The sequence below is a fragment of the Eleutherodactylus coqui genome, chromosome 3, assembly GCF_035609145.1.
Source record: "Eleutherodactylus coqui strain aEleCoq1 chromosome 3, aEleCoq1.hap1, whole genome shotgun sequence".
Classification (NCBI taxonomy): domain Eukaryota; kingdom Metazoa; phylum Chordata; class Amphibia; order Anura; family Eleutherodactylidae; genus Eleutherodactylus; species Eleutherodactylus coqui.
Genome location: NC_089839.1, coordinates 183073231 through 184004008, shown reverse-complemented (window position 1 = coordinate 184004008; position 930778 = coordinate 183073231). Strand labels below are relative to the sequence as shown.

Here is a 930778-nt window from a genome sequence, read left to right as displayed (position 1 = left end):
TTTTGAAGGACTCAGTTTCCACAACCCTATACGGCAGCATCTCAAGGCTGATGAATTTTGCTATGGTTAACGTTTGAGCGTGCGGGTGCGTGGCGGCGTACTTGCGCTTGCGCTCAAACACTTGCGCAAGCGACGGCTGAACGGTGCGCTGAACTACACTGCTGGATGGGGCCGAGGACAGCGGAGATGAGGGTGTGGGTGCAGGCCATGAGGCGGTAGTGCCTGTGTCCTGAGAGGGGGGTTGCATCTCAGTGGCAGGTTGGGGCACAGGGGGAGAGGCAGGGGTGCAAACCGGAGGCGGTGAACGGCCTTCGTCCCACCTTGTGGGGTGCTTGGCCATCATATGTCAGCGCATGGTGGTGGTGGTGAGGCTGTTGGTGTTGGCTCCCCGGCTGAGCTTTGCGCAACAAAGGTTGCACACCACTGTTCGTCGGTCGTCAGGCGTCTCTGTGAAAAACTGCCAGACCTTAGAGCACCTCGGCCTCTGCAGGGTGGCATGGCGCGAGGGGGTGCTTTGGGAAACACTTGGTGGATTATTCGGTCTGGCCCTGCCTCTACCCCTGGCCACCGCACTGCCTCTTGCAACCTGCCCTGCTGATGCCCTTGACTCCCCCTCTGAAGACCTGTCCTCCTGAGTAAGCGTTGCACACCAGGTGGGGTCAGTCACCTCATCGTCCTGCTGCTCTTCCTCCGAATCCTCTGTGCGCTGCTCCCTCGGACTTACTGCCCTTACTACTACCTCACTGCAAGACAACTGTGTCTGATCGTCATCGTCCTCCTCACCCACAGAAAGTTGTTGAGACAGTTGGCGGAAGTCCCCAGCCTCTTCCCCCGGACCCCGGGAACTTTCGAATGGTTGGGCATCAGTGACGATAAACTCCTCTGGTGGGAGAGGAACCGCTGCTGCCCAATCTAAGCAGGGGCCCGAGAACAGTTCCTGGGAGTGTTCCCGCTCCTGAGCAGGTGTTATTGTAGTGGAGTGAGGAGGCTGGGAGGAAGGAGGAGCAGCAGACAGAGGATTCGGATTGGCAGCAGTGGACGGCGCAGAACTGCGGGTAGACGATAGGTTGCTCGAAGCACTTTCTGCCATCCAGGACAGGACCTGCTCACACTGCTCATTTTCTAATAACCGTCTCCCGCGTGGACCCATTAATTGGGCGATGAATGTGGGGACGCCAGAAACGTGCCTCTCTCCTAATCGCGCAGCAGTCGGCTGCGACACACCAGGATCAGGAGCTCGGGCTGTGCCCACACCCTGACTTGGCCCTCCGCGTCCTCGGCGGCGTCCACGTACTCTAGGCCTACTCCTACCCCTCAGCATGCTGTATTACCAGTGATTTGATTTCACAGGCAGGAAATAAATTGGCGCAAGACTGCAGGCCAAATATAATTTTTGCCCTTTTTGGAAAACGAAAGGCCCCACTGCCTCTAGTGAATGAATTATCTAAGTTTAATAACTGTGCTGTGTCCCTGCTAATGTGTCACAGAACGTGAGGGTAGCAGAGTTATTAACTCTGGCAGAGCAGGTATTTTTTTCCCAATTAAGGAAAGCAAATGGCGAAGCCAGCAGTAAAGCGTAGCTGGGTGCGTCTGATTTAGCAATGTTGTTCACGCAGCTCACACGTGTCCACCGCCCTTAGGACGGACAGAGGCTGGACAAATAGATTTGTTTTCAGTTTTTTTCCACCAAAAGGCAGCACTGCGTATATTCAATGAACATGAGAAGTTTAATAACTGTGCTGTGTCCCTGCTTATGTGTCACAGAACGTGAGGGTAGCAGAGTTATTAACTCTGGCAGAGCAGGTATTTTTTTCCCAATTAAGGAAAGAAAATGGCGAAGCCAGCAGTAAAGCGTAGCTGGGTGCGTCTGATTTAGCAATGTTGTTCACGCAGCTCACACGTGTCCACCGCCCTTAGGACGGACAGAGGCTGGACAAATAGATTTGTTTTCAGTTTTTTTCCACCAAAAGGCAGCACTGCGTATATTCAATGAACATGAGAAGTTTAATAACTGTGCTGTGTCCCTGCTTATGTGTCACAGAACGTGAGGGTAGCAGAGTTATTATAACTCTTGGAGAGCAGGTATTTTTTTCCCAATTAAGGAAAGCAAATGGCGAAGCCAGCAGTAAAGCGTAGCTGGGTGCGTCTGATTTAGCAATGTTGTTCACGCAGCTCACACGTCTCCACCGCCCTTAGGACGGACAGAGGCTGGACAAATAGATTTGTTTTCAGTTTTTTGGCACCAAAAGGCAGCACTGCGTATATTCAATGAATAACAACTGTGTTGTCGCCCTGCCTATACAATTCTTTCCCTGCAGTATCAATGGAGGGTGCAATGGTCTGCAGAGGCGATTTTGAGAAGCAAAAAAAAATGCAGCACAGCTAACACCAGCCTGGACAGTACTGCACACGGATAAATATGGCCCTAGAAAGGACCGTTGAGGTTCTTGAAGGCTACACTCACTCCTAACACTCTCCCTGCCTATGCAGCACTTCTGTCCCTAATGCCAGGTGCAACGGTCTGCAGAGGCGATTTTGAGAAAAAAAAATTTGCCACTGCTAACAGCAGCCAACACACAGCTATCAGTGGCCCTAATAAGGACCTTTGGGGGGTCTTGAAGCCTACACTAACTACCAATTCTTTCCCTACAGCAGCTCCGGTACAAACAGCACTGTCCCTCATCTAACTCACACCGCATCTGAGGCAAACCGCGGGAGGGGCCGACTTTTATGTTCGGGTGACACCTGATCTTCCCAGCCACTCACAGCAGGGGGGTGGTATAGGGCTTGAACGTCACAGGGGGAAGTTGTAATGCCTTCCTTGTCTTTCAATTGGCCAGAAAAGCGCGCTAACGTCTCAGGGAAGGAAGTGAAAGTAACCAGAACACCGCATGGTGTTCGTTACGAATAACGAACATCCCGAACACCCTAATATTCGCACGAATATCAAGCTCGGAAGAACACGTTCGCTCATCTCTAGTGTTCAGTTCTTTCCTGGAATGGATGCTTAGATTCGAAATGGGCATCGCATTGGTTTTACACTACCTTGATGATTTCCTGTTCGTCGGGCCCCCAAACTCGGAAGTATGCAGGTTTTTATTAGCATCTTTTCAGAGGCTGATGAAAAAAGCAGGCGTTCCGCTATCGGCAGAAAAAACGGTCGGCCCGGCGCCATGCCTTGTGTTCTTAGGCATCGAGATCGATGCCGAAAACATGGTTTTTCATTTACCAGAAGATAAAACCGCGCGTTTGCGGCAAACGTAAGAGACAGTTAGTAGTTCGCGTAAAGTTACTCTGCATCAAATGCAGGTGCTGCTGGGACTGCTGAATTTCACATGTCGGGTCATCCCGATGGGACGTACGTTTTCGAGATGTTTGTCCTTGGCAGCAAAAGGGGCAAGGGAGCCGCATCATTTTGTCAGGGTGACAAAAGAAATGCGGGCGGACCTGCACATCTGGAAGGTTTTTCTCGAAACTTTCAATGGGCAGGTCATTTGCCAGCAGGAAGAAGTCGGCAATGAAGAGCTTTGCTTGTTTTCGGACGTGTCCGGATCGTGGGGTTTTGGCGTAATTTTCGGGGACAATTGGTGCAGCGCCCCATGGCCAGAGGCCTGGGTCGAGAAGGGATGGACAAAACACATTGCATTGCTCAAAATTTTTCCTATCATGGTCGCCATAGAGCTATGGGGCCCGGTCTTGGCTGACAGAAGCATCTGTTTTTGGTCTGATAACCAGACGGTGGTGAGAGCGGTCAATAGGCAGTCATCCTCCTCTGTGTTGGTGCTGGCGGCACTACGCCATTTGGTGTTACGTTGTCTGCAACATAATATTAAGTTTAAAGCGAGCCATGTCCCAGGATATTTGAATAACACAGCTGACGCTCTTTCTCGATTCCAGATGAAGAATTTCAGGGAGCTTCACTCAACTGCGGACGTCGAGGGGGTATGTTGCCCTGCTTTCTTGTGGGAGATAATAGAAAGGAGCTCCTAGTTTTGGTTCGGAAGTCGGTAACGGAATCTACCTGGAAGCGGTATAATGTCATTTGGAAGGGATGGCTCGCGGCCGTGGGGGGTGTTTTTTCGGAAGCAGAACGGGCCAGAGTAGTAACGCTAGATACTTTAGCGGCCCTGCGCGAAAAAGGAGCGTCGGCGGATGCAGCCAAAAAACACGTATCGGCTATTGCTTTTTTGTTACGCCCACACGGTAACCGTGACGTCACTAAGGATTTTGTTTTTGGACAAATTTTAAAAAGTTGGAAGAAAGAGAAGTTATCTCAGGACAGTAGACGCCCGATCACTTTCGAGCTGCTCTGCGCAATGCTGAATGTTATGGGGTCAGTTGGCGTAGATGAGGCGGAGACGGCGCTTTTTAGAGCAGCCTTTTTCACTGGCCTTTTTCGCAGCCTTGTGACTTGGGGAATTGGTTTCGGCAAGCAAAAATAGACCAGGAGGTCTCCAATTTTCGGACGTTATAGTCGGGAACGACGGCATTAAGATCTGCATTCGCAAGTCAAAAACTGACGTGTACGGCGCGGGCGAATGGCTCCGGATCGGAGCACTGGGGACAGCTTGGTGCCCAGTAGTTTTGATAAAAAGTTTTATGGTGCAACACAGCGGAGTGGGCCCGTTGTTGTTACACGCGTCGGGCTCTCCGTTGACCAGGTACCAGTTTTCGACGGTAACGCGTGAGTGTTTAAAAAAGTTGGGTTTCGCGCCAAGCGAATTTGGCTCTCATTCTTTTAGAATCGGAGCTGCCACGTTGGCCTTCGTTTGTGGTTTGCGGAGTGAAGAAGTCAAGAGGGTGGGCCGATGGAAGTCCGAGGCATACTGGTCATATGTAAGGCCGGATTTGAGGGTGCTGTAAAGCAGTGTTCCTCAACTCCAGTCCTCAGGGACCGCCAACAGGTCATGTTTTCAGGATTTCCTTAGTGTTGCACAGGTGATGTAATTATTCTGTCCTCAGACATTGCCACAGGTGTTCTTATCATTGGATATCCTGAAAACATGACCTGTTGGTGGTCCCTGAGGACTGGAGTTGGGGACCCCTGCTGTAAAGTAATAGTTTAAGATTGGTTGATGTTCGGGGTCGTTTTTCTTTTCCCCCTTTTTGGTTTTTGTTTAACAGGTTCAAATTGGACAGTGTGGGTGGTTGGCCATTCATACATCTTTTGGGCAGAGAAGAGGGCCAGGTCCAGGCCGATGGGCACACATTTGGGCCTAAAGGATGTAAGCGTACAATGGCACGGCATAAGAGGCATGCAATGGACCAGGCTGCTCCATGAAGTGTTGCAAATCAGCAGATGGTCTTCGGATAACGTGATATTGGTGATCCACACAGGTGGAAACGATCTGGGCAAAGTAAAAGTCGGAGAGTTGATAGCAGTAATGAAAGAAGACTTATGTCGTTTTAAGAAGTTTTTTAGCAGGGTTATTTTAGTCTGGTCAGACATTGTGGCCAGGTGGTTTTGGAGAGAAGCGAGAGACACGGAAGCGATAGAGAGAGTGAGAAGGAGCGTAAATCTTAAAATGTCAAAGTTTGTCCAGTCGATAGGGGGTGTAGCAATCAGGCACTGGGAGTTGGAGAAGAGAGAGAAAGGGATGTTTAGAAGTGACGGTGTACATCTTAGTGACATAGGCACCGACACGTTCTTGTCAGGATTGCAGGACGGGGTGGAGGAGGCGTTGTTGCTGGCATGTGAAGGGCGGAGTGCAGCATAGGGATATGCTGCATCCTTCGTGGCGGTATTCTGGGCTTTCCAGCGATGGATGGAAGGGCTTTTCAGGCCCATCATGGGGCTTTCTTACGCCTTGTTTTTCGTTGTGGTTATACATTTTCAGCAAAGCCGTTTTAAGTGGCATGGAAAGGGATAAGTGGACATTTTACAATTTTGTTAAAAGAAATATTTAAATAAAGCTGTGGCCTACCCACATATTAAAAGCCAGCAATTTGTTCGGTATTCTCATTTATATTGGGGAGCAGGGTTTAGCAGAGGTGCGAGTCCCCCCAGTCCAAGTTAGAAAAACTGGTCATATGACTAAGCAGAAGGACTGCCTTATTTGCTGAGTGAAGGGCCTTCACCTATTGTAGTGACCCAGAAGTACTACATACTAATATTTTGGACATTTCTGGGAATAAGAAAGTTGTGTGAAAAATGTGTGTATAAGTATCTCTAATTGTGTTACATACTGTGTTCTTATTCAGACTTGAAGCTTAGGTTTGAGTAGAGTTTAGTTTAGAAGGGGAGATAACAGCCCAGTATCTCAGCTTTTTCTAGCCTCCCAACTCTCAGCCAATCAGCTGTAAACCGATGGGAGGAGCCAAAGTTCTATAAATTCACATAATGTTCCAGAAGTTTAAGAAGAGAGGAGAATATAAAGTAGTGTAGTATAGAGTAATCTACTGAGCGGGTTGGAGGGCACAATTCCTGAACAGCCATTTTCTGGATCTGATGCCTTGTGGCTAAAAGGTGCAAAGTACAGACTGAAGATATTCCAGGGTCCTGGTAAAAAACTCAAGTCAGTATTATGGAACAGATAAAGCAGCACTTCTAGCCACCACCTTCAAGACTGGATTTGAGAGACTAGATTGTAACAGACTTTAATCTTTCATCACCTGAATGCTAAATAAACGTCAATTAACTGTTACCCCGTCTGTTTCCTTCTACTGGGGGGTATCACTCTATACTGCATCACCATCACATCAGGGAGCAGAGGCCCACACAATCAACCCCAACAGTTCACTGTAGTGTAGCCAGATGGGAAAAGACCAGCTACTATGAGCCTAATCTGCCACTCTATATGATGTGAGCAACCGAGTCCAAATGCATACAAGGGAGGCACATAGTAAGCTCATTTGGCCATGTGATATTGTGTTTAATGATGTTCGGTAGATGTGGGGCTTTTGACAAAAAATTTAGATTGTGAGTTAACCCCTTTAAGAAAATCAGTTGAAAATGTGCTGTCTGCACACGGACAGAATTTTATCATTTAGCTGAATAGTTGTTAAAAGGGAAACGTCAGCTCTGTATCAGGAATCAGAGACCTAACCCAATGAATTTTAGACATATTAAGTTTTAATTAATCTACGACTATAGTTTTCTGCCCTAGACCACCACTAAGCCTATCACCATCCTAACCCACGCAAGACCTCTAGTAATATCCAAAATTAGCTGACAACCACACAAGAGTACTCTTTCATCACCCAACAATACTAGTGATACTTAGTATTGACTTCTAAATCTCTCTCAAACCACCAGGAAAAGTAGAGGAATCAGAAATGGGTTTAAGCTGGGCTCAGATAAATGGTTTCATAGATTGTGCCATCCTTAGGAGCGCTGACCGCAAATGCCATCTAGCACATAAATCATGGAAGAAAATGCAGAACTTCAATATAGTGAACAAAAAGATAAGATGTCCACTATTGACTCATGCAGTGACATTTTCAGCTTGATCTCGAAGACAATTTTCAAGCTGCAGGCTGTACCATGGCAGTGTGCATGTGCCTCTTTAAACATCCACAGCTTCCTACGGATGTTTCATTTCCTTCTTGTATTGATAAGTTCACTTTAAAAACTTCTAATACTTTGAGAATTTTCTGAAAGGTGTCTCAAAAGTGTGGAAACACCCATATAGAATGAAAACGGTTTGTCAGACAGTGATCCAGTTTTGTATACAAGCTGCAGGGAAAACCTGTTAGGTCATGTCTCCAAAATGACAGCCATTTTGAATGCCATCATCTTTGCTTCAACTTGGCTTTAATTTTTCCAATGGCAAGCTAGGGGTGTGATAGATCAAACTATCAGAGAATTTCACCAGAAAAGCAATAGCGTGCTTCATTCTAACATAACGTTATTTGTTCTCATGTTAACACAGTCATTTTTCTTCATTACAGGCAATGTGAAACTATGGCGTTATATCGAGCAGAGCATGTTGAGATCTTCCTTACATCAGGTGAATGAAGTACATGTGTCATCACAGCAGATTTCAATCACCACCACCCAACCGGACCTCCCATTACCCACAGTGTATTTGTTCATCTTTTTTCCAAATTTAGAGCAACAGGTCCTGTCACTGATAAACCAAAATCTGGATGACCAAAAACTATTCCTGAACTGCTGTCCTGGCCTCATTCAACAAGAGCCTACAATGTAGCAATCGTCATCTGTCTCACTAATGTGGAGACAAAAATTTTTGTCTAGGCATAAAAGGCATCCTTACAAATTGCAGATTGCTGCATCACCTGATGGAGGACGATCTCAACACGTTCTGCTTGAGAGAACGCTATCATTCACATTGCCGGTAATGTAGAGAAATCGCTGTGTTAACATGAAAACAAATACAATTCTACTAAAATGAAGCATAGCATTGTTTTTCTGGTGAAATTCTCTGCCAGTTTCATATATCATACACCTACCTTCCCATTGAAAATATTAACGTTGAATTCAAGATTCAAAATGGCCGTCATTCTGGTGACATGGCCTAACAGGTTTATCCCTTCTCCTGCAGCTTTTCTTCAAAATTGAATCACCATCTGCCAAACAGTCTTCACTCTATATGGGGTGTTCCCACATTTTTGAGACACCCTGTATTTGCCATTATGCTATTGTTTCTGTAGAATTATTAAAGATTCCAAAAAAATAGATTTACATCAAAAACCATACTTTATTTATGTATCGCAATACAATTTACATATTAAATAACACTAGAATATGATTTCATATTGTTTTAGAGTGAATAAAAAGGCAAAACGATTCAAGTTACAAAAAAGTATAGAAAATAAAATTTTAAAATGATGGACGCCACAATGAGAGAAATGTAGTCGGCGACCAATGGTCCATTCCTATTGCACCTAAAGGTAACAGAATAAATTGAATAGAAAATCCAACTTTGACAAACACTGGCCCTCAATAAAAGTATACCATTTTTTGAATCCTTTAAGGTGATTTCAGTGTTACCGTACATATCTAATACACATAAAATGTACATGTTCACTACAATAAGAGGAAAATGTGGGAAAGAAAGAAAACTAGAAAAAAATTAGCTTCATATGAAAATATAAAATCCTATGATTTGTATACCATAGATACAAAGTTTCCAGAAGTAAGCCAGAAAATTATTTACACTTGAAATGTATTTTTTCCATGTCGTAAATATGAAGGTAAAAGAATGAAAATGTGAAAGCAAAGCGCTCTATATTAAGAAATAATGGCTGCATACTATATTTAAATAAAAGTGTCACTACCCCAAATGTTGGGGAGATGTGACAATTTATAAAATTTGATATCTCCTTATTTGGAGATTTTTTTGTAATTTTAAAACACAATTTTTTTTATATTTTTTTGTTTTACATTTTTATATAATCAATTTTTTCATTAATTACACTTGGTAGAAAATGTGTCCCCCTTTGTAAATAAGTAACAAACCCATGAGACAAAGTCATCTTCCACATGAGTGACATTTTGGGAAAAAAAAAATTGGTCTAGAGACAAAGCAACATTTTACCACAGTGGATAACGGCGGAAAAAGGTGGTAAAAAAAAAAAAAAAACACAAAAAAATAAATCCTGGAATTAAAAACTGTTTGGAAAGCGAAATAAAAACAGGAGGTTGTGTGTTGTCCCTTCATAGAAAAACACCACTCTTTGTAAGGAAATTGTAAAACTGCATGACGCAAAAAGAAAAAGAATAGAAAACTCAAAAACGCATCATCTCTTTGGTAACCGGGGTAGTTGTTGATTTTCTACAGAGGGATGAATTTCTAACATCGACAACTTGACATATTATAAGCAATATGGGCTTTCCAAAATGGATATACTTCAATTGTATGCACGTATTACAAAATACAGACGGTCATGTAACCCATTTGTTCACAAGAAGTAGTCTATTGCCCAACAATTAAGTTGGTTCCACAAGCTCTCAAAGACATTATCTCATCAGACAGTACCAGATTTTTATTTTTTTTTAACCAAATTTAGGTCTCTACCGGATCAGGTTCTACAACCCATAATAGAACTCCCACAGACATCCTCGGCTTCATATGGAGGCATATGAAGGTTATTCTACATAGATTGCATTAATTTTATGCCATATTACAGAGGTATAATCCCTTAAAATCGTTCTTCTAGAGGAGAATATGCTGTGGCAGCACAGTGCGTGCCTATGATTCCATAATTATGGTACCAAAGGAACCCCTAGGCTGCTGTATGGGCTCCATACACACAGTTTGGATGTGGTATCAACCCTTAAGGTACCCAATAGACTTTACATTACCAGTCAATGTTACCAGAATACAGAAACCTCATTTGTAAAGGCACCATCTGAGGAACCTCAACCATTTGGAAACAACTATTGGCCATTTTTGTAAGCAGATATTTTTTGTTGGGGTTCCACTTTTTGTAAATATGAACATGAGCACTCTAATTAACCAATGGTGCTTGGTTATGGTAAGATCATTTAGTAGCATCATAATCTACTATGTGTGTCTAGCTATACTAACACTTTATCAACTTCTCAGAAAGTTTATCTTAAGGCAGAACATGCATCATTCTAGTTAGACATCAACTAGGCTTTACTTATATATGCATCGAAGGTCCATATTTTGTTCTGCACTGACTTTAGATTCTACTGTGACCTTTTCCTGTATTTTTCAACACACACATATGTGGAACATTAATATAGGCATGCCTTATAGATATCTTTCCTGAGACACGGTATGCCAATATTTTCACTATCTAAGGGCTCCTGCACACAGCCGGATTTGATTTGCGTAGTCTGGGATCGGTGGCTGCCCCAGGATTCTGCAGCAAATATTGCTCAAAGCCTCCAATGGCGAACTGCTGCTTCCTGCACATGAGTGAAAGTCAACTGTGGCAGGAAAAACGCAGCATGCTCCATTGCTGTGCAGTTTTCCACCTGGATGGCTTCCATTGAAGTCAATTATAGCCGTCCATTCTGCGGCCCTTCCGCAATCATCATTGTGGAAAGGCCGCGGAATCCGGCTCATCGCCTAGTGGTGGCGCCGCTTGTTCTTTATTGGGCCAGCGCTCCCATAGTACAGATAAAGAAGAATTCGGACAGGTAAGTGAGGTCACTGGCCAGGCACAGAGTCGGATCCCACATGCAGGATCCGACCCGGTCGTGTGCAGGAGGCCTTAAGCGCCATCAAAACCGATCTATAAATTCCACGTTTGTCAGGATATTGGCCTTATTTGTTCACTCAGAACCATGATTGAAGTGAAGACAGTTAAACTATAATGGATTTGGTGGTGAAAAGTGGTATTGCAGTTTGCTAGAAAACATCTAATTTAAAAGGGGATGTCCAATGAAGACAAGTCCTTTCCAAATGAAAGTCAAAGTCTCTAACCCTGTAAAACAATGGCTATCACTTGGAAAAAGCTCCATGTGGCCAGTCATCTCCACTGGATAAAAACCCTATGGCCACTGCAGTGGAAATATAGCATTGCATATATTTGCTGTGTAGTACTCCTATAAAGCTGCTCTTCATTTTGGTTCAGAGTCCTGCATGGCATATGGGCAGGAACTGTAGACAACCACTTTTAACATTAGAAGAGATGTTAATATTTGAAGGGTCCATCCCTTGAAGTACTATGAAATTGTTCTCAGCAATAGAAACCAAGTGATCTTGTAGATATACCTTTTAATGGCTAACAAAAATACATGATGTTATAGCGAGCTTTCAAACCTACCTAGGGTTATTCTTCAGACTCTTCATATCTACAAGATTACTTGGTTTCTTTTGCGGAGAACAATCACGTTTGCTCTACTGGTTGAAACTGTCCCAAACTTTTTTCTTTTGAAGTACTGTAAAAGGTATCAATCTGTATTGAGTTTTTTTGCTATAGGATGTACAACCTCTCTGAAGGACCACCCCTTAAGATGATTACCCCTAATCCAGACTACCTTTCTCAAAACAGGTTTATAAGTCACTTATAGCGTATCTATACTTGCCGCCTTCTTTGAGACCACCGCTGTAAACCATTCTTTATTTCAAATTTGGGTGGTCGCCTCAAAGAGGTTTCCCTGTATCACGATTTCAAGACCCCAAACTTCTGAACTTAGACATGTATAGAATTTATAGAATGAAACTTTTCATGTTTACTTCGTAGAAAAAATAAATTAATTGACTGTACATAGGGGTGTCAAAAATGACACCTTCAAAACATAGAGTGACAAGTACTGTACGTTAACACAAAAAGTCCTTGCCGTGGTAATTTACTAATATTAAAGGGGCTATCCAGTTGTTAACTACTGATTTCCTATTTTCAGGATAGGCTATCAATAGTAGATCAGAAGAGGTCCGGCACATGGAACCCTTGCCAATCAGCTGTTCTCTTTGCTGGTGTGCACTGAGCTAATTTCTGCAGGAAGCAGACAGCTTCATCTTCACTGCAGTGGCCAGCCTTGGTATTACAAAGTTCACATTAAAATGAATGGTAACTTTGCCTGTAATACCAAGCTGGGCCACTGTAGTGGGGATGAAGCTGTCTGCTTCCTGCAAAAATCAGCTCATGGCACAAATGCGCAGGGCCAGTGAACAGCTGATTGGAGGGAGTCCCAGGTGGCACCCCTGGCCAATCTGCTATTTATGGCATATCCTGAGAATAGGCCATCAGTAATTTATAACTGGACAATCTTTTTAATTATCATTAGGGCTCATTCACACATACATATTACAGAGCAGCATACAGTATCCCACCGTATGGCATTGCATTATAGATCTTATGTCCGCTAGATGGATGATTTTTTTCTGTTGGGTTTATACATATGAAGTTGGAGGTACAGAATGGCACCATAAGAGTCTATGAGTGCCATGTTGCGCCTCTGTACAACTGGTTTTCAGAGTCATAATACATATGTGTATGTGCCATTGTAATTGATGTATTGGTAAAAAAAGAAAAAAAGAGATGAGTGAGCATACTCGATAAGGCAAACTACTCAAGCGAGTAGTGCCTTATTCGAGTACCTGCCCGATCGCCTCTAAAGATTCGGATGCCGGCAGGGGGCGGGGAGCGCGGGGAGGAACGGAGAGGAGATCTCTCTTTCCCTCTCTCCCTCTCCCCCCCCCCCCCCCCCCGCCACCGCAACTCACCTGTCACCCGCAGCGGAAGTTGAATCTTTAGAGACGAGTGGGCAGGTACTCTAATAAGGCACTACTCGCTCGAGTAGTTTGCCTTATCGAGTATGCTCGCTCATCTCTTCTGTCTCTATTATAGGTCGGTGATGTATATATTATAAACTGTAAGGGAACGCCCCAATACAAAGTAAGACTTTGTATTTTTTTTCTTCAAAGTAAAGTTAGATACTAGACTCCCATGACCATGTTGACATGTAGAGGGGAAGAAGCTTGGAAATCACCAGAGGTCATTATAGATTTAGAATATAAAACCGAATGTTACGGAGTTCTTTTAACAAGCCACATGGTATTAAAATTCCGAGCTACTGAGTTATATCTGGGATTCCATTCCTATTCTACGAGACACCACTAACGTTTTAATAATAAAAGTCCAGCTGTAGCCCTAGGGCCATCTTAGATTCCTGTAGCAAACATTAACAATTCACCAGCACTAATACATGGAATTTGGGGACTCTGTAGTACCACTAAAAGGAAGGATTTGTCTGCAGGTTGATAATTTTGTGGGGTTTTTTGCATATATCGTACTGTGCCCAATTAGTAATACAGAGCATGCAATCACATTACAGTCGAAGTACCGGGAGACAATGCTCATTGAGCCTGGCATAAAAATGTTTAAAAGAGAACTCCATAATTTGGTATATTAAAGTCAAATGGACTGTGGCAGCTCAGCAACATTCACCTACTGGAGATGTATGAAGAGTATCTCTCTCTGGAGGACCAAGCATGTCTAAGCATTACATGGTCAACCCCTTTATTTAAATGAGCATCATGTAATGTTTCAGCTCTGCTGTGGGGGTGCTGTAGTGGAACTGAGCACTGACTGCTGAGTCTTCCCACAGATTAGAGTCAATAACCATGGGTCCCAGAAGCAGGACATTATAGGTTTGGCTTATATTTTTGGAAAACCGTATAAACAAATGGGGATTGTGAAAAGAAGACAACTCTTTCAAAGAAGACTAAGCTGCAGTAGCAGACACAGCCCATAGACAACAGTTGCACTGTTTGGGGAACATGATCAGACCATTTTTTTTTGGTAATCTCATACAAGTACTCAGGATTTTCAACATGATTCTCCAGAATGAAGTGAGAAATTAAAGGGGTTGTATGTGCTGCTCTTGGCCTGGTCTACAAACCACCACATAGTTGGCTGTAGAGAGCATTGTGTGGATCAAAATGGCAATCCAAATCCTGCTGTCACAACTGCCGCATAGGGCTGGATCATAATTAGGATTCTTACAATGCCCACCCATGATTATACAGTATGATACTGACCTGTAGAGGCACAGAACAATAGCACGATCCTCACACAACCCAAGTAGGCTAGTCTGCAACCCATGAATGTTGCAAATAACCCTCTTCATACTTTCTTCAAATAATGTGATTTGCCAAATCAAGTAACCCGTCATCGTTATCTGAGTATTGTGCATCATATGCACTATGGTGAAACTTTCATGCAATTCTTATGACATTAATTTTTTTCTCTTAATGGCATACAATAGTCCTTGATCTCTATTGACTTCTATGGAGTGCTTCTGTTCCCACAATAGGATATCATGGTTAACGACTGCAAAATTTAATCAAGGACTCTAGAGATCCACACATTGAGGGATATGCATCTAATCTAGTGCAAGGGAAAATTGGAGCATTTGCCCAATATCAGTGTCTCCTGCTTTTTCCAAATGACCTTTGAACTTAAATTTGGTTGATTCAAAAGGGCAACTCTGGCACTTATTTGTACTAGTTTGATAAACTCGCAAACTGTCTAAATGTGCCTAGCTTTCAGTTTTCTGCCGAACGATGGATTTCAGTTCAGCTTGCAATCCGTCCTTCAGCAGAACAGCTGATAAGCAGGACCACACGCTGTGCTCTGCCCGGGGACCACTGATAACAGCTGATTGCATTGTCTCAGCTGTTCTCAGCCGTCAGCCCTGCCGGCACAACAAAGAATTTATTCAGCAGGCTGTTCTCTGAATAAATGCAGCTCCCAGCGGTTCACACGCTGCTAATTGGTACTAATAGGCATTAGTGCCAATTAGTAGATTATGCAAAATGATTGCTTAAAAGCCATCTTTTGAGCGATCTTTGTGTCTAAACACACCTGTACCCTCCTAACAGATTAGTCTTCAGGTCACAATGTTGTGCAATGACCTCATCTTTGTACCAATAGATGACACAATTTATTCTCTAGATGAAGCGTAGCTTTGGATCAATAATGGCACAGACACATGCATCTTAAATAATTGGCGGGGGTTAGGTGACTAAATCACAAAGTTTGTGTTCATGGATTAATAATGCAGAACAGTGGTTTCTAAGCTGTGGCTTTCCAAATGTTAGAAAACTACAATTTTCAACATTGGAGTTGTAGATTAGAGAGCCACAGACTGGAGATCGCTGGTATAGATTACAAATGGTCTCAAACCCATCAGCTGTTAGTAAACTAAAACTCCCAGCATGCAATAAAGCTGTAAGCCTGTGGGATAGGTGGATCTTGAGAACTTCTTGCTAACCATGGTTAATGGGAATGTTGGGGCACAAAGGAATTGCTTAAATTCAAGAAACCATTTTGCAAGCTGAAACAAGAACTTGTGACTAACTGCTTGATTTCCAAATGCCCCCCCCCCCCCCCATTGAACATGGGCAGCAGATAAACCTTAGAATAAGAGACACAGGACACTGACAAGCATTTCCAAATAGTATGGTATATAAAATCAGATTATCACCATTACACCTTGACATGGTATCCAATAAGCAATAGCAATAGTTGTGTTGGGTACAATCATAATGTATAGAACATGAACATGGTATATATCAGAAGTAACATTGAAACAAACTCTTACACATTCAAAGGCTTCTCCCTAAAACCGAGGTCAGTGGCTAATAGTGGTTTATATGAAAGACTGCTTCCCCTGAGTTACCGGTGAATTCATTTAATGAAACTGGCATCAATCAGTTCTTAAAGTGAACCTCAATCTTAGAACTACTTTAAAATATATTGAAGAACTTATACATTTAATATTCTCATTTTCACTCCCTTTAACAGGGACAACACACAAACCATTGCCATTAGAGCCAAAATTTGCTTTGATGGCGTTTAGCCAATGGGCACGTTTCCTATGGGCAGCTTTACATGGGACAACTATTGGCCAAGAAAAAAAAAAATGCTGAAACAAGCGATTTTGAGCAATAATTTTCCCATGTAAACCTGAGACTCTATAGGGTACTGAGCAAGAAATCACTCAGTCATTAGTCGCTTAGTAGCAGCTCACTGGAAACGAGGCATCTAGTGAGCAACTCTTGTTCAGTGTAAACAGGCAGTTCACCTTTTAAAAACTGCCTGTTCACAGTAAATGGAGATGGGTTGCTGGAAGAGATTCCTGGTGCGCTCTGCATCCATTTACTCAATGGGAAAGCACAGGAGCAATAAGTCCCAAAACGAGCATTGGGCGCTTCTGCATCCGATATGGTAAGTTTACACGGGCTGGCTATTACAGAGCAATAGTTGACATGTTCACGACGACAAAGACTGAAATTGGAGTTTCACCCTCTAGTGTCTTAAAAGGATTTCTAGGTTCAGGTAAGTAGGTCTATTTTTTCCCCCCAGAATTCGCACAAGACACTTGTCCATGGGCTGTAGCTGGTATTGCAGCTTACCTCCCATCAATTACAGAGGTTGCGCAGGAGTTTTACAAACTTTTATTATTGATGACCTATCCTCAGGAAAGGTCCTCAATAGTTGATTGGTAGCAATCCATATCAATCGCTGGGTCAGATGCCCAAGCAGACAGCGCTGTCTGTATTGTAAAAGCACTGTTTGGTACTGCAGGCATAGCTCCCATTGAATTCAATGGGAATTGTGTCTGCAGTACCAAACCAGGCTACTGCAATGTTGACAGCACTATCTGCTTCCTGTGCTGTCTGCATTGACAGCAACATTGCAATTAACGGGAATCTCAAATGACGGATCCCTGCCACGGGATATTTTGAGGATAGGTCATCAATAGTAAATGTCCTGGACAACCCCTTTAAAACTGGGCTGAGTTGCAGTACCAAACCCAGCCCATGGACAAAAATGGCACTGTTCCTAGTAACAAAAAAATACAGACCCATTTTCCTAACTCCAGACAGTCCCTTTAGATGAAGGAAGTATGGCTGTATAATTGTGAATATTCTAAGGCTCTGTACACTGAGGCGGATTTACTAATTCTGTCTAAGATTAGTGCAAACTTGGACTACAGTGCCTTAAAATACACTTGATTTATTACAGTGGCTCATGTCGGATGATAAGTCTACCATATCTTTAGGCAGTCTAGTCTGTATTTATACCATCTATTGGTGGGCATAGTTTTTGCCACTTTTGCGCAATGTCAAACAGAAAAAATACGTATACCATCACGATGCTTATGGAAAGCGCAGTCTGCAGTAGAAAAAAAAAAAAGGTATGCTGACTCATTCTAATCTGATGGAGGCCAAAATAAGGCTCTCCCAATCATAATCCACCAGGCTATAGGAAAATTCAATTTTTATTTGCTGCCTTGGATGTTTATGGTAGCCTGTAGGCCGCTTGCACATCAACGGATTTTTGCTGCAGAATCTGCAATTGGAGTCTGCACCACGGATCCGCAGCAAATACCGTCCCCATAGCATGCTATGGGAAATCGATTTGCACGAGCGGAAGAAAAATCAAAGCATGCTCTATTTTTGTGCGGATTCCGGACGGATGGCTTTTATTTAAGTCAATGGAAGCTGTCAGACCCACAGCATGTCCGCAATTAACATTACGGACAGGCCGCGGATTCCGGGTCATCGCCTAGTGATTTAGTGGGAAAACTAAACATTTGAAAAAAAATCTGTGCTGCACATATACAATGGCGACTCGGCGCGACCATCTGCAGTACAGATGAAGAGGAAAAGAGACAGGTACGCATGGATGCCGGCTGCTGTCAGGGTTGTATTCCGCGTGCAGGCGGCCTTAGAGTCAATAGATTTCAGACTACAAGGTGGATGTAAGAAAATCACCTGTCTATGGATGATAATTATGGGAGTTCAACAGATTATTATTGGAGGACTTCGATAATGTGGGGTCAATATGGAATATCAATTTATGACTGAGGAATCGAGGGAGTACTCCTCTTCTCTTCGGTACCCAATACATTTCTTTGTAAATATACATACAAATGATAAAATAAACCTAAGTAGGTAGTTTTCAATTACATAGCACCAATGTAGTACCACTAGTATGGGGCTAAACCATTCAGCATAAAATAATAGGAGAGAAGGAGAAAAGTTTTAAAATAAATAAATTCTGCTATGTCATGTCTGGGAACAAAGTTATTGAAATTGGGAAAAAGGGCTTTATAATCTTCGAGAAGTCAGGAAATGCTGAAAGTTTTTTTTGTCAGCTCAAGATTCTCTACTCAAGTATAAAAAGGTGTCATAATGGTCAATGGAGTGGTACAGACAAGCTGTGAAACTAATTAGTAATACTAGAAAGACAGTGCCACTCTTGTCCATTGGTTGGGTTTGGTATAGCAGTTCCATCCCATTCTAGTGAAAGTAAATAAGCAGTAATACCAGACCTTGGAATAGATGGTAGTGGCGCCAATTCAAGACTTCTTTCTAGTCTCAAATGTCTTTAACATAATCATTTTCATTGTTCAAGACTACCCGAAATATTCTGAAACAGAGCACTAGTCTAGTTCATGGCCTTCTAGTAATCAGCCTGGACACAATGGATGATGCAGACATTTGTAGCAGAGTCTGTTATAAACACTATGACTTCACACAGTAATTATGCCATATTTTGAAGACTTGCTATACAAGTGGTGTTCCAAATGCCTCATGAACTTGCCACCACTGCTATGGTTTAACTGGTATAATTATCCAAGGTTGTGTTCACACTAGTTTTAAAATGTCCTGGCATTCAGGGCTCTTGGGGCATACTGGTTCTCATTGAAGAGACCAATCTGGTATGGAGGCTTGCAGGCAGAAAGGCAACTAAAATGTCAATTCCCGAAACAGAAAAGCCTTGACATATGGCTAAGGATTTTAGCCATGCAATAGCTACCACCCAAAGATGGCACTAGAGACATTTTTCTTCCTTGTGGAAGAGAGCTCATTTGCATACTTTTTCCCATAGAGCTGTGCCTGTAATACTCCATACCAGCTGAGTCTCATCAATAGTAACCATGCAGCTCTTTTATTCTCTACCAAATACCGAAACCTAGAGTTAACAAGAGCTTCAGGCAGGACATAAGGGTGAACTCACACAGCGGAATAGGTGCAGAATGCAAGCCAAAATTCCATAGTACTATACAGTAGAATGTAAGTGAATGGGGTTTTAACAAACCCCACTCACTTAAAGCAGAAAAATCTGCAGCTGAAGATAGTCATACTGTGGATTTTTAAAGCCACAGCATGCTCCATTTGTTGCCGAAATTATGTGGATTTTCACTGTGGAATTAATTCATGGCAATGCAGTGACTGAATTCCACTGTGAAAATCCACTGCTTTACTTCACCATGTGTGACCATAACTTTACCATATTTTTTCAAGTCCAGTCTTGTCCAGGAGAGGTCTCTAGTATTTTGGCTAAGGTCCATTTATTTCAGTGTGAATGAGCCACAATACCAGACACAACCCATGGAGTGATGCGGCTTCTAGAGGAGGGGGGAAAAAAAAACCTTCCTTCTCATACTGGACTACATTTTAAAGGGGTTATCCAGTTGTAAACTATTGATGGCATATCTGTAAGCATAGGCCATCAATAGCAGATTAGTGAAAGTCTGCTACTCCTGACCCCTCACCAACAAGCTGTTCTCTGGGCTTATTTGCTTGTGCACTGAGCTGATTTCTGCAGTAAGCAGATAACTTCATTCTCACTGCAGTGGCCAGGGTTGGTATTACGGTAAAGTTGTCACTGAAGTGATTCAGAATTTTGCTTGTAATACCAAGCCGAACCACTGCAGTGGGGATGAAGCTGTCTGCTTCTTGCAGAAATCAATTTGCTGGACCAGTCTAGAGAAATGATCAGAGGAAGTCCTGGGTTGGTGGACCCTTGCTGCTCTATTAAGGGGGTTTTGGTATTTAACAACAAAAAAAAAATTGCCTATTCCTACTCAGGCATCTTCTCGCTGATCATCTTCAGTCCCCCTGGGCACCTCACCTCCAGCCAGCCAGATCCTCCTCTTCTTGTTATGATGAGTCTATTCTCTGCATTCTTCTTCCGGCAGGTCAGTGTAGGTTACGTCACTAGTGACGTAACTTTCACTGTCTAGGAAGGAACGCCGTTCTGTTGCCAAGACTGCGCTTGGGCACAGTCTCAGCCATAGCTCAGGCACTCCCTGCTAGGCTATGAACGCTATGTCACTAGTGACGTAGTGAACATTGACGTACAGGAAGAAGACTGCAGAGAATGGTAGCTTCATTACCGGAAGTCGAAGAATGGTCCGGCTGGATGTAAGGTGACCTGGGGGGACTGCAGGAGCCAGGAGAAGATAGGTGAGTAAAAGATGCGGTAAGAATACTCACAGGGGAGGAATAGGTAAGTACAGATTTTTTGTTTTCTAATGACAGAACTCCTTTAATGATCTGTCCTAAGCATCGTCCATCAATGATTTACAACTGGACAACCCTTTAAGTTATAAAACACAGCAAATCACTATTGTGAAGCCTAAAGTCATTGTTCAGTAGCTAAGAAATTAACCCTATTTTTGAGAGATCTTGTAGATTCATGTAATGGATCACAACTGTGCATGCCTCGCCAGCTCTCTAGTGCAAATGGGACTGGGAACAGCTCTTAGGAGTGGTGGAGTCCTATCGAACAAGTCATAAAGCTGGACATATACATTAGTTCAAAGTTGCACAAACTTCCTGATTTTGGTGGGACTGGCTGACCACCAAACGTGCATGAGTCCCTTGATGGCAGATGTTGATGGAAAGAAGCAATGAGCATATTGAATTCCAACATATCCACTGTTTTTTTACAGGTGAAGATAGAAAAGAACACACATGCTTGACCATGTTTGTGGGGGGAAATGAAAACCAAAGTTTTTCTTCTTTTTTGTAAAACCCCAATAATGGATAATCATATTTCACAAAGGTTTCTCAGCATGGAAAAAAAATTAAGGGTGGATTAAGGGTAGTTGCAGACTACGTTAATTGTATACGCTGGATTGTAAATCCACCAGTGCCGCAAGACTCCAATAGCACGCATCAATTTAAGTACAACAGACGGGCCCATTCCTTACCCTTTCTCCTATTTCAAGATATCCCATGATAAGTGGTAAGACAAGACTAGCTTTGAAAAAAAAAAAAATTAAATCTTGGGTTACAAATTTTTTGAATGCTTACCAACTCGCGCCACTTATTTTGAGATATCTCGAAAATGTCGAAAAGGTAAAGAAGGACACCAATTAATCATTACAGAGATATGTAATTAAATTCATAAATCAATCCACCTTGGTCCTACAGCAGTATCATAGTGTGGAAAAAAATGTTGGTGGCAAGAAGCTAGAGTAGTAACGGATATACAGTAGGATGGTCTACTGCCGACTGCACATTGGATCTAGACATGCCAGATTACAAATGAGTTACCATATATATCTCATATACCATATCCTCATTACATCCCTCTAAGCCACTTAATTTTACCCTGCAGCAAACATTTAGTAAAACCAAAGCCGAAATTTGATAAAAATAAGTTTATCATATTGTATAATGAATTAAACAGAGTTGTTGCTATAAATGAAAAATCAATGGAATTGCTCATTTGGGTTCACAAAAGTAGTAAATACAAATTACATAGTAAAATAAAAAAAATCTACCCAAATAGCAGATTATAAACAAAATCTTGTGTATGAATAAGACCAGAGTGAAACGAAATCTTACAAATGACATTGTGATCAATATGTAAATGGAATGTGTGGTGCTGTGTCCTGGAGCGGAGGTCTACACGACGTAGTAATGCGCTAAGGTGAATCAACTTAAATAAGATTGTGTGCAAAGAAAGGAAGTGGTCACCCCATTTTCATAATGGCAGTTACATAAGGGATGAGATTTGAGAAGACACAAAATGGGGTTAAGTTTAAAAACTTTCTTTTTTTTACGAATTATGTATATAAAAAAAAAATTCATGAGTCAAGATAAAAGATCAAAAGTTGGATCTAGGGAATGTTGTCTTGCTGGGCTTTGCCATGTTCTAGAGCGGTATAGGCAGTAACACTGATCATATAGTGCAAACTAGATAAAATTGAGTTTTCACTGTGTGAAATGAACAGAGGTGCAAATGCTCAGTAGGATACCATTAAGACATAAAATGGCAAAAATAAATATCAAAACTTTTATCAGTGTAAAAAAGTAATTGGGTTATTGTATAACCTATAGTCTGGCAAATAAAAGGCCTCAATAAGTCCACTTTGTCTTTAGAAGGTCAGAAGTTTTTTTTTTTTCTTTTAACAAATGTAGTGCCTTTCTCTGGGATCGCCTTAAACAAGAGACTCCAAGCTCTGTGAAGGGTCCGATTCATCGCTGACCAAAATAGCTCCATTTTTGTCCAATGCCATGGGGCCGCTGCCATTTTCCTTTGTACTGACCAGGCTCAGCATTGCCTTGTAGAGGAACTGGTACTGCTCCTGTGTACAAAATGCAAGATGAAATGGTGTAAACGAAAATGTACAGATATTTGTTTATAGTAACACATAAGAGGATTATGTATTAAAGGGGTTTTCCAGCACTAAACTATGAATGGCCTACCTCAGGATAGGTCATCAATAGCTGATCGGTGGGGGTCTGTTACTCAGGATCTCAGCTGATTGAAGAGTGAGTGCTGTGGCCTCTTCTCAGACATGTGGCTTCACGCTCATCGGTCACATGACCTGAGAGCAGCTCAGCTGCAATACTAGGCACAGCTGCTATACAATGTATGGCGTTATGCTTATTATGGGCTGAAGTGACAGCAGTGCTCAACTGAGCGTCCCTGTCAGTTCAATCAACTGATCGTAGGGATCCACAGCGATCAGCTATTGATAACCTAGCCTGAAGAAAGGTCATCAATAGCTTAGTGATAGAAGACCCCTTTAATGGTGCAGCATTGAAAAAAATTGTACCAATCTTTCCACAGTTCCCCTCCAGAAGCAGAAGCATAAATTATTTGGAGTACTTTCCCAATATCTACTAAAGATCTGATGTATTTTCTTTAATACGGTACATAATCAATTTTTCTAACACATTTAATTCTTGCCTGTTTACTACTACTAGGGGGCGCTAATCTGTATAGAACTCCTATTATAAATCAGAATCACATAGTGATCACTAAAGGCCCATTTAGACAACGATTATTGCTCAAAATTTGCTCAAAAGCCGTCTTTTGAGTGATAATCATTGTGTCAGTTTTCTGCTGAACGACTGTTTTTAGTTCTGCTTAAAAATCATCGTTCAGCAGAACAGCTGATAAGACACTCGTTGTGCTCTGACCGGAGAGAGCCGATTACAGCTGATAACATTGTTACTACTTGGTACTACCGCGTTTCCTTGAAAATAAGCCCTACCCTGATTTTGGGAGAGAATTGAAATATAAGCCCTCCCCTGAAAATAAGCCCTAGCTAAACTACATATGGGGGGGGGGGAATGAAAACATAAATACTCACCTAGTCCACAGCATCCGAGTCTCTCATGCTGGTTTCCGGCACTGCCGCAGGCTGCAGTGTCCTCTGCGCTGATATATCACTTTCTTTCTGCTGACGGGGCTTTGAATATTCCTGACATCACTGATTGGCTGTGATTCATTCATCGAGCGCCAGTTCTGATTGGCTGGCGCTCAATCCAAATACAGCACTCGCTTTGCTGGAGGCGGGGTATTCAAAGACCCGTCACCAGAAAGAAAGCGATACGTCAGTGCAGAGGACACGGCAGCCTGCTGCAGCGCCGAAGACCAGCGCGAGGGGCTCAGACACTGTGGACTAGGTGAGTATAAGCCCCCTCCCCACCCCCCATGAAAATTAAGACACTGCCTCTTTTGGGGCAAACATTAATATAAAACCGTGTCTTATTTTCAGGGAAACACGGTAATAAGATTAGTACCAAGTAGTAGTTTATGCAAAGTTATCGCTGAAAAGCCATCTTTTGAGCGATTATCTTTGCAGTGTAAATGCACCCTAACATAGTGGTACCAATTGGTGTTATTTGTTTGGGTGAGCAGTGGAAGGGGTCTGGGGCACAGCTACAGAGGATGTGGAGGTAGCAGTTGTACTGCAATAGTAGAGACAGCCCATGGACAAGACTGGTGCTGCTTGGGTAAGAGGGGAGAAAGATTCTTTTTTTTTTTCTAATCTTAGGGCACCCATGGATATGTTTAGTAAAAAAAATAAAATAAAATTGTTCACTCTTTACATTAAATATATTATGAAACCCAAAAGGCACTTACAATATCTGTGAATACACCAGGTCTCATTAGGTTTATCATCTTGGCCACCTGGTAAACATCGACTGCATTTTCATTCTCTAACTGTTGGGACAAAGTGGCGAGTGCGCAGAGTGTTCCAGCTGAAACGGCGCCAAACCTGCAAAAACAATGACCACTTTAATGTACGAAGTGTGGCTGGTTGCATACAAGTTGACTGCCATCGGGAGATCTCCTAGAAGAGCGGATTGGGTATGCCGAAATACAACATAGTTTTGTCACCAAAACCTATGGCCATATTTAGATTGGCTTATATACACTTAACAACATACAATGAAAATCTACAGTCAGTATATATTATAGAGAATGGTCCATTACTGTTATTGTATCAACCTTCAAGTCATACAGATATATATTACTGTAGCCATAGACTCCATAAAGTCTACTGCTCTGATGTCCCACCAATCTCATACAGGATCAAATGCAGCATGGAACAGAATCCAACAGAAAAATCAGATCAGATGCCGTATTATAAACTATTCTGCCTCGTAGCATTGCTTCGATTAGGGTATTGCTCTGTGGTAGGGTGTCCTATGAACATTGTTAGAAGCCCCATTGGGGGGGGGGGGGTATATGAAAGGTCTGATGCTCTAGAGTTGAGAACTTATGAATTAAAGTGCTTCAAATGGTTCCTGATCAGATGAAATAACACAAAAAGAAAATCGTTGGCAATTCCTGATGCATTGACAAGTATTTTATCACTATGGGAATCCCAACATCATGAACTGTTGGGGGTACTTGAGGATTCGAGTTGAGAAACACTGAATTTTGGCAGCTGGAAAACTTGCACCTACGAAAAAGCCAACTGAACAGAGAATTATAGAGAAAGCAGCTTCCCTGATATAACACTTTGTTTCCGAGACCATGTAGCTTGTGCAATTATACCTTCTATATCTATGTAAAACACCTTTAGGCTGGGATCAAAAGAGCGGATTACAATTGTATAATCCGCGGCAAAATGCGGACATTGCATGGCATGTACTTTCACTTTTCTGTCCCATTCGTGGATACGAATTGCATATTGTGTGTGGAGGAAAAAAAAATCACAACATGCTCTATTTTGCTGCAGAAACCGCGTAGACAGTCTCCATTGAAGTCAATGGAGGCTGTCCAACCCGTAGCCCATACTCAATTAACACTGCACATGGGCTGCGGGTACCCGGCTCATTGCTAAGTGAAGTTTCGGGAAAAAAACATTGAAAGAAAAAAAAACTAAACTGTACTGCGTATGACCAACGGCATAACTCCTGTGTGAGCCCGGCTTTAAAGGGATTATCCCACCAGAGGAAGCTGCATCTAGCTAAACATTTCAGCTACTACAGAGGAAACGTACAATTAAATGGTGACCATTTAATTTAACTGCCTCCATGTAATAATGCATGGATAAGCTGGGTTCAATAGAGGGGGTTCCATGTGGGAGCATCACCCATCTATGAAGGCCATCTGCCTTAAGAGGGCACACTGACAGGAACAATATTCATGAGCTAGTCTCTTTAATATGCTTTAACTCTCATACTGAAATTCTTCCAACATATTCAAAGTCTCCCGTCAGTAGCAAATATTCAGCTTAATTAAACATAAGAGAGTTGAATATTGGAGCTGCAGCCTGAACATCTTATTCTGTCACCAGAGTCTGATTATCCAATTAGTTCAGTCCTATAGGAACGTCCATGTCTCATTATTGACCCTGACTTGGTTATGCTATCTGTGTTCTTTTCTTGCATTTCATTTGTATCTGTTGTCACGTTTCATATGGAGAAATCCGCTAATGAAAAGTAACATGTGGTTAATGAGATCAAGGATGCTTTAAACGTGGCTTTGTCCAGGCTGTTAACAAATGGTTCTCCAAAAGAGACTCCGAGACATCATTGCAAGGGGACTACGACGAATGAGTTCGTCTGCCAGGATACAGGAAGAGGTCATAACCACTCCACAGCGAATTTTGTGTCAGACCTAAAAGGAACTATCCAAAAATTCAAGTTCTATTTTCTTAAAATGACCACAAGAAAAATGAAAGCGGCCATACACACTGCATGTATACTAGACGAACATAAAGACTTTGGCAAGTCCAGCCAATCATGTAATGTGTATGGGAGCCTCCCAACTCTCCCTCAATATCAAATGTTGGGAGCCATAAGGATTACAGTGTTGGATTTCAACTGACCAATCCTTTTGTTCTCGTGGAGATAAGCCACTGTCAGATTTGTCTGGGAGAAGCAGTCTCCCCCTCTACGTGCATTCATGCATGCTCAGCTGACACATGGCGAGCAGGGCTAAATAGTTGTTGGCAAGAACAAGTATTCGGCCACCAGCCATCTACTGTGTGAGATAAGCCTTAGGCCTCATTCTGATGGCCATAAAGCAGCAGCAAGTCCTCAAACCCACGCGGCTTGAGATAATTGAACTTCGATCACTTGATAACCCTACAATGATGGGGAGGTCCAGGTCTTGTGGCCACAATACTATCAGAAGAAAGAAGAGTAAAGGCCCATTTATACAGAGCAATGATTGCTCATAAATCGCTAAAAGGCGATCATTTGAGTGATAATCGTTGCGTCTAAACACTCGGCCATCGTGCACTGCTAGCCGATTGTTAAATTGAGGTCAACCTAAAAATCGTTGTGCGGTCTTATCAGGACCGCACGCTGACTTCTCCACGGGTAGTACTGATAGCATTGTTCACCATCAAAGAACAAAGGAGCTGAAAGCAGATAAGAGCCCTCCAGCTATTACCTGCATTCAGCTAAAGGCTTCATTTGCACGCTCATAAGCTATTAAGTAGCTGAGTAGATCCTTAATAGTTTATGCAAAATGATCACTCAAAGCTGTCACTCCAACTGTAGTTTGAGCGATCATCGCTCCGTGTAAATGGGCCTTTAGTTACAGTATATTAAAAAATCCAACTGTTGCTAAATAATTGACAATCATCTACAGTTCCACAGTAGCTGGAGACTAGCAAGATAAATTGTTGAGGACTGTGAGTGCAAGAGTTTTATTTGCTAGCAGTGCCAGATTATAGCATTGGCGAAGTCACCTCAAATTAAAGGGGTTGTCCCGTGAAATCAAGTGGGGTTAAGCACTTCTGTATGGCCATATTAATGCACTTTGTAATATACATCGTGCATTAAATATTGGCCTTACAGACGTTATACACTTACCCCCTCCGGTGCTGGTGTCCCCGTCTCCATGGCGCCGACCAAAGCCGCCCTCTCCCTGGATTAGACGCGCTTGCGCTGTGCGGCCCGAGCAAGCCAGAGCGGCCCCTTCAGCGCAAGTGTGTCTAATCCAGGGAGAAGGCGGCTTCGGTCGGCGCCATGGAGACGGGGACACCAGCACCGGAGGGGGTAAGTGTATAACTTCTGTATGGCCAATATTTAATGCACGATGTATATTACAAAGTGCATTAATATGGCCATACAGAAGTGCTTAACCCCACTTGCTATCGCGGGACAACCCCTTTAAGGGCTCATGTCCATGGGCGTTTATTCACCACATATTATGCGAGCACGGCACGGGCGCCTCATGCACGGCGGATGGAGTCAATTATCTTTCATTGATCCATGCACATGTGCATGTAGACACTGAGTGTGGATCTACATGAGAAATAGAACGCAGCATGCTCTATTCCTCTACGTTACCACACAGCGTGAGCCCTATACTTCTATATAGGCAGCATATGCAAATGCTGTTCATACACAATACATTGCATATAGGCGACAAGTTCATACGCAAAACCGCTCTGAAATAGAGCAGGGAATAAGAAGAAAAAAAAAGTAACACTGCGCTTGACCGCGCGTGTGATATGCGGGGTTGCACAGTACACTCGTAGCCACATGCAGTCTCTACCGGCAGACCTGGCATTTACAAACACTGCAGGGACAACCGCAGCGTTTTACGGCTATAGCCGTAGACCTTAGGCCATAGAATACAGTAGCACCACGGCTATAGAAACATAAACTAATGACAGTATTACATGGGTGCAACACATCTTCAATCCCAGTTTACAGGACTAGCAATGCATTTTATTTTCAATTAAAAATACTAAAGTTTGTAACTTTTAGTTGGAAAAAGTTTAACCGCAGTTAATGACTTTAATACACTGAAGACGACTTCTCCTTAGAAAACGGATGAGTCCTGCTCAGGCTACACAAGATTCACATTTGTCCAAGTTACAAACATGACATTTGCATGGAAATGGCCCAAATAATTTTTAAGTATGAGATGCCTGCAATCTGGCAACATATGGTGGAAGGCTAATGACTTGCAAATTTTTTCCAAGAAGAATCTGATAACCTCAAACTACAAACAAATTAAGGCACAAATCATCAAATTAATACAGCTGCTTCTTGGCATTTCAGGATTCATATTTCTGAAAGTAATTTGTGGATGTAATTATTCCCGGGTTTTTAAATTGTAAATTTATAGCAATTTTTACTTCAAAAAGAAGGGAGGTAAAAAAAAAACCTCATTTTCAGCTACATTTCCTTTAGTGATAATTAGAAAAAGGACTGTGCTTAATGGCCATCGTGGACGAAAGACAGTTGCAATTGATGATAAATATGCCAAGAAGGCCATTTTCTGATAAGTTACACAATTAATATGGATGATGATAAAAAAAATGGAAAATAATATGTATAAAAATGAGCTCTTGGTAAAATTAAATTAACTTTTTTTTTTAAACACATTGTAAGTTCCTGATTAACATTAAGACACAACTTTAATTAAAATTAAATAAAGTATAATGTGTATTTCAGAATTAGGATATTGTTCCTAATTACCCTTTTTCCATCTGGTACCAATATATATATATATGTTCTCCTTGCGAATAAATATCTATTAGCTACAGTAGAGTAACGAGGAGGACAAGAAGCTCACTTTGTAGGCTTCAATCAGCCTTCCAAATGATGTAAAGACTAGGCGTTTTTAATCAACCTATCCCTTCAACGGAAGGCTCTGACACATACCGCTGTAGAGGTATACGGTAGTGTGCCGCCCTATTGTAAAACGCTAATTATGGAAAAGTGCAGTTGACTACACTATCCTATGCAATTAAACAAAAATGCAGATAGATAAGGCCCACTCTTCTGGCATCCAATAGGGCCCAATGGATATCTTCAATGACTGCTCCAGTAGCTATGTCACACCATGTGTCAAATGTACAATGCACCATAAAATACAAACACCGAGTTAGGCAAAAAAGTCCCAGATTGTATCCCTATAAAATATAATGTAAATATAACAAGATACACCCAGGGATCAAAAGCTAAAGACACATAATGTTGCCTACACATGGCAGTGTTGGGAATGTCTCACGTTCTGTGGCTGGTAGTCACCCCTACATTAGAACGACAGCCATCAAAAGAATCACTAAGTGTAGTCCCATTACACTAAGGTTTCAAAGTGCATGTTCCTGCTGCAGACACGTAACCTTGCTGGTAAATGCAACCACAACAAACGGCACTTTTAAACACTACATGTATAGCCCCCGCCATGTGTCACCAGTGAACTGGCACTTAGCCCTTTGACGTTGGGGTGAATACCAACCACAGAAGGTGAGGCATTCTGGTGGGTCTATCTTGTTATATTTTATAGGGCTTCAATCAGGTATTTTTTTGTCTAGTTGGGCATGTCGCTTCTCGTTCATATGACCCCGGGTTTCCGAGGGTCTTTTCTGTCTTTTTGTTTGTTAAATGTACAATGTAGACACAGAGCAGACATAGCCTTCCTGTGTCCTGTCAGCCACATCCAAACCAAGACGACTAAGGGCCCTCTTTCATGGAAAGATTATCATTCAAAAAATCGTTGGATCGTGTGGATTTGAACAATAATCAGTGTAAACATGGCCAATGATTGAAGAATGAAAGAAGTCAACCCTAAAGGAATTTTACCTGTACAATATTTGCACCATCAAATGGTTAGGAACAGGGTTGGCCTTTGGGGAGGGGGTGGGGGTGTGACCTAGGCAACTGCACACAGCGCATCAGTGGACTGGAAGGAAGGCAGTGCCACCAGGTTCGGATTAGCAATTCACAGATTCCCAAAGGTCCACGCTGCTATCTGAGCTCTGTGGGCCACCAGCTGAATTTGCAGTTAATTTGGTCTGCGTCTTAAAGGTGCAGATACAATTAACAATAGCAGCGCCAGTGCAGAAAGGCCAGGGACCCCCTGCACCACTGCCTGGCGTCTTCTATGTGATGTATATGATATAATTGCATTATCTACATTATTCCACAGGATGCCGACTGGAAGAAGACAAGCTGAGGACAGAATGTGCCATGGGATCATGGGGCAAGGTAGTACGTTTTTTATTTTAACATAAGGGGACATTATGGCCATTTATTATTACAGGGGAGAGTATGGCTTTTACTAAAGGGGACAGTATGGCTATTACTATAGGAGCAGCATGGCAATTTTATTACTACAGGAGGACAATATGGCTATTTATTACTACAGGAGGACAATATGGCTATTTATTACTACAGGAGGACATTAGGGCCATTTCTACAGGGGAACAGTACGGCTTCTTATTTGCAACAAGAGCACAGTGTGTATCATTATTACAGGGGAACAGTGTGGCTTGCTGTTCATTACTCGGGGGGGGGGGGGGGCAGTGAGTTGCATGGTTATACAGTATTTAGGGGAAGCCATATGTAGCACCATTAAGAGTTTATCCTAATAGGGATTAAGGATTTGAGAAAGCAAAGAGCCAAATATATCTGTGTGGCAATCTCTGAAGAGACAAGTTGTGTCCAAGAGAAGCTATAATGTTGGTCTGGGTTGAATGAAGAAGAAAAGGACAACACTAAATACAGATGATGTCACGTGTGAGTCACATGTCAGAATGTCAGTGTTTACGAGTCTTCCACTGGCTTCCTTTGATTAGTTCTGTAGTCACTGTACAGTCTGTGGACATACAAACTTAACTAGCAGGGTCAACTTGACTTTACAGTTTATCCCTTTTTTTATCTGGTGCTGCATTTATGTACTGAGCTTGGTTCTGGGGCTGTACTTATGTTATCTTCTTCATATGGCTTGTGCTGTGAATGCTGCAGATTTCCCCAACAGAATCGGCTGTGAGAATTCCGCTGCATTGACACTGTGTGAAGCGGCTATAAGAGCCTATTCACACAGGCATATGGAAGTTGCTTCCGGGATTCTTGAGTACAACTTGCATCGGACAGCACACAGACACGTCAGTGGGCTGCCTGAATTAGCACAGACAGAGAACAATGCACGTCTAATTCTAGTCTTTGATTTTTTTTTTTGATTTTTTTTTTTACACAGGCCATTGGTTCGTGTAAATAAATGCCAATCTGAACAGAGTAATTGGCTATAATGCGCCCTTGTGCTAGCCATAAAATACATGGACAGAGATAGTAAATATACATGTGTGAATGGCCCTAAGAGTGTGTTTACACGTAGTGGATTTTCCACAGCAGAAAAATCTGCAGTAAATCCCCACTAAGAATTTGTTTTAAAATGTGCACCTTTTGGTGAAACAGATTTCACCTTGTCATTTGTGGATCCACACCAAAATGTGTGTCAAAGTCTACACAATACGGTGCAGATTTTGCTACAGATTCGCTGTGGATTTTCCCCTCTACAGAAAACCAACCATGAGTGAACATGTGTGAACATACCCTAAGACCTCCTTCACGCGGGCGACAGTCACGCGATTTTCTTGTGATATGACAATGCTACAAATCGCATGTATGTGAAGCCCATGATTTCCAATGGGTTCCTTCACATTTGCAACATTTTGTAGCATGCTACATAGCGAGTCAAAAACCTTGTACGTTTCGCAATATTCATGCGACGTGCGAGGTTTTGTAGCCCATGTTTTCCTATGGAGCCTTCGTCTTTGTTGCATTGCACAAAAACACTATTTTCATGTGGTGTGATGCAACTTTAACAGTAGGAAATTCTACTGTCAAAGCCCTAAACTAAGCCCTAGCTGCAGGAAAAAATAAAAAAACACATACATCACCTAAGAGGCGCTGTCCACTCCGCCACGTCTTCTTTCCGGTTCCTGGCAGCTGTCTTCAGCATCTACTTTGGCCGGGGATTAGAAAATCCCTGCCTCCAGGAAGCGCTGTGTCTGATTGGCTGAGGGCCAATGAATGGCTGTGATTGGTTCATCGAGAGCTGGCTCTGATTGGCTGAGCATCACAGCACTCAGCCAAAGGCACTTCCTGAAGGTGGGGATTTGCCAATCCCCGGCCAGAAGAGATGCTGAAGACTAGTGGCGGGGATCGGGAAGAAGATGCAACAGAGCTGACAGCGCTTCTTAGGTGATGTATTCAAATTTTTTTTTCTGCAGGTAGGGCTTATTCTCGGGGTAGACCTTGCATTTCAAGCCCCCCTCCCCTGAAAATCTTTGCACGTGGTGCTATGTAATCACGCAAATTTGTAGCACCACAAAATCGCGGTATTGCCACAAGAAAGCGCAGCGATATCACGTGTGAAGGAAGCCCAAAGGTGGCCTATTGCTCGTGGGCCAAAGTTTTGCGCTGTTCTCCATGCTAAAATTTGCCAGCCAGTCCCTGTGCAGCGCTGGGCTTGACTGGTAGAGCTGCAACTCACGTCTGTTGTCTAAAGTGACATCCCGACGCTGTTTCACCTAGCGTGTCTTACTATAATGAGTAAAGGTAGAGGAGGAAAAGTTAAAAAAAAATTTTTGCACAGGGCGCCATCTAACCTAAAGCCTGTCCTGGTTAGGAATACCCCAAGAATACATAAGTAGCAACTGCAAGCCCCAAGGTTGATACTTACTCATCGTGCACAATGGTAGGTCCATCTCGTGTTAGAGCTTCTTCTTTTATCACATTGATAAGTTCGAAAGCACTGCTTATTGGAGCATCTGGGTTTGGCCATTTTGGGCACTGAAAATGACGAACCTCCAAAACATAATCATCCTGGAAGAAAATAAAGGCACTGAAGCACTGAATACCATTCCTTATCTTACATATTTCCATAAACCAGGAGCACCAGAAATACTTCTTTAATATACCGGGAGCATGTGATGGTCCATACCACTTTTTAATTTTCCCCTCATGGTTACCCCATAAAATTGGAGCTAATATGAGCCCATAGTAGACTATGGGCACTCTGTTATGGTTCCCCATAGTCTGATATGGGCCTATATTGGACCGATGCAGGTTGAATTTTATGGACCTTATCTCTTTTTTTCAACTAGGTCATATGAATGTATACAACTTTGATCTGTAATACAGCCAAGTGATTGAGGAATTAGAAGGAGAGAGTAACCAGTGATCCTTTTCTAGGCTGTTCTTTGTGGTTAACTACATCAATGCCACAATTCATAAACGGAGATTTCTCTAGTTCTTAAGAAATGTATCCTGACATAATGCAACTATTTGTTTACCTGTGTGGCTTCAAGGATAAAATCGTGGATGATAATTTGCTCCTCATTAGAGAGACAGAGCCGGTCTTTGCTAATCAGGGTCACAGTAAAGGCCTCACAGTTCATAGATTCTTCGCGACTTGGCCAATAGACAAACTCATCCTCCGTCTGAAAAGAAAAAGTAGAAAATAACCAAACTGAATGTATAAGTTGCACAGCTGGCGCCTAAGCTACACTTTCATACAAATCTGAAGTAATAGCCACAACATTATAATGTCTGGAGTGAGCAGAGAAGCAAAGATTCACTTAACATCTGAAATGTCCCGGTCTTGGCAATTACAAATTTTTTCTCTTTTCTCCTAGAAAAGGAAAAAAAACTTATTTTCTTGCTACGGCAAACTCCCCTCCTTCAAATTAGCTGCTGAGTATCAGAAACGAGCTGCATTATTCATTAGGCGTGGAAAACAAGATCACACTCCTTGACCGATGACATTAAAAAGTACATCTGACAGATGTTCTATTTCCAAGCAATTTAGTGTTCATTAAATACATTTAAGAAACACAAGACAGAGTTAACCCATCACACTGAGGGGATGGGAGCAGAGAAATCTCTTTAATTTACTAAGGGAAAGGAAAAAAAACATGCAGACTGTTTTCATGGTTTAAAAAATAAAAATATAGAATTACATGGTGTTCCTCGGAGATTCCTGGACGAAAATATCAGGGTTCAACACAGTGAATGCCTATTACCATTCCTAACCATAAAAACAGTAGTCAACTCGAGAAAGTCTTTAAAGTAATGCATAAACCCGAGCAGCTCAGAAGGGGTAGCGTTTTGTTTTTTTTTTGGAAATAGGTTGTGGACCATTTAATAGAAACAATGGGGGTCTTGGTCAACTGGTTGAAGGTCCAATGTCTTTCATACATGGCTTTGTGCCACACCACTTCTGGAACAGGATTCTAAGGCATGTGTTTAAGTAGTAGTTACTTCCATCCTCATAGCCAAAGTCCACCACTTCAATAACAACTTCTGCTCTGTTACATCGGTATCTAACTCTTTGGACTTACATAGTTTGTGCAGAATTGTAATAGTGTAGGATTACATGCACTCAAGGGCATAGCTAAAAAGGTATGCAGAGCTAGCAGTCACAACTGGGACTTAAGGGGTTCCAAAGACCCCTCTGCCACATAAAAAGACATGAATATAATAAAGTAGTAGGAGGGACCCAGTTATGGATCTTGATTATGGATTTGGGGTCCAGCAGCTTTAACACAACCATCAGCTTTGGGACAAAATTCTGTCCTTGGACCAGGGGGGCATATTACTTGTTGTAGTTCTTCTCTACTAGCCCTCTGATCCACCAGTTGGTTCCTGTTTTCAACTGTCCAAGATGGCTGGTGCAATTTTTTAGACTACCTAATCCGCACAATGCATTGCTGGTGTTAAACTACCAATGCACTATATCTGCTCTCTAATTAGCAATATTTCCGATATAATTGGGGACACGGTACAAAACAAATCTTGGATGTCTATAGAAAGCATGACGACAGACTAATTCCAGTATAAATGTGCCATCTTTGTTATGGATTCATTAAAGGAACGAATAAGTGTTTCAAATCATGCCTATCTCGAAATGCATTAGATTTAAAAAGGAACCATCAAGAAGAGATTGCCTTTAAACTGGGATTACGGTAATTACCTCTTCACCTACAGGACCAAGCGGCTGGAGGTGATCAGCCCTTTAAGCTTGAGGATTATACTGTGCTATATAGTATGTCTTGTTACTTTGTGAATGTTATCACTTTATTAGTGAGAACAAACATTTAGACAGAATAAGTATTCTGTGCCACAAATGAACCTTTTGTGAAAATGGGGTTTATTTGGTCTTCAAGGATTACACATAAACCTACAGCAGAGTTCTGGTCCCAGGTGCTCAGAAGAGGGCTTTTTGTATTTCACAACCTGGGAGTATTTAATCAGCATCAGTGATTTTTACCTCCTTCACGGGATTATCCGGCCGCTGTAAGAGCAGGAATTGCTGTGTTGAGTTAATCTAGAACAATCGTCCAAGTGATTTCACATTAATGTCGGTAATGTTGTCTCCCCATATTCCTATTAAAAGGTCATCTGCTCGTACTTTAAGCAAGACTCCATTGAACACCTATTACACGCACTTAATTGCGGTTCATGACTAGAAGACACTTGTAATGCTCACTGTGGGGCACTAAGAACATTTTATGCAGGGTTTAATTTCGGTTAAATAGACCTACACGAGGAAAGTGCCTTTGTGATATTTTGCAGTTTACGCATCTCCAGCTAACACCTGGAATTCACTCGAAGAGTTTTTTAAGGAATTAAAAAATAATTCAATAAAAGTTTAAGGAATGCTGTATGATGCTGCCATCGGGGGCTGTGTGCTCTATTTAAAGGGATCCTATATTATACAACCCTGAGTAAACCTTAAAGGGGTTGTCTCGCACCGAAACGTTTTTTTTTTTTTCAATAGGCCCCCCCGTTCGGCGCGAGACAAACCCAAGGGATGGGTTAAAAAAACCCATATATATTACTTACCCGAATCCCCGCTCTGCGACGACTTCTTTCTTCCTTCTCCAAGATGGCCGCAGGGATCTTCACCCACGATGCACCGCGGGTCTTTTCCCATGGTGCACCGTGGGCTCTGTGCGGTCCATTGCCGATTCCAGCCTCCTGATTGGCTGGAATCGGCACACGTGACGGGGCGGAGCTACGATGACGACGCGGGACCAGCTCTCCGGCACGAGCGGCCCCATTCACCAGGCAGAAGACCGGACTGCGCAAGCGCGTCTAAAAACGCCAGAAGACAGCGAATTTAGACGGATCCATGGCGACGGGGACGCTAGCAACGGAGCAGGTAAGTGAATAACTTCTGTATGGCTCATAATTAATGCACGATGTATATTACAAAGTGCATTAATATGGCTATACAGAAGTGTATGACCCCACTTGCTGCCGCGAGACAACCCCTTTAAGTGGCATTCCACACCAGCGTTTTTGCTTTCCGCATAGCTGTTCCATCGTAGGAGCAGCTAAATGGAAAGAAAATGTTTAGTTTATCTGCCATAAAAGTGCATTAAAGCCTATGACCTTCTGTTTCAATCCGTTTGTCAATTTTCCATCTCCATTCCATTTTTTTACACTGGAACAAAAGTACAGACTGCTAGGCTTTTGTCTCCAGTTAAAAAAAACTGAACAGAAGCTGATCTTTTTTTTACGTTGTAGTCCATGAATGACGAAAACGAAAAAAAAAAAATCCATTTTCATCCATTTTTCTTTCCGCACAGGACAGAAGACAATGAAGATTACCAAGCCCAAAACAGATTTGTTTCATGGATCTGCCAAAGAACAGGAAAAAACGCTTTCTGCTCTTTTCCATTTTGCTTCCATTTTGAATATTTTCGTTTTTTGTAAGGCAGGATCTGCCAAAAAAGACGCTACTGTGAACTTGGCCTTGACCTTCCAATATGTTCTAAATAGCAGTCGCCCATAGGTATCTCTCCCAACTCCCTCAAACACATGCATCATCAGCTCGCCCAGAGCATGCATGTCCATGGCCAGGACAATTCAGGCCAGGCAAAGCCAACCAAGATAGCAACTGCAGTCCAGACCTCAAGGTATCTATAGTCCACAGCTCAAGGTCTAAAATCTTACTTCTAAAGCAGAAGGTATGAAGAACCCAACGAGAATGGATGGAGACATCACCAACCACCTCAAAAACGTCTAAAAAGTCTAAAAAGAAACGTCTAAAAAGAAAAATCCAATACAGGACAAAATCAAGTATATTGGAGCTCTGATTATGGCCCTGTGGACTGACCGTGTCCAGGTGAATATCCACCTGGATTCTTTACACAAGAGGAACAGGAACGAGTGCTCTGCGCAAGCGCATGTATTGTCAATCGATTTCATGGTTACAAGGCTAGCTCAATCCTTGGGCTGATGGTTGACATGTTTCTCAGCCAAGCTGTGTATGTGGAGCCAGAGATCTGCAATTGACATGTCTCTTGACCTATTAGTACATGTTAGTGTAGGGATTTGTGATTGACATGTCTCCCGGCCTATGGGTGTATGTTGGGGGATTACTGATACACTGCATCTACTCCCTGTTGGCCATTTTGGGTGGTATAAACACAGCGGGCACTGCTTTTCAAGTAATTAAGTTACATTATCAGGACCAGTTATTCGTTAAGTCACCCGAGGAAGCCACATTTCAGGTGGGTGAAACGTGTGGGAGCCTTTCTCCAGGACTTTTGGTGTGTGATTTGAAGCTGCTTTTGTCTGATGCCACTGTGTGGACTTGACAGCCTGCCTTCAGACAGGTCATGACTATTTATTCAGGCAGAAATGGTAAAACCTGCAGCTTATGCTGTGCTCATGCATCATGGAATTGATGTAAAAGTGAAACCAAAACGTTTCACCATCAAGATGGTAGCAGATAGGCATCAGACAGAGGGCTGCACTGCATGAAAGCAGCTGCAATACACATTGGGGCCTCCAGAGTGTGACAGGCAATCAGGTGAGGGGGCAGGGGTAGAAAAATGTGTTTATGCTGAAGTGGCCCTTTAATATATTTCTGTATTAATAAATATTTTACATGCTCAACTCAAAAGGAAAAAACTTGCCCAGATATGGGGCTTCACTTTAAATCAACTGCTGTGATAGATTTTTCAGAAAGTTTTGGACACTTACGTAGTCATGCTGGAGTCAAGCTGGACATAGCCTGCTGGCTCCACCTTAAGTCATGTCAAAGGTTGTAGTACATAATTAACCTGCATATACAGTACAACTGCAGGGAGCAGAACACTATGTCAAATTAAAGCCCTTCTTTCAGGCTCATCCAAATAGATCTACTTTTATTAGGTGTCAATTAAAGCGGATGGTAATAACTGCAACTATAACAATGCAGTCTGCAAGTGGGATCCTATGAACAGAACCAGTTACTTGACCAACTTCGCCCATGAAAAAGTACTTCTCAAGACAAAAAAAAAGGAGGAAAGGGTGCAAAAGACCAAAAATAGGCCCAACCCCTATGCTGGAAAATGCCACCTAACCCCACAACTTCTCTCCAACCTAGCATCCAGAGTGCACTGTGCTTCTACAGTAAGGCGCAGATGAACAAATTCATACATAAGTCACCGTATTGTGAAGCGTTTAGATTCTGAACACGAGGCTTCTACGTATGTCCATCACTATTATTCATTTTCTTTGTTCTAGAGAAACATTTGGTTTCTGAGGTTTTTGCTGCCTGTGGTAAAATGAGATTTTATTGCTTTAAAATTGTGCTTAAATTCTTTATCCAAGAAAAATGATTTTACCTTCTTCCTGCGGAGGAACGACAAGTGTTCTCCTCCGGTCATAAAAAATACACCTTGAAATGTGCATGTTTTCAAGCTTTCACAACAGGAGACCATATGGATAAATTAAAGCTCTGAATCCGGAAAATTGTCATGTTCTGCCGATTAAGCCTCCTGTGTGGAGATATTCCGAGGAAGAAGCTTCTGAGATGATCAGTCTTTAGAACTATTGTCTTGGGCCTTTGTATTGTACAATGTGGCTGGTGTCAGAAATTCTGAACGAGGTGTTGAAGTCACACCACTTCGGCTCAAGCTTTCCGTTTGGTGGGCCAACTGCCATTTTTAACCTTGGCTTAATAGTAATCGTATAAGCGCCTCACCTGCCCATGGGTTGAGCTTGGCTGCATTAAAGCAAATTAGGCTGAGCCACAATACCATGTAGTACCATGCTGAGGCCACTGATTGGCTGCAGGATGTACCGGACATCACCGTTGCAGGAAAGGCGGAAGATTTAACTGGTGTTTATGTACTTTGTTAAAAATCACAAAATTCTACTTTAATCAGATTTTTCTAAAATTAATGGCACAGTTGTGAAAGAGTGGTAAAAGTTTTTGATCATCGATTTACTGAAAACGCTGTTTGTGGAATTTCCAGTCTCAAGTTCTCAATGGAAATGTTTTATTTTATTAAAAAGAAACCCTTCGTTTAATTTTAGGTTTGAATAGGAGTATATATATTTTTTTAAAGATGTCAGCAAACATGTAATTTAACCCCTTGTGGTTTATGGACATTAAAAACATAATTACTATGCAATGCCAGCCCCATTTAGAAATGTTTTTGTCTCTTGCTTGCCATTACACATGGAACTTGGCCATCAGTGGAAGCCTGGGGCTCTGGTGAATGAGCCAGGATCCATTAGGATGTTGGCTCACTTTGTCCTGGGTATAGCTAATGCACACATGATACTAGTATGCAAGTCACAGAGGTAACTCCTGTGACATCAGTGCACACAGGGGGGTAAATATAGGCTTTAATATTTTTTCCATTTCTCAATTGCAATAGAATTTAGCAAAGTGTTAGGAATTATCTGTTTAGGCATGGAATGATCCAATATACCATGAAGGGTAAGGATCAACTGGATGACCACTCAGTCTTCAGGTCATGGCTTTGTTATATGGACAATGGAAGACTCCTGCAAACATCCAGTACGGTGTAAAGTTTTAGGCAGGTGTAGAAAAACTGCTGCAAAGTCAAAATCTTTTTCAAAAATTTGAAGGTGTCTGGCTCCAAATTTATTCTGCAACAGGACAACGACTGCCATTTGTTTTCCGCGTGCAAATGCACGTGGACCAATCGCGTCCGTCTGCATAGGATTGCGTATTGTAATGCAATCTTATGCAGGCGGGCAGGGGCGGAAATTCTGCGGGAAATCCCGTCCCTGAATTTCCGCCCATGTGCAGGGGGCCATAGACAACTAAGACACGTGGCCCCTCATGTCATGCGCTAGCAACACCACTGGTTGAAACAATATTGCTGCTTTCAATAACATTTTCTCCTAAAACAAAAAAACACAGCGAGTACAGCTTCAAGATGTCCCCTGGTTAAATACCGTAATTGGCCATCACATATTGTGTGTGACAATCAAAGCTGTCACAGCTATGACAGGTGTCACATAAGCTTTCCCTCGCTGCACACCTAGGTAGATTTGCCTCTCAGGACAGCTGTGTGACAACCACTAATAGCGCTCTAATGATGATCACCCAAGTTTCCTAGAAAGAGATAAACCTATGAAAAACAGATGAATAGAATTTTTACCAATTAAAGTTGGAGTTTTCAAAGAAATTTTCAAAAACAGTCCAGGTCTTCTTTGGCTGCTGCAAGGTTGCAGCGGTCGGCTCCCAGTTTGAGCTCTATCATTCAGTTTTCCATGCAATTTTTCTATTTTTCTGCTGCCCTACTGTTTGCAATCCACTTACAGGTGGGATGGGTGGGGGCCATTCTTAAGCAGCTATTCTGCCAGTACTATACTGGATGGGACTCTCTCCCATGCTGTCTTGCACAAGCCTGCTCAAATCAGCTGCAAGGCAGCATCTGAAGGTCGACCCTTCTGTTGCATTTAGCTGCGCCCCATGTCTCTCTTACTACTGAAGCCAAATGCCTAACAACAGGCAGTGGATTACAAAGGTGTTGGAAGGGAGACCCCTAGTGCCAGCCACTTTATACTTGATTTTCAGTGGTAAAGTAAAAAAATTAATGCAAGTATACTACAAGATTGATGATACACACATAGGCTGTGAGGTGAGCAGAAGTTGTGTGTAAAGTTCGTGTCCATTTAAGACGATACACCAAGTCATCATATTTCCTAGCAATTTCTTGATAGGGAAGGGGGGGGGGGGGAATACTTTTTTATCTTTTATAATTTTAAAGGATTTGTCTCATGACTGGTAACAATATTGTTGGCAAATCACTAGTGTCCAATAGGGGGTATCCAACTGCCGTGACTCCTGCTAGTCACCAGAACAAATTAGTGACTGAATTAGTAAAGCACATTGCCGATTTTTTGTTTTCTCTCCTGTTCCATTTTTTCCCCCAAGGGGACATATGGTCTGCCATTAAATAAAAAAAAGAGCAGAGCAAAGATGACAGGAAGGATAGCGATACTGCAATTCAAAGTGGTCCGACCCTTGGTGATTGCAGAACTAGGTAATCACGGTGCTCTTTTGCTTTTTCCAGGCTTTTTAGTTGGTCATGCAGCCCCTGGAGTGGGAATAAAGAGGCACAACACTTTCCTAATACCGCTGCATTAAGCTCTAAGGCAACCATAGCGGTCCATCAACGGGCGATTGACGGCATATCCCATTGTAAATAAGAATTGGAAAAAAAAACTACCAGTAATCATACCCGAGTCTGTAATGATCTCCTTTGTCCTGGGCTTGGCTTCATTGATAAATGGCAGGACGCAAGCTGCAGAATGTGGATAAGACCAGTCTAAACTGCATCCACCCACACCGCCGATAATGATGTTAGTTATAACAACATTATAGACTCTCGGGACGACTGATGTGTGAATGCAGATTTTTTTTTTTTTAAACGTATTCTGCAGCTGACAGCCAAATTCCCAGCTTGTCCTAATGAGGACAGCCTCTGCCACATAAATTACCTGGAGTCTATTTATTGCAGAGCTAACTTAATGTTGCTGTAATTTACCGTAGTAAATTGTGTCTACCTGACGTATTAGTAAATTTGCATTCAAAGCGAACAAAAGAAATCTCATTTGGAACAATTAAAGATAAATAAGCGGATGCTGCCTGTCCTTATAACCTGCCCAACAACAGCCTCCTGCCAAAGCGGGGATGGCGACTATGTACAGAGAGGTTAATCATTACTGCAATATATAGTCTTCTGCTTGGCCACTTCAAATAAAAGTCATTCTTACTAGATAACAACTGCCAAAGAGATACGGTTAGAGGGACCCAAAAGGGTCGTAATGATGAATAGTTACCGACAATATTTGAATGTTTCAATTATCACGGTCAGGTTAAAGTCTTTGCAGAATGACTGCTAGAAAATGAGCACCGGGGCAGAAAATACCTGGAAAATTCAAAGTGAACCGTGATACAATAGAAAACATACACTGAACGCCCATTTTATTAGAGACAATGACCCTTTCACCATTGGAGCTTCCCTGGATAGAAATTACACCCAACCGGAGTGCAGGATAATATCAAATGACAGATTTCTCATGGATGCGCTCCATAGTGACTCCACATTAGATGGGAAAATCGAGCAATCCGAGTCATGGGTCCAATGAGGCCTGGTCATGGGTGCTAGGCAAGCCAGGGGCAGGATTTCAAAAGCTTCCAACCCTGTTGGATTCTCTTGTGCGACACTATCAAGAGTACACTAGAAATGGTGTGACTGGGGAAAACATCTATTGACGGGGAATCCTATGGGCATGGGTGCTCCAATTAATTTGTCCGAATACAAAACTTGCCATTTTCTAGCACGGATGGGCTATAACAGCAGACGACCTGGTCCAGTGAAATTGCTAAGAGGAACTGAAAGACGAGACTCCAATCACCTAAAAAGTGCAAAGATTTGATCACTGTGCAGTGCAAAAAAATCACCTGGTCAGATGAATCCAGATTTTTTTGTTGCACGGTGCTGATGGGAGGTCAGAATTTGGTGCAAGCAGCATGAATCGCTGAACCCTTCCTGCTGCTCAGAGCATGTCAGTACCTTTGTATAATCTGCAGCAACTACAAGAAGCTTCCTGTCCACACGGGCCAAATATGGATAACACAGCGTTTTTAAAACCTAGTGGAATCTGTGTCATTATGAACTGCTGCAGCTCTGAAGGCCAAAGGAGGTCCAAACGCTAATAAAGACGCCATTAGTATACAGAGTCAGCATTGGGGAGGAGAGTGGCACTGTGGTGAGAATAAGCCAAATGAGTCTTGGCTCCTTTATTCTTATGATTGTTGGGGATTCCCTTGGTCTGATCCCCATCAACCAGCAAGTGATAGCACAGCATAGTGATCAACTGCTACGAGTTGTCAAACATTTTACAATATAGTCAACATGGATCTAGTGGGCCCTCTGTGGTCCAGCTCTTTATTTACCAATGGCACAACATGATCCAACATGTCTGGTAGTAGATGAAAAAATGCATTTCATCTTAAAACATAGCATGAATGTTACTTGTGAACTGCATATGATAAATTAAAACATGTATATAATGACATCAGTAATGTGTCCTTACCAGGCTCTGGCTATCCGGTAACATGACAATGATCTGTGCATTATGATCCCAAATCATCCTCCAGAAGTCTTTAGTTGTATGTGGCATGGGGTGCTGTGTGATGATGAACTCATTGCTTCGTAAGTAACCCTAAAAGTGAATGGAACCATTATTACAGGGTAACTTCACTTTCAGAAAACATTTGACACTTCATACCAATATGACAGAAGTATAATGTGGTATACTATAACAAAGGGGCAGGAGTGTTCACTTGAACTTGTACCACTTTGGCTGAACTTGTCAAGCAGCATACAAACTAATGGACTTTCTATTGAGTCCATACATGGCTCGAAGGCAAATGGAAAATGCACAGTCAGCAAAGCAATTCTGGCCCTTCCTTCATTTTAGTGATCGGTGGGGATCTCAACCATGATTGTGGCAACTGAGGGATCAAAAATGGGTCATGTTCAACAACAAACAAATGCACATGAAAGATAGGAGGGCACTATTGCAGAAAAAAAATATTATAAAACTTGCCTCGTTTGAAAGAAGTATAATTTCTAAAATATGTCTGCTTTGCAAGTTCAACTACCCATCAGTAAATCCTTTGGCTAATAGGATGAGGTCCCATTATCAGAGAGAATGAAAAGTGCTACAAAAAGCGTCTCTCTCTGGAGGATGCGGCATGCCTGAACAGTACATTACATGGCCAGCCAGTTGTTTTAAAGGGGTATCCCGGGTTGTGACAAGTTATCTTCTATCCACTGGACAGGCGATAACTAGCTGATCGATGGGGATCAAATCTCTGGGACCTCCATTGATTCTAAGAATGGGGTTCCATTTCCCCATCCTCCTCAGTGCAGGCTTACTGCAGCCCCAGAAGTGAGGAAGAGAATAAATGGAGCAGCGGGTCATGCAAGCACAGTGCCGTTCCATTCATTCTCAATGTGTCTGCCAGAAAGTGCTCAGCTACTTCTGTCAGCCCCACTGAAATGAATGGAATGGCAGCCACACAAGCATACCCTGTGCTTCAATGAGGAGGAATGGGGAAATGGGTCTTACCCTGTTCTCCGGATTGGTGAGGGCTCCAGCAGTCAGACCCCAATAATCTATTAGTTTTCACCCATCCACTGGACGGGTGAAAGCTTGAAAAAACATGAAGTAACTGGAATACCCCTTTAAATGAGGATCGTGTAATACCCCATTTCCTCTGCGGTAGCACTGCAGGAGAGTTGAACAATTTGGGTCAGGCTGCCACATAAGCTACATCTAAATACTGAGCACCTCAGCATCCTGACACTGTAATCAGCTTATTACCACGAGATCCTTATAATAAAAAAATAACTCTCCAAAGAGAGCAACCCCTTTATATATCACCAGATGACCAGCAAGAAAAACAAAACACATTTCTTACCATGATATAAGAAGCGTTTATATAATCTGTTCCCTTCATTCCAGGCAACGGTGCTAGGCCCACTCTTGCACGTTCAGCTGAAGAGGAAGAAATAAATTAGCATAAGTTAAAGTCTTAGTCTTATGGTAATAGTTTTATTAGATGTGTAATATATGTCTAAGACTGAAAGTGACCGTCTGGTTTCAGGAGAAAATTCTGTCCCAGGATCGGAGCACGAGGGATGTAGATTATCTGCAGTAGTTCTTCTCTGTAGACCCTCTGATCCATCGGTAATTATTCCCATTTTTGGCCATCCGCTTACTCTCTCATTGGCCAGAGTTGCTCATATGATCAGCACTGACCAATCAGAGAGCAGCGCACACACTGCATTAGATAGGTAAACAATTGCTACAGCCATCTTGAACAGCTGAAAATTGGGCTTGTAATCGGCAAAGAACAGCTGCAGTTAATATCCTCCACCGCCTGCGATCCGAGGATAGAATTTTATCCTAAAACTGGAGGGTCGCCTGAAACATATATTGTGTGTAGCGTTATGTTCAATATTTATAGCCTCCTGTAAGAAGATCTTGTTTTATGTATTCTACTGGTAGTAATGGTTGGGTCCTATAAATTGTTCCGATGACATATGTGAGACTACAAATTTTGATTGTCATTCTATACCCAGTGGGCTAACAACATTAAGCAATATGTTAGTAAATGTACATGTAGTATGAAACGTTTGTCAATCTATAAGTAACTAATATTCACTATATATTCTTTAAGTCAACACTTAGAAATTGGAAAAAAGCTAGCTCTCACTTTAATTTCCCCTAAGTCAGGACATTTTGCTTATCTCAATGTTCTTTCAGGAATACTGTCTGGCTTTTGTAATAACATGGTATACATAACTCAATATACTGTACCCAAAAGCAAAGAGATATTTGATTTCATGGAACTGGAGCGGCACAAGTGTTATTTAATATATCCAGTGATACGTGATAACATTGTAAGTCCTTTATAACTTCATACAATGGAGCTAACCAAGAAGTCCCCTATCCCAGGAAAAATACATTATTAATGGGCTATCCAGCACCACTCCTATCTATGGGCTGTGTCTGGTACTGCAGCTAATCTACTATTGAACTGAGGGCTTTCCTGCATTACCTAACATAGCTCATGGACAGGAGGGGTGGCATTTCTGGGGAAAAAAAATCCCACCGTCACGATTCACGCAAACAGATTAAAGGGAACTTGTCACTATGTTTTCAATTATTACACCCCTTATACGGTTTAAACAGTAATGTAATGTAAAGGGAATTTACCTGGTTGCTTTGTTGACCCTCCTGTGCCAACTTGTAAAATCAAGGGTTTCAATTTTTCCATGCCGCATACAAACTATTAGTGATTGGTCTGCTGGGCCTACAGGACCATCCATGTTTGGCTGGCTGGCTCATCCTGAGAGGCCTGAGTAACTCCCCAAACATCTCCCCACTCTGCACATGCATGTCATGGCCGCTGTGGTCTACATCTCGTGCAAATACCACAAGTAACGCGATCAGCGCATGCAGTTGGATTTCATGACTCTGCCCACAGCAAGGATAGATTAACTGTTCATGTGCCAATCATACTGCTTATGGCGCATGCGCAAGATGTAGACCGCAGTGGTGATGACGTGAGAACTTCCTACATTACTAACAAAGAGTAGGGAGGTGTTTAGGGAGGAACATAGGCTTCTCGAGATAGTCTGGCCAGCCTACTGGACCGATCACTGATAATTTGCATGTGGCGTGGTAAATGTAAACCCCTTGATTTTTTTACATATGCTTGGCACAGGATGGTTAACAAAGTAACTATGTAAATGCCCATTACATCACTGTTGGCAAAAGGGGGTTCAATATGTGAAAATATGGTGACAGCTTCTAGTGAAACAAGACTGCAACTTAGCTGTGAAAAGGATTGTGGCTTGTAATACAGTAAACTATAGATAAAATTGTTCTCATTGACAAGCTCAATGGATTCCTAATCATGGAGGATGTGAAAAACACAGCCAGCAAATTACAATGGACTTTGAAGGTCAGTGACATTGTGTTGGATGACACATCATGGCATTGCATCACCTTAGTTTTTGTATAGCCCCATACAATATCATGTGCATCAATATTTAAAGGGTCTATGTAGAGTATCTCTTGTTCTGAAGGACCCAGCATCACCATGCATTATATGGACAGCCCATTGATTTTAATTGGAATTGTGTAATACCTAATTTATCCTGTGGTGGCGCTGCAGGGGAATTAAACACTTTCCCTCAACAGACTATGACTGATTGCTGAGGTTCCAAAAGTGGGATACCATGTCATCAATTTACGGGACCCTTCTAAGAAAAATGGATTGCTCCAAGTGGAGAACCACTTTATTAAAGGGGTTGTCCCACCAAAGAGCTTATCCCCTATCCTTTGAATTGAGGGTAAATATCTGATTGATGAGGGTCCCCAATGAATCATGGGAACAAGGGTCCTGAAAGTCCTCAAACACATGGAGCAGTGGTCGTGCATGCACTACAGCTTCATTTAATTTAATGTGACTACTGAAGATAGCTGAGCACTTGTATTCTATCTCTGGCAATCCCATTATAATATATGGAGCGGTAGCATCTACGTGTGACTACTGCTCCATTCATTCAGGAGCCTTCGGTACTTCAGTTCCCATGATTAGTGTTGTCTTCAGCAGTCAGACACCATTGATTACTTATCCCCAATCCACGGGAAAGGTGATAAGTTCTTTTGGAGTGACAACCCCTTTAAATGACTGTTCAGTGGTAAAGTAGAGAAGAATTTATGGCTACACACACACTTGTATTATACATCATATTAAAAAATGACCCCAAAAGCCCAACAAATCACCACTATATTCCTACATGGCACAACTGATGAGTTTCTGTTCTTCTCTTTGTTACAGTCTTTCTGGGCGCTGAAGCATTCAATGTATTTTGCATTACACTGTGTGACAAGCTGAAAGATAAAACAGATTTAGAGATGAAAAAGAATCTTAGGATTACATTTTGGGAAAAGAATAGAATATAAAAGAAGTCTTAAGGTGGCCATAGTCTTAAGACAGCAGTTGGCCAAACTGCTTTGACTGACAACTAATGTATTGCTCCTGAGTCCCTCATAAACAGATCTCTGCCATCAGGAGGCCCCCTTATATGTTAAATCATATGGTCAGTTTCTAGTTTAGGTTACATCATCTTATGACAAGGCTAAAACAAGCACTCTATAAACCTCTATAGAGAAGTCATGGCACCGTGTCTGGTTCAAGTAAGTTGGGAATTCCAAAACAAAAGACTTTGCAAAGTATGAATAAGTAGGCCATTTAAGACAAAACAGAATGGAGTCTGGCATGTCCTAAATGGGCGAACAATGTTCACGTACGCAACGGACAGGCTGCGCTCCATAGTAAAACTGAAAGACTTAATAAAAGTAAGAAAGGAAAGCTGCGGATGTTGATAAGGGCACCATCTGCAGTGGAAGATGGCTTGGACCGAAAGCCAGCCTCCCATTGCAAGAGCGGGGATGAGTGAGTACACGGATCCCCATTGTTAACCCCTTACATGCCGCGATCAATATTGGTCACGGTATGTATGAAGTTAACGGAGAGCTGGCACTTGTTATGTAATCTGATCGACCCTCAATCATGAAATTGCAGAGGGCTGAAGGCTTGCCATGTCAACCGAATGCCAGTCAATGGTGCTTGGATCTGCCAAGATGTGTCCCATACAGATACAGTGATAATACACCAGTACAAAAGTTCAAAGTTCAAACACCTTACAAGAACATGAAAAATTGCAAAACTAAACAAACAAAAAAAAGTTAAAAAATAGTAATCCACACCTTTTTGCACTTTCCCAGTATTTGTTTTAAAAAAACCAAACTATTGTTACATCCATAATGACTCGCAGAAAACATTGATCACACTTTTTATCGCATATGGCAAATGCTAAACAAAAGCAGCAAAAAAAAAATATAGCCAAGATGCATTTTTTTTTTTTTTTTTTTTTAGACATTTTGCCTCCCAAAAAACACAATAAAAGTGATAGAAAAGTCAAATGTACCCCAAAATGGCACCAATAAAAACTGCAGCTCGTCAGGCAAAAAATAATCCCTCAGAGCTCAATCCATTAAAAAAAAAAAAAGTTATGTCTTTAAATGTTGCCATACAAAACAAAAAAATTCAAAAGAAAAACCGTTCATTGTGAAGAGCAAAATAGCTTAATAAAGATAATTTTGTAATCGATTTAATGGTACCAACTCACAAAAAACAAGTAATGTCATTTATACCACACAGTGAGCTGCGTAACACACACACAAAAAAGTAGAATTGATTCTTTTTCACCCTGCCCTCAAAGAAAAATTACATAATATATTCTATGTACCCCAAAATGGTACCAATAAAAACTATATGTCTCACTATGCAAAATATGAGCCCTCATGTGGCGATCTCAATGATAAAGTAAAAATAAAAAAAAGTTATGACTTTTGAAAAGTGGAGATTAAAATCTCCCAAAATTGTTGTATCCAAAATACACCGTCACTAAGGGGTTAAGGTTTTTGAAACATTTTCTTGAGTAGCTACTTCTGTGATGGATTATTTAGAAGCTCTTATTCAATGTATTTTGGTCCTCTTCTTTGTTAAGACCAACCAACCCTCTAGAAATACCATTTTGACTGCAGTTTTGGGTGCCTGATTACATAAGATTAGCAGAGACTGAAGCTCCAGGCATCCTGTGAACAGAATTTATGTCCAGCCAATAAAAGCTGCTGTTTTTATTCTAGCAGATCCGTACTTGCCAACCTTTGTCAAGGGATTCGGGAAATTCTAAAGCAAAAGGTCCCCTTCGCCCCGTCCACTTACTCATCCAGCCAACAGCATCTCCAACACAGAGCGCACATCACACTATCCCATCCCAAGATGAAGACAGACCCCAGCCCAAACTCTGCAGCTACTCACTTCCCCCAATTCCTGCAGTTTGTAAACCGCTTTACTCCCAGGCCAGCGCCAGGACGTCATCTGCGATCAAGCCGGGAGTGAAGAGGACTGCAGGAACAAGGAGAAGTAAATGGATTTTAAAGAGGATGCAGAGACAGGAAGTGTTGTTATAGGGACACAAGCAGAGGAGCTCTTATCTGCATCTTAGGCCAGCTTTACACCAGCGGATTCGCATTTCGGAATCCGCAATGGACGTCTGAATGGAGGATCCGCAGCAAATTGAAAACACATTGAAAGGCATGTACTTTTGGTTTATGGTTCACATTCATGAATACAAATTTTGTATTCTGTTAACGTAGGAAAAATCGCAGCATGCTTTACTTTGCTGCGGACTGTCTCCATTGAAGTCAGTGGAGGCCATCTGACCTGCAGCCCATATGCAATTAGCATTGCGCATGGGCTGTGGGTACCCGTGTCATTGCTTAGCAATGGCGCAGGGAATACATATATTACAAAAAATATCCGTACTGCGCATGATCGACGGCGAGCCACCACGGTCATCCGCAATACAGAAATCTCAGGTACGCAGGGTCACCGGCCGGCCTCACAGCTGGAATCCGCTGGGGGATCCCACCCTGTCATGTGAAGCCAGCCTTAGGCTAGGTACGCACTAGCTGCGACTTCAAGCTGCGGGAGAGAGACCTGCCGCAACTCACATTGGACAGCACACAGACATGAGTCTGTGTGCTGTTCGATATACATGGGCATTGCACTTTCACATGCATGAGCCTCGTGTGGTGCAGAGTGTAAGCTCTCGCCTACGACCTGGAGGTTGCAAGTTCGATTCCCACATGAATCAGGTAGCCGGCTCAAGGTTGACTCAGCCTTCCATCCTTCCGAGGTCGGTAAAATGAGAACCCAGCTTGGTGGGGGGTAATAATTACCTGAAAGCGCTGCGGAATAAGTTGGCGCTATACAAATACCATGATTTGATTTTTTTTGCATTGGCTATTTTTGTCAGTGAAACAGACAAAGCTTTTCTTTTTCACACGGACCATCGGTCTGTGTGAAAAACCATCCATGTGAATAGCCCCGTAGGCTATAATAGGGCCGTGTGCTGTGCATGGATTTACACGGACAGCGCACGGCCCTGAAACACGTGCGCATGCAGGGGGCCTTCCTATAAAAAAGCGGCTGCATCCTAACAAACAGCATGCAAGAGTTCAGTTTAAGCATAAGAGCCGTAGAGCTGTGACATTTCATCTGCAGGGACATGAGTGTTTTCTCGTCGCATGGCTCAATTTAATATTTGATGAGTACAACAAATCTGTACGCCGAGTGCTGACAGGCCGTCTAAATGCATCTACTCAGATGAAGCCGAGAGGAAATGGAATTGTGCAGGTTAATGCTATCAGTAGTCCGCATCCCGCCTTTAACCTGGTATGGATCAATCATTCCATTCATCAGTCAGTAAATGTTATTTTTTCTCGGCTTGTATGATATCATCATTACCCTGAATTGCTTCTCGAGTCTCATCTTGCCTCCTGCTGTAGGTGTCAGGATGGTGTTCACATAACTGTGCAGCTGGTTAGAACATACTTCCGTCTCTTTTCCCAGAATAGCCTCTAAAAGGGCATCGTGAATAAAGATATATTGTTCCTGGATGGAAAAAACATCACAAGTCAAAGCTTCTTCAAAGCAATTAAACAGCAAATTATAAATTAAAGAGGCTGAACCAGATTACAAAAACATGGCTGCTTTCTTCCTGAAATAGTGCCGTACCTGTTCACGGTTGTGTCTGGTATTGAAACTCCGCTCCATTGAAGTGAATTGGGTTGGACTGCAACACCACATACACTATCCTACCAAAAGTATTTGGACCCCCTGTCAGTAGAACGGATCATGTCTTATTAGCATGTCACATGCCCTAAACCATGCTACATAAGATGAAGACCCTTGGAGATGTCAGCCATGGTTTGTAATGGGAACTGCACGCTATTGGATATACGGGTTATTCCACTGCAAACAAGCCGTCCATCATGAAGTGAAATGCATCAGCCCATGTACAATGCTGCAAGGAGCGTTGTCATTGGACAGTTGACCAATGGAAGAACATTCTATGGAGTAATGAATCCCACTACTCCATCTTCACATCAGATGGAGGTACCTGGGTGTGGAGGATGCTGGGGAACGCCTTTTACCTGAGTGTATTGTGCCAACAGGTAAGTACGGCAGAGGATCTGTTATTGTCTGGGGATGTTTTACGTGGCATGGTCTTGGTCAATTAGTTGTAGTGACAAGAACCATGAACACGGAGGTGTTCCCTGACATTCTAGACAATAATGTGCTGCTGACAACATGACAAAACTCTGGGAATGCTTAGCAATACTTCCAACAAGACAACGTGCCTGGTCACAAAACAAACGCTGTTTTATGTCCCAATCTGAACTTTACTGAGTATCTTTTGTATGAACTGGAATGTTGCGTCAGGAATTATGTAGAACGTCAATCTTCTTTTAAAAAAAACCTCGGCAGACTTTTGCAGGATGAATGGAGGGAAATACCAGCTGAAGTGAATCAGATATTAGTAGAAAGTATGCCACGGAGAGTATCCGATGTAATCAGAGAAAAAGGAGCCTCACTAAGTATTAACCTACGGAAATAAATACTATTTGTGATTCTTGCTCAGGTCTCCAATTACTTTTGGTAGGATAGTGCACAAGCTGTGGACAGAAGGGTCAGTGTTTTTAGAAGGCAGCAGCCATGTTTTCAACTCCTAAACAGCCATTTTACTAACCAACCAGAAGATAAGACAGACTTATAATATATACATAAGTATATACAGTATAACTTTGTTAGTTACGGAGAAGTAAAGGTATTGGCGTTTCCTGGCATTTCATAGAGGATCTCTTTCATGACAGAGATGCATACATAGCGTAGAGCTCAACAGGACCGCACACTACAGATATTGGGTACATGTTCATTAGTTGTATGAACGGCTCTCTGCCATGCAACAGAGCTGCAGGGCAAAACCACGTTAACAAGTTGGCGCCCTCACTACAGACTGCTGACTGGGGAGTGAGGCTGCTAGAGTGACTGTATGAGCCAGAGCCTCTAAGTATCAACGGCTCCCACTTGGCAACGGCAGATCAGGCCATTTATTTGAATGGCCGCTATATAATACTGCATTTCCCTAGCAGTGGCCTAAACTTCCGCAGTGATAGAAACTGATTGGAGGGGGTTTCAGGACTCGGCAATCACCGGAGAACTGGCCCGGCTTCATTAGAAGAAGGGTTCATCATGACAGGGTAAATTCTTTACACAAGTGCCAACTATAGGAATTTCAGTCAGTAAGACAAATTAGTATATAGGGGAAGGTAACAAAAAGATAACTTTGATGGTAAGACCACCCACCTGGCCTATTACACAGCGATTCATGTGGCAGTTATCAAAAAGCATCATTTTTAGACAAGGAATGTACAGCACGAAAAACATAAAGCTGCATATTTTCTTCCCAGAGATGTATACTGCCTCCCACACGACAGCCATGCTTTTATCCCCGGGAGGAAACAACCCACCGCCTTATAGACTAGCGCTGCAAACGCATTACTGTCATCATCAAACAAAAAAAAACAACCATATTTGCTTTTCTTTTCAGCCAGTGCCTCATTTTATGCAATTAAGTGAAGTAAAAAAAACCAAGCATGTTACCTCCGTCTGGACGAGGTAGTTTCGCTGTGTTCTGATGTGTTTCAGAAAGCCCAGAACATTAACGGTGCTCTTGTCTTTTATCTGCTGCAGCATGCTGTCAATCACAATGTATGTTCCCGTCCTGCCGACTCCAGCGCTACAGGGGGTGAAACAAAGGCAAAAACACAAATAGTTTGTCATATGAAGTTAACAAAACCGTTCCCCCCAGGGCCAACTAGAACAGAGTGTCTGTCTAGTCATTAAGGAACATGTTGATTGACACTTAAGATTGTAAATCAATGTTCAAAAGATTTTCTCAGCAAATGAAGATAAACGTAAGGAAAAAGCAACTATGTAAATCACACTGGATATATATTGTGGCAAGGGGCATGCCGAGAAGTCGTAACCGCTTAGGATAACTCAGTTAAGGTTAGGGCTTAGCAACAAGGACTCAATTGTGCCATTGCCACGAGTCGTGGGTAAAAAAAAAAAAAAAAAAAAAGTTAGATTATTTTAGGTCGCTTGCAACTTTTTATTTGCCATAGGAAAACATTGAAATTCCCACGATTTGCAGTAATACATCAATTTTCCCCTAGTTTATAGTGACCCAGTCATACCATGCAGCCCTATCCTAAAACATAAATTCTGGAAAAAACTTAAGAGGTGTCCAGGTACAAGGGTTTTTTTTTCAATTGATCCAGGTCTTTTACGACAAAAAAACAGCAGGTTTACTTACCTGCCCTCTGCCCCGGTGATACAGAGCTGCAGCCCCATGTTCTTCGTTGTAGAACGATTACCACCTGACTTCTGCAGCCCATCAGAAGCCGCAGTGATCATGTGCTGTTTTTGTAGCATCACCACTCTGCACTGGATTGCAGGGGCAGAGGACAGGCAAGTACCACATATTTTATTGTTTTAACAGGCTTGGATCCATTTAAAAAAAAAAAAATTGTCTCATACCTGGGCAACCCCTTTAAATCATTTTAAAAAGTGGGGTCTCCTACATGATTTCATATGGTGTACAGAAGCTCACCTGCAGTGTACTACCACAGGTCCCATGTCTTGTTGTTGAACAGCAGATGATCTCCGCACAAAGGTGAGGACTGGCAGTGCATACTCTGGAACTCCCATATCTGGCCATTGCGTGTAGTGATACTGCATAACCGTTCTTTCATTGTGACGACCTTTAGGGTTCCCCTTCTGACCCTGTCATATCAATAAAAACACAATAAAGCTGAGTATGAGACAACAAGCAACATGTAGAAGGCCCAATTGGGTTATTGGATTCTTCATTGGATCTAAATAGCTAGGACAGGAGTGTAACTATAAGGGGTGTTGCATTAGTAGTAGTTGCACATGGGTCCTTAACGCAATCCTCTGGTTTCAGGAAAAATTGTGCTCTGGGTCCAGAAGGTTAGTGGGTGTATAATGCCTATAACTGCTGTTCTCCCTTTGATCCACCAGTTCCGAATATCATGTTTGGCCATCGAAATGGCCAACAACAATCTGTGCCATCTGCCCTCCAATTGGCCAGAGCTGCTCACATGATCAGCAATCACCAATCAGAGAGAAGTGCACAGTTCACAATATGTAGTTAGAAAATTGCTGCATTCATCTTGGATGGACAAAAACAGGGCTCGGAATTGGAGGATTGGAATGCAGCAAAGAGGAACAACTACAGGTAAGATACCCTCCCCCTCCTGTCCCAGGACAGAATTTTGTCCATTTCTGTTGCTTTAGGCCAGAAAGATCCCAAGGTCCCCCAGCCACATAAGGAGACACCAGTATTATAAATGGTCATAGGTGAGAAAGCGTGTTATAGATTTTGCATTGTGGTCCCAGAGTTCAAGCTATGCCTCTGTGCTAGGAGCATATATTTATAGCCAGCTGGTCTCACCTTTTTCATCTTCACATTCCTGATGGTGAATCTCCGCACTGTGTAACAGGCATACACCTTTGTGCTCTTTAATGTTACCATAATGTTCCCATACTCCTCACTGTTCTCTGTTGGCCAATACTGATCACATTTTCTCTGAAGGAAAGAAGCAGAGTTCAACTTTATTGTAGTTGATTCATTTTATAGGGGATGTTAACTGGTGCAAGTTCTTATCTACCAGGATCAGCGTTCCATTCTAAAGGGATCATAAGCAGTGATGTACATAGAAGAAAGGGGGCTCCACAACACAGATGAAAATACCCTTCACCCATTATGTTGCTGTGTTTTGCCGGTCAGCACACAAAGGTCAGGTGTCCATTTTCCCCTATGTGCCCATATCACGACCACTTGTGCCAACTACATTGTTTGTCAAGAATGTTGTCGCTCTGAAAAGTAGGGCCATGTGGAGGTTCTTGCCAGCCAATAGCAAAGGGGTTTAGGGGTTAGGCTCCCTCTCTCCAAAGGCTCCATAGCATCTACGTGGTATGGCTCGTTTGATCATACATCCTTACACTGACCATAAGGTCTTGTTTACATGGCAGATTGTGGAATTTCTGCTGATTCTACTACAAATCCTTCTCCCATTCATTGGATTCCGAATCTATGACAGTATGGCCTCCTTCCCACGAGCGTGACGGGCTCCGCAGCGTAATATTCCGCTGTGAAGCCCGTCACGGCGCCCCCCAGAGCCCCTATACTTACCTGCGGGAGATAGCGTGAAATCGCTTCCCCGCCCACCACCGCCGCGTCACCGCTCGTCACCGCTCGTCACCGCCCACCGCTCTCGCGTCACCAGCCGTGTCACGTGACGCGGCCGGACCGCGTCATTTGGCGTCATATGACGCTCGGCGGTGGGCGGGAAAGCGTTTTTTCACGCTATCTCCCGCTGGTTACAGCGGGAGATAGCGTGAATGGACGGCTTCCATTGACTGCAATGGAAGCCGTCAGTGCGTACAGCCCGTCCTCACCCGCAGAAAATAGAGCATGCTGCGGGTGAGGACGGGAGAAATCGCGGTGCGTAATTCCGCGGTGGAATTACGCATCGTGAGCATGGAGCTATTAGGTTCAATAGAACCTAATAGCTGCGTGCAACGCAGCGGATTTTCGCCGCGAATTACGCGGCGGAAATCCGTTCGTGGGAAGGAGGCCTATGGCACAAATATTTCTGTGTGTAGATTTGAAATCCCATCATGAAAATAAAAACGTAGTGACTAGAGATGAGCGAGCATACTCGTCCGAGCTTGATGCTCGTTCAAATATTAGGGTGCTCGAGATGCTCATTACTCGAGATGAGCACCACGCGGTACTCGTCTCGATTAAACGAGCACTGACCATTGAATTCAATGGAGCCGGCAATACAGCCGGCTCCATAGAAAGCAATGGGCTGCCGGAGATCGCGGGATGAATTGTCGGGAAGGGCTTAAATATATAAGCCCTTCCCTGCAATTCATCCAGAAATGTGTAAACATAAAAAAAATATATACTCACCTTGTCCCGGCAGAACGATGTTAGCCCATTGAATTCAATGGAGCCGGCAATACAGCCGGCTCCATTGAAAGCAATGGGCTGCCGGCGATTGCAGAATGAATTGTCGGGAAGGGCTTAAATATATAAGCCCTTCCCTGCAATTCATCCAGAAATGTGTAAAAATAAAAAAAATATATATATTCCCCTTGTCCCGGCAGACGGAGTTCAGCTCGGCGGCCTGCAGTGGGTGTGAAGGGGGTGTGAGTCAGACCTGCCCCTGATTGGCTCAGCACTGAGCCAATCAGAGGCAGGTCTCACTCACACCCATTCATGAATTCATGAATGGGTGAGTGAGTGCTGCCTCTGATTGGCTCAGGGGCAGCTCTCAGCTGAATGCCCTATCCGTTTCTGTGTCATTCCAATCAGTTTCTTGAATTTCCCAGGTTTTCACAAATGAAAACCTTAGCGAGCATCGGCGATATACAAAAATGCTCGAGTCGCCCATTGACTTCAATGGGGTTCGTTACTCGAAACGAACTCTCGAGCATCACTGCAAGTTCAACTCGAGTAACGAGCACTCGAGCATTTTGGTGCTCGCTCATCTCTAGTAGCGACATGTCACTTGGCATGGAATCCGTGTTGAGTAATAGACATATGGATTCACGGCAGCTGCTGAATTCAAATCAGTTTTGTTCCATTTTTCCTTTCTATACACGGAGATCAAGAGACATGAAAATAATGGGAGGGAGGGGAAGACACAAGCCAAACACTACAAAAAACGGATCTGCTTAAAATGCTTAAAACAGGAGTGAAATGGAAACTAACTGAAAGCATACTTTCTGCTTTTTGAAGGATCCGATTGATAGGTCTGTCAAAAAAAGCGCAAAAAACTGTAAAGAATGTTTTCCGTTCGTTTCTGTTTCACTTCTGTTTTTTCCAAACAGCAAAAAAATGCTAGTGTGAACTTGGCCTCAGGTGAAATATAAACCACTTACATAATTTGTGTTCTGTAATTAAATATTTTGACCACTAGGTGGCAATTTACATAATTGTATACACATACCTGAATTAACCCTTAAATTTTGGATAGCTGACATGTGTCACTTTAACATGGAATAACTCCGGAAAGGTTTTGCACATGGAAGGGATTCTGACATTGTTTTTTCACCACATATTGTATTTCTTTTAGGTGGTACAAATAGACTGATAGAACTTGTGTATATTTATTAAAAGCATCAAAATTGGGAAAATTTTGAAAAAATTATCATTCTTTCACATTTTCAATTGCAAGCTCTCAACTATGTGCAAACATACTTTACAAATTTTGATAAGATATATTTCCATCTGTTTACTTTATTCTGGACGCACTTTTGTTTTTTAATTAACCATTTAGGGGACATATAAGTTTAACATTGTGATAGATACCCCCGCAAATGACCCATTTTAAAACTACACGCCTTAATGTATTCACTGAGGGGTATAATGAGTATTTTTACCCCACAGTTGTTTTTTTTAAGGAATTATTGCAATTTAGAGAAAAAATAAAATTTCATATTTTTGCAAATACGTCATTTTAGAGGCATTTTTTTCTATAGAGCACATGAAGATGAGGATTTGCACCCCAAAATGGATACCCCTGTTTGTCCTGTGTTCAGAAACATACCCACTGCGGCCCTAATCTTATACCTGTATGCACAGTCGGGCCCAAAATGAAAGCAGCAGCCGGTGGCTTTCAGAAAAGAAATTTAGCTTGAAGGCAATTTAGGCCCCATTGCTCACTTGTAGAGCCCTTGAGGGGCCAAAACGATGGAGAACCCCCCATAAATGACCCCATTTTGAAAACTAGACCCGTTAAAGAATTAATGTAGGGGTCTACTGCTTATTTTGACCCCACAGTTTTTGAATGAATATAAGCAAAACAAATGGAAAAAATTACGATTTTCATTTTTTTTGCAAATTGTGTCATTTTAAAAACAGTTTTATTTTTTGTACAGCACATATATAAATGAAGACTCACACCCCAAAATGGAACCCCGTTTGTCCTGCCCTTCACAGACTAGACTTTTTAAAAAATCTCGTAGATAATTTTTATTGGATAATAGTTAACAGTCATACTAGGGCTACACAACTGTGGCGTGAAGCCTATGGGCACATATATGGGCCCCAACACCCCAGTAACAGACTGGACATAACACAGAACTCAGACCCAGTTACAGGAGAGGAATACTCTCAAGTCAGGTCATAAGAGAATGACCCTGTATATTGGGTTTTGATGGAGTAACCCAATCTACACCATATGTCCGTGAATTGGACAACGAGTATAGTTCTAATAGTATTGACTCAGTTAGTCGGTGATGGATGGGTGTTCATATGTATTATATTCCTCTCTAGTACTGTGCTGACGCAATGCGGCTCTCTTAGCTGTACCTGAATTACAGGTTCGGAGTACTGGCTGAGAAAATAGCTAGAGGAGAGCTTGAAAAGCAAAAGGACTTTTCTATGGCTGCTAGGACGATCCCTATGCTAGCCTATTGATGCTAATAGTGCCTATTGCTGGCTTCAATCCCCACCCTCTTACATCTAGATTAGCCCCTTAGAGATCTTGTCAAAATAAAAAAATGGCAGAGTCCATGGCCTTGATGGTAGGTCAGGGGGGTAAAGGCATTTTAGGCCCCATAGCACACTGGTAGAGGCCTTGAGTGGCCAAAACGATTGAGATAGAGTTTTTTGAATAAATCTAAGCAAAGCATTAAAAAATAATTTCGATTTTCATTTTTTTGGCAATTATGTCAATTTAAAAACAGTTTTTTTGTACATCACACAAATGAATGAAGACTTGCACCCCAAAATGGATCCCCCTGTTTGTTCCGTGTTCAGAAACATACCCATTGTGGCCCAAATCTACTTACTGTAAGTATAAGAAAGGCAGCACACTGGAATAGATCCTCTTACCAGTAGATGTCCATTAAAAGGTTTTTATTCATGATCCACATACAAAAAATTGCGACGTTTCGAACAATTTTTTGTATGTGGATCATGAATAAAAACCTTTTAATGGACATCTACTTGTAAGAGGATCTATTCCAGTGTGCTGCCTTTCTTATACTTATTGCATGCATTCATTTATGGACACTTGGAGTCCAGTGTCCGGATAGGCGTGCACTCATTGGGGTTTTTTTTTTTTTCCCCCATTTTCCCTCAGCTGTTTCTTCAGCTGTCTTGGTAGTGCTGCAGTCTCTCCTCTATTATTGTCAAATCTACTTACTAGACACATGGATAGGCCTATAATGGAGGGAACACCTGTTGGATTTCAGGGCACAACTGAATAAATTCCAGGCCCCATTGCTCACTTGTACGGAATAAAAATTGACTCCCTAAAAATAATCCCCCCGCCCCTCCTCTTTGGCATTCCCTAAATCTTAAGATAAAAGTAATCAAGTAAACTGTGTGGTATGTCTGAAGACAGGGGTAATTGCGGTGGCTTGGTTGGGATGGGCACATGGGGCAATAAAACCGGGTATCCCCCCTCCTCCAATGCTTTTTTTGTGGGGTATTTGTTAACCTCAGTGGCAGGGATGGGGTGTAAAAAGTTACGGTTGCATGTTTTTACGTCCCTGATGACTAAAGCCCACTTAGCTAGGACGTAAAAGCACTATAGGGCCACCACTAAGGGGTTAAAGTTCTTTATGGTTTGTGCTGCACATACACAAACTTCCTTCTTAACAGCACACCATGTGGTTGGATATGGCATTGCATGGAGAAATTATCTATGTCTATAATATAATGAAAAATCTACAGAGGGGAAATTCCAAAAGAGCTATAAAACAAGTTCTACTCCCCATGTTTTAAATCCTTTTTTATGGTTTGCAAACAACATGGTACATCTAATGAAAATTGCATTTATCCAATACCACAAGGAACCCTTAATAATTCATTGTATTACAGTACTTCAGCAGCCTGCGGTCTCACCTTGCTGAACTAGCCCCCATACTCTACTCTTGTACACCTTTCAATAGGGGAGAAGCAAATGTATTTAGAGGAAAAAGAATCTCAGCGTGCACCACCCATCAATTATTCAGAAGTTCTCAATCCCATATCCTCAAGTAAGATTACCGGGGAATTAAACCGCTAATAGCCAATCACTACTTACTCGTCCCTTTTCCACCAAATTTGTGATCATAACAATGATCCCAGTGTTTTGCTCCCAAATCATCCTCCAGAAATCTTCAAAAGTCGACTTTAAAGGTCCCTGGGCAGCGATGTATGCCTTTGCTTTGTTGTAGCCCTTCAAAGACAGGCAAACACAAGATGAAAGCTGCCTCATGGCAAACAAATTAATTATTTAAAGAAAAAAAAAAGAGAAATATATTTTTTGGATTGAAGATGTGATACAAACTGTCCTTTCAAATTTCAAATATGGTAAAGTAAAAAAAATATATATTCAATAAAAAAAATAAAAAAAAGTTAATTATTGCAAACAGTCTTGTTAAATGAAGACGACTTACATCAACATAATTGGCGTTAATGTAGTCACTGTGCTTTGAATCTTTGCCGGGGAAAGGCCTCAGTTTCACCCTACTGTGATCATCTGGAAAAAAAGAAACCATGAAGAAAAATGAGCTCAACGGGGCACAAAACATATCAATATTTTCATAGAAATTATCCTCGCAGCGCATTCGAGCCTAATGTAGTTCACCTCAATGGTCTATGAATTCGGAAAGGCGATTGAGCACTAAACGAATAGAAAGACTTCTGGTAAATTAGAATTATCATGCAGCTTGTATTTTTTAATTTGCAGAAGAATATCTTCAGTATCCTGTTCGTGACGCTACAAGGAAATGTGGCGAGATTAATCAGCAAAGGTTTTCAGAGCTATGAACTAAATGATGTTCAGAGGTGGAGGGACACATTAAAAACTGCATGTGATTATCAAGTTCATCCATAGCTACTATACGTAATCATAATCTATAATGGGTATAGATGAATAATCTTCTAGACTTGGCAGCGGAGAGCAAAACCTTTCACAAGGCCTTGAGTCACATTCGAGTCAACAGGTGGACATAAAATAGCCACAGTAGTATGGTCACAAAGACTTTGCTGCAACTTTACAACATTATGGAATAAAAAGTGAAAGTGCATCTTTCCGACACCATCAAGCCCTCATCAGCAGTTGCCAATGCAGACAGAATCGGATTGGTGTTCTGCAGGCCCACCACAGAAAATTATTCTAAGGACCCATCCAACTAGGTCACTAGTGCAACAATTAACAAGTAGCAAGTGAATAGTTCCAGAATGGGGTCCAAATTAGGCTGTCTTCTGTTAACCCCGAGGACATGACAATTTATCGCTTTTGCATTTTGGTTTTTTTTTGCCGCTTTTAGAAAAAAAACAAAACGAACTTTTCCTTTAATGTAACCATAGGAGGGCTTGTTTTTTGTGGCACAATTTGCATTTTTCAATGGTACTATTTAATGCACTTTATAATATACTGAAAACCTTTCCAAATTCCTATGTGAGGTGAAGTGGAAAAAAAAGCAAAACTTTTTTCTTATTTATTTTTTGGTGGGGGAAGGAAAAATCTCACACAATGTGGCAAAAATGACATGTTAACTTTAGGGCTTACTCACAGAAGCATATATCGGCCACCGTTTTCATGGCCGGCTGATATATGATACTGTCTGAGCTGTCTTCACGCTCCCCTCCAGCTGTTTGCAATGGGAGTGGCGGGGCAGGGTCGGAACGAAGCTCCCCGCCCCTTGTCCACAGCCAGCAATGGGAGGAGCGGAGCGAAGCTCCACCCACTCCTCCATAGCAAACAGCCAGAGGGAAGGAGAGAGGCAGAGAGACGGTGAGGTGGAGGGAAAGGGGAAGACACCTCAGATGGTAGCATATATGGGCCGGCTGTGAAAACGGCGGCCGATATACGCTTGTGTAAATAAGTCATTCTGTGGAAAATTTATATACATTTTTTTTGTTGTACTACTTTTAAAAATAACTCTTTAAATTACTCTATGCTGCCATTTTCTGACCGCTGTAACTTTCCATCAACGCAGCTGTGTGAAGCTTCCGTTTCTGCTGTACAATCTGTAATTTCTATAGGTACTATTTTGGGGTACATAAACTTTTTTTATTGCTTTTCATACTTTTTTTTCTTAGAGACAGGGTAATCAAAATAGTACAAAATAGTCCTGGTGCTGTTTATTTTTTCATATTGCATTCGCCATGCATGAGAAGTAATGCTTTATTTTACCAAATCAGACTTTCACGGATGTGGTCATAACAAATAATGTTTAGTTTTTGTTTTCATTTTTTAATTTCAAAGATGGGAGGTTTTTTTAAGCGTGTAAGAATGATTTTTAGAATAAAAGATACACACACACATACACACACACTGCAATACTTCAGTGTTGCAGTATATTGTATTTTAACAAAGGTTTTACTAAGTCATGTAACAGGCGAGGCTTAATAGGCGAAACAGCCACAACAGGTCTGAAGGCCTTCAGGCTGCCATGAAGTAAGAACGATCTCCTCAGAAGTGAGCCTTTCGGGTGACAGAGGGTGCATTTGTCAGGCCATTTAAATGGTTGACGGCTATAATCTGAGTTACCTTGGATTGCAGCTGCTGAAGCCTGATATCAACTGTTAAAGACAGCTGACACCCAGCAGGCTTGGCTTCGATTTATTTAAAGGGCTTTTGCATGCAAAATACTATTGATGATGTATCCCTAGGATAGGTCATCAATAGTTGATCAGCCAAAGCCTGCCGCTGATCAGCTGAAGGGGTGCCAGGTGTCAGCGCCACTACACACAGACGTCAGAATGGATACCACTGTTATGGCCCTGTGCAGTGGAAGTCGCTTGTAACTGCAGATGCAGCTCTCACTGATATCAATGGGACCTACGCCTGCAGTTACAAGCGCCGGCCATTACACAGTCCGACCCCTGTGTATTGTGGTGCTGAAAGCCATCAATTAATAAGCTCGGGTCCTCAGCAGTGGCCCCAAGCCCATCAACTACTAATGACCTATTCTGAAGAAATCAGCTTTGTGCACGAGCGCACTGGCCTGGAAGCAGTTGATTAGTGGGGGACCCAGCGGTAGACCACCACTGATCTCCTATTGATGGCCTATCCTGCAAGAAGGCCATTAGTAGTATACAACCAGACAACCTCTTTAATATGAGGCCAATTATGATATAACAGCCTGGGCCCACCGGAAGATCCTGTGGTACCCTGATGGGCCATTCCAACTCCTTAGATGAGAAACTCATCCTTGCTCCATTGAACAATGCAGAGCCAAGCAGAATGCAGCACTTGCTAAAACAAGAAGCTACCGCAAAGGTGGGAGATGAAGAATGAAAGACACGTCCATATGACTGAAGACTCAAGGAAAGCTTATGTTTTGTCATTATTCAACAGTATGTAAATGACGATAACGCAACATGATCTTGAATCATAATCTGCTACTTTTCTATGTTCCGCGCAGCCCTGGATGAAAATTATACATTTCTAATTTACTTACAATCAGTGAAAATTGGAGTTGAAATGTGTAGCAGCAGCTAATTAACATTTAATATTGTGTATGGAACAGTGTTGGGAACAAACGTCCACACATTTGGCTCAGGCAGTTGGAGCACAAGCTGATTTTTTTTGCTTCGCTCCTTTAACAATGAAGAATTTCTGGAAAGCGTGCAACCATTTAATATTTCTCTGCGGATGCGTGGAAAAAAGCTATGTTAAAAGAAACTATTTACTGAACTTTAAGAGATAATGGTGGCCAATTAGTCTCCTGTTCATAGAATTTCTCACCTTACATGACTGAAGTAACATTTCTACAGGCCAAAGTGTATTAGAATGAAACCCTAAATGTGGCCATACACATTGGATGTGGATTGGCTAAACCTATGGATTTCAGCAGGACCAGCCGATCTCCTAATATGTTCAGTTGCCTACTGACTCTACCTCAATGTCAGATTCCAGGGGGAAATAGCGATTGATGTTTTTGTTCTGGGGGAGATAAGCTTCCACCAGAGATTCTGCCAGCAGTTTTCTCCTTTCTCTTCAGTTTGAATACATGCATAAAAGAACAAGTGCAGGGCAAGTGGGCGAGATGGCGGTCAGCTAAACTAGCATTCTGCTGGCATCTATCTAATGTATATGACTGGCTTAAGTGGTCCAGCATTATCAAGGCTTCAGAAATAAGAATTGTGAACCATCACCAGAGTATTTGATCCTGGAGATTTTTTCTTGTGTTGGCCATATTTTAGTCAACCTATTGGAAATCGCTTGTCATGTCCCAAACAGGTTGATGAGGAGTTCTATTTCTATCACTTTTTGTCTATAGCTTCCCACTTGATCCCATCATAACATTGTATCAGATCCTTTTACTAACATAATAGGTTAACCCTTTCCAATCCAATTTGCATCCTGGTTTTCCTAGGGGGCTTACTCTTTTTCTGACATTATACAACAGCGCTATATGCTGGCTAAAGCCAGTACTGCATGAGGTGACACATTGGATAGGCTCCAATAGCAGACAGCTGGCCATGTACAGTAAGAGAACCCCGACAGATGTCTTCCAGCATCAGGGCTGTACACTTAAATTATAATGTCTTCAGAGGTCAGACAGTGGATTGGAAAGGGTTAAGCAGACAGGTCACTGTCTCGACAAGATCAGAACACTCCTTTCCTGCTGCTATAAACAGTGATTAGTGAATTTTGGGAAAAAATTTGTTTATGTGTGTCGGTTGAACCTTTGCAAAATGTTTAGTTTGGTCTGAATTCGTTTGAACCGAAAGTTCATTGAAGCCCCTAAAACTGGTGTATAACACTGTCCAAGAGATACCTAAATACCCTATATAAAACTCTCAAAGCGTCATACGTGGCTTTTATGGCTCTTAGACAGTGTTATATAGTAGTGTTCAGGAGTAGTGTTGAGCGAACCAAACCAGTAGAACCCCGTTTTGGGTAGAAAGATAGAAAAGGGGTGGAGCAAACCCGATGTATATGAGAGTCAGGGGCCCGGTGGAATTACCAGAGTCCCGAGGCCTCAAGGAACTGAAGAGCAAAAGATAGGTGTATGCGAAACTAATTTCACTAGGAGGCGCTGCCGACCAGATTGATCCACCGGATGGTGGTCAAATGTGGAGCAAATGAAGAAACACAACTGGTAAATCGGAGCTGCTCTGCAATGCATTCCGACAGACAGTGGGATAGATTTATCCAACTTCTCTTTTGATGCTGCATACAACTTCTCCTGGTGCTCCATAGATAGGTTCACAACTCCATCAGCGGCTTGCTCCCCTCTCCTTCGTCCCACCTTTGTGCTTCTCTCATTTTGAGGTACCACCAGCACTTTTATGTATTCTTATAGCCCCAAGAGATTTATCTTACCCAGCCTGACTGATGAAGGGGCCTACCCCGAAATGCGTATCTTGTGGTTTTATGCCATCAATAAAAAGAGAAGTTGGATAAATCTAACCCATTGTCTGTCTGAATTCACCGATTTACCAATTTTGTTTCTTCATTTGCTGCCTGTTTTGGGTAGAACTTTACTGAAAGCTTGATTCAGGTTTGTGCAAAACCAAACTTTTAGCAAAGGTCAACTAAAACCAGGGTTCTACTGGTTCAGTTCATTTAACACTAGCTGTAAACTTGGGTGTTGTATGTTTGCCAATGTCAAAGTACAGATTCTGCTCATGCAACTGACTATATGAGTATAATCACATAAGTAGACAAGTCACTGTCTCCGACAAGACTACCGCATTCTTCTACTGCCACAGCAAGGCTGGGTTCACATGTTGTGATGTAGTTGCACTGAAGCCCAAACAATGCAGATAAGTAGATTGGCATACTTTCCAAATTGATTGCAGCTAAAAGGAGTTTGTTTCTTAAAGCGGTATTCCTAGAATAAACATCGATCAACTGTCCACAGCAGGGCTGCCAACCTGAATTTTTCTTTTTTTCTGGGCAACTTATTCAAAAATCACAGACAGCCAAATTATTATTATTTTTTTTTTTTTAAAGGAACACCAGAAAACCATAATGAATTATAAAAATAAGTGATACAAAGTTTATAGATCCGATACTGATAGGATCTCGTTACCAGCATTTACTGTGAACTATAAAATGAGAATTGCATAATAAACTGCTCCAATATCAGCAGTCTCAAAAAAATTGTGGACAAATCTTTTTTAATGGGCACTATTTTTATGGAGTGTCCAGGAATTCCAGGACTGTTTGCAACCCTGCCCCACAGTAAAGGTGATAAATGTCTAAATCGGTAGTGGACTCACCAATCACACGAATGGGGATCCCATTAATCCCTTTCCTCCTCAGTGTAAGTAAGTGAAGAGAAGCTTGAACAGAGTGTCATGCATACTACCTCTCTAATCAACTGTCAGAGATAGCCAAGCTCTTATAGCCAGTCATCTCCGGCAGCTTAGACACAGAAGGTGAAGAATGATTACAATAAGATGCCCAGGACACAGTCAATAGCACTTCAAAAAGACTTACATGCAACTATGTTAATATATCTGTTCTTGTGTTTGTTATCGGGGTGATTGGAATGTTCCGCTGTGATGTTCATGTCAGACGTACAGCGCTGAACTTCCTGCAAACAAAAAACAACATGATGGAATTAATACTGTCTCAAATTTAGGAAAGGCTTTCCGATAGGACATGGATCTGACCCCATTCTTGGCTCTAAATATACAGCTCCTGTAAAGCATGGTACACCCATTTTGAGAGACTGAGTTTACATGATCTTTCATTATCATTATTGTATTAATTCTTTAAAAAGTGACACATGGGGCAGATACGTAAGGACTAACAGCTAAATGAGGGAATTGAAGGGTACATGCATCAGGTGCCGAGTACCGGGAGAGCAGAGGCACAAAGGTGAATTCAGACCCCTTCCAACTAGACATACACAATAGCTACCCGTAAGTAGGTATCCAGTCACAAAGGTAGTAGTAATCCTTAAAATTGCTTTTAGTTTATTACTTGCACTGCATTTACAAACTATTATCCAACAACAATTGGATAAATCCTGTTTTCTCCATGTGCAGTGCATAAAAGATGGTATAACAGCAGACTCCTCCAACCAGCTCAGAGAGAACTGAGAATCAGGGATACACAGCCTGTAGAGAGGAAAATGGTGATAAGTGCAGGATACAAGCCATATAATGAGTCTTATACGTCATGTACACACACGGCAGCTTAGTCACCTGAAAGTGCAAGTATGCTTTAAGTCTTACTGGTCAGATTTATTGTGACTATCAGATACAACTTTCCTTTCCTCGTTTTATGTTCTCAGACTCTCACACAGACATAGCCGCACGCGGCACAACTCATCAGTCCACACATGTCCGACACTTACATGCTGAAGTCGGAAAATATGAAGCTGAAAAAGTGGCAGTTCATGTGCCCAGACTTTATTAAAGTACCTCAATTTCTAAAGATTTAATGCTTTTTGTTAAAATTTTGTAAAAAAGAGTCCTGCTAGAGTGTGGTAAGGCAGAATTAGACTTTCCTTGTTTCAGCCATGTTTTTGGTCAACCATTGTAAATAAGAACTGCATGAACTACCTTTCACCGGTATAATTTCATTGGTATATGATCTCATCTTTGTATTAACTAGTAGCTTTTTCAAATCCTTTCCGGGGACCAGAGGTCAACAGGCAATTATCTGATTTCTAATTGTTTAATGTACTTCTGGACAGTATCTGTACGAGCACCAGATGGGCCCCAAGGGGCCAATTTTGTGAAGTGTTGCAGTATATGTCATCGAGTTAGATGTAAATCTCATTTTAACAGACTTACAACTTTCATTAGGGAACTGCTATGGCAGAAATGTAACTCCTTATGGATAACAGATGATTGAAGCCACTGAAAACAGCTATTAATCAAATAGAAGCTTGTTTTGTGTGTAAAGAGGAGTGAGAACTCCTCGAAAATAATCTGTCAGAAGATTAGTGCTGCTTCTTTTTGAAGGAGTCTCAGGTTTGGCCGGTATGGGGCATACTATACTACAAAATGTAATTGGACTCCTGAGTCAAAATCAAAATTAGTATTTATTTACGTATGTTAGTCCTTAGTGGGGCTCTTCAGCGCTAGTGACATTGGATACTCTCTGTGGCAGACTTTCTACTAACATCTGATAGACTTCAGATGGTATTTCCTTCCATTCATCCTGCAAAAGTTGGGGAAGTTCTTTCAAGGAAGAAGGATTCTGTTTATATTTCCTGACCAGACATACCAGTTAGTCCCAAAGATGTTCATTAGAGTTCAGGATGGGACACTGGACAGGCCGGTCCAATAATGCAACAGCCATACCCTCAAACAAAGGTAAAATGACTTGTTGGAAGTATGGCTGACCATTCCCAGAGTATTGCCACATTGTCAGCAGATCATAATTGTCTGGTATGTCAGGGTAAACCTCTATGTTCATGGTTCTTGTCACCACAACCAACTGACTGAAACAATGCCACATAAAGCACACCCACACAGTAAAGGAACCGTTGCCAGTGGCACAACACGCACAGGCAAAAGGCGTTCGCCAGGCATCTGCCACATCCAGGCATGTCCATCTGATCTGAAGATGGAGTAGAGCAAATAGTCACTCCATAGAAGGTTCTTTGATTGCTTAACTGTTCAATGATGACGCTCATTGAACCACTGTACACGGATTGTGCATCTTTTTTGCGAGAACTCACCAGACTTTTGCAGGATGAATGGAGGGAAATACAACTTAAGTGTATCCGACGTTAGTAGGAAGTATGCCACAGAGAGTATCCGCTGTCAGAGGAAATGGGGCCTCACTAAAAATTGACATACAGAAATAAATACAACTTTTGATTTTTGTTCAGGTGTCCAATTACTTTTGATAAGATGTAGTTTTCTACAGTGTAGTTTTCTTCCTATGGGAAGAGAGATGCTTTGCATACTGTTTTCCCCATGGGGCATTATATGAGGCAAATCTCCATACACTGCAGCAACTTTTCAATGACAACCAGTGCCCCCCGAATTTCTAACAAGTGGGCACAAAACAAGTCTTAATTGTGGCACTGAGAGAAGGACAGCCAGGCTCTGTAAACACATGACTTCATCTTGTAGTGGTCCAGCGGGTCCTACAGAACACTCACAGCACACTTGCCCTGTCTCACCTGTCTGTATGCCATCCATGGATACATAAGGTGCCATCTGTGGGAGAGGCCCTGTCTCTTCCCTTCTGCTCTAAGCCTAGAGCTTAACACTGATGTCAGCTGGTCTCTCACTGGCTGAGAATCAGGTTCAATTTCACTGGTGCAGAGCCCAAGGGCAGGGAAGCAGCTTCACAAGTCCCTATGCAGGAGGAGGAGTTCAGAAAGTGCGGGAACTGGGAGAGGTGATAAAAGAGTGCGCCAGTGAGCAGTTAGGCAGACTCAGCCAAGTGTGAGAAAGTAGAGGTTGCAGTTCAGTTGTTGGAGAGGAGGAGTTAGTTACAGCACGTTTGTCACCCAAGTTGGAGTAGGTAAAAACCCACTCCCTTGGCATCACTCAGCAGAGGAAAAAGAAGAACCTTTCTGAAGTCCATCTTCCACAAACAGTGAGTTAAAGCTATCTGGTGAAGTCAAAGCCAGGATTAGCATTAGAGCCACTTATCCCTCTGCTTTATCAATCCTTGACTCAAATCCAAACCAATTATTCAGCTAAATCCACTAGCGGAGAAATGGTCTAGTTAATCAATCGACAGGAAAGGAAGTGAGACAGTGCTGAAGTCAAAGTATCATCAATTCAATACTGCTATACTTTCTTGTTGTATTCAAATTGCTTGTTTTTTGCTGCATTTTGGGTACTTTCTGCAAATACGTTTACAGAGAACTGTGTATCCAAGTTGTCACTGCAGTTTTCAAAGTTAGTAAATCTGCGCATTCAGATTGCTAAACCATTACTGGACTTGACTTTGCTATTTCTGCGGCATATCACCCCGAGGGTCCAGATAGAGTGCTGGCGTCACGTGACAAGGACTAGGCCTCTGGCCATACGTACAGCAAGTTCCTTGGGGCATTACAATTCGACATACCATATTTTGACATCAGTGACCCTAAAGGGACCAGGCAGAGGGGTTTTTAATTGCTGCTACCTTTTTCAGAGTTTAAATGGAACGGTGTGACGATGCAGCAACTGCATAATACCGAAACTTCACCCACCCATAGCAATTAATGGCTGAAAGCGCTTGCTGACATTATTTGTAAGACTGTCCAGCTATTGGCAACCACAGATGGGCAGCACTGCAGCCACACTGGGGTCATCGCATCATTAGATCATACAGCGATACTGATCCATTTACACAGGACGAGCTGTCAGGCAAATGATGCCAGGCACTCATTTCAGTGTTGCTTGCTCCTGTGCTGTTACACAGAAGTGAATATCGCTGGTATCGCTCAAAGCGCTGCCAGCATGGAGGTGGGCCGGCCGGGGAGCATTTTCCCTCCACCCGTCTCCAATCATAGTAAGCAGACTGTCGTTTAGAAGTGACCGACTGCTGTTTACACTGAATGGCTAGTTGTTCAGGTTTCTGCATGAATTTACACAGAACAACTGAACAATTCTCATTGCTGCACGTATTTACACAGGACGATAATCGTTCAAATTTCCGTACTCCCGTGCCATGTAAAAGGGTGTTATTACACAATGCCTTTAACACTAGTGCATTGGAGCTAACTTGGGCTGAAGCCCGGCAATTAAAGGGGTTGTCCCGAGGCAGCAAGTGGGTCTATACACTTCTGTATGGCCAGATTAATGCACTTTGTAATGTACATTGTGCATTAATTATGAGCCATACAGAAGTTATAAAAAGTTTTATACTTACCTGCTCCGTTGCTGGCGTCCTCGTCTCCATGGTGCCGACTAATTTTCGCCCTCCGATGGCCAAATTAGCCGCGCTTGCGCAGTCCGGGTCTTCTTCTTTTCTGAATGGGGCTCCGTGTAGCTCCGCCCCGTCACGTGCCGATTCCAGCCAATCAGGAGGCTGGAATCGGCAATGGACCGCACAGAAGCCCTGCGGTCCATGAAGACAGAGGATCCCGGCGGCCATCTTCAGCAGGTGAGTAGGAAGACGCCGGACCGCCGGGATTCAGGTAAGCGCTGTGCGGGTGGTTTTTTTAACCCCTGCATCGGGGTTGTCTCGCGCCGAACGGGGGGGGGGGGGGGTTTAAAAAAAAAAAAACCCGTTTCGGCGCGGGACAACCCCTTTAACTCTAACACGATAGTGTTAATGCTGTTGTTTAATAGCGTCCTTACATGACTGCCGCTAATACTCAATGTTCAGTACTGATGCTGGGCTTTACCTGAACTGGAAAGTACAACCCAGCAAATATCGAGAAGACACTGGCTCTAACAGCTGCTCCTAGCACTCGTATAATAACGCCCATAAGAAAATATAGTCCAGACTGTCTAAACTGTGCCATAAATTTTCACAAAATATTGTGTGCACTAAAAGTTTCCCTCTTTGCTTCTCACCAAAATTAGAAAGGGATGTGAACAACGGGCGTAATCTTCAAGTTAAATTAAAGAGTCGGAAAATTGTGCAATTTTTGTCACTAATCTACACCTACTCATTTCCCGACGTTTTAAAATGTACCAAATTTAGTAAGAGGAGTGTGCCTCATAGTAGGTTGGGGGGGGGGGGGGGGGGGATAATCACTCCTTAAGGAGAGCACCTAGATGGTGAGTGAGGAGACTTATAAGGTCATCCATGCCCCTGTATGTCCTTAGCAAAAATATCAATAGTAGAGGAGACCTCTCTGCGGCCATTCTTTGCTAACATCTGACCTGAAAGCCACCACGAATTGCTTATCTATGTAGAACTCATTGTATAGAAATCTGTAACCCAACGTATCTATTGTTTTATACCCACAAATGTAAAATCAAGAGGAGAAAATGAGTTTGAGGGAACCTTAATTATGTCATAAGTCTGGAGGTTATTGAGGTCCAATTTAATGAATTCAACTTCTAAAGTGGAATATTGAAAGTGACTGATAAAGGAAATAATTATGAGCGCACAGCTGCTGCACGAGCCGGGGGGAGCGTGTCCGATATATTATTCAAACAGCAGATGTGGCGTTATCCATCTACACACAGCAAAGAGATTATGTACTGCGCACAATGCGGCTGTGTGCACCAAATAAATACAATTACATAGGTGCCTATTAAATCATAAACTATGGATTCAAATTGTAGTGACGGAGCAGCTCGTTCATGAAAATAGGCTTCAGTGGGGAATTCATGGAGACATGTATTACAACAACCAAACAACAAAGTATTCCATACTACTACTAATAGTAATAAAAACTATTACCTATAATATTAAAAAGGTGCAATACCACTTATAACCACTAGATGGACTAAGTGGTCATTTCTAAAACGTATATGCTGAATGGCCACTTTATTAAAAGACCCATCTAGTAGCATGTTGGACCTCTTTTGGCCTTCAGAAATGCAGCATCTATGCGTCATTGTGGCATAGATTCCACTAGGTGATTAAATTGTCCTGCAGGAATATCGGCCCCTGCGGACGGGAAGCTTCTTGTAGTTGATGCAAATTGGGTAGAGGTGCTGATATGTTATGACCAGCTGATAAGAAGGGGTCAATGATTCATGCTGCTTGTGCCAAATTCTGACCTCCCATCAGCACGGTGCAACAGAAATCTGGATCCATCTGATCAGGTGACGTTATTCCACTGCACAGGGATCCAATTTTTGTGCTCTTTTGCCCACTGGAGTTCTGCATTTCTATTTTTCTGATCATCTGCTGTTCTAGTCCATCCATGCAAATGAAGGAGTTGTGTGTTCAGACATGTTAGTTGGAGTTCCAGCATCGTATTTGGCTACTTTATTCTGCACTTACTGTTCATCAAAATGATTCTTGACCACCTCCTCTGACCCCTTTCATCCACAGGATCCCCTTACTCTGGATGTTTTTCCTCAATCACACCATTCTCAGTATACTCTCCACACCGCTGACTAATGGTGCCTTTACACATCGCAACTATCGTTCAGATAGCTGCACAGAAAAGTCACTAGTGTGTACGAACAGCAATAGTTAATCTGTTTTTAAACAGAGCGCTTATTATTCATTAGCGGTTTGCTGGCACATCAGTCATAAGGGGAATCTGCATGCAAATTTGTTCTAACATCATGCAAATACGAATAACTACCAGACTATTTTCAAATCAACCAGGGACTACTTTTTAGGTAAGCGGAAACGAAACAACTATGGACTAGTGAGTGAGTCATCACTCGTCACCCTGTTGATGGCCGTATCTACACTGAATATCTTAGCATTTGCTCTTTCTAGCAATTATTTGGCCAATAGTCCTCTCATATAACAGTACCTTGAGATGACCCTAGGATGTTGGCAGTGTATGAAATCCCGGCCTGGCTAGTCTAGCATCGATGACCAAATATCGTTGGAAGTCCCTCAGATCGCTTGATCTTTCTTTTCTAATATAAATTTGCACAAACTGATCCACGGAAAAAAAGTATCACTTGATTTTATGCTGCACTCCAGTTCATGTGTGTAATTTCCATACAGGGAAGATAAAATCGTGAAAAAGCCGGTGTCCTTAATAAAGTGGTCATTCAGTGCATACCGGATGGGCACAGCAAACCCAGTGGGAAAAGAGCCGAACTGGAATCTCTCCCATTAGCTGCAACAGTGAATTCTGGAAGTCTCAGGCAAAACGGCACTGCCAAGTGTTTGGCCCTTGTTGGAGCACATATGGAGTCCCCTGGGGCCTAGCAGCAACGCCAAGTGAGAATATTGCCAAAACCCAGCATGTGATTGAGTACACCATAATTTCTTTTCTTGGGGACTGAAACTTGCGAGGTGGAAAACAACGGTTCAGTACGGAGAACTCTTGAGTGCCGTATTACGCCTCCATAAGTCTGAATAGAAGACAATCTACAAGCGGTTTTCTTTTCCTCTTTGATATACAGTATATGCCCCCCATTGTGCCATCCCCTAGTTCCATGCCAGTGACTCCCCCCTTCCCCATACATACACAGAGGATTCATATACTTGCTGTAACTACACTCACTTGGTCTGTATGGATTACTTGACACTACGCAAAGTGTGGCCCTAATTAGAGTCCACTCTGGTTCAGAGATGTGCCGTTGATTATTATAAATAATTAAACGGTGTCAAAGGCAGCTGTGAGATACAACGCCGGGGACCGCAGCTCATAAATAATGGAGGGGATGGCGATGCATGTGATCAGCCTGATCACATCCCACTCCCTGGACAATGAGTGTTTGCCTTGAATACTATCATCACAGTTACTGCTGCTCAGCCAGCCAAATTAGCATCGTCCAAACACAACCGGCGCTCAATTAGCAGGACGCAGAATTTGTAGGGGGTGGGGGCTGCTCTGTGCACATTACTCAGTAACAGATAAAACTGCAGAGTCAGAGACTTGTTAGATAGTGGAGTAACAGGGGGTGGGATTCATTAAGCCAGCAGAAAAGAGATCTATGACCATTACAAGGCAGGGGCCAATTTACGTGAAGCTGGAGCTTAGTTGCATAAGGATGTGCATTAGCATTCATTAAGGGTAGTTTCCCAAAAAGTCATATGCACTTATTGTTTTGTACTGCGTTGATTACCATAGTACATATAGGAGATTGTATCCTTAGGAGGAGTAGGATCAGAGGAGTGCAGATTGCAAGGATTGCAGAAGAGTGCAAGGGGCTCAGATGATGTTTCCCTTGGATGATAGAAGAGTGACCTCTACTGGCCATCATACATTACTGTTTTTTGTGTATTTCTCTATGGAGTGTTTTGTATTACTTCCAGTTGGCTGTAGAGATCAGTTGTCTGGAGGACTGGAGATGATAGGGAGGTGTGCACGGGTTGTGTGTATTTGGGTGTGAATTGTAGGGGCCGGTACCCAGGTGAAAGCGGCAAGCTGTGTAGAGTGATCTGAGTGGAGCTCAGCCTTGAGAGAGCTGTCAGGGAAGTGAGGATGCAGCTGAGGGAGCCAGGTGAGATATGTCCTGGAGGTTTTGTGCCTGATAGAGAGGGCCAGTGACACAAGAAAGGAGGGAGCCTGTAAATGAGAAGTGCGGCCTCATGATGCATCAGACCAACATCAATAAGAGAACAAAGCTGCAGGGTCCACAGCTAGAGAGACTGCTACAGAGAGGTAACTGTCTTGGAGCTCTGTGCAGTTGGGCACCCCAAAAGATACTCTTCTCCTACAACATGGTACCAAACACGCTGGTAATACGTAAGTGAGGTGGGCCCTTAGAAAAAAAAAACGACGTGTGCACACGGACAGTAACTAAAGCACAATCCTGCCAGTTAAACTATGCAAGCTCAAGCCAATGCCAGAGAAAAACATTCATCTGCCAGTTGCAGACAAAAATTTGGACAACATTTGCATTACCTCTGGACTGTGTGTGGGCGAACGCCACTGCCGGGTTGGAACGTTCAGTGGTACTACAATGTGTTTTATAACTGAGGTATATTGCTAATCTTTATGATCTGTAAAAGATTGTTATAATATTCTGTGTACATTAGAGTTGTGCATATCCTTAGTTAGGGTTAGCAAGGCTATCCAACGGATCTGTAACAGTATACCACTTATCTATTAAAGGGGTTGTCCCGCGAAACAAAGTGGGGTCATACACTTCTGTATGGCCATATTAATGCACTTTGTAATGTACATCGTGCATTAAATATGAGCCATACAGAAGTTATTCACTTACCTGTTCCGTTGCTGGCGTCCCTGTCTCCATGGTGCCGTCTAATTTTCAGCGTCTAATCGCCCGATTAGACGCGCTTGCGCAGTCCGGTCTTCTCCCTTCTGAATGGGGCCGCTCGTGCTGAAGAGCTGCTCCTCGTAGCTCCGCCCCGTCACGTGTGCCGATTCCAGCCAATCAGGAGGCTGGAATCGGCAATGGACCGCACAGAAGACCTGCGGTCCACCGAGGGTGAAGATCCCGGCGGCCATCTTCGCAAGGTAAGTAAGAAGTCACCGGAGTGCGGGGATTCGGGTAAGTACTATCCGGTTTTTTTTTTCAACACATGCATCGGGTTTGTCTCGCGCCGAACCGGGGGGCTATTGAAAAAAAAAAACCCGTTTCGGCGCGGGACAACCCCTTTAAGGAAAGCTTCTGTTTCCAACCTATTCCTCAGAGGAGTGAATACCGGTAATGTGTTACACCCTAGTCTGGCTAAGTTGTTTGTACAGTATTTCTCCTCTCCATGATAGGCCCACCTTTAAGTACATAGTTATAATGGAAGATGTCCATGTAACCTTTGTCAATATTGTGGCCAGATATGCACATCTGTATGTATCGGAATCTCCATGCTTGTTGATAATGTACTTTATTTCCACTGTGAAAATTAATATAATATCTGTTCAAGTATTTATCCTCTCTATATATTTCTTGGTGACAAAATGATTCAAAGGACCAGATATGCGAAGTAACACTATGTAGAAACTCCGACATGCCACCACCCAACTCCCACCTCCATCTCTCTTGAGCCTATGCTTTGGTTAGAGATCGGTGACACAGGAGCCTCTTGACAAACCTTGGATCGCTAGGTGCCACACGTTCTGTGTTCTGTTTGGCTATGAACTGCTTACTGGTTCTCATTATGGCTTTGCAACCTAGTTATTAAACATATCCCAAATTCTCCAATGCACCCCTTTGTAGCACTGCCCTCTTTCTGACACCTAATGGACCCAGTGTGGCCTGAGCCCGGGTCGGAACTATACTTGGCAGCATTACCTATAATGGAGGAAAGAGACGCGCTAAAGTACGAGCAAGGGGTGCTTGATCTGACAGGTCTAGCGAGCCTGAGAAAATGGAGGCATCTGTTACTGACATGTCTACACATCCGCCTTCCTTCCCTTTCCATATGAATGGAGGGGATCCAAATATCCTATTTTTGTCTTTGTCTTATGTTTATTGTTAGATGTTTTGTTATAATTAAACAGGTGCCTTTAAAGTTCTGGATGGGGTGTGACTAAGGGAAGATACATAAGGGGGAGTGACCATTGACATGTAACGGCCTCTTCTAGGAAGTTCAGGAAACTGTACAAAGACCATGATGACGAAGTAGTAAAGAGCGAGAGATAAGACCCTATCCTTCAGGCTGGTACCAGGACACAGAAAAAAATATATTGATATAAAAATCAGCAGTTATTATAGGGGCTGTAATATATTGATGGCCTATTCTCAGGGCAGGCCATCAATAGTAGATCAGCAGGGGACTGCTGCCTGGGCACCCCCACCCATCAGCTGTTCACTGCACCAATGTACTTTTGTAGTGAGCCGATTTCTGCAGGAAGCAGACAGCTCCGCTCACACTACAGTGGCCAGACTTGGTATTCCAGGCTTCAATGAGAACTGGAACTGCAACACCAAGCCTGGCCACCGCAGTAAGAATGGAGCTGTCTTCTTCCTGCAGAAATCAGCTTGGTGCATGAGTGTACTAACTGAGCAAACAGCTGATTGGCAGACACCAGCCAATCTACTATTGATGACCTGTCCTGAGGATGAGCTACAAACAGTTTACAAGTGGACAACCCACTTGTGGCATTTTGGCTCTCCTGCGACCCACTCCAATGGAGTCCTGAGATTTGAACCTAGGACCCCAGCACTGCAAGGCAGCAGTGCTAACTACTGAGCCACATTCATTGAAGAGGCACCACCACCCTCATTCAGAACGCATTTTTGGGAATCCTATTTTGCAGCAATTTTCACCAAACATCGGATTTGGCTGACCAAATTGGAATCTGCGATCAACCCGATTTTACTTGCATGATGAGCAACCCTATTAATTTTTATCCATATCTATCCGAATTCGTTTCCACCCAGATAGCAGGCAGGTTGGATACGAATTGTTACTTACGAACAATGTAAGTGATAGCAATTTTGTGTACAGCGCTGTGGAATATGTATGCACTATATAAAAGTCAGTAAAAAACTATTTCTTCCTTCTTTGGAAAGCCAAAGTTTAGAAAAAAAAATGAAAGAAGTAAAAAGCTGTAAAGTGTTACATTTTCTTCCTTTGTTATTTTTTTCCTTACGATCCATTTTTGGTGGTTCATTCCTGCTGTGACTGGACAGGCATTTGGCAATGTTCAGAGAAGGAGTATGAAAGGAGCATTTATCAGGCAGCACCATTCTTCAATTGTTAGTCTGAAGAATCTCTTGTGACGCCAGGCCCCAGATTGCCCATGTGTGGGTCACATCTGCATTCAGCTCAAGCCGGTTACAGCATGACAATCTATCTCACTTAACTGCAGCCCAAATGATTGAGGACATAAAGAGAATTTATGGCAGCTCTTTTAATTGTGCGTTCCATAAGGTAAATTGCGCCATAAAAAAGCCGCATATATAATTACAGAGACATAATATTTGCATTTTAATTTTTTAACACATTTGGATTCAGTAATAAACTTTATTTGTATTTAACGCCAAAAAAAAAGTTACCTCAAATTCTTCGGAGAATCCGTGCTGGTTGTTGGAATACAGCTCGCTGATGTGTTTGACGAACTGCTTGACGGGAATAGCTTCCATGTCATCTGTGGAGATGGAAGAAAGGCAGCTTGGATTTAGGATTCATAGACAATCAAGCAAAATTAATTACCTTTGTTACCAACTTAGGGTGTTATTGCAAGCGCAGACGCAACCCGGCAATTAGCGCTATTACACAAGTATTAACGGTGCTCTTGTTAAAGAACCCTTAAAGGGAATGTGTCATAAGAAAATGACCTATTCTATGAATCACATTTGTGTTAAACATTTAAGAATTTTTAGTGATCTTTATTTTTAATTTCCGTTCACAATCTATAAAAATCATAAAATCCTGCATTTTTCACATTGACCACAGAGGCTAATTCTAGTCGGTCTCTTCCTGATCTGTAGAGAAGGCTCTGCAGCCATCATCACACTAACATTACAGGCTGGATTACACAGAACATGGCTAGAACAGTCTCCCATACAAGTCAATGGGTCCCCTCTGACCATTGCATGAATGGCCCATGAGACTGATGTAAAGCATCTCTCTAAATGCTGTTAAATGCAGCTCAGGAAAGCAAAAATCTACAAATCAGAAGAAAAAAAAAAAGATTTGAAAAATGGAAAAAGTTTCATTATCTGGTTTTAATTTATACAAAAAAAAAAAAGGGTGATATGGTCCCGGTTGTGTAAACCATTGATAGCCTATCCTTAGGATAGAGCATGAATAGGAGATCAGTGGTTGTTTGATGCCTGGAACCTGATCAGGTATTCTCTGAGCTGGTGTGTCATGGACTGAGTTGTTTTATGTAGGAAGCAGACAGCTCCATTCCCACTGCAGTGGCCAGTCTTGCCATTTACAAGCATTGAAGTCAATGGGAATGTTAACTGCAATACCAAGTCTAGCCACTACAGTAGTAATGGAGCTGTCTGCTTCCTGCACATATCAGTTCAGTGCATGAGCATACTGGCCTGGTGAGCAGATGATCGGCTGGGCTCCTAGATGGCAGATCACTACTAATGAAGGCTTATCCTAAACATAGGCCCTTAATAATTGATAACTGAACAACCCCTTTAAAGAGATTGCATAAGATTAGAAAAACATGGTCACACCTGGCATTCAACAAACAGTGCCCCACCTATCCATGGGTTATATTTCTGGTATTGCAGTTTAGCTCCACTGAAGTGCATGGCGCTGACCTGCAATACCCACAGCCTGCGATGCTATTTTTGAAATACTGTATAACCTCTTTATACTATAGCAACATAAATTGACCTGGTTCAGTTTCCCACCAGGACAGCCAGCAGGTTCTCTAGTACAGATCACCATTTGTCAGTCCCTTCATACACAATGTGCATTTTCTGCATTTTAGGAGTCAATTTGTATGTAGCTTCTATACTTTTCACAGGAGCAGCATACATCTGTACACAGATCACCCCCCCTAGTGGTGACAACAGGCGGCTGAGACTTTCACGAGAACATTTGCAGGTGGATAGAAGGGGGAAACATGGGGGTGTATTAAGTTACTTGTGCTAGTTTTATGACAAATAAATGTTGTAAGTCATGGTGCCCTCCATATTTGCGCTATAATTTGTGACTGCTCTCCTCTCGCCACATTAGAAAAGTGAAGAGAAAATCGGACGTGGTGTAGCAAAGGTGGGTGGGGTGGGGTTAATGTGCTCCAGAATATCTTCAAAAGAAAAGTGACAATTAGAGATGAGCGAGCATACTCGCTAAGGGCAATTGCTCGATCGAGCATTGCCCTTAGCGAGTACCTGCCCGCTCGGGAGCAAAGATTCAGCTGCCGGCAGCGGGCGGGGAGGAACGGAGGGGAGATCTCTCTCTCTCCCTCTCTCCCCCTGCTCATGGCCGCAACTCACCGTTCACCCGCACAGGCAGCCGAACCTTTTCTTCCGAGCAGGGAGATACTCGCTAAGGACAATGCTCGATCGAGTAATTGTCCTTAGCGAGTATGCTCGCTCATCTCTAGTTACAATCTTTTCAATGCCATCAGTAGGTAAAGGGTATTCTGTCACCAGGTTCATGAGGTTGGACTCAAAGCTTGGCTCTGAGTCATGGACGTGGGGCATGCCAGCATGCAGAGTGACAGCTCCCTCCTTATACACAAAAGGGAACATAGGGGAGAAACCAGCAGGGCCTGCCACTGTGACTCGGAGCTAAGCTCAGAGTTCATTTTAATGAACCTGGTGACAGACTACCTTTAAATATTCACTTGTGCTTTTTTTTTTGTTTTCACAGCTCTGCAATGGGTTCTGTCATTCTGAATAGATGAATGCCAGGCAGGATCTGCACAGTTTTAGCTTCTTCTCTAGTGCACTCCCAGGTCAGTACAGGCAGGAAGGTAGGCAATAAGTAAACATATTTTCAGATAGGATTCCAACACTTTGCAAATAAGTTTAAGGCTGGGTTCACAGGGGGCGGGTTGTCCGCAGCGGGACCACACGGAACTTCTGCAAGATTTCTGCAGCTGAAGTCCCAAGACATTTGGTGTGGGTTTTGAAAGCGGCTTATTCTGCTGTAGCCATCTCTCCCCATAGAGAGGAGAGAGCAGGCAGTGGGAACGATTGACATGCAGCGGCTTTAAATTCCGTGCCGCTTGTCAGTATCAGCGCGGCTTGGTCGTAGCGCGTGGATTTTGGCAAATCTCGTCCACTTTGCTGCTTAGTCTCAGGGTTAAGACTGCACATTAAGATTAGGTCTGCACAGAAATTCCGCCCCGTGCGAACCCAGCCTAAGGCCTCCTGCACGCGGCAGTCACGGATTCTGCAAGCGGATTTCTACTGCGGAATACCAGCATATTGTATTAAATGTATTTGCAGATCTTACGCATTCCATTGCGGTTCAAACTAATTAAGACTGAACCAAACTTTTTGCAAAAGTTTGACAAACCAGCAAAACCAAACTTTTCAAAATTTTGCTCCTCCCTAGTCAAGAGCAATCATTTCAGAACCATAATGACGGGTGGACCACCTTAAACACTGAATGTGTGGACCCATCTAATAAATTATGTATGGTATTTGAACGCAGTGAAAACATTTCATACAGTACACTAAAGAATGATATTAGAATAAGTCGCCACGTCAGGAGAACACTCTCTCTCGCAATCTCACCAGCTAATGAATTGGGCGCCCCTCAGTAGCCGTTAAGTAAAAACCTTTAATGGTGTTTTTAGGCAATTATTACAATTTTCTGAGGTTTTGAATTGCAGTAAAATACACACGTTATCAGCCGTATATTTCAGTGAGTGTTTCATACGGGGTATTGAGACTCTTTAAACCGCTTTTATGATTAGAATCAAAACTAATATCCGTTTGTGCTATTCAGCCTCTTCACAGGTCAATTATGCAGCTGTTGTTCTTTCCCAAATGGAAGCAATGTATTTGAGGTGTACTCGGTAAATGTTCATTTAATGATTTTTTCCCCTTCAATAAGGCAGAGAATGGTTATATTATCTGTATGTTATGATTTTGGTTCCAACAGATTTAAAGTGAAGCACACGCAAACACGCATATTGTGGCTCTGAGTTGTATGGGACCATAGTGTACAACCATAGAAGTCTATGATGCCATACGGCAATAAGGTGGCATATTTAGACATCTAAAAGCTGCTCTCCCATGTTCCTCCTACTGGATCACTTTCCAGCTTCTCTCAGTTGCTTCTTTCCCACCCCCTCTTAAAGTTCAAATAGAAAATGGTAACACTTAACATGTAACAGACTTCACCCCTCACCATTACTCGCTATTATCGCCATTACTTATCAGTTTTTCAGTTTTACGTTTGCTTTACTCCTGCTAATACTTAGGAACTGTCAACCTGCTATTGACTGATCTGTTCTTCTTATTATGGGTCTATGCCAAGACCCTCGCTGATCTCTGAAATGAGGGGGCTGCAGCGCTCACCTGAGCCCCTTTGGATGTCATTGTTGCCCGTTGGCTCCGCTCGGCAGCTGAAGATGGATGCCTAGACTTCTATAGACATCTATGTGTCCATCTACTGCTGCCAAATGGAGCCAACAGGCAATGATGACAGCCAAAGGGGCACAGTGCTCCAATGCCTTCACTTCAGTGATCAGTGGGGATTTCAGTACCTTCGCCTCAACTGATTTAAACTTCTGTCATGTCAAAAGTGTTTTTTAAAGTGCAGTTACTCTTAAACAAGTATTAGACGATTGGGACGTGATGTGATTTCTTGCAGATTTTTGTTGTGGACTTTGCACTAAAAAATCCACTTAATAGTAGACTCCAATGTAAGTGAATGGATCTACGAAATCCGATTCACACCCACCTGCATGCTGGCGTCAGGTATTGTTGTGTGCTTCTAGCACTTCGTTTCCGGCATTGAAGGAAGAGCAGGATTTCATTAGTTGGGTAAATATTTGTCTAGAGGAGACCACCACAATTACTTTTTTCACACCTGCCAATTCGTCAGTAATGTCCAGGAGGCTCCAAGAAAAAGGGAAGACCTTCCAGACTCTTGAAGAGCTGGCACATCTCCTGGGCACCACAAAAGCCTCCCAGAAAGCAGAACTCCATGAATATTTACAGTCTATGGTGCCAGGAGAATGCATCTTCAGACTAATCTAGGTTTCCAAAGGCAAACAGGAGGCTGGTGGAAAAGGATTTGGCTTGTGAAAACAGGTCATGCATATGGCCAAAGTTTTCAAAAAGTTGACAAGTATGGTTTTTCTTATCAGAGAGGTAAATTGTGCACAAATTGAAAAATTGAAGGGCCAAAAACAACTACTTTATTGAACACATTCATTTTCAGCTGGCAACAGGCTGAGGAAGAGGCTTAGAAAAGTGGTCAGGGCTCCACCTTGTCTGCTGCTACAGAAAGCAGAGGGCGGAGGCTCCTGCTGCAGGCAGTTCTTCTATCGGCGGACACCGGACAAAGATCTGGCACATGGAAGATTTCTTTAAGCTTTTATTGCAATGTAGGATTGACACAGAAGAGAAAATTAAAGGGTACCTTCAGAGATATCCTTCACCTGATCTGAAATCCATGCAATACTTGTTGGGAGTCATACGGTTGCCTTGGCAAGTGTATCACCCATTACATAGCTGCGTCTTTCCACACCACATGTCAGATCAGGTCGGAGCATTTTCCTGGAGGTATACTTTATGGGTGGGACATCTAGATTTTCTTTTTATTTGTTTGTGCAACTTAGACATGTAGAATTTAAGCTGTGCCTGCAATTACCAATGCAAACCATGGTATTGTTGTATCTTGTCTCCACCAGAAGAATGGGTGGAGACAAAATGCATGCCCTTTACCAATGCCCACAGCTTAATTAGCTGGGCAGGAGAAAGGGTATCCATCATCTCCTTGGCTGCGACATCCCATCTCCGCTGCTGATGACTCTGTTACTCTCCCTACGCCAGGATGCCATGTGCACTCTCACTGCTGGCAATCCTGTAAGTGACTTTCCTTGCTGCTCTCCCATTATTGCCTAGCCGGCTTCAGGTCTCCTGTGCGCTCTGCCATCTCCCCTCCTACCTCTGGCGCTGTGATTCCCCCCCCCCCCCCCGCCATTCCATTTTCGCCGCTGTAACATCATCTCCCCTCCTGGAAGCTGTGCCCACCGGCTTCGTCGCAGTGCATTCCCCGAGGAGACTCTGCCCGCCAGCCTCCCATCAGTGCTGCAATGTGTCTGTCGCTTACAGACTTCCCATCCCCTCACCTGTCACTGTCCCTGGCACTCTGCCTTCTCCCCTCCCTGCTCCAGCGCAGTCGGTCAGCCACTGTCAGTCTCCTCGCCAACTGGCCTCGCAAAATGGCTGCAATATGTGACGGCAGCGAGGAGACTGACAGCGCAGGAGTCAGGAAGGGGAAAAGGGGGATCGGCGGAGGGGTGAGTGACACAAGAGGGGAGATGATGGGCATCCATTCTCCTGCCCAGCCAATTAAGTTGTGGGTGTTGGTTGCAGGCGTGCATTTTGTCCCCACCCATTCTTCTGGTGGAGACAAGATACACCAGTACCACCAACCACTACACAGGGGTCGTAGCTTTTGGCTTCTGTTCCGTACCCTGTGTTCTGGAGCTGCCAGCAGGCACCTGCTCAGCTGATCGGCCGGGGTCTTAAGCGGCGGACTCCAGCCAATCAACTATTGATGATCTATCCTCAGGACTCTAATATAAAGTGGAAGTATTCATAAGGATAGGTCATCAATGGTATTTGCTTGAAAAACTCCACAAATGTAAATAAGAGCCTAGTTAGTCAATAGACAATCTGATACATTCAAGCAGGAGGTAGCAGTCACAACTTTGCTGTTGTGCATGAGGGGGCCAAAAGTCCCCTTTGCCACAGAAGACACCAGTATTATAAATAGTACATAAGTGGAGAATTTGCTTTGAGGTCATTACGCCTTTGCATTCTATACACCTGGGGGTGAAGTTTCCCCTTAAAAAAAAACCTTCCTCAAACTTCTAATAAAGTTTGTCCTGTGAGCGTAAATACTTTTTGAAGTAGGCGATGGTGTAATTTGACCACAGAATAGCAAATCGAAAATGTTTTGAGAATGTTGCGCGCAGTCTGGAAATAGAAGCACAAGGTGAAGGTCGTGTAAAGAGTCCTTTAACTCAGTGATGGGAAACATATTGGAACCAGAGAAAATTGGATAGGGCTTTATTTTCTGCTTTTCTAATGGCTTCTAGAGTCCGGCTTTCAATCAGCGTTACAATCTGTTCCATTTAACTACGGAAGGAAATACTGGAGTGGGTGCAATAGTGAGGAAGAACGACGGAACATCACATCTGTTAGAACAAATCCTACCCGCAATCCTTTCCAATGTCTGTAAGAAACGTCATGTACGGAAACTATGCAGCATAACAAGTCGGCTGCAGTACATTAATCCAATGTGATGTCACATCACTGGAGATTTAATCCCGGTCCTGTTCAAGGCCTGAAATCTCTTGCGCTGTCACAGATAGACTCCATAGAATGACGGAGAGAACAAAACACATTAATCGTACTCAAGATACAGTATATTAAGACTTACGAACGAGTCATATGGGATGACAAAGCTTCACAGATCTGGACGGTAGAGATAGAATGTTGCCATTGACAGTTTTAACTTGTCTTATGTATCTTGTATAAAGCAAGGCCGATGCATGGTGATGTCTATAGCACAATATACAACATGTACTTGCCAAAATTCCCAATTTTGGGGGATTGTCTCACAATCCAGAAAGCAAAAGTGGGTTTTATAGGGGTTGTCCAGGGTCAGTAAAACATGGCTACTGTCTTTCAAACACATCGCCACCCTTGTCCATAGAGTTGTGTGTGGTATTGCAGCTCAGCTCCATTGGAGTAGAAAAGAACAACGGTGGTGCGGTGTTTGGAGGAAAGCAGCCACGTTTTCCTAACTCTGGACAACACCATTAAGTCAATTATCAAAATTGGAAAATTTCTACTTGATTTTTGGGGCGTTTCCAGACACTATGCGGTGAGGCTTAAGAAGACTCACAATCTATTTGTAAGTATATGAAGAGGTAAAAGACCCAAATCCCTTCCTCATTTAAAGAAATGGGACTGCTGCAGTTCCTATACTGCGCTAATTTGCAAGTGGTACTAATCAAAGGAGAAAGTCATACAAAAACCCCAGCACTTCCAGCAAATAAATTAATGTAAAGGTGCATGTAAGCCATGGCGGTGACAACTATTGTAACAGAAACCGATGCCTGAGCACTCATACACATTTAATATCAGAATAAAACTGCAGAAATGTTGTTTATACTAACCTCATAAAAATTCAAAGATCTTAGCTCATATCATGATCAAAACATGGGGCCCATCTGCCACGTCCAAAGGAACCGTATTGGATAGGCTCCTAACTCTAAAAGATACCCTTCTTTGGGCCAAAAAGCCTCTAATTGAATGGGAAAGCTGGATACTTTCAATGAAGCACCTGGGATAGATGGGCGAATGGACTGAACAAAAGTGTAGACAGCCACTCCCACACTAATGCAATGCATAAAAAAACACTAAGTCAGCACTTCAAGCAAATACATTTAATAATGTGCATGTAAGCCATGACTGTGACAAATACTGTAAAATTAACACATGCCTCAGCACTCATACACACTGCTAATATCTATATCGGATTTACCTGGACATGGTGGATGGGCACTAGGTTTTGACCAAAATACGTGCCAAGAACCTGGCATTTTTTATGTGGTTAGCAGTAACAACAGTTGTGCAATTTTATTCAGATATTCAATATGTGTGTGTGTGTATATATATATGAAGCGTGTGTTTCTGTTACAATAAAAAGGAGAAAAATCTGAATAACCTGATGTATTTTAAAGGGATTGTCCAGGATTGGAAAAACATAGCTGCTTCCATCTACTATCACAGCTCTTCATGGGATGCGTCTAATAATCCAGCCCAGTTCCATTAAAATAAATGGGGCTGAGCTACAATACCACAAATAACGTGTGAGCTGCTGTGGCACAATTTTTTAGAAAAAAGCAGCCATGTTTTTCTAATCTCAGACAACTTCTCTAAGGCTGGATTCACACACATATGCATTTTTACATTCGCCCGCCAGCAACGTAAAAACGCGTGAATGGGCGCACGAATCTAACATTTGTGCGCCCGTTCAGATTGTACACTTACGCCGAGGCTGCAACATTGTTGGGCAGGGGAAGACAGTTTAGCTCTGCAGGGGAAGACAGTTTAGCTCCGCAAGGAAAGAAGGGGGGAAGGGGGGGGGCTGGAGCTAGTGTGCCAAGTCCCCAGCCCCTATCAGCCTCTTGTCGGCAGCCAGCAATGAGAGGGGACAGGATGGGGCGGGAGCTTAGCGACTCGCTCCCGCCTCCCCCAATTGCAAACAACTGGCAAGGGGTGGAGAGGAGGAGGTAATGGGGTGGGAGTGTAGTAGTCATGCTGTTAAACTCCCTCCAACATCCCTTCTCCGCCCGCTATCAAAGGCTCCCATAGGAGTCAATGCAGCTGCCGCTGGGTTAAAAACACTTAGACGAAATACGCTATCTTGGCCGGCCGGGCGCTTTTACGCTGCGGGAATACGCCATGTGAACTGATGCATTGTAAACCAATGCATCAGAGGGGCAGTGTATATAGGCTGGGCGTGAAAGCGTGGCAGATATACGCTCATGTGAAGCCAGCCTAAGGCTGCTGCTCTTCAATTCTCAGAATTGTTGGGGCCTCGGCCCGTTGACATGTCGTCAATTATCAAAAAGCTGGAGACTCTACTTAGTTGTGTCAAACTGGTTGCTAGTGGTCCTTTTACACAGGCAAACCTTCTGAGCCAAATGTAAGAAGCGTTGATCAACATGCACCTCAATCGGGGAATGTTTCATTTTCTTTTACATGGGCCAAGAATCTACTTACGGGTGATGAGTGATCGCTACTACAATCGTATATCCTCATAGCTCGGCTGTACATCTCCCTGTTCACATGTGGAGACAGATCAACAATCGGTTTCATACTTGCCGAAACGGAACAATCAGCCAACGAATAAGCAATCGGTCAATTTTCAGCTGATCGTTGGTCCGTTTCCACGGCCTGATTGGCGGGTGAACAAGTGTTCAAGGAATGTTCACATCAATGGGGCTACTGGAAATAGGTGCATGTACTCCTCTATTTTACTAGAGTGAATGGAGCGGAGGTTCGCATGCGAGTCCAACACTGCGCCACACTTTGGGACACGCTGGGACTGCATTCCAAATAAAGACTTGAATATTTCCTTTATGTGCCTTTTCTACATCATTGTTCCTTTAAAATCCCCTTCGACCATCTGAATCCTCATTGTATATCCCAATTCACAGCTTCACCTGCTGACAACAGGATGTTGCGTGCAAAACTTGAACAATTAATAAATTCCTTTTAAATAAGTCATGGAATGGAAATCAGTTCTCTGATCCTGTGCGGCGACACAGCAGCAATATTTAAACATCATTAAATATTAACTCCCACTAATGAAGTAGCAGCGTAGACTTTATTAAGCCGAAGAATACAAAAGATAGACATCTGAGTCTTAACTTCAAGTCTCGGGCAAAAACGCCCACTTAAAAGACAGCACTTTCTATTGTGGGGGCTTACTTAAGAACATCAAAAGTCCCCGCCGCAGCTCAGATGCCGACTGAAATGACATTGTCTTTACCCCCTTTTAAACTTTTGATTTCCCATACAAACAGGAGCTCCTAAGGTATGATTATATAGACAAAGGCGGAAGGCAAGATGTGAATCAATGCAAGCTGCCGACATTGATTAGTCGATGAGAACAGCGGTGAGAATTTTAATTACGACTGGGAGTCAAAACATTGTCATGGATTCAAACAGCAGCATCTAATTAGCAGATTCCCTTACGTATAATGATATGAATGCAGGGAGGACAACGTATTATCATGCCCGAATTTTCCAGGTGGCTTAAAAAGACCGAAATTGCTTAAAAAAATAAACCGCACAAAACCTTAAATGAGTCAATGAAATAGTAGGCGCAGAATACAATGTAAAGAGGAATTATGGAAGATTAGTGCATGAAAATACCAAATACTCCAAACTTTTATATATTATCAACAAATATTATACTATACGACAAATATTATTGCAACCTTTAAAAGGATTCTGTCACCAGGTTCATGCTGCCAGAAGCACAGACAGCATGAACACGGGACAGGTATGCTGACGAGACAGGTATGCTGAGCTTTGCATGATGCAAGCCCAGCATGGTCCGTCTCCATGACTCAGAGTGACAGCTCCTTCACCTGCCTGTGTATAGGGAGAGAGCTGTCAGTTAACATTCTGTGGGCGGGAAGAGTCCAGCATGGCCTACCTCCAAGACTCAAAGCTCAGCTCAGAGTCCAACGTCAAAGTGTGTTTGTTCTGAAACACTGTAATTTTTCAGAATAAAACATACATGGGGGAAATCTACATACAGATAAGACAAATATTACCTGGATTGCGATAGCATGGCACAAAAGTTATCTCCTCTTAACCCATTAAAAAGTTATATTGGTCTTATCTTAACACAACAAAACACATTGTAATGATGGTCAAGTCATTCAAAGTGTAAATAAACCATCCCGATAAAACCGCTCACTGAGATATCAGGTTAGGAGTTTGATTGGGTAGTCCATCAATTCCTTAAAAAAGGTCCTGTCATGCCCACTCAGGTCAGCCACGTAGCTTTGCAGTCACAGCTCTGCTGACTCCCAATGTCATCTTTTTTATTTACACTCACCTCCGTTCCCTCGTATGGGTTCTTCTTAGATTTTAGCTATCGACGCCATGGATGTGTCAGGTGGGCAGAGCCCAACACATACTGTCAATCAAGTCTGAGGTTACCCATTGACAGTGCTGTGGGGACCACCCATATGACACATTCACAAAGCTCGAAACTCCATTTAGTTGGATTTTGTCATATGATGGTTCAGTTTTGGCCAGGGTGTGCCATTTTCCAGCTCCCATGAAGGAGCAAGACAACAGATCCCAACAGTGGGGATGTGAACGAGCTCTTACATAGTTATATACAGGGCTATTCAAAAAGAAGGGACAGATGTGGGGATTGAGTTACAAAAACTACAAAAGAGAGGGCCACAATCCGCACATCACTGAAAAGAGGAAGGTTCAAAATTTATGACATACCAATAAGCTCTATTTTTTGTCACACCGCAACGCTGTTTCTTGCGGTTTATAGGAAAATGGCGACACAATAAGAGAAATTGTTGTGTGCTTCAGTTTGCCAAGTGTGAATCTAATGTTAAAGTGCAATATGAATTCCGGCGCCCTTGTCACAAGCAAATTTACAAGTGGCACAGAAAATTTGTTAAACAGAACAGCACTGGTTTACCGTGCATGTCTCGTGTGGAGTGCATTACAGGTGCTTTTCGAATGGAGCCCAAGAAAATCTGCATGTCATAAAAAACTTTGAACCATCCTCTTTACAGCGATATGTGGCTTGTGGACCTCTCTTCTGTAATTTATTTGTAATTAAATCCCCAAATCTGCTCCTTCTTTTCGAATAACCCTGTATTTGAATAGGCATCATGTTATATGACGTTACCCCTGCTGTTGCGAAAACCTCTACTTAACCCCCAGTGTCACATTAGTCTGCCATGGTAGAATATAAGGATCCTTTCTTAGTGTTGTCACCCTCTTTACCAGTCAGGCAGAATATGTGCCATTTGGTTGTCAGATGTAAAGGGGAGGTTTGTTTCTTCTTTTTTAAATGCCTACTAAACTGCATTCACATATCTGTATCCAACGTGCATTGGACAACACACGGATGCCAATCTCCCATGAACATTGCAGATCGCATGTCCTATTCTCATCCCTGAAAACACATGTGAATGGAACATGCAATGATTTTTGGTCCATGTGAAAAAAAAAGCTTGAAGATAGCCCTTAATCAGTTATAACGGCACCGTGTGCCATCCACGGAATATACAGATAGTATATTGTATGGCTCAAATATACGGCCGTCCAAAAGGGGCACTAAAGAAAAGAGATTCACACATCAGTTATTTCATACGTACGCACGGATCGCGTGAAAACACAGCATGAACCATTCTGACCCAATTCTCTCATTCAAGTTTAGGAGGATGCAAAAAAAAAAAAATCACATGCCAGCGCACACAGACCGTCTTTGTGCTGTCCGTATTCCAGGGATTCATTGCTAAGAGATGAAGAAAAATTAATCCAGGCTGTTTCAAGTTTTTTTTTTTTTAAGGAAATGTGAAACTAGACTACAAGCGCAAGCAAAAAGGAGACACATGGACTGCGTGGGGATGGCATAAGGAAATGGAAAAAAAAAAAAAACACGGATGAGTTTTTATACGCACATGTGAATTTGGCCTAAAACAAGACATGTGTCAGTTCCAGGATCGTATATTTACTGGATCTGGATCACAGAGGTCTCTTCTCATTTTAGTTCTAGATATGTGCGTGTACTGCAGATACCGGCGTAAGTAGTATACATGAACTCTGCACATGCTCAACTTTCAACGCCATGTTCACGTGGCGTGCACTTATACAGAAAACCTGCAGCATTTGCAGTAGCATCAAAATGAATGAGGTTTTTTAAAATCTCGTCCACACGCTGCGTAAAAAAAATCGGCACATAACGCCTGCGAAAATAGGCAAGCAGTGTTCGTTATAGCACTGGGTATACTGCAGATTTCAGCCAGTAGAGGCCGAAATCCGCGCCAAATCAGCAACAGAAACGGAGGTTTTGTTGCAGAATTTTCACAGCAGATATTCTGCATGGAAAATAAGGAGATAATCCGCAGGAAAATCAGCAACAAATCCACCGCAAATCCCCTCTGTGTGAACGAAGCCTCAGCGTACCTTCACATGGGACGGAATATTATGCCGGATGCTGTAGGATATTCTTTAGTCAAAAGCCACATTAAAATCTACATGTCTAACTTGGGGATTTCGACGCAGAATTGCTGACAGAGTTCTACAATTTTCAATTTTGCATCAAAATCCACAAGTTAGTTGTGCAGATTTTGGCGTAGATATTTCCACACAGCTAAATACTTCCTCCCTGTGCCCTTATGAGGGGTTCTACAAACTGGCACTTATGACTGTAAAGTGCTGGGTGGCCTTTTCATACTACCCACGACGGATCAGCTAACCGGAGCAGCAGAGCAAAAAAGAAATTCCTTTTTCAAGCCTTAGAACTCCAACACTGCAAGGCAACAGTGTTAATCCCTGAGCCACCATGCTTGTTCTTTCATTACCAAATAAACAGAAGGAGGAAGAACAAACACAAAGAGAACATAAAAAGCCAATATAGACATCACCCTCCTCACACTTGAACCTACAATTCCAGCACTGCAAGACAACAGTGCTAATCCCTGAGCCGCCATGCTTGAGAAGAAAGAAAAGAATAGACACAATCTCCATGCAGATGTTGTCCACGGTCAGACATGAACAGAGAACCCTAGTATTACAAGGTGCGGTGGCTCAGTTATTAGCATTGCTGCCTTGCAGTGCAGGAGTTCTAGGTTCAAATCTAACCAAGGGTGATGGCTGAATGGAGTTTGCACAGGTGTTTGCACAGTTGATGTTGAGATCTGAACCCCAGCATTGCAAGGCAGCAGTACTAATTGACTGAGCAACACTCGTTGAAGAGCCCTCACATCCAAACTGCTGAAAAACAGATGCAAGCGGAAAGCTTTATAAATGCTTCCCATTTCACTTCAACTTTCTGATTTCCATCAAAAAACTGCTAGTGTGAACGTAGCCTAAGGGCTTAATCACATCAACGCATTTGGCGCTGTGTATTACGTGTGCAAAATTTTCGCGTAAAATACACAGTGAACAGAAACCGTTGGTTTCAATGGGTTCATTTACATGAGCGTATTTAACGTGAGCATTTCATTTACGCAAAAAAAAAAAAAAAAATACACATCAGGTTTTACTTTTGTGCGTATTGCGCATGAAAATAGCTCCTATTAAGGCTAACTTCACACAGGCGAGCGCAAAATGGGGCAGCGAATTCCCCATGGATGTGAGGCCTTGCATCACTTCGGGGGTATGGCGATCCTCTGCCGAGGCAGTCAGCGGCGGTGGAGGATCGCAGAGTTTCTCCCATTGGTTTCAATAGGAGACCTCACATTGCATGCACCTAGCACGTGGTGTGCTGCTGCCGCCGCCGCCATTCAAAGCAATGGGCACTGTGATGTCAGAACACGCAGAAAGATAGAACATACGACTTGTTTTCCTGTATGTGAAGGCAGCTTTAAACTCATTAAATGTAATTGCCCATTGAAATCAATGGGAACATGCATTTTTTTTCTTTTTGTGTGCGCAAATCTGCAGGGCATGAATACGCAAAAAAATACAGTAAAATGCACACAGACGCACAAAAAAAAAAAATCCATTGTGCAAAAACGTAGCGCAAATGTGTGCGTAAATGCGCTGACGCCTGTGTGAAGCCGGCCTAATTCAGGGGTCTCCTTTCAGGAAATGTATAAGAATAGAATAGCATTTATTTTCATTCTTCTTTCCTTTTTATTCAGATTTAGTCAATTGTGTGAAAACGCGCTTTGCAGTGTAAGGGTTAAACCCGAGCACACTTCTGTCAATACTGGCATCCATACTACACAGGGATTAGCAGGAGTCCTGCCCACAAATGCAGAATGATGCATCATGAAAGGGTTCTGGGAGCGCAATCCCAGCGTAAACGAGGAACTAAAGTATCTTAATTCACCAGCAAAGATCAAGGGGCCAAAATGATGGGATTGCCATGAAGTGATGCGTGCGCCCGGCGACAGACGGAGCTCATCTGGAAAATAGGATTGGGCAGGTGCTGGACTGAAGCCGGGGATTACATGGAGTGGACCGACTCTTTACTGTGCGGCAAATACTACACCGCAGACATCACTTCAAGTGTAACTCCGCCCAGAATAGTTACTAGAAAGCAGGAGCGTTGGATGCGCGCCATTGTTTTAGGATGCATTTACACAGGCCACTTTCCCACACGATATCTGTGCGTCATGAGCTGCACAGAAAAAGAAGCCATTGTATTTAAAGGGCGCATTTACAGGTCCGATTTTTTTTCTCGCAGAAGAGGCAGTGAGAGAAAAATTGCAGCATGTCCTGTTTAGGCAATACAGCCCAAATGAAAGTTTTTAAGTTTTTTTTTTTTTTTGTGACCACATGTACATCCGAGTGCCATGCATTAATTTTTATTCCCATAGGGAATAATGGGCATTTTTCACATGCGAGAAAATCGCAAGCGTTGTGTTCTAGTAAAACGCACCGCACTTACATAAAAATCGCATTTTTGCAAGAGTAATAATGGCCTGATCTTCTAGGACCGATATCGCACTCGCATGAAACTCGCCCATGTGGATGCGCCCTTAAATGCCGGACGCCCTCATTCAGGAGATGTTCACATGGCAGAATCTGACGTGGGATTTCCATGTGCATTCCATCTTTAAAAACGGCGGCAGAAATCCACAGCCGGTTTCCGTGACGGCTATTCAAAATCTATCACCACGGATCTGCATGCATAATTAGAATCTGCGTCTAGAAGTTACGCATCACTTCTCACGGACAAAATCTGCGCAGTGTGCGCTACGGCAGGGATTCCCGCTGGACACAGATTTGATGCAAAAACAGCCGACATTCCACATGGATTCTGCTTTAGATCCGCAGCAAAACCCACGGTGTAAACACGGGCGTATTTGCACCGCATACCATGTGCGCAATTTTCGTGAGCATAACACTCACAATATGTAGCATATCCTATCTTGGTACGTATTACGCACCGTAGTAGAATGTTAAAATCAATAGGTGCGCGTAAATACACGCAAAATATGCAGGAAGCTGGCAAATTCACTGCGTATTTACACAGAAAATCAATGCAACGCTGCGCTTTTTTTTTTCTCGCATGCAGACTCCACAGGTGAATCAGTCATGTTAAAACGCAGCAGCCGAAATGTGCTCACGCCTGTGTGTACGAGCCCCAAGCCTTTTTGGTAACACACTTCTGGTAAAACCCTATGTAAAACCCATCAGTCAAACTTTTTAACTATTTTTTTTCCTTCAAGCAGCGTTTTTTTTTTTTGGTGGCTCGTTATTTATTTTACTTTTTTTTTTAATTCACAAAGGACTTCATTATCAAAAACGGTCTTTGTTACCCATAGCAACCAATCAGGGCTCAGCTTTCATTTATGAAACTGCTCTGGTAAAATGCAAGCTGAGCCCTGATTGGTCGCTATGGGTAACAAAGATATGAAGCCAAAAATGTTTAAATGCCACCAAAAATAAGCTAACACACAGACTGTAGTGCGGTTCCGTATTTCCCTATCCACTAACAGCGCACATCTGGCTGCCGTGGTTTTCACCGGATACACACACCTGCAAATACGCCACTGAAAATGCTGCATTTTTCAGAAAAAAAAATTGTTGAGCGTGAAACCTCCTTTGGGGCCCGTTCACGCGGGCGTATTCACGCAGCGAACAGAACCCATTGATTTCAATTGGCTCGTTTACAGCTACATATTTTTTACTCGTATTTTGGTCACGTGAAAAAATCCGCAGCATCTGTGGTGCGTCTCATACTTTGGCGCATATCATGCAACGAAAAAGAGCACAGAAGGGAATGGGTGCGCGGAAATACGCAGGAAACCTACGTATCTGCTGCCGACTCACACAAGGAATTAATAGGATATGGGTTTGGGGAGTTTTCTGACGCGTAAAACCACTGCACATTTAAGCATGTAAAAAAGTGCAGATAGGCAGAAATACGCACGGAATCCGTGTATTTCGGTCCGTGAACAAGCCCTAGGCAGATTTTTTGTCACTAGGACCGAGATTGGCGATACTGACAGATCTCGCTCGTTAGTGACACATGGAGCTCAATGTGGTTATTCGCATGAGCAATTTTTCTTTCGCAGTAATCCTGTGCGATTACGTCCCATTCTCGGGCGATTGTTTGTAAGGAATCGGTCATTTCCTAGGTGGGCACTAAAAATATACAAAATAATAAAATAAATAAATTCCACTCTCCTCCCATTAAACTCTATTGGAGGTACTTGTGATTTTTTCACGCATGTAGACGTACACGGGTGAGATGGGATGCATTTTAAAGCTAAAACACATTGTGTTCGCATCCAGAATCGCATTTTTACAAGTGCGATATCGGTGTGAGCATCACCTGACCGGCGTCCACAGCACTTAGTAGCCGTTGCGAGCTACTAATTGTGAGTGGGAAGCGGAAATCAGCATCGGCCCGGCATCTAATTTTGTTTCAAACTCCGCACAATGGATTTTGACTCTGTTTTTTATAAGGAAATACTGCACATGTTGCTGCAGCATTTTCGGTAGGTGCGAACGTACTCTAAACGAAAAATGGTCTGTTGCTCATATCAACCAATCACAGCACAGCTTACATTTTACCTCAGCTGTATAAGAAGCAACAACCAATCACAGCGCAGCTTTCATTTTACCTCAGAAGTATAAGCAACAACCAATCACAGCGCAGCTTTCATTTTACCTCAGAAGTGTAAAAAGAAACCATCAATCACAGCGCAGCTTTTATTTTACCTCAGCAGTATAAGAAGCAACAACCGATCACAGCGCAGCTTTCATATTACCTCAGCAGTATAAAAAGCAACAGCCAATCACAGTGCAGCTTTCATTTTACCTCAGCTGTATGGGAAGCAACCATTAATCACAGCATAGTTTTAATTTTACCTCAGCAGTATAAGAAGCAACAACCAATCACAGCGTAGCTTTAATTTTTACCTCAGCAGTATAAGAAGCAACAACCAATCATAGTGCAGCTTTCATTTTACCTCAGCTGTATGGGAAGCAACAACCAATCACAGCGCAGCTTTCATTTTACCTTAGCAGTATGAGGAATGAAAGCTGCACTGTGATTGGTTGCTAAGGGCCACAAAGACAGATTTTGTCTCAATTTCATAAATCTCCATCAATATCTGAACAGTGGGGGACCTAAATGCTGTGACCCTCGACAGCGGCGCTAGAAAGCAGCACCGTATGCCCCTACAGCTGTCCCCAAAGGCCATATAATCGGTCGACGACTACTGTATAACTATATGGCCTCCAAACGAGGCCAGACAAAACGGTCAAGAGCCAAAAGAGTGCCGCCACATTAATTGGACATCCACTGTATATCCTTCCAATATGTCAACGTCTAAAGTAACCCTTTCAATGCTGCACCGCTCGCAAACTCCGTAGAATAATGCAGTAAGCAGCCATAATAGCTGCAGCAATACAGTCCTATGACTAGCTGTACTGTGTGACAAACTCAGCTCTGCTACATCTGAACACATAGCATCATTATTTTTTTAACCCTACCTGGAATGGGGATGATGGGCATGTTGTCATTGGGGACGACTCTTGGCGAGCTGCTGTCATCCACGTAGAAGTGCGCGGTCTGAAAACACTTCCTGTAGAAGAGAAGACATAAATATTAACCATCGCAAAATCGCAAAGTCGCACGCACCAACTCTGGTTTGATGGAACGTTTCATAACATTATGCTGGCGCCCTCGCCGCGGCCACCACGGACTTCTCAAACACATGACTCAACACCAAAAACTTTTGCCCAGTGCGGAAAAAAATAAAAATCACTGATAAAGCGCAATTATTTCATGTGTTTTTATTCGGATTCTGGTGACGTTTTTTCGGTATCGCCATACGCACACACGTCCGTTATTTGCCCTGGGGTGGGCATCAGATGCCCCTCACACAGCTGTTAGAGAACACACAGACCCGGCATTACAACAAGAGAAGTGGTCTGCTCGGGCCTTTTGTGATGGGCTCTGCAAAAAAAGGCCCCAAATGACAAATACACAGCGACACCAAGAAGGGGCTGACAACAAGACGGCGACAAACACACAGCAGCGGGTTACCTGTACTTAAAGCAGAGCAGAGAACACAGGCTGTTCATCATAGACCAGGCACTGAGCAGCCAGGCATTGAGAGCTCCAAGCAGCTTTTGCATGGTGAAGTTGAATGAGGCTTGACTGAGCAGCGTCACCGTTCACTGCTGAGCAGCCAGGGGCCGGAGCTGAATATATAATGAGCCAGCGCTGTGTGAGCCATTGTTGGGGGGGTCTTTTCTTGCCTGACTGCAGCCCATAACAATGGACCTTTTCCTATGCAGAGATCCTCCTTCTCCTGCACTTTAATGAACTGTGTGCAAACCTCTGCCTCATCCACCCTACAGTACCGAATATACAAGACCTTCCCAAAAGATGGACCTCATGTCCAAGCGCTACATTTCACCATGACACAAAAAGTTGCAAACTGTTTAACGAGTTATTAGGCTGCTTTCACATCTACGGTGGGGATTCCCTACTCCGTTCTGGCTGACGAGGTCCATCTTACGACAGAGCCGCCGAACAGCACCGAACGGACACAATTCCGTTTCCGCTCAGCTGCACGACATTTAACCAGAAGAAAAGGTGCTGCCTGCAGCGTTATTTCCTCCAGATCTGCGATGGAGCCTCCGACAAGACATCCCAGCGCATGTGATGGCAGCCTTACTCGTAGTTTTATCAATGCGCCACGTCCCTCCGCCTGCTGTACAGACAATATCGAGACGACTGTTGAATTTGTCTCGAAGGCCTCTCAAAGGGTCTTCATCCACTGAGGTCACCGCTGTCGCCACTCTTTTTCAGAGCTGCAGAGTGCAGGGTCTGGGAGTCTTGTGGGCCAAGAGTGTAGTATCAAGTCTCGGGATTCCGTGTGACCTATCCAACTGTGAGGAAGTGTGTCATTTAGGAAAATGTCGAAATTGCCAGGGCCGATGTGGCGGCGCTCCGTCCGCTGAAAGATGAAATTATCGGAATTTTCATTAAAGGGGTTGTATCAAGATTGTAAGTTATCCACAGGATAGGTGATAACTTGCTGATAAGGGGGGGCTCCCTGATGAGACCCCTGCCGATCTTCAGAACGGGACTCCAGTGCCCTCCACCGACTGCCACTGTGGGGTCACTCCCCCCGCCTTTCTCTTGGTAGTGACATCACTGTAAATGGAGCACTGGTGGAGCATACACAATCAGAGCTCCATTCATTTCAATGGGGCTGACTGACATAACCAAGCGGGTGCCACAGGGGTATCTCGGCAGTTGCATTGACAGTGAATGGAGCGCTAGTGCACTTGCCCCACCAGCTCTCTATTCAGTCTTCTGCTCACTGCATGGGGACAGGGGAAGGGATGCACAGTAACTCCGCAGCAAGGGGGGCGAAGTACACAGGATCCCTGTTCTTAAGTTCAGCGGGAGTCAAAGCAGCAAGAACCCTACTAACCAGCAAGTTATTCCCTATTCTGTGTATAGGGGTAACTTGCAGTTTTGGTCCAACTCCTTTAAGTTCTGCATTTGCCTTGTAACTAGGTTCTCCTTAAAAAATGTAAGGCATAAGCTTAAAACACGTTCACTTTCCAAGAATTACGTTCATGCTCTACAGTTTGGTCTGGATTCTCTAATCCCCAAATGCGATACTGGGAAGATTAACGCTTAGATGAAACGTTGCTTCAATCACTAAAAATCAAATACAGCAAAAAAGCCATCATCCTCCATGTTCTGTAATGTCACATCACTAAATCCAAATAAGGGGGATGGAACACCACCTTTGCAGCGCCACCTATTAGAAGGCAGCATTCCTTCAAGTTAATGTTAGACTCTTTATACAAGCCTTGTAAAAATGCTTAGGAATTGAAAGCCAAGCCAGAATCCATACACAGCTGTTTCAGGTTTTTGCCCCTCATCAGTGTACAGTAGGTTTCTGGCTTGGCTACCGAGAGGCCTGTGACGTGGGTCAGGAACGCCAGCTTTCCTTACTCATTCACCTAGGTGCTATCACCAAATCCTACACGCTTTCCTTTGTCACCAATACAAAGAGATGATACTAGTTGCAGCAAGCATGGCCTCCTGATAAAATCTTGTGCTCCTCCCCTTACATAAACTGACAGTTTCTGCAAATGGTCAGTACCAATGACAAATGCTCTTTGGAGCTGGTGGACCAGTGACAAAATGCTGATGAAAAGCACACTATCTCAATTACGGATTTAATCTTGCGGAATTGCAAAACTCCTTGGCTTGCTGGGTTGCCATACTGCAAATAACTGAGGCTACAGGCTGCTTGTGCGTTGGGAGAGGCGTAATAAGAGTTTCATTCATGGGCGGTCCGTGCTTGCAGAGCTATAGCCATTTCAAATTGGGTCCATCTTTCTGAAACACCCTGTATATATTATATTTCAAGTTATAAAGTTATTCCCTATCCACAGGATATCGGATAACGAAGCTCAGTCGAGGTCTGACCACTGGGATCCCCACTGATCTCAAGAGTAGGATTCAGTCTATCCCCAAGTGATTGGTGCAGAGGTCACACAGATGTGATGTGCCACCACACCATTCATGTCAATCATAGTGCCGGTGGTTACTGAGTTCAAGTGCTTCGGCAATCTCCGGAGCAGAGGTGAGCCTGTCTGATCTCTGCTCCATTCACTTGAGGATCAACCGAACCCCGTTCTTGGGATCAATGGAGGTGCCAGCGATTGGACCCCCATCGATCATAAAGTTATATTCTAGGGGATAACTTTATAACTTGGCACAACCCATTTAAAACTTCTGACTTCTCTCTATGATGTGACAGAAGTTTTAAAGTTTAGTTACCATTTAACTACAATGTAGTACAAGGCTGTCAATCAAGTTATCACAATGCACCAGTCATGTTAGCGACTGCTACATACGGTAGGTGCCCATCTACGTATTGTAGCCAACTACCTACCAACTACCTCTTTATCTACAAACACATACCTTGGAGTGGTGGACTTTTTGATATCTGTTCTAAATTTTTCAATTTTATACCCAACTACACAGATTTAGCAGTTGAATGCGAAATTTCACCACTCTTACACATAAATTGTGGTTTACTTGTAATCTTGCAGACAAGCACATAAAACATTGTGATATCATCATAGGCATAACCTTGAGGCTGCAATGTAAAAATGTGTAACAGGAGGCCCTGAATGTAATATATATATATATATAGTACTGGTCCGCTTGTATGGAAAAGAAACGTTAAGGCCTCATGTCCACGGGGAAAACCAGGCCTGCACGGATTTCTGCAGCGGGCGCACTATAAGGGCTTCTATCCACTAGCGTTATTCTTAACGCTGCGATATCGCTGCATTTTTTTCAATGGGACTTTCTAATGTTAAAATTGCATCGCACAAAAATCGCAAGTTTGTGCTTTTGCGGTTTTTGTGCAATGCAATTTTAACATTAGAAAGTCCCATTGAAAAAAATGCAGCGATATCGCAGCGCTACAAAAAAAACCCCCAAAAAAATGCTAGTGGGTAAAAGCCCTAATTGTCTTTTTTTCATGCTTGAAATCAATTGAGATAGAGCTCCCGCATGAGTGATCTGCATTAAAATGGAGCATGCCGCATTTTTTCCCCCCACGCATGAAATCTGCAAATCACTTAAAATACTATCCGTGGCTATTTAATTAACCACGGATGTCAATTCATTCCTATTGGATGCAGATTTGCATTTTTAATCCCATGCGGATTTCCTAAATATAATTTCCCCGTGGACATGAGCCCTAAGGCTCCTGGGCCCTTGTACAACTGCACCCCCTGCACTTCAGAATGGCCTGTCCCATGTGACAACCTCAGCTCTGCTGCATCTCTACATACATGTACGGAAAGTAGATTGTGCTCTCTGGCAGACTTGCCCGTCCTAACTACGATTGTTTATCCCCGAAACGGCCATCAATAATTGGGCTGTGTGAGAGGCCCTAAACATCCATAATGGGCCTAGATAAATCCAGTTTATATTTACACTCGTAAATAAAACAATCCCCCTAAAAGGAGTTGTCGGAAAAAGTGAAACTTTCTCACACTTTTTCTGTGTGACTGTAACGTTGATATAAGTGATTATGATGTCAGTGCAAAAAACAGAATTTATTGCTGAAAACTGAACACTTGAAAGAGGATCTTGTACCATGTTGTACCGCCTCTAGCTTGGATACAAAATGTGATACAGGCAGGCATAGAGGCTCTAGTACCCTGTTGTACCACCTCTAGCTTGGATACAAGATGTGATACCAGCGGGCATGGAGGCTCTAGTACCCTGTTGGGCCACCTCTAGCTTGTATACAAGATGTGATACAGGGAGTATGGAGGTTATAGTACCTTGTTGTACCGCTTCTAGCTTGGATGCAAGATGTGATACAGGCAGGCATGGAGGCTTTAGTACCCTGTTGGGCCAACTTTAGTTGAATGCAAGATGTGATACGGGGGTATGAAGGCTCTAGTACAGTGTAGTACAGCCTTTAGCTTCGATGCAGGATGTGACATGAGCAGGCATGGAGGCTCTAGTACCCTGTTGGGCCGCCCATAGCATGGATACAAGATGTGATACAAGCAGGTATGGAGGCTCTAATACCTTGTTGTACTGCCTCTAGCTTCGATACAAACCGTTATTTGGGTGGCCATGGAGGCTCTAGTACCCTGTTGTAGCGTCTCTAACTTGGATGCAAGATGTGATATTGGTGCACATTGAGGCTCTAGTAGCCTGTTGAGCCGCCACTAGCTTGGATACAAGATGTGATATATGTGGGCATGGAGGCTCTAGTACCCTGTTGGTCTGCCTCTAGTTGGATGTAACATGTGATACGGGGATATGGAGGCTCTAGTTCCCTGTTGCGCCACCTCTAGCTTGGATGCAAGATGTGATACAGATGGGCATGGAGGTATACAAGTCTCTTATAGTATCCCGAGTCATATCGGTCCACATTTGCTTTAACTGAGCTTCTAGATCGTGCAAACTTATAGGCTGTAAAAGTTGGTGTCCCAGATGGTCCTATGTATGTTGTATTGGCGATAAGTTGACTGGGCAGGCCACGGAAGCGTGACAATGTTGTGGAGGTATTCCTGTGACGTGTGTGCGGCTGAGCAATATCCTGCTGGAAAATGCCTCTTGGAAGCCACCATGAGAGGAACACAAGTGGCTGCAGGATGTCCTGAACATATCGCTGAGCTGTCATTGTCTCTCACACTACTACTAGTGGTGACCAACTGGAGTATGCGATGCCCCCCCCCCCCCCCCCCCCGAGACCATCCCACTAGCAGCGGCGGCAGTGTTCCGTTCCACAGCAAAGGCAGGATTGAGGCGCTCACCCGTAGATCTACAGAAACGGACATGGCTTTTATCAGTGCCCAAAATTAAACCTTGATTTATTGATAAAGGCAACCTGGTTCCACTCTGTAGCAGTCCAGTTTCATCGTTGTCAACACCACAGCAAACTGAGAAGGCGAAGGGTGGGTGTCACAGGCAATACACGTAACTGGCGCCGTGAGATCAAATATCCCTCAGCCTGTAATCATGGTGCCATCTCTCTCTGGATAGCGGAAAACGAAACAGTTGGAACTGCTTGTGCTTGTTGGGCAGTCAGACAATCCTCTCTACTGGTGATCTCTCGAGGGGCATCCTGAGCCCGCTCTCATTGTGTGGGCTCTCACACATCCATGGATCCCAACACCTCCCAACAGTCTGGTCAGGATGACCATCCAGCTTCTTGTAAACCAATAATGCCCCCACTAAAATTCTGTTAACTAGCAAAATCTCTTCTCTGCCTCGTAGAGGTGTCTAGTAGTCAACAAGCTCTACACAAGGGGAAAAAGAAGTCACCACACACAAGGAGCCTCTGAGAGCCTTTTATAGGTCATAGTTGGAACCACTTTGAGGACCTCAGGTGGCAGAAATGTTCATCTAATCACACCGAAACTCTAGTCATTTGCATATCCTTCTGAGATGTAACTACATGCTGAGTTTTACAGCAAAGCGATGACTTCTAGGTGCTTGATTTTTTATTTTTATTTTTGACGAAGTATATCCCAGTGGCAATGGATACATTAGCAAAATATCCATGAATAGAAAGCCGTACTTCAGTCATGCTTCACAAAATGTGGTCACTGACGTCTTTTGCCACCTTACACTGTATTTGTACCTAAAGAAGTGACTTGAATGTATTCCTAGTTCGAATGTTAGAATACATGTGTAAATAAACAAAATCAATGGAAATGCCCGTTTTCATTGGTGAAGTCCATACTTGACAACATCAGACTTGCTTTACATCTTGTTTCTGGTTCATTTTCCCTATGAACCCATAAACAAGTCAAGCTTGACTCGCTGCTTTGGAGGCGCACTGCTGTCAAATGAAACCAATGAATGTAAGACTTGTACTGGAGGCAAAATGAGCCGCCACACTACCGTCCAAAAGATTGGATTTTCCTGGCTGAATCCTAAGCTTTTCCATTTTGAGATGAATGGTACCTAAGGTGTCTGTGCCCATGCCGCCCATTTCTTATGTCACTTGAGTCATTAAAATGTATCTGTCACATGCACAGATCCCTTTAAAATAGGGTCTCTGTAAGAGGCGTCATTATGGCTGCATTAGTACTTTTTATACAACCCTCATATACAGCAACGCTCCGGAAGCAGGGATGATTGATCAGGGGACAGAGGGAGCCCTTTCCCTTCATCAAGCGGTATCTAAATAGTTTAACTGCTAAAATCGGAGTTATGTCCAATCCTGGCTGCCATGGCCAAGTGTCAGCTTTTTTTTGTAACCGGCACTGGCCACATATGAAGCAGATTTGACTCCTGGTCAAGCTCCATACAATGGCACCCAACATCCACTGTACATATATGGCAGATGTTGGGTAGCGGCTGATCACCAGCATGTCAATGCCGTCAGTATTTTGAACCGATTTTGATGGCAGATTTTGATTATTGCAACGTGTTGGGAGTGATCGCACCAAAACTTGCTTGCATCCACGTTGGAAAAACATCTTGAGCATGTGGAATTTCTTATTTCTGGTTGCTGTCAGTGAATGACAACCTACCAGACAACTTGCAACATGTTGCTAGGCTCTCTCCTGATGGCCTGCCCATACTGGCATTGTCACGTTTGTTTCACGAAATGTGAAAAATGTGCATTAAAAAAAAAACATGTACTTTTTGAAATTGTATGCGCAATATACATTTTAACACGATTGATCCGTTTTTACTGTCCTCTTTATTCAAGGTCAATAAGTATTAAAATTCAATACATGCAATGCTGAGAATTTGGGGTCTTTTGTGATAGAATGGGTGTTGACAACTAAGAATGAGTGATTAGAACTAAAAAAAACAACCCCCCCACCCAAAAAAAAAAAACTGTATGCAAATTCAAATCCACACGTTTACATACATTTTCCATTGACTTTTTTTTTTGTGGGACAGAAAAGCTACACTTTTCAATTCCACAAAAAGAAGAAAAAAGGTACAAAAGTAGTCAAATGTATTAACTGTTTGACTACGTTTAAGCCATTGTAGCCTATTGGTCCGTGAAACGTTACTACTTCGTCTGTTTATTGGAGTATAAACGTATGCATTCGCGGAGGACCATATGACAGGGCCGTAAAAGAGGGAGCAAGAGAAAGTATGCTTTGATACACTTATAAGGGATTAGAAAGTCATGGCACTACTCCTGCCCAGCTGAACTGCAATACCAGATACAACCACATTGACAGGTTTGGAGCTGTTTCCTAAAGCTTCCCATACAATCCCTTTAACAAGCTCTGTGTCAGACACATATTTTCCTTCACTGATAATAGTGAGGAATTCAAGCACAATAGTATAATTGGAGGTTTTATAACCTGACAATGTTTTTTCTATAAAGCAACTTCTTTAATCAAACATTTTCATATACTCTATTAAAGAATTTTGAATTAAAAGGGCTTCACAGGAATAAACTATTCATGGCCTATTCTCAAGGTAGCTCAAGTTGATAGGCGATGGTCTGATGCTTGAGATCACTGCCAAACAGCTGATTGAAGAGGCCGCTGTGCTCAGATGAATGCTGTGACCTCTTCTTAGACTTGTGACATCACGTTCATTGGTCACATGGTCAGGAGTGAATGGGATTAAGCTGCAAAACCAGGCACAGCCACTATACAATGTATGGCACTGTGCCTGGTATGGACTGAAGGCTATAATAAACTCCTATGAAACCTGGTGCTGGATTTAGATATACAAAAATTGGTCTAACAGACCTACTGGCTCTCCGAAGTCTCTTGCCACTAAAATGTAACTTATTTCATTTGCTATTAAAATATTCACTCTTCTTAAAATTCCAGCTCTAGCCCACTATAAATGTCATAATTGATTTAACCAATCATCTCATATTTACAAGGGCTTTAACTGCAGATAAATCCATATATGGACACAATGCTTTTGCTGAAATTAAAATAACCTCAAAAATCCTCAACTAGTTTTACAGTGTATATGGGTTCATCAGGGGGTAGCGCTTGTCATTTTGTGCCTCCCATAACTGGCTCACATATATAGCATGCTAATGTGCGTCACATCAATTGAGCCAATCACCATTCCAATGTGGTGCCTGGCACTTCCGAAGAACTCCCCATGGCTCAGGGTAGAAAATGTTCGCAGCGCATGTGCACAGATGGGAGTCATGTTGCCAAGTAACCCATCGGCGAGATTAGAAAGGAGGCTCTTGTATCATGGCAAAGACGATGATTCATATGAGGCAATTACGCTCTAATAATGCAGTCCATGGATTCAACATGGTATCCCCATGGTTACAACACTTGACTTACGTTATTTAATTGATCAAATAAAGAATTAAAAAATTGCTAGTCTGTCATGCTTCTGGGGTAGAGAACCTCTTGGTATCCATTGGCTCATATTGAACAGTTTTATAGTAATCCATACTGACCATGGCAAGTATAGAATTTAATTAGACAGATCAGAGTGATCTCTTCCTATCCTAATTCCAATGGAACATCGCAGGAAATATATACTCCCTTATCATATTCATAATTAAACACTATATAAAATCAATTTTTTTGGGGGGTCATCATATTGTATTTGTGATTCAAACAAAGTTGTTCTTCTCAAATGCCTCATTCCTGACCCCAACAGATCTAATGGAGGATACAATGTAGACAGGAAACAAAGAAGTAGTAACAAGAATAAAAATATCCCAACAAGGATGCAGAATGATTTACAAAAAGACTGAGAAGAAATATCCTTCATTCAATCCTTTTTGGTTTAAGCAGTCCAATTTAAATATCCATTTGACTTCCATTTAAGTAAGGGCTTATTCACATGGGCGAGAATCTCACACGAATACGAACCCCATTCTTTTGAATGGACTGATTCACCTGAGCTATTTTTTCCCTCGCAGCGATGCTACGAGGATTAAATTCACAGCACATTTTATCTTTTGGTCTTCCCTCCGAACACCTTGCACATTGTTTTCAATGAGACCTTGAAAGACGTGATGTGCATGTGAGTGCGATGTGATGTTTCCCATTGAATGCAATGGGAAACACTTGCGATCCTCTGATGCATATGTAACTGCACCTGAGGATCGCAATTTCACAGAAGTAGTGTGAGGCGTTATCCGTATGAAAAGCGCACATTGGAGTTTCTCAGCCCGATATCGCATGTGAATATAGCCCAAGAGTGTATATTGTAATAGCAAATGAAATAAGTTATGTTTTATTGGTGAGGGATTTAGGAGAGCCAGTACCTCTGATGGACCAATTTTTGTGGTATGGACTAAAGTGACAGAAACGCTCACCTGTGCACCAGTGTCACTTCAATCAGCTGATCGATGAGGATCCCAAGCAGCGGATCAACTACTGAGGACTTATTTTGAAGGTAGGTCATCAATAGTTTACTTCCAGAAAACCCCTTTAATAAAGAGCAATCTCTCAATCAGGACTATCATTTTATAGCCAAAGTTGAAAGGGGCTACAGTTCGGATATCTGCAGGACGTGGTTGTAAGTTACATGGAAACCCCATTGATTTCACTGTGTAATACTTCATTTGTCCTGTGGGTGCACTGTTGGAAAATTGAACACTTGCTGTCAGGTTCTCTAGAGATTACAGCTGAGGACACGGACCAATTTAGGCTCCTTTTAGATTAGCCAATTCTCATCTGCACGGGAGGGTGACATTATTACTAGCTCGTTCGCTCTTGTGCAGCCTGTGTAGGCATGCAGACTCATCAACCAGATTCGTTCAGTCATTGGCTCGTGTTTAGACTGACCGTTTGAACAATTTTTTTAAATCAACAATTGTTCCAACTAAAAGCACCTTTACTTTCTAACAAAAAGGAATTCTCAAAAATGGAGAACTCCTTCAAGAGTTACGGTACTTGCATAAAATCCAGAAAGGTCTTGACTTATGACCATGGCTGGATGCAATGAAAATGCTCTTCCCCTTCATGGATCCTAAAGCAGAAGACACTTCTGAATGCCATCACTTGTACTCACACAGTCTTTGCTCGCTTTTCCTTAAATCATAGTCGGGATTACTCACAGGAGTCGCCTTGCTCTGTAAAATCGTCTGAGCATATGAACACTATGAGGCACCCGCTCCCTTTAATAAATCTACCTGAATAGGTTTACAGTCACATCCCGCCTCCTCTCTATTTCCCTTAATGCCGCCTCAACAGAAAATTCCTGCTGTAAATTCACAAAGTAAAATGTCTTCAGTGCAGGGAAAAAAAAAAAAGCTTTGCTGAGAAATCTAGTGAGATACTGTCAGCTAAACAAATATTTCCACTAAATAGCAACAATAATTCACAAGAAAGCAAATGTTTCAATGTTGTGTGAAGGTCACAGCTGAAGAAAAGCGCAGTAACAATGTCTTCTGCGGTGTAACGGTGCCAAGGCAGAAGAAAAGTGACAGAAGCATCCTGAAGTTATGTGCTCACTGATCACAGTCAGCCAAAAAAGGGGATTAAGGCTACGTTCACACTAGCGCTTTTCCAACTGATCCAGTTTTACGAAAAGAGGAAATCAGCAAAACGGAAGTGAAACCAGAAACATGCCTTCCATTTTTTTGGTGGATATATAACACAGGTCCGTCAAAACATTTGACAGAATGCTTTTGGTGTTGGTTCTTCAGTAATTGTGGTTTGGTGGTTAGCACTGTTGTCTTGTAATGTGGGGTCCTAGGTTAAAATCTCACCAAGGACAGCATCAGCATGGGATTTAAAAAACTCCATACAGATGTTGCCCTTGGTGAGAATTGAACCTAAAACTCCAGCACTGCAAGACAATAGTGTTAATGATTGAGCCACCATTCCACACCTTTTTCCTTCTGCTCTGTCTTCCTTTTGGGGAAAGCAGAGAAGGCCGACGAGGAGACGGAGAGGGAGGCCGACGAGGAGAGGGAGGCCAACGAGTAGAAGGAGAGGGAGAAGGAGGCTGACAAGGAGGAGAGGTAAAAGGAGTCTGACGAGGAGAAGGAGAGGGAAAAGGAGGCTGACAAGGAAAAGGAGAGGGGGAAGAAGGCTGATGAAGAGAAGGAGAAGGAGGCTGACAAAGAGAAGGAGGCTGACAAAGAGAAGGAGGCTGATGAAGAGAAGGAGAACATCTCCACTTTCTTCTTCTTCTCTGTAGGAGGAAGCATGGTGACTCAGTCATAAGCACTATGTGCTGCAGTTTTAAGTTCAAATCTAACCAAGCACAACATCTATGTGAAGTTTTTCAAAGTAAATGTAGATGTACTTGGTGGGATTTGAACCTAAGACCCCAGCACTGCAAGCAACAGCACTAACCACTGAGCCACATTCACTGAAAAGCCGCAAACACCACCAGGCAGGTGTCCCGAGGGGAGCACAAAAACCTTTTGTGGTGCTCAGTAATCAAAACGGATGTAAAATGGAAAGCAGTATGTTTTTTCCTTTTAGTTTCAGAGTCCCATTTGCTACAATGCAAGAAAAAAAAATTGATCCATGTTTATACATGGAAACAAAAGCGCAGCAGTCTGCGCTTTCATTCTAGTGTGAAAAAAAAGAAATGGAGATGGGAAATATAGAAATGGGATGAAAATAAAGGTCTTCAATTTCAATACATTTCTATGCGCTACAGAAGTGACACGTTTCTTTACATTTTGCTGCTCCCGTGACGTAAGTGAATTTGCTTGAGTCCTTAGCCAGATGACCAAATATGCAATGCTGCATTCATGTGAAATCTAGTGCTGAGGTGCAGCTTGAAGTTAACGAGACCCAATGCAAGATCTAACTTGGGTCTCCGTGAACCATCACCTAACATTCACAGTACTGCAAGTACCAGGAGCCAAGTGTGATCGCTGGACTTCAACACTGATGAAGGGGGTAGGTGAGGTACCCCAATGTGTGGGATGGAAGGCACCCACTTTCTATTGGGGCTTACATAAGCATGGTAGAACCCTGTGCATGGAGCCTTATATCCCCATGTGTTAGTACCGTATACAAACACCACTGGACTCTATGTAGCACATCTATTAAATGGTTTTTTGCCAATTTATGTACCCAAGTGAGTAACTTATTTTTCCTCGCCATTTTTAAAAAGTTGTGAGAAAAAGTAGAAGTCACTCATTTTGGTGCAAAAAGGTGGAATTTAGCAGAAGAGGGCATGGCCTTCTGCAGCTCTCAGATTTACTATAATTTACACCAGAAATTGGTGTATACTATAGCTGAAATTCATGCTGGATCAAAGTGGACGTAGATTTCAGATTGGGTGCCCGGGCGGGCCTGAAGATGCGCTGAATGTATTAAGAGCTACAAGAATATCCCCTACAACTATGCCCCTAAGCAGAGGGGACAAGGTGTAATAAAAGATCTTCATGCACAGAGCAAACATAAGCCTTCCACTATAGCGTACGGAGGACAATGAGCTTACCTCATCAGATACTTGCTAGACATACCACAGACCACGAATGCATGCTTGTGGTCAATAGAGTTTCTTAAAGGAATTGTCCAGCTTGGAAAAAACATTTTCGTTTACTTTAGGCGATTCGGAGTTCATAGAGGGTGTCCCCTGCTCAGGATCCTCATCTCGACCAGAATGGAGAGCGGTTACAAACCTTAAGACCCCCACTTAAGGCCCTTTTACATAGAGCGATTATTGCTCAAACAAGCGTAAACAAACAATAATCGTTGTTGTAAATGCAGGCAACAATCGGAAAAAAAAGCAATAAATCATTTGCTTTTCATTCATCATTCATTTTCTGCAGGCATAAAAGTCATCGTTGGCTCATTCACTAATTGTACAGCTTACATACCGATCGTTCAGTCGTTCTCAGTCACATAGGTTGCCTTCACACTGGCGAGGAGATGCGATTTTTCAGCGATGCGAGGAAACACAGAATTGTGAACCCCATGATGTTCAATGGCTTCATTCTCATTCATGATATTTCCTCTTATGCGATGTTTCAAGATTTGGAAATCACTGCATACCCTTTCTCCGTTTTGCGATTTTTTTTTTCTCGCCCATGTTTTCCTATGGAGTCTCTGCTTTATCACAACGCAAGAACTTGCGACTTTAACATTAGCAACTCCTATTGTTGTCTATCGCACGAGAAAATTGCAAGTGGCAGCGATGCAAGATTATTTTTAGGAAAAAGCATCGCTGACGCGCAAACATCGCTAGAACACAAATGCGATATTGATGCAATTTTCTCTAAGTCGCAAATTCCGTACGGACTTTGCATATGAAAGTCTTGTAATAAAGATGCTTAGAAATGGTTTGCGAACAGCTGAACAGTCATTCAATGCATATGTTTAACCATGTTTAGTAAGGCATACGTTCACGTGTTTTTTTTGGGGGGGGGGGGGAACTAAAAGCTTAGACTGTAACATTAAAAAAAAAAAAGGTATATAACATAATAGCGTGGCCCTACTATGCTTTTCTTTCCCTCAAAAACCGTATGGAAGCATATACTTTTAGGCCTCATGTCCACGGGCAAATTAAGATTTTAAATCTGCAGCGTTTTTCCTGCACGCGGATCCGCGCCCCATAGGGATGCTTCTGTTGAAGCCTATGGAAGCCGTCCGGATCCGCAGGAGACCCGCGCCTGAATTAAACTCACCTGCTCCGGGCGATGCAGGTCTTTCTACCTTCGCGACAGGAAACTTCTTTCTTCGGCCCGGCGGATGTGCCCGGCACGCAACCGGCGTGCCGAGCACATCCGCCGAGCCGAAGAAAAGATCCGGCCGCGAAGAAGGGAAGACCTGCACGGCCCACAGCAGGTGAGTTTATTCTTATTTTCAGCCCTCATGCCCGCGGGGCAGGAGGCACCCGCTACAGATTCTACATGGAGAATCCGTAACAGGCCTGATTTTCCCCGTGGACATGAGGCCTTATTTTAACCTTTTCAGGACCACCTAATGTAAATTTGGTATCACCATAATTGTATTGACCCACATAACAAAAGTTTGTCATTTTTACTGCACCGTGGATACTGTGGGAATTCATTTCTTCACACTTAGAAATTTCTAAAACTTTTTCCATACATTATACATTACATTACAAAACCGCACTATTAAAAAAATACATCCTGCAGAAAAAACAGGGCCTCATAGAGATATGTCAAACAATGGAAAAATTAAAAAAAGTGACAGCTCTGGAAAGGCGAGGATGAAAAACTTTTTCAGACGCTTAATTATAAATTTGTTGTGATTAATTGCTTTGAAAAAAAAAAGTGTTGAACTTTAAAACTTTAAGAAAAAAAAGGTTTACAGTGAAAAATGTATACATTTATATCGATCAAAGACTATGTAAAATGTACATCACATACATGATTTAAGAAAGTAAACTCATGATAAAAAGGTGTGTTTTAAAACATCTTTTTTTTCATGCACGTTTCTCACATATGTGGAAACCTACGCAAAAGTGCCAGGACGCTTACAAATTTGAAAGCATTGTACATGAAGTTTAAATGTCAAAAAGAGCTCATTATGTACAAATCAATACAATGTCATCACCCTTGGCTGGAAGAGGAAAAAACTGCAATATTGAGCGGGGAATAGCTGTGTATTATTTAACAATATGTCACTTTTCATCATGCTGCCTTTTGTCCCAAATTCCATATACCCTGGGGGGAAAGGATGGGTAATTGCAGGCAGAGAAAGAATGGTAGGAGGATGTCTAATGCATCCCTGGAAACAATCAATGAGCCTGGAGAGACTGTTCTTCCATGGCTTCAGCCATGTACAAAATATGGTATTAGCTATGATTCGGAGAGGCGCCCTTCATAATAAGCGATTTGTGAAATCATCACAGTAGAGGGGGAATACAATATAATTTTTGCCCACTTGTGTTAAAATGTCTTTGAAACACAACAAGCACAAAAATAAACAAACAAGTTACACTAGCAGGATATTTATGGGCGAGGTACATCCACTTACATGCATACATTGTACTGTATCTAAGCCCCTTGTACACGTCATGATTATCATGCAAATCCCTCGTTAGATCAAGACGTTTGCACGATAATTGTGCAGGGTGAATCCATGCAGTGAACGACTGGATCGGATGTTTCATGCAGACCTAAAAGATAATCGTTGCTCTATGACTGCATTGTTTCGTGTAAACCGGCCATTGTTCATCTACAAACTGTGAATGGTGGTGGGTGGGCCGGACTGATCCCCAACCCACTCGGTCTCCGTTTACCGAGCGCTGATCCTCCTGTGTAAAAGTAAAGTGCCTGACAGTCGTCCCGTGTAAAAGGGGCTTTAGGCTGCTCTCACATAGGCATCGGTTAACACACCACGTTTTAAATACCCCCTTTCAAACCATTTTTAAACATTTTTTCTCAAACGCGTTCAACAGCATTTTTTAAATGCACCCCATCATTACAATGGGTGATGAGGTGCGTTAAGAAGTGCTGAAACGCACCTCATCATGGCTATACAAAACGATTTGTGAGAGTGGCCTTATGCTACCCACACAACTTCAATAGCTTTTGGCTGAACACTTGTTCGGCCAACAGCCATTTCTCCGGATACCACCATACACTTGAATGCTCCGTTCAGCTGGGAGTTCCTGCGTTTTCGACTGGGAAAGGAGTAACCCGCTACCGGACAGCTCTGGTGGAGACATCTTCAGGGAGAACAACAGGATTGGAAGTTGGAAGTCAACACATCAGATTATATCCCTGACATAACCGGTTGGTGGGTAGTTGGGTGATCACAGTATGCATGTGATAGTTATAAGTCTCATTGAAATTGGTGGGTCCAGAAAACTTAATCCCTAAGGTCTATTGGGGGCCTTCAATTCAATTGTGAAACAATGGGAGGATCCTATAGAGAATCTTAAGTTATCTCGGAACATATAAGGAGTTGACCATGAACTTGAAGGGGCATTCCCATGTTCTGGTGGTTTAACATAGGCAGATTATCTGCTTACTCATGAGCACCAATTGATGATATAGAACCTCTCTCAGCACTCAGTACTGCCTTTTACAAGCGGCAGATCATTGCTAGGATGGGCACGAATGATTGTTAATATGACTTGTTCCCATACAGTTTGCATTTCTTAGCAGCAGATTCACAGTTTACATGGTGAGATTTGGTGCCGATGAGCCAGGTCCCCCTACCCCCATAACACCGCCCACATAAGTGCAATCATCCAACTAAAAAGCATTTGTGACTGACTGCTGATATATTTATGATGGCCAATATCCGTATAAAGGGCCTTTAAACAGTTATGGCATTAACTATATATGACAAATGTCTGATAGAAACAAGTACCACCTCTGGGACCAGCACCTACCCCATCTCCAGAAGAGGGGGTACCCTGACCCACCTACTTCTCCATAGATGCACGTAACTAAGCTTTCCCCATGGCTAGAGGCGTGTACTGTATGGCTTGGTTGTAGAGTCCAATGATACCCAGGCTGTTTCTTCAGAAAGCATAGACACTTTATTGTACCGTTACATATGTGCTCAGTGGAATCATTTACCATGATTGAACCAACAACAAAAGGCAATATACTCTCTTATACAATCCAGACAAAGAGAAACTGATCGGTTACATTTCATTACAGTATTAGGCCGGTCTCACACCAACAGGTCGGATTCAGCATGCGGAAGACCACAGCGCAATCCGACCCAGTGCCTGGCCGAATTTATCTGTACTGCGGATGGTCTGGACAGCTTGCTGTCAGACATGCGCAGTACAGTTTTTTTTTTCAAATCTTTTTCTTTTCCCATGCAGTCACTAGGCACTGACGCGGAATCTATGACCTTTCCGCAATGTCAATTGCGGAAGGTCTATGGGTTGGACGGCTTCTATAGACTTCAATAGAAGCCGTCCGTGCAGAATCCACGCAAAAAAATAGAATATGCAGCGATTTAATTTCCGCAAGCCGAAATTACAATTGCTGTCTGATGTTGTGAGCGGACATGCAAATGTTCTATTTCCTTGAATGTGTGTGGAGTATCACAGATCGTCAGTGCAGGTAACTATCGCGGATTCTGCAATTCAAACTCGACCGTGTGAGACTTGACTTACACAGGTGTAGTAATTTTTTTAACTTTACAATTGCTGTCTCATCTCTTAAATAGGCATACTTCCGCCCTCCATTTTACAACATCTAGCTTGTGTTAACTAGAGATGAGCGAGCACCAAAATGCTCGGGTGCTCGTTACTCGGAACGAACTTTTCGCGATGCTCGAGGGTTCGTTTCGAATAACGAACCCCATTGAAGTCAATGGGCGACCCGAGCATTTTTGTATATCGCCGATGCTCGCTAAGGTTTTCATGTGTGAAAATCTGGGCAATTCAAGAAAGTGATGGGAACGACACAGCAACGGATAGGGCAGGCGAGGGGCTACATGTTGGGCTGCATCTCAAGTTCACAGGTCCCACTATTAAGCCACAATACCGGTAAGAGTGGGCCCCCCCCCCTCCCAACAACTTTTACTTCTGAAAAGCCCTCATTAGCATCGCATACCTTAGCTAAGCACCACACTACCTACAACAAAGCACAATCACTGCCTGGATGACACTCCACTGCCACTTCTCCTGGGTTACATGCTGCCAAACCCCCCCCCCCCCCCCCCCCCCCCCGCACGACGCAGTGTCCACAGCACACAACAAACTGTCCCTGCGCAGCCTTCAGCTGCCCTCATGCCACACCACCCTCATGTCTATTTAGAAGTGCGTCTGCCATGACGAGGAACCGCAGGCACACACTGCAGAGGGTTGGCACGGCTAGGCAGCGACCCTCTTTAAAAGGGGCGGGGCGATAGCCCACAATGCTGTACAGAAGCAATGAGAAATAGAATCCTGTGCCACCGCCATCAGGAGCTGCACACGTGGGCATAGCAATGGGGAACCTATGTGCCACACACTATTCATTCTGTCAAGGTGTCTCTGCATGCCCCAGTCAGACCGGGCTTTTTAATTCATAGACACAGGCAGGTACAACTCCCTATTGTGAAGTCCCTGTCGACCGACAGCATGGGTGGCTCCCTGGAACCCACCGGCGATACACAAAAATATCCCATTGCATTGCCCAACACAGCTGAGGTAGTAATGTCGTGCTTAATGCAGGTGGGCTTCAGCCCACACTGCATGCCCCAGTCAGACTGGGGTTCTTTACAAGTGGAAACAGATGCATTTATAATTCCCTGTGGACCCACAGCATGGGTGGGTGCCAGGAAGCCACCGGCGGTACATAGAAATATCCCATTGCATTGCCCAACACAGCTAAGGTAGTAATGTTGTGCTTAATGCAGGTGGGCTTCGGCCCACACTGCATGCCCCAGTCTGACTGGGGTTCTTTACAAGTGGACACATGTAGGTTAGACTCCGTGTGCACCTACAGCATGGGTGGCTCCCTGGAACCCACCGGCGGTACACAAAAATATCCCATTGCATTGCCCAACACAGCGGATGTAACGTCAGCTGTAATGCAGGTGGGCTAAAAATTCATTTGATTACACTGTAGGCGAGGGCCCACAAAAATTGCTGAATCAACAGTACTAATGTACATCAAAAAAATTGGCCATGGCCAACCAAGAGGGCAGGTGAAACCCATTAATCGCTTTGGTTAATGTGGCTTAAGTGGTAACTAGGCCTGTAGGCAGCCCAGTTTAACGAAAAATTGGTTCAAGTTAAAGTTTCAACGCTTTTAAGAGCATTGAAACATATAAAAATTGTTTAGAAAAATTATGAGTGAGTCTTGTGGCCCTAAGAAAAATTGGCCGTTCAGCGTGATTACGTGAGATTTCAGGAGGAGGAGCAGGAGGAGGAGGAGGAATATTAGACACAGATTGATGAAGCAGAAATGTCCCCGTTTTGGATGGTGAGAGAGAACGTAGCTTCCATCCGCGGGTGCAGCCTACGTATTGCTTACGTATCGCTGCTGTCCGCTGGTGGAGAAGAGAAGTCTGGGGAAATCCAGGCTTTGTTCATCTTGATGAGTGTAAGCCTGTCGGCACTGTCGGTTGACAGGCGGGTACGCTTATCTGTGATGATTCCCCCAGCCGCACTAAACACCCTCTCCGACAAGACGCTAGCCGGAGGACAAGCAAGCACCTCCAGGGCATACAGCGCTAGTTCAGGCCACGTGTCCAGCTTCGACACCCAGTAGTTGTAGGGGGCAGAGGCGTCACCGAGGATGGTCGTGCGATCGGCTACGTACTCCCTCACCATCCTTTTACAGTGCTCCCGCCGACTCAGCCTTGACTGGGGAGCGGTGACACAGTCTTGCTGGGGAGCCATAAAGCTGGCCAGGCCCTTAAAGACTGTTGCACTGCCTGGGCTGTACATGCTGCTCGATCTCCGCACCTCCCCTGCTACCTGGCCCTCGGAACTGCGCCTTCTGCCACTACCGCTGTCGGATGGGAATTTTACCATCAGCTTGTCCGCCAGGGTCCTGTGGTATAGCAACACTCTCGAACCCCTTTCCTCTTCGGGAATGAGAGTGGGAAGGTTCTCCTTATAGCGTGGGTCGAGCAGTGTGTACACCCAGTAATCCGTAGTGGCCAGAATGCGTTGAATGCGAGGGTCACGAGAAAGGCATCCTAACATGAAGTCAGCCATGTGTGCCAGGGTACCTGTACGCAACACATGGCTGTCCGCACTAGGAAGATCACATTCAGGATCCTCCTCCTCCTCATCCTCCTCCTCAGGCCATACACGCTGAAATGATGACAAACCTTTATGGTTTGCAGGGAACTTCTCAAGATGCATAGCAGAGGAATGGTGACGCTAATGATTGCAGCATCGCCACTCACCACCTGGGTAGACTGCTCAAAGTTTCGAAGGACCTGGCAGATGTCTGCCAACCAGGCCCACTCTTCTGAAAAGAATTGAGGAGGCTGACTCCCACTGCGCCGCCCATGTTGGAGTTGGTATTCCACTATAGGTCTACGCTGCTCATAGAGCCTAGCCAACATGTGGAGCGTAGAGTTCCACCGTGTGGGCACGTCGTACAGCAGTCGGTGCACTGGCAGATTAAAGCGATATTGCAGGGTGCGCAGGGTGGCAGCGTCCGTGTGGGACTTGCGGAAATGTGCGCAGAGCCGGCGCACCTTTCCGAGCAGGTCTGACAAGCGTGGGTAGCTTTTCAGAAAGCGCTGAACCACCAAATTAAAGACGTGGGCCAGGCATGGCACGTGCGTCAGGCTGCCGAGCTGCAGAGCCGCCACCAGGTTACGGCCGTTGTCACACACGACCATGCCCGGTTGGAGGCTCAGCGGCGCAAGCCAACGGTCGGTCTGCTCTGTCAGACCCTGCAGCAGTTCGTGGGCCGTGTGCCTCCTATCTCCTAAGCTGAGTAGTTTCAGCACGGCCTGCTGACGCTTGCCCACCGCTGTGCTGCCACGCCGCGCGACACCGACTGCTGGCGACGTCCTGCTGCTGCTGACACATCTAGATTGCGAGACAGAGGTTGAGGAGGAGGAGGAGGGTGCTTTAGTGAAAGAAGCAAACACCGCCGAACATACCACCACCGAGCTGGGGCCCGCAATTCTGGGGGTGGGTAGGACGTGAGCGGTCCCAGGCTCTGACTCTGTCCCAGCCTCCACTAAATTCACCCAATGTGCCGTCAGGGAGATGTAGTGGCCCTGCCCGCCTGTGCTTGTCCACGTGCCCGTAGTTAAGTGGACCTTGCCACTAACCGCATTGGTGAGGGCGCGTACAATGTTGCGGGAGACGTGGTCGTGCAGGGCTGGGACGGCACATCGGAAGAGTAGTGGCGACTGGGAACTGAGTAGCGCGGGGCCGCCGCCGCCATCATAGCTTTGAAGGACTCCGTTTCCACAACCCTATACGGCAGCATCTCAAGGCTGATAAATTTGGCTATGTGGACGGTTAACGATTGAGCGTGCGGGTGCGTGGCGGCGTACTTGCGCTTGCGCTCCAACAGTTGCGCTAGCGACGGCTGGACGGTGCGGTGCGAGACATTGCTGGATTGGGCCGAGGACAGGGTGTGGGTGCAGGCCATGAGACGGTCGTGCCTGTGTCCTGAGAGGGGGGTTGTAGCTCAGTGGCAGGTTGGGGGCACAGGGGGAGAGGCAGCGGTGCAAACCGGAGGCGGTGAACGGCCTTCGTCCCACCTTGTGGGGTGCTTGGCCATCATATGTCTGCGCATGCTGGTGGTGGTCAGGCTGTTGGTGGGGGCTCCCCGGCTGATCTTGGCGCGACAAAGGTCGCACACCACTGTTCGTCGGTCGTCTCTGTGAAAAACTGCCAGACCTTAGAGCACCTCGGCCTCTGCAGGGTGGCATGGCGCGAGGGGGCGCTTTGGGAAACACTTGGTGGATTATTCGGTCTGGCCCTGCCTCTACCCCTGGCCACCGCACTGCCTCTTGCAACCTGCCCTGCTGCTGTCTGTGCCTCCCCCTCTGAAGACCTGTCCTGTGTAGGCGTTGCACACCAGGTGGGGTCAGTCACCTCATCGTCCTGCTGCTCTTCCTCCGAATCCTCTGTGCGCTGCTCCCTCGGACTTACTGCCCTTACTACTACCTCACTGCAAGACAACTGTGTCTCATAGTCATCGTCCTCCTCACCCACTGAAAAGTCTTGAGACAGTTGCCGGAAGTCCCCAGCCTCATCCCCCGGACCCCGGTAACTTTCCAATGGTTGGGCATCAGTGACGATAAACTCCTCTGGTGGTAGAGGAACCACTGCTGCCCAATCTGAGCAGGGGCCCGAGAAAAGTTCCTGGGAGTGTTCCCGCTCCTGAGCATGTGTCATTGTAGTGGAGTGAGGAGGCTGGGAGGAAGGAGGAGCAGCAGACAGAGGATTCGGATTTGCAGCACTGGACGGCGCAGAACTCTGGGTGGATGATAGCTTGCTCGAAGCACTTTCTGCCATCCAGGACAGGACCTGCTCACACTGCTCATTTTCTAATAAAGCTCCCCCGCGTGGACCCATTAATTGGGCGATGAATGTGGGGACGCCAGAAACGTGCCTCTCTCCTAATCGCGCAGCAGTCGGCTGCGACACACCTGGATCAGGAGCTCGGCCTGTGCCCACACCCTCACTTGGCCCTCCGCGTCCTCGGCCGCGTCCACGTCCTCTAGGCCTACCCCTACCCCTCAGCATGCTGTATTACCAGTGATTTGATTTCCCAGGCAGGAAATAAATTGGCGCAAGCCTGCAGGCCAAATATAATTTTTTCGCTTTTTTGCAAAGGGAAGGCCCCACTGCGGATATTCAATGAACAATACGTTTAATAACTGTGGTGTGGCCCTGAAAAAGTGTCACACAACTTTAGTGTAGCAGAGTTATTAACTCTGGCAGAGCAGGTATTTGCCAGTCAGGAAAGACAATGGCGCAAGCCTGCAGTAAACCGTAGCTGGTTGCGTGTGATTTTTGTACGTTCTCCACGCAGCACACACGTACACGGAGACCTTAGGACTGACACAGGCAGGCCAAATATAATTTTTTCGCTTTTTTGCAAAGGGAAGGCCCCACTGCGGATATTCAATGAACAATACGTTTAATAACTGTGGTGTGGCCCTGAAAAAGTGTCACACAACTTTAGTGTAGCAGAGTTATTAACTCTGGCAGAGCAGGTATTTGCCAGTCAGGAAAGACAATGGCGCAAGCCTGCAGTAAACCGTAGCTGGTTGCGTTTGATTTTTGTACGTTCTCCACGCAGCACACACGTACACGGAGACCTTAGGACTGACACAGGGAGGCCAAATATAATTGTTTCGCTTTTTTGCAAAGGGAAGGCCCCACTGCGTATATTCAATGAACAATAACTGTGTTGTGGCCCTGCCTACACAATTCTGTCCCTGTAGTATCAATGGAGGGTGCAATGCTCTGCACAGACGATTTAAAAAAAAAATAAAAAAATGCAACACTGCTAACAGCAGCCAGCACAGTACTGCACACGGTTAAATTTGGCCCTAGAAAGGACCGTTGAGGTTCTTGAAGGCTACACTCACTCCTAACACTCTCCCTGCCTAAGCACCACTTCTGTCCCTAATACCGGGTGCAATGCTCTGCACTGCCGATTTTGAGAAAAAAAATAAAACATTTTCCACTGCTAACAGCAGCCTGCACACACGTAGATGTGGCCCTAAGAAGGACCGTTGGGGTTCTTGAAGCCTACACTCACTACAAACACTCTCCCTACAGCAACTCCAATAGAACAGCACTTTCCCTCACTAACTCACACGGCATCTGAGCCGAGCCGCGGGAGGGGCCGACTTTTATACTCGGGTGACATCTGATTGCCCCAGCCACTCACAGCAGGGGGGTGGTATAGGGCTTGAACGTCACAGGGGGAAGTTGTAATGCCTTCCCTGTCTTTCAATTGGCCAGAAAAGCGCGCTAACGTCTCAGAGAGGAAACTGAAAGTAACCAGAACACCGCGTGGTACTCGTTACGAGTAACGAGCATCCCGAACACCCTAATATTCGCACGAATATCAAGCTCGGACGAGTACGTTCGCTCATCTCTAGTGTTAACCCTTTCTTATCCAAATCACAGCTACCACAGCTTATCTGAGGAAGAGGCACTACCCTCGAAATGTTTTCAATTAAGAGAAGTCCGATTTTATTCCTCAACTCCATGATCTTCCTAGGCAGAAAGGTTGTGCCAAATCCCACTGCTTTTGCATCAGCCTTGCAGCCGTTTCCTTGACTTCCAGGAGGAGACTCCTGTTCTGCAGATAGGTACAGACCCACATGGCAAAAGGAGCTACACTGCAATACGAGACACTACCCAAGTACAGATATGGGTTCCCTTTCTATAAACCATATTTTCTAATCCTGGACAATCCCTTTAACATCAGCACAAAGAAAAAGAATGGCAAATACAGCATCTACAAGTGGTAGCTGGAGGTCGCTAGCTTCACTGCAATGACATTATATACCGAATTACCGTGACAAGTTGCATTTTAAAGTGAGGGCTTCAACTTTGCAAACAGAAGTCTGAACAGGAACCACCGGGACGTGACATCTCCCGGCCAAGTTTTCCCCAGAACTAATCCAGCATCGTAGTTTAAAATGAATAATCACCCGGCGCTGAAAGTTTCACACATAAGAATATCCAAGTCGCGCGCAGGAATACTAAAAGGTTTCAATGGTCTCTCAATAAGGAATGAACGACAGAAGCGATTACAGAAATGCTTGCACCAATAAATCTTAGCCAGACATTTAATGTGATGTGAAAGGCTTCTGAAGTCTACAAGATACAGTCTTAAAAAAATGCATAATGCATCAAAATGGGAACCTTGGATTAAAAGGCGGCAACATTCAATGCATGGCTCTCCTTACATGTCGCTATTAGCTGACCTTTAGGATTTTTCTTCTTTTGATTTACCATTTTGGGTTTACTCGGCAAAAAAAAAAAAAAATCTTTGTTTTATTATTGGAAGTGCGAAAGATAAAGCCGTACCGTGTAAATAGCCTGGTCCCTCGTAGATAAAGCCAGCAGTCAACCAAGTCAAATTTATAAGAGGTAGCTTTGGGATCAGAGCTTCAATTTAACTTTCACCCGATAGCAATGACGGATTTGTAGCATAGCTTCTCCAAAATAAATAAAGACTGCAGGTTGTGGATAGAGGTGAACAGTGCAGACATCAAATGCCTCCGACACAGTATCTAAACGGATAGAAAAATGCAGAACACAAACCCTTCTGCTCCGCATGTAAATATTTGTAGAGGGAAGTCAGGGCGAGAGGCAACACGGGATTTTTCACACTATGCTTTGTACATAAAATTATATCTTCTGGACTGAGGCGTGCACGGGAAGTGGGAGCCGCTAGAGATGGAAAGTTATACCAATTATGTCGTCTGTATTTGGCCTTGACAACTTTTTTTTTTTTATATTATCCAGAAATATGCCCAGAGCGATTGTCAATTTCCTCCGCTGAATGTATTTGCATTACGTATTATGCGCGTAATGTATACGGTAAATGGCGTCAATGAAAGTACATTGATTTCCATTGTTCCACTCACACCTGCATAAATTTATTGCATATGTTATGCGTATAGAAAAAGTATGCTAAATACAGAATTCAATTTAAACTCGCTACCGTCATCCACAAAGCCCTCCACAGTGCAGCGCCCCCCTATATTGCCTCCCTCATCTCAATCCATCACCCAGCCCGGGCTCTTCGCTCTGCTAACGAAACCAGACTGAGCGCCCCTCTAAAGGGGTTGTCCCGCGGCAGCAAGTGGGTCTATACACTTCTGTATGGCCATATTAATGCACTTTGTAATGTACATTGTGCATTAATTATGAGCCATACAGAAGTTTTAAAAGTTATTCACTTACCTGTTCCGTTGCTGGCGTCCTCGTCTCCATGGTTGCCGTCTAATTTTCGCCGTCTAATGGCCAAATTAGACGCGCTTGCGCAGTCCGGGTCTTCTCCTGTTCTCAATGGGGCTCCGTGTAGCTCCGCCCCGTCACGTGCCGATTCCAGCCAATCAGGAGGCTGGAATCAGCAATGGACCGCACAGAAGCCCTGCGGTCCACCGAGGGAGAAGATGCCGGTGGCCATCTTCAGCAGGTAAGTAAGAAGTCACCAGAGCGCGGGGATTCAGGTAAGCGCTGTCCGGTGTTCTTTTTTAACCCCTGCATCGGGGTTGTCTCGCGCCGAACCGGGGGGTGGGGGGGGTTGAAAAAAAAAAAAAAAACCGTTTCGGCGCGGGACAACCCCTTTAATTCGAACTTCTCATTCCCGCCTCCAAGACTTCTCTAGAGCAGCACTGGTCCTCTGGAACGCACTATCAAAGGATAACCGGGCAATCCAGGACTCACAGGACTTCAGGCGTGCTCAAAAAAGGCACCTCTTCAGGGAGGCTGCATTTCCTAAACAAACCCCTCTGTACTTTTCCTGATAACATGCTCCCTGACCTACTGACTGCAATCCCTGCTAGCCATCATACACCGCTCTTGCAGTTATACCGATTCAGCCATCACATGACCAAATGTCTGACCATTGTCTATGTGTATAGAATCCCTCACTCTCCACCTCGCCATACCGTGCACATCTCCAGCCCCTTTACCTTCTGTATCGACCCATTACTTGTAGTATGTAAGCTCGTTGGAGCAGGACCCTCACCCCCATTGCTTCTATCAATTGATTACTACATGTAACCGTGATTCTGTAATTTTGTAGTTTTTTCTTTCTGTATTCCCCCTATGTAAGCGCTGCGGAATATGTTGGCGCTACAAATAAAGATTATTATTACACAACGTATTCTATTGTACCGCGTATTAAACATGTATGAGCCCTCTTGTTAAAAAAGCAGTGCATATGCAATTATATTGCGTATGTGAAGCTTTTTTTTTACGCATGTTGCTGGAAAACACGGGAAGGGAATAGAAAAAAAAGAAGAAGAAACCAGTGTAGAAGAGCGTGCTTAAAATACGCTGTACGTGCGCAGGCATACGCAAGTAAAAACGTGACAACACGCAGTTCCCTACGCCAGTAAAATGCTACGATTTTCACACAACATATTACCATACGGTCGTGTGAGCTAGCCGTAGTCATATGAAGAGCATTCGTCCGCAGTAGGCGACAGAAAGTAAGGTTTTGTTCACATAGTGTAAGTTTCATACAGTGCAGACTTTCATTGCAGGAAAAAAAATAAGACATTACTAAACCGCTCTCACATGGGCATATTGTTATTGCGCAACATGTGATGCCAATAGCCCATTGATTTGCATTGGGACACGCACACCAGTGTTTTTTTCATACGCGTATTACTTGCATGAAAAAAAAAAAAAAAGCAGCATGTTTTATTTTGACACACCCACACATCAAGATAGTGCATGAGGACTTACGGTATGCAGAAAGTACACGTCATTTCATACTTGATGTGTGTCTGTGCGTGGGAGATTCGTCGTGGCATGCCGGAGCCTGGCCTTATTGATGCAGAATCTGCGTTGACTTTGGCATTTTTTTTTTCAGCATGGATTTGAAACATGCATCGGGAGAAAAAAAAAATGTGGATTTCACATCAAAAATTGAAATGCCACATCTGGTAGCCACATGCAGATCCGCAGCAATATCCAAGGTTCAGAGTCTAATTTCTACTGCTAAAAAAGTCACCATGTAAGCATAACCTTAAAGGGGTTTCTAGGTCATTAATATATGATCAGTGGGTGGCCATCGTTTGGGATCCCTGCCTCATGTGAGCGCCACTGCCACTTCAGTCCATAGTAGGCACAACGCCGTACACCATATAGCGGTTGTGCCTGGTATTGCAGCTCAGCACCATCCACTTGGAAAGGACTGAAGTGCTTTGAGGCCATGTGACTGATGAAGACACAGTGCTTACCCTAAAGCTGCAGCCTAATTAGCGGATTGGTGGGGATCTCGATTAGTAGACCCCTGCTGAATATACTCAGGATAAGTCTTCAATAAGGTATCAATAGTTTAGTCTTGGAAAACCCCTATAAAGGGAAAGTGCTTTTTGGAGGCTCTGCGATCCATCCTGAGTTACTGTCTTGAAGGTGTAGTATCAGGTGGTACAGAGGTAGCAATTGCACTCAGATCCTGGTGCCGGATAAGGTCCAAATATTCCCCTGCCACATATAATACCAGTATAATGACTGGCACATGGTAGGTGGGGGACTTGTTACAGTTCTGCATTGAGACCTAGGAATTTAAATTTACAGTACTGATCTTGAAACCTGAGGCGAACCACTGATGTTGCTGAAGAAGCCACCCATGAAGGCTGTTCAATGCAAAAATGGCCAAAGTCTGGCAGAACGGAAGCCACTTAAACAGAGTAGCTCTCTATTTTGGCTTATATAAGGGGGGTCCTGAGCAGGAGACCCTCCATCTACAACTATTTGCCCTAATAGGGTGTAAGGGACAAAGGTCATCTTCACGAGACAACTTCTGTACATGTAAATGTACAAAGCCCACTATATTTCAAGAGGGATTACACAGAAGTATCCTCATCCAGACTTTTTGATTTGTGTGGTCCTTGTGTGTGCGAACCAACCATGTTTAACTAAAAATGGAAGCTTGTGTTTATAACTAATCTAATGCTCACCTTCCATTATTGTTCAAATAGCATCCAAGTGAGGTAAAATCATCAGCACACACGAGCAAAAAAAGAAATAAAAAAAAAACAAAACATCACTTTAGTGAGTTTGTACAAGCTGTATAGTTAAAGGTACTCTTTAGACAAGACTGATGTGCTAGGTTATGCCAAGTGCAGGATGTGATAAGACAGCGCAAGGCACAAGAACTCTGCTGTTTAACTCTGTGTCATGCTCCACCCCTTTGACCCTGCACTAGGCTATAACACCCTGCAAGTTTCGCCCAGAGTAAGCTATGAATCAACCATGATCAGGTCCGGCACCCAATCCCAAGGTCTGTTCCTTGTTCCTACAAGCTGTATTGGTATTACAAATAGGTTGCAGACACGTTATCATTCTTTCCAGTCACTGGTTCTTTAAAAATGTATATGCAGCGATAAGGAAACTTAAATATTTATACAGTTTACAACTTGGCTGTCCTATCATCTTCAGGGAAGCCAAATTTATTGGGTTAGGAGAACAATGAGAGACGACAAGCTCTGAGTCTGGTAATTGATCACGTTACAGTTACATAATACAGTATTTCAAGTGATCTATACACCTTTACATACATGACTATTAGCTATACAATATCAACACTCTCTAAAATTGGCTACTTAAGAGTTATATGCTCCACTCCAGGGCATCTGTTGTGAACAATGCACAATAACTATTTGCTTTCTTTGCAATGATGCTGCAGCTCCGGCTGGGGCCCAGAGCAGCTCCGGCTGGGGCCCAGAGCAGCTCCGGCTGGGGCAAACATTTTGCTAAAAAATCCTATCGATGCTAAATTAGTTAACACATTGTTCAAACTCCCATTTCCTCTGAAGTGACATGAAGACTCAATCAAAACTGAACACTTCTGGAGTCATTTTATAAAGGCCTCAGTTCCTTTGTATAACTGTAATTTTAAAGTGGTTGTCCAGAAAGGCAAAATTCTTACCCAGACTGGAGGTGTCAGAACTTTACTTTCAGCCTGTTCTCACACTAGGTCAGATGCTATGGCCCTCTCTGTATCCATAACATCAGAGGGGACTGGCTGTTCAGCTCAACTTAACCAGCCCTTTCCAATTACATTATAAGCACAAGGAGGAGCCATACCACATAACCCAGTGTCAGAATCAGGCCAGAAGTGGATGCTCCGACACCACAGATCCTGGTAAGGCCTTCACCTCCCTAGATGATCCCTCCATATAAATAAAATGTTAAAAAAAGCTAATGTAAGTTTCCTACATGTAACCAGTTCCTAAAAAATATCTCCTTCAGTCCCATCCAGGTGAGCTCCCTTCTACCTGAAGGATTTTCTGCTCTCAAAATAGGAAATTACAGCCGGATGGGTATCGTGCATTTATTCTGAGAGTACAATTACGCTTTGCTTGGCATTCTCTACTGCCACATAGACTAGAACTCATAATGTGCGTCTCAGTTGAGTCTTGTAAAATAGCTCAAGATTTTTCTTGGATTTACCTTCAAGAACATCACTACCTTTTGTGATTGATTTCAGATAGCATTTCACACAGCCAGTGAGAACCCTACCCACTAATAAAAGAGTAACAACTGCAAAACAAATATGGGTTCCCCTGGTCTGTCTGACTCAAGGCAAAGTTCTTTAAAAGGGTTCACATTGGAATACAGGGTAGTCACCTATATGTGGTTTTGGAGAAGCAGATTTCTTCCTTATGGAAGAAAAGTTTATTTGTATATTTTTCCCAGGGAGCATTGTTTAAAGATCTCCATGAGGCAAATCAATCTTGGGCAAGACCTTGGTAATAGGTAGGCTTTATGCCTGCTAACAAAGGGAACATCAACAGGCAAAGAAGCCAACACTGTTCATCCATACATAAACACAAGTTGAACCTGTAGTTATGATTCCCCAACAACGAGCTAAGGGAACATTGACTAGGTCTTCCCTTCTCCTACGTAAACTTCACTGACTAAGCAATGTTTTTGTATTATCAACACTTGGTCTTCACCAATAAACCCATTGGTGAACCCATTAAAAAGTTCACCAACATTGATCATCCACTGATGTTAGCTGCAGATATATGCCACATGTTTTGAGTCATTATTTCATGTCTTTATTTCATTCTCTAAGATACTTTTAATCTTTTTAGCTTTAAGTTACCAAAAAGACAGACAATATAAGTAAATATATAGACGAGACCCTGTAGATTAACAGGCAGCAGAACCGCTCTTGGCATTGGAAATTTAACACCGCTGCTATTCAACCTGTAATGAATGATGACGGAGAGCCAAGGTGCATATACAATTTATGTTCCAGAGTCTCAAAAGGGTCAGTGGAGCCAATGCTGCTTTAATAGAGGTCACCAGGGAGCTGGGGAATTTAATTTTACACGTAATGCAGCGTCTCTCAATTCCTGTATGAAATTGGACGTCTGTTTCTGGGTTTGATGTAGATGTTTTACTCCTGAGCAGCTCATCAATTAGCAGCTTCGGGAGATGTTATCAGGTGCTGATAGAGAATTCATTCTGTGCAGGCAGGCGACAAGGTAAAATCAAGGGGTTAAGGCTGACAAATTCATACAGCTCTGTACTGTAGTCCGTAGAATAATTAAAGTTACAAAGTCACTTTGCTAAAGTAAAATATAAAGAACTCAACAGGAAGAAGAAGGGGGCAAGATGGCTGCCATTGGACCCGGAGTTGAGGTAGATATCCAATTTTTTTTGGTTAAGGCTTTGATCAGGTTGAGGATGTACTTTCAGTGGAAACAATGCCATACCCCAAGGGGGTAACTATAGGGGATGCAGAGGATGCATTTAAACTCGGGCCAGGGAGCCTTAGGGAGGGGTCCATAAAGCCTCTCTTCTCCATATAGTGAGCCCAGTACTATGAATAAAGCATTATAGTTGGGGGCCCCATTACCTAGGAGCTTCAACTTACGACTCTGGCCATACCCACAGCATCTGAGAGCCAAATGGTACCGCAAAGGAGACCGATTGGCTGGTACACAGACTACTCAGCTTTCATCGACATCTCAACAGAAAATCTGTATAGTTATCTCCATAAGTCTACGATTTATGACAATACTGGTCGGCATTCAGCTTTTCCAGAATGAAATATACCTGAAAGAGCAAAGTGTTTGGAGAGCTCTTCAGAGATGGAAATTTTCTGGGCTCACCTGGTGTGGACACCTGGGCGCCTTGCCTATGATCCTATGTATAGGTGGTAGTCAGCTGGTTCCTCTGCTGGACGCATCCGCTTAGTCAGGGGAGGGCTGCAGGGATTATGGGGCTTGGGGGAAGGGAGCTCACATAGGGGAAGAATCCCCGGCATATAGAATATGAAAAAACAAAAAAACAATTACAAAGAATCCCGCACTCATAGGACGGCTTTAAGACACCATCTCAGGTTTTCCCAAAGGATTATCACTTGGTAAATAACTGACACTCACTTTGAAGGAGGGGGATATGGTACCACAGAAGCCCCCTCCTAGTGTCAATACTTCATGTAGTAATGGTGATAAGGCCGCGATATTTCGACTAGTGTTGGATGGAAGACAAGGCTACGGCATTATCACCATTACTACATAAAGTGTTGACACTAGGAGAGGTCTTCTGTGGTACCATACCCCCCCTCCTTCAAAGTGTCAGTTATTTCCCAAGTGATAATCCTTTGAGAAAACCTGAGATATTGTCTTAAAGTTGTCCTATGAGCGTGCGATTTTTTGTAATTTTTTTTTTCATATTCTATATACCTGAAAGAGGTATTTCAGTTTCAGACAAAGTTTATTTTTCATATAATGAAAAGTTATACAATGTTCCAATACTTTTTAAAATTAAGATCTCTGCTTTCCGTCATTAAATAGGAATTTTGAAACTTTTTTCCGCTTCCAGAAGATAAACATCTGCCCTGGTCATGTGATTGACAAAACAGGAGAGTGGTTCCTTAAATCTCTGATACTGTACTGTAATGAGCAGTGCACAAGTGTCCCATCAAATGGCCGGAACAGATGCTGATCCCTACAGGTTATGAAAGTAACTGCACTTTCCTAAAAAACTTAGTATGTCATAAGGACAAGTCAAAAGTATTGATCAGTAGGGATCCAGGTGTGGAGAAGTCCATTAATGGCGGAAATTAAGGAGCTGTAGCACTTACCCGAGTGCTGTGCCCCTTTGCCAGTATTCGTTAATTTTCAGTTGTTCCTGGCAGCTTAAGACTGGCTCATAGAAGTTTATACTTGATGTCTATAAACTTCTATCAACCTGTCTCCAGCTGCCAAGAACAGATGAAGTGTAATGAACACAGCCAAATGGGACAGGACTGCAGTGCAGTGCCTTCAGTTCAGCGATCAGTGGGGGTCTCAGTACCCGAACCCCCACTGATCAAAACCTCCAACCATGTGTCAGAAACAGCCTAGAACTTAAGCCCTATGCGGTTTTCAAAGTTCTCACTAAAGTGAATGAGAACAGAAACAGCATAGCACAGCTCGCTACGCCATTTCCATAGTTCCCATTCACTTCAATGGAGGCTACAGAAACAGAGCTGGGCTAAAGCGCCTGACACTTTTCATAGTTGGGAATACTCCTTTATGATTCCTAAGTAATCATAGATCTTGCAAAGCCAAAGGGGAATCATACAGAACATTTACATGTTAAGGAGGAATATTCCACAAAAGGGTTTTTCCAGGACTTCCTTAGGATAGGCCATGACTGTGAGATAGTGGTGGTCCAACTCCATTTATCCTACTGATCAGCATGTTTAGCATGCACAGCACCATGTTTTTTTGTAGTGGTTATGCCTGGTATTGCAGGTTACTGCAGCTGCATCCCATTCAAGTAAAGTCTAATTAGTGAGTCTAATGCTTCCAGCACAGTCAGTGTGAGTTGAGCCCAAGAGACTTAGGTGCAACTCACATCAGACAGCACAGAGACACCAGTCCATCACTGCGCACAGCATCCTAGGTCTATAATGGGGCCATGTACTATTGCGGATTAGCATGGACAGCACACGACCCCAAATACAGTAGCATGTACCTATCCTTAACTGCAATACCAAACAGAGCTGTTCTCAAATAGGCCATAGTACTCATCGGAGTACAGTAGTCCCCTTCAAATCAGCTGATCAATGAGTGTGCCAGGAGTCACTCTTCCATCAATCTGATCTAGGCGGTCTACAAGCCATGAGTATAAAAGTCCTGGAAAAGTCCATTAAGTTCCCTCCAACATGCATTAGAAAAATGTCCCATCTTTAAAATATATGTTACCGTATGAAAGCTCCAATTAGACTTCCAACAAAATTGCGGTGGAGACTATTATGATCGACGCCATGAATGTGCGCGCTCCGTCTGTCTCTGTGTTCCTTCTCGCCTCTAGTAAATCAAGGTGTTTATGCAGCGCTAATGTGTTTACAACCAGAACGGATATTTAGAGAAACACAGCTGCAGCTGTTAAGATAGGGGGACGAGAACATAGTAAGAGTTTCTTTGCCGCACAAACCGTAACAATGAATTCGAGTGATCTGCTACCCCGAGCTCAGAAATCAGAGTCACTTCCACAAATCACTGCTCAGAGCCATTTACTTGCTGTTTGATTTCCCTCCGTGTGAAATATGAACACAGAGATACAGGAATATGGCTGATTTACCTCTTCCACTGAAATTGAACGCCGCTATCAAATCAAGCGCTTAAATGCAAACGACTCCAGGAAGGTAATGAAAAGCGCGCCTGTTTCCGGGTAGTTCTGAGCCACTTTATTACTACTTGTCCTACTTCTAATTTATAAACACTTGCAATTGGTTTTGAGGCTTATTTGGATCCTCGTTGTGACCTTCTAACACCCTCCTGTAATGCACATCTGTCTACAAAGTAAATCTCCATCTATTATTTGTGCTATGATAATACGGCACACACTGACAGTATACAGCCTCCAGCTAGTGGCATATGGCGCAATTTGCATGTTTAACAACACAAATACTTGCAGGTTTAGGTGAAACTGTGAAATATCAACATTTCTAATTACAAATGTAATGCAGAAGAGGAGACGGGAAGTTTAAAGGGTTCTCACGCCGATTCATTTACTTGCTAAGAAAAAAAATGCTACCTTATGTCTAATTTTTACGGACACATTGGCAAAGACTTATCAAAACTGGTGCAAAGAAAACGTGTAGTATAGCTCATGTAGCAGCCAATCAGGTTTTTACTCTACTTTCCTTGAAGGGCACTACTGCACTGTTCCTCTTCACAAATTTTAAACATCTCCCCCAATAAAGAAAGGGAGTCAAGCTAAAATTATTTTTGACAGCTCATATCTACACGATAAGACCCCATGAATGAAGTCTGATCTTGGACCACCTCTGATGGCCAAAAAAATACCTCTATACCCCTGCTCAGAGATTTCTATTACAAGCATGTAAAACTAAGGTTGTATTTACAGAGGTGAATGCGATATCTTGGAGACAGATATAACACTTGTAACCTAGTGTTATCCAGGAAGTGCAATGCATCGCATTGCTGCACGTTATTTTCATACACATTTTTTATGCATGAGAAAATTGAATGTTTCAATAACAGAAGTTAAAAAAAGCTAAAACTTGCAATAACATGTGATGCAATTTTTTTTCCTGCCATATAAACTATTGGGCAATTTCTGAACAGAATCACACAAAAATAAGACATGCTGCAAGTTTTCAATCTTGGTGTGAATGAAGAAAAATCACTGATGTAAATTAACACATAGAAATAAAAGAGTTCTTTTCCGGTGCGAGTTCCGTCTATATCATAATCAAATGGCACTCACATGGGAAAATCAGTAATAAATATGGCCGAACTGCAACAATTTGATAGGTCTTAGACAAATAAAAGCCCCTCACCTATAGGAAGATCAATTATCCCATGACCATTATTGTATCACTCCAAACTATTTTTGTAAAAAGGAAGAGGGAGGGCTGAGAAGAGAGGGAGGGCTGAGAAGAGAGGGAGGGCTGAGAAGAGAGGGAGGGCTGAGAAGAGAGGGAGGGCTGAGAAGAGAGGGAGGGCTGAGAAGAGAGGGAGGGCTGAGAAGAGAGGGAGGGCTGAGAAGAGAGGGAGGGCTGAGAAGAGAGGGAGGGCTGAGAAGAGAGGGAGGGCTGAGAAGAGAGGGAGGGCTGAGAAGAGAGGGAGGGCTGAGAAGAGAGGGAGGGCTGAGAAGAGAGGGAGGGCTGAGAAGAGAGGGAGGGCTGAGAAGAGAGGGAGGGCTGAGAAGAGAGGGAGGGCTGAGAAGAGAGGGAGGGCTGAGAAGAGAGGGAGGGCTGAGAAGAGAGGGAGGGCTGAGAAGAGAGGGAGGGCTGAGAAGAGAGGGAGGGCTGAGAAGAGAGGGAGGGCTGAGAAGAGAGGGAGGGCTGAGAAGAGAGGGAGGGCTGAGAAGAGAGGGAGGGCTGAGAAGAGAGGGAGGGCTGAGAAGAGAGGGAGGGCTGAGAAGAGAGGGAGGGCTGAGAAGAGAGGGAGGGCTGAGAAGAGAGGGAGGGGTGAGAAGAGAGGGAGGGGTGAGAAGAGAGGGAGGGGTGAGAAGAGAGGGAGGGGTGAGAAGAGAGGGAGGGGTGAGAAAAGAGGGCTCTTCTGCGCATGCGCAGACCAGCTCTCCGGCGCGAGCACGCCGGAGCGGCCCCATTCAAGAGAACAGAAGACCGCACAGCGCAAGCGCGTCTAATGGAAGGAGAAGGCAGCTTTAGTCGGCGCCATGGAGACGAGGACGCCAGCACCGGAGGAGGTAAGTGTATAACTTCTGTATGGCTCATATTTAATGCACGATGTATATTACAAAGTGCATTAATATGGCCATACAGAAGTGTATAACCCCACTTGCTGCCGCGGGACAACCCCTTTAATATCTGAAGGTCTGTCACAGTGCAGAGGGATCAGCCCTATTCTCATTTGCACAAGAAAAGACTAGAAGCAATGGGCTGAAACTAAAAGGGAGGAGACACAGATTAGATATTAGACAGTGAGGGGGATCAATGAGTGGAACAGGTTACCACGGGAGGTGGCAAGTTCTCCTTCAATGGAAGTGTTCAAACAGAGGCTGGACAGACATTTGTCTGGGATGATTTAGTAAATCCTGCACTGAGCAGGGGGTTGGACCCGATGACCCTGGAGGTCCCTTCTAACTCTACCATTCTATCATTCAGTGTATGATACTCTTGATGAAAAAAATTGCAGGGTTGGGTTTAACAGCTGGCCCAATTTGGATTCAAATGTTGGTAAGTCTGCTCATATCAATCAGCTGAGATCTTCTACCTATCCAGTACTAGATCTGATAAGAAAAGATTTTTTTTTAAAGTGTCAGCCTGTCCGTTACCTACGTCTCAGCTATAAAGAGGTTTGTGACAACCCCAATTTACTGGATTCCACCACAACTAACTAATCCCATATTATCAGCTATTATTGGCAAGAGAACCCGATGCTGAAAGGTTTTTACTGCGACATTCTGCTCTGGCTAATATTGCATTGTCCTAATTGGGGTGGCTCAGTGATTAGCAATGTTGCCTTCCAGATCCGTGGTCCTCAGTTTGCATCCGAACAAGGGCAACATCTGCTTGTCCTTCACATAGTCTTCCATGTTTGCATGGGTTTCCTCCAGGTTCTCTTGTCAAACTAGCCCCAGTATCAAGTTTCTGAGATAGGAAATCTAGATTGCAAAACCTATTGGAGACAGGGACTGATGTAAGTAATGACAATCTGTGGAAGCTGCAGAATATATTGGCGCCAATTAGCTCAAAAAATGGCCAGCCCTATTACAACAGTGGGAATTTACAAAGAAGGATACAGAAGTCCAGGAGGATCAGCAATGCCTATGTCTGTTCTGAGACAGATCAAAAGCAGAAACATTTGACGTAACTGACACCATATATAGAACACATAATATTTTTACATCTATTATGGACGTGTCATAAAGAAACCACTTCTGAACAAAGACCATGGTCAAACTGGGAGTAAGCAAAATGAGCAGTTTAAAAGGCTGCAAACTTGCTTAATATCCCTGCCTGCTTCAAAAGACACAACAAACTCTAAATGCCAAGCGGGATGCAGAAGAAAATCTCTTACAAAGGCCCCTAATCACGGCTGACTGAGCAGAATGACATGTTAGAATACATCGCCGCTACTCACGCCCAAACCCGAAAAAAAAAGTTGACATTTAAATTAGTTCTGAAAATTTGAATGCTGGAGCGCTTTAGACACACGTTATACTTTAGCCTGGCACAGAGTCAAGAAATATTACATCAAAAGTGAAAATACTATACTTAAATCTGAGGAAATTCTGCCTTCAGGCCTGGAGAAATCTAAAGGAAGGAACTTCAAAGCTAAATCTGCATGATAACCATGCTGTGATCTATGGATAAAGCCCATTGCATGAATAATGTTGATATTAGCCTGATCACCTTCGTTAAACTAAGAATTATCTAGTTTGCCTCTCCTAGAGTGGCATATCTCATATCTCCAGTACCCTCAACAGGTGATGAAAGAGAAAACCCATGGCAATGCCTTTGCAATATTAAAAAAAAATCCTGAAACCATGACTGATATAGGGAGCTCGAGGACCAGACTCAAGAAACAATGCTTTATAGTTGGTTGCAGATAAAGCACAGGGCAAATAAGAATAGTGCTACAAGTGACCACTGGGGGCAGCCAACTGGACCTCAAGTGCCATGGTTAATGAGGCCTACATAAAACCATAAAGAGACACTTAAAGGCGTTGTCCAGCTGTAAACAATTGATGGCCTATTCTTAAGATAAGTCATCAATAATAGATTGGTGGGGGTTTGTTGCTGCTCAGGCTGCATGCTTGTGTACTGAACTGAATTCTTCAGGAAGTAGTCAGCTCTGTTCTTACTGTAGTGGCAAGGCTTGGTATTGCCAACCAAGTTCCTAATGAAATTAATGTGAACTTTGCCTGCAATACCAAGCTTGGCCACTGCAGTAGGTACGAAGCTGTCTGCTTTCCCCAGAAACCGTTTTTTTAACAACATTAAACTGACACAACTGCCATTCTATGCGTGGCATCAGTTCCCCAGTGGTATGCTTACCACTATTTCTACCTCATGAGACCTCAAGGCTCTTAGACCTCTGATTCACCTGGCGAGAAAGCCACCGGCTGTGCTATCTAGTAGAGGATTGATTAGAGAGATTTGTGTAGCATCAAACTTCATCCACAGGGAAAGGCAGCAAGAAAATGGGATCTCTCATTCAGAACACATGAGAAAGTCGGGTTAAAAATAACCTCCCCACTTTTATTAAATAAAAACTGGCATCTTACAGCAGCGACGTTTCGGCCATGGTCACTATGGCCGAAACGTCGCTGCTGTAAGATGCCAGTTTTTATTTAATAAAAGTGGGGAGGTTATTTTTAACCCGACTTTCTCATGTGTTCTGAATGAGAGATCCCATTTTCTTGCTGCCTTTCCCTGTGGATGAAGTTTGTTCTGGATAAGGGATCCTTGGTGTCCGGGTCCGGATCGAGGCTTGCAAGGCAAGTACCTACACTGAAGGGTACCATTTTTTGCGTGGTGCTGCTGTGATTTGCATATTAGATTTGTGTAGCATCGTCAGACCTTGCTTCATCTCCTTATCAAAACTCAAACCTCTCCAGTCAATTCCCTACTAGATGATATGACAACCCATGGTCTCCCAAAGAGGTGAATTGGAGCCAAGGAGACCACCTTTCTTATAATAAGTAAAGACCCCAGAGGTCTGATTTGGGCTATATACGGATATTTATGGTATATACTGTGCCATAAATGTATTTTGTGGGATAGAACCCTTTAACATCTTGAAGATCTGTGCCATTTAGATTTCAAAAACCACATTTTTAGTAAATGTCTTTTAGCGAATATGAAAACGCAATCCAGTACAGAGTGCAAAGCTTAATCTATGGCTTGTAGAAGACATTATAAAGCCCTACCTCCAGTAGACCAGCACAGCGATGAGCAGAATCAAGCAGAAGAAAGTCAAGGCAGAGACGACCATTAAGGGAACAATCCATTCCATCTTGTTGGAGGAAGAACGGCTCTCCACGCTTGAGTTACCTGTTAAGCAAATTTACAACAACAAACTTATAAATAAGGTCAGTCATCGATAGTTCTCATTTGCTTTTGTAGCTTTTCTGTTGAGTAGCTTAGAAGCAGACATATCACATATATACTATACAAAACACACATAGCTAAGTTTACCTGATGTGGTTAAAGTGCAATTAAGTTTCCATCATACTTAATTTTTCCATTCTGGTCATGGTACTAAATTGAACAAAGTAACAATCATGGAAGGTGTTATTGTAACATCCAAGTTTATTTTCTGAGGACATCCCTCATTTTCTTCAGCACCATATACTAATATTGGGCCTGATGATATTTCCTTCTGCAGGGTAGCCATTGATGTTCCTGGCATAGTACGAAATACTCTATTCAATCAGAAGCTGTGGCCACCATGTGCATGTCACCACTCAGCCAAGTATAGGCATTAATACTCACAGGCTTTTCATGGTATCACTGCTGAAGCCAGAGATTGGCTGAGCTGTCATGTATACCATGAATGGTATGGTTCTATGGGGACCGGGACTCCTGCACTGGCCTAAGGGAACCTCTGACCAGTGAGCACTTTTTAGTTTTCCATTCTCAGAAAACCCTTATTAAATTGCACATATACGGCAAACAGAAAAAGTCTGGTATTGTGTTAGCCAGTAAAACAAAATCTTAAGAAACAAAATCTGATAACATTTTATTCACCTTCAAAAGGTAAGCGTGCAAGATTTTGAGGCTTCCTTAGGCCTTTTCATCAGACTGATATGTTACCAGCCTGATGAAAAGACCCAAGTAGAATTGAAAGCTTGCACTGCTATCATTTTATTTAAGGCCTTTTTACATAAAGATCATTAAAATTATCGCTGGATTATGCAAATCTGAATGATAGCTATTCAGTGTAAGGCCTTGTGCCTACGGCCATGATGGACTCTGCCAGCGGAATATCGCAGCAGAGTCCGTCACGGCGCCCACCAAAGACCCCATACTCACCTCTCCAGATCCGCAGTTTGGATGCAGTGTGTCAAACCGACGCGCATGCGCAAAACAGCACGTGACGCAGCGGCAGTGGGGAGTGATACGGCCGGCGGTGAGCAGTGACCCATAATCACGCGATACTTCCGCTGTGCGCAAACAATTGTTTGTCAGTTGAAATTTAACAACGAATGTTGGCTTTAGCCAACCAATGCACCTGGAAAGAGGTCTATCACATTAGAACTTATGTCCAATAGTTGGATGAAAGTTCTTTCTTTGAAAGAGAATTTCCAGAAAGATAGCTCGTCCTTTGTTTGGGGTCATTAAATACGTATGGCCAGTCTACATGACTAAAATGTGTATCGGTGAAATGCTTGTTCACCAGATTATTGAATAGCTGGCCATATACATTAGAAAGAAGTAGGTTGGTGGAGGAACATCCTATGAACAAATATCTTAAGGGCTGTCACAGCGCAAAGGGATCAGTCCTATTCGCATTTGCACAAGGAAAGACTAGAAGCAATGGGATGAAACTGAAAGGGAGGAGAGACAGATTAGATATAAAAAAAACTTTGACAGTGAGGGTGATCAATGAGTGGAACAGGTTACCACAGGAGGTGGTGAGTTCTCCTTCAATGGAAGTCTTCAAACAAAGGCTGGACAGACATCTGTCTGGGATGATTTAGTGAATCCTGCACTGAGCAGGGGGTGGGAGCCAATGACCCTGGAGGTCCCTTCCAACTCTACCAGTCTATGATAATAATATGGTGTCACAGATGTGGTCATACACGTTTTAGCCTGCAATGAGCCAATTAAAGTTGTTCAAACTGGCCATACATGTTAAATGACACGACGATGGGGGGACAATCTTTCTGAGTACATTCTATTAAAAGAAAATCATTTGTTGATAAAAGATTATTTGTGAAAATACAAGACCTTTTATTCGACTACAGGATAAAAAAAAATGAAGTGCGGCCAGCCTCTTTCCAGACACTCTGTTAACCCCTTCATGACGTGGCCCTCCCCCCCCCCCCATTTTCGTTTTTTCCTCCTCCCCTTAAAAAAATCATAACTCCTTTATTTATCCACCGACGTCACTGTATGGGGGCTTGCTTTTTGTGGGACAAGTTGTATTTTTCAATGGTGCTATTTAAAGTACCATATAATGTACTGAAAAACTTGTAAAAAATTCTAAGTGGTGTAAAATGAAAAAAGAAATGACATTCCGCCATCTTTTAGTGTGTCTTGTTTCTACAGTGCACAAACTGCTACAAAAGCGACATAACTTTATTCTATGGGTCGGTACGATTACTACGATACCAAATCTATACAGTTTTTTTTTACTATACTATTTTTTTTTTCAAAGACATTTTTTTCAATTATTTTCTGCGGTCATCTTGTGGGCGCAATAACTTTCTAATTTTTCCATCGACGTAGTTCAGCAATAGCTCATTTTTTGCGGGATGTCCTGTAGTTTTCATTAGTATGGATTCAGAATACATACGACTTTTTGATCGCTTTTTATTGTGTTTTTTCTGGGAGACAGGGTGACTGAAAAAGTGCATTTCTGGCGGTTTTTTTTTTTTCAGACGACGTTCACGGTGCGGGGTAAATAATGCACTACTTTGATAGATCGTACTTTTACGGACGCGGCGATACCAAATATGTATTTTTATTTTATTTAGACTTTTTAATTATAGATATGGCAAAAGGGGGGTGATTTAAACTTTTATTACTTTTTTTTTTTAAACAATTAAAAAAACTATTGCTCTTTTTTTTTTTACTTTACTTTAAAGTCTCCCTGGGGGACTACAATATGCGATAGTTTGATAGCTCCAGCAGTATGACGTAATGCTATAGTATTACGTCATACTGCATTCTGACAGGCAGCCTATCAAGCCACCCCACGGGGATGGCTTGATAGGCAGTCTCTCAAGGTAGCCCTGGGGCCATTAAGAAGGCCCCCGGCAGCCATGACACCTGCACGGCTCCCCTGATCTCACCGCGGGGAGGGCGCGTACGGGACCCCGAACAGCATTCGGCGGCTTTAAATGCCGCTGTCAGAATTGACAACGGCATTTAAAGGGTTAATAGCCATGAACGGCCGTTCGTGGCTATTGCCCGTGGGTGTCAGCTCTAGTAAACAGTTGTTGGTGCCCGCGCTGTATGCAGAGAGGTCGTACATCCCCCAACGCTCCAGGATGTAAATGTACGTCCTGGAGTGGGAAGGGGTTAAAATTGGCCTTAAATTTCAGCTGAACTGTTTTAGTTGAAATCATCCATTTCCATCAACTTTAGGGCTCCTTCACACGGGCGTATTTTTCATCAGTATTTTGTGAGCCAAAACCAGGAGCAGGTCCAAAATACGGAGGAAATGCAAATCTTACCATTTAATTTTCTCTCTGTACGGTCCACTTCTGGTTTTGGCTCACAAAATGCTGATGAAAGACACGTCCTTGCGAAAGAGCCCTTAGCCCAATGTCTATGGGCACCCTTAGTTCCATAAAACTACTTCCAGCTAATATGTATGGCCACCTTATGGTTCCATTATGATCCCAAGGTAGACAGCCTAACTTAGCTTCCTTAACCTACACCCATTGTGTGTGTATATAATTATAATATATATCCATCTATACATACACACATACATACACACCCCAACATACAGTGTATATCCATGTACTCAAATATTCATATGCATATATTAAATGTTGACGTGGCATTGCAAATACACAAAATGCACAAGTCAGCTGTACAAAATATAGAAGCATACGGCAGGAGAGCGGCCTCATTCATAACACTGCTGAGCCAACATTCCCCGGTGTTATAATTCACCTCAATGGCACTTATGAATGGGAAACTCAATTATAGACCCATTATGAATTGCCAAGTGAACTAATTACTGGAAGTTGCCAGGTGTCACACAGCAAGACTGCAGAATCCAAAATAAATACCCAACAGAACCAAAAGAGGTGAAGTAGGAAGACACTGGACTGAAAAGCAGAAAAGGAGAGATAGGGAAGGCAAATATAGCACAGCGGGGGTTTATTCTGTTTGCAAAATCTAGGCCAGTTATCAGCAGCCACAGATCCTGCCCTTTAAAAGACAAGTCTTGCAGGGGGCTAATCAGTCAAATGCATGGGGATGGTGTGAATTTTCTACTGAGGCAAACGCTGACTTTTAGACACATCTAGGAATTAATGAGAATGGAACGAACTAATCTAACATGACGTAGCTCTGTGTGATCATCATCACATGGATATGGCATGGGGTTTCTTAAGAAAATGTGCTATATATACACAACTGAGCTCTAGCTTTTGGTGACTTGTTTTGAGGATTTTCATAAGACAGATTAGAAAAAGGATGGAAAAGAGCTGGGCAATTAACCTAGGCAAAGCAAGCCAATACAAAAATGATAGAGCCAAAGGGTAGTGAGGAACATTGAGGAGATCATCCCAATCGCAATCTCCTTATGAGATATGAAGCCAAAGTCTTTCAATCTTTATGCAGGACAGGAGTTGACCTCTACTGTAGCACCAACCCAAGAATATGAAGAAGCTCCATATCACATAAGAAACAATCTCTCATTGTTTCCATCCTACAAGATGCATCTGAAAATCTAGGAGCCTCTAAAAACAGATCCTGGAGCCTCCTTGGTTCATTGGAAACTCCTTTTCTTGCATGCAAAAAAAGGCAACAAAAAACATGAAACTTGAATGGAACCACGAAATCAAAACGTATCAGATTGTACAACACATTTACAAGGCGAGGCAATTCTGATGGCAACTAAATGATGTAGCTGACAGCACAAACACTATCAAACAGCTAATCCACAATACTACAAGTTAAAGGGGTGGTCTCGCGAAAGCAAGTGGGTCTATACACTTCTGTATGGCCATATTAATGCACTTTGTAATATACATCGTGCATTAAATATGAGCCATACAGAAGTTATTCACTTACCTGCTCCGTTGCTAGCGTCCCCGTCGCCATGGTTCCGTCTAATTTCGGTGTCTTCTTGCCTTTTTAGACGCGCTTGCGCAGATCCGTCTTCTCCCTTCTTCTCCCTTCGGCTCCGCTCGGCAGCATCGGCATTTTGGCTCCGCCCCCTTGTACGCATCATCGCGTAGCTCCGCCCCATGACGTGTGCCGGTTCCAGCCTCCTGATTGGCTGGAATCGGCACATGACGGGGGCGGAGCTACGCGATGACGCGAAAAGGGGGCGGAGCCAAAACGGCGATGCTTCCAAGACCAGCCGAAGGGAGAAGATGCATCTGCGCAAGCGCGTCTAAAAAAGCAAGAAGACACCGAAGTTAGACGGAACCATGGCAACGGGGACGCTAGCAACGGAGCAGGTAAGTGAATAACTTCTGTATGGCTCATATTTAATGCACGATGTATATTACAAAGTGCATTAATATGGCCATACAGAAGTGTATAGACCCACTTGCTTTCGCGAGACCACCCCTTTAAGAGCGCAAAAGACATCATTACCACAGAGTTACGAACAAATTATTAGTAATTGACCCAAACATGAGTTCCAATCACATCCATGATACAGAATGAAATAGATGAAGACATGTTATATATTGTCCATCAACGACACCAATTTGCAAGTAATTTACTGCATCCTCTCCACTTTTACTGTAGTCTCCAAAAAAGGTTTTCACAAAAAACAAAACAAAACAAAAAAAACAGCTAGCATTTTTTTGGTTGGCAACAGGCACAGCTTTGTTAGCATGATTTCAGTAAAAGAGCCATGAATTTGCATACAAGCACGTAAACATTTGCATGGAGCGTCCAAGTTCTCTGAAGGCTTGCGTCAGGGGCGTAACTATAGAGGATGCAGGGGGATCCGGTTGCACCAGGGCCCAGGAGCCTTAGGCCTCCTTCCCACGAACGGATTTCCGCCGCGTAATTCGCGGCGAAAATCCGCTGCGTTGCCCGCAGCTATTAGGTTCTATTGAACCTAATAGCACAATGCTCACGATGCGTAATTCCAGCGCGGAATTACGCACCGCGATTTCTCCCGTCCTCACCCACAGCATGCTCTATTTTCTGCGGGTGTACGCACTGACGGCTTCCATTGCAGTCAATGGAAGCCGTCCTTTCACGCTATCTCCCGCTGTAACCAGCGGGAGATAGCGTGAAAAAACGCTTTCCCGCCCACCGCCGCGCGTCATATGACGCCAAATGACGCGGCCGGCCGCGGCACGTGACACGCTCGGTGACGCGGCGGTGGTGGGCGGTGACGCGGCGGTGGTGGGCGGGGAAGCGATTTCACGCTATCTCCCGCAGGTAAGTATAGGGGCTCTGGGGGGCGCCGTGACGGGCTTCACTGCGTAATATTACGCGGCGGACCCCGTCACGCTCGTGGGAAGGAGGCCTTAGGGGGGCTCATAAGGCCTCTTTTCTCCATATAGGGAGCCCAGTACTATGAATAAAGCATTCTAGTTAGGGTTCCCTGTTACAGGTTTTGCATTGGGGCCCGGGAGCTTCAGGTTACGCCTCTGGCTTGCGTGGTTGCAGAGATGTAACTTGGAGCTCCCCCGCCCCAATGCAAAATCTGCAACAGGGTCCCCACCTGCATGTGCCACTTTAACAGTGGGGTCTTTTGAAGTGGTAGAGAGACCTTTGCCACTCCCTCAGACATCAGGGTAAGGGTGCGGCTAATGGTTTCTGTATCATGTGCAGTTATTCTCAGATTTTTTCCTACACTTCAAAAACACAGCTCTTAAAGGCATAGTCTGGAGAGAAAAAAAAAAGTTAATGAAATTATTCACTGCTGTATTAAAACATACAGAAGAGTCATACACCCCCTCATCTGATCTCCCATGGCTCCTGGTCCAATGATGCCCCAGTCGTCCACTGCACCTTTTTTTCTCTGCTCCATCAAGGACATCCCATCACATGGTCATGTGACTGCTGCAGCCAATTGCTCGCTGATCCAGAGTTACATACAGCTGGTAATTGGCTGCAGCATTCACATCCCATTGTGATGGGACATAATTGCCGCAGCTGGAAGAAGAATGCAGAGAGGGACCAGGCACCATCAGAATGGGAGCTACAGGAGAACTGGGTAGTGAGTTTATGACTTTTTAATGATTTTAGCATTAAGAATATTTCAGTTTAATTTTTGCCCTAGACTACTCCTTTAAGGGATAGTTCATACTAGCACTAAGGGTTCCGTTTTTCTGCCAAATGTAACAGTCATGACTAGAGATGAGCTAGTATACTCGCTAAGGCGCTACTTGCTCGAGTAATGTGCCTTAGCCGAGTATCTCCCCGCTCGTCCCTAAAGATTCGGGGGCCGCCGCAGGGGGCAGGGAGCGGCAGAGGAGAGCGGGGAGGAACGGAGGGGAGATCCCTCTCCCCCCCCCCCCACTCTCCCCTGCTCCCCACCGCAACTCACCTGTCAGCCGCGGCGGCCCCGGATCTTTAGGGACGAGCGGGGAGATACTCGGCTAAGGCACATTACTCGAGCGAGTAGTGCCTTAGCGAGTATACTCGCTCATCTCTAGTCATGAAGTAACCAAATGGTGTCGAAGAGACCCCATTGACTATAATGGAGTCCGATTGGTTTCCAGACATCATTTTCTGGCATTTTTTGCAGAATTCCACAACAGCGGTTTCAAACAGAACCTACAACGCTGATGTGAACAGGCTCTAAGAGGTGGCTGTCATATCTTGTCCCCTAGGCCTCCTTCCCACGAGCGTGACGGGGTCCGCCGCGTAATATTACGCAGTGAAGCCCGTCACGGCGCCCCCCAGAGCCCCTATACTTACCTGCGGGAGATAGCGTGAAATCGCTTCCCCGCCCACCACCGCCGCGTCACCGCCCGTCACCGCCCACCACCGCCGCGTCACCGAGCGTGTCACGTGACGCGGCCGGCCGCGTCATTTGGCGTCAGATGACGCGCGGCGGTGGGCGGGAAAGCGTTTTTTCACGCTATCTCCCGCTGGTGACAGCGGGAGATAGCGTGAACGGACGGCTTCCATTGACTGCAATGGAAGCCGTCAGTGCGTACAGCCCGTCCTCACCCGCAGAAAATAGAGCATGCTGCGGGTGAGGACGGGAGAAATCGCGGTGCGTAATTCCGCGCTGGAATTACGCATCGTGAGCATTGTGCTATTAGGTTCAATAGAACCTAATAGCTGCGGGCAACGCAGCGGATTTTCGCCGCGAATTACGCGGCGGAAATCCGTTCGTGGGAAGGAGGCCTAATGACTAGGACAGGACATGTGTCCTTGAGATATGTGAACTGACTTGCAATCCTCATGGGATATAGACTGATGTGAGTAGATAGCCTAGGTTTCATACACCGCTATAGAATACATTGAGATTATATAAATAATGAGGGGAAAAGAAATAATTTTAATTGCATAATCTTAGATCTACGTGCTGTATCACATATTTTGACTTCTTTCCTGAAGAAATGTAGTATGTTTGAAGAGCAGAAGCCTTAAAAAAAGAAAAAAATGGCTTAATATTGTCAAAATGGCGCCTTGTACTCATTTTTATAACGATCTAATGAAAGTGAGTTTATTAGTGTTAATAAACAAGGCAGTAAACTTTTGACAAGCCATCATTAATTTGTAATGTATATTTAAATCCAACGCTAACAATATTTCCACAAGCAAAATATAAGGCACTAAATATTAGTCTTTGGAGGAGGATGAGCGAGAGGAGAAGAAAAAGTGGCTGCCGTTAAATGCTCGATCATAAAAATGCCAAACGTGTAATCTGCTCTTAAGGATTTACCAAGGCATCAACATTCACACAAGCTGCAGGCTTGTCTTGGGGCGAGGGTGTAACTAGAGCTCAACCCAGAAAGACCTCAACTTAGCCCAGCAAGCTCATAATACGATGATTACTTAAAAGGACAGAATTCAAATTATTCCTAAAGGGGGGTGTGTGTGTGAAGCGGGGGTGGGGCTGTGGTTCAGATATATAGTGGGGGGATGAAATGTATATTAACAAATAAATACCCCTCTGCTGATGAACTGCCACTCCAGTCCCCCAGTGGTTGGTTTACTTGGTCTGCGGTGGTCTTCTGGGTTGCTTAGGAGGCCCGATACGGGACATTCCATGAACAGGCTCGAGCTTCAACATTAGAAGCCCATGTTACAGGTTTATGGGACAACACCAGGCCAGAAAATCCAGTGTTATAACGGATTAGATGCCTGATTGCTGGAGCACAAAAATGGCACCACGGTAAGCCTATGAGGAATGTTTTTCCAAAATGAGTCCATTTTAAAAGATTTCGCAGCTTATGATATAGTATGAATCCCTCTGCTTCTGCTTACATATGTACCAAGTGATACAATACAGTATTAGTAAAATAATACCAATTACAATGATACCTGATATGGTGGTTTTTTTTTTTTAAACTCTTCTTATATTACATTTTCAGTTTTTTAGCTTCTTTCTAAAACAATACCTTGTGACTTAACTCATTTTGCAAAAATGCTCCTCATATACAGTAGATCAATTCTAGTTTAGGGCAAGAGGCATAAAAATGTATAAAAAAATTGGAAATTCACTCCAATTAATAGGCAGGTTTGTTGACTTTGGGTTTAGATAATTGAGATTTGTATGGCCCAAAAATCAGCATCGGGGTTTTTGCAGATATCTGTACCAACAGCGGTACTGATAAACACATGAGGAGATAATCTGAAATGTTAGATACAAATAAGAAAGAGCATTACCAGAAATAAGGAACGTGCATAAATCACATAAAACAGGTATAGGCTACTGAGAAGCCAGAAGACCAAAAAAGAAGACAGGACATACTAGACACTTCAAGTATTCAATCAGCTTTATAGAAAGCAACATTTAAAAAAAAAGTTGTTTCATGAAGATGACTCCAATCCATATGGACATAAAAAGGGTCCCCTGCTCGGGAACCACCTCTATGAGCCATAATGAAGAGCTGTTCTATACAAGCAGTTCCTGTTCTGATAGATGTGTGCCGGTGGTATAGGAACCTAATTTCCAAAGCATGTTCTTCTATGGTGAAAGAAGCTGGATAGGAAAGAAGCCCATGGAGACACAAGGTAAACATGAACTCTTTGCAGATGATGCCATAGTGAAAGTTGAAGCAACTTAAAAAGGGGTATTCCGATTTCACAAACCCTATTCCAATGTCCTGCGAAAAGGAAACTGAATCATTCAACAATGCCATGTCTTCTTCCAAAATGCTTTGTTTTCTTGAAAACCAGTATCTTCTTTAAAATTATTTACTGCTCGTTGCAAGTGGGACTAACCACCTCCACTCTAGAACAGAAATGGCCAGTGCTTGCACACTGCTAACACCATATGGGATACTCTGCTGGGTGGTGGAATCTCTGGAGTGTATGCACACTAGATCCTTGCCTGGTCAGCTCTGCTCTGCTTTTCTTTCCATAGGCCTTCTGGGTAGCACATAGAAGTCCTCATTGTTTGCGCTGCCTAGAAAGCCTTGCATGGTATGAAAAAGCAGAACGCAGCGGTAGATGGTGGCGAAGCCAGGAGCTATTGCTAATGCACTCCAGAGATCCCTACCACCCAGTAGGTTGTTACATTCCGGAGTCAGAAGCGCACAAGTGCTGACCATCCCTGCTCCATAGCGGAGATGGTTGGTTCCCCTAGCAATGAGCAGTAAACAACTTTAAAGAAGATACAGGTTTTCAAGAAAAACAGGGGAATTTTAGAAAAAGACATGGCATTGGTGAGTAATTCAGTTTTCTATTTGCAGCACATTGAAATGGGATTCCTGAGATGGGAATACCCTTGACCAATGGTGGCTGCGTATTGGCACATTTCAGGTGGTACAGTATACTTGGCCCAAGTGTCTAAGTCAACTTAGGCCAATCGTATTCATGTATCTTTATGACCATGAGTTAGTAGAAACCTCTCTATCTTCAAAATTTTGACGTCTGTTGACTTTTTTTACTGTAATTTTGTGATATATCATCGTGTCTTTAAAAATGAAATTGGGAGCTTTTAGCACTGGGCATAGTTCAAGGTAGTACTAGCCAATAGCTAGTGTCTTTCTGACCAACCCTTTTAGGTATAGTTTTTAAAATGGAATTGAAGACCATTTTTGGTTGATCTTGGAAGCAGCTACTGCAACAGTCATGTGGCCTTTAGAGATGAAGAGCCTAGATCAGATGGGCCCCATGGGTGTTAAGGACCTATAAAGGCACGATAGTGTTTTGCAACAAAGGGAATAGGAATAGTGACTTTCTCTACTACAAGAGATAAGAAGGTGGATGGGCAACAAGAACAGGATGGGATGAGGGAGGTAGCATGGACCAGCACTAGGGAAGCCCCATTGTCATTTTTACTATGGGCCCCATTGTCCTTCAGATAGCAGTATGGAAAGTGTGTGCAGTATGAACTCAGCAGGATGAGCCTGAAGGCTAAATAGTGAAAAGATGGGGTGACGCTGCTTGAAATGAACAAGCATTAAGCAGATGAAAGAGTATTAAGACCTTTATTAATTAACCTTAATATGTTACAATACAGAGTTCACTGCATATAGAAATTTCTTACAAGTTCATCATCAGTAGTGATAAAATTCTATGGACCAGTCTTGTTACTACACATTTAGAACAATATATACAGTTTTTACACTTATTTCATTTTTCTCTTTCTTTCTCTCCCAGGCCAAGATTTGTAGTCACAGATGTGTTATGGTATATCTTTGGTCAGTTGGGTGTACAGGACCATCATTTAGCATGGATAAAATATACAATTAATGTATGGGCAACTCATCTGCATTATAATGTATAGAAGATGATTGGATGACTATAATGGTGAATAGCCAGGTCAGGTTCTCCAAGGCCAAGCATGGTCAGGTGACACCTCATGGCTCTTTGTGCCAACATTCTTTTCACCTGTTTTTATTGACTACCAAGAAGAAAATACTGCAGTGCTCCATTTAGAACCAGCATAGATAGCAAACTAAATAGTATCGGCAAGGATACAGAGTGGAAAAAAGAGAAAAGCAAGTACATTGCACACATTTAGAAAATAAATGATACAGTAGAGGAGAAAAAAAAAATTCAAATTTTAAGAAACGGCACAACTTCTGTCCATTTACATAAATAACGCTGAGTTGTAGTACCAGACAACACGTAAAGTGTAGCCGTGCTTTCTAAAAACTTTTGACATGTTATAAGGACATGTCAGATTTTTTGATAGATGGGGCCTGGGTACTGTTCGCCTGTAGGCCTTGTCTGGGGGTGCTGTCACTCCTCGCTAGCTGAATACGGGCCTATGACTTTCTACTGAGCCCATCTTTAACTAGTGAGCTGTAACAGCGTTCAGGTGCGCTCGTTCCAGAGATTGTTGGACAGGTGAAAAGTTTTTAGAAAGCGCATTTATGCTTTAAGACAAAAGTGGCACTATTTCTGGAGAAAATTACCAAAATTTGTTTTTTTTTAAAAATCTTATACAATTGTTTTGAGGAGGAAATATATATATAAAAAAACAAGGTATATAAATTATTTGAAGGGGGAAAAATTTCAAATATTGCCCAATTGTGCATTATGATGAGATTGCACCGATTGGGGAAGGCGAGTCATTGTATTCAAAAGTTAGCAAAGAATTTCCAAGATTAGATTGAAAAAAAAAAAAAAAGTTTTGCCCCAGTGCCACCATTGAATGAGATTACAGCCCCTTCTCATTTAGATGAATAGGGCTGAGTGGCAGGCAATACTGGACACAACCAACAGACATCGTGCTGCCTTTGAGGGGGGAAAAAGCTACCACATAGATAAACAGGATCTTTTCTGCAGTACATACCACAAAATTGCCATTTCAATAATAAGAGTAATGAAAGGGGACCCATAATACATCACGATATATAGTCATTTTATCACAGTAACTAATCATTGGGTTGTTACTACCAAGGCTAGCTTCACATGGATGAGCACAATATGGGGCCATGAATCCCAACCCAATATCGTGCTCCCCACCATGTGAAAGCCCCAGGGATGCAAGGCGTTTTGATAGGATCGCGGAAATCTCCCATTGCTTTCAATAGGGCCGGAACAGCTGCCACCTGCCCCATTGAAAACAATGGGGCTGCGATGCGAGATCACGCAGCCAGATAAAACATGCTGTGATGTGTTTCCCGCATAGCACTGCCCATGTGAAGCCGGCCTAAGAGGCAAAAACTTTCCCTTTTTTTTACTCAACTCCATCAGATAAAATAATTCAGTCCCGACCTACAGCATACAATGAGGACCTCTAAAGCTACCTCCGATCATAGTGGATTTTTGCTGTGGATTTCATATTACATGCTGAACTTGGTGTGGATTTTACACCCTCATTTAAAGAGGTGGAATTCGTGCTGAAAACCTGCAGCATAAATTGACATGCCGCTAATTTAAAACCTGCGCCGCAGGTGAATTTATGCAATAGATTTTTTTTCCGCAGTGTGTGGATGAGATTTTAAGAAATCACATCCATACTGCTAGTAGGGTAAAATGTTGCAGATTTTTAACAGTGGAAAATGCACAGCATATCCACTACATGTGAACTTATCCTTAAGAGCGCTAGCTCTATAGAACAGAACTCTATGTTAAAGAAGCAGTCCAACCAAAACTGGTTCCGAGGCGGCGGTGCATGACACAAGGATTCTCTCTTTGGTGTTCTTTGAATTTTTGTGTAATGCACCACCCCCTCAGGTCAGGCACTATTGGCTTCCAACCTTTGTCACTAAAATACAAGCCCCAACCAAGCAAAGCATGCTGCGAGCTGTGATCTGCAATGGCTGGTTATGGCTTTAACTGTTGGGTTACAAAAAAAAAAAAAATACATCAGATAAACACTCAATCTGCAGTTTTTAATATTATCCTAAATTTGACTCTAGCGTGTAACATGACTCAAACACAGGCCTCATAAATCAAAAACCACCTTGTACATTTTGGGCCTCCCTGTTATTAGGCCAATTTTTCATTGACATATTAAAAGAACCATAATTTTTGTATTTTTCTATCTAGGCAGCGGTACCTCCAGTCGCCATCCCCTGAGCTGGATTATGGAAATGGACTGTATTGAATGTCACCCTGTTTGCCACCTGAAGCTAAAATAAACATATGTTTTGCTGTTAACCTTCCTGGCTTTTGGAACTCCTTTCCACTGGGGGACCTGCACCACGCTACATTGTAAGACCATCTCCAGGAGCAGAGATCAGCACATACCATCAAGTCCCCCATTATTCACCGTAGTGCAGGACTTATTTTTTTTTTTCAAGTAACACTTTGCACTACGTCAGAAATTGCCAGTAGGTAAGACATTAAAGAAAACGTTAGCACAAATCAACATTCACACCAGTGGGATAAAGTTAATTATAAAGCCATACAAATTACTGCACAAAGCCAATGATTAATGGCCATATTTACTACCCACGAACATTAAAGTGCCTTGCTGCACAGCCTTGCTTAATGTTTGGCCTGGAAATGCATTAATGAGCCACTTTGCTGATAAAAGGAGCCAGTAAAAATATGCTGTGGTCAAAATACTTAATATAATGGACACATTAGGTCATTATTAGCAATCTGCAACTGAAAAAGGCTAGAGCCCAACTACAGAGCCAGGTGGTTGTTAAAATGAACTTGGGATCATGAAGTCATGCTTGACACAAAGTTTCTGATCATTTCATCTTGGGAGCGATCATCAGCATTTAATTGGACTTGCCACCCAAAATATTATGTTAAAGGGTGCAGATTGTACAGAGTTTAGTAAAAGAAACTGCAAGAACCTGACGACTAAAATCGAGCAACACATTCTAACAGAACAGCGCCCTTTGTGGACAGATTGGAAATAACCACTTTTTTTGTTAAATTGGGTGATGATTCTTACAGAAACAAGAACTCAACAAAATCTTTCTTGTCTTGATATTGTATTGGAACTGATCATCTCTGTGGGAACCGCTGAAGCGGACAGGGGATCAAAAAAAAATAAATAAAAGTCAGTGGTTTTTTTTCACCTCTTTCTCCCCTTGACATCAACCCCTCTGGGAGGCATTTTTGATGTCCTTAAATGCATGTATTGGGCTACCAACCATTTTTTGCAGCAGTGAGGCTGGACTGACATCTAAATTTCCCTCTGCTCTCTCCTATCCTGCACTTAGAAATAAACTTTGTTTGCTCTCTTTTTTTCTGCATCATCTTATCAGCTAATTCATGACCACAACAATCAGTCCATTCTTAGTGACAGATCTCCCAAGGAGACCTAAGGCCCATTTTCACATTACCAACAAATTTGTTCTAAAATGCACGATAATCATTACATCCAAACGTGAAGCGATTAGTGCACTATTAGTTTGCTTTTTGTTTGCCGCTCAGTTTCAGCTGGCATAAAAATCATCACTGATTCGCTCACTTCTCGTTTTGTCTCAACGCTCCCCACTTGGTGATTCACATAGAATGTGACCGACTGAGCGAGAAGTGAGAGATTCTCAGTAATGATCTGCCTGTCTAAACATTCTGTATGAGCGCGACCAACTAGCGGTGACGTCACTCACTTGTTTAAACGAGAATCGTCCCGTGCAGAAGGGGGATTAGGGTACCGTTACATAGCATGGCCGTCGGGCACAGGAGCGATAGTCGTTCAAATGAATTGAGGCAAAGTGGGTTGGGGATCGTTCTAGCCCTTCCGCCTCCATTTACAGTAAGCAGGGGATTGTGTGACTCCTGTTTACAATGAGTGAGAGGCCGCTCACCAGTCATTCTGTTTCTATGAACTGAAATGGAATGACTAGCGACAACTGAGCGACTTCTTGCTTAGTGCCCTGTCAAAGGCCGTGCATACAAGGGCGACAGTTGCCGAAATCGCTCCTTTGAGCAATTATTTTGGCAAAAATCGGCCAGTGTAAAGATATCTTTAGACTGCAGTGCTTATATAGAATGATATGTAGAAGATGCAGAAGCCAAAAAACGGCACAAAATTTTTCATTAAACCCTACTGCAGAAATGATTGGCAGCCCATTATACATGCATTTATAGGGAACCTGTCATGACCTTTGAGCCCCATAAACTATATTATACAGCTCAAAGGTCAGGGAATGGGGAGGGAAATTTCATACTCACTGGGCGCCCAGTTCCAGTGCTCTGTTCCTGCGCTCACACAGTGCGACTCTCAATCCCGCTCTGTGTGCCCGCTCTCCAATTCATTTCTATGAAAAAGGGGCTGAAAAGAGTCCCACTGTGTGCGTGCCAACTTCACGGGACATACCGCGCTGGAACGAGGTGTCTAGTGATCTTTGAGCCCCAGAATTTAGTTTATGGGGCTCAAAGGTCTTGGGGGGCTCCCTTTAAATGAAAAATTGCCCTCCATAGGTCTCCATAGCATTAATGGTTTATGGATGCCCATAGACAGACTACACTGCATAGAAAGCACCTATTAACCCTACAGTCCCCAACATGAACGTGGGAAGGTGGGCCATGATAGGAGTGCAATGTTTGATTGGCCAGTTATCCCAAGCTCATCCAGGCCCTTAAGAAAGCTTATTATTTGTCAACTGAAGTTTTTGAGCTGAAGAGAAGAATTGATATAAAGCTGGAATTGAAATTAAAAAGTTGAAATAAACTGATTTGTAATAACTTAATTGTGAAACAAAAAAGTGACAAAGGCTTAAATTCCAAAGAAATGATCAACGTCATGAGGTCACAATGCTGCAGCTGAGGAACAAATTGCTACCGCTGATTGTCTACCTTAAAATTCCCAGTTCAGAACAGCACGGAGCTGCCCTCTGCAGGTTACATGGAGAACAATGAGCTTCTGACAGCAGGTATTGATTAAATGAACTATATTCCACTCGGTGCCATTAAATAGACGAGAAGCCTCTAAGTTGCGGCTCTCCAGTTGCTGCAAATCTACAACTCCCAGCATATCCTGACAGCAGCACATTGTCATGGGATGGCTGGCGTTGTAGTTTCACAACACTTGGATAGTCGCAGATTAGCGATCGCTGCAACAGACTATATTAAAACATATCAAGGTACACGGATGATTTTTCCATCCATTTTTCAGACCAAAAAAGTGGTCAGAAATTTAGATGAAAATAGATGCATTTGAGCTTTTTTTTACACTAATAGAGACTCTTTTTCCTAATGAGCCCATAGGTCTCCACAAGTCGGTTCCAAAGTTATGCAAGTGAACAGAAAAGAGTCATCTGACCGACAAGCATAACACCAATTCATGATCTGCCGAGATAACCACACCCCCTTTCTCTGGATGAACATAAATTCCTGTGTAACTGGGGATTCAAAAAGCTGTCCATCAAGAGAAAGAGGCCATTTTTTAACCCAGAAGCTCATGAATTAGCATGACTCTTGTTGACCCATGGACAGGTGTCCCAACTCTTAAGTTTCCAGACAACTCTTATACTGCTTTGCATATGGCACAGGATAACTTTGGAATCTAATTGTGGAGGTACATGGGTTCATTAGGAAAAGAGAGCATTAGAAGTCATTGATTTTTTTAATCCCCTGCCGGACAGTGAAGTCAGTTTTAGGGGTGAGAGGATGACCTCTTCTTTTAATGAATTAGGCTTACAAAAGAAAAGGTTTGGTCCTGATAAGGGTTGTCCAAAATACGACTTGCATGACGGGCCAATAAGAGATTGGTTGAGGCCTCCACAGATCCTGAAAATACACCAGTGTAAGCAAGACCACCCCCGAGGTTTCTCTAACTTACATTCATTTCAATTGCGTGTGCATAGAAAAAAAATTATATTTCTAGGACTCAAATAATCACCAGTGACCAATTTGTCTCCTTAGATTAGTGAACGCTGCTAATTTTGGAAAGCGTGGGATCCATTTACACTGAACAACTCTTAGAGAAAACTACCTACAACTGAGATCTGTAGTTATAAATGGTGGATATCAGCTTACGTCATTAGAAAAGGGGAACACAAGTCGGTGGGATGTATAGATAACCCAACATGCTAACATTTATGAGCATTACATCTATAATTTTGGTGGGCAATGCCCTTTGCAGGGGCAGTACTAGGGCGACTTCTTCATAATTGAAAAAAATGAAAAGTACATGAGACAATTCATAGAAGTAGCGATCAAATAAGTAAAGCTGTAGAGGCTGACATTGTCCATTGGAATTTAATACAAAAATTCTACTCATTTTATGAAAAGTTACTATTTTTATTGATAAGACTTCACTCTATTATTATAATGACTATCTGCTCTTAAAGCTATAAATACCATTGTGTATGTGGATATTTGCGCATATTCCACGCACATAAAAATTAGTCCAGTGAAGGTTTTTATAGAGTAAAGGAGGATGTTTATTAACACTTGTTTCCTTGTGGGGGTATATGCTTTTTAATGGTACAGATTAGAGATGAGCGAACGTACTCGGTAAGGGCGATTTCGCAATCGAGCACCGCGATTTTCGAGTACTTCACTACTCGGGTGAAAAGTACTCAGGTGCGCTGTGGGTGAGCGGGGGGTTGCAGCGGGGAGTGGGGGGGAGAGGGAGAGAGAGAGGGCTCCCCCCTGTTCCGCGCTGCTACCCCCCACTCCCCTCTGCAACCCCCGCCCCACAGCGCACCCGAGTACTTTTCACCCGAGTAGTGAAGTACTCGAAAATCGCGGTGCTCGATTGCGAAATCGCCCTTACCGAGTACGTTCGCTCATCTCTAGTACAGATATTTCCACAACTATCAAAAACTTGTAATAGAATTTATTATAAAAGGAAAAAAGAGCTATAAAAAGCACAAGAAATCTTGCAAACTGGCTCCACCTGCCACCTTAAATGTGATACTTCCACCTTAACAGAACTGCATGTCTGTCTGTACATTAGAAAAAAAAAGCACAAGAAATGTTCCACCGTAGGATCACATACAGCCCTGTATTTAAGCAAAGGAGTTGTGCCCTTAAAGGGAAATGTCCAGTCTCCAGGTTAAAAAAGAAAAAGAAAAAAAAAAAACACACAAAGAAGAAAACAAGAAGTGAAGTAGTGATGTCATTGCGGTTATCAAACTTTCCTTTAGTCCCCTGTGTTGCTGTCTCTTCTTTCAAATATTGCACAGGTTTTCCTATACATTTCAACATGCCATTGCTTGTAAGCAGAGTACAGAAAATACCTCCCTCTGCTGGTTGTCCAAGAAATTGCATGGGTGAGTACCATAATTCCAATATTATATGAGCAACATAGGTCATCAAACTCAGCAAGCTGTCAAAAATTATACACCCATGTACACACTGATCAAAATCTGTTGGTGTCCTATGATTTTACTAGGAGACTGGAGTTTTAACAAGGTTGTGGAGAGTTATAAAAAAAGAGAAAAAAAACATGATGGCTTTTTTACAGAAAAAAAACGACACCTGCCCACAGTTTGTTGCATTCAATAAAACCACTTTCATTTCCATGGAACTGAGTTGCAATAACCAAAAATGACCCATGGACAGGTGTCACAACTCCTTTGAGTTTCCATATCTTTGCAGTCACATTTTCAGTGCTCACAGCAGTTGTCCCACAGAAATATCTTATACCCCCCCTCCCAACGCTGATTATGAGATTGGGGTCCCTAATGCCCTCAAATGAATGGAGCACTGGTTATACATGTGCCCCACTCCATTCATTTCAATGCCAGAGATAGCCAAACACTTCTCAATTTCCAGCAGCCCTGTTGAAATGAATGGAGTGGCAGTACACACTCATGACCAGCCCTCTCTATTCATTCAGAGACACTCGGGACCCCCATTCTTGTCTCGGGTAGATGTCCTAGTGATAGGACCTCCACTGATCAAATACTTATCTGCTATTCACAGAATAAGGAATAAGTTATTTTTGTGAGCCAACCCCATTTATTAAACATCCCACTGCGTAGAGTATCACCATTGTATCGAATTACTCTTCAGTACTCTCCATTGTAATCCCATCAATAGTGCGAAAGAATAAGAAGTACTGTACATGATTCTGAAAGTTAATGAAAACATTGGAAAAAATTCTTCATCTCACATTTGGTAACAAAAAAAAGTAAAGATTGGGAAAATTACTGAACAACAGATTAAAAAAAAAGAAAGGAATGAGTGATGTCAAGACATGGAGCAGTGAGGTTAGTGATATGTACAGGAATCTTGAGCAAAGGTTAGTTCTATGTACAGAAGTTCTGAACAAAGGAAACATTCTTTTAGTAAGAAAAGTCAGTAGTTTTAAGGACAGAGAAGATACTGGTTTAGCCCCGAAGATGATAGATCTAGTCACCAACCTTGGTTAACAGTGGATCTGTTGTCCAAGTCTGTCTCATCTTTTTCTGGACTATATGTACTTTGATCCAAATCATAATCTTCTGTGGATGGCACTGTGGTTTGTAAAGGGACTGTACTTCCAGCAGGTGTATCCCAGTCATTGACGTCTATTAAAGAAGTGTTTTGTTTTTGCTCAGAGTCTATTAAAGTTTCATTAGTGCCAGACTCTTGTTGGCCATCAGCACTTTCTCTAGTCGTGTTGGACTCTGTACGGTTCTGCACATCTGAAGAGTTTGTGGCTACATTGCCTTTCTCCTTCTTCTCACTGTCCTCGCCTTCCTCCTCTTGTTCTCGCTCACCCTCTTCCCCCTCGCCTTTCTCATTTTTCTCCCCCTCCTCAGCCCCTTCGCTGTTTTTAGTGGGAGAAGCATCATTGTCGGAGCCTGTGGATGGTAAAGGTTCAGTAGTAGACACAACAGGCCTGGCAGCCTGTTTACCAGCAGAAGAGGAAGTGGGGAGGCGAGTGGGCCAAACAGTGCTAGGAAAAGAAGGTAGACCGCCACCACTAAAACCAAGACCAGCAAGAAGAGTACTTGTCACCACAGAGGCCACCGTAGCTTGGCTCCCACTTGAAGAAGGGCCCATCCCAGTGGCCATTGAAACAAAAGAAAAGGGGATGCCAGAGGAGGTCCAGGTGGAGGATCCAGAACTGATTGGAGCCATGTCAGCGGAGGAAGCAGGGGAAGCAGTAGGCTTATAGAAGGAAAGATCAGAAAAGAAGAGTCAGTACATTACCTGGCTTAACACTCTTAGAAAGTGCACTGGTAGAAATCTCTCTCTGAACTTTCTTATTCTGTATTTAAGATAAAATAAAACACTATTTTCAATCATAGGACATGCAGGCACTTTTGAGTCTTATTTTGGAGGAGTCAGTATGACCATATTTTGCATGGTAAATTATTGACTTAATTGCGCCCAATACATCTATTGTATGGGTAGATACATAGTTGACAGTTGAGCAGCATCAACCTGTAAAAGCTAATCCCTGTCCTTGTTTACACAGTGCCTTGTCCATATCGCATGGGCTGCTGGGCCTGGTACTCCTGCTTGCCCCATTCAATCGAATCAAAGACAGACATCCATATAGACAAACCGCTGCTTAACCCCATTCCAATCCAATTTTGGATACAGGGTTTCCTAAAAGGCTTTCTCTTTTTGCTGTTATACAATGGTGCCATCTGCTGGCTAAAGCCAGTGTGTGCGCCAGAGAAGCTCCGGCAGAGGAGTGGCTGGCAATAGATGGTAAGAATACCCTGTTGGACGTCTTCTGACATTGGAGCTGTACAAGCTTCAATTTCGAATGTAGGAAGACATCAGACAGTGGATTGGAAAGGGTTAAACAAGGGGTATTGCCCAATTGCAATGCACATGGCTTTCGATGCTGCTGCATCAGAAGCCCTTGGTGACAGCTGGACTGCCGCTGCAATGCATACCTGCCATTTAACTCCCTAGAAGTCAAGGTCATTAAGTACTGTGCCAGCTAAGCAGTTAACAGAGGAAGCACTAATAACTCCCCTTGTTACACGGGGTGCCAATGGGTTATAATTGCAGCTGGAGGGCTTACAACAGCTTCCATGTTTTCCATCTACAGAAGCCTTTTAGCATTGATAGATTTAGCATATAATGTAAAACTGACAAGCATAATAAATTGCAATACAGAAGTATTTCAATGTATTATAGAGGTGATCAGAGGAATGCATGTTCAAGTCTACTACTGGGATGAATAAAAAAAATTAGGAAGAAATGTTCAATAAAGTGTTTTGCTTGATACAAAAAAAATTACATGTAGAAAAAAAAGTGCCAAAAAATTAAATATATATTGAAAAATAGAAAAGTCCCAGCAAGAGGACTGAAATCTCACTTTGGGTGAATAAACAGCATTGCATCTGATCCGGTTGGGAGTCCTGCCTATAGTTTATACATTAACCTGAGATCGAGGTTATGACGCTGGCAACCTATTGTTATATAGACTTTTTTCATAATTCTGCTCTTTTCTTTTGAATTTATATTTATGATCAGGTATTAAAAGAAGTGGTAAATTGATGAATTCTATGGTAATATTTATATCCAATGCACCTGCATCTAGCGGTTTTATGCCGCGGGAATCACGCAGGGAGAATCAAAAAAGTCCCTGCTGGTGTTCGCGGAAAAACTTGCTTTTTACCATGCTTTTCCACGGTTTCCAGGAATACTATATTAATGGAGACCTCCCGCCGCCGAAAAACGCGGTAAAATAGAACATGCTGCAATATGTTTCCTGCGACGTAAATCCACGGCAGAATCCTCTATGTGAGGACTGAACCATTAAGTTTAATAGAACCTAATAGCTGCATTATTCCGTCGTGGATTTACGCCGCGGGGGAACGTGGCATAAATCCGTCCACGGGCATTAGCCCTAATAGTAAGGGTCCTATCTGAAATTTGATCAAAATGTGTGCCAAGGACCTCAAATTTATAAATGTAGCAGTAGTGGATTTCAATATTCCCATATTTGTTTTTGCCATGTTTCTTGGTGTTTGCAGTGTGCTGCTATGCCCTGTCTAGACGTTAACTCTTAGTCGTCCAAAGGTGAAACTATTCCGCTATTTTGGGAACTTGCAAAAAACAGCAAGTCAATACTATACCATGACAAGAATGGGCAGCATTAGAAGGGTGACTCAAAAACGTGCCGATTCACACTTTCTGTGCTAGAAGACTAAAAAGCGCTATAAATAATTACATTTTTTCAATTGTCAAATCATCTTATAACTATATTTATGTTAAGTAAATAATTGTGAAAAACAAATAAAATCAGAAATGTAAGAATTCTAAAACATCACAATATAAGCTTCATAATAACCAAACCAAAGAAGCTCAACTATTCAATAAGTCTTTAAAGTAGAAGGTAATTTCTTTTGTGTTGAGCTTTTAATTACATTTCTGTCCACCGGATGTCACCATTGTGTCATCTACCGTCAGCATATTTCCCGCTTTATTATGCAGTTTAGCGACATAAAAAAAAAAAATTGGCACAGCGTGAAGAATAAGGATTTCCTAACAACATTCAATTCACTTCCTCCGGATGCAGAGTTTAAGGTCCAAAGCAAAACTTGGATATTAAGTGCTACCTGTTATTATTACAGCTGTGGAAGCAGAGTGCTATGTGCATGTGATGGGCAAGAGAAATAAATAGTGCTAAAAGGAGAGAATGGACAGAAGGATAAATGAATAAAGAGGCTATAGAAACAGACACAAGGACAGAGACAGATAGAAGGATAGATGGATTTAAAAGGGTTGTCTGGGATTTTTACTATTGAGGATACATCCTCAGAATATGTCATCAATAGTTGATCAGTGGTGGCCCACGTCTTACTCCCCCTGATCAGCTGATCACCAGGCCCACTGTCAGTGCAAAAAGCAGATATTGCACTGTACATGTGGCAGCAGCCTGGTTTGGTATTACAGGCACTGCTCCAATTGAAATAACTGGAGGCTGTGCCTGTTGTACCACCCCAAGCCACAGTCCGTGATATATCGTTGTGGTAACTGCAATAGGTTGCTTATCACAAAAAATCAAATTTTGGTTTATTGCACACTGGTGGCCAATCTAGTGAATTACACCAACTGCAATATGCCCTATGTCAACAGACCAATGAGTAAACTCAGCCATTATCATATAATTCGAAAAGCAGACAAGATGATGGAGGCAAAATGGGAATGTTTTAAGTCTCTCCTGTAGAGTTTTCTAGATTTGACATACAACCTATTGCAGTTACCACAATGATATGCTTCCAGCACTGTCCGCACTTTTTTCTCCCCTGTCGTCCTGCACACAGGATCTCCGACACATCCAATACATCTTTGGAATCGTGTCACCCCTAGGCATCATGTTGTCCTATCCAGCCGAATTGACAAAGAGGTTCTTCCCCGAAACGCGTATTCCATTGCTGGTTTTTAATTTTTGAAAAAATAATTTTAAAAAAGTGCTTTCACCATCACACATTGGACTTTGATCTACATCTTCTAGTAGCTTAGAGTGTTGCGCCTCCATACCAGTTCTTTTCACATCCTTTTCGCCACACTAACATCAGGCCTGACAAACAGCTGATCAGCAGGGATACCAAGCAGTGGACTACCGTTGATAAACTACTCATAACCCATCCTGAGGATGTGTCATCAATAGTAAAAGTCCCAGACAACCGCTTTAAGCTAGCCATACACATAAGATGTAACTATATCAGCTGAACCCACTAATTTCGGTGGTACCATCTGCCCATCTATTATTATGGGGGTCGCCGAACTCTCCCCCAATAGTAGAGGTCAGGGAAGAAAAGGTTGCAACAGTTGAATTTCAGCTAGCCTGATCTTATGGTTCGTAAAAACACACTCATTGTTAAAACAAAAAAAATCACCCAAGATGAATTGTCAGAATCGAATGAAGCTTTCCATGTGGGATTGTAACACTGATATTAGTAAGTGATTACAATATCAGAGCAAAAGGAGAATTTATTGTGGAAAATGAACCCCTTGAAAGGAGGTTCTAGTACCCTGTTGGGCCGCCTCTAGCTTGGATACAAGATGTGATACGGGCGACCAGGAGGCGTTCAGTTTCTATATATGGTATCCTGTGGCATTTCTGTGCACATTTGCTGTAACTTAACCTCTAGATTGTGGAAACAAGTAGGCTGTCGAAGTTGGTGTCCCAGATGGTCCCATACATGTTCTATTGGTGATAAATCTGGCAACCAGACAGGACATGGAAGTGTGGCAACGTTGTGGTGGCATTCCCGTAACACCCTTGTGTGTGTGGCCAAAAATAATCCTACTTGAAAATGCCTCCATGAAGCCTGCCCATGAGAGGAACACATGTGGCTGCAGGATATCCTGGACATATCACTGAGCTGTCATTGTCCCTCGTACCACTACTAGGGGTGACTGACTATGGTATGCGATGGCCCCCCCAGACCATCACACTAGCAGTGGGGACAGTGTGCCGCTCCACAGCAAAGGCAGGATTGAGGCGCTCACCCCTAGGTCTCCAGACACAAATAGAGCTGTGGTCCGTGCCCAAACTAAATATGGATTTGTTGTTGAAGTCAACCTGGTTCCACTCTGTAGCAGTTCAGTTTCAGCATTCAAGAGACCACTGCAAACAGAGGTGACAGTGGATGGCCATCAAAAGCAGTACACGTAATGGGCGCCATGAGACCAAATGTCCTTTAGGCAAGAACTTGGAAATTATTCCGACACAGGGACCTGTAATGATTGTCACACCTGTCTCTGGATAGTAAACAACGAAACACTTGGAGCTGTTCCTGCTTGTAATTTAAACGGAAAATCCTCTGAACTGGTGGTCTGTCAAGGACATCCTAATCCTGGTCACCTTGTGTGCCCTCACGCATCCACTGGTCCCAAAAATTCCTGACAGTCTGGTCAAAATGTCCGAGGTGGCTAGCAATTTGTCAATACGTCCATCCAACTTCTTGCATTCCAAAAATGCCCCCCTTTCAAACTCCGGTAACTGGGCAAAATCTCTTCTGAGTTGTAGAGGTGTTGAGTGGTCAACAAGCTCCACACAAGCGGAAAAAGAGGTCCACCACACACAAATAGGCCACGGACGGAACCAATTTTACGGCATCAGGTGGCAAGACAATTCATCTAATCACACAAGTGTAATTTGCATATCTGCCTGAGATGTAACTGTATGCCGAGTTTTACAGCAAAAAAACAACTCATTTTAGGTGTTATATTTTTTATTTGACAAAAGGTGTATAAACTGGCACCATCTACACTAGTCCCTCCATTTAGAACACGTGTATGCTTAGCTGTGCCTAGTGGGCAGGTCTCTGGGTGTTTGAGAAGAATAGCTGTCGATTGCTTTCTAATGTGTATGGCCAGCCTTAGAAATCAGAGATAGAAACGTGGAGAGACAGATTTTTAGATTTGAAGTTTGCAGGGTTACATTTATAGTTGGACCTAAAAGGAACATTAAATCATTCGCAGTAAGGGACCTTGTAGACTTTTGAACTCTTCAAGCCCCATTTTATGTTTAATCTTCAGGATAACAATTTTACTATATTATTAGAAGACCGGCCGATGACTAGTTTATAGAAAAGAAGCTTCATCATAAAACGGATAAGCAGAAGTGAGGGAAGGTATTCCTATACTTACCACTCCTGTCTTCACAATCCTGGTCCCTTCAAATATTCGAGTTGTGTTAGCTGTAAAAAAAAAAATAAAAATAAAAAGTTTAGAAGCAACCTCAAGATTATATTATTAAAACATTTCCAACAATGTATTTTTTTAAATTTGGAATTTGCTTAGCTGGATGATGAGTAGACTACTAAGGAAGGGATGAAGAGGGCAGCATAAAGCCATGAAATAGACATATACAATATTTATTAAAGCAACCCTTCAGTCCTGGACAAACAAAGATAACTGCACCGCTTCACACAAATAGCATTGGCCAATCAAAGCAGCGTTCTAATACACAGTCTGTATCAGGTAACATTAACATCTGCATCAGAGAAGAAGCGTGACCACCTTTGTTTGTCCAGCATTGGAGGGTCAGTTTAAAGCGTTAAAGCCAAACTTGACTCGAAACCCTAGAAATGTAGATATGACTGAATTTAATTCTAGTATTTCTCTTCTAGAGAGATAAGTGGAGATATTTCATAGGGTCTTCACAATGAAGTACAAGTGACTAGAGATGAGCGAGCATACTCGCTAAGGCACATTACTCGAGCGAGTAGTGCATTAGCCGAGTATCTTCCCGCTCGTCTCTAAAGATTCGGAGGCCGGCGCTGGTGACAGGTGAGTTGCGGCGGGGAGCGGGGGAGAGAGAGGGAGAGAGAGATCTCCCCTCCATTCCTCCTCACCTTCTGCCGGCCCCCGAATCTTTAGAGACGAGCGGGGAGATACTCGGCTAAGGCACTACTCGCTCGAGTTATGTGCCTTAGCGAGTATACTCGCTCATCTCTACAAGTGACCCTACTCAGGACAAATGTTTAAAAATGGTTATAAAACTTCACATACACTCTTTAGAGTTTCTTAGAGACTTTTACTATCGAGGACCTATCCTCAGGATAGATCATCAATAGCTGGTTTGGTACTACAGGCACAGCTCCCATTTAAATAATTGGAAGATGTGTCTGTAGTGATAAACCAAGCTTCTGTAATGTTAACTGCACTGTTGCACTGACAGCAGACCCGACAATCAGCTGATTGTCAGGGATACCGAGCTGCTGACCCCTGCCAATCAACTAATAATGACCTATCCTATGGCAATAGAATAGGTCATTATTAGCAAAAGTCCCAAAGAACCTCTTTAAATTTTGAAAAGTGATTAGGATGAAAAACATGCTCTTCTAACACTACCCCATATCACCCAGCTTCCTAGGTTTTTGAAACGGATCAATGGAGACCGCATGGTGACCCCCAAATTTTCCCCCCTCCTGTATATACTGTATCTGAAACTGGTATAAATGTCTAAAATGAGAAAACCTTCTTAAAGGGGTATTCCAGAGATTGGGCAAATTTTTTATAATTTCCTTAACCTTTCTACTTATTGCCATTATTCCAAATGTCCATCTAAATCACCAACTCCAGTGTCTTTTTTTGCCACCTGCACCACCGCTGCTTTTCAGATTCAGATTTCCACACTGTTATTTAAAATAGCCACAAGGGAGTGCAAAAAGTACATCTCTCACAATGCCCCATTACCACTGGGCATGCCTGACCAGTAAAGAAGCGGAGCATACAGCTTGTAAACAAATGGATAGCAATGGAGAACTAAGCAGGGGAACCACAAGCAAAGTAATATCTCCACAGCTTTGTAAAATGTTATAAGATTATGTTGCAAAATTACACGTTTTCGCCTTACGAAGAATATAACTAACTTTGATTCACCGGAATAACCCTTTAAGTTTTCCCCTTAAAGACATCTAATCAGCATTACTAAACTCCAACTCCTCAAGGTCCCCCAAACAGGTCAAGATTTTAGGATATCGTATAGACAGAATACTTTATGAGGCCCTGACAAGGACTTCTGTAGAATACTAAGGAACATGACCTGCTGGGGGAAATTGAGCATTGGATATCTGGTGCCTTAAACTTAACCCATTCAGTAGGCTACACCTTAAAGGGCTAGCCCAAGAGTGGAAAAATGGGGTCTGCTTTTTTTTCCTCCCAGAAAAGTCTCCCCTTTTATCCAAGGACTTGTCAGGTTTCGCTTTTCAGTCCAATTCATTTAAATAGGGCTAATACGCAATATTTGGGTAGATAAAACACTGTTACTTGAAACAAAGAAAAAAAACAAAAACCTGATCCTTTCTTTCTATTCCTGCACACCCCCTTTAAATGTCACATAATTTACATCAGGGTACAATAAACAGTATTCCTATGTAGATGTGCTCTTTCCCCCAGGACTACCTAAAGGCATACAGGCCTACTGTGCCTGTAGGTAACTCCAGCTCTGTGTATATAGGTGCTTTACATATTATATTAACTGTAATCGAGCGCCTGGATGAGTCTACAAACTTCCTAGACAGCAGCGAGTGTTTGTGGCTGGAGTGAAAGTCACAGAGGAAAGGACGGACAAGGACATTCACTACCAATGACAAACGTGACCGGATAACTGTGGCGAGATCAGCTGTAAATCCCACCGCACGCGGACCGTTAGGGATCATTCACATGTGTAAATACGCAGCATATTACACACGTATTTTCTAAGCACGTAATACCCAGGGATTTCAATGGGTTCATTCAGAGCTGCGCATTTTTCACACGACTTTCGGCTACGTGAAAAAAACAATACAGCATGTCCTATCTTGGTGCATATTACACACCATGATTGCCAATTTTAAATCAATGAACATGCACAAGATTAATTCGATCTTGTGTGCATAAATATGCTGCCTATTTACATGAGGCAGAACACAGGGCAACAGCGGATTTCGACCCGTGAACAGGCTGCGTATTCACGGACTGAATTACACATGCACCCATGTGAATGCACCTTTAGGTCTCATGTCTACGGACGGAGCAGGATACACCTGCGGGAGTACCGCGTTTAAAAACGCGAGTGCCTGCAAGCGATCACGTAAATCCGTTGCGGAAATCCCGAGGCCTCTATTAATACTATATCAATGGAGACCTCCTGCGGCGGAAAAACGCAGTGAATTGGAACATGTCGCGATTTTTTTTCCCATGCCGGAAATCCGCGGCAGAATCACGCATGTGAGCTATTAGGTTCAATAGAACCTAATAGCTGCGTTTTCTGCCGCAGAAAACGCGGCAGAAATCCGTCTGTGGGCATTAGCCCTTACACACAATTGTAAGCATTACTATTTGCATTTATCTTGATGCGGCTTTTGCCTAAACAGTTTTTTTCCTGATTCATATAAATGAGAAAGTAATCATTCTATATTATAAAATTCTGCAACTTTCTCATATACTTTGTGTATCAATTCCTCACGATTTTTAATATTGCTGTTTGCTGTCGGTGAATGGCAACCTTTTTTTTTAATCACCTGTGCGCTTACAGAACACCCCATAATGGAACAAGCAAGGTAAGTACACTTAGCGCTGTTTTTTTTTGTTTTTTTTAAATGACAGAACCCCTTTAAGGCATTCAATGAAACACATGGCTACCATCTTCAAGAAATAATACCCCTGTTGTCCATGGGCTGTTACCAGTATTACAGCTCAATTGCATTCACTTGACTGGAACTAAGAAGATGCAATACCAGACACAGCCTGTTGACAAGGGTTGAAATGTTTCTGGAAGGAAGCAGACATGCATTTTTAACTCTCATACAACCCTTTACACCATTTATACAAACCTACTCACTGGCCTCTTTTTAATGTATCTGGGCCACTTGGCAATGGACAAATAGTGGTAAAATGGTGGTTGCGACAGAACTCTAATTTTCCCTCATAGGGCAAAAGAAAGTTGTCAGTGGATTAGAAATTTTCATTAAATTTCACACAATAGTCAGCCTTTTTGAAACTCATTTCCACACAGCTCCGTACACCCTACAGTGGCCTGACATGGTATTGCAGGTACAGTTCCAATTCCCTTCAACGGGAACTGTATCTACATTACGATGTACAGCCACTGCCATCTGTAGGGAGATATGTCTCTCTAGCTCTAAGTGGCCAGGCGAACAGCTGATCGCCAGAAGTCCTGGGTTGCAGACCCCTCACCGATTAATTTGATGACCTATCCAAAGGATAGGTCAGTCAATCATTTAGAGCTGGACAACCATTTTAATTTGTAATAAGTTTGTGATTTTACCGCAATTTGTACATTATTAAAAATACCTAGTATCTGCTTTTAACCTAGGAGAACATTTCTTTAGAGACTCTAAGTCTTATTTGCATTTTGTTAAAAAATTTCCGAATATCTGAGAGTTTTTCAGTGATTTTTTAAATTCTCCCACTTGATCAGTTTGGACATTAATGGGCATCCTCATGAGCGCGTTATACCCATGTTCTCAACTCTGGTTGGGTCACCGGTAAAGAAAGTTCTAATGCATGGGGTAAGTAACGTTCTATAGCTTTGGGCCTCTCTAGAGCCAACAACAGATGCACTAATTAAGCTTAACAGATTGATTTAGGATCTTATGTGAAGACTTGCAAGTTCAGCAGCTCTCGCTCCATTACTCCTCTGTAGGGGCTGTCAGCAGGCAGTGTCTATCCAGATTAATTTTCAGGTTTACCATCCATGAAAACATCAACTTTTTACACTCTACAAAGTACCCAGTAAATATTTGCTTAATTTCGTATTTCTGAGTAACAATGCCAGACTTGTCATTTACGTTATGGACATCTGGCAATCCAATAGCTTCCGGGAACTTCACGCAAGTTGTCAAAAGAGTTAATTTATTTTGCATATCTTAATTACACAAAGCAACACGCCTATTTGATTTTTGACAGCTCATTTTTAGAATACCGTAAAGCTGTTACCATAAAACTGAAAATTAATTGGCTTGATTTATAGGGATTGTAAAAGATTCAAACCAAACAACTGATTATTCTATTAAAAAAAATACACACGCACACATAGGTTTACAGAAAAATTATAAATTATAACAAGTTTAATACATCCTCATACTCATCCATAAAGCTCTCTACAGTGCTGCACCACCATATATCTCCTCCCTCTATTCAGTCTAACACGCTACCTATGCTCTGTCTTGCTAATGACCTTAGATTAACATTCTTCATAGTCTGAACATTCCACTACCATCTCCAAGATTTCTCCTGAGCTGCCCAGTTCTCTGGAATGCGCTACCCCATAACAATCAAGTTAATCACCAATATACAGTTTTAAGGATGCCCTAAAAACACATCTCTTTAGGGAAGCCCATCACATCCCCAAACTAACTTGCTTCAGTTTACCCCTTTTCTGCATTCTCCCTCAGAACCTGACCCCCTTTCATCCCACTGTATCCCCCACATCCTATACACCGGCCTATAAAACACAATTCATGAATCCTTGAAGTATCACATTTTAAAATTCTATAAAACAGCAGATGCTGCATGACATCTGCTAACTATAGTGCCCAGTAAGGTTTGTCCCTCAGTGGATGCAAGCCAACTGGTATCGCTAGAAAGCTAACTATGGTGCCCAGTAAGGTTTGTCCCCTAGCTTTCTAGTGGTACTAGTTGGCATGCATCCACTAACTATGGTGCCCAGTAAGGTTTATCCCCTAGCTTTCTAGCGATAGCAGTTGGCTTGCATCCACTAACTATGGTTCCCAGTAAGGTTTGTCACCTAGCTTTCTAGCGCTACTAGTTGGTATACATCCAGTAAGTATGGTGCCCAGTAAGGTTTGTTCCCTAGCTTTCTAGTGATACTAGTTGGCATGCATCTACTAACTACAGTGCCCAGTAAGGTTTGTCACCCAGTTTTCTAGTGATACTAGTTAGCATGCATCTACTATGGTGCCCAGTAAGGTTTGTCACCTAGCTTTCTAGTGGTACTAGTTTTCATACATCCACTAGCTACAGTGGCCAATAAGATTTGTCACCCAGCTTTCTAGCAATACTAGTTGGCATACAAATCTGTAATGCTGGTAACCTATTCATGGAACACATGCTGTAACTCCTGTATGATAGATAGAACAAAAAAAATTAAATGGGTTGACCCACTAAATGAAGCTATCCCAATAACTATCAGAGTGGTGGAGGTGCAACCGCTGGGAGCCCCACAATCCCAAAAAAGAAGGGGGCAGCAGTCCAATTAAGCATGTGCACCACCACTTCATTATATCAATGGGGCTTCTAGAAATGGCTGAGCGCTTGAAATTGGCAGTCCATTGAAATTAATGGAGCTGTGGGCACGTGTTCGAATGCTCTTCCATTTATTCGGGCAACCTTGAGGACCAGTTCTTGGAATGAGTGGAGGCCCTGGTAATCGCATAGTAATTCCGTATCCTGTGGATGACGCACAAGTTCATTTGGCGAGATAACCTTTTTAAAAATGTTCAATTAATTGGTAAAAAAAACAGACTATTATTAGTAAACAAACAAATACTTTAGGCTGCTATACAATGGTGTTGGTTTAAAAAATAAAAACATTGTTTTGGATACGAAAAAGGATCTGAATTTTCCTAGAAACTTCTCCATTCTTTTCCATGGGTTGTGTCGGTTACTGCAGCTTAGTGAATGGGATTGAGCTACAATACCATACAAAGGCCATGGACAGGAATGGCGCAGTTTCTACAGGCAAAAGAAAAAAAAAGCAAAACCCTTTTCCCTACTTGGATTCTGAAGAAAGTCTTCTACAGTGGTCATTTTTTGATACCACCATGGTTCAAGTAATAAAAAGCACCTTTGGGACCAATAGGCATGGCTTTTCACTTAAAGAAACCCTCTAGTTTTGGAACAAATTCTGTCCCAGGAACAGATGGGGAGGAGGGTATTTTACCTGCAGTAGTAGTTCTCTTCCGTCTCTCTGATAGGCCAGTTCTGGGCCCGTTTTTTTCAGTTATCTAAGATGTTCGACACAATCCTTAGACTACCTAATCCCCACAATGTCTTGATAGTGTTAGGACTTTCAATGCATTATACCTGCTCTCTAATTGGCCCAGGCTGCTCATGTGATCTGTACTGGCCAATCAGAGAGCAGTACAGTGTGTATTGGCTAGATAGAAAATTGCTACAGCCATGTGAGTCAGCTGAAACCAGGGCCAGAAATTGGCAGATCAGAGGGCAGCAGAGAAGAAACACTGCAGGTATTCTCCCCTGCCTTAGGACATAACTTTGTCCTGAAACCAGAAGGTCGCTTTAATAGCAGAGTGCTAGACTTCGACAATGGTGGTTGTACTGTAGCTTCACTTGCTGGTTGCCCATCGAGATGTAAAATAACACTAAACATGTCGAATAGCCAAAGTGGAAAGAATTCTTACCTTGAATAAGCATGGTCGGGCTGAAGTCACTACGCATGTCATTACGGCATACCGCCTGTACTCTGAACAGGTATAGGATATCGGGAGAGACATGGTTAATGGTGACGTTCTGTATGGTAAAGAAACAGACACATGGTTCGTTAAGGACAAGACTCTACGTTCCTGAACCAAGCCAGACAATAATAGCAGGGAATATTCTACTATACTGTATGATATTTATATATTCACATCACACTCCCTAAAACACTTGCCCAAAAAGCTCTGAGTCCCTAAATACACTACAAGGTATTAATTTAAAACTGTCATGGATGTCATTAAAAAAGCAATTTTAAGAGCTCAATAATGCTCGCCTTCACAAAGAAACGTCGGAAAATATTTATGCGGCCAATAAAATGATAGATCAGTTGGAATCTATGTATTTTTCACTTGTTTGTCTCTCTGGCTTTTATGCCTTTTTTATGGAGCAATAAAACCGATGAAGTGTCTGCGCAACATGCCCAAGCCAAAGGCGATATCATAAGTAGCCCCCGTAAATAATGAGTGCCGAGCACACCCCTCTCTACCTCTACTTTTCAAGCAGAACATTGAAATGTCCTTTGTTACAGGAATGAAAAAGGAAATGCCTGAGTGCAAGACAAAAGAACTATACGTCCCCAGATTCCCCATGTGTTGGGATGTAACGCAGTGTGCTATACACAGACTGGACAGTGTGAAGTTTGTAGACTATCTCCAGAATGTCATGCAAACAAACATATGGAAGTTAAGGTGTACTTAAAAAAAAAAAAACATGCAAAAGTACAATTACTGACCACAGCAGCTAAATGTGTTTATTTTTTTATGTAGAGGTTAGAAGTAAAATGTGGGGACCTGATTGGCTGATATGAGCAATACTCAGGGGCAATTAAAATGCTGCTCTGGAGGTGGGGATGCCAACCTTTCTGCTACTGGTAAAGTAGAAGCTATTGCTGAAGAGGAAAAAAAATCACATAGGCAAAGCCCAAAATCTACAGAGAGTGGAAGAACAACCTAAAGTACTGCTGAATGGCCAACTGTTAAAGCCAGCCATTTTTGTAATTAATCCCCATCTATCCTTAACAGACACATGACCTTTGGCAATGAGTTGCAACAATTGAGGATTAAGAAGATTGTGAAGTAGAGTTAAATAGATGCAAGTGGCACCTGGAAAAAAAATTGCGAAAGGAGTGGTTAATTAGAGTAAAAACAGAAGGGGTCAGGAGCATTATAAAAGGCCCTCATATATATTAGATAACAGTTGTTGGCAGGTCCCAATAAAATTGTCGTTTTCAGACTAGAAATGAGCGAGCACGCTCGTTTAAGGCTGCTACTAAATCGAGTAGCAGTCTTATTGAGTAACTGTGTACTCGCCCGAGCAGCATGCGGGGGGGGGGGGGGGGGGGTGGCAGGGGGAGCGGAAGGGAGTGGGGGGGAGAGTGTGAGAGAGATCTCTCCCCCCACCCTACCCCACCGCTGGCCCCTCACAGATAGACAGAAGTCGCACTGAGGAAAGCTCCTGTCCTTGGACTTCCTACGAGATGACCTTCTGATCATAGTAAAAGCTGTGTCTATAGATTTTGTTGGCACATCTCCTTGTGCAATATCAAACATAGGAAGACATTGTTGTATTATAAGGGCCAATTCCGGCACTAAAACATGCCCCTTAACGGCTTTGATCAGAATTTTTTAGGACATCAACACCCTACTCTATGGCCAGGTTTCCTTGTCAACTTTGTGTGGTTGATCCAAAAGTGAATTAACACAATTGTATTTTATTGGAATACTATGGAGCAATTAAAAATGTATATTGTCCTGATTAAGATGGAGCTTCTGTAAGTCAATGGCTTTGCTTCATTGGTACCTACTGTTAATAAATATATAAGGACGCACACAAGTTTAAGCTTTTATACACAATATTAGACAACTTGGTGCTAGCATTTCATGTTGCCTACAGCTTGGAAGATAAAAACACTTCAGAATTTCAATTAATTTTACATAATTAATATCTGGTTGGCATTCATGAATCAAGAGCGATATGAACTATATTCTCAGGACAGGTTGCTTTTGATACTTCTTGCACTTTATAGCCCCGATCCCCCCCGCACTCCTATTGACATCCCTTATGATAATGTAATTGCTACAAAAAAAAAATAATCCTGGAACATTGCAACCTTGTGCTTCGTTCAATTGATTCCTTCTCTATTCTCTGAACCAAAGTACTTCCCTACGTGACCCAGATAGCAACGTCTAGTGGGGGAACAGAAAATATAAATGGAAATGAAGGAAAGTAATCTTTATCGGAGAGTGTTATTGTATAAGTTACGGAGCAGGCCCAGATGACAGCACATTCAGAAATAAAATAAGGAAAAAAAAAGTCATTAGGAGATGTATTGTAGGCGCTGGCATTTTTCATGTACATACACAATTCCAGATTTCGTTCTGTTAGCAGCCGGTTCAGATTAACATTAAATGAAGCTCTCTGAAACCTGGAAGTGTTACTTTGATTCCCTGCAAGGGCAAAGAAATGTGCGCTGGTTTAAGAGACGAAAATGCTGAACTGGGAAATCCTAAAATAGTGTGGAGCTGAAATAATATTTGCATTTAAAAGCAATTCGGCTAAGTCATTTTTCCTCTGACTGGTCAAATCTTCCTTTAACTCCTAGGCTACTCGGGATTGCCCTCGCCTACATACTAATAATGATTGGTTTCTCATTTGCAGAAGTTAGTTCTTTCCAAAAAGGCAGTTAACCTGAATAATAGTCTTCCAGCAAAAGGTCAGATATTTCCATCATTTAATCCTACTCTTGGGGCAATATATATATATATATATTCCTTTTGCTTTCTGGAAGTATCTAACATATCGTTAGTTTGGATTTAAAGGGGCCATGAAAGATCAGTGCCTCAGAGGCAGTTTTCAGGACAACTACAACTTTGAGTCCAGTAATCAAGTTGGATGTTCAATTTCGGAAACTATGATAGACAATGCCTATGTTGCTTTCCAACACAAACCAGATCTTATTTCTACCTCCCTGTATGGATCATGACACTTACAGGGGTGAGGTTGGTAACAGTGGAACTTCAGAAGCCTATATCTTAGACTTTTCATCTAAGTACCGGTAGTACTGTACTATAGCTCCAGTATTGCGGCTTCGAGCCTTGAAGTTGTCAAAAAGTTATGTTAGCAAGTCAGTGCCATTTTTCAACTCCCAAATATAAACATTGGCAACATATTTATAGCGCCTGATTGATCAGTATTGTTTGGTCTGCTTAAAAAGGATTGTCTATTTTTGGTCTTGTTTCAGGTAAGCTTTTATAGCATGTTTATCTAGGAGATGGACAACCCCTGTAGACATCAAGTAAAGCCCTGGAAGCTTAAAAAGGTCACTCTTTCTGGATCTCCTCGACTATTAAACAGCAGAGATCAGTTACAAAGAAGACCTAAGATGTCCATGGATCAAATGGACAGTTCATTGATTTCAATGGGAATTGTATAAGGTCTTAATAATCCTATGGTGGCACCATAGGCAGATTAAATACTTGCTGTTGAGTTCCCATGCATATTACAGCTGATTCTTGCAGCTTCACACTGTGTGACCAGCTAATCAATGGGGTACTTTATAACCATAAATTGATTGTCGAAAGTGGAAGGTGGTATTTCCTGCCACATCTGTTCATGGGCTAGGACAAGTATTGCAGGTAATCTCCATTAAGGTAAATGGGGAGATGAGCTACGATCCAACATACCACCCATGAATAAACACTGTACAGAAAATAAGGCAAACTCTTTTTTTTTCTGTCCATAAAGTATAAGTCGTGTCTACTACGGCTCCCGGCAGCTAGATCAAGCCACGAGTATTTTAGATTGCGACCAGAAAAGGAAGCTAAATTGTGCAAGCTATACAACTCCATAATAGTAGAAAATTTTAAAAAAATTTTAAAAAAAGGGTCCATGCAACATAATAGGACTGAGAAAAGATAACATTACCAGTTCCTTTTCATTGTCGTTGTCTTTAATATACGTTTTCTCCTTCTCTTCATCATTTTTGGTCCAGCTGTAAGATACCATGTAGTTCATGATTGGAGGATGGTAAACAAAGCCTGGCTTCTTCCAAGAAACAACTAAAGCCGTCTTGTTTACTGGTTGTACTGTCATGCTGACCGGTGGGGAGCTGCAGACTAAAAGACAAAATACATGGTTACTCTGTTACTTAATTACGAGAATGTCAAATCCACATTGGGTGTATATCAATCCGAGCCAGTGTGTTACAAAGTACAACAGAAAGACAAAAGCACTTAAAACCATGACTTTTTTTCTAGCCTGCCTTATAGATCTATACCAAATATATGTAAACCTGTGCCCAAAAATGGTTGGTGCAGCTGCCAATGGGTTAAAATCTTCTAAAAAATAAAAGGACTGATAAGGAAAGTCATGGGAGCATTTTTCGGATAGACCTTTTGGGTTTGAAGTGTGTAACATAAATGTCCTACAAATATCTCGATTTGCATATGAAGTGAGGGAAGATATAGAATATGTTTAAAGGAAACTTGACCAGTATCGCGAAGACATTGTTGTACCCTGTACAGTCTATTTTCTTACACAAGCAACAGATGGAAAAAAAACAAACACATTGGTGTTGTGGTCCGACTGTTGCTACAGAAGCAGCCTCAGGAGGAAACCCAAGTGAGTAAAGTACTACTCCATTAATCTGCCCAACTCTAACTCATTAGAGACCGCAATACGCCTTTTTACTGACCTCATTAATGGGCTTTAACTTGCACATACATCTTTTTGAGGTGGTGGCTTGGCTGAGTACTGACAGCCACTCTCCTGCTGCAACAGCCAGTAAGTAGCGGAGAAACCTCAGATCCTTGCAGTTTAACCATTTACATGCCACTATCAACCCATTGGCACCCCACAATGGTTCTGCCAAAAACAGCAGGTTGAGCTGACCTGAATCACATGTGCAAGGCCACTATTAGAGTTTTTATGTATTCATCTCATCAAGAACTACTGAATTTTCATCTGGAGTTTTCTGTTAAGATCAACCATGGCAGGACAACTTTACATATTAGTTATTCCATTGTGACTTGGGATGCTTCTATGGCAAAGATCTGACCTGATTAGATCTGGACCTCTATTTGCACTGCATACAGACAACTGCCTTCATCTTACACCAATCAGGTAAGATAATAGTCATGGTCTTCAGTGCTCTTCTTATAGTGTAGAACTGAAGAGTCAAAAGATTGTCATTATTGTTGTCACCTACAGATGCAAAAAAACTCTTTGGATCACAGTTTGAACACATATGATGTCAGATATCGACTAAGATGCAAGTATATCTTGTAGCAACTAATATAGTACTTGGGTATTTTGTTTTATATAAACCCCTCTCTGAAAAAAAGTGAAAAAAAGTGAAAGTCATGACTTGGGGAGGGAGTTAAATTTGAGTTTCATGGTAAGCACATTATTAAAAGTCACGTTGAGCCATCTGACATCCTCGGCCGCTTGTAGGAATCTGAAGTTCAGCTTCCCATCATTTGCTCATTCTTCAAATGAACATCTTGTCTTCAAATTTTATTACTCAGATTCATCAATTCTAAAACGACAAGGTGACAAATGGCAAAGAACTACATCTCAATTTGATCCTGACTACAAAAACGAATGAATCAGACTTTGGGACCTTCTCCTTCCCCCTGGCAAGCCCTTTTATATGCTCTGGTAGTCGTTGACAGTTTGAAATGAGATTCAGGCTTATGCATTAAAACCATCACTTTCACAAATGATCAGCTCCTGCAAACATGAGTCAAACCAATCTCACGTCTCGCCATCTATCCCTATGCTTCCATGCCTCCCTCCGTCCCCTGCAACAAAGGGTGGCCAGTAATTCAATATACATTGCATTAAATTCATTTAGGCATATTCTGTATTCATCCTCGTGGCTGTAGCAGTATATATTAACTTTATAGTGTTTTCTATAGTTATGACCAACATAAATTTATTGTCCCATCTCTCTGGCCTAGTCTGATCCTGCTAGATTTCAGGAGCTTCAAACAGAGTGTGTTGTCAGAAAATAACCGATTGTATAATTAAAAAGTTTTATGTTAAACAAGTTTTGTATTTTTTTTTTTAGAAATTTGTGACTTTTATGTCACTATCTATATATAAAAAAATAAATAAATAAAATTCTGCAGTTCTCACATTGATCGCTAAACGTAACATTTCAACACTTCCTGTTTTTCAGAAATCCTTTATTAGCCATCTCATTATCACATGCAACATTACAATAGAAGGTACACATATATGGTGAACAGAAGAACACACATATATGGTCATGGTCACAGCTCACCTCTTCCCCCTCCCTTCTAAATGAGCTCTGCACATGTCACAGAGCATGCCCACGATGCTCTCCCATAGAAGTCAATGGGTCTCCTCCTGGCTATTGTCACCTAAGGTCCATGAGGCTGCTGTAAGTCACCTCTCTATATGCTGTGAACTACAGCATATAGATATTTTTCAGCTTTTAATTGTTTGGACTTTTACAGAAGCAGTAAAATCAGTCGTTTTCATTACTGGTTTAATGTCTGATATCTTTTTTTGTGTAAAAAGTTATATATTTTTTAGGATGCCATTACAAAGCAACATTTCTCCTCTGCGAAACGCAGGCAGAAAAATGCTGCTAAATTCCATAGCCTGGCCTTATCAGTTCAATCTCCATGACAAGTCCAGGTGCTGGCCGCAATCTTCTTTTCACTGCCTGTGTTTTGCAGGAGAGAAACACTGAAGAACTCATCGGCACCCAGTGATTGTATCACGAGTAGGCTGATGGAGTGCTGGAGGCGGCCCTCCCTGTCAGGCTAGCTGCTCAGACACCACGGCCAGCACTGACCATGGCATTCAAGTAGTTAGAGGACCACAATCGTAGCTGACTGATTGCAACTACTGCTGTCAGCTGTATGAAACAGGTGATAGCTGTTGAGTATGAAACAGACTCTGCTCCCGAGCAGGCTCATACTCATCCCATAGACCAATGACTTGCATGTATTTCACTAGTCATTAAGAGGTTAATTTGTAGTAGAAAAAAAATACAGGCGACACGTTCCCTTTAAACTCACCCCATACATTCACAATGGCTTGGGTTCGAAACCCAGTACCACACTTTGCACATTTACTGTGCATCGTCTCAGGTTAAAAACATGTAAGGGGTTGCCACAACTCCTGTTTGCGCTGGAATGTTCTGCTTCATAACCGTTACATATGGATAGGCGGCTATAGAGTGATAGACGCAGCTCCTATGGGGCAAAAGACATGCTCACTTCAATCGAAGGTGTACCACTTTTATCAGTGACCAGGCTCCCTCCCTCAGCAGGAACTGGTGATACAGACGTTGAAGAGGTTGACCCGGTTATCAAGTTTGCGTTCGAGCGTCAGCATGTGGTCTAAACAGTGTTTCTTGTGAAGTACAATACCTAAGAATCCAGTGTTCCGTCCCATGACCACTTTACCACCTTCCAGCATACTGGAGGTATTTAATGGCACCACCCATATCAGTCCATTCTACAGCCGATCCACCGACCCTGGGACATACTTTTAAAACACATGACCCCATGTATTGCATTGTGAAATAATCACCATACAACAATCATCTGAGTTTTGGCAAAAGCCAACAGGGCGTTGTGAAAGTAAAAAGTCACCCTGCCATGGACCTCCACCACTAAAAGAGACTTAAAATAATGTACAGGATTAGAAAAAATGTCTGCTTCCTTAAAGAAACAGCACCACACCTGCCCTGCCCATGGATTGTATCCGGTATTGCACCTCCGCTCCATTGATATGAATGGGTCAAAGCTGTAGTTCCACACACAACCTGTAAACAAGTGTGGTGCTGTTTTGGGGAAAAAAAAATAAGCATCCGCGTTTTTCTAATCCTATAAAACCTCTTCTATTCACTGGATTAAACATCAGAATTAAAATTAAATACTACAACCAACTCTTACAACATAAAAAAAAAAAAAAAAAAGGTCCGTGGCGCCTTTAATTCTCATATAAAGCTGTTGGAAGCCATGAATGAGTGAATAAGTGAAGATCCAGTATCATCATGTTGTCTGATATCCGACTCTTCACCATGGGAAATTCAGTGTTTACGATGAACATTTTTTCTACTTCTCTCTCGGTTTCCAGCTATCGCTAGAGAACGTCTTAGAAGGAAGCTACACAGGATTCAGTAAGACGGGTGGCTTCTGCATTTCCTTGAGGTCTTTCACCTAATCATATTTGAAATTCAACAGTACAAATAAAACTTTATCAAATCAACTCAACGACCATCCATTATTAAAATCTATTGACATTTCAGGTTATTATGGAAGGCTGCGGCTGATTCATAATATATGAGCCTAATGTACACTATTATTTATCTGATGAATAAAGCGCCCCGGCTCGCTCTCTCCCGCACCGAATCCAGATACATTATGCTTTAACCAACGTGACAGTGACATTTCTCTTGACGTTTGGATAACAGGCCGTGTTTAGAGCAGTCGTGCCAGCCTCAATGGCTTGGTAATCACATATTCTGACGCGTCGATGCCGAGCATTTGCAAATTTTAGCATACTGAGCAAGCATTTGATAGAGAGTGTGCCGAGTTCATACATGGTTTGCATAAACACGACGCGGAGACACTAGGAAAACAAGGCATTTGCTTACCAGCTTGGGTCACGATTTACAGCAAACATGCGTACTGATGAGTAATGTAATGCACTGTGCTGCAAGAGCGGGATTATTCTGATTGGCAGATTGGAGTCGGAAAGGAATTTTTTTCCTTAAATGGGAAAAATTGGCTTCTACTTCATTGGGGTTTTTTCTTCCTCTGGATCAACATTGGGGGGGGGGGGGGTAATAGGCTAAACTGGATGGACATAGGTTTTTTTTTTGCCTAATATACTATGTTACGTTTCTATGATGCGAAGATCAATATAATCAGTACAGCTTTATTGTAACCCTACATATAGAGTTAATCTATAAGAAGATATTCACGCCCCCTGGACTGTTCTAGATTTTATTTCACTCTATATATTCACACCCCCCTTCAATCTTATTATGGATGATTTCCTTACATTCTTGAATGTGTTTAATCAGTCTTCCAAAGTTGCACACATACATGCTACAATTTGTCAGACCCCCAATTTGTGTTGTGGCCTATATATCGGTGACTTAAAAAGGTTTAAACCTTGTGTAATAACTATTGAACACTTCTACAATTGACTATTTTGTGCTTAGTTGTAAAGTACTGTACTTAGTAAAGCTTTTTTTCCCCCCAATACTTCAAATTGCTTTACAAGCACTCTGGGCTTGCTGGTTGCTGCTAACCAGAACATGTGACTGCAGCAGCCAATCACTGGTTATAGAAGGTCACTGCTGTGGCCAGTGATTGGCTGCAGTAGTCACATGTCCTGATCGGCAGGAACCAGCAAGTACAGAGGGGCTGTAAAGCAATTTTAAGTTATGCAAAACCCCTTTAAGGATGGTTTAAAGAGGTTGTCCAGGGAGGTGGAATCCTTACCCGGTACTGAAGTGTCCAAACCTCCACTTCTGGTCCAAGTCTGACACCAGGTAATGTGAAATGAACTCTCTCTCAATCCCAGTCATGCAGGCACTCTGTACTTCCTGGTTGCTACTGATCAGGACATGTGACTGCTGCAGCCAAGGATTGCCTTCTTTGAAAAACAGCACCCTAATCATTTCCAGGTTGTCTTTGGTATTGCAGCTCAGCCTCATTCACTTCAGAGTTTAGCTACCACATGCCCCATCATGCCTAGATCAATAGCTTATGTGGCATCTAAATGGTTAGCCAGAGAAAGGGGTTTGGCCTCTATAAAAAAAAAAAAAAAAAAGGCAAAACTTTATTTTCCAGTACACCCCACAAGAAAATGTTTAAGGCCTCATGTCCACGGGTAAAATAAGATTTTAAATCCGCAGCGTGATCCGCGCCCCATAGGGATGCATTGGACACCCGCAGGTAAATACCTGCGGATGTCATTTTACCTTCAGGCGTGGATTGCGTCTGCGGGAAAACACCCGCGGCATGCTCCATTTTAGTGCGGGTCTCCCGCGGGGACGGCTCCCCAGGCTTCTATTGAAGCCTATGGAAGCCATCCGGCTCCGCGGAACACCCGTACCTGAATTTCTGCTCTCCGGCGCGTCAGCGCGGGAGAGCAGGAGTTCAAAAAAAAAATGGAGTGCCCGGCGCATGCGTGCGGCACGCTGCCGGCGTGCCGAGCACATTCGCCGGGCTGAAGAAAGAAGATCCGGACGCTACGGAGGAAAGATCCACAGCCTCCGGACAGGTGAGTTTAATTTTATTTTTAGCCTCATGTCCCTGGGAAAGGAGGGACCCGCTACGGGATTCTGCATGGAGAATCCGCGGCGGGCCTGATTTTCCCCGTGGACATGAGGCCTAAAAAGTCTTTCAAACACATTATAAGGCACTATAAATGATAACACTGGAAAATAGAATTAGTCTCCGACACAAAAAATCCCTGATATGACCGTCAATGGAAAAGTAAAAAGAACTTGGCTCTTGGAAGCTGTGGATAAAATAAAATAAAAAAAAGAAAACTAAAGGCATTGGGAAGGAGTTAATAGGCGGAGTATTGAAGTGGAGCTAAACAAATTCCAGAATGCAGAAGCCGTCCAACACGTCCTCCATGGTGTCGGCATATATAAATGCATCTCTATGAGCAGCAGTTACTAAAACCACCTAATAAAGTCAGAATGAGAATGAGCCGGCTCCTGCCCTGCTGTCCAAATCACTATAGATTGTCTGTTATTTAAAGGGATTAGTTAAATTACCTCGTTCTATGCTAGGATTTATGCTATTAATCCATGGGAAAGTAACACACGTACTAGCCATCTCATGTTGCAGTGTAAGGCACGTACAATAGAACAACAGTCTTTATGAGATTTTTATTTTTTTTGGAGGTGCCTTACCAGGAACCTTATTCAACCTCCATCCACCTAAAACTTTAAGCAGTAAACACTGTCATTTTGTACTGTAGCAAATGAAAAAATTAAAGGGATTGTCTCACTTCTAAAATTGATGACCCGTCTTCAGACTAGGTCATGAATAAGCAGATTGGCCAGGGTCTGCCGCCCAGGACCCCTGCTGACCAACGCTGGCGTACTAATGCACAGAGCTGGTTTCTTGCCAGAAGCAGACTGCTCTGTACATTGTATAGTTACCAGAGTCTTATTGAAGTGATTGAGTCTGCAGTACCATTCCAGACCAATGCACAATGTAAGGAGCTATCTGCTTCCAGCAACAAAGCAGCTCTGCCCAATAGAATACAAGCAAGGTGATCAGTATGTCTTGGGTGGTGAACCCACCCCCGATATCAGCTGCTGATGATATCCTGAGGATAGGCCATCAATCTCAGAAGTTGGACAACCCCTTTAAAGTAGTCAATTGTGAGGATCTACCATGCAAGTTACAAAATCGGTGACGAGTAACAGAGTTGCTAAACTAAAGCTTACTATCTGGGTTATATAAAAAAAAAAAAGAGAAAATATGTTTTCAGAAACTGTTTTAGGAAACTGGGTAGTTGCCCGCTCAGACCTCGGATTCATTCACCACAGAGGAAACAAGAGGTGTCCGTTCTAGAGGACTGGAGATCCGTACATTACATTTATTCTAATGGAAACTGTGTAATACTTCATTTGCCCTGTAGTAGTGTAAGGGGGGTATGGTTTATCGCTGTTTAATGATAGTAGGATATATATTTTTTTAAAGTAAGGTCTCTTTAGGAGGGTCCGGGAACAGAGGAACACTGCTGAATAGGAAGAAGTAAAGAGGTGCTTGGTGCAGGACGGAGGTTGAAGCAGCAGTCTCTCTAGTTGCAGATACAGTCCTAAGGACGATTCCTTCCAGGAGAAAGAGATACAAGCCATTGAACAGCTAGCAGTGTGTGTAGAGAAAACCTAAGCTGTCGACAGAGGAAGATTGAAGTCTCTTACAGTCTGTGTGGTGCAGCAGTCAAACTTCCACGGACAGTGTCCTCTGGGAAGAGAGTACAGGCCACTCAGCTAAAGTCAAGAAACCCAAAAGGCTAAGAGGTGAAGGACATCCCTGTTCTCAGGATAGATGGGAGTCCCAGTGGCCAGAGCTCCACTGATCTGTCAGTCTTCACAAATCCAGTGGACGGGTGAAAACTTGAAAGAAAAAAAAATGTCTCCCGAATACCCCTTTAAAAGGGGATTTCCCTTTAAAATTAAATAAATGTCCGATTATTGGGGATCTGACCCCTGGGATCCCCAGTAATCCCAAAACCTGCACACCACAAACTCTTGATGAGAATAGAACAGTAATGCGCACATGTAAACGAGGCTCCATTCACTTCTGTGGGAAATCAATGTGCGCGGCAATCTATCCCATTCACTAACCCCTGCATCCCATAGAAGTAAATGAAACAATAGTCATGCATACATACCGCCACCCCATTCACATGATTGATTTGGAGTATCAGATCTCAGGGTCAGGCATTTATACCCAATTCAGTAGTTAAAAGGTCATTAGTGGTAAAACCCCTTTAAGTAAAAATATATAGTCAGAAGAAAGATAGTAGTGCCTCTTTATTTATTAAATGGATTTGCTGGACATTTACTACTGATGATCTATCCTCACGATAGGTCAATAGCGGGTCAGCTGCTTTGGAACCCAATGAGTTCATCATCATCAACGCATATGTCTGCCTTGGCTGCATGTACATTGGCAGATCATTTGATCAGTGGGGATTGCAAGCGATAGACCTAAGCTAATCAACTATTAAGGACTTATCCTGAGTAAATTTAAGAAGAACCCTTTTAATTGCAATCGCTTGTTCGCGGTTATCAACCCTTTTAAACTAGGAACAGGACTGACTGTAGTGATCGTCATAGAGTAATATCAACTGAAAGTCCAAAATAACGTCCGCCCCATGATCTCTACTTTCCGTCCCTTACAACGGCTCCAGTTCTGAGGACCTCCAGACATTAGTTACACGTGCGACAGTATCAGCGGTATTTTCTATACGTGAGACGAGGCGGACGTTACGTTTAGGATCCCTTTAAAAAAAACGTAAATTCTGAGATTGATAAAAGAGCAATTTGTGTGCGAAAGCTAAATGTTACTCCTCTTTACTAGAGTCAGATGGGTTAAACGAGAACTTCTCTCTCAATTTCCCAAACCTCCGTTCCCAGATCTTGTGTTTTCCGTGCCCTCTCCGTGAACCGCGTCTGGTATTTATGCGGCTTCTACAAGTAACCGGGGCCTCTGATATATTTCGCTCGGGGAAATTGTAGAAACTGAAGCACGGGATCAACTATCCAAAATGAACTTGACGCAGACATCCGAAGGGACAGAACGTGAAGCCTTATGTCACCGCTTTCGGTGAGACACACGGAACACAACCTTTTGAAGAGGTGATTGATGGCACGGTGGCAATAACTTCACTATGAGATATGGTTTCATTTATGATGTCAGGCTGGGTGAAATAGTGAATGTGAACTAAATTGCCTCTCTTGAATAGCGCTGTACCTTTGACATCAGATCAATAGTTGGAACATTGCCTTTGCTGGGAAACATGGTCGAAAAAAAAAAAAACCTTCATGTCTAGTATAAATGACTTCGAAGGGACCGAGGCAGCTAAATTGACTATTATGTTAGATTAACCTAGTGCACTAAATAGGGGAAACATTAACATCCTGGGTGCGGGCTGGGATATCCCATTTATCGATTGGAAATCAAAATGCTTTAGACTCAAACACGGGGAGATTACATCTGTGCGGTGGCTGTGATCGGCTGCAGAAATCATCACAAATCCAATATTAATAGCTGCAACACAGACGGAGTTGGGGAGGGGGAGCAGTCTGGATCAGGCACATTAGCACATTGCTGTTAAGGCATCCGCCAAATTACAAGCTGCAGTTCAGATTTTCACGTTTTTGAAGAGCAGAGCAAAGTTTGGGGTCACACAGGCCGTACAAATATGCTGCGTATTTCACCCAATGCCACGTGTATTTGTGCGCGCAGATGCATCGCGTTTGTGCACATCAAAAAAAGTATGAAAAATTACATTGATTTTGTGTGTTTACGTGGGATTTCGGCAATGTCATTCGCACTGATGCAAGCCCATTGATTTCAATGGGCTTTTGTGGTGCGCAGAAGATAGGTCATGTTGCTTATTATTTCACGCGGTCGCACAATGCGTGAAAAAATACGCTAATGTGAATGAACCCATTGAAATCAATAGCTTCCATTCACTTTGTACTACGCACACAAAATACGCTCGTGTGAATGAGGCCTTAAAAAGGAAAAATATGGCAGAACGGATTCAGTGTCAGGCCTAGTGCACGGCCGCAGGGGGGGTGTTGCTTGATATAGGATTTCAAAGAACACCTTTGCCATAATCCATCTCCTTGGACTCTGTACTAGATATATTCTGAGATTTAAAGAGGTTGTCCAACAATTTAAAAAATTTTTTTTTCTATTATGGTTGCACACGTATTAAAATAATAAAATCATAGGTACCTACTAGAGATGAGCGAGCACCCAAATGCTTAGGTCCGCGTTATTCGAGCTTTTCGAAAAATTGAGAGCTCTACTCGAGTAACGAACCCCATTGACTACAATGGGAGACTCGAGCATTTTTGTATGTGGGACGCCGGGTGCCGAGCTTTTTTTCCCCCCCCCTAGGTTCGTGCTCTCTCATGCGACGTGGCGGGGAGGGGCCAAAACAGGCACGTCACAGCTGGGAGGAGCTAAAAACTGGTGCGGGGTCGAACACTGCTTAATACTCGTTCGAGTAACGAGCACCATCGAGTACACTAATGCTCAAACGAGCATCAAGCTTGGCAGAGTATGTTCGCTCAACTCTAGTACTTACCCATCCTAAGACCTGGTGATCCAGTGCTGCAGCCCCACAGTCCTCCTGGTCTTTGTTGTGGAACAGCTACCACCTGACCAGATATACCAGGAGAAGGACTGCTGCAGTCTTTGATTGGTTGTAACAGTGAGGTGGTAGTCATTCCCACAACAAAGTCCAGAAAGGCAACAGCGTTAGAGCACCAGATTTGAGAATAAGTAAGCACAGCTGGTTTTGCTATATTAACACATTTGCAACCGTAAGTCAAAAAATAAATAAAAGATTCAACAACTGAACAACCCCTTTAAAAAAAATTACACAGGGCACATAACGGTGTAGAACACAGAAAAAAGCCATACTCCTCTTTTCATTTGACTTCCCCATCCAACACGGGCGCCCCTCCACTCTGATCTTGGAAGAGACTGTAGCAGTAACATGCCCTTCATTACTCATGCGACTGTTCTGCCATCACATGGCGTTCAAGCACAGATACCTGCTGGCCAGTTGTTGGCTGAGCGGTAATGGCACATGACCACTGTAGTGTCTTCTGGGTCAAAACCAGTGATACGGTTTGTCTTTTTTTGCCTATTTTACACCATTCTCGCTTTGTCATTTATTTTGATATCTTGGATAATCCTTTAAATCTTCACTTGAAGTGGACTAACTATCTGAATACATTTGATTGCTTGACTTCATGGATCCCGATTTACACGCTATAGTATAACTATTGTTTATAACTAGAGATGAGCAAGCGTACTCGCTAAAGGCAAATAACCCGAGCGAGTATCGCCATTTTCGAGTACATGCCTGCTTGCCCGAAAGGATGCAGGAGGGGGGGGGGGGGGGGCGTGGGAGAGAGGGGGAGCATGGGGGGGGGGGGGAGAGATCTCTCCCTTCCCCCTCCTTCCCGCTATCCCCTGCTCACTCCCACAACTCACCGCTCATCCCCACCAGCCCTCGAATCCTTTAGGACGAGCAGGCATGTACTCGAAAAAGGCACTACTCGCTCGAGTAATTTGCCTTAGCGAGTACGCTCGCTCATCTCGACTTATAACGCAACAACATATGCCAAATCGCATCACAATTTTGGCACAAAGTAACTTTTCCACTGCCTATATTTTGTCTAGAGGGGGTGCTGATAAGCACTGAAAAAAATTGAGCTGAAATTGCCATACTATTCTACATATTTCGCCAGGATGTCAATGCACTTGGACAGCTCTCCTGCAGCTATTTAAGTCCCTGCAATTAGAATTCTCCCGACTGCGCTTGATAACCGAGGTACAAAAGGTGTTTACCGGTTTTGGTGCAACCCCCCCCTCCCCCCTCTCCCCCAAAAAACAGTTTTTGGTACGGTTTCCAAAATTCTGGCAAATTCTGATTAATTAATCTCTTCCATTGTAGATACAGTAAGCTCTCCAGCACCGAAGAGTCTATAGATGTACACCATTCATCATCCAGCATGAGCCACTGATAAGTTTAGCGCATATTTACACTGCGTCGTCTAAGTTTACACCATCTGACTATTAAGTGGGATTCATAAATTACCCCCATTGTGCCCTGTGCTGAAATGTTTATGCTTTCCTATTATAACTAATAACAGGCCTAGATCACTGAATAAACACTTGAGAATTACTACATTACGTATGCCATCATCAGGTCAAAAAACACTAATATAATAGCAGCAATAGAAATTACAACAGAACAAGGCTAAGCACAGATAGTCAAGTGTCTCCGTACTAAATAACTGCCATAGAAACACAGACCTGCTAAGCAGATCAGGTAAAATGCTTATACACCAAGTAGAAATACTGAGAATTACCCTGCAACCTGAAAGCCTACAGCAAGTATGAGGTTAAAACTGAATATGGAATTGAGCTCAGGATACAGATTTTATGAAGCAGGAAGGTAAAAGGTCAGAAGTACAGTAAATGCTCATAATTGCCAAGGTCTCCAGGCTTTTTTCCCAGCTTCAGGTGGAGTTTACTTGTTTGGCTCAGAGGAGATCTTCCAGAAAAGGTCAGCGAGCGCCTGGTCTTGTAATAGAGCACAAACCCTGCACCAGAACAAACTGGTGGCCTCCAGGCTTCATCCAGAGCCATGTGCAGAAGCAGCATCTACACACTACTTTATCAACTGCTAAATGAGAAAGTGAAAATCTGTAGCAGGGTTTGTGACTGGGAATGCTGAAGTTACACAATATATTAAAGATTTCTTAAAGAGACATTTGCCAAACGTCAAAACATCACTTATAGGCATGAATCCTACATCTATATCCTAAATCATGGTGCATACACAAGCCCCATCCTGTTCTGCCCCCAAAACTACCAGAATAGTCTAATGCAAAATTGGAATAAACAAGCCCCTTTCCAATATAGTCCACGGACAGTTCAGTCAATAACAATTCTGTGAGCAAGCAGGTTGGGCTCTTGGCCATTCTTTAAGCAACAGCTATGGCCGTCATTAAAGCAACCCTCCAGTTTTGGGACAAAATTCTATTCCAGGACTGGACAGGCAAGGGGGTAGATTACCTGCAGTTTTTCTCTGCTATTTACCCATCTGCAAGTTCCGGGTCATGCCTTTGGCCATCCAAGATAGCTGGCAATCTACAGACTACCTAATCCACAGTACATTGGTAATGTTAGATTACTAATAACATAGTATGTTAGGCGGAAAAAAAAACCACATGTCCATCTAGTACAGCCTATTACCTCCCCAATGTTGATCCAGAGGAAGACAAAACAGAAAAACCAATGAAGTAGAAGCCAATTTTCCTCATTTAAGGGAAAAAAGAAACTCCTTCCTGACTAACCTGGCAATCAGGACTCCTGACTCACAGACCCTTCTGATGTAATCAGTGACTAGAACACATAATATAATGCTCAAGAAAGGTGTCCAGGCCCCTCTTGTACTCTTTTAGAGACTTTGCCATCACAACGTCCTCAGGCAGAGAGTTCCATAGTCTCACTGCTCTTACAGTAAAGAACGCCCTTCTATGTCGGTGTAGAAACCATCTTTTCTCTAGACATATAGGTTGCCTCCTTGTTACAATCACAGTCCTGGGTATAAATAGATGATGGAAGAGATTTCTGCATTGTTCCCCGATATATTTATACATAGTTATTAGGTCACCTTTTTAGGTCTTTCTTTTTATAAAGTGAACCACCCCACTGTAGTCCACCCACTCCATTTATGAAATTCAAATTGCCCGCCTTTGAAGCCACTCAAGCTCCGATATCTCCTTCTTGAGACCAATGCCCAAAACTGAATACGAAATTCAATATACTTGCTCTTCGATTGGCCAGAACTGCTCATGTGTCAGCATTGGCCAATCAGAAAGCTGTGCATCAAGTAGCTACAAAATGGCTGTAGTCATCTTGGATGGCTGAATTTAGGACACAGAAGTGAAGGATTGGAGGAGTAGCAAAGAAGAACAACTGCAGGTAATATACCACACTGCTTCTTGGGTCCTAGGACAGAATTTTGTCCCTAAATAATGAAACATGGTTGTCTCTCAGCCTTCCTTTAGACCAAAGTTGTCCAAAAACCCTCAAAGGCTCTAGGTCAGACAACTTCCTCCCGACTCCCCCATACACATTTGTGCTTTGCTCAACTGCGTGCGCATGTGTTTTCAGTGAGGAGGGGAGGGTAAGCCACTGCCAAACACCCATGATAGCAGCTTATCTCTTGTGAGAACAAAAAAAAAGGGCATGTAAAATTTAAGATGCCAAATCCTTCCTTCCCCCAACATCATCTGCCAGGTAGATATAGAAGACCCCCATGTATGAAAGATACTTGGGTGATTTTCGTTAATGTGTATGGAGTCCTCTAAAGAACAAATCTACTTCTAGTTGAGCAAAGATATGGAAACCTGGGAATCATTAAAAGCCATCAGAAGTCAGGGACATCTTAGCAGCAATCCCCGTTGGTACTGTATCGGTGGTTATATATATTGTCACCGAAGTCTTCCTCAAAAATGGATATAACCTAGAAATGGCCGAAAAAATATGTGCTCTTACTAGTAATACTCTGCATCTGCTTGACCCCCAAGATCAAATATGCAGACTATGGTGTTAGCTTAGGTCTACCTTTTTTCCCTGAAAATAAAAGACCTACCCTTAAAATAACCCTACCCTGATTTTTTAGGATTTTTGGGGAGGCTTGAAATATAGATAGGCCCTACCCTAAAAATAAGCCCCAGCTGGATTACAATTTTTTTTAAAAAAGGAATAGGTTACCTAGCAGGCTCGGTCCAGGTCCTCCCCGCTACTCTCCAGTGCTTTGGCGTGCTTCTTGCAGTCCTCAGCCACCCACAGATGATCACTTTCTGGCTATGGGTTTCATAAATCCCGCCTCCAGGAAATGATGGCTGTGATTGGTTCATCAAGAGCTGCATCGATTGGCTAGCAGCACTCAAGAACCAATCACTGCCCTCACATTGGTTCTTCGAGCACTGCACTGAAGTGCGTCGAAGCTTCAGAGAGCAGCGGGAGGTAAGACATCCCCTGAAAATATGATCTAGTGCCTCTTTTGTGGCAAAGATTAATATAAGACTGGATCTTATTTTCGGGGAAATATGGTTGCACAACAATGGACAAGGAATATACTATGTTACTAGAGTGTAGAGGGGAACCCCATAAGTAGGAGGATTACATATAATGTCCATGCAGATTTTACCCCAAAGTGTGACTTAAACCCAGGACCCAAGTATATACTTGCCAATTGTTTTCTACGAAAATGAATGAGCCCCAAATGTACAGCATGTATATAGGTATATGGACGCACAGTGCCAATTACCCACATAACATATGGAGATTAAGGACCTCAATTTAAGTTTCATTAAAAAAAGGCAATTCCCCGTCACAAAACAGGCCGTATTTTTCTTTGAATTCCCATGACCAGGCAGAAACAGTCAATGTGCTGGTGCTTGTAATAATTACAGCTATTGGCACAATGTTATAGAGACGACTGAGGTAACTGGACCAAATTAGCTCTTCTCTATATTGGTTCATGATGCAGAAGCCCTGGCACAGAAGATGCCAAACAATGTCATAAGAACGGAATTGTTGGTTCAGTTCTTGCTACTTTGGCCTGGGAACACCTGAAGGATTCTGGGACTCTGCACAACAGTGCTTTTATCTCCCTTTCAGATGCACAAATGTATTTGTAATGGAATTGGCCAGGACTTCCGAAACATGGACCAAATGCAATGAGCATAGAAATGCAACTCAAGAGTACCATACAAAAGGCTGTTTTAACTCAAATTAGAAACATTCCGCAAATTCTGGAAGGAAAACAGAAGCAAAACCCTTGACTATGTACATATGAAAGCCATTCATACGTGGGCACATCTGCTGGACATTAGGAATATAGTAAGTAGCAGGAAATGAGGTTTAAGAGGACATGATGTGCATCGATTAAAAAAAGAAGAAAAAAAAGACATTTGATGTTACATTGTAGAGGTACAATTGAAGTGGGGAGGAGAGAAATTGTATTTTATATGTTTTCATATATGTACTGCATTACAGAAACGTAATAAGAGCAAGTTATGTGTTTTGCTAAATAAGACGAGTTTTGGAAAAAAAAAAACGCTGTAGACCTCAGAATTTTGTTACCTGGATGTTTGTCCTTCTGGTAATTCTGCCATATTGTGATCAAGTAAACCATGAGAATAGATGGGGTTAATGCCCAATGCACGTAGTTGCATTTCAGATCAGTATGATATGGATCCATAACCAAAATCTACAAACTGCTTTCCCCATCATTCTGCACTTAGCACCCCATAATGACAAAGAAAAAACAGAACATTTGAAATCTTTGTAATTAAAAAAAACCCCGCAAAACAAAAATTTAGCATTGACATAAGCATTCAGACTGTTTGGTATGACACTTGAAATGCAGCACTTTGGGCCTCCCATTTTTCTACACCTTGGAGTCACCTGTGGTCAATTCAGTTGATTGGACATAATTTTAAACAAACATACCTGTCTATATAAGGTCTTACAGCTCACAATATATATATCAGAGTCAAAGCCAAGCCATGAGGAGGAAAGAACTACCTGTAGAGCTCGAAGACAGGATTGTGTGGAGCCACAGATCTGGAGAAGGCTACGGAAAAAAATTGCTGCACTAAAAGTTCCCAATAGCACAGCGACCTCCCTAATTATTGAATGTAAGAAGTTTGGAACAACCAGGACTCTTCCTAGAGCTGCCAACCCACCAAAGTAATCAATAGGGGGAGAAGGGCATTGTTAACAGAGGTGACAAAGAACCCAATGGTCACTATGGCTGAGCTCCGAAGATGTGTGCATATGGGAGGAACTTCCAGAAGGTCAACCCTCACTTCAGCACTCACCAATCTGGGCTTTATGGCAGAGTGGACAAAGAGAAGCCTCTCCTCAGGAAAAGATACATGAAAGCGTGCCTGGAGTTTACCAAAAAGCACCTAAAGGACTTGGGCTGTAAGAAAAAAAAAAAAAAAAGAAGACTCTCTGATCTGATGAAACCAAGACTGAACTGTTTGGCCTCAATTCTAAGAGTTATGTCTGGAATAAATCAGGCACTGCTCCTCCCCTACCCTACCCAATACCATTCCTACAGTAAAGCCAGATGGTGGTGGCATCATGCTGTGGGCTTTTTTCCCCCCTGGCTGGGACAGAGAGACTGCTCAGGATTGATGGAAAGCTGAATAGAGCAAAGTCAGAAATATTCTAAATGAAAACCTTATCCAGAGCGCAAGGGACCTCAGAATGGACAGAAGATTCACCTTCAAACAAGACAATGGCCCTAAGCACACAGCCAAGACAACACAGAAGTGGCTTAGGGACAACTCTGTGAATGCCCTTGAGTGGTCAAGCCAGAGCCCTGATTTGAACCCATTTGAACATCTCTGGAGAAACAAGAAAAATGGCTTTCCACAGATGGACCCTATCCAACATGATACAGCTTGAGAGGATCTGCAGAGAAGAATGGCAGGTGTGCAAAACTTGAGGGATAATACCCAAGCAGACTGAAATCGCTGCCAAAGGTGCTTCGACTACATACAGAATGTGAATACTTATGGCAATGAAAAATGTTAGTTTTTCATTTTAAAAAATGACAGAAGACTTCTAACATTTTGTTTTCACTTTGTCATTATAGGATGCTGAGTACAGTAAGATGGGGAGGAACCTGTTTTTTTTTTTTGCACAATAGGCCACAACATAAGAAGATTAAAAAAAGTGAAAGGGTCTAAAGACTTTGCAAATGCATTGTACGTATTCAATTACAGAGCATTGCTTCCGGGGAAGAACAATATGGAGCCCCAGGAAGGCCCTTTACAGCACCATGCAGATTGCCTTTGGATAAGCACCAACTTATGAAGCCACGAATGCAGTGTTGACGTAGACATTATAGAATCATTACCCTGCAAACAGTTGTAAAAAGTGCTTCTCCCATTTTCCTGGAACCCAAATTATGGTTGCATTCATATATGTCCGGCAATACGGCACAGTTGCACCACCTTAAAAAAACATTGACTGCAGTATTTTTTATTTCAGCTAACAGTTCCGATGTCTAGCACCATTTGAGCTTATTGGGCACAGCAAGGGACGCCAGATACAAGGTCTCAATCGAACATTCTCACTGGGGTGGCTTGGATTTTCTCCAGATGGCCAGACTTATGTGAGCCCAGCCTTTGACACAGATCATGTGAGTGATGCAATAAGTGGGCCAAGGATTGTGATCTCCTAGAAAGGGATCTTTTCACATTCACAAGGAACTCTACAGTAATCCCATATAGGTAGCAAGCATCTTCAAAATATATATAGCATTTACAGCCCTTAAACTTTGATTTCCAGAAGTGGGTACATCAACAACCAGTACTAAAAAAAGTAACAAAAACAGCAATTTGCACATTTTACCCACAAACTCTGGGAGATATTTATTTATTCATCTTCTAGGCTCGGTAGGATAATGTTGATTGAAATAGAAACTGTATACCCGCTGTTGTAAGCTGACTCGTAACTGCATTTTAATTAAACACCTGTCTTTCTGAGTTCATTTCTAACCGAGAAAGAATCTACTACCGGTCTAGAAACGTATGAAGTTACCTTTAGAAGCTTCAGTGCCAAAAAGATTGTCCAAGTCGTCAGACATGTCTTGGCTCCAAGCATCTTTCACAGCAGACTTATACACGACCCTATCATTTAGGGGCTGTTTTGGTCTGAAGTTGTTCCTCAAATAATCCACGGACTTGACATGGTCCTGCTGCTCCGTGGTAAATATGGAATAAAAAGCTTCCAGCTGAAACCACAAATTACATAGAAGAGTTAAAGACCATCCATTTACAATCAACTTTATTTATAGAAGCTCACCATGACATGGATGATGGGAGGATATTGTTGGCTTCCAAAAGCTACATCCAAAACACACCCACCCGCTGAAAGATTCCAGATTGACTGAAGAACCACACAAGCCCACAAGTTCAAAAATATTCACATAGGTAATAAACTTAAGTAAAACTTGGGAGAGTTAAGTAATCTGCTCAAATGGGTAAAGTCGGTAGTCTCAAAACAGAATCTAGCAATACAAATAAAAGAATAAAACGCTGCTTAAAAAAATTATACTGATGCCTAATAGAAATTCCCCAATTTTTATACTTTCCGCCATGTTTTGCCTATGTTTTAGGCATATAGAAAGGTTATAGGTTTAAAAAGTAGTTATTTTCAATTTTTGACCACTAGTGGCATTGCTTATATTGGCATGAGAAAATTAATTATCAATTTACTACACTGCTGAGAAAATTTATTAACACATAGTAAAATAAACTGGGAAGCAAAATAATTTTACCTGAATAATAAAGTTAAATGTCAAATTTAATTTAATAAGTTTTCAAAAATCCTCCTCCTGACCAAGGACAACATCTGCATGGAGTTTGTAAGTTCTCTTTTTGTTTATCTCCCTCTCATCCTCCTCCTCTAGAGAAAGTAAAGGAAGCATGATTGCTCAGAGATTAGCACTGTTGCCTTGCAGCACTGGAGTCATAGGTTCAAATCTGACCGAAGACAACATCTGTATGGAGTTTGTAAGTTCCCTTTTGTGTTTCTTCAGAGCGGTATTCTCTTCAGGAGAGGTAAAAAATTTGTAGTGGCTCCAAGCTTATGCTGTTGCCTTGCAGTGTGAGAGTCCTAGGTTCAAATCTGACTAACAACTTAGAATTATAACCTATGACCCCAGCACTGTTAGGCAACAATGCTAACCACTGAGCCAGATTCATTGAAGAGGCACCACCACTGTCATTTCAGGGCAGTTAGAAAGCGTTCACTAGTCATTTTTTTCCCAAAACTTATGGTTCAGGAGAAACAAACGGTCTGAAGCTTGGGTTTTCACCCATCCGAATTTTTAGCAAAATTTGACCCGAATTAGGGTTCTACAGGTTTGGGTTGCTCATCTAGAACGATGATATAAATGATGAAAGAAGCCCTAGTGAAAGGAGTTGTATGCTTTTCAACTGTTGCGGTAAAGCTGAACTACCTGGACTCAGTATCTTTTAAAGGTATTCCTGCACCTTCATTAGCTGTCAGCTGAAAGTTAGTTTGTCTGAAAGCCATTTCTCCTGACTCCTCCAGATGAAAGAATGTTCAGCTAAAAGGATCAGGTATTGAAATTTAACACACCCAATCCTTCCTTCCCCTGCCATCTGTCAGAAGAAAGCTAGAAGGCCCCAGTACACATCAGAGAGTCGAATGTTTGGGCCAAAATTGATGGGTTTCTTTAAGGAAGGGCTGATGTGGTCACCAACCACATTTTGAACTAAACCAAACCTAACAGTGTACAAACTGGACATACCACAACTATCACTTTCATTTTCTATTGATTGCCATACTTACCAACACTTCAATTCCAAATTTAAAGTTTTAAACCCTGCCCCTATTTTACCAGAAATGACCGAAATTATACAAATACACCCACTATCAGGCAAATTAGAATCCCGCTAAAATCTGGTAAGTGAGAATTGTTGATGGGTACAAATCTACATCTACTGATAATGAGATGATGAACCGAGAGATGACTAATTAGCATAGAAATCATCTTTCATTGCTATTAATTTTTTGATTTCATTAAGCAAATGTATATTTAATATTTTAATGGTTTTGATCTGTAATAAAAATACATTTAAAACTGAACCCATAAAAGGTAATATCACATCCATTGGCCAATCAATTCTGCAGTGGGAACATCTGGCAAATTCACTTTATATATAGAAAAAAAGATCTGCTGTGTCGTTTTTGCACCTTTCTGTTCTCGCATGATTTGCGCCGCGACTCTCATCCTCTCCTGATACAGCAGCGAGCCAAGCAAACAGATGGAGCTGTACAATCATGTAAGAACATGCAGTATTAAAGTCTGGCTGCCTGTAACCAGGTGATGTGGACACTATCTGAAAACCGTAAAGACCATTCTGCCAGTAGGTAGATGAACAGACAAGGTCTCCATTGGGGAAAGGAAAAACTAAACACAGCTATGAAGGAGAAAAGAAAAACAAAGCAAACATGAGATAAAACGGTCAAAGAGATCCACCGGAAAACACGAGTCTTTTACACCTTTCTATTCTCCGCGTCTCGGCTGTTATGTCGGAAATGGTTGAGGTTATCAAAAGGGATGAGAATTTGTTGTGTTGCAACTTACTTGCAAAAGCGAGAGGGATGTTTCTACCACATTAAAGCCTGAGACAGAGCAAACTAATTCCCCTCCGGACCCTTTACCTTTCTCATAATCTAATCTCGGAAGGAGGTAAGGAGAGGGAGATAAAATAGATGCCTCCAGGACAAATATATTGAGTAGATATATCTTTCCACCCTTTAGATTATTTGAAACTAAAACCTGCATCAAAAAGGAGAATAGCAGCACATGGCATGAGAGAACCGCAGTGGATACCACCATCTTGCATATAACAGATCAGGCACTTCTTAAGGCCCTTTTACACGGAACAATTGCCGTTCGAAAAAAAATAATTAGAACGAGCGAAAATTAACAATAAATCATTCAGTGTAAATGCAGGCAACTATCGGACAAACGATAAGTCTGCAGTTTTCTGCAGGCATAAAAATCATTGTTGGCTCGTTCACTTATCGTTCAGTGTAAACAGCACCCGTTCAGTCGTTCCCAGTCATGTATACAGTGAATGTAAACAACTGAATGAGCCAACAATCTACTGTATAAACAGGCTGCCCGAGCAAATTGACATTGTTGGCTCGTTCAAATGAGAAATCGGCATGTCAAAATGGACCTTAAGGTTGTGTTCACATCTGCGCATGCATTTCCATTTTTCTATTGTGTCATAGGAACAGAAAAATTTAAATGACAACCAATAACTATATAGGGGTCTAGATGGTTTCCATTATAGTGTCTGTCATTTTATCAAATAAGGCAAAAAAACAACCTGCTGGAGGACACGCTAATTTTTCTGGCATTTGTGATATGATCTGTGATTCAAATGTGAGCAGAGCTTTTAAAAGGGGTTTTCCAAGAAAAAACTACTCAGGATCTTTAGAATAGGTCATATAGTTAACGCCTGGGGACCCGTCGCATCGGATCCCCGGCAGTCACCTGATCGCTTGGCTGTCAGTGTTGCACACCAAACGTGCATCATAGGAGATAGGACTGGAAGTGGTCTAGCTAGCCTCACTCCCATTACAATCAATGGGAGCTAAAGCAGCTATTACATTTCCGCATCCTCCCCCGGTGTCAGAAGTGGAAGTACCAGAAATGGCTGCTTTAGATCCCATTGATTTCAGGGGGAGTAAAGCCAGATAAGCCACTTACCTCACATCTCCTATGATGCATGTCTGGCCCACTACACTGATAGCTGGGTGATCAGGTAATTGCCGGGTAAGTCCCATGCAGTTAACTATTGATTACCTATTCTGAGGATAGGTCATCAATAGTTTTTGCGTGGAAAACCTCCATCTCCTACTAGCTTTTCCATTACAGGAGTATTCTGACCTCGGCATGTCATCCCCTGCTGGGACCCCTACCAATCACATGCTTTAACTCTGCTATCTCCGACAATCCTGGGAATATCATGGTGGCTGGTATGCACGCCAACCAATGTCACGCTCACCAACTTCAGGGACATGCCGGGGTGATTTCTCTACATCAGTAGGGATCACATCAATTGGAAAGATATCCCCCCCCCTATTCTATGGATAAGAGATAAAAGGAGTATTCCCAAATCAGCAAGTTAAGAGAATGTTCCCACAAGTGGCAAACATTGCAGAATCCCTGCAGTGGAATTAGCTGTAAAAAATGTTAAGCATTTATAGTACAAAAACATTGCACATGGCATTTTAGAAATCCCCATCCCCATGCAATGAACAAGATCCACAGTATAAATTGACCTGCACTGCAGATTTTAAATCCGCACCATGTCAGTTCATTCTGTGCATTTTCAATGCAAATTCTACATCTTCAAATGAGGGATTTAAATCTGCACCAAAATCTGTACTAATTGGTAGAGATTTGGTGTGGATTTTCTACTCTTGAAATTCTGTAGCATATCTGAGCTGTGGGCACAAACCTGTCAGGTTGTGCTCCTAAGACCTGTAGTTCTATGGGTTTCTAGGAGCACACTGCCACTGGGGTGGGATGATTGCGCTGGCTGGGTGTGGAGTTCTCCAGTCAGCCAATCACCACCGGTCTGATACACAAATAACTGCCCCTCTGGCTAGAGGGTGCTGGTTTTCTCATTTCCCTTTCAGTACCCTTGTGTTTGCATTCATGCATGTTATCCTGTAGCTGTGAACAGTGACGTGTTCTGTGTGTCTGTGCAGGTGGCCAGACATATGATGTGAACAGTCCTGTTCCTTGTGGTATGCATTCCCTTGTCTGATGGTGTGACCCTTGTCATAGGCTTGTGGGCTTAAAGGGGTTGTCCTGCGCCGAAATGTTTTTTGTTTTTTTTTTAACCCCCCCCCCCCCCCCCGTTCGGCGCGAGACAACCCCGATGCAGGGGTTAAAAAAACAAACCGGGTAGTACTTACCCGAATCCCGGCGGTCCGGCGTCTTCATACTCACCTGCTGAAGATGGCCGCCGGGATCCTCTCTCTCTGTGGACCGCAGGGCTTCTGTGCGGTCCATTGCCGATTCCAGCCTCCTGATTGGCTGGAATCGGCACGTGACGGGGCGGAGCTACACGGAGCCGGCATTCTGCACGAGCGGCCCCATTGAAGACAGCAGAAGACCCGGACTGCGCAAGCGCGGCTAATTTGGCCATTAGAGGCCGAAAATTAGTCGGCACCATGGAAACGAGGACGCCAGCAACGGAGCAGGTAAGTATAAAACTTTTGATAACTTCTGTATGGCTCATAATTAATGCACAATGTACATTACAAAGTGCATTAATATGGCCATACAGAAGTGTATAGACCCACTTGCTGCCGCGGGACAACCCCTTTAAGTATATTGGCTAAAATACGAACCAACACCTCAATGTAGCAATTCCATTTGTTTATGCATGCAGGTATTTTATGTAAGTGTTTTGGGTGTTCGTTGCAATTACTGTTCACAGTTCACATACGAAAGGGACGTGACAATACTCTAAATGTAGTAAACAACAACAGGATGTCCTCTATGGACAATTCTTTCCATTATTTGTGCCAATTGCAGTTCCCATAGAAAGAGCTTAGACTCTGCTTAGATTTCCCATAATTCACTAAGATCAGATGCTGAACTAACCAGGTCTGGGTACTATTTTCCATCAGGTTGTTAGTGTCTTAGCAGAAACAAAGAAAAGGTTGTACTAGTGTCACAAAGATTTATCCTCATGGATTTTTCTATTGAAGACTACTATTTTGGGGTGGAACATAACGCATTAGTTGACTAGTAACTTACCTGTTGATAAGAGATGGGAACAGGTCTGCTAAAAACGACCCACTCCACAATTTCACTACATGGAGGAGTCGTTAGGGATCCTGTATAGCGGTAAAAACTACCTAAAGATGCCGGCAGTAAATCTCTTAAAATAAACGGATCCAGAAAAGTTTCTTTTTCTGCAAGACAAGAAAAACAAACGTGAGATACTTTGTATTCTAATTATTATTTTGTTTAGTCTATTGCTTATCATTAGATATCATCCTTGTCTTAACCGAGCATTATACAGATGTCACCACGTTTAACAAATGCAAATATGCTGAGAAATTAGTCACTCTCAGCTGAATTATTTATATCCCTATGGTATGCGGCGCATTTATAGGAAAATACAGTTAACCCTGGCAGCATATAGAGAAGCAGCACATATGCAACGGTGTTACACTGTATTATAATTAAAGCAAAAAGTTAACTTTTCTATCCAGGTATCAGAAAGAATAATGTATTCACATTGGTCCTTGTCCCCATTGGGCTCACAATCTAGTTTTGGAATCTCAATCACATTGAAACAAATTGCAACCAACTTAATTGGAACTCAGTTTAGCTATGTATCAGATATTACCACCATATATTTGACTCTCAGTACAATGGACAAGCCATAGATGTGTCCACCAAAGTGTATCCCAATGACTTAACAGGATTACCACACAGCCCTTCCAGAGATCACAAAGAGGCTGTCAAATGACAACTGCAGAAACACCATCTTCCCCACAGGTCGATATAAAAAGAGCAATTTCATCCTTATTCAAAAATCGGTAGATTTTATCAAGGGCGTTGAATAATTCTGAGACTGCAGTTGTCATTAAACATGGCATGTTGTGTGGAGAAAATAAAGCAGGTGGATAGTACGTGATGGCGCAACCTAAAAACAAACAAACATTCTCCACTGTATCACATGATGCTACACAGCCAACCAGAACCCTTTACTGGGTCTTCCCAATGTTCTTTAATAGCTCCACTCACTTCTATTAGCAATTACCTCTGCTTGTGGCCAACTTTGACAGCATAGTCTAACCTAAATCTAGAGCTCCATCCAGAATGCCATAAGTAAAAGGGAGCAGGTCACTACTCACCTCCCTAAGGCCGCCTGCAGATGGCCGGGTCTGATCCCACTGCGAGAACTCTCACAACGGGATGCGGACCCGTGCCCTTGCAAAGGCCTGTGGCTCACCCGCTCCCGGCGTCTTCCATCTCTGCTATGCGCAGAGCAGAGCCGGCCCGTCACAGTTGACGTTTCTGTAAGGGCCTCTGGAAGACTCGCTCAGAAATAAAACATGCCGCGATTCGTTTTCCGCGCGTATTTTCATGCGGACAAATCGCGGCTGTATGCATAGGATTGCATTTTCTAATGCAATCCTATGGCAGCGGGCACAGCCGGAAATCCCAGAGCAGAATTACCGCCTCTATGCAGGGGGCCTTACAAAACCACTTGTCATGTTAGTTATGATGAACTACTTAACTTGTTCTCCCTTCAATGTTTTTTGCAAACAGCCAAATGTTTATAAATTTGGCAAAAAAACCCAGTTTGCAATAGGGAATCGTAGATTTGTTCTTTGGGGCTTTCTGCTGCCTTCAGTGACTTACAATTTGCAATAGGGGTTGCATAATTTTGACTGCAAATTATATATTATGTGCGCTCAGAGATTTGTAGGAAATCAAACAATTCTTTTGGACATCTTCACTGAACAACATTCTGCTCCGTTTTTATCTCTGCAAAGGAAGCTGTAAACTTGTGTGTGAAGGAGTTGAAAGGATAACATTAACTCATAAGCTATTAAGAAGGGGCAAAGTCGACATTCATTGCAGTGTAAGACTACAAGAAATGCAACACAGTGAAAACAAAACCAACCAATAGCAAAATAAAGGGATTGCTTTAATCAAACTCCCCCTGTCCGCATGCCCTATTAAGGCAAATAGATGTTAAAAATTGGACCCCAATTTCTTTTTTATAACTAGGGTGGAGAACTGTATTGAATAATAGTCTATGCTATAAAGGAGGAAAGGGACTTGTTAGGTGCATAGCGCCAACTTATTCTGCATCACTTTCAGGTAATTTATTTATTAAATGAATGAGGTTTTCAACACTCACATGAATTCGACCTTGAACAGGAACCATCAAGTACAAACCAACCAAAGGAAAGATGAGGGTCTGATTAGGGGTAGGGATCTCAACCATTTAGCAACAAAAATAATTTTCATTGTGGTGGATCAGTAACACTTCACTATATCCCAGCACTATATGCTATCAATTTGCGGTAGGACAACAGTGTAAAGCAAAACCCATATCCATGCAAACTCTAAAAAGTGTTTCATATTCTAGATATGGATCCAAAATCACAACAGAAAGGGCCTTAAGGCGCACGTACATAGGCCAATTATTGGGCATGACCATTTACCCATTCAACAGTTGATGCAAGCATAAAAATGCTTGCTGACTGGCTGTACATCTCCTCTGACCAATAACAGCCCTATGGGGACGAGCAATCGTATGAACAACTAATTTCCCAATAAATCCAATTGTTTGCTGCGTGAGAACAGCAGTGAACGAACACCAATTGACATACTATGTTGAATGGTGCTCATTACAGATGGGCAATTATCAGTCCTTGTTAATTAGTCCTTAGCCTTTACATGGGCTGTATGGTTTACAGAACCAGAGGGGAATCCTTCTGTTATAAACTTCATCTCTTGGAGTGGCTGCAATGAGTCTCTTTGTACCTGTTTGGTACCTTTCCTACCCATGCATTACACAGCAAGAACTATGTAATACTCCATATCCCCTTTGGGGGCACTGCAGGAAAAATGGAACACTTGCTGTTTTGGACCCTTTTAAGAAAAAAGGGTTACTCACAGTTGACAGCTACAGTAAATTAACTTCTTTAGGTTTTTTGAGCATTAGAATGATCCATTGTAGAAGAACTTCACCCTCTTAAAGAGGTTATCCTAAGGATAGACCATCAACAGTAAATCAGCAGGGGTCTGTCACCTTGGATCCTCGCTGATCAGCTGTTCTCTGGACCAGTGTGCTCCTGCATGGAGCTCAGTTCTTCTGGAAGCAAGCAGCTCTGTTTTCACTGCAGTGGCCAGCTTTGATATTACAAGCAAAGCTCCCATTGAAGCGAAGGGAACTTGGCTTGCAATACCAAGCCTGACCACTGCAATAAGAACGGAGTCGTTTGCTTCCTGCAAAAGTCAGCCCAGTGCATGAACACAAAGACTGGGTGATCAGTGAGGATCCAAGATGGTGGACTTCCGCTAATCAACTATTGATGACCTATCCTGAGCATAGGTCATCAATAATTCAGTTTCAAACAACTCCTCTAAGCAGCATTTCAAAGATTGTTATAGACTAGTCATTCTAAGAGAAACACACAAATGTAAATGACTTCTATTAGCATAATAAAACATTTGTAAAACATATTTAATACATACTAATCCCCAACAGCGAGTTTCTTCCCTCATTAAAGAGGCATTGTGTAATGTAACCCACAAGCTGCGATACTCTATAGGAGAATTACAAAGCTGATGTACTAGGAGTAATAGAGACAATGTACAGAAATCCTCGCCATATGCCGACAGTATCATTTTTTAATAATTAATTGTTCATCAAAGTGATAGAAGAACAGGAATGCTAAATTCAAAGTTATTCAAATTCAGGCCATGAATAATGGATGATTTTCATATTAAATACACAGTGTACTAAGCAGTCTACACTTCATTTAATTCTGTTCTTTAGTTTAACTATTTGGGAGAGAATAATGAATGATAGACCTGCAAGATCACCACAATGTGGAGCCTGTTTAAAATTCAAGCATCACACTTCTTGCCTGTTTTATGACAATTAGAAGTGCCCAGATACATAAAAAATGATCAGAAACGGGATGAAGTCAATTAATTTTTCTTCACTCATGTAAAAGCAGGTTATATGGTCACTCCTTTATCATAGTTTAATGATACCATGTCATGGAACAAAGGCAGCAGGAATCCAAGCCAGACTGTGCAAGGGTTGAGACAAAGTTCGCAGTAGATTGGCAGAGGTGTATGGGGACTACACTGTTGGGATGTCTGTAAACTGCACAGATAATAGTTATAGCTTTTAAAATTTATAAAGGCTAATGTAGAACTTTATGTTGCAGTGGCATCTAGTGACCAGTTGGTATAACAGCACCCTTGGGAGTGTTTTCCATTGGGCAATTTTCTGATTGGTGAGGTTTAAATCACCTGGTTTACAACTCGCAGTGGTCTACCAGTTTCCGACCAGCATACACATTCATGCTTGGCATAGACAGTCATACAAGTATTCTGAGAAGGGGTAGGGGTAGACTCTATGCCTTCCCCTTCTCAGAATACTTCTATGCCTGGCTATGCCAAGCATGAATGTGTATGCGGGTCGGAAGAAATGTATGTCAACTGAGAGTTTGGCCGACAGCTATCTAAAATGGATAGCCTGGTTAAGTCTCAGTAATGTCAATTTTTAATAGAATCATAGAATAGTCGAGTTGGAAGGGACCTCCAGAGGTCATCAGGTCCAACCTCCTGCTCAATGCAGGATCCCTAAATCATCCCAGACACATGTCTGTGCATCCTTTGTTTAAACACTTCCATTTATAGAATCTTAGAATGGTAGAGTTGGAAGGGACCTAAAAACGTAATTTACTTTTAGTTGACCAAACCCAATTATACAAGAATTCAATGAAATTTTTAGATACATCTTTATTCATTGCTTCTCACCCAGCAACATTAAAATCATGTGTCCTCAACTTTAAGACATCTTCCATTTAATTATAAGTGTATAGAAAGAAAGGTTAAGGAAAGTATGTGCTACAGAATCCTCTGCCGCTAACAGCAGCATTTCCTGACAGGACTTGTGATGCAGTTAGTTTGTTGGTGCAGAAAGAGTGAGCGTGGGTCCTCCAAGCCTACCCTGCTGGGAGAAAGAGGCAGCCAAGTCAGTCGCACCACTGTGTGCAGAAAAGCGACACACTGCTGTACATCTAGAGAAACTGGTCATCAGAAACTTATGGGTCAGTGCTGTGGGAAAGAAAGGAAGGCACTGCACCACACATACCTCTCAGGAAACTGGAAAAGCAGCAGAGGGTGACTCTGGTTGTTGTGCTATGGTTGAACTTAAATAAGTGTAAATACAGACCGGTTTCTAGGACTGGAGTACAGTTTGCACATTTAGGAAATGAACAGTGATATGTCTGCTGTGTGTATCTGTGCAGTAGTTTTGGAGAAACTTGCATTTTATTAGTAGCACCCAGACACATAACTAGTAGAGATGAGCGAGTATACTCGCTAAGGCACATTACTCGAGCGAGTAGTGCCTTAGCCGAGTATCTCCCCGCTCATCTCTAAAGATTCAGGGGCCGGCGGGGGAGAGCGGGGAGGAACGGAGGGGAGATCTCTCTCCCTCTCTCCCACCCGCAACTCACCTGTCACCCGCGCCGGCTCGCGAATCTTTAGAGACAAGCGGGGAGATACTCGGCTAAGGCACTACTCGCTCGAGTAATGTGCCTTAGCGAGTATACTTGCTCATCTCTACTAACTAGTCCTGCATATTCATGATCTGCAGCCTAACCACACCCATCCTGCCCTCCAGCCAATGATTGGCAGCTATCTCTCTATGCACAGTAATGAGCAGACAGCTGTAAATCAGTGTCTGGAGGGCAGGGTGGGTGTGGCTAACTTACAGCTCATGAATATCGAGGACTACTTAAAGTAGTCCTCTATGCATATGCTGCCACTGATAAAAGACAGGTTTCTTCAAAACTACTGCACAGATCTACACGGCAGGCATATCATTGTAATCAGCATGCCCGTCACTGTGCCATACCGCCCTCAATGAGGGGTGCAAAAAGATGGTGACAGAATCTCTAAATACCAAACTCTTCACAGCTTCACTTTATCTCTGTGTTTCGCCTTGGAGAATCAAAATAAAATAGAGACTGAAGTGAAAATGTAAAACGTGTGATAAAATGGGAAGTAATTTATAAGAACACAATCCTTGAGTTAAATGCTGCACTACACTACACATGAATGAATGATGGATAAAAGGTTAAGAATGGCTTTCACCTTATAAATTAAGAAGCAGGTAGGAATTTAGCATTTTATGAAGCGTCTACTGATAGGTCTGAAAAGCAAATTGGCTTAGTTGTAACACATTAAAGCCGTGATCTCCAACCTGTGGCTCTACAGCCATTGCAAAACTACAACTCCCGGCATCGCTGTCAGGTCAGGGATTATAATTTTGCAACAGCTAGACAGCTACAGGTTGCACATCACTGCATCAAAGTAGGAGCATAACAGTAGAATGGTTACCAGTATTACTGTCATGGTGTGCTTCCGATTCGGCTCACCTGCTCCTATAGTCACGGGTGGTTGCTCCGTGCTCCAGCTCTTTCCTTCTCCTGTATTCGCGCTCTGACCTCTACCGTAGGGTGGATGTCTAAGCAATTGGTCTGACCCTTGCCTGACTTTGACTATTCCGTCTTCCATGCTTCCTGACCTCAGTTCTGGACTTCCTTACTGCCTGCCTTGACCTTCAGCTTGGACCTGTGCTGCCAGCCCTGACTACAGCCTGTTTCTATTATGGTCCCGTTCAGACCATCAGGTACTGCACTTCTACTCAGGGCAGCGTCAACAGCCACATTGCTATCTATGCATGTAATGCCACATTGCTATCTATGCATGTAATGGCTTGGAGGCCCCACAACAAAGACCATATCCCACTTGTCATGGGTGGAAGCCTGAGGTACCCCAGATGGTGCCAAAAAAAAATCTAAAAGCCAAAACAGTGTGTGCAACGTTGCTCTACATCTGTCTGCCTGACAATTAAAAATAGAACATAAGTACCTGTTACAGAATGTGTATTGGGATCAAGAGCTTAAAACATCTCTGGTAGAGATGAGCGAACGTGCTCGGCCACGCCCCTTTTTCGCCCGAATACCGCGATTTCCGAGTACTTCACTACTCGGGTGAAAAGTACTCAGGTGCGCCGGGGAACAGGGGGGGAGCTCTCTCTCTCCCTCTCCCCCCCACTCCCCGCTGCAACCCCCCGCGCCGCCACGGCGACCCCCGAATTTTTTTTCGCCCGAGTACGGAAGTACTCGAAAATCGCGGTATTCGGGCATGGCCGAGCACGTTCGCTCATCTCTAATCTCTGTCCATAAATTACGGAACAATAAGACTTTGCTTTAGGTCTTTTTGCATAATCAGCAAGTCCCATCACCCAAACTCTCTGGTTGGCTAGAAAGGAGATTGACTCCAGCAACATATCAGTAGACAGAGCAGTTTTCATACCACAACAACATATACTACTGGCAAGAAGTGTAAAGATTACAGCCATACTGTGTACTTTGGAACACAAGTTGGCCATGTTCCTAAAGTAAAGCCATCCTACACATTAGATCAATATCGGCGAGGACCTGCTGGTTTGTTTTTTTTGGAGTCGGACCATCATCTAATGTTTTTGGGGTACTCAACCTCTTCCCAGGCCGCAGAACAGGATTAGAAAAGGTGGATACAACAGGTTTTATCCTTTTGTTCTTGGAAAGGTAAAGCCACCGTGGGAGGATACTGGCAGTGGTCTACCCCTTCCCCTATTCAGACTACCTGTATGCCTAGCTATGCTAAGCATGAATGTGTACGCGGGTCGGAAGGGACATATAGCAATGTTAGGAGTGTTTGGCCAACGGCTATCTAAAATGCATGGTCAGATCAAGTCTCAGTAATGTCAATTTTTAATAATTGACTCTTAGCTGGCCAAACCCAATTATACAAGAATTCGATGAAATTTTTAGATACCGCTTTACTTTAATCATTGCTTCTCACCCAGCATGTTTAAAAACATTAAAATCATGTGTCCTCAAATCTTTGGTATCTTCCATCTAAGTGTAAGTATACAAAAATAAGGGTTAAGGAAAGTATGTGCCACACAGTCCGATGCCGCTAACAGCATCGCTGCTCCCTAGGAACCCATCCCTGGTAATAGCCAGCGGCTCGGTTCCACAATTGCATCCTCGCTCATTACAATGTATGCTCTATCTACATCTACATGAAAGCACATTATGTGAAATTCAAAAGAATCCAATACAACACTTCAAGTAAGATCACTGCATTATGCTCTAGACTGGTGAATTACAACTGAGACAAAATGTGAAGTCAAGTAGTCCCGCCAGCTCACTCATTGCCATCTTCACGCTCTCAGGTTATATCTTGCAATACAATATCTGTTTACTTTAATAATCTACTCTTGTCTGAGTCATATTCAATCCCTGATGTACTGCGGCAAGCACTAAAAAAAGAGGGAAGGTTTTAACTTCCCCCACAAATGAATTCGAGGAGCACAAAGGAGAGTTCCCCAAACATGCAAACCCTCCAGTCTTATGTCTTGATCCTCTTCATTTTATTTTTTCCATCAATTGCCCAACACAAAAGGAGAACTTCACTCTTCTAGTCTAAACTATTTGTAGTAAGTGCTTTGATCTCCGCTGCACTGCGGGTCATCCCAAGGTGATTCAAACCAAAGGCGCTCCCTTGGAAACTACACAAATATATACGACTAAGAAGAAAATAGATCATAAAGAAAAAGAGGAAATTGAATTAAATCATAAGTCGCCTAACCGGTAGCTTTGTGTTCTTAAACTCAGCAATGACATCCATAGTGGTAATATAAAATTCACTTTCTGCACAACTATTTTATACTGTACTTTAGAGTTCATATCCACGACCGTGTTTTCACCGCGTATCACGTGTGCGCTGCACGCACAACGAAAGGAGGCAATGAAGGTCAATGGACTTGCAGCGTCCATATGCAGGTGTGCATGGAACAATAAATCGATAAGCAAAAGAAATTTGTCTGCGTACCATACCATACAAGGGCTGCGTATGATATGCTGTTGATACGCAATACATTGTGTATGGGCAGCATTTCCATACGTATCTCCACTCTGGACAGAGCAGGGAATTACAGAAATAAAATAATCACACTGCGCATGTCCACGATGTGTGATTTGCGGGCAGTGCCATACACAGAGACTGCCTACACACAGACACCATCAGTCTGTGTGTGGTGAAAAATGGAAGAGAGAAGAGAGATTATTGGATATGCAGCCTATGCTGACAACACCAAGCGCCCACAAGATTAATGTCAGGTATTAAGAGGACGAAGAGCTGCTCGTATGCGAGTGTTCAGAGAGTAAGTGTGAGCCAGCTGGTGTTGAGAGAATTGATGCCAGGAGAGAGACAAGACACAGATAACTGGGACTGTGGACTTTGTGTGTATGCCTGTTAACCTCAACCGCTACTACACTAAATATGCTGTTAGACTGCTATTGGATTTACTACGTTCAGTAAAGCGGACATCGATCGTTCCTGGTGTGTCCAGAAAAGTACTAATTCTGTGTGGACTCTATTCTAGTGAGGAGTCACATCAGAAAAAAGGAACGGTGGCGTCAGCCGTGACAACCTTAGACTTACAGGTAACTTTGCCGGTTACCATTTAATTTCCCGTGCCCTTCCCCTGTGGCAATGTGGACGGTTTCCTTGCTACCCATAACCAGGGAGGGAACAGTGAGCCACCGTGACAAGTGACCATATCTATCCCCGCTGTCTCCTCGGTTGTGGTCCTGCTCTGCAGACGCTGCAGCTGCTTTATTAGACACACCCATTTAGTAGTGTGTTAGACCTCTTTTGGCCTTCGGAGCTGTAGCAATTCATCACAGTGTAGATTCCACAAGGTGATGAAATCGTTCTTTAGGAATATTGGCCCATGGGAATATGCCCATCTGAACTGATGCATTGTAAATCAATGCATCAGGTGGGCAGCGTATATAAGCTGGTCGTAAAAGCGCAGCTGATATACGCTCATGTGAATGAAGCCTTAGATGTAATTATTGCTGTCCATATATTTTAGATAGTTGTCCTCCTGATTCCATCATATACATGCAGCTCAGCAAAGTATGCACATGTTTTCAACAAATAGAGAGTACAAGCCACTGCCAGGTGGCTTATCTCCCTTGAGGGGAAAGGACTGGGCATGCTGAAATTCAACATACCCGATTTCCCTTTTCCCTGGCATCTGTCATTAGGGGAGGGTCAGACACCTCAGACATTAGATGCTTGGCCACTCCAACTGAAAATCGGCAGATTTAGCCATATTTATCTAAAACATATTGCAACCTTTAGACAGGATATAAGCAAGTCAATAGAAGACAGTATGTGTAAACCTTAAGCCTATATGAAAAAGTATATTGTACAGTAAAAAAATGCTGTGCTGCTAGCTTTGCTTTTTGACATGCATTCAGGAGCAAACTGAATGAGAGCTTAGGTTCAGCCACTAAGCTGTTATGTTTTACCATCTAGTCAACAGCAAAGTAACCTTCAGAAGTTGGATGACAACTTCAGCCACTCCGTGCATAGCCATAGGGAGATGGATAAGTAACATTACATGTTTGATTGGCATACAATGTGATACACTGGTATTCCATTAGTAGTTTGCAAAGTCAGTCATCTTTTAGACACAACTGTTGCTATGCCTACATGTACTGGCAGATCTACTCTAACAATGCCATGAAAGGGTAGTCTGATAAATTATGCAGCCCAAGCCCTATCCATATGATGCAAATACCATTCATGCAGCATCTAGGTCATACCCCACTTGCAAGCCAATTCTTAGTAAATCTCTTAACTATACATACTTAATAACTTGGTGCAGACCATTTTTTACTTAAAACCTCCCTTTGGCATCTTTGGATGCCTTCTCTTTTCCCAGCCATCAACAATGTTTCGGGGATCGCATGTCTACACATGTAATGTACAATTCAGGTGGTCAATTATACAGAATCTGACATTTGGAGTATATCCTATACACCCTTTAAGCTTTGCTGGGTTGTTATGAAGTTTATACTTTGGTCTACATGAAGACAGTAGCAGATGTCTGCAATAGTGTTGTGCAGGAAAATGAAATGTTGGGGGCAAGTGGATTGCAAGGACAAAAGTAGAATTTTTAGTTATGGCCAGTATTTAGATTTTGATACAAGAAGTTTATATTTATTGGCCTTTCATATTCAAGCATTCGTAAGAACTGGTCCAAACACTGGTCAATATGGTTGTCTCCAACAATCGTATAAAGCAGGTCAATGAGACAGCAATGATTACATGTCGGACCATGTCCTATATTCTCCAAGTCTCTAGCGTTACAGTCAATTTCCAGAGATTGCAGAATATGACTGCACTGTGCTTATTTTAGACTGAAAACCGGAAAAGTTGGATGAAGACAGGATATGTTGTCAACTCTTTGTTGTTCTATGGAAAGTTGAGGGATGATTTCGTCTACTCCTCTGGGACTCTTACAGTCAATCGAATTCCAAACTGCCTGCCAAAACTTCACTGAATTACCTCTTTAATCTCTCCATGGCACTCCGAACTAAACTGTAAGTGTTTGGACAAGGTCTCGTAGAAGCTGCCAAATCGTTGCATAAACAGAGATACTTTGTAATAAATAGGTCTCCGAAAATTATTACATCAAAATGGAAAGCAGTTGGGCTGGAGTGCGCCAGTTCTTACCCATCCAGTACATTAGAAACATTTTGGAACACCATCTTAAAATTATTTCAAGATGATAAATCCTAACTAAAAATTACTACAAAAAATTAAGTATATTCACATTCATAGCACGTGAATAGATTACTGGTTCAGCAGCCATTCCTCTATTTTATGCCTGGGGCATATTATTGGAACAGAAATTTCTCCAGAAAGATTTGTACACCTATTTTTCACTTTCTACAGATTTATTGCCGTTCACAGCTGCAACATTAAATGACTTAGAAAGTAGGACAATTAATCCTAAACGCGATTTGTTTTAATCCAAAAGTGTCACCCGGTTTTAGATTTTCACTCACAAGACTAGAGAAACCCCTCGTGCCGAAACAACGCTATATAGTTTTAACTTTGATAACAAAAAATGGCACAACCGTTTTGTCGCTAAGAATAAAGAGGTCAACCATATAAACAATACTATTCTGTATCATACGTTTTTAGGCCATGCTATTGGGGATTAACCCGATTGCTCAGGATAGTGCATTTCCAGAGAACTGGTACAGCTCAGGAAAAATTTTGGAGATGGGAGTGGTGCAATTGGATTATGGAGGACTTTAGTGTATGATCATTAGCAGAATGAAGAGCTTGAGTAGGGTGGTAGACAGAGGAGAAGGAACAGTTTCTGGTCGTGGAGGGAAAGGGGGAAAAAAAAAAAGAATCGCAATCAGGCAGACCATTCGTAGTACAGATGAAGAAAAAGAAGATCAGGTCTGCTCAGACGATGCTGCCAGGTCTGGATTAGCATGCGGAATCTGACCCGCCCATGTGGAGGTGGTCTTAGGGTGGTTCATTACCACTGTGAGCTACTTTACAATGGGTTTTGTTGCGTTAGGATATAACAAATATAGATTTTTAAAAGCTTAAAGGGGTTGTCTCGAGGAAGCAGTGAAATTTTTTTTTTGCCCAGTCCCCCTTATTAAGCATACATTACTAATCACCCATGTAAATGACTTTTCTAGCCGGTTTCTACTTACAGTTCCAGCGTTTCAGCAACTTATAAAAAGTTTCCCCAAGATGGCCGCCGGCTCTTTTCCCGTCGCTTGCTGTAGCCCGACGTGCGTGCTCCCGAGACGCTACCAGCTGTGTCTCCCTGACAACCAGACGCCCCGCAGCCGCCAACCGGACCCCGGGATTGAACGCGGCCGACCAGTCACCCACCGCCAGGCAGCAGGTAACCGGCGCTACGCCCCGGCTCCCCCGCGCTACGCCCCGGGGCCCCAGCGGCAGGCCGTCACGCGTCACCCCCGTCAGTCCGTCACCCATCACTTACCTGGGCGGCTGGGCTGGGCGGCTCTGCTGGGTGGCTGGGCGGCTCTGCTGGGCGGCTGGGCGGCTCTGCACCTTCCTCTAAGAGAGGATGGTAGCAGAATGGCCACTCCAGCGCGCTCCCGAGAAGATACAGCTCGTCTGCGCATGCGCAGAAGAGCTGTAGCGGCGAGCACACTGAAGCGGCTCGTGCTCAGAGCAGAAGACCGGACTGCGCAAGCGCGTCTAAAAAAGCAAGCCGCCAACGAATTTAGACGGAACCATGGAGACGAGGACGCTAGCAACGGAGCAGGTAAGTGAATAACTACTGTATGGCTCATATTTAATGCACGATGTATATTACAAAGTGCATTAATATGGCCATACAGAAGTGTATAACCCCACTTGATTTCGCGAGACAACCCCTTTAAGATAACTTTCTGCACAATGCCATCATAATCAAGCTACAATTTGTCACATCTGTTCTCTATAGTGGGCAAGCAACCAGCACAGTGACTGTTACAGAGAGGCATTGGCATAGTAGCTGGACAAAAAGTGAAGCCTGGCTGCTGCATTCAGGATGGTTTAGAGATTGGAAAGTTTGATGTGGGAAAAACTGATTAGTAATGAAAGACAGTATCAAATATAAGAATTTAACCGAGTCACAATAAGGGTTTTCATAGTTTCCACAAAAAAGGGGCAGATTTTGGAGATGTTTTTAGGGTCAGGTGAACATGCAAGTGATGGAATGTTGGGATTGAAGGAAAGATCAAAGTCAAATAGGACGCCAAGATCACTGATCATAGCTGGTGCACTACCTAGATGTGATGGTGGCATCACAGACTGAAGTAGAAATATCAGGTTTAGTTCGGCTAGAAGATGCTGGAAACCACAAGAGGTTCGGCTTTTGAAAGATTCAGTTTCAGGTAGAGCGCCGACATAATATTAGAGACAACAGACAATCACTGGTATTTTGCAGTAGTGGACAGGATATGTCCCAAAAAGATGTTCCAATTAAAACTTTTTTTTGCACTATTCCAGTTAACATTAGAACTATTTTAACTTTTCAGCAATCTGAAGCTACTGTGGAAGTAAGGTCATCGAAAGAATTATCGATTCAGCCAAAACTTAAAAACGGCTCTGGGTTAAGTTTATTTAAAAAGTCTAACGCAGCCCTTTGCATCCCAAACCTAATCGATTAAAAGGTCCGCAAGCTCTACTGAGAAAAATTAATCCAAAGAGCCTTTCACAGTCTGCAAACTATCCAGCAATACACAAATGATATCAAAAATTTATGCATAGGTCCTATATACAGTAAGTTTGATGTGCAACATGAAAGACTCAGTCCGGCTTCGGAGTTTTACTGTAAATTATTAACTGTGCATAATAAATCCACATGGTCCAATCCTATATGTAGTATCTGGCTTCAAATCTAACAGGTTTAGAAGGAGGTAGAAAGAGACAGGAGTCTAGGGAAGACGTCATTTTTTTTAAATTTTTTTTTTAAGAACTGGAGAGGATCAAAATATGCTATACAGAACTCGGAAAATTGCAATGTGACCAGAGTAGAAAAACATGGGTACTTTCTTTCAATGACAGCGCCACATCTGTCTGTGATTTGTGTGTTTTTTGCAGCACAGCATCACTGAAGTGAATGGAGCTGAGATGCAATACCAGAAACAAACTATGGATGGGTTAGGCATGGTTTTTGGAGTAAACCCATCACACAATTCTAACTCTATGAAACCTATTTCATGGTGATTAACAACTGTCCCAGCTGTTCTCATTCACTTATACACCAAATGGGAAAGATTGAATAATTTCTTGTTTGAACGAGCCAATGATGTATCTGCCTGTCGAAACAGGCTGCTCGAGATCAAATGAGCCAACTCAGACCTCATCTGCTCGTTCAAACAATAACTCTGCTGGTCTAAAAGGGCTGTAAGTTACTGAAAGGCTGAAAGACTTCGCACAGGAGCCTGAAAATGTTGAAAGGGTTTTCCAGGACTTAAAGGGGTTGTCCCGCGGCAGCAAGTGGGTCTATACACTTCTGTATGGCCATAATAATGCACTTTGTAATGTACATTGTGCATTAATTATGAGCCATACAGAAGTTATAAAAAGTTTTATACTTACCTGCGCCGTTGCTAGCGTCCTCGTTCCCATGGAGCCGACTAATTTTCGCCCTCCGATGGCCAAATTAGCCGCGCTTGCGCAGTCCAGGTCTTCTCCTGTTCTCTATGGGGCTCCGTGTAGCTCCGCCCCGTCACGTGCCGATTCCAGCCAATCAGGAGGCTGGAATCGGCAATGGACCGCACAGAAGAGCTGCGGTCCACGGAGGAAGAGGATCCCGGCGGCCATCTTCACCGGTAAGTATAGAAGTCACCGGAGCGCGGGGATTAAGGTAAGCGCTCCGGTAAGCTTTCTTTAGGTCCCTGCATCGGGGTTGTCTCGCGCCGAACGGGGGGGGGGGGGGGTTGAAAAAAAAAAAAAAACCCGTTTCGGCGCGGGACAACCCCTTTAATGATGACTTCTCCTAAAGATATGTCAATAATATTTATTAGATCAGTGAGGGTCCAACTCTGATAACATCTGCGGCCTCTTCCTCAGTGTATGACAGCACAATTATTGGTCACACGGTCTTTTTGCAGCTCAGTCTCGTTTAAGTTACCAGGACTGAGATGCAATACCAGGCAACAACACTACAAAAATGTACAGCACTGTGCCAAGTATAGAATAAAAAGGCTAGCATGCTACAGTCTCTTTAAACAGCTAATTAGCAGAGCACAGAGTTAGCCCCCCACCGATCTGAATCTGATATTAATGACCTATCCTAAACTTAGCTCATTAATGTCAAAGTTCTGAAAACCCTCTAAGTCTTAGTTTAGCAATTGAGAATACAAGCAGTAGGAGACAATAGGAGACTTCAAGATTCTTGCGAAGATCAGACATGTGCAGTCACAAAAGGAGTATAAAGGCTAACTTTATTTCAGGTCCTAGTTGCCAAGGAGGAGATTGTAGAAGATGACTCCCAGGAGTAAAACCCCCTTTAAGGCCCATTTTGACCCAACGATTCTCACTCAAAATTTGCTCAAAGCTGTCTTTTGAGTGAGTATCGTTGGGTCTAAATCCACGGACATCATGCCGTTTTCATGCAGGAGTCTTTCTTCGCTCAATTCTAGTTTTCTAAAATTGAGTGGTAAACTCTTATTAGAGGTGCAGGCTGTTCTCACAGTTGGCTGTGCTGATAAGATTCTTTCAGCTTGCGTCCCACTGGTAGTTCATAGTGGGACGCGAGCTGTAATCGCGGAGAACAATGGAGCTGTTTGCTTATGCAGAACAGCTGCATTGTTCGCTGAGTGATAGCAGCGGTATTCCGCTCCACCTACATAGCTCTTAAGTAGCTACTTAGCTACTATAGACTATGCAAAGATGATCACTCAAAATTGTCACTCAAACTATTGTTTGAGCGACTTTTGAGTGATCTGTCAGTGTAAATGGGGTCTTAGATGGAACAATTCTCATTTGCATGAGCCAGTGACCTCACCACTAGCTTGACGACTCTCAAGCTGTTAGGACATGCAGATTCATAGTTGACTTAATCAAAGAGAATCATTCAGTGTTTTCACATTCACTGTATAAGCGAATGTGAAAGACTGAACGATCAGTGTCTAAACCGAATAAATGAATGAGCCAACAATGATTCTTATGCCTGCATAAAATGAATGAGCGAGAAGCGAACAATTATTGTTCAGTCGTTGGCTCACATTTAGATCAAACGATTATTGTTTACCTTTGCTCGTTTTAATGATTTTTTTGTACGATAATCATTCCATCTAAAAGCACCCTAAGAGCTGGATAGTGGATTTCCTGATAGCAAGGAGGAAGGACCAAAAAGGGGACTTTTTGTGTGTTTCCTGAAATGCCAAAAACTCTACAGAATTTTGCACATTTTTGATATGCCCAAAACTCCAGCAGAGTCACAAATCAGTTAAATGATTGAGTATTTGTATGAAGAACAACAAGTCCTTATAGAAAATATTCACCGAGGGCAAGGATCCCAGAAAAAAAAAAAAAAGACCATTAGCAATCCTAAAGCAAAAAGAGATTCGAGTTTGAACCTGAAGAGGTGGTTATGACCATCTTTCGAAGAACACCAAAGAATTGTGTCATGCCCTGTTCCCTCGGCAGGCATAATGCAATATCATCTTTGCCTGGAGTGTTCCTTTAATTAAATGTATTTCCTTGATGGACAGGTTTATTAAGAAGGTATCAAAGTATTACTTCTTAACCTTGAAACAAATAAATGTATCCAGGCAGCACGGAGGATCCTTGTCTGTGCAATCCTAACAAACTGCTTATTTTAATCGAGAGATAGAAATCTACTCAAATAATGTTCTGCAAACTTAAAATGATTTCCACAAATGGACAGCCTTGATTTATGATTATCACCACAACACCAAGACAAATAATTTATGGAGGAACAAAATATTCTAAGAGGAGAATTTTCAGAACATACACAAGATAAATAGCAGGATGGAAACATCAGCACTCTGCGGCGCGGTGCTAATATGGATGATGTATAGTAACTTGTAATGATTTATAACTTATGTATCACAGAGCCGTGACTGAAAAGAAACAAATTGCTTACTGTTAGCACAAATCCATTTTCAGGTAAAATATGGGCTTGATCCTTGCTAATCAAATAATGGCCATCGTGCCTCCGAAGCGTTCATATACAAGTGGAGGGTCATTTTATAAGGGATGAAGTATTTTTGAATGTTACCTAAGTATTAATGTAAACAATGGGGCAGAGTAACTATTCAAAATACAATAATTTTCCTGGCACAGGTTGTGCCAGAAAACGGCCTTACATTCTTTGCGCCGCATTTACTATGTGTTTTTAGACACTTTGCTCCAGTGGGGCCTTTTCATCATCATCTGGTTCGCATATCTCTTTATGCCTTGGTTATGTAATGGAGAGTCTGTAGTTTCTGATTAGTATTTTCTATGATGTGTGGATAGAGGATTCATATTCAATTATTCTTGTAACATCTATTACAAGAATACATTGGCTTTACTGTAGGTGCTGGGGACAGACATCCAAGTCCTAGGAGACAAAGTTAGCACCCAGGAAAGGCGAGTGCTAAAGGAGAAATCAAGTTCTACTGTTCAGTCTTCAGTCAGTGTTTTTACATCTTGTCCATAGGCTGCGTTAGGTATAGTTGTTCATCTCCATGCCAGTGAATGAGGCTCAGCTGAAATACCCCATACACTGAAAAAAGTGGTGACTTTTTTTGGGGCAAATAACCCCCAAAACCTTTCTTCTTAACAAACATGTTATGCAATTACTTATTTGTAGATGTTAATCAAGATGATTTGCATTGACTTCATTTGAAAACCAAATGCGTACTGTTTTGTCAAAAATTTAAATTTTTTGCTTTATTAAGTATTTTCTGTTTTAATAAGTCTGCACGTTGTAATTACACAACCCGTCAGAAACTTTTTAGATAATCGTTTTTATATAACTGGGATATGACGTTAGTCACTGACAATTACAAACACAAGATGCCTGTAATTTACCAAAAAGACGAATAAGGAGCAAAGATAAATTAATGACTCTAAATTGTTTTCTTTTATACTGCAAAATAACAAAACACTTTTGAGCACCCTTCAAAAAATATAATAAAAACTGGAAGAATAAAAAGGCTGAAAGATTTGAGAAAATTCTCTTTCACCAACAAAAGTGCACACAATAAAGGTTTCAAAATATTCAGAAATTTTTAATGGACCTTTTCATCACGATCTGAGACCAGTACCTCCTCTTGCAATGCAGTAAAGTGAACCTTCATATTTAGGCAATGCGTTATGTATCTTTAATATGCATGGAGTCTGATTCCTGCAAGAAGAAGCTGCCATTGGGATACAAATAAATAAGGTTCAAGATGGACCAAAAAATCTTGTGATACAGTATTGCATCGCATGACCCATTTTATTTAAGGTTTATGACGCAATAATAAAATTTAGGCTGTCACCTTTCACTAAAGGGGCCTCTCCTAAGTGTAGCATCATTTTTGGTGTTAAGAATCCCTGTTATGAGGAGATATCAGAGGGACGTGTCCATACTTGGGCTCCCCTCTCGTCAATATTGTAACTTTATCTGGCACTATTTGTCTGGTTTTAAGTCAATAAAGGTTATTTTTTTAATCCTATTCTATGAAGACATTTTTGAGGTAATGAGGATTTTTTATGCTTTCTTTGATTCCGTTGTCTTTAAGAGAGTTCACTGTACTACTATTTCTTTATGTTACACATTAAAGCTCTTTGGTAAACCACTTGATCTTTCTAAAGGTGGAAGGAAGCATTATCACTCTTCCGCATATGAATGGATGCTGTAACTGAACATCTCCAAGCAACAAAGGCAATTCCATGCACACTACAGCTTACCATGATGGACCACACCCTTCAGTCCATGAATAATGGGATCCAGAGCAGGATTGTTTTTCTGTGTGGCCTGCAAAGAAAAAACATTAAATGGTTGGAGGTATAAACATGCAATTGTGTTACAGCTGTATTAGGTCTAACAATGTGCTGCATCTAGTATAGCAAAAACATACACTGGGCCTCATTTGAAAAAACAGCCTTGTGGTCTATAACAGGTCATCAAATATTTCAAAACTGCACTGGAAAGCTCAGATTTTGCCTATATTTAGACCCTTTAAACCCCAAAATATTTAACTTACCTTTAAGCTACCATTAGGGGTATCTTCTAGGCAAAACTTGAATTCAGTTCATTATAAGAGGTTTGACAAGGTTTACTTTTTAAAAAAAAAAATTTAAAAAACTTCTGATGCGATAGTAGCACGTTAGAAGTTTTGATCGGTTGGGCTCCAGGCTTTAAACAAACGGGCAGAAGAGCTCACCTAAGTACTGTGCTTGTATGGCTGTTTTCATCACAACTTCCTGTGGTGAGTGCTTGTATGTTCGTTGGGATCCCAGGACCCAGAGAGGTTAGATGTTTTTAAAAAGTTTAGACATACCTTACGTTCTGCATGGCAAAGAAACTACTCACTTTGTGTGTTATCTAGAAGTGGAAGTTTTAAATTATGCAGACCCCCAACAACTCTTGACAACTCTGTACAAGAGCAATAAACTGAAGGTGGATTTGACTGCAAACTATGAAAGTAGTGGAGAAAATTGAGAACAGATGAACTTTGGGGGAGTGGTGTAAGGGTTCCATACACAGAGGGGCCTAACTCCAAAGAAGAAGTCAATTTCAAGCTACACTTCAGATAGGTTATTGTGTGCTTACATAAAAAAGTGGCCCTAGACCAGTAGACGTGCAACCTATGGTTCTTCAGCTGTTGCCAAACAAACTCAACATTTCCTGATAGTTGTAGGCTTTTAGGAGATTTCAGCTTGATAACAGCTGGGAGGCCTCTTGTTGCCTAAAACGATTTGGCCATGAGCAATAGTAGAACATTCACGACTAACCAACCGGAAACCAAAAAGTTTTACTTCTGGGGAAATGGTTCTGATTCTAATTGCAATCCTTTCAGTAAAACATTTTTATTTGCTCATTGTACATTAAAATTTGCATCCAAATGTTATTACTGTAATGATTGTTCGATGCAAAAATTGTCAGAAAGAAAGGTTAAGTTAAATAAAACAAATAAACAAACCATCTGTTTTCTGGGATATGGGGAAAAAAAATCACAGCACAGAAGAAAATAGATATTGACAAGTCTAAAGTATTAAAAACATGTTTTGTGAAGTTCTGAATTATCCCGAGGCCATTGGAGAAGATGTCAGATTCACTGATGAGGTCAAAAACAGACTTGAATTTCCTTACTTCTATAGAAACTAATGGGTAGGATTTCTCTACAAGACTTTAAAAAATGTTTCTAAACTATTTTAGTCACACGAAAAACTCTCCATGAACCTTGCAGGACTGTCAGAGATTTCACTGCTCACGAACGCTAGTCTTAGACTTGATTTAGAACAGTTATTCAACAAAAACACCATTCGGAGCACAGCAGCCACGTCGACCATTACGTGAAGCAAGGTTGTGAATCGTGACTGGGATTTTTGGCAATCATTAAAAAGCAAGACGTTCTGTTTTTACAATTCTTGGACTTGACAATGCTGCCTCAGCTGCCTTAATAATGTATTAATTTGGGGGGAAAGTGCAGAATTTCAGTTTGAATGTGTTATGTATTATTCTATATATTATGTATAAGAACATCTTGGATATTTTAGGTTGGTTCAGTGGCAAAACACTGAATTCTCACAGATTATCAGACGTTCATAGAGTCAGGTCTATTAGGAAGAGGTCTTTAGTGTTATTGATATGGTTCATTCTTTAGAACCGATCGCTACAAAAATTTGCTAACCTAATTTTTTATATTCATGTTGCTATTTACGATATCCATATTTATATGGCCATGGCATTTTTTATAGCTCTATACAGAAATTTGGATTTTGCCTCAGTGGATCTACAAACTCAAAGAAGAACAGCATTACAACATTGTCTCAAATCATTAACGGATACAGAAAGTATATTTGAAAAATTGTATAAATTTTCATTATAGAAAAATAACCAATATTGTTAGAACCTGGAATACCTCGGTCTCTTTAGGACTGTTGAAGCACTGATTTAAAAGTCTTTAAAATGTAATCTAAGGCAACCCTTTGGTCCTGGAGACAAAATTTGTCCAGGGACCGGGAGGATGAGTTATAATCCCAAATGCTATCCTTTTTCCTGGTTCAGCTGCTAATTTAGTAATTCTTGGCTTTCTCTTTATTCTTTCAACATGACCGTGGTGCCAGTTACTTCTTGATGCACACTGCGCATCGTCAGTCAGACACTGGAAGCTGCTTTGCGATTGGCCAACACTGCTCATGTGAGCAGCACTGGCTAATTAAAGTGGTGTGCAATGTCTTGAACTATAGAGGCACTACACCAAGTGTTCATTGGGTAGTCTAAGAATAGTCATCTTGAAAGCATGAAGATGGGACCTGGAAAGAAACAAGATCAACTGCAAAACCAGGAGAAAGGTGGGCACCAGGTAATATATGCTATCTTTCCCACCCATCTTCAGGTCCCTGGACAAATTTTGTCCAAGATCGAAAGGTCACTTTAAAGGGCTACTCTGGTTACTTTTTCCCCCATTCATTATGCAGCTTCCCTCAGTAAATAAAGTGAGCTACCCTAACCTTGGTTAATTACTCCTGTCTATCTGAAACTCCTGATCACAGATCACCCTGGCTGTATACTCATGACCTGTAGCTTATTTGGGTAAACATAGAAGGATAATTAAACTGTCCCCACAGCAGGCAGCAATGGTATAGCCTCTAGATAATGCTGTGCTGATGCATCATGGAATAGATTTGAAATGTGATTGTTCCCAGCAAGAGAAAACATGTATTCTTGTAGATATGATACATTTTAATGGCTAACAAAAATACATGCTGTTATTGCGAGCTTTCGAACCAACGCAGGGTTCTGCTTCAGGTTTAAAGGCAATAGACCCGAAAAGGCCTGCATATTTATACACACATACTTATGACAAGGCACAGACATGGATGTGAATAAGTTGTGCTTAAGAAGCATTTAGGCCTGTATTGAAAGTGTCAAAAGTGGTTGTAACTTTAAATTCCCAAATTCTTCTATGGCTTTGTGACTTGAAATTGCCTTTCAGTATCATAACTTTCATATCGTCTATGTCGTGTCCGTGACTAGAAAAAGGCTCAGCCACAGGTAGTTCTGCCTGTCTCTGTTTAGTAGTGTAGAGGTGAGATTCTCGCTTTAAGTTTTTGTCCCGTTTCTCCAACATAGAAAGCCCCCAACAGGGCATTTACTTCACAGGATCAGGTACACAACATTGGATGTGGAACATGTGAATGTCCCCGGGATCTTATAGTCCTGCGTTGGGAATTTGTATCCTGTGCATGGTCAGGACATGTGAGCAGGACTTGCAGCTCCTTTCATTACAGGGACAAGTTCCTTTTTGTGTGTCAGAGGAACTCCTGACTATCAACTTCCTCAAATTTGGAGGTTGCTTGTAACACAGAAGGGGAGGGTTCTGGAATATGGTTTTCAGACGGCCATCCTTCTGTAGGGAATGATGGTGTAGATTTAAGAGTGAAAGTAAAAAAAATCTCACTTTCAAGATGGTGACTGATAAGTTTCAGATAGGAGACATCACTGCAGTACACAGAGGAGACCTTCACACTGTGAGATACAATCAGGTGAGGGGGGTAGGGATGGAAAACACGTTTTCACTAGAATGGCCCTTTAAATTATTCTTCCATAGAAAATATACTGACATATAATCTCGCAGCAGTCGTCTAAAAAACGTAAGTGCTAAATTTAACAAGAGAGAATTAAAGAGAGCAAAAACAGCTGGCCACCAGTTGAGTAAAACTGATAAAAAAAAAACCAGAAGTTCAAGATGATTGATGGAATGTGTCATTTGTTGAACAGCAAAGTGGGACATGTGAAATTTTATTTAAAGCACTCTTAGTGCACTGGACCACTTACTCTCCTTTGAGAAAATAATATGATTTCTTTCTGGCAAACGGTGTCTGCTTATTTAAGCAGCAGTGTACAAGATCTTTCAATCCTTACAACCGGTGAGAAAGAGAAATGACCCACCAGGGGGTAACATTTTATCGGAATGAAGTCTATCTTATAAAAACGGCCACTGGTTTTAAATGCTTTTCCTGCAATGAAAGTGATACCTTGGATACATCTACCTTTGTGCAGCTGTGAATGGTCTATTTAATTGGAGACCTTGGTTAAGAGGAAAATACCAGATATTTTCTTTAACTCATGAGAGAGAAAAATAATCTATTGAGGTAGAAAGAGAAACCACGGATAGTGGTTGACAAGAAATTTCTACAGGAAGAAACCAATTCTCTTAGAAGAGTTGCTAAAGGTCCCCAAGGCCTGATGGAAAAATCCATGGAAAGAACAAGGTCGTCCATTTTGGCTGATACTAAAGACCTACAAGGCTTGGAAATCTAACACTAGTAATTTCTGGTTCAGTTACAACACATTCATTGAGATTTAGACTTAAAAGGAATCTGTTACCATGTTTTGCAGTATCATAATGTAGTATCTGCCACACGGATTGCAGTGATATGTTTTCTGTGTAGATCTGTGCAGTAGTTTAGGAGAAACTTGTATTTAATTAGTAGCAACCAGACTGCATATTCTTAAAGGGGTTGTCCCGCGAAACAAAGTGGGGGTATACACTTCTGTATGGCCATATTAATGCACTTTGTAATGTACATTGTGCATTAATTATGAGCCATACAGAAGTTATTCACTTACCTGTTCCGTTGCTGGCGTCCCCGTCTCCATGGTGCCGTCTAATTTTCAGCGTCTAATCGCCGGATTAGACGCGCTTGCGCAGTCCGGTCGTCTTCTTTTCTGAATGGGGCCGCACGTGCCGGAGAGCGGCTCCTCGTAGCTCCGCCCCGTCACGTGCCGATTCCAGCCAATCAGGAGGCTGGAATCGGCAATGGACCGCACAGAAGACCTGCGGTCCACCGAGGGTGAAGATCCCGGCGGCCATCTTCACCAGGTAAGTAAGAAGTCACCGGAGCGCGGGGATTCAGGTAAGCACTATCCGGTTTTCTTTTTTAACCCCTGCATCGGGTTTGTCTCGCGCCGAACGGGGGGGCTATTGAAAAAAAAAAAAAACCCGTTTCGGCGCGGGACAACCCCTTTAAACTTTAGCCTAGCCACACCCACCCCATCCTGCCATCCAATGATTGGCAGCTCTCTCATCATGCAGAGTAATAGGCAGACGGCAGTCAACCAATGATTGGAGGACGAGGTGGGTGTAGGTAGCCTACAGCTCATAATTATGCAGGAGTCCTATAAGTATGCCTCTATGCTTGTGCTGCCACTGATAAAATGCAAGTTTCTCCATAACTACTGAACAGATCCACACATTATGCTGACCTCAAAAGGGGTACAAAAACGTGGTGACAAAGTTTCTTTAAAGGCTATGTGCACCTTTGCACTTTTTAATCATTTTGTTTTTGGAAATGAAGACTTTTTGTAGTTCATTACAAAGTTCTGATTACTTGATTTCTGTGTTTGTATTGTTTTCTAAGGCCCAATGTCCATGAACAGATTTAATTTGTGGCACCTGCGCAGGGGCACCCGTGCAGGAGATCAACAAATCAAGCCACCCATAGGGATGCATTAGCATCTGCAAAATAAATTAGAAGCATGCAGATAACATTTTTTTCCCGATGTGCGAATCACACGCACAGGAAAAAGATTTTTCTGCAGATCCCACACTGATGGCTTCCATTGAATCCACGGATCCATGGGAAAGCAGGAGGCAGAAAAGACTCACACCAGCTCCGGATTGGTAAGAAAATATTTTTTTTTTAGGCCTTATGGCTGCGGGCATGGGTGGAAACCTCTGTAGGATTCCACACTTGGAAACAGTGCATGCCGGTGGACATGAAGCCTAAAGCACTGCAGACTGGATCACTGAAACAGACAGCTCCTCCCCTATTCTTCTTACTCCATGACAGTGGCAGGGGAAGGTGGAGGAGATCTGGACGACAGAGAGAAGAGAAAGGTATTTTTACAAAGGGCTGTCATTCACTTCAGGTGAATTTTCTGGTTGTATCAGCAGTGAAGGGAAATGGACCAGCACCTACTCAGAAACAGGAGGAGAGATGGTGAGATAGCTATATAGTACTGAGTGGGTGTGGTTATGTTAAACTGCCCCTGAAAGAAGCAGTAGGGAAGGGAAATTGAGCTTGTATAGTCCATTGTGAGGGAAGAGCTGAATAGTGCTGGAAAGCCCTGGAGCCAGAAACATGAACGTTGAAGAGCCTGCAAACCAAGTTTAAGGCTTTCTAAATGTATGAGAAGGAAAACTCAATGCGAAAAAACAGGTGCATCATTTTTTTCTGCGGGGACTTAAGATATATGAAAATTGATTTTTCATGCACAAATTTCCATAGGCTTAAAAAATAACGAAAAAGTAGTGAAAATACCAAATTTTACATAATGTGTCACTAGAAACACCAAGTTTATAGTCATATTTTTTAAATGTTTTTACCCTTTAAAAATGTAGCTTGAGTCTAATCTAGAGATGAGCGAACGTACTCGTCCGAGCTTGATACTCGTTCGAGTATTAGCGTGTTCGAGATGCTCGTTACTAGAGGCGAGCACCACGCGATGTTCGAGTTACTTTCACTTTCATCTCTGAGACGTTAGCGCGCTTTTCTGGCCAATAGAAAGACAGGGAAGGCATTACAACTCCCCCCTGCGACGTTCAAGCCCTATACCACCCCCCTGCAGTGAGTGGCTGGCGAGATCAGGTGTCACCCGAGTATATAAATCGGCCCCTCCCGCGGCTCGGCACAGATGCATTCTGACAGAGATCAGGGAAAGTGCTGCTGATGCCGGAGCTGCTATAGGGAGAGTGATAGGATTGATTTTAGGCTTCAAGAACCCCAACGGTCCTTCTTAGGGCCACATCTGACCGTGTGCAGTACTGTTGAGGCTGCTTTTTGCAGTGTTGCACATTTTTTTATTTTTTTTTGTATATCGGCTGTGCAGAGCATTGCGTCCTGCAGTAATTTTACATAGTCCACGGCCAGTAGTGGTGGTGAGGCAGGGACAGTGAAAGACATATCCAGTCTATATAGGCAGTGGGCTTTTCCAAAAAAATTTGGGAAAAAAAAAATCTATTTGGGCTGCCTGTGACCGTCCTGACTGTACTGCGTCTCTGCTGCGGGTAATTGTCCTAATTCATACGCAGCCAGCTAAGTGTTACAGCAGGCTTGCGCAAAATTCTTTCCTGCCTCTGCTGTGCGTTCCGTAAGCGAAGTCAGCCTCCAACCACAGGCCAATAAGCGGCACATTTAATTACAGCGTTCTGTTTCTGCACTACTGGTAATACAGCATGCTGAGGGGTAGGGGGTAGGCCTAGAGGACGTGGACGCGGGCGAGGACGCGGAGGCCCAAGTCAGGGTGTGGGCACAGGCCGAGCTCCTGATCCAGGTGTATCACAGCCAATTGCTGCGGGATTAGGAGAGAGGCACGTTTCTGGCGTCCCCACATTCATCTCACAATTAATGGGTCCACGCGGTAGACCTTTATTAGAAAATGAGCAGTGTGAGCAGGTCCTGTCGTAGATGGCAGAAAGTGCATCCAGCAATCTATCGACCACCCAGAATTCTGCGCCGTTCACTGCTGCAACTCTGAATCCTCTGGCTGCTGCTGCTCCTCCTTCCTCCCAGCCTCCTCACTCCATTACAATGACACATTCTGAGGAGCAGGCAGACTCCCAGGAACTGTTCTCGGGCCCCTGCCCAGAATGGGCAGCAATGGTTCCGAATCCTCTCCCACTGGAGGAGTTTGTCGTGACCGATGCCCAACCTTTGGAAAGTTCCCGGGGTCCGGGGGATGAGGCTGGGGACTTCCGGCAACTGTCTCAAGAGCTTTCAGTGGGTGAGGAGGACGATGACGATGAGACACAGTTGTCTATCCATCAGGTAGTAGTAATTGGAGTAAGTCCGAGGGAGGAGCGCACAGAGGATTTGGAGGAAGAGCAGCAGGACGATGAGGTGACTGACCCCACCTGGTTTGCTACGCCTACTGAGGACAGGTCTTCAGAGGGGGAGGCAAGTGCAGCAGCAGGGCAGGTTGGAAGAGGCAGTGCGGTGGCCAGGGGTAGAGGCAGGGCCAGACCGAATAATCCACCAACTGTTTCCCAAAGCGCCCCCTCGCGCCATGCCACCCTGCAGAGGCCGAGGTGCTCAAAGGTCTGGCAGTTTTTCACTGAGAGTGCAGACGACCGACGAACAGTGGTGTGCAACCTTTGTCGCGCCAAGATCAGCCGGGGAGCCACCACCACCAGCCTCACCACCACCAGCATGCGCAGACATATGATGGCCAAGCACCCCACAAGGTGGGACGAAGGCCGTTCACCGCCTCCGGTTTGCACCGCTGCCTCTCCCCCTGTGCCCCAACCTGCCACTGAGATCCAACCCCCCTCTCAGGACACAGGCACTACCGTCTTCTGGCCTGCACCCACACCCTCAACTCCGCTGACCTCGGCCCCATCCACTAATGTCTCTCAGCGCACCGTCCAGCCGTCGCTAGCGCAAGTGTTGGAGCGCAAGCACGCCGCCACGCACCCGCACGCTCAAGCGTTAAACATGCACATAGACAAATTTATCAGCCTGGAGATGCTGCCGTATAGGGTTGTGGAAACGGAGGCTTTCAAAGGTATGATGGCGGCGGCGGCCCCACGATACTCAGTTCCCAGTCGCCACTACTTTTCCCGATGTGCCGTCCCAGCCCTGCACGACCACGTCTCCCGCAACATTGTACGCGCCCTCACCAACGCGGTTACTGCCAAGGTCCACTTAACAACGGACACGTAGACAAGCACAGACGGGCAGGGCCACTATATCTCCTTGACGGCACATTGGGTGAATTTAGTGGAGGCTGGGACAGAGTCAGAGCCTGGGACCGCTCACGTCCTACCCACCCCCAGAATTGCGGGCCCCAGCTCGGTGGTGGTATCTGCGGCGGTGTATGCTTCCTCCACTAAACCACCCTCCTCCTCCTCCTCCTCCTACGCAACCTCTGTCTCGCAATCAAGATGTGTCAGCAGCAGCACGTCGCCAGCAGTCGGTGTCACGCGGCACGGCAGCACAGCAGTGGGCAAGCATCAGCAGGCCGTGCTGAAACTACTCAGCTTAGGAGAGAAGAGGCACACGGCCCACGAACTGCTGCAGGGTCTGACAGAGCAGACCGACCGCTGGCTTGCGCCGCTGAGCCTCCAACCAGGCATGGTCGTGTGTGACAACGGCCGTAACCTGGTGGCGGCTCTGCAGCTCGGCAGCCTCACGCACGTGCCATGCCTGGCCCATGTCTTTAATTTGGTGGTTTAGCGCTTTCTGAAAAGCTACCCACGCTTGTCAGACCTGCTCGGAAAGGTGCACCGGCTCTGCGCACATTTCCGCAAGTCCAAGACGGACGCTGCCACCCTGCGCACCCTGCAACATCGGTTTCATCTGCCAGTGCACCAACTGCTGTGCGACGTGCCCACACGGTGGAACTCTACGCTCCACATGTTGGCCAGGCTCTATGAGCAGCGTAGAGCTATAGTGGAATACCAACTCCAACATGGGCGGCACAGTGGGAGTCAGCCTCCTCAATTCTTTACAGAAGAGTGGGCCTGGTTGGCAGACATGGTCCTTGGAAACTTTGAGGAGTCTACCCAGATGGTGAGCGGCGATGCTGCAATCATTAGCGTCACCATTCCTCTGCTATGCCTCTTGAGAAGTTCCCTGCAAAGCATGAAGGCAGACGCTTTGCGCTCGGAAACAGAGGCGGGGGAAGACAGTATGTCGCTGGATAGTCAGAGCACCCTCCTGTCTATATCTCAGCGCGTTGAGGAGGAGGAGCAGCATGAGGAGGATGAGGAGGAGGGGGAAGAGACAGCTTGGCCCACTGCTGAGGGTACCCATGCTGCTTGCCTGTCATCCTTTCAGCGTGTATGGCCTGAGGAGGAGGAGGAGGAGGAGGATCCTGAAAGTGATCTTCCTAGTGAGGACAGCCATGTGTTGCGTACAGGTACCCTGGCACACATGGCTGACTTCATGTTAGGATGCCTTTCTCATGACCCTCGCGTTACACGCATTCTGGCCACTACGGATTACTGGGTGTACACACTGCTCGACCCACGGTATAAGGAGAACCTTTCCACTCTCATACCCGAAGAGGAAAGGGGCTCAAGAGTGATGCTATACCACAGGACCCTGGCGGACAAACTGATGGTAAAATTCCCATCCGACAGCCCTAGTGGCCGAAGGCGCAGTTCCGAGGGCCAGGTAGCAGGGGAGGCGCGGAGATCAGGCAGCATGTACAGCACAGGCAGGGGAACACTCTCTTAGGCCTTTGACAGCTTTCTGGCTCCCCAGCAAGACTGTCACCGCTCCCCAGTCAAGGCTGAGTCGGCGGTAGCACTGTAAAAGGATGGTGAGGGAGTACGTAGCCGATCGCACGACCGTCCTCCGTGACGCCTCTGTCCCCTACAACTACTGGGTGTCGAAGCTGGACACGTGGCCTGAACTCGCGCTGTATGCCCTGGAGGTGCTTGCTTGTCCTGCGGCTAGTGTCTTGTCAGAGTGGGTGTTTAGTGCGGCTGGGGGAATCACAGATAAGCGTACCCGCCTGTCAACCGACAGTGCCGACAGGCTTACACTCATCAAGATGAACAAAGCCTGGATTTCCCCAGAATTCTCTTCTCCACCAGCGGACAGCAGCGATACCTAAACAATACGTAGGCTGCACCCGCGGATGGAAGCATTGTTCTCTATCACCAGCAAAAACGTGGACCTTTTAGCTTCATCAATCGGTGTATAATATTCATCCTCCTCCTCCTGCTCCTCCTCCTGAAACCTCATGTAATCACGCCGAACGGGCAATTTTTCCTTAGGCCCACAAGGCTCAGTCATATAATTTTAGTAAACAATTTTTATACGTTTCAATGCTCATTAAAGCGTTGAAACTTGAACCTGAACCAATTTTTATTTTAACTGGGCTGCCTCCAGGCCTAGTTACAAATTAAGCCATATTAATCAAAGCGATTAATGGGTTTCACCTGCCCTCTTGGTTGGGCATGGGCAATTTTTCTGACGTACATTAGTACTGTTGGTACACCAATTTTTTGGGGCCCTCGCCTACAGTGTAATCCAATAAATGTTTTGCCCACCTGCATTAAAGCTGACGTTACATCAGCTGTGCTGGGCACTGCAATGGGATATATTTATGTACCGCCGGTGGCTTCCTGGCACCCACCCATGCTGTCGGTCCACACGGAGTTGTAACTGCATGTGTCCACTTCTAAAGAACCCCAGTCTGACTGGGGCATGCAGTGTGGGCCGAAGCCCACCTGCATTAAACATGACATTACCTCAGCTGTGCTGTTCACTGCAATGGGATATTTATGTACCGTCGGTGGGTTCCAGGGAGCCACCCATGCTGTCGGTCCACAGGGACTTCACAATAGGGAGTTGTACCTGCCTGTGTCTATGAATTAAAAACCCCAGTCAGGTTGGGGCATGCAGTGTGGGCCGAAGCCCACCTGCATTTAATCTGACGTTAGCTCTGCTGTCCAGGGCACCGCAATGGGATACATTTATGTACAGCCGGTGGGTTCCAGGGAGCCACCCATGCTGTGGGTGCACATGGAATTCCCATTGCGGAGTTGTACCTGCCTGTGACTATTTATAAAAAACCGCGGTCTGACTGGGGCATGCAGACACCTTGACAGAATGAATAGTGTGTGGCACATAGGTTCCCCATTGCTATGCCCACGTGTGCAGCTCCTGATGGCGGTGGCACAGGATTATATTTCTCATTGCTTCTGTACAGTATTGTGGGCTATCGCCCCGCCCCTTTTAAAGAGGGTCGCTGCCTAGCCGTGCCAACCCTCTGCAGTGTGTGCCTGCGGTTCCTCCTCATTGCAGACGCACTTATAAATAGACATGAGGGTGGTGTGGCATGAGGGCAGCTGAAGGCTGCGCAGGGACACTTTGGTGTGCGCTGTGGACACTGGGTCGTGCGGGGGGGGGGGGGGGGGTTGGGCAGCATGTAACCCAGGAGAAGTGGCAGCGGAGTGTCATGCAGGCAGTGATTGTGCTTTGTTGGAGGTAGTGTGGTGCTTAGCTAAGGTATGCATTGCTAATGAGGGTTTTTCAGAAGTAAAAATTGTTGGGAGGGGGGGGGGCACTCTTGCCGCTATTGTGGCTTAATAGTGGGACCTGGGAACTTGAGATGCAGCCCAACATGTAGCCCCTCGCCTGCCCTATCCGTTGCTGTGTCGTTCACATCACTTTCTTGAATTGCCCAGATTTTCACAAATGGAAACCTTAGCGAGCATCGGCGATATAAAAAATGCTCGGGTCGCCCATTGACTTCAATGGGGTTCGTTACTCGAAACGAACCCTCGAGCATCGCGATAATTTCGTCCCGAGTAACGAGCACCCGAGCTCTAGTCTAATCTGAAACATTCTGTCCTGCTGTATACTTCATAATATGTGCCACTAGAAACTTCCTAAAACTATTTTTAAAGAAATGTATTCAGTTTCAAATCATTTCTATTGTACCCGTTATTTAAAAATCACAACTTTTATGTTGTTTATTTAGAATCCTTTTTTTAAAGTATATTGGTCATATGTGATGGTAATATATATACATATACATATATATATACATATACATACATACATACATACATACATATATACATACATACATACATATATACATACATACATACATACATATATACATACATACATACATATATACATATATATACACATATATACATATATATACACATACATACATACATATACACATACACACATACACACACACACACACATACACACACACACACACACATATATACATACATACATACATACATACACACACACACACACATACACACACACACACACATATATACATACATACATACATACATACATACACACACACATATACACTAAATGCATCACAAGAAAGTCTACCATCAGCTCACAAGCAATGTAAGCATTGGGGACAAGCAAAAAAAAAAAAAAGTATGGTGATTAAGGAGGACCTCATCCTCATATCACAGCCTTGCAGCCATTGCCATGCTGACTCCAATGAGGTTTGTTTTGTTTATATATCCACCTCTCGCTCCCACACACCAGCTCTTCTTAGATTTGACTCCTAATGCTGTGGCTGTGTCAAGTGGGTGGTTCTTAGGCTGACTGTCAAAGACATCTGACATCGCCCATTGACAGTGAGAAGTGGAGGCTGCATATTTGACACATTCATAGCACCAGGAGTCGAACCTAAGAAAAGGTAGTCTGAGAAGGTAGTAAGGGGAGTGTAAACAAAAATATATCGATGGGAGTCCGTGAGGCAATAGCTGTAAAGATATGCAGCCGACTCCCAGTGACATGAGGGTATGACAAGTGCTCTTTAAAATAAATGAATTAAAAAATTACAAATATTAGGTCCTCACATACTGTAGGTTTTCCATTTTCCGCATTTGTTTTTTTCACCCACCATAACTATTTTTATGTCGTCATGAGGGCTTGTTTTAGTGGGATGAGTTGTATTTTTCTTATGGTACCATTTAAGGTATAGAAAGACGTAAAGTTCATGGTGTGCTAAAAAGGACATGGTAACTTTATTCTGTGAGTCACTACCATTATGACAATACTAGGTTTAGATATTTTGGGGTTTTACATATTCTGAGCTCCATAACCATTTTATTTTACTGTCAATAGAGGGGTGTGAGGGTTTGATTTTTGAGTTGTACGCTTTATCGCCCCGATTTTGCAGTACATACAACTCTGATCACTTTTTATTTTGAGATTGGGAGACCAAAAAACCCACACTGGCATTGTGTTTTGTTTTTTTACACTCTTGACCATATTAGACAAAGAATGCAGTACTTCGATAGTGCAAGCTTATTCGGACATGGAGTTAGCAACTAGGATTTTTAGATTTTTATTCTTTACATTCTTCAGCTCTGATTCCGTCTGTTTCAAAACAGCCGACTTCTGCCAAGTATGAAGAGGGTTCAGCTCCTGAGCCTGCAACATACCCAACCCACACCTCTGTGATCAATATGTATGTCACAGAGAGGGAAAAGGTTAAATGTAGGAAGAAAGCACAAAGTAAGCGCAAGGATTAATTCAAACATTTCCAAGCCTAGGCACTCATGCAGCTTCTTTAGTCCAGCGGCATAGATACGCCACATGTATAGATATATTCTGTGCTAGAAGCAATGCTTCCAAGTGGGAATATCTCCATTTATACAAAGTCTAATGGAGCACATTACAACTTTTTTTTGTCAAATTTGTAAAGAATCAGACAGAATAAAAACCTTTGTATGCCTCTATAGGAAACCAAAGGCATACAAAAAGGTACGTAAAAAGCTCATGAACATCTATGGCAATCCTATTACAGCTTTCTATACAAGAAATCCATAATATTGTGACGTGCATAAAAAGTTCTTCTGCACCACTTGGCGTTCTCTAACTTAAACACTCCTGCATGGAGGAGGGTAAAGGACAATGCCCATAAGCACAGGTGAATATTTTTAGTCTCCCCAACAGGCAACGCCCTGAAGCTCAACTACCCTAAACCTAGGCCTGTGTGGGATATCCATAAATCTAGACCACGAACATTGTTGCTTTACTTACGTAATTCTTATTAAAGGCTTAGCTCCTGTAGAATTCTACAATGCCGCTATAACGCACTTAGACAGGGTGTCTCAAAAGTGTGGAAACACCCATCTAGAATGAAAACAGTTTGACAGAGTGATCCAGTTTTGCATGCAAGCTACAGGGGAAACCCGTTAGGCCATGTCACCAAAATAACGGCCATTTTGAATACCGCCATCTTGGCTTAAACTCTACTTTTTTCAATGGGAAGGTAGATATTTGATATATCAAACAGGCAAAGCCTTTTACCAAAAAAACAATGCTGTTATTCATTTTAACATAACTATTGGTTCACATGTTAACATGGTGATTTATTTTCATTATAGGCAATGTGAATGATTGAGTTATCTCAAAGAACATGTTGAGATCGTCCTTTGTCAGGTAATACAGCATCTGCAAATTTATAAGGATACCATTTATGCCTAGAGAAAACTCTTTGTATGGAGGCATGGCTAATCCCACACTCTTGAGACAGATGATGAATGCTACATATGTGCTCTTGCTAAATGAGGCCAGAACAGCGTTTGCTGATGCTTCATTAGTAACTTTTTTGGTCGTCCAGATTTTAACCCGTTTAGGACCAGCCACTGTAAATTTACGGCGGCTGGTCCTGGGCGAAGAGCACCACCGATCGTAAAATTATGGCGGTGCTTTAAGTCTCCTGCTCTGCAATCAGTCAGAGGCAGGAACGGGTTATCAGCTGTTAGTGACAGCTGATAACCAGGAGCAGAAGGCAGGAGGGGTTTTTAACCCTTCCTGCCCTCTGCTTCCCTGGTATACAGTGCTCAATGAGCACTGTATGGGGAAAGTGAAAGTAACATGTACTTTCACTACGGGAGCCTCGGGGGGTCATGTGACCTCCTGGGATTCCCTGCTACTGCAGAGCCGGAGGGTCAGACTAGACCCTGGCAGCTCTGCAGGTGACTAATGTCACCACAGGGGTTGCTTTCCCCTGTAACTAGGGCTCCTATTGACGCCCCAGCTACAGTGGGAAAGTTTCAAATAGAGAAAAAAAAATATGTGAATGTCCCCCAGAGGTCTTATATGACGTCATGGGGGACATAGATAGTAAAAAACACAATTACATACATCAGTAAGACAAAATAACAGAATAAAACAATACATACATAAGAAAGAGAACAACACAAAGCAGACGCCAACAAAAACAGTCGCCGTATGCGCCCTGTAAACCAAAACCATACATACTATATATCAAAATGTCCGAAACAAATAGAGGAACCTTAGTGTAAATATAAAAATAATTTAAAAAAAAATTATAAATGTTAAAAAAAAAATGATTTTTTTTAGCTTCTTACCCACAATAAAACTAAAAAATGGAGAGAAAAAAAAAGCCAGTGAAAAAGATATAAAAAAAATAGTCCTATATGTCACAGGAAAAAAAAAAAACGCTGCAAAAATAATTTTGGTAGCTAAAGGAAATAAAATAGAGCAGTAAAACCGCCACATGGGTAAAATCCCTAAAAAGTGTGTGGTCCTTAAGGTACAAAACAGCTTGGTCCTTAAGGGGTTAATATATCAGTGACAGAACCTGTTTCTCAAAATTTGGAAAGACGTTTGACAACTCCATTGTGGTTAATGGAAGTTCTGGTTGGGTGGGGTTTATTGAAATCTGCTGTGATGATTTGTGCTTCATTCACCTAATATAAGGATGATCTTAACATGTTCCGCTTGCGATAATGCCATCATTCACATTACCGATAATTAAGAAAAATCACTGTTAACATGAGAACGAATAAAGTTATGTTAAAATGAAGAACACTGTTCTAGTGAAATTCTCTGCCAGTTTGAGAAATCGCACATCTACCTTTCCATTGGAAAAACTAGAGTGGAATCCAAGATGGAGGCATTCAAAATGGTTGTCATTTTGGTGACCTGGCCAAAGTAGGTTTTCCTCTTTCCTCGCAGCTTGTATGCAACATTGGTCACCACCTGCCAAACCGTTTTCATGCTATATGAGCGTTTCCACACATCTAAGGCACCCTATATATTTGTCTATGTTCTCCAGTGAGATCAAAGAAATGGAAGGGATGGAGTTTGACTATTATCTTTTACTAACCTTCCTCGTGGAAGATTCTGCCTCATACCAGCTGATACAATGAGAAATTCTCTTTAAAAAACCCAAAACTTTGTATGAGCCAAGATTTGGTGATGTGATTTGACTGCAGGCATTAGGTGACTGTGAGACTATGGATGACTGCGCAGCGCACTCGAATGTCAACGTGAGTTGACAGGTGTACTGAGCCAAGGACTGCTAATTGTATCACAGAGAGAGTATACTTACAGCACTGCAGTAACTGACGGTAACCAAAGAACAGACATTTAGCTCAGGCTTTCATCTGCATTTACTAATAGTCATCAAGACCCAAAGATAGAAAATGAAGCTTTTAGGAAGAGAACTCCGCTTGGGGGCTTTATTAAACCGTTGCAGTCGATGGTTAGGTCAAATAAAACAATGTTCTGGAAAATGAATCCCGTCTTTATGCAAGATTAGATTATTTTTTACGTAGTCGCAAATGTCCACTTGTTCTGATGTGGATTTGTAAATTCCACTATGACAATCATAGAAGGGAGAGGCGCCATTCCAAAGTAAATACATATGTACAAATGTGTCCATTCTTATCTTGGCTCATATTCAGGACTCCAAAAACTCAAACCAGTTTAATATATTAGTGCCAGCAAAGCCCTCGACAGGCAGCAATGCACCTACCCACTGGGTGGTTACACATAACACATGTAGGATAAACCTCTCGTGATGAAGTATCACAAAATCATCATCTCATGATAACCTTGTTTATCTCAACATCTACTCAGAAGTGTATCTGGAAAGATACACTTACACCGAACCAGTCCATGTCCATCAGTGCTGACACCTCCACTTTAGGGCTGGTTCAAATACCAGGTCATGTGGTATGGACTTTTTGCTGTTGGCGAGGTCATCGCAGGTGGCTGATCAACTAGCACATTACTTTAACTAAGCCAGTCACCTTCTCTAACATGGCGGATGCAGAGACAGAAAAGTGGGCTTAGCTATTGATATAAGCCAGTCAGCCAGCCCCACGTGATGATATCACCAATTTCCTACCACATGACCCCACCAACACTGGTGGACCCAGACTGAATCAGGGCCAGTATCTCTCCAAATAGCCTTTTTAAGGGAATAGTTCAAGTGAGGACACATCTGCTTCATTAAGCCTGAAGAGATGGCACAATCACTGCCAGTAACCAGTTTCAAAACTGTGGATCAGAGTGGTGAAAAAGCATTTTGCCGTATTGCCTGCACCCTCTTAGAATTCTCAAGGGTTCCGTGGTGGTAAGAGGATCAAATAGCCTATGTCTTAAAAAACCCTGATTGCCTAGAGCCAATTTATGGAGAATCACTTGTTTAAATAATTGTTTTTTTTAGATTAATTGGATGCCTATGGACACATCAGATAAACATGGTGCCCAAACTGAATCCATAGGGCAAAAATCGTTGCATGCCATATTATATTATTGCGTTACAGATGTAGAAAAGTTTAACTTGACTGTAATAACTTTGTGACAAGTTATCTTATGTTAAACTGTTGAAAAGCAATTGTAATCCTAACACAACAAAACAAATTAAATACTAAAAAGGACAAAAACAGCACAAAACATTTCCTTAAAGTTTAAGGAGTTAAGTTAAACTTTGCTACACCTGTACCCTCCTACAGTAGTAAAGCGTCAAGCGGAAAACAGTGTCTCTATATGGCACACAGAGTGCCTATAGGACCAAGTGCCAACATATAGGGTCCACATATGTGGTTCTGAGTCTTAAAGATTAGAATTTTGTCCACCATACTATAAGATGCTGGCATTTTTGCTTCACAGCTGGAGTGACAAATGTCTGAAAAGGAAGAGTTCGGTTTGGAGGATTGAGGCAGACTACTTCCAGTCCTGACTGGCACTTCTCTGTGCATTATACATATTTAGGAGATGCATTTATGCAGATTACTTTAAGGATGTTCTACAAGATTAGAGAAAGATTGCTGCTTTCTACCAGAAACAGTGCCACATCTGTGCATAGGTGGTTGCTGGTACTGTAACTCAGCTCCAGTGAAATGAATGGGATTGAGCAGCTTTAACTCACAACCAATGAATAGTTGTAGTGCCATTCCTGGAAGAAAGCTGACATTTTAATTTTTTTAAGATTTTCCAACCTCTTTAACATTTTCTATCTCAATATCCCAAGTCCCTTAACTCACCACACCCAAGCTACATTCATCAGTCAACTGGCCCCAAGCAACAAAAAGCAATTCCTTCACTGTATCAGATGTAATAAATTATCCTCCTCCAAAATATAATCCAATTGAGAAGACATGCACTTTACAAAGGTTTAGCGGCATTTGCATTGTGCATGAGGGATCGGCAATGCTCGGTCTTATAAACAGAACAAGTCTCATGTGTCAAAGTACTTTGTAAGTCAATGTCTCACATCATAATAGGTAAATTCAATTCCTTGTTAGATATAATGAGATTTTAAAAGCAGACAGTGACTCTTATGTTCACAATTCCCCATCCACTTATGGGAACACTAATGTAATAGGAAACATGTGACCGTGATGGCTTCAGAGAGAATATCAGGGACGCCACTTGCCATAAATACAATCCACTGTCTCTCATTCTGAAACTTTGCTTTGCGGTACTAGAAATGTAGAGTAAATTGGAAGAGGCAGACTGAAACCTCTGAAAATGGTATTACTCATGGAATATGGCAGTGGTCTCTAGAATCTGCTCTTCTCTCTATGTAATTGGCTTTGTTACACATCAAGTTTGGAAGTGCAGAAGGCAGGCTGTCTGGACATGCAATAGGGTTCTATCGGCTTGTCTCTCCAATCAGTCTCCTTGGCACGCTGGTTGAACACTCTGCTGTGCAGGTAACTGACACTACAGCCGGGAAGCAACTGATAAGACCTTCCAAACAGAAATGCAACATTTGTGCCGAGATCAGTTTGTCCTTGATCTTAATGTTCATTCGGCAGGCATACTGAAAAATAATAAGGCCGGTAAAGTAGATTTATTTTTACCTGCGCAAATGTACTAATGAGCTTATTAAAAAACTAAAGGCTGAGCATACACAGATGGTGGTTGACCAAGCGCTGACTCTAGTGATCATACATATATCCTGAATAGGGGGTAAGCCTTTGTCAGATACATCTGGCAGTTTATTTCTCGTAAAAGGATCGTGCTTGTTCATTTCAGACAGTTCAATCCTTTTCTTTGACATCTGCCAGTGAGTTTCTGGAGGCCTTCATTACACAAAGGAGGGTTGGCAAGTCCCGCCAAAATTGGTTGGTTGGACCAATATACATCTAAATTTGTATGGTCAGCTTCAGTAATCTGCAGTTACAATCAATATTATTCAATCTCCTTTGCAAATTTAGTTTCTTTGCCAAATTTACAAATTTTCAGCTGTTTGCAAAAAACCAAAATCAAACAAGAACAATTTAGATAGCTCAATACTAGGTTCATCTTCTACACCCCTCCTTTTTTCCCCTCTTTCCTTTCCCTCCTCTCTCTCTCCCTCTTTCTTTCCTTTTTCTACTTCTGTCTCTTCCCCACCTCCCCAGATCTTTTGAGGTTCCCTTCTCTTTTTTCCTCAAATTAGTGGTTTTCAGAATAAGTATAGTTGTCCCACAGAGGGGGAAGTTCTGGTTTGTAGTTACATTAAGGTTTTCTTTTTTGTGTACGTCAATTATAGATAGGAAATAGTGAAGCTGATGGTGGATTCTTTCAACACATAAAGGAATGGGATGGCGGGTTCCAAATGGGAGCTTACGCCATTCAAAAATTAATAAATATTCCACCAACTTGGTTCGGCAGTAGAGAAAGAACCACATGGGCCCACCAGGTTAGCAGTATTATGTAATCCATTAGCAATATGAAACGTGCATTACCAAGTTTGTTTTGATTGGTTCCTACTCTTGCCTAAGCTAACAATGCTAAACTTGAGGTTTTGCAAAGAAAAAAAAAATAAAAAAATCGTATATAAAGAATTTCTAAGAAAAAACCCCAGCTCAATACAACCAAGACAAGTGGTTTCTCCAAATTCAACACAAAATTCTACTTTCAATGACTACTGCCATCTCAGAAAGCCAGAATTATTTAACCCTCTGAATAGAATCCCTCATAGGAGCAAGGAGCACACACGTTCCATCAGGTGTGCTTGAGACAAAACACGTCAGATACCTGGACTGGCTAGGAATTTGTTGATTATGACATTTGATTGCATGTTCAAAATATGTCAAAAAGAGTGGTCCAAAAAGTTAAAAACAGTAGTTTCATTTTGAGTTAACTTTTGACAGGTCATAGACCTGTCAAAACTATTGATCAGTATAGAGTAGTAGAAATAAGTGCTGAAGCAACCCCAATGAAAAATGAAAATATGAAATTGGAAAATATGTCCTTTTTCAAGGGTGGCAAGACCCACAGCAAAGGAATCTCTAAATAGAGAAGGTGCAGCTCAACCCAAGTAACGTTATAAACGTTATACCCAACTGGGTGAACATTTTCACCATATATGCAAGGAGAAAAACATTTTTTGGGGTGTGTGACACAAGCTCCAGTTGTAATATAATTACATGGGATTGTATATGGCCAAACACTATTTATGGATTAAAACCAGCATGTATACACGTTTTGAGGTTGGTGAACCTCTTCCTCAGTACTTTCTGTGTATACACATCTGAATGCTGACAGTGTGTCTTGCAGAGAAGATTCAGATTGCTGTTGAGATCCCCACTGATAGCTAGAATTAGGGGGCTACAGTGCTCAACCATGTGCCATACCAAGTGCCATCGCCAGCTGCCACCAGATTCCTGATGTAGGTGGTCAATAACTCTCGATTTACTGCAAAAGACCTGCAGCAAAATTTGGTGGCCGCAGGCATGGAGGTCTCTGATTGCATAGTAAAGACACATACTAAATGCTGCAAGTCTTCATGCCAGAACACCAAAACATGTACCTCTACTGACCCAAAATACCCCAAAACATTTTAAAGTGCATGAAAATTAGTATGAGGCTTCTATAACACTAGAAAAGAACAGTGTGTGCAAAAACTCCAAATGTGGCAGTTGTATCATCCATGTGAATATCAAAGCAATGCTCCTTTAATTATTAAGAAAAGGCCATCCAGCCAAGTATAGTAATTCAGCTTTCTATAATTAAATGGATTTAATACATTATATGAATTTAAACATTTTCATAAATAAGTAATTGGCCATACTGTACTTATCCTATGCCCTTGCATCATTCAGAGCTTTCAACTTGTAAAGCCATTTCCACCGAAAATCGAAAGCTCACCAATAAATAACACTAAGCTTAACCAATGCAATGATATGAGGGCAGGAGGAGCATCAGCGTGGAAGGAGCAGATTTGCCCTTCTGATGGTTTCATATTGAATTTGCAAGGAAACGGACAAAAAACCCACTTACAACATTGTATGCCAAGTTACGGACATATTGCTCATTCACAGCATTGTTTGCACAGAAGAACACAGTGCCTCATTGGGGCAACATATTGCAGCACTTGATGTGTCTATGACTACGTAATACAGAACCATAGAAACTGTGTGTGCCGCTGCATAGGCTCCAAGCATACGGCTTTGCCATGTTCATTAGATTATGCATCTGCGAAAGCTGAGCAAGTACTATCAGAGAAATGACCGAATGGCAGTTTTATGGACCAACGGGCAACTCAAGGACAAGATCCGGGGTGCAAAAATTAACAATACAAGAGGGATAGTCGTTCACTGCTGATCTATAATCCAGAACATTTTACTCTTCATCTAGGATCATTTTGTGTCCGCAATGGAAAATAATGTGCACGGCTATATTTATATATTCAGTTTTATATTTTTCTTCTATGCATTTGTAACTTTCATCCCCTGATGCTTTATTTTAATAGAACTTCTTATGTTTTCTAATTAGTTCTTTCGGTGAATTAGAGCTTCACAACCTTAGTTACAATAAAAGCCAATTGAACTTAACCAAGGTTCATTTTAAGTCCATCTGGAGGTTGTTAAGACAAGGATCTGGTTTAAAGCGTTCGTTGGTACGCTTTGCATACTCCCTGTAGAGGTAGTTCATTTGAACTGTTCCTTCTCTTCGCGGAGATGTAGAAAGTGGTGTTGAGACTAATTTGAACACACCAATGTTCAGCTGGGGGTTATTGCAATGCAGGGATGATAGTCTTTGAACTTACTGCGCTCTTATTAAATTTGCATGCTGCATAATGTAATTGATTTGGTAAGTGTCTACAAGCGACAGATATTGAATACAAGAGAGGGTAGTGCAAGTCTTAAGTAGCCACATGATTGATCATTGCATAGGAGGACCTCCAAGTTCCATGCACTCTTTGGCATCTTAGGCCCCCTGTTCACGGGCGAGGCAGAATAACGCTAGCACCAGGGAGCAGGGGAGAGAACGGACAGGCTCATCGCAGAGAATAGTGGCAAATTGCAGCATGCCGCGATTCTCCGCTTGTGGACAGGGGGCTGCGCTTTCCATAGTTAAGTCTATGGAAAGCGTGCACTGCGTTACTCGCAGGCAGATTATCGCTGCGAGTTACTCAATGTAATATCGTCCGTGGACAGGAGCCCTTAAGCCCAGATTCACACACCCCGTTTTGCAACAATTTTGCAATGTTTTAATTTCGTTTTTCTCTCCTGTTCTAAAGCTCATTTAAAAAAAAAAAAAAAAAAAACCACACACAGACTGACCAGATGTTATTTTGAAGTCTGAAATCAATTTAAAATCTACAACACACAGCACTTTTGCTTTTGGCGTTTGTGGCAATTTTGGGCTTTTCACAAAATCTGTTGTCTGTGGCTTTTTGTCTGGTGTTTTGTCACATAAGCTGCCACCCAGGATCTACACTGATCAGCCGTTTGTTAGGCTGATGCACTTTGGAAACAGACAACTTCATTCTCACTGCAGAGGGCAAGCTTGGTATTGCAGGCCAAGTTCCTATTCACTTGCTTGCAATACCAAGCCCGGCCACTGCAGTGAGAATGGAGCAGTCTGCTTCCTATAGAAATGAGCTCAGTGAACAAATGAACAGTTAATTGGCAGGAGTTCTGGGGGGTGGCCCTTAGCCAATCTAACAATGATGGATTAGCCTAAAGATTTACAACTGGACAACCCCTTCAAAAAACAAAACAAAACAAAAAAAAGAAACACCATTCCATTTGATTAAAACGAGTTTTTATATACAAAGCGCTTAAAGAGATTCTGTTACCATCTTTCTGCAGCCCTCACAGAGAGCACCACAAGGTGGTCACATATTACTCTGAAATGATGCAGTGTTTTAGAGAAAGCCATTTTAAAACTAAAAAAACTACCCCCGGGGCGGCTTGATTGACCGGACTTTACTTATAGGCAGACCCAACTATTGAGCAGAATATGTCTCAGAAAAACTCTTAATTCTGGTTCTAAAATGCTGACCATACATACAATTCTAATCCATGAGCCAGCAATTTGCTTGATGTCAATCGAGCAAGTAGGGGGAAGAAGGAGGTAAGCTGCCCGGAATCGAAGGTCGAAATGTGAAAGTTACAGATGAGGATTGGAGGAGTTTTATTGCCAGCAAAAATTAAATGTTCTTTGATTAATTTCCCCTAAAATTCTATTTTAGATTCGGGGTGGGTGGGGTGTCCTACTCCTCCTGGGTCAGGACATGCTACATGTACTTTGAGTGGATACACATGCTGTAATTTTCTCCCACATCATGTATTTCTATGGTGGGAAAAAGCATCCCCAATCACAATACATTTCCGCACTGATTTTCTTCTGCAGTGGAAATACTTTTTGCCAAGTTTTCTACATGTGTTTTGGATTTTGGGTGCAGAATTTCTTCGGACTTTAATGCTATGAAACTTCATACCAATCTACTCAACACAAAGCCGCCATACAATTGGTACACGTAATTCTGCTTGCTTTTCCTTGTTGCAGAACGTGTGGATTTTGTGTTGTATTTTTACGATATGTAATCCAAATCCTCCCTGAGAAGATGAAGGTACTGATTTCCAGAATAGTCACTGTGGATGACAGGACCTGTTGTTTGGCATTCGCTATAACTCATTGGATGCTCGGCACTTGCAGATATTCAGCTAGAGTTTGAAGGAAAATCATGAATGAATAAGTATGAAATAAAAGTGCGGGAAAACTCAAAATCAAACTTTTCATTCTTGAAGGAATATACCTCAAGCAAAGCAGAGATCTTGAAATCTACCGCCGCTTTACTGAATCTTTCTATGTAATCACAGGGTGCGCAATAATGACTAGTAACTTGAGAAATAAACTTAAAAGGGCATAGAAAATTAAAATTTACAAAAAAAAATATTTATTCTATGCTCAGCATTGGTCAATGGGTTAATTAATTAATTGTGTAGACACTAGAGATGAGCGAGTATACTCGCTAAAGGCAATTGCTCAAGCGAGCATTGCCTTTGGCGAGTACCTGCCCACTCGAGACCAAAGGTTCGGGTGCCGATGGCGGGCAGGGAGCTGCGGGGGAGAGCGGGGAGGAACGGGGGGAGATCTCTTTCCCTCTCTCCCCCCCGCTGCCTCCTGCTGACTGCTGCTACTCACCGCTCCCCCGCGCCGGCACCCGAACCTTTGTTCTCGAGCGGGCAGGTACTCGCTAAAGGCAATGCTCACTTGAGCAATTGCCTTTAGCGAGTATACTCGCTCATCTCTAGTAGACACGTTTTGTACTGCAGTCCATATACATCTTTTCCTGTCTACCCCACGCAAGTCATTTGGAACTTGTGTAGAAAAAAATGAGGAATTAAGATCTGCCACATTCTGAGAATTTCAGAATAATTTGCTCTCCTCTTTGGATAATTGTAATCAGCAGGTTGTCTCGTCATCAATCTTTCTCATAAACCACAAATGTTGCAAGGTAATCGGAGAGCTGTGATGGACTGCGGGAATTTTAATGTATCAGATATCTAAGCTTGCTTTGCAAATTTCTTTTCATACAAGTCCCAGGAAGCATCTGTTATTGCGTTTGAAAGCTTCGAATGCAGGTCTCCGGATGCAAATAATTTTCCTTTGTCATTAATGTCTCTATTTAATAGGTAGGTATAAATTTCTTTGCTAAGACTTTCCCCAGTGGTGTTCCCAGTAATAATAATGTCCGCTATACAGCCACGGGCTCTGTAACAAAAACTACTACACAGTGGTGTTCTCCGGTTAGTGGCACAGAAGCCATCTGAGGTTCTTAAGTGTCTCTAAACGGCTCCTATAGCCGCAGGAATTTCATAGCATTACTAAAATTTACCAGCAGGGTCAGAAGCAGATAACTGGCTTCTGGCCCATGGATGAGAATCATATGCATGGTCAGCATTTTAGAAGCAGAATTAAAGAGTTTTTCTGAGACTAAACTATTGATGACTTATCCTTATCAATAGTTGATTAGCAGAGGTTCATCGCTCGGGATCCCCACCGTCCAGCTGATTGAAGTGATCGCAGTGCTTGGGCGAGTGCCAGAGCTGCTTCAGTTCATACCAAGAACAGAATATGTATCTGGTATAGCAACTCATTTTCATTCACTCGAATGGAACTGAACTGCTCTCGGGGCATGCGTCTTGATAAATGTGACATCAGATGCCTTAGAAGAAGTCACTGTGATGATCAGCAATGATGCCAAGCAGCAAAACCCCTGCCAATTAACTACAGATGATCAACCCTGAGGATAGGTCATCAAATGTTAAGCCTGGAAACCACTTCAAGGTGGCCATATACATTAGCTGAATCGTTCAAACTCCCCCAAATCAGCAAGTTTGGCTAATTTATCGGATATGAAGGAAGCTTCCTGACTCCCCCAATGGCAGAGCTAATGATTAAGCAGTTGGGAGATAATGATTAAGTAGTTGGATTTCAATCTACCTGATCCTTATGTCACTTACAGAGGTGTCCAGAAACCACTTTCTCCTCTCTACATTTAGGGCAAAATTTAGGCATCAGGTGCAATTTCTGCACCTTTTATAGATACACCCCAGAATGGGATATCTGGTTTAGACGTAGTAACATTTTCAGCTTTTGAGTGAAGCTAAGCTTCAATTATGGTACATTCTTCTCCAGTTTAGGTTCTAGGCAAGAACAGTCTCCCATAAAACCAATAGGATGCATGAACAAGAGCAATCTAAAGAATTGTGGATGATATAAGAGTAGACCAGCACATCAGGAAGAGGTACGAGAGGGAAAGCAATGGGAAAAAAAAGAAGGGAGAGGGTGGGGGGTAGGAAAGACTGCTAATCACAAGAGCTAAGCCATTCCACGAAGGAATACTTTTCCAGTTTAGTTCCTCTTCATTGTAAAACTAAAAATTAAACTTTGACAAAACCTTATTATCTTTTTGTAATCACAGCAACAACAAAAAATAAATTTATTCCTTGTCATCAAGCTATAACAACCTCAGAGTACTTCAGCTCCTCTTTTCTCATTGCATTATCACACAACACATTCACAAATTAGACTCAAATGTATCATCCAGCTGTTTTTAGGCGGAACATGCTCAGTCGAGTTTGGAGAATTCAAAGTGTGCTGAATATTTCATTCTGAAAATGTTCTTCAATGAATCTTTAACTTCACTAATATATTCCTTGTCCCCTTTCCCTTGCCCAGATGTATTAAATTCGAGCAGCATAAGGGACACGCTCTGTCCCGAGGACACGCTCTGTTCCAGCGTCAGTCCTGATGTGGCTGCTCTACGCTCCACTCTACACAGCAGATACGTCTATCTTTTTTTATAGGCGGCCTTTGAGTATCGCAGGAGGAAAAACGTCCAAGTTGTGTCGCACCTGTTCTTGCCTCCCGTCTCTGCCAAGCACACCAAAGGGAAAAGATTAAGACGCTCCATATTTCTCTAATGAATTCCGCCAGGCGCCAAGTTTCTCCGTTGTAAAGAATCATCATCACACTACAAAACGAGAACTCAGTGACTTGAACTTATGATACAACATTCTATGTAGCACTGAAGCAAATGATAATGCGTTACAGAGAAAAATGAGCCCACAACTCTGAAAACTGCTATGGTACAGAATTAGAAAAACATGGCCGCTTTCTTCCGGAAACAGCGTCACATCCGTCTGTGAGTTGTGTCTGGTTTTATAGTTCAGATGCAGTGAGGCGAATAGGGCTGTGCTACAATACTGCACACAATCTGTGGATGGGTGTGGCATGGATTTGGGAAGAAAGCAGCCATTTTTTCTAGTCCTGAACAAAAACCGTGCTTATCCGTAGGATGTTGTTGGGTTTTGAAGCTGAGCCGGAGCCCCAGCCATCCATATGAGTGTAATGAAAAGGATTTGCTTCAGCTTTTCATTCCCAGAAACATCACAGCTCTTGGCCAAAGTCTTGCTTCATATTGTAGCTCAGGTCCATTCAATTAAAGAGTAGTTGGTTATTTTTCATCTTAAAGTGACCTTATGGTTAATTCTGTCCTGGAATCCGAGGAGTGGGGGTATAATGCCTGCAGTAGTTCTTCTCTGCCATCCCCTTAATCTATCAGTTCTGGGACCAGTTTCTAGCAAAGATGGCTAATGCAATCTTTAACCCTTTCCAATCCACTGTCTGACGTCTGAAGACATTCTGATTGAAGGCTGTACAGCTCCGATGTCTGAAGACATCCGGCAGGGTATTCTTGCTGTATATTAGTGGCCGCTCTGGGCCTCTCCAGCATGTCTCACACCGCAGTACTGGCTCTAGCCAGCAGATGGCACCATTATATAATGCCAGAAAGAGAAAGCCCCCTTGGAAACCCTGAATCCAAAATTGGATTGCAAAGGGTTAAACTACCTAATCCCCCACAGTACATTGGTAGTGTTAGACTACTAATGCACCATACCTTCTCTCCGATTGGCCAGACTTACTCACGTGATCAGCGCCGCCCAATCAGAGAGCAGTGAAGTGTGGGCATTAGGCAGTTAGAAAATGGCTTCCGCCATCTTGGACTGCCAAGCATAGGGCCAGGAACGGGCAAATTGAAAGGACAGTAAAAAAGAACAACTGCAGGTAATAAATCCCCCCCCACCCCGAAACCAGAGGGTTGGTTTAATAGTCTGTGTTTTGCATGCTTGCGTTTGATGGAGACCCAGGTGCCACAAATACGTTGTTGCTTGAGCAAACATTTACTTCAATATGCTGTGTTCAGACTTCCGTTCCTCCCAGAGGTTTCATTATAAAAGCTGAAAAAACACAGTGCAACATGCTGGGCTATTTCTTCCAGTAATAAGATGAAAATCTAATGGAACCCATTATTGCCAATGGCTTCTGTCCAGCCACACTGGTTTATTTTGATAGATCCGGTACCCTTGCTTTTCCATACTCCAGATCAAAGATGGAACTGAAGAATGGAAATCTGACTAGAGCTTTGCTCTGCAGCTTTTGCACTGGTGAGAAAATCATGGAGATCTTGCTGGTCCCTGCTTCTACCCAACCCAGCCCCCCCCCCCCCCAAAAAAAAAGACCGTGTAGTGAAAAAAAAAAAAAAAAAGATGCTCATCTAGATAATTGGAAAAGTTAGGAGATGGGAGTTAACCACAACAGCACTTACTTAAAGGAGTTGTCTAGGATTTTTTTGCATTTTCCCAGGGAGCAGATAAATATAAGGCTAGGTTCACGTGGGCATATTTGCACGCGCAATACTCTGTAAATAGATCCTATTGATTTCAATGGGTTTGTTCACAAGCATATTTTTCCTGCACATTTCGGTTGTGCAAAAAAAAAAAAAAAATACACAACATGCTCCACTTTCCTGCGCATTTGTGCAGCAAAAGTCCTCATAGTAGTCAAAGGGGATGTGCAAATGCGCATGCAACACACTAGGAGATGCATGAAACAGTGTGCAATTGTGCAGGAACACACACATCTAGAACTCAGACTAATTAGCCATTTCAACTGGTGCAAGTTTTTTGCCGCACGCAAAATGCATATGCCCTGCACGTGCAAAAAGTACAGCAAAATATGCTGATAGGCTAGCAATAAAAGCAACTTTCATTCAGCAAAAACGCTACACACTCCTATGCATAGGCAAAAATACTTAAACCCATGTGAATCTGGCGTAATGAACAGCGAGGAAAAAGAAAAAAAAAAAAAAAAAAAATCACCTTTCAAACATCCTGCTGTTTTGGCCCAGAAGCTCCCTTTAAATGGTTATGTGCAGTTGATCACTCATATGGAACACGGTGACCTGAGAGGTGTTGCTGAAGGGATGGGACATTCAGTAGGCAACTTTTTTCTTATCACCTCATGCCATAAAAACTTATCTGCTCCCTAGGAAACGTTAAGCTTCTTAAGAGAGTGTTTACTCAACTTATCCAGATTGTTGTCCGTTAAGTCTTGTCTGGTTAGGTAATGCATGGAAATCCAGGAAATCTGGGTGACAATTCCCATGGAAGCATTAAAGAGGTTGTACCAGGATTAAGAGTCATCCATCTCCAGGATACAGAATAATTGAGATCAATGGGTATTCGACTGCTTGGACTTCCAACGATGCGGTCTTCAAGGTCCCTGCATGGATGGAGTGGAGGTCGAGCATGCACATGGCCCCTCCATTCATTTAAATTTAAGTTCAAGTGGCTAGAGGATAAACCTTTAATCCTGGCACAACCTCTTTAATATCAGCCATATTGGTTTCCATGCATCTCTTCCTACATATTTCCATCAGGAATGGCTAAAACCAAATTTTATACCACTGACAAGACATCTGGAACTTCTATTGACTAGTATTCATACGATGAAACTCTTTCTAGGACGAACACATTTTATACTAGAGATTCTATCTATGTGAACGGTCGCGTATAGTAAAGAGGATCGGCAGAGTAAAAGCGAAAGAGGCAGATGCTTAAATATAGCAATCAAGTACCCAGCAAAATAATGAGAATGGGTACATTGTAGAAAGAAAAATGCCTGTTGCTGATGAAAGACTGGCATAGCCGCAGTACATAAACTCTACCTGGTGACTTGTCCCGAGAGAGCTATTGTTACCTCACAGCGTGTATTCCAGCAAAATTTGGAGGAAAGCCCAGGAGCTACAAGCACTTAACGCTCGCAATTGTGATCCCTTCCATTAGTAGGTTTGTGGCTCAAGCAAAGGAAAAACCAAAGTGCAGGGAAAAACGCTGGCATCTAAAGCTTTGCATAAGAACACAGAATTACAAGGGCGGGCTCGCGAAACTCTCTCTTCTTGCCATCCCGTTGAGGAAGATCTTTTATGACTGAATAGTAGGAGCCTTTAAGTTGTTTTGATGCAGAGAATAGAGACCTCCAGCAGCTGATCGCAGCCTTTCAAGTGTAAGTTCAAGAAAAATTACCACATGTCAAGTGCTAAGGAGCCGGATTCCACTTCCCATTTTACTCAAGCAAACAAGCAAGCAATAGTTGTACAGTTCTTTCGCACACACCTTCAGACCTTTTAAGTGAAGTCAGCGGTGTCAAGAGGACAACAAATTTCAAAAAGAATATAATCCTTGATCGGAAATCAAAAACACTTCCACCTGCTATGGGGTAATGGTAAGAAATGCTTGTTCTTGAAAGAGATTTTTACTTAAAAGGGTTGACCCTTGATATTGAAAGGGATTTTCAGGATAACTTTTTGTTAACCCCTTTAGACATGGCCATTTTTTGCTTTATCCATTTTATTTTTCTTCTCCCAACTTTCAAAAAATCTTAACTTTATTCTTTCATCAACTTAGCCATCTACAGGCTTGTTTTTTGCAGGACACTTGAGATCACTGCCAATCTGTTAAATCCCAGGGCTACTGTTACTTCAGTCAGCACAGAAAGCAGATTATGCTGACCATAGCGCAGAGATCCAGTTGGTACTGCAGGTGCAGTTCCCACTGAATTCAATAGGAGCTGTGGGGCAAATCTGTCAGACATCACTAGAAAAAAGTCCCAGAATACCTTTCTCTATATATAGTTTTTTTTTAAACTATTAATAAATACTTTGTTTTTAGTCCCCTAAGGGGACATGAACGTGCAATCATTTGATTGCTTATCTAGTATACTGCAATACTACACTACTGCATTATACTGTATCTTGGACAGGCATTCACAGACATGTCTTAATAAGCAAACATTCATGGCAGCACTTCAAAAGCCCACAGATTCCAATGATACCTGAACAGTCCGCCCTAGTCTCATAGCGGAAGGCCATTCCAGACATGTCAATCCGAAACAGGACATGTAAATCCTATTGTCAGATATGACAGTGCCATTTATATGGTTAATAGCTGTGATTGGAATTATTTCCAATCACGGCCGTTGCAGGCAGATGTTAGCTGTCAGACAGCCAACACCTGCTGTGTATGGAGTGGGCTCAGCTCCCAAGTCGGCTCACTCCAAACAAAACACATATCTGATGTACATATACTTCAGGTGTCAAAGAATTAAAAACAGCTAGCCTTGGGGAAAAAAAAAAAAAGTACAGCTTGTAAACAGAACGCTGGAGGGAAACATGGCAGATGTGGTGCTGGAGCTGTGGGGTTCAGAGACGGGCGAGTATAGGCTCTTAAATTTTCAGCATGGTCAGCTGTTATAACAGAGAACTTTTCTCGGAAAACCCCTTTAAGTCACCCCCCCTATCTTGTGTATAGGTGATAACTAGCTGATCATTAGAGGTGCAACTGCTGAGACCCCGCCAATCTGGAGAATACAGGGTCAGACACCCCAAGTGGAGAGGTGGTCGCACAACTACACCATCACAAAATTCATTTAAATGGGACCACTGAAGATCATCGAGTGCCTCGACGATCTCTTAATCAGTAGAGGTCCCAGCAGTTAGACCCTCGACGATCAGTTAACTTAATTTGTAACTTTTTTTTTAAAGTGAATGTCTTTTATTGAACACCTTTGTTTCTAAATAGGTCAAAAAATTTGAGCGGATTGTTTTCTTAATATATTTTTCTAAAGCAAAATCCTCTGCAGGGACATTAGTGCTCTAAAAAAATATAAAACTGGCTGCATGCTGCCACTACTTGGAGAAGTTTTCTTATTTAGGCTGCCTGTCCACGGGCGTTGCGGTATCCTGCGGCGGATCTCCTGCCCGGGAGCAGGAGCCGGAAGACGGATCTCCGCTGCCAGCCTTATCTAATAGATAGGCTGACCACGGAGAATACCGGCAAAATCGCAGTGAATCCCAAATGGCAATGATTCTCCGCTCGTGGATGGGAAAGGGGGGGGGGGGGCAATTAGCAATTAGCCTATCCAGGGTAATTAGAGCATCGTATCGGAAAGTGGAACTTCAACCACTATTTAACCCCTTAAGGACCAAGGTGCTTCAGTCCAAAAGGACCAGACACTTTCTGGGGTTGTTACCGAACTTATAAAAATTATTTTTGCAGCGGTTTTTTCCATGACAGGAATATTTTTTTATATATTTTTTTAACTGATTCTTTTTTCCATTTTTTAATTTTTACTAGGAGGTAAAATTTTTTTTTTAAAAAACCTGTAAAACTAGTTTCTTTTTAAAATTAGTATATTTATGCTAAAATAAAGTACAGAAATAGATTCCTGTACAGGATTCCCCACTTTGCTTCAGATGTTTTGATATATAATTTGTATAGTCTCAGATTACAGGGTGCATACGGCAACGGCTTTGGTTGGTGTCGGGTCATTTTCTTTGTTACCGTGTTCCCCTGAAAATAGGGGTAGGGGGCTTTTACCTACCTGGTCCGCGGCGTCCCGATGGTGTCGAGCAGCGGCGCGGCGTTCTCTGCTTTGAATACCCCGCTCTAGCAAAGCGAGTGCTGTGATTGGCTAAATCGAGCGCTGGTAGCCAATCACAGCCAGAGCTCGATGTGCAAATCACAGCCATTCAGTGATGTCATTCACTGAATGGCTGTGATTGGCTGCCAGTGCTCGATTAGCCAATCACAGCGTTTGCTTTGCCAGAGGGCGGGGTGTTCAAAGCCCCATTGCCAGCAGAAGGCAGCTGTGAGATGAAGAAGGACGCCGCCGCAGACGCTGCTACAGACGGCGGCGGGACACCGCAGACACCCTCGGGACGCCGCAGAGTATTAATGAGTTAATTTTTATTGGAGGGGGTGGGGGCACCCGAGATAGGTCCTATTTTCGGGGGAGGCCTTATATTTCAAGCCTCCCCCAAAATTTGATAGGCCTTACTATCGGGGTAGGGCCTATTTTCGGGGAAACAGTATATATTTTTTATTATATACTCTATTTTTTTAGCTTACTGTTGTGAGATAATATATAAATATATTTTTTTAATATTACATTATGCTATATAATAGGGGTTATTCCTATTTTTTTTTATTTATAGTTTTCTACTGCAAGTGGTGCATACATAGGAGCAGCATCCATAGGAGTCCTAGTTACAGGGAAGAACATCCCCATGTAGTGACAATAGTCACTAAGAGAGCTGATCTGGGTCTGCTAGGACCCTGCAGCTCTGCTGTAACAAGAGGCACGTGGTGATCACATGATTGCAAAGTTGAATTGTGGAAGTGACTTCTGCTTTCTCTATTCACCACAGAGCACTCATTGAGCGCAATGTAGTCTGCATGAGAGTTTTTAACCACTTCTACCTTCTCCTCTGGGTCCTCAGCTGTGACTAACAGCTGAAGGACCGGACTTGCTCTTGCTATATTGTAGCAGAAGGAGTTTTAATCCAGCACAGTATTTTGAATGGGATTACAGCCCAGGACCAAGCGCCATAAATTTACGGTGCTTGGTTCTTAATTGGTTAAGACATATTAAGAGGACTTCAGACTACCTTGTACTGCATGTAGGCACAGATCAGAACCTGCCTTAATAGGACAGAACCAAAAAAGCAGTCAAAACACAAGCACTACTGAAAATAAAAGAGCAGATAAAAAAAGTTGGTATTACCCATAAGGCTGCTCTACAATAGACAGAATACAGATGGCCCACACACAGGATTTCATTACCAAATTTACCTGAAAGAAGATAGACATGGCTGCAATCAACCTCTTATCCATAATCGCTGCCCCAAAACTGTCAAAGTCATCAGGATTGTAGGAATAAATCTGCATCTGTAAAAAAGCAAAAGAAAAAAAATGTTGCATTTAGACATTGAGATGTTTTGACAATGTCATAGAAATTCCAAGGCCTTTCAAACGAATGGTCGAGACTAAAGCTCAGAATACAAAATGTCATTAATTTAATTATGCATCATTTTACAAGAATCCGCTTCCTCCCCTCTAGAGCTCATTTTCAGCATATATGGGCGATACTTCAACCCCTTCAGTGTTGTCATAAGGAATGTCAAGTATCATCATGTGTCAATGTTTTATTCCACACTGCACTGATCCCTAAAAGGGTGCAACTGTTTTGGCACGCTACACTTCATCTAAATTATCATACCAATCCCCCGGACATTTAAGCCCCACCTACTTTCCACATGTGTGGCGCTAAGTGCTAAGGCAGCAGAAATGCAGTCCTAAACTCTCACTCACAACCTGAAGGTTGCAGGTTGACTCAGCCTTCGATCCTTCAGAGGTTGGTAAAATGAGTCCTCAGCTCGCTGGGGGTAAAAACGACTGGGGAAGACAATGGCAAACCACATCGCAAAAACAGTCTGCTAAGAAAATGATGTGACGTCACCCCTAGTTACCTTGCTTTCCACATATAAATGCACCCAAAAATACCACAAAAGGTTTTTTTTAATAGTGGATGTACCAGGATCTCAAGTTATTATAGGCTAATCAGTGGGAGAAAACTGAATGGAGCACTGGTTTCACTTTCAACAGGGCTGCGGAGGTAGTCAAGCGGCAAGCACTCAGATATTTCCATCATCTTCATTCAAAGGAATGAATGGCCGACTGACCGTGCATGCTCGGCCAATGCTCTATTTATTCTGACATCACTGCGGGAGAAGAAACAAGGCTACAATGACAGACAGAGGGGGATACGGGACCCCTGATCTTGAGATTGGTGGGAGTCCCAGCAGTGAGACTCCCACTGATCAGAAAATTATTATGTATCATGTAGGTAAGAGATAACCTGTAATCCTGGTACAACCCCTTTAAGCTTTATAGATTATTATAAAAACGTCGCCAATTTTGAGAGACGGTCTCACAGAAAATTGGGAAAGTTGGCATGAGCCTATGGAAATCTCAGTCATAGATCTACCAAAAACAATGGGGGAGATGTATCAAAATAGCCTCCTAGAAATATCGGCCTTATTGCCTAAAGTAATAAGAGCTCAGCCTTAATATTTTAAAGGTAAACTGTCACCAAATTCATGCTGCCTGAGCCATGGACATCATGAATGTGGGACAGGTATGTGCACCTTATTTGTTTATAGGGAGAGAGCGGCCCACCAAGATGCTGCCGGTGGCTGTCACACTGCCAGCTCCATGATTTAGAGCATCATTTGGAATGAATCTTTAAAGTATGTTTTCTGAAACACCATGGTGTTTCAAAGTAAGACATACATAGCCTCACTGTATATGCCAATCTTGGTTTCATAGTGCTTGCGGTTTGGATAGCATGAACCTGGTGACAGGTTCCTTTTAAATTGCTTGTGGGGAAAAAAAAAAAAAAAAAAAGATTGGTATTGGCAACAAGTCTTTTTGAGACACATTTTTGACAATTGAGGCCCACTGATTGAGGTTTAAAGGGTCTGGCCTGGGGTCTGTATTTGTTTAGAAGGTCTGTGAATCAGCATTGATTTTGGTGTGTAATGAAAAGGGGTCATAATTAGTGATGACCGAGCATAGTCGCTAAGGACAATTGCTCGAGCGAGCATTGCCCTTAGCGAGTACCTGTCCGCTCGAGAGAAAAGGTTCGGCTCCCGGCGACGGGCAGGGAGCGGCGGGGAGGAACGGAGGGGAGGAACGGAGGGGAGATCTCTCTCTCCCTCCCCCTGCTCACTGCCGCAACTCACCTGTCATCCGTGCCGGCAGCCGAACCTTTTCTCTCGAGCGGGCAGGTACTCGCTAAGGGCAATGCTCGCTTGAGCAATTGCCCTTAGCAAGTATGCTCACTCATCTCTAGTCATAATCACTACTTGATTACAAGATCTTAGGGTGGGGGTGTGCTCTACATAAATGGGCAGAGAATATTGGAAGATAAGTAGCATGGTGCGCAAATTATCTTCTCCAAAGGAGGAACGAAAATATACTCTTAGCAACCAGTCAGGTCAAACATGTCATTTTTGGAGGACTTTTAGAAAATTAAATCTAGAATCCGATTGGTTGCAATTGACGACTCCATTTTTCTCTTAAAGCTATAGTCAGTCTCATGAAGAGATTGCCACAGATAGTGATGACATTGAGTTCATCACCCTGATATTTGTGGCTGGGGATTGGCTACCTGTCCTCCTTTTCAGTCAAAAGAGAAGGTCATGTGACCAATGTTGTCACAGGTGGCCAATCCCCAACCACAAACGGCAGAGTAATACACTCAATGTTCCTGCTATTGGCTGCATTCTCTTAGTGTAACAGTCTATAGTTCTAAATCTCCCTGTTGCATACTTGCCAACAGCCTAATTTTCGAAGGACAAGCCAGTGCCCCACCAAAATGGGCGGGGTTATGCTAATTTACAGTTAAAGGGTCATTTCTAAACATTTTGGGGGGTTGTAAAGTGTCTGTATTTAGAATGTACATGTTGCCAAATGTGCCATTGTGTATTCAAAGTCCCCATCGACCAACATTCTACAACCCATGTGCCAAAGCGTAGAGACTACTTCGTCCTGCCAGCAATACACACATCCAATCACAATGAATTAATAAAACACATTAGCAAATCGCAAATGGCAAAATAAAGTAAATAAAATACACACACAACGCATTTGAATCATAGAAAGTGGCTAATGCATTTTGATTTATCGGTCCCCAACAGCGGAGAGTACAAATCCAAAGGTTCAATATACAACTGCGCATAATTTGTCACAGTTTAAAGACATCATTTATTAACAAAAATGAGGTGTCTGACAGAGCGTGTGGTGCAGCCAACTATTTACTCTGCAGAGGGGACAAAAAAGATATATTATCGCATCTCCGAGATTCCATTTTACTTAATGCAGTCTGTAATGGGGAAGTCTTTTATTTACAACTTTATATAAAGTAATTCATTTTGATAACTCCTTCCAGCCCCGTCGTCATTAGATGATGGAAACGACCTCTAATGCAAGGTCAAAGTATGACACTGTGGTTTCTGATGATGGAGATTAGTCGATAAGGAGCCAGAGTTAATTGCTTCCTAATAGAAGAAATATCCTGCTGTAAATATATTCTGATCTGCTGTACAGGTAAGTAGCAGCACATGTCTACAGAACTCTTAAAGAGCACCTATCTTTTCTTATTACTTTACATTGTTCTGTTCCTGTTGTTATTCCTCCTCGAAAGTAATAAATTGACAACTAGTATTGCGATTCCCATTGGCAGTGCTGCAATTTAAATCTCGAATGAGGAATGGCATAGCAGCCCGACATGTCAATGAGACAGTAGGTGAGTTTCTGACTACTTTTGACAAATGTGGCCAATTTATCTCGGAGACAACCTTCTTCAGACCCTGGCACCCGGAGCCAACAGCTGAGCGTCCCGAGTCTTGTTCCTGGCAGATTGTGAAAGGGAAACCAAGGCCAGCCAGATATTTCCCGAAATGTAGTATCACAGGACGCCATTCAGATGAATGGCTGTCTTGTAATACAAAGAAAAAAATCTTATAAAAAACCACTGCTCTAACTGGCGATTTGACCAATAGTCATGTCATGTAAAAGTAGGACCAAACATGGTACTGAGCAAAAAAAAGATTAATCAGCGACTTATCACTCAGCGTAAACCAGCAAGTTCATCTATGAAGGACTACCTGTTCACAGTGAATGAAGGCGGGCTTCCATAAGAGATCTCCAGTGCGCTCCACCTTCATTCACTGAGCGATTATCGCTCCTACGTGAAAACATAGGAGCATTAGTCGTTGGGACGGCTGTCGGGCACTTAGGTACCTGAATGTCATCTCGTGAAGAAGCACCTGTGGTGATAAACTTTAGCACTCGGGCTCCCTAGCGGTTTTGTTAAAAATATACTATAAAAATATTTTCCTTCTTATGCAAATGCATACAGTATGCCCAAAACTTATTTCCGAGCCACCACATGTGTCCTATTGGTAAACAGCCCACATATAGCATGTCACCTTCATTCAGACCTGCAGGAGGGAGGAATATGAGAACATTATAGAGGTCGAGGCTTGTTTAACAGAGTATTATTACCCTGTTCTGTATCTATTATTGTATGAAAATAGCCGGCTGACCGCTAAGGCTTAGAATATAGAAGCTCAGAAATTGCTTTGTTCTGGGGCTAACAGCCATATGATTTACCATGAAATGAAGTCTGGAAAATCATTTTGGATAAATGGAAGTATAAATTTAATAGAATTTCCAAGACAACACGGATTGCTACACTCCAATATAAACAGCACATTCTAAATCATTCCAAACAAACAGCCTGGCTCTCCGCTGTAATAAACCGCTGGGTGATTATTTCACTCACTCCCGAGTCTATTATTCCCCATTTATTAGTCTTCTATTTAAAGATGGTAAGTCATTTGGAGACTCGTAGAGGAGTATTAAATATATTTCTAAAGAGAACGCATTAAAACTGTACGTTCTTGTACTTGCAAAACCTCGTATCAGGAAAACATCTAAGTTATTTACGCCTTTTGTATAAAAGCCACCTGAAATATACAGTCATCATCAGACTATAAAGACATACCTGGCTTGAAGATGCATTCAGGTTTAGACAATAGAAAAAAAAAGGATAAAAGTATTCAAACTTCCCTGGTGGGATATAAAAGTGGGCCCCTATAGTAATCATGCCCCCTCCCAGTGGCCCCTACAGTAACAGTGCCCCCAGTTGTAAAAGTGGCACCCCTCTGGACAGGCAGTAACCCCACCACAAAGTACTTCAACTCACTCTGTAGCTCCGGTCTGGCCGCTGTTGATTCCACTGCTAGACAGCATTTTTGCATCTAAATAACAAATGGTAGAGGCAGCAGCACTCCTGTGGAATACACCAATAGGTGTGAGGTGTGGGGCTGGTGTGTGCAAAGCTCAGAAAAGTTCAGACTCCTAGGACTATAAAGTTCATCCGAGTAAGATATAAATTGAGCAGCACAGCCAGCATCCAAAAAAATTCCAGCTTTACTAATCCATAAAACAGCAGCAAAAAAACTCAGCAACATTTCAACCCCTTCTGGAGTCTTCGTCAAGCTTGACAAAGACTCTCGGAAGGGGTTGAAACGTTGCTGCTCTGTTTTGCTGCTGTTTTATGGATTAATAAAGCGAGCATTTTTGCATCTGGTGTGCGATATAGCAATTCTTATGGATTTTTAGGTGTAGAATCTGAATTTACCTTTCGAAATGATGTGTCACGTAAGGTTTTTATGTAATGTGGATTGTTTATTTTTTTAAAAAAGGTTTTTGTGCTCATTTTCTGTTGAATTGTTTTTATAAAATTAAATCAGTGACTAAGCTTATTTGAATTTAATACACAGAGGATGAAGTTCTAAAAATGTTCACTGGATGGCAGAACGATGTAGTTGAGCAGGTAGGTTACCGACATGAGCCTATCTGTACTGCTGTTTAGTGTTTGTCGTAATCTGCATGAAGCAGCTCTCTTCATTCTTACCTCAGCATACTGGTATATTTTGAATTTCATTCACAAATACATTATCAGATTGCTATTTTTTTCTTGTATTTAAAACCAGACAATATTTGTCAATACTGTATGTCTATGTAATAGTTCTATGTGCCTCAGAAATGTGACGTGATGGAATCTGATTAATCCACTGAATTCAGCACCCCAAAATTAGTTAAACCAACCTGTTTTCAAACCAGATACAGAAAAAAAAATTTTTGATTTGTTGACCAGTGTTATCAGAGACTCTAACCCGTGACCTCTACCCCCCAGAATCTACGCTTATGTCCATCCTACATGCAGTGCAGAAAGAGTCAGAGGTCCCAGTCCAATCAGCGGTGGACAGTTCAGAGCTACTAAGTGAGGTAAAAAACTTTGCAGTGGGGTTTATGGTCCTAATGATCCGTTTTGAGCACAAAAGTGCTGTGCCTGTTCATTATGGAAGCAGTCAGAGGTCTGGTGCTGCCAAGCCCTCCTGACATCAGACGAAAAGATGTACACGCATTTTAAAATAATTTTTTTCTTGCTAAAAAGTGCATCTTTCAGTCTAGATGTGTAGAATGGGTATTATGCTTTGTACCAAGAGGGATCACTTACCTGTAGCTGGCATCCACCAATTTGAGGTCGAAAGTAATTCTTAAATGTTGAAGGCATTCTCCTAGACTTTTACCATTATTGACTGGTCCTTGGGATAGGTTATCAGTAGTTGATTGGTGGGGAGTCTGTCACTTTGGATATTTACTGCTCAGCTGATCCACCGACCCACTGTCAGTGTTGAGAGTGCTGGAAGCAGATAGTGCTGTCCGTATTACAGCACCCCAGGTTCTTACTGCAGGCGCAGCTCCCATTGAATTTAATATGAACTGGCACTACATTACCAAACTGGGCTGCTGCAATGTTGATGATGCTATCTGCTTCTGATGCACTCTACACTGACAACAGCAAGACTGGCTATTAATTGATTGGTGGGAATTCTGAGCGGCGAGAACAGGACATCAATAGTAAAAGTTCTGGAGAACCCCTTTAATTAATCAAAGTTTTGATTCAGTACTTGAAATGGGGGCCAGAAGAAAGAGCAGAACTCTAAGGTCAAGTTCGTTAAAAAACAGTCTGTTAAGTCCACAAAAAAACTGATTTTTTTTTTTTTATATCTGTGGCCGCAATATTTGGTCTGTATGTCCGTTCGGAAGGCACCATTCCTGCAAGTCAATGTCAGACTTTTTAAACAAGCCTTATAACAATGACTGGGAATTGTGAGCCAAAGCCAGATTAACCATACACAGACAGATGTTTTGGGATGGTTGACCCTCATCAGTGTGAATCAGGCTTCTGGCTTGGCTACCGAGAGGCCTATAGACATGGCTCAGGATTCAGGAAGGGCATAATTTCTCCTTAGGGAAAGCATCTAGAATAAAACAGTTTACTGTAAACAAGATGTCTGTCAGTATTTAATGCCGTGAACATGCTGACAGTTTCCCTTTAAAAAAAGTTGTTGTCTCATGAACCTAACCCCTTTATAAAATGAAGCTGGCTTTCGGGTCCATCTTCTCTCACCCCTTATCCGTTGTCACTAGGAGAATGGAGTTGCTGTCCCGAGATGAACCCATTTTAGATATATTACTGATATATATGAAGGCTCTAAAATTACGCAGATTTCAGAAGTCATCGCATTATAAAGTATTATATCTTTGTGCTACATTTTTATTTAATCAAAGACCAATCTTCAGCAATCAGATGCGTAAAGAAAATAAGAACAAAGTATTCAAAGCTGCTAGCGAAAAAATAAATCATGCAAAAACATCAGCTCCCATTACTGTACATCAGTTATACAGTCATTTCTTGCAATTAAATCTGAGGTTGTCGAGAAAAAAAAAAAATCCCATATATCAAGTATCAGAAGGAAGAGCAACCGGAGAGGACAGGTCTGACTTGTAAGAAGGTACGTGGAAGCCAGGAGACACCGAGCAAAATTTAATTCCATGCACCTTTCACAGCCTTGAATTAAACATGGAGCAGATCTCCTCTCTCCATAAAACCACAGGTGTGAACCAGATGTCATGCTTGTCTTCTCTCGAGATTACAGCTCACAAAACTTTTGCCTTTGGAATATTAACGAAGCTCGGAATCAAGAAGACGGAGATGCATTAAAAAACAAACAGGTTTAGCATAGCAGCTTATCTGACAAGCCATTGATTTCCTTTGCTGCAAGATTGCATTTATAAAGATGATTATATTTCACATTAAGGAAGTGTCTGTTCTGAACACAGATCGCTTGGGCTACAAAAACACCAACATCTCACCGTACCACAGCAAACTTTTTTGATCGATGGCTGTTACTAGTGAAGTGTAAAAACATAAAAGGGGTAGAAAAAACATGGCCGATTTATTTTTTATTATGTAGAAACAGCGCCACACTTGTTTTTAGGTTGACTCTAGTATTGCAAGTCAGCTCTGTCAAAGTGGACAGGGCTGAGCTGTAATTCCGCACACACCCCATGTACAGGTCTAGCACAGTTTCTGGAAATAAGCACCCATGTTTTTCTAATTCTGGAGAACTTCTTTAACGCAATTCTCCGGTCTAGAAACAAAGAGGATTGTACCAACTTCTCTGACCGCCTTATGCACACTAAGACACTACATCAGCTTTGATTCCCCAGTGCTGCACACATAAGCAGTGCTGACCAGTCAGGGCAGCATGTAGTGTCTTGTACAGTGTACATCTGGTAGTCAGAAGCGGTTCGGCCTTCTTTGCTTCTTCAGGACAGGAGTGTCGCTTTAACCTTTTTGCATCATACATGTGGTATAGGTCTTAACTGAACACAGCCCCCATTAGAAGCTCTATAGCTGGTCCCAGCATATGTTGTGTATGGAGAGGGCTCAGGAGCCAAACCTGTCCCATATTGACGTACATTGGCTGTCAACACCTACCTTTAATAGCCGCAATCAGAAATAACTCTGATCGTATCTGTTAATCCCTTAAATGCTGCTGCCAGTTATGACAGTGGCATCTAAATGGCCAAAGCAATAGGGATTTAAATGGCCCGGAGACCCCCTTCTTCCAACGATTCATCCGGGTGTCATGGCAGCCTGAGGACTTCTGAAGGCCCCACCATGATCAATTGCCTATTAGGGATTGCCTATGGCCTGTCTTCAATAGGCAGCCTGTTAAAATACAGTATAATGCAATCCCATAGTATTGCATTATAGAGTATTAGCAAGCAAATTATTGTAAGTTCAAAGTCCCCCATGGGGACTATGGGCTTAGTCAGACGGGCGTTTTTTGCCGCGATTTGCGCATGCGCATGCGTCCGGCGATTTTTTAAAACCATTGCTTCGCAATGGTATCGGACACATGAGCGCTTTTTATGCGCTCGCCCGAAAAATTATAGAACAAAAAAAAAAAAAAAAAAAAATAAAAATCGCAGATCGCACCTATCTGCGATCTGCGATTTCTGTTCGCTTCTGTATATGCGCTCAATGGGGCCGGCGGCAGCAGCGCCGACCCCATTGAGAACATATAGAAGACAAATCATTCTTCTCTGCCACAGCTGTAACAGCTGTGGCAGAGAAGAACGATGTTTGCCCATTGAATTCAATGGAGCGGCAATACAGCCGCTCCATTGAAAGCAATGGGCTGCCGGCGTGCGCGGGGTGAATTGTGGGGAAGGGGTTAAATATATAAACCCTTCCCTGCAATTCATGCTAAAATGTGTTAAAATAAAAAAAAATTGTATACTCACCTTTCCGCTGCAGCCAGAGTCCAGCCGCGGCCGCTGTCAGTTCTCCTGAACTGCTTTTCGGCACTATTCAGCCGGCGGGGCTTTAAAATCCCCGCCAGCTGAATGATCTGCCTCTGATTGGTCACAGCCTGACCAATCAGAGGCCGGTTTTACTCACACACCCATTCATGAATTCATGAATGGGTGAGTGACTGCTGCCTCTCAGCGCTGAGCCAATCAGGGGCAGGTCTGACTCACATCCATTCATGAATTCATGAATGGGTGTGAGTGAGGCATGCCTCTGATTGGCTCAGCGCTGAGCCAATCAGGGGGCAGGTCTGACTCACACCCCCTTCACACCCACTGCAGGACGGCCGCTCGGAGCTGCCGGCAGAAGGTGAGAATGCAATTTTTTTTTATTTTAACACATTTTAGGATGAATTGCAGGTAAGGGCTTATATATTTAAGCCCTTACCGACAATTCATCCCGGGCTCGCCCGCAGCGCATTGCTTTCAATGGAGACGGCTGTATTGCCGTCTCCATTGAATGCAATGCGCTGGACAGCTCCGGCCCGTTTCTAATGAAACGCGGCTAGGAGCAGATTTTCGGGCGATTTGCGGGCGACTTGCGCGCACCGGTCACGCGATTTGCGGATGCGCATCCGTCATGCGATCCGCAAATCGCGGCAAAAAACGCCCGTCTGACTAAGCCCTAAGAATGAAAAGCAAAGATGTTCTTGTAATTATAAAGATAAAATATTTAAATTTAAAAAAAAAAAAAAAAAAAAACTTTTCCCAGTTGCCGCATAAAAAAATAAAAATTGGATAGTATGTGTCTGTGTGAAGTCCACTGCACACACAGAAGAAAATTACACCCCTGTAAATAATTCCAAGTATGTACTTGTATAACACATGGATAATTCTGAACTTTTTACCCCCTTTGAGAGCTCTACATTCTGCTATTCCTCTGTTATTCCAGCAGGAAATGTGTGACTACATTAAAAACTGGGCATTACTATTCCTGTTGTCAATAAGGTGTGACCATAGACACAGCGGCCAACCAGTGCTGCTGATCCTGTCAGATGGTAGAGAAACCCCACCCATTGAATGGTAACACCCAGTTATACATTTCCAGGAGGAACAACAGAAGGGACAACATAATGCAGAGCTCTAAGAAAAGTTACTGAAGATATTGAAATGTTATTTAATAGGAATTTCATTTTTTTAAACTACAAGTCAGGAAAGCCGACTGGTTTCTTTAAGCGTCAGATCTTTTTTCCTCTGTTACACATACTGGGATAGTCTAAGGGACTACTAAAGGAAAGCATATAGAAAACCTCTCCAGTAAAAGGGGAGAATTGTTCTGAATTCACAAAACCCTAAATTCAAGTCTATAGAATACAATTGCCCACTGGCTATATTTGGTATTTTAGCTCATCTCCATTCAAATGACTAGGGCGAGTTGCAATACCAACACAGGCTATAAACAAGGGTGGCACTGTTTCTAGGAAGGGATAACCAACGCCTTATTTCCTAATTCTGATCAATCATTTTAAATCAGATCCAATACTCTCCAGAATATTGTGACCCTTTAGGCTGTAAAGATCTGAGCTTGTAGTTCAGCGATCTACGATTTGATTAGTTTTCCACCTATTCAGATGCTTTGTTTGCCTATCATCAGTTTTGCATTGGACTATGCCTGCTATTCAAGGGCAAATACTACAAATTCAGCTCTGCTACATCTGAAAAACCTGTTGCTCTATAGATCTTTGTAAACTTTTAGCAATATAAAAATAAATAAATAAATTAAAAAAAAACAGGAGTGCAAGACCTGTTTTTAAATGAAACTTAACGAAAGGTGAAGTTATCTTCCGGCTCAGAAAAGATGAGAAACCTTTTCAGCATCTGAGAAAAATGTGGGGTAGATAACACTGGATTCACAGACACCTACTGAACACCGATTATGTGTGACTGCTCAAATATACACCGCATTTGTCTGCACACAAAACCCGTCATTTAGACTAAGGAGCAGGATATTGTTTACAAGATTAAGCGGTTAATGACAAAATAAAGACGATAATTGACGCCTGCCAGGGAGAACTAATATAGTGCCTTTATTATATGACTAGATTACAATATGCAGTGTACTTAGTATATTGTGCAACATCTAGACAGAGGATTTTACACAATGCAGGCAGACCATCTCCCCCTTCTGTTCACCTGGCCAGATAGTCTTCTTCCATGTGGCAGCATTTTGTGGAGCCACAGGAATCCTCCTCCTGACTTAATTTAGGGGTTATGAGCTCTGCCCTGGTACAGTCAATTCATTCACCAAGCTCTGCTCTGGCGCTGTCCATTCATTCACCAAGCTCTGCTCTGGCGCTGTCCATTCATTCACCAAGCTCTGCTCTGGCGCTGTCCATTCATTCACCAAGCTCTGCTCTGGCGCTGTCCATTCATTCACCAAGCTCTGCTCTGGCGCTGTCCATTCATTCACCAAGCTCTGCTCTGGCGCTGTCCATTCATTCACCAAGCTCTGCTCTGGCGCTGTCCATTCATTCACCAAGCTCTGCTCTGGCGCTGTCCATTCATTCACCAAGCTCTGCTCTGGCGCTGTCCATTCATTCACCAAGCTCTGCTCTGGCGCTGTCCATTCATTCACCAAGCTCTGCTCTGGCGCTGTCCATTCATTCACCAAGCTCTGCTCTGGCGCTGTCCATTCATTCACCAAGCTCTGCTCTGGCGCTGTCCATTCATTCACCAAGCTCTGCTCTGGCGCTGTCCATTCATTCACCAAGCTCTGCTCTGGCGCTGTCCATTCATTCACCAAGCTCTGCTCTGGCGCTGTCCATTCATTCACCAAGCTCTGCTCTGGCGCTGTCCATTCATTCACCAAGCTCTGCTCTGGCGCTGTCCATTCATTCACCAAGCTCTGCTCTGGCGCTGTCCATTCATTCACCAAGCTCTGCTCTGGCGCTGTCCATTCATTCACCAAGCTCTGCTCTGGCGCTGTCCATTCATTCACCAAGCTCTGCTCTGGCGCTGTCCATTCATTCACCAAGCTCTGCTCTGGCGCTGTCCATTCATTCACCAAGCTCTGCTCTGGCGCTGTCCATTCATTCACCAAGCTCTGCTCTGGCGCTGTCCATTCATTCACCAAGCTCTGCTCTGGCGCTGTCCATTCATTCACCAAGCTCTGCTCTGGCGCTGTCCATTCATTCACCAAGCTCTGCTCTGGCGCTGTCCATTCATTCACCAAGCTCTGCTCTGGCGCTGTCCATTCATTCACCAAGCTCTGCTCTGGCGCTGTCCATTCATTCACCAAGCTCTGCTCTGGCGCTGTCCATTCATTCACCAAGCTCTGCTCTGGCGCTGTCCATTCATTCACCAAGCTCTGCTCTGGCGCTGTCCATTCATTCACCAAGCTCTGCTCTGGCGCTGTCCATTCATTCACCAAGCTCTGCTCTGGCGCTGTCCATTCATTCACCAAGCTCTGCTCTGGCGCTGTCCATTCATTCACCAAGCTCTGCTCTGGCGCTGTCCATTCATTCACCAAGCTCTGCTCTGGCGCTGTCATTCATTCACCAAGCTCTGCTCTGGCGCTGTCATTCATTCACCAAGCTCAGTTCTGCTGCGGATATGCCACCATCTTACTGCTTTCTGCATAATCAGAACACAGACTGCCTATTCCTGCAATACATACAGTATCCTTTCCTCTCATAATGGCAAAGGGTGGAACACCAAAGAAATTCTGCACAGGGTGCCATCTAACCTAAAGATAATGGCTTTTGACAAGGAGATAAAAAGCTTGTCGAGCTTATCTCACAAAAAGTGAACTCTGCAGCTCCTCCGCAGGGCAAATGAAGCATTACACAGATCTTATTCAATTCACTGGGCTGACCGTATAATATATGAACACTCTACATCCTTCACCATGTTCAGGACTAGGTTTTGCATTATCTAACAGATTTCCTTAATAGGGTATTTAAAAAGAGGTTTTCTAAACCCGACAACCAAATTATAAGCACATCAAACACAGGTTAATTTTTGAGCAGTTATCAATCAAGTATTATCCATTACATTCTAAAGTAAAACTAGACAATTTTAGATGGGATTTGGTTATCCTTGTCAAATCATCTGCATCCTCATGTAAATACGGGGTGAGTGAGAGCGCTGAAAGATTGCTAATGCCTTTCATTTCTAATCAGATCTATGACTAAAGTCTTTAGCTCTCAATGAGTCCTGTTAGGGAGCTTTAGTCCCCTGACAGCCCAGATTAATTCATTTTTAATAAACAGAGCGTATGGGTCCATAGCTGGAAATCAGTGGAAAAATTATGATTTCACATGGGAAGGTGCCAGTTGCGAATGGTAAGACGACAGCTTGCAGTGGTGTACGCCGAGCATTTTGAAAATGAATTGATTTGTTTGGCTTTCCAGTCAAGGCGAGCATAGGCGATATGTCAACGCTCTGAAATAATTGATTTTATGTGTATGGGCTTATGAAGCATTAGCATATCATCAGTCTCCATGAGAGTTTCCTATTTCGCTTGTAAGTAAAACAACGCTGTAATCTGACATAATCCAGAAGAGAACAAAAACTGGTAACTAGGTCTCTATTACTGTCCCCATCAGCCTCAAGTTCCAGATTTCTATAAATATTCATGTACCAACGCAATGTTTAGAGTGAAATGGTTAGTCCGTTACATGATGTACAATAGTCTATTGGTGCTTATGTAGTCCTTGAATTAGATAGAAAAGCAGCTACCAATTCAATGAGCAATGGTTCAAGGGAAGACGAAGTTCTGTTAAGTTAAAGGGGTTTTCATCTCCGGACAATTCCTTTTTGTTAGAAGGGTCCCTTGACAATAGAAAGAACACAGTGTGACTCCGGGCTGGACCTCCATCATCTCTAATTTGCCAGTTCCCCTGCAGCACCTCCACAGGAGAAAGGCCGCATTGCACGGATCCTATTGAACTAGCCATTTAACATATGGACGTGCTGGGTCCTCCAGTGTAAGAGACAGTCTTTGCAGCCACGCTAAGGGTGTTTTTAAATGGAAAGATTATCATTAAAAGCAGAAACGTTCAAAGTGAACAATAATCGTTTGGTCAAAAAGTCCATTTACACGGAGTGATGATCGCTCAAAGGACAGTTTGAGTGACAGGTTTGAGCGATCATTTTGCATAAACTATTAAGTAGCTACTCAGCTACTTAAGAGCAATTAAGTGTGCAAATGAAGCCTTAGCTGAAAGCAGTTAATAGCCTGAGGGCTATTATCTGCTTTCAGTTCTTTTGTTCTCCAGCGGGTAACGATGCCATCAGCACTACCCGCGGAGAACTGCTGATAAGGCTGAATGACGATTTTTAGTTTGGACTGAATTTAACGATCAGCTAGCAGTGCCTGAAAAGTGTTCTATGGCCGCGCCTTTAGACGCAACGATTATCGCTCAAACGATCGCTTTTTAGCGATTTTTGAGCGATCATCGCTCTGTGTAAATGGGCCTTAAGAGCGAGTCAATTAATCGTTCAGTTTTTGCTCATCATTCATTTTCTGCAGGCATAAAAAGCATTGTTGGCTCATTCACTTTGGTTTAAACAGCACTTATACAGCGGATGAACGGCTGAACATTTCTTGTTTGAACAAGCCAACGATGCATCTGCCTGTATAAACATAGTGCACAAATTAATGAGCTAACTATTACATCATTTGGCTCATGCAAAAGGGTCCTAAAAAGTCCTGACTTCTAGATAAGTCTTTAATGATTGACCTTCAGCATTAAAAGGAAGTCTGTCACATTTCCACTCCGAGCCATAGATGCGTGAAACGAAGACCAAACTAACCATACGTTTTCTTTTACTCACAGTACCGCAAAGGCTCTGAAATCTACGCCCTCACGCAATATGCAAATCAGGAGCAAATATGCTGATTAACAGCTTACTTCTTGGGACTAATCCAAGCTCTCTACCCCTCCACTCTGCACCAACTTTGCCCGCTGCTAATTAACATCTGACTCCCTCAAGATGGAGATGCCGTGCGTCCCAGACATGGCAATTGCAGGATAGGTGCATGCACAGGGCCATAACTTTCTGTTGGAAGTGGCCACTCAGACATCACCATGTATCGGTCTTGTCTGGGATGAGTGGAACCAGCTGGAGCTGAAGAGGTCGGTCACTCAGAAAGGGGTGAGGTTTGGAGGAGAGAAGGGAGAGTGGCATGGCCAATCCCAACCAGTGGACGGTTCACAGTTTGTTTGCATGTCGTACATACTGAATAAAAATGGTAGTACTTTGAACAAAAAGTAAGGTACGTATATACCGATCTTCATATTGTCCACCAATAGTTTAGCTTGGTTTGGAGTTTTAAAAACGAATAACACAATTCCTAAATAATAGGAAGATGGCATTTCAAAATTATTTTCCTAAACAACCCCAATAATAGGGAGCACAGCTGAAAAGCATGCTAGAGAAAACAACCCAAAGCTACATCTCCTGGTCCTGGTAGATCTGGTAGATGAACTCCGTTCCTTTCACATCTATGAGTAAAAGGAGATGGGAAGTGACCTCTCCAGAAAATAGAAAATGGCGTCACAAAGTTGCAGTTTGACATACTTCATATTTTTTGCCAAAATCTGTAACTTTTCCTGCCACTCAAGTTTCAAAAGTTGATGGAGGTTAATGGGAGGGGCATGACCAGCAAGTACTCCACAGATTAACAAAGAAAATTGCAGGAATTGTAGTGAAAATCTATGCCTGCTCCCAGTAGAGCAGGAGATTTCATTTTCTGCATTTAGAACAGTTTAAGATGTGCCAAATTTCTTAAGAAGGGTGTAATCTTAAAGGGCCTCTGGCAAAAACACATCTTTAGATCCATGCCCACCCTCTCCCAGTTTCCTGTCATACTCTGGAGGTCTCCCCTGTGAACTGCAGCCACATCCATACAGTGTAACCCCCTGTCTGACGCTTATCAGGCACCATCTTGAGGGTGAGATTTTTTTATTTTACTTTCAAATCAATCCCATAATGCAAAAGAAGAGCATTAGCTAGAGGCTATACCGTTTCTGCTTGCTGAGGGGACAGTTTATCATTACCTTCTATATTCACCTTCTAAATAAATCAGCTAGTCAGAACTGAGATCACATGACCATCTGCGGAGGCAGCGGTCGGGATTTACAGATAAAAAGGAACTAACCAATGTAATACCAGCCAACTTATATACTATTGGAATAGTTAGGCCACCTTCACACTAGCAATAAAATCACACGATTTTTGTGCAATGCGAGAGTGAGTGAAAATGCAGAATTATGAAGCCCATGCTTTTCAACTGTTTCCTTCATATATGCGAGGTTTTCACATGTGATATTGCGAGAAAAAAAATTGCGGCATGTCCTATCTTTCTGCATTTTGCTTTTTTTTTTTAAATCTCCCATGCATTTTTCATGTGATGCAATGCGTTTTTAACATTAGGAAGTCCTATTGACTTTTGGCAGCGATGTTTTTGCAAAACACAACAGTGCTGACAGTCAGTGGGAAGGAGCCGAAAAAAGCGAAAATCACTGTGGTGGCCCTTTAAGAGTGGCATGTTAAACACCAGGGTTCATAAATCTGCCCCACTGCATTTTAATTAAAGTTGCAGTTTCCCCCCCCATACTCGATTGTTAAAGCTGGTGAAGGCAAAACACTTGCTAATAAAATTATAAACCCCCATCGGGAATTGGATCAATTACTGTTTCTAGTAAAAAAAGAATGCCCCCTGCCCCCCATTTATATGAAGAATAACTAAGATTCCCCTAAACAATACAAAATTAAGAGACCTCAATTTTAATTGCAAGTAAGTGAAACCCATTTACAGCCGCTGTGCGTTCCAACTCCATACTACGTACCCGAAATCCCTTATGGCTGCTATACAGCCCTGTGAAGCAGAATTTACAAAGGTGGCGGCACGAGTCACATTGCCAGTTTAAATAATTTCTTTGTGAACAATCTCATTTCATTATTCTTAAATTAACCTACTTCACATGTTCTCCTGAGTACTTTGGCAGTTAAGGGAAAAAAGTGTCCTGTATTTTATTGATTGGTGTGATGGATGAGAAAATTAAGTATTTTATGGGATATGAGAACCCAGGACGAAACGAGGCTGTTTGATTTAGAACAGTTCAGGAATTGATTAGGCTTCGTAACGGAGAGATTAGTTCAGTTGAACGACTTGAAAAGATTTCAACTTCTCTCCACAGTATCTCCACACTCAAAAACTTTTTGCAGAAATACTTCAAGCGGGTGAAGTGCTCGATTACCTTTGTTTTATTATTTTAAAGCAAGAGAACATTACTATCTAGCTCATTAAAACAGCTTTCAATATTTCATTAAACTCCAAACCAATTCTTGCAGTCATCAAGTTTCATTTTATTTTTCATATGAGAAATTGTTGAAAATTGAAGTCTATAAACATAGCGAGAAGATGACGCATCGTTGTACTGAACGCCACTCTTCAAATAAAGCTTTTATACTTAAAGCCAAGTTACTCTCAAAACTTGAAAACTCAGCTCTGACTGTCAGAAGAGCCAAAGACGAAAACATCCATCCATATAGCTTACTTTTGGGCACACAAACAACTGGGGGCTTTTTGGAGTAAACACAGACAAGCTAGAACAAGTTCAGAGAAAAGTTACGAGGATGGTGAGGATGGGGGGAGGGGTGTGTGTGAAAATCAGGTCTTATGAAAATCGGTTAAAGGACTTGGGAATGTTTAGCTTGCAAAGAAGGCAGCTGAGAGGAGACTTAATGACTATCTCCAAATATATGAAGGGCTGTCACACTGCAGAGGGATCAGCCCTATTCTCATTTGTACAAGGAATGACTAGAAGCAATGGGATGAAACTGAAAGGGAGGAGACACAGATTAGATATTAGACAGTGAGGGGGATCAATGAGTAGAACAGGTTGCCATAGGAGGTGGTGAGTTCTCCTTCAATGGAAGTGTTCAAACAGAGGCTGGACAAACATCTCTCTAGGATTTATTTAGTGATCCTGCACTAAGCAGGGGGTTGGACCAGATGGCCCTGGAGGTCCCTTCGAACTCTGCCATTCTAGGATTCCAAGAAGCAGCTTTTCCTAAACCCACCATCTCGAGTAGACGTCATTAATTGTGTAGGTCATATACGGCAGGTGGTATTGAGCTACACATTTATCGTCAAATGTTATGCATTCCATACCATTGAAAATAAATGAATTCAACATCAAGTTAACGCTTTCCAATCCAATTTTGGATTCAAGGATTCCTAAAAGGCTTTCTTTTTTTGCTGTTATACAATGGTGCCATCTGCTGGCTAAAGCCAGTGTGTGTGCACCAGTGAGGCTCCGACAGCGGACTGGCTGGCAATAGACGGTAAGAATACCCTGTCGGACATCTTCTGACATTGGAGCTGTACAAGCTTCAATCAGAATGTAGGAAGATGTCAGACAGTGGACTGTAACATATGCTACATTTTTACACTGAATCTAAAAGCTTTAGTCCTGGCTATGGCTCTTACTCTAGTGATAGGTTTTGGGCCCTGTTACCAAGTTTCTAGTAATACTATGATATCCATAGTCTCCCACCAACCCCCAATAGCATTTAAAGTTGACACTACGTGGGGAGTGACAAAGCTGGATGCAGCGCCCGAGCAACTGGTTGGGGAACACTACTATAGAAAAACCCATTATTTGAGCCAAAATGTTGCAATTTTTTTGCATGCCCAACATTGTGGTTTAAGGGGCAGCCCTAAAATATTAGCTGGTTGCAATGGTAACGGACTGCGAGATGTGAAAATGTGTGCGACAAATTAGTTGCATTCAATAACTGTGCGACAATATGAACGGAGCACGCCCAGGAGGAAATTCACTAAATGGCTGCTGCCTGGCTGATAAAAGGAATTATAACTGTGCCATCACAGTACAGCAGGGACTGTGAGAAAGATGGTGATGCACAGCAGGTAGAGGGGCTGCTGGTGCCTGCAAGAAAGGAGCTGTATACTGGGCATAAAGGTGCTGTGTAGTGAAGAATAGCTGGGTGCAATAGTCTGCAGGGCAACCAGAGGATGGAGGGCTCAGTATTAGGAGTTGCTGGTGAATGCCAAGACTACTCATTGTCCTGCTAGAGACTGCCTAGATCTGCAAAAGGAACACAATACAGAGTGCCACAGCCAGCAAAGGGGTTGCCAACCAAGGGGCGATCTGTGAGAGAGACTGAAGTTGTGCTACGCAGCACACAGATAAAGCTACACAGGAGGACTGCAAGGGTTTTATTAACATTGGGTCGTAAGTGAGGCTAGCCTCATTAAAAAACAAACAGTCACATTTAGTAACTTTTTAGGGAATAGCAGTAATTGTGATATGGCGAAAACAATTTGCAGCAAGCAGCTACTGAGACTTCTAATCAAACTGAGCCTGACAACTTTTGGATGCCAGTATTTGAGTTTTTGCGAATTGCCTCGGAAATCTGCAGAGCTTGTGGAGCAGTGATATCCACAAACTGTGTGTTTAACACTATTAGAAGAATTGTGGTTTATGTTGTACCTTTGTAGTCTGTATCACATTGTGTTTTAACCAAATTTTAACATTTGCCATAACCTGCCTTTTTTCCTTTTAGATAACCTTTTTTTGAGGACTCTGCATTGAGATACTCTTTATTGATGATTGGAGTTGCTCCTGCGCATTTGTTGTAGTCGACCAATAGTCAAAAGGTTTTTATAGGTTTTTCCCCAATGGGATTGGATTCAGTTCTTGACACTAAAACTACACCTTCTGTATAACAGCCATCTGAGTGTGGCTAAAGTATCCTCCTTCCCACATCACACAAGAATGACTCCGGAAGTAGATATACGGTAGTCCTCACTGTCTACAGATAGGTTGTTACCAACAGTTTTCTTTCCTGTCAGCTCTTTTTTTGATCAATTTCTTTCATTTGATTTCATTAATTTAATTTGAGGCATTTATGGGATATCAAATTTATGGGTCATTAACCCTTTCCAATCCACTGGCTGACGTCTGAAGACATTATGATTTAAGACTATACAGCTTTGATGTTGGAAGACGTCCGTCAGGGTTCTCTTACTGTATATTGCCAGCCTCTCTGCTGTCGGGGCCTATCCAATGCGTCACCGCATGCAGTACTGGCTTTAGCCAGCATATAGCGCTGTTGTATAACGACAAAAAAAGAGTAGCCCCCTAGGAAAACCAGGATACATAATTGATTGGAAAGGGTTCATGTCTTATAGGGACAGATTCCACTTCCAAGATTCCCAGCCGTAAGAAAAATGGTGTTTCCTTTTCCTACAATGAGCACTTCAGAAAGAATACATATGGCTCACTCCCTTGAAGATGACTAATATTGTAGAACAGCAGAGCATTTCTCAACTCCCATAAACTAAAATGAAGGGAACCGCATGGCTGGTCACCTCCAACTCATATCCTTTCAAACAGGGGTCAACGAACCTCATCCCCCCGATACATGGAGACTCCAGAGATGGCTACACAGTGCACTATTAGTATATGCTCCTCAGCTGTGTGCTACTCCTTTTCTATGTAACATGAACTTACATATGAGCAGCCCCACAGATAAATGTGGCGGGTAGCCAGATGGTTTGGGACCACAGTGAATTACATCACAGACTACATGTGGTTCGTGACCGAAGGTTAGGCACCTAAGCTTTAGAGTCTCTACACTCCTACGAATGAAGCACATGAAGTTCACTGGCGATGGATTTTCAATAGCAGATTGACTGTCAACTCAATTGATTGTATTCCTTAAAATAACTGACTCGTTTACGCAACGCTCTGATAATTGGAAATAATCTTGTCTGAGCCAATAGAATTTTTTATTAATTCTTATCAAAACACCTGCGGATGGATTATGTTTGTTTTTCTCCCCATTCTGGCTCTCTACTAAGTACAAATTGATAGAACACAACAACTAGTAGAAAAACATGTTATTCGTAAGAGGATAGAAGAGGTGAAAGCTTTTCCGTAAACATGTTTTGAACCAGATATGTTTGATGTTACTCAACTATAGCAACATCCAAATGTTAATTTTTTGCATTTTTTTTTTTTTAAGAAGCCCCTTTAATGCCAGTTAGCTATTAACATGCACTCTAAGCACCTGCAATGTGATAAGTCTGGAGCCAGAAGTACAAGTGAATAAGGTAGATTGTAATGAATAAAACATACCTGAGAATTAATAAGGAAACTGATCTATTAAAATATGCAAAATATTTCTTCTCAAAAAGGTCTAGCAGCTTTTATTTCTATTAGTGAAGCAGAGTTTCTATTTCAAAAGAAACTGGATTTCGAAACTTTAATCAGCAGTTTAACCGTTTCACTGCTGAGCTGATGCAAATAAGGAAGATGGAACAATTTATCTGCAGCGCCACCTATTGGATGGCAGCATTCCTGGAAAATCAATGTCCGACCCCTTATACAGGTCTTTGAAACAATGATTGGAAATTGAAAACCAAGCCAGAATCCATACACAGACAGCTGTTTCGGGGCTTTTGCCCCTCATCAGTGTGCAGTAGGATTCTGGCTTGGCTAGTGAGAGGCATATGACGCGAGTCCTTAAGGAAAGCACCTAGAAGGTGAGGAGACTTATAAGGCCATTCATGCTTTTCTGGAAAATATATGCAAAAAAGGAAGATGGAATCATACCTCTGCAGCGCCACCTATTGGATTTGTTAAAAAGGTTGTCTGTTTTACTACAAACCACTCTATTAAAGAATGTTCAGTAACCAAACAGAACTATGCTCACCCCACCACTGCTATCTAGCTCTGCAGTCCTGCTGTGGTCCTTGCATTGGCTGCAACAGCAGCCGTCACCGATACTCAAGTAACCATTGCAGCCAATCAGAGACTGCAGCGGCAAATTATCGAACTCCCGGCATCATGGCGCTTAGGACATGAGTGTTGATGCTAGGAGAATAAGCAGTAATGCTGCAGCCTTTCATTGCAGCAGTTTTCGGAATTCCAGTGACCTCTGCTGGAACTGCAGTAGTGGCGGAGAGGTAAGTATAGCTCTGTTTATTATTAGGCAGCTCTATTAAAGGGATGTTGTCTGGTAACCAGACAACCCCTTTAAGGGTCTCCACAACAGATATGTAGAATTTTGGGTAGATTAGCCCAGTGTTTCTCCATTTCAGACCTTAAGTACCACCACGAGTCAGGATTTGAGGATATCTTACGGGGAGTATTATCTGTGGCAATTTATAAGGCACTGATAATACATATGCAATACTAAGGAAATACTAAAACCAAGAGATGTTGGGTATACTTGAGGAATAGAGTTGAGAAGCACTGCTACATTACCATTATGGCTGCCATTCTTAAAAGGGGAGGGGATATGAAACCTTTAAAAAACAACCCTTGCCTCAGAGTAAAGAATGACAAAAAATAAAATAGCCATTACTCACCCTTCCATTGTGCCTCCCTTCCAGCACCACCAACACAGTCCCCTGTGGTCCCTATTGAAACCGTAAGCAATGGCAGCATTTTCATCACTCACACAACCACTGCAGCCAATCACTGGCTTCAGTAGTCGTGTGTCCTTCATGTACACATGATCGCCGAGGCCAAGGATTGGCTGTAGCGATCATGTGAGAAATGAACGTGACATTATCACCCTCTGTTTCATTGAGGGCTGGATCAGTAGTGCAGAACAAGAGGCACAGTGAAAGGATGAGTAAAGGCCATTTTATTTTTTTGTGCCATTCTTCATGGGGCAAATCAGAAAACCATTTTAATGGAGGCATAACTGGTATAACGGATCAATTTTTTCAATCAGATCCTCATGGATTCCAATAAGACTTCATGGGGTCTGATAAGTTTCTATTCCATTGTGGTTGTGATGTTTTTATCATAACATTGTAGATCACTGTATTCTTGTCATCAGACACTAAAATCCCAATTAAACGAATTTAATATGAACCCAACCATAAGTGGTACAAGAGGGCAACCGTTACAAATGATAACTTATTAAAACAAAGTCATTGGAAAGCTATTAAGAGCAGGTTTGGACTGGGCCATAGGGGAGCAGGTTAATCCCCCAATGAGCCCTTACCCCTCCAACCCCGCAAAAAACGGAGCATGGCACAGTACACTCACTGCACTATATACAGATGCGCAGCAGATTATTACCGACCGCCTATACGTCCATATAGTAAACTGGCTACTTCATGTATTGATGGACACATAAGTTGGTTGAGAGGATAACTATGAGCACTGGGAGGTTGGACAGTATTCACAAGCTTTCCACAAACCGCCACCATGTTCAGAATGTTAGTGGCCATATGGTTTTTTCAATAACTTTTTTTTTTTACTATTACTAAAATTACTATTTTTGGAATTTTTCTGTAGGGAACTTGAACCTGTGAGGCTTCCGTACTGCAGTGAATTAATGCTTACCCTAATGATCACAGGCCATGACAGGCCTGGACACCATTGGCTGGTATCTTGTTGCCATGGCAACCATTGGCCCTCCACAATTACATGGGGGAGGGCTGATGTTGTCACAGAGGCAATGTCCTCCCTCTGTGGACCCTTTACATGCTCTGATCAACATTGATTGCAGCATATAAGGTGTTAACTGGGATCAGCGTTCTTACCCATCCCCACTGTTGCAGTGGGAGACCGGCTGTCCGTTATAGTGTGGATTGCGTGGGTTCAGCTTCTGAGCTCACACCATTTATACATAGAATGCAAATATATGTTGATTCACAGGAACTGCACCCCATCCAAAACATACATTTACACTCTGGGGCAGTTAGGGGTTAAAAATGTATTTTCAAACTCTTTTCTGATAAAACAGCATGTGGGTGTACTTTTCAGCCATGATGTAGCCATTATGTGTAAGCTTGCCCTTTACAGGAAATGTCACTTCTGGGATCCTCACTTATTAAGTGAATGGAAGTTCACCAACCCCCACATTCTCCAAATACTTGAGTGAAAATGTAAGTGAATGTGGGCAATTTTTGGATGGCAAAAAACAGAATAATTTGTATATAGATGTATAGGGGGCCACCAGAATGGATGAGCCCTAGGCACTCAAGATTATACTGTGGCACAGAAAGTTGTCTTAATGTGTTAAGTCTCAAGTTAAACTTTGCAACATCAGCAACAAAAGATAAGACTATGAACTATTATCGTCCCGCAAGGGCACCCCAACTATCAGCTTAACAAGACCTAAATAGGCATATATACAATCATATAATGTTCAGGAGAACAGATTTTTATAAAAACCGGGTTTATAGATATTGTCCCAGAGATGGATAAGCCCTTAGGGAAGGCAGCCCACAGAACAAAAAGTTGATCATCCCCAGGTCCTGCTCTTGGCACCCCTACTGAATAGCTAACCGTTCCAAAAGGTTGCCAAGAGAAGCAGAAGCCAATGAAAGGTTAATATATTATATGACAGCCACACATACAGTGTGAATGGCTCTTCAGTAGAATGGAAGAAGCAATAAGAGCGATTCACCATTCGGGCACATAGTGGGAAGCTCGAGTGGGGAACTCAACTCAATGACGTTCGTATATGCCAATAGGGTATATGAACAGGGGTTGCCTTCTTGGAACAACCTCCGTAAGTACAAGAGCACAAAATGAATGTGATTCTACCCAAGACCATGTCAGAGTGTTGCGAATCTGAATAATCTTTACCAGTACCCCTATGGCTGCTTTCGGTTATTAATGTTCTGTAGGGTAAGCACATGCAGAATCTGCAATCACTGGCAGCAAACCAAATTGCTCATCACTATAGTCACTGCATAAGAAGCATGGAAGCACTTCTTCTCTCCCTTCGAAAATAATCTACAATGTCACCTGTTCCTTTCAGCAAAGTCACTAGGTAAGAAGGAAAATAAATTGGGAACATGTGAGATGAAGTCACACCGCGGTGCGGTAATTTTGGCCATTAACGAAAATAATTAATATAACAATTCATTGCATTTTAATTATGGACTAAATATATCATTATACATCATTTTGTGCCGTTGTATTAACCTTCATGTTAACCTGAAGATGGATATTACACAAGGTCTCAGAAACCAGTAGAAATAATCAGCAATGAATATATTACCTGCTTACCGAGTAGCTGAAGTCTTGGCAAAGTGAATTATTCTTGTACACTTCCACGATTAGAGTTACGTAATGCATCAGAGCCATTCATTGTCTAGCAATGGTCCGCCTCAATGCAAGCTGTGTGTGAACTACAAGTACTGCTGCAATAGATGTTAGCAAACTAGCACCTTCTCTGACATCACTTCCTGCTCTGCAGCTATTGGCTGAAATTGCACCACACAGACTTCCTGCTCCGCCCACCCATCACCAAGTATCATCAAAACCATAACCAAAATCTGCACGGTTTTGTGGATGCAGCTTTAGATGCATTTTTACCACATCCAAAGCAACCCTGTGTGAATTCAACCTGAAAAGGTTCATTTAGGACTGTTATATTGATAACGTACCCTCAGGATACATTATTAATATCATATTAGTGGGTGTCCAACTCATGCCGTTGGGTGTTTGAAGGTGCTCAAGCAAGTTTTGCAACCTCTTCATTGTATATCTGACATAGCGCCATACATTGCATAGTGGTGATGTCTGTAATTGCATCTCAATCTCAAAGCACTTAATGGGACTGAGCTAAGAAAGGTCACCTGACTGATAAAAATGACTTTGTGGCACTCAGGCAAGCACTGTGGCCTCTATAGCCTGCAAACTCTTCAAACAGCTGATATATGAGGCTACCAGGAACCCGCGCCCGACTGATCTGATGGGCTATTCTAACAATAGGTTACTATTAAGCCCCCGAAAAACACAGGTGCGTTCACATGTGGCGAATTCAGGTGCGGGTATGTTTAGGACTTTCTACACCAAATTCACCATGTGTGAATGCACACTAAGGCCCTGTTCACACGGTGGAGAATTGGATTTGACGCAAACCCATGTTTAATCAGTGCTAAGTCTATTGGTTTTAATGGGAATCCACACTGTTTCCTACATGGCACAGATTTTTTTCCCGCACACAGATCTGAAACATGTAGAAATAAAAGTAGCGGTGCACCACTTCTTAAGGAGGATGATGAGAAATCTGCACTTGGATTTGCCAAAGGAAAAGTGCTAAATCCGCATGCAGATCCGTGGGCATACATTTACATAGCCACTGCAGATTATTGCTGCGATTCTAAGGCCAGCTTCACACATGCGTATTGGCGCATGCAATTCGTGGAGAATAGAATCCATTGATTTCAAAAGGTTTGTTGACATTTCCGTATTTTGTGCGCACATTTTGGTTGCACTAAGAGAATAAATTAGAAATATATCTATCTCACATTCTATTTTTCTGTGCATTTGTGCACCAAAGTCAGTTGGTGGTGTGCAAGTGTGCGCACAATATGTAAAGAGATGCGTGAAAGCTGGCATACTTGCGCTGGGAAAAAAAAAAAACACATCTGGAACCAATTAGCCATTTCAATCGGTGTGTTTGTTTGTTGTGAGCAAATGAACATACACTGCGAAGTCAAAATAAAGTGAGCAAACTACACTGATGCATGCGCAAAAAGGCATCATTCACCCTGCAGTAACATAGCGCTCAGGCGTGTGCAAATGCACTTACCCTCATGTGAAGTCAGCCTTAAAGGGGTTGTCCCGCGCCGAAACGTTTTTTTTTTTTTCCAATAGCCCCCCCGTTCGGCGCGAGACAAACCCGATGCAGGGATAAAAAAAAACAAACCGGGTAGTACTTACCCGAATCCCCGCGCTCCGGTGACTTCTTACTTACCTTGTGAAGATGGCCGCCGGGATCTTCACCCTCGGCGGACCGCAGGTCTTCTGTGCGGTCCATTGCCGATTCCAGCCTCCTGATTGGCTGGAATCGGCACACGTGACAGGGCAGAGCTACGAGGAGCCGCTCTCTGGCACGAGCGGCCCCATTCAGAAGACAGGACTGCGCAAGTGCGTCTAATCGGGCGATTAGACGCTGAAGATTAGACGGCACCATGGAGACGGGGACGCCAGCAAGGGAACAGGTAAGTGAATAACTTCTGTATGGCTCATAATTAATGCACAATGTACATTACAAAGTGCATTAATATGGCCATACAGAAGTGTATACCCCAACTTGCTTTCGCGGGACAACCCCTTTAAAGGCGAATTTGCATGGGGAAAAAAAATGAATTGGATCCTTCTGTGTGAACTTACCCTAACTGCGAAAACATAAGCCTCTTCCTTTCCCACTTCACGAATTCGCACAACGCACGAAAAGCACTCCTTTATTTATATATACATGGCTCCCCTCTTTAGTGTCAATTATCCTAGGATCCGCTACCCCATTTTCCACTTTGCCTGAACAACAAACGCAGATTTACATTCACCCTTCATCGCTTCCTGCGTGTCAGTTGTTACTGCAGTTCTAACATTCTATTCATCAGTTAGTAAGATCAGCATGAACGGAGCTGTAAAGTGTGTGCTTGGAACACAACAGCAGTGAGAGGAATATTCAGAGAACAGATTTGTGATCACCATCAATGTGGGGGAACTCTCAGAATAGCCCTTTAAAGTAAACATACTGAGTATTTGTAAAGAGTAATCGGTCACTCGAAACTAAATTGGCCCCCAAGTCACTGCAAAGAATGAATTGCACAGAACAGGAATTCATTGCACCCACTAAGTTGTGCACCTCTTGGGTGCCAGTTAGTTTGTTCCGTTCCAGTTACATTTATTGTTCATGGAGAAGGCGCACAAAAAAAAAAAAAAAAAAGAAAAAACCCCGTACAAGCACAGAGGAGAGGAAAACCATTTTACGGACTCTGTTTTACCAAGGTGAAAAAGTCAGCGTTCCGAAGAGATCAGCAGCACAAACTTCTTTTCTACGCTCTGAATACCAGCTACGCATTTGCCCAGCAACAATATTTTATGGCTCTTAACATGCACAATTAAATTTCCTTGACAATAACAAGTGGAGGGATCGCCGCTGTGCGTTGCTCAATGTTAGCGATTTCTTTTTCCGCTTTGTTTTTGAATGGCAGATTTAAAACACGTTTCTATTACTGCGGTCACTCGTGCGGATAACTTCGTCCAATTTTCAAGCAACTCAGCTATCGTCTTACTAGTGTCCATGCTGCACTTCATCAATTCTGTGAAGTAATAGAGTGAGATTATTGGTATACTGACATCGCTTAAGGTCTTTATTTCCCAAAAGTGGATGAGCAATTAGTAATTAAAGGAGATACAGTCGACACATCATATATTAGCTGTAACTCATTCACTGAGGATGCCGAGTATGCACAAACCATGTCTGGGCAAATATGGGATGGACAGTCACTAAGCAGAATATTAGTCTTCTTAATATAAAATATCCATAGCCCAGGCTAATCTAGTTGGTTCAAGTCCATATCAACATGCATGGGGAAGTGGAAGGGGAGCTTTCACCATGGATGTAGCTCAGTAGTCAGCGCTTTTACCTTGCAGTGCTGGAGTCTTCGGGTTTGAAAGTGTAGTGGCCTGAAACACCAATTTCTGGCCCCTCCGTAACGTCATGTCTTTAATGTAGATGCCCTGTGCAAAGTGTCTTGTCTGCGGTTATGTGTATTGGACAGCTGCAGCATGTGAGAGGTTAATGTTTGAAAGTGGCTGGGATAGGTCTGGAAAAGTAGCAATATCTGTCACATTAGGTCTGTACCCTATAAATATGAGTGACTGGGGTGTGGTAAAGGGTTCTGTCATGTTCTACGGTTGAGAGTGGAGTGCCAGCCACATGGGGTACCTTCAACCCTCATGTGGTGAAGTGGTGGAAGAGGAGGATGGGTATCCTAAAGTCCTCTATGCCAGGAACCGCCTCTGAAGAGAGAGTGAAGTGAGGAGTCCACCGTGTAGAGAGTTTCTTCAAGTACTGAATGAGTGTCTGTGGAGGGTTCCTATCCATATCCTCCCCGGAGTGTTCTCCTTCCAGGAGTGGTACCTTACAGATAACTTTGCCTGTAGGCCCGGTGTCATCTTGTGTCTGCTCCCTGAACACACATTCTTTGTTTTGCCTGCACTGGTGTGTAAAACTGTAACTCTGCAAAGCTTCAAGTAAAGTTCGACGGTCATTGCCCGTTCCCAACGACCGAGTTATCAAGTTTCAACTGTGTGGACTCTTCATTTATCCACCAGGTACAAGCTACGGTGAGAAGGAACGGTGGTGTCACACGTGACAAATCTAAAGTCTACAACACATATACAGGTAACCACTGTCCCAACATTGCCTGGAAGAGGTTTAGTAGTACTTGGGCCGAGGTTGTGTGCGTCCCTCAGGGGAGGAGTCTGGCAGAGTTACTGTGACAAGTGCCAACTCTACCCGCCAGCTTCTCAGCGTGGGCCTCGTGTCTTGACAGTGTTTAATACTATTTCTAAGATCTTTTTATGAACTTCTGGTTCAGCAGAAATGAACCGCCTGAGGTTTGTGTTCTCAAACTTTTAGTAACGTTTTTCCTCAAATTCAGGTTTTATAAGTTTGGTTTGCGCATCTATATTAATTGGGTGGACTAATACAGCAGTTTAGGTTTATATTGTCATCCATATGGATACCGTATCCAGGTCTATAGACTGATCTATAGGAGGCACTAATATAGGGTTGAAGGTCCATATTCCCATCCATAGCATATTTTATAGTAGTTCAGGTCCATATGCTAATTAACACAATGCACCAGTAGCCTGGTTTCATAGCCCTTAAAGTACTGCTAACACTTGCCAGGCGCTATGCAGACTTCCTTTAAGTCCTTAAGGACCACCCACTGTAAATTTACATTGGGCAGTTGCGGGTGGTGTATGGGGTGGGCTTAGGAGCAGAGCCCACTCCATGCCTGAAGTGTTTCTTTTTTTTGACAGCTGAAACGGGAATGAACGGAATTAGGCCTGATCTCTGCCAAAAAGTATTTAGACAGCACTAAGTTGACAGTGCATCTAAACAGCCAGCCGGAGGAGGAAGGCCACCTTGTGGTGCCTTATCACCCCTGCCCAAGCAACAAAATTGCAGAATGCTGTTGAGTTTACATGGCAGCCTGGAAGCCTAGGAAAGGCTTTTGGCACTGCCATTTATTGTACTCTATTAAGCTCTGCCTGTGGCAGGACTTTATAGACTAAGGATAAAAAAAAAACCTGAAGTATTGCTGTATATTGTATTAATCCAACTATTGCAACTTCAAGTCCTCTAATTGGACTAAGTAAAAAAAGTGGAAAAACATTTTAAAAATGTTAAAAAAAAACTTATCTATTTCTCATAAAATAAACATAATTGGTATTGCCATGTCTGTAAAATTAACTATTAAAATATATACATTTTTTTTATCCTACATGATGAACGGTTGTAGGGGTAAAAAATCCAGTCTAGAGCATTGAACTTCTAATACATCAATATGATACTTTTATAGCAAAAACCTTCAAAAAACAGATTTTCATAGCTTTACTTTGGCCCTTTTTGGGTTTCTGACACCACTGTGTGCATACACACATCTTTATAGGTATCCAATCAGTGGCAGGAAAACAGTAAATCCAAAGTACTGTAGGTTCAATAAAGATAGATGTAAGAAATACAAAAAAATACTCTACGCCACACATTCACCTGTGATAACTGCAGGGTGTTAACAGTGATGGCTGATGATTACTAGGAAGTTAGCCTGCTGGAGTGCAATCACTGTCAGATTTCCAAGGTCATCTAATGGCATTTTCTTTAAGTGGAGTAGACACAGAGCGCTGAGCGATTTCTCTGAACTTACGACCAAGTCTGAGCAGTAGAAAATGCAAACAATCTTAAACTTAAAAAAGCCATTAGTAGAACGACTGCTGAGACAATAAAATGTTAGCAAGATGCACGTTCATAGCAAGGTCTCTCTGATATAATCCACATTTCTATTTCCCAATGATATTTTGTTCGATTCAAACGATGCTTTTCCATGACTTTTGCACAAACATTCTCTTTACGTCTTATATTGAGAAAGGAACACATGAGAAAACCTTGATGTATTGTCTGTTACATAACTGCATAAAGCATTTACAAGGAGGAACGTCTCTGGTAGAACGGCCAAATACAAAGAACGTTTAAAAAAAAAAGAACCATCTTAAAAACATAGTAACATAGTATGTAAGGCCCAAAAAATCCAGTTCAGATTCCTCCCCACTAGAGGTGAGCGAGCATACTCGGTAAGGCGATATACTCGAGAGAGCATCGCCTTTTTCAAGTATCTGCTGGTTTGTCCCTGAAGATTTGGGGGGGGGGGGGGGGGGGGGGGCGCGGGGGTGAGCGAGGGGTTGCAGATGGGATCGGAAGGGGGAGAGAAAAAGAGCGGGATCTCTCTCTCTCCTCCCTGCTCCCCCTCGCTGCCGCCCCCGACCCCCGCGGCCCCCCGCATCTTCTGGGATGAGCCAGCAGGTACTCCAAAAAGGCGATGCTCTCTTGAGTATATCGCCTTACCGAGTATGCTCGCTCATCTCTAATCCCCACCCCTCCCCCGATTTTGATCCAGAGGAAGGCAAAAAAAACCCAAATGAGGTAGAAACCAAATTTTCCCCATTTAGAAAAGATATGATGAAAGGTTGTGAAAGGGATTGAGCATGCAGTACCATTTTAGGCCACTACAGTGTGTACGGAGCTGTACCAGTTCCAGCCAACAGAGGCTCCAGAAAACAGCCCCAACTGATCTGATATGCTTAGGATTTATCAAGACCCCCTTTAAAGTGGGTGGGAACAAACCATCAGTGACATCTCTGATCTAATCAGAACATATCTATGAAAAAGGAGCCGCAGCTCTGAATCACATCTCCTTTGGGCATATTGAAATTATTTGCTCTTTAGACCATAAAACACTAGTAAAAAGTTACCCTCAAAGACCGAAGCAGCATGGACCCTGTACAGCTTCACAGATTCATTATGGTACGGTTATGGGTCAGTAGACCCCATGAGCGCAGCCAATTGATGCCTCCTTGAAAAACTTAGAAGCAAGATGCATCCATAATGCGGCCACACACACGAGGCCCAAAGGGTTTTGTCAAATCACAAAAACCCGATTTATGATTAATATGCACATGTATCTATATATACAAAAATTGTAATATCTTATGATCTTCAGTAAAAGTTGTCGTCTTCAATGACTTGAACTGCAATACTTGAAGCAGCGTCTGAAAAACTGAACATAACGCCTATTCCCTCTCAGCCACTCGGCTATTGACCGGCCTTTCTTTTCTTTCCTTTTTTCCTTCTCTTTCTGTCAAGTACATGAATTGGAAACTGTATGTTCAATAAAAGACTATTTTAGTCAGCATCTTGCATAATTAACAGCTCTTCAGTTTTGACAGATGCGTTTGACTCTAGAACTGCGCTCTCAAGTCGATGAATCAATGAGTTAAAGCTACTTTAAGACCTTGCTAAACTGTTTCCTATATAGTCCACTTAAAAGTTAATGGAGAAAAGTTACAGTGTGTTATTGGTCCCAGCGTCCATGGTCCTTTCTAGAACACTGATTGAAGAGATTAAAGAAAATATCATTTCTACGACACAAGAGAGTTAGAACATTTATCATCCACTTAGACAAAGCCGAATGGGTACAATAATGGGTTCCCTTGGGTGACCGTGATCTGTATCAACAGGCAGCTTAAAGGAAGAACTAAAAATAGTATATATAGGTTTCCATTCTATTTTGCTCCATTTTCTGGATCTACAACAGTCACCTTGACATAAGAAAACTACATCCAAAAAAGGACTCATTGGGGCTGATTTATTAAGACTGGCGTTTGATAGATTTTCACAAAAATTTGCACCATTTTATACATTTAGGCTTAAAGGGGGTTTCTGGTTGTAAACCATTGATGTCCTAGCCTCAGGAAGGCCCTCAATAGCACATCAGCAGGTCCCATTGCCCAGGATCCCTGCATATCAGCTATTTGCAGGTCCGGAGTGCTGGTGCACTGAACAGCTGATCAGTTGTAAACCCAGGCAATGAACCCATGCCAGTCTACTACTGATGACCTTCCTAAGAATAGGCCATCAAAACTTTATAACTGGACAACCCTTTAATCAATCTGACAAAGTTGCTGGTCACACTTATTTATTGAAAATTTGGAGAGTGTCGTGCAAAAAGCAAAAATTTTTATGCAATTTGCAACTTTTTGGGTCTCAATTGATGCCAAACACTGGTATAGAATTAATTAATAAATGTGAGCCATTGACTTCTATCGAAGACTGTAGTGGTTATGCTCTGACTAGTGAGAACTTTTGAAAGGTGGAGTTCAGGCAATTCCCAAAACTTAAAAGTTTAGTTCGGTCTAAATTAGTTGGAGCCGAAAGTTCACCAAAGTCCCTAAAACTGGTGTATAACAACTGTCCGAGAGCCATATAGTCATGTATAATACACTCAGAGTGTTGCGCAGGGCTTTATGGCTCTTAGACAGTGTTATATACCAGTGTTCTAGTCTAATATTGAGTGAACCAAACCAGTTGAACCCTGTTTTGGGTCGAACTTTGCTGAAAGCTTGGTTAGGGTTTGTGCAGAACCAAACTTTTAGCCAGGTTTCGCCCACTGGTTTAGTTCACTTAACACTGTTTATGACATATGCAGAGGTCAATGAGCAGGGAGGGGAGGAGGTGAGCTGTATCTATCACTTATTGCCAAGGCTGGATCCTATATGACCTGCCTCCTGCTTTATAATAGAAGTGTTACCTTTAACCGTAACCCTGCCAGTGATGATAGAGAGATGACTGCTGGGAAGTGATCTTTTAATTAGATGACTGCGGAAAGCTAGAACAGAACAGGCTGTTGCTTTCGCAAGACAAAGGTCTTGTGATTTAGAAAGCAATGTTAAAACGGTCACCCAGGGTAAGAAAAAAAAATGGTCTTAATTTTCAGGAAGAGCACCATTCTTGGGCTGTGTCCGGTATTGCAGGTCAGCCCTGTTAATGTCAAGTTAATGGGAATAAACAGGTTTGAAAAGGAGGTCAGTTGACCCCCAACTGTAAAGCTTTTAGGAGCTCCACCTATTTCTTCTCATAAAACTCAATATGTAACACCGAAAATCTATGTATACTAGATATATAATACTAGTAAAACCGAGCAAAGAACTGTCTCACCACCTACAAGTCAGCAAGAGAGACCACACGGCAACAAAAGATCTCATCTGTAACCCATAACAGCACAGACTGGAATATAAACTCCAGAGAGTTAATCTACCTAATGGACAAGCGGCTATTGATCTTGTCTTCAGATGGTTACACAAGTGGCAGAGTGTTTTCATAAAGCAGAGTGTCCATTGTGACACAGATAAATTCATACATCTCTGATTTACAGTTCTGTTCTTCTTGACCTACAAGATACAAAGTTTCTGCATTTGGAGCAGCCTCTGTCCATTAATTTTATGGCTCCTTCATTACACCAGCATGTGCTGTATATACCGCTAGCTTTTTGCAGGTCCCACTTGACCCATTGACATTGAATGCAACACAACACAAACAAATCGCTAAAGCTAGGACAATGGCGCTTCAATTCTCGCTTATTCGCCACAGTAGACATGTTTTCAGATACATTTAGTTGTATTCTAGCTATTCTTCAGAATTTATTTGCATAAAATTTCTGTGTATCAAATGTTAAAGGGAGTCACAATGGGAGCGCTGCAACCAAAGCTAAGGTACAAGAATTTTAAAAAAATGGTGTAATACCGAAAAGTTTCCATAGGGCTGTATAAACAGGTTAAAAAGGGTTGTCCAGTTGCAAACTATTGGTGGCCTATCCTCAGGAAACGGCAAGAAACGGACTTCTACAACGGACTCTGGTCAAGTCTGTGCATCCTGCTGGTGGGCTACTTCATATTCTCTGTACCTATCCTCAGGAAAGGCCATCAATAGAGGATATGCATGGGTCAGTTGGCCACGACCCCCATGATCAACTGTTGACCCAGCCGATGCACTTGAGTCGATTTGTCCAGTAAGCAGACAGCTCCATTCGGACTGCAGTGGCCCAGTTTTGTATTACAAGCAAAGTTTCCATTTATTTCAATGGAAACTTGCACTTGCAATCACAAGCCAGGCCACTGCAGTGGGAACGGAGGCATCTGTGAGGATCCCCTGTTGATCTACTACTGATGACCTATCCTGAAGACAGTCTGTCAATAGTTCACAAGTGGACAACCTATTTACTAAGGGGTGTACATTGAAGGGATTGCTTATGGACAAAACCTTTTCTAAGTGAGGACTCGCTGAGGATCAGCAGAAACCTATGGTAATAGTGCCTGCTGCAGGAAATATATGGTATTACATGACACCCATTAAAAAGGGTTATCCCACCAAAATCATTTATCTCCTACCAACAGGATAGGTGATAAGTGTGTGATCACTGGAGATTTGACTGATGAGATGCCCAAGAATCACAAGAATAGTGCACTCCAAATTGTCCAAGTGAATGGAGCAGCAGTGTGCATGCCTAACCACTACTCCATTCACTCTTATGGGGCTGACTGAGATAGACAAGCGCTATCCTTGGCTATTTCCATAGACAATGAGCAGAGAAGTGTTCAGGCAAGACCACCACTGGTCCATTCATCTTGCAATCCCAGCAGTCAACCCCCAGTGATCAATCACCTAATGCTTTTGGTAGGATAACCCTTTAAGAGGAATGGGCGTTCATGACGGCAGTTTTACTGAGTCGTCCTAGACAGGATCAGCAGTTCTCCACTCTTGTTAAAGGAGTTGCCCAATTGTAAACTATTCATGGCCTTTTCTTAGGACAGGTCATCGAAAAATTAATGGGGGCTGCCACCCAGGACTCCTACGGATCAGCTGCTCACTGAAATGATTTCTGTAGGAAGCAGACAGTTTCGTTCTCACTGCAGTGGCAAGGCTTGGTATTGCAGGCCCAGTTACCACTGAAGTTAATAGGAACTTTTTCGGCAATACCAAGCCTGGCCACTGTAGTGAAAACACATGGAGATTAGGTAATCAACAGAGATCCCGGGCAGCAGACACCTGCTGATCTACTACTGATGGCCTAACCTAATGATTTGGGACAACCCCTTTAATAGTTAAGAATTCACCATGAGGACACTGTATGGGAGCAAACAGGCATCAAGTTCATTCCAAATGATCATCCAGGAAACAAAATACTTATAATTTAAGGTACCCTCCAGGCAAAACCTTGTCTATGGTTCTGGCCATATTCATGGGTGGTATCCAAGATGCCACAAGCTGTTCTGTTACAAATTCGAGAGATCCGGTACTGCTCCATATAGACTTTTTTTTAATAAGCTTACACATGTAAGTCAGAGATTCCAGCACAACACACCATAAGTGTAGTAAAAGCATTGTTATGAATTACTTTGTTCACTGCGAACGATCCAAAAAGATTTCATCATTCCGTTACATTAAATTCCACTAAGACATGCATTTTAATTAAGAGACAAAGAGGAAACTGGAGGCTCTTTGCTGCAGTTGCGGTAAACAGGAATGCATTTGTGGCTTGCAAGCGCATAGAAAAAAAAATCCTCTACAAAGCTGTGCAAACACTTGGGAACATTTGTCGTGTCTTGTACTCCCACTCAAACCTTCTGATAACGTCCCTGCTTAAACTCACTGACGTTTTCAGGTACTCGATCTAATAAAACATATTTGCCTCAGTTCAATCTTCTCCTTCGCAGCTCAGCACAGACTCCTCAAAGCAAACTTCTATTGGTAAAATATAAAGTTTTTTAGTCTTCCTAGCATACTAAGGCCTCAGGCATACAGAAAAGCATTGTGAAGCAGCACAAAGTAACTATACTTCTGTATTATGGAGCTGTACCGTAGGCACTCTGCTTTATGGTAACTCTCTGTGGCATCTCCTGAATTCGTGATGCAATAGAACATGGTACACAGAGGTACAGTTATTTGCATGAGCTGTAAGTAAAATCATATAGCTAGAATAGTAACACACATACCTGAGCACTTACACCTATTTAATGTCTGAATAAAACTGTACAACGGTTTATATAAACCTGTACAAATGCAAGATTCTTAGCACATATTTTGATCAAAGCATGAGGGCCCATCTGCTACGTCCAAGCGAATCTAACTCCAAAATGACATATCTTTTTGGGCAAAAAGCCTCCAAAAGAATAGGAACGTTTGATACTTGACTATATGCTTCATCAAACCACTTGGGACAGATGGGTGAATGGAGTGCAAGACAAAAAGTGAGAGACAAAAAGTGAGGCCAGCCACTACTTCACCAATGCATACAAAAAAGTCAGCACTTCCAACAAATAAAGTAAACAGAAAAGATAAATCCAAGAGTCAAAAAATCCTGCGCTCATAGGAAGAGCAAATAGCAAGAGTCTAGTCAATGTGGCACCAATGGTCAAAGAATAAAAAACGTACTTGGAAGGAGGGAAATATGATCAACATTGACTAGAGATGAGCGAGCGTACTCGCTAAGGCAAACTACTCGAGCGAGTAGTGCCTTATGCGAGAACCTGCCCGCTTGTCTCTAAAGATACGGGTGCCAGCGGGGAGGAACGTGTGTGTGTGTGTGTGTGTGTGGGGGGGGGGGGGGGGGGGGGGGGGGGGGGGGGGGGGGGGGGGGGGGGGGGGGGGGGGGGGGGGGGGGGGGGGGGGGGGGGGGAGATCTCTCTCACTCTCTTCCCCCCCCCACTCCCCCCCTGCTCACTCCCGCGACTCACTGCTCTCCCCCCCCCCCAGCACACGAATCTTTAGAGACGAGCGGGCAGCTACTCGCTTAAGGCACTACTCGCTCGAGTAGTTTGCCTCAGCGAGTACGCTCGCTCATCTTTAACATTGACTATACTCTGTCATTTGCTCTACCTATGGGTGCAGGATTTTGTTGACTTTTGGATTTATCTTTTCTGTTTTAACGTTCTGGGGACCTTTTTTCCAAGAAAATCCATGAAATCCGCTGCTCTCCTCTTACCAGTGGATGTCATTAGGATAGGAAGAGACTATCCAGGAACTGTCATTGGGACCACAGGTATGGCACCTGGACACCCAGTTTGTGGGGCATAGGTGTACACAGCAGGTGAGTCCAGAATTTTTTTCAAAGAAACTCCAAGGCACTTTCAGGATTTCTCTATTTTTAACAAATAAAGTAAGGGCTCCTGCACATGGATAGATTTGATTCACAGAATCCGGGACCAGCGGCTGCCCCCAGATTCTGTGGCAAATACTGCTCATAACCTCCTATGGAGAACCGCTGCTTCCTGCACATGAGCAGAAATTTCCACTCGTGGCAGAAAAATACCAGCATGCTCTATTCTGTGTGGTTTTCCACACTGACAGCTTCCATTGAAGTCAATGAAAGCCATCCGTCCCGCGGCCCTTTCGCAGTGAGCACTGCAGAACAGCTGCAAGATCCGCATCATCGACTAGCAATGGCGTGGCTTTTTGTGTACTGCGCATGCCGGCGCTCCCCCAGTACAAAAAAAGGAGAATCTGGACAGGTAAGCTGGGTCACTGGCCGGGCACAGGGTCAGACCCTGCTGCAGGATCCCGCATACCAGATTCGACCCGATCGTGTGCAGGCGGCCTAAACGTGAAGGGGCACATAAGCCTTGGCTGCACCTAATACAGTAGCAGAAGCACATGCCTCAGCACTCATATACATGCTTATAATTTGTTGGAAATGCTGACTTTTGTTGTTCTATATATTGCTAAAATTGACCATCATTTCCCAGTGATATGGTCCTTCATTTCCCAGTGATATGGTCCTTCATTTCCCAGTGATATGGTCCTTCATTTCCCAGTGATATGGTCCTTCATTTCCCAGTGATATGGTCCTTCATTTTACCAAACGTTTTACTGTGTAGATTAATATTGCACAATCATGTTAATAACATGGCTGTAGATCGGAAGACTTGACAAAGAGTGGCGCTAGATGTGAAAATGGCAGGACTGGTACTGTTGGTGTCCATTGTGTGATGGATACTGCAGCGTTATGGCTTCCGGTGGGCACACGGATTTAGCTTTAAGTAGCATTTAGAATGGCTTCCGAGATAGGAGGATAAAACAACAAAAGTTATAGGACCGTTAATTCTTTTACCTTTCACAGTGTTTCACAGGTTAAAGCAGCAGTTTGTGCTCCAGAGCTTCTCTTTTTCCTATATGCTGCGACAGAAAATTGTACAATATATATTTTCTTGCCTTTATTCCATGCTATGTGGAGATTAATTCTTTACAGTGATTATTTTTCTTTAGTACCTGAAGTGTATAGTATCTGACCTTACCTACTGAGCGCTGCATGAACGTCATTCTTTTCATAATGGATCTGGGTTCTCTCAGAGCTACTCACATAAAACCAGGGAACATCCAGATATTTAACAGCAAATGATGTAAACATGTTGCATTATTATGCGATCGACCCGAGTAACATTCTACCTATAGATCAATGGAGAAGGTTTCACCGCGTTACACCGCTATTGATTGCAAAGAAGACGAACTCGTGCATTAAAGAGGATTGCTAGATCTCGCAAACCAGAGAAATGATCTGTATAAATATCAGAAAATTGCGTATTGAGAAATCTTAATTAAAACTATTGAATATTCTCCACAAACCAATTATAGAACATCTGAGAACAAAAATAGGGTGACCACAAAAGGTCCGATCCATCACTTAACGATGGGACTATGTAAGTGAAGATATTACGTCTGATAATTATAATTGATGATCTACACTGCAAAGGTTTTCAAACATTTTTCTTCTCATCTTTCAAGAAAAATTTTTTTTTGGGGGGGTGGGGGGGGTGGGGGGGGAGATATTGGATCCCTGTTGCAACTAGTGGTTTGATGGCAAGATATCATTGGAGCGGGCCAGGTATCTCCTTGTTTATGGAAGACATAAAACATTACATTCCAGCTCTCCAAATATAATACATATCCAACATTCTACATCTTGGCCGCCTCGCCGATCCTGAGCCAATAGCGTTAGAATTATTTGGCATCACTATCTACAGGACCATAAAGCAGAGTGTGTATGCATGGTTATCTTCATTTTGAGACCACAAGTTTTAATCTAACCAGATTTACTTATATGAAAGCTTTTAAGCTGTCCACACCTGTTAAATAGCCATTAGCCAAATGCTCATTTGGCAGACAGCTATCCCTCTCGACCCGCCATAGACACTCATGCTTGGCTCGGTCAAGCGTGCATGTGTACTGAATATGTAAAGGGGAATAAGCCCTCTAGCAGAGGCTTATCTCTTCAAGAACAGAAGAACTGAGCATATACAAATACAACACATTCATCCTTCTCTCTCCCTGACATTTACCATTGGGAGAGAGTTGACAATGCACATGAGATAATAGACATGTTCCACTGAAAAATTAGCAGTTTCAGCCAATTTCTCGCTTGTATATGGGGGCCATTAGTTTCTAAAGTCTACTGAACTCAGAGGGAGATAGCATTCTTCTCAACAACAAAAAAAACGCCTCCCTCTTCTCGTTAACCTGAAGTCAAGATGCATCTAAAACCAGATTCAGACCATTTGGACAGAATCTTGTGACTTCAGTCATCCACATCACCCATGGTTATTAATTGGAAACCATGACTAGTTAGAGACCCTACAATTTTATGGCCAAATTCTGTCTCGAGACCGGAGGGGCTGTGGGGTATAGTACCTTCAATTCTTCTCTGCAGTCTGTCTGATCTGTTGGTTCCTGGTCCTGTTGTAGGACGTCCAAGGTGCCTGCTGAAATTTTTTAACTACCTAATTTGCACTGTTCTCTGATTGGCCAGTGCTCATCATGTGAGCAGCAGTGGCCAATCAGAAAGCAGGTATAGTACATTAGTAGTTTAAAGCTACTAATGACAACTGGGAAATTGGGTAGTGTAAAGATTGCAGAGGGCAGAGGGATCAGCCCTATTCTCATTTGCAAAAGGAAAGACTAGAAGCAATGGGATGAAACTAAAAGGGAGGGGACACAAATTAAGTATTAGAAAAAAAAACACTTTCTGACAGTGAGGGTGATCAATGAGTGGAACAGGTTACCACGGGAGTCGGTGAGTTCTCCTTCAATGGAAGTATTCAAACAAAGGCTGGACAGACATTGTCTGGGATGATTTAGTTAATCCTGCACCGTGCAGGGGGTTGGACCTTATGACCCTGGATGTCCCTTCCAACTCTACCATTTCATGATTCTATGATTCAGAGCAAGGCAAAAAACCCAGAGTGAAAAAATTCCTTCCCAACTCCAATCCAGTAATTGGAATAAAGGCCAATTTACATGCAAAGGCCATCTTTCAAATGATTGAAAGATTGCCAATTTTAGCAATCGTTTTGCATAAAGGGTTGATGGACATTAATGTCCATTAACACTGTATCAGCTTCATTTGCATGTAAAAGGGCCTCCAGGAGCTGTTTGCAGAGCTCAGCATGTGGTCTGAGCTACACACACAGTTCCATTGTTCTCGCAAGGGCTGTCAGCAGAATACAATGTAATCTCCAACTCTTGTGCAGAATACAGTGTGCAGTCCCCGTTATCCCTCTCTGCTTAAGCAATAGATTTTAAGCTCACCTTAAAATCATTGTTCAGCAGAAGAGTAAACGATGGCAGCATTTACATCCAACGATTATCGCTCATATGCCATCAGCTGAATGAATTTTGAGCAATCATTGTTGCTTGTAAATGGGCCTTAATCCCCACATCAAAAACCCTTTTGAAGTTAGCAATTGTTATAGTCCTGGACAAGTTTACTACTAATTATTTGCCTTCTTAGAGGTAGAAATACCTCTTTAGGCTTAGGCTAGCCAGAGAACTCGGGTTGTCCGAAAATGTATTATTCCGGTAGAGTTTGAATTTATAGATCCAGATTTTGTTTTACAAATACATTCCAAGTCTTGCAAAGCTCATAAATCATGATCGTAATCATCAGATGTTCCTATGCTGTATTGTTACACAGTGACAGTCACAAATATGGTTATAACTTCTGTCAATCAAGGCAGACAACAATCATGAAATGGGCTCTCATTGTCTTGTAATGATTCTCTCTCCATTCCAGCTGGGTGAGTAAAAGAGTCTTCATATTATTTAGCGCAATCAAGACCTGCTATGCTAGCCCCTTAAACTCAGATTCTGGGCTAAATAACCACATAATTAGTTACATTGTGGCACCATTCTCACCAGGCAGTTTAGAGAGAAACTTATTCAGCAATAATGTGAAAAAACCACTAAATATGATAATATATAACGACATAGTGCTACATGAACAAAGCAGAACTGTGCAGAACGCTTACATTTTCAAAGTGTGAGGGGTAATTTAATCTGGAAAGACAGCGGGTTGGCGAGCAGGTTGCTTGCCCAAATCACTCCGGCTTGTCTGTAAATACAGTGTGTACAAGTTTTAGCTGTTCCAATAACAATAATCATATAGCTGCAAATGCATAAAGCAGCAAAAGTCATTTTTGTTAAAAAAAAGAAAAAAAGAAAAAAAAGTTATGTAAAAAGAGAAAAATTTGAGCAAAATAATACAGCTCTGTAAAGAAAACATGTTCCATTGATTGATTTAAAAGCCCCTTGATTCTAGGTTTATAAAACCATTGAGCGGTGTTAATGATTGTGCATAGAAGTAGTTGACTGTTGCCCAACAAAACCACCCACTGCGCTTGCTGGTCTGGAATGAGCAAGGATTTAAAGGGGTTCTATGGGTCTGAAATACTGATAGCCTGTCCCTTAGCCATCAATGTTAGGATCACTGGGGCTCCGAATCTAGCTGATCAGCAAAATGAAAGGACAGTGTGTGAGAAACCATAATATTTTCTATCCTCCATCTTGTCTGGTAATCTGCTCTTCTCTATTTCTGTCTTTCCTCAGCACGTTCATATATTATGATGGAAACAGTCACAGGAGTGCAAGGCCATTTACTGAGGTCTCATGAGAAACAGCTTCAATTGGCCTCAGAGAAGTCCTGCCATAGTCTAAAGAGATGTCACTGCACTTGAGTTTTTAATGACCAATGATAATAAATGAATTATAATAAATTGTAATCCTAATTTATTCACAAGTGAGGCATGTTCTAGCCTCGTTTCAAATGTCTTTGTACTTTGTCACTGTGGGGACGGTGTGCTGACCACGCATGTGCAGTTGCTGCTCTATTAATTTCAATGGGGCTGACGGAAATAGTCGAGGACAAACACACGATTAACTCTGTCTGCCCCACTTAAATGAATGGAGTAGCACCGCTTATGCATGGCCACAGCTCCATTCAAGTCTCCTCCTTACTGTTGGGGGTGAATCAAGTCCATAGTGCAGACAATAGAGGAAAATGGGACCTACGGATAAACAATACAAGTTTGTCTTGGGACAGCCCCTTAAAAGGGGCCCAGCTTTCGTGATCTCTGCTTGTGGTCATTTAATTCAAATCTTCATTCTTCAATTCCAGTGGACATAAATCTGCCCTGGTAATGTGACGGACACTAAGAAGCATGGTCATTACAAGACAAAATTTCTGAGGACTAGATGCTAAATCCACATAAAATCTGTGTCAAATAAGCATCTTATTCATTTGAAAGGGATTCTGTGCTAAAAAGTCTATATGGCGCTGGATGTTTCCAAGCATGGGATTCAAACCTGTGTGGCAGGAAAAAAAAAAATGTATTTTCTGAATCCACATCAGAATATCCGCAGGCTGAGCTTTCACGTGCAAATTCATGGCAGAAATCAGAAGCTCAGTCTCAGAATCCAACAGCGGACTATGAGGGGGTTCCGCATTATAAGATACCCGTGTGAGCATACCCTACAGTACAAATAACAGCTGTGTACCTGCGTGCCCATCACAATGACCAAACCAGATTGTACCCACTAAAAGTAAACAAAGGTTTGCATTCAATAACAGCAAGCAGAGAACTTGATGATTGGAGTTGTCACAGAAAACTGTCACGGCACTGCTGATGCCGGGTTCTTTGAAGTCTTGGGTTCCATCACGTTTGTTTCAGATAACATGATGCACCTGCTATCGTATTCATACTTCTTTTGGTCCTGGATGGTGAGGGTTAAATCTATCCTTGCTGCTGTTCAGCTAAAGGACTGACCGGGATAACTGGCGGCCCAGTCAGCAACTCTTCTATCACATATAAAACTGCTCCTCCTTGTTGAGGACACCGGTTATACTCCTAGTACTCCAACCCTATCAGAACTCCGCATGCCTGTCAGTTTGTCTTATACATGCCTCTGCGTGCCTGTTGGTTATCATATAGTCTGTTTGTCTTGCGCTCCATACCCAGTCTTTTTGCAGTCCCTGGTCTGATTCACTAGTTTCTCTCTGAAATTCGATCTTGCCATATGCAAGCAGTGGGGCCGCCCTGTTCAGGGCAAGCGTTCTGCCTTAAGGCAGATCCAGTTGAGGAAGTTCTGATCTGTCCGATACTTTGTAGTTCTGCCTCATTACCTGTCTAGCAACCCTTGGTGCCTTGCATACACATCCTACTATATCCAGTGCTCCATAGTTGTCATCTGCATTTGACGGCAGTCCTGGACAAATGTGTCAAAAGCATATTTAAAAAAAATGTACATTTTTTCATCATACAGTAAATAAGCTCTGTAAGCTGCAATGCCCCCCATCTTTTTCTCTGCAGGGGAGGGGGCTACTAATAGACAACGGTTTGAGTTGGACTATAGGATGAGTTACCTGTAATACATTCTGATGGGACCTTCCATGATATCGACAGACGCATGCACATAATTGTAGAAATACTGGACAGATGTCCGGCACTTACAAGCAGCTAGAGACCGGCTAATGTATTACGGGTCTGACATACAAAGTTTTGCTGGGTTTGCATTTACTTTCTGCAGAAACTATTCCACAAGTCTGGGAGGCTGAATAGTGGTGAATCAGCTGCAACGTCCTTTTCTTCCTTTATACCCCCGGGGTTGTGATTTGGAACAAATGGACACTCGCAACCCTGGTACACATCTGGATTCCTAATTAAATTCATGGCACATTTGTTTTTAAGTGGCACGAGGACAGAGCCAACATGTAAGTGAGGAAAGGACAAGGAGAAGGACCCAATTAGGGGGAAAATACACAATGCAAAATGCCAACCACTGCAAACACACGTTATACATATATAATACTGGATTTTTACATTATTAATAAGGCACGGGTCCAGCCGCTATATTAAAACTTGAATCTTTGTGTATTAACCTCTTGGGGACCAGAAACTTTTTAGGGATTTTACCTTTTCTTTACTCACCAAAATTAATTTTGCTGCGCTTTTTTTTTCCTGTGACAGAGCTATTTTTTTTAAAATATATCTTTTCTCACATAAATATTTACTCAGTTTAAGTTTTATTATGGGTAAAAAGCTGAAAAAAAACTGTAAAGAAAAAAAAGTATCAAAATTTTAATTTATAGTTTATTGTAGCGTAAGTACGCTAATTTTGAAAATGAAGTACAGAAAGGGGTTCCTTATTTTTTCCCGGACATTTTGGTATATAATTTGTGTGGTTTCGGATTATAGGGCGCACATGGCCTCTAAGGATCATTCACATTGTATTTTTTCTTCCTAAATTTTACACTTTTCACTGTAGCTGGGGCATCCGTAGGAGCCCCAGTTAGAGGAAAAAACATCCTCCTGTAATGACAGTAGTCACTAACAGAGCTGATCTGAGTATGCTAGGACCCTGCAGCTCTGCTGTGGCAGGAGGTACCTTGCCATGTGACCGCCAAGTCGAATAGCGGAAATAACACTTCCGCTTTTTTTTTTCATTACATAGAGCTATATAGCCTGCAAGACAGAATGCAGAAGCCGTTAAAAACTCACAGAACCTCCTATATAAGAGGGGAGGTGGCTGCTTGGTGTATACTCCTGCACAGTGCAGATACAAAATGTCAGACCAGGAGGTTGTGCGAGTGGCTGTTTCATTGGTGTCCTCCACAGGTGTAATTGGCTCCCTCATTTGGCAGTATGGCAGCCTGCATGCTGAGGTTGGTGCACATGTTTGCTCTCCTGTATCAGTAATTACAGCCGCCTGCAGACCGCCGAGTCGGATCCCGCTGCGAGAATTCTCGCAGTGGGATGCGGACCCGTGCCCCTGCACAGCCCTGCGGCTTACCCGCTCCCGGAGTCTTCACTCTGCGTTATGTGCCGGCTGCCGCCCAGCCAGCATATGCGCAGAGCGGAGCAGTCTCGTCCCTACTGATGTTTCTGTGCAGGAGAACATGCCACAATTTGTTTTGCACGCGGACAAGTCGCGGCTGTGTGCATAGGATTGCATTATGTAATGCAATCCTATGCAAGTGGGCACTGGTGGAAATTCTGCGGGAAATCCCGCCGTGGAATTTCCACCCGTGTGCACGGGGCCTATATGGCAGTTTTCAGGGATTGTTTCTTTTATATTTCGCTTGACTTGATACATTTATATTAGTGTAGGGACTCACAAAACGCAAGGAGCCTTGACGATCGGCTTGTGAGCAAGTATTTTGGCCAAATCCAACTAATATCTTGCATTTATTATGGATTATTCACATGCAGTGCAGCTTTAAACGCTGGGGGAGCCCTGGGTGACAGTACCAATGTGGTTCACTTTTGGAGGTGCAAGGCAACCTGTTGAACTATTATGGCGTCATTAATAGGTTGCTTGTTTGCATGGTGTACTACATGTATCAGGATGGTCTGACACTATCTACTCTGTGCAGGAGTATACACCAAGCAGCCACCCCTCTGTATAGGAGGTTGTGCGAGTGGCTGTCCCAACGGTGTCCTCCAGAGGTGTAATTGGCTCCCTCATTTGGCAGCCTGCATGTTGAGTTGGTACACATATTCGCCCTCCTGAATCAATAAGTATATGGCCGTTTTCAGTGATTGTTTTTATATTTCCCTTTCTGTGATACTTTGAGAGGTGAAGCTTGTTTATCAAAACGGTTTCATAGAAAGGCCATGCTTATTGTGGGTCCATAGGTGCTTGGTTGTCGGTGGCGGCCACTTTCAACATCTTCTGTGACGAGACTGATGTCAACAAGAACCAAAATAGTAGTCAATATTCACTCTTGTGAAATATCATCCCGAACATGAGTATTGCAAAATTACTGGTTTGTACTTTGAGTGAAACACCTTGTATTATGAGGACCTGTAGGAGCCTAGACCATATACCGTAATAAGCTAGATAGGTGTTGTGCTACCAGCATGTGATGCCTAGAAGCAATACGAAATAGCCTACAGTGGAACATGCTATGTATGAAATTTGAGATGTAAATTAGTCGTTGACTGACAGCTCCCCGCCTCCACTGTCACCCTACATAATAGACCGGTGGTGGGAAATAGGACATGAGTCATCCAAAAACACTATACTCTTGAAAACTAGTACAGTTCTACACAAGTTACGAGTTGAAATAAGAGTTGCGCTTCGAGCGAAGCGCCCGGTATAATTCGTAAGCATCCTTGAAGAAGCAGTTCTTTATCAACCGGCTATTGACCCTCACCAATTTGTTTTTAGAAGGAGTTTCTGCAGCAGCTGTGGTGACTATATCAATGCAGAACCTCATATAGAACACCTTCTCGGTTGTGGTGAATGGGAGAGCGTCCTTTATGCATCCAAATATTGACTTGAAACACTTTCCTCCCCCCTCCCTTACTGGAAAGAGATTCTGCAGCAGCTGGGATGTAAATATACACACACAGACGCACTTTTGCATGCTCCATTGCCATGGCACGGCAAGCTTTATTGCCTAAAATGAAGGAACGGCAGCAGCTGCAGAGCTTCTGGGTATCCCGTGCGATCCTTAGAATTCATTACCCGCTTGGTACATTGGAAATAGAAAAATATTTCAGATTTCAAAACTACAAGATTCATTTGAAGCCAAGACGTGCTTTAATAAGAGCTGCTGACAAGGCTTCTCAGTCCCTGTATACTGTGTAAAGTGAGTGACGGGCATTTAGTGATACAATTGTGTGTCTCCGCTCACCTCGACGGGGAATCTTCTGCCGTTGATGCTGTGTTCGGAGCCTGCTGATGCGTTACTTTGACCCCAGTGGAATTCCACTTTCTCTGCCTTAAACCTGCCTGGCAGCCCGGCACCGCTGATGTAATAATCATCTTTCAGGAGAATGGCAACTGCAGAAGAAAAGCGAGAGGAAAACAGAACCTTGTCAGAGGGCGCATGCCACAAAACAACTTTAGCAAATTGATCTGAGGAGGAAGAGAATGAAAATAAGAAACATTATTATAAACACACAGGATCTTATTTGTTAGGACTGCCTTAACGAGCTCATATTCTACTGTCGGTACATTTATGTTCTATTTGCCCTTTATATTAAGAAGGTTTCCGATTCGCCTCTTCTGCATCATTAAGAGGAGCCTTATGCATTTGATCAGGCAAAATGAAGATCTATCAAGTTAATGCCCAACAAGCAATAACAAAAACGCAGCTCAAGCTCCATGTACATATTGAAGCAAGGCACATATTTACAAAATCAGCCTTCTTCACATCTCCGGTCCAGACGTCCATTGTTTGGCTCCATCATAAAAGTCGAACAATGAAAATACCGGAAGTGCTGGATCCAACATATGGGGAAAAAAACGGCGCCCTATGGATCCTATTGCCCATGTTTGGGTCGGTTGTACGGTCTTATATTTTTCTAGACAAAACAGCTCAGCATGCTGTGCTATTTCAGTGGGGATTTTGAGGAAGATTTGCACCAGCACCTGAGACTGCAAAGGTTGTACAAGGGGAGTGTGCAAACAGAACACACAGGTGTTAAATGGCTTGTCCAGTTACCGAACAATATCCTATTAGTAGGGCTGACTGTAGTAAAATATAGAGGCAAGTACTGCTCAGTTTGTCACCGCCAGGATCCAGCGCTGCAGGCCTGCTGTGGTCCCAGTGTTTGTTGCGACCGTTATCAATGGAAGTCAGGTTACTGCTGCAGCCAATCAGAGATTGTGGAGTCGTTCCCACACTCTTGGCATCACAGTGCTAAGGATAGGAGCGCCGATGCCAGGAGAACGAGTGGGGATGCTGCAGTCGTCACCTAACTTCTGGTGATATTAGTTGTTACAACAAACGCTGGGGCTGCAGCGTTGGATCCCAGTGGTGGTAGAGAGGCAAGTACTGCTGAATTTTATTATTTGTATTTTACTACAGTCAGCCCTATTGAAGGGATGTTGTCTGGGAAGTGGACTAGCCTTTTATGATGCTCATACATTTTAGATAGCCATTGACCAAACACTCATTGGCCAACAGCCATTGCTCTTGAGCTCACCCCTATTCACATGAACTCCTGGCTTGGCCGAATGTGCGCATGTGTTCTGAATGCAGAAAAACAAGAAAGCGGCTGCCACATCTAGTAATAGATTATCTCCCCAGATTCAAAGGATCAGGCAGTTTAATTGTTAGAATGCCATTAGAGGATTGGCAGGACCAGCAGAAATGGGTGACTTCAGACAATCTAGAGCTAATGTTTCCAGCAACTCTTACATCAAAATATGGGAGAGTTAAAATAAGGTCTTAATCCCCTTCAAAGCCAATATGGACCCTTCCAATGGCCAACTGATATATCCAAGTTCTTAAGACAAGAGAGTAAGGATCAGATCCAGTTTAGAGTCAATTCAGAAAACGGGCACAATATGGGATAGAATAAAAGGGGCATATATTTATGGAGTCAAGTAAAAGTCAGACTGGCTGATTAATTCCTTTTTCAGAAACCTTGCTCAAGACTCTAAGTGCATTCAGTGATCTTCGGCTGTTCAGCTATATATAACTTAATCTTAAAGGTGTTATACCAAGTTTTTAAACTTAAAAATTTATCGCTTATCCACAGGATATGGGATGTGTCCGGTCGGTGGGGGTCAGACCACTGGGACCTCCACTGACCATAAGAACAGGGGTTTCTAAGCCCCCCATATAAATGGGGCACTAGATAACCATTCACTACTCTAATCCATTCATCTTCATAAGACAGCTGAAGATAAGCCAAGTACAGCACTCGGAAGTATCCAGCAGTCCCACAGAGCTGAAAGGAGTGTCAGTGTGCATGCTTGACTGCCACTCCATTCCTACAGAGGGTAACATTGGAACCCTGTTCTCATGATTAATGGTGGTGAAGAATTCTCCAGTGTCTCCCAGGACATTAGCCATGCCTTTCTCCTTCTTATACTCTGATTGTAAGACAAGTGGCTGCAGCAGGAGCCTCTCCCCTTTGTCCTATCTGTAGTAGGTTAAACAATGTTAGCCCTCAACCCCTTTCCCCAGCCAAAAAATGGAACAGATCAGCAGAAAATTAATCCCCGTGTTCCCCATGGGATTTCTATAACTGTCAGCCTGCAGAATTTTCTATATGCTACTGAAACATTAGGAGCAAGTTTACCTTTAACATTCATTTCTAGATTCAGTGTTCTTTTAAGGAAAATAGATCAACAGATCTGAACAGCAAGTTAGGGTACTTTTACATGGGCCAACAGTCACTCGAGTAATAGCTCTTTTGGGTTTCCACTGTGTTGACTGTTTACAGGCTGTAGTCAGCCTGTGACGTCCTTTAAACCTGCTGCTGCAGCCAATGACGGCGTCAGTGATGATCACTCAGCATTATCATGCTGCAGCAGCATGTTTAGAGACGAGTCAGGCTGACTGTAGCCTGTAAATGAAGATGTGAGCAGGGAGACCGGAGGAGACAAGCAGAGAAAGAAGAGTATGAGCCCTCTCAACAAAAAAAGAAATTTTTTATAATTTCGGACAATCTCTTTAAGGCCTGGCAGTTGCCCCGTGTAAAAGTACCCTTACTTAAAAGGACTTTCCAAGCAAACACTATTGATGGCGTATCCTAAGGAAAGGTCATCAATAGCAGATCTACAGGGGTCTACTGCTCAGGATCCCTGCTGATCAACTGATTCGAATTTCAAAGCTCATGATGCTGTCCATTTAACAGTGGTCTGGTTTGGTATTGCAGCTCTCTCCCATTCACTTCAATTTGCAACTATTACTGCAAAATGTGTGGATGAAGTGCGTTGCAATCAAGACCATTTGGTGGACCTGTAAAAGACCATACAAGTAAAATCACAAGCAGCAAGTGGAGGAGTTGAATAAGTGAAAAACATGGAGGTTTTTTAAGTTCATCTTCCATGATTGATGCTTTTAAAGCCTGTGCTTTGTATGAGTGATGTATTGAAATGCAAAATGAGCTCTAATCCCCCCACGCACTTTTCTTTCCAGCATCAGGTTATAGGAGATAGCGATGTATCGGAGCCATGATAGAATACAGGAGCTAAATAATGTGTGCTGATCAGTGGAGGAGCAAGTCACTACTGGCATCCCGGGACGGACTCCCACCGACATCAGATCAATACTATTCTGATAATTTTGCTTAGAATTGAATCTTGTGATTGCTCTAAATCATCACAGAACTCTGTTCAAACAAAAAAGGTAAAGCTGCAATCTTTGCAAAGCTATTCAATAATTCAGTTTCATGAAACAAAAATGGTTGAACACATCAATACAGGAAATTATCTGGCTAAATAGTTATACACCTCAATACAGTCACAATTGACTCTGGTTAGCACACCCATTGCTGGATAGTAGGCGATGGGGAACATGATGCATTGAATCCAGGTAATGACGTGTGATATCTAAGGAGATGCTGTACTCGGACATAGGAACCAACTTATGTTAGGTGACAAAGTTTGGACATTGATCAAGGTAAGTGCAGGTGAGCATTGCCTTCCAAACGGCAATGCCAAGTATTAAGTGTTGTTGATTGTGAACTAACGCTTTGAAACTAATAAGAGTTTTTAAACTAGTCAAAAGGAACTATGTTATTTGTGTCACCAGTTGTTTTGAAAAAGCTCTCTGTATGATATGTGCAGCGGACAAGGCTGGCCTTTGGTGGGGAGTGATGGGAGGGGGAAGATGGTGGTTAGGTCATGGTAGCTTTACCATCAACTCCCAAATGACCCAAAGTACAATAAGCCAGCCGCCTTTGATAGCAACAGTGCTAAATAAAGTTCATTACCTTAAGCTGTCCTCGTGACGCCAGTAGCCCTTTATGAAGTCCAATTGAAATAGAGTTCACAAGAGTTAAACTTTTAAAACCGGGGGTACACTGTTCTTTACTGTAAGCTTTTCAACGGTTTACACAGTCTCAAAACATTATAGTGCAAATTACTCTGAGGTTAGGATTCTTCCTTCAAGAAGCTTGCATCCAGAAGTTACCCTAATTCTCCGCAGTCTCTTATCTGTCGGGACTTCACAGATGTTCTGTTACTTGTCAGGTACACTCTACAACCACTCACTTTCCTCTATCAAGTCTTTCTCAGTGGCAGTCGGTCCTGACCACATACTCATGCAGGTTCAACAGTATGGTCGGTAAAGGGTAGTTCCAAACACTCCATCTCCTACTCCACCAGTAGAGAACCTGGTCCTCACTTTCATCTGAGGCGAGGTCTCCCGTGGCGGCAAGGCAGGGCCAGAGCTTCAGCTCAGAGAAGTTCCAGATGTACTTCCTTCTTTACATCCAGACTACCGCTCTTACATCCACCTCCTTTCTCGTTCAACTCCAAACTTCAACTCCCTCTCCAACTAAACTCCTCCTAACACACACACACACTAACTACATAACTATCATACATCACATAACATTCTCACTCAGGAACACTACATATGCTTGAGCAAGGAGGTCGATTTGTCAGTAAGACCTCCGAAATGCGTTGCATTTCCTGTACTGTATCTTCTGTCCCAATGTTAATTTAAAAAAAATCGAGGAGTACCTACTTTCCTAATAAGAAATCTAGAAGAAATTTAATTTATGATAATTAAGAGGCTAACCTGGATTCTTGAGGACCGCAAACGTCTCGCTCATGTAAGTTAAATTCGATACACTATTTCTATTGATTTTATATCTACACACTTTTAAGCATGGTATTTTTGCAACCCCTTTTTCCTAAATATCTCCCAGACACAGATGGGGATTTAGTAGTGGAGCGGACGAGCTATTAGAAATGCGAAGCAAGACCAGCGGTGTGGCAGCATGACTATGACAGGCTGTCCATACCAGGCGAGTCTGATATGGTTTCAGTAATATCTTTAATCACCTTCTCATGGCACTGTCCTAGACTAATTGTGGAACAGTTTTCTTGGCCATTGTTAATTGACATTGTAATTGGAGTGCTGGTAGTTCCAAGAGTTAGCAGAAGCTAGTTACAAGTAATTTTACGGTAACCGTACAACTGTTTATTTGCTATTATCTCATTTATCCTCTGACTTTCCTTGTTCTTGAATAAATATTGTGTAATTTATTTTTTTTTAAACTCCTTCGTCTGCATCATTGCGTCTGGTACTGTATCTCAGCCCTATACAACCTTCCCACTAATGATCAGCCCAAGCAGACTTTGCATGCTGAGGTGGTAATATCTGCTGAGTGAATAGTTTATGTCGATGCCAACTGGATGGTCATGGGCTAAGAAATAGAATAATAAACCTTTAACCCCCATGAAAGTTCTACCAAACAGTTTAAGATACCATTTACATCCAGGTCACACTCCTAACCTATAAGATTAGACTTCTACACTCCGGCCTTAATTAGAGCAGATAAATCGGGGACAATAACCCTGCAGTTAGACGCGCTTTAATAGTCCTCCTTTCTTTCTGTATAGAGCAGTTTTCTGCTTAGAATTATCATCTTAAAATGTAAATTTAATTAACAATTTTCCATCACAATCAGCGGCTCCCCTACAATTATAAGAACAGCTATTTTTGGTGTCTTGTTGATGTCAGTAATATACCAGCTCTTGGAATTTTTTTTACATCTGACTTTTGCGTTTTACAATATTAGTAGAATTAAGGTACCCTTATACATGTCAATGAGCAATTTCGGGCAACTATCGCATGTGTACACATGGCCGCAGACAGGGCACTGAGCAAAAAGTCGCTAGTTGTTGTGTTTCAGCTCACTCAAAAGCGCTTCTTATTAAGTGTAAACAGTGAATGAATACCAAAAAAATTGAAATATTGGGTATAAGGCGTGCCCCCGAAGCATATATGCTTGCACAAAGTGGATTTTGCTAAAATTCACTATTTATGAAGCCAGCACATATACGCGTTTTGAGATGAGCAGGAGACCTCTTCCTCAGTAAATGCTGGGGACATAATACATCATGTATACATTTACTGAGGAAGTGGTCTGCAGACCTCGAAATGCGTAGATATGTGCAGACTTCAAAAACAATCAGCGAAGTTTGGCTAAATCCACTTTGTGCAAACATATATACCAAGGTCGCACCTTACACCCATTTTTTCAACCTTTTTGGTATTGTCAGCACATTCACCCAGGAGGGTGTGACAACATTTGATTTAAAATCTTCAACCGATAACTCTCCATAAAGGACATTCTCCTATCTTTTGGTATTTGCTTGGGTTGCCCCACCTTCCTTTTCTATCTTGCTTATAGTGAATCCAGGTGAGTGGACCGGAACGATATCCAGTGCGCTCCGCCTTCAATCACTTGAGCGACTTTCACTTCTGTGTAAAGCAGAGGAGCGATAGTCTCTGGATTGGCTGTCAGGTGCTTACATGCTTAACAGTTGTTGAGTGTTAAGCGGCTTTACCCAGAATACCAGAATACATTATCCCTTACCCACAGGATATGGGATAACTTGTTGGATCAGTGGTGGATCTCACCACTAAGACCCTCGCTGATCTGGAGAAAAAGGGGTCCCATACCCCCCCATCCTCCTCACTGTAGAGTTACTACACCCCTCGCAGTGAGGAGGAGATTGAATGAAGTGCTGGTCATGCACGCATACTATGGCTCCATTTACTTACAAGGGGAGTGCCGAGATAGAAATAGGCGAGCAGGGCCCGCTCAACTATCAGCCAGATTGAAATGAAAGGAGTGCTGACACTGTATGCTTGGCCAGCGCTCCATTCACAGCGACGTCATCGCAGCATGTCCTATTCTGGTCCGTTTTCATTCAAGTGAATAAGAGCACAAAAAATAAAATAAAACCCACATAGATGGCAACAGAGTGCCCTCCCATTCTCACTTATCTTTGGTGAGCAATTCTGGAATTATGCATGTAAAGAGGAAAAGAAAAAAAAAAAAAAAAGTAGGGGGTAGTTGAAGCGCCAGCCAAAAAAAAAACAAAACAAAACCTACAAATACACAGTATACAGATGTCACACGTACTGAAAATTGGTCCCTTTTTACAGATTGAAATTGCCCACACCTTTTTAGGTGAAAAAGCACAGCTGCATTGTTCTGCTGGTGAGTGACATGGTCGGATTCCGTCTGCAAAATATCGCAGCATAACCAGACCCGGCGCCCCCCAGAGAGCCTATACTCCCCTCTCCAGATCCGCCGCGAGTGTCTCACCCAGCAAGCATGCACAGTGCATGACACGTTGATGCTGGGCTGTGACGCGGATTCCCGAGATACTTCTGCAGTGCCTATTGTGTAGAATATCATGGGACGGACGGCTTACATTGACTGATTTTCCACAAAGAATAGAACATGCTGCGATTCTCCCCCCACGCGAGCAGAAAAATCGCAGTTGATTTCCACTCGTTGGCAGGGGAAAATCATTTACCATGGCATGTCCATGGATGGACATTGCTGCGGACTTTGCAGCGGGTGTCTCACCGCGAATTCTCAGCGATAATCCGTGCATGGGCATTCGGCCTAAAGCAAGCCATCCTGTGGTTGACAAGTCCCAGTTCTTGCTTGGATTTGAACCAAGTACCTTAGCACTGCAAGGCAAGACTGCCACAGAGCCACTATGTTTCATGTTAATTGACAACCTTAGTTTTTCTTCATCAGGTTACAGTAAAACATCTGATGGCAAATCTAAATCACCAGAGGAAGCTCTGTGCAACTGTGCTTCCTTTAGTGATTAGGTCTGTGATGAGCTCTGTGCAAATGTGCATTCAAACTAGAATCTGCTTGTCTAAAAGGGCCGAGCGACATCACTGCTAACTCAGTCATGGTCATTCGTGCTCACGCAGCCCATTTAGATCATTTTTAAGAATCATCCAATTCTTGTTTAGTGCTTCATATGTAAAACACTGAACGCAGAGTTTTTAAACAGAACGCCAAGTGAACGAGATGCCTTTCAGAAGGCCCTCGGCTGCCATGACACCTGCGCGGCTCTCCCGATATTACAGTGGGGAGAGGGGCGTACGGGACCTCCGAACATAGTTTGGGGGTTTAAAGGCCGCTGTCAGAATTGACAGTGGCATTTAAAGGGTTAACGGCCTTAATCAGCTGCGTGGCATGTCGGGGCTGTTGCCCGTGGGTGTCAGCTGTAAAACAACTGACACTCGCGATGTATGGAGGGAAATAGCGGCGCCATCTCCCTCCATACACGCTCTGTAACTGCAGGACGTAAAAACACTATAGGGCCATCACTAAGGGGTTAAATGGGTTGACCAGTTGTAAACTATTGATAGTCTATCCTCAGGGCATCGATAGGAGAAGATTGACCACAGGTAACTGGTGCACTTTCACACAAGTAGCAAACCAGGAGAGTCAGTGGCAGTGTGATTCAACACGGTAATGGCGCCTTCATCTGGCTCTTAATGTAGTGGCCAGCCTTGGTATTGCAGGCCAAGTTCTCAATGAAATTAATGGGAACTTGGGCTGCAATACCAAGTCTAGCCACAGCAGTGGCAACAGAGTTGTCTGCTTCCTGTAAAAAAATAAGTAAGCTCAGTACAAGAATACACTGGTCCAGTGAACACTTAAATCGGTGGGGTCACGAATGGCAGACAACTGCCAATCTACTGTTGATGACCTGTTTACAACTGGACAAAAATGTTAACCTCTGGAACCTTTAGGCCTCTTTCACATGGACTACAAAATCACCACTACAAAACGCATGTATAAAGCCCATGGTTTCCAATGGGTTCTTTCAGGCTATGAAACAGCTCTTATGTGAAAGAACCCATTGGAAACCCCGGGCTTGACATACATGCGTTTTGTAGCAAAATTTTGAAGCCCGTGTGAAAGAGGCCTAAAGGGGTTATCCAGTTATAAACTAGTAATGACTTATCCTCAGGACAGTTCATCAGTTGTAGATCGGCAGATGTCCATCACCTGGAACAATCAGCTGTTCACTGGGCCAGTTGGCTCATACACAGAGCTGATTTCTGCAGGAAGCAGTTAGCTCAGTTCCTACTTCAGTGGTCAAGTTTGGTATTGCAGGCCAAGTTCTCATTGAAATGAAAGGGAACTTGGCGTGCATACCAAGTCCGGCCACTGCAGCGGGAACAGAGCAAAAATCAGCTCAGTACAAGAGTACATTGTCCCAGTGAACACTTAAGTCGTCGGAGATGCGGGTGGCAGACACCCGCTGATCTACTATCAATGACTTGCCCTGAGGATAGGCCATTAAAGGGATAGTCCACTCGTAAACTATTAATCTCCTGTACTTATAGAAGGTCTTCACCATCTATTGTGAATCTGATTACAGCACTGGACTGCTCTCTAGGACTAGGTTTATATTCGGATAGGAAGTTCCCATGATACGAGTTATACAAAGAGTAACAATAATGTTGTAGTTTGTAGATGAATAATTTAAAGCATTTAATGCCATTTCTATTTACACAGCGCACAATAAGGAGAGAAGAAGAATTCTTACATGGAGGAAAGGAAAAAAAAAAAATCAACTTTTTCTTTGAAAAGAAAAACAGTCGCCTGACCCCAGAAATAAGGTGAATTGTAATATTTGCATTGAATGTGAACCCACTGTTTCTGGAGAGGCTGCGGGCTGCATTGTATATCTGATAACTTGGAAAGCACAATGGGGATTTAATAGCATTGTATAAATACTTCATTAGCTGTAAGTGATTAATCGTACCCTTGGAGGTCATTTTACTTGTAGGAAGATAAATAATTTAAAGAACCTCTGGAAGGATTTACAGTCTGAAATGTTCTGCTAATAGCCTGGGTTAGAGGATTTGGTTTTCATGCTAAGTGTTCCAGGTATATCTGTCTGCGCTGCTTTATCAAGGAGTAAGTAGGAGCAATGCACACGTAAAACCCAAGCAGCTCAGGACAAATTGCTTCACTTTATGTAAACTTTACATTAAAGTGGTATACCCATCCCAGAAAGTGATCGGTAGGTCTTAACTATCGAACCCTCCATCAATCCTTAAAGGGCTTTTCTCAGACTAAACTACTGATGACCTATCCTCAGGGTAAATCATCAACAGTTAAGCATGAAGGCTGACCACTTGGGATCTTTAACGATCAGTTGATTGAAGAGGCTGCTGCGCTCTAGTGAAGGCTGCAGCCTCCTCTCAGGCCTGTGACATCACATGACCTAACAGCTCAAGTAGATGGGACTGAGCTGCAATACCAAGCACAACCACTATACAATGTGCAGCGCTATGCCTGGTATGGACTGAAGTGACAGTGGCGCTCTCACCTGAGCACTGCTGTTAATTCTATCAGCTGATCCCCAGGGAGCAAAAACATTGCTTAACACTGTGGACAAACATGTGACTGGTTCTTCCATTATGACAACACACCTGTCCACTTCCGCTCCGACCTTTGTGTATTTGCGGCGATGACCTCATGCACCCTCTCAGCTGATCGGTGAGGGTCCCGAGCGACGGACCCTGGCCGATCAACTATTAATGACCTATCCAGAGGATAGGACTGCCTAGTCAAAGTTTGTACTGTTTAACTTTTAGACAGTATTAGTAAATCAACAACAGTGTGTTCTATTTCCATGCAAGTTCAGTCCAATTAAAAATCGGAGTGTGCTCGACTGGAAAAAAAAACAAACACTGGCGTGAATAAACTCTTAAAGGGGCTGTGCCAGAACTGAAAGTAACTTTCAGATGGGTGCGGATCTGATCACTAGGAACCCCAGCAATCACAGATGTTGCAGTGGCTGAGCCTGCACAAAGCCATTCCATTTATGTCAATGAGTCCAAGCACTTGGCCAACTGGCAGAAAGTAGAAAAGAAGAAAATCCACATGACCAAATAATAAAAGCCTTTTCTTATCTGATGGCTCGAGGCCCCATGGTTGCTTGAACACCCCCTTTACTGTATTATAGGTCTAAAGCTTCTAATTTTTGCACACTGACAACTGTTTAGCATACACCTCCCCTTAAAGTCCAATGTATCGAGCAAAGAAGATCTATGAGGCCATATGTCTAGCTGTGACGTCCACCCCATATACCATTATTTAATCAGAGTACAGTCCATCATGACCAAGCAAAGACATCTGAGGCCTTGGAATGATACCACGTCTGGGTGCTAAGCCAAGACGCCAGAATATTAAGCGCAGGATTTGGTGGTTTCAGAGAATTTATAGACCTCGTGGCTCCGATCCAGATCATTTTGTTTAGTTGTATATTAAATAAAAATTCTAGCATTCCATTACTCACAGATAGCCGAGCCGTGATTTATGTGGCAGATGTAAGTGAATAATGGGGTGTATGGACAAAGAATGCAATCTGTGAAAATAAGCAGCAGAGCAGTAAACCTCCCAGTATCATCCACTTTAATCACTCCATAGCTTAAGTTAATGTCTTGTATACGCCGTACAAGATACAAAATTCTATATCATCACTGACATGTTATTTAAAAAGTGCATTATATAATTAACTTGAATTTAGTCTGTAATGTTATGCTGGATCTCTTCACCGTGGTTGTTGGATGGGTTGTAGTACTACATTTTGACCAGCAGAGGTTCCCGGTTTGTATCATGTGTCACAGTTTGCTAAGCACAAGGCAAAATTAACAGGGTTTTCTGGGCAAATACTGTTGATGACCTATCTGTAGGATAAGTTATTAATAGTTAATTGCTGGGGACCTGCCAATTGGGATCCCCACCGTCAGTGCAGCAGGGCCGGACGACATCATTGGGAGTCGGAGACAGAACAGTCATTGAGGACTTTGTTTGTTCCCATTGAAATCAATAAGAGCATTGCCTCCTGTTACATTTCCATGTGTGACTCGGGTGTTGGAGTTGAAAGTGCCAAAAGTGTAATAGGAGGCGTGATCTTCATTGATTTAAAACGGGAGTCAAACCTTCTATGACGCTTCTGCCTCAATTCCGCGGATGTCGTCAGGTCCCCACTGCACTGACAGTGGTCTGGGTGACCATCTGATTGCCAGCGATTCCAAGCGGCGGGAACTTGAAGACCAACTGCTATCTTTAGGATAGGTCATCAATAGGATTTGCCCAGGAAACTCTTTCAAGAACGTTACATAGATTTAAAGAGAACCTGTAATAAATAAAGTTATGGGCTCCTAGGCCTGGGGCTGCAGAGTTCGGGAGCGGCATTCTTATACTCACGTGCCCTCCTGTTTCAGTGCCATCAACCCAGAATCTCATCACTCATCGTACAGAACAGACTCCTTAAGCATGCATGGTCAAGTAATCCCTTCACCTCTCATTCATCTTACACAGGCATAAAAATCACCGTTGGCTCGTTCAGTAATCATTCGGTTTAAGTACCGATCATTCAGTCCCTCTCAGTCACTTATACAGCGAATGTAAATGACTGAATTTCTCGTTTGAACGAGCCAACGATTTATCTGCCTGTATAAACCAGGTGCCTGAGTGAACTCGGACAAGTCTGCAGGTCTAAACAGATCCGAAGATATTGAGGACCTATCCTTAGGCTAACACACAATGACAATATGCCTATGTGAGACCGGTCTTAGAACTTCATTTTTCTGATGCAGATCTCTAAATCCCCTGCAGTGCCTGGAGTCCCCAGTAGAGGGAGTTCAGGGACATACCATTTCCACACTGAACTTTGGAGGTGTTTTCCAGTACTTAAAGGGGTTGTCTCGCGAAAGCAAGTGGGGTTAAGTACTTCTGTATGGCCATATTAATGCACTTTGTAATATACATCGTGCATTAAATATGAGCCATACAGAAGTTATTCACTTACCTGCTCCGTTGCTGGCGTCCCCGTCTCCATGGCTCCGTCTAATTTCGGTGTCTTCTTGCTTTTTTAGACGCGCTTGCGCAGATGGGTCTTCTCCCTTCGGCTCAGCTCGGCAGCAGCGGCGTTTTGGCTCCGCCCCTTGTACGCGTCATCGCGTAGCTCCGCCCCGTCACATGTGCCGATTCCAGCCAATCAGGAGGCTGGAATCGGCACATGTGACGGGGCGGAGCTGAGCCGAAGGGAGAAGACCCATCTGCGCAATCCCTAGGATAGACAATCAATCGCAGATTAGTGCAAGTCAGACTCACTGCATCCCCACTAAATCAGATGATTAAAGGGCTACAGCGCTCGGACCTCATTCTATATTAGGCACAGCTCTATATATGTACAGCAGTGGTGCCTGGTTTTGAAGCTCAATACATTAATGATGGTCATGTGATGTCATGGAACTTACAAAAAAAAAAAAAAAAAAGACAGCAGATCTTGCCCGGGTGTCACAACCCCTTCAAATAGCCGATGGTTAGGGTGCAAGTAGTCAGGCCCCTGACAATCTATTTATGAACTTTCTTAAGAACTGACCATCTATATTAGAGTGCCAGAAAACCATTTAAAGAGCTGTCGGATTACAAATAAAGTTTTTAAAGTTAGAGCCAAATATAATAAAGTAAAATTGTACTCATCCATCCACGCCCCGGCAATCCAGCGCTTCAGAAACACAATTCTCCAGTTATCTGCTGACAGCAGGACTCGGGTGACTACTGCCTGCCAATAGTCTGTTGTCCTGGCATCAGTGCTCACATCCTGGGCGCCATGAGCTAGCAGTTCCAAAAGGTGACAGCGGCCTCTGATTGGCAGGCAGTGATCACTTAAGTCCCACTGTCAGACACCTGGAGAATTATGGGGCTGCAGCGCTGGATCGCCGGGGCTCAGGATATGCAAGTACCGTATATTTCATGGTTTTAACTAGAGATGAGCGAGTATACTCACTAAGGCACATTACTCGAGCGAGTAGTGCCTTAGCCGAGTATCTCCCCGCTCGTCTCTAAAGATTCGGGGGCCGGCGGGGAGATCGCTCCCTCTCTCCCCCCGCAACTCACCTGTCACCGGCGCCAGCCCTAGAATCTTTAGGGACGAGCGGGGAGATACTTGGCTAAGGCACTACTCGCTCGAGTAATGTGCCTTAGTGAGTATACTCGCTCACCATTTGGATTAAATTTTAAAAACTTAACTGCAAACTGTCTTATTAACAGGGTTGTCTTGTTAAAGGGGTTGTCCCGCGGCAGCAAGTGGGTCTATACACTTCTGTATGGCCATATTAATGCACTTTGTAATGTACATTGTGCATTAATTATGAGCCATACAGAAGTTATAAAAAGTTTTATACTTACCTGCTCCGTTGCTGGCGTCCTCGTTCCCATGGAGCCGACTAATTTTCGGCCTCCGATGGCCAAATTAGCTGCGCTTGCGCAGTCCGGGTCTTCTTCTTTTCTCAATGGGGCTCCGTGTAGCTCCGTGTAGCTCCGCCCCGTCACGTGCCGATTCCAGCCAATCAGGAGTCTGGAATCGGCAATGGACCGCACAGAAGCCCTGCGGTCCACGGAGACAGAGGATCCCGGCGGCCATCTTCAGCAGGTAAGTATGAAGACGCCGGACCGCCGGGATTCAGGTAAGCGCTGTGCGGGTTGTTTTTTTAACCCCTGCATCGGGGTTGTCTCGCGCCGAACAGGGGGGGGGGTTAAAAAAAAAAAAAAAAAAACGTTTCGGCGCGGGACAACCCCTTTAAGTCCTCATCTCCCCCTAATGGTGACTGCAGGTAACCAAAATGCTGTCACTTAAAAGGGGCTGTACCAGAATTTCAAGCCATTCCCTCTCCAAAGGATAACTTGTTCATCAGTGTGGGTCTCACTGCCTCTGCAGATTGGGACTCCCATATCCCACTCTGACTGAGGTTATTTTTCACCGCAGTGATGTCACTATGAATGGAGCGCTGCCGGAGCATCTGCAGTCAGTGCCCTGTTAATTTCAAGGGGGTTAACAAATACCCGAGCGAGTGCCACTCTGCTATTTTGGTTGCCCCATTGAAAGTGAATAGAGTGTTAGTGCACTTGCGTGACCAGAGCTCCATTCCGTCTCCTCTGAGCAGCTGATGCAATAAGCCTGCAGGGAGGAGGATGGGGGACACGAGACCCCATTTTCAAGATGAGAGGGGGTCTCAGACCCCCACCCATCATTAATGGATGAGCGATAACTTGAAATTCTGGTACAACCTCTTTAACTTTGCAGGAAATCTGCGTCTCTGTAGGAGATAAATGGAGCTCCAACAGCTACCAAGATATATTACGGTAATATTACATAGTGTCACTTGAGTTGGGTTTCCTACCAGAAAATGTAACGAAATATCTGCAAGTGGAGAAAAATGCAATATCTGCCATCCAGAAGTAGAGTTTCTAATGTGTCTGCTGGTAGCAGGGAACGCCCTACCACTAAGGTTAGACGTTACTTGTGAGCCGCACACATGTACATGGCTTTTCCATGAATTATTCATTGTAAGTTCAGTGAATCAGTCTGAGAAGTGTCACCTGTTTTGCCCGTGTTCTTCATCCACGTCTTGTTAGAAGACTCATTCTCAAATCCGTCCAGTATCAGCTCCTGGAACTCATCCCGTATATTGGCAGTGTAATCAACAATGTCTATGGGGGACTGGTGAAGGCCTTTACAATCCACGCTTGTCATCACCCAATTCTCAGGTCCATATAACCCTGTACAAATAAAGAGAGACATCCATTAAGATCCAACAAGGGCGTGCTGACAATTACATCTCTTCTGAGGCACCAGAAAAATGGTCACATGTTCAAAAGTAAATCTGCCCTATTGTTTTACATAGAATTTAACCCTTTCCAATCCACTGTCTGAGATATAAAGACACTATGATTTAAAGCTGTACAGCTCTGATGTTGGAAGACGTCCGTCGGGGTTCTCTTACTGTATATTGCCAGCCTCTCTGCTGTCGGAGCCTATCCAACGTGTCACCTCATGCAGTACTGGCTTTAGCCAACAGATAGTGCTGTTGATTCACTGCAGAAAAAGAGTAAGCCCCCTAGGAAAACCAGGATACAAATTGGATTGGAAAGGGTTTTCCAGGACCTAAAGAATAACCGCACTTTAAATGTAATTTTCTTCTAAAATGTACAAAAACGGGCAATTATATAGCCTTTTTGCAGTATGTTCCATCAGTGTATCCCAAACATTTTTTTTTTTTTTTGGGGGGGGGGGGGGGGGGGGGGAACCCCTATTTCACTATGCAGCTAAGAGAAGTGGTTGCTGAGAAATCCATCTTCAGCTAACTGCACTGCGGAATATGGATTCCCCATTTGCACTGCGCCTGCACTGTTAGCACTGTGCAGGCACAGTGGTTTACACAACAGAACATAGTAAGCAATGTCTGTTATTGCTCTTATGAGATATATATATATATTATATATATCCAACCCCCCCCCCCCCCCCCAAGGCGCAACTCATATGCCATGTAAATCCAACATTAGACTATAGGGGGCATTTACCAGGCCTAATGTTTCTTCATGCAATGTACGCTGGAGTAAAATGTACCAAGTTTATCAAGCGAAGCACACATCTCCATAAATTTGGCATATCTTTTGATTGTCCGTGCACCAGAAAAGATGAATATATGCCAGCTTTGAACGGATACGGATTTGTGCTATAAATTTACACCAATTTCTGGCATAAACGTTAGTAGATCTGAAGGTCTGCATAGGCCCCACCCCCTTTTAAAAAGTGTTGAGTGGTTGGGGGGGGGGGGAGGAGTTGTACATTTATGTGCAAATATGTGTGCCAAAATGTGGCTTTTTTTTTTACTCTAGAAACAGCACAGGACAACTGCATCTTCTTCGGGGCTTGGAACACTAAGGACGGGCTCCTGAGCTGGGAGAGGGGTGTGACACCTGACAAGTGAGTATGCCTCTCTTTATTTTAGTCCATTACCTGCCCCTAGAATTTTTTTTTTTTACTTTCGTAAAACTACTTAAGGATTTCATGACTAGAGATCCAATAGGGATTGAGCAGGTTCATGAATCGGACACGGAGGTTTCTACTTATCTGGAGCATAGCCAAGGCAAAGAATTGTAACAAATACTTTATTGTTTGCCAACACAATGTAAATATGGAGCTTTATATCCTGCCAGACCGCACTTCAAAGTGTATAACGACAACACAAGAGTACAAGGACTTGTGTCCTCACATCACTTAGGAGGAGAATGAGGGAAGGGGGAATGACAATGGACTAGCAGGAGGCCGAGACAGCAGGTCGCAGCGCTGCGAGACAGTGTTTATAGAAAGAGGACGCTTCAAAGTCCATAAGTGGACAAACTGAACTCACAAAACACTAGATAATTAACTTTAATTAAATGTCCCCAATTAGCACCGGGGATAATACAATTTATAAAAAGACAAATTAAGTGAACATGTATGGCACTTGTCTAGAGATATTTTTCTTTCTAGCTGCGATAACGTCAGTTCACAGCAGGAGGCTCCAGAGTTTTACTTTGAAAATTGCAATATTTAACATATAAATACTTGAGAAATAAAAAGCTGATTGACAACCAATATGGCCACCACTACAGCTCCCATAGCAGCTCGTCTAGTATGCCGAAAAGTAAATATGCCCGAATATATAGCAACTGAACACTGTTGTGTTCATCTACGGCCAAAATGTCTCCGATTACTCAGCTCATAGGACCTAAAAATCTTCGGCTTTCCCTCATATAAGCATTAAAAGGGGCTGTCGCACAATCGTGACTTATCACCCATCCACTGCTCACCAGAGTGGAGGTCCCGAATCATGTGAGCGCGCTACAGCTCCAATCATCTATATGGTACTGATGAACTTGAGACCTTGGTTTTTGCAAACCAGGGGGTCTGAGAGATCAGATTTATCACCAATCCTGTGGAAAGGTCATAAGTTGCTATGGTAACATAACTGATTAAAGGGGTTGTCTGGCTGTTGTACATTTTTTTTTTAAAGTATAGAAGCAAATGTGCTAAAATATTGAAAGCAGCTGTATTTACTCGTCTTTTACCCCAGCGAACCAGCCCCATGGTCCTCCTAGTCTTGGTTTAGGAACCCATAGTGCATTGGAAGTGTTAGACTACCAGGGCACGGATTAGCCAGAGCTGTTCATGTGATCAGTACTGGCCAAATCAGAAAGCAGTGCATAGTGTGCATTAGGTAGTTAGAAAACTCGCAACCATCTTGGATGGCTGAAAACAGGGCTCAAAACAGGTGGATCACAGAGGCGGCAGAGAACAACAACTGCAGGAAATCTATCCCCTTGCTCTTTTATCAGGGTACACAATTTTGTCCCAAAATGATATGGTCACTTTAAATAAAGACCACCAGGACCATAATGCTGGGACCTTGTAGGAGCTGACGGGCAATTACCACTGCTACTATAGTTTTATTATCTTGCAATTAAACAGCCCATTTTAAAATCACTAGGAGGAGCTCACTACATAACAACCTATACAGTCCGCCATTGAACTCAAATGTGTATGCAATATGCTCCCTCTAGTGGTGGCTGCAGGAATCCAGAAATATATTATTTAGATGACTGTATGAAGGGAAGCTAAGAATCTGGAGCTCTAAAAAAGAAAAACCACTGAGCCAATGTGATGTAAACAACTGCATATAAAGCCCAATATATGGAAGAAATGTCCATGGGGTATAGATAAGACAATATTGAACAGAGAAGACACTAGCACTCAGCGTTATAAAGTCAAAGTGCCTCTAGATGGAGATGGAGAACACTATATGAGGATAATGTATTATTTGTAGCTGGAGGTATGGAACAGAATGTAATGGAGGTGGTATACGAGTTCACCAAAGATCAGCGGTTATCTGAAGGCCATCTGTAGAAGAACGTTCTGGAGGATAAAATATGCAGCATTAACTCCAGAGAGAAGCGGCATTATTTCTTCATAAGTGGTTTATTCTACAGAACAAGCCTTTAATCAGCAGGAAAGCAATTTAAAGGGACTTTCTAGGCAGCGCTTGTAACCGAGACCTGCACCTCGACTACACAGGGGTCGGAGTAGCAGCTTCCACTCTGACCCTGTTGTATCCCGGCACTGACAGACACTTCCTGGAAAACCCCTTTAACGGTATGTTCACAGAAAAGGTAACCTACAGATTTAGGTCTACGTTCGGCTTCTATGCTCTTGATTACACATCTATAAATGGTTTCCCAAGGACTAGGGGAAAAAAATAATCTCTTTTTTTTAATAAGCTTAAAATATTCTAGCAAGTTATTAGAGTCCATAGTTAAGATTGTAAGGCTTTAAAGGGGTTGTCCAGTTGCAAAGATATTGATGGCCTATCTGCAGGATAAGCCATGAATATTTCATCAGCAGGTATCTGTTGTATAAGACTCACTCTGCTGTTCACTAGCCAATGTAACCAATTTCTGCAGGAAGCAGACAGGTCCATTCACATTGCAGTGGCAAGGCTTGGTATTACATGCAAAGTTCCTACTGAAGTGAGTAGGTGTAATACCATCCCTGGCCACTGCAGCAAGAACAGATCTGTCTGCTTCCTGTAGATATCAACTCCGTTACAAGCACACTGGCCCAGTGAACTACAGATCGGTGGCAGTCTCATGCGGTAGTTACCTGCTGATCAACTATTTATGGCTTATTCTGTAGATAGGTTATCAGCATGACACAAACATTTATGGAAGCTAATGGGTCCTGAATCACTGAAAAGGTTAAAATAAAAATTAAGGTATTTATAAAGTCATGAATAAGAGTCGTATTGTTCAAGACCACAAGTAGAGGGTTTGGGTCTTTCAAGGTTCTCTGGGTTGGTAACAAACTGGTGAGCAAAGAGCCGACCTGGCTCTGAAGGTAGACAATCAGGACATCAGAGACTCATGACCCGGTTTTGGCCATACCGGTTCGAAGGAGGGCTGGGTCTTGAAGTTAGCTACTGTAGCCCAGAGGCTCGGCGGTAGTTCATATGGTCACAAGGAGTCATCGCTGCTGGATGAACAATGGGTTTAACAAATATGAAACAGGAAACAAATAACGTGTGGCCCTATAATCCAGGATATTTCACCATCAATACAGTTGCAAAAGCCTTGGTTAACCATGCTTCAAGTCTTAGCCCAAATAACTGGGATCAGCTGTAGACCGTCTTTCAGGCTGTGGGCTCAGAGGACCAGGGATTAATTTCTCTCCAGCCTGCTGGTATGGCTTCAGCATCGTCGGAGGGTTGGGAACAGAGGAACCAGTTAGCACTGACTATCATTCAGCATGCCTTTCCCTACTCAGAGGAAAACTGTCTGTAGGACAATTGCTACAGCCCTATAAGACAAACCAAGTGAGGTTCCTTTCTTCCTTCTACAACTTTGTTACCTTCCATACACTGCACTTCTTGTCCCTTCCACTCCGCTCCACCATTCCCGTATCCTCTTAAATAAGCAGTACCATTAAAAGTAAACCTCATACTAACATTAAACAGCATTAAAGTCGTATTCCCCTCCATTACACTTTTAAATAGACCGATTCTTGCCACAATATAACAAGTGCTTGATCAACAAAAAAAAAAAAAACGTTGATTGGCGCTCATTGACATTACTTTTTGCATAGGCCAACAACAACTGGTATGGTGATGAACGAGTACAATTGTTCATCCGACAGAGCAGTCTGTACATCTTTCAGTTCACACTTGGAGACGAACAACTGACCAGCGAGCATTTTTTTTTTCTTTCAAAAAGCCATGCTCGCTAGTTTGTGAGCTGATGGTCATTTCTCTTTACATGGCCCGATGAATGAGTGAAGATTTGTGCCCAATAATGCAACCAAAATTAAATGCTCATACTAAATGCTCTGGTCTCATTTTATCATGCAGTTGTGTGTTTACAAAAAATTACAAGGTTCAGCCCAATTACATCTGTTAAAATGGAACTTTTTTCCCACATGTTAAAAAAGTGTTTGTGTTCACAAAACTCTGAAGTAATGCTTACGTGTTTTGAGCTAAATGCTCTTACTCGTAGCTCTCTCATCATGTACACTATAATTACCAACGTTTGAATCCCAAGTAGAAAACATTCGTCTAGGATTAGAAAACCATGACTACATTTCTTCTGAAGACAGCACCACACCCATTAACCGGTTGTGTGTGGTACTTCAGCTCAACACCATTCACTGCAATGCCAAACCTAATTACATAGTCTGTTAGGCTGAAAAAGTCCATCTATGTCCATCTAGTTCTGAGTATTCCCCTCCAATGTTGATCCAGAGAAAGGCAAAAAACCCCAATGAGGTAGAAGCCAAGTTTCCTCATTTAAGGGGGAAAAAAAATTCCTTCCCGGCTCCAGTCTGTTATTTCCTTGCGTATCGGTGGCCAAAACTGTCCACAATATTCCATGTGTGGTCTGACCAGTGATTTGTAAAGATGAAGAACAATGTTCTCGTCATGTGTCCCTAGACCTCTTGTGATGCACCCCATGATTCTATTAGCCTTGGTAGCAATTGTGGACATGGGTAGTGTAGTGGGGGAGAGTGGGGGGTAGGGAGGATTGAGTTTCCGGGTTAAACTCCTTCTCAAGAAAAGATGATTTGCCCAGATGCACTACTTCGTTGCTAGCGATCTCCAGCATAAGAGGCCTAGAGATGAGTCCCAACAATAAAGGGGGGATACTCACATCATATCTATTGGTCAACGTCTATGGGTCGAGAACAAATCTGCCAGGGTTTCCACATGGCATTGAATTTTCCATGGGTTCTTGAAGCCCAGCTTGATAGTTCTTCAAATCTATGGATTTCATTCACCTTGGCTATCCCATTGGGTGGCAGTGGGTACCCAACAATGTTTTTTAAGCAGACTTAAGTCAGTTTAACAAACCATGAACGAATAGTGAGTGGTTTTTGTGCATTTACAATGATTATGGCTCAAATTCGTTCATTTTAACGAATTGTAAGCGATAAACGTTACGTGTAAATGGGCCAGATGGCGTTAAGGGTCACATGTAGCCTCCAAGCTGCAAGTTGAGCCCCTCCAATCTAGACCATTCTAACCAGATAGAAGATGGGCTGTAGACTTTTCGCCTTTAGCTTTCTTTCGAATGGTAATCTAGTCAGAATTTTATGTCAAATGTTAAATACTTCTCACTAAGATTGCAGTTAACAGTTAAACCAACCAACCACAGGCTCACTAGGTAACTGAAGGGTTTCTTTGAGACTACTTTAAGCTCCCACATATATTATATACGCTGAATAAATGTCCTAAAGAGCCCTATGAAAGACAAGGAAAAGTTAATTAAATAACAGCATGTTAATTCAATCCCAACATTCAGCAGTTCAAGACTATTAACTTAAACTTTCAGAAGAGAAAATTAATTGTATCCAATAAAAAGAAACTTTTATTATGTAAGATGCTACACATTAGGGTTAATTGTTTCGCAATTAATTTTCAGGAAATTGAAATAATTTAGTGTTACAGCTACAGATATTTTAAATATTGAAGATTTGATTTTCATAAATCTGTGAAATTGAAATAAGTTAGTCTGCAGGGGAAGTATGTACTGTAACATAAAAGATGCCCAAGTGGTAGCTATTGAGCGCTGGAGAGGGGGGAGGGGGGGGGGGGGGAGCCTAGTTTGTCTAATCCTATTTGGTACCGAGTGGTGTAGACCTATGCAGGACTTACTTCTTCAAAGGAACTGCACTGTTAGTAAGAAAAGGGGGTGAGAATTGGTCAAAGAGTCATGTAAAACAAAACCCAGCACCATTATGTGATGCCTGATCAGTTATACACCAGCATTCATGTTTAAAGGGGTTATCCAGAGACATGCAGTCCAGGTCAAGCAGTGAGCACTTGGTTTTGACACTAACTCATGTGGTATAAACCTTCTCATTGATGAAATTGCAGGGACTGCCCGATAGGCTCATTTCAATAACTAAAATCAGCCCGCTTCTCTGTTTTTGCAACAGCCGTAGTCAAGTCACCAACAGAGGTCGGTAGGGTCTATACAACATATGGTCAGCACCAGGCCAGAAGCTGAAGTTGTGGCACAGCTGGACCTGAACTGGAATAAAAAGTAAACCTCTTCAGATAATCTTTTCTCGCCCTCTAAAAAATGTTTTACTGTGAAAACTTTGCAAAAAAAAGTTGCAAAAAACAGCACGTGAACTCAGCCTAAGGCTGGATTCACACGAACGTATATCGGCTCGGTTTGCACGCCGAGCCGATATACGTCGTCCTCATCTGCAGAGGGGGGGGGCTGAGGATGGAAGAGCCAGGAGCAGGAACTGAGCTCCCGCCCCCTCTCTGCCTCCTCTCCACCCCCTCTCCGCCCCTCTGCACCTTTTCAATGAAAGGAGGCGGGACGGAGCAGGGCCAAGTTCCCCAAATTAGCTCCGCCTCTCCTCATTGCAAATAGTGCAGAGGGGTGGAGAGGAGGTAGAGAGGGGGCGGGAGCTCAGTTCCTGCTCCTGGCTCTTCCATCCCTCCCCCCCCCCCGCAGATGAGGACGACGTATATCGGCTCGGCGTGAAAACCAAGCTGATATACGTTCGTGTGAATGCACCCTTAAGTTGGCGTACTTATTAGAGATAGGTCAGCTGAACCAGCCAATTTTGATGGGACCAGGTGATAATCTAATGTGCATGGGGGCTACTGGACTGTCCCGGATGGCATATGTCAAGAAAGATTGCTATGAAGCAGTTGGGATTTAAATGTTCTCAGAGAGATAAGCCACTGCTAGAGGTGTCCGACAGCAGCTTAAGATTCCTAAAGTCAGAGCAACTATTGTTCAGATAGTCGCTCAGAAAAGTCGTTGAAGCATACAAACAGTCAATCGTTTGCTTTTACACAAAGCGATGATTGTTCATTAGTGGTTTGCCGAGATATTGTTCATGGAGGTGATCTTTATGCAAATTTGTTCAAAAGTCGTTTAAATATGAACAATCTCCGGTTTGCTCCACCTCCATTCACTGATCGATGCTCATCTCTTCGAAAAGCACAGGAATGTTTATCGCTGGGACATGATGATGTGTATCTGTGCCCAACAGATCATCTTGTGTGGAAGGGCCTTAAAAATTATTCTATTTTTTTTTTTTGCTTTCCCCATTTTAAAAAACCCATTCCTTTCACTTTTCTTTTTCCAAAACCAAAATGTGCCATGTGGAAAAGCTAGACGTAATGCACTTTCACACAATTCCAATACAACCAATTGAACAGTTGACACATATTAGCGGAAAACAAAAAAGCATGCTGCGCTCTCAAGCAGATAATGCAAATGTACATTTATGGAATTCATCTCTATCAAAATAGATATGTGAAGCTAATGCACATGAAAAGTGTGGACAGTACGGAAATTAAAATGTGTCTTCTGGTGTAATAAGGATGAGCTGCTCCCACTGAGGTTAATCATTTCTTTAACAAGTTTATTTTTAACTCATTGGATTGTCAAGCGGAGGGACTCTGAACACAGCAAGAGAGTGAGATACAAGCCCGTCCTCGAGTGAAAACATCATGTTTTAGAGGAACACACCAGGCAAAAATTGATGCATTTTGTTCTCCCTGGTGCCGACTCTGCAGGGGCGGTGACGTCATCACCAGCCAGCCGGTTTAGATCTGCAAATCATCGTTGGGAATGTGAAACACGGAATGATAGGTGAATGAGAATTTCACGATTCCCATGTGAATCTGTTTAAACGTAGCGAGAAGCCAACGAGCCAACGATTATTTTTATGCCGTCTGAAACTGAATGATGAATGAGAAGCGCACAATTCTCATTTGTCGTTCAGTCATTGGCTCGCATTTAAATGCAACAATCATTGTTCACTTTTCATTTAAATGTTTTTTGGAACAATAACCGTTCAATCGAAACACACCTTAAGACTATAAATCACTTCAGCCATGTCTGAGAGTCTCTGTCTCCTCCCCCTTCTAGACTTCTGTGAGCAACATTCCCAACTTCCTGTGTCAGTGTTTGTTGCTAGAGACAGACTTCACATGACAACAGGCAGTGGACAGTAAAATAGACAGCATTATCTCCAGGATGTCATTTTTACTTTTGCTAGTTATCACATTGACTATCATTAAAACAAGTTGCCTGAAACTGCTGTGTCCATTTAAGAAGCTGGAACAACAGATCCAAAATTTGCTTCAATGGTCCCTTTAAATGCACATACAGTAAAAAGACAAAGATCCTGCAGCCTTAGAGCCAACAGGAAACCAGCATTATTATAAGCCACTTTTTTGGCAGACAATACCATGTTTTCATGAACAGAGGGTCAGAAGGGGCAACGTTACTCCTTAGGTAAAGTATGAAGGTGGTGAGTGAGGAGACTTATAAGGCCATGCATGCTCCTCTGGATAATATGTAAATAAGGGAGATGGAACAATACCTCTGCAGCGCCACCTATAAGATGGAGGCATTCCTTTAAATTAATGCTTGACTCTTTATACTGGTCTGTAGAGCAATGATTGAGAATTCAAAACCAAGTCAGAATCCATACACAGACAGCTGTTTTGGGAATTTTGCTCCTCAGTGTGCAGTAGGATCTTGGCTTGATTAGTGAGGCCTCTGACATGGGTCAGGGAGGGTAACATCACTCTTAGGGTGCATGGTACCATATATAACCAAAAGCAAAATCTGTAAACTCGGACTGTAAAATGCTATTCAGAACCCGAGTAATGCTTTAAATCCCACGGCCCCATAGACTTAAGGGGAACCAATTAATAAGTAAGAGACGTTGTACTCCAGCTGTATTTTTCATTTCCCTCCTATAAATGTATATATTAATAATGCATGTAGCACATTAATTAGCATTGTGTGTGTAAATCCTTCAACAGACTCTTTCCGCTTTACCATATAAGTCTGGGCACTGGTCGTATTCTGCCGCCCAGATCCTATAAAAAAGGGCATAAGGTAACATTGATTAAATCCTTAGACCAATCCGAGTGTGACCTTGACACATACAGAGCCGCTGTACATGAAAAGCATTCAGAGAGGTGGAGAAATGAAGATGAAAAGTCAGATTTTGGTGCCTTAGGTCATCTCTGATTGAACATAGCAGGGAGGGAATCTAATTGTGCCGCAGAGCTGGGCTTGAGTCACTCTAGTCTGGTGGCTGCAATGAGCCGCTTGATACAATCACTGATAATTACATCAGTTATGGGAAGCCTGAAGTCTCAGTTAAAAGCAGCACACTATATAAAATCTATACTGATTACATTGTCCACTCCATAAGAAAAGAACATGTACCAGGAGGGACTCGACAGGGTTCAAACAATGCAGGTAGAAGGCACCTCATGGGGCACAAAGCCACAATTTTCATTAAAGTTCTTGTCTACTTTTGACAATGGTTTACAGAAAAATCCCCCTAAAAAAAGCTAATCATTGTGCTTCCCGCTGCTGAGTTCCCAGTGATCAACCTCAAGCTGCAAGAAAAAGCTCTCAACGTGTGTTCAATTGTCCTGCAGCACCTCCACAGGTGAAATGAAGCAATGCACCATTGAAATCATTGGGCTGTCTACATAATGAATGGACATGTTGGATTTGCACATTGAAACACAGTTTTTGCAGTATTAAGTAATACTTCCATAAGAGTGGTTTTACACTTTTTTTTTGGGGGGGGGGGGGGGGGGGTGATGCAGTTTTTGATAGTTTTTTTGAGCCAAAGACAGAAAACATATTGGAAACAAATGACTTCCACATTTCCTTCCTGCTTGATTCACTTCTGAATTAGGCAAAAAACAGCATTAGGGTAGATTTACATCTGTCGGATTTACTGTAGGTTTTTCGCAGCGGAAAAACAGGAGCAAAATTTGAACATTTTGATGAGGATGTGGATCAGCAGACTTTACCCCTTCAATTGAAAAGATGAAATCTGCTGCAAAGTCCACATTAAATGGTGCAGATCCACACCCGAAACTATGTGTAAACACATCTTTAAAAACTGAAATGGCGCTTTTCCAAAAACCACTGTGAAATCACCCAAAAAGGGCATTCCAACACTGACTTTACACAATTAACTACATTAATATTAATTCAGAATCGATAAGGCACTTCATGTAGTACCAATCCAGTGCTCTCCTTGTTGCAAGACTACAGCACTCAGCATGCTGGGACTTTGCAACAGATCCCAGAGAAGCTCCATCTTATCCAGAGGTGCCATATTACAACTTTGCCATTACCTAAAGGAGTCTTTCAGGGACCTTCTGCAGCTACATGCCCACATCCTGAACTGTTCATTAAAAGTGGTGTAAAAGGTGGCAGGAGTGTGCAACTGTTGATCTGTGCTAACTAATGTTTTCAGTAATCTCTATAAATTTTCTTGCACCACTGGGTGTCTGCCTTGATTGATCAACAATACAAAGTGGGACTGGCAGAGTGCAGTGTAGGAGTCACTTAAAGGACAAGTGGTTTAAAAAAAATAGAACAAGGTTCAGGGCGGGGGGCGGTTGAGTATTGAACTCTCACAGATAGGAGCAAAGTGGCTCTGGGTTGAACCGGTTTAAGCTGGGCAATGGTTATAGGCTGCGAGGTCTTAACGTGACTGCTAAGGGTTGAAATCCATTTGGACGAATTCCCGTGGATTCTGGTTGTACTGAATGCATCCTCTGGAGATCAAGAAAAGAGCCTAGGAGAAGATTGAACTAGAGATGAAGGGTTCCTGGATAAAAAAAAACAAAAAAAACTGTTTATTGCATTAATGTGGTCTACAAGTTGTGATATGATGAACTCAGGCCATGGCTTTGTCCTGAGCATCTGACTGACCATTTACTAGACCGTAATCCGCGGTGGTAGTTCCTCGCCCCGCCTTGATAGCTAGCCCCAGTGTCTCTTCAAAATTGGCAAGTTGACTCTTGATTCTGCCTGCGGACCCTCTATATATTATACAACCTCATCACATGAGCAAATTTACTTTTATGTATTCCACTCTCCAACTGGCAAACCTGCACATGAGGCACTAATTAATTCATCAATGCAATTTCATGCCACAAGATAATCAAGCAATCAGATCAAAATTCTCTTTGAAGGGGTTGAAAGAGGGGGAACTGAATAGGACCAAGCTTGCAATGCCAGACACAGATATTGGTCCAAAAAGGCACCAATTTGGGGGCAGAGATGACTTTTTCTAATTTCAGATAACTGCAGTTTGGGTTACAGTATTTTAAGCTAAGTTGTGAAGAACACTGTGCCTTGGGCACCCATAGAGTTGCAACTATGAAATTTGCACATCCAAGTCCATCCGTGCTCTTTATATTGGACCAATAGATCATTCATGATTAGAAGCGGATTACACAAGATGCATCTGATTTTTAATCATGTTGACAGGGTTACACATAGGGGTGTAATGAAAGCGATTTCCCCACTACTTAAAATTGCTTCACAACCACTTTGTACTGCCTGGTTGCTACTGACTAGGACATGTGACTGTTGCAGCCAAACACTGGCTATAGAAAGTCACTGCTGTCGCCAGTGATTGGCTGTAGCAGTCACGTGTCCTGGTCAGCAGCAGAGAGGAAAGACAGAGTGACTGCTACAGCCAATCACTATCCAGAATAAGGACTTTCATAGAACGTGATTGGCTGCATCAGTCACATGTCCTGGTCAGCAATTTTAAGTAGTGGAAAAACTCCTTACAAGCTAGTGGGGCACTAAGGCCTCATATTCATGGGCGGATCGGATTCCACTTATGGACATGATCGGATTACTCTGTGTGCTCAAGATATTAGGGCAAGTAAGGACAATCCACTCATGTTAGCCAGATCATTCACTGCAAATACAGGACTAGGGCAGCAGGCGATAGAAAATCTAGATATTATGATCCTTTATATCCCTACTCTCAGAATTTTCATATATGAATAATTTGTCCCTGCCAACTAGCAGTCTTCACCGTTTACTTTGTTCATTGGAAAATCTCAAGACGGCAATGTGCAACCGCGATGAACTGTTGGCGTACGAAGGCGGCACGTAGAGACACTTCCAATCTGACAGATGGGCAAATATTCAATTTATTATTTTATTTATAACTTTCTGCCAGGCCAGCATTTACTATAAAGCAACCTCATGGCCTAATGATGCACCCGAATGAATTATGTATACAGAATGCAAATAACAAAAACACACGTCTCTTGGCCCAGTCGACAAAAGGTTAAGAGACTGCTTTGTGTTTTTATCAAATCTTCCCCCCTGCGTCCCTGTTGCCACCCCCCCCCCCCCAAGTTGGACAAATAACACCCCGTGTAGCAAATCATCAAGCCGCACTGTATTAAATTAGTCGCTACTGAGCCAAATCATATTGATCCGATTGCGTACGCACAGCCTCCAGAGCTTAATTCATAATTTAATCTCATGAATAGATCTAGTGATGCAGAAAAAAACAAAAATGCTAAATGATTGTATTATGCACAGTGCAATGTGTAGCGTTCATGGTAGGACAGCCAGTTAAATAAACACAGGATTCATCACGCACGAACCGGCCGGCTACGGGTGCTTTACCGTCACACAGTGACTTTCACATTTCCTGCCTTTTTTGTGTGTTTTTCTTGTAGCTCCTCTAAATTAAGTTCTCATAGGCTAAATTCATATCTGTGCTAGGGATTAGAGATGAGCGAGCATACTCGCTAAGGACAATTGCTCGATTGAGCATTGTCCTTAGTGAGTATCTCCCTGCTCGGAAGAAAAGGGGAGAGAGGGAGAGAGAGATCTCCCCTCCGTTCCTCCCCACTCTCCCCTCCGTTCCTCCCCGCTCTCCCCCGCCGGCAGCCGAATCTTTGCTCCCGATCGGGCAGGTACTCGCTAAGGGCAATGCTCAAATCGAGCACTTGCCCTTAGCGAGTATGCTCGCTCATCTCTACTAGGGATCCCTGCTCAGTTGTGGAAGCAGGAAAACGGACCTCCCTGAATTAACGGATTCGGTCTGTAAGAGAACCAAACTGCGTCGAACGGACCCCATTGACTGTAATGGGATCCGATCAGTTCCTGCACCTATTGTACGGAAAAGTTTTGCATACACAACTTTTTCGTCTGGGATTTCACAGTGGATCCGTTCCAGAGGCTCTGAATGAAACCTCTGGCGCAGATGTGAATGGAGCCTTGCACTTTGCTTCATGTCATTGAGTAATAATTGTATCATAACATCCACTGACGAGCACAAGACACAAACCACGTTATTTAGCAGATTCTGAGAACTGTAAGTAAAGATGGTTCAGCAGGAGATTGGATCAGATAGACACTCACAAAATAAGGGGGGAAAAAATAATGTTTTTCTTAGTATTTATTAAACTGAATCACTAAAAACATGATTATGCCTAAAATGTCAGATCTGAAATGATGACTCATAAGGCTGGGTTCACACAGAGCGGATTTGCCGCGGCAATTCTGCCGCGGCGAATCCGCCTGCGGCCGCTAATCTCGGGATAAGCCAGCCATGTGGACGAGATTTCTCAGAAATCTCGTCCACACGGGACGGCCAATCCGCTGCGGCAAGTCAGGCAGGAACCGCGGCTGCGGCGACCGCAGCCGCGGCTTTACAATATGCAGCATGTCTATTTATTTTTTCTTTCCGCTGCAGCCGCGCTCTCTATGGGAGCGTCGGCCGCAAACGAAGAGCGAGCGGCTGGGCCGCTTCAAAGCCACCGCAGGTTTTTCAGCGGCGGTTCTCCCGGCGGAAATCTCGCGGTTTTTGCTGCGGCCAAACCGCGGGATTTATGGCGAGAATCTGCCCAGTGTGAACCCAGCCTAAAAGATAACTCCTTTTAAAATCAGCTGATCATAACAGGTGAGGTCTTTCTAACCCCCAACGATTAGTTGATAATCACCAGTGGGAGACACATCTGGCCAATGTAGTATAATAAAGCTTCGTTCACATCAGCATTTGGAGCTCTGTTCAAACCCTTAGTTACTGGATTCTGTTAAAGTTTCATAATTGTGCAAGTTGCGTTATTTCGTTCTTATTTTCTGAGTTACACCACCCACTCTTTCCATATACAAGAAAGGCAACATCCCGATGCAGATTTTCCATTCAAGAGTTTGGAAAAATTAGGCAGCAATAGCTAAAAAGAACGGAAGCGGCAAACAAAGTGGTTGTTTTTCAAAAAGAAAGGTATGAAAAATATTTTAATCACCGTAAAAGAAAATTATTTATTGGGACACGCCTTTATTCAAGTAAAAAAAACTCATTATTCTGTACAATAACAGAAATAAAAGCCAATCGGTCTATGAAAGATGGAAATAACAGGGTGAAACACGGAAATTTAAATTATATTTTGGAAGAGGTCACAGGTGTTTCAAGATCTGCCTAATTATCTCTCGCATTTTTAATAGGTTTTCAAGAAATGGAAGATGATGTCCTGACCTGAGCCAATTGCTTCAAAAATATATTGCCCAAGACGAAAAAAAAAAAAAAGGGCAATATGTGGTAGAGAATAAGAAAAGAAAAATAAAACCCTCCAAAATACACATATTTTAGAAAATGTAGGAAATTAAGAATGAAGATTATAGTTTGAGGATGGACCCTCAGAATAAATACTTCTAAAACGAATATGAACCTTGGCTGGGTTCACACGGGGCGGATTTCTGTGCGGGCTCTCTGCATGGAATTTCCGCTTGCAATTTTTATCCTGAGATAGGCCCCCTGTCCACGGGCGTTGCGGGAGCCGCCGCCCGGGAGCAGGAGCCGCCGCCGAATCTCCGCCGGTCAGCCCTATCTGATAGACAGGCTGATCGTGCAGAACCGGGGCAGTTCGCAGCATGCTGCGAATTACCTGCCGTGAGCGGAGAATCGCAATGATTCTCCGCTTGTGGACAGTGTACCGGCTCTTTCCATAGCAATGCTATGGAAAGCTTCAGAGGGCGTGATTCACGCCAGTGGACAGGGCACCCATAAAGCAGCAAAGTGGACAAGATTTTCAAAATCCCTCCACCACCACCACCACCCCCATCCATCTCAATGCAGAATTGTTTGTCCATTTCTAGTGATTTCTCACATGTATTTTCTAAGCCACTCTTCCAGAACAGGTATCTTGGGAGAAGAGACAACACTGTGTGGCAATCATTGAAATCCCCATTTATTGGCAGCATATGATCTGTGTGTCACCCCAATAAAAGAAGTAAATAAGTTGGAGAGCTTCTTTTGAGCGAATTTTGGCTATCTTCCTTGTAGTTTTATGGGAGTATTGAAACACTGCCATTTCAGCATCTCGCATGAACTAAAATGGAGAGCGCCAAATGCCTCTAATCTATTGTGTTCTCATGGAAGCAGGCACTAGTATAGAAAAAAAACTTGTGAGAGGTCTGTTCTTTGACTGCAATAGAAAAAACAACATTACTTGAAGAAAGCTGCAGGGATAGACTAAAGGATAGCTTTACTAATACAAAGAATAAAGGGACCAGCTCACCTGAATACTCTAACAAACAGTGCAGACAAGCTAGACAGATTTATCATCCAGCATGAGCCATCATGATAAATCAACACATATTAGGACTAGTCTAATTTTAAACCAGCTATTAGTTGGCTGATTTTTACAACAGATTTTGTGCCAAAATTGTGGTGCATAAGGTCACATTCAAGCCATGCCTCCTTTCCCACCACCCCTTCTCCAAAGAGCCATTCATTTAGGAATTAGCAAAACAAGCATTAAAGACGGGCCGTCCCAAAGACATTGCTTCTACTAGGGGGCAGATCTGTATACAAGTTCTATACAGATTGTAACTTTGTGAATACAGATTGTAAGTTAGTTAGTGTACCTAGCATTAAAACCCTTTACACAAGCACAAAAACAGAAAAATAACCTAAGCCAACAAGGTTAATTCTACTACTCATACATTAATAAATGGAATTCTTCCTCCATTTTACGGCCCTGTCCCTGTAGACTACCAATATCAACCAAAACCACAGTATTGTACAGTGTTGGGAATAATGCAGGAATAGGATTTGACAAAGTTGACCAAGAATGTAATAGTAAAATTGATTAACAGAAAGCTAAAATTATTCTTGCAAATATTGGCCAGACGTGTAATAATTGCTATTTAATCCCCAGGGAAATTAACACAGAAATTGAAAATAAGGTTTCCTGGTAGCACATTGCGCAAATGGTATTTGGAAGTATATTGTTCATTTCAACAAGTGGTTTAATTTGTCTTTGATATGCCATGGGCCGTGAATCATAACCTCATGTTTATGTATACACATGGATATCGTAATACACAAAAATCATAAAAATAGCTCCGCAGTTAGAACAGTTACATTTAGCTTCAAACTCTAAGCGGATTCTGCACCAAAGAGGCAGATCACATGACTGCTACGTAATCCGTAAATAAAGAGGGTCAGACAGGAAACTGCTTTCTATTGGTAATCAAGTTTGCCTCCAGCAATAACTTCCACTGTTCCTCCTCTTCCTCCAGCCTCTGACACTTTTCTCTGTCCACTCTCTGAACCGTTAGTCTAGCACTGGGTTTAGCAAGTTTAGCAACTATAAGCACCATAAACTAAGTTAGTGCTTATAAGTGACATGGAGTCTGGAAAGCAGGGTGTCATACCCACCCAGGTCCCCATTCCTGCGTGTCTCACAGCCAAGTCAGCTCCCAAAGAAATAAATGGAAGAGGTGCGCACAGAAAGTCAAGCTGCTGGAATGCTCTGACTGAGGGGAGACACCACAAGAACGGGGTAACCAGGTGGACATGACACACAGCTGCCCGGACTCCATAAACTAAGTTATGGTGATTTTCAATTTAGGTGATGGAGCTTATAGTTGCCGACAGGTTCCCTTTAAAATCTCTCCACCCAAAACTGCACAAAATTTTACTTGATAGAGTAGCAGTTTGTGCTCCATAACAGTCATTACTTCCGGAAGGCTCAACAGAAAGATCAAATTGGCTCACAATAGTTTCAACTGGCTTTGGTAATCTAATCACCCAGAGATGCTTTCTGCAACCCTCCAAAACACTTTGCCTATATGTTATTTTTGTTACTTTCCAACTTTTTGACTTCTGTGCCGATCTGGATCAGTACCAGTACAACCATGTAGCAGTTTCTACAGGACCCAGCCAACTGGCAGCAGTGGGAAGGGGAGAGAAGGGGACATCTTCTGTTAAAAGGTGCAACGAGTGAGACCGAGGAGGTAGGGAAGAGAAACATTTAAGTCTGCCGTTTCTTACAACAGTCTTCCTTAAAAAGATAATTTGAGGTGCGCCTCAAATAATACTGCGTTACATGTAAATATCGCCGCTAGTGTTCATATAGTAAATGAAGACTCACGGCGAGACACCGTACATGTGCAGTCGCAGCAATAGCCCACGCACTAAAGCTGGCTGCAAGGCAGTGGATGCTACATCACTAGTGATGTAACATACACCGACCTGCAGGAAGTAGAATGCCGGAATGTAAGCTACATCACAGGAAATACTAGAAATCAGCTGGCTTGCGGTGAGATGACCCTGGTAACTGGAAGAGCCAGAAGATCGATGAGGAGAAGATCTGGTAAGAAGACTGCCTGGGGAGGAATAGGCAAGTATAGAATGCTTTTTGTTTTGTTTTTTAATAGAACCCCCTTTAAAGCCCTTTAAAAATAGACCATTAATAGTTTAGGATTTAAGGGGATGCCCACTTAAACACTTTAAAGGGGTTGTCCCGCGCCGAAACAGGGTTTTTTTTTTTTTCAACCCCCCTGTTCGGCGCGAGACAACCCCGATGCAGGGGTTAAAAAAAGAACACCGGACAGCGCTTACCTGAATCCCCGCGCTCCGGTGACTTCTTACTTACCAGTTGAAGATGGCCGCCGGCATCTTCTTCCTCAGTGGACCGCAGGGCTTCTGTGCGGTCCATTGCCGATTCCAGCCTCCTGATTGGCTGGAATCGGCACGTGACAGGGCGGAGCTACACGGAGCCCCATTAAGAAAAGAAGACCCGGACTGCGCAAGCGCGTCTAATTTGGCCATTAGACGCCGAAAATTAGACGGCCTCCATGGAAACGAGGACGCTAGCAACGGAGCAGGTAAGTGAAAAACTTCTTATAACTTCTGTATGGCTCATAATTAATGCACAATGTACATTACAAAGTGCATTAATATGGCCATACAGAAGTGTATAGACCCACTTGCTGCTGCGGGACAACCCCTTTAAGGCTGGGTTCACACAGGGCAGACTTTCTGTGCGGAAATTCCACCTGCGGCTTTTTATCCCAGGATTTGCCAGCAAAATGGACAAGATCTGCGAAATTCTCGTACACACGCTGCGGCCAATCCGTGCTGAAATTGACATGCCCTGCAGAATTCAGAGACGCGGCATGTCAATTCTTTTCCTGTTTCCGCAGTGGCCTCTCTCCTCTCTATGGGGAGAGATATTCACAGCAGAATGCAGGCGGCGAAGCTGCTCCAAAATCCGTGGCGAAAGGCCACTGGTTTTGTAGCTGCATTTCTACCGCGGAAAGCTCGCTGTCATTCAGCGAGATTTCCACGGGATTTCGGTCCTGTATGACCCCAGTCTGTGAATTTAAACTACTGATGAAGCACATTGTGTTGCTGAACTTGTAATGCTGCACTTACCCAAGTGTTGTCCCTCCATTGTGTGTTTGTATCATCCTTGCACCTGGGAGTACATAGCCGATGTAGCATTTCCGACATGTGTAATTAATTAATCTATAGTGATCTGCTACTAGGAGTCACACAGATACCTTTTGATGCAGAATTGTCCACTGTGGAAACAAAGGCCGAGCTGATACAAGGCTGTTTTTTTTTTTTCCTTTAATAAAACAAAACGCTGGTCAAAGTGTTTCATTATCCAGAGAACAATGATCTGCTTTGAAATCTGGCAGGCCTGCAGAGGAAGGTGTACAATGGAAGCGCCCAATGGGACACACCGTCAGCACAATGAAATGCCTTTGAGTGCACATCTAGAAAGAGACCATTTCAAATACACATACTGTTAGGTAGCAAAAGGTTCACTCTGAAAGACCTCATTAACGGCACATGGAAATTCAAATGATTGCTGCAAAGCCCTATAAACCTCTGATGGAGAAACGTTATACAGCACAAATAATTAAGCTCTATTGTAACATAATGCAGCTAGGTCTACTTTTTTTCCCCCAATGTCTACTTTTAAAGGACTTGTTGCCATACTAGGGGCTTACAGATGTCAGGGGGATGATCGCAAACGGTGCATCCCCATCTAGGATAAGCAGCAAGGCTAAACCGTTCGGTCTACTGATGGCCAGTGATGGAAATGGCTTCATGTAATACTACATTTCCTGTGTAAAGGCCGTTCCTGGAGAAGTGAGGAGCCTTGAAATGATCGCGGTTTGCAGCAGAGTGTGAAGCACATGACTGGCCTTAGCAATGTGTAATAGATACAGTCACACAGTTCACCGGTCACCAGCTTGTGGAAGGGGGGCATCTTGTGGATGGGGGTGATAGCGATTCCCTCCCTTAGGTCTGCCCAGCCAGATCTTCCTTCATGCGGCAGCACCCTCCTCCTAGCTCAGTCTCTGCCTTCGCTTAGTTCTGCTACTGTATTTAACCTTTTCCAGTCCAATTTGTATCCTGGTTTTCCTAGGGGGCTTACTCTTTTTCTGCCGTTGTACAACGGCGCTATATGCTGGCTAAAGCCAGTACTGCATGGGGTGACACGTTGGATAGGCTCCAACAGCAGAGAGGCTGGCAATATACAGTAAGAGAACCCCGACAGATGTCTTACAACATCAGATCTGTACATCCTCAAATCATAATGTCTTCAGAGGTCCTTCAGTGGATTGGAAAGGGTTCAGGCGCTGCATCAGCATGTTCTGGTAGTTTTCACTGAGCTGTTATGGTGTGGGTATGCTGCTCTTGCTGCATTCTTTCTGTACAAAATGCAGGCAGACAACTTAAACATGCAATAATATTATATATTTTGTTATTGGGGAGAGAAAAAATAAAATTCCGTACTGGTTTTGATTTAACCAAGGTTGGTGTTGGTGCAGTGGCTCCCATATTTAAAATGAATTTCCACTTTTTAATACCGCCTGACATACATAAGACGACTATGACCCGATCCACATGCATTGTACTCTACAACCTGTACCACAAGTCAGCAATAACCTTTGGTTTATGCTCACCTGATCTAATCTGTGACTGCAGCTTAGTGACACTATTTATTTGTGAACTTTAAGGAAAGGAATTACCTACAGATCAGGGAGAAAATATATCCAGAAAAGTATTGAACCATACAAAGATGTGAATAATAAAGGTGTTAGAACAATGATCTATATGGGGGAGCCTGGAGCCAAAGATATGGAGAAAGAGATAAAACGCACTACGTTAGTATCAGGGAGATAGGCAATCCAATAGCTGGCACAAAAACAACTAAAACATCAAAACCTCTAAAAAGGACAGAACGACTGTAAAGAAAGGGAGGAAGGGGTTAAAAAACAAAAAAGGTACTAATTAATATAACCGTAAGATGGCTTTGATCGAGACTCAGCAAATGCTCTGGTAGGCATCAGAAGACCTGAATATGATCTATAAGGTCCATAGATGGAGTGAACAATCATCAGAATCTGAGTCATAGGCTTTTCTGTCCTCATGACACTGTTCAGTTCCTGAACCAACCCTCTCACGGAAGGGGTCACCATAGACCTTGCAGCAGATCAGGACAAGCTGTGATTTTTTTTTTTACATGAATCATTGATCCATGAAAAGGGAAAAAATGCACAAGTGAATACACTCACTGATTTTAATGGGGCCAGGTTCTGTCAGATTGAAACTAAGTTTAAAATTGTCTACGCGAATAAGTTTTTGAAAGGTACCATAATGACAAGATGATCACAGGATGTCCCTCTGCTGGTTCCTTCAGTGACCACTTATAATCAGTGTCTGAACCTGGCACCAGGTGTTCATTTCCCCTGCAGCACCCCCACAGGGAACAATAAGCATTACACATTGCCTGTTGCAGCCAGAGTCCTCCAGGGCAAGAGTCGTTCTTCGCATTCCATCTGCTCAGCTCAAAATTGTATTTTTTTTTTTTTTTTAGAAGAAAATTTGACCAAGACAAAACAAAGAACGCTAAATGTTCCTCCCGAACCAGCATTATTACACAACTGGCTATCTAACAAAAACAAATTCAGAGCATCGATTCCAGACCGAGCCTAATTGTTAACATTCATTTTCCTTTTGGCAGGGAGGTGATTAACATTGTAGCAAAAGACACAATTAATCAAAACAGACCCCATCACAACTTCCTGAAAGGGTGGAGTTTTCCTTCCAATAAGGCTCCTAACACACCAAATTAATTCTGACCATGCTATCAGCAGAACCCATCAGACACTGTTACCGCCAGATACAAGCGCTGTGAAATCCGGACTGGAAAATAGAAAAAGGAAACGCATTACAAGTTTTGTTCATTACGTGGGAGGTGCATCTCAGCGGTGCTACGCTGCAGTATGGAGTCTGATTAATCAATGAAATTGGCTTTTTTTTAATTATTATTTTCCACAATTGCTTTTATGACACTTTTTTAATTACCTCCATTATTTAGTGCTAACAATAAAAAATAAATCAAGGAATTTAAAAAGTTTACTTCTTGAATTGACAGTAAGTGGCATGGGTAATTGTAATATTGCACCCATAGACTAATATGGACTCCTCATACTACACCTCTGAACCTTTGTGCTGTTGATTGTCAGTATTATAGTATGGCCGCACACTTGGTGCCTCTATATATGACATGGAGTGTGATGAAATATTGCTGCTTTGCAGAAGAGTACAGGGTGCCTATGGAGCCATAACATGAACCTACAGGATTGTTCGCAAACCTGTACAGAGACCTGCACACGCATACCATCCCACTATTTCAGATCTAGAGGGACAGTCCCGATTTTGGGTGGATGACGTGCCGATTTCTACTGTCTAAGTCCTCAGGCTGCAGATACATAGAATATAAACTCCTTGGCTACACCATTCATCTTGTGGCCCCTTGCAATTCAGAGTATAACCCAATCCACAATAACGTCACTACCGGAGCATGATAAACAGAATCCCACCCTCTCCCCTCCTAGCTTAACTCTTAAAAGGGTTGTACTAGAAGTATAAGTTATCGCAAGAACCCCACCGATCCCTACAGTAGGGAGGAGAATTAATAGAGCGCTTGTCACTCAAGCACACTGATGCTCCATTCGCTTTCAATAGAACTGCAGAGATACCCAAGCACTTGTCACTTGGCTATTTCGGGCAACCCCAATGAAATGAATGGAGCGCCCAACCGCGCATGCCTGGCCAACGCTTTATTCATTCTGATGTAAGGGGATCCCCATTCTTGAGATCGGCAGGGGACCCAGCAGTGATCCCGGTACAGGCCCTTTAATACAGCTATCCAAGTTAGCCCCTTATAAATACTTGAGACAGGGAAAATGCATCATTGGAGTCAGAAAAAAAACTACTTAATGTGACATATTTACCAATATAACTAACTAATAAGCATTCTCCATTGAAATGAATGGTGTTCAGAGTCAACTCCATATTGTCAGAGTCCTAAATTTTGATAAATCTCAAAACTTACTCTATCCTCTGTACAGATCTGCTTCTAATGTCTGCAATATGCAAATAATGGGCAATAAATAATAGCAGACAGCAAAAAGAATGGATGAAGTCAGCATGAACTACTAACCCCACCAAGAAATACTCCACCCAACACTGCATTAAAGGCGTTGTCCTAAGTTGCTATGCTGCAGGAAGCAGACTATTTCATACATTGCACAATGGCCTGGGTTGATGGTCCAATTCACTTCATTATGACTCAGCTTGCAGTACCAACCTAGGCCACTGTACAACATATGGAGCTGTCTGCTCCCACTATATGTGGGACAACCCACTGAAAGTAGCAAACTTGTTACTACATCACCTAAACTAGCGGCTGTCGTCATGAGGTGTTCAAACGGGTTGTCATGTCTTAACCATTTGAGGGGTTACATAAAATAAACTGTCCAAGAATATTAATGGGACCTTCAGAGGATTTTTTTAATTTATTTTTTGCCAGACTGACATAGATCTGATCACTCTCCACCCGGGAACAAAAACTGAAGTCCTCCGCTTATACAACTTTGGTCTCCTGCATACAGCCGTACTCTATGGGAATGTATAGCCGAGTGTAATGCAATACCAATGCAATGTGTGAATTTGCATGTTCATTAAATGTCGAGTCATACGGCTACCAATACTGGTAGTTGTTCTTTAAGAGCGCACACCGGCAGACTGCGCACTGTCGTGTGCTGCAATCTCTGGCTCTAAACCTCCATTACAAAAGGAGAGTGGGAGAGCGCCTCAGGTCATCCGCACATATGGTGCTTCATCTGCAGACTGTGGCCTCTCTTACGCCAAGAATACATTAAATAATAATAATAGTAGTAGCCAAAGGGTATATGTTCCAGTTACACTTTTTCATAAATCATCAGCTACATATAAAAGGTCTCTTAATGCAATTTCTGCACTGTGAGTAATCTAAATAGACAATATTGTGTTATTTCGAAAGCTGCTCTTTACGCCGCTTCGCACTGGGCAAGTAACCTTGTAATTGTGAATTCGAGCCAGAAAAACACATTTACGGTTGCATCATCTATACATGTATTATAAAAGCTTACTGAACTCAGGCAACTTGTAAGTTTCATTGTGTTACTAGGAGAAACAATGGATGACATGACAATAGTAAGGTATATTGTGCGGCAAACTCAATGCTGCTAAATATGCAGAAAAGGGAGTTAAAAGTTAGGAACCAGTCGAAATGTATAAAATGCTTATCAATTATATGATATTATGTCAAGCAGCTAGAATATGCCACAACCCATGCAATGGTGGGTGTCCATTAAGGTGCATATAACTTTTTTGAATTTTTTTCTCTATACAGTAGCACTAATGACCCAGGATGCTACAGAAACTGCAACATGGTCCACTGCCCCAGAATGGGCTTATACTGCAGTGACATAGCTATAGGTCCTCTCACCATGCTAATGCTCTACAGCACCAAGGGGACAAATCTCATTGCCTTTACTAAATGTTGCCTGACTCACTGGAGGTAACCGCACTGTAATCACTATCACTGTACAGACTGGTGGTATCTGACTACTCAACAGTGACTGCATCACTTAGAAGCATACAAGAGCTGAGCTATTGCATCTGAGCCACTGTGTTATAAAAGTTAGTATTTCTATAAAATAACTATATTCTATATGTAATTTTTTTTTGTTTTTGAGGTGGAGGGCACAAAACATGTTTTGGAGCTTGTGAGTTTTTATGACCCTAGCAATGCACCTTAATGTTTGTGCTACACTAATAGATCACTTAAACCCAGGTTTTAGCTGTAAGTTGTGGGCAAGGCGCAGTCGGGGGAGGGCGAGGCGCAGTCGGGGGGAGGGCAAGACGAGGGGGTGTCAAGCTGAACTTTTGCATAAGACCCATGAGTCTTTATCTACATCCCTGATTCTGTATACAGCAGTATCCAGGCTCCAGTAAAAAGTATTCGTTGAGGAGTGTAAAGGATATGAATAGAGATGAGCGAACACCAAAATGTTCGGGTGTTCGTTATTCGTAACGAACTTCCCGTGATGCTCGAGGGTTCGTTTCGAACAACGAACCCCATTGAAGTCAATGGGCGACCAGAACATTTTTGTATTTCGCCGATGCTCGCTAAGGTTTTCATGTGTGAAAATCTGGGCAATTCAGGAAAGTGATGGGAATGACACAGTGACGGATAGGGCAGGCGAGGGGCTACATGTTGGGCTGCATCTCAAGTTCACAGGTCCCACTATTAAGCCACAATACCGGCAAGAGTGGGCCCCCCCCCTCCCAACAACTTTTACTTCTGAAAAGCCCTCATTAGCATGGCATACCTTTGCTAAGCACCACACTACCTCCAACAAAGCACAATCACTGCCTGCATGACACTCCACTGACACTTCTCCTGGGTTACATGCTGCCCAACCGCCCCCCCTCCCCCCCACAGCGCACACCAAAGTGTCCCTGCGCAGCCTTCAGCTGCCCTCATGCCACACCACGCTCATGTCTATTTAGAATTGCGTCTGCCATGACGAGGGACCGCAGGCACACACTGCAGAGGTTGGCACGGCTAGGCAGCGACCCTCTTTAAAAGTGGCGGAGCGATAGCCCACAATGCTGTACAGAAGCAATGAGAAATAGAATCCTGTGCCACCGCCATCAGGAGCTGCACACGTGGGCATAGCAATGGGGAACCTATGTGCCACACACTATTCATTCTGTCAAGGTGTCTGCATGCCCCAGTCAGACCGGGCTTTTTAATTCATAGACACAGGCAGGTACAACTCCCTATTGTGAAGTCCCTGTCGACCCACAGCATGGGTGGCTCCCTGGAACCCACCGGCGGTACACAGAAATATCCCATTGCATTGCCCAACACAGCTGAGGTAGTAATGTCGTGCTTAATGCAGGTGGGCTTCGGCCCACACTGCATGCCCCAGTCTGACTGGGGTTCTTTATAAGTGTACAGATGTAGTAAAAACTCCGTGTGCACCTACAGCATGGGTGGGTGCCAGGAAGCCACCGGCGGTACATAGAAATATCCCATTGCATTGCCCAACACAGCTGAGGTAGTAATGTTGTGCTTAACCCTTTCCAATCCAATTTGTATATGGTTTTCCTAGGGGGCTTACTCTTTTTCTGCTGTTATACAACGGCGCTATATGCTGGCTAAAGCCAGTACTGCATGAGCTGACACGTAGGATAGGCTCCGACAGCAGAGAGGCTGGCAATATACAGTAAGAGAACCCCGACGGACGTCTACCAACAACGGAGCTGTACAGCCTTAAACCCTAATGTCTTCACAGGTCACACAGTGGACTGGAAAGGGTTAATGCAGGTGGGTTTCGGCCCACACTGCATGCCCCAGTCAGACTGGGGTTCTTTACAAGTGGACACATGTAGGTTTAACTCCCTGTGGACCCACTGCCTGGGTGGGTGCCAGGAAGCCACCGGCGGTACATAGAAATATCCCATTGCATTGCCCAACACAGCTGAGGTAGTAATGTCGTGCGTAATACAGGTGGGCTTCGGCCCACACTGCATGCCCCAGTCAGACGGGTTCTTTAGAAGTGTACAGATGTATTAAAAACTCAGTGTGCACCTACAGCATGGGTGGCTCCCTGGAACCCACCGGCGGTACACAAAAATATCCCATTGCATTGCCCAACACAGCTGAGGTAGTAATGTCGTGCGTAATACAGGTGGGCTTCGGCCCACACTGCATGCCCCAGTCAGACTGGGGTTCTTTACAAGTGGACACATGTAGGTTTAACTCCCTGTGGACCCACTGCCTGGGTGGGTGCCAGGAAGCCACCGGCGGTACATAGAAATATCCCATTGCATTGCCCAACACAGCTGAGGTAGTAATGTCGTGCGTAATACAGGTGGGCTTCGGCCCACACTGCATGCCCCAGTCAGACGGGTTCTTTAGAAGTGTACAGATGTATTAAAAACTCAGTGTGCACCTACAGCATGGGTGGCTCCCTGGAACCCACCGGCGGTACACAAAAATATCCCATTGCATTGCCCAACACAGCTGAGGTAGTAATGTCGTGCGTAATACAGGTGGGCTTCGGCCCACACTGCATGCCCCAGTCAGACTGGGGTTCTTTACAAGTGGACACATGTAGGTTTAACTCCCTGTGGACCCACTGCCTGGGTGGGTGCCAGGAAGCCACCGGCGGTACATAGAAATATCCCATTGCATTGCCCAACACAGCTGAGGTAACGTCAGCTGTAATGCAGGTGGGCTAAAAATTAATTTGATTACACTGTAGGCGAGGGCCCACAAAAATTGCTGTATCAACAGTACTAATGTACATCCCAAAAATTGGCCATGGCCAGCCAAGAGGGCAGGTGAAACCCATTAATCGCTTTGGTTAATGTGGCTTAAGTGGTAACTAGGCCTGGAGGCAGCCCAGTGTAACGAAAAATTGGTTCAAGTTAAAGTTCCAATGCTTTTAAGCGCATTGAAACTTATAAAAATTGTTCTGAAAAATTATTTGAGTGAGCCTTGTGGCCCTAAGAAAAATTGCCCGTTCAGCGTGATTACGTGAGGTTTCAGGAGGAGGAGCAGGAGGAGGAGGAGGAGGAATATTAGACACAGATTGATGAAGCAGAAATGTCCCAGTTTTGGATGGTGAGAGAGAACGTAGCTTCCATCCGCGGGTGCAGCCTACGTATTGCTTACGTATCGCTGCTGTCCGCTGGTGGAGAACAGAAGTCTGGGGAAATCCAGCCTTTGTTCATCTTGATGAGTGTTAGCCTGTCGGCACTGTCGGTTGACAAGCGGCTACGCTTATCTGTGATGATTCCCCCAGCCGCACTAAACACCCTCTCCGACAACACGCTAGCCGCAGGACAAGCAAGCACCTCAAGGGCATACAGGGCTAGTTCAGGCCACGTGTCCAGCTTCGACACCCAGTAGTTGTAGGGGGCAGAGGCGTCACCAAGGATGGTCGTGCGATCCGCTACGTACTCCCTCACCATCCTTTTGCAGTGCTCCCGCCGACTCAGCCGTGACTGGGGAGCGGTGACACAGTCTTGGTGGGGAGCCATAAAGCTGGCCAGGCCCTTAAAGACTGTTGCACTGCCTGGGATGTACATGCTGCTCGATCTACGCACATCCCCTGCAACATGGCCCTCGGAACTGCGCCTTCTGCCACTAGCGCTGTCGGCTGGGAATTTTACCATCAGCTTGTCCGCAAGGGTCCTGTGGTATAGCAACACTCTCGAACCCCTTTCCTCTTCGGGAATCAGAGTGGGCAGGTTCTCCTTATACCGTGGATCGAGCAGTGTGTACACCCAGTAATCCGTCGTGGCCAGAATGCGTGCAACGCGAGGGTCACGAGAAAGGCATCCTAACATGAAGTCAGCCATGTGTGCCAGGGTACCTGTACGCAACACATGGCTGTCTTCACTAGGAAGATCACTTTCAGGATCCTCCTCCTCCTCCTCCTCCTCCTCAGGCCATACACGCTGAAAGGATGACAGGCAATCAGCCGGTGTACCGTCAGCAGCGGGCCAAGCTGTCTCTTCCCCCTCCTCCTCATCCTCCTCATGCTCCTCCTCCTCCTCCTGTACGCGCTGAGAAATAGACAGGAGGGTGCCCTGACTATCCAGCGGCATACTGTCTTCCCCCGCCCCCGTTTCCGAGCGCAAAGCAGCTGCCTTTATGGTTTGCAGGGAATTTCTCAAGATGCATAGCAGAGGAATGGTGACGCTAATGATTGTAGCATCGCCGCTCACCACCTGGGTAGACTCCTCAAAATTACCAAGGACATGGCAGATGTCTGCCAACCAGGCCCACTCTTCTGAAAGGAATTGAGGAGGCTGACTCCCACTGCGCCGCCCATGTTGGAGTTGGTATTCGACTATAGCTCTCCGTTGTTCATAGAGCCTGGCCAACATGTGGAGCGTAGAGTTCCACCGTGTGGGCACGTCGCACAGCAGTCGGTGCACTGGCAGCTTAAAGTGATGTTGCAGGGTGCGCAGGGTGGCAGCGTCCGTGTGGGACTTGCGGAAATGTGCGCAGAGCCGGCGCGCCTTTACGAGCAGGTCTGACAAGCGTGGGTAGCTTTTCAGAAACCGCTGAACCACCAAATTAAAGACGTGGGCCAGGCATGGCACGTGCGTGAGGCTGCCAAGCTGCAGAGCCGCCACCAGGTTACGGCCGTTGTCACACACGACCATGCCCGGTTGGAGGCTCAGCGGCGCAAGCCAGCGGTCGGTCTGCTGTGTCAGACCCTGCAGCAGTTCGTGGGCCGTGTGCCTCTTATCGCCTAAGCTGAGTAGTTTCAGCACGGCCTGCTGACGCTTGCCCACCGCTGTGCTGCCACACCGCGCGACACCGACTGCTGGCGACATGCTGCTGCTAACACATCTTGATTGTGAGACAGAGGAGGAGGAGGAGGAGGAGGGTGCTTTAGTGGAGGAAGCATACACCTCCGCAGATACCAGCACCGAGCTGGGGCCCGCAATTCTGGGGGTGGGTAGGACGTGAGCGGTCCCAGGCTCTGACTCTGTCCCAGCCTCCACTAAATTCACCCAATGTGCCGTCAGGGAGATGTAGTGGCCCTGCCCGCCTGTGCTTGTCCACGTGTCCGTAGTTAAGTGGACCGTGGCAGTAACCGCGTTGGTGAGGGCGCGCACAATGTTGCGGGAGACGTGGTCGTGCAGGGCTGGGACGGCACGTCGGGAAAAGTAGTGGCGACTGGGAACTGAGTAGCGCGGGGCCGCCGCCTCCATGATACTTTTGAAGGACTCCGTTTCCACAACCCTATACGGCAGCATCTCAAGGCTGATGAATTTTGCGATGCGGACGGTTAACGTTTGAGCGTGCGGGTGCGTGGCGGCGTACTTGCGCTTGCGATCGAACACTTGCGCAAGCGACGGCTGAACGGTGCGCTGAACTACACTGCTGGATGGGGCCGAGGACAGCGGAGATGAGGGTGTGGGTGCAGGCCATGAGGCGGTAGTGCCTGTGTCCTGAGAGGGGGGTTGCATCTCAGTGGCAGGTTGGGGCACAGGGGGAGAGGCAGGGGTGCAAACCGGAGACGGTGAACGGCCTTTGTCCCACCTTGCGGGGTGCTTGGCCATCATATGTCTGCGCATGGTGGTGGTGGTGAGGCTGTTGGTGTTGGCTCCCCGGCTGAGCTTTGCGCGACAAAGGTTGCACACCACTGTTCGTCGGTCGTCAGGCGTCTCTGTGAAAAACTGCCAGACCTTAGAGCACCTCGGCCTACGCAGGGTGGCATGGCGCGAGGGGGCGCTTTGGGAAACACTTGGTGGATTATTCGGTCTGGCCCTGCCTCTACCCCTGGCCACCGCACTGCCTCTTGCAACCTGCCCTGCTGATGCCCTTGACTCCCCCTCTGAAGACCTGTCCTCCTGAGTAAGCGTTGCACACCAGGTGGGGTCAGTCACCTCATCGTCCTGCTGCTCTTCCTCCGAATCCTCTGTGCGCTGCTCCCTGGGACTTACTGCCCTTACTACTACCTCACTGCAAGACAACTGTGTCTGATCGTCATCGTCCTCCTCACCCACAGAAAGTTGTTGAGACAGTTGGCGGAAGTCCCCAGCCTCTTCCCCCGGACCCCGGGAACTTTCGAATGGTTGGGCATCAGTGACGATAAACTCCTCTGGTGGGAGAGGAACCGCTGCTGCCCAATCTAAGCAGGGGCCCGAGAACAGTTCCTGGGAGTGTTCCCGCTCCTGAGCAGGTGTCATTGTAGTGGAGTGAGGAGGCTGGGAGGAAGGAGGAGCAGCAGACAGAGGATTCGGATTGGCAGCAGTGGACGGCGCAGAACTGCGGGTAGACGATAGGTTGCTCGAAGCACTTTCTGCCATCCAGGACAGGACCTGCTCACACTGCTCATTTTCTAATAACCGTCTCCCGCGTGGACCCATTAATTGGGCGATGAATGTGGGGACGCCAGAAACGTGCCTCTCTCCTAATCGCGCAGCAGACAGCTGCGACACACCTGGATCAGGAGCTTGGCCTGTGCCCACACCCTCACTTGGCCCTCCGCGTCCTCTGCCACGTCCACGTCCACGTCCTCTAGGCTTACCCCTACCCCTCAGCATGCTGTATTACCAGTGATTAGATTTCCCAGGCAGGAAATAAATTGGCGCAAGACTGCAGGCCAAATATAATTTTTGCCCTTTTTGGAAAACGAAAGGCCCCACTGCCTCTAGTGAATGAATTATCAAAGTTTAATAACTGTGCTGTGTCCCTGCTTATGTGTCACAGAACGTGAGGGTAGCAGAGTTATTATAACTCTTGGAGAGCAGGTATTTTTTTTCCCAATTAAGGAAAGCAAATGGCGAACACAGCAGTAAAGCGTAGCTGGCTGCGTATGATTTAGCAATGTTTTTCACGCAGCTCACACGTGTCCACCGCCCTTAGGACGGACAGAGGCTGGACAAATAGATTTCTTTTCAGTTTTTTCCCACCAACAGGCAGCACTGCGTATATTCAATGAACCTGCGAAGTTTAATAACTGCGCTGTGTCCCTGCTTATGTGTCACAGAACGTGAGGGTAGCAGAGTTATTATAACTCTTGGAGAGCAGGTATTTTTTTTCCCCAATTAAGGAAAGCAAATGGCGAACCCAGCAGTAAAGCGTAGCTGGCTGCGTATGATTTAGCAATGTTTTTCACGCAGCTCACACGTCTCCACAGGCGTAAGGACGGACACAGGCTGGACAAATAGATTTCTTTTCAGTTTTTTCCCACCAACAGGCAGCACTGCGTATATTCAATGAACCTGCGAAGTTTAATAACTGCGCTGTGTCCCTGCTTATGTGTCACAGAACGTGAGGGTAGCAGAGTTATTATAACTCTTGGAGAGCAGGTATTTTTTTTCCCAATTAAGGAAAGCAAATGGCGAACCCAGCAGTAAAGCGTAGCTGGCTGCGTATGATTTAGCAATGTTTTTCACGCAGCTCACACGTCTCCACAGGCGTAAGGACGGACACAGGCTGGACAAATAGATTTCTTTTCAGTTTTTTCCCACCAACAGGCAGCACTGCGTATATTCAATGAACCTGCGAAGTTTAATAACTGCGCTGTGTCCCTGCTTATGTGTCACAGAACGTGAGGGTAGCAGAGTTATTATAACTCTTGGAGAGCAGGTATTTTTTTTCCCAATTAAGGAAAGCAAATGGCGAACCCAGCAGTAAAGCGTAGCTGGCTGCGTATGATTTAGCAATGTTTTTCACGCAGCTCACACGTCTACACAGGCGTAAGGACGGACACAGGCTGGACAAATAGATTTGTTTTCAGTTTTTTCCCACCAACAGGCAGCACTGCGTATATTCTATGAATAATAACTGTGTTGTGGCCCTGCCTATACAATTCTTTCCCTGCAGTATCAATGGAGGGTGCAATGCTCTGCAGAGGCGATTTTGAGAAGCCCAAAAAAAATGCAGCACAGCCAACAGCAGCCTGGACAGTACTGCACACGGATAAATATGGCCCTAGAAAGGACCGTTGAGGTTCTTGAAGGCTACACTCACTCCTAACACTCTCCCTGCCTATGCAGCACTTCTGTCCCTAATGCCAGGTGCAACGGTCTGCAGAGGCGATTTTGAGAAAAAAAAAAAATCCCACTGCTAACAGCAGCCAACACACAGCTATCAGTGGCCCTAATAAGGACCTTTGGGGGGTCTTGAAGCCTACACTAACTACCAATTCTTTCCCTACAGCAGCTCCGGTATAAACAGCACTGTCCCTCATCTAACTCACACCGCATCTGAGGCGAGCCGCGGGAGGGGCCGACTTTTATATTAGGCGAACACCTGATCTCGCCAGCCACTCACAGCAGGGGGGTGGTATAGGGCTTAAACGTTGCAGGGGGAAGTTGTAATGCCTTCCCTGTCTTTCAATTGGCCAGAAAAGCGCGCTAACGTCTCAGGGAAGGAAGTGAAAGTAACCAGAACACCGCATGGTGTTCGTCACGAATAACGAACATCCCGAACACCCTAATATTCGCACGAATATCAAGCTCGGACGAACGCGTTCGCTCATCTCTAGATATGAATACTAAGGAAAATGCTGATGCACCTTTAATATTAAGCCATACACAAAAAATGAGCAAAACATTTTATGGAAACTTCATAAATCAAAGACCTTCTAAGAATCTAGTGCAATGCAGAAAATGGATTCCCCATTGCTCAACTTCACCAAGGCGTAAAGAATAATGATCTAGTCTGGCTATTCCCCCTACAGCTGCAAGGCACCTCCATTGTAACCTATTAGATGTATCAAGGACATTAGTTGGCTCTGACAAGTTGTCCCTAGAAGGAACGGGCTCCAAGCTGTAAACTGCGCTCACACTAATGACAGTTATTTGTGTGTTAATTCCAGCACCAGCGTCCACACAGCCTTCGCCTGAGCGGTACATTGATTAATACTGGTAAATAAAGGGAATAGAGCAGTTGCAGGTTTAGGAGGATACTTGGATTTACGTACATTTATACGATTGAACATTGAAGCATTTTTTAATCTGGCAGAAGCTGTATTTCTAACAATGGCTATTACAGCTCCTGTAGGGGTTGGGATTACATTGGCATATAAATCTCCACTGGTATGCAAAGAGCAAACTGATGCTGCCCCTCTCATACGGTTCTGCCAGTGCAAGGGTCACAATAGTTCTAGCATTACATTCATGAACTAGGACGATGAAGATCAACAGTTCTACAGGTCACTCCTGGAGAGATTTCCTAGACTTGCTTCTATATAAGAGTATTCCCACTTCCAGATATTTATGGCATATCCTGTAGATATACCATAAAATGTTTAATCGATGTGAGCTTGTCCCACCTTGTCTATCTCAAGAAATTAGGTCCCCCAATACCCCTTCTGTGTCTATGTGGAGAATGAATGGAGAGGCACAGGTGTACATTCTATGGAAATGCCATAAATGTCTAAAGGCGAGAATATTCCTTGAACTCAACCCAACTGTGATCATGACAAAACCTATATGCAAGGAGTGAATCCAAGAGTAATGTCTCCATGTTTGTGACTATTTGAGTGACCGTAAATGGCTATGAGCGATGCTATATAGACGTCCTTACTCTACTGATGTATGCATTTCTATTTCATATTGCGTGATTAGAACCATGGATCGAAGGCTAAAACAAAGAGCAGTCATTGAATTTCTGCTAAAAGATGGGCATGTACCAAAGAAAATCCATAATCGGGTGAAGAATGTTTATGGGGGTGCAGTAATCGACATTGGCAATGAGCAGCGTTGGGTGAAGAAGTTTCAAGACTGAGAAACCAAAATTGCAGATTAGCCTAGGAGTGGCCAATACCAGTCACTGATGAGAACCAACAATTTGCTGATGAACTGATTTGATGCAGCACTATTTGGGATTACCGTTGAGTGAACTTTTGAAAAGCTCTGATAGGCTGGTTCGCCAAACTTAGACAGAAAAAAAAAATTGGTTTGGTCCAAATTAGTGTGAACCGACACTTCACCAATGCCCATAAGATTGGTTTTAACACTGTCTGAGGCGCCATGACACTTCCTCCTTCTCCATATAAAAGGTAATTATTATGAATAAGAAGCTCATGCAAACTCCAAACATATGTTGTCCATGCTCAGGTTTGAGCCTAGGATCCCAGTGCTGCAATGCTAACCACTGAGCCACCATGCTTCTTCCTCCATAATAAATGTATGTGCTATATAAAAGGTGATTACTATTACGAAGAAAAAACAGACACAAACAGGGAAAACCTACAAACTCTATGCAAATATTGCCCTTGGTCAGATTTGAACCTTGGAAGGAGGAGGAAGAAGAGAGAGCAGCATGGTGGTTCAGTGGTTAGTATTGTTGCCTTGCAGCATTGGGGTCCTAGGTTCAAAGCGAACCAAGGACAACATCTGCTTAGAGTTTGTAGGTTTGTGTGGCTTTCTTCTTCATAAGTACCTTCATTTATTCAGTGTATACATTTGCCAATTAGGAGCAGAGGAGGAGGGAGAGAAGGAGAAGAATCATCAGTGGGTTTAGTTGAGATGAACCACCAGAGTTTCCGTCTTGCACTAAACTGAACTTTAAGCAGAGTGCAACCAGAAACATCGGACTTTTTTGGTTAGCTCAACACTATTCAGCATGTTGCTGACACATTACACGTTGTGCTTTTTCGTTTTGGTGGCTCTCCCATAGAGAGGAGCGAGGCCGCAATGGAGAGAAAAAAAAAAAAAGGAATGGACATGCTGTGTCTCAGGAATCCGCGCCGCAGCAATGGTTAATGCTGGTTTTGCCATGGCGGATTGTCCGCCCCGTGTGGATGAGATTTTTGACAAATCTTGTCCACATGACTGGCTAATCCCAGGATTAGCGGTTGCAGGCAGATTTGCCACAGCGAAATTCCGCAGCAAATCCGCCCTGTGTGAACCCAGCCTAAAGGCTTAGTCCAGTTGTACACCATCGATGACCTCTCCTTTGGATGCGTCATCAATAGTAGCTCGATGGGCATCCTTTGTGAGGAACCTCCGCAAATCAGCTGTTCACTGAGCCTGTGTACTAAGCCAATTTCTTCAGGAAGCAGACAGCTCATTTGTCATTGCAGTGGCCAGACTTTGTATTGCAGGCCGAGCAAGTGCCAGAAATGAAGGTGCTACGGTAGTAGCCAGAGCAGATAACAGCTCTCGCCCTGTTAGACCACAGCTATCATGTAGTAACTTATGGATGACCATTCACCTGAATTATCTGCATGTAATACTCCATTTTACCTACAGCAGGTGCTACTAGTAGAATTGACTGGCTAGCTTGAGCTTCTCCTGCTAACTACTGATCTAAAGCAGTTTCTAAAAGCAGACCTAATGAGGACCTCACTGTCATTCTGGCATCAATATAAAAAGGGCTTGTTCTGCAATTACATGCTCAAAATGAAAACGTCACAATTAGTTGAATATTCGAAGTACAACCATTGCTTTCCAGGCAGCGTACACTCCATACATAGCATATAAGAACACATATATATATTTCATGTTTTATGACTCATTGCCTTGAGGACTGTCTGCAGTTCTGTACAATGCAATTATTCTGCACGGAGGCGTTTGAAGTCCCACTGTAATGAAGACAACGATTAGAGACAGATAGCTGTCATCTGCAAATCACACACCTGCATGAAATTTAAGGACAGAACGTATTTCTTAGGAGATCAAAGTGTTCAGGATGGAAATTAGTCACCGTTTCGGTAAACTTTTCTTGCAGTTCTGCAAATCCTTCAAATTTGCTTGTAGATGTACTTATGGCGTCTGCAATATGTGGCTCCCAGCTGTTGCAAAAAACCCGCAATAACTCCTAACATACTTGTGGCCATCAAGGCAAGTCGGAGGTTCAATTCCCCACCACAGTTGGAGAGTCATTGACGCAACTTAATAAAGTGGTCTGTGTAAGGGGAAAAAAAAAAAAGAACACTGGGTGAAATTCACACAACAAAATTCTACAGTGAATTTCACAGTCTCTAAAAAAAGGAGTCAAAATTTAGATCTTTTTGCCACGGATCCACACACAGGATTTAATCCTGCCAAATAGGTAAAATTTGTGTGCGTAATTCCGATAACGTTTCAGCATTAGGAAAGGACTACTTGATGCTAAAACGTTATTTTCCGCTTCCAAATTCCACACGTGGATTTTGTCCATTGACTGGGCTAAATCCACATATAGATCAGCGGGAAATTTTTTTAAAAAATTTTACAGGCAGAATTCACAGGGAATGTTCACACGGTGGAAATCATTGCAGTGTTTTCCCTAAGGGTGGGAAGAGATGAAGTGCAAGGGCTTGAGCGAAGACTTGCAGGAAGTGGGCCATCGAGAGCCGGGTGCAGACGAAAAAGGAGCTGATTATCATCGTCTGTGAGGCACGATATGAGAAACAGTTATCACCCTACAGGAGCAGACTCCTCGGTAGAAGATACAGGAGTACTGAAGAGGATGTTTAAAAGGTCCTCAACTCTCTCATCCATCTTCCCTCTTACCTAAATCTACAGCTTTGGACTACAGACTTTAATAGCCCAGGATCCGGGTAAGAACTGTGTCATACCCAATCTACAGGTCTCAATTTCTTTACCATCTTTATTTGCCAAGTTGAGGACCGAACACCCAGAAACAGGTCTGGACTGGTTTATTGTTAAAAAACTATAAATAAAATTGATTGTTAAGCACTGCATACAACATTTACCCTCTGAGGTTTCTGAGCCAACTTACTTCTGTACTAGACCTGTACCAGACCTGGTTTGGCCTAAGCTGGGGCATGAGGCCTTAATGGTCCCCCTTCCCACTCATGAAGGCAAGGTAAATGTGATGATCCTACGCGAGTTAGGCCTAGCATTTCCAGGACAGAGTTGTGCTCAGACGTCTGCGAGCTCATGGAGTCCATGCTAAAACAGTGAGAAACTTAGGAGATAGCAACTCATTATCCATCACATCAGCAATGTGAAAGTCTAAGGCCTCATGTCCACGGGGAAAATCGGGCCCGCTACGGATTCTACATGTAGAATCTGCAGCGGGTCCCTCCTGCCCCGCGGACATGAGCGCTGAAAATAAGAATAAATGAGAATAAACTCACCTCCCATCCGCTCCGTTTCTTCTCTGCGTCGCGGCCGGATCTTCTTTCTTCGGCCGGCGGATGAATTCGTCACGCCGGCGGCACGTCGTCGACGTGCCGCGCGCATGCGCCGGGCACATCCGCCGAGCCGAAGCAAGGGAGATGCGGCCGTGAGGAAGAGAAGACCTTCCCGGCCCGCTGCGGGTGAGTAAATGCTTTTAAATTCCTATTTTAGGTCTCCCGCGGATCCGGACGGCTTCCATAGGCTTCAATAGAAGCCCGCGGGAGACCCGCATGAAAATGGAGCATGGTCCAGATTTTTTCATGCTCCATTTTTTTTTAAATCACTTTTATTGACGATCCGCGGGTATTTATCTACCCGCGGGTGGTCAATGCATCCCTATGGGGTGCGGATCCGCGCGCGGGAGAAGAGTTAAAATCCGGTGCCGGCTTTTAATTCTTATTTTCCCCGTGGACATGAGGCCTAAGAATTGTCCTCATTTGACTAACAGCACTTACACCAAACTAATGCTAAAAGCAAAAACTTCATCAGTCTGGGTACCATACCATCTACCTACCCCTTCTTACAAGATCTTACCCACTATACACTTGCATCCTGAAGGGCCAATGCAAAGCCTTAGGCTGGCCACTCATTAGATTTCAATTGGTTGAACCAGGACTATTAAAATACCCTAGTGCACAAACATTAAAAACAGCTTCCCCATCCATGTCACCCTGCCCCCTTCTTCTGCAGATTTTTTTTGTCCTATAATCAAGCCAACTTCCCTAACGCAGCAGGCTACACTCTTCTGTGCAGCTTCCCCATGGTTTCCGCTCACTTCTGGGTCCAGTGGTCACATGCCCATCTAAGCACATGACCGTAAAGGTCTCGAGACCAGTGACTGGCTGCAGTGTTCAAGCACTTATAAGGGCACATGACTGTTGGACCCAAAGGTGAACAGAAACTGCGGGATCGGAGTGGCAGGGGCACGGCCAGGGGTGTTATTTTCTAAGCTCCACAATATTTCTCAACAGTTTCTGCATCCTGATGACATGGATACAGTTGAAAATGGTACCACTGCCTAGGGGCTCCATTCAGAAGGACAGTTTTGTTTAAGGTTACAGAGGCCAAGGACTAAACAAACCTTTTAATTTTGGCAGGTCCAACTGCTGATGGAATACGCTGTGCCTCCTAATGAAGGATGCCAGGGGAGATAATCAGGAAGTTGGATTTCAAATGGCAGATATTTTTGTTCTCATGAAAATATATGCTGCTCTTGGCAGAGGCTTTTTGCCCTGCCTGTACTTAGAAAACATGCACGCTCCACCGAGGGTGCATGTGAAGGTGAACATATTGAAGAACATTCAGTGCTGCTACCTATAGATGTGCTAATGAGAATTCTAAAAAAGGCTCCAAAAGTGAACAATTTATTATTGTTTTCAAGGTTTCCATGGGTTTTCATAGGTGAAAGCTCTTGGTTGATCATCAACAGTCTACGTTTCTGAATTACAATGCATCTACTTGATAATAATTTTAAAGAATACAAAAGGAGCATTAGGTAACTAGTAGAATAAAAGATGAGGGAACAGCCAACTAATATGTAAAATGACATAAAATAACGTTGGCATGCAAATTAATTATAAGCCCAGAACAGAGGAAGGAATCTCAGCCCATTCATATCGCTAATTGATTTTCAAAGACTATACAATACTATGAATCCAGATACTTGCTTTAATTCACTGAAGCACATTTAAAATGGGCACTTCATACGTGAAGAACCACTACACTCCATATTGTAGGTTGTCCGGGATAAGTATGTTTCATAAACACTTTTCAGTTGGAATTTAATTAGCTCAAAACTATACATAAATCGAGGGCGCTACAGGCTGACCAGGGGTTAATATTTTCTCCAACATGTACAAATACTATAGGTCTTTGTACTTGTGCCACTGTTGACACCCTTTCCAAAACTCTTCAGCAGTCATACTTTCTAGGCTCATTACACATTTCAAAGTTAATGAGAGACTAGAGTCCTTCTACAGGGAATGATTTGCTTTATTGACCAGCAGTGATCGAGTAAATCGGTATTCGTCTACTTGGCCTTTAAAAAGGCAATTCAAACTATGTGGGATAAATCATTTCTACGATCATTCGTCCCCCACAGAGAATCAATGTGGTTGGTAGTATGTTTACACAGGTAGATGTGCAACGGACAACAATTTTTACTGCCGTACTAAAAATGGCACCAGTGGACAGATGAGTGTTTTCTTACATGAGTGTTCTTGTGAACGTATGTGCCCAATTGTTATCCCGTGTAAAAGGCCTTAAATCTTTAGTGTCTAAATCAATGGTGGGAAGTTTTTACATTAAAATGTGTTACTTGGTCTGGCTAACCACTTATCTTATGCCCTAGTGGTAGGGTTGCCACAATACCAGTAATTATGTTTAAAAGGCTGGTGCCAGGCTTAATTTTTTTTTTTTACCAGTCATATTAACGGTCGGTTAAAAATAATGGTCAGCTGCGAGCCGGCTGGGCAGCAATCCGCTGCTATCAATCATGCATTTAATTCACCTCAGTCTTCAGCTCCAGTCTGGCAGCCGCTGTTATAATCAGGCTGTAGAATGTTACTCCTGTCTCTGGCATCTGCGCTGCATACTGAATGGAGGACACTTACTATTGGGGCCAATACTGGAGGCACCATTATTATAGGGGTCACTGAGGGGGAGCACAATTACTAGTTGGGGGCCACTAGAAGAATGGCATTAAAACATGCATCATAAGTCACATCCCTACCCACATCTCCTTTGATTTTTTTTTTTGTGACAGAGGTGGCAACCCTAGCTATTTGGGCATACTAATAGCCTAAAGGTGGCCATTCACCTTCAAAAGCATGTTTGGCCAATAGTTATTTTCTTGGCTTTCCCATACACACTTTGTTTCACCAAGCGAGCATATGTTCTCACTGAGGATTTTGGAAAAAGCTGCTTGCAGGCACCTCTGGTGGCGTTCATCTCCCGTAAGAACAAAGGACTGGGCATGCTGAAATTCAATCTGTCCATTTTGTCTTCCCCCCTCAACATAAAATCGGTTGAGGAAGAGTCAGCATACCCCCATGCACATAAGATAGTCAGCTGGTCCACTAACAATGGGTTTGGCTGACTTTTACCCTTATGTGTATGATCACCTAAAGAAATAATTTTTCCTTTTGGGAAGAGACGAGTATTTGCATTGAGGCACTCTTGAAGATGCCAAGTGATTCATTGTATGAGATCCTGCTCCTAAGAGCTTCTCCAGATGGTCTCAAGAGGAATCTGAAATTTGAAAACAGGTGGCCTAAACTGACTGCCCCTTTAAGGCTCCACCCTTTAAATGGAATTCCATTTTTTGTTGTGTGGGAAATGGTTGGATCAAGTAGATTTAATATGCCATGAATGTTTGATCTGTAAGGGTTCCCCCATTCTTGGACTTTGTATTAGTCAGACCTCCACTGACCAGACATTTATGACATATCAAATTCATATACCATAAACCTTACAGGTGTTATCCCAAGATCTATAAAGTTATCCCTTATTCAGAGTAATAGAGATAGCTTTATGATCAGTGGGAGTCTCACTACTGAGATCCCCATGATCCTGAGAACAAGGGTCCGGTATCACTCGTCACTGCGAGAGATGCTTCTCCCATTCACAGCAACTTTACATTGAATGGAGCGGTGGCCAAGCACTCACAACTACTGCTCCATTTATTTCAATGGGGCTAACGGAAATATCTGAGTGCTTGTACCTTAGCTATCTCCAGTAGTCCCATTCAAAGTGAACGGAGCGACACCAAGCATGCATAACTGCAGCTCAAGTCAATCTCTTAATCACTATGGTGTGTGCAAGTAAGCCTATAGGGACTCCTATTATCAGGATCAGTGGGGATCTTGACAGCGAAATCCCCACAGATCATAAAGTTATCCCCTATTCTGTGGCTAGAGGATAACTTTAGACATTGGGATAACCCCCTTTAAGCATAGGAAAGCACCTTAATTTTCGGCAATTCTAATCACCATTGAGCGTTCATACAATAAATATCGCTAAAATATCAAAAAGGTCACCATCTTGACTAGCGCTATGGCTACTAATTAGATGAGTCATGCAATAGGGTTAGATCTTCCCATGTAACCTTGGCAAGTTAGGTACCAGACTCCGAGCAAACAAATCCTCCAATCTAAGGATGCCTATTTCCATAAGCTTCAATTCTGAGCAAGTACATTAAATAAAGTCTTAAACAGCATAGGATCAAAGAATTTGGCCCCTGAGAATTGCTTCCATTAAGATCCCATCATCTCTCAACTCATCTGGCAAATAAATGTCATTCGAGATTATACGAACAGAGCCGTTTAACAAAGTGCCTTTGTCTAAGGAAGAAAAAAAAATTTGCACCTGATTTTTCTGAAGCGCGCAGATTTCACAGTAAATTGGTACAATTAATAACCCCCTTGACTGAATAATCTTACGCAGTTTCCTTAAATCATCCCAGCTTTATACACCCGATATAATGTGTAATTTATACTGGCAAACACGGGGCGTTTGAATCTGCATTCGTCATTTAATACTGCCATCATCTTCAATAGATTCACAATTACAATACAAAAAGCTTCTGACGCCTAATCAGAGCTTTCGATACCAATTCCCAGCAAAGAACAAATGTTTAAAGAAAGAATAATCTTATTGTCTAGAATCCAGTGTCTACTAAATATAGATTTGCACTTCAGCTGTGTCTCTTCTTGTCAAAATGCCCAGAAAATGAAAAAATAAATAAGGATTTTTGTGACGCGGCTGAATACTAAGCAAGATGCAAAGCCGTGGATGTCCAACGTAAGCATAATATTGTGAGCGTCCTCTCCATCAGTCATTACAGCTCAATTAAGCCAAGAGTAAGTTAAGTCTGCGGAATATTAATACCTCAGAGGTCACTCGATTTCATCACTCTCATTACCAGAGTCAACAGCATCTAATTACATATAACGGCAAAGACTTAAAGTGACCCAAGCAGTGGTGTCAATCATTTACCAGTATAGCAAACATGCAGTAGTTTGCCATCAGAAGGGTCAACAGGGTTTTCTGTGGAAGCTGGGATTTGGATAAGAGTTAACACAATTAAGAAGGTAGATGCCATAAAGTGGAGGGCAGAAGTATACCTATTTTAGGGCAAGGAGATGACAGCAATTGCAGTGTTAAATAGTATACTGCACCTGTATAAGATTGTAGTGAAATGTAATCAGTTTGTTTTTAAGATAATGAAGGAACGTCTGCGCGTGGATTGTATAAGTGAGTAGGTTGCCCTTTTGTTGTTGGTTCAGTCTTTTGGAAGACTTTCCATTGAACACACACACACACACACACTCTATATCGATACAATTACGGGTCTATGCTTCCTGAACAAACAGCATGGGTATCATTGGACTCTACATCAACTACACAGCTGAATTTGCCAAAACCTTGGACAAAATAATCAAAACCCTGTAGTTTATCTGTAAAACTCCTACCGCATATACTCACCTCTCCCCGCTCCTGCTGTGCCCCGCGCTGGTGCTTGGTCCTCTGCGCCTGTGTTTGTTTACAGGCTGCAGTCCCGCCCAGTATACGGCATGTCATAGGCACTGTAGCCAATAACAGAGCTCAACAGCAATGTTTAACTTGCAAAAAAAAGAAGGCTGAGAGGAGACTTAATAGCTGTCTACAAATATCTGAAGGACTGTCACAGTGCAGAGGGATCAGCCCTATTCTCATCTGCACAAGGAAAGACCAGAAACAATGGGATGAAACTGAAAGGGAGGAGACAGATTAGATATTAGACAGTGAGGGGGATCAATGAGTGGAACAGGTTACCACAGGAGGTGGTGAGTTCTCCTTCAATGGAAGTCTTCAAACAAAGGCTGGACAAATAGCTGTCTGGGATGATTTAGTGAATCCTGCACTGAGAAGATATGCTACAAATTTTGCATTAGGGTCCTCGGGCTTCACATTATGTCTATAAACAGACACAATGTCATATTCTTCCCAATCACAGCCAACAAATAATATCTTACAATAGCAATGGGTGCATTGTCTTGAAGAGTAGAAATATAACCAATGGGGGGAAAATAAAGTCTTCTGTAGAGTTGCAGTTGTGTCGATACTCTTTTATATGGCTTTACTTACCCCTTGTTTAAGCTGTCAGGATTGCAATACTGATTATAAGGAACGTCTGATATATTTTTCTACCTTTTCGAATCCCATGCACAAAAGAACATCTCATTCATGACACTGTCATTCTTCGATTTAATATGCTTGACCTTAGGTCTAAATCGCACATGGAGACAGTACTGGATGTGTCACAGTCGCACCAAGTGCAGAGGGAAATAAAACCTTTACAATGAGGTGCGGAGAGGAGATAGTAAACAGTATTTTCAATGAATAGCACCATCAATACGGACAAGTCTGCCACATTAAAACTTTCCAGTTGGAAGCAATCTTAATTAGTTTCACTAATCCTCTTGACATTTCGGCTGACCTGCTCCATACCGATGGTTTGTTAAGAGTAAATCAGGCTTTACTCCTTAAACTTATTTCAGGCTGGTGCCTTATCTGTACTTCACTGTCCAGTCCTAAGCCAATACCTTTAAGCCAAAGCAGAGCACCTTCCATTAGGTGTACATTTTAATTCTATTTTGAAGAATTACCAAAAATTAGACAAGACAGCAAAAGGCAAGCATGAAAGGTTACGATGTAGTGCATTAAATAAACCAGAAAAGATTAGATCACTGTCAAGGCAATCGCCCCCCAAAAAACTAATTGGACAAGGAACTATGTATTTTGGGCAGCAGGCCAAGCCAATTTGGCTGTAGTCCACCATGATTTTGTCACTGACTCTGTTGTAAAGTGATCTGGATGGGAATCACCCATAAGCCCTTGCTTCTAAGTATAAACAACATTTTCGTTATAACCAAAGCACACTAGCTCCCACCCCCTTCCTTGCCAAGACACGGCGAGGGTGTGGAAAGGACAGCTGAACGAAAAACGCCTACAGTCATGTGAAAGAGCCCTATGGGTGCATTCACACATAGCCAAATTGGTGTGGATTCTCTGCAGTGGAGAGCCAATGTCCGAATTCACATATGGATTTTGATGCAGATCCTCAACAACTGAAAGGAGGAAATCTGCTGAGGATTCGCATCAATCTCCACAATGAAAGATCCGGATTTCGACATAGATTTTGTTGCAATTTAGTACTGCAAATTTAGAGGAGATCCACACCAATAACCAATAGGTCGGACACTTCCAGAGGGTGGTGGGGCACAGCATTTTTCGGAAAGATGCGGCTGCCACTTTTTTTTTTCCAAAGTCATAAGTGGATGCTGCTAAAAGGAGATGGCCTACCTTTATATTTTCCGATCCTTTGGAGTCAATTTATGGCTTTGAATCAAAAAAATAAATATAAATCAATAAAAACATAAAAGGCAACAAAAACTGCAGCATTTTTCCAAAAAAGCCTTGTGTGTGAAACCTTTTCAAATAGACAGCAGCTAACGACAACTATGCTGTACAACCAAGTCTACAAAACAGGGCAATTTTGTATCTACGCACCTTTCCTAATGGCACAGTTTCTGCCAGCTGATATTAATAAAAAGCACATAGATCTGGATTTTTACTGCCCTGTTTATCCCCTCGGGGTGACAATAGAACATATGTTGGAACAGTTTCTTATTAAAATGATATTTACAATGTGATTTCATTCAGAGAATGTTCCGTTTTGATGCTTCAAATTACCAGCCCCCAAATTTATATGTTCGCTAAATAAATATAATCTTATTTATATACACTTGTATGGAGCACGCATTCTTGTTTTTTTTCACGCTGTGAGACTAATTGCTAAAATGTTTTCCTAAAAATAAAAAAATAAAAAAACAAACATCTCAGGGCTTGTTTTATCCCTCGACTGCATTCTTAACAGGGAGAAATTTACCAAGACTCTTGTTTTATAAGTCATCTTAATTGACAGTAAATTGGAGTAAATGCACCAAATGTACATGCTTCTTAATAAATGTGGCGCTTCTTTGCCCATCTGTTGAAATCTATAGCAGCTATGAGCAGTTCTAGATCTGCATTATAAAATTTACACGATTTTAGGATGAAGCTATATTAAAATTGCGGCACCCCTCCAGCCAACCACACCCAATTGTCTGGTTGATTTTTTGGCAAATGCCAAAAATTGTGACTTTAATGCCACAAATGTGGTGCACATTGTTTGATGAAATTTCCCTCACTCCACTCAAGTGTACACAGATAAATGTTAATACCAGTGTGGCCACTGCAGAAGACATACGGCGCTATAGTGTTTACTGTGACTTCGACATTGATAAGCTATTCATGAAATTTAAAGAGTCTGAGTCTGTCCTAATGTCAAGTGCATGGGTGAGCAATATAGGATGCCACCAAGTCCTTTATTGTTTGCAACAGCTCTTCACTCTGGCTCACAGACCATATATGACACCGATGCGCTCAAAAAGGGAATATGGACAGGAGTTGCCCAAACTATAAACTCATTTTATAGTAATAGACCACTGCTGCCAAGGAAAATAGAGCCATGGGGTGCATCAAAAGAGGTCTGGGGGTACATGACGAGAACTGGTCAGACCTCACATGGAATATTGTATACAGTTTTGGACACAGATACTCAAGAAGGACATAGGAGAGCTTGAGTAGGTACAAAGGTGGGCAACTAAAATAAATGGAATGGATGGACATCAATACCCAGAGAGGTTATCAAAGATTGAGGTTATTCATTTTAGAAAAACCATCTGAGGGGTGACCTGATAACTATGTATAAATATATCAGGGGACAATATAGAGATCTCTCCCATCATTTATTTAGGCCTGTTTCACAGGGGCTAGAAAATCTTGCTACAAAACGCATGTATGTGAAGCCCAGGGTTTCCAATGGGTTCTTTCACATGAGATGTTTTGTAGCCTGAAAGAACCCATTGGAAACCATTGGTGTCACATACATGCGGTTTGTAGCGAGATTTTGTAGCCCGTGTGAAAGAGGCCTTAGGGCTCATGTCCACGGGAAAAAGAAGAATTAAAATCCGCAGCGGATTTTAACTCTTCTCCCGCCCGCGGATCCGCACCCCATAGGGATGCATTGACCACCCGCGGGTAGATAAATACCCGCGGATCGTCAATAAAAGTGATTTAAAAAAAAATGGAGCATGAAAAAATCTGGACCATGCTCCATTTTCATGCGGGTCTCCCGCGGGGACGGCTCCCGTGGGCTTCTATTGAAGCCTATGGAAGCCGTCCGGATCCGCGGGACACAAAAATCATATTTTACTCACCCGCTCCGGTTCTTCTCTTCTCCGCGGCGCCATCTTCTCTCAGCCGCGGCCGGATCATTTTGCTTCGGCCCGGCGCATGCGCGGGGCACGTCACCGACGTCATCGTGCACATCCGCCGAGCCGAAGAATGAAGATCCGGCCGCGACGAGAGAAGATGACGCCGCCGCGAAGAGAAGAAACGGAGCGGATCGGAGGTAAGTTTATTCTCATTTATTTGCATTTTCAGCCCTCATGTCCGCGGGGCAGGAGGGACCCGCTGCAGATTCTACATGTAGAATCTGCAGCGGATCTGATTTTCCCCGTGGACATGAGGCCTTATACGCAGGACTATAACAAGAGGGCATTCTCTACATCTAGAGGAAAGGAGGTTTCTACACCAACCTAGAAGGGGGTTCTTTACTGTAAGAGCAGTGAGAGTATGGAACTCTGTCTGAGGACATGGTGATGGCGAACCCACTAAAAGAGTAGAAGATGGGCCTGCATGCCTTTCTTAAGTGTATTATTATGTTAAAGTAACTGACTCCTTAAGAAGGGTCAGTGATCCAGGGATTATTCAGACTGCTAGATTGGAGTTGGGAAGGAATTTATTTCTCTAGAACTAGGAAAATTGGCTTCTACGTCATGGTGTTTTTTACCTTCTTCTGGATCAACATTGGGGGGTAATTGACTGAACTAGATAGACACGTGTCTATTTTCAGCCTTACATACTAGGTTACTATGTAATGACAAGACTAGAAGTGAAAAATAAAAATAAACTTACTTGTAGATAAAATTCTATAGGCAAAGAATTAATTTCAGAAAACCAGTTTCCTTTCGAGGAGTTCAAGGGTGAAATGGCATGTCATGGATATTGATGTTTTGCAACGTAACTATATGCAAAAACAACATCCTGTTAAACAGCTGCGGTCAACCGGGCCAAAGAATTTTAGAAACTTTTAAATTTTAAAATTCATATAAATTTTCTTATTTCCTAATCAGAGACCGAGCAGCCGCAACAATCAGTACTCAACATGAAGCTGCATAATATATACACATGAGCACAACTGATCACAACGTTCTCGGCTGAGAAGCCAAATTAGTAACTAATTAACCTGTAATAAGGCATGAGCCCAACTTGAAATTTGCATTATAATACATAATATTGCTAAGGAGACCATCCAACTGGGATGTGTATAGAAGAAATCATTTCTGGAAACTGTCAACATCTTGGCAGGCATCTAGCAGGCAACTCATTTGTTCTGCAGAACGTCCAAGAACCCAAATGTTTTTTAGGGTAACTTTTCTCAGAGGACGATGCAACTTTCTACTCGGGCAAGAACATTAGGATAAATATGACATATTAATTCTAACAAAGCGCCCGGTGACAGCAACTTTTCCTAATCATGTAATCGCAGATCTTGCTAATTAATCTTGGAGACATCCTTCTTAAACACAGGTTGAATGTTCTCCAGAAGGCAACTGAAGCCAGGAATTCTGAGCAATTCCGTGTCCACAAATAAGATTTGTCACTAAATCTATACTCAAATTGTAATAAATCCCATCTGATGCCTTGAGAAAATCTCTGGCGTCCTATTAATGTATACATAATGTGATGGCAGACACTTGTTACGGTCTGAACATTGTACGACATAATCTCAGCAGAAAATATCGTTTGTAATGTGCAGCATCCATGACCACTTTCTGTCAAAGCCAAAGTGGATAAAGGATGCAAGTAATAAAGTCGGAGACATTGTTACAGACAACACTTATATTAGGTAATGAGATTTTACAGAAAAGTAACAAAAAGTGAGAAAAAAAAACGATTCAGTACAAGAATAATTCGAGACATAACACTAGGCTTAAAGGTATGCAAATGCAAGATGTTACAACGCCTCGGCAATGCCATTAGGCTTAAAAGGAACACTTTGGGCAAAGCTGACAAACTGTTATGCCTGGCATGACACCAGACAATGGAATTCAAAATATTACAATGAAAATTTGTGCGCCATGTGCCATCCCCCTCAGGCTCTGGGTAGACCAACGGTATCAGACCGGAGGGAGCTTGATTTGTGGTACACCTACAGATCAGTTCATTTAAGAAGCCGAATCCCCTTTATTGTTTACTTGAGCTAGTGACTGTCTTTTTTACAGTTGAGAACTGCTCTGGGCTGTCATATGAGGTACAGCCACTAGCAAACGGATAGAGCTGTGCCTGGTAAAGGAGGAAGTGCTGCAAAAGCTGATCAGCTGATCATTCTGGGTGTCATTAGTTGGACCCCCACTGATCGGATATTGATGGCATATCCTAAAGATTCTGTAAGCTTCGGAGAACCCTCTTAAAAAAAGGGTTATCCAGGACGGGAAACATCCACTCTAGTTGGGGTTGAGCGGTGCCGGCAACACTTCCAGTCGGCTTCTGACAACAAGTCACATGGTGTGTAGATTTTCTCCTCCCTCTCGTTTTTGGTGATATCACAGGGGGCTGGCTGTTCAGCTCTTTTCAATAACTAAGCCAGACCCCTCCTCTGTTACAACCATTGCAAAGATGGAGAAGGGGATAGATATGTTTTTGAAAGGAGCTGAATAGCCAACCCTTTGTGAGGTCATTGACAAGGAAAGTGGGCAGGGAGATTCTTTACTATGTGACCCAGTGTCGTAACCAGACTGGAACTTGTATTGTTTTCCAGGCACTGCAGACTGGAGGACTGAAATTTTGCCAATTCTGTTGGTCAGAGTAAACAGACAGCTCCTCCACTAGCCTGTTTACTGACTTTCCACTGAGCTATTGCAGAGGTCTGTATAAAAGTGCTGGGGATGGTGGAGGAGATCAGGAGTACAGGGAGCAGAGAAGGGTACTATTACAGAGGGCATATTCATGAAACCATTTCATTAGTGCTGGGAATACAGCCAAGCCAGAAATTTGAATATAGAAGAGCCTGAAAACCAAGTATGAGGCTTTCAAAATCATCAAAAGGAAAACTATGCGAAAACCTGGTAAGTGCATCATTTTCTTTCTGCATGGTCTTAGTAAGATACTTGTGTATTGATTTTTCATGTAGCCTTAAAAAGGTTTTTCTACAAGCTAAAGACACAGTAATGAGCCATAACAAACCATTTTTTCTTGTATTATGGTCATTAAGGCATGTCTTAAATTTCCTTTTTTTGGCAGGAGGAAGTGTCAAAATTGAAACAGCATACTTTAAAACAAGCATACATATTAACTCTACAGCTATAGGATCTGTTATGAGTGACTAGCAGGTAGGTTGGCTATGGGTTAATATTTTAGGCTTTTGTGATCAAAACGTATCATCATGCCCTTTGATATGGTTTTCTGCGCAAAATCTGCTTTTACGTTTACCAACTAGGCCAACTATTCCACTGCAATGGCAACCAGCATGCTCAAGTGGTATATTCTATCAATAAGATAGGCACACAATGACTTCCGAATAGCTGTTCACGCTCTTACATCCTCCAATTCTGCTGTTCCATGATGCAATACATTGGCTTTACAACAATAAACATAAAACATGTCAGCTACAGTCATTAAGTGTTGATTTGAGATAGTCAGGGGAATTCTACAAAATTCCCATCTCACACTTCTCATTAGCAAAAAGACACACAGGAAGATTTGCTGCGCTTCCTCAAGTCCAGATTAAGCTCATGCTGTTCCTCAATATGAGCATCGCCCAGTTCTATCAAAATAAAACTTCCACGCCAACATCTCAACTTAGAGGCTGCATTAGCATAGAAGAGCTGTATACGAGATAATAAAGTACAGCACAGTGTATGCAATAATAACCTTGCAATTTCCCAAAACATTTCTTCCTTCAACAATGAGCACAAGAGCTGTGAAAATGGGGTTATCCAAAACTAGAAGAAAAAAAAAATATGGCAGTTTTCTTCCAGAAACAGCACCACATCTGTCCATGCCTGGTGAAGCAGCTCAGCTCCTTTAAAGGCCCACAACCGTTTTTTCAATGATTTAATATGCAGATTTCCCCCCAGTATATAGAAGTCAGCTAGTGTTACCTTGGTTTGTTATTATTCTGTCACAAACTCTGGTCACATGTACTGATGATGATCACATAGATCCTGTCACACAGTCACAATAGAGGAGATCACAGCTCATTCTCTTGACTGTATTATGTATGGTCTGCATCTTATTCAGAAGAATATAGAAGGTAATAATAAAACTGCCCACCAGCAGGCAAAAATGGTACAGCCTCTAGCTAATGCTGTGCTGATGCACCATGGGATAAATGTGAAAGTGAATGCAAAAATTTCACCATCAAGATGGTGCCCGATAAGCATCAGACAGGGGGCGGCATTGCATGGAAGTGACTGTCTGTCACACTCTGAAGGTATCTGTGTATTGCAATTGGTTGATGGGGCAGGGAGGAAAAAGGGTTTTCCCCAGAGTGACCTTTTATATGAATGGGGCTGAGCTGCAATACCAGACACAACCTGTGGGTGAGTGTGCCACAGTCTTTGGAGAAAACTAGCCATATTTTTTTTAATCCTGTACTAGTCTCCTATAAAGGCAAGAATATTTGTACGTGTACCTGGCTGTATACTTGGGTAATGCAGTACCCCAATATACAAACCCTACATGCAGTCAAGTATCTTGCTTCCCCCTTGCAGCCTCCTCTTTTTTACTATGATCTGCAGTTTTGCAAGAACAGGAAGAATTATGTACGTTATACAAGACTTGTCCATAAATCTATATGGTTACAGACAATGGAAATTACATCCTGCTAATAAACAGTAATTTAAGTTCGTACTCCGTAATTAAAATGCATGCTTATAAAAGGTTGGCTCCTTTAAATTGTGCACTAGAGGACATTAAAATCAATTTTGATGCTGAAAACGCAAACAAGAGGAGGGGTAGGACCTTTATTATCTAAAAAATACATATTTCACGTTAATAATACACACTACTCGCCCACTAATGAAAGGTTTTCGAAGTCTACAATGAGGAAGGCCAGTAGGAGGTTGATTAAATCGGTCTTAACACAAACATTCCAAACCCCTAACCATACATTGGAGTATAGCTGCTCTCAAAAAACAATAAGGCATTTATAGTATAAAAGGAAACCTTGCCATAGGATGTAAAATAAATGTATTTTAAAGTATTAACCCTCTCCAATCCACTGTCTGACGTCTAAAGACATTCTGATTGAAGGCTGTACAGCTCTGATTTCGGAAAACACTCGGCAGGGTATTCTTACTGTAGATTACTGTCTGCTCTGTTGTCGGGAGGCCTCTCCAGCATGTCCCATACCGCAGTACTGGCTTTAGCCAGCAGATGGCACCATTGTATAATGGCAGAAAGAGAAAGCCCCCTAGGAAACTCTGAGTCCAAAATTGGATTGCAAAGGGTTAAGTGCAAATTAACCCCCCCGACATGCAGAAAATATTCTAGACTATAAAAGGTCTCCATACACATTAGGGAAAAGTCATCAAGACTACCCAATCTCGGCAAAACTAGATGACTATCATAAGTTTTTGCATGCCTCACGACAAAGGAGGATCCACCATGTTAAATTTCATAATCTGCCCCTTTTGTTTCTCATTGAGATAAGCCGCTACGGTGGGTGTCTGGCAGCAGCTTACCTTCCTCTGCCCATTGAAAACACTTGACTACTGGCCTAACCCGAATATTCGTGTGTAAGGGGGCACCGGAAGAAATAGCTGTGGGTCAAACATTCATTTGAAGGTGTATGGGCACACCTTAGAAATCAGTTCTAAATGTGTGTGGTATAGGATAACTAAGCATATTGGATTGTGTAGCAGCGGGTTTTTAAATATTAGTGCATATTAAAAAAAAAATAAAAAAGTCTGCTGCCCACCGTAACCGATGATATTTCAGTTTTTATTTTTCCACTGCAAATTGAACGATTCATCCGATTGGTTGGGCAACACTGACTTTCAGTTTGAACTAATGCTGCATGCTAAGCTTTGGTCTGCCTCATGACCGCAATCAATGAGGTCATTGGATTATAGTAGAAAATGACAGGAAATTCAGCCAGGAAATCTTATTATAAGCACTCTTTGTACTGTGCTGTTGGGATACAATGTACACATTCTTGTATTTCACATCTACCTTATAGTAGTACTTTAATTTTTCTTCTGTGACCAGAGCTGACCTACGGAGAGCTTTTACGGATGGGGCGTCCATCTATTTGGAAACAAGGACTTTCCAAGTATTGGCATTGACTGGATCCAACAATGACTGACTGAATCCAACAAGCTGCATCAACCTTTCCAAAGATCGCCATATCAGCCATACTTGTTTATTTCATAAAGAGGAATGATCATCGAATATGGCCTAAAATCATCCACTTTCGACCTTCCAAAAACTCAATGTACGGCGAGCTTTAGACTGCAAATGCTCCCGTTTCATTTCAAATGTCGTCAATCATTCTCATATCAACGCTAAAGTGAACACCGATAGTATTAAAGTCTAGTAATACAGACAACAACCAGCCACAGAATAATAATTACTGAAATGTCAATCAATAGAATACCGCTGTTATTATAAGTATATAATTAACCCCAAACAAACATGTATAACTGCACTCTCAAAGCTTCAGCACCAAATAATATAATCAAGCCCATTAGTCAAGACTGTATTATTTTATAGTGTGACAAATGTAATAATTGAATGAGGATAATTAGCCCCTCTATGGCAGAACAGCGTGTTTAGATCATGTCTTGTAAGGATTCGGTACAGTATGGCCAATCTTTTTAGCAGGATCACTTTATTATATACCAATTTTCTCGGCTGGTCTATTGCTTGCAGACAAAGAAACAATTTGAGTACCTATAGAAATACTTCACAGGGCTCTAATTAAGAAATAACCGAGCAGAGGTGGAGGTTTAATCTTATTGTATTGATACAATGTATAGGCAGGTGAATGGTGGAGATAATGCTTATTATATCTTTAGAAGACTCAGATGAACGATTAATCCAATTAAGACGTCTACACCTTTCTAGTAGGGCCTCCCAGGGTTATCCACTCTGCACTTTATCAACAGCTGTTGATAATGATGTATCCCCTATCAAGATATCACTCCATGTAATAAAATCTACAATACTGCCATGTTGGCTAAGTGGAGTATCAGCCTAAGACATTGTTTTTGACTTTAATTACTTGTGTATTCTGTTTTGATCAATGGGAGAATATTTTTTATTAGTTTATTAAAATGACCCATTGTCAAGGGGGACTATGTACTATAAATAATAATGGATTTAGATGGCAAGTTTTTTACTGATATTCTGTTGATTTAGAGGAGCACATCATGGCCTCTTGTAGAGTTTTTGGACCCCTTGATGTCACAGTATAAGGATCAGGAACTCATCCTAAGTCTCCTTCACAATTTCCAGTAGGCTCCAGAAACACACTGTATGTTTCTCTGTAGAGCTCCCCATGGTTGCCAAGATGGTTCTTTAGGCACAAAGCTTCTAGAGCTTGAATGGGTTTTCTGGGCAAAAGTAATTGCTAACCCATCCTCGTGATAGGTCATCAATAGTTAATCGCCAGGGACCCACTGGTGATCAGCGGATTGCCCCGCCAGCAGTTAGTGCAGCACAGCCAGACGTCATCGGGGACAGGAGTGGAAGTGCCATAGCCGGCTTCAATTCCTTTGAAATCACTGGGAGCCAATGCTTTCTATATACACTTCTTGCACTTCTGCCTGAGACACTGGGGTTGAACATGGAAGTGTAATAGGAGGCTTCAGCTCCCATTGATTTCAATAGGAATTAAATTTGCTATGGTGCTTTCACTCTCGTTCCTGATGACTATGTCTGGCCCTACTGCACTGACAGCTGACCAGGAGATCAGCTGATCACCAGGAATCCCAAGCAGTGGGTCACTGCTTGGGATTCCTTGGGCAATTAACTAGTCACAACTTATCCTGAGGGGGGGGGGGGGGGGGGGTCCTAGAAAACTCCTTTAAATCATCCAATGCAGCATACTGAAATACTAGAAGAAACAGGTACAATAGGGTCCCATAGAAGTCTAAGGCTCCCCTACTATGGCTCCGTACAATTTTGCAGAATGTACAAAGCTGTAAAACTGGCCAACAACAGGTGGTTTAAAGACAACAAGTCTATAACTCTATAGAGGAAAAAAAAGGCTGCTTATGCATAACTACTCTATTCCCAGTGCAATGACATACACATAGGTTCTATCAAGGATGACCCAATTTCAGGGAAGTCCCCTATACCCTTCTAAGGGTGAGAATAGGGAATGCATCACGGATAATGCATCTTTTTCATATGTCTACTACTCTTGATACACTTTAAACTTTAAAGAGGCCAAGCTAGTCCAGAATATCCATTAGTACATTACTAATAAAAATGAGATTTTAGCAAAAGAGAAAAGAAAATGTCATAGTATGCCGTGAGAGAAAATAATTGGTAAACGAGCTTATTATAGTTGCTGTATCCATCATAGAGATAAGCGAGTCCTATTTTTTCTCCAACACTCCAAGCAGTTGTCATGGTTCAATGAATAAACCCCCCCAAGGCAAAGAAGGCCATTTACAGCAATTATGAACTTCAGAAAGAAAAATGCCCAGCACTTATTGTAGAAATCATAATATTTACTATATACGGTAATACTATGATAGATATAATAAGCACATTATACAGTACAACGTATATATGCAAAGACATCAGCGCACGTCGTCACTAAACTCCATTGCAGTCTATGCAGCTGGGTTGCGCAATCTTCATGCACAACGGCTTGTCAGGTGTATTACCTTTTAATGATTGTTGATTATTTATGACGCGCTATCATGTTCTACAGTACTAAATAATAGACGGCACAAATTACAATACTAAATCTGTTACATGCACTCATTTAGTCATGCTGTAATACCTCAGTTATACAAAAGGGATTGTAAACATGTAAATAGTCCAGGAGGTGGGGGGGCGCAACCCAGCAGACCTGTATGATTATCTGCAGCTAGAAAAATTGTGTCTTTTTGTACCTGTATCATAAGAGTAGATGCGACGACATGCGTGAAGTAGTTAAAGTTTTTTATTCCTCCAAACAATGAAATATACAATGTTTCTACTCCTTTGAGTCTTTTTCAAGTATAACTGTATATCATACAGTAAGGCTCCATAGAAGTCACAAGAACAGTTCAGTGTCCACTCTGTATTAAAAGCTTTTTTTCCCCTCCCTCTCTCACAGCAGGAAGTCTCAGACTAAATGTCCAAATTCCTTCCAAAGCTTCTCTTTACATTCTGATTGCAACGGTCTGTAGCTGGGAACATTTTCAACACCCTCAAAAATGCAGATTATCAAATTGACAGACTAAAGACAAACCATCAGGGAATCCCAATATCCAATCGTTTTGACAATTTGCCATTTACAACCATATAAAAAAGTGCCACAGAGTTGTCTACTAAAAAATACGGACTGGTACCTATGCGACCTTTTGTGAGAAAATGATGGATGTTCGTAATAAAAAAGTTGTTTAAAAGGGGCCAACCACAAAGACAACGTAAAACTTAGCCTAGTGGTTAGTACTATTGCCCTGGAGCAACCCCAAGGAAGAGCAACATCACATCTGTAAGGATTTTGTTGGTTCTTCCGATTTTATTTGTGGGTTTTCTCCAGGTACTCTAGTTTTTTCCCAGTGTTCAAAAAAGATACCGACAGTTCATTGGCTTCCTAAATGTGTGCAAGTTAAAGAAATTACATCGCAAGGGGACTTTTACACAAGCCGATTGATAGTGAGGAAAAAGGTGAAGCAAGCCCATAGTAACAGTTTGTTAGGCTGAACAAGATGGACATTGTCCCTTTTTAGCCTGTTGCCGCCAACAATCAAAAAAAATGAGGCGGAAGCTAATTAGCCCATTGTGGGTAAAGATTGCTTCCTGACTCCATAATGGCAGTCAGAATAATCCTAAGACCCAGATCAACAACCCCAATGGTTATTTAATGTCTATCCTGTAATATCATAGCGCTCATCTGGTCCCCTCTTAAAACTCCTATGGATTTTGCCATCACCACGTCCTCAGGCAGAGAGTTCCACAGTCTCACTGCTCTTACGGTGAAGAACCCTCTTCTGTGTTGGTGATGAAACCCGCTTTCCTCTAGATGTAGAGAGCGCCGTTACCGGTACAGTCCCGGGTATAAACAGATCATGGGAGAGATCCTTGTATTGCCCCCAATGTATTTATACATAGTTATTTAGTTGACCCTTAATAGTCTTATTAATTGGTTGCAATTCCAATTCTTATTAATTGGTTGTATTCCAGTTCTCTCGTTCTGTTATTAATTTTGTTGCCTTTCTTCGAACCCCATCAAGCACTGTATCTCGATGGATAACATGCCCACATAGCACAGCAGAGAAGAAGAGATCAAAATGATGTCTGATGAGCATCAGACAGGAGGCTGCACTGCACGGAAGTGACTGCAATATACCAAGCAGACCTTTAGAGTTACAGGCAATCAGGTGAGTGGTGCAGGGAAGGAAAAATGTGTTTTCACTGGCGTGGCTCCTTGAGGCCGACTGGGGACAAGGACTAAAGTGAGAGGACCACCTCTGTACAGCGCTACAGAATGTGTTGGCACTATATAAGTGATCCATAAATAAAACATTTTCAGATGCCAGTAGTCTACAGTAGACCAGATGTGCAGAATCTGCTACCAAACGCTGATCTGCTTTCTATGAATAGGAACAAATTCACTCTGTTAGATATTTTTAAATCTGAAGCAGAGTTATTCAAACTTTTCATTAAAAAGTGAGTTTCATTTTACAGACACAAGCTGACGAAAATATAAAATATTAAATTCTAATTCAGAAGCGCAGAAAGCTTCTTGTACCATCTTTTGACTATGCATTTTTTATGGAAAGAATATTCTCGTTATCCTGAAAGACAAGGATGTGCATTATTCAGTCATCGGCTCCCATGTGCGGGAGGATTGATTCAGGTAAGTCATATGTAGTTGCCATTGTGTTTAATATGTTACAAAGTAGTCCCCATGCGGCCTTAAAATATGATTTTTTGTTTGAATATGCTGAATCATTTATACAATTGACAGAGAAGCCCGTTTCTTAGCGGCTGTTCACATCACGTTTGAGCCATCCGTCAAGCAAATATGTTGCAACTATGCTGCCTTCCAATAGGTGGTGCTGTATATTTTCATCCGTTTTGTAAAGCAGAACTCGCTGGAAAAACACTAGTACTAACATAGCCTCTCACACCGGCATAATTAGTTGCACGCCGTGTGCGTATCTCTCGCGTACAAGCACGCAGCAAACACACAATGACCTGCATACTTGCTGCATGCCGCCAATCCCCATAGCCTATCTTGGAGTGTAATGCACGCAAGATGCGCCAAGATTGGACATGCCGCGATTCTTTTTGCACATAGATTTCTCGTGCACAGTGAGAGACAAAGTTTATATTGGGGATTGGTGCCATTACGTGTGCAAAAACTTTGTACATACGCAGTGAGCATACGCCCAAGTGAGACAGGCCTAAGACTCCTCCAGTAAAACAGTTCTATAGATATATTATTTCCATACACACATCTACACTCATGAACCTAGTGGTGCTAGAATTCTGGTGTACCAAGTTGGACTTTTAGTGCCAGTGCAAAAATTAAAAAAAGTTTTAAATAAATATATTATTTTACATATTTAGCTTAAGTCTCAATTTTTTGCACTGGCACTAAAAGTCCAACTTGGTACACCAGAATTCCAGCACAACTAGGTTCATGAATGTCCCTCCAAGTCTTTGTATCAGACTCAACCTTATACGGATCGACAGGATTCATTTCACTGGATATCATTTCTACGAAGTAAGTTATTTTGGGGGCGAACAAAAGGTGATAAAAACATTAATTTTAGAATTGAGGGGGCCAAGTTATAGGAAGTATAAAAAGTTATTTGAGAATGTGAAGAATGCAGAAAAACAGTTCTATGTATGTTCCAGTATTCTGATAGATGAAACCGCAATCCTGCAATCAATCAAACAAAAGAACTTGCTTGCTGGGTGGAGGCCGAAAAAAAAAGAAGCTATTTTTGACTTTGTGAAACACATCCTATACAATAGTCACATTTGGAACAACAGAGATCTCAGGAAATACTTCTGTAACTTAATGAGTCTTGGCAGCTGCTCAAATTAAACACTATTGTGCAAGCAGCTAATTATGTGGAGAAGAAGCCGAGAGGAATGATGGTGGTAGAGTCGCTCTATATTCCATCCTTGTAACAGCCCGCAGTGCTTACAAAGTGCAAGTCTAATGCTGCCAGAAAGAAAGTGTACTTTAGGCTTTGAACGTGCCACGTAGTGGTGGGCTTATTGTGGCCTGATCAAATATTCATAGTGATGCAACCCATACAAGTGCTGTAGACCAGGTCTCCGCCAGGAGCCACGACACTGTGGCCTGATCGCCACCGCGCCCCACATAATGTGACGTAGTGGGAGCCGCGTCACTGAGGCCAGCCTGCCGCAGAGCAGAGCACACTATCAGTGTTTAGTGCTGGTCTGCTGCCATGCCGCGGACCAGCAAAAAAAACCAATGGCCCGGTCCTGGTCCACGGACCGGTGGTTGGGGAACCCTGTTCTAGGAGACCTGCATTTAAGGGGTGGTCTAGGATTAGAAGAGTATGGGTGCTTCCTTCCACAACCACCACCCCACAGCCATACATATTAGATTAGCTGGTTCCACTGATATCAATTTTATGTGTATAGTCTCATTTAGTCACAGGTAGAATATGTGAATCTAAAATCACCATCCTAACGATGTCCATGTTAAAGGGCCACACTGGCAAAAACACCCTTCCTTCTCTCCCCATCACATGATTGTCACACTCTGGATGTCTCCCATGTATATTGCAGTCACTTCCATGCAGTGCAGCCTCCTGTCTGGTGCTCATCAGGCATCATCCTAATGCAGAGATTTTGCTTTGCCTTCTTTTTCACTAGTCTGTGCTATTAATACCATGATGCATAAAACACAACGTCACATGAACAGCTAGAGCCTGTACCATTTCTGCCTGCAGGGAGGGCACTGCTATTATCTTCTGTAGTCTTGTATTCCCCTAAATAAGCTACAGTCCATAATTATACAGTCAGGAGGATGAGCTGTAATCACCCATATTATAACTGTGCCACAGGAGCCTCTGAGTAGCAGTAACTGTGATTGGAATGCCTGTGTCTGCCTCTAAGGAGCTTGTGGTGCTAAGTCCGGCTGCACATGAATGTTTTTGCATTGTGGAATCCATGGTCGGCGGCCACACCGCAGATCCGCAGCATATGCAGTTTGTTACATGCTATGTAAAAGTTTTTTTTCTGCACACTTGCAGAATCGAATTGCGAATTCTGCGAGTGGAGGGGGAAAAAAAATTAAAATCGCAACATGCTTTATTTTGTACAGATTTCGTAAGAACAGCTTCCATTGAAGTCAATGAAAGCTGTCCGACCCATCACTCTGCCGCAATAGACATTGCGGAAATTCGACCAGTGGAATCCGACCAGCTTGCATGCTGCCAGCCTATAAGAGTTTAGTCTACGGCAGGAAGTTCTAGTTACAGAGCATTGTGGAAGGGGCTCAAGGAGGGAAACTAAATAAGCAAAAAGTTTTGACATTCAGGAGACAAAAAAAAACAAAACAAAAACAAACACCTCCTTACAGAACAAGTCCCATAAACCTCCAGGAACGTCACACCTGATCGAGCAGAGATTCTGAGGATTGCGAGGCAAGATACTAGCATTCTGCAGTATCAAGTTCTGTCCTGGATTTAATTCCTGGGATCACCGCTTCGCACATCAGGCTTTTCAAGTAGCAAAAAAGCAGTTTGTAGAACTCATCACAAGATGACTCACCCCTACCAGGCCAAACCCGGGGAAAGGTAAAGCCATAATTATCAGATGTGAACAGGTACAATTAGAAGAACCTCTTTAGATATGATCACATAAACCACCACCATAAAACGATGCACTTATGGGAACAAAAGGTAAAAGCTTATCATGCAAGACAAAAACAAAACCGATTATTTTTCCTTTATGCATCATAATAGTCTCCGTACATCCGTTAAATATATGCGCTCTCTTCATCCCAGGAGATACGATTAATATCTATAGATAAGGCCATGACTGATCTTCCTAACAAAAGAAAGCGGAGCGCCTCACAAGAGTCTCTTGCGGGTTCAGAGGAACTTCCAGATATGTTTGTTACTAGATGGTGTTCTAGTCCTCCCATCTTCAACTGGATTTTAACTGTAATAATAAAATCATAAGGGCTGGTGATCCAGAGATTATTCCGATTGCTAGATTGGAGTCAGGAAGGAATTATTTTCCCCTAAATGAGGAAAATTGGCTTCTACCTCATTCGTCCTCCTTCACTTCCTGCTCCTTCCCAAACTTTTTCTCTATTCTCCACCCCACATCCTTCCTCGCCCTGCACGCTTTCCCGGGCTTGTCTATACTTCTCACCCATCTACCATTGAGAAAATTGAATGGCAAACAACCAATAGGAACAGGCTGTTGTGGGCAGATTAGCTTTAGCTTTAATTTAGCTCTCAAAATTAAAAGGGTCTCTCCCCCGTACGGTACCCCCCGGCTCCGCAGGAGCGCATAGCCATGTATTTCAGGACTCATGAGCGTGTGGCTATCCTGTAGTACCCTTCGGGCCACTACAACTGTTCATCTGCAGTTCAGAGTGCCAGCTTCAGTAGGTTCTCTCTGTCACTGGTAAGTTGCAGGTGCTGCAAGCTGTGGGGGGAGCTACATTGCTGGCCTTTCAATGCTGGAAGTTGCAGGTAACAGTCTGTTTTGTGTACTGTGGAAGTGATGTATGTAGACAGCAGCAGATTGGAGCAGTCATGGGGTGAAGAAGAGGATCCAAAGGGACAAAAGAAAAAAGGTATAGTTTGCCACGACTTAGCTGGTAAGTAAGAGTTTCAAAGTTTTTCAGAATTTACATTTTGCACCCTGAAAACCCGTTTAAGGCTTCCTATACACCTTAGAATCCCCCAGAGACTTCCAACAGACATTCACATTGGCTGAGCATACATGTATTCTCAATGGGAAGAGGGGGTGTAGGTCAGCCGCAGATACCTCCGGCTGGAGCTCGTTTGTCGTTAGAGTAAAGGATCAAGCCTATATACATTAGGCACAAGTAATAGAACATATTTTTTTCCTACAACTCTGCCAAAGACAGATGTCAGAGCAGAGAAAAAGCAGCATGTTGGATTTCAACATGCCTAATCTTGTGTCCCCGCAGGATGTAAGACTCCTCTGGAAGCAACTTGTTCCCAGACTGTGCTTAGCTACTGTGTGTTTACAGGGGAGTCAGGAGGTATAGGTGTTGGGCAAACCAAAGTTATGCTGACCGCTATCTAAAGTATTTGGGAAGTTACAAAGGACCTAGGCACATCCACTGACCAGCAGGATAAGCTGCTTACTTTTATAGCCTTGTACGTGCTGATTTCACCAGTGTCTTTAATTTGGTTTGGCCCCCACATTTTGCACTCAGTGGTTACTTTCAAAGTCTTCCACCAGTGCACTGTCAAATGGGCAGTTTCAATGGCTAACTTAGTGTTTGACTGACACTGTGATGGAGACCACCCAATTGACAGTGCATTAGTATCACGCTTCCCAAGAGTAACCAGAGCCATTGCAAGCAAACTGTGTGGGGTGGTGGGAGAGTATGAAGGGCCCTCCTGCTGTTCACAGGAAGTAACAGGTCCGCTTTAGGAGCAAAATCAATGATAATGTTGAGCAGTTTACCAATGCTGAAGTTTACAAAAAGGTTTGAACATAGTTCAATAGTATCATGATTAAGGTTTATATATAAATTTCGAGGCAGAATGGGTCTTAAATGTTTGGAAAGAAGGTAGCTCAACCCCTTTTATCGTCTTATCTCTCCCCCTTATCTGGTCTTCTATAGTTACCCTAAAAATAAAATCCATTTGCTTTCCAGCAGATACTTGGAGTGGAAAATGGTTTATTTTATGTTCAGTCCACAGACAGACTTCCAGTACCTGAGGGGATTGTTCTATTTGATCTAACAGAGAAATACGAGCAGTAATTCAGGTGAATCACTGGCATGAGAATAAGTCCATAATATTTTATGTTTAAGGTAGAAGCTTATTAGTGATTTTCAGTTTAAGTGCTACATAATGGAAGCTAATGTCACTCTGCGGTGAAAACACGTGACGCAGCCTGGAAAGGTCACACTCTAATTGCAAGCTCTATTCATAAATGGCAAAAATATATTTTTCAGAGTATACATAAAAGCTTTCACAATATTGCTGTGCTGGGAACCCAAGTAAAGAAATTCAGAGATTATCTATGATACGTGTTTTGTTGTTCAAACAAGCATCAAGGTTAACCTAGTAGACCTCTATGGACTAATCTGAACTTCAGTAGAAGTGCGCTGCAACTGAAACTGGCCATAAACAGATGACTGATAACTTAGCCAATATTTCAAAGAGCATATCATCTGTATCATCTATTAAAGTCAGCCTTCGGAGCATTACGTGAATCGGTCCTCTCAAAAAATGAGCTTTTTTGTGGAAGTTCCTCTTTGACATCCATCATCAGCGGTCAGGCTCAACAACAGCAGTCATCGAAGGAGGAAAAAATAAACACTGGTCGAACATAGCTTGAATATTGGAACCAACCTGTAAGGAAAAAAATTCAGTGCTTTTGGCCATTGCTGTGTGTACAGACCAAGCATGAGCCCTATATAATGCACTGTACTCTCCTCTAGAAATGTGCTAACGGTACTGCATAGTATGGAGGCACCATACAATGATGGATCCAGATCAGATTTTGGTCATTATATAATAGATTAATGACCCAGCCTTGGACCAGTTGTTGCAATACCTTGAAAATGCCCATTGGGCTTTTCAAGAAGACTTCCGTCATGAAACTAAGATAAAGTTGCTGCCAAGGTAAAGTCAAGCACAATATACAAAAATGGACAATACTAGAGATGAGCGAGAATACTCGTTAAGGCGATTTACTGGAGAGAGCATCGCCTTTTTCGAGCACCTGCTGGCTCGTCCCTGAAGATTTGGGGGGTCTGTGGGGGGCAGTGCGGGGCGGCGGAGGGGAGCGGGGTGGAGAGTGAGAGATCTGTCTCTTCCTCCTGATCCCCTCCGCAACCCCCAGCTCAGCCCCACGGCCCCCTCGAATCTTCAGGGACGAGCCAGCAGGTACTCGAAAAAGGCGATGCTCTCTCGAGTAAATCGCCTTAACGAGTATGCTCACTCATCTCTAGACAATACATTTTGACTCCAGTTTAACCAGTGTAATGGGAGGATACTAAAAAAGACTATTTGCAAATATCATCTGACACTATTAAAGGAGTTGTCCAGTGCAGTGGACCAGATGGTTCTACAGTATGTCACACATTTACTAATCTTTAAAACTTCCATTAATGTACTCCTCAGGAGACATTTCTGGGGCTGTCTGTGAGAGAAACCCTGTTTCTTCCCTTTCCTCACAGACGACGTCCTATTCTGCCCGGCAACGTCTGTCTCCTAATTGGTAGAGGGGATCCAAGCCCGGGAAAACAGAGCAGTGCAAGTTGGGATATGGGGAAGAGTTACACAGTTTTCAGTCAGACAGTTCCAGTCAGAGTCAGTGAGAAAAGTCATCTGAGAGTCGTTCGGCCAGTCACAGTCAGTCAGAGCTGGAGTGTGAAGAGAGTTGCTCCGCGAGTGAAGTCAGTCACAGCAGTCTGAAGAGAAGTACAGCCACAGTCCGAGGAAAATTAGAGTTGTAGTCGAAAGTAAGGAAGCTCACGAAACATCTCAATACCAGTGCAGCATGGCAGAGAATAGGTTGGGATCCCGCTACAAAAACAGTGACTGCTATGAGCCCGTTACGCTGAAAAACCAGAGAAAATACAGCCTCACACTAGCCTCCATGACAAGTACAGTCTCACCCTAGTCTCCATAACAGATGCAGACAGATGGGGATCCTGTTCACAAATAATCCTAAAGATAGAGTGCATTGAAGAAAATCCTATTAAATATCCTTGACTGTGTTGCATTAAACCGCTATAGTGTGTGCAAAGAACAATTCCTGTATTGCCATGGAGTGTATAATTTTGTGCAAATTGTGATAAGATCGTCAGTAAACTGTGTACCTTCGGTTTTGCAACAAAAGAACTGTGGAATCGTCTGTTATTCTCGTGTCATCCACTGGGAATTCATAACTTAAAAGGTACTGGCGTCACCCGTGACAAAAAACACTCTACATTCGTCGGCTTAAGTTCCAAATCCTGTTTAACTACGTGCATTCCCAAGCGAGGCCTCTGTAGCGGCCATTTTGTGGAGAGACCCCCTGCTGAGCCACCCATGACCACCATCTTGTTTATGCCCGTGGCCTCCCCCACAGCTGGCCAGTCCTCTGCCGGGACTTTGCACCAGTTGTAAATTATTGATGACTTATCAGCAGAATAGGCTATCAGTAGTAGACTGGCAGGGGTCTGTCACTAAGGACCCCCACTGATTAGCTGTTTGAAGGACCGTTGCGCTTGTGTACCAAGCAGATTTTTGCAGGAAACAGACCATTCCGTTCCCATTGCAGTGGCCGGGTTTGGTATTACAGGCAAAGTTCTCAATGGGAACTTTGCCTGTAATACCAAGTCTGGTCACTACAATGGGAACAGAGCCATCTGCTTAATGCAGAAATCTGCTATGTGCATTGGCAAACAGCTATTAGAGAGAGTCCTAGGTGGTAGATCCCCACCGATCTAGAACAGGTGGCCTATCCTAAGGATATGCCATTAATAGTTTAGAACTCTACTACACCCCTTTGACCATGTCTTCTCCAGCTCAGGGGCCACCACTATTTTGAGAAGGTCGCGGCTATGCAACGAAACGCGTCGGACATTTTAAGTAAAGAATTCAATATCTTTGAACTTTTTTAAAGCCTTGGATTAATCCAGTAAGGAGGGCTTTTGCTGGGAGCGCTGGATTTTTTAAATATTTTCTTCCTTATACTATTTTGATACAGTACAACAAGCCACAATGCAACAATGTGATCCCATGCCTCTCGTCTTCTATTGTAGACTTTTCTACTGAAATGCAATGCTGTACTCCAAAACAGTCTTACTCCCTGCAATTTGCTGGTCCTCCAAATTCCCAGGATGGTGGTTAATATCATAAATAAACAGAAAAAGCAGGTTTTGCTATAACATGTAACTTGAAGGACAGATTCTGAAGGCTTACGCTGAATAGGTGAAGGATCTGTCAGGTAGTGGAAGAAACTGTCTTCCTTCATCCTGACACTCACGAAGACCTTTAAAACTGACAGAGGAGAAGAACTGGCACAAACGCAAGAACAATGTTGCCGGTGGCAAATGGGGAAAAAGAAGCAGAAGCAGCAGTAAATGGCAGAATTTTCTGCTTTTATGACAGCTCTAAGGCTGAGGGTGCACAAGAGTAACACTCAGTGACAACTACACTTAATGTTCCACGAAGTATCCTTGTGTGTTACCTTATAGCACGCAGATTCCTGAAGTTTAGAGGAGGTAAGAAAAAAAGAGCTGTTACTAAAGGAGGCTTTCAAACATTTATAAGTAAGTGCCCATCCTACACGGATAAGCTCACAAAATTAAAAGTAAAGACATATCAGAACCTGGGAAAGCATTAATAAGCAACTAAGCACTCACGGATATAAAATGGCGATTTACAATATTGAAAAAAAAAAAAAGGTCCAACTTGGAAAAACATTTTCAAATACATTACTATGGCATTTCAAGTTAAAACAGAGGTCTTGTATCCAAGACCTACACTTATTAGCAAACTCCTCTTGCGCTGGAGGACCACTAGTGATGCTGCAAGGGAACTGAACACTTGCCATCAGGCTCTCAGACTGATAACAGTGGGGGTTATGGACCTGTTACATGGGCCAATTACTATATCCAATTGTTCCTTCGAACACTTGCCTGAGAATTGAGCTATATAAAGGGGGAACAAGCAGAGGTGTAACTTGAAGCTCCTGGGCCCCAATGCAAAATCTGGAACGGGGCCCCCAGCTATAATGCTTTATTCATAGTACTGGGCTCCCTATATGGAGAAGAGAGGCCTTATGGGCCCCCCAAGGCTCCTGGGCCCGGGTGCAACCGCATCCCCTGCATCCTCTATAGTTATGCCCCTGGGAACAAAGATCCACTGATGAGCAAGTCAACACTTATTTGTTGGCTGATCGGCTTGTTTGGAAACCACAAACATAAAAAAATAAAATAATGGAAACCAAGCTTAATAATAGACTGGTTAACCACTACCTGAACACCACGTATATGCTATACCATGATTGGTGTACACCCTGTGGGGTAGCGCATGTACTATATTTCATGCCCTTCCCCAATGTATAATACATTGATAAACTTTGTCTGGAATGTTCCTTTTAATATCCATTAGGCTTTACAAGCAACATCACATTAAGATTTTTAGTAAAAGACAGTATTAGATTTATTTCACAGGTCAATGACTTAAACTGTCTTCAAATATTGGTCTGGGCACTAAAAAGACCTTTTCCACTGTGTATACGTGACAGGTGCGCTTTAACTAACTTCCCGTAAAAATACAACCATCGCTCAGCACACTGAATGCATAGCCCAGGGGCATGAGAACATTTGGTTTTCTGTAACAAGAGATATAATGTATAGTCATCTCGATGTACAGTCTCTTTTTTAACGTGTCCCACTTTTTTACACCGCATTATTCCTGGCACCTTCAAAGAGTCGCGTTGCCTCGAAGATTAACCAGTTCTTAACTCCAGTCCAGAAAAATGATGGGACAAATATAGTTTCCTTGTTCTTTCATTGGGAAGAAATCAGAACCTGTAGTCATTATATTCATTATTATACGAGACACCAGTTGGGGAACCGGAGGTTATAACAAGACAATCCTACCGTGAGACACCTATAAAAATTTTAGGAGGCTATTAAGATGTAAGAGTGATAGAGAGAGTGACTGACATCTAAAATTGCATTAAATTAAGCATCGAAAAGCAGTATGCAAAATAGCTTTACATCAAACAAAGCCTGACATCGACACAAGTTTTTTCTGGTACAAAAAAAAAAAAAAGAAAAAAGAAAAAAAGTAACAAAAAAAAATCTAACAGAATAAAAAATGCTGAAATGTACAGTAAAACCAGTTTTACTTATAACAAGAAGCAATTAAAAAAAAAAAAAAAAAAAGTAGCGCTCATTAAGAATGCAAAGCACAAGTCCTCCCTATCTCTGATTAATTAACACTACTCTAGGTCGTCACATCAATCTTGTGAAAACGGCTTGTCTCACATGGAGCTGAAAATTATACTGCCAATAGCAAAACACAATACTTATGGGTATCAACAGCAACAAAGGCACTCCTCTAACTGGCACCATTGTCAAAAACTTTTATGTCACACTCTACTCTCTAGATCGGCTTCAATGCAGAGAAGAAAGCCCTGAAAGAAAACCACGAGATCACAAAGCGAAAGACCTCATTTCAAGCCCTGAAGGATTGCTCAGGTTTCATCTTTAATCATGAACAGCACTGAGGAAGGACGTTTCCTTTGTTAAAAAAAGGTTTAAAAAAAACAGACAAAAAAAAAAAAAAAGGTAGATGTATATTTCCATAGATATTTTATTACTGGTATTTCAAGGATAGAAAAAAAGTCATTGGTCTTGGTTTGATGGATGGCAAGGGCTTAGAAGCTGTTTTTGGAGTGCACTTGCATCCGAGCACCATGGCATATTGGCTCTTGGCTACCAAAACAAAAGCATATCAACACTTGGATCTCAAGTGAAGGCACACTGGCTACTAGATACCAGAAAAGCAGAACACTGACAGGTGGACCCAGAACAATGGATTTTCTTAATCCAGGTGAATAAGCTTTGAAAGTTTTTTTCCTATGGGGAGAGGGCAATGAGCCGATGCCAGTAGCTGTTCAACTTCCTGCGGGAAGCAAATGATCAGGCATATTGAATTCCAGTATGCCCCATCCTTTTTTCCACCCAGCACCTGCTATCAGGAGCCAGTCAGGATCCCCCTTATATGTGCTTGGTGAAGATTTCTCTCCTGGGAATAGCCACTTCTACATCTTCATAATATGCATTCTAGTGGTTATGCTATTGGGCTCTTGTACTAATGCACTGGCTGAGCACTTAGGGGGGAAGCACCAAGTGAAATTTTGTATATAAAATTCACATTTGGTTGCAAGACTTTAAATACACCGAGGCCACAATGCTGTTGCCTCCCCTTGACTCCCCCTCACTGAATCACCTCCTCTCTCCTTCACTCCAGCTGTTTGCAATGGGAGTGGGTGGGACGGGGCAGAGCTAAGCACTTGCCCCTGTCTGTAGCCAATGAGAGCTGGGTCAGAACGTAGCTCTGCCCCCTACCATTATAAACAGCCGGAGAGGAGGGGAGAGGGAGGGAGTTTGGAAGTCACGCTGCTAAACTACCTCCCACCTCCCTTATCCGGCCACTGTCATTGGCTCCCATAGCAGCCCATGCAGGGGCCGACGCATCTCAACTGGAAAGATAGTTCCAGGACTATTTTGGCCTATTTTGGCCCAGCTGGGTGCTTTTATGTTGCGGGAATACGGCCATGTGATCTGATGCATTGGAATCCAATGCATTAGATAGCAACGTATATCAACCGGCCATGAAAATGGCGGCCGATATACGCTTGTGTGAAAGAGCCCTGAGGTTTAGGGTTCATGCATGCTACAAAGCAACATGCAGAGAGGTTGAACAATTGCATATATGGTCTCTACAATCCTGTACCATGGAGGTATAGGAACTATATGTTGCCATACGATGCCTCGGTGTAGTACTGTATTACGGACATATTCTCCCGAAGAAGCAATGCTATATATTTGTGACTATATCTAAAGATGGCACAAGCTTCCAAAAAAGATCCTCGGTATGAGCATGTGAGCATACAATACCAGCTCTACAGATTGCCATGGAAGCCATATTCTAGTCATGCAGTACTTGCATAGATATATTATGGCTGTGAGCCCAAGCCTTTAGTCTCTACTTAACGATTAAATTATTTAATAATTAAACATTTTTGTGCTTTTCAATTACTTGTCTGTCACGTTTATAGGAGGGAAAAAAATGACTAAATGCTATTCTATAATTATTTTTCCAATATTTCATGTCGGGTTTCTTCCACCCCCTCACGTTACTCTGTTGGCAATTATAAATTTATGTGTTTTATTGTTTGATAACTTTTCCTTTTCCCTGGTGACAGCTGAAATTGTCTGAACCAAAAACCTCTTCTTGCAGTTTCATCTTCATGATCTTATTTAGGATGGTGGAATCTAGAATTAGCTAAAATTACAGTCAATGCATGCATGGTGTTCTGATGGCATTTGATAAAAATAACTACATGCAGATGATAGATGTATACATTTCAGGCTTATTCCCATGAGGCCATAAGGCAGCTTGCAAAACATAAACCCAGATCAGTAGTTCCCTTCCTGCACAATATGACAGATTATGAAGTCTGATGCTCGCTCTCCAGGTATGAAGCTCCAGAGCTGCAGTGTCTTCATAGCACAATCTGCACTCCATGATGCGCCTAATAACACAGAAAAATGTGCTAATCTCGATGCAGACAAATGCAAACCTCAGAAACCAAATAAGCTCTAACTGTGCTCTGCAGAATGTTACATTTATCTTAACGGAAAAGGGTCGGGAAGCTGCAAATCTAATACTGTGCAAGGAATTACAGCAGACTCTACTTCTTGCAAGAACTCTCATATACAAGTTAAAAGTAGAAAGCCAGTTTCAGAACGGTGTCAAAATCACTGGTTGGCTTCATTCTTCCGTACAAAAGCTGGGCGGAAAACAAACAGACCCCATTGGTATTCGTGTATCTTGACACCACCGGAAGCTAGGGGTTTGACAGGAGGAACGCCCTTCCCACACCCCCAAAGTCCCCCACAGTGTGAAACCACCCTAAAGTATACGGCATTAAATGTCAAACATATCACTACTACATAAGGGCACACATCTTAGAAGCTTATTTGCGAAAATATCACATTTTGGCAAGAACAGCAAAACTGGCTATTTTTTTATGCTAGGTTGAATTTTAAAAAGTTTGTCAATTTAGGGTGCGTATTAATATATCCCTTAGTTTGTTTGGCAAGGACTCATTCATAGGGTTTATGTTTTCCTGATCCATCATAGCAGCAGGAAAACAGTCATTTCCACCCGAAGATGGAAGCATCCAGCATCAAATGGACCCCATTGACTTTAAGAGGGAAAATAAGGTTTTGGTTATACCCTCTGGCATCTTCCTGGATAAAATACTGCATCATGCTATTTTGTCTTCTAAATCTGCAACTGAGACTTCGAATGGAATCACCGATGCATATGTAAATGAGCCTCGGGTATGAGAGAGATAGGCCCTCCACTATGGTGAATGTAAAAATGGTGGTGGTGGTGGGGGGTGGTTAGGGTAGAAGTTCTACCATATCTAGCATTCCCCTTTTAAAATCGGCAGTGTGAACCTGCAGAACTCCCTCTCTTCATAGGTTGTGCAATATTCTCAAATGATGGTGGTGGTGGGGGGAGTGGAGAAAGGATGCGGTTTTATACTGTCACAAACTAAGATGGTGACTCCCCATTTTGACTTCCATTGTTGGGCCATATATGGCATGAGTCAACCATGGTTTACAAGGGTACCTCATCGATGAATTAACTAGATATACTGGTAATTTACAATCTGCTTATATACTCCACAGTGATTATATGGTACCCTTAGCGCTTGTAGCATGGATAGTGGAAGTCTTCTCTTTAAAGTGACCCTCTGGTCCTGGGACAAAATACGTTGAGGAACCGGAGGGATGGGGGTATTCTATTACCTGAAGCTTTCCTTTATGTGCATAGTGCCGCAATTAGTCCGCTCCGGAGTTTCCTCTGCAGTCTTCCAACACAGCCATTTCACTTCTTGGACCATTTGATGCACTCAGTGCATCAGTAGTCTATGGCGCTCCAATTGGCTGGAGTTGGTCATATGACTAGTGTTTGGTACCGGAGGGTCACTTTAAATGTGGGTTCAATTATTTTTTTAGGATTCTACGTACAGGTTTTTGTTCTGCTGTGGGAAATAATGTGTCATGATGAGGACAGCCATGGGCTGATGCAATGTAGAAACCATATTGCAACTGTAACTTTACAGAGGTTAACGTTAACGGCTGGTATTTGCCATCCTGGGGACTTGAAATACAATGGAGGGAATTTAATAAGGGCCACGTGAGACAATTCTGGTCCTAAAAAGCTATATATCATTGTACAAGTAGTTTTTTTTGTTTTACATAAAGACCATCCTCCCCACATTTCTAAAAAGTGTTCAAGGCTCAACAGAAGGGGCGGGACACTACAGCTCAATAAAATTACTAGAACATAAAGCAGAAACTAGCATAAGTTATAGTGCAAATCTAGACCAGCTCATAGACTTAGGCCCCCTGTCCACGGGCGTTGCGAAGTCCGCGGCAGATCTCCGCCGCCCGGGAGCAGGAGCCGCACACAAATCTCCGCCGGTCAGCCTAATCTGATAGGCATGTGCCTGTCTATGGGTGTGATTTCGCCGGCGGTAATCCGCAATTTACAGAGCCTTAATACAGCATGCATAGAAGTCGTTGGAGCCCTAATGTACTGCTGTATCCATTCATTTCATACATAAGGTCTCACTGCCATATACAAACAATAAAACCTAAACATAATAAAAAAAAATCTAAACTCCATATTTCAACACGTAATGGCTCATGTGTGACAGGTACCATTCCTCATTCAATTAAGCATTGTACCAGGAGGTGCTACTGAGCAATTATTAATGTTGTGGAGGGATAGCTTCCCTGTGTCATGACACTAATAAGACAGAAAAGTGAATTTTTGATATAAAACTCCCAATGCCTATAACAGCACATTAGCAGCAAGACAAATGCATAATGAGACACAAATTAACTACTATAGGAACAATGTATTGTCTTGACATGCAAATAAAGAGCCCACATCATAAATGATCTTCACCATAATGGGTTAACACACGAGACTGAATTCTTCGAATATACTTACAACCAAATATAACTATTAAAAATTGTGACGTACAATAACTATTAAGCGCAAACTGATGCCGATAAGGATGGCACGGTCTTCTAAATTAGATGTATACCGGTATAATTGGCTGACTTCAGTGGATCAAGCTTATCATCAAAAGGTGTATGGGGGCATCCCAACTACCAAACAGCCGGTTTTGGGCACGGGGATTTCAAGTGTGCATGAGTATGAGGAGGGGTGGGTGGGGGTGTGTGACAAAAGTTCTGTCAGTTAACACCTATCTAATGTATATGGGCAGTGTTCATGGACGACAATCACACAAATTGATTTTGCCCACCTCCCATGACCTCCATATGTCCTCAGTGAATACCTTATGAAAAAAAAAGGGGAAGTGTCTTACCAATTCTTTTGGTTCAATGGCGGTACTTACCTGGTTGCACCAACTAAATTCAGATTTGCCAGTCTGTTCCAATAAGAGTCTCCATTCAAGGCCATAACTTGACGCCCAGTGCAAATCTGTAACCCATATGATTACTCCTCTAGATTCCTTGGAAAAATCATAAATTCACATCTCTCCAAATAAGTAGAATTGGGCTGAATTTATTTATTTGTGGCATCCCAGGGGTGGGGGTGGGGGGTCTATGCACCAGTATTTGCCATCCACTGTTCACCTAATTAGCGTTTCCCAGGATGGAAAGAAAATGAGAAAAGGCGTCTTGCACACAATACATAATATGCAAATGTAACGAATGTCAAAACTCCTTGTGAAACGTTGACATGCGAGGCTTTATTTCCATAGGTTCATGTCGCGCTATTTCTCACACAGCATTTATATTTAAAAGGTTAGGAAATAACGGAGGATAATTTTACCGCAGACCTCTAAGACAAACTAAGCTTATTCATTGCTCTCCGAGCCCTGCAGGAATGTTATCTATTTCCATCCTGTGCAAATCTTAGAGAAATTGCGGTTTCCTGTTCCAGGGTGTTGTCCAGAGAATGTTTAATGGAAGTCTGTAAAAATAGTCTTTCCAGTTTTGTTTAAAGTAAAAGGTTTTGGACCGCTTCCCATTTACAGAGGAAGTGGCTGTTCTCTGCCTGGTGTTTGTGTAAGAGGCCGAATAGCACCAGCAGTTAATTTATTCCCATGCAAGATGGACAACATACTCCGTCTTCCCAAGTGCATGTCAATTAAAGTTGTATGTTTTAGGCTTTCCTTGAAAGGTTGCATAATAAAGCAACCATTAAAAAGGAGTCACAGACAACCCTCTTCTGCATCCCATACATCTGTTAATGAAAGAAGTTCTTCATTAGGGACCCTTCATATACAAGTCAGAGGGTCTTTTACATGCAGCGCTCTCATCGTGATAAGCCACCTGGCCATGGTAGCCATTAGAATGAACGGTTGACTATTCATTCAAATAGATACAATGTAATACTACATTTTCCCTGCAGCATACACTGTAGCGGAAACACAAGACTAGTTACTTTTTTTGTCCCATGATAACCGCTGAATCCCACAGGTTTCGAAGACAGGGCCTACATGGATTAGCAGGTATCTAGGCCGGCATCTTCTCCTTTCGAGAAAATGGTATGACTACTTTCTTGACACCACCTAGAGGCCTTCAGCTCCGTTTTCTCCAGCACTTCTCAAACAAACACTCGGCAGCAAGGTATTCTAACTTGAAATGTTTTCGATTATGATAAATATAGCTTGTGCTAAATGTATATCTTAGAAATTCCACCCGAATGCACTTCTAACTCAAAAGCAATCCGGTTGCCAAGTATGCATGCTTATTGTCATAGAAATAGAGACATAAGAAGCTGCCAGTCACTTCTAGCGCTGCTTATTTCCAGGAAGATTAGAAGAAAAAAAGAAGAATCAAGCACACTAAAATCCAAGACTCCCCCGTATACATTATATTGCTGGTGGTTCACGTTGATATCACTGGGATCTTTTGACCATTAGAGTGCAATTTCTGCCCAGAGACCTCCAGTCTACTTGGAAGGATCAGCCTTGCTCAAAAAATGTGCACCTCCATTACGTACAAAAAAAAAACGGTAATAAAATCAAGACAACCATACATTATGGCCAAAACTGAGAAGCTCAGGATATCCATAATCGGGATAGTTTATATTCAAGTAACCTTGAAGTCAAAACTCTAAGTCTATTCACCATTGGCATAATTATATACAGTCCACGTTCAGTGCTGTAATAGGTTTTGACTTCCATTTGTCTGCAAGTGTTACACACCACGGAGTACCATGAATGTATGCATGGTCATCATATCTTAGGAATGTAATTACTGCTGTATCCCATAGTTGGTAGCAGTGTAAGAAAATGAATAGATTATGTTCTATAAGCTTAACAAAAGTATGGGTAGCTGGAATTAAAGGGCATGCTTCATAGTCAAATATGTATGCAATAATAGTTTTTTATGAAACTCTGTTCAACTTCTCATGCAACATTACATTTATACCCAAGCAATGAATTATGAAAGATTAGTTAAATGTTAGTAAACTAGGAGAACGGATGGGCTGCATAAAAATATAGTGACAGCGAGTAAAGTTTGGACTCTGGCAAAATGGCCGCTGCAAGTACTCCATTGGATACAAATGAGACTATAACCAAGTGCATAAAGAAATATGATGGCTGGATAAACTAGCAATATTTCAGAAGTAATGAAGAATAACTTGTTTTAAGGGTAAATTTCTTCCTCTCTAAAAATCTTCAGAGTCAGCAGCATGTGAGAACTAATCCTGTAGATACTGTATATTTGCAGATGTTCTTAGTGCTCGGTGAAAATTTATCATGCAACACTTGTCCCGAGCACTGTGACTGCCTAAGGCAATGGCCTTAACTATGCAATCATTCTGCCCGTCCTGCTGCCAAAGCAATTCTCAGCAGAATGGCCCCATTCATACAACACTCACGTGAGATTACAATTTAACACAAGAAAACCTAAACCTTCCAAAAACAGCAGCTGTCAACTTTAGAAATACGGAAGCCAAGAAAAACTCTGGGACTTCAGGGGATAAAAGGTAGCAAGAAGGTATCAGGGTTTTCACGTTGGTAGTGAACAAAAAAAAAAAAAAATACGAAAAAAAAAACCCACACCTTTACCCAATACATAATCATGTAATTGATTTTATTGGATTGAGTTGCCATGTTTATACATCATCTTAAAAGGGCTTTAAAAAGAGGTGGTCTCACTTCCAGTGGGTTTTGCTGCTGGAAGCAGAAACTCTGTACATTGCGCATTGGTCCGAGTTGGTGTTGCAGGCAGAATTTCATCTACTTCAGTAGGACTCAGCCTGCAGTACCCACCTGGGCCACTACACTACGTACGGAGCTGTCTGCTTCCTGCAGCAAAAGAGCTCTAAGTGGCACAAACCTTTTAAACTATTGATGACTTATCCTCAGGATACTGGAAAAGAGGTTAACAAGCTAGGACTTAGGCTTGACCTATAGTCTATGTAGTAATTTGTATACTTCATAGAGTCCAAGGTAAGCATATATGAAGGCAAATAACAGTTTCGTAGAGTTGAGCCAGTGCTGTAGAATTCACAAAATGTTTTATTACTTAAAAATCATTCTATCCGGTCAGGATAGGCAATCAACAGTAAATCGGCAAGAGTCCACCGCTGAGGACCCCTACAAACCATACCCTGATGCACAGAGTGGATATAGGAAGGTAGCTCATAGCTTCATTCACGCTGCAGTGGCCTGACTTGGTACTGCCGGCCAAGTTCCCATCAAATTGAATGGGACATTTGCCTGCAATTCCAGACCAGGTCACTGCATTAGGATAGCAACAGTTCACTTCCAGAACAAACAGCTTCATTTATAAGTGCACCAACTCTGAACAGCTAATCAGCAGGGGTCCGGGGCAGCAGAACCCCACCGACCTACTACTGATGAGCTCTCCTGTCAAAAAAATACCCAAGCAACTAGGAGTCATCAGAATCAAATTGAACTTCACGGCCATCTGCAGACAGCCGGGTGGGATCCCGCTGCGAGAATTCTCGCAGCAGGATGCAGACCCGTGCCCCTGCAGAGAGCTGCGGCTCACCCGCTCCTGGAGTCTTCCATCTTTGCTATGCGCCGGCCAGCCGGTGCATGCACAGAGTGAAGCGGGCCCTTCACCACTGAAGAGGCTCTACACCCTTTTGGGCCACCTCTAGCTAGGACGTATGATGAGATACTGGTGGGCATGGACGTTTTCTATGGTATCCTGTAGCATATCGCTCTACATTTGTGGAAATTGAGCCTCTAGTTCATGCAAACTCGTAGGCTGTTTAAGTTGGCATCTCAGATGGACTCTTGCATGTTCTAGTGGTGATAATTTGGTGCCCGTGCAGCCCATGGAACTGTGGCAATGTTGTGGAGGCATTCCTTTGACCCCCTTGCTGTGTGTGGCTAAGCATTATCCTGCTAAAAAAATGCCTCTTGGAAGCCGCCATGAGAGAAACACATGTGGCTGCAGGATGTCCCTTGTACCACTACAAGGTGTGACCGATTGTTGCATGCGACTGCCTCCCAGACCATCACACCAACAGTGGGGGCAGGATTGAGGCACTCAACTGTAGGTCTCCAGATGCGAACACATTCGTCGTCAGCACCCAAACTAAACCTGGACTAGTTGTTGAAGATAGCCCAGTTCCACTCCGTAGCAGTCCAGAGTCGTCATTCACTATACCACTGCAAACGGAGGAGGGCGATGGTGGGTGGGTGTCAAAGGCAGTACATGTAATGGGTGTTGTGAGAGCAAATGTCCTCCAGCTAAGTGTCTGAAAATGGTTTTGACAGACACAGGGGCCTGTAATGATGGTGCCACTTGTCTCTGGATGGTGAACAACAAAACAGTTGGACCCGCTTGTGCTTGTTGGACTACCAGACAATCCTCTTCACTTGCGGTCCGTTAAGGGCGTTCTGAAACCAGTTGCGATGTGTGCATGTGCTCATACATCCACTGGTCCCAACACCACCTGCCCAGTCTAGCCAGAACAGCCCAGATGGTGGCCAATTCATTGATATGACCACCCAGCTTCTTACATTCCAGTAATGTGCCCCTCTGAGACTCTGATAACTGGGCAAAATCGCTTCTCTGCGTCATAGAGACATCTAGTGGTCAACAAGCTCTGCACAAGCGAAAAAAAGAGGTCACTTCACAAAAAAAACTGACAGCCTTTTATAGGACAAGGGTGGAACTATTTCTAGGACCTCAGGTCACAAGACAATTAATCTAATCACGCCACAACTCTAATCATTTGCATAGCTGCCCAAGATGTAACTGAATGCCGAGAATGCAGCAAAACGACAACTTCTTCTAAGGGCTCGTTTTTTTTGGTTTTTTTTTTTACAAAATGGGCAAGCACATGCCTGGGAACAATTACTTACAATGCCTGCAATTTTCACAATAACGTAACAGTTAACTCTTTTCCCAATGAGAATAATGGCTGAAAAGAAGAATGCCTTCTTCTTGAGTCCCAATTGGGCCAACAGGGTTAATAAGGAGGTTCAAGATGGGTAACAATTTCCTTGGAAAACAAATACTACATATAAAAGATGCATGTTACTAACAATGAGGGAGGGGAGGGAGTCTCAACAACAGTGTTAAATATTGTTACAAATTTTAATTCAACACCTAATTAAAAGGCAAAGATTTTGATTAAAATACAGGGTTTGAACAGTTGCATTTGGGGAACTGTTGCCAAGGAAACAATTTTACTTTAAACACAATCGACTAAGTGTATCTTAAATTAAGACATTACACTGCATCACTTCCAAATTAGCGCTGAAGACAATATATTCTCTTCCTTGGAAGGACAAAAGAGACATATCCGGTAAATGAAGACGTTGTGTGCAAACACATGCTACATAGTTTAAAATCATACTGGTCCTTCCATTATTTCTTGGGGCCTGTTCAGTGCAAAGAACATACACAAACCACAGGGGATACAAGACATTAAAAGGGGCTGCCTAGTTATCAGACAACTCATTTCGAATAGCACTGCCCGCATTAAAATAAATGGATATATTCTCCCCCTCCTCACCATACAGCCCCCGGGATCCAGCGCTGCAGCTTGCTGCAGTCCCAGTGACTGTTTTTACATGTGATGTCACAGGAAATCACATGACTGCTGCAGAGTCACATGCTTAAACTCCTGGCATCATGGCACTCAGGATCTGTGCATCAATGCCAGGAGAATGAGCAGTGGCACTGCTGCAGTAAGGTGGTTTTCTGTGACATCAAATGTTACAACAATCAAAGGGAGCACAGCAAGCTGCAGCACTGGATCCTGGCGGCTGTGGGGGAGGCAGTAAGTATAAGGGACTTTGTCATTTAAACACGATAAGGACCAAATGCCATAAATTTAAGGCGCTTGGTCTTGCGTGATAATGTAAGTACGGCATGGGATTAAAGCTCCTGCCCCTGCCAAGTAGCAGCAGCACCTGAAGGAGGAGGCAGAGCTGTTAAGACTCAGACCAGCTGTGCCAGTGACTCCTATGGATGCTCCAGTTATGTGGAAAAGTGTGAAATTAATAATAGGAACAGACAATTTGAATGATCCTCAGAGGTCTTATGTGATGTAATGGGGGGGGGGGGGAAGAGAAACAGACACAGATTACAATTTTTTTTTCAACAGAATGAAAAAAATAATATATATTATATATATATATATTAAAAAAATACCCATCACTGACACCAACCAAAAAACTGTCACCATATGCGCAGTGGAATTAGTAGATTCACACTAAAAATACATATGCATCCATATACCAACCTTTAATGAAAATCAGTGAAGAAAAGCTAAAAAAAAATTTGCCCGATGTGTCACGGAAAAATAAGGCAAAAATAATTTTCATAAAACCATCACATGGGTAAAATCCTTAAAACGTGTCTGGAACTAAAAACGCCTTGGTCTTTAAAGGGATTAATGCAGGCAGCGCTATTGAAGAGGAGTGGTCTGGTAATCTGACAACCGCTTTAATATAGTAGGGGCTATGGTTGTTCACAGATCCTATGTTCAACAGCGGCAATACATAGTAGACAAGGACTGTACTCTTTTTGGTGGGCCCAGACAGTCCTATAGATGACCAATTCATAGATGGCCGCAAGCATAAACTGAACGATAAAGCAAACAAATTCTTGTTCATCATTCAGTCGGGGCTGCATTTACACTGATTGACTTTATGGGTAGGAGTCTAAAGGTGCATCAACAAAGTTCAATGGAACTATTTAACGGGTCACATTGAAGGTGGAAATAAAAAAAAAAAAATCTGACAAAGATGAATCATTTCAGATTTAGAATGCCAAAAACTATGACATTTTAACTGGGGTGTGTAGACTTTTTGTTATATCTACTATGCATTTAACACCCATGGAGTTGTAGCCCGGCTATATCAGCTCCAAAACTGACACTGTAGAGATGGCCGTTGGAGAATACAAACGTCTACTTCATACACCAGTATAAATTGCCAGTGTCCTGCCGCAGTCCCTGGTGCACGTTTTATACACCAGCCTGGTCGTTTAATCCATCCCCTTGATACTATTTATGCCATTTTTCTGCTGAACAAGAACTACTTTGTACTATACTTAAATAGAACGTTTTAGTCTAAAGCATTGTTTTCTGGGTAACAAATTGCCGCTGCCTAAATAAATATTCTAAGCTCCTATGAGAGAAAACTCTGAAATAATTAGAGGTTTCACAGAAGGTGTACAGGTTTGTTAGAGAAATGCACAGTGAGAATTACAGCGTTAAAGACTCTGACACTTAAAGACCCAGCAACTCTTTCTGGCACGTACAACACTAATGGAATTGATAGACAGCGATTACATCTCATCCAAGGCTTCAACGACACAAAATATGTGCAATTTTTACAATTTTGCACTTAACTATTCGGTATCTATGAAGCTCATTTACGAACATGGTCTAAAAAGTTGGACAGTACAGACTAGACAGTCTTAAAATGATCACAATAGCTCTGCTGAATGATTAATTTGACAATTTATAAGACTCTCTAGTCTAAGTGTACATCACCTTACAGCTGGCTAAGTGGACACCAAAAGTTGTGCAAAACTTTGTGCAGTTTGGCACAATTTAGGTCATACCCATTTTTTAATGAAGGAAGGTTTCCTCAGCAGATACAGCAACAAACGTGTCACAAAGCAGGTTTGATCATTTTCTGTCCCAATTAGCACCAGAAAACGGTCAAATTTTCAATAGGAAATAAGCCTCTATATGTGTGGATGTGTTTGTAGGGCAAATACAAAGTGACAACTTGAAAGGAGTTGTCCAGGACCAGAAAAACATGGTTGCAATACAATATGCAACTCGAAAGCTGACCATATACATTAGACAGCAGCTATCCATTCCAACCACCAAACAAATACACACTCATGTATTCACTAGTCCGAACACCTAACAGCATGGCCCGAAAAACCCAGGTGGTGGCAATTCATTGATGAGACCATCCAGCTTCTTGTATTCCAATAAAATGCCCCCTCTCAAACCCGGTTTACTGGGCAAAATCTCTTTGATTACATTGTAAAAGCATGTCTAGTGGTCAACAAGTTCTGCTCAAGTGGAAAGAGAGGTCTACTATACAAAAGTAGCCTCTAAAAAGCCTTTTTTGTAGGCCAAAAGTCGAAAATCCACAGCAAGCCTTTTTTTTGCCGCTCCCGAGTAGGGTTTGTTAAAACTCCATTCACTAACACCAAACTGTACATAGTTGAAGTTTTTGTGCATAACTATTCCGTAACTAGTACGAGATGTGTTAAAGCAGCCCAAGAATAAAATTTGCTTCTCTTTACATCAAGAGTGTATGGATCCTTTAAGAGTCTCTTTTCAGTCTCAGAAGGCATCTTAAGAGCACAGAATAACTAATAGGATGATTTTCATCATTAGTTGCTGCTGACGATGATTAGTGTAACTGGTACTAGAGGAAGTATCTCATAACTTCTAAAATGGCCACTTCATAATGAGAAACCAAGAATATTTGGGCCGACTTCAATCAGTGTTCCAAATCCGTGAATACAAATGTTAACATTAGCAATCAACGTCATGTACCTTTGATTTAAAGCAACATTATTTTCAAGGCAGGAAAAGATTTGCAATTTTACATCTTGTAACTACCGGTCTATTTAATGTCTCATTTTTTAATTGATGCAGCTCCTTCGAAAATCTGCAAAACGTAATTTTGCTTTTTGGATTCTTGACATAGAAGATGATTACTACGTACGAGATGAAAGAACCAAAAAAGGTTACGGAATATGATATGAGCTCTAAGGTCAAATATAGAAAATCAGCCTCGATTAATTGTGCTTTCTACTGCATTGGGGCACAATTTGTTGTAGAGCAATTGCTTCCACCCAAGAATCCAAGATCTATGTATTATTCATTGAGAATTTTCTAATCTGTGAAAAACATTGAAGGTCATATTCAATAGAGTATCAAATGTGGGAGTCATCACAAAACTACACAAGGAGAGCTAGAGAAATACAATTATTGAAGATGGGGCTCCAAAACTCTTTTCTTGTGCCAGTACATACCCACTTTTAGCTCTGCCCTTCTCCTACCCAACTAGTGCACAAGATAATGTCAAGGTATTTGGGTATCTACTCACTTACTTGCCTACAATGCAGTTCTTTGGAGAGCGAAAACCATATATGTTTACATTGCCTATAGGGAAGAGTTGAGAGGTCAACTGGAGCTTGGTTGTAAATAGAAGGGAACCCCTCAGGTCCTATGAGCACCATAAACTAACTCATAGGACCTGAAGGGTTTTCTTTAATTTTTCAATGATGCTGGAGTTCTAACTATAGAACATACTTTTTGTTGAATGCCCAAGAGAGGTATACTTGCCATGCAAAGTCCCTGCAGGGGTAGTTTAGTGACAATTTACATTAAAAGTTAGACACTTGAGAAGATGGGGGTAGGGGGTGGGTTACGCAAATGCATTTTGGGCTTACAATAATTTTTGCGATAGGGTTTAATTTAAAATTTTCCATCATCTGTCTTATGCATCTTCTACATATCACTGTATATATAAAAACTGCAGTCTAAGCTGCTTAAGACAAATTGTGCAACATTTTTAAATGAAGTACTGATGCAAAGATGGTTCAACCAAATACATGCATTTAAGTGAAAAAAAAAAAAAAAAGGTGTCCATGGTCTAAGAGAAACAGTCGGCCCCAGTAATAATGAGCTCTGTAATAATCGTTCATTTCCCTAGTAGTAATAGTGGACACCATAGTGGCCCCAATAGTAACAGTGTCCGTATCAGTGGGCCCAATATTAATAGTGGCCTCCATAGTTGCCCCTGTAAAACGGCCAATAAGAAAAGAAATACCTGCTAGGCCAGTGACTTAATGGACAAGTGGCAACCCTAGCACCACCCCTTTGAGGAACTGTAGACTGCTGCCTGAGGCAATAGGCTGGAGTTGCCTTATGGTAGGGGCGCCCCAAGTTGTGGCGCTGTTTTTAAGAACAGCAGCCATGTTTTTTTCTAATTCCATACTTCAAGGTTTCCTAAATTGTCACTTGAAAGAAAGAGCTTAGCTTTATGATCATACAGCACTTTAATCCTTTCTGATAACCATACATGATGTAAATCTTTACCCATACACACTATACAAAGATAGACGATAGAACATGACATCTCCCCGGTTATAAGAGATTGTGGCATAAAATAGCACAGTCCTTTGTGTGGGAATTAATATGCATGCTGCATCTCCTTGGATCTCTAAATATCTATCAATCTAAGCCAGCACAATTTGTTTCGATCTCTCAGTGTTTAGAATTACACTATCTATACTTCCCCGGTCTGGGTATTCTGCCGTTATCTTCAGAGAGACATAAAGACTTAGTTAGCTTGTCATTTTAACTTTGCTACGCTCTGGTGCTCTTTTCAGATCACTGATATATATTGCTGATAATTGAGAGTTCAGTGTGAAGTAAGGGAGCAACGGAGGATAAATATTTTCTCCTGGGGGGCGAGACATCACTGCTGCGTGACAAGCCGCATGGTTATTTTTTTCCCCCATTTACGAATGAGAAAATAAATTAATATGTGACTCACAATATCCGCCTGGCTGGTTAATCCCTTTACTGGATATTAAACTGTGGATGTTCTGAATTTGGAAATGTTCTGCATATGTGATTTTCATGCTGGAAGTGGTTTTAATGATGCGTGGCATAGCTCATCCAACCCAAGTCATGTCTTAAGTTAAAGGGGTTGTACAGGCTTAGAAAAACATGACTGCTTTCTTCCCTTCTTGTCTATGGGTCGTGACTGGTATTGCAATCGAGCTCCATTGAAGTGAATGAGCATTGACGGCAATACCAGACGCAACCTACGTGAAGCCGTTTTGGAACAAAGCAGCCATGTTTTCTGATCCTATAAAACCCCTTTAAGTTTGTCCTGAATTCCTCACTTTTTTAGTGTTCGGAGATTTATATCAACTTATACACTTACAATAACGGGTTTTCATAGCAATTAAGAAAGCTGCTCCCAGAGATCAACTGAACAGCACAGGTCTTGGCGGCTAAAATCTAAATTACAGGAACATGAATGGAAAAAATGGACAGGACTCTGAGGAATATGGCTCTGGTGGTATCAATTAACCATATGCAACAATAATATACACCAACGGTGGTGGTAGGGGACCAGCCCGGGTCACTCAACCCCAACAGAAGATCCAAGGATGAGGCATCACTGTACCAGTATTCCAGATCTTTAATTAAATACTCAATAGTGAAATATGCAAGGTTTTACCTCAAATCATGGCCGCGACTCCGAAATGAAAAATAACTTCCAGCAATAACCCAAGTAGTACTTTCGAAAGATTCAACATAGGAACAAACTTGCTTAATTAATCTCATTATGTGTGTATACCGTTAACATTTCAAAGATGATAATTCTCCCCAGACAGTAATCATATCTGTAGTAAAGATACACGATGCCATCAAGGTCTTGATATTTTCACGGATGTTCATTAAAGTCAGATTAATTAGCACACTCGATAACCCTTTCTCACATACCTCTGATGTCCCTCCCCCCACCAAAGCTTGAGGATTAGTATAAATTATGATAAAACATAGAAATAAGTCTTGATTTAAAAAAAAAAAAAAAAAAAGGAAGGTAGCGTGAGACAATAGTACCAATTTGCAATAAGGCTTCATTTTTCAATAAGTCTGAGCGAGTCTGAGTAAGGCCACTGTCATGCCTTCAGAAAATTTGTACCATGATTTTGAGTGGCATTTTTGAATGTATGTCACAGCATTTGACAGCACTTTTTACATACCCCATCATTGTGATGGGTGATTAGGTGCGTTAAAAAGTGCAAAAACAGAACAGACAGTACTCAGAAATCGCGATATTAGAAACGCTGCATTCGAGCGCATTTCTGCGAGGCTTCATTGAAATCAATGGTGATGATGTACTGCTGTTAGTGCAGCACTCAGGATGCTGCGCTACTCACAGTAAAATGTGGTGCGCGCGAGAGTGGTCTAAAGGTCTGTCGGAAGCTTGTCACTCATGAGCACCTTCGAATGTTCAACTTGTATACGACAATATATATAATATTCTGCTTTGTGATGTTACTCAGATGTTCATAATGGAAGTATAAGAATATACTGACAACCGAGTGTTACCATCATGTTTATCAATAGTGTGTCCTTACAATTCCAAGGGTGGCCTTACAAGGGCTAATAGTTGCCCAATTAATTGCTCAAAGGAGTGAGAATGGTCAACTATCGTGAGTAACAAGAGACCCAACAGGACAAGAGTGTGACAACTGCTTACTAGCCACCTAAAAACGAAGTGACTACTGGCCCAAAGATTCCTATTGTGTTTCTGAAGTGCAAGTCAAAGCGGTTGTACCAGAATCTCAAGGTATTCCCTACTCCCAGCATAGGTGATAAACTTGCCGATAAGTGGGAGTCTTACTCTGCTGATCTCAATAATGGGACTCCCATGTTCTGGCCTCCTGTTACAGCGGTGGTCACTCCTCTCCCTGCAGTGAAATCACTCAGAATGAAGCGTAGGCCATACATGTGCAGTCAGCACTTCATTTTATTGGGGTGGACAGAAATACCCAGGCAGGTGCCACTCGGGTACCTCTGCAGTCCCATTGAATGTGAATGGCATGCTGGTGCTCTTGTGTGACCAGATTTATTCAGTCTCTCCCTCCCTGTGAGGGGTGCAATAACCCCACAGAGAGGACGGGGAAGATGGGATATGGGACTCAGTTCTTGAGATTATTCCTTATCCTGTAGTTACGAGATAACGTGAAATTCTGGTGCAACCCCATTAATTGAACATCGAAACTACTGCTAAAAACCACATACAGCAAGAACACCAGAGTTTTGTGATACAGGTTTTAGCGGTTTACTTAAAAACACATCAAAAACAACATAGTCCCATCCGAGGACACAGACTTCCTCGATCTGGAATGATTAGACAATATCAGATGTATAGGAAGATACACCATGGATTGTATTTCTTTATAAAATTAACAATTTCGGAGTATCTTATCCTAGAACACACTGTTGTACCGTTTCTCTGCTATTCGTTCTGGAGTTATCCTTGTCAAAGGGGTATTTCCCTGCACAATCTGACACTGTCCAATCAGTGCCGACATATCCAGACTCTGTAAGGACCCAACCCCAATGGTAACATCCATCTTTGTTTGTTCTTCCTATTGGAAAAGTATGAATAGAGGTACAGCAGAATGTAGAGTTGTAAGAAAAGATGATGCACCATAGTAGGGTTTTCTTTACGACAGGGAATACAAGTATTTACTAAAACAGACCTGTCAGGAGAGCGTGTCCGGGTCTTTTATCAAGGGGTTATCTGGGACTTTGATGACGAGAAGAGAAACAGCAGCAAACATGGGTTATCAGATCGGACAAGTCATCCTAGGAATATAAAAAAAGTAAGGCCGGCTGCACATGAACAGGTTGGACTCCGCATGCAGGTGCCTGCAGCAAAATCCAACCCTGTGTCCGTCCAGTGTCCATGCATACCTGCCATTAGGTCATCCTCTCTATACTGCGGACAGCCCCAACGGCTTGCCGTCTGACATGCGCAGTACAGATTTATTTTTTTAAACCTCTGCTTTTCCCGCGACATTGCCCATCAATGACATAAAATCTGCGCCCTTTCTGCAATGTAAATTGCGGAAGGGTTGTGGGTCGGACGGCTTCTATTGACCTCAATAGAAGTGGTCTGAGCTGAATCTGCTCAAAAATAGAGCATGCTGCGATTTTTCCTGTGTGAGTGGAGGAAATTCCGCAATGCAAATCCGGTCACGTGCAGCCAGCCTAATAGTTAGCCAATTCAATCACAGTGTCTTAACCCTTTCCAATCCACTGTCTGACGTCTGAAGACATTCTGATTGAAGGCTGTACAGCTCCAATGTCAGAAGACGTCCGGCAGGGTATTCTTACTGTACATTACAAGCCGCGCTGTTGTCGGGGGCCTCTCCAGCAAGTCCCATACTGCAGTACTGGCTCTAACCAGCAGATGGTGCCATTGTATAATGGCAGGAAGAGAAAGCCCCCTAGGAAACCCTGAATCCAAAATTGGATTGCAAAGGGTTAAAACACGCAAGATTTATCAGTGTCTCTCTGCTGGGTGATAGACTAGACAGTCTAAAGATAGGCCATTAATTGGCTTATTTTATGCCGAAATTTGCTTCTAAAATTTTGTGCAAATTTGGAGTCATTTTTTGCTGCCCATTTGTACATTTAAACGACACTCCCTTGTTGGACGAAGCAAAAAAGTTGACAAAATTGTGCAAAACAAATCATGTGCAAAGCAAGCTAGACAGTTTTCTGGCACATTTCGCTCTAGAAAACTGTCCGATTTGCAATAGTAAATTTGCCTGAGTATTTTCTAGCTAGCACAGAGGATGACTTAAGGGCCAAAGCTCCATCAGCCTAGTGAGAAAATAGAAGATCTGCGTTGCAAGTTCCTTTAAGATTTCCTTTTTCTAAAACCTTGTTAACACAATATCTACACAACGAGCTTCCGGGGAATTAAACTACAGACTTTCAAGCCTAGAAAGAAAAAGTTAGGAAAACGAGAATATAGTAAAAAAAAAAAAAAAAGTACATAAATAATTATGGCAGTAAAGACTTGTAAAGTGAGAAAATAGGGCACTCCGGAAAAATCAATTTAAGGAAGAAAATTTCCATTTCAAAATGTCAAGCTATTTTTGAAATGCAAAGGCAAGCTCATGTTTACCTATTTACTTGACAGAACATCTATGAAAACAAGAGAATTGTGCCGCTTGTTAATGGCAAGAAGTAAAAACCTAAGAGCATGTCAGGCGCTATCCATTTTCGAATTTCCAATTTAACCCCTGCTCCACTTGACGTTCATTCAAAGTGGATTCCTTTGAAATGCCATCATTTTACCTACTATTCCCAACAAATGATTGCCCTTTACCGAGTCTCAATGAACAAGACCTCTGCATCTCTGCAATAAATACAAGGACATTTCCCCATCATTATAACTACCAACATTCCATATTTCTCGTGGGTTTGTACAATTTAAAGTGCATGTACACCGAGAAGGCAAATACTATCGTTTCACAACACTTGTAAATCTACAGTCAACATAAAAACCACCAAAGACAACAAAATAAATTCAAGAAGTCAGATTCCTCTAACATAAATGTACTGCTTGGTTCAACTAATACACAGGGTGTCTCAAAAGTGTGGAAACCCCCATATAGAATGAAAATTGTTTGGCAGTAAGTAATGCAATTTTGCATACAAGCTGCTGGGCAAGAGGGAAACCTGTTTGGCCCAGTTGCTAACATGGCAGCCATTTTTAATGCTACCTATTGGATTTAACTCTTAATTTTCCAATGGAAAGATTTTCACCCGAAATACATCTAGACCTCCCATTACACACAGTGCAGTTGGTAAACTTATTTTGAAATTCTGAGAAACCAGTCTTGTCACTGATAAACCAAAATCGGGGGGTACCAAAAACCATTATTGATTAAGCATTAGCAACAGCTGATCTGGTCTCAATGAGCAAGAGCCCACAACATAGCACTCACCATCTGTTTCAAGAATGTGGGGGTAGCCATGCCTCCATAAATGGAATCCTCACAAATTGCAGATGCTGTAACACCTGATGAAGGAGGATCTCAACACGCTCTGCTTAAGATGATGCCATCATTCACATCACCCGTAATGAAAATTTAAAAAAAATCACTGTGTTAACATGAGAACAAAAAGTTATGAAGCACTGGTGAAAATCCCTGCCAGTTTGATATATCACACACCTACCTGGAAAAAGTATGAGTTGAATCCAAGATGGCAGCCTTGAATTTGGCCATCATTTTGGTGACATGGCCTAACAGGTTTCCCCCACAGCTTGCAAAATTGAATTACTGCCTACTAAGCAGTTTTCATTCTATATTGGGGTTTCCACACTTTTTAGATACCCCGTACATCTAATAATAGGACTAAAATATGCAGTTTTTCAAAATTTCTCAGGAAGCAACAGTACACTTCCCATCCTACTATAAAATACACCAGCACTTTGTGTCTTAAATTGACCTTTTTGAAGTAGTAAATAAATAATTTAATACACAAGAAAAAAAAAAAAATAGAAAAAAAATAAAATAAGCAAAGCCTAGTGAAAAACAGCTTAACCAGCATCCTACACACATGCACAAACTTCAATTACCAAAGCAGCACATTTGAAAGGCCTTTCACTCTGTGCTTGACATAAATGCCTCTTAATTAACATCCATTGATCAAGGTATTTTTTACCCTCGGAGGAACATGGAATTTTAACCAACCCATCCAATTTTGTTCAACATGGAATAAATCAAACCAGCCAAGCACAAAATATTATAAAAAGCCATGTATGACCAGGCTCTTACAAAATGTCACTTAATGCTCAGAATAACTCCCTACTGCACAAATCAGTCTATTAATTTCATAAAATACACCGCATGTGGTTTGTACAATGTTTTCTTTTCTCGGCCTAATGGGTTTTTCTCACATCCTGCATGAACCTCACAATAAAAGAGTACAATTAAATCTAAGGAAAATACACTTCCTCCACTTGTGTTAGTGTTGGCTTAGCTTGATACCCCATTAGTCTACTTATAATGCTGACTGTGAGCCAAAGCCTACGTAAAAGAAAAAAACAAACAAAAAAAAACAAAGAATATATAAATATATAAAAACAAAAAGGAAATAGAAGAGACGAAAACGTTAGGAAAAAAAGACTACAATGCATTTATGAAGAATCGTGATGATCCATTGAAATTAAAATGCGGTCTTTTGGGCTAAACCAGGATATCTGCCATTCAGAGTAGGGGGGAAAAAATGTTGCATGCTACACTAGTCTTCCCATAAATATGAAAGTATCTGGACAGGGGCTCCTGATGAAGCCTCAGACGTGTGTGCACAGATTAAGATTTGATGGCCATGATACTATGAAACTAGTATGTCTGTGGGAGCTGTAGCAATAGCAATACAACTTGGAATGCATGTTTTAGGAGTCATGCGCATGAACATATTATGGCTCCCATTTTGTATGGAATCACAATAGGGCTACTATAGATACACAATATGCCTCAGATTTAATATGGAGGCATACAGGGTATTCGTGTATCTTGACGCCACCAGGAAGTCCTGGTGCAGCCAAGATTGACAGGGGGTGACGCCCCCTGATGCTGATTGGCTGCACAGCAGGCTGCCAAATGGGTCCTGGAAGGCCAGAAAAAGTTGGGGGTGAAATACAGGCAGCGGTCAGCGCTGCAAACGGACAGCCACAGCTGCAACGGGCTTCCTTGCAAACGAGGCACAAGGCGGACCGCGGCTCAGTGTTGGAGCACTGAGGGAAAAGCGTCCTGAAGCAGCTTTTCCTGCGCCGCCGCCGGCCACAAGAGGCACCCGACCCACACGATGTACATTTTAGATCCCAGAGACTGCAGGGAGGCGACAGGGCCTGGTAGAGAGCGAGTGGTATGTGGCGGCCGCAGATTGAAGTAGCAGATACCGGCAGACTTCTCCCCGCTGCTGCGACTTTTCCGATGCCGAAGCACACGCACTGACGGCGGAACATGTCACCGGAGGGAGCAGGCGGCATGGGTATGACAGTCCCGTAGCCGGAGCAGCAGGCGTGAGTGCGGCATCTGTCAGCTGGAGAGCGGCATGCAGGAACCTGACAATCCTGCCTGCAGAGCACAACCACTGACAGCGGCAGCTGTGAGCGGGCACCACGGAGCCGAGTGTCCAGCCAGTGGACCACAAGCGGTGAGAGCGGCAGCTGTGAGTGGGGGACCTAAGGGTGAGGGTAGTATTTATTCTTAGTCTTACATTATTGGATATTTATGCTGGCATGTATGTTACAGCTGTAACATGCCAGCATTAAGAGCTAATAATGTAAGCGTACTAGGACCTTGCCGCCTTGGCCCTATCGGGAGCTGGGGGTGTGAGGGGTGTTTCTCCTGTCAAACCTCTAGCTTCCGGTGGCGTCAAGCTACACTAATACTGGCATACAGAAGGTTTTTTACTGTCTGCTTTTGCACAAATCCAATAGAAAGAAGTTGTGGCCTGCTCTGTTGGACTTCACTGTAGAGTCCATTGCTTCTAGAGAAGAAGTATCTATGCATATAGAGTGCAACTCTACATCTGCAGACAATACTATGTGGAACCCTTGTGGAAACAACTTTGGACCATCTAAAAATGCTTAAAAAAATAGCAACATAGTAACAGTGTAAGGCTGAAAAAAAAAAAAAAAAAAAAAAAGGATATGTCCATCAAGTTCAGCATATTACCGCCAATGTTGATCCAGAGGAAGTCAAAATAATTCAAATGAGGTAGAAGCAAGCCTTCTTTATTTCAGGGGAGAGAAAAAAAAAATCCTTCCCCACTCCAATCTGGCAATTGGAACAATCCCCGGATCAACACCCCTTTTGAAGTAACTAGGAATTATAACATATAATCTTATTACACTCAAGAAAGTTGTCCAGGCTCCTCTTCTCAAATTTGCCGTCATCACATCCTCAGGCAGCGAGTTCCATAGTCTCACTGCTCTTACAGTAAAGAACCCCTTCTGTGTTGATGTAGAAACCTTTTCTCTAGACGTAGAGGGTGCCCCCTTGTTACAGTCACAGTCTTGGGTATAAATAGGTGATGGGAGAGATCTCTGTATTGCCCGTTATGGCATATAAACTGTTAAAGGAGATGTCTCGAGGAAGCAGTGAGTTTTTTTTTTTTGCCCAGTCCCCCTTATTCAGCATACAAAACTAAGAACCCGTTTAAATGACTTTTAAAGCCGGTTTCTACTCACTGTTCCAGCGTTTCAGCAACTTTTAAAAACTTTTCCAAAGATGGCCGCCGGTTCTTCTCCCAAAGTGTACAGCCCTTGCTTCAGCCCGACGTGCGCGCTCCCGAGACGCCAGTCACGTGATTCTGTTGATGACGTCATCTCTGGAGGCAGCGAATTCAAATGCTTGTAATCTCCATGGCAACCGGACGCCCCGCAGCCGCCGACCAGACGCCCCGCAGCCGCCGACCAGTCACCCACCGCCAGGCAGCAGGTAACCGGCGCTAGCCCCCGGCTCCCCAGCGCTAGACCCTCAGCCCAGGTGAAGGCCCCGGAGCCCAGCGCTAGGTTCCGGAGCCCAGGTGAAGGCCCCGGAGCCCAGCGCTAGTTCCCCCGGCCTAGCGACAGCCCCCCCATCGCAGCGACAGCCCCCCCGGCCTAGCGCTAGTTCCCCCGGCCTAGCGCTAGTTCCCCCGGCCTAGCGACAGCCCCCCCATCGCAGCGGCAGCCCCCCCGGCGCAGCGGCAGCCCCCTCATCGCAGCGGCAGCCCCCCCGGCCTAGCGACAGCCCCCCCCCCGGCCTAGCGCTAGTTCCCCCGGCCTAGCGACAGCCCCCCCATCGCAGCGGCAGCCCCCCCGGCCCAGCGACAGCCCCCCCATCGCAGCGACAGCCCCCCCGGCCCAGCGACAGCCCCCCCCCCGGCGCAGCGACAGCGACGACAGCCCCCCCAGCGCAGCGGCAGCCCCCCCCCCCCCCCCGGCGCAGCGACGACAGCCCCCCCAGCGCAGCGGCAGCCCCCCCAGCGCAGCGGCAGCCCCCCCGGCCCATCACTTACCTGGACGGCAGGACAGCTGGACGGCAGGACAGCTGGACGGCAGGACAGCTGGACGGCAGGACAGCTGGACGGCAGGACAGCTGGACGGCAGGACAGCTGGACGGCAGGACAGCTGGACGGCAGGACAGCTGGGCAGCTCTGCACCTTCCTCTAACAGAGGATGGTACAGAATGGCCGCTGCAGCGCGCTCCCGAGCAGTGACAGCTCGTCTGCGCATGCGCAGAAGAGCTGTAGCGGGGAGCACACTGAAGCGGCTCGTGCTGAAAGGAGAAGACCGGACTGCGCAAGCGCGTCTAAAAAAGCAAGCTGCCAGCGAATTTAGACGGAACCATGGAGACGAGGACGCTAGCAACGGAGCAGGTAAGTGAATAACTTCTGTATGGCTCATATTTAATGCACGATGTATATTACAAAGTGCATTAATATGGCCATACGGAAGTGTATAACCCCACTTGGTTTCGCGAGACCACCCCTTTAAGTTTCAGAATGCAGTAAGTGTATGTTTCTCATCTTGTATTGGACTATTGACCCTTAAATAGAAGGCTAAAACCTATGCTTTGTAGTGAGGTAACTAGGATTCTAAGATAAGGAGTCAACAGAAAAAGTTAAATAAGGTTGAGCTGTGTTAACTTAGAAGACACACAACACTAGCAAAAATAGTGTATAACGAGATAATACCCTGACTGCAGTTTTTTTGTATAGACGAACCTGAAGAGATTTGCGACTACTTGGTAGAGGTCAATAAACCTTATGATCAATAAGCTTTGTAACCTATGTAACCGTAACCTTTGTATAATAACGCCTTCTTCTTGGTGTATAAGAGTTGGCAATGTTCTTAATTAAGCAGAATTCATTCATCGAGTTCTCACTGGAGAAGTGTCTTGACATAACATGGAGTGATTTCATGCTATTGATAGATAATTGCTAGCAAAATCTTCTCATCACGGGTTTCCATATCTACCAATGTGGCAACTGGCAACAAGGTCATCAGATCGGTACCGATGTGGTCCGATAACCCCCTTTGAACTTCTGGTCAGTATTCATGAAAACAGCATTTATCCGGAATTTCAAAAGGAAATCTAAAAAAGGTGTTTTTTTTTAATTTTATTACATTCTGGAAAAAATATTTACAAAAAAAGTATACGGATTTTAGTGAACTATCCCCATAATCTATTAATTCATGTGAACACGGCCTTGTAGCATCTAGAAGTCTTAGGTGGCCTTAAAGTGCAATCAATTAAATTAAGTTCAGTCCCTTATATTGAACCCTGGGGACAATGACCTCAATTATTTGATTTTTTCGTATAATTTCACACTACAGCAGGAATTACATTTCCCACGGCCCTTTCTTTCCATTTGCAGAAAGGAGGACTATAGGACAAGTTACAGGAAGCAAATACACCCCCTTCTTAATTAACCGCATTGTCTGGTACTGTACAGCTGAGCAAAGATTTACTAAAAATTAGAAAAATGAGCGACCATTGTGTGCCGTAACCTTACAAGGGACTTGCCCACAAGAGGCTCTCTGTCGTAATTAGCAGTTCCCTGGAAACAAAGAGCTCTTTGCCCAAGAAGCACAAAAGGCATTACCTAAATCAATTTGCCCAGGCCAGACCTTTACAAGGCAACACATGCACTGCGCTCATTGCTTTTAGGGGGAGCGCAGTGTAATACATCACTGGGCACTTAGAGAATAAACTCATCAGCCCAGGATGAAGCTGCAAAGTGCACCTCTGACATGAATTCTATTAGAAAGTAAAAGGCAAATAAAAAAAATGGATGCTCGCTTTATGTATATATACATTTATGCGAGATTAACAAAGCAACAAATTGGAAAATGTACTTCTGCTAAAAGGAAGAGAACCTACATGTTTCTAATTATATTCTTGATATACTGGGGCAGGAGGAAGCTTTGCAAGTTAAAAAGGATTTATATACTTTAAAAGCTTTGATCTGGATTAGGGAAAAATAAGGGGACTTTTATTTGGTAGATATTATTGACATTACTGAGCAATGGACACTGCCAATGAAGAGTCACTTGGCTGACATACAGGAAGCGGTTTTGTAGAAATAGGATGTGAATAAAAGGGTATTTTTTATCCTTATGGAGAGCATCTAGGTGTGATGAGACCTAGAAGGCTCCTCTGGGAAATATGCAAATAGGAAGATTGAATACTGCCTCTACAGCACCACCTATTGGAAGGCAGCATTCCTGCAAGTCAATATTAGACTTTATAACAAGCCTTGTAACAATGACTGGGAATTGTGAGCAAAGCTGGAATATTTTCCAGAAGACAACCATGTACAGACAGCTGTTTTAGGGTGATTGCCTCTCAGTGTGCAGCAGGTTTCTGGCTTGCATCTAGGTATGAAGTGACTTAAGAGGCCATCAATGCTCTTCTAGTAAATATGCAAATTGGAAGATTGAAGGTGATCTCACTAAGAAGAAAGGATACCCTTCTTAACCCATGTCACAGGCCAAGACAGAAACCTGCTACACACTGATGAGGGGCAATCACGTTAAAACAGACATCTGCCCATGGTTGTCTTCTTCTGGAAGAGATTCTAGCTTTGGCTCACAATTCCCAGTCACTGTTACAAGTTTTGTTAAAAAGTCCTACATTGACTTACAGGAATTCTGCCTTCCAATAGGTGGCGCTGTAGAGGCATTGTTCCATCTTCCCATTTGTGGAAATAGAACAAGCACTTCATGTGCAAGTCTAGCATATGTGTTTGGGAAGGTGTAGGGTATGTATTGCAGTTACCGATTGAGGTTGTGTATTCTACAAACTTTCAATATACTTGGTAAATGGATTTGTCCAGTCGTGGTCTATGGTGAGTTTCTCCCTTGGTGATGAATTCCTGGCAAATCCTCAAGGAATGGATGTAGGGGAGCACTGTTGGTATTGGCGTTTGCCAGATAAAAAGCTCAGGGTATGGCGAGTATTCGTATTTTTCTTTACACGAGGTAGACAAACTATAGTTTTTAGCCCCAGACAGGAACCTTTGTCAGGTAATGTGTATAATACAAGATCTGTTACCAAGCTCTTCACTATAATCCGTTCATTAACATCTTTATTAGTGTAGTTTATTGGTGCAATAAAAAAAAAAGAGGGAGATGTCAGTGAGCTGGAATATTACAAGGAGCTTGGCAACAAATCTTGTATTATACATTACCTGATGAAGGATTCTCTCCAGGTCAAAAATGCGTAGTTTGTGTACCTGCAATAAAAAGTTGTTGTATCTGCAGTACTTAGAGCTATTGCACGCTAAGCATTTTTTCCCGCATGCGACAATTCCAGCAGTGGTCTCCTTCTACATCCATTTTTTGGGCTAGCCACATAAGGGAAGCTTTGAAGCAGCTATTTGAAATCTAGCCAGATTTCAAAAATAAATAACCATTAAACAGGCCAACAATATGATGGAATATGGCATCTTGAGGATTCCAGTTTCTACAAAGCAGTGGCTTCAAAACGTTATCCTCGACTCCATCAAAAAAAGCCCCGAAGCTTCCAGTTAGGAATCAGATGATGAAATGCTATCAGCCCACACATAATGGTTTGCCACGTTCTCTACATAAATATTGAATGTGTAGAAAGGCTATAGTATATGGGTATTTATAGTGAATACTGCTCCTTCTCGATGTAGGTCATAATCTGGAACCACCTCTGCAGAAGAGCCCATAATATTATATATATATATATATATATATATATATATATATATATATATATATATATATATATATATATATATATATATATATATAGGCATTACAGTACCACAGCCAACTACAATTATTGGGAGGTTATATCATTTAGATGCTGCAGGGCTCAGTTTATCAGATGTGTCATAGAGCAGAGTTTCTTAAGATGGCCATACATCATAGATGTACATCAGATGAACCCACCAATTTCTGCAGTTCTGACCGATTATCTAATGTGTATTGGAGCCTCCAAACTCTCCAGAGAGTTAAGATAAGGCAGCTGGATTGCAAATGCCAAATAACTGTTTTCTTAGGAGATAAGCTACAACCAAAAGGCTCTCTACCATATGCATGTATGCCTCAACTGAGTGTTCATGGGGTTGTTGGGTAAGACCGTTGTCAGCCAAAATGAGCGTTTGTCCAATAGCCATCTAATGTGTATGGGCAGTCTTAAGATACTTTTACATGGGGCAATTATTACCTGAATACATCTCTGGAAACAGCAATAGTCATAATGTGTATACACAGCCACCAGCAGGGGACTGAGAGAGAAATCGCTCAGTAGTCACTAGTTTTTATTTCAGCTCACAACTTTAAAATGCGTGCCTATTAAATGTAATTGAAGATTGAGTGGGCTGGAGGTCTTTTCAGGCTGCCTGCCTCCATTCACCGAATGACAAATCGCTCCTGTGTGAAAGCACATGAACGATAGTAGTTGGGAAGGCTGTTGGGCACTTATGTGCCCAACAGCTGTCCTGTGTAAAGGGACCTTTAGTCAACTTTTCATGATGTGCAAAACTATTGTTAAACCAGGACTTCAGATAATACCAAGTTATCTTAAGGTATCCTGACATATGGATGAAGAAGCTCAAGAGTTAAATGCCAAATTCGGCTTCACGACAATTGTCCAACTATAATCCCAAAATGGAACAACAAATAAACTAACAAGCGATAAGAGTTAGACACATCACAGAAAATGTCTGGCTATTTTGCTATCTTTATTTGTTCATGTATCAAAATTAATCCCCATGGAATCCGTCTTCACTTACTATTTTAGAATTGAGAATTGTGTGTCCTCCAAGATAATGGACATTGCACGGATGAGGACTCCTCCGCCCCTTAGATTTGTATAATTTTCGTTAGTATCAGCAACAAAACATGACAATAAGCTTTAAAAAGCTTCTTTTCTATATTAAAAATATCTTTACGAGGCACCAGAGGCAAATCTGCCCGGCCAGGCAGGCTGACGTGTTTAGTATGTGAATTGGACGTTATCAGTGAATTGCCTTCAGCATCTCATAAAACTATATTCTGTATATTTATCAATAAGAAGGTACTTTCTAAACCTAAACCAAAGCACCTTCATGTCCGGAAACCTTGCATCGCTATTGTGTTGCCCTTAAAGTAAAAATGTTTGTTAGGAAACAGAGACGAAGAACAGTTTATGTTGTGTCTGCTTAGAGAAATTGATATTCTATGCAGAAAGCTCGAGACAAGGTGTTAAAACTGCTACTACCAGACTCTATTGCAACAGAGTGAAAAAAAAAAAATCTGAAAACGAGATGTTTGCGGAGGCTCAGAAATGTTTGATACAAGGTGTCGACAACAGCAAATGGTTGACAATCGGAAGAATTCTCCAGATGTTCTAAAATTAAAATCCAGTGTGAGAACAGAGATTGCTTCTTTTGGTGATCTTATGAGAACATGTGCTCTATATCCAGCTATATTGGTAAAACATATTAATTCAGTCTTTGCTTGGTCTATAATTAGGATTATTTTAAAAAGAGGGAGTTGTCCCACTAGTATGACCCCTTTCTATATCTTATTAGGGGTATATAAAGGTCTTGGGTGGCATATCTATTAGCCAGAGCTAATACAGAAGAGGACAAACTTCACAATTGTGTAAGGAAGAGGCCGACTCAACACGGTCATGTATAAGGAAAATAACCCAATGCATTCGTGTATAAGGAAGCGCAGGACTCAACATGGTCATGTACTAACTACATTGTGTGGTCAGCCAGCTGGTTGTCATTCGAATTACATACGGAAAGAAATAAAAGAGAAAGGTTTATGCTTGAGGAAGGCGCCTACACGCATCGCATACTGATTCCAATTCTGCTTTTGGAGGTTTGTATGTCTGTTGGATTTATGGTCCTATTTATGCAACTTAAAAAAAAAATCTTTAACGGGATAAGGAAGGAGTCTAGTCCCCGTTTACCCCTGGACTACAGCCATATTGGTTGGATTATCCATCATTAATTCCAGTGGACAAGGTTCCTGTGAGGGGTCTCCCATCTTTGAGACTCCTATCTGAGTAAGTGGCTATTTCTATCTTATAGCCACACGACTATCGCATACCCTTGTAACTCTTTGCTCACTCCACGGTTAGCCTTGGCTGAAGAATTCTACATACGGAAAGGGAGTTATTCCATTGAGGCAACCCTATTTGTCCACTCAAGGGTTCTACAAGTGGGCTATGGGGCCTAAAACGCCTTCCAGCAAAATTTCTTTTCTGAAAGCCACTGGCTGCTCCTTACATTTTGCACCCCGTTGCACATACGGACATAGGATTAGGGCCACAATGAGTATGTTTCTGAACATGCGACAAACCATGGTATCCATTTTGGGGTGTAAATCCTCATTATCATGTGCACTACAGAAAAATACCTGCTTTTAAAATGACATATTAACAAAAATATGAAATCTTATTTTTTTTCTCCTCTAAATTGCATTAATTCCTGAGAAAAAAAAATGCGGGGGCCAAAATACTCATGACACCCCTCAGTGTCATGAGGGGTGTAGTTTTTAAAATGGGGTCCTTTGTGGGGGTATCTATCATTTTGACACCTATGAGCCTTTGCAATCTTGGCTTGGTGTAGGAAAACAAAGTGTTCCTCAAAAGGTTAAGTCATGTTAATTTTGTACGTCTCCTAAATGGTTAAAAAACACTGAAGTTTTTCATATGTGCTTCCGGAATAAAGTAAACAGATGGAAATATAGATCTTAAAATTTTGTACCTTATGTTTGCACATATTTGAGATATTACAGTTGAAAATGTGAAAAAAAGGATAATTTTTTCAAAGTGTTCCCAATTTTGGCGCTTAATAAATATTCACAAATTCTAAAATCGGTCTATTTTTACCACTTAAATGATATACAACATGTGGTGCAAAAACAATGTCAGAATCACTTGGATATGCAAAACCTTTACGGAGTCATTCTATGTTAAAGTGACATGTCAGATTTCCAAAATTTGGCTTAGTCACTAAGGCGCAAGTAGGCTTCGTCACTAAGGGGTTAATAGTAATGCAAAAACAAACAGAAAATAAAGGCTATATATATTTTTTAAGTAAATGGGACTAAGCTGCAATACCAGACAGCGCAACAAGAGTGGTGTTCCTGGAAAACTAGGGTACAGTGCCAATGTGATTAGTCTAAACAGAGGTTACAACATTGTATTCAACTGCATGTTGCTCTTTAATTTTGAAGCATCATATTTCATAGGGACTTCAGAAAAACCTGATTTACCAACATCAACCACTGGCATAACTATAGGGGATGCGGTTGCATCCGGGCCCAGGAGGCCTCTTCTCCATATATGGAGCCCAGTGCTATGAATAAAGCATTGTATACAGGGGCCCCGTTACAGGTTTTGCATTGGGGCCCAGGAGCTTTAAGTGATGCCTCTGCGTTAAGGGGTTAAGAGAAGTTGTGGGCCCAAGACAAACTTTTCCACCCGGGCCCGTGAGTCTTTAGCTATGCCTCTGCCATCAACCATACTGTAGCACAGAAGTCAGACATCAATCACAACACATGGCTGTATTCCTAGATTTGCTGTGCAGGACTTCAGGAGAGCTGAGAAGCAATGATTGTAGAAACTAATCATGTGCTTTTGACCAATCTTATGAATAGATCAGAAAAAACACGTATTTGTGAGATTACTGGCTCTTCTGAGCATCTGATCAGCCAGCAGCATTAGAGTTTTTATTCACGGTGTATATCTCTTTAAATGGTCATGCAATATTAATGTTGCTCAATAGATTATCATTACAGCATTAAGTGTGCGTAACATCGGTGCAGTAAACTTTGTCTGCCCCCTGGCCAAGAGAATTTGCAAGCTGTCCTTCCTTAGACAATGTGTGACCTCTTGAAATGACTCAAGTCATCGTCCTCATTAGCACAGCGCTGTACCAGGGACCTGTGCTCCTCACGTACAAAATGTTTAGTTAATGAAGATTGACAGGGGCCGTCTAAGAAATGCACGGTCACTGGTGAATATGACAACCAGCTCAAGGTGAAAACATTCAATTTGTTCATCTTCAGTCAACTCTTCACATTAGCAAAGAAGCGAGCCCGTCTCCTCTAGTGCTGAAGAGGTCAAACGCTTATGTCTAATTGTGACATTACTAGCTGGATTTACTGCAGATCTCTCGCTAGGAAACCTCAGCAGGACGAGTACAAAAACATAAGAGAAAAAATGTATATGGCATCATTAAAATCATGCTTCTGTTTAATTACAGTCATTGCTTTGAAGTGGAGGTACTTGGAAATGGGGCCACTAGAAAATGCCCCCAAATCCCAAAAAGCTTAAGAGGTTCTGCCATTAAGAAGAGGGGAAAAAAAAAAGAAAGAAAAATACTTACCCATTCCCCCTCAAGCAGCCTTCTTACCCCATCTTCTCCTGGCTCCTGCAGTCCCCCGGGTCACATCACTTCCAGCCAGGCAATCCTCTTATTCCTGTGACGTTACATACATTGCCAGCATTCTTCTGTCTGCAGGGCATTGTACACTACCTTACTAGTGACGCAACGTTCACTGCCTAGCAGGAAATGTAGAGCTATTGCAGAGACTGCGCATGCATATATGTACATTCGCAGCGAGACAACTCGCAGTGAGACAGCGCACATGCGCAGTCTCGGCAACAGTTCGGCATTCCCTGCTAGACAGCGAACGCTAGCGTATATTGCACTGTGGGAAGGAGAATGCTGAAAATGGAAGCTACATAACAGAAAGAGGATCTGGCCGACTTGTGGTGAGGTGACCCGGGGGACTGCAGGAGCCAAGAGAAGATCGGAGAGGAGAAGATGCGGTAAGATGTGTCAGTCTGCCTGCGGAGGAATAGGCAAGTATTGTTTTCTATTTTCTAATGAGTGAACCCCTTAAAGGCACATCTGCACTTTTGTCCCAAGCCGATGGTGGCAATAAGTAGCGGATTCCCATTTCTCTTCCACCCCAATAGGTTTGAATACTGAGTTACACGTTTGGCTCAGCACCTCATAAAAGTGAAATACCCCTGGAAGGTTTCAACCTAACATGAAAGATTAAACAGCAGTATCAATAGACATCTGTTTTACCAGATAGCGGCTACTATAGATTTAGCCTACTTAAGCTGCCCATACACCTTAGGTAGTTACTGTGGGTGTTGGTCAACAGCTCATTTGGCTGACAACTATTGCATCTGACTCCCCCATACAGCCCAGGATGCACGAGTTGCGAATGTAGGTAGGGAAGCAAGCCAATTCTGACAGCAGCCTATGTCTTAAGAATAAAAGGGATCAGGTAGTTGAAATCCAACGGTCCAATACTCATCTCTTCCAACATCTGCCATTAGGAGAGTCAGGAGGTCTCCCCATACACTTTAAACATTTGGTCTGTTTTGCCGATACTGGCCAGTCTATATTTAATGTCTATGGCCACCCCAAGTCTACCTGACATTTCACAGTCTGATCTATTATTCCCACTCCAATTGCTACAAAAAACAGCTACACCTGGCAGCCCTAATAAGTTTATATTGCTAGCTGCCAAGACTCATGTGGAGTGCTATTTTGGTGCTTCTTCCTTGAACGGAGTATGCTTTCCTTTTCTTGAGCACTGGGTTGAGGCTAAAGAAGTAATATACCCAATATTGACAACACTTGTAGAAGGAGAGGAGATGGAGAGACCAGAGAAGTGAATGGATACGGTTGTTGGTCTACATTTGCAACCATTGTCAGTCATTTTCTAAACTACTAACAACATTCCAGAGCCACTATGCAAGAAATGAGGCTCCATAGCATGGATCCAAAAACTTCTGGCATTATTGTGCTGGGTTTTCCCATCCCAAACAGCCTTGCTGGCAAACTAAAAAAAAAAACAAACCTATAAATCACATTCCTCTGTCAGGGAAAGTTCTATACAAGCTTAACACCCACAAAAAAAAAAAAAAAGTTAAAAATGGAATTAACCAGGACTGTCCCCCCCCCCACCCCCCCACCCCCCCACTGCCAAAGGCCTCAGTGAAGCTACATGGTCTGACCTGAAGATATGAAGGCTTTTACTTGAGCGATTATGTATTTTTAAAGGCAGCTTAAGATTCTAACAATGCTAATAATGTTAAATAAAAACAAAAAATAAATAAATAATGAGAAACTGAAATAACGTCTGGAGTAGATTTTACATTAGACCGAACACCTGGCATCCATTCATTTTAAAAGAACTGTACAGCTATAATTTCATTTATACTTGTGTTTAACATATTCTTCGTCTATTGTGCGTTTTTATTGTTTACATGCAATAATAACACAATTAAAACTGACAAGTTACATTAAAGAGAGACCCCGCTTCACTGCGGTAATCTGGTGAATAGGCATGCTACCAATTAATTAAACCCACACATATCTTTAGACAACAGGACTTTTCATGTTACCAAATAATCTTTGCATAATCCGTTTGAGATCACTGTACCACGGGAACAAAAACCCTAGCCATTGTTGCTGCAGGATACATTTCATCATTTAAATAAAAAAGGAAAGCCGAAATATCAAAAAAGGTAAATTAAATCTTTCACACTACAAACGCAAGCTAAAAAGAAAAATGACAGCAAATAGATATAAAAAGCGTATAAAAGGTTAAAACCAATTTCATGTTACTCGGAGTAGAAGAACTTGACTAAATACCATAGGCACATTTTATGATACTTCAGGAAGTTCCTAAAATCGGCATCACTGTACAATTTGGAAAATAGCCAAAAGAACTAGTTAAGCTTCTTCTCCAAAACACAGAATACTTCAAGTCCTGAGAAGTCTGCCCTGGATTTTCCTCTTGACAAAAGAAACATATATATGAAAAGGGAACACTTTACCTTTGAACATGTTATTTTCTTATAAGTGCAAATTACAATATTAAAGAACTTGAAGAGGAAAGAGAATAATATAAGAAGCACAGATGGGAAGCAACAAAAGGATACATAAAAAGCAGAAATCAGCAAAAAAAAAAAAAAAAAAAGTCTAAAATATATACACATAAAACGCATCTCTCCATCAGCAAGCATAATTACTATTGAAAGCAATGGACTCACTTGCACTCGACTCACTCCATTCAAGTCAGTGTGAGTTATGTAGAAGGGGAAACTTCTGCTGATATTGGTGCATGCTAGACAAATTGCTCTGGATTCCTTGGATTTAGCAAGTATTCTCCATTTCAGGTACAGAAACAAGTTTGACCCCAACAGGGTCCTTCATCCGGTACAATACATGATGGGGGATCCTATTCAGGTCCAAAATATTCAGTTGTGTACAATAAAGAATATTGCCAAGTCCATGGAATCATGAGCAATTCATCTAACATGTGCCGACACCAGCAGGGGTCTACTTTTCTACGTAGCTTATTAAGTCCACCATGGGTTCATCCCCAAGGAAACCACCAATGGCTTCATTCATCTATAGTAGTCTTTAAAAAAAGTTTTAGTCCAACATCATTAACTTTCTAATTTACTGTTTTTGGTAGAAGTGATATTTCTTCTTTGCGACTCATTTACATTTCAGTGTAATAGAAAACTAAACAAACACAGACCCAACAATTAGGATGCACCTGCCGCTCATTTTGAGTAATTGAATCAATATAAAGAGCAAAATTTCAAAATAATAGCAGTAAGGAGATAAATTGGGGGGGAATAACCAGTATGAGTTTTGGCCCTTATTTAAGGTTAGGAGGCTGGCAAATATTCTACATGTTTGTTGTAGCGCATTTCCTTCTGAAATACTGGTAAAAATAGGTCATTACAGATATTACTTTGATGAAGGATGTACTTTGTTTTTCCCTCTCCAATCAACAGTTTTAATCAGAGAAGTGTGGCAAATTATAGGCTATTCAACTAAAATCATCTCAAATGCCTTGAAGTGGAAACTCAAACCTGAAAGATGCTGAAGGAAGCCAGGAACGACTATCTGAATGAATTGAAGAATAGCCCAAATGGGAAAGACTAAACCGATGATCACCTCCAGAAAGAGCAAAGAAGATCTAAAAACTTTCCAGTGAGCACTGCGACAATCAGAAGATCACTAAGGCCGCCTGCAGACAGGAGGAAATTTTGCGGCGGGATTTCCCACGGAACTTCCGCCCCTGGAAGCTGCCATAGGATTGCGTTAAGAAACGCAATCCTATGCAGACGGTCGTGCAGCAAACAAATCACGGCACAGAAACGTCACTTACTCCGGGGCCGCCGGCCCCGCTCTGCGCATGCACGGGCTGCTCGGCAGCCTGCACATGAAAGAGCCGGGGGCAAGGGAGAGGCAAGTGCCCGCGCTGCTCTCCGCAGACGCTGGAATGCAGTCCATCTTTCTGGACTGAAATACCTGGCCAGAGGTGCTAGAAGTTGAAGACTCCATGCAACACAGATGTCTTCAGAAACAATGGTTATGCCACTTATTAGTTGAGTCAAAGTCAAGTGTTTTTTTCTTTTTCAGGTTTTACTTTACATTTTTGAATCATAGTAAATACTGCACTGCCATTTTATTTTGAAGAGGCAAAAATTTACTTTTCTATATATTCTGTCATGTATTAATACAAACTGGATATATTTTGTTAATATTTTGATTTGAAATTGAATGTGTAGTAGCTTTAGTACATTTGCATTTATGGAAATAAAAGTTATAATGGAATTTACGCTTCACTTTTCTAAATTCACTGCCTTTTTTGAACATACTGTACATCATCTGCGCATTGACTTGTTTAAAACACAACCCCAATCAGCAAATGCAATACTTGGACTAAGTTCACATTAAAATTTCCGTTGCGTCCATCCTTGGCACTGAACATAAAAAAAACCCCGAAATCCCAAACGGTGCACAAATGGATCCCATTGACCATTATGAAGTCCATCTGGTTTCCGGTATGCTGTGACAGTCGGTCTGGGATTTCATGTCAGATCTGTGCTGGAGAATATGAACATAGTCTTACCCTCTACTTTCCTTAAAAAATCCTGGTCCTGCAATGAGATGCTTGTCCCATCTATTGTAATGTGACTTATAGAACGAGCCGAGCAAGTGGAGCTTCGCTCTCTGTACCTCTTCACTGATGCCTATGCAACAAGAAGTTGCTTTGTGTTAAACTACCGGTTGACCACATCTCCAAGGCATACCAGCTCAGACGTGACTGCATTGGTAACCTGGTTTCTTCCATTTTTCCTATTGACTTGTAACATATCCCTTGCAGCATATATCAAAAGCTTGAACCACATTGGGGTCTTTTGTAGCGGTGACATGCAATTAGTGGCATTAAAATTCTGCCATACTTGATAACACTAACAAAAAAAAGTGGTGGTTTCTATTTTTTGGCAGGAAGGATTTCAGGATGCGTTTTATCAGTTGTCTATTAGATCTGCAACTTGTATATCATGGGCTGCTTCATTTTTGGATCGCTTCCCAGGGAAAAGAAAAAGTGCCAACTATCTTTGATAGGATCTTTTACCAAAACAAACACACTATGTATACAAAGGATAAAAATAATCCTAGAGGATCTAGTGTGAAAGGTAGGCTTTACAATCTGCTTAAAATAATTGATTAACAAATATTGTGCTCATTAGCCATTTAGGAGGCCGATTGAACAGCAAAAGTTCAAAGAGGACATTGATGGAAATGAATCTTGGCTCCGGTGACTGTGTGTAATAGAGGGAAAGGAAACTATTAGCTGTATACTCCATTTCCTGCGAGAAGCCATATTTACAGAGAATCAAGGTGATGAGAACAGAGGAGAAGTAGTAATAGTTTATTGAATGTAATTTCCAAGTTGAAACAAAGTTCCATAAAACAGTTGATTACCAACTTTTCTTAAAACAATAATGAGTAATTATCAGTTGTCTACCAAGTAAGATGTGAAGAGTCTCTGGTGAATATACAATATAACATTCATAACTCCAGCGGTGCCTCTTGAAAGGCAGAGATCTACTTAGTATGACGTTTTACATAAATGATCCCTAAAAAGAAGTTCAAAGAAACCCTTTAGCGAGCCATTCAATAAGTCAAGGTCGAACCATTTCAAGAGTTTTGAAATATTACATACTTTAATCCACTAAACAGCAAAACCCCATGTGCTCATAAGTACAGCATTGGGTTCCAATTGGCTGAACATACCACCACTGATCACTCGGACCATGTATAAAAACTTTGAAGCTTCAGTCATTGACTTTGGCAGGTGGTATTAGAGAAAGTCTTCTGACGTCCGGCTAATTTGCTTCACTCATGTAATGTAACAAGACAGACTTGGGGCAGCGAGCATTGCGCTACTTACAAGTTCTTACATGCATCCTAGGAAATCAGAAGTTGCAATATTTAATGAATTTACTGGTCACATCTGTCCCTTTAGGAACCTTAATGGGTGCACCAAGTGCTCACATACAACAGGCTACAGAAGTATCAGTCAAGGAGCCAAATCAAGGGGTTCCTGCTGCAAATATAGGGTGAAAGCTCCAGTGAATGACCCTTTTTTTTTTTATTAAAAGGAATAAGTCACTTAAAGGAGTTGTCCGGCCACACAGGGTAAAAATTTTTATAATGCTGCTGCTTCCCTTTCAGTAAGGATAGTAACAGACAGCATACTAGGGCTCAAACTGGCCGGCAGATCAGCTGCAATGTCAGTTTATTACCTTAGACTGATCTTCTCTGCAGTTTTCAAAGATGGCGCCTCTGTGCTGCCTTCTCACATGCCCTGCGCCCCCCCCCCTCTTCTGTGTGCGCGCTCCCGATGGTAGTAAGACATGAAAAGGCAGGATTTCCCTCAGCTCACGTCCTAGCCCCGCCCACGACACGCCCACCTCTATTGAACTGCTCTACAGTCTCTCCCCGCCCAGGCCCCGCCCCCTGCTAAAGTAAAGTAAAACATTTCCCCACACACACATGCCCTCATAGTGCCCCTCTCACAATGACCCCCCCCCCCCCACTTCTGTCAGCCGGGTCAATGCACATACACATCACTGCACCCCCCCCCCCTTTTCCCCTGCACACATCCATCCATCCATCGATCTCTCCCACTCCACACCCCCCCCCCCCTTCCCCCGGGACTTCTGTCAGCCGGTCCGTGCACACCACACACACACACATCACTGCCCCCCCCCCCCCTTCCCCTGCACACATCCATCCATCTCTCCCACTCCACACACCCCCCCTTCCCCCGGGACTTCTGTCAGCCGGTCCGTGCGCGCGCGCACACACACACCACTGCCCCCCCCCCCCCTGCACACATCCATCCATCGATCTCTCCCACTCCACCCCCCCCCCCTTCCCCCGGGACTTCTGTCAGACACAGACACAGACACACACACCACTGCCCCCCCCTGCACACATCCATCCATCCATCCATCTCTCCAACATTTCTCCCCTTCTCCCCTTTCACATACTTTTAAAGTCCTCACGGTCCCGACAGCGGCAGGCACTCACTCACTCACTCCGCTCTGGTATATGAAACCAGGAAGTGAGTGTACTGCGCATGCGCCGACCGGCGGCGCGCGTCCCCTGCGATGATGAGGTAAAGAGCGCGGTCCCGGCAGAAGAAAAAAGGACTGCGCATGCGCGGAAGGGAAGAGGAGCGTTCCAGCGCCGACGAGAGCTGCTGCCGGCCCGACAAGAAATGCAGAAGATTTCTTGTCGTAACCTGGGACGACCGAGGGTCAACACAGGGGGGGGCACCCCTAAAGGCAAGTCCAAAACTTCTGTTTGCTTCATTTTCCATGCACAATGTATATTACAAAGTGCATGGAAATGGGCAAACAGAAGTAATGAGCTATGATGTTTCTGGCCGGACAACCCCTTTAAGCAAGCCAATGAAAATACTGACACTAGTGTATGTAGCACAACCATCCACAAGATTCCTTCTCTTGTGACTATTTCAGTGTCCTATTTTAGTACATCATTTGTCTTTGTAGCAAAAGCAAACAGAGCAACTAAAATTTGAACTCAAATATCTTAAACAGGCATCCACTGGTGACTTCACCCTATATTTGCAATATGGAGGTAAGCACAAACATTAGCAAGTTCTTTTAAGGTTCTGTTCACACCTGTACTATGGATTCCCATGACACTGGATGCCAGAGTGCTGTTTCTGGTGTACAAAGGTACTAACCGATCCTACTGACTTAAAATTGAGTTTATTGGGGTGTGCAGATTTGAACAGAGTCCAAATGTTTTACATGAGCTTTTCCTCATAAAGCCGATTGGACAAAGGGGCTCACAAGCACGAGGCACTTCGAGGGACAGTCAAGATGCCCCAATTACACAAATTACTCAACTATTACAACTTAACAAAAAAAGTCCTCTATTTTAGAAAATCCTAAACCATGAGAAGAGACAACGTGCCATAGTAACCTATGTGGAAGTTTACAACTTATGACTCATCAGTTTATAAATTCTTTAATATATGAAGAACTAAACTACCCATCAGTAATAAAATATATAGCTTTCTCCCGAGTAAATCACTTATGGGAAGCAGAAGCCGATAATCCACACAGAGCCCATAAACTGTCAAGGCACCCAACATCTAGCTTAGCCAATTACCTCTTCACGTCTTACATAAATGTAGTCCTGCTTAGTACTGCAGCATGGTCCCGTCAAAGACTGAAAAATAAGGAGTAATCAATTGCCATTGCAGTGCGAGAAATCTTTCATCCACCTCCAAAGAGACAATTACCGTGAGTGACGTCTGGTAACCACCACCTGTCACATAGCACAGTACGACGTTCTTGTGTTCTGCAAGTTAAAGGATTGCAAATAATAACCAAGGAAGCCATCAAAACTATCATCTTAAGAGAATCAAGTGGCGTGAAGGAACAATAAGAGCCCGAGGGGTGGGAAATAAAGTGTTTATTTTGCAGTGGTAAGTTTAGAGATCAAATAATGAGATATAAAGATCCATATTTCTGTTGCAACCCGCCCACGGTGCAACATCCACAAACAGGCAGTTAATGTGCAGCATTACCCAGGGATTAACAAGGGCGCCTGCTTTTGTGGTAGTCTCAGGAGCTTTATCAAAACATATGGGCTTGAAGCAAAGTACGGTTATTTCACTTCTAACGTTATATCACCAGATTCAGCATTTTAAGACGTGACCCTTTCAAGAGCATCTGTAGGTGGGAGAAGCTTAAAAGCACCAAGAAGCATTCAAACGACTTTCATCAACATATCGCTATTACAAACAGAATATTCCCAGATCTCGTTTACATAAGGCAAGAAGCAGCTTATACCAACGTCGTAAATGGAACATGCTGAAATAGGTTGGGATGGGGCACTACAAACTCCTCATCAGAATTCGACTTGCACCCTTCAAGACGTAGTGAAGTGTTTGAACACATAGCTTCTCCATGTGCTGTAACACATTAAATGAGATGGATTAGGGTTGATGCGAGATGATGCAATGAGATGAAAGAGGATTGCAGGCAAAAGCTAGAACTTGAGAATCACAACACAAGATAGAGGTAGGGAAATGGCCCATCCTGGTCTATAGCGCCATTGGAGCAGGTGTACAACTATGCATGAGACAACCGTAAAGGAGCAAATGCCTTGAAAACATTGCGAAGCGTTTTGCTAATTGGCATGCCCTCCCAGTTTCATATGGATAAAGGATTTTAATATTCTCATGGTTGCCGTTGTTTATCTCCAGTCCTAACATGGGAGTTGCCTAATTCTTCATTTAATTCCAGCACCCATCATGCACTACTTTTCAGTAACAAAGCAGAACTTCGTATGCAAATGAACTGTTTTGCACAACCTCCACTTGTTAAAAAGCTAAAATCACAAAGTGCTGTTATTGGTTGGAAAACCTGACAGTAAGTGTTCAGTTTTCCTGCAGCTCCCCCATAGGTGGAATAACGTATTACACAGTGTTCATTCATATTAATAGGTTGTCTGTAATGTAGGATAGGGCAGGTCCTCCAGAGCTAGAGATACCCTTTGTAATTGTTCAGGATCTTCCTCTTTTGGTAAGGGTGGAAAGCAGAGATTCCAGACCCATTTATTAACTCAATTTATTAAGGGCTCATGCCCACGAGCGTTGCAGGATACGCCCACAGATTTACGCCGCGGGAGTACCACATTTAAAAACGTGACCGTGCCTGCGAGTGACCACGGATTTCCACAGTCTCCATTACTATGCTATATTAATGAAGACCTTCCGCAGCATTAATCCGTGGCAAATAGAACATGCCACAATTTATTTCCCGCGGCGGAACTCCACAAGTAAGCATTGGTAGGCAGAAAGCTATTCGGTTCAATAGAATCTAATAGCTGCAGAATTCACGCATGTTTTTCCACCGCAAGAAACAGTAGAAACCCGTCCATGGGCATTAGCCCTAATAAATAAGGTATATGGCAAGGATTTTCCTAAAAATACACCAACTCTTTAAATAGTCCCTTTCTGGGACTACACAAATCGATGACCTACCCTCAAGATAGGTTATCAATAGTTGATTGGTGGGGATCTGCTGCTGCGAATTTGCAACTATCAGCTGACTGAAATAATAATCATCCTCGCTTGAGCACAGCTATCATTTCAGTCCATAACCGGTACAACGACATACATCGTATAGTGACTACCTGGTAGTGCAGCTCAGACCCATTCACTTGAATGGGATTGTGCTGCTATAATGTTATGTAATATTCCTGAGAATAGGCAACAGCGGCCACCTGAGCGCCATGGCCTCTTCAAATCAGCTAATTAGCAGTCATTCCAAGTGGCAGTTTCTCGCTGGTCAACTATCAATGACCTATCTTGGAGAGGTCATTAATATTTTAGCCCAAGAGAACACCTTTAAATTTAGGCTGCAGAAGAATTCAGAATGCAAACCTTACAGGAAACAAACGTTCCTTCCATAACATTCTAAGAAGGTATCAAAAGACATTTTCCTACAATATTACATGATGACCATTTACCAGACTATATGCCATCTCTATCTGCTCAGTGGAAGTTCGACCCCTAGAACAAAAGGGGCAACAGAAGTAGCTAGATAGCACAATTGGGAGCAGTGCGATGCACAGAAAAGTGTGACTAGGCTGCAGCATCCAAAACCCAACTGAAGGCAACTAGACTTGGAAGGGTCAGGGCCATACTTGGTTAGTGAATCCCTGCTACAGATCGGGAAGGAGTCCAAAGCAGGGGACCCTCATCTTTGACATTCATATTCCTGACATATGAATGTTCATATGCCTTTAACACTGCATACTGAAACAATTTATCATCAACTATCATTAATAGTCCCAATTACCAACATCATAGATCTGTAAAAGTTAAGACAAACAAGAATCACTTTAAGATAAAGAATAGAGTTTCAGCTTGGTAGAAGTTATAATGTATCTGTCCGAACTGATATTAAAGAAGGAATTTCCTCCGAGAACATCATTTACCATCAGGAATCATTATTCACGTATCCGCCTCCCCCTTTGCCTACAGATTTTTCTCAATTCGGCAGACCTCCTCTGCACATATTGTGACCTGAACATGTATCATTCTGTCAGAAGAATATTTTCTCATACAACTGAAAAATAATGTATAGGAATGATTGAATCCTACTCCCCCCATTAGTATGCAGAGAACATAGCACATGCATATATTTGCATTTTAGAGCCCATGACTGACAAACACATCTCGAACCTCCATAAGAGCCGAATTCTCACATGCCTATCATTACTAACAGACCTCAATGCAACAAAGCCACATTTCCTGATAATAAAGTGGCTCCATTATTAAATAAACATAGAATTCCAGAACTCCTTTCCTCCCTGCAATATTTAGTAGTCTCAGCTGAAAAAGCAACCAGAATATATTTATTGAAGGAGACAGTCATAAAGGGAGATAAATTCAGGAGATCCAATATAGTACGAGATGTCTACTTGTCATTGGAGGGGCTGCTGTCCATATCGATGGATGACTGCAAGATGTAAGAGAATTGACTTGCAAATCGTGGAGATAGAAGAAACATGCGAGTCCGTTGTAATGTAATTCAAAAGAAAGGACTGGGAGGGAAGTAGTCCGACAGCCGCAGGTCATTGTGAGAATGTGATCCGAGCTTTGCTTTCTTTAGATGGCTTCTTAGTTTTATCTTTCAAGTAAAATGTATTCCCCAAGAAGCATATGCAGGTATTAGAGACTGAAACTAGTAATATACATAGCATTTTCTCTTGTACACTTTCAGACAGAGCTTCAGTTACAATTCTGCAGAGTTCATATATCCCAACACCCCCTGCTTGATCAGTGTCTGTACTAGTAATTTATAAACTGGAGCATTTACATTGTATAGCATGCATCATTCTGAAATTGTTATACAAGGAGTCACAGAATGGGACAATGTAGGTACAGCCAAGTATATACATAGTTGCTCACTTATTTAGGTTACTGCTATACACAAAACAGAGACGCTATAGTACATATTAAAAGGGGTTGCTGTACAAAGCTAATGACTTCAGATGGAACCTACCAAAGCAATCAGCTAATCACCACTACTTCGCTTTCTCGAAACTTCAACCAAAGGCCCAAGTAGAAGGTCCATGGAAGGTCCTTCAAGGTCCCATTGAAAACAATGGGTAAGGCGTTCCGAGGGAGTACTTAAAAAAAAAATTAAAAAAAAAGGTAGCACTTGTTGCGATTTTTATCCTCGCAACACTGCTGTCAGGGGAAAAAAAATAGCTCATGTGAATTAAACCATTCAAAAGAATGGAGTTCATACCTGTGTGTCTTGCAACATGCAAGATTCTTGCCTGTAGCCTTGGATCAGTAATTTGAGCCAAAATAACAGCAAACACTATTAGTAAAATCTTCCCCAACATGCAAGATAAATGTCAGACTATTAGGATTAGTTTGGACTATAAACCGCTGGATTAAAGGAACTCTACTGAATATTATACCCAGATGTTCCAGATATCGTGTGCATCAGATTATAAATACTTGTGTTATTCATATATTCCTTCTAGATCGCCCCTAGTCATGGATTTGGCTTTCATCCTTTCTTACGCCTCCTGCAGATAATTTGTTCTAGATCTTTATCCCTGTACGTGCACCGTTGGTTTTACCTCCAAGAGCGCCAAGAACACAGAGGTCTATTGTTAGCACACTTCTCTGGTTATAGGCACCCGGGCTCTGCCCCTGGGTTATACAGAGATGTGTGATTCACTGCCGAGACGATCACGCTCCACAGGACATTAGTATTCTCTGCTAGAGTTACATTACTGGCAATAGACCATTAGTGGAAGCAGCTTAGTTAAAAGATGTTACATATTTTTGGACTTTGCACTTCAGCAGTGTTATTTTACACCCGTAATATCAGAGGTACACCGGTAATGACCAGAGAGTGCTTTGACCAGACCACAGCATACAGTTACAAAACCCATTTGCAATATATTAGGGAATTGCTCAAACAACAATTTCCTAATATGTTAATAGAACGGCTCTCCTCTACTGGAGAAATCTAAAAGTAGTAAAAAAAAATATCCAGAATATGGAAGGAAGGGAGGAATATGAAAGTCCCGTCTGCTGTCCCATGTATCAGTCAGCAAGCCGAAGGCAGCCATTAGCTGCTGTGTGTAATTTGCACCCCATTTTCAGACTATAGACTAGGAGTGATCACGTTAATACTACCGTATTAGGCATTAAAGCAGTTACTTTGAATATTCTGAAAAGTTCTGACATGCCTCTTTTTTTGCAGTTTTTGGGGATGTAGTGGTTTCCCTTGTGGAGAGCACCATCAGGGGAGAGACTGTCTTAAAAAAGGCCATGCAGTGCAAACTGGAAAAGCTATGCAAATGAGTGATTGAAATAATTCTCCACAGTGCCACCTATTGAAATTTAAATACCCTTTGAGTCAATATCTAACCTTTTCACAAACTTTGTAACATGACTAGGGATTAACGCCAAACTAGAACACCCATGTACATACAGCTGTTTCGCGGTTCTTGTCTGGTTGACTGGGTGACACTATGATGGGTAAGACAACTGCTATGCACTAACGAGGGGCAAAAACCCCAAAACAGCTGTAGGCACATGAATATACTAATTTGGCTTACATCTCTAATCATGTTGCAGGGCCTGTCAATGGTCAGGGTTTTTTTTATTTCGTTTTTCCAGAAATTGGTCTACTTCTGTCCATGGATTATGGAAAGATCACTTGATACTAGATTTAACCCATCTTCAAATATCAAACACTGCAGTCAGAAACTCAAATATCTGTTTGTGCTTCCAATGAGCCTGCCCTCCCAAGGCCTTAAGATTTGCTTACCCAGTTTCCTCTTAGGATCGCTTATATGAACTATTAGTGATCGTTGTCCAAAACCGCTCAGTAGTCGCTTCATTTCAGCTCACTGAAACAAAGCAACTAGTGAGCGACTTCATACTCACTATAAAACCAGGCAGTAGTTCATCTTTGAAAGATTGGCCTTCACTGTGAATGGAGGCGGCCAGCTGGAAGAGATCTCCAGTGCACATCGCCTCCATTAGACTACCCTTAGACTAGTAAAGTACTTCCATCCCTGCTAACATTATGTCCGTGAACCATTTTTAACAAGGAAAAACCCAAGTAACCAAAGGTTTGCAGGATATGAAAGTCGGCAACTTTATCAAAAACTGAACTTTGAGTTTTGTCAACTCACTTTCAAGACGTCAAACAAGGCAGACCTTTGTACGAAAAGCTAGTACAGCGGCACATGGCCAATATGGAGAAATGCTTCTAGGAGAGAATAGCTTAAAGGAGATGTCCCGAGGCAGCAAGTGGGTCTATACACTTCTGTATGGCCATAATAATGCACTTTGTAATGTACATTGTGCATTAATTATGAGCCATACAGAAGTTATAAAAAGTTTTATACTTACCTGCTCCGTTGCTGGCGTCCTCGTCTCCATGGTGCCGACTAATTTTCGCCCTCCGATGGCCAAATTAGCCGCGCTTGCGCAGTCCGGGTCTTCTCCTCTTCTCTATGGGGCTCCGTGTAGCTCCGTGTAGCTCCGCCCCGTCACGTGCCGATTCCAGCCAATCAGGAGGCTGGAATCGGCAATGGACCGCACAGAAGCCCTGCGGTCCATGAAGACAGAGGATCCCGGCGGCCATCTTCAGCAGGTGAGTATGAAGACGCCGGACCGCCGGGATTCAGGTAAGCGCTGTGCGGGTGGTTTTTTTAACCCCTGCATCGGGGTTGTCTCGCGCCGAACGGGGGGGGGGTTTAAAAAAAAAAAAAACCCGTTTCGGCGCGGGACATCTCCTTTAAGTATACTAAGAGAAGCCAAACAGGTTCAGTATATCTAATTATTTCAAGACTACTTGCTGAAGCCTCCTGCTGAGCAGAGATACAAAAGTTGTAAAATAATTGACCTCCACACTAACTTTCAGGTCCCATTAAAAATATAGTCAGTGGAACTTGTTGACAACCATTGAGTGATCCAGTGTTATTCCCAAGCCAAAAGACAGTTTTCAAATGTTTCAGTGTCAGTTCATGTATTCTGTCAGGAATCAAGTGCTGAACAAATAATAAATCTAACTTTATGATTTTTTTTCTTCGACTTCCATCTACTGTATTCACAGCAGGGACTGTGGGGAGCACAAGACATTCGTGTGAGTGAGTCCCATTGAAGCCTACTGAAAAATGACTTGACCTGTGGAATGAAAAATGAGCATCTTTTATTATTTCATAGCTTGGAGCTTTTTAGAAAATGCACAGCATGATAGGAGCACAACAAAAATCATCTCTGCAGGGAAACACTCAAACAAAACACCAAGAAGCCCAACTTCGAGATCGGATCTTTATCTGTACCAGAGCAGTGGTGCAAGCTGCTCTTGGGCTTCGTCCGTAACATTTCAAGGCCTTTATATAATGGAATCATGTTCAATGAAAGGGGTGTCCTGTAATACTATCTTCTGCCAGATCAGACAGAAGAGTCTAATTTGGTGGGTTTCGAGAAGCTGGGAATCTAATTTCAATGGAAAGGTATCCATCATACACACATCCATTGGTTCACAATGCTGGACATTGCTGGACGCTCCAGCATCTGGAACCTGACTAATAAGATTCTTCTGACCTAGCTGATTGAGGTGGTCATCATGTACATTGAATAGTCCCCTTGAAAAAGGGTTTGGAGGCATAAACCCTAAATAACAATGCCTAATCAAGTTACAAAATGTAGCTGAAGTATGTGCCATTGCTATGCTATAGTGTGGGATTGGGACTGTAAGCACCAAGTGATGAAACCAAGGGATATTGTCACCTTCAGTAGGGGCAAGCGATGTGCCCTGTGAAACCACTCTAGTTGAACACCCCTAAAGCTGCCCATATACATTAAAACAAGTTGTTGAAAATTGACCATTTTAACAAAAATGACTGTAAAGGTGAAATTTCAAAAATAACTTTCAGGTACCTAATGAGAGACTGCCATAGTCTGGGAAGAAGTCACATCTAAAATTGTTGCCTGTTAGTCAGCCTAAATAGATAAACCCTAAAACTGTTTATATGGATCAATCTGCTCTGAAACACGAGTGCAAGTCAATGTTTATGCAATAGCTTGTCGCCATAGAGCATTAGCATTGACAACACATTCCCCATTTTCATGGAGGAGCGTGTTGCTGACAACTAGTAGTTTTTTTAGTGCCGGATAGAAGAGGTGACCACTCAACAAAATGTACGTTTGATCGTTTGAACATTGAAATAAGCCAATTATTGGGTAATTGAGTGTTTGGAAGAACGCTTATAGCCAATAATTGTGCAGCTGTAAAAGGCCCTTTACAAAAAGATCTTCTTTGTCCATTGCCCGCTGTCATTGAACATGTATGCCCATTTTGTCTGATGACGATGACCAATATTAACAATCAACTTCTATTGAATGCGTATGCCCCTTTAAGACAGGCGCTGCTTGATATTACACAAAAGTTGTTCAAAAAGTTTTTGAATATACAAAACATACAATGTCAAACCTCAAAAATGTGACATCTGAACAGTATTTGTCTCTGTAAGCAATAAGCCATTCTCCCAGGTGGTCAGACCCTACAGACCAGGATGTATAGATGGAGTCTTCTTTCAATTAACAAGGTATAAATGTCTGCCTTACAGTCAAATTATTTTCTCCCAAGTTGTCATCTTGCAACTCCTTTCAAAAACTGCAAATTGTATGCATTAGTATAAAACAGCCCTCTATCTGGCATGTGTTATTAAAATTAATATTCATGGAAGAAATTAAAAGAAGGCCTTTGGGTAGTGTTGTCTGCCCATGTGTAAAATTCTCATTTTCTTAAGACTTAATTTTTAGACTTTGAAATGCGTGTGATTAAAAATTATCAGAATTTTAAGTGTAAAGGTTTGACACGCTATTAAAATAATACAGATGTGAAGGAGAAAACTAGGAGAATGTAGATTTCACTGGCAAGTGAAATCATGAGAGGCGATAGCAGAAGTGCAGCAAAACCAATAATTCCATATTTTATGGCCTCCATCACCGGAGCAGCTGGTTGATTCAGCTGGTTTGCCCATCAACCATTTGTCATTAATCATTAGTTTACGGTCAAGACTACATCATATTAGCAGCAGGAAAATAAAGAGGGCTGCTTGGCATTAAAAAGGGACACCGTGATTAGGTCAGAACTCTCTAGATTATAGCACTTTATACATGGGCTATAAATGCTGCACAAAAGGCAACCCAAAACGCCACTCAAAATGCATATGTGATGGCTCCACCACTTCCATGAGCCCTAATAACCATTTTGCAATGCCAAGATGGCTCAATGACAAGCTTCTTGAAACACGCATAGTGCAAAGTGGCATGGAAGCGTCCGGCTGTCATTCCATAAGCTCTATGTAGTAGAGCAGGGGTCCCCAACTCCAGTCCTCAGGGACCGCCAACAGGTCGTGTTTTCAGGATTTCCTCAGTGTTGCACAGCTGATGTAATTATTGTCAGTGCCTTACATTGACACAGGTGTTCTTACCATAGGATATCCTGAAAACATGACCTGTTGGTGGTCCCTGAGGACTGGAGTTGGGGACCCCTGTAGTAGAGGATAGGCGTTTTGAGGAGCTGGCAGTTTTCTTCCAAGAACAGTGGTCCTTCCTTTCCATAAGCAGTGTTTTGTTCTGCAGCTCATCGCCTAATGAGAAAAACTACATAGTGCTAACACCACATTTGTGCTTTCTATCCGTCCCCATTGTTCAATTATTTCAGTTCAGTATGTGCAGAGATATAAATGCTGAACAGTCCAATGGGTGGTCCTATCAGTGATTGATAGCTACTCCTGCATATACAGTCATGCACAGATAGAGGTCAGTCACTGTAGGCTCCGCCCATTGGACTGTCCATTTAGATCTCTGCTCATTCTGAGCTGAATAAAATGCAAGTTATACTGAATCTTTCCCCATAAAACTATATATCCATCTGCTCAGCTCCTCCTGCTCTATAACATGATCACTGCAGTTTGGACAGCCTGTTCAAGCTGACAGATTCTTTTTAATTGACACAAACTGCACCTTATGAACCACAATGACCATCAGGCTGCCCAGAATTTTACTGGACAAAATAGTACAGCATGCTGCACTACTTTGGCCATGATGATGTACCAAATCTGCGCTATGGGCTCCAAAAAAAAAAAAAAAAAGAGCCTCCAATACAGATATAAAAAGGGTTTGAGCTACTCAATCTTAGAGCAGGAATATTACATTTTAAAAGGAGTTGTACAAAGATTACAAGTTATCCCCATCCACCCCTACCGCTCCCAAGAATAGATGTCATATATATACCCCATCCTCCTCACTGTGGAGTTACTCCACTCCCACACAGCGAGAAGGAGAGAATTTACTTTCAATAGGGCTGCAGAGATATATGAGTGGCAAGTGCGCGAATAGTTTCATCAGCCCCAATGAAATGAATGGAGTGCCAACCATGCATGCATGCATGCTTAGCGCTACATTTATTTTGACATTACTTCAGGGGAGGATCAACTCCAACAGTGACAAGAAGAGAGGGACACTGGAGCCCTGATTGCCAGATCAGGAGTCTCAGCAGTGATACCCCACCAGCCAGTTCTCCCTTATCCTATGGGTAGAAGATACCTTCCAAGGCAGCAATGGATAATGTATATCAATAGTAACCCCTTTATCACACCAGATCACTAGAGATACACTGCCAACATCTGAAATGTCACATTCGGAACATTGACTAAATCCACATTTCACTTGAATTTTTGGAGTGCTGCAGAGGTCAAACGTCTAACCTCCAGTTCAGCAGGAAAAGATGAAGAAAGGGTCTACACTCACATTCTATGAAGCTCTCCGCTACGGTGCGGTTCCATTGCCTTGCACATTCGAGCTGCAATACTAACTGAAGCCTTCCGAAAGAAGGTGGAACAACGGTCTACGATTGTAACCGCAGTCAAACTCAAAAATTAAAGAGTTGCAAAACTTTTATTGTAAAATGATCAAATTCCTTCATGTCGTTATCGAGAGGCATGAGTTTTTCAGATTTTGCTATATTATTGGAGTGATCGCAACAAGTCATTGATGGTCCATTAGACACTATGCCAAAAAGGATTTTACTATATGCTGCTTTAAGATTCAACCCTCAACAGGTTTCTCCCCTTTTTTCTACTATGCCTGGGTTTGGTTTGCTATTGTAATTGTTTATGCAATATACACAGCATTTGGTTGCGTTCACATCTGCATTAGAAGCGCCGACACAGATCTGATTTAAAAGATGGGCAGTTGGGCAAAAAGCGGACAGACCAGACTATAGTCAAGTGGGTCTGTCGGGCACTGTTCGGCCATGGGGATTCCACTATCTTGCTCCCCAACGCAGGTGTCTAACCACCCTTACACCTTTGAATATGCTATGCATTTTAAACCCATATAATACACACATAGTAGAGCCCATCTCATCCATCTTTTTAGATATATTGCTTTTACATAAAGATAGCATTCTGTAGTTCAAGGGGTTTGCATGCAGTCCCATGTAAAATCTAGGTCGTTATATCAAGACAAGCTGTGCTCACAAACTCAGCTTTGCTACATCCATTATGCAGAAAAACTTTCACAGCAAACCACCCCTTAATAACTATACTATAAACACGCAAAACATAGTAATTATCTTTTCATTTCACAGACCACCCATCAACACAATGCGACAAATATTAAAATGATGTAAATCTGCATAACAAGAAAAAACCAAAATCTAAGCATCTCTTACATCATTACAAATGAGACTCAATTTCCAGAACTAATTCACTTCAGGAGTAAAACAATTTGCACACAAGCACCAATGAAGAAAAGTGCTGGATGTGGCAGAATTATGCCAAGGTGCCGGAAAAATGCAGCGTTGACAAATATCATATAGACCTGGCTCTCAGTCTGAACGGAAAGTCTTAACACACCAGCTAAAGATGTACAAATTTAATTAAGAATGCAAAGGAGTTGTAAATCACACAGCAATAACCGTCAAAAAATATTGATATTAGGAGTATTTTAATGCTCATCAAAAGTGACTTTTCCAATAAACGCTGCAGACTTAAAGGGAAAGGTTCACCATGTATCTTCTGATCTTTGGGAGTCGAAACATTGTAACAGTAAGTCAGAGACAATAAATTAAAAGGGTACAGCTGACGCTGTGACTCACAATAAAACCTGGCAAAGTGGACAAGAGTGTGAAGACTAAAGACTTCAAAATGAATTAGACAAAAAATGATTAAATTGTGTGTTAATTCTGTAAAAACGTACAGAGGATTTTCCAGCCTTCAATAAAATCACAATCATATAAAGTACCTAAATTAATTAAATGACCATCTGTCCAATATGAACCTATTCCATTGGCTGGAACATTTACAAGGCCTGTGTGAGTCACTTTAGATAGGATGTCATGGATGAATAGCTACATTCAGCATTGGCATCATTCTTTTTTTTACCCCTTGTGGACTTTGAGACCACAGCTTCCACCCAGTGGCAATATGGGAGAAAGCCATATAGTCTAAGGAACAAAGTATGTAGGGATGGAAAAATAGCCATATGCCCCTCCAGTTCAGACTATTATCCTGCAATGTTGATCCAGAGGGAGGGGAAAAAAAAAAAGAAAAACTAATTCAATGAGGTAAAAGCCAATGTTCCTCATTTTAGGGGGGAAAAAAAAATCCTTCTCTATTCCAATCCGGCAATCAAAATAATCTCTGGATAACGGACCCTTCTGAAGTATTCAGTGACTAACATTTACTATTGTTACACTCAAGAAAGGCATCCAGGCGCCTCTTGTACTCTTTTCGAGTTTACCATAACCACGTCCTCAGGCAGAGAGTTCCATAGTCTCACTGCTCTTACAGTAAAGAATCCCCTTCTATGTCGGTGTAGCAATCTTCCTCTAGACACCCCCTAGTTACAGTCAGAGTCCTGGGTATAAAAAGATGATGGGAGAGATCTCTGCATTGACCCCCCCGATGTATTTATACATTAGGTCACCCCTCAGCCATCCTTTTTCTAAACTAAATAATCCCAATTTTGATAAGCTCTCTGGGTACTGTAGTCCATCTATTCCATTTATTAAGATAGCTGCTCATTTTTGAACTTGCCCAAGCTCTGATGTGTTCTTCTTGTGTACCGGTCCCCAAAACTGTACACAACAGTCGGTGGAGACCATTCACTTGACACATTCAGTGACTAGAGCAGAGTCCAAGAAGCGAAGGTACAGGGAAAGCCAGCACTGAAGTCAAAGCTATCCGGCCAGCCCGACTGACATGAGGACATGACAGATCCTCTTTAACCCTTTCCTGACACACCATACATGTGCAGGGCAGAGGGCCAGTAGTCTCTGCATTGTGCCATACAAAGCTGAGTCCCCTATAAGTGAAGTGGTATCGCGCTGTAACAGACATGGTCCCAACTGCAACCATTGGAATAGACCCTAGCTCCAATTTCAATGATTTAATCCTTTAGATGGCATGGTCAATGCTGGCAGCGGCATCTAGAGGGTTTGGAGAGGGAGATGGCCCCATCCCTTACCCAACCTGTGCTTTCACAATACGATCACTGGGTGTTGATTGCCATAGCAACTGGAAGTCAAATCATGACCCTGAAATGTTACAAGTGAAAATGTCAATGCATCCTGCAAAAATTAAGCCTTCCTACAGCTCCATTGATGGGAAAATTAAAAAAAAAAAAAGTTATAGTACTCTGAATACGGCGGTAATTTTAATATTTTTTACTATGAAACATGCTTTTATTGTCCCTGCCTGCAGAAACCGAACTGATATTTATCGTTCATTTGCTGACAGTGTTTACACTGAACAATCATTCAGATTTTCAAGATGTAGCAAGAATCTGAATAATGATCATCCAGTGTTGATGGGCCCATAGACACCAAGTTTTCAAATGGTGCTTTTTTCGAGCATCCATGCTACAGAAGGTATATTTTAGGTGCTAGGGTACATACATTATGCAGTGTCTGTTGCATGTGTGCGCGAGAAGAGGCATGGTGAATACTTGCACCAGGTGTAGGAAAGCCTGGCTACAGCTCTCCAGAAAGGTAGCAAAGAAAATTTTGTATACTCAATTGAATCCTCCAGTTACGAAAAATGAAATATGAAGATGACCGTTGCCGATATAGAAATAAAATCTATAGGATCATCAATGGATGAATAGTTAAGCTAAAATAAAATATCTAAAAAACACCAAAAGAACTGGCCTGCACTTTTTAGGTTTGAATACCACATACAATTTTGGATACAGTCTTTCGAACCAAAGCCAGGAGAGAACTAAAAAGAGAAAGTATAAAGTAAAAGACTGCCACATCTCCTCCGTTGTCTATTGTGTAGAGAAAAGTGTAAGACGCGTAAAACACAAGGACAAAAGACTTCCATCCAACTTTCTTCTGTGCCAGTTCTTGTCTATTAATATCGGCCACTGCTTTAGCCCCACTTGGGTAGAGGATTTCATTATAAGCATGTCCATCTAAAACATATGGGATGCGCTGGCCTAATTTCTTAATTTTTTTCAGCCTGAAGAAAGTGTACAATGAGGCTAATTTGTTCCGGAGGCAGTGTCTCACCCCGGGACTGATGCGTTTGAAGCCTCTAATGTGATGATGAGATGTAAGAAAGTTAAGAAGTTGCGAGGAAGGGTCGAATGGCAATTTATGGATAAATTCCCAGTCTTAAAGAGCATGCCTCTTCACAATGTAGAATGGATGAGAAAATTAACTTTATTTAATTCCTGTTATTGCTGACCCAAAGTAAGTAATTACGGAGAAATAAAATGACGCGATGACCAGTCAGGTTGATTTCTATCAGTCTTTTCTGGTTCCCACGCACATGGAAAGTGTAGTCTTTGTACCAAGGTCCCTGGCGAAGAACTCAGCCTGGAAAAGGAGCAGCTGGCTGATGTACAACAGGACAAGATAGCAGCGATTCGGATGGCTGGGAGAAAGCAACGCAAGGACTTGGCTAATTAACAGTCAATGGGCATGGGGGCTCTGGAGGAATATAAGGCCTCTATAGCAAAAGGTGGAGTTCTTGCTACTAGGCATGTTTTTCAGAGGTTGCTAGAGACTGGAAATACAGCTTCTTGCATCGTAATGCTTTAACACAAAATCCTACCAGTTTATTTTAGGTCTTAGAATAAAAAGCAGCACAGAAAAGCAGGTGTGCTAAAACCTATAAAGTCCATAAATTGCAGATTATAGGGTATATTCACACATGGCATATTTGTTGCATCAACTTCTGCACCTGAAAATCATTTCTATACATCTGAATGGGGTTGTTTCTGTAGCAATCACATGAATTTCTGAAAACTCCATTCAGATGAACGAGACCGTAGAAGAAATGTATGCAATAAATCTGCCGCATATGAATGTACCAATAAAAGTGATAATGTGTTAACACAAGATGTGCCACCACCACTGAGGTCACTGCTGCAGCGGTCACATCACCAACCTAGATACTAGACAGTCATTGGCTGCAGCGGTCAGATGTCAACACATTACTGGAATAGGAGGAACAGACTAGTGGGAGATCGGGAAGGAATCAGCAAAAAATTAGGGAGGTGTGTATTATGCAATTTTTTTTATTTTGCCCCATTGTAAGATCTTTTTAAACAAATTCATGAGGCTGAATACACATATTAAACTGGGCATGTCCATTAGACATTTGGTGTGGACTGGAACTTAACAGCCTTAGGTTTGATGGTGCAGTGTACAATACGCTCTGTTGGCACCCCTTCAATATGATGTACAAATAACCATACCGTGCCTATGTATAAGTGCTACACAGCATGGTGTCCCTATAACAGTACTAAAAATTGGCTAAATAATGTCAATTGCCTAAATAATTAATGCTACAGATGGTTGCCTCCACCATGTATTGCAAAATATTGCAAGGAGTTAATAGCATGGCATATACAAACATACCAAATAAGGTAATCCAAAACAGTGCTATATAATGCCCAAAGGTGGTTTTCACATCTGATGCAGGGATTCCGCTTTCCCGCTCTATTCAAGGAGAAAGAAAAGGCGATCCCTGCCATCGAAGGGTCCCGTCTCTGGGATGGAACAGACCCCGTCTCTGGGACGGAACTTTCTCCCATTATACAATGGCGCCACCTGCTGGCTAGAGCCAGTACTGTCGTATTAGACATGCCGGAGAAGCCCCCAACAGAGCGGCCAGTAATATACAGTAAGAATACCCTGCCGGACGTCTTCCAACATCAGAAGCTGTACAGCCTTTAATCGGAATGGCTTTAGATGTCAGACAGTGAATTGGAAAGGGTTACTACTGCCAGCAGAGTCCCATTCACTTAAATAGGACTCAGCCTGGAGTACCAATGCGGGCCACTGCACAATGAACAGGGCTGTCTACTTATATCAAAACAACTAGAAGAAGTGGGACAACCTCTTTTCAGATCAGGGACTTCCAGCCAGCAGTTATTGCATGTGTATATGGATACACCCTTCAGCTTTCCCCTTAGATAACAAACATAATGGAAGATTGTGTGGCCATTGTGTGACCACATGCACTAAAAGAGCAGTAACCAATGTGGTCTAAAATATATGTAGGCAACAAATAAAGGAGACTATACGACCATTATCATGATATTCTATAAAATGGGATTCAAAAAACGGTACTGTACAAAAGTAAAGCTGATTTCTTCATACATGAACTGACATACAACAACTAGAATGACATGAAAAGAAGAAAGACGTTAAATTATTAATGCACCTTACAGATGTTTGATGTGTGCGCCGTTGGTGACATGGCAGATGTCAAGTCAGTAGTCCAATTCTGCCCAGACACATCCCAGCCTATGAACTCTGATGCAGCGGAGATACGATCTTCTAGGTCATCTAGTGTCACCGACGGTGCCCACATCCAACACATGTAAGGGGCATTACAAACTTGAACAGTTCTATTTTTTCATGTCATTCTGGTTGTTGAATGCCAATTCATGTATGAAGAAATCAGCTTTACTTCTGCACCGTTCTTTATATCACCCTGTAGTTCACCTCTTTGCTATATTCACCACAAATATTTCATAGTGTTATGAAAATATAAAGCAGTTTTCATGGTCTTCTGCCCTTCCAAGTGATATACTAACAACATCCGCTGACAGCCCTTTACCTAAAGAGCAAAGAAATATATTCAGCACTGTCTGGCATCGTTGCACTGATGTCTGAAGCATATTCAGCAAAATAAAATATATATAATGTATAAAAACATGACCCGGTAGACTCCCCGGAGAACCTCTTACAGCTTGTTCACAGCAGAATTGAGAACTCGCAGCATACGTCAACATTGAAAATGTTGGGAGTCTAGTAAATTCTATCATCTCTGATAAATGACAACCAGACAGTACTGAAGAACTTGGAGAGAAATTATAGGACATGCAGTTATAGACATCCAGACAAGGTAAAGAAAAAATATTACACGCCATCAAAAGGGAGGGCAATATGGTGAAGGGACATGCTATAGTTATGCGTAGTCTGCTTGAGTGCACAACGGGGCTCAGAATTTGAGTATTCAGTGTAGGCTGTATAGAAATAATCTGGTAATTATTACAGCCCCAAAAAACTAGGTTTTCAAAGGGTATGTAGACTTTTGCAATTACAATACAAAAAATTAAGGAATAATTTTGGCAAGCAGCCTTTTAGAAGTTTCCCCACAATCCCTGTGCAGTAATATCCTGCAGCCAACCGTTACTTCCAAAATCGGCTTCCTTCTTAGTATGAAGGCTACAAAGAGGGGAAAAAAAATGGAGTGCCATGCAATAATCACATCTAAAAACACATTGACTGACTCGATTCATTCCATACAATGAGACTAAAAGGTAACCGTACGCATTAGAAGAATATCAGACGAACATGTTGACCAGCTAATGTGTACGGTGGTGCACAGTCTCCCCAATGACAAATAATGTAGGGAAGATCGATAGGTTCTGTTGGATTTCAACATGCCCAATCCTTTGTTCAATCAGGCATCAGCTTATTCCTCTGTTCATATTAAGAACTGGAGGGTCGGAAACCAGTGGTTGGCCAAATGAGCATTTGGCCAACAGCTCTCTAAAGCGTATGGCTATCTTAAGACTCAACAAGTGTTTGCAAGTGACCAATATTTACATGGATCGCTTAACAGTTTAATATCATTTTGTGGTGCAATCAATCAGTTTCGCAATGTACTATTAAAGCATAGTAACTGAAGTAGGAGTTGGTAGTTACACAATTATTACATAAGTGCCTTCAGTTAACTGCATGGATAACCATTATGTAGACTTCTCATGCAAATTATAGAAACAGTTGTGCTACTGGTTTTAGACGTAATAGAACATCTGTATCAGGCTAGGGCTCCTTGCGCTAACTAGAGGTAATGACTTAAGAAATAGTCCTTAGCAATATGTGATTGGCTTCTAAGTCACCACCAAGTGACTAGGCTTTCTACTGGGACTTAGGGCCCATAATAGTCTCAAACCTGAGCCCTTCAGAGGATCCTCTGTTTATTTTGCGAGTCAGCCTGATTCTGTATCCATAAAGGCAGAAATAATGGAGGTTGAAACATCCTTATACTGGATTTTGGATACGAGCCAGTTCCCGATTTGTTCATTGTAATGAAACAAAGCAAACATTTACAAAAACATTCCCAGGTTAATATGTTTTTAACTTTTTAATTCAGGAGGGACAAGAAGATTAATAACATAACGTAATGTGTTTTATACCAATGTTCTGGAGGGGCCAAAATTCTCAAACCTCTTCCCTTAAAAGCAAAATGATTTATCAGTTATTAACGACCACCAAAATGTGATAATTGCTCTTGCACTTTAATTAAGCCCAATGTGAAGCATCTCAGGAAATTAATGCAAAGCTTGGACAAAAATATGAAAATGATGACCTTCAAAGTCGTAGTGTTTGGAGTTTTGACCAATAGCTTACTGAAAATTTCCATGACCCTCAGAACAGAATGTGCCTATTATATAGGTTATCATGAGTGAACATGAAACTTGCATATTGGTGTCGAAATACATAACCCTTGATTTTAAAAAAATAAATAAATAGGGTCATCAGATAGCTCTCCCAGGCTGCAAACCTGTCTATTTATATATAATAAGGGTTAAAGGTTGGTCCTTCATGCGCAAAATCATATTTACTCATCTTGCTCTGTTAGATCTCAGGACTTCTTACAGAGGGCTTCTAGCAGATCATGACCCTAGCATCTTTATGGAGTTTTCATGGTCCATCCTGTCCTACAATAACTCTTCCTGTCGAAAGTTAGGCCTCCTGTCCACGGGCGATTGTTCATTGCGTTATCTGCGGTGATAATTTGCACGCGGGTAACGCATGAACCGCTTTCCATAGGATAACTATGGAAAACGCAGCCCGATGTACACAAGTGGAAATCCATTGCGATTTTCCGCTCATGTAATAAATATCACGGCATGCCGCGATTTGGTGTGAATTTCCGTAGTGAACCTTCCACTTAAAGTTAAGAGTGGAGATAAATCGCAGTGACTATAAATGTTCTCCCACGGCGAAAATTCGGTTGCATTACAACGCAACGCTCGTGGACAGGCGGTCTTAGGCCTTATGACGAGGGTCGGATCGGATTCAGACTGCGAAGTCTCGCAGCGGAATGAGACCTGGTGCCCCAGCAGAGACCCCCTAGAGAGACACTCACATGTCCGGATCTGTCCTGAGTGTCTCGGCCAGCGAACTGGCACGTATGCGCCGTGCAGGGCAGGGCACAATGTGCCCTCGCTGGGCTATGACACAGATTCCCGCAATAGTTCTGCAGTGTTCACTGTGGAAGTGCCGTGGGACAGACGTCTGCCATTGACTGCAATGGAAGCAGTCCGTGCGATTTTCCGCACCAACTAGAGTATGCCCCGATTCTCTCCTGAAGCCGAAAAATCGCAGTTGATTGCTGCTCGTGGGCAGGGAAGAATCTTTTAATATAGCATGTCTATGGACGGACATTGCCGCGGAATTCGCGGGCGGCGTTTGCCCGCGAATTCCGCTGCGAAAATCCGTCCATGGGCATTGGGCCTACAATGGTTGATGGACAAACGAGTCATGCCTGCGACTACCCATAATGCATTGTCCATATTTATATCACAGCAATATATCAGGAAATCCTGAAAAGATGATCTGTTGGAGATGGTGGAGGATAAAATTTGGATGAAACCCACTGCTTTAGCTTAGGATATATCTTTGAGGCAGCATCAATATGTCATGAACCTGAGATACCATTAGTAACATATCACTCTCCCAATCATTACAACTTTAAGAACCCATAGACATTGAATTACCATCCAGCCAATTGTAGTTCCAATTATCCAAGTGACGTTCTGTGCCTGAAACAAAGATGGCCAAACCACTTCACCGACTACCCAATAGCATGCATTGGTAGTCGAAGACACTACACTCCAATTTGACTGACCAGCCATACTCATGTGGGCAGCACGAGTTAGTCAAAGCAGATAAAGTGTCTTAGACCAATGTGTATCAGGCAATCAGAAAAGCAGGTGCAGCCATCTTGGTTTCTGCAGGCCTGGAAGGACAGTTTATTGAAATAAGGGTTTTCCCTATGTTCGCTAGAGGAAGCAGAAGTAACTCATTATGTTCTTAAACTAAAATGAACAGATTTAGGTCCCCCTCACACAGTGGTGTTTAGTCTATTGAACCTGGCGCATTCAGTGGGGTAGATAACCCTTTATTATGTATGTGGGTCACTCAACTTTACCACCATTGGATGATATTAGGAAGAGAGAGGATTGAGAATGTTCAATTTCAAACAATGGCTTCTTCTCAGAGATATAAGACTCAACCTGAGCAGTCTTACCCCCTCAATACATCAATGGTCAGCCTAGCCAAATGTTCACATACATGGGAAGGCCAACTGTTCAGACAACAGCTTTTGAAATTGCATGGGCATCTTTAGGCTTCTTTCACATGAGCTTCACAAGTAATCATTTTAAAGGATCGTTGCAAATACGATGGATCCAGTTTAGAACTCGTGACGGATCCTCGTTGATTTAAAAATGTGCCTTTTAGGATTTTCTGGCCAGTAAATCCAATAGGGCTTGGAGCAGGTAATGATAAAGGCGGCATCATGTTCTATACCATCTATTGCGTCCTATTGGGGTTTTAATAAGGCAATTATGTAATGACTAATGATTAAATAGACTATTCCAGCATTTCCCATCCTAATCCTGACAGTATTATTCCGTTATAGTCTTTGTTTTTCTTTCACGGTTCGTTCTGGGAAATGTCGTCACATTGTAAAAACACAAGGGGATGAAATATCACCAGGAGATCAATAGTATTGGTTTTACGCCTTTTGAGGCAGCCAAAAACTGCACACAAGATGCAAGGAAAAGAATTTTATAAATCCAAGTAAAAATCATTGACTCGCTTTAAATTTCAAGATTAAGATTATGAGTAAACTATGAGAAAGGAAATTTATCAAATTGCATGTATGGTTTACTTCTCAGAACAGCAAATGGCTTCTCACTGCGATAATAACAGTGTGACAACGGTTATATAGAACAATAAGTGGCAGCGCTAAGTAAGAAAATGCATGGGATTAGTTTACAGAGTATGTAAAAAAAAAAAAAAATACAACAATAGGGGACAAGGGCACATATACCATATAGAAAAGGCCATGCAGCTGCTATGGGGCCCTTGGTGAGAGCTATGCACCTGTGCAGGATTCGCCTCATCGGCGAAACTGTGTTATTAGCCAACAAGGCATGGGCCTAAATGAAGAGGGAGGAAAGGGTAAAAACAAACATATGGCCTTCTGTGCTGGGTAGCAAAACTTGGCACTATAGCAGGGGCCCATTTTGATCTTTGCTAATGGACCCCATTATGTAAACACTAGGTGCAGACAATTCTTTGACACTGCTAAATCCCAGAATTTTTGGTGGACAAAATGGCAGAGACCAAAGCTTGCAGCTTTTGAAGTTTTACTGGTAGCAGTCTAGGGTTCCTTTTGGATGCCGTTTTTGGCCATTCAGATGGGACCCTGAAAAGGTTGTGAATGTAGCCTTCGTTGGGCATTTGAACTGCTCTTATTTTGTAGTTCTGTGGTTCGAAAAAGTGCAAAAGCTATCAGATAACTAGCAGGTGGTCTAAAATGACTTTATAGAGATACACGACTCCCTGAACCAGTTATTGAGAAAGTCTAACAATTGTGCAGATCTTCCTAAAATATTAAGTTAGCAAAATTTCATGTGAAAAGGTTATTTGAGGCAGTCTTAATAAAGGTTTGAAACCAGGAAGAGGGTGGGGGGTAATAGTTCTCCTTGTGGAGAGATGAGTCTTTATGGGCTCCCATTGCATGCTCCATGGGAAAAAAAGGCATGGAAAGGAGTGACAATATACTCCTCCACAGCACTATCTATTGGATTGGTAGTCTCCAATTTAACAGGCAAGATCTGTTAAAGGGGTTGCCCTATCTCAGTACTACCTGGTTAAACTAAGAAACCCATGGCTCATTTCCCGACCACCTCGGTCACGGACACAGCAAGCGTAGCAGCCTTACACCATTTCCGTAACTTCCATTGAAAGTGAACTGTAGTTCCATAGTGCCTTTATTCAATCCATGGTCAAACAGAATGCCTCAGCAACATTTAAACCCCAGCGTGGGTTTTTTTTTTAAGCTTCAAACAGAATGCCTCAGCAACGTTTCAACCCCAGCGTGGGTTTTTTTCAAGCTTGAAAAAAACCCACGCTGGGGTTGAAACGTTGCTGAGGCATTCTGTTTGACCATGGATTGAATAAAGGTCGTATCTTTTTTATTCCACTGCTGTAAGAAGTGCTGCCTTCTACCATTGATATTGTGACTGTTATTTGGGGCAACGGGATCCAGTCCCTTGTTAGGCGTGCACAGGCAAGTTTGTGCAACTGCATGAGGAGTGTGGGTGCTGCTGGCAACCTAATATTACTGTAGTTCCATAGTGAACTGTACTACGCTGCTTGCATAACTGCTATTCACTTCAAAACGGACTTGTGGAAACCGCATAAGGCTGGTGCTTCTCATCCGTTCTCGTAACAATGGGTGAGGTGGTTGGGAAACCAGCCATGGATTTCTTATTTTGGCCAGGAAGTGCCGAGTTGGGAATAACCCTTTAAAAGATTGGTTGTTGACTATGACTAGCTACCATTCCAGAAGGTGGTGCCGTGAAGGATTATTCCACAATTTGAAGGCTTGACACAATTCATTTAAATTCATACATTCTTCTATGTATATCCAGTAATAGGCATCCATCAGTTTCATTTCATGGCCAATTAAAAGAATATTTGGCCAAATGAAGAAACCCACGACACACGGACAGACACGCAGTTAATCTTCACTTTTCATGCAAGGAGAAGTAAGTAAATCAAGGCACTGAAATTGGGCCATACTAATATATTACTGAGCACTAACACGAAGCCAGGACATTTTCTGGCCCAAACACGAAGCCAAACGTTTTGGTCAATAGGACGTTTCTCATTGAGTAAAGGCTGCTCCCGTGTGACCTCGGGAGTCAATGCCCAGAGTATGCAAAGAACATTGAGAATTCTCGCAGAGTCTCATCAAAAACAGCGTATATCTAAAAATATATCTAATAAACTACACCAACAATTCAAGCAACATGTAGGTCAGAGGCCCCGCTGTTCACAAGAACTGCAAGATTCATTATATTCCTGACCTTGGATTTGACAATATCATGAACCACAATTTTCCGGATCTGTGGGCTGACACATGCTTTACATTGTTGGTCATGAAAACAGCAAGCATTGGGGGATTAGCAGAAACTCTGATGCCTGCTCTATGAGTAGGGCTAACTAGCTACATCACTCAGCAATAATATTTAGTCTTGCCTCTAAAGGCCCTTTCACACTGCATAATTACTGTACAAACCGCTCCTTGTGTAGCAAGCCAGAACGGAAGCAGCTTGTGACATGGTGACTATTACTCCGACTCCCACCCAGGTGCACTACAGTGAAAAATGTAGTTGGGAAACAAGGTGTTAAGTGCTGGTCTCTCCACTAGAAGGAACATGCATCATGCTCCATCACCCGCCAAGAGTCAGGAAAGGGTTAAACTGCCAAAACTCACTTTTGTATGACAGGATCCTCACCCCTATTGTTTCCATCAACTGATTACTATATGTAACCGTGGTTCTGTTATTTTTGTACTTTTGTCTTTCTGTATTCCCCCTGTCTATGTAAGCGCTGCGGAATATGTTGGCGCTATACAAATAAAGATTATTATTATTAATGATTCTTACATTCTAGGCAAACAATGAGGTGTTCTACATAGCCCATGTCAATAGATCCAAGTACAGAATTCGGTGACCACAGATATCGCTTTCCCTACGAAAATTCCCATACTGCTTGATTGGATTTCTCACTGGGGCTCTGGGAAAATACTTTGAGGAAGAGGAGAAGTGCTAGATACTACACTAGACTCAAGGATGAAGCGGTCCCTTAACCAGCTGTCTGTTCTTCTGGTTACACATATCCTTCACCAATTGCTTGTTAACTTTTACTAAACTTTCTAGAATTAAACATGAGTATTTATTAGAATACTGTGATAGAATTTCAATAGGATATGCCACCACTTTATGATTGATGGGGGAGCCGACCTCTCAAAAAGGAGGAAAAAGGTGAAGGGGTTGCAACACTGAATCAACACCGCAGCCCCTTCATTTGCAAAATCTGTTCCAGAAGTCAGAGCCTCAATCAATCATTAAGTGATGACATTTATTAATTAATTTTGAGCAAACAGAACCCCACTCTGAGTCCAACTTTGCAAAAACTTTGGTCAATCTTGAACACAAAAAAAATAAAATAAAAAAAGAGCTTTTAGGAATGTTCTACCTGAAACAGAGTTTACTAGTTTGGCTTGCTAAACACTAGTCCTGAACACTGATGTATAACATTGTTTGAGAGCCATAAAGGCTCTGTAGAACACTCTGAGCTTACAATTCTCTTATGGCTCGTAGGCCCCCTGCACACGGTAAAGCCGCATGCGGAATCCGGCTCTGGCAGCAGCAGCGTCCGTGTGGACCTGCTCTGTTGCTGTCTTTATTGTACTGCGGATGAACTTCTCCATGCAGCGCCCACATGAAAATGCAGCATGCTGCGATTTCTCCCACGCAAACAGAAATCGCGTTTGATTTCCGCTCATGTGTAGGAAGCAGCGGATCGCCATAGGAAGTAACGGATGGTATTTGCTGCAGATTCGTGTGCGGATGCCAGCCGCTGATTCCTCAGCAAATATCTGTCCGTGTGAGGGAGGCCATAGTGTTCTATACGTGTTTCAGGGATTTTGGTCAACTTCCAGTTTGTTTGAAACTAATTCAGACAGAACCAAACGGTTTTGTAAAAAAAAAAAAAAAAAAAAAAAAAAAAGTTCTATGAACAGGCTGAAGTTTTCAAAAGCTTGCTTGTCACTAATTCTAATGATATACCATCCCTTTATGAGATGGGAACACGCCTTTTAGTGATTGCCTGTTGAAATTCAGTCCTCAAGCATGTAGGACACCAGCTGTATCCAGCAAATGAATGGAAGGACTGCAAGAGAATACAGTACTCAACCGCTACCTGCAGCTTCAATCCACAAAGCGTATAGTGATGAACCAATTTTTAACACATCACAGAGGATGTAAACTTGGCCTCTTCAGAAACTAAAACCCACAACATTATACTTCACAGATTTGTAACCATTATAATTCCTTAGGGGGAAAAAAAAAAAAAAAAAAAAAAAAAAAAAAAAAAAAAAAAAAAAAAAATCGCAAACACATATGTCCCATAGCAAGTCCTTCAAAAACACGTGTTGCCCAATTTGTGCATCAACATCACAATGATAAAAGCCGAAAGTCAACATACCTGAATAGGACCAGTAGGGTTCACCAGCTGCCTTACGTCTCCGTATCTGCACGGAGCTTCCATGTCTGTTCTCATGTAGTGCTCCCACGTTCCCCTCAGTGTATGCTACAAGACAAAAAGGTAAAAAGATGGAGGTTAGCTTTACCAGTACACCTACAAAAACATTGGCAGTCAGTTTTGCACATTAATACATTATACACTGGGTGTCAAATTATGGTTCTGGTCAAGCCATTGTCCAATTGATCTACAGAGCTTTGCTAGGATCATCTGGTACAATTCCTTGTGGCCATAGACATGAAGATAGTTGTTACAAGTTTATGGTTTGTGCGATTTAGAATTTACAGGGCTGTTGGAGATGGATTCTACCTGTTGATATTTTTTTGCATTGATGGTTAAAGGGGTTGTCCCGCGCCGAAACGGGTTTTTTTTTTTTTTCAACCCCCCCCCCCGTTCGGCGCGAGACAACCCCGATGCAGGGACGTACAGAAAGCTCACCGGAGCGCTTACCTTAATCCCCGCACTCCGGTGACTTCTATACTTACCTGTGAAGATGGCCGCCGGGATCCTCTGCCTCCGTGGACCGCAGCTCTTCTGTGCGGTCCACTGCCGATTCCAGCCTCCCGATTGGCTGGAATCGGCACGTGACGGGGCGGAGCTACACGGAGCTACACGGAGCCCCATAGAGAACAGGAGAAGACCTGGACTGCGCAAGCGCGGCTAATTTGGCCATCGGAGGGCGAAAATTAGTCGGCACCATGGAGACGAGGACGCTAGCAACGGAGCAGGTAAGTATAAAACTTTTTATAACTTCTGTATGGCTCATAATTAATGCACAATGTACATTACAAAGTGCATTAATATGGCCATACAGAAGTGTATAGACCCACTTGCTGCCGCGGGACAACCCCTTTAAGGTTTATGGTTGGTTTTTAGTTCTACTTGTTGTACTTGACTGAAAAAGTCAAGAATGTGTCCCTCCCTAAACTCTCCCCCCCTTTCAATTTATCCTGAATACAGCAGCCAGGTTCATCTTTTTGTCCAGGCATTACACAGTTGCCTCCCCCTTGTGCCAGTTACTACTCTGGTTGCTCGCCAATACGGAATACTAATTATACTCATCAGTCTGATCCATAAAGCTCTCCACAGTGCTGCATCCCTTATCGCCGCCTACCACCCCACCCATGCTATCTGCTCTGATAATGACCTTCGATGAAGGATCCTTTTGGACTGGACGAACAACCCAAGGTTCGGGTTCGCAGCGAACCAAACTTTGGGTAAAGTTCAACCAGAAACAGAGTTAAAGAACATTAAAGATTTTATCCTTACACAATTTAAGGAAGTCATCTTCCTAGATTGCAATGAAAAATATGCAGCCATTAAACATTTTTGCACAAAGTCAGTCAAGAGATATTACACAGGACCTTTAAGAATGAACACCATTTTAATGCAGATGAGATAATAGGGTGTGATTGAATAGAAATCAATTTTAAGTAATTTCTCCAATCATGGAATGCAGTATAAAAATGGGAAATCCTGTGGGTATTTCCTCCGAAGACGTCGCACTGTTCACATCTGGTTTTTGTTTATGCACATTTTTTAGAACATGATCTACAGATGCAAATTCTGGTTGCTACAGAGTTACAGACGACTGAACATTACAAACGCTCAAGACAAGAAATCCATCTCCGAGCATGCATGCTATTGAAGAAGCATAAAAGTTGAATGGCAGACTAGAGGGGGGATCAATTGATAGATCGATTTTGAGAGTAAAACTAAGTATTTTTATGTATTACATTGTACAGTGACACTCTTGCACAATCGTTGTTTAAAATCAATGCTTACGTCGAGACTAAGACATCAGTAGTCCCAGGTTTTCAGAATGCAGCCACGCAGGTGAGAACTGCAACTTGGTGATTTTATTTGTATGCAAGAGGCTGTCCTAAGGGGCCAAACTGTTGCCATGATAATGGACTGTGAAATGCGCCAAAGGTTGTTTCAGTATTACTGCGTGCACCATATTTAGCGCTATGGAACAGAGCATGCTCACTGAGAACTTCCTGGAAAAAATGATGTCAGGCGTATAAGGTGGTTTGGGAGCCAAGTCATAGGAGGAGGAGAGACAGATTGTCCGTTTTAGGTTTTTTTCCCCCTCTTCCAAACCAACAGTGCTCAGGGACAACCAACTCCTCAGAATAATGTAAAAGGATAGAAAATGGTGCACTCCTTTTTGGGAAGAAGGCGTAATGGAAAACAAAGGTAACCTTTCACTGAAGTTGTAAACCAGATATGATGCTTCTCTTCAGAGGAAAAGGCCACAGCAAACAGGCACTGCAATGCGTTTCAGAGGTTGTTACAATAGTCATGGGTTCTTTCTAGGTCAAGTTGATCTGTTAAAAAGCAGCAGTATGTAGTTAGATTATCATTTTTCTTGTCTCCATCTCAACATGCCACTAAATGTGGCAGGATGCCACCAGAAGTCCAGAATTGGTGCCCAGGATGCAGTCGGATGTGACATATATGTCTGAAAGTCTGGTTGTGTTTTCTGCTTTGAAACTACAAACCACAATCCATAGTGGCGCACAGTAGCCACCAAGGCAACATGAACATTTGAAGAGGTAGCTCACATACTAGGAAATTACAATCCAAAACCTTTCTAAAATGATAAGAGGGCTTAGAAGGAGAGAGGACAGAGACTGAAGAGCTGAGGTACTTCTGAGTGCTACTGAACATTGTTGTAATAGCCTGCAGAGAGTGGCTACTGGATCTGCCAAGGGGACAGTAACCGGGACTGCCTTTTGCCTGGAGCCAAAAGACAGTCTGTGTTGCATTCCCAAAACTAATGGAACCTCTGGACAGCGATTTATGGAAACCAGTGCAGAGGTTCTCTCCTGACCCTGGACTAGCTTGAGTTGGTCAAAATGAGTACTCTCCCATGCAACAAATTGTAAGTGAGGCTGACCTCAAGCTGATTGTACGGTAGGTGTGCACACCATTTGGGGCCTTGCTAGCTAATTAACAGGCCCTTTTGTATAGGTATATACTAGGCTGATCAGACTTGACTGTTCATAAACTTCCAGTGCCAACAGAGACAAGTATTGCTTATGGAACATAAGCCGTCATAGTAGAGACATTACAAGTGGGTTTTGTGTGTTCTATTTCCCTATAGACCGTGTTAAGTGTTAACCAAGTGCAATGGGACTGGTCTATGTAAATCGTTGAGGCCATTCTTAAAAAGGTATTCCAGTTATTCTGTGTTGTGTACCAAGTAATTTTGTTTCTAGGATTTAGTTAGCCGTAGCTAGAAATAGAATATTCTATGGCAACAGTTTAATTGCTCATTTGTTATCATAGGACTCACTTTTGTTCAAAAATAAGTATTACATATTTTTGTAATTGTCTGCTGCATTGTATCCTGAATCTGTTACTATCCCACCACCCATGACAGACAATAGGACACAAATATATATATAGAAATTAATGGATTCTTTTAGAAAGATAGTTACATTCTTGGATAGGAAAATAAACTAATTAAAACCTCATGAAGCATCTTGCCTTATGCTTACATTCAGGCAGTTTCTATGTGTCTGTTTGTAGAACAGTAGGTTTTCCATATATAGTATTACAAGGCAGCTAAAAATGTTCCTCCATTTAATAGCCAATTAACATGATAAAATAATGAACATTGTTACACAATAAATCGTCATAATTGTTTTTTTTATGGACAACCACAAATATTCCCATATAAAATAGCCAACAGACAGCTGTATATGGTCGTTTATAATCCACTATGTCTTCCTATGGCCTAAAACCCACTTGAGCTTCACAGAGTCTTCGATCAGCTCAACACAATTTGAGGCTGTAAACCAGAACAGCCGTGCATCCTGCTGCTTTAAGACTGGATGGCAAACTCTTAAAATGTTACGGTTAGCACTAAAAAGCACAACCTAAAACAGTTAGCGGTTACAGACATTCTGCTTTATCACATACGCTACCACAGAATTGCCAACACAACATAAACATTTTATAGATTATCAGGCGGAAGATTTGACGGCAGATCAGATGCAAAGTATTGACAAGAACGGAAGAAAAAAAAATAAAAATTACACATACTAATCCCAAGCTCTAAAAAGTTGTATGGATTCATAAAACATCACCCATAGAAGTCTACCAGTCCATCAGACCCATGCCCCGTTAAATAAGGTCAAAAGGTTTCTCTCCAGCAGTTGCAGCAAGATCCCGCCAACCACCTCCGAGCAGTCATAACACAATGTTCTCCAGTTCAATCCCAAGAGTCATAGCAAGGATTCTCTTCCCAGTAAGATTTCCCTCCTACCCATTTCTACTTTTATAGTGTGGGCCACAGAAAAGTAGCCCACGTCTGATCACAGGCTCACACGCTTGTGAAAAGATATGTTATAAAATTGATATCCATTTATGGAAGAGCAAACTGGGGTTACGGCCACCATGTTCCCTGGACGTATCTATATGCGATCATCGTTTTGGGGAAGATTTAAAGCAGAAAGTGTATGCTAATATTCTGCATACCCTGGACGAACTCAGGAAATACATCAAACACTACAAGCAGCATCACTATTGCACAGCTGCAAGTAGTATCATCCAACATGTTGTGACATGCCCAGGAGGTACATAGAAGTGAATGGGGACCACTTCCACCATCTGTTCTAACATGTGGAAAAATCAACATAGCTTTGGAAAAAATAGCAAGCCACTTACCCGCTCTTCGTTTCGCAATATTTTCAGAGTCAGGCTACTTTTCTATGGCCCACCTTCCAGTAGTTTCAGCAAGGGCTTCCCTAGTTTACTCCCTATTGCTTCTAGGGTAGAGTCTCTGTAATAAAATGCCACACAGGAGCACAATAAGTGCCTACAGATCAGTAGTATGGCCCGCCATGTTCACGATGACTTATAACGGATCTCAACTTGTACTGAGAATTTAGGCTCCAAGGTGTTGTGAAACTACATCTGGATAGCCTTTGGCTGTTTGGGCATGCTACAAGTTGTAGTCTTGCAGCAGCTGGGGAGTCGCACTTTAGAACACTGCCTTAGGGTCTTTCGACTTTGCCTCTTCTAAGACAGGCAACCCACATGGGACGGATTGCTGCTGACTTTACTAGTTCTGTAATCTTCCATGGAATTTTTTTTCCTGCAGTAAAGTGGATAAGAATTTGCAAGTGTTATCCCCACGTGAAAAATTTACAACGAGGTGCCAATTTTAAAATCTGTAGCGTATTAAAAGGGTTGCACTAAGATAGACTGTCAGCTATCCAGTGGGAATGTGATAAGTCTAATCTGTGGGGTCTCATTGCTGAGACCCCCACTAATCCTGAGACCTCCTCAATGCTCGAATGCGGCACCCCCTGCAGTGAGAAGGAGATTGAATGTGCAGATCCAATAATTTTTAATGGAACTGCCAGAGATAGTCAAATACAAGCACTCAGCTATTGCCATCAGCCCCACTAAAATGAATGGAGTGGCAGCTGCACATATGCAGCTATTGCTGTATTCAATCTAACGCCATTGCAGGTGGGAGAAGGAAGACAATGGGTCCCCATTCTTGGGATTGGTGGGATTCTCAGTGGGGAGACATCCACCGATCAGGCTTTTATCACCTATGCTATGGACAGGTAATAAAAATCTATCTTGGTAGAACACCTTAAAATTCTGTAGCAGATTTTTACTGCAGGTTTTGCCACTTTGTGTCATGGGGTGAAAGCTGTAGCATGATCAACAGCAAGCCATCCATTTGGTGGGGGCTTGTGACAAGATTCACAATGTCGAATTTCCCTGCCGCCTGGATTTGCTCATAAGATTTACATTCCTATAAGATTTCTACAATAGTGTAAAATGCTATGGGAAAATACGGTCAACTGTACCAGGTGATTCACATCTGCACTGCGAGGGCAACTTCAAATGTTGACTTGTTGCAGGTCTAAGCCACAATGAGATGTTCCAACTGTTAAAATGCTATTTTGAAGTCCTAAAATAAAGCTTGGGTGCCAACTCTGTGGAAGCTGCAATGGCAGCTTTGTTTTTGGAAAAGTGGGGAGACTGTGCAGTGGCCAAGCTTAGCATTTCTTGCACTGAATGGGAACGTGGCCTGCAATACCAAGCCTGGCCACTGCAGTGGGAACAGAGCTGTCTGCGTCCTGCAGAAATCTGATTATTTGAACACACTGAATCAGCAAACAACTGATTGGTTGGTGTCCTGCATGGCAGAGCTATTATTGATGGCCTATTCTGCGGATAGGCTATCAGTCCTTTTTTAATGGTCAACTCCTTTAAGTAATATCCTCTTACTTGGTAATGTGAGATTGCCCATTAGAGTGTGAGAAATACTCAATTTGTAAAATATAAAGCACCGAAGGCAACTATGTCAAGCAATAGGCGAGAATTCAGAGGGAAGGGTCTATGCTTTTTATAAAATCACAAAATTATTAAAACACAGACTATTATGCACAAGATTTCTCAGCAGAGACTGATATTAAATTGCACCCCAAGCAAGCAATTAGCACTTCCCCTTATGGTGTCAGAAGTGTTCAGATTTTTGTTTCAGACTTAAGAAGTTGTTGCTGGTATGTCAGTATGGAAAGTATATGACACACCGTGGGAGAAATTCCACTAGCCATAAAGCAATTACAATAATATAGATTACATATATGCCTATATACAAAAAAGTAGCTTTCAGCTTTATGGGTCTGGACTAAATTAAACCTTTATCCCAAGGACTCATGCACATGACCGTATTGCAACTCCACCGTGCACTTTTTTTTTATGTCCACATGTTATCTTTGTGATAATCACCGAACACCCAAAACAAATCTGTAAAGTCTACTAGATTATTTGTGACTCACAATCAAAAAGAAAGACCTAGTGGCAAGCCAAAACTAGAAAGTTGAGCAGCAGACGGGTAAAAGTAACATCTTCTTTACTGTATTCACATAGTGACAACGTTTCGGCTGTAATACACAGTCAAAGGCTGTGTATTACAGCCGAAATGTTGTCACTATGTGGATACAAGAAGATGATGCTACTTGCACCCGTCTGCTGCTCAACTTTCTAGTTTGGGCTGATCAGTTTGTGGATCCAGGGTCAGGATCGGTTATAGAGTGTGCAGATGTACTGAAGCCTTCCACCTAGGGTGATACATTGTGTGCTGCAGCCCATTTCTTCTTTTTATGGACCTAGTGGCAAGCGACTGGCTCTGAAGTCACGCAGGCCCATAGGAAGAGGTCTGCATAGCCCAGTGGCACTAGAGCTCTACAGACAATCCTTAAGGCTACCTACACACAGGCGAGTTTGATATTGGGCCGTGGAACCCGCAGAAGTTCCAATCCTCTTGCGCAAGTTTTTAAGAGTGATAGAGGATTGGAAGGGTTTCTCATTGATTTCAACGGGAAACATTGCATCGCACTGCATGCAAGAGCCATGCAAGGCAATCAAGTTCCCATTGAAATCAATGGTTGATGCATTCTGAAGAAAGCAATAAGATAGAGCAAAAAAAAAAAAACAAACAAAAAAACTTTGCTTGTGTATATAGGACTCCATTAAAAAAAAAAAAAGGGGGGGGGGTGTTCATATTCACACGAGATTTGTGCATCTCACAATGCACAAAGTCTTGCACGAGTTTCATGGCTGGGCTAAAGCAACTTGGGCAATGTAGTCCCTGTGGATATGACATTAGCAACAGAGGCCGTGCGCTGATTTTTTTTCTTCTTTAATAGGATAGAATTGACAGGTTTGTTCTTCTGCAATTAATAGCAATAACTTTGCATTGTTCTACATCTGAATTACTTCTGCCTCTAATAAGCAGGTATTTACACAGGCAATAACGTGCCAATTCTGTGCTATTGTCTTCATTTACATGAGCAATTTTTCAGTTTTGCACTATGTCCTCTTAGGCAATTCTGAAGCAAAAGTCATCCACTCTTTGCTAGGAGAGCGTGGGAGGAAAAAAAAAAGCTGCATCGCACTCACATGCCAGGCGATTTGCAAGTGATTTTTTTTTTTAAAGCGCTGCAGAATAAGTAGGCACTATACAAATAAAGGTTTTTATTAACTTTGAATATCCCCATGCAGATAAATGTGTTTTGACTTTGTAATAGTTTTTTTTTAGTTTTTTTTAATTGAATGTGCTAGAGCCTATTTTTGTGCAATTTGCTGCCGAAAATCAACTATTGAAATCTATGAGTGCATTAAAAAAAATAAAATAAATAATGCACACGCTCATACCATGTGCAATGTGGTTATTCCATTTTTAACTGATGGAAGCACATGAAATCTTTTCACACAACCAAAAAAAATGCATGGACAGTAATATAATGCGTTTTTAATGCTACAACACATCACAATCGCTTGGTTACAAGTACAATATCTGTCCGATTTTCTCGGTCCACTAGTGCACTCGTCGTGTAAATACAGACTACCAAGGCTTCAAAGTTCCTGTTTCATTGCATCTTTTCTAGTATCTAGCATGCACCTAATGCAAATCACCTGTGCAATTGCTAGTCACATCACGAAGGAGCATTTCAATGGCAGATCTGCATCAAACTCAAATCTTCTGATGTCAACATGAACAGATATGCAAGTTATAATTAGTGTCACCCATAGACTAAGCAAAGCCACTTCGACTTTTAATTTGAGAAACAATTTCAAAGACGTTGATTGGGGAACCAACCGACGACACGCTTGTAATTTCAAGAAGCATTTCGAGTACATGGTGGGTGTAGCTTCCGTAACAAACTAGGACGCCATATGAGTCACTCAATCTGTGTCAACAAATCTGCCGGAAGGATTTATTTGCAGATTGACTCTAAGGACTTTGGAATCGGTTGTTTGTCTAACTGTGAGGCTTTACCTATGTAAACAAGTGCTGGATACTTTCTTATTATACAGACACTTCTGAAAAGTCATCCGGTCTGAAGTCCACAATAAAAAGAATTACAATAAAACTGGTGGATGACAAAAGTGCAAAAAATTGGCGAAGTGGAAAAAAAAAAAACCTAACAGAAAAAAACAAAAACAGGATATAAAAATTCTACAACACCCAAACTATCGAAATCAAACTAACAGAGCACTGATTAACAGATGCGCTTGCATTGGAACTGGGAACTATGCCATGGTAACAGGTCGCAGGAACTACTTGCTCAATCCAGTTACTGGGAAAAGAACTGAGCTGCTGATCTTGTTAGGCACACAAAGAACTGGGAGGTCTATCACAACTTCACACTTAAACAGCCTTGGAAAGAAAAAAAGAAAAAAAGTTCTTAATTAACTGTGTCTGGTTTGTAATTCTTTGGCAAATGTGGGGGGGATGCCATTAACTCATTCAGTAATGTGCAAGTGTCACGAAGACAAAAGGGACATTGATCAATGAGAATTTCTGGTAGCTCAATGGTACAGACAAGTTGGTTAAGAAACCCCGTTCCAGAAAAATGTTCACAAAGTTCAGTCCTCAGATACCGTACCTGCAACCGGTCATAATTTTCAGGATCTCCTATACAGAGTGAACACCTGTAGCAATTTTTTGAGGCGCTGACCATTACAATCCTTGCACAATGCTAAGAAAATCCTAAGAAATAAAAAGAAGACCTGTGGACCAGAGTCGAGAACTACTGCTCAAGAACATATGTGCATTCAACTATTAATTACTGGTCAGAGTCTAAAACTTTGCTACTGAAGTCCAACTTTTTGCTTCGTTTCCTAATTTTTTTTTACTGGTCAACTAAAAAAAAAAAAAGCTTGTTCACACCTGCTGAAAATCATTCTGCTCCATAAAAAATTTCAAGCAGTCCAATATAAAAATGCACAGAAAAAGCTTCTCGATGCTGATCGAACATTAGATACTATAGGAGCACCTACTTCTGTCGTCATAAATTAAAGCCATCAACATGCTCAACACGTCACTACTCAGGTAGGTGCAGTGGTGGAAGGTGGTCCTTCTGCCCTGTGAATCGATAGCACTTTGAACTTGGTTAGGGTTGCCTATTCACAGAAGGATGTACTACCGAACAATAGTCCAACTACTTGAACAAAAACTTGACCAGGAATTATGAAGTTCAATGTGGCAAACTGGCAATAATGGTGTAGAATACTGTATTTTGTTCGACTTCTTTTGAATCAAGAAAGGTTAAAACTCAGTGTATTCATTTCAACAGATTTGTATTAAAATGATATGAAATATACATTATATACAGATATAAGCTGTCAAATACTATACACTCAAACAAAATGCAACAAGAACAGGAGTCAGCCAGATGGAAAATGAACATCTTTTAGCCCGCTTGCTGGAAATCTTAGCTGTTAATTTGCATTTTGTAGTATGTGTGAAAATTACAACTGATATAGGTTACCTACATTCAAGGAACTACACTCAAATAGAACAATGCATACGAGAGAGAGGCAGCAATGTACATGCAAAATAATTTCACGCCCAGCCCTCTCCTCAACCAGTAGGACTGGAGTTGGGACATGAATCGTTGCTAGCGCCCCTAGCTGAATATGCAGACAGGGACACCATTCTGACTTTAAGAGAATTGGGCTGGCCCTCTTGGTCCCAGAGCCTGTATGGCTTACAGACCCCAAGACCACCATACCCGGGCCTCCGGAGAAAGGGGAAGGTGCCGAGCCTGAACCCTTTCCTTCATTCACAGGAGAGATACTTGAATGGCGCTTTACATTTTTTTTTTTTTAGATCATTTGCATTTTTTCAACCCTTTTCAATCCAATATTGGATTCAGGGTTTCCTAAAAGGCTCTCTCTTTTTGCTGTTATATAGTGGTGCTATCTGCTGGCTAAAGCCAGTGTGTGTGCGCCAGAGAGGCTCCAACAACGGAGTGGCAATAGACGGTAAGAATACCCTGTTGGGCGTCTTCTGGAGCTGTACAAGCTTCAATCAGAATGTAGAAAGAGGTCAGTGGTTTGGAAAGTGTTAAACGAAAGTGTTTTTGAAACAGAAAAAATTGTTCAAAAGCATATACATACTTGCCATTTTCCGAAATCAATGTATCTTCAAGATCAGCATTTCTGTGGCATTAAAATCATTTGTGTTTCTCTATTTAGGTCCCGTAAGCCTTTCCCAGGAATTGAAGGTCAAGAAATGCACCAATGGGATATGTAGATTTGAATCTAGTTTTTATTGCAAATGTAATTAACAGCAACATTGTGAAGTACAAAAGAATCTGGGAAACAATCCCTGGCCATCTCTATGGCCAAACTAGAGCTCAACATGTGCCCTTGGACAGCCCCGTTGCCATACCACCTCCCCTTGCTGGAACGACACAGTACATCTATATTCAACCAGGCATCGTTGCTCTGGTCTGTACAGGTTTAATCCTTTGTAGAGACTTCTAGAATGTGGCCCTATACAGGACAAACATTAGTAGAAAAAGGGATTTCACATGTTTTGCTTCTATCTTCTCTATTCAGGTCATAAACATCCATTTTACTGATCGATAAAATTGTGATTTTTGTTTGCAGCTCTACATATGCTCTAATGTACTAAACAATCACCAAATGAACCATGATAAAAAGGGACACAGCTGGCACCCTTTGTCAAGCTAATTTAGCGGAAATACACAAGCCCCAAAGAACGGTCAGCTAGTGAAAGGTCAAATCGGATCATCTATATCCCCATCTATGTAATAAAACAGCTCATAACAGATAAAAGGCAACATCTTGGCAGAATGAAAATGGCCTATAATTTATACAAGTGTCAAGACTTCACAGTAGCTTCTGGAGTCAGACTACAGAGCAACTGTTAAAACAAAGACTTAGGTAGTGTTACAGATTTGTCTAGTTGAGCCCAAAAAGAGCCACAGTGTTAAGATTTGGCACAAGTCGTTCCACTTAGTACAGTCTTTGAGGCTCCTGGTCTTCAGTTCTCCCTCTCTCCTCATGGAGAGTTGGACTTGATATAACCAGAAGGCTCCTTGCAGCCAACAGAACTACTGCTAACTGGATAGACCGAGCGTAAACAGAGAGAAGCTGTGAGGAGAAGGGGGTGGGGGTAGAAGGTGTCAATATCCAAAAATCAGGTGACTAAACCCAGATCAGAACATTCGAAAGGAAAACAAAAAGCACAACAGGTAGTCGAGTTTATCCACAAGAAGGGTTAAAGATCAGCAGGGTCAGGAACCCAAAACACAATCCACATAACTAGCACCAGAGTTGCACTGAGAAGAAATAGCTGGTACATGATCCTGGGTTATAGATGGCTAGAATAAATAAAGAGATTTACCAGGATTACAAGTCATCCCCTAACCACGGAATAGGAGAAAAGTTGACGATTGGCGGGGAATCTCACAGCTGAGACCCCAGCGCTGATCTTGAGAACATGGGTCCCATGCCCTCCAGTCATCCTCACTGCAGGCTTACTGCACCCCCGCAGTGAGGAGACTGAATGCAGTGCTGGTTGTCAATGCATGCTCATTCACTCTCAAATGGGACTGTTGGAGATGGCCAACTGGAAAGCGCTCTGGCATTTGTCAATCCCATTGAAATTAATGGAGTACAGAATCGGTCATTTTCGAGCAACACTCCATTTGTTCTCAAGTCACTGCAGGGAGAGAAGCAACTCCACAGTGACCGGTAGAGAGGACAACAGGACCCCTGTTCAAGATTGGTGTGGGTCTCAGCAGTAGGACCACCAACTAACAAGTCATACCCCATCTTGTGGATAGGAGATAACTTTGTGATCCTGGTAAGACCCCTATAATGACTTCTGAGTCCAGAAGCAGAGAGGAGAGGTAACCCCTACTAGTAGCAGCACTGAATAGGCCACCAGAATCAGATATCTACTTGACCAAACCACTATCGTACACGCCAACCAGATTGGTGGCACCTGCCTTGTTAAGTCTGTGAGAGATATCTGCCTTCCAATGTTGTAGATGTGTTAACCTCACCGAGCCATCTACGGTGATGCAGTACGGTAACCGCACAGTGTAGATTGAGTGGACAGACTTTTGCACTACCCAACCCCTGCCATACAGTAATGCTATAATACCACCTTACACCATGATGAAACGCCACCACTCTGTGCTAAAACAACTGTCCTAGTCCATGCAAAAGTACTTGACTCAAGGACTTTTGAGCCTTCTGCAGCTCAACTGAACCCAACTTTGATTGCTATAGTATTCTAAAAAGGTGATCATAATTTTGTTTAGTTGAAATCCAGGGCTTGCGGGTTGCAGGGTATAGTACAACTATTACATCTTGTTTGTAGAGATAGAGTCTCCAAAAAGAAATGGTTTGGCAAATGTATTGCCCATTCTTTGAAGGCCAACACTAGGTCATAGGTGTTGTCATCAGATTTTAAATAGCGGCTGTTAATAATGAAGCACGGCATAGAAGCAGATCTTGATAAAAGCTTCTCTTACAAGGAGTACATAATAGGGCACGAGTGAATAGGGCTCACACAAACAAAGCAATAAGGCAACACAATATTGGCTTTTAAAATGTCAATGCTCATATTAGTGTAGAAAATACAGCAGCTCGGGTTATGTACGATTCATGCATTATACATTTCCTGTACAAACTAATCCAGGTTGTGCAGTGTATGGACACTATGGAGCGCTGCCTACACCTCAAGCCTGTAATGCACCCAAGACAGATATCATCAAGCGGAAAAAGCTCCCTGCTGTGTAATAACCCTTAAATCACACAGCTGTTCTCGCTGCAGCAAATGATAAAATCTTAATGTTCCATTAGATCATTGCAGGTTATCAATAAGAGGTTAAACGCCACGGAGCATCTCTAGACATCACATGGTTGCCTTCTCATGGGAACAGAAGACCACAGACCTAAGACTGCCAGGAAACAAGGACATCCGACCGCCACACAGAGCGGAGGCACAAACCTATTAACAATTGGGACTGCTGGAAAGTCATTAACATCAAAAGAGGGTGGGGGCCAAAGACTTTTGTTGACCTTGGAGATGTAGTCGCCAAAGTCTCCTTTGTTGTGAGGGGACAGTAGCTAGACCACACAGATTCAATAGACTACTCCTGGCTTGTAAACGCCATCATCAACGACAAGGCAGTGTTTAATGCTGGCATACAATACCAAGTTCTAAAAAGTGAATAAATGGTGCTCCTTGTTTGAGCCACAGTTTACTGAAAAAGAGTTTTTAGGAGTTCACCTTCAAGTTTACTGGTCATGTGTATAGTGGAGTTGGTCATTCAGAGGAGAACTAATTCCTAGTGAGTGATATTCCTAGTTCCTTGTGTGAAAGGCCGTAATCAGAATGGATGCGCTAGTCATTAAGAGCAGCATCTCAAGTACCCCAACAGGTGTGGGATTTTTTTGTAATTTCCTTAAAAAGGGGTAGTCTAAGATTTGAAAAATAAGGCATCTTTCTTCCCAAACAAGAAACTCAACTGCATCCAGCTTATTGGTTCCAAAGACAACACCCAATGCATGGACTTTACCACGGCCTGGTGTGTACAAGCAGTCTAGAAAGGGACAGATCCAGCACTTGAAACGTTCCCAAATACAAGAACTTTATGATCCAAAAGTATAGCTTGTTAAAAACCGGAACCTACTATGAATTAGGACATTTTACATATGTCCAAATCACATGCAGTCCTGGCAGTGACAATTCATTTTATAAGAAGGATTCAAGCTCTAGATACTTCCATTTCTACATAGTTTTCTTCCAAAGACTGTGCCACACCTGTGCATGGGCTGCGTTTGGTACTCGGCCCCATTGAAGTGGATGGGGCTTGGCTGCAAGACCACAAGCGAAAACAGCTGTATTCTGTCCATAGGTTGTGTAAGAAAATTGCCATTTTTTCAAGTATTGGACAACGCCTCTAAGCTAGCAATATACATAAAGATAGTGGTCAGCTCATTTGGCTGACAGCCATCTTGCCAGATGGGAGCACAGTGAAGGGAGAAAGCTGCTGTCAGAACAAAAGGATGGGGCGGGAAATTCAACTGCCCTATTGTTATCTCCAGTGACATCATTTAGGGGGAGTATTGGGAGGCCACCATACACAATAGACCAAAATACACAAAATTTAAATAAAGGATGGTCATGCTTCGTTTTGCACAGGTGATTTAAAAGGGTAAACTATTGATGGTTCATCCTTAAGGATTGGTCATCAATATTAGTTTTGCTGGGGTCTGTCACTGCAGAACCCTGCCAATCAGCTATGCAGTAGTTTGGTATGCTGGTACATACAGTTGATTGCCTGCAGTACCAAGTCTGGCCACTGCAGTAAGAACAGAGATGTCTGGTACCTGCAGAAAAGTTCCCATTCATTTCATTGGAAACTTAGCCTGCAATACCTGATCCCTGCAGTAAGAATGGAGCTGTCCGTTTTCTGCAGAAATCCGCTCATTACACAGGTTCAGCAGCCTGTCGAATACCTGTTCGAAGGGGGTCCTGGGTAACAGATCCAGCCAACCTGCTATTGATGGCAATCAATAGTTTACAGCTGGACAATTCCCTCAGATACTGTCAATGTCTCAGAAATTGCTACAGTTCTCTCTATAGTATAGCCTCCAATAAGAGGCGGAAATTGAAGCTACTGGGCCCCAATGCAAAATCTTTAACAGGGCCCCAACTATAATGCTTTATTCATAGTACCAGGCTCCCTATATGGAGAAGAGTGGCCTAATGAGGCCCCTAAGGCTCCTGGGCCCAGGTGCAACCGTATCCCCTATAGTTACGCCAGTGCCTCAAATCACCAACTGTTGGAAGGACTGGAGTTAGGAAAAACAAATTCAGGGGACACCTGCATATATCACAGCATGTTCCTCATCTTTGGCTACTTCTTTCCACCCAGCAGATGATAAAGTAACTAGACTTTTTTTGCACAGAGATATGCATATGGATTTACCTATGTAGGACATATCTTAGGAAGTGCACCTTTTGCCTTGCAGGAAGAAGTAACTGAAGTAAACTAACTCCTTGAAGCCATACTACAGTTTCAACAGTAAGACATATACTACAGGGCATGTGAAGTTCATCCAGCGGCATCCGAACATTACAATGCTCCAGAGTTCACTTATAAACACAGATGCATTTTCCCTCCCGATATGATGGCAATTGAAGCATATCATGCGGTAATCTCTCCTCCAACAGGCATTTCTCAATAACAAAAAAAGTACTAAGAGAAAAAAATAAAATAAAAAAGCCTGAGTCCCTTAAGCTTTGTAACTAGAAGCTTCTGCAACTGACCCATTCATTTGGACCAGGATTGTAGAAATCCCCCCTTCAGATGAGCGGAGAATTTCCAGACACAGATTTCTGCTGCAAATCTTTAGCATCTAAATAGATACCTGAACTGCGCAGAAGTTTGCAAACACACTGTGTGCCCCACATCACTCAGTCCAGAAAGTTATGGCATGCCCACGTCATAGGGAAGGCGATATGGTCCTTAATTTATTTTTTATACCTTCAGAGGAACATGTTAAAAACAACTCTCAGAACCCGGGAACAGAAGTCTAAAGTTAAACTGAGGGCAGGGAGAGTAGTTTTACCAGGTACCCTCAATTTGTGCCATTCTGCTGCAGATTCACTGTTTTTAGGGGCTGCTCTCAGATGGCAACAGTGTTCCATCGATGGACTACCAATGCATAGTGTGTATTTGATCCACAGAACTGACAGATCCACAGGAGAATGGCATAAATGGAGGGCACCAGGTAATCGTAATGCCCCATAAGCCTACCTTCAAATTTTGTCCGGGGACTGGATGGTTGCTTTAAAGGAGTTATACCAAGATTACAAGTTATCCCTTATCCACAGGATAGGGAATAACTTGGTGATCGGTGGGGATGTCACCACTGAGACCCTCCCCCACCGATCTTGAGAACAGAGGTCCCATGTCCTCAGTCCTCCCCATTGCAGCCTTGAAAGAACATTCCCAGAAAGATTGTTCATCCTTTGCCTAGTCCCATCGTACATGTATGGCCAGGTTGGACAACTACAACGGCTAATATGTACTAAAATGTATCCATTGCATTGGCCAAACAATAGTCTGTGCAATGGTTGTTCAAGCATCACCCTAGTTATCTAACGTGTAACACCTTTGGTCAACTTAAGCTGACTAATTGCACACATCATGATCTGGAAGTTGGCCGAAAAACTCAGATATGGTCAAGAGTCAAATGAAAAATCTTTTCTTCTTAAGCCATTGGTTTCCATAAATTCTCTCTTGCCAGTCTTCTTGTCCAACTAGAATAAGGGGAGAAGCCTAGTTAGAAAGGGGTGCATGCTCTGGTTTGTGTAGATGTTGCAACTAGGCCAAGAGACCTTCTTTCCTTTGCTGCTGGACAGAGAAGTGGAAGCACTCTGGGGCCAAAAACTACGACTTCCTGGAATGAAGGAGCCATGCAGAAATTAAAATAGGGGCAATCTCTGACTGGCCATACTAAACTGGCTATAAGAAAACGCAAGCAAAACAATCACTCAATGAATCATTCAATTATGCAATATCGAGGTAAATAAGATTTTTCGCAGGCCTTTAAGAATTTCACCTCTGTGTATTTACACTTCCGACAATACAGAGATTTATTAAATATGGCTTTGTATGCTTCAGCGACAGAACACATTAATCAATTAAAACTAGAAAACAAAAGCAGGGAACGCCATTCCGGCTTAATGAGTCGCTGCCGATCAATATCTTTGAGGACGCTCATCAAATTTGGACCAAGAAGAGAATCACAGAGAAACGCGAGGCAGTGAGCAGGGTGTTTAGGAGAAATTAAATGAAAAGAATTCACTCCAGCTTTCACAGACCTTGAAGGTCAATGAATTACAGCAGATGTGCCCTGGTTTGAACCACAAAGACTGAACAAATGATAACCGTTATTGTCAGAATATATCAATCGCTGCCATATGTCTACATTGGCACCATTTGGAAGCACTAATCAAATACAATTCAATGCTTTACAGCCCTTCGAATTTTGCAGCAATTTCCTAAAGGCATAAAACATCTACAGAGTATATCTGCTAATTACTCTCCGGTTTCAACACCTTCTAAGTTAGTTTTTTTTCCCTATCAGCTTTAGGGATTTTGGCTATAAACTCAGTAGTGTAACAGAAGACCTGCATGCTTAGATGGCCATAGACAAGAAACTTGGTTGGGCATTGTCTGACTAAAGGTTACCATCTGTCCTGGGCCTTACGTCGCTCATGGCATAAAGTCAAATCTGCGGAAAGATCATTTTCCAAAGCAATTGGTTTTCTAAAGCCTTATGCATATGGCCATAAAAAGCCTCTAGACTATAGGCACATTCGTAATATGGTACCCATAACTTACTATATTACCCATCTGTACCTCCAATTTTACACGGAGGCTAAAAAGGTACCTTTACATGGGACAAATATTGGCAACATAAGTTTTAACACAGAAGAGATAGTGAATGGGGATGGAATGCGCCAGAGATCTTCCCAACACCCATCTCCACGCACATTGACCAGGCAGTCAAAGATTGAATAACTCCCATTTACACTGAGCGAGAAGTCGCCTGCTAGTCAGTGAGCTGGAATTAAGAGACTAAAGACTGAGTTAAAAAAAAAAAAAAATAATAATCTATCTATCTCTACTCTTCTCCTATTACCTTACTGATCAACAATGGAGTAACCTTCTTGAGATAAACAACCCTGCGGCACAGTTGCTGTTCCTTCACTTTTTGCTATTAAACCCTAGAAGCAAGTGCCAACATATATTCAGTCACCAAAACTTTAAGAGCCCAATGCATTTCCCCAATAACGCATGGTTCATTTAGGGCAGTGCTCTCTAACTCTAGTCCTCAGGGACAGGCAACAAGTCAGGTTTTCAGGATTTCCTCAGTGTTGCACAGGTGATTTAATTATGGTTGGTGCCTTAGACATTGCTACAGGTGTTCTTACCATAGGATATCCTGAAAATATGATGTGTTGGTAGTCCCTGAGGACTGGAGTTGGGGACCCCTGATTTAGGGGATCCAACGGTGCTGACTAGCAGTTATGCTCAATGCTTCATTAGTCCTGACACCTTGATGTTATTGGAGGGGAAACACATCAGAAACTTATAGTTTTGGTGACTGAATATGTTGGCACTTAATACAAAGGTTTAATAGTGAAAGACGAAGGGACAACCACCATGCAGTGGGGTTGTCCTTCTCAGGATGGTTACTCCATTGTTAGGCAGCAAGGTATTAGAAGCAGAGTAGGGACAGCTTATAGAAGGATTTCAAGTTCCCTGCTGGCTATTTTTTTGGAGCTGACCTACTATATCAGGTTCTTCTTACTGTGAGGAACACCTTAGGAGAAATATATATTTGGTTTATGGACACCATGTTTATATGGAGAAATAGGTGGAGAGAAGTGGAGCAAACCCACAGTGAAGACAGACTAAAGGCCTGGGAAGATGCCCTAGTCTGAAAGTGCTTAGATTGGATATGGTAGATAACAGGAGGTGCTGCCACCCAGATTAACCCACCGACGGTGGGAGGGTAGAATATGCTAAAAGAAAAAAGTCTGCTGTGTAGGCTGAACTCTGCGGAGGTTCCAATAAAAAGGTACCAGAACAATTGGATGACTATCCAATGTCTCGTTTTATTTAGAATATTGAAATTAAAGTCCAACTAATAAAACGTGTTTTGGGATAAACCCCTAGTGCTGGGATGGCTTCACTCTCAGGGAAGGGAACTCAAACCCCAAATACTGGGTAACAGTCATTAGCTGTAGCACAGTGGATTCCCTGAGAGTGAAGTCATCCCAGCACTACTGATAAAGGGGTCTACCGCAAAACGCGTTTATTAGCTGGATTTTAATTTTAATATTCTAAATAAAACAAAAAGTTGGATATTTACCCAATTATTCTGATACCTTTATTGGAACCTCCGGAGAGTTGCGCCTACACAGCAGATTTTTTTTTAGCACCTTCTTTATATACACACACTAGAATCTGTAGAACAATTTAGGTTCCTGATCTAGTTCTTTTACATCTGATCTACAGATAAATATATAATATTTTTTGTTGATTATATGCACATTTGAATAGTGGCTGATCTAAGTTATAAATATCTGCGTTGGAGGATATATTTTTAATGTATATATCTATTAAAAGTTATGTTTTTATAGGGATTTTTTCTCCTGCAACTATACTATATGGTGGCACACAGGATGTCTATGGGACACTATGCAGAATCTGTGTACAAAAACTATTACCATGTGCACCAGCTCTTTATGTACATGGACACGTTACCAATTTTGCCCTACAGATACTTCGTTCACTTCTATTGGGGCAACAAGAGAGATGAGAGGAAATGCAGGTTTTCTGCACAATGACAGTACAGGCATGAAAAGCTACATGACCATCTTAGCCTAGATCACGCAGAATTTGTGGTTGATTGTAACCTTTATTGGCCACTGCTGGAGAAGCATAGACTAGGTCCCTAGCCAATACAGATCGTTACTTAGTTCTATAAATTTCCGGCACCAAATACCAACAGAAGCCTCCAGGTGGTGCTAGTCAATTCTAATTTTCCAGCATTTCACCCTCAAGGACCAACCAAACCTATAAGAAACTGAACAGGATTACATATGCAAAGATCTGGGAAAAGGTGCAAAAAAAAAAATAAAAAAAAATCATTAAGCAAAAAAGAATCTCCGAAAAGTAATTCCAAGTGAAGTAATATGACATATTAAAGAGACATCATTATGTACTACACCTCGTGCCTTTTGTATGCCTAATGCTGCAGCTAGCAATTTCAATGCAGATCATTTTTTGGTACCATTGTTCCTTCCAGCAGAAAACTGCTACTCCCAGCAGCGGCTCCTATTACAGACGCTGATAATGCGCTCTCCGGGGGGATAGAACAGGTGAACACAGGCTGATGAGAGAGTCTCCAAGCAACTGAGCGATTATGTAGCAAACAGGATTGCAGGCAAATGCGAAAGGATGTTTCAGCAGGTGCAGAGGTGTCAGAGCTGGTTAGTAAACCGACACGACATCAGGGCCCCGCCAAATATGTCAAGTACATCTCGTACAGAACAAGCAACTCATCGAAGACTCACCATTCAATATATGTCAGTCAACAGTGACAGCATGACTAATGCTATCTGACTGACAGTCATACCGCATTAAAGAGGACAATAACTCCACACACTAGAAGACTGGATTAACCTTTCCAGAATAATAGACTCCACAACTTTGGTATACAGGAAATCTATGCAAAAATACTAAAAGTTTACTTACATAGTTCTTCTTTTAGTAAGCGGCAGTGTAATAGACTTATGGTAAAGATCAGTGACATACACACAGATATACATATCCACCATCACATTTCTGCAAATGTTATAAACTCTATTACACAAACTCAATACATTGTCACAAACACACAGTCAAAAAAATAAATAAATCGAGCTCCGAGAAGTTGTCATTTTGCTGTACAACTTGGCATGCCGTTCCATCTCAGGTAGATATGCAAATGATTAGAGTTGTCGTGATTAGATGATCGGTCTTGTCACCTGAGCCCATAAAACTGGTTCCCCCCCCCCCCCCCTCCCTTGGACTATAAAAGGCTCTCGGAGGCTCCTTGTGTGTATGGACCTCCTCTTCCACTTGTGTAGAGCTTGTTGACCACTAGACGCTTCTATGATCAGATTTCACCCCGAGTCTGAGGGGGGCACATTATTTGAATGCGAAAAGCTGAACGATCGTATCGACGTGTTGTCCACCAGAACTTGCTGTCCACCGTTCTGACCAGACTGTTAGAAGGTGTTGGGACCCGTGGATGTCTGAGGGCACATAAGGAAACAGAGCTCACAACCCCCAACAGACCACCAGTAGTGACGATAGTCTGATCGTCCAACAAGCACCAGCAGCTCCAACTGTTTAATTGTCCGCCATCCAGGGACAGGTGCACCATCATTCATGCCCGTCTGTCGGAACCATTTCCAGGCACTTGGCTGAAGGACATTTGGTGAAACGACACCCATTACTTGTACGGCCTTTGAACTAGCCAGTGATGTCTCTGCCTGTCTAGACAGGCTAAACGGGATTGGACACGTCAGCAACTATGTGTCTCACTCGGTAAAATGAAAATCGGTTCGTCTAAACTCAGCTTCTCACGGCTAAACTCTGGTAAATCACTCACGGTACCATTTTCCACATCTTTGTTTCCCTCACAGGCCGATCAGCTGCTCTCAGTGGTTCACGTTTCTTGCTGCATCATCAGCACTAATAGCAGGCTAACCCATTTCCCTTGCAGCCTCCCATTTTCGGACCCCACCTTCTGCCTCCAGAAATATGGAGGCTTCCTTAAACACTGAATAGAACCCATGGGTGAATTCACTTGAGTCTATTTTTTTACATGATGTGCAATTTGCGCAAAAAAAACCCAAAAAACAAAAACACGCAACATGTCCTATCGTAGTGCGGATTTCACACCGTAAAAGTTCGCCTTGCAATTTAGCAGTTTTTTTTGGTTTTTTATACACGTAAACACACTGCCTATTGATGCAAGGAAAAGACAGCTGATAAGCAGCAAAATGAAAAAGCATATTTTGCCCCGTGAATACGCTGTATATTCACGGACCAAAATATGCACCTACACCTGTGTGAATGCACTACTATCGCTTCTTCACGAGCATATGTGTATTGGCGTGCGCCTCAGCACTGCATTTTGGCGTAACGAACGATATTTCAGCATATTTTACTGTACTTTTTCTGCCCGCTGGACATGTTCCTTTGTCTACGGGACACGACGATTGAAATGGCCAATACGTCTAATGAGTTCCAGCGGAATTCTGCAGTATTTGTCGCATCACCTTGCGTAGTGAATGCGCACATTTGGGGACTTCTATGGGGATCTTCGTTGAGCAAATACGCAGAGCAGAATGCATGCACAAAATACAATAAAGTGCATGAACCTATTGATAATCAATGGGTTCCATTCTCTACGTATTGTGCACAAGCCGGCCGTACGTAGGACATTATATCCCACGTCATTCGTTTGATTCTCTTCTTCCAAAATCTACACAATTTGACCTAAAATTTAAAGCGTTCCCGGAGCATCCGGAAATTCTTCTCCTGAGGCGTCAATGGAATTTTTTGGAAAACAAATGTCTCCAAGCCAATACCCACAATGCATCAAACTCCGTAATGAGAGCATGGGGTGAAGTTTAAGCTACCAGTCTGGGCAGTTGCTTAAAATTTACAACTCTTTTATTACAAACTCTGCTGTTCTCAGTCATTCCTCGTGCCTAAATCACACAAAGGTTGGGAATCAATACACCTTTTGTACTAGCAGCGATTAGGATACAGTAAAAGCTCATTTATTCCCCCCCTCCCACCCCCCCAAACTCTCTTCAGGGATTATAAAAGCATTAAAGTGGCTGAATGCCACAGACAAATAATAGGCAGCAGCTAAGCTACATTTTACAAGATATAAGGAGAGACGAATAAGAAGCGACAACTTGAGATGAGAACATTCTATGCGGAAGACATGGCATGGCGAGATGAAAACACGTACGGAGGAGCGGACTGAAGCACAATGCACAAATCGGAGGGGGGGGGGTGACAAGAATAATCTCAGGAGATAATGAGCAAACATTGTGGCAAATCGGGAAAAAAAACAAAACCATTATAGATGGATCAATCCATTAGTTGGCCCTTGTATAGTATATGCCCAACCGAAAACCGCAAGGTTGCTCCATATACCAATGCCTGAATACTCTGCAGAAGAGGTAGCAGAGCTTAAAGGAAGTCATGACAATGCAAATAAATAAATAATAAGACAAAATGAAACAACATTGCATTCCTGCAGAAATGCATAAAATCAAGTGCCAAGTGACATATTCGACTCTGCTACACTCAAACAACGTACCACCGCCTAGAATATGCACGTCATCTCCTAAGCTATTCTTTTTTGCCCTCTCAATATTTTTCAAAGCAATAGGAGATTCCCGTTAAACAATGTCAGCCCCTATGAGCCCTATAAAAGTAAAGTTATGGGCCGATCGGAGCCGCAGCTGTGAGTCCGGGGATAGAACATGAATACATACTGCTGTCAGGGCATCCCGCAGACTACGTAGTGATGGGGCTAGCCCTCTCGTTATGTAGTGCACAGGATGCATGCAGCCGCAGCGGCTTTGACAGCATGCAAGGGTAACGCCTATTCACAAGGGCGTATAAAAGTGGTGACAAAAATTCTCCACTGGGCCCTGCAGGCAGTGGACGTTTCATGGCAGATTCTGGTCCGTGATACGGGCAAGAATAGGATATGCTTGGATTTCTTTCCGTGAAAAAAAAACAAAAAACTGCTGTGTGAGTAGCTTAATTGGCTATAATAGGTCAGTGTGTCCAGTCCATTGAAAAATCAATGCTGTTCGTATGAAATACGGACAGCAAATACATCCCTGTGTATTCGGCCTGAATGGCTCAGACTAAGCGCTTCAAGCTCTGAGGAGTCCATAGCTCATAGATGGCCCCCTCAAAGTTGACCTGTCACCTCTCCAGACACGTTTTTGTTTCTCCTCAAAACAAAAAAAAGGTATATCTGGAGCGTCTTCACGGCACCGTTCCTCTGTTAATTTAATTCCTCCTAGAAAATGATATGAATAAATTGACAACTAGGCGTCACCTTTTAACAATGGTAATGCCCAGTTGTCAACTAAGTAAAAGGGCATTTCCTGCATAAAAATGCTATTGATGACATTTGCAGAATAGGTAATTAATAATGGACTGGCTGGGGTCTGTCGCTCGGGATCCTGGCCACTACATGGTGGTGGTAGGTGAAAGGGGAGGCAGAGCCAGCAGCTTCCGCTCCAACCTGTGTATTGTGACAGACGCACGATCACCCGGGATCCTGAGCAACTACTGATCACGGTTAAACCTATTTAATTCATTGCTAGAAGGAAGTCACAATGTAGAGTTATTAGGAAACCATGCTCCAAAATTGTTACTTTAGGGCCTCTTTCACACGGGCTACAAAATCTCGCTACAAAAACACATGTCTGTGACGCTCATGGTTTCCAATGGGTTCCTTCAGGCTACAAAACATCTCATGTGAAAGAACCCATTGGAAACCATGAGCTTCACATATATGGTTTTGTAGCGATGATCTTGTAGCCCGTGTAAAAGAGGCCTAATTATGGAGAATACAAACATTTACTCAAGCAGACATGGCAGAGGAGCCAGCACATCCTCCCCGCACATCTGAGGACCTAGTCAAGATCCTAACATACACAAGAAAGATCAAAACCGTGCAAGTATATATACAGTCAATGAGATGTACTTGATGAGAAGCTGCAGCACAGCGGGAAATACAGCAAATGATGCTCTATATAGACACACACGCCTTACTAGGCTACTTTCCAACAGGAGAATACAAACACGTAGCAGAGTCGAATTTGTTCTTTCATTCTTTCTACAGTTTCTTGGTTTCCCGGTTTCTTGGGTTACCCAACTCTATCCAGAGACAACGCAAATAGAGACTCCAGCACCAGAAGACCTTCAAGCTTTGTTGGAACCTCACGATAAAATAAGAATGTGAATTCCATAAGACTATGAATTTCAGATTAGTGGAGAAAATTTAAGCAGATTTTTGAGATATATCCATATAACACACATTGTTCTGGGCTTCCTGTGCCAAAAAACGATATAATGGACCGTGGCACCAGGCTGCCGCTTCAGCGGTCCAGCGCCACGATATCTGAAAGGTGACAGCACCAGGGGAGAAGGTCCATAAACCTGTTGTGGGCTTCTACTGTAGAGGCCCCATGGCAGGTTTACAGGAAGTCAACCATGACATCCCTGTACAGCCTCTTATTGGCTCCAGTAATCATGTGGGTTAGAAACCCACATGATCGGTGCTGGCGACGTGAACAGAAAAGTGGAAAGTGGCGAAGGGGGAGCAATGTGTAGTGAGAGGGGAGTTTGGCTTTGCTTTTTTAACTATACTATGTGCCCGCTCCCACTGCCACTAATGTTAGGGGTACTCAGAAAACGCCTTACCTATCCGGAAAAGAAAAGAAGGATCAATAGTCAAACTGTGGACAACCCTCTTTAAATCATGGCGCCAGAGATTGATGAAGGAAACATGGTTACAGTTTTATGCGTTTTTGCCATTGAGAGTCATTACATTTGAGCTCATGTATATAGATTAGTTACAGAACTGCATATCAGAAATCCTAATGCTGAATGAATGTCACTAGCAATCTGCATAAGCAAATCAACGGGTAAAAAAACCCACACGCGTCGCAATCAGACGTTAATATAAAGTGACACAACCCATTCATGGCAAGGTGAGACTTGTTACGGTTCTGCCAACGTTCCGCATCCAGGAATATCATCCCAATAGAATTTAGTGTCTCAGCTGGAGATCGCTTTAATGAAGTTGGAAGGCAATGGCGATGGGTTTAGTGACACAGAAACCCTAAGCCTGGAACGCACACCATGTTATAAACGGGTGCACAAACTAAATACTAATGATGGCGTGCCCAGGAAAAATTAAAACATATGGCGGTGTGAATTTCTAAATCCTATGGAAATGAATTTGTTCTCACACCATAATACTTCTACATTGAGGAATCACCATAGAAGGATCTAAACTGTTTTTTTTTTAAAAGGTAAATATAAAGGGGACATGCTAATGCAGAGGGGCCATTGGAAGATAGTGGAGAAGATTCCCACTGAATAAAATCGCACAAGCGAACATTTATCCTTGCGACTACTGACAAGTGTAAAGCCCCCAGTCCATTCCCAAGATTACCGGTGGCCATCTTGAGGGTCTAAGAATTTTTAGCTGCGCTATCAAAGGAGGAGGAGCAGCACTGCATGCGGCTCAGCTTTAGTGAGTGGGCCTCAACAAAAGTAGTACTGCCGGGTTCACGGCAGTTGAGGCCAGATGACAGAGCAAGTTGCATGGTCCCCAATCTGGACGAGCAGTGCAAGAAAAGGCCCCGACGACTGAGGGTGAAGAGGAAGGCCCAAAAGGCCCTGAGGGCTGGGGGATGAAATTTTAAGTCAGCCAGATAAGAGGATGGACTGGTATTGACAGGTGTTCGAGGGTATGCCTTCCAACAATGTACCCAAGAGAAGCCGGTCTTGGGAAATACAGTATACATACATAAGTGGGACGGATATGGTTTCAGCTTGGATACAAAAATCGAAGAGCTATGATCGAGCCAAGTAATGGGAATCGAGCTTGAGATCATGGGGCAGTAATGTGCGCGAGTTGATGCGGGTCTGCGGGGTACGGAGAGGATTTTCATGGTTTACATACTGTGGGCTAAGGCGCCATGATTACTCCGATAGGATGCGGTAATGGTGCAGCAGGCCACATTGGACTAGATACATTGTATGAGAAAAAAAAAAAAAAGTAGTCGTGACAGGACAGACCCTTGTGCTAAATGTCACAAACTACGATTTACCCATCAGCCATTGGAGACACAGCCCCTACAGGGCAGGAAGTGATCTGGGTTACGTGAAGCAGAAATTGATAGTGGCTAACGAACAATTAAGTATATAGATGACTTACAGCATCCAGAGTTCAAGTACAGCATCTACTGCCATGTGTTGAGAGTGAGGTTACTGAAAGTTATTATGAAACCTTTAAAGTACAGTGACCCGGTACTCCTGGTGGCTCACACGCATTAATAAGCTACTAATTGGCATTAGTACCAATTAGTAGTTTATGCAAAATGATCACTCAAAATCCATCTTTTGAGGGATCGTCTTTGTGTGTAAATAGACACGTTGTAAATTACACTGATTGCCTACAATAGATAAGAACCAGTAACTCTCCGCTCACATAGAATAGTGCCTCCACATGTACACCTGTTCAAGTAGCACATCAAGCCAAGTGCAAGACGCATATAAATAGTTCTAACAACTCACATTCTCCTTCAAGGAGCACAGAGCCTAGCACTTTCATAGAAGAAAAGGTTATTCTATTCCCAAAAAAATAAGAAGGGGTCTTTGGGGATTGGAGTAGAGATCCAACCAGTACTTTCAGAACTGGTCTTTGATCCTGTGCGTGTCTGAACTCCAGAAAGATGTTTCAATGCAATATAGTTTCAATTATGAGACACTACTGATATTTGTAAGCTCGTCTTATACGCTTACATCTTTTATCTCTCAAGGACATATTATTTTACTTTCATCGTGAATATAAAATCAGGACTTAGAAATAGATGTGCTTATTTCAACACAAAAAAATAAAAAAATCCACAAACTGAATAAAGTTGGAGAACAATTAAACACGGACGGACAATAAATTTCTATTTTTGCATTTGGCAAAAATCGAACCACCTTGAAACCATGGCACATGGTGGTGGGCACCAGATAAAAGGAGGTCTGACACACAATGGATCTAGTTCTGGCCCAGTCGTTAAGGCTGCTTTTGCCTTTGTTTATTGCATTGCACAAACCTGTGAGTTTCTCACGATGAGTTTTTAACATTAGAAAGCCCTACTGACCTTCGCGATAAAAAAAGCGCAATTTTAACGCATGATTTTATTGCAAGCAGCCGCAACGCTGGATTATTCTCATGAAAAAAAAGCAGAGATGATCGCTGCAGAAATCGCGGAAACAAAAGACGCCATTTTCTCTTTGGCCAAAAATCACTGCTGCCCATGTGAAAGAGGCCTTAGGGCTACCAGTGACGTGAGGTGATGGCCAGACAAGACATGACCAGCCATTCCACCACACTTATGAAACGGGTCGCGGGTAGGCAGGTATGTGATGGAGCAGTAGTTGACAGATGAGGTCAAGACAGGTTTTTTCAAACTCAAAATAGACTAATAATGACTTTGAACCCCTCCATAGGAGGGCACAAATTTACTTACATGATTTGGATCTTTCTAAAGAGAAATTCATACTTACAGCAGTAATCTTAATACTAGAGCGACAGCATAGTTCACTTGCAACTATCCATACTGTATTTTTGAAAGTCTACAGCATTGCACCAAATCTCATGGCACTATGTACCATCGGTGCCAACGCCGGCACAACATATAGAATGCCACTCCAGTCCATTTGGCTTATTGTAATTTAGGAGCTCTGCGGCAGGATATGACATTGCAGACAACGCACCATAGGAACATCTCCCATAGGTCATTGCCATGTACATTTCCATCGGGGCATCTCAGCATTACTACGAGTGCCTTGTCACCCGGTTACACCAATATCTTTATTGAACATCTCTTCTACGCACAATGTTACTTGAAAACTCACTTAAACAATACATCACTTCTTAATTTACTAAAGGACTGTGAAATTAACCATTAACTCAGTTACGTCCCAATGGTTCCTTCAGAGAGATGCTACCCCAATCCATACAAGTTTGTCATAGTCCCTATAGTGTGCACATATTTACAGGCCATTGGAAGGGTCTGATGTGTCTTACAGCTTGCCCTTTGCCAGATCAAGGCGCCACCATCATCTTTCGAGACCAAGTCGCATGTGGAAACGGAGACTCCCTCTTGTGGCCAAGTTTGAATGTGCAGTCTGTGGCATTCTGGATGAAGCTCTAGATCTAAGTTGCAGAGTGGCCAACAATGGTCGAAGGTGAGAAGGTCAGAAATGCTATCTTTTCTTCTTAGGTAGAGCACCTAAACACTGAGCGAGACTCCAAAGGCTATTTATGCTCCTCTGGATAATATGGAAAATAAGGGTGTCTGGCTTTGCTTTTAATTCCCAGTCATTCTTGCAAGGCTTGTATAAAGAGTCTAAACTTTGGCTTGAAGGAATCCTGCATTCCAATAGGTGACACTGTGGAGGTATTATTCCATCTCCCTTATTTGAATATTACGTAGAGGAGCATGAAGGGCCTTTTGAGTTTCCTCACTCACCGTCTAGGTGCTCTCCCTAAGGAGAAAAGATAGCGTTTCTGACTGGAAACAAGAAACGCTAAAAGACAACCGGCCAGTTTGTACTACAGGTTCCTGGTTCAACTAGGAATTTAATGCTCCCAAACTGACAGGATCATGGGGATGTGTCCTGCGGTCAGCGCACGTCATTAGATCCATGGTCAGACCAGGACTTTCAGCCTTAATAAAAAGGTGCACAAAATGCATCAACATTCCGGTCACATGAAACTAGCCTTACAGTTGGTTTTATAAAAAGCAGGACAAACACCAGGATATGGACAATATTACATAGGTGAATGAGAAAAGCCTCAGAAAAGCATTCTCCATCTAAGGACAAATAAAAGAAGTTCTCTAGATTTATCTGACTGGTCTTTAGCGTCTAAAGACCCTCTTACAGGCAAAGCTCTTTCAAACAAATGAAAGATTTAGCAATCTATTTGCAGAACGCGTTAATGGCGATTAACACCATCATCTTCACTTGCATGTAAGAGGACCTCTAGGAGTTGTTTGCAGAGCCCAGCATGTGTTAAAATACATGCCCAGCTGTGCAAGCAGCTGCAGACACATCCCATTGTTCTCCTCCTAGCTAGTATAAACATGCTGTGGGGAGAAAATCCTGCAGTCTTTGGAAAGATGAGCGAAATACATTCGAATGGAATGTATTTGCTCAGTCTTACAGTGGTTGAACAATGGATTTTAAGTGAACCAAAATCCATAGTTCAAACGAAAAGTGCAAAATGCCTGCGTTTACATTTAGCGATTATTGCTCATTTTCAGGTGTTTGGACGAATTTTGGGCGATCATCGTTGCCTGTAAAGGGGCCTTAAGAGAATTTACCCATCCTCTACTAGCAGTGTTTCTCAACTCCAGTCCTCAAGTCCCCACTCAAAATGTAATGATTTAAATACTGAAAGCCTGACCTGTTGTTGGGGCAGAGTAGTGTTAAATGAACCAAACTAGTAGAATGACATTTCAGATCGAACTCTGCTAGATGTTCAATTCGGTATGTACCTGAACTGAGCTTTTAGCAAAGTTCTACCAGAAATAGGTCTGAGTTTCAGTTTGCGCGACACTAGTCCTGAAAGTCCAAGAGCCATAAAAGCACTCAGTGTTATACAGGACTTCTATGGGTATTCGACGGTGCTCTACACCAGTTTTAGGGGTTTCAGTGAACTTCTAACTTGGTTCAAACTAAATTTGAACTGAAAACAAAAAAATTTTGAAAAAAGTTCGGCAAACCAACTGAACCAAACTTTTTATAAAGTTTGGTCATCAATAAAACTAGAGAAAAACTGATCAATGTATTGTGGTAGAAAGACAAAATGTTTTAGAAGGCAGACACTCCGAGTCAAGAGCCAGTTTACCTTCATTTGAAAAAAGACTTTCATAGACCAACTAAAACATAACCCAAATTTATACACACAGAACAGGCAACATCCAAGTGATTTAAGAATGACAACAGTAAGAGATTGGACAGTCATTTTTTCACTATATTCTACTTTTTGCGTTTTTTTTGGGGTGATAGATTTCTATGGATTTGCAGTCCTGGCCTGCCTCAGTATGATAAGTTACCTGCCATAGCGAGTACTGACCCTCCTATATCTTCACTGAAAATAAATCACACATGGCAAAAGTGTATATAAAAGGAAACAAAAACATCCAGCCACAAAGTAGTTACAGAAAATGTGAAAATGTAACGGACAGCATTTATAAGTGTCATTTCTCCAGGGCAGCAATATTTTAAGTCCCTGCCAGGAAGGACCTTTTCAAACAACAAAAACCGTCTCTGAACTATATAATCAAATACCGTACGTTTCATTTTGTGAAGGTTACGAGTTGTTCTGTAAATAGCTGAGCACTGCACAGAAAGCAAAAATACATATACTATGACCCAAGTCGGCTCACATCTCCACATCCTAAATCATTTCTATGTAACTCAGGGCCCCGGGAAGAACCTTCACATTGAAATTAAAAAAGTATATTTACAGCTGACATTTTGTGGTGGACACATCAGAGCTTCATATCCAAGGCAGGTCCATCAAGAAGTCAGAACACGAAACACAAGATCTTGGTAAAATACAATGAAGATATTGGATGTAACAATCTACAACATGGGTGCACAACCTTTATGGTCCAAGGGTCACATTGCCATACTGAATCATTTCCAAGTGCCACTAGGGTATTCCCATCTAAGACCTTTATGGTATATCTTAGGTGTATGCCATAATAAAACTAAAAGCTCCACTTTTAGGATTACCACCCACTGGGAGCAACCATGGATATTTGTGTGTCCAGATGATTGGAGCAGCACAGAATGGCATTGTGGGACATACGTGCACCCCTGATCTACAACAATCTATTCATATAGTAGTTGCCGTTAGGACAATTTCACATCTGTGTTGCAGAAACCGCAATCCGGTCGAGTGAGTGGACATGTGAATGGTCCATTCTTTCAATGGGCGTGGAATACCACAGATAGCCCGCGTGGGTGATGATCGCGGATTCCGCAATTCAAATCTGGTCGTGTGCAACCAGCCTTAGCCATATGACCATAATTCTTTTATTTTCACTTTAATGAAACTTTTCAAAAAGGGATTGCCTTATTTCTATACATTTTTATCTAGTTTAAGAAAAGCCATTCTCTAGCATTAGGGGAGTAAAACAAAGCAGATGATGGCTCATCCCCAGAAAACACATATGAGCAACCATAGTGACCACAGAGTTACAGCTATGATGCCCCCTCCCCTTTATAGTACACCTTTTACTTACCTGCAGCAAGTAGACTAGTCGATTTCATTACGTCATTAGTGGTTCAATGATGTCAGCCGAAGTCACCATATGACCATGCTGCTTCAAAAGTGGTAAGAAAATATTTGGGGCCCTTTCACTCAGAATCATTCAGTTTCTTGCTGGGTCATGCAAAATTGTAAGATGATCGTTACTGAATGAATGAACAAAATATATTTCATTCACTTATCATTCATCCTTCAGTTTAGGCAGCCATCAAAATCAGACCGAACTGTGTAAACTGGCAATAGTTCATCCTTTAATGACTGCCTGTGTACTGAGAATAGAGGTGGGTGGGCAGAAGCAATCTATGGCGCACTCTGCCTCTATTAACGGAACGATTATCACTCCTAAATCAATGGGATGACAGTTGGGCGCTGAGCGTCCTTCTACATGGGATGCGTGTCTGGCCAATAATATTGGGCCCTTAAGCGCCCAATAGTCGTTACACATGTATGCACAGACAGTGCATACACCATTATGCACGGATCAAGGACAACCACTGGTCTCTAGTGACGTAGTTGGCGACTAATGTCAGTAATCAAAAGTTTTCATTACTTGGAGGCCAGGAAGTCTCCCCTCTCCAGGATTCTAATGAACATTCTGGGAGGGGAGGCAAATGTATGTTAAAATACACTAAATGTGAAGACCACAGTGAGGCCAACGACATCAGGGCGTACGCGAATTTGCATGCAGCATTTCTATGGAATTTTTTTTGCTCACATCTCTGCTTATTCTGCTCTACTTTTCCAACGTGCAAAATATGTGCAATCTGTTCATTTTTTTGCAGCATGCAAATGCAACATCTAACGAGTTCTCAATGAGTTTTTCCCTGTGCAGTTACATAGAGTTTAACGCAATTCCAAGTGTATCTTGCGCACATTCCCATTGAATCCTATGGAGAGTTTTGGAGCGCTAAGAAAGGAAAATTGAGTATGCTGCGGGGTGGGGGGTTTGCACAACCGAAATGAGGAGAAAATGTATGGCCATGTGAATTAACCCATTGAAAGCAATGGGTTCTAGTCTCTGCATATGGTGCTCACAAATATGTCCATGTGACAACATACAAGAAATCTACAATCTAATCTACATGTGTATATTAAGGTTTCCAGCGGTTCTCAGACCTGGAGATATATAAGAAAAAAGGCAGCAGGCATAGAAAGTCCATAGAAATAGTTTTTTTTTTGTTGCTGTAGTACTACTGGAAAAACACTATAGCTAGCCATATTCCCACCCTGGATTGACTAATAACCTGTCATATGACTAGATACAAGACCTCGACATGGAGGGGGGAAAAAAAAAAAAAGTGCAAGTTAGGGAATACTAAACTCATTCAGTTCTTAAAGAAAAGAAAAAAAAACCCAAAAGACATCTGAAGATCTATTCTCCATCTCACAGCTTACTGCATACTCCAACCCCTGGTCACTGGGATCAAAAGACTTAAAAGTACAATTAAATAAAACAAAGTAAAACAGCATGGTCTCGCAGACTTCCCCTTCAACATGTGCTATGAAAAGCGATTTTATTGTTTTACAACATTTCCTGATTAAGTTAATATCCTCTAGCTGTTTTGTCTAGGAAACCGGGTGAAGTATAGAAGAAAAAAAAATAAAATATTCAGAAACCCAAAGTCAACATTTACTTAGGCCAGTCTACTTCTTGGGCTTTGCTCTGTAGTGGCAGGTAGTATAGGCTTGTGCTCCTACAAGTCTCATTCTTGCCCATTTCCATCAATTACATTCTGCAAACAATAGGTATCTGTATCTGAAGTGAGTGACAAGTTTCTATACACTCAGTAACCCGATTCCACCTAATTGTAGGTGACATTAAGCTTCAAAGTAACTTTAATCATGTCCAATACTCCATACATATGAACCAATCTTTAAGATTACTGTAGACTAAGAGTAGCTGCTGGGCCCTTCAAAGACTGTGGTGGGAAGGATGCAAAGTCAAAATGACCCCTACCTTGCTCTAAATCCTCTAACCAAAGCAGTGGACGGTTGACGCTCCTCTCCAGCACCTGGGAGACTTCTCACCAGGTCCGCCCCTTAGCTACACTCAACCTGATGGATGTTCTTCCACCCTTTATCAACTGGTTTTCAGAAGCGGTTTATTCCTTCACATAAAACCTTTCAGAATTTTCTTGACAGCAGGAAATACACTTCACAATCCCTCGTCGAAGCGTGTGTGCCACCACAACACATGCCCCATATCAGAAGATCCTGCCGCTGTAACCAGCGCTTCACCCGCTTTGCATAATGAATTCTAAGAAGGAAAATGCAAATAAACCCTCACCAGACCTGAAATCATGTGTCACTACTTTCCGGTCTTAATTTTTACCTTAGTAACTGCATTAACGCAACAAAAAAAAATCCTCATCAACGAGTACATCAATTAGAAAAACAGGCAAAGCAAAATATTAACAGATGTCAAGAAATATGTCTCAGTTCAACCACATACTTTGCAATTATCTAATCTTGTCTCATTAGAGCAGATTAAGCAATTCTCTTTAATTATATCGTTAGAACACCTTTTAAAGCAAAGAAGAAACTGCAAAGAACACAATACAGAAGACATTTTAACCCAAATGGGGCAAGAGCATGGACGAACAACCAAACAACTACATTGGGGTAATGGTGGACAAAAGGAGAATTTCTTTGAAAAACAGAAGTGGATGCACGTTGGATTATGGACACGGCTGAAAACCTACCACGTCAACTGTATACAGGTCACCCAGAAAGCGCTGTCCGATTGCTCACAGTGCTTAGCCAATCAGAGAGAGATCAGCCATTGAATGACAGCTGAGCGCTGCCTCCGATTGGCTGAGTGCTGTGACCAATCAGAGCAGTGCTTTCTGGAGGTGGGGGTCTTTAAATCCCCAGCCACAAGAATACAGAAGACGACAGACAGGGCGAAGAGCCGGGCAGAGCTCCTAGGGGAGTTAAATTTTATTAATTTCTTTTCCTACAGCTAGGGATGAATTTCAGGGTATGTCTTATATTTCAAGCCACCCCCCAAAAATCATTGCTGCAGTGGCTGCCTTCATCTCATTGCTTTCAATGGTGCAGCAGCACCGGCCCCATTCAAAGCAAAGGGATAGCATCGCAGTCCTCTGCCACAGCTATGGCAGGGGATTCTTTCGTGCCCGCAGGGAGTCCCATCATCACTGAACACTGGCAGCAGTGTCAAAGTGTTTGGTGATGAGGGCACGTTCGTGGCACATTTTTCTTTTTTGTTAAAACAAGAGTGACTTTATGGCCTAGATCATGACACTTTTTTGCCATGGCTCTCAGATGGGGCCCCAAATGGACCTCCCTACCCTTTATGATGATGCATGCCCTAATAGGTCATATAGAAAAGGGATTAACAAATATTCAATAACCCCTTTGAGAACAAGAAACAAAAATATCCAATAAGCTCATTAAACGGCGTATATGGTTATTACGACCTGTATTTCTAATATAAACACAAGGTTATCTGCCAACTACAGACAGGGGATTAAAGAATTCCCTCAGTGTATGCCTCTAAAATTATAACAAAAGAAATAAAAAGCAATACTAAAATAATGAATTAAGAAAATGCAAAAGCGGAGGAATTTTAAGACAGACAGCAAATCAGTGTACACAATTAACCCCTTTGTGAAAAGCCCATTTTGTACCTTTAAAAACAAACAAACAAAAAAAAGGCCCAAGCGATTTTCATAGTCACATGGCAAGAGCCATCACTCATGGACATATGAGGACTTTTGGGGGACAAGTTGTAGATTTTATAAATGGCACGACTTGAGATCCACACTGATCAGCTGATCGTTCAGCTCCGCTGCACTGTCCACATTGCACTGTTCTCAGGGCCAGATGCGCAATGGGAGGCTTCACTCCTACTGAAATCAATTGAAGCGAGGCTATTTATTACACCTTCGACTCTAACCAGACAATGTTTTACTATTGATGACCTATGGCCGCCTGCAGACGGCCGGGTCGGAACCGGCTGCGAGAATTCTCGCAGCGGGACCCGTCCAGTGCCCCTGCAGGGACCAACGCGTGCTCACCTGCTTCCGGATGTTTGAGGTGACGGCTGCCGGCACATGTGCAGACTGGAGCCGGCGGCTGAGGAGTAAGATTTCTGTGCGGCTCACTTCTGAAATAGAGCGTGCTGCGATTTGTTTGCCACGCAAGATTTTGCGTGTACAAATCACGGCCAGCTGCCTAGGATTGCGTTTGCTAACGCAATCATATGGCAGCTTCCACATGCGGAAATTTTGCGGGAAATCCCACCATGGAATTTTCATCCATGTACAGGAGGCCTAAGTGACCAAACCTCTTTAATAATGGCGCAGAAAGCAACCAGCCAATACTGAAGGACCATACCAGGTTCTGAAATTGATACTCTCTCATAGTTGGCCAGTCCTAAATAACTGGTTATTGAGGTAATGAAAAATGGTTACCAAAAATTGGATTTTAAATTTAACAACGTTATATTAGTGCTTGCATGGCACCAACATATTCCGCAACGCTGTACAAAGATTGCCATTACTCACAACAGTCCTTGTCCGAGCCAAGTTGCCCATCTCCGATATATACACTAGGGCAAATACCATAGGAAGCCGTGATGTAACCAGGGTACCAAGCAGTAATCCATGCAAAGATGAGGAGAACATACAATCTCCATGCAGAGGTTGTCCTTGGTCAGAATTCTTCTCAGGACTCCAGTGCCACAAGGCAACAGTGCCAACCACTGCTCTGTGGGGGGGGGGGGGGGGGGGGGTGAAAGAGGAAGTGAGAGATTTTGTATAGGATTTTTTTTTTAAGTTAAAGAAAAGGCGAAAAAGTACCGCAATAATTAAATCTATCACTATATGATTATCTACGAGACATGACCTTGCAGAACATAAAACCGCACAACAGGCTTTAGTAGAATTTATTCAGAGACATTAACGAAGGGCTGAGAAATCTGAAGAAAGTAAGTAGCAATTTACACCATGCACCTGGCAAGGTGTTAAATCTTTCCTGGTTTTACTTTACAGATGTTACATTCTGTTTTCTTGTTTTCAGTGATGGATTATCTACATCAACATAGATCACACTGCAATGAGGGAACATTAAGCCACTTTGCAGAGTTAAAATATGCACGTGCAAAGTTTGCAATTCAAATATAGGTTACATCGGTTTATCTTGGCCTTCCCGGGAAAAGTTTGTGGTCGCTGCTTAGTTATTAAAGGCTTATGATCTGACTCTTGTATAAATATACACAGATGGGCAACATATGGGTGGGGTACAGTCAGCAAACTTCACATGGGTTTTAGAGCGGAAACACCATGCACCTGTTATACTAGGATGCATACTGTGCATTTGACTTAAACGTTGGACAGAATCAAACTACTAACGACCACTTGTCTGTATGTATGTATGTGTGTGAGTGCTTCTCATGCTCCACCCCTGGTAACATCATCACTCCGCTCCCTAGTGATGCCATCAAAAGGTCCTACAACATATAAAACAGAGTCTGACTGACAGAAAAACACCACAGTTAGGGCTCGTGGAAGGGGAGGACAATAACACACTTAGAATACAACTAAGCAGTTATTATTTCAGAAGAGCAACTTACCACCACCACCACAGAGATCCAGTGGGCTAACGGACCTGTGGTGATGTCACTGCTGGGGGAGGAGCCAAGCTCTGTGTGTGATGTGTGGGGTGTAGTAGAGCGGTATGTGCATGTACTATGTAGCAGAGCTGTGTGGCACATTGCACCACCAAAAACACTGGTGCTATAATGTCCTACAAAACTCATCAGTCCTGACAGAACACATTGACCTACCACAGAAATCCAGTGGGCTGAAGGAACTGTAGTGATGCCACTGCTGTGGGAGGAGCCAAGCCAAAAAATAAATATAAATTACTAGAAGGCGGTGTGAAATAAGTTGGCGCCATACAAGTAACAAGTCCCTTCCCCTGTATTAAAAACTTTTGCAACAGTGTAGAGGAGAAATGACACTTACAGGCTCTGCAGCTCGTAGACTTCAGACAGTAAAAAGCTGATGACAAATTCACTTTAAGAGATTACAGCCATGTAAACTTATGGGGACAACCTAATTATTTTGGGCAAATAAGGTGTTCAACAAGTCCAAAAAATATACAAAAATCAATCAAGAAGTCTGAGAAGGGCTCAAGGAGTAGAAAAAAACATGGCTGTTTTTTTTTTTTTTTTTTAAACAGTGCCATCTCTGTCCACAGGTTGTATATGGTACAAGAAGTAGGTCAGGGACGCGCCAGGTGAATAATGCAGTATTATAAAGGGAGTCAATATAAACTCACCTGGTGCCCGACATCAGGCACAAGGTTGTATATGGTAATGCAGATAAGCCCATTTACTTTAATGGAGTAGAGCTGCAATGCAAAAAAAAGCAAGTGATGGACAGGCGTGGAGATATTGCTGAAAGAAAGCAGCCATTTTTTCCTAATCCTTTACCAATATCCTCAGACGCTAGGCATGATTATCTAGTTTATCCCAATCAGATGAATGCAAAAAGCTTTGTTAAGAACTTGAGCAGCACATGGCATAGACCTTTGAAGGCCATCTCCTACAGCACCCACCCTCTCCAAAAAGAGGGGGGAAAAAAGTTACCTTTCACATCCTTCACTCTTCCTAGGCACAAGTTTCTAGAGCTCTAGAGTTTCACGAGTTCCGCCATAACCTACAGCCCAGCGGGAGGAATCTGTACTGTACTGCTGATACGTTGCTGTGTGAGCTATTTCTGGGCAGATTAACGATTATGGAGGCATGCAATTTATCTTTGCTTTTTTCACAAACACCTCTAACATTTCACAAACCAGTTAGATCAGTAGGTGGGACCCATCAGGCGGTAACAAAGTGTTAACAGGCGACAACCAGTTCTGCTGAAAAAAGGTTTCAGAGCAGTTAGAAACCCAATTACTATAAAAGACCTTCAAATCGTCTACAAAATTAGTCATGTTTCCTTCTCAGTAGTAAGGCTACGGTAGATTGTACTGTAAGTGCTTGTAAACACACTAGGAGAAGCGGAAGTGAACTAGATCACATACAGAAAATTCCTTCTAGGTGGCACCAATTCAAACAGCAAGGTGCGCAGAAATCTGAAAACCATGATAGATTTGCAAAGTTTTACTACATAGGGCAACCTATCCAAAAGGCCGAAAAATCTAGCCTTTATTTAAAACTGGGTTTTGTTGCGACTGGGTTTTCCATTCCCTTATATAATTTGGATACTGGTCATCCTCATTAAGACCACCCTCTCAATAGTCCTTGCGCTTTAACTTTGGGTGGTCCTTGTGATCACTCAAATATTCTACACCAAAACTGTGGGATGTGAGATAACCCTCTACTAAAAATGAGCAGTTTTGACATTTGTTTTTAGTTTTTTTTTTCTCCCAGCTGTTTTTTGTTGTAACTTGCCATTTTGATGACTGTCATACATTTCATTTCAGGAGATCAAAACAGGCACGTTCTTTCTACATTTGCACATTTCACTGCATGTTGTTGTAAGGTCACATTCAAAGATGTACCCAACACTCTTGGGCGCAACTGGCATTGAACAGCACACGGACTTCCCTGCCCCTGTGCTGCCCGAGTAGCTCAGACCCCACACATTACATGTGTTCTTAGGACATGCTGCTGTTCACTCGCATGAATAGGCCAATAGCTATTACGGGTCTGTGTGCCGCCCGAGAAATACGCCTTACTATAAACAGACTGGTATATATTCTGGTCTGACCATAAGGATGGCTTTACAAAAGAGATCCAGCATTCGAATGGTCGCTGGACAAGTTGCTAGGGTACTTTTAGATGGGACGTACCCGACAGCCTTCCTATTAACTATCGTTCATTGAAGGGAGATGGAACATGCTGGAGGATCTCTTCCGGTCATCTACCTCCATTCACTGTGAATAGGCAAAGATGAACGACTGCCTGTTTATATTGAGTGAGAAGTCACTCACTTGCCAATTTGTTGGAGCCAGGTGAAACAAAACTACCAATAAGCAATTTCTCACCCAGCTAGTTGTCTTTGGTAAACGCGGGGCTCATTGCTCCCTTGAATGTTTTTTTTTTGGCCAATAGTTAGCCCACATAGAAGAACCCTTAGCGTACAGAAGGACTTGTGTGTCTTTACACAGAGCAATTCTTCGAATTTGCAATAGTTAAAGAGCACGCCTCCAAGCAAAGTTATTGGCTACCCATTGGAAGACAAATGATTGCCCGTTTACACGATGGGCAACCAGTGACTTTGTTGAGACCAGTGAACAATTTATTGCTCGCTATCCTGTTAGTGGCCACGTTTACACGGAACTACTTACTTATTTCAATCAACCATGTAGCCGATAGTCATTCCGTGTAAATGCACCGTAATAAGGTCACTCGCATGTCTGATGCCCCCATCTATAGCAGAACGATGGGACAATTCAGGTGACAGTTAGGTGCCAACATTTTCAGTATTTGCTCAGACTAGTTTATGCAACTTTTAAAAAAAACACCTTTAAAAAAGTCTGCCAAAACCTTCGATTTCTACACATAGTACGATTATAGGTCACGCTCCTAGGACAGAGATGGGATTTTCTGTATAAGCTATTCATACTGTATTCTGCACATACTCTAGATGAAATATGTGATGCCTTTCTGGGAAACGCTGCTCGATATTTCTAGATTAACAAGAGGAGATAAAGTAATTTAGCTAAACACAATGAGTAACAAAAAGTGACACTATCAAATGAAACGTTCCCGGTATTATTAAAGAAAAAATCCCCTCAATATCCCGCTGCTTTAGAGTTTGTATATATGGCCGCCTCGTTAAATTTAATTCATTCATTCTACTTCTTAATACAATTGAAATTTTTAACCACATTTTCTAAAACAGACACATTAAAGTTAAATGAGCAATAATACAGCAAGCTTACGACGGATGCTCATTACAGTAATAACAGAGAGAATAGGGGGATTACTCAGCATGAAGCTGCACCGCTGTCTGGAAGGTTAATAACTGGTTGCTGCATCGGTTAATATAAAGTAACTCGTGGTGATCGATTTTAATCAGCCATTTTACAGCCTCTGAACAATGAAGATTTGAGGAAAGTCTCTAGAGTTGGGGCCGGAGGTCTTGGGTCCGATAGGTGCAAAGTGATGCAACCTGTCAGTTATTAGCGGATGTGCCATACAGATTACAGTTAAGTTGGATTCACATCAGCGTTTTGCTTTTAGATTTTTTTGTTATGTCCTAGGAGTTAAAAAGAAAAAAAAAAATCCAGTAAAGTCCACATTAATTTCAACGGAACGTACTTATGTCCGTCAAAAAGACAGAAGCCGAAAGGACTGCGGCCATGTTCACATTGCCGCAGTCTTTTCTGCACTGTTAGGGGGAGCAAGAGTGTTTTCCTGCTCTGTTAGGGGGAGCAAGACAGAGAAATTCCCTGGTTGAACAGACCCTGTTGACGGTGGGCTCCATTCAATAAAATGCAGGAGGGCCCTGCATGCAGTAATCTTTCATACTGGATTTGTGGCGGGGTCTCCAAATAGCGCCTCTAAAAACCCAACTATGCATTGTGCAGTTGTGAAATAGCGCTACAATTAAACAAAAAACAGATCTGTTTAAACTCATCATAATAGATGTCTGACGCAAACTGAAGCCAACCATCCATCTTCTTCACCAAGCTGTTAGTTTCAGTAATGCATCAGTTAAGGCCAACTTCACTTGGGAGAGCGAGATATCTGGCTGTGATTCACAGCCCCATATAGCGCTCGCCAACATGCGATTTCCCCGTGGGTGCGAGGCATTGTGTCAAAACCACCTTGCATGACTTCGGGGAAGCAGCGATCGTCCACCATGGAGGATCGCCGAGTTTCCCCCATTGTCTTCAATGAGAAACCTCATATCACATTGCATGCACCTAGCATGTGGTATGCTGCCGCTGACCCCATTGAGGACAATGGGAGATGCAAGGACATGCCCAAAGGTTAGGATGTGCGGTGATTGGTTTCTCGCATGGCAATGCAATGCCATGCGGGAAAACTGCTCATGTGTAGGACCACATTCAAAAGAATGGGGTTCATAGTTGTGTGCATCGAAACGCACAAATCTACATGATTTTCCTGTCTATGTGAAGCCGGCCTTTTTTTTTTTTTTGAAACAAAAAACCGACTTGATCCCAGTACGACCGCTGTAGTAAATCTGATCTTTCTGCCCACACCAAATCATTTACTAAGGCCTGTGTGACGTGAATGTATTTGCACAGCATTTTGCATGTGCGCACAATACGCAATGACGTCAATGGATTTGCGTAAAAATAAAATATCCTCTCGCTTCCACCATTGCTGGTTGTCATTTTGTAACAAAACTCCAAAAAAAAAGGGCAAACTCCATTTAATTTAAGCATATTTACAAGCCCATTTTGACAAACCTGAAACTTTATGTTAAGATGTTCAGGCTGAAGGGTGTTTTTGTCTTAAAACTTCCTTTCGAAGTATTAATATGAGCAGTCCGTGCCGTCTTTACTGCTGCAGAGGCACGTTTAATGCGATAGACCTCACAGCAGGAGCAAAACAATGAATGACCATTATAAATCCATTTGGGCTACATCATTATCAGTTCAGACAGTAACCAAATCCCATTTTTCCCTTAGCAAATTCAATTCCCATCAATAATCTGAATACATCACTGGCTGCTCGTGTTCGCAACCTCATTTTTTTACATAAAAAAAACAAAACCAAAAAAAAAAAGAAAAAAAAAAAAAAAAAAGATTACTGCCAACACAGAGCAGCCAAGCTCTGCAATTTTATTCCTAACATGTGCTTCAAGGGATGGAGGGAGGAAAATATACAGTGTACAAAGTATGAAAAATGCAAATGCAGATGGCGTTATCAGGCGAGATTACCCTGGCGACACAATCGAATTTTACATCTCAAGTCACGTTTCTGTAGGATAAATAAGTTTCTTTGTACTCCGCATCTATTAGATTTCATTGTCATTCAGAAACTCCGGGGCAGCAGATTGATTGGATATAGAGCGTTACCTAAAAAGGGACTTGTCATCTGGTTTAAGAGATGGCAATAGGGTGGGATCCAATATTTATAAAGAGCCACATCGTCCTTCGGTCAGCGACTGGCTGCACAGGTTTGTAGCTGTAGCCCTGCCGATTCTAGTGCGGCTTGTCTTGTGTCCACTAACCCCCCCCCCCCCCCCCCACACCACCACCACCACCCGCCCAACTTTCTTTCGTTTTAGCTCCTGACATGGTGAATGTGACAAGGAGCATATAAAACCGCCCACTTGACAACGCGTGACATCACTGGGCAGAGAGAACCCAATGTCAACCATTGACAAAAAAAACCCCACCCATTTGACAATTCGTAATGGCGGGAGAAGAAATAACTGAGGTCTGTGTAGGAGAACAGGGTGAGTGGGCACAAAGACAAGCTTCATGAGTCAGCTGACCTGTAGCGGCAAAGCCCCTCAATCTGTCCAATGCGCCCTCAGCTCTGAGATATCGGTTAACAAACAAACCCATTGCAGGAAGAGCAAGAAAGCCCATTCCCCACAATTTAGACAGGAAATATACGCATGCAAGGTGCAGATAAAAAGTAACCTAGAATAGTTTAAAATAAAAAGAGTATCCAACAAATATTTTAGAAAATGTCAAAAATGACTGACAAGTCATTATTCAGGTAACTCCCTGACCTTACTGCTTCCAAATTTAAACACCTATTAGAGGGCCTGGAGCAAGTTCCCCCTTCTGCCCAGGACTTTATCCAGCCCAGATAAGCTGTAGTCACAGGTTCACCAGCAGCGATTGCATTCAGACTTTCCCTTTTTTTAATATCTGCCCTCGGATCAACATGGAAAAAAACCCCCAAAAAACAAACTTCCATTCATGAAAAAAAAAAATGAAATCTAATAAAGTTGAAACACAAACAGTAGTTTTTCTTCAATAGTCTCACCTTCGCGAAAAATCAGCCCTGCTTCTCTGCATTACACTCACTTGCTCTGCAGTCATTTTTAACTCAAAATATCAAGCACGTTGCTGATTATAAATGGCAGCTTTTTGCACGCGAGTTCCACGAGAGTCATTAACTCAGACTTTATGTACCGTAAATGTGTTTTTTCCCCTTGTATTGTATCACAGGCAATTCTATCCCAAGATAAATGCAGCCCTCTAAACTGCGATTTCTTCCCAGAGCAATCCATTTTTTCGGCTGGGATTGTAGATTCAGAGCAATTGGTTCATTTTCGGCTGAAGTGCCTAATAAAAAAAGGCAGCACATCTTATGGGACTGCGTAGGGCTCCAAAATTCCACATGGGCAAACTGCTAGAGAGCTTTCAGTTTTGCCAAGTTCTAAGCTATTGTTACCTTGTGTACTTGGCCTACACAATAATGTAATGCAATACCACTGCTCCAGAGACCGTATACAAGTACAATGGCAACACAAATTATAGGGTGGTTAAACTAATGAGGGTCAAGTGTGCCCAATATATAGCTATTGAAATGCTCATAACCACGTCCAAAAGATTAAATCGATTAAAGAGGTTTCATCACCAGCAGTATGCCCTGTACATTTGCCCCATAGCACTCCCACACATTACAAAAAAATCCACACATACATTTATAAAGGCTAGCGTTTATTGTATTGCTACAAAAACTCACTTTTAATAGGCCCTGCAGGATATGCTAATTAGCCCACTTTGAATTATGGAAGTAGGCCACCCAAGCACTGCCATCTTTCCCTTCATTACGCCCTTCCAGCATTCCAATGCCTCATATTGCTGCTGTTTCATTATGCCCCTCCAACATTTTGTCAGTGGCAAAGAGAGGTGCAGAAACACTGGACAGGTGTAATTAAAAGTCAGATGATATGACTTGGGTGGCCAGCCTCAATGACTTGAGGTAGGCAAATTTGCATATAAGGGTTATTAAAAGAAAGTTTTTACAAAAGCACGATACATATGAACATATTAGCGGATATTCCCAGCTTCGCCCAAATTCATTTCTTACAGGTGTTTACATGTTCGCATGGAAAATTTTATGAAGTCGTGGTTACTTCAGAGGAACCGAAAAATACAATATGTATTAACATAGAGGAGCGTTAGATTCTCCTCAGGCTGCATGTACTGATGTCCCTCTGCAGAATGTGCCACCCCTCCCACTGTCTTCACTTAGGGCCTAAAGAATGGTCATGCCAAATTTCATGCTTGTAGACATAAGAAAGTTACAGTACATAGGGGTGCACATACTTTTACAATTAGCATTAAATAATAGAGTTGTGACCCCTTTACTCTTCCCATTTAGGACCTAAAGAATACACTTGCCAAATTTCACGTTTTTACGACACCAGGAAATTAGAGAGAGTTAGTGGTCGGTCAGTTAGGGCTTTCACTAGCACACACACACACACATACACACACACACACTTTTCTCATCTTACGCAAAATCTGCAATATATAAAATGCATATCGTGCAATATGGCAAGTGTAAAATGCATGCTGCTGGTGACAATCCTTTTAAGTAAACAGAATAGCATAGAGTCATTTTACTTGATAAATTCAGAGATTAGGCCATACTAGTTCTCAGATTGTATTATGACCCCCATGCAGACAGGGACTAATTCTGGACCTCAGTGGCTGCTCCTACAGGCAGAAATAGACACAAAGTAGAGGGCTTGTGAAAAAACAGAATATATACCCATTGGTCGCCAGTGGCTAACCACAAAGGGCCATCTTTAGGTCTTCAATAGCTAACCATAAAGTGCCTGCTTTGTGTCTCACTAAAGGATTTATTCCCACATGGCAGATTCACTAAAGAAAACAGAAAAATCCATTTCATACTATAAGGGAGGTTGCTTCTGTAGTGCATGCAAGAATTTCTGTACGCCCCATTCAGTTAAATGAGACATTGTAGACATTTAAACAAATTTGCCCCATGTAAATATACCTCAATACTCTACAAGTAAAGGGCATTTGGATGGGCATATGCAAGTTACACCCAAGATTCTCGAATGTAACTCAACAGGAAGGATGGTGGACATTGCATGTCCTACTCTCGCCTGATAGGAGCTAGAATAGGACGTACAATTTTTCTCATGCAAACCCAATTGGCTATAATCGTTCAGGAGTCTGAAACACACAGACCACACATGAACAGGATAAATTGCTGATCGGATCTTTCATGCAGACCTAAAAGATAATGGTTGTTCCTCTGCTGCATCGGTCTTTATGAACAGGCTGTTTACCAATCTCCAGCCCACTCCACCTCCCTTCACCGAGAGATGATCTACCTGTGTAAAAGCACAGGAGCGATCATTGCCAGGATAGCTGCTAGGCACTGAAGCACCCAACAGTTGTCCAGTGTTAGAGGGGCATTTTAAAAAAATATCTATCTATCTATCTATCTATCTATCTATCTCACTCCTTAGCCCCAACAGCACTTTATAGAAGTGGCAAACAAACATTTAATGTTATATATACACACCGTATGAAGAAGAGGGGGAAAAAAGTTAGTTTTCTTGCCAAAAACTGGTGTAAAAATGCCAATGGGTACAAGCATTTCAAGTACACTGCTGTGGTCCATGTAGGTGGTGTAAAGTATAAATTCAGAATGGTTAAGGCCTCCCATTGTTTAGAGCAAAACTTAACATTGAAAGCTTTAGTCAACCCTTTTAGAAGCCATGAGGAAGAGAAAAAAAAAATGGCACACTATGTAGTTTTGTGTAGAGAAGCACATTAAAAGGGGTTAAACTAAAGCTATGGACTTAAAAAGCCTCCATTTTGAAAGATTCCAACACAAAGTTGTCCTGTCAATCAAAACGGTAAGAACCTGCCACAATAACGACATCTCCCGGGAGAAGATATGCGATGAGAGGCCGAGACTTGACGAGGCAAGATGAACTGATACAATGAGTGACACCTGATGTCTCCCAGAGCCTTTTAATAAGGTCACAACACATCCTGCTGTACGGCTAGGGGCCGATATTTGTAGCATCAGCATTCTGTGCACATCACAGGACGTGCCGAAAGTGAGGGAGAGTTCTGCGGCTGTCAATATCCAGCCGTGATCTTTCAAGGCCTCATCTGATGACAATATGTTATTCTGTCATCAAAATAAGTTTGTCAGCTCGGAAACCAGTAATAAAATATGGATGGTATATACTCTTGTGTGTGTACGGTAAAGAGAATAGGAGACGAACTTACATCCTACAAGACAGAAATCCTCCTCGAAGAGGTATCGGATATTAAAAAGACAACTCTCTAGGTCCTCCGACAAGTGGATGGGGTGTATACCTTTACACCCAGATGCTTGGGGACTCCATCATGGCTTTTATTTCTCTTCTAGACCCCATTTGGCTGCAATGGCTCCCGTTATAGAACCCAACACTAGTCTACTGTCAAGTGGGCAGTGTCCATTGCCTAGTGTCGAGTGGCATTTTTGATCGAACAGAGTGAGCAGCCTGTGCGCTTCCAAGGCAAGCCACTGCAGAGTGCAGCTGAGTGAGCATGGAAATGGAGCTAAAAAAACAAAAAAAAAAAACACACACACGCAATGAAAACGATACCCCAAACTGCTGTTGTGAAGTAGTCTACTGCCTCCAGAATTTGCAGCCTCTGCAACGTTTGTTACTAAGTTCTACCATTTTGGTCATTGATAAGAGTTATGCACAAAGTAAAACGTTGTCAAGCTCCGATTCCTAGTCGCCATACTGTCTGCTACCTAGTCAGCCCCATTTATGTGAATTCTACAGGAGGAGGTTCCTGAAGCCGGTGTCCATGAACCCCATCCTGCAAGACCTTCCTGCCAACCCATCCAGTGACCCTGCCCTTAGGGATAGCGTCCTGTATGTCAAGGACCTATGACTTAGTTTCAGACATGGTGCCATGTTTTAAGGTCTCATAGCTGTCATTGTTACCTGTAGTCCCAAGTTAACAATAAAGGCCTTCTTGGCTTTCAAAGAAATTCAGGCCAACCGAGGATGGAGACCAGTCAATATACTACCAGATTGCTCCTGTGTGCGTGACGATACACAGATCTGCTTTTACCATTTCTACATAGAAGGGATTCAGGTGTGAGCACATGACCTACTGTATATATATGCCTGGATGCCACCCAGTATTCCTGTACTGTCCCATATATGCAAAAGCCTCTCTTACTCCAAACCAGGGAGTGCAGAGGTAGCAGTCGCTACCAGGCCCAAAAGCCCCCCCGTTACATGCACTTCATTAGGGAGCGAAGTATTACTCTCCAAGCACAGTGGACACTGCCTAGCATTTCTATATTTGGATTTATATTACAGACCAAAACCTGCATGGGCGACTTCCTTTATATAGATATAGCAAAGTAATCTGTGCAAAAGCTTTCTGCCACAACATATCTTAAAGCATACCCTAGTTTTCAAAAAAATTCTAACACACCTGGTTCTCCTTACGCACTCATTTGCTGTCATTTTCACCCCGTTTCAGATCTGCTAGTTCTGATTTTTAAAGTGGTCTTCCCCATTTTACTGTTGCTCTGCAGTTTGAGATCCACTTCCATGCAGAGGGCATGTAGCAAGTCTAGCAGTCGGACAGTAATTCACTGTCCTGAAATTCCTTGCCCAGATTCCCCCATGCTGTATTGCATGCAGTCTGTTGTCCAAGTAAGCAGAGGAGGGCGGTATTTGAATGCCTGCCACTCTGCTCTTCCAGGATGATGCAGGCATTCTGGTCAAATAGTGAGCAAATCCAATATAATGTGTAACCACACACCCTCATCTGGGAGGCACAGACTGCGGAGATAGTTATCACTAGGTCTGCACATCTGTCAGCCTGCAGCCTCTGAGTGCTCCAGTGATGCTAGCTCCTCCCCCATTGCTAAAAAAACATCCCTGTGTCTTGGTTACTACAGAAGTTCTGTACCCAACAGACAGTGGATTGCAGCAAGGTTAGAAGTGAGACCTAGTGGCAGACATCTCAACCGTAATTTACAGTGGTAAAACATTTTTTTTAATACGAATACAATACAGAAGGGGGACCAATACAAGCTAGTACATGAGCAAAAGTTTTATCTGAGAAGTTACTGCCCCTCTAAGCCATTGATAAGGGAAATGAAATGGTCTGTGCAAAAAAGTTTATTGTATTAAAATTTAAGTTTTGCTACATCTGTAGTATACTGCATCATTGTTCTTGTCTGTATATGATGCAGACACTCTTACCCCTCACTTACTCTACTTCTATTCTTACTATCCGGCGTCAGTTTAGTAAAATACCACTTATATGTTGTAATAGTAGCAGAATGCAACACTCCCATTTTAATGTGGTTACCTACTATTTATATATCTTACGCACATACAGTAGCTATGACAAAGTCAGCTATTTATATGTCTATACCATTGCTATGCATAACAAAAGTCAGTCTGAGACATTTTAGACACCAAAGAAGGGAAGTTCTCAGTTTTTTTTTTTGCACGATTAAGCTGGCCATACACATAAGATTATGATATGTCAAAATACAAGCGATGACTTGCCATCAGGTCGGTCACATTAAGGATACCACCAGCAATTTGCCAAATTAAACTGGTAGATTAGAGCATATAATGTAAACAGTACGATGCGCTTTTGCTAAATCGTGATCCGCCATATTCAGCCAATCATATCAAGCAAACAATGGCAAAAAAAAATAAAAATAAAAAAATTAACTCATGGCAGATCGTGTTTTCAGCATAAAAGGGAATGCCGGTGACCACCAAAAATGAAAAGTTTGAAAACGATCAGTTAAAAATGATCAAAAATCTGTATGGTCAGCAATAAAAACTTATACATGGTCCAATTTTACAGCACAGTAAGAAAATCGCACAAGGACTTAAGTGGCCATACATATTATAAGAGTCATTGGTGGGATTGGCCAGCTATGTAAAGCCCGTGGGGGATCCCACTTATCAGTTAGAGGTAGAATCATTTAAAGGGGTTGTCCAGTTGTAAACCATTGGTGGCCTTTCCTGAAGATAGGTCATCTATAGTAGATTAACTAGTTACTGGTATTCTTTATAGTACCAATATTTTTGGTGGTGCAATGCACCACTTATAATATAGTGAATTACATCACATGTAAAGGTTCATTTAGACAACAATGATCACTCAAAAGTAATCTTTTGAGCGATAATCGTTGTCCATTCATAGTGCAAGGTTATCGCTCAAACGTTGAGCGATCACCTTGCGCTCCGAGCAGAGGATGCAGAAGACCAGTGGGGCCGCTTGTCTTCTGCATCTAGCTGTTCCCCGCTTGGAGCGCCCGACTGTTATACAGCCGAGCGCTCCGAGTGGAGAATGCAGAAGACAAGCAAGGTGGCTCCACTTGTCTTCTGCATCCAGCTGTTATACAGCTGAGCGCTCCAAGCGGGGTATGGAGAACTCAGCTGGACTGCTATGTTCTTCATACCCAGCTGTCATCAGGGAGCTGGATACAGCTGAAACAATAGTATCCGCTGTATCACACTGTGAATTCCTGATAAGGCTGATCAATGTCTTTCAGCATGCTGAAAGACAACAATGAGTGACGACTTAACGAAAACTGCACGATGTCCGTGCAGTTAGACACAACGATTATCATGCAAAAGATGGCTTTTAAACGATAATCATTGTGTCTAAATCGGCCTTAACTCACGGAAGGACCTGTGATGACGGTTGCAGTTGGTCAAAATATTGAAGGACCTGTGATGTCAGTCATATGATCAGGGACGGAGCTCAGAGCTCCAGTGATTCAGCTGCTCACAGAGGCGAAATTGTGGCTGGGATGAAGGACCTGTGATGATGTCAGCGACATGTGATCAGGGGTGGAGCATGTAACTCACTCACAGACAAGTGGTAGTTAGTACTTTGATGGGGGGGGGGGGGGGCTGCTACCAGTTCTCTGAGCATATTTCTACAGGAAGCAGACAGCTCCAATCTTACCGCAGTGGTCGGGCTTTGTTTTGCAGACCAATTCCCCATTGAAGTAAATAGGAGCCATTTCTGTAATACCGTGGCTGGCCATTGGGGGAAGAATAGAGCTGTCTACTTCCTGTAGAAATCATCTCCAAGCATAAGCACACCAACCCAGAGATCAGGTGATCAGCAGGGATCCCAAGTGGCAGACCCCTCCTGATCCTAAATGGACTTGAAAAACATTTTTTGGACCAAATACTGATTCACACATTTAAATGCTACGGTCAGACTTGGTAGCATTTAAAGGGCTATCAGCCTTGATTGTATGAAAGCCAGTTAGGGCTGTTGCAGCTGGCTGTCAGCTGTCAAAGGCAGCTTACACAGGCCATACAAAAAGAGGGCTTCTATTCTGGCTCCATACAAACCCTGTGCACCCCAGACACAAATATACATCCTTGGCCACTAAAGGGTTAAAAAAAAAGGTTAAAAAAATTCTATATATATATATATATATATATATATATATATATATATATATATATATATATATATATATATATATATATATATATATTGGAAAGAAGGTCAGGATCAAGGGCATCCGCAGCCAAACAGAATAAAGTAGCATAGATTAAATACATTGCTGCATATGTCTCTACTTTTGTTGTATAATTTGGTACATAAAACATCTACATGTCACGAGCTATAAAATTATTATGGAAATGAAGGAATGGCAGCACTTACTTGGTGGCAGAAGAGAGCAAAAAATACATTATCTACGTGTAACTTAAAGTGCTTAAAATGGAGGGAAAAAATAAAATTATTGAATCTACATCTGAGTAGCTGTCATTTTCTTACTAGCAAACAGATTTTTTCCCCCTGACCGGTATTCCTAAAATGTATTGCCCCTTCTGAAGGAAACCAATGCATTAACCATAGTTGAGATTGGTACTGTAGTGGACAGGGCCAGTTCTTTGGGCAGAGCAAGATGGAAGTGTAAACTCTTCGTTGGTCACGGGTGGCTCTGCCATCTCCTCCCTCACAACCCCCAAATCACGGATGGCCCAGCAGCCCGCAGAACCCGGTATAACGGTGCTGGATCAGGTTATTACTTGTTTGTCTTTGTGACGCAAGTGCCCCTTTGTAGTGAACGAAGTAATTAACAAAGTCCACAAATCATGGAAATAGTTTTAAACCGGAGGCACACAGTTTTCTTTTACTTGAACAGGCAACTGCAAATTTGCTTCATTACATGGCAATAAACAGTCATTTACGTCCTGCAGCATCGGGGTATGTATGAAGAGAGATCGTGGGCGACCTCTTCATACAGTGTGGGTGTTAGCGATGATTTTTTAAGAGGGCGGGGAAAAAAGGCTACGTTATCAAAGGGTTGTACATAACCATGCAAACACTACTCCTTAATTCCTCCCTCAACAAGTTTGTATCCAGAAGGGACTTTTCCCTTTGAATATCCGTGGTCTTATCTGGGTGCTTTTGCTAATTGTTTAACATGTATCACATACACTCCACTTCTCTGTTCAGACACCCTCATAACTCTAGTTACTCAGTTCCTTTTGGAGTGCTTACTATGGCGGTAGATAAACAGAACCACCATCTGCTCGCCATAGTCGGCTCCAGTAGAACAGGATCTGCTCCTCACACTCTCCGAAGGAATGCATTCCATAGCCGTGGGAGTAAGCCTGGTACTCGGCATGGGTAAGCTTCAGCTCTCCTGTCTCCTCCTCGGATCACATCTCCCCACATGGTCTTGAGCAACCTTTACCCCTTTCTCTCCCGCTCTGATTAGCACTCTACTCTGACTCCTCCCTCAAGAGCTTATCTGGATGTTTCCAAATCAAATTGTTGGAAATTACCCGCATATGAATTCTTTAATAATCATCTCAGGAGTAGATTTCGCGGTTTGTTATACTCCTTGTGGCTCCCCATCTATTTACACCTTCAGATACAATTGCACACTCAAGTCTGTCTCATGAAGAGAATGCTGCCAATAGTGGCTAACCCGGATACACCACTCTACCATTTGTGGTTGGGGGATTGACCACGTGTGACAAACGTCACTGGTACCACTTGTGTGACCATCAGTGGACCAGAGGAAAGGCAAGAAGATAGGTGGCCAATCCCCCAACCAAAAACAGCGAAGTGAATACACTTAGTGCCACCTCTATTGACTGCATTGGCTTTGCGAGAGACTACTGTATCTTTAATCTGATTTATCAGTTTTAGTTTGCCTTATTCCAAACTCTCATCATATTTTTAAGTAGCATTCAACCAAAATAAGAAAAAGAAAAATTAAAAAGTTTCAGGACCTATTAGAAAGGCTTTGTTAGCAATGCCAAATGTTGGACAAGGTAGGAGGAGCCTGGATCTGCCATTTAGGAGCAGTAGTTTTTTGGAACTCACATTAATGACCTATCCTCAGGGGAAGTAATCAGTGGAGGTCCACCACTCAGGATTTCCATCCATGACCTGTGCTTTTAGAAGGAGCATACATTAGTGAATAGAGAGAGAAAAAAAAAGCCCTCTGACAAGACTCTTACCGATCAAAAAGTAAAATTTTCAATCTGGCGCCACATTAAATGACATCATAATCTTGAAACCAAGCCAAAAATAAAGATGGTTATACAATTCCAATTCCTTGCATCACTGTACGCTGCTCTGTGATTTAGAAGCAGATCTTTCACTGTAAAGCAAGGCATAAAAAGGGTTTCTAGAAGTCTAGAAGTTAATGTCACCTCGTAAAGCAGCTGCATGTATCGCACACGCTCCTGTCTTTCCAATTAGCAAAGTGTTCTCAGGCATTTTATGCCACAGTCTAAGACTTCTCATTTAATTGGCAAGGCTGGGCCTTCACTGAGCTACATAAACTTAAACATCAGCGACAAACTCACCACTCGAGTCTTAGAAAAGCTTTTCATTTTTATCTTTTTTCGTATCAATTCAAGTCTAGAAAGCAACATCTGGTCTTTCAATGCTAAGGAAGCCCCATCAGCTGTTAATTGCCTCACCAAGATATATATTAAAAATATGGCAGCTTCGTCTTGAAACTAGTTGGAGCTTGTAAAATCAGTTGGGTGTAGTCACCATGTGTTAAAAAGCTGGTACATTTTCAATAGCTAAAAGGGCTTGTCAGGTTGTGAACTATTGGTGGCCCATCTTCAGGACTGGTCATTGGTTGGACCATAGCCAAATCAGCAGTTTGCTGGGCCTGCGCACCGAGCCAATTTTTTCCAGGAAGCGGACAGCTCCATTCTCCTGCAGTGGCCAGGTTCCTATTTTTAATTTTTTTTCAATGTGAACTTGGCCTGCAATACCAAGCTTGGCCACTATAGTGGGAACGAAGCTGTTTACTCCCTGCAGAAATCAGCTCAGTGGGTGAGTACACCAGCCCAGCAAACAGCTGATTGACAGGGTTCCATCACTTGGGACCCTCAAACTATTATTGATGGCCTAAACGGAGCATAAGCCACCAAAAGTTTACAACTAGGCAACCCCTTTAACCTGCCCCAATATGTGGCATCACCTAAAATAAAAAAGATAATACTTCTGGGCTTAATATTGAACAAATATACTACAATTGAAAGTTGTGGCAAGCAACTTGGAAATCGTAGAAAAAGCATGAATGTGCCAAGTGACTACTGTTACATCAACATATATGTAGGATATGAATGAATGCAGGCGGGAGGGAAGGGGGTGAAAGATCTATTTCAATCTATAGCGAAATTGACCTCTCCCCCTCACTTTCAATCATTTATTCTCCAAGAAGCAACTGAATAGGTCACAGATACATTTGGGAACGTAGATGTTTTTTACAAAGAAAGCCACAGATAACGAGTAGAAAAATCAGATTTATCCTTCAATAATCCTGCATCATTTACCAGGAAACAAAAGAACAGTCACAGGACATCACCGAAGCATTTCCACCGATGTGCCGTAAAGGCTTCCAAATGGGACATTAGTCTCACAATTGTTGACCGTTTTGCTGATCTTTTTCCCTTCTGACAGTTGGGCCTAAAGAGACCCAGGGGGAAGGGGGGTGGTATGTGGACTGATTCATCATATGTCCTGTCTGGAAAGTGAGCTGGTTAATGGCTATTGATTTTCTGCTAGCTCTTCAGTGCTGTGCACACATCAGGTGCTTACAGCGAGATGACAGGACAGAAAGAAAATATTAGCGAGACCTCAAAACCTAAATGCGAGATTTCTTTTTCTGGAAAACTGAGATTTAGGATATGTGCACTGTATCTGTAGTGCATGGAATTAGGAGGGGTTAGAGAGTATTAAAGTCATGTCCATAGAGTAACAACTGGGTTGCCCGAGGACATCACATGCAGGTATGGACAGATCTGGTTAAAAAGACCCTTCCAGCAGAAAGGTGTAGCACTTTCTTTAAAAAGAGAACCTATCATGGAGGTACGTGCTGTCCGAACCACTGACTGTATGAACCAAGGTCAGCCATCTACATGGTGCTAATATATGCCCCATCTGAACTGCTGAGGAGTTTCATAGTAGGACACATACTTTGAATCTTCAAAGTATCTCGAGTGACAGCTTTCTTCCTATACACAAAGCGGGAGAGACCTTTACTCTAGGGCACCCGTGTAAAACGAGTCCCGTGGGTCGTGCATCAAACCTAATGGGAGTTCCACACACCCCGCCCACAGGTCCGAGACGGCGGTGGCAGTGCATGCTGTGACTGTTGACTTCTCCCACCCAGTGTCTGCATGTGTCATCCTGTATGCATCGTAGATGCCAAGGGGAGAGGTCAGTTGTCAGACTCAGTCGCCATTATAGTGGTCACTTAAGGCTCGTTTACATGGGCGTAAACTCATTTCAGTAGTGCAAGGGGGAAGAAGTCAGTGATCACAGTTTGCACTGAGGCCGCTGGACCAGAGTTGCAGATGGGTGGAGTAGAATTCCTCTTAGATTTGATGCCTAGCTAGCGGGCCATATAAAATTGAGGTGGCGGGCCGTATTGAACCATTGTGTTTGACATGTGTGCTCTTCATGAACCAGGCACTCCGCCCCACAACCCAGAACTCCATGTGGAATAAATCTTGAAAGTAAGTTTTATTCATTTATTTTCCCCCGATGTCAAGATGAAGGGTTTGTTGCACAAAAGCTACAAGCCAAAACTAAAACCAGATTACAGAAATCTGAATCTGTTTTACCATCTAAATTTTAGTTAATGTATATTACATCCCTTTTAGGAATAAGCTAGCACTTCCATATCCCCATTATAGACCCCAAGACTTTGGGACATATCTCAGGGATACTTGATTGGTTACTGTGGGCCCATGGTTGAAAAAGTTGCAATAGCACTTATTGGCCCTTCCATAGTTTAAATAACTCGATGGGCATCATAGTGGCCCAAAACCAGCCAGGGCCAATATCAAAGAGTTTGTAGGTTTTTTCCCCCAAACTTCTCCATTTATTCCAAAATTCCATAGTGTGATTGAAATTGGGCATTTATATAATAGGCGTTCCAATGACAACAGGGATTACAGTCATTGTACAGTCCTGCAGAATAGGTTTGTTATATAAGCAAGCGGAAGTGAATCAGTCAGTCAATGGGACCTTCACAAAGGCTGGATGTGATTGCTCAGACTGGAGATGGGCAAATCTGAAGATATACCTCAACTTGCTCCTATGGGGGAAACCTAGTTTAGTAATGCAAATGAGACTGTAAGTCTAGGATTTTGAACTTTTTAATTGTCTGAACTATGGGAAATAGGTTTGCTCATTGAGTCAGAAGTTTTTTATTTTTTTAGTTTTTAAACTTTCCTTAAGCTTAAAACAAAAAACCCACACACCTCTCCACCCCCCCCCCCCCCATGTGTCCCCAGCTGGAATGAGTCACCATTTTTATTTTTTTTTGTAAAGGAGTACAAGGTGAGCAAGTGCTAGGATTTAGCTGCAAGATATTTCCAGCTCTCACCAGAAGGTATGTTCTTTATTAAAAACATAAAATGATTTTTTTAATTAACCTGATTGATAATTAACACTGATATAGCGAAAGATTTTTTTTTCTCCTTTCTCCTGATGGGCTGTTATCAAATTTGTATGCAGCCTGTGTAGAATGATAGCTTTAACTTAATTTACTCGTAAAGATAACAATGAATTAATTCACAGTAAACACAAGGCAGAATGCATAAACAATACACTTTGGAACAATTAAAAATAAAGTCACAGTTTTTGAATCTGCCGAGTCTGAACCCACACATTTAACACGTACCTAAACAGCTAAAATTCTCATCTAGGTGTTCATTCGGAATGCAAACAGTTTGCAGAGAAACCATAAAATGATGCAAAACCCTGGGGCTTAGATGAGAGGCAAAATAAACAACTATATTTAGATCTAGAGTACTCCATTAGTGCATCTCGCCAATTAGGATATGATGCAACTGCTGTCAACAAGCTGAAAATTTCAGTCATATTTAATCTAAAACAAAAGGAAGTCAATAGTTTTGTACAGAAAACTGTCAGCCCGAAGAAATGGTTACATATAACCGGTATACTGTACGCAGAAGAGACGTATGGGATCACTAGGTATAATTATAGGGAAGATAGAAACTGGAATTAAAGAGCATTTTTAGGATCAGTCAGGGGGGGGGGGGGGGGGGGGGAGAGTGCTGGTGTTTAAAGTGGATCAAGTCCAATACAAAACTATGCAGAAGAGATAAGATGGTTAAAGAGATCAGGTAGGGCACCATTAATCTCTTCAGTAAACAAAATTAGGTGCCCTCAGGCAATAGTTTGTCAGAGACTAGATTTTAGAGTAAGTGGAGAAGATAAGTTAATGAAAGACATAAAAAAGGGGGTAGGGCACCATTAAAAAGGAGTTTTCCAGCCAAGGACTATTAATGACTCATCCTTACTAAAGGTAATCGACAGTTATTTTCAGGGACCCACCATATGGGATTCCCAGCGATCACCTGGCCAACAGTGCCACGGGACGGTTGTGTGTCATAGGAGACTGGACCAACAGTAGCTTAGCTGGCTTCACTCCCACTGAAATCAACGGGCGCTGAATTGGCTAATACACTTCCGAGCTGGTCCCCAGTGTCAGAGGCAGAAAAGCCAGAAGTGATTTCCTATGAGTAAAGCCAGCTAGGCTACTTCCAGTCCTGTCTATGTCGCACACCAAGCCCCCTGCACTGACAGCACAGCCAGGTGATCACCAAGGATCCTATGTGACAAATCTCCAGCAAATAACCATTGATGAGTTATTCCGAGGATAGATCATTTGTTTTTGCCCGGAAAAACAGTTTTATCTCTTCACTAAACAAACCTTGGGCAAGTGTTTTACCAGAAACTAGATTGCTAATATAAACTTCAGGAGATTGGTTGGCAGCCAAAAGTGTAAAGGTCCATTTACAGACACAGATCACTCAAAATTTGTCAGAAACTGGCAGTTTTGAGCAATTATTTTGCATTAGCTACTAATGGGCTAATCAGCCCATTAGTAGCTAACTAGAGTCCTTTGTATGTATTTAGAGAACAGCTGGTGGTCTGTTCTCTAAATACATTGCTATTGTTCTCCAGTGGGACATCTGCTGAAAGAATGTTATCAGCGGAGAACTCAGCATGCGGTCCATCTTATCAGGGACAATGGATTTTAAGCTGAGCTTAACTCAGAGATGGACGATAAGTGCATGATGGGCACATATTTACACACACGATTATCGCTCAAAAGATGGCTTTTCCACTAATTTTGAGCAATACCAAGGCTGCCCATCTCCCTTGATAACATAAGGATCAAGCATATTGAAATCTACCATGCCCAGCGCTTTCCCTCTTTCCCAACATCTGCTGTCGTAGGGAATAGGGAGGGGGGGGGGGTGGTGAAGAGATGACAGACAGACACAAAGTGGTTGGACAGGCTGCAGGAAATTTGTGTTTAAGGCCAATATTGACTTACCATTTATAGCAACGTTTATGCTACATCTTAATGGGTGACTACAACTCTACAAATGCTCTTTTTTATATGACAGCAAGTTACGTGGATAAAATAATGCTTTGAGGCTCTTCTAGGAATAGTATAAGTAGTCAGTGTCGCTGCGTGATATCGGGTCATCATGGAGAAGTTCAACACTTAGGTAGACTCATTAAGGCCTTAGTCACATGGGCATATTGAAATATGGTCAGAATGTCAATGAGATCAATTACATTTTGTCCATATTCACCCATTTCCACATGAATCAGAGTGTGCCACCATTGCGACCTCGAATCACCACAATTAATCTATGGAAGCACCTAGAAAAAAAAAAAAAAAAAAAAAGAAGTTCAAATTCCCCCTGCAGCACTACCGCAGGAGTAAACAAGGGTTACATGTTATGCCTTGAGGTCAATGGGTTGTGTATGTAATACACAATGTGGCCCCCAGGGAGGGGCTCTTCGTAGCTCTTTAACCTGACTAAATGGAGTTTACTCTAATAACCCAGAACCTAACTATTTTAAAAAATGACAGTTCTAAAGACTAGGCAACATTTAACTACCATATTATGAACGTCTCCATGTATTGCAAAGCCAATCAAACAAAAATGAGGAAACCATGTAGTCAACTCAGGAGCAAAATGTACTTTGAAAAAAGTTATTACTGTAAAACATTGCCAATAGTGTATCTCCGGTAGGAAAGGCTCAGGACTGTGTGATGGGCGGTTTCAAATCACAATGAAAAATTACAGTACAAAGTCCCATGTTAAGCCTTTTCTGTTGACATATGTTCACTGTAACCTTCTTGACACGTAAAAGTAAATTTCTCAATGCAAGTCATGAGCTTATGCAGACAAAACATCCTTTCAAGTGTTCCTGCCCATTACTGCATGTACAGGACTCTGGTGAAAGGTATCCTTTGCAAATGACTTTCTATTGATTGAGGAACACAATGCCAAAGATCCATCAGGCTTTTAGCTAAAGGTACTGTACATTTACCCAACTCCCCACACATCCCTTTTAGTAACAGATTCCCATTATTTTAATCATAAGATTTCAAACAAGTATATGGAGAAGCTACCCAACAACTATAGACATATGATGGGATGCGAATATCAGAATTACGCAAGATCACACCTTTTCACCAGGGGCGAATTTTGGACAAGAGGCAATTTTCCTCTGTGTTTCATGTTATTTTGGACTGAATTCTGAGCTCTTCTGCATTTAAAAAAGTTATAAGAACCAACAATCCATGGACAGAGAAGGGGTGACCACAAGAACACTAGATTTTTCTTTGAAACTCCAAAAACATGCTTAGATTAGTTGCCTCAACAAGGCAGCACCTGTCCATGTACCCTATTAAAGCATATGGTTGCCATCAAGAGTGGTACCCTGTTTAAAATATACAAATATTAGCCAGAGTAGACAGCTACTGCAGGAAGTGGCCTTCACACCAAAGAGCTTAAGACATCATGAGGAAGCGCAAAGAACCACAGCTCCCACTCCAACAGACTGGCTATGCATTACATGGTCACCCATTTATCTGGGCAGATCTGTAATATTAGCCAGACCGTACCGTATGGCAGCTGTTTTTTTTTTTAGAGCATGAGGTAGTCTTAAAACCCTTCCAATGTCAATCCTATAAACTTGGGCCTAGACTGTGGACCCTGGTGTTGAGTGCTGTAGTCTAGATTGGTGCTAAGCAATTAACAGGAATCAAAAAAAGGACTGTGGCTCTGCTGGATAGTACTCTTTATTGAGGAGCTGTAGTCCTCAGTTCAAATACAAGCAAGGGCAACATCTATATGGAGTTTATATGTGCTGCGTTTACATGGGATTCCTCTGGCATGCAGGTGTCCACACCAACTCTAAAATACAGACCAACAGGTTAAAGGGGTTGGCCAATTCACCATTTTCCTGCAATCTGTCCAAAAAAATGCCTGTATAACATTTACTGTTATTTTCTCTAAGACACGGTTTTGCATTTTCAAGACGACACAACTGCACACAAAACACACTTAGCAAGCCTCGTGGATGGCACAGATGGTACTTCTGTCCTTAGAACACTTGCCTGCAGAGATACGACCAATACACCATCATGTCTTCTCCACTGATGACCTGGAATTCTGGTGCAGATGGCATGCTTTCAAAGCTGTTCTTGATTTTGCGGGCCAGTCCTGGTTTTGGGATGCTGTCCTGCACGACAGGAGGCATGTCCTGCCCCTATCCCACCACCTCAGTGCAATTACCTAGGTACAGTGGATGAAGGACCTGCTGACATCAGTCACATGACCATCGCAGCTCCTTTATCATGCAATTCACTGCCAGTATGCAGTGAAGATAAGAAAAGAGGTCCCTAAACCATCACATATAGGGGAGTGAAGGTGGATAACGGAAGTGGAGGTATGTTTAGGGGTTCAGATGCTGCTGGTGGGAGAGTTCAACTTGCTACAACACCCAGCATGCCATTGGTCTGCAACTGTCAAGACATGCTGGGAGTTGTAGTTGTATCAACAGATGGAGGACCTAAAGTTTGATAGAATTACAACCCCCAGTATGCCCTGACCGTTCCCAGCACAATAAAGGCCCATCTTACACTGCTGTATTTTGGCTTCAGTTTTGTGTTTGTGCATTCTGGACTGACTGCAGGTCTCCTGACCCAAACTCATAGCATTGTGCATTCGCATGATGCTCGGAGTTCGGGTCAGGAGACCTGCAGTCAAGATGGGACACACTTCCATATTACATACGGTAGGAAGTCAACAACTTTAGGGTAACACCGCACTGCCCTAATATTAATAAATCATATTTATATAGCACCAACGTATTCTGCAGCACTTATAAAGCAGGGGAACAAAACCACAGTTACATCTAGTAATCAATTGATAGAGACAGTAGGGGTGAGGGTCCTGCTCAGACGAGCTTACATACTACAAGTAATGGGGTGATACAGAAGGTAAAGGGCTGGAGATGTGTACGGTATGGCAAGGTGGAGAGTGGGATGCTATTCACAGACAATGTTCAGACTTGAGCCATATCGTGTCAATCGGTGTGACCGCATTGGGCGGTTGATTGCGGCTATCAGGAATTGCAATCAGTAGGACAGGGAGCATGTTATCAGGCAGAGTACAGAGGGGTTTGGTTTAGGGGATATGGTATGCCTCCCTGAAGAGGTGCAGTTTTAGAGCACGCCTGAAGTTTAGTGTGTCAGATTGCCCAGATAGTTTTTTTGGTAGCGAGTTCGAGAGGAATAGTGCTGCTCTGGAGAAGTCTTGGAGGCAGGAATGAGAGGTTTGAATTAAAAGGGGCACTCAGTCTGAGTTAATTAGTGGTGCAGAGGGAGTAGACTGGGTGGGGGATGCAGGTTGTCAAGCCATACCCACCGCAGCAGCCAATGGGCACACAATTACGGGCTCAGTCATGTGACCATTGGCTGCTGTGGATGGCTGCAGGACGGGCAGTAGTTTTAATTGTTACCATTTTAAACTGCATGCAGGTTTTGTGATCACTTTTTATTCAGTTTGGCATCTAGATAACTGAAAAGGAGCAATTTTTGCATATTTTTCTCGTCTTCTACAGTACACTGTGCGGTAAAAATTTTATTAACCATTTATTGGGTCAATATGATTATGACAATCCCAAATGTGATACTTTTGCTGAAAGAAAATACTTTAAGAAAAAAAAAAAAAAAAAAAAAAACCATTATAGAGAAATATATAAACACACGCACACAAACCCGCTAAGGGAGGAATTTTCTTTTAATGTACACTTCTCTTGTCCCTTGAATGTGCTCCACAATGCAGCAATTCGATTGCTTGTCTACTTCACTGCACTACCTATGTATATGTCCCAGCCATCCCAGATTTGGCAGGACAGGCCCAGTCTGGATCATTATAACTGTGAGGAAGGGAGGGTCATACACTGGACAGCTGCATCATGGGATACAGAGGGTTGGGTTTAGCCTAAAGAGAATGACCTGTCATTGCTCAAAAGTTACAAGGTATGGGATTCAACTGCACGGTGTTTCACTAGTGACAGCATGATGATGCGCTATTCACATGTTTCCCCATAGGCAGAAGACTTATGAATGGGAATGATGTTCAAGCCATCCATGAGGCCTGCTAATTTGGTATGTGGCAGGAAGGGGTGAAGAGGAGGAGGGAAGGAAAAGGTGCATCTCCAAGCTATAGAATGATGTCCAATGTGCAATATGTGTTATGTAGGCTTCATTTAGACAGATTGCTAGAAAATATCAAGAAACTAGCCAACTCATCATTGTTTGGAATTTAGGTATCTATGCGCCAAATTAAATTACCAAAATTTGCAAATAATAATCTCCCACAAGTTCTAACTCGTCGTTTGCATAGAACTATCATAACATGTCCTCTAAAACTGAACAGGTGAATAGTTTTATTTACAGCAGTGAAAGCCATGGCTTCAGTCCAACTCAGGACAGAGCCAATTTCTCTCTTATTTACACCCTTGTTAAAATACTAGAGTGCGCTCAGTCATACAACGAGCAAGATCTCAAGAGGTTTCCACCCACTATTTGTAACTCAATACATCTGGACCTTTTCCACCAACTACAGCTACATAATAATGTTTTTCTGCAAGTGAAGCAGATTACCCCCACAGCTGAATTAGCCATTTGGCCGGTACCTGCTTTGCTAACAAGTAGCAGATCTAATAAAAGTGTCTAATTAGACATGTGTCAGTGGAGGAGCATTGAGATGCATCATCATAGATACGGAGGGAGATATTGAAGTTTTGAACACCTAAAATAAAAGCTTCAGCTCCACTTTAAAACACTTCAATTCTTTCGGCAACAGACATTCTTTTCGACAGCAAACTCTGTCCATCTCATGGGTGATTGATCCTTCTCCACAGCAACTCTTAGATGTGGTAATACATGGACACAGATCTCCCCACAGCACTATCCTTTCATAAGGAAGAAATGTTGATTTTGTAAGAACAGTTTATAAAAGGGACAAGCAAAAAGAGAAAAAGAAAAAAACTCCGACCTTGAGGTTGATCAAAGCAAATCAGAAAGAATAAGCTGTTTTTATTAGCGAGGAGGAGAATCAATTGTTTGTCAGACAAGCTGCTAGACACCTAATTGCTTTATAATAAAGAACAGATTTCTTGGTGTAGTTTGCATTCCCAGATCTTCTGATAGTCTTCTCTAATCAAGTCGTACTAGACATCTATTAGATTTAGAAGAAAAAAAAAAATGCCCCTGAAACGGTCCCAATGGACAACGTTTTCGGGAATCAGGTTAACCAGGTTAGTTTGGGTAAAGTACAAATTGTTGGCAAGACTGACAGCCATAAGTCATTCCAGTATTCATATGCAGCTTGATGCTCCGTGCAATGCTATGTGACCATTGCTTTCAATAGGCTCTTTTTGTATGCAGGTCTTCATGCGGTTGCTGTTACCGGATACCCAGGCTGTCTGTTGTCCGAAACAGCCCATCATCAGGTGTCTTGGAGGTAGTCTTAACCACCCCCCCCCCCCCCCAACCGAGCAGAGAATCATAGCAATTCTCCACTTGCGGCCAGCAAGTCGCGGCATGCTGCAAATTGCCGCAATTCTTCGCGGTGAGCCTGTTAGATAGATCTCCGCGGTGAGCCTGTCTGCTGGCTCCTGCTCCCAGGTGGCGGAGAACCACCGCAGGATATCGTAACACCTGTGGACAAGCAGATGTGCTTTATCTATTCTGTTTATCGAACAGGGTTGGTGGACCTTTGATAGTCAACATTCATCTGATTGTTATGCTGTCCAACCCCTTCTCCCATACACATGCATTTCAAGGGAGTAAAAAAAAAAAAAAAAAGTCCCTTTTGCGCCCAAATATTGCTCCTATGGATTTACACAGGAGCAATATTCGTGCAAGTGAATGGAGTTGGAGCGGCTGGAGATTGCTCTGGCTGCCCATCTCTATTCACAGTAAAGAGTCACTCAATTATTGAGCGTCTATTCACATGGCCCAACAGTTGCTTAGTTTTTAGTTCTGCTAAAAACCAAGTGATTGACAGGTGAGCGATTTCCCGCTCAGTGCCCTGTCTGCAGCCTTGTGTAGGATGATTATTGCCTGAACCGTCTGTTTCCAATAATAACTGTCGTGTGTAAAAGTACCCTTATTAAGTAGTTGTCAAGCATCTGTAATAGTGGCTCATCTCCACTAATTGCAAAAGAATAGGTCATTGAAAAACTCAAAACATGCCAGATTCTAACTTTCCCTATCCCCGCAGTCTTTCAGGGAGAGTCAGGAATTCCCCGTACACTTAAAGGAAATGTGTAATCAGAAAATGAGCCATTACATAGATCAGTCTGTTAAATATTTAAGAATTTCTTTCAACCGGGATCCTCCTCTCAGGTTCCGCGAGAGCAGAGGGAGGAGGCGTCCGGCAGTACACTGATGTTAGTGTGCACTGGGATCATTGCTAAGTAGCGGTGCTTCCATGAGGAGGAGGGGGTAAGTATGTGGGTATTGGGGGTGGCGCTGTGGGGTGGTCATGCTGTGTGTGTGTGGTTACTAATAGCAGTTGTCACTAAGGACAATACTGAATAAAAAGGAACTGCACGAGATTAGTAAAACATTGCCGCTTTTCTCTAGAATAAGCACCACGTCTGGTTTGAGTAGGCTTTTGAAATTAATGGGACTGAGCTGCAATACCACTTAAAACCTCTGGACAGGAGTGGCGCTGTCCTTCTGAGTGGGGGTGGGGAGAAGAAAAAAAAGCCATGTTTTATAATCCCATACAATCTTCAGGGGGTGGTGCCAAGATGACATCTCCTGTTCATATGTCCCATTAGGGACATATGAACAGGACACTCAGAAAGCACAGCTCCTGTTATGGCAAGTCCTACCTTCCCTATAATGCTAAATTTCCCCTGCAGCTTCCACCAGCAAAATTAGACGTTTGTGGGGCATTGGTGCTGAGTGCTCCTTGCTCCAAGCATTCTAAGAGGGATTGTATATCTTGGCATAACCACTTTGAGAAGAAAACAAAAAATTAAAAATCCAAACAGTATATGAACTCATACGTTCTCTCAGGCGCTTAGAAGTAGTCCTCCTTGCCAGCTTCTGTGGCTTACTCCAAGTTTGATTTGTGGATCAATTTCACGTTTGACATATTTAAAAGGAGTCTGTCTCAAATTCTGTCGAAAAGTCAAATAAGTTTTTCCGTTGCTCTACAGGGACCACATTAATAAGTCAATAGGGAAATAAATAAATCCTCTTATTTGGTGGCATGAAATATTATTGTGAACTGCGGCCAGCTCTTGGCGGCCTGGGCTAGAAACGTAATGGAATTTACCTTAAGGAAAAAGGGTCCGATAATAGTCAATATGTACTTCGAGTCTAGAGCAGGAATGTCAAGTCAACGTATGGATCAATCCTCTCTCCCCGGAGTGTTCTAAACAAACAAATCCTTATCAGTAATACAAACACCAAGAAACCCATTATAATAAGAGCCGGTTCTCCAATTATCGAGTTCACTTCACTTAGTCTTCTGGAGAAAGGACATGCGGCTTTTAGAAATCAGTTGGCCTTAGAAGTATCGAGGGAGAAAAGGAGGAGCCGTTTCTTAGATCGTATTATGTTTCAACCAGCTTAGTAGTGTCAGGGCCAAAAGGACATTTTTTTTTTAACTCTTAAAAAGTGGCCTTCAAGAAAATAGAATTCTCCGTTATAACCTTACTAATGGCAAGGTGTGCAGCGCATGAGTAAATACAAGTTCATGACAGCATTATAAAAGTGACTGGGGATTTATAATCTCTGCCTTAGTTTATATTACTGAATTAGTAAAGAAATGCAGTTGCAATATAGTATAAGCTTTGTATTGATGGGGTTGAGTACATAATTTAAAGAGCAAGTTTGACATATATTATATATTCTTAAAATAACTAAGGGCTAGGGTTGAACCTGTCTTCAAGTGGCAGTACCAGTCTGCCCGATGGGCAAGGACCACTTGTTTGGGGTGGGGGTATGCAAGCCTAAAGGGACTGCCCTCGCCCTCCTCCCTGCAGAGATGTTACTGCCTACAAATCCGCAATTGAATTGCAGATCACTCACTTCCAGTTCATAGATTCCGCCTCCAGAAAGTGATGGCTCTGATTTGCTGAGCAGCACCAGAGAACCAATCAATGCAATGCTTGAGCCATTCAACACGATGGCTAGGAATGGTTCATCCAGTGATCCAGTGCTGCATGGACTGGTTCATCAAGCCCTGATCAGTTAATCACAGCACGCTGTGAAGGCGGGATTTATAAATTGGCTCAGCTGTGGCATTGATTGGTCAATTCATAAATCCTGCCTCCACAAATCAGCCAGTCAATGCAGCGCTGGATAAACTAATCACAGCCATTGCATTGGTTGATTGAGCGCTGATTTGACTGGCTCTCGAGCATTGCTCAGCCAATCAGAGCTGTTTCAGCTGATGGGCCTCTGGAACAGAGAGCTGTTGGCAGTTGTGGCTACAGGGGTGTGAGAATTTAGGAGGTTCACTAGGAAATGGTATAAGAAGGGAGAGGTGGCGACTGTATGAGGGTGCATTCACAGTTTGGTGTGGAGCCGCACTTAAAGCCACAGTACATTTCGTGCTGGGTATTTTGAGGCAGTTCTGCACAAAAAACAATTAAAATAAAAAATCAAATCTCACCCTTTTGATTGACGGAGCGATTCTACTGCAGATCTTCACCAACTGTATGATTTTCCACTGCAGTTTCACAACATGTGGTTGCAGGGTCGCACCAAAATACGCAGCATTTCTGCATTTATCAAAACACATACACAACGAGCACAATTTGTGTGGATTTTGACTCCGATTCAGATGAGGATCCATAGCCAATATCAGCCTCTTAGTTACAACGATTACTTAACAGCAGTAAGTACAGGTGCCGCTCACTGCCTTCACAAAGGGCGCCATTCACTGTCTACACCAAGAACTGCTACTGAGCACACTTCCACATCACTTTCAAGTGAAATGGGTGAAATACCCTGTAGTTACACATCAAACCCACCATCAAAATCTGCACCAATGGCACAGACTAACAGGATTTGGTGCAGGTTATCCACAGTGGACTATCCACATCAAATTCTGGGTCCGTCTGTGCCATCCATGCAGGGTTTGATGTGGAAATACAGGAGATTTTCACCAATAGCACAGATCGACAGAATTTTGTCGACAACCCACCCCGGTTTCCAGTACATATAAACATACCCTAAAAGGGGTTGTACCAAGACCCAAAGTTAAAGGGGTTGTCCCGCGAAAGCAAGTGGGGGTATACACTTCTGTATGGCCATATTAATGCACTTTGTAATATACATCGTGCATTAAATATGAGCCATACAGAAGTTATTCACTTACCTGTTCCGTTGCTAGCGTCCTCGTCTCCATGGTGCCGTCTAATTTCAGCGTCTAATCTCCCGATTAGACGCGCTTGCGCAGTCCGGTCTTCTCCCTTCTGAATGGGGCCGCTCGTGCTGGAGAGCTGCTCCTCGTAGCTCCGCCCTGTCATGTGTGCCGATTCCAGCCAATCAGGAGGCTGGAATCGGCAATGGAACGCACAGAGCCCATGGTGCACCATGGGAGAAGACCTGCGGTCCACCGTGGGTGAAGATCCCGGCGGCCATCTTCGCAAGGTAAGTAAGAAGTCAACGGAGCGCGGGGATTCGGGTAAGCACTATGCAGTTTTTTTTTTTTTAAACCCCTGCATCGGGTTTGTCTCGCGCCGAACGGGGGGAGGGGGGGCTATTGAAAAAAAAAAAAAAACCCGTTTCGGCACGGGACAACCCCTTTAACTCCTAGCCACAGGATGTAGAATAACTTTAAGACTGGTGGGCATTTGACCACTGGGGCTCCAACCAAGAATGGGGGCATAGGAACCTGGTTCTGGAGAAAGCACAGGTCCCAGAGAAGAGTCGATCATCTATCAACCATTGGCATAGTTTGTGCATATGCCATAAATGTCTAAAATATTAAACACCCCTTTAAAGAGTAGCCAACTTTTCAGCTGCCATGTGTATACATGAGGAATAACGCTATATTTGACCATTATATCATTTGTAACCAACATTTATCACGAGTCCCCAGCACCCATTCTCAAATTTTTCAGTCTTGACTAAAGCTCCCAAGTATTGTGTGAATACACGTCCCCGCCCACCGCGTCATTCCACACTGCCGATGCGTCATGTGCTGTACTGCACATGCACACCAGCTCGAGGGACGGGAATATCCCAGCGGATCCGGAGGAGTGTATGTGTTTTTTTGGGGCGTGAAATCTCCACCACAGCCGTGGGCACGAGGCCTTAGGCTGCATAAAATCCTGAACAATCATCGTTCAGTGTAAACAGCAGCCGTTCAGTAGTGAGCGGCCGCTGTGTTAGTGAATGGAGAGGGGCAGGGGAGAGCAAGGAGTGGCATGTCCTCCAGCTCCCCAGCCCCCCATGCTGGCCACTCTGTTAGAGAGCCAGCGACACTCGCTCCCGTGCAGCAGCATGGGAGAGAGTACACACAGGGATGAGTGTTGGGAATAGTTTGCCCAACAGTCGTCCTGTGTAAGTGCAGCTTGAGCTGGTGGGTGGAAGCTAAGTGCTATGCTGGTGTAGTGGCCCATAGGGATATATCCTCCAGAATAGCCACACATTCATTGCCCTGTGAACGTCTATGTGCTCATTCTGGAGACATAGAAGGCGTCTCACGGTGGACAACCTTTGTTTAAAAAAATAAATAAAAAAAGAAATCAAGCTAAACTCACTGCTTGGCAATAGCTGTCTGCTAATTGGTAGAGGGGAGAGTGAGAGAAAAGGTCAGGGCGAGACAGGCTGTTCTGGGGGAGGAGTAGGCAGAGTGGGAGAAGATACAGGAAGAGAAGGGGAGTCGCAGTTAGGAGGAGGAAGAGAGCAAACGTGTTGTCGGAGGCAGATAAGCAGACATACCAGAGGGAGAAAGCATTGTCTGGAGAAGGACGCTAGGATTCAGCCAGCTTCTGACTCAACCCACAGCGTGGAGAAACAAGGACCTTTCCAACTAACAGCAAGTTACACTGAACCCTGCTCAAATATATTCAGGGAAAGTAAGAGGCCCATCTTTACACCAGCTTCAGTTACTACCATAAAGCCTTTAGATCAAACACGCCAAGAGATTACTAGGACTGTGGGAGTATCGTTAGGTAACCTCTAGAAACAAATAGAGCGTTGAACAAAGTGTTAAATGTATTGAACTGGATTTGTGAAGCAACATTAACTGTATGCTGCCATTGTTTAAAAGTCTGGACTTGGGTTATTGCACAACGGTTTCCAGGAAGAAAAAAAAAAAAAAAAAAAAAAAAAAGCTAGTAAACTGCATACCTCCAGTTTTCAAACTAAAGCTAACTATCAGTTATTTCGTCAATAACCTTGAGGGTCCTGCAGAGGTGCTATGGTCACGTGACAAACCACTGTTGAACTGTGTTTTACTATACTGATCCTTCTGCCACCGCGTGCAGCCGAGCCAGGCACTCCCCCACCATTGCTGGAAGAGATTGCAGAGCCACCCGTGACAACCATCCTGATAACTGGTGGTCATCTCTCTCCTCCCCCCCCCCCCCCCCACACATACCAAAGACACAAAAGAGAAGCTCCTACTCTCATCTCTCTGCAGCACACCCTCAGACGTAACAGCATCATGGGGCAATGTAGATCTGATTTCATTAACTGCAAAAGGTAGTAAACACTTAGTTGTAGCAGCATCCATTTGATTTCTTTGCTTCTGTCTCCCTGTAAAAAGGTTAAACCTCCCCCTTCATTGAGTTCTATGGGCAGCAAACAAAGACCCCCTACACACTTTCTGCTGTCTCTCTAATTAGAAAGAAGGGAGATATCTTCCGGACAGTACTTGAAAGGGTATTTTCAGTACAAAAAAAAATGGATTAGGTACATAGTCAAAGTGCAAATTGCTTCTAATAAAATAATTTGTATAGCACTCACTTATTTTGCAGCACTTTCAAGCATGAGAGAACACAGACAATATGACAATTACATGTGAAATACAATCAGTTTGAGACAAATGGGGTGGAAATAGGACACTGGGAGAACACAGGCAGTATGGGAATTACATGTGGAAATCAGTTATTAGGAAGCAAACAGGGTGAGGGCAGAAAGGTGAAGGGGTAGAGGTTGAATGCGATAAGCAGGGTGTGTGGGGAGCTATAGGGAGGGGCATGGAGACTAGGTCAGGAGGTTTAGTATGCCTTCCTTAAGAGGTGAGTTTTTAAGGCGCGTCTGAAATTTCATGCATTGGGAATTGCCTGGATGAAGTCCTGTACCCATCATGCACTGATAGCTGCTCGTTAAATTCAGTCCAACCTAAAAATCGTTGTTCAGCCTTATCAGCAGTTCTCCACGGGTAGTGCAGATAGCATTGTTACCCATAGGAGAACAAAGGAGCTGAATGGAGACAAGAGCCCTCAGGCTATTAACTGCTTTCCGCTAAGGCTTCATTTGCACACTTAATTGCTCTTAAGTAGCAGAGTAGCTACTTAAATAATTTATGCAAAATGATCGCTCAAAGATGTCACTCAAACTGTCATTTGAGCGATCGGGCCGTGTAAATGTGCCTTTAGTTGAAAAGTTCTACACCATTTCAATGCTCATGTTTACAAAAGGCACTGTAGACTGGCAGACTGAAATCTAAGCACATTCTGTCAGAAATAAACTGACAGCTCGTTCCCTAGCCCGCTTCCCCGTTGTACGGGTGCTATTATAGAGGGCCATAAAAACAGTGATGGGAGATGAGATCAGGGGACAGAGCAGCGAAAGCTACTAGACTAACAGCAGCTAGGTGGGGAAGCAGGACCAGCAGGTAATCCAAGAGCTGATTGAGGGCGTTCACAGCACTAAACCAGAAACCTGAGTTCAGTAAACCAAGTATGAGGCTTCCTAAATACTCAAGACAGAAAACTAAACAAAAATAAATGAAAAATGATTATAACACACACACACACACACACACACACACACACACACACACACACAACACACACACCTCTGCAGGAAACAATACTTCGTAAGACGTGTATTGATTTTTCATTCAAGGATTCCATAGCCTTTACATTTCCCAGCAAGCATCTCCCTCCCTACACGACAGATATAGTGACCAAGAATCTGGTTCCCATTTCTTTCTTTGCTCACATTATAATGAAAGTTCCCCCCCACCCTTCCTTGCCTAACCACCCACCCATGTGTGGGAAGCACTATTTTTCAGCTGCAAGCAGTCAAGCATCTGGAGCCTCCAGCCATCACTTTACTGAGACTAGTGTAATGTAGTAAACTGGAAGTCACCTGGGGATGTAGTAGTTGGTGGCCAGGCGGTCAGCCCAGATGTTGTGCAGGATAGTAAGAAAGCTGGAGGATTCGAAAGAAAACCGAGACAATCTGCATCAGAGGAATAACTTACTGGTCTGTTATCAGGAGTAAGGCATTCAAGGAAGACTTACAATTGTGTTCATTATCCTGTAACATTCTGCCCCAAGCAACATAAAGAGCATCTCGTTCCTTGCAAACACCAGAGGACACACCAAGATATTCTTAGCTTCTGAAACGTTCCAAAAACAGCTGCCTGAACAGCACAGAACAACGACTGGTGGCGGAGAGCGACATGTGTAGTCCGGTGCCAATGACAATCTTAAGATTCTAACAGCCTAAAGACTTAAAGGAGCTCTAAAAAGCTGAAAGATTACATGCAGCAGATACATTTCTGGAGTCTGACAGTAATACCATTGATGAACACTGCACAGCCTGGGTGATAACAGGGAACAATAGATTCTATTCAAATGCACAACCAACAGATAGAGAGCAGATCTAAGGATTTGCATCCCTCAAGGAATACGTGTAAAATTCCGGTAAGATAGGAACAGTTTAACAATCATGACGGGTGACAGGCTCTTTATATGAGGTTTAATTTCGTAGGATCAGTTGTCCCTCATGTTATCAGCCCATTACAGAGTTCTGTAGTCAAAAAAAAGTTTTAGAGTTGGATTAAAAATAAAAATGAGAATAAGAATGTCAGATTACTAAATGCAAGTGGATAATGTAATACAAAAAAAAAAAAAGAAAAATTTTTTACAGATTTTCGCATAAGGATTTGAAATTTGCTTAATTAGGATTTAAGGCTGTACAGTTCCGATGTTGGAAGACGTCCATCAGGGTTCTCTTACTGTATTTTCCCAGCCTCTCTGTTATCAGAGCCTATCCAACATGTCACCTCATGCAATATTGGCTTTAGCCAGCAGAGAGCGCCATTGTATAATGGCAGAAAAAGAGTAAGCCCCCTAGGAAATCCAGGATACAAACTGGATTGGAAAGGGTTAAAATTAATGTGTTCATTTTTATATTTTTACATCAGTCAAGCTCCTAATTAAATGCAAAGACAAAGTTAAAGTAACCCTTCTGTCCCAGAGACAAAATATATGTTTGTTTATGGACTTCGGAGCGATGGAGGGGTGCAGTTATATTACCTGGAGCCCAAAACTGTTGCCGTACTGCCAGTTCCTGAGGTCTCTACGCGGTTTTCCCAAGATGGCCACAGCCCTCCTTCCTGTCACTACCAGATGACCACAAACACCAAATATTGCTTTTAGATTGGCCAGTGCTGCTGTGTAAGCAAGGTGTAGTTCTTAGTCTATCGATGCACAACCAATGTAGTTCTTTGAGTAGTCAAAGACATGCCACCTCCATCATTGAAGACTGCAGAAGAGCCCGAGGAGTTGGCAAATCCACGGCAGTAGAGCCACAGAAGATGGCACCAGGTAATATAGCTGCCCCTCCAGTCCAGGGACAAAGTTTTGTCCTGGGACGAGTAGGACATTTTAAAATGCATAACTAACAATTGTATCTGCCTGCAGTCACCACTTGGGAGAGCTCTAGAGCCCAGTGCATACTGTATATACATTGATGTTAAAATTGCACATAAGCTCCATCTAGTGGTAGCTGCCAGCAAAAATTTGAGTTGTGTTTTAAAAAAAGGTTATCCAGTTAGGTCCTTTTTACAAGAAAAGTCATTTGCAGATAATGGAGTACACTTGTGCAGACAGTTTATAAATGTAGAAACGAAAAAAAAAAAAACCCTTTAAATTTTGTATGCCCGATCAGTTGTTCACATTCACTGTACCAATAAACAACTGAATGATTGCCGTTTACTTGTGGACGAGTGATGATTTTTATGCTTGCATAAAATGAATGATTTTTCATTCGCTTCTCAATCGTTAGCCATTTTTACACTGGATGATAATCATTCAAGTTTGCACGAGCCATCAATTTTTTTTTTGAACAACCACTGCTTCATGTAAGAGGATCCTTACTAATTACAGCCAAATGGGTTAAAACAGTAAAACAATAGTACTTACCCTCCTCAGCCCCAACGATTCAGCACTGTAGAACCGCAATTCCCTTAGTCTCTACCGACAGTGGAAGTCAGGTGACCACTGGTTACCAATCACTGCCCCTTCTTCTGGTTTACATCCTGGGGCACCATAATGCCAGGAGTTCCGAGCAGTGATGCTGCGGCCTCTGATAGAAGTCGGGAGACCACTTTCAGCCTGTTGTCAGAGACCAAGGGAATCGCAGTACTGCAATGCTGGATCACCAGGGCAGAGATAGGCGAGTACCCATTTGTTTTATGGTTTTCTCAAATTCTGCTATAAGGCAAAAAGTTAATTTGTAACCGGACAAGTTGTAAAATAGGGAAAAAAAGGAAAGGAAGAGTCACTCCAAATCCAGAGCAACTGCAGCCATTGGTCATGGGCCATATGCACACATACTCGCTTCAGTCAGCGAATGCTCATAGGACCAGTTAGCCAATGAAAGACATGTGCACACACACACACACACACACACACACACACACACACACACACACACACACACACACTTTTGCTTTAACGTCCTTCCATAAGAAAAATACTTGCAGTTGCAGTACAGTCACGGACACAGTACTTAACCAGTTCCAAGGCATTTCATTAGTCATTCTATAATGTAAGTAGATAGATCTTTCTTGCAGCTGTCCCGTGTGAGCATGTGAAGGACCACAACACCCCAATGAATGATTCATACGTGGATAGATTTCAGAATGTGTCAATTATAGTAGTGGGAGAAATAAATATTATAGCCAGGTCATCTAGGCTTCTAACCAAAAAAAGAATTCTACACATGTTGCACTTGTGGTATACTGTTCCCAGTCATCAGACATTTTTAGGAGGACTATAAAGTTCAATGAGACTAAGAAGTTTAAAAAAAGTGAATACAATTTCTGCCCAACAGTAACCGCTTTATCTCCAGATAGATACTTATAAGCTGCAGCAATCACTCACACATCCTATTTTATTGCACTTTTACACTATTTGTAACCTACTTTTAGACCTAAGAACTAAGTTTATTTGCTAAAAGTAGGTGACCTGGGAATGTAAGTGTTTTACTTACGTCTCCTGGGGTGAGCACCAGAAGCCGTGGCTGCAATGCAGTAAGCGGAACCCTTCAGCCATGATGCTGGGGGGGAGGGAAAGTCTAACACATCCCCGGGCTTTACAGGTCACCTACTTTCACGTCACAAGCTTAGCTCATAGGGCTAATAGTAGGTGAGAGATTCCCCTTTAGATTTACCACTTTAAGCTACAGACAGCATGAACCCAAGACAGGGATACCCACAGTCTGCATGGATTTTTTTTTTTAATTGCGAAATGCTGCGCTTCAAAATAAGACACCCTTTGAAGTTTGAATTTAAGCGCACTGTGCCCTCTCCCTTTTGTTTATAGGCAGAAAGCAGTCAGGTCATAGTTTAGGCAGTATGCACCTCATGCAGAATGAATAAGTATTGCAGTGTATTACGTTGGCCTATGAGACCCTGCCCAAGCTGCATAGACCACCGTAGATTGCAGACCCTTATGGCACCTGGAGGCTTGACAGTGGCCCATACACCCATTGGCACCTTGCAATCACATCACAAGGCTTTAAGGGGTGACAGAGGGAGCCCCCTTCCTCTGTCAGCTTTATACATAACATGTCACATTGGGTTCAGAGGATTCTCTACTCCCAGCCATTAGGAATTGGAGCTCAGCTATCAAAAAGCTGAGCCCCTACCCACCTAAATCCGAAGCACTGAAAAAAAAAAAAGCCCCATAGCGAGTGCCATAAAAAGGTTTACTGGCTATCACTAAAGGGTTTTGATGAAAATGTGACTACTTACACCCATTTCCATGACGGAATTATGCTGATCTAGACCCTATGATCTCAAAGTGTGATATGACTATCCCATGGGTACATGCCATGTATGCACATGGCACTCTGTGCAGCACAGTGGGCAGGCATAGTCTTGGTTACTTTGATACAGTTTTAGTATGAGGTACTTGGCTTAGAAACATTAGGCCCTTGAAAAAAGGATTTTGACACCCTGGATATAAAGGTATCCATTTTTGTGTAATATCACACACAACCTCATTAGGAAGTCACTACACAGCAAGGCAGATTTCTATCACTTCATTATGCAGAATCACAGGGCGAATCTACCTGGCTGGCCTAAGTATTAATCTGGGAAGAGAAAGTAATAACGCGTCAGCCCGGGGACGGCTCGAGACCAGAGGCGGCTCTTGTTTTGCAATTTCACACAAGTAGCTGATTTTTTTTGTTTCCATGTCTCCAACAATAATAAGTTACTGCTCTCTCTAAGCCAGCAAATATACACAGCATGCAAAGCGGCTGCAGAAGCGATTACACCCACATAGCTTTTTCACAAAATAGGAATTTTTTAGCATTTTGAAGATATAAAAATGTGTTTTCCCCACCACCAAGGTAATTTTAGTGCTGTATTAAGTAGGTTTTTTTCCCACCCCTTCACATTTCCAATGAAATTAAATGACGTCTTCACCTCCCCCCTCCCCTCTGCAGTCACTTAAGGAGCCTTTGCATTTAAATCACCAAGAAATCACATTACAGCACTGCTACTATTTCTATCAGACTCCTCACTGTGATTTATGAAGCGCGGCAATCTCCAGTGACAGGTTTTCTCCTCAACACATTGGCCCAGCTATAGGTAGAGGTCAGAACCCCATAGTTGCTTCCCAGATAACATGCGGTCTTACCTGCTATTATTGTGACATACTCAGATTTTATATTCTGATGTAATATTTAGTTGGAGATGTACTAAAGAGGGAGATTTTCAAGGGGCAGAGGGGTGGTAATATGGGTGAGGAATGAACTGGAAGTGCCTTTCTGATCCATGAAGAACTACAAATCTCAGAGTACTCATTTTAAAAAGATCACTCAATGGTTATAAGTGCAGCATATTGGTTATGTAATAACAGCGGATATGTAGTATCCGCACTTCACTAAGGGCTCCTGCACACAGGCAGATTTGATTTGTGGATTCCGCGGCAAACACTGCCCATAGCCTCCTATGGAGAACTGCTGCTTCCTGCACATGAGCAGAAATTTCCACTCATGGCAGGAAAATTGCAGCATGCTCCATTCTGCGTGGATTTCCATCTGGATGACTTTCATTGAAGTCAATGGAAGCAGCCTGTCCCACGGCCCTTCTGCAGTGAGCACTGCAGAAGGGTCGCGTCATCGCCTAGTGCCGGTACGGCATAATCTGTGCTGCGCATGTGCACCAGCACAAGGTTGGATCCTGCTGCGGGATCCCGTATACTGGATCTGACCCGGTCGTGTGCAGGAGGTCTGAAGTTAAAATGTGATATTTTAGAATATGCAAGGTCAAAAATAAATAAAAAACAAAAACACGACAAGCACCTAGAAGAAGTTGTCGTTTGGCTGAAAAACTCAGCATGCAGTTACATCTCAGTCAGATATACAAATGATTAGAGTTGTGGTGTGATTAGATGAACGTCTTACCACCTGAGGCACTAAAAGTGGTTTTCTCCCCACCCCACGGCCTAGAAAAAGGCTCTGAGGCTCCTTGTGTACAGTGACCTCTTCCTCCGCTTGTGTAGAGCTTGTTGACCACTCGACGCCTCTCCGATGCAATTCAAGAGATGTCACCAGAGTCTGAGAGGGGCGCATTATGGGAATGCGAGAAGCTGGATGGTAGTATCGATGAGTTGTCACCACCTGGGCCGTTCTGACCAGACTGTTAGGAGGAGTTGGGACCAGTGGATGTGTGAGGGCACACAGGTGACTGGGCTCAGGATCAGAGACAACTGTTTAATTGTCTGTCATCCAGAGGCAGGTGGCGCCAACGTTACACCCCTGTGTCTGTCAGTCGCCCCTAGTAGTGGTACAAGCGACAATGACAGCTGAATGTCATGTTCAGGACATCCTCCAGGGCTTCCAGCAATATAATGCTCGGCCGAACACATAAGGGTTCATAGGAATGCCTCCACAACATTGTCACACTTCTGTGGCTGCCCGGTCACCAGATTTAATCGCCAATACAACATGTATGGGACACCAACTTCGACAGCCTATGGGTTTGCACAATCTAGAGGCTCAATTACAACAAATGTGGACTGCTATACGGTACCTGTATGCCTCCATGCCCACCCATATCACATCTTGCATCTAAGCTGAAGGTGGTACAACAGCGTACTAGAGCCTTCATGCCCACCTGTATCACATCTTTGTATCCAAGCTGGAGGTGGTACAACAAGGTACTAGAACTTCCCTTCCAAAGGGGTCAGTTTTCCCACAATAAATCCTCCTTTTGCACTAATGCTATAATCACTTACATCAACATTACAATCGAACAGAGAAAGTTTCCTGCCATCCCGACAACTTCTAGGGGAGGGATTATTTTTGACAATGAAGAAATAAAAAGTGTGCCTTCTTAAAAGTTATATTTCAAGGAGCAAGAAGGGAAATGGGGGGATGGGTGGGGGGTAAGAAACACACTAGTTGCAATGTTCCATTTTTACTATTGCTACATGCAATTTTCACAGAGGTGAAAAATTGCAAGTGCTGCAATTCTTTTTACCTAATGCAGAATGCATTGTACTTAGGGGGATTCAGGGTGGGGGAGAGAAAGAACGAAAATAAAAAGATTGCAACATGTTAGATGTAGATCAATGGAAAAAACATGAGCCCTAACAGACCTTTACTCACTCTTGCTGCATCATTTATACCATTACGTGTTTTCAAGAACACAGCATGCTGTAGCTTCCCCCCCCCCCCCACAAAACCAAAAGACACACCAGAAAAATATAAACCATGTCTGAAGGAAGCCTTCAAGGAGCTGTGAGATCAGACTAACCACTAAGGACAATCGTGACTACCTTTGGATTCAATGCCGTAGACGACTCATCGCAACGCTGTACAGAAAACCAGAAAATTAGGATTGTGGCCAGTGGACCAAGGTGACGGTCTATAATGGCAAGTATATTTCTAATACATCCCTTCAAACAAATGTGAGCACTATAAAGTGCGTTTGTAGCATTCACTTCAATTTCTGAAAACTCCATTAATATTGAGCATTACAGTACAATTCCGTAGACACCCTCAAGTGTTTGGAAGTAGTATAGCAGGGGTAGACAATACTATAGTAGACACATACCACTCCAGAAACCAAAATTTTTGGTATCAGTAGCCAGATAAGGCTTTCCGTGGACATCAATTTGGGGGAAGTCAAAAAGTGAATCTGATTACTAAACATAATTGTTGCACTTGTCAAGATTTTGTATGCATTTCTCTATATAGGAGAACAAAACACACATACTAGGATTTTCCTACAGAAACGGCTTCCTTTACCCCCAGTAGTCTGCACTGCATGCTATGGAAAGTATTGGAGTCAAATTGTTTTATTACTAAAAAAAGATTGCTCATTAATGTCAGTCAAGCAAAAAGAAAGAAAAAAAATAAAAAAATAAGTGTAATTAGACTACAGATTTGAGGTTGTAGCTGAAATCTTAGTTTTCCATTTTATCTAATATTTACAGCCCATAATAGAAACATACAAATATAAAAGAAATGTAGGTCATAGCTGTGGTGTTGTTTCCAGCCCTGGTCACGATTCCTGTAGCTACTGGTAGTAGCAAAGCAGCCAGATTATACAACCCTACTATACTGGAAATTCTAGGGGCTGAAGTTAACCCCATTAATCTCCAGGACTCACAAAAGTGTTTCGGAGATCTGGAGGAGATTAATGGAATCCTCATACTAGAGAATCTTTACTGCCCAACACAACTAAGGCTGTTGCAGTATGTGAGAATGACAAGAGATTGTATGTATGCATACATTACATACATACACTTTTGGGCACAGTGGTGCCTTCATCGGGGTGGTTAACAAATCAAGCACTGAGAAAAATAGCAAACATTTAAATGATGTTATATCAATATACATAGGAAGATACAGAATTAAGATAAGCCAGAGCAATAGGAAGGTTTGTGTATCGAGGGAAGGGTAAAAGGTGATGACTGAAGAGTTCACAGATCTGGATGGTGGGGTGAAGTGTCCATGTAATCTCACAAATCTAGGTGTTAGATTGAGCCATTCTGTCAGTGACTGGAAAGTTCTTATGTCACATATCTCAGCTTCTAGGAGTGTAAAACCTATAGAAGTAAATGCATTCTGCAATGAAGTCAGATCAACAGCTCTTAAACCCTACAGAATGTCAGGATGTCTTCTACAGAACCCAGTTTCTTTGTACAGGAGGGGACAAAAACTTTCTATTGTTCCAAGTTAAGCAGTTAATCAGTAACATAGGGCTGGTGGCTTAACTAGTTCTACAGCACCAAAAGAAGTTCTACTTAAAATGTGTGTCAAGCAATGACATTCAAGTTAGGAGACATCACACACTACTGGTCTTCAACCTGTAACATCTCCAGGTGTTGCTGAAACCGCAACTTGTAATTGTGTAATAGTTATAGAGAGCTAGAGACTGGCAACCATTGTCAGAGGTCATTCCCAGCAGGACTATAACAAAATATAATGGGTTTGAGAAACCAGCAGAACCTTAAGTTACTGAAGTCAAGCAATGGTCCTGTCAACTACACTGAATAATTAAACAGATCTTTATAGGCAGCGAGAAATACCAAGTACACAATCTCCCTGGAGTCCAAGTCACCGAACAGTTTTAAGATTTTCTTCAATATTTCAAATTCAAGTTAAGTACACCAAGAATATCTCTGGAGCTCATTCAATGACTAATGCTCCCAGTCAAGATCAATAGGAATTACATTATTCACAGCTTTCCGATGATGCAGAGTATTTGGATATGGTACAAATATTTCCGGATATATTTGCACTTAAATAAATCAAGGAAGCAATACTAAACAGATTTTATGAATGAATTTCCAGCACCGCTAATAACAAAACTACAAGTACAGTCAAAGATGTACTTTTTTTTTGCAAGCCATGCAAGATCTAGACCCTAAGGAGTCTAATCAGATGTGTTGTCAAGCCATGGTATATAGGATATTATAGAGCATTCTTACTTAGAGAGGATGTCGGAGCATTTCCTGACTTTAATGCAGTTGGAATAAGTCCTTAAATCATTGCCATGAAGAGACTTCAGAAGGTTCTTGATCTACTAGCCAAGAACCAAAAAAATGGGTCCTTTTTAAAGGGATTGATTACCAATTCATTATCCCCAGTCTTTGGGCTTTGATCAAAATAGGAAAGTAGGTCCTACTAGAAAGGAAAAGTAAACTAGATGCCAGTTACTTCTCATGGACATGTTATCAGATGTCACTTATGACTTCTGCCGAGATTTAGATCACCTTCGGCACACACCTGTTGTCAGGCGCACAACTTTAGGGTTTACCTCAGGTTATCTGCTGGTAGTTATGACATTTCACAATTTGTCCTGCCAAAACCCTTGTAGATTACAGAGAACATTGGTCAATTCTAGACATGACATACCTGCTGGTCATGGAACAGCAACATCTTGTAATGCAGATATGGATAAGAGAGTACTCCTTAGTAGATACAACTATCCCTGAAGTGAAAACATATGACCTTGATGGCACTGGACGCGTGTAAACCTGACAGAATTATGAATTTTCTTTTACCAATCCTTTGTGGAGGTGTGTAAAACATAAAATGCAAAAAAGTCAGGTTTAAATCTGTCCTTTTGAAGATCACATTAAGCCTGCATCTCTCCTTGTTCTCCCTCAAGGGCTCCCGAAGAGACCCTCCTAGATGTAATTACTGTACGATATCAGAGCCACCGAAGAGCATATCACTCAACGGGCTGGAATTGAGAATCAATCAATAGAAAGATAAATGTTTCTGCTCTTAGAGTGACCACCCCGTTTCGATGTACATCATCTCACTCCAGAGAACACTTGAATGACAAGATACAAGTGTTCTGATCTGGCTTTGAAAATCTTTATACAGGCAGACATCCAATATTAACTCTATGGATCGGTCTAAGAGAGGTCAGGGGTAGAACGCATCTCAAGTAGTCAAAGACAGAATACTGTGCAATAGTTGTAAGCAGGTGTGGGAAAAAAAAAAAAAAAGAAAAAAAAATAGAAGGTGCCTGATTGACTCAGACTTTTTTTTTCCTGCAGGACAACCACCCTAAACATCTAGCCAATGTCATTAACCATCTTCAGCGTTGGAAGTGGTGATATAGCCCAGATCTCAACATCACCCAGTCTGTCTGGGATCACATGAAGAGACAGAAGGATTTGAGCAAGGCTATGTCCACAGAAGATCAGTGCTTAGTTCTCCAAGATATTTGGAACAACCTCCCTGAAGAGTGCCATCAAAAAAACTCTATACAAGTCTACCTAGAAGACCTGATGCGGTTTTAAAGGCAAAGGGTAGCCTCACCAAATAGTAGTGCGACTTACATTTTTATTTTGTGGATCGACAAGAACAAGACAGACATTTATTTTTGAGAGAAGTCTTAATTTGCGCCACACCTGTCATACTTTTGCATAGAACTATACTCTGGGAGAACTCATTAGGAACACTATAAATGTCATACAAACAAGACTATACAGAGAACAGAATCTCAGAGTCAACTCACGGACATTTGAATTAAGGAGGACGCTTTGCACTATGGGACTTTACAAGAGCAGGGATCAATACAAGGACAACTCACAGTGACCCTGAATACAAATCCATTCACGGGTCATGAATTTACTATAAAAAGGATTTTCATTTCATCATAAACACAAGCAAAAGGAGGGGAGGAATCAATGGCAATTTTGGGTCAGATGTCAAGACACAACCTATAATAAACACCACACTGATCTAAAAGACTCACCAATATACATGCATGTAAACTACAATGCACAACTATATACACACACACACACAAAACAGCATACAAAAGACATACACCACACTGGGTATTAGTATTAATAGCAATGCTTCTAATATAAGTTTTTTTGTATGTCTTTTACCAGTAGTGTTACAGCATCATAGAGGAAAAAAAAGTGTTTTAACAATCACAGCTATAAAGAATAGCTCAGCAGCGCCCCTCTGGTAGCAAATAGTCATTACACACACAAAAAGTCACCGATGCTTAGTGACCTCCAGTTGCTAAAATATTGCATTCATGGAGCATTTTAAGGTCTCTTATAGGATAGGAACCCTATAGCCTCATTTACCATTAGTAAGTAAAGCAGAAGCATGGCCAGGTCACATCCAGCCACAGTCTATGATGCAGAATTAAAGGATCCACAGCTGGCATCTCTATAGCTTATATATTTGTACTGCTAGATGATGGTTCAATGCCAAGTAGACAATGGCAGGAAGTCTACACCTTATCCAGTCTATAAAACATACCAATGGGGGGCAAATACTTAAGAATGTACGAGTTTTAACTCTTAAGATGTCAGGTGAATAGAAGCAGTCATCAAATTCTTGGGTCTTTGCATTTAGGAACTTTACAGTGAAGGGGGGCAGATAGAAAAGTGTTAATGAGTTTGGTGGGCAGAAGGAATATAAAATACAATTGTGCCTTATAGCATATCATCTGTACTCCCAGACTGTGTGTATCCCACTATGTACTTCTATGGTATTGCTTTGATTAGGAAAGCACTGCACCAAAAAGCAGCCACATAGCGGATTCCTGATTCTTCCATGCAAAAAGGGGGAGGAAGGAGAAAGGGAAGGAGAGAGAGGGAAAGAAGAAGGGGGGGGGGGGGGGGGTAGACAAAAATCCTACAAGGGATCTGTTCAGTATTTCCTGCATAGCAGAGCTGGAGCATGGCTCCTGGAAGTCACCTCTAAGGCACTTTCAGCACAAAGAGAGAGAGAGGAGATTTAGCTGCAACAAATGCACATCTCAGCCACACAATACTGGCACTGTTGTAGGCTGCCAGTTATAGACTGGGCAGACAGTGCAAGCAGCAATAGAAGGGGCATTAAATGGGAACTTTAGTATAATGCGAGAGGATGGAGCTTTTATAAAAGCAAACAAGTCCTATAGAGATGGGAGAGCAATAGATTTACATGAATGTCCCATATTAAAAGGATGCTGGAATGGAGGCATATCAATTGGTACCGGATATCTGACAAATGAGATGCAACCCCAATTGTTAGGAGTGCAATATATTGGAGCTGGGGGATGTTAGTATCACACCAAAGGGGAGATTTCATAGTGTGGAATACAATATATAAATATTTATTTACATCTGTCGTGTTTGGAGTAACAAGAAGATACATTTAGTTACAATGTCACATCAGTGGATACTGTAGCAAAATAAAAGACAGGAACATAAAAAGAGAGGGTTTTGTAGAACTAGGGATAACAGGGGGATTGAAACCAGGAGGGGGAGGAAGAAATATATATGATATAATATATCGGAGTGCAATGGGAAATATAGAGTGGGCACTGCAAAAAAATAAGAAGGCATTAGAATGAGGGCATAGGGGGAGCAAAAGGTGCCAAGGGGGCCCAGGGAAAGGGGTGCAAAGGGCAGCACATACGACTGCATGGCGCCAGAAGTGTACAACCCAGATGCAGGGCTTCCCCTATAGCCATAAGCTGAGCACTTACCGGGGTAACACAGGACATAGTGCAGCACAGACGTGGAGATTTTCAGGAACAAGATCCACCAGCACGGCTGCAGTAGTCTCCGCATGACAACATGCACATTGAGAACAGAGGCAACTTGTTGACTGATTCCCCTCCAACCAAAAAAGTAGTAGGGGGGCAGGGGGCTCTGGATCCGGGTGTCTGATTATTAGGAGGGCTCTGGGAAGTTGGAGAGCCGGGGAGAGCTCTGGATCTCATGCATGCAGCTAATCTCCAGCAAGTCCCAAGCTTTGGGGGTCTCCTCTTAGTGCAGGATCCTGTAGGGGAGGGGGGATCTCTATTATTCCAGGCTCCTGGGGGTCTTTAGTCCAGGCTGGGATCCGCTCCTCCTGGCTGATCACACCGGGTCTGGCTGCTTTCCATTCTCCCATACAGGAAGTAACATGTGAGCTGCTCCAGCCGGAGACTTTAAAGCTCAGAGGGAGAGGGAGTCGGCGGCGCGCACCGGCGCTGGGCGTCTAGCACAAGCGCGCCGCCGACACTCTTAAAGGCGCCGCACCCGACAATAATTTCCTCTTCTCTCAGCAAGGAGCAGAAGAAATCCAATGATGTTTCTTTCTTCATTCTAAAGCTTTTTTTTTTAAACATTTAGCATCTGTCATTCAGCCCCTAGATCTAGGGGTGCAAGAGCAAAAAATGACATATTTCATATATGATGTGATTTTTTTTTTTTAATTGAGATCTTGGCAGAGCATACAGAAGCTGGGATGTACTGTCTACATATGTAATGCATTATAGATGTAGCTGGGTGCCTAGATAAATGTAGCTGCCCATTGCAGGTAAGTGATGCAGAAGAAGATGGGGAGAGGTGTGGGGGGTGCAGGGTTCCTTCACTGGTGGCTGTGTGAATAGATCACTGTCATCCCTCCAGACACAGAGCTCATCTCACACCCTTCTCCATGCAAGATAAGAAGCAGGAGCTAATCAGAGCTCTCACTGTCCCCTGTCACCTGCATCTCCCTCCTCTGCTGCTTCTCCTCATCTGTTTCTGCTATGTGCAATATCTATTGCTTGCTTCTGCCTTCCAGATCCTCTGCTTGTCTTATCTATCTCTGCAATGTTCTGGCTGCTGTTTCTCTCTGTGTCTCCTCATCTCTCATCTATCTCCTCTTATAATCTGCCTCTACCCTGTTCATCTGCTGCTTCATTCATCTATGCCCTGGTCCTGATAGGTGTTATATCCACCACATTCACTATTTGTATATTCTCTGCACCTCCTGCATTTGCTCTATATTTTAGAGCTTCCTCTATTCTCTCCCCTTTCCATCCACATTTTATGCCTGGATCTATACAGATGTAGCAGAGTTGGATTTGTCATATAACCCTTTAAGATTGTAATATGTCTGCATTCTAATAACCATGTGAGCTCAATAGAATCATGTGCATTTGCCTGCAGTTATATGTATAACCATAGATAACATACAACACTGTGCAAAAGTTTTAGGCAGGTATGGAAAAAATACTGCAAAGTAAGAATGCTTCAAAATTAGAAGTGTTTATAGTTTTTTTTATTAATTCATAAAATGTAAAACAAATGCACAATAGTGAAATGTGAATCAAATCAATATTTGGTGTGACCACCGCCCTTTGCCTTCAAAACAGGTGCACTTGCACACAGTTTTTGAAGGAACTTGGCAGGAAGGTTCTTTCAAACATCTTGGAGAACTAAGCACAGATCTTCTGTGGATATTGGCTTCCTCAGATCCTTCTGTCTCTGCATGTAATCCCAGACAGACTTGATGGTGTTGAGATCAGGGCTATGTTTGCGGCATAGCATCACTTCCAGGACTCTCTGTTCTTTACGCTGAACATAGTTCTTAATGACACTGGATGTATGTTTGGGGTCGTTGTCCTGCTGTCAAATAAATCTGGAACCAAGAGGATGCCTTTTATTTTTGTAAATAAATTCTTATTTTGCAGCCTTTTTCCCCACATCTGCCAAAAACGTTTGCACAATACTGTAGTTAATATGATGAGTTATGCTACACAAAAAACTCAGCTCTGCTACATTTGAGAAGCCCTGCTCCAACTGGTAGTCTATGGCTTTTCCATTCAATCATTTCCTCTGTCCTGTATTTTCTGTCTTATGCACCCTTACTACAATGACTTTTACACAAGCTTCTTGTTATATGCTTTCGTCCCCCTGGTTCATCCTCATTCACTTCATCCTTCTCTTCTCCACTCTGATCTTGGATTCTTCCTTCTCACTACTATACAGTATTTGTCCCGATACTTACTCCTATTTTATTGTTACGATTTATCCATTCTCTACCTCTGGCATATCACATCTTTTTTTACAACCCCCCCCCCCCCCCCCATGAATTTCTCATTCTCATCATCATCCTTACCCATTATTTTTCAGTCTCCACAAAGACGGACAGTTATGATGAATGCTCTTCTCCATCTAAAAGCAATCTTCTATCATCCACTACACCTCCACAACAATACTCCTTACTATAAGCACATACAATGGATGGTCCTATTATATTCTTTTAGGTTGGTCGCAACTTATACATTACATTTCAATGCTATTTAATGCTATTGATATTTAATGATATTTAGACATATGTCTCATATCTCTCTCTCTCTATCTATCTATCTATCTATTTATCTATCTATCTATCTCATGCTCTTGACTATCTCTATCAAAGCTCTTTCACATGGGCACTGTGATTTTCGTGCGTCCGCGTCACGGCTGCATCTCCCGTTTTAACGCCCGTCTAGATGGCTGGGCCTGTGGTATATATACACTGTAGCCCCGGATACTGTCAGGTGGGGTGAAAGAGTTTAGCTCTGCTAAAATCTCTCCCCCTCCCCTCCCCCTCCCTGCCCCTTGCCTACTGCAGGTAAAGGGAGAGGGTGAGACAGGGCGGGGCTAGTGTGCTAATTTCTGGCTCCACCCACTCCCTTTGATTGGGGAAGGTCCGCCACTCTGGATCCCTGCCGATCAGCTGATTGTCAGGCCCTCTGTCGGTGTAGGGTCGGTAGTGTAATAGATGGCTTCACTCCCATTCAAATCAGTGGGAGTGATTACTCTTTTTGCTCTGAACTACATGGTAAACATCATCAGAAAATTATGTGAAATGCCAGAATTGTGCTTTTTTGGCCCCCCTATATCCAAAAACAATTGAATAAAAAGCAATCAAAAAGTAATTTGCACTCCAAAATGATAACTGTCACATACAGGCGAGGGGAAGTCTTGGATTTTGGAGTGACTGGTACCCAACTTTTTAAGACTCTACCGTCATCCAGACAAGTGACCATTACCTTCTGCCACAACTCTACAGCAATACGCCTGGTCCTGCACTGCAAACCAATTTGTCCTATACTGGACAGGAGGAGAGAGGAGAAGGGACGATACCTCTATATACCACCTCTGTCCTCGATCACTCTGCAGTATTGCAAGCTTGAAGTCGTTAGAATACAGGCTGATTTGTACCCAGCTTTCTCAGGCTCCTGCACGCATGCGAAGTGAAAGCTCAAATCATCCACCTGATCCATTCTAACCCACTCCAGAACTGTAACAATACTCCTACAAAAAATGTTGCCACTACCAGTTTCTTAACGGTAAACTGGAACCCGATTTATGAATATAATCTTCGGAGAATATGGTTTCATGTTAACACTTATGAGGCTCACTAATTAATTTAAAGTTTAATTCTCAGAAAGGAGCAGTGCTTATTTACAGACAAATACCAAAATAATGTTACAAGATAATCGGCAAGAGACTTACATATGATATTACAGACAGTAAAATAACAGGGATTAAAATAAGAGTGTTTCCATTCTTATGTGTGGAGTCTTGGGGGGTACTATGGGGCAGTCCTCACGTATGTGACCTCCAAGTTACTGACCACGACCACACGTCCGTGTGTGAATTTTAAACTCTCAGTGAGGTAACTCCCATTTAGCTCCTTCCAGCCCCCATGGGGGTCTGGCTTACCTTAGAGCACATAATCCCTGGAATCCATATTTTCTTCATAACTCTGTGTGGGTGGAACCCACCACAAAAACATGACAATGACATTTCCTCTCATGATTTTACATGCATTTTGAGCCCCAAAACCACTATCTTGAGATATATATTTTCTAAGTTAAGTGGTCTGGAGTCTCTGGGCATCACACAATCTTCATCTTATTCATGGTGATGCAAGATTTCGCAAACTATCTTTCTCAGTGGGCTGCTACATACAGAACAGCCAGAAGAGAAAGTGACTGGGATGTGAAGCCTGCACCTCTCCTTATCTCCTAATGTAGACATTCCATAGCTCTGGTTTAGCAAGGCATATAGGACATCAGAAACCCCCTGGGGGAGTATAACAGTTTCCCCGAAGCCTGTTGCTTCCAAGCTTCCGACAGCACTCAGCTTTCCTGGATGTTGAAAAATATTTAACTCTTCCACCCACAAACTACACTGCAGTGTTTCAAAACCATGTGGGACTAAGGTAGTCACATCATACTGCATGGGCTTACATAACAATAGATGCTGAGACACACACAGAATGTCTGACAGGCTACAGCCTCCACATCACAATATATATATATATATATATATATATATATATATATATCAATCTCATATATATACAAATTTTTTATTTTTTGAGCAGTACAATTTAAGAGACTATGTAAATTCTGTCTCAACATAATCGTACTACCCCACAGAATAAAGGCAACGTCATTTTTATTATACTGTGCATGTCCCCCAAAAGTGGCACAATTGCATAGGTACAAGTACGAAATAAGTTTATGTTCCTGAAGCAGGGTCTCCCTTGTCGGGGTGAGTGCTTTGCTTTATAGATAGCGCCTGGTCTTATGTTTGTTGCTACCTTTCTCAGCTTCTTGTCCCAGATGTCTAGCTATCTGGTTTCCACCTGTGTCATACACGTCTTTCAGCCTGTCCCTGTCCCGTTTCTATATTTGTTTATTTTTTAGGCCAACAGGACTGAACAGACATGGCAGCACTTAGCAGGCAAGTTAGTAAAAGCATGACCAGTCGACCAGTGGAAACACGCTGGTCAAGTAGACGGTACAATAAAGAGGCACTGGGGAGAGTGGAGTGGTAGAGCACACAGCATAGTTGCTCGCCCAATTGCCCTCTCCCACTCTTCTGTGCAGTTGCCATGCACTCTTTCTAGGTAAACAGACAGGTAAGTGTACAGGATCGTGCATAGGTGAGTGTAATAGCAATAGAAGGAGGAAATGTTTCTTACTGGGCCCAGTTCACTAGTTAATTGACGAATGTTAACAAAAGCACAAAAATGTGAGGTAAAGTCAAGTACTGATCCCATAAACTGGACACAGGGAACTGAGTCCAGATACTCGACCAATGCAAACCAGGCCTAATAGCAGCAAAAAGTAGTACAACAAAGTATTGACTTTCAGGGCATGAATACTTATACACATTAACCCTTTAGTTACCACCCCATAGACTTCTTAAATCCTGCTTTGCTGGGCTTTAATCCCCAGGGTCGTAAAAACATGCTGGCTCTGAGGATTAAAGCCCTGCAGGCTGTGGACATAACAGCTCCCTGCTGTCAGTTACCGGAGGTATACAACAACCTGGAGCTGTCATAGGGAAGCAGCAAACTCGGGTTAAAGTTCTGTTATTTTCTTTTGTTTTTAATAATTGTTTGTGTCACAGTCAAAGAAATTATGTACCTTCCAAGTGGTTAGCATGTTCTCTAAATAAAATGGTCCTCTCCCCAATAAACCCAAACATTTTAATTCCAGGTTGTAATGCAACAAAGCAGGGACAACACAAAAGGTGGGAAGGGGGTGGGGGAAATACTTTTGTAAGGCACTGTATCTGTATGTTTCTGAGATGGAGAAATTAGATTTTGAGCTCTATTGGGAACATGGACTAATGAGAGTGATTGTCATCTCTGTGCAGCACTATGAAATAAGAGAAAATAAGGGCTGACTAGTTGGACTATGTGGTCTGCTTCTACCATCAATTTTCTAATACATAATTGGCTGTCTTACAATGATAAACTTTTTCGATACTATGGAATAAGTAAATTATAGAGGGGCTCTCCAGCTGGGTATCTACCTCGATGGGCCAGATTAGACAGCTGCTCTGTAAGACTAGCTCCCGCTTTGGCGGAAAGTGTCCATTCCTTACATGGAAAATACATAGCCAGTAGGAAATTCACCTTGTTATTACAGTTGATCAGAGGGAGTCAGAGAAGCTGATCCCGCTGGGTAGATTTTAAAATGGGATTGTTTTGATGAGACGACATTTTTTAGATGTTCCTTCAGTAGAACTAAAGGGCCAAGGCAAAACTATGAAAGCGGCTCCAGACATTTTTCTTCAACGGACTTTACAGTTGGCAAGGCACATCATGTCTTCTCTTTATCTGAAACTGAATCTTTCAAAAACTGAACTTAACGACCTAAACCTGATATTTCCATTTCAGTGTGAGGTACACCATAACTTGTAGGCAGCATGCCTGCTTTCTTGGGGTCATATTTAACTCTGATCTTTCCTTCTTTTCCTACATTCAATCACTTGCATGCTCATGTCACCTGCACCTCAAAAACATCTCCAGAGCCTGCCCTTTTCTTACTTTGAAGACATCAAAAAATGTATTGTTGCCCTGATTAATTCTCGTTTCAGCTACTGTAATTTGCTACTAATCAGTTTCCCCCTCAGTAAACTCTCCTCTCTCCACCCTATCCTAAATGCAGCAGCCATACTCATCTTTTCTCCAATCTCTGCACCGATGCCTCCTGTGCCGGTCACAGTACTGGTTGTCCATTCACTATAAAATTGAGCTTAAACGCATCACTCTCATCCAAAAAGCTCTCCACAGTGCTGCACCATCCTGTATTTCCTCCCTCATCTCTGTCTACTGCCCTATCCATGTTCATAGAATCATAGAACGATAGAGTTGGAGGGAACTTCCAGGGTTATCGGATCACTAAATCATCCCAAACAGATATTTGTCCAGCCTTTGTTTGAAGACTTCCATTGAAGGAGAACTCCCTACCTCCCATGGTAACCTGTTCCACTCATTGATCACCCTCACTGTCAGAAAGTTTTTTTCTAATATCTAATCTGTGTCTCCTCCCTTTCAGTTTCCTCCCATTCCTCCTAGTCTTTCCTTGTGCAAATAAGAATAGGGCTGAGCCCTCTGCACTGTGACAGCTCCTCAGATATTTGTAGACAGCTATTAAGTGTCCTCTCAGCCTTCTTCTTTGCAAGCTAAACATTGTCAGATCCTTTAACCGTTCCTCGTAGGACATGATTTGCAGACTGCTCACCATCCTGGTAGCTCTTCTCTGAACTTGGTCCACTTTTTCAATGTCTTTTTAAATTGGGATGCCCAGAACTGGATGAGATTTGACTAAGGAAGAGTAGAGGGGGATAATTACCTCACGTGATCTAGACTCTATACATCTCTTCGTTCTGCTATTAATTGTAGACTAGATGTACCTTTATATTGAGCAACTATCGTCAAATTAGATGCCCAGAAAAGTCATTGAAGCGTGTGCATGATAGTTGGTGGAAAGCTTTTACATTAAGTGAGTAATATTTTATTATTAATTCTGATGAGAGGTAAATGAGAGAGATGATTCTCCAGGCAGATTTGTTCCCAAGTTCTTCAGATATAAAAACTTTGCCCTTACAGCAGGCAACTTTTCATCAACCAACAACCATTTTTAAGTGAGATGAAATTAAAGGGGTTGTCCCGCGAAAGCAAGTGGGGTTATACACTTCTGTATGGCCATATTAATGCACTTTGTAAAGTACATTGTGAATTAATTATGAGCCATACAGAAGTTATCAGAAGTTATTCACTTACCAGTTCGGTTGCTAGCGTCCTCGTCTCCATGGTGCCGTCTAATTTTCAGCGTCTAATCGCCGGATTAGACGAGCTTGCGCAGTCCGGTCTTCTTCTTTTCTGAATGGGGCTGCTCGCGCCGGAGAGCGGCTCCTGGTAGCTCCGCCCCGTCACGTGCCGATTCCAGCCAATCAGGAGGCTGGAATCGGCAATGGACCGCACAGAAGCCCTGCGGTCCACCGAGGGAGAAGATCCCGGTGGCCATCTTCACCAGGTAAGTAAGAAGTCACCGGAGCGCGGGGATTCAGGTAAGCACTGTCCGGTTTTCTTTTTTAACCCCTGCATCGGGTTTGTCTCGCGCCGAACGGGGGGGCTGTTGAAAAAAAAAAAACCCGTTTCGGCGCGGGACAACCCCTTTAAATGATAAGCAAATTTATGCTTGCCACACGATTGGGGACCATGTTTACTCCGGACGACTATCATTTGCCAGTCATAGTTGTCCCGTGTAAAGGAACCTTAAAGGGTTTGTCTGTAATTTAAAAAAGTAGTTTCCAATGGGGTCCTCAAGTGTGTAAACATAATAAAGAACTCATAGAGCTCATCTTCGCCTGCTTGTGCCCCACTGGTGGCTTGGGTTTCCATTGTGTTGTTTATTTACAGGCTGCCCGTGACATCCAGCGCCAACTGCTAAGCTCTGTCATTGGCTGCAGCGGTAGGTTTATGGGATGTCACAGGCTGACTGCAACCTGCTAAGATGACATCAGCAGGGAGACTGGAACCACCAGTGGTCGGCGAGCGGAGAGAGGTGAGTATGTTTTTTTTAATATGTTTACACACTGGGGAACCCCTTTGGAAAATACATTTTATTTCAGACAACCCAATTAAGTAACTCAATACTCTGAATCTCCCAGTATCTCTTCTGAGCTGGACCAGTTCTTTAGAATGCGCTACATCTGACGATCAGGTTAATCACTATTATTCACAGTTTTAAGCATGCCCTAAAAACACATCTCTTTAGGGAGGCCTATCACATCTAACTCTTCTACATTCCCACACAGAACTTGACCCCCCTCATCCCATTGTATCCCCCACACCCCATACACCATAATACATTTCATATCTGTATATACAGAGATACCGGCTGATGATTAGCTCATACAGCTTTATGTATAGTACCCTACTTATATAAAACCCATTGCACAGAACAAGCACTTATACCTCTTGTTCAGTCCACTTTTTCATAGATTGTAAGCTCCTGTGAGCAGGACCCTCGCTCCTAGTGTTCACATTGTTTATTAGTCTAGTACTGGATGTAATGTCTGACTTTGTCTGTACATGCTGATTTGTAATTGCTGCAGAATATGACGGCGCTATAAAAATAAAGATTATTATTATTATTTGGGCAAGGAGCATTCAGCTGGAATCTGCCGAGTCAAAATTTATAACTCTACTAACGTGTTATATCATGTTCATTGCTCCAGAGAATTAGTTCCATTGCTCTAGAGTCTAATTAATGCTTTCCACTACTCCAGCCCGAGCTTGACATCGCACATGCTGATCTCAGGCTTGTGTGCATTCCTGCCATGGACACTCAATCCACGAAACTCCAGACAAACACTTCTTCTGATCCTTACTCAGCCAGTTTAGTACATCTTGAGCTCACGACAGATATGCCATACATGTTAGGCCTCTTTCACGCAAACGTAAATATGCAGCATATTACGCTTATATTTTGTACATGCATTATACTCAGTGAACAGAGCACATTGATTTCACATGACTTTCACATTAGACCACATCTGTAGTCATTTATATATCTGCTTGAAAAACAAGAGCATGCCAAATCTTGCAGCAGTCTATCTATCTATCTATCTATCTATCTATCTATCTATCTCATATCTATCTATCTATCTATCTATCTATCTATCTATCTATCTATCTATCTATCTATCTATCTAATATCTTTCTATCTATCTGTCCAATATCTATCTGTCTAATATCTATCTATCTATCTTGTATCTATCTATCTGTCCATCATCTATTTATCCGTCTATCTCATATCTATCTATCTATCTATCTATCTATCTATCTATCTATCTATCTATCTATCTATCTATCTATCCATCTATATCATATTTCTCTGTCTATCTATCATATCTTTTGACTCCTGCTTGCCTGAGAGCTTTCCAGCCAAATTTGTGTTTACTTCACCTCTTGCCATGTTCTGGATGGTTTTGGGATACAGCTGGTAACAGCTGCTGAGTAGCTAAAAAAACCCTGACCAATGGAGCCTTGTTGCTCGGGCAGATATTCACTGCTGCCTGGTACCATCTGTGTCAGATTACCTCCACTTAAGTCACATGGGATTATAAATTATATTTCAATAAAACATGTAGAGATCGATTTTAAGGCATGCAGTTTGTACGGCCTTTCCATATTTTTGTCCATCCCCTGTATATATGTCCATATATACATAAAAAAAGCTTTTGGTTGATTGTTCAGTCAACAACTATTATCTCCTAATTCCCACAAATTTAGAAATTTGTCTGAAGTGAGTGGTGGGATAAGCAGCTGCCATGTAACAATGTCACTCCTCATCTTTCAAGAAAACACATGCTAAAGTAAATTAAAAAATTGCCCAAATACACTGAATGACCACTTATTACACACTTATCTGGTAGCATGTTGGATCCCCTTTGGCCTTCAGAACCACGGCAATTCATCATGATGTCCATTTGCAGGCATCGCAGCAAGATTCTGCACACCAGTGCTCCTCCTCCAGCAGCCTAAACTGTTGACACCAGACAGGAAGGATTCAGCAATTACTGTTGTATCTTGTCTCTACCACAACTAGGAGGTGGAGACATGGGTTGGGCTGGATCACTGTCAGGGAGTGAGGACGTAACGCCCCCAGATGTGGATTGCCTCTGACACCCCATCTGACAAGCTAGCTGGCCCGAGTAGCACTGGATGGAGCGTGCGGCAGTACCAAATGGCGCTCCTCTGGACCCCATGCTCAGGTAGGGAATGCCGAGCGCCTTGTACTATTTTGCTGCTGCTGAGTTCACTGGAAAGCCACTTCTGCTGACCCCGCTCAGCAGGGGACCACCACCGCTGATGCCTTGCTGCACTGTGCCGCCGCCTCCACCTCTTTCTCCTCTTGAAAGCCGCTTCACCTAGGGACCTCACTCTGCTGTGGGCGCCTTGCGTGGCTGCATCCTACAGCCCCGCTCAGCTGTGGAGTGCCGGCGCCTTGTATGCAAGGCGTTGCTCCGGTCCCATGCCCTTCACGGTGCTGATGATGGGGTTCCTGCAGAACACAGCACCATCAGCAGCAGCCAATCGATATCTGGGGGCGTGCCTGTCACAGATCATGCCCAACCCATGTCTCCACCACCTAGTTGTGGTGGAGACAAGATACAACAGTACCAGTTCATCGATTCATGTTCTGAACTAAGGAATGATGAGTTGTGCATTTGGACACATTAGTTGGAGCATTAGTCTTGTATTTGGCTGCTATTTGCTTGATGATGCAGCGCCTGTTCATCAGAATGATTCTTAATAACTTCCTGTGACCCGTTCGTCAACAAGCTGTTTACATCCACAGGATCCCCTTTCACTGGATATTTTCAGCCATTCTCTGTATATTCTCCACACCGCTGCACTAGATAACCCCACAGGGTTGGCAGTGAAATCCTGGCCCCGGCTAGTCTAGCACCGATGACCAGACCTAGTTGGAAGTCCCTCTGATCGCTGGATTTTCCAATCTAATGTTGATTAACACTGAAACTGATCCACTGAAAGTGTCACATGATTTTATGCTGCACTCCAGGGCCACGGGTCTAATTTCCATACAGGAAAGCTCCAACTGTGAAAGGGCCAGTTTCTTTATTAAAGTAGCCATTCAGTATAGCTGGCCATGTGCATCAGGCTTTATTCACATGGGCGTTTAATCACAGTGATTTTGCCATGATAAAACGTCAGTTGAAAATCGCGACCATCTGATGTGTTTAATTCCAATGCATTTGTTCAGATGGGCGATTTTTGGGGGTGTAAAATCGGCTGGACAGAAAAGATAGTGCAGACAGTGCGCATTCCGGAGGGCCAATTTTACGCCGGCTGGAAAAGATAGGTCTAGACCTATCTTTTGGCCAGAATACGTTGGCCGGTCCCATAGACTCCTATGTGAGTTTCCGGCAAAGGGAGGGGGCGGGAGATTAGCACACTAGCTCCTGCCACGCCTTCCTCCCCTTGCCAGCAGCAGGCAAGGGGCAGAGAGGGGGCGAGAGTTTAACATACTAGCTCCCGCCCCGTCCCCCCTTCTTTTTTTGCCAGCAGACGGCAAGGGGCAGAGAGGGGAAGGGAGTTTAGTAGAGCTAAACTCTCTCCCTTCACCCAACGGTATTCGGGGCTGCGGCATATATATACGCTGTACCTGGCCCATCTGAACGGGCATTTAAACGGGAGTTGCAGTTGCATCTGCCTCCCGTTCATGCAATTTTCAGCATATTGGTCACATATCAGTTTATACATTTCACTGATCTGCATTTCCTTCCATGGTTTTTACAACATCAGTATAAGGGCTTAAACACATGAACGTGTTTTAGCCCCGTTATGCGGTCGTGATAATTACGGACACATAACAGGACCAAACCATACCATTGATTTCAGTGGTTTCATTTTTACTATCAGAATTTTCACCTGTATTATCTACATGTGGGAAAGATAGGGCAGGACCTGTCTTCCCACCATTTTTTATCAAACTTCTGCGCTATGGCGCAGAGCTTGAACGGCCAGCAAAAACACCCAAAATCTCATTCATGCGCAACTTCTCTTCGTACTGGCAAGTGTAGTTGTGCATATGACTGTCTGAAACTGCCCTAAGGGCTTATTCACATATGAAATCCCTTCTTTTGAATGGATTCACATCAGCGATGCTGCGAGAAAAAAAATTGCAGCCTGTTCCATTTTAGGGCGTTTCGTTGGAATACCTTGCACATTGTTTTCAATGGGACCTTGAAAAAAATTGCATGGCACTTGCATGTCCCACAATGTGCATGCAAGCGTGATGTGTTGAAGTGAATAGCAAACACTTGCAATCCTTTCACGTGCATGAAACAGGTGCCTGAGGATCGCAATACCACAGAAGTGATGCTATGCGTTTTTAAAATTAAAAACGCTTTGCATCGCCGTGAAAAACACATGTTGGCAAGCATGATATCAAGCTGAGTTTCTTTGCCCCATATCATGCTCTCCCGTGTAAATGTAGCCTAATTAATAGTTGAATAAAGCTGCATATACAAGGTGTAGTCTAAAACACCGCTTCAGTGCTAAATCTCAGTACTGGTGTCCTATATTGAAATAACAATTGTGTACTTGAATAGGAAGGCAGAGATGTGCTACATGATGGTATAGTGCATGGTCTTCTGGGGGCCCCTGGAGAATTTCAATTTTGTATTGTGGCCCCTGTAAGAGATAGAGAGTAAAACCCAATAGCAAAGTTGAAGAGTCGCATGTGAGAAGCAGAAATCCACTTTCCACATCTCTCCCATTTAGACACAACGATTATCGCTCAAAATTCATTCAAAAGCCATCTTTTGAGCTATAATCCTTGTGTGTAAATGTGCCCATCTTTCAGTTTTTCTGCTGAACAATGGATTTCAGTTCGGCATGCTGTGTTCTGTCCGGGGAGCACTGATTACAGCTGATTACATTGTCTCAGCTGTAATCAGCTTGGCAGAACAAAGGGGATGTATTCAGTAAACAGTGGGTGGTCTGTTCCCTGAATACAGCTTCCGGCGTCTCACATGCTACTAATTGGTACTAATAGGCATTAGTACCGAGTAGTAGTTTTATGCAAAATGATCGCTCAAAAGCCATCTTTTGAGCAATCATCTTTGTGTCTAAATGGGCCTTTAGTCCCGTGGAATGGCTGCTATGACTGAAGTAAGGTAAGTGTACTGGAAGTGGCCTCCTACGTGCATAGAGCCACGTTGGACCTGTGTTCATTCCAGGGACTCAACGCAGATCAGTACTTGAATCTCCCGCGAGCAGCGGTGGACGACTTCCTGGATGATCTGCCCTATCATAGCAGAAGGAGGCTACTTCCAGTATGCTTTACTTACTTCAGTTGTGTCCTGCCTCACCATTGAAGTGATCAATGTGGTATAGACATCACTAGTGACCCTCCTACTTCATTATTATCTCCAGAGCGGTCTGTGTCTTGTGTGCGGCTAATAGACCAGAAGAAGACTTCAGCCCTAAATATATTTGTTAGCGCTGTGTTTAAATAATACGGTAATCTTGGAAATGTGCTGTGCTGGAAGTGGCAGCCAGGCTTATCTGTAATGAGTTTTCCCTTACTTCAGTCTGACAGATTTTATCTACCATTAGTTATAAACATTGCCTTTTGCTTTTTCTTAGCATCCGAACAAATGGCTAAAGGGGAGAATTTTTTGATGAAGTATGTACGCCAACTAAGATCATTTACTTTTGGTAGTGTACAGTTTCAAAGCTTTATCTAAATCTTATCCGCTCCTATTGTGACATAATCATATATTTGCTATGTATCATTAAACAAAGTATGTATTGTTACAGTTCCGTACTTACCTGCCAAGTATTTTAGCCGTTTCTGTCCAAGCCGCGCATTCCAAGAGTTAACCCCATGACTGGATTGGACCAGCCACAGGATTACATCAGGAAGTTGTATTGGCAACAGTAGCAACAATAGAAAAAACTATAACTGTAAGAGGAGTCATTTGTTTCTAGAATCTACATACACTGAATTGCTACTTTATTAGAGACTCTCATCTAGTAGCGCGTTAGACCTCTTTTGGTCTTAAAAAACCTAAGTAATTGTTCATGGCATTCATCAACAGGTATTACAAGACCCAGGGTGTGCCAAGTAAACATTTTCTTCACCATTATTTTATCTTCACCAACCTGAACTGTTGTCATCTGACAGGAAGGGTTCACCAATTCCTGCTGCTTGGGCCAAATTTTGACCTTCCATCAGCATGGTGCAACAGAAATCTGAATTCATCTGACCAGGTGATATTTTTCCACTGCTCAGTGATCACATTTTTGCACTTTGTGCCAACTGGCATTTAGCCTTTTAGTTTCTCTCAGGCAGCAGTGGTGCTGGAACTGGTCATCTGCTCTTATAGCTCCACCATGCTAAAGAATGGCAAGTTGTGCATTTGTACACATTAATTATGTACTGACCCAGTACTTCATCCTGGTCCCCTCCATAAATGACATACATGTATGTTTTATGTTGATGCACTGTGCAAAGCTGTCTTGTCATTTCCAGTGTGAATGTTGCACAGCTGCAGCACTTGAGAGGTTAATGTCTGTAAAATCCAAAGCCTGGTTGTACATGTATCAAATTATGTCATGTCATGTGGTGTGATAGAGGTTATAAAAGAGAGTGACTGAGAGCAGGAAAGAGAGTCCATGTCTTCAGGATTGTTGCTGTTCAGGAGGTTCAGGTACATGGGGACACCTTCAGTTCCCATGTGCTGAAGCATGAGAGAGGAGGAGAGATTTCTCGTGGTATGAGTAATGGGATATTAATGGAGTGAACATCAAGAGAGAATGAGAGAGAGTATTTGTAAGTAACAACTTTTAGTCAAGGCCCAGTGCAGAGGTACTAAGTTTCTAATTTTCCTATGGTGGTGTCTGAAATCAGGATCACCACGTAGAGGTACACCCTTTAATTGTCACACCCATGCATCTCCAAGACTGGGTGGAGGTACTGCAAGTAAATAATCTCTGTTCACACGTGTGTCTTTGAGCTTATGAGAGCCGTGTGGAGGTACTACGTGCTGAAGTCTAGTCAATTGCCTGCACTGTGAAGTTTGCAATTGAACTGCCTTGTATTATCTGCTTTCAAGTTTTCAATTAAAGTTTATGCCGGGCTCTAACCATTCCTAGAGACCCGTGGTACTAAGAACTGTCTGTGGCTGAATTTCCTATCCGCCGAGCGTCATACCAGTGTGTGTAGAAAGGGTGGCGTCACCCATGACCATTAACTCCTGTTTAGTGGGCATTCCCTATCCTAGGGGTGTCCCAGATAGACTGCAGTGCTATTCTGGCCTTGGCTGCGTGTGTCCCTCCGGAAAGGAGCCTGGTAAGTGCCGCCATGACAAGCCAACGCTTTACCCTCCCAGCTCCCACCTATGTCAGGAATCCGGGGTATCCTTATGGAATGCTGCAATTAGAGCACCAGCATTATATAAAAAGTGAAAACGTTGCTGCTCACATTCCCTTCATCCCATGGTATCTGAATGTACCCAGCAGAAGTCTCACGGATCCTTTGCTTTACCACCCAGTCCCGGTGGCATTACATACAGGAATACACAGGAGAAGAAGCTGTCACATGAAAAATTCACCTGCCACAGCTGTCACAGCGGTCGCAGAGGACCATGATGCTATCCCATTGCTTTCAATGGGGCCGACGCTGCTGCCTCATTGAAGGCAATAGGATGAAGGCAGCCACTGCAGTCATGATTTTCCGGGGGTGGGGTGGGGGGGGGGGGAGGTGGGGAGAGTGGGTTGGGGGGTGAGGGGGCTTGAAATATAATATAATTGAAAATAACCCCTAGTTGCAGGAAAAAAGAAAAAATAATACATCATCTATTGCCTCTGATTGACTGAGCCAATCATTAAATGACAGCTGAGTGCTACCTCTGATTTGTCACAGCGCTCACCTTTTCTTCTCCAGACAATCATTCTTCCAGTTATCCCCAACAGTCTGAAGGGGGCTTCATTGGAGAAAACAACTGAACCCGAGTAGTCTTCAGTCCAATCCCTGGAATTCCTGCAGAATATTAGTCTATCCTTGATGTTTTTCTTGGAAAGACATGGCTTCTTTGTTGCCCTTCTTGACACCAGGCCAGCCTCCAAAAGCCTTTGTCTCAGTATGAGTGCAGACGCACCGACACCTGCCTCCTGCCATTCCCAAGCAAGCTCTCCACTGGTGTTGAACTGATCTCATAGCTGAATCCCCTTTTGAAGACGGTCCTGGCACTTGCTACACCTTCTTGGGCGCTTTAAAGCCTTCTTCGAAGCAACTGAACCTCTCTCCTGTTCTGGATGAACTGATAAATGGTTGATTTTGACTTTGCAATTAATTGCAATTCATCTGATCACTCTTCATAACAATGTAGAGTTAACTAGAGATGAGCGAGTATACTCGCTAAGGCACATTACTCGAGTTAGTAGTGCCTTACCCGAGTATCTCCCCGTTCGTCTCTAAATATTCGGGGCCGGCGACAGATGAGTTGCGCCAGGGAGCGGGGGGGGGGGGGGGGAGAAAGGGAGAGAGAGAGCTCCCCTCCGTTCCTCCCTACTCTCCCCCGCCACCCACCGCTGCCCCCCGAATCTTTAGAGACGAGCTGGGAGATACTCGGCTAAGGCACTACTCGCTCGAGTAATGTGCCTAAGGCCTCAGTCACACGGGCGCATCGGCACCGGTACACCGGCGCCGATGCACCCGTGTGACTGACACCAGCAGATGGACGTACCTGCAGACAGCCGTCTCTCTGCAGCGCTGGAGGAAAGAACATGTGACCGGCGCCGTCTCCTTCCTGCAGTCACACCGGCGCATTGGCGCCGGTGTACGGGTGCCTATGCGCCCGTGTGACTGAGGCCTTAGCGAGTACACTCGCTCATCTCTACTGATGACCTATCCTCAGGATAAAGCATCAACAGTTGAGCATGAAGGCTGACCACTCGCTCATCTCTAGAGTTAACGCAAACTACAAAAAGTTGAGCAGCAAACTTTGCGAAGACCAAAATTTGTATCAGTCTCCAAACTTTTGGCCACAACTATAGATGCCAACAAACTGCATGGGAAAAACGGAGCAATATTTTAAGTATAAAGACCAATTACACGTAGGATTTTTAACCCATGATACGCGTATTTCGATGAAAAAAACATCTATTGCAATAAATGTGTTTCCAGAATGAAGATATTTTTTCTGACATCTACCGCTTCACACGAGAGTGGACATCTCCGTCCTTCCTTTCTTGAGCAGTCTGGTCTAAGGAGAATTATATTTAACAGCATTTAATTTGCAATCAGCGTTTATTGTGTTATTAATGTCAGGAGATGATAAAATCAACTTGAAGAAGCCGTGTCAGGGCCGTCATCTTGTAATTTCTAGTGCACGATACAGGATAACAAAGCCGCGTAGGTGATACAGTACTGTCGTTTCTTTTAATTATTAGCTTAGCGATGCCATTAGTGGATGCAAATATATTCATGCCATGCACAGATGCATGCGATCCAATATTGTGAATTCATTAAATGGCCATTACCGCTAACAATAAAATCTTTCACATAAATGTAAATAATATTTATTCTTTGTGCACAATTACAAGACTTATGGCTGGCTGACGTGTTTAGAAGTACATGGTTTGTCGGGCTCGCCTGTCTGGATGTCTTTATTTGTTTGGAAGCTTGTACAGTAATCTAGATCCCGGAGAAGATAATTAGTCAATTGGGAGCATTTTCATAAAACTAATGCAAACAATGACGTTGTCCATAGCAACCAATGAGAAGGTGGATATTATCTAGAGATGTGGTTATGACAACGCTATTAGTTTTGTTGCAGTTGGACTTTCCAATGACTCCAGAAGTTCGAGCAGATCTTTCATCACACTATGTGAGGGTAACAGCATAGAGGCATACCTGCTTTTATATTGTGTCCTTTTACTAATAGGAGCCATCTATGAATACAGTAGACTCATTGGTAAAGGGATTGTATTAAAGGGCTTGTACAGGAACATGAAGCAGTTTTTGAAAAGACTTGATATAAGTTCAGTTAAACAATCAAGACTTTCTTAAAGGAGATGTCCCGCGCCGAAACGGGTTTTTTTTCTTTTTAAACCCCCCCCCCCCCGTTCGGCGCGAGACAACCCCGATGCAGGGGTTAAAAAAACCACCCGCACAGCGCTTACCTGAATCCCGGCGGTCCGGCGTCTTCATACTCACCTGCTGAAGATGGCCGCCGGGATCCTCTGTCTTCATGGACCGCAGGGCTTCTGTGCGGTCCATTGCCGATTCCAGCCTCCTGATTGGCTGGAATCGGCACGTGACGGGGCGGAGCTACACGGAGCTACACGGAGCCCCATAGAGAAGAGGAGAAGACCCGGACTGCGCAAGCGCGGCTAATTTGGCCATCGGAGGGCGAAAATTAGTCGGCACCATGGAGACGAGGACGCCAGCAACGGAGCAGGTAAGTATAAAACTTTTTATAACTTCTGTATGGCTCATAATTAATGCACAATGTACATTACAAAGTGCATTATTATGGCCATACAGAAGTGTATAGACCCACTTGCTGCCTCGGGACATCTCCTTTAAGGGCGGCCTCCCATGGATGTATTTGCGTGTGCAAAAATTGGTGCACAGAACGCAGAGAGTAGAACCCATTGTTTGCAACGAGTTCATTATAACGTCCATTCTGCGTGCTTGAAACAAAAAGGCGACAAGCGCTACGTTGGTGCACATTTTCACACCAAAGCCCCCATAGGAGTCTATAGGGGGTGCGCTAATGTGCACCCAAACCCACATAATTGTGCATTAAACAATTTCACGGAAAAAGTATGCATCTGGAACTAATTATGCTATATAGCTGGGTATTATACAAAGTGACTCCATGTGTATAGACATATTTAACCCTTAAGGGTGGATTCAGATGACCGTATATCGGCTTGGTTTTCATGCCGAGCCGATATACGGTGTCCTCATCTGCAGGGGGGGGGGGGATGGAAGAGCCAGGAGCAGGAACTGAGCTCCAGCCCCCTCTCTGCCTCCTCTCCACCCCCTCTCTACCCCTGTGCACTATTTGCAATGAGAGGGGGTGGGACGGGGGCGGGGCTAAGTTCTGAGAATTAGCCCCGCCTCTCCCCATTGAAAATAGTGCAGAGGGGCGGAGAGGAGGCAGAGAGGGGGTGGGAGCTAAGAGCACTGCTCCTGGCTCTTCCAGGCTCCCCCCCTGCAGAGAGAGACGAAGTATATCGGCTGGGCGTGAAAACCCAGCCATCATACGTTCGTCTGAATTCAGCCTAAGGTCTCAGTCACACGAGCGATATTCCGCACGATTGGCGCATGCGCATGCGATCGCCGTTTTTATAGAACCATTGCTTTGCAATGGTATCGGACACATGAGTGCTTTTTATGCGCTTGTCTGATTAATTATAAAACAGAAATCGCAGATCGCGCCTATCTGCGATCTGCGATTCCTGGTCTTCTCTATATGCGCTCAATGGGGCCGGCGGCAGCAGCGCCGACCCCATTGAGAACATATACAACACAAATCATTCTCCTCTGCCACAGCTGTAACAGCTGTGCCAGAGAAGAATGATGTTTGCCCATTGAATTCAATGGAGCCGGCAATACAGCCGACTCCATTGAAGGCAATGGGCTGCCGACTGTCATTCAATAGCTGAGAGCTGCCCCTGATTGGTCCCTGCGCTGAGCCAATCAGAGGCAGCACTCACTCACCCATTCATGAATTCATGAATGGGTAAGTGAGAGCTGCCTCTGATTGGTGAGGGCTGTGACCAATCAGAGGCAGCCCATTCACCAGGCGGGGATTTTAAATCCCCGGCTGCTGAATACTACTCAGAGCAGTTAAGGAGAACTGCCGGCCAGCCGTGGCTGAACTCCGTCTGCGGGGACAAGGTGAGTATATATTTTTTTTTACTTTTTACACATTTTTGGATGATTTTCAGGGAAGGGCTTATATTTTTAAGCCCTTCCCGAAAATTCATCCTGAGATTGCCCAAAGCCCATTGCTTTCAATGGAGCCGGTTGTATTGCCGGCTCCATTGAATTCAATGGGCTGGACACCGCTCCACTGCTCGGGCCCGTTTCAAAGGAAACGCGGCTAGGAGCAGATTTTTCGGGCGATTTTTCGGCCCCGGTCACGCGATTTGCGGATGCGCATCCGTCATGAGATCCGCAAATCGTGGCAAAAAACGCCCGTGTAACCGAGGTCTTAAGCTGCATTAATTTTATTTTTGTTTTTTCTTCCCTACTTTCAAAAAATCATAACCCTTATATTTATCCATCAGCGTAGCTGCTTGAGGGCTGGTTGTTTGCAGAATTGTATATCTCAACGGTAATATTTAATGTACCATATAATGTACTGAAAAATGTGTTAAAAATCCTAAGCAAAGTGAAATGGAAAAAAAAATGCAATTCCGCCATCTTTTGCAGGATCTTGTTCCTACGGTGTAAACACTGCAGTAAATATAACATGCTACTAGAGATGAGTGAACGTACTCGTCCGAGCTTGATACTCGTTCGAGTATTAGTGTGTTCGAGATGCTCGTTACTAGAGGCGAGCACCACGCGATGTTCGAGTTACTTTCACTTTCATCTCTGAGATGTTAGCGCGCTTTTCTAGCCAATAGAAAGACAGGGAAGGCATTACAACTTCCCCCTGCGACGTTCAAGCCCTATACCACCCCCCTGCAGTGAGTGGCTGGCGAGATCAGGTGTCACCCTAGTATATAAATCGGCCCCTCCCGCGGCTCGCCACAGATGCATTCTGACAGAGATCAGGGAAAGTGCTGCTGATGCCGGAGCTGCTATAGGGAGAGTGTTAGGATTGATTTTAGGCTTCAAGAACCCCAACGGTCCTTCTTAGGGCCACATCTGACCGTGTGCAGTACTGTTGAGGCTGCTTTTTGCAGTGTTGCACATTTTTTTTTTTTGTATATCGGCCGTGCATTGCGTCCTGCAGTAATTTTACATACTCCACGGCCAGTAGTGGTGGTGAGGCAGGGACAGTGAAAGACATATCCAGTCTATATAGGCAGTGGGCTTTTCCAAAAAAATTTGGGAAAAAAAATCTATTTGGGCTGCCTGTGACCGTCCTGACTGTACTGCGTCTCTGCTGGGGGTAGTTGTCCTAATTCATACGCAGCCAGCTAAGTGTTACAGCAGGCTTGCGCAAAATTCTTTCCTGCCTCTGCTGTGCGTTCCGTAAGCGAAGTCAGCCTCCAACCACAGGCCAATAAGCGGCACATTTAATTACGGTGTTCTGTTTCTGCACTACTGGTAATACAGCATGCTGAGGGGTAGGGGTAGGCCTAGAGGACGTGGACGCGGGCGAGAACGCGAAGGCCCAAGTCAGGGTGTGGGCACAGGCCGAGCTCCTGATCCAGGTGTATCGCAGCCGACTGCTGCGGGATTAGGAGAGAGGCACGTTTCTGGCATCCCCACATTCATCTCACAATTAATGGGTCCACGCGGTAGACCTTTATTAGAAAATGAGCAGTGTGAGCAGGTCCTGTCGTGCATGGCAGAAAGTGCATCCAGCAATCTATCGACCACCCAGAATTCTGCGCCGTCCACTGCTGCAACTCTGAATCCTCTGGCTGCTGCTCCTCCTTCCTCCCAGCCTCCTCACTCCATTACAATGACACATTCTGAGGAGCAGGTAGACTCCCAGGAACTGTTCTCGGGCCCCTGCCCAGAATGGGCAGCAATGGTTCCGAATCCTCTCCCACTGAAGGAGTTTGTCGTGACCGATGCCCAACCTTTGGAAAGTTCCCGGGGTCCGGGGGATGAGGCTGGGGACTTCCGGCAACTGTCTCAAGAGCTTTCAGTGGGTGAGGAGGACGATGACGATGAGACACAGTTGTCTATCACTCAGGTAGTAGTAATTGGAGTAAGTCCGAGGGAGGAGCGCACAGAGGATTCGGAGGAAGAGCAGCAGGACGATGAGGTGACTGACCCCAACTGGTTTGCTACGCCTACTGAGGACAGGTCTTCAGAGGGGGAGGCAAGTGCAGCAGCAGGGCAGGTTGGAAGAGGCAGTGCAGTGGCCGGGGGTAGAGGCAGGGCCAGATCCAATAATCCACCAACTGTTTCCCAAAGCGCCCCCTCGCGCCATGCCACCCTGCAGAGGCCGAGGTGCTCAAAGGTCTGGCAGTTTTTCACTGACAGTGCAGACGACCGACGAACAGTGGTGTGCAACCTTTGTCGCGCCAAGATCAGCCGGGGACCCACCACCACCAGCCTCACCACCACCAGCATGCGCAGACATATGATGGCCAAGCACCCCACAAGGTGGGACGAAGGCCGTTCACCGCCTACGGTTTGCACCGCTGCCTCTCCCCCTGTGCCCCAACCTGCCACTGAGATCCAACCCCCCTCTCAGGACACAGGCACTACCGTCTCCTGGCCTGCACCCACACCCTCAACTCCGCTGACCTCGGCCCCATCCACCAATGTCTCTCAGCGCACCGTCCAGCCGTCGCTAGCGCAAGTGTTGGAGCGCAAGCGCAAGTACGCCGCCACGCACCTGCACGCTCAAGCGTTAAACGTGCACATAGCCAAATTTATCAGCCTGGAGATGCTGCCGTATAGGGTTGTGGATCCTGAAAGTGATCTTCCTAGTGAGGACAGCCATGTGTTGTGTACAGGTACCCTGGCACACATGGCTGACTTCATGTTAGGATGCCTTTCTCGTGACCCTTGAGTTACACGCATTCTGGCCACTACGGATTACTGGGTGTACACACTGCTCGACCCACGGTATAAGGAGAACCTTTCTACTTTCATACCCGAAGAGGAAAGGGGTTCGAGAGTTATGCTATACCACAGGACCCTGGCGGAGAAACTGATGGTAAAATTCCCATCCGACAGCGCTAGTGGCCGAAGGCGCAGTTCCGAGGGCCAGGTAGCAGGGGAGGCGCGGAGATCAGGCAGCATGTACAGCACAGGCAGGGGAACACTCTCTAAGGCCTTTGACAGCTTTCTGGCTCCCCAGCAAGACTGTGTCACCGCTCCCCAGTCAAGGCTGAGTCGGCAGGAGCACTGTAAAAGGATGGTGAGGGAGTACGTAGCCGATCGCATGACCGTCCTCCGTGACGCCTCTGCCCCCTACAACTACTGGGTGTCGAAGCTGGACACGTGGCCTGAACTCGTGCTGTATGCCCTGGAGGTGCTTGCTTGTCCTGCGGCTAGCGTCTTGTCAGAGAGGGTGTTTAGTGCGGCTGGGGGAATCATCACAGATAAGCGTACCCGCCTGTCAACTGACAGTGCCAACAGGCTTACACTCATCAAGATGAACAAAGCCTGGATTTCCCCAGACTTCTCTTCTCCACCAGCGGACAGCAGCGATACCTAAACAATACGTAGGCTGCACCCGTGGATGGAAGCATTGTTCTCTATCACCATCAAAAACGTGGACCTTTTAGCTTCATCAATCTGTTTATAATATTCATCCTCCTCCTCCTGCTCCTCCTCCTGAAACCTGACGTAATCACGCCGAACGGGCAATTTTTCTTAGGCCCACAAGGCTCAGTCATATAACTTTTGTAAACAATTTTTATACATTTCAATGCTCGTTTAAAGCGTTGAAACTTGCACCTGAACCAATTTTTATTTTAACTGGGATGCCTCCAGGCCTAGTTACAAATTAAGCCACATTAACCAAAGCGATTAATGGGTTTCACCTGCCCTCTTGGTTGGGCATGGGCAATTTTTCTGACGTACATTAGTACTGTTGGTACACCAATTTTTTGGGGCCCTCGCCTACAGTGTAATCCAATTAATTTTTTGCCCACCTGCATTAAAGCTGACGTTACATCAGCTGTGCTGGGTACTGCAATGGGATATATTTATGTACCGCCGGTGGCTTCCTGGCACCCACCCATGCTGTGGGTCCACAGGGAGTTGTAACTGCATGTGTCTACTTCTAAAGAACCCCAGTCTGACTGGGGCATGCAGTGTGGGCCGAAGCCCACCTGCATTAAACATGACATTACCTCAGCTGTGCTGGGCACTGCAATGGGATATATTTATGTACCATCGGTGGGTTCCAGGGAGCCACCCATGCTGTCGGTCCACACGGAGTTGTAACTGCATGTGTCCACTTCTAAAGAACCCCAGTCTGACTGGGGCATGCAGTGTGGGCCGAAGCCCACCTGCATTAAACATGACATTACCTCAGCTGTGATGGGCAATGCAATGGGATATATTTATGTACCGCCGGTGGGTTCCAGGGAGCCACCCATGCTGTTGGTCCACACGGAGTTGTAACTGCATGTGTCCACTTCTAAAGAACCCTAGTCTGACTGGGGCATGCAGTGAGGGCCGAAGCCCACATGCATTAAACATGACATTACCTCAGCTGTGCTGGGCAATGCAATGGGATATATTTATGTACCGCCTGTGGCTTCCTCGGACCCTCCCATGCTGTCGGTCCACACGGACTTCACAATAGGGAGTTGTACCTGCCTGTGTCTACTTATAAAGAACCCCAGTCTGACTGGGGCATGCAGTGTGGGCCGAAGCCCACCTGCATTAAACATGACATTACCTCAGCTGTGATGGGCAATGCAATGGGATATATTTATGTACCGCCGGTGGCTTCCTGGCACCCACCCATGCTGTCGGTCCACAGGGACTTCACAATAGGGAGTTGTACCTGCCTGTGTCTATGAATTAAAAACCCCGGTCAGGTTGGGGCATGCAGTGTGGGCCAAAGCCCACCTGCATTTAATCTGACGTTTGCTCTGCTGTCCAGGGCACTGCAATGGGATACATTTATGTACAGCCGGTGGGTTCCAGGGAGCCACCCATGCTGTGGGTGCACACGGAATTCCCATTGCGGAGTTGTACCTGCCTGTGACTATTTATAAAAAAATGCGGTCTGACTGGGGCATGCAGACACCTTGACAGAATGAATAGTGTGTGGCACATAGGTTCCCCATTGCTATGCCCACGTGTGCAGCTCCTGATGGCGGTGGCACAGGATTATATTTCTCATTGCTTCTGTACAGCATTGTGGGCTATCGCCCTGCCCCTTTTAAAGAGGGTCGCTGCCTAGCCGTGCCAACCCTCTGCAGTGTGTGCCTGCAGTTCCTCCTCATGGCAGACACACTTATAAATAGACATGAGGGTGGTGTGGCATGAGGGCTGCTGAAGGCTGCGCAGGGACACTTTGGTGTGCGCTGTGGACACTGGGTCGTGCAGGGGGGGGGGGGTTGGGCAGCATGTAACCCAGGAGAAGTGGCAGCGGAGTGTCATGCAGGCAGTGATTGTGCTTTGTTGGAGGTAGTGTGGTGCTTAGCTAAGGTATGCCATGCTAATGAGGGCTTTTCAGAAGTAAAAGTTTTTGGGAGGGGGGGGGGGGCACTCTTGCCGCTATTGTGGCTTAATAGTGGGACCTGGGAACTTGAGATGCAGCCCAACATGTAGCCCCTCGACTGCCCTATCCGTTTCTGTGTCGTTCCCATCACTTTCTTGAATTGCCCAGATTTTCACAAATGGAAACCTTAGCGAGCATCGGCGATATACAAAAATGCTCGGGTCGCCCATTGACTTCAATGGGGTTCGTTACTCGAAACGAACCCTCGAGCATCGCGATAATTTCGTCCCGAGTAACGAGCACCCGAGCATTTTGGTGCTCGCTCATCTCTACATGCTACCTTTATTCTACGGCTCAGAACGATTACTACATTACTACATTTCTATAGTTTTATTTTGCTGTATCACTTTTAAAAAATTAAATATCTTTGGAAAAAAATAAAATTGTTTTCTGCTGCCATCTTCTGTCAGCCAGAACTTTTGCATTTTTCCATTGACATAGTTGGCGAAGGCTCATTTTTTGCAGAACGTTCTGTGGTTGCTGTTGATACTGTTGAGGATTTCATGTGACTTTTTGATCGCTTTTTATTCCATTTTTTCTTGGAGACGTGGGGATCAAAAAAAGCAATCTTATAGTGTGATTTTTTTTTTTTTTCTGACAACTTTCACCTTCTGGGGTAAATAATGTGTTACTTTCATGGATCAGACTTTTATGGATGGGGTGATACCAAATAAGTTTTCTTTTTTAATTTAAAGATATGGGGAAAAAAAGGGGGGGGGATAAACTTTTATTACCTTTCATTCTCTTTAATAATTAATAAAAGTTTTTTTACTTATATTTTTTAGTCCCAATAGGAGACTTGAACTTGCAATGGTTTGATCTTCCCTCCAGTATAATGTAATACCTTCAGAAGGCCACCAGCTGCCATGGCAACCGAACGGCACCCCACAATCTCATTGCGGAAGGGGAGGGGGGGCATTGGTGACCCCCGAACTCTGATCAGGGCATTTAAATGCTGCTGTCAGAAATGATGGCGGCACTTAAAAGGTTAACAGCCGCGATCAGCGTAAGCACTGATTGTGTCTGTCACGAGTGACAGCCATCCCCTGCATTGTATGGAGCGGGATCGAATGACGATCTTGCTTCATACAAACCCTGCACATCCATCACATAATTAGATGTCACAGAGCATAAAGGGATTAAAGATGTGACAAATTTATCAACATTGTGCCACATGTGATACATTTGTGGCATCTTTAAACTAGAGAAAGGAAGAAATGCTGCCAGAAAACTGGTGTCAAAAATTCCCCTAGTGATAAATACCCCTAATGTCCCTATGACTGAACTGCCAGAGCACAAGTTAGGAAGTGTTGTCAGGGGTAGGAATTGAATTGGTCTCAGGTCCCCGGGAATGGTCAGGGCATGGAATAACTTTTACTTGCAAACTTCACTTTAGCAATACAAGGCATAAATGACAGAATTTGGATAGTGCAGGAACTAAAGAAACTAGAGTACCTCCACACGGCAGACCCAGACTTCAGAATGAATGTGTGTGACTAATTAAAGATGCGTACCTCCACTCAGTGGGATTCAGACTTAGGGTCACTTGAGTGTGAACAATGACTATAGAGTACCTCCACCAGGCGGTCCCAGACTTCAGGACACGCGGGTGTGTAAAACAGATAATGCAGTACCTCTGCACTAGGCCTTGACAGACTGAACTTGTCCTCTGCTCACTCTCTCTCTGGGGCTCACTTACAATTTAGGCTGAAGACAAGCATTCCAGGAAAACTCTCCTCTTCTTCCATCTTCAACACATGAGGGCTGAAGGTGCCCCCATGTGCCTCTGTGTTTCCTCAAGAAACTCAAGATGGAAGACCTTTTCCCTCTCTCAAGAACTCACTGTCAAAGGACTAGGGTCTGGGTACAGGAAGTCCCTGAACTGCCCACAACCCCTTTCCCTACATACTTGCGCCCCTGGGCTAAACCCCAGGGCGACAACTGGGCAACAGTTCCTAGACTCTCTAGGGAAGTGGGGCAAGGAGTCAGACCACAAACAAACATGGAGACAAGCAACACGAAGGCAGGTCAGACAATCTGAGTTGGCATCAGGAAAGAACGCAGTACCAAGGGTCAGGTGAAAGACAAGGTCGGGTCCAGAATCCAAAATGGGTGTCAATACAAGAAAACATGGATGCAGCTTGAAGACCTAACATACACTGGCAATCACAGGGAAAAACTGAGCCATTTAAAAGCTGTTAGAACTCCCGCCCCAGCAGCTGATTGGGGCAGAGAGCCTGACAGCAGCAGAACCAAATCAAGGATGCTGGAATGAACAGCCCCCAGCGCCTGCAGAGGCAAAGCACGCTAGTCAGGGTGTCATGGCAACGAGGACTCTTTCCCCCAAAGGCTAGAAGAATTGAGATAAATGGAATGACCATCACTTTCTCTTTTAAGAATGAAACACACCGTTACCAAACCAAAAACTAAAAAAGGGTGACTGGCAGAAAAAAGAAAACAAGAGACGAGTGGAATAACCATCACTCTCCCTGAGAAAAGTAGAACTAGGTGAAAGGAAGGCCTCGCCTACTGAGACAGATAGGATGGACAGCTAGCATTGAGATGCGACATGGGGAACACAAGAAACCTCCAGTCATACACATAAATCATATACGCCATGCATACGGATCACACACAGTGGAATTTCTAACTAAGCATTTTTAAATTAGCATATTTAAATGAGCATCACATTCAGGAAAATATTATTATGACTTTGAAGTTGACGTGAGCAAGTAAAGCAAACAATAAGCACTGTATTTGACTTTCTTCCTGCACAATACTTGAACGTTGCAAACAGTATAAACCTTTTCGACGTGAAAGAAAAGCATGTATTAAACTATGAAAATGGGATAAAATTTTAAAGTCCTTTTTCTTTATAAAGGGGCTTAACTGAGGTAAAACACAGTTCAATGTCTCTTACACAAAGACTCTCTTATGTCTCGTATAGAGTCCATTTTTAAGGGAAATGGAAATTGTTGGCCGGTAACAACAGTCTGCAAATTTCAAACCACTGACTACTTCTGCTGCCAGAATCAGATACAGTCACTACAGATAGAGGTTGGTTACTCAGGGGTACCTCCATCATGGAGCTTTCTGATGAGCTCAGCTGCAGAATCTGGCTGACCTCTTCATCTCCCTCCACAATCACCTAACCATTGACAGGCAGGGAAACTGTCACTACCCTGTCATCTAACAATGAAGTGTCTACAGCTGTAATAGGAGACCTGGTAAGTCGTCTCATAGGTGGTCGCTGAGATAGACTGAGCACGGCATGACGTTCTCCCATGAAGTAGAAAGAAAAATTGGAGTCCACGTAGTCCAGCACAAACGGTCAGAGTGGTTTTGGGATACAGTCCCTGACTATGGAGTTGCGTTGGTGGATCAGTATTCTCTGCGGACACCCTGCTTGAGCAGTGACGTTGTCTCTCCGAAAAGTGTTAAAAGGTGGTGAGGGCTCGACAGCACCCCTAGTAGCCATGCCGGATCCTTGACTTGTAGGTGTAGAAAATGCCAAGTAGGTAGACAACCAAACTAGTTAGGGATCCTCCTCCTAATAACAAGATTGTCTTCTCGGGGATGGTCTGACTGTAGCAACTGGAACAGGATGTAGCCTCAGCTTCCTGCGTTCAGATCAAGATTTGTAAACGTCTGGCACAAGGAGTCTGCAGCCGCAGGTAACTACTCCCCCTTTGGGTTGTTGAAAGTCACTTTGATGGGGGGGTTCCGCCGCCCTACTTTGCGCCTGGCCAGGGCGCAGTCTTTTTGACACCAAGACTTTGGCAGGTGTCTTTTGGTGGGCGTAAGTGAGCCAGAGGGTACCATTGTAGATTGGGCGCCATTTTGGGTAGTCCCAGGCGGAACATACAGTGCAAACACTTGTGAATTATTAACACATTTCTTCTTTTTATGTGGCACAAAGGATTTGTCCTGTTCCCAATGACACCAAAAAGGAATAGGGTCCTGCAGTGACCCGTAGGATAACCCCAGACACATGACATATGCTGAGGAGCTGGGAGGGAAAAATGCTGTCTTGTTATGGCGGCACTTAGCACATTCCCTCCCGGAGGGACACCGCCGGCATGGGGATGCTCAATAAACTGGGGAATAGGGGTTGTGGTTGTCATGGGTGATGCCACCGTTCCAGTACCCCCCAGCATGAACATCGGTGGGGAGATAAAGGAGCCACAGATAATGGTCTCAGGTCTCTGGGGACGGTCAGGGCCTGGAATAACTTTTACTTGCAAACTTTACTCTAGCAATACAAGGCACAAATGACAGAATTTGAATAGAGCAGTAACTAAAGAAACTAAAGTATCTCCACACGGCAGACCCAGACTTCAGGATGCTTGTGTGTGACTAATTAAAGATGCATACCTCCACTCAGTGGGATTCAGACTTTAGGACACTTGAGTGTGAACAATAACTATAGAGTACCTCCACCAGGACGTCCCAGACTTCAGGACACATCGGTGTGTAAAACAGATAATTGAGTACCTCTGAACTAGGCCTTGACAGACTGAACTTGCTCTCTGCTCAGCCTCTGGGGCTCACTTACAATTCATGCTGAAGACAAGCATTCCAGGAAACTTCTCCTCTTTTTCCATCTTCAACACATGAGAGCTAAAGGTGCCTCCATGTGCCTCTGTGTTTCCTCCTATGGTGGAACTCAAGATGAAAGACCTTTTTCTGCTCTCAAGCACTCACATTTATACCCTTACTCATGCCATGTGACAGAATAGAATTGACACATTCACAGGGAGACAGCTCATACTTTGCAGACATTAACCCATCACACGCTGCAGCTGTGCAATACACATAACAGAATGATAAGACATTTTGCACAGTGCATCAAAACAAGGCTTTACATGTATGACATCATGAAGGGGTCCAGGAAAGTATGTACTGGGCTACTACACAGTCACCTTACTGAAGCAGAATGCCAGCAATGTATGCTTCGTCACAGGAAGAAGAGGATCTGACCGGCTGGAGGTGACATGACCTGGGGGGACTGGAGGAGCCAAGAGAAGATTGGTGAGGTGAAGATGCGGTAAGAAGGCTGCCGGGGGGAATATGTAAGTACAGAATTATTTTTTATTTAATGACAGAACCCTTTTAACTACTTGTAGTCTCGACCTATTCCACACTGTTGGGGCTGCGTGTTTACTCACAAGATGTCCTATGCCATTGACATGCATTTCCCATTTTACCTCAGATCTAACCCCGCTACAACATGCTTCCCCTTTGACATGTCAGTTGCTTGTTGTGTCCTCACACATCATAACCATTAGCATTACTTTACACTCCTATTTAGTAGCAGCAAGACATCCATAATTGGGCCTTTCAGAGATGCACAAAGTCGCATATGTCAATGCTTTAAAGTCTCACATGCTTTCTACTACTTTCTCTCTTTCTCTGTCAAAGCTCTTGCTGCTGCATTACATTAGACACAGTAATCAACAATTCCTATACTCTCCATACATTATGTTCTGCACAGGTGTCGTGGCCCAGTACATACTTTCCTGGCCCCCTCCATAATGTCAAACATGTATGTCTTATGTAGATGCTCTGTGCAAAACTGTCCTGTCATTCTGTTATGTGCATTGCACAGCTGCCGCAAGTGAGAGGTTAAAGGGGTTGTCTCGCGGCAAACATCAAAATTTTACATTAGCCCATTCCCCCTGTCACCCCCCTGGCATAAAATAGCAATTTAAAGTGGTTTTTAAGCCGCTTGCTACTCACCGATCCGACGAAATATGAACTTTAAAAAATCTTCTGCCTAAGATGGCCGCCGGTCCTTTCCCAGGGATGCACTGCTGTTTTCTCCCATGGTGCACCGCGGGTCTTCTCCCATGGTGCACCATGGGCTCTGTGCGTTCCATTGCCGATTCCAGCCTCCTGATTGGCTGGAATCGGCACACGTGATGGGGCGGAGCTACGCGATGACGCGTAGAAGGGGGCGGAGCCAGAACGCCGCTCGTGCCGGACCGAAGAGAAGCCAGAAGACCCTTCTGCGCAAGCGCGTCTAAAAACGCCAGAAGACAGCAGAATTAGACGGATCCATGGAGACGGGGACGCTAGCAACGGAGCAGGTAAGGGAATAACTTTTGTATGGCTCATATTTAATGCACGATGTACATTACAAAGTGCATTAACCCCTTAACGACCAGCCCATAGTGTTTTTACGTCCTCCCGAAGTGGGCTTTATTCTCTGAGGACGTAAAAACATGCTTCCTGCAGAGAATAATGCCCCTCGGGCTGTGGACGTGACAGCTCCATGCTGTTGGTGTCCGCAGGTAGCTGACAGCATGGAGCTGTCATCCCGGGCTGTTCGGAGCCCCCCCCCCCCCCGGCATTGCGATTGGCGCTATGCAATGAATAGCGCCGATCGCAAAAAAGTAAATAAAAGTGCCCAAAAAGTTAAAGATTCAGCTGCTCTGATGGATCGGATCCATCGGAGCAGCTGAAATTACTCACCGATGTCCACCGCACGACTCCCAGCTGTCCCGATGCTCCGGGCGCCGTAGCCATCCTTCTGCGCATGCGCGCCAGGCGGCATTACGTCAGCCGCATGCGCAGAAGGCCCGGCGGCGCGGGAGACTTAAAATCTCCTGGCTCCCGGCTCCTGTAGGTAGCCGGGAGGCAGGAGATGTCAGCGGGGACTACGGTGAGCGGTCCCCGGTACCGCGATCGTCTTTATCCAATGGATAAGGACGATCGCGGAAAAGTGAAAAAAAAGTGTAAAAAAGTGTAAAAAAAGAAAAGTTTCACCTCCCCTCATGGATCAGATCCATGAGGGGAGGTGAAAATACTCACCTCAGGTCCGCCGATGTCCTCCGGCCGGTGTCGTGACCCCCCGCTGGCTTCTGCGATGTGCCGATGCGGCGCGCATGCGCAGAAGCCGGCGAGCCCGGCAAATTCAAAATCTCCCTGCACCCGGCTGTCACAGATAGCCGAGTGCAGGGAGATATGACTGGGGACCGCTGTATGTGGTTTCCAGTCATATGATCACCGTTATCCATCGGATAACGGTGATCATATAAAGTTAAAAAGTAAAAAAAAAAAAAAAAGTTAAAAGTAAAAAAAAGTTTAAAAAGTTAAAGTTTCATCTCCCCTTATGGATCGTATCCGTAAGGGGGGATGAAATTACGTACCCAAGGTCCCGGATTTCTTCCCTGGTGGGATGTTGATCCGCGGATCTTACCCCAGCTTCAGTGCATGCGCCCGTCAGCATGATGGCGGCCGCATGCGCAAAAGTGAAATATTGCCCAAGAAATATAAAATCTCCCTGCTGCTGGCTACAAAAGGTAGCCAAGAGCCTGGAGATGTCACGGGGAGCCGCGGTATGCGGTTACTGGTCACGTGATCGCCGTTATCCAATGCATAATGGCGATCACGTAAAAGTTCTTTAAAAAGTGGCAGTTTCATTTCCCCTCACCGATGCGATCAGTGGGGGGAGATGAAACATCTTCTCGGAGGCTTCCGCATTTGAATCCAGATGCGATTATCCTCCATGGACCCTTCCGGCTGCTGCGCATGCGCCCGCCGGCAAAATGCCGGACACATTCGCAGGAGCCGGGAAGCCCAGGAAATTTTAAATCTCCTTGCTCCCAGCGACTAACGGTCGCTGAGTGCTTGGAGCAGTGACCGGTGGCCTTGTTGAGCGGTCCCCGGTCACGTGATAAAGTAGCGATCTAACATTAGGCCAGTCACACATGACCGGAGAGGAATTACAGGTTCTGCATGCGCTTGATCAGCGGTAATCCACGGATCAATCGCATGCATTGGATTACACAATTCCCCCCAATTAGCGGGTCGGAATTACGTAATCCACTCGCAGAAACAGAACACAGCATGCTATATTTTACCACGGATATCTGCGACCTAGAGCCCATTGTGCTCTATGACCGCAGATATACCCGCAGCCCATATGCAAACACATTGTGTACGGGCTGCGGGTACCCGGGTCATCTCTAAGCGACGGCACGGGAAATGCAAACAAAAAAACGCCTGTGTGAGTAGGCAGTTATGCGCAGTACATTACGCAACCGTACGCAGGGTCACAGCCGGGCTCACAGCTGGGATCCGCTGCGGGCCTCGGCAAGCGGATTCCGCCTACGGTTACGTGAGCACGGCGTTATTCAGACCGCTACCAGTAATCCGTCATTTACAAGAAGCCCCGGGAACGTTCGTCTTCCTGCAGTTCCAGGAGCAGCTTGTTGAGCGCCTTCTCTGTGAGACCGCTGCACCGCAGCAAGATTACAAAGCCTCACAGCGCCACTTTCTACACCCCATCCCCGCCGCTGAGGTTACGAAATACCCCCCAAAATACATGAGAGGAGGGGGGATACACGGTTTTCTTGCCCCATGTGCCCATCCCAACCAGCCTCCGTAATTACCCCTGTCTTCGGACATAAAACGCAGTTTATATTATTACCTTTATCTAATATTTAGGGAATGCCAAAAAATGGGGATGGCGGGGGGGGGGGGGGGTTGAGGGGGGGGGGATTATTTTTAGGAAGTCAAATTTTTTTCCGTATAAGTGGGCAATGGGGCCTGGAATTTATTCAGTTCTGCCCTGAAATCCAGCGGGCATTCCCTCCATTATGGGCCTAGCCATGTGTCCTGTAAGTAGATTAGGGCCACAATGGGTATGTTTCTGAACACGGGACAAACAGGGGTATCCATTTTGGGGTGAAAGTCTTCATTCCTATGTACACTGTACAAAAAAACAGTTTTTAAATTGACAAAATTGCCAAACAAATGCTTAGATTCATTCAAATACTTTGGGGTCAAAATATGCAGTACACCCCTAGATGAATTTGTTAAGGGGTCTAGTTTTTAAAATGGGGTCATTTGTGGGGGTTCTCTATCGTTTTGGACGCTCAATGGCTCTACATGTGGGCAATGGGGACTGGAATTTATTCCGTTGTACCCTGAAATCCAACGGGTGCTCCTTCCATTATAGGCCTAGCTATGTTTCCTTTAAGTAGATTAGGGCCACAATGGGTATGTCTCTGAACACGGGACAAATGGGGGTATCCATTTTGGGGCGAAAGTCTTCATTCCTATGTACACTTTCCAAAAAAAACAGTTTTTAAATTGACACAATTGCCAAAAAAATGAAAATCGTAATTTTTCCTTCTGCTTGGCTTAGATTCATTCAAAAACTATGAAGCCAAAAAAGTCATCATACCCCTAGATAAATTCGTTAGGGGGTCTACTTTTCAAAATAGGGTCACTTGTGGGGGTTCTCCATCGTTTTGGTCACTCAATGGCTCTGCAAGTGGGCAATGGGGACTAAATCTCCTTCAAGCAAAATTTCTGTTCCGAAAGCCACCGGTTGCTCCTTTCATTTTGGGCCCCATTGTGCATATAGACGTAATACTAGGGCCACAATGGGTATGTTTCTGAGCACAGGACAAACAGGGGTATCCATTTTGGGGTGCAAGTCTTCATTCATATATGTGCTGTACAAAAAAAACTGCTTTTGAAATGACAGAATTACCAAAAAAATGAAAATCGTATTTTTTTCCTTCGGCTTGGCTTAGATTAATTCAAAAACTGTGAAGTCAAAAAAGTCATCGTACCCCTAGATAAATTCGTTAAGGGGTCTACTTTTCAAAATGGGGTCACTTGTGGGCGTTCTCCATCGTTTTGGTCACTCAAGGGCTCTACAAGTGGGCAATGGGGACTAAATCTCCTTCAAGCAAAATTTCTGTTCCGAAAGTCACCGGTTCCTCCTTTCATTTTGGGCCCCATTGTGCATCCAGACATATGATTAGGGCCACAAGGGGTATGTTTCTGAGCACGGGACAAACAGGGGTATCCATTTTGGGCTGCGTCTTCATTCATATATGTGCTGTACAAAAAAACAGCTTTTAAAATGACAGAATTACCAAAAAAATGAAAATTGTAATTTTTTTTCCTTCGGCTTGGCTTAGATTCATTCAAAAACTGTGAAGTCAAAAAAGTCATCATACCCCTAGATAAATTCGTTAAGGGGTCTACTTTTCAAAATGGGGTCACTTGTGGGCGTTCTCCATCGTTTTGGTCACTCAAGGGCTCTACAAGTGGGCAATGGGGCCTAAATCTCCTTCAAGTTAAATTTCTGTTCCAAAAGCCACCAATTGCTCCTTTCATTTTGGGCCCCATTGTGCATCCAAACGTAAGATTAGGGCCATAATGGGTATGTTTCTGAGCACGGGACAAACAGGGGTATCCATTCTGGGGTGCAAATCCTAATTTTCATGTGTACTATAGAAAAAAGTCCTGTCTTTAAAATGACATATTTGCAAAAATATGAAATTTTTGTTTTTCTCTTCTAAATTGCATTGACTCCTGAAAAAAAACTGTGGGGTTAAAATACTCATGACACCCCTCAGTGAATACGTTAAAGGGTGTAGTTTTTAAAATGGGGTCACTTGTGGGGGTATCTATCATTTTGACTCCTATGAGCCTTTCCAATCTTGGATTGGTGTAGGAAAACAAAGTGTTCCTCAAAATGCTGAAAAGTAATGTTACATTTGTACGTCTCCTAAATGGTTAAAAAAAACCGAAAGTTTTTCCAATGTGCGCCCAAAATAAAGTAAACGGGTGAAAATATAAATCTTAGCAAAAATTTCTATATTATGTTTGCACATATTTGAGATATTGCAGTTGGAAATGTGAAAAAATGACGATTTTTTCAAAATTTTCCCAATTTTGGCGCTTTTAATAAATAAACACAAATTCTATCGGTCTTTTTTTTCCACCTAAATGAAGTACAACATGTGGCGAAAAAACAATGTCAGAATCGCTTGGATATGCAAAACCTTTCTGGTCTTTTTCCATACTAAAGTGACACGTGTCAGATTTGCAAAATTTGACCTGGTCATTAAGGCATAAACAGGCTTGGTCACTAAGGGGTTAATATGGCCATACAGAAGCGCTTAACCCCACTTGCTTTCGTGAGACAACCCCTTTAAGTGTCTGCAAAGTGTGAGCTGACTGTCTGTAAATGTATCAATTTATGTCCTGTCACGTGGTATGAGTGAATGTATAAATGTGAGTGCTTGAGAGCGGAAAAAGGGTCTTCACTCTGGGCTTCCATCTGAGTTCTATCTTGGCTTTCACCTAAAGCACAGAGGCACATGGGGGTACCTTCAGCCCTCATTTGTTGAAGTTGGAAGAGGAAGAGAGGTTTCCCGGAGTGCTTGTTTCTATGATCAGGATTGAGTGATCCCCCAAGATTGAGAGTGAGCCACTACTGAGTAAGACTTTCTCAAGGCCCCATGCAGAGGTACTCTTTCTTTCCTTCAATTGCTCACGCCCAAACGTCCTGAAGTCTGGGACCGCTGGATGGAGGTACACATCTACAATTGTCCTACACACAGATGTCCTGAAGTCTGGGATCGCTGTGTGGAGGTACTCATCTTTAAGTCTGTCAGTATATATTCATAACTCTACCTGCACTTGGAATACTGTCTATTTTTGCCTTGTATCGTTGGAGTTGTTACCCAGTAAAGTTATTCTGGGCCCTCACCATTCCCAGGGACCTGAGGTACTCTATTCCTGTCTACGGCTCATTTATTCTCCACCAATGTTCACGCCAGTGGGTACTGGAATGGTGGCATCACCCATGACAACCGCAATCCCTGTTCAACCATCTATTGGGCATCCCTATCCAAGGAGTGTCTGGAAGAGGCCCAGCACTGCCCTGGCCTTGGCTGCGTGCATCCCTCCGGGAGGGAGCGTGGTAACTGCTGCTGTAACAAGCCAGCATCTTGCCCTCCCAGCTCCTCAGCGTATGCCATGTTTCTGGGGTCACCCTACAGGACGCTGCACCGCAATGGGTTAAACATAATCATTACTCAAGAATATCACTTTACTCCAACAGTTTCTCAATTCTAACACCCAGCAGGCCTGCTATTTATGTCTCCTCTGGTGTCCTCAGCTAACGTTGGGGCCCCAGCTACAACTCGTTGGTGGGAGGTACGACCTTACATGTTTGCTGCTCCTTGTTGAAGTCCAGATCCATCTACATCCTCTTGGGCTTCATCTGTCAGCCCTCAAATTTTGGCCCTCAGTCATCAGGGCCCTTTTGGTCCTCCATTTTTGTCCCTCTGTCATCCGGGTCCTTTTGGCAATCTCCTCCAATCATCTCAGGCCCTTCAGCACCAGCCTCTGGTCAAAGTATTCAGCAGCACCCCTCTGTGCCTGTGCTGTCCTGGAGTTGCCCAGCTGTAGTCTTAAACTCTGAGTACATGGCCACCAAACAATGGTGTCCGCAACTTCACTTCATTGTATCCTGCGGAACTACATCACACACTCTGATGGCATAGTTCAGAGAGCTTTTATAGTGAGAACATTCCTGAATGGTGCAGGGAGTAGGGCTTCATCTAGCACTCAGAGCGCTTGAACCTTCGCACATGTAACTAAATCTTAACACGGGGCCCAAATATTCGCCAGTACTTTCACACTTTTGCAAGGTCTCTTGCATTGGCATATCCAACACTCACCATTTTTTCCCATTGGATTGATTACTTACATATGGGACTGGAGAGATCTATAGAACATCCCATGTGTATGAAGCAGCACAAGCAAAAGGCCTATAGGCAGCAGCCCTTATGATTGTGCTGAGGGAGCTTACTACAAGATGTGAAAATAGCTAGCGTTAGGGCTTTTACCCGCTAGGGTTTTTTTAGCAGTGCGTTAACACCGCGTTTTTTTTTTTACTGCAAATGTCAATGGGACTTTCTAATGTTAAAATCGCATTGCGCAAAAATCGCAGAAGCGCAAACTTGCGATTTTTGTGCGATGCGATTTTAACATTAGAAAGTCCTGTTGACATTTGCAGTAAAAAAAAGTGCAGCAATATCGCAGTGTTAGGCTGCATTCCCACGAACGTATATCGGCTCGGTTTTCACGCCGAGCCAATATACGTCGTCCTCATCTGCAGGGGGGGGAGGATGGAAGAGCCAGGAGCAGGAACTGAGCTCCCGCCCCCTCTCTGCCTCCTCTCCGCCCCTCTGCACTATTTGCAATGATGAGAGGCGGGATGGGGGCGGGGCTAAGTTCTAAGAATTGGCCCCAGCCCCATACCGCCTCTCCCCATTGCAAATAGTACAGAGGGGCGGAGAGGAGGCAGAGAGGGGGTGGGAGCTCAATTCCTGCTCCTGGCTCTTCCATCCTCCCCCCCCTGCAGATGAGGACGACGTATATCGGCTCGGCGTGAAAACCAAGCCGATATACGTTCGTGTGAATGCAGCCTTAAAAAAACGTTAGTGGGTAAAAGCCCTTACCAATTTACTGAAAGTCTTTCTATATGCATAGACAACTGCTAGTTGTCTTCAGACAGCTTGGCACATTCCACAGTGGCCCAGGTCGGTGCTACAGGCTGATTCCTATTAAAGCGAATGGGACTCAGCCTACAGTACCTATCCAAGCCACTCCGCAATGTACGAAGTTGTCTAAAAACAGCTAAAAGTGTAAGTCAACATTTCATCAATGGCAAGCCTTCTACAAAGAACTGTGGAGTTTTCTGCATTCATCTCAGAAGACAATCAGCATAATTAATTAAAAGTATGCATCATGTTCCTATAATCATCACTTTAGTGTGTGCTTCTTCTCCACAACTGATGGAGGCCACATTGAATGCTCACCATACTGACTGACTTCTGCTTGTTCATATTACTTTACAACTTGGGTCTCCTGGTTCAAATACACATGAGTTCCTTATACAAACTACAAAAGTGACCCCAAAATGATATGAGGACAGGTCATCTTTTTTGATTTTACCCTTTTATGACTAAGCGCGGTAAATTTACACTTGGTCCTGAGCTTTAATCGTGGCTGATAGTGGAAGTATGGCAGGGGATTAAAGCTTCTGTTTCTGCAATCAAGCATGAGTAGGTCAGGTCCTCGGCTATCATAAACAGCTGAGGAACCGGAGGAGAATGGAAAAGCGTTTTTTTTAACTAATTAACAGCTTCTGCTTTCTCCTTTCCAACCAATATAACGCTCAATGAGCGCTATGTACTAAAGAGTGAAAGTGGAAGTGTTAGTTCCGCTATGCGACCCGACGATCATGTGACCACCAGTTGTTCCCTTTCACAGCAGAGCTGCAGGGTCCTAGCAGACCCAGGTCAGCTCTGCCAGTGACTACTGTCACTACAGGTGGATATTTTTCCTGTAATTGGGGCTCCTATGGATGCTGCTTCTATGGATGCTCCAGTTACAGTGGAAAAGTGTGGAATAAAAAAAACAAACAATGTGAATGACCCCCAGAGGTCTTGCATGACTGCCGACGCCAACCAAAACCATCGCCGCATGCGCCCTGTAATCCAAAACTATACAAATCATATATCAAAACATCCAAAACAAAATGAGGAATCCAGTGGCATACTTTATTTTGGCGTAATTCTACTGATTATAAAAATAAGCAACTATAAGTTAGAAAAAATATTTTTTTAGCTTTTTACTACCAAGAAAACAAAAAAAAAAAACAGAAAAAAAGGCAGTGAAAAAAAAAATTAAAAAATAGCCCCATATCTCACGGGAAAAAACCGCAGTAAAAAGCTGAAGAAAAAAAAATAGGGCAGTAAAACCACCACATAGGTAAAATCCCTAAAAAGTGTCTGGTCCTTGAGGACCAAAACACCCTGATCCTTAAGGGGTTAAGGGGCCTTTCTCACATGTCTCAGCTATATCCCATAGAATTCTAACGGATCTAGTAAATAAGTCTGCAGTAAAGAGATGGTTAACTGTGACTTCATAGTGTATGCATGCAAAGTTTAATTAAGAGATAATTAATGAATCAGTACCTCATATGGAGAGACCTGTTATAGCTTCGCACAGTTCAAGGGCATTTACTTCCTTAATGCATTGATTATTGAATATTTAATCTTTGTAAAAGGGCAGGCACCATATTAAAATTCAGAGGTTATGTAAGAAAGCCTTTGTCTCAGTTGGGGAGAGATTGAGAAAACGATAAAAATGCTAAATAAGGATACATTCAGATACATGAATTTGGACATTCATGATTTATGTTTTGTTGGTGATTGCTTTGTGTGTGTGAATGGCGAGCAGAATTATTTTTACATATATGATTGGATATGTCTGTAGGTTCTATATATATCTATATACTTGTGGGTAAGTGAACAAACAATACCCTCCCTAACTGAGGTCAAATATACGCAGAAAGTATATTAGAAAATCTTGCTATTTATTATTCTACCAAAAGTAATTGGGCGCAAGAGAAAGAATCAAAGGTAACATTTTCCCCATATGTTAATACTTAGTGGGGCTCCTCCGGGCACAATAAGATTGGACACTCTCTGTGGCATATTTTCTATAAACATCTGATACACTTCAGCTGGTGTTTCCCTCTGTTCATCCTGAAGATGGACTCTGTTCATAATTCCTGACCCAATATTCCAGTTCATCCCAAAGATATTTAGTTGGGTTCAGGTCGGGACTCTGTGCAGCCAGTCCAATTGTGGAACATCCATATCCTGAAACCGACATAAAACAGCATTGGATTTGTGACAAAGCGAGTTGAAAGTATTGCTGACCATTCCTAGAGTAGTGCCATATTGTCGGCAGCACATTGTTGTATTGTGTTAACGCAATTTTAGTGCTTTACGTATATATTTGTAGGCTAAATTAAGAGATAAGTGGAATACTGTGAGAAACTAAGACACATCACACTAAAGGCCCTTTTACATGCAAAGATAATATCTTAAACTGACAAAATACTGAACGACATTCAAGCAAGCTGCCAGCATTTTTGAATTACAAATTAATTACTGTAATCATCTGTGTCTTCCTCCACTAGTCGTTTGCTCAGCTGGGCGCATGTTTAGGCGATTGTTATTGCAGAAACACTTCGCCCAGCTGAGCAAACATCTGGTAGACACATTCCATTGTTCTCCTTGTGGATGAGTAAACACTGCATTCATTGAATATGCAGAGCAAAACAAAGCCATGGCTTAAGGACCATTTACATGCAAAGATGGTCGCTCAAAATTCGTTTAAAAGACAGGATGATTGACAGTTTTAGTGATCATTTTACTTAAGCTACTAATGGGCACTAATGTAACACAGCCCTGAGCACTGCAACATCACAGACCAGACCGCCACTTCCAGCCTTACCGGTGACAGATCCCCAGCCAATCAGAAGCTGGAGTGCATTACTAAATTTTCAGACAGCTGTATTATGTCACACCCCTTACTTATGGTGGTGACATAATACAACAGTACCACTGTCTTCTCCCAGTGAGGAGCGGAGGCAGGGAAGTGACAACTTCTTTGATCTAATATTTGGCTTATAAAAAGGTTGTCAATTATTAAGCTCATTCAATCATTGACTATTGACAAATTCAGCATTGCACTGCAGGCAGTGATTGGAAGAAGCAGTCACATACTCAGATGGCACATGATCAAGCTACTCGAAAGCAGAGAGAAGTGACCACAGATCCAGGGGACTGGAGTTCCAGGCACATTCATAGGATGAGTTAAGGTTTGTTATTTTGAAGCAGTGCACATTTTTAGCATTTTATTCCAATTGGACAACCCCTTTAAGGCACCATTTTGAATAAAATATTGAATAATGAATATAAGTAGCCATTTTGTATAGTGTCAACAGCCATTTTATATGTTATCCAGGTGCATGATTAGACACTAGGAGAAAACAAAGGCAAATATCTGAAGAATGAATATGGACTGGTACATTTGGAAGAGAAACAAGTCTTCCATCACAAGAGTTTAGCCTAATAAATTATTAAAAGGATAATGTTTTAAGCATCCACAGGACATAACTCAGAAAACCATTTTTGAAACCTGAAGTAGATATATTGATTTAACATGGTAATGAGTCCAAAGAACATTACATTTTTCCTAAAGCTGGGGGCATGATGTCACCACTGTGACTGAAAAGCTTAAGTGAGTCGAAATTTTCTTCTCCTGAGTTAAAGATTTGGAAGAGCAAGAAAAAAAAATGTAGCTGAAATACCGATTGATTGAAAAAAAAAAATCACAATTACAGGAATCTTTTACCTCAGAATATCTTAAAGTGCAATGCCCATGAATAGTGAATTACGATTTCTAGCTGTACGCTAATACAATCATTCTGGGAAACCTTTGCATTATTGTAATTATGTATGAAACCGGCAACATTCCCCGGAGAGACGACTTCCTAGATTTAAACTTCAAAATAAATTACTTTTAAACAATCAAAACACAATATGACACGCCGATCATTGGGCAATGGAACGCAATAAATGCATTTAAAATAGTCCATTTAGAATTATAAAATGGTTGAAGGCACTTGGGGTCAGCAATTTCTTACAGCGGTTTGACGTGCGAACGGCCTATTATTTACTACAGATGAGAAATGGATGTGATTTGCCATTCATATGCATTTTTTAGATGTGAAATTAATTTTATTCATCTATATTTATTTAGAAATTTGACGGTTTTCAATCCCAGACTGCAGTCCCAGGGACGGAGGCAGAAGAAAAGTGGGTCATTGATTCATCTATTGAAGTTCCTGTAGCTGTGTTCATCCATTGTGACTGGTGTTTTGGCCACCGCGGGGTAGCTTACTTCAGCAGTCTCATCTTACTTTGTATTTGGTGATTCCACAACTCAGCATGCCCAATTGCCAGTATTTTTGTAGCATGTTACCCATCCCTTAGAAACTCAGCAATGTGTTTTGTTTCATCTTTGTATTTCAAAAGTCATAACCCTTTGATTTTCCATCGACGTAGCCATGTGAGGGCTTGTTTTATTTTGCAGGACGGGTTGTATTTCTCAAAGGCACTACTTTGAGGTACATATAACTTTTTGATTAGCTTTTTATTAACTCTTTCTAGGGAATGTAGAAAAAAACTGCAATTTCATCATATATATATATACTCATAAATATATATACACATATACCTACACATATATACAAACACATATATACATATACACAAGTATTCACACACATACATATTTACACCCATATTTTTTGGTACAAACCAAATTAGACAAACTTGCAATTGTTTTGCACCAAAAATAAGGGATGTTAAGTGCCTTAATCAACTTTTTAAAAGTGTCTAAAAAGGCGGAGAGGTATGACTCCACATCTCTAGACATATTTAAAGATATAACAAATTCATCAATATTGTGCGACATTTGATAAATTTGTCACATCTCTAAACTGGATAAAGAAAGAAAAACTACCAGAAAACTGACATCTAAAATTCCCATGATGATAAATACCCCCCACTGTTTTTGTGTGGGGTGAGTCGAAGTTTTCATTGGCACCATTTTAGAATACATATGACTTTTTGACGTCTTTTTAGTCCATTTTTTTGGAAGTGATGTGACCAGAAAACAGTAATTATGGAATTGTTTATTATTATCATACACAAAAAAGCAGTACAACGCAAGCTTGATATGACAGCTTGGTAGTTCGTCTTCGGGAACCAACTAGGACAACATTATGTATCAGCATAAATTGCATGCAGAGCCCAGCAGTGTGGCTGTTTGTAACTGACAGATGTTAATTTTGTTTCAAAACAAGACAGTGTGCTGATTACGACTGGGACCACCACTGCCGGTTTGTGCCAGAGAGGCTGTATTTCGACCTTCAAACTTTCATATTTGGCTATTTTCTACTGTTGTTTCTTATCAATCCTGCCATCGCTGAGTATAGTAATGTCAACTGCTTATTTTGGAGCCATTTTTTGGTCTCATGGTCCCACCACTTCTTTGGACTTTGCTATGGGCACTGTCCTAGGGATGTGGTGTACTCTGATGATGTTGAGAGCTGTGCTGACAGTGATGTATACTATCAGTAGGGCCTCTCATGCCAGATTTGTCCCAACTGAGGAGTTAGGCCAAGTGTGCTCATTAGAGATGAGCGAACGTACTCGGTAAGGCCGATTTCGCAATCGAGCACCGCGATTTTTGAGTACTTAACTACTCGGGTGAAAAGTACTCGGGGGCGCTGTGGGTGAGCAGGGGGTTGCAGAGGGGAGTGGGGGGGAGAGGGAGAGAGAGAGGGCTCCCCCCCTGTTCCGCGCTGCTACCCCCGGCTCCACCACGCCACGGCTCGCCCCACAGTGCCCCCGAGTACTTTTCACCCGAGTAGTGAAGTACTCGAAAATCGCGGTGCTCGATTGCGAAATCGGCCTTACAGAGTACGTTCGCTCATCTCTAGTGCTCATCTATCCACCGCTATGGTAAAATAAAAAGTCCATCCCACATTGGTTGTCACATGAGTCAACAAGGATCACATTAAGTGTTGGAGTCCATAGGCATCCATCAACAAGTGGTCTACAGGACTCAAAATCTTTGGCTGGGCAACCAGGGCTTAGTTCTGCAGGGTTACAAGAAGAGAAACAACTGCAAAAGCATCAGAAATATTCAATGTTAGAGAACTGTACTACAATGGCCTGCTATTATTGTTCAAAACTGGACAAGCGTGGATACCTGAAGTAATTATAGGAACTAGGGAAAGAAGGACATCCAGAATCAGTGATCAGTGAGCAATGCTTGGCTGATCAATAGCAGTTTATCATCAGAAACAAGGAATTCACTGAAGTGAAACTTGAGGAAATCCATTATTGGTATTAATATTTTATGGCATACACTGTTTGGGATAACTAACATCATGTAACGCACTTTTTGTTCCCAGGTTGTAACCGTTAGTTCCTGATGTCTTATGTCACAAAGGTTTAGAAAATATTTATCAGTAGTGTTAAACTTTGGGCTCGTTGCCAGAAAAATGATTTATTTATAAAATTGCTATTATGCAATAAACCGTGTACTTTTTACTTATTCTTCATAAGATCAGTAACCTTTATTCAAATCAAGTAACATTAACATCTATTCATGCACAAACAACACTAGGTAACAAAAACATTTTTGTTCCCAGGAATTTAACACTAGTTTTGTGTTGCTTAGGGCACACTGGTAATGTATTTTTTTGAGTCCTGACTTTGGCTTTGTACCAATTGAATTGATAGTTTAGCTTGCCCTATATCCTATGTAGCATATCACTTCATGCAGCACAGACAATCTTAGTAGATTGTAAAAAAACATGCCTTTGCGTAAGTATAAACTTGCAACTTATCAAGGCCATGGGGAAACCAATGGGGATACCTTCTTTGTTTGATTGCTTCCTGCAAAAAACAGAAAGTGTACTTTAGATTTCCAGGCAGCTCCAGACTTGCAAAAACATAGATGTGCAATTATATGTTTGTTTACAATCTGCCATGATTGGGTGTGATGTGTGCAGTGATACTGCCAAAATACCAGCTTATTTGGTACAAAACCAATATATTTGAGCAGGGTTCAGTGTAACTCACTGTTAGATGAGAAGGTTCCAATTTGTTTTTCTATGCTGTGGGCTAATTCAGTAGCTGATTTAATCCTAGTTTCCTACTCCTGGCAATGTTCTCTCTCTCTGGTATGTCTGCAGAACACCTCCTTCCTGTCTTATCTCCTGCTCCCAGCTTACTTCTCCTCCTAACATCTTGTTTTGCTCTGAGCTTTTTCCCGCTTTCCGGACTCTCACCCTTCCCCCTTCACCAATCAGTGTCTGTGTGACAAACAGCCAATCAGCAGACGGCTATTGCCAAGCAGTTTGTTTAGCTTGTAGAAAGAAAGGGGAAAACATGTCTCCTGATTGAGCACATAGACAGGTGTTCACAGGACAATAAATGTGTGTCTATTCTGGAGGACCCTTTGGGCCACCACATATGTACAACGCACACCCCGATTTAAATGGCTATTCAGCATAAAGAGTTCCAGAGGTGTTCTTTTTTTTCATAGAATTGCACAGTGTATTGCACATTTGTGCACCTCCCAAAGACTTCCAGGGGGAACCCTGGGTGGGGAAATGTACACAAGCATAAAACAGGTCCCATTTTTTTTCGTGCGCAAAAATGGAAATTGTGTACGAACCCATTAATATCAATGGGTTCTCTTCTCGGCATATTGCGCACAGAAATTTTGCATGCACAAATACACAAGCAAATACATCCATGTAAAGGAGGCCTTATAGTGATGATGTGATTGATAACAGGATGTTTGACTGTTTCCAAGAAGAACAAAATAGCTCCATTGCAGATGAAGCAGCTTGATGATATACACACCGTTAATAGATGCACTAAGGTAAGACATAACTTTTATTGTCCCTGTGTGTCACATGTTACACCTTGCATAACCTTGTCACATAGCTGTAGTACTGGGTAATGTCTTATCCGTGTTATCACTATTCTGTAAAACGTAATCTACAAAGTGAGATGATTCCAGACTTGTGTTCAAAAACTTGCACATACCAGACAGGAAAACATTCATGCTTCAAACACTTGATAGGTCTTGGGAATTGATAAACAAAACTCTCCAGAAATGGTCCAGATATGAATTGGTGGAAATCTATATGGTGCCGACATACAATAAAAGTTCATCAACAGAGGGAAACATAATTTTTTCAAACAATATAGATAGGATAATTTATGACTCATAATAATCCAGAGCCTGATGGGAGGATGTGGTGTGGACGAGAAAATATGATAACATTTCAATGCCTTTGAATTAAAGCTAAATGAAAGGGGTTTTTAGAGTAATTTTTTTTGTAAACCCCATTCTGTAAAATAACAAACCAGCATATGTATACTCACCTCTCCCCTCTGTGTCCTGCACTGCTGCTCTGAGTCCCCGCTCTGACGTTCCGTTTACAGGCTGCCCCAACCTGCAGGAGATTCCGATGCTCGTTGATAGTCCCTGGAATGAATACAGGTCCAACGACGGCTTCATGAATGTATCATAGCAGAAGGAAGCCATTTCCAGTATACTTTCCTTACCTTAGTCATAGCATCGGTCCAATGGGACTGAGTGTATGTTCACATGGCAGAATTGCGGTGGAAACCCGCAGATTTTGACATGGTTTTTTTGAGCAAAGAGAGGTGGAAAGCAGATTTCTGCTTTTCATATACTACTCTTCAACTTTGCAATTGGACTTTACTCTCTCTTACATGAGCCCTAACACAAAATTTAAATCCATATTCTGTTGCCCCACTGGTCCATGCACCATTTCATCATGTAACATACTGTATCCATGCCTTCCTATTCAAGTACGCTATAAGGACTTTGAGGGAATCTTAGAAATCCCTATATAATTTACCAATTAATAATTCTCAAGACCTCGTAGCCAATACCCTGGAACTCGCCCAGTCCTTGGTAGACACTCTCAGACTCCCAAAATTATCAGAGGAAGATATTGCTAAATTGACGTGCTTGATCACCCTGGAGGAAGTGTCTGAAGTTCTGGCCTTGATTCCCAATGAGAAGAGCCTGGGACCAGATGGTTTATCCATATTATATTATATAAATTTTGCAGAGATTCTTCTTCCTTTTTTTACTAAATTAAGCAACTCCCCTCTTGGGGGAGCTATACTTCCAAAACAATCACTTGAAGCCTTCATAACCTTAATTCTTAAGGAAGGTAAAAATCCTGAATCCTGTAGTAATCATTGCCTGATTTCTTTGTTAAATGTGGACCTCAATCTATGGGCGAAATGATTGCCCAACATATCTCCCCACTCCTTACTAAGCTTGTTCACCCGGATCAAGTGGGTTTCGTACCAGGTAGAGAAGGGAAATACAACACCTCCAGATTGATACATACTATACATTGCTCTAAAACAAACGGAAAACCCCTAGTGTTTCTTAGCACAGTTGCCGAGAAGGCCTTCGATAGGTTCAGCTGGGACTATATGAGATGCTCCCTGGTGAAATTTGGTGTCCCTGAACATAATAAATTATAATAATCGTAATTTGTATAGCGCCAACTTCTTCCGCAGCGCTTGAACAAATTACACAGGTCTGCGATGAAAAAGTTGTAGCATATTTAATTAGTGGGTTTAACAGTATTTTTTGTGCTGATTACGGTAAAAATAGTAAAAAAATTCCATCCCCCCTAGATAAGTCACAAATTTCACCTGAAATTTTCTTATTTTCAGGGTTTTTCAGGTTCGGTACGCGTACGACAACGAATCTAAACTGTCTGCTAGGCGTGACCTTGACTGCAGTCAGTGACTCAGTGTGGAGCCAGCCACTGTGTTGTACGCATCAAACAGTTTTGTGATACGGTATTTAGAAGAAATGGCTACTAGAAGATGTGTTAACTCTCCTAACTGTTTCTGTTATATTTGTGGGTCTTATACCGTCAAGAAGCAACAAAGGAACATTTCTAATTTTGTTCAGAAGGTGTATTTTGCATACTTTGGTATGAAATTAGGGGACCAAGATAAATCTTGGACTCCCCATATAGTGTGTTCTGTGTGTGTTGAAGAACTGAGACAAGGGTTTCAAGGTAAGAAGAAATCATTTCGTTTTGGAGTACCCATGGTTTGGAGAGAGCCTAAAAATCACAGTGATGACTGTTATTTTTGTTCTTGTTCATTGCAAGGTTTCAATTTATAAAACAGGAAGGACATTTCATGCCCAACCAACATACTTCGGCTATTCGCCCTGTTCCTCATGGACCTGACTTGCCTATTCCTTCACCTCCGGATACCCTGGACAATATTTTAGATGATTTAGACCAAATGTCACATAGTAGCAGCGATAATGATGACAGCTATGATCCAGGTACCAATGACCCTGAACTTTTCTCTCAATCAGACTTGAACGATTTAGTACGAGATCTGGGCCTACCAAAGGATTTAGCAGAAGTGTTAGGGTCTAGACTTAAAGAAAGACATATGTTAGCCTCCGGTGTTTCATTTTCATGGTACCGACTTAGAGAAAAGGAATTTGTCCCTTTTTTTACACAAGAAGGTGAACTAGTTTTCTGCAACAATGTACCTGGAATCATGGAAATGTTCAGCATAACGTATGACCCAGAGGAATGGAGACTTTTCATAGATTCGTCAAAAAATAGTTTGAAAGCCGTACTTCTTCACAATGGTAACCAATATGCTTCTGTGCCTGTTGGACACTCAGTCCATTTGAAAGAATGCTATGAAAATCTTGGGTTTGTTCTTAATAAGCTCAGCTACTCTGACCATAAATGGACTATTTGTGGGGATTTGAAAGTTATTTCCATGTTACTAGGTCAACAAAGTGGTTACATGTTTCCTCTGTGAATGGGATAGCCGTGACAGGAAACAACACTATGTCAAGCAGACCTGGCCAATCAGAAAGGCTCTTATTCCTGGAGTTTTAAAAATGTTGAAAGACAAAGTTTAGTGGATCCTAAAAAGATCTTACTTCCACCACTTCATATCAAATTGGGACTAATGAAACAGTTTGTGAAAGCATTACACAAAGAAGGAGAGTGTTTCAAGTATCTTTGTGAACAGTTTCCTGGTCTATCAGATGCTAAGCTGAAAGAGGGAGTCTTTGTTGGGCCTGACACAAGAAAACTTTTAAAAGATGAAATCTTTGTCGCTAAAATGGAAATGGAAGAAAAAAATGCCTGGAATTCATTTAAACTTGTTGTAACAGGCTTTCTTGGAAATAAAAAAGACCAAACTACAAAACTTTGGTTGCTGAATTGTTACAAAACTACAAAATCTTGAGCTGCAACATGAGTGTCAAAGTCCATTTCCTTCACTCACATCTGGACTACTTTCCAGAAAATCTTGGGGCTGTAAGTGAGGAACAAGGAGAACGTTTGCATCATTCAAGATCTAAAAGAAATGGAGCGCAGATACCAAGGTCGATGGAATGTCAACATGATGGCAGACTACTGTTGGATGTTAAAAAGGGAAAATTCACAAGAACACAGCCGAAAAAGTACCAAAAGAAGCTTTGATGGAAAAAGAAAACGTTTTTACAAAGACTTATAATAACTTTGCAACACATGTATATCACTATTATGCTTATTTTAGCTAGGTATTGTGTTTTTTTTTTGCTTTTACGTCTTGTTAAAATAATAAAAACAAATAAAAATGTTTCAGTTTTTTGTATTTTTTCCAAATACTTCAACTTTATTTTGTAGGCAAGCCTTACGTGATAGAAAAAAACCCATGTCATTTTTGAAATCTGTGCAAAAAACTACATAAAGATGATTTAACAAAATCAAAACAATTTTTAAAATTGTTTTTTTTGCAGACCTGTGTTATTAGGGCTATTTTCACCCTCTACTCAGAACCCTCAGCTAGGATACTCATAAATGGATCAAAGTGAAAACATTAAAAACGGGACGAGGCAGGGATGCCCACTATCGCCAAAGCTCTTTACACTGGTGATGGAAATATTGCTACAGGAGATAAGGCAAAGCAAAGACATAGAGGGTCTAAAGGGGGGTAATTACCACTCACACTATGGCAGATTTTGCAGATGACCTCCTCATACTCATTTCCAGCCCCGAGAAGGCCTTCCTGGCAATCATGGACATTTTTGATTGTTTTGGTAAAGTTTCTAATTTTTAAATTAATTTTGAAAAATCAGAGGCCCTAAATATATTAGCCCAGTTATCAAGTATTACAAAACTATGGAAGCGATACACCTTTAGATGGCCCCCCTCAAGCATCAAATATCTAGGAACAATACTAACCTCCAACCCAGCTCACCTATATGAAGCAAACTACACTCCACTTCTCAAAAAACTTAAAGGGGTTGTCCCGCGACAGCAAGTGGGGTTGTGCACTTCTGTATGGCCATATTAATGCACTTTGTAATATACATCGTGCATTAAATATGAGCCATACAGAAGTTATTCACTTACCTGCTCCGTTGCTAGCGTCCCCGTCTCCATGGCTCCGTCTAACTTCAGCGTCTAATCACCCGATTAGACGCGCTTGCGCAGATGGGTCTTTTCCCTTCGGCTCGGCAGCAGTGGCGTTCTGGCTCCGCCCCCTTGTACGCGTCATCGCGTAGCTCCACCCCCGTCACATGTGCCGATTCCAGCCAATCAGGAGGCTGGAATCGGCACATGCGATGGGGCGAAGCTACGCGATGACGCGTACAAGGGGGCGGAGCCAGAACACCGCTGCTGCCGAGCCGAAGGGAAAAGACCCATCTGCGCAAGCGCGTCTAATCGGGCGATTAGACGCTGAAGTTAGACGGCACCATGGCGACGGGGACGCTAGCAACGGAGCAGGTAAGTGAATAACTTCTGTATGGCTCATATTTAATGCACGATGTATATTACAAAGTGCATTAATATGGCCATACAGAAGTGCATAATCCCACTTTCTGCCGCGGGACAACCCCTTTAAGACCCAGCTTCACCAACTTAATCTGCCATTCATTTCATGAATGGGTAGGAAAAATATACTAGCTATTTATATTCTGCCCTATATTATTTATATCCTACACACAGTACCAATTGGAGTGCCTAACCTTTTCTTCTCCCAAATGCATCAACTCTTCAGGAAGTTTGTCTGGGATAGATATAAACCACGATTGGCATTCCTAATCTATTCTTATACAATAAAGTGATTCACATCGCAAGATTGATCTCTTTAGTAGACCCCAAATTGGACTCATCAATGATAAATATAGAAAAAGCCCTACTCAGGCCAGACAAAGAAATTCTTCTTTGGTCAAATGAACTCCTCCCGAGTAGGTCCATGACATTGAGCCCTATTACAAAATTAAAGTGTTGAGGATGCTACGCCAAGAATCATCAAACCTCTTCTCTTTGCCACCCATGACCCCTGCATCCTTGATTCCCTCCATCCTCGTTAATAAACCCTTAGATTTGTGGGCTCGTGGGCAAGACTCAGGGACCTTACCATCCATTGTGTTATAAAAGACACTGGAACATTTGATCAAGAATACTTTAACTCACATGATCCTGGATATCCTCCGGATTTCCTTGGGGGGGCAGACTTCGGCTGCTTCTTGAGGAGATTTCGGAAGACCTGCCATAATAAACTCAGAGACCCTTTGTGGTTCAAGACATACCTAGCCCTCCCCACATGTCAGAAAAGATTGGTAACTGATTTATACATAGGCTTGCTTTTAAAATCCTCTTCAGATGGACCTTGGTTCCTCAGGGAATGGGAGAGGGAATTGTGAACTACCTTTAACAGAGAAGAGGCTACCAAGATTCTAAAAAATTCCCATGGTTTCTCCAAATGTGTGCGCATCAAGGAAAACTCATAAAATCATCACTAGATGGTATAGAACGCCAGTCTTTATGGCGAAAGTAGAACAGAAGGGGACGCTCCTCCACATATGGTGGCATTGTCTGACAATCAAAGTGCTTTGGCAGTCAATTTTTGAGAACATTAATAAGATATGTGGAACACATTAAAACCTCACACCTGAGGAAGTCCTATTATGGAAACCCTCTAAGCAATTTAGACCATCAAATAAATCCTTGGCTACCACTCTATTATCAGCCACAAAATTACTCATTCCTCTGCACTGGAAGATGAAAAAGATCCCCACAGTTACGCAGTGGAAAGAAAAAGTCTCTCAGATTTTCCGCTTTGAGGAGATTGCAGTGTGGGAAACAGGCACAAGGGACAAATTCCTGTCATTATGGATGCCATGGGTTGGTTATAGTGAAGACAAAGCAAATTCAAATGTGATTCATAGTAACTAATATGTATAAGTTCATTTCATGCTTCTTTTAGCAAGGTACATTTCAATATGGCTTATTTGCTAATGGACCTCTTGCGGTTTTCCCCTTTTCCCTTCAACCCCCCTCGCCTTTACCCTTTTTATTCCCTTGTCCCCCATCTCCCTACTCCGTCTACATATTCCCACTCCCCTTATCCATCCCTTTCAGCAGCTGTTTTTCAATTGCTTTTGCCTGCTTAGTTCTGGAGACAAAAATTTATCATTATTGGTGGGATGTTAATTAGTCTACACATTAATTTCATCGCTTTGCTGGACACAATGGTTTTCTTTTACTTTTGCTATTCTTGTGCTGTAATTAAGCTGCAGTGACCTGCGTGTCCACTCTTGTTGACTGTCTCCCAGGGTGGGGGTTACCGTCCCTGAGGTTTATGCTGTACTTCAATAAAAAAGAGATTGTTTAAAAAAAAAAACTATACTACTGTTATTTCAACATCTTTTAACTACACCCTGTGTTATTGAATTTCTACCAACTAAATTTGTACTCATTTTACATTGGGCAGAACCAATTGGATGAATTAAAGGGGTTGTCCCGCGAAACAAAGTTGGGGTATACACTTCTGTATGGCCATATTAATGCACTTTGTAATGTACATTGTGCATTAATTATGAGCCATACAGAAGTTATTCACTTACCTGTTCCGTTGCTAGCGTCCTCGTCTCCATGGTGCCGTCTAATTTTCAGCATCTAATCGCCCGATTAGACGTGCTTGCGCAGTTCGGTCTTCTCCCTTCTGAATGGGGCCGCTCGTGCCAGAGAGCTGCTCCTCGTAGCTCCGCCCCGTCACGTGTGCCGATTCCAGCCAATCAGGAGGCTGGAATCGGCAATGGACCGCACAGAAGACCTGCGGTCCACCAAGGGTGAAGATCCCGGCGGCCATCTTCGCAAGGTAAGTAAGAAGTCACCGGAGCGCGGGGATTCGGGTAAGTACTATCCGTTTTTTTTTTTTAAACCCCTGCATCGGGTTTGTCTCGCACCGAACGGGGGGCTATTGAAAAAAAAAAAACCCGTTTCGGCGCGGGACAACCCCTTTAAAGAGTATTTTTGAAAGAATTTGTAGTAGGAAATGATGGAAGCATCTGAAGTTGATGCACTCATAATTTTATCCAACTTTCTAATGGGGACAGGTCCTATTTTTCAAATTTCATAAATTTGGACAGCGTACATTCACACCCGTTGTGTTGAGTGCTACTGTAGCATCTGGGATGGTTGGACCCCAACAAATATGGTCTTGATTGCAATTGTTGTCTTTGCAACCCATTTCACAATGGCCGTTTTGCAGAAGTCAATGAAAGACAAAAAGGATCAATAACGTCACATCTTCTTTAGAACTCAAGAAATATAATGCAATATACAATTCATACATTTTAATTGACTATCATTGAGCTTCTTTATTAACAATATTTTTAAGGAGGTTTTAACAATAATAATAAATGATACATGTGAATGGAGCAAATACTGTAAGGCAATTAGAGCCTGAATAGAAATTCTGATTGAAAGTCTTATAGAACGTAGAACTGAGTTCAAACAAGGTAGTAACAACAGGGCAATGGCTGAAGAACATATCAAATGGAACTGAGGGTGGGAGTTAGATTAAAGAAGGTGAGACAGAGAAATCAAGAGTAATGGTCCTTTTAGACAGGCCAAGCTCTCGGTTCAATCTAACAAGCCCTGATCAAAACACATGTCGATCGGTACTGGTTTCATTTTCTTTCACATAGCCCAAGAATCAGCTTAAAGGGATGAACAATCATAATTACAATCAATCAACCCCATAGGCTGGCTGTGCATCTTCCTCTTTAAACAGGGAGATGTACAGCCAATTAGTGGGCATTTTATGCTACCGTATATACCGGCGTATAAGACGACTTTTGAACCCCGAAAAATCTGCTCTGCAGTCGGGGGTCATCTTATGCGCCGGTAATACAAAAAAAAAAAAAGTGTAAAAAAAAAAAAATTTTATTACTCACCTCCCACGGCGTTCTGTCGCGCTCCGGCAGGATGTCGCTCGCTCCGGCAGGCTGTTGCTCGCTCCTCGTCCCCGCCGCAGCATAGCTTTCTGAATGCGGGGCTTGAAATCCCCGCTTCCAGAAAGCTAATACACACGCCGGCAGCCATGACAGCATTGAATGGCTGTGATTGGCTAAAGCACACGTGGCTTCAGCCAATCACACTATTCAATGACATCATTGAATGGCTGTGATTGGCTGAAGGCGCACGTGTTAGCAATCACACCCATTCAATGATGTCATTGAATAGTGTGATTGGCTGAAGCCACGTGTGCTTTAGCCAATCACAGCCATTCAATGATGTCATGGCTGCCGGCGTGTGTATTAGCTTTCTGGAAGCGGGGATTTCAAGCCCCACATTCAGAAAGCTATGCTGCGGCGGGGACGAGGAGTGAGCGACAGCCTGCGGGAGCGAGCGACATCCTGCCGGAGCGCGACAGAACGCCGTGGGAGGTGAGTAATAAAATTTTTTTTTTTTCTCCACTGAATACCGGCGTATAAGGTGACAGTTGGGGGGTCGTCTTATACGCCCCGTCGCCTTATACGCCGGTATATACGGTAATTGAAAATGAGCGATCAACCGATGAACAAGTGTTCGCTTATTTGTTGGCTGCTCGTTGATTCTTTTACATGGCCTGATTGTCAGGCAAACAAGAGTTTGACGAATGTTCGGCCCATGTAAAAGAACCAGAAAGGTATGTTCACATAGAGGAATTCTTGATGCGGAAATGCATAGAAGCAAGATTTTCCACATCTACATTCCTCATGGGGATTTTGCCCATTGACAGGGCAAATTCTGCATTCAGATCCACAAGCAAAACTGTGTCAAAAAGATGTGGATTTTCAGAGGCGGTATTTATATGGAATGTTTGCAGTGGAAAATTTCACATCCAAAACAGTGTCAAAGTCTGCATCATTGATATGGATTTTCATACAAAATCAGCTAATCAGCGCTGATTTTTGCAGATACAGCAATCAATGTCCTTATAAAGATAGGCTTACCTTGTACGCTTATGTAATTATAGCCCAAGACAACATGAATTAAGTACCAAATTCTGGACCAAAAGTTAGCTACCTTGGGACAAGTTTACCTTGTGTGTAGCACGTCCCCAGCTGAAGATCAACCTCTGAAGCAGGTGGTGGGATGGTCTAGCACGACATGAGCATTTCTGTTGGATAAAAAATAACATCTCATCAATACTTTTTAAAGAGTATGTTCAAGCATGTCTTGGGCAAGCTCTCTCTGTAGCTGTTGACTTCTATATTTGATTCCACTGCTCATCTGTAAGCTGGCTATCTAAATCAGAGTCCCATTCAAGAATTCAAGAGAAGTCTATCCTACAGTTGGACTGTAACATCACGGACTGCAAGGCCAAGATGACTTTGCTTGAATGAAGTAAGGGTTATGACGTGGTTTGTTGAGATGGCATTGAATGTAGAAAATTGTGCTGCAATTCCATCATGTGAACATACTCTCAAAAAGACGTGGACAGCAGATTTCTGCTTTTCACATGCATGGGGTCTTCTCGCTCCTGTAAAAGAAATTGAAGTTCAACTGTACAATTGAACTTCACCCTCTGTCTTACAGGAAGCACAACACAAAACTGAAATCCATATTCTGTTATGGGGCCTGCGCACCATATCGCCATGCATTCCTATTCAAGAATGCTACTGTTATTTCAATATAGGATATTAGTACTGAGATGTAGCGTTAGATACGGCTTTTTAACTACAGTCTGTGTTATTGAGTTTCTTCAGTCTCTACCAACTAAATCTGTACCAATTTTACATTGGGCAGAACCAATTGGTTGAATTGCAGAGCATGCTATCCATTTTTGCAGGTGCTATTGTAGCATCTGGAATGGATGGACCCCAACAAATAAGGTCTTGGTTGCAATTATTGTCTCTGCAACCCATTTCGCTATTGCAGTTTTGCAGAAGTCAATGAAAGACAAAAAGCAGCAATAACATCACATTTTCTTTAAAACTCAAGAATTATACAATTCATACATTTTAATTTATTAGCATTGAGATTCTTTATTAAAATATTTTTAATGAGATTTTAACAATAAATAATACATATGAATAGAACAAATACAGCAAGGCAATTACAGCCTGAATAAAAATTTTGATAGAAAGTCTTATAGAACTTAGATGTTGCGTCGACACCGGCCTTGGGAGCAACGACCTACACGAACACAATGCAGCTCAGACAGGAAAGAAAGAAAGGGGAGTATAAAACATGCATACACGCTAGACACCACCACCAACATAAACCAGAAAGCCCATACAAACAGATGTCAAAATACTCACCAATGTATTCCAACACCCAGATAGATGGAAATATCTAATAAGTTAGTACATACAAGGTATTGATTTGTATTTTGGCCAGAATATGTAAGCTCACAAGCCCACCACAAGGGTCCTCATTGTCCTGTGAGTCACTACTCTAACAAGATAACTAAAACCACAAGGGAATCCTTCCTAGAAGTGGGGCGATCGTCCCAATAGGGATGGCCACACCCTGGAATCTAGGGGTCTGCCTCGCCCTAGATGGTAACAGGCATCAACACCAGACAAAGGGAATGCAACTTAAAACACACTGAACAGGACATTTCACACCTAGTATCATCAACACCTAAAGACATACACAGAACAAAACCCTGTTCACACCAAGTGACTGCAGCATAAAGTAAAGGCCATACAGAACAAGACATTGTTCACACTTAATGTCTGAACACCTGTAAACAGACACTGAAAAAATCAATGTTCAAATCGCCAAACAGACACAAGGGAATCCCATCCAGAACCTCATGCATGCAACTTACACCAAAACAGAACATCCATGACTCCAAGCACCAGAGTTCTGAGAAGGTAATGAAGAAATGGCAAAATGACGAGCGCCTTCTAGTAAGCGGTGCTGGTATTTATGTGCAAAAGATTGATGGTGATTGGCTGGCTAGAGAACTCCACGCCATCATCCAGCCAAATCAACTTTACCTGCAGCAGTGTGCTCCTGGGAACCCACAGAACCACAGGCCCAAGGAGCACAACGTGACAGTAGAACTGAGCTCAAGCAAGGTAGTAACAACTAGGCACCGGTCTAAAAACATGATAAATGGAACCGAGGGTAGGGATAAAGAGGGTGAGACAAAGAAATCAGGAGTAATGGTTCTTTTAGACAGGCAGGTTCTCGGTACAATCTAAGAAAGCCTGATCAAAACACATGTCGATCGATACTTGTTTCATTTTTCTTCACACAGGTGAATAATCAGCTTATGGGGACAAATGATCATAATTACTATAGTTCATCCTCATAAGCTGGCTGTGTCTCCCCCTGTTCGCTCATTTGTTGGATAATTAAAAATTTTTTTGCATGGCCTGATCAGCGTTTGGAGGAATGTTCGGCCCATGTAAAAGAACCATAAGCATATGTTAACACGGAGGAATTCTTGATACGGAAATGCACAGAAAGAAGAATTTCCACATCAATATGCCACGTGGGGATTTTGCCTATTGACAGGGCAAATTCTGCATTCAGATCCACAAGAAAATCTGCAGCATCCGCAGCTGATTTTGGCAGATACAGCACTCAAAGTCCTTACAGAGGTTCAACCTCCTTATTAAGAAAGGCTTTCTTCATGTGTTTATGTACATTATAGCCCAAGATAACATGGATTGAGTACCAAAGTCTGGACCAAAAGTTAGCTATCTTGGGACAAGTTCACCATGTGTGCAACATGTCACCAGTCGAAGAGCAACCTATGAGTCAGGTGGGGGGATATTCTGGCACCGCATAAGAAATTCTCTTGGGTATAAAATACCATCTTCTCAATACTTTCTAAGAGGTTTCAAGCATTAATGTCTTGAGCAAGCTTTTTCTGCAGCTGTCGACTTCCATATTTGATTCCACTGCTCATGTGTAAGCTGGCTATCTAATTCAGACTCCCATTTAGACATGGAGCGGAAGTCTGTCCTATAGTTGGACTGTAACACAGAGTGCAAGGCCGAGATGATCCTGGAGACATTCGTAATGACCTTACACCTATGCTTAAATGAAGTGAGGGAGAGCAGGCAGGAGGTATTTTTAAAGGGGTTATCCAGTTGTAAACTATTGATAGCCTATCTTTCGGATAGGTCATCAATAGTAGATCGTCACAGATCAGCTTTTTTGCCAAGCCATTGTACTCATGCACTGAGCTGATTTCTGCAGAAAGCAGACAGCTCTGTTCTCACTGCAGTGAGCAGGCTTGGTATTACAGGCAAAGTTACCATTCACTTCAATGACAACTTTGCCTGTAATACCAAGCCTGGCCACTGCAGTGAGAATGTAGCTGTCTGCTTCCTGCAGAAATTAGCTCAGTTTACAAGCCCACTTGCCCAGCAAACAGCGGATAGACCATCCATTGCTTACAACTGGACAACCTCTTTAAGTAGCAAGAGCACAAAGTTCTACTGCAGTGGCAAAACTGTTAAAATGACCTCAAACGTTTGTCCCAGGGATGGAGAGGGAAGGGGGTATATTATCTACAGTTATTCTTTTCTGCTGCCCTTCTGATCTGACAGTTTGCAGACCCATTATCGGCCATCCATGATGAACACTGCAATTTTCTATCTAGGGAGTGCACACTGTGTGCTGCTCTCTGATTGACCAAATGTTGATCACAGGAGCAGCAATGGCCAATCAGAGAGCAGGTATAGTGTATTGGTAGTCTAACACTATCAATGCACTGTAGGAATTAGGCAGTTGGAAGATTGCATATGTCATCTTGGACAGCCTATAATGGAGCCCAGCAGATAGGAGGGATGGCAGAGAAGAACAACTCCAGGTAAAATATCCCCACCCCTTCCGGCGCCAGGATAGAATTTGGTCTTGAAATTGGAGGTTCTCTTAAGTAAATTGCACCAATCATGTAATTGTGACCCCACACAAGCAAAATAGTGGTGGAGAAGTATACAAAAGGATGCCTTGCAATACAGAATTCTATTCATGTCTTTGGGCATTGATAAGTGGTTGTCCCCACTGGAGGTCCAGCAGCTGTTAGATCATAGCAATGGCTAAACTGATTATTAAAGAAAGGACAATTCAGGGACATTTCCATTTCTTAAAGGTTTCGACTTTCTCTTATATATAGGTTTCAGTAGAGAAACATTATAGCGTATTACATTAGCTAAATTTCATATCCACTACAATATATCAGCGGCGAGATCTCCTCATCGCCCGGGGCCAGACTTTTTTTTTTTCGTCTTAGACATTAAAAGTCTTGCCTGATGTTTGAGAAGCAGTGAAGAGAAAGACCTGACGGGCAAGTGGAATAGCTTTAAGAAAAATCGCTTTCTTTTAACATAATCACAGAAACCTCTTCTTCTGTTTGATTTATAAAGACAAAAGCACAAGGTATTCTCTTCCAATAGATAAAAGAAGAGGTGCTGATTTCAGACGTCTGCTCGGCAATGACAGTGCCCAGCATGGCAAGGGATACACAATAAACAGCCAGAATTTCTCATTAGCAATTTACCAAACTGCTGTCCAAATGAAAACTATATTTCTTTCACTGCCTTTATCTGGGTAATCACAAACAGCCGTCTCAAGCAGTTTTACCCGTCTCAATTCCAATAAGAGAATTAGGACGTTTCAGCCCTAATAGAAAAATTATTCTTGCGGTATAAAGCAAGCAGGTGGATCAGAACAACGGAATACAGAGCAGACGGCGCCAAATAAATCAGTCTTTGTTCTTTAAATTAAACCGGTGGTACCGCGAAAGATATTTATCATCTATTCACCGGATGAGGCTAGATTCTCACAGGCATATGTGTAGATTTGCGCTAAGTATCTGCGCATTGGGCATTTTGTTTCTGTGCGGCCTCTGTTTTTTAATTAAATTCGCCAAATCGTGTGCATTTGTGTGCACAAAAAACAGGCAACCACGGCCCCAGCCATTGCAATGACCAATTAGTGTAATTAGTTCCACATGTTCTAGTTGTCTGTGCAAATGTGCAGGAAAATAGAACATATGTATTTTTTTTGTATGACAGAATTGTGCAAGCAAAATACTGAAATCAATGGGTTCTATTCACTGCGTATTGCATGTGCAAATGTTTTTGTGCCCAAATGCGGTCATGTGAAATTCGCTTGAGGGCAGCTTCACATGTGCAAGATTCGCAGAGAATAGAACCCATTGATTTCCATGGTTTTTTTTCTCATTTTCTTTTCTAACATTTGCATTTCGTGTGCACAAAAAAAATCCGCAGCACACTCTACCGCGCAATTCCACAGGAAAAAGAATACATTTGGAACTCATTTGACTAAATAGCCATTTAAATTGAGGTGTGGTTGGGTCCCACACACAAAACCCCTTCCTTGCGCGCAGAAGAAGTACAGTAAAATATGCAGACATGAACACAAAAAAAATTGGTTTATGGCGCAAATATGAGAAGTGCACGATTGCAGATACGCCCATGTGAAGCCGCCCTAACTGTTTGATTGATAGGAGTCCAACCTCTGATCACTAGAGGGGGCTGCTGAGCCACATATTTGGGAAGCATTTGATTGGATCGGTGGTCATGCATGAGCCCTGCAGCTTCACTTAATGTCTGATGGGGATAGCTGATCGCCTCTATAGAGATGTGATAAGTATTTGTCATGGGGTTGTAATTGCAGCAGGCAGCAGAACTGGTAGTCACAGACAATAAGTAAGACAGCTAAGAACCCTTTTACACAAAACGATTATCGTTCAATTAATCATTGAATCGTAAGAAACTGGACTATCATTCAGTGTAAACATGGCAAGCGATTGAATGATGAACGCAGTTAATTCCGGCCGGGTTTTCACGGCTGGCCGATATACGCTGTCTCTCCCAGCAGGGGAAGAAGGGGGGCTGAGCCGGGAGCAGTGCACTGAGCTCTCACCCCCTTTCTGCCCTCTCTCCGCCCCTCACCTCTATTTGCAATGGAAGAGGGCGTGGTGGAATTTAGCTCCGCCCCCATCCCGGAGCTCCCATTGCAAACAGCGGCGAGGAGCGGAGAGGGGACAGGAGCTCAGTGCACTGCTCCCGGCCTGGCCCGCCTCCTCCCCGTGCAGAGAGGGACAGCGTATATTGGCTGGGCGTATAAACCCGGCCGATATACGCACGTTGGAATCAGCCCTTAGGCCGTATTCACATGGATGATTTTGCCATGCAAGTTCAGTAACAGACAGAAAATTTAACCCATTCATTTGAATGGGTTAATTCACACACGATTTTTCTCTTGGACCAATAGTCAACGTTAGAAAAATTGCTGCATGTTGTATTTTTGTGCAATCCTTCTGCAAGAATTACTCAGCATTTTCTATGGGAGCGTAAAATAAAGCATCACAATCGTTTTCTCGTTCCAGCGATTTATCGCATCATGCCAAGGGGCCATTAGACTCTGTGCTGGAATATTCTTTTATTTTAGGCTACTGTGCCCAAAATTCAGTAAACGGTCTTTCAATTTCAGGTTATGCAGATTATAAATTGCCGACTATGTGGCGGCACTCTAGTACTCGGTTCGCTTAAACAACGTCAACTTCCAGCACTTTGTGGCTCTCTGGTGCCACAGGCATAACTCTTCTGGCTGGAAGCCCACACTTGCCTTGCTCACAATGTCTTCAATCTGTATAGTGTTGATGACATTTACTATGGTGCCACACTACTCCCTACTTACTGGATGGTATATATAACTCATGGGACATGTTGGCAATACAGCCTGGTGTCGTCCAATATCTTCACGCTGACCCTTGCCTCTGTGGCATCTCTATAGGAAACTCCAGCCATATCCCAGCTAGGCTACACATGCCACCACCTGACTGTGTTGTTCTTATCCATTTTGTACCTGTAAATCATTTCAATAGGCACAAATTAAATGTACTAGTTGTTGCAACTTCTTGTAAACATTTTTCTACTCCTTTAATTGTTATGTATTACAGGATACCTGTATTGAAAGAAAAGCCAACAGAATAGATAGATTCTCTTGAGATCTTGGAAAGCAAAACAAATAAAACAGCCTTCTCGTCCGTTTCCATAACTTCTGATCATCCACAGCCACTGGATAAAACAAGGCCAGGGATTGTGGGGGACTGAACAAGAGATAGATGCGGGTCACAGAGGTGAATTTGAATATGTCCCAGATGACAATATCTCTTTAATGAAGTTCACCAGAATTTTTGTACCCTTTGGTATAATAACCCATTTGACCTTTCATTACAACATGCACTCTGCTTTTAAAGAGAGCTTTGAATTGTGCTTTAAGGGAATAGCAGTACTATGGATAACCAAATGATAGATGGGCATTTTGAATGGGACACAAGGAGAATTATTCCTTTGTAAGGGTGCTTTAACCCTAACCAATTTACTCAAGATGACGAGCACTGATGAGATCAGTGCTTGTCTACTTTTACACAGGCAGATTTAGACTCAATAGGGGACAAATGATCATTCACAAACTGGCGGTTTATGAAGATCATTAAATTAAATTCCTATTGTGTATCTATTTTCTCTCAGAAAGTAGATGGAACATCAACCGATCTTCCCTGTGCTGTTGGAGGAATAAAATAATGCAGACTATCTATAAGCAGAGAGATGGTGAGGGAACACTTAGCTAACTTAAATGAATTCAAGTCTCAAGGTCCAGATGAATAACATCCTAGGATACAAAAGGAAGCAGCAGTGGTAATTGCTGAACTACTTACCATACTCTTTGAAAATTCATGGAGAACAGGAGAAGTCTCAGAAGATTGGAAAAGGGCAAATGTTGTCCCTATCTTCAAAAAAGGGAAGAAGGTGGACTCAGGAAACTACAGGCCTGTGAGCCTGACTTCTATACCAGGAAAGATCTTTGAACAAATTATTAAACAGCATTTATGCAAGAACTTGTATAAAAATAGAGTAATTAACCAGAGCCAGCATGGGTTTGTAAAAAAACAAGTCATGCCAGACGAATCAAATTCCCTTCTATGACAGAATCACTGGGTTGATCAGGGAAATGCGGTGGATATAGTATATCTTGACTTTAGTAAAGCATTTGACAAAGTATCTCATACCATACTTATTGAAAAAATAACCAAATATGAGATTGAAAAGGCAACTGTTAGGTGGATTCACAACTGGCTGAGTGATCGTACTGAAAGAGTGGTCATAAATGGCTTTACATCCAAGTGGAAGAATGTATCAAGTGGGATACCACAAGGCTCTATCCTAGGCCCAGTGTTGTTCAACATTTTTATAAATAATCTGCAGGAGGGAATTGATGGGAAACTGATCAAATTTGCTGATGACACAAAGCTAGGAGGGATAGCTAACACTAGTGTAGAGAAAGAGAGAGGATTCAAAAAGATCCAGAAAAGCTTGAACAGTGGGCGGGGACTAACAAGGAGAAATGCAAAAAGGCAAACACAATTCTGAGATGTACTAAGAGAAGCATAGAGTCTAGATCACATGAGGTAATTATGCCCTTCTACTCTTCCTTAGTCAGACCTCATCTGGAATACTGTGTCCAGTTCTGGGCACCCCACTTTAAAAAAGACATATACAAACTGGAGCAAGTTCAGAGAAGAGTTTCCAAGATGGTGTGTGGTCTGCAAATCATGACCTTTGAGGAACGGTTAAAGGATCTGGGAATGCTTAGCTTGCAAAAAAGAAGGCTGAGAGGAGACTTAATAGCTGTCTACAAATATCTGAAGGGTTGTCACACTGCAGCCCTATTCTCATTTGCACAAGGAAAGACTAGAAGCAATGGGATGAAACTGAAAGGGAGGAGACACAGATTAGATATTAGAAAAACTTTCTGACAGTGAGGGTGATCAATGAGTGGAACAGGTAACCATGGGAAGTGGTGAGTTCTCCTTCAATTAAAGTGTTCAAACAAAGGCTGGACAAATATGTGTCTGGGATGATTTAGTGAATCCTGCACTGACCAGGGGGTTGGACCCGATGACCCTGGAGGTCCCTTCCAACTCTACCGTTCTATGATTATATGGTTTGGCACAGAACTTCAGAAGCAATAAAATTACTAGAACAATTAGGTTCAACTTCTCCTTTTTTAGTGACTTAAGGCCCATTTACACGCAAAGATAATCTTTCAAATGACTGGAAGATTGAAAGATTTTGTGATATATTTGCATAAAGTATTAATGGCCCTTAACACTTTATCATCTTTAGTTGCATGTAAAAGGGCTTCCAGTAGCTGTTTACAGAGTCCAGCTTGTGATTAATTACACACCCAGCTACATTGTTCTGCTTGCAACTGCTGGCAGATTACAATGTTATCTGCCTGATCCCATGGAGATAACAGCCTATGGTCTACTGAGAGTTAAATGTGTTTGCTTTACCTGTCAGTGTCTGAAAGATGGATTTTAAGTTCACCTTAAAATCGTTGTTCAAACGAAAAGTGTACAATGCCGCATTTACATAAATCAAATTATCGCTCATTTTCGGTCGTCGTTCGAATTTCAAGTAATAATCGTTATGTGTAAATGGGCCTTTAGACAACCAGCATTAAAATACACATTACCACTGTGATAACTTCTTCAGTACTGACTGCTGCACCCTCCACTGGCATCCCCGTATTCTTTCCTGACAGTTGGGACCTCATTTTCATCAGGTCCTTGACTGTATGTATCCAGCTGAATTGATTAAAGGATCTCACCCGAAATGCATATTTTAGTGTCAGGGTATTAGGTTAAAAATACATAGAAGCACCATCAGTAATCTAAGATACACAGACGATACAACCCTGTTAGCAGAGACAGTGAAATATCTGAAGATGTTAATTCTAAAGCTAAAAGAAAAAAGTGAGAAGATGAAACTTCACCTGAACATAAAGAAAACAAAGATCATGACCACTGCCAACAAGAAAGTCCTCATAAAGGACAACAATGAGGAAATCAAAGTGGTTAATAGTTTCATATTCCTCGGGTCCCTCATTGATCATAAAGGCAGATCAACAGGTGAGATAAAGGATTAGCACTGGGGCGTACAGCCATGGTGAGCATTGACCCAATATTGGCGTGCAAGGATGTCACCATCAAGCAAAGGTTAATCACAGCCATCGTCTTTCCGATTGCAACATATGGACGTGGACATTGAGGATAGCGGACTGAAGAAAAATTGTTGATTTTCAGCTGTGGTGTTGGAGAAAACTTCTATAAATCCTCTAGATAGCTAGGGTTACCAACAAAGCCACCCTGGACCATATCAACTCCAAAGATCATGAAACAGAGTCTTATTTACTTTGGACACATCATGAGGGCGAATTCACTGGAAAAAGAGAAGTCCATTCCCGTGTTCAAGAAAAACACAGAAGGGACATCTGGCAATTGAAAGTAGCCATAGAGAATAGAGTAGCATGAAGAGGACTGACACAGTAAGGTGACCAGACATCCTGATTTAGGTGGGACAATCCTGCTTTGAGACCCTGTGTCCCACTTTTGCCAGGGTCCCAGGTGGAACAGCCATTTGTTTCACTTTTAGGATGTCTGTCCAGCTTTTGTCCTGCTTTTGGGATGTGGAGTCACCATTAAAATGATTACCAGCGGGGGTGCCACGGCTTCCCTGCCAGTAATCACTCTACAGTGCTGTGGCTGGATGCACACACTGACAGCAGTGTGTGCACCTGGGATCTTCCTTCCCTCCTCCCCTGACCTTTCCTCTTTGGTTCTGTAAGAGGAGAGTGAGGGAAGGAGGCACTGCTGCAGGTGCACACACTTCCACGCACAGCAGCGCTGAGAAGTAAGTATATGGGAGGCTCCATTGCTAGTAGAGCCACTGTAGGGGTCACTATTACTATTGGAGCTGAAATAGGGGTCACAATTACTACTGGAGCCACTGTGGGGTTCACTATTACTACTGAGGTCACTGTGGGGGTTACTATTACTACTAAGGCCACTGTGGAAGTCACTATTACTACTGAGGCCACTGTGTGGGGTCACTATTACTACTAGGGCTACCGTGGGGTCATTATTACTACTGGAGCCACTGTGGTGGTTATTATTACTACTGAGGCCACTGTGGGGGTAACTATTACTATTGGGGCTGATATAAAGGACAGTATTACTACTAAGGCTACTGTGGAGTACACTATTACTACTGGGGCTACTGTAGGGGTCACAATTAATACTGGGGCCAATATAAGGGACACTATTACTACTGAGGCCACTGTGGGGGTCACTATTGCTACTGAGGACACTAGGGGGTCACTATTACTACTGAGGCCACTGTAGGGGGTCACTATTACTACTGGGGCGGTTATAGGGGACTCAATAACTACTAAAGCCACTGTGGGGGTTACAATTACTATTGGGGGCCACTCTGCACGTGGCAGCATACCTCAAGCTGACTTAGGGCATATTTACATGTGGTGAAAATTTCTGCACTAAATTCTGCAGCATTTCTGCATCCAAAAACATTCAAAATGCATATCATTGGTGTGGATTTTGACTGAAAATTAGCCGCTTACCGGCAGCTGATTTCATACTATGGGGTGCGCCACCTCACCTACCCCATAGGCTTCCTGCTGTTAGCACTCCACAGCTTCTTGCTCCGAGTGACATGTGATGGCCTCAGCTGACCAGCATCACCTGACTAGCGGCACCTGACCAGGCCACTGTGAACTGGAGGCCAGGGAGCACGGACAGTCTGAAGCCTACGGAGGAGGTGAGGGGAGCACTGCATAGTATGAAATCAGCTGCAGGTACGCGGCTGATCTCCAGTCAAAATCCGCAACCAATGGTACAAATTTTGACTGTTTTTTGGATGCGGAAATGCTGTGAAATTTCCTCACTGTCCTTTTGAAACTCCCTGTACTTTTTATAATGCCGGAGGTAAAATCATACTTTGTGATAAGGCCAGCCCCTGACTACACCCCTTGTCCAGCTTTGACGTTGGGAAAATCTGGTCACTTTACCTAAGGAGCATCCAAGAGTCGGACTCAAGTGAACAGATAGATTCGGAACTGGAAAAGAGAAGTTAAATTGAATCATTCTAGTATTTTGATTGCTTCGGGAGTGCTGCGCCGAACCACCAATTTTTGTCTCCCCGTTTAGCCACGCCCACTTCTGTAGAGTAGCATCTGATTGGCAGCACCTCCATAATAACTTATACACTGCAAAACCATACAGCCCTTGCCTTTTCTGTGCGCCACTCCTACCGCATGGGTTTGGCTTCGCCAATTTTTCTATTCTGCATCCATATCCTACTCTTAAAGGCACACATGTTAATAATATTCAGAGTATGCATGAACACACTAAACACCATAGCATTACCAACATCACATAGCTAGGTCCCCCCCCTTACATAGACACAGGGCTAAGACATGAATCATTGGCTCAGGTTAAGAAAAGCCGAGCTACAATTATTGGTTTTCTAAGATGAAGGAATGTAACGTGTTGCATTATATAGAGGAGCTGTTCCATATATTTCATAGGTGAATAAGTGCTGACAGGTTCTCTTTAAACAATCCTGCAAGCACATCATTATCAGCAAACATTACTGATAGAAAACATACTTTTTCCAATGATTAATTTGGTGAAACCCTATTACGCCTTTTGTTTGTCAGCTTCAGGGATTGAGCATTAGCTTTCTTTCCCTTGGTGGAATCACTGACAAATGTAGAGTTATTTCTGAAATTGGAGGAAAATGCGCCATGATCATAAAGCACAGCAATTTTTTGCTTCCATTTATCAAGTGCAGCTTTTGAAATGACATTACTATAATTTTTCACACATTGCAACACAGAGATTCCAGTCATATTGTGGGATAGTTTGTTGTTCAGCAGTCGGTGCCTAAGACACCCAGCCCGAAATACAAGCAATAAGGGCTCCTGCTGAGGCACGACTTCAGGCGTGCTATTAGATGTCTTCCATCACCATCATAAAGACCGCATTATAGAATGGGACCTTTTGAATACAATAATGTGCGCTAGGAAAGAGATGTTCTCCAAGGCTGAGATCCAATGATCGAAGATCACCCTACACATATTTCTTTTTATGTCTTTTAAGGCGGATTCAGATGAACGTATTGTAAAATACACTTATTCCTGCACAACGTTTTGAGATGTCCTTTGTGTGTGTGGAATGACCCCCACTCTGAATTAAATGGCTATTAGGCCAAAGGAGGTGTTGGTGTTTGCACAGCATATTGCACATACCCGCGTATATACCTCTCATAGACCTCCATGGGGCCATTTGGTGCACAAATGCGCATAAAATAGAGCATGCTCTAATAAGAAATGAGAGTGAACCCATTAGAATTAATTGGTTCTATTCGCCACGTATTGCGTGCAGGCTTTTTCCGCCCTAACGACCCCCTGTACATATTGGAATGCACAAACTTTGCCTGCCCAATATGCAGAGAATTGAACCTATTAATTTCAACGGGTTCGTTCTCATCTCCCTATTTTGTGCGTGCATTCGGCACCGGAGGAAAGAGATGTAGCGTGCTCTATTTCTGTGTGCATTTGTGCACCAAAGGTCCCTGTAGACGTTTATGGGAGGTAATAATAATAAACTTTATTTGTATAGCGCCAACTTATTCTGCAGCGTTTTCAAGCATGGGATAAATGCAAACAATACAACAATTACAATGTGAGATACAATCAGTTTGAAACAAATGGGGTGGGGGTGGTACAGGAGGTACAAGGGGGGGGAATGAGGCATGAAATATATAGGCAGTAGGGGATTTCAGGCGGAAATCAGTTATTAAAAAGCAAATGGGGTGGGGCGGTAAGGTGGTGCAGGGGTAGAGGTTGTATGTGATAGGCAGGGTGGAAGGTATGGGGAGCCATAGAGAGGGGCGGGGGCCTAGGTCAGGGGATTTGGTATGCCTCCCTAAAAAGGTGCATTTTTAAGGCGTGCCTGAAATTTCGTGCATCGGGAATTGTCCGGATGCCTTGGGGTAGAGCATTCCAGAGGATGGGTGCTGCTTTGGTGAAGTCCTGTAGGCGAGCATCTGAGGTTTGTATTAGAGGGGTGTTTAGTCTGAGTGTGTTAGCGGATAGGAGTGTGCGGGCTGCGTGGTGTACGGACAGGAGGGAGGTGATGTACGGTGGTGTGGCGCCATGCAGAGCTTTGTGAGTGAGGAGTTTAAATTTATTTCTGCAGTGTATGGGCATCCAATGCAGCAACTGGCATAGTGCAGAGGCATCTGAGTGATGGCTGGATAAAAAAATGAGCCTAGCTGCCACTTTCAGTATAGATTGGAGTGGAGCAAGTCTGGTGCAGGGGAGGCTGATGAATAGTGAGTTGCAGTAGTCAAGTCGGGAGTGGATGAGGGCAACCACTGGTGTCCTTAGCGTGTCCTTGGTGAGGAACGGCCGGATTTTAGCAATATTTCTGAGGTGCATGTGGCATGTTTGGGCCAGAGATTGGATGTGGAGGGTAAAGGAGAGGTAAGAATCCAGTGTGACCCCAAGGCAGCGGGCATGTTGTTTGGGGCTTATGATGGTGCCAGACAATGGAATGGAGATGTTGAAGTGAGGTCGGTTGGAAGGCAGAAAGATGAAAAGGTCAGTTTTAGAGAGGTTAAGTTTGAGAAAAAGGGAAGACATAGAATTGGAGACAGCGGATAGACAGTCGGTGATATTTTGGTGGAATGGTTCAGAGATCTCACAGAAAGAGGTGTATAGTTGGGTGTCGTCAGCATAGAGATGATATTGGAGACCAAATTTGTGCAGGGTTTGTCCGATAGGGGTTGTATAGATAGGGAAGAGAAAGGGACCAAGGGACCGAGCCCTGGGGTACGTCAACAGCGAGAGGAAGTAGAGAACAGATAAAGCCAGCAAATGAGACACTGAAAGAGTGGTCAGAGATGTAGGAGAGGAACCAAGAGAGAGCGGTGTCCTTTAGACCAATAGAGCGGAGCATAGTGAGAACGAGGTCATGGTTGACAGTGTCAAATGCAGCAGAGAGATCAAGGAGGATTAGTAGGGAGTAGTCATCTCTCGACTTTGCCGTCATTAAGTCTTTTGATACTTTTGTGAGGGCAGTTTCGGCCGAGTGTAGAGAGCGGAAACCAGACTGGAAGGGGTTGAGGAGTGAGTTGTCAGAGAGAAAGCGTGTGAGACTGGAGTAGACCAGGCGTTCTAGTAGTTTGGAGATGAAGGGGAGGTTTGAGATGGGTCGGTAGTTGGTGGCATCAGTCGAGTCAAGGGTTGATTTTTTAAGCAGAGGGGATATGATGGAGTATTTAAATGAGATGGGGAAAGTGCCAGAGGTTAGGGAGAGGTTACAGATTGTGGTGATGTGAGTAATAAGAGCTAGGGAAAGGGACAGGAGGAGGTGAGAGAGTCGCTAGCGCAGGTGGTAGGGCGGGCACCGGAAAGCAGCCTGAAGACATCTTCCTCCGTCGCTGGTTCTAACATAGAAAGTGAGTAGGTGCTGGATGAAGTGCTGAGGAGACTGGGAGTGTACACTTAAAATGGGAACAAATGCACCATAGACTGTACAGTTCTGTGAAAAAAAGAACATATTTGGACCTCAGTAGGCTACATAGCCTTTTAAGTCATAGCGTGGAAGTGTCCAGTGCACAAAAAACCCTGCCCCGATGCGCAAAAAGTACAGTAAAATGTGCTGATATGCACACAAATGTACTTCATTCAGGGCTTATGCATACGGGTGTTTTTTGCGCGCAAAGTCGAATGTGAAAAATGCAGAGAATAAAACCCCTTGATTTCAATAGGTTCCCTCACATTTTTGCATGGTTGAATATATACACAACATGCTCTATTTGTGTGCGCACCAAAGCCAAAATGAGAGTCTATGGGAGTGAGCACCCGATCCACACGAAATTGCGCACTGAATTGCGTGATTTTGTGGGAAAATGAATAACACCAAGGACTAATTAGGCTGCACAGTCTGTTAATTATGGCGCAGCTGTGTCACGTACCACGTGATCTGAACACTCTAGTATGCACAGAAAAATGCAGAAAAATTGCGCCAGTTGCCCTCATAGTGCAAATTCGTTGTGTTGAGGCAAGCATTTTTGCGCTTGCATTTGTGTGAAAAAGCCCTTAGGCTTGAGTCTCATGCAATAGTAGACTGGGGTCACCAGAGGAGATGGTCCTGAGGGTCTAACCCAGGGGCGTACCTAAAGGCTAAGGGGCCCGGGTGCAAAAGTTCAGCTGGGCCCCCCCCTCCCCTCCATCTGTACCTGTACCTATACCTAAACCGTGCTAATTTACAAACATGATCTAGCCCCTTGGCGTAAGCCTTCTCATCATGACTCCTTTCCTTGACTAAGTAAAATTCTGTTAGTAATGTCTTAGGCTGCTTTCACATGGCCACAAAAATTGCGCTATATTTGTGCGTTGCAAGACGCACAAATCGCACATGAATATGAGCCCCATTCTTTCTAATACGATCATACACAGCAGTGATGTTTTGTTTTTTCTCTGCATCGCATGAGAATATGATGATGTGATGGGAGCTGGTTTTAACACAACAACCGCTCACATCCGCGGGGACGACACACGTTGGTGAGTGTGATAGGGGGCAGAGTTTCACAGCCCAATATCAGACTCACTCGTGTGAAATTAGCCTAAGGCCGGCTGCACACGGCTGGATCTGCATTGCGGAATATGGAGCGGGCATCTGCCTACGGATTCCGCAGCATGTACCGCCCATAGCATGCTATGGAAAAGCGTTTTTTCCTCTACACGAGCGGAAAGCAATTGCGGTTTTCCGCTCACAGAGGAAAAATCACGGCATGCTCTATTTTAGTGCAGATTCTGCCCGGACGGCCTCCGTTGAACTCAATGCAAGCCGTGTGACTCGCTGCCCGGACATTGCGGAAAAGTCGCGGGCACACGCGTCATCTCCTAGCGACGGCGCTGGAAAGTCAGTGATTAAAAGAAAAAAAAAACTGTACTGTATACCAGCTGCACATATATAATTATATACAGGAGATACACAGGTTACACCAGCATGGTACATATCACTATATACAGGATGTATATCCCCCTGTATCCCTGTATATAGTGGTATGTCCCATGCTGGTGTAACCTGTGTATCTCCTGTATATAATTATATATATACAGGAGAGGTATAACTTATACCAGCTGCACATATATAATTATATACAGGAGATACACAGGTTATACCAGCATGGTACATATCACTATATACAGGATGTATATCACCCTGTATATAGTGGTATGTCCCATGATGGTGTAACCTGTGTATTCCCTGTATATAATTATATATATACAGCTGGTATAACTTATACCAGCTATACATATATAATTACAATTACTGATCTACTCACCTCTGCAGCAGTCTCTGGGCAGCCTGTAATGGAAAGTCCCCCGTATTTTGATCACATGACCAGCCTGGTCATGTGATCTGCAGCCACAGGTCCTCTCTCAGGTCCTGTGCATCCAGCGCTCCGGAGGTGAGTAGAGCCGCACTAGCCCCTCCCCCTGGTAATCGCTGGTCGACAGAGACTGATAGACTGCAGCTGTGACCACTCACAGCTGCAGCCTATCATTGGGAGGGCCACGCTGTGGGAGTTGTAACAGCCCTCCCCGCTGCTCTTGCCAACTTGCGCCGCTGCCTCCCGTCTCCCTCCTCCCCTCTCAGCCATCATGCGGCTGATAGCGCTGGTCCCCTGGGCCCGCTCAGCTCAAGGGCCGGGTCGCCGTTGCGACCCCTGCTTCCCCCCACCATACGCCAGTGGTCTAACCTCCATCTATACATAACATTGCTTGTGGACATCATTGTACACACAGGATGTATCATCAGGACAGGCTAATATGTTATGTGGGAATCAATCTATAAGAAATAGACTACCATACCAAGTGGTTGGTGTCAGCAAGCGATATGGATCCACTTTGGCTTTGGGCTAAATCTGAAGGCACTACTTGGGGTACCCTGGTTTTCGCTCTTTACCCCACTGATAGGGATGTGGTTTTGTTGTGGGGACTACAGAATTAGTGTCAGTTACATGGAAGCTGATACTACACAAGACCATATGCGGTATCTGAGGGTGCAAGCAGAGACAAAAGTAGGACTTAGCTGAGGTAAAGGTAGGCAGTGTAACCTTCAGTACGGGAGTAAGGTAAGAGGTCAGAACTAGTAAAATAGGTGCAATGCAATAAGCAGTCCGACAGAGAGAGTAGTTCAATAAACGTAGCCAATGTCAGGGATTAAGAAATCAGGATAACCAGGAACAAGCAGGAGAGCACACAAACTACTAATCCGGCCTTTAACAACAGGAGGAACCAAATTACTTAGGAAAGGGGGTGATGCCTAATATAGCGAAGACTATCAGGGGATAGATCGGGGAACAATTAACCCATTAATGACCACCGATAAGCCTTTTGATGCCCTGCGGCATTGGGGTATGTACGGAGGGGGATCGCGCAAGGTTTTCCTCCCCCATACATCACGGGTGCTGGCTGTTTCTTACAGCCGACACGTGGCGGCAACAGCTCCAAAAAGCCACGTGGCTCATCCGAGCTGTTAAGCCTTTAAGGGCCACTTCTAATTCTGACAGCGGTAGGGAGCCATGCGGGTGTCATGGCAGCCGGGGGCCTTCTGAAAGGCCCCAAGGCTGTCATAGCAGAATTCCTATCAAGCCATGCCCATGAGGTGGCTTGATAGACTGCCTGCCTGATCGCAGTATGATGTGATGCTATGGCATTACATCATACTGCAGAAGCGATCAAAGCATCGGAAGTTGTTGTCCCTTCTGGGGACTAAAAAAATGTAAAAATAAGATCCATAAAGTTTTACTAAATATTAAAAAATATATAAAAGTGGAAAAAAAACCCTTTTGCCATATTTATAATAAAAGAATCTAAAAAATCAAACAAAAATACATATTTGGTACCACTGTGTCTGTAAATGTACAATCTATCAAAATAATGCATTATTTACCCACACAATGAACATCGTCAGGTAAAAAAAATAAAGAATGCCAGAAATGCGCTTTTTAAGTCATCCTGTCTCCAAGAAAAAATGCAATAACAAGCAATCAAAAAGCTGTATGTATTTCAAAATGGTACCAATGCAAACTACAGGTCATCCCACAATAAATGAGCCCTCACACAACTATGTTGACGGAAAAATAAAACTATTGCGCGCAGAAGATGGACACAGAAAATAATTTAAAAAATAAATATCTTTGAAAAAAAAATACAAATAGTACAGTAAAAAAAAAAGTAGTTTAGTGTCATAGTATACTGACTCACTGAAAAAAGATATCATGTCATTATTGTTGCAGTTTGTGCACAGTAGAAACAAGACGCACCGAAAGATGGCAGAATTTTCATTTTTTTTCCATTTCTCTCCACTTGGAATTTTTTTAAGTTTTTCAGTACAATATATGGTACATTAAATAGTACCATTAAAAAATACAATTCGTTCTACAAAAAACAAGCCCTCATACAGCTACGTTGATGGATAAATAAAGGAGTTACGATTTTTTTAAACGAGGGAGGAAAAAACGAAAATGGAAAAACAACAAAAAAAAAGGTCACTGAAGAGTTAACAGAGCAAGCACTGGACCTTTATGAATGAGGGCTGATCTGCTCGTGCCCTGCGGGCAGATGCAAGGGACAGAGAGCTGGGAAGAATGCTATGTCTGCCTTATTGGACAGAAGAGTGTGAATTGGCGGCAGGCCGCGGTGGTGGCTACAAGTGCTGGTAAGCAAAGATGGTGGCCACAGCAGTGTGCCATGACAGTTGGCTCCAACGTCAGCACTCAGCATCAAATTAGGTTGTATTTTTCTGGACTGCTGTGGCTCTGTTGTATTAAGGGTCCATTGGTTCTGGGCCAGTCCAACCCTGCTTTTAAAATGCTTTGACTGTTTTCTTTGTCCTCGTGTTGGAGTCTACTCTTGCAAGATATACCAATTTTTTTTTGCGCTCGTTGGATGTAAGGGTAGCTATTGTGGGTGCAGAGGTTGCAGCTGGAAGTTTTTCTTAGTGCCTATATGGGTTCAAAAACTCATCTACCACAGTAATTTAAATTACATTTGGTAGTTGAAGTCACCCTGTTACAGTATTAGATACATAGGAGTCCAAATACATGGCTTTACAAATCCACAGGTCTATCTATCTATCTATCTATCTATCTATCTATCTATCTATCTATCTATCTATCTGTCTGTCTGTCTGTCTGTCTGTCTGTCTGTCTGTCTATCTATCTATTGTATGAAGAGATTGACAAAAGTGTCCCCCAGCTGTCTCCCTGATAAGTGACAAATTGTCACGCTTCTATCCTCAATTACTCATGGATCGTTTATTTTGAGGGCACTTCCCGCTACCTACCATCACGGCAGAGCCTTGGTCAATAACTCTAGCAGTATTGCAAGCTTGGATTCGGTAGCCAGCTCTCCCAGGCTTCTGCATGCATGCAGACCGAAAGCTCAGATCACACTCCTGCTCTGTTCTAATGACTCAGCACTTCGCAATACCCACACAAATACATGCTGCCACCACCAGCTTGTTACAGGTAAACTGGAACCCAGACTTATGAATGATGAACACAATCTTCAGAGTTTATGAGTCGTTTTAAAAGGGACAAGGCTTAACTGATAAATTGTAGATTTATTCTACAAAATGTCTAGCAGTATAAAGATAGGTCAAAGTATAGATATGCACAAAAGATATACAAAAAAGGTGTTACATGGGAGTATAAGGAACTACAGCTAATAGGCAGCAAGCGGTATTTTAAAAGAAACAGGACAAATTAAAAGAAAGTTAACAGATTTTGGGATGCAAAATGTCTGTTCAGCGGAGTTCCTAGAAACAAAGGGACAGTCCATATGCCTCAGTATATCAGACAATTTGGATAAAGAACACACTCAGTTTTAAAGCTTCCACAGAACCACACCCCCACCTGCCTTTTCCTGACATCAACAAGGCAGGTTAAGTATATGCAGGGAGGATCTGCAAGAAACCCATATGTAATATTTCAGCCATATCAGAAATTTACCAATCCGTAGATACTAAGCATGATACATACATTAGGCCCAGGTATGCAGATATGCCATTTGGGATGTTCTGGGGCTTGGGCCTTAATGCGTGTGGATACATTTTATTCAGCTGGGCTGCCTGATTCTGAAAATATATTACATATCAGTCTAGGCCCTTCAGATGACTTAATAACCTTTATTAAAAGATTCTCTTAATAAAAATCGTGGCAGTGGTTTGTCTGTGAGAACCAGCCTAGGTGACACAATATCTTGGTGGGGGTCATTTAGCACCTCCGTTTAGTGGCTAGTTTCATTGCCAGTGGAATACGATTCCCTGGCTTCTTGTAATCAAAAGACCTGACAGATGCAGGGAAGGGGACAGTGACATTGCAACACTGAACTCAGCTTTCCCAGTATCCTGACAAATTACAAATGCTAGCTAACTACATACAATGGCCATCATACAGTCAGCATACTGAATGGGCTAACATAAAAATGGACGTTGAGACACACACAAACATATCCATTTATCTATCTATCTATCTATCTATTGCATATCTGTCTGTCTGTCCATCCATCTCGAAATCCAACTAATATCTATCCAATTAACCAATAGATAATTATAATTATCAATCTATTATCTATTTATCTATCTATACTTGTTTTAACAGAATGTTACATTTACTGTAATAGCAGAAGCCGGGGTTCTTCTTTGCTGCAGTAAGTCTTGTATTTCTTCCTAACTCGAGAATGTTGCTATTAGCTGTTTGTAGAATTGTCAGAGAATAATATCTACCTGTGAATTATTGATGAATCCTAGACTTTTATTAAATGCTCTGCCCAGGCATAACACAGCTCTCTTCTATACTAAATAAAATTGTTGATCTCAAACTAAAATATTAGTATTTCTTCTGCAAGAAAAACATAGTTGCAAAGTCTAAAAGACAAGCAAGTTTTTGTCTGTGTTCAACCGTTCATTGGAACACAATTTGTATCAGGACTGGATTTCCGTCTGCATTTCTCATAATAACCTAAATGCAAGTGATTTTCACAAGGGGGAGCCTTTCTTTAAGGAGAAACATATTTTCATAGTAGCGACCACAATTCTTCCTCCTGGTGGATATGTCAGCAATCTCTCAACAACAGCCTTTTCCCCCCCGAATGTGTCACTTGCTATAATGCAGCCTTTTGTAATGACTAACACTCCGCCGAAGAGTGAAAAGAACAATCTCTCAGCACCCAGGGTTTCAGCTGAAGGATTGTATTATCTTGTAAAATAGTAGGAGGCAGATATTTTCCAAAACACGAAACAAGGACATTTTACCATAAGTGGCGAGAAGAGAACCTGTTCGGACAGCATCAGATTTCATACAATTATCATTGGTTCCAACTACTTTGTGGCATTGACTGTGAGAAATGTTCATTATCTTGGAAGTTTCCTGGGGTTTCTGAACTTCTGATATAATTCTTAAAGCTCAGGGGTAAAAATAGAGAAGAAGGAATCCAGAGCTGTAGATAAAGGTAGCAGTGTCTGAAAGGGGCCTAAAGATCCATCTGCTAGTTAAAGGGGTATTTCCAAGATTGATTCATAGCACCTAGATATCTATTGGTTTCCCACCGCTCAGACTCCCACTGATCCTGGGACCAGGGCTCTGTGTCTCACTGTGGGTTCACAGCATCCAATGCTGGGATGTTGAGATTGAATGGAGCAACGATTGAGCATGCATGGTGCCACTCCATTAATTTCAGTGTGGTTGATGGAAATAACTGAATCCAAGCACTCAGTTATCATTGGCCATCCCGTTGAAGGTGAACAAAATGGCAGCATGTATGTTTGATCTTCACTCCATTCAATCTCCTCTTTACTGTCAGGGAAATTAGGAGCCCACATGGTGGAGAAAAAAGGACATAAAACTCCCTTCTCAGGATAGGTAGTGGTCTCATTAGTAAGACCCCAATCGATCAGACTTCTATCATCTATCCTATGGAAAGGTGATAAAAGTCAATCTTGGCAATACTCCTTTAGAAGGACAGCAGTATTATAAATGGTGATGGGAGGTTGTTGTGCCTACGAGCTTCAAGTGGTGCCTCTGAGTGGACCCCATAGCAAGTATCTAAATGAAAAATTCTACTATTAGTGAATTATGGCATCATCCTTCACCTTCCCTGGGATAGAGGATCAGGTGCTTCTTGTCACCCCATCCACATCTCCTACCCATTCCTCATAGATGAATATAGCAATGTGCTTCTTCACTTTTCTCCAGAAGTTATGTCACACCTGTCCACCTATTTCTGGCTAAAATCCAGCTTCTAGTCCTGGACAACCCTTTTAAAGGCATAAAAATACTACCTGAGTTGTGCCTTCTTTTACATAAACTCTATTGCAGCTCAGTAGACCATATGCCATTGTCAGATCTATTGTTAAACATAAGCTAACTGGAGGCATACACTGCGGAGAGCGGGCACTATAGTAAAATGAAAGTCTGGACCCACCGCGGCTATGAATGTTTTGAACTGGTGCACATAACTTCTCATGTGGGTTCTGCAAAGGGTGAGCATAAAGTTCTGCAACGTTTAAGTTGAAAGGAACTTCGATAAGCCCTTTAAACTAAAATAATGGGCACATAGGAGAAGGTAGAAGGGGTGCTGAGCTCCAATGCGTAATTGTTGTACTGACATTCCCCTCCACTCCCCACTGTGCACCTGCGAATCTGCAGCTCAAGCTGTACATAATGAAAAGGACGAGGAAAACTGATCTCAGTCATAATTCTTCTCACTTAGTTTCTCCTTTTATTCTCTTGTATCTGTTCTCTACTAATACAGGCTGAGCATGATTGAACTAGAAGTGTTCAGAAAACTATGGGGCAACCCAAGAAATGTTGCTGTGTACACACAGTGTGGTATGGGGTTCAGATTTCTTAAATTAAAAAAAATAGTACCAAATGTTGCCAGCAGGGGAATATTTGGTGCTGTACCCAAATGATATGGTGTATTAAGATAAAGGGCTTCTACACAAGACCCCTTTTGCACACGCAAAATTGGTACATGCTAAACACAGAGAATAGAACCCATTGATTTCAATTAGTTTATTCTCATAAGCATGTTTTGCTGCATATGTTGTGTGCACTGAAAAAAGTAGGATCAGTTCTATTTTCCTGTGAAAATATACAAGGAGAAGTGTGTGACACTGCACAAAACGCGAAACGCGGAGAAAATAACATATGCAGCTCACTAGGCATTAAATAACAATTAATTTCATGGAAAGGGTGAGTTATGCTCACATGTGAACTAGCCTCTAGTGCACAAAAGGTACAGTACTATGTGCAGACATGCACACAACACACTGATAATGTACCTGTTCAAACCTCATTCATACCCAAATATGCTGTGCTGTGACAAGCATTTTTGCTATAGGCTCATGTAAAGCCATCATTATCAGTGAGGTGGTTACATAATCATTGAACATAGGAGCACACATTATACCATATCTATAGGAACATGTACAAGGAGCGCACATTCTACCATATTTATAGGAACACGTACAAGGAGCTCACATTGTATCATATCTGTTACGTCTGCTTTGTGCGTGCGATAACTGAAAACCAAAATATATTCTCTTTGTCAATGTTCACACCACACTACAGCAGGAACCCCCTGCAGCAAAAGGAAAAAAATAAACAAAAGAGGAAAACTTTCCCTAAGGAGAACTAGAGGGTGACAACCCCTGCCTACTAGTGGATGGCCCGCCCTGATAAGGACGCATCCACCCTTACTAAATTAATCGACCACCACCAAGATAGCTGTATTCCCCTTGGAAAGTAGCACATCTGTAATGAATGCCCACAAATCTGTAAAATTCTTGGGCAAATGAGTCCAAGGTTTTTCAGAAACAGACAGGGTTAAAAACTTTCTTGCATGAAGAGTCCGAGGTGTTTTGGTTCTCACACATACCTCATATGCAGAAACAAATAAAAAATATCCCTATCTAACCCCAGCCACCAACTGGCTCTTGTTAATAGTGTTCTAGCATTATTTTTTCCAGGATGACCTGCCAAGACCAAACTATATATCTCAGACAGATCTCGGAAATGCAAATGTACTGGCATGAAAAGCTTCCTCTCATGAAGACCCCATGGAGCCCAATCCTGAGACTAAAAGCCCTTTTAGACAGGATGAATGTCGGGCAAACGATGCCTGACACTTGTTCCCGCACATACTAGCTCCTGTGCACCTGCACGGAACCTAGTATCGTTAGCTCTAAGCAAGGAGGGTGCAGGGGATTTCTCTCCTCTTGCTCCACTGCCCCTCTCTATTGACATAACATAGCGGCCGTTCAGTACTGAACGGCCACTATTTACACTGAATGATGAGCGATCAGCTCATCGTCCATCGTTTATGCAGCATAAATGATGGATGATGAGCTGATCGCTCATCGTACAGTGTAAATAGTGGCCATTCAGTATTGAAGGCAGCTATGTTGTGTCAATAGAGAGGGGCGGGGGAGCAAGATGAGAGAAATCTCCTGCAGCCACCCTGCCACCCTGCCCCCCTGCTGGCCGCTCTGTGAGTGAGCCAGCATTTCTAGCTCCCACATGGGAGCAAGGACACACAGAGACGAGTGTGGGGCATCGTTTACCATCAAAACGCCACAAAAAGTCCGCGAACACGGAGTGAAACAGACCCTGATCTTCCCCTCTGCCAATGACACCCTGTCCGGGTCATCGTAAATCAGTCTGAGAGTGGGAAAAAAACTATCCCCAGATAACAAAGCCTTGGACATGGGAGATAAAGAAAAGGCCTAAGCCTGTGGATCTTCCTCTAATCTAGAAATCATGATCCCCAATCTTTGACTCTCATCACCAAAATAAATGAGGTGCAATCAAAAATACAGTCTGCAGAATTCTCTAAAAGTAGCAAACCTTCGTCTATTACCTGAAAACCAGTCTGGTAAGTTCAGCTTCGATTCTTTCACAAAGCCCGACTGAACCGATTGCTGCCGTCTAACTTCAGCGACCTCAATCGCCAAAGCCCTGAGCTGTATGCGCAGGACCTCTATAGAATCCATAGCACCACACACAAGATCCTACGGAACAGTAGAGGCTGGTGCATCTGTCATGTTTATTTCATACGTGCAATAAATGCAAACCAAAAAATATTCTCTCTGGCAAGTTCAAACAACACTACCAGGAACCCCTCAAGTAAGAGGAAAAATAAACAAAGGAGGAAAACTTTCCCAAAGGGGAACTAGAGGGTAACAACCCAATGTGGATTGCTCGCCCTGATAAGGACGCATCCACCCTCGTGCCTGTGTCACTCACTAATCCGGATAAATGACAAAGGAAAAAACACCATTAGAGTAAACCAAAACCCCAAAGAATATATGAAGAGCCACTGAAAGAACCATGGAAACCAGATCCAGAGTTGTCCTCACTTAAAAGCAGAAGGAGAATGCACTGAAATTTACCAGGAGAGAACCAGGAGGGAACTAAAACCCCTCCCTAATTACCCCCATGTGTATACCAACAGCTGACATCTTTGCCTTGCATATTTGCACACCTGTCACAGAATACTGGGGTAGTTTCGCTGTGCAAATCACAGAAAGATGGAACAGGACCAATTTTTTTGCACGCACACGAAATGCGCATGCAAAACATGGTTATGGGAATGAACCAACTGTAATCAATGGGTTCTATTCTCTGTGTTTTGCGCACACAGATTTTGCGTGAGCAAAAACGTGCAAAACACGACTGTGTGATGCCCCCCCGAAGCATTCTTTTTCCCTTTCTTTTTTCACCATGTTCGAACTACCTGATGAACTTGCAGAATTGAACTTTTAGCAAAGTTCAACCCAAAAAGGTTCTGTTTTGGCTAAGCCAGCACTATTAATAAACAGTTTAGAATGTGACTATATGTGTAATAGTTGTTATTGTTCCACTCCATGTTTTGCTTCATTGAATACCTGTATGTATTGAATTTGCACAGTACAAAGGCAATGACTAAGCAACCAAACGGAGTTGAAACATTTATCAGGATGGGCAAACTGAGTGTTTTTAATATTAGGTTGAAATAAAGTTAGACTCTTATCTACTGATGCTGAAGAGCATTTTTTTGGATTAGTTTGCCAATGTGTACGGCTAGGTGCTTAGAACCATATGCTGCATGTGGATGTTGGTGAGCTGATAACATTGTTCTATTCTGTTTTCTATCACAGGCAGCAGCTTATGTCTCAGAGGACCAAAGTAAAGATGTTGAAATCCATTATGCCCGTTTCTCGTTAGTGAACATTCAGGATGCACACTGATATTGGCGTGGTCAACGGATATTTATCAGAGAGTTTGCATTTGCTCTTTTGAGCATTTGGATGATAGTCGTTCCGTGTAAAGCCACCAGAACAGAGGGGGTCTCAGTACCTAGACTCTCACCGATCAAAACTTATAGACCACTATGACATGTCAGAAGTTTTTTTTTTTAAGCTTAGCTCCACTATAAAGGGAACCTGTTAACAGTTTCCAGCATGTTAAACCGTCCGTACCAACGTAATAATGAAGTTTAGTTTTATCCAAATCTGCTTATCGTATAAGTAATGGCAGCAGCATACCTTAGAAAACTGTTGTAATGTTATACTCCTGGGGCCTGTCGCTCTGTAGGTTTCCAGGAGCATGCTTCTCCAGGTGTGGTTAAGTTGGATGGCTGTTGGGGTGATGTTCTCCAGCTAGCCACCTCCGGTATGTGCATATAAACACCAGTACCGCTTACTAGAGGGCGCTAATGATTTACCCTTTTTGCTATATTCCTCATTCCCTCTCAGAACTCTGGTGCTTGGAGCTGTGCATTGTCTGCTCTGGTGTTGCTTCTTTGCATGAGGTTCTGGGTGGGATTCCCTGTTTGGTGGTGTGAACAGTTACACGTTCAGGGTGTATTTCCCTTGTCTGTTTGTGTGTGTGAACTGTGTCCTGCTCAGCATATATATTGTTATTCCATCTATGGTGAGCCAGACTCTTAGGTTCCAGCTTGGGGCCATCCCTATTGGGACGATCGCCCCACTTGTAGACAGGACTCCTGGTGTTATGTTGTCTTGTTAGAGTATGGACTCACGACACAACGAGGACCCTTATCGTGGGCTTGTGAGCTTACATATGTCTGCTCACATGTCCATTTATCTGTCTTAGCATTGCAGTTTAATGTTGTTGGTTACTTGCATGCACAATCAATTTGTGTCATTATTGGTGTCCTGCTTGTATGCGCATCCCAGTCTTTCCTTTCCTCTTTCCAGACCCTATTTGGGTTGCGTCCAAGTAGACCATTGTTCCCAGGCCCTGCACGGACATAACATAATGACCAACTATCACGTCTGTGCTGAGCCTGAGCACATGCTTAGCATGGACGCGGGGTGGTGATAACCACAATAGTACGGACCGTGCGACACCAGAGTACACCACACTGCATGGTGACAGGGAACGTACAAATGGTAGAAAAACTGTAAACACCGTAATGCGGGATGGTGGCACCAACTCCATGGGAGGAAGGAAGCCTGGCCCTAACTTAGCTGGAAGGGTGATAGGTCCCTACCTAAAGCGGTGACATCGCCTCGATAAAAGGCGGCCCAGCGGACTTCTTTCTGGGGTCTGAATATCCCTATAAGAACCCCCCGAGAGACACACCGACATGCAACATTAACAGAATAGACAAACAACTGGAAAAAACCTAACAGCTACTTATCTGCAATTGCAGAACACCCGGCACAGTAAAGCTCCAACTCCACGTACTCCACTGTATATGAAAATAAGCAGCACTGATCACCAGGAGGGCAGAGAATAAATAGCTACACTACACCTGAAACCATGGCAGAGTGAATAGAGAACCACACCTCCACCCTACTCTCAGGCATGGCTAATCCAACATGCAGTCATGCAGCAAGGCCGATAGCAATAGCCGATACTGCACATGATGCATTAACCCTTTACCTGCTTAACCAGGCAACCAGTCATAGCCTGTGTAAACGCCACCATGCCACGACATTGTCGCGACCGACAAGCCGAGACACCAACCTTCTATTTGCATTCACCATTGATGTGATGCGTTTTGCACTCAGGATAGACATAGCAATTGTATAGAAAAAAATTCCTGTGCCATATACTTATAGGGATGCACCGATCCTATAGGCAAGCTGTACTGTATCTTCTGCTGCTCAGCTCTTTTAAAAACTTTGCCCCCTTCCAGCGCATGCAATGTCATCCACAGGACAGATGAAGTCTCCCGAGATTGCTGGCCTGTGCATGCGCGAATGACAGGACAGGATGTCCTCAGACTGAGTAAAATCTCACTTATGCTTTGGGAGATTGCGGACTGGTGCACATGCCACATTTTACTCATCCTGAGCGGATCCTGCCCTGTTACTTGCGCATGCGCCGGCCAACTTTCTCAGGAGACTTCACCTGTACTGTGGATGACATCGTAGGTGTCATCCACTTCGCACTGGAAGGGGATGGAGTTTTTAAAAGAACGCATCAGAAGTTATGTTTTGGCCCGCCCATCAGACCGATGCGCCCCTATCAGCATACGGCGCGTGGAATTTTTAAATACAATCGTCTAAGGTATAAGCAGATTTGGAAAAAGCTAAACTTCACCATCACATTGGTATGAATGCCTTAACATGCTGGGAACTGCTGACAGGTTCCCTTTAAGACATGAATGAATGACAGGAGATGACAACAACCTACTAGGCCCCATTTATCAAAACTGTCTAAGAGACAAATTGGCCTTGTTGCCCATAGCAACCAATTACAATGCTATGGATGTCACCAGCAGTCTTCAGGTAAATTCGAGCGACATTTCAGAAATATATATTTATCCTTCAGATTTCAGAATACGTGTTTTATCATATAAAATACACTTATTTAATCTTTTTTTATGTTAAAACAGAACAGAGAGTGCTGAGCAGGGGGCTCGCCAGTTCTAATTTCATTACAATCTTCTATTGTAATATGGAAAGTAGCCGTCACAAGTCTGTCACATCGCAATAAAGAAAATAGACGATGGTTTGACGTTGCTTAAATATAATTTATAGGAAAGGCGTCTCCATACATTTTTAATACGGAGCTTTAACGCTGTATGCCAACCTTTAATCAAAACTCAGTTACTTCATATTTACGATGCGCTGTAAACCGACAGAGCTCCTACTTTATAGAAAGTGTGTCTAACCAATATATGGGAAGAGAGGCGGATATTGGAAGTCAAAATATCATCTACCACCTTTACCCATTGCTAACATGACGTTTTAGGGTGTCACATTGACCTCTGGTACCTTTGGACTGACGCCTAAAAACATCTTTTGCTTGAACTTACCCTAACCACATTTATGGCACGAGGACATGCATTGAAGCATAATACTTTTTGCATATGCAAGGGCTTGTTCACATGCACACCCCATCCGTGCTTATTTAAAAGGCTATTTAGCCTTATGAGGTCCAGGTGTGCTTTTTTTCACGTATTGCGAATTTGCGCCATATTGAGAGTGCATTTGTGAACCTCCTATAAACTTCTATTGGGCCGTTGGTGCGCAAATACACAGGAAAATAGAGCAGGTACTACTTCTTTCCGCATGCATATTTTAACATCAATGGGTTCAAATCTTGGGCATTGCGCGTCATTGGATTCCAATGCATCAGATCACATGGCCGTATTCCCGCGTAAAAGAGCCGGGCTAGGCCAATATAGCGCCTAGTGTTTGGGCCGAAAAGATAGTCCTGGAACTATCTTTTGGGCCGGAATACATTGGCCACTGCATGGGCTCCTATGGGAGCCAATGACCGGAGAAGGCAGGTGGGAGGGAGTTTAGCAGCGTCCAATGGGAAGGGGTGGGACAGTGGCGGAGCTTACGCCACCCTACGTCCTCCCATTGCAATCAGCCAGAGGGGAGGAGAGAAGACGTGAGCCTGCAAGTGGAGGAAAGGGGAAGGCTCAATGGCATAGCGGCCTTGGCGTATATGCGCCGGGGCCTATGCAGTGTGAAACATTAGATTTGTGCACCCTTTTATGAGCTTTTACACCAGAGATGATAGCGGCCGTGAAAATGGCAGCCGATATACACTCATGGGAATGAAGCCTCAGTGTGTGATTTTGTGTGGACGGCATGCGGAAATACGCACCCAATAGACTCCAGTGGGGCTTTGGGTGCGTAAATGTGCACAAAAATAAAGCATGTTGCATATATTTTCACGCGCACAAAAATCTAATGCAAAAACGCTGAATGTGAGGTAGTCCTTTGAAATCAATGGGTTTTACTCTTTGCCATTTATAGAATCGATTTTGCGCGCAAAATTGCCCATCTGCAAAAGCCCTTAGATCTAATATTCTGTGCCGATTAATTACTTATTATATCCTTATGTTTAGGATACTGAGCCAAATCTATTCCACTGATCTATTCCAAGCCCCTGCTTCTCCTCTTCTGGCTGTAATGGGTTCCCCCCATGCGAGCATTGCAAAGTAATGGCCTTTATTGCTAAATATTTGTTGTTTTGCATAAGCAATATGAAGTACCTTTCAGAGGGGGGAAGTGTCTCTGGTGCGCCAAGCAGAAGAGAGGTCAGCGCCACCTTGGAGAGAGTGCTAGACAGTTCAATTGTAGTTGGTGCTTTGTGCTGACCTCTTTCCACCTCTAAGGGGCAGCAACTCCCTCGGTGACTCTAGACTTCTACGACGCACTGGTGGTTAAATATTTAATGCAGAACCAAGGAAAGAACCGGAACCGGTGTTTGGACTTTGACTGGGAGATTTGTACCTGGGTGAGCCTCTCCGTTACTCTGACGCTCTGCATTTTAAACCAATCATTGAAGCTGCTGTTACAGAGATTGTTTGCATTGGTACTACACCAGTTGTGTCTGTTCGCAACCTTTTAAGAGTAGAACGCCAACATTTGCACTGGAACTTTAAGAAAATATTTTGTTGTTGCAATGTAAGTTAATTAGTAATGATGCACCAGTCTGGATTACTTTCCAAGAAAGACATAGCAGCAGTCAGAGCCAGGGCTTATGGGGTCTAGCTGCTACAAAGAAGCCGAGCGTAGGAATAAGAATCAGCCTGCAGTACCAACCCCAACCACCGCACAATGTACAGAGCTACGTGTTTTCTACAGCAAAACAACTGGAAATGGGACAACTCATTTAAGAACCCAAGGCACTAATTGCCACTGAACGCAGTCTGGTTTATTTAAAGAGGTTGTGTAAAATTAGATTAACATGACTGCTTTATTCCAAAAATAACCCCAATCTTGTCCAAGGACTGTGTTTGGTGCTGCAGCTCAAATGAATGAGCCTGAGCTGCAATAACAAAGGGCAATAGAGATGAGCGAACATACTCGGTAAGGGCGATTTCGCAATCGAGCACCGCGATTTTCGAGTACTTCACTACTCGGGTGAAAAGTACTCGGGTGCGCTGTGGGGCGGGGAGTTGCAGAGGGCAGTGGGGGTTAGCAGCGGGGAACATGGGGGAGCCCACTCTCTCTCCCTCTCCCCCCCACTCCCCGTTGCAACCCCCCGCTCACCCACAGCGCCCCCGAGTACTTTTCACCCGAGTAGTGAAGTACTCGAAAATCGCGGTGCTCGATTGCAAAATCGCCCTTACCGAGTACGTTCGCTCATCTCTAATAGGCAACCCACAGAGAAGAGTGGCTCTATTTCTGGAAGCAATCAATCATGTTTTTCTAACCTGATGCTACCCCTTTAAGAGACCTTTTTTCATTACTCTGGGTCTAACCAACAAGTCATTTTGGTTAATAGATCTCTGTTAAGGTGGTTAACTTTGGCTTCTGTATTACTGTCTAGTACCAATTAGAGTATTTGACCTCATCTGATTGTCTCCTGCCTAACCTCAGCTCTGCCATTTTTGAACATAGAGGGAGAAATTTATTAAGACTGGCATTTTAAATGGTGGTCTTAATAGGATTTCCCTGAGAGCAGGCTTTGCCTAATACATGAAGAGGCACATACTTCCTAATATAGTGTATTAGACACATCTAGACGCCTCTGTGCACCTACACTGAAATGTATGTCAGGTTATATATGTATGTGTCGATCTTGTATGGCCATGCCTCCTGACAAGCCCCATACACTTTTTTTCCCCCCCAAAAGTAGTAAGGATTGCGCAAAAAGCCAAAAAGGGGAAATCCTCACTTGCACATAAATTTCAGACTTTTTTATGGCATAAACTGGCATAAAAATGAGATAGCTTTTAATGAGACAGCCTCGCGTGGTGCACCATGTTAGGGCAGCAGAAATGCAGTCCTAAGCTCTTGCTCACGACCTCAAGGTTGCGAGTTCAATCTCGGTGTGGTTCAGGTAGCCGGCTCAAGGTTGACTCAACCCTCCATCCTTATGAGGTCAGTAACATGAGTACCCACCTTGGTGGGGGGTAGTAAATAAATTACCTGAAAGTGCTGCAAAATAAGTTGGCGCTATACAAATAAGATTTATTTTTTATGAATGTACTCCATAGTATATTGCCTAACACGACCCGTGCTTCAAATGATTTATGCTTGCTTAGTTTGTACTACGACTTTGTATCATCTGTTACTAACAAAGACTACTCCTGGGGTAGCAATCTGTGGATTCCCTGTGGGAAAACTATACACCCCCTTGCAGCTGTTAAGGGTGAAAAACTCATAATCTCTTAGCCTCCACTTCCAGGTTTAGCCCTGGGCAAATTTGTTAGCAACATAGTGGGTTGCATCCCTACTTACATAGTATCGTAATAAGATAGTACAATTCTGGTTGCTTGTAACCACCAGTAGAGGGAGCTCAGTAGACCAGTGCATACTGTGTTATTGAGTTCAGTTTATATGCAGTAAGCTCCTAAACTCCTGCTTAACTCTTGGTGTATTGTGTTGTGTCTATTAAATTACTTGTACAAGTCCCTCCTGCAGATATTATAGAAGGAACTCCAACATCATCGACCTCATGAATATTTTCCCTTAAGCAAAGAGAAATCAATCAAAATGACTGGGTCTAATTAACCTTACATGTCCCTAAGCTGGCATGCCCTGAGGTTTTGACTTTAAAGAAGCTCTATATTGATTGCAATGACAGCTAGACTCCTATGTAGTGTTTGTAAGGCTCCAGAATGAATGTGCCGGTTACTTGTGTATTAGAGAACCTGTTAGAAGAATAGATCTCTATAAAGAGAAGCTGGGCACTTCTTAAAGAGAAGTCTAAGCCAGATGCCGATACATATTTTTTTATAATCTATTTTTATTTTCTAATGATAGTTTTTTAATGCCATTGTCTGTACATGACTATGGGGGGTTGACATCTTGCCTGAGCTGCTGTTAACAGCATTTAGAGATATGTTTTATAGCAACATCATGGATCTCAAAAACTTGTAGACTGGAGATGTTCATTTACTTGTCTGGGAGAGTATTGTGAGCATGCTCCGTGACCTGTGCAGAGTTCATTTTGTAAGAAGAGGGGAGGAGGTGAGCTGTGACCATCACCTATTGTGAATGGTGGATCCAATTTTATCTATATATAGGTGTTAGCTTTCATTGTGCCTGTGAGGGTAATGAAATGATCTGCTGAAAGGCAATCTCTAAAGAACACCAAGTGTCAGATTATTGTAAGGCTTAGTGACCAGAGTGAAAACTGCAAGATTTCAGATTTTTTGCTTAACCCTAGGTAATGACATGGAAAATAAAATAAAAAAGCAGCAAGCAAATCTTAAAAAGTATGTTTAGCATAAAAACTTGATTTAAACATGTAATTTTCTGATTACATGTATATTCAAGTGAAGCAAATGTACATATTGACATTTTTTATTACCTTAGGGCTTTAGAATCTAAGTTCCAATCCATCAACCTTCCCCATACATGAGCAGCACCAAGAGTCTGAAAATACCACTAGTCTCCTCCAAAACCCCGAACCAAAGTTGAACTGGAAGAACAGTCCCTAGCTTTTATCAAACTTGTAACATTGCCAAAAGGGGAACAGAATACTGAAGGTATTTTTGGCTTATGTGGATCCAGAATCTAGAATGACATAAATCAGCCTGTAGGCTGGTAACAGGTAGACATGAAAGTCACCAAGTGCATTACAAAATTTTATAGCTATTTCCCAAAGGTTTGATGTCTGTTTAAAAAAAATGTAACCATGAAGAGTAGGAGTTTGCATTACTACCACCTATGTAGCATTTGGGCCATCCTGTAGCTGTTCCTACGGCCGCCTGCAGACAGCCGGGCTGGATCCGCTGTGAAAATTCTTGCAGCGGGATCTGACCCGTGCATCTGCAGGTACCAGTGCGGCTCTCACCTGCGGCTCCGGCTCTGTGATCTGCCGGCTGCCACCCAACCAGCGCATGCGCAGAGCAGAGCCGGCGTACTGGGAGTGACATTTCTGTGTGGGCCTCTGTGAGAACTGCACAGAAATAGAGCATGTCGTGATTTGTTTTCCGCGTGTATTTTCACACGGACAAATCACGGCCATCTGCATAGAATTGCGTCTTGTAATGCAATCCTATGTAGGCGGGCACGGGCAGAAATTCTGCAGGAAATCCCGCTGCAGAATTTCCGCCCGTGTGCAGGGGGTCTATCTCAAAATGGTAGAATATTTCTTTTTAATAGTAATCCTAATATACATGGAAGGCAGAGGAGTAGGAGACCACATCTGGAATACTGTGTTCAGTTCACCTACAGAAAGACATTGATAAAATAGAACAAGCCCAAAGACGGGCTACAAAAATGATGGAAGATCTTAAGAACAATATTTACAGGAAAACTTTAAAGAACTTAATTTGTATAGCCTTGTTGGTGAAATGGATATGACTCCATGTTCTATCTTATGCGTGGCCATTTGTAAGCCTGTAGCCATCTTCTGTGTCTCTTTTCACTGTATTCATTTGTCCTTTTTCTTGAAAATGTATAGATGCATATTTAATAAGCCTTGAGTGAATCACTTAGGCTTTTGTACCAGAAGATAGCTGTATGGCCTTTAGACTGGCCAGCGGGTCAAACTGACATGTTCCTAGCTGTGCAGTAGTGTGGAGGCTGCTTTTTGCAGTGTTGCACATTTTTTTTTTTTTTGTATATCGGCCGTGCAGAGCATTGCGTCCTGCAGTAATTTTACATTGTCCAGGGCCAGTAGTGGTGAGGCAGGGACAGAAGACATATTTAGTGTATATAGGCAGTGGGCCTTTTCAAAAACATTTGGGAAAAAAAATCTATTTGGGCTGCCTGTGACCGTCCTCAGTGTACTGGGTCTCTGCTGGGGGTAGTTGTCCTAATTCATACGCAGCCAGCTAAGTGTTACAGCAGGCTTGCGCAAAATTCTTTCCTGCCTCTGTGTTGCCTCTTACATCACCGCTGTATTCCTGTCCACAAGTGTACTGGGTCTCTGCTGGGGGTAGTTGTCCTAATTCATACGCAGCCAGCTAAGTGTTACAGCAGGCTTGCGCAAAATTCTTTCCTGCCTCTGTGTTGCCTCTTACATCACTGCCGTATTCCTGTCCACAAGTGTACTGGGTCTCTGCTGGGGGTAGTTGTCCTAATTCATACGCAGGCAGCTAAGTGTTACAGCAGGCTTGCGCAAAATTCTTTCCTGCCTCTGCTGTGCGTTCCGTAAGCGAAGTCAGCCTCCAACCACAGGCCAATAAGCGGCACATTTAATTACAGCGTTCTCTTTCTGCACTACTGGTAATACACCATGCTGAGGGGTAGGGGTAGGCCTAGAGGACGTGGACGCGGAGGCCCAAGTCAGGGTGTGGGCACAGGCTGAGCTCCTGATCCAGGTGTATCGCAGCCGACTGCTGCGGGATTAGGAGAGAGGCACGTTTCTGGCGTCCCCACATTCATCTCACAATTAATGGGTCCACGCGGTAGACCTTTATTAGAAAATGAGCAGTGTGAGCAGGTCCTGTCGTGGATGGCAGAAAGTGCATCCAGCAATCTATCGACCACCCAGAGTTCTGCGCCGTCCACTGCTGCAACTCTGAATCCTCTGGCTGCTGCTCCTTCTTCCTCCCAGCCTCCTCACTCCATTACAATGACACATTCTGAGGAGCAGGCAGACTCCCAGGAACTGTTCCCGGGCCCCTGCCCAGAATGGCCAGCAATGGTTCCTCTCCCACCGGAGGAGTTTGTCGTGACCGATGCCCAACCTTTGGAAAGTTCCTGGGGTCCGGGGGATGAGGCTGGGGACTTCCGGCAACTGTCTCAAGAGCTTTCAGTGGGTGAGGAGAACGATGACGATGAGACACAGTTGTCTATCACTCAGGTAGTAGTATTGGAGTAAGTCCGAGGGAGGAGCGCACAGAGGATTCAGAGGAAGAGCAGCAGGACGATGAGGTGACTGACCCCACCTGGTTTGCTACGCCTACTGAGGACAGGTCTTCAGAGGGGGAGGCAAGTGCAGCAGCAGGGCAGGTTGGAAGAGGCAGTGCGGTGGCCAGGGGTAGAGGCAGGGCCAGACCGAATAATCCACCAACTGTTTCCCAAAGCACCCCCTCGCGCCATGCCACCCTGCAGAGGCCGAGGTGCTCAAAGGTCTGGCAGTTTTTCACTGAGAGTGCAGACGACCGACGAACAGTGGTGTGCAACCTTTGTCACGCCAAGATCAGCCGGGCAGCCACCACCACCAGCCTCACCACCACCAGCATGCGCAGACATATGATGGCCAAGCACCCCACAAGGTGGGACGAAGGCCGTTCACCGCCTCCGGTTTGCACCGCTGCCTCTCCCCCTGTGCCCCAACCTGCCACTAAGATCCAACCCCCCTCTCAGGACACAGGCACTACCGTCCCCTGGCCTGCACCCACACCCTCACCTTCGCTGTCCTCGGCCCCATCCACCGATGTCTCTCAGCGCACCGTCCAGCCGTCGCTAGCGCAAGTGTTGGAGCGCAAGCGCAAGTACGCCGCCACGCACCCGCACGCTCAAGCGTTAAACGTGCACATAGCCAAATTTATCAGCCTGGAGATGCTGCCGTATAGGGTTCTGGAAACGGAGGCTTTCAAAGGTATGATGGCGGCGGCGGCCCCGCGCTACTCAGTTCCCAGTCGCCACTACTTTTCCCGATGTGCCGTCCCAGCCCTGCACGACCACGTCTCCCGCAACATTGTACGCGCCCTCACCAACGCGGTTACTGCCAAGGTCCACTTAATAACGGACACGTGGACAAGCACAGGCGGGCAGGGCCACTATATCTCCCTGACGGCACATTGGGTGAATTTAGTGGAGGCTGGGACAGAGTCAGAGCCAGGGACCGCTCATGTCCTACCCACCTCCAGAATTGCGGGCCCCAGCTCGGTGGTGGTATCTGCGGTGGTGTATGCTTCCTCCACTAAACCACCCTCCTCCTCCTCCTACGCAATCTCTTTCTCGCAATCAAGATGTGTCAGCAGCAGCACGTCGCCAGCAGTTGGTGTCGCGCGGCGTGGCAGCACAGTGGTGGGCAAGCGTCAGCAGGCCGTGCTGAAACTACTCAGCTTAGGAGAGAAGAGGCACACGGCCCACGAACTGCTGCAGGGTCTGACATAGCAGACCGACCGCTGGCTTGCGCCGCTGAGCCTCCAACCAGGCATGGTCGTGTGTGACAACGGCCGTAACCTGGTGGCGGCTCTGCAGCTCGGCAGTCTCACGCACGTGCCATGCCTGGCCCACGTCTTTAATTTGGTGGTTCAGCGCTTTCTGAAAAGCTACCCACGCTTGTCAGACCTGCTCGGAAAGGTGCGCCGGCTATGCGCACATTTCCGCAAATCCCACACGGACGCTGCCACCCTGCGCACCCTGCAACATTGGTTTCATCTGCCAGTGCACCGACTGCTGTGCGACGTGCCCACACGGTGGAACGCTACGCTCCACATGTTGGCCAGGAGCAGCGTAGAGCTATAGTGGAATACCAACTCCAACATGGGCGGCGCAGTGGGAGTCAGCCTCTTCAATTCTTTACAGAAGAGTGGGCCTGGTTGGCAGACATCTGCCAGGTTTCTTGGAAACTTTGAGGAGTCTACCCAGATGGTGAGCGGGGATGCTGCAATCATTAGCGTCACCATTCCTCTGCTATGACTCTTGAAAAGTTCCCTGCAAAGCATAAAGGCAGACGCTTTGCGCTTGGAAACAGAGGCGGGGGAAGACAGTATGTCGCTGGATTGTCAGAGCACCCTCCTGTCTATACCTCAGCGCGTTGAGGAGGAGGAGCATGAGGAGGATGAGGAGGAGGGGGAAGAGACAGCTTGGCCCACTGCTGAGGGTACCCATGCTGCTTGCCTGTCATCCTTTCAGCGTGTATGGCCTGAGGAGGAGGAGGAGGAGGAGGAGGAGGAGGAGGATCCTGAAAGTGATCTTCCTAGTGAGGACAGCCATGTGTTGGGTACAGGTACCCTGGCACACATGGCTGACTTCATGTTAGGATGCCTTTCTCGTGACCCTCGCGTTACACGCATTCTGGCCACTACGGATTACTGGGTGTACACACTGCTCGACCCACGGTATAAGGAGAACCTTTCCACTCTCATACCCAAAGAGGAAAGGGGTTCGAGAGTGATGCTATACCACAGGACCCTGGCGGACAAACTGATGGTAAAATTCCCATCCGACAGCGCTAGTGGCCGAAGGCTCACTTCCGAGGGCCAGGTAGCAGGGGAGGCGCAGAGATCAGGCAGCATGTACAGCACAGGCAGGGGAACACTCTCTAAGGCCTTTGACAGCTTTCTGGCTCCCCAGCAAGACTGTGTCACCGCTCCCCAGTCAAGGCTGAGTCGGCGGGAGCACTGTAAAAGGATGGTGAGGGAGTACGTAGCCGATCGCACGACCGTCCTCCGTGACGCCTCTGCCCCCTACAACTACTGGGTGTCGAAGCTGGACACGTGGCCTGAACTCGCGCTGTATGCCCTGGAGGTGCTTGCTTGTCCTGCGGCTAGCGTCTTGTCAGAGAGGGTGTTTAGTGCGGTTGGGGGAATCATCACAGATAAGCGTACCCGCCTGTCAACCGACAGTGCCGACAGGCTTACACTCATCAAGATGAACAAAGCCTGGATTTCACCAGACTTCTCTTCTCCACCAGCGGACAGCAGCGATACCTAAACAATACGTAGGCTGCACCCGCGGATGGAAGCATTGTTCTCTATCACCATCAAAAAGTGGACCTTTTAGCTTCATCAATCTGTGTATAATATTCATCCTCCTCCTCCTGAAACCTGACGTAATCACGCCGAATGGGCAATTTTTCTTAGGCCCACAAGGCTCAGTCATATAATTTTTGTAAACAATTTTTATACGTTTCAATGATCATTAAAGCGTTGAAACTTTCACCTGAACCAATTTTTATTTTAACTGGGCTGCCTCCAGGCCTAGTTACAAATTAAGCCACATTAACCAAAGCGATTAATGGGTTTCACCTGCCCTCTTGGTTGGGCATGGGCAATTTTTCTGACGTACATTAGTACTGTTGGTACACCAATTTTTTGGGGCCCTCGCCTATAGTGTAATCCAATTAATTTTTTGCCCACCTACATTAAAGCTGACGTTACATCAGCTGTGCTGGGCAATGCAATGGGATATATTTATGTACCGCCGGTGGGTTCCAGGGAGCCACCCATGCTGTGGGTCCACAGGGAGTTGTAACTGCATGTGTCTACTTCTAAAGAACCCCAGTCTGACTGGGGCATGCAGTGTGGGCCGAAGCCCACCTGCATTTAACATGACATTACCTCAGCTGTGATGGGCAATGCAATGGGATATATTTATGTATAGCCGGTGGGTTCCAGGGAGCCACCCATGCTGTGGGTGCACACGGAATTCTCATTGCGGAGTTGTACCTGCCTGTGACTATTTATAAAAAAACGCGGTCTGACTGGGGCATGCAGACACCTTGACAGAATGAATAGTGTGTGGCACATAGGTTCCCCATTGCTATGCCCACGTGTGCAGCTCCTGATGGCGGTGGCACAGGATTATATTTCTCATTGCTTCTGTACAGCATTGTGGGCTATCGCCCCGCCCCTTTTAAAGAGGGTCGCTGCTTAGCCGTGCCAACCCTCTGCAGTGTGTGCCTGCGGTTCCTCCTCATGGCAGACGCACTTATAAATAGACATGAGGGTGGTGTGGCATGAGTGCAGCTGAAGGCTGCGCAGGGACACTTTGGTGTGCGCTGTGGACACTGCGTCGTGCGGCGGGGCAGCATCTAACCCAGGAGAAGTGGCAGCGGAGTGTCATGCAGGCAGTAATTGTGCTTTGTTGGAGGTAGTGTGGTGCTTAGCTAAGGTATGCATTGCTAATGAGGGCTTTTCAGAAGTAAAAGTTGTTGGGAGGAAGGTGGCCCACTCTTGCCACTATTGTGGCTTAATAGTGGGACCTGGGAACTTGAGATGCAGCCCAACATGTAGCCCCTCGCCTGCCCTATCCATTGCTGTGTTGTTCCCATCACTTTCTTGAATTGCCCAGATTTTCACAAATGAAAACCTTAGCGAGCATCGGCGATATACAAAAATGCTCGGGTCGCCCATTGACTTCAATGGGGTTCGTTACTTGAAGCGAACCCTCGAGCATCGCGATAATTTTGTCCCGAGTAACGAGCACCCGAGCATTTTGGTGCTCGCTCATCTCTAATTATAATAGATTTGAATTATTGCAATTGAACTTGTGACCCTATAAAAGGTGTTGTGTGTCAATTAGAGATGAGCGAACACCAAAATGTTCGGGTGTTCGTTATTCGGAACGAACTTCCCGGGATGCTCGAGGGTTCGTTTCGAACAACGAACCCCATTGAAGTCAATGGGCGACCAGAACATTTTTGTATTTCGCCGATGCTCGCTAAGGTTTTCATGTGTGAAAATCTGGGCAATTCAACAAAGTGATGGGAACGACACAGAAACGGATAGGGCAGGCGAGGGGCTACATGTTGGGCTGCATCTCAAGTTCCCAGGTCCCACTATTAAGCCACAATACCGGCAAGAGTGGGCCCCCCCCCCTCCCAACAACTTTTACTTCTGAAAAGCCCTCATTAGCATGGCATACCTTTGCTAAGCACCACACTACCTCCAACAAAGCACAATCACTGCCTGCATGACACTCCACTGACACTTCTCCTGGGTTACATGCTGCCCAACCGCCCCCCCTCCCCCCCCACAGCGCACACCAAAGTGTCCCTGGGCAGCCTTCAGCTGCCCTCATGCCACACCACGCTCATGTCTATTTAGAATTGCGTCTGCCATGACGAGGGACCGCAGGCACACACTGCAGAGGTTGGCACGGCTAGGCAGCGACCCTCTTTAAAAGTGGCGGGGCGATAGCCCACAATGCTGTACAGAAGCAATGAGAAATAGAATCCTGTGCCACCGCCATCAGGAGCTGCACACGTGGGCATAGCAATGGGGAACCTATGTGCCACACACTATTCATTCTGTCAAGGTGTCTGCATGCCCCAGTCAGACCGGGCTTTTTAACCCCTTAGTGACCAAGCCTGTTTGCGCCTTAATGACCAGGCCAAATTTTGCAAATCTGACATGTGTCACTTTAACATGGAAAAACACCAGAAAGGTTTTGCATATCCAAGCGATTCTGACATTGTTTTTTCGCCACATGTTGTGCTTCATTTAGGCGGAAAAAATAGACCGATAGAAATTGTGTTTATTTATTAAAAGCGCCAAAATTGGGAAAATTTTGAAAAAATCGTCATTTTTTCAGATTTCCAACTGCAATATCTTAAATATGTGCAAACATAATATAGAAATTTTTGCTAAGATTTATATTTCCACCCGTTTACTTTATTTTGGGCGCACATTGGAAAAACTTTCGTTTTTTTTTTAACTATTTAGGAGACGTACAAATTTAACATTAGTTTTTAGCATTTTGAGGAACACTTTGTTTTCCTATACCAAGCCGAGATTGGAAAGGCTCATGAGTGTCAGAATAATAGATACCCCCCCAAATGACCTCATTTTAAAAACTACACCCCTTAATGTATTCACTGAGGGGTGTCATGAGTATTTTGACCCCACAGTTTTTTTTCAGGAATTAATTCAATTTAGAGGAGAAAAAGTAAAATTTCATATTTTTGCAAATCTGTTATTTTAAAGACATATTTTTTTCCTATAGTTTACATGAAAATCAGGATTTACACCCCAAAATGGATACCCCTATTTCTCCCGTGTTCAGAAATATACCCATTGTGGCCCTATTGTTATATCTGAGTCCACAACGGGGCCCAAAATGAAAGGAGTAGTCAGTGTCTTTCAAAACAGAAATTTTGCTTGAAGTCCTTTTAGGCCCCATAGCACACATGTAGAGTTCTTGAGCGCCCAAAACCATAGAAAACCCCCACAAATGACCCCATTTTGAAAACTAGACCCCTTAAGGAATTTATCTAGGGGTGTACTGCATATTTTGACCCCACAGTTCTTGAATGAATTCAAACCAAGCAAAAGGAAAAAATTGTGATTTTCGTTTTTTCGGCAATTCTGTCATTTTAAAAACAGCTTTTTTTGTACAGCACACATATGAAGGAAGACTTGCACCCAAAAATGGATACCCCTGTTTGTCCCATGTTCAGAGACATACCCATTGTGGCCCTAATCTTATGTCTGGATACACAACGGAGCCCAAAATGAAAGGAGCGACCGGTGGCTTTCGGAACACAAATTTTGCTTGAAGTCCTTTTAGGCCCCATTGCCCACTTGTAGAGTTCTTGAGCGCCCAAAACCATAGAGAACCCCCACAAATGACCCCATTTTGAAAACTAGACTCCTTAACGAATTTATCTAGGGGTGTACTGCGCATTTTGACCCCACAGTTTTTGAATAAATTCAAGCAAAGCAAAAGGAAAAAAATTTGGATTTTTGTTTTTTTGGCAATTCTGTCATTTTAAAAACAGCTTTTTTTGTACAGCACACATATGAAGGAAGACTTACACCCCAAAATGGATACCCCTGTTTGTGCTGTTTTCAGAAATATACCCATTGTGGCCCTAATCTTATGTCCGCATGCACAACGGGGCTCAAAATAAAAGGAGTAATCGGTGGCTTTCAGAACATAGATTTTGCTTGAAGTCCTTTTAGGCCCCATTGCCCACTTGTAGAGTTCTTGAGCGCCCAAAACCATATAGAACCCCCACAAATGACCCCATTTTGAAAACTAGACCCCTTAACGAATTTATCTAGGGGTGTACTGCATATTTTGACCCCACAGTTTTTGAATAAATTCAAGCAAAGCAAAAGGAAAAAAATAGGATTTTCATTTTTTGGGCTATTGTGTCAATTTAAAAACAGGTTTTTTTGTACAGCACACATATAAATGAAGGCTTTCACCCCAAAATGGATACCCCTGTTTGTCCCGTGTTCAGAAACATACCCATTGTGGCCCTAATAGACTTACAGGACCCATGGCTAGGCCTACAATGAAAGGAATACCCGTTGGATTTCAGGGTACCACTGAATAAATTTCAGGCCCCATTGCCCACTTATAGAGCCATTGAGCGGCCAAAACTATAAAGAACCCCCTCAAATGACCCCATTTTGAAAACTAGACCCCTTAACGAATTAATCTAGGGGTGTACTGCGTATTTTGACCCCACAGTATTTGAATGAATCTAAGCAAAGCAGAAGGAAAAAGTTACGATTTTCAATTTTTTTGGCAATTTTTTCAATTTAAAAACAGTTTTTTTGTACAGTGCACATAGGAATGAAGACGTTCACCCCAAAATGGATACCCCCGTTTGTCCCGAGTTCAGAAACATACCCATTGTGGCCCTAATCTACTTACAGGACGCATGGCAAGACCTATAAAGGACGGAACACCTGTTGGATTTTAGGGCACAACTGAATAAATTCCAGGCCCCATTGCTTATTTGTACAGAATAAAGATTGACTCCCTAAAAATTCCCCCCCTCCCCCTCCGCGCCCTTTTTAGCGTTCGCAAATCTTAGATAAAAGTAAAAATGTGAACTGTGTAGTATTTCCGAAGACAGGGGTAATTACGGAGGCTGGTTGGAATGGGCCCATGGGGCAATAAAACCGGGTATCCCCCCCCCCCCCTCTCATGCTTTTTGGGGGTATTTCATGACCTCAGTGGCGGGTATGGGGTGTAAAAAGTGGCGTTCCGTGAGTCTCCGTAAGCTTGATGAGGTGCGGCGGTCTCACACAGAAGGCGCTCAACAAGGTGCTCCTGGAACTGCAGGAAAGCGAGCGTTCCCGGGGCTTCTTGTAAAATACGTATCACAGGTAGCGGTCTGAATAACGCCGGGCTCACGCGGGTGCAGGCGGAATCCGCTTGCGGAGGCCCGCAGCGGATCCCATCTGTGAGCCCGGCTGTGACCCTGCGTACGGCTGCGTAATGTACTGCGCATAACTGCCTACTCACACAGGCGGTCATGCACAGTACACCTTTGTTTGTATTTCCCGCACCATCGCTTAGCGATGACGCGGGTACCCGCAGCCCGTATACAATGTAGTTGCGTATGGGCTGCGGGTATATCCGCGACCATGGAGCACAATGGGCTCTATGTTGCCGATATCCGCAGTAAAATAGAACCTGCTGCGTTCTCTTTTCTGCGAGTGGATTACGCAATTCTGACCCGCTAATGTGAGCGGAATTGTGTAATCCAATGCGATTGATCTGCGTATTACCGCGGATCAGACGCATGCGGAATCCGTCATTCCTATCCGGTCATGTGAGACCGGCCTAAGGTAGATCGCTACCTTTTTATCACGTGACCGGGGACCGCTCAACGAGGCCCCTGGTCACTGCTCCAGGCTCTCTGTGACCGTTGGTCGCTGGGAGCAAGGAGATTTTAAGTTTCCTGGGCTCCCTGACTCCTGCGCATGTGTCCGGCTTTTTGCCGGCAATCGCATGTGCAGAATCCTGGAAGGTCCACGGAGGAAGATCGCGTCGGGATTCAAATACGCAGGCCTCCGGTAAAAAGTTTCATCTCCTCTCACCGATCGCATCAGTGAGCGGAGATGAAACTTCAAATTTTTTTTTTTACTTTTACGTGATCGCCATTATTGGATAATGGCGAACACGTGACCAGGAACCGCTCACCGCGGACATCCATTAAATCTCCATGCTCTTGGCTACGTTTTGTAGCCAGGAGCAGGGAGAATTTAAATTATCCTGGCAATCCACAGCTTTTGCGCATGCGCCCGCCATTTTGGCGACGGGCGCGTGTGCAGAAGCTGTGGTAAGGTCCGCGGATAAATCTGGGGGCCTTAGGTACGTACTTTCATCCTCCCTCACGGATATGATCCATGAGGGGAGATGAAACGTACGCTTTTTAAACTTTTAAAAACTTTTTTTTACTTTTTTTTTTTTTAACTTTTTTACACTTTTTTTTCACTTTACATGATCACTGTCATCCATTGGATGACAGTGATCATGTCCCCGGTATAATCTCTCTGCTCCTAGCTACACATGGCAGCCAGAAGCAGAGGGATTTTAAATTCCCCGGGGCTCGAGCCCGTCTGTGCACGCGCCCGATGTCAATCATCGGGCGCGCATGCGCAGACGGGGATTCGGGTCCCGGGACATCGGGACACCGCTGAGGACTGGGGGTGAGTATTTTCACCTCCCCTCATGGATCCGATCCATGAGGGGAGGTGAAACTGACTTTTTTAAAACTTTTTTTTAACTTTTTCGCGATCGCCGCTAACCATTGGATAACGGCGATCGCGGTACCGGGGACCGCTCACTGCAGTCCCCGCTGACATCTCCTGCCTCCCGGCTACCTACAGGAGCCGGGAGCCAGGAGATTTTAAATCTCCCGCGCCGCCGGGCCTTCTGCGCATGCGGCTGACGTAATGCCGCCTGGCGCGCATGCGCAGAAGACCGGCTTCGGGCCCCGGAGCGGCAGGAGAGCGGGGAGCAGCGTGCCAGACCTCGGTGAGTAATTTCAGCTGCTCCGATGGATCCGATCCATCGGAGCAGCTGAATCTTTAACTTTTATGTACTTTTATTTACTTTTTTTGCGATCGGCGCTATCCATTGCATAGCGCCGATCGCAATGCCGGGGGGGGCTCCGAACAGCCCGGGATGACAGCTCCATGCTGTCAGCTACCTGCGGACACCAACAGCATGGAGCTGTCACGTCCACAGCCCGAGGGGCACTATTCTCTGCAGGAAGCATGTTTTTACGTCCTCAGAGAATAGAGCCCACTTCGGGAGGACGTAAAAACACTATGGGCTGGTCGTTAAGGGGTTAATTCATAGACACAGGCAGGTACAACTCCCTATTGTGAAGTCCCTGTCGACCCACAGCATGGGTGGCTCCCTGGAACCCACCGGCGGTACACAGAAATATCCCATTGCATTGCCCAACACAGCTGAGGTAGTAATGTCGTGCTTAATGCAGGTGGGCTTCGGCCCACACTGCATGCCCCAGTCTGACTGGGGTTCTTTATAAGTGTACAGATGTAGTAAAAACTCCGTGTGCACCTACAGCATGGGTGGGTGCCAGGAAGCCACCGGCGGTACATAGAAATATCCCATTGCATTGCCCAACACAGCTGAGGTAGTAATGTTGTGCTTAACCCTTTCCAATCCAATTTGTATATGGTTTTCCTAGGGGGCTTACTCTTTTTCGGCCGTTATACAACGGCGCTATATGCTGGCTAAAGCCAGTACTGCATGAGCTGACACGTAGGATAGGCTCCGACAGCAGAGAGGCTGGCAATATACAGTAAGAGAACCCCGACGGACGTCTACCAACAACGGAGCTGTACAGCCTTAAACCCTAATGTCTTCACAGGTCACACAGTGGACTGGAAAGGGTTAATGCAGGTGGGTTTCGGCCCACACTGCATGCCCCAGTCAGACTGGGGTTCTTTACAAGTGGACACATGTAGGTTAAACTCCCTGTGGACCCACTGCCTGGGTGGGTGCCAGGAAGCCACCGGCGGTACATAGAAATATCCCATTGCATTGCCCAACACAGCTGAGGTAGTAATGTCGTGCGTAATACAGGTGGGCTTCGGCCCACACTGCATGCCCCTGTCAGACGGGTTCTTTAGAAGTGTACAGATGTATTAAAAACTCAGTGTGCACCTACAGCATGGGTGGCTCCCTGGAACCCACCGGCGGTACATAAAAATATCCCATTGCATTGCCCAACACAGCTGAGGTAACGTCAGCTGTAATGCAGGTGGGCTAAAAATTAATTTGATTACACTGTAGGCGAGGGCCCACAAAAATTGCTGTATCAACAGTACTAATGTACATCCCAAAAATTGGCCATGGCCAGCCAAGAGGGCAGGTGAAACCTATTAATCGCTTTGGTTAATGTGGCTTAAGTGGTAACTAGGCCTGGAGGCAGCCCAGTGTAACGAAAAATTGGTTCAAGTTAAAGTTCCAATGCTTTTAAGCGCATTGAAACTTATAAAAATTGTTCTGAAAAATTATTTGACTGAGCCTTGTGGCCCTAAGAAAAATTGCCCGTTCAGCGTGATTACGTGAGGTTTCAGGAGGAGGAGCAGGAGGAGGAGGAGGAGGAATATTAGACACAGATTGATGAAGCAGAAATGTCCCCGTTTTGGATGGTGAGAGAGAACGTAGCTTCCATCCGCGGGTGCAGCCTACGTATTGCTTACGTATCGCTGCTGTCCGCTGGTGGAGAACAGAAGTCTGGGGAAATCCAGCCTTTGTTCATCTTGATGAGTGTTAGCCTGTCGGCACTGTCGGTTGACAAGCGGCTACGCTTATCTGTGATGATTCCCCCAGCCGCACTAAACACCCTCTCCGACAAGACGCTAGCCGCAGGACAAGCAAGCACCTCCAGGGCATACAGCGCGAGTTCAGGCCACGTGTCCAGCTTCGACACCCAGTAGTTGTAGGGGGCAGAGGCGTCACCAAGGATGGTCGTGCGATCCGCTACGTACTCCCTCACCATCCTTTTACAGTGCTCCCGCCGACTCAGCCGTGACTGGGGAGCGGTGACACAGTCTTGGTGGGGAGCCATAAAGCTGGCCAGGCCCTTAAAGACTGTTGCACTGCCTGGGATGTACATGCTGCTCGATCTACGCACATCCCCTGCTACCTTGCCCTCGGTACTGCGCCTTCTGCCACTAGCGCTGTCGGCTGGGAATTTTACCATCAGCTTGTCTGCAAGGGTCCTGTGGTATAGCAACACTCTCGAACCCCTTTCCTCTTCGGGAATCAGAGTGGGCAGGTTCTCCTTATACCGTGGATCGAGCAGTGTGTACACCCAGTAATCCGTCGTGGCCAGAATGCGTGCAACGCGAGGGTCACGAGAAAGGCATCCTAACATGAAGTCAGCCATGTGTGCCAGGGTACCTGTACGCAACACATGGCTGTCTTCACTAGGAAGATCACTTTCAGGATCCTCCTCCTCCTCCTCCTCCTCCTCAGGCCATACACGCTGAAAGGATGACAGGCAATCAGCCGGTGTACCGTCAGCAGCGGCCCAAGCTGTCTCTTCCCCCTCCTCCTCATCCTCCTCATGCTCCTCCTCCTCCTCCTGTACGCGCTGAGAAATAGACAGGAGGGTGCCCTGACTATCCAGCGGCATACTGTCTTCCCCCGCCCCCGTTTCCGAGCGCAAAGCAGCTGCCTTTATGGTTTGCAGGGAATTTCTCAAGATGCATAGCAGAGGAATGGTGACGCTAATGATTGTAGCATCGCCGCTCACCACCTGGGTAGACTCCTCAAAATTACCAAGGACATGGCAGATGTCTGCCAACCAGGCCCACTCTTCTGAAAGGAATTGAGGAGGCTGACTCCCACTGCGCCGCCCATGTTGGAGTTGGTATTCGACTATAGCTCTACGTTGTTCATAGAGCCTGGCCAACATGTGGAGCGTAGAGTTCCACCGTGTGGGCACGTCGCACAGCAGTCGGTGCACTGGCAGCTTAAAGTGATGTTGCAGGGTGCGCAGGGTGGCAGCGTCCGTGTGGGACTTGCGGAAATGTGCGCAGAGCCGGCGCGCCTTAACGAGCAGGTCTGACAAGCGTGGGTAGCTTTTCAGAAAGCGCTGAACCACCAAATTAAAGACGTGGGCCAGGCATGGCACGTGCGTGAGGCTGCCGAGCTGCAGAGCCGCCACCAGGTTACGGCCGTTGTCACACACGACCATGCCCGGTTGGAGGCTCAGCGGCGCAAGCCAGCGGTCGGTCTGCTGTGTCAGACCCTGCAGCAGTTCGTGGGCCGTGTGCCTCTTATCGCCTAAGCTGAGTAGTTTCAGCACGGCCTGCTGACGCTTGCCCACCGCTGTGCTGCCACACCGCGCGACACCGACTGCTGGCGACATGCTGCTGCTAACACATCTTGATTGCGAGACAGAGGAGGAGGAGGAGGAGGAGGGTGCTTTAGTGGAGGAAGCATACACCTCCGCAGATACCAGCACCGAGCTGGGGCCCGCAATTCTGGGGGTGGGTAGGACGTGAGCGGTCCCAGGCTCTGACTCTGTCCCAGCCTCCACTAAATTCACCCAATGTGCCGTCAGGGAGATGTAGTGGCCCTGCCCGCCTGTGCTTGTCCACGTGTCCGTAGTTAAGTGGACCGTGGCAGTAACCGCGTTGGTGAGGGCGCGTACAATGTTGCGGGAGACGTGGTCGTGCAGGGCTGGGACGGCACATCGGGAAAAGTAGTGGCGACTGGGAACTGAGTAGCGCGGGGCCGCCGCCTCCATGATACTTTTGAAGGACTCCGTTTCCACAACCCTATACGGCAGCATCTCAAGGCTGATGAATTTTGCGATGCGGACGGTTAACGTTTGAGCGTGCGGGTGCGTGGCGGCGTACTTGCGCTTGCGCTCGAACACTTGCGCAAGCGACGGCTGGACGGTGCGCTGAACTACACTGCTGGATGGGGCCGAGGACAGCGGAGATGAGGGTGTGGGTGCAGGCCATGAGGCGGTAGTGCCTGTGTCCTGAGAGGGGGGTTGCATCTCAGTGGCAGGTTGGGGCACAGGGGGAGAGGCAGGGGTGCAAACCGGAGGCGCTGAACGGCCTTCGTCCCACCTTGTGGGGTGCTTGGCCATCATATGCCTGCGCATGGTGGTGGTGGTGAGGCTGTTGGTGTTGGCTCCCCGGCTGAGCTTTGCGCAACAAAGGTTGCACACCACTGTTCGTCGGTCGTCAGGCGTCTCTGTGAAAAACTGCCAGACCTTAGAGCACCTCGGCCTCTGCAGGGTGGCATGGCGCGAGGGGGCGCTTTGGGAAACAGTTGGTGGATTATTCGGTCTGGCCCTGCCTCTACCCCTGGCCCTGGCCACCGCACTGCCTCTTGCAACCTGCCCTGCTGATGCCCTTGACTCCCCCTCTGAAGACCTGTCCTCCTGAGTAAGCGTTGCACACCAGGTGGGGTCAGTCACCTCATCGTCCTGCTGCTCTTCCTCCGAATCCTCTGTGCGCTGCTCCCTCGGACTTACTGCCCTTACTACTACCTCACTGCAAGACAACTGTGTCTGATCGTCATCGTCCTCCTCACCCACAGAAAGTTGTTGAGACAGTTGGCGGAAGTCCCCAGCCTCATCCCCCGGACCCCGTGAACTTTCGAATGGTTGGGCATCAGTGACTATAAACTCCTCTGGTGGGAGAGGAACCGCTGCTGCCCAATCTGAGCAGGGGCCCGAGAACAGTTCCTGGGAGTGTTCCCGCTCCTGAGCAGGTGTCATTGTAGTGGAGTGAGGAGGCTGGGAGGAAGGAGGAGCAGCAGACAGAGGATTCGGATTTGCAGCAGTGGACGGCGCAGAACTGCGTGTTGACGATAGGTTGCTTGAAGCACTTTCTGCCATCCAGGACAGGACCTGCTCACACTGCTCATTTTCTAATAACCGTCTCCCGCGTGGACCCATTAATTGGGCGATGAATGTGGGGACGCCAGAAACGTGCCTCTCTCCTAATCGCGCAGCAGTCGGCTGCGACACACCGGGATCAGGAGCTCGGCCTGTGCCCACACCCTGACTTGGCCCTCCGCGTCCTCGGCCGCGTCCACGTCCTCTAGGCCTACCCCTACCCCTCAGCATGCTGTATTACCAGTGATTTGATTTCACAGGCAGGAAATAAATTGGCGCAAGACTGCAGGCCAAATATAATTTTTTCCCTTTTTGGAAAACGAAAGGCCCCACTGCCTCTAGTGAATGAATAATCTAAGTTTAATAACTGTGCTGTGTCCCTGCTAATGTGTCACTGAACGTGAGGGTAGCAGAGTTATTATAACTCTGGCAGAGCAGGTATTTTTTTTCCCAATTAAGGAAAGCAAATGGCGAAGCCAGCAGTAAAGCGTAGCTGGGTGCGTCTGATTTAGCAATGTTGTTCACGCAGCTCACACGTGTCCACCGCCCGTAAGGACGGACAGAGGCTGGACAAATAGATTTGTTTTCAGTTTTTTCCCACCAAAAGGCAGCACTGCGTATATTCAATGAACATGAGAAGTTTAATAACTGTGCTGTGTCCCAGCTAATGTGTCACTGAACGTGAGGGTAGCAGAGTTATTATAACTCTGGCAGAGCAGGTATTTTTTTTCCCAATTAAGGAAAGCAAATGGCGAAGCCAGCAGTAAAGCGTAGCTGGGTGCGTCTGATTTAGCAATGTTGTTCACGCAGCTCACACGTGTCCACCGCCCGTAAGGACGGACAGAGGCTGGACAAATAGATTTGTTTTCAGTTTTTTCCCACCAAAAGGCAGCACTGCGTATATTCAATGAACATGAGAAGTTTAATAACTGTGCTGTGTCCCTGCTAATGTGTCACTGAACGTGAGGGTAGCAGAGTTATTATAACTCTGGCAGAGCAGGTATTTTTTTTCCCAATTAAGGAAAGCAAATGGCGAAGCCAGCAGTAAAGCGTAGCTGGGTGCGTCTGATTTAGCAATGTTGTTCACGCAGCTCACACGTGTCCACCGCCCGTAAGGACGGACAGAGGCTGGACAAATAGATTTGTTTTCAGTTTTTTTCCCACCAAAAGGCAGCACTGCGTATATTCAATGAACATGAGAAGTTTAATAACTGTGCTGTGTCCCTGCTAATGTGTCACTGAACGTGAGGGTAGCAGAGTTATTATAACTCTGGCAGAGCAGGTATTTTTTTTCCCAATTAAGGAAAGCAAATGGCGAAGCCAGCAGTAAAGCGTAGCTGGGTGCGTCTGATTTAGCAATGTTGTTCACGCAGCTCACACGTGTCCACCGCCCGTAAGGACGGACAGAGGCTGGACAAATAGATTTGTTTTCAGTTTTTTCCCACCAAAAGGCAGCACTGCGTATATTCTATGAATAATAACTGTGTTGTGGCCCTGCCTATACAATTCTTTCCCTGCAGTATCAATGGAGGGTGGAATGCTCTGCAGAGGCGATTTTGAGAAGCCCAAAAAAAATGCAGCACAGCTAACAGCAGCCTGGACAGTACTGCACACGGTTAAATATGGCCCTAGAAAGGACCGTTGAGGTTCTTGAAGGCTACACTCACTCCTAACACTCTCCCTGCCTATGCAGCACTTCTGTCCCTAATGCCAGGTGCAACGCTCTGCAGAGCCGATTTTGAGAAAAAAAAAAATGCCACTGCTAACAGCAGCCAACACACAGCTATCAGTGGCCCTAATAAGGACCTTTGGGGGGTCTTGAAGCCTACACTAACTACCAATTCTTTCCCTACAGCAGCTCCGGTATAAACAGCACTGTCCCTCATCTAACTCACACCGCATCTGAGGCGAACCGCGGGAGGGGCCGACTTTTATATTAGGCGAACACCTGATCTCGCCAGCCACTCACAGCAGGGGGGTGGTATAGGGCTTAAACGTTGCAGGGGGAAGTTGTAATGCCTTCCCTGTGTTTCAATTGGCCAGAAAAGCGCGCTAACGTCTCAGGGAAGGAAGTGAAAGTAACCAGAACACCGCATGGTGTTCGTTACGAATAACGAACATCCCGAACACCCTAATATTCGCACGAATATCAAGCTCGGACGAACGCGTTCGCTCATCTCTAGTGTCAATCAATAAACAAATTACTTTGGATGACATCCCATACTGTGTGATTTAATGTTAGTCTTCTGAGCTCAGCTTACCTCTAACAAACTAAGAATTTGGACCCCAATAGCATATTATATAGCAAATATTGGTTTGCACTAACAGCCTGAAGGAAAAAAGGGAACGGGGCGGGGGTGGGGGGAGACATGACTAAAAATGTTATCTATGTTATGAGAAGAAAGAAGACGGGAGAGGGAGGGGGGGCATGATGGAAACCTTTATATTTGTTATAGGAGAAGAGAAGGAAGGGGAGACATGATGGAAATATATACATATGCTGCAGGAGAAAGAAGGGAAAGCAGCGAAGGGATGGAAACGTTTATATATGTTAAAGGAGGAAAGAAAAGAAAGGAAGAACATGATGGAAACTTTATATATATGTTACTGGAGGGAAGAAGGGAAAGATGGGGCATGATTAAAACCTGTAAATATGTTACAAGAGGAGAGAAAGATGAGGGGTGACATGATGGAAACCTTTATATATGTTGTTGGACATGATGGAAACCTTTAAATACGATTAAGGTATAAATAAAGTTCAGGATGGAAGTGAATTTATTAGGAAGCGATAGAACAAGGGGGCAAAATCCGGGATTAATTAGAGGAAAATCGGTAGCAATGTCAAAAAATATTAGTATTGATAGTAGATGCTTGGAACAAATTTTCAACAGATTTTTTTGAAATTCATCAATAAATGCATTCAAGCTGCCTGCGATAAGAGAATCAATCTATCCAAAGAGAGAAATAATATAAGAATAGACTATATAAGGATGAAGGGTCATTTTTAGAGATGAGCGAATATACTCGCTGAGGCACATTACTCGAGCGAGTAGTGCCTTAGCCGAATATCTCCCCGCTCGTCTCTAAAGATTCGGGGGCCGGCGGGGGGCGGGGAGCGGCAGGGGAGAGCGGGGAGGAACGGAGGGGAGATCTCTCTCTCCCTCTCTCCCCCCCGCTCCCACCTGCTCCCTGCCGCAACTCACCTGTCACCGGCGCCGCCCCCCGAATCTTTAGAGATGAGCGGGGAGATACTCTGCTAAGTCACTACTCGCTCGACTTATGTGCCTTAGCGAGTATACTCGCTCATCTCTAGTCATTTTCTATCATCAATTTTCTAGATTTTTATTAGTAGGTGTGACAGACATGTCAGACATTGAACCAGTAGAAGGCAAGAAGAAAGGCAGCTTCTTAGAATAAAGCCACCCTGCAGGTCTAGGTCCTGACCTACTAGTATGATCATCTGTTATTGCTTGGAGACACTTCGAGCTTCCTCTGTAGATAAACTGTGCTATTAAATGGAACTTATTCTTTAATGCAGTTGCAGTCAAAATGATTCAACCGTCATTGCAAATTAGGGTTATTTGCCAAATTAACAAACTTTTAGAAAAACAAATGAGAACAGAGTTCCAGAATGAAAACCTTCAGCATTTAGAATGTGCCTTATTGTGCAAATGGAAATCTCAGTGTCTGTTGCCACCAAATCTTGATGCAGGTCTTCTGCAAACACTCGAAGGGTTATTGACTGCCTACCACCTCATGAATCTGGTGGTAGCCAGGGATAGTTTCTTCTTTTTGCCACGTTTGTAGTGTAGCCAGTGTTCCCTTTTATTTGATTATCCAGAGGAAGACTTTTTTTTCAAAAATGTGCTCAACCTGTGCTAGTAAAATTACAGGAAATACACTCACCTCCCTGCTCCCCTGCAGCTGTGGTTTTACCGATTCTCTGGTGCCTACTGGTCTTGACTTCCCAGGGCAGGGAGCCAACAAAAGGGACATGTGATCACTGCAGTCAATCACCAGCTTCCTTCAGCCAGTGAATAATTGCAGTGGTCACATGATTTTGTCTTGTGCCATTATCACTCCTTTCCAGGAAGTATAGAACAGCGGAAACCAAATAGCGTTGAAACGGCAGCTGCGGGCGGAGGGTGAGTATGTCTTCTGTTATTTTACTAGCACAGGCTGAGCACGTTCCTGAAAAACAAAACCTGCCCCCCTTTCAATGCTGAACTTGTGAACTATACTTCTAACTGTATATCTAGGAAGATTTACGGCCTTTGCTATCTTTTGTATCCTTTTCATTATTTGTACAAGGCAATGATCTCTTCTCTTAACTTTTTGAACCACTCTTTTAATTTAGCTATATTTCTAACATACAAGCAAACATCACAGTCAACAAAGCCCTAGCCAGGCCAGGTATTTGATATGTTTTTTCTCAAGCACACCTGATGCAACTAATGAAGCCCTTGATTAGTTGCATCAGGTGTGCTTGAGACAACACTTGTTTTGCAAATGTGGGCTCTTATGAGGAATTCGATTCAGGGGGTTGAAGTAGTCATTAAAAGTGGCATTTTGTATTGAATCAGGAAAAACCACTTGTTATATTTGCCATACTGATCTATTTAAATTGTTCTTGCTTAGTTGCTTTTGCAAACAGTTGAAAGTTGGTAAATTTGGCAAAAAAAATCTAAGTTGCAACGGAGATTGAATAATTTTGATTGCAACTTTATATGCTTGCGCTCAGTAGACCAAAAAGGGAGCTGCTCTTTTTTCTATGGCTCATTTAGATTATAGTCATTTTGATTATAGCAGGAGACCTCTATGTGTGCCATCCATATTCCCTAATAGTAATGTTTTTATACATTTCTGATAACATATTTGTGTGCTGTAACGATGAAATACAGTAGAAAATTTCCAACCTGGATGATAGGAAGATTGACCTAAGATATAAAAAAAAATGGTTTGAAGATGCAAATGGAACCATCGTTAAATCAAGTATGAAATGTCACTTGTTTAAGATTGTAATGAGGGATGTAACTACAGTGACATACCTATATACTAAAGTAACAGGAGAGCTGCAGAGATTGATTGATGGCAGCAGCGTGTAGTGCTATGTAATTTGGTTATTTTAGACTAATGTCTTGGGCACTGCAGATAATGACTTTCAGATTTAGTTCTTTATATTTAAATTTAGTTACATAGTTACCAGCATCAACCTACCATCAAGGTTACACGGCTAGATTCTATCTTTATTATTTTGTGTATCGTCTTGTACCTTGGACTTTAGATAGGGGACCTCTATAGCCGCCTCTATGTTAGGACTTAGAGCTCAGTTCTTGATGACTACTTTAGCTCTTTCTGTGCTTTTTGCATAGTAGTTTTTCTACACGTATTGAATTACTCAAAATAGATTTATGGGGTATCGCTATCAACATTAATTCCCCAGTACAGGATAACTATCTCTATTATCTAAACTATCCTAACTTAGACAGCTGCTATGCTATACTATATCCCCTCTCTCTTATTAATGAGGGATGGTAGATATCTACTTGTAAACTATGTGGTCACATCATATTGTTAATTGGTTTCAAAAAACTTTTCTATGGTTCCTGATGAGCTGTCATATCGACAGTGAAACGCGTTGAACCACGAACCACAGATCATGTGAACCACGAAATATGTATAATCTGACTGTGACTGAAAAAAACACCCTAGGAAGATGCATTCTCCCTTTCTTTGGGTACTTGTTAAATTCATTCTAAAGTCTTTTTCGTATAACAATTACTGGAAAATTAAATGTAGGGGTATGATATCTCCCACATCATAGGGGATATTCCACGTCTCAGGAATCCCCCTTTTTTTCCCAATTATCGCCCCACTTCCAACAACATGGTGATGTGACGATTTGCTGTGTGTGTGTCTTGAGCCCCATCTACATAATAATTTTAATTGAATTAATAAAATATAGGTTTTAGCTACGTCTACTCTATGAAGCTTTCTGTAGTTCACTTGTCAGCTTTGCTGTATATACAGGAACAGGATTAGCAGAGTCATCTCATGATCATAGAGAGTAGGTGAATTAATGACAGCTCTATTGAACTGCTAGAGGCCTAGATAGGGTAGAATGGTAACACTATATAGAATCTGTATAACCTGTATGCCTTTCTCCTGGTCTCCAAAGAAGGGACTGTACACCATCACTTCAAGCAGACTGCAATGATCTATGACATTTTTGCCTGACATATCTTGCAGAAAACAAAAAGATACGGTGTTGAAATTCGACATCCCCTATCTTTTTTTCCTCTGGCATCATTTGTCAGGGAAAACTTGAGGAGCTCACATACACATTACAGTGTCGGCGAAATTGTCAGGACTGGTCAACTAAACACTAAGGTGTATGGTAACTTTACATTTTTAATTGTTTTACTACTGCAGTTATTTCCAATCTTATCACATTGGGCAAACACCTGAAAATATGTTCAGAATCTTCTACTCTTCGTCCTCCCTCAAAAAAAAAGCTTGGTCTAGGAACTTGTACAACAATCTATAATTCTTGCCTAGTACTATATTCTGTCAAAGCTGATACTGGCATGGGTATCACAGAACTGAAAGAAGCAGTGCAAAACTGAAAAACATAGAGGGAGCTCGCCTTTAGGGTCGCCGAGGGACGTGAACGACTAAACGGCTAACAACAACAACAAACTATATTCTGGTTTAGTTGTGTTTTCTATTTTGCTAAAGGAGTATTCAACCTGGCTTTTTATAGCCGAGATGGGAAACCACCCAGCCGGTAGCCAGCACTTCAGCGCAGTGCTGTTCCAGCAACTCATATTGACGTGAATGGGAGCTATAGAAACATAGCACAGAATGCTACACTTTTTCCATAATTTAGGAAGCTATGGAAACAACGTAGTGTTCTAAAATCACAGAGGTGAGTGAAACCCCCCCCCCCCCCAAAAAAAACATTTACTGAAAAAGCAAAAAAAAAAAATGCAATACCTGATATGCTGCAGAGCAGGCACAATAGCCGCAGAGCAGGCACAGTTGCCACTGGCACAATCGCCATCTTTGGCTGGCTTCTTTGGTATCGTTCAGATTGCAGGCTAGGTTTGTTTGCAGTTGCTTCTCCCCAATCTGGGCTGGGTTGAGTGGTTGAGTGCGCATTAGTCTACATTAAACAATTTGCTTCTCCATAACTATTGCATTCGTAACTAAGCATTCTATGAGGGTTTCCGGCAAATGTGCCTGCCCTATGGCGAGTATTGGCTAACTCCATGAGACCTCATTCACACGAGCGTGCTTTTAGCGTAGAATAGGCATGTTAAAAGATCGCATCTAATAGAACCAATGGTTTCTTATGGAAACGTTCAGATGAAGGAATTTTACTCGTGCAAAGAACTCGTAACTTCCAAAGATAGGACATGCGTGGCTACAATGCTCGCATCTAAGGTCCGTGCTGCGAGCAAAGATAGAACCTGACCTATCTTGGGTGCGTGATGCAGAGGAGTTTCCATTGACTCCTATGGGAGCTGCACAAAAAGGGAGGCAGGAGGGAGTATAACTGTGAACCACGCTTGGAAAAGAAGACATGTGTCTGTAATTTAGACATTAGAAGTCTTTAGGAGGATTTCTACCGACTGAGGCCTTAGTCACACGGGCGTTTTTTGACGCGATTTGCGCATCGCATGACGGATGCGCATGCGCAAATCGCGTGACCGGCGCCGAAAAATCGGCCCAAAAATCGCCCGAAAATCTGCTCCTAGCCGCGTTTCATTAGAAACGGGCCGGAGCTGTCCAGCGCATTGCATTCAATGGAGCCGGCAATACAGCGGCTCCATTGAATGCAAGCGCTGCGGGCGTGCGCGGGGTTAATTGTCGGGAAGGGGTTAAATATATAACCCCTTTCCTGCAATGCATCCTTAAATGTGAAAAAATAAAAAAAAAGGATGTACTCACCAGCTCCAGGCAGCTGGAGATCCCGGCGGTCGGCCTGCAGTGGGTGTGAAGGAGGTGTGACTCAGGCTTGCCCCTGATTGGCTCAGCGCTGAGCCAATCAGAAGCAAGTCTCAGTCACACCCATTCATGAATTCATGAATGGGTGTGACTGAGCTCAGCCTCTGATTGGCTCAGGCTGAGCCAATCAGGGGCAAGCCTGAGTCACAACTTCTTCACACCCACTGCAGGCCGACCGCCGGGATCTCCAGCTGCCGGGAGCTGGTGAGTACATCCTTTTTTTTTATTTTTTCACATTTAAGGATGCATTGCAGGTAAGGGGTTATATATTTAACCCCTTCCCGACAATTAACCCCGCGCACGCCGGCAGCCCATTGCTTTCAATGGAGCGGCTGTATTGCCGCTCCATTGAATTCAATGGGCAAACATCGTTCTTCTCTGCCACAGCTGTTCCAGCTGTGGCAGAGAAGAATGATTTGTCTTCTATATGTTCTCAATGGGGTCGGCGCTGCTGCCGCCGGCCCCGTTGAGCGCATATAGAGAAGAGAACAGGAATCGCAGATCGCAGATAGGTGCGATCTGCGATTTCTGTTCTCTAATTTATCGGACGAGCGCATAAAAAGCGCTCATGTGTCCGATACCATTGCAAAGCAATGGTTTTAAAAAGTCGCCGGACGCATGCGCATGCGCAAATCGCGGCAATAAACGCCCGTGTGACTAAGCCCTGAGGGAATTCTGAACAGCAGCATATTTTTCCTGCAAAACGCAGCTCCAGATCATATGAATGGGCAATTTTCCTGCTAGTTAAGCTCGGGACTTGATAGCTGGAAATCGCCTGTTCACGCTATTTTTTGAGCAGTTAGCTGCGATCTTTTCACGTGCCTATTCTGCGCTAAAACCACGCTCGCGTGAAAGTGGCCTTAGTAAAAGTGAATAGAGCAGTGGTCACACGTGTGCACAACTGCTCATCACTCGTTAAACTTGATGAACACAGTTCTTGTGATTACTATTGATCCCAGCAGTTGGACCCAACTTGATCATACATTTACCACCTATCTTGTGGAAGGGTAATAAATGTATTTAATGGAATAAAACCTTATATTTACAAGAAGTTGTGCCTCCTATTTGCTAACACTATGGAAGGTTTTGGACTTACTTTCAGGTGATCACGTGTTTTAAAGGGGTTGTTCGGGACATTATTAATGACCTATGTCATCAATAATTGATCAGCGGTGGGCTGACACTTGGAGTCTCCAGTGATCAACTAAAAACTAGACCCGCTGTCAGTGTGAGTAACACTGGAAGCAAATAGCACTGTCATTATTAAACTCAATGGAAGCTCTGTCTTCAGTACCAACCTGGGCCACTGCAATATGGATGGTGCTATTTGCACTGACAGCAAGCCTAGTGATCAGTGGACTACCACCAATCAAATATTAATGACTTATCCTGTGGATTAAAAGTCCTGGACAGCCCCTTGCACCCTTTCATGCTACCCCATGTCAGCGTATTAGAACATTTTTACAACTATTAATTAATAAAATTTCTATTTCAGTATTTATGGAATGATGAACTATGAATGATCCTAGAAATTTATTAATTACATTTTTATTTCTGTCATGAAATACTAAAAATAAGAGATAAAAACCTTGCAAAAAACTTGGCTAATTATCAAGCAGATAACAAACTGAAAAAGATTAATCTTATCCCTCCATGTCTCCCATATTACCTCCCTAGTCAAAACCAAAAAGCCTGCTGTGTACGATTGTTGTAAACTTAATTAAGTAGTAATTTGTGCTTGTATTGGTAGAACTATGCAGATACATTTGGTGATGCAAAATAAATAAGTGAGGTAAATTGAATTACTTTAGCAGTAGTTTACTAATTAGTCAAGACAAAGAGAGCAATGAAACAGACAAATTGACGAGGAACATCATGAGCTGGGAAAAACGTATTTGCATGATTTGAGTTTTTAGTACTTTTCGTGCTGTGATTCATGGTGTTATTTCTAGTATCTTATACTATTTATGGCAGATATGAAAACCAACAGCAAGACATCATCATGGCGGAGATGGAGATATATATGTTATACAGATTACAGGTAGTGAGCTTGAACTTGGAGGCATCTACTGATACTTCTACGGGCCAACAGCAAACTGCATGGAAGTGGCAAGAACTGACTTTCTAGAGCATTAACGACCCTTGGAGGCATTAGAGTTAGTGATCCGCACAAATTTCCAAAAATAATTGGGACGACCCGATATCGATTCCCATTAAAGTCAATGCGAGTAAAAATTAAGTTGACTGATTTGGCCTCCAGAAGGTCCCAAATGCAGCTAAATTGTATGGGAACAAAGCCAATGATGATCATCATGAAATGAGGCTCAGTGGTTAGCAGTGCTGGAGTTCTAGGTTCAAATCTCAGCAAGGACAATATCTGCATTGACTTTGAAAAACTCCATACAGATATTGCTGTTGGTCAGATTTGAAGCTAGAACTCCAGTACTGCAAAGCAACAGTGCTAACCACTGAGCCACTACATTTGTTCTTTCTTACTCAGAGGAGGAGGGGAAGAATGAACACAAAGAGAACATAAAGACTCGATACAGATGTTGCCTTGGTCAGAATTCCAGGGCTGCAAGGACATTCTTCTTATTCTTCTCCTCCACTTTCTTCAGTAGATGCTTCCGTCTAAAATGTGGAAACTCTCTCAGTTTGTATTAGTTAATATCCAGTTGCTTCCGCTTTAACTGACCTGTTTTTAGTGTAAAAAATTTTTTTCACGAACTGAGACCAACAGAGCCTTAAAAACCCAATTGGAAGTTAAAGTGAAAGATTTTTTTCCACTTCTCTATCCCTATGACGGAACAGAAAAATGGAAACCCAGAACGTAGATGTGAACAAAGCTTTATAGTTTTAACCTTCTGTCTATTAAAGGGGTTATTCAGGACTTTTGGGATTTTTTATATTGGTGGGGGTCTGGCACTTGGATTCCCTTCTGATGAGTTGATTCCCAGCATTGCTGTTAGCACGGACATTGCAAGAAAATCATGCTGTCTATAGTGCAGCGACCTAGGTCAACTTGGGTTACTGCGCTACAGAGAGTGCAATCTGCTCCCTGCACTGTCTGTACTGATCGCAAGAAAACAGGGAATTAGCTGATCGGCAGGGATCCCAAATGGCAGACCCCTGCCGATCATCTATTGATCACCTATCCTCAGTCTAAACCATCAATAGAAATAATCTCTAAGGTACTGGACAACCCCTTTAAAATGACTCTTAGGTCCTGGGGATAAAATTTGTTCAGGGACTGACAGGGGGAGTTATATTATCTGGTGCCCTCATGTATGGCTATACTGTCATGGACCCGCCAGTTGCTAAGTCCCTTCTGGTGTCTTCCAAGATGGCTGTTGTACTTGTGTCACTACTTGATGCGCACTGTGCTTCACTAGTCAGGCGCTGTATACTGTTTTCAGATTGCTTGGCATTGCTCATGTGGGAAATATTGGTTAATCAGAGCAGTGTGTCTTAGACTACCAATTGCACTTCTAGTGCTCAGTATGCATCGGTAGTCTAAGAAGCAGTGCAGCCATCTTGGAAGACCATAGAGAGGACTCAGGAACAGGTGGATCGGTGGCAGTATGGCCATAGAGGAGGGAACTACTTAATATAATTCTTTCCCTCTGCTTTTTAGACAAAGGGTGGATTCACACGAGCATGTTTATGTACATACAATTGTGCGCACAAAAACACACGCCTATTAGAACCATTGGTTCCCTATGCTATATTCACATGTCCGTGTTTTACAGGTGTGCAAACGCACGTACCTGCAAAACATAGGGCATGCGTGCACCATAGGTCCCTGGTGCACGTCAATATTCCCCAGCGGGGAGTCCCCTTGTCACTGAGCACTGTGACAGCAGTGTCACAGTGTTCAGTAACAAGGGAAATCTCCACGGGGAGTAAAGAATCCCCTGCCGCAGCTGTAACAGCTGTGGCAGAGGATCGCGATGTTCTCCCGTTGCTATCAATAAGACCGGCACTTCTGCAGTTCCATTGAAAGCAATGGGCTGCTGGCAAGCCTTGCAGGGATTTTTAGGGAAGGGCTTTATTCATAGAATTCTATGAATGGCCAAGCACTGCCTGTGATTGGCTGAGTGCTGTGACCAATCACAGGCATCACTCAGCTGTCATTCAATGAATGGCTGAGAGCAGCCAATCAGATAAAGCCCTTTCAGCAGGCGGGAATTTTAAATCCCTGCCTGCTGAAAGAGCTTTAGAGCAGTGCAGGGAAAATACATGCTAGATGCGCCAGAGCCCCGGCAGCTGAGGAGAGGTGAGTATCATTTTATTAAATTTTTAACACATTTAAGGGATCATTTTGAGGGAAGAGCTTATATTTAAAGCCCTTCGCCGAAAATCCCTGCAGGGCTTGCCAGCAGCCCATTGCTTTCACTGGGACTGCAGAAGTCCCAGTCCCAATGAAAGCAATGGGAAAACATCAAGATCCTCTGCCACAGCTGTCACAGCTGTGGTGGAGGATTCTTTACTCCCTACAGAGATGAAGAAATCCTCTGCCACAGTGGTCACAGCTGTCACAGCTGTGACAGGAGATTCTTTACTGCCCATGGAGAGTCCCCTTGTTACTGAACACTGTGATAGTGCTGTCACAGTGTTCAGTGACAAGAGGACTCCTCGCGGGGAATATTTACATGGCAGCGGTGGAGAGGTGAGTATATATACATATATATATATATATATAATTTTTTTTTTTTATTTTTTTTTTTACAGAAACAGGGATGATTTTCAGGAAAGGGGTTATATTTAAAGCCCTTCCTCGAAAATCACTACAGGGGTGGCCAATTGTTTTCAATGGGCACAGACCTGCATTCACTTGTGTGGGTGCATGGTTTTGTGCGCAACTATGTACAGCACACGCACACGCACACGCTCATGTGAATGCACCCAAAATGTGTCCCAGGCCTAAACAAGACTTGCATCTTCCTCTATTAGACAAGCTGAGACCTATATTGGGTATACAACTCCACATGGACTACATGAAGGAGGACAACTCATTGAATGCACCAAAAGTCCCAGTCAACCCTTTAAATAAAACTTAAAAGCAGCCAGATGGGAGGTTCTGGTGGTTTCTGCTTTGCTGTGAAAGATGATGGTTGCAGTCAGAAAGCATAAGATGTGGATTGTTAGGCATATATCGCACAAATGTATTTGCGCAGTATATTGCACAAGCAAAATTTGCACGTGCAATGCACAATGAATAGTACCTATTATTTTCAATGGCTTTATTCGCATGCGCGTATCTTGGTCGCACAAAAAAACAATACACAGCATGCTCTATTTTCCTGTGCATTTGAGCAGGAAAAAGCACATATTGATCTAATTACACTAATTGCCCATTTCAATGAATGGGACCACGGTTGCGCATTTTTTTGCATGCACAGTAAAACACGTACATGCACAAGCAAATACACAATGCCCATTGCGCAAATACGTGACGCAAGTGCAATTGTAAATGGGGGCTTTTTTTGTTTTTATGCCCGTGTGAAGCCATGGGCATTTTAAATGCTCCTATATAAAATAATGCCCAAAAATAGAACATGCAGCGATTTTTCTAACTTGGACTGTAGATCCGAGAGAAAAATCGATTGTGTGTATTAACTTATGCAAATGAATGGGTTCTTTTCCAGTGCGAGTTCTATCTTTCTCGGAGTCTGAAAGAACTGGCACTGGAAACTCACCCGTGTGAATATAGACTTAGTGAATTTACCAATCAGCAGTCAAAGCTAAAGCACAGTAGCAAAATATTGAATAGAAGCAAGCTCACCGCTTCTAGGAGAACGCCACTACAATCGGTAAAAGGTGGGTTTTATCAATACAGGGTTAAATGAAGTCCGGATTTGAGCCACTCAGGATATTAGCAAAGGTTGTAAAAACAGGGCAGTGGCGAAGAAAGCAGAGGAAATAGTGCAAGATCCTTTATTAATAAAACAAGACGGGGAAGAAAAGCACCCTGACCCAGATTAACCTTTTATCGATAGGGCTGGAATCTCTGGTTATGTGTTATAATATCTTCTCATATTTACCGTACAGATAGTCTTTGATTTTTTAGATTTTGCTATACACAAAGATCCAACCAGAGAAGAAGCAAACACAGAACGTTTGCAATTTTGCAGAATTCCCAGTTTTGGAGCTTCCTTTGCACAATCTAACCCCTTATGGACGTGCCCCCCCCCCCCTTCCCCCCCATTTTCATTATTTCCTTCCCCCTTTTATTTAACCATTGATGTAGATGTAGGAGGACTTGTTTTTTTCAGGACCCTCTTTGGGTGTGTTTTGTTTCTACGGTGTACACACTGCAACAAAAATGACATGATAACTTTATTCTATGGGTCAGTCCATTTTCCAAAAATCATGTAAGCAAGTTTTCTGTGGATCAATTTCGGTGGGAATCGACGTTAGAATGGAAAAATTCAGCAATCTGCACGACTTCCAATGAGGCTAGACTAGATGGGGTAGGGATTTCATATACTGCCAATCTTGTGGGGTCTTGTATAGCAGTGTAGAGAGTATCCCATGAATGAAAAAAAAAATTAAAGTAAAGGGGATTCTGTGGATGTAAACAACTTGTCGACAAAGGGGTTAGAGGAGGATGTCAAGAATCATTCTGATGAACTGGCATTTAAGCATATTACAGCTGAATACAACACTCGTGCTGGAACTTGTCATTCCTCAGCACAGATAGAGTATAACATCAGATGACAAGTTCTAGCACCATTACTGTTAAAAGAAATGGAAAGGCAAAATTCAGGGGGTAAAAGGGTACAAAAATTGGATCACTAAGCAGTAGAAAAACTAATTAGATGAATCCAGATTTCTGTTGCCCCATGCTGATGGGAGGGTCAAAATTTGGGGCAAGCAGCATGAACTGATGAACCCTTCCTGTCAGCTGTTCAATAGCTTACAACTGTATAATCCATTTAATGCAGTTGCAACCTTATTGTCAGGTTCAGCAGCTCTGGGGTTCTCTGACTACTGGTCCTATTACCCGGGCTGCGGGGGTGCAGCGCAGAGCAGACCCAGTATTGGTGACCTCCCCTGGCCGCCGTTATCCGCCCCACGCTGCGTCCCCATTGCCATGACACCCGGGCACGCTTGCTCTGCACTCGTTGCTGGATGTCTGCTCTCTGCTCTGCACTCGCTACTTGATGTTAGGTCTTCTGCTGCACTTGCGTTCCTTGGATTTGACTGACTCCCTGTTTGACTTACTTACTTGGACCCCGACTTTGCCTGACCCCTTGTACTGCATACCCTCCTGTTGCCAACCCGGATTACTTGACCAGCCTCTGTTTGTTTGTCTCAGTGTTTGTTTGTAGTCTGACTCTTCCCCCCTCATCCCTAGAGAGTTTAGGGACTGTTGCCCAGTTGCCATCCTGGGGCTTAGCCCAGGGGGGCAAGTAGGTAGGAACAAGGGTTGCGGGCAGTTTCAGGGACTTCCAGTACCCGGACCCCAGTTCCCTGACACTTATGTTGATTTATGGGGTCCCAGGTTGGACCTCCAGTTCATAGGGGTTGGCCATCCATTAAAAATACAGTATAACTCCTTTAACCAGTAATCGTCCTATAATGAAATTCTCCTGTGAAGTTTCTGGTTTACTCCTGGGATCTATTTAAATGTTTATATGCATTCATCATATCCTCCATACTCACACATTCATTATAATGTCTCATCTCACAATGGGTATGATGGATAGGTTGTCAACACTCTGCTGCTGTTACTGTCATCACTGAAAGTCCTGACCTTTAACAATAGATATAGGATTAAAGGATAACTCCATGAAGGACTTTTAACTGTTTGGACCCATGAAGATATAAAGAATGAAAATTATTACTCCTTGAACTTAGTATTTTCTTTCTAATTTCTTCCTAGTTAACATAATAATAAGCTACTGCACATACTGACATAGCATTAAAGCACTTTTTCAACTTACATATTTAGTTTTTAAATGATGGCCATACAAAAAAACAAAAAACAAAACTGAGTATACTCTCCTATCCCAGGCCTCAGCAGCTAAAGCCCTTTCCATCAATAGGCTGACTGCTGCATGTGTGGTGAGCGGGTTGTCAGCGACCATTAAGAGAAGGTATGTGCTGGGTAAACCAGACTTAACTCTGCCACTAGGGCCCATGAGTTTTAGCTACACTCCTGTCACCTACAATTCATTAACTTACAGACTAGTAATGAGTGACTATTGGAATAATCGGGTTGGAAGTGATTGGACTGATTTTTCAAAAATAATCAGAAACCTGAGCTACTTGATACCCATTCCCATTAGAGTCAGTGCAAGTAAAAATCAGGTTCATTAATTTGGCCTCCAAAGGGAGGGTTGGGGGTCCCACCTCTTCAATGAATGGGGCTTAGTAAATCATAGAATGGTAGAGTTGGAAGAAACTTCCAGGGTCATCTGGTCTAACACCCTGCTCAATGTAAGATCACTAAATCATCCTCAACAAATGTCTGTCCAGCCTCTGTTTGAAGACTTCCATTGAAGAAGAACTCAACACCTCCTGTGGCAACCTGTTCCATTCACTGATCACCCTCAATGTCAGAAAGTTTTTTCTAATATCTAATTTGTGTCTCCTCCCTTTCAGTTTCATCCCATTGCTTCTAGTCTTTCCTTGTGAAAATACGAATAGGGCCGATCCCTCTGCACTGCGACAGTCCTGTAGATATTTGTAGACAGCTATTAAGTCTACTTAGCCTTTTTTTGCAAGCTAAACATTCCCAGATTCTTTAACCATTCCTCATAGGACATGATTTGCAGACCGCTCACCATCTTGGTAGCTCTTCTCTGAACTTGCTCCAGTTTGCTAATGTCTTTTTTTTAAATTAGGGTGCCCAGAACTGGACACAGTATTACAGATGAGGTCTGACCAAGGGAGAGTAGAGGGGGATAATAACCTCACATGATCTAGACTCTATGCACGTCTTAATGTGTCTCAAAATTGTGTTTGCCTTTTTTGCAACTGCATCACACTGTTGACTCATGTTCAGTCTGGGATCTATTACTATACCCAAGTCTTTTTCACATGTGCTGCTGCTTTGCTCAATTTCTCCCATTCTGTACGTGAGGTTTTTATTTTTCTTGCCCAGATGTAGGTCTTTGCAATTCTAATTGTTAAATACCATTCTGTTAGTTACTGCCCACTGTTCAAGTTTGCCCAGATCTTTTTGAATCCTCTCTCTCTCCTCTTTGGTGTTAGCCATCCATCCTAGCTTTGAGTCATTAGCAAACTTGATCAGTTTCCTCTCATTTCCCTCCTCTAGGTCATTTATAAAAATGTTGAACATCAGTAGGCCCAAAAGAGCCTTCTGATACCCCACTTGAGACATTATTTCACTTGGATGTAAAGCCCTTTATGAGCACTCTTTTCCCGTCCTTGGTCTGTCTTTTGGTTTTTACAGTGTTTTGTCCTGTCAGGGTTAGCTAGGGCCTAGAGGAAGACCATGGGGTCATTCTGATCAGGATGCCAGCTCTGCTTCTAGACAGGGCTATCCCTTCTCTCCTGTACTAGCTGAGGTATCTCGTCTATATGTCTCCTCTCTCTCACATTCACCTGGTATCTTCGATTCTCTGATCACCTGAAGACAGCTGTCAACCTTGCTGAATTGGTCCTTCACCTACCCGGTAGGTTGACCCAGTGTTTCCACATCCATAGCCTAAACACTTGTATTCTTACCTAAACAGTTTCTACAGAACTCCCATTCTCTGAAACACGAATCTCTGTGGAGATATATACTTTCCTAACATACAATGCAACACCTCCTCCTTTTTTATCAAGTATGTTTCTTATAAATAAGCTGTACCCTTCGAGCCTTGTATTCCAATCATGTGTATCATTCCACCAAGTTTCCGTGATGCCTATGACATCATATTTCTCTTCCTATGTTATGAGCTCTAGTTAAACTTGTTTGTTTCCCATGCTCTGTGCATTTGTGTAAAAACATTTTAGTTTGTGATTGGTGTCTCTTGCTCCTCTACTTTCCTTCAGAATTTTTGGTCTTTGTTCTTTCTTTTCACTTCTAATAGCAAGGTGCTCAAATGTATTAATTAGATGTATATTTTTGCCTGGTCTTTCACTTCCCTTCCCATATTGTTCTAGTTTAATGTTCTCCTGATGAGTGTAGCAAGGCGCTTGCCAAATATATGCTTAACTGTCTTTGTAAGGTGCAACCAATCTCTTGCAAGAGGTTCATCATAGAGGCAATTCACTCCATGCTCTATAAATCCAAATCTTTGCTGATGGCTCCATCAACGTATCCAGTTGTTCACCCCTAGAAACCTGTTCCATCTCCTTATTCCATGGCCATCCACTGGGAAGAGGGATGGGTTCCTTCACCTTCTTTCCAAGGTATTCAAAGTCTCTGCAGATAGCTGCAACGTCCTTTTTGCAGTGTCATTTGTCCCTACATATATCATTAGGAGTGGGTAATGGTTTGCAAAACTGAAGAGTCTTGATAGCCACATGAAATCTTTGATTTGTGCACCTGAAAGACAGCAGGTCTATGGTTAGTGGCCTCTGTTCCTCTCAATAGGGAATCCCCCACAACCACCACTCTCCTTTTCGTCTCTACAACAGCACTTCTTGTCCTCCTACCAATAGGATTCGGAGTGCTTACTAGACTGTTCTTTGTGGGGAAAGTCATTTCTTTATGCACCTCTTCATTGTCCTCCTGCATTAGAGCCTGGTATCGGTTCCTGAGCCGTTTGGATGCTGATTGACTCTTAATCCTCCTTCTTTGGATCACATGCTTCCATTACCCTGTTCCAATCTTTATCTGCTGAAGACTTTACACCTTTTCCTCCAATAGTTTTTCACAGAAAGGGTTTAGTCTATCCCTCTTAAAACATAACTTTTATTGCTAAAAAATATATAAAAAGGATTTTTTTGGATCCTAAAACAGACACAGATATACACAAAAAGATTCAATAGAGCGTGACCCCCGTAATTTCCCGGAAAATGTGAATGAAATCCGGTATCTGGGAAGAGGGTTTTGCGAGAAAAAGCCCTCTTGACGGGTAAGTAGGCCCTATAACCCAGTATCCATACAGTCTTTTATTGGCTGGGAAACCTTCAGGGGTCACTTTAGAACGGTCAAGTTCCTAGCTTGTATATACTTATTTATAGAGAGACAGCTAACAAGCTAATCAAGGGAAGAGGTTGTGCTGCAAAAAACAGTGCACAGTTTCCTCTTATATATGTCGCTGTCTAATTATCCACTTATCTTGGACATATATCACCACATAAGGGACCATTAATTCCCAGATATCGATGCATGTGCCAAGAAAAAAAAAAGGAATGGTGGAGATGCCGTGGTCACAGCCACGCAAGTCCCTATGTTCCTTGTGATAAAATCAGCAAGAAAGAAAAACGGAAAAGATCCTGACCAATTTCAATCAGGTTCTAAGAAGTTCTATGGTTCAGAGGTGCATAGGCTCTATGCGTTTCCGCTACAAATCACGTAGCTTCATCAGGAACCCAAAGAAACAAGTATCAATATTTAGAATAAAAAGCTGAGCTGGTGGACCCCCAATTATAGAGAGTACTGCCTGAGTAAGGAGATAGTCGATCCTACAACTAGGTTTAGTAAGCACAATTAGCCCAGTATTCCCCGAAAGCAAACGCAGGAACAAAACAAAAAAACAGCAGCAGCACCAGCCTCTGTGGTAGGCTGGTGGCTGATTTGTGCACCTGAAAGACAGCAGGTCTATGGTTAGTGGCCTCTGTTCCTCTCAATAGGGAATCCCCCACAACCACCACTCTCCTTTTCGTCTCTACAACAGCACTTCTTGTCCTCCTACCAATAGGATTCGGAGTGCTTACTAGACTGTTCTTTGTGGGGAAAGTCATTTCTTGATGCACCTCTTCATTGTCCTCCTGCATGAGAGCCTGGTACCGGTTCCTGAGCCGCTTGGATGCTAATTGACTCTTAATCCTCCTTCTTTGGATCACATGCTTCCATTACCCTGTTCCAACCTTTATCTGCTGAAGACTTTGCACCTTTTCCTCCAATAGTGACACAAGCTTGCATTTCTGGCAGGTGAAGTCTGGCCTTTCCTCTGGTAGGTTTGCAAACATATAGCATACCATGCTGCTCACTATATGACTGTTCTCCTCTTCCATGTTTATGTCTACTTATGAACTTCTAAAAGTCAAGAATTCCTATGATAATATATAACCTATATACTAAATGTAAAGCTTTACACGCCATCAGTCGATGTCCGCTGAGCAGCTATAGCTGGCTAAACCCAGCAATTGTTCCACTTACGGTGACTCTGTGCTCCTCACAGAATGCACAGAGAATATGCAAATTACCATCCAGGAGCTCTGATCTCTAGTCTGGTGATGTTCTCTGAGGAGCTAGACCCGGCTAAACCCAGCAATTGTCCCACTCACAGTGGCTCTTCGCTCTTCCCAGAATGCAGTGGGAATATGCAAATTACCTTCCAGGATTCAATCTGTGGTTAGCACTGTTGCCTGGCAGTGCTAGGGTCCTAGGTTCAAATCTTATCCAGGACAACTTCTGCATGGACTTTGAAAAACTCCATACAGATGTTGCCCTTGGACAGATTTAAACCTAGAACGCCAGCACTGCAAAGCAACAGTGCTAACCACTGAGCCACATTCATTGAAGAGGCACCACCACTACAAATCTTCTGAAGGCCAAATAAGCACAGGGCCCACACGGACGTGCCCAAAACAGGCTGGTTATAACACAAACAAGGAAACCTACTGACAGAAACACCAACAGGACAAAGCACTGCATACTGCAGACTGGACTGATGGACAGACATAACATAGGGACTGACAAATGACCAAAACACTGGCCATGCATACCTGTACACATAAGCAGATGATAAAACTATAAAATATGAGGTACTGGTTTGTACATTGGCCAATGAACTTAAGCGGCAAAGCCACGAAAAGGCTCCTCATGTCTTGCGGTCCCTACACTAGCAAGACAGATCTACTAGGAGGACCCTATGGGGCCACCGTAGCCCAGAAATGGCAAGCAAACTCAACCGGAGAAACTGACACAGAACTGACAAAATAAACATACAAACGGACATGAACCAACAACACACCAAACACACTACAAGCTGCAACGGACAAGGATACATAATCCAGCAGCACCAGACACAGTTCACACAGCAAGCAGCAACAGCACAGATAACAGGAAACAAGTCACACAGAAAGCTGCAACACAAAAATAACAGGACTGCTCACCCTGGACACCAAACAGACACTGACAGGCGCTGGTTGCATATGTGAGCACAGACCCAGGGGGTTGGCAGAAGTCTGAAGGCACTAAAGAACACTGAGTATTTTGGAAAGTGTGGGACTGTCACCCATACAGACCTTCATGTAACTCATTCCCTGGTCTTTTGACCTGGTTCTACCTCACCTGTTTACTAAGTACTCCAAGGTTGTGTTTGGTATACGTGTAATTAAAAATATATATGCTAGTTTTTGAGTGCATATAGACTGAAAATGTTCTGTAAAGAAATGAAATGACAAGTTTTGTACTTGATAGAATAAACAATATTTAGTCCTTTTGAATTGTGGCAATGTACTGCACAAGGTCCTTGTTCTTTTATACTCCACACTACTATACATAATAACGGGGCTTGCTTAACTGCAAATAACGTAAGTTTGTTGTTAACCTTGCCCTGTGTTATCATCCGAATGACAATCTATAGGTTCTAAACTTTTTATAACATGTAGGGTGCATGCAGGTTAATGGCTGATAAAAACCTTAAAGCATAACTAACTTTTCAGAATAAGTTGTCATATTTGTACATGAGAAATAACACTATATCTGGCCATTATATGACCTGAGTCCTGCATTTTTCACCAGTAAAAGGGGTGGTACCAGAATTTATCTCCTACCCACAGTGACGTCACTCTGAAAGGAGTGCTGGCCACACATGCATGTTCAATGTTCAATTCATTTCAAAGGGGCTGATGGAAATACCCAAGCAGTTGCTGCTTGAGTATCTTGGCAGTCCCATTTTAAGCTAATGGAGCGCTGTTGTGCTAAATTCAATCTCCTCCTCAGTACAGAACGTATCTCAGTCCACAAACAGAAGGGGTTCAGGCGATGGTCACTTGGTAGCTGTCCAATTTTCTCAGGTTAGTCTCTGTCCCCTGCAGTAGATCTACTAGCTAGCTAGTTTTAACAGTTCCTGTTGTGCAAACCCAGTGTTCCTCATGAGGCTGACCTCACTAAGTAGTTGCTGTGCGGGACGTTGCAATGGCTTCACAAGAGGGCTGCTCCAAACTGAACTGTGCATACCCACTGGAAACTTGCTAATTGGCTGATGCTCTGACTATAAAAAGGACAATTTTTGCTGCATAGGGAGCAGAGCAAGACAGAGCGGAGCTGACCTGAATAGTGCTGATGCAGGAAGGACGACTAAGGAAGCAGAAAACTGTGCTTCTTGGCTTAGAGAGGAGTAGTCATTCCATCGGTTTAAGTGAGTGGAGTGCAGCAGCGGTGCATGGAGAAAGGAGCAGAGAATAGCGCTCCCAACCTCGTCAATGCTGCAGAAAACATTGGATTGGTAGAAGCTGTAAGTGAGGCTGGCCTCAGCAGAGACATTACGTGTGCACACCAAAAGGGTTAAAAATAATTAGCCATTGGGCCTGCTTTAGGGAGAGACAGAAACTACACTGTACATGGTTTTCTGTGATCTGTATTTATGTAAAATACACATTGGAATGTCACACATTCTTGCTCTGAAACACGTTGCACTGTCTAGTCTAGCTCTATTTTAATAAATTTATATTTATTTCAAATCAGAGGGCTCTGCTTCTCTCTACCAGTTCCTACGGACTTCATCAGCCCACACACTTACACGTGTTCATTCTTAGGCAGTCACATTTTTGGCACCTCACGGTCACCCTGAGCGCAGGAGTTATCCTTTTTTCACTTCATTAGTTATTTATGTGAAATGGTACTGATGTTAGTGAAGATTTTCAGAAATTTTTAACCAGGTATTACTGTTACTGCAGATTGCTCTCCAAGTATTAACAATTCTATGTTTTAGTTAGCAGTAGATAGCGCCTAGGTATTCAAAGGTACAAGTTCAATTGCTTAACTATTATTATTATACTTTTTACTTTTATTTCCTCATTCTTAAATAGATATTGTATATTTTGGTTACTCCATTTGCTGTATTGTATCCTGAATTCTGCACAGCTATACCTCCACCCATGACAGAGATTCATCACAGATCCTTACATCATCTATCTATCTATCTATCTATCTATCTATCTATCTATCTATCTATCTATCTATCTATCTATCTATCTATCTATCTATCTATCTATCTATCTATATAATATCTATCTATCCCATATCTATCTATCTCATATCTATCTATCTATCTATCTATCTATCTATCTATCTATCATTGACATGTTCTTTAGTCCATATATAATTTAATTGGTCTCTTGGCCAAAAAAAAATTATAACTAATGTTTTCATCATTATTAGATTTCTTCTGTTTCTAATGTCCCGTACCTTGGAATACAAATATAACTACATATATAAACATAATTTTCAGTATATGGTAAACACAGAAAAGAGCTGCGATGGCGGATAATGACCAATTAGTTAAATTCATGCAATTTCCGTCTTTATCTATTTTTTACATCTTTATAATGTAATTTCCTATGCATTTCTCAGCAGGGGTGAGAATATTCCTCAGGATAAAAGTCCCTCCCAATATAAAGAATGACTGATCTCCTGTGGGAGCGTATTAGTGAAATTCACACTATAAAATAATATGAAAGAATGAGAATTAGCAAGAGCAGTAAGAAAAAAACTGTATGTATATATATATATATATATATATATATATATATATATATATATATATATATAAAACTGCCATTTACTTAGTAAGGCTTTATTCCCACATATACACCGCGTTTTCATGCTCGGGGACATATACGGTACCCATATGATGATATACAATTCTACAAAAGATGCTCTAGCATTTCTTTATTTACTTAGACAGGTCAGAAGATCTGAAATCTCCTTTTTAAAATATTGGGATCTGATATTCAGATTTGAGTTAAACCATAAGAAAGAATCTTCGTGTGCTTCTGGATGAAATTGGAAGAACAAGAAGGGACGGTATGGTCTGAGAGATTTCTATTGGTGCCATGTTACAGATCTATACAATCAGTGGTTATGAGGTCTTTGACCAACTCTTTAAGACAAACACAGTGGGGTTAAATTTAATAATGTGATTGTCAAATTTAATAATGTGATTGAATTCATTGAATGGCCAAGCGGTGCCTGTGATTGGTTGAGTGCTGTGACCAGTCACAGGCAGCGCTTAACTGTCATTCAATGAATGGCTGAGTGCTGCCTGTGATTGGCTGAGCGCTCAGCCAATCAGACGCAGCCCTTTCAGCAGGCGAGGACTTTAAATCCCCACCTGCTGAAAGAACTTCATTACAGTGCCAGGACCCAAGCGGCTAGACACACCTGAGCCCCGGCGGAGAGATAAGTATATATATTTTTTTATTTTGTACTGCAACTAGGATTGATTTTCAGGGAAGGGCTTATATTTAAAGCCCTTCACCGAAAATCACTGCGGGGTGCCGGCATCCTATTGAAATCAATTGGAGAGCTTTGTGATCCTCTGCTCCAGCTGTGACAGCTGTGGCAGTGGATTCTTCACTCCCCATGGAGAGTCCCCTTGTCACTGAACACTGTGACAGTGCTGTCACAGTGTTCAGTGATGAGGGGACTCCCTGCGTGGAATCTTGACATGCACAACGCACATAAACGCTCTCATCTGAATGCACCCTTAGACAAACCGAGCTCATTCTAATTTAAATGGCTGTAACACTGGTTATATCAGGGCTACCAGCATGCTTTCAGTGTCATTTTAATACTAAGATTCTTGTATATCTTCCCCTGTATGAGGCGAGAAGTGACATGAATTTTTGTTCATGTTATCATCCTCCTATCAATCATTAATCATATTTGTTCTCTGATTGTTACATACAGTTTTTTTTTTCTAGAAAATGAGTGAAATGATGAGAACTTGCTCATCTTATCACTCCTGTACACTGTTAGCCCTGTAGATGCTGCAGACATTGAAGACTGTGGCATCTAAAAGTTTTTACAGAAGAAAATTAAAAACGTTTTCCCCTTACACAAGGTTTTAAATAGAGATGAGCGAGCACCAAAATGCTCGGGTGCTCGTTACTCGGGACGAAATTATCGCGATGCTCGAGGGTTCGTTTCGAGTAACGAACCCCATTGAAGTCAATGGGCGACCCGAGCATTTTTGTATATCGCCGATGCTCGCTAAGGTTTTCATTTGTGAAAATCTGGGCAATTCAAGAAAGTGATGGGAACGACACAGCAACGGATAGGGCAGGCGAGGGGCTACATGTTGGGCTGCATCTCAAGTTCCCAGGTCCCACTATTAAGCCACAATAGCGGCAAGAGTGGCCCCCTCCCAACAACTTTTACTTCTGAAAAGCCCTCATTAGCAATGCATACTCCAACAAAGCACAATCACTGCCTGCATGACACTCCGCTGCCACTTCTCCTGGGTTACATGCTGCCCAACCCCCCCGCCCCCCCGCACGACCCAGTGTCCACAGCGCACACCAAAGTGTCCCTGCGCAGCATTCAGCTGCACTCATGCCACACCACCCTCATGTCTATTTATAAGTGCGTCTACCATGAGGAGGAACCGCAGGCACACACTGCAGAGGGTTGGCACGGCTAGGCAGCGACCCTCTTTAAAAGGGGCGGGGCGATAGCACACAATGCTGTACAGAAGCAATGAGAAATATAATCCTGCGCCACCGCCATCAGGAGCTGCACACGTGGGCATAGCAATGGGGAACCTATGTGCCACACACTATTCATTCTGTCAAGGTGTCTGCATGCCCCAGTCAGACCGCGGTTTTTTATAAATAGTCACAGGCAGGTACAACTCCGCAATGTGAATTCTGTGTGCACCCACACCATGGGTGGCTCCCTGGAACCCACCGGCTGTACATAAATGTATCCCATTGCAGTGCCCATCACAGCTGAGGTAACGTCCGATTAAATGCAGGTGGGCTTCGGCCCACACTGCATGCCCCAGTCAGACTGGGGTTCTTTAGAAGTGGACACATGCAGTTACAACTCCCTGTGGACCCACAGCATGGGTGGGTGCCAGGAAGCCACCCGCGGTACATAAATATATCCCATTGCATTGCCCATCACAGCTGATGTAACGTCAGCTTTAATGCAGGTGGGCAAAAAATTAATTGGATTACACTGTAGGCAAGGGCCCCAAAAAATTGGTGTACCAACAGTACTAATGCTCGGCGTGATTACGTCAGGTTTCAGGAGGAGGAGCAGGAGGAGGAGGATGAATAGAATACACTGATTGATGAAGCAAAAAGGTCCCCGTTTTTGATGGTGATAGAGAACGATGCTTCCATCCGTGGGTGCAGCCTACGTATTGCTTAGGTATCGCTGCTGTCTGCTGGTGGAGAAGAGAAGTCTGGGGAAATCCAGGCTTTGTTCATCTTGATGAGTGTAAGCCTGTCGGCACTGTCGGTTGACAGGCGGGTACGCTTATCCGTGATGATTCCCCCAGCCGCACTAAACACCCTCTCTGACAAGACGCTAGCCGCAGGACAAGCAAGCACCTCCAGGGCATACAGCGTGAGTTCAGGCCACGTGTCCAGCTTCGACACCCAGTAGTTGTAGGGAGCAGAGGCGTCACGGAGGACGGTCGTGCGATCGGCTACGTACTCCCTCACCATCCTTTTACAGTGCTCCCGCTAACTCAGCCTTGACTGGGGAGCGGTGACACAGTCTTGCTGGGGAGCCATAAAGCTGGCAAAGGCCTTGGAGAATGTTCCCCTGCCTGCGCTGTACATGCTGCCTGATCTCTGCGCCTCCCCTGCTACCTGGCCCTCGGAACTGCACCTTCTGCCACTAGCGCTGTCGGATGGGAATGTTACCATCAGTTTGTCCGCCAGGGTCCTGTGGTATAGCATCACTCTCGAACCCCATTCCTCTTCGGGTATGAGAGTGGAAATGTTCTCCTTATACCGTGGGTCGAGAAGTGTGTACACCCAGTAATCCATAGTGGCCAGAATGCGTGTAACGCGAGGGTCTCGAGAAAGACATCCTAACATGAAGTCAGCCATGTGTGCCAGGGTACCTGTACGCAACATATGGCTGTCCTCACAAGGAAGATCACTTTCAGGATCCTCCTCCTCCTCCTCCTCCTCCTCCAGCCATACACGCTGAAAGGATGACAGGCAAGCAGCATGGGTACCCTCAGCAGTGGGCCAAGCTGTCTCTTCCCCCTCCTCCTCATGCTCCTCCCCCTCCTCCTCAATGCACTGAGATATAGACATGAGGGTGCTCTGACTATCCAGCAACATACTGTCTTCCCCCGCCTCTGTTTCCAAGCGCAAAGCGTCTGCCTTTATGCTTTGCAGGGAACTTCTCAAGAGGCATAGCAAAGGAATGGTGACGCTAATGATTGCAGCATCCCCGCTCACCATCTGGGTAGACTCCTCAAAGTTTCCAAGGACCTGGCAGATGTCTGCTAACCAGGCCCACTCTTCTGTAAAGAATTGAGGAGGCTGACTCCCACTGTGCCGCCCATGTTGGAGTTGGTATTCCACTATAGCTCTACGCTGCTCATAGAGTCTGGTCAACATGTGGAGCGTAGAGTTCCACCGTGTGGGCACGTCGCACAGCAGTCGGTGCACTGGCAGATTAAACCGATGTTGCAGGGTCCGCAGGGTGGCAGCGTCCGTCTTGGACTTGCGGAAATGTGCGCTGACCCGGCGCACCTTTCCGAGCAGGTATGACAAGTGTGGGTAGCTTCTCAGAAAGCGCTGAACCACCAAATTAAAGACATGGGCCAGGCATGGCACGTGCGTGAGGCTGCCGAGCTGCAGAGCCGCCACCAGGTTACGGCCGTTGTCACACACGACCATGCCCGGTTGGAGGCTCAGCGGCGAAAGCCAGCGGTCGGTCTGCTCTGTCAGACCCTGCAGCAGTTCGTGGGCTGTGTGCCTCTTCTCTCCTAAGCTGAGTAGTTTCAGCACGGCCTGCTGACGCTTGCCCACCGCTGTGCTGCCACGCCGCACGACACCGACTGCTGGCGACGTGCGGCTGCTGCTGACACATCTTGATTGCGAGACAGAGGTTGCGTTGGAGGAGGAGGAGGGTGGTTTAGTGGAGGAAGCATACACTGCCGCAGATACCAGCACCGAGCTGGGGCCCGCAATTCTGGGGGTGGGTAGGACGTGAGCGGTCCCAGGCTCTGACTCTGTCCCAGCCTCCACTAAATTCACCCAATGTGCCGTCAGGGAGATCTAGTGGCCCTGCCTGCCTGTGCTTGTCCACGTGTCCGTTGTTAAGTGGACCTTGGCAGTAACCGCGTTGGTGAGGGCGCGTACAATGTTGTGGGAGACGTGGTCGTGCAGGGCTGGGACGGCACATCGGGAAAAGTAGTGGCGACTGGGAACCGAGTAGCGCGGGGCCGCCGCCGCCATCATGCTTTTGAAAGCCTCCATTTCCACAAGCCTATACGGCAGCATCTCCAGGCTGATCAATTTGGCAATGTGCACGTTTAACGCTTGAGCGTGCAGGTGCGTGGCGGCGTACTTGCACTTGCGCTCAAACAGTTGTGCTAGCGACGTCTGGACGCTGCGCTGAGAGACATTGCTGGATGGGGCCGAGGACAGCGGAGGTGAGGGTGTGGGTGCAGGCCGGTAGGCACTCGTGCCTGTGTCCTCAGAGGGGGGTTGGATCTCAGTGGCAGGTTGGGGCACAGGGGGAGAGGCAGTGGTGCAAACCGGAGGCGGTGAACGGCCTTCGTCCCACATTGTGGGGTGCTTGGCCATCATATGCCTGCGCATGCTGGTGGTGGTGGCTCCCCAGCTGATCTTGGCGCGACAAAGGTTGCATACCACTGTTCGTCGGTTTCAGGCGTCTCTGTGAAAAACTGCCACACCTTAGAGCACCTTGGCCTCTGCAGGGTGGCAAGGCGCGAGGGGGCGCTTTGGAAAACAGTTGGTGGATTATTCGGTCTGGCCCAGCCTCTACCCCTGGCCCCCGCACTGGCTTGGCCTGTGCCCACACCCTGACTTGGGCCTCCGCGTCCTCGCCCGCGTCCACGTCCTCTAGGCCTACCACTACCCCTCAGCATGCTGTATTACCAGTAGTGCAGAAACAGAACGCTGTAATGAAATGTGCCGCTTATTGGCCTGTGGTTGGAGGCTGACTTCGCTTACGGAACGCACAGCAGAGGTAGGAAAGAATTTTGCGCAAGCCTGCTGTAACACTTAGCTGGCTGCGTATGAATTAGGACAACTACCCCCAGCAGAGACCCAGTACACTTGTGGACAGGAATACAGTGGTGATGTAAGAGGCAACACAGAGGCAGGAAAGAATTTTGCGCAAGCCTGCTGTAACACTTAGCTGACTGCATATGAATTAGGACAACTACCCCCAGCAGAGACCCAGTACACTTGTGGACAGGATTACGGCGGTGATGTAAGAGGCAACACAGAGGTAGGAAAGAATTTTGCGCAAGCCTGCTGTAACTCTTAGCTGGCTGCGTATGAATTAGGACAACTGCCCCCAGCAGAAACCCAGTACACTGAGGACGGTCACAGGCAGCCCAAATAGATTTTTTTTCCCAAATGTTTTTGGAAAGGCCCACTGCCTATATACACTAAATATGTCTTCTGTCCCTGCCTCACCACTACTGGCCCTGGACAATGTAAAATTACTGCAGGACGCAATGCTCTGCACGGCCGATATACGAAAAAAGAAATGTGCAACACTGCAAAAAGCAGCCTCCACACTACTGCACACGGTTAGATGTGGCCCTAAGAAGGACCGTTGGGGTTCTTGAAGCCTAAAATAACTCCTAACGCTCTCCCTATAGCAGCTCCGGCACCAGCAGCACTTTCCCTGATCTCTGTCAGAATGCATCTGTGGCGAACCACGGGAGGGGCCGATTTATATACTCGGGTGACACCTGATCTCGCCAGCCACTCACTGCAGGGGGGTGGTATAGGGCTTGAACAACGCAGGGGGAAGTTGTAATGCCTTCCCTGTCTTTCTATTGGCCAGAAAAGCGCGCTAACGTCTCAGAGATGAAAGTGAAAGTAACTCGAACATCGCGTGGTACTCATCTCGAGAAACGAGCATCTCGAACACGCTAATACTCGAACGAGTATCAAGCTCGGACGAGTACGTTCGCTCATCTCTAGTTTTAAATTATGAAAAAGTAAAAAACAAACAAACAAACAAAAAACACCCATATGCAATACTTGAAGAACACACGTCCCTGAGGCCTAGGAATCAGAAGAGAGTTAAATAATAGAGATGAGCGAACGTACTCGTCCGAGCTTGATATTCGTGCGAATATTAGGGTGTTCGGGATGCTCGTTACTCGTAACGAGTACCACGCGGTGTTCCGGTTACTTTCAGTTTCCTCTCTGAGACGTTAGCGCGCTTTTCTGGCCAATTGAAAGACAGGGAAGGCATTACAACTTCCCCCTGTGACGTTCAAGCCCTATACCACCCCCCTGCTGTGAGTGGCTGGGGTGATCAGATGTCACCCGAGTATAAAAGTCGGCCCCTCCCGCGGCTCGCCACACATGCCTTGTGAGTTAGCTGAGGGAAAGTACTATCGTGCTGGTGCTGCTGTAGGGAGAGCGTTAGGAGTCAGTGTAGGCTTCAAAAACCCCAACGGTCCTTCTCAGGGCCACATCTACCTGTGTGCAGGCTGCTGCTAGCAGTGTTTTTTTTTTTTTTTTTCTCAAAATCGGCAGTGCAGAGCATTGCACCCGGCATTAGGGACAGAAGTGGTGCATAGGCAGGGAGAGTGTTAGGAGTGAGTGTAGCCTTCAAGAACCTCAACGGTCCTTTCTAGGGCCAAATTTAAGCGTGTGCAGTACTGTGCTGGCTGCTGTTAGCAGTGTTGCATATTTTATTTTTTTTTTAAATCGTCTGTGCAGAGCATTGCACCCTCCATTGATACTACAGGGACAGAATTGTGTAGGCAGGGCCACAACACAGTTATTGTTCATTGAATATACGCAGTGGGGTCTTCCCTTTGCTAAAAAGGAAAAAAATTATATTTGGCCAGCCTGTGTCAGTCCTAAGGTCTCCGTGTACGTGTGTGCTGCGTGTACAACGTACAAAAATCAGACGCAACCAGCTACGGTTTACTGCAGGCTTGCGCCATTGTCTTTCCTGACTGGCAAATACCTGCTCTGCTAAAGTTAATAACTCTGCTACACTATACTTGTGTGACACTTTTTGAGGGCCACACCACAGATATTAAACTTCTAGTTCATTGAATATACGCAGTGGGGTCTTCCCTAAGCTAAAAAGGAAAAGAAATTATATATGGCCTGCCTGTGTCAGTCCTAAGGTCTGCGTGTACGTGTGTGCTGCGTGGACAACGTACAAAAATCAGACGCAACCAGCTACGGTTTACTGCAGGCTTGCGCCATTGTCTTTCCTGACTGGCAAATACCTGCTCTGCTAGAGTTAATAACTCTGCTACACTAAAGTTGTGTGTCACTTTTTCAGGGCCACACTACAGTTCTAAAAGTTATTGTTCATTGAATATACGCAGTGGGTCCTTCCCTTTGCAAAAAAGGAAAAGAAATTGTATTTGGCCTGCCTGTGTCAGTCCTAAGGTCTCCGTGTACGTGTGTGCTGCGTGGAGAACGTACAAAAATCAGACGCAACCAGCTACGGTTTACTGCAGGCTTGCGCCATTGTCTTTCCTGACTGGCAAATACCTGCTCTGCTAGAGTTAATAACTCTGCTACACTATAGTTGTGTGACACTTTTTGAGGGCCACACCACAGATATTAAACTTCTTGTTCATTGAATATACGCAGTGGGTCCTTCCCTTTGCAATAAAGGAAAATAAATTATATTTGGCCTGCCTGTGTCAGTCCTAAGGTCTCCGTGTACGTGTGTGCTGCGTGGAGAACGTACAAAAATCAAACGCAACAAGCTACGGTTTACTGCAGGCTTGCGCCATTGTCTTTCCTGACTGGCAAATACCTGCTCTGCTAGAGTTAATAACTCTGCTACACTATAGTTGTGTGACACTTTTTGAGGGCCACACCACAGATATTAAACTTCTTGTTCATTGAATATCCGCAGTGGGGCCCTCCCTTTGCAAAAAAGCGAATTCAATTAATTATATTTGGCCTGCCTGTGTCAGTCCTAAGGTCTCCGTGTACGTGTGTGCTGCGTGGAGAACGTACAAAAATCAAACGCAACCAGCTACGGTTTACTGCAGGCTTGCGCCATTGTCTTTCCTGACTGGCAAATACCTGCTCTGCTAGAGTTAATAACTCTGCTACACTATAGTTGTGTGACACTTTTTGAGGGCCACACCACAGATATTAAACTTCTTGTACATTGAATATCCGCACTGGGGCCCTCCCTTTGCAAAAAAGCGAATTCAATTAATTATATTTGGCCTGCCTGTGTCAGTCCTAAGGTCTCCGTGTACGTGTGTGCTGCGTGGAGAACGTACAAAAATCAAACGCAACCAGCTACGGTTTACTGCAGGCTTGCGCCATTGTCTTTCCTGACTGGCAAATACCTGCTCTGCCAGAGTTAATAACTCTGCTACACTAAAGTTGTGTGACACTTTTTCAGGGCCACACCACAGTTATTAAACGTATTGTTCATTGAATATCCGCAGTGGGGCCCTCCCTTTGCAAAAAAGCGAATTCAATTAATTATATTTGGCCTGCCTGTGTCAGTCCAAAGGGCTCTTGGTACGTGTGTGCTGCGTGGAGAACATAAAAAAATCAGACGCAACCAGCTACGGTTAAGTGCAGCCTTGCGCCAATTTCTTTCCTGCCTGGGAAATCAAATCACTGGTAATACAGCATGCTGAGGGGTAGGGGTAGGCCTAGAGGATGTGGACGCGGCCGAGGACGCGGAGGGCCAAGTGAGGGTGTGGGCACAGGCCGAGCCAGTGCGGTGGCCAGGGGTAGAGGCAGGGCCAGACCGAATAATCCACCAACTGTTTCCCAAAGCGCCCCCTCGCGCCATGCCACCCTGCACAGGTCAAGGTGCTCTACGGTGTGGCAGTTTTTCACAGAGACGCCTGACGACCGACGAACAGTGGTGTGCAACCTTTGTCGCGCCAAGATCAGCTGGGGAGGCACCACCAACAGCATGCGCAGGCATATGATGGCCAAGCACCCCACAAGGTGGGACGATGCCCGTTCACCGCCTCCGGTTTGCACCACTGCCTCTCCCCCTGTGCCCCAACCTGCCACTGAGATCCAACCCCCCTCTGAGGACACAGGCACTACCGTCTCCTGGCCTGCACCCACACCATCACCTCCGCTGTCCTCGGCCCCATCCAGCAATGGCTCTCAGCGCAGCGTCCAGACGTCGCTAGTGCCACAGTTTGAGCGCAAGCGCAAGTACGACGCCACGCACCCGCACGCTCAAGCGTTAAACGTGCACATTGCAAAATTGATCAGCCTACAGATGCTGCCGTATAGGCATGTGGAAACGGAGGCTTTCAAAAGCATGATGGCGGCGGCTGCCCCGCGCTACTCGGTTCCCAGTCGCCACTACTTTTCCCGATGTGCCGTCCCAGCCCTGCACGACCACGTCTCCCGCAACATTGTACGCGCCCTCACCAACGCGGTTACTGCCAAGGTCCACATAACAACAGACACGTGGACAAGCACAGGCGGGCAGTGCCACTATATCTCCCTAACGGCACATTGGGTGAATTTAGTGGAGGCTGGGACAGAGTCAGAGCCTGGGACCGCTCACATCCTACCCACCCCCAGAATTGCGGGCCACAGCTCGGTGGTGGTATCTGCGGCGGTGTATGCTTCCTCCACTAAAGCACCTTCCTCCTCCTCCTCCTCCAACGCAACCTCTGTCTCGCAATCAAGATGTGTCAGCAGCACGTCGCCAGCAGTCGGTGTCACGCGGCGTGGCAGCACAGCGGTGGGCAAGCGTCAGCAGGCCGTGCTGAAACTACTCAGCTTAGGAGAGAAGAGGCACACGGCCCATGAACTGCTGCAGGGTCTGACAGAGCAGACCGACCGCTGGCTTGCGCCGCTGAGCCTCCAACCGGGCATGGTCGTGTGTGACAACGGCCGTAAGCTGGTGGCGGCTCTGCAGCTCGGCAGCCTCACGCACGTGCCATGCCTGGCCCATGTCTTTAATTTGGTGGTTCAGCGCTTTCTGAAAAGCTACCCCTACTTGTCATACCTGCTCGGAAAGGTGCGCCAGCTCTGCGCACATTTCCGCAAATCCCACACGCACGCTGCCACCCTGCGGACACTGCAACATAGGTTTAATCTGCCAGTGCACCGACTGCTGTGCGACGTGCCCACACAGTGGAACTCTACGCTCCACATGTTGGCCAGACTCCAACTGGAATAGTTGCAGTGGCGCAGTGGGAGTCAGCCTCCTCAATTATTTACAGAAGAGTGGCCCTGGTTGGCAGCCATCTGCCAGGTCCTTGGAACATTTGAGGAGTCTACCCAGGTGGTGAGCGGCGATGCTGCAATCATTAGCGTCACCATTCCTCTGCTATGCATCTTGAGAAGTTCCCTGCAAAGCATAAAGGCAGACGCTTTGCGCTCGGAAACAGAGGCGGGGGAAGACAGTATGTCGCTGGATAGTCAGAGCACCCGCCTGTCTATATCTCAGCGCGTTGAGGAGGAGGAGGAGGAGCATGAGGAGGATGAGGAGGAGGGGGAAGAGACAGCTTGGCCCACTGCTGAGGGTACAGATGCTGCTGGGCTGTCATCCTTTCAGCGTGTATGGCCTGAGGAGGAGGAAGAGGAGGAGGAGGAGGATCCTGAAAGTGATCTTCCTAGTGAAGACAGCCATGTGTTGCGTACAGGTACCCTGGCACACATGGCTGACTTCATGTTAGGATGCCTTTCGCGTGACCCTCGCGTTGCACGCATTCTGGCCACTACGGATTACTGGGTGTACACACTGCTCGATCCACGGTATAAGGAGAGCCTTTGCACTCTCATTCCCGAAGAGGAAAGGGGTTCGAGAATGATGCTATACCACAGGGCGCTGGTGGACAAACTGATGGTAAACTTCCCATCCGACAGCGCTAGTGGCAGAAGGCGCAGTTCCGAGGGCCAGGTAGCAGGGGAGGCGCAGAGATCAGGCAGCATGTACAGCGCAAGCAGGGGAACATTATCCAAGGCCTTTGCCAGCATTATGGCTCCCCAGCAAGACTGTGTCACCGCTCCCCAGTCAAGGCTGAGTCGGCGGGAGCACTGTAAAAGGATGGTGAGGGAGTACGTAGCCGATCGCACGACTGTCCTCCGTGACGCCTCTGCCCCCTACAACTACTGGGTGTCGAAGCTGGACACGTGGCCTGAACTCGCGCTGTATGCCCTGGAGGTGCTTGCTTGTCCTGCGGCTAGCGTCTTGTCAGAGAGTGTGTTTAGTGTGGCTGGGGGAATCATCACGGATAAGCGTACCCACCTGTCAACCGACAGTGCCGACAGGCTTACACTGATCAAGATGAACAAAGCCTGGATTTCCCCAGACTTCTCTTCTCCACCAGCGGACAGCAGCGATACGTAAGCAATACGTAGGCTGCACCCGCGGATGGAAGCTACGTTCTCTCTCACCATCCAAAACGGGGACATTTCTGCTTCATCAATCTGTGTCTAATATTCCTCCTCCTCCTCCTGCTCCTCCTCCTGAAACCTCACGTAATCATGCTGAACGGGCAATTTTTCTTAGGGCCACAAGGCTCACTCATATAATTTTTCTGAACAATTTTTATATGTTTCAATGCTCTTAAAAGCGTTGAAACTTTAACTTGAACCAATTTTTCGTTAAACTGGGCTGCCTCCAGGCCTAGTTACCACTTAAGCCATATTAACCAAAGCGATTAATGGGTTTCACCTGCCCTCTTGGTTGGCCATGGCCAATTTTTTGGATGTACATTAGCACTGTTGATACAGCAATTTTTGTGGGCCCTCGCCTACAGTGTAATCAAATGAATTTTTAGCCCACCTGCATTACAGCTGATGTTACATCCGCTGTGTTGGGCAATGCAATGGGATATTTTTGTGTATCGCCGGTGGGTTCCAGGGAGCCACCCATGCTGTAGGTGCACACGGAGTTTAACCTACATGTGTCCACTTGTAAAGAACCCCAGTCTGACTGGGGCATGCAGTGTGGGCCGAAGCCCACCTGCATTAAGCACGACATTACTACCTCAGCTGTGATGGGCACTGCAATGGGATATTTTTATGTACCGCCGGTGGGTTCCAGGGAGCCACCCATGCTGTCGGTCCACAGGGACTTCACAATAGGGAGTTGTACCTGCCTGTGTCTATGAATTAAAAACCGCGGTCTGACTGGGGCATGCAGACACCTTGACAGAATGAATAGTGTGTGGCACATAGGTTCCCCATTGCTATGCCCACGTGTGCAGCTCCTGATGGCGGTGGCACAGGATTCTATTTCTCATTGCTTCTGTACAGCATTGTGGGCTATCGCCCCGGCCCTTTTAAAGAGGGTCGCTGCCTAGCCGTGCCAACCCTCTGCAGTGTGTGCCTGCGGTTCCTCCTCATGGCAGACGCACTTCTAAATAGACATGAGTGTGGCGTGGCATGAGGGCAGCTGAAGGCTGCGCAGGGACACTTTGGTGTGCGCTGTGGGGGGGAGGGGGGGCGGTTGGGCAGCATGTAAGCCAGGAGAAGTGGCAGTGGAGTGTCATGCAGGCAGTGATTGTGCTTTGTTGGAGGTAGTGTGGTGCTTAGCTAAGGTATGCATTGCTAATGAGGGCTTTTCAGAAGTAAAAGTTTTTGGGAGGGGGGGGCCCCACTCTTGCCGCTATTGTGGCTTAATAGTGGGACCTGGGAACTTGAGATGCAGCCCAACATGTAGCCCCTCGCCTGCCCTATCCGTTGCTGTGTCGTTCCCATCACTTTCTTGAATTGCCCAGATTTTCACACAAGGAAACCTTAGCGAGCATCGGCGAAATACAAAAATGCTCGGGTCGCCCATTGACTTCAATGGGGTTCGTTATTCGAAACGAACCCTCGAGCATCGCGAAAAGTTCGTTCCGAGTAACGAGCACCCGAGCATTTTGGTGCTCGCTCATCTCTATTAAATAAGCCTTCACTGAATTGATCTCTTGAAATATAACTTTTATTAATTATAATACTTAAAATCAGAAGACTTCAAGACTAACAACATAAATTAAGTGACAAAATCACTATTATAACCCACTATGTCCGTTCATTGGTGGGACCTACCAGAATTCACATAAGAGATCCCAACCTTCCAGGTATAGGTCAAATAGGAGGTGTATGATCTCTATTCTCATGTGACAAAACCAAAGGGATCCCAGTTTCCAGTCTTCTTTGGCCAAAATTGTAGTTACATGAAGTGTAGGGAGGAACTACGACGGTCACACTACCCAGTATAGTGTCCTCAAACAGCAAATGAAGTGGGTAATTATAAAGCACTTGTGTTCAAATCCCCAGAAATAATATAGCAGGGATACAAGGCAAGTGTAGGTCTTAGTTGGGTAATGTCCCCAACTTTATAGTGGCAGGGAACAGAGACAGATGTAAATCTTTTTTAATGAAAGTCTCCAATTCGCCGCACTGAGTCAGAATGGATATCACAATATTGAACTGAATATATCCCAATGATGATATTCTATTTGTGGTATAAGTCAGTAAAACATATTGTTATGATGAAATTCTTGTAACACCATTAGGATTCTAGAAAAGTTGGTTTAAGGCTGCCTGTCCACGGGAAAATTTTCATTGCGTTCCCCACGACAATAATCTGTCCGTGGGGAACGCAGTGAAGGCTTTCCATAGCATTGCTATGGAAAGCGCAGCCCCCCTGTTCACGAGTGGAGAATCATAGCGATTCTCTGCTTGCGGGCCGCAAATCGTAGCATGCTGCAATTTACCAGAATCGTCAGCTCTCCCCTGCTCCCAGGCGGCGGCTCCTGCGGCAGAGATCTGCCGTATGATACAGCTACGCCCGTGGACAGGCAGCCTAAGAATGATTCTAGAAATTGTGATGCAGATGGTTCTATAGGGTCCTAAAGAAATCTAGTTTAGGACATCGTTGGCTGTCATTGGAACTAGTATGCCTCTATGATCCGTCTAGAACATAATGGTGTGAAATCTAAGTGTGATTGACATACCATGCAGCTACAACTTTGGTAGTATACTGTAAGGACTGCTAGTCACTAGTATCTGTGAGGTGATCCCTCCTGAATTAGTACCAATACCACTGAAATGCATTTGTGGTGGTCTTGGTTTGCTTCTAATAGTCAAAATCACTGCTGTGTGGCTAAGTGATTGATACAGCCCTTAGGTGGTCTTTATGTATCTAGGTACACAACACTCATTATATACTCAATTAGGAGTGATTTGGAGAACAGAAATTTTGAGTGACATAGACAACACAAAATGCATGGTTGGTCTATATTCCATTTTGTGTAGTTAGTAGTTGTAGGATGTGTAATAAGGTGGTGGGTTTTTCACTTTATGATTTGATATATTTGTACATATAGGCCCATTTATACTATTAAATGTTATATGTTAGGGATCAGGCTAGTGAAGTTATTCTTGTTAAAATGAAAGTGTTTATATTGCGCAAAAGTGGTAAAACATAATAAATAGAGATGAGCGAGCACCAAAATGTTCGAGTGCTTGTTACTCGAGTCGAACTTTCAGTGATGCTCGAGAGTTCGTTTCGAGTAACGAACCCCATTGAAGTCAATGGGCGACTCGAGCATTTTTGTATATGACTGGTGCTCCGCTAAGGTTTTCATTTGTGAAAATCTTAGCAAATCACCAAAGTCATGTAAAAAACACAGAAATGGATAGGGCAGGCGAGGAGCAACATGCAGGGCTGCATTTCGGGCTCCGAGGTCTCACTATTAAGCCACAATAGTGGCAAGAGTGAGGCCCCCCCCCCGCACTGTCAGCATAAAGATCGTTCTCCTCTGCCACAGCTGTAACAGCTGTGGCAGAGAAGAACGATGTTAGCCCATTGAATTCAATTGAGCCGGCAATACAGCCGGCTCCATTGAAAGCAATGGGCTGCCGGCGAGCGCGGGATGAATTTTCGGAAAGGGCTTAAAAATATAAACCCTTACCTGAAAATCATCCTAAAATGTGTAAAAAAAAAAAAAAAATGTATACTCACCTTTCCGCTGCAGCCGGAGTTCAGCCGCGTTTGGCCGCCAGTTCTCCTGAACTGCTTTCTTTAGTATTCAGCAGGTGGGGATTTAAAATCCCCGCCTGCTGAATGAGCTGCCTCTGATTGGTCACCAATCAGAGGCAGCTCTCACTCACCCATTCATGAATTCATGAATGGGTGAGTGAGTGCTGCCTCTGATTGGCTCAGCGCAGGGACCAATCAGGGGCAGCTCTCAGCTGTCATTCAGCTGAGAGCTGCCCCTGATTGGTCCCTGCTCTGGTGTTGGCATAATCATAATGACTCATAGAATAAAGGTAATATAATATTTATGTCACAGTGTAAATGCCATAAAAATAAATCACCAAAAAAATGGTAAAATAAATTGCTTTTTACTATTGACTTCAGCGGAAAAAAAATGTTTTTCAATTAATTGTGTGTACCCAAAATTGGTTCCTATAAAAACTAGAACTCATCTCACAAAATACAAGGTGTCATACAGCTACATTGACCAAAAACAATAATGTTATGACTACCGAAACATAAAAGAGGTAAAAAAATCCATTTAAGACAACTAAATTCTGCATCAAATATATTTACGAGACATAAATTCAAAATCTGGAATAAAAAAGTGACATTTTCGGGAGGGTATTTTGTGACTGTTTTAACGAGAAGTTTTAACATGACTGTTTGGGGCTTAAACCTGTTTATTAATAGAGCATGAAATTTTAATTTTACCTTTGGTGCTGGAATCTACTATTGTTACATCATATGTCAAGCAATAGGTCACATAAAGCTATAGAAAAATGTGTAAATTTATCATCCAGCATGAACCACTATCATAAATTGAACGCATTTTTAGACTGCCTGGTCTAAGTTTATGCCATCTACTAGACAGGATTAGTAAATCTCCCCATTGTTCTCTGATAAGAAAGTCCCTCTGAGTGCTCCATTCAGCTCTATCCTGTGAATTTTGGACTTTGTGCGGCTTTTGTAAAGACAAATATAAAATCCTACATTACATTTCCTGATGAGCCATTCAGAAGTAATTGGAATTCCTGCGGGCCGAAAATTGTGTTTACAAGAGGCGCAAGCAGACATCGTACTTCTATTCTTTTCCCAGCTCTTCAGACTGAGCACAACAAATTCTTATCTAAGCTAATGTCCTGGATGACGATTCGTAGAATACGCTACTATTTTACTGCCGGCAACTGCAGCTATGTTTGGGAGAAATGAACTAAATTGTCTCACTTATTGCCCTGGTCTTACAGCAAACTGTGGGCTGAGCTGTCGGCTGATATATCAGATCTCTCCTCTAGCGGATAGCAGAGAAGGGCTGAAGATTAGAAGGCCAGCGGATTAAAGCATGATTAGACGTACAGGTAGACTATAAGGTTTCCATAGAAACTTTAAACTGGTGGTTTTCTATGAAGCACATACTTAACCCTTTAGATTTTGGCACTCATACGCTAAAGGTAATTTGGAAAGTTTGGAGTAGTTGCTTCAGTTCATTGTAAAACTTCAAATGTATTTCAAGCTTTGCTAGAAAAGTTTCCTGGCTCCTGTAAAGCAAGCTAGGACTACTTTAACACGTACACTATCCTACCAAAGTAATTGGATATCTGAGCAATGAAGTAGTATTTACTTATATATGTAATGTAGGACCTCCTTTTGCCCTAATGACATTGGACACTGTCCATAGTATACTTTCTACTAATGTCTAATACACTTCAGCTGGTATTTCATAGAATCATAGAATGGTAGAGTTGGAAGGGACCTCCAGGGACATTGGGTCCAACCCCTTGCTTAGTGCAGGAACCTGCAAATGTCTGGTGAGTTCTCTCAAAAAAGATAAAGGCTGTTCATATATCTTGACCCGATGTTCAAGTTCATCCCAAAGATGTTTGATAGGGTTCAGGTGGGCACTTTGTGTGCAGCCTGTCCAATCGTGGAACTTCCATATTCTGAGACAAATGGAAAACAGTATTGGATTTGTGACAAGGCATGTTGTCTTGTTGGAAGCATTGCTGACCACTTCCAGAGTAGTACCACATTGTCCACAGAACATTATTGCCTGGAATGTCATGGTACATTTCCATTTTCCTGGTTCTTGCTACTAAACCAGCCAACTAAGACCATGCTATATTAAACATCCCTAGACCACAACGGAACGTCTGTCATACTTAACTGTTGGCACAACACACTTAAAGGGGTTGTACCGCGAAAGCAAGTGGGGTTATACACTTCTGTATGGCCATATTAATGCACTTTGTAATGTACATCGTGCATTAATTATGAGCCATACAGAAGTTATTCACTTACCTGTTCCGTTGCTAGCGTCCTCGTCTCCATGGTGCCGTCTAATTTCAGCGTCTAATCGCCCGATTAGACGCGCTTGCGCAGTCCGGTCTTCTCCCTGGTGAATGGGGCCGCTCGTGCCGGAGAGCTGGTCCTCATAGCTCCGCCCCGTCACGTGTGCCGATTCCAGCCAATCAGGAGGCTGGAATCGGCAATGGACCGCACAGAGCCCACGGTGCACCATGGGAGAAGACCCACGGTGCATCGTGGGTGAAGATCCCGGCGGCCATCTTGCTAAGGTAAGGAAGAAGTCGCCGCAGCGTGGGGATTCGGGTAAGTACTAAACGTTTTTTTTTTTTAACATATGCATTGGGTTTGTCTCGCGCCTATTGAATAAAAAAAAAACCCGTTTCGGCGCGGGACAACCCCTTTAAGTAAAAGGCATTTCCCAGGTGCCCTCTACACCCAGATATATCCATTTGAAGATGGAGTAGCGTTATTTGTCACTCCATGGAACATTCTTCCATTGTTCAACTGTGTAATGACGACACTTCTTGTACCATTGTAGACGGGGCAATACATTGCCATTTGTGATGGACAGCTTGTGTGCAATGGGGTAACCTGTATATCCAATAGCATGCAGTTCCCATAAAAAACTAGAGCTGACATCTACAAGGGTCTGCATGTTATGTAGCATGGTTTAGGACATGTTACATGCAAATAAGACAAGATCCATTCTACTGTTGGTGGTGTCCAAATACTTTTGGTATCATAGTGTACATCGCATTGTTTGGGAAAGGATGTCTCCTATTGAGAAACAATGATTGCTAATATTGGATCTGAACTCATCCAATGCTATTGTTATCCCTTTGGAATTAGTATGGGGAGCCAAGTAGGCATGTATATGGAGATTTATTGAAGGGATCACTGCTGACAACTTTTTTGGACAATTTCATGTTTTTTTCAATGCATGAATGATGCAGCAGTGAAGTCACTGTATGGCTCACAAACCCATTATTTGCTGCTGACAAGACATGGCAAAGAATGAGAAATTCAGTAGGCAATTATGCCACAATTTGTTATGACTTTTTGTCATGTTCCACAAACCATACCTGAACAAGCTTTGCTATGTGACGGAGCTCATTATCCTGCTGACAGAAAGCATTGTCATTAGGGAATGTCACTACTATGAAGGAGTATACTTGGTCTGTACAATGTTTAGGTAGATGGTACACATCAAGGTAACATCTAGATAAATGCCAGGATCAACGGTTTCTCAGCAAAACACAGCCTAGAATAGTGTCTCCTAAACTCCAGTCCTCAAGCCCCCTAACAGGTCATGATTTGAGGATATCCTATAGAGAGAATACCTGTGGCAATGTCTGAGTTAATGAGAATAATTATATCACCTCTGCAATACTATATAAGTCTTGAAAACGTGACCTATTGTATCAAACAGCTTGTCTTCTCCCCATAATGCATCCTGGAGCCATCTCTATGGGTAAGTGACCCATATGCACCCAATTGTCCACATGGTGAAAAAAAATGTGATTCATCAGACCATGCTGTCTTCTTCCACTGCCTCGTGGTTCAGTTTTGATATTCTTGTGCCCATTGTAGGTGCTTTCAGCAGTGGACAGGAGTCAATATGAGTCCTCAAACTGGTCTGTAGCTACACAGCCCCATACACAGCAAGTTGGGATATCCTGAGTGTTATGACGCCTTTTTTCAGCGCCAGCTGTAACTTTTTCTTCAGTTTGTGCTACAATAGTTCTTCTGTGAGATTGGACCAGATGTACTAGCCTTCACTCTCCGCGTGCATCTGTGAGTCTTGGGGTGCCCATGGCTCTGTCGATTGTCCACTGGTTATCTTTCCTTGGATCACCTTTGGTAGGTACTAACCACTGCATACCGGAATCACCTTGCAAGACCTGTCATTGTGGAGATCCTCTGTCCCAGTTGTCTAGACCTTCCAATTTGGCCCTTGTCACAGTACTCAGATCCTTACTCTTCCCATTTTTTATGCTTCCGAAACATCAACTTCAAGAACTGATTGTTCTCTTGCTGTCTAAAATATCTCTTTCTCAATAGGTGACATGAAGTGACCCACTGTGGCTCGGTGGGTCAGTCTGCCATTGCAAAAGCGGGCATGAAGGCAACCATCACTTTTTCGGGGAAGGTGGTACATACCAGCACAGCCATTAGATATCTACGATGCCCAGGATAATTAAACGAGTTCTGTCATTAAAAAAAAATGCTATACTTACCTATTCTTCCCCGTCAGTCTACTTACCAGATCTTTACCTCCCCTATCTTCTTCTGTCTCCTGCAGTCCGGGGGAATCACCTCACCTCCAGCTGGCTGATTTTTCTGCTTCCTGTGAAGTTACGTACATTGCCGTCAGTCTCCTTCCTGACAGCCAATGTACGTTACATCACAGTTTACAGGCCAGTAAGGAAAGTGCTGATCTACTTCAGAGAATGCTCATGCGAGCTATCTCTGAAATAGATTAGCATTCCTTCCTAGCCAGTGAATACCGTGACCTTCACTGACCATCTCAGAAGAAAAATTTGAGGAATGTAGCCTTCCTAACAAGTCATCCGGTGTGCGGTGACCTCTGGAGCACTGCAGAAGCTCAGTGAGGAGAAGATGTGGTAAGGAGACTGACAGGGGAGGAATAGGTGAGTATAGAATTTTGTTTTTTAATGCCAAAACCCCTTTAAGGATATAGTGGTTAGCGGTCTAAATCGAAGACACCCATGTCTCTCCTCCTATGTCAATTTGCAGGAAGAAAGTATCTGCCCCATGGGAGCCATGTCCCTCTATAAAAGCTTTCTTTCCAAGCCCCACCTCACTGTAGGTGTTTCCTTCCTCTATCTTCACTCAGTACTGCTGCTCACTGGAACCCCTTGCCATAGGTCTTCCTCATCTATATATATATAAGGGTGCTTTAAGACAGAACGATTTATTGTTCACATGAGCGGGTGAACAATGTCAGAGCTCGCTCACGCAGCCTGTTCATGCAGTTAGATAAATTGTTCGCTGGTTTGCTCGCTAAATCATTCCGTAATTCATATTCACTGTATGAATTAACGAGAACGACTAAACAATCAGTATTTATTCTGAATAATTAGTGAATGAGCCAACAATGATTTTCATGATTCCATTAAATGAATGAACAATAAAAAATGATTTATCACTTATCGAACGATCGTTGGCTGTGTTTACATTATTGTTCAAATTCGAACGATCCAGAAATATTTTTTAATGATAATCATTCAGTGTAAATGTATTCTAACTGTCAACTGACCATCAGCCATAGTGCGTGAAAGCCAGCAGCATCCACCCCATAAAGGGGGCATGCTAACAAAGTGATTAACACTATAAAACATAAGTAAAACAGTAATTTTCACCCATTAGAAGAATTAAATCGCTCTCCTTACATATAACAACAAGAACAATAAACATCTACTAAAAGACTAGCAAATTGGTACAGAGGACCCTACCCATGAGGGTTTACAATCTACAAGGGAAGGGGAAAGGAAACAGCAGGTTTCAGAAGAAGGTACTCATGTTGGGGTGGCAGCAGGGCTTCTGTAGGTCATGGGCCTTTCTTAAGAGGTGGGTTATACCTTTCAATTGTCAGTATATCGATGCTTACTAATTATTACAATATTGATTATTTTTGTTCCACGTCTTTCAGTCCAATTGACAAAAATTAACTTACTGATTTCCACTTTACCGAACTGAGTGGCGAATTTGCTAAATGATCTCATGTACATGGATGTAATGTGTGTTTTATACCATTTTTAAGATCTCCCTTCGCTCTTTGTAGATATAACTCAGTAAAAAATTCCTCCTGCGCTCTTAATCGGGGTTTTTTGCAAACCAAAAGGGAAACTAAAAAAGTCTCCACAATGAGGAAAATATATTTAATTGTACAATAAGTACATAAAAAACATATGACTAATAAAAATTCTTGCAACGCGTTTCGGCACTGTACCAGTGCCTTTTTCAAGCATGACACATTAAAACAAAGCATCTCTATTTATAGGATTACTTACATTTAGTAGTCACGGAGTCCGGAGCCTGCATCGTGGGACGCCAGTCTCCCCCTCGCTGACGTATTGATCAAGCGTCGGGTAGTTAAATATGACGGTACGATAAAGTTACGTCATTTACGTAGCTACGCAAAAAACTTACGCAGTTTACGTAACGGTGTCCGTACGTGCTGAGATCCGGACTCCGGCTAGTAAAAAATGTATTAAAACTGTGCTAAATAGCAATATACTTACAATCATGTATAGTAAATCAATACATATTATTAAATTACTGTTTTTTCTCTCAAAACTCTATTAATAAATTATCCATCTCCATAATTATAATATGTATATAATAAACCTAGCATTATTCCCATTCTTAATAACAACTAAATAAATAGACATGAAGGAAAGGTTTTTTTACAGATATATATACTAATAAAAGGATAAATACATGTCAAACTACTGTTATAATATGCATAATCTCTACTTATATCTACCAAGTAGTAATTAAAACCAGCTGTTATACACAATTTGATATTCTCCTGCAATATAGTGTCCCTCATATTTTTTCTAACACCTCATTCAATCCAACCGGTACTAACGAATCCATTCTATAAATCCAGAACATCTCTCTGGCTTTTAATTGTGCAAAAGAATGGTTGCGGATATGTTCCAGTGGTGTGATGCGCAAATCCTTGGGGTTTTTTTGATGTTCTGTTGCAAAGTGCCGTGAAACACTATGTTTCATATAACCCACAGATATATTAAATCTATGTTGGTTTAATCTAGAACTTAGAGTGTTAGTAGTGCGACCAATGTATTGCAATCTACATGGGCATTCTATTAAGTAGATTATAAAGCGGGAACAACAATTAAGGAATTGGTTTATTTTTATATTTTTCTTTTGTCTTTTACAATAAACCTCTTTCCTTCCTTGTCCAATACTGTCGCAACACTTGCAGCGCTTTCTTCCACATTTATACACTCCAACCGTTGTGGGTATGCTGTGTTTTTTATTCTGGAATTTTTTTACCGGATTTGAGGGAGCTAATGCGTTTTGTAGAGTTTTATTCCTACGGTAGACGATTTTCGGTTTATTCTGAATTTCTCTATGAAGTATTGGGTCTCTCATCAAGATTTCCCAATTTTTATTAATAATTTTTTCTATGAGATTATGCTGTGTATTGTATTTTGTGACAAATAAAACATTCTTTTGGGTATCAAATTTATCTTTTTTCTTCTGGGTTTTTTCTATATGATTTGAATCTATACTAGCTTTATGGTAAGCGGCTTCGATCAGTTCAGGAGGGTACCCTTTATTTTTGAATCGCTCCTTTAAAATTAGTGCTTGGGATGAATACATACTTGTCGAGGAACAATTTCTGCGTATCCTCCTGAACTGACCGAAGGGGATATTGGTTTTCCACTCTTTTTTATGACAACTAAAAAAATTTAAAAAACTGTTACAATCTGTGGGTTTAAAATGGGTACGTGTCTGTATTGCACCTTCTTTGGCTGTTAAAACCAGATCTAAAAAAACTACTTCAGTTCTACTTATATTACTCTCAAATTTCAAATTGAATTTGTTGTCATTAATCTCAAGTAAAAACTCATTCAGATCTTCCAAGGTACCCTCCCAAATAAATAAAATGTCATCAATGAAACGCCTATAAAACGAGATTCTCTCGTCATAAAAAACATTTTTTTCGAAAAAACCCATAAATAAATTAGCATAACTAGGGGCAAATTTTGTCCCCATTGCTGTACCCCTAGTCTGCATATAAAATCCTTCATTATAGGTAAAATAATTGTTATTAAGAATAAAAAAAATAGCTTCTAATAAAAAATTTTTTTGTACAGATGGCATAAGGGGGTCACTCTCTAAAAAATATGATATCGCTTCCAGACCTAAATGGTGTAAAATATTAGAATAGAGGGAGGACACGTCCAATGTCACCCAAATTGACGTGTCTCTCCAAGTGATGTCTTTTAGAAGGGTTAAAATATGCCCCGTATCCTTAATATAAGATGGTAAATGGATTACGTATCTCTGCAGATGTTTATCAATATATTCTGAGAGGGGGCTTGTTATAGAGTCGATACCTGAGATTATCGGACGCCCTGGTGGTTCTAAAGTGCTTTTGTGCACTTTCGGTAAAAAATAAAAGTAAGGGATCTCTGGATTACGATTATACATAAATTTGTATTCATCTTTTGAGATACAATTATTTTCCAGAGCGTTCTCTAAAAACATATACAGGGCTTCTGAAATTTTTTTCGTCGGATCAAAAATTAGTTTTTTGTAGTAACTTTCGTCGCTTAAAATCCTCATGGCTTCTCTATTATAATAATCCCTATCCATTATCACTATGCCTCCTCCTTTGTCTGCCTTTTTAATAATAATCTCTTTATTCTCTGCAAAATTTTTTATAATGGTTGATTCTTTTCTATCCATATTGGAGATACTGCTGTTTTTCTTGTTACACATAATGGAAAAATCATCCAAAACATTCTGGTAAAACAAATCAATAAATTTGCCCTTACTCTCAATGGGAAAAAAATGACTTTTTGGTTTCAGATCAGTTAAAATGGGTTCGTATATATCAAATGGCTTAATCGTCTCACTGTTAGGTGGACGATTATCCACTTGTAATGCAAAATGTCTCTTCAACGTAAGATTCCTGACAAGGGAGTTTAAGTCCACAAATAGATCGTATAAATCTGCCTGTTTTGAGGGGCAGAAGGATAACCCTTTCGCAAGAATCTCAGCTTCCTTCCGTAATAGAATATGCTTAGATAGGTTGAATATACCTATTTCTCTAGCTTCCTGATTATCTACTACTAGACATTTAGTTTCGATTTTTTGATTATTTTTGTTGATACGCTTACCCCCTCTTTTTCCCCTTCTTCTTGTAAACTTCTTTTTTTCGTTGTTCTCATTGGGGACAGGGGTTGGTAAAATTGGAATATTTTCTTTGACTGAATTAGAGTGGAATGTGTCGGTGTCGCTGTTAGTAATGGAAGTAGAGGGTCTACCGTTTGACGTATCTGTGTTTGTGGCATAGTGTTCATATTGAATGGTTGATTTTTTTGATCGGACTTTGATAAATCCGATACACTTATCTCTAAAAAATTAGGGGGAGAGTCAGCTAGTGGAGAACATAATAAATGGGTTTCTATCGGATGTCGTGTATCCTTTTTGGGAGATAGTATCGTGACTTTTTTTCTTTTTACATACTGTTGTTCCTGACTGTAATGATTGTTTTCTAAAACTAAAGGGGAAAATTCTATCAATGCAGGAGAAGAAACTTTGATTGGAGTGTTTTGTGGGGAAGTCGGACATGGAATTTTCATTGAAGAACTCTGCACCAATGACGTGTTATTATTCTTTTTATATTTTTCTAATAGTTTTAAGGATGCTTTTGATGTGGATGGCTGCTCATCTAAATTTTCATTCTCTAAATTAGTGTGTTTTACCATGTTTTTCTTTTTTGTTGAGTTCTTTCCTATATTGACTTTTTTTGTGTCTATTGTTTTGTTTTCTTCTTTATTTTTATCTTTATTTTTATTTTTATTTTTTATTTTAATTTTATTGTTAGTTTTATTCTCTTTATCCAATACTACTCTATTCTCTGTTCTTAATTTTGTCGACTCCTGTGTGTCTGATCTATTTCGGTTGGTAAAAACTCTTGTTTTGCCCGACCACCAATTGTTGTTATTTTTATTTTTCTCTTTATGTTCCTGTATGTTGTTCTTAGATGTAGGTGTTTGTTGATTGCCATGTTTTTTGTATTCCCATGAAAAAAATGTTTTTTGATCAAAATCTATCAAATCTCTTTTGATTTTTACAAATTTGCGGAACAATATGTTAATCTCTTCTATATTAATATACCTAAGAGCATATTCAAAATCTTCTTTATGACAAAAATCTGCTATAAATGTCACTCTCTGTAGTAGAGTTACCATAATGTTACGTCTTTGTGTTATAATTTTGTTCAAAATCAAGTTGGAGAATGTATCCAACATTAGACGCCATTCGCCGGAAAACGTTTTGTCACCGGGGAAGGCAGATCTAATGTTCACCCTTAAACCTCTTGGAGCAATGTTATTGTCCTTATAAATATGTAGTGACATCCAATCTAATGTATGTCGCCATAATGCCAAAAAAATGCTATACTTACCTATTCTTCCCCGTCAGTCTACTTACCAGATCTTTACCTCCCCTATCTTCTTCTGTCTCCTGCAGTCCGGGGGAATCACCTCACCTCCAGCTGGCTGATTTTTCTGCTTCCTGTGAAGTTACGTACATTGCCGTCAGTCTCCTTCCTGACAGCCAATGTACGTTACATCACAGTTTACAGGCCAGTAAGGAAAGTGCTGATCTACTTCAGAGAATGCTCATGCGAGCTATCTCTGAAATAGATTAGCATTCCTTCCTAGCCAGTGAATACCGTGACCTTCACTGACCATCTCAGAAGAAAAATTTGAGGAATGTAGCCTTCCTAACAAGTCATCCGGTGTGCGGTGACCTCTGGAGCACTGCAGAAGCTCAGTGAGGAGAAGATGTGGTAAGGAGACTGACAGGGGAGGAATAGGTGAGTATAGAATTTTGTTTTTTAATGCCAAAACCCCTTTAAGGATATAGTGGTTAGCGGTCTAAATCGAAGACACCCATGTCTCTCCTCCTATGTCAATTTGCAGGAAGAAAGTATCTGCCCCATGGGAGCCATGTCCCTCTATAAAAGCTTTCTTTCCAAGCCCCACCTCACTGTAGGTGTTTCCTTCCTCTATCTTCACTCAGTACTGCTGCTCACTGGAACCCCTTGCCATAGGTCTTCCTCATCTATATATATATAAGGGTGCTTTAAGACAGAACGATTTATTGTTCACATGAGCGGGTGAACAATGTCAGAGCTCGCTCACGCAGCCTGTTCATGCAGTTAGATAAATTGTTCGCTGGTTTGCTCGCTAAATCATTCCGTAATTCATATTCACTGTATGAATTAACGAGAACGACTAAACAATCAGTATTTATTCTGAATAATTAGTGAATGAGCCAACAATGATTTTCATGATTCCATTAAATGAATGAACAATAAAAAATGATTTATCACTTATCGAACGATCGTTGGCTGTGTTTACATTATTGTTCAAATTCGAACGATCCAGAAATATTTTTTAATGATAATCATTCAGTGTAAATGTATTCTAACTGTCAACTGACCATCAGCCATAGTGCGTGAAAGCCAGCAGCATCCACCCCATAAAGGGGGCATGCTAACAAAGTGATTAACACTATAAAACATAAGTAAAACAGTAATTTTCACCCATTAGAAGAATTAAATCGCTCTCCTTACATATAACAACAAGAACAATAAACATCTACTAAAAGACTAGCAAATTGGTACAGAGGACCCTACCCATGAGGGTTTACAATCTACAAGGGAAGGGGAAAGGAAACAGCAGGTTTCAGAAGAAGGTACTCATGTTGGGGTGGCAGCAGGGCTTCTGTAGGTCATGGGCCTTTCTTAAGAGGTGGGTTATACCTTTCAATTGTCAGTATATCGATGCTTACTAATTATTACAATATTGATTATTTTTGTTCCACGTCTTTCAGTCCAATTGACAAAAATTAACTTACTGATTTCCACTTTACCGAACTGAGTGGCGAATTTGCTAAATGATCTCATGTACATGGATGTAATGTGTGTTTTATACCATTTTTAAGATCTCCCTTCGCTCTTTGTGTGGGTTGTGAATCCAGCTGAGCTTATTGATCCGTGGATCTATCTTACTATCTTGCTGTCCTAGCATGGAATAAAAATTGAATTGATTTTATGGCTGTGGCCTCTGAATGACATTGTTTAGAAATGAATGATGGAGTGAATTGTGAGTATCCAGCTACCTTGAAAGGTATTAATTGCAAACTGGGGAATTCGTTCTCTTCTAGATTTGGTTTTGTGAGCTCTGCAACAGAATTAGGAGGCCAATTAACAGAAGAAATAAAATAAAATTCTACAGGTTTAGCACTTTCCGAACAGAAGTCAATGGATTATGATAGAAGCATTGATGGGCCTTCAGTGAGCATATCATAAATGGAAATCCAATAACTTTCCATCTAGCCCAATCGTTTATTGTTGTTGTCAGCATACACTGACATGGGACAAGAACTAATATCATGTGGGACCCTATGTACCCATTGAAGTGCAGCAACTCAACATGGCATCAATTCCACAAGTGGATGAAAGACATTTAGGGGGATGTTGAGCCATGCCATCTGGTTAGCCACCCACAGCTCCGTGGTATTTTGTAAGCACAGGATCTTCATTGTGAATGGACCTCTCCACCACATTTTATAAATAATTGATTGCACTCATATCGGCCACATTATTTGTATGAACTATCTAGAATGCTTCTCAAACCAATTCAGAACAACTTTAGCTTGACAGTACAGTGCATTATCCTGCTGGAATATCCCATCATTGTTGGGGTACTTGAAGTTAATAAGGGTCTGCAAATGGTCCCAAAGCAGTAAAATGTAAAACTTAATGGGCATCAGTCAATGGCATGTTTAGATCAACCAGTAGACCCAACTTATGCCATAAGAACCCAGCCCACACCAATATGGAACCACCACCAACCTGCACAGTGCTTTGCTGACAACTGTGGTCAATGGCTTTATGGAATCCTTCCATAGACAAACCTTGAACAATTGGTGCTGTGACTCATTGGAGCATGCCTCATGTTGCCAGTTCTCTAGGGTTCAGTTAGCAACCTCATGAGCCCAGGTAGGCGCTACGTCTGGTGTCATATTAACAGAATCTTGTGGGTCTGCTGGGTCTTTTGCTCCCATATCCCTGCTGGAGCTATGTGTTTTAGCAAGATACATCCAGTTATAATCATGAAGCACCCATGGGCGACCACTGTGGGTCGTAATGCCTTCTTATATCAACCTAAGGGTGCGGGCAGACGAGCGTAGGCGTATTTACGTTCGCACGAGCGCAACGTATAATCGCCCGAGCGATCGTTTTTCACTGATCACGACCAGAGCTAGAAAGCGTATTTTCGTTTGTTCCTACTTTGCAAACGGTCTTTTCGGCGATCGAATATGCGTTGGCGCGTATTTCGGTCGCATATGTTCCGTTTTTTTTTTAATTGCCGTTTTTACGCGCCGTAAAATCGCCCATGTGAACGAATACATTCGAAACCATTGCCTCAGATGGTCACGTATATACGTTTGGTCGCAAAAACGCGCCGTTTATGCGCTCGTCTGCCCGCACCCTAACTCACGAGATTACACCTCACAACTTACACACAAGTTGATAATGAGTTTACATGCCGCTATTCCATCACTTTTTGACATGTCACTGTATACACCAACCACCTATAGTAAAACAAAAAAGGGTGCAGATTTCAAATCAGTGACAAGAAAGTTTATGATCATGATACCAATAAAGGTTACATAAGTGCAACTCCTCAACTCCTGTTGATATCTTAATTTAGGATAGTTTAACATCTTAAAAGAGTATTTTAACTATTGCCGGCTGCACATGACCAAGGTTGGATTTCACATGCGGGAGCCTACAGCAGAATCCAGATCTGACCACGGACGGTGACCCTGCGTACCTGCTCTCTTCTGTATTGCTGATGACCGCGGATGCTAGCCGTTGGTCATGTGCAGTACAGGTTTTTTCTTAAATGTTTGTTTTTCCTGTGCCATTGCTAGGTGATGATGCGGGTACCCACAGCATATCCACAATGTCAATTGCGGAAGGGCTGCAGGTCAGATGGCTTTCATTGACTTCAATGGAAGCCGTCCGTGCAGATCCTGCTGAAAAATAGAACATGCTGGGATTTTAAATCTGCTCACGGAAATCGCAATCGTGTGAGTGACCAATGCCAATTCTTCTTTTCTTTCAATGGGTACAGAATACTGCGAATTGTCAGCGAAGGTGATGATCGTGGATTAAAATCCGGTTGTATGCCATCGGTGTAACTTCAATACTTTTATACAATTATGCACTCTCTATGGTTACAGACTGCAAACAAACCATGTGTAGTCCGATCCTGCAGTGATGTGTAAATGGCATGGACTCCAGAACCAGGCATAGCCACTTTTACAGATGAACTGAAGGGGATATGGTTCCCACAGGAGCACTATCACCCCTTCATTGAGCTTCGATTGAACCCCACCAATCAACCATTGATGGTTTCGATATTAAAGTCCTGGAAAGTTGCTTTAAGAATTTCCCATAGCCAGAAGTTGAGACATACAGTTCAGTTGCAAGTAATGTACTCGCTAATCCAGTTCCAATATTCTGTGTACCCTGTCACAAGATGTACTTCTCAATTAGTCATGAGGACAGGATTTGATGTATTGCGGCATGCTAGAATTTTGCAAACCACAAACTTTATTTTGAGCTGGAGCTCTCCATACCACTGGGTCACATTTAGGCTTCCAGTTGTAATCAAAGTGCTTAATAAAGGAATTAACAATGGGAAGGAAATGGTCTTGTATGCAAAAATTATATATTAAAGGTTGTCGGAGCTGAGTTAATTACAGCAAGTGTACTTTACTAAGCAATCATGTAATTATTACTGTATATATTATGTACCAATCAGCGCCTGTGATAGAGGGCAGCAGAGGCAGGATAAGGTCCAAGACAGCTGTACAATGCTAAAGGTCTAAGGATGATGAGATGCAGTTATTAATCTGCTCTATACAAAGACCTTGCTTTAGATCCTCTGATTCTAGCTGCTATTCAGGTTGTATTGTAAGATGCTTATAATTACATGGATCTATTATATAGATCTTAGCACAAATCTGTCTACTGGGAGAAGCTGCATTGATGGCTTGTTGACCTGCTATAATTTATTAGCGCAATTAATTTCTATAGCAACATAAGCATTATGTAAGTAACCATTTAGAATTACAGTACAGGTTGGTATACCTTTGCATTGGCATACTAAATGTTTTTAAAGGGGTTGTTCAGAATTAGAAAAAAAAATGAAACAGTAGAGAATGTAATAAAATAATAAAAAACAGCATCCAGGTGATAAATCCTCGTCAGTCCATCTCTGATGTTCCCATCTATTGTTTAAGGGGTTGTCCAGTTGTAAAATAGTTTGAATGAGGTTCATCACTTGTGACTCCCACGGATAAGCACATTTGTGCATTGAGCCGAGTTCTGCAGGAAGCAGACAGCTCCGTTCTTACAGCACTTATCAGGCTTGGTATTGCAGACCAAGTTTCCATTGAAAGGAATGGGAATTTGGCCTGCAATACCAAACCTGACCACTGCAGTAAGAACAGAGCTGTCTGCTTCCGGCAAAAATCAGTTCAGTGCCTAACCTCGGGTGAGGGGCTTCTTGAACCTCAACTGTTCTACTGTTGATAATCTGTCCTGAAGATAGGCCATCAATAGTTTACAGCTGGACAACCACTTTAACATACCAGCATGTGACATCAGAAGCCATTTACTCTATGTGTTGCTTAAGTTTAACTCTTGGACAACCCGTTTAATGAGAAATAATGACAAACATTTGCACCTGTTTAGACAAATTTTTGCATAAATTCGGCCCTGGCAGCTTTAATCATAGGGCAAACAATGCAGGTGAACCTGCCCCCTGGCACCACTTTCAATTGTATTCACAACCCCAGGATCTGAGTACAGTTGAAAAGTATTGCAGGGATTATAAAATAGCAAAACAAGATATATTCAGCTCTTATGTGTTCCCACAGCTTCATTCCCGCAGTCTCTGCTTACTTTCATGTCCAGTGATCACGTGTCCATTTGTCTGTATGATCACTGTGGCCAATCAACGGTCTCAATAACAGTGAGGCTCTATGGCCTTCAGTGCATGGGTCATCTATGTAGAAAGTCTCATGACCGCTGGACCCAGTAGTGAGCAGAGACTGCAGGGCAGCAGCATTGGGGAGTGTGTCCTTCTGAATTAGGTGGGCATGACTGTTTACTAATTTTAGGGGAGACAGGGGAACAGGGCGATGACACAGAGGAGGCAGGAAGACGGGAGGGCCCATTTTAATACCTGTGCACTGGGCTCACTGTGGTATTAAAATAGCTTTGCATTTGGGAGACCATTTTAAAAAGTCCACCAAACAGAAAGCCCAAACAGGGTGTACATGCACTCTTGGCACCGTTATGGCACAATTTTCAGCCTAGAGAGGTTTCTAAATACAGCTTAGCTAGTGTGCTAATTGGTGTAGCACAACTTAAAATTAAATAAAGGAGTTGTCCAGGATGAAAAAAAAAATCTAACAACAAGGAATGTGATAAACAAAAAAAGTACTTGTTCTATCCCCAGTCATGCCAATGTCACTGTAGCTAAGATAGTGCTATTAATGAATGAATAGCTAAGCACTATCTGTAATTGGCTGAGCGCTCAGCCAATAGTTAAGCACTAGCTGCTATTGGCTGAGCACTCAGCCAATCAGCACAGCCCTTTCAGAAGGCAGGGATTTTAATATCCCCACCTGCTGAAAGTGCTGGACAGCAGTGTCGGGGAGCCAGCCGGAGGATGCGTCTGAGCGGCGGAGAGGTAAGTAAATTTAAAAAAAAAAATTTTTACCACTTATTGGTGCTTTTCAGGGAAGGGCTTATATTTCAAGCCCTTTCCTGAAAATCATACTGCAGGGTTTGCTACAAACCACTGCTTTCAATGGGATCGGCAGCAGTGCCGATCCCATTGAAAGCAATGGGATAGCATACTGCAATTCGGCGACAGCTGTCACAGCTGTGGCAGAAGTCCGTGGTATGCTCCATATCTTTTCAATAGGGCTAGCGCTGCTGCCGCTGGCCCCATTGAAAGGACTGGTGATATCCCGGAGTGATCCCGTTTTTTTTCCCGCACTGCGCTGTGAGAGTTTTCACTTACTCTCGCAGTGCAGTGGAGGAAAAAACGCCAGTGGGTGTCCGCCCTTAGAGTCATTTAAAAAGGTAAATTTTATGTATACGTATTTTGGTATACTTGGACAATGATGAAGCCATGAAGAAGGGAATTACATATAATATGGAACACGTGGAAAAAGACCTACATCAAAGAGAGTAAGAAGCTGCTCAAAGAAGCAGAGAGCAGAAAATTAACATCTGATCAGAGGTTGCTCATAGGGCGGTACCATTAAATTAGTATACAAATTGGATAGGGCTTTGTAGGTAAGGGTGAACTTTTGAATTGCGTTTTCTGTGTGATGGACGGTTAGTGGAGGGACTGGGGCAACATTTGAGAATTAAGAGAAATGACAAACGAGTGTACAGGGAAAGTTTAGGATACACTGGAGTTGTCAGTAGTGTTGAGCATACCAAAACAGTTTAACCCTTTGAAGAATAGAAGGAAAATGACAAAAGAATAGAAGAATCTTCTCCCATTCTTCTTATTATATTCTTGTTCTTCTATGTACATTACCTTTCATCCTCTTTCTTCGTTCCTTTTTTTCTTTGTCTTGTTCTTTTATGTCTTCTTTTTAATCTTTTTTCTCTTCATTAGCTTTGCCTAAAAAACAGCTCGAAATTACTTATATTCCTACGTGACCTAAAAGTGTTATACAGGGCTTTTATGGCTTTTAGACAGTGAAGTTCACCAGTTTTAGAGGTATTGTGAAGTTCTGATTTGGTTCAAAGTAAGTTGGCCAAACCAAACTTTTTGCCCAAATTCGTCAAATCGTCTGAAGCAAACTTTTTAAAGTTCTTTCATCACTAGTTGGCAGTCTATTAATCGTAGGTTAGATTAATTGACTGTGAGATTTAGAGTATGGTATTGCTACGATTGAACCAGGATAGGTAAGAAAGTATATAGAAGCCAATGATAGAATAAAACATAAATTGTGTATAGGACTTGCTCTGTTCTATGATGGTTTAATTAATATGATGCAAACCAAAAGTAGGAAAGATTGGTAAGACTTTAAATCGGTGCATTATGAAACAAAAAAATATAGCAAAGATGACCCCTGACTGTTGAACAGTGAGAACCCTACATCACACTAGAATGGGACAACATTTTACTCCCAAAACTCTAGCAATTGGTCTCCTCACTTTCCAAACTTTTACAGACATTGTAAAAAGAAGAGGGGATGCTACACAATGGTAGACGTACCCATGTCTCAACTTTTGTGAAATGTGTTGCTGCCATCAATTTCTAAATAAGTTAATTTATTTAAATGAAATAGAAAAATGTCTCACTTTCACCTTCTGCTATATGTTCTATTGTGACTAAAATATGATTATATGAGATTTCAAAATCATTGCATTCTTTCTTTCTTTGCATTTATTTACACTTTACACAGCATCCCATCTTTTTGGCCAATTGGGGTTGTACTTACCTCTCTGTAGCCCCAGGATCCAGCACTACAGCCCCGCTATCATCCTGGTGATTGTTGTGACAGATGATGTCACAGAAAATCAGGTGACCTCTGCAGCCAATGAAAGGATGCAGCATCACCACTCATTCTCCTGGCATCAGTGTACACATCCTAAACGCCATAATGCCAAGAGTTCGGGAACATGTTGCTGCAGCCTCTCATTGGCATTCCTATTGAAGTGGGGTTGCCCAGTCCCCAAACAACCTTTTTAATATACTTGCATTAAAAACTTTGTACCAGCTTCTCTGCAATCCACTCTCTGTTAAGTACAGAATATCTATCGTAAATGTGATTCAAGGGCATTTCAATAGCAACAGGGGGAAGACTATCTTCACAGATGGATCCCCTGCATTCACAGACTGCAGGCTGACAGATCTGATAACGATCTTCACAGTCTCAGCCTCACTTGCTGTTACAGTCTGTGGGTACGTGTCTAACTATTTGTCCACAATGACTCTAAATGCCTGATAGTACTTGGAAAGCAGATGGGTGGGCATTCGGATACTGCTTCCCTGATGATTGGACCAAAGACAGTGAAATAGAGCATGAGACGTAAGGGCAAGGAAGTCAGGACAGTGAACTACTAGCAGAATGCTAGGCTTGTTAACATGCTCCCTCCCTGATAGTGGATTGCAAATCACAAAAAATGGGGAAGATCACCTGAAAATGAGAATGTAGAGACATGAAACAGGGCACAAACAGAAGTAAATAAGTGGGTAAGGAGAATCTGGTGTACTTTAGAAAGCTTGTTGAAAACTCAGGTATGCTTTAAAACATTCATCCAATCATCCACCATTTATCATGTTTTTCCATTGAAGGATATTTTGACATTTTAGAACTTTGGTTAAGACACGTTCAGACAGCACAAAGCCATGCAATAAGCACTGTCATTGCTTCTTCTTATTGCAAAAAATGTTTTTTATTTGTAACATACTTATCAACTAACAAGGTCATAATAGGTGTGAAAAGCAATCTCGATATTCCAGACAATAGCTAATGAAGCCTCTGTGGATGAAGCTATTGGAAAAGGGATTAAGAGGTGAGCAATGTGAATAGGAACCAGACCTTAGCGATTTCCTATTGATTGGATGAAGCTTATTTTGGGAAAAGATGGCAAATGAATGACCTAATTGTTTCTTTTGTTTGAACATATGATCAATGACAGAATAAGTAACCTTCAGAAATGCTGTCTGGAATACACAGTGTACCCCACTGCTTAGATGATCTAAATTCATGTAACTTTATTTAGATTGCAAACTCTTTTGAAAACATATGAAATGTAAGCCAATAAAATCAGTGTATTACGTTTGTCCACGCACAGCATATTTAAAGGGAGGTTCCACACAAATACTACTGATGCCCTGTTTTCAGGACAGGTCATCAATAGTTGATCAGCTAGGGTCCACCGGTCGGGTCCCCAGCCAATCAGCTGATCAGGTGCTTGCTGTCAGCGCCACAATATATAGCGGTCAGAGCTGAAGCAATGCTCTCCGACATGTGTAGTGACCAGTGCTTGTAATTGGAGTACTTTGTAAGAAGGAGACATCAGGGTTAGCGTGCCTAATAAGGGTTTACATTAGACTATCACTAGGTATTCTAAACTATAAATTTCAATCTCTAATTCTATGACTACTGTGGAATAAATTATTAACCCCCTAGAACACCAAAGTTAGTGACATTACCCCTCTACTGTCTTAAGCCTAATGCACACAGGAGCTCCGGAGCTCCGTATCCTACAGCAAATACAGCCCATAGGACATGCATTGAAAAATGCATTTCCATGCCCACGAGCGGAAATCAACTGTGATATTCTGCTCGCGGGGAGGAAATCGCAGCATGTCCTATTCTAGTGTGAGCCTTGCAGAGGCTCATACGGCTGCATCATCTATGACATGCCAGCTCTGCACTGTGCTTGTGCGCCAGCCGGCACATCCACAGTGCAGAGTGAAGATGCCAGACAGGTAAGCCTGGGGTCACTGCAGAGGCACAGGGCCACATCCCGCTGCGAGAATCTATACCTCTAAACCAATATGGCTTAGGCCTAGATCTTCAGGGCTGCACCAGAAGTCACCAGTTTTCACCCTTTAACCCCTTAACGACCGCCCCATCGGGAAACTACGTCCTCAGAAAGTGGGCCTTAATCCTAGAGGACGTAGTTTTATGCATCCTCTTTGGATTGATGCCCACTGGCCTGAGGACGTGACAGCTCCATGCTGTCGGTGCCCGCAGGTAGCCGACAGCATGGAGCTGTCATCCCAGGATGCGGGCAGTCCCCCCCGGCATTGCGATCGGCGCTATAAAATGAATAGCGCCGATCGCAAAAAAGTAAAGAAAACAGTGTAAAAAAGTAGTAATTCAGCTGCTATGATGGATCGGATCCATCACGGCAGCTGAAAATACTCACACGGCTTGTCGGCGGTGTCCCCCGGAGATCTGGTCCTCCCGGACCCGCCGGCGGTCTTCTGCGCATGCGCGCCAGACGATGACGTCACGCGCACGCGCAGAAGCCCGGGTGTCCCCGGCAAATTTAAAATCTCCTGGCTCCCGGCTCCTGAAGGTAGCCGGGAACCAGGAGGTGTTACCGGGGACCACTGTGAGCGGTCCCCGGGCCCGCGATCACCGCTATCCATTGCGATAGCGGTGATCGCGAAAAAGTTTAAAAAGTAAAACAAAAGTAAAGTTTCACCACACCTCATGGATCGGATCCATGAGGGGAGGTGAAGATACTCACCCCCGGTCCTCTGCGATGTCCCGATGTCCCGGGACCCGAAATCCCCGTCTGCGCATGCGCGCCCGATGATTGACATCGGGCGCGTGCACAGAGGGGCTCGAGCCCCGGGAAATTCAAAATTGCTCTGCTCCTGGCTGCCATGTGTAGCCAAGAGCAGAGGGATGTCACCAGGGACATGATCACTGTCATCCAATGGATGACAGTGATCATGTAAAGTAAAAAAAAAGTGCAAAAAGTAAAAAAAAAAAAATAAAAAGGGGTAAAAGGTAAAAAAAAAAAAGTGCAAAAAGTTTTAAAAAGTTAAAAAAAGCTTGCGTTTCATCTCCCCCCACGGATCATATCCGTGAGGGAGGATGAAATGACGTACCTAAGGCCTGCGGAATTATCCGCGGACCTCAACCCAGCTTCTGCGCACGCGCCCGTCACCAATGTGGCAGGCGCATGCGCAAAAGCCGTGGTTTTTTAAAATCTCCCTGCTCCTGGCTACAAAACTTAGCCGAGAGCCTGGAGATTTCACGGGGGGCCGCGGTGAGCGGTTCCTGGTCACGTGTTCGCCGTTATCCAAAGAATAATGGCGATCACGTAAAAGTTAAAAAAAGGTGAAGCTTCATCTCCCCTCACTGATGCGATCGGTGAGAGGAGATAAAATTTTTTACCGGAGGCCTCCATATTTGCACCCCGACGCAATCTTCTTCCGTGAACTTTCCCGTATTCTGCGCATGCGACCGCTGGCAAAACACCGGACACATGTGCAGGAGTCGGGGAGCACAGGAAACTTAATATCTCCTTGCTCTCGGCGACCAACGGTCACCGAGAGCCTGGAGCAGTGACGGGTGGCCTCGTTGAGCGGTCCCCGGTCACGTGAAAAATGGTAGCGATCTACCTTTGGCCGGTCTCACATGACCGGATAGGAATTACGGATTCCGCATGCGTTTGATCCGCGGTAATACGCAGATCAGTCGCATTGGATTACACAATTCCGCTCACATTAGCGGGTTGGAATTGCGTAATCCACTCGCAGAAAAGAGAACGCAGCAGGTTCTATTTTACCGCGGATATCGGCAACATAGAGCCCATTGTGCTCCATGGTCATGGATATACCTGCAGCCCATACGCAACTACGTTGTATACGGGCTGCAGGTACCTGTATCATCGCTAAGCGATGGTGCGGGAAATACAAACAACAACAAAAAAAGTGTACTGCGCATGACCGCCCGTGTAAGTACGCAGTTATGCGCAGTACATTACGCGGCCGTACGCAGGGTCACAGCCGGGCTTACAGCTGGGATCCGCTGCGGGCCTCCACAAGCAGATTCCACCTACGGCTGCCTGAGCCCGGCGTTATTCAGACCGCTACCTGTAATACGCAATTTACAAGAAGCCCCGGGAACGCTCGCCTTCCTGCAGTTCCAGGAGCAGCTTGTTGAGCGCCTTCTGTGTGAGACCGCCGCACCTCATCAAGCTTACGGAGACTCACAGAGCGCCACTTTTTATCCCCATACCCGCCACTGAGGTCAAAAAATGACTCCCAAAAAGCATGAGAGGAGGGGGGATACCCGGTTTTATTGCCCCATGTGCCCATCCCAACCAGCCTCCATAATTACCCGTCTTTGGAAATACTACACAGTTCACATTATTACTTTTATCTAAGATTTGGGGAACGCCGAAAAGGGCGTGGAGGGGGGGGGATTTTAGGGAGTCAATTTTTATTCCATACAAATGAGCAATGGGGCCTGGAATTTATTCAGTTATGCCCTGCAATCCAACTGGTGTTCCCTCCATTACAGGCCTTGCCATGTTTCCTGTAAGTAGATTAGGGCCACAATGGGTATGTTTTTGAACACGGGACAAACGGGGGTATCCATTTGGGGGTGAACGTCTTCATTCCTATGTAAACTGTACAAAAAAAAAAGTTTTTAAATTGACAAAATTGCCAAAAAAATGAAAATTGTAATTTTTTTCTTCTGCTTTGCTGAAATTTATTCAAATACTGTGTGGTCAAAATACGCAGTACACCCCTAGATGAATTCGTTAAGTGGTCTAGTTTTTAAAATGGGGATATTTGTGGGGGTTCTTTATAGTTTTGGACGCTCAATGACTCTATAAGTGGGCAATGGGGCCTGGAATTTATTCCGTTGTACCCTAAAATCCAACGGGTGCTCCTTCCATTATAGGCCTAGCCATGCGTCCTTTAAGTAGATTAGGGCCACAAGGGGTATGGTTCTGAGCACGGGACAAACAGGGGTATCCATTTTGGGGTGAAAGTCTTCATCCCTATGTGTGCTGTACAAAAAAACCAGTTTTTAAATTGATAAAACTGCCAAAAAAATGAAAATTGTAATTTTTTTCCTACTGCTTTGCTTAGATTTATTCAAAAATTGTAGGGTAAAAATACACAGTACACCCCTAGATGAATTCGTTAGGGGGTCTAGTTTTCAAAATGGGATCATTTGTGGGGGTTCTCTGTCATTTGGCCGCTCAAGGGCTCTACAAGTGTGCAATGGGGTCTAAATCACCTTCATGCTAAATTTCTGTTCTAAAAGCCACCGACTACTCCTTTCATTTTGGGCCCCGTTGTGCATCCAGACAAAAGATTAGGGCCACAATGGGTATGTCTCTGAACACGGGACAAACAGGGGTATCCACTTTGGGGTGCAAGTCTTCATTCATGTGTGTGCTGTACCAAAAAAGCAGTTTTTAAAACGACAGAATTGCCAAAAAAACGAAAATCACAATTTTTTCCTTTTGCTTTGCTTCAATTCATTCAAAAACTGTGGGCTCAAAATGGGCAGTACACCCCTAGATAAATTCATTAAGGGGTCTAGTTTTCAAAATGGGGTCACTTGTGGGGGTTCTCTTTGATTTTGGCCGCTCAAGAGCTCTACAAAAGTGATATGGGCCTAAAACTCCTTCAAGGAAAATCTATGTTCTTAAAGCCACCGACTACTCCTTTCGTTTTGGGCCCCATTGTGCATCCAGACATAAGATTAGGGCCACAATGGGTATGTCTCTGAACACGGGAGAAACAGGGGTATCCATTTTGGGATGAAAGGCTTCATTCATGTGTGTTCTGTACAAAAAAAGCTGTTTTTAAAATGACAGAATTGACAAAAAAATGAAAATCACAATTTTTTCCTTTTGCTTGGCTTGAATTCATTCAAAAACTGTGGGGTCAAAATGGTCAGTACACCCCTAGATAAATTCATTAAAGGGGTTGTCCCGCGCCGAAACGGGTTTTTTTTTTTTTCAACCCCCCCCCCCCCCCCCGTTCGGCGCGAGACAACCCCGATGCAGGGAAGTAAAGAAAGTTTACCGGAGCGCTTACCTTAATCCCCGCGCTCCGGTGACTTCAATACTTACCGCTGAAGATGGCCGCCGGGATCCTCTGTCTTCGTGGACCGCAGCTCTTCTGTGCGGTCCATTGCCGATTCCAGCCTCCTGATTGGCTGGAATCGGCACGTGACGGGGCGGAGCTACACGGAGCCGCTCTCTGGCACGAGCGGCTCCATAGAAGACTGCAGAAGACCCGGACTGCGCAAGCGTGGCTAATTTGGCCATCGGAGGGCGAAAATTAGTCGGCTCCATGGGAACGAGGACGCTAGCAACGGAGCAGGTAAGTAAAAAACTTTTTATAACTTCTGTATGGCTCATAATTAATGCACAATGTACATTACAAAGTGCATTATTATGGCCATACAGAAGTGTATAGACCCACTTGCTGCCTCGGGACAACCCCTTTAAGGGGTCTAGTTTTCAAAATGGGGTCACTTGTGGGGGTTCTCTTTGGTTTTGGCCACTCAAGAGCTCTACAAAAGTGCTATGGGGCCTAAAACGCCTTCAAGCAAAATTTATGTTCTGAAAGACACCGACTACTCCTTTCATTTTGGCTCCCGTTATGCATCCAGACATAAGATTAGGGCCACAATGGGTATGTTTCTGAACACGGGAGAAACGGGGGTATCCATTTTGGTGTGTAAATCCTCATTTTCATGGGCTCTATAGGAAAAAAATATGTCTTTAAAATGACATATTTGCAAAAATATGAAATTTTATTTTTTGTCCCCTAAATTGAACTAATTCCTGAAAAGAACTGGTGGGGTCAAAATACTCATGACACCCCTCAGTGAATACACTAAGGGGTGTAGTTCTTAAAATGGGGTCATTTGTGGGTGTATCTATTATTCTGACACTTATGAGCCTCTGCAAACTTGGCTTGGTGCAGGAAAACAAAGTGCTCCTCAAAATGCTGAAAAGTAATGTTAAATTTGTACGTCCTCTAAATGGTTAAAAAAAACACAAAAGTTTTTCAAGTGTGCATTCAGAATAAAGTAAACAGATGGAAATACATATCTTATCAAAAATTTGTACAGTATGTTTGGACATATTTGAGATATTACGGTTGAAAATGTGAAAAAATGACAATTTTTTCAAAATTTTTCCAATATTGGTACTTTTAATAAATATACACAAATTATATCGGTCTATTTTTACAATCTAAATGAAGTACAACATGTGGCGAAAAAACAATGTCAGAATCACTGGGATATGTAAAGCCTTTACGGAGTTATGCCACGTTGAACGACGCATGTCAGATTTCCAAAATTTGGCTCCGTCACTAAGGCGCAAACAGGCTTCGTCACAAAGGGGTTAAACCTATCAACTGGGATTTTGTCTTCTCTGCAGAGAACCCCAGATCATTTCCCCAGAAATTGTCTTGGCTGAAAGGCAGCTGATGCAACTTGGTCATATTGACCATAACATGGTATCGGAGGGTGTAAACAGAGACTTGGTTGTGGAACAGAGCTGATGTTAGGACAGGTGGGCTTTTTGCATGATTGAGAAACTGGCCAAGGGGCAGTACAAGCAGCAGGCAGAGTAAATGCAGTCAATAAAGAAGCAGAGGTCGGGAGTGGAGAAATCAGGATAAGCTGTGTGAGATAGGCACAGATCAAAAGCAGGAGATCAGAAAGAACAGTAATTACCTTTGTATGCACGAGAGAGTGATTGCTCAAGCACCTGCTGGTGAAGGAGGGAGCCTGAAATAGGCAAGACCCATCAGGATTGACTGAGAATAGAAAAGTTGGGGGCACACTTGCCTTTATGAGGCAGGCCGAGTACATGTGCATACCCTTCATGAAGCAGAGAAGAAGGATGAGAGCAGCTGTGAAAGTACCATGAGGGCTCTGTCTCACTGGCAATGCTCGTCACTCAATCGGGAAAATACCACTATGCCAGCTTTGCCTGCATACATTGGCCCTCGGAATGTTCTCCTCAAGAATGTTCTTCGTTCCTATTAACACATGGGAACATTAGCTGCAGTTCCTCCATGTCTCACACTGACACACTGTCCAACTGGGCTGGAGTCCCATGTCTTGTCATCAGCATCACCACTCTTGAAACCCACTATTAAAGGCACATCCAATATCATACAACATCCACACCTCCATTACATACACAGCTGCCCATGGCACACTCTTTAGTCACTAGAGTGTTAAAGGGGTTGTCCCGCGCCGAAACGGGGTTTTTTTTTTTCAACCCCCCCCCGTTCGGCGCGAGACAACCCCGATGCAGGGACTTAAAAAAAAAACAGCACAGCGCTTACCTGAATCCCCGCGCTCCGGTGACTTCTTACTTACCGGTTGAAGATGGCCGCCGGGATCCTCTCCCTCCGTGGACCGCAGCTCTTCTGTGCGGTCCATTGCCGATTCCAGCCTCCTGATTGGCTGGAATCGGCACGTGACGGGGCGGAGCTACACGGAGCTACACGGAGCCCCATTGAGAAGATAAGAAGACCCGGACTGCGCAAGCGCGTCTAATTTGGCCATTAGACGGCGAAAATTAGACGGCAACCATGGAGACAAGGACGCCAGCAACGGAGCAGGTAAGTGAAAAACTTTTTATAACTTCTGTATGGCTCATAATTAATGCACAATGTACATTACAAAGTGCATTAATATGGCCATACAGAAGTGTATAGACCCACTTGCTGCCGCGGGACAACCCCTTTAAGGCAGCAGAAATGTAGTCCTACGATCTCGCTCACGACCTGAAGGTTGCAAGTTCAATCCATCCATTGTTCAGGTGGCCGGCTCAAGGTTGACTCAGCCTTCCATCCTTCTGAGATCGGTAAAATCCACAAAATTTACAACAAATCAGCAACATGTGAACACACCCTTAGGATACCTTCACACTTTAAAAAAAACACAGCAAATACGGTACATAGTAAATATGCACTGGCCAAATCCGAACCTAAATAGTGTGCATTTGACCGCAGATTTGCTTGTGGAAATGCTACAGATTTTAACCCTTGTATTTCAAGGGTTGAAATCCACAGTATACATAGACATGCTATGCGTTTAAAGTATGCAGCCTTTTTAAAAAACACTGCAGATTTCTTGCAGAAAATTTCCATAGCATGTGAAGGAGGTTTTTGAAGTCTCCTACATGTGGCTTGTACTGTGAATGCTGTGGGAATTTCCACAGCAATTCCTCCAGATGAAATTCCACAGCATTTTCAGTATGTATGAAGATGGCCTTAAAGTGACAGTATCAACAATTTCAGTAACTTAGATAAATTTGCATGTATGGAATAATTTTAATCAGAATGATAAATACAGGCTAAGCACTAGAGATGAGCGAGCGTACTCGTCTGAGCTTGATACTCGTTCGAGTATTAGGGTGTTCAAGATGCTCGTTACTCGAGATGAGTACCACGCGATGTTCGAGTTACTTTCACTTTCATCTCTGAGACGTTAGCGTGCTTTTCTGGCAAATAGAAAGACAGGGAAGGCATTACAACTTCCCCCTGCGATGTTCAAGCCCTATACCACCCCCCTGCAGTGAGTGGCTGGCGAGATCAGGTGTCACCCGAGTATATAAATCGGCCCCTCCCGCGGCTCGCCACAGATGCATTCTGACATAGTTCAGGGACAGTGCTGCTGATGCCGGAGCTGCTATAGGGAGAGCGTTAGGAGTGATTTTAGGCTTCAAGAACCCCAACGGTCCTTCTTAGGCCATAGAAATCGCAGATCGCACCTATCTGCGATCTGCGATTCCTGTTTTCTTCTCTATATGCGCTCAATGGGGCCGCGGCAGCAGCGCCGACCCCATTGAGAACATATAGATGACAAATCATTCTTCTCTGCCACAGCTGTAACAGCTGTGGCAGAGAAGAACGATGTTTGCCCATTGAATTCAATGGAGCCAGCAATACAGCAGGTTCCACTGAAAGCAATGGGCTGCCGGCGTGCGCGGGATGAATTGTCGGGAAGGGCTTAAATATATAAGCCCTTCCCTGCAATTCATCCAGAAATGTGTTAAAATAAAAATATATATAAATATATATACTTACCTTGTCCCGGCAGACGGAGTTCAGCCGCGGCGGCCGGCAGTGGGTGTGAAGGGGGTGGGAGTCAGACTCAGCGCTGAGCCAATTAGGGGGCAGGTCTGACTCACACCCCCTTCACACCCACTGTAGGCAGGCCGCACTGAACTCCGTCTGCCGGGACAAGGTAAGTATATACCGTATATACTGGCGTATAAGACGACTTTTGAACCCCGAAAAATCTGCTTTGAAGTCGGGGGTCGTCTTATACGCCGGTGATACAAAAAAAAAGAAAGTGTTAAAAAAAAAAAAAATCATTACTCACCTCCCCCGGCGTTCTGCGGCGCTGCTGCAGGCTGTTGCTCCCTCCTGGTCCCTGGCAGAGCATTGCTTTCTGGACGCAGGGCTTGAAATCCCCGCCTCCAGAAAGCTACTGTGATTAGCTAACACACGCCGTCAGCCAATCACAGCCATTCAATGACATCATTGTCATTGGCTGTGATTGGCTGAAGGCACGTGTGTTTTCTGGAGGCGGGGATTTCAAGCCCTGCGTCCAGAAAGCAATGCTCTGCCGGGGACCAGGAGGGAGCGACATCCTGCAGCAGCGCCGCAGAACGCCGGGGGAAGTGAGTAATGATTTTTATTTTTTGCTCCGCTGTATTCCCGGCATATAAGGTGACAGTTGGGGGGTCGTCTTATATGCCCCGTCGCCTTATATGCCGGTATATACGGTATATTTTTTTTATTTTTACACATTTCTGGATGAATTGCAGGGAAGGGCTTCTATATTTAATTCATCCCGCGCACGCCGGCTGCCCATTGCTTTCAGTGGAACCTGCTGTATTGCCAACTCCATTGAATTCAATGGGCTAACATCGTTCTTCTCTGCCACAGCTGTTACTGCTGTGGCAGAGGAGAACGATCTTTATGCTGACAGTGCGGGGGGGGGGGGGGGGCACTCTTGCCGCTATTGTGGCTTAATAGTGGGACCTGGGAACTTGAGATGCAGCCCAACATGTAGCCCCTCGCCTGCCCTATCCGTTGCTGTGTCGTTCCCATCACTTTCTTGAATTGCCCCGATTTTCACAAATGAAAACCTTAGCGAGCATCGGCGATATACAAAAATGCTCAGGTCGCCCATTGACTTCAATGGGGTTCGTTGCTCGAAACGAACCCTCGAGCATCGCGATAATTTCGTCCCGAGTAACGAGCACCCGAGCATTTTGGTGCTCGCTCATCTCTACTAAGCACCACTAGGATATTAATCTGCCCATGCAGACACCATGTACAACATATGCTGGTGGTAGGGTGCCCAGAGTAGGTCTTACACAGGCTGGCCTTCAACTAAGACTAGACAAGGCTTTTTGACCAAAAAAATCCAACTTATCTCCTTGTTTTAAATTAAATCATTCGTTTTCTGCAGAACTGTCCTTAAATTCCTAAGACTAGAATGTAAAGACCTATTAATGGGAAATATTTAATCACACCTGTGTTAATGGGAAATAGATTCTCTTGTGATAATAACGTCTTAATTGGAAATAAATTGAACCATGTTAAAACATCTTTATTAAAGCCTCACATCCTAGTACGTGGTGTAAGGAAGGTAAAGCTAATTATCTGCGTTCCCTAGTCCCTGGTGACACGAGGGAGAAGATCCGTTTTTCCTACTGACATCTTATGAATCGTCTACAACTTGTTTAACATTACATATAGATTTTCTCATGCAGACTAGGAAAGGAATCGGTCAAAAGGAATGAAACAAACAAATCAGAAGGGCCTTAAATTAACCCAGATGATATGTAGACACAAATCTGCAACATCGCATTGACCCTGTAATGTAAATGGTTAACTGAAACATTTTTACAGACTGTATAGGTGAATCAAGAGCATTGTACGATATATGTGTGCCTATTTCTTGGCCGTAATGCTCGGTTAGGCTACCGGAATAAAGCTTCCTTATCTGGGATTAAGTATACTAAATGTGGCTGAAGAATTTGTGTTTCTTATGTGAGGCGTCTGGAAGTTAATAGGATCTTGTTAAAACAATTAACGTGTGCACTATCCTTAAAGTGGCTGAGCACCATTGTTAAAGAGTTGCTGTCAGCTCTCCTGACATGTCTGCATTAGTAAATACTTGTATTTTCCATGAAATAACAATCCTGCAACATCTTTTCTTAGAACTCTCTTTTGTGCCGCTCCTCTGTTATTCTCCTTTGAAAAGTGTGAATAAACTGACAATTGGGAGTAGAAATGAGCAAACTTTTTAAAAGTTCACTTCTGCCTGTTTGCTGGATTTCATCAAAAAGTTCAATTGGGTCCAAATTAGTTTGAACCAAACCAAAAGTTCATAAAAAGCCTAAAACTAGAATTGAACACTAAGAGACATGAAATGGTGATTAAGGTGGTGTTGGCCCTTTAATGAATGTAGCTCAGTGGTTAGCACTGAGGGCTTGCAGTGGTTAGCACTGCGGGCTTGCAGTGCTGGGGTCCTAGTTTTAAATCTGGCCATTGCTAACATCAGCATGGAGTTTCAATGTTTTCTTTGTTTTTCCTCTTCTTGTTTTTCCCCATATTCTCCTCCAGAAAAGAAAAAGGTAATGTGGTGGCTTTGTGGTTAGCATTGTTTCCTTGCAGTTTTGGAGTCGTAGGTTCACATCTGACTAAGGACAACATCTGCTTAAAATTTTACAAAGTTCATGCAGATGTTGTTCTTGATCAAATTTGAACCTACGACTCCAATGACTCAAGGAAAAAGCTCTAACCATTGAGCCACATCCATTGACAGACAACCACCATCATTATTGTGTTTTCAGGTCCCTTAGATAGTGTTCAATACTAGTTTTAGAGGTCTTTATAAACATCCAGTTTGGCCAAAATGAAACGCCTGAGGTTGGGTTCCTAGTGAACCAAACTTTTAGCTAAGTTCGACCCAAAATAGGATTCTACTAGTTCGACTCAAGACTAATCAGGAATTACCAACTGTCTTGTCAGTGGGGTATGTCCCTATATACTGTGGCACTGTCAGCAGTGATTGGTTATAGGACACAGGAAATTGGTCATTGGTGTATAGGAACACACCCCACCCCAAGGTGAAATGAGCTATATTTCCATGTAACACACAGACATTTCTAAAAGTAGTGAGTTTTGCCTTGCTCCATTTCCTGAACAAATGGCAGAGAAAAAAGACCGCAGGTGCAAGAGTGATGTCTTCCAATGTATCAATATCTTCCAATATTTGTGACTAACGTTATAGCTGTAGGACCCCTGTAGTTATATACACTAATCGTTAATTCAATTGAGCTGATGATGGTTGTTATTGTGGGTATCTATGGGGGGGTCTTGGAAAGCCTTTGCAGCAGCAAGTGTGGTGTCCATCAAATTGGACAAGCACTGAAAGGTAGGGTGGAAACCCTGTACAATAGTACCAAACATACACAGAAGGTTGGGAGGATCATGAAAGAAGTTATACTTAGAATAATAGTTTTATTGTGTAACATGATGAAGATCCACCATTACCTTCTTCATGCAACTATTACAAGGCAACAGTATCTTGGTTGCTTACAGATACAAAAGATAAAAATGACACCACTTAGGGGTAGGTGCAGGAGGGCATGGAGGCATCATGGTGATATTGCAACCTTGTAACCTCACAGAAAAATTTGCTCCTGGCTTAACCTATTCCAACAAGTGGATGTACTATTATTGCCTAAATGTGGTCTCTTAAATACAGTAAGGCATAATAGTAAGTCCTGGTGGTTATGTAAGGGCAATAGTGCTGCCCCCACTACACAGAGTTGCACCCTCTATTTAAAAGAGCAAAGGTCCTGGAACTGACTAGACTCTGCAAAGGGTGGTTTCACCCCCACAGAAAGGTCCTTCAAATTACTAGGGATCTGAGAGAGAACAATGTGAGCTGCATTGTAGGAGAGGAGGTGCAAGTGACAGCAGTGCATGCAGAGATGCTGCGTGGCTTAAGAAGAGGCCAAGCGTGATAGTCTGCAGAAGTCACAAGAACCACTAAGAGGAGCTACAGGAGCTAATCAGCACCAAGTGAGGACTGAAGAAATGATTTAAGTCATAGTAGTGTCCCTTATCTCTGGAGGAGTTATCAGTCCTGGACTGATGATCTGAAAGCAAGGGTTCGAACTAAGCTATTGGTCCACCAGACTGAGATCCACAGAATGACTTCTGCAGCATCTGGATAGTAAGTGAGACCAGCCTCTATAAAAGCGTGTACATTCACAGTAAATTTCAGGGATTAGCAGGCCTGCTAAGAGTGTAGTGAGACAAGTGAGGCTCGAGCAACTTGTACAAACTGTGGCTGGGACTTATTATACAGAGCCTGGGAACTTTGGGATAGAATTATGTGAAGTTACTGCATATTACCACAGAAGTTCACGGAATACAGATAGTGTGACAGATATTCATGCAACATACTGTTATAATATTCTATACTGAAGTGTAAATTGCTTTATTATACAGTAGCTGTGTGAACAAAACGCTGTATGTATTCTATATGAAGTGTACAATATTATTAGTCTTTAATATGCATAGCATAATGGTTATAGGCCCTAGTGGTAGTGAGGAATGTAATGGTACTGTAAAATGTAAGTGCTCTCTAAACTGTTTCTTTAGATTGCATAACCTTGCTCCTGTTCAGTTTATTAGTGAAAATAAAAAAAAATTGCCTTTTTTGTAAATCTGCTGTCTGCATTGTATCCTGTAAGCTATGTTGCTTACCACCACCAGTTGTGGGGGCTCAAAAGCTGTGATCGCCTGAGCACCATGGGAGTCCAGCTTTAATTAACATCCAGAATTCTGTAGTATTAGCTTTGATCAGTGAAACTTCCAAAGCATTTCAACCCGTAGATGCCATGGGAAGGTGGTAATGAGTTTCTAGGGCAGCTATCTGACCCAGAGGTCTGGTCTGCCATAGCTATGTGCTAATGGCATGGCCTAATAGATTGCCTATCAGTGATACAAAAAAAGAATAAAAAGTAAATCAAGAAATTATATGTACCTCAAAATTAGGGATGTTTAAATAAAGTAAGCCCGCTAAAAAAAACAAGCCCCTATGCAGCTACATTGACAGAAAGATACTAAAAAAAAGTTATGGCTCCTGGAATTTAAAGGGGTTGTCCCGCGGCGAACTGCAATTTTTTTTTCAACTTACCCCCGCATTCTGCCCCGTTAAAATCAATACCGTTTGTAATAATAAAAAAAATAAATCGCTTACCTCCTTCCCAGTTCACGCAGCATCTTCTTTTCTTCTTTTAAAGATGGCCGCCGGTCCTTTCCCAATGATGCACCGCGGTTTTCTCCCATGGTGCACCACGGGTCTTCTCCCATGGTGCACCATGGGCTCTGTGCGTTCCATTGCCGATTCCAGCCTCCTGATTGGCTGGAATCGGCACACGTGATGGGGCGGAGCTACGCGATGACGCGTAGAAGGGGGCGGGAGCCAGAACGCAGGTCGTGCCCAGACCGACCAGAAAGGAGAAGACCCTTCTGCGCAAGCGCGTCTAATCGGGCGATTAGACGCTGAAATTAGACGGAGCCATGGAGACGGGGACGCCAGCAACGAAGTGGGTAAGTGAATAACTTCTGTATGGCTCATATTTATTGCACGATGTATATTACAAAGTGCATTAATATGGCCATACAGAAGTGTATAACCCCACTTGCTTTCGCGGGACAACCCCTTTAACAATCACCAAAATCAAACAATTGCTTAGTCCGGAAACCCCCAAATAAGTAGTGTCCTTAGAGGGTTAAAAAGTCATTCCTGTTGGAGAGGTTAAGCAAAATTCAAGGGTCTACTGCAAAAGAGAACTAATTCCTTTAGAATGTATATTGAAAACCAAGACCTTAGGCTGTTTCAGGAAAAATGCATCATTTTCTGTTCTTCTATTTTTTTTATAAGGATGCTCACACTTTCATGTATAGCAAATGTCAACCTTCAGGAAACTGAGCTGGTCATAAAGCCAATGTGTAGACAGTCTATTGATCAGATATGAAGTCATCCTTGTCAGTAGTAATGGCAAAAATCTAAATCTGGAGATTTACAATAATTAACTGCCGAAGGAACGTTTGGCAGCTGACAATGGAAGTATTTTCTATACTAACTCCCAGGTGGCTCATGAGAGTCAAAGTTGTCATATCCAGCAGAGTGACTTTATATGCAGCTTAGAAGAGGATGGTAAGAACATCTTTAGAACATGGGGATGTGTCATCAGAAAATGATGACCTACTATATAAATCACATCTGTGTGTTTAAAATATTTTTAAAGACTTTTTGGTGATTTTTAAAAATGTTTTAGTCAATTTAGTCAATGTTTAAAAAAATCCTAAAATCCTGCATTTTTTACACTGACGACAGAACCTAATAAAAGGCAGATACTTCCTTTGCAGCAGTCATCTCACTAACATCACAGGCAGGATTACACTGAAGAGTAAAAACCTACATGAAAGTAAAACCGGATCCACCATTCACAATAGGTATCAGCTGTGACTGTCTACTCCCCTGCCTGCAAAATAAATGCTGTGGAGGTCACAGAACATGGCTAGAACAGTCTTCCATGGAAGTCAATGGGTTAGCTCTTGTCCGTTATGTGAATGGCCCATGAAACTGCTGTAGAGCATATCTTCTAAATGCTTTAAATGCTGTTAAGTTTAGCTTAGGAATGATGGCTGCCCCCGTAGTCATGTATAGACAACAGCATAAAAAAAAATACACTCACAAAATAAAAACCTATTAGAAAAATGTCTTACTCTCTGGTTTGAATTAATAAAAAAAAAAAACTCCCTCATAGTCCCTTTAAAGGGATTGTCTCATCAACAATATTGGTGGGATAGCTCTAAATCCTAACAGTACCACTAATTGCATTAATGAGACACATCTGTCACGGCCATTGGCTGCAGGGTGAGGAATGGGCCCACAATGATGTCACGTCGTCAGCTCTGGCTTCTGTCGTCCTCAAGCTGGCACATGCCCACTGTCTTTTCGGCACTTGGCGCAGACAGTGACATATCTCCTGCTCTGTATGGGCACATTGGTGGGCTGGGAGGTGGAGCAACCTAGTCAGCCAATCGGCAGTAGTCCATGTTTATTTATTCTGACGTCTCCTGATAGAGGATGCAGGTTATTCTCTTGCCTCATTCAGTCTGGTTGGTCTGGTTTGAAATTCTCTGTCAGTCCAACTCCTGTCTGACTCTCTTGCCTGTTCTAGGTGTCAAGCTAAGTTAAGTCTGCTGTTCACTTACTTGTTTGGACTGTGGTTTCTTCTTATTACCTGTGCTATTGTGGTTGCTATATTTGTGTTACATCTTAGCTTTGTCACAGCTCCCTGTAGCTAGAGATGAGCGAGCACGCTCGGATACAGCAGTTACTCGAGTGAGCATCCCTCTTCTTGAGTCCGAGCGTGCTTGGGGAGACGGCGGGAGGTAGCGAGGGGGAAAGAGAGAGATCTCTCTCTCTCCTCCGTTACCCCCCGCAGCTTATCCCCGCTGCCCCCCTGAGCACACTCGGACCAGTAAGCAGTTACTCCAGAAGAGCGATGCTCACTCGAGTAACTGCTGTATCCAAGCATGCTCGCTCACCTCTACCTGTAACCATTGAGGGAGAGTCAGGGTCACTCCAGGTTCCTGACATGGAGATGCCCTCATCAGGGGCAGGGGTCTCCTTGCATTAGTAAATTAGGGTCAGTTTCCCTTTTTCCTTGTTTATATGTTTAATAAACATATTTTATGTTATCTGAATTTGTACCTTGTGTGTATATTAGTCCTTTCAGGATATTATATTTACACTTGTGTAGGCCACATAGGATAGGCCATGCATGAACATATCAGCCTTTAAAGAATAAAGACCCCTTTCTAGAGCCCGATCTTCTGCTGTTTTTGAAATGCACCAAACGACAATATAGCATTTAGATCACTGTTTGTTCTGCTGTTCACATGCAGCAGAGAATTGCTAGTATGAAGATGAGTGATCATTAATATGATGGTCCTCATAATGGTTGCTGTTCACATGAGGGGATGTGCATTATTATGTCCACATAAAAAATTCAATCAGCTAGCCAATGAGCATTTGCTTCTTCATTGGCTTATTTGGGGTATATTTACATGGGCAGAGGATCGGCAGAACAAACGTTCAAATGAATGTTGGTTCCCACTCATTAATACAACTTATGGGCAGTTTTCGAAGCTTGGTGGAAGCTTGTACAGGTTTGTGTTTTTTATCAGCATTTTATATTTTCTTACAAAACATTTCTGGTTTTTTAGCTTGTCTGCAAAAATATTGACTGTCTCTGATTGGAGCTTAATTGTCTAGAAGAAAAAAACAGAAAAGTTGGCAATTTTGCACAAGAAATCAGAAGAAACACCATATGACTGAAAAAGAACTATGGGTAGGATTACGCCATATTTTGGCATTTAAATGCCCCATCTATGAAGTTTATTTAGAGGGGGTTTCTGGACGAATACTATTAATGAACTATTATCAGGAGACAGTAGGTCAGTAATAGTTAATCAGCAGGGGTCCGCTGCTCGGTACCCCGGCTGGCCAGCTTTTTCAGCACCCGCTGTCACCGGCAAAATACACAGGTACAGAATAAAGACAGATTGTTCCAACAATTGATTAAAATCAATGAGAGCTGAATCTAAGATAAGGAGCACCGACCACTACACAAGGGTCAGAGCATCAGCTTCTGCCCTGTACACTGTATTTTGCCAGTGACAGCGGGTGCCGGAACAGCTAATCGGTTGGTGTCTCGTGTGGCGGACCCAAGCCAATCAACTATTGATAACCTATTTATCAATACAGGAGTGTTGATGGTGCTCTTTCCCTATTTGAAACTCCTTACATGCTGTAGCTGTTGTTGACTGCAACACCTATGGAGTTTAAACGGCTTAAATTAGTGATTTCTCTCATTGTGACCATTATAGCGGTCATGTCAGCCACAGCTGGGATCCATCAGTAGTTGAATGGGCACAGGTTCTGTGCCCTATGGGAACCCCAGAATGAACATTAGGAAGACCTATTACATCCTATTGCAGTTAGGAGATGGGAATTAGAACGTAATAATATGTCCTTTTCTGGGAACAGGTTAGACCTCAAATGGTGAGATGTCTTATCAATGCTTACAGTCATCAAAACATCTTTCTGCGGTCAGGCCTCATTCCCATTGTCCAAAAGTAGAGTCCCATAATTCCAAGAGAATTTCCAAGATGTGTTTCTTCAGGTGATCGTCAGTAGTACCATACTTGCCTAAATTCTTCACCCAGTCATCACAATTGGATAGGATATCATAGTATGTCATGTCCAGGATTAACAACATTCACACAAGTCAGAAATAATCAAATGGTTCATCTTAAAAATTAAATAAAACAAATATGGTTCTTTTAGCAGCAGTAATTTCTGTTCAGTTTTTAATACCATGTTTATTATTGCGCCTGGGGAGATATTTTCCATTTGAGTTGACATTTTACCTGGAGATGGATTGAATCCAACAAACTATAAACTGACAAAAGTGTCAACCAAGAGCCACAAAGTGAATATTTTATTCCCTCGGTTGTTGCGCTCTTGTAAATAGTTTTTCCTACCTCAAATTGCTTAAATGCTTTCATTATGCATGCTAATTCCAAAGTTCTGAATTATTTATATAGCATGAAAACATTGACTGACACTTCATGAATACTGCGGCTTCCATCTCGCTGCAATTTGAGTAGTCACAACATATGTCAGACCCGAGAATTCATTCAGGTAGATTAATTTTCAGCTAATTATTGAAAATTGTTTACATTTGTTGAAAAATTAATTTTGTGCCATTCTGCAAATGTTTATGAACGTTGCTGCAGTTTCACATTGGGCTAAATGGGACACGAAAAGTTAATGGCACAGCGCAATTCATTCATTATGCTAATGAGTGCGTTTATTTAATTAGAGTTTAAATATAAAGAAATAAGGAATTATTAATGAAAATGTGAAAGCAAACAGTGCATAATACGGTTCAGAAGCCGGTGAATACGTCTATGCCTTGCTTCAAAAAGTCTAGAAAACTCTGGTTAGTAATATAATTCTGATTACATTCATACAATCGTCTTAGAAATTTAAGGAGATTCTCTGTAAAATAAGACAAGCAGAGGCTTAGGGTGAAGGAACATCATGCAAATAAAGCCAAGCGTTACTTGGAATTTAATCTGAGATTCAGATGGTTTTTGTAATCTTATATTTGCGTGCTCAGCCTGAGGCACATCTTCTAGAGCAATAATCTGTGATTAGGATAGGTAAGAACATAAAATGTATTCTAACTCGGTTCAGAAGACAAGGTCATTTCTATGTGATTCCAGGTGAGTATAGGTCTATATTCTGTCTTGGCCACATTGATTTTCTGGGTCATAATCAAGTGTTAACCATAAGGGCTCATGAATACGGCCATATAGCAGCTCTTTACAACCTTAAAGGGATTCTGACGCCAATCAGATTTTTATGCTTTTTTGTCAGCCATTGTTCCCTGGTCTGCCTAATGGACACAGGGAACCCACGATTAATGGCATGCTTAAGCATAAAAATCTTATACTTACCTTTTTTCCTGTTGTTGTTGTGCTGTAGGGTCATCTCCCAGCAGGTTCTTCTTCTTCCTCCGACGAGCCGCCCCCCTCTGGGAATCCGCGCATGCGCAGAAGACAGGTGCATGCGCAGAAGCCAGGAAGGACGGGCCGTCCACAGCAAGCACTGCTTGGGACGTGCTTGCTGTGGGCAGCCCGTCCGTTCACCTCGGAAGTGGCTAATGGACGGAGCAGAGCAGGAAGTGGTCATTTTGACGGCTCCAGCTCTGCTTCTAGAAGCCACAGAAGAAGATGCCTGGCAATCGGTCCTGGCCAGGCAAGCTAAGTAAAAATTATTTTTTTTCATATCAGAACCCCTTTAACCCCTTAATGACACGGCCTATTTTGGCGTTGAGGACCAAGCGATTTTTTGGTATTTTTCCATCTCCATTTTTCAAAAGCCATAACTTTTTTATTTTTCCGTGGACGCGGCCGTATAAGGGCTTGTTTTTTGCGTGGCGATCTGTAGTTTTTATCGGTGCCACTTTTGGGTATATAGACAATATCGTAAAATTTTTTTTTTTTTTTTTTTTTAATGATAACAGGGAGAGAAAACGCAGCAATTCTGCCATAGATTTTTTTTTTTTTTTTACAGCGTTAATCATGCAGCATAAATGACACACTAAATTTTTTCTGCGGGTCGGTATGGTAACAACGATACCAAAATTGTTATATTTTTTTAAGGTTTTTACACTTTTTTGCAATAAAACCCCCTTTTTTTGGAAATCTTTTTTTTTTCTCTATAGCTGCATTCAAAGTCATGTAACTTTTTTATTTTTCTATGTACGGAGCTCTTTAAGGGCTTATTTTTTGCAAGACGAGCTGTAGTTTTTATTGGTACCATTTTGGGAAATGTACGGCTTTTTTGATCACTTTTATTGCATTTTTTGTGAGGCAAAATGCTAAAAAGTAGCATTTTGCCTCTGTTTTTTAGCGTTTTTTTTTACGCTTTTTGTCGTACAAAATAAAAAGCATGTTCAACTTTTTGTACACGTCGTTACGGACGCGTCAATATCCAATATGTGGGGTTTTAGTTTTTTTTCCCTTTTTTTATGCTAATATTAGAAAAAGCATAAAAAAGGGGTTTTTTACATTTTTTTTTTTACATTTTTCTTTTTTTTACACTTTTCTTTTCTTTTTTTTATACTATTTGAGTCCCTCTGAGGGACTTACATCACTGTGCCTATGATCGCTGTCATAAGGCATGGCAAAGCTACTGCTCTGCCATGCCTTATCGCTTGTACAGCGATTATAGGCACAGGCAATACAGGACGCCAGTGTCTGGCGTCCTGTTGCCATGCTGACAGGCCGGGCTCTCGCGATAACATCGCGAGTTCCGGCCGGAGACACACAGGGATCGCGATCCCTCTGTGAACTCTTTCCCTGCCGCGATCTACTTAGTTGGAGCGGGACGCCGGCTGTGACTGACAGCCGGCTCCCGCTGCGGGATAGCGCGGGATCTTATGTGATCCCGTGCTATCTCCAGGACGTACCAGGTACGTCATGTTGCGGGAAGTATCCCGCTACCATGACGTACCAGGTACGTCCAGGAGCGGGAAGGGGTTAAGGGTCTATGAGGACATACTAAAGGGCAATTCAAAAATAATGGCCAGAATATCTGAGTGAAAAGTGATACAAGTAGGAAACTTAATAGAACACTTAAATGGGTGGGAGAGAACTTTTTGGCATTATGTTGGTGCCAGTTAGTCATCTGGGTGGAAGCTATTCAGCTCAAAAAATTTAAATAAGAGAGGCAGTCAAGGAATACATGATTAAGGGTAGAATTTTAGCAGAAATTGATAGGTTATGTCAATATTCAATACAGCCATGTTAACAAGAGCAGGTCCATGGCAGCTAAGTCCATACCACCTTATAGTGATCCTTTATGAAAAACGGGTCCCGTTGTAATTTGTACATCAACACTAACAGCGCTAACTCTATACTGGAGAAAAGGAACCCAATACATCCTGCCTGGTTATAGATCTCATGGAAATCCAAAAGCATTTCTTCTATCAGAGACTATCTCCCAAATACAATGTCACATGGAAGCAGCATATGGTATGCTTCACAAAGAGTGGCTACTACACCAAAACACGGAGTCGTCGGAACTGAATGTGCTGCTGTACAGGCTTTGTGCATCATAAGCCCCAAGTAGACTTCTAAGAAAAATGGGTAAACATCATGAAGTTGGATAATACTGTTCTCCAAATACCTGGATAGGCTTACATTATAGGCTCAGTTCACATGTAGATAGTGAATATGTTATTTAAAATTGGCATTTCTGTAAAGTTTTGGACCTGGCTTACTTTACCTTTTACCTACATGACATGTAGACCATCAAAACTCAAATTGCTGGCTCTTGGGGACAATAGAATTTCTTCTTGCCTTAATTGTGAATGTCTAGTCATATCATCATAAGGCATCATTCAGACGAGCGTGTTTTTTTGCTCACCTATGTGCGCAAAAAAAAAACCCCTGCTCACATGAGCAGAAAATGTGTGAACGGGCAAAGTTTCATATTTCGCATGAAACTTTGCCTGTTCATTGGAGCAGCTGCTCCACGAAGGTCCCCTCATCACAGCACTGTCACACTGTTCAGTGATAATGGGACTGCAGTGGGGATGAAAGAATCCCCTGTCACAGTTGTGGCAGAGAACCCTGATGCTGTCCCATTGCTTTCAATGGGGCCGGCGCTGCTACCACTCCATTGAAAGCAATGGGATGAAGGCAACCCCTGCAGCAATCATTTTCGGGGGTGGGGTGGGGGGTGAAAATTATTGCTAGCTGTGGAAAAAAAATTAACTCACCTAGAAGCGCTGTCTGGTTCTTCTCCCCATCCCTGGCAGTCTTCTTCTGTATTCTGGTGGCTGGGAATTGAAAAATATCTGCCTCCAGAAAGCGCTGCCTCTGATTGGCTGAGCGTTGTGATAAATCAGAGGCAGCACTCAGCTGTCATTCACTGAATGGCTAAAGGGTTAACAGCTCCTTTTAAATGTCCTGCTGTAAGCAGTGGGGAAACAATTGGCAGCACGGGAGTTTCCATTAACTCCTGCTCCCATAGGAGTCAATGGAAACTCCGGCAAAACGTGCACCTATGTCCTATCTTTTTTAGGTGCATGCTGTTTTGTGCTCCTAATTCCGCGCATATGAACACATCTATAGGAATCTATTGGTTCTTTTAGAAGCGAGCATTATGCGCGTGCAAAACACACGCTCCTGTGAATGGGGCCTGAAAAAGCAAATAGGCTATACACACAAATAAATGCATACAGCATGCTGTTATTATTACTGTTGTACTTATTATCTTTCTTAATTGGTCCTTTTGTTCATAAAACAAGAGCCCATTCATTTCTTGTTCCTTAGACTAAAGTTTTACTTAGCTTCTTCCACTCACAACATATGTATTCAAGGTTGTGTGTGTTTGGTAGACTATACTAATTAGAGAAATTGTCTTCTGGAAGGTCAGTGGGCTTGAAGAACAGACTTAAGGATTGGTAACCTTGTTAAGATGTCTCAGATGTTGACCTGATGAATCCAACACAATTACTGGACGTGGCATCTGGCTTTTGAGCTGAAATCATCATTAAGGTGAGCCAATTACTGTGGTGATCAGCTGAAAAATGACAAAGTTCATGTATCTAAGACACCTTCCTGTCAAGTTCTTACTTTTATGACCATGTGAAAAAATGTTTTCTAACTGTTATAAGTAACACGCTAATGATTATTTACACAAAATATAGCTTAGCCTTAGATAACAGATTCTTGTTGAAAGATTACACACAATAGTTGACAGCCAGACCTATTATATAACAGTTAATATTTCCAAGTACCTCATTAGAGCCTATTATAAATACCTTGTATGTGTGCAAAAGATATTTGTTAGTGAGATAAGGGTTAATGAATAGAGATGAGCGAACGTATTCGTCCGAGCTTGATATTCGTGCGAATATTAGGGTGTTCGGGATGTTCGTTATTCGTAACGAACACCATGCGGTGTTCTGGTTACTTTCACTTTCCTCTGTGAGACGTTAGCGCGCTTTTCTGGCCAATTGAAAGACAGGGAAGGCATTACAACTTCCCCCTGCGACGTTCAAGCCCTATACCACCCCCCTGCTGTGAGTGGCTGGGAAGATCAGATGTCACCCGAATATAAAAGTCGGCCCCTCCCGCGGCTCGCCTCAGATGCCTTGTGAGTTAGATGAGGGACAGTGCTGCTGGTACCGGAGCTGCTGTAGGGAGAGAAATCGCAGTTAGTGTAGGCTTCAAGAACCCCAAAGGTCCTTATTAGGGCCAGTAATACCTGTGTGTTGGCTGCTGTTAGCAGTGACTTTTTTTTTTCTTTCTCAAAATCGCCTCTGCAGAGCGTTGCACCCGGCATTAGGGACAGAAGTGTTGGATAGGCAGGGAGAGTGTTAGGAGTGAGTGTAGCCTTCAAGAACCTCAACGGTCCTTTCTAGGGCCATATTTAACCGTGTGCAGTACTGTGCTGGCTGCTGTTAGCTGTGCTGCATATTTTTTTTCTTCTCAAAATCGCCTCTGCAGATCATTGCACCCTCCATTGATACTACAGGGAAAGAATTGTGTAGGCAGGGCCACAACACAGTTATTATTCATTGAATATACGCAGTGGGTCCTTTTGGTGTAAAAACAAGGGAAAACAAATCTATTTGTCCTGCCTCTGTCCGTCCTAAGGGCTGTGGACACGTGTGAGCTGCGTGTACAACGTTAAAAAATCAAACGCACCCAGCTACGGTTTACTGCTGGCTTCGCCATTTGCTTTCCTTAATTGGGAAAAAAATACCTGCTCTGCCAGAGTTAATAACTCTGCTACCCTCAAGTTCTGTGACACATTAGCAGGGCCACAGCACAGTTATTAAACTTCTCATGTTCATTGAATATACGCAGTGGGTCCTTTTGGTGTAAAAACAAGGGAAAACAAATCTATTTGTCCTGCCTCTGTCCGTCCTAAGGGCTGTGGACACGTGTGAGCTGCGTGTACAACGTTAAAAAATCAGACGCACCCAGCTACGCTTTACTGCTGGCTTCGCCATTTGCTTTCCTTAATTGGGGAAAAAAATACCTGCTCTGCCAGAGTTAATAACTCTGCTACCCTCAAGTTCTGTGACACATTAGCAGGGCCACAGCACAGTTATTAAACTTCTCATGTTCATTGAATATACGCAGTGGGTCCTTTTGGTGTAAAAACAAGGGAAAACAAATCTATTTGTCCTGCCTCTGTCCGTCCTAAGGGCTGTGGACACGTGTGAGCTGCGTGTACAACGTTAAAAAATCAGACGCACCCAGCTACGCTTTACTGCTGGCTTCGCCATTTGCTTTCCTTAATTGGGAAAAAAAATACCTGCTCTGCCATAGTTAATAACTCTGCTACCCTCAAGTTCTGTGACACATTAGCAGGGCCACAACACAGTTATTAAACTTCTCATGTTCATTGAATATACGCAGTGGGTCCTTTTGGTGTAAAAACAAGGGAAAACAAATCTATTTGTCCTGCCTCTGTACGTCCTAAGGGCTGTGGACACGTGTGAGCTGCGTGTACAACGTTAAAAAATCAGACGCACCCAGCTACGCTTTACTGCTGGCTTCGCCATTTGCTTTCCTTAATTGGGAAAAAAATACCTGCTCTGCCAGAGTTCATAACTCTGCTACCCTCAAGTTCTGTGACACATTAGCAGGGACACAGCACAGTTATTAAACTTAGATTATTCATTCACTAGAGGCAGTGGGGCCTTTCGTTTTCAAAAAAGGGAAAAAATTATATTTGGCCTGCAGTTTTGCGCCAATTTATTTCCTGCCTGTGAAATCAAATCACTGGTAATACAGCATGCTGAGGGGTAGGGGTAGGCCTAGAGGACGTGGACTCGGCCGAGGACGCGGAGGGCCAAGTCAGGGTGTGGGCACAGGCCGAGCTCCTGATCCAGGTGTGTCGCAGCCGACTGCTGCGCGATTAGGAGAGAGGCACGTTTCTGGCGTCCCCACATTCATCGCCCAATTAATGGGTCCACGCGGGAGACGGTTATTAGAAAATGAGCAGTGTGAGCAGGTCCTGTCCTGGATGGCAGAAAGTGCTTCGAGCAACCTATCGTCCACCCGCAGTTCTGCGCCGTCCACTGCTGCAAATCAGAATCCTCTGTCTGCTGCTCCTCCTTCCTCCCAGCCTCCTCACTCCACTCCAATGACACCTGCTCAGCTGCGTGAAGACTCCCAGGAACTGTTCTCTGGCCCCTGCTCAGATTGGGCAGCAGTGGTTCCTCTCCCACCAGAGGAGTTTATCGTCACTGATGCCCAACCATTGGAAAGTTCCCGGGGTCCGGGGGATGAGGCTGGGGAATTCCGCCAACTGTCTCAAGAACTTTCTGTGGGTGAGGAGGACGATGACGATGAGACACAGTTGTCTTGCAGTCAGGTAGTAGTGAGGGCAGTAAGTCCAAGGGAGCAGCGCACAGAGGATTCGGAGGAAGAGCAGCAGGACGATGAGGTGACTGACCCCACCTGGTTTGCAACGCGTACTCAGGACAGGTCTTCAGAGGGGGAGGCAGGGGCAGCAGGGCAGGTTGCAAGAGGCAGTGCGGTGTCCAGGGGTAGAGGCAGGGCCAGACCGAATAATCCACCAACTGTTTCCCAAAGCGCACCCTCGCGCCATGCCACCCTGCAGAGGCCGAGGTGCTCTAAGGTCTGGCAGTTTTTCACAGAGACGCCTGACGACCGACGAACAGTGGTGTGCAACCTTTGTCGCGCAAAGCTCAGCCGGGGAGCCAACACCAACAGCCTCACCACCACCAGCATGCGCAGACATATGATGGCCAAGCACCGCACAAGGTGGGACGAAGGCCGTTCACCGCCTCCGGTTTGCACCCCTGCCTCTCCCCCTGTGCCCCAACCTGCCACTGAGATGCAACCCCCCTCTCAGGACACGGGCACTACCGCCTCATGGCCTGCACCCACACCCTCACCTCCGCTGTCCTCGGCCCCATCCACCAGTGTAGTTCAGCGCACCGTCCAGCCGTCGCTTGCGCAACTGTTGGAGCGCAAGCGCAAGTACGCCGCCACGCACCCGCACGCTCAATCGTTAACCGTCCGCATAGCAAAATTCATCAGCCTTGAGATGCTGCTGTATAGGGTTGTGGAAACGGAGTCCTTCAAAAGTATCATGGAGGCGGCGGCCCCACGCTACTCAGTTCCCAGTCGCCAGTACTTTTCCCGATGTGCCGTCCCAGCCCTGCATGACCACGTCTCCCGCAACATTGTACGCGCCCTCACCAACGCGGTTACTGCCACGGTCCACTTAACAATGGACACGTGGACAAGAACAGGCGGGCAGGGCCACTACATCTCCCTGACGGCACATTGGGTGAATTTAGTGGAGGCTGGGACAGAGTCAGAGCCTGGGACCGCTCACGTCCTACCCACCCCCAGAATTGCGGGCCCCAGCTCGGTGGTGGTATCTGCGGAGGTGTATGCTTCCTCCACTAAAGCACACTCCTCCTCCTCCTCCTCCGCAACCTCTGTCTCGCAATCAAGATGTGTTAGCAGCAGCACGTCGCCAGCAGTCGGTGTCGCGCGGTGTGGCAGCACAGCGGTGGGCAAGCGTCAGCAGGCCGTGCTGAAACTACTCAGCTTAGGAGATAAGAGGCACACGGCCCACGAACTGCTGCAGGGTCTGACACAGCAGACCGACCGCTGGCTTGCGCCGCTGAGCCTCCAACCGGGCATGGTCGTGTGTGACAACGGCCGTAACCTGGTGGCGGCTCTGCAGCTCGGCAGCCTCACGCACGTGCCATGCCTGGCCCACGTCTTTAATTTGGTGGTTCAGCGCTTTCTGAAAAGCTACCCACGCTTGTCAGACCTGCTCGTAAAGGCGCGCCAGCTCTGCGCACATTTCCGCAAGTCCCACACGGACGCTGCCACCCTGCGCACCCTGCAACATCGCTTTAAGCTGCCAGTGCACCGACTGCTGTGCGACGTGCCCACACGGTGGAACTCTACGCTCCACATGTTGGCCAGGCTCTATGAACAGCGTAGAGCTATAGTCGAATTCCAACTCCAACATGGGCGGCGCAGTGGGAGTCAGCCTCCTCAATTCTTTTCAGAAGAGTGGGCCTGGTTGGCAGACATCTGCCATGTCCTTGGTAATTTTGAGGAGTCTACCCAGGTGGTGAGCGGCGATGCTGCAATCATTAGCGTCACCATTCCTCTGCTATGCATCTTGAGAAATTCCCTGCAAAGCATAAAGGCAGCTGCTTTGCGCTCGGAAACAGGGGCAGTGGAAGACAGTATGCCGCTGGATAGTCAGGGCACCCTCCTGTTTATTTCTCAGCGCGTACAGGAGGAGGAGGAGGAGCATGAGGAGGATGAGGAGGAGGGGGAAGAGACAGCTTGGCCTGCTGCTGACGGTACACCGGCTGATTGCCTGTCATCCTTTCAGCGTGTATGGCCTGAGGAGGAGGAGGAGGAGGAGGAGGAGGATCCTGAAAGTGATCTTCCTAGTGAAGACAGCCATGTGTTGCGTACAGGTACCCTGGCACACATGGCTGACTTCATGTTAGGATGCCTTTCTCGTGACCCTCGCGTTGCACGCATTCTGGCCACAACGGATTACTGGGTGTACACACTGCTCGACCCACGCTATAAGGAGAACCTGCCCACTCTCATTCCCGAAGAGGAAAGGGGTTCGAGAGTGTTGCTATACCACAGGACCCTTGCGGACAAGCTGATGGTAAAATTCCCAGCCGACAGCGCTAGTGGCAGAAGGCGCAGTACCGAGGGCAAGGTAGCAGGGGAGGTGCGGAGATCGAGCAGCATGTACATCCCAGGCAGTGCAACAGTCTTTAAGGGCCTGGACAGCTTTATGGCTCCCCACCAAGACTGTGTCACCGCTCCCCAGTCAAGGCTGAGTCGGCGGGAGCACTGTAAAAGGATGGTGAGGGAGTACGTAGCCGATCGCACGACCATCCTCCGTGACGCCTCTGCCACCTACAACTACTGGGTGTCGAAGCTGGACGCGTGGCCTGAACTAGCGCTGTATGCCCTGGAGGTGCTTGCTTGTCCTGCGGCTAGCGTCTTGTCGGAGAGGGTGTTTAGTGCGGCTGGGGGAATCATCACAGATAAGCGTACCCGCTTGTCAACCGACAGTGCCGACAGGCTAACACTCATCAAGATGAACAAAGCCTGGATTTCACCAGACTTCTCTTCTCCACCAGCGGACAGCAGCGATACGTAAGCAATACGTAGGCTGCACCCGCGGATGGAAGCTACGTTCTCTCTCACCATCCAAAACGGGGACATTTCTGCTTCATCAATCTGTGTCTAATATTCCTCCTCCTCCTGAAACCTCACGTAATCACGCTGAACGGGCAATTTTTCTTAGGGCCACAAGACTCACTAAAATAATTTTTCTGAACAATTTTTAAAAGTTTCAATGCGCTTAAAAGCGTTGGAACTTTAACTTGAACCAATTTTTCGTTACACTGGGCTGCCTCCAGGCCTAGTTACCACTTAAGCCACATTAACCAAAGCGATTAATGGGTTTCACCTGCCCTCTTGGCTGGCCATGGCCAATTTTTTGGATGTACATTAGTACTGTTGATACAGCAATTTTTGTGGGCCCTCGCCTACAGTGTAATCAAATTAATTTTTAGCCCACCTGCATTACAGCTGACGTTACCTCAGCTGTGTTGGGCAATGCAATGGGATATTTTTGTGTACCGCCGGTGGCTTCCTGGCACCCACCCATGCTGTGGGTCCACAGGGAATTATAAATGCATGTGTTTCCACTTGTAAAGAACCCCAGTCTGACTGGGGCATGCAGTGTGGGCCGAAGCCCACCTGTATTACGCACAACATTACTACCTCAGCTGTGTTGGGCAATGCAATGGGATATTTTTGTGTACCGCCGGTGGGTTCCAGGGAGCCACCCATGCTGTAGGTGCACACGGAGTGTAACCTACATGTGTCCACTTGTAAAGAACCCCAGTCTGACTGGGGCATGCAGTGTGGGCCGAAGCCCACCTGCATTAAGCACGACATTACTACCTCAGCTGTGTTGGGCACTGCAATGGGATATTTTTGTGTACCGCCGGTGGCTTCCTGGCACCCACCCATGCTGTGGGTCCACAGGGAATTATAAATGCATGTGTTTCCACTTGTAAAGAACCCCAGTCTGACTGGGGCATGCAGTGTGGGCCGAAGCCCACCTGTATTAAGCACGACATTACTACCTCAGCTGTGTTGGGCACTGCAATGGGATATTTTTGTGTACCGCCGGTGGGTTCCAGGGAGCCACCCATGCTGTAGGTCCACAGGGACTTCACAATAGGGAGTTGTACCTGCCTGTGTCTATGAATTAAAAACCGCGGTCTGACTGGGGCATGCAGACACCTTGACAGAATGAATAGTGTGTGGCACATAGGTTCCCCATTGCTATGCCCACGTGTGCAGCTCCTGATGGCGGTGGCACAGGATTCTATTTCTCATTGCTTCTGTACAGCATTGGGGGCTATCGCCCCGCCACTTTTAAAGAGGGTCGCTGCCTAGCCGTGCCAACCTCTGCAGTGTGTGCCTGCGATCCCTCGTCATGGTAGACGCACTTCTAAATAGACATGAGGGTGGTGTGGCATGAGGGCAGCTGAAGGCTGCGCAGGGACAGTTTGGTGTGCGCTGTGGGGGGGAGGGGGTGCGGTTGGACAGCATGTAACCAAGGAGAAGTGTCAGTGGAGTGTCATGCAGGCAGTGATTGTGCTTTGTTGGAGGTAGTGTGGTGCTTAGCAAAGGTATGCCATGCTAATGAGGGCTTTTCAGAAGTAAAAGTTGTTGGGGGGGGGGGGGCCCACTCTTGCCGGTATTGTGGCTTAATAGTGGGACCTGTGAACTTGAGATGCAGCCCAACATGTAGCCCCTCGCCTGCCCTATCCGTTGCTGTGTCGTTCCCATCACTTTCTTGAATTGCCCAGATTTTCACACATGAAAACCTTAGCAAGCATCGGCGAAATACAAAAATGCTCCGGTCGCCCATTGACTTCAATGGGGTTCGTTATTCGAAACGAACCCTCGAACATCGCGGGAAGTTCGTTTTGAATAACGAACACCTGAGCATTTTGGTGTTCGCTCATCTCTATTAATGAACAATTCTGATGTGGCAGATATCCACCATATTGGATATTTTTTTAGATGTTGGGTGCTGTAGTTGAAAAGTCATACTAATTGAATCCCACATCAGCCACCTGGCATTCTAACTTATGGCATTGTTGTTCAACATGCCAACCACCACAGATCAACCATGAATAATAAGAGTCAGTTTACATTATGCTTCGGCTTCTGTCCAGGGAATCCGTCATGGTTTACATCTAAAAGTCAGAAAACAGGATCGGCATGGAAATCCTTGACCAGTCGCCATCTCTGCCATTGTATAAATCTGCTGAAACGGAAACCAAAACGTCTGGTTTCAGAAGCTTTCCCTTTGTTTTCAGCTTTTTATATTTGGAAGAATAATGTGGTTAATGGTGGACAGGAATACACAGTGTTGTGTTTAGCTCCGACCCCTCTCCCCGTCTCTCATATCTATTCAATCCATTTTAGTTACATTGTAGAATGGGTTTCTTACAGGGTGAAGATGGTGGCCATTTGGCTAATTTCCTAAAATACCCCTTTAAGTCCCTTTTACATGGGCCACTTTCACAACTATGAAGAGTGCTGATCAATGATATAACAAGTAAATTGGTGGTTGTCATTAAAGGACCTTCACACAGGCCAATGTAAACTGGTATGGGGAACAAACGATCGTTAGTATAATCATTCTTTATCTATACACATTCATTATTGTGGGCAGGACATCCTCTGTTACATTGGGATGTTTGCTGCCAACAACAATTAGCTGTCAACTAATCACTACACCTTTGCACGGAGCTGACTTCCTTAACCTTCTCCCCATAGCTTTCTTATCTTCACTCTTGACCTTGGCTTGTTTATTGACCATGCTTACTCTGTCTACTGCCTGCTCTGACCTTGGCTCTGTTCTATAGTCACATCTGTCTTCAACTCCAGTATCATGCTCCTGTAACCCTGACCAGCTTGTATCAGCTGCCTTATAATTGAGACTAATTCTGGGGTAACGGTCCAGGGTTTTCTGCAGCAAAGCCTAGATCCCAACTGGTGGGGATAAAACATGAAAAAACTGAGAACCTCAGGTGCTGCCCCCAAATCTAGCCTTAAAGGAGATGTCTCGAGGAAGCAGTGAGTTTTTTTTTTTGCCCAGTCCCCCTTATTCAGCATACAAAACTAAGCATCCATTTAAATGACTTTTAAAGCCGGTTTCTACTCACTGTTCCAGCGTTTCAGCAACTTTTAAAAACTTTTCCAAAGATGGCCGCCGGTTCTTCTCCCAAAGTGTACAGCCCTTGCTTCAGCCCGACGTGCGCGCTCCCGAGACGCCAGTCACGTGATTCTGTTGATGACGTCATCTCTGGAGGCGGGGAATTCAAATGCTTGTAATCTCCATGGCAACCGGACGCCCCGCAGCCGCCGACCAGACGCCCCGCAGCCGCCGACCAGACGCCCCGCAGCCGCCGACCAGTCACCCACCGCCAGGCAGCAGGTAACCGGCGCTAGCCCCCGGCTCCCCAGCGCTAGACCCTCAGCCCAGGTGAAGGCCCCGGAGCCCAGCGCTAGGTTCCGGAGCCCAGCGCTAGGTTCCGGAGCCCAGGTGAAGGCCCCGGAGCCCAGCGCTGGGCTCCGGGGCCTTCACCTGTCAGTGAACATCACCCCCCATCGCAGCGACAGCCCCCCCCGGCCTAGCGACAGCCCCCCCATCGCAGCGACAGCGACGACAGCCCCCCCCCCCCCCCCCGGCGCAGCGACAGCCCCCCCGGCCCATCACTTACCTGGACGGCAGGACAGCTGGGCGGCTTCTCCGGACAGCTGAGCGGCTCTGCACCTTCCTCTAACAGAGGATGGTACAGAATGGCCGCTCCAGCGCGCTCCCAAGCAGTGACAGCTCATCTGCGCATGCGCAGAAGAGCTGTAGCGGGGAGCACACTGAAGCGGCTCGTGCTGAAAGGAGAAGACCGGACTGCGCAAGCGCGTCTAAAAAAGCAAGCTGCCAGCGAATTTAGACGGAACCATGGAGACGAGGACGCTAGCAACGGAGCAGGTAAGTGAATAACTTCTGTATGGCTCATATTTAATGCACGATGTATATTACAAAGTGCATTAATATGGCCATACAGAAGTGCTTAACCCCACTTGCTTTCGCGAGACAACCCCTTTAAGCCAAACCGGGTTTGTGGTACAACTGGTCCACATCTACTATCTTGATAAAGCCATCAATGTTTAATGAGTGGAGGATTCCTTTTTTGCTAGCTCACTCAATCTCATTCCTTTGATTGATATTGCAGTACCAGGCATAGTCACTTGTGAAAGAGGGGTATTGCGCCTATGTAGGCAATGATGGGTCTGCAGATCATTTAGTGCACTAGTTAGCAAGGGGCCTATAAAAGGGGCTTTCTGAACCAGACAACTCTTTTAAATATGGACACATACAGATACATAAATATTGTTCTGATTAAGCTGTTATGTATACATTAGGTCTTATTTAGTCTTTTTAGAAATTTGGGTCTTAGAAAAACGAAATACATTTTCTCCAGCCAACCTATCCCACTTTTTTTTAGCAAGTGCCTGGAAAACATTTTCTTCAACTTTCTGCACTCATAATGAATTAATTTTCTCTGGGAAATCTTCTACCTTGAAATGTATTTTCCACAGCTCAACCTGGGTAAAATGTTGACAACTTTCCAACAAAAATAATAACTCTGTCACTGCTGACTGTTCTTTTCAAGCTAAACAGCGTTCCAAAGATTTATGCCTAATTATTAATTTATAGAGCTCATATGTGTGTTTAACTCTGAAGAACAGAAACAATACAGAAAAACCTGACACAATGAGAAGAGGTTTATTTAGGACAGGGGTGCAAAACATTCTGCCCGTGGCCCCATGCGGCCCATTATACCATCTTGTGCAGCCCCAACCATCTGGACGTAGAAATCCTTGTCTGTGTGTGGCTTCTTGAATTTATTTTCCAAGTCAGAGAGAATAATAGCGGTACACCTCTCAGGGGCAGGGATGGCCATGTACTAATAGTACACTGTGTAGCCATCTCTGGGTCCCCCATATGTCAGGAGAATTGGGTCCCCTGACCTCTGTTTGGCACTCAAGAAAGGAGTAGTATATGAGTTACAGGTTGACGTCTGTGTGTGCAGGGCTTTACATTGTAGTATATGGGAATATGCTAGGCTGTTGCCACAATGCCATTAAGGAGATTCTGTCACTAGTGTCACAGCACATAAAAAACCAAAATAAATAATAATAAAAAAAACAACACAAAAAAAATAAAAAATATGCTTTTACATATATACAAATATTTTTTATTGTATTATATTTTTATAAAGTCCCAATTTTAACATATTTTTCATCCCAATACCTACTTCTATTATAGATATATATAATCTTTGCCATAATCGATATAACAGCGAACTGGTTTCTCTTACACAGCTTAATCAATTGATCTATAGATCCTACATATGGATTTAATCCATATTTTCATAGGGCCCACATATCCCTTCTTTCTCCAAATGAAATTTATAATGATTTTAGCAGCTTCAATAAACTATCACCACACTGCATATTTATCTTTTTTTATTATTATAAGCCCTTTCGGTCTATAGTAGATATATACCAAGATTACAGCTTTTATAATCAGGATCCTTATGTATAATATTTTAAAAAACACCTTACATGTATTACTCCTGTGAACATTTGACTAGAGATGAGCGAGCACCAAAATGCTTGGGTGCTCGTTACTCGGGACGAAATTTTCGCGATGCTCGAGGGTTCGTTTCGAGTAACGAACCCCATTGAAGTCAATGGGCGACCCAAGCATTTTTGTATATCGCCGATGCTCGCTAAGGTTTCCATTTGTGAAAATCTGGGCAATTCAAGAAAGTGATGGGAACGACACAGCAACAAATAGGGCAGGCGAGGGGCTACATGTTGGGCTGCATCTCAAGTTCCCAGGTCCCACTATTAAGCCACAATAGCGGCAAGAGTGGGCCCCCCCCTCCCAACAATTTTTACTTCTGAAAAGCCCTCATTAGCAATGCATACCTTAGCTAAGCACCACACTACCTCCAACAAAGCACAGTCACTGCCTGCATGACACTCCGCTGCCACTTCTCCTGGGTTACATGCTGCCCAACCCCCCCCCCCCCCCCGCACGACGCAGTGTCCACAGCGCACACCAAAGTGTCCCTGCGCAGCCTTCAGCTGCCCTCATGCCACACCACCCTCATGTCTATTTATAAGTGCGTCTGCCATGAGAAGGAACCGCAGGCACACACTGCAGAGGGTTGGCACGGCTAGGCAGCGAAGCAATGAGAAATATAATCCTGTGCCACCTCCATCAGGAGCTGCACACGTGGGCATAGCAATGGGGAACCTATGTGCCACACACTATTCATTCTGTCAAGGTGTCTGCATGCCCCAGTCAGACCGCGGTTTTTTATAAATAGTCACAGGCAGGTACAACTCCGCAATGGGAATTCTGTGTGCACCCACAGCATAGGTGTCGCCCTGGAACCCACCGGCTGTACATAAATGCATCCCATTGCAGTGCCCCGGACAGCAGAGCTAACGTCAGATTAAATGCAGGTGGGCTTCGGCCCACACTGCATGCCCCAACCTGACCGGGGTTTTTAATTCATAGACACAGGCAGGTACAACTCCCTATTGTGAAGTCCCTGTGGACCGACAGCATGGGTGGGTGCCAGGAAGCCACCCGCGGTACATAAATATATCCCATTGCATTGCCCATCACAGCTGAGGTAATGTCATGTTTAATGCAGGTGGGCTTCGGCCCACACTGCATGCCCCAGTCAGACTGGGGTTCATTATAAGTAGACACAGGCAGGTACAACTCCCTATTGTGAAGTCCATGTGGACCGACAGCATGGGAGGGTCCCAGGAAGCCACAGGCGGTACATAAATAAATCCCATTGCATTGCCCAGCACAGCTGAGGTAATGTCATGTTTAATGCAGGTGGGCTTCGGCCCACACTGCATGCCCCAGTCAGGCTGGGGTTCTTTAGAAGTGGACACATGCAGTTACAACTCCGTGTGGACCGACAGCAGGGGTGGGTGCCAGGAAGCCACCGGCGGGAGATAAATATATCCCATTGCATTGCCCATCACAGCTGAGGTAATGTCATGTTTAATGCAGGTGGGCTTCGGCCCACACTGCATGCCCCAGTCAGACTGGGGTTCTTTAGAAGTGGACACATGCAGTTACAACTCCGTGTGGACCGACAGCATGGGTGGGTGCCAGGAAGCCACCGGCGGTACATAAATATATCCCATTGCAGTGCCCAGCACAGCTGATGTGACGTCAGCTTTAATGCAGGTGGGCAAAAAATTAATTGACAGGCGGGTACGCTTATCCGTGATGATTCGCCCAGCCGCACTAAACACCCTCTCTGACAAGACACTAGCCGCAGGACAAGCAAGCACCTCCAGGGCATACAGCGCGAATTCAGGCCACGTGTCCAGCTTCGACACCCAGTAGTTGGAGGGGACAGAGGCGTCACGGAGGAAGGTCATGCGATTGGCTACGTACTCCCTCACCATCCTTTTACAGTGCTCCCGCCGACTCAGCCTTGACTGGGGAGCGGTGACACAGTCTTGCTGGGGAGCCAGAAAGCTGTCAAAGGCCTTAGAGAGTGTTCCCCTGCCTGTGCTGTACATGCTGCCTGATCTCCGCGCCTCCCCTGCTACCTGGCCCTCGGAACTGCGCCTTCGGCCACTAGCGCTGTCGGATGGGAATTTTACCATCAGTTTGTCCGCCAGGGTCCTGTGGTATAGCATCACTCTCGAACCCCTTTCCTCTTCGGGTATGAGAGTGGAAAGGTTCTCCTTATACCGTGGGTCGAGCAGTGTGTACACCCAGTAATCCGTAGTGGCCAGAATGCGTGTAACGCGAGGGTCACGAGAAAGGCATCCTAACATGAAGTCAGCCATGTGTGCCAGGGTACCTGTACGCAACACATGGCTGTCCTCACTAGGAAGATCACTTTCAGGATTCTCCTCCTCCTCCTCCTCCTCCTCAGGCCATACACGCTGAAAGGATGACAGGCCAGCAGCATGGGTACCCTCAGCAGTGGGCCAAGCTGTCTCTTCCCCCTCCTCCTCATCCTCCTCATGCTCCTCCTCCTCCTCCTCCTCAACGTGCTGAGATATAGACAGGAGGGTGCTCTGACTATCCAGCGACATACTGTCTTCCCCCGCCTCTGTTTCCGAGCGCAAAGCGTATGCCTTTATGCTTTGCAGGGAACTTCTCAAAAAGGCATAGCAGAGGAATGGTGACGCTAATGATTGCAGCATCGCCGCTCACCATCTGGGTAGACTCCTCAAAGTTTCCAAGGACCTGGCAGATGTCTGCCAACCAGGACCACTCTTCTGTAAAGAATTGAGGAGGCTGACTCCCACTGCGCCGCCCGTGTTGGAGTTGGTATTCCACTATAGCTCTACGCTGCTCATAGAGCCTGGCCAATATGTGGAGCATAGAGTTCCACCGTGTGGGCACATCGCACAGCAGTCGGTGCACTGGCAGATGAAACCGATGTTGCAGGGTGCGCAGGGTGGCAGCGTCCGTGTGGGACTTGCGGAAATGTGCGCAGAGACGGCGCACATTTCCGAGCAGGTCTGACAAGCGTGGGTAGCTTTTCAGAAAGCGCTGAACCACCAAATTAAAGACGTGGGCCAGGCATGGCACGTGCGTGAGGCTGCCGAGCTGCAGAGCCGCCACCAGGTTACGGCCGTTGTCACACATGACCATGCCCGGTTGGAGGCTCAGCGGCGCAAGCCAGCGGTCGGTCTGCTCTGTCAGACCCTGCAGCAGTTCGTGGGCCGTGTGCCTCTTCTCTCCTAACCTGAGTAGTTTCAGCACGGCCTGCTGACGCTTGCCCACCGCTGTGCTGCCGTGCCGCGCGACACCGACTGCTGGCGACGTGCTGCTGCTGACACATCTTGATTGCGAGACAGAGGTTGCGTAGGAGGAGGAGGAGGAGGAGGAGGGTGGTTTAGTGGAGGAAGCATACACCGCCGCAGATACCACCACCGAGCTGGGGCCCGCAATTCTGGGGGTGGGTAGGACGTGAGCGGTCCCAGGCTCTGACTCTGTCCCAGCCTCCACTAAATTCACCCAAGGTGCCGTCAGGGAGATATAGTGGCCCTGCCCGCCTGTGCTTGTCCACGTGTCTGTTGTTAAGTGGACCTTGGCAGTAACCGCGTTGGTGAGGGCGTCTACAATGTTGCGGGAGACGTGCTCGTGCAGGGCTAGTACGGAACATCGGGAAAGGTAGTGGCGACTGGGAACTGAGTAGCGCGGGTCCGCCGCCATCATACCTTTGAAAGCCTCCGTTTCCACAACCCTATACGGCAGCATCTCCAGGCTGATAAATTTGGCTATGTGCACGTTTAACGCTTGAGCGTGCGGGTGCGTGGCGGCGTACTTGCGCTAGCGACGGCTGGACGGTGCGCTGAGAGACATTGGTGGATGGGGCCGAGGACAGCGGAGGTGAGGGTGTGGGTGCAGGCCAGGAGACGGTAGTGCCTGTGTCCTCAGAGGGGGGTTGGATCTCAGTGGCAGGTTGGGGCACAGGGGGAGAGGCAGTGGTGCAAACCAGAGGCGGTGAACGGCCTTCGTCCCACCTTGTGGGGTGCTTGGCCATCATATGTCTGCGCATGCTGGTGGTGGTGGCTCCCCGGCTGATCTTGGTGCGACAAAGGTTGCACACCAGTGTTCGTCGGTCGTCTGCACTCTCAGTGAAAAACTGCCAGACCTTTGAGCACATCGGCCTCTGCAGGGTGGCATGGCGCGAGGGGGCGCTTTGGGAAACAGTTGGTGGATTATTCGGTCTGGCCCTGCCTCTACCCCTGGCCACCGCACTGCCTCTTCCAACCTGTCCTGCTGCTGCACTTGCCTCCCCCTCTGAAGACCTGTCCTCAGTAGGCGTAGCAAACCAGGTGGGGTCAGTCACCTCATCGTCCTGCTGCTCTTCCTCCGAATCCTCTGTGCGCTCCTCCCTCGGACTTACTCCAATTACTACTACCTGAGTGATAGACAACTGTGTCTCATCGTCATCGTCCTCCTCACCCACTGAAAGCTCTTGAGACAGTTGCCGGAAGTCCCCAGCCTCATCCCCCGGACCCCGGGAACTTTCCAAAGGTTGGGCATCGGTCACGACAAACTCCTCCAGTGGGAGAGGATTCGGAACCATTGCTGCTCATTCTGGGCAGGGGCCCGAGAACAGTTCCTGGGAGTCTGCCAGCTCCTCAGAATGTGTCATTGTAATTGAGTGAGGAGGCTGGGAGGAAGGCGGCGCAGCAGCCAGAGGATTCAGAGTTGCAGCAGTGGACGGCACAGAATTCTGTGTGGTCGATAGATTGCTGGATGCACTTTCTGCCATCCACGACAGGACCTGCTCACACTGCTCATTTTCTAATAAAGGTCTACCGCGTGGACCCATTAATTGTAAGATGAATGTGGGGACGCCAGAAACGTGCCTCTCTCCTAATCCCGCAGCAGTTGGCTGCGATACACCTGGATCAGGAGCTCGGCCTGTGCCCACACCCTGACTTGGGCCTCCGCGTCCTCGCCCGCGTCCACGTCCTCTAGGCCTACCCCTACCCCTCAGCATGCTGTATTACCAGTAGTGCAGAAACAGAACGCTGTAATTAAATGTGCCGCTTATTGGCCTGTGGTTGGAGGCTGACTTCGCTTACGGAACGCACAGCAGAGGCAGGAAAGAATTTTGCGCAAGCCTGCTGTAACACTTAGCTGGCTGTGTATGAATTAGGACAACTACCCCCAGCAGAGACGCAGTACAGTCAGGACGGTCACAGGCAGCCCAAATAGATTTTTTTTCCCAAATTTTTTTGGAAAAGCCCACTGCCTATATAGACTGGATATGTCTTTCACTGTCCCTGCCTCACCACCACTACTGGCTCTGGACTATGTAAAATTACTGCAGACTGTTTCACTCTGGACAGGATGACAGCGGTGATGTAAGAGGCAACGCAGAGCCAGGAAAGAATTTTGCACAAGCCTGCTGTAACACTTAGCTGGCTGCGTTTGAATTAGGACAACTACCCCCCGCAGAGATGCAGTACAGTCAGGACAGTCACAGGCAGCCCAAATAGATTTTTTTCCCCAAATTTTTTTGGAAAAGCCCACTGCCTATATAGACTGGATATGTCTTTCACTGTCCCTGCCTCACCACCACTACTGGCCCTGGACTATGTAAAATTACTGCAGACTGTTTCACTCTGGACAGGATGACAGCGGTGATGTAAGAGGCAACGCAGAGCCAGGAAAGAATTTTGCGCAAGCCTGCTGTAACACTTAGCTGGCTGCGTATGAATTAGGACAACTACCCCCAGCAGAGACGCAGTACAGTCAGGACGGTCACAGGCAGCCCAAATAGATTTTTTTTCCCAAATTTTTTTGGAAAAGCCCACTGCCTATATAGACTGGATATGTCTTTCACTGTCCCTGCCTCACCACCACTACTGGCCCTGGACTATGTAAAATTACTGCAGGACGCAATGCTCTGGACGCAATGCTCTGCACGGCCGATATACAAAAAAAAAAAAAAAAAGTGCAACACTGCAAAAAGCAGCCTCAACAGTACTGCACACGATCAGATGTGGCCCTAAGAAGGACCGTTGGGGTTCATGAAGCCTAAAATCAATCCTAACACTCTCCCTACAGCAGCTCCGGCATCAGCAGCACTTTCCCTGATCTCTGTCAGAATGCATCTGTGGCGAGCCGCGGGAGGGGCCGATTTATATACTCGGGTGACACCTGATCTCGCCAGCCACTCACTGCAGGGGGGTGGTATAGGGCTTGAACATCGCAGGGGGAAGTTGTAATGCCTTCCCTGTCTTTCTATTGGCCAGAAAAGCGCGCTAACGTCTCAGAGATGACAGTGAAAGTAACTCGAACATTGCGTGGTGCTCGCCTCTAGTAACGAGCATCTCGAACACGCTAAGACTCGAACGAGTATCAAGCTCGGACGAGTACGTTCGCTCATCTCTACATTTGACCATAATAATCGTTTATGTAAGTTATTATTATACTAATGTCCAAAAATCCTTCTACTTTTGATCATTTAACACCTATAATATCATGTTTGTTATACTTTGTTTTAGACATGTGTTATTGTTAAACATCTGTGGCACTTTACCCTTGCACCACATATAGTCCCATGTCCCGATGTTGTCATGTGGCTGCCGCATCACGATAAGATGCGATCATGTGACAGTATATTGACACGTCCACAGTCACATCCAGAAACCGCGCCATCAGACACGCCCCCAACCAATGCTATCAGTGATTTCTCTATGACGCTCAGTCACATGACCTTGCGTCACAACGTCAGACGTTGGCGACACGCCCATAGTCACGTCATGTGACACGTAGCTACCATTACACTCCCTGTAGCCGCGTCATCTGATGTGCTGTAACTACGTCATGAGCAACCTCTCCGCAACATGCAGCTACGTCACTCAGTGCAGAAACATCGGACGTCAGCCAAATGCGACGCCTACCCATGCCCCTTCAACTCCATTTGCTACAGGTTACATCAATTATAAGGTATTTTAATGGCATTTACTATAAATATATGATTGCATGTATGTATTTTATACACTTGAAAAAGGCCGTGCGGCCGAAACGCGTTGTGTATTGCATTTTATCCTGTACATTAAACCGTGGAACCTTTCATCACTGCTGGTTTGTGCCACCCCTTGATACGCCATCTCGGATTAGGAGGCGCCTATGCCAGGGGCACCTCCACGAAGTAAGTTATATAACTGAAATTTCCATATGCATATTTTCCATTTCCTATGGTGTGAGTGCTGAGAACTTTTTTCTATTTTATATACAGCACATAAATTGTTATGTTTCAGAATGCAATAAGTGTATGTATTTCTTATCTGATTGGACTATTGGCCCTTATATAGAAGACTAAAACCTATGCTTTGTAGTGCCAGTAACAAGGATTAAAAAATAAAGAGAAGTCAATAGGAAGAATAGCAATACTAAATAATGTTAACATAAAGAAATAGTTAGTCAACAGACATAGTGTATAATGCAATAATAATACCCTGACTGCAGTTATTTTTTGTGTAGACGAACCTTAAGAGCTTTTGAGACTGTTTTATAGATGTCAATAAGCCTTATGATCAAGAATCTTTGTAAATTTAGTAATAGTAACCTTTGTATGATAACGCCCTTTTATTTCTGTATAAAAATTGACAATGTCTTCAATTAAGCAGAATTCCCTGTGGCAGGGGCATACCTAAGGGCTCAGGGGCCAGGGTGCAAAAGTTCAGCTCGGGGTCCCCCCCCTTGGGCCTCCACCCCACACTCGCCCACACCCATACCTAGATCGTGCTGCATACATGATATGCCCCTTGGCGTAATCTTTCCAATCATGACGCATTTCCTGCACATTAAAATTTGTTTGTAGCCCCGCAGGCCACTCTCACACACACCGCTTTTTACCGCTATTAGCACGGTGTCCTGAGCCCCGTACTAACCGCAGTAGAACACTCCCATAGATTTTAATGAAGTTACTCCATTCTGCGCTCGAACACGGTGTTTCTAACGCTGTGATTTTCAAGAGCTGTCTGTTCTATTTTTGCATTTTCGTGGCTTTTAACACACCTCATCACCTCATCACAATGATGGGGTGCATTAAAAAGGGCTGTCACACGCTGTAACCTGTGTTCGAAAAGGCTGCTTGAAATTCCGGTAAAATGCCACGATTTCAAACTGTGTTTTCTGAACACGTGTGTGAGAGCGGCCTTAGGGCGGGTCATGTTTTTGTTGTACTTTAGAACCACAATAAAGAAAAACGTAAAAAACTGCATGCAGTATTTAGACCGCGTACATTATTAATGAGCTGCAGACACAATTAATAACCGCATGCGGTTTTGATGCGTTTTTTAATTGTGTGTAAAGTGTGCAAATAAATACAGTAAATCCAGGGAGATGTATAACTTATACCAGAAATAGATAGATAGATATGAGATAGATAGATTGATAGGAGATAGATAGATATATATGAGATAGAAGGATATTAGATAGATAGATAGATAGATATGAGGTAGATAGATATGAGATAGGATATATAGATAGATAGCAGATAGATAGATAGATAGATAGATAGATAGATAGATAGATTGATAGATATGGGATCGATATATAGATAGATAGATAGTATATAGATAGATATGAGATAGATAGATAGTATATAGATAGATATGAGATAGATAGATAGATGAAGGAGGGAGACAGACAGATACACACACATATATACACTTTCCCCAGGGCCCGGTCCACTTCTCCTTCATATCACAGCTGCAGGAGATGCAAACTCAGAAGCTTCCCGTTCAGCGTTCAGCAGGAAGCAGGGGGCAGCACATGATCACATGATCACTGTGCCCTGCCGTCCCATTTGACTTCCTCCCTCCTCCCCTGCTGACCCATGTGGCTTCCTCCCTGCTCTTCCTCTCAGGCTGGCCGTTCTGGCTGCCGCATGATGGGAATCTTGCAGCAGACAGAACGGCCACCCATTAATGCACTGAATGTACATGTGGGTGTGGCGGAGGGCAGCCTCGGGGCCCCCTAAGCACAGGGGCCGGGTCACTATGGCGACCCCAGCAACCCCTGATGCTACGCCTATGCCCTGTGGGTTCTCATGAGATACGTCTTAATATAACATTGAGTGTTTTCATGTTATTAATAGATATTGCTTGCAATTGTCTCATTACGAGCTTCCATATCTACCAATTTGGCACCTGACAACGAGGTCATCAGATCGGTACCAATGTGGTCCAATTAAATTGGTTTCATAAAATTTGACTTGGAGCTAAGCTTCAAGATTCAGAGACGGGCTGTGTTGGCTTTTCTCCACCCACATCATGCAGACTCCTCCTTAGTGTACAGGGAGAGAGCTGCCACTGTGCATGCTGGGGGTGGGGATAGGCCAACACAGCCCACTTCCGTGACTCGGAGCTTAGCTCTGAGTAAAACATTATGAACCTGGTGATAGAATCCTTCAATAGATCGCTGTATACAAAATCAAGCTATTGTTGAATATTTCTTTAAGGATTACGATTATAATGGTGCTAATTCATCCTATTTGTCACAGTACTTGCATGAAACCGCACTTGTATATTCTATGTGAGAAGCTTTCAAAGAGGTGCTGTTTTGGACTTTTCAACACAATAAAACTCTTTTTTCTAAGAAATTACACGACCCACAGCATTCTTATTTTTTCAGAAAATGAGCTGTTGGAGGTTTTGTTAATTGCAAGGGTTGTAATGTCCATTGGTACCATTTTAGGGTAGATAAAACTTTTTGATAGCTTTTTCTTGAGATTTTTGGGAGGCAGATGAATGAAAAATAGCTATTGTGATATTTCTTTTTCTACGTGGTTCAAATGGATAATATACATAGTATTTGTATAGTACAAGTCATTATGAATGCAGCAATGCCTAATATGTTTATTTTCTTTATTTTTTCCATAACAAAATGGGTTTCCTAGGGAAGACTTTTTTATGTGGTTTTTATCAAACTTTCTTAACATTTTTTCATTTTTCAAGGATACTTGAAGATGAGATCTTTCAATTGCTAGTATAATACAATGCACAACTAATGTAGTGCAGTGTAGTGTACTGTACTTTTAATAGCCCTCCGGCAGGGTCTGTTAGCCTGGCTGGCAGAGCAGACCTGAAGGCATTGATCAGGCCTCCAACTGCCATGGAAACCAATTGGTATTTTGAAACTGTATTGCTGGGTGCCAATTGGTGATGGGGGAAGCTCCTCCTCCTATCAATCACTTACAAAGTGTTGTCTCTATTGATTGTGGTAGGGCCAGGATCAGAGATTTACCCATAGCTGGCTTTTAGAGCAGGACCTCAGCTGTCAGTAGGCAGCTGAGCCCCAGCTCTTCCATGATGGCATTAGACTAGGCTGCTGTATTCTTACGGCAGCCTAGCCCAAGGCCCCTTAGTGACTGTTGCAAACACATGTATAGTCACTAAGGGGTAAAAAGAGTCATCCAGCAACATTTGTTTTTTTAAAAACCTGTTCGACCTGCTGATATGCTCACTATCCCTGGTCTTCCATCAATGCTGTTTCACTGGCACCCAGTCCCTGCTGGCCTTTCCTTCTGGTTGCAAAGCACTGATATCACAGAGACCAGGTCATGTGACTGCTGCAGCTTATCACGCTCCTAAGGGAGTTGGTGATTGGCTGCAGCAGTCACATAGCTCTGGTGCCACTGACTTTATTGCCGGTTTCCTATGCCTGGAAGGTAAGACCTAACTTTCAGGGAAAAGCCAAATTGGATTTTTTACCTCAGTAAAGGAAAGACTAGCTATGCCTCTGGTCATGTATGTGGAGAAGTCAAGCAAGCATTCAGCAAACAGCTATCAAATATGTATGGGCACCTTAGGACTCTTTCCATTTCTATCAGGACATATGGATGTCATAGTATGAGGTCCCCCACATGAGACTCCCTTCTAAGAACCAAAGAACAGGAGAGCTGGTAAGTATCATCATCTTCCTCTCTTGCGTGCTTGGCTCATCCATACATTATGTGTAAGGTCATTCATTTGAGTGGTCTCATGTAATAAAATATGGTGTTGCAGGGGGAATTTACAATTGGTTGCAATTTCCCCATGGAAACAACTGGGGTTTTGGAAGTCTTTCTTTTAACGTTCAACAGATCGACAGGGCAATCTCATTAAAAAGGGGTTATTTTGATAAGACAACCCTTTTAAAGGGGTTGTGCTATGAAAACAAGCTTAACAAGAGACAAATTGCTTGTCAATGGGGGTCCAACTGCCGATAACGTCATCAATCCCAAGAGTGTAGCTCCCCGAATAACTGGTTGCACATGTCCCTTTATTTCAATGAGAGCACCAGAGATAGTTAAATTTACTGCTTAACGTTCTCTGGTATTTCTATTGAAATGAATGAAACACCAGTGCACATGCTTGACCACCTCTCCATTCATTCGTGGATGTTCCAAACCCAATTTTCGGAATCACTTTGGAGGTCCCAGTGGCCATACCATCACCGATCAGCCTGTTCTGCCCTATTCTGTGGATAGGGGATAACTTTTTTTTCGCGGGACAAACTCTTCAAATACTAATTCTCTGTTAAGATGACTTGAGTTATCTGAGACTGACCAAATGCTATGGGATGTGATGCCTAGCAACCTCATTAAGAAAAATGTGGTAGTTCAGCAGTGTCCCCCTAGAAACTAAATTATTAGACATGGCTACACAAGAATATGAAAAGTATCTTGGCAGCAGTTAATACCATGTCGTTCCTAGTTTCAACCTCTGTTACTAATTAGATTTCATACCTGAACTCTGCTTTAAATGATTGAGTCTATAAATGCAATCGGCTTTATTTCTGTTTTTAGCTTTGCCCTTTGGTTGTATTTACCTTATTCCCTGGAATAATTCCTAGGAGTATAAGTGTATTATATTTACCAAGTACCTGCAAATGTGCCTTTGGTTATTGAAAACTTTTGAGCATTGGTATAGTATACTATAAAGAAAGCAGGTCCCATGACAGCTAGAGATATATGTTTTCCTGAAGGCCATGTTTTCATTCAAAAGGATGTTAAATAATATAAAATGATTTCATACCAAGATCTCAAAATGATTATCTTTTAATAAACTCCTACTTATTCTTCCATCTTCCAACTTCTACCAGAAAACATACACGGTAAGCATTTTCCAGCAGATTGCTGTAAATCAAACATAAGTCATACAAATCTGTGCGGTGAGAAATGTACAAAGAATTATTCAATGAATTTCACTGGCATGCTTATAATAGATAATTTATCTTCTCGGTGTTACTTTTCCATGAGGATCCATCTTCAAGGAGTCAGAATATATCAGCGTAGAAGATAAAGTTAGTCAGCACCTCTTCTAGAATACATCAGTCAAATTTACCCAAGGAGCAATTTGTCCTCTTTGTTGATAGCAACCAATTATCAATTTGAATGGTTCCAAAGTGACAAACAAATGGTGAATGTAGTACCCAAGTTTCACACGACCAAAATAAATCACTAACTTATCTATGAAATTCACAATGCACTTTTTAAAAGTAAAAGGCCAAGTTAAAAAAAGTTTGTTTTTTTGTAAACTGAACCCACATGGGTCACATATATCACAATATACCTTTGCTCTCTGTTTGCAAGGCAGGCATCCGTAATACTCCAAAATATTCATAGAATACATTGAAAATTGACGGCAGAAGAAGACCCCCTGGTCCATCTAGTCTGCTCTTATATTATTTCTCTCTTTAGGATATATCTATGCTTATCCCAAGCATGCTTGAATTCATTTATTGTTGATTTTCGAAGCACATTGGCTGAAAGTTTATTCTTTCTGTAAAATAATATTTTCTGACATTGTTTCTGATCCCCCCAACTAATCGTGCCCCCTTGTTCTAGTGTTTAGTTTCTTAATACCTTTTTTACACCTTTAACATTTTTAATGGTGTCCACCTCTCCCCTCTTCCTCCTGCAACATATATAAATATTTCCATCATGTCCCCCCTCATCCTTCACTCCTCTTGTAACATATATAAAGCTTTCCATCATGTCCCACCTTTCCTCAGAAGATGGTCCCCACTCATCATCAAGCAGGGGCCTGTGTTCTCCTCCCCGACGGGTCCCCTGGGTATTCCCCCACCAGCATTTAACCTCTGCTCAGCAGAGACACAGAATATGCTCTGAGGTAACAAGCATATCCATTCAGGGGAGAGCATATGCATGAGGGGAACTACCCCCATCCTACCCTGGCTCAGAGAGGGAGAGACGATGCAGAGGGCCCTAGGATATCAAGGGGCAAAATCCAGGCCTCATCCAGGCCTGCTCCTGCAGCAAAGATGTTTGCATACATAGATGGTGTCAGCAGTGATTCTTCCTCTTTTCCCTCAATGGACAGTGAGGTGGACTTTCCTGATCACAGCTTCCTGAATGGATTTACAGACTCAGGTCAGTCATTAATCCAAAAAAAGGAAATCCCAATGTGACAACAATATACATCCAGTGCATCCTACTATATCTCCCTCAAACAGCCTACTAAACAATGCATCAAATGGGATGCAGAAATCGACATTAACTGTTTTAAAGCCAACTCCAACAACCCTAACATCACAACGGCAGATGACTTCTTAAATGCAATTGCCGCTAGCAACCAAACTAGTTTGGATGTTTTTTTTGAAGGAAGCCATGATAGCTTTGCGTCGATCCATTTCAAAAGACATTGTTAAAGTTGTAGCTACAGTCTTATCTAGCATTGACGCTTTGTAAGAAAGGGTGGATCACGTGGAATAGAAAATGGGAAAATCTTCCACAGCCTAAAACACACTAGTGGATGCGCACCACTCTCTAGGAAAGGAATTTGTGGCCTTAAAATACAAAATCGCTGATATAAAAGACAGAAACCATAGAAATAATATAAGATTCAGAGGTATCCCAGAATTGGTGTCATCTATGAAACTCCCTTCATACATACAGAACCTGATCCGCACCTTATTCCCCGAATGCTCACCTCAAGAGCTAGCCATTGATCATGCCCATAGGCTACCAAAGCCAAAACACCTCCCGAATTCTACTCCATGTAACGTTATTGCTCGCAGTCACTTTTTCACAGTAAAAGTAAAACTTATGCTCAAGTCTAGAAAAGTACCCTCACATACCAGAATATCCCATTATACATGGCTCTGTCAGAAGCCACAATCTTAACTCGGAAAAAAATTTCACTGTTACCCAAACCTTAAGGAAGCATGCAATTCCACACAAATGGGACTTTCACACAAAAGAGATAATCATGAGAAATGTATCAACACATATCTTTAACTCCCTAGAAAAAGAAATGGAGCTACTTCAACAATGGAGTTTATATCCAACTTCTTCAATATTTTCCCACAAGCAAAATTCATCCACACCCAGTGATTTTTTCTTAAGCTGGCTAAAGAATGGACACTTGCGACAAAGGACAGCTGAGGACACTCGCTTTTCAACCCCTAGATAGGCCTCAGACAATTTTTGTTCTCCTACAATTTCCCCCCACTATACCGCAGTCTCAAATCATCCTTATTCCATGGCAATACTTTTTCTAGACAGTGGATCATATGTTACTTTTCTTTTTTTGTTTACAGTTTTTCAAGGTTTATTGGGTATATTACTACGGCAAGGGGTCTACATCAACATGCCTCTTGATGATGGGAGACTTGGAGATAAACACCACTCATAAAAAATAATACTCTACCTTACTATATAATGTCTGTAAAAATTCTCTCACTTAACACTAAGGGACTTAACCCCTTAAGGACGAAGCTCTGTAAATATATAATGATTGGTCCTTGGCTTTAATCCCGGCCCGTAGCAGAAGTGTGGTGTGAGATTAAAGCTTCTGCTTCTGTAATCAAGCAGGATCACGTTGGGTCCTCAGCTGTTAGTCACAGCTGAGGAACCGGAGGAGAATGGGGAAAGTGGTGTTTAATTGCTTATTCCTTTTTCTTTCCAGAAGAATGATAGTGGAAATATTTCATCCGCTATGCGACCCAGCGATCACGTGACCAGCAGGTGCGCCTGTCACAGTGGAGCTGCAGGGTCCTAGTAGAAGATGTTTTCCCTTGAAACTAAGGCTTCTATCGATGCCCCAGGTACTGTTGAAAAGTATGAAATAAAAGAAAAGAAATACAAAGGAAATGACCCCCAGAGGTCCTATATGACGTTGTGGGGTTCATAGATGGTAAAAAAAAAAGGTTATGGAAATAAGTAAAATAAAAAATGACAATAAAATAAAGATCTATACATAAAAAAGAAAATGACCCATCACAGTCACTAACCAAGATTGTCGCCATATATGCCCTGTAATCCAAAACAATAAAATTGTATATTAAAATGTCCAAACAAAATGAGGAACCCATTTCCATACTTTATTTTAGCATAAATATACTAATTTTAAAAAGAAACAACTATACATTTAAAAAATCATTTTTGTAGCTTTTTACCCCAGTAAAACTAAAAAACGGGAAAAATGTCAGTGAAAAAATATTTTTTTTAAAATATCCCTTTATGTCACAGAAAAAAATGCTGCAAAAATTTTGGTAGCTTAAAGGGGTTCTGTCTCTAAAAAAGAAAAATTCTATACTTATCTATTCCTCCACCGTCAGTCTACTTACCAGATCCTCACCTCCCCCATCTTCTTCTGTCTCCTGAAGTCCGGGTGGAAGGGGGGGGGGTGGTCACTTCACCTTCTGCCTGGCAACCAATGTATGTTACATCACAGTTTCCAGGACAGCAAGGGGACTGCCTATCTTCTTCGGAGATTGCTCATGTGAGCTGTCTCTGAAATAGATTACAATTCCTTCCCAGGCAGTGAAGCTACAGCACAGGGACGTGACCTTCACTGACCCGGCCGGAAGGAATTTGAGGAATGCAGCCTTCATAACAATCTGGGCCCAGTGTGATCTAAGGTGACCCGGGACACTGCAAAAGCTCAGCTAGGAGAAGATGTGCTAAGGAAACTGACAGGTAAGGAATAGGTCAGTATAGATTTTTTTTTTTTATGATAAAACCCCTTTAAGAAAAAAAAATGGTTTTACCAATGTAAAACCACCAGATGGGTAAAATTCTTAAAAAGTGTCTGGTCCTTTAGGACCAAAACACCCTGGAACTTAAGGGGTTAACAGTCCATTCAAACGCCCCTATTAATGGAAGGAGGCTAAAAAGGAAAATGCAGACATATAATATGTGTACAGAAATTAAATTTTAAAAACTCCTCCCCACCAACATTCTATAATCCCTAAAAAATGCTGGAGTTATCATTACTATTAAAGATACAATCACGTTCTCTCTATCAAACTCTATCATCGAAAACAAACGCAGCTACTGTATATAGCCTTATCTTACATTATAAACAACTCTGCCTATACAATTGTTAACATTTATGCTCCAAATAAATCTCTAATAATCTTCCTCAATACACTATTAAATGTGAAAATAACATCAGGGGGAAATTTAGTATATGTGGTGACTTCAACATCATTAATGGCGCCACACTTGATACAACCTCTAACAGCAACAGACCCTCCACCCCAATTAAAATCATGGTTAGTCAGGACCTAAACGACATATGGAGATGCTTGCATCCCTCCGATAAAGACTTTTCATTCCACTCAGAATGTCACAACAAATACACACGAATCGATGTTTCTAACAACCAAATGGGCCATTCCAGACATAAGTCACTCCAATATTAGACACATTACATGGTCAGACAAAGTTCCTATAACCCTTAAAATCAGAACTCCAGAACACCTCAAAAATACCTACACATGGAAAAACAACACATATATTATGTCCTTAAAGCAACAGAAAATTATCGCGAACCAACTTAGTTTTTCGCCATTAACAAAACAGCAGCAAGCAGTGACTTCTCTTTATGGAACTCGCATAAAGCATTTATCTGAGGCATTTTAATCCAACAGTATACAAGATTTAAGAAACAACGACTTAAAAATTTACAAGACCATCTAAATAGTATTAAAATAATAGAGAAACAGAACAAATCCAACCCATCACCTAAAATGCACTCACTCCTCAAATAAGCACAAAGTTCCTTACAAAGGCATGTGTCTCTAGAATTCGAAAAAAATGTCAAAAAAATAAAATGGAACTATTACAATTCCTATAACAAAGCAAGCAAGCTGATGGCAAACCAAGCAAAAATAGCTGGAAGCAAAGCTAGAGTATCATACTTGAGATCCCAAAATTCTGGAGATAAAATTCTAAATCCACAAGCCATAGCCAACAAATTTAGCCACTACTACGATAACCTTTACAACTTAAAGCTCGATACAGCTTCCCCACAACCCAAGCAAATAATAATAGATGACTTTCTTAGAGGGCTAAATCTACCTAGCCTATAAAAGAACAACTAGAATCTCTTAACATGACAATATCCAACAAGAAATAACCTCTGCTACCTAGGGATTGAAGCTAGGTAAGGCCCCTGGTCCTGATGGACTGTTTAATGAATATAGCAAATCCTTCAGCCCAATTCTACTCCCATATATGTGCAACTTTTTAAATTTAGCAATGACTGGAGGCATGTTCCCAGAGAAAAACATAAAATCCTTAATAATAATCCTCCCCAAGCCAGGTAAAGAGCCAAACACCAAAATAATAGCTAGCAGATTGTTCCCCTTGATGCCCAGCTTGATTAAAGATGATCAAGTAGGCTTTATTAAAGGCGCCAAGCCTCAGATGACACTAGACATTTAATAGATCTGTTGGATATGGTCGCAGGTCATCAGATTCCCTCCCTGCTTCCATCTTTTGATGTGGAGAAGCTGTTCGACAGGGTTCGCTGGGGATATTTGTTCCAAATGTTGCAGAGATTTGGCTTTGAGGGCCCTATCCTGCTTGCTATTAAAGCCCTATACGTCTCCCCTTCAGTAATGGTGTTGATTAACGGACTCCGATCAAAACCATTTAATACATCAAATGGTACAAGACAAGGATGCCTCCTTTCTCCCCTGATCTTCTCCTTGGTCATGAAGCCATTGGTAGATGATATTAGAAATAACCCACATATAGGAGGCATAGCAGTGAGCCCAATGTCATATAAAATAAATCTTTTCACAGACCACGTTTTATTAACACCCACAAACCCGGTGACCTCATTAGCAGTCACCACTAAATCACTAGACAAATTTGGGCTAATATCCTAACGAAGTTAACTAAGCAAAAGCCTCGCCAAAGGGCATCAGTGTAACAATTAAAACACAACAACTCGTCTTCCAAATTCCCATTTCATTATGATCCCTACTCAATTTCTTACCTAGGTATTTTACTAACTCTAGCTGAACTGATGAAGGGGTCATCCCCGAAATGCATCTTCATATGCTAATCACATATTTTATTAATTAAAAGGAGACATTTTCCACACCTTTGGTCACTTCCTACATGCTTTAACCTGGAGTGTTGTGCCTCCTCCACTGCCAGCTTTCAGTCCTATTCTCTTATCGTAAAATTCCGCTATTGATTTAATAACGAGCAACTCTTGCCATTCTCTTCAATGCAGGAAAAAAAATCTAAATTCTCCTTACCAAGTTTTATACATTCCGCCAAATTAGAAAATTCCTTTGCACAAACTCGGCAACACTTGTCCACATACCATTGATCTGAAAAGACAAACTATGTAGAACCCTTAATCAATATAAAAGCCACCCAAAACCAATAAATGCATTCCTCGCTAATGACCTTTACTTTAAAAAAAATGTTCAATTCTCAAAATGGAAGACTGACTTTGCATACCGAATCCCCATAAAAGAATAGCAAGTTGCTTTCAACTGGGCCGTAAAATCAACAGCATGAACAATATTATAAATAACATATATCCAGGGGCATAACTATAGAGGGTGCAGGGGATGCCGTTGCGCCCGGTCCCAGGAGCCTTAGGGGGCCCGTAAGGCCTGTCTTCTCCATCTAGGGAACCCAGTACTATGAGTAAAGCATTATAGTTGGGGGCCCTGTTACAAGTTTTGCATCGGGGCCCAGAAGCTTCAAGTTACGCCTCTGCATATACCCTCTATACCCACTAAAGTTTCTCATATTTACACTAACATATCTCCAAACTGCTGGAGAAACTCCTGCCATGTAGGGTCTCTGCTCCATATTTCCTGGAGCTGTCCCCATATCTCTATTTTCTGGAAACGTGTTCCAACTAATTGGAACACTTTCTCCCTTTTTAACTCAAAGCAAACTCTTTTATTGCTGGAGATAGATGGTTTCCCAATGGAATATAGAACCATCATCTGTCACATATTACATGCAACTCGTCTCTGAATTGCTCACAACTGGAAAAGTTCTAAGATTTCTTCCATAGAAGAAATAACTTTTATAGTCTCAACCAACTGCATATATAAAAAAAACGGGGGCAATTCAAAATGGAAAATCAAATTTTCATTTATCCAAGTGGAATTTATGGTTAACATATTTTTCTTCACCTATTTAGCCTTTGGCTACAACTCCTCACCTCTCTACTGGTCCTACTCTTCAAATATCTTCATGTCTTGATCATTTTGCACCTCTTTAAACACTACATCCTCCTTATAGACTCCCCCCCTGCCCCAAGTCTTAAAATATAATTATTTCATATGTGATGCACACAAGTTATTGGTTTTAGTCACCGTTTTATATACAAATTATATACCTGATTGTTCTTTAAAAACTATTTTGTTACGATCGTGTGGGCAAACTAAGCACAGGGCCCACACGATCGTGACCAAAGATGGGATGCACACGAGTTTCAGACAGCTGGCCCAATAAAGGTCGGCCCAGCGGTCTTCGGATCTGGGCCCTAACTGCTCCTAGGAACCATGCCACCAGAACAGGACACATACCAGGACAGAACAAGAGGACACAGAGCCAGCAATCCTAGCATACAGCAGGCAAAATGCAACCACTAGTAACAGATAATAAGCTATATATAAATAGCAGGTATTAGTTGACATTTTGATCAAAATGTGGAAGCTAGTGGGCCACTTCACGGCTCCTGGCTATACCGCTAGTCCCTACACTAACCAGGAGTACAGCGGCACCAGACACAGATCACACCGCAAGCTGCAGCAGGACAGAACATCACAGTTCATACAGCAAGCTGCAACAGGACAGAACAGAGCACAGATCACACAGCAAGCTGCACCAGGACAGAACAGAGCACAGATCGCACAGCAGGATGCAACAGGACTGCTCACACTGAACACCAGACAAAAACTGACAGGAGCTGGGCTTATATGTGAGTAAAGACCCAGGGGATTAGCTAGCAGGAGGTCACCACACCCAGCCAGCTCAATCATTCAACACCTGTGAGCTGTGCTGCTAGAAACCCTAGTACTACAGGTTCCAGCAGCACAACGTAACATACTTCTTAATTTTTGTCAGATTCCAATACATACATTAGTGCAAGTAGATTTAACAATGTGTCTTATGTTCAACAACTGTACACTGCTCTGCTGAACTCACAATTTATTATAACAAAAATATTTATTCTGTATTTATTCCTTTTTTCCTGTTCTCTATTAATTTTAAAAGCAATAAGAAATTTATTGAAAAAAAAAGAAAACAGAATCCCTAAATCCTTCTCTTCTGAAGTCCTGAATAGCACTGAATAATTTCCCTCATCTGTTTGTTGGTGTGCACAGCAATGTGTTCAGTTGGTATGTTGTATCGCCCTTGTCTGTTGGTTGGTGGGAACAGTGATGGGTTCAGTTGGCATGTTGTATTGCAAAACATATAACACAACATTGTCTTCATCTGGTTAGTAGGTAATATTTACCCCAGTTTAGCTTGAAGGTTTTCCGCTGCTCAGGTTGACGGAGAGTCAAACAGCTTGAATAGCAACAGCAAAGGAGAAAAGCCGTCTCCTTAAAAATACTTCTGTCATAATAAAAAAATCAAAAAACTATAAACGGTAAGTACAGTGTGACACACCTGTGTTCAAGAAAGAAGTGTCTTTCAAAACGCGTCTGTGCGTAGACATGGTGTCACACGGTACCTACCATTTATAATTTTGAGAATTTTTTTTATTATAAAAGAATAAAAGTAGTGTTTTTAAGAAGCCAGCTTTTCCCCTTTGGTATGTTGTATTGCCCTTGTATGTTTGTTGGTGTGAACAGCCACATGTTCAGTTCATATGTTTAGTTGTATTCTGAGAGGTAATGAGATAATGAATAAATGAACAGCACCCTCCAGCAAGAGGGGCTAGCATTCACATGCAGCAGACCGGTGGTGATTGACTGGCTGGAGAACTCCACTCCATCATCCAGCCAAATCATCCACACCTGCAGCGGTGCGCTCCTAGAAACCTACAAAAGGCATCACAGAAGGGGAAATCAAGAATTAAAAACAATCACAGAAAATGGCCGTTACTTACTGAGTGAGGAGTGCATATAGATGCATCCTCCTCTCACCATGCAGGTAGCTGACTACCAAATGGAGGAGCCAATAACACCTATGAGGGCACCGATGAGACACCCACTCACACTGCCTCCTGATAATGAGGGGGGTGGATGCTTGGCGTATACTCCCACACATAGTGGATACAGGGTGCCAGACCATTCTGATATATGTAGTTCACCATGCAGACCAGCATCCTATTAATGACGCCATGATAATTCGGCGGGTTGCCCTGCATATCCATCAGTGAACCACATTTGTACTGCCACCCTGGGCTCCCCCTGGAAACCTACAAAACCACAGCTCCCAGGAGTACAACGTAACAGGATCCCAGTTCTCAACAAAGCACAGTAAAGGCTGGTGGGAGCTCCAAACTGGTGTGGGGTGTGTTCTTATAGCATTGGTTGGGTTTTATTGGTCCCCCTAAATTTATAATTGACTGGTGCCTGCTATGTTTCACTGCTTGGTGACCATTCACAGCTCTTCATGGACATCATACACCCCCACAATATTTGAATATTCCAGCTGCATAATGCATGGTGCAGTCGAGCCCAAGTTGTCCGGAATTGTTTTGAGAAGCATATTAGAGAGTTCCTACGAATTGTGTCACTTGCATATTCATCCAACATGAGCCAAGTCTGGCATTTATGGGATGTGGTGAAGAGGTTCCTTCGAATATGAGATCCTGCACCTACAAATACCCTGGAGCTGTGGTTGGCTGTTCACAGCACATGGCTCAACATCCTTCCAGATATCTTCTGTCCATTTGTGGAATCGATGCCATGTCGAGTTGCTGCACTTCGCTGGGCTAGAGGAGGTACTACATGATATTACTTCTTGTCCCATGACTTTTGGCATGTCAGTGTAAATGAAGACATTTTTGGGTTCAGCTGTCTTTTTATTTGACGTTTTATGAATTTTGTCATTATTATTTCCTGGAATGTTTTGTTATATAAGCAAATTAATCTTAGTATAACCGTCTTATCAGTTGTACAAATAATTTAATTTGAAGCTCTGGGGAATAATGTAGCCTTGTCTAGAGTATTGACTCTTATGATAGATTAGCCAAAGTTCAAAGCCATTAAAAAGAGACTCAAAAGAACTCACTGCTCTGCTTTTAATCCAGCCGTCATTTATAATCATTTCTCATTTTTACAATATTAGTATATTTTATAACAATAATATTTGCTTCTGTTTATTAGTCCAGTGTTTCCCAACTCCAGGCCTCAATGCACCCCAGCAGGTCATGTTTTTCGGATTTTCTCAACATTACACAGGCAATGTAATCATTGTTAGTGCCTCAGACATTGCCACAGGTGTTCTTACTATGGGATATCTTCAAAACATGACCAGTTGGGGGGCCTTGAGGACTGGATTTGGGAAACACTGCATTAGTCACTATTTAGAGTCAGTCTGGAAAAGATTGACATTTACTACAAACATTCATAAATAATAACCATTAAGATAGGATCATAGAGTTGGAAGGGACCTCTAGAGTCATCGGGTCCAACACCAATCACTAAATCATCCCATACAGATGTCTGCTCAGACTCTGTTTGAAGAATTCCATTGAAGAACTCACCACCTCCTGTGGCAACCTGTTCCCCTCATTAATCTGTCAGAAAGTTTTTCTTTTCAATAAATTGTTGTTTGATTTTAAAAGTTTAGCAGAAAACAAAAGAAAATAAAAACAAAAACAAAAAAAAAATTGACAAATTTTCTTATAATCAAAGGCAAATTTAGCAGAATGCTGTATAATTGTTGAGCTTATTCTATCTTGTTAGATCTTGCTAGACTAACAATAATCATCAGGTCCAGCAATAGTAAATAATTAACAAGTGGGAATGTCACCTGTGTATATCTGATCTGTTTCTCCTCCCTTTAAGTTTAATCTCATTGCTTCAATTCTTCCCATGTGCAAATGAGAATAGGGCAGATCCCTCTGCACTGTAACAGCCCTTCAGATATTTGTAGACAGCTATTAAGTCTCCGCTCAGACTTCTTTTTTGCAAGCTAAACATTCCCAGATCCTTTAACTGTTCCTCATAGGAGATGATTTGCAGACCGCTCACCATCTTGGTAGCTCCTCTCTGAACTGGCTCACATTTCTCTATGTCTTTTTTAAATCGGGGTGCCCAGAACTGGACACAGTATTCCACAGATGAGGTCTGACCAAGGAAGAGTAGAGGGGGATAATTACCTCACGTGATCTAGACTCTATGCTTCTCTTAGTACATCTCAGAATTGTGTTTGCATTATTTGTTGGTGCATCACACTGCTGACTCATGTTCAGACTGTTTCTATTAGTATACCCAATCTTTTTCACATGTGCTGCTGCTTAGCCAAATTCTTCCCATTCTGTATGTGATGTTTTCATTTTTCTCGGACAGATGTAGTACCTTGCATTTCTCCATGTTAAATACCATTTTGTTAAGGCCCATTTAAACACAACGATTATCGCTCAAAATTCGCTCAAAAGCCACCTTTTGAGTGATAATCACTCTGTCTAAACTCCTGCCCATTGTGCACTTTTCTTGCACCATTTTTCTTCTCTGACTTCAAGCCAGCCTTATCAGCGCCACACGCTGAGTTCTCAGTGGGATAGCACTGATAGTATTCTCTCAGCTGCTATCCTGCTTAGAGTTCTCAGCAGAATACATGCAGATAACAGACCTCTAGCGGTTATCTGTATACAGCAGGAGCCTTCATTTACACGCGAATGTACTCTTAAGTAGATAATTAGCTACTTAAGAGTTTATGCAAAGTGATTGCTCAAAACTGTCACTCAAACTGCCCTTTAACCCTTTCCAATCCACTGTCTGACATCTGAAGACATCCTGATTGAAGGCTGTACAGCTCCGATGACGGAAGACGTCTGGCAGGGTATTCTTATTGGCCAGTCTATTGTCGGGGGCCTCTCCAGCATGTCCCATACTGCAGTACTGGCTCTAGCCAGCAGATGGTGCCATTGTGTAATGGCATAAAGAGAAAGCCCCCTAGGAGACCCTGAATCCAAAATTGGATTGCAAAGAGTCAGCAAATTTTGAGCGATCATCTTTCAGTGTAAATGGGTCTTTTTTGAATCCTCTCTCTTCCCTAGTGTTAGCTATCCCTCCTAGCTTTGTATCGTCTGCAAATTTGATCAGTTTCCCATCAATTCCCTCCTCAAGATTATCTATAAAAATTTTGAACAACACTGGGCCTAGGACAGAGCTTTGTGGTACCCCACTTGATACATTCTTCCAATTGGATGTGCAGCCATTTATGACCGCTCTTTGAACATGCAGGACATGTTCATATGTGTGTGTGACACCCCCACCCTGATTTAAAAGGTTATTTAACTTAATGAGGTCCAGATGTGTTCTTTTCCCCACAGTTTTGTGCAGTGTTTCATGCATTTGTGCACCTCCCACAGACGTCTATGAGGCCCTTAAGTGTGCAAATATGCAGGAAAATAGAGCAGGACCTATTGTTTTTGTGCACAATTGAAATGGTGAAAAAAAAAGTTAATGTGAAATGACATCAATGGGTTCTATCCCCTGCGTATTGTGCGCATAAAATTTTCTAGCAAAAAACACCACACCAAAATATGTCTATCTAAAGGAGCTCTTAAGGGTGGCTTCACACGTACGTATTTGCTGGTCGCAATATGCACAGAATACAAACGATTGTTGTCAATGGGTTTATTCTCATTAACAATTTTTTTGCTTGCATTTCAGTCAAATGCAAAAAAATTAGTTACTTCCCTTCCATCCTGCATATTTGCGCACCAAAGAGCTGCATAGAAGTCAATGCGAGCTGCGAAAATGCTCGTGCAAATACGCAATACACTGCACAATTCTGTGAAAATTGGAACACATCTGGTCCTCATTAGGCTAAGTAGCCTCTTAAATCAGGGTGAAGGTGTATCGTGTGCACATGAACAGGCCCTGTAAGCACAAAAAAGTACAGAACTAAGTGCCAATACGCACCAAATCACCCTTGCTCAATATGTTGTGCTGTGGTGAGAGTATTTGTGCATATGCTCGAATGAAGTTGCCCTTAAGGCACCTTTTCAAGGCTGTGTTTGCGGCCGTTTTTGACAGGCAAAATCTATGTGAGCTAAAAACAGAGAATAGAACCCATTGGTTTAAATGGGTTAATTCTCAAACCATGTTTTGCATGCGTATTTTGTGCGTGCGCAAAAAATAGGTTCTGCTCTATTTTACTGCGTTTTGTGCAGCAAAGTGCCATGGAGGTCTGTGACAGGTGTGAAATTATGCAAAAGGAAGGCTGTGACACTGCGCAAGATGCAGTAAAAGAAGGCAGCTGGAGCTTGTTAGGATTTAAATAGTAATTAGATTCCACAAAAAGGGTGTCGTGCACGCATGTGAACTGGCCCTGCGGGCACAAAAATGGCAGTAATATGTGCACACATGTGCAGCAGGCTGATTACGTTGCTCTTCAAAACTTGTTCGTGCAAAAATATGCTGCGCTGAGGCGAACATATTTGCGCTGATGGTCTTGTGTCTATCCACTAAAGATGATCGGTCATCTCTTCCAACAGGTCTACCAACGGGTCTGGACATATGCATACATTGACAACTGGATGTTACCATTCCCTGTGCCAATAAGGTGTGCACCTAAATAGTCTGACACTGAGGGCTTCTACGCATGACTGTATGCGCGAATATGCTTACCTTAGCGCAATGTATTTACACATGAACGAGATTGTTAAGGTTGATCAGCACACATATCTGCGCATAGTACTGTATTTTTTGTGAACGTAGGGGCAGTTCACACACGCGCCTAATGAGGTCCAGATGTGTTTTTTTTGCAGTGGTTTTGCGCAGTGTTTCATATCATCCCCTTGCATATTTGCACACCTCCCACTGACTTCTATGGGGGCCTTTGCTGCGCAAAAAGCAGAAGGATATAGCAGGTCCTAGTCTTTTCCGCACGTGCAAAATGCACTCATGAGAACAAACCCATTGATATCAATGGGTTTTATCCTCTGCGTTTTATGCATATATGTCTTATGCGTGCAAAAACAGTTGTGCGGGAAGCCCTGATAAGGAAAATATTAACAATCAGGGCAACTTCAGCATGTATATGCATGAACGATGTCTGAAGAGCCAGGTAATCAGAGTATTGCATGCGTGTCAATGCTTATTACTCTTCTTTTTGCGCGCACAGGGACAGTTCACACGTGCGTGACACTCTCCATTGAATTGATTGGCTATTAAAGCCCAATGAGGTCCAGCTGCCTTCTTTTCCTGCATTTAGCGCAGTGTCACACCCTTCCTCTTGCATGATTTTGCCCCTGCCATAGACTCCTGCGCAAAAACGGAGCAAAATAGAGCAGGTCCTATGTTTTTGTGCACGCAAAATCCAAACACATACAAGAACGAACCTATTGAAATCAACGAGTTCTATTCTTTCTGTTTTGTGCATGCAGATTTTGCATGGGCAAAAACTTGTAAAACACGCCCATCTGAGGGAGCCCTTAGGCTGGGTTCCCACACGGCGTATTTCCGGCCACAGCAAAAAACCCGCGAGATTTCCACCGGGAAAGCGCTGCTATAAAACCTGCGGCACTTAGCTGCGGGTTTTGCAGCGACTTGGTCGCACGCTTTTCCGTTATGGCCGGCGCTCCCATAGAGGAGAGCGCTGCCACAATGAAAAAAAAAAGAATGAACTTGCTGCGGCCGGTAATTTTGTGCCGCAGCACTGCTTCTGCCAGCTTTAATGCGACGGATTCGCCGTCCCATGTGGACGAGATTTCTGAGAAATCTCGTCAACATGGCTGGCTAATCCTTTTCGCAGCAAATCCGCCCTGTGTGAACCCAGCCTAAGTTGCCAATTTATTCATGCTTTTCCAAGAGGAATAACAGAGGGGAGGCACAATGCAAAGTTCTCCAAAAAGTTGCCTAAAAATGTTATTTCCTGAGAAATACAAGTATTTCCCAAAACTTCCGTACCAGCAGAGTGGATAGATCCTCTTCTAGCCACCGTACTACACCAATAAGACAGATCGGAGCTTCAGCTTTTTTCTTACCATTAAGATATCATTTCTTTGTGAGTGGAAATAAATAAGAACAGCGTGAACTGCCGGAGATTCCAGTCTAGAAATGGACATTGTATCGTTTTCACAAATAGAAGAAAATAGCATCGGGGAAAGAAGAGATTAAAGCTGTAAACATGGCGCACACGTCTCTCCCGAAGCGATACAATCCACACTGAGCCGACGCCGAGGAAAGAAAATTACTTAACAAAGCAAGTTGTAAGGTGCTCTAATAATTTACGAAATTTTCCCCCACGCTGCCATAAAACGATCTGCATTTTGTTCCTTTTCACGACACAATGTTTGAAGTTGATGTGTTCTTCAGATGTGCCCACTCAATGTCCCACACGATTTATCTTTCCTTCTGTCTCTGTTGGACTTCTTCGAGGTTCCTTGACAGCTTGTTCACTTTTGAAATGTGTTCTGAGAAGCTCATTTCCTTTTCCACAATTGTATTCTGTTCAGAAAATCACTGGAACACTGCCGACAGAAATGTTTCATCTACACCAAGCTTTGCTGAATCTGCTCCTCTTGGCACATGCCATTATTATATTGCTGAAAAGGTTTCGAGTTTTTTGTTTTTTTTTTCTCCGCTGACTGGGACAATCAGTCACCGTACTTAGTGCTGCTCATCGCCGCAACTTTCTTCCTCAACTAGTGCGTTTATATGTAAAGTCATTCACATGTTTAATTTGAACTTTTTTTTACAATTTAATTATTTTTATATTGCATAGTATTTTTTTTTTTTTTTACACATTTTTGTATTTAATTTACTGTATTTAAAGGAATTTTTTAAAAATATGGCAGTTAGGGATAAAATCACTGCCAGCGGCCATATTTACCTATATGCCAAAATATACAATGGCAAGTACAAGCACAACCTCCCAGCAGATTACTATATAGAGGAGCCTTGCATAAGTGCAAGATACATGATGAACAACCACTCACCACATATTTAGGGCTTGTTCATATGAGCGTGTTTGCGCAGAATATTACGTGCGCAATACACAGTGAATAGAAGCCATTGATTTTTAATGGGTTTATTCACATAATCATAATTTTTCAAGTGATGTTCAATCACGTGAAAAAGTATGCAGCGTGTCCGATTTTGGTGCATATTAAGCACCCCTATAGGCCATTGAAGTGAATGGGCGTATAGAAGTGAATGGACAAATACATGAGCCTTCTGTGTCTTTTTTTTGCATTGGCAATAGGCATAAGCGATTTTCGGTAGCGTAAATACGCAGCTTATTTACGAAACCAAGATGCGCTTACCACCTTGTGAATGAGCCCTTATACTTGCACATAGATAAGGCATGCAAAGCGTACCAGACTAACTGATATGTGTAGTGCACCATGTAAGCTTACAACCTAGCAATGACGCCACATTCGATTTAGCCCTGCACCTTAACGTGAACCACACTGGAACGACTGAGATCCTGTAATGAATATGATTTATTAACCCTTTCAAGACCAAAAATGTTTGATGCATTCTAAAGGAAGCTCAATAGTTAGCTATGGGGTTGTAGGTTCAAATTGACTAACATCAACATTGCTGTGGAGTTTGTTCTTCTTGTGTTTCTAGGGAGTTTTCTTGCAAGAACATGCTTAGGCCAGTGACAGACAACTGTAGTCTAGTTGCATTTATACATCTGTAATACGAATGATTATGCAAGCCTGACCGTGGGTAACCTAAATTATAGGAATCTATGATGCTCAGATTTTGGGTCAGGATACTCAGTCACATAGCGACAATCGTCCATATTATCGACACTAAAGATGAGCGAACACCAAAATGTTCGGGTTCGCGTTATTCGAAACGAACTTCCCGCGATGTTCAGGTGTTCGTTTCGAATAACGAACCCCATTGAAGTCAATGGGCGACCGGAACATTTTTGTATTTCGCCGATGCTCGCTAAGGTTTTCATGTGTGAAAATCTTGGCAATTCAAGAAAATGATGGGAACGACACAGCAACGGATAGGGACGATGTTAGCCCATTGAATTCAGTGGAGCCGTCAATACAGCCGACTCCACTGAATGCAATGGGCTGCCGGCGATCGCGGGATGAAGCTGTGACCATTCAGAGGCATCTTATTCAGCAGGCGGGGATTTTAAATCCCCGGCTGCTGAATACTACTCACAGCTGTTCAGAGCAGTTCAGGAGAACTGCAGCCTGCCGCGCTGAACTCCGTCTGCGGGCACCAGGTGAGTATATATATATTTTTTATTTTTACACATTTCTGGATGAATTGCAGGGAAGGGCTTATATATTTAACCCCTTTCCGACAATTCATCCCGCGATCGCCGGCAGCCCATTGCATTCAGTGGAGTCGGCTGTATTGCCGGTTCCATTGAATTCAATGGGCAAACATCGTTCTTCTCTGTCACAGCTGTTACAGCTGTGGCAGAGAAGAAGGATTTGTCTTCTATATGTTCTCAATGGGGTTGGCGCTGCTGCCGCCGGCCCCATTGAGCGCATATAGAAAAGATTTCTCAGGGAAGAAAGTTAAAGTAACCCGAACATCCGAACATCGTGTGGTGTTCGTTACGAATAACGAACATCCCGAACACCCTAATATTCGCCCGAGCATCAAGCTCGGACGAGTACGTTCGCTCATCTCTAATCGACACATAAATGTTAAAGGAATAGCCTCATTTATCCCTGTCCTAATAGCATCATATAAATTGTGAGGTCCCAATGTAAGTGATGGCAATCTGTGTACAGTGCTGTGGAATATGTATGCATTATGTAACTGAGTTAAATAATTCTGTTTGTTTTGCCCTTTTTTGGCGGAAATCATTGGCCTTTCTTATAAAATCAAAATTGAAACACTAGGGCAGATTTACTAATATTGTCTAAAAATTAGACAGTGCAAACGTAGACAGTCAGTCCTTTAATGCTGTGCCCCCTGGGGGCTGGAAAGGATAACCTGTGGCTGAAGCAATGGCCAAAAGATCCCCGTCATCTTTGCAACCAGGTAGTGGTATAAATTGAAGGGCAGCGCCCACCCCCAGGGAGAGAAACTAAAAGTAGACTGAGAGAGTCTGTGAAGTGCCGAGCTTAAGGCCTATGAGTTTGAGAATTGGGAACGTGCTATTAGGGTCTATCGATTGCCCGCCCCCAGTGCCCAGAGAGAAAACAAGCTTAATAATAATATGTAAATAAAGTAGTTAAGTTGGACGATGGGAGTGAGCTCCATTTCACCATCATCCCGTCAACCAAGCCTGGAAACTAGAAGGAGTACCCATTGACAATAGTGGGAGACAAAGTGGTGTCTGAGATCCCGAGCAGCCTGAGCTGGAATGATGACATGGATGCAAAGTTTCTCCTGGAGAACTGGAAGACCCAGACTGCAGGTAGCCCCCACCCCCAGAGACTACAACATCGGAAAAGAAAAATTGGAGAAGAATGGGACATACTGCGATCTTTTTTACTCGGACTATCAAATGAATGTGTTCTATTTCTATCCAATTTTAAATCTGTGTGCATGTAGCCTTAAAGGGGTTGTCTCGCGGCAGCAAGTGGGTCTATACACTTCTGTATGGCCATATTAATGCACTTTGTAATGTACATCGTGCATTAAATATGAGCCATACAGAAGTTATTCAGTTACCTGCTCCGTTGCTAGCGTCCCTGTCGCCATGGATCCGTCTAATTCTGATGTTTTCTTGCTTTTTTAGACGCGCTTGCGCTGTGCGGTCTTCTTCCTGGTGAATGGGGCCGCTCGTGCCGGAGAGCTGGTCCTCGTAGCTCCGCCCCGTCATGTGTGCCGATTCCAGCCAATCAGGAGGCTGGAATCGGCAATGGACCGCACAGAGCCCACGGTGCACCATGGGAGAAGACCCGCGGTGCATCATGGGTGAAGATCCTGGCAGCCATCTTGGTGAAGGAAGAAGGAAGACGTCGCAGAGCGGGGATTCAGGTAAGTAATACATTTTTTTTTTAACACATCCTTTGGGGTTGTCCTGCGCCGAACGGGGGGCCTATGGAAAAAAAAAATCCGTTTCGGCGCGAGACAACCCCTTTAATAGAGAAGAAAAAAAAGATGCTGCCAAAAAGTTCTGGTGCTTGCTTATCTCTCTGCCAAAAAAAGTTTTGGGCATGTTACAATCCAACAGCTGAATTCTTATCTCTCCCACCATCTATTGTGTATAGCCAGCTTTACCCTTGTGCTTGACCTGAGTACTTTAGAGTACCTGGAGAGGACTTGTGGTGCAGACTGTTTTTTGGTTTTAAGAGTGAAAATACTAATACTCAATACTAATAAATTAATAGAATAAACAAAACAAAACAAAATCTCATCATATATCGGAATATGAACAAATCATTAAGCATTCTGTCTGCTCTTGATGGCTTTGTACTAAGAAAAGAGTTGAATCAAATATTAATAAGGAACCTTTCTAAAAGTACACTTAGGTCAGGAGATTGAGTAATGAGTAGAGATGAGTGAACTTTAGAAACGTTTAATTTGGCTGGTTCTCCAAATTTTGGCAAAACGTTTGGTCCCCTCCGAATTACTTCAAACTGCACTGGAATTTCATCTATACCTCTAAAACTGTTGTATAATACTGTCTAAGAGCCATTACAGCCCTATATAACACTTATAGATCACCTAGGAGTCTAAACGCTTTTGAGTTGCTTTTAAGGCACAATTAATAAAGAAAGAAAAAGGAAAAAGGCAGAAGAAGGGAAAGAAGGAAAAAAGAAGGAAACAATTTCCTTCTTCTTTTTCATATTTCTTCTTTTTCATCTTCTCCTTTTTTCTATTCCTTCTTTTTCTTTTTTTCCTTCTATTCCCCTTTTTTTCTCCTCGTTCTTCTAGTGATCAGCACTAGTAAAAGGTATCGAACTAAAATTTTGCCTGTAATAATCAAAACTGTTCCAAGGATAGTCTATTGCAATATATGCCACACTAAGCCAACATACCTTAAAAGGTTTATACATAGAGATGAGCGAGTAGTGCCTTAGCCGAGTATCTCCCCGCTCGTCTCTAAAGATTCGGGGGCCGGTGCGGGTGACAGGTGAGTTGTGGCGGGGAGCTGGAGGAGCGGGGGGGGGGGGGGGAGGGAGAGAGAGATCTCCCCTCCATTCCTCCCCGCTCTCCCCCGCTGCTCCCCGGCCGCCGCCGGCCCCCGAATCTTTAGAGACGAGCGGGGGGATACTCGGCTAAGGCACTACTCGCTCGAGTAATGTGCCTTAGTGAGTATACTCGCTCATCTCTATTTATACAGTATTACAAATATATGGCTATTTTTTATCTAAAACAGCGCTACACTTGAGCACTAGTTGTGTGTGGAACTGCAAACTTGTCTCTAATGGAGCTTAGTTGCAGTACTAGATTCAAATCATGGACAGGTGAGGAGATGCTTCTGGAAGAAAGCAGCCATGCTTTTGTAATTAAGCATAAACCTTTTAAAGGGGTTGGGGCAAGTTATTAAGTTATTCCTTATTCATAGGATAGGGGCAAACTTTGTGGGGGCTCGACCCACTAATCCCGGGAAGGGATCTAGTCAGTCCCTCAGTAAATAAACCATAGGTCTACTGATCATAAAGTTATCGCCTAATCTGCAGATAGGGAATCATTTTATTACTTACCACAAGTCTTTTAAAGGTTCTATGTGTTATGGTTCTTTTACATAGGTAAACCACTTGCCTGTAGAAGCAATGATCAATGATATAAGAAGTCTATCAGCACTCGTCAAAAGGACGAAGATCTCCTTTTTAATCAGCCGCAAGATCAATCGTTTCCTACTTGTGAGTGTTTCTGCAGCTGTCTATTTCCATCCTCCGTTTACATTTGGAGATATACTGCCAGCAAATGAGGATTTTTATGTCTATATAAAAGATGAGATCTGCCAACAAATAAGCGATTGCTCATTTGGCAGCCAACCGTGATCATGTTTACATGGCCAACAGTCAGGAGTGAATTTTTGAATGAGCATTTGTTAAACAATTCATTGGCCAATGTAAAAGGACCTTAAATGGGGTTTTCCAGGGAATCAATGGGAGCTGCACCTGTAGTTACAAGCGTTGCCACTGCACAAGGGCTGGAGCAGCAGCTTCTGCTCCACACTTCTGTGTAGCGGCACTGACAGTGGCCGCCTGATCAACTGATCGGGCAGGATCCTGAGCAGCAGACCCCAGCCGATCAACTACTGATAGGATAGGTCATCAGTCGTATTTTCCTAGAAAACCCCTTTAAGTACTGCCTCATTTTATTCCCTGCGTTGTAGCTCTTTGTTGCCTATAGCATTGTCACTCCTGTGCTTCCTGGTTCACTTCATATCATCATTATCCGTCATGCATCCAATTATAAAATTTTTGCTAAATAGGAACGTTTTCCTTAATTTTATATGTTTTCTCAAGAAGTTTTTTTTTAAGCAATTCCATGAAAAAATGTAAGTCCCTGTTAATGAAGTTTGTTTTTATAGCTGCAATTATATTAAGCTAATTTATTTCCTATGAAAAGTGTAACAATGGTAAAGAAATGTATTTTATCTATAATGAGTAAATTCAATTTTGGGAGCATGATTAGAATTGTGCTGTTTAGTTTCCGATTGCCCTGTGACTATTAATGGATCTTACTTTTGTGGTGAAACTTCCTATTTAGTTATAGTAGGTAGGATAATTGTAGAACTGTATAATTAACACTACAGTCTTATTCTATTACGCTTCCTGTCTGGCAGGATAAAATTATACCATCATACTCTTCCAACTAGTGGAAATAAATACCTTCAAATAGAGAAGAAGTTTCACACATAATAAGCTTATTTACTATTGAAAAATCTACAGTTTTCTGGTGTAAAATGCTCAGAAAATTGTCAAATACACTTTGCACCACATTTTCTATGTGTTTTAGACACTTTTGAACACTTTTTTGCTATGTCCAACAAAGGAACTAGAAGGCCGTATATGACCCTTTCTCAAACTGTCCAGAATATGATCTTTAAGAGCCAGTCTCTCAGGAACAGATATGTTGTACATACGAAACTTGCAATCAGGGAGAGGTTCAATTGCACAACCCCCTCAGTGCGGCAATTTTTCCTCTGCCCCTTCCTGGGCAAACACATCAGTGAAATCAGAAATAAATTCAGGCAACTCTTTTACCAAAACAGAAGACACATTAACAGAAATGTAACAAGAAAGACAAAAGGGCCCCATTTTGTGAAGTTGCCCTTCTCCCAATCTACTGCCGTTTATGTAAGCGTCATCAAGGCAACCCCAAAACTACTTGTGTAGGAAGGGATTCCATGACATATAGTGTAATCATCTCTGTATGGAACAACCCCTTTTCTGAGATAGCGGAGAGGCGTCAATGGCGGATACAGGAATAGAAGAATCCAAAGAATTCATCTCTAAGCCTAAATGTTTGACTGTATCCTGATGTATTATATTGACGCCGGCTCCACAATCCATAAAAAACTTTATGGGACTGCCCACACCACCACAAAGAATCTCAGTGGGAAGCACCAGCCTGGAGGATGAAACCTAAGTAATTTGATGGCCTAGAGGGACCCTCTCACTAACCTCCAGGCCATGTAGTTTTCCAGCTGAGAATTACGATAGGGACAAAACTGAGCCACATGACTTGTGTGATTACAGAGAAAGTATCGACCTTGAAATTGTACCTTCCTCCCACTCTTAAAGGGGTTGTCCCGAGGCAGCAAGTGGGTCTATACACTTCTGTATGGCCATAATAATGCACTTTGTAATGTACATTGTGCATTAATTATGAGCCATACAGAAGTTATAAAAAGTTTTATACTTACCTGCTCCGTTGCTGGCGTCCTCGTCTCCATGGTGCCGACTAATTTTCGCCCTCCGATGGCCAAATTAGCCGCGCTTGCGCAGTCCGGGTCTTCTGCAGTCTTCTATGGGGCCGCTCGTGTAGAATGCCGGCTCCGTGTAGCTCCGCCCCGTCACGTGCCGATTCCAGCCAATCAGGAGGCTGGAATCGGCAATGGACCGCACAGAAGCCCTGCGGTCCACGGAGACAGAGGATCCCGGCGGCCATCTTCAGCAGGTAAGTATGAAGACGCCGGACCGCCGGGATTCAGGTAAGCGCTGTGCGGGTTGTTTTTTTAACCCCTGCATCGGGGTTGTCTCGCGGCGAACGGGGGGGGGGTTAAAAAAAAAAAAAAAACCCGTTTCGGCGCGGGACAACCCCTTTAACCCTGCCAGGCCGTAACCCCAGCTGCATGGGCTCCTCCACATCAGCAGGTAAGAAGCCAGAAGCTATGGAAAGTTCCTGATGCCTCTCCCTGATCCATCTCCCAACTTTAATAGCCAGAGACATAGGTTTGTCCAAACTGCGGGGGACTGGATATCGTACTAGTAAGTCCTTGATCTTATTGGACAAATCACAACGGAACTGGCTTTTAAGGCAGGGTCATTCCACTGAGTCTCCATTTCCCACTGTCGAAACTCAGCGCAATAATCCTATACAGGGAGTCTCCCTGTTGCAAACAGCTGAGATTTCCCTCAGCCAAAGATAACTTATTAGGATTGTCATAGATAAGACCCTAGGCTGCAAAAAAGCTATCAACAGAGGCCAAGACCTCACGCATAGGGGAGAAAGCCCACACATATGGCGCTCCTAGTAGTCGGTGAGTTACATTGTCCACTCTCTGGAAATCGTCACCCAAGGAGCCTGGCCGCAGTCTAAAACAGAGCTTTCAGGCTTCTCAAAATGATCCAAATTTCCGTATGTCACCAGAAAACTGATCGGGTAAATCTATTTTTGGTTTCTTGTTGGGAACATGTAGAGCAATTTGTCACTGTTTTACCTCTGTGACCTCAGCAGCCAGCACCCCTAGATGGTGAAATAAAACCTCAAGGGAATTCATAATAGACAAGCAGAATGTCACTGAGAAAGTAAAGGGCTGGTCAATATGTTACACCCAAACTGGACGCACAGTGCAAAAAAACACAAAGAAGCACGACTGTGCATTACTAAACCAAAGCGCAACCGTGCGTAACTAATGTAACCAAACCAACGATTACCACCATGTGTAACTAGCGTAACAAAACCAAAAGGGAAAATCTGTCCCTAAACAAAACCCCTTACCCAGGAGAAGCCACTACCTAATCAGCACGCCAATCGCTCTAATAAAGAGCAGACCTGTACGCAAACCTTAGAATCTTGGAATGTTAGAGTTGGAAGGGACCACCAGGGTCATCGGGACCAACCCTCTGTTCAGTGCAGAATTCACTAAATCATCCCAGACAGATATTTGTCCAGCTTTTGTTTGAACACTTCCATTGAAGGAGAATTCATCGCCTCCCGTGGTAACCTGTACCACTTATTGATCACCCTCACTGTCAGAAAGTTTTTTCTAATATCTAATTTGTGTCTCCTCCCTTTCAATTTCATCCCATTGCTTCTAGTCATTACCTGTGCAAATGAGAATGGGGCTGATCCCTATTCATAAAAAGGGGATGTGGCCTAAATTGTGACACAAATTGTGCCAAATTGCAATAACATTTTGGGGCAATTTTTGGTATAAACTAAGCTGACTAAAAGCTGGTCTAAACACATACCAGACAGTCTTACAATACAACAGATTTATCATACAGTAGAGATAATGTGATAAAGCTGGCACATTTTAAGGTTGTCTGGTCTACGTTTGTACTGTCTAACTTTTAGTCCATATTAGTAAAAAAAAAGCCCCAATATGTTTTGGAAAAAAATTGCAGTTTTTATGGCTGGTCATCATGCAGTTTTTTGAGCTAAAGCCAAAAGTGGATTGAATTTGAGGGTAACAGGAAATATATACTGATGGGCCAGTTTATTAGAGACATCTATACAGCTGTGCATTTGACCTCCTTTGGCCTTCAGAATCTCAGCAATGTGTCGTGACCCAGGGTGTACCAGGCAAAAGTCCATCTCCACCAGCCTGAACTATTGACACCTGACTGGTTGTTATGAAGTCACAGTGGTATGTAATATCTATATTAGTCCAAAGTTGAGGCCATCACAGATATAGAATTTAAAATTTCACTTTTATTTAGAATTAATATATAAAAAGGGTCAGGGCCTACTAACAAAACAAAACATAGAACATATAACACAAGACAGACAGATCCACGCCAGTGGAGTCCCGGGGAATATAGGGGAAGGAGAGAGGATCTCAACAACTCCCGTATATTCTTTCCCAGAGAAGCACCAAGAGTCTTTATTTAAAAGACTTTTATGTGTAAGAAGTTTAGATGAATGTCTTTTGGTGTATTACACTTTATTAAATGGTGCGTTTCTTGTACTTTTTTTCACCATTTCTCACATGAAAACTCTCCAAGACAATAAAGTGAGAGTTTTATTGGTATAGCTCATGTACAAGAAATTTCTGTTATTACGTAGATATAGTTGTTGCTCGAAGGATGAGAGCTTTTTATTTTATTGCTCATATAGAGAACTTCTGCTTTTGCTCAACAATAAGAGCTTTTTTAGAGTTTGTTTTTGCTCGTATAGAAAGCTTCTGCTTTTGCTCGACGCGTTTCTGTATCGGAAATGACCGATAGTTCATCAGGAGCTGGGCAAAAAAATATGCCCTTGAGTGAGCAGAGAGGAGTTTACTAACTGAGAAGGTATAACAGAAGAATAACTCAAATGTGTCTGTCAATATTTCATAAAGGGAGATGCTCCCAATTGCCTTATTATAATATATTGCTTGACCCTAACAATATTCGGGTTCACCAGCATACTCTACCCATCTATAGATCAATACACCTGGATCTAAGTTAGCTCGCAATTAGAAGCTGAAGGTAGACATGGGGGGTGTGTCACTCTGGAGTGAGAAATCTTAAATATGCACTATGTGCATCGTGTGAGGATAATGCACACGATCCGTATAAGTGCTACCTGCGTCTGTACGGAATAACCAGGTTTTACTTTGGTATTTAGCATAAAACCATGAACCATACGCTAGGGCTGGTGGCTACTAAATGAACAGCCACCAGGTTAAATACCTATTGGCCCAGCCGGTTAAAGGGATGTGCGCACAACATATGCAGGCACTATCAGAGTAGAATCTATCTTAGGTAGCCCCCAAGGTCTCTGAGAGGTCAATCTAGACCAGTGAGTCGTCTGCCAAGACTAGTAGCTTCACATGAATAGGCTGCCAGATTGTAAATTCATTAATTCAATCTGGGACAATGCCCAAGTCTAGCCTAGCTACTGTTAGTAACTGCCACAATGGCACAAAGCAATTTTAGGCTAGCTATACTAGTCAGCAGAGCGAGAGAGATAGAGTAGAGTAAGGCAAAGAGAGATTTTAGGAGTAATCTCCAGCAGCGCCTGCGGCTCTGATGGTGAGCTTTAGGCATCTCTGACTGGTTGTTATAGATCATCTGTGGTAAGCAACGAGGACTTGGGTATTCATGCAAATTAGTTAGAACGCAAACATTTTAGTTGGCTGCAATTTTCTTGACTGTTTGTCAGAATGGTTCTTAACATCTTCCTCTGACCCCTTTCATCGAGAAGTTATTTACATCCACAGAATCCCCTTGTGCCAGATGTTTTTCCTCGATCACACCATTCTTGGTATATACTCTACACCGCTGCATGTGAAGAGCACATGTGGTTGGCAGTGAAATCCTGGCCCCGTCTTATCTAGCACCAATGACCAGACCTCATTAGAAGTCACACAGATCCCTGGATTATAGCATTCTTATATGCATTCACACTTTTATGATGCATCTTGAGATCATGGGTTTAATGTCGATACAGGGAAGATTTAATTGTGAAAATCCAGGTGTTTCTAATCAAGCAGCCATTTAGTGTACATGTCTCTGTCTTTCTGGATCCACTTTTGGCTTTGGTTCAAAAAACTGCATCAAAAACTGCAGTGATATTTTTTCTAAAAATCCTGTGTGTGACTCCAACCTTACTTCTTTACACTGTATTCGGCAGGTAATACAAATGGATTTGTCAGCATTGCTTGCTTGCCTCTATCAGTAATTCCCATAGACTTGAATGAAGAGAGCTGCTTGCAATGGGGAAAGCAGCCACCTTCAACTGGCGAATGGGGATCACGGAACAAATCAGGCATTTATAATATAGAATATGCCATAAATGTGTAAGATGAGAATATTATTTCTACTTACGACAGTCTATCAATGTATGATTGGTAGTGGTCCAATCCTCCAGGGCTCCCATCAATTAGCAGAACACAGAGGTGGCAACACATGCTGTAGCTCAACACATTCATTTGTGCAGGGCTGAGATGCAGTAGTTAATATAGCCATAGTCTTAAAGGGGTATTCCCAACTCAGCTTTTCATAGCCAAGAAGGAAAACCACTGAGCGCTTCAACCCAGCGCTGTTTGCTTGGCTACCATTGAAGTAAATGGGAGTTACGGAAACTGCATAGTAAGCTGCGCTACACTGTTTCCATAGGTGACTTTCACTTCAATAACAGCTAACCAAACAGCACTAGATTGCAGTGCTTGGCTGTTTCCAACAGGTGGTTGGAAACAGAGGGAAGGGTGTTCCCATTTCAGCCATGAAAAGGCAAGATGATAATACCCCTTTTTAAGTTGGGCAACGCAGTGAAGGTATCTCATTCGGCTGATTGGTGAGGATCCATAGCAATCGTACATCCTACAATCCTATGGAAAGAGCATATATAGAAAATTCTGGAAAAAATTGACATTGTGTTATGCCTGCTGAAGGGACTGAGGGGGTGATGCATGACATATGGTTTCAATGAGCACTAAAGAGACAATCTCTGTATCATGCAGCACCTCCACGCTCTGCACTAGGTTGAACACATTTTTTGTCTCTGGGAAGAACTTAAAAGCACTCTCCCAATAGATACATTCCTTGAGATCAGTTGTTTGGGCCTGAATTTTAACAGGAATTACATTAGAAAATTGAGGTCTTAACACGCTTGGCTCTTTCACCTCTGTTTATATAGTCCTGGAGAACCCCCTTCAAGAGTTAGTAGACTGGTAGCAGAGGAAAGAAATGGACTCACCTAACAAAGTGTTCTCAGCAGTACAATACGATCAGTCTCCAAAAAGTTGTTACTTTTGTTTTCTCAGTTTCTCGATTTTCTGAAGTACAAGACAGTAGCCCGAAAAAAGAAAATCAGAGTCCGTGACCTATGACTTGTCTCATCAGGGAAGCCATTTTCTTATACATTCGTACTTGCCCTTGGTCTGTAGGAGATCCGCATGAAGGCTTCTCTTGCAGGAAAGATTGACTTTTATCTTCTGGCCACAGCAGGATAACTTTGTCCAACAAAACTGCAGAACAAACTTTGAATTCTTGGAAGACATTCTTTTAAACATCTATTGAGAATGTGTGACATTTCTGTTAAAGGGGAAATATGACCTTATACGCTATTGTACTGAAGGCTACATATCGTTTTTTAACCTTTCTATGACCACGGTATTTAAAGCTTTTACATTATTTGTGCAGACATCTGAGTGAATGCTATATATCTATATATATATACACAGATCTGCTATACTATTTAAACTATTGCGTAGGTTACCCTCATGTTAGCAAAACAGCTCTGACCCATCAAGGCATGGACTCCACAAGACCTCTGAAGGTATCCTGTGGTGTCTGCCATCAAGATATGAGATTTGGGGAATTTCATGTTCAAGTCAGCGCATAGAACGTTTTTTCATGTTTGCCAGATCATTTGTGAATAATTTTTGCAGTGCGGCAAGACGCATTATTTTGTGAAAGAGGTCACTTGGTCTATACAATGTTTATGTAGATGGTAGGCGTCAAAGTAACATCTACATGAATACCAGGACTAAATGTTTCCCAGCAGAACATTTTCCAGTACATCATACTGCCGCTACCAGCTTGTCTTCGTCCCATGGTGCATCCTGGTGCCATCTCTTTCTCGGGTAAGTGACATCCATGTACCTGGCCACCCATATCATGTAAAAGAAAGGATGATTCATAGGCAAGTTCTTTTACTCATGTACCTATTGAAGGTGGTGGTGAGCAGGAGTTAGCATGATCATTCTGAGCGGTCTGTGGCTATGCAGCCCCATACACAGCAATGTGCGATATCCTGTGTGTTCTGAGACTTTTGTATCCTAGCCAACAGAATTTTTTCACCAATTTGTGCTATAGAAGCTCTTCAATGGCATCAGAGCAGATGGACTAGCATTCATTCTCTACAAGCATCATTGAGTTGTAGGCACCCAGGTTGTACTTCCTTGGACTACTTTTGGAAGGTACTAACCACTGCATATGGGGAACACCCAACAAGAACTTCTATTTTGAAAATGTGCTAACCCAGTCATCTAGCCATCACAATGTATCTGACTAGAACTTAGTTGACTGTGATATTTGATTTTATATTAGAAACTAGCTGATATATCCGGCTTCGCCCAAGTTAATTTGGTACTGGTGTTTATCTGATGTTCACATGGAAAATCTTATGAAGTCGTGGTTACTTTAGAGATACCGAGGAAAAAAATATGTTCACTATTTTGCATGGTTCATTGTGTTACGCAGGAAACACCATGTGGAGGTAACCATGCAATGTTTCATTTTTATAAAATGACATCAGGAAGTGAGAGAATTACATTACTTACGTAAAATTTGGACTCTAATTCTTTTGTACTTAGAATTGAATAATCGAGTTGGGACCCATTAACTTTTCCTATTTATGATATAATCAATGCTCGTGCCAAATTTCAAGTTTCTATGACATCAGGAAGTGAGAGAATTAGATTACGTACGTAAAATTTGGATGCTAATTATTTTGCGCTTAGAATTGAATAATCGAGTTGGGACCACTTTACTTTTCCTATTTTGGACATAATCAATGCTTGTGCCAAATTTCATGCTTTTACGACATCGGGAAGTTGGAGAGTTAGTGGCGAGTCAGTGAGTGAGTGAGTCAGTGAGGGCCTTTGTCTTTATATATATAGATATGGCTTAAATATGGCTTAAAGGGGTTGTCCCGTGAAAGCAAGTGGGGTTATATACTTCTGTATGGCCATATTAATGCACTTTGTAATATACATCATGCATTAAATATGAGCCATACAGAAGTTATTCACTTACCTGCTCCGTTGCTAGCGTCCCCGTCTCCATGGTGCCGTCTAATTTCAGCGTCTAATCTCCTGATTAGACGCGCTTGCGCAGAAGGGTCTTTTGCCATCTCTTCGCTCCGGCACGAGCCGGCATTCTGGCTCCGCCCCCTTGTACGCGTCATCGCGTAGCTCCGCCCCGTCACATGTGCCGATTCCAGCCTCCTGATTGGCTGGAATCGGCACACGTGACGGGGGCGGAGCTACGCGATGACGCGTACAAGGGGGCGGAGCCAGAACACCGCTGCTGCTGGAGCGCATGAAGGCCTCCTGGAAGCGCGATGCACCGTGGGACGGGACAACACAGGCGCCATCTTAGCTGCTGAACTTTATAAGTTATTATTTCATCTCAACAGTAAGTAGGAAGCGGTTTTTAAACGGTTTAAAGGGCTGCTTTATGCCGGGGGGTGACTGGGGGAATGTGCAGATTTAAAATTTTGCGGTTTTGGCTCGGGACAACCCCTTTAATTAAGAGAGTGGTCAAAAAGTTAAAAGATCATTGCCTTGCACAGACAAGGAAAAGCATACAAAAAGATGTCAAAGGCATTGAATATTCTAAGAGACACAGTTGGAAGCATAGTTTAAAAGTTCAAAGTTAAAGAAACACTGGCTACACTACCTGAATGGGGTAAAAAGAGGAAGTTATTATTGACTGCCACCAGATTCCTGAAGACACAGGTGGTCAAAAGCCTTCGAGATATTGGAGCAGAGTCTGACCATGCTAGATGGCAGATACATGAGCTGAGCTCTCTCGCAAACTGGAAACCCAACTCACATTCGCTTATCAGCAACATGGTGAAGCCAAATCAGAGGGAGAAGAACGGGGACATTCCACAAACACTGGGACCAAGCAGATCGCAAACAGAGACAGAGAAATTTCTCATAAAGAACCATACGGCTTAGCCTGATCGGGGACCCAAGACGGCACCGGTAACAAATGAGGAGCAGCAAGGCGGGGAGGACTCTGATGCTGAAGAGCACCTCAGATATACAAGGATGGTGTAACTTTAGCACCACACTAAAAGAATAAATGCTGCAGCAGTGTTCACAGCTTAACCATTTACCTCTCCTTATTGAGGATCAGGAAACCGAATTAGGAGGAAAAATATTAGAAACAGCGGTCTCCTTGAGAGCCAAGATCGTGACTCCCTCCATGCCACTATTATGCAAATTGTCACTGATTTCTTAGGAGCCCGACGTGCAGAGCAAATTGTTATTGGGCTGGTACACAGAGCCCTTTGCCCCAAACCAAAAGCAAATGAGCCACCCCGCAACATTATTTGTGGGCTTCTAAGATATGTAGACACTGCTCTATTCCTGACTAAAGCAAGGCAACACAGTGAAATAATCTACGAAGGCACTAACCTGCATTTCTTTCAGGACTTAGCTCCAACCACATTGCATAAATCCTTTAGCCTTTTATTGATAAGCTGAGAGAGCTAAAAATCTCATACCACTGGCTGTACCCTATTGGCCTTAATATCTCCCATAACAGCAAATGCTTTACCACAAGAACATCTTCAAGCTTGCTAGGAGGACCTTGATATGACGCTTATGGATATTCCATCATTGCTGACACTACCTGAGGAAGAGATCCTACTAGAGATGAGCGAGCACCCAAATGCTCGGGTCCGAATTATTCGAGTCGAGCTTTTCGTAAAATTCGAGAGCTCTACTCAAGCTCAGCAGAGTATGTTTGCTCAACTCTAGATCCTACCCAAGCTGCCTCCTACTGATGCTCGGTCACTGGTTCAAAATGCTAAGTCTCACTGACAAAAGAAGCAACAAACCTAACAGACTTCTCTGTGATTTCTCACAGGGAAAACACTAACTGCTGGCTCCCAGTTTATCTTGGTTTTCAGACCTTTACATCCTGAAGGGATTATGTTACATTTCTTTCTAACTGTTATTATTTTCAAGGTTTGCGGGTTGTTCACTCGGTCAGGGCAATGTCTTGCCTCCTAATATTCCACACCCTTTTCATGCCCCTATGCAGCTATTTCTTAAGCTGTCTGGACATTTCTATTCTTGAGAGCTTAGTTTAGCCTTTCTCTTTGTTTGTTTTTTCTTTTGCCTTTTTCTATTCTGCAAGTACTTGGACTGCATGTGCATCTACTTTTTAGTTGAGTCATAATGTCAGGACTGAAAGTTAAATTTGCCATGTTTAATGTCAAGAAGTGCAATGCCCCGGAAAAACATAGCAGCATTTTCCCCTTGATGTATAAAGACAAAATATACTTTGTATTATTGCAGGAGACTCACTTTAGAACAAACCATGCACTCAATCTTTTGCATGCTTACTACAACAGATGGTATCACTCCATTCAAGGGGTGTCAATATAGGCATTAGCAGGAGTACCTCCTTAGGGCTCAGTCACACGGGCGCCAATCCACCCGTGTTTCTGCACAATAAGACGGCCGCATTGCTTGCAGACAACTCTCTGCATGACTGGCTCCATTGCAGGCCATGTGTTCTTTCACCGGAGAGTCGTCTGTACCTGCAGTGCAGCAGTCAGAATTGTACAGAAGCACAGGCGGATCGGCGCCCATGTGACTGACCCCTTAATATATAAAGATTCAGTGACTGATGCGGAGGGGTGATATCTAGTGTTTAAAGGTAATATTGGCGACTTAACTATCACATTTTGCTATAACTGTGCCTCTAAATAAAGATACTGCTTCTTTGCTCAAAGTGTTTTGGGAAACAATATTCCATCTATAAAGAGGGCTTGCTCCTTGTGAGAGGAAATCTAAACTTAACACTCAATTCATTGGTGGGTACTTCTTAGTTTAGTGTTTTGCATAAATCGTGTCACATGTACCTGTGGTCTCCATTACCTGTTCTGTTTGTTCACCGTTATCTCACTTTTGGTACCAACATTTGTCTATGACAATATCTGTACACTTGGTACTGCCTTAAGGCACTAAAGGGGATCCATCATATCATGACTGATTTCAGCTCGGGTGATGTGTGGCAAACATTTCACACTGATATTGTTATGTCTGGCAGACGAGGGCATCGTCCTGCTTAATGAGTCTGCTTCTGTTTGTTCCAGCATCCGTAGGGTTACTGTGTCTGGCTTCTCCATCCAGCTGGAGGGGATTTGCAATTATCCTCTTGTTTAACCTGCCGTCACAGAAGCAGATTAACGTCTAAATTATTAGTAATAAAGCCCTTTCACAGTTTAGACAAATTTAAAATGATAATTCTTTATTAATTATATTTAAAAATTACTTAAACGAACACGGGGCACAACACAGAAGCCACTGGGTTGATGGAGATATGAGAGTCTCTTCAAGGACCTAGGTGCCACATCCTAATACTGCTTCCCTCTGTATACAATCATAGCAGAGAGGAAGAGCATGTTATGGGAAGTTGGCAACGTACAGTGGCTTTAATCAACGAACAATTAAAAAGAACTCGGACCAAATTCTATACTAGTGTCCCTCTCTTGTGCTCTTAGTTCACTATCAAAGTAATGAACAACTCAGCTACCATCACTAGATAGACTCAGCAATGAAGCTTAAATAGATGATGAGCATAGTATAGTTTTAAACAGAGGGAGAATAAGTTTCTAGAGAGCTGTGTTGTAATAAAGGTTGATTGAAGTATATCATGCAGTAGTGCGGATCTTCATATCATTATTCAGAAACCTATATGCCTCTCTAGAAACCCTCTTATGCTTGAATTCATGCGAGCAAAAGAGAGAGGATATAAGGACAAGTTGTGGGCCCAGTATAAATGTCAGTGAGCACACTTCTTCTCCTTCCAGGGCCTGTTTAGTAGTCCTGGATTCTTAATTCATTCAGATTACTAATATCGGCATTGATGCACTCATAGTTAGCTCTCTCAGTACTGTATAATCTCTTTCCATTTCACACTGATATTGTTATGTCTGGCAGACGAGGGCATCGTCCTGCTTAATGAGTCTGCTTCTGTTTGTTCCAGCATCCGTAGGGTTACTGTGTCTGGCTTCTCCATCCAGCTGGAGGGGATTTGCAATTATCCTCTTGTTTAACCTGCCAAGACCTTTCCTGGGGTGCTTGGTGTTATTGTGTATTTCCTTGCATGACTGCAGCAACTATCTGGTCTGCATCTAGTTCCTTGTGTGTGCTTATTCTGGATTGTATTCTGTCTCTGTGTGAATCCAGCTTTCAGTGTGTTCTGCTGCTGGTCCCTGCAGCTTGTTTGCTGTGTCTGTCACTTCTGCATAGGACCGTGTTCTGCTCGTACCTGATATTCACTCATCACTCCTCCATATCTGCTCGGCTCGGTACAACTGACTCTGAGTTCCTTTCTTCACCAGGTAGGTAGGGAAGGCTAGGAGTCAGGGATAGGAAAGGCGGTCTTGACCTATCCACCTTCAGGGGTATCTCCAGGTGAGGGACATTTTGCCCATCTTAGTCCAGGGTCAGGTCCATCCTTGTACTTTGTACCGAGTTCCAGCTTTTGTACGATTTCCATCTCAGAGTCAGCTGTCCATCCTGCTGGGTGGTTTCCCTCAGCAGAACGACACAGTGGATCCACAACCACAGTGTAACAGACCAAGGATTACATGTTCTGTTCTTATCCATATAGATTTTATCAAAGGCTAGATTCTTATTTTATGAGTAACAGTTTTTTTTATCAAACGTTTTACACTCCTTGATAGGAAGAATCTCAATCTCTGACCATGTTCTGGTATATTTTCTGCTTAGCATGTCCCACCTCCCATGACGTGAGTAGGTCTGGAAGCTTATGAATATGCTTATCAACTCAAAACATACTTTAGATAAATTTCCTCAGGAAATTCAAACTTTTTTTAGATTAACTAGACCTCCTTTATTGACCAATTGTCTATTTGGGAAGCCCATTAGGTGTACATGAGGGGAGAATTCATATCTCTCTGATGATTTGTGAAAAAGCAACACATAAAACAAATTTTTAATTTACTTTTTCAAATTGCTAAGATTGAAAAACTCCACAAAAATCTCTTGCTGCCTTGCACTAGGAGACTCTAGTCTCTTTACGGCATAAACTCAGAGATATTTTGAATGCTCAAACAGCAAAGGCATTTCTTCGTGCCAAACATAACCAAAACACACATGGTAGTAGAGGAGGTCTAGTTATACCAGTCTTAGTCAAAAAATCTAGGGACCGTATATTAGTCAACAAGATCTGCTCGCCACACGGTTCTCTTCTATCTGATGCTCAAAACATTATGCAATGCTTCTCCATGTTTTACCATGATCTCTATAGCTTGTGTGTGGGTAAAAAAACACCTGAGACAGTCAACCTGTGCATTTTTAGACTCCATCAACCTACCTTCCTTATTACAGGATGAGGGCAATGCCCTCTTGCTCCCAATAAATGATGAAGAAATTAAGCCAGTGTTAAATACCATTCAAGGTGGTCACAGTCCAGGACCTGATGGATTTCCAGTTCCTGATCAAAAGAAATTCTTCCATGTCTTTAGTAACTTAATTTTATGAGTTGATCAGTGGCACCACACCCGTCCCTCAAACCTTGGAAACCCAGATTACCACTTTACATAAGTAGGGGAAAAATCTATAGTACACGCCAAGGCTACCCCTTTCCCTCTCTTTGCTTGTGTTAACTCTTAAAAAAAACCCTGATCCAATCAATCCAGCAACACTTCAACATCATGAGTTTTTGTGTTGATGGGCTCAAACACCATTGGCCTCTTTTGCAGATGACATGCTGCTCTTCCTCTCTGACCTATCCAGGGCCTTCACTGCTCTCTTACAACTCTTCGAAAAATTCGGACAACTTTCCAATTTCAAAATAAATCTCTCGAAGTGTGCAACATTGGATAAAAACCCTTAAGGACATGGACCCTTTTTAAAAAAATGTTTTGTTTTTTATTTATCCATCAACATTGATGTCTGAGGCCTTGTTTTTTACAAGACGAGTTGTATTTTTCAATGGTGTGATTTAATGTACCACATAATGCACTGAAAAACTAAACAAAAAAATTCTAAGTGGAGTGAAATGGAAAAGAAATGAAATTCCATATTTGGAGATGGGGTAACTAGAAAAAAGCAATTCTGGCGTTGTTTATTTTTCTTCTGACAATGTTCACCATGTGGGTTAAATAATGCATTAACAAAGGAGAAAAGCTGGCTTCTTAAAAGCTATGATCAAGAAAAAAGTGTCTTTTGAAACGCGTCTGAGCATAGGCATGGTGATACACGGTACCAACCATTTGTAATTTTATGGATTTTTTTGGAATAAAAGAAGTGTTTTTAAAGTTCCGGCTTTTCTCCTTTGTTCTTGCTATTTAATCTGTTAAATTTATGGTGAGCCTAAGCACCTGAAAACCCTCAAGCTAAACCAGGGTAAATATTACCTACTATTATATGTATGGGAAAAGGTTTTCCTTTTACTTTTATTATCTTTTTTTAATATAATTAATAAAGATTTTAAAACAGATTTTTAAATTTTTTTTGTCCCCATAGGGGACAAGAAGTTGCATTGATTTGATTGCTCCTGCAGTATGATGTAATACCATAGTATTGTTCTGACAGGCAATCTGCTGTGGCAGCCCTGAGGATTTTCAGTAGGCATCAGGCTGTCATAGCAACTGCACAGGACACCACGATCTCATTTCAGGGGCGGTGAGGGACCCCATAACATTGATCTGAGAATCTAAATGCCGCTGTCAGAAGTGGCAGCGGCATTTAAAGGATTAACAGCTGCAATCAGTGGCAGTGCTGATTGCAGCTGTTGCGAGTGGGTGTCAGCTGCAAGAAGCAGCCAACACCCCAATTGTATGTAGTGTTATCGACCCCCGATCCATATGCATACAACCTCCGAACCTCCAGGATGTAAATGTACGCTCTGGAGCATTAAAGGGTTAATGTAACCATAGAAATGAGAACAAAACTATCCAATTTTCCATTTATATGGCTAACATCAAACAAAGGTGATGTAGCAGTTAAAGAGCTTAGAACCCCTATTACATTAGCTGAAATGCATCCTGGGGTCTCTAATTTGTGTTGGAGATGTGGTCAAGCATCGAGCTCTGTTTATCATATTTGGTACAGTTGCTTTTTAATAAAACCCTTTTCGTCAATGACTGAAAGAAACATCAATGCAATATGCTATTCCTAACTCACTCCTACTCCAGAATTAGTCCTCCTGAATTTACCCGCAGTAGACTGCCCTTTGGGCAAGAGGCACCGTCCAACATTCTTCTTGGTGGCAGCCAAACAGTTAATCCCGAGTAATTGGCTGAATTACAACCCAGCAGATGCTCTAATGTGGTTAACAAGGTTTAGCCTTGAAGAAGTTTCTAGTTGGGACTCTTGATCTTACAACAAATTTATGGACTGGTCAGACTGGTCCATGGCTAACCACTCTTTTTGAAGTATTATAGCTTACTCAACAAGCTAGGTGTTTCGCATAAATAGTGTCACATGTACTTGTGGTCTCTATTATCTGTTTTTTCGTCACTGTTATCTCACTTTTGGTACCAACATTTGTTTATGAAAATATATGTACACTTGGTACTGCTTTAATTGTTAACTAACGTTTAAATAAAAATAAAAAAACCTTCAAGAAACTACAAACGACCTGCAGCAATATTTGGTGACAGCACTGAGGATTCTGTTTTCAACCGAGGTTTCTATTTGCACAGGTCTGAACTTTAAGGCATACACCTCTATTGACCCAAAAGCACAACAAAAGTCATCCCCAATATGTTTGAAACCATATAAGTAAGCCACAGATGTTTTGGGATTCTGTTCTGTGGAGCAATGAAACAAAACTGGAACTTTTCAAGCAGGCCTATGGATCAGGAGTATGTCCAGAGAAGCTAGAGAGAAGTATATGCTGAAAAGAACATTCTACCTACAGTGAAGCATAAGGGTGGCTTGGTGATTCTCTGGGGCTGCTTTGCCTTCTCTAACATTGGAAACCTGCAGTTTGTGTAGGGCAAGATAGTATCTGGCAATTAAGCATCAGGGAGTCCTAGGAGAAATTTTCATGCCTTCTGTGAGTAAGCTGAAGATTGGTTTTCATTGGACCTTCCAACAGAACAATCTCAAAGTCCACTAAGGCTTGGCTTCAGAAGAAGTCTTCGAAGATTCTGGAGTGGCTCTCACAGTTGCCTGACTTGAACTCCATAGAAAATCTTTGGTATGATGTGAAGAAGGTGGTTGCAGCACAGAAAGCCAAAGATATTGAATTGGAAGTCAGTGACTATGAGGAGTGAGCTAAGATTCATCATGAATGCCATCAGAAGCTAGTCTCCAGCTATGCTTTACATTTGAAGTAGGTCGTAACAGCAAAAGGGTTTAGCTAAGTACTAAAGACTTGTCATGAATGAGTTGAGTAATTCTAAGATTGCAGCAGTAAAGTGGCATTTTGTGTTAAATTTGGAGAAACTACTTGTTATATTAGTTGTTTTGAATTATATAAATTGTTCTTGTTTAATTATTTTTTTTCAAACAGTTGAAAGCATGTATATTTAGCAAAAAAAAATAATAATTTGCAATGGGGTTGAATACATTTGATTGCAGCTGTACATAGTGATAGCAACAGAACTATAGAACACTCATGGCAAGCCATAGAACACCTTTCTTTATCACAGAGACTCCACACTACTCTATCCACTTTCTGCAACAGAGACCAAGGAAGTTAAAGGATAATTAAGCTGTTCACATATAGCCATATAGCTTCATTTGCCATTTAGCAATGAAGAGATTTCTTCCCTACAGAATGTATTCATCTATATGATTTGCAGGGACAGATTCGGTACTTTCAGTCTGCACCCTGGTCACTTGTCATTAAGTACACCCCCCCCCCCCCCCCCACACACACACACACACTCCTTGTTCATGCCTACAGATCTTACATACAGGAATGTTTATAAATTTATTTATGAAGTATTGTATTAGCAGTCCTAAGCATGTTATGCCAAGATTTATACAAATTAAAAATCCCCCCCCTCCCTTTTACACTCATTGACAAAAAAATAATGCACCACATAAAAATGTTGGAAGGGTGCAAAACCTGTCACACAGTTATTTCTTAGGCTGATATGCAAATGATTACAGTTGTGGTATGATTGAGGCCATAATAGTCCTTTCTCCGTTGCCCTATAAAAAGGCTCTCGGAAACTACTTTTCTTTAGTGTACCTCTTGTTGACTGCCAGACATTCCTCTATGATGCACTCAAAGACATTTTGCCCAGTTAACACACTTTGAGAGGGGGTGCATCACTGAAATGAGAGACGCAGGATGGTTGTTTCGATGAATTGCCCACCATCTAGGCCATTCTGACCAACCTGCTAAGAGGTGTTGGGAGTAAGGGTTATGTGAGGGCATGCACACATGGCGAACAGGCAGCGGATGGCTCAAAAAGACAACTAGTAGAGAGGATTGTATGATCTGCCGACAAAAACAAGCAGATCTAACAGTTTCATTGTCCATTATCCAGACACAGGTGGCACCTCCATTACAGACCTATATCTCTGCCTGGACTTAGCAGAAGGAAATTTGGTGTCATGGCACCTATTACGTGTCTTGCTATTAACACCCCAACATTGTTATTTTGATTTGCAGTGGTGCCGTGAGCAAGAAATCTGGACTGCTACAGAATGGAACCATATAATCTTTAGCAACAAATCCAGATTCTGTTTGGGAACTGACAAAGGTCGTGTTCAAGTATGGAGGTCTCATGATAAGCACTTTAATCCTGCCTTTGCTGTGGATCGGCACACTGCCCCCACTGCTAGTGTGATGGTCTGGCCGTCCATCGCATATGACAGTCGGTCACCCCTAGTAGTGGTAGGAGGCACAATGACAGCTCAGCAATATGTTAAGGACATCCTGCAGCCACATGTGTTCCTCTCATGGTGGCTTCCAAGAGGCATTTCCCAGCAGGATAATTCTTTGCGGCGCACACAAGGGGGTCACAGGAATGTCTCTGCAAGGTTGCACACTTCCTTGGGCTGCTAGGTCTGCAGATTTATTGTTGCTTGAACATTTATGGGAGCAGCCAGGATGCCAGCTTCAGCAGCCTACAAGCGTGCAGGATCTAGGCGCATAGTTGCAACAACTTTGGGCAAATGTGCTGCAGGATAACATAATGAGCCTGTATGGCTGACTGTATCTCATTATGTATTCAGAATAGAGGTGATAAAATAGTGTACTAGAGCCTTTGAATTGTATAGCTTTTCTCAATAAACTTATCCCTTTGCTTTAATACTGTAATCATTTACTTATATAATCATTACATTCACATATATAAAGTTTCCTTCGATTCCAACAACTCCTTGATGCGTTATTTTTTGTCAATGTAAGTGTACATACATAATGATTAGCTTTGGTGACAGTTTCCTTCAAACGTTGATGTGGGGTCATAGTTTAAGGGCACTTTTACACGGGCTAATAAAATGTTCACATTCCCACATCCATCGAGAATTAGAATGATAATGTTCAGTTATAATGCATGCCCCGATTGAACAACAAATAAAAATTCATTCACTTCTCATTCGTTGTTCAATTGCTTTCACTTATGAACAACTGTCTGCTTATTGTGGCCCGGAACATTCAATTGCCCATGCCGCCTCCATTCTCTAACAATGAATATTAGGGCCCTTGTGTAAAAGGGCCCTAATCTTCAACCTAAAGATTCATTGAGTAAATCTGATGAAAAGGGTCTTTTGGCAGCAAAAACAAATATTTCTTTCTTCCTACAGTCCATTACCAAGTGCTGAAAACCAGGTCTTTTTAATGCATGTCCCAGTTTGCCGTCTTTTTGAATGTGCACAGTTCTCTGGATTATCCATTGAAGTTCATCCCCTGCTGTTTTCCCAATGAACCTTCAGCTTCACTCCTGTTCCACTTCTATGAACCGTTCTCATGTTCCGCTCACATCGGCCCCTGTACCGAGCGTGAACTTTCTGTTGTTTATCCTCAAAAGCTCCTGATAACTGAAGCAAAGGGAACGTAAACTTCAAAAACAGGGCCCTTTCTACCCTGTTTTAGCTATTGGCAGGACTCTCTTACACAGACCTTTCCTCTATGCCTCTAATCTCTGACTGCTTGTGTCTTGAACATCAAATATAATTCGATCTCTTATTTTGTTTGAAATGGTCGTGTCCCCTGGTCATAATCTGATACATACAAACTTATTTTCTTTGGATCATTAAAGGGATGTGAACAAAGCTATAGCTTGAAGCCCCTGTGCCCCAGTGCCAAAGGTATACCTGAGCCCATCAAGAAACGAATGACAACTTAAATGAAAGATAAACCTAGAAATAAAGGATACAAGTAAACAGGAGATAAGCTCACCCTTTTTGTTTGTAAGTCTTCTGCATGCTCTGCCTCTTCCTGAAGCAAACAGTATTGTAGAAATCCTGCAGAGAATACAGGGGTTAATCTGGTGATTGGTTAGATTTTTGGTTGAAGAATGTCTGAGAAATAGAGTTTATCCAAAGAATCAGGACTTAACAAACTTTTTGTGCTGCTGCAGACAGGGCAGAGGGGGGAGGTTCCTGCTGCAGCCAGTCTGATAGCAAGACAGGATAGTGAGAAGGAGGAGGGATGTGGGGATTGCTTGTCAGTCTTCAGCATGCTTAGTATGTTCCTGAGACAAACAGTGTTGCAGAAGTTGTGCAGATATCACGGCTTAGTCTGCTGATTGGTTACATTTTTTGGTTTAAGAATGGCAAAGGCCCCTTTTACAGAACACGATTAGAGATGAGCAAGCATACTCGTTAAGGATAGATACTCGAGCGAGTATCGTCCTTTTCGAGTTTCTGCCTGTTCGTCCGCAAAGATTTGGGTGCTGGCGGGGAGTGGCGGGGGAGAGGGGGGGGGGGCAGGGGGGAGATCTCTCTCCCCTGCTCACTCCCGCAACACACCGCTCACCCCCGCCGACACCCGAATCTTTGCAGATGAGCAGGCAGGTACTCGAAAAGGACAATACTCGCTCGAGTATCTGTCCTTAACGAGTATGCTCGCTCATCTCTAAACACGATCATTGTTCAGATCGAGCTATGTAAATGCCCACAGCAACAATAATTTCTTCGTTCAGATTTCACAGGCATAAAATCAAATGATGATTGGCCTGTGTAAACGGGCAGTTGTTCATCTATGAATGACAGCTTGTTTACAGTGAATGGAGGCAGGTGGGCCGGAGATTATTTTGCTCCGCCTGCCTCAATTCAGTGAGTAATCCTCGCCCCTGAGTGCAAGCGTAGGAGTAATTATCTCTGGGAGAGCCCGGCAGTCATCCTGTGTAAAAGGGCCCTACAAACTTTTTGTTCTGCTGCAGACAGGGCTGAGGGGTGGAGGCTCCTGCTGCAGACAGCTGTCTTACAGACAGACACAGGACAGTGAGGAGGAGGAGAATGGCATGACTGCGTTCCTGCAGCACATAGATATGCCTTCCTTTATTTCTCAGTATTAGGTATAATATGAGATAAAATAGGATCAAAGGAAACTAGATGAAGGGAGGAACTGATGGGATTGATTTTTTTGCGCATTTTCTATGCTTAATGTTTCCTTAAAGGGATTTTCTGGGGCTCAGATACTGATAACACATCCTTAGGATAGGGGATCAATATCACATCATTAGGGGGACAGCTGCCAGCAACCCTGCAGATCAGGTGCTTGAAGGGGCTGTGACACCCACTGCGCAGTTTATTTTGTAGTAGCAATGCCTAATATTGCAGCTCAATTCTATCTACTTGATTGGGGCTGAGCTACACAAAGGCCAAGTAACGAATCAACATGACATCACAGATCAATGAGATCGTAGAGCTTTCCTTAGTCCCACAGCCCCTTCAAACAGCTTATTGGTGAGGGGGTCGAGAGTTGGTTCCCCACGGATCTGATGGGGATAAGCTATGGTAAGGAGATGGCATCAATATCTATGTCCTGGAAAAGCCCTTTAAATTCCACTCTGTAAGTACATATATCACATAGTATAGGATTCATACATAACATAATTCCAGCATTTGTCTAAGGCAGGGTTTCCCAAAGTGTGCTCTGCGGAGCTCTTGGGGCTCTGCAAGAGCTTCTATGGGGCTGAGATGGAGGGTCTAGGTCCCCGCTCTACTCACCCCTATTGTAATCAGCACTGCTAAATCTCTCCCTGATCTGCAGAGCATAACGGCTATAGGGGAACCTATTACTACCGAGGCCAATATAGGGGAGCCTATTACTACTAGGGTTGCAATGGGGGAGCCTATTACTACTGGGGCCGATATAGGGGACAATATTACTACTGGGTCTGCAAGGTTGGGAGCCTATTACTAAGCCTCCCCTGACCACACCTTGGGGCTCCACGAGAAATTTTTTCTTCAAAAAGGGCTCCATGGCTGAAAAAGTTTGGGAACCACTGGTCTAAGGAGATACATCTACCTCACTGTACTCGTGTACCCCCACAATGCGCAGATAGAGTGTAGATATTTTATTAGATAGCATAGTGGGCTCATGAGATGTCTAGGAGTAGGCCCCCAATTGCAACTACTATTGGTTTATCTAATATACTGTATCTATACCAATGGATGCTACAATATCAGGCAGTGCAATCACTACTGTCATAAAAATAGCAAAAATAATACAGAATCTTTCACTAAGCTAATTTAGAAGACCATGTTTGTAGCAGCCATCAATGCTTATGCATGATATTCATGAATATTAAGCCAGGACTATAGATTTGTCCCAACTACAGTACAATAATGGGATGCTTATTCACTTTGAGACTCCCCAGTGTTGGTATAAATTACATAAATGCCAAAATGCTGCCCCCTGCAAGCAAGGGGCGGCATTCCTTGAAGCATCATCTCACTTGACTTCAAAGATGGTGTATGCAATCTACTGTGACATAGAAACAAATTGTGTCACAACCTCTAGCCACCCAGGATGGTGCCGTGTCTTGAAAAACTTAGAAAGGATCATGGGACTTTTCTTTTTTTACCATTGAGGATGCTACAGGTAAGATCTTTACTGATCCTACAGCTGGGATGATCCTCTATTTCCATATGCCCTACTAGAGCAGATAGACAGGGATTGTCAAGATGGCACTACCCGTTTAAAGGGGCTGTCCAATTGTAAACTATTGACAGCCTATCCTTAGGATAGGACATCAATAGTGGATTGGCGGAGGTCAGTTACCCTGGGTCCCTGCTGATCGGTAGCTTTCTGGGCTAGTACTGCAGGAAGCTGACAGCTCTGTTCTCACAGCAGTGCTCCGGCTTGGTATTGCAGAGGCTCTGTCTTATTTATTTCAATGAGAACTTGGCCTGCAATAGTAAGCTGCGCCACTGCAGTGGGAATGGAGCTGTCTGCTTCCTGCAGAAATCAGCTCAGTGCAGAAGATCACTGGTCCAGAGAACCCCTGATCCACAGGGATCCCTGATGATGGACCCCTGCTAATCTAGTATTGACAACCTATTCTGAGGACAGGCCATCAATAGTTGACAATGACTTTAACTGTGAAATACCTTTAAAATGGGATATGCAAGATGTCAAACAAGCATGAAAATAATAAGCGTATTGTCCCAGTTATAGATTCCCCGTATAGATCACCAAATCAACTGTATTTTCATCGACACATAAGGATTTTGAAACAAAAGTAATTCTTCTCTGGTACATGAGTTCCACCGGATTTTCTACAACAATCAATGCTGAATATTACAGAAAGATTGAAATTGAAGCTCACATTGAGATTAATGGCTTCATGTTGAGAGTTTTAGAATCATTTCACATTTAGTTGTGAGAAGAATATCAAGAAAATGAAGAATGAGCCAGAGAGACATAATCCTCTATTCAGAAGATGCCTTCTCTACACACATGGCATTACTACAGTGAGAATGTCACTACTCAGTGTCATTTGTTGTATTTTCCATAGCAGTTAAAAAGAAAAAAAAAAAGGATATATACTGTAGATAGATAGATAGATAGATAGATAAATGCCATAAAAGACACATACATTTCTTCTAGATTCTTGCAAATAAGGGAGAAGGAACAATACCTCTGCAGCGCCACCTCTTGGAAGGCAGCATTCCTGAAAGTCAATGTTAGACTCTTTATACAAGCCTTGTAACAATGACTGGTAATTGAAAGCCAAAATCCATACACAGACAGCTGTTTCAGGATGTTTGCTCCTGATCAGTGTGCAGTAGGTTTCTGGCTTGGCTAGCGGGAGGCCTGTGATGTGGGTCAGGTACGCTATATTTTCTACTTAGGGAGAGCACCTAGCAGGTGAGTGAGAGAGGAGACTTATGAGGCCATTCATGCTCTTCTGGGTAATATGCAAATAAGAGAGATAGAACAATACCTCTGCAGCGCCACCTATTGGAAGGCATAAGTCTCCGCACCCAACTTCTAGGTGCTCTCCCCTAGGGAGAAAAGCTAGCGTTCCTGACGCACATCACAGGCCTTCCACTAGCCAAGCCAGAAACCTACCGCACACTGATGAGGGGCAAACACCCTGAAACAGCTGTCTATGTATGGATTCTGGCTTGGCTTTCAATTCCCAGTCATTGTTACAAAGCTTGTATAAAGAGTCTAACATTGATTTGCAGGAATGCTGCCTTCTAATAGGTGGCTCTGCAGAGGTATTGTTCTATCTCCCTTATTTGCGTATTACCCAGAGGAGCATGAATGGCCTTTTAAGTCTCCTCACTCACCTTCTAGGTGCTCTCCTTAAGGAGAACAGATAGTGTTCTAGATTATTTTGTGGTAATAGGCTTCAGGTAAATACTCCAGGAAACGGACTGGGATTGCTGGAGTTGGTGGAAAGAAAAGAGACTCCCACTCCACTTAATCCACTAGATATTTTGAGCAGGCTTAAAGGAGTAGTACCACTATCAACTATCCATAGGATAAGTGATTAAAGTCTTATCAGTGGAGATCTTACCATCAATTCTGGGAATGTGGGTCCCATGACCCTCTCTATTCCTCACTGTGGGCTCGCTGCACCCACCTACAGTGACCTAGAGATAGAATTGAGTACTGGCAGTACATGCACGGCACCACTCCATTTGTTTAAGTGGGGCTGATGGAAATAGTTGAGTACAAGAGCTTGTCTATCTCCGACATTCCCACTGAAAATTATTGGAAATTACAATTCTTTTTAAATCGTCCCTTTCAAGTTGAGTATTTCTGCTATCTGGTAATGTGTTGGCAATATCTTTCCCCAGAACAGTCATGTACCGTACAACTTTTAAGGAAAAATTTTGTTTAAGAGTCTTTGTGACCCAAGTGGGTTATATAGAAGTGTTATGTAATAAATCTTATCTGTAGCTCTGATTATTTTTTGGCAGCCTCTGAATTAACTGTTTTGGACCATTTCTAGCCCTTATACAGTGAAAACTACTTTGAACTTTCAGAAAATGTAATGTTGACTCTCAGTCTAAATTCTTTATGTATATTTAGTCTTTTCGTTCTTGGGGTCCAGGTCAAGTTTTACATCTTTGGCATTTTAACTTTAATTTTGTGTTTGTTACTTCTCTCCTCCTGTTTACGACGTTTTACGAAATCAACAAAAACAAGTGGAGTTCAGATTTAATTTGAGCCGCCCTAATATTTTATATTTTCAATATTTAATTTGATAATTAGATAAAAGGCAGTCAATTTAGCTGATTACACAGTAATTATACCCCCTGCTACTAGCAGCACATAGGAGTTTAAATCAAATTACATTCTAATTAAACACTTAGGCGCTCACTAAGATACACTTGTATGTGTTTTCATGTTTTAGGAAATTTGGGGCATTTATTTTCACAATCTAACACATTTTTCTCTGATTGTATTTTTCCAGTAGTGTTAAGACCCAGTTACTTACGCGTTACTAAGTTACATAGAGTAGGGGGGCTAATACCAAAAATACTATGTTGATTAAAGATACTCCATCACCTACCTTTGGCCCTATGAGCTAATCTTATGGGCTAAAAGTAGGTGACCCATTGAGACCAGGGATGTAAGTTTTATACTTACCTTCCCTGTTGTTCCGCTAATGTGAGCACTAAATACCTCTGCTCTATGCATTGAGCAGAGCTGCTAAGTAGTTTGCCCATTATAAAATTAGAATGGGCGAACTTCTTAGCAGCATCACTCAATTCATTGTGCTGCAGCTTTCAGCGCTGACACTGGGAGAATGATGGGGAGGTAAGTTTAACACTTATATTTGTGGATTTAGTGGGTCACCAACTTTCAGCCATAAGGTTAGCCTATAGAGCTAAAAGTAGCTGACAGATTCCCATTAAAGTTCCCACAGCTGTGACAGCGGGGCTAAGGTCTTTTCTTCTGTACCTTTCCATTGCTTGTTGGACAGATAGGAATTACTTTCTCTATATTGTTTGCAAACGAGTCATGAAATAATCCTCCACAGCACCACCTGTTGGAAGGCAGCTATTCTGGGAGTTAACGTCCATGCATTTGACAAGCCAAGCAATATAACTAAAGATATAAGCCAAGCCAGAATATCCAGATATGTGCAGCTGTCTCAGGGTTATTACCCTTTATCAATGTAGATAGGATTCTGGCTGGTTGGGTGACTCATAGGGTAGCTACTATTCCAAAAAGTGGAGCTGTGGAGAATAATTCCATCAGATATTTGCATGGCTTTTTCCCAAGGAGCATTGCATGTCCTACACAAGACTCCATACACCCTTGTGGTACTCTCCACAAGGAAAAACATTTCCTACTTCCCCACTGGACTCTAGATTGTTTGCTAATGGTTTACAGTTTATGCATACATTTACTTTTGCCTACCTGGTGGTCTTGTTTAGTGTGGTTTCACACACAGGTTTATTTTTTAAAGCTGCTGTTTTATGTCTGTTTTTTATTCAGTTGTCAGGATACTGTTTTTTTTTCCAGGAACTAATTTCCAACGGACGATGTTTCACAATTTTAAGTATTGTGCTACATTTTTACTCTTTGGCACTGGAGGCTATTGTTGTTTTTCTTGACTTGCCTTTAAACAAGATGGACAATCTTGTATCTTTCAGAAGCCATCTTGATTGCTATTTGGGCCAACTTAAGTTTTCACAGGAAGTCAAAACCTTGCTTGAGTATTGTGTGACTAAGCTGTTCTGCCTAGCTCTTTCTCATGCCCCAGGGAATATTCCTTACCATTCTGTTCTCATTAACTTTTAAATTACTTATCACATTGTGTTCCTTGCAAGCTGTTCCTCAGGAAGCCTCACCTGCATTGTAAACTGTGCTTAGGTCACCTGGATTCCTGCTGTGACCCACCATACTGTAGCAGCAGTTTTTAAAGCCAAAGCCAGTAGTGGGTCCAGCAGAAAGGGGATGTAGTATTCCTTCCTTTTAAATTTTCAACATCTTTTGAATCCACTTTTTAAAACTTTAATTAGTTATATGACAAACAGAAGCTGCGGATTGTTTCCAAAAAAACTTGGGTGGGATACCACCCTTAGGGCTCGTTCAGACAAACGTAGTTGTTGCGCTGCTAGCAGCACAAAAAGATTGCGGCTACAGGAGCTGGGAAGATCGCGTGAACAAGCTGCTTCCAGCTACTTGAAGTAGCCCGTTCACACGATCCAAGGTGCGTGCTGTGTGCTTTCAAGGCTCCCATAGGAGACTATGGAAAGCATGCAGCAAAGATAGGACATGTCCTATCTTTGCCCACAACTTGGAGCTGATGTGCGAGTTTGCACTTGCATGTCCTATCTTTGTTAGGTGCACCTAACAATCATCCATGTGAACGCTTCTATAGGAACCTATTGGTTCCTTATAGAAGCTCGTTCTGTGCGCTGCTAGCAGCGCGAAAACTATACTCGCCTGAACGAGGCCTTAGAGATTAACAGTTAACCTTGCTTGGGCAGAGGCGTGTCTGGAAGCCCCAGTGAGGGCTACCTGCAGCCTCTGCAGGTAAACAGCAATGCTCACCTGCTTGGATTGTGCAAAACAAACACAATGCCGCTAAAGCAATTGAATATTAATTATTCCACAGCTGCTCTATCTGTTGCCTGGAGTCAATAAAATAGCAGGTACTTCAGGCGCTGCTGGAGGTAGTTCACAGAAACAGGACTGGTTCATTTAGTGCACCTAATGATAATAATCTTATCAATGTTAAACCAGCACCTTCATCAGGTCCACCACCAAAACATGTTGCATCATTAAATGTGCTAAACGAACCAATCCTGCTTGTGTGAACTACTGCCACCAGCACCTGAAGCACATGATATTTTCCTTCCAAAAGGCATACAAAGAGAATTGACATCTCTGTTATTGGATGAAGGGTGTAATGGTGGTATTATGGGATTATGGTTGCATATAATTGTTTTATTGTTTATATTATGCTTTGCTGTAAGAGAACTGTCTCTTTAAGAGAGGGTGAGAACAGAGCTGAGAAAAAAGGGACAGGAAGTATTTAGAGAGAGGTGCTTGTCGCAGGACAGAGGTTGAAGCAGGAGTCTCTCCTGGTGTACTGCAGTGATACAGATACAGATCTAAGGACTGCTCCCTCTGGGACAAAAACATACAGCAATTGAGAAGTATGCAGAGTGAGCAGAGAGCAACTAAACTGTAGACAAAAGGGAGTCTCTGCCAGTTTGTGTAGCAGTGTAGCAGTCATAGTCCTATTGACAGTCAATGTGAAAACAAAAAGTCCATGGCAGCATCAGCTGCAAAATTAAAAAAACTTGTATTTCTTCATAGTAGTGCACTAGAAATAAAAGTTTTTTGAATTTTGCACCTGATGCTGCCATGGGCTTTTTGTTTTCACATTTATTGCTCTTTTGAGGAAACATTAGTTCAGATTCTTCTGTATGTGGCTGCTGCATCACTATTGAGTCCTACCTTTATTGGGTACAAGAGAGTGCTGCTAGTTACCGTATATACTCGAGTATTAGCCAACCCGAGTATAAACCGAGTCAATAAGTTTAACCACAAAAAACTGGTAAAACTTATTGACTCGAGTATAAACCTAGCTATAGTCGAGTATATACTAGTTAAAGAAAAAATGCAATATTCTCCTCCCAGTCGGCGTCTGTGTCCCCAGCGCTATGGCCTCCCTGGCGGTGCAACAAGCTGCTTGAGAATTCTCCCCGCTGTCATCTCCCTGCTCGGCTTTGAAATCCCTCGCCATCAGCACTGTGTAGGTAAGCGCTGTGATTGGATCGAGCGCTAGCCAATCATAGCCGGTGCTCGAAAAAGCAATCACAGCCATTCAGTGATGTCATCCACTGAATGGCTGTGAATGATCGAGTGCCAGCTGTGATTGGCTGGCGCTTGATCTAATCATAGCGCTTACGTACAAAGTGCTGACAGCGGGGGAATTCAGAGCCAAGCAGGGAGAATTCTCAAGCAGCTTGCTGCACCGCCGAGGAGGCCATCACGCCGGGGACACAGATGCTGGTGAGTATTGCAGTTTTTAAAATTTTTTGTACCTCACTCGAGTATAAGCCGAAGGGGGCTTTTTCAGCATTAAAGAATATGCTAAAAAACTATGCTTATACTCAAGTATATATGGTACCTGCTTTTGTGTAAGTCCAATGGACAGTGTCCTCCAGCAAAAGAACAAGTCAAGAGAGTCAGAGAAAGTCAAGATGCCTAAAAAGGCTAAAGGTGAAATTCCTCCATTCCCTTCCCTCCGATGACACTGAACCTGTGCCAGAAGGCCAGGAAGAGAGTCATCCCCAGTCATCTTCGTATATATGTTCAGCAATGTCGCCCTTTGTCTATCAGGCTGACATCGATTCGGAAAACTGGGAAAGCCCTGATCCTGCAGCCTGCGGTCCCTAAAGAGGCTAATTTTTTTATTTTTGTTATAGGGACCCTCTGTGCTTTATGTACTTTATTGCTGGAGAAATAGAAAAGGGGGTAAAGGTGAAACGCATTTCTTGTAGGAAATAGAATAGATATATTTGAGAATTTTTCAAAGCACAATTAAAAACAAGAACCCACTCAGACTCTCTAAAAAAAATCTTTTGTCAGGCCCTATGTTTGAATCACAATGAGTTTGCAAAGTTCTTAGCAACTGGTTCAACATGTTTTATGCTTTTGTGCAGACAAAATCCTTTATCCACAGTTTTTAGAATTGCTGGTGTGTACTGATGATGCACCACCTCCATTAGTATCTCATAGGATTTTTCTTGAAAAGCTGGATGATGGTCTCCAAGACGGGTTAGACAGAGGAGTACCTTGGATCTCCTGCTCACCAATGCAAATCTGTAACAGAGCCCCCCCACCCCCCATTTGCAATCTAAAATACGGAGTCTTCTAACTTGGTAGAAGGATCTCAGAACCTCCTCATGCATCGAGGCACTGCTGTGATGGTTACTTTTGCACCATTTCAGGCCATGCATCTACAGAAGAAATTGGGTTAAGTTTTTTAGCATTAGGGTCTGGCTTTTACTTTATCTTCCTGTCGGAGTCTTCCTTTAAATGAGATATATCTGTATTAAAACTTTAGAGCCCCTTTAATGGTTTTGACATTCATTCTACACAGATGTAAATGTCAGTTTTTGAATTTAGTCGTCCTTTAACTCTCCGTAACCAGCAGTGGTATCTATGCTCTGGTAACTGCTGAGGATTAATGTTTTATGAGTGAATTACATCTTGCAAATAATGCACTGCTATTAACGCTTAATAATTCACAGAACACTGGAGGTGATTATTAGAAACCAGGCAGAATAAAGTCATGACGTATTCAAACTTGTGCAGGCCACTGCAGTGTTAATCCCACATTTTATTTTAGCAAAAATCAAACATAAAAGTGTTTTATGACATTCATTAGTATAAGGGCTTCTTGAGCTCACACTTTGCATATAATCCACCAGGGGAGAGTGTGGTTTAGATGGATTAGCATTATTGTTCATGCACTTGCATGGCTGATTCATTCCCCTCCCGAATAAAAGAGACAACGTTCATAATCAGATTAAGCTCTGCCATTTATTAACATTAGAAACCACAAATGAATTTGGCTGGTTTAGAGTTGGATACAGATCTGTACACAAAATATTCCCTTGTCCAAAGGCTGACCTTCTGTTGACAACAATGAGAGATGTTTTTAGATTGCAACCAACTACCATGGCTGAAATTCAACTTTTATGGTTGTTTGAGTACCAATATCAGAAGCCAACTGTGTCAACATCTAAACAACATTCCCTCAGGACGCCCAAGATGCAATGAAATATGGGTCATGTACCCCACTTTACAATACAATAACACAGAATTGTATGTTGATGAGAACACAAGAATCAAAGCCAGAGAGGAATAGAAAATCAGACTATTTCCAAGCACTGGTTATGAATACAGAAATAATGTATAGAATTTCCAGGGCTTTATTGACATTTCGATTGCTACGCGTTTCGGAACCAAGTTACTTCTTTAGGCTTTATCTTTACTCGACATTGCTATCTACACATCAATAAAGCTCTGGCAATGCTATGTACTGTTTCCTTGTTTATGGCAGTATAATGGAGGGATCCCATTGCTGGTGATTATGTAGATCATTATTATTAGGATGGTAAAATAACCATTCCAAGGTTAATAGGGGACTATTTTGTTAGCTGCTGTGAGCGGCAGAGTACAAGAGTAGTTGCAATACTGGCAAGCACACTTACCCTCATGCAGATATAAATTTGGGGATCTGACTCGGGCAGGGGCAAGTATCAGAATTGGATGAGATTTTGGCTATTGACCTATGGTTGGAGTATTGATGAGGGTAGGATCAAAACACAGGCCAGGTCGCTAGTAAAATGCTTACAGCGGAGTCATGCTAAGAAAACATGCACAGTGGAACCTTAGACACGACTTGCCTGATCAACGCACTATTTGATAGAAGCATACCACTGGTCACACAATCATTTGTTCCTGTTGGAATTGTTATATAAAGCATTGTGCTGGAGGAAGTGAATAAAGGAGGACATGAAGCTTGTTCACAGTATCATGTGGTCCTGGCCTCTAACTTCTTTCGTACATATATTGGAGGTTATGAACCCATGTAACCAGGAGTTCTTCAGTAGACAAACAGCAACTTCCCCTTAGGTAGGTCTTAGAGACCATACTAAAATTGACCCAATAAGTTCCCCTGTGCCTTCAGAGGAGGTGGGCGGAGGGGGAGGTGCAGCATAGTATGAAATCAGTTGCAGGTACGCAGCTAATTTCCAAAATCTGCACCAATGGTACTCCAGCTAGAAAAAAAAACCACAAAGTTTTCCTCCCTATCTATTTTGAAGCGGCCCTGTCCTTTTTATAACGGTTGAGGTAAAAATCATATGTCGTGACAAGACCCGCCCCTGACGTATTCACAATTTGCGATAAATAAGGGGGTTTTGGGTTGCAGTTTGGGCACTCGGTCTCTAAATGATTCGCCATCACTGTCCTATACAGTCATTAGTAGAAAGCTGTAGGATGTTAGCTTTGGTGAGCTGTATGAAAGAAAAGGAGTTGATCTATAAAGCCCAAACGCCCTATTATTTTGGAAAGGCACTCATGACCAAGCATCAGTGCAGTGCGATGATCCCTCAGAACTACATGCTGATTCATATTATATGATGAAACCTGTCCTTTATTAGGCCCAGCTCAATTAAATAAGATGCAGATGAAGCAGTCCTCTGGTTTCAGGGCAAGATTGTATCCTGAGCTCTTCACTGCGGGAGAAGAAGACCAAGAAGATGGTCCAAGATGGATGCTCAATCACAAATTCAGGAAAAAGCTTTAAGGATAATAAAATATGGAATTTTGGAATAATTATTGTCCTCACCCTTCCAAAAAAGCTATGGTGCTTCTTAAGATACTAACAAGTAGAGGAACTTTAAAATAATATTGAAAAGATGCTGTATAATTGCAGCCATGTAAACTGCTGCATATATATTCCTCTACATTTATGTAGGTAGCAGTTAGCATATTCTCAGTTATTTTTATTGTTTTTGAAACAAAATCTTCCTTGCTATCCATATGATATGCCATAAAACTCTGATATGTGTGTATCCCACCTCTGGGATATGCACTTATCTCTGGTTCTGGCCCCTATGACCTCTGGCTTGTCTGAATACAGTAATTCAAATTCATTTATATAGGAGTTATGGAAAAAGCATGGCACAACATTCAGCTGGGCTAGGGGCTATGTGTGCCTGAAATAAAGTAGGTCCAGGTACCAGACAAATCTTTTTCTTCCTCTTCTTCTTCTCTCCCTCCTTTCCCTTCGCCTGCTTCTCCCCTTCTTTCCCATTTCCTCTTCTTCTCCCCCTTTTTTTATTTCTCTTCATCTTCACCCTTCTTATTTCCCCTTCTTTTTCTTCTTCTTCACCCTTCTACTTCTTCCCCCTTCTTTTTATTTTTTCTTCTTTATTTCTTCTTCTCTTTCTTCTTTTTATTGTTATTTCCCACTTCTTCTTCTTCTTCTTCTTCTTCTTCTTCTTCTTCTCTCCTTCTTTTCTACTTTTTCTTCCTCCTCCTCTTACTCTTCTTATTCGGACAGAACCAAACTTCATGCCCAAATTTATCAAACTGACGAGCTTTTAAAAAGTTTGTTCATAACTAGTCAAGTGGCTCTTGTCATCCAGCATAGTCAGTATGAGTCACTGCTAATTGTCTTTCTATGACCTCCCTATATGGTAAGACATTGCATTTGAACCTAATTTATTGATTATATTTGCTACCCTTTTGCAGTCCCTTACATTATCATTGCTGCATTTAAATCCTCTTTGTCATCGCCTTTATGCCAGAATAGTGAGTCGATCCCAAAGTCCAAATCTATAAAGACCAGAATCATGAATCATACAGATCACCTTTACAAAATTATTTGATCTCCTTAATGCACGGGGATAATGCACACAGTGATGTCACAGTACATAAATAGGCAATGAAGTAATGTCACAGCATAGGAATTATACAGTGATGCTACATGATATCATACCACATGGATGATGCACACAAAAGAGTATAATGTAGTGATGTTGCTGCACAGTAATAATGCACAGAGTAATGGCGCAGAAAAAACACAACTTACACACAGCAGGGAAAACTATCAAACTCCATTGTAAAACTCACTGTAGAACAGGACTGCAATCAATTTTCAATGCCTCCTTCAATAGTCATCGCTAGCTGCACCTTATATCAGCCCCCTTATAAATTGCTGGGCCCCATAGCAGCTGCTATGTCTGCTAGTTACATCCATGCCAACTAAAGTGACCTTCAGACATGTTTGATTGACACTTAGGGCTCAGTCACACGGGCGTTTTTTTGACCGATTTGCAGATGCGCTTGCGATCTGCATCTATATATACCCAATGCTTTGCAATGGGATCGGTCATATGTCCGTTTTTTATGCGGATGTGCTGAAAATTATATGAAAGAACGATTCGCAGAATGCATGTAACTGCGTTCTGCACAAATCGTTGTTCCTCTATATGCACTCAATGGGGCCGGGGGCAGCAGCGCCGACCCCATTGAGAACATATACTAATGAGGAGAATAATGTTCTCCCATTGAATTCAATGGAGACGGCAATACAGCCGGCTCCATTGAAAGCAATGGGCTGCCGGCAAGCGCTGTATTAATTTTCAAATTCACAGAGAGGCAGCAAGTCTTTTCAAAATTATAAAGGCCCTGTCACAGAAAAGACGAACGTAAAAGAGATAAATTTTATTGAAGTTTCATTAAAAACTGCACTTAGGGCACAACATATAACACACACAAATGGTGTCGCCAAGACAAGAGGAAGTGGCGCACCTACTACACTTGGACAAACATTCACACATACGGTCTGAGCCCCACCGGCTAGGGTTATTAATAGTGTGTCGGATGAACTGAGGGTCCGACAGTAGGCTGCGGAGAGGCCTAGTGGTGAATTAGAAGAAATACCAATACGGGCTTAACAACTCGTTTATGGCCTCCACGCTTAAAGTCTTTCACTCAGACTAAAGACCCTTTGTGAAATTCATTCAATAGAAATTGATAGGGTCTTGTTTATAGAGAGTGCCTGGGCTGGTGGGGTCTCGGATAGTAGTGTTTTAATTACTAAAAAGACAGAATCTACGGTCTTATTTTCAAATAGAATGCTACAGAGAGTGTGTCTCCAAGTACCCCAATGGTATGTAAAGGTAAGTATGTTATTCCTGAGTAATGAATTTCAATGGAGAATGTCTCTGTAGGTGACCAGCTCATTAAAAACTTCGTACAGATTGTGTATGCTGTGTGGTTAAACTCTTTAGTATATAATTCTGCTCGTTTACTTCAACTATAAACGGTTTCGACTCTACGCGTTTCGCCACTCCATGTGTGTGGCTCTTCAGGAGGATTCGTATTTTAGATATACAGAGCAGCTAAAGAAGAGTTTCAATCTAATAGAGCTTAAGCTCTTTACTCTTAAACTCTTCTTTAGCTGCTCTGTATATCTAAAATATGAATCCTCCTGAAGAGCCACACACATGGAGTGGCGAAACGTGTAGAGTCGAAACCGTTTATTGTTGAAGTAAACGAGCAGAATTATATACTAAAGAGTTTAACCACACAGCATACACAATCTGTACGAAGTTTTTAATGAGCTGGTCACCTACAGAGACATTCTCCATTGAAATTCATTACTCAGGAATAACATACTTACCTTTACATACCATTGGGGTACTTGGAGACACACTCTCTGTAGCATTCTACTTGAAAATAAGACCGTAGATTCAGTCTTTTTAGTAATTAAAACACTTCTATCCGAGACCCCACCAGCCCAGGCACTCTCTATAAACAAGACCCTATCAATTTCTATTGAATGAATTTCACAAAGGGTCTTTAGTCTGAGTAAAAGACTTTAAGCGTGGAGGCCATAAACGAGTTGTTAAGCCCGTATTGGCATTTCTTCTAATTCACCACTAGGCCTCTCCGCAGCCTACTGTCGGACCCTCAGTTCATCCGACACACTATTAATAACCCTAGCCGGTGGGGCTCAGACCGTATGTGTGAATGTTTGTCCAAGTGTAGTAGGTGCGCCACTTCCTCTTGTCTTGGCGACACCATTTGTGTGTGTTATATGTTGTGCCCTAAGTGCAGTTTTTAATGAAACTTCAATAAAATTTATCTCTTTTACGTTCGTCTTTTCTGTGACAGGGCCTGTATTAATTTTCGGTGAAGGGCTTCAAATATAAGCCCTTCCCTGAAAAGCATCCAAAAAAAGTGTAAAAAATAAAAAAAATATATATACTCACCTTTTTGCAGCTGCCGGAGATCAGCCGCGTCCAGCCGGCTCTTCTCCTGAACTGCTTTCTGTAGTATTCAGCAGGCAGGGATTTAAAATCCCCGCCTGCTGAATGGGCTGCCTCTGATTGGTCACAGCCCTTAGCCAATCAGAGGCAGCACTCAATCATCGATTCTTGAATTCATGAATGGGTAAGTGAGTGCTGCCTCTGATTGACTGAGCACTGTGACCAATCAGAGGCAGCTCTCAGCTGTCACTCAATAGCTGAGAGCTGCCTCTGATTTTTTTTTAATTTTTTACACTTTTTTGGATGCTTTTCAGGGAAGGGCTAATATTTGAAGCCCTTCCCCAAAAATTAACACAGCGCTTGCGGGCAGCCCATTGCTTTCAATGGAGACGGCTGTATTGCCAGCTCCATTGAATTCAATGGGTGAACATTGTTCTCCTCTGCCACAGCTGTGGTATCATTACCAGCTATCACAATGATCATTATGGTGTCATTAACAGATTGCTAGTCTGCATGGTGGACTGCATATATCAGAATGGTCTGGCACTTTGTATCTACTCTTTGCAGGAGTAAACACCAAGCAGCCACCCACCTCTATATTAAGAGGCTGTTTGAGTGGCTGTTTTATCGGTGTCCAACACAGGTGTAATTGGCTCCCTCATTTGGCAGTTTAGCTGCCTGCATTTTGAGAGGTTGCAGCTATCTGCCCTTTTGTACCAGTAAGTATCTGGCCATTATCACAGACAGCTCAGTAGTAGCAGGAACTTCGAATAGACTGAACTGTAAGTGAGGCTGATCTCCACCTTGACTTAGAGTATGTACACCAATAGGGACACTGCTAGGGCATACCAGGCCTGTTGCTTAGAACAATCTGCATCAAGAGACTTAAATCATTTGTAAATTGTGACTGTTTATGATTAAGGACACTGTTATGGCGGAATGGACCTACTGAACAGTTTGAAATTCAAACACTGCATTTCTAATATCCTATACTAATATTAGTAGAGCATTAACCCTTTCAGGTTGTGTATTGTGATTTGAATCTCCATGCCACGGAACTAATCTTCATCAAGTATTCTTGATACTGTCTGTCTGACTTTACGGTCATTACAGTGTGCACAAAATTAATGTTATTCCAAGGATCTATCTAGCTGTAGTTATCGGCAAGGTATTCTAAAGTCAAAGTTCAATTGTTTTTGCATTCCCATATTATTTCCATTCATTTCTATTTCTGCAATTACAAATAACTACTGTACACTTTTGTGAATGCGTACTCTGCATCATATCGTGAATCCTGCATCGCACCCACACCCACAACAAGTGTATGGAGCATCATTACTAACGTCTTGTACATGGGGGCTAGAAGTGGTTGGTCAAGCAGTCATAGCATGAGGGCTTAAACAGATAGACGTGCTTTTGCCCCATTAGGCGGCCATGAAAATCACAGCTGCTTAATGGGATGAAACAAAACCATTGATTTCAATTATGTCGTTTTCACTAGTGGTATTCTCGGGCGTTAATACTATGCCTGAGAAAAGATAGGACTTGTCTTATCTCTTTAGTGCGCTTTTTTTTTTTTCAAACTCACGCGCTATCGTGCAGTGTTTGAATGGTCCAAAAAACAAAACCTGGTTCATGCATATCTATGCTCTGTAATGGTGAGCGTAGTTGCGCAGGTGTCCATTTGTTTAAGCCCTTGAGGTACTGGGCTGGACAGGACAGGACAGGAACAGGCTCCAATGCCAGTGCTATCTATGATGGGAATGAGTACTGGAAATGGCTGTAGAAATTGAAGTGAAGTGTCTGATCAATCTGCAGTGCACTGCTGAACCCACAATTGGTGTGCGGTGGCATCAGAACTGAAGAAAAGGAGACTATTTCGGACCAAATGTGATGTGGTCATCATATCAGGATAGGAAAACACTCTAATTATCTAAGAAATGTTCGTATGCAGTGATTTCTCACAAAAACTGAATATAGCCTTATAACAAATTATATTTAAAATGTAATATTTTTGTATAATTTTAATTTTTTCTAAGAATTTTACATTATTTTCATAATATTATGGGCTTTCAGCTATACTGTACAAACTCAATAGTTTGCTTCAATTTTAATAATTTTGTGATTTCCTTTGTACTAAATTGAACAATTTCTACTGAGTGAACAGATATTGTTGTATTACATAAAGAATAAAACAAAACTAGTCACTTTTAATTTTCCGCAATTTGTTATATTGCTCTATCAATGAGACGTGGAAGAAATTTTCTCGCTAGAAATGTTCAGATAATGCTGATGTTAATTATAATTCTTAGGCACCAGTAGTCTGCAGATTTTCAATAGAGTTCACATCTATGGTGTAGAAGTTCCTGATGTTTGATTTGAATATTTAATAAGAAATTATTCTTTTAGGTTACAAATTGACATAAGGCATCAGGCAAAGGTCACAGGACAGCCAAAATCAAATCCAGGATACCTCCATAGGACCCCTGATTGGATTTCTTAATTGATAATTCAGGAGTAGAGATGAGCATACTTGTCCGAGCTTGATGCTCGTTCGAGTATTAGGGTGCTCGAGATGCTCGTTACTTGAGACGAGCACCACGCGGTACTCGTCTCGATTAAACGAGCACTGACCATTGAATTCAATGGAGCCGGCAATACAGCCAGCTCCATTGAAACAATGGGTTGCTGGCGATCTCAGGATGAATTTTTCGGGAAGGGCTTAAAAATATAAGCCCTTACCTGAAAATCATCCTAAAGGGCTCCTTCAGACGAGCGTGTTTTGGTGCGTGCATACGCACGCACCAAAACACGCCTGTATTTACAACACTGCATTCCCTATGGTGTGTGCACATGTCCGTACTTTGCAGGTGCGTGCCTGCAAAGATAGGACGTGCGTGCACCATAGGCAATGCACGCATTGTTTTCAATGGAGCCGCGGCTGCCGCCCGCGGCTCCATTGAAAACAATGACCTGCTGTCTCCCTGCATTCCTTTTCATGGAGGGACTTTACATATAAGCCCTTCCCTGAAAAAGAAAGATTTTAGTGTAAAAAAAAAAAAAATGCAGCCATTCTCTTCAATGGAGCCGCTTCTGCTGCTGGCGGCTCCATTGAAGACAACGGTCTGCTGGCACCACCAAATTGTTTTTCAGGGAAGAGCTTAACATATAGGCTCTTAACTGAAAAGGAAAAATTTTGGTGAAAAAAAAAAATGCAGCCATTCACTTCAATGGAGCCGCCGCTGCTGCTGGCAGCGGCTCCATTGAAGACAATGGTATGTGGCACACCTGAATTGTTTTTCAGGGAAGGGCTTTACATATAAGCCCTTCCCTTGAAATCAATTAAAAGTGATTTAAAAAACAAAAAAAATAGATACTCACCTCCCGTCAGCTGCCGAGGCACAGCAGCGTCTTCTCCTGCTGTCCCCTGAACTGTGGTGCTGAACTGATCAGCAGCCGGGGATTTAAAATCCCCGCCTGCTGAAAGAGCTGAATGTGATGGGCGAGTGCTGCCTCTGATTGGCTCAGCGCAGGGACCAATCAGGGGCAGCTCTCAGCTGTCAATCAGAGGCAGCACTCACTCACCCATTCATGAATTCATGAATGGGTGTGAGTGAGAGCTGCCTCTGATTGGTGAGGCTGTGACCAATCAGAGGCAGCTCATTCAGCAGGCGGGGATTTTAAATCCTCGGCTGCTGAATACTACTCAGAGCAGTTCAGGAGAACTGCCGGCCAGACGCGGCTGAACTCCGGCTTCAGCGGAAAGGTGAGTATACATTTTTTTTTTTTTTTTACACATTTTAGGATGATTTTCAGGTAAGGGCTTATATTTTTAAGCCCTTCCCGAAAATTCATCCCGCGCACGCTGGCAGCCCATTGCTTTCAATGGAGCCGGCTGTATTGCTCCATTGAATTCAATGGGCTAACATTGTTCTTCTCTGCCACAGCTGTTACAGCTGTGGCAGAGGAGAACGATCTTTATGCGGACAGTGCGGGGGGTGGGGCACTCTTGCCGCTATTGCGGCTTAATAGTGGGACGTGGGAACTTGAGATGCAGCCCAACATGTAGTCCCTCGCCTGCCCTATCCGTTTCTGTGTCGTTCCCATCACTTTCGTGAATTTCCCAGATTTTCACAAATGAAAACCTTAGCGAGCATGGGCGATATACAAAAATGCTCGAGTCGCCCATTGACTTTAATGGGGTTCGTTACTCGAAACGAACCCTCGAGCATCGCGGGAAGTTCTTCTCGAGTAACGAGCACTCGAGCATTTTGGTGCTCGCTCAACTCTATTCAGGAGTAATTCCTTTCTTCGCCTATACTGCCATATAGGGAGTGTTTAGCTATATCTAAAATCATAAATTATATGGATAAATGAGGACAACACTGTTTGCTTTGCATTTTTAATTAACACCTCTAGTTGGCATCACCATTAATGGAGCATCCATTAAGGAGGATGATATTGGAGCAATATATTAAAAAATAACCCCCACCACTCAAATAAATTAAAATAATGAAGTATCTTATTAAAATGGAAACATGCATTGAATGGCCACTTTACAAGAGACACCCGTTGCGCCTTCTTTAGCCATTAGAACTGTAGCAATTCATCATGTCATAGGTGCATCTAAGTGTGCCACAAATTAGATGGAGGCACTGATTATTCTGAACAGTTGACAGAAAGGGTTCATTGATTCACACTGCTCATGCCAAATTCTGACCTCCCATCAGCGTGATGCAAAAACTAAATCTGGATTAATTTGACCAGATGCTGTATTTCCCCTGCTCAGTGATACAATTTTTGTATCAGGAGGCAGTGTGAGTGGTTGTCTTATCGGTGTCCTGCACAGGTGTTATTGGCTCCTCCATTTGGTAGTCAGCTACCTGCATGGTGAGAGGAGGATGCATCTATATGCACTCCTCAGTCAGTAAGTAACAGCCATTTTTCTGTGATTGTTTTTAATTCTTGATTTCCCCTTCTGTGATACATTTATATTAGTGTAGGGACCCACTACAACGCAAGGAACCGTGAAGTGGTTAGTGGGCTCATGTATCTTGGCCAACATCCAACCAATGCCTTGCATTTATTATCTATCATTCACATGCAGTGTGGCATTAAGACTCCAGGGGGAGCCCAGGGTGGCAGTACCAATGTGGTTCACTGATGGATATGCAGGGCAACCCGCCGACTTATCATGGCATCATTAATAGGTTGCTGGTCTGCATGGTGAACTACATATATCAGAATGGTCTGGCACCCTGTATCCACTATGTGTAGAAGTTTACACCAAGCATCCACCCCCCTCATTATCAGGAGGCAGTATGAGTGGGTGTTTTATCAGTGTCCTGCACAGGTGTTATTGGCTCCTCCATTTGGTAGTCAGCTACCTGCATGGTGAGAGGATGCATCTATATGCACTCCTCACTCAGTAAGTAATGGCCATTTTTCTGTGATTGTTTTTAATTCTTGATTTCCCCTTCTGTGATGCAGTGATACAATTTTTGAATTATTTTACCCACTGTAGTCTTCTTTTAGTATTTTTCTTAGGGCTTCTCCACATGGGCGTGTTTTAGTCCCATTATGCGGCTGTGATTATCACAGCCACATAATGGGATGAAACTAAACCATTGATTTCAATGCTTTAATTTTCATTAGCAATATTCTCACTCTTCTCGCTTTAATAGTACAGGTGAGAAAAGATAGCATTTGCCCTATCTTTAACGCATGTAGTATTAACTACATGTGGGTAGGACCTATCTTCTTCTTGCTTTTTTCAAACTTGCACGCTATGGTGCGGAATTCGAATGGCCCAATTAAAAAAGAAGCCCGATTCATGCGGAACTATGCTCTGTAGCGGTGAGCGTAGTTGCGCATACGGCCATGTATTTTTGCTCATAAAAAAACAATAGCAGTGGAATTGGTTATCAGCTGTTATAGCCCATCTATGCTAAAGAACAATGAGTTGTGCTCAGACACATTAGTTGAAGCACCAGTGTTGTATTTAGTTTCAAATTGCTTAATGGTGAGTCATTTGTTTTTCAGAACAATTCTTGACTTTTAGGCTTCTTTCCCACGAGCGTACATCTGTGGCGTTAAAGTTCCTGAACGGGCACACAAATCTAATGTTTGTGTGCTCGTTCACACGGCATGGCCCTGGCACATATACGCTGAGGCTACCATGCCGTTGCCCCTTTCCCCTCCCTCCCCCTCTCAGACTCACCTCTGCTCTCCTCCCTGCTCGCTCTTTGCAATGGGAAGGAGCGGGATGGGGGTGTGACTAAGTGCCACCCCACCCACCTTTTCCCATTGCTGGTTGTGGTATCTGGAAATCACTGCTGAAATGTTTTCTCTACAAAATAGTAAGCCTCAGACTACTAGTAGGCTTAGTGATCAGTGTAAAAAAAACTTAGTATTAGTTGATAAATACACATAGTATAATAAAAAAATAAAACAAAAAATCAGGCAAAGTTCTTAAAAAATATGTTTAACACAAGAACTTAAGTTATTGAATTATACTCAAGAACTTAAGATATACGATAGGCCATTTTCTGATAATACTTTCTATTTAATTTTTAATTAATATGTGAATTTTTAATTTAAATTAAAAATCCATTCTTAGTTTGGTAAAATTAACATTTTAGCTTTTCTACCAATTTATAAGTGTAAAATTTAATTTTTTAAATAATTTTTTCTGTCAAATTAATTTATCCTAATAATAGGAAATAAGAGACTACTTGTTTAAATGATTTTAAAATAAAGAAATATTATAAAAGCCATAAATAGGATAAACTAAATTAAATATAGAAAATATATCTGTGCTAGGAATTTGAAAAAAAAATTAAAGGGCAAATTAACATTCATAACCTATGCAGAAAAACAACATAAAACCAGCAAAGTGCAATGTTAAATCTAAAGAGGGAGAGCACAGCTGACACCTGCTTGTTTCTTCCATAAAACATATTTAGGTCCTATTAAATATAATTTAAAATGGGTAATCCATCAAACAGTCAAGGGGTAGCTACTGTGGACGACCCTTTATATCATTAATGGAGACAGATGAGCATTTATCATGTGTAAAACTAAAGATTGCTAAGGTAGAATTTTTATTTATTATTTGGGAATTTAACTCAATATATTTTCCGCTACCGAAAACTAGAATATTACTATTACTTATTTTTAAATAAGTTTTATCCAATTATTTATTCAAAATTGCGGCATTACCATAAAATAGACATAAGCTCATTTTTTCCCTATTGGGAAAAATCATGCAGCATGGGCCATGATGTAAAATCCTGACATTGTCGAAACTTTTATAGGCACTTTGTGCACTTTCCTGTTTTTAAAAAGTGTCTTTAAAAATGACTGTGGCAAAGAGGAGTCATAAGATGAAAACGAATTCTAATATTCCTAGTAAACATATCACATAAGATGTGCTATTTTGATCAACTTAGTGCATCTTTTCATGAGTCATAAATTCTATTGATAATTCCACTCACTGTCTCCCTCAGCTTTACTTAAAGTGTTCCTTTAAAGAAGAGGCCCCCAACGTTTTGTTCCTTGTGAGCCACATTCAACGTTAAGTGATAATTGGGAGCCATATATAACTCAAAAATGGAGGAGAGAAATTTTTAGGCTAGTTATTGAAGGCTGCCATGGCAGACATCACATGGTTAAAGGTCATATATTATAGCCCATAGAGCCTGATGGATTTTTTTCAATTGTGGTGTCTCAACAATTTGCAAGTTGCACTGTGACTCTGTTCTCTTACCTTAGGTTGCAATGTAGGAGGGTCATACTGGGATCTTTGGCTGCACGACATGTGTCACATCCAAATTGTCATCTGCCCCTCGTATAAATGCAAAGAAATTATTTTATAAAAACTGTAAACATTTGCTGCCATGTATTTCAGTGTGACATTTGGCACCAGTATTATGTCATCTGAATTAACATTGTTTGCTCTTCAGTAGAGATGAGCGAGCACCAAAATGCTCGGGTGCTAGTTACTCGAGACGAACTTTTCGCGATGCTCGAGGGTTCGTTTCGAGTAACGAACCCCATTGAAGTCAATGGGCGACCCGAGCATTTTTGTATTTCGCCGATGCTCGCTAAGGTTTTCATTTGTGAAAATCGGGGCAATTCAAGAAAGTGATGGGAACGACACAGCAACGGATAGGGCAGGCGAGGGGCTACATGTTGGGCTGCATCTCAAGTTCCCAGGTCCCACTATTAAGCCACAATAGCGGCAAGAGTGGGCCCCCCCCCAACAACTTTTACTTCTGAAAAGCCCTCATTAGCAATGCATACCTTAGCTAAGCACCACACTACCTCCAACAAAGCACAATCACTGCCTGCATGATACTCCGCTGCCACTTCTCCTGGGTTACATGCTGCCCAAACCCCCCCCCCCCACGACCCAGTGTCCACAGCGCACGCCAAACTGTCCCTGCCCAGCCTTCAGCTGCCCTCATGCCACGCCACCCTCATGTCTATTTATAAGTGCGTCTGCCAGAGGAAAAGCAGGCACACACTGCAGAGGGTTAGCACGACTAGGCAGCGACCCTCTTCAAAAGGGGCGGGGCGATAGTCCACAATGCTGTACAGAAGCAATGAGAAATGCAATCCTGTGCCACCTCCATCTGGAGCTGCACACGTGGGCATAGCAATGGGGAACCTATGTGCCACACACTATTCATTCTGTCAAGGTGTCTGCATGCCCCAGTCAGACCGCGGTTTTTTATAAATAGTCACAGGCAGGTACAACTCCGCAATGGGAATTCCGTGTGCACCCACAGCATGGGTGGCTCCCTGGAACCCACCGGTGGTACATAAATATATCCCATTGCATTGCCCATCACAGCTGAGGTAATAAATTCATGTTTAATGCAGGTGGGCTTCGGCCCACACTGCATGCCCCAGTCAGACTGGGGTTCTTTAGAAGTGGACACATGCAGTTACAACTCCCTGTGCACCCACAGCATGGGTGGCTCCCTGGAACCCATCGGCTGTACATAAATATATCCCATTGCATTGCCCATCACAGCTGAGGTAATAAATTCATGTTTAATGCAGGTGGGCTTCGGCCCACACTGCATGCCCCAGTCAGACTGGGGTTCTTTTGAAGTGGACACATGTAGTTACAACTCCGTGTGGACCGACAGCATGGGTGGGTGCCAGGAAGCCACCGGCGGTAGATAAATATATCCCATTGCATTGCCCATCACAGCTGAGGTAATAAATTCATGTTTAATGCAGGTGGGCTTCAGCCCACACTGCATGCCCCAGTCAGACTGGGGTTCTTTAGAAGTGGACACATGCAGTTACAACTCCCTGTGGACCCACGGCATGGGTGGCTCCCTGGAACCCACCGGCGGTACATAAATATATCCCATTGCAGTGCCCAACACAGCTGATGTTACGTGAGCTGTAATGCAGGTGGGCAAAAAATTAATTTGATTACACTGTAGGCGAGGGCCCCCAAAAATTGGTGTACCAACAGTACTAATGTACCTGAGAAAAATTGCCCATGCCCAACCAAGAGGGCAGGTGAAACCCATTAATCGCTTTGGTTAATGTGGCTTAATTGGTAACTAGGCCTGGAGGCAGCCCAGTAAAAATAAAAATTGGTTGAGGTGAAAGTTTCAACGCTTTAATGAGCATTGAAACGTCTAAAAATTGTTTAGAAAAATTATATGACTGAACCTTGTGGGCCTAAGAAAAATTGCCCGTTCGGCGTGATTACGTGAGGTTTCAGGAGGAGGAGCAGGAGGAGGAGGAGGAATTTTATACACAGATTGATGAAGCAAAAAGGTCCCCGTTTTTGATGGAGATAGATAACGATGCTTCCATCCGCGGGTGCAGCCTACGTATTGCTTAGGTATCGCTGCTGTCCGCTGGTGGAGAACAGAAGTCTGGGGAAATCCAGGCTTTGTTCATCTTGATGAGTGTTAGCCTGTCGGCACTGTCGGTTGACAGGCGGGTACGCTTATCTGTGATGATTCCCCCAGCCGCACTAAACACCCTCTCTAACAAGACGCTAGCCGCAGGACAAGCAAGCACCTCCAGGGCATACAGCGCGAGTTCAGGCCACGTGTCCAGCTTCGACACCCAGTAGTTGTAGGGGGCAGAGGCGTCACGGAGGACGGTCGTGCGATCGGTTAGCTACTCCCTCACCATCCTTTTACAGTGCTCCCGCCGACTCAGCCGTGACTGGGGAGCGGTGACACAGTCTTGCTGGGGAGCCATAAAGCTGTCAAGGGCCTTAAAGAGTGTTGCCCTGCCTGTGCTGTACATGCTGCCTGATCTCCGCGCCTCCCCTGCTACCTGGCCCTCGGAACTGCGCCTTCGGCCACTAGCGCTGTCGTATGGGAATTTTACCATCAGTTTGTCCGCCAAGGTCCTGTGGTATAGCAACACTCTCGAACCCCTTTCCTCTTCGGGTATGACAGTGGAAAGGTTCTCCTTATACCGTGTGTCAAGCAGTGTGTACACCCAGTAATCCGTAGTGGCCAGAATGCGTGTAACGCGAGGGTCACGAGAAAGGCATCCTAACATGAAGTCAGCCATGTGTGCCAGGGTACCTGTACGCAACACATTGCTGTCCTCACTAGGAAGATCACTTTCAGGATCCTCCTCCTCCTCCTCCTCAGGCCATACACGCTGAAAGGATGACAGGCCAGCAGCATGTGTACCCTCACCAGTGGGCCAAGCTGTCTCTTCCCCCTCCTCCTCATCTTCCTCCTCCTCCTCCTCCTCACCGTGCTGAGATATAGACAGGAGGGTGCTCTGACTATCCAGCGACATACTGTCTTCCCCCGGCTCTGTTTCCAAGCGCAAAGCGTCTGCCTTTATGCTTTGCAGGGAACTTCTCAAGAGGCATAGCAGAGGAATGGTGACGCTAATGATTGCAGCATCGCCGCTCACCACCTGGGTAGACTCCTCAAACTTTCCAAGGATCTGGCAGATGTCTGCCAACCAGGCCCACTCTTCTGAAAAGAATTGAGGAGGCTGACTCCCACTGCGCCGCCTATGTTGGAGTTGGTATTCCACTATAGCTCTACGCTGCTCATAGAGCCTGGCCAACATGTGGAGCGTAGAGTTCCACCGTGTGGGCACGTCGCACAGCAGTCGGTGCACTGGCAGATTAAACCGATGTTGCAGGGTGCGCAGGGTGGCAGCGTCCGTGTGGGACTTGCGGAAATGTGCGCAGAGCCGGCGCACCTTTCCGAGCAGGTCTGACAAGCGTGGGTAGCTTTTAAGAAAGCGCTGAACCACCATATTAAAGACGTGGGCCAGGCATGGCACGTGCGTGAGGCTGCCGAGCTGCAGAGCCGCCACCAGGTTACGGCCGTTGTCACACACGACCATGCCCGGTTGGAGGCTCAGTGGTGCAAGCCAGCGGTCGGTCTGCTCTGTCAGACCCTGCAGCAGTTCGTGGGCCGTGTGCCTCTTATCTCCTAAGCTGAGTAGTTTCAGCACGGCCTGCTGACGCTTGCCCACCGCTGTGCTGCCACGCCGCGCGACACCGACTGCTGGCGACGTGCTGCTGCTGCTGACACATCTTGATTGCGGGACAGAGGTTGCGTTGGAGGAGGAGGAGGAGGGTGCTTTAGTGGAGGAAGCATACACCACCGCAGATACCACCACCGAGCTGTGGCCCGCAATTCTGGGGGTGGGTAGGACGTGAGCGGTCCCAGGCTCTGACTCTGTCCCAGCCTCCACTAAATTCACCCAATGTGCCGTCAGGGAGATATAGTGGCCCTGCCCGCCTGTGCTTGTTCACGTGTCCGTTGTTAAGTGGACCTTGGCAGTAACCGCGTTGGTGAGGGCGCGTACAATGTTGCGGGAGACGTGGTCGTGCAGGGCTGGGACGGCACATCGGGAAAAATAGTGGCGACTGGGAACTGAGTAGCGTGGGGCCGCCGCCGCCATCATACTTTTGAAGGACTCCGTTTCCACAACCCTATACGGCAGCATCTCCAAGCTGATAAATTTGGCTATGTGCACGTTTAACGCTTGAGCGTGCGGGTGCGTGGCGGCGTACTTGCGCTTGCGCTCAAACACTTGCGCTAGCGACGGCTGGACGCTGCGCTGACAGACATTGCTGGATGGGGCCAAGGACAGCGGAGGTGAGGGTGTGGGTGCAGGCCAGGAGACGGTAGTGCCTGTGTCCTCAGAGCGGGATCTCAGTGGCAGGTTGGGGCACAGGGGGAGAGGCAGCGGTGCAAACCGGAGGCGGTGAACGGCCTTCGTCCCACCTTGTGGGGTGCTTGGCCATCATATGTCTGCACATGCTGGTGGTGGTGGCTCCCCGGCTGATCTTGGCGCGACAAAGGTTGCACACCACTGTTCGTCGGTCGTCTGCACTCTCAGTGAAAAACTGCCAGACCTTTGAGCACCTCGGCCTCTGCAGGGTGGCATGGCGCGAGAGGGCGCTTTGGGAAACAGTTGGTGGATTATTTGGTCTGGCCCTGCCTCTACCCCTGGACACCGCACTGCCTCTTGCAACCTGCCCTGCTGCTGCCCTTGCCTCCCCCTCTGAAGACCTGTCCTCAGTAGGCGTAGCAAACCAGGTGGGGTCAGTCACCTCATTGTCCTGCTGCTCTTCCTCTGAATCCTCTGTGTGCTCCTCCCTCGGACTTACTGCCCTTACTACTACCTCACTGATAGACAACTGTGTCTCATCGTCATCGGCCTCCTCACCCACTGAAAGGTCTTGAGACAGTTGCCGGAAGTCCCCAGCCTCATTCCCCGGACCCCGGGAACTTTCCAATGGTTGGGCATCAGTCACGATAAACTCCTCTGGTGGGAGAGGAACCACTGCTGCCCAATCTGAGCAGGGGCCCGAGAACAGTTCCTGGGAGTCTGCCCGCTCCTCAGAATGTCTCATTTTCATGGAGTGAGGAGGCTGGGAGGAAGGAGGAGCAGCAGCCAGAGGATTCTGAGTTGCAGCAGTGGACGGCGCAGAACTGTGGGTGGACGATAGGTTGCTGGAAGCACTTTCTGCCATCCACGACAGGACCTGCTCACACTGCTCATTTTCTAATAAAGGTCTACCGCGTGGACCCATTAAATGTGCTATGAATGTGGGGACGCCAGAAACGTGCCTCTCTCCTAATCCCGCAGCAGTCGGCTGCGATACACCTGGATCAGGAGCTCGGCCTGTGCCCACACCCGGACTAGGGCCTCCGCGTCCTCGACCGCGCCCACGTCCTCTAGGCCTACCCCTACCCCTCAGCATGCTGTATTACCAGTAATGCAGAAACAGAACGCTGTAATTAAATGTGCCGCTTATTGGCCTGTGGTTGGAGGCTGACTTCGCTTACGGAACGCCAGGAAATAATTTGGCGCAAGCCTGCTGTAACACTTAGCTGGCTGCGTATGATTTTGTAGAACTACTACACCCAGCACACACAGACCTAGAACACTGAGCACAGTGACAGGCAGGCCAAATAGATTTTTTGCCCAATACTTTTTAGAAAAGGCCCACTGCCTATATTCAATCAATAATATGTCTTCTGTCCCTGCCTCCACACTTCTGTCCCTGGAGTGTGTCACAGAACTGCAGAGTGTTGCACTGTGAACTGCAACACAGCGGTGATTTCAGAGCCCAGACACAGCCAGGAAATAATTTGGCGCAAGCCTGCTGTAACACTTAGCTGGCTGCATATGATTTTGTAGAACTACTACACCCAGCACACACAGACCCAGAACACTGAGCACAGTGACAGGCAGGCCAAATAGATTTTTTGCCCAATATTTTTTAGAAAAGGCCCACTGCCTATATTCAATCAATAATATGTCTTCTGTCCCTGCCTCCACACTTCTGTCCCTGGAGTGTGTCACAGAACTGCAGAGTGTTGCACTGTTAACTGCAACACAGCGGTGATTTCAGAGCCCAGACACAGCCAGGAAATAATTTGGCGCAAGCCTGCTGTAACACTTAGCTGGCTGCGTATGATTTTGTAGAACTACTACTCCCAGCACACACAGACCCAGAACACTGAGCACAGTGACAGGCAGGCCAAATAGATTTTTTGCCCAATATTTTTTAGAAAAGGCCCACTGCCTATATTCAATCAATAATATGTCTTCTGTCCCTGCCTCCACACTTCTGTCCCTGGAGTATTACTGCAGGGCGCAATGCTCTGCACGGCCGATATACCAAAAAAAAAAAAATGTGCAACACTGCAAAAAGCAGCCTCCACACTACTGCACATGGTTAGATGTGGCCCTAAGAAGGACCGTTGGGGTTCTTGAAGCCTACAATAACTCCTAACACTCTCCCTATAGCAGCTCCAACACGATAGCACTTTCCCTCAGCTATGTCAGAATGCATCTGTGGCGAGCCGCGGGAGGGGCCGATTTTTATACTCGGGTGACACCTGATCTCGCCAGCCACTCGCTCCAGGGGGATGGTATAGGGCTTGAACGTCGCAGGGGGAAGTTGTAATGCCTTCCCTGTCTTTCAATTGGCCAGAAAAGCGCGCTAACGTCTCAGAGATGAAAGTGAAAGTAACTCGAACATCGCGTGGTGCTCGTTACAAGTAATGAGCATCTCGAACACGCTAATACTCGAACGAGTATCAAGCTCGGACGAGTACGTTCGCTCATCTCTACTCTTCAGTGATTATCTGTAAATCAGTCAGTTGCCAGTACGCATGGAAAGAACTCAGGCCTTTAACATAGCAAGGGATCATGAGCCACATGATGCTCCTGAGCCTCTCGTTGGTGACAACTGCTTTAAAATATGGGGCAGCCATCAACTTACCACTCTTGGCAGTCAAGGCTCACAGTCTTCTGCAGCAGAGATAGTAACATGGTATGTTAGGCTGAAAAAAGCACATGTCGATCAGACTATTACCCCTCTTCCCAATGTTGATCTACAGGAAGGCAAAAAAAAACCAAATGAGGTAGAAACCAATTTCCCCCATTTAAGGGGAAAAAATTCCTTCCTAATTCCAATCTGGCAATTAAAATAAGCTCTGGATCCACCACCCTTCTTGAAGCAATCAGTGACTATAACCTGTAATATTGTTACACTCAAGAAATGCATCCAGACCCCTCTTAAACTCTTTTAGCGAGTTCACCATCATCACGTTCTCATGCAGAAAGTTCCATAGACTCAATGTTCTTGCAGTAAAGAACCCTCTTCTGTGTTTGTGTAGAAACATTTCTTCTAGGCATAGACAGACTATGCCGCCTTGTTATAGTCGCATTCCTCGGTATGAGTAGATGATGGGAGAGATCTCTGTATTGTCCCTTGATATATTTATACATAGTTATTAGGTGTCCCTTCAGCAATCTTTTTTCTAAACTAAATAATCCCATTTCATTTATTACGTCAGTTGTCTGCCTTTGATATGTCCTTCTTGATTACCAGTGGTCAAAACTCAACACAATATTCCATGTGTGGTCTAACCAGTGAGTTTTAAAGAAGAAAAACAATGTTCTCGTCATGTGCCCCTAGACTTCTTTTGATGTGCCCCATTATCCTATTTACCAGCAGCCTGACATTGGTTGCTGCAGTTAAGCTTACAATGAACTAAAATCCCCAAGCCCCTTTTCCATGTCAGTTTTGCCCAGTAGTTTCCCATTTAGTGTGCAATGGTGACATGTATTACCCCTGTCCATGTGCATAACCTTACATTTATCAATGTTAAACCTCATTTGCCCCTTTCGGTCCGAGCCACCAACTTATCCAGATCCATTTGCAACCACATTGTGTCATCTCTTGTGTTAATTACTTAACATAGTTTTGTATCATCTGCAAATATTGATATTTTACTTTGTAATCCTTCTACTAGGTTATTAATAAATATGTTAAAAAGAATAGGAACCAGTACTGCCCCTGTGGTACCCCACTAGTACCGGTGACCCAATCAGAGTATGTACCATTAATAACTACCCTCTGTTTTCTATCACTCAGCCATTTACTTACCCACTTATACACATTCTCCCCCAGACCAAGCATTCTCATTTTATATACCAACCTTTCATGCAGCACAGTATTAAACATTTTGGAAAAGGCCAGATACACAAGATCCAATGACTCTCCCCGATTCAGTCTAGAACTTACCTCCTCATAGACCCATGCTGATATGGAGTAATACAGATATTTTCCTTGAGGTACTCCAGGACAGTATCTCTTAGAAACCCTTCAAACATTTTACCTACAATGGAGGTAAGACTTACTGGCCTGTAGTTTCCAGGTTAAATTTTTGAACCCCTTTTTGAATATTGGTACCACATTGGTGATACACCAATCCAGTGGTAAATACCCCGTCACTATAGAGTCCTTAAATATAAGAAACAAGGGTCTGTGTATCACATTGTATAATTCCCTTGGAACCCAGGGGAGTATACCCTGCAATTTGTCTATTTTAATCTTTTCGAGGCAGCTCTGCACTTCTTCCTGGTTAAACTCATGACATTTAGTGGAAAGTTTACCTTATCACTCTGCATCTAATCTGACATTTAATTTTTCTCTGTGAGTACACCGGAGAAAAAAAACTATTTAATAGACTAGTTTTCTCTTCATCACCCTCTATAATTTTTTCTACATTATTTATTAAGGGGCCAACACTTTCATTATTTATCTTTTTTACTATTTATATAATTAATAGATATGAGCGAACACCAAAATGTTCGGGTGCTCGTTATTCGGAACGAACTTCCCGCGATGCTCGAGGGTTCGTTTCGAACAACGAACCCCATTGAAGTCAATGGGCGACCAGAGCATTTTTGTATTTCGCCGATGCTCGCTAAGGTTTTCATGTGTGAAAATCTGGGCAATTCAACAAAGTGATGGGAACGACACAGCAACGGATAGGGCAGGCGAGGGGCTACATGTTGGGCTGCATCTCAAGTTCACAGGTCCCACTATTAAGCCACAATACCGGCAAGAGTGGGCCCCCCCCCTCCCAACAACTTTTACTTCTGAAAAGCCCTCATTAGCATGGCATACCTTTGCTAAGCACCACACTACCTCCAACAAAGCACAATCACTGCCTGCATGACACTCCACTGACACTTCTCCTGGGTTACATGCTGCCCAACCGCCCCCGCTCCCCCCCACAGCGCACACCAAAGTGTCCCTGGGCAGCCTTCAGCTGCCCTCATGCCACACCACGCTCATGTCTATTTAGAATTGCGTCTGCCATGACGAGGGACCGCAGGCACACACTGCAGAGGTTGGCACGGCTAGGCAGCGACCCTCTTTAAAAGTGGCGGAGCGATAGCCCACAATGCTGTACAGAAGCAATGAGAAATAGAATCCTGTGCCACCGCCATCAGGAGCTGCACACGTGGGCATAGCAATGGGGAACCTATGTGCCACACACTATTCATTCTGTCAAGGTGTCTGCATGCCCCAGTCAGACCGGGCTTTTTAATTCATAGACACAGGCAGGTACAACTCCCTATTGTGAAGTCCCTGTCGACCCACAGCATGGGTGGCTCCCTGGAACCCACCGGCGGTACACAGAAATATCCCATTGCATTGCCCAACACAGCTGAGGTAGTAATGTCGTGCTTAATGCAGGTGGGCTTCGGCCCACACTGCATACCCCAGTCTGACTGGGGTTCTTTATAAGTGTACAGATGTAGTAAAAACTCCGTGTGCACCTACAGCATGGGTGGGTGCCAGGAAGCCACCGGCGGTACATAGAAATATCCCATTGCATTGCCCAACACAGCTGAGGTAGTAATGTTGTGCTTAACCCTTTCCAATCCAATTTGTATATGGTTTTCCTAGGGGGCTTACTCTTTTTCTGCTGTTATACAACGGCGCTATATGCTGGCTAAAGCCAGTACTGCATGAGCTGACACGTAGGATAGGCTCCGACAGCAGAGAGGCTGGCAATATACAGTAAGAGAACCCCGACGGACGTCTACCAACAACGGAGCTGTACAGCCTTAAACCCTAATGTCTTCACAGGTCACACAGTGGACTGGAAAGGGTTAATGCAGGTGGGTTTCGGCCCACACTGCATGCCCCAGTCAGACTGGGTTTCTTTATAAGTGGAAACAGATGCATTTATAATTCCCTGTGGACCCACAGCATGGGTGGGTGCCAGGAAGCCACCGGCGGTACATAGAAATATCCCATTGCATTGCCCAACACAGCTGAGGTAGTAATGTCGTGCTTAATGCAGGTGGGCTTCGGCCCACACTGCATGCCCCAGTCAGACTGGGGTTCTTTACAAGTGGACACATGTAGGTTAAACTCCCTGTGGACCCACTGCCTGGGTGGGTGCCAGGAAGCCACCGGCGGTACATAGAAATATCCCATTGCATTGCCCAACACAGCTGAGGTAGTAATGTCGTGCGTAATACAGGTGGGCTTCGGCCCACACTGCATGCCCCAGTCAGACTGGGGTTCTTTAGAAGTGTACAGATGTATTAAAAACTCCGTGTGCACCTACAGCATGGGTGGCTCCCTGGAACCCACCGGCGGTACATAAAAATATCCCATTGCATTGCCCAACACAGCTGAGGTAACGTCAGCTGTAATGCAGGTGGGCTAAAAATTAATTTGATTACACTGTAGGCGAGGGCCCACAAAAATTGCTGTATCAACAGTACTAATGTACATCCCAAAAATTGGCCATGGCCAGCCAAGAGGGCAGGTGAAACCCATTAATCGCTTTGGTTAATGTGGCTTAAGTGGTAACTAGGCCTGGAGGCAGCCCAGTGTAACGAAAAATTGGTTCAAGTTAAAGTTCCAATGCTTTTAAGCGCATTGAAACTTATAAAAATTGTTCTGAAAAATTATTTGAGTGAGCCTTGTGGCCCTAAGAAAAATTGCCCGTTCAGCGTGATTACGTGAGGTTTCAGGAGGAGGAGCAGGAGGAGGAGGAGGAGGAATATTAGACACAGATTGATGAAGCAGAAATGTCCCCGTTTTGGATGGTGAGAGAGAACGTAGCTTCCATCCGCGGGTGCAGCCTACGTATTGCTTACGTATCGCTGCTGTCCGCTGGTGGAGAACAGAAGTCTGGGGAAATCCAGCCTTTGTTCATCTTGATGAGTGTTAGCCTGTCGGCACTGTCGGTTGACAAGCGGCTACGCTTATCTGTGATGATTCCCCCAGCCGCACTAAACACCCTCTCCGACAAGACGCTAGCCGCAGGACAAGCAAGCACCTCCAGGGCATACAGCGCGAGTTCAGGCCACGTGTCCAGCTTCGACACCCAGTAGTTGTAGGGGGCAGAGGCGTCACCAAGGATGGTCGTGCGATCCGCTACGTACTCCCTCACCATCCTTTTACAGTGCTCCCGCCGACTCAGCCGTGACTGGGGAGCGGTGACACAGTCTTGGTGGGGAGCCATAAAGCTGGCCAGGCCCTTAAAGACTGTTGCACTGCCTGGGATGTACATGCTGCTCGATCTACGCACATCCCCTGCTACCTTGCCCTCGGTACTGCGCCTTCTGCTACTAGCGCTGTCGGCTGGGAATTTTACCATCAGCTTGTCCGCAAGGGTCCTGTGGTATAGCAACACTCTCGAACCCCTTTCCTCTTCGGGAATCAGAGTGGGCAGGTTCTCCTTATACCGTGGATCGAGCAGTGTGTACACCCAGTAATCCGTCGTGGCCAGAATGCGTGCAACGCGAGGGTCACGAGAAAGGCATCCTAACATGAAGTCAGCCATGTGTGCCAGGGTACCTGTACGCAACACATGGCTGTCTTCACTAGGAAGATCACTTTCAGGATCCTCCTCCTCCTCCTCCTCCTCCTCAGGCCATACACGCTGAAAGGATGACAGGCAATCAGCCGGTGTACCGTCAGCAGCGGGCCAAGCTGTCTCTTCCCCCTCCTCCTCATCCTCCTCATGCTCCTCCTCCTCCTCCTGTACGCGCTGAGAAATAGACAGGAGGGTGCCCTGACTATCCAGCGGCATACTGTCTTCCCCCGCCCCCGTTTCCGAGCGCAAAGCAGCTGCCTTTATGGTTTGCAGGGAATTTCTCAAGATGCATAGCAGAGGAATGGTGACGCTAATGATTGTAGCATCGCCGCTCACCACCTGGGTAGACTCCTCAAAATTACCAAGGACATGGCAGATGTCTGCCAACCAGGCCCACTCTTCTGAAAGGAATTGAGGAGGCTGACTCCCACTGCGCCGCCCATGTTGGAGTTGGTATTCGACTATAGCTCTACGTTGTTCATAGAGCCTGGCCAACATGTGGAGCGTAGAGTTCCACCGTGTGGGCACGTCGCACAGCAGTCGGTGCACTGGCAGCTTAAAGTGATGTTGCAGGGTGCGCAGGGTGGCAGCGTCCGTGTGGGACTTGCGGAAATGTGCGCAGAGCTGGCGCGCCTTTACGAGCAGGTCTGACAAGCGTGGGTAGCTTTTCAGAAACCGCTGAACCACCAAATTAAAGACGTGGGCCAGGCATGGCACGTGCGTGAGGCTGCCGAGCTGCAGAGCCGCCACCAGGTTACGGCCGTTGTCACACACGACCATGCCCGGTTGGAGGCTCAGCGGCGCAAGCCAGCGGTCAGTCTGCTGTGTCAGACCCTGCAGCAGTTCGTGGGCCGTGTGCCTCTTATCGCCTAAGCTGAGTAGTTTCAGCACGGCCTGCTGACGCTTGCCCACCGCTGTGCTGCCACACCGCGCGACACCGACTGCTGGCGACATGCTGCTGCTAACACATCTTGATTGCGAGACAGAGGAGGAGGAGGAGGAGGGTGCTTTAGTGGAGGAAGCATACACCTCCGCAGATACCACCACCGAGCTGGGGCCCGCAATTCTGGGGGTGGGTAGGACGTGAGCGGTCCCAGGCTCTGACTCTGTCCCAGCCTCCACTAAATTCACCCAATGTGCCGTCAGGGAGATGTAGTGGCCCTGCCCGCCTGTGCTTGTCCACGTGTCCGTAGTTAAGTGGACCGTGGCAGTAACCGCGTTGGTGAGGGCGCGTACAATGTTGCGGGAGACGTGGTCGTGCAGGGCTGGGACGGCACATCGGGAAAAGTAGTGGCGACTGGGAACTGAGTAGCGCGGGGCCGCCGCCTCCATGATACTTTTGAAGGACTCCGTTTCCACAACCCTATACGGCAGCATCTCAAGGCTGATGAATTTTGCTATGCGGACGGTTAACGTTTGAGCGTGCGGGTGCGTGGCGGCGTACTTGCGCTTGCGCTCCAACAGTTGCGCAAGCGACGGCTGGACGGTGTGCTGAACTACACTGCTGGATGGGGCCGAGGACAGCGGAGGTGAGGGTGTGGGTGCAGGCCAGGAGACGGTAGTGCCTGTGTCCTGAGAGGGGGGTTGCATCTCAGTGGCAGGTTGGGGCACAGGGGGAGAGGCAGGGGTGCAAACCGGAGGCGCTGAACGGCCTTCGTCCCACCTTGCGGGGTGCTTGGCCATCATATGTCTGCGCATGGTGGTGGTGGTGAGGCTGTTGGTGTTGGCTCCCCGGCTGAGCTTTGCGCGTCAAAGGTTGCACACCACTGTTCGTCGGTCGTCAGGCGTCTCTGTGAAAAACTGCCAGACCTTAGAGCACCTCGGCCTCTGCAGGGTGGCATGGCGCGAGGGGGCGCTTTGGGAAACACTTGGTGGATTATTCGGTCTGGCCCTGCCTCTACCCCTGGCCACCGCACTGCCTCTTGCAACCTGCCCTGCTGATGCCCTTGACTCCCCCTCTGAAGACCTGTCCTCCTGAGTAAGCGTTGCACACCAGGTGGGGTCAGTCACCTCATCGTCCTGCTGCTCTTCCTCCGAATCCTCTGTGCGCTGCTCCCTCGGACTTACTGCCCTTACTACTACCTCACTGCAAGACAACTGTGTCTGATCGTCATCGTCCTCCTCACCCACAGAAAGTTGTTGAGACAGTTGGCGGAAGTCCCCAGCCTCTTCCCCCGGACCCCGGGAACTTTCGAATGGTTGGGCATCAGTGACGATAAACTCCTCTGGTGGGAGAGGAACCGCTGCTGCCCAATCTAAGCAGGGGCCCGAGAACAGTTCCTGGGAGTGTTCCCGCTCCTGAGCAGGTGTTATTGTAGTGGAGTGAGGAGGCTGGGAGGAAGGAGGAGCAGCAGACAGAGGATTCGGATTGGCAGCAGTGGACGGCGCAGAACTGCGGGTAGACGATAGGTTGCTCGAAGCACTTTCTGCCATCCAGGACAGGACCTGCTCACACTGCTCATTTTCTAATAACCGTCTCCCGCGTGGACCCATTAATTGGGCGATGAATGTGGGGACGCCAGAAACGTGCCTCTCTCCTAATCGCGCAGCAGTCGGCTGCGACACACCGGGATCAGGAGCTCGGGCTGTGCCCACACCCTGACTTGGCCCTCCGCGTCCTCGGCCGCGTCCACGTCCTCTAGGCCTACCCCTACCCCTCAGCATGCTGTATTACCAGTGATTTGATTTCACAGGCAGGAAATAAATTGGCGCAAGACTGCAGGCCAAATATAATTTTTGCCCTTTTTGGAAAACGAAAGGCCCCACTGCCTCTAGTGAATGAATTATCTAAGTTTAATAACTGTGCTGTGTCCCTGCTAATGTGTCACAGAATGTGAGGGTAGCAGAGTTATTATAACTCTGGCAGAGCAGGTATTTTTTTCCCAATTAAGGAAAGCAAATGGCGAAGCCAGCAGTAAAGCGTAGCTGGGTGCGTCTGATTTAGCAATGTTGTTCACGCAGCTCACACGTGTCCACAGCCCTTAGGACGGACAGAGGCTGGACAAATAGATTTGTTTTCAGTTTTTTTCCACCAAAAGGCAGCACTGCGTATATTCAATGAACATGAGAAGTTTAATAACTGTGCTGTGTCCCTGCTTATGTGTCACAGAACGTGAGGGTAGCAGAGTTATTATAACTCTGGCAGAGCAGGTATTTTTTTCCCAATTAAGGAAAGCAAATGGCGAAGCCAGCAGTAAAGCGTAGCTGGGTGCGTCTGATTTAGCAATGTTGTTCACGCAGCTCACACGTGTCCACAGCCCTTAGGACGGACAGAGGCTGGACAAATAGATTTGTTTTCAGTTTTTTTCCACCAAAAGGCAGCACTGCGTATATTCAATGAACATGAGAAGTTTAATAACTGTGCTGTGTCCCTGCTTATGTGTCACAGAACGTGAGGGTAGCAGAGTTATTATAACTCTGGCAGAGCAGGTATTTTTTTCCCAATTAAGGAAAGCAAATGGCGAAGCCAGCAGTAAAGCGTAGCTGGGTGCGTCTGATTTAGCAATGTTGTTGACGCAGCTCACACGTGTCCACAGCCCTTAGGACGGACAGAGGCTGGACAAATAGATTTGTTTTCAGTTTTTTTCCACCAAAAGGCAGCACTGCGTATATTCAATGAACATGAGAAGTTTAATAACTGTGCTGTGTCCCTGCTTATGTGTCACAGAACGTGAGGGTAGCAGAGTTATTATAACTCTGGCAGAGCAGGTATTTTTTTCCCAATTAAGGAAAGCAAATGGCGAAGCCAGCAGTAAAGCGTAGCTGGGTGCGTCTGATTTTTACAGGTTGCAGACGCAGCTCACACGTGTCCACCGGCGTCAGGCCGGACAGAGGCAGGACAAATTTAATTATTTTCCGTTTTTTGGCACCAAAAGGCAGCACTGCGTATATTCAATGAATAACAACTGTGTTGTCGCCCTGCCTATACAATTCTTTCCCTGCAGTATCAATGGAGGGTGCAATGGTCTGCAGAGGCGATTTTGAGAAGCAAAAAAAAATGCAGCACAGCTAACAGCAGCCTGGACAGTACTGCACACGGATAAATATGGCCCTAGAAAGGACCGTTGAGGTTCTTGAAGGCTACACTCACTCCTAACACTCTCCCTGCCTATGCAGCACTTCTGTCCCTAATGCCAGGTGCAATGCTCTGCACTGCCGATTTTGAGAAAAAAAAAATTTGCCACTGCTACCAGCAGCCAACACACAGCTATCAGTGGCCCTAATAAGGACCTTTGGGGGTCTTGAAGCCTACACTAACTACTAATTCTTTCCCTACAGCAGCTCCGGTACAAACAGCACTGTCCCTCATCTAACTCACCAGGCATCTGAGGCGAGCCGCGGGAGGGGCCGACTTTTATGTTCGGGTGACACCTGATCTTCCCAGCCACTCACAGCAGGGGGGTGGTATAGGGCTTGAACGTCACAGGGGGAAGTTGTAATGCCTTCCCTGTCTTTCAATTGGCCAGAAAAGCGCGCAAACGTCTCAGGGAAGTAAGTGAAAGTAACCAGAACACCGCATGGTGTTCGTTACGAATAACGAACATCCCGAACACCCTAATATTCGCACGAATATCAAGCTCGGACGAACGCGTTCGCTCATCTCTAATAATTAAATCTATAATTGAAGAACATTTTAGGGTTAGTCTTATCTATTTGTCAATAAGTCTCTTTGTTTCCACCTTTGCTGCTTTTAGCTGCATTTTATATAGTTTATTTTTTGCCATTTAGGTTTTTAGTGCTTTTTTGCTGTGTTCTTGTTTAAGTAGTTTAAGCACTTTATTTTTGCTGTTTACATCCTTATTTAGCCATATTAGTTTTCTCCTACTCCTAACCCATTTATTCTTGTAATGTATTAGCCTCTCACAGTAAATTTTTAAGATGTTTTAAGATTAATTTCCCATTTATTGTCAGTACTCCTATTTCTGAGGACATTGTCCCAGTCACTAAGGTTAAGGACATTTCTGAGCTAGTCGAACTTTGCCTTTCTAAAGTTTAGCATTTCATAGTTCCCCTATAAAACTTTCTTTTGAAAGATAAGTGGAAATTTATTACATTATGGTTGCTATTTCTCAGTTGCCCCCTGACCTGCACCCCTATTATTCTGTCAGGTCTGTTGGTTAATATTAAGTCCAAAATTATGGCAAAATTTTCATCCCTCTGGGTCCTGAAAAAATTGGGTAAGGTAATTATCTATAGTTATTAACAGAAACTTCTTACCTTTATGAGGTTCTCAGGTTTTGGCTTCCCAGTTTATATCCACATAATTAAAGTCTCCCATAAGTTGCCTCCTTGTGAATTGATGCTTTATGTATTTGAACCATTAATAGATTGTCTGTGGCTTCTTTTATATTTGGCGGCCTTTAGAGAACTCCATATGAGGATTACATACAGCTATATGCACCCTTGAACATCTGTTCAAGGACTGCCTGCATGGCACAAGATGTACACTGGACAGCATTTTTAATCATGGAGCACATTGTAAATGGGGATCATACAGATAGATTTGATAAAAAGTAATATATGCAAATAATTTCAAATAAATTAGCAGTAATTGGTGATGACTCTTCCTGGTGACCTATTCCTCCTGTGGACATCTTCCCTGCTGAACTTTGTTCCTGGCTCCTTGCTCCAGCTTCTGTTCCTGAGGAGGCTCCACCTAGTTTTCATTTATTAGTGTGGCTATTTAAACCTGGTCCTGGCACGGCTCCCTTGTGTGATTATTGAGCTTTCAGCTTTTAGTCAAGCTCACGCACCTGCTTGCTGCCTTACTGTTACTGCTTCTCCGTTTATGACCTCTGGCTTTCTCCTGACTATGTACCTGCCTGTTGCCTTGGTGTTACTGCTTCTCCATGTATGACCTCCAGCTTCCTCTTAACTACCTACCTGCCTGCTGCTCTGCTGTAACTCTTTCTCCGTGTATGAACTCCGGATTCCTCCTGACTACGTACCCACAGAAGAAATGTCATCATGTCATTTTTGCTGCAGTGTGTTTGCTGTGAAAACAAGACCCCACAAAATAGCAGAATTGCATTTTTTCCATTTAACTCCATTTTTAAAAAAGGTTTTCCAGTAAATTATGCTGTACATTAAATGGTACCATTGAAAAATACAACTCATCCTACAAAAAACAAACTTTTACGTAGTAGGAATGAAAAGGGAAAACTAAAAAAGTTATGATTTGAAAGTGAGGAGGAGAAACTGAAAATAATAAAAAAAAGAGTACGTCCTTAAGGGGTTAAAAATACAGAATAAGATTTTGATCAGGAAACCATTTTGCCTCTTTAACCTTGGGGCTCCTGGAATAACTCTTCGAATATCTAGCATGTTTGGAAAATCTTAGAAACTGTGAATGAACATTTGGGTGGGGTAGAGATCAGATTGCCCTTTTAACATTGCCAAGAATTGTAATCACATCCATGTTGTATTTTAAGGTTTAGCAATAAGAAAGTTATTGTCACAGTAGCTCTTAACAACGTGCTAACATTCGAGCAGCCGAGTTACTTTGTAAGGAGCTTGATTGCTCACTCCTACAGAAGTTTATTTTTACATCAAGACCAAGGACACATTTTTTTTAATTACATGCATGACTGACTTAAACGGGTTTAAGAAAAATCAACCTTTTTTTCCCTCTTTCTTGTAGCCATTTATGTGATCGTGTCTTATCTGCATGCAGAGGTTTTGGGGAAGTTAACTGAAATACACAAATGCCAAATCAGAGGCACAGGGAGGATGCATTGTAGAAAATAATGCAAAATTACCGCACAGCAGGAAAATGAATGTAAGTTTAACGAAAGAAATGACTTTACCTCCATGCTGATAAATTTAAATAAGTTAACAGACTGAAATAATTGGAAATTGTAATTTAATTACAATGAGACTTGGAAAGGTCTTTTTAAACGACAGCAATAACAGCGTAGATATGATTCCTATTGATATTTTAACATTACTTCAAATTAAAATGGCCAGTTAAGTGATACAGCTGTGAGTAACTATATAAATAATGGTGTGCACCACCTTCAATCCACTGAATGAACTCTAGGATGCTATGGGCAGATACATCTTATTATAATGGAAGACATAAACAATACACCTAATGGTATATTCTGGAGGTAATTAGGTCTGTGTAAGTAGATAGGACTACAGGTGGCCTTATTTGCCATAAGTATGCATAGATCTCTCTGGGATTGGGTCTATTGGTTTTTCTATACTACAAAAGTTTTGACTGCCAAATGAGTTTTACTATGGAGCTCAAAAGAGAAATGGAACATGTAGTGCCACAATGGTGTCGAGTAAACAAGAAATCTAAGGAACTCTGCTTTTCTTCAACCTTTATGGAGGTAAGGACTTTCTCAGTTAGGTCTTCAGGTTTGGGTTCCTAGGATGTTCGTCTACTCTTGATTGAAGTGTTGTTGAAGATATCAACAAAAAAGTGGCAGATGTGTAAGATGGTCAGTTCTGGGTCTGGACTTTGACCATTACTGCAGGGCTACACTTGAGGATGTTGCAACAAAGTTGCAGATACACAACATTAACTTTGAGTTATCTTTGTTCCAATTGCGGGTGCAAGGATTAATTGTTACAGTACAAAGACAAGGTTTGCTGGTTTGAAGCACAATTAGGTACAGAGCTTGACAGTTACAAAGTTTCTTAAAGGGCTTTTTCCACTAAAAATATTTATTACCTGTCCACAGAATTGGCTACAAATGCATTATTGCTGGAGGTCCAACTTCTAGAAATTACAAGGTTCCTGAGTCCCCCTAGTGAATGGAGTGGTGGCGTGTATGTGTGATCGCCGCTCCATTTACTGTGTATGCACAGCCCTCAGCTATTTCTATGAGTCGTATATAAATGAATGGGGTGTTGGTTATGTATACGTGCCATTGCTACATTCACTAGTGAATTTGGGGACCGCCATTCTTGTAATCCCTTTTGAACCAGCAATCATACATATATAACCAATCCAGTGGATAGATGTGAAATATATTTAGTGGAAAAACTCTTTGAAGGCACAGACCTTGGTGGTTACTAATGGCAAGGAAACAGTTTCTCAAAGAGGGCACACAGCTTGTTAGTTACAGTCTCTGTTAAACTCATAGGGTAACTCATATTAACTGAACTTGTCAGGGCACATTCGGTTGGCATTCTCCCAGTCTATGGACACAGCAGCAGTATTATTAGCAGGGCTTTAACTGAATCATATTACGATTTCTTTTATAACAGTAGTAATCCAGAACTGCTCCAATATTCCAGGGGCTTCGTCAGGCTCATCAGTTCTAGGCAAGACCACATCTGCCTCAAGTCACTATGATAAGGCAGTGGGCTATCACCCAACAGGATCCCAAGGACAGGACTAGGTATGCAATGAGAAAAGTGCTGGGGAAAAAAATACAAGGGGTTTAAATCACAGTAAAGTCCACAGTAAAAAAACAGACCTTAAAGAGACCCTCTGGCTTTGGGACAAAATTATGTCCCAGGATAGGAGAGGGATTGGGTATATTACCTGCAGATGTTCTTCTCTCCTGCCCCTCCAACCCGCCGATTCCGTTTCTCATTAAACGGAATAACTGCAGAAGTTTTCTAACTACCTAATGCACACTCTGTACTGATCACGTGTGCAGTTCTGTCCAATCAGAGAGCAAAGGCAATATACAGACAATGTAAGAATCAATGAATTAATTTAAGATTCAAGTAGTGTGTAGTAACAGTGGCATCCACAAAAAGGATCTAGTGAAAGTCAGGGCAGCCAGAGGCTGGTGAGTGGCTGCTCTAGTTCTATGAAGTTAACAGGTGCTTCTTGGCCATTTTTGGGCACCTCATAGCAATTTCTGAGCAATGTGTGTATTATTTCTCTATTCACTGGCTTTACTCTTCAGCCAAGGACTATACAACACTATGACACTTTACAATTAATAGGACATTTTATGTGAGGTAGTTATTATGCAGACAGTTCAAGACAGAATGAGTAAAAAATGTGATTTTGCAGTTTCTGGAGAGAATATATGTATACAATATATGGGCTGATATTTCATACGCCTCGGAAAAAAGGCAGTCTGCATCTACCTTCACCGGTGAACGGAATTAAATAACTGTAACGGCTTTCCTATGGCAATAAAAGCCAAGGAACACTTTTGATATATAAGATAGGGCCAGTGCAATGCAGACATGAATGATGAAAATGAGAGGTGTGATAGCAGGTAAGTTAGACGGCGGCAGAACTCAAGCGCAATGCATTTTAAAGAGAGCCGGTAGCTGACAAACAATATGACAAGCGCAGCGTGTTTTGCTCTTATCCATAAATGAATTTTTTGTGTAATATACTTGGAATACATTTCTGTTTAAGAAACATTTCATCATGTAAATGAGTTGCTGAAAAGCATTCAACGTGTGCTAAAGTTGAAACTTCTCTTCAATGAATTGATGCTGAATTGGATCTCATCATGTTTACTCGAGTTACATTCAAGCCATGGCCTCGCCAGGGACCTCGCGGCAAATTGAATAACCTTTTACTGTGACATTCACAATGGGAGAGGTGAGAACAGGAATTTTAGATCATGAACCCACGGAGGAAACAGATCTTGGTGTACGGCTTGTGATGATAACGATACTATTGGTTGGCCTCCGCTCCGGCATTGAGAATTATGCACGTCAAAGATGAAGAAAATGCCTTTTCTGCACAACTTTTGTTTGAAGAGTGTGAATGATGTTACTGATTCTTTTTATACTGTTGAGTCATACGTGGGATTAGCAGTAACATTTTCAGTCAGTTATGCAATACCCGGAGCCACTTGCAGCTTTTCTAAGCCAAGAAACAGTTGATTTGGGATGCTGCTGTCTTGTCTGAACTACTAAAAAGTATGTATAAGGGCTCAGTCACACGGGCGTTTTTTTTGCCCGATTTGCAGATGCGCTTGCGATCTGCAAATATATATACCCAATGCATTGCAATGGGATCGGTCACATGGCTGTTTTTTATGCGGATGTGCCGAGAATTATATGACACAACGATTCGCAGAACGCATGTAACTGCGTTCTGCGCAAATCATTTTTCTTGTATATGCGCTCAATGGGGCCGGCGGCAGCAGCGCCGGCCCCATTGAGAACATATACTAAGGATCGTTCTCCTCTGCCACAGCTGTAACAGCTGTGGCAGAGATGAACAATGTTCTCCCATTGAATTCAATGGAGCCAGCAATATAGCCGGCTCTATTGAAAGCAATGGGCTGCCGGCAAGCGCTGTATTAATTTTGGGGGAAGTGCTTCAAATATAAGCCCTTCCCTGAAAACTATCCAAAAAAGGGTAAAAAAATATATATATACTCACCTTTTTGCAGCTGCTGGAGATCAGCCGCATCCAGCTGGCTCTTCTCCTAAACTGCTCTCTGTAGTATTCAGCAGGCGGGGATTTAACATCCCCGCCTGTTAAATGGGCTGCCTGTGATTGGTCACAGCCCTCAGCCAATCAGAGGCAGCTCTCACTCACCCATTTGTCAGCAGGAGGGAGCGGGGGGGGGGGGGGGAGAGAGAGGGAGAGAGAGATCTCCCCTCTGTTCCACCCCGCTCTCCCCCCGCAGCTCCGTGCCCGCTGCCGGCACCCGAATCTGCAGTCTCGAGCGGGGGAGATACTCGCTAAAGGCAATGCTCGCTCGAGTAATTGCCTTTAGCGAGTATACTCACTCATCTATAGTGAGTATATATTTTTTTTATTTTTTACACTTTTTTGCATGGTTTTCAGGGAAGGGCTTATATTTGAAGCCCTTCCCTGAAAATTAATACAGCTCTTGCCGGCAGCCCATTGCTTTCAATAGGCGAACATCGTTCTCCTCTGCCACAGCTGTGATAGCTGTGGCAAAGAATAGCGGGCAGCGCCCGTGTGACCAAGCCCTGGTCACACATGATGCTGGCTTTGGTCATGCGATTTTTTGTGCGCATCAGTTTTGCGCACAAAAAAATCCCACGAAAAAACGCCTGTGTGACTGAGCCCTAAGAGCGGCCTCAAATTAGCACATTTTTGGACGTAAAATTTGCACCCTCAATGCATAGCAAATAGAATCCATTGATTATAATGGGTTCCTTCACATATGGTTTTTTCCTTGCATTTCGAGCTCGGGGGAAAAAAACACAGCATGCTCTATTTTCGGGAGCAATTGCGCACCGAAGGCCCCGTCTGCATGAGATCATGCATGGAACTGCACAATTTTGCAGGATTAGGTAATGCTACCTGGGCCTACTAGGGCAGCTGACCCGCCTACCGATTCAGCTGTCCTGCCTACTAAGTAGGCTGCCCCGCCTACTTAAAGAAGGCGCTGCTGGGACCGCGCCAATGTGAGTAGTACCAGCAGCGCAATAAAGTACAGTAAAACGTGCTGATCCGGGGAGCAAAAGCCTGCGATCGTGCACCATGCATAGCAGATATACACCTTGCAATAGCGAACATATATGAACTTATGCCTGTGACTCTTTGAGTTGAATGTATTTGCATGCACAATACACAGAAAATAGAGTCCATTGATTTCAATTGGTTCATTCTCATTCTCCTTTTTTGCACGCATGGAAAAAAAATGCAGCCTGCTCTATTTTTGTGCGCATTTGTGTAGCAAAGGTTCTTATATACGTGAAAAAAAAAACACATCTGGACCTTATTAGGCTACATAATTTTATAAATTGGGGTGTGGCAGTGTCCCATGTGCAATAAACCATGCCCTGCATGAGCACAAAGTGCAGTACTATGCGTTGACACGTGCAAAAAAGCCTCCTTCGGGGCTCCTTCACGGGTGATTTTACGCACTTCTATGGGCATGTTCTTGCGTGCACAAGAATGCAGACGAAAGAACCCATTGATTTCAATGCGTTCCCTCACATTGTGCATTTTTGGGCGCGAAATTTGGCTATGTGAAAAAAAAACATGACATGCTCTAGGCACCCGAGACATCATAGGAGTCTATGGGGTGCGCAGATGCACTATTTTGTACATTAGCTTGAGGTCTCTTTTACATGACCGCATGCATTTTTACGTTCGCATATACGTATATACACATGAATGACCTTTTGACACAATCGAGCCCCGATCTTTATTCGTGTATTTAAAGCCATTCTCACAGGTGCTGCTGCGTGAATGTTAAAAAAATATGCAGAAGCTATGGCAAGCAACAATCAACAGAAATCCTTGGAATGACCAAGGATTCCTAATTAGGGCGAGCTGTCTTCTTTTCCCAGCATTGTATGCAGGGTAACTCCCTCCCCCTTTTTTTTCAGCTGCCATAGAAGTCTATGGGAACTTTCTGCGTATCTCGTTGAATGATAGGGCAAGACCTCTCTTTTCCCACCGCATATAAAATATACAGCTGAAAATGGTTGCGTAGGTCATATTTTTTCACTCATGTATATCTTACTCAGAAAAAAAAGGTTTGTCTGAATGAAGCCATTAAAATCATGGCCATCTGTTTAAGCCCTAATACTGAGGTAGAAGATGGGATATAGTGCAATAAAGCTTTGACGTGAAGAGAAGGATGGCTATGACTCTTTCATATTTTATTCGAAAAAACAAAGTTAAAACCACATAAAAGCAGTCGAACATGCATCGAGTTTTCCTCTGGAGGAAGCGAAACTTGAGTGCAGTGGCAGAACACTCTTCATGTCAACTCTATCACCAGTCTGGTACCTCAGTATTGATGACAGATGGTTGTAGATGGGGACCGGTCTAATTGTGAGGAAGCTATCGGCAAAGAAGATTGGTGCTTGTGTCTGGGATTCTCCGAGTAGTGATTACTCCTCAACTGCCTTCCCATTATTTGGTTCCGGTGAAGCGAATTCCGTAATGTATGAATTTTAGAGCTCATAATTGCGTCATAGAATTGTCTGTGTCAGGAACATGAAGAAATGATGCAGAGGAGACAATATCTGTGTCTCTCCTGCATTTCCCTAGTGACAGATGAATGTAATGCAAATGACACATGATCAGAGCAAATATTTACAATAAAGTATAAAAATTGAATATTAAAGGGGTTATTCAGGCAGCGCCCACTGGGATACACTGGGGGCATAATGGAAGTGCTGCTCCGACTCCTGTGTAGTCATCGGTGCTCATGATTGCAAGCGCAGCTCTCATTGAAATTAATGGGGCCCCAGCCTGCAATTACAAGTGCAGCTCCTATTGATATCAAAGAAAGCTGCGCTTGCAATTCCGAGTGCTGACCGCTACACAGGGTTCAGAGCTGCACTTCCCCAATATCCCAGCGGCCGCTACCTGAATAACTCCTTTAGGGCTTCTGCCAAGTGACATAATAGCGCTGTAAAGGGAGCGCTATCTCATGCATATCCGTGCAGTTTTTCTGTACTTTTTGGCGCTGCTGGGCCTGTTCACATCAGTGCAGGACACACCCGCGCCATGATTGAACCGGCTGTGCAGCCTAATTATTCCCTGGTGTTATCTATTAACACTGCAAAATCAGGCAGTTCAGTGTGCGATATCGTGCAAACAAATGCGCACAAAACAAAGCGTGTCGCGTATATTTTTGTGCATGTAAAAGTTTAGCACAAAAACAGAGATTGTGAGGGAACCCGTTTTTGCAATTTTGCGCAAGAATGTGCACAAAATCGCTTGTCTGCAGAATCCCTTATTTAATGAAAAAGTAAGACATATAACCTAAGACCTCTCTCAAACGAACATATGGTCGCTGCATATTACGCACGCAGTTTTCCCGTGCATAATACACCGTATCATTCCCCTATAGACTTTAACTGTGCCTCCTACATGCAGCGCGAGAAGTGCACGTGCACAAAAAATCGTGGAATGCACTATCTTGGCGTGTATTACACACGCGTACATGCCAATGTTAGGGAATTCAATGTTCCGTCAATATGCTGTGAGGCTCCAAATCAGAGGTGGTTATGGCGGCCGCCGTGAGAAAGCAATGAAACACAGAGATCAGGCCTGTGTCTAGAAGCAATCTGTGTTTATTCTGTACATTGTCATTTCTTATACAAAAAATAGAAGGAGTATCAGTAGGCGTATCAGTAGGCGTATCAGTAGGCGTATCAGTGCAAAGGCTAGTGTTACAAAGTTCAATCTGTTATACTGAGGTCAAAGTACTAAGGTGGTGAATAATTGCGTTTTCTCAATAAACATGGCTTCTTTTGCTGGAATGTAGACGGACTGTCTAGTACCTTGATTCTTTATCACAATCTACATTTTAATCACATGCCCTAGACAGCAGTTAATGATCGAAGCATTCCATTATCCTTTGATCATTGTAACGAGATTAACAAGATCTTGGAGACATGATGGACATTTAAGATTACAGCTCTACTTAATGTAATTAAGTACTAACCTAAATGTACAAGCATTTATCAGAGCTTTCCATAGGACACAGAATAGAGTGTACAATTTAGGCCTAAAGCCTCCGGAAACGTATATCAAAGATACATACATATATAAATTAGTATGTTCATAACCCTCACAATCCCCCATTTAAAACAGTCCATCTTGAAAAGAGCCTTTGTTGTGGTACTATCAAGGGTGCTAAGCCACCCCTGCCGGTCTTTCTATCCTCTTCGCCGGATCCCCACTGTTGGTGCTCTTTTACTCTTTTGACTGTTTTAACGATATCGTAGAGGGAGCGATTCCAGATAATTTGCTTGTCTCCGTATCCCACAGAATGTCCATAAGTTGCAAACACTCAAAAGAATGAACAAAAGAAACAGTATTAGTAATGGGTGAAACATAAAATCCATCATCTTTCCTGCTGTAGGTGACCATCCAGTAAAAATATCATACCAGTTATATTCGGTGTCTATCTGGATTTTATTACCTATGCTGACCAACTTATCTCCTACCCATATAGTTTGTTTTTCTAATTCCATAAGGGAGAGGTTAGTAACATCCAAATGCTTTTGAAGGTGTTCAGTGTCTTTCATTAGTCTTACGATTCTACCCAAGGATATAGTCAGATTTGACATAGGGATAGCATCTGGGTGCCAGTAATACTTTATTGCAGCTTCAGCATCTGGCAAAAAGGTGTAAGTTTCTGTAAACCAATGTATCACCGATATGTTCTGTAAACATCCAAAAAATGGAGTGGTGTTCCCCAATAAAAAGACAGTCCAATAAGACAAATGCAAAAGTCAAAATCAAAATGTCCATTACCTCCCCCACCCAAACAACGCCGGGATCCCACCCATCACTTTTCCTATGGCTCGGGAACTTTCTTGCAGTGGGAGGCATGTATCCACTTTTTACAGAAGTAGGTGTTGACAACAGAACTTGGTATGGTCGTCAAACCTTGGGTCCAAGGCCTTTATTACGTGTCTTTTTGCGACCACCCAATCTCCAGGCTGCAAGAAATGAGTCCCCTCTAGGTTGTCAGGGTCTGGAATTGGGGAAAACACTAGATCGGGTGTTATTTTCAGTTTACGACATAATTCTTGTACATATTCAATAACCTTATTACACCCCTGCTGTAGGGCCTGTGGATGGTACAGGCCTAATCTTGGCATAGAGCCAAACACTTCTTTTAACTTAAGCATATCATTTCAGTTCTTTCAACTTTGTCTAAACTCTGCGGGTGGTATGGAGTGTAAAACGCTTGTTCCACCCCAGGGCTGACATCACCTCTCGCATCACTTCACCTGTAAATTGTGTACCTCTGTCACTCTCAATTGTCTCTAGTACCCCGAATCTACATACAAGTTCTGACACAAGTTTAGTCACTGTACATTGTGCGGTGGCTTTGAACAGGTCCACGCACACAAGGACGTACTCATACCTGCCTGATTTGGGAAGCTGGATGTAATCGATTTGTAATCTCTGAATAGGATACAGTGGTCTGGGTGTGCACTTCACATGCCTTCACATATGCCTTCGCCAACCTGTCGAACCCTGGAGCATACCATACCTTGTCCATAACAGAAACAATGGCATTCCGAGAGGCATGCACTTTCCCGTGAGCTAGGACGGCGAGGTGGGGGTAGGCAGCCGCTGGTACATCATCTACGTCCCGTAGGACGCCGAATCCCAAATCAACAAGAGTGGTGGGACCAAGATCCAACTTACAGCACAAGGGGTCTTGCGTTCTGTCCTAGGAGAGCTGCAGCCTTGGCTGCCCTATCCCTTGCTCTATGGTGACTGCCCCTGCATGTGTGCTTTAACCTTTATTATGGCCACCTGTCCTGGCAACATGATAGCTTAATGGGCTTGCCTTGTGCCGTGAAAAAGCTCCTGGACCGCCAGATGGGTCCATAATCGTGTGCAGTACCAAAGGCGTACCTGGAATCAGTGTAGATGCTGGCAGTGGTACCTTTCGCAGTCGTACAGGCCTCAGTTCCTGCGCTGACATGTATGGCGGCAGTGGTTTTTGTACAAGTATCTCATTCAGTGTGACTACTTCAAAACCTGTTACAAACCCTCCTTCGTCATTCAGGTATCTAGATCCATCCACAAACATTTCAAGGTGGGGGTTTAGGAGGGGTTTGTCAGTGACATGTGCGAACCCAGCTGTCTCCTGCTCCATGAGCGCTGCACAATCATGCTGGTGTTCTGCGTCAAAGGCCTCCTCTTCATCAGTCAGAGAATTTGTACATCTGTACTTACTCCCCCATTTGAATCAGTGTCACCTAATGGTAATAAGGTGGCCGGATTCAAAGTGGTGCAACGTTGAAATGAGACATTGGATGAAGAGTGTAAATGCAAGTTCCATTTTGATCTGTCTAGCAAGAGACAGATGTCTACGGCTTACCTGTGTCAGGATACCATGTATGTCATGTGGAGTGTAGATCACCATGGTGTGATCTAGGACAACGTCAGAACTTTTGTCCATTAGTGCCTGAACTGCTAGAACCGCTCGGACGCAGGATGGAGACCCTCTAGCCACCGCGTCAAGATGGGCACTGTAGTATGCTACAGGTCGCTTTTTGTGTCAGTACAGCGGTGGCGTGTCCCTCCATCTCAGTGACGTACATTTGGAAAGGGTTGTCATAGTCTGGCAGCCCCAGTGCACCCGGTTACCTGTACTTTCAGCTGATAGAAGGCTGACTCGGCCTGCGGGGTCAGGGCAAATGGCCGTGAACCCAAACAGTCGTACAGAGGCTGCATGGTCATGGAGGCAGAGCATCCATTGCCAATAGTATGAAACCAGTCCCAAGAAGGTACGCAACTGGGCATGGGAGGTGGGAAGTTGCATGTCACTTACCACCTTCGTGCGTTCCGGCGTCAGGTGCTTAGTACCTGGACCTAGGCAGTGGCCCAGGAACACTACGTGAGACTTGCAGAACTGAAGTTTCTCTTTGCTGGCTTTGCAGCCATTCTACTCTGATGGAGGAAACACAAAAGGCTTAGTGATGCATTGAGGTAACTATTTGTGTCAGCAGTACATAAAAGAAAAAAAAAAAAAATCATCAACATATTACAAGAGGGCGGTGCCCTCGGGAATTGGCCAGGCGTCTAATACCAGTTTCATGAATCTGGTGAACTGGTATTGGGCTATACTGTGCCCCTTGTGGCAGCACTATCCAACAGTACTGCTTTCCTCTGAAATGAAATACAAACAAATACAGACAGTCTGTCGAGGTCCGTCTGACTGGTAGCCCAAAGGCTCGAAGGAACGACACTAAGAACTTGTTTCTCTGCGTGCGTAAAAGTGAAGACAGGTAGAGGTGTTGCTAGGTCTGCTGCCATCCGACAGAAGGTCGGGTGACTTTCAGACTTGGGGTGTATACGAGCCTCACCGGACGGGTGAAGTTCGATACAAGATCCCAAGGATCCCATCATTTCGGTTCCCAATATGCTTTCAGGACTTTCCAGCACAAGGAAGCGCATGAGGCATCGTGACCCTTTAAACATTACCTCTAGTGGTTCAGTTTCTGCCAGCTGAATCGGCATTCCTGAAACCCCTTGCACCAATTACTGCTAGACAAATAGATCAGAACCTTATTGCAAAAAAAAAAAAAAAAATTTAGAAATTGCTGACCTGCAATACCTGGATCAATTATGTCAGATATCCAGTTCCTTGGGCTAAGCAATGACTCAGGAATTGGAGTTTGTCTTGGAGGTGACTTACTATTTGTCAGGACCTGCGGAAAGCTGAGTTTCTGCAGTAGCTATCAAGACAAATACATGAGCCGGATCCACCAAGAGAGCAGTTAGTTTACAAACCTCCTCTGAACTGTCACCTGAGGTCTCAACCCGTACCGATCCATCTGGTGAAAATTTGATGGATGCAGATAAGGCTTGTAAGATATCAATACAAATAACAGAGACATGAATTACAACAAGGCAGAATAATCCACAAACATCTATCCACATTGAAATATGATATTCTTTAAGCAAATTCATTATTAATCTGATCCTGCCTGCAATGTCTCATCAAATTTGAGAAGAGAAAAAAAACAACTTTTCCTAACTGCCCAAGCTCCTCACCCCCTCCCTTTGTAGACAAAAGAAGGATGAAACATTATGTACTTTTACATTATCTAGCTCCACCCCTTCGATGCTGGTCGTTTGCATGTCTCTCCTACAGAACATTCTCTCAGAGACAATGCAGTACTAACAGCATTTAGCAGTGATATAGACGTCCAACCAATTACAGAACTGACATTTACCCAAAAAGCAAAAATATATATATCTTAAAATCCCTATGTTCTCTATTTTTAAGACCGTATAATTCACATAATTCATTACAAGTTTCTTATTTCATCAGCGTCTTTCTTCCTTTCTATGACACTGAATTTTATCTCTATGAAACAATAGCTAAGATATTAATAAGCAACTAAAACATTCAGACTTTAAACAGCATTAATTATTAGTAATTACAAGACGTATACTTCTCTCCTAGGCTGGTCTGTGTTGAGGGTGGAGCAAGACCTCTTCCTATTGTTCTTCCCTCTCATCTCCTTACATCACCTAGCTCCACCCCCTGTGGTCTGGCTCAGCGTTTGGTCTTTCTTGCCTCATTTAGTTTCTAGCCACCGGACAGTATATACCATATAACACAATCTAACTCTCATACGGGCCCTTCATTAATACACAAATTCACACTCACTGGGGTTTTCATTCACTCATACACAGACTGATAAGTATCTCATGTGAAGTAGAAACTGGGATTGTATTTACTGTACATAGAACTTCCCATATTGAACAAAGTATATATATATATATATATATATATATATATATATAAAGAAAAACTCTTATGTACCGCGGTTTTTACATATTTTGTTCAGAATAGGCTATCCAATGACAAACATAATACAACTTATGCCCATTTCCATCCACATACTTATATTCACCACTCCAGATAGCAACTATTATCACCGTTCATTGTTAAACCTTCTACCTTTCCTTAACTCATTGAACCTTCAGCTAAAATAGTTTACATCAACTTTTTCTTTTTACTTTCTTGTAACAAGTTATACTACACATTCTTTGTTCCCTATTAACCTGCACAGTCTGCTCACACCATTCACTACTACAGAGACAATACAAAACCCCCCATAGCTCACACCTTCTTACACTCAGAACATTACTTCACGGACAACATAAAAACCACACAGTATATATACTTCATTGTTCTTTTGAGCCCCCACAGATGTGAGTGGGGTATAACTTTCTTACACTTACATGAAGAAGACAACAAAGATTAGTTTACATAACAACAAGACTTACAAGACAAACAATAATGGTTATTTGTCACATAATTGTCCACAGATTTTGCATGAACTTACTTTATGTCCCAGAGGGACACAAACTATAAGAGGATTCCCTTTCTCTGATAACCCCTTACTGCCGTATCTATACTTGCCTTAATCCATCTGTCTAACATATTTTTATACAATCTTTTGACTATCTCTGCATCTTTTCCCCAAACTTGCTGGTCTAAGACTCCCAAAATTCTAAACACCTTACTACATTCTTCTTCCCACAGCTAACGTGCCTTCTTTGTCTTTTACTATTTCTCTAGCTGTCTTCCATACCTTATCCTCTTTACCAGCAGTATTGCCCATGGCTGGCGGTTTATGTACACCAAGAGGCTTATTATTTTATCCTTTCATACACATAAAACAATCCCCTGACCGTTGAAATATACAAACGGAACTGCAGGGGGCCCTGTCCAGAATCGTGGCCTTGTTAGGGACTCCTTTCAGCATCACTGATCAGGTTCCTGTTAACACGGGACACAGAGATTTATATTTGCACCCCGGAGGTCAGGTTCCGTCGATCAGGTCAACTCATCAATCACTCACTCGTGCATAAACAGGCACACATAAAGACAAAAACATTTGAATGTCAGTTACTACTTTTTTTTTTTTTTTAAGTGTCAGTACTTCCTCACTTGTCTGTAAGTGTCGGTACCTCCCAACCCTGCTTATTTTCCCCCCGTCTCAACTACTTCTCTTATACCTATAAGAGGCTCCCATCAGGGATTTTATCCCCTGAAAATTTTAGGCTTCCCTGGTACAATTTATACCATGCCTTCCAGAGATCGGCAAGAGGGTTTCATATTCTGTACACTGACCATGCAAAGTAACAAATAAAGACAATAACAGTTAAAGAACACCTGCACAGCATATTCAGCCCACCATATGAATTCTTAAAAAAAAAAGCTTGAAGATTTATAAGAGGCATGCACTTCTTACCCCTCGGACAGGAAAGGAGCAGCCAAGAAGCACGGATAGATTGTGGCAAGATAAAGCCTTACCTTACTGCGCAGTTTTTGTAAATCCGTGGTTCCGAGTGGCTCCTTATCCCATCTGGGTCCGGGGGGGTTTGAGGTGCAGGTGGTCCTCTTGTTCCTTCAAGCCCCACGTTGGGCGCCAATTACTGTTAGGGAATTCAATGTTCCGTCAATATGCTGTGAGGCTCCAAATCAGAGGTGGTTATGGCGGCCGCCGTGAGAAAGCAATGAAACACAGAGATCAGGCCTGTGTCTAGAAGCAATCTGTGTTTATTCTGTACATTGTCATTTCTTATACAAAAAATAGAAGGAGTATCAGTAGGCGTATCAGTAGGCGTATCAGTGCAAAGGCTAGTGTTACAAAGTTCAATCTGTTATACTGAGGTCAAAGTACTAAGGTGGTGAATAATTGCGTTTTCTCAATAAACATGGCTTCTTTTGTTGGACTGTAGACGGACTGTCTAGTACCTTGATTCTTTATCACAATCTACATTTTAATCACATGCCCTAGACAGCAGTTAATGATCGAAGCATTCCATTATCCTTTGATCATTGTAACGAGTTTAACAAGATCTTGGAGACATGATGGACATTTAAGATTACACCTCTACTTAATGTAATTAAGTACTAACCTAAATGTACAAGCATTTATCAGAGCTTTCCATAGGACACAGAATAGAGTGTACAATTTAGGCCTAAAGACTCCGGAAACGTATATCAAAGATACATACATATATAAATTAGTATGTTCATAACCCTCACACCAAGATAGTGTATAAGGATTATCAGCACACAGCAAGTAAGCATGTCATTGCGTAGTAACACGCAAGGGATGAGCTTGTGGCACGCACCAACTTACGCTCATCCGAGAGAGTCCTAATAAAATACGAGAAGAAAAGATCATACCGCACATCTAAGGGCGACCTCAGATGACCGTATCAACAATTGGGTAAGCTTTAGCGCAACGTATTTGCGCAGTGCACGTATTTGATATGCGCTCTGGTTTGCGCATCGTACTGTAGTTTTTGCACATACAAGGTCTGTTCACATACGTACGCAAAATACCCTGCCCTGATTTACAAAGGTTATTTAGCCTAATGAGGTCCAGATATGTTCTTTTTCTCGCAGTCCATTTGAAGCCGCCCTTATATATCCTTTTTCTGATTAGCTTGTAGTAAACTGTTACAACAAGTATTCGCTCTTCACATAACAATTATTTACTCTCCATATAAAAAAAATTCACATTAAATTTAATTGTTTTTCACAACTAATCAACAGAAAAAAGACTGTCTAAGGGCGACCGCACATGGGCATAAGCGCATATATGTTCCCATTAGCATGACATATGTGCTCTGCAGAGAGTGCGATCATGTGCTATTGTGCCTGTATCGGCATGTTTTACTGAACTTTTTGACGCAGCCGTGACAACTCACATTGGCGCGGTCCTGACATGTTTAAGTAAGGGGGGGGGGGGGGGCAGCCTACTTAGTCTCAAGTTTTATCGATTTTTCCACTCACCAAAAAAAAGCATGTCGTGTTTTTTTTTTGCTTGCACGAAAAAAAACCCATGTGAAGGAACCAATTGAAATCAATGGGTTCTATTTGCTGCGTATTCCGTGTGTAGATTTTGCAAATACGCCTGTGTGCCGCTGTTCTAAACCATTTTCAGACGTGGCATTCACACTGAAAAAATGCAAAAAAAATGACAGTACAATTTCTGCCACATATTGGATGAGTTCGTGCATCACATATTTGTTGCAGCCTGTGCCTATCGAGTTAGTACTATGAACAGCATATGACCACTGCAGCTTAATACTAGATTGGAGCATTGGTGATCTAGCAGCAATGAACCAGAGGGCCATTTAAGGGGCCAGCATGGCTTTTTTTTTTTTTTATTTCCACCATTCCCAGCTCTTCATACCGTAGGAGTCAGCTACCAACCACACCAAGACAGGTCTAGGCCTAGTTGGTTGGCCCAGTGTATCTACAACTCCCAAATCCGTAATGCGTAACAAGTCCTAAGCCGCGTGCATGTGATTTCTACAGCTAAAACACAATAGACTGTCACTTACATTAGCTGCAAGCAGCATCTGTATGAGTCTCTCCCTACCTCCTTCCCTCGACTCTGCTCTGATCTGCTTTCTATACATTTCATTGAGCACAATGAATCATCTACCTCCTCCACCCCTGTACCTCTCCACTTCTCCAACTATCAGTTGAGAGTAGACAATGGGCAGCAAGCTAGAATGAACGGAGACAACACTTTAGAATGAATTTTCAACACAAAAAAGTAATTTTAGGCAATTAAAGTAAATAGCATCCCTCATTGTATTTGTATTTATGTGTTATATTAGCATTACAATGTTAATCTCTGGATGTAATGTGTTCTCATTTTAGCTGACCAAGGCTACACTATCAATATTCTCCACGGGTGCTCTTAACATTGAGCTATGGAAGAGATGGCAAAAGTTTTTGAATAATTGTCAAAACTTTCCATGTTACGGTTCCTATTGTCTCTTCTTCTTTAACGTCAAATACAAAAGGGCAAATAACAGAGACAATGTCTGGTTATTGTAGTCAACAGTCAAAAGAATTGATTTGGGCTTGTACATGAAAACACTTTATATAGAATAATAGTGAACAAGGATAAAAGCTCACTTGCAAGTAACAAACTTTTCAATCTTTTCTTCTTTATTGACCCAGTGCTGTTTATGACAATGCGTTTATTAGAGGAAACATGGAAGATGAAGCTTAAGCAATTACTAACAGCAGAGAAAAATGTCTATAAAGTCTTAATAGCGTCTTTCTTCACAATAAGAGTACTTAACTCTTAACACAATACTGGAAAGAAAATGGGCTACAGATGACAGGAATTTATGATTTCTCTTAAGGTTATGAAGATAGTGAGGATCTTAAGATTAGAAAGTCTTCCTCTTTATAGGGAGAAGAAGAGGAAGAAGAAGAAGAAGAAGGAGGAGGAGGAGGAGGAGGAGGAGGAGGAGGAGAATGAGAAGGAAGAGGAGAAGGAGAAGAAGGATAAGGAGGAGAATGAGAAGGAGGAGGAGAAGGAGAAAGAGGAGGAGGAGCAAGAGGAGAAGGAGGAAGAGGAGGAGAAGGAGGAGGATGATGATGAGGAGGAGGAAATAGAAGAGGAAAAGAAAAAGAAAATTAAGCATAGGAAGAAGAACTATTAGAAGAAAAAGGAAGAAGAAAAGGAGCAGGGAGAAACCATTATGTTTTCCTTAACTTTGCATCTCAGGGGTAATGTTTCAACATTCCAAAGCATTTTTTGGGGCTGTTCTCAGTTTTAGACCCCATAAAATGTGTACTTTTACTTTTGCTTACCATTTAGGTTCCCAGTGGATTAAAAGTACCGGAAACCTCATATTACTCTTGAGATATTTTTTGTTGGCTTTTACAACTACTATATGTTTGTTTCAGTGTCTGCTGGGAAATGAATTCTGAAAAGTACACGTTGGGCAAATTGAACTGACTTGAACTTATCCACCCCGAGACTCTGCAATGATTTGTCACAGGGAGAACGTCTTTTTCATAATCATAAGGACACTCTACGTCCTTAATCCTTAATCTGTCACTTCTGTTTCAAAGGGAGACTGAAGTGACAGTGTGTACCTTCATTGCCCTCTCTCCATTTTTTGCGTCCCTACTGTCAAATTACTATTATCAGCAGGTCAGACTTTTCATTTTTTTCTGTGGAGGCACTAACATCACAGTACATTAATTCATGAAAGGGTACAGTGATCATATACTGCGGTTTAGGACCTGTCATAGGAACAAAAAAATGACATCCTAACGCTTTTGCAGTCCTGCTGCCGTGCACTCCCCTCATTAGTGCGGTTGCTGGTTCTAACGTTTTATGGATACGAAAAATATTACAAAGGACGTGGTGATAGATAAACGGTTGACAAATGGATTGTGCTGAAAAGTGAGTCCCTGCTGTGGGAATATTTCAGACTGTAATAAATTTAGTGTCTCCAAGCAAGGTCTTAATTTAGCACTGGTTAGCTCCCTGGCTTTCAGAAAAACAACCAAGAAAGTGCAGAAAAAAAACTATTACCCATTGACAATACTGAATTTCATTTCAAGATCATGTAAGCCAAATTTCCCTTTGATACATTGTAATTGTACATTTGTATAGTAGTTTTTTTTGCAGTGAAGCATTTTTTTATTTGAACACTTTAAGATTATTATATATAATATAACTGTCACGGCATGAAAGCACCGATGGAGGAATGAGACCAGGATGACATTGATGATGCTCACTGTCATTCTGGTGCTAGGTGCCAACAGAAGCACGTCTCTGTCTGTGTATGACTGAGAGGTGATACAGCCCAGTAAGCCAATCAGCATTAGTCTTTGCACATCTAATCTAACTCCTCCTCTGGGAGGGTGCTGGTTATACCTTTGGTTGAGTCTGTGGAATTCTGTCTGAAGACTGCTGTGTGAAGATGTTCTTGTCAAGTCTGTGTTCCTCGCCTGAATTGAGTGAAGCAAAGTTTGCTGAACATTCACTTTAACACCTGGGAAGCTATTTAATTCCTTGCTGCCCTGAATCTAAGTAGTCATTAACAAAGTGTAATCTATCCTTTGCTACTATTCCCTGCAAAAACTTGGCAAAGCCAAGGTTGCCATAGGTTTCTGACATGGGGGTTACTCTCATCAGTGCGAGTGCTCTGCTTTCAGGTTGAGATCCCTTGTGTCCAAAATTTTGGGTAAGATTATTTTTTCCCCCACTTTTTGGTTTAGTTATCAATACTTTTGGTTCTCCTTCATGTTAGCATATTGTGTTTGTATCCGTCCTGCATGGACATTACATTTATGTCCATGTAGACCACATTGAATAGGCCCTGCATAGATGTAACAATAATTATAAAAAACATCAACAATGACTGTTGCGCGAAATATACAATGGACTCATATTTCAAAATATTGTTAGTCAATTCAATTTCACCAAACATTAAAATACAAAATTCGGAAGTATTTGCAGGATAATAATGCTCTCAGGGCAAGAGACATGCATCCCACTTTGCATGTTGCCCCATAGTTTTTATAATTATTGTTTTTTATGCTTTCTTTAGCTTTTTTTTCTAGCTTTATGCCTCATTCACATGAAATCCTTGTCAGAAAAGTCTTCATCAGAAATCTATTAGAGATAAGCGAGCACCAAAATGCTCGGGTGCTCGTTACTCGGGACGAAATTTTTGCGATGCTCGAGGGTTCGTTTCGAGTAACGAACCCCATTGAAGTCAATGGGTGACCCGAGCATTTTTGTATATCGCCGATGCTCGCTAAGGTTTTCATTTGTGAAAATCGGGGCAATTCAAGAAAGTGATGGGAACGACACAGCAACGGATAGGGCAGGCGAGGGGCTACATGTTGGGCTGCATCTCAAGTTCACAGGCCCCACTATTAAGCCACAATAGCAGCAAGAGTGGGCCCTCCCCCCCCCCCCCCCCCGCACTGTCAGCATAAAGATCATTCTCCTCTGTCACAGCTGTAACAGCTGTGGCAGAGAAGAACGATGTTAGCCCATTGAATTCAATGGAGCCGGCAATACAGCAGGTTCCACTGAAAGCAATGGGCTGCCGGCGTGCGCGGGATGAATTGTCGGGAAGGGCTTAAATATATAATCCCTTCCCTGCAATTCATCCAGAAATGTGTAAAAATAAAAATACATCATTGTCATTGGCTGTGATTGGCTGAAGGCACGTGTGTTTTCTGGAGGCGGGGATTTAAAGCCCTGCGTCCAGAAAGCAATGCTCTGCCGGGGACCAGGAGGGAGCGACAACCTGCAGCAGCACCGCAGAACGCCGGGGGAAGTGAGTAATGATTTTTATTCTTTGCTCCGCTGTATTCCCGATGTATAAGGTGACAGTTGGGGGGTCGTCTTATATGCCCCGTCGCCTTATACGCCGGTATATACGGTATATATTTTTATTGTAACACATTTCCGGATGAATTGCAGGGAAGGGCTTATATATTTAAGCCCTTCCCGACAATTCATCCCGCGCACGCCGGCAGCCCATTGCTTTCAGTGGAACCTGCTGTATTGCCGGCTCCATTGAATTCAATGGGCAAACATCGTTCTTCTCTGCCACAGCTGTTACAGCTGTGGCAGAGAAGAATGATTTGTCTTCTATATGTTCTCAATGGGGTCGGCGCTGCTGCCGCCGGCCCCATTGAGCGCATATAGAGAAGAGAACAGGAATCGCAGATCGCACATAGGTGCGATCTGCGATTTCTATGGCCTAAGAAGGACCGTTGGGGTTCTTGAAGCCTAAAATCACTCCTAACGCTCTCCCTATAGCAGCTCCGGCACCAACAGCACTTTCCCTGAACTATGTCAGAATGCATCTGTGGTGAGCCGCGGGCGGGCAGATTTTAATACTCGGGTGACACCTAATCTCGCCAGCCACTCACTGCAGGGGGGTGGTATAGGGCTTGAACGTTGCAGGGGGAAGTTGTAATGCCTTCCCTGTCTTTCTATTGGCCAGAAAAGCGCGCAAATTTCTCAGGGAAGAAAATGAAAGTGACTCGAACATCGCGTGGTACTCGTCTCGAGTAACGGGCATCTCGAACACCCTAATACTCGAACGAGTATCAAGCTCGGACGAGTATGCTCGCTCATCTCTAAAATCTATACAACTACCATAGAAGTCGGATGCGGATTTTCATTTCAACATGATATGTATCTGCACACAGATTAGTCTAATTTAATTGGGGTGTAATCTACATGCAGATTTTCCAATGTGGATTCCACATCCTGAATGAGTATTTCAATTGTTTTTGTTCCACTGTGTGGATTTCAAATCTAATTTGAAGTCCATTCAACTCAATCAAAAATTAAAATATGGATTCCAACATGGATTGTGGCATAAAATTTGCAATGGAATTGACATCCAAAAAGATCAACCCTTTTGCGCTACTTAAACACCTGTAGGTAAAATATAGGACTGAAGTAAGATAGAATTGACTTCACTAGAGGGATCTGGGTTCCACCATTTCCCCCCAATCCAGGTTCACTTCGATGGATGTAGTAACTGCAGTGTTTTTTCCTTAAGTTCTTTATTAAGCATCAAAATCCAAATCGTATCCAGTATATAGCCAAAGGTAGTCAGCGGCAACGCGTTTCAGGGTTCACAATGTACCCCTTTCTAAAGCCTACTTAAAAAAAAGATTTCTCACTTACTTAGATTGTTTAGCGGTGTCCCTCTGTGGGCTCAGGACATCAGGATCTGACGTCAGTTGTCACCTGAGGTGCGCATTGCACGTGGGCTGTGGGAGGCAGCGATGCGTTCCAATGTGCGTCTCAGTATAGCGCCAGTCACGTGAGGTACCTTTTCTCCTGAGATCCTATACATGAGGATAATAAGGCTGAAGTGGACCCTTCGGTGTGGAGTTCTGTCTGTTGACAGACTCTATAACAGACAAGTAAGCTCACTCCTATCTGAATAGCTCACTCCTATCTCTCTCTATATATTACTATTTTTTCTCCATACCTGGAGTCCGGACACCTCATTCTATCCAAAAAGCTCAGTCTAATGAGATCCAGATGTGTGCTTTTTCCCTCCAGAATTACAGAGTGTTTCACACATCTTTTAGCGTAAATTGCGCACATTTGCAAATCCCTATTGACTTTTCTAGGGACTTTTGTTGTGCAATTGTGCTGCAAAAATACGCACATGTGAACAAACCCATTGAAATCTATGAGTTCTATTGCCTGCATATTCAACGTGCAAAGTTTTGAGTGCGTGAATATGCCTATGTCATGCCAGGCTTAGAGTACATTATGCCCTGATTGGAGTTCTACGCTTTATACAGCAGCACTTTATACTGCTCTTTCATCATAAGTATCCAGTTTCAAAATATCGCCTAGCCCAATATTATTTGATGTTAATTACACTATTATTCTCTTAAACCTTGTGATGCTCATATTCAGTAATGTTCTCCATTAGCGGGTGCCTGACGTTTTACATCTTAAAAGGTTCTGATATGATTGTTCCCTAATGATCTGATTGAAGCAAGATCACCTCTCTTTCATCATACTAAGTAATGGGAAACATGAAAAGATAGGTAAATAGCTAGAAAATAAAAAAATTGCTACATAAATTAGCGGAAAGTGGTAGAACTTAAGAAACGGAACATATTCACTTGCATTAACTTTTGTTTTGGTCAATAAATTTAGATAAGAGCTGTTATTACATCGAAATTGCTTAAATATTACTGCATTCAGGGATCAAAGAAGATGAAGAAGTACATTTTGGCGAATACTATATAAAGGGGTTCTCTGGGAATAAATAAATGAGATAAATATGCCTTAATCGCAGGTGCCATCTGCTGTTAATGTGCAGCACTGTGCAGGGGCGTAACTAAAGGCTCAGGGACCCTGATGCAAAACGTGAGCTGGGGCCCCCCCTCTATCTGTATCTGTACCCATACCCATACCTAAACCATGCTGCACAGAGACATAACTTGAAGCTTCAGAGCCCCAATGCAAAACCTGTAACAGGACCCCCAACTATAATACTTTATTCATAGTACTGGGCTACCTATATGGAGAAAAGAGGCCTTATGGGCCCCCTAAGGCTCCTGGGCCCGGGTGTAACCGCATCCCCTGACCCCTATATAGTTACGCCCCTGGCACTGGGATCTTGTACTTAGTGCCCATCGACTTTGGCATTTATGGAGCTGTGAAAACATCAAAACGTGTTATGCCATTTTGGTATAAAACTTTTGTGTACCGCCAACTTGCCACCTGATATTCTTCATCCTTCTGGGGAATTTTCATCAAGAGTTATCTCTTAAATTGCAGACACCCCCACAACAATGCCAGGGATTAGATATACAGTAACTCTGATCTCGGGCCTTTTGACCTTTGTAATGCTCCGATTGAAAGGCACAGGGTTTCTTTTGTCTCCTGATCATGAGCCAAACAATTGTTATCAATCTCATAGTCTGCAAAAGCATGACTGGATAGTGTTTTTAAAAAAAATGCATATCCATTCACATGAAATATGTCCATATGGTCTCTGTGTAGTTATCTTTTCCATATACAAAGTTTACGCATCATGCCGCATTACCCCTTCAGGAATAAAAAACTGGGCTGTCCTTTTTGGATGAACACTTTTTATTAGAAGGATCCCTTGATGATAAGTTGATGACTGAGAGTCCTGCTGTCAGGACCCCCATTAATCTGCAGTAATCTGTTGGCATAACCAGCAGCCAGCATTTATTTTTGTAGGCTCTCCACCACAGGTGAAATTGGAACATAACAGTCCATGGAAATGAAGAACCCATGTTATGTCTAAGCTAGACATAACTGTTGCATCCTAAAGGATTGATTAAATATACACACAGTGTAAATGCAGAGAATACAAAAATGTAAGGCCTTAGTCACACGGGCGTTTTTTCACGCGATTTGCGCATCGCATGACGGATGCGCATGCGCAAATCGCGTGACCGGCGCCGAAAAATCGGCCCAAAAATCGCCCGAAAATCTGCTCCTAGCCGCGTTTCATTAGAAGCTGTCCAGCGCATTGCATTCAATGGAGACGGCAATACAGCGGCTCCATTGAATGCAAGCGCTGCGGGCGAGTGTGGGATGAATTGTCGGGAAGGGGTTAAATATATAACCCCTTTCCTGCAATGCATCCTGAAAAGTGAAAAAATAAAAAAAATGTATGTACTTACCTGCTCCCGGCAGCTGGAGATCCCGGCGGCCGGCCTGCAGTGGGTGTGAAGGGGGTGTGACTCAGGCTTGCCCCTGATTGGCTCAGCGCTGAGCCAATCAGAAGCAAGTCTCAGTCACACCCATTCATGAATTCATGAATGGGTGTGACTGAGATCAGCCTCTGATTGGCTCAGGCTGAGCCAATCAGGGGCAAGCCTGAGTCACACCCCCTTCACACCCACTGCAGGCCGGCCGCCGGGATCTCCAGCTGCCGGGAGCAGGTAAGTACATAATTTTTTTTTATTTTTTCACTTTTCAGGATGCATTGCAGGAAAGGGGTTATATATTTAACCCCTTCCCGACAATTAACCCCGCGCACGCCGGCAGCCCATTGCTTTCAATGGAGCGGCTGTATTGCCGCTCCATTGAATTCAATGGGCAAACATCGTTCTTCTCTGCCACAGCTGTTCCAGCTGTGGCAGAGAAGAATGATTTATCTTCTATATGTTCTCATTGGGGTCGGCGCTGCTGCCGCCGGCCCCATTGAGCGCATATAGAGAAGAGAACAGGAATCGCAGATAGGTGCGATCTGCGATTTCTGTTCTCTAATTTATCGGACGAGCGCATAAAAAGCGCTCATGTGTCCGATACCATTGCAAAGCAATGGTTTTAAAAAAATAGCCGGACGCATGCGCATGCGCAAATCGCGGCAATAAACGCCCGTGTGACTGAGCCCTTAAAAGGAAACACAATATGGGGGAAGGCAAGAAATCTGACCTAAACCCTAAGGTACAGGAAGACCATACCTACTTACAGAGCACTTGCCCTGATAAGGGCAACACCACATCAGGACCCTGGGGCAACCCTTACTTTCCCTTAGATTATGACAGGGAACAGTGGCAAAAGTTAGATGATACTTAAATAAAAAAAACATAAGTGTACAGGTAATAAGATGCTCCAAGCCCCAGATGAATATGTAAATCACCGGCACACTTATCTTCTCACGTCAGGACAAGATTACATATATACTCAAACGAAAGCTGGTTGGTCAGCTGGGATGCACACCACCCAGCCAACCATTCTATCCATATACCAGCAGAGAAGTGTCCACGATAGTGTTCAGTGCCCAATTGACAGTGAGCATTCACGTTGTTGAATCTTTGCGAGGCTTACACCATCGGTTGCTGGGCTGTGTCTCTGGGTTGGCGGCCCTTTATGTACCTGAATTGCTCATAATTGTTACACCTATAGTTCAACTGAACACACATCAACTAAAGCTCATCCAAGCTTTATCTGTTAGGACATTTTTGCTGACCAATGAGGCCCTCTGCCCCTATTTTTACAGCCCAATGCCAGTCATTTTTAAAAATAGGTTTTGTAAACCAGACGTCTTTAAAGCCTGATCTAATTAAATAAATTAATGAGAAGATTCTTCATTATATCTGTTTCTAGAAAAACCTGTTGACAATCAGTATGGCTTATCACAGTCCTGCAGGGCAGAATTATGCAACACTCCAAGGGTACAATGAAAAAGTAGGATATATTTAATAAGCTACCTATTTTTGTGCTTTTGGTATTTGAAAATGATACTTCATCAGGGTCCTGTGACTTGTGCCCCATATATACTGAACACAGTGCTACTTTCTTGTAGATTATTTGCTAGTTCTACAGTGATACATCCAAAAGTGTAAGGCTGGCTTTATATGGGACAATTCTTGCCTGCAATAGTCTGTAAAGTGTATGAATAACTTGTTTGTGTGCTTTTACACAGATAGATTGTTGCTTATTTGTTACTCAATGTCGGCAGTCACTGGAGAGCACACCTTTCTGCAAGTTGTTTGCTAGCTGATGAAAGACAAAGAATTGCCTCTTTACACCTGTAAATAATTAATCAACTAGTGACTATTTTTAGGTGAGCTGAAATATGTCAACTAATGACTAGTGAACAAACTCTCGCCCGTCACTCTGTTGGTGGCCGTGTTTACACAGCATAGCTGTCACATTCGCTCTATTGAACGACTGTTCAGATGATAGTTGTCCAATATAAATCTACCCTAACTTGATACTCCTAGGCCCCAATACAAGATCTGTAGAATGGTCCCCACCTAGGGGCAAAACTATAGGGGATGTAAAGGATGCAGTTGCACCCGGGCCCAGGAGCCTCAGGGGGCGCGTAAGGCCTCTCTTCTCCATATACAGAGCCCAGTACTATGAATAAAGCATTATATTTAGGGGCCCTGTTACAGATTTTGCATTGGGGCCCAGATGCTTCAAGTTACACCTCTGTGCCCACCTACCATGTGCGATTAATAATAATGGTTTCTTCTTATGGGGAAGAGGGGTCTTTTATCCACTTCAAACACCTAGGCCTGAGTACGGCTGCTACCTCTTCATCCACTATAGCTACATCCCTGGATAAATCCTATTACATTATAACTAGGCAGATTTGACATTTAAGTATAACTTTAGGTACTCTATGACTTAAAGGTTCTGGCCCCTAATGCCAAACCTGCAAAATGTCCCTATGTGTCTCATATAATTCATACTACTGATGTCTTCTTACTGTATATTGCTAAGGGCCTGCAGAGCTGCCTTGGGCTGGGCTCACATGAACAGATCGGATTCTGCATGTGGATATCCACAGCAGAAGACCTGCGATCGATCTCAGAAGGTTATTGTGAATGTTCACGGCAGATTGCGGATACGCGCTATTTTCCGAGCTGACCTTTTCATAAGAAAACTCACAAGCAGGGAATGACAGTAGAACAACGCACAGGCAACCAGTCAGGCAAAAATTCCTTTGATCATATTCTCTCTCACACAATTTTGGGCACTGGTACTCAAGAAGGACATGGCAAACTTTGATCGGGTTCAAAGACAGGCAACTAAAGTGATAAATTGAATGGATGGACTACAATACCCAGAGAGGTTATTAAAGTTGGGGTTATTAAGTTTTGAAAAAAGCCAGCTAAGTGATAACCTAATAGCAATGTATAAATATATAAGGGGTCAGTACAGAGATCTCTCCCATGATCTGTTTATACCCAGGACTGTGACTGTAACAAGATGTCTAGAGGAAAGGAGGTTTCTACACCAACATAGATGGGGGTTCTTTACTGTAAGAGCAGTGAGACTGTGAAACTATCTACCTGAGGACATGGTGATGATGAATTCACTAAAAGAGTACAAGAGGGGCCTGGATGTCTTTCTTGAGCATCACAACATTACATGTTATAGTTACTGATTACTTCAGAAGGGTTGGGGATCCAGGGATTTATTCTGATTGGCAAATGTTTCCCCCTATAATGAGGAAAATTGGCTTCTACCTCATTGGGGTTTTTGCCTTCCTCTGGATCAACATTGCAGGATATTAGGCTAAACTGGATAGCTATGTGTCTTAATTCAGCCTTACATACTATGTAACATGTTACCAGAGCCGAGTGCAATTTTATCTCAGCAAACTCCTGTATTGGTATTCCTATTGAAGAATTAAAAGAGATAACGTTCATTTCGAGCAGTAATGTAGGCCATATTTTAGCATCACCCCACTTCCACAAAAATAGATAGAATTGAATAGAAGGTAATTCAAGGACGTTTTAAAATGATTTTTCGCTAAAAATGCTTTGAAAACCATATTCATGCCTAACTAGAGAACCCCTCTAATTTGTTGATATCATCAAACATGAAATTTTGCTCCTATAATTTGTTTAATTTCCATCTAATCCGCTCCGGAACACGTTTTACCTTTATCATTTTGAAAAATGAATACAAGCAGCCGTAAATGATGATTTATAAAATATCACTGTAATTTGTGGAAGCCTCCTAATCGGTGCAGCTGGAAAATCCACCGTCATCAATTTCAAGACTATTGTATTTAAAATTCATACAGTATCAAACAGATACAACAAAATGGATTAATCTGTCACCTCCACAAGCCTTAGATAGATCTTACAAGCCATACATCCTTCCATGTAATTTAACGTCCCAGCCTTAAAGAGTAATTTGTGGGCGGAGAAGACTATGGAAATTCTTCTTCCTGAGATCAATTTGTGACATTACAGAAATAATACATCACTTTTTAAAAAACTTAACATATTAATAGCTACAAATATCACCAAAATGTCAGTGAAAATACCCCATTATATTTAATAAGAAAATTCTGGAACAAAAATGGACTTTAATACGGTGAAAGGGAGCCCTGCACATGACCACATCCTATTAGATTTCAGAGTCTGCCGCGAAATGTACACATTTTCAAGTGAAAGGGTCATAACAAAAATTCTATTGCGTATAAATTAAAGCAAAAGGGCAACCAAAGGCTACACATTATTATTGGAAATTCTGGCAGGGAGTAAATTCTCAGATGATCATCTCTCTTTTCCCATAGTACTGTTTGACTTTTATACACCTTTAAATGTTGGAAAATGCTATAACGCTTGTAGCTGATTTTCTATTTTTTAACATTTATGCTTGGCTTGGCTCTAGGTGACCTACAGTAAAATGAACTATTAGAAGTAAGCAGTATATTCCATGTTGTGTATTTGTATGTGTGTTTATTGGGGTTTCATTATGACAATGAGTCTATAGAAAATGGCCGTGTCCAGGAAATGAATAACTTCTAAGTTTTTGAAAATATTCCTTTCACTGTTATGCACAATGTTTTATTTAAAGGGGTAGTGTGGGAGTTAAATATTGGTGACCTATCCTTAGGATTGTGGTCAATATCAGATTTGTGGTGTTTTGACATCCGGCACCCGCACCAAACAGCTCTTTGAAGGGGCCATAGTGCTCGGGCGACTGCTGTGGATTCCTTATTACGTAGCTGGCACAACTTTGTATGTTGCATTGTGGTGGTTCCTGGTATTGCAGATCAATCTCATTCACTTAAATGGGACTGAGCTGCAGAAAGACCATATAGCCAATGAACATGACATCATAGGCTGAAGAAGATCAAACAACTGATCAGTGGGAATCAGACTAGTATCTGTCAGGGTGTGCTGCTGGGATCTGTTGTACTATAGGGTTCCAGGAGCACACCTTCTCAGGTTGGGGTTAATTGAGCTGGCTGGGAGTGGTATTCTCCAGCAGCCAGCCTCCTTTAGTCTGCAGCACATATAAACCCTGCTCCTGTCAGTGTTTGGCTGGTGTTCAGGGTGAGCAGTCATGTTACTTGAGCTTGCTGTGTGACTTGTGTCCTGTTGTTTGTCCTGTACAGCTTGCTGTGTGACTTGTGTCCTATTGTCGGTGCTGTAGCTGCTTGCGGTGTGAACTGTGTCCAGTGCTGCTGGACTCCTGGTTAGTGTAGGGACTAGCGGTATAGCCAGGAGCCGTGAAGTGGCCCGCTAGCTACCATGTTTTGATCAAAATGTCAACTAATACCTGGTATTTACATTCAGCTTTACTATCTGCTATTAGTGGTTGCATTTTGGCTGCTGTATGGTGTGATTCTGGCTCTGTGTGTTAGCTTACTCTGTCCAGTTGTCCCTGTCATGGTGGCAAGTTTATGTGTCCTGTTCTGGTGGCATGATTCCTAGGAGCAGCTAGGGCCCAGTTCCAAAGACCGCTTGGCCGCCCTTTATTGGGGCGATTCCCCGCTTAGGTAGGGCCATGTCATCCTCCCTGTAGTTCAGGGCCAGTTGTCTGAAACCCGTGTGTATTCATGAATAGCACTATCTTGGCTATTCATGAATGAATAGCTAAGGGCTATCTGTCATTTGCTGAGTGCTCAGCCAATAGCCAATTTTTAAATCCCCACTTGCTGAGAGAGCATAACAGCAGTGCAGGTGAGCCAGCCGGAGGACGCGTCTGAGCGGCGGAGAGGTGAGTAATTTTTATTTTATTTTTTACAACTTATTGATGATTATCGGGGAAGGGCTTATATTTCAAGCCCTTCCCCGATAATCATACTGCAGGGCTTGCCAGAAAGCACTGCTTTCAATGGGATCGGCAGCGGTCCCCGCAGGGATGAAGGAAACTCCTGCCACAGCTGTCACAGCTGTGGCAGAAGTCTGCGGCATTCTCCATTTCTTTTCAATGGGGCTAGCGCTGCTGCCGCTGGCCCTATTGTACAGACTGGTGATATTCAGGCATGATGACGTTTTTTTTCTCGCACTGCACTGCGAGACTTTTCCTTTACTCTTACCGCGCAGTGGAGAAAAAAACGCCAGTGGGTGTGAGCCTTAATTGTACTGACCCACAGAACAAAGTTCATATATCATTTTTACTGCACAATGAATACTATAAAAACTCCCACTTCCCTAAATTGAATTTTTTTTATAATTTCTCCACACTCAAGATGTTTTTAATAGTTTTTTTGGTACATTATATGGTACATGAAAGGGTACCTTTAAAAAATACAACTTATTCCACATGTCAGTGCAAAATAAAAGGTTATGGCTCTTGGAAGTCGGGGGCAAAAAATGAAAATAAAGAGTAATGCCAGTTTCACATTGGTGAGATAATCACGTGACATTTATGTGTTGTGAGATGCACAAATTTTGCATTATTTTGAATGGGGTCATACACATGAGCGATTTTTTTTGCACATTGCATCGTAGGAAAAATTGTCTTATCTATGAGCATGCTCTCGCACATCCCCCATTGTTTTTAGTGGGGCAGGTGGTGCTAGGTGTACGCGAGTACGCTATGCGATGTGAGGTCTCCTATTTAAAGCACTCCACGATCCTCCAAGGATCACTACTTTCCCGAAGTGATGTGCGGTCCGATATCGCACTCGCCCATGTCAAGTTAGACTTAAAGCTGTAGTATGTGCTATAGAACTGCTCAATATACTGCTATATAGCTGCAAATAAGGGTGTATGTAACATAGAGCAAGCCAATACGGCTTTAGTAATGCTCCAGGAGAGATGGTGACCATACTAATTTGGTTTTGCCCCCATTTAATAGGTGGTATGATTCTGCACAGGGATTTAAATTACATCTCACTAGAACCTGCACTTTTAGCAAATAAGTGAGTACAACCTAATTTTTAAAGAGGACCTGTCTTTGTCCTGACATCTCTATGTTAGTAAACATTTGTATTCTTCATGAGATTACAATTCTGGAGCATATTTTCGGCAGTGTTACGTTCCTCTGTTATACCTCCTGGAAATGTATTATTTTGGCATGGAGGCTCTAGTACCATGTTGGGCCGCCTCAATCTTGCATACAAAATGTGATATGGGTGGGCATGGAGGCATGCAGGTTCAGTATTGTATCCTGTAGCATATCGGTGCACATTTGCTGTAACTTGGAAGCCGCCATGGGAGGAACACATGTGGCTGCAGGATGTCCTGGACATACCGCTGAGCTGTCATTGTTCCTCGTATCACTACTAAGAGGGACCAACTGTCGTATGCGATGCCCCCCAGACCATCACACCAGCAGTGGGGCAGTGTGCCGCTCCACAGGAAAAGCAGGATTCAGGCGCTCACCCCAAGGTCTCCAAACACAAACACAGCCATTGTCAGTGCCCAACTATACCTTGATTCATTGCTGAAGACAACCTGGTTCCACTCTGTAACAGTCCAGTTTTGTTATTCATGACACCACTGCCAACAGAGGCAACGGTGGATGTCAAAGGCAGTACATGTAATGGGTGCTGTGAGACCAATTGTCCTTCAGCCAAGCGCCTAGAAATGGTTCCTCCAGAAACAGGGGCCTGTAACAATGATGCCAAATGTCTCTAGATGGTGGAAAATGAAGCAGTTGTAGTTACACATGCTTGTCTGATGATCAGACAACTCTCTCTACTGGTGGTCTGTCGAGGGTTCCATAAGCCCAGTCACCTTGTGTGCCCTCATAAATCCACTAGTCCAAACACCTCCTAACAGTCTAGCACAGGTGATGGGAAATTTGTCGAAATAACAATCCAGCTTCTCACATCCAAATAATGCGCCCCTCTCAGACTCTGGTAATGGGGCGAAATATCTTCTTATAAGCTCTACCCAAGCAGAAGAGAGGTCACTACACACAAGGAGCCTCTGAGAGTCTTTTATAGGCCAAGGGGGGAACCACTTTTAGGGACTCAGGTGGCAGGACTGTTCATCTAATCATGCCACAACTCTAATCATTTGTATATCCGCCTGATATGTAGCTGCATGCCGAGTTTTGCAGCAAAATGACAACTAGGGGCTGGATTTTTTCTTTTGCAAAGAGTGTACACAAAACGTCTGACAGGTTGGCATCCCACCTCTGGGACCCTACTATCTAAAAACCAAGATTTCCCTAATCCAGTTTTGTAGTATATATTCACCAACAATGGCTCCTGTAAGAGAAAGAAAAGCTAGCAAGAGTTGGACATGCCTGAACATTTCCATAAATCCTATAGCATGTATAGGAGAGAATCACACAAACTCTCACTCTTCTCCTACTCTTAGCGGTCACCATGGATCAGGGGACCCTCCTTCCTGAGGTCGAAGCACTAACTAGCAGATAGTTGTAGCATATCCTATGGCTGGAACACCTCTATGTTCTTACATGTAAATCAAGTATGACTTCACCTCTCTGTAATGGAGTTCCTTTGGTGGTTGCCTCTAGAAAGGACTTATGTGTTCTATTGAAGATTCCGCTGTGTGACAAAGTCAAACTGACAATTGTATAGCTTCTTAGCTTCTCTTTTAGCTAAGATCAAATAATCCGCACATCCTGTCACTGATATTCTTACTCCTTCTCATGCTCCACAAATGCTCTGATATAAGAAAATGAATAAACAAGCTGTCAAGATCCCAAAGGTGATGATAAATTATAACTGAAACTTTTATTGCAGGTAATGATTTATATTATCCAGTATAATCATATGTACATGATTAACATTTGCTATACAGGTTGTAGTCAAAAAGACTGATCCAGTGCTGTATCTCAATAGTGCAAAAACGTACTTGAATAGAATGCACTACATGATGGTATAACACACGGGCCCACATGGGCCCCGGATTATGGATTTCAATTTTGTGTTGTGGCCCCTGTAAGAGAGAGTAAGACCCAATTGCAAAGTTGAATGAGTAGAATGTGAGAAGCAGAATTCCACTTTCCGCGTCTCTCTAAGTCCTGTGGGACTGTTGCTATCACTGAAATAAGGAAAGTGTTCTCGAAGTAGCCTCCTTCTGCTACGATACATGCATGGAACCATTGTTGGACCTATGTTTGTTCTAGGAACTCTCAACACGGATCGGTACCTGAATCTCCTGTAGATGATGGTAGATGACTTTATGGATGATCTGCCTCTATCGTAGCAGAAGGAGGCCACTTCCAGTACACTTTTTTTTACTTTAATCATAGTGGCAGTCCTACAGAATTTAGGGAGATGTGGAAAGCAGATTTCTGCGTCTCACATGCTACTCTTCAACCTTGCAATTGGGTTTTACTCTCTCTCTCTTACAGGGGGCACAAGACAAAATTGAAATCCATGTTCCGAGGTCCCCAGGAGCCCGTGCACTATTCCATCATGTAACACATCCATGTCTTCCTATTCAAGTACACTAGTGTTATTTCACTATAGAACACCAGTACTGAGATATAGAGCTAGATTAAACTTCTTGACGACACCCTGTGTAATCAGCAAATGCAATGTCTAGCATCTTTATATAAGGCTTTGTTCACATTTGCACTTATGCCTCCTGTTTTTTGGCTCCATCCTAGCATCTGAAATGCTAGAAGTGTCGAATCCAGCACTTGCTAGACCCAACGACATCAGATGAGCCCCTTCCACTATAATGGGGTCCTCCTGGTCTATGATATCCCCTCCAGTATTATGTTGTGAGTCTGCGCTGGAGGTTTGCACAGAGCCTCCAGTGCAAATGTGATCAGAGACTTATACGTACTTCATGCTGTTTTATATTTTTCCTTTATATGTGTATATATATATTCTCTGTGATTTCACTAGGTGCATGTAAAAAAAACTCTCCTATCTCTGCCTACAAACTGACAATAAACTATTGTGCACACATTGACAGGTAAGTTATTTTTAATGCAGTTATTGTACTGCACAGTATTTTCATATGTTAATTTAGATTTAATGTCAGAAACAGATTTTTTTACTATGCTGTATAAAAGTGAACAGAAAAATGAAGACATCTTTCAGGCAACACCTCTGGGGATTTAAAGCTGCAGTGCATGCCATTATTATATCAACATTTCAGTTGACTACCATTTGGCAGCATTGATCGGGTGTTAATTGGCAGTACTATTGGAGCACTGAATGAAAATGTATTTGAACTACACATTATGCTAACTTTTAGCTTCTCTTCTGGCAGCATCTTAGTACTGTATCTTGACCTTGGGTAGCATTGACTATAAATTTAGGGAGGAATTTAAAGGGATTGTATCACAATAGACTTTGATCGCCCATCCATGGGACAGGTGAAAAGGTTTGATATGTGGGGGTCTCCTGCCAGTCGCAAGAACACAGGTCCCATGTCCCCCACTTCTCATCAATGCAGGCTTCTGCACCCACCCGCAGTGATGTCATACTGAATGGAGTGGCGGTCACACATGCTCAATTCATCTCAATGGGGCTGACGGAAATACAGTAGCTGAGTACAAAGCACTCAACTATCTCCAGCAGTGTCATTCAACAATCTCCTCCTCACTGCAGGGGGTGCAGCAAGAGTGCATTGAGGAGGAGAATGAGACACAAGACCCCTGTTCTTTGAGATTGGAGCTTTGAGACCTCCACTGATCAGACTTTTATCACTTATCCTATGAATAGATGCTAAAAGCCTATTGTGGTACAGCTGCTTTAACAAGCTAAAACTGACATAGAAAAGTCATAAAGTTTAGTGCAGCTTTACTTGGGCTAAAATTTTGCAACTTTTTACATTTACGTCAATTTTTTGACACGTGGGCGTGATTATCGAGAGGGGCGTGGTGGCCTGGTCTGACAGGTTTATGTATAATTTGTGTATAAGGTATATTATATTATACATGTTATATGTACAATATAATTTATATATAAATTATGCCAGAAATCTTTTCCAGCTTGTAGCTGGTGTAGATTTTGTTTAAGGTGCAGAAATGACCAGAAATGTGAAATGCGGCGGAAATCCACGGCGTTATAACACAGCTATTAGGTTCTATTGCACCTAATAGCTCAATGTTCATGCTGTGGAATTCCACTATGGAATTCCGCAGTGTGAAAGAAACCGTGGTATGTTCTAAATGCTGCGGAAGTATCACATGATTACACGTCCCTGCCACCGCTGGCCACGTCATCCCACACTCCCGGCATGGCATCGCTGTACTGCGCATGCGCACCGGATCGCCAAGCAGGACGCGCACTGTGGATCCGGGAGATGAGTATAGGGGCTTGCGCCTCTATATATATTAGGCCCATTGGACACCTGTGGGGATCATATTAAGGCCTTATTCACACAATCATATATATGCATTAAAAAAATTGCGACCATCTGAAGGTTTTGATCCCAATGTTTTCATTCAGATGAGCGATTTTTAGCCACGTAAAAACATTGCACCAGGAATAATAGGACTTCGGCGAACGAAAACGCCGAGTGATTTTATACGGTACGTGAAAAGATACGTCTTGCCCTGTCTTTTGCCGAGATAATCTGGAGGCTTCCATAGGCTTCTATGGGAGCTGAAAAAAAAGGGAAGGGGAGGGAATTTGCCTGCGTCCAATGCTGGGAAAAGAAGACAGGTGCCCCTTTTTAAGCATTAATGGTAATTTTGAGGATTTCTGCCGACTGAGGGATTTCCGCGCAGCAGCGTTGTGAATGGACGATATGTCACCCGTGAAAATGGACGAGAAAATGCAGCTAAAGCTTGGGACTTGATTGCGGCTATTCTTGAGTTTTAGCGTCAATCGGCCAAGCGTGAAAACGCATACAGTCGTGTGAAGGAGGCCTAAGACTGGCGTTTGAAATGGCAATTTTTATAAATTCCTCCCATGTTTAAGGGTTTGTCCAATCCCATTACTTTTTTTTAAATGGCTTGCAATAGCAAAATAAAAAATACTCACTTTACTCTCACCCTACTTGCTCCCATTTGGACACTTCCCTGGTCTCACAAAGGTCTCTATCCTCCCTGCTGCAGCAGCAGACGTGTCTGCAAAGAATTTGACTGCAGCAGTCAATCGTTGGCCACAGCAGTGACCTCACGGGTGTCAATATATCACCGCTACAGCCAATGATTGGCAGCAGTTGTGTTGGAGCAGGAAAAACAGAATTGGTGGGGGGAAGGGGGCTGGTAAGGGATCGTTTCAAGAATGGCAGGAGATTGGTATGTTGAGTATTAATTCTTTTGTTATTTTATACCACCTCAAAGGAGCTGAACCATCCTGAACTGCCGCTCATGTCACTGCAACATCAACCTTTCTTTTATCTTTAGGGTATGTCAATATACAGATGTAGCAAACTTTAACATGACATTTAATGTGTTAGAAGTTAGAACTCAACTACAATTAGCTGCAGTTAAGTAAATCATTTATCAAAATGCACTGGTCATGTTAATGATTACCGCATCTGTATATTAGAAATGTGTATTTGCACATGGAAAATCTGCAGGGCATTACAATAGTAGTGGTAGAAATGCCTTCATACATTTTGGAACATATATATGTTGGGATGTGATTCACAGGTGCTAATGGGTAAAACAACTTTGTGAGGTGGCAGTAAGGCTGAAAATTGCAGTAGGAACATCATAGTGGCAGGGGCAACATAAGGGCGTGAAAGACAGCAGATCATGCTGCCCATGAGTGGTATATACAGTTCTGGCCTTGTGTGCTGCATCATTGGTTAGAATAAGTAAAGGAGCATTAAGACACAGAACAGACTGCAAGAAGTGCAGAGAAATTGTGAGATGATCCACTGAGGGCAGACAGTAGTGTCCAGTTCTAGCCCAAAAAAAACATTTAATAAGCAGTAAGCCACATAAAGCCTGAGTAAAGAGCCAAATTTGAATTACATTCAGAGGCTCAAGGCAACCCAAGTTGAAAGTACCACCACTCCAGTCTTTTGTATTTTGCAGCATGGGAAATGCGAGTTTGATGCAACTGCCTGAAAATAAAAGAACGCTCAACGTAGAGTCCAAGCAGTTATACTTTTCTTTTGCAACAACCTGGAAAGTGGCTGCGTAACCACACAGTTATGTTACACTTGGCAAAGTCGGCCAAGATTATCACATTGACTTGATGGAGGCAATGGGCCAGTCATGTTACAAAAACAAAGTAGAAGAGCTTTCAACAACATCATACTCTAGAAAATGTCTTGTGTGAACATTGATCTGTGGTGTAGATTTTAAGTTACTTTTATTTACATAGCACATACAAATGTAGCACAGACTGCCCAGCAACTGTAAGCTGCATCATGCTAATTGCGTAGCACAGCCACTACTATTCACTTTGGGCAGCCACGCTACAGAATTAATGTAGCCCCGACTCATTAACACAGTAGCATGCTAATGCTACATGCATTAGTGCTTCTAAATCTACAGCACTTTACATTGGGACTCACAATTTTTAGATACATCTACCAGCATTTTTTTGGAGTCTAGGAGGAAACCTACACAAACACGAATATTGAAACTCTAAGCAAGAAATGTCCTTGGAATTTGAACCTAGGACCTCAGTGCTGTAAGGAAATTGAGTCATCGAGTTGCCCAGCTAGTCAATGTCTGCTGAAGATTTTCAATATGGATTTCATTCCTTTTAATGTAGAAGGATGGGGGGGGGGGTGTACTGTTTCTCCTTGTGGAGAGTACTAATAAACATTAAGAGACTTTTAGGCCATGCAATGCTCATCTGAGAAATCTGGTATGAAATCTGCAGCAAATCAACTGTAAAATGCTCATGATACACATTTAATGCTTATGGACCTGGCCTTAGAGCAGTTATTTTATTATTAGGGTGTACTGCGTTGTCATATAATCTAGGATAACATACCCTGTTTCCCCAAAAATAAGATATACACCGAAAATAAGCCCTAGCTTAATTTTTGGGAAGGCTTGAAATATAAGCCCTGCCCTGAAAATAAGCCCTAGTTACACTACATTTTTTTTTTTTTAAAGGATACTTTCCCCAGCAGGCTTAGTCCAGGTTCTTCACGCTGCTCTCTACAGATTCTGTGTGGTTCCTGCAGTCCTCAGCCACTCATACAACATCACTTCCTGGTTACAGGATTCATAAATCCAACCTCCAGAAAGCGATGGCTATGATTGGTTCTTCCACCGCTGTTCAGCCAATCAATCCTGGATAAACCAATCACAGCCATCACACTGGTTCATTCATTGCTGTGCTGATTGGTTCATTAACTGCTGCTTAGCCAATCACAGCCATTGCTTTCTGGAGGCGGGATTTATGAATTCAGTAACCAGGAAGTGATGCTGTATGAGCAGCCGAGGACTATGGGCAGTACGTTGGAACTGTGGAGAGCAGCAGGAGGCACTTGGTCTGAGCCAGTTAGGTAAGTATAATAAGATATCCCCCAAAAATAAAACCTAGTGCCTCTTTTGGGGCAAACATTTATATACAGGGTCTTATTTTTGGGGAAACACAGTAAAAAGGATACCGTTCATGGTACCCTCTCATTCAATAAGTTTTTGTTCCACTTATTTTTCCATCCTTCAGAAGGACCAGTTGGGAAGACACCTGAAGATGACTGGAATATACTGATGCTGCATCCTGAATTTGTTGGCAGTAAATAATAAGCAAAAATTCAAAGACAAAACTGGAAGTAAATTTGTTAAGGGATTAATTAGTATCCTCTGACCAGGAGCTTCCAAAAATAAGCTTCAAAATTATTTTTTAAATTTTTTTAGAATTTCTTATGAGTTGACATCAAAACTCTGTTTACGAGTGACGATTCAAGAAGTTGTTTCTTTCATTGCAAACTTGTCCCTTACCTGGATAGTAATCTCTATATATTGATATGTTTCATTTAAGATCTTAATTACAATTTCCTTTAACGCGCTTCCCTTACCGTGAATCTAACTTATTGCTGTGCTGCCACATATTATCCGAAACACTTTTGGCCTAGAAAGAATACAATTATCGGTAGTAACCAAGTAAGACAAGGAGAAAAACATTGTAATGGACTGGGAATTAGAATTGTTTGTTAATTATATTGCTGTTAATGAGCACAAAGGATGTAAAAGCAAATGAAGGAATTGGCAGGTGCTGGGCTTTATGGAAAAAGGCAGTGTTGATGATTTGGAAAGAATACAAGAGATGGGCTGTATGATTTAACTCTTTAATGGAAGACTTGTTCAATATGTAACATTTCTAGGTGAAGTTGATGAAGAGCTAGTGTCTGGTGCTCCTATATTAACAGAACTTGGTGCCTATCATTTTCTTTTGGACCCACCAGGTATCAGGGCATGGGTGTTACTGCCATTGCTGAACCCCCCTGAATGTAGAGGTGGATTTCTTTTTGTTTTCCAGTAATCTCTACCCAGTAAAGCAAAAATGTCTGGGTGTCTTCCAAAGCTGTGTAGAGATAAGGTGCTGTCCTCCTACCAAAGCTTGGAATACTATTCTGTTTCAATGTACTTAATGCAGTATACCATAGAAGGTATAGCTGGATTATTTGAAGATGACTGAATAGCTGCATATTTCTCCATGTTAACAGTCGTCCATTTGAATTCAACATATGAGCCGAGGGGCCTAGATATTGTCTTTGACTTGATGGATGTTCAGTCTTGTCCCTGTGCTGATAATTGGATAAAGTTGACTACTCAGGAGTAATGTTGAGCTAATTGAACCAATGGAACCATTTTTTCGGGTTAAACATTACCTAAATAAACACCAATTTTAGGGGAATTTCCAGTTGTATTAAAATTAATTTGCACCGAATCAAACTCTTTTTGCAAAACTTGGGCGAACCAGCCAAACCAAACTTTTCAAAAGTTCGCTCACTGCTACTTATAAGCATACATGTCCAAAAGAGCAAACTTCAACAAGCACAACAAAGACCAACAATAAATAGACATCAATTTACTGAAAATTTTGTTATTTATAGAAGCCAATAAGACAATTTTTGAAACTATAAAAAATATTATTAGACAGGAATTGTACAAGTTGGTCAGTAGTCCTATACTTTAGCTCCCAATACTAGGCTGAAGTACAGGCAAATGAGGTAGTGGTTTGGTGTAAACTTGCCTATGGCCACCTGCAAACGAGGGGGAAATTCCACGGCGGGATTTCCCGCGGAATTTCTGCCCTTGGAAGCTGCCATGGGATTGCGTTAGAAAACTCAATCCTAGGCAGACGGCTGCGGTTTGTCCACGCGAAATCTTGCGCGGCAAATAAACCGCAGAATGTTCTATTTCTGTGTGGGGCTCGCAGAGAATTCTCGCTGCCGGATGCGACCTGGCCGTCTGCAGGTGGCCTAAATTGTTTAGGAGACTTGGCATGATGCTTCACAAAATTTACAATCATGAACTGTTTAATGTAAACTGTTTAAGTCTCCTCAAATAACAAGTGGGCACCTGCCACCTCGACTAGAGAGAAAAAAATTCATTCTCCAAATATGAAAAGGATTGTAAGAATCATGGAATAGTCACCTCAGGAACTGATTCTAGCAGAAACACTTGATCATGTCTTAAAAGACTTAGAAGATTTCTTGAAACAAAACAACATAAATGTTCGTGGTAATGGACAGAATTTTTTTTAACCAATCTATGTAGCTAGCTACATCTGACAGTCTGGTAGCTAGCCTACCAGAAAAAATAAAAGTGAGGGCCCAACCTTCATCATTAGACTCTAGTGTCAAATGATTGTCTGTGGAGTTAAAGGGAACTTGTCACCAATTATAAGCACCATAAACTAAGTTATGATGCTTGTAGTTTGGGGAATATCCACAATTTAACTTGGTGGATTAGAATAGCATTATAGTATAGTAGACCCCCCAGTTTCCTTTTTGTTTCTGCAATAATGAGAAAGTCACCCTAGCCCTACTCCCCCTCCCCCCCCCCCCCTCTATATAAAATGTCCCATTTGTTTCTGAAGTGTAGAAATAGTTGCAGTTTGAATTGGAATTGGCGGGGTTCCAAAATAGTATGTTTGGTAAAATAAACATTTTCTACAGGACTGATCATCCAAGTCACTCCATGAGAAATTTATTAACTCAAATTATATGGAGTCTATCAGGGGAATAAAATCTACTTCTACTCATTTTCTCAGTGGGAAACATAAACAAATGCCCAGGTATGGCACAGGTTCACTCTTCCACCAGTAAGGAAATTCATGTTGGATGGCTTTTTAGAGGGGATCTGCAATACAGAAACCTAGAATTAGGGACTTACTGGCTCTTACTTTATAGTAAGAAACTTGACCAAACTCTTCAAGCGTACGAGAGGTAGCCCTTAGTGAAGATAGAGGATCAGTTATTGTGATCCTTATGTCATCTGCCATCAGACCTAATTTATGTTGTATAGGACCAATTGGGATGCCCTTAATATAAGGGTTTAATTGAATTGCTTCTGCCAATAACTCCATTACCATAGTGAATAATAGTGGAGACAAGGGGCAGCCCTGTCTAGTACTATTTGTTATTTAAAAAGATTTGGATAAAATTCCATTTGCCATGATTCTGGCTGAAGATGAGGCATATAGGAACTGAATTGCTTGGATGCCTTGCACTTCAAAGCTATCACTAATACTGTCACCCCTGTCCTGATCTTTGCTGTTAGTCTCAGACCCACTTTCCAATGCCCACCTCTGGTGCACTCCATTCACATCAGCCCCTCTCTTCTATCCTCACCCATGCACAGTTTACATCCACTCTATAATTTCTTACTAAGCGTCAAACCCCCTAGTGCCACTGACAAACATAACAGTCGCCCTCAAAAATCTCCTAACCATCTGTTAACCCTTGCTATCTTGCTGCTACTAGCAGCTGGAGATATCTCTCCAAACCCTGGCCCACCCTCCACTGCTCTTAACTATAACCCCCTACCTGACTCACTTAGACACCCCTCAAACCCAACTGCTAGCCCATGCATACTCTCCCCTGACTCCTTTAAATGTGCGCTCTGGAGCTGTCAGTCAGCATGCAATAAACTCCCCACCATCCACAACTTTTTTACTCCTAAATCTCTAAACCTGCTTGCTCTCACAGAAACGTGGATACAGCAGTCCGGCACGGCCTCCCCTGCTGCAATGTCTTATAACGGCCTGCAGTTCTCCCATACCCCAAGATCGGAAAACTGGTGTGGTGGAGGAGTAGATGCTCTTCTTTCCCTGAAATGTACCTACCAGGTCATTCCCCCGATACCCTCACTTACTTTCCCATTGTTTGAAGTACATATGCTACGGCTTTTCCGTCCACTGTCCATGCGAGTAGCAGTTATCTACCGTCCCCCAGGTGCTCCTCACCTGTTTCTGGACCACTTTGCTGCCTGGCTCCCCTACTTTCTATCCTGAAAAATTCCAACCCTCATCTTAGGTGATTTCAACATCCTCATAAATGACTCCATCTCCCCATCTGCCTCTCATCTTCTATCACTTGCCTTCTCCCTTGGTCTGTCATAACTCACAGCCTCTCCCACTCACAAGGATGGCAATACTCTGGATCTGGTCTTCCTCCGTTTCTGCTCTGCTTCCCACTTCACTATTCCCCTCTCCCGCTCTCTGACCATAGCCTCCTCTCTTTCTCTGTCAAGCTTCCAAGTATCTCCCCAGACCCTTCTACCTATGGTACATACAGGAACCTTCACGCCGTTCACACCCAATACTTTGCTGAGTCGTGACCCAAGCCATCCGATGCAGACCTCGGCAACCCTGGCTCACTCCTCAAATGTATTTCATGCGGCAGTGCTCTAGATGTGCTGAACGGCTGTGGAGAAAGTCGAAAATGTCCGCAGACTTTCTCCATTACAAATTCATGCTCAGAACCTACAGCCTAGCTCTCTACCATGCCAAACAAGTCTACTTCACCTATCTTGTCTCCTCACTATCGGACCACCCCTAAACGGCTCTTTGATACTTTTCACTCCCTTCTCAGCCCTAAATTGCAGCCCCCATGATAGATCTCAATGCTGAAGAGCTGGCTGCCTACTTTAAAAAGAAAATTAATAACATCCCTTAGGAAATAACTTCCCAATCTCAGACTAGCCCTGGCCCTAGTCTCTACAGTACTACATCTAGATCCTGCTCACTGTCTGTAGTCAGACCAATGAAAGAGGAAGAAGTCTCCAAATTGCTTTCCTCTGCTCGTCCCACCACCTGCGCTAGTGACCCTCTCCCCTTACACCTCCTTTGGTCCCTCTCCTCAGTGATCATCTCCCACCTCACCGCTATATTCAATCTGTCTCTGACCTCTGACATTTTTCCCTCTTCCTTCAAACATGCCATCATATCCCCGCTGCTAAAGAAACCGACTCTTGACGCGACTGATGCTGCCAACTACCAACCTATCTCAAATCTCGCCTTCATCTCCAAACTATTAAAGCACCTGATTTACTCCCACCTTATAAGCTATCTATCAGAAAACTCTATTCTCGATTCCCTACTGTCCGGCTTCCGCCCCCTACACTCGACAGAAACTGCCCTTACAAGGGTGTCAAATGACCTTCTGACAGCCAAATCAAGAGGTGATTACTCCCTACTGATCCTCCTCCTACCCCTCCACCGTATTTGACACTGTTGACCACAAACTCCTCTTCAGTATGCTTTTCTCAGTCGGCCTAAAGGATACTGCTCTCTCCTGGTTCTCCTCCTACCTATCTGACCGCTCATTTAGCATCTCATTTGCTGGCTCTACCTCCCCTCCTCTTTCCCTTGCTGTTGGGGTCCCCAGCACTCGATCCTTGGCCCCTACCTTTTCTTCATGTACACAGCCCCTATTGAACAAGCCATCAGGAGATTTGGCCTCCAATACCACCTCTACGCTGACAACACCCAGTTATACACCTCTTCCTGTGACATCTCTGCACCTTTCCTCCAAAACATCACCAACTATCTGTCCGCTGTCTCTAACACTAAGTCCTCTCTCTACCTAAAACTAAACCTCTCAAAAACTGACCTACTCATGTTTTTGCCCTCTACTAACCGACCTTGTCCTGACATCTCCATCTCAGTGTGTGGCACGCCCGCTGTCTTGGGGTCATATTCGACTCTGATCTCTCCTTTACCCCCTACATCCAATCTCTGGCCTGGACATGCCACCTACACCTCAAGAACATTGCAAGAATCTGCCCTTTTCTCACTGTGGACATGCTAAAAACACTCACTGTTGCCCTCATCCACTCTCGGTTCGATTATTGCAACTTGCTGCTGATTGGCCTCCCAGCGCCAGACTTTACCCTCTCCAATCCATCTTGAATGCGGCAGCCAGGCTCATCTTCCTGTCCAGCCAATACTCGGACACCTCTGCCCTATGCCAGTCACTGTACTGGCTGCCCATTAAATACAGAATTCAATTTAAACTCACTACCTTCATCCATAAAACCCTCCATAGCGCAGCGCCGCCCTACATTGCCTCCCTCATCTCAATCCAACAGAAATTTCTACACAGGAGCAAAAGAGATCTTTCTAGCATTGCAGGAGGGGATGTGTGTGGAGCTACTTGTTCCAGCACTAAAATAACCAAAGGGAATTAATTTAGGACTAATAAGCATAAAAATCAAATAATTTTTGACTGCAGAAGATAAAGACAAATGCAGGGCTTGAAACAAAAACCGAGCTTTATTATCTTACAAAAAATGTTCAAAACGACAGCTGTCAACAACTTTACAAGGATGCACATGGTTGAGTGTAGCGGAATGGATGGCACATAGCATATCTGGGCTCACAGGTGACTTGTATTTGTCTCTTCAGTTATCTAACACCACAAGGTGCTGTCATATATAGTAGCTTCCTTAAGGTGAACCACACTGGGAAAATGAAAGCTAGAATCTGGTTGTTATGTACAGCTCTACCCCTTTGAGGACCCTTTAGTTGGCTGATTTATTTTATTTCTCGGATTGCATTAATTCATTTGTACCATTTTTTAATTGCTACTAATGAGTAAAATGCGTTGTTATGCTAATTTGTCTTAATTGATTCCCTTTGGTTATTTTAGTGACGAAACAAACAGCTGCACATACATCCCCTCCTGCAATGCTGGAAAGATTTTTTTTGCTACTGAATAGGGATTTCTGTGAACACCCTGTGTAGAATAGGTGTATTTCAGTTTAGAAGGAGGAGAGACAAAAGACAATGCTTAAAACACTTAAGATTGGATTTTTTTTCTGCAATCAGTCCCAATATGGTAGAATAATTCAACAATTGTGTAAATTGCCTCATCCTAGTGTTACACAGTACATTATGTATATTTTTGGGTCATCAGCCATGTTGGGAGCAGCTTCTTCTTCGCTTTCTCTTAAACGAATCACTCTCTCTCTTGCAAGCCCATATAGTCAGGGGTGGCAGAGAGGCAGCAAGGCACTGATGCACTATAGTAGGCAGCCATATGTGGCTCACACCAGAAGATTCAAACTCTTTCCAAATGCAGAGACACCAGGAACTCCCAGGGGATCATAGTTGGATCATGAGAACCAACAGGTAGGAGGAAAACATGGATTTTAAGCAGGAAAAAGGGATAATAAGATAAAACAAAGAGTAATATATAAAATGCCATAATAGGTAGGCAATGAATAAAAAAAATGTATTGGACTTAGAGATGAGCGAACGTACTCGTCCGAGCTTGATACTCGTTCGAGTATTAGCGTGTTCGAGATGCTCGTTACTCAAGTACCACGCAATGTTCGGGTTACTTTCACTTTCATCTCTGAGACGTTAGCGCGCTTTTCTGGCCAATTGAAAGACAGGGAAGGCATTACAACTTCCCCCTGCGACGTTCAAGCCCTATACCACCCCCCTGCAGTGAGTGGCTGGCGAGATCAGGTGTCACCCGAGTATAAAAATCGACCCCTCCTGCGGCTCGCCTCAGATGCGTTGTGACATAGCTGAGGGACAGTGCTGCTGGTGCCGGAGCTGCTATAGGGAGAGTGTTACGAGTTAGTGTAGGCTTCAAGAACCCCAACGGTCCTTCTTAGGGCCACATCTAACCGTGTGCAGTACTGTGGAGGCTGCTTTTTGCAGTGTTGCACATTGTTTTTTTTTTGGCTATATCGGCCGTGCAGAGCATTGCGCCCTGCAGTAATACTGCAGGGACAGAAGTGGTGGTTAGGCAGGGAGAGTGTTAGGAGTGATTGTAGGCTTCAAGAACCCCAACGGTCCTTCTTAGGACCACATCTAACCGTGTGCAGTACTGTGGAGGCTGCTTTTTGCAGTGTTGCACTTTTTTTTTTTTTTTGGTATATCGGCCGTGCAGAGCACTGCGCCCTGCAGTAATACTCCAGGGACAGAATTGTGTAGGCAGGGCCAGAAGACATATATTATTGACTGAATATACGCAGTGGTCCTTTTCAAAAAAATATTGGGCAAAAAATCTATTTGGCCTGCCTGTCACTGTGCTCAGTGTTCTGGGTCCGTGTGTGCTGGGTGTAGTAGTTCTACAAATAAATACGCAGGCAGCTAAGTGTTACAGCAGGCGTGCGCCAAATTATTTCCTGGCTCTGAAATCACCGCTCTGTTGCAGTTAATAACAGTGCAACACTCTGCAGTTCTGTCACACACTCCAGGGGACAGAATTGTGTAGGCAGGGCCAGAAGACATATATTATTGACTGAATATACGCAGTGGTTCTTTTCAAAAAAATATTGGGCAAAAAATCTATTTGGCCTGCCTGTCAGTGTGCTCAGTGTTCTGGGTTCGTGTGTGCTGGGTGTAGTAGTTCTACAAATAAATACGCAGGCAGCTAAGTGTTACAGCAGGCGTGCGCCAAATTATTTCCTGGCTTTCCGTAAACGAAGTCAGCCTCCAACCACAGGCCAATAAGTGGCACATTTAATTACAGCGTTCTGTTTCTGCACTACTGCTAATACACATGCTGAGGGGTAGGGGTAGGCCTATAGGACGTGGACGCGGGCGAGGACGCGGAGGCCCAAGTCAGGGTGTGGGCACAGGCCGAGCCAGTGCAGTGGCCAGGGGTAGAGGCAGGGCCAGACCGAATAATCCACCAACTGGTTCCCAAAGCGCCCCCTCGCACCATGCCACCCTGCAGAGGTCAAGGTGCTCTACGGTGTGTGGCAGTTTTTCACAGAGACGCCTGACGACCGGCGAACACTGGTGTGCAACCTTTGTCGCGCCAAGATCAGCTGGGGAGGCACCACCACCAGCATGCGCAGGCATATGATGGCCAAGCACCCCACAAGGTGGGATGATGCCCGTTCACTGCCTCCGGTTTGCACCACTGCCTCTCCCCCTGTGCCCCAACCTGCCACTGAGATCCAACCCCCCTCTGAGGACACAGGCAGTACCGTCTCCTGGCCTGCACCCACACCCTCACCTCCGCTGTCCTCGGCCCCATCCAGCAATGTCTCTCAGAGTAGCGTCCAGACGTCGCTAGCGCCACTGTTTGAGCGCAAGCGCAAGTACGACGCCACGCACCTGCACGCTCAAGCGTTAAACGTGCACATTGCAAAATTGATCAGCCTAGAGATGCTGCCGTATAGGCTTGTGGAAACGGAGGCTTTCAAAAGCATGATGGCGGCGGCGGCCCCGCGCTACTCGGTTCCCAGTCGGCACTACTTTTCCCGATGTGCCGTCCCAGGCCTGCACGACCACGTCTCCCTCAACATTGTACGCTCACTCACCAACGCGGTTACTGCCAAGGTCCACTTAACAACGGACACGTGGACAAGCACAGGCGGGCAGGGCCACTATATCTCCCTGATGGCACATTGGGTAAATTTAGTGGAGGCTGGGACAGAGTCAGAGCCTGGGACCGCTCACGTCCTACCCACCCCCAGAATTGCGGGCCACAGCTCGGTGGTGGTATCTGCGGGGGTGTATGCTTCCTCCACTAAACCACCCTCCTCCTACTCCTACGCAACCTCTGTCTCGCAATCAAGATATGTCAGCAGCAGCACGTCGCCAGCAGTCGTTGTCACGCGGCGTGGCAGCACAGCGGTGGGCAAGCGTCAGCAGGCCATGCTGAAACTACTCAGCTTAGGAGAGAAGAGCCACACGGCCCACGAACTGCTGCAGGGTCTGACAGAGCAGACCGACCGCTGGCTTGCGCCGCTGAGCCTCCAACCGGGTATGGTCGTGTGTGACAACGGCCGTAACCTGGTGGCGGCTCTGCAGCTCGGCAGCCTCACGCACGTGCCATGCCTGGCCCATGTCATTAATTTGGTGGTTCAGCGCTTTCTGAAAAGCTACCCCCACTTGTCATACCTGCTCGCACAGGTGCGCCAGCTCTGCGCACATTTCCGCAAGTCCCACACGCACGCTGCCACCCTGCGGACACTGCAACATCGGTTTAATCTGCCAGTGCACCGACTGCTGTGCGACGTGCCCACACAGTAGAACTCTACATTCCACATGTTGGCCAGACTCTATGAGCAGCGTAGAGCTATAGTGGAATACCAACTCCAACATGGGCGGCGCAGTGGGAGTCAGCCTCCTCAATAATTTACAGAAGAGTGGGCCTGGTTGGCAGCCATCTGCCAAGTCCTTGGAAACTTTGAGGAGTCTACCCAGATGGTGAGCGGGGATGCTGCAATCATTAGCGTCACCATTCCTCTGCTATGCCTCTTGAGAAGTTCCCTGCAAAGCATAAAGGCAGATGCTTTGGAATCAGAAAGAGAGGCGGGGGAAGACAGTATGTCGCTAGATAGTCAGAGCAACCTCATGTCTATATCTCAGCGCGTTGAGGAGGAGGGGGAGGAGCATGAGGAGGAGGGGGAAGAGACAGCTTGGCCCACTGCTGAGGGTACAGATGCAGCTTGGCTGTCATCCTTTCAGCGTGTATGGCCAGAGGAGGAGGAGGAGGAGGATCCTGAAAGTGAGCTTCCTAGTGAGGACAGCCATGTGTTGCATACAGGTACCCTGGCACACATGGCTGACTTCATGTTAGGATGCCTTTCTCGTGACCCTCGCGTTACACGCATTCTGGCCACTACAGATTACTGGGTGTACACACTGCTCGACCCACGGTATAAGGAGAGCCTTTCCACTCTCATTCCCGAAGAGGAAAGGGGTTCGAGAATGATGCTATACCACAGGGCGCTGGTGGACAAACTGATGGTAAACTTCCCATCCGACAGCGCTAGTGGCCGAAGGCGCATTTCCGCGGCCCAGGTAGCAGGGGAGGCGCAGAGATCAGGCAGCATGTACAGCACAGGCAGGGGAACACTCTCTAAGGCCTTTGCCAGCTTTATGGCTCCCCAGCAAGACTGTGTCACCGGTCCCCAGTCAAGTCTGAGTTGGCGGGAGCACTGTAAAAGGATGGTGAGGGAGTACGTAGCCGATCGCACGACCGTCCTCGGTGACGCCTCTGCCCCCTACAACTACTGGGTCTTGAAGCTGGACACGTGGCCTGAACTCGCGCTGTATGCCCTGGAGGTGCTTGCTTGTCCTGCGGCTAGCGTCTTGTCAGAGAGTGTGTTTAGTGTGGCTGGGGGAATCATCACGGATAAGCGTACCCACCTGTCAACCGACAGTGCCGACAGGCTTACACTCATCAAGATGAACAAAGCCTGGATTTCCCCAGACTTCTCTTCTCCACCAGCGGACAGCAGCGATACCTAAGCAATACGTAGGCTGCTCCCGCGGATGGAAGCATCGTTCTCTATCACCATCCAAAACGGGGACCTTTTTGCTTCATCAATCTGTGTATAATATTCATCCTCCTCCTCCTGCTCCTCCTCCTGAAACCTGACGTAATCACGCCGAACGTGCAATTTTTCTTAGGCCCACAAGGCTCAGTCATATAATTTTTCTAAACAATTTTTATACGTTTCAATGCTCATTAAAGCGTTGAAACTTTCTCCTCAACCAATTTTTATTTTAACTGGGCTGCCTCCAGGCCTAGTTACCAATTAAGCCACATAAACCAAAGCGATTAATGGGTTTCACCTGCCCTCTCGGTTGGGCATGGGCAATTTTTCTCAGGTACATTAGTACTGTTGGTACACCAATTTTTGTGGGCCCTCGCCTACAGTGTAATCCAATTAATTTTTAGCCCACCTGCATTACAGCTGACGTAACATCAGCTGTGATGGGCAATGCAATGGGATATATTTATGTACTGCCGGTGGGTTCCAGGGAGCCACCCATGCTGTGGGTCCACAGGGAGTTGTAAATGCATCTGTTTCCACTTCTAAAGAACCCCAGTCTGACTGGGGCATGCAGTGTGGGCCGAAGCCCACCTGCATTAAACATGACATTACTACCTCAGCTGTGATGGGCAATGCAATGGGATATATTTATGTACCGCCGGTGGGTTCCAGGGAGCCACCCATGCTGTGGGTCCACAGGGAGTTGTAAATGCATCTGTTTCCACTTCTAAAGAACCCCAGTCTGACTGGGGCATGCAGTGTGGGCCGAAGCCCACCTGCATTAAACATGACATTACTACCTCAGCTGTGATGGGCAATGCAATGGGATATATTTATGTACCGCCGGTGGCTTCCTGGCACCCACCCATGCTGTGGGTCCCCAGGGAGTTGTAAATGCATCTGTGTCCACTTCTAAAGAACCCCAGTCTGACTGGGGTATGCAGTGTGGGCCGAAGCTCACCTGCATTAAGCACGACATTACATCAGTTGTGATGGGCACTGCAATGGGATATATTTATGTACCGCCGGTGGGTTCCAGGGAGCCACCCATGCCGTGGGTCCACAGGGAGTTGTAACTGCATGTGTCCACTTCTAAAGAACCCCAGTCTGACTGGGGTATGCAGTGTGGGCCGAAGCCCACCTGCATTAGGCACGACATTACATCAGCTGTGATGGGCACTGCAATGGGATATATTTATGTACCGCCGGTGGGTTCCAGGGGGCCACCCATGCTGTGGGTGCACACGGAATTCCCATTGCGGAGTTGTACCTGCCTGTGACTATATATAAAAAAACGCGGTCTAACTGGGGCATGCAGACACCTTGACAGAATAAATAGTGTGTGGCACATAGGTTCCCCATTGCTATGCCCACGTATGCAGCTCCAGATGGAGGTGGCACAGGATTGGATTTCTCATTGCTTCTGTACAGCATTGTGGGCTATCGCCCCGCCCCTTTTAAAGAGGGTCGCTGCCTAGCCGTGCCAACCCTCTGCAGTGTGTGCCTGCTTTTCCTGTGGCAGACGCACTTATAAATAGACATGAGGGTGGCGTGGCATGAGGGCAGCTGAAGGCTGGGCAGGGACAGTTTGGTGTGTGCTGTGGACACTGGGTCGTGGGGGTGGGATTTGGCAGCATGTAACCCAGGAGAAGTGGCAGCGGAGTATCATGCAGGCAGTGATTGTGCTTTGTTGGAGGTAGTGTGGTGCTTTGCTAAGGTATGCATTGCTAATGAGGGCTTTTCAGATGTAAAAGTTGTTGGGGGGGGCCCACTCTTGCTGCTATTGTGGCTTAATAGTGGGACCTGGGAACTTCATATGCAGCCCAACATGTAGCCCCTCGCCTGCCCTATCCGTTTCTGTGTCGTTCCCATCACTTTCTTGAATTGCCCAGATTTTCACAAATGAAAACCTTAGCGAGCATCGGCGATATACAAAAATGCTCGAGTCGCCCATTGACTTCAATGGGGTTCTTTACTCGAAACGAACCCTCGAGCATCGCGAAAATTTCGTCTCGAGTAACGAGCACCCGAGCATTTTGGTACTCGCTCATCTCTAATTGGACTGCTTCTTTAAGTACCATCTAAAAATAAGACTCTATTAACATTAGTGTTATTCATTCTTCATCAAGAGTATATTTGATGGCCAGATTAGCACCATTCACTTTTGGTTAAAAATACAGAAAAACCCCATGGAAACCTGATAGATCCCATAGCTGTCATGGCTCCTTTGTGAAGGGAAGATACGAGGCTATTGTGAATAATGGAGCCTTAGGAAATTTAAGGTTACCTTGGGAAGCACCTTAACACTATATAGATCACCTGCTCAAACCAAAAGGCTATTAGAATAATGTTTTTGGACATATGTGACCAAAATAGAACTTTTTTACTTAAATGAGAGGCATAATGTTTAGTGAAAGAATAACACTGCATTATAGCATAAAAACCTCATACCATCTGTGAAACATGGTGGTTAGAGATGAGCGAGCATACGCGATAAGGCAAACTACTCGAGCGAGTAGTGCCTTATTCGAGTACCTGCCCGCTCGTCTCTAAAGATTCGGCTGCCGGCGCGGGTGAGCAGTGAGTTGCGGGAGTGAGCAGGGAGGAGTGGGGGGGGAGAGTGAGAGAGAGATCTCCGTTCCTCCCCGCTCTCCCCTGCCTCTCCCCGCCCCCCGCCGGCAACCGAATCTTTAGAGACTAGCGGGCAGGTATTCGAATAAGGCACTACTCGCTCGAGTAATTTGCCTTAGCTAGTATGCTCGCTCATCTCTAATGGTGGTGCTAACATCACTGTTTTGGCCTATTTGCTGCATCTGGGCCAGAACGGCTTGCCATCATTGATGGAACAATGAATTCCGAATTACAGAAGCAAATTCTAATGGAAAATATCAGGACATCTGTCCATGAGATGAATCTCCAGAGAACATGAATAATGCAGCAAGACAATGACCCAAAGCACACAAGTAGTTCTACAAAAGAATGGTTAAAGAAGAATAAAGTTAAAGTTTTGGTTTGGGCAAGTCAAACTCTTAACCTTAAACCTATAAAAATATTGTGGAAGGAAGTGAGCAGTTCATGGGAAAACAACCCACCAACATAACAGAGTTGAAACTGTTTTGTACGGAGGATGGGGCTCAAATCCCGCCGAGCCGATGTGCAGGATTAATCAACAATATCGGAAACATTTAGATTCAGTTATTGCTGTGCAAGAGGATCATACCAGATACTGAAAACAAAGATTCACAGACTTTTGCCTCTCAAATACATCTAATATTGAATAGAGATGAGCGAGCATACTCGCTAAGGCTAACTACTCGAGCGAGTTGTGCCTTAGCTGAGTATCCTCCCGCTCGTCTGTAAAGATTCGGCTGCCGGCGCAGGGGGGGGGGGGGGGGGGGAGAGAGAAATCTTCCCTCCGTTCCTCGCCCCTCTCTCCCGCCGCTCCCCACCCCCCGCTGGCCCCCGAATCTTTAGAGATGAACGGGGGGTACTCGGCTAAGGCACTACTCGCTCGAGTAGTTAGCCTTAGCGAGTATACTCGCTCATCTGTAATATGGAATCATTTTCCTCAATACGTAAATGACCAAGTCTGACATTTCTGAATCATTTGTTTGATTTGGTTCTCTTCATCTACTTTTATATTTACATATAGGTCTTGTATATATATGCATATATAGCACTGGTTATTGCAACCTTCTCCCCAAGATGGAGCTGAACATTTGCAGCACTAAAGTATCCTCACCATCTTGTCAGTGAAGATCCTCAGGGCTATGAAATAATTAAGCCCCCCACCCCTTATCCACTTCTATCCCTTTGACGCAGTCATTGGTGCCAGAGAATGAAAATGAGAAACTATCAATGTAATTATGATTTCATCTCTGCAATGTTGTAGCAAAACATATAATAATTTGAATTGGCCTTTGCCAAATTCCAACAAATTGCAGCAAACTGGAATCAACTTATTTTCTAAAAGTTTAATTTTGTAAGATGAGTGTTAATGTTGGAGATCCAGTCTTATTATACGGATGTATTTAGTAAAGTATTCAGTTAAGTGTCTGGAACACAACAATTAATTAGTTACCTGTAGCCATGGTATTAACATCCTCCAGCAATCCAGAAATAGGAAACACTTAAAACTTACATATTACACGGAAATGCTCAGCATACATAATTAAGACGAAGAATCTCAAGCCATTGATGACGTTTCTTCATTTAGGCTTTAAAATCCCAGACTTAATATGTGAAGTTCCTGAAGTAATTACTTAACATACTAAAGGGATTTGGTATAAACATGAAAAATGCAATATAATTACAAAATACTTTATAGAACTTGATTTATTAATTCTTTCTTTTGCCGATAGAAATGTGATTTTCATTACAAAATGATTATAAAACTTTCCCTAAAGGCAAAACAATGTACATATCTTAGTTAAAAGTATGGATTAGTTTAAAATAAAATCATGCGTAGGATTAATTCAGTGAACTTGGGCCCGTGACCTGGAAACGAAACAATCCTGTGTCTGCAAACAAACCTGAATTGCTTACTAATTATTTTTCAGACTAACTTGAATTCTACTCCTATTTTGTAATGACTTTCTAAGGACTCATACTTACAGCAGAAACTATATAGAACATCTTCCACTTTATAATTCCACCCCATATTGGAGAACACTTTCATCCAATAGAACATGGCAATATTTTATGACTAATTCCATATATGTATATATCCAAAGGTAGTTCCAGCACTAGATTATTCACTTTCATTAAAAGTCCATCCTTTATTCAGAAAGAGTCAAAAATATGGTCTTATACACCCAAAGCTAAAAAAAACCCCCAGCATTTACACATTTCAAATCCATGGAGGGTTCCAAATGGTGGAGGAAATGAGTTTGCGGTTAGTGGTGAGCTGATTCCTCACCTTTTTACTTTTGCTGTCCATATGAACATGACAGAAAATAAACCTGTGTATGTAGGCATAAATATGTACAGCATTGGCTAAAAAACTTCTATAGGTTCAATATAGTAGTGAGTGATTATTGAAATAATTAGCTCAGGAGTGACCGACCCAGTTTAAAAAATAATTCTGAATCGAGATTCCCAATTCCAACCTCCATTAAAATCAATGGAAGTAAAAGTCGGGTTCTCTAATTCGGCCACCAAAATATTCCTTGAACAATACTGGGGGTGTTATTGGCCCAGTGGTTAGCACTACAGTGGTAGGGCACAGGCTCAAATCCCCATCAAAGTCAGATTTGAACCTAGAACTTCAGCACTGCAAGGGGGCAGTGCTAAACCAACACACCCGTCCTTTCTGCTCCAAGCAGAAAACAGATATTTTTTGGCAATCTTTGATTATTATCATCATTGATGATCCGATCCAACGTAGCAGAAATTGGCCAAATTTTATCGACTGGACAATCACGACGAGCAACCTTAGTGCCATTTTATTGCCTCACACAACAAAGAACTTGTACAGTGTAGCTGAGTGCAGGAGCCCTAAGGCTAAGTTTACTTTAGTATCTAAAGGGATCCTCAACCACGTTTTGGTTGTTGTGCAGATAAAGCAAACATCTCAAAACCTTGTCATAAGTGAAAAAATGACCACTGATGGCCAGCAGTTTCACATAGGGATGCTGGGACCACATCGCTGGGGGGATGGCTCCCGACCACGATTTGCATTGCACGAAATGCATTACCTATTTGTTTCAAATAAATTGTATTTCTAATCTATTTATTCCATCAGTTCTATGCCATCAGCATTCAAAATCCACCAACAGGTTGTGCCAGAGTCTAGATCCTTCTTGCCTTTCCCATCTACTTCAGTTAGGCTACTATGGCCTATGGCCATCCAGTGTACTTGGCCCGCCAGCACATGAAAATTGGCTGATTGGTCATATATCCAGGATTGTTTGAGCACCTTCCCACCCTGAGTCTCACAAACCAAAATATTCTCTGCCCTACTTCTTTTTCTTCTGCCTGCAGCTATAAGAGGAAAGTTTTTGGAGCCAGGAAGGGAGTCTGCAGCAATATGCGCTTTGTAGAGCAGTGCAGCTGTTCTCCTCTGATACAGTTTTTTCTTAATGATAGGAGCCTTCTCTTAGTGTAGAGGGAGAGTAAAATTGAGCCCACTTGATGCAAAGCAGTGCAGGAAGAAATTTTCCAGCTGAGGGTGATGACGTGTATACTGGGGGATTGATTGATTTCTGCACTAGAGAAACAATGGACTCTTGGTTGAGAGCTGCAACGTTCTCCTGTTTTGGGTGACCATAAGACAGACCATCGCATAATTGCACTGTAATACGGTAAACAGCAAATAGAGAGTGATTGTTGGACACTAGTCAGTTATTGCATTATCTTGAGGGGACAAAATCATAAGGCAACCGCAAAGCTCTACGGTTACCACCATTGAGTTATCCCGGATTTATGTCAAGCATTTTTCTGTTACCAAACCCCTGACCAGGTATATCATGGTAAGGACATCCATAAACAACATTAATTACATTACAAGGGACAACCTTTAACATTTAAAGAGATAGTACTCTTTTATCTTCCACATGGTGTTTCATTCACAAGGAAGTATGCAATTTTAATCTTTGAAAAACACAGGTTATTCACTGCATGAGTACATGCATTTTTGGTGTGTATTTGGTGTATATGCACTGTGTTTTTTATGCATGCAAAAATAAAAATGCAAGAAAGCCCAATTGATGTCACCTTTTTTCTCACTGTCTCCTGACAATATGCTTAAAAAATGCAGTGTCTACACATGAAACATCTGTGTTATTTTTTTTTACACTACCATAGACTTTCATGGGCTATTGTAGTCTGTGAATATGGGCCCAAATAAGACATGCTTAATTTTTTTCATATGCGTAAAAACACGTCTGAATATACTAATGCAAAGCAATAGTGTTGTATGCTATCCATGCAAAAAAATGGACATAATACGGACTGAAAATACACCTGTATGAATGGGGCCATAATCAGGACAAGAGCTTGTTTTTTTTTTGTTTTTTTGCAAATTGTGTACTTCAGACACTGTTTATTAAAATCGTTCTATAAGTAACTGTTTTCTCAACGTCTAGTTTTATTAGGGCGGTTTCAGTCGGCCGTATGCACAACTACACTCGCCGCTACATAGTGTAGTTGCATATGAACAAGGTTTTTTCTTTTGTTTCTTCGGCAAAAAAACTGCGGGAAGATAGGCCCTGCCCTATCTTTCCATCACGCAGTTAATTTTCCAAGTCCTATCTTTTCTCAGCTGTACAATTAAGGGGCTAGAATACCAATAGTGAAAATGAAACCATTGAAACAATGGTTTTGTTCTGTCCCGTTATGCAGACGTGATTATCACTGCCACATAATGGGACTAAAACACGTTCATTTAATTTCTTTGTGAAATATTTGTTCATTAACCAGTTAAGTAAATACTACACCTGCTCACTTATTTGTGTCTTGGCTCTCCATTTTTGGCACCATATCTCACACTGCTTGCACCATCTGAGGTCCTAGATTCGAGTTCAACTGAGGACAATATCTACAAGAGAGATTTAGCCACTGCTTTGTGTCAGTTTTCTGGTGTAAACAAGTTGCTTAAATTTACTTCTTATTTTTTTCTTGACACTTTTCAAAAGTGGTAAAATAGTGGGAGGAGTTAAGTAAGATGGGGCGTGGACAGAAACATTCCAACAAACTATTCTAAAGCCAGAAAAGGATGCAAATTTAGGAGTACATTTAGGCCTTTTTATAGTAGGCATAAATTTCAATTTCTGGTGGAAGCACAGCCCAGGATGTGCCAAACTTTTCCAAATGAATATATTGTCAATTGATTATTTTGCACATTGCATGTACAGTATTTCTTCTTTTCAACTAATAGTCATGGAACATGAACATACAGAAAAGCAGGGCCTTGAGCCCCATTGTTAATTTGTCCCTGACTTAGATCCTAGCTGCTTTACAAAATTCGGCAAGCCGGCTGACACTAAATTTTCAAAAGTTTGCTCAACTCCAATTGGTTCACTGATATTACTGGCAATTCCAATAGCAACTAGCCTATATGTGCTCCATGACTTGCTACTCGTATATAATTCTAGGGGGACACTCTGATTATACTATATTCTTTCTGGATCTCCACTTGATAATGAGCGCTTTATCCCTGATGTCTTTTGTCCTCCATCTTAATTATCTCCAACCAACGTGGAGATTCGAAAAGGTTCTAAATTAATATAAGGCTTGCTAAATGACAGTTGCATGTAAAGTCACTAGAGTATACTAACAATAGAGCTACCCAGAAGCTATTGCCCCCAGATTATGGCTACATGAAGTCCGCAGATTAGAAAGCAACGTTGGCAGAAACACTTACAAAAAATGACCGTAGCTTTAACTAGTATTAAGTGAAATGAACTGGTAGAGCGCTGTTTGGGGTCGAACTTTGCTAAAATATCAGTTCAACATTAACTCAAACCGAGGTTTTAGCGAAGTTTTACACGAAGCAGACTTCTACACGTTCAGATGGCTAGACCCTAGACCTTAAAACACTTGTGTATAACACTATCTAAGAGCCATATAACTTCTGTATAACACTCTCCGATTACTATACAGGGGTCTTATGGCTGTTGGACAGTATTATACACCAGTTTTAGTGGTTTTAATGAACTTGTGACCGAACAAAACCTTTTGCAAAATTTTGGCAAATCAGCCGAATCAAACTTTTGAAAAGTTCTCTCATTACTAGCTTTAACAATTGGTTCTACACATATATAAGTTAACTGCAACTGGCCATGGCAAGAACAACCCATTCACTAAGTAGACTATTACTCCATTCGGCACTGTCCCCTGTCTTAGTGGGCTAGGACGCAGTGGCTTGTTGATATGTAGCATCAATTCCCTGCTCCATATCTGTAATAGATATTTATAAATGCCACATTAAAAATCAATTGAAATCTATGCATAACACCCTGTCCTTTTTGTAACCATGAAATCCTGAATATTGTTATTAGGGATTCAGTTATGAGCATTTTAATTTTTAGATTAGATGCAGTGAACCGATTCTGTAATGATCATGCACTGGTGGATCTCTTTGATAATTATCACATTCATGTCAATTTTGTATCAAGAGTAATATCATTATGCCACTTGTAAAGCAAAACTTGTGAAGTGGACTGTAAAGATAAATTTAATTGACTCTTAATGCTGAAGGAGCGATATCCCGGCCTCATACTTAATAACTGCATCGTTCTTTGTGTACATGACTTTAAGAGCTCCAGAAAACTCTACTATGGTCGACTATACACAATTAATATGAATGATTGTTTGCTTATTTTAATATATCACAGTCATTTTATCCGAAATATGGTGATGAATCAGCTTCTGTGTGCTTAGTGAGGTCTGAAGCACTTAGGGAACACGATTCCTATTTGCACACCTGACTTCCCTTTTAACAAAGCAATTTAGAACAATGGGAGAACAAAGATGGATTGTGAATTGGGTCAATGTAATATTTCAATAATACAAGATTAAAATCATCAAAAATGCAAAAACATTTTCGGTATAAAAATCAAGCTGAACATATATTGGTAATCCCAATTCCATATAAATAGGCATTGTGGTGAAAAAAAAAACATATACAGGTAGCATAGACAGTGTAAAGCAGTAAGTAATTGCCAAGCACTAGAATATCTGCCTTAGGCCTCATGTCCATGGGTGGATTTTTACTGCGGAATCCGGAGCGAGCGTTCTGCTCCGGATTCCAAGCAATAGCCCTCCATAGCATGCTATGGAAAAGTGATTTTTCATGCACACAAGCAGAAACGAATTGTGGATGAAAAATTGCAGCATGCTCCATTTTCCTGCGGTTCCTGCATGGATGACTTCCATTCAAATCAATAGAAGCTATCCAATCTGCGGCCCGCGTGGGAAAGGTAGGAGTTTGGAAAAAAAAATCTGTGCTGAGCATGTATGCCGGCTCGAAAGCTGGCACTTCCGCACACATCCGCAGTACAGAAGAATGAAGACAAGGACGGGTACACAGGTTCACTGAATGCGGGCAGATTCAGTGCGGGATTCTCCATGCGGAATCCATGCATTGCCATAGACATAAGGCCTTAAAGGGGTTATCTGTCCACTTGTAAATCATTGATGGCCTATGTTCAGTATAGGCCATCAATTGTGCATCGTTGAGGGTCTGCTGTCTGTGACCCCTGCAGATCAGCTGTTCTCTGGGTTGGTGTGCTCTGCAGGAAGCAGACAGCTTCATTACCACTGCAGTGATCAGGTATGTTATTACATGCTAAGTTCTCATGCATTTCAATGGGAACACTGCTCGTAATACCAACTGTAATACCAAGCCTGGCCACTGCAGTTGGAACCAAGTTGTTATCTTCCTGCAGAAAGTTCCTCAGTGTAGGAGTGCACTGTCCCAGAGAACAGCTGATCAGTGGGGATTCCAGGGCAGGAAACCACTCTGACCTACTACTGATGACCTGTCCTGAAGATAGGCCATCAATCATTTACTACTGGATAACCCCTGTAACCCCTCCAGAGATTTTTCATTTTTTAATTTTGTTTTTTTGTCCCTGTTTTCCAAGAGTCATAACACTTTTTATTTTTCCATTGATATAACGTATGCAATAATTTTAAAAAATAATAAATTAAGTGGGGAGAAATTAAAAAAAATATATACCATTGTTCATTTTTTTGGGGTGGTGGGGGGAGGGAGCATTATTTTGTATAGTGTTCACAGTGCAGTAAAAAAGACATACGAAGTTTGTTCCAAGAGTTGGTACAATAATGGTGATACTAAATGTATATAGTTTATTAATGTTTTTCTACTTTTAAAAAGTATATACAATTCTTTCTTTAACCCGTTTAGGACCAGGCACTGTAAATATACGGCACCTGGTCCCGGGCTTTAAGCCCAGCCGTATGTAAAATTACAGCAGAGATCAAAGTCTCCTGCTTTTGTAATCAATCAGAAGCAGGATGGGTTGTCAGCTGTTTTTAACACTTTCTGCCTTCTCCTTCCCGGAGTACATAGTGTTAAATGAGCGCTGTGTACTAAAAAGTGAAGGTGTAATTTACACTATGGGAGCCCGGGGGTCACATGACCACTGGGATCCCATGGCACAGCAGAGCTGCAGGGTCATAATAGTCCTTGATATTTCCCCATGTAACTGGGGCTCCTATGGATGTTTTTGGTGTATTTTGGTCCTTGTGGTGTTTTTGTTTTACAGAATACAGTATGCGGAAAAATCTCTAAGGATGATTTTCACCCATCAATTTTAACTCTAAAGAAAAACTTAACAGAAACGTCAGCTGCTTGGGTGATGCAGTTCTTGGAGCAATTTTTTTTTTATCAAATACTCCTGTTACTGAACTGAAGGTATCCGCCATTAGTATATTGGCCTTTTAGACTTTATCATAATAAGTCTATTCAGCTAGTTTTTACTCCAGGTCCGTGGATAAAAGGGGTTAATGTTCTATGTTATTGGCTATGGATATGCACTGATCACTTATTGTGGTGGCTTTATTGCTTATTTTATCATCCCAGCTTCTTTGCAGACAGAATGATCAATCACTCCCATAGTGGTAATATTGGGAAGGCAATGGCATATAGATATGCCCGGCGCTCGGCTTAGGTGTCTGTCGTTCTACGGATTTAAATATTCCTCTTATTATTTAATAAAAAATGATGATTGCTCAGACTTGTCCAGATTTAGATGAGAAAAGCAACTATCTAGAGAAGAAAATTCATTGCACATATGGACAAAAATGATATTCACTTCCAGTCTGTTGCTCCATTCTATTTATATGCGACTTTTTCTTAGAAGGAAAGGAAAAGAAATCATATATATATATATATATATATATTTATATATTTATATATATATATATATATATATATATATATATATATATATATATATATATACACACAGTACCATGTAAACGTCTTAGGCAGGTGTGGAAAAGCTGTTGTAGAATATGAATTTTAAAAAAAGTTGTGTGATTGACTCCTAATTTATTCGGCAGCAGGATAACGACCATCCAGCTAATGTCATTGAGAACCATCTCCAGTGTAAAGAAGAACAAGGAGTCCTGGAAGTGATGATATGACCCCCACAGAGCCCTGATCTCATCATCATTCAGTCTGTCTGGGATTACATTAAGAGATAGAAGGATTTAAGCAAGCCGACATCCACAGAAGATCTGTGGTTAGTTCTCCAAGATGTTTGGAACAACCTCCTTGCCGAGGTCCTTTAAAAACTGTGCACAAGTGTACCTAGAAGAACTGATACTGTTTTGAAGGTACGGATGGTCACAGCAAATATTGATTAGGTTTACATTTCATTAACTATTAAAGGGGTTGTCCCGCGCCGAAACGGGTTTTTTTTTTTTTTAACCGCCCCCCCCGTTCGGCGCGAGACAACCCCGATGCAGGGGTTAAAAAAACAAACCGGAGAGTGCTTACCTGAATCCCGGCGGTCCGGCGTCTTCATACTCACCTGCTGAAGATGGCCGCCGGGGTCTGCTCCCTCCGTGGACCGCAGCTCTTCTGTGCGGGCCATTGCCGATTCCAGCCTCCTGATTGGCTGGAATCGGCACGTGACGGGGCGGAGCTACACGGAGCCGGCATTCTGCACGAGCGGCCCCATTGAAGACAGCAGAAGACCCGGACTGCGCAAGCGCGGCTAATTTGGCCATTAGAGGCCGAAAATTAGTCGGCACCATGGAGACGAGGACGCCAGCAACGGAGCAGGTAAGTATAAAACTTTTGATAACTTCTGTATGGCTCATAATTAATGCACAATGTACATTACAAAGTGCATTAATATGGCCATACAGAAGTGTATAGACCCACTTGCTGCCGCGGGACAACCCCTTTAACTATTAACACTTCCATTTTTTAAAACATTCTTCTTTTACTTTGCAGCATTTTTTACACCTAATTTTAGTCTTTCTTGTTTGCCTAATTCTTCAACCATCAGGATCAGAGGCATACAGTCACAGCAGCAGATGTGGATCCACTGTGCCCTCAAACTGGGGCTGCACTCTGGGTTCCCCCTTTTACCCCCACCAGTCAAGATTTGTTTTTTGCTGTAGGGGGCCCCAAACAGTTACCCCTGAAATAGTGTTGGTTATGCAGCTGCTGATGGGTCAAAGATACCATAATGTAGTACCAGAGGGTATAGACAGAGACATGGTCGAGAAAGAAAGTCGAAGTCAAGACAGGCAGAAGGTCTTCCATAATGTAATACCCGAGGGTATAGACAGAGATGTGGTTGTGGAACAGAGATGATCTTAGTATAGACAGAATACTTCTATAACAATAAAACAATCGGAGGGTCAGGACAGGTAGCATACAGAGAAAAAAAGATCAATTAAAAAGCTGAAATCAGAAGAGGAAAACTCAGGGAAGCCTAGTGGAAGAGGTAAAACCAGGAGAGCAGACTGAACACTATAATGCTTTTGCACACTAAAAGACTAACTGGGGTAGGGTGCCTTAAATAGCCATAGGCTTTTCAAGATTGGCTGGGGATGGAAAGTTGTTCCTTTAAGAGGTGGGCCAGGAGCACGTGTGCACCCTATAGCCATCGATGCAGCCGGTCACAGATGAGAAGAGATGTGCTCCAAGTTTCCTCTATCACATATAAGACACCATTATGGGAGCAGGAGAGGGGAATCCCCATGGCCAAACGGATCCATCTTATAACAGTATCAAACAGCGCCAAACAGGCCCCATTGACTATAATGGGGTCTGTTCAGTTCCTGTTCACCTGACTTTCATTTTACCGGACACAAAAGTCCTGCATGCAGGACTTTTTCTTTCATCAGTTTGTGTCAGATCTGTGACGGAACCTGCGAATAGAGGTTCCAGTGCAGATGTCAAAGCAGCCTTAATTGTGTTTGTTACAATTGTGACTTAGATAACAATCAGACCACATTTTATTAATAAGCAATGCAGTAAAATTGTACTGGACAAAACAAATGCACTGCGTTATAGGTAATACAATGCCCCATGGGGTTGTGCTAGACACAAGGATTTGAAAAACACCAAAGGGAGAATCCCCATGCCATGCTTTACCGGCTCATGGCGTAACACAATGTTTCGGATTTACTCGCAGCGTTCCTTTAATTCATTTAATAAATTATTCTCTGACTCGCTCAGTGCTCGGCCAATTGAATCTAATGAAGACCACTTATCTTCTAGTCCTCACAGATAAATCCTGAGTGATTATAACTTCTACTTGCTGATGCAAGAAATCTCACTGTTTAGTGTCTTTTACAAGGACGAGACATTTCCGAGTTATCATTTTGTCACCATTGTCAGTTTATTAGTTTATGAAAAAAACACTGAATGAGATATGACTGTAAGTGGAATGAAGGACTATAGCATATCTGCCTTTATATCTCTTCTTATCTTCTCTCTTCTCAAAGCCTTCTCATCACAAACACTGAGGACTCTCAGAAATTCAAAAGAGAATTTATGCTAAAAGTTGACATCAAAGGAAGCTCGCTATTTGAGAGCTGTGTAATGCGTGTTTCTGTTTCCAGCATTCTCATCAAGTTCCTAGTTAGATGCAAATTTGCTTTGCTTTGATTGTGCATTTTGATTATTAGCTCACATTTAACTATATGCCAGAATGTTACTTTTCTCCACTTTCGCATCAGTTTAAAGGTCCGCATCCAGAATATTTACTGGAAGAGTTTCAGGGCAACACATTTGAAATTAAGTCTCTTTCTTTTTGTGCCAGTCACGTCGAAAATCACCTATCATAAAAGCTTGGAAGAACTTTCATAGGGCATCAAGAACATCGTTTTCCTGTATCATTATTTGCTTTTGCTTTTCCTTTCTTCTTGATCTTTATCAACCATTTAAAGATATTTCTCACTTAGCAAATCTCCTGACGTCTCATTAAGATTACATTGAGATGGTTTTAGAAGATTGCCTTGGAGGGAGATCCCACTGATGTCCAGGATAAAGGGGTCCTGATACTCTGGAGATGGTTAGATGCCGTCAACTCTGATCAGATGTTTTAAAGTAGTACTTTTTTTTTTTAATCACACTCTCCATTAATATTGCCATGGCGTAAAAATTTCTCCTGTAACTCTTTTCTTCCCGTCTTTTTCGCCTCTTCTATTGGACCACATAATGTTTAGTCTGACTACCTGGATGTTACAGCACTCACTAAACGGAGGTCAGTGTACTGCAAAGTCCTTTACCTCTTCCCAACAGCAGTATGTGTATCTCTCTCTAGTCCCTTTCTGCTACTACTGTTCTCTTCCCCGTTCTTCCCATTTGCTACAGTCGCGGATGGTGGTATGCGACCCAAGTTCAGGAATACAATGCAGATGACAGAGTTACAAAAACAGGACATTTTATTTTGAACAGATATCTGTAAAAGAAACAATAGCATGCAATTAAGGAACCAGATAAACTTTTATGGTACTTTTACTTAATCCTGACTTCCTGACTACTACCAACTAAGGATCTGCAATTTTTATCTGTTGTTTTTAAATAAAGAGGTGCATTTGAAAGGATTTTTCCCACAGAGTCTGAAAATGACCTTCAAAAATTCGTGAAACATCAGGTTTTTTCACAAATCATGAAAATGTGAAAATTTAAAAAAAAAACGTAATTTTTTAATGACATTGATATATGACAACGTTTGTTAACGTGTGAAAATGTTCTCTGGAGGGATGGAATGAATGTGCAAGGAATAGATAAACATAAATACATAGATGATTCCGAAAATAAAATTGATTTATCTGTGTCGCGTCAAGATTTGCTGCACTCATAGAGTCTAAACATGAGAGAAAGTAATCTTGGTACGCCAGTAGGACTCATACCTCCCGCCACCTCTCCCTTCTTTCTTTAAAGACCATTCGGTTGGTTCTTCATGGCTTGTACAGTGGCTTCACGAGGTTGTGACAATCATCCAGACATATTTTGCTACATATGTGGCTGTTATACGACAGGAAAAAAATGGCAAAATATTATGCCTTTCATGAAAAATGCATATTTTCAGTACTTTGTGATTATACTAGCAGATCAGAACAAAGAGTGGGCTCCTCACAAAGTGTGCCAGGCATGTGTGGTGGGGTTGAGGAACTGGAAAAGTGAAAATAGAGAATCAATAGTGTGGCGTGAGCCAAGAAATCACAGTGACGACTGCTACTTCTGCACAGTGAAGATCGTTGGCCATACCAGTACCAGTAAGTGTAACATTGTGTATCCCAATATGCCATCTGCCATGAGATCAGTGCCCCATAGTGAATCCATCCCTGTGCCATCTCCGTCCAATGTCAAGCCCCCAACAGACACCAATTCAGTTGGTGACACAAGTGATGAGATGTACCAACCAGACAGTATGGAGGATGAAACCCCAGTGCCATTTGCCCAGCCTCAACTAAATGATTTGGTTCGTGATGTGAATTTACCTAAAGACGCATCAGAGCTGTTACGATCACGACTTCATGGAAATAATTTACTGTGTCTTAATACAAGATTCTCCTGGTACAGACACCGAGAAGCAGAATTGCTGCAGTTTCTTGCTGAGGAAGACGGTTTGGTATGTTGCCGAGACATTCCAGCAATCATGAAATACATTAATTACAATTCAGGAGAGTGGATGTTGTCCCTAGATGCCAGCAAATCCAGTTTAAAAGGTGTTTTATTACACAATATTAACATCCATCCATTCCAGTAGCACATTTGGTGACTATGAAAGCGACACGCAAACCTTACATTTCTGCTGGAAAGTGTGCAGCTTCATGAATGGTGTGTGTGTGGGTATTTCAATGTGATTGCAATATTGCTCGGCCAACAAGCAGGCTACACCAAATTTCCTTGCTTTTTGTGTGAATGGGACTCTAGAGCAAGGAATGAACATTGGGTTTGGAAGTAGTGGCCAGTCAGACGTACCTTCACACCTGGCGAAAAAAATATTGTTTCAATTCCACTGGTTGATCCCTCAAAAAAAATGTTGCCACCGTTACACATAAAACTAGGCTTAATAAAGCAGTTTGTGACAGCTTTAAGCAGGGACAGTAAATGCTTTCAGTACCTTGCTGTTAAGTTTCTATCAATCACTTTTGAAAAAAATCAAAGCTGGCATTTTTATAGGCCCACAAATACGAAAATAAATGGCGGACACCATATATAAGAGAAAATCATGAGTGAGTGTGAATTGCGAGCATGGACTGCATTCAGAAATGTGGTACAAAACTTTTTGGGGAACACAAAGGATGCAAATTACACCATTTTAGTCTACAAGATATTGGAATCCTATAAACTGCTTGGTTGCAACATGGACATCAATGTTGACTTTCTTCATGCTCATCTAAATGACTTTCCTGACAATCTTGGTGATTTTACGGAAGAACATGGCAAGCGCATTCATCAGGATATTAAAGTGATGGAAAAGAGATATCAGAGAACGTAGGCTGCACATATGATGGCTGACTATTGTTGGATTTTGAAAAGAGACTGTACGGACGAACACTAAAGAAAAAATCTAAAAAGAGGAAATTTCAAGGGAAGCCAAGTGGTAAATGTTAGGTATGTTTGCATTTTGACATGTTACTAATGTTGCCATATATGAATGTCATTAAAAAATTCAGTTTTTTGTCATTTTCACATTTTCAGGATTTGTGTAAAAACCTGACGTGATACGGAATTTTGAAGGTAATTTTCGGAATCTGTGGAAAAAATCCATTCCGATACACCTCTTCCTTTCAAAACAACAAAACCTTGCATATCTGTAAGATTACTAAAAATGCAACACAACAATAAGAATATCGTATTTTGTATATGGTAATTACAATGCTAGCAACATGTGAAATGATATAAGCAACTTGAATTTTAACCGAGGTGAGTAGAATAACAGACTGTAGATTACTGCACACAGTCCGTTAATATACTGCAATTTTTTGTAATATACTGCAAGGTGTGGAGGACAAAACTCCTCCTTGCAGTATATTACAAAAAATTACTTCAACTCTAGTTCTATATAACTGTCTAGGCTCAATTACGATAAAAGTCTCTCCTATCCAGTGAGCTGTGGGTCAACTCCTACGGTCCGTATATCTAATATTCAAATCATTATTAATGCGCAATAGGTCTGCTAACTACTAGAGTTGAGCGAACGTTCTCTTCCGAGCTTGATGCTCGTTCGAGTATTAGCACACTCGATTGTCCCCGCTACTTGAGCGAGCATCACGCCGTGTTCGACCCCGCCCCAGTTTGTTTTCCCTCCCCACTATGACGTGTCAGTTTTGGCTTTTGGCCCCTCCCCACTGCGACGCTGGCACGTCAACGGCAATTTTTTTGGCTGGCTGGCTGGGGTAGAGAGAGAGATAGAGAACACACGAACCAAAAAGAAAATTGGCTAGGCAGCAACTAATCAGTTAATGTCCTTCTGGGGTTGCTCAGTTCTCATCAACAAGAACTTGCAAATCCTGGTGCATTTCTGTCCATCATTATGGCAACCATTCAGCCCTTCAGGGAAGCACCTTACACTACTCCTTCTCTGTAGTAAATATGTAATGTGCAGAAGAGGGCACTAGAGCTGCACCCTCAGTGTCTGCGGAGAAAGTTTCGGCCTTAACTGGAAGTGGAAGGTGGTGAGCAGTATGTCCAGTTGGATCTAAAGCCATGAGCACAAGGAGTGGAAATCTGGAAACACAAGGGGAGAAATAACAGCTTTGTGGTCCAGCTGTAGAGAATCATCAGGCAGCAATCACCAACTGTTGGATCAACTCCAGAATCAGCTGAATAGTAAAGCCAACGTAGTCGGAGTAAGTCTTCCAGAGGAGTAGGGACGGAGTTGCTGAATAGGACAGCAAGGTCATATTTAAAGACAAGGGCACCTGGTGTATGGAGGGGCTGATTGCAGAGGGAAGAAAAGGAGTCAATCACCCTACCCACGAAAGAAAAAAATGCTTTGGACTCAAGTTATACATTTGAGACTGTTGTCTTGACTTCCGTCCTAGTTACCTGCTAGAGATTGTTCTATTTACAGAGACCGAGGTAATCTTAAAAAATCCTTGCTGCTGCCATTGTTGAAGGTGCAAAGTCTATTCCCAGTGGAGTGCATGTTGTGCACATATTACAACTGTCACTCGTAAAGTTTATCTGCAAGCCATTCTCAGTATAGAAGGAATTAACCGCACAGAATGTTCCAGTCTGTATGTCGCCTGTCCACTTGCACCTGACAGCTACGGTATCTGCTGACGTGAAGAAGTGCTATCAAGCACTAGGAGCCGCTTCCATAAAAAGAAGGCAAGGTGATGGTATGATGGTTGACACAGTGGAATGTACATTTAGTAATAAAAGCATTAAAAGTATGGAGGCGAAGTAGCAGTTAATAATTAGCATTTCTTGCCCTGTGCCTTAAAAGTTGGGAAAAAATAGGTCAGATTTACTACAGCAAATTGTACCAGAAATGGGATTACATACTTTATACTGTATTTATGATATGTTTTAAACACTTTTGCACAGTTTTCTTTGCTGTGTCCAAAAGGAGAGTGGATTTATGGAAAGGGGGTGTAGCTTCATGGCGAAGGAGTGTGAGAAAGTGCAACATTGTTTAGCAAATGTCACTGGTGGCATCACTGTGTGCCAGAGTGAAACCTACAGCAGTTTTTATCTGGCATAGGCTTCTGCTAAACTATATGCAAGTTTCTGGTGTACTTTATAGTAAACTTTGTGCAGTCCCACCTTCTAATGAAAGGCACACCCATTTTTTTAAAAGTGGTGGAGCCTGGCATAAACCTGTAAAAAGTTGCAATTTGGTGCATGTTCCAAAATCGCTGCTTTTCAATGCCAGAAAACTAATGTGTTATGATTGATAGATATGCCGCATGATATTTCAGTAGCTTCTTATATTGCAAGGTTTTTGTTTTTTTATTATAGGAAAAAAATCTCTCAAATCTCAAGATGTCTTATATGTCAGACCCTCATTCACAGGTGTTATTGACATATTTGAGGGACATCAGATTTAAACAACACCCCGAAAAAGAGGTTGACTGCTAAAAATAAGGGCATGTACCGTGTTTTCCTGAAAATTGGTCCTACCCTGATAATAAATGCATCACAGAAGGGGAAATATAAAAGAAATTAAAAACAATCACAGAAAACGACCATTACTTACTGACTGAGGAGTGCATATAGATGCATCCTCCTCTCACCATGCAGGTAGCTGACTATCAAATGGAGGAGCCAATAACACCTGTGCAGGACACCGATAAAACAACCACTCACACTGCCTCTTCATAATGAGGGGGGTGGCTGCTTGGCATACACTCCCACACATAGTGGATACAAAGTGCCAGACCATTCTGATATATGTAGTTCACCATGCAGACCAGCAACCTATTAATGACGCCATGATAATTCGGCTGGTTGCCCTGCGCTTCCATGAGTGAACCACATTGGTACTGCCACCCTGGGCTCCCCCTGGAGTCTTAAAGCCACACTGCATGTGAATGATAAATAATAAATGCAAGGCATTGCTTGGATTTTGGCCAAGATACATGAGCCCACTAACCACTTCACAGTTCCTTGCGTTGCGGTGGGTCCCTACACTAATATAAATGCATCACCTGCATGGTGAGAGGATGCATCTATATGCACTCCTTACTCAGTAAGTAATGGCCATTTTCTGTGATTGTGTTTAATTTTTTTAATATTTCCCCTTCTGTAGTGTAATTCGCTCCCCCATTTGGTAGTCAGTTACCTGCATGGTGAGAGCATGCTGCCCTGATAATAAGACCTACCCCAGTTTTCGGGGAGGCTTGAAATATAAGGCCTTCCCTGAAAATAAGACCTAGCTAACCTGCATAAAAATAAAAACGTCAATACTCCCCTGGTCCGTGGCATCCTGATGGTCTCTAGCGGCACTGCAGCAAACTGCAGTGTCCTCCCTGTCTGCCATCTCAGTTTCTTTCTGGTGATGGGGCTTTGCATACCCAGTCTCCAGCAAAGCAAGCGCTGTGATTGGCTCATCAAGCACCAGCAGCCAATCACAGCCGGCGCTCGATGAGCCAATCACAGCCACTCAGTGAATGACATCACTGAATGGCTGTGATTGGCTCATTGAGTGCTGGCTGTGATTGGCTGCTTGCGCTCAATTACTCAATCACAGCGCTCGCTTTGCAGTTTGCTGCAGCATCGCCGGAGACCATCACAAGGCATCAGGACACCGCAGACCAGGTGAGTATAAGACCCCTGAAAATAAGACACTATGCCTGTTTTGGAGCAAAAATTAATATAAGACAATGTCTTATTTTTGTGTAAACTCGATAGATGTTTTAGAGGCTAACCCCCTTTTACCCCATTATTTATCATCCAGTCTCTGTAGAGCATCTGAATCATTCAGGCCGAATCAATGTAGAAGACAGTTCTTAACTGTAAGAGCAGTGAGACTGTGGATGTTGTGATGGTTAATTTGTTGGAAAATTTTACAGGGGGTCTGGATGTCTTTCTTGAAAATAATAATAAACTATGGTCAATAGATTTTGAAAAAAGAAGTCTTGATCCAGGAAGTTATTTTATTGCTATATTTAGAGCCGGAAAGAAGTTTTCTTCCCCTAAGATCTTCTGCTAAGATGTGGAAAATTTTGTTCTTGCTTGTGGTGGTTTTTGCCTTCCTCTGGACAACCATTGTAGGAAAACAGCTTGAAATAGATGGAAGTATGTCTACTATTTAGCCTAATTAATCATGTAAGGCTGGGTTCATACTGCATTTCAGTGTTTGCCCAGCTTGTCTCAGAATTCCTTCTGAATCGCCCAAAATGACATTCAGGATTTAGTCAGACGGGCGTTTTTTCGCGCGATTTGCGCATGCGCATGTGTCCGGCGATTTTATAAAACCATTGCTTTGCAATGGTATTGGACACATGAGCGCTTTTTATGTGCTCGTCCGATAAATTATAGAACAGAAATCGCAGATCGCACTTATCTGCGATCTGCGATTCCTGTTCTCTTCTCTATATGCGCTCAATGGGGCCGGCGGCAGCAGCACTGACCCCATTGAGAACATATAGTAGACAAATCATTCTCCTCTGCCACAGCTGTAACAGCTGTGGAAGAGAAGAATGATGTTTGCCCATTGAATTCAATGGAGCCGGCAATACAGCCGGCTCCATTGAAAGCAATGGGCTGCCGGCGAGCGCGGAATGAATTGTCGGGAAGGGCTTAAATATATAAGCCCTTCCCTGCAATTCATCCAGAAATGTGTAAAAATAAAAAAAATATATATATACTCACCTTGTCCCGGCAGACGGAGTTCAGCGCGGCCGGCCGGCAGTTCTCCTGAACTGCTCTCTGTAGTATTCAGCAGCCGGGGATTTAAATGAATTCATGAATGGGTGTGAGTGAGAGCTGCCTCTGATTGGTCAGGCTGTGACCAATCAGAGGCAGTTCATTCAGCAGGCGGGGATTTTAAATCCCTGGCTGCTGAATACTACAGAGAGCAGTTTAGGAGAACTGCCGGCCGGCCGCGGCTGAACTCCGTCTGCCGGGACAAGGTGAGTATATTTTTATTTTTTTATTTTTACACATTTCTGGATGAATTGCAGGGAAGGGCTTATATATTTAAGCCCTTCCCGACAATTCATCGTGAGATCGCCCGCAGCGCATTGCTTTCAATGGAGTCGGCTGTATTGCCAGCTCCATTGAATTCAATGCGCTGGACAGCTCCAGCCCGTTTCTATTGAAACGCGGCTAGAAGCAGTTTTTCGGGCGATTTTTCGGCCCCGGTCACGCGATTTGCGGATGCGCATCCGTCATGCGATCCGCAAATCGCGGCAAAAAACGCCCGTGTGACTAAGGCCTCAGACTAAACTCTGGACAGAATCATAAATTTGCATTATTCAGAGACCACTTTGGTCTCTATTTGACCAAGTTTCCCTTCCTTTCCAGCATTTTTACTTGACAGAAGAGTTTAATAAAATATTCTATCAGAACAGGAAAAAATGCTGAAGAAGAACAGAAACCTGGTAAGAGACCAAAATGGTCTCCGTGTATAATGAAAGCGGTTCGGTCCAGGGTTTCATTGGAATCCTATTTTTGGCAATTTAGATGGGAACCAGGAATAGAAAGGTTGTGTGCACACTGCAAGCAATACCCTATTACACAGATGGTTCATTGACTTCAATAGGCGCAGTGTAATGCCTCATTTCTCCTGTAAATTAACACTGCTTCCTCTGATATTAAAAGAGTTGAACCTTAATTACAAATTACTGGACCCCCCCGCAGTAAGGAGGAGACTGAATGGTTGAATAAATGCACTAGCTCTTCATTCACTTTCAATAGGACTATGGAGATACACAAGAGGGTGTTGGTTGGCTACTTTTGTCAGCCCCACTGAAATGAACGGATCATTGGGCACATATACTTGGTCAGCACTTTAATCACAGTGACGTCACTGCAGGGGAGAAGTGACCTCCGCAGTGACAGGAAAGTGGGACACACGAGTTCCGTTATCCTGATCCGTGGAGGTCTCAGTGGTGAGACCCCCACCGATTAGCAAGTTATGCCTTATTCTATGGATTGGGGATAACTTGCAATTGTAGTACAACACCTTTAACTCCTGCTTCCACTGTATGTATGGATTTGTGAGAGTCTTCCCTATCAAGACCCTTTACGATTGCCTGAGGACCATTCAAATACATAGGAATTGTTCAAACTAGACAAAGCCCTTTAAATTACCAAAAACAGTGATGCTTAGAAGAGCTACTAATAATCACGTTAATTATAGTCGTAATGGTATCGATGATATAGACATGTGGTTGACATATTACTTTTTGTGTGGACGGTTAAAATGGCACATGCCTGGCAAACTCTACAAACATCAGAAGTTCCATTTTTTCACAAAGGATCTACAACAGCAAGGGTTAATATGACTACAGAGTACATCGAGTTATTTTTTCACTGACTCTAAGATTGCTCCAGTGTACTTTTAAATGAGAAAAAGTACTGTTTTTGACAAAATTTCCAGACATTTATCATGTATTCTGGTACATCTATGTCACCGACCCTTTACCTTCATCCATCAAAGTCTGTTGTTTAACTCAGCAATCTAGAGTTTAGTTTCACCATTCATACCCCTCCCCCATCAACTAAGTTTAGAAATGTCAGATTGTACACAGCGCAGTTTGTATGGTGTGCTGTAAGAAAGTTTAGAAGCCTTTATAACTTTGTTCTGTAATTAAATATAATGTAACACGTGCACATTAACCAAGTATCTGCTATTGTATCCTAGATGTGAAGATAATTCTGCAATTAATTCTAAGCAAAGGGCCTTTCTAATCAAGATCATAATAGGAGCAGAATATTGTATCAGATATTCAGCAACAGCAGTCTGTGAGTGGTGCCAAAGGGGTTGAGCCCCTTCAAAATGAGTGAAAATCGAAAACTACACAGTTTTTCAATGTGATTTTCTTAAATGTATCTATGAGCAGGGATGGATTTTCCATAAGGTCTCCGCCTATCAGTAACCCTATTGGAAAAGGCAGCTGCTTCTCAAAGTCAGGGTGGATTACATAATGTGCACTTTGGAGTTAGTGGAGTGTCCACAAGAGTTTAATGTTGATTCAACCCAACAATTAAAGGGCTGGCCACTTCCTCATAAATATATTTAAAGTATACCTACCAGAGATGAGCGAGCGTACTCGTCCGAGCTTGATGCTCGTTCGAGTATTAGGGTGTTCGAGATGCTCGTTACTCGAGACGAGCACCACGCGGTGTTCGAGTCACTTCCATTTTCTTCCCAGAAAAGTTGGCGCCGTTTTCTGGCCAATAGAAACACAGGGAAGGCATTACAACTTCCTACCGTGAAGTTCCAGCCCTATCCCACCCCCCTGCAGTGAGTGGCTGGGGAGATCAGGTGACACCCGAGTATATAAACTGGGGCCGGCCGCGGCTCGCCACAGATGCACGCTGAGAGACATTAGGGAAAGTGCCGTCCTGCTGTAGCTGCTATAGGGAGAGTGTTAGGCTGTTATCTTCGTCTTCAAGAACCCCAACGGTCCTTCTTAGGGCCACATCTGACCGTGTGCAGTACTGTTGAGGCTGCTTTTAGCAGTTTTGCACATTTTTTTTTTTTTTGTCTATCGGGCGTGCAGACCATAGCATCCTCAGTGTGCAGTCATTTTACTGAGTATAGGGGCAGTACTGGTGAGGCAGGGACAGTGGTACAGGGAAAGAGATATACTGGCTATATAGGCAGTGGGCTTTTTCAAAAAAATTGGAAAAAAAATCTTTGGGCTGCCTGTGACCGTGTTCAGTTTACTGCGTGTCTGCTGGGGGTAGTAGTCGCTCACTATTACCCAGCTAGGTGTTACTGCAGCCTTGCACATCATTTTTTCTGGCTGCACTGTGCTTTCAATAACCACAGTCATCCTCCAACAGGGAAATCCATATACAGGCTATATAGGCAGTGGGCTTTTCCCCCAAAATTGGAAAAAAATACTATATTTGGGCTGCCTATGACCGTCTTCAGTTTACTGCGTGTGTGCTGGGGGTAGTAGTCGCTCATTATTACCCAGCTAAGCCTGTGACCGTCTACAGTTTACTGCGTGTCTGCTGGGGGTAGTAGTCGCTCATTAATACCCAAGACTGCTACTACTACTGAAATGGAACTAATACTGTGCTCCCCCTATACTGCTGCTTTGGAATTGTTACTGGGGCCTGTCTTGACTGCTACTATTACTGAAATGGGCGGTTGGGCAGCATGTTACCCGGGAGAAGTGGCAGCGGAGTGTCATGCAGGTAGTGATTGTGCTTTGTTGGAGGTAGTGTGGTGCTTAGCTAAGGTATGCCATGCTAATGAGGGTTTTTCAGAAGTAAAAATTGTTGGGGGGGGGGGGCCACTCTTGCCGCTATTGTGGCTTAATAGTGGGACCTGGGAACTTGAGATGCAGCCCAACATGTAGCCCCTCGCCTGCCCTATCCGTTTCTGTGTCGTTCCCATCACTTTCTTGAATTTCCCAGATTTTCACAAATGAAAACCTTAGCGGAGCATAGGTCCCATACAAAAATGCTCGGGTCGCCCATTGACTTCAATAGGGTTCGTTACTCGAAACGAACCCTCGAGCATTGCGGGAAGTTCAACTTGAGTAACGAGCACCCGAGCATTTTGGTACTCGCTCATCTCTAATACCTACTTTTCAAGAAATTTTCTAAAATACACCAAGTTCTTCTTAACCTCTAATTTACTGCTGTTTGCACCTGTTTCATGTCTATAAGTTCTGATTTTCAGGTAATTTCCCCCATTTTTCTGTTGGTCTGTCATTTTTCAATCAACTTTCATGCAGGGGATGTGTAGCAACTAGAGATGAGCGAACGTGTTCTTCCGAGCTTGATATTCGTGCGAATATTAGGGTGTTCGTGATATTCGTTATTCGTAACGAACACCATGCGGTGTTCGGGTTACTTTCACTTCCTTCCCTGAGACGTTAGCGCGCTTTTCTGGCCAATTGAAAGACAGGGAAGGCATTACAACTTCCCCCTGTGACGTTCAAGCCCTATACCACCCCCCTGCAGTGAGTGGCTGGGAAGATCAGGTGTCCGCCGAATATAAAAGTCGGCCCCTCCCGCGGCTCGCCTCAGATGCCGTGTGAGTTAGATGAGGGACAGTGCTGTTTGTACCGGAGCTGCTGTAGGGAAAGAATTGGTAGTTAGTGTAGGCTTCAAGACCCCCCAAAGGTCCTTATTAGGGCCACTGATAGCTGTGTGTTGGCTGCTGTTAGCAGTGGCAATTTTTTTTTCTCAAAATCGCCTCTGCAGAGCGTTGCACCCGGCATTAGGGACAGAAGTGCTGCATAGGCAGGGAGAGTGTTAGGAGTGAGTGTAGCCTTCAAGAACCTCAACGGTCCTTTCTAGGGCCATATTTAACCGTGTGCAGTACTGTCCAGGCTGCTGTTAGCTGTGCTGCATTTTTTTTTTTACTTCTCAAAATCGCCTCTGCAGAGCATTGCACCCTCCATTGATACTGCAGGGAAAGAATTGTGTAGGCAGGGCCACAACACAGTTATTATTCATTGAATATACGCAGTGCTGCCTTTTGGTGCAAAAAAACGGAAAATATTTCTATTTGTCCTGCCTCTGTCCGTCCTAAGGGCGGTGGACACGTGTCGGCTGCGTGTGCAACCTTTAAAAATCAGATGCACCCAGCTACGGTTTACTGCTGGCTTCGCCATTTGCTTTCCTTAATTGGGAAAAAAAATACCTGCTCTGCCAGAGTTAATAACTCTGCTACCCTCACGTTCTGTGACACATTAGCAGGAAAACAGCACAGTTATTAAACTTCTCATGTTCATTGAATATACGCAGTGCTGCCTTTTGGTGCAAAAAAACGGAAAATATTTCTATTTGTCCTGCCTCTGTCCGTCCTAAGGGCGGTGGACACGTGTCGGCTGCATGTGGAACCTTTAAAAATCAGACGCACCCAGCTACGGTTTACTGCTGGCTTCGCCATTTGCTTTCCTTAATTGGGAAAAAAAATACCTGCTCTGCCAGAGTTAATAACTCTGCTACCCTCACGTTCTGTGACACATTAGCAGGAAAACAGCACAGTTATTAAACTTCTCATGTTCATTGAATATACGCAGTGCTGCCTTTTGGTGCAAAAAAACGGAAAATATTTCTATTTGTCCTGCCTCTGTCCGTCCTAAGGGCGGTGGACACGTGTCGGCTGCGTGTGCAACCTTTAAAAATCAGACGCACCCAGCTACGGTTTACTGCTGGCTTCGCCATTTGCTTTCCTTAATTGGGAAAAAAAATACCTGCTCTGCCAGAGTTAATAACTCTGCTACCCTCACGTTCTGTGACACATTAGCAGGAAAACAGCACAGTTATTAAACTTCTCATGTTCATTGAATATACGCAGTGCTGCCTTTTGGTGCAAAAAAACGGAAAATATTTCTATTTGTCCTGCCTCTGTCCGTCCTAAGGGCGGTGGACACGTGTCGGCTGCGTGTGCAACCTTTAAAAATCAGACGCACCCAGCTACGGTTTACTGCTGGCTTCGCCATTTGCTTTCCTTAATTGGGAAAAAAAATACCTGCTCTGCCAGAGTTAATAACTCTGCTACCCTCACGTTCTGTGACACATTAGCAGGAAAACAGCACAGTTATTAAACTTCTCATGTTCATTGAATATACGCAGTGCTGCCTTTTGGTGCAAAAAAACGGAAAATATTTCTATTTGTCCTGCCTCTGTCCGTCCTAAGGGCGGTGGACACGTGTCGGCTGCGTGTGCAACCTTTAAAAATCAGACGCACCCAGCTACGGTTTACTGCTGGCTTCGCCATTTGCTTTCCTTAATTGGGAAAAAAAATACCTGCTCTGCCAGAGTTAATAACTCTGCTACCCTCACGTTCTGTGACACATTAGCAGGAAAACAGCACAGTTATTAAACTTAGATTATACAGTCACTAGAGGCAGTGGGGCCTTTCGTTTTCAAAAAAGGGAAAAAATTATATTTGGCCTGCAGTCTTGCGCCAATTTATTAGGTGCCTGTGAAATCAAATCACTGGTAATACAGCATGCTGAGGGGTAGGGGTAGGCCTAGAGGACGTGGACACGGCCGAGGACGCGGAGGGCCAAGTCAGGGTGTGGGCACAGCCCGAGCTCCTGATCCAGGTGTGTCGCAGCCGACTGCTGCGCGATTAGGAGAGAGGCACGTTTCTGGCGTCCCCACATTCATCGCCCAATGAATGGGTCCACGCGGGAGACGGTTATTAGAAAATGAGCAGTGTGAGCAGGTCCTGTCCTGGATGGCAGAAAGTGCTTCGAGCAACCTATCGTCAACCCGCAGTACTGCGCCGTCCACTGCTGCAAATCCGAATCCTCTGTCTGCTGCTCCTCCTTCCTCCCAGCCTCCTCACTCCACTATAATGACACCTGCTCAGGAGCGGGAACACTCCCAGGAACTGTTCTCGGGCCCCTGCTTAGATTGGGCAGCAGCGGTTCCTCTCCCACCAGAGGAGTTTATCGTCACTGATGCCCAACCATTCGAAAGTTCCCGGGGTCCGGGGGAAGAGGCTGGGGACTTCCGCCAACTGTCTCAACAACTTTCTGTGGGTGAGGAGGACGATGACGATCAGACACAGTTGTCTTGCAGTGAGGTAGTAGTAAGGGCAGTAAGTCCGAGGGAGCAGCGCACAGAGGATTCGGAGGAAGAGCAGCAGGACGATGAGGTGACTGACCCCACCTGGTGTGCAACGCTTACTCAGGAGGACAGGTCTTCAGAGGGGGAGTCAAGGGCATCAGCAGGGCAGGTTGCAAGAGGCAGTGCGGTGGCCAGGGGTAGAGGCAGGGCCAGACTGAATAATCCACCAAGTGTTTCCCAAAGCGCCCCCTCGCGCCATGCCACCCTGCAGAGGCCGAGGTGCTCTAAGGTCTGGCAGTTTTTCACAGAGACGCCTGATGACCGACGAACAGTGGTGTGCAACCTTTGTCGCGCAAAGCTCAGCCGGGGAGCCAACACCAACAGCCTCACCACCACCACCATGCGCAGACATATGATGGCCAAGCACCCCACAAGGTGGAACGAAGGCCATTCAGCGCCTCCGGTTTGCACCCCTGCCTCTCCCCCTGTGCCCCAACCTGCCACTGAGATGCAACCCCCCTCTCAGGACACAGGCACTACCGTCTCCAGGCCTGCACCCACACCCTCATCTCCGCTGTCCTCGGCCCCATCCAGCAGTGTAGTTCAGCGCACCGTCCAGCCGTCGCTTGCGCAACTGTTGGAGCGCAAGTACGCCGCCACGCACCCGCACGCTCAAACGTTAACCGTCCGCATAGCAAAATTCATCAGCCTTGAGATGCTGCCGTATAGGGTTGTGGAAACGGAGTCCTTCAAAAGTATCATGGAGGCGGCGGCCCCGCGCTACTCAGTTCCCAGTCGCCACTACTTTTCCCGATGTGCCGTCCCAGCCCTGCACGACCACGTCTCCCGCAACATTGTACGCGCCCTCACCAACGCGGTTACTGCCACGGTCCACTTAACTACGGACACGTGGACAAGCACAGGCAGGCAGGGCCACTACATCTCCCTGACGGCACATTGGGTGAATTTAGTGGAGGCTGGGACAGAGTCAGAGCCCGGGACCGCTCACGTCCTACCCACCCCCAGAATTGCGGGCCCCAGCTCGGTGGTGGTATCTGCGGAGGTGTATGCTTCCTCCACTAAAGCACCCTCCTCCTCCTCCTCTGTCTCGCAATCAAGATGTGTTAGCAGCAGCATGTCGCCAGCAGTCGGTGTCGCGCGGTGTGGCAGCACAGCGGTGGGCAAGCGTCAGCAGGCCGTGCTAAAACTACTCAGCTTAGGCGATAAGAGGCACATGGCCCACGAACTGCTGCAGGGTCTGACACAGCAGACCGACCGCTGGCTTGCGCCGCTGAGCCTCCAACCGGGCATGGTCGTGTGTGACAACGGCCGTAACCTGGTGGCGGCTCTGCAGCTCGGCAGCCTCACGCATGTGCCATGCCTGGCCCACGTCTTTAATTTGGTGGTTCAGCGCTTTCTGAAAAGCTACCCACGCTTGTCAGACCTGCTCGTAAAGGCGCGCCGACTCTGCGCACATTTCCGCAAGTCCCACACGGACGCTGCCACCCTGCGCACCCTGCAACATCACTTTAAGCTGCCAGTGCACCGACTGCTGTGCGACGTGCCCACACGGTGGAACTCTACGCTCCACATGTTGGCCAGGCTCTATGAACAGCGTAGAGCTATAGTCGAATACCAACTCCAACATGGGCGGCGCAGTGGGAGTCAGCCTCCTCAATTCCTTTCAGAAGAGTGGGCCTGGTTGGCAGACATCTGCCATGTCCTTGGTAATTTTGAGGAGTCTACCCAGGTGGTGAGCGGCGATGCTACAATCATTAGCGTCACCATTCCTCTGCTATGCATCTTGAGAAATTCCCTGCAAACCATAAAGGCAGCTGCTTTGCGCTCGGAAACGGGGGCGGGGGAAGACAGTATGCCGCTGGATAGTCAGGGCACCCTCCTGTCTATTTCTCAGCGCATACAGGAGGAGGAGGAGGGGGAAGAGACAGCTTGGCCCGCTGCTGACGGTACACCGGCTGATTGCCTGTCATCCTTTCAGCGTGTATGGCCTGAGGAGGAGGAGGAGGAGGAGGAGGATCCTAAAAGTGATCTTCCTAGTGAAGACAGCCATGTGTTGCGTACAGGTACCCTGGCACACATGGCTGACTTCATGTTAGGATGCCTTTCTCGTGACCCTCGCGTTGCACGCATTCTGGCCACGACGGATTACTGGGTGTACACACTGCTCGATCCACGGTATAAGGAGAACCTGCCCACTCTGATTCCCGAAGAGGAAAGGGTTTCGAGAGTGTTGCTATACCACAGGACCCTTGCGGACAAGCTGATGGTATAATTCCCAGCCGACAGCGCTAGTGGCAGAAGGCGCAGTACCGAGGGCAAGGTAGCAGGGGAGGTGCGGAGATCGAGCAGCATGTACATCCCAGGCAGTGCAACAGTCTTTAAGGGCCTGGCCAGCTTTATGGCTCCCCACCAAGACTGTGTCACCGCTCCCCAGTCAAGGCTGAGTCGGCGGGAGCACTGTAAAAGGATGGTGAGGGAGTACGTAGCCGATCGCACGACCATCCTTGGTGACGCCTCTGCCCCCTACAACTACTGGGTGTCGAAGCTGGACACGTGGCCTGAACTAGTGCTGTATGCCCTGGAGGTGCTTGCTTGTCCTGCGGCTAGCGTCTTGTCGGAGAGGGTGTTTAGTGCGGCTGGGGGAATCATCACAGATAAGCGTACCCGCCTGTCAACCGACAGTGCCGACAGGCTAACACTCATCAAGATGAACAAAGGCTGGATTTCCCCAGACTTCTGTTCTCCACCAGCGGACAGCAGCGATACGTAAGCAATACGTAGGCTGCACCCGCGGATGGAAGCTACGTTCTCTCTCACCATCCAAAACGGGGACATTTCTGCTTCATCAATCTGTGTCTAATATTCCTCCTCCTCCTCCTGCTCCTCCTCCTGAAACCTCACGTAATCACGCTGAACGGGCAATTTTTCTTAGGGCCACAAGGCTCACTCAAATAATTTTTCTGAACAATTTTTATAAGTTTCAATGCGCTTAAAAGCGTTGGAACTGTAACTTGAACCAATTTTTCGTTACACTGGGCTGCCTCCAGGCCTAGTTACCACTTAAGCCACATTAACCAAAGCGATTAATGGGTTTTACCTGCCCTCTTGGCTGGCCATGGCCAATTTTTCTGATGTACATTAGTACTGTTGATACAGCAATTTTTGTGGGCCCTCGCCTACAGTGTAATCAAATTAATTTTTAGCCCACCTGCATTAAGCGCGACATTACTACCTCAGCTGTGTTGGGCAATGCAATGGGATATTTCTATGTACCGCCGGTGGCTTCCTGGCACCCACCCATGCTGTGGGTCCACAGGGAATTATAAATGCATCTGCTTCCACTTATAAAGAAACCCAGTCTGACTGGGGCATGCAGTGTGGGCCGAAACCCACCTGCATTAACCCTTTCCAGTCCACTGTCTGACCTGTGAAGACATTAGGGTTTAAGGCTGTACAGCTCCGTTGTTGGTAGACGTCCGTCGGGGTTCTCTTACTGTATATTGCCAGCCTCTCTGCTGTCGGAGCCTATCCTACGTGTCAGCTCATGCAGTACTGGCTTTAGCCAGCATATAGCGCCGTTGTATAACGGCAGAAAAAGAGTAAGCCCCCTAGGAAAACCATATACAAATTGGATTGGAAAGGGTTAAGCACGACATTACTACCTCAGCTGTGTTGGGCAATGCAATGGGATATTTCTGTGTACCGCCGGTGGCTTCCTGGCACCCACCCATGCTGTAGGTGCACACGGAGTTTTTACTACATCTGTACACTTATAAAGAACCCCAGTCAGACTGGGGCATGCAGTGTGGGCCGAAGCCCACCTGCATTAAGCACGACATTACTACCTCAGCTGTGTTGGGCGATGCAATGGGATATTTCTGTGTACCGCCGGTGGCTTCCTGGCACCCACCCATGCTGTAGGTGCACACGGAGTTTTTACTACATCTGTACACTTATAAAGAACCCCAGTCAGACTGGGGCATGCAGTGTGGGCCGAAGCCCACCTGCATTAAGCATGACATTACTACCTCAGCTGTGTTGGGCAATGCAATGGGATATTTCTGTGTACCGCCGGTGGGTTCCAGGGAGCCACCCATGCTGTGGGTCGACAGGGACTTCACAATAGGGAGTTGTACCTGCCTGTGTCTATGAATTAAAAAGCCCGGTCTGACTGGGGCATGCAGACACCTTGACAGAATGAATAGTGTGTGGCACATAGGCTCCCCATTGCTATGCCCACGTGTGCAGCTCCTGATGGCGGTGGCACAGGATTCTATTTCTCATTGCTTCTGTACAGCATTGTGGGCTATCGCTCCGCCACTTTTAAAGAGGGTCGCTGCCTAGCCGTGCCAACCTCTGCAGTGTGTGCCTGCGGTCCCTCGTCATGGCAGACGCACTTCTAAATAGACATGAGCGTGGTGTGGCATGAGGGCAGCTGAAGGCTGCCCAGGGACACTTTGGTGTGCGCTGTGGGGGGGAGGGGGGGCGGTTGGGCAGCATGTAACCCAGGAGAAGTGTCAGTGGAGTGTCATGCAGGCAGTGATTGTGCTTTGTTGGAGATAGTGTGGTGCTTAGCAAAGGTATGCCATGCTAATGAGGGCTTTTCAGAAGTAAAAGTTGTTGGGAGGGGGGGGGCCCACTCTTGCCGGTATTGTGGCTTAATAGTGGGACCTGTGAACTTGAGATGCAGCCCAACATGTAGCCCCTCGCCTGCCCTATCCGTTGCTGTGTCGTTCCCATCACTTTCTTGAATTGCCCAGATTTTCACACATGAAAACCTTAGCGAGCATCGGCGAAATACAAAAATGCTCTGGTCGCCCATTGACTTCAATGGGGTTCGTTGTTCGAAACGAACCCTCGAACATCGCGGGAAGTTCGTTCCGAATAACGAACACCCGAACATTTTGGTGTTCGCTCATCTCTAGTAGCAACCCTAGCATTCTGCCTGTACTTCACTGTCCTGCAATTCCTTGCCCCAGCTTCCCATGCTACATTGTACAGTCCTGGGAGTTCCTGGGAATGGACATACAGTTACACCCTGGCCGTTCAGTCATTCTAGGATGGCAAAAGGTCCATTGGAACAGGAACGACTCTTAATGAACAACTTTCCGTTCTGAGTCATAGCGAGGGAACCTGAGCAGTGGATACTGCTCTATGATGTTCATATACCCTAATAGACCATATTGACAAGAGTGGTGTTCTTGGCATATCCCCTTTAAAGAGAAGCTGTCATTATGGTTGAGCCCCATAAACTACATTACAGGGCTCAAACATGAAGGAACAGGTAGCCTGGGGAGCTGTATTTGTAACTCAGCTGGTTGCACACGTACACAGCCTGACTCTTTTTAGCCATCTATTCACAAACACAACTGGCTGAAAAGAGTTACGCTGTGTGCGTGTGTAAATTTTCGTGGGGACACAGCACAGGAACAAGGGTATATAAAACATAACTCCCCGGTTTGCCTGTTGACTAATGTTTGAGCCCCATAACATACTTCATGGGGCTCAAACATGATGACAGGTTACCTTAAGGCCCCCTGTTCACCGGCGTGATTCCGCCAGCGGTAAATCGCCGGCGAATCACGCCGTCTGAAGCTTTCCATAGCGTTGCTATGGAAAGCGCCGGCCCCCTGTCCATGAGCAGAGAATAATTGTGATTCTCTGCTCATGGATGGCAATTCACAGCATGCTACGAATTGCCGCGGTTCTCTGCAGGCTCCTGCTTCCGGGTAGCGGCTCCTGCAGCGAATACCGCAACGCCCGTGGACAGGGGGCCTTAAGTAATCAGCACAGAATGTTGCATTAAAATGTGGACTTTCACTTTACAGTATGAAAGATGCGAACCTAAAATTCCTTTTTTTGTATATAAACTTTAACTGAACAGTACAATTACAGTTACATTACAAAGTTACATGATATTAAGACTATACTTTAAAGTTTTGCTGGTGTAGATACAAAGCTTTGTTATATATATATTGGAAACAGCAGTTCTAATATATAGGCACCGATCTAATGTATTTTGCTAGAATTATGTGCGCTGGGAAATAATGGATATAATTTGTATTACACAGTAGCAATCCAAAACAGGCAGAAAAAAACTTATTTTAGCAAGATCAAACAAAGACTTTCATCTTCATACATTATAAGACAGATACAACCCACCACATTCATTTCCTGTCATAGAAATATTATTTAAGTTGCTATGGAATGCTTTCACAATGATTACATGTCTGCAATCAGCTGTATATTGAAGTCATTCCAAATCGTGCTGAGAACAAACATTTCCTTAAATCCTCCATAAGATTATAGGGGTATTCCTATAAGATTAAATCATTGTCATTCATGTGAGACTGAACATACGTGGGTGTCTTGTAAAAGAACAAAAAAACTCAAGTACTTTCTGATGTGTCAAATAGGTAAAGTGCCCTGCACATTCTTTATCTCAGAGGTGTAAGATAAAGTCATTTCAGATTTCGACTGTTCCATTATTTGAGTCTTAGGAGTTCTTTTCCCTTTTAAAGTGAATAATCACTTTTTAACTTTATGCCATTTTTAAAGGGGTTGGCCCTCCAATAACATGACTAGAGTAAGTCGAGTCGGAAGAGCCTCAGCCAACCATTACCACCTTTATGGATTTTCCCCAATACATTATCATCACCCCATTCCTGCCCTATGAAAAAGACCAAAAAGTCAGACAATGGTTTTAAAGGGGTATTCCAATTACCAAATGATTTTTCTAGTTTTCATCCAAGAGTGAATACTGAAAGATCACTGGGTTTGTGACTGCTGAGCCACCCATCAATCCAGAGAATATAGGGGTCCCATTTGCCCCACTGCTATTCACTGGAGAACCACAGCTCCTACCCAATCTGACCTTAGCAAGGTTTAATTCAATAGAGTTCTGACTGTGCACGCGTGTTGGTGCTCAATTAACTTCAATGGGGTTGATGGAAATAGCCAAGCATAGCGCTCCACTATTTCCATTATTCTTTGAATAAAACTCACTCACACCAGATTTTTATCCCATTGATTAAAAACATCTGACTCTAATTTCACCTTTAAATTATCTGATAATTCTAAAGGTTCACATACTTTTGCCACTCATAACCAAGTCAAATTGAATCATTTTCAATGGCTTAGGGCTCGAACCCACTAGTGATATGTTTTCGTGTGATGCGAGAGTGGGTGAAAATGCATCATTATGAAACCAGCCCCATTGAAAGCAATGGGATAGCATCGCGGACCTCTGCCACAGCTGGGTCAGCTGTGGAAGGGGATTCCCTCATCCCTGCGGTCCCCGTGAGGATGAAAGAATTCCTTGCATAGCTGTCACAGCTGTGTCAGGGGAGCGCAATGTACTCCCTAAGTTTTCAATGGAGCCAGCACTACTGCCGCTGGCCCCTTCTGAAAGCAATGGGCGATAGCGCAGATTTTTCTTAGCGCTGCAAGGCTTGAGTGCACACAATGCAAATGAGTATGAAACCATTCAAAATCATTGGTTTCATAATGATGTGTTTTGACTCACTCTCACATTGAAAGAAAACTTATCGCTAGCGGGTTGGAGCCCTTAGTCTAATATTTTTGATTCATTTGTTTGAGTTGGGTCTCTGCATTTACTTTTAGGACTTTTGTGAAAATCTGATGTAGTTTTAGGCCAAATATAAGTAGGAATGTGGCAAATTCTGAAGGGTTCACAAACTTTAAAGCACCACTCTATCTGTCTATCTATCTCATATCTATCTATCTATCTATCTATCTATCTATCTATCTATCTATCTATCTATCTATCTATCTATCTATCTATCTATCTAGTGACAGACATGTATAGGATGAAATATGACCCAGCAAACAAGTGGTTTCAGTGATGTAATCCAAAGAAAGATCAAATGCGAGAACAAATGGTATGAATGATGATATCCGGAGAGCTCCAAGGTTCTTCTGCTGAGTCCATCGTTCCATGAGGCTAAGTTATTGACCTATTTAAAGAGGAAGGTTATGGCTAATTGCCAGATATGCATTTCAAAGCAATTAACAAGTAAACTCCCTTAGTAATACATTTGATTAGTGCATTACGGAACTAACTCAAAGCTCCATCATAAATCCTAAATTAGAATACCTAGAGTACAGAAATGGTCCTTGCTGCCCTTTGCATAATGTTCTTGCCATGGCACCGCACACATAGCAAAAGATGTATTATACTGCACCTTCATGGCCTCTGAATCAATGAAAAGTTTTTCATCAATGCAATACACAAAAAACAAAAGTCGCATACATTAATTACAATGTTGCGATATTTGTTTAACCACATTCTTTATCTGGTGTATGTACAGGAAAATGCACGGGTATGCTGAACATGTGCATTGACCAGCCTTTATTGACTAGATGGAATCTAAAATGAATGTCCCTTTGGCATCCTCTGGGCTCATATGTGTTCTTATTAATTTTTTTATGTAGGGAAGTACAGAAATGTATACTAAGGTGCCATAAGCGTAGAATACACGTACACCATCGGTCACGCAGACTTACTCATAGTGTATAACAAATGAGCGATTTAAGAGAACGGTATCTTACATAGGCCACCCCCAGCCTCCTAGCAATCGACTAGGACCACTGAATCCAGGGGCACCACCAGGGGCGTAACTATAGAGGATGCAGGGGATGCGGTCCCCCCCCCACCCCGGCCTAGGAGCCTTAGGGGGCCCATAAGGCCTCTCTTCTCCATATAGGGAGCCCAGTACTATGAATAAAGCATTATAGTTGCGGGGCCCCGTTACAGGTTTTGCATTGGGGCCCAGAAGCTTCAAGTTACGCCTCTGTGCACCCCACACCACATTCTAAGAAAACAGATGGAGACACTCTTAAAGCTGCTTGGTTGGCTTCCTGCTTCTCCATCAATTATACCAATAAATCCAGAGGAGTTACAATACTGTTTAAGAGGGGCCTGCTACTGTCTGTGGAAACAGTTCAAGATAAAGGAGGTGGATGAATTACACTGAAATTCAAAATACACGAGACCAATTATACTCTGGTAAACATCTACGCTCCCAATTCTCTTAACCATAATTTTCCATGCCGATACAGAAACATGACCAACAGATAGGTTGGTCCCTCATTCCAAACCACAGCTGAATTCCCTACACATTATACATATGATGGAAGTGCTAACGCTCTGTGAACCCTTGGCGTACCTTACACCCACAAGTGAAGGAATATACATTTTATTCTACTGCTGACGATCTCACGATAGATTTTCTACATTACTTTCAGCACTCGAGTTCTTATCAAAAGTTGACATAGCATCCATCTACACTATCTCCATCACTGATCACACCTCTATAATTTGAGCATTCGAGATCTTGAGCCTCAATTGAGGTCATGTATATGGAAATATCCTTCTTACCTGCAACAATAACATGATTTTCACAAATATCTTAACATACAGTGGGCCAACTTCATAGATGATAATTTGAGTCATGTAGATAATGCTCCACTCCTATGGGTTATGGCTAAAGCTTTACTGCAAGACCATATCATTAATTACACAGCACTTAAGTGGAAGGCGGCGAAGACACACTTTCAATTTTTACAGCAGTCCTTGTTCCAAGTGCAGTTCAAGTATATACAGAGGACCTCCTCGAGATCTAAGACAGAATATAAAAATGCTAAGCAAATACTAGACTTATATACATAAAAGGTCAAGCCATGGGGGTTGGTGGGTAAAGACCAAAACAAGTTTTATCTGGAGGCTAAAAACCAGGGCACATATTGGCTTGACTAGTCCGCACTACTACAAACTATAGATCCTTATCTATAACCGCTGTTGTTCAACCTCGCCTATTAGGATGAGAATATTGGGGGCATGACCACACTTGGTTTGTAGGAGCATTATTACCTTGTGGGAGTGGAGTATAAAGGAGAATAGCTACAGTGTTGGAGCTAAAAAGGAGATCCTATTGCTATTCGGAGACACTGGGAAGAGAGGATAGTGCCAGGATGGAGGGAGAGTTTGTACATGTGCAGAGATGCATTGTGGCTGGAGGTTTTCATGACAGTCCAAGTCCAGCTGGAGAAGAAAACTGAATACAGACATCATAGAGAAAACATCAGCTGTGATCTCCGGAGGTAACTGCACTATAATCACTATCACTATGTAGAACTGGGATATGACTATTATAAGGTGAGTGCACTATTTAGTAGTACACTGGAGCTGAGCCACTGTATCTAAGGCTGCCACATTACAAATGTTTTTTAACAGATATGTCCTCTATGGTTTTTTTTTCTTTTGGTGGAGGTGATGCATGTATTCTGTGCCTTCACTTGTTTTAAACTAGCAATGTCCCTCTCTGCTAGTGCTGCATCAATGGACCACTTAAGAGACCAGCTATGCAGTGGAATGTTGCCGGTGGACCATGGCTGACAGCCATGAAGAGCAGTAAGGAGGGGAGGCCCAAGCTGAACTTCTTGTACCTGGGCACATGGTTCTTTAGTTACCCCCCTAGTAGAACCTCTTTTCAATAGTGATAGGGAGATTCTTGTTCACCATTGATTGATTGATGTGAAACACTTGTTCTTTTCTGAGAGGTCTGCCGCATCTGAGGTGTATATCATTACTTTTGCAACAGCTGGTACGCAGTTATGTGTAATAAACACCATAGCTACGAGATGCTACATGTCAATCATTTAGTGGTAATCATCAGGTTCTAATAACAGATTGTGATGACAGATATTATTTATCTTCTCTTGATGTGTATTATAAACCAATCATATACCATAAAAGATCTTTAGATATAACAAAAATGGTATTCTGAAAACACAGCAGAGAGAAAGGAAAGAAAGCAAAAAGATCCTCCACCTCTGACCCGATCACACCTACTCATCTACATCAGGGGTATGAAACTCATTCTTATTGAGGGCTGCATCAGCATTATAGTTGCCTGCAAAGGACCATTTATAATTGCAAGAGTGCATAAATGCAACTACTCCTTAGCATATTGTTAAGTAACCTGAGACACCACACAATCCTCATCCTAAAAAGCTAGCTTAAATTGTTCCACTAGAGATGTTATGGTGCTCCACTTGGTCAACAAAAAGGCCAATATGTCCTTTAGGACCAGGCTAGATAATAGCCAGTCCATTCCAGCTCTTCAGCACTGAGCGGTCTACCTTGGAGATTGGCTAGGGTACTTGAGTAGGGCAGTGAGAGCTGTGCCACCACCTATGAGTTGCTGGACAGAGTGGTGTGGATGTGCACCCCAGAGCTCAGAATCCAAGATGGCCCTCACTCCCTGTGACCCCGTGTGGCAAACTCTGGTTGCATCCTCCGGGAAGAGTGGAGAGTCAGTCATGCGTCCAGATCTTGCAGGACACATAAAATAACGTGGTGGGCCGTATTCGGCCAGAGGACCTTGAGTTTGACACATGATCTACACGCCTCGACTGACGTTTTCTTATTTTGCAAACATTATGAGAAGATATAGTTGACTAGAAAATATATTTATGTGTGGGTGCGTTAAAAGAGAAGAACGGCAGGAAGATTAATTAATGCAGAGAAATCATGAACACAACATTAAGACGTACAATGTAACTGAAAGAGCATATTATTCCAGATATAGAGAGGATTTCAATGATTGACAGTGTATCTTTATCTCTAGCACGCTCGGTTGTCTCCATAGCTCTTGTATGCTATAATGTACATGCTTATCTTTTCCTCATGGAGAAAACACTGGTTTTTGCTTATATTCCCAGTCATTGTTACAAGACCAGTCAAAAGGTCAGCCATTAACTTGTAAGAACACTAGTTTCTAATGGGTGGCGCTGCAAGGCATTGTACCATCTCCTATTTGCATACCAAATTTCACAGAAGACCACTGCATGGCCTTTTAAGGCTTCTCATGTTTATTGGTGGTCTCTACTAGAAGAAAATATACTCATACTGACCATGTAGTAAGTCGCACACATACACAATCAGCTATCCCAAACTCTCCTCTCATGTGTGTCCCAGTGTGTCTTCTACAGCTAAACTCCCACCTTGATTGCCACATTGGAGGAATACTCTTTATTCCATCAAGTAACGAAGACCACATATTCTTGCTGGGCTTTATGAAAAGCTAAATAATAATCTTCAAACATTGCACAACAAATTGTCTTTAAGTATGATAACTCTCATATGTTGTATGTAACATATGAGAGTTTTGATACTTAAGATACTTAAAGGCAATTTTAAGTCCCAACGTCACAGACGAATTTGGGAATGTAAGTTTATAACCATCTTTGATATTATCAGAAACGGTATGAATTTCGGAGGGAGTTTTTTTACACAAGTGGAGATTGTGAGAAATGAGAAACCCAGAGCAGAGGTGACTGCTTGGCCAGGTGTCGACCAATTATTTACTGTTTTGCTCATCCCTCCCTCCCTGATATTTATCTAAGTGCTATTAATCACAATGTCTGTACTGTCTCATGCTATCTCTGGTATTTATCTGCTGCAAATTAAGTTCACCATGTCTGCACCTTCCCATGTGATCATGTGTATATGTGCCCTATCCAAATTGTTTTCATTATGCATGAGGAAGGATTCTGAGAGGATCCAAAAGCTTGCTATAACATCATGTATTTTTGTTAGCCATTGAAAGGTATCATATCTACAAGATTACTTGGTTTCTCTTACTGAGAATAATCACACATTGCTCTACTGGCTAACACTGTACTACTAAATTCTTCTTGTTATATCAATGCATGGTACAGGACAGTGGTTTGCCACCTGTGGCTGTCTAGCTGTTACAAAACTACTACTCTCAGTATGCCCTGATTTTAGCTGTCCAGAATGCCAAGGTTTACAATTTTCTGAAAGCTGAAAAGCTACACATTTGGGTCAACTGTAGTAGGAAAATGAGACCGGGATGGAGGAGGTTCTGTAAGGGCAGAATACCTTCTTATGATAGTTGCGAGAAAAATGACAGATACACTAGATGGCAGGATTACAAAGTTTTTAATTAATGTTACTGAAACTTATGGCACAGTGGAAATCAGACACACTAGTAAATAACTGTACTTAGGCCTGATCTGACCCACAAGGAGTCAGTCTCTCAATTCTCTGTAACTTTTGTTTCCACACAGTACAGATAATTTCAGCAACACAGTTTAGTTGCAAAATACCTTCTGATGGAGAGGAATTTACTCGTTACAGGTGCATGTGCATGGTCCTCATGATAATAGTTTTAGGCACAACTCACTTCCACTTTACACAGCTCTGGTGTCAGTCATTAGTAGAGTTGAGCGAACATACTCTGCCGAGCTTGATGCTCGTTTGAGTATCAGCGTACTCCATGGTGCTGGTTACTGGAACGAGCATCAAGCCGTGTTCGACCCTGCCCCAGTTTTTGACTCCTCCCCGCCGGGACGCAGCACGTGTCATTGGCAGAGAAAGAGAGAGAGAGAGAAACGAACCTAGGAAAGAAAAAAAAAAAAGCTCGGCACCCGGCATCCCACATACAAAAATGCTCGAGTCTCCCATTGTAGTTAATGGGGTTCGTTACTCAAGTAGAGCTCTCGAATTGTATGAAAAGCTCGACTCGAATAATGCGGATCCAAGCATTTGGGTGCTCGCTCATCTCTAGTCATTAGCATTCTTTGCCCTCCCACTGTCTCATACCCTA

At 43.3% G+C, this 930778-nt stretch overlaps 1 protein-coding gene across 2 annotated transcripts; it reads right to left on the bottom strand.

Moving 5' to 3' along the window:
• Positions 1 to 15830: 15830 nt before the first annotated feature.
• Positions 15831 to 541523, bottom strand: PTPRG (protein tyrosine phosphatase receptor type G). Of its 2 annotated transcripts, XM_066596618.1 has the most exons (30): positions 541077 to 541522; positions 455659 to 455763; positions 319280 to 319459; positions 303766 to 303914; positions 255420 to 255515; positions 220609 to 220675; positions 201280 to 201437; positions 195498 to 195690; positions 176506 to 176696; positions 172506 to 172614; positions 165262 to 165311; positions 159847 to 159904; positions 159072 to 159494; positions 138759 to 138882; positions 98849 to 98940; positions 79997 to 80088; positions 68022 to 68118; positions 62014 to 62096; positions 61659 to 61793; positions 56003 to 56137; positions 55139 to 55311; positions 54127 to 54262; positions 51928 to 52074; positions 48347 to 48440; positions 45454 to 45530; positions 44061 to 44189; positions 33992 to 34138; positions 33379 to 33521; positions 24571 to 24706; positions 15831 to 22780 (listed from the first exon to the last, which is right to left on the bottom strand). In XM_066596618.1, exons 1-30 carry the CDS (start codon positions 541159 to 541161, stop codon positions 22634 to 22636), a joined length of 3951 nt encoding a protein of 1316 aa, XP_066452715.1. In that variant the 5' UTR covers positions 541162 to 541522; the 3' UTR covers positions 15831 to 22633. The 2 variants fall into 2 exon arrangements, with proteins under 2 accessions (XP_066452715.1, XP_066452714.1); XM_066596617.1 differs by lacking the exon at positions 159847 to 159904 and having other exon boundaries at positions 159072 to 159804; positions 541077 to 541523.
• Positions 541524 to 930778: the final 389255 nt, after the last annotated feature.

Coding starts and splice junctions, on each gene's coding strand:
- PTPRG (XM_066596617.1), bottom strand. CDS start 541,161: ATGCGGAGACTACTGCAGCCGTGCTGGTGGATCTTGTTCCTGAAAATC. Junction 52,075..54,126: donor ACTACCTCGTCCAGACGGAG/GTAACATGCTTG, acceptor TTTTCCATCCAG/GAACAATATATCTTTATTCA. Junction 44,190..45,453: donor TAAACGCTTCTTATATCATG/GTAAGAAATGTG, acceptor ATTCACTTTTAG/GGTTACTTACGAAGCAATGA.